The sequence below is a fragment of the Diabrotica undecimpunctata genome, chromosome 5 (assembly GCF_040954645.1).
Source record: "Diabrotica undecimpunctata isolate CICGRU chromosome 5, icDiaUnde3, whole genome shotgun sequence".
NCBI lineage: Eukaryota > Metazoa > Arthropoda > Insecta > Coleoptera > Chrysomelidae > Diabrotica > Diabrotica undecimpunctata.
The window spans coordinates 157,661,749-158,815,181 of NC_092807.1; the positions used below are offsets into that span (position 1 = coordinate 157,661,749).

The 1,153,433-nt window shown below is 33.6% G+C and overlaps 6 protein-coding genes, 1 long non-coding RNA gene and 1 other non-coding gene across 14 annotated transcripts; 5 read left to right on the forward strand and 3 right to left on the reverse strand.

Moving 5' to 3' along the window:
* Positions 1-478: 478 nt before the first annotated feature.
* Positions 479-51,595, reverse strand: AP-1gamma (adaptor protein complex 1, gamma subunit). Of its 2 annotated transcripts, XM_072533077.1 has the most exons (16): positions 51,484-51,595; positions 51,148-51,422; positions 50,322-50,383; positions 50,124-50,265; positions 46,622-46,810; positions 30,498-30,736; positions 29,116-29,192; positions 28,959-29,054; positions 28,423-28,602; positions 25,292-25,657; positions 24,890-25,236; positions 20,630-20,870; positions 15,142-15,418; positions 10,072-10,235; positions 9,586-9,678; positions 479-5,443 (listed from the first exon to the last, which is right to left on the reverse strand). In XM_072533077.1, exons 2-16 carry the CDS (start codon positions 51,201-51,203, stop codon positions 5,342-5,344), a joined length of 2,631 nt encoding a protein of 876 aa, XP_072389178.1. In that variant the 5' UTR covers positions 51,204-51,422; positions 51,484-51,595; the 3' UTR covers positions 479-5,341. The 2 variants fall into 2 exon arrangements, with proteins under 2 accessions (XP_072389178.1, XP_072389179.1); XM_072533078.1 differs by lacking the exons at positions 51,148-51,422; positions 51,484-51,595 and adding an exon at positions 50,441-50,910 and having other exon boundaries at positions 480-5,443.
* Positions 51,596-65,197: 13,602 nt separating this feature from the next.
* Positions 65,198-88,377, forward strand: LOC140442039 (uncharacterized). The gene is made up of 6 exons (XM_072533079.1): positions 65,198-65,559; positions 72,071-72,645; positions 72,716-72,904; positions 78,101-78,271; positions 78,545-78,766; positions 88,094-88,377. The coding sequence occupies exons 2-6, from the start codon at positions 72,589-72,591 to the stop codon at positions 88,373-88,375; spliced, it is 921 nt and encodes a 306-aa protein (XP_072389180.1). The 5' UTR covers positions 65,198-65,559; positions 72,071-72,588; the 3' UTR covers positions 88,376-88,377.
* On the reverse strand, positions 67,841-70,685 carry Arfrp1 (ADP-ribosylation factor related protein 1). Its single transcript, XM_072531225.1, has 5 exons — positions 70,470-70,685; positions 70,235-70,405; positions 70,083-70,164; positions 68,261-68,432; positions 67,841-68,101 (listed from the first exon to the last, which is right to left on the reverse strand). Exons 1-5 carry the CDS (start codon positions 70,560-70,562, stop codon positions 68,011-68,013), a joined length of 609 nt encoding a protein of 202 aa, XP_072387326.1. The 5' UTR covers positions 70,563-70,685; the 3' UTR covers positions 67,841-68,010.
* On the forward strand, positions 78,310-78,389 carry TRNAL-UAG (transfer RNA leucine (anticodon UAG)). Its single transcript has one exon. It is a non-coding gene; the product is annotated as a tRNA-Leu (tRNA).
* Positions 88,378-102,091: 13,714 nt separating the features above from the next.
* On the forward strand, positions 102,092-103,393 carry LOC140440866 (BRISC and BRCA1-A complex member 1-like). Its single transcript, XM_072531226.1, has one exon. The coding sequence runs from the start codon at positions 102,355-102,357 to the stop codon at positions 103,285-103,287; it is 933 nt and encodes a 310-aa protein (XP_072387327.1). The 5' UTR covers positions 102,092-102,354; the 3' UTR covers positions 103,288-103,393.
* Positions 103,394-119,287: 15,894 nt separating this feature from the next.
* Positions 119,288-235,126, forward strand: LOC140442040 (uncharacterized). 2 transcript variants are annotated; one of them, XM_072533081.1, is made up of 2 exons: positions 119,288-119,629; positions 231,219-235,126. In XM_072533081.1, the coding sequence occupies exons 1-2, from the start codon at positions 119,537-119,539 to the stop codon at positions 233,853-233,855; spliced, it is 2,730 nt and encodes a 909-aa protein (XP_072389182.1). In that variant the 5' UTR covers positions 119,288-119,536; the 3' UTR covers positions 233,856-235,126. The 2 variants fall into 2 exon arrangements, with proteins under 2 accessions (XP_072389182.1, XP_072389183.1); XM_072533082.1 differs by lacking the exon at positions 119,288-119,629 and adding an exon at positions 206,586-206,767.
* Positions 235,127-251,655: 16,529 nt separating this feature from the next.
* Positions 251,656-809,322, reverse strand: zfh1 (Zn finger homeodomain 1). 5 transcript variants are annotated; one of them, XM_072533083.1, is made up of 5 exons: positions 809,026-809,322; positions 295,249-295,562; positions 269,325-269,465; positions 265,583-267,530; positions 251,656-264,735 (listed from the first exon to the last, which is right to left on the reverse strand). In XM_072533083.1, exons 1-5 carry the CDS (start codon positions 809,318-809,320, stop codon positions 264,542-264,544), a joined length of 2,892 nt encoding a protein of 963 aa, XP_072389184.1. In that variant the 5' UTR covers positions 809,321-809,322; the 3' UTR covers positions 251,656-264,541. The 5 variants fall into 5 exon arrangements, with proteins under 5 accessions (XP_072389184.1, XP_072389188.1, XP_072389185.1 ...); XM_072533087.1 differs by lacking the exon at positions 809,026-809,322 and adding an exon at positions 360,810-360,936; XM_072533084.1 differs by lacking the exon at positions 809,026-809,322 and adding an exon at positions 346,295-346,455.
* A 327,011-nt stretch (positions 809,323-1,136,333) lies between these two features.
* LOC140440867 (uncharacterized) lies at positions 1,136,334-1,137,330 on the forward strand. Its single transcript, XR_011950949.1, has 3 exons — positions 1,136,334-1,136,494; positions 1,136,574-1,136,698; positions 1,136,819-1,137,330. It is a non-coding gene; the product is annotated as an uncharacterized lncRNA (long non-coding RNA).
* Positions 1,137,331-1,153,433: the final 16,103 nt, after the last annotated feature.

Consider the following 1,153,433-nt stretch of genomic DNA (forward strand, 5'->3'; position numbering starts at 1 on the left):
AAGGTGCTTTATATGATCACAAAATAAATCAGAAACTCGAACTACGACTATGTGTACAGCGTGCAATGTGCCTCTATGCAAAAATTGTTTTTTACCAGATAATTCATAAGAAGTAATGTTTTTTTTGTGTAATACACCTTTTATTCAGTGGGAACGCAAGGGAACGGCGTTCCCTTACCTCCCAAGAGTGCCGGAACGCAAGGGAACGCTTTTAAAACTACAAGTTTTAGTTCAAAAAAATTGTAGGTAGGATCAATATTATGCTATGCTTTGTTTGCGAGTGACTCGTACGTAAGCAGATAGTAAGCGCCCGTACAAGCAGTTGTGACTTGTGAGCTGTGCTGTGATGAGTCTTGCACGGAATCAGGCAGGAGGAAGGTGACGGCGAGTCATCCTAGTTCGCGCCTGCGCGGCTGCGCCTCTCAATAACAAAGCAATACCCACCCCACCCCCTTCCTTTCCCCCTCCATTCCTTCACCGCGCCACCGCCCCAGTGATCACAATTGTGTTGACCATGGACGTATAAATAAAGATGGACCGGTCTATTTACATATTTACTTGAAGTCATGAGATATTCACAGTCATAGGCACAAATCCCTAATTTGACGTTGTCATATTATGTAAAGGTTTACAGTTATAATTTTCAAAAGTTTTCCTGGGTGAGGGCCCCCCTCCTTCCTGGGGTGTATTCCATACCCACCGGTCTGAGCTTCCCGCTTTAAGAGTTCCCACACCTAAAATTTTAGAAATTAAGCACTGCTTTTATTTTGAATATAAGTTTGTTCCTTGACTGATGGGACATATATGTCCCATGTCCTTTCTAAGGATATCAGGACACACAACAATGTAAAAAAAACTCAACCGCTTTGTTTTATTTAGTTACAATGAAATCAGTAATGAAAGGGTTAAAGGAACCATCTAATAAAACAGCTTTTTCGCGAATCATAGTTTTCAATTTGTCAAAAAAGTTCCTCATTTATTACAATTTTTTATATTTTCTTCATATCTTTTGGCAAATTAAAGCTAAGTATAAAATATACATGTATAGGACGAATTTTTCATAGTTGAGTACTGATACCACATCAGTGACCTTGATAAAGCGGTACGTAAGAATTTATTTAACGGGCAGTGTGTCTAGATCTATTTGCTGCATATTAATTTTTTTAGTTTCCCCATGCAACTCTACATAATAGGTATGTATATATTTGAACTGTATTAAATTGTTTCTTAAACATTGTTTAATCAAAACTGTCCGTATTTTTGTAAAACAAATTATCAAACGAATAAAATCTGATACACTTTTTGATTAAAGCAAAATTCAACAAGGGAAAATCTGTAACCTTAAAAACGCGCATCATTAAGTACTCAAGTAATTGTTAAAATTATTTACAGGTGTTTTTCTCACTAAAAATAATTAAATCTAATCATAGAAAATCTTGATTTTTCCAATATACAGAGCTAACCAAAGATAGTAATCAAAAAGTAGTAATGTGTTTTAAATTTATTTAACTCTTTGCCAGAAAAGTAAGAGCATGAAACATCCAAGCTCAATATTATTATACAGTATTGCCCAAAATAAACAGTACTGAATGAAACTGAAAATAGATGTCTCTTTGAATGATGAGCTGAGTGCATTTTCGTATGTGATTCACGTACATCAACAATTACATTCCAGGGATTATTACAGTAGAGTGAAATATTGTGCCAAATCGATTTCTGGGCTTTACCAGACCAGATGAAGTTCAAGAAGTTCCTTTACATAGCGCAAAAGTGAGTGTCTGGTGTGCAGTTTCGGGACACGGAATCATTGGCCCATACTTTATCGAAGAAAATAGTAGGCAAGTCACACTTAATCAAAAGAGGTACATACAAATTTTAACACGCTTTATCCCTGATCTACGTCAATTTTATCGTGCACGTAATTTGGCATTTCGAGACCAATTTTTCCAGCAGTAGTTCAGGAAATGAAGCTCGAAAAAAGTTAAAACCTCACAATTTTTTCGTCCTACATGGATTGAGTTGAAATTTTAACAGAAGGTAGGTGATAGCCCAAGGATCAAAATCTATATCGAATCGAAGTGCGCTGAAGGGTTTTAGGGGTGAAAACTACCCCTAATGTTCAAAAATTATAAAATAACATATTAAACCTGAATATGGGTAAGATTTGGTTTGAATTAGTTAAATAATGATTATTTTATAATTTTGAATAGAGTTCCATCATATTTCAACCCTTAAAAAGCAACCCTTGTTAGAGATTAATGTAAAAAAATTACTAATTCTAAAAAAATGATTTCGCCTTGGATCGATTTGGATAAAAATTTGGATTTAAGCTCAACTCACCCTCTGCTTTATAATTTATGTCATGCTGATGAACCCTGATTGTTCTTAGGGGTGAAAACTACCCCCAATTTTCAAAAATTGTAAAATAACATTACAAATCTTAAGATGAGTGAAATTTGGTTTGGATTAGTTAAATAGTGATTTTTTTATACTTTAAAATACAATTTCATAAATTTTCAACCCTTAAAAATCAATTGTTATGAGTGCTATAGGTGAAAACAATTTTTTGCCAAAATTTTGCAACTTTTCAACTTTTGAAAATCACCCTTTACAACATTGCGGTTTTGTAGATTATTATGCTCCGAAATGTACTGTACTATACTAATGGAATTTTCCGGAAAAAAAAATTATTTGGTTGTTTTAACGTATTTCCTTCATTTTTAACGATAGAGTGTTTCTTCAAAAACGATTTTGTAGAGGTTTTTAAGAGCTACAAGGATCTGTGAATTAAATCTTTTTGGAATCCTTGGTTTTTAAATGGGGTGAGTTTAAAGGGCTCGAAAAAGATGGTGCTTGATCGTAAATCGATGCTTTAAACGGCTATATCCCGCCAAATATTCATTGTACAACAAATCTAAATAAAGGAAAATTTTAGTCATTAAAAAAGCTACAATTTAGTACATTTTTATTTTATTCATATATTCAGTATTTTCGGGGATATTTAAAAAAAGAAGGGTAAAAAATATGAAATTGTAAATCGTTTCTCGCTTTAAGCTGTACTTTTTCTAAAACTAAGCACTTTAAATGGGTCAAACTTTTTGGACGTATTAACAATACATGTACAAAGAGAATTGCAGAAGGGTGAAGATCAATTTTAATTATGGGGGTGGTTAGGGGGTTGTTTCGATTTGCATCGATTTTTTCATAAAAAAAATGAGGTATTGACCTTATTTTCATCATAACTCACTCAATTTTTGAGCTAGAGTCTATTTTTTATGATAGGTCTATTTATGCTCTTTAAAAAAGGTTCTATGAGTTTTCTTCCAAAAATACATCATTTTCCCGATATTTGACTTTGAATCTTTCAAATTTGGCATTTGAAGAAAACCGCTGAACATCGATAGGCCGTATTTCGGTTCCTATTATATCGCAAAAACATTTTAAAAAATGAATTGTATTTGTCTTTTTAAAAGCTACAAATTTGTTCTCTACAATTTTTTTGATAAAATGCACCATTTTCGAGTTATTCGCGAAAAATCGATTAAAAACGTCGATTTTTTCGTCTAAAAGTTGTTACTTTCAATCGCGAATAACTTGAAAAATATCAGTTTTACAAAAAAAATGTATAAAACATTTTTTTTTTCACATTTACGATCAAAAAACGAAAACTGCAATACTTGGGACACATTACAAGAGGCGAAAGATATGAACTGCTTCGAATAATTATGCAAGAGAAAATAGCAGGAAAAAGGTACATAGGAAGAAGACGAAACTCCTGGCTAAAGAATCTACGGGAATGGTATAGCTGTAGCAGAAACGAATTGTTTCGGTCAGCAGTTTCGAAAATACGTATAGCCCTGATGATCGCCAACCTTCGGAACGAAGATGGCACTTGAAGAAGAAGAAGAAAATTTTTTGTTTAGAATCACTTTTTTAATCGAAACCTGTGGTTAAAACGTAAAAAAAATTTTTCACCCCCGAGATGGGGTGGCAACCACCCCCAAGACTTTGGCGCACTTTGGTTCGATATAGATTTTGATCCTTAGGCTGTTACCTACCTTCTGTTAAAATTTCAAGTCAATCCACGCAGGACGAAAAAATTGCGAGGTGAAATGCTTCATTTCCTGGACTACAGGATGAGGCAACTTGCCATACTGCTGTCGCAGTTCGTCAATTTCTTCAGGGACATTTTCCAAACAAATTCGTTTCACGATTTACTGACTTCCCCTATCCTGCACATTCTTCAGACGCATACATTTGGGGCATGGCTAAAACTGCCGTCTTTAAACGTACACCACAAACCATCAATGAGTTAAAGGATGCCGTCAGAGCCTTCTTCGCGGACTTGAGACAACCTTTATTCCATAACATTACGAAAAATCTGGCATATCGGTATGAAGTCTGTCTTAAAAGAGACAGACTCATTTAGAACATGTTATAAAGTGTCAATAATATGTATTTTTTTAAACAATAAAATAATTACAAGTTCAGTACTGTTTATTTTGGGCTATACTGTATTATCATCCTTAGCCCATATTTGCTTTACCGATTACTAAAAGGCTTTTGACAATGTAAGACATTATTTGTTACGGCACATTGCTCTGGATGAAAAAGAAGATTCAACAGTTGTATTGGAATCAAAAGACAATAAGGATTACCAACGGTCTATATTCAGAACAAGTAGAAATAAGGGAGTGAGGGAGGGCTGCATCTTCTGATCTTTACCATTTATGTAGAAAAGATTTTTCACATTGCACAGCAGAATGAAAAAGATATCAAAATAAATGGAATTCTTATAAATAATTTGCGATATGCTGATGATATAGCTGGCGTAGCAGATAACATAGAAGCATTGCAAGAGATAGTAAATAATATCAATATAATGAGAGGGGAATATGGTCTCAACATTAACATCACAAAACCGAAATTAATGATAATCAGCAGACAATCCCATATGTAAACACAATGAATCGTCTACGTTGATAATAGGTGGGTTAAGTCGATTAAGTAACTTTCTTATCTGATATCATACAGTTATCATGTCAATTATTAATAGGTAACGGAATTTACTGTCAGCTTCTGTCGTTACACAGTAATTAGTCTCACTAATAATACAAAAATTTATTATTTACAACCAAAACAAATGCAGTATGCATACAGTAAATTGCAGATTGAATCTGCTAGTAACAAAATTTTTAAAACACTAACACCTTTCGATTTTCAAGTTGATTTACTCTGTATACGAAAGTCTATAATAAAAATAGACTTAAAACTTTAATATAAATATAAATATTCAACAAGATGGGATTTCCCTTAGATTGCTTCAGCCATATTTTATCCGTCAATCCCAAATGTTTTCGGGAAAGCTATTAACTTCTGTTTCATCCTGGACAGGATTGCCATCGATCATGTAAGACAGACGAACTTTAATTCTTAACGCAGCCTATAACATAAATTTTAGAAATTAATAAACGTGTAATGGTATAGAATTAAAAATAATGAATTTAAAGACATTTTGGAAATTTTTTAGTGTGATAATTAATTATTTATTGTACAAGACGATAAAATTGTAGTTTATTTTCGAGAGCGTTTTTTAGCGTCGAGACGTCAGTCGAGACGCTAATTATGCCTGAGAAGATAATGCGATTTTATCGTCGTGTGCAATACAACATTTTTTTCTATAGCAAGACTTCAAGTTCAGGTGAAAAATAGAATTTCAAAGAAAATTGTAATTTTTAGCACAGAAATCGCAATTGTGTTGCTCCGTTGCTAGGGATATGAATTACTCTGTCAACAAATGTCAAACAAATGTTACGTTTTGGTTTTTGCGGAGAATATTGTTGCGTTTTGTGAACATACATACGAAGTGGACGGAACAAGTGAATAAATACGAAATGGACGGAAAAGAATTGACACAAGAAAAGGAAAACCTGCCATCAGATGTAGAAAATGCAGGGTTGGAAGCAGAAAGTTTATTGTTGCCACAAAAATCTAGGATGATGTATGAGAAAGAATACCAGTCTTTTAAAAAATGGAAAAGCATTAGGAATATCAATGGCGTGGGTGAAAAAATACTTCTGGCGTATTTTTCTGAAAAGTCGAAGAAAGCGATGCCATCGTCATTATGGTCGTATTATTCGATGCTGAAGCGTACGTTGTTATTTAATGTGTTTGAATTTGTAAATTTTATTGAATAAAAAAAAGTTAAAACATTTTATCTACTCTTGTTGTTAAAGTGTCACTTTATCTACCCTTGCGGTTAAAGTGATACTTTATCTACTCAAAACAGTTGTTATAGCAACACTTAGCACACTAACATTAGCTATGGAAAAAAAATTATTTTTTACAAAGATGTATGGATCTATATGTGCTGCGATCTCATCATAAAGCTAATTTATTTCTATAAGATTTCCCGGTAAAAAAATTCCCAGTCAAAAATTCAACATTAACTTAAGCGGATCAATATACAGGGTGCGTTTTTAATGCGACATCGGTCAATAATTCCATTGTGGTACAAGATATCCAAAAAACTTATTTAAAAAAAATGTAAGCAATGATATTCTCCATATTAGGAAAATATGTGGAATTTTACAGGGTGATTAATAACTATGTGGTATAGCAAACATATAATTCTTTAAATGGGACACCCTGTATATGTTTTCATATTTACATTTCTCTCATAATTCTTGTTCTTTTAATATTGGGCTTTGCAATACTATACAGAGTATTTAACAAGTTATAACCATTTTTATTTCGAAACCCCTATTAAATCAACACCATGTATATAAAGAAGTAATGCATAAACAATTATTTATTTTATATGATAAAGTAAACGATGTATGGTTGTTTTTAAATTAAGTTTAATTGAAATTATTGACTACAATTTGTATACAGGGTGAACTACAAAACAAAATTACGATTTTCTCAATTTTTTTAAATGGATCACCCTGTATTTTATTTTTTAGAAATATTGTATTTATTATCATTTTTATATAGCATTCCCTATACGTAAACTCATTATTTTCCGAGATATTTTTAGTTTTCTTCAAATTTCCGGAATACATTCAATTTTTGTAAGTAGAAATAAGTATTGAGTATTGAGTGATAATATAATAAAATTATTTTTACTTACACTTACTTAGTTACTTTTTAATAAGTAACTAACAAAAAATATAAACCAAAATAATACGTAATGAATGTAACAATTCATGTGAAATTAAGGAAATAAGTCTAAAGTAAATGTTCAAAATGTCCACCTTCAACGTCTATATAAGATTGTAATCTACACACAACGCAAAAGTGTAGGGATATTTTTATAAATAGACGTATTTTGTTTATCTGTAATCAACTTAAAATACGAAATATAAATTTAAAATAAAGTATGGCCACCACGTTGGTTTATCACAGCTCTACATCTACTGTTCATGCTCCGAATCACATTGTTAATGTCTGCTTGAGGTAGTTGTGTCCATTGTTCTCTCAGAGCTCTTTTAATTGAAACTCATTGTATATATTGCCCATATGTGGAGTAATTCTTCGTTGGAGCATGTCCCATACATGCTCAATGGGATTCAAGTCCGGTGATTGTGCTGGCCACGGCAATACATCATTACCCTCGTTATCCAACCAGTTTGTTACAATATGCGCAACATCTGATCGAGCGTTATCATGCATAAAGTAAAAATTTTCTCCAACAGCAGCAGCAAACGGGCGCACAACAGGTTCAAGAATAGTGTCCAAATATTGCTGACTTGTGAGAAAGCAGCGTGGGAAAATGAGGTCAAATCTTCCGCCAATCATGATTCCGTTCATACTATTAATGTACCACCTTGACACCTGGTTAATCTTGCAGCGCGATTGTCTCTAGATAGAGGTGGACATCTCAGTGGTCGCCGACTACGAAGATCGGCTTCATGGAGACGATTCCTCACAGTACTACTGCTAATTGTTACATTATGTGCAAGCTGTAATTCATCAACCAGCTCGGGTGCTGTGATTGTTGGCTGCCTTCTGGCATTTAAAATTAAATATCGGTCTTGAACAACGGTTGTAGAGCGACCACGTCCTGGATATTGCTCGGCTGGACTCTCAGTGTCTCTAAACCGACGCCACAAACGACTTACCATGCTTTGGAAGACACCCAGCTGGTCAGCAACTTCAGTTTGTCGCATACCAGCTTGAAGGAGGCCCACGGCTCTATTCAACGTTAAATGTTGTCGTTGCACGGTAAAAAGACAATAACTTTAACTCACCTATTAAGCAAGGATGGTATAAAGTGACTAAAATTAAAAATAAACAAAATATAAAAATCTCGATCTTTTTGTCCCTTATAAAAAACATTCTAAAACACGTATATCAGTTTTACAATTTTTACAATTTTGTTATATTATCATTCAATACTTATTTCTAGTTACAAAAATTAAATGTATTTCCTAAATTTGAAGAAAACTAAAAATATTTCGGAAAGTAATGAGTTTAGGTATAGGAAATGCTATATAAAATTGAAAGAGTATCATAAATATTTCTAAAAAATAAAATACAGGGTGATCCATTAAAAAACCTGAGAAAATCATAATTTTGTTTTGTAGTTCACCCTGTATACAAATTTTTGCCAATGATTTCAATTAAACTTAATTTAAAAACTACAATGTATGGTTTACTTTATTATATAAAATAAATAATTTTTTTTTGCATTTCTTCTTTATATACATGGTGTTCGATTTCATAGGGATTTCGAAATAAAAATGGTCATAACTTGTTAAATACTCTGTATAGTAATGCAAAACTAAAGAATTATGAGAAGAATACAAATTTATGAGAAGAATCTAGAGTTGCGTCCAAGCTAGTTCTGCACTGCAAAATGCTCTAGCTGTTATTACTATGGCCAATTTAGTTTGCACGTATGTGAAGGGAAATAAACGTAAACTCTTCCTTTGGGTCCTAAGCCATCATTGCCTTTCGCTACTGATCCGGGTAGTTTTATGGAGCTTCTATAAAAGTTTCCTGGATACTTAGATCAGATGTTATGGTATGAGAATCCTCTTAGAAGGGCCACGGCCCAAATCCTCCTTAAATATAAGCTATTTCCTGAGTCCCATTACCATTCCAAACTTTCACACCTTCATCTACTCGGATTAAAGGATAAAACAATATGTCACCTAAAAGATGAAACGTCCTCACATGTACAATATCAGTGCCGAGCTTTGTCCTATAGAGATTGCACAATTCCTTAGATCAGCATTTATCCAGACAAACCAGATCAAGATGATTCTTTTGAGGAAGATTGCTACTTTCTGCGAGGTCAAAAGTATTTTCCTAGAACTGCGGCGAGGACTTCCTTAAATCTGGGAGGCCTTTATACAATTCTCATACGTACAACACTAGGCAATAACTGTGATATAGTCCTAAAGTACAGAAGTGATACAATGGATCCGCTTAGGTAGCCTAAATACCGTCCGTTAACGAAATCTACTCTAAAATGCAATTAAAATTCCTAATAAATTCAACAATACTGATATTTTACATTTTTTTAAACATAACCAATGGTGAAAGTACAATAAAATTAAATAACACGTTGTTACTTACCCTACTTGGATTAGTTACCCTAAAATCTTGTGTTACTTGGCCGTTAGGTGGCAACACCGTACCAGATGGTGAAAACATTTGTAACTGGAATGACTGAAATACACATATAAAATTTTAAACTTTGTTCTACGTTTAATGACATTTTGTAATATTAAAGGAACTAAATATGAGTATTTCATTTGCTAATAAATACATTATTTACCCCCCAACAAAAACTTTGAGCTCTTGTCCGATCAATTAAAGACAACATTCCAAATGAACAACACGAGGTTTATGAAATTCCTTGTGTAGACTGCCCCCGATCCTATATAGGCCAAACAAATCGTAAAATCCAAAATAGGATTTATGAACATTCTATTTCTGTTCGCAATTCCGACTCCATTTTAGCTCTAGGACAACACCATCTTCATATAGGCCACAAAATTGATTATGAAAACTCCAGAACCATAGCCCTCATCCGCAAAAAAAAGAAAATAAATTACTTACCCTAGGAACAGCTACTTGGAATATATAGTCAGTCATTGTGGATACTGTATAATTTGTCGTAGCGACATTTATAGATAAAGTGTTACTATCTGGTATTTTTTCTAGAGAAAATATTATTTTTAATCCATCTTTTTGATAGGCAGTTACTGTAGGCACATTCCCTTCTAAAAACAAAAATTTATACTATGAATAACATGATAAATATTTTGCCGCTGTACGCTAAATATATTTTTTTAAGTAATACCGCTAAATTACATAATAGAGTAAAGTAAATTTTTATTTGTATAAATTTTTAAACATAACTGGGCAAATAATCACAAATGACATCACAGATTAAAATATATTGACGTTACAACTTAAATATGCTGATCAGGAAGAAGGATAGGCCAGGCGCTCCGCCACAATAGAGGGCTCAATGTTAACTCTTCTTCTTCTAATGGCGCTACAATCCTTTGTGAGTCTTGCCAAGTGAGTCTCGGTACCAGTTTAGTCTTTGTGACTTTACAAATCTAACAATATCTGCGCTTGTATTAGTTCACCCAGCTCGTGGTTCATTTTAATTCTCCACGAACCATCGCTTCATTGGGTTGGTCCAAATATCTTCCTTAGTATTTTGCGCTCAAATATTCTCAGTTAATTTTCAACAGTGGTTGAGAGGGTCCACGTTTCACATCCATATGTGACCACGGGTCTACAGTTTTGTAGATTTTAAGCTTAGACTCGCGATTCAGTAACTTACTTTTCATTAAGTCTTTGTATGCATAAAAGCACTTATTACCGCTAAGAATCCGTGCTTGTATTTCTTGACTGATGTTGTTGTCATTTATTATTGAGCCTAGGTAGGGAAAAGTGGAGGCATATTTGTAGGTATGGTTGTCTACCTTCAGATTCTCATGTTCATTCAATTTTGTGCACTCCATATATTTTGTTTTGCTTTCATTTATATATAGACCAAACGTAGCAGCTTCTCGTTTCAGTTCTATAACTTTTTCGCTTAAAACCCTTTTGTTGCGGCTTATTATGGCAACATCATCCGCATATGCGCATATTTGCATTGATCTTGTATTAATACAGCCGTTTATATCCAGTTTTCTAACAACAGCTTCTAAAGTTAGATTAAAAAGTGTTGTTGATAAGGCATCACCTTGTCTAACTCCATTTTCAATATCAAAGGCCTGCGTCATATCTCCATTTATTCTCACCATATCTTTGGAACTCTCCAGAGTCATTCGTATAAGTTTAACGAACTTATTGGGTATCCCTAACATAGATAGTTGCTTTAACATCTTTTGTCGATCTACTCCATCGACTCGGCTCAATGTTAACTAGGTGTTGAAAAACCTTTCTTTTAAAAGCTCTATAGTGTGTTTCCTGATGAATGCCAGATGGTAGACTATCATAAAATTTAACACAATTTAGTGAAGTGGCAAATTCAAATTAAGGCTTCTTGTATTATATTCATGATTGGGAAGCAGGTATTGTTCTGAAGCTATTTTCTTGTGGCATTTTAAATTAATTACTAATTAAATGGGAATAAGCCACAATTAAAGGTTAAAGTAAGTTTATTGACGTTTCAATTTCCACTTCGGAAATCGTTCTCAAAATACAAACATTAGTAAATTAAACAATTTTTTTTTTAGGTGATAAACAAAATAAACTTTTTGAAAAGGAACTTAATACATTTAAATACATAGATGGCTGAAAAAGTGAGTATATTGAGTAATTTGAAGAGGCCTCTACAGGATTCTCCTGCCTTTAGTCCTAAGATCACCCGGACTGCCTTTTTTTGGACTATAAAGACAGTTAAGCTATCTACTGCAGCAACCCAGAAAAGTACTCCATATCGCATAACAGAATAAGGCCCCAAGACACTCCCTTGTGGTATGAGTAAACCTTACATCCCCTTTTCTCCAAACATACCTTTTGCGACCCATCTGTGAGAAATGATTTTGTCCATTTTAATTCCAGTCCCTGTATTCCATAAAGATGTAATTTTTGTAATAAAAGAACATGATCTTCTTCTTCCTTTGCCCTATCCGTTTCGGACGTTGGCTATTAACAAGGCTATTTTGACTTTGTTTACGGCACCTCTGAACAGTTCGGTCGATGTTAGTCCGAACCATTGTCGCAGGTTATGCATCCATGAGTGTCGTCTTCTTCCCGGTCCCCTCCTACTGTCGATTTTTCCTTGGACTATTAACTGTAGCAGCCGGTACTTAGTATGCCTCATGACATGTCCGAAGTACTCAAGCTTCCGTTTCTTTACGGTGAAGATTATTTCTTTGCTTTTGCCTATTCTCCGCATTACTTCCACGTTAGTGATGTGGTCTGTCCAGGATATCCGAAGAATACGGCGATATATCCACAGCTCAAAGGATTCTAGTTTCTTCAGGGTGGCTTCCGTTGTGGTCCATGCCTCTGCTCCATAGAACAAGACCGGGAAGACATAACACTTGACCAGTCTTAATTTTAGTTCCATTGAGCTTTTGCTTGTGAACCACTTTTTCATATTGTTGAACGCGTTTCGAGCTTTTTCAATTCGTGATCTTATTTCTGTTGACTGGTCCCATTTTGTGTTGACTGTGGTTCCAATGTATGTGTATATCTCCACTTGTTCTATTTTTCGGTTGATCTAGGCTATCGAAAGCCTTAGATATGTCCAAAAAAGCACCTAGAGTTTTCATCTTTGCCTCTAGTTTTTCTAAAATTTTTTATATAAAATCATAGGTAGCTGTCTCAACAGAAATCCCTGCGAGAAAACCATGCTGTTGTGAAATACTAAATAAGTTGTTTGTGATAAAAACAGTTTTGTAGCCTGAAATATATTGCTTTTTCGAATATTTTTGAGAATGATGGAAGAAGGCTTATTGGTCTATAGTTCTCCATCTTAGTAACATCACCTTTTTTATTTAGTGGCCTGACAATTGCCACTAAATGTTTTAAACTTTGAGGAGATTTACATTGCCTGAAAGAAGAGACGTTTGACAAGGTCAAACATGATAAACTCATGGAAATGCTCAGGAAGATGCATATTGATGGCAAGGATCTGCGCATAATAACCAGTCTTTATTGGAACCAAAGTACTGAGATAAAGATGGGCAACTTACACAGTGGGAAGATAGATATTAAAAAGGGTGTACGACAGGGATGCGTCCTCTCGCCGCTCCTGTTCAATATATACTCTGAACAAATCTTCAGAGAAGCACTGAGAGAAGTTTCGGAGGGTATCAAAGTAAACGGAGAGGTAATCAATAATATTAGATATGCTGACGACACAGTTATTATCGCAAATGACTGCAACGAGCTTCAAAGACTCATGCAAAGCATACACACAGCAAGTCAAGAATATGGTTTAGAACTCAATACAACCAAAACTAAATGCATGCTCATCAGCAGAACACAACAACCTCCGATGCAATTGACATTAAACAACCGAAAAATAGAACAAGTGGAGACATACACATACCTTGGAACCACAGTCAACACAAAATGGGACCAGTCAACAGAAATAAGATCACGAATTGAAAAAGCGCGAAACGCGTTCAACAGTATGAAAAAGTGGTTCACAAGCAAAATCTCAATGGAACTAAAATTAAGACTGGTCAATTGTTATGTCTTCCCGGTCTTGTTCTATGGAGCAGAGGCATGGACCACAACGGAAGCCACCCTGAAGAAACTAGAATCCTTTGAGCTGTGGATATATCGCCGTATTCTTCGGATATCCTGGACAGACCACATCACTAACGTGGAAGTAATGCAGAGAATAGGCAAAAGCAAAGAAATAATCTTCACCGTAAAGAAACGGAAGTTTGAGTACTTCGGACATGTCATGAGGCACACTAAGTACCGGCTGCTACAGTTAATAGTCCAAGGAAGAATCGACAGTAGGAGGGGACCGGGAAGAAGACGACACTCATGGATGCATAACCTGCGACAATGGTTCGGACTAACATCGACCGAACTGTTCAGAGGTGCCGTAAACAAAGTCAAAATAGCCTTGTTAATAGCCAACGTCCGAAACGGATAGGGCAAAGGAAGAAGAAGAAGAAAGAAGAGAATATAAAAGAAAGAGGAAGAGAAATCTCTGATGAAACATATTTAATTAAGTTGGTTGATATTTGATATGACACCATAATGGTAGTTTCGTGAAGATTTCAGACTCCCCTCTATAAAAACGAAAAACAAAAGAGTATAGTGATAGTTGCCACAGTTAAATATTTAAAAAAAAAAGTTTTGAAAAAATTTTAACTACGCTATGGGACAGATGTTGAACCGGTCCCGAAGTAAAACTGAATCCCTAGGGAAGAAATCCCCAGACGAGAAATTAAAGCCAACAAGGAATGTTCAATCACAAATTAACCCCTTAATTTGTAATCTCACATTATTCTTAACTTCTTAATCTATTATAGTTTCACCGTGTATAAGTGACATTGTAAAACCACTTCGTATATTTTAATAATTAGTTCATTTACCTACAACTAAATAAATTGCCGAATAATATATTTTCTAATTGAAAATGAACTTAACCTCGATGCTTAGGTATGAAATATTTGTGAGATTATAAATTGGGGATTTGAGTTCATTTGAGTACAGTCAATCATAAGTAGTTACCTAACGAACATCATATTGTGTAATTACCAGTAGCTGTCAATAAATCAACACTTTTACTCCACAACTTCAAATTTATTAAACCTATTATCGTCGACCGACAAGAAGCGGACAAAGGGGCATTTACAAACAGATTCGAACCTCAAATCCAAGTTCGAAACTTTCCAAGTAACGTAAAAGAAAATTCTTCTCCAAAGTTGAACCTAGTATCTAGTTGGTCGACGAAAAATAGTCACAAATTCTTTCAAAACTTACAAAAGGGATCTTCTTAAATAAAAATAACACAGCAAAAACTTAAATAAATCCAAATTCTAACCCTAACTTTAATTACGCTAATTTCAAAAATCGAAACATAAAAAAATGTAAAAAGTAATTCTCAATATAATCAATAGTGGTTTATTGTGATCTATAAATCCTGTCTCCTAGAGGCCGATATTAGCTATAATTATAAACCGCACTTACCTGTACTTGTATTACTATCACCGAACAGATCTCCCGATAAGAAATTCGAATTCTGATTACTAATTAATACATTGCTATTATTATTCTCCATTATCAGACCCATATTGTTGCCACCTGTATCCGTTGTTGGTGTAGATGAAATGGGACCGAGGCCTAATAAGTCTAAGAGATCCTGGTTGTTGGTATTTGAAAGAGACGTGGTTATAGGCTGCGAATTCGGCTTTATTATATCTAGATCTGTTCCGCTGTCTCCTCCTAACAGGTCCAATAAGGCATTCTAAAATTGAATTTAAAATTTAATATATTTTATACACAAAAAAACGGGTGTGGCAGTCCAGTGGGACTGCCGGTGGAAGTCACACTTCTATACACGCATTCGCGTGTACAATTTTATTTGGGAGTCAATCTGCACAATCATTACATATGTAATTCTATAGGTAAGACATAGCAGAAAGAGAAACAAAATTAATAACGGCTTACTAACAATGAAGGATTGAATCAATATTTTGATGAAAATGTATATTTTTATTTTCATATATGTATGAAAGGAGTTGAATGCAAAAATTTTTTTACACATACTCTGCAGTAAATTCATTGTTTATTTTGTTATTAATATAATATATTAATATAATAATACAATACAAATTAAACTGCAATATTCATAAGTATTTAAAAATGACAATAATATACATAAAAAAATACACTATAATACAGTGCAACATAATTCCATATAATAATACAATACAAATTAAAATTCAATATCCATAAGCATTTAAAAATGACAATAATGTAATAATATTAATAAAAAAGTCCTCCCCGACTGGGAATCGAACCCCGGTCTCCCGCGTGACAGGCGGGGATACTGACTACTATACTACCGAGGACATGACACAAAGATATTTCAAAATTGACAGTTCTGGATCATACAGTGATTTATTGAGATTATTATTTTGAAATACAAAAGACTAATATAATTATGAACATTTAATAAATAATACAAAACATATCACATAAATAATAATATTAATAAATATTTTATTATATGTATAATATTATAGGTATATATATCTTTATATGATATATATAATATTAAATTATATATACAAAAGGAACATTTTTATATTCGAGAGAGGAAGAGAGAGAAAATATATCTTCTGTCTCTCTCTTACTCATTATCTTACATATGTAATGGTTTTACAGATTCACTCTCATACAAATTTCCAACGTGGAGCGCGCGTATAGAAGTATAACTTCAAAAATAACAGGTATGGATAATTCTAAAACAATGATAACAATGTAAACACTTGTTTGACCAATCAACGTACATTTCTATGGAGAAATATTTTAACATGTGTATCTGTAAACTAATTTTGATGAGTCTATGGAATATTCCTGATAAAAAGTAAAAATACGACTATGGAGTTTAAACAAGAAAATTATTTTTTCGTATATTTTTCCACATAGTCTATTGATACACTTAATAGATTTTTTCCAACTTTTACTGTACCATTACAGATAGTTTATACCGATCCTCAATACCTCTGCTTCTTCCTCAGTAGTGTATACTATTCCATTTTCTTCGTGTAGTGGAGGAATTGGCTTTCTATCGTTTCTAAGTATTCTTCGGAGCCTCCAAATATTTTACATATTTGGGCCTTGTTGCACCATGTCTCTAATATGGATTTCCCAGCTTTCACTACTGTGTTCTTGTAGTACTGTTTTGACCTCTCTGTTCAGTCTATTTGCTGTGTTTTTATCTGCTTGGTTTCTTGTCCTTCTTGCTGTCTGCTTTGCTCTGTTCTTTTTCCTTACCAAATCCTTTATTTCTTGTGGTATGTATTTAAATCTTCCCGTGCGTATTTCTACTTCCTCTTCCGTAGTGCTGTTTCTGAGTGCTTGTTGGATGATGTTTTCTAACTCTAGGACTCTATCCTCTATGTCTCGTGGGTTGTCTATCACAGGAACTATATTTATTCCAGTTTTCACTAGTCTTGAAGTTTGTCCACTTTGTTTTCTTTTTCACTCTTTAGATTGTGCTTTCTTCTTCACAAGTTCCTAGTTCTAGTAGGATAGAGCTCTAGTCTTTTGTATATTCATTTAATGTTTGTAGTTCCGTTTCTAGTCCTAGGTTTCTAGCAACTACAATATCTGTGTGTGGGAAGTCCGTTTCCTGGATAATGTGTCGGGTCTATGGGGCTCATTGCGAAAACGTCGTTGTTGTTTTCTAAATATACATTTAGTAGTCTTCCGTTTCTATTCGCAGCTCTGTCCTTCCAGTTAGGGGATCTTGGGTTTAGGTCTCCTATTATAATTGAGGATCGGTACACACCGATAATTGTCGTTTTCGATTATTGTATTAATTATTTAATTTGGATGAATTTGCAAATCTGATCTTTTGAGTTTCTGATACAAACTTTTTAATTGTTACATTAAATTCATTTCTTCTTACCCTATCCAATTAGTGGATGTTGGCGACAATTTTGGCATACTTCTCTCGGTCTTGTGTGGCTCTAAAGAGTGCATGGGCATCGAGGTTTGTCCAATCCCTTATGCTTTTAAGCCATGAGTATTTCTTTCTTCCGATGCACGGTTTTCCTTCTATCTTCCCTTCCAGAATAAGCTTTAAGAACTGGTACTTGGAATTTCGAAATATATGACCCAGGTAAGCAGTTTTTCTTCTTTTTATTATTGGAAGCAATTCTCGTTTTCTGCCCATTCGATTTAATACTTCAACATTTGTTGTGTGATCTGTCCAGGGAATTTTAAGTAGTCTTCTAAATACCCACATTTCAAAGGCCTCCAATCGGTTAATCACATTGGCTTTTATGATCCAGGTTTCTACAGCATATAGCAGTATGGAGTAAATGTAACATTTTACAAAGCGATATCGAAGCGTTGAGTTAAGGCTGCTGTGGCTTAGCAAGATTCTCATATTAGTAAATGCTGTTCTGGCTTGCTCAATCCTGCTACGTATCTCTATGTCTGGATCTAGATCTTCAGTTATCCAACTACCGAGATATCTGAACTTGGAGACCTTTTGGATGTTCTTATTGTTTACTCTTATATTTAATTGCATATTTCGTGTTCTGCTAACGACCATTACCTTCGTCATGTCTATATTAATCTTCAAGCCCAGTCGTTCTCCTTCAGTGTTTAGTCTATCTATTAGTCGTTGTAGCGCTTCTTGGCTATCAGCTATTATGACTGTATCATCAGCATAGCGAAGATTACTAATAGTCTGTCCGTTGATTTTGATTCCATCTGCAGTGTCACTTAAGGCTCTATCGAAAATCGTTTCAGAGTAAAGATTAAAAAGGAGGGGTGACAGGACACAACCCTGTCGTACACCTTTTTCGATTGAGAAAAAGGTGTACGACACCTTTTTCTAATATGATGTAGATTCCAGTCCTACTCTTACAGATGCCACTTGATTCATATAAAGGTTCTTTATGATTTTAAGATCACTCTCATCTATCGAACGTTCCTGGAGCAATCTTACTAATTCTGAATGATTAACACAATCGAACGCTTTCTGGTAATCTATAAAGCATAGGAAGACATATTTTTGCTGATCTCTGCATTTCTGAAGTAGGACAGTTAAGCTATAAAGTGCTTCTCTTGTGCCAAATCCTTGTCTAAAACCGAACTGTGTGGGGCTAATGTCTCTTTCACATCTGTTGTATATTCTTGTGTGGATTATATTTAAGAAGAGTATTAGGACCTGGCTCAATAAGCTGATCATTCGGAATTGGTCGCAACTATTAGCGTTTGGCTTTTTTGGGATTGGTATAAAGGTTGATTGAAGCCAATCCTGTGGTATTTGACCGCACCCATAAATGTCATTTAAAAGATCTACCAAGGCGTCTATATTTTCTTCACTCAACATTGTTAGAACCTCTATGTATATGTCGTCTGGGCCTGGTTCCTTGGGCCTTTTCCCCATTTGCTCTGTTTGATTGCCCGTACAACTTCTGACTTCAATATTTTGGGAGAGGGTTCACTTTTATATTCACTTTCAAAGTTTCTTCTAGTCTGAGTATAGTTGCTGTGTGTAGTTTCTCCAATGTTGAAGTAGATCCTTGGGATCAGTAATTAATTTATTTTCCTTCACAATACTGTTAGAACTGTCAGGTTTTGTATGACCTGTCACTTCTTTAACGAGTTTATGTATGTTAAAATGGTCATGTTTTTCTTCCAATTCCTCCATTTCTGCATACCTGTCTAGCAGCCACTGTTCTTTAGCTTTGCGACACTCTTTTCGTATTTCTCGGTTAATCTGCTGATGTTTGGTTCGGTCTTTGTTTTTAAATGATCTGCAGTCGTCCATCATTGATAATATTTCGTCGGTCATCCAATTCTTCTTTTTGTAATTTTGGGAAGCGATCAGAAACTTGGTGGTGGTTACGATAGCTTTTTTAATACAATTCCATTTGTCTTCTATACTGGTCGGTTGTTTAGATCTTGCCGTGATATCCGCTATTGCCTCATCTGTGACTTTTAGTTTAACGTTAGGTTGTTTTAAGCCGTTTATATCAATTTTCTTTATGGATTTTCTTTTAATTTTCTTAAGCTTAATTTTCAATTTTCCTACAACGGGATTGTGATCAGATCTGATATCTGTTCCAGGGTACGTTTTTACTCCTTGCAATCCATTTCTGTATCTCTGATTAATCAATAAAAAATCAATTTGATTTCTTACGATGATGTCATGCGTATGTTGTGGAGACTGCCAGGTGTAGTCTCCGAGGTGGCAGTTTGTATCAGGTATTCGCAATGACTAATTTTTCTTCTTGACAGAACTGGATTAGCATATCACCTCTCTCGTTTCGATCTCCTAAGCCAAAGTCACCCACGACATCTTCAACACGTCCTCGCCCTACCTTCGCATTGAAATATAATTATAAGTGTCTGGTTCTTCTGGATTAAGGAGTTAATGAAACTGATTTCTTTGAAATCAGTTTCATTAACTCCTTAATCTCTCTGTACAATTGTTTTACTTCATTTTCAGGCTTGTCCAAGGTTGGTGCATAGATTTGTATAATGTTAACAGGATCGGCTTGGACTTGTAGTAGTGCTGCCCTATCTGAGTATGCCATGAAGTTCCTTACTAATTTGTTTGAGGCTGTGTTAACTAGAAATCCAACTCCGTTATAATGATGGGGTAGGTTATTTCCTGAGTAATATAGTGTCAGCACCCTAATACGCGTTATTATATTTTCAGCATTTAGTTCTATGTACCGTTGACCTGAAGATGCATAGCAAATTATAGTATGCGATACCGATCGTTGGTGGTAGAATAAATTGATTGTGAGTAAGTCTTATTCCTATTTCTTTTTACCTAATTTGTTTAAATTAGTATACGTTGGAATATTTCCTTTAGGAAGGGTGCACTAACACCCGAGCACTGGTCAAGTTTTTTTACAAAATTTACACACTTAATTGCATCAGATAAAATATGATTAATTCTAAATAATAACGAATTACTTACAGAATCACTATTTACATTATGTTGAGGACTATCTTCATTAGATCTTGGTTCAGAATCGCTAACGTCTCCATTTGTTTGATTCTCTGTTTGCGTTCGTGTTATCTCCATCGGAGGCATTCTTTCCAACAAAGCCGGTCTCAAATGTGAATATTTACCGAACAGTTGAGAATACTCGACGCCTCTTTGTTGTAGTTCTACGTGCAAACTCGAACAGAACGAGCTGATGATTTGCTGAATTTTACTAAAAATATGAAAATTTAAATTATAAATGATTTATTGATAATGTATTTTTACAGTACAAGTGAAAATTATCACAGATATATTCTTTCAATGTACTAAATATGATAAGGAAAAACCTCTTTTATGCCTTTATTAACTCAACTACAGTTTCCTCAAGCAGCAAATAATTTTATTTAATTTTATTTAGTTTTATTTAATTTTATTTAATTTTATCCAATTTTATTTCATTTTATTTCATTTGATTTAATTTTAATTTTATTTAATTTGATTTATTTTTAATTTAATTCAATTTTATTTTATTTTGGTAAAACGTTGACGTTTGTTAAACTTTATTTTATTGTTATAATAAGTGTATATGTAAATGCATGTAAACCGTACCTCTCAGTTACAGTAACCTATATTTTAGCAATGTTGCCAAAAAAATTAATTACTGATGAATTTGTAAAATTTCCGAGTAAAGATATTTGAATCATCAATTTGTAGAATGAATCTATAATATAAAAATGAATCGCAAAATGTGTTGGTAAGCGCATAACTCAACAATGCATGGACCAAGAAAAATTCGAAAATTTTTCCGGGAAAACCCTAAAACAGCCCTTTTCTTTTTCCCGTGTAAATATTTTCTAACTAAATGTAGAGTCAATTTAAAGTTTATATTAAATTACAAGCACTCACTGTTGTCTAAACAATGTAGGTGTGTTCCTTTTAATAAATTCCACAGGGGGTGGCAAAATAAGACGAAAAAACAACTTTATTTTTACACTCCGTATATGGGTAAAACATTGACATTTCCCAGAAAACATTAATACAGTTATTACTTAGAAATAGATCTGCAATTTTTTCCATAAATAAATAAAATCTTTTATAAATAAAAAAATAAATAAAAATAAAACTTTTCCATAAATCTTTTTCCCATACAAATATTTTCTAACTAAATGTAGAGTCAATTTTAACTTTATTGCTATTCAATAAAGTTTATATTAAATTACTAGCGAACCCGACAGACTTCGTTCTGTTAAATAGATTTGGAATGTGGCAGTTTATTTCTTTAATTCTCCTAACAGAACCGTCACCATGATGATAGGACGGTGTGTGAGGGTCAGCTCGGGTGACCTAAGTATCTTCGCATCCACGAATTTTGGCCACCCTTTTGGACCCACTAAAAACCCCGACTGGGATGTTTGCCAGAGGGCTTCAAACTAAGAGGAGAACTTAAGGTTCAAATCTGATTGAAAAATAATCTAAAGGGATAGTGGAAACGTAAAGGTGACAAATATTAAACGTGGGTGCTTCAGTGACACAACATAGAGATAATTAATTATTTATTATTATTATTATTAACATAAGGGTTAATAACCGATGTAATAAAGAATAATGAAATAAAACGTATATAAGTATTTTCAGTAATCGCTTTATTGTAAATCAAGTGAATCATAATTATTAACAAAAACCTGTTTTATTTTTATTATAGTGCTTTATGATATACAATGTTTTTCATTTGATTACCTGGTGAATATACAAACAAATCTGATGGTTTTCCAACACGGGAACAGGTAAGATCTACGGAGCAATCATAACCCATTTGGTGGTGCAATGATTTTATTAGCAGGAGATTATCGTCAAACATTGCCAGTGATTCCACGATCAACGCCAGCTAATGAACTCAATGCATGTTTAAAGTCCTCCAATTTGTGGAAACATGTCAAGATATTACACTTAAGCAAGAATATGCGTGTCGAGTTGCAAAATGACCAATCTGGAAACATATTCTCTAAAAAACTCATTGACATTGGTAATGGCAAATTTCCTATAGACATCTTGACTGGTTGCATTAACTTTCCTCAAAGTTTTTGTCAGTTAACTCGATCAAAAGATGAACTTATTCAAAAGGTGTTTCCAGATGTTGCTCAAAATTACAGAAACCATGATTGGTCGAGCGAACGGGCTATATCGGCTGCTAAAAACATAGATGTAAATGAATTAAATTTCAAAATTCAAGAACAAATTACAGGCGAATTGAGGATATATAAATCAGTTGATTCGGCTACTAACCAAGATGATGTCGTTAACTATCCGCCTGAATTTTTAAACTCACTGGATTTACCAGGATTGCCACCTCACAATCTTCAATTAAAGGTTGGATCGGTAGTTATAATGTTGAGAAATATACCAACCGCATCTTTGCAACGGCACACGGTTAGCGATAAAAAAATTATTGAACAACGTGATAGAAGCAACTATACTGAAAGGAAAGTATAAAGGAGAAGACGTTTTGATACCACGCATTCCAATGATTCCGACTGATGTACCATTTGAATTTAAACGACTACAGTTTCCAGTGTGGCTTGCTTTGTTATGACCATAAATAAGTCTCAGGGGCAATCATTAGGTGTTTGTGGTATTAATCTAGAAAACCCACGTTTCTCACATGGTCAATTGTATGTTGCCTGTTCCCGTGTTGGAAAACCATCAGATTTGTTTATATATTCACCAGGTAATCAAACAAAAAACATTATATATCATAAAGCACTACAATAAAAATAAAACAGATTTTTGTTAATAATTATGATTCATTTGATTTACAATAAAGCGATTACTGAAAATGCCTATCAACATCAGTGGCATTACAGCTCGTTATGAGCCAAAGCCTTCTTCAGAACAATCTTCCATTCGCCCCTTTCTCTGGCAACTCTTCTCCATGCTTTAACTCCGAAAATATAACTTAACAGATATAACTGCAACGTTCAAGGTCACTTCATCGATAAAGGGAGGAGCCAATAATCAGTTGTATGCAAGCACCCGAAGCGTAAACATCCATATACTTAACATTGAGCATAAATTTTAGCGCGTTTGCTACGTTGTCAGATAACTTCGTAATTCGTGAAATAGTTATTGTTTGTTGAATTTTCATATTAAAAACTAAGATGTTCTAAGAGAATCTATTTTTATAAGCTTATTTCTACAACCGTTGGAAACAATTTGTTTTAACTAAATATCGCAATTCTCAATATGAAACAAATTTAGCTTTCTAATTTAATAGACTTCCATTCATTCAGTTCGTTTTAATGATTGTGACTAATAACTTCAGCAAATAACATATTTTATCAATTACCCACAACATTTTAACTTTTATATTAGTGATCTGATAATAAATATAATTATAAACTCATTACAGTAATGATGGAGTATTAATATTACACATCAATACCTCTAAAATAATATTCGATTAGGCAACACCGCATCAACCAAAATCTGTCGTGTCTGGTCGTGTCAAATCGTCACCGTTGCAGTTAAATCTGTTTAGCTGTACCTATATACGTCTTATTTCATTATTCTTTATTACATCGGTTATTAACCCTATGTTAATAATAATCATAATAAATAATTAATTATCTCTATGTTTTGTCATTGAAGCACCCACTTTATAAATATTTGTCGCCTTTAGGTTCCCACTATCCCTTTAGATTATTTTTCAATCAGGTTTGAACCTTAAGTTCCCTTCTTAGTTTGAAGCCCTCTGGCAGATATCCCAGTCCGGGTTTTTAGTGGGTCCCAAAGGGTGGCCAAAGTTCTGGAAGCGAAGATACTTAGGTCACCCGAGCTGACCCTCACACACCGCCCTATCATCATGGTGACGGTTCTGTTCAGGAGAATTAAAGAAATAAACTGTCATATTCCAAATCTATTTGACAGAACGAAGTCTGTCGGGTCCGCTAGTTAGCAATAAATTAACAAAGAACAGATTCAGTTTCAAGAACAAAATCAGATTTCTTTCCTAGGTGGCGTAGTTACCCTACCGGACAAACAGTGTAACTTGTCGTCCTAGCCTTTTATATAGAGAGCAGCACTGAAGATGGAATATTTATTTCAAACATTCTGTGATTTAGCCCGAACGAGTTTCTTAAATAAATATACCTTCTATAAAAGATTTTTTTTACTAAAAAACTTTTTTGTGATGTATAGTAAACAGCCAACTACAGGAAATTAACTTTTCCTTGTGTATTATAATAATATACTTACTTGTGAGTAGAATTAAATCTAGTGCTCAATTTCATCAAACTCATAAGGGTAAATTGTTTAGTCATGACAGTATTCTGAGTAGACCATAACAGTCTTTGATACACCTCTATGACCTCTTCTTCTGTTGGAACCGTTACACCATTTTCATCATCTTGAGTTCCTTGAAGCAGTAAATCACCGTACTCGCCTATCGACCACACTGCTACCTGAGTCAAAGGCTGTCTGTTCTGAAGGTCTTCTGATAGCGCTTTAAACAACTGAAGACTGACATAGGCCTGCTGACTATTGCTGTCAGAAATTAATTGGATAGTTGAACTGATGACATCGTCTCGAACGTAATTACCAGCCTAAAAAATTAATTTATTGTTATATATCACATTGTTTATATATCACATGACTTACCGCTACTAAAACTTTCAAGAGAGTGTCCAAATGCCACCTTTTATTCGGTGAATATTTCTCTGCCGCTAATACTATGGAACTGGAACACTGGGCTTTAAACTCGGGATCTGTCTTTTCTAAAAATGTCAATAACTCTTTCATCATCGTCCGAATATTCTGAGAATTGACCAAAGCAAACGACAATTCCATCGCCCTTTTTCGTATCGAGACGTCGGGATCTTTCAAGCATTCTAAGATTGTCGACCGATGTCGCTGAACTGCAGAAGTATCTACATGAACCGTCCTCAATAGTGTATTTAAAGCTACGTATCGTATATTTTTATCGTTATTTAACAAAAATCTTCCAAGGATATTGACAGCTAATACCTTAAAATATAAACACAATGAGTATAAATGATCAGTTAATGTATACATAATACTATATTATACAAAAAACGCAATTCTGAATCAAAATATGTAATTTATTGAAGAATATGACTTTGCACTTTGTACTATATATTTTTTCAAATTTGTATTCTTCTTATAATTCTTGTTCTTATAATATTGGGCTTTGCATTACTATACAGAGTATTTATGAATCCCTAAATCCCTATGAAATCAACACCATGTATATAAAGAAGTAATGCATAAACAATTATTTATTTTATATAATAAAGTAAACGATATATTGTTGTTTTTAAATTAAGTTTAATTGAAATCATTGACTAAAATTTGTATAAGGGGTGAACTAGGAAACGATTTCACACCTTTGAAACATCGCGGTTTCATTGCTTTTCCTATCAAAGGTTTAAGTTTTTCCGATCCGTCCATATTTACTGCAAGTAAAACTGTCAACCTCTCTTTACTATGTTTTTCCCCATGACATTTTTTATCTTTAGAAGTAAGCGTCTTGTCCGGTAAACATTTGAAAAATAGGCCAGTTTCATCAGTATTAAAAATGTCTTGGGCATCATAGTTTTCAATCAAGGTCTTTAATTTACCGTACCAATCTAAGCAAACTGCATCATCAACACTTCCACTTTCCCGACACACTTTTTTAAACACAACTCCATTTTTTTTTTTTGAAATTTGTACGCCACCCTTCACTTGCCACAAAGGTTTAGATGCTTATAGTAGACGCGAACTCTTTTGCTTTTTCCTTCAACAAGTTTCCGCTAATAGACAGTTTTTGTCCTCTACAGTGTCTTAGCCAAATGACCAGACTTTCTTCCAGACGAGGAAATTCACCTTTAGTAGTTTTTTTCCTGTACTCCAGCTCCAGCAGTGTATATTAGTATAAACGGTATATTAGTAAAAACGGCATTTAAATTGAAAAAGTATTGAGTTACAAATACTTGGGTACTTCAATAAACGAAACTGGAGACCAAAACAATGAAATAAAAAGACGTATCGAAATTGCCAGGGCCACTTTTATAAAGATGAGGAAATTTTTCTTAAGAATCCTAAGGTGTAGAGGCCTGGACTCTCAAGCAGAACAATATAAAAAATATTGAAAGTTTCGAGATGTGATGCTACCGTCGAATGCTGAAGATAAGTTGGGTTGAAAGAGTCACAAACTTTGAAGTATTGTGAAGGATAGGAAAAGACCCAGAAATTTTGTCAACTACCAAATGAAGAAAACTCGAATATTTGGGTCACCTGATGAGAGGACATAAATACGTATTACTTCAAAATATAATGCAAGGAAAAATAGAAGGAAAACGGAATCCAGGCAGTAGAAGAATGTCATGGTTGCGTAATTTGAGAGAGTGGTTTGGCTGTACCACTAATGAACTCTTTAGGTCAGCTGTAAACAAGGTCAGGATAGCCTTGATGATTTCCAATCTCCGATAGGAGTGGCACAAGAAGAAGAAGCAGTTTGAGCAGCATTAATTTTCTCCTTGTGCTTTATTATGGTTGAGAGAGTACTCAGAGGAATCTTAAATTCTTTTGCAACATCAATGTTCTTCTCACCTTCTTCTACTTTTTGGATTAACTTCTTCTTTTCAGCAATCGTCAAACATTTATACTTTCTAGGACTCATGACTAACAAAATTTTAATCTGTATACCAACGAAAGAGTCACATACAATCTTTCTTTCTCTTTCTCTCTGCAACTTTGAATTGTCGAGTTTTGGACGACGATGAGTTCGAATTAACGAGTCGTCTTGTTATATAGCAATGATTTTTTTCGTTCAAATTACTAAGTGCATAAAAATGTATTGATTTAGTTCGAAATATAAAGTTTTGTAGAGAATTCGTGATAACTTTGAATTATAGAGAGGTTCGAATTATCGCAGGTTTGAATTAACGGGGGTCGACTGTATATTAAAAACAACAAGAGCCAAAGAAAAAGCACTTACACAGTGCTGTATACAAACTTAAATGTGGCGACTGCCCAAAAACTTACATCGGACAAACTTGTAGAACTTTTAAGAAACGAATAGCAAAACACTAAAGGGTTTTCAATATTAGAAAACCAGATTCTACATACGCCCTTCACCTTCTAGATCATAATCATTCGTTCGTTTAATAACCAATTTAAAATTCTTCACTTTTAAAATAAAGGCCTTAAGCTATCTTTGTTAGAATCTATGGAAATTAACAAATTAAAAAACACAGATATAATTATGAATGACTAGTCTCTATTCGGAAAAGAAAATCTAGTCAGATATATAAAGGCCAATAGACTCAGATGGGCAGGGCATGTGATACGCAGTAACGACAATCGCCTTATTAACAATGTGTTCTGGGAAAGGCCAGAGGGAAGAAGATCTGTAGGGCGGCCTAGAAAAAGGTGGAAAGATGCAGTCAAAGAAGATCTAGAGACAATGGGAGTGCGACAATGGGAATTACTGGCACCGGACCGACAAAGATGGAAGGCAATAATAAACGCGGCAAAGACTCACGAAGAGTTGTAGCGCCATTGATGATGATGATGAATGACCAACTTGAGATAAATGGTACTCCCCTCCTCAACCTATTCAGCCGAAACAACTGTAGTGATAATAAATTATAATAAATTTTAATGATTGGATGAGGAGGACGACTTTGTGACAATTTTCGTCATACACAATGAATTCCAATTAATTTATCTAAACAGAAACTCAACTTGTTCTTAAAATTTGTAGTAATACAAAAACTTATACTTACTCTCAGACCTCCTTCGGATTTGATGTCCATTATTGATAAAACAGTTTCATATAAAATGGTATTGCCAACATTCTTACTGGTTTCTGTATTGGTAGCTACTTGTGCTAAGATATCGTTCATAGCTTCTGAGGCATCGACGTCGTTGATTCCCAATACTCGTAGCAGTTTCAATATTTTTACCTGCGGCAAAAAATGTAAAATTTAATGTATATTTAAAAAGATATATAAAACATAATCAACCATTGGTCATATTTTTCAACAGTGCATAACAACCCACCGAAGGATTTTGTACATAAAATTAACTGACGGCAAATCTAAGTTGTTAGAAGTTGAGGGAAAGAGAGGTAGAGAAAAAGAATAAGGTGAAAGGACTGTGTGAGAAAAATAAGGAACTGTGACATCTGAAAAGGAAAACGCTAAGGAAGAAGTAAATTATTCTTTAAAAGCCGATTACAAAAACCGGTCTTAAACAACTTTCATTTCAATATGCTGAATTATATAACAATGGTAATAAAAATACCAGATACTGAACTTACTTGTAAAAATGGATCACTAACACCGGAAACGTCATGTTCCGGGGAATACCCTGCCAAAATCAAATTCTTTAAAATCCTTACAAGATTTGGCACGATCTGAAAATTTAAAAAAGAAACAAATGTATTAAAACTATTTTTAGTTAAACACAACATTTACCTTTTTAAAATGGTTCAAAGTATCAGGACTATTTTCACACATCTCTGTTATGAGTGTCACTCCTGTTATTAATACACCTAAAAAATAAAAGAGATATTCGATCATTTCTATTTAAATGGGAATAAGCCACAATTAAAGGTTAAAATACGTTTATTGACGTTTCAATTTCCACTTCGGAAATCGTTCTCAAAATAGTATTTTGAGTGTTCAAATGAGTGAGTGTAAAAATGTTCAGTGAAAGTCCATATCTGATAAAAACTTTATAAATATGTTACATAATATGTTTCTATTTTAAAGCTTCCTCCGTATCTTGTGAATTAAATCCTATTGAAATGGTCTTTGGCCAAGTTAAGCGATATGCAGCTGTCCATAGTACCACTTTTAAAAACGAAAAGGTGCGCCATTTGATCGACGACTGTTTCGCACGCGTAACAAAGCAAAAGTTGCTCAATTATGTCAGTCATATCGTTAAGCAAACAAAAACTGAGATGTGGACCAAGATAATGTAGACCAATTGATTATACACGTGACCACAGGGGAGAGTAGCGAAAGAGAATTCGACTCCTCATATGTAGATGTCGAAGACTCCTAGAGGGCGACATTAGTATAATTGAATATCTGTGAGTAGCATCGATTATTCTTTAACCAATGAAATACATTTATCGTTCCGGAGTACGAGCTGTTCAGGTATTGGGCTGGGTGCATAAAAATCGAGTATTTTTGGGTATTTTTCCGTTGGAATGCTTTTTGATAGCTTATCAAAAGTTGGAATTGGAATAAGCCAACCGTGTTGCTTTAAATTAAACCGTTCGGTTGTCACAACTGTCCAAAATGTAAAAATGGCCACTTTTCAAACGTCAATAACTAAAAAACAATTAACTTCAAATATAGGATATATGATATGATGTGTATACTTGTGTAAACTTACATGTGGCGCCTGCCCAAAAACTTACATCGGTCAAAAGGGTAGAACCTTTTAAAAAAGTATAGCAGAACACGAAAGGGCTTTCGATAATAGAAAAACAGATTCTACATACGCCCTTTACCTTCTAGGTCATAATCATTCGTTCGTTTAATAACCAATTTCAAATTCTTCACACTCAAAATAATAAAAGTCTTAAACTGTCATTATTAGAATCTATGGAAATTAACAAATTAAAAAATACAGATATAATTCTGAATGACCAACTTGAGACAAATATTTTCCCCTCCTCAACTTATTCAGTTAAAGACAAAGAAACAGCTGTAGTGATAATAAAATATAATAAATTTTGTGAACGTGTTAAAAATAAAAGTTTTCAGTGTTTTATTGCTAGATAAAATAAACTCTTTCTAAGTATTGAATGTTGCCAGTTTTCTCAGATAATTTATAATATAGTTACCGTGATTTTTTTCAGAAAGAAGGCTTCTCGTGGCTGGCAAAAAGATCTCCATCAATTCAGGTACCCTTTTGATAATGCGGAACGCACATAGAGCTGCTTTCTTGCGAATATAGGCGTTAGGCGATTTCATTAACCTCTCAATTTCTCCCGCCAGATCTCTAGCCATTTCAGGGGAAGCGATCGCTCCCAATGTACAAAGCGCCAATCCAACAACGAATTGGGTAGCCGAATTCAAGTCACTAAAACGAAAAATGGAATTTTAAAAACCATTCTAAAATGGTTAGTTCAGTTTGTAAACACAAGTGCTATAAAACGGGAAATAAAATTATTGTTAAAGTTTCATATAATTTGGATATTTCTAATTACCGAGGTAAGTCACACTATTGAGAAAAAAAATTGTAGCCCTCATGGGACGTATATTAGAAAGTTACTGTATATATACTACTGTCCAAAATTACCACCTTAAAAATGTACCATAAGTTTGAAGTTATTTTTCTTCTGAATGGATGATTGGATTTTAATGATTTTTTGTCATGTTATAGGTATATTTCTAATAAATCACTGTATTAACGTTTTTCGAAAAATATTATACGTTTTATCCGTATACGGGGTGTAAAACTAAAGTTGTGTTTTTCATTGTATTTTGAAACACCCTGTGGAATTTATTAGTAAGAAACGGTAAATTTTATTAATAATTAAGATAATTCCATTTTTCCTCAAAATTTTAGTAAAAAAATTATCTTGATATCTCTATTATCAACGATTATACAAAACTTTAAATGGAACAAGTTTTTATTAGCATTGAAATCAAAGAAAACATAATCTAAATAATCTTTAACAATTCCCTCTCCCAAAAACACTTAATAACGAGTATTTCCATCTCTCAATCTAATTACTTCTTCACAGCAACGAGGCATATCAAGCGGCGTATTTGGTCTTTATTAATTGCATCCCAAACTTCTCTCACAATAACTTTTATGTCACAAATTCTCTATGGGATTTAGATCAGGGCTGCAGGGTGGCCAGTTCATAGTTTGTATTCCAACCTCGTCCAAATAAAAGAAAATTATTTCCTATGTTAGGAGCAAATGGAACTACATGGTTAAACAAAATGTCTGTAATATACCTTTCACTCGTTAAGGAACCTCTTCGTAAAGCAACAAGGTCCGTTCGCGTTGTAAGAGATATTCCTCCATAAACCATTCGCGGTTCGCGACACAAAAGTGTCGAAAAAAATCGGTTGCCTGTAAAGTCGGTTTTACGGGCGAAGATTTTACGTGACAACGTCTTTTTCTCGGTAGAATATTTATTGATATGAATATTATTAAATTGCACAATAGGAACAAGGAATTGAATGAAAATAAGAATTGCACAAATGTTAACTATAGAAATATATTTTGTTTACTAAAACATTGTACATGTAAACTTAAACTTAACTAATTTCCAACGCGCCTAATTCTCTAGTGCTGCGCGCGCAGCGGACCGATCATGTTTGAGTGGGAGAGAGACGCAAGGCATTCGCCGGTCCGGCGGGCCTCTCTCTCGTTCGGTGACTCATCGTAACAGACGTGAGCGGGCGTTACACTTTTTCATGAGTGACTCCGAGCCACAACCTAATTTAAGACGTTGTCACGTCAAAACATTTATATTATTGTTAGTCGCGATTAATTTTGTGTCAAAATCTGGTCATAAGGCAACAATTGCTTTAGAAGATAGAAGAACGGTTACTTCTAATTTGTATATAACCGCTTGTTCACCAGAAGTTATCGCAAAACTCGGACAAAGCAACACACAACGACGAATCATCCTATATCCGGACAATCAAGTGCTCACACTGCCCAAAAGACAATAGAGTTTTTCGAGCTTAAAAACATCGAATTGTTAAACCAGCCACCATTTAGCCCCGACCTAAGTCCCAACGACTTCTTCACGTTCCCAAAGATCAAGAATCCAACGCGTGGGCAGCGATTTCAGTAGCCAGAAGAAGCCATCGATGCCTTTAACACAGTGATTTTGCTGGTGTTAACTGAAGATTGGATTAACTGTTTTACCAATTGGTTTGAACGTACGTAGCAAAGGTGTAGCGATCTTGGTGTGACATATTTTGAAAAACAATAAAGTACTTTAAGTCCACACATTTTTTGTCTTTATGGACATATGCACAACTAAAAAGACAACCCTCGTATGTAAATGTAAATTTGCTATGTGTAAAAAACTTTTTCTAAAATAAAAATAAACCCTGTTAATGCCCTAGGGGTTGATGCTGTTGCAATGGATTTTCGAGACAGCTACCGTAGAATTTTTATTATGGGTTATTTTTTATTGTTTTTCTATGAGTTTGTATTGAGTATGAGTATTGTTTTTCTATTGTTGTGCTATTCTTTAGTTACTGCATAAGGTACGCGATAAAAATTGTGATATATACAAGCAAATTAGGCCATCGCGTTTACATGTTAAGGTATTTCGTTATCTAATCAGCGGGATTAATTGAATTGTACATAATATTATAAAATGAATCTTTTGAATGAACGGCTGTGGTGATATAAAAACAACCAATTCAAAAGTTTCTATATTAACCAATTGACCTTGGTTATGCCTCATCGAATAATTTTTTCAAGCGGATTTAACGTTATAAATATAAATGAGCTTGCCGCAAATGTATCATGATAACCAAGGAAATCTTTTGGTTTGTAGATGTCTATTTTATAATGTAAGATAACATAACATAGCTGACTCATATTTTATGAGAATAGGATATTTTAATGTTTACAAAAATACAAATAAAATTAAATTTATATAGTAAAACAGTGAGGGGGGATTAATAAATAAGAATACAAAGACGGTTTCTGAGTGAAAAGAACAAAAAAATTCTTCAAAAATTACACTATTTTAAGATATTTTTCAGAAAACGGAGTGATTAGGATCCCAACTGCTGGTTTTTTATGACACTTTGCACAAAGTATCTTATGTTATATTTTGTTGTTACTATTCTACTTCCAGTATCACAGGAAATACTTCTTATTTCATTTCAATGGGACACCCTGTACCTATATTTTTGAAGTTTTTAAAAGAACTTGTTGGAACAAAAAATTGTGGAACAAAAGGCAAATCAATTGTAGAAGTAACTTCTGGGTCTGTTTTTTATATTGTTCTATTTTATTTTGTTTTTCTAACATGTATTTACAAATTACTGTAAATACTTTAAAGTCTAGCAGCATAACTAATAAACCAAGTATAAAACTTATACTCAGAATAAATCAGGTATAGGCAAAATCACTAACAATAAACATGGAAGAACTTAGATATAAGTTATACTTGGTATAAGAATTTATTCCAAGATTATACCGACCCACGCCCTTGTTTAAGTCTAGTATAACCGTGGTATAAGAATATATTATTTTTTGTATTGTTTTGTGAGTAGCTATGTATATAATAAAAAAATGTGTTTAAGAGGTGTTGCGGCTGTCGAGGAAGTTGATAATTTAATTAACATGATGGAAAATACACGAAAAAGAAAAACTTTCAAAGAAAGGATAAATCCATTTTCAAAATACACTGGCAATTTTTGCAATTTTTTGCAACTTTTTTCCAATTTTAAAATACTCAAACTCAATTTATAAGATAACAAATAAAGAAAAAGATATATTTGGTGTCAGTTGACAGTTTCAACGAAAAATCAAAATTGACATATTTCACTCAATATGTCGTTGTTCTATGTATTTGTGCAAAAGATTGCGACATTGCCAAACTATTATTTCGGAATACAGTGGGAATACTTATAACTAACATATACCGAGTTTATTTGTAACAAAATATTTTAGTATTATATTTACCTTATACTTAGGATAACTATTCTATACAGCGTTCCACGTTAAGAAAATAACATTGCGCAGATAGGGTCATGTATTTCTTATGGACGATAGAAGCGCAGCGATGCCACAATGAACACAAGCACGATTCAGGGTTGTATAATTTGTATTTTCGTTTTCAAAGACATGAATTAAATAATTGTTTTTTAACTTTTTTTAACGTAATTGACCAAAAGTGTCCATTCGAAACAAGAGATGAAAAGTAGGGAAAATGATTTTAATTAAATAAATAGTATTTACAAAAGATAATTTTATTTTATCTTATTTTAATTATAGTAACGACAGTTTATTTGTTTTTCGGTAAGACTATCATATACCATGAATCATAGAAATCAGTAGAAAATATTGCTTAGTTAAATCATGCACTTCGCCGGCTATTAAAGATTTAAAAGCAAATAAACGGACCGCTTGGAATGCGTATATCTAATTACTAATTGCAACTTAAAATAATACGGTATGCGTATGTCAGCGATTTTATGTCGTTCTCTGAGACTACATAATGATAATAAGGCTTTGTAGTTCTTCATTTGTTATTCTGACTTTACAGTTAAATGTTAATTGAAAATGGAAATTCGAAAAATATATCGACAATCTAGTAAACCGCATGCCTGAGAGTTTTGGCAACACTGATCTCCATAAGCCTAATGTTATTTTCTTAAGAGCGTAGGCGCAAAATTTCGGACCAATGCTTTTTAAATGCATTCATTCTTTTCGAATCCTAAAAAAACTAATAAGTATTTTTGAAAAATTTAAACGCAGAATGAAAGAATACATTATAACCGAGGGCCGAAAGTCCCTGAAAACTTCTATAATGTTTATTTTAATAAGTTACAGGGGTGAAAAAAAAAAGAGAAAATTTAGTGTGATTTTTAATTTCAAATATCTCATTCAAAAAAACTTTTTGTTTATTCTAAGGGACTTTTGGCCCTCGGTAATAATGTAATCTTTCATTCTGCGTTTAAATTTTTCAAAAAATTTTTTTACTTTTCTCAGGATTCGAAAAAAATGATTGCCTTTAAAAAGAATTGGCCCGAAATTTTGCGCCTACGCTCTTAACGTGAAACGCTCTATAGATATAAATACGGAATAACCTTAGAATACGAGTGTTTTATTAGTAAGATAGTAGATGTTAAATCCAATATCTTGTTTCTGGCAAATTTGACGAGAAACATGATCTTGTGAGCGCTCCATTAGTTAAACATATTACATTTCCACACGTGCAATTTAATGAGAGATTAATTATCATAAACAATAACCCGAAGGTAACGTACTTTCAATAAAAATAAAAATATGCATGAGTCAGTCAAAAGACGCATAAAAATAACAATGCATTGAAATTAGTTTTATCGTATAAAAAATAACCAGGAAAGCATTGACTGTAAAATCATAAAAAAATAACAAAATACACGATGTTTTACATAAGTAAGTTGTTGGATAGGTATTGGAAAGGTACGTGTAAAATTTCAAAGATTTGGAAACAAGTATTCACGTCACTGAACGTAAAAAACTCAAAGAATGATAATGATAAATAAGAGAAGCATGTCAATGTATATTGAATGTATAGAGCAGTGTTAGTTCGATAAATAAATGGCCTACAAACTTTTCTAAGACGACTAGACTTTAACAGGCGGTTTTTTAATGATACCTTGGTTTCAGGGTTTATAAGCCGCAGCCTTCCTCTTAGCAACCAACGTCGCTAAGGGTATCTTTTGGCCTGTCTAAAACTTACATTAGGGAATTCTACACTTTATTGAGAAAATAAAGGTTATCATGCATAAAACAGAATAATATACTCGTGTGTTTTGACTTAGTTTCATTATTATACAGGGTCTTTCAATGGGGGAGCCAACTAGAATGCAATAAATTACTGAATGCTGAGATTCCTTGTTAATACTGCTTAAGCGGAGACAGAGGAACACAGCCACTGTCACAGAGAGAAAACTCTGCAGAAAAATATATCATTATTCCTCTGATTCAATCCAGAACACCGCTGGCAACCCTCCCATAACCTCTCACATCAAATCCCTAGACAAGAGATGCATCTTGCGAACGTTTCGATGCCCCAATAACCGAGCTCAAAACGTTCTTAAGACGACCTGCCATCCTCGAGGACATCTAGTATTCTAAACTAAGAAAACGCTCTATATGAGTATCGAGTAATTAACAATAATTAAAAGGACAGAGCGAGATTGGTTTTCTGTGGTTTCCATCTCATTGCACAATAATATCTGCCCTGGGTGAGGGTGTTGCCGTTTACTTTTAAATGCGAATCGGTGTTTCTATCATTTCGGAAATCAGCATGTCATACTAATTAAATAAGGGTCTATTATAGGAATACATCGACATCCTGGACTCTGCAGAGGTCTTCGACAGGCTAAGTCGAAGAGTCGTCTACTATGAATCTATGCTTGGGTGGATTCTGTAGATTATTATATGCAAATAAAATAAAATGCAATTTTAGAGCAAAAAGAGTCTCAGCTAAGAGGCTTGGTAGACAAAAACGGAGAGCTGAGTCCCAGCAGAGGGCTCAAAGAGTAAGAAGGACGACTCTGTGGTTGTCCGAGCAAAACTGTCAGCCTTGACCTGAAAATCACCCGTATTTATAGACGTCTGTGAGTGTCTATAGTCTATAGACACACCCACAGAAATTTTTAAACATTCCCTGAGGAGGCTACAAAGAGTAAAAGAAAGAAACGATCCTACCTCATTGTCCTAAAATTATACTTATTATTTCCCTTTTTAGATTGAAGAGACGACATGCTGTGCAGGAACATTTGTGAGTACAAGACAGTTACTACAATTGCGGCAGCCCCTTTGGTAATTAATGTTACAGTTGTCGAAGAAACTAGAAACAAATAATTTGAGAATACGGCTTATAAATTTCGAAAATATTGTACCATTATAAAAAAAAATTAATCAAGAAAATAAGGCGTTAACGTCTGTTATTTTATAATAATAATGCATTGATTTCCGGGATTAAAGATTGCGTGCTGGAATTATTTCTTCTACACGATTCGTCCGTGGCTGAAATTATGAAAAATATGATGAGTTAAAATCGGATTTGCCTTCTGGATGGTGGCTAATGTTCAATTGAACGTGCTTCTCGAATATTTATGCTTTTTGCAGACTTCGTTAACGGCAAGGGCGGCTCTGTCTATTTATCTCTTTCTTATCTTTTTGCATAAGTTTTTTGGGTGTATACTAGTTCGCTCCCGCGAACTCTCCCGCTCCCGTCTTGAGGGTTAATGATTAGCGGTTGTGTCTCTACGGTAGGTGTGTAGTATGTTGTAAAGACTCGTATAACAATTCACGTACAGCTTGTATTTTATATGACGTATTTTTTCTAGCCACATAACTTTTCATTTGTGTCCAAATGAGTTCAATTGGATTTATTTCTCAGTGGTAGGGTGGAAGTCTAAGGACTGTGATGTTTCGACTTTCCGCCATTTTGTCAACTACGTATTTCTTGAACTTAGATTTGTGTTGCCGGCAATTTTTAAAAGTTCTGCTTTTACCATTCTATCTTCGTAAGGCAGATACTTATTCCGTAGCCAGTCAAGAATATCCTGTTTCTTCCACGCAGTCGTTGGAAGTCTTTCTACTAGTCGTGAATGATAAGGTGCATTATCTAATACTATAATTGAATTTGGTGGTATGTGTTCAATCATCTGCTCAAAATACTCATCGGAAACATCAGCTGTCATTTCCTCGTGATAGTCTTTTGTGCTTTTGGACTGAAATTCCAACAAACCATGCTTAACAAATCCTTTTTCACTGCCAATGTGAGAAATTATTAATCTACTGCCTTTACCAGAAGATGGGGAGATACCAGTAGACCAACCTTCCATAAAGGCTTGCCTGGAGCTTAATATATTTTTATCTGACCAAATTTTTTTAGAGTATGACCTGAGTTTACCCACGTTTCATCCTGGTAGAAGATTGGCCTTCCTTCAGCCCGGAATTTTCGTATGGATCTTAGATAATTTCTTCTCCAACATATTATCTCCTCCCGGTCAATCAAAAGTGATTTTCGGTCTGATTTCTCCCACCGGAAATTTAATTCTTTTAAAACTTGCCACAATTTAGTTTGTCCGATATGAGCCAAATCCGGGTCGTCTCTAACTTCTTGTAAAATTTTGTTTAGGTTTGGTATTTCTTTTTTGAAAAAAAATCCATGAATTTTCCTTCGAATACCATTTTTGGCAAATTCATCAATTTCAATAGGCTTTTTCCCTCTCTTTAAGTGTTCGTTTGTGTTTGGGCTAGGTATACCGTGTTTTTTTCTTTCTCTTAGGAACCTATATATAGTTGACTCGCCTACGCCAGTCATGTTGGCACAACTTTCGACTATGTTGCGAACAGTGTTTGTGGGATTCTGAGAAACCAGAGCATCGTGAACATTCAGGACAATAGTCTTCTCTCTTGGTGAATAGACAGACTTACTGACTGTACGCAACAGTACCGGTGTAAAACTTGATGATGTTGATGATGAAGACATCACAAACAATCCAACAAAACGAGCACGAGCGAAAGGTACGTATATGTTCGTAGGTATATGGAATAAAAAATCACTCACGCACTGCATATAATTCGCAAAAGAAATATTCGAGACGCTAATTACTGCCGTAGACGCGGAAACTCTGACGAGCCGTAAATTACATGCGGTCAAAAACGTACTAAACAAAAAAAATGTTTTCGTTCGTAATAACTTCACCCTTTCAAGTTAAGTTTCGAATATAAACTGAACAGACGAGGCACGTGGCCAAAGCCGGCATCTTTATACCCATTATATTATTAAAAATCTGAGGAATTCCATCCTAATTATCTTGCAACGAATAGTACCTTCGGATATGAATTCCAGATTTTCTACTAAAGTGATTAAATGCGAAGATTAGTATTGAAATATCCAAAGAGATAAGGTATTCTTATTTACAAAATTGTTAATGGTTAAATTCTTATTTTTATTAATATAATATAATAACCAACATTAGTAACCAACAGTATTAAAACATTATATTATTATTTAATGAATAAACACCTTAGGAGCGCCTATGATTTACGACCGTTTTATGAGTTTGAGGCACATTTCGTGCTATCAACAATTTGTGAACGGAGAATAGTATGTAATTAAGAGGGTTTTTTGACCTTGGGAGCGAACTAGTGTGCTCCGAGTTTTTTATTTAAATGATATTAGCGAGTGCTCCAATTGTCATGTATTTTTTTTTTTTTTTTCATAAAAAATCTTTTTTTTTTTTAAGAAGACTCTGATAACGTAAGATAGTCTTACAAGAACACAAACTTAAAAATAAATATTGGTGTTAAAGATATTCACTTAAACAACCCTAGACTTTGTTGATGTCTGTATATCAATGTTAAATAATATCGTATAATGCCCACTTGCTTCAAGTAAGAAATAAATCATCCTTATTATTCAATTGAATACTAAAACATGTCAAGGCTAAAATAATAAGCAAAATGTTATAAAACAATTTAATAATGTATATTGGATCATTCATTCATTATATACAGCAAAATGAAATAAAAAAATTATAAAAATATCCGTTCATCTTATTCTCTTTAAAAATGCTCTGCACACTGAACCTCCAAAAATCATACGAAGAAACTAAGAATATCAGTTTTGAGACCCCAAAAAAGTTGCAACAAATTTTGCCACTCCCACCCCGGGCTTCTCGCTAAAACCCCCACGTAGGGAGGGAAAACAGAAAACATCGATTCACCAAAAATCTGTACAAAAAAATGTTTCAAACAAGAAATATAGTTGAGATACTTTTGAGAAACAAAAATGTTTTTCTGTAGAATGAACCGTTCTCTCATAAACAACGTTTGAAGCGACCGGCGATATTGAATGTGTTCACAATGAAAGTCAATGTGTGAATGACACCACCGAAAGGATAGACAGACTAAAATGGACAAAGAGATTATTGGAATGGAGACCACGGGAAAACAAGAGAAGCATCGGTCGACCACCTACATGCACGTTACTTCTCTTACAAGAATTACTAAAACAACATCTACCATAATTGATTATATTATCTCAGACTTCTCACCTCTTGATGTACGCTCTACAATTATTATTGCAGAACTATCTGATCATGAAGCAGTATATACCAAGTTTAACAATCTTAGCAAACCATCCTCGAAAACCCAATGTTTAGGTAGGATTTTTCTGCTCAGAACTTTCGTAACTTCCAAAATGTTTGCTTGACTTCTGGGTGGCACTTTCCCTCTGTGGACGTGGACTACAATTTCAGTGATTTTTTAGATAGACTTGTCTGTTTTTTCAATAAGGCATTTCCTTTAATAACAATTAAGTCGAAACATCACAAACCCTGGACTACCAAAGGTATCGGCATATCAGTAAAGAATATGCTTTGGTCAAATGCAATAGGCATTCCTTTCCTAAAAACTAATAAACCTAAATATGACCCAGAATCATATCGACCCATATCTCTGACATCGAGAACCTGCAAATTACTAGAAAATATTGTTAACTCCAGACTCTCATGGGTTTTAGAAAATTCTAATTTCTTAATCTCCGAGCAAAAGGCTTTAGAAAAGATCGGTCATCCACAGACAACATTTTAGATTTGGAAAGTGAAATACATGAAGCTCTTGCTACAAACCAAAAATGTGTTGATATATTTTTTGACTTAAAACGTGCATTTAATAAAGCTTGGAAATACAACATTTTAAGACAACTTCATAAATGGAATATTCAAGGTCACTGCCTTGCTTTCATCCAAAACTTTTTAAATAACAGATCTTTTCAAGTAAAAATAAATAATATCTTTTCAAATATTTATAGTTTGGAAAATGGTACACCCCAAGGATCCATACTCAGTCCAACACTATTTCTGGTAGCAATAAACGACATCATCAAAAACATTCAAGCACCCTTACAGGCTCGTTTATACGCTGATGACCTAGTGGTATCTATTAAAGGTAAAAATATTTCCTCAATGTCATCAATTCTTCAAAACTTTTTAGATACTCTCGAAAATTGGTCCAACTTTACAGGTTTTCAATTTTCAGTAGAAAAATCTATAGGAGTCGAATTCTCTTCAAGTTCCTTGCCACAACCTCCTAACCTAAGAATGTATGAGAAACAGCTGGAGTTTAGAGATCACCACAAATTCTTGGGTTTAATCTTCGATTCAAAGTTAACAAGGAAAAATCACATCTCAGAACTAATCCTTTCCTGCAATAAAAGATTAAATGTTTTAAGATCTCTCTGTAATAAAAACTGGGGCTCAGACCAATCCACTCTACTCCTCCTGTATAAATCTTTAATACATTCTAAGCTAGATTATGGAGCAATTGCCTATTCCACTGCTAATAAATCTCTACTGAAATCATTAGATATTATTCATAACAAAAGTCTTAGATTAATCTTAGGGGCTTTCCCAACTACACCTGTATCCAGCATTTATGCTCTTTTAGGAGAACCATCGCTACATCACCGCTGCATGTACCTCGTTCTATCACATGCAGCCTCAGTCGCGGGCAATACCTCAAAGCCAATACATCAAAACACTTTTACAAATAAATATTTAAATTTATTCCAAGATATTCGCTATACTAAAAAACCATATTACGAAAGAATTAAATCCATTCTTCAAAACCTAAACATTAATTTTCCGGAGGTTTTCTCCTCGGATATTAAATACCCCGAGCCTTGGCTGATCGATATACCAACTTGCGATGCATCTCTAGAGTATTTAGATAAATCTAATACACATCATTCTCTAATTCGGTCCAAGTTTGAGGCCCTCATAAATAAGTACCCCGACTACCATAAAATCTACACAGATGCATCTAAATCCGAAGACGGAGTGGGGGCATCAATCGTTTCTTCAGAAAACAATCTTCTTTTCCGTTTACCCCCAGCATGCAGCACATATTCAGCTGAACTCTATGCCATATACCGTGCTGTGAAACTTCTTAACGAGCTTACACTCACAAAAGACCTGATTATAACAGATTCCCTTAGCTCTTTAAATTCATTATAACTCATTTTTCCCAAACATCCTTTTGAAAAGTTGCTAAAATACCAGCTTTCCCAAGCTCATGAACATGGAAGAAGCGTCCAATTTTTATGGGTTCCCTCACACGTCGGAATAACAGGAAATCAAGAAGCTGACAGGATTGCACGAGAGGCAATTTTAAGTGATTTGTCGGAGCCGATAGACAAGTGTGTTTCCACTGACTTAAAAGCTTATTTTAAAAATAAAGTGTTGTGTTTGTGGCGAAATGAGTGGTCTCAAACTAATTCCAATTTAAATAAAATCAAAAATAATGTGTCTCAGTGGTTTCCATGGTCGCGCAATAGACGAGAACAAATTGCGGTTGCGCGTTTACGTCTAGGACATACCAGATTAACGCACTCCTACCTTTTCACAAAGAAAAATCCACCTATATTTGATCAGTGTAACGTCCGATTAACAGTCGAACACTTTTTAACAATTTTTAGTAAATATGACCAGGAACGATCCAGATCCCAAACGCTCTACCACAGGCTCTAGGTCAAAACTGTTCCTGTGACAATATAGTGAATTATCTCAGATCCATAAACATTTTGTATAATCTGTAGCTGTTTAACTATGTTATTTATATTTTGTTCCGTCGCTAATAACCTTTTGGTGGATGCGACATCTTTTTCTAATATAAAAAAAAATATGCTTTCACTACTCCACTACTATACTATACTATACTATCAAGAAATTGACTACCAACGTCTTTGTCCCTGAATATATCTCTAAGTACAGAGGAACCTATCTAAAACTTATCAAAACAGCTAAAAAAGTACTATCAGAATCATCTGGAAAGCTCTAAAAATGTTGCAAGAGAAACTTGGTCCTTAATAAACGATCTTTGAAATAAAACTAACACCGCTCAAACATTTTCTCTTCCAAACCCTGAAAATCATAGGGCCGGTTGTTCGAACGTTAATCAAAACTTGATTGTAATCAAATATTTAATTACAATCAAATACATCACAGCAGCCGTCAAAATTATTAAAAATTGCTTATTATTATTATTGATTTGTAAATAAAAACATGAAATTAACATCAAAAAGAGTTTAATTATGGTTTATTTTACATTAGAACGCAAAATAATAAAATTGAATAAAATAATGTTAAGATAAATATATGATTCATATTTAACTGTAAACATTATATTTCTAATTCTATTCCATTCAAGTCTTTTCTAGATCATATACCTGCCGGCAGAAATTTCTAGTAAGAAGATCCACGGGTCCCCTACGCTAAAAAAAACCTGTTTGCATTCGATGGAATTCCGTTCTAGTGGAGAAGGTCATCGATCCTTCTAGATAACGGATATTTAGTATATATATGGGACATTTTATGTAAAGAGTTTTAGTTTTTGGAATATCGAGTTAGTTTGAGTCCGAAAATATAATTGTACGCGGAAATAAATATAAATAAATATTGTGAAATAAATTAGTAATAAAGACTTTAAACTTGTAAGTGTTATAAATGTAGAACCTTTGATAATAAATAAAGACAATAAATTAGATTTAATAAAAATACTACAATAAATCAGTCAACATAACCTCAAAATGTTACGTATTTGATTTTACAGTAAAACCTCCCTTAACCGAAACCTTTTCAACCGAAACATCGTTTAACAGAAACGGCTGTCTGTTTCAATAATTTCGTCAATAAAAAGTTCGTCGCAAAACATAAACAATTCCGTTAATTTCACTCACCAATTGATGTCTATGTGTGTTGGGAAATCACAAAAACCAAGAGCTCTAAAAGATATTTCCGAAAAGGCATTTTAAGGTATAGAAGCCAAAAAAGTTCATGGATGTCGACCACTTTATTTTTAGAATGGTTTGAAAATGAATTCGTCTCAAGTGTAAAATCCTTTTTAAAATTAAAAAACCTTCCCATCAAAGCATTGTTGCTTGTTGACAATGCGGAAACAATAAACAATACAAAATGGTGACAATTGTCAGATTTTTGCCACCAAATGTCACAAGCTTAATCCAGCCGTTAGACCAGGGAGTCATAGACATTCAAGAGACAATATAGAGAAGCATTCTTAAGACATCTGTTATTACAGGAGACGAATTAATCGAAAAGTGTTCCCGAAATTCTCAAATCTTAACAATAAAACATTTTTATTGGTGAGCTGAGTCGTGGGCCAAGATCAAATCTTCAACTTTGGAAAAATGCTGGAACAAACTTTTTGATAAGATTTTGATTGACGATCCTGAAGAAGAAAATGGTAAGAAAACGACAGACGAAATTAAACCTTTCATTAAAAATTTGCCGGGACATGACGAAATTAACTAAGAAGAGTGTTAACCAGATCAGTATCACTGATTCTGTAAAATTTCTAAAATATCCTTATAGACAGTAACCTTAAATGGTCCTTCATATCGATTTGTTAAGTAAGAAACTAGCCTCAGCCTGCTATGTAATAGAATCTGTTTCGAAGAAAATCAATTTAGCATCTTCCAATATAACATATTTTTCTTTGTTCAACTCTCATCTTCGATGTGGCCTTCCTTTTTGGGGTTCTAGTACAGCTGCCCAATCTGATATTATTTTTAAATTACAAAAAAGAGCAATACGATATCTTTTTGGCCTCAGTAAAATAACACATTGCAGAAGCTACTTTAAAAATGATGGGATTTTAACTATTCCCTCTTTATATATTTTAGAAACTGTTTGCTTAATTCGTAAACACCTACATGTTTTTCCAGCAAGACCTAATCATGACTACTCCACCAGAAATTCAACCTTTGATGTGTATTTACCGATCCCGTCCCCTGAGTTAGTAAAGAAATCTATATTATATTCGGCAAAAAAATTATACAACCATCTCGATTTGCAACTTAAATCTACAACTTCTTTCCTTAAGTTCCGTAAATCGACAAAAGCCTATCTATCTGAAAGACCATATTATTCAGTAGAAGAGTTTCTTAACAAATAACTAAGAAATTCCAGTACGTTTAGGTACAAGTTCGTAAGGTTTTATTATGCAATTTGCAATTTAATTAAATTTTGCAATGGATTGTATATTTTATTATGTTTTATTTTGTGATATTGACGATTTATGTAATTTTGGTGAATTTTAATTGTTATTGTTATTTTTTTGACTTTTTGTAAGCTTTGTCCAAAAAATTGTACAATTTTCAGTGACAATAAAGCATATTTCTATTCATTATATTATATTATATTCTATAGCATATAAGATAGATGTGGTTGGAAACGAGGAAGAGGCCTATGTTCATCAGTAACTTTTGAGATTGAATGATGAGACCTACCAATACTGAACTATGGATAAGAAACTTAGTGACTCAAAAATCTGTAAACCACATAGACATCTTTGTAAGAAATGTACTGAGACGAACAAAAGGCTCTATAAGTAATAAAAACATGTGGCAAAACAGTGTATTTAGAATGGAAGAAAACAGGCTTCCAAAAAACTGTCGAATGGAAGAATGTAGGGACAGAGACCAATTGGGGGACCTAGAAGCGATGAGAGGATGATGTGGATGAGGACACAAGAAATATCCTTGGTAGGTGATCGTGGGGTAAAATGGCTATAGACCGTAACAAGTGGAGAGGTTTGCTGAGAAAGGCCAGGCCCGAATTGGGCTGTAAAGTCATGGGATGGATGGATGATAATGAGACCTTAAGTATCATACTTTGTGGAAATCAGCTCGTTCAGAATGATCTAAAAATTCCATCGAATACAAGTGATTATATTATTTAAAAAAATTGACGATAACATTAAATTGGTGTGTACCACCCTCTATAATATGTTTTTGTAAATTATAAAGAGTTATAAATATATTTATAAAAAGTTTAGGTAATAATGATAGTATTCCATATTTTATGGGCACAGATTAGCAGTTGTTATGTTACCATAAAGTGTAATTATTAATATATTAAACAATTTCAAACTCTTTTGTGAAAATGTTTTTAGAATAGTTTACTGTATATTGCCTAGCTATGACTTATCCTATCATCTGTTCTTTTACTCTGTATTAACTACTCGTTTATCTAATTATCTTGTTTAATTTTACAAAATTTCTGTTGTTTCAAAAATTATATCTTACAGCTTTTAACATGTGGCTCTCTGATGATTAAAAAATAAATAAATGTGTGAATGTAAATTAAGATTATTATTATAAACATTATCCCAGACTGCCAATGTCAGCGACCTTTTTATCAAATGAAATGTAAATGCACTTACTTTTTAAGGCAATTTGTTATCAATAAATGCACATCCTGACGTTCATCTAACAGTAACATTGCACCCAAATAACCAATCCTTTTATCAGTAAATCTTGAGCTCGCTATTAATTTTAAACATTCTAATTGACCAAAATGTGCTTTATATCCTAGCATGTGGATGTACAAGAGCTTTGCAATGTTTCGACACCTAAAAAATATTAATTATTACATTATAACCTTCATACTCAAGTTTTAGTTTAATATGTTTACTAATCAATATATTGAAACAAGTAGTTGTATAAGACTGCAAAGAAAGAACATAATGAAATGAATCCGTAGTCATTACAGCTGTTAACATGCAGAGGGTTGTTGAACAAGGTTAGGAGCCATCTTCTTTTGTCTGTTTGCTCTCAGAAAAGTATAATGATAGCATGCAACAATCACCCTGAGCTGCTCGTGTAAACCATGAACGATAATTCCTCTGACCTGATCCACTTAGCATTCAGAGTTATTTTTTAAACTATCTTTGGTGCGATATTGCGAAAAAATTTTATGAACATCAAAAACGAGCGCTCAGAATTATTTCAAAAATGAGAATTTGAGCATCTTACAGAGTTTTTAAAACTAACAATATTTTAAAAGTACTTTCAATATATATTGAGGAATATCTACTATTCCCCTTTAAAAATAAACACCTGTTTGTTAAACATCTACCTACACATTGTTATAACAATAAGGAGTTTAAATATATTTACCCCATTCACAGATTGACTGTGACATATTCTTTAATAAATTATCCCATGGCATTAGAGTAATACAGTAGAACCTCGATAAGCCAAAAACCTCCAAAACTCAAAAAACTCTATTTGTTCCCTTCCCTTCAAGCCTCAACACCTCTATTAGTCAAAATAATCACAGTGAGTCCCTGTAAGCCATTTGGGTACATATTTTCACTCTATTATAACTCGAAAAATTAAATTGGATCTCTGTATCTCGAACACAGCAATGGTTTAAAAATGTTTCCTACAAAAGGCGACGAATTGCAGAATTTCCGGGTACAAAGGAGTGCTTACTAAAATGGTTTGAGCAGTATCACAGTCAAAACTCCAACTGTGGTGACAAATGGGTGGATCGAATAGCTCAGGAGTCACCACTGCCGGTCCTAAGCCCGGGTAAAGGAGAAAGGTTGGGCAGTGGCTGACAACCCACCCCCGGAAAAAAGACACTGTTATGAAACCTGAACATTTGCCTCGGAATACAGGACGGAACTTTCGGAAACGGCTCAAGCTACGAAACATGGACTATTATATATTTGGAAACTGGAATGTGAGGATACTAAATAAATCAGGAGCTCAAACGGCACTTCTGCAAGAACTAAAATGATATAAGCTCATGATTACTGCTCTTCAGGAGGCAAGATGGATGGGAAAGGTGTCAGGGACGCTAAAACGCACACAATTCTATATAGTGGGAAGGAACAAGGAAGCAAAGAATGTGGAGTTGCATTTGTGGTGGATAATGATATTAAGTCAAAAATCATACTTCCAGGCAGTCAGTGAAAGGATAAGCAAGTTAAGAATTTGCACTCACTTCTTCAACCTAATAATGATATACATTCACTGATTTATAATCGAAATGGTGTGATACTTAAGTACGATATTCGCAACATTTTAATGTAAGCCTAATCTCAAAGACTTTTCTTCAGGTGGAGACCTTTAACATCCATATCTGAGATGGATATCTAGCATTAAGAAAGATTAATGTATTAAATTTGTTAGGATAGTGCCTTTCCATGTTCGAGTAAGTTTTATAGTTACATTATTCCTGTTTCTAATGAGGAATCCAAGCTAATTAAATTACTTGACCATTTCAAGCTTATGTTACGGTATCATCTGCATATCTAAGGTTTATGCTTCTTTTGCACTTATTGTTATTCATCCTCTCTATCCTTGGGGTAAAGAGAAGACTTTTCTCAGAATATATCCTCCATGTATGTTAAAGATAATGGGTGATACACCCATAATATTTAATAGAAGAATTAGATGTTTTAGAAGAATTAGAAAAAATATGTGAGTTCCACCATATTTTCCAAGACTGACCCATCTAATCCATTAGTGTAATCAATGAAGTATAATTAATTTTTAACATTAAACTGATATTCTTTTTCTATTATTTCCCGGACATTTAAAATTTGTTTATATTATATGTAATTATGTTATTATAATATTACATTATATGTAAATTGGGACACCATTTCTTTGACCACTCACCATATTGTAAACCTTTTGGACTGTAAAACTAATGAGAGAATGATTAACGAAAATCTTTTGGACTGCATAATGAGGTAATGTATGTAAATAATTATTTGTATGAGTCGGTTTTCCAGTTTTCTGTACACTAAATGACCTAATTGACCAGGTGGCCTACAAGTGACTGACACATCAAGAAATAGAAGTGCTCCATTGTAAACCTATTTGAATGTAATGTATTAAGATGATTGAGAAAAAGCAGAACTAGCTTTGATATTGAAGCCAGATTATAGTGTATCACCAATGTAACAGAGCCATTTCCATTTAAGAAATTATGATTCTAAATATAATAGTAGATTTGGCAATATTTAAACATTAGATAGAAACAATTTTTTAGTTGGAATTCTTTGAGAAATGTTTGCATAGTTAAGATCTTTGGACAGAAGACTATTTTCTGCATGTGTAAATTGATTAGAAGATTATATGTATTAATAACAAACTAATGAGATCAAGACACAGGAGAAGTTGTTTTTTTTTATTCAATAATGGATTGAAATTTCATTTTAGAAGACACTGTTAAAATGAAAAAATAAATAGTTGATAATTTTGATTCTGGTCCTGGAAGCATCCAACTTCATTTAGTTTATATATCATAGAAAGGTAGTTACATTAGAATTTCCATCCATATATGGATGGCGTTATCATTAGACTAAGCACCATTTTCTCAAATTGTGGATTATGGCGCTTTCTGGTGGAAAATAGCATAAACTATCTATAGAATAAACGCCATTAGTCTGTTAGTAACAGTTAACAGGAAATATTTAAAAAGACCAAGAGCATTTCTTCTTATTCTGGATTTTGAATTTTCAACAATTTGTTTTGTTTAAATCAATTAATTTCCATTTAACTGTTAAACCAACTCAATCATATTTTAAATCATCGAGACTACATCATATATTCAACTTCTAACGTCATTGATATCTAAAAGTAGAATTTAGTTGTCTATTTAGGTCATTTTAAAGGAAGACATCTTTCCTGATGGATATGAAAACCTACTATCAAAATCTGATAAAATTTAAATAGCCACAAAACAGTTTATGAATGAATTATGGCATATACCAAAGACAAAGTACTATTCACTATTTATTCTCTTAACTTTCAACTTAAATTGATTCCTGCTACTTGTAAAAATATATCCTTAGTAAAGAGCTATGAGCTCAACTTAAGTAACGTTGAATTTAAACTAACATTATAAAGATATGAATTGTTTACCTCCATACTGAATCCTCTTCTCTAAATGTTGATCTAATGTAGGCACATTCTTTATTAACAACACTACGTTCTTCAGCAGCAGTTCTTGCCGCTCTTATCTGTCGAATTAAGTCCCTAAGTCGCATAGGAGTAGGCATTCGAACTAAAAAATAATTGTTAAGTAATAATATGGATGGATGAAAGCTTGCAAAATCATACCTCTTTCAATAGCCTCATTAACAACTTGTTTAATTGTGGCCATGTTAAAAGCAGGATTAAATCTGAAAATGCAATAAATTAGTTCCAAATTAGTAAATTCGCTTTTGAGCGAGCATTACCCATGCTCTGAAGCATTCATGATGATTATTTAGTCTGGACACAACACAGAAATTCAGGTTAAAGTCTGTTAATATCACACACGTATAGTTCACTCAATGCCCATTGCAAAGTAAACAACAATGTATATTAGGCAGTTAACACTAAAAAGAACTCAATTTTTTAATGATATTTTAAAAAACAAGATTAAAGGAATAAATTTGTGTCCTCAAGAAATTCACCTGTTTTTAACACCTTACAGTTTGACAGATGACATTAAAAGTTGACGAAAAGATAATAACTGCACAATTTATTTTTTTGGATATCACTCATAACCGTCCAACCGCGTTATTAAAACTTAAATATTGTTAAAAAACTAATATAAACAATTAGATTATTTTTTAGACCATCCCACTGATTTGACATTCGGCATTGGCAATATGGCCGGCACTGTGACGTCACAAATTTTGTGATGTGGACAGCGATGACGTAGCACGTGTCTACTTAGATGGCCAATGTTTAATTCATCAAGAGTTAACAAATTGAAAACCGTTGGAAAAACTCGTTAAGTTTGTTCCGCAAATATTATACTGAGATAAATCTTATGCAAACGAGATAAATTTATGACAAAGTAAAAGACGTTTATATCTGCGTCGTGTTTTAACATATCTAATTATATTTACATAGCTACACCTGATTTTTTTCAGATCGTTGAATTTAAAATACTTACCTTCTGTTGGCCTCGGGAGGCAGTACGCTCCAATCTGATTCATAATAAGGATACATACTTCTTGAAGATGATTTATCACTTTTTCAAATTACTGGGATGTGTTTACAGACATTTTCATGTTCGTTCATGTATACCTATTAAAAGCCTTTATTCTTGTGATAATATAAATGTAGAGATAAGAAAGTTACACACATTTCATTATCAATTTATCAGACCGCGGATAGGTTTTATAACAAAATTTGTGTTTTCCTGAACAGTTGTGTGGGATAGACTACCTAGAAATGAGAAAAGCGATTATTTTTAAAGATATATTTTAATTAATCATTTGCTACTTACAATTTGTTTTAAAACATTGTGAAATGTATAAAATATTTGTATATACCTATAGGTACTAAAGGTATACGCAAAATTTATATAAGTGAGAAATCATTATGACTTTATCTATTTTTCATGGTAGATTAGTATCATTGACCCTAGATAATGAAAACTTTGTCTATTCAAGTAGTACCTAACTGTAGTCATAAATAGTAAATACATCTGTAGGTATCTCAGAGTTTCGAGAAGTAAATCCACCATTCATAAATATAAATAGTTTATTACCTAATGAACTAGGTGATTAAATTTTACTATAACAGGCGTGAATTATATATGTTATAATTTTGTTCAAATCATTAAATCACGAGAGAATGGGTGATGTATGAGTATAAACACAGGAAAAAAGTTAATGTTGGTTGAATTATGCGTGGGGATCCTTCTTCTGTAATTATACAATGATAAAAATTCTAACACAATTTCGTTAGACCATTTCATAGTCAAATCACCACGACACTGGCCATACCTCCCCTAGCTGCGCCCGAAAGGTTATATATGCGGTGTATCAGCTGCCGATTGTCTTTGAACTGTGCTGATTTATCGACAAACAAGGTGACATCACGCGCGGTCCGTAAATACACAGTTTTGTCTTATACAAGGGATCGTATATTTCTCTTCGCCGATGAAGAAAACAATCAAAAACAAACCACTCCTTACTCTCCAATCAGACCATAAGAATTAAAATCAATAACTAATTCTCCACACCAATCACTCCACAAGCTGAAGTACCTTAAGGCTCAATTTAACGCCAATCCTATACACAGTATATAACAGCGACCTCCCTGTGCCACAGATCTAATGAAACTACCCTTTTCTACGCCGACGATACTGCACTACTTTCCTCAGGCACAGTCGACGGAACGAAGAGGAACCGCCCTGTGTTTAACAGGTCACAGGCCCAATTCGATAAGATAGTCAAATGATGCCACAAATGAAAAGTCACTCTCAACCCAACCAAGACACAGACCATCATTTTCAGATATCCGGATACTTCCCGATTTGAAGACGAGGGCACCTGACACCGGGCTAAATCTCACTTTAAACAGAAGTGAGAAGAAGGTCTAGACTCCTGGAAGCTCTGTCAGGCAAATTTGGGTGTACACACAGTAAGGCTCTTCTGCATACCTATGAAACATACATCAGACCGACAATTGAATACAGGGCTGTTCTATATTCCGCACTTAATAAACGCCATCATGACACAGAACGCCAAATCCTAAGAAAGATCATGAGGAAACGTGTAGACTTACTAATCCACCAACTCTCAAACATACCTACCATAGAGAGCAGAATCTGCGCTCTCAGCAAGAGATACGTCTTACGAACTATCACAAGCTCCAACATCAGAGCAAAGAAGGTCCTAAAAATATCTTGCCACCCCCTAGGACACATATTCATCAGGCATCCTGCAGAGAAAGTTCCTTTCCTCCCGGCCAAATTTCTCAATTAGGCTAGAAACGAACTTCCTCCAGAGCTTTCTAAAGCTCTGGAGAGATTAGGAAATGCCGAAGTCTTAATCTCGATGAAGGAAAAATCCGAATCTGCACCTCCACGTGGTAGAAGGTGGGCAACATCAGTGTTGATGGCTAACGCAGATAGGGACCGAGTGATTGGCGGTATAAGCAATCCTCTGCTAATGTAGGGGAAACCACTACATTAAAGGTTCAACAGAACATCCATAATCATTCATCATGGCAAATACGCAAACAAGTCAAACCGTTACCGATCATGGAATCCGGAAACCAAGATCCGGTAGGGAAGGAAAAGATCATGTAAAAGACGAGGCTCTCCAGGTCGATAGCAAGCAAAATCCTCGTTTAAACGATATAATTCCACGTCTAAGAATACACAAGAGGAGGAAGGAGTATAGGAAGAAGGACAGTGTCATGGTTGCAGAATTTAAGGGACTGGTTTAAATGCAGTTCTATAGAACTCTTCAGAGCAGCAGTAAATAGAGTAAAGATAGTGATGATGATATCCAACCTCCGATCGGGAGACGGCACTTATAGAAAAAGAAGAATGCACAAATGTGGACCAATAAGACTTGCAACATGGAATGTAAGAAGCTTGTACCAGCCAGGAAAATTAGACAATTTAATACAAGAAATGACCAGAATGGACATAAATATACTGGGCAAAAACGGGATGATGTATTATGCTGGAAACAACGATCCGGCTCATCGGATCATCAAATCAGTTATAAGCTTCACTCCTTACTCAGAGCGAGTGATAATGGTTCAGCTGAAGACAAACATACAACAAGTTAACTTAATTCAAGTATACGCACCATCAGCGGATAAGGATGAAGGAGAGATAGAACATTTTTACATGGAATTAGGCACAATTTTAAGATCTATTAAAAAAGAAGAAACTGCAATAGTAATGGGGAGACACTTTAATGCTAAAGTCGGGAGAGGAAAACTTGACGAATATGTTGGGGAATTTTGACTAGGTGACAGAAACGAAAGAGGGGATAGACTTGTGGATTTTTTAGATACAAAAACTCAATTAAAGCAGTAAAAGCATACCCCGGAGCAGATGTCAACTCAGACCATAACCCGCTGATAGCTAGAATGAACGTGAAACTCAAAAAGATTGTAATACCTAAAAACAAACCAACGTTTGATTATACAAAATTAAGAAAAAGATAAATACATCAAAAAGTGATCCAACAAGTCAACTCATATCTAACAGAAGTAGGAGAAGAAATCTTAACATCAGAAGATGTAAATGAAAAGTGGAGCAATATTCAAAAGGTATTACTAAAGGCTGCAGAAGAAAATTTAAAGCCTGAAAAGACAAATAAAAAACAGAAGTGGATGACTTCAGAAATTCTAGCATTAATGGAAGAGAGGAGAAAAGCCAAAGGGAGAAATGAGCCAAAATATCAAAAACTACAAAGTAGAATTAAAGTAGAGATAAAAAAGGCCAAGGAAAAGTGGTTAACAGCTCAATGCATAGAAATAGAAGAGTATGACAGAAAATACGACAGCTTTAATATACATAAAAAAATAAAAGAACTAGCAAATACCAAAAAGCGAGCACACTATGGGATACTCAAAGATGGGATAATGGTAAACTCATTGCAGACATCAAAGATAAACTAAGATTTTAGCAAGAATACATAATGAAACTACTCGACGATGATAGAATGATACAAAAAGAACCACAAGAACAAACAGGGCCGAAAATAATGATGTGCGAATTAGAACAGGCAATTAGAAATGCAAAGATCGCAAAATCAGTAGGGCTAGATCATATAACCTTTGAGCTAATTTAATGCATTGACGAAGAAACACTGTATATACTTTTAGATCTGTTCAAAGTATATACAACAGGAGTAATACCCGAAGATTGGTTGCTGTCCACGTTTGTAACACTTCTTCTTCTTTAGATGCAAATCCACTAATGGATGTTAGCGATCACATTTTCCATTAATTCTCTATTTCTTGCAATATGTATCAGAGATTGTATGTCGTTAATCCCTGTCCATTGCCTTATGTTTCGGAGCCAGGACATTTTCTTGCGTCCCATTCCTCTCTTGCCTTCAATTTTACCCTCGATTATAAGTTGGAGGAACTGGTATTTTTCATTTCGCATGATGTGACCTAGATACGCCGTTTTCCTTTTCTTGATGGTTTCGAAAAGTTGTCGTTCTTGGTTTATTCTTTTAAGGACATCTATATTTGTGATTTTCGCTATCCATGGTATTTTTAGGATACGGCGATAGAGCCACATTTCGAAAGCTTCTAATCTGTTTATATCCCTCGTTTTGAGTGTCCAGCCCTCTACGCCATATAGTAGCACTGACCACACGTAGCACTTAGTAAACCTTAGTCTCAGTTGAAGATCGAACTCTGAATAAGTCAGTACCTTCTTGAATTTTACGAAAGCTTGTCGAGCTTGCTCAATGCGACATTTTACTTCCCTGTCCGATGCCCAGTCTCCAAAAAGCCACGATCCCAGGTATTTAAATTTACTCACTCTTCAATGGACTTAGTATTCAGTGTTATGGTGGAGTTTTCAAGTGCATCCAAGTTTCTGGAGATGATCATAAATTTGGTTTTTTTGGTATTAATCTCTAATCCCATTCGCTTACTGTATTCTCCGATTATAGTGACAAGTTGTTGAAGATCGACTATGTTGTCACAAATTAAGACACCATCATCAGCATATCGTATGTTGTTGATCAGTACTCCATTCACTTTGATTCCCATCTTTGCATCCTCCAGAGACTCTTGAAATATGGCTTCCGAATAAATGTTAAATAAAAGAGGGGAAAGCACACATCCCTGTCGAACGCCCCTTCTTATATGTATGGGTTTGGATATAGAATTGTCTATTTTTAACTGTGCCGTTTGATGCCAGTACAAGTTTTCAATGCATCTTATGTCTTTTTGGTCTATATCAACTTTCTTGAGGATCTGCATTAACTTGTGGTGTTGTAACACTACAAAAGTCAATACATGCGACAGAATGCTCCCAATATAGAACAATTTCCTTAATAAGCCACACACTTAAGATATTTCTCAAAATAATACATGCAAGACTATACAAAAAAAATAGAAGAAGATATAGATGACGCCCAGTTTAGATTCAGAGGAGGACTAGGAACGAGAGAAGCTCTGTTCGCTTTAACGTTCTCGCGCAAAGACGACTAGATATGAACCAGGACCTCTATGTCTGCTTTATAGATTATCAAAAGGCTTTTGATAGAGTACGACATCAGAAACTCTTAAAACTGTTAAAAGAAAAGAATGTGGATAGTCGACATAAACGGGTTATTGTTAATATGTACTGGAATCAAAAAGCAAAGGTTAGAATCGAAAATTTTGATACAGAAACTATAGAAATCAAAAGAGGTGTTAGACAGGGTTGCGTGCTGTCCCCATTGTTATTTAATCTGTACAGCGAAGCTATTTTTAAGAAAGTAATATCAGAGGAACAACAGGGTATATCAATAAACGGAAAAATATTGAACAACATCAGATTCGCAGACCACACCGCTGTTTTTGCAGACAGTCTAGAAGCACTGCAACGCTAAATAAATAGATTACATCAAGTTAGTACAAAATATGGACTACAAATGAACGTTAAGAAAATCAAGTGCATGATTATTTCTAAGCAACATACAGTAGGAAGGCTAGATATCGAGGGAAAACAAATAACAAACAAAGAGTGAATATCTACAAATATCTCGGAACATGGGTAAATGAAAACAATGACCAAGGTAGAGAAATAAGGACACGCTTGAAATTGCAAGACAAGTATTTAAAAAAATGAAAACAATGTTTATTAATCGAGACCTTCCTCTAGAGCTAAGGATAAGAGCCTTAAGATGCTACGTGTTCTCGACTTTGTTGTATGGAATGCAAAGCTGGACACTAAAAGTGGATAATATAAAGAAGTTGAAATCATTTGAGATGTGGTGCTATAGAAATATTTTGAAAATACCATGGACCCAACGAATTACAAATGCAGAAGTGTTAAGAAGGCTACAAAAGGATTGCGAGGTCATAAAGCACATCAAAACAAGAAAGCTGGAATATTTAGGCCACATCACCAGAGGTGCGAAATATAAGATATTAAGGCTCATAATGCAAGGTAAAATCAAGGGTAAAAGATCATAGAAAGACGAAGAATTTCCTGGCTAAGAAACCTAAGAGAGTGGTATAGTTGCAGCTCAGTAGACCTTTTCAGAGCAGCCTCCAATAAGGTACGGATAGCTGTGATAATAGCCAACCTCCGATAGGAGAAGAAATTACAAGAAGAAGAAGAACTTCCTGATGAATATTTTAACACCCTAGAAGCAACGCCAAGGTATCACACATACTAACAATCTGCCAGCCAAAACCGCTCAATTGAAAGAGCCGTTCCCAAATGTATAGCTGGTAACATGCGAAGGTACTCTTCAATACGGTATGGGCGACAACTTTCCTCACTCACACTGACGGATTATTGCTTCTTAGGAAACCGCTTGTCTTCCCTATCACTCCTGTCACTAACACAAAATTGCTTTCGTAGACTAATGTCTGCTCTTAGCCCAACCCTCTCCGCGGTAAGGGAGCCCATACCTTCAATAGGCGCTTCCTAAATGAGGTTTAAACAACGTTAGTCTCTCTTTTAAAACACCTGTATAAGATTTTTACGTTAAATCAATGATTTTTTCACATATCGACCAATCGCCCAAGTAGAAACGTAGATTGCCAAATCATTGAGCTTGAGATTCGAGAGAATCGCGACAATTGAAGGTAAAGAGTGTGGGCGAATTACGACGTTCAAGTTACATTGTTTACATTTTGAAAATTATTTGTCGATAATTGCAGTTTTAAATGGGAAATAATAAAAAATGGTAGTAGAAATATTTTAATTACTATTTAAATGGGAATACGCCATAATTAAAGGTTAAAGTACGTTTATTGACGTTTCAATTTCCACTTCGGAAATCGTTCTCAAAATACAAACATTAGTAATTAAATAGTAATTACTTTACAATGCCACAAGAAAATAGCTTCAGAATAATATTAAGAAATATTTTAAAAATTGAGGAGTTAAACATCTGTTAACCAGACTAGCCTATTCCGGCTTTACGCTCGTGGTTCTTATTCTACCCACTTCTCTTGTTTGGGAAAGTGAACTTGATCAGCCTTTCATCCGATAGTCCGATCACGATACGGTCACTTATCATTCAAGCGACTTCCACTTTCTAGAACAATTTTTGGACGGTAAGGTTTTCTATAAAATCAGCTCATAGTATAAAAGCAGCTTAAAGATGAGTACTAATATACAAATACGATCGAAAATTGAATAAGTTACAGGGGTGAAAAAAAAAAAGAAAATTGAGTGTAATTTTAATTTCAAATATATTATTCTAAAAGAAACCTTTTGTTTATTCTAAGAGACTTTCGGCCCTCGGTAATAATGTAATCTTTCAATCTGCGTTTAAATTTTTCAAAAATATTAATTAGTTTTTTCAGGATTCGAAAAAAATGAATGGATTGCAAGCAAATTTTGCGCTTACGCTCTGAACGGCTGATCTCTCTATCGATAGACATACATAATACAAATATATCACGCAAAAAGTTCAAATAATTTTCAACTACTATTGTTAAAAAGTTATGAGTAAGAAGACAGAAGTACATGTAAATACATGTATTAAACTTTGTCTTGCAGTCAACTTATATTCGATATTCTACTCAATAATAACATTCTTAATACTGAAAAAACAAAATACTTACGCCAATAATACGATAAGCACTTGACTTAAAAAAGTAACATATTCCTACGTGAAAGTATTTAAAGCATACTTGCATACCGATGTCACGAAAGTATAATAAACTCCGGCGTTTATAGTAGTAGGAAACAGATGAAAAAGGAAGATCAAGTTAAATATTTTACATAAGCATAACTCATACAAAAATACTCAATTTGTAAATAATACAAAATACGGCAAAAAGTAATCGGATCAATGCACTTTCGACTAAAAATAAACAATTTTAAACACCAGGTGTATTTTAAATAACAATAAAAGATAATGTTATCGATATAAAGGTTGTTGTTGGATCATAAATAGGTAGCAAAAGTTTAAAATAATACTGTGTTTAAATAATACTGTGTAAATTTAATACCTACAATAAATACACCAGTAAATTTAAATATATATACTTATAGTTTATGAAATGAAATATATTATTTAGGTAGATGAATAACTTTCGTTCCTATAGTAAAAGCCACAGTTAGAGCAAAGCCCACTTAAGGTGGGTACACATATGCGAGCCGAACGGTATACGTACAGTACGCGTACAGATCCTTGAAAAATATTCTACATCGTACTAATCGCATACTTATCTCGATCCATGGAAAGCTACAAACCAACAACGAACACACATGTGCGAAATGATTCATTTTATTTATAATTTGGGTACTGATTTATGTTCCTGTTTTTGCTTGTTTAACAAAAATAAAATTATGTACAATAATCAGTTTACTGTTTTCTCACGTCTCTCTAGGAAGGAACACGTCATTCACACAATGTCGATTTGATGACACAATAAAAATGTTCGCTGCGTCTAGTAAGCGCCGTCCAAACTGAAAGCCGAGCTTCCTTTGAAGTCGTGAAATAAACCGCAACAATTTGGTTCGCGACGAGTCACGATGAAACAGTACGCAAGCGGTTTTTTCTGCCGTACACATTAACGAATATAGCGTTCACAAACGGTTCGCGAACAGTTCTGCTCGCAAATGTGTACCCGCCTTTACGGCGCGCAGCGATGCCGCTCATGTCGGCACAGTGGTAGGTGTGTGGTAGTTTGGCGATAGATTGAGAAATCAGGACAGTACGCGCTTCGTTTCAAAATTCTTTACTCATTAATTAAACTGAGTTAAATAAGAGAATAAACAAAAAAACAAATTATTTCTATAAAAAATGCCTGCATAGATAAAATATCTAATACCTCGTAAATACTTATATTATACATATGAGCATTAAATCTGATATATTTGATCTGATATAACAGATCCCCAAGAGGTAGCATGCACTTTTAACACATTTTTTAAAAATGCACCCATTGATATCGTGTCGAAAATTCCAGGTAATACAGTAGACAAAGACAGTCAGTCAATTATTATAGATCATGAAAATTTCTTTCAATTGTACCCATTTACTGGGCAGGAACTGATCGAACTCTTGCAAAGTAAACTTAAAAACAAATCCTCTAGTGGTTTTGACGAGATACCTGCATTTTTGGTGAAAAAAGTTTTACCTTTTATAATCAATCCTTTAACTTATCTCACCAATTTGTCTTTTTGCAATGGGGATTTTCCTAATTACTTGAAGACAGGCAAAGTAGTTCCCATTTTTAAAAAAGGAGATCCAAAACTGGTCAGCAATTATAGGCCTATAACAATTCCCAGTATATTTTCAAAGGTATTTGAGTATGGATATTTAAAGAGATTAAATGGTTATCTAAAAAACAATAATATCATAACCATAAATCAACATGGATTTCAAGAAAATAAATCTACTAATACGGGAGTCCATGCATTTTATGCTCATTTAACCAGTTTGATTGATGCAGGTGAATGTCCTATTGGAATATTATGTGATCTTAGTAGGGCATTTGACTGTGTCAACCATGAAATATTATTTAAAAAACTAAAACAGATAGGTATTACAGGAAACTCTTTACAGTGGATTATGTCATTTCTAAACAATAGACAACAATATGTGAGCCTGCAGACGAGGATCGAGGATTGTGTGACCAGTTGTAGATCGTCTTGTTACTACAAACATGGATGTTCCCCAAGGATCTATAATAGGACCAATTCTCTTTGTAGTCTACATTAACGACATCGTACAAGTGGACAGAGCGGTAAATTTCACTATATATGCGGATGATACGTCAATTATTCTATCTAACAAATCCAACGTAATCCTACAACATCAATGTTATGATATTCTTTCATCTTTATATTCTTGGTTTTGCGATAACTCGTTGCATCTTAATGCAGAAAAAACGCAAGTTATACATTTTCACAATAAACAAAAATACTTGGAAAATCTTCAAGTTATTTTTAACAACATGCAAATAGCTACGATGTCGTCAGGCAAGTTTTTGGGAATAACGATTGACGAAAGTTTGGATTGGAAGTTGCATTGTGGAGCGGTTGTTTCGAAGTTGAGTTCCATTAACTATCTAATTAGAAATTTAAAATATGTTCTGACGGAAAATCAGCTAATTATGATTTATTATGCACTCGTAGAGTCCAGGCTAAGATACGGGATATGTTTTTGGGGTATGTCTGGTTATGCAAATGGTATTTTCGTCATACAAAATAAAATATTGCGTTGTGTCTCTGGTGTCTCCCGATTAACTAGTTGTAGAGAATATTTTAAAAAATATAAAATTTTAACATTGGCGTGTCTATACATTTTTGAATTATGTGTTTTTATTTTTAATAACTTACATCAGTTTAAAACGAGTGGTGATATGCATAATTTCAATACTAGATATTGTAATAAACTTTATATACCTACCATTTTCAAAAGGTAACATTAAATTTAAATCGCCCAGGGTATACGGGCTACAGGTGTTTAATCATTTACCTACAGTTGTAAAGTCCACTAGTTCAATAAATGTATTTAAGAGGAATCTTAGGCAATTTTTATGTGAAAAAGTGTTTTATACAGTCGAAGAACTTTTTAGATCTTAGATATTAGCTGTATTTCATTTAGCTTTTAAATTCATTTCATGTCTTGTTTAGTCTAGTTTAGTGTTTAGTTTTTAGCAATGTATATTTATGACTAATTCTATACAAACTATGTTTGTCAGAAAGAAAATAAAGAATTTAATATTTCTCGTTAATTAATACTAATCGCAATCCATATTTAAAGCGTCCTCATCCTCTGAATCATCTCCTATATTAATTATCACCGGTTAAATATCTTCCTGCAAATTTTCCACCGCAAACATTTTTTCTTCTACTCTCTTGACGTGGTTCAGATTATTATGTCATTGCTCTTGAGATATGCGTTGATAAGCTTGTTTTATTAACTGTTCTACCGTTTCTTCTTTAAAATCGACGTTGTTTGAAGCCACATACCTTTTCACTTGACTCTACACCATCTCAATCGGGTTTGAAGCATGTTTAAAAAATTTTTAAATTATTCCCCTTAGAAAATTACTTGCACGCCACCTATGCTATATACTTTGCTAGAAACCTTAAAAATAACCCATAAGCAAAGAGCGATTTTCCATGCCTTTTTCTCAGCAACGAAATAGTTCGTCATATGTTCCTCGTTCTTTTTATCTTTCATTTGTTAAATAGAAACCCTTCCTCTTAACAAAGAAGTCAGTTCCTATTGTCAAGACACCCAGCTTATTTTCTAAGAAAAGCGGAGAGGTTGGTTTTCTATGAAATAATCTTTTCTGTCGAGAGAAAGTATTAAGAATAGAAATACGACCACACTAGCCTTGTCAATTAGGTATCATTTTCGCGTGGCACTCTTTAACCAATACTCCCTTTTTTATCCTTAGCTTGTCTAAGTATCAGAAATCGAGAGTTGGTTCCTGTGGCAAGCGATTTGTCTTCATCAAACGGCAACGTCTTCCAATTCGAGGACACGGAGTCACTTCTGTTTGCTGTTCTTTTTCTTCTCTACTTCTCTTCTCTTGTTCTTCTGCATCTCTTTTCTTTCTTCCTGCATCCACCCAGTTCAGTCTAGTCTAGTATGAGAATTGACTGATATGTTACCTTTACCTGTGCCTGCATCAATTTAAGAGATTGCGGAGTGAAGCCACCGTAATTCGTTAATAATAATAGTCTCCCGTTTTATACCGTTTTATTCGTTACCTTACCTTAACCATCGTCGCTGCTTGAGAAGTCCCAATGTACCTGTTGTTTATTTTAAATTCAACCGAACGAACTATTATTAGTATACAACTACGGTATAATATACACGTATGAATTACGAACTTATTTGTTTTATTCCAAGCTATCAAATATTGACTTAGATACAATTATAATATTCCTTGCCTTTTTTTTATTCTTGAGGATACTAAATTATTCATAATTATTTTTCAAAAAGATATTTTTTGTTATATTTAATAATAAATTGTGCAATATCTTATCCCGTATCCCGTGCCATTTAACTGTTCAGTAAAAATTGTTGTTATAGTACATTTACTTTAACTATACCTCCATATAACCTTGCCGATGAACTATTTGCCTTTTATTTTTTTATTATGTGTATAAATTTATTTCATGTGCATGGTGTATCTCTTTCAGACATTGTTATTGATTTATATTACTATTTGATTTATCATATAAACAGTGTATATGTGTCGAAACATTAAGTGTGTACCGCACAATCATAATAACTTTTCTCTCACGGTTTATTTTATTCTCGCGTGATTATCTTAACCGTACCTTACCTTTCTCGTTATCTTATTTTATATGTCGTAGGTTTCCCTGTTCTTCTAAAAATATGGTGGTGCCCAAATATTTCCCTTCTCTTTATTTTCTCTTCTCTTTATCTTCTAACTTCTCTTCCCTTTATCTTCAGTACTTCTCTAACTGATTCTTTGAATTTGAGCTGTAATAAGAGCCCCGACCAAGAGACCTCTACCAGACTGAAGCCCGACCCTAGTACCGTTCCCTGTGTAACCTCTACTCTGTCATTAAAGAGGGTACAGGTTCAGCTCGCAATCTTAACGCCATGTTTTTCCGCAATTGTTTCAATTTTGTACTTGTCGTAATCGTCTCTAAATGCGGCCGCAGTATCCAGTAATTCACTTTTTAGGTAATCTTCCTCGAAGAAAATGTTCTTTTCGATTAGCCAATCTTTGATTTGCCTTTTGTTTCCCATTTTTTTCGGGAAATCAAATTTACAGGATTGATAGCGGAGCAGTGTGACGCGTTATCCAAAATGACAACGTTTTCTTTGTTTTTCGGCAAGTTTGGAATTAACGTCTTCTCAAACCATTCTTCATATAGATCCCCGTCCATTTCGTCGTGGTAATTAGCAGTTCCCTTCTTGGCCAAGAAAGTTAATTCGGCCCATGCGACAAAACCAGTTTCGCTTTCAGCATGAAGAAGAAAAAACCGAGGACTTCTTTGGGTTGGAGCTTTCAGTAGAGAGCCCTTTTATGAAGGAGGATTTTTGATCGTTGTGTTTCTTCATTTCTTTTTGACTGAAGCACCGAGTTAGTCCAAGACTCATCGGTATAAACAAGGTTTACATTATCCTTCTTCCTCATCCTCAATGTTTTTATCTATCTGAGGTGTATCTCCAGGATATGATATCTTTTCTTTCCATCATTATTGAATCTCGACCTCTCTGACCATATTCAAAGCCCATGTCATTTAGTAGCCTACGAAATATGGTTTTTGAAAAAGCTGGTAGGTCCTCATCATCCTTCACTCTGTTCATTATGCTATCGACGGTTGGTGGTATGTGTTCCAAAAAAAATCATGGGCAATTTTCCTTATTCGAGATTTCACTCCCTCATCGTAAATATTCTCACGTGAATTCGACCGGAAACTGGTTTTCTTCCTTTTTTTGTACCGGTTTCAGTTCGCCTTGCTGGGCTTCTTCGTGTATGTCGTAAATTTTGCGAACGCTTACACTTACACCGCACATTTTCGAAACTTTTTCCACAGTAATAGTCAAGCTATCTCCATTTTTTAAGTTCAGATGATAGTTCAATATATTTAATACCACACGTTTTACTTGAACACTAAGAGTCATACCTGTTTGAAATTCACGACAGATACTGGCAGCGGCTCCATGATGTAGGTACTTTCATCCGCTTGCGAAAATGAATTAGAACTGAGCTTTCATAGTTTTTGCCAACAAGTTTTTGGTCTAATGGCCAGTATCCAAATTGACAAAGAGAGATGTTTGCTTTGCGCGGGCAATGGGAATTAAAACTGATTCGCTTCTGCTAAATGATCTTTATTTCCCAAAGAATGTGTTTATAATGGAAGCTATTGAAAATTGATAAAAATATAGATAGATAAGCTATCGACAATGAGTTTTTGATATATTTTAGTTTTTTTATAGTATTTTTCTTCATGTTATTCTTTAGTTCGACAATGTAACTTTCTTATTTATACATCGATGATTGAATCATGCTTTAGTTGAAACAATAATGATAGTCTTTTATACAAAAATCTAGGGAATTCTTAATATTTGTAAGACTATTTTTAAAAATCTGTTGAATTTAATAAACTTCACAAAATTGCACATATCTACTTGGAAATCGTAATTATTCGGGAATTCGAGGAATCACTGAATTCTATTCATGTAATTTTCCGTCGGTGACTAGAGTGGTGGTATTTCACGAACTGCGAATTACTTCGGGGATCCACCTGGGCTATAGTAAATATTGGCTATTGGCCTCGGTCAATTTTTGGTTTCTAGATTCTCTTTCTCTAACTTTCTCTGCTAATTCCATGTAACTGTATCGATTGTGCCTTTGTGTTTCGTCTGTACCTTTGTGTTTAAGTTATTCAACATATAGGATTTCTTTACAATAGGTAAGTACTTATTTATTTTTATTACTATAAGGTATGTTTTTATGTTTACCTATTTTAAGATGTTGATATATTTTATCTCATAAAATTAATATTTATGAAAGTTCTTCAGGGGCTTCCCAAATAATATATTATAGATCAATGTTTCAATAAAAAAGGTCTTCAAGCACAGAATATTTTAAATTTTCTTCAAAATCCTTCTACTATATTATACTTACAATTTAAATCTAGAAATGCAAACCGAAAGTATTAAAATACACATTCTATATAAACGAATTGAAACTGTTTTAAGAACACTTTTAGATTGCTACTTAAAAATGGATTATTTAGATAAAACTTTGATTGAAAATATAGAATACAAAAATTCTCATTATTTTCTAAAAATAGAAAATATTTATTTAGGTGTCTATGTAACAGGTGCTATACACAATAACGAGCATGGATTAAATGAGGCAGATTTACTTGATTTCAGAAAGAAGTGTTTAGATTTTTTGATAGAAGGTTGTTCGCAGATTTACAAAAGATTTGATAATACAAATAAAACTGTGGCTACATTAAAACATATGTCACTCATTTCACCAGATGAAGTAATATCGAAAAAACATACTTCTTTGGGACCTTTAGTCTTCCATTTTCCCATCTTGACAATTGATAAATTAAATGACATAGATAGAGAATGGCGTACTTTAAGAAATCTTAATTTAAATGAATATAAAGATTTAAGTGTGCAAGATTTTTGGGTAAAAATTGGAGGATTGAAAACTGGTGATCTCCTATGTTTCCGACCTTATCCAACTTTGTTTTTTGCTTGTTTAGTCTGTCACATTCAAGTGCAAATGTTGAACGGATATTTTCCAAAATAAATCTTAACAAAACCAAAATGAAAAATAAATTATCAACTGAGAGTTTAAGCGGAATATTACATAGCCAAGTATTGTTTAAACATGACAATTGCTACAAATTTAATATTCCCGATGAATTGTTAAAAAAAATGGATTTGTCAATATACTTATAACAAAAGTCAGAAATGAACTAGAAGTTTTGATTCTGATTTTCATTTTTTTTTCATTTTCTTATTATGTGTATTATACGAAATAAACATATTTTATCTAATTTGTTTGTTAACATAGTTTGGTATAGTTATGAGGTTGTTAGGGAAATCTAGGAAAATTTTGGCAAAAATTCTAGGGAATTAAAAAAAAATCATCTGACAACCCTGCATGCTAACTGTGGCTCTACTATAGAGACATTGAAACAAGATTAAATATTGGAATTTCCAAGCTACTTGTTGATTTTAGATAAATGTCAAGTTCAGCCAAAATTTCAAGTTTTATGCACACTTTTATTTGCCATTTTTGCATTTTTTATGCATAATATGCAATTTGCATAAGTCTATATAGAACCGTCTCATAGGTAGCTTAAAGAAGGTATTTATGATTAGACTTTTTTTAGATTACTTTTGCATTGAAATCGCCCATAACTCCAGTGATTTCCCTACTATTTATTATTTTGAGGACCGGTTCAATATCTTGGTAGGATGTTTCTACTTTATCTTCTGTTGCATCCTTCGTTGGCGCATATAAGTACTTAAATCAAATTTAGTTTTGTGTAATATGTCCTTATTTGTAGCATTTCTTTCTGGATTGAAATCGCTGATTGCTCTTTTGGTTTCTGTATCGACAATAATTGCTATTCTTCTTCTGTACTGGTTTCAATGGTTCCCGAGTAATATAAGGTACCTGTTTTTGTTGAGAGGTATCCTAAGTTAAAGTAGAGTAAATTTTTATTTGCATAAATTGTTGTAGGTGCGTAATTGAACAAATTTCTTGAAGAATGTTATGCATTTTACCTGGTTGATCATGATTTTGACGTCCAAGTATCCATTTTTGGTTTGGATAATTATATTAAGTATGTCTTTTTTCCTTATTCGACAAGCGTTTTGTCAGTTAACAATCTGCTAGTCACTGTCGGATCTTGGATTCCGATTCCACTGATCAGGGTCATTTTTTCTTTCTTTTATTACTCATATATCCAATGGAATCTTTATTGCAGTGGTTTATCCATGCCAAAAGGGTGCCCTATTACTTACCAACTCATCCGCCCAAGGTTGTTGGTCAGTAAGTAGAAGATTATTTACACTGGCAACCACTCAGTGAATGACTAGCCACTCTGGTAAAACAGATTGGCGAGTGGGAGGAAACATTTAGGAGTGTGTGAGTGTAGTTTGCATATAATCAACCAATTAATGGTCTACCCACAGGTTTTTTAATAAACAATAATCAGAAAGATTTGCATTTTATATATTTAAATGTTTCTTGATTATAAAAATGTACAATAGAATCTTATATACAACTCATAATTCGACAATTTCTTACTAAATGTGTTTTATACATTGTATATGCAGTATGAGGTAATACTTTTTACAAAGCTCAGTCATTTTCCTTGTAAGCTGCGTTACATTTCTTCTTGATTCCTAGGTGGTCTTAAATACGAATTTCTTTTTATACAATCCACTAACCAACGAATACCTTCATCAACTCCGTCTCTGAAAAAAAGATAAAAATATGTTGCATGTAATTGAATAGAAAATAATATATAATAATAAATTCACAATAATATAAGTACCTATTTTTGTTTGTTATTAAAAAGTTTAATTCTTATTTGAGGTTAAAATTCAATCATGAACTATAAACCACTAGCTTACCCTGTTAAAGCTGAAACCGGCATAACCATACAATCTCTTTTTCCAATGAGATGTATATTTTTATTAAATATTGGTTTAACTTCTCGTACCCCCATGCATTCTGGTATATCTTGTTTATTTGCTAATACTAATAGTGGAATGCCTTTTAAATATTCACTGGCTATCATTTTATCTAAAAACAAAAAAGGAATTTACAAAAAATAAATAATCATTTCAATCAAAGTAAAATTTCCCAACTTTAAGTGATTCTAACATTACATTATCTACTCTAAAATGCCAAGTATACGAATTATAATAAACTAATTCACAAAAAAGTTATCATTGGTAAGTAATAGGTACAGGAGCACATTCCTTTTATTTGGTGTATTAATAACATGTATGTATGTATGTATGTACAGCGTTAACAGGCCTTTTAGGCCCATTGCTGGAGTATTAATAACATACATATATTTATTTAAACATGTGTGGTGAATTTAACAAGCTACCTGGATACCATTATTAGCATTTGACCAAAGCACATCTGGTTGATTAGTGAGAGTCACTATGTACAAGCTAGTGCTGGGATATGAATAACAAATTTTTCCACTAAAAGACAGTGGTTTTGTGTTGCAAGATGTGTACTTGCCTGGTTGTGTCTAAGCTTACTACTTTAGGACATCCATTAGTGTACTGAATGGTATAGCTATTTGTTTTCTTGCACATTTGTTTTTGAAGTTCAATTTTTACTTTCTTAACAATTTTGCTGCAAAGGCTGCCATATAGTGTCTTTCTTATTTCTCAGTTCGTGCAGTTGGCAGCATTTGGTGTTAACTGCATATTGCATGCTATCAAAAGTTCATTCCGCACAGGAGAATGTCCTGAAATAAACTTTGAAAGTGTTAAACTTATATCTGCATTACTGCCTGATCTAAATTAATCTTATACCTTGAATCAGAATTTTTCTTCTCTTTTAATACATTTCTAATGAAAGCCTGATCAGTACAGACAACCTTTAATGATCTGAAGAAATCCTTTTTTACACCAATTCTAATGACTTTTTCAAATAGGTACCTAGCCCTTCTTGGGCCACAGTCATCAGCTTAAATCAGTGTAGATCAGCTTAAAGACAAGTTCCACCACTTTCTTCACCATAAATGATCAGATTCCTAGACCTAAATCATCTCTCTTACATCTCACTGATCAGCTGTTCCATTTCCAGTTTAGTAGATTTATTTTCATTTCCAGTTTAGTAGATTTATTTTCACACTCTTGATTCTAGATTCTAGCTCATTTTTTATAACCCAAATTTCTAACTTCAGCTGTAAAAATTGTCCAAAAAAGGCTGAGGCACTTTTAAATATGTCTCTGGTTTACATGACCTACATAAAACATCATGGTTTGTGTTTGAATGACAACAGCCTTTAATTCTGATGGATTCAACCCTGTGGCAGCTACCATAACCCACTATTTTAGATCCTTATGATATGAATACAAATTAACCATACTTTTTTGATCTAATCTCACTTTCTTAAAACTCCAAAAGTAGTTCTTGTATATTCTCTTAAACTAGTACTTTAATTGGTCCATAACAAAAAAAACCATTAACAAAACAAATTATTTTTAATTGCAGTTATATTTGGTTTGCAACTGCAAGATGCCAGTTTTTATTTTAGAACAGTTTTTACACAAGACTGTTCAAATAAGAAAAATTATAAATACACATACTTTCTTGTCCATGATATAACTAATTTGACTCTACTTGTTCTTTAAATTTTAAGTTGTGTTTTCTCCAACTATCTTAACTCATTGATAAAGTATGAATACAGTTTTAAAATTTTCTTACCAAATATATCTTTAGATTCATCCATTCTTTCCCTATCTGAAGAATCCACTATGTAAATTACAGCATGGGATTCTTCATAATACTAAAAATAAAACAGAGCAGGGTAACTTGTACTAACATACAAATATATGGTAATTTGGTAATTATGTTACCTTATCCCAAAGACTCTGCAATTCGTTTTGTCCTCCTAGATCCCAAAAATTTAATCTTATTCCTCCTACATCTACTTTGCCTATGTTTAAGCCTACAGTTGTAGTAATTTTTGTAGGGTGAATTGCTTTATAGTTTTTAGTAAGTTTAGTTTTTGCAGCTTCTAAGTAGGTCTGTAAAATTTCAAAAATTGTATTGTTAATAAGAAACACACCAATAAACTTGAATGCTGCTTACCGTTTTACCTGCATTGTCGAGGCCCAAAATTAATACACAATATTCATCTTTCTGTACCATGTGCTTATAAAATCCATAAATTAACGTAAACATCTTTCATACAAATAGTATAATTACATTATTAATATGAAAACTATATACATAGATAATCAGATAATAATCTTATTTTTGTTTTTTAGTAAACGTCAAATGTTAGATATAGGCAATATAAGTGACAACGTCACCACCGTCACCCGTCACTGATTGAAAATTATAAAAAGTAGAATTAAATGGTCTCGGTCTAATGAGGCTCACAGAAATTAAGTTACGGAAATCACATTGTAATGGAAAAACTACTAAACTCGGTTCGCTATTCCCAGTCCGAACTGTCTAGTGCATAGTGCATTTAGTAATTATTTTTTTGCGAAGTTAGTTACTTTTTGACAGACTAAAAGTGGCTGGAAATTACTATACAACCAAGCACACGTACTCACAGCCAATATTAATAGTAAACAAACTAAATAGTAAATAAAATAGAACTTTGCGAATTACCGACAATTAATATTTATTTATCTGCACCATAAAATAAATGGTTATGTTAAATTATAACGACTAAAATATATTTTTTAAATATATACTACCCAAAATTTGATGAGTTTAGTATACACTTCCACTATTTAGAATAATTCTTCTTTTTTCAAAGAAAGAAGTCTGCAATAGTAGGATACTTGAGCTATTAATACTGAGAAGTAGGAATTGTTGTGTTTTGTGTTGTAGGTTTCCAACAATGAATCTGTCCAAATAAGCCCGAGCTAAGCGAATGGAATTTACACAGGATCGCAATATAAATTGTATAAAACTATGAGTACAATTATAATTATAACTATGAGTATAATAAACTATTATAGTAGCCAACTGGGCTAACTGTTATGATGAGATAAGAATATAACACTTATAACAGTAAAAAAAGAACTTTATAATCTTCATCTGAAATGTTGGCTGCCTATTTTCGAAAAAATTATTTTCTATCACCAAGTGAATACATTTCTTTGAAACATTTAATGACAAGTTAGCTTAAGCATAGGCGTAGAAGATTGTGATATTTACTTTGTAACCAAGGCATCACTTTTTATTTATGTTTTCTGCAATCAACTAACTATTTTAAATACACCAACTAAAAATATCATTTCTAAATAATTCCAAACATACCAACTTTCTTAGTTCGCGAACCTACTATATACATAATAAGTAATAGAAGCTTGGGCACTAGAATTTAAAATTTATGTTTAAGTTCAATTATTATAATATTTATGTAACCACCAGATAAAGCTTAAAATACGTGGTTAGACGACGAAAGCTGCCATCTTACAATGCATACTTAATATTATTAACATATTAACCAATGAGAAAGGTAGCACAGCGTACCATCCAAGACATTCCAGGTCAGAAGTAAGCATACATTAAATAAATTATTAGCCACAAAGAGCCCAGCAGAATAGCCACTTAACTTCCGTCAAACCATCACAATATTTGTTTTATGTTTATATTGAGTGTTTACCGTGATTTCTTATCATTATACAACCATAATTTCGTTGTTCGATAACAAAGATGTATTTTTTCAGGTAAAATGGTGAGACAAATAAAATATTTTCACAGAATACTTAACAGAACAGAAATGGAAAGAAAATAATCTACAGAAGTTCATCCACAATACTACTGAATATAAAATAAGTAATATTTAGTAATCTCGGCTACGCCTATGTTTACTCGGCAAATCAAAAACAATTGCAGCTATCTTCCCATAAGTCGAGTCCTGTTCACGTTCACATTCAAATGTAAAGGTTGAATATTTATTTTTAGATCTTACAAATGCCTGAAATAAGCATGCAAATAAAGGATGTATATCAATGAAAAATCCTTGGTACATTACGTCTACTAATTTATTTACCCATAAACATGAATATTCTTCTATTCCCGACAGTTGTTTGTGTATTTTGTTGTGGTTGTGAATGAGAAGTTGTTTGATTGGAGTTATCTACTGTGTTGTGCATGTATATTTATAATCAGAACGATTTAATCAGTCTTAAAAAAGTTTGATAATGTGAATCAAACATCCCTTTTAGGTTAAAAAATATTTATTATGGTGTCGTTAAGATTTAAAAAAGCGTTCTGTGTTATGTACTCTGGATTACTTTTTGTAAGTACCTAAATACTTTTGTTTTAATATAATAGTGAAAATGAAAATAAACAAAAATTCCTTTCCTTAGGTATCCGGAATAGTTCTAATAGCAGTCTCATCTCTTTTATTATACAGAGTCTTTCATCACTTTGATTATATACCAGGAAGTACAGTTGGTCCTCTGATATTATTAATAATTTTAGGATTTGGGCATATATTTTTAACATGGCTGGGAATCAAAGGTCCAACATTGGAATATACCTTCCATATAATTTTGGTAGGTTAATAAAAATCTTTGTAATTATATGTAGAATAAGGGTACAATTTAAAAATGTGAAAAATTGTTTGCACTTAGCTGAAAAATACGAAACAGCTAAAATTTTAGTGTGGTAAGTGCTATTAAAAGTAGAAATAATTAAATTAAAACTAAAAAAATATAAGATATGGAAAACTTTTAACGGAAAGGCCAACACAATATGTAATTGTCTTAATAAGATCGAAATTAAGCAAAAAATATTAAATCCTGTAAATATATCTGATTTTTACTAAGGTTCTGAAACATTTTCTTGTGCTTGTGGTGCATTGAACTTATGTCAGAGAACTACGAATTAGGTGGCAGGTGGAGTTACCTGCTGATTGCCTGCCTGATTCCAGCTGCACCACCATCTGCTCCGATCACAGAAATTGTATCTCTTACAATGTTGTCAAATTTATCTCATTTTACCATCAAATGTTTTAAAATTCACTTTATTTTTTAATAATGACATTTAAAAAAAGTGTGCGGAAATAAAGAAAAAATAAATTAAATGATGTTTGATAGGAATATACTTTTTTGTTATTAAATTAATATTATAATATTGGACGCATTATGGTATATTAGTGTGTCTATTCAAGCCACCGATTAATTTATTTATTTATAAAAAAGATAACAATTATTTTTTTTTATTTTAAATCACTTATGGTAAACTGTAGGTATGTAAGTTATCGTCTCAAAATAGCGGTTCTTCACATCGATTCACTAACTAACAAAATACAGACGTTAAAATGAGAAGTAAAAAATTAATAGAATCTCAGTCAATAAAACATTCAGTTCGTAATTATTTATATTGTTATTAACAATAGTGTTATTAATATGAATTAATAACACTATCGAATTATTTTATAATAATATTATTTGTTTAAAATATATATAATAAGATTCTTCTTCTTAGAGTGCCATATCCCTACGGAACGTCGGCGACTACCATGCTTATAATATTTTATACTGATCTCGGTCTTGCGCTACGTGTAGCAATTGGTCCGCTGTCAAACCTGTCCACTGCCGCAAATTCCTCAACCAAGAGAGTTTCTTCCGTCCTATCCATTTCTTTCCTTCGATTTTACCGTTGAGAATTAGCCGAAGGAACTCATATCTTGGTCCTCTGATTATATGTCCAAGATATTCTAGTTTACGCCTCTTAATAATATTTAATAGAGTTCGTTGATGTCCCATTCCTCGAAGAACTTCTTCGTTTCTGGTTCTGCTAGTCCATGGAATTTTTAGTATCCTTCGATACAACCACATCTCAAACGCCTCGATTTTATTGATGATATCGGCGTTTAAAGTCCAAGTTTCACATCCATACAAAAGTACAGACCACACGTAACATCTTGTAAACTTTTCACGGATTTCCAAATTTAATGAGTTATTGGATAATAGAGGCTTGAATTTTTGAAATGAGTTTCTTGCCTGTTCAATTCTACATCGAATTTCGAAGGATGGATCTAGATTTTGGGTAATCCAACATCCAAGGTATTTGAATCTCTGAACTCTCTGCAGCGGTTGTTGGTTTAATATCATTTGGGTTGCGCCGATATCCACTTTACTGGTCACCATGTATTTAGTTTTATCGATATTTATCGACAGTCCCCAATTTGTGCATTCCATGTCAACTCTATTGATTAGCTCCTGCAGATCGTCGATGTTTTCAGCTAGAATCACAGTATCGTCGGCGTACCGTATATTGTTAATTATTTCTCCGATTCTCAGAATACAGTTAAAGAGGGTGGGAGATAGTATACAGCCTTGTCTTACGCCTCGTTCAATACTGATTGGCTTTGATTCTCTGTTGTTGGTATTAATAATGGCTGTTTGGTTCCAGTAAAGTTTGGCAATAAGTTTGATGTCTTTCTCATCTAGTTGGATGCTCTGCAAGGCGGTAATTAGTCTGGTATGCTGAACGCGATCAAATGCCTTTTCAAAATCAATGAAGCACACATATACGGGTTTTCTTACCTCCCAACATCGTTGAAGGAGTGTTTTCATAGAAAATAGTGCTTCTCTAGTTCCAAGGCATCTCCGGAACCCGAACTGCTCTTGACTAATTATTTCTTAGTGTATTAGTAATAAGATTACTTTATTCAATTTTAAAAATATTATTTAAATTAAAAAAAAAAACAGAAAACATAGTATGAAGCTGCGCGCTGGACTACTGTATGGTCTAATGTACCATCTGTTTTTCTAAAGTAGAATAAAATCTTTGAGGGTAAAATAAGATAAATTTGGCAAAACTGTAAGCGACACAATTTTTGTGGTGTAAAACTGATAGTGGGTGAAAGGAACTGGAATCTGCGCTGGTTCCTTGGATCTTACTTCACATATGTTGTTACTGAATCTAAATCATTCAGTAAGATTTTTAGTGTTAAATCTGTAAAATTACAGGACAAATCAAGCTATTTCCAAAACAAAATTACGCGTCAAACAGTTACCACTTTGGGGTTTTCCTTTTTGATATATTAACGTTTGTTAATTTCCTCTCTCCAAGCGATTCGTTTGCTACGTTAATTATGTTATTTTTGAGTTTTTCCAGGGTTTCCTCGATGTTATCGTTTTCTAATATTTCATTCCCAGCAATCTTCTCTGATATTCTTTTTCTGTATAAGTCATCATCATCAGTGGGATTACAGCTCGTTATGAGCCAAAGCCTTCTTCAGAACAATCTTCCATTCGCCCCTGTCTCTGGCAACTCTTCTCCATGCTTTAACTCCGATGGATTTTAGATCATCCTCTATGTTATCTTGATACCTAAGTTTTGGTCTTCCTCTGGCTCGTCTTCCCACTAGTCCTCTTCAGTCGAAAATTTTTCTGATCGTTGCATCTTCATCTCGCCTAATTACATGTCCTATCCATCGAAGGCATGCTAATTTAATACATTTTACAACGTCAGGTTTCCCAAAACTTCTGTATAACTCAAAGTTGTAGCGCCTACGCCACAAACCCTGTTCTTGGACTCCTCCATATATTTTCCTTAGAATTTTTTTCTCGAAACGTTTAAGCAATTCTTGATCGTTCTGTGTAAGTGACCACGTTGTGTTAACACTGGCCTTATTAGTGTTTTATATATGGTAACTTTAATTTTCTTGGTACTTTTGGGGCCATCTGTTTCCTCAAGCCATAATAACACTTATTGGCAAGCACTATTCTTCTTTTAATTTCTTCGCTGGCATTGTTGTCTTTGGCCAGCAGCGAGCCCAGGTAGACGAAGGTGTCCACATCTTCCAGTTCCAGATCATCAATTAATATTCTAGGTATCTGGTTGCCTGATCTAGTACAATACATATACTTGGTTTTCTGTGCATTTATTTTTAATCCCATTCTCAGTGCAGACACCCGTAGTGATCGAAATGCTTCGATCAGAGATTCTGTGGACCTAGCAATAATGTCTATATCATCTGCATATCCGACCACTTGTACAGATTTATTAAAGATGGTGCCATTCATATTAATATGGCACTCTCAAATTACTTTTTCTAGTGCAAGGTTAAATAAGAGACACGCCAGTCCATCTCCCTGTCTCAGTCCATTTTTACAATGGAAGGGTCTTGAAAAGTCGTTTTGGATTCTGACTACACTCTCTACGCCTTTGAGTGTAAGTTCCGTTAGTTGAACAAGATGAAGCGGCATTTGAAATTCCACATAGCCTGTAGAAGTTTTTGTTTGTTGACTGAGTCGTATGCGGCTTTGAAATCCACGAATATGTGGTGGTGTGTCGACTCCGAACTCAAGCGTTTTCTCAAGAATCTGCCCGACTGTGAAGATTTGATCCGTTGTTGGTTTATTGGGTCGGAAACCGCACTGGTAGTTCCCAACTATTTGTTCAGCATAGGGGATCAATCTTCTGTACAATACGTTGGACAATACTTTATATGCCACGTTAAGTAGCGTGATGCCTCTATAATTATCACACACCATCATATCTCCCTTTGTGAAGAGGGTGCATTACACCTAATTTCCAGTCCGCGGACGTTTCCTTCCGTTGCCAGATTTTGGTTACTAATTTATGCATGTGTTTAAAAAGGGTGTTACCGCCATTTTTAAAGAGTTCGGCAGGAAGATTGTCCAAACCGGGGGCTTTGTTATTTTTCAGTTTTGAAATGGCTTCTCTAATTTCTTCTTCGGTGGGGGGGCGGCTCTTGAGCGTTTTCATCCATTTCAGGCAAAGTAATTTCTATTTGGTCTTCTTCACGACTGTCTAAGCAGTTCTTCAAAATGATTCGCCCATCTGTTTAGTATCTATTCTTTGTCACTAATTATGGAACCATCTCTATCTTTACATTTTACTTTTCTGTATAAGTATTCCGTATTTAGTCCATGGACTTTGATTTTTGTTTGTGTTGGCACCGCTCTCTTAGGTATGAAGTATTTCCTGATGATTCTTATCTTACATAATACTATACTTTAGTCGTCAGAGACGAAAATGCCACTAAACCTCTAAAAATCATACGAACAAGCTGAATTTTGCCGAGAATATTAATTTTGGGAACCCAAAAACGATGCAAAAAAGTTAACCACTTTTACCCCCAAACAACGTTTGAAGCGACCGATGATTTTGAGTTTTGGCAACAAATGTGAGGCATTTGAAATATGCTTAAAAACGATGCATTTAAACTTTTACATAACAAACGATATATAAAACATTTAAAACTTTTTTTTTTCAATTACACTAGTACGTTTTTCAAAAGAATCAAAATTTTGCTGCAACTGCAACCAAAACTGTCTTCCCGTGACTTGTGATCGTTTGTAAACATTAAATTGTGCGTTTTTATTCATATACATTCATTAATAATTAAAATGCTATTATATTTTGTACAAATTTGTAATCAATAGCACTGTATTCTACAGCTCTAATTATAGTTTTATTAAAATTTTTTATAATGAACGATTAAAAATATACCTACGTAGGTAATATTAGTTTTGCGCTCATAAAATTTACGATAGATACTTTTGAAATGCATTATTAAGCAAAATATCGACCCAGGTGTACCATCAAGGTAAAACACCTCAGATACATTACAAAGTTTTCCAATAAAACGTAGGCATAACATCCTTAATTTTGAAGCTTGACCTATAATCGGCTAAAAATAAGCTCCGCTGTTCTTGTTATCGCAATAACCTTGATATTGATTAAATTTTGACCTATTTTTTCTTCTGCAGTTCATAGTTTTTACAAGTATTTTATTAGTAACCGAATTCATAATTGGAGTTTGGACGATGATTTTGAGGGATGGAGCTCCTACTCATTCCGTTGATTTAATGACCGAAGCTTTTAATGAAATGATCAAAGAGCAGTATTACAATAAAGATTTCGCTCGAATGCAGGCAGAGGTTAGTGGAAATTGTATTTTAGAATTATGTTTAGTACAGGCAGCGTGGCCGAGCGGTCTAAGGCGCTGGTTTTAGGCACCAGTCCGAAAGGGCGTGGGTTCGAATCCCACCGCTGTCAACTTTTTTTAATTTTAAATTATTTAACTTTTTATTTAATTTTAATCAAATATTGTTTAAGTATTATATTGGATTAAATATACAAAATATTTTATATATATTTCATACAACGACAACATTATGTTCAGTATGCATGTTATATTCATATTGTTTTAGATCGAGTGTTGTGGTTTAGATGGAGCAGCGAATTACGCGAACTACTTTCGTACTGATGATGCTATTAGACTCTCATATATGTCTTGTAAAGACAATAACGTACCCAATAACAATGTAGATTTTGAGCCGTACGAAGATGGTTGTCAAGACGCCTTTCCCGATTACCTCCAATTACTTCTGTTGGAAACTGCTTTGATGGGATTTATCTGCACAGGTTTACAGGTACTGTAAAATATTTTACAAAGAGCATGTTTTATTGGGACGCTTATTATTGATATAGTTGATTAGGGGGTCTTTGAATAAATGTCATCATTCACGTCTATATGAATTAATTCAAAACAGCCTGTTAAAGTCTTAACATATTCCCAATAATCTCTCATTATTCAGTTACAATTAATAAGAAAACACGAAAATACACTCGCGATCATAAAATCCGGGTCATCTTGAAAATTTCAAGTTTCTTAAATATTTTTGCCTCTGGTGCAGTAATAACCTTTTTTTTGGCTAATTTATTTTTTATTTGTCATCAATGTTTGTTTTGAAAGAAAAAAAAAATGGTTTTTTATTGTTTTTACTGAAAAAAACAGAAAACAAATCAAATTGTTGATAAAACAGACATACGAAAAAAAAAATGGAAATACAGAACGTGGTAAAAAATCAGTGAAATTTCAATGACCAATATCGTCTATTGCCTCCCCTTGCTCTAATAACCTCTTGCAGACGACGGGACATACTATCAATTTTTCTCCGGATTAAATGTTGTGGTATGTTATTCCACTCTCTCACTAACAGATCCTTAAGCTCCTGTGCGTTGTTAGGAGGAGGTGTATGGGTTTGAATACGTTTTTTCAAATCGTCCCAGAGATGTTCGATGGGATTCAGGTCCGGAGACCTAGCTGGCCAGGGTACCCTCGTAATTCCAACTTCGTCCAAGTATTACATACTGATCCTGGCAACGTGCGGTCGCACGTTGTCCTGCATAAAAACGGCGTTTTCTCCAAGCCCTGCCATGTTGGGCATAGCATGTTCTTCCGGAATCTCCGTAAGGTATCTTCGTGCAGTTAGTGACCCATTTTCGATGAAGGGTAATTCTGTGTGGAAGTCGGAAGATATACCTCCCCAAGCCATGACCGAGCCTCCACCAAATGGCATTCTTGGAGCAATGCAAGCTTGTGAAAATCGTTCACCGGTTCTCCTCCAAACTCTTACACGTCCATCGGATCCAGTTAGGCAGAAACGGGATTCATCTGAGAATAACACTTTGCTACAATCGTTAATTCCCCAATGCGCGTATTGTCGAGCAAAAGCTAGTCGTGCAACTCGAGACACTTGGCGAAGTGGCGGTCCTCTAGCCATTACCCGAGAAGATAGTCAAGAGGAACGAAGTCTTCTTCTGACTGTTGCAACACTAAAATTGCGATTTCGTACTTCCTCTAGACGATTTTGATGCATAACCGCAGTTGAGGTCCGGTTTCGTAAAGCCTGAAACACAAGGAAACGGTCATCTAGTGCCTTGGCCGTTCTTCTTGGTCCAGAGCCAGGTAGTCTGGTTAGCAAACTTGCGTCCTGAAAGCGTTGAAGCACTCGTTGAACCTTAGAAAGGCTTACGCCAACAGTTCTTGCGACTTGCCGTTGAGTGTGACCGTCTTCCACAAGTGCAACAATTTGTGCCGTTTCAACAACAGTCAAAGGCATTTTTGTCAAAAAATAAACACTAATAACGGCACTAATAAACACTAATGGTGGCAATAATAAACGCTTGTCCGTTGCATTTGAACAGAAAGTCGAAGTACAAATGAGACATTTAAAACAAGCGGAGTTACAGGTAGCGTTCATTTTGGGAAGCGTGCACTTTACCGCGAAATCGGCACTATTGGAATTCTTTGTTACAAAGGAAACCGCAACAATTCTCAGAAACATGCATTAGTTTGTATTTGTATTATTATTATTTACGATAAAGCTCGTTAAAAATGAAATATCGGTGATTTTCAAGGTGACCCAGATTTTATGATCGCGAGTGTATATTCTCTTATTGTTAATATATTTTAACTCAAATAAAACGAGTTCTTAAACAGGTTGCCTATTTTCATATTCAACACATTTCGATATTATGGTTACCGCCTTTTTTCCCTTTTAATATAAAAAGTTGTTATTTTTGCGACCACAATTGCCAACCGCCTCGCTAATTCGTTACAAAAAAACAAGTTTTTGGTCTACCTAGAACTAGGTTAACTAGGTATTTTTTTGTTCGTTATTGAAACTCGTAAAGAGGCCATAAATCTTTTAGTTTTATTGTTTTTATCATTATGCAGTTTCTTTGTAATGTATAAAAAAAAGTGGTTTTTAGATCCCATTGTTTGGAACATGAAAAGTTCGTTAAAAATTCGTTACGACAGTTGAAAGATTGGCGGTTGTTTTTCCCTATAAAAGCTTGAATCAAAGCGGCATTCAGAGACTTTGTGCTCGGCCCTCGTGGCGAACATTAGTCAAATTCAAGACTTTTCTCTTGGTTCTCACTCTCAGACTTGGAGAGACCATGGAGCTGCGCGAAGTCGTAGTCAAAATTCACGTAAAGGCAGAAAGTTTCTATTGTAAACAAAATTTTGTCTACTGCGCCGTGGTCAGGAGTGTTTGCACTATTTTTCCGCACCAACTCTTCTCTCAGACTTCGTACTCGATCCTCAAGTAGGATAGTTTTTACACGCGCTCTACGTAAACCTTACCTTCATACGCATAGCAGAAAAATAAATAGTTAGTGTCAGTTAAATACTTTTGTAAACTACAATCTTTGTAAACTAGAATACAACGTAAAATAAAGTGCCATTAAATACAACAGAGCATTGTTATTACCAGTTCGACGTAGAAATTGTTTCAATGAAGCTAATTCCATTGGGTGAATCTGCCATGTCCTTCTCCATATTGCTGTCTTTGTTTGATGTGTTCTGTTGTATAGAGACAGGGGCTTAATTTTATGGTTTTAGGTATTGTAAGTAGAAAAGAACTAACATAAACAATAATTTGAAAATAACTTCATACTTTGCCAAGATCCAACGACGACGCCGCCAAAAGCATCGGAGGGAATTGGCTGCAGGAAGCTCAAGATCGACAGAACTGGGAGAAATTAGGGGAGGCCTATGTTCAACTTTGGACGCAGAAAGCTGGATGATGATGATTGTGAATATCCTAATAGAATAGTGTAACAAAGCTGAACAATAAACATTCATGGGGGATTACACCTGCTATGTAGATTGTGTTTAATGAGCAGTCTGTTGATTCTGTAGGAGGATGAGCAGGATTTCATCATCAATGCATTTGATTAATTCAGAAGGTATCTCATCAGGGCCTACTGCTTTTCCATTCTTTACATTACTAATTGCTTCTTCTAATATGGACATTATAATATTCGGCCCTGTCTGTTACTGTAGTTATTCTTGCAATAATCTATGTCCTGATTTTTTGACAGTCTTTCTTACCGAAACTTATAACAAGTTAATATTAAAGCGTTTACCACTAAAAAAAGTACAACAAACTGTACCTCTACTTGTACTTCTACAAAAGTACAGCAAACTCGTGCAGTGGTTTAATAATGAATTAAGTTTAATTTCTTACAAATCCAATCTTTCTCTTATTAAACACATTACAGATGCCACTAAGGATCCCAATTTGTTCAAAGTATATAAACCACAAAAATTTGAATATATCGGCAATTACAAATTGCTAAAAACTCAGCTTACTGTGATTTTATTACTAATTCCTACATAGAGACTGCTGGAAAATAGTAAATTTCAAAATAAACAACACAGGATCCAGTTAGGTACAATCTGATCTACCTCCAGACGAAATAAATCAATTTTTTACCACAATTGCAGAGAATATAATTACATCTCTTCCCACTGTTAATGTCAATGTACTCTTCAATTATAGAAATTATCCTTCTTTTTTCTTTTTTTTTTTTTTTCATCTAGTTTGCGGAAGATGTCTCTCAAAAAATAAAGTCTTACTCCCAATCAATTTTAGTCTAATTCATTTCATAGTCTAGTCAAGTCTAATTTATTCCTTTTACCTCTTTTTTAAAATGGACTCACACAAGCAACACATTCATTCTTCTTCTTCTTACGATGCCTATCCGTTCCGGATGTTGGCGATCAACATGGCTATCCTAACTTTGCTTGCTGCTATTCTGAATAGTCCGGTTGTCGATGTATTAAACCACTTTCTCAGGTTTTGAAGCCAAGATATCCTTCTTCTCCCTGGTCCTCTCTTTCCAAACACATTCATGATTTGATTCTAATTTTTCTCTTAGCAAAATTTAAAAGAAACTTACCAAACAGTTTTAACACCTCTCACTCATCTTGTTTATTTAATTCTATCAACTGGAGTATTTCCGGAAAGTACTAAAATACTCAAAAGTACTACCTATCTACAAAAAAGGTGATTTCTCAAAAACTGACAATTACAGACTCATGAGCATTGTTTCTACTTTCGGGAAAGTGATTGAAAAGGTTATCAAACAAGAATTTTATTCCTATTTTGAGTCAAATAATTACTTTAGCAACTCACAATATGGATTCAGAAGTGCTCGTTCTACTACGAACGCGGTATTTAATGTTGTGGGCGAGGTGATTGAGAGGCTGAACGCGGCAATCGCATAGCAATTTCTCTTTGCGACTTGTCGAAGACTTTTGACTGCGTTTCACACGACATTTTGCTCCACAAATTAAATTACGATGGAAGCAGAGGTATCCCTCTTAAGCTTATAACTTCTTATCTATGTGGCAGATATCAGGGAGTAGTGTCTAAAGGTTATCTCTCCGATTTTCGATCCGTAAAACATGGAGTCCCATAACATTATTTGTTATTCGCCAACTAGCAAGGGTTGTCAACTTTAAAACAATAAAAATGACATATTTTTCTTTATTCCACTCTCACCTAAACTATGGATTAATCATATGAAGCAATTCAACAAATGCACTTCAAATTTTTAGAATGCAAAAGAAAGCTATCAGGATTTTTTCAGGGGTTAGTTATCTACAACACCTCCGACCTTTTTTTAATGAATTCAAAATTATGCATATTATTATGCATATTATGCAATTAAATATTAGAGTAGATTAAATTTTAGTCGGGAATTTATGGGGATCCTATATTCAATCCAAATTTGATTGAAAGAACAGTCATTTTTAATACTTTATTTTTAAAATAACTTTTTATATAATAATTTAATGGTCGGCTTAGGTAAGTACATGCTATTGGTATGAAGCAAAGCTAGTATATTGTTAAAAATATAAATAGCCTCACCAATTTACATTCCATATCATGCGCGATGTTAATTACCTTTTCCGTTTGCCTGTTTTTAAATTAGATCTAATTTTCAAATGATGTTTAAAAATTATATTACAATATTTTAAGTATGTACAATATATTAACAAAAATTATTAATAATTATATATAGGGGAGAATAGTACACAATGTGGCATGGTACACAATAAGACAATCTAATAATTTTTCAAATTTACCGCCAAGATTCAAATCTGCAACCAATATTATCACGGATATGTCATTTTACATCGCCGGTCAAAATACCATCATTTCATTCGTGACCTCGTGAAAGTTTTTTTTAGAATTAGAAATATGCTTTATTGTCACTGAAAATTGTACAATTTTATGGACAAAGCTTACAAAAAGTCAGAAAAATAATAATAAAAATTGAAATTTACTAAAATTATATAAATCATCAATATCACAAAATAAAAGATAATAAAATATACAATTCATTTCAAAATTTAACTAAATTGCAAATTGCATAATAAAACCTTACGAACGTCTTCGCCATATTCCGTTTTCTTTTGTGCCCTTATATATGTGTCGCAAGATTTTTAATATCCGGATCCTGGTATATTTTGTATAGTTCAGAGTTGTATCGTCTTCGCCATATTCCGTTTTCTTTTGTGCCCTTATATATGTGTCGCAAGATTTTTCTTTCGAAGGTGGCTAACAACGTTTCCTTTTTTTTAGTAAGTGTGCAGGTTTCTGAGCCATATGTGAGTACCGGTCTTATTAGGGTTATATATATTTGGCATTTTGTCTTTCTTGCGACGTTATCTGATCTTAGGTGTCTAATTAAGCCATGGTAACATTTATTTGCAATAAATATTCGCCACTTCACTTCCTCCGTAACGTTATTATCAGACGTGACTAGGGATCCCAAGTATATAAAGTTTTTTACCCCCTCTATGTTGTATTCTCCCATTGTTATATTTTGTGGCTGCCTTATTTCTGCGTTTTTACTTACCTGCATATATTTTGTTTTGGTCTGATTGATTTTAAGACCACTATTTTGTGCAGCTCGTTCTATTTGGTTGTATGCCTCTATCATTTCTCTTCTTGATCTTGCGATTATATCAACATCATCTGCAAATGCTAGTATTTGCACGCTTTTATTAATGATTGTTCCTCGTGTATTGACTGTTGTGTCCCTCAGTATTTTCTCGAGTACGATGTTGAACAAGATGCATGATAGAGCGTCTCCCTGGCGTAGTCCCTTTTTCACATCTATTGTTTCCGTTAATTTAGTTCTATTATTTGTGTTGGTATATTAAATTCTTTCATTGCTTTTATTAAGAATTCTCGGTTTATATTGTCATATGCGCTTTCAAAGTCTATGAAGAGATGATGTGTGTCGATGTTATATTCACTTGTTTTTTCGAGGATCTGTCGCAGAACAAATATCTGGTCTATTGTTGACTTCTGTCTACAGAAGCCACTTTGGTATTTGCCAACTATTTTTTTCAGCGTGCGGTCTAAGTCTTTCATAAATGACATTGGACATTATCTTGTATGCTGCATTTAGCAGCGTGATTCCACGGTAGTTTCCACATGTTTCCACGACAAGTAGTTTCTGCAATGTGTTATTCTTATGAGGCCAAAAAGATACCGCGTTGCTCTTTTTTTGTAATTTAAAAATAATATCAGATTGAGCAGCTGTACTAGAACCCCAAAAAGGAAGGACATATCAAAGCACGTGGTGTTCGTGTGTATTAAGGTATAAAGGAATATCGAAGATGAGAGTCGAATAAAGAAAAATTTGTTATTTTGGAAGATGCTAAATTGATTTCCTTCGAAACAGGTTTTATTGTATATCACGCTGGGCCTAGTTTTTTACTTAACAAATCGATATGAAGAGACCATTTAAGGTTGCTGTCTATAAAAATACCAAGAAATTTTACAGAATCAACGATACTGATCTGGCTGTTAATAAGAATCAAGGGTTAAAGAGCTCCTTTATAGGATAATGCTACTGTCTTATCTAAGTTAAAAGAGAGTAAATTAGAGTCAAACCAGGTTTTTATTTTAAGTAGATCAGAAGTTATAATTGCATGAAGAGTTGCAATATTAGAGTTCCTCCAGGTAATACTGGTGTCATTAGCAAAAACAAAAAGATTTCCATCGATTTTTAAGTTAATGATGTCATTTATAAAGATAAGAAAAAGTAGAGGACCCAATACTGAACCTTGTGGTACTCCACATACAAAACTTCTGTGACTAAAGTCAGTATCATTTGCTCTAACTAGTTGTTTTCTATTCCTCAAGTAATATTGGAACCAATTCAAAGAAATAACTCGAATTTCGTAGAAATTTGGTTTTTTATCAAAGTATCGTGATTTGTATAATCAAAAGCTTTGATATAGTCACAAAAAACAGTGGCAGCGTAAAGATTATTGTTTAGTGCTTGATAGACCTCATGTAGTACAGAAAACATAGCATCACTGGTACATTTATTAGATAAAAAGCCGAACTGACTTTGTGATAAAATGTTGTTTTCAACGAGAAATTACCTAAGTCGGGCTTTTATAAGTATCTCAATAATTTTGGATAGGACCGGTAATAAGGCAATAGGTCTATAGTTGCAAACATTCGATTTTTCACCACCCTGGTGAAGAGGAATAATAATGGCTGTCTTTAGGCACTCTGGAAATATACTTTTTTCAAAGTAATTGTTAATTAGTGAGACCAGGACTTCCAACACTTTTTTTGGGAGATTTAAGAAAATTTTTATGGATAGTCCATCAGTACTACAGGAAGATTTGCTTTTGATACTACTGATTGTTTGGATCAGTTCAGATTTATCAACTGGTCTTATAAATAATGAAGTCGAGACCCATTTTGAATTGGAGAGATAGGAAATAGAATCTTGTTGTGGCAAAATAGTGGATGTTATATTTTACTCACATTAACAAAGTATTCATTTAGATTTTCAGGGTTTGGAAGAGAAAATGTTTGAGCTATAGTAGTTTTATTTCGAAGAGCGTTTATTATGAACCAAGTTTCTGTTGCAACATTTTTAGAGCTTCCCAGACGATTCTGATAGTACATTTTTTTAGCTGTTTTGATAAGTTTTAGATAGGTTCCTCGGTAGTTGGAAATATATTCAGTGACAAAGACGTTGGTAATCAATATATTGATGTACAGTAGTCAACGCATATTCTTGGCTGATATGCGGATACCTTTGGTAGTCCAGGGTTTGTGACAATTGTAATTAAAGGAAATGCCTTATTAAAAATACAGACAAGCCTATCTAAAAAAGCTGTATGCTGTTCTCCTCCAATACACATGTATTTAGTTTTTCCATATTCTCTTCTAAACCCCATTCTTTATATTCTTGTATAGGTTTTCGTGTGATATATTCTAGATCATCATATTCTTGTGCCAACACTATCTGATCATCTGCATAGCACAGAGTGTAAAGTTCGGTTTTTCCATTTAAATTCCCATACAATTTCCTTTTCCATGTTCTTAGAATCTTTCTAGGTATATTTTGAAAAGTGTGTAACCTTGCAAGATGGTTCTTTTGAATCACCGCTAAGTTTTTTTACCAGTTTCCATGCTATTTTGCTACTATGTGTCATGTCCTTTTTTCCAGGTTCTCAATCCACTTTTCCTGTCTGGCTTGACTTAGCTGTTGGAGTAGCAGCGAGCTGTTGCAGCGTTGCTTTCGGTCTCGCTGCAATTAGGTCTCTGTGGGTTTTCTGGATGCATAATACCTCACATTTCGTGTTCTTGCAGAATTCTGATAAGATGTCTTGTTTGGCTGTAGTGATGTCCTCGATATTTATGCTCGCTACTATCAGTGTTGGTTCTGAGAAGAACCGTTGTGGCTTGATAATTGTCATCTGATTTGGTTTGGTGCTTTTTTTTGTTTATTTATGCTACATGGCCACTCCCAGCAGAGCCTTGCATACGGGAAGAATGCTAAGGAAATATAAATGTCGCCTGATGCGCGGAATTACGCCGTCCATAACTTTCATTCGGCCGTGTTCACGTCATAGAATTAACGATCATGACCAAACATGAATAGCCACCAACAGTTGTTAGACCATGACAAGGTCTAACGACTCTCGAAGAGGCAATTCTTTGGTAAATACTTTAACCGTGCGATATATGTTTATGCCAGCTTAGTTTCTTACCAAGATGAATTCCTTAGTAATGTGTTGTATTGTATTAGTTGACGATCATTATATATTTAGTAATCATATTGGTATGACTTTGCAGGCCTTCGGACTTTACGTCATTTGTTCCTTCAACAGAAGTTTGAAAGAAGAACGGTCAAGGAGAGCACGGCAAAGAGCAGAGCTACAACGACAACTGTCAGCACAAAGCCAACAATCCCAAACACTACTACCACAACCCGAAATAGGTGAGGTAGGAATGGTACCACCACCAATAGGTATATCTCACTTAGCTTCATCACCAGAAAATGAACCCATGCGACCTCCACGCGAACGACCCTCTGCACCACAACCAGCTATACCAGCAGATCCGGAAAAAGTATAAACGTTGATAATTTATTCTAGTGTCTACATAACTTTGATCAGTTATTCGCCTTTAAGATTGTTAATTTAAATTCTGTTTTGTTTACAAGTCTGTCTTTAAATTTATTTTGATTGTCTGCTGTAGTACACGCAGCTTGAACAGTTAATTGAAAAAAAAGTTAATCTGTTTAGATTGTTAGGAATTCTATCAACATTCGCAGACTGCTGCGATTGAGGTTGAGCAATCCTTTTGCTCTTAAATGGGGCTCGGTCTCGCTACTAGAATCTCAGCTTGTTTTTATCACTTAATGTTCTTCGATACTCTTCTGCTAACTGTCTCCTCTATCCCAATGTACCACTTGCCCCTTGAGGGTCACCTGATAATGTGAACACATATAGGCATGCACCATCACCAGTTCCTGTCTAGATGCAAACATACCTGCTTGTTAAAACGTAGGTTTGAGGGTCAAGAGAAATTGTCTAAGATCTTTAATCCTTCATGAAAATATCCCGCCTCTGCAGCTACTTCGGAGAAGAAACCGTTCTTCTCACTATTTTTTCATCTAAGGGAAAATAGGAAAACTTTATTCAGAAACATAGTACTCACTGTCCACAACTGAAAAAGCTGAGGTATTTTCTGAGATTAGTACTTCTTCTAGCCTCAACCCGTAATTCTCAAGTATGCCATGAGTACTCCTCTATCTAGTTCACTAATTCAGTATATCCTTGACTGTTGACGTCTGATATGTCCTATATTAAGTCTTTAGTGGTGAAAATCCTAGAATAGTTTCAAGGGTAACGAAGGTCAGTTCCCATGTAGTTTGTAATCAGCAGATTTAAATATTTTCAGTTTCTTGGTTACTATTAATTGGAGATCAATGACAATAGACAATTTAAAAGTTTATTGGTCTTAAAATAAAAAAGTATTTAAGAATATTGCCAACATATGATATAAAAAGTATCATACCGATTGGTTTGGTCTGCTTAAATACAGTCCATATTCCAAAATATCATTACACTGGTAACACATAAATGAAAAAAGAAGGAAGAAGATATTTTTATCTTTCTAATGTAGACACTAAATAAATTATTATTAAAAAACAAAAGACTTTTATGTGTGTGTGTCAGCCACCCAATTAATACAAACAATGTCTACATCTAAAGAGAGGTAAACATTTAATATTTCCACCTATGAACGACTTACTGCATACTTCATTTTGGTTGGTTGACATATATTTTTATTCTTATGGTTTTTACTGGTATTTTAATTTTTTAAATTGCACCATGACAAAACAATTACCATTTGGTATGAAATTATGAATATACATAAGATATCCGAGTTGATTACTTACATATTATGTATTTGTCAATGTAAATATATCAACTTATCATCCGTTAGCTCAGTCGATTAGAAAGTGATAAGTAGTATATTAATTTATTTTGGTTCAGTTCAAGGTTACTTCAAGATAATTACACAATAAACGTAATTTTTTTAAATTATTTAAAGAGTTGCATAGCAGTGTAAAAAATGTTGAAACTTCAGAAGAAAATCGGCAAGGCAAAAAATTGCGATTTTTCTTTTACATTAGAGTTAAAATAAAAATGTATGTCATTTTTGTGTTTCGAATAATAATGAAATCTGTAAAATTTCTTAGACAATATAAAGTCAATGTTTGGTAAACGAATGCAATTGTTTTCAAACGATTTGAGTATTCTAAAATTCGACACAATATGAAAAATAAAGTAAATGTACTTGTGTATCAGCAACAACCTTTTTTAAGTCACCTACTCGGTGGAGATCGGCAATCATCATAGCTATTCCGACTTTTGAGACGGCTGCTCTGAAAAGTTCATTTGATGTACATCCGTACCACTCTCTCAGGTTGCGCAGCCATGACATTCTAGAACCTCCCTATGCTTCCCTTTCCTTGGATCTTTCCCTACAGAATTAATATGTCCGAGATATTCCAATTTTCTTGGAATGTTCTTTGCTTTATTTCGTCATTGCTTCTCCTATCCATTCTTGTTACTCTGCAGCATCTTCGCAGGCATTCCATCTCTGTTGCTACTATCTTACTGCTGCAGCTCAACCAAAAATCGAAAACAGCAGTAAGAATGCTTTATTATAGTCAATAACATATGCGTATATATCTTGATTGGTGTCCACGCATTTTTGTATCACTATATTAAGTGAAAAAAGAGCTTCAAGCGTTCGTAGGCCTTTGCGAAAACCAAATTAGGTATCATTAACGTCTATGTCCAGTTTGTGATATATTCGGTTATGGATGACTTTTAGTAGTAACTTTAGCACATGAGACATCAAGCTAATGGTGCGGTAATCGCTGCATTCCCTTGCGTTTTCCTTTTTGGGGAGACAAATAAAAATCTACGTTAACCACTCTTTGGGTAATACGTCTGAACTATAAATTTGGTTCAAGAGTGTCACTAAAACATCAATGTGCTTCTCATCAAGAATTTTAAGGATTTCTGTAGGAAGCATGTCAGGTCCAGGGTCCCACTCTTCATGTTTTTAATGCTTGTAATATTTCTTCTTTTGTAATATATGGACCTGAGAATCAGCAACAATATAATGTATATAACTTTGTACTTTACCAAGTGGGTGGCTTTTGGACTCAAGGAAGTGCGAATACTTTACTTAGGCGAGCTTCAGGAATAAAATGATCTCGATCTCGATTCTCGGAGTGCATTCGATCTCGTCAACCCGAAAATCTAAGTGGCTATTCACGCCAGTGTTGGTTAATTCTTGTAGTTGGTGGTGTTTCCTTCTCTTTTGTTTCGTACCTCCCTCATTTAGATGGGATTGCCGTCATGGTAGAGATTAAATAATTTATAAAAAGTTACGAAACTGCAACACGTATATCTTATGATTTCATGCGGAATGGTATTTAAATATTTAACTAGTTTGTGTGTTTTTGATATATTTATATTTGTGTTGTACAAGGATATAATTGATACTTATTTAAACTATTGTACTCTGTACGTGTTAAAATCTTGTACCATATGTTTTTAAAAAAGTTTTTTTCATTTAAAAACTTAATTTTTTTAAACATTTACAAACTGTACTTGAGGAGGCAACATGCAAACAGTCTAAAGTAACTCAAAAATCAAAGTTGAGTTAGATGTGCATTATTCTGTTGTAACCAAACTGGTTTATTCTATCTCATTGATGCAAAAAAATTATTTCCAATGATAACAGCATGTTAAAAACCACCTATACATGCAAAACTACTTATTTCCACTGTACTGCTCCATGCAAACCAGCATATTTCCAACCAACCAATAGAAGCGCGGCAACTGTCACTCAACTGACCCAGTGAGTCTTGCAAATTTGAGGTTATGTAAGGGTTATGTAAGAAAGAAAAAGAATATATGAAAAAAGATACAAATGGACATCTGAAGAAATCAAAAATAGTGAATTTAATAAAAAGATAGCGCATGCATTAAATCAAGTTAGCATGCAACAGATAAACTCCAATGATATTGATGATTTGAATAACCTTATTACCGAAACAGTGAATAAAAGCCTTCTGCAACTGAAAAAACCAAAAACAACATACAATGAATTAGACAAAGAAATATTACAACAAATAAAAAGAAGGAAGATCTTAAATAAATCTAACAAAAGGGGAACCGACGAATATAGAGAACTTAATAGGCAGATTAGAAAAGGAATCAGACAACAAAAAAGAAAAGAAAATGAAAAATTAATAACAACAACTATTAAAAAAAATAAGAGTATGAAATGCCTCAGACCGACACTAGGACGACGTCAGATGATATCATTAATGGGAAAAGACGAAAATGAAATCACAACTAGAGAAAACATACTGACACGAATAGAAGAATTTTACACAGAACTTTACAGAACACATCAACAAGATGATGAGATGAGACCAGCACGGAAATTAATAAAAAATGTTGGATCAGAAATAATGCCAAAAGTAACAATTTCAGAGGTAACTACAGCATTGGAAAACATGAAGAGAAATAAAGCTGCAGGAGAAGATAGTATTACCACAGATATGATATTAGAAGGAGGTAAGGAACTAATTGCAATTGTAACTAAGCTTGTGGACAGTTGTTTACATCAGGGCAAAGTCCCTAAGAGCTGGAACAACTCTAAAGTAATCTTATTACACAAGAAAGGTGATAGTCGAAAATTGGAAAACTACAGACCCATCAGCCTACTGTCACACCTGTTTAAAATACTCACCAAAGTCATAACTACTCGACTAACAAGGAAATTAGACGAATACCAACCATATGAACAGGCAGGTTTTAGAAAAGGCTATTCAACTTCCGATCACCTGTTAACCACAAAAATATTAATAGAAAAATGTAACGAATACAAGTTTCCAGTTTTCCTAGCATTTGTAGACTACGAAAAAGCTTTCGATACCATAGAACACACGGCCGTAATAAACGCAATGTAAAATTGTAGAATAGACAGCAGATATATTAACTTAATAAAAGAAACTATGAACCAAGCTACAGCTACATACTATCTAAATGAAAATGAACACACGAACCCTGTGCCATTAAACAGGGGAGTCAAACAGGGAGATACTTTATCACCCAAACTGTTCACCTTAGTTTTGGAGGACGTTTTTAAAAACCTAAATTGGAAATATAAGTGAATAAACATCAATGGCCGCTACCTCAGTAATCTACGATTTGCAGATGACATAATCTTGATAGCTACTGATCTACAAGAAATGCAAACCGTGCTTTTAGAACTACATACCGAATCTTCTAAAATAGGACTGAAAATGAATTTAAACAAAACAAAAGCCATGCACTCCGAAGACACCGTGACAATAATAAACGATAAAGTTATAGAAAAAGTTGAAGAATATATATACTTAGGACAAAAAATAATACTAAATAGGGAAATTCAAACTGAAGAAATAAAAAGAAGAAGAAAGTTAGCTTGGGCAGCATTCGGTAAACTGAACTATATACTCAGAAATCAACAAATTCAATTACATCTTAGATCTAAAGTTTTTGATGTATGCATTATTCCGATATTAACTTATGCGGCACAAACATGGACAATCACAAAAAAGAATATGAATATACTTAGAGTCACTCAACACGCGATGGAAAGAGCAATGCTAGGTATATCACTTAAGGACAAGAAAACAAACACATGGATAAGACAGAAAACCAAAGTCACCGATGTGGTGCAAAAATCATTAAAGTTGAAATGGGAATACGCTGGACATGTAGCTAGGAGCGATCTAAACAAATGGCACAGATCAATTTTAACCTGGAGACCATACCAACACAAAAGACCCAGAGGCAGACCTCCTATGAGATGGACAGATGATCTGAAAAGGACTGCCGGGAAAAATTGGCTACAAGTAGCGTACAATAAAAAACAATGGAAAGGAAGACACAAGAAGAAATTGAACACCTCCGAAAAAAGGGAAAAGGAAAGTCTAACAAAAAGATTGTGTTAATAAGAGGCTTAAAAACTACAAGTATGCAGGAGAAGAGTCTTTTGTATTTTTGAGAAAGAAAGGGAAAAAGAATCTAAGGTAAGTGAGACTGGAAGAACTACCACTTCATCATGTGTTAACCAAAGATGTTGACACACTTTTGAAAAAAATGTTTGGAGAGGACTAGCCTACTTCTGATCCACGCCTTGGTTGGTACAAGAGTTAGATTTTGGATGAACCCATTACAGCAGCTTCTGGTTAGGAGCTGGAAGAAATGTGTGACTGCCTCGACGATAAACGCTGTGACTTGCATATTTAAAAAACTGTTGCATTAACTACCTATTGTGACATTATTTTATAAAAATAAAAGTTTATTCAGAAAACTGTTATTCCTTTACTTTATTGCTTTATTACTTCATTTACATGTAAATCAGCTTATGTGCTCAACATTTTACATGTAAAATTACTTATTTCCACTAAGTTCGCGCAAAAGGCCTTATTTCCAAAACAAAATCAATTTTTTAAACTATTTTTTAGCTACCCTAACTGAAATGAGTATTTTAATCGCATGTTTGGAACCAATACTATTGCATAACATTGGTTAGAACTCATTATCCCTTTTCAGAACAAAGCTAAAAGCAAAAGTTTTTCGCCCTCCCTGAAAAATTACTTATTTGCGACTTAAGCTTGTTTGCATTTTATCTCCTTAATTGTCATTTTTTCTAAAAATATAAAAAATTGTTTATGATGGTTTTTTACACTTTATGTACTTATTTTTTTTTGTTTCAAGTTCATGTGTTATACATTTTGTAAAGCGAATGAGGTAATAATATAGTGCCATTGCGAAAATAATAATTAAAGTAGATTATGGATAGTTGGCATGTCAGCCATTTTGCAAAACATTAACGTTAAAGCGTGACATTTATGACATGCTGTCATTGTAAACATTCTTTATAAACAAATTATATTTAAATTTGTATTAAATTGTAAACAATAATCTAGGTTATTTACATGTCAGTTTGTGGCAGTAGATAAAATCCCATTCTGCGTTATTCTGCGCTACTCTAGACTACTTTAATATTTTTTTCGGTTAGCTCTGTAGTACCACAACAGCTTCGCTGACCTGTTTTATTGCGTTTTCACCTAGTGCAGGTTGTGTATGTAGTGCACTTTTAACGTATTGAAAGCTCTGTTCAAGTTGTTTTTTTCAAATTCCATTTAAAATTATTTTATAAAATTGCACCCGTCCCCCATTTTAAATGGTTACGTCATTCAAACTTACCGAAAACTCTAAACAGATATATTATTACAGTGACTCAAAAAAATTGTTGTTTTAAGTTTTATTGTTAAAGAAAATAGAGGAAATGATTATTTTGAACTATATGGACTGAAATTGATAATTGTATAGCTTAAATGAAAACAACTTAAACGAGCTTTCAAATCAGGTATTATTTGCCATATATCCCATTTTAAACCATTTACCAAAATGGCGGCCATTTTGAATTATTACGTCACTCAAACCTACCGAAACCATGCAATATGGAAGGCATATTATTTCGGTGACACAAAAGTTGTTGATTTTAGTTTTGCTCTTTAGAAAATAAGATAATATGAATATTTTGAGATTTACGATCTGAAACTGATAATTGTATAAGTTAAGTGAAACGAACTGAAAAGAACTTTCAAAGCAGGATTTACTAGTCATATATCTCACTTTAAACAATTCTACAAAATGACGACGTTTTTTATAATTATAACTATAATTTCGATAAGTTCTATCTGAAAAATATGTAGGAAAATCAAGAATTATAGAATGAAAAACTTTTAAAAAAGTAGGATATATGGTATATTATGGTACTACGAAATTTTCGAAAGTTTCCATTGTTAAAATTTACAATATAAAAGTTCCACGTTATTGCTTTACCTTTTATGTTATTTACTCTTTTGGTTGTCACATATCTTTGTTAATTTTTGGTAGCTAGATATAAGTAATAATTGCATTTAAATTTGTATATTGCTCTTTTTATTTTGACACAAAATTCACAGCGCTCCAATACGCTGAGTTTTATCATTTTATGGCTAAATAAGTAAACTAAAATATTTGACTGCATAAATCCATATTTTCTACAAATAACTAGTCTTGGTAAAGACATTTACAACTTAACCTGGTCTCAAAGTCCTCAGAAGTCCCATTATATTTTCAGTTCAAGCTCTACCATTGTTCTACAGGTGCTTCGAGGTATTCACTTATCATCAAAAATACATATGCTAGCTTGAATTGAAATGAAATATGACCGTTATAGTAACATAACATGCCTGAGTACACAGTAGCGACCTACATATGAAGCAACGAGAAGTCCACGACATGTCCACGTCGATTTTCACTACAGCGATCTTTCGACATCCTCTCTGATGTATTCATCAGGGCTTTTGAGGTATCTGTCTCCTGAACCCCCAATTCACTTAACTACACTGTTCACTGCTTTACTGCCACTTGGGACAGGGGACGATCCGTTTATACCGTCCATGGGGATGTGGCGTTTGAGTGGGAGTTGGGCGAAGATTCTTGACGCGAGAATGGGATTGGTAGACATAGCATATGCCTATGTTTTGGATGCCTATTAGCACATTCGACGAATTATTGGGAATAAAGGGAACTCTAATACTTTAACATACCAAAGGTACTTTTGTAATTTGTTTTAATGTGGACCATGTGTGCCATATTGGCTCACACCAGGAATATAATCAAATACCTTCTCCCTAAGATATTTTAAGTTTAAAAATACAAAAACAATTTATTTTTTTAATGAACATGAATGAATATTCACAAAACACTTAACAAACATATATGCGGTAGTAACGGCACATGAAGGAAGTGTACACCCTTTTGGCATTCTTCATCGCTGATGTTCTTCCTTCACGGTTCGAAAAGTTCTTATAACATACTGACCACCTTCCCCTTTTCTCTTTCTCGTCCAACGTATGCAGAGTTGTTAAAGTGTTTAAGTGACCAACACGTGATTTAAGGGACCAACCTCTGATTTTGTTTACCACAGACCGTTTACACAAATTTATACATAAGAAAGCACGGCAAATGCGATCCTCGACGAGCCACAGCTTTAGGAACACGACACTTCGCTGTGGTCTGATAAAACTAGAGTGTGTGCCAGTGTGGTACACATGGTGCTTAACGTATTAAATAATCTTACTTTTGACGAGTTTTAGGAAATGTCTTTACTGTCTTCTTTCAAGGTAATTGATATCGCTTTAAAAGATCATTAACGTATAACGCACGTTGATTTTATGAATTTATCTGGTAGTTATACAGAATATAAATATTTAAATTTTGCATTTATGAATATATAATGTACCTTTTTGAAACTGCGGCCTTTAAAGAGACTTTATAACTTTTTAAACTTTATGTATCCGATTTAATAAATGTTTGAATAGAAGTTTGACTTTGGATTTCTGTAGTAAAACCTTGATCGAATATTTTTATCTGTCCTTTAGCTTTGCCCTTATCCCTATTTGGTCATAGCTCAGTAGCTGGGTGTTAACTTACCAAAGTGGTCCAAGCATTTGATAAAGTATGACAAAAGAAACTTATGGAAGGAACGAAATAACTGATTAGAACATAAAAGAACATATTTGTTTTCCTTAAATAGTAAAACTATAAAAGTAAGGCAGATAGATATAAGAGAAGAAATACGTTGTCTCTTTGTAATTTGTTATCAATGCGTAAGCTATAATTTAAAAGAGGAAACAACAGGTATTTTACGAATAGTAGAACTAAGGAAAAATACATAAATATCTAATAAAAAAACGATATAAGCTTTTTTGTTATGACTAAATAAGCTCAAAATATAATTTTTCAAAGCTTTATAGAAAAACTATTACCTACATATTATTTTATCGCATGTTGCGTACTCGCTTACTTCATTCACTCATAACAGTAATTTCCTCTTATTCTTTTAAGTGCCATCTCCGCGAAGTCAGGTTGACAATCATCATGGTTATTCTGACCTTCTACGAAGCTGCTCTGAACAATTGCCTTGAGCTGCAACCAAACCACTCGCTCAGGTTCTTCAACCAGGAAACGCTTCTTGTTCCTACGCTTCTCCTTAACTCTACTTTTCCTTGAATTATGAATCTCAAGATGTTGTATCAATATCCGAGATATTGCAATTTCCTTTCTTTTATTGTATTTTCCATTTCCCTCTCTCTGCCTATTCTCCTTAACACTTCTGTATTCGTGACTCTATCTACCCATGCAATCCTTAACAACTAAATGTCCACATTTCAAACGCGTTAAGTCGATTTATTGTATTCCGGTTTAATGTCCATGATTCGGCTCCATAGTAGAGTACACTGTGTACATAGCATTTAATTAGCCTTATTCTGAGGGCCAATGTCAAATCTTTGCTGCATAAAATCCTTTTCATTTTCACGAAGTTGGCACGTGCTTTTTCAATTCTGACTCTTATTTCTGCAGTATAATCGTTATGTTCTGTGATTATCGTTCCCACGTAAGTATATCTTTTTACTCTCTCAATCTGCTGGCCACCTACCGTTAATATTTCGTTTGTATTGTTGTTCTTGCTAATTTTCATGAATTTGGTTTTTTTGATGTTAAGAGAGAGTCCGTATTCTCCACTATATCTTAATATTTTGTTCATTATTCTTTCTAAGTCTTCCAAGTTGTCGGCTATTATGACTGTATCGTCGGCATACCTAATGTTGTTAATTAAACTTCCGTTCACTTTTATGCCGACTATCTCGTTTACCAAAGCTTCTTTGATTGGTTGTATGATTTCTTCAGAATAAGCATTAAACAATAACGGCAACAGTATGAACCTTGCCTGATCCCTCTCCTTATCTCCACTTCTTCTGACACTTCTCTTCCAATTTTCACATTTGATCGTTGGCTGTAGTATAAATGTGATATTAATGTTACATCGCTCACATCCAGATTCTCGTTTTTGAGTACTTCTATAGGTCGGTCATGTTTTACTTTATCGAATGCTTTATTGTAGTCTATAAAGCATACATAAAGATCTCGATTAACGTCCAATTGGCTCATCACCTTAAAAGAAAATAGTGCATCTCTTATGCCCACTCCATTCCGAAATTCAAACTGTCCAGCTTAGCGTGTATTCTATTATGGATGATTTTTAGCAGGGTTTTTAAGGTATGTGACATTATACTGATCGTTCGATAATCACTACATTCTTTGGCATTTACTTTCTTTGGTAGACAAATAAATGTTAATGTCAGCATTTCACATGGAATGATTCCTGTGGAATATATTGTGTTCAGTAGTTGGACTAAAAGATCTATGTTTTTTTCATTGACCAGTTTTAGCAATTCACTTACCTAGAATATATATATTCTTTCCATCTTCCTAATTTTTGTTCTGTCTCCACTAAAATGTTTCCTTGTTTGTCCAATAGTATGCTTGAGGTTTTTTGTTTTGCTACCCCAGCTAATTCTTTAACTTTCTTATGGAGATTGAAGTTATCATATTTGTTTTGTAAGTCTTCTATTTCTTGGCATTTTCCAGCGAAATAAGTCTCTTTAGCTTCTCTTATTTTCCTTCTTATTTGATTATGCAGCTGTTGATACTGAGTTATGTTGATATTCTTTTGCCTTCTTCTGTCCTCCATCATTTCCAAGATTTTTTCTGTCATCCAATCTTCTTTCTTGCATCTGGTTGTTGTGAGTTCTCTGTGACTTGGTTTGATAATTGCATTTTTAAAGAATTGCCACTGTTCCACGGTGTGGATTCTAGGTTTGCATTAATCTCTTGTTTCAGTTTTTCTTTGACGTCTTCTGATTCTAATTTTTGTATGTTTAGTTTATCACTTTTGTATCTTTTTTAAGTGAAGTTGGAATTTTGCTACAAGAGGATTGTGGTCCGACGCCACGTCTGCACCTATGTACGCTTTCACCGATTGTATTGCGTTTCGGTATCTGTGGTTTATTAAAATATAGTCAATTTGGTTTCTAACGATTTTATTGACCTTGTCAGCTGGCGATTTCCAAGTGTAAAGGCGTCGTTTAGGCAGTTTGAAGAAAGTATTCATTACCGCAATATTATGTTCTAGGCAGAATTCTATAATGCGTTCTCCTCTCTCTCCGAGTCCATATGGTCCTACAGTAGACTCACATCTTCCTTTTCCAACTTTGGCGTTAAAATCACCCATGACTACTGTTATATGTCTAGATGTTGTATTTTGTAGGGTTTTTTGAAGGTCATCTTAAAATTTTTCAATTTCTTCCTGTTTTATCGGCGGTTTGAGCATAAATCTGAATAAGGTTTAATTTCCCATGTGTATTAGCATAATTCTTTCCGATATTGTCACTAACTGCCATGATGATTTCTAGGAGTACTCTAAGAGTCTTTAATGCAGTGGTTACCCGTTGCCTTCTGCATCCTTATGCCGTTGACCATTCCTTGGTTCATCCGCCTTCGATATAGATTTCTCTATCTCAAGACAATAGAGTGCCTTTTACATCTACCAGCTCCTTCGATCGAAACCGTTGGCCAGTATTTGACTTGATTCTATATCAACCCTAAAATCGAGGGTTGCCACTTACGCCATCCGCTTTTGCAGTTTTGCTTCTCCGCCGTGGCTGTCGTTGTGAGCTTCATCCGTAACCCTGAACAAGGGACCCTACAGGTACTAGTTTCCCGGGTCAGGAAACCCCGGAATCTGCGGAGGGCAGGGATTGATTCACTTTCCCTGATAGGACTATCTTCAAGAATTTAAAGAGTTCCTACCCGCTACCCTTTACGTAAAATACTCTATTTACTATATTCGTTATGTAATAGGTATAATATTCTAAAACAGCACGTATATGTTTATCTATTGCTAAAGTTCGGTCAGTCCGTTTGCTCAGCTTAAAAATATTTTGATTCATTTTTGAAAACGTACAACACAAAAATTCCTACTTCTCACAGTACTTACAGCACAAATAAACCTGCTGTTGCAGTTCTTTTTCATTGAAAAAAGGACAAGAATCCAGAATAATGAAAGTGTATAATCTTTAAAATTTTAAAAATACATATTTAAACTTTGGTTCTAATTTGCTTACCGTTATTTTGATAATAAACTACGTGTGCATAATTTTTACTTTAAATTATAATTAATATTAGCTATAAGCACGTGTGCTTGGTTGTTTAATAACTTCCAGCCACTTCAAGTCAAAGTCACTTGACCAGCCCAGCAAAAAAATGATTAAGTACTAAATTTACTAGACAGTTGGAACTGAGATGAGTGAATCAACTATACCTATCGTTCTACACTTTGAATTAAGGAATATTTTCTTTCTAACAAACACTGTAGCCTGCGACGTGTACAATAAAAAAACATTTGTAAACTATAATAGTTTAAATTTGATACTGTAGGCTGCCTATGTTTGGCGCAATTCAGCAACATTTCAGCGCAATTTGTCAGTATAAAATAATTAAGTTTAAAAGACGTCTGTTGCAACCTGGCAACTGGCGGTTTATGAAACAATATATTTCGATTTGGCAGTGTTGGCATGTTTTTATAATGCATATGTTGTATGCTTCGAATTTAAGAGAGAAGGCTTTTAAAAAGTACATTTTGATTATATTATGTTATGAGTTCTGCAATTTTTAATTTATATAAACTAATAACGAGTAAATATTTGTCTCTTTCGAGATTAATTGCAAACATTTGTTGCAATCTGGCAACTCGTGGTTTGAGGATTGCCAAATCTATCCCCTAATCTATCAAAGGGCAATTACCAAAACAATTTCTAATAATTAAATGCAAATAACCTCCAAAGAAACAAATATTTACTCGTTCTCGTTTTATATATATTGAAAATTGCAGAATTCATAACATAATATAATTAAAATGTACTTTTCTAAAGCTTTCTATTTTTATATTTGTAGTATACAACTTATACATTATAAAAACATGCCAACACTGCCAAACCGAAATATTTTGTTTCATGGTTGACATTTGCGGCTATATTCAGCTCATGTACTTTCCATCAAGTTAACTATTTATTCATTTATATAAGTTACAAAATTGCAGAGTCCATAAAATATAATAAAACTATACTTTTTAAAAGCTTTATTTATCTCTATGTATTTGAAGCATATAACATATACATTGTAAGGACATGGCAACACTACCAACGTCAATATTTCGTTCTATGAAACAATTGACAGTTAATTTGAGGATATTATATGTTGTAGGGACTAAATCTGAAAGATGTCCAATTTTTCTATTTATACTAGAAATTGGAATTTTTACTGTTCCTATCACCACAGCATAGACACCATTTTTTTGTTTATTGTTTCATTATGCTGTGCTAACTCTCTTACAGATTCGTGGCTTATCCTGAGTGTCAGTGTCAACACAGTCAAGAACCAAAGAACTTGCTAAAAAAGAAGAAGAAATTCAACGTAAACAAAACATAAAAAATTTCGAGTGATTTATATTTCTCACTCAATAATTCTCAAGTTATAATTAATTAGTCACATTTAAATAAAAACAACAAAATGGCAGAACGTATAATTCCAATAAAAATGGAAGATGACGATAATTCTAATGATGAATCTGAAACTAATAGTACTATTGTAACTACTAAGAAAGAAGTGAAGAGTTGTGTGGAAAATTCCAAAGAAAATAAATCAGACCATAAAGAAAGTTCACTAGATAATGAGAAAGGACAAAAGCTTGTCATTTTAATAAAACCCATTTCAAAAAATAAAGATTTAGAAGAGAACCTTAAAAAATATGATGTTTTTGAAGAACGTAGCAAATTTTCTTTGCCAAACATAAATGTACCTGAAAAAATTATTTTGGTTATAGATAGAGCCCAAGACGAAAATTGCACCAATTTTGCAGAAGCAAACGGTAAATACACACCATTGTCAATGCTTAGAAAGTCTTTACATCTGTTCGTAAATCTGAAACATGCAATTAATAAGAATCATGAATTCGCTATTGTTCTTCTGAACGAAAATACTGCCACATGGACACTACCTTTCACTAGTGAGTTGAGAAAAGTAAATAATTGTATTGAAAAAATAACACAGTGTGAAGTTGAAGATACATTTAACATGAATTTAGTCTTTGAAGAAATTTTACCTAACATTAAGATACCTCAAGATGAAATCGCTCCACCTTATATAATTCGTACAATAATGTGCTATGGAAGATCATACACAATACCAGAAATTAATTTCTCAGAAGAAATTGTGAAATTGTTGGACAATCCATTTTTTATTTGTGACATACTAATGACCCATGAACCAGTTGATAATAGTAATTATTGTAGTAAAATATTTGAATGTTTACAGAATATAGATAGAAAAGGTATATCATACTTTTTTCCAGTGGGCAGAAGTGCTTTAAGGTTGCATAACTCAATGGCAAAATTACTAGGACATGGTTTACAAAGACCTTTTCAAACATTTCAAAAGGAGTAAATAGTTCTTATAGAATAATTGTAAACTATATATTTATAATTTAATTTACAAAAATTACTGATAATCTGTATAATTTTTCACTCCTTTCATTACAAATTTCATTAAATTTGCTTTGTATTATTCTCTTAACATAACTATGAATTCAATATATTTGCGATCATGTGTAATCTATAAATAATTGTTTTAAAAAATGACCAGTGAGTATATTTTCTGCTGTAAGTAACTCTATGTAATAAAATGGTAACCATTTACTTTTCTACAATAAACTGCAATTAAATTGTTTACAACAACACACCAAAGATTTTCAATATTCTTCAGCATTTTAATACTTTTCTGTGTCTCAAAGTTGTATATAAATGTTTGGAATTTAATGATCACCATCATACAATCTATAAACTCATGTGGACTACGAAACTGTTTTTCTTTTTTTATTCAACTTACCTGACACTACTATTAGAGTAATAAATAAACAAGTGCTATTTTAATAGGCTTTTACAGGTCACCATTCATCAATGGTTCTCTGTTGTCATCTCTGTTCATCTAGAAGGACTTTTGGTCCAATTCATTTCAGTCTTCTTCCTTCAAAAGGTGCATCCAATAAGTCCTTCATGAATAGATTCTAATATGTAGTCTTTATTTATCCAGCCTATGGGTATTACATCTGTAAGGTTTGGAATCTTACATACTAACAGGCTCCAAATATCACATGAAGTCTCTTAGATTGGAATTACAGCAGTATTTTGGTATTTGATCAAATGCTTCAGCCTTACAATGTATTTGTAGATGATAGGTTTGTTTTAAAGAGATAGTTTGAACTTTCTATTAAGAAGCCAATACATATTTTTTATTATTAGATCAAGTAAGTAGGCATTTTTTTGTTTTCCATGTTTATTTCTCATCCAAGTTTTCATTAGTATATGGATGTTATTTATCTTTAACTGACCACCTTTTTCTTCTTTTTGTGGTAAATGGTATTGGGCCTGGTTTGTTAGTATTAACATTTATTTTCTGTTTCTATAGCCATCTAAAAGAATATCTAGATATTATTGCAGTTTTAGAGATGGTGTAGTTAGATCTAAGTTTGAAATTAGTATTGGAATATTGTATTCAAATATAGATGGGTTTGTGACACAAAGTGTATTAGACAGTGTTGTGTCACCCACATGTTTGTACTTGTTGGGTGTGTTCATACTTCCCTCTGAAGATTACAAAAACATTAGTAGGTATCCTTTTTTTCTCCCTGTTACAGTTGGCCCATTTGATTCGTTTGATCCCCTTTTTGCAATTTGATCTGCATTTTCGATATCCTGATATCTTGGTACTCAGACAAGCTCAATCTTGTTCCGGTCTAGCAGTTCATTAAGTTCTTTGTTGTAGTGCCACACCAGCCTAGACGTCACTTTCTGACATGCCAGTGCCGCTTGACTGTCAGAAAATATATGGATCTGCTCATTTCAAGAGCTCCCTCATTAGTTATATATTTGTATACCAAATCTTACCCTGTTGGTTATGGTACTCCTTGTTTCTCCATATACTCCTGTCAGGAATAGACAAGCTATATGAATTCTTAAAATTTTATTTTTTTGTCATGTGAGCTGGTTTCTTATTAAAAATGACCTTGTGATACTCATATTCCCTGTCCTTTCATTGCAAAGTTTCAGCGATTGATTTATTTTGTAGGCTCCTCATTTTGCTTCTCCTTGTATTATCAAATGCAAGAACGGCAGGCCTAGTAGAGCCTCCATAGCTGCTGTTGGAGTAGTATGCATGGCACCAGTTATCTCTCACTACTTATGAGTACCTACATTGCATATTTTGCTTTATAAAAGTTCCGGTCCCTTTTGTAATAACACTGGATATATACCATCTTTTCCTGGTGATTTATATGACTCGCATAAGTTTATTGCCGTGTTACCTTTTCATAGTTTATAATATTTTTGACTGTCTGCCAGCTAGCTCTTGAGGACCTCTGCACTTTTGCAGAGCCTCGTTGTGTACTGACTCGCAGTCAATTGGTGAATCAACTATTTGTGATCCAGAGAGGTGAACCCTGAAGAGCTCTTCAACTGTGTTTCTTCCTATATTGGTATACTTGCCCTTGTCATTTAGGAGTGAGTTAATTGGTTGTGTTTTCTCATTTGAGAGCATCTTTTGAAGTCTAGCACTTCAATTTCCTCACAGTGCTTCCTCCATGTGTCTCTCTTGGCTTCTCTTATAGTTGTATTGTATTCCGTCCGTGTGGTTCTGTATTCTCCCCATTCCCCGGTTACTTTGGTTCTGTTAAATAGCTTCCTCGTCCTTTTTCTCAACACAGACAGTTCTTTATTCCACCATGGTGTACTCCTGGTGGAATTCCTCTCCGTTAGAGGGCAGGTTTTTTGGAATGCTGAAATGACAGCGTCATTTAGATCATTCACTGCTTCCTCTAGATCGGTGGCGTCATTTATCGTTCTCCTCATCCTTGATGGATGCTGGTCTAGAACTTCTTAATAAGCCTCCCAGTTGGTTGAACGTGGGTTCCGATAAGTGACTTTCGCTGCTTTTCCATCTAAAATATATCTAATGTGTCTATGGTCTGAGCAGCTCTTCTCCTCAGAGACATGCCATTCTGATATAAAATTGCTCAGGAAATTTGAGGCTATTGTAAAGTCTATTACTTCATTTCTACTTTTGGTTATGAAAGTCGGTTTTTTGTCTACATTTAATATGTCCAAATTATTTGTCATTATAAATTGAATTAATGACTCAGCAGCTGCATCCCTATTTTCCTGCAGAATAATTTCTCTCGGTCCTCTTCCTTCCCCGATCTTGACTCTTAGTTCTTACTCTCGTCAGATCTATCGAACAGAAATTAATTAGCGGCAGTATCTCAAGCTCCTTTCTGGCAATCACACTTGGTGTTCTTCCTGTGAGAATTTTCATCCTTCCAAGTCCCTTCTGTCATTTTTTCTCCTTGGTCAGCTTCCCTCTCTGAGCTACCGAAAGCATTTTTGTCTCGAGTTCGATTTTGCTAATCCCTCAGGCAATAGTGCATATGGCTCCCAGAGGAGGATTAGAACCTTAGTATTGCATTGTTAAAGTTTCATCTTTATATTTTTATCTCCACTGATATGAATGCATTTCTTGTTTATTTTGGGTTTTAGCAGAAATTTCTTTGGCTTTAGCAGAAGTTTCTTTGGTTTTAGCAGAAACCACTGAACACATGGGCGCCGGTAGCGGGGTGCAGTTGCACCCCCCTGTCTGGAAAGAAACTACATAACCATACATGTAAGTTCTATATTTTTTATTGGTTAATAGTGATAAGTGTGAAAAGGTATCTTATAATAAGCGATCTTTTTTATATGTTAATTCTAGTCTACCATTGATAGCTTTGTTATAGTTTATTCTGAGATGTTTGATGTTTTAAAAATTTATTGTTATTAAGGTTTGGCTTCGTTAAAACTTTTATAAATGGATACCGTTAATAAATAAGTGTGTATACATGTAAATGCACCCCCTGAAAAGCAAATGCACCCACCTGAAAATAATTCTGGCGGCGCCCATGACTGAACAGGACATGTTGCATCAACACCATTTACATAATATCCGATTTACATGACGTTCTTAACTATTTTTTCATTGTTTCCTTTCTTGATCTTTCTGTACTCCCTATTTTGGAAGTTCTCAAAGTCTTGCCTACTATTTTTGCTACTTTAATATGTTTTAAGTCCCTGTATCTTTTATTTATGCTTCATCTACGAAACGCAAAAAAAATTGGTTAAAATCACAATGTCCAGTAGAGTTGTTGGAAAAAACACGATACAATCACATCAGATGAAGTGGAAAAAGCAATATCATACTTAAAGGCAGCAATCTCCACTTTTCTTGTTTTGAGTTAGGGACGCCGTCTGTTGCGTTTTTTTAACTGTTAGATAAAACTATTTGTAAGAACCAAAAGCGGTCTTAACTTATACAAATCGCAGTGAAAAGTTTATATTGGGATCAAAAGCTTCAACGTCAATCCACATAGCTGAGTGCGTACCAATTTCCGCTGCGTCAATAAAAACCACGTAGCGCACGCACGTGATCAACACATGGTTAGATTTGCCGTTACATCGTGCTATTATAATTTGTTTTAGTTTTGGGAGTCGTTATATTGCTTTTGTGCTTTTACTAAACTATATTTGTGTCTAAGAACTTAGTTCTATATACAAAAAAAGTATTAATTTTTTATCATGGAAGTTAATGCGTCTCCTGTCACACCAACAAAGGCAAGGAAGCGAATAAGAAAACCTGAAAAATGGAAGAAAAACGTTGCAAAACGTCTAAGGTGAGTACTTTTGTGTATTAAAATTTAAAATTTGAACCTATTTCAGTACTTATGTTCATAATGATTTTTTGTTGTAAATATTCTGTGAAGAATATGCCAGAACACCCAACATGTGGTCACAATTCAAAAACATATAAGTGCTGCTTGCTGAAAATGAACGATATACAGAAATTTCATAGCTTATTCTATGAGACCAAAGATAAAGCGACTCAAGATGCCTTTATTTTGAAATACTGGACTGTGAATCTTACTGTCCGTCGTCGGCCGAAAAATGAAAAGTATTCTCCAAAGAAGCACCAGGTAAAATGTTTCATCCGTAATTTTTTATTCAAGGAGACATTTCCAGTGTGCCAAGCAGCTTTTCTCAACGTGCTAGGGATAACAAAGCACAGGCTTTCCTACGTGATAAAACGATTTAATGAAACAGGCGAAGTACCGATTGAACGCAGAGGTAGTGATCCAAAAACTGCGATATATCGGGATAAGCTGGAATGAGTGCAAAATTTTATAAACCAATTAAAATGTACTGAATCCCATTACTGCCGTTCAGTGACGAAAAGAATGTATCTTCCATCTGAACTCAGCTTCTCAAAATTGTATTTAATGTACACTGCTCAAAAATTTCCATCGGGGACTGTGAAGAGATCGTATTTTCGCTATATATTTAAAAGAAAATATAAAAACTCTAAAACTTTAAAACTCCAAGAACAGACGTTTGCTCAAAATGTTTAGAGCTAAGAGCATTAAATACGAGAAAAATGGGCAATCTAAAATTAAACTAATGACTGAAAAATGGCTTCACAAACTTCGAGCGAAAGCATTTTTCCAATTTCTTTAAGAAAACAGAGAAGACCCAGTCACTTTGTCGTTTGACTGCCAAAAAAATTTGTTTCTCGCCAAAGTTCTTGATCAAAGTCCTTATTATTCAAGGCCGCTTTATTTTTATAACTTTACTGTTATTGAAGGTTAATCAAAGTCTCCACTTTCAAAGGAAAATGTATTTTCATAATATTGGACTGAGGATATGTTTGGTAAAGGATCAACTGAAATTTCCTCTGCAGCCTTTCATCGACCTAAATGACACTGATTTTGGCAACATGTCAAAGAAGGTACGACTGGTAGCCGATGTCTACCAAAAAAACGAAAAGAAATAATTTCTTAAGATCCTCTTTCTGGACATCCCATCACAAACAAAATTTTATAGCATTCTTCATCAGTTTTATTGTTTTAATTTACTCACTTATCTAAACGATGGCAAAGCTCCTGGACCTTACAATGCATATGTTGAACTCATCACTCATCAAATTATTTAACACCGATGGTAAACCCTATTCATTTTACAAATTCCCAATTGTCAATAGAAGCACGTGAAAGCCAAACAGGGTCGTACTGATGTGTATCATATGATTTTTAAAAATATTTACTTTTGAAACTGTTAGTGTAAGAATTTCTTGAAATTTAATCATTATATCACAATTAAACTAAACTCTAAAAAATAACACGACCAGTAAATAACTTAACAATAACTATAACATAAATATAACACAATATATTAACTTAAAAATCAACATGATACAATTTGAATTTAAAATGCTGGCAAGTTTGGATCTGTAACATGAGAATCTGTCTGGCTTAAGGTAATAAATTATATTTAATAGCCTCTTGACGAATGAGACGGCGAATATCAACACGTGCTCATGTTTATAGATGGGAATTTGGTAAACGAATGTACTTTAGGTACATTAAAGTCAAACAAAAATATTTATATATATACATATATATATATATATATATATATATATATATATATATATATATATATATATATATATATATATATAAGAAAAAGTAGTCCAAAGTTTTTTGACTAGTTTGGAAAAAATATATGTAAATACTTTTTTCTTTTTGGGTGTGGTAGTCAATAAAAAATAGAGCTTTGCTAAGGCGTACTATTTATTCTGAATCCAAGCTTTCGGTGGTTTTTTGCCACCTTTATCAAGGTCTACAAAGAAAATTACTATGAAGTAACAAACTGAATGGTGCCAAAAAGGCTGTAAAAAACTATAAAAAACTTACCCGAATGTAAGATTCGTGGCATAAACAACAACGTTAAATAACATGATAAAACTGAGGTTGCAACTAAACTTAAAAATGTTACTGTTAAAAAACACTTTAAAAATTACTAAAAACGTTAAAAGTTAAAAACAAAATGTAGGACGACATGTTGAAAACAGTCGTCGTTGCAGGCTTGATTTCAGTCACATTTCACGAGCAGAAAGAGAAAGTGAGTGGATAATTATTGTTTAAATAGTTTGGAGAAAATACAAAAAACAACTTTGAAAATAACGTCTAACAGAATACTGTTAGTGAATTTTTAGTACTGTTATACTGTTAATACAGTTGGCAGTACTAAAAATTCACTAACAGTATTCTGTTAGACGTTATTTTCAAAGTTGTTTTTTGTATTTTCTCCAAACTATTTAAACAATAATTATCCACTCACTTTCTCTTTCTGCTCGTGAAATGTGACTGAAATCAAGCCTGCAACGACGACTGTTTTCAACATGTCGTCCTACATTTTGTTTTTAACTTTTAACGTTTTTAGTAATTTTTAAAGTGTTTTTTAACAGTAACATTTTTAAGTTTAGTTGCAACCTCAGTTTTATCATGTTATTTAACGTTGTTGTTTATGCCACGAATCTTACATTCGGGTAAGTTTTTTATAGTTTTTTACAGCCTTTTTGGCACCATTCAGTTTGTTACTTCATAGTAATTTTCTTTGTAGACCTTGATAAAGGTGGCAAAAAACCACCGAAAGCTTGGATTCAGAATAAATAGTACGCCTTAGCAAAGCTCTATTTTTTATTGACTACCACACCCAAAAAGAAAAAAGTATTTACATATATATATATATATATATATATATATATATATATATATATATATATATATATATATATATAGACAATAGCACTAAAGGCCTTAGATGCCCATGGCTTGAAAAGTTTGTTCTTTCTTCATTTTCGCTTTTCTTTATGTATTGAGATCTTCTCTGGCTCGATATGTGATTGTTCTCTATTCCTTCTTGTTATTAATTTTTATTTTCTGGCATTCTAGTCCAATTTTTTCCATATATTTTTCTACCTCTTGATTCCATCTATTTTTTGGCCTTCCTTTTCTCTTTTTTGAAGCTATAGTGTAGTTTAGTACCCTTTTTGGAGTCCTCGTGTTCGGCATCCTTTCTAGGTGACCTCGCCATCTTAGTCTCGGTGCCTTTATGACTCCTATTATATTAGGTTGATTATATAATTCCTTTAACTCATCATTTGATTTTCTTATCCATAAACCGTCCCTTATTATTCCTCCATATATCTTTCTCAGGATTTTCCTTTCCCATATCTCCAGTAAATTTTGTTCATTTTTTGTCATTGTCCATTGTCTCACTGCAGTATGTTACTATTGGTTGTATAGTTGTTTTGTATAACCGTATTTTTGCCTTTCTTGATAAAAGCTTGCCTTTCAACATTCCACTAAGAGCATGTACACTTCTATTGCCTGCCATTATTCTAGCTTGTATTTCTTCAATGTTAGGTTTACGTGATATTATTGCACCTAGGTATGTAAATCTTTCTACCATTTCGAATTCGTATGATGAATTTTCTTCTTTCTTCTACTTCTACTTTAAACTTTTGTCCATCCCTGAACTGATCATCTGTCCACTGCATACATTTTGTTTTAGTTTCATTTGTGTAAAGTCCCATTTTCTTTGCTACTTTTACTATTCTCTGTACTACCTCCTGTCGCTATTTTTTTCCTCTTGCCAGTAACACTACATCATCCGCAAATGCCAAAACTTGGTGTCTTTTATGATATAGTAGTCCTTCTCTATTGATTTTCGCTTCTCGCATTATTTTTTCTAGGCATAAATTGAAGAGTAATGATGACAAAGGATCGACCTGTCTTAATCTTTCGTTTACTATAAATTTGTCCGATGCATGATTATTTACTTTGACTCTGTTTTCTGTATTCTCTAAAGTAAGATGTATCATGTTACGCAACTTTCTGCTAACTCCCAGTTCCTCAAGGGTCTCTTTTAATTCCTTCCTCTTTATTCTATCGTATGCTTGCTGGAAGTATCGTATGCTGGATGAATAGCGCTATCGTTGGTAAGTCGTGTGCATAGCTTTCTGCTTGTAATTCTCTGATTACGAATACTTGGTCCGTTGTGCTTCTCCCTCGTCTAAATCCGCACTGATATTCGCCTATTATATTTTCAACTTATTTTTCTAGCTTATCTTGATAGGATTTTATATACGGTATTTAGTAACGCTACTCCTCTGTAATTACTGCATTCTGTTTTGTCTAATGGGCAAATCATTGCTTCCTTCCAATCTTCTGGTATTCGTTCTTTTATCCATATCTCCGTTATGATCTTGTATATCCAAGCATTTAGCAGTTTTCCACCATATTTCATCATCTCTGCTGTTATGTTATCGCTTCCAGGGCATTTGTTGTTTTTCAAATTTTTTATGATTTCCTTGATTTGTTGTTTGCTGGGTGAATTATCTTCTATGTCTTCTAAGTGTTCAATTCTTGCTTCTGCTTCCCTATATTTTCTTTGGTTTGACTTATTATTGCCATTTAGTAATTCATCAAAATACTCTTTCCATCTTTCGACTATTTCTGCTTCACCGCTTATATTATTTCCTGCTTTGTTTTTAACGAATATGGGTTTTTGTTAAAAACCCCTTTTTTCATTTCTAGTACCTTGATATAGGTTTTTTATTTCTTTATTTCTGTAATTCTCTTCTAATTCTGTTAGCTTATTTTTTATGTGTTTTCTCTTCTTTTCTCTCGGCACCCTCTTTACTTTTTGTCTTTGCTCCATATATCTATTCTTTGTCTCTGGTGTTTCTTTCGTGATCATTTCCATCCTTAATGATTTTCTTAGTTCTATTTCTTTTTGGCACTCTATGTCGAACCAGTCTTTCCTCTTTTTATTCTCTTGTTTATTAAATTCTTTTGCTGCTTTCTTCATTACTTAAAAATATTTAATGATATATTATATTTAAGGGAAGTAATACCAAGAACCTGTCTGAAGTCGACGTTTATTACTTTACCAAAGAAAACAAGATCCGTATCCTGCAATGACTTCTGGACTATCAGTTTAATGAGTCCGATTTTAAAGTTAGGTACTCGTCTAGTTGATGTAGCTATTTATGTAACAAGAAATATTAATTGGAATGATACAACTAAATCATTAATTTCATACCAATAACAATAATTCTAGAGAAGTTATGAGACGCTAGGAAATCAATAACACCATATAAATATTAGCAGCTATGTAATTTAACGATCATTAAACATCCAATAATATGACCTAACTGTAAAATAATTGAATTGATAACCATGAAACGCTTCTTATAGACAAAATAATTTGAAAACATTAATAATATATTGTTTTTAGTATTTATGTCCTAGAGCAGGCAGCGCTTATGTATCATTCAAAAAATAACGGCGAGGGTGAAACTAAGGGTACAATAGGAACTACACCTAAATACCCTATCGCTCATTCCTTGCCTCATGTATAAACTTTACAAACTTGTACGTTCCTCGTTGTTTTCGAAGTTCTCGCGCCAGCTTTCTTTGGCGAGCAACAAGGAAAGAACGTAGAACACTAACCGTTTCGAGCGGAGTTGCCATATCTTATGTCTATTCGAATTAGTTTACTTAAGCTTAAGTTTTAAGAAATAATAAATATGCAAAACGTTTTATATCCTTTCTTATATTTAATCGGTATAATCTAAATTATTGATCTTAATACACAATTATTGCAACTCTCACATTATATCTGTCTTGATTTACCTACTGTGAAATATTAATTTATATGGCATTAAACGACAATTGATTGTAATGAGAATCAAGTTTAGTCAAATATCTATTAGGATTTTAATTGAATGTACCTATAAATAAAATCACAAATGTTTTTAGATGAGTTTAATGAAAACTAAAAACATACAACATGGCGTTTAAAGTTAACGATAACATTCGCACACAGCGGGCATGAACTTAACAGTTTATCCAACATAATATAAAAATGTTGCTGAACCTTACAGTTTAAATATTAATAGTAAATTTACTTATTCCAACAATATCCTACATCCTCCTTTGTGATCATCACATTCAAAAATTGTAGTGAGTTGTTAAATTCCTTTTTCATGGTAACTGAATTATACAGACCACCCCACACCAACAGATATTTAAATTGTCAGTAAAACCATAATATAAATATCAAAAAGGGAATCATCAAATCACTATATGATAAAGCCCAAAACACTTGCTTCAACGAAAATACTTTTCAGGACGAAAAAAGACCTGCTGAGATCAAAGATCAAGAACATCCTACTTCTTAATAATCCGGATCTAAAACAACATATAATTGTACATTATGTACATAAATGTTTATGACATTTTGTTCTTGTCAGATAGACCGCAATTGACGAAATGCCCCTGAAGATGATCTAGGGATCGAAAGTACTTGGGCAAGATTAAATTAAACTGTGCTCGATATATGCCTTTTATCTGATCAAAGTTCATTTATTCGAGCATTCAACCTTATATTTTTTTATTAATAATTTGTTTTTCAAAATTTGTAATAAAACAATAATTTGTTTTTCAAAATTTGTAATTAAAATATGCTTTCTATCTGAATCATCAACAAAAAATATTCGTGAATTTTTAAACTTGTTTATGTTGGAAGGCAGTAGCTGAAGTTTGGTAAAGTGGTTAACTTGATGAACGAAATTTTTTCCAAAATAGAAAATCCCAAGTTTTTGATTAAAACGTTGCAATATATTTCCTACAGATATGTATACGTTTCCTTTAACCATGCAAAGACATGCCTTAACATGGTTAATCAAATCGACTGATTTACAAAGAGTCAAATTTTGTTTTTCAAATTTTTTTATGCCCTCAACAAGAAATTTAAAATTTAAGCTATGTATGTTGGATCCTGAGATAAATTAGGTAATTAAAAAAGGCGTTTACATTCCTCCAGAGCTGCTGAAGTGAAATATAAACTTTTTATTGCTTGAAAATACTCCGCATGAAAAAATTCTACTTGTAAGCAAGTGCCCCACCTCTTGATAACATGTAAAAGGGGCAATGGAATATTACCCAAACGTTCTTTGTAAAATTAAACTCGTAACTGTGATTTTATGAAGCCAGACACAAAAGGAATAAGACAGTATCCATCATTATAATTTACCTAAATGCCCTATCAAAATAAAAGATTCCATCGATATTAGGAGAACAGGGACACACTCTTCTCGCCTAGGGACCTATCAAGGCACTGTTTATATAAGACACAACAAGACTAGGTCACGGAGAGAAGGAAGTTACACAAATGGTTTAAAACAAAGGTAACAAGATTAACTAAATAATTTTTAGAGAATTATAATGATAATTTGCTGTCTTTTAAAAATTTAATTAATGAGTTGTAAACATCTACAGAGCTAAGTGATAATAAATATAGTATTATCCAAGGAGCTGCTCTTTTATAAGTTTGTATGAGTAGACTGTATTTTTAGAATAACCAAAAAAAAAAATGTTAAATAAGTGTTTTGGATAACATGAGTGCCCGAATCGTATTCGAATAATGGAAGTTATGGGCCTCCTGGAAGCTCTACAAGACTGGTACCAAGGAAATTTGGGAATATCACACAAAAGAGTATTCCTTCCACTGGTAGCTCCACTCTCGAAGCAATGTTGACTTGCAAGAAATAATACTATCAGAAAGCGTTACTCATGTAGAATACCAGTATCGGTTAAAATGCTTTGTTTGGCTAATAATTCGACATATTTATTATGTTCAAATCCTGCATGTGCTTTAATCCAGAGAAAATGTACCGGGTGGTCCAATAAGCCGATCTCTCGGCTATATATCAGAAACTATTCATGCTATAACTTTAGGAGAAAAAATTCCTTAGTAAAAGTGGCCAAGAGAAATCGCTGGAAATAACTTTCAAGTTTCCGTTATGTTAACAGGTTAACCGCTAGGGGGCGTAACCTGTGAAGAAAAATTTGAAAACCAGTTTTTTGTGAAATATGCCCAATTATACCAAGTGTTAAATAAGTAAACTAGACAGAGGCCTAAATTTTGCACAAAGTTGTTTAAGTACTTTTTTTAATTTTTTCAAATAAAGGGTGGGGGAGAGTGAAAAAGTAGTTGTGGATAAATACCTATAACTTTGGTTTGGATCAACCGATTTTAACGAAATTAGTGTCATTATAAAGAGTATGGACGAGTTCATTTAAATCTACTATAAAACAATTGCATTTAGTTTTAATTGTCATGGGTAGAGGGTACTTTCGAATAGAAAAAATTAAAATTTGTTTTTCTTCAAAATGTTTAATGGAAACACCTATTTATTGTAAATTATAATGGAACTGGATTAAATTCGTAACAAAATGGCGCAAACCGCATGATAATAGCTTTTGTCGAACTCGAGATATGAATAAGAAAGTATAGTATTGACTCACCCTGTATTATAAATTAAATTAAAAAATAAGTCAGTAGGTACTTTCAAATTTTTTATAGCAGAAGAATCTTAATGGTGATACCTATTTTGACCATTGTTATTTCATATGATTACAAATAGTTTTTTCGAAACTAAGTAGGCTACGACAATGAATTTGACGGGGAGTTCATATTGTTTATTTATTGACAGCAGTCAAAACGTTTTTAAGAAGTGTTATAATATAATTCGAATTGAAGATTGCACTTTTTTCAATAGATATTAATATTGGTAATATTAGTAATTCATTATCAGTACTAATAATTCGTTATGAGTATATCAAATGCAGAATTGTATATGATTGGAGTTTATTTCGAATGTCACCAAAATGCTGCTATTGCCTCACGTATATATTCTGTAAGATATCCTGACAGGAGACATTATGGCAAAGAAGTATTTGAAAGAAAGGCAAGAAGATTAAGAGAAACTGGTAGTTTTCATCGTCCTTGTTTTAAACGACGTAGTAGAGGTATGACCGAAGATAATTCAATCAATGTTCTTGCTTTAATCCAACAGAAACCGCATATAAGTAGTCGGAAAATCTCTATAGAATTAAACATACCCAAAACTACTGTTCTAAGGATTTTAAAACATCACAGGATGGTTTTTCATATTATAAAGTGAACGTTTAGGTCAGAAACTTGGAATTTCCTTTAAACTTTAGATTCAACTGTTATTTTAATATTCCGATAAAAACGGCAACACGGCGCTTTTATCCTTTTATACGTTTCTTAAAAATACTTATGCACGATTTATCTTGTGAAACAATTGTGGATTTTTCAAGATTTTTTGAGTTTTTTGAGCATCCTTATCATGTAGTTCTCCACCAAGCTTTACATGAGAGAGATTTTGAGGCAAGACTGGATTACTGCAAATGGATGTTAGGTCTGCTAGAAGAACAACCGCATATCGTGTCAAAGATTTTGTGGACAGACGAGGCTACGTTTAATAGTGCGGGTGGTGTTAATCTGCATAATATGCATTATTGGGCTGAAGAAAATCCGCACTGGATACATGAGATGCAGGTTCAAGATAGATGGAGTCTTAATGTTTGGTGTGGTATAGTTGATGGAAACATCGTAGGTCCATATTTCTTTGATAGAACTTCAAATGGCGAAACATATTTGGATTTTCTGGAAAATCAGTTTCCTGTTTTATTGGATAATATAGTTTTATAAGATATTTCCTTACAAACAAGAATAGATATGATATTACAACGTAACGGGTGTCCTGCGCACTTTTCCAGATGAGTTCGAGATTATTTGTATGCAAGTTATCCAAATAAATGGATTGGAAGGGGGAGTATATTTTCATGGCTAGCTAGATCTCCAGACTTAACATCTCTGGACTTTTATCTGTGGGGAAGATTGAAGGACTAAGTGTACCAAACTCGACCAACCACGCCAGACGACATGAAACAGCGCATTATAAACGCAATAAATAGTATATCAACAGCTGAGATTGAAGCAGCTGTTATGTCTACGCGCGAAAGATTACATCTTTGTGTGGACAATGATGGAAAACAATTTGAACATTTAATTGGACATTAAGTTTCAATGATCGAGATATTTGTATGATCTTTCACATATTTAATTTTAAGTTATAATAAAGGGTGAGTTGATACTATACTTACTTATGTTTATGCGTTTTTATTCATATCTCGAGTTCCACAGAAGCTACCAACATGCGGTTTGCGCCATTTTGTTACGAATTTAATCCAGTTTCATTATAATTTACAATAAATAGGTGTTTCCATTTAACATTTTAAAGAAAAACAAATTTTAATTTTTTATATTCGAAAGTACCCTCTACAAATGACAATTAAAACTAAATGCAATTGGTTTATAGTAGATGTAAATTAAATCATCCACACTCTTTCTAATGACACTAATTTCCTTAAAATCGGTTGATCCAAACCAAAGTTATAGGTATTTATCCACACACTTTCTCACTCTCCCCCACCCTTTATTTGAAAAAATTTAAAAAAAGTACTTGATTCCCACTTAAATAGTAATTACTCTAACATGCCACAAGAAAATAGCTGCAGAATAGTATTTAGTGAATCTGTCAATTGCTTTCTTTTAGGTAATCTATTGACTCCTCTGTAGTTTCCTGATCTGATTTGTCCCCTTTTTGAAGAGAGGTATTATTGATTTATATTCTTGTGGTACCCTCATTTGTTCTATTATTTTTTGGATTAGTTTGAATAGTTGTTTGATCAGATCTGGTCTTCCGTAGTTAAGGAGTTCGTTTGGTTTCCTGTCCTCTCCTGGTGGTTTTCTATTTTTTAATTTCCAATGCTTCCTTTGCCTCTCCCTCCTCAACTTTATTTCTTCGTTTGTCGTCACTTCTGGTGATAATAGTTAATTATCGTCACCTTTAGCAAATACGGATCGAAACTAGTCTGCCAATGTTTCCTTCCGAATGTGTCTCATTTTTATTAGTCCGTTCATCTCTTTTCTTTGCCCTCTGATTATTCTTCATATTTCTCTTTGTGTTCCATATAAGTACCTATTGTTCCATCCGTTTTGAGAAGCTCTCACAGTCTTCCTTTTTTATTTTTTCGACTAATGTATTTGTTTTATCTCGAATTCCTTTGTAGTGGTTGTCATTTAATATGCCTGTTGAGTTTGTTGTGTTCTGCATTTTAAAAATGCTTTCTGTTTATTGTTTATTGTACACGTAAATTTTTATAATTACATACATTTCTAGTAAGTCGTTAATATAAAGAGATACTTCAGCAATTTACGTTACAATTCAACTATCATTGATCAAATATTGTAATCAGATTATATGACAGAATTTATCGATGTGTTTATTAACGAGACAAAATGAAAACTTTTAATATTAGTATTATATAAAATTCAAATTTTTAACACCCCTTGTGTATAGTTTTTCCAATTTCATTTTAAACTTTTATTTTCAACCAACTAAAATTTTTTGATATACTTACAACATGTAAATATTTTTGTTTCTAAAAATTCTTAGTGACAATCTCGAAATAATGTCGCTTATCTTGGTATTTCTTAAAGATCGCGCAACACCGTTCAAAACACACTCGGTTGAGTCGAAGCTCGAAGCTGGAATTCCACATAATCATTTACTTTGCATTACGGTCGAAGTTAAGTTAGGCCACAACGTGTTTGTGTGTACATCTGTCTAGTGATCCTGCAGTTCAATATTTCTTGGCGACGGTGTTTCTTATTTTCGATATTCCAAAGAGATTTCAACGGGAGCATGCGAAAGAAAAGTTGACGGTTCAGTGGACAGTGTTTTGTCAGTTTGTAATGAATCGGGATGAGTTGAATAAAGTTAAAAAGTGAATTTGAGTGAATTTTGTTGCGTTTACTTTTAACGGATTGAAATGAAGTACAACACTATCAGTTCCGGTAGTTTGGGCAATGAAAGGAAATCTACTTTGACCATTTATGCTGATATGGATATATCTCCAAGCAAGGTAAATGTCTTTAGTTAACCATCGCTCTTAGTATTTATATATAAAAAGATATCGTGAACAAAGGCTAATTTTTATAGATTTGATCAAAAAAGTTTGGTTTATTATGAGTAGATCCAAAATATGAATCTCCTCTTAATGTCCATTCATTATAAAAACTTATAGAACGAAATTATAATCAGAGCAATTGTGACCACTGAGCTATTTTGTTCTATTAAAATTAACTAGGATTAGTGTCCCGTAGATTCTGTAACTAATATCTAATTGAAAACTATTTTGAACTAATATTTTTCTTACAAATATGTATATCGAGACACATTCTAAGCTTTTAGTCACTTCTGGTAAATGTTTGTGATTGTTATTCTACTTATTGGGTAAAATTTACATAAAACCTACATCCTAATCGTCTCAAAACTCTGCTGTGGAGAGTTTATTTGTTAATTTGTTGAACCTTAGATTTGTATGGTCAAGTTTTAGTTTTGTTTATAAACAAACTAAGTACCTATTTACAAAATTTATAATGTTGTGGAATGAAAACATCCAATGTCTTATAATATTTTAATTGTATAATTATTTTAAGTGTAGTTCTTAATGGTTGACAGTACAGTACCGTTATTATAATATTCAAGAAGAATTATCTCTTATAGAGTGATCCTTTTAATTTTACAAGGATTACTAACATTCTATATAATATTCATAATACAGTGTGTCAATTTTAAAACTTACAATGGGCTATATCTCACGAATAAAAGCTGATATCCAAAAATGCTTGAAACCGTTTCTAGGATAGTAAGGGGGATCTAAAATGACATGAAAGAGAACTCACCTCCAGCAACCCCCTAGGCCCCACCCACCACAACCAAAAAAATTTATATTGCACACCCCTACTTGTGATACATCATTGAAAAGAATATAAAAAATGCTATAAAATGGAATAAACAATAATTATACAGGGTGAAGCAATAATTGTGAAACTTTGGCTTGAATGGAAAATTTAATGAGGTTATAAAAGATGAAAGATAACTAGGCAAAAAATCATTTCCGCGTAAAATGTGCACATGAATTATATCAAAAAAATTTACTGTACTTAAATAACTTCTTAATTTGTAATTATAATCAAAGAATATAGATCCTTAAGCGTATATATTCTTTGTTATAATCCTGTAAAAAAATATTAATCACAAAATTAATAAATCACTAATAAGCCATACCCTCAAAATATTTCTAAAGGTGATTTATGGAAGATTATATAGAAAACTAGAGATGATATGGATGATACTCAGTTTGGGTTCCGCAACGGACTGGGAACGAGAGAGGCATTGTTTGCTTTTAATGTCCTCTCTCAAAGATGGTTAGATATGAACCTAGATATTTATTCCTGTTTCATCGACTTCGAGAAGGCATTCGACAGGGTCCGACATGAAAAACTAATAATAGAAGTACCGAGAAACAAAGATATAGACAGAGGAGACTTACGAATCATTATCAATCTGTATTGGAATCAAAAGGCCAATATAAAGATAGAAGAACAAAAGTCCGAAAATATAGATATAAAGAGAGGAGTAAGACAGGGCTGTGTTCTGTCACCATTACTGTTTAACGTGTACAGTGAAGCCATATTCCAGGAAGCCATATAGCGGATCTGGGTGATGGAATCTGTAAACGGAAGAATAGTAAATAACATAAGATTCGCTGATGACACCGTTATAATGGCAGACACCCTGGAATCGCTACAAGAATTGGTAAATAGAATTAACGATTATTGCATTAGATACGGACTAAAAATAAATAAGAGAAAAACTAAATTTATGATTGTCTCAAAAACGCAACATGGAAATGAAAGATTAATGATAGAGCAAACCCAAATAGAAAAAGTAGAGACATACAAATATCTGGGAACCTGGGTTGATGACAAAAATGACCAAAGCAGAGAAATCAAAGTCCGAATTAAAACTTCAAGGCAAGCATTTGTGAAAAAGAAGACAATGCTTACCAACAGAGACCTTCAGTTGCATCTCAGATTGAGGGCTCTAAGATGTTACATAATTTCTATCTTACTATACGGAATGGAAGCTTGGACATTGAAGATACAACACATAAGAAAAATAGAAGCGTTCGAAATGTGGTGTTAGAGAAGAATATTAAAAATTCAGTGGGTTCAAAGGATTACCAATGCTGAGGTACTACGACGTCTAAATAAGGAGTTAGAAATCATGAACAGCATAAAAAGAAGAAAACTAGAGTATTTGGGTCACATAACCAGAGGAGAAAAATATGAGCTGCTGAGAATTATTATGCAAGGAAGGATCCAAGGAAGAAGAAGCATAGGAAGAAGACGCATCTCCTGGCTGAGAAACCTTAGAGAATGGTTTAACTGTAGATCACTACAACTTTTCAAAGCAGCAGCCAACAAAGTGACCATAGCCGTTATGATATCCAACCTCCGATAGGAGCTGGAACTTTAAGAAGAAGAAGAAAAAAATATTAAAAAAATTTTTTTAATTCAATTTAGAAATTACTTAAGTAATAATTTATATCGTTACTATATTACCCCTATTATATTACCACAATTTTAGAAAGTGGTAGAAGGTTTTTGTTAATTTTTAAGAGATTAAACAAATTCTGCAATAGCCCACTAAAATTTGTTAATTAAATAATAATTAAATTTTCTACTTTTGTCGGAACAAAAATATATTTTTCTAAAGGGTAAACGTTTCATTTTACTGGCCTATAAAAAAACATTAAAACATGAGTCACCGCTACAATTGTGGTACTTTATATAGGTACTATTTATTGAAAATAAAAGATCTTTAAACTTAATTCTTGAGGTTGATTCAAAAAGTCTTTCATTTAATCCTGTGTTTTCTTCGTAAGTTCCCCTAATAGAATATTACAATGGCGGTCCAGTAGGTGTTAGCTTAAGATTTGACAAAACAATAATTTCAGGTAAAATACTGTGAAGTACCTTCACTAAAAGTATATGACAGTAATAAACGCCGAATATATAACACAAAGGTATTGTAATACATTTAAAACAGGTTCTTGTTGAGTACAATAATAGACTTTAAGGACAGGTATTTTTTTCAAAATTTTGGGCCAAATCCTTGAGGGTAACAACTGTTAAAATACGTTGTACGACGAGTTTTTTTTTATTGTGTTATATTTGAGTTGACAGTGCATACATAAGCATGAACAGAAATTGAATTATTTATGCCTTGTTTGAAAATTATTGATAGCACAGTTTTTATGATACGGCCCATTTGTATTTTATGTTGTATACTGTTTCTAGGGGTGGTTATATTATTATTTTTATAAAAATGGGACCAAAAAGTATCGATATTTATCATTTTTCACAATACAGAATTAATGTTAATAATCTGCGCATTTAAACCGTTCCGAGAGAGTATAGGAGATAGGAAATAGAGAGGCTGCAAGCGGGGGAAAATGTGGAGGAATTGTGTACAAAATGTAGAAACTCAATAACTGAGAAGGCATCGGAAATATTGGGGGAAACTAAACCAGTTGAAACGAATGGTTTGACAAGGAGTTCCAAGGACGTTTTGTAATGTATTTTTAGTAGTATCATTCGAAACTCAGTTCTGTACACGTTTGTACACAAGAAAGCGTTTGAAGATATTAGTTTTAAATCAGGTATATATGTAAAAGTATATGTTAGATTAAAATAATTTTTACAGGTTATCCAAAAAAATCATTTATTTATAGAGACATACGCCAAAACTCAAAAATACAATAATATTCAAAACTTTCTGAAATTAAGAAAAACATTGATAATAAATCAATATCTAGTGTTTCCCCCTCGGGCCCTTATAACAGCCTGTACACGTCTAGGTATTGAGGTAATTAACCTCTGGATATCAAATTGATCCAGTTGGTCCCATATTTCTTGAAGAGCCGCTGTAAGTTCAGCCAAGTTGTTTGGACGGGGTACTCGTGCTCGAAGACGTCTTTCCATCATATCCCATAGATGTTCCATTGGATTGAGATCGGGACTGCAAGCTGGCCAGTTCATACGGACAATTCTCACCTACTCTATATATTGGTTGACGATTCTAGCACGGTGAGGACGCGCGTTGTCGTCCATAAAAATAAAATTAGGTCCAATGAAAGGAGCAAAAGGTACCACATGCTGATCTAAAATACTTTTTATGTATCTTGCAGCAGTCATAGAACCTCTATCTACAATAATTAAATCAGTATGGGCTTCTGAACTGATACCAGCCCAAACCATAACGGAGCCCCCCCGATAACTTATTCTTTCCGCAATATTACATTGAAAATATCGCTCTCCGTGTCTTCTCCAAACATTTTCTCGGCCGTCTGGTGACCTTAGACAAAATCTGGACTCATCTGAGAACAATACATTGCTCCAATCTGCATCACTCCAGTTTTCATGTTCTCTTGCAAAAGCAAGGCGAGCTCTGCGATGTTCTATGGATAGTATTGGAGATATGGCTGGCCTTCTGAATAATAAATTACCTTCTACAAGTCGTCGACGAACTACCCATCTGCTTACATCCACATTTCTCACTTCGCTCAGACGATTTGCCAGTTCAACTGAAGTTAGATGCCGATTTCTCAAACATGATGAGACCAGAAATCGATCATCTCTGTCGGATGTTACCCTTCTACGACCTGATCCTGGTCTTCTTGTGAAGTTACCGGTGTCGCTAAAACGCCGAACTGCTCTTTGAACCGAAGATCGACTAAAACCCAACATTTCAGCTGCATAATATTGGCTACGACCATCTTGAACTAAAGTCACCGCCCTTGCAGCATCTGTCGGAGTTAGAGACATTTAGGAAGGATAATTAAATAAAAATATAACACGTTTTGAAAATAAAATCACTACACTAGTATGGTTGTTGAATTAAAAACAACATTCAATAAATATCTACTTGCTTCAGACCCTTTTTGACAATAACCTGAAATACCAATTTGTTTTAAGAAATATAAAAAGCAATATTAAAAATATTTTATTTCTCGAATACGAGGGTACATCTAAATTTACATACGTAATTTAATGTCTCTAAAATTATACAACTTCAAATAAATAAGAAATAAGGAACTAATCGTGAGCCGAACAGTGATACTGACCGCACATTTTCATTCTAAATATATTTTTATACAAATATGACGAATAATGTTAAAGGGTGTAGAATTGATTAATTTACCTGCCCGATACGGAAGTGATAATAGACTGAATTGTGATAGTTACCCATTCTGTTAAATAATCTGTGCTTATTAATTTAAGTTTTACCGTTTCGAAATCGAATACTTAGATTTTAAGATCAAAGAATATTTCTTTAAATTCAATCACAATAAAGTTTTTATTCCACAATTACCAATCCATTAAACGTTAATTTCTTATTTATACAATAACAGTTTTTGCCTTGAATCCACATAATAACACCAAATACGTATTTTTTAATACCCGCTCGGACGTATACTATTAATTTCCTTGAAGTTTTAGCGGCCATCTGATTAATAGCTTACATACGGATTTTTTTTGGATATACACTGTTCCAGTTGTCGCTTTGGAAGTACATAAAAGTGCACTGTATTTTTTTAAAGGAAACCGTATACGCCCACCTTGAAATACCTTATTGGTAATAAGCTACACTGAGAAATAGCCTTCCGTTATTCTACATAATAAAAGTTATCAAGTAATACCTTATACATATAACCTCAAAGTTTTTTAAGCTATTTATGCTAAATATTTATTTTTGTTTTCCTGAGAAACCACTGAAACGATTCCAACTTAAGTGATGGGATACTTTTAATTTCGATTTTTTTAGTTGTAAATTCAAATTTTTTATATGCCTCCACCTCTACAGTTGTTGGTAATTTGATCTATATACAAAAATTAAATGAAGTTTAACATACGTCATTGTATTGTTTTGTAACTTTTTTATAACGAGAGCAATTGGATCGATTTGGCTAATTTGGATTTTGAAATATTTTTAAAGTCCAATGAAGGTTTAAAAGTTGAAAATATGATGGAATTATAAGGAATAATAAAAACAATCATTTTTTCCATACAGTTATATCGACGGCCTGGTTCCAAAAGTGGTTAACTACAAAATTGTCGTTTTCGAATAAATGAAATGATAAGTTAAACCCTGTCGATCAAATCAGGTCTTTTAAATCGAATTATTGTTTCTCTATAAAATATTAGGTAGTAATACTGACAAACACTTTAGATATAAGAATAATAAATAGTTCTTTAAATTAGTTTTCTGGAGAGGGTTTTTCGGAATAAAATTTAACTTCATTTTAAATTGAAAAATGAATACTGGTTATCTACAATTGTTCCAGAAATGAACATATCATTTTAAAATATAAAATAAAAATATAGTTCTTTACACTTTTCTTAGTGTAGAATAAGTAAAATATTCACTAATATCAAGTTTGCTCGGGATACCCGACTCATTGGCGCCACAGCCTCTTAAATAGTTTTCACACCTAAATACAAGAGGGGTAATCTTCACTTTTACGCATCAAGTAGTATGTTGATAGTTCATTCTCACACGCCCTTGAGGCATGTACATTTTAAAACACTCTCAATTCATATATAAAATATTTCTCTACGGCGAAATCGGGCATTTTTCTCATAAATACGGTTTTCTCTTTTACGTGTGATAAAGAAAGAATTATTTTATATTGTACTGTCAGCTACGGCCGTATTGAGGCTTCTTTACTCTAAAAATAGTTAATTATAAGTCGATAAACTAAAAGTGATTTTATTTCTCTGGAGCTATATTTGCTCACATTAACAATCCTTATCCTTCAACGGTCACTGAAGAACCAAACCTATGGAGATACATCCACTCACAAGTCCTTTGAAGTAAGGCTTGGAATCAAAAGATTTCCAACCCTCTTATGTAGGGAGCCAGTTACAAGGCCCCACAACAATATTACAACTACAGTAAAATTTATAAAAATAAGTAAGAAATAAACAACGGTGTAAACTTCTAGTAAAACCAATATTTCAAAAAAAATCTTGCTCTTCCTGGTCATTTATATCGGGTAATACCGTCTCGTCCTCAATATTTGGATCTCCAATTAAGTCTCTATAAAAGGCTCTGCAATCGTGGTACAAAATTTGCGGCACTACTGATTTCTTTAAGTTTTGCTGCCGGCATTTTTTTTCTTCAAACAAAGGCTTTAAACAATTTTCCATGGTGCACGTAACAAATACTTCTTCATCTAAATAGGTTTTAACGTGCATTACAAAAGGATTACCCTTTTCATAACGAATCCACTTAATGTCACGCCAATTAATCACAGTTCCATATTAAGCTTTGTTTCGATTAACCATTATAAGTTTTGCAAGGGGTTTCCAATCAATAAAAGTAAGATCAGGTGTTGTATAAACTTCATATTTTATAGCATTTCGTTTTGCGTTCTTTGCAATAGTTACCCATTTATGCGGCAAGTATACAGGGATATTTTTGGCCGCGGTTTCTATTCTAGCATGCATTCATTCTTTGTCACTTTCATTTGACTGTGCTAGAGATAAGAAATTTTTGATCGATTACTTCAATAGGTAAAGCCTGAACAGCATACAGAAACATGGCAGCAACAAATTGATTTTTGGTCTGACCACCGCAACTGTCACTGAATAGTCTAATTTCTATTCTTCAAGATTTTCCATTTTAAATTTCTAACAAATTCCAATTAATATGTCCAAGAATGTGCTTAAAACCCCGAAATCAACCAGTTGATATTTGATACTTTATTAAAACGACTATAATCTCTACTTCAAAACTCCCATAAATAATAAATGCTCAGAAATTATTCTCGAGCCTCGAGTTTAACAGTTTTCGACAAGAGACGTAAATTAATTAACCCAGTTTTTTATGAACTTTTAAAGTGATAAAAAATACGACACGAGACGAAACCAACCATTCAAATTTAAATATAATAAAAATATTTTTTCATCAAATGAGTTCAAATCCGGCTAGATAGGCCCAATGTGGTAAATTAAACAAACAATGAACTATTACGGGAATTAATAATAATTAACTTAACATCAACTATATTCCTTCGATAGCACTGGCGAGATGAATGAACTTTAACTCATAGGTGCAAATAATAATCAAATTTTAAATGGTTGCAATAAACAATCAAAACAATGTATATTTTCAGGTAAAACTAGATATGGCTTACCGTTAATTGAAGTTGATTACCATGGTTTACTCTATTTTACGAAACAACGAAAAAAAAAACGAATTTAATATATGTGCATTGGTTCACTGTCGGGTTACGTCTGTCTCTCTTATCGACGATCAGGCTCAGATGCATTCCCCGAGCGGTCCTATAGGTATCGTAGGGATACAGGGAGGACAAATGTATCGATTAATTTACACAACCATATTTGAATTTAAACAATATGTATAATTAACATTGTCGAAATTTGTTAATTTTAGCAAACAAAGGTTACTGAACGCACACGGTGGAGAGAATTTCTTTCAAGCCCCCTCTAGTTTCACTCCTATAAACCACCAACCCTAAAAATTTACTGTTTTATCATTTTTTTCTTTTTTTTACATCTTTCAATTTTTTTTGGTAAGAGTTTTTTCAGGAAAGACATCGAAAAAGATCATAGACATGAGGTTAATTATCGACTTTATGTCCGAGGTGAGTTCGTTTGGGGGAATTTGTCTGGATAGTGACTGCCTGTGTCTTTTTCTGTGTTATGGGAGCGCGTTTTCTGGCTTGAAATTTGATGTTGGGTATTTGCCGCGGCAATTTGGACAGGATGGTGCATTTGCCATCCGTACGACTTGTGATTTTGTTCGCAGTTTGGACAGATAGTGGATCTTTGTTGGTATTCTGTGTTGTGTTGTTCGCTTTGGCAGCAACTAGAACAGTATTTTAAGCGCAGGGGGATGACGTTATTCGATCCAGGTATCTCACAATGTATAATCTCCCCGTTCAGCTTAATACGGTACTTCAGTGCTTCCGCGAACTTTTGTTTTGAGTTTGCGAAGACTCGAACGAAGTGCGTAGGGATGTCATTCTAAAGGGCAATTATTCTGACGATTTTAGTGTGAGGGAAGTGGTCTTATGATAAACGGTCTTCAATGTCTATCATTGTTACATTAATGTAACAGACAACAAATTTTGTTTTGTAACTTTTTAAAGGTTTTTACCCAGATGTTGAGTGACTTGACTCATCTATACCTGTAATATTACACAGATGTTAGACTTTTAAGTCCGAAAATGTTCTGTGATGTAGCCCGAAAGGGCATTTTTAATTATATACCTTTTATAAAGGAATTTTAAATAAAACTTTTGTGATTCATGGTATACAATCATAGGAATTTTATTTTCCTTGTACATTTTACTATTTTTAATTATCACGATCATTATATTCTCATATTTATAGGAATTTCCAAGAAATTAACCAGCAATGTCCTTCATCTGACTTATAAAAAGAGATATCTATTTTTAACGCTGAGCATTTTACGTGCTCTTGTTAATGTTTGTTAACAACTCATTGATACCCATTAAGTACGATCCATTCTTGTTGATAGTCGATTTAAGAAGCAATTTTAATGAACGTAATTATTCATTTGTTTACATGTAACCGATAAGTACCAAACGCTTGTTTCCACAATAACAACGATCATGGTTAACTTCAATGAATCGGTTTTCACGTAATTTTATAGCTTATGCCAAGGAAGTGAAGGCGTGGTAAAATATGTACTTGTATTATACACTCAAATAAGGAATGAATTGCTAATAAAAGGTGTTTTGTAAGGTGTGTAAAAGTGAAGTACCGAAAAATTGGATACTTAAGTTCGCTTCACCCGTTTTGGTAGATTTGTTTTAGGGTACTACCTCTGAATTACTTAGTTTCATTCACAACGCACTGGATAGGGTGGATTTTGTGGTGGCACTTTTCTTTGATCTCTCAAAAGCATTCGATACCATAAACGTAAGAGTTGCTATAAAGAAGTTAAAAAATCTTGGTTTTAGGGGTCAGTTCTCATTATGGCTGTCATTTTACATTCTAGGAAAATCCTCGTTAAACTTAGTGACTCGCGATCAGATTATGGTGATATTGATATTGGGGTTCCTCAGGGTTCAATATTGGTACCATAAACTTTCAGGTTTGTATCTTGATAGTAACATGAGCTGGGAATGTCAAATTAATCATGTTTGCAAAAGAGTAAATAGTATTTATCACGCCATATTTCAATTAAAAACTTTTCTTAAAATGGAACAGTCATCACTAAGGACTAAGAAATACTACTGAAATGAGAAATTCTGGACTCCTAATAGTTTGCATTAATGAAAATGAATCTGCTGACATTTTGCTGTCCTTCCACGTAGAAATTGTTTCAAGAGCGTTGTATATTTTGATAATTGATTCGCCCTGGAACTGAAGATGACCTTCATGCCTTTTAACCCAACGAGTTTCACAAATTCCTTGGACAGCAGCCCCAGTTCCTGTATTTGTATTCACTAACGTACCAGACAGAGCTAATGCAACAACAATATTCACTTTGATATTTGTTATAGATAAATTATAAAATGTAGCACACAGTCTCAACAATTATAATACATATTCAAATTACAAACAGCCAATTCGTAGACAAAACTGAAGATAAGAAATACCTAATACAAAATAAAAATGTGCTGGCAATAATGTGTGGGCGGTAATTCTATCTCATGGATAATCGAACGATTCTCTGGCACTGAAATGACGAATTGACAAAATTTGAAAATCGCGTAACTCTGAATTCGTGGAAGTCGGGGTAGCGTTAGTCGAGGTATTACGAGGTATTCAGAATTGTTGTTTTTTTAAAGAGCAATGTAAAAAAGGTTTTCCGCATAATTCTACACTTACCCCTAGAATAAATGAGTTTGAATCATTTCAATTCTTAACTTCCTGCTTATAGGGTTGATGGGTTTTAAATTATGTTTTTTTAGGATTATTTGATTGATATTTAATTTAGGGGGAGATGTCATGACCCCCGTGACCCCCTTCCTTAGATCCGCCATGGGTTTTTATAGTTTTTAAGTGAAGTGTAGAGTAAAGATACTGTTATAAACTTCCAAGAATTATCGGCAACTTTTTACTAAATACTGATTCTATAATGTCTGCTTTATAATTTACAAGATAATGCCTAAGCGTATGCAGGTATTTGAAACATTTAAATTTAAATTTACAACAGACAATAAATGTGCTGTTATTTATGCCGTTGAAAGCAGTTGTGTGATAATTCCTGAAATATATATTTTTTAATGTACTGAAATATGTATATGTTTATTGTAGGTGCCTCGATAATGTAGCTTCAGCTGTCTTGCTTTTAATGTTATCTGCTGATGTCACTATTAGGATTTTTGATTTATATGTCAAATATATTTATGTTTGTATTACTATTTTTATACAGATTTTGAGATATATTCTATCAAATACACTTTAACTGTATAATAAATATACAGGGTGAGTTTTTAGTGCGACATCGGTCAATAATTCCATTGTGTTACAAGATCTCCAAAATACTTATTTAGAAAAATCAGAAACCATATTACGGATAAATCTTGGTTTTCTAAAATGGAGTCGACAAAGGATATGACAAGAACTATATGCAAAATGAGATTTAACCACTGTCTTACACCATCATATATGTTTAAAATGGATCTAGCTGATAGTCCACAATGTACTTGTGGTCAGATGGGTAACCTACAACATACAATTTTGGACTGTTCTCTTATATACGATAAGGCTAATCATTTTCTTAATTCGCTGTATTTTTTGACTGATGTCCACCATCCCATTAATTTAAAATATTTATTAACATTAGAAAACAATGAGTTTTTATATAGATTATTGTATCATTTTTAGATATTAAACTCAAATTGTAATTGTAAACATAGAGTAAGTATTTGTTTGTATTCTTCGTTCACAAATTGTTGAGAGCACGAAATATGCCTCAAACTCATAAAACGGTCGTAAATCATAGGCGTTCCTAAGGTGTTTATTCATTAAATAATAATATAATGTTTTAATACTGTTATATATAATATTGATAATATTTTAATACTAATATATTTAGCAAAAAACAATTAAAACTTTCACGACTAATGTTGGTTATTATATTATATGTATTAATAAAAATAAGAATTTAACCATTAAAAATTTTGTAAATAAGAATACCTTATCTCTTTGCATATTTCAATACTAATCTTCGCGTTTAATCACTTTACTAGAAAACCTGGAATTCATATCCGAAGGTACTATTCGTTGCAAGATAATTAAGATGGAATTCCCCAGATTTTTAATAATATAATTATATTCGAAACTTAACTTGAAAGCGTGAAGTTATTACGAACGAAAACAATTTTTTTGTTTAGTACGTTTTTGATCGCATGTAATTTACGGCTCGTCGGTGTTTCCGCGTCTACGGCAGTAATTAGCGTCTCGAATATTTCTTTTGCGAATTATATGCAGTGCGTGAGTGATTTTTTATTCCATATACCTACGAACATATACGTACCTTTCGCTCGTGCTCGTTTTGTTGAATTGTTTGTGATGGCTTCATCATCAACATCAAGTTTTACACCGGTACTGTTGCGTACAGTCAGTAAGTCTGTCTATTCACCAAGAGAGAAGACTATTGTCCTGAATGTTTACGATGCTCTGGTTTCTCAGAATCCCACAAACACTGTTCGCAGCATAGTCGAAAGTTGTGCCAACATGACTGGCGTAGGAGAGTCAACTTTATATAGGTTCCTATCAGAAAGAAAAAAACACGGTATAGCTAACTCATGCCTTTGGCTTCCTTCGTTCAGGATATAGCTCGTGATGTATTCTGGATGCAAGTAAGCAATTTCTCGAACTTTTTGCTAATACTCAGATCATATGTTAACTCTTCTACCGAAAAATTCATTTTTAACAATAAAGAAAAGCCACACAGGCCGATTAAAAAGGTAATAATATGTATACTGTCATTTTCAAAGCCTACCTTTGACGGTTTAATAATGTGAGTTATAATCTTATTTAGACATAAAGTATTTTGTCCTTTATTAAAGGATCCTGTAATAAAGGCGGCTGTCATCTTATGGTTTCAACGACTCTCTAAAAGCTTTCGATTATAATTTTCAAAATTTATAACAAGTCTCTTATAGTTTCGGCTATATCATGGTTAAAAATAGAAAAATACCTAATAGAGCGTTTAATTTAACAATAGTGTGAGAATTTATTTATCCCACCATTACCAGCGGCGGCTAAATATTTAGTTTGCATCGTAATAAGAATGTGTTAATAACTTATTCACATGTTGTTGTGGCTACTCATCCGACACGACATTTTACGAAATAATTACTGTATTAAAACGCTCTGAAACTGTTTGCTTGTGCTCTGTCTAGGTTAAATATTAGAGTAAAGTGCCCTAATATCGCATACTTTTTTTTTGAATTCTAATATTATCGAGGCAGAAAGCACAAATATATGTGTCTTTTTTGTCTACATTGGCGCAGTGGGTGTGAGCTCACTTAAAACACTTTGAGCACTGAATCCATTGTTCGCCCGAGGTATCTTCAGAGAAGAGTCCAGTACAAAACATACATTCTGCTTCCCCTTCCCCAATGTCACACTCCATGTCAGAATCATCATCTAAAATGAATTCTTCATCTTCTTCAGATGAACTAAAAGCTTCCTCTTTCTTAGCACTCTTCTTTTTAACCTTGGTTGTCATTGTCTTCTTAGCAATAGATTTTCCTTTATTTTCCCTTAATAATTCCCTTTGAAATACTTTTATTTCTCTTCTGTTCTGACAAACTACTTTATAAGGCATCTTTGTGTGGTGTACCCGTAATCAAGGCAGCAGATCCTTTTCTGGACTTTCTTTCTTTAATATTAGACTTGTAATATGAAGTGGTGGGTAAAGGGCTAATATCTTGTGACCGCACTGTTGAATCTCTATTATTAGAAATGTTCTTACATGATAAATTTTCCACACATTTGGTTGCATCAATACTTCTTGGAGGAGTTACATGCTTCAGAGGAGTTACTTGGTTTTCTTGTTCAGCCTCTGGTAGATTTGGAACTGGAACTCGGTCACCTTCCGCTTGATGATGAATGGTAAAGTCGTGTTCTCGAAAAATGTGTTTATTAAATGGGCAGATACCGCTCTTTCGAAAACCATTTATAGCGATTTCAGCTGTAGCACATCTTACATAAGCTCTTCCAAGCAATTCGCAAACTTGATAGCAGGTGACTACTCTTCCAGGGTTGTTCCTTAGCCAATTTTCAATTTCCTGCGAGTAGTAGGTTTTAAGAGGCCCCATGAAAGCAAGGCCCAGTGGCTGCATTTTGTGAGTAGAATGCGGCGGCAGACTAAGAATAACCACATGGTTTTTAACCACAATGTTCCGTGTGTGAGAGTAGTGACCATCCAATATTAATACAACTGGATCAGCTTCACTTGGTTTAAAGTGGCTAATAAAATGTTGTAACCAATTGGTGAAAATGTGACTCTGAATCCAGCCAGACACATGGCAGGCAGCTATTGTCCCTGGTGCAGCGCCGTTGAGTAATTCTGTCTCCATATTTTTTTGGGGAAATATGAGCATAGGGGCCACAAAACTACCAGCCGCATTCATACAGGTAACCACAGTCACTAGTGATCCTCTTTCTGCAGAAGTAACGGCCCCTACCTGCATTTTACCTTTTAATGTTATTATTTTGGTATGCTTTGATTGTACAGACGTTATACCTGTCTCATCTACATTATAGATTCGACAGAGATTAAATTTCACCTTCTCCATCGCAGGTTCCAAAATTTCAAAAAATTTATTTACATTTTCTTCTGTGAATCCTTTAATTCTGGCAGTTGATAAACCCTGTGGTCTCCTAAACGTTAGTTCAGGATGCCTCTAAAAATAAACTTAACCATTTGTAACCTAATTTTTTCTGATTAGTTGAAAACGGATGTTTTAAATTGTTCCGAATAGCTAATTGAAAGGCTAATCTTCGAATATCAGAAGAACGCAGTCCGTAAAATCTTCTATCCATTTCTAGGCAATAATCGACCAAATCCGCTTCAATTTCTTTGAAAAACACTGGTGGACGTCCCATATTGGTTTGAATAAATTCTTCAGATGACTTTATTTTATTTTTTACGTAGTCTTCCAAAGTGCTCTTGGGATGTACCGCATTTCTTTGTTTTTAACTGCAGTAACAGCTGCATGCATGGATTTACTATCCCATTTCTTTCGTTTTTGTTTGGATTTCGATGACATTTTATTTCTGAAATTAAAAAAAGCGTAAGAAATGAGATAAAATAAGCAGACATAGTGCAAAAATTATAGCATAATTCTTTCTTTTTGTCGACGAAAACATTAAAATATAATTGTTTTTTTGAGGGTCGTGTGAATGGTGCCATATATCTGGATTTTCTAAATAATCATTTGCCAACACTACTGCAAAATGTACCGCTTAATATTCGACAACGAATATGGTTTTTACACGACGGTACTCCAGTTCACCACACTGCTCCTATTCACAATCATCCAAATAATAACTTTCCTGAGAGGTAGATAGGCAGAGGAGGACCAACTGTTTGGTCACCGCGACCACTGGAATTCTTCAAAATTGAATTTTTTCATGTGGGGCTATATAAAAGACCTTGTATATAGAAGCCTCCAATAACGCCAGATGATATGAAAAATAGAATAAGAGAAGCTTTTAATAAAATTGACTTACACATTTTCCAAGTATGGAGAATATCATTGCCTACATTTTTTCTAAATAAGTTTTTTAAATATTCTTTATCATAATGGAATTATCGACCGAGGTCGCAGTAAAAACTCACCCTGTATATTTTGTCACAAGTGGCGGTACAAATTGAGGGTATCATGGCTGTATAGACTAATAAGAAAATATTATAGCAATAAGCGATATATTTGTTATGTACGTAATTATACAATTTTCTCTTTTTTGCAATATGCAACTATTTATTGTGGTTATTGCCGACCGTTAGAATAACTTCTATTTTATAAGTCTTGGTATTGGCAATATCTTTTAACAAGTAAGAACTGTTAATAGGCAATTTACAGTAAATACCATTTTCTCACTTATGCTCCTAGTGGTTAGATAATTGAAGAAGTTTCCAACTCGTTAAACCATAATATTGTTTTGTGGCCGGGATCCGTTTATAACATCAATATTGTCTTTTCCAACAAAGCAAACCAAACGTGCGAGTAGACAGTGCTTTAACCAAACAACCGTAATGTTAGGAAATCGAAAGATTGTGATTGTTTTAGGATGACTCAAATAAATATCTTGTGTAATATTGTGTTTCGACGAGACTGTAGACATTATTTTTAAAATAAAATCGTAGTAAGAAATTACACTGTCAAAGCCCATATATGATGTTACGTATAAACTGCTAAATAAAATAATAACCAATACACTAATTTCTAAATTTGACAGCTACCAAACGAAAGAGCAAGCAGAGGTCAAAAAAGACTGAAGTACGTGCGACCACTTATTTACAATGGTACTATTTGAGAAAGAGAATGAATATCAAATACCCTTATTTATGGTGTTTATAGATTTCGAAAAGGCATTCGACTTAATAGAGCACTTAGCAGTAAAACAGTTACCACAAAATAGTATCTGGGCAAGAAAATATGATTTCGCCAAAGCTCTTCAACCAAGCATTAGAAGACATGTTTAAGAAACTACAATGGGAGGCTGTTTGTTCGGGCTGTTAGGCCGTTGTCATCTGAGATTAGTTAGCATCTTCTGGAGATGTTACTGCTTCGCTTGTAAGCTGAAACTGACGCCGCGTTGTATAAATATAAAAATAAAATAAAAATAAATAAAAACGTTTATTTATTTTTATATGAACCTAATAATATTTAACATTGCACACTTAAAGCTAACCTAAGATATTTTTGCCTTCTTTTTTCGACGTCCCTCTCTTGCACCGCCAGCTGTTGGATTTTTCTTCCTCTCGGATTCCTGGTTTTCTGTTGTTGTCTTTATGGCTTCTTTTTCTGTAGGTACTTATTTTCCTGTTTGGCTGTCTTCTGCAACCACCCTGCTAGACACTGATCAGATGGTCGATCAGTTTGTGGGATTGTCTAAACATCCTCTGGACCCTGTTTTTCTTGTGGATGTCCCTGGTCTTTCGGAGTCTTCTTGTGGCCTGGTGGAAGAAGTACCTGGTCCTTTTCTCAGCCACCTCCCTCAGTGGTGTATACTGGAACCTTTCTTTGATGGTTGCGTTGGTTACTCTTTCATTCCATGTTGCTCCGTCTATGATTCTGTAGCATGACGTCTCTGTAGCATGAAGTCTCCTCCAGTTGGTCTCTGCTATTGAACTCTATACTGGGACTGCATATAATATCACCGATCTAACGTAGGCCTGTTACAACTGAATCTTTTTGGCTTTTGTTAGTGGACTGGAGCTGAAAATATAAGAAAATATAATAATATAAGATTAGTTTTTTAGCAGCATTAGCTTTTACCTTGGTTTTTTGTGTATATAACCGGAAATTTAGTCTTCTGCCGAGGTGGACTCCTAGGTATTTCACTGACTCTCCTGATTGGATCCTGTTTCCTCCTACTGAAATTTCTTGCACTGGTGGGTTGTTTTCCTGGGTGAATATGATGAACTGTGTCTTCTCTGCGTTGATTTGTATCTTCCATTTCTCGGTGTACTCCGTGTTTTTTCCTAGATGATGTTCGATGTTGTTGATGATTCTTCTGTCATCTTTTCCGGTTGCATACACTGCTGTGTCATCCGCGTAGAGGGTTGTAGATGTTCTTGGGTCAGTTGGTAGATCTGAAACATAAATGTTGTATAAAATGGGCGAGAGAATACTGCCCTGAGGCATCCCTTCCTGGATTTCTTGGATCATCGACATCTTTTGGTCTGCTGAAACCTGAAAAGTTCTGTTAGTTAAATACATATCACATATATTAACTAAATAATGAGGAAGTCCAGCTTTGTCCATCTTGAAGATTAGAGCCTTCTTCCAAACCGTGTGGTATGCTTTTTCTATGTCCAGTATGGCCATTCCTGTTCTTTGTCTTCTGTTGAATCTTATCTTCGCGTCACTGATGATTCTTCTTCCTTTTCTGAATCCGAATTGTTCCTCTTGGATGATTCTTCTTCTTTCTGCCTGCTTCATTAGCATTTTATAGATGATTTTTTCCAGGATTTTTCCAATTGTTTCCAGTAGTGATATTGGCCTGTAGCTTTCCGGTCTTCTTCCATATTTTCTTGGTTTTAGTAGAGGCATTATCTTGGCGTGTTTCCAGTTACTTGGAAAGTGTCCTTTTTCCAAGCAGTACTTGAAGATATAGTACAGTTGTACTATTATCTTCTTTGGTAGTGCCTTGAGGGCGATGTTGTGAACTCCTTCTAGTCCTGGTGCTCTGCTTCCTTTTAGTTCCCTGATGATTTTGGCGACTTCTGCTGGATTTGTGTAGTCTTCCTCCTCTACTAAGAATTCATTTCTTCTTTTGATCCTTGCGTATCCATTGTTGACTTCTTCTCTTGTTCTTGCATCTGACATGTTCTGTTTTTGTCTGTGTGTTGCCGCCATTCTTCTTGCTGTGGCATCCACTTTTCCTTGAGTTTCGAAGTGTATTCCCTCGTCGTCCATAATTTGTGGCATCTTTTGTTTTTCTCCGTTTCCCAAAGCGTGTTCGGCAACGGCAGATTTGTCGATATGTCCTAAACGACAATGGTTTTTGTGTTCGTTTATCCTTGTGTTTGTGTGTCTTTTTGTGGTTCCCACATACGCCATTCCACATGTGCATGAGTATACTCTGGCCGTTGCTAACGGGTCGCGTTTGTCCTTCACCGATCTTACACAGTCCTTGATTTTCTTTGTTGGTTTGAAAATGGTCTTTACATTGGCTTTTTTAAGATTCGTCCAATTCTGTCTGTTACCCCCGATATATAGGGCAAGAACGCCTTTGCCTATACATGCTGTCGTCCTTTCTTCTAGAAACGTTAAAACTAGATTGCATAATCCAGATCTCACACTCAAACCTGTCGGTAATAATTAGGGTGTTAGTTTGGGGGCAACTGAAGTGGACGTAAAGTATGAATGCAAGAAATTGACTAAACCATCTATTAGATAGTGGGTGGTTAAGTACAATAAAAAGGTCTACTAAGCACTATCAATACTGTAGAAAAGAAAAAATCTAACAATGAAAATGAAATGCTAAGAATTAAAAATCAAAATAGAAAGCAGAGTGCATAAATGGGGTATAATCCCAATAGTTCAGTTAAACCCACCTATATGGTATAGATCAATATAACTGTTTATATGGAAAAATAAAACTGCTTTTACTATTTTCCTTACAATTTCATCATATTTTCTCGAGTTTAAGCGAAACGAAAAAAGTAAATAGACGAGAAGTTGTTAAACGTCACTTTATGTTTAAATGAACTACCACTGTAACAGTAGATCGTATAAAACATTTTGTATAAGAGAATATTGTAACTATTTATATGGGAAAATAAAACTGTTGCTTCTACTATTCTCCTTATAATTTCATCATATTTTCTCACCTATTAGACCTTCCTACGACTTTAAATAAATATTTCAAAACCAAAATTAGCCAAATCAACTCGATGTTATACGTCATTTTATGATATTTTATAGCTACATCGATCAAATGAACTAAAACTATAGAGGTGAAGTCGTATAAAACATTTTGAATTTACAATTAAAAAAAAAAACAAGGGCCATTGATCGAATAAAAAATATATAGAAGGCAGAACGAATACCAAAAATAGATCACTTGGGAAAGGCACTCTGTCGAAACAGCTGCAATAATAATAAATTATAATAAATTTTGTGTAAGTTTTGGAAACAAAAGTTTTCAGTATTTTATTGTTAGATAAAAGAGTTCTTGCTTATTACTTTTATAAATTTGAATAGTTATTTGTATATTGCTTTTACTTAAAAAGCAAAAAACTGATTATATAAATGTTCCCTTAATTTTTTGAGCAGTGTAATCCAAATAATTATATCATCAATTATAATATGTTTTTTCCACTAAGAACAATAGTTTTATGAATAAAGTTAATATGCACATTAATTGAATCCGATAATTTGGTGTAGCGAATATGTAGATCAGATTTCACTACGGAAGGAAGAAAAATTTGTACTTCAAGGTGATTATATAAATTATAATCGAGAAAACAATCTAGTAAAACTTTCGAAGGATGTAATAAATTACATACAATTCTATTGTTAATTATTATATCGCTTTCATTGAACTTGAACAGAAAATTATGTCCGGCAATACTTTTCAACTTTGAAATACTCAAAGAAAGTGTTTTTTTTTTGTATTATTTCAAGTAATCCGGAGTTAGACAGAATAACGACAATTTTTTCAAAAACTACCATCAAGATTTTCATTAAGTACCGCCCAGTAAGCTGTAACGAAATAATTACATGTACAGAAAACAAGCTCGCGAGATAGAAAGACCATATTCAATCACTTTTTGACGACCATGGACGTTGTGCTCTACCATCCACAGATAATCGAATAAAGAAAAAAGGTCCTAAAAAAAACAAAGAAAAACGTATTCACGTAGTAAAAGTTCAGAAAATGGGAAAATGGCCGGTCTAGCCAATGTCGAATAGAATAGAATAGAACTATGCTTTATTGTCACTGAAAATTGTACAGTTTTATGAACAAAACTGACAAACACCTCCGAATATAACAATAAAAATTTACTGAAATTACATAAATCGTCAATATCACAAAATAAACATAATAAAATAAAGTCCTGTTTAGGTGACTTTGTTGCCTCTTCAGGGCGTGTTGTGTTTTGCGAATGACGGCACTGGTTTTTTGTGACTGAATTAAATGACTGAAATAAATTTATTTATAAATTTTAACTCTAATAATCGCGCTGAGGGCAGCTGTGGCTGTACCCTCCCTATCTACAGGTAAACTTGTGTAAATGCGATCGGGAAACTACAAAAAACCGATCCCTCCCTGCCCGTGTGCAAAGCTTGAAGTGAGCAATTCTAGGTGTACGATCAAAAGAGGTGTTGCCTGCAAGGTGTCGATGTATTCATCACTAATTTCGTTTTCGGCAGAGGTCAGCAGTTTTGTGAGTAGGAACGGGAGGTTTCTTTTGAGATGTTTGACGAATATATTGCCATAAGATGAGCAGGCAATTTTGAGTAGGTTGTGAGGGATGTTCGATAGTTGAAGTATTAGGATGAAGGACCAGTCTAATCGTTTATAGTTTACTTTACGCAGAATATTACTTTCCAACTATATAAGAATTACAAAACAGCGGAAAAATAACAAATGATGAAGGTGATCTTGCCATAACCAAAGAAGACAAGAAAGTATTGGAAGAATACTTGGAGAAACTTTTCCACGACCTTAGAACAATACAAGAACCCACCATTGAAGAAAATTTAGTTCCAGAAATCCTAGCAGAAGAAATAACGGCAGCCGTCACGCAAATGAAAGATTTAAAGGCACCAGGACTTAATAAAACTCCTGTAGAACTGCTGAAGCTATTAGATGCAGAACAAATAAAAATAATAACTGAAATAAACCATCTGTTGAAGCTGTTTTTAAAAGTCATCCACAAAGGAATTTACCGAAAATGCGAGGAACAAATTGCGCCCAATCAGTTTGAATTTGTGAACGCCGTTGGTGCGAGGGAAGCTTTATTTACCGTGCAGGTATTGTTTTAGAAATGTAGAGATGTCAGCTGTGATGTTTTTGCATGCCTGATTGACTACAAGAAGGCTTTCGATAGAGTCAGGCATGAACAAAAGATAGAAGTGCTGAAGAGAACAGGGATTGACGGAAGAGACCTAACTTGTATTAGAATCAATCAGCGGTACTCCGAATAGATGGAGAATACACAGATCAGGTCAAAATCTTAAGGGGAATGAGACAGAGGTGCATAATTTCACCACTGATAGATATTCAATCTGTACTCGGAGCACATTTTCGAAGAGGCTCTAAAAGATATTGATAAAGGCACCTCAATAAATGGAGACAAGCTCAATAACCTGCGGTATGCAGATGATACAATCTCTATCTATCTAATTAGCCTTCTTCGGCCCATCTTTGGACATAGGCCTCCCCAATCCTTTTCCATTCTTCTCTGTCTGTCGCTACAGTCATCCACCTAGAGCCCACGTGCTTCTTGATCTCATCTGCCCATCTCATTTGGGACCTTCCTCTGCTTCGTTTATATTCCCACGGTCTCCAACTTATAAGAATTTTGTTCCACCGGTCTTCTTTTTGTCTTATATTGTGTCCGGCAAATCTCCATTTTAATTTTGCAACTTCTGATACAATAGTGTTTTCCAATACCATAGAAGGGCTGCAAAACTTAATGAACAAAATAAAGGAAACAAGTAGAACATATGGACTGGATATAAACACCAGCAAAACCAAGCTAATGATCATCAGCAAGGAAACTGTACTGTTGTACTGTGTCTCACAGTACAACTACTTGGAAACTATAATCAATGAGTCGTGGGACAATACCCAAGAGATTAAATGTCGCATCGGAAGGGCAAAAGTGCATTCTTGACTATGAGCTCTGTGTTCAAGAGCCATGACCTCACCCTAGAAACAAAAATAAGGCTTCTTAAATCTTACGTGTACTCAGTGCTTCTGTACGGAGTAGAAACGTGGACATTGAAGGCGGAAACTCTATCAAAACTTCAGGCTTTTGAGCTATGGTTATACAGAAGAATCCTGAATATACCATGGACAGACAAAGTCACTAATGAAGAAGTACTGCGGAGGATGAATACAACCGCGAATTTGGTCAAAATCGTGAAGAGCCGTAAGCTGCAGTACTTGGGATATAATGAGAAATCAAGGCAGATATGAGCTACTCCAATGCATTTTGCAAGATAAAATTGAAGGAATTGAAGGGTCCCAAGACGAAGAAGAATATCCAGGTTTGCTAATTTGGGAGCATGATAGAAAGACCTCAACACAGCTATTCTGTATAGCAACCAACAAAGTCATCATAGCCAGAATGATCGCCAAAGGTCAGAACGGAAAGGCCCCTAATTAGAAGAACGATATAAGCTGTTGTTGCAGATCCTGATTGAGAAAGCGTATTTAATCAGGAGCCGGATGTATGTTTTGTATGTGTGAGAGAATGTTTTAGTATGCGTTCGTCTGAATTTTCTACATAGAGCATCGAGTAGGCCGACTCTTTTCCTGATCCTGTTACGGATATTGATCCAGCTTAGTGTTTTGGTAAACACTACTCCTAAATACTCGGTCTTATAGCTGAATTGGAGTTGGTCGCGTCATAGCCTCTTTTCAATTCTTTTTTCGGCAATCTGTCTACGGTAGCCGTTAACGTTGGTATGTCTGAAGGTTTGTTTTTATTAGGCTTTACTCTACATTCCCCGCACCACCTATCGACATGTTGTAGGTGATTTTGAGCATGCCTTTCTAAGACATTTGCATCTCGTGATGTTGTTACTAGAGTAGTGGTTGCGTAAAGTAGTGTGAGTGTGTTTGTGTTTCTGGGGTTAGGAAAGTCGCTGTTGTATATTGTGTATAGTATGGGGGCCAAGAGGGAACCTTGTGGCACTAATGCTGTAGGAGTTTTTATACGTTTTGGTGCTGCTAATTTCGCTTCATTTTTGACAAGTTTTTAGTTCTGAACATCTGTATCAGAGCTAGATTCTTGCCACTTTTTATAAATTTTTTATTTTTCTTTGACTTCGTTTCAATATCACCAACAAGTGTTCTTAGTCTTAAATTTCTTACATGAGCTTTTTATAAATATTTCAATTGAAGTACGTCTTTTCTTTTAATTCAGGTAGTAGTTTAAAACGACCTGAAAATAATTAATTACAACTCATTCCAAATATGTGCATAACGTGATACCTTGTAGATGACGTGTCTTTAATTAAATTCAACAAATGAGTCGAATGTTTATTAAAGAGGTAACGAACGTCACCAGTTAAACACAGATACGGGTGTTTGCTTTGGCTTTATTAGTCTGTTTATTTCAATGAAATTGATGACTAAAAATAAATTAACCCTTATGGCTTCGCTTCTGTCAATTGAAAGTTTCAATTAGTATAATTACTTCGAATTAGTTGCCATCTGCACCTAAAAATACTTTGTGCCTTATTTGATTAAGTGTTGAAATATTAAACAATATATTTTAACAGGAAAAGTAAGGAAATGTCTACGGACGTCTCAGTTATCCTAACTTGGATCATGCCATTTTTATATAGCTGTCTAATTATAAATTCTAATCCCATTATATTATTTTTTTCCTTTAAATTTCTTGATAAAAAAGGTTTTGATATTTTTAATCGGTAATCACCTACAGGTATCGTGATAGCTTGACTTAATTAGTTCATCTCTTCGGTGTCTCTTCACTTTTTTTATCCTATGTCACTCTTACAAATTCTGACACGAGGCTGTTCGTAAAACGTCTCCAAAATAACCTATTACTTGGTCTGTTTTGCATATGGTGACACAGTACTGTGGAAAATGGTTCTCTCTGGTTAGAGCATTCAAAGATATCTCATTCTTATATATCTAAAGGAGATCAAGATAGAACATCTTTATAATGAGTTTGAGCAAAAAAAGCTTTATAATGAGTTCTCGAAACCGTAAGATAAGATCCAATAGGACATTACTTAAAAAGAACTTAAAGAAAACAAACCCAAATTTAGATATATGGAACAAGTGGAACAAGACCTGAAAACTCTAAAAATTACCACATGGAAAAACAAAACAAGGAACAGTTCAGAAATTACACGGTTTTCTTTGACGTCTTTTTGCTTTTAATAGATCTTCTTCTTCTTTTTCTTCTTCTTCTTCTTCATACCTCTTTGGAAGGTTGTCACGCCATCTTTTGCGCGGTTCTCCGATACTTCTTCTGCCGATTGGTGACTTCTTCTTCTTATGGTGCCTATCCGTTACGGATGTTGGACACTAACATGGCTATTCTGACTTTATTGACTGCTGCCCTGAAAAGTCCGGTAGTGGTTAAGTTAAACCATTTTCGTGGGTTATGTAGCCAGGATATTCTTCTTCGTCCTGGACCTCTTTTGCCATGCACTTTACCTTGAAGTATGGTCCGAAGTAGGTTGTATCGTTGTTCATTGCGCATTATATGGCCCATGTAGTCTAGTTTGCGACGTTTTATGGTTACGACTAGTTCGCGCTCTTTACCCATTCTATGTAGTACTTCTTCGTTGGTAACACTGTCTATCCAGGAAATCCTCAACATGCTTCTATAGCACCACATCTTAAATGCTTCGAGTCTCTTCAGTGGTGCTTCAGTTAAGGTCCATGATTCCACGCTATATAAAAGAACGAAGAATATGTAGCATTTTAGTAAACTAACTTTTATTTCCAATTTTATATCGTGGCTGTTAAAGATTTTTTTCATTTTGACGAAAGCTGATCTTGCCTTCTCGATCCTTATCTTAATTTCCGTCGATTGGTCCCACTGTTCATTTAAGTTTGCACCCAGATAACAAAAGTTGGTGATTTGTGTTATAGGTTGTTGGTTAACTGGTAATTGACCAGGTGGTATCCTATTTTTGCTTATAACCATGTATTTGGTTTTTTTATGTTAAAATCAAGCCCAAAAATGCTACTTACTTCTGCCATCCTGGAAAAAAGTATCTGCAGACCTTCAAGACAGTCTGCAAAAATGACAGTATCATCAGAGTATCTTATGTTGTTCAATCGTTCTCCGTTTATAAGTATTCCCTCGTCTATGTCTGTTAGCGCTAGGTTCATAATGTGCTCTGAATATGTATTGAACAATAATGGGGGAAAATATACATCCCTGTCGCACACCTCTTTTTATCTTTATGTCGTCTGTTAACTGATCTCCAACTCTAACAGCTGCAGTTTGTTCGTAATAGATATTGTTTATTATACGGCGATGTCTGCTGTCTAGACCAATTGAATTTAATATTTTCATCAGTTCGTCATGTTTTATTCTATCGAACGCTTTTTGGTAATCAACAAAACACACATATACATCACAATTCACGTCTCTACATCTTTGAAAGAGAACTTGTATTGCAAAAAGTGCCTCTCGAGTACCCAATGCATCCCTGAAGCCGAATTGTGTGTTTGTCATGTGTTCTTCACACTTTTTATATATTCTTTTATGTATAATTTTTAAAAAAGTTTTCAGGAGATGGCTCATAAGGCGCATTGGTGACTTATCTCTTGCTATTTTGACGACACAGGTCTCCTCCATTCTGCTTATGTGGTTATTCCTTTCTTTTGTGCTATTGTGTATCCATTCATTCATATACATTGTACTAATTACTATTTAAATGGGAATAAGCCACAATTAAAGGTTAAAATACGTTTATTGACGTTTCAATTTCCACTTCGGAAATACATTTTGAGAACGATTTCCGAAGTGGAAACTGAAACGTCAATAAACGTATTTTAACCTTTAATTGTGGCTTATTCCCATTTAAATAGTAATTAATTTAAAATGCCATGTTACCAATAAAATAAGGGAAAGCTAAGGAAAAGCCTGAGATGGTGAAGCCAATATTAGAAATTATGTAAGATTTATGGTTAAATAAACAGGGAATGTAACCAATACAAAAGAAAATATAAAATTTACTTGAAGTACTACAATAGAATAGGCTTAGCTCAAGAGAATGAGAGTAGTGCTCAGAGAGGAGGTTGGCACGTTTGCTTGCCTGTAGTAACCTAAGATAGTTAGATCAATCCTAAGATGATCTTGAGATGGGCGCCAGGGTGAATTTTAAATATCACACCAATTTGGGGTATCTATAGTTATACACTAACTGAAAAATAAAAGATTATGGGAAAAAAAAAATAAAAATCTAAAATGCTTTATACACTATATTATAAACCTAATGTACTATCCCAACCCTATATTTATATTAAAAAATTACTCCAATATATCCCCCAAAATATATTTACAAAGAACAGTTACCTAAAACTAGGACCCAAAAATATAAATATATACAAAAAAACAATTGATCTGTACAGTCCTCTAACAATGAGGTAAAAGGTTATGTTAAAACTGTTTGAATAACTCACATGGAGTAAATAATAATTAAAATATTACAGAAAAATAAAATAATTATACCAGTTTAAAAAGTATGACAAGGCAGTATGAAAAGGCAGTTTAAAAGTATGACAATAGTCAGTTAAGCAATTGGAACAATACTACATCAAAGCACGTGGTGTTCGTGTGTATTAAGGTATAAAAAAATTGCTTATTACAAGCTTAAATTTTTTATTTTAAGAAGATCTTTTCGGAATTAAATCATTCCATCATCAGTTAACTAAAAGAGAGAGTAAAAATACCAATATTAAAAAACACAAGTTAAAATTTAAATATATAGAAATAACACGTTGGTTTTTTACTACTTACATAAAAAGTTGTTAAAAAACATTGTATGGCCACTTAAAAAAAACTTTCAAAGGACATCCGTATTAAAATATAATCCTCATGGTTTTATCAAGGTAAATGCAATAGACTTATTGATTATTAAAAACTGAAGATGGGGGCATCTTACATGACCCCCTGTAGCTGGTGAAGTTTTTTCGACTTACATTACCTCTGATCTGTTCTGGAGTCTTGGGCTAACTGATATAAAGATGGTATGAAAAATCAGTTAGTACCCATCAATGTCAAGTGGAATGATGTAGTAATACTATTATTAATACTATTGTATTAAATGCTTAATACTATATATTAATACTATTGTATTTAAAATGCCACAAGAACAGTATCAGAATATATTTGTCATTAAGTGACCTTGGCTCAAATATTTAATGTTACTACACTGGAATATATTATATATGTGTATAAAAAAAATGAGAATGATCGTTGGATATTTTTAATGAGAAAGTTTAAATGATTTAGGACTCGTAAATTTACATGTAAATTGTGGTAACCCACCAGAATCTTTTGGAAGTTTTATTTTTCATAAAATAAAATAACTTCGACTTCACAAACTAAATAACTTCTTGTAACTTCTTTTAACTAAAAACTCATTCCATTCCCCAAAAAAAAAATAACAAAATAACTTAACTCTCTTCCTTCATAAGATCCTGCCCGCGGCAATTAAACTCCACAACCTCTCTTTAGGAAGTTCTGCTCCAAAATGGACAGAATTCCTTTCAAGAAAGTTAGGTTTCTTCCTCTCCAATGACAAGGGAATCGATTATATTATCAATCGATATATCGATGTTCGAAAGTCATAAAATTAAATATAAGAGATAGTATTGTGGGTTGCATATTCAACGGCGGCAAATTAGTAGTTAATGTAGGGATTTGGTTTGCTAACGTTAAAAATGTTAGATTATTAACGATCGTATCGTTACAGCCACAAGAAAATAGCTTCAGAACAATATACATTGTACGTTACATTTTCTTCTAATGTCTTCACTTCTCTTCCAATCTCTCAGCGTATTTTCTGTTATTCTTCCCAGTACTCACATCTTTGCCGTTTTCAGTAGCCTTTGCGTTGTGACTGTGTCGGGTCTTGTTTTTGAGGCATATGTCATTATTGGTCTTTGACTGGCTTTATAAATTCTTTACTGCATCTCAGTGTTAATATGTCTGTTTCACCATATAGTGTTATTAAGGCATCCTGCCAGTCTATTTGCTTTTTGTACTTGATCTCTCACTTCTTTGTCCAGGTCTCCATAGCTGGACAGTGTAATTCCCAGGTATTTTATTTACATTAGTTGTTCAATACTGATGCCATCAATTTCTATTTTTCATCTGGTTGGCTCTTTGCTTAATACTATTGTTTTGGTTTTCTGAGATGGCTGATATTGGCATACTAAATTCTTTTGCTCTTATGTTAAATCTGTGGACTAGCCTTTGCAGACTATCTTCATCTTGAGCTATCAATATGGCCTCGTCTGTGTAACAGAGTATTTTTATTTCTTTGTTTCAATTCTGTTTCCTCTTCCTTTGTTAACGCTTTTGATGATTTCATCCACGATTAAATTGAAGAGCATGGGGCTCAATGAGTTCTCTCGTCTTATTCCGCTGCCTATTTCTATAGGTTATGTAAGTTGTTTATCTATTCTGACTTCCATTTTGTTGTTTTGGTAGATGTTTTCGATAGTTTTTATAATATTTAGGGGAACTTCTTTATTATACAGAAGATGGATTACATTTTTGAGTCTTACTCTGTCAAAAGCTTTCTTTAGGTCAATCAGACATAGAAACGCTGGTCTATTATACTCTAGTGATTTCTCAGTAATTTGGTTTATAACGAATATTGCATCTGTACACGATTTTCCACTACGAAAACCCTGTTGTTTATCTGCCAAACTTATCCTATGATTTATTAGCATGTGTAAAATTTACTTGTAAGTTTTAGCGTAGTATTTCGCAAATTTATACCTCTGTACTTTTCTGGCTATTTTTAATCTCCTTTTTTAAATAGTAGAATTAGTTCGTTCGTTCTCCATTCTTCCGGTATTTTATTGAGTTTTATAATTTTAATAATTAATATTGTTAATTGGTCTGTCATTGCTGCTCCACAATATTTCAGTAATTCGTTTGGTATTCCGTCTTTACCTGCTGCTTTTCTGTTCTTCAGGTTTTCAAGTATTTTCCGAACTTCCTGTACATTTATATTAAGTTCTTCATTTGTGGTAATTTCTGGTGTTTCCGGTTCTAGCGTCGTTTGTTCTTCCTCTGCATAGAGCTTTTTCACGAATCCTTTTCTATGTGTTTTGGTTCTATTATTCCTTTACCTCCGTTCTTTCACCTCTTATGAAGCGCCATATTTCCTTTTGCAGACCGTAAAAATCATGTTCCATTTTTTTCGAAAAGCATTCCAAATTTTTTATTTTTCTTAAAAGTATCACGTGTTTTAATAGATGATCAGATGAAATCGTTTAGTTTTTTCTGGTGCTTTGCAGAGATATGTTTTTTGCTGGTTCACGTGGAGTTCTTCCAGTTATGTTATTCTGTGTATTATGCTTATTTACTTTCTTTCTCGCATTTTTGTTAATTTTTGAAGGTTCTAATTCATTCTTACGATTATATGATTCCAAGATCTTTTATTTTTATGTATATTTTGGCATACTACACCCTTTATGATTGCCTAATTTCTTATGTCTGCTTCTCTCACGCATATATTTAGGTTATTTGTTTATCTACAACTGGATTGATCTGATGAGTATGATTTGTATGGTCATGAGTTTAGTTCTGTTTTTTAGATATTGTCATATTTAATTTAATCTATGATTAAACTGTTGTATTAACCGTTTTTTCTTAACTTTGTGTTTATTCGAATATAAAGCAACAATATGCAATCAATCATTTTTACCTAAAGTAACAAGTAAAACAAAACTCGCTTCTATCACTGTCTTCGGAAGTGAGATTTCTTGATATAATTCCTATGCGGTGAAAATTAAAACAACTATGGTGCAATATTCGACGCATGATGTATCATAAATCTTAACAGTTGCATAATTCTGAATAGTATGTACATTCATTGGAACGAAATGCTGTCAAACTATACTTCTCGTTATTATAAACGGATCGCTTGGCTGCATTACAAATCATATTTGTATGCAGTGATTTAATTGTATAAAGCAAATACCTATACTATTATCACGTTTGTGTCATACCATGTTATGTTTTGAACTATACTGTGCTAATAAAGCATTATCTTTAATTTTTTTTTGTTTTCAATCAAATATGAATCACAATGACATTAATTGATCGATCTGAACTCTTAAATAAATCTGAACTCCTAATCTTACAAAAAAGCAGTATCGTCTCGAAAATGTACAATCAATACAAACGAAAAATGATTTCTAAAAAACATTTGGAATACGTGTAAAAGCAATAGTTGTAGTTACGCATATTTTTGTATTTACCACGATTAGAGAAATAATTAATGTATGTTAGCGTTAAACTTATTGGACAATAGTCTACAAACAAGACGCCTGAAGCCAAAATTACCATTAAATTTGCCATTGTTTAGTTAGGAATCGATAGTTGTAATATTCATGTGGAGTAAATATTTATTGAAATATTTCTCTTCGCGCCAATGATGTAAAGTTAACAATTAAATAATAATAATAATAATAATTGGTATATAAGTAGATAGGCTATAGGTCTTTGAGCCCACCCCCTAAAATCGCAGCGTCTGCAACCCCCGGTGGTAAGTGCCAAACGGCTTAACGTAGGATGACGTACGAGGGCTCGTTGGAAAGGGGATGAAAAATGGGGTTGAACGCAGTATGTGCCGTGCGCATCGGAGCATGCCGAAAGGGCATTATTAGGTATCTTTGTTTCTATTGGCCTGATTTTGACTGATGAAGTTGACATAAACCAAACGTGTGTGTCTGTGTCAGACACCCCATACGTCAAAATCAGGCCAATAGCAACGAAGATACGTTTTAGCGCCCATTTGGCAATGCCGCCATCTTTGTTTTTTGTCTCAACGTATTTCCCGCCTTCTCCCCGTTCCAACGAGCCCTCGTACGTTACTATCGGACCAATAGAAACGAAGATACCTAATAATGCCCTTTCGGCATGTTCCGATGCGCACGGCACATACTGCGTTCAACCTTATTTTTCATTCCCTTTCCAACGAGCCCTCGTACGTCATCCTACGTTAAGCCGTTTGGCACTTACGACCGGGGGTTGCAGACGCTGCGATTTTAGGGGGTGGGCTCAAAGACCTATAGCCTATCTACTTATATAGGACTTCTTGCCATTCAGGATCAGGTTATTCCAACAAAAAATTACCTTATAGTTAAAGATCCCCAAGTCCAAAATAACAAATGCCGATATGGATGCCAAGCCCAAGAAACTATCATCGGGGGCTGCCAGGCGTTTGTCGGTACTGATTATAAAAAACGCCATGACTCAGTAGGAAAAATTATCCACCAAGAACTAGCTGACAAACTGGGACTTCTCAAAACTGACGATCTTTCTTATTATCAATACGTCTCTGACAGACTGCTTGAAAATGACAACTACAAGCTATACTGGGACCGCACTATGCTCACAGACCAACCTTCTTCTTAAGGTGCCTTCTCCATTACTGAAGGTTGGCTATAACTACAGCAAATTGCTCTCTATCTTGAGCTGTTCTTAGTATCGAATGTGTGTCCAACACAGACCAACCAGTGGCACATAATAGACCGGATCTCATACTAGTTAATAAACTTACTAGGAAAGCAACACTTATTGATGTGGCGATACCTAACACCAATAATTTTCGTGTTAAGTACAACGAAATAAAAGAATATGGCTTTAAAAGTTTGAAATATTCGGAGTTATTTGCCGGAGATCAATTTCGTAGAATGGAGTTTTGTGAAGCTGCAATGAATGCATCTCACAAACGCCCTCAAAAACTTAATGTCTTGACCGGCATTTTAGATGATATACTGGGTGTTTCAAAAAGGTATGTCATAAATTAAATCACGCATTCCGGGGACAACAATAAATTGATTGAAACCAACTTACCTTGGTACGTTCAAATCAAATGAATTTTGTGGCATCATTAGTTTAACACATTATTTTTAAAATTTTTTTGCCTCTTATCACTTTTTTCAATAAACAGTTTTTATTGAGTTACGACCCTTTTCATTAACCTTTAAAAAATTAACTAAACTGCAAGTGCAACTAAATAAATGGCTTAAATGAATTAACAAGTACAAAAAATGTCTATAACCTCTATAAATATGATATTACAATAAATGTTCAAAATGACCCCCATTTTCTTCAATACACATTCGGTATCGTTTTAATAAGGAAAACCGAATTCGCTGAAAAATCATATTTTTCTGACGAAATTGATTTGCAGCTTCAATTAATTATTCTAACCCTCAATTGTTGTTCGCCCTCTATTGTTACAAAATACACTTTCTCTTTCGTAAACCTCCAAAAGTGAAAGTCCATGGGGTTAAGACCTGGACTTCTGGGTGGCCAAGAAATAGGTGCGTCACGACCCCTTCCAATCCACCAACCAGGATACTGCCTGCAAAGGTATTCCCGGACTTCATTACTGTAATGCGGTGGAGCGTTATCTTGTAGAAACCACATATTTTGCCTTATTGCAATATTCACTTCTTCCAAATACTCTTGTAAATCGTTTGTCAAGAACTGCAAATAATTATCACCATTTAAATTGTTGGGAAGAAATACTGGGCCTATTAGATTTTATCCACAATTCCTGCCCAAACATTAACTTTGAAAGTTTTTTGGTGACGAGTCGTTTTTTTTTGACGTGAGGATTTTCGTCGGCCCAAATGTGCTCGTTATTATGGGTTGTTATTCCATTTTTACTGAAGGTAGCCTCGTCGGTTAACAAAATATTTCTAATAAAATTAATATTTCGTGTGTTTTCCATTATCAACCAATCGCAAAATCTAATCCTTTTAGGATAATCTTCAACTAATAACTCTTGAACCGTTGTTGAGTGATAGGGTTTAAGCAGCTGATCCTTCAAACCCTTACGTGAGGAACATTTAGTTGAGCAGATATTACCCTTGTACTTGTTCCAGGGACTTCTTCAATGATTCCTAAAATGTCTTCATCAGTTGCATCCATTATTGGACCACCACTATTGCCAGCAACTTGCGGTTGGAATGTACCCGTTTCCCGTAAACGACGATGAATGGTCAGAAATAATCGTCTATCGGGTGTATTTCGATTGGGGTATTTTACTGCATAACGCCTTGCGGCTACTGCACTATTTCCTTGACATTCACCTACGTTATTCCCGATAGTTTATTGAAATCATAATTTAATCTGATCCAACTTACCCAAAGTTAAATGCATATCTGCCATTTCTTGAAATGTGTAGGCCATTGAAATATAAAAATTTTTAGTATTAATCTTATTCACACAATAAATGATAGCTTCAAATTATTGACTATTATTGATGAAACTGTTTGTAATTATTGTATCCGTAGAAACTAATTCTAATTTTATGACCAACTCGGAAAAAACTAGTTTTTCGAAAAGTGACGAGAGGCAAAAAAGTTTTAAAAATAATGTGTTAAACTAATGTGCCACAAAATTTATTTGATTTGAACATATTCAAAAGTTTGGGGGGATTTAGTGCTGCACATCCCCCTTAAATTTTTTCTGTGCGCCTACATTTTGTTGTTTCTTTTGTATAAAAAATGCTTTCAGAACAAGAAAGTAACGTGTCCATTTTTATTACAAAATGTCAAGTAGTTTAGGAGATAACGCAAAAAAACAATTTTTATTTTGTAACTTCAAAAGGCTGTAGCCTTTTTTGTGTACACTTTTGTACTAAGGTAAGTTGGATTCAATCAATTTATTTTTGTCATCGGAATGCGTGATTTAATTAATGACATACCTTTTTGAAACACCTTGTAATTGGTCCATTTTTCATTGAGGGAGTTCTGAATTAGCTAAATATCTTGCTCTTTTACAAGATAACATTATTCTAGCTATTCAGAATCTATAAGTTTGATAAACACACTAGGATGTATAAGTTATAAACGGAATAGTTTTTCAACATCAAAAATGTAATCTAAAATTAATTTCCTTTAATTATATTTAAAGGGTTTTTATCCATGTATTTAGTGGCTTCAAACATGTAAATCTAGATAGCACTGATGATGGAATAGTTATTCCGAAAACATTTTGTGATGTAGCCTCCGATAGGGTTTTTATATTAATACACCTTTTATAAAGGATTTTTTTAAATAAATTTTTGTGATTCATGGTATACAGCCAAATATAGGAATTAAGTTTCCTTATGGAAATTACATAAACTAAACTGTAAAATTTCTCCTTTTTCCGGTTTTTCCTAACATAATGTCGTAAACAGATTAGGATTTATTATTATAAAAACATTTACTTTTATAAAAACATTTAAGTAAACATAAACTCATATACAAACTTACTTATCACCTTTCAGTTAGTTGTGTTTCTTATCTTTATTTATGTTATAAAATCGTTTTCTTAAATAAATCTGGCGGTTAGCGGAACGAACCAACTTATTTCCTGTTCCGAAACAGTATATACACATATGAGTCTACATTGTTTACAGCTGAATTTAGCAATAATTATAATATTGTAATAAATAACTTATGAAAACTGATAAAGTGATAATAAAGTGGTTTACCGAAACACCACTTCAGATATGACGGTGGATAGTATGAGTCAAGGAGTGTGTTGTCAATGTTAACTGTAAATAGCATCCTTCTTGTCCTAAACCGTTAAAAAAACAGAAAAGTCAGTTGGCAGACATCTTTGATCAGACCACACGTGGTCACCGTTCCGAATAGCTATATTAGTTAGCATGTTCCCTTTAGGGGTAATCTAAAATGACTTTATGTCTCTTCAATTTTAACTTTTAAAACATTTCAAATGTAATCCAATGTTTTTTACACCTTTTAACGTGGATATTGAAGACCAGATCAATTGAAAATTATTGAGAGGAAGATTATCAGAAAAATACTTTGACCAAAGAGGAAAAACGAAGAGGATGTAAGACAATGGATCAATCACGAAATACAAGAATGGATGGATGAGTCAAGAAAACATAGTTAGAGCAATAAAAGCACAAAGAATTAGATGGTATGCACACATATTGAGAAGAAAGAAGAGCAATCCGTTAAGAGTTATAACGGAATGGATACCACCAGGTAAAAAACCAAAGGCAGACCTAAACTGAGATAAAGACAAGTGGAAGAAGACTTAAGGCGTATGAAAATTAGAAATATAGAAAGGACAATCAAAGAGAGAAAAGAATGGAGAAAAGTAGTGGAAACATTGAAGTCACACCAGAAACTGTAAAACCACAATTAAAGGTTAAAGTAAGTTTATTGACGTTTCAATTTTTACTTCGGAAATCGTTCTCAAAATGTATCTCTATATATAGAATAATCTGGTATTCATTTGCTCGTTCTATCAGTATTTTCATATTTAGTAAATGGTCACTTGTGCTGAATCCCTTTCTAAAGTTCTTTCGACTGGTAGCCGTCAAATTTTGTCATCAATCTATTGGTTAAAATTTTTGTTAGGAGTTTATACATTACATTGAGGAGTGTTATAGGACGGTAGTTTTTTATATCTGCTTTATCCCCTTTCTTGTGTGATTCCTTCCAGTTGTTTGGGATTCTTTTTTCTTTTAATAAGTTGTTAAAAAGGGAATGTAGAGTATTAATTACCACTTTTCCACCATATTTCAGCATCTATGCAGTTATTCCATCTTTTCCAGGCGATTTGTTGTTTTTCATTTCTTTCAATGCCTGCTTTATTTCTGATTTGCTTATTTCTGGCTGTAGCTCTGAGTTGACATTTTTTATTTTAGCCTTAAGTTGGTTTTTAATTTCTTCTAGTGGTTCCTTTTTTGTTTTATATAATTCTGAATAGAAATGGTGGATTATATTTATGATATCATCTTTAATGTTTGTTTCGACTCCGTTTACATCTTTTATTTTGTTTATTTCACACTTACCTAATTTCGGTCTTAAGCATTTCATATTTTTGTTGTTCTTTATTACTTTTTCTCTTTTATAATATAATAGTCTCCCGTTTTATACCGCTGTCGCGGCTTTGGGAGTATAGCAGGGTAGTCTGCTATATCTAGGGCCTACGGTATACAAGGAAGGTAACATGGCCAGTGCTACGCTTCAACCGTCTATTATTACCCCTGGTTTTACCCAAGGTACTCATTTTTATTCAGGCTGAGTCGACCTGGGGCCTATAGACATTTTTAAAATGTCTAGATGTTCTTGCCGGCGGTGGGATTCGAACCCCGGACCACCGGCTTGCAAGGCAAGCATCCTACCGCTTGCGCTACGCAGGCCCACTCTTTTTCTATTTTTATTTCTTCTTATTTTCTCTTATTTTCTTTTATCACTATGCTTATTGTTTTATTGATTTCTACATATTCTATAGATTTCCTTTTGCCTTCTTCGTTCAGCTTCCTTCTTTTATCCATAAGCTTCTTTGTTTCTGTTGATATATAGTTGTTCTTTTTTAGATCCGTTTTTGCTACTTCTTTTCCTGGTGTAATCATCGTTGCTGTAAGTATGTTGTCTATTTCTTCTTTATCTTTATCATCACTGTCTAATTTTTGGGTTGTTCTTTTAATAGGTATTTGTATATCTCTTTATATTGCCCCAGTTTGTTTCTCTCTACTAGATCCCAGTAGATTTTTTAGACCAGATTTTTCTTTTCATTTCATAGTTACCGTCAATACTAATTTTTGCTCTTACTATCCTGTGATCGCTACCTGTTATGAATCTTTTAAGAACTGTTACATCTTTAATGATATATCGTTCCGTGGACAGTATGTAGTCGATCTCATTTTTTTTGGATCCATTAGGGCTGATCCATGTTCATTTTCGTTGGGGCTTCTTTTTGTAAAAGGAGTTCATTGCGTATAGATGCTTTTCTTCTAGGTAGTTCGTCAAAGTAGCACCTCTATCATTTCTCTGACCATACCCGAAATCTCCTATTTTAGTTTCTTCTTTGTTTAGTTTTCTACCCAGTTTGGCATTGAAATCTCCAATTACTAGTGTAAGACGATTTTTATGTTCTTCCATAGTCTTTGATATATCTTCATAAAATAGTTCGATACTTTCGTCATCATAAGCTGTCGTGGGGGCATATACCTGGATAATTTTAATTGATGTTCTTCTTATTTTAAGTATGACATAGGCGACACGATCTGATCTACCTTTGATAATTTGGACATGCTTACTTATAGCTTTATGTATTATAAATCCTACTCCAAATTTACTATTCTTTTCATTTCCTTTATAATACTGTAGATTACCGGATTTTAGCTGTATTCGGTTTTCTTCTTTTCGTCGAGTTTCTGATATCCCATTTTATGTTTGTTAATTCTTCTTTCTTCTTCTTTGTGTAATTTTTATTTAACATTTTTAATAAGCAAACACAGTAATGAAATTTTAGTAACTAAAATATATAAAATATATATTTAAATGACGAATGAATCCAATAAAAGTTGTTAACACATTGCCAATATCAATTTGAACCTTCCATTGCTACGTATCTATTGTCGTTTTATTTTATTACAACATATTTACGAGAATCTTTCGGTTACATCCTGTATTGCGGTTACAATTCACAAAAGTGTCTGATAAAAAAGTCGAACGACATTTTCATTTTAGTGTAGCGGAATAAGTCATAGATAAGGACGAAGTTGTACAATGCGTTGACCCTATGAAAGGTGCATTAGCATATATACGATGTTTGTTGTTCCATATAAGCGATACGTATAGCAAGGGAAACAATAACAAACCTTGATATGGGACTGCACCCGGTCGATCATTTTTATTCAAAGGCGTAACTAAAATACAAAGACGGTGACTTGTAGATTATATTGGCGAGACAGTGTTGGCATAGCACTTTCATATCCTGGTTCATAGGTTTTATTTAGATTTTTCCATAATTTGATATCCTTTATCGTTCTGTGGAACATTATTCTTATTCTAGGAATGCCAGTTCCGCTACGGAGGTTCCTTTATTTTGACAATGGAGAATTTGAAATTGGCCATTAAAAGAATGATTATGATCTAGAAGGTAAAATGCCTACGTAGAAAGTGTTTTTCTATTATTGAAATCCCTTTTGTGTTCCGCTATACGTTTGTTAAAGGTTCTCTCAGTTTGACTGATATAAGTTTTTGGGCAGTCACCACTTCTAAATTTGTAAACACCACTGTTTAAGTACTGTTTCTTTTCGTTCTTGTTGTTCTTTTGTTCTTGCTATTTTTGTTGATATATTGCCTGTATATGTAATCGAGCAGAAGGTGCCGGGTTTTTTCTTTGGTGGTGAAAAGACTAATTTCAGGGCTTTCTTATCTAGTTTTCGGTTTTCTTCCGAGAGATACCTTTAAGATTAATCAAAGGGATCGAAAATATCTATCAGAATAGCATAATAAAAGTAAAAGTAGAGAAGAACTAATTGACCAAATTGAGGCTGGCGATAGGATAAGACAGGAAGATTCCCTGAGCCCTCAAGAAAGACGATCGGCGGGAAGACCAGTAAAACGGTGAAAGAACTTCTTGAAGGCACATTGAAAAACAGGCAGAGTCATGTCTAGACAAAAAGAGGTAGAAGAAACCAATCTTCCAATTCAATCCTGCCATTTTCATACAGTGTATATATTAAGTCTTACCCCCCCTAGTGAACTCCGTTATTTAAGACAAAGATGAAAAACGCTCGGACCCGTCAATTTTTATTTTAATAGAGGTATTTTATAACATAAAAAAAATTGTCACCCTTTTCATCCCCTTCACTTGACAGCTACCCCCTCAGATTTTTTAAATAGCAATGGGGGTCGTGCGATAGTTTGTTGGAAAGGGTTTGAAAAGAAGAATTCTAAAATCTATCACACTTTACTTTAACTTTAAGAATCTGTTTGTAATAACGATTTATTGTTTGGAGATACACTTTGCGATACAACAATACAAAAGTAGGTACACTGGTTTTGCTTTAATATGGGACATTCGGTATAACAAAATTTATTTAATTTTTATTCTTGAACGTTTATACCGAATTATTTTTTTGCAGAATAAATACTTTTGTGTCGTTAAAACATATCATGGTTAGAACAATTTTTTAAATAATCTAGTTGGCGTGTATAGTTTTTGACAACTCTCATAAAAACCAAGCAATTAGTGCTGTTGATTGTAAAGAATATTGACAAGAACTTGAGATTTGGTGAGCTTTAGTGGTAAACTGTAAATTTTGAGTATTAAAAATTCAAAACAATCAAAAAGGCACCACCTGGTAGATTAGTAGACAAATGTGAAGCAATTTTAATATTTAACGAAGCAGGCCGTAACTACCATGAAGCTGTGAGAATATTTAATGAACGTTTTCCGAATCGTCCAATTGATCGATATTACTATTTTGATCGACAATTTAAGAAGACTCGATAAAAACTGGATGAGAGCGGCGCAAGATAGACGGGGTTGGAAACATGAGGAAGAGGCCTATGTTCAGCAGTGGACTCTTGAGGCTGGATGATGATAATGATGACTATAGACTACTTGTCACCAAATTTTGTGAAACTGGTTCTGTCGAAAACAAGAAACGGGATGGTAGAAAAATGATTTCTGAGGAAAAGCAAGTAGATATTTTGTCTCAATTTGTAGTAAATCCATCCAGTTCAACTAGAAATGTTGCTCGCGAATCCGAAGTAAGTCACAGGACTTTCTTAAACATTTTAAAAAAGCAAAAATTTCATCCCTATAATATGAAAACGGTGCAAGAATTGACAGAGGATGATCCAGATCGACGACTGCAATATTGTGAAACTATGGATAATAATATTTCACAAGATCCAAGTTATTTAAGACATAGTTGTTTTTCCGATGAAGCTACATTTTATTTAAATGGTCATGTACATCGACAAAATGTAAGATATTAGTCTGACTAAAACCCTCGATTCTTTCGAGAGTGTCATACTCAATTTCCCACTAAATTAAATGTTTGGGCAGATATACTAGGGGATCACATTATAGGCCCTTTTTTTATCGAAGGCAATTTAACGGGGGAAAGCTATCTTAATCTATTGGAAACACAAATAATTCCTGCAAATAGAAACAATCCAGGATTCACCCAATTCACCCAAGATATTATTTTCCAGCAAGATGGAGCTCCGCCTCATTACGATGCTGGCGTTCGAAATTTTTTAAATAATTTATATCCGAGAAGATGGATTGGACGTCGTGGATTCATTGAATGGCCACCAAGATCACCAGATTTAACTCTTCTAGATTTTTACCTATGGGGTTACCTTAAATCCAAACTGTATGGGAGCCAGTTGACGACAGTTGATGAACTCCGTCAAAGAATAATCGAAGAATGTGATAGGATTGATATGCAGACCCTACAAAGGGTTAGGGAGGCAACGAAACAAAGAATCTACTTCTGCCAGGAAGTAAATGGAGAACATTTTGAGTATCTCCTGCAGTAATTTAAGTTTTCTTTAGGGTAATTTGCCAGTTCCTTTAATTTTAAAGATGTAATTTAATACATTATTTTTTGTATATTTTATTTTAAATAAAACCGTTATGCCAAACAAAATTTCTAACTTATACATTTTTGAATTCTTCTTTTCAAACCCTTTCCAACAAACTATCGCACGACCCCCATTGCTATTTAAAAAATCTGAGGGGGTAGCTAACAAGTGAAGGGGGTGAAAGGGGTGACAATTTTTTTATGTTATAAAATACCTCTATTAAAATAAAAATTGACGGGTCCGAGCGTTTTTCATCTTTGTCTTAAATAACGGACTTCACTAGCGGGGGTAAGACTTAATATCCACACTGTATATTTAAAAAGTACGTCATGTTGGACTCGATCAAATGCCTTTTCGTTGTCAATAACACAGATATTGATATTTTTTGCGCGTTTTATTGCTCTTCTGCTAGGATACAATCTTATTGCCACATAAAATTTTATAAGGCGCCCTTATACCTGATCCTCCTAATCCTCCCTCATACGTGTCACCACAATGTTTACATATTCACCAGTGGCTCCTTTTTTGTTGAGCTCCCACCACCGAATCTTTGTCATCGGAGAGTTTTTGTTTTTTTTATTCCTACATTTTCCCTCTTACCTCACAGATATGAATAAAACTATAATCTAAAAATTGAAGCAGAAATTTCGTTTTACGCAAATCGTAAAAAATGAAAATCCAATTTTTGTAACCACAGATGAAATAGTGAGTACTAATTTAATAACTGGTAAACGGATTATATTTCAAACTAGGTTGAAAATATTTTAACTAATTAACCGTAAACCACATTCAAATGCTCTAATTTAATTTAAAATAGCGTTACTAACACGATAAATATCATTAGCAATAACCAAATTAACAATTAAGATAATTTGAGTTCAATACCTAAATGTAGGTTATGTAAAAATAAATATACTGATATAAGGTTGAATGCTCGAATAAATGAACTTTGAAAAATTAAAGGCAAATATCGAGCACAATTTTAATAATCAAATCTTGCCCAAGTACTTTCGCTTTCTACAGCATCATCAGGGGCATCTGAAATAAGCCAAGAACGTTTTTTAAATGAAGAAAATTGATTAACTTCGATAAAAAACTCGAAGTTAATGGATTATAAAAGTTTTTTGTGATAACGTTTTAGACTTACTTCGTCAAATTTGGGCTATCCAGCAAGCGCAGAATGTAGTAAACATGAAATTGAAACATAAATTGTACATAACACCACACTAGAACAAGGACAAAAACAGTTTAAAATTATTTAAAAAAATCGGTTGCCTGTAAAGTCGGTTTTACAGGCGAAGATTTTACGTGACAACGTCTTTTTCTCTGTAGAATATTTATTGATATGAATATTATTAAATTGCACAATAGGAACAAGGAATTGAATGAAAATAAGAATTGCACAAATTTTAACTATAGAAATATATTTTGTTTACTAAAACATTGTACATGTAAACTTAAACTTAACTAATTTCTATTTGAGTGATTTTGTTGAGGATAGGACGATGATAGGAGAAATATGAAATGAAAGGAAGTGTTTCTGCTGTAATGTGTCTTGAACGCCAAGAACGCTCGAGAAAGACAGAGACACAAGCACGGAAGCACGCACCGATTCAACGCGCCTAATTCTCTAGTGCTTCGCGCGCAGCGGACCGATCATGTTTGAGTGGGAGAGAGACGCAAGGCATTCGCCGGTCCGGCGGGCCTCTCTCTCGTTCGGTGACTCACTGTAACAGACGTGAGCGGGCGTTACACTTTTTCATGAATGACTCCGAGCCACAACCTAATTTAAGACGTTGTCACGTCAAAAGATTCTACGCTACATTCTTGTCGGCAACAGGAGAGAGAATGGTATTTAACGGAAACGTTATGGTGACATGTGACATATGACAGCTTTGATAGGCAGTCACAATCATGGAAATGTGATCTGCACATATTAAAATTCTGTATAAGTACGCTGGCATTGGCCAAAGGTCCAACTAACACTACTATAGAAAATCAGCTTATGAGTTATGACATATAGAATATTTTAATTAAACTAGATTGCATAATCCAGATCTCACACTTACACCTGTCTGTACCAAAGAGCAGAAGAGAGAACCGCGGCATTAATAAAAATTATGCCAAATATCGGCGGTCCAAGTGCCCTCAAAAGAAGAATGTACCTTCAGATTGTGCATTCTACCCTCTTATACGGCGCTCCCGTATGGTACGAAGCCTTGAGAATGGCTAAGTATAAAGAACTGCTTGCAAAGGCACAAAGGAAGCCTCTACTAAAGGTAGCAAGCGCATACCGGACTACTTCTACGATTGCCCTACAGGTCATAACAGGTACGCTCCCCATTCACCTCCTAGCTAAAGAAAGAGACACTTTATATAACAGAGAAAACGGTCATTTACCGGAAATAAAATCCGAAGTAAGATCACATATGCTCCAAATATGGCAAAATGAATGAGAGGCACAAACGGAGAAGGCACAATGGACCAAAATGCTAATCCCTGATGTGGTAACTTGGTCTAAATGTAGGTTCAGAAGGTTAAATTATGTTTTAACACAATTTCTCACCGGCCATGGCTCCTTTAGGTCGTACACGTATAGAATAAAGAAGACAACAAATGATTTGTGTATAGATTGTGGTGTCATAGACGACGCAGAACACTGCATTTTTGCTTGCACTACTTTCCAAAGAGAACGGAATAATCTAATATCAAGGCTAGGAGCGATAACGCCCAACAATCTGATACAGAAAGCGACGCAAAACAAAGAATCCTACGATGTTACTGTCGACATAATTACGCAAATTATAAAGAAAAAGGAGACGCTAGAAAGAGCGAGACAGGAACAGGGTGATTGAGGTAACAAATTACATAATACGCTGTCATGAGTGTTTTACAGCTCGGCTGCACGACGGAATAGACGGCACCTTTACAGCCAGATCTGTACTTATATTACGTACGTAGTTTTCACGACCTCATGCCTCTTTTAATTCACATTCTTTCCTTGTCAGGCTGAACTCACCTGCACTTTTTATGAACCCATATTTTGTTTCCCCACAATTACCGTCTCTGCATATCATTTTAAGTGGTTCTTATCGTTTTTAGGTAAGAACCCCTTTACAATTTTCTCCCAAATTTTCAGACTGCACAAGGCATCTCAATGTTTCGTTCACCGATTGAACTCGTCCGGGGGTGCCTTGTCCGAAGAAGGGGTGGTTTTTAGTTGGTAGGCGACTGGTCAGGGGTGCATGTGGCGCATATAATCCATACTTTGGATGCTATGTCCTAGCATGTGCTCCTTTCCGGATCGAATCCAACAGTACTAGGGACATCTTCCTTCCCTAGTCGGTTTAGAACCTTTCCACCTCAGTCCAAAAAAAAAAAAGTTTGAGAGCAAATGAAGTGGACATAAAGTGTGAATGTAAAAACTAGACTAAACAATATATTAGATAGGATGTGACTGACTAAAATAAAAAGGTCTACCAAGCACTATCAATACTGTAAAAAAGAAGAAATCTGACTGAAATTAAAATACTAAAAATTAAAACAAAATTGAAAGCAGTGTATAAATGGGGTATAATACAAGTAGTTTAGTTAAACCCCCAGTCAATGGGAGAACTATAAAACTAATATGTAAAAGCGTTACTAAAGACCAACTGACCAACAGAGGGAGATGTTAAAATAGTTAAAAAAGTTTTTTTCATATAAATTATTTTTCACTTTTTACTCTTACCTTAACCGATTTTAGGTTAGGTAGAATCATTTTCTGTAATAACATATGGGGATAAAAAGGGGGTAATGGCTAATGTCAATTAAAATAAACTATTTATAGTAATTCATTAATAATATGCGTCCTTTTTTCCACGCGTCATTTTTTCGCGCGTCCTTTTTTCCGCGTCCTTTGGTCTCGCGTCCTGTTTTCCGCGTCCTTTTGTCATAGATCCTTTTGTCGTAGATGAAACTAACCTCTTTACCCTTTACTTAAAACTTACAAATCTGGATTCCGCGACTGCATCTATTATTGTTGATAGTAGAGCATTTATATTCAGGCTTTCCGCTAGAGATTAACGAATAAGCATCACCGAATCATAAGTTCCGTATGTACTATACGCTGCGTTTAATTTTTATTTAAATTTGTATGGGTCGTATGCAGAAAATTATTTCGTATTTGCCGTGTTATTGCTGAAGTACAACTAGAAAACGTGTAAATGCTTATCATACCATTTTCCTAACTATGTCACGGAGTTGTTTCGAACTAGTACGTCATATTTTAATATCTTTGTTTATCACAATGCTTAATTAGTTTTATGGGAAAACGTACTATTTATATTTTTTTTAATATAGAAATAACAGAAATTTGTTGGAAAGATATAGAAAACTGATAAAATTTATACCTTTACGAGATATAGTGCTTGCTACCTATTAAGTTATTCATTATTAACAGCCTTATTTACACAGTTACTAAAACAGTCGCAGATGCTGAGCAAAATGAAAAAGAAAATTACTTAAGAAACAAAAAAATTTGAACCAAAGAGAACTAAGCAGCATCAACAATTATATATAGAAAGCCACAAAGAAAGTTTTACGGAGATATAAAAGCGAACAAATATTACTAGCATAGAGGACAATAAAGAGACAAAAACAATATTAAAAAAAACTTTTGTTTTTTTAATATTGTAAAAATATTTTTTAATATCAAACAAAAAACAAATTTTTTTTTAATTTACTGTTTTAAAAAAAACTATCTATTAAAAAAACAAATTTTTAAAAATTAAAAGATAAAAATGATGAAGAGACTGTGAATATTTTTTTCAATGATTTGTATCAGGAGCTAAATGGAATTCCAAATGAAACTAACCTCATTAATTAAGTACTCAGAGAAGATTTAAAATTGCTAACAGGCACGCTCATCACTCATAGTATATAGTAATGCGACAAGGGACGTAGTTACGCCTTGCAACCTGAACAAAAAAGGGTTTCGCCGGAGAGCGTTAAAACAGAATCAAATAAGATTTGTTTGATGACTACACCTTTGTGGACAAATTCAAAGCATTACTATTATTTATCGTAAAGATATATAATGTATCGTAAAATTTTCGAGTCACATAGTCTATCAGTGTCCTAAGCCTACTTCTCAGTAAGTTTATTTATTTTGTGTGGTACACTATTAATTTGGCGCCCGAACGTAGGAGTCCGATTCAGTTAATAACTAAATTATGACGCCCAGAAGGTGGCAGGTTTGAGTGTTCAGCCTAGAACTCAGGGTCGTGAGTTCAGGCTCCACGTTGGGCGCCAAAATAATAGTGTTTCATACACAGTGAACTAACTTACTAGTCTCAGTCTATGACGGAAAGTGGAAATACTCTTAACTGCCATGGAAAAGTCGGGGGTTCACTGGAAATGGTTAAGGACGAAATATATTGGCATTGATATATTGACATTGGCAAGCTACGAGGATATATGGCGTGCTCTAACTAATTTGAAGAAAATTGTGTGCAATTATGAAATCAAGAATTTGGCCTTACCAAAGATAGGCCATGCACTAGAAAATCTGTACTGGAAGATTGTCAAAAACATGCTTGAAGTGATCTTCCGAGAAACCGACGTACGAATTACTGTGTTGCATTAACCCGAAGAGATCGTGTCATTCAAAGTCAGTAGACTGTTATTTATTTTTGAGGGTTTCATGCAGACCTGGAGAGTTATGTAGATTCCGCCATCCTGGGCCTACATCTGGAGTTGCTGATCGGGACGCTCAGATCTAAGAGGGGAGTAATGTAACGAAATAGCCCATCTCCGATGCATGGTATGCGTCACAATTCTTAGAAGGATGATTCTCGAATACACAATGGATGGCATTTTCAATAGGCCTGAAAAGCGCCTGCTTCGAGGCGCTTCGAACGAATTAGAGGTGGACTACGCCAGAATATTCTAGTACATAATAACTTTTGTATATAAGCATACCTTCTAGGAGTTAAAGTTTAGTTGATATTATAAGATATTTTCGTGCTGTAAACTTATAAATAAATATATTTATATAAATTCGAACCGCTTGTTTTATTTAAAAACGTTACATTATTAAGCCCTTAATTTTATTCATTGATTCATTATCCTTCTCTTCGCTTGCTATTGTATTTAAAAAAGGAATGTAGTATTTTCTAAGTCCTCTGATAACAATTGGTCTTTGCATAATATTATCACGTTTGGACGTTGTAGCCAGGTGACAAAAATCGTTAAAATCGTTACATATTTACATTCTTAATATTTGCCAATATGTCTTTTACTCCTTTTATAAATCCAAAGTGACTTTCTAATTTTATGAGTTTTATGTAATTGACGATAAATTTAAATTTCAAATTTTTGTTAAATATTAGTATTCTTAATTCATTGTTATTTTAACCCATAGTAGGTAAGTATTTTAGTATGTATGTAATCCAAAATACGTTGTGACATGTAATTATGTAAATCCAAGTTTGACCTTCTTTTCTTTTATTTTTCATACGATTTCGAAGCCAATGGTATTGCTTGTCTCAAAATATATCGTCTTGGCTTTCCCGTCGTTAAAGGATTAGTGGTATTATTGCCATTATTAATAGATTTAGACACGTGTTAAATTTCTAATTTAACGGACCGCTCAGGGTTGGATCGTTATCATACCTAGCCTACTAGCATCTTTAGTTTTAGATAAAAAATATATTACAACGATAAAAATATTTGTATTTACCAAATTAAAACTTTTTACTTACAGCTTGGTTTATAAATCGTCGGAATCCTGGGAATTCATTGAGTCTTATGACTCGTTGGCGCCGACCCTTACAACTTCAATAACATGTTCCATTATCCCATCCAACTTCCACATTTTCTCTTCTATTTTCAATATATAGGCAACGGCGTTCTTCCAATGTATGTATGTAGGGGAGACTGGTGACGGTTAATTGTAACAAATGTCACAATTAGTGCGTTTTGTTTTATTTCAAAAGATGGCGCAAATATCACTATTGTTACAAACGATACCTGTTACAATTGACACCAGTCTCCCCTGTACTGGTTTGTAATAGGCGCTGAACATCGCCAATTTTACATGTTAGATTCTCTCGGGCAACATCTCCCTTCATTTGAGCCCAAATTAATTCAATTGGATTCAACTCGCAATAGTAAGGTGGAAGTCTCAAAACAGTAATACGAGTACCATAAAGTCTGGTTATTGAATTAACAGCATATTGACGATATCTACAACGATGATTCTTGATTATTGTCATTAGTTGTGCTTTGACCATATCCTGTGTAATGTAATACATTTTTCTCGTGGCCAGCTCTGTATGACGGATTTTTTATCAGTCATTGTTTGAATGACTATTCTAATGACTATGAATAAGATACATTATCCAATACAATGACAGAGTATTATGTTCGTAATAATTTACTGTTTATTTTAGGAAAATTATAGATTTCGCCTATTTTCAAAGAAAAATAAATGTACAGTTGTGGGGAGAATATTTTTTGGCTTCATCCAATTTAATAGATGTTTTCGCACACAACACGTTTAACTGTTGCCACTGATACTCCTGTTAAGAACGAACATCGACTAACAGCTTCCGTTGAAGGTAGTGTTTGATAAATTTATTTAAAAAATTGTGTAGTTCTATTTAAAGTAAGAGTTATTTACGCAAGCACTTAAAAACTGTACAGAAGGGATCAAGATAAATTGTGAAAATATAAATAACATCCGTTATGCTGACGATACAGTCATTATCGCTGAAAGTGAGACAGACCTGCAGACGTTACTAATCACAATTTGTGATACTGGAGAACAGTTTGGTTTAACAATAAACATAAAGAAAACAAAAACCATGGTTATCAGTAAGAGGGGCAAAGTCATTACAAGGATCCAGATAAAAAATGAAGATATCGAGCAAGTGGACAAAATGAAATACTTACTGAAGATCTGAATCCGAAATCAGAAATTCGCTCAAGAATAGAGCAATCAAGGGCAGCCTTTTTGAAAATGAGGAAATTTCTGAGTAACCAAAGACTCAATTTGCAAATCCGATATCGGCTGGTAAAATGTTATATCCACTTTTTATACTCGTTATATTCTTCTTTATGATATCGAAGCCTGGACTGTTAATGTTGACTTAATGAGAAAACTGGAAGCTTTTGAGATGTGGCTTTTTACGAGAATTTTGAAGATACCATGGACCTATCATATTACGAACGAAATGGTGTTGCACAGAATGGGAAGAGACAGAGAACTTTTGACCACCATTAAAAGGCGAAAGACAGCATATTTGGGGCACATACTTAGAAACGATAAGTACTAGTTGTTGCAGCTTATTATGAAGGGTAAAATCGAAGGAAAAAGGGGTCCTGGTAGACGACAAATATCCTGGCTGAAAGACATTCGCCACTGGACCGGGATAAACACACAGACGCACTTAGGAAAAGCAGAAGATAGAGAAGAATTTGCAATGGTTATAGCCAACTTTCATTAGTGGAGACGGCACTAGAAGAAGAAAAAAAAATATTGCTAATAATTCTTAGATTACAGGTGTTTATTCCAATATTTGTTAATATCTCCATCATCTTGTCGTATTTTACTCTATCAAATGCTATATGATAATCAATGAAGCATGCATAAATATCGCAATTCACATCTCTACATCGTTGAAATTTAGCGTATGCTAAAGAGAGCCTGTCTCGTACCCACTGCGGTCCGAAAACCAAACTGTGTACGGCTGATTTTTTCTTCGCATAGTCTATAATATATTCTTTGATGCACAATATTTAGAAATAACTTTAAAATGTGGCTCATTAAGCTGATGGATGGTCCGGAAATCATTGCAGGGTACGGATTTTGTTTTCTTTGGTAGAGCAATAAACGTTGACTTCAGTCATGATCTTTGTATTCATCATCATCATGGCTTATTCATGCCATGTTTTGGCGCCCTTTTGGGCTCTCTGATTCATTTATTGCGGAGAATCAGTCCGCTGTTGTTTTTTTTATTATTATAGCAGCGTGTGTGACTTGGCCCTGTCTACAATTTTCCTCCATTCTTTCCGGTCCTTACAGCGCTCCTTCCAATTGTAGATTCTCAGCTTCTTTATGTCTCCTAAGACTTGATCTCTCCATCTTGTTTTGGGTCTCCCCTTTAGTCTCTTTGTTGTTGGTCTCCATCCAGTTATTCGCTTTAGCGTAGAGTCTGGGTTAGCTCTTTCTGTGTGTCCCAGCCACCTGAGCCTTTGCGTCTTCACGTACTTGATTATGTCTTCACCCTCGATGACTTCTTTAATTTCTTCATTGGTTAATCTTCTAAATTCGCCTACACTTATCCTCACCGGTCCCATTGTTCGTCGAATTATCTTTCTCTCTAAGATTTCCAACCCCATTTCATCTTTTTGTGTTAGGCACATCGTCTCTGCACCATAGGTGATCACTGGCCCGATTGCAGTCTTGTAAATTTTTAATGTGGTTTTCTTACTAATGTGCTTTTCTTTCAGGAATTTTTGGTAGTTCCAGTAAGTTTTATTACCCAGTAGGATGTGTTCATTTATTTCATCCGTTCTATCATTTCTGTTATTCACCATCACTCCCAGGTATTTGAAACGGTGTACTCTTTCAAATGTATATGCACCAAGCTTAATTTCTTTCTCTATGTTCGTATTCTCTCTTGAACACTTGAGGTATTTCGTTTTGCTTTGGTTTATTACTAGCCTTCTCTTCTTTGCTTCTTTATCTAGTACTAATATTATGTTCTGCATGGTTTTTAAATCTCTAGTAACCAGTGCAATATCGTCTGCATACGCTATCAGTTGGGCTGAAGATTCGATAATCGTTCCCATAATTTTGGCTGCTCTTACTGCCCCCTCTATGGCAATGTTAAATAATGTTGTTGACAGGGAGTCTCCCTGTCTGACACCTACTTCCATTTGTACTTCATCTGACGGGCCTTCCCTTGTTAAGATTCGTGCCTTGGATTCCTTCATCGTCATTTTCGTGAGACATTAGTTTTTCTTGGATGCCTAATTGATTCATATCCTTAATTAGCTCCTCCCTTATGACACTGTCAAAAGCTTGCTTGTAGTCAATAAACAGTATATTTATATCTATTCCATGCTCGTAACTTTTTTCGACGATTTGTGTTACAATGTGTATTGCATCTATTGTTGACTTACCTTCTCTGAATCCATGTTGGTATTCACCTATTTTTGTTCTAGTTTCTTTGTAGGATCTTGGTATTACTCCGTTTTAATATATGTCATTGAATATTTTTGTTAGACGTTCAGTATCGTCGGTGTTAAATAGCTTTATGAGTTCAGCATATGCATTGTTAGGTCCAGGAGCTTTGCTATCTTTTAGTTATGATATTGCTTTTTTCACTTCATCTGATGTGATTGGAAAGCGGTCATTACATATGTACAACGGAGGTTATTTGGACCTATTAAGGCTCATGTATTTGGCTCGTAATGATGTTCCCCCGTTGATCTTGCAGTTTGCTAGCGGTGTTGGATTTTTGAAGACCAACTGCTCGTTTTACCTTTTTATGCAAATGTATCGTGTTTTGTTCCAACAACTCTATCTCTTCACACTGGGTTTTAAAATAATTTTCTTTGGCCTTTCGGTTTTCGGTTCTTATTTGTCTCTAAATATTTTTGTACATTCTTTTCTTATTCTTTGATTTTCTTCTTGATTCTCTTTCTCAGTTGATACTCTTCTTTTAATATTTTTTTACCATTATAGAATCAATGTACAACCGAAAGAATTAAAATATTCTAAGTCTCAGTGTCGATTGAACAAATCTAACTTTATGGTGTCTCATAGCACAGATATACACCACATGTTTAAACCGCATGAGGCGTCTAATACATTAAATCCAAAACACAAAAACATATTACGCTATTATGAATTTAAATTAAAAATTCAAGGCTGAAAAGTAATAAAAATGTACCATATACTGACCCCGGTTTGTGGTCGATAGCTATCTTCAAGAAATTACTTTATTATTACCATTACGCTACTTAAAAATTTCCTTTTTTTGCGAAATTCAACATAAATAGTTGCTTCACTTATCGAGAATTATATCTAGGCCATACCATTTACAATCAAGTAATTAATGAGAAAGCTCTGACAAGGAATAATAACGAAAGTAATTGTGGTATTATTGCATAGTTGAGAAGCGTTTAAAAATGTACACACACGTAATTTTTACTGTAATTGGATCAAAAGTCGTAACATATGGGCTGGTTACGTACTTAATTTTATAATACTTCACGATTATCGTTCAGAATAACAATGGTATAGGAATTAAAAATATTTAACACAATAATTTTAAATTCAAATTGACGGTCAGTTGGATAAAATTTGAAAATTACGTACTCTTTTCTTCTTCCTCTTTATAAGTAAGTCTGCTTGTTCATTGGTGGATTGATACCTTTATGGAAGAATGTCACTCCATCTTTTGCGCGATCGTCCTATACTTCTTATACCGATTTCTGATTGATCTCTTGCTATTTTGATCATGTGATGTTCTCCTCCATTCTCCTTGTGGTTATTCCATTCTTTTTTTTAATGTCCATTTGTTCTCACACTGTACGTTACATTTTATTCTGATGTCTTCACTCCTCTTTCGATTTTTCAGCGTATATCCTACAATTCTTTTCAGTAACCTCATCTCTGCCGCTACCAGTAGTATGGGAGGGTACTGTACGTTGGGACACTTTTTCAAAAAAAAACGCATGTTAATTTTTTTTCTTCAATAAATCAAATATATATTGACCCATACCTGTTTTCTATAGTATCTAGTACACATCAATACTTATTTAAGTTTCTATTTTTATTATGAATACCTGAAAAAAATTTTTTTAAACCTAGTTTTTGTCCCAAGGTACTCACTTTGGAACACACAGACATGTATAGCCGGTTCACAATTTGTTGATAGCTCACTACAAGTTTAACCCTAATTAGAAAACTGAAATACAGAGGGGATAGGTAATACGATATAATAGTAAAAACCAACGTTCGACTAACCCACCTTATATCTGCAGGAATACAATACCTTATAATCCTATTACGGGGGTATTTTGAATGGTTAGAGATGAACGACCAGTGTCGTAGAGTATATGATTAAAACATTTATTTGAACTAAATAAATATATTTTTTAAATTGTACTTATGTAAATTGTATTTTTTAATAAAACTTATTTATTTTATTCAAAAGTAAAAAGTTTCTTGCCATTTGTAAAAGATACATTTATTTAATTAAGGAAAAAGGCTCCAAATGTCGCCTGGCATAATTTCCAATGTGTTTTAAATGTATCCATTATTTTCGAATCCGTAGAAAACTAATAAATATTTTTGAAAAATTTAAACGCTGAATGAAAGATTACATTATTACTGAGGGCAGAAAGTCCCTGAAAACTTCTACAATGTTTATTTTAATATGTTATGTAACATGGGTGAAAATAAAAGAGAAAATATAGTATAATTTTTAATTGAAAATATTGCATGCAAAATAAACTTTTTATTTATTCTAATAAATATTTCATTCTGAATTTAAATTTTTCAAAAATGCTGTTTAGTTTTCTCAGGATTTGAAAAAAAAATGGATACATTTAAAACACATTGAACATTTTGACAGGCGACATTTTGCGCCTTTCCCCTTTAATACCTTACGATTACAACTATTATTACTTACCTTATATAATTACGATTAGAAAACTATTCAAATTCAAAATAAATAGGATCATCTTCGGAATCCGAGTCGTATTGAGGGTTAATAATTAGCGGTTGTGTCTCTACGGTCGCATCAATTATGTTATCAAGATCCCACATTTTTTGTTCTTCTTCTATTACATGCCTTACTGCGTCTTTCCAGTTTTGTTCTGTAATATGTTGTAAAGACTCGTATAACAATTCACGTACAGCTTGTATTTTATATAACGTATTTTTTCTAGCCACATAACTTTTCATTTGTGCCCAAATGAGTTCAATTGGATTTATTAGGGTGGAAGTCTAAGGACTGTAATGTTTCGCCTTTCCGTCATTTTGTCAACTACGTATTCCTTTAACTTAGATTTGTGTTGCCGGGCAATTTTTAGAAGTTCTGCTTTTACCATTCCATCTTCGTAAGGCAGGTACTTATTCCGCAGCCAGTCAAGAATATCCTGTTTCTTCCACGCAGTCGTTGGAAGTCTTTCTACTAGTCGTGAATGATAAGGTGCATTATCTAATACTATAATTGAATTTGGTGGTATGTGTTCAATCATCTGCTCAAAATACTCTTTGAAAACATCAGCTGTCATCTCCTCGTGATAGTCTTTTGTGCTTTTGGACTGAAATTCCAACAAACCATGCTTAACAAATCCTTTTTCATTGCCAATGTGAGAAATTATTAATCTACTGCCTTTACCAGAAGGTGGGGAGATACCAGTAGACCAACCTTCCATAAAGGCTTGCCTGGAGCTTAATATATTTTTATCTGACCACATTTTTTTTAGAGTATGACCTGAGTTTACTCACGTTTCATCCTGGTAGAAGATGGGCCTTCCTTCAGCCCGGAATTTTCGTATGGATCTTAGATAATTTCTTCTCCAACATATTATCTCCTCCCGGTCAATCAAAAGTGATTTTCGGTCTGATTTCTCCCACCGGAAATTTAATTCTTTTAAAACTTGCACAATTTAGTTCGTCCGATATGAGGCAAATCCGGGTCGTCTCTAACTTCTTTTGTAAAATTTTGTTTAGGTTTGGTATTTCTTTTTTGAAAAAAAATCCATGAATTTTCCTTCGAATGCCATTTTTGGCAAATTCATCAATTTCAATAGGCTTTTTCCCTCTCTTTAAGTGTTCGTTTGTGTTTGGGTTAGCTATACCGTGTTTTTTTCTTTCTGATAGGAACCTATATATAGTTGACTCTCCTACGCCAGTCATGTTGGCACAACTTTCGACTATGTTGCGAACAGTGTTTGTGGGATTCTGAGAAACCAGAGCATCGTGAACATTTAGGACAATAGTCTTCTCTCTTGGTGAATAGACAGACTTACTGACTGTACGCAACAGTACCGGTGTAAAACTTGATGATGTTGATGATGAAGCCATCACAAACAATCCAACAAAACGAGCACGAGCGAAAGGTACGTATATATTCGTAGGTATATGGAATAAAAAATCACTCACGCACTGCATATGATTCGCAAAAGAAATATTCGAGACGCTAATTACTGCCGTAGACGCGGACACACCGACGAGCCGTAAATTACATGCGATCAAAAACGTACTAAACAAAAAAATTGTTTTCGTTCGTAATAACTTCACCCTTTTAAGTTAAGTTTCGAATATAAACTGAACAAACGAGGCACGTGGCCAAAGCATACCCATTATATTATTAAAAATCTGGGGAATTCCATCCTAATTATCTTGCAACGAATAGTTCCTTCGGATATGAATTCCAGGTTTTCTAGTAAAGTGATTAAACGCGAAGATTAGTATTGAAATATCCAAAGAGATAAGGTATTCTTATTTACAAAATTGTTAATGGTTAAATTCTTATTTTTATTAATATAATATAATTACATAACATTAGCCGTGAAAGTTTTAATTGTTTTTTTTTTGCTAAATATATTAGTATTAAAATATTATTAATATTATATATATAACAGTATTAAAAAATATTATATTATTATTTAATGAATAAACACCTCAGGAACGCCTATGGTTTACGACCGTTTTATGAGTTTGAGGCACATTTCGTGCTCTCAACAATTTATGAACGGAGAATAGTATAGGACGAGAGTTTGCATTTTTCCCATAATTTTATCCACTTTTTCAGCCAAACTGTAATTTATTAATGATAAAATTGTTTATCCGAAACATAAAGCAGTACGTAAAACAGTAAGTATGCTTTAATGAATTTTAGGAATGAAACTTATTTGCATACCGCTGTCTAAAGTAAATTAACTGTATACGAATTTCTAAATTTACTTTAATGTCAAAAGAACCGCAAGATTATACTCCTTCAAAATATTGTTCGGTTAAATTATAGTAAAAAATATTCATACAAACATAAAGTTCAAAGACATAGAGTCATTAAAGTATAATTACTTGATAGTACTTTTAGGTCACCGAGGCGTATCTACTATTATTTGGGTTCCACAAGAAACCGCAATAGTAGTTGTACTTATTAATTACGTGCCGATGTTTTTGTGTTATCTATATGCAATAACTTTATTTAAATAGTAAAACCAAAAAGATAATAATTATAGATCATATTTTTTTATAGTTCACATAACGTATAATCTAGGTCAAGATTTGTCGTGTGAATTTCTGAAAATAATAAAGAACATTAAAGAATAAAATGCGTTAGGCTTTCACGGCCATCGTCTAACTTGTTAAACTGTTTGTTCGGGCTGTTAGGCCCTTGTCTTCTGAGATTACTTCTCGACGTTTCGCCCACACTAGGAGTTGGCATCTTCTAGAGATGTTACTGCTTCGCTTGTAAGCTGAAACTGACTCCCTAGGTCAGTTTCTCCCCCTAATGTCCTAGTGTTGGCGAAACGTGAGAACTAATCTCAGAAGACAAGGGCCTAATAGCCCGAACAAACAGTTTAACAACATTCGAGAATATTTATTAACTAATATATATTAGTTGTAAAGAAAGGTGCTGGTATTGTCAATTTTTTTTATTTATTTCGACACATTTTTTTTTTAATTTACAATATTTGACTATGAATTAAACAAAAAGTATTTACTAAATTTGTTCTGCAATCAGTAGAACACTAATTAAAAATTATGGAGTCCAGTGCATAAACCAGCCAAGTCCAATTTGTTTTAGGTAAAATGAGTTAGTAGATATTCTTGTACAGTTAAAATTCCTGCAAAGTTTGAAAATCTTTTTTTAATGTATAAAGCAGATCGGAGGACCACTATAAAAATCTGGAAAGTAGAGGTTATTGTTGATGGCCTATATTTATATACTTTGCATAAACCAGCCAAGTCTTAGACTTGACTTGTTTATGCACAGTGCACTAAGTAAAAATATTCTTTTAATGTAAAGGTCTTGTAAATATGTCACAGTGTTTTGGGTAGTAATTTTTATTTAGTTTTAAATTAAAAATAATGTCATCTGCATGTAAGTTAGCATATCCATATAAGGCCAAATTCAGACCAATATTATAATTTATTGCTAATTTATTACGGAAAGTAATATTTCAACAAAAAAAAATTTATTGCTTTAGCCAGACATCTCGATTTTTTCAGGGATGAGTTTTGCGCTAGAGGGATGAGGGGGAAGTTTTTGAGGATTGGTCAATATACCAATCAACAGCAATTAATTAGCAATAAGATGGGGCTTGCAACCATTTTCATTGCCGAGATATAGCTATGGCTATGCTAGCTTTACCGTAAAGTTAGCATAGCCATTGTGTTTTGGAAACAGTGGCAGCAATATATTTCTTGGATTAAAACTTCGCCAATAAATTAGCAATCAATTCCTTGCGGTCCGCTTTGTGGCCGATATCTTTGGTTTTTCCGGGGTGTGTTTTGAGCTAGGGGATGATGGGGTAGTTATTGGGGATTATTTAATATACCAATCAACAGCAATTTATTATCTATAAAATATGCCGCCAAGATAAGCCTTGTAGCTCTTCTCCTTGCCGAGATATAGCTATGAAATATTGTGTTTTATAATAAAGAAAATTTGAAAAGTTTTAAAAATACCATTTTTTGTTTCAGGTAATTTCTACACCATGACACGGAAGATATATGTACGTATGATGTACTTATATAACAATCATAAGGTAAAGAATAAGGTTTAAATTTATATGAATTGCATAAATAAAAATGTATGTGTATTTCCGTTGATGATAGCATTTATAGAATACAGAAGCATCATCATCATGATCATTCAGCCAATCGCGGTCCACTGCTGGACATAGACCTCTCTCAGTCTCATCCAATGTTATCTATATTTAGCCGCTTGTAGCCAGTTTCCCGCTATTTTTTTCACATCCTCTGTTCATCTAGACGGCTATAGTTTCTGGGCCTCCATTCCATAGTTCGTCTTGAACACCTGATCTCTGCCTGATTTGTTGTTTTGTTATGTGATCTCGAAAGCTCACGGCCAGCATTACTCGTTCCATGTCTTTACAAAAAATCAGATCAATCCTTGGACCAATCTTCTTCTTGTAGTGCTTATCAGTTTTGGATGTTGACGACCATCATAGCAATATGTACTTTGGCAATCACCAACAATCGTGGTTGTTGTGTTGAAACACGTACGTAGAAATCCTTCGCCTTCCTGGTCCCCGTTTTCCTTTTATTTTTAGTTGAAGAATTAATTGCAGCAACCCATATCGTTCGCTGTTCCTCATGATGTGACCGAGGTATTCAATTTTGACTGATTCTACGATAAAGCCACATTTCGAAAGCCTCAATTTTCTTACAGGTAGCGTCTGTGAGAGTCCACGACTCAACTCCGTACAACAGTATAGGAAAGATATAACATCATAGTAACCTGATTTTAATGGGTACTGATAAATCGTGCCATTTGAATAGCTTAGCCATTTTTTGAAAGGCAGATCTTGATTTCTCTATCCTACATTTTATTTCTAGGGAATGGTCCCAATTTTCATTGACGTACGTACAAAGATGGGTGTATATTTTTACTCTTTCTATTGGTTGACCTGGATAAGAAGATCTGGATAAAAAGTATGATAGCTTTAATTTACACAAAAAAATCAAAGATGTGACAAGTTCTAGAAAACGTACAAGAACGAATATCCTTAAAAATGATAAAGGGGATATTATTACTGATATGAAGGAGAGATTATGTCACTGGACCAATTACATCCAACAACTATTTAATGATGAAAGAGAACAGCTGTCATTAGAAATCACCGAGGATACCGGACCACCAATATTAAGAGAAGAAGTCATCTATGCCATCAAAAACACAAAAGAGGGTAAAGCTACTGGACCAGATGATGTGCCAATCGAATTATTAAAACTCATCGATGAAGATGTTATTGATGTGATGGTTGAACTCTTTAATCTAATATATCAGACTGCCACAATCCCCAGACAATGGCTGCAATCGACCTTTGTAGCAATTCCCAAAAAGCCAAGTGCAACAACTTGCTCAGATCACAGAACAATAGCTTTAATGAGTCACACACTTAAAACATTTTTGAAAATAATTCACAGCAGAATTGTTAAAACTCTTGAATATGAAATTAGTGACACACAATTTGGCTTTAGAAATGGTATGAGTACAAGAGATGCTTTGTTCGGCTTGAATGTGCTGGCTCAGAGATGCATGGACATGAATCAGGACATGTACTTATGTTTTGTAGACTTTGAAAAGGCATTTGATAAGGTTCAACATAAAAAGCTTGTAGATATATTAAAAAGCAAAAATATTGACAGTCGTGATGTGAAAATTATATCTAATTTATATTGGAATCAAACTGCCAAGGTAAGAGTTGACAACCAGTACATCCAAAATATCAAAATACAGAGAGGAGTCCGCCAGGGTTGCGTGCTGTCCCCACTACTTTTCAATGTCTACAGTGAATCGGTATTTCAAAAAGCGCTCTCAGACTCAATAAAAGGTATATCTATCAATGGAGAAGTTTTGAATAACTTACGTTTTGCAGACGATACAGTAATAATGACGGATAACAACAATGATTTACAGAACGTAATGCAACGCCTTAATGAACGCTGTCATGAGTACGGACTGAAGATAAATTTAAATTGATCATGAATGCATGATCATGACTAAATCTGTACATGCAAATATCCAATTGACTATTGAAGATACTGCAATTGAGAGTGTTAATAACTATAAATACTTAGGAACATGGATAACATCAGATGTAGACCAAACCAAAGAAATTAGGACACGCATTGAAATAGCACGTGCATCATTCATTAAACTTAAAAAGTTTCTTTGTTGTCGGGATATAAGGTTAGAACTACACCTGAGAATGCTTCGATGTTACGTGTTCTCTACTCTTCTTTATGGCTTGGAAGCGTGGACACTAAAACAAGTCCATCTGAATAAGTTGGCCGCCTTTTAATTTTGATGTTACAGAAGAATCCTACTAATATCATGGATTCAAAGAATGTTAAACGTGGATAGGAAATGAGGCGGAAATAATATTAACTATCAAAAGCCGAAAACTTGAGTACTTAGGACATGTGATGATGAAGACGAAGAATATCCTGGCTTAAGAACTTAAGGGAATGGTTTGAATGCATTAGTGCAGAACTTTTTAGAGCGGCAGTCAACAGAGTCCGCATAGCCATGATGATTTCCAACCTTCGATAGAAGATGTAACTTAAAGAAGAAGAAGATTGGTTGACCATTCACACTGATTCTTTTAATTTGCTGTTCCTTCTTAGATATCATCATACATTTTGTTTTCTTAATGTTCAGTAAAAGTCCATATCCCTGATTCAGTTCTGTGATTCTATTCATTAACACCTGGAGGGCTTCGTAACTGTCAGCGAATACCACCTATTGTGTCATTTGCGTATCTGATGTTATTGATACATTCCCCGTTAATTCGAACTCCGGCTTCAACATCTTCTACTGCTTCTTGAAAGATTTCCTCAGAGTATATATTAAACAGCAAGGGTGATAGTATACATCCCTGTCGGACCCCACGTTTGATTTTGATATCATCGGATTCTCCTACTTCTGTACGGATAGACGATGTTTGATTCCTGTAAAGATTGCTAATAATTCTTAGATCACAGCTGTTTATTCCAATATTTGTTAATATTTTGACAACTAATCGTTTTATGCTTCTATCTAATATTCAACATCTATTTTAAGATAAAAAAAACCTTCTAAAAATTAAAAAATAAATAAAACAACAGCATTTAGCTTTTAGTAGATATATTTGAAGAAAAAAAATGATACAATGGTTGTTATCAAGAAAATTAGTATTTGGTGGTATAAACATCGTTTTTTTTTTTTGGGATAGACTCAATTCTGCGAGGCATGGAGTTCACGAGACCAAACAAATCATCTGATGTAATAACTCTAAACCAGTTTTGAATAATGTCTTCTATCAGTTCTCTCTTGTTACTTGAGTTTCGGCGTGATGCTAACACTTTTATCCTTGACCATAAATTTTCTATTGGATTTAGATCAGGGCTATTTCCAGGCAAAAGCAGGACAGTAACGTCATGGTTTCTCAACCATTCTATTTAAGTCTTAGCCGTATGACAAGGCGCTCCATCCCGCTGCATGATGCATTGTTGGACATACCCTTCAAACAAATCTCTGATAGTCGGCAGCCTTTTTTTCTCGCAGTATCTCTTTCTGATATTTTTTGCATTAATATTGCCCTCTATTACTGCTAAACGTCTAAGTCTATTAGTGGCCATACAAGCCCATACCATGATACTCACAGGATGCTTCATAGTGATCGTAGTATACTGGGGCAAAAGGTCTTCCCCCGGTCGGCGCCAAACAAACTTCACTCTGTCACTCCCAAAGATCGAGATTCTGGTTTCATCACTCCAAATTACCTTACTCCACTGTTTTTTTGTCCATCCTCTGTGTGCCAAAGCCCAATCAATGCCTTTTTGCCTCTGTTTTTTGTTCAGCAACGGCTTCTTTCTATTATAGGAGTTCGTGCTCGCAATTTATTTTCACACAACTTTCTTCTGATATAGTGCGGTCCGATATTTGTAAGCCAGTTAACTTGACAATAGCATTAATTTCTTTTGCGGATCTGCGCCGATCTTCTAAAGAAAGGCGGCATATTCTACGCTCATCGTATTGACTAACTTTCGGTTTTATGCCTGTTCTTTTTGCTGATTTTGTCGTTCCAGTGTTATGATAATGTTACGTCCCTCCACACATATTCTTAGTTTTTTATTAATTATTTTTATTATTTTATTTTTATATTTAATTCTTTAATTAACGTGTGTGTATGTCTTGTCAATCGTTAATTAATACGGACCTGTACAGTCCGCCCCTTAAGACTTAAGGGAGCAAAGCTACGAGACGACACGCACTTCAATCTTAGTTTAGTCTTGTATAAATCAGCGCGATAAACACTTCAGTATTTTTTGTGTAAACCTTGACGACGTGGCTTTGGGAAGATTCTGTCCCCGAGTCAACCTCAGTGCACTGTGGAAGAAGAATTGTTACATCAACATCACAGGTACCGTAATTTGATTGCATACACACACAATATTTATATTAATTGATAAATTTACATATAACTTATTTTCATATTAAAATTATACCAGCACCTAAATAAACATTTATGAGTGAGTGTTTCTCTTATAGAATTTAAAGCTCATTCAGATAACGTTTACAAACTTTCATGACACCTGTAGCGCCACCATCCAATTTGTTTGCTATTTCTTGATATGTGTACCTTCCTCTCGAAGGATAATTGCTTTGGCTCTCTGTCCTGGCGACCAGTCAACACGTTTTGGGTTTCTTGTTCAATATGTTCAATATAATTAACAGAATTAAAAGTCATCAAGCGATCGGTTAAAATATATATAAACATTTCTCCTCCATTTCTTTTTTATACGGAAAGACACATTAATTGGAATATTTAATAACAGTATTAACATTCTGTAATTAACACCTGGTCTAGTATTTCAACTTTCAACTTAACGTCAGTCACATAAACCGCAATAACTGTTATACTTTTTTTTATTTATTTATTTACGCTGCAACCACAAGGGTTATTAGCGAAATAAAAAATATAATACAGGTAAAGGTAGAAAAAATTACAATAATTGATACAGTTCTGAGTCTTTAAGATAACTTATTGTGTTTTTTAATATTCATGTTTTTTCCTAAGACTTGTGATGGAACAGACATGAAGTCAACAGTGATATTATTATTCTTTAGAGGAATTATTTACCGATGAGTCGGAATCTTCTTCCGATAATGAAGTTTTCACTGTAGAGAGTAAACCTATGTGTTTGCCAAGTTTTCGTATTAATTTGGTGCTTATGGTTTTCATTCTTTTGTCGATGTAGTATGAATGTAATTCCGTTAGAAACTTTATAAGTACATAAGAGTCTTCTGAGTACAATTTTGTTACGCTGATTATGTCTTTTGATCCTTGTATATTTTCGAATAGATCCACTACTTGATCGAAGCTTAACAATTGCTTTTCCCTTTCTACATATTCTCTAACTAGTTCCAATAATGTTTGGAGATTTGATCATTTCTTAAGTTTTTGTCATCAGTTTTGGTTTTTTTCTTTAATTGAAGCTTAGGTTTTTCAAAGTTTTCTTCGGAGGGTGGCGTGATTGCATCTTCTAGGGTTCTTTTTCCGGTTGCTTTGTTCGAAGTTACTTGGGGTTCATAAGAATTCAAATGTGTATTTTTATTTGGAGGTAAGTGTTGACTTGTTTCGGGTAAGGTTGATTTATGTTTTTGGGTATTAGAGGATGACTCAGACGATGTAGGTGTTGCGATTGTAGTGTTAACTGAAGAAGTGGTCAAATGTATAGATGTATTTTGTAGTGAGCACTGTTGGGTTTGGTTTATTGATAAATTTGGGATTGCTACTCTTTGTAATGTGGTTTGAGAAGACGTAGTAAGTGTGGAGGGAGTGGTATTTGAGATTTCGGGAGTATTTTGTAGATTATCTTGTTGACTATGATTTATTGATGAATTTTGTCTTATTTGTGTTTGCATTGCACTATCATTGTGAGGATGGTTAGAAGGTGAAATATTTGGACAATTAGCTGCCTGGTGTCCAGTTAATTTGCATTTGAAACAATTTTCGTTTTGGGCTATAAATATGCGGTATGATGTTAGTTCCAACTCAATAATAAAAGATTCAGGTAGTACAAAGTTGTCTGAAAAAGGTGAAACGAAAATTTGTCTTCGGAAGCTTAGAATATGACTAAAGGCAGGATTGGTTGCTCCTATCCGTAGAATTGATATGTCTGAGAGAGGATTTAAACCTAGTTTTATTAATTCGTCCATTATTATGTTAGAAGGTATGCTTGGACATACATTGGACAGAATTAAGCGGATTGATGGAGTTATTAATCTTCTCGCTTCTAGTATATTTCCATTTACTATTATTTTCTTTGTTTCTGCTATGAATTTATCTACTAGGATGATAGATATATGCATATTCTACCGTTTGATATACGGGATGCGAAAATTATATTTGTCGGTTCTATATGCTGACTCAATCCTTCAAGATAGTCATTAATTGTACAATTCTCTAGAGTGTTAAACAAAATAGCTTGATCTCTGCTTGGGATTAATATACTACGTGGTTGACTAACTGCTTTTGAGTATGATGCATTTTGTGGTAGCTGATTGGAAGATGACATCTTTTAAATGGATTTTAAAATCCGACTAAAACCGGTGCTGTTTTACAGCTTTCGTTGTGATACCAGTTCATGTAAATTGGATAATACTTAACTGATTGCAGTTGTTTACTTAAATATATAAATCCAAATAGATGAAAAAAGTATATTTTATCTACTCACGATTCTAATATTCAGTATACAAATCACTTTCACTTTTATACTTAATATTACTTTTCTTAAGTTATTAAACCACTATAAAATTAACTTCTTTGCGAGCTATTTTAGATTAGACTCGAACATGATTTTGATTTTAATATAATTCACTATTTACATGTTCAGAACTGAAGAAATAATCGTTTAAATATTTAAATTTTTAAGAGAAACTTTGAAATGCGTCTAAACAATTTGACAGTTTTTTGACGTTTTCCCACTGTTATACTTTGGTAATAAAGTTATTCACTTAAATACAAAAACGCCAATAGAGAATTCCAAACCTAAATTATTGTAAAATACAAGTGATATAAAAAGAATTTTGAAGAAACAATATACCTTGCCATCTCAATTTCACTTGACCTGTCCAAAAAAAATACGAGACTCGAGACTTACTCTCATTTTTTAGTTCTGCATAATTTCTGCCAACAGGAAGTGGGTCAAAATGTTACCTTTCACGATTCTGTTATTTTGTATCGACTCCCTCTTCGGAATCGATTCTTTTAGTGTGTTTCTTCTTAATGTGCCAATTCTGTCTTAAATCAGAATAGCTTTTTGAATGAATAAACTTGCAGTATTATATTAAAATCTTCTTTTATATTTTATATATATATATATATATATATATATATATATATATGAAAGTAAAAGATTGCATTTCATTTCAATCGGAACTCCACCATTGCTCTACACCTGTTTCGAATTATTCAACTCATCATCAGGAGCACTTGTGGAAGTTCAACTGAAATGAAATAAAGTCTAGTATTTGGTTATTATAACCAAAATAACAGCCAGGTACGCTAGCAGCGACATCTATACGAAGTAACAAGAAGTCCAGAGACTCTCTCTGATAGAGGACATCTCGTTCATTAAAGAGTTGGTATAATTCGAAATTATATCTTTGCGCCACTGCCCTTGATCGTTTTTAGCTCCAAATGTTTTGAGGAGTATCGTACGCTCGAGTATTCCCAGAAGTCTTTCATCCTTCTACGTTAGAGTCTATATTTCCGCCCCATATGTGAGGACAATATTAATAAAACTAAATCTATGGAAATCAATGCAAGATTAACATAATATTTTTTATTATTAACAACTCACAAATTGAAAATGTGGACAATTTTACATAACTTGTAGTTCCGAATATTTCAGTCGAATGTCAAGTCTATTTTGCCCTACAAATGTGAAAGCTGCAAAGTGACAAAACCCTTATAGACAAATTGCAGGTTTTTCTTAACAAATGCCTACGAAGAATTGTTCGTATTTTTTCCCCTAAAACCACCAGAAACGAATATTTACTACATCTTACCAAACAGAAGGGGATAGAGAATGAAATAAAGTCAAGAAGGTGTGGTTGGATCGGCTAGATACTTCGAAAAAAAGAGCTTCTGTCCCTCCTCCTCGCAGAAATACCTCTAGCACAAACTTGGAGAGGACCAGTTATGGAGGAGATGAGAAGTCAAGGAAAGTCTTGAAACGAGGTGAGCCTTAAGACAATATCGCTCACGTCAAATCAAATCGTCAAATTTATCATCAGCTTTTGCTACTGATACTTTCGCTTTCTTTTTGTTGACTATATGGTTTTGAACATATGTATCTTGCCACTGTTTATACAGTTTTCTTAGTTTAACCACCGCCAGGTATCTTTATTATGAAACTTCTTTTCTGAGTTTTTATATTAGCTAGAATAATAACCATATTCCTTCAAATTGTATTAGGACTTCCTTTCATACTCCGGCTCATCTTTTAATATCAACCGTTTCATATGTGGAACTCCTCGATATTTTGGTTTAGTTTCGTTTTTTATGGCTATTATATACACTCGCGATCATAAAATCCAGGTCATCTTGAAAATTTCAAGTTTCTTCAATATTTTTGCCTCTGGTGCAGTAATAACCTTTTTTTGGCTAATGTATTTTTTATTTGTCATCAATGTTTGTTTTGAAAGAAAAAAAAATGGTTTTTATTGTTTTTATTGAAAAAAACAGAAAACAAATCAAATTGTTGATAAAACAGACATACGAAAAAATATGGAAAATACAGAACGTGGTAAAAAATCAGTGAAATTTCAATGACCAATATCGTGTATTGCCTCCCCTTGATCTAATAACCTCTTGCAGACGACGGGGCATACTTTAAATTTTTCTTCGGATTACATGTTGTGGTATGTTATTCCACTCACTCACTAACAGATCCTTAAGCTCCTGTGTGTTGTTAGGAGGAGGTGTATGGGTTTGAATACGTTTTTTTCAAATCGTCCCAGAGATGTTCGATGGGATTCAGGTACGGAGACCTAGCTGGCCAGGCTACCCTCGTAATTCCAACTTCGTCCAAGCATTACATACTGATCCTGGCAACGTGCAATCGCACGTTGTCCTGCATAAAAACGGCGTTTTCTCCAAGCCCTGCCATGTTGGGCATAACATGTTCTTCCAGAATTTCCGTAATGTACCTTTCTGCAGTTAGGGACCCATTTTCGATGAAGGGTAATTCTGTGTGGAAGTCGGAAGATATACCTCCCCAAGTCATGACCGAGCCTCCACCAAATGGCATTCTTGGAGCAATGCAAGCTTGTGAAAATCGTTCACCGGTTCTCCTCCAAACTCTTACACGTCCATCGGATCCAGTTAGGTAGAAACGGGATTCATCTGAGAATAACACTTTGCTACAATCGTTAATTCCCCAACGCGCGTATTGTCGAGCAAAAGCTAGTCGTGCAACTCGAGGCACCCGGCGACGTGGCGGTCCTCTAGCCATTACCCGAGAAGATAGTCAAGAAGAACGAAGTCTTCTTCTGACTGTTGCAACACTAAAATTGCGATTTCGTATTTCCTCTAGACGCTGTTGAGGTCCGGTTTCGTAAAGACTTAAACACAAGGAAACGGTCATCTAGTGCCGTGGTCGTTGTTCTTCGTCCAGAGCCAGGTCGCCTGGTTAGCAAACTTGCCTACTGAAAGCGTTGAAGCACTCGTTGAACCGTAGAAAGGCTTACGCCAACAGTTCTTGCGACTTGCCGTTGAGTGTGACCGTCTTCCACAAGTGCAACAATTTGTGCCGTTTCAACAGTCAAAGGCATTTTTGTCAAAAAATAAACACTAATAATGGCACTAATAAACACTAATGGTGGCAATAATAAACGTTTGTCCGTTGCATTTGAACAGAAAGTCGAAGCACAAACGAGACATTTAAAACAAGTGGAGTTACAGGTAGCGTTCATTTTGGGAAGTGTGCACTTTACCGCGAAATTGGCACTATTGGAATTCTTTGTTACAAAGGAAAGCGCAACAATTCTCAGAAACATGCATTAGTTTGTATTTGTGTTCTTATTATTTACGATAAAGCTCGTTAAAAATGAAATATCGGTGATTTTCAAGGTGACCCGGATTTTATGATCGCGAGTGTATATGGTTATATGGCTACTATATAGCTATATTACAAGGTAATAGCTTATAGCTATTATCTTATAGTGCTTTCATACACGTATATCTTTTTTGTCATTAAATTACATATTTGAGAGTAATTTTGTCCAATTTTGTGTTTATCTCTTTTAAAAGAATGTGTTAACAATCGCCATATCTAATACTGTTGATAATTGCAGCATATCATCTTCAGCATCATTTCTAGTTCCATACTCTTTAAAATCATCATGTAAATGCCATTAAAATGACTTCCTTTATGACTTTCTTCTCTAACGAAATTTGTGTTTTTCCTAAATTGTATTTCCTAATTAATCATAGAAAACATTTGTTTAATTCTTAGCCAGGCCTCCTTGATAAACATACACACTCACCAACATTCAACACTTCTTTATCAAGTACAAATTTCACTAAAACTATTCTATCACTCGTTCTTATAATTTGTACTACGTTATCTTTTATTTCTCTATCATCAATTACACCAACTTTATTCCTTGTGTTACTCTTACTTACCTGCCACAATGTGCATCCTTCACCTACTTCTTTCGCCATCTGTCTTGTACTCTCCTTCTTTTAAACACATGATAATATGTTGAAATACACTCGATGAAATAATAAAATCCTGTCAAATTGTGCCAAAATAGAGACTTTTAATGCGTGTAATGATAAATTCAAAGCTTCATTCGGTTCCTACTGCAATGTATGGTTCACATTGATAGGTTCGCTCCGATTCAACCCACCTCTATTTCTAACTACCTTTTCTACAACAATATGACGACACAAGGAAACAGTTCGAGAATAATATACAAGAACATGAATATGATAAATATCTGTGTCAAATCGTGACAATAAACTGAACTACATTTTTGTAATTGGTTATTCAGTTCGATAAATGTTGCTTCGAGAGTGAAATCTGAAAACGCTTAGGATTTTTTTCTTCGTGGGATGATTTTGTTGTTGTGTTGGCAGAGAAATTTGAAAAAAAATCTCGGATGTAAATAATATATTATTCTAATTTTATACACATACATTTTACTACAGAAAAAGTTAGTAGCGGGTTAAAGAAATATATTTTTTTCACATAATTTCTTTCTGTGCGAAAAATAGCAATTTACTTTGCAATTGTTTATTTTTGTTCACTTGTTTTTCATTTTTCCTCTTCAGCTCTTCGTATCTACTCTGCAAGTAGTCAGGATAAGACTTTACAGTCTTAGCCTGACTATTTGCAGAGTTTTAACTTGTAGAAAAGAGTCGATTTTTTTGGTAACTATTTGGTAACACCATTATCACATAAATTAACAAAAACTGGACATATAATAAGAAAAGGATTATTTACATGATATATATATATATTACCTCGACCCTACTTCACACCTGCATTTTAGATTTTTTTTGGTATAGACCATTTAATATACAGTGTGACCCATTTAGATTGGAAACACCTCTATAAAATTTGAAGTTGTTAACCGATTTTAACCAAATTTTTTTTTAATGTCATGTAATAAAAGGTCTATTGCGGGACAAAACATAAAATATTTAGTTAAATTTTCAGGACATTCTACGATACTTTTTCTTCGTCGAAAATGGAAAATTTATATTAGCGATTTTTTTTTATTAAAAAAATGTCTACGCCACTGGATTTAGAGTGTCTTCAAATAGCTATGACAAAAATTTCATTAAGATATATTTAGAGATAGTGCAAGCACTCCTGACCACGGCGCGGTAGACGAAATTTGGTTTAGTCCCTACTTCCATGCGAAACACATTGTCCTATGCACTGTATAATTCCACTTACAATAGAACCTTTCTGCCTTTACGTGAATTTGACTCCGCCTTCGCGCAGCTCCATGGTCAGGAATGTTTGAACTATCTCTAACAATAACAAACTTATGACAACTTAAAATTTTAAAACTCACTAAGAAAAAAACACTCTGTATTAACGTTAAAAAAAACACTTTGTATTAACAGAAACATGGAAACATAATTTTAGTTTAAATCCTAGTTGCCTCTACCAATCCACCATCTAATTGGATACATTTGTCGTAGCGTTTATGAATATTTCTAATTACATTTCTTAGTTGTTGGGGAGTAATTTCTGCACATGCCTGTCGAATTCTTGCACGAAGTTCGTTTACGTCTCTTGCACGGGTTTGGTAAATTTTTTGTTTGATAACTCCCCAGAGAAAGAAGTCTAAAATTGTGAGATCTGAAGATCTGGGTGGCCAATCTATCAACGGACTACCCCGGCCTATCCAACGGTTCAGATAATTTTCATTTAGCCATTGCTTCACGGTTCTGGCGTAATGAACAGAACACTCATCTAACTGGATATACAAATTTAATCGTTCATTAATTTTGAGCTCATGAATAGCATCCCACAAGTCGGTGTTTAAAAATTCTAAAAAATTCTGTGAGTTCAAGTTTTCTTTAAAAAAGAACTTGTTCAGTATACCACACCAGACATTGATTTTTTGAGAATACTGGCTTTTACAGGTTTATTACCCAATGGGGATTATCTTCTGTCCAATAGCGACAATTTTGTGATGATACTGCTCCATTTGTAGTGAAAGTGGCTTCGTCGGTAAACAACACGTTTTTTAGAAAATTTATATTGTTTAAATATTCCCCTTGGGCCCATAAACAATATTCTAAACGTTTTGCTTCGTCGCCTTCTTGTAATGTGTGTAAGAATTTTGGTTTGAAAGGTTTAATATTATTTACCTTAAGACATCGCCGAATACTCTCTCGAGCTCGAGGCACATTCAAATATAAACTGGCATTCCTTAAACTGGCATTTGGGTTATTTCTGAAATGATCTAAAATGATTTGATCATTTCCTCTTCTTCTTTGTAACGGGTAATTTTTTAAAATTAGTTTTGATACTGCACCATATTCATTAAATATTCTATTTATTTTGTTTAGGCATTCATCTGTATCAGCCTTTCCGATCCTATAAAACACCCGTGTCCTGTGAGCACCTGCGTCAGGAAATAATCCAGTCGCCTGTGGCCACAGTCCACCCAATCTCTTATGTTCGGGATCAGAATTTTCGTCCACTGTGCCACATCTTCCGTGTTGTTCCATTCTTCTTGCCATCTTTCAACTGACCTTTCCCTTTCCTGTCTTCTCTCGGCCACAGTAATGTTAGGACCTCTTCTCTCATAAAGCTCTTTTCTTTCCACCGCCACAACATGCAACGGCACACATCCAGTGATGGTCCATAAGGCTGCCGCAGACACAGTCCTGTAGGCGCATGCCATTCGCAACAGACTTGTTCTGTCTACTCGTGTCATGAGACTCCTATAGGCCGTTATCTCTACCGCCTCGCTCCAGACTGGTGCCGCGTAGAGGACGATCGACTGTACAACACCGTGTAAGACCCTCCTCCTTTCGGATTTGGGTCCTCCAATGTTCGGCATCACCCTCCCCAACGCAGGCGCACTATTCGCAGCCTTCCGGACCACCTCCTGCATGTGCTCTCCCCATTTTCCATTCTGGTGCAATGTCACTCCTAGATACTTTACTTGTTGCTTGGGTGTTAGACATGCAGCGGATAGCTAGCGTATCCAAATTTCCTTGTAGCAGTGTTGGGAAGGTCTGGTATATAATTATTAAATAAAGTGGGTGATAAAACAGATCCCTGTGGTTGTCCATTCTTTAACTTTTTCTATTTGATTGTTTTGTTGCATTGAACGACGTGTCGTAAAGCAAGTTTTTATGTGTCTCTTATGTGTAAGACTTATTACTTGGTCTGTGCAGCTTCTATATTAACCGCACATATAAATAATAACGCTTTAAATAAAGCATGAATTAAAAGATGAAAAAAGGCTAATTTATATTCACCTAAAAATAAAATTCTTATTATTAATCCTAATTGACTTAACCCTTAACTACCATGGCCAAAAATAGTAAGATTTGTACCATGGCAGGGTCAAATTTGACCCTCCATTGTTTTTTGTATCAAAAAATATTCTTTTTTTAGCTTGTTTTATTTTAAATTATTTTGTTTACAGCTACTTTTACATTTATATAAAAATAAACGAATTTGGTTAATTAGATATAACTTTATTTAAAAAAAACTTTTGTATTCAGTCAAATTAACATAGCTATGCACTTTCTCGAATTATAAGAAAAATAATAACAATGTGCAGTTTTTTTATATCCAATGGTGAAATCTAGGTATCATAGCTCCTACCTAAAATAAAAAAATCGATTTAGATTTCGTATCTCAAAAATGACAAGCATGATTTTACCTTAATTTTCAACACAGCTTATGCATAACGTCTGTATGCGGGAATGATTTTTGCAAATAAAATCTCGACATTTATCGCACGATGAGATTTCTTTCTTTTGGTTTTTGGAATATGGACATATTTTACACCTTCCCCTCATTTTTCGTCGTTGTGGCTCTGGATTTGCGGCAGGCATTGGTTCTTGAAGTCCGGAAACTTTAAAAATGGCACTACGAATTTCTCTCGGTAAACAAGTTTGCTGAGCTCTACGAGTTAAATGGGCCTTAATAAGTTCTTGACCTAAAGTGGTTAGAAACAATCTTCTTTCCATTATTTGATTTTGCTGAACTCCATTAAAAATTACGTTAGCATTTAATCCTGCAATGTCCAAAATGCGAAACCATATTACTTGAGGCCATCTACGAGTTCTTCTGCCAGTTTTATAGCATGCACATTTCTTATCCAATGAATCCACCCCACCTTTTGTCTCGTTGTAAAAATTTATAATCTCTGGCTTTCCATTAACCATTGTATTGGAATGATGCATAGTTGACACTAACAACACTGCACGGTTTTTCTTAGGAACAAAAGATACAAGGCTCTCGCTTCCTGTAAAACCAAATAAGGCAGAATTAGGTGGCCTGTTTTTTTGGGGTTGAAATTCAGCAGGAACCTCTCTTTTATTTCTTTTTAGAGTTCCAACATATGAAATTTTATGGCTTCTCAGTTCTTTTATGAGCTCAATGGACGAAAACCAATTATCTGCTGTTTCTATTTGTACCAGAAATTGGTGGAATAAGTGTCAAAACATCTAGAGTGGGGATGAATAACTTTTTTGGATTTGCTCTGCGTGTATCTTTTCCAGTATATATAAAACCATTTAGCAAATAATGTGTCTTAGAGTCTACTAAACACTGCATTTTCAGACCGTATTTGTTTGGCTTATTTTTGAGATACATCCTGAATTAGCACCTTCCTCTAAATGCAATAAGCATTTCATCTATTGTGAGATATTCACCACAGCTATAATTAGACTGGCAATTAATTATAAACATATTAAAAATATTGGATATAGCTGCCAGTTTATCTCCGTGCGCAATACGTTCTTGTCTAGTAGCTGGGTCGTCAAAACAAAGGCTTCCAAGCAAAAAATAAAATCGGTTTATTGACATGGTTGCTCGAAATATATCACGGCCAGTACCATTCGTAGCAAATAAAGACCTTAAATCTTCATATTGTTCTGAAGCTATTTTCTTGTGGCATTTTAAATTAATTAATATTTAAATGGGAATAAGCCACAATTAAAGGTTAAAATACATTTATTGACGTTTCAATTTCCACTTCGGAAATCGTTCTCAAAATACAAACATTAGTAAATTAAACAAATTTTGTTTTTGTTACTTAGTGAAAAATTCTTCTAATAATTTAATTTTATCTGACTCATCTATATTGACAATTCAGACATACATTATACATTTTAAAGTAGACGACTTTAAAATGATATTGCCAATATTGTTGAGTTGCGTTCCTGGGACGACTTTACTTATAAGATAGTTCATTCGATTACATGAAATCAACTTTAACGTGAGAATATCCGTCAGAAAAAATCATAACATGTAATTCGTCTTTAAAAAGACAAATACATGCCATGATGACAGTAAAATTCTCCCGTTAGTGATTCCATAGTAAATTATGAGGGAAAAACCAGGAAAAAACCTCATAATACTATCCCGACATGGTAAGTATTTGATCTTGCATTTAGTTTACCTTCAATAAATACCAAATTCCGATTTTATATGTTTGTTATTTAAAAAATATAAATGATGTATTCTCTATATGTTACTGACTTACCAATACTGGTATTTTCCTTTTAATAACTTCCTCTTTCAATATGGGTAACCAGATCCTACTACATTCTGCCGAGGAATTCGCGACGCAATTGGTCTCATTTAGCATAATTAGAACGCAACAACAATATTGGCCATATCATTTTAAAGTCGTCTACTTTAAAATGTATAATGTATGTCTGAATTGTCAATATAGATGAGTCAGATAAAATTAAATTATTAGAAGAATTTTTCACTAAGTAACAAAAACAAAATTTGTTTAATTTACTAATGTTTGTATTTTGAGAACGATTTCCGAAGTGGAAATTGAAACGTCAATAAATGTATTTTAACCTTTAATTGTGGCTTATTCCCATTTAAATATTAATTAGTTTAAATCTTCATTATTGGATTTAAATACCCCAGCTAAATATAATAAGCCTAAGAAGGCCTTTAATTCAATTATGTCAAGATGATTGGTATATTGACACGATAAATTGTGTAAATTATATTTAGAAGCCATATTAGTTATTCGTTCATTGGTTTTCTCAAGAATTTCTTGCAATATATCGTGGCTAATAATACATTCCCAAGCATCAACTGGTTTCTCTAGCATGCTAGCTCGAGCTTTTCCAATAACACCAGGTAAATGACTAATTAACTTATGCTTACGTGTACGAGAAAAGGTGGGAGAAGTTTTAGACCACTTGTACCTATTTTTGCCATAAAACACATCCCTTGAGTCAGTTATATCACTTTCTTTACCCGAATATTCACTACCAGTTTCGGAATTATTAATTTGCCAATTTTTTTCGTCATCATCGTCCCATTCCTCTTCACTGTCTGTTTCGTGATCACTGTGTTCACTAGCCTGGTCTAAAAACTCACTGTCACTATCTAGTCCATTGTCCATAATTTTTTGTCCCTCCTCTTCAAGTTCTTTCTGTGTCAGAGGACGTTTATTGCGACTACACCCCGCCATTTCAAATTACTCGTTAATTGCACTAGAAACACTTATACCATAAGCGGGTCAAAATTGACCCTATGCGTGCCTAACTCTGCAGTAGTAACAGATAAACCAACGGAATTTTCGTAGATCGATAAATCACCTACCGGTCGAAGATTAGCAGAAAGCGCGCAATGCTCAATCTATGTTTCGGTAGCGAAACTTGGCATTAAAAACGCGGGGGGTCAATTTTCACCCCGCCATGGTACTTAAGGGTTAATGTAGAAAGAGCAATAATTTTTTTCATGTATATCATACAATCCCAGGTGTCTATGAGATACAAAATGGAGAATAGGCATTTGAAGAAAAAAAAAACATAACCGCGATAACGTGCCATTGTAAAATTTTGTTGTCCGCAAAAAGTATAATAATAAATAATAATAAAGACTGTAAAACCCACTCTCGTAAAACTATTGTTTTTACCACAACCGAAAATAATTAAAGATATGTCCGACATTAAAATTTTTTAATTGTTTTAAACTATGTTGTCATTGTTAAAAAGCCACTAATTACAAGGTCAAAGCCGAGGTGTATTCAATACCTTTACAGATCTGAGTAACATTTAAATTCGGAACGTTAATAACATTGAACATAACCTTAAACATATTCAAATTAATTTCATTATAATCGGAATTCTTGTAAGTAATATTCAGTGTTAACAACCTTAGTGGTATTGCTTTGTTTTCATTTCTAGGTCAAGGTCTGGATCAGTTTATTATAGAAATATTTTCTTATAGATAAAGTTTTTAATGTAGCCGCCATATATCTGACCATTAGTAAACAATGTAGCAAATTATAAGCAGTAATTAAGGCTTTTATCTCTATAATAGTCATACCATGCATCAAATGTGGTAAAAATGTATCTTGATGGGATGTATTATGATAGTTGGGTGCAGATGAGCAAATTCATTTTAAACTGCTCGGTAAAGCCGTCTTCAGAATCATCTAAAATAGGTCTCTCGATGTATTTCAGCCTATTTTAAAAGTATTATATATAGCCCAGTCTGGTTAAAAAAAAAAGGTGGAAAAATGTTTCGCAGATATCTGAAGCTTTTAAGACATAGGTGGGGGATACTAGATGATGAATAGATGAAAAGATACTATTAGTTTTACCTTGCGTTTTTTTTAAGCAATAATTTATGGTCACAATTTGATTTTTTGTCTATAAATGTTTTCCCTTATATTTTAAATAAACAATATTTATGTCATTTTTTTATGTCAAGAATATCTTTATATTCCCGTTTTTTTAATTAAAATTGATAAATAATTTACAGAGATATTTGCAAAAAAGCAGTTTTTTTGCACTAATTTATAAATTTTATTAATTTTTTTATTAACAAAATAAAATGGTATTAATACATTTAAACATCAAGGAATTACCATCTTTTAGATTTGTGCGAAATTTCTGCCCGATCAGTCAAATATTTTATAAGTTATTTAATTTGTTTATCCCTGAGGCTAATTATTTAAACTATTGAGCTTGCCCTATGCATGATGCTAGACACATTCAGCACATTTCATAGGATTCTTTAAGACTTAGACTATCTCAGAAGTTTAATGCATATTGAGTTTTCATCGAAATTATTTACAAAATAAACGTTTGAAAAAGGTGTATGTTTTTTACTTATAAACAATTGTAATAACTTCTATATTTTTCAAGCTACAGACTTGTACGTATAACCATTGAATAGCTGGTAACAAAGCTCACATTAAAAAATAAAAAACCTTCTATGACCAATAGGAACGAAGTTAGTGACTATTTATTAAAAAATCATATCTCCATTGTTTATAAACATTAAGAAGTAAAATTTGCACAAATTTTGAATGAAAATCTAAACTTTATATTGAAACTTATAGCTATAAAATTTATCTAATTTTTCGAAAGATCGACATAGGAAAGTGGAGAGGATATCTGTTTCAGCTCCGTTTTTTTTTTCGGCATCGGAACTTCAAATTGCAACACGTAGAAAAAATTTACATTATCTCGGCTTCCTTTGCAGCTGCAAGCCTCTTTTTTTTATTCTGGGGTAGCTCGTCGAAATATGAATAACTACATAGTTTTCACTGGCCGGAAAATATGAGAAAACTCGGAAAAATTGAGTCCATTTGAAATTCACCCTAAATACTTATTTTTTTTAATTTGCTCGAATAGTCTGTCGCAGTATTAATAATGATGACATAATTTTCACCCCCCATAAATCTCGGAAAATCCCGGAAAACCAACATATGTTTTTTCATTTTATATCAATGATGTAATAATACTTATATATTTTATAAATTAAATTTCAGGTTATTCATTATATTACACATAGGTACACATTATATTCCTTATATTAATTATAATTTTTTGTATTTTTATAATTAACAATATTGATTTTTATTCTATTTTTCTTACAAATATGATATACAATATTAATCTAATCTGCCTTACTGCTTTGATAAAATAAGTCGATTTTTTCATCGCTTGCCTTATTAAATTTTGCAATGTTTATTGAACTTTACTTTTTTTATTTTCTTTGCATACATTGGTTTAAAAGTTAAAATTTGGTTCATTTATTCGACTTCACTGTCAGGTCTGAACCTCTTTGTTGCAGGTTGTTGGTCTTCACTTATTAAGTCAGTCTTTCCATACATTAACATATTAATGGGCGATCTTAATGTCAAGGTGGGTCAAGGTAAGGTAGGAGAACAAGTAGGAAAATATGGGCTTGGAAACAGAAATGACAGAGGAGATCGATTGATTCAATTTTGCCAAAGTGAAGACTTCGTAATAACAAATACCTTTTTCAAATTACCTCCTCGACGGTTATATACATGGACATATTTACAACATACCAAAGAAAAAATAGTGAGAAATCAAATAGACTACATTATGATAGCAAGGAGGAATCATAATGCTGTTAAATGTACTAAGACGTACCCAGGAGCTGATATAGGCTCAGATCATAACCCGGTAGTTACTGTGATAGAGGCGAGACCAAAAAAGATTAGAAGACCACACAGAAAGTGTCGCTAACTTCGTTCCTATTATAGAAGGTTTATTTTTTTTGTTACCAGCTTTTACCAGTGAGTTTTTTTACCAGCTATCTAATGGTTGTACGTACAAGTCTGTAGCTTGAAAAATGTAGAAGTTATTACAATTGTTTATAAGTAAAAAACATACCCCTTTTTCAAACGTTTATTTTGTAAATAATTTCGATGAAAACTCAATATTCATTTAACTTCTGAGATAGTATAAGTCTTAAAGAATCCTATGAAATTTGTTTATTGTGTCTAGCATCATTCGTAGGGCAAGTTCAATGGTTTAAATAATTAGTTCCAGCGATAAACAAATTGAATAACTTTTAAACTATTTGACCGATCGGGGGGAAATTTCGCACAAATTTAAAGGACGGTAATTCCTCAATGTTGAAATGTATTAATAACATTTTATTTTGTTAATAAAAAAATTAATTAAATTTATAAATTAGTGCAAAAAAATTGCTTTTTTGCAAATATCTCCGTAAATTATTTATCAATTTTAATTGAAAAAACGGGAAAATAAAGATATTCTTGATATAAAAAAATCGTATAAATATTGTTTATTTAAATTATAAGGGAAAAAACTTCAAAATACAAAATCAAATTCTGACTATAAATTATTGTTTAAAAAAAACGCAAGGTAAAACTAGGAGTATCTTTTTATCTATTCGTCATCTAGTAACCCCCACCTATGTTTTAAAAGCTTCAGATATCTGCGAAACATTTTGCCGTGAAATCGATGATTTTTGTATAACCAGACTGGGCTAAATACATTGTAAGTAGAGTTACAATGTTATTCATATCAGGTATCGATTTTGTGTTGTTGCATCATTTTAACTTAGAATAATGACATGATACCTTGTAAGACAAAGGGCGGCAGTTAATTTCTTGCAAAAAAGTATATTTATTTATAATATTAAACAGATATTATTTTCATTTATTTCAGCTTTCTTTAGTTGAAGAAACAGCTTCAACTAAACCAGTTCCGATTCATTTAAAATATGCACATATACATATTAATTGAACATCAAATAATGAATAGTAAATACAATCTTAAAGAGTAATAACAACATGAATTATTCTCGTAAAGATTAGAAAACGTTCCGGTGACAACTTTAACCATGTCAAACGTTGACATATCTCTATGAATATGATTATCCGGAAGATTTAACAGCGACAGTGGGTACCGTTATTCTAGTATCAAATCCGGTAAAGCAGCTACGACCTGCAACATCTTAAGAGGTACATCTGTAACTTTCTCCATTTTTCTCTAATCCGTAGATGCTTATTTAATGCAAAATGCAGCACTTCAATACAAAGAGACGAAAATCAATCGTTGACGAAGGCATAGGCGTAGCAGAGTTGTATTACCTTTTTTTATAATAATAGTTTTACATATTTAATATTTTTTATACATAAAAAACTATAGCAAAATGGATAGTAGTATATTTTATAACCACGTATGAAAGTTTGTAGTAATTCATCCTGATGTGAATTTCCATCCCTTACCTGGTTCTAACATTTGCAATGCGGGGACCAGGGAGATCCATAAAATAATTTTGTGTTAGTTCGTATAGAGGAAACTGAATAAACAACCTCGACTTTTTTAAGCATTTTCTGTAATAATTAGAGGATTCAGACATTTTTTCGTTTTTATATTGCCTATTCATGGCAGTTCACGTTTATATATACGGAAAAATATCTGTATGAGCGATAATATGTAAACACCTCGATTTATTCCTTACGTATAGCCAGAAAAATTAAAAAGTAAACGTAGCATATATTCCAAAATGGATCTGCTGCTACAAATGGAATACGCGGATGACTCGAGTCGGCGGATGGATGAATAGTGCAATGAGAGATGGGAACTTATAATTCTGTAATGCTTCTAATTCATTCATCTCTGCCGGAAAGTGTTAAGACCCTAAAAAGCTTGAATATAGATGTTCACTGTTATCAACAATAATAGATGCAGTCATGGAAGCCAGATTTGGAAGTTTTAAGTAAAGGATGATCCGATTTCCTTATGTTAAATGTTGTGTATTCCGATCATTTGTACGGTGCCTTTTCAATTCTATTATTTTCTTGCTGTTCTTCCAACTTTTGTTTAGCATTTGAACTAAAACTGCTGGCCTAAAATATGTAAAACCGGTTTCATTCATTTGATAAAATTTATCCTTATAGGAAGAATTCACTTTTGTGTTCTAAATCTTTAGATTAGGGTAGTTCGAAAGGGTCTTAATCTCAACGAAAGAAAAATTCAAATCTGCACCTCCACGTGATAGAAGGTGGAGAACGTCCAATTGGATAGGTAATGAAAATAAGGACTGAGTGATTACTTCTCGTAGCACTACAACTCGGGTGGGTTTCGGCTGACTGCACAACTTGCTTCCATCTTCAACGGTCGTCCATAATAGTTGGGTCAGTGGGTAGCCCCATTGTTCTTAGATCTGACCATATATTGTCTCTCCATCGCATTCGTGGACGTCATAAGGGCCGTCTTCCTGTGGGGGCTTCCTCCCATATTAGCTTGGCAAGGCGGATATTAGGGAGTATATGGACATGGCCAGCCCATCTTAGACGTTGGGATTTAATCTCTTGGACTATATCGCTCGCTCTATACATCTGCTTGACCTCAGCATTTGTTCTCATTCGGTATTGGTTGCTATTAATGTCGTGCTAAGGCCCAAAAATTCTTCTCAGGATTTTCCTCTCAAAACATCTAAGTTTTTTCAGTTTCTTTGGTCAGGGCCCACGTCTCGCACCCATACATGAGCACCGGTCTAATCACCGTTTTATATATTCTAATTTTTGATGTTCGTGTTAATCTTTTAGATTTAATAGTATTGTGGAGTCTGTAGATACATCTGTTTGCTGCCTGAATTCTTCCTTTAATCTATTCCGCGATATCGTTATCTGCAGTGATTGTTGCTCCGAGATATTTAAAACTCTCCACTCTTTCAAAGTTATATGGGTCTATTGTAACATTTTGCCCTATTCTATCTCGTCCCTTTTGTCTGTTTATGCACATGTATTTGGTTTTCTCTTCGTTTACCCTTAGACCAGTTTTCTTTGCCTCTACCTCCAATTTATTAAAAGTCTCCTTCACATTGGTGACTGTGTTTCCCACAATATCAATGTCATCTGCGTATGCTAGTAGTAATTTTGGTCCATTTACTATCAGTAATTCTATTTTAAGTTGTGCTGCTCTTACTACTTTCTCCAGGATGATATTGAAGACGAGAGGTGACAGCGCATCTCCTTGTTTCAGGCCATTGCTTATTTCGAAAGATTCTGAGTTTATTACCTATCCGTATTCTGGATCTACAGCTATTCACACATAACTTAACAAGCTAGATAAGTTTTTTTGGAACTGAAAGTTCTGCCAAAATATATATTTTCTCCATGTTCTTCCTCTTGATATATGTTTAGTAAAGTTTTGAAATATTCTTGCCATGTTTGGAGCAGTTCTTTTTCATTTATTATTACTTCATCATTTTTTCTAAGTACAGACACGCACCTAGGTCTGAACCCTTTCTTTTCGTTTGACAGTGATTTGTAAAATGCTCGACTATTTGACTGTTGATTATTCCTTTACATTGCTTCATATTTCTATTGTTTGTAATTCCTTTTTTTCTCTCTAATTAATTTTCTTGTTTCTCGGCGTGAAGTTGCATAGTTTTCTTTAGTTTCTGCTGTTCCTTGTTGAAGCATAATGTTTCGCTTTATCTGTCTGTCGTGTAGTTTTTCTTGACATTCTCTACACTCGACACTAAGGAGGAAAAAAAAAATTTCCTTATACTGGGATTTAACTTCATTCGGTTTTACCAATGAACCTTAACGACATAAAGATTCAAAAGAACTACTTTAATTGGCAGCACATGCGTTCTGGTAAAACAAAACCTCACATTTAAACTTTCTAACAATCAAAAATTTAGTTATTGCCGACAATTGAAAGGATTACCTCCTTTTAAATGTAGTTACATTGGGTATGTTCGGATAAGTTTCCGCGGTCAGATAAATGAAAATTACTGAGTTCTCGGGAAGAACCGCGTTGAGAATTTAAAACTCGACGTTTCGGCACCCATTTTGAAGCCATTATCAAGAGTGATACGGTTCGGTTCGAGTTCGGGGTCTCAATCTGCCTACTCCTCGTGGCCTGAGCGGTGTGGGCGGGAGGTCGCTGAAGCAGGGGTCGCCATGTTGCCGGCAATCGTTTCGCGTCATCGCGCGTGTTCAAGCCGTTTTTCGATTTCGATAGCTTCACGAATGATTCTCGCTTTTAATGAGCGGATGGGAGCGATGGTTTTTGCTTTTTCGAAATCTATTTTGTGGCCTGTCTGAATATGATGTTGGGCTAGGACTGAAGTGGTATCGGAATGTTTGACTGATAGAGAATGTTCGTAAATACGGTTATGGATTCGTCGGTTTGTCTGTCCTACGTATGTACGTGGGCAACTGGAACAAGGTATCTCGTAGACACCATGGTCTTTATTGGGGATTTGGTCTTTTACGGATCTGACGAGATTGGACAATTTGGAGTGAGTGGTGAAGATGGTTTTGATATTAAGAGGGATAAGAGTTCGTCTTCTGTCTCGGCAATTAATGCGGCGTCGTCTGCATAACATAATATTTGGATTTCTTTGTTCCCCATTCTGTAACCATGACCTTTACGCACTGCTTGTATTATTTCGTCCATTATTATATTAAAGAGAAGTGGGCTTAACGAGAACTTATTGGTAATAATTGATCATTAATTAAAAAATATAGTTACAAAAAAAGTTAAAAGTCATTTAGAAAAAGCACATTTTAAAGTACTTCCCATAATATTTTCATTGCTTTTTATTTATTTTCAACAAAGATATCGGTAATTGAATTTCGAAAAGTGCACTTAAAAATAAATCTTATTAAATAAATCTTATAAGTAAATAAATAATCTTAACACAACACAAATTTTAACCTTACAAGTAATATTATAATATTTTAAATATAAATATGATATAAACATTTAAAATGTAAATTCAAAAGGAATTTTAATTTAAATGATTATATATTTTTTAATAAGGAAAAATATTTGTTAATCTAAAAAACTATATTATGTGTTTATCTTTAAAGATATTTTTCTAAATTAAATAATTTCCAATTTACTGTGCAAATTCATTCATATTAAAATTGAGGATTTGTATACAGTATATGTATTTGTTTTTTCGTAAAATTGTCCCAAATTATTGATTAAAAAATTAGTTAATTCAAAAATGGTAACCCAAATAAGCAGTTACAAATAATGGCTATATCTCAGAAACGTTTATAACGTTTTGTAAATGGCTTTTTTGAAAATACTCAAGTTTCTCTTGTAGGACTAAAAAAGTTTTTACTTCATTGCAAAGTATGTTAAGTACTTTTACGTTGGTGTATATGATGTTTGATAGCTAATTTAATTATGTGATACATATAATTTTGTAAAAACATAAAATAATTATTAGAAAAAATGTAATTAACGCAAATTTTGGCTATAAGATTAACAATACCACACCAGTCCCAAGTTTATTGTAGAATAGTTCTATATATCTGTCAGTCAAAAAAAAATGATTTTCCACGCCACTGTTTTGCAGTGGATCTTCGGAAAAGTAGGTAGGTCACGACTGGAGGCTCTTTGTGGTTCGACTCTTGTGTCACACTTAAAAGAAAAGGAAACGTGATATTCTTCCTTAACATTATTTTTTGTGGCGACTACTTATGAATCAACTTACGAATCTTGTGGTCTTGTAGGAAAAAGTAGAGTAACAGATCGATCAAGTTTTTAATAACAAACAAGATTTCGATTTCGATTTTTATAGTCATCAAATCTTTAGATTGCATTATAACATAGATCTTGTATTTAGTACAAAGGGGATATTCTACTAATCGTCACCATCTTTTTTAATTCTAATGCCAAATATATCTTCCTTTCTAGATTGTGGGTTGCTGATATACGCATGTCAATAACTTAAATCAAGGGATGGGAATATCCAACCATCTTCCTACAACCAAACTGCGTCTATTGCATCCGATGGATCAAAATAACATCCAGAAAGTAAAGTCATTATGTAAAAAAAAACTGAATAACTGATTTTGCTATCAGTAGCCTACAATATTCTTAAATTTTATGAGTAAAATGCTACCCAGATTTATAAGCAAATGAAATACCCATTTCGGCTAACTAAAACATGTTTATTAAAAGAAATATGGAGGCTAATAAATTCAATGTACATACAATGTGTACATAATAGCTTATAAATATTATACGGACTAAGAACTAAATGCCACAATACATAATGTGCTCAAACTTAGCGTGGTAATTGGCGCGGAGTTCGGGCTAACCTTTGTGACAGTAGGATTTTGATTGTCGGGTGAGGTGGACGATGTTTTCTTTATGGGAGGTCCCCATGTCGAAGGTAACCGTATAAGGTCATCTCCTTTATTGGAGCAATTTGACCTTTTTTCAATTTCTATGTTTCACATCATATCGTTTCATCTAAGTAAAAACTTTTGATCAACTGGCTTTTAGTACTCAAAATACGAGTAAATAAAGATATAAAAAAGACCTTTATGATTTGATTTCACTATAGTGCTTCTACAATTTGCTTATGCGTATTTTGTCCTTTCAGGACTCAGAGCGTCTCAGTAGGAAGCCCTAAACGTGGAATCAAATCTTTTTCGTCAACGGAAGTGATAATAAAATAACTTGATTTGAATATCTTAGAATGCACAGATTTGAGTGAGAATCTGAATTTTAGTTTCGAACATCTAGTAGAAAAAAAACTTACCTTTATCTTGTACAACCAAAAAAGTGAAATTAAATTAGCTTGGCATCTTCTTCTTCTTTTTTCTTGTATCTAGGCTTTAAAGCCTGTTTCTTCTTCAATATTAGCCTCCTATCCTCCTAGCCTCCATCTTTTTCTTGGTCTGCCAATACTTCTTCATTCATTTGGTGACTTATCTCATGCTATTCGTATGCTTATTCGTTTATTAGATAAAAACGAATGCTTACGAAGCAGATTCCCACAACACGAAATAGAAATAACAGATAGGGAAATGAGAACGGCCATAAAAGCAATCAAAAATAAGAAAGCACCGGTACCTGGAGGCATCTCACCTGAGCTTATAAAATACGGATCAAAAAAATTACACCGGATGATACAATGGATATTTCAGAAAGCCATACATGGAGAACAGCTCCCAAAGGAATGGACGGAGGCATATATGACATCTATATTTAAGAAAGGAGATAGAAAACGATGCGAAAACTACAGAGGAATAAGCGTAATATCATCAATAGGAAGATTATATGGGAAGATACTGCGAGAAAAGATAGAGCAAGCGATAAAAGGCAAAATCGGGGAGGATCAGGCAGGCTTCACGGCAGGAAGATCATGCATAGACCACATATACACACTGGAAAAACTGTTGGAAAAGAAAAAGCAAAAAATAGAGATATACACTTGGCATTTGTGGACCTGAGAAAGGCGTATGACTCTGTACCAAGGTCAGAACTATGGGAGGCAATGTACAAATTAGAAATACAGACGGAGCTCATAGAAGCTACAAAAGCTCTATATAAAGAAAATAAAGTGTCCATTAAAATGGGAACAAGAATCATAGGAGACTTCACCAGAACAAAAGGGCTCCTGCAGGGTTGTTCCACATCTCCAACCCTATTCAAAATATACTTAGAAAAAGTCTTGACTACATGGAAAAGAAAATGCGAAGGCATGGGAGTACCGGTACGGAACGAATACCTATATACGTTAAGCTTTGCAGACGATCAGGTAGTGATTGCACAAGACCAAGACGACCTCAGCTACATGATGAAGAAACTACAAGAAGAATATACCAAGGCTGGCCTAGATATTAACCTCGCGAAAACAGAGTACCTATCTACAAGTGAAGAAGACATAGAAGATCTACAGATTGATGACAACGTAACAATCAAAGGAAAGGATAAATTCAAATACCTGGGGTTTATAATCACGAAAAAGGCAACAACAGAGGAAGAAATTACACAAAGATTAGGACAAACAAGAACAGCAATCCGACAACTTAACTCATTATGGTGGGATAGACACCTAAATATGAAGACAAAAACGCAGATTTATAAAACATTAGTGCGAAGTATTATGACATATGGGGCTGAAAATTGGATCATAAACAAGAAAAACAGCAGTAAGATAGTAGCAACAGAGATGGAATGCCTGCGAAGATGCTGCAGAGTAACAAGAATGGATAGGAGAAGTAATGACGAAATAAAGCAAAGAACATCAATAGAAACAGAAATACTAACATATATAGAACAAAAAAGATTAAAGTGGTATGGACATGTAAGAAGAACTAGCGACAGCAGATGGATAAACAGAATAACCGAATGGAGTCCCATAGGAAGGAGGAAAAGAGGACGACCCCGAAAATCCTGGAGGAACTAAGTAGACGACGCCATGAGTAAGAGAGGCCTAAACGATGGAGAATGGAACAACAGAGAGAGATGGAAACGGTTGAGCGAGGGAAGGTAGTGAATACTGTAGAATCCCTAAATATATATACGAATGCTTACCAACCTTTAACAGAAAAAAGGATTCAAAATTCCTAAATGTGTCCTTAAATAATATTTAAATTAGACGGAAAAATGATTTTTCTGAAACTTCAAGATTTTTCGAAGAAATATGCTCATGTGGAAGAGGTATATATAGATATTTTATTGGTATATATAGATTTTTAATCGCTTCTACAGATTCGCCTTTCATTTTGAACATCCAAACCAGTATATTTTGTTCCGCTCGCCCCTATAATCTTAACACTTTCAGGAAAGTTAAATAAAGAAATTAATTATTAACAACATTCATTTATGGTGTTGTTTATTATTATTCATCGTGTTTTTATCAGTGTGTGAGATTCGCCTATAGCGTGTGGTATTATTTGTTTATGTGAGGTTGAAATTATTAAGTGCAATAATTTGTATGCTTTGGAACATAATCCTTTATAAATATACCTATTATTAGCACCTGGGAGTATGCTTTGACGAGAAATGTTTACAACGAGTTTTATTAAGCCAGTATGGTAAGTTTTATGATCGATTTATTTAGTGAATATTTCCGCTACAGCGTATATTTCCTCTACAGGAAACCTGAGGTGTTTTAATTATTAGAAAATAGTTGACTAAATGTGTATGGTATTTAATAGTATATAGTGTACGAGCCCTAACAACTAGTTAGTGTTATTTCAATAAAATGGTGCCTTGTATCCCTACAAATTCAAAAGTTCGTGAGTTAATGATTAAAAATTATTGCCGCAATAAAACAATCCTTGAAGTGGCATATGAAATTCCTAAAACTACAGTGTGGAAGACAATTAGGCATTATGAGGAAACATAAAGTACCTTAGATAAAAAGGTAAAAGCTCGGTCGCCCTTGCTGAGGCAAGTTGCAGCTGAATTGGGATAATAAAACTGGATTAAATCTGTCAAGGGAATGCTATCGCAAATGGAGGTTGAATTACAGATAAAATTGGTGATTACCGTAAACGAGTTATTCGCACTAAGCACGAGGCTTTTCACAAAGACTGTTTGAAACGGGCCGTAAAATTTCCTAAATATTGATATTTTGTTGCAATCTTGATATGGCCGGCATATATTTAGTTTTCTGGATATTCATCATATGACATATGACATAGATCATTTCTCCATTGTCAGTTTTTTACTTATTGTGCTGATATGTGGTGCATTACTTCGTCTTCAGGTTCTTTTTCTCTTACTACGTTTAAGAGATCATGCAAATGTTTTTCCATCTTTTTATATTTCTAAACGGTCACTAGTCACTGACATCAATAAACCAACATTAAAAAAAAAATTTTCAAACACTGTAACTAACTGTACCTATCTCTAAAAATAAAACTTGGTTATCCAATCTCATTATAATGCCAACGTAATAAATGTTTTTCCAGAATTTGAACGTCATTTCCATTAAAATATAATAATCTAATTGAGGTTTTCTAATTAAAAAAGTATATAATAAAAATAAAATGGTTATTTACATACATCTTAAAATGATTATACGAATTACCGAAAATACGTTTAAAAACCAGTATTTCCATTATATTTCCCCATAATATAAAAAATAATTTTCATAGAATTGCAGCGACGTAACGTTGGTTTCTAATAAATACAACTTTCATGTTTAAAATATAAATTTTACATAAAGAACACAAATCTTTTGGCCGCAAAAGATAAGAAATTCGTACATTTGTTCTCTGATAATAGACGCTAATCTAAATGGTTAAGGTTTAAATAATGACGTGTATTTAGGTATTTTATATATATATATATATATATATATATATATATATATATATATACAATAAAATCTAGTTCCAATTTTAATATTAATTCGGGTAGTACTTAAGGTTAGCTCAAACGTTCAAGCTTCAACTTCAGAAATTTCAATAGTGTATTCATTTACATAAATTAGGTGGCGATCACCTAGTAAGACAAATGCATATGCTCATGAACAAGATTTGGAATGATGAAAAGATCCGTAATGATTGGAAAACCGGGATTATATGCCCAATCTATAAAAAAGGGGATAAACTGAAATGCGAAAATTATCGCGGCATAACCCTCTTGTGCACGGCGTACAAAATTTGTACTTACATACTAAACAAACGACTCCAACAACTAACTGAAAATATTGTCGGGGAATATCAAACTGGTTTCCGACAAGGAAGATCTACAACTGACCAACTATTCACAGTGAAACAAATTTTAAACAAATCGTGGGAATACGACATTGACGTCCACAATATATTCATAGATACCTATACGTCCTATTCAACCTGACCTTGGAATATGTGATAAGACAGCTGAATATAGGAAGAGGTAATCTCCTAACAAATAAATCAATACACATTGCCGCCTATGCCGATGATATCAGCATCATGTCTCGCAGAACAGAAGAGGCGGCAGAAAGATATTCACAATTAAAAACAAAGGCAAAAGAGACATTACTAGAAATAAATATTCAAAAGACAAAAAGTTAACACAGGCAAGAGCTAGGGGAAACAGACGCACAGTTGAATTAGAGGACGATATTGAAACGGTAGAAAGTTTCACATATTTAGGAGTTGCATTAAACACGGATGGAACAGAAGAACCAGAAATCCAAAGAAGGATAGTAAAGGGAAACAAAGCTTATTTTTCACTTGATCATGTGTTCCGTTCCAAAAACACACACTGGAGATCGAAAATCAGGGTCTACAAAACTATTATCAGACCAATAGTATGTTATGCATGCGAGACATTGGTGATGACAGAAGAGACAAAAAAAACTGGAAGTCTTCGAAAGAAAAATCCTAAGAAAGATATTTGGACCTATTAACGAAAACGGAATATGGAGATCCAGGTATAACCATGAACTCTACCAACTGTTCAAAGAGACATCGATCTCAGAATTCGTTAAACTTCAGATACTTCGCTGGGCTGGTCATATAGCAAGAATGGAGACCGAAATATTGCCGAAAAGAGCACTAGATAGTAAAATTCCAGGCTCAAGACCAAAAGGAAGGCCACGGAAAAGATGGGAGGATGAACAGCGGACGCGCAAAATTTGCTAGACGTGAGAACCTGGAGAAGATCGGCGCGGGACCGGCAAGGTTTGAGATATAGTTTGGAGGAGGCCAAGGCCCGATTTGGGCTGTAGCGCCATTGGAGAGAGAGAGTATTCATTTACCAATTCCTTTCCTTTTGATCTCTCGCTAGGTTATAGAATGTTGCTGCAGATTAGAACGGCTGAATCGTTTTAACTTTAACAGCCACTTCTATTGCTCAGAATAGTACCTAAACCTTCTCTTCCATACATAAAAAGTTCTGTTACATATCTGGTTTTAATATGGAATTCGTTATATAAATTTTCTTCATTTATATGGATTGATCTTTATAAAAAGAATTAATGAACGACCCCAAGAGGCTTTATAGGAGGCATTGAATGAAAAACAACTATAACTAACAACTTTAAAATATAACTATCAGTTCTTTGATGGTATACAGTATATTATATATGTGACGTATATTTGTTAAAACTAACATAAGCCTACAAATTTTATATCATTTTGAAACTTTTACTCTCTATTTTGAGTCATAACATTCGCATTTTTCTTCTAAATGGCAATAATTGAATAGTAAATAGCAGATTGGGCATCTTAATTAATTTAAATATTTAAATATCTGTATTAATTAATGTGCCACCAGATGTCGTTTATCAAATATTGCAAAGAAAGAGAAAGGACGTAGTTAATTTTACTTTTATCACATTTTGTCTAATTTATTCTTGCAGAATAAGGCAAAAACTAAAAAGAAAGCAGGCCTAAGACATATGAATACGAGCACATAAAGCTATCTAAAAAAAAAGCAGGGAAAGAAGCTTTAGGAAGTAAATAAGACAAATTGTTCTTCTAAAACTTATGTTAAGACGAGATTTAAAACATGGCTTAAAGGCTTGGACACTTACTCAAAAGGATAAATCTATGAAGAACTTATGAAAGAAAAATCCTAAGAACCTCCAATATATGGAGCCATATTTGACGATGGATTAAGGAAGGAAGGTTTAAATTTTAAGTTACACCACCAGTTTTCAGAAAATAAAGTCATGAAAAAGTCTGGACTTGAATAGAAAACGCCTGAATGATCTTTTAGGCGAAATCAAGGCTTGTCAGAAGCTGTAGTGCTATATAAAAAAAGACAGTATTAGAAAGTGGCAATGCAGACAAAAATATTTAAAGAATACATAACCACAGTATAAAACAAGTGAAAAAGTAAAAGAAGTAAAAATTACATGCGAGATACATCTGTCTTTTTAGTGCAAACTGAAAGCTTTCGCTCTCACGAAGAGTGGTATTAAAGACGATTCCTTAAGCATATGTTATAACATTAAATAAAACAAATTCACTGGAGCATTTCATATTATTTATTTTTTTACTTCTTTTGTCGTTCGCTTGGTTAACCAAAGAGAAAATGGGTAGGTAAAAATTCCCCTATATAGGAAATTATAATGCAACTAACCGATGTAACGACTGTCTACAGTTATATCTTAAAAACGCGAAAAAGCAAGTCATTATCTGCGACCAAAGGGCAACGATTATAGGGACCGATTATCGACGGAAAGGTAACAGAAAAGGTAGCCTGAAAAGATAATTTATTACGAAAATCAATGCGATTTTTAAATTATAAAATTATATAAATACGCTTTGTTTATCAGTATACACAGTATACGATATTGCGATGCGATAAAATATTATGTTTACCTTAATGAATCTATAATTATAATTCTTCTCTTCTTTTAATGACGTTACAACTCTTTGTGAGTCTTAGCCTGCTTAACAATATTCTTCCATTCTGCTCTGTCGGATACATTTCTTCGCCGCTGCCTGATGTTCATGGTTTTAAGATCCTACGTCTCTACGTCGTCTATCCATCTTTTACGGGGCCTTCTTCGTGTTCTGTTTTCTTGGGGCTTCCATGTCTGAACTACTTTTACATCTCGATTATCTGGCATTCTTTCTAGGTGACCAAGCCAGTTTAGTCTTTGTGACTTTACAAATCTAACAATATCTGCGCTTTGCCTTAGTTCATCCAGCTCGTGGTTCATTTTAATTCTCCACGAACCATCGCTGCATTGGGTTGGTCCAAATATCTTCTTTAGTATTTTGCGCTCAAATGTTTGATTGTCAAATATGATTGGCAGATTTGACAGGAGGGACGGATGCTAGAGGACATTAGGTAGCCGTGTGTGAGTTTTGAATGTCCTATCCGAAGTCGGATAAAAATTTTAATTTTTTAGAAAAAAAATTATTAAAATCCTTTATAAAAGGTATATAATTAATAAAAGGTATCTAATTATATATATATATATATATATATATATATATATATATATATATATATATATATATATACCTTTTATAAAGGATTTTAACATTTTTTTTTGATATTTAAGTTATTTATAAATATTTAAAACACATATTTGTTAATCTCCTTTGTAAAATACATATTATTATTCCTGAAGACAAAAAGGTTTGTTATTGATTTGTTATGTAATGACACTTCCTGCTTTTTCATAATGGTGCTTACGTCGCGATGTTTTACGACTTTGGGAGACAGAATTTCAATTAAAATGCACTTAAGATCTAATCTAAACCATTTTACAACTCGTTAGTAAAAATATTTGTCGGTTGCAAAAACAGAAGTAGTCACATTTGTGTACCTCAAACTTTTATGCTCAAACGTATATAATCTGCGTTATAAATGTCAATGAGGCGAGCTAATTTGTTAACGAAAACTTTGTTTTACTTTTATTAAAAATAATTCAACATATTTATTATAATTATTATTATAAAATATGTATTTAAAATTTACGCAGTGCTTAGACCAGAGGTTGCCGCGGCACACTGGTATGCCTTGAAGTCCAGAATTCATAGTCTAGTATAATTAAAATGTACTTTTTAAAAGCTTCCTCTCTCTCTCTCTCTCTCTCTCTCTCTCTCTCTCCCTTTCCCTTTCCCTCTCCTTCTCGCTCTCTCTCTCTCTCTCTCTCTCTCTCTCTCTCTCTCTCTCCTCTCTCTCTCTCTCTCTCTCTCTCTCTATCTCTCTCTATCTCTATATCTCTCTATCTCTCTATATCTCTCTATCTCTCTCTCTCTCTCTCTCTCTCTCTCTCTCTCTCTCTCTCTCTCTCTCTCTAAACATCCCAACACTGTAAAACCGAAATATTTTATTTCATGGTTGACATTTGAGGCTATATTCAGCTTGTACTTTCGGTAAATTCAACCCAGATTATTTACCCAAGTGTACCGTGGCTGAACGAGTTTTTAAGTTAGTGTGCCCCAGACAAAAAAAGGTTGGTAACCGCTGGCTTAGACGGTGGCAAATTTCGCTATGCCGAGTTTTCGGTTCCCCCTCTGGAGTTTACGCCCGGACCTGTTTCGCTACTTCATCGTCCACATTATTCCAGTCATTCAAAAGCTGTAATATCGGTAACACTATAGTGGCAATGATTTCATGACCGGTACCAGCAGTAGTCAAGCACTGGATTAGCCGTCCATACTATTCCAGTTGCGCTGGAATGAAAAATAGACCGCCATTGCAGTCAACTGGACTGGATTGATCACTGGAATGGTACATTCCAGTGCCCGTTCACATTATTCCAGTGGTATATGTTAGTAATACAGTTAGTGAAAACAGATTAACACTTTAGTGTTAATAATTTCGGGAAAACTTTAAACAAGACTGAGAATCACAGATAAAATAACAGTGTCAAAATTAAATTAATGAAAAGAGGGAAAAAATGAAAATTGAATATAAAAAAGCCGATGGAGTAATAGATTTAATAACAGAAACTGCAAAGAAATAATTAGTTTTACGCGTGCTGTAAGGAAATTACTAAAGCCTAAAATAAGGTATTCATTAAACTGCAGATCAGAAGAACGGCAACATTCACAGAAGAGTACCGAGTGAAATGACGGCAAAAAAGATAATAGACCGCTGGCGGCTGGCGCTGTCTATTCGACGGAAGACATCATTCCTTAATATCTCTCGCAGGATCCGCTTCGACTGGTGTTCAAGCATTTCAGACGAATTTTATTCTAGTTATTTCTTCTTTCAGCTCTAGTGCTTTAGACCCCCAAACAGGAATCCTTCAGCTACGTATCTGAGCAGAGATGCATATGTAATTATTGACAGTATGATGCTGTTTACCAGTCTTAATTTGGTTTTCATTGCCAATTTGCTAAATATAAAGGTCTCCAATGAGTCACAGAGAAGCTTTAGGTAAGAAAAAGACTTTTTGATAAATTCTGGGAGGACAAAATCGGTTATTTGGACTTTAAACACATCGAACATTTTAACTGTATTTAGTAGGTATTTTAAATTATAACTGTTGATTTATTTTTATGCGTTGCTCACAACAGCTACCAACAAATATTCTCTACATAGAAATCCTACATATAAATACTTGTGAATTTATTAATAAATAATTTACCAACCAAGTATAATTTAAAAGGCAGATTGCGATCGCGGTAGGCAGAAGTTGCAAAATGTTTGATAAATTCCTCGTTAGTGAGATGTGTAATTGAGATGTTGTCTTATTTATTACCTGCACGCAGAAGCTTTCATTAAAATTCTTCCTAAGCTACTTTTAAATATAGATTAATTAGATACCTACTGAGACACGGGTGTACCATAAGTATCGTACTTGCCGAAGTAAACTAAATTCAACATAAGAATTGTTTATTTATTTTATCAACTAACGTTAAAATGTGCATTAGAGTGACGATTCAAAAATCCAGCAATTTATTTAATACTCGATCACTATGAAAAACTTTTCTGTGATGACAAAATCTGATTGATTTTGTTAAAAAAGTAGTTAGAGTTGAGTTGATAAGATATTTTCGTGTTGTAAACTTATAAATAAATATATTTATATAAATTCGAACCGCTCGTTTTATTTAAAAATGTTACAATACTAACGAAATTATTGAGAGTATTCAAGCAAATTTTGCAAGAGATAACGTATGGTAAAAGCATATAACTCTGACCACAATAATCTTATATTTTTATTAAATTATTCAACAATTTAACTTAACTATTCTTATTATAAATCAAAATTTAAATGACAGACAAGGGACCATTATTTTCGATGGACGTGTACGAACTCATCACTATATAGCCCCCCATAAAATTATTAGATCCTCGGAGATATAGTAAACTGATCACCGGCATCCTTTGGAGATTGGTAAACTCATCACCGCAGATAGGTAAACTCATCACCGAGATTTTTGCCTGGTTTCTAATGCGAAAGATTGCCTCTTACCTGTTATACTTCTCGTTTATGTGATAATTTAATAAATTCAGAAATTATTTTAAGCAAGTTGCTTTAAAATTTAACTAAGATATTAATACGTCTCACGGTGTGGCCTATTAGACGTATCTGCCAATCTAAATGGTTTTGAGAACTAAAAATTTAGTTACATAGGATTTCGATAGTGAACTTTAAAATGAAAATATTTGTCAACATGTGCTATTTTTGTTTATATCGGAAGTAGTCCCAACTTCGTTATTTGATTTTCATTGCATTTTTATATTTCTCATTGAATTCTCGAGATAATTTTTTAAGCATACATTCGGTCTAAGTCTTACTGTTTTGGTGTTATTTGACTATCTTGAAAATAATAGACGATTTTGGACAGGCAGTAAATATAAAATGTCTAAAAAATAGGAAAAGCTAAAAACGTGAATGTGCTATTAGTTCATTGAAGTCGAAGGACTTAATTTTTTACACGTGCAAAGCTTTACATTTTATGGCATCATTGGCGGAAATTTTTAAATTTGAAGTAATCAGCAATGCATTTTTTGTGACAGAATGCATCAAAATGCTTAAGTACAGTTTTCTGTACTTTATCTTTCAATGACTTGTACAAAGATCCCACAATTAGAGTGCTTTCAAAAGCAATTTTTTACATTTTTTGGTTAGTTTTCGCCATTATTTGTAGGAGTCAGATGACTTGTTCATTTCATTTTATAAACATCATGACAACTAACCTCAATTAGTGTAAGATACAAAATAATTTTTATTCTGTAATTTGTACTAATTTTGTTTATTGTAGCACCCTGATGATGCAAATAAAGGTTTGCGAAAGCTTGATAGACTAAAAAGAGTACTTCTTTGTCCTATCTTCAGCTGCACACTCAAAAAAGCGTTTATCGCTTTTTCAGTATATATATATATATATATATATATATATATATATATATATATATATATATATATATATATATATATATATATATAAGGAGTCCAATTAAGTCGGTACCATATGGAAAAATTTTTTATTTTTAGTTTTATGAAAACAAATTTATTCTCTAGTTCTGAATGATCTAGAACTTTAATCATCAGAATCACATATTAATATTCTTCAGTCATTTACGCGGTTCGTTAAACAACATGAATTTTATTAAGGCTTGAGAATATCCATAATTCATTTTTTTGACAAACCGCGTATACAACTAAAAAATTTAATATCTAATCATTGTATTCTAGGTTTTAGATCATTCAAAACTTTTTATGTAACATAATTATTTTATATAACAAAATTCATAAAACTAAAAATAAAAAGGTTTCACATATGGTGCCGACTTAATTGGATACCCTGTATATATATATATATATATATATATATATATATATATATATAAATATATATATAACAATGTGACTTTAACAATTTAATTAGAAATCTCAAAATTTAATATCAGGTAATCTACAGCAACAAGGTAATATTATGCCTTACCTACAAGAAACATCTTATACAGTTAAACTTAAAAAACTTAATTACGCTGATTTTTTTCTGTTTAATCAGGATAATTCACGAAAACTAGTGCGAAACAACTAAACAAAAACGGTATAAAATTTCTACTCACCAGTTGTATGACATTTAGCCTTACACTCTTTCGTCTCACAAGTCCACAAATGGCAATTCGATTTTTTTCGCAATTGAAATTTGAAATTATTGATAACCATTATTTTTTGTCCGCGTTGGCTCAGGACGTAATCAATTAGCAGTTCACTATCAATGTTGAAGAAACAAGGGCAAATGAAGAGAAATTTTTCTTTTCGCATGATTTTAGGTAGCTATCAATAGAATTTTGTGGAATTCTCAAATAAAAACCAATAAATTGCAGTTGCATTTAAGACATCCGGATTTGGATTATTCTGTGAAATTACCAAAAACTAGCCGTTTGTTGGGATTTTATGGTCTATACCTGATCCGGGGTGCAGGTAGGCCAGTGATCAGTTTACCAATCTCTTAGGGTCTATTTTGAAAACCCTACTTTTATGGCGGTGATGAGTTTGTACTATGTACGAGGGTATTTATGGTAATTGGTGATGAGTTTACGTGTACCCTTTTCGATTTGCCTAATAATTCCCCTGACACGTTGCATCATCCTTTGGACGACCTAGGCGTCAATTTCTTTAATTTTTGTATATATGCGGCGTCTTAACTGTTCCTGATTTTGTGCTTCCCATCCGTTATTATAGACTTTCCGACTTAATATTGCCCAGAACTCTTCAATTGGACGAGCCTGAGGTAGGTTGGGGGGATTGTCTGCTTTCGGTACAAAGGTAAAGTAAAGTTTCGACTTGTTGACGAAATGCACTCGCCTTAACGGGCGGCAACATCTCGGAATTCTCTCTAATTGATCCTCTGTGTATTTTGGAGCTTTCCTTCTTTTCCGGTAGATAATATTGTTACTCGATAGGGTCCTGTATACTGTAGTCTTTCCAACATGAAATCTTCTGGCCAGTTTTCGCTGTGAGACCCCAATTTTGTTCTTAGCTGCTTCAATCAGTCTTGCCTCTCTTTTATGGTTCAAAATCCGCGGTCGGCCACTTTTACGCAAGTTAACACATGGTATCCCTTCTTCACATTCTCTGATTGTGCGATAAATTGTCAATTTGCTTATGTTTTGATCTCGATAAATATTAGCAATATCTCGTTTCGACATTCGCCCAACCATATTATAAACATCTCGACGAATATCAATTTTATAAGACATTTTGCAGAGCACAAACCAAAATATTCTGCTTTGTTTATTAAATGTCAATAACTGATGACATTTCAATTCCATGGCCTTCTTTGTTAAATACATTTTGCTTCTCAATCAGACCAGGTGAAATTTTTCCCAAAACTTTAGGACCATACGTTAGGGATGTAAATTTTACAAATTCAGGTGAAATTTATGCACTTCTGGGTTTACTGTATTTAGCTGGAAAGTACAGGGCGAGTCATTTCAATTTAGACTATTTATGGAAAGCTGCCAGACCTGGAATAGAATTTTTTTGTTTAGTGATATCTCTTTTCGTTTAGTGAAGATTTAGGTTTTTAATACGAGTTTTATATTTTGATCATAAAGCTTCTCGTCAGGATCGATTAAAACAGGATAACCTTGCTACAATCACACGTATTTTTGATTTTTTTGTAGAACGATGTCGTAAAGGATATCATAATTCGACATTTGTCACAATTGATGAAATGCTTTTGGGATTTCATGGGAAATGTAATTTCCGTCATTATATCCTGTCGGGAGGATATAATCTCACTAGAAAACTAGAAGCATTCGAAATGTGGGTGTACCGACGCATTCTTCGTATATCCTGGACCCAACATGTCACCAACATAGAGGTAGTCCAAAGAATCGGAAAGGAGAAAGAAATCTTGAGCACAATCAAACAAAGAAAGCTTGAATATCTAGGCCACATATTCAGACACGATAAGTACCGTCTACTGCAATTGATTGTCCAGGGGAAAATAGACAGTAAGCGAGGGCCAGGCAGAAAAAGACACTCGTGGCTCCAAAATCTGCGGAAGTGGTTCGGGCTCACATCGGTCGAACTATTCAGAAGCGCCGCAAACAAGATCAGAATTGAGCCAACGTTCGCAACGGACAGGGCACTTGAAGAAGAAGAATATCCTGTCGAAACCAAGCAAATACGGTATAAAAGTGTTAGCAATGTGTAACGATAACATGTACTATTGTAACGTTATAAACGTCACATCTTTATTAACTTATATTTAAATAATTATTTTATTTTAATTTCTTTATTAATTTATTAATTCCTGCCTTTAGATTCGTTTTTACTATTTGTTCTTCAAAAAGTAGTTGGCGCCCTCTGTCTTTCTTTTCTTTCTCTTTCTGTCCCGTAGAAAAAATATTCGCCCTCTCTCTTTCTGTCCGGTAGACTAGATATTCTGTTCTATGTTGACAGAAAAGCTATTTCTATCATAGGCTTACGTCCTATGTCATCTGTGCTAACTTAATTTCAATCTCCCACTTAGTTTCTGCCAATCAGCTTTTCTGATATAGTGGGATATGTTTTTTGCCTGTTTCTAAAATTTATAAAAGAAGGCAATAATTATTATAAGCTTCATTTTATGGTCTACATTCTCTTGGGTTTATTGACCACATTCAAGTTTATTCGCTGAATATATACCATATTCTGAAAATCTATTGACCATTGGACGACCTAACCATTTAATTGGGAGTCACTCACATGGTTCTTATAACTGCAGCTCACAGGAGACACAAGCAGCTCATCGACGCCATAAGTATCATCCTCACTAATTAATTGTTAAGCACTGACAGGGTTGATTATTGTTTTTTGTTTTTACCAAGCATGATTGGTTAAATTTTGTTTTATTTGCTATCATCTAAGGGTTCAGGTTTAATTCCTAGTTTAAGACAAGACGAGATACTGAGATACTGAGCTAGTTGCCTAGCTCAGTATAGACGATAAGCTCCCATGGTTGATTGAGGTATTATTTTTATAATAGTATTTCAATTCTCTTTGGTAGTCTTATGGTTACACTATGTAATTAAATGTAAATGTACTAAAACCAGTCTCAGGGACTGACGCGACTAGAGTATTTTAAATTTATGACGCCACAAATGTAGAATTAATAATCAATCTTGGTCCGTATCTTTTTTACTGAAAAATCTTTCTGTTTCTGTCTTTTAGTGTATTTTTTATATCTCAAAATAATGTTTTTGTCTTATATCCGTTCTGAAAGGGAGCAATCAATTAATGAATTCCACTTTCTATTAGAAAAGCAGCTTCTGTCTTTTTTTGTATTAACTATTTAATACTCCTTTCATCTTTTGCAGTACTTTAACTTTTACTTATTTCTTAAATTTAAATAAACTTTAATTAAAAATAATTACATATAGTCAAGCCAACATTTAATAATATTAATACATACAGAGTAGGTCAAGACATCTAAGATTAAGTTCAAGAATGCGTTTAAGATATTTTGAATGATTACGATTTTCCTTTCAATTAGAATAACATAGGCGAAACTTTCATCTTGTCTTTCCACACAAAAAAACTAATACGTAACTTATTAAACCAAACAACATTCCTAAGATATCGGGCAGGTTACATGACTAAGACAAATATTCAGGACCGGATCTGGTTAAAAATACATAATTTATTTGTTCTGCACTCTTAATTGCTGATTATATCACATTTTTAAGTCTCTTATACAATTGAAATGTTTACTTATTACAAAACAGCCAGAATTATAGTAGAGATTCAAAGCCTGTTAGATTATTTAAAAGCGTAACTTTCGATTTTTAATCTTCATAATTCGTTGAAATAATTTGCTATCCGATCAATTTTCATTTCGAGACTTTTATTTAGAAATGTCAAATGTCCATCAAAATGAAGTTTCTCGAAAGATATTATGTCATTTATACACTCGCGATCATAAAATCCGGGTCACCTTGAAAATCACCGATATTTCATTTTTAACGAGCTTTATCGTAAATAATAATAACACAAATACAAACTAATGCATATTTCTGAGAATTGTTGCGGTTTCCTTTGTAACAAAGAATTCGAATAGTGCCAATTTCGGGGTAAAGTGTACACTTCTCAAAATGAACGCTACCTGTAACTCCGCTTGTTTTAAATGTCTCGTTTGTGCTTCGACTTTCTGTTCAAATGCAACGGACAAACGTTTATTGTTGCCACCATTAGTGTTTATTAGTGCCATTATTAGTGTTTATTTTTTGACAAAAATGCCTTTGACTGTTGAAACGGAACAAATTGTTGCACTTGTGGAAGACGGTCACACTCAACGGCAAGTCGCAAGAACTGTTGGCGTAAGCCTTTCTACGGTTCAACGAGTGCTTCAACGCTTTCAGGAGGCAAGTTTGCTAACCAGGCGACCTGGCTCTGGACGAAGAACAACGACCACGGCACTAGATGACCGTTTCCTTGTGTTTCAGTCTTTACTAAACCGGACCTTAACAGCGGTTATGCATCAAAATCGTCTAGAGGAAGTACGAAATCGCAATTTGAGTGTTGCAACAGTCAGAAGAAGACTTCATTCTTCTTGACTATCTTCTCGGGTAATGGCTAGAGGACCGCCACTTCGCCGTGTGCCTCGAGTTGCACGACTAGCTTTTGCTCGACAATACGTGCGTTGGGGAATTAACGATTGTAGCAAAGTGTTATTCTCAGATGAATCTGCCTAACTGGATCCGATGGACGTGTAAGAGTTTGGAGGAGAACCGGTGAACGATTTTCACAAGCTTGCATTGCTCCAAGAATGCCATTTGGTGGAGGCTCGGTCATGGCTTGGGGAGGTATATCTTCCGACTTCCACACATGATTACCCTTCATCGAAAATGGGTCCCTAACTGCACGAAGGTACATTACGGAGATTCCGGAAGAACATGTTATGCCCAACATGGCAGGGCTTGGAGAAAACGCCGTTTTTATGCAGGACAACGTGCGATCGCACGTTGCCAGGATCAGTATGTAATGCTTGGACGAAATTGGAATTACGAGGGTAGCCTGGCCAGCTAGGTCTCCGGACCTGAATCCCATCGAACACCTCTGGGACGATTTGAAAAAACGTTTTCAAACCCATACACCTCCTCCTAACAACGCACAGGAGCTTAAGGATTTGTTACTGAGTGAGTGGAATAACATACCACAACATGTAATCCGGAGAAAAATTGAGAGTATGCCCCGTCGTCTGCAAGAGGTTATTAGAGCAAGGGGAGGCAATACACGATATTGGTCATTGAAATTTCACTGATTTTTTACCACGTTCTGTATTTTCCATATTTTTTCGTATGTCTGTTTTATCAACAATTTGATTTGTTTTCTGTTTTTTTTTCAATACAAACAATAAAATACCATTTTTTTTTCTTTTAAAACAAACATTGATGACAAATAAAAAATACATTAGCCAAAAAAAAAGGTTATTACTGCACCAGAGGTAAAAATATTGAAGAAACTTGAAATTTTCAAGATGATCCGGATTTTATGATCGCACGGACCTTCCGCATCATATGGACCTTCCTATTGTCTTTGCAGTTTGGGAGACAAGCCTCGACGACGTTGTGGATTATAAAGCCAAACAAGATCACCTACTTCATAGCTTTCACTCTTGCATCGGGAATCAAATTGTTGCACTTGTGGAAGACGGTCACACTCAACGGCAAGTCGCAAGAACTGTTGGCGTAAGCCTTTCTACGGTTCAACGAGTGCTTCAACGCTTTCAGGAGGCAAGTTTGCTAACCAGGCGACCTGGCTCTGGACGAAGAACAACGACCACGGCACTAGATGACCGTTTCCTTGTCTTTCAGTCTTTACTAAACCGGACCTTAACAGCGGTTATGCATCAAAATCGTCTAGAGGAAGTACGAAATCGCAATTTGAGTGTTGCAACAGTCAGAAAAAGACTTCGTTCTTCTTGACTATCTTCTCGGGTAATGGCTAGAGGACCGCCACTTCGCCGTGTGCCTCGAGTTGCACGACTAGCTTTTGCTCGACAATACGTGCGTTGGGGAATTAACGATTGTAGCAAAGTGTTATTCTCAGATGAATCTGCCTAACTGGATCCGATGGACGTGTAAGAGTTTGGAGGAGAACCGGTGAACGATTTTCACAAGCTTGCATTGCTCCAAGAATGCCATTTGGTGGAGGCTCGGTCATGGCTTGGGGAGGTATATCTTCCGACTTCCACACATGATTACCCTTCATCGAAAATGGGTCCCTAACTGCACGAAGGTACATTACGGAGATTCCGGAAGAACATGTTATGCCCAACATGGCAGGGCTTGGAGAAAACGCCGTTTTTATGCAGGACAACGTGCGATCGCACGTTGCCAGGATCAGTATGTAATGCTTGGACGAAATTGGAATTACGAGGGTAGCCTGGCCAGCTAGGTCTCCGGACCTGAATCCCATCGAACATCTCTGGGACGATTTGAAAAAACGTATTCAAACCCATACACCTCCTCCTAACAACGCACAGGAGCTTAAGGATTTGTTACTGAGTGAGTGGAATAACATACCACAACATGTAATCCGGAGAAAAATTGAGAGTATGCCCCGTCGTCTGCAAGAGGTTATTAGAGCAAGGGGAGGCAATACACGATATTGGTCATTGAAATTTCACTGATTTTTTACCACGTTCTGTATTTTCCATATTTTTTCGTATGTCTGTTTTATCAACAATTTGATTTGTTTTCTGTTTTTTTTTTTCAATAAAAACAATAAAATACCATTTTTTTTTCTTTCAAAACAAACATTGATGACAAATAAAAATTACATTAGCCAAAAAAAAAGGTTATTACTGCACCAGAGGTAAAAATATTGAAGAAACTTGAAATTTTCAAGATGATCCGGATTTTATGATCGCGAGTGTATTAACTCATCAGAATGGTCAATCAATCAGTTTATAACGTTCTACGCAGTCTTCTGATTTCCAGTCTAAATTTATCTCGATCGTTCCAAAGGTTTTCTTCAACCCCCCTCCCCCTTAAGTCTTTATCGATTCCTTCTCTCCAACTTAATATCGGTCTACCTTGCTTTCTTCTTTCATGCGGTGTCCAGTTCAATACTTTCTTTGGTATTCTGTGTTCATCCATTCTTTGGACGTGTCCATACCTTCTTAGTTGATTTATTCTAATGTCCTCTGTTATATTGTGCGTAACACCCATAATTTCTCGTATTCTTTCGTTTCTAATTCGGTCTTATCTTGATTTTCCAGCCGCTCTTCTCCAGAAGTCTATTTCCGTTGCTTATAACGCTTTTAAGTTTTTTCCTTTCAGTGGCCATACCTCACTTCCATATCTAATAACGCTTTTTATAATGCTGTTATAGATTTTGTGTTTGTTTTCTTTGGACATTGTTTTGTCCCACAGTACACTGTTTAATTGCATAAGGCTTGTCTTGCCTAGTTATCTCTATGCTTTATTTCGTCGTCTAATTTGCTATCGTTGGTTATTTGCAGCCCTAAATATTTGTCTTTTTGACAGTGAGTTATTTCTCACTGTATTTCTTCCAAGATTAGATTTTGTTGAATTCCCCCAATACACATGTATTCAGTTTTCTTGATATTTACTTCTATCCCCCAGAGTTCGTATTCTTCGTAAGTTTGCAGGTCATATATTCGAGGTCTTCATAGTCTTGGGCCATCAGTATCTGGTCGTCTGCAAAACTCAATTTGTACAATATTGAGTCGTTTGACAAACTAAGCTACATTCTTAAAAACAAAAGATATCCACAGCATCTTAAGACCAAAGTATACAATCAATGCGTACTCCCTGTTTTCACTTATGGTTCCCAAACGTGGACATTTACAAAAGCAAACATGGACAAAATTATAAAAACCCAAAGAGCAATGGAAAGACAAATGTTGCACATAAGACTAATGGATAAAAAGAGAAACGAGTGGATAAGATAAAGAACAAAAGTGAGGGATGTTAGACAAGAAGTTGCAAAATTGAAATGGAGATTTGCCGGGCACAATATAAGACAAAAAGAAGACCGATGGCACAAAATTCTTATAAGTTGGAGACTGTGGGAATATAAACGAAGAAGAGGAAGGCCCCAAATGAGATGGGCAGATGATATCAAGAAGCACGTGGGCTCTAGGTGGATGACTGTAGCGACAGACAGAGAAGAATGGAAAGGGATTGGGGAGGCCTATGTCCAAAGATGGACCGAAGAAGGCTAATTAGATAGATAGATAGCGGAATTCCCATGTTTCTGCATTTTCTTTTCTACGTCTTCATCGCTTGCTCCGAGTAGATCTTAAACAAAGTAGGAGACACGCAGCATCCTTGTTTAAGTCATTTGCTGATAGTGAAACCCTTGAATACCTCCTGACCTTTCTTTATTTTATTTGTGTTGCTCTTGTAGAGTCTTGAACAGCCTTGATTAAGATTACACTAATATTTTTTTTCTCGAGAGCTTCCCAGAGTTTTTGTTGTGGCGCACTATCATAAGCTTTTTTAAGGTCCACGTAAAGAAGATGTATTGGTTGATTTCGTGCTACTTTGTTTTCGATTAGCTAGGTAACAGTAAACAGATGGTCAATAGTTGATCTACCTGCTCTAAAGCCGGCCTGTTCTCCGGCCTCTATATCACAAAATTCATCTTCCATTCTCAATCAGAATGCTTAGTTTAATCATATAACAATACCAAACCCTACCATTTGAATAGTCGAAATGGTACCAAGTTTACAGTATATTTAACAATTTTGATATTAGTAAATTGTTTAAATAATCTAGTCAAGGAGTTAAATGTTTTATTAATGACAGTTTTTTATTTTGAATTGGTTGAATTGCGATATCAGTGGGTCCGTCAAAAAGGTCCGAGGTAAATATCAATGTCTTAGGAATATGTTTTGGATTTCTTTTGGAAACTTTTGGAACTTTTCATAGAATACAGACGAGATTCCTTTAGTCATCTCGAGGTCTTTGGCAACACAGTAGGCTAGAGAGACGTTATCCGAAACACTAAAAAGATCCTGCTAAACTTCTGTGGACACGCCGAATCTAGCACTCTTTCTCTCTGCGTAATTTGACATAAATTCATTAAAGCTTGGTCGCCGGTCATCTTTGATCTCATGTTGAAGGGTTCGTGCTTTTTCTGTTTCATTTGAGCCAGCATAAGCTGCAAGACGATTTATGTGAAATTCATACGGACCTTCCCATTGTCTTTGCAGTTCAGGAGACAAGCCTCGACGACGTTGTGGATTATAAAGCCAAACAAGAGCACCTACTTCAAAGCTCTCATTCTTGCATCGAGAATCATATTGATCTTTCATTCTGTCACTGGCTAAATGGTTGTGTTGTCGGGGTTAATGAATATTATTCATTCTTAACTTCAAGCGGTCGACATATTCTCGCTTTGCAACATGTTCTTCGGAAGGTTTGTAGCCAAACTCTAGGTCGCAGGGCAAACGAACTTCACGACCTAACATCAGACAGGTTTGAGTCTGGCCTGTAGTTTCATATACATTTCAAATGAATGTATATATATATATATATATATATATATATATATATATATATATATATATATTTAGGGATTCTACAGTATTCACTGCCTTCCCTCGCTCAACCGTTTCCATCTCTCTCTGTTGTTCCATTCTCCATCGTTTAGTCCTCTCTTACTCATGGGGTCGTCTACTTCGTTCCTCCAGGATTTTCGGGGTCGTCCTCTTTTCCTCCTTTCTATGGGGCTCCATTCGGTTATTCTCTTTATCCATCTGCTGTCGCTAGTTCTTCTTACATGTCCATACCACTTTAGTCTTTTTTGTTCTATATATGTTAGTATGTCTGTTTCTATTGATGTTCTTTGCTTTATTTCGTTATTACTTCTCCTATCCATTCTTGTTACTCTGCAGCATCTTCGCAGGCATTCATCTCTGTTGGTACTATTTTACTGTTGTTTTTCTTGTTTATGATCCAATTTTCAGCCCCATATGTCATAATACTTCGCACTAATGTTTTATAAATCTGCGTTTTTGTCTTCAATTTAGGTGTCTATCCCACCATACTGAGTTAAGTTGTCGGATTGCTGTTCTTGTTTGTCCTAATCTTTGTGTAATTTCTTCCTCTGTTGTTGCCTTTTTCGTGATTATAAACCCCAAGTATTTGAATTTATTCTTTCCTTTGATTGTTACGTTGTCATCAATCTGTTGATCTTCTATGTCTTCTTCACTTGTAGATAGGTACTCTGTTTTCGCGAGGTTAATATCTAGGCCAGCCTTGGTATATTCTTCTTGTAGTTTCTTCATCATGTAGCTGAGGTCGTCTTGGTCTTGTGCAATCACTACTTGATCGTCCGCAAAACTTAACGTATATAGGTATTCGTTCCGTACCGGTACTCCCATGCCTTCGCATTTTCTTTTCCATGTAGTCAATGCTTTCTCTAAGTAATAAATGAATGTGCTAGTCCCAATCTCTTTGATGTTCTGATACAACTTTGGACAGGTGTTTACCCATCGTTCGGTATTGATTTCCATCATTCGTTTCTGGAAATGGACCTGCAATGTCGATTGCTACTCTTTCCATATGACTACCAACATTGTACTGTTTCATGCACACAGTTCACATTTCCGGTACCATCTTCTTACATCATCTTTACTTTCAGGTACAATCAACTGAAGCTTAGAATTTGTACCATCATTGTTCTCAAAGGTTCTATACAGAAGACCATCTTCTAGTATTAGGCAATTCCATTGGCTCCAGTAAGACTTAACTTCTGAACTACGTGCAAATGTCCAACACTCTCCTAAACTAACCGCTTATGACTTTTTAGGCTATCATGGTTTTGTTGACTGCTCTGCGAAACAGCTCCGCAGAGGTCATCCCAAACCATTGTCGGAGGTTTTTCAACCACGAGATACGACGACACTTATGACTGCGATAAAAAAATGTATTAACGTCAAACAATTATATTTTCGACGGATAAAAACGGGTATATTCGTCTAAATAAATATAGAGAATGTTATCACTTAAAAAATATCAGTTTTAGAGCGCCATCTTTAAAGAGTTTTAGCTCCCTTAGGAAGTATTTTTCGATTAAGTGATTTATGTCAAACCGACATAAAATGAAGTCCAGAATTTGTAGTTTTTTTGTAAAGAACGTTTGTAGACACCCTGTATATCCAAGGCTAGCTGCTATTTGTAAAATATCTATAATATCTACTCCCTATATTCCAAACTATAAACTACTGTAAGATCTTTTATCATAGAGTGACTCGCTTAACATACGAAATAAAAAAGTTGTTCCCATGACAATCATTCAACTCCGTCGAAAACGAAGCTAGTTAAAAGGCCGATGGTGGCCAGAAGGCACAAGACAAATTCCAATGCGGACTTTCTACTTATTACTTATGGCTGTTGAGAACGTGTTCATAATATGTTGGATGAACTTGGTAATGAAAAGCAAACGAAGTGTCCGGCATTTAGTTGTACACTTATTAGCTGATTTTTTTAATAGTCTGACCTACTCTACTAATTTAATTGGGGCTTGTTTGGGGAAACGGCGGAGAGAAATTTGTGCAATATAAAAATTGAAAAGGAAGTGCATCGCTATAAAAGAAAAGTTATTGGTTGATAATATTTATCTTTATAATAATTGAGTGGCTCACAGGCAAAGGTGACTAAGCCACAAAGTGGAGTTTTTGTGATGAAATATGTCAAAGTTAACTTTAAATAAACGTACAATTTTTATGATAAAAAAAATGGAAAAACACTTCATTTTTTTTAAGGAAAAGCTAATGTTTTTAAACAACATTTAATAAAAAATCTCACTTAAGTTTTATTATTCTAATTCTATATTCAAAAAGTTTGCCGTTACAAAAAAATATATTCCTAGAGAAACTTTGTGTGTTACGCTATGTTTGCCATAAAGAAAACTAAAACAAATAAGTTGTCCAAAACAAAAATTAAGATAAACATAAAACAAATCTCCGACTTATTAGCTAAAAACTTCTATGTGTATTTTTAATTTTCGTGCATAATTGCTTCTTCTAAACCCTCATCTAATGCATCGGAACTATCTTTCAACCAGGAATAAAAGCTGTGGAACTCAGGCGGAATAAAATTAAGTCCATTAAATCCTTTTTCTTTTCTTTTGTTATTGCTCTCCCTTATTGCTTATTGATTTCCCGCTGGTTGAGAGTCCATGTTTCACTGCCATATGTAATAATTGGGCTAGTAATCGACTTGTACAGTGTTAATTTAGATTTTCTTTTTTGCAGCTTCGATCTTAATAATGTTGAAATGGAGTATAATTTTCTATTTCCCGCAGCTATCCTTGCTGAAACCTCTTTTTCTATGTGGTTGTCCGCTGTGATTATCGCCCCCAGGTATTTAAACTCCTTTACTACTTCGAAAGTGTGATCATTAATACTGATGTTCTGCCTAACTCTTGGATTTTTGGTTACCAAAATGTATTTCGTCTTTTCTTCATTTATTCGGAGACCCAGACTACTTGTTTCCTCCTCGAGCTGTGAAAACACCTCTCTCACGTCTCTTGTAGAATGCGTGACTGCATTAGTTCCTGCTCGTGTTTTCACTGACTTATTTCCAAATGTTTTTCAAGGACGATCTGTTTTCGATAATTGCAGAAAATAAAAATCTGTATTCAACACAGAGGAAAGGTAAATCCGCAGCTACTGATATTAAGGAAATAAAATCTTTTGTTGTCATTGAGCTGTTGATGGGGATAGTCAGCATGTCTTCCTATTGCGATTTTTGGTCTCAATCATTCCGTTATAATCAAGTAGCTGGGCTACTCCATGGGCGTGCTCAAGATAAATTGAAAAATTACTTTGAATAATTGTAAAAAATAAATGAATTATTTCAGTGTTATAAAGTGTTATGTGTATGTAAACAAAAGTGACCTCTTTTATCACACACTATATTAGAACTGACTGGCCTACATTAAAAAGGGTTTTAAAAAATTCACATTTTTTTTAATTTTTAAAAATTACAAAAGAGAAAAAGAGTTTTTAAAACGGTCTAAGGTATGTTAAATAGATGAATAAAAATATTAATATAAAACTTACAGCTACTTGTTATAAATCCAAATCAGATTCAGAAGATGAACTTTCAGAACCAAGATTTATAATAACTGGCTAGATCATTTTATCAGTAATATTGTCCAGCTTCCACATTTTTTCCTCTTCTTTAATAGTGTGATTTACTGCCTTTTCCCAGTTTTCAGGTTTTACATTATTTACGGCCTCCAAAAACAACTGTTTAACATCATGAATTTTAAAAGTGGTATTTTTTCTTGAAACTTCACTCTTTATCTGTGCCCATACCAGTTCAATCGGGTTTAATTCACAATGATATGGTGGGGATCTAAGTACTGTCATTCCACGATTTTTGGCAATTTCATCAATTTTGTATTTTTTAAATTTTTCTTTATGAAGGGCACACAACGAATAAAGTTCCTTTCTTATAGATCCGGGATGGTACGTAATATTTTTTGAACTTAGCCAATTCTGCAAGTCTTTTTTTAACCACTTGGTTGTGGGCAGTCCTTCTATAAGTCTGGAGTGATAACTTGCATTATCCATTACTATTACACAGTTCTTAGGAAGAAGATCTATCATTTGTTCGAACCATTCTTGAAAGACATCAGCGTTCATGTCTTCATGGTAGTCACCGGTACGAGTTGATTCAAAAGTTAAAAAACCACCTTCAACAAAACCGTCTGAACTGCCAATGTGTACTATTATCAGCCTGCGTCCCTTTACTGATGGTGGGTTTAAACCCGTAGATAAGTTATTTACAGAAGCGTGCCTTTGACTTGTAACAGTTTCATCCTGCCAAAATTTATTTGGTGTATGACCCTCGTTGATCCATGTTTCATCGAGATAAAATATTTTTCTTTTTTGGTTTCTCATTTCCTTTATGGTTCTTAGAAAATGTCTTCTCCATATGACAATATCGCTTCTTTCTAATAAAATAGACTTTCTGGGATTCTTTTTCCAGCGGAAGCCTATTTCTTTTAAAAGTTTCCATAACTTACTTCGACTCATTTCTGGGTAATCCTTATCATCTCGAACTGAGACAAGAACTTTATCCAATGTTGGAAATTCTTGTCTAAAGAAGAATTCATGCACTTTCCGTCGAAGTCCTTCTTTAAAATGATATTCTATTTGAAATTTTGGTTTCCCTGGAGCATTACGTGGCATTTGAAAACTACCACATTTCTCTTCTTTAATAACTCTGTAAATCGTAGATTTCCCAACACCAAGTGTACTGCTAACTAACTCAACGGTCTCATCAACACTTTCACATAAACGTTTGTCTGTAAATGATTTAAAACAATTAAATATTAATGTTTTTTCATTAACTGTTAGAGGACCAATTTTTCGGCGTTTACACGGCACTTCCAAATTTTCCATAACACTAGTATACACAATAAACTGCACCTTGCAACTGAAGTTCCTACTTTTAGTGAACTGTTAAGAATTTTGAATACGCCACTTGGACCTTCCTATATACAAAATGGAAAAACCCACTATCACATTTTCTGTGGAATAAGTTTAGAAGGTAATTATCTAGCCAATTACTGTCGTAGATTCCTGGAATTAAAGAATTAAATGTTTGATTGTTGAAACCCTTACTTCGTGGAATGCACTCATTTCAGATAAAATAAAACGTTTTATGTTATCTAAAGAATTAAACTTTATTTTGCAAATAGGTAGGTACTTATTAAACTTTTATTGGTTATATATAACCAATAAAATAAACATCTTACATTTCTTGCAAATTCATTAGTACCTGTTAACCTCCATTTGAGTCGTACTCAATTTAAAATTGTTTTCCTATATACTTCTGTAAACTTGTTGACAAATATCTGTTTTTCATTGAGTCACCCGTATCAACAGTTTAGGGATTTGCATACATAATTTATTGTTTTATTACTCTCTCATACATAAAAATACACTATAAAACGTTATCAGAGTCTCAGAAGAAACATTTCGCAAACAATGAAGATGATAATGGGCGTCAGCCCAAATCAAACAATTGCTAATTAAATATTCTTAACCAGTATACTTGATTTATTTTATTAATGTTTATTTTTTACACATGTGTTTACTATAAATTTTAATATTTAATTTTCTCTTTTAGGCCACATATACCGAAGCAGAAGTAACGTCAATTAGAGGAGAATTAGAAATCGTTCAGAAAGCCCTGAAGCTCCAAACTAGGCGATGTAGACAGCTAGTAACTGAATATACCCGAAGACTTCAGGAGAAAGAACACCAATACCGATCAGAAAAGGCCTTGAGGGACGACCAGCTAGCCAAAGTACTTCGAGCCCTCCTGATATTTGAAGCACGTTTGAGACAAGAACAGAAATTTATAAGCCGCCAGTTAAATGAAAAGGACAATATTATTAAGAAGCAGAGTAACGATATAAAAAAACTATTGCTAAACCAGTATTGTAAGAGTTGTAATCAGTATTATACTTCCAGTCCCATCCAGGAAAGTTTGGATAGTAGTACTGAGTATGTTCTTACAGATTGCCAGGAATATCAGTCTTCCAATTTTGAATCCTTGGATAGTAGCTGTGAAACATACGCAACTCTCTCTGAAAAAGATAATAAGTCGGAAAGTTCTTACGAAGAAATATCAAAATCAGAGACTGAATCCAAGAATATTTACCTAAAGAATCGTAACAGGGACTCATTAGGACGAAGATCTAAGAAAATACCCCACAGAAAAAGCATTGGAACATATTTTGAGGTTTTAAAATTAAGAAATGATAACTGCAGCCCATTATCAAACGATGATAATACAAGTAATGACTATGATAACTTAGATTCTTTACCTGCCGAAACAGTAACTGAAAAAATAAACAGAGTATCTGAAAATATTGAACATATATTCGATAAAAATAAGGAAATACTAGAAAATAACGACGAGAGTAGTCATAACGTATCCAGTGATGAATGCAACCAATCAATTATTAGTAAGAGTGAAAAAGATAATATATCTAAACTCGAAAAGCCCAAAATTGAAGAAGAAAAGAAAACATCAGCGATAACAGAAACCATTCCTGTTTTCGAGGGAGGTGAGGAAATAAACGAAAACTGGTACGCAAGTGCTAGCGATCAAGAAGACGACGAGCAAAGGGATATATACAGAAATAATCCAGTTCTTGAATGCATGAATCAAATATTGTTACAAAATATTAATGACTCCCTTAACTCACCACCAAAAACCCCTAATATTGAAAGAAAATCGGCTAAAAACAAAAGGGTAAAATTTAGTGATGAGGAGGCTAAAGAAGATATTAAAGAAGTTGGATTAACCGAAGAAAATGTGAAAGAAAACGAAAATAAAAACCACGATTATTATGAAACTCCGATTCAAAAATCTCCAAATTTTTATGAAACCCCTCAAAGTATATACAGCAATGATTATGAGCAAATTTTAAGCAAGTGTAATGAAACGTTTAGTCCTATAGACGATGACAACCAGCCAAAATCTTTACCAGAACATTCAAGTAATTACTATATAGATATGGATGATAAAGCCAAAACTTTAGAGAACGATAATAGGGTGGTGAAAAGAAGCAAAATTTTAAGAACGCCACCTGCTTTGCCTCCAAAGCCAGTCAACTTAGTGTCAAAATACAAAATACAGGGAGTCCCAAAAACACCTCCTTCAGACAAAAGCTGTGAAACAGAACCCGATTATTGCTCGATATCGGAATTAAATTTGCCTCAGAATAAGAACGTTGTTTCTTTCAAGAAGATTAATGTAGTAGCTGAAATAAACGCTCCTACTTCTCTTGATGTTCTGAGCAAAATAAACGCTCCTGAAGTGAAAAAGATTGAAAAACAAGTAGATAAAGATGACATGGTTGTTAAAAAATGCGTGGAAAAAATGAATATACAATTAGCAAAACAAACTCCCATTAAGTCTGAATCCACTTCACCTAAAAAGAAAGTCGAAATAGAAATACCAAAGTTACCACAAGTTTCAGAAATTCTTATCCCAGAATCAGAAGACGAGGAAAAAGATAAAGAAGATAGAATAAACCAAGATAACTACATGAGAAATAACACTCAAGTTCTTAAATTAAAAACCACTCGTACTGATCCTATCAGAAAACCTATCGCCATAGGCTCATCTGTTTCTAGTCTGATTAACAGCTTTAATAATCAAGTTCTCAACGAAATTAAACACAGTCCAGACAAAGTTAAAACTAACAAATCAATGTTTTCTAGTTTTGAAAGTCTCCAAAATTTAGATAAACATTCCGCGACTTCCACAGAAGAACTAAAAACTCCAAATTTTGAAAAATTCGATTTGAGTCAAAATTTCGAAGAGTTTAAGTTGGACGATTGCGAAATTGAGGAGTATACAGTCGAAGAGATCAAAACAGGTGATTTCTCCGATGACTCCAGCGAAAAATCTAATTCGACAAGAGTAGACCTAATTAGAGCTACCAACTTATCACCGCCGATTTTGAATAGAAACTCCGTGGAGTTGTTCAAAAAACAATTAGAATTGCAAAAAACGCAAGAAGAAAAAAACAAGCCGTTCATGAGACCGAACGAGCCGACCTACGAACACTTCTTGGAATGTACTGGGCTGAGTACAAAATCCATTTTAACGCCTTCGAGAATGCTCACTAATCACAAGGGCATGTTGAAACCGAAGGATGTCAAGCTACGATCGAAAGTAAAGTCGAATAATTTATTTGAGAGACATAGTACAAGCACTATGAAATACTGGTCTGAACCTTATATTTAGATAATTTTGTTACATATTTTAGAGTCTAATGTAAGCTTTTATTTATTTGTCATGGTGTCGTTACTTCACTAGAACATTTTAAAGCTTTTTAGGTTTTTGATCATTTCATCTAAAATTGATCTCAAAGGACTAGTATCAAAGTATTAAAATAGTTCAGTAAAATGTTTTGCAGCTTAACTTCCCATACAGATCATATTCTTAAAATATCTTTGCTAGTTGAGAAATATATATACATTGTTCATACAGTGCGTTAAGTTTTGGATTAGATATTGTAAACTACATAAAGCGATCAAATCGGCAACATTGCCTCGTACCATATAGTAGCACATAACAACGCAAGCGATATGCATCTCCGTCCGTTGATTTTTGTTTTGCTTACGTATACCCGGTTCATTTCTTATAACATAATCTCGATAAAAATACACTGACCATTATAAGGTGGCGCATTTGTATCGGTTTTTAATAACGTGAACGATTTTTTGTGGTTGTAAAATATACTCTCATTGAAAATAAAAAATAATTCTAAGGCTGAACAGTATCCCAATCTGTCGTAAAAACTTCTACGGACAGATCTAAGAGTTTCTGCTGTAACGTAATTGGAGACTTGTGTTATTCGGTTTTTTAATTCATCCACATTTTGGGCTCTAGCCTCAGAATGATCGTAGATGATGCTTTTTAAATGTCTCCAAAAAAATAAGTCCATGGGTGTACGATCTGGAGATCGCACAGGCCACTTAATATCGGTTGTTCCACTAATTAGGGAAAGTATTGCTTCCCTATGAATAGGCTGAACCATGCTGTGAACATTTCAAGTTTCAGTTCTAGTCTTATCTTCTCTTAACGACCTTACAGACCTTGTTTTTTCTTATCTTCTGAGGATCATGATCAGTAATGCCGATGTTGGCTTCGATCACCATGATGATTGAACTAGGATTGTCCATAGGTATCTTGAATGGAGAGTAGAGAGTAGAATGGCAAGGTTTCCCCTTGCCTTATACATCCTTAGGCCGTTGACCAAAGTTTATCCACCTTTGGGGAGGTAAAGTTAAAATTATCGTATAAAACGATAATTATCGTACACTTGGCAACGCAGCATGTTACTTTAAACAGTGTTATCAACTTCGATCGGGAACATTCGGGTTTCAACCAGGAGACTAGATGGAAGGAAATATGATTTTGATCCCTGTCTGTTAAGTGGAAACATAATGCTAGTATCTCTCGCTAATTTTGTAATAGTAGACATAAGTTTTTTCCATATATGTATATATATATATATATATACAGTATACTCGCTCTATAACGAACACGGTTATTACGAGGTTTCGCTTATAACGAGATACATTAGATGTCCCGTGAAATTTCTATTGAACTATAACCGTCTATAGCGAGGCAAATTTGGTTATAACGAGAGATATATTATAAATAAGATCCAAAAACGTGTTTTTTACGTTTTTAGTCCGGTCGTGGCTATAAATAAATACCTTTTCAAACAGCCCCTCAATAAACTTAACTGCAGCCCACAATAAACTTCTTTACAATGAATAAATACAACTGTTTCACATCTTTAGAAAATATATGATAGAATGATACTGGACCATTTAAAGCAGTTAAAAATAACAGAGTTCTTAAAATTGCAGAAGCAATAGTTTATGTTATCCTTGAAAATACGATTTATACATTATGTAGTTGGAAAAAAATTTAAGTACAGCTTTTTTGTTCTAACGTATATCATTGATAATAAAAGTAAACAACTCTTTTATGTTTTAATATATTTCATTGACAATAAAAGTAAATTTTCAAAAACGCCATTCAAACAATATTTATTAGCATCTTATATTGCTCCGAATGGCTTCACTATAGGAAGTTAATGGTTTAGAAAACTACAGATTCATATGTATGCACAGTATTATGATTGTCTGATATAACGAGATCGGCTTATAACGAGGTAATTAGTCTGTCATTTTAGTTCTCGTTATAGAGGGAGTCTACTGTATATATATATATATATATATATATATATATATATATATAACAAAAAATTATTATGGTTTGTTTAAAAAAATCACGAAAATTACTAAAATGTTCAAGTGCTGTGTCTATACCATTAGTTGTTTAGTTTTTATTTACATATATGCTTTGTAATTTGAATCTCTTATAAGGGAACAGAAATAATATAAAAAAAATATATCACACTGTTTTTGAACGAGAAAGAGAAACAGAAACAAAGTTCCAGCAAGCTGTATTACTTTATTATTTAATCTGTTTTAAAAGAAAATTTACTCGATAAAAATATCGTAAAATCTCTGTTGAAAGATGTAGAGATAGTGCAAGCACTCTTGACCACGGCGCAGTAGACGAAATTTGGTTTAGTCCCCCTTCCATGCGAAACACATTGTACTATGCACTGTATAATTCCACTTACAATAGAACCTTTCTGCCTTTATGTGAATTTGGCTCCGCCTTCGCGCAGCTCTATGGTCAGGAGTGTTTGAACTATTTTTACATACAAACCAGAATCTTCAAAACCATATATTTTTGTAAACTACAGTTGTAATTTCATTATTTAACTGGTCCTAAATGACATTTAAACTGTGGGTAGGTAATTCACAGGTCGTGAATAAAGTAGCGTCGTCTGTCACAACTCGTTTTCAAATTGGAGATGTCAGTTAGTGATCAACCACTGTAAAAACTGTGTAGTTTACTGGCAAAAGTTTGTAATATATTTAGAAACTTATACCATCAGCTTGCCTAAACGATATAAAATGAGTAACTTGTTTCAAGGATAGTAGTAGAAGATTGTGGAATATTAATGAACTCATTGCATTTCTATTATACCTTCTTCTTTAGGTGAATACCTCCTTCTTCAGCTCTTCTTGACATTATAATCTCATCCCTCCTCATTACAAGCACTAGTAGCTAATGCTGGAATAAGCGATTTTTTTAATTTGTTAAAGTTCGTGATTGTATGTGGATCATCACATCCCCTTTTACCCTACTATGTCTCTTATAGTACTTAAGTTATTAAAAAGATATTTATTATTATATTTAGACTCTCAACGGGTCAAAAAGATAAATGTTTTAAAATTTCAAAGCAAATGTATTCATTTACATTTTTTAATTATATTTTTTCTGTTCCCCCTAAAATTAGGAAGTTCTGTATATTAATCTGTATTTTAGATTATTTATTGTAACTGGTAATAGATCTTTACATAATGTATGTAAATCTTTTGAAGTATTGTGTATTAACAAACAATAAGTTAAGACGTAAAAATATTCGCCAAACAGTTTTGTATGTCATGGTGACATGTGTAAGTTGGCTTATGAAATACCTGTCTTACATCCAGTACTTTTCATACAATTTTGGATGTTTCATATATACTTGTGGCAATACAGGTTCAGCTCCTACAACTTTTTGGTGGGAAATAACAATTTACAAAAGTGGATACTAATTATATACAACAACGTGTAGACAATATTCTTAATTAATTTTTCTTCATAACTCAAGACCATTTCAAATCATTCCTAATTTAAAAATGCATCAGGTGTAAATATAATTACTAAATACTACATTTTACAGTAGTACAAAATTTTTTAACTCATCATGCACAACAGGATACTCGTCGTTTCAATATCTTCTCTGTACTCGACTTTTTCGCTTGCCTTCTCTTTCTCTCTGCTCTCTTCTTGTGTATGAATGTGTGTGTGTGTGTGTGTGTGTGGACGGAGGCGTACAGCGAATCACGAATCAAAAAACTTCACCATCTTTGGTGCAAACAAAGTCAGGATCTTTCAAAATAGCATCTACTTCATCGTCATCTTTCCAATCTGCAAAGCCTAGTTCAGGAGAAAAAAAGAAAGCTGGAGGAACAAGTAAACCGACAAAAAAGCTGTCTAAAACCGAAAAAAAAAGCAAAATCTGTAAAGAAAGTGACTAAAGCTAAAAGCAACTCTACAACAGCAGAGGCCAAAGTAAAAACACCAACCAAAGCGAGGAAATTAAATAAAGGCAGTCTTACGAAAAACCAATAGCACCTAAGCCAAAGAAAGCCAAGGCTGCCGAAAGTTAACCAAAAGCTACAAAAGCTGCTGCTTCTAAGAAGAAGAAGTAATTCGAATTATAAAAAACCATCATCAGTGAAACCTGAAAGTAAGTAATCCCACGTTAATTTAATGAATAAATGGGGTAAAATTTTGAAGTTTTGACATAAAAAACGTGTGGTATGGTAAAAAGCCACTTCCAGAACAATGCATTATGTTTGTTGTTCTCTCCTTCTGTGAATCTTAATGTTTATAGAACCAATAGAATAGCTCTTTATCTGTTAATTGTAGGTTTTGCTCGAATTTTTTCACGAAAATTTTGCAATAACCCGTCTCAAGAAATTTCCCATCAGTATGTTCATAAAATCGACCTATAGGGAGGGATGGGGCAGAAGAAACACTTGACATCTACTCGACACTCGAAATTTAAACATTTCTGTTCCAGAAGGAGAATATTAGATATATTTGTATACTTGGCCTCCCTGATAACCAGCAATAGTTTGCCAACAATTGTAGACTAGCACTGGCCCGAACCGGAACAGCTAAATTAATTAAAATATGGAAAGACAACAACAACATATATTAAAGTCAAGTTGGTCGGTGTATCCCCTTATTTTTCCATTGCTACATACGCATCAGAAGCACTAAAAATTGGAGGGGATGTATTACATGAAAAAATTAAACAACTTTTCAATATCTGCCTTCACAGCGCCAATATTCCAACAGACTGGAACAACGCTACTATGATTCTATTACACAAAGCAGGAGACAAAGCAAATTTAGAGAATTACAGACCGATTAGCCTCCTCAGCCATATATATAAGTTGTTTACGCGAGTACTAGTTAAGAGAATGGAAAGAAAATTAGAGACTTATCAACCAAGGGAACAGGCAGGATTCCGAAAGAGTTACGGAACAAATGACCATCTACAAAGTATAAAAACACTAATAGAGAAAGCAGTGTAATACAATAAACCTCTAGTTCTAATATTTATTGATTTTCACAAACCCTTCGTCACAGTTGAGCTAAGCAAAATATTACAGGCGCTTAAAGAATGCAGGCTAGATTATAGATATACTAAATTATTATACAAAATATACCTGCAGGCAACAACCACTGTCAGATTACATACTAACAGTAATCGCATAAAAATAGAACGGGGGGTTAGACAAGGAGACCCAATGTCACCTAAACTTTTTAATAGGGTGCTAGAACATGCTTTTAAGAATTTGGATTGGATGACAAAGGGAATAAAAATAGATGGAGAATATCTAAACAACTTACGTTTCGCCGATGATATACTTATAATAGCTGAAGATCCTAGGTATGGCAAGAGAGATGGTACAGGAACTCGTTGTGGCTACAGAAAGTGTAGGTTTAAATATAAATATCTCGAAAACAAAAATCATGATCAATTTGGTACCCAACCAGAACATCAGTATTGGTGGGAAAGAAATAGAACTCGTAGATAGGTATAAATACCTGGGACATGAAATTATGATTGGCAGGGATAACCAGACTCATGAACTGAAGAGAAGAATCGGCCTTGGGTGGGCAGCATTTGGAAAACTGAGAGAAACTTTTAAAAGTGAGCTGCCTACATGCCTAAAGAGAAAGGTATTTGATCAGTGCGTCCTCCCAGTCTTGACGTACGGAGCAGCACCTTAACAAAAGCAGCAGCTACCAAACTGAGAGTCACGCAGAGAAGAATGGAGCGGTCCATGTTAGGAATAACTCTGCGAGACAGAATAACCAACGAAGACATCAGGAGAAGAACCGGAGTGACTGACATCATCGAGAAGATAGCCAGACTAAAATGGAGATGGGCAGGACACATAGCCAGAATGACAGATGGGCGATGGACAAAGAGGTTATTGGAATGGAGGCCAAGGGAAAACAAGAGAAGTGTCGGTCGACCACCTACAAGATGGACTGACGATTTAAGAAGACTCAATAAAAACTGGATGAGAGCGGCGCAAGATAGACGGGGTTGGAAACATGAGGAAGAGGCCTATGTTCAGCAGTGGACTCTTGAGGCTGGATGATGATGACATACGCAGCTGAAACATGGACTCTCAAAAAACCTGTCAATTCTGGAAGAGCTTCATATAAAAGACTGTTAGAAAAAGTAAACCGAGCATATCTAATTTACTTCGGTCACTAATGACCACTTACCAATCACATTAGATGAAGTGGAAAAAGCAATATCACAACTAAAAGATGGCAAAGCTCCTAAACCTGACAATGCGTATACTGAACTCATAAAGCTATTCCACACCGACGGTACTCACCGACTAACAAAAATATTTAATGACATATATTTAAACGGAGTAATACCAAGATCGTGGCTGAAGTCAACGCTTATTGCTCTAACAAAGAAAACAAATTCCGCATCTTGTAATGATTTCCGGACCATCAGCTTAATGGGCCACATTTTAAAGTTATTTCTAAAAATCATACATCAAAGGATATAGAGATTATGCGAAGAAAAAATCAGCCGTACACAGTTTGGTCTTCGGAACGCAAGGAATACGAGAGAGGCTCTCTTTAGCATATAAGTGCTATTTCAATGATGTAGAGATGTGAATTACCATATTTATGCAAGCTGATGGAGATATTAACCAATATTGGAATAAACACCTGTGATCTAAGAATTATTAAAGTCAGTTCGCTATATTTACGCGGGTTTCGGATTAAAAATTTTATTGTAAGTACCCAGTTTTAATTACCTGCTCTTTGGGGAAATATCAACTGGTCAAATGAAATGAAAAATAATCCATAACTTTTTTTAATTAAATAATAATGGAAAACCTTTTATATAATTGACAGTATAATAAGGAGAATTACTTCATTAATGGAGTCTAATGTGGCTAATATAAACCTAATAATAATTTTATATTGCACTTCACACAGAAAATATGGTCTATGTATATTTGTTCCATGGAGAGAATTTCTAATGAAAAATAAAAAATTTAACTTGCCAACAAAAATGAAAATCATTCATTATCATCAAAAATATCATAATCGTCATCATCATCACTGTCATTACCATTAATTGTTATTATGATTGGACTTATTTCGTTTATTTTATTTTCATGAGTCCACCAATCTTCTATTAGTTTCTCGCACTTAAATATACAGTTGCACCACACTTCTGGAGTTACAATTGAAAGTGCTTTTCGCCAAGTTTCCCGAACTGCGTCGTCGCTATAACCGTTAGGCCGAATATGGTTGTCATAATATTGTTTTGCTATTCCCCATATATATTCGATGGGATTAAACTGGCAATGATACGGTGGCAGACGTAAAACTTGATGACCGTAACTTTCAATAATCTGATCCACAACAAAGGTTTTTGGTTTTGCGTGGATATTTGCCAAGCCTAATAATTCTGATTTTAAAATATGTTGTGTAAATGGTATATGTTTCTTTGTCAACCATTCTTTAATTTTATTAACAGTCCAAGAATTCGTTGGACTTTTGTTTAATACTTCAGAATGGTAAGGTGCATTGTCTAAAATAATTACGCTGGGCTCACTTAAACCTGAGAGAAGTTTTTCATGTAACCATTTTACAAACATTTCTGTGTTCATATTATCGTGACAGTCACTTGATTTTGATTTAGATGAAAATATTAAATCAGCACCTTCTATAAAACCCGATTTCCCTCCTGCATGTAAAATTATGTGTCGCTTCCCTTCTCCATCAGTATGTTTGATAGACTTTACGTTATCATCTTGCCATATTCTCTTGGTTGCACCCCTAGAAAATATCCATGTTTCGTCTAAAAATATAAAATTTGCTCTTTCTTCTTTTAATTTAGAATATTTTCTTAGAAAGTTAATTCTTTTATGCACAACAGAACTTCTTTCACAAAGGGCTTTTCTGTTATCCTCCTTTTGAAATTTGAAACCCAAATTATGTATCACTTGCCATAGACTTGTTCTGCCAATTTCGTCAAATTTTCTATCTTTTAATTCCGAGAGAATTGTATTTAAGGTCACATGTTCCTTGTTGGCTCGCATTCGATAAATGATATCACGAATTTCAAATTTTTTTCCATCTGGAATATCTTTCGTTTACAATGATAGGCGAGTTTTTCGGTGATCTTCTTTCGGCCGTTCATTATTGCGATTTTGTAATACTCCTCTTAGTTTGGTTTCACTAATTCCTAGAGCATCACATACGCGTTGTTGAACAGACATTACCGATTTTAAAGGACCGCCATTTTCTTTTTCATCCGTAAAATACTTATGTACACTACAAATTATACTATCTACATCTAACACACGTCTAGGCATTTTTAAATATTTTCACCAAACATACAATGTCAACACTGGCAAAGAATCAATTCAACTGCAATATTGTAACAAATTTATACCTACCCTAATGTTATTTTAATGTATTTTAAAATATGACCATTAATGCAGTTTTTACCTAATTTTTTGGGAAGTCGTTTACTGCAACTGGTTATCAATGAGTCATTAGCATAATTTTGTTAATCCGAAACCCGCGTAAATATAGCGAACCGACTATAGCAGTCTTTACTGGAATCAAACATCGTCTATCCTTACAGAGACAGGAGAATCCGATGATATCAAAAACAAACGTGGGGTTCGATAGGGATGTATACTATCACCCTTGCTGTTTAACATATACTCTAAGGAAATCTTTTAAGTAGCAGTAGAGGATTTTGAAGTAGGCATTCCAATTAACGGAGAATGTATCGTCAGATACGCGGATGATACAGTGGTATTCGATGATAGTTATGAAGCACTCCAGGAATTATTGAATAGAATCACAGATGTGAGTCGGAGATATGGACTTTCACTGAACATTAAGAACACAAAATGTATGATGATTTCAATAAAAAGAGTAAAAACATACACTTACCTACGTACAAACGTTAATGAAAATTGGGACCATTCCCTAGAAATAAAATGAAGGATAGAGAAAAGAAAATCTGCCTGAAAATCTGAAAAGAAAACAACCACAAATCTTTTCAGAGTTTCAGTTTGCAAAAATACAGATTGTCATGATGGTTGCCAACATCCGAAACGGATAGGCACTACAAGAAGAAGAATGAACGTAGTGATTCTGCAGTGGGATCTTGTACTATGAGCTACACCAGAGCAGACTTTCTTTTGTTCTAATGATTTTTCTGTTATATCTGTTATTCTACGTACTTGATCAATTGTATAATGTTTACTTCTGAAACCAAATTGTATTGGTAATTTAAATTAAATAATTGACATAACGTGACAGCTTCACTTTGTCAAAAATTCATATTTTTTCCAAATTATTTTAATTAGTAGAATATTACTTGATTCTTTTTTAACTATTATTAATAAATCTATTCTGCACCTGGCTTATGTATAATAATGTTTTAATAAAGTTTTTACGACGAAAGCTATCATATTTCATTGTTTTAATATTTATATTTTTTTATAGTAAAATCGTTATGATTAATTTTAATAGCTTTACCAGCCACTTGTTGATTGTATTAAAAGTAGGTGTGTTAGTTAATTCACATGTCTTAAGAACCAGATGTTTAGATAAATGTTTGGACATCTTTCTGAAAATTTATTATTAATCACATAAAATATTTAGCGGTTCTAATGTTAAATTATTTTAAAATTAACTTTATTAATGTTAATTATATAACCATATAATTAATAATGTGCACTTTATTGTGAATACAGTACCTATATTTTTAAAATCAAAATGTAACATATTGTTGATAATAAAAATAAATTATTTATCATGCTAAATTTATTACTGTCCCAATATCTTAATTTTCCCAATAACCGAAAAAAGCAGAAACACATATATCACAGAAAGTGATGAAGTCGAAGAAAGCTGGGCAAAAATTAAGTTTAATGTCTTAGCCTCAGCCAAGAAAGCTCTTGGTGAAAGAAATATAAATAAAAATAAATCGTTCTCAAGGCGAAGAACATGGTTTTGTACAGACGTGAAGGAAAAATGCAAAGAAAAGAAAAAAGCTTACCTGAAATACATGTCAACCAAAACACAAGAGTCATACCATAACTACAAGACAATTAAAAATGAAACACATGCACCTGTAAGAAAAATAAATAATGATCACTGGGAAACCTTTTCGACAGAAATGGAACATGATTTTTACGGTCTGCAAAAGGAAATATGGCGCTTCATAAAAGCCCAAAGAACGGAGATAAAGGAACTAATAGACTCAAAACACATAGAAAAGGATACGTGCATTGGCTATCTAAAAAAGCTCTATGCAGAGGAAGAACAAACGACGCTATGGCGGAAACCCCAGTAATTACCACAAATGAAGAACTTAATATAAATGTACAGAAAGTTCGGAAAATACTTGAAAACCTAAAGTACAGAAAAGCAGCAGGTAAAGACGGGATACCAAACGAATAACTAAAATATTATGGAGTAGAAATGACAGAACAATTAACAACATTAACTAATAAAATTATAAAACACGATAAAATACCGGAAGGATGGAGAACGAGCGAACTAATTCTACTATTCAAAAAAGGAGATAAAAAACTGTCAGAAAACTACGTTATAAAGCAAAATACTGAGGTATGACTAGAGTATAATAGACCAGTATTTCTGTGTCTGATTGACCTAAAGAAAGTATTTGACAGAGTAAAACTCAAAGATGTAATCCATAATCTTTATAATAGAGAGGTTCCCCTAAATATTATTAAAACTGTCGAAAACATCTACCAAAACAACAAAATGGAAGTCAGAATAGATGGACAAGTTATAGACCCTATAGAAATACGCAGCGGAAGGGGGACAGGAGATTCATTGAGCTCTTCAATTTGATCATGGATGAAATCATCAAAAGCTAAGAAGAAGCTTCCTCTTCGCGGTGAAACAGACACATTAGAACTGAGATGAAGTTAAGAATTTATAAAGCCAGTGTAAGACCAATAATGACATATGCCTCAGAAACAAGACCCGACACAGCCACAACACAAAGGCTACTGGAAACGGCAGAGATAAGAGTACTGAGAATTACAGGAATATGAAACCTCATTGTCACTCATATCATAACGTAAGGGAGAGTCCCACAGTACCGGCCGGCATACAGTACCGGCCAGTTGAAAGTTCTACAAACCTATAATAGATGGTACGGTGATGATTATCGGTATTAGTGCTAGACACTCCTATAAGTACAAGCCCTGCGCGGTGTCAACTTGTCGCGACAGGATTCTTGTCAGTGCAAAGATTTGTGTTGGGCATCATAGACGTACACTGCATATTTAAAATTCTGTTGGTGATTTTCAACATTTAAAGATCCAGTTTAAAACAAATAACTCCTGGTATGTATAGTGTACTTATATAACTATAAAAAAGTATACTTTAAATCAATATTTGTGCGTTTGTTTTTACCTGTAAACAAACTTTTTTTTTCGTTTCCTCCAGTACCGGCCACTGTATTGTCCTGCAGTACCGGCCAATAATAAAGTTCGTTTTTAAAAGATTTCTTTTACTTACAGGTACGCAAAAATGCCAAGTGATAAAAATAATGTTCATGTGAGGCAAAAAAAGAGCAGCTGGGATCCTGTGAACATGCGAAAAGCCGTGGAAAAGGTACTGAATAATGAGATGAGTGCACGCCAAGCTGCCGAACACTATCAGATACCACGAACTACATTGAATGACAGAGTAAGTGCTATTAAAAATAATAAAGAGATATCCATTGAGCCAGTTATGGGTCGTTTTCACAATACTTTTTCACCTGAACATGAAGAAACATTGGCGACACATGTTAAAGACTTGGCCAATAGACTAATGCCTTTAAACAGGCAAGAATTTTTACGTCTTGCTTTTCAACTGGCAGAGAAGTTGAAGTTACCTCACCGGTTTAATAAAGAAAAAGAAATGGCAGGGAAAAACTATTATGATTCTTTTATGAAAAGACATAGTGATTTATCATTGCGGAGTGCTGAATCAACGAGCTTAATGAGAGCAGTAGGATTTAACAGACCTCAGGTTGAGCGTTTCTTTGATGGTTTAGAGACTTTGATACAGAGGTTTAAATTCACTCCTTATAAAATATGGAATTGCGACGAGACTGGTGTCAGCATTGTCCAAAAACATGCCAAAGTTTTAGCTACTAAAAACCAAAAACAAGTAGGAAAACTGACTTCAGCAGAACGTGGAAAGAACGTGACGGTGCTTTTTGCAATGAGCGCTGGAGGTCAATTTGTTCCACCATATTTTATATTTCCACGAGTCCGAATGAATGAAAGACTAATGGTTAATGCCCCAAATGAGAGCGTAGGCGAAGCTCAGCCAAACGGCTGGATGAATGCCGAATTATTTTTAAAATGGATGGATCATTTTGTGCAGTATTCTAATCCTACAGCCGAGAATCCAGTTCTCCTGATTTTAGATGGACATGCGAGTCATAAGGACTTAGATGTTATTGAATTTGCCCGGAAAAATAACATCCATATGCTTAGCACCCCACCACATACGACCCATAAGTTACAGTCACTAGATCGTACGTTCATGAAGCCATTTAAATCTGCTTATAATAATGCATGTGACTTGTGGATGAGATTAAATCCCGGTATTAGAATCAGTGAATACGAGATTGCTGGCTTAGTTGCTTCAGCTTTTAATCGAGTTTCTCGAATGGAAATTGCAGTTAGTGGCTTTCGTTGCACAGGCATACACCCCTTTGATAAAAATGTCTTTAATGATTTGGACTTTATTTGTTCTAACATAACCAACATTACAGAACAACAATCAACCCCAGAATCATTGCCTTCATCTTCCCAACTGCTAGAAGCAACACCTTCAACATCAGAACCGTTGCCTTCATCTTCCCAACTGCTAGAACCAACATCTACTACTCCTGCTCCTGATCTCGTAGCCCATATTACAAATTCTGTGCATTCCGACAACCAAACTACTCTTGCTAATGGAGAATCACAAATTGCTTTTTTGCGGCAATTAGAATCTCAAGAAGAAGCTACAATTGACCTACCCACAGACAATTTTAAAGCTGCACTTACAGAACTCTCACCGGTTCCTGATGCTTCTAAAAGAAGAGCAACTGCCCGGAGTCGTAAAGCTGAAAAAAGCGAAATTATAACTGGTTCTCCATACAAAAAAATGCTGGAAGAGAAAAAAGCAGGCAAAACAAGTGTCGAATCACTTAAATGAGGGAAGAATTTACTTGTGGAAAATGACGTTAACAAAAAAAAAATCGGTTGCCTGTAAAGTCGGTTTTACGGGCGAAGATTTTACGTGACAACGTCTTTTTCTCGGTAGAATATTTATTGATATGAATATTATTAAATTGCACAATAGGAACAAGGAATTGAATGAAAATAAGAATTGCACAAATTTTAACTATAGAAATATATTTTGTTTACCAAAACATTGTACATGTAAACTTAAACTTAACTAATTTCTATTTGAGTGATTTTGTTGAGGATAGCGCGCAGCGGACCGATCATGTTTGAGTGGGAGAGAGACGCAAGGCATTCGCCGGTCCGGCGGGCCTCTCTCTCGTTCGGTGACTCATCGTAACAGACGTGAGCGGGCGTTACACTTTTTCATGAGTGACTCCGAGCCACAACCTAATTTAAGACGTTGTCACGTCAAAATAAGGTCTCAGGAAAATATGTTCAAAAAGGTAAAAGCTTGTTGTTAGGAAGATATGTTAGTAAGAAAAGTAGGAAAAATAAAGATGAAAACCTACCTCCTCCTAGCAGACCGGTTGAAGAAGAGACAGTTTGTCCTTTGTGCACTGAATCTCATGAAGAGGATTGGATACAGTGTGGAAACTGTAATATTTGGGTTCATGAGGCTTGTGCGAACATATCAGAGCTATCCAAACAATAGATTTGTGATTTCTGTGCTTGTTTAATTGGTAATATATTTACTGGCCGGTACTGGAGGCCAATTTTATAGTTTGATTTTTCCTTATCTTTAATTTTCATTAATAAAGTGATTATTTTGAAACATTATGATTGTTTATTACTTTCATTGACAGCATAATAGTCCTTTCATACATGACAGGAAGTATTAAACATGTACCTTTTAGCATTTTGATTTTTTTGTTGATAAACCTTAAGGTGACGGTACTGTAGGACTCTCCCCTATCATTCAGTGTAAACATGATTTTTTAAAACATCATAGAAACGAGGAATCATAACAAAATGATATTATTTATCTATGATAACAAACCTCATATGATATTGTCATATGATAAATCATGTAGTGTTAAGTCTACTTTATACACAAAACAATAGAAATTGACATGATTTAGTTCCTTATTTGTATCACTAGGGAGCAGTCATATCAGCGCTATTTAACTGCTTCTAAAATAAGAAAGTGTGGGGAACAAATGCAACTTTAGATATTTTTATATGTAGATGCCGCGTGGTCGTTTTTTGAAAAAAATAAAATATTATTTCAACTTTTAATAAATGAACCTTTTTAGAAAAAATATGATAACCATTTTAATTTAAATATGCACAAATCTACAAATAATATAATTAAAACTGTCTTCTTATAAACTATAAATAAAATTAATTAAAAGTCAATCAACGGGAGAGAAAACTCAAAAAATTGTAAGGTGTTTCGATCCAAAAACCATTCTTGATCTTGTTAGTACGCTAGAATTGCTTTTTAGCACGTACACCAAAGAAGTTTTTTTTTACAATTTGAGTTTAGCTGGCGCAAATGATGAAGAAATAGAGTTGTTACTCATGAATGTTATCGGTATAACGTCAAACAAAAATCATGAAGATTTGCCAATTGAGAATAATAATAATGCTAAAAACAATATTCATTAAATAAAACAGAACATCATACAACAAATTTGATCAAATATCAATAAATCCATATAAATATAAGTGAAGTTACAGATATTTCTTCCTTCTATTCGTAATTTGACAGGTTTCGTCAAAATAAGGAGGCATGCGTATATGTCAAAATAAAGGTGCTTTTATTACAGAATGACATAAAATACCTCTTCAATAACTCTCTACTTATTACATTTTTGTCGTTTTATAATTAGTTTAGAGACATTTATATCAAAGATAAAGAATATATATGATTTATATTCTTATCATTTATATTATATTGAAAGTATCTCACTAATTTGTGGCGCCATCTCACAAATTTTTTTATATATTAGCCGACATTGAAGAAGAACACTTCTTCTATTTCTTCTAAAACATTTAAAAAAGACGTTTTAAAATAATTATAAATAATAATTTAAAAATAATTTAATTTAAAAAATGTGAATTTTTCTGAATTTTAGCATTTGTAGTTTTTTAACTACAATCTCTAAAGTTTAGCCTATACTCCATAGATGGAGCAACTAACAGACACATAGAAAGAAATGTATTTTATATAAAGCTTTAAATACACATGAATAATAAATAAGAATTTAAACTAAATTTTAAAATAAGTGGTCAAGTAAAAGTAGCTATTTAAACAACTTTATTTTTCTGAAAATGGTGACGCTACTCACTTGGCAGTTTGAAACTTCACCACTAGAGGGTCGTATAGTTCGAAAAAGTTAAGATTCCTTTAAATAATTTAGGTACCAGTACCAGACATACCAGATTAGCACAGAATAGACGCATAATTTTATGCATATGCATTATGCGTCTATATTCTGTGATAATTAGGATAGGTGTACAGTGTAGTATATGTGTACAAGTGCCCTTTAATATTAACAGTTCTCTGCTAAGGCAGATTTCTATTATTACATTTTCTCTCTACCTACGCCTTAGGTTAGAATGTAGTATAGCGATATGTAATCATATTGAAAGGTCATATTTCTCGGTTTGAAAAGAATTTGATTACCTGGGGATATGTTTACGCTACAGTTAAGATGAGTGGCATTGAAATAAACTAACGTTTATCAAATCTTTGAGTAGATGGCAGCACGTACATCATATGCTAATATTTTAATTTTCCCGAAATATTCACATTGTTGCCAGCGATGCCAAGTACAGGAACTTACGATCGGTTACAGTTCGCTCTTAATCAGCAATTAGTTGAAGTTTCACTAATTCTAATTTTTGTTGTATGGTATTTATTTACTTTTGAGGTTAAGTTGCTGCTTTAATTTTGAGTGTTGTTTAATTAGTTTTACAAACATTTTGAATACTGTATACCAGTCTTGTTTCCTAATATTGATTGAGTGAATTGAAAATAAATCTAAAAACTAAAAAGTGTATTAATCCTACTATACATATTTTTAATTACTTTCGACGGTTTACTGATTTCTCAAATTAAAATTTAGTATAAATAATCATGTTGAAAATGGGAAATAGGTAAAAGAGAACTTTGAGAATAGGAAAACCTAATGTAATATAAAGAAAATTTTACTAATCTCTCTAATCAATAACAAATACTGTTATAATAATTTGATGACAAGGTAAAATTTCTTCTAATAGATAAACGTTCATTCATTTAAATTTGAACTTTATTACTTACTGTGTTTAACCCTCCGTTGAAATGAAAGTCTTGTAGATTCTAATTTTACTATTTGTGCGCATATATGGATTTGACCAGACTATCTCCCGCAGACATCCCGACAATGCGGATGCTTTGTTGATCTGACTCCTTAGGTCCTTTACTGGGTCGTGTGTGCTTGATATATCTAGGCCCAGATGTCTGAATTGCATCACCTGTTCTATGGGGTTGTTCTCAACCAGTAACATACATCTGAGCGGATCTTTTGCTATTGTCATGCATTTAGTTCTGTTGGTATAAATGGTTATATTTAGTTGGCGGCTTATTTGAAATAACTGAAAGAGCTGTCTCGTAAAGAAAGATCATCTTCTGATTTGGCAATAATTGCTGCATCATCTGAGTAACACACCATACCAATTCTTTTGTTGCCCATTCTGTATCCGAGATTGGGAGATGTTACTTGGTTTATAATTTTGCCCATGAGTAGGTTAAACAAGAAGGTGCTTAAACTGTCGCCTTATCTAATTCCTCCCGGTGTTTTTCCCGGAATATTTTAAGTGAATTGGTCTCCTGCTCTAACTTTGGTTATTGTTGTTATTTAGGTTATGGACTATCTTTGTTATGTTGGTCGGTGTCTTATTTTCTATTAATGTATTTAGAATGTCTCCCAGGCGAACCCTGTCAAACGACTTCGTCAGATCAATGAAGCAAATATACGCTGGCATGCCGAACTCTATAGCTTTTTCTTTTATTTGTTTTATTATGAATACTGCATCTGTTGTAAAACCTTGTTGTTCTTCACCATTAGTGATTTGCCTTTCCAATTTGTTTTAAATCATAATGAAAAAATAAATTATAAAAATATAATCACGTATCAAACGGATACATTGCGACCGTTGTTGTCAATAGCTTTTTACCCGTAAGTCACGTCTTCGGATTTACATACGCAAATAGTTTTTTTGTTATCACAATGCATTATTGGACGTAATCTACAACAACTACCCTTGATACCCAAAAGGCAATTCTTAAGTCTTTACCTGCTCAAACTAATTTATCCATATTCGACATTATCACTTTCTATGTTTGGCATTCCTATTTGATCACTGGATCCAGTGGTCGAAGAGATTTGCTTTTCCTTTCAGTTATTGCGGATATTTATGATTGGTTAATATGAAAGGTAGCTTTCCAAAGGCTGTCTTGTTCAACGTTTTATCTCTACAGTCAGATTTTAAAGCGAATAGTAGAAAAATAATTGTCTAAAATTAGAAGTTGCTAGGAGGAATAAGAAAAGGTTGAATACTTTTGGTATGAGTTTATTTAGGTTGAGTAAAATACATTCTTCAACTTTTTTAATAGAATTTACACAGACATTCGTTATAATCACCATTTTTACAATACCATTTATATAAACATAAAAAATGACAAAAATAAACAAAATTCGAGCTTTAAACTATATATATGGCTTATTATATTACAAGTTCTTTGGTAAAACTAGCCAATGTATAAAAAATACAATATATTAACAAAAAACTACACACAACAATAATCTGCAAATATAATTTGCACAGAAAATGACTAAAAATCTAATATAATAATGTCAAGCAGAAATATTAATATAAAAATAAAAAGATATCAATAAATTTAAATATGGATAAACTCTATATACGAGGACAAGCTCCCTTGTCTGAAAAAGGAAAGAGCATTCAGACGAGGAAGAGAAAAACATTCAATATTTACAGAATATACCTATACACAGAAATTTATAGAGTATCTTAAGAATTATTAAAACTTTTATGCATAATATAAATTGTATATATAATATATTTTTCTTATATCTCCAATTCTCACATACCTTTGAGATTTCTAGATAAATGCTACTTTTTCATTTAACAGCTGTACTAAATAAGTTTATATCAAATAGCTACATTATTGTCAAAAATCTTACATTATAGAAACTTGCACACTGGAAATCATACATTAAGGTACATAATTTGGAATGACTCAAATACTTTTGGTCTCTTTTGAAAATCATTTACTACTTTTCTAAAATTTGGCAAAAATTCAATATTCATATATTATTTGTATTTTTAAAGAAGTTCAAATACAACTTTCAAAAAATTATCATTCTTTTTTGTAAAATTGGTTTACTGTAACACTAATTATTAAACAAATAAAAAAAATGATAAAATGGTAAATTAATTTAAACTGCAGGAAAGGAATAGTCGAAAAACGAAGCTGAAAATTCGGACGGAAAGAATGAAAAGATAAGCAAATATGTAGAATTTCAATATATATAATAAACAAATACGAAACACTGAAAACTGTTTTGATAAATTTTGAAAAAATTTATGAACAATCCAACGACAGCTCCTTAGTAACTGTTTCAAATCTTACTATCTGATCTTATAAAGTATTACTTACTACTCATCAAATATAGCTTGAGTTGAGACACATGTTTTGGTATTGGGCTCCACCTCCGATGCGCAGTGAACAGCAAAAAAACTTATTATTATTTCGTGATCGATGAAAGCGAAGAGATTCTATAGTTTGGTAAAAAAAATATTGTTTTTTCTTCTAAGAGCTGTTATTGCAATTGATTTGAGATTTTAAATTATTAACCTTGATTTGTACTAAGACAAATCGCAGAAAAGGCCATCGAGTACAACAAACCACCATATCTATGTTTTGTAGACCTGACAAAGGCTTTCGATCCATCCAAGTCGAAGACGTCTTACACCTACTGTATAAAAGAAACATACCAATCAATATTATAGAAACTATCGAAAACATCTACTACTGTTAAAAAAAAGTACAAGGGTGTGTTGTCTTAGCAACGGGAGTTAGTTTAAGTACTATAAAACGGGTCTCTCGTTAAATAAAAGATATAAAAGAAGATGACAAGAATTTTGACAGAGTTTAATAATAATTTTTGGGATTTCGATGGAGCAAAGCGAATAATAACAGGAAAATCCTAATGGAAAAACCTGATGTGTTTCAGAGAATTTTTCTTAGGGCTATAATAGGAACATTACAGGAAAATAAATTGGTCCGTAATTTACATAGCTAAAACTTATATTCATTCCCCTCATACCCATGACAAAAACCGGAAAGACATTAGCACCGAAGGTTTGCACAAGCCAATGTCCAAAGGGCTGAAGCTGAAAGATAAGATAATCGAGGCTGCAAAAGAATGTGAGGTAGTGGTTTACACGGGCCCTAAGCCGTGGATATCCGATAATACGTGGACTGCGATTCAACGCAGAAAGGACGATAAATACAGGGCGTTATCCAAAGAAAACGGAAAACAGTGCCGCAAAGACAAAGCTTATTACATCTCTCAAATATGCAGAGAGATAGAGGAACATGGCTGTCGAAACGAACCGAGTGATTTATTTCAGAGAATCAAACTCTTTACTAGAGAATTTAAATCTCAAACGTGGTCTGTAATAGATAAGAAAGGTAATCTAAAGACCGATACTGGCGAAATATTGGAAACATGGCGAAACTACTGTAGCGAGCTATATAAAAATAGCGAGGTACCAGCAGAAATTCAGTGGCCCTGTGACTACCCCAGAAAACCATTGATTCAATACCAGGTGAAATACTACAGTTACTAAGTAACAAAGGATTACATATCATCCATTCTATCTGTGTCGCTGTTTGGAATTCAGGAAAATGGCCATCTGATTGGTGTACCTCAATTTATATCCCGCTACACAAAAAAGGGACTACTACCAGATGTGAAAACTACCGCAGACTGTCACTAATAACACAGGCTAGTAAAATTTTGTTGCATATCATCAAAAACAGATTAAGAACCTATCTACATTACCAAATACCTCAGGAACAAGCGGGGTTTGTAAATGGTAAAAGTACACGGGAACAAATCCTGAACCTGAGACAACTCATTAAAAAGTCTAGAGAATTTCATGATTATATGCTTCGTTGACTACCAAAAGGCATTTGATTGTGTATCAATCTGTGGTCTATTTTAATAGAAGGTCACACCAATGCACCTGGTGACACTTGACACGTGTTGTCACTTGACTTATTCAACATTTATGGTAAACACGTCACGAGGATGGCTTTAGATGGATGAGCCAGTGGTACTAAGTCGGGAGATTATCACAGCGATAATCTCCCGACTATTCATGTTCCCGACTTTTCATTCTAAATGAACCATAATAATTATAAATAGTAGATTCATGAAAAAATTATTCCTAATATACCAGCCCTTAGTGTATTGTTTATAATCAATGCACCATATCACAATGTCCAAATTCAAAAATGTCCCACTATGGGGTGTAAAAAAGACGAAGTGAAGGAGTAATTAAGACAGCGGAACGTTCCATTTTCAGAAGAAATGACAAAACGAGAGAAGACAAAATCGGAAAGTCTCAAGCTATATTTAAGAAGTTGTGATTGTTGGTGAAGCTATTGTTTGATAATTTATAAGTCTTATTTATTATTATTTAACAAATGCTTGAAGTATCGGTTTATTGTGAATTTTAATAATTAGATATGCTTTAGTACGAGTTTCTAAAAGGTTCTCCATGTTTGTCCAATATTTTTTGGACAATTTACAGGAGTTGCTTTATCAATATCATTTTTTGCACGTTTTTTACTTATTTACTGTAACATATCGACCATTATTTGCATTTTTTTTTGTATAACGATGGATTATATCTTAGATGTGATATTGCTATCTGTATATGCGAGAAAATATAAAGCTCTATGTTCTGGTTCTAGTTCAAAGCGTTACAATCACAAACGGAACATAAAAAAATGTGCATTTGTGCGGATTGTGCAGATATTTCAAAAACCGCACACATTTAACGGGTTATATAGGTCTTTTATTTTAAAAAAAATCTTATTCTTATTTATTCCATATGAAAGTATAGTACTTCAAGAGTATTCACACCAAATTTGAAGTAAATTTGGGCAATATTACCCGAGTTATAGAAATTTGAATACTGGGCGGTCGGTACGTGAGCTGTCAGTTTAAAAAACTTTATAACGCGTTTTTCCGAAACTTTATTTTTCCGAGTGGTAGGCATGATTTCTTTGCACAATTTAGCAGGAAAACATCGTTTCCTCATTGGACGAAAGAATTAAAAAAAAAATGAAATATAAACTTTTGAAATAAGTTTGAATGAATTTTCGTCTCGTATTATTTATTATTTTTGCGATTGTCATCGTATTTAAAGCATTTTTTTCGTATAAAACAAGAACGTGTCGATCTATCGAGAATCGAGAAAAGATGAACTGTGCAAAGTTTCAGCAAAATCGGTCGATTCGTTCTACCACACGGAAAAACAAAGGTTTCGAGAAAAACGCGTTCAAGTGCACATAGCGATCGCGCAGTTCAAATCACTCTAACTCTGGTAATAATGCTCAAATTTACTTCAAATTTGATATGCGTATTCTGAAGTAATATTCTTTCATATGGAATAAAAAAAAATAAAAATCCATTTTTTGAATGTACAAGACATTATGTAACCCCTTAATGAATTGTACACGTAAAGAAAATTTACACATGAATCTCATATTATACATATACAGAAAATAAGACCAAATAAATGTGTCCACCAACATTATCAGTAGTAGTAAACAGTAAGATACCGGTCTTAAATTATTCAATGAGCTTTGTAAAGATTCAGAAATCATGTTCTTACTAAAAGATAACAAAAAAAGGGAATAACAACAATATATGAGTACGTTTTATCTATACTTATAACTTATACCTTCTTTGAACTTCCTCGTATCACATTGCACGTATAAAAATGGTAAACTATGTACAAAAAAATAAATATGGACAATAATATAAAATTAATGTAAATAAAATTGTTCATATATAATAAAATTTTCAAAAGAGCCTTCTACTTATATTTAAACATACTTCTAAAACATCTGATTGGTAACAAATACACCGTTAACTAGAAATATTTTTCTGACTTCGATGTACATTTGCAGTCTCTTAAAATCGCGCAACTTGAGTTAAGTTTCTCCAATTAATACTGTGTCCAATAGAACATAAATTTGACAAATTTCGTAAATTAAAAATTTGTCAAATTTATGTAAGTTGTTAATATAAAATTTATCAAATTTGTAATTTTTAAACTTAGAAATTTTAAAAGTATTAACTTATTCGTAGATTAATATATATTTTTTAAGGAAAATTACAAAAACCTCAGTTAATTCTTTATGTTCAAGTTTGGAGTTTAAGAGGCTACAAATGTTATCGATGCCGTAAATATCTTTCTTTAAATAAATGCTTATAAAAGTAACGACTTGCACCATTGTATTCATTGTATTGTTGAAAACTATGAACTCTCTACGTATTGTCATGTAACACCTCGATGCAAAGGCTTCTTTGCCTCTTATTGTACTGTTTACATATATATAATTTATAATCTAAGAATTGATAAAATAATATTAATTACAAAAGAGTCTTATAAATTTTCCATCCAGCATTAAGATCGCCTGAGCTGTTACTCGTAATTCAAATTCTGTTGTTTATTTAAAAATCTGAAGCAATAAAATGATATCTAAACTTTAAATTACAATTTTACAAAACTAATAAACAAGTAATGATAAAGAAGGTGTTCAAAATAACTTCATTGTAGACTATTACAGTGTCTGTAGTACAGACATAAAAACCTGCAATAATTACTACTCAGAATTATACAAAGACACTTCAACAGATGCAGTCAAAGAGGTAGAGGAAATCATTTTATGAACACAAGTAAAGAACTCAACCAACTAATAAACAAAAAATTCCCATAGATAGACGGCATATTAGCGGAGATTGGCATAGATGTAATACTGGATATCTGCAGAGTGTGCCAATGATATGGATCACAGGTGAATGGCCTGATGAGTGGTGCGGATAAATCTCTATCCATAAAAAAGATCACTAACCATATGCAGCAATTACATAACCATTGTCCTTATTCTTCATGCAAGTAAAATACTGCTAAACTTTCTGCTTCCAGAGCAGCCAAAGAATAATGCGGACTTGTACCAGAGAAAGTACCAATGCGTGAGTAGATATTAAACAACAGACAAATAATAGAAAAAGCCATGAGAACACAATATACCAATGCTGCTCTGTTTCGTAGATTACACAAGGGATTTCAATGCAGTAAAATGGGATCCTCTCTGGAATATAATGGGAAATATGGAAGTACCTAACGAGCTAATTAACCTAACTGGTTAAGCGTTCAAAACTGAAAAGGGAACTAGACAGGACTGCATACTATCACCATTATTGTACAACATATATTTTGAATATATAATGAGAAAAGTACTAGACGAATGGCACCCAGATGGCACACTTATACTAGCAGCGGAGGAAGTCGAAATGACAGTCGAATTTCAAAGTAGTAGACAGATTTGTGTACTTAAGAGGTAGATCTCCAACAAGATAAGCAGACCAAATGAAGACTCTGGATCGCAAGAGCTTAAGGAATGAAGAGAACAGTGCCTGAAGTCAAATAACTGAACATACACGATTTAATATTGAATTGAATGTTGTTTTTAAATAGTTGCGCCGGAGATTTGACATCTGAACCACGGTACGTCATTCGTTAAGAAAAATAGAATATAGAATATTCAAAAATACAGGTCATTTCAGTGACTTCTTCTTCTTTGAGTGCCTCTCCTATCGGAGATTGGATATCATTAGGGCGATTCTAATTTTATTTACTGCTGTTCTGAATAATTCATTAGTGGTACAGCCAAACCACTCTCTTAAGTGAAACCTTATACCATATCGAGAGACTACTGCTTGAATATGCAGATGTGTGAGACAGAGCATATATCGTCAGCCGGCTAGCGACATGCTCTCCTGGTAGAGGTCACGTGGTCTTTCGTCAAGACCACGTTAAATTAAATGTGCAGCTATAGAAAATTATTTCAACGTAATTCATGAAAATCTTATTTTTATTTGTAAATAATGAGATAGATAAAAATCTTAAGATAGATCATTTCTTATACTTCTTATTCAGATTTTTTTATTAGAATCAACAGAAAGATACTATTCGATTAAGACAAGATATTAGATAACGAAATACACGAACTAATGATGAAATATCTTTAAAAGTTAGGATTGAATACTAAGGGTATGAGCTATCCTCAATCCGTAGTGGAATGAGGCAGTCTACAAACCTACAACGAAATGGAGACTTCTCAATAAAAAAAAGCAATTTAAGAACGTGTACTTTTTTCTAACTTAGTTTAACTTATACATAGAGAAAGTATTAATAGAATTGGTAAGGAGTAACCGTCGAGAAGTTCGCCAGATTCTACAAAGGAGTTATAGTTACAGTCACAATTTGTTTTGTGGTTACCAAGCTTCCTGTACCTTGGCTTTTCCTCGTTTATTTTGGTGAGTCACGTTGGGGCGTTGGTTAAATTACGGCAGGTATTATCATTCATCTTAGTAAACAGAATCAAAGATAAGTAAAACACGAAATTAATATGATTAATTACATTTTTTTTAAAACTACTGGACTGTTCCGATTCCACAGATGTTGCTCTCAGTTACTTAGCAAAACATATCGTCAAATATGGCGCTAGATGTTATAGTAATAATTGCTGCTGGTAGGTAGAGGTATAACTTTTGTAATTAGTATTATTCCATATCCGTTAACTAAAGGCAAGTTACCAACTTACGTCTACGAGTCGATGTGTTGAAACCAAAATATATCTACATGTAGGCTATACAATTTTACTTTCGAAGTATATGGCACTTTCAATAAAGCAATAATATAATATCTTACAATATCTACATTTTATGGCAAATATTAAAAAAATAATATCTGAAATTTTCCAATCACAAACTTTTTCAATATTATACTCTACTAAATATGGTAACTCATATTCAATTGCACGTAATGACTAAATTTTTTCATATAACAATTGCCTTGGTGCCCCATTGCCTGCTACACCACTGACTATTTAAAGTGGTGGAAGACCTGGATTTTTACTGGCACTGTTCCACTGTATACTATGAGTATTGTTGTACAGGTACCAGACAAGTTATTTACAAGTCACAGAAAAAGTTAAAGATTACAGGAGAACCAATGGATAGAAATCAGTCATTTTGAGTTTCGTAAATCAAAACGTAAGTTGATGAAATTTGTAGTTAAACCTTGAATAAAGTCATAAGGAAATTCGGCACTCCTTGAATTGAAGGGCTTAATGTAAAATAATGGCAAGCCACACATGAGTTCAAAAAGAGTTAATGCTATAGTAATAGTATAACAAGCCACTAAAAATTGATTTCAGCCCTTCGTTAATAGATGGCGTGATAAACCTATGGTAACACTATTGTCTATCTACTCGACATAATGACAAGTCACATCAAAATGGCGAACATGGGCGGAAGCGATTCGGATATTTCTGTGAGTTTTGACCATTCTAGCAGGAAAAATACTGAAGTTGAGTCGACGTTGTGACAGTGACCGTGATCCTGACGATGTACAATATAGAAGTGACTCAAGTGATGAAAATACAGCGGTATGTAATTTTTTTGTTAAATGTGGATTGCCGCATTATTACTAGTCAAAATTAAAGTATGATTGTAGTGGTTTGTGACATGGCTTGTTATATTATTGCATTTTGTTGTAGGATAATGAACAAGGTCCGTCAAGAAAAAGGACAAAACCAAACACACCTGACAAAATTCCAACAAGTCGATGGAGACAAAGAAATGAACGTCCAAGATCAAAAAGAAGCATTCGAAGAAATTTAGGGCAACCATATGTAAGCGACAAAACGAAAAAAAAATGTGTCTGGTCGAGAATTGGGACCGCCTTGCAGTTGCACTAAGAAGTGTAGGAAAAAGCTTCAGGGCTAAGAGAGCAATATTTTTAACAAGTTTTGAAACCTTAGTTCATGAGTTACAAAATAGCTACTTATTCGGATGTATAGATATTGTTAAGAAGAAAAGGTTCTGGCGAAAGAAGCAAAAACATCAAGAATCGCATAGAAAGAGCAATGCAGTCTACTCCATTAATGTTAACGGTGAAACTACACGTGTTTGTAAAACATAATTTTTAAATATCCATGGACTTCAAGCTTCTAAGGGCAGAGGAAATAACATTGTTTGCAAGAAGATAGAAGGAAATCTAGTGCCAGAAAGAGATAACAGAGGAAAGCATACAAACCGTGTGAAAATATCTGATTAGGGAATACTAAGTGTTAAAAACCACATACATTCGATTCCAAAGTATCAAAGTTACTACAGTCGACAAGAGAACATGAATAAAGTTTACCTAGACCATAACATGAGTATAGTCAGTCTCTATTCGGATCGATAGGCCCCTTAGTGTAAAGAAGCGGGAATTGAACCAGTTAAGGAGCATACTTGCCGTAAGGTATTCTGTACCGAGTATAATATAGGATTCAAGTTGCCAAAATCAGACACTTGCAAGACATGCGACAATGAATATCCAAATAGTCAGCAAAATCAGAAAAAAAAGATTATAGAGAATTAACAACAAGACTTAAATTGCACAAGTGTAAGGCTCAGGCAATAAGAAGACATGTGTTATATCGTTTGACTTGCAGCAGGCGTTACCGATTTCCAAATTAACCACTGGTCCTGCTTTTTCTTGAATGAAAATATGGGTGTGTAATCTAGGAATCCATGATTGTACGGAAGACGCTGGTCATATGTTTGTCTAGACGAAAAATGTTGCATAAAGAGTGATGAAATTGCATCAATACTCATACAATTTCTGAGCTCAAAGATAAGTGAAGTAGAACATCTCGTTTTATTCACGGATAATTGTTCCGGGCAAAACAAAAACTGGCTTTGAACGTCTTTATGGTTCCAGCTAGTAAAGGAACAAAGATTTAAGTCTATTATACACCATTTTTTAGTCAACGGACACACTCACCTTCCATCTGGCAGGGATTTGGCTCTTATAGAAAGTATGCTCGGCTAGAACTCTCCCGAGTGGCATAAAATTATAAAAGAATCTAATAAAAAGAAGCTCTTCAACTTAACTGTAATGAAGCAGGAAGATTTCCTCAATGTAAAACCACTCTTAGAGAACATTAAAAAGAGTACTTGCACTGATGACCAGCAATTTTTGGATTTTTCGAATGTTTTTTCCTTTTTATTCAAGAGTGATACGAGAAAAGCATTTTACGTTAAGCATTCTGTGAATGGTACCTACAACCCCGTTACTGTTGTCAAGAAGGGACGTCCAAATGTGCCTTTTGTATGTGATTTACAACGGAAGTATATTGGGCCAATTCGGATTGCAAATAAGAAACTCGAAATTGTGAGATCATTGTTACTCTACCTACCTTCAGTGTATCATCCCTTATACAATAGTTTACGAGTGAATGTCAGCCCTGATGTTGCTGATGAGGTCGTCGAGCTAGTTGATTAAATAAGATTTTGGGTATTTATTATTAATGTAATAATATAACAAGCCACATTTTTTTTTTAAATAAAGACTTTTTTTCTCAAATTTGGAGTAATTTTATTAATATTGTTGTAACTATAGTTCCATATGGCATGATGCATCGACATATCTAAACTATCACAACAAAAGTTGTTACTGGATTTTATAATATTTTTAACATTCAAAGTCTCACTTTTACCTTTTGGAGACTTGTCATTGTTTCACATTAAGCTCTTCAATTGTAACATTATTTTAAAGATAAATTTGTAATAGAGAAATATCAACTGACTGAGTATTATCCATGTTCTAAAATAAGTTAATCACTTAAGTAATCATTAGGAAAGTAAAAGCTTAATAGTATTTGGCACCACAATCCTATAACCAGTGAATATGGCTACAAACGTTGTATAGGTAACTTTGTTATACGAAAATATAATAAATTTGTAACTGTAGACATTTCGCAAAGTTGTAATATGTTGCGGAAATATAATTATTATACTCAGGATTGTATATGTTTGTAGAAGCATGTCAATCTTCGCTACTTAATGGTTAGAACAAAATATAGTCTATAGTTTATGTTGAGTAGTGTTATTATGTTAAGTCATTATGTTACGCTAAAAGAGTCGGGTTCATAAATCATAACATATAAATCAATACAAAACAATAAGACATTTGCTCAAAATCTGTGTGCTGTAGTCAAGCTAAGCTCAGCTAAGTCTATTTCTGTACAAGAGTAATCATATTGCAATGTTTATATAAAAAATATTTCTTACACAGACCTTTTTAGTTTCAGTCTTTTGGATAGAAATTTTTAATAATAGAGTTTAAGAATTCGTTGAGGTTATGTTGTCAGAGCTACTGTAGGACATAAGTTATCGTTCTCGCCCAAAGACCGCAGCATTACACGAAGGTCACGTGATTTTCGATTCACTTTGGCACACATATTAGTAGAAGCCTTATAAAATTGTAGTCCTTTCAGTTCCAGGCAGCAGTTGACTGTAGACAGTCGATTTGGAAGCATTTGGGGTGCGTGTGCCGCTCAAAAAGGAAAAAATCGAGTATGCTGCAAATTTATGGCCTCATAAATAAAGATTTAATAGCAAGCAAAATATGTATAGGTACGCCATGAAGTGAACAGGGCAGCGAAGTTTAAAGGTTGTTGGGGAAGTGCAGATGATGTTCCACATTAAAGGTATCCAAACTTTGCAACCATCACCGACAAAGTGCATGGAAGATAGGCGTATACTCGAGGCTATCAATCGACAATATTTTGAAATGGGAAGGAATTTTGATGATTACATATCTTGAAAAAGGCAAAACCTTACTAGAAAAACGACTAGAGGAACCGAATGCAGAAAAAATTCGTGAAAATAAACTCGGTTTAAGAAAAATCTTTTTAAATGAGAACTACTCCCAACTTTTAACAAACCTGAATGCAAACATTCGTAAAAATAGACCCAGATTAAAAAAATAATTTTAAATGGGAAGAATCTACTTGGCGTATAAAAGAGAAGATTCCTAGTGGTTGACTACACCATAGTTTAAAAAAATTAACCAGCCCATAACAGTGGCGATAATAAAATTTATTGAGTGGTTGAAATCCAATCTATTCCCTAAATTTGGTTTCTCCGGGACTCCACGTATTCTCTAAACCATAAACTGAAGATTTTTCTCGATGATTACCGCTTTTAATCCAATCAAGAAGTCGTTTTGGTTGTAGATGAGTACTGTTTACCACTTCCAGAAGACGTAAATGTGTTGAGATTGAATATATGAGATGAAATATGAAATATTGAAGAATAAAACTTCTCTGAAAGCATAAATTATCTTTTTCAGTTGTTAAATATTTTACATTGGCATATATATTTGCCTGAACAATCAGTGCAAAAATATGTTTTTGCGTCGAATTAAATTGTAAATTATTTAGCTTTAAAAATTATTACTCTTTTGGTGAATCCAGAAATCCAGGAAGACGAATAACTTGCCTAACGATACTAATAGAATGCCATGATTCCAGTTTGCAGTTACATGTAACCTTTTAGAGCAGTTGATTCGAAAGTTGGCCAATTTACGTAATTGAAATGGCATTTACAGAAGAGGAATATGTATTGTAAAATTTGATGAAAGTGTTTCCATGTTACCATAACCTCAAAATAGTGTATTCTTAATTTCCATAAAAAAGAATTGTCCTAAAAAACAATTTTTTTAGCTAAATATAACAATTTTAAAACAATTTCTTCGAAAGTTTGCCAGTCTACGTAATAGAGATGAAACTTGCAGAAGAGGAATATTATGTATTTAAAACTTAATTAAAATGTCACCATAACCTCAAAACAATATATTCTTATAGAAAAGACAGTTCGATATTTTCGGTTTTTTAAGTTTTTGGTAGTATATTCTTAATTTCCGATTTGTTCTAAAAAACAATATTTTGACAAAAATGCTTCAATATTTTTACCACTATACAAAAATAGACGCCATTTTATGAACAAATTAAATATGCCTTGCATTACTTAGGAGTCATTAGAAATTTAGAGATGTCAATAAGTTCACATCCTCGAGTAACATCAGATATAACCGTGTTCTGTATTCTGATTAGTCAACAACTTGCAGCCATTATCACAATGTATAGAATTCAAATTTGGTCACATTCCTCTAGAGACCCAAACGTCTCTTTAAAAATATCCAGTTTATGATTTCTCAACGGTAAAGAATATCAAAAAATTAGCGTCCAAAGCTAATTTTAAATTTGTTATATACAATAAATTACTCTCTATAAGGTTTACAGTAGGAATACCGATGATTCATGTGCTGGCTGTAAGATCCTGAATGAGAGAATCGCTTGAGACATTTGCTGCATTGGAAAGGCTTCTCTCCGCTGTGGAGACGTTTGTGTTCGGTAAGGTGATGTTTGTGTTTGAAAGCTTTAGGGCATTCGTCGCACTTATGGGGACGTTGACCTGGAACAGAAACATAAATTTTATAAACAATTAATTTGGTACAAGTAATAGAATCATACAAATAAACAAACTGCCGTTCAACTAAGAAACAAAATCTTTATCTTAACCCTTAAGATGCATGTTTATATTGTGCTACTACATGCACTATATAAGTAACAATAATTTTTTCGTTACCGGGGCGAATAATAAGGTGAAAGTATAGTTTATTATGCTCTAATTATTAATTTTAGGTCTGACCTACCATACAATTATAGGAAAAAACTTACTAGTGATGAGATAGAGGAAATAGCCAGAACAATGATGGAAGAATCTGAAAATGAATGTATTAAATACAGTCGCCATGATTCCACTTCAGAGCAGGAACGTGATAACAAAATATTTTAAAGAGTATGAGATCATCAAATGAACGTAGAAATAGAAAAAGAGCCTACGTTTACAAGTCTCGATGTAAATATGGTGTGGAATATACATCCTAGTTTAAGTAAATTTGCCAAGAGATCCCAAAGAAAAATATTGTGAAAACTCTTGCGCGATCTCTAGTCGATGAGGAAAGTGTCAAAGAAAGCCCTTTAAAAGTTCTAAGCGAAATTTGACCACAAATAAGTGGTACACCAGTTATTTTTTTGTCTCAAGAGTTTCTTCACCGAAAAATGACTTTGGTTGGCACTTTGAAAGAAAAAATAAATAAAAAAAAATGCCACTGGAGTTACAACCACGCAAAACTAGATCTATACATTCCACAAAGTACGTCAAGCGTACTGTAAATAATATGCAAGCGACCATTTTAAAAATAAGACCAAATTTACCATACTTCTAATATATAATTATGTATACATATTTAACATACCTGAGTGCTCATATTTATGCCTGGCCAGTGAGCTCTGTTTGGAAAACGCCTTGTCACACTGATCACAAGTGAACTGTCCCTCTGCTTCTAACTCCTGATTTCCCAAAACTGGACTTCCAAGACTCTTAAATACAAATTGAGATATTTTGCTTCTTTTCGTAGCTTGGGATAACTCATCCTCAGTCATATCATTAGTAAGGTCCCGGCCTTCTACCCAGGCTCTTTTTTCACTTGGGCTCATATTGGATATCCTACTGCTTATTAACTGCGAAAGACTAGGAAGATCAGTACCTCCGAATTGCATTAGCTGGTCCATAGGAACTAATCCCATACCTGGCAATGAGAGTTTATGGGAAGGTTGAGCTAAAATCTGTGCTAACCGACTGCTGTTTAATTCTAAAGGTGATGGAGATTGTCGAGGTTCTGAAGAATTGGAGTTGTGGTAGTGGTTTTGAAAGGGCAAGTACGGTGTAGGGCTTCTTGAGTTTTTCCTGCTAAGATTAACTACTTCGTCGTTGGTGTCTGAAGACGGCCTACAGGGTGAACTAGACGGTGAAGATTCCGGTGATGTAACATCTCTCTTGATCGACAAATCTAGAGGTTGTTCACAGATGTACTGATTTGGAGACACGCTTACAGGGGGTTTTGGTGGTAAATTAAACCGAGGTGAGGTTGGTAATGGACTGTACGGAACTTGAATTAATTTTCCCTCTCTCCTATCTCTAGCTCGTGTATTTTGGAACCACACTTGCACTACCCTAACAGGAAAACCTATACTTGATGCAATTTTTTCCAAGTCTTCTCGTTTTGGCCTAGGATTCAATTTGTAGTTGTCTTTTAAAACTTTGAGCTGTTCATCGGAAATGAGAGATCGAACTCTAACTTTTCTTCCATCTTCTGAGACGTGATCTGTTGTTGCAAAAGATTCGGAATCTAATTCGTCGTTTGTGTTGTAATTTCTTTCATACTCTTGGTCTTCTCCACTAATGCTACCATTTTGAGCATCTTCTGATTTTGTTGTAAACGCACCTTCTAATTTTGCGGCAAGGCCCTCACTTTTAATATCTTCACATTCATGTTGTTCTAGATGTTGCTGAGTATCGAATAATTTTTTGCAAGTACTACATTTTGCAGTTGGTTTCGGGGAGTGAACTGAAGCGACACTATGACATTCACTAGAACTATCTGAGGTTATTTTCTGCATATTAGCTTGTAATAGTTCTTTGGTAACTGTTGCATTTACAGTTTCTAATATTCTTTTCACAGCTTCTAAGTCACCAGTATTAGTTTGATTTTCATTTTGGGTTTTTGTTTCGTTGTCTATTTCTGCGTCTTCGTCCATCACTAAATCGCCACTCTCGGAAGCATTTGAAGGCGGACGATGATCGTTGTTTTCAGAATGGTTACTGGAATTCTCGAAGTTAGGATTCGTTTCTGTTTGTCTAGGACTATCACAGTTTTCAATAAAAGATGGCCTCATTGGACTCTGGCTCTGTTGCTGTTGCTGGTGTTGCTGCTGAAGCTGTTCCAAAAGATGGCTCAATGAAGGCATTGAGTAATGGCTAATAGGATGTGTATTTAAAAGACTAGGAGGCGCCAAGTAGAAGGGGGGAATACTGGGGTTTCCAGCAAGAGAGGACTGTAGAAAAGCAGCAGCTGCTTCCGGATATTTGGGAAGGATAGGTAAATAGGAGTTGTGATTGGGACTGGTTGTGATGTTATTGTTAATGGGACTAATATTGGGCCTCTTTGGTCCTCTCAAATTTTGTTGAGTATTCTTATCTAATAAGGAACTATTTGGCGGAGCTCTAGTTCGTCCTAACTTAACATTCATTACTAGACATTTCTTCGATGTCATGTGACTAGAATAGGATCCGGAGTGGGAAAAACGTTTGCCGCAGTTGCCGCATTCGAAGGGCTTCTCTCCACTGTGGATTCTAATGTGTTCCTAAAAACAAAGTAACACTTAAAACCAAATCTTACGTAAATATTAATTATTGCGAATAAAAATCATTCTAAAAAAAAATCACTCCATTTAACAGTTGTTTAATCAATAGACAAAAAAGATTTAGTGATAATTATTAGAAAGAGTTTTAATACTTAAAAATATAAATATATATATATATATATATATATATATATATATATATATATATATATATATATATATTGTTATGATGTGTTTTTTGTTTGAATTATGAGCAATGAGTATTTTTAATATTATAATATATAGGGTTTTTATCGCGGTTCTCAAAGAATTAGTTTGTAAGTACTTTTTTAAATTGTCTTTATTATAACTATTATGAAACACACATATATATCTAACCTAGTCAATGTAAATTTAAAATAAACTATCTTTAAACTGATATTCTTATAAAACTAATTAAATTCTATAGACAATCTAAAATTTAAACAAACTATCTTCAAAATTGAAATTGTTATGACACTAACTAAATTATATTAACAAAATTTTGTACCTTTCTTTCACTGAATGCCTAAATGAACTGTTTTCCACTATATATATTCTAATCACCACTGAAAGTCTTCGTACTTCGGTTATCCTTGTTTTTGTGAAATTTCCTTTTTGCAATTATCAGCTTCTACCAATTTAAGATATAGTTTTCTTCACCAGCATTTATACACCACCAACCAAACCAGCAAACAGCATTTATATTTATTCTTCTTTTCAATATACCAATATCCAATTATTATAAGTTGATTTATACTAATCTCCAACCATAATATAATTTAATTTCTTCCAATATACCTTTTTTTATCTTCGATAATTATTTGTGTATAATTATAAATGTGCATTAAATTATATGCATAATTTTTAATCTTCATTTAACTCACTATATTAAACAATTGGACTATCTCCAACTAACTTTCATATTTCTTATAAACTGCTTGAATGATTTACTAAAACTGTGAACAATTGACTTCACTAATTAATTGTGTCTATCTTCTACTAACTTTCAGAATAAACTGCTTGACTTCTAACTAAAAACTGCCAAAAACTTCTTAAAACTCTTCTGACTGCACTATCTAAAACTTTTCTGACTAAAAACTTTCAAAAACTGCCATCTTGAATCCAAATCACGGGTATTTATATGTTTTTGGATTTCTAGAACCATCTCGTAATAGATCATGTTCCAATTTGTTCTATCAAATACTTGTCTGAATTTTCTGGAACAAACCATTTCGCAAACATGGCCATCTCCAGAGATCCAGAGAATTCCATTCTTTTCTATTAATAATTTTGTTTACATTTAGGCTTTTCAGATCAGAATATATAATTAAATTGGTAACTTAACATTCTAATTTAATAAAATACACATTTCAAACAATATATTATTATAACCCACTTTATATTCGTAAATATTCTTAAACGTCACTTCAGAGTATAAATATCTGTCAATCTCCGAGAGTATTTTTGGTTGCCTAAGCACATGGCTCACTTATATATATTTACAATATTAAAATACAACTTTTTACAATTATTATATGCTAATTTATTAAAAATGCCCTCACATAAATATATTTTTATTAAATTCTCTAGTATATAACTTATTTAAAACAACCAAATATCTAATATTATGTAGTATATAACTTATAAATTATTTTCTATAAACCCCAATCGTCACAATATATATATATATATATATATATATATATATATATATATATATATAAATAGGTATTGACATTCGTAGAAAGGGTATCAGGTGCAAATAAAACTTACTTTAAGGTGATGCTTAAATTTGAACGCCTTGTCACATTCCGTGCATTTAAATTTTCTAAGAACTGCGCTTTCATCATGACTAATCATGTGTCTTTGGAGACGGTAAACATTGGCAAATGTTTTGTTGCATACTTTGCAGGACTGAAAAAAAAACAGTTCTATAAATATAAATAAAAAATTTATAAATAAATATATATTAAGGAAATATAAATGAGTAGACATATGAGAAGCAGAAACTTAAACCAAAAAACAAAAATAACCATATACAAAACCCTTATACAACCAGTGTTGACATATGGGTCGGAGACATGGACCATTTCCAAGGCAGATGAAAATCTCCTGCTTATCTTTGAACGAAGGATCTTGAGAAGAATATTTGGTGGCATCTGTGAAAATGGTGTTTGGAGAAGGAGGTACAACTAAGAGATATATCACAAATATAAACATATATTTGGTGGTAAAGACGTAGTATCCTTTATAAAAATAGGAAGACTAAGATGGGCAGGACATCTGGCAAGATCACAGCAGAACAACCCTCCTAGAAGAATCCTTATGTCACAACCTGTGGGAAGTAGAAGTAGGGGTAGACCAAAACTCAGATGGAGGGATGGTGTAGATGAGGGTGGTAGACAAATAGGCGCAGCAAACTGGCAACAGTTGGCAATGGATAGAACTGACTGGCGTAATAGACTTGGGAAGGTCGAGGCTCTTTTATAGGGCTGTAGCACCAATGATGATGATGAATAGTTTTGAGTACCTACGACTAGGATCTAGAAACTGAGGGAAAATTCTATAAGACCTGCCATACTATAAGACCAGTAATGACGTAAGGAATTTAATGTTGGGCAGTTAAAAAAAGGGGGAACAGCTCCACTGAAAATAGCATTACATATTTCATTTTAACCCTTAACTGGTCCGGCGTCGTCTGACATACGATTCAATATTTTTAATTCTTTCGTATTTGCAATTGGAACCGCCCCACAGGCAAGTCGATCTACGCGTTATATCTAATCCTTCGTAAGATTGCAGTTTATGTCCTAGTAGAAAGCGCAGGATGACAAAATACCTGTGCTTGCGTTGCAAAAGGCCTGTTTATTTGGGATGTACAAAACCATTATGTAAAAATTGAATATAAAATGGTAAAGTGTGACTGATGCTGGAAACAAACATTTTTGATCTATTTTTATTTTACCTAGTTTTTTATTTCGTGTGTAGTTTGAACATTTTTCCTAGCAATACATTTTTTTCCTGTTGTTTTTTATATTTTATTTTATTTACTTTCCAAAACTATGTACTTTTTTCACAAATATTTGTACAGATTTCAGTTTTATTTAAAAATTTTTTTTCTTAACAAATATCCAAGACTTTCGTTTTTATATAAAATATCAGAGTATATTTGTAACATGTATTTTTAATAAAAAAAAATTTTGTGTGTTTTTTTGCTTTCTTGGAAACAGTAGTCTCGCAGACCACGCGGACCAGTTAGGTTACTGCTACAATACCGGACCAGTTAGGTTACTGCTACAATACCGGACCAGTTAAGTATAAAAGGACAGCAAAACAAGCCGAAATTAATGAACTAAGTATTAATGAATTGAAATATGTATGTAATATGAAAAATGCTGAAAGAAACAAGAATTATTCAAAATATTGATAGCTAATTTGAATCTGGAGTTGCCAGTGGTAACAAAAAGCAGTCGTAATATTCTTCCTAATCGAGTAAGTAAGCTGTCAGAACAAAAAGTTGTATGTAGTAAGAGACTTGCGACAGTTATGACATGATGGATCGTTTCTTTGCTTTGCAGCCACAAAACTAGAGGTCTTTATCCTTAAATCTCTCCGAATAATCCGGGAGTTTGACACAGGTGGACATTTAGCTTCAAACGAAACATATATAATATGCTATGTTATTCACAGGTCAAACAAAACTGTTACTTAGAAGCATAAACGAGTAGAGACATATACAATTATTAAATTAATTAGTTTTAACAACATCGAAACATAAAATAGTAACATGAAATGTATTAGGTATTCCAAAGCAGAATTTGTTAAGTTATGAAATTGAAAGTATTAGATAGATAGACAGTTATTTCTCTGTCTATCTAAAATCTGCTCTTAATATTTAACTGACATTCATCATCATCATCATTTAACCCGGATCTATCCACTGCTGGATATAGGTCTCCCTCAGTCTTTTCCATGTATTTCTGTTTTGCGCTGTTTGCATCCAATTTTTGTCGATCCGTTTTATGTCATCAGACCATCTTGTTGGTGGACGACCTCTACTTCGATGTGCTTCTTGTCTCGGTCTCCACTGTATTATTCGCTGTGTCCATCTGTCATCCGACATTCTAGCTATGTGCCCGCCCAGTTCTACTTAAGGGTCATAATTCTTTCTATGGCATCTGTCACTCCTGTTCTCCGTCTTATTTCCTTGTTCGTGATCCGATCCCTACGAGAAATGCCTAACATCGATCGTTCCATGGCTCTTTGGGTAACACAAATTTTATTTCTTACTTTCTTGGTTAGTGTTAATGTCTCTGCACCATATGTAAGTACTGGCAACACGCACTGATCAAAGACTTTTCTTTTAAGACACATAGGCAGTTCTGATTTAAGAACATAGCTTAGCTTGCCGAATGGCACCCAAGTGAGTCCTATGCGGCGGCTTAGTTCGCACGTTTGATTATCTCTTCTTATGCGTATCTCATGTCCTTACTTAGGACAGTACTTATATGAGGTGGTTTCTTCAATATGTATGCCATTTATTGAAATCTTTTCGCTTAACACAAGATTTGTCATGATTTGTGTTTTTGTGTGGTTGATTTTTAATCCTACTTGTAGGGAGGCTAGGTATAGTTTCTCCAGTTGCGATACTGCATCATCGATTCTGTCAGCAAAAAGGACAATATCGTCAGCAAACCTCAAATGACTAAGCATTTCTCCATTGACATTTATTCCTTTTTCACTCAGATTTGCGTTCTTAAACATATGCTCTAATAATGTTGTAAACAATTTTGGCGAAATTGTGTCTCCCTGTTGCACTCCACGTTTTATTTTAAATACGTTGGTCTGTTTATCTGCCAGTTTCACACTTGCTGTCCCATTTTGATAATGTATTTTATCATGTTTATATAGCGATGATCTATACGGCACTCTGTTAAGGCTTTTAACATATTTTGATGACTTTTGTATCGAAAGCTTTTTCGTAGTCTACAAATATCATGACTAATGGCTTGTTATATTCAACACTCTTTTCTATTATTATAGAAATAACTGACATTACTAACTATTATTACCTAATTATTACCTAACTATTAACTGACATTACTGACTATATAACTGACATTACAGTCAAAGATATAGAACTGATTAAATTGTAATTTCTGCACATTTGGCAAACGGGAGTTCGATGATATTAATAATTTTCTTACAGGTCAATTGTATGAAAATAAAATGCTGAAAAGACTTCTTATTGACAGAAATTCATTTAATTGAAAAGAATCATCAAAATGCATTAGAAAAACAGCCAGTTTTCTTAAAATGTAATATTGCAAAAATTTTCGTTGACTCAACACTGCTTATATGAAAATTTTATAATAAGGATTGCCTATACTAGTATGTTAATATTTTTATTTCTCAGGATAAATCCTATTGATCTATTAAGAGCAGAGAGAGTCTTATTAATAGGGTAAGCAAAAGTCAACCTTTTATCGAATGTTAGTACTCCGTAGACTTTTAGAATTTTGGAATTTTATAACACTTTGAATTGATTTGGTAGTGAAAGTTTATGCTGGAAGGTAATTTTATATGATATCAAAAACTCTAAAGATAATAAGGCGTCTGAATCAGACGAAATGTCTATAGAACTGTCTAGAAATAGCCAAATTTGATCAAGAGCTTCATCAACGGAAAGCAAAGATGACTAAAACAATCGAAAAACAAGATAGTGAAAAATACAAAGCATCTGTAGATACGAACGTAATCAGTTTTGATCTTCAGCAAACCCCTGCCCACTCAACGAAGTTGAGTCAACGAAGTTGAGTCAATGAAGTGTCTGAAGAAGGATTTCAAGAAAAAACTGAAACGTTGGAGTCGGCATCGCAGTAAAATAAGTTTGGCGAAGACATGGAAGATAGAGCAGAGCTGGACTCTGATTATGAATGAAACTTGCTTAATGGAAAGATATTTATGTCGATTTTTTTTATTTTAGCGTTTCATATTATAAATAAACAATTTATCCAATAAAGTTATAAACAAACATTTTTTTAAATTCACCTTTTTTCCTGCAAAGATTCTACGGATACATTTTAGTCCAGATAATAATTGGTTGACCGTTAAGAATAAGAAGGGTCCAAGTGCTTTTTTCAAAATAAAGCTGAATTGGTTATTTTTTTGAAAATTTGTGTAGGTATAATAATTTTCTGATCCTTTAATAATATAATAATACTATGTACGATCGTAGCTAATGTACAAGGAATTTTAATTATTCAAAAAACTTTAACCTTAAATATCTCAAAACTAGTAAAAATTTTTAGAAATCATCAATTTTCGATGATTAGAACCAGAAGTGAATTTATGAATTCAGTTTTTGAAATCTTTATTTTTAACACTTTATCTTTGGCATCATGGACGACTCATTTTTAAAGGAATCCTTTTTGGATAGTGGTTTCTACGACCATTCAAAGCAAAACTAATAACCATTTTTGAAAAATTTAAACGCAGAATGAAAGATTATATTATTACCAAGGGCCGAAAGACCCTTAAAATAACCAAAAAGTTTCTTTTGAATGAAATATTTGAAATTAAATGTCACACTAAATTTTCTCTTTTATTTTCACCTTGTAACTTATTAAATTAAACATTATGGAAGTTTTCAGGGACTTTCGGCCCTCGGTAATAACGTAGTCTTTCATTTTGGGTTTAAATTTTTCAAATATACTTATTAGTTTTCTCAGAATTCGAAGAGAACATTTCGACTGAACATTTTGACAAGTGACATTTTGTGCCTATGCCCTTAACGGAGCATAAGTCTGTTTTTTAACATTAAACTCTTGATTTATTTGCGGATTTAAAGACAAATTAGCAAACTACAGAAAGAGTTCAATATATAAAAAATACTCATTAAATCCAAAAGGTTAGTAAACATAAGTAATTTGTTTCTACCGCAAAAAACTGATTGTTAAAAATGAAAGTAAACTAATCAAGTTGGCCAATATATTCAGACACGATGATTTCCTAGCCTAGCATCATCTTACAATATTCCTTCACACTTTTATATAACATTAAAAGAAAGGAGGAGGCAAAAAGTAATGGAGCCGGTAGAGATCTATTTTTACGCCTTACACATTTCATATCTTGAAATAAGAGCTTTAATTATCGCACCCAGCGGAGTGGCCGAAAGATATCCGACTCTATAGCTGACAGGCGGGCTCGAAAAAATAATAACAAAAAAAAAGAAGAAACGCCACATGTGTGAAATACGGAGCGTGTGAAAGAGTTCACTTACATGAGATGCGGTGTGGTGATGTTCGTAATGATGCGCACAGTTTTCTGTTCTTTGTTCAATTGTTTTGAAGGCAGAGGCGCCACAAAAGTTAATTAGGAGTATAAAGCACAATAATAAAGTGTTCAGTGTTCAGCCTTATTAAACCTTTTTACGTTTATTTTTTTTCTTTTAAACTCATATTTATTTACAAAGTTCAATCGTCACAGAATTAAATACCATGTACCAAACACACTTAGTCTTAAAGACATTTTAAATTTAAATAACACTAGCGATAACCTACTTTTGTTTTTAGTTTAAGTTAAGCAAAGTGTAGTTAGCTGTTACCACTCCGCTAATAACCTTATAAGGTTAACCCTTTCGCTCACGTCATCCACAAATGTGGACACATTTCTAAGCGCTCAGTTATACGAAATTATAATAATAACACTGTTTGCTCATGTTGTCCACGTTAGGGGACCTCTAAATATTCCTTATTCGTGCACTAGACCCCATCTGTTGGCAAGTAGAAGAAACGATCGGAAAAGTTTTAGTAAGATTCTGGCCACTGTGCACACATCTATACCGCGCAAAGAACAGTAATTTATTTCTATACAGCGTTCCACGTTAAGAAAATAACATTGCGGAGATAGGGCCATGTATTTCTTATGGACGATAGAAGCGCAGCGATGCCACGATGAACACAAGCACGATTCAGGGTTGTATAATTTGTATTTTCGTTTTCACAGACATGAATTAAATAATTGTTTTTTAACGTAATTGACCAAAAGTGTCCATTCAAAACAAGAAATGAAAAGTAGGGAAAATGATTTTAATTAAATAAATAGTATTTACAAAAGATAATTTTATTTTATCTTATTTTAATTATAGTAACGACAGTTTATTTGTTTTTCGGTAAGAATGTCATATACCATGAATCATAGAAATCAGTAGAACATATTGCTTAGTTAAATCATGCACTTTGCCGGCTATTAAATATTTAAAAGCAAATAAACGGACCGCTTGAAATGCGTATATCTAATTACTAATTGCAACTTAAAATAATACGGTGTGCGTATGTCAGCGATTTTATGTCGTTCTCTGAGACTACATAAGGATAATAAGGCTTTGTGGTTCTTCAGTTGTTATTCTGACTTTACAGTTAAATGTTAATTGAAAATGGAAATTCGAAAAATATATCGACAATCTAGTAAACCGCATGCCTGAGAGTTTTGGCAACACTGATCTCCATAAGCCTAATGTTATTTTCTTAACGTGAAACGCTCTATAGACTAGATGACTCACCCATACTTTGTAAAAATTATTTTTATTTTTTTTTTAATTTTAATTATTTTTATGTTTGAAATGGTGCATTTTTGTGGAATACGCAGTCGTCCTCACTTGTGGACTGTGTGAGTAAAGGGATTCTTCTAGAGTAGGTAAATATAACCTAGTCCATTCATAGTACTTGTTTAAATAAACATATTTGTAATATTTCAGTAGCTAAGATTGACTTAAAACGACCTTTGACCTATGAGCAGCTGCTCAAGATAATAGAAAATCTTTCAGATATTGAATATATGTCAGACGACAGTGATGACATTGATGCTTCCGAGCAGCAATTTGAAGATTTGGAAAGTAAAAATATTTATTTTGAAGTAATAGAAAGAACTAATCATTATTTATTTTCAGTAGAAACTGAAGAAGAAGACTGTGGGCCCTGTGGTCGCTGAAGGACCAAGCACTTTTCGGGCATTTTCTGAAGGAAAGATCAGAGTTCATGATTACATTATAAATAATCATCTCACCCCTAAGAATGATCTCACTCCACCGAGCCAGTTGTTTGTATAAGATGTAACGCCAGTTGTAGAATTGGAGGGCCCCTAAGCTATCTTCTGCAAGTACTTTACAAGAGATTTGCTTGCACGTATGGCAAAGTTTACAAACCTGTATGCTGTACAGAACCAAATACGATTTTTTCCAACGACTGTAGAGGAAATGCAAATTATCGTTGGTATACATATACTTATGGGAAATTTACATTATCCTCGAATCCAATTTTATTGGGATGCAAAATTACGAGTGCCCAAAATTGTTGAGAGTATGTCTATAAATAGATTTTACTCCTTGAGGCAAACTTTACAATTTGTGGATACAATGGATGACGTTGAGCATCTGGACAGGTTTTGGAAAGTTCGTCCATTGTACGAAACAATACGCGCCCGTTTGCTGTCAGTTCCATTTGAGACAAATCTGTCAATTGATAAACAAATGGAGCCGTTGAGCATCTGGACAGGTTTTGGAAAGTTCGTCCATTGTACGAAACAATACGCGCCCGTTTGCTGTCACTTCCATTGGAGACAAACCTGCAATTGATGAACAAATGGAGCAGTTTAAAGGATCACTCAATGTGAAGCAATATATAAAAAAACAAACCAAATCCATGGGGAATAAAAATATTTGCAATTTGCGGTGGACGGTAAGTGGTCAGATCTTTGATTTTATAATTTATCAGGAAGCTAAAACGGAATTGGACCAAACACAAATGACAGTTTTCGGGCAAGGCGCAGCTGTCGTTTTGAAGCTGTGTGATCGCATCACAGAAGATAATTGCAAAGTATATTTTGATAATTATTTCACCAGTTATTGGTTGTTACAAACTCTGTGCCAAAAAATATCTCTGCCATTTGTACTGTACGACAAAATAGATTCAGTAGCCCTAGCTTCGCTGCTGATAAAATAATCAAAAACCATGGACTACAAAAGAAATAATCAGCAATGATGGGAAGGTAATTATGACAAAGTGGTTTGATAACAAACCTGTAATAATGGCATCAAATTATATAGGAATTGGGACGATCGACAAGTGTAAACGATGGGACAAAACAAACAAGAGCTATATAGAAATAAATAGGCCACAGGTAATAAAGGATTACAATTTGTCAATGGGAGGTGTTAACAAATTCAATTTCTTACTAACATTGTTTAGGACGCAAATGGACGTTGCAAATGTTCCACACATGGTATATATTTAGCCTGTATGAATGCCTGGCTAGAATATAGCAGGCAAGCAACAAATTTGCAAGTACCAAAGCAAAGAATCTTAGATTTGGTGCACTTACACGCAGAAATTGCTGAAGTTCTTTTAGCTATAGAAAAAAATCAATAAAAAAAGAGGACGACCACTTTTGATGAGGCCTAAACCGAAAACACCTAAAAGAGTTAAAAAAAAATCATGCACGAAAGGGTTAAAGCGAATTTTTGTAAATAAAAAAAATATTGTTCAGTTTGATGTTGCAATTTGATTTTGATAGCAGTAGAATATTTTACATTAACTTAGGTAATTATCACTACAAAAATCTGAGCTGGAAGGGAAAAAATAAGTTGACTGCCACATAGTTGGAATACTAAAGTAAATGCCATTACTACAGTAACAAGCCGTAGATTCATTTTGTGGCGACATTTATTTTGAAAGCCAATGAATATCACTTATACATTGGCTTCGTTGATTATGAAAAGGCATTCGACTCCATAGAACTTTGGGCAATAGAGAGAGCTAGGAACCACTGCAGGATATACTCCCGATACAGAATGCTCATACATAATATTTACAATGAATACAATAGCTTCAATGAATATACAAATAGATGCGAAAACCAAAATTATACCAATTAACAGAGGAGTTCGTCAGGGAGATGTTATCTCACCAAAGCTATTGACACTTGGACTGGAAGACGGACAGGACACAATGCCCGACTGAAGGATAAAAGAAGCAGAGGAAGATCACAAATGAGATGGGCTGATGACATTAAGAAGATCGAAGGACACTCTGAACTGAAAGCAAGTGGCGCAAAATAGCAAACACTGGATTGATTTCGGGGAGGCCTATGTCCAAAGTTGGATTACTTAAGGCTGCAGAAGAAGATTCATTTTGAAACCTACAATAACCTAGTTAAACATAACAATTGCAAACCATATAATAATATACGTTGTGCTATTTTGTTGAAGCAAAAAAATGCAGAAAAAGACAATAACCCAGTTAATTGTATGGGAATAGTGGGTCCAGTGAGCTCGTGGTCCACTGCAGCCTTACAAGTAATGTTACATTTTGCCCCTCTATATATACATCTAAAGAAGATCACTCTAAACAACACAGACTCAGCATCTAAAACCCTAAAACGTTCAGAAATTTAAGTTATTGGAACAATGCACTTCATGAAGACGTCCACATAAATTCTGTCAATCTAATTCTGGATTCACGTCTCGTTTGGATTTATCTGTTAAATATATCTGTATTTTATACTGATGGAAGACCATAAATAGGGATATTTTAAAAATAAAGCCTATCAGTGTCATTCACATGAAATAAAATTAGTTCCATAAGTCCAATCGGAGATTGCTAAAAGCTAACTATCATGATATGATTAAAATTAATGTCAATCAAATAAAAGAAAAAAGAAAAAATTAAAAGAAGGAAAAATAGTAATAGGGAAAAGAATTTAAAAAGCAACATCGATACTAAGCAAATCGCTCGTTCACTGAAATAAAATAACAAAAAAAAAGTAGTAAAAGAGAAGAAAAAATAGTAATACGGAAAGCCATCGATATATTCCGACATATGGTAGGAAGAATATGTGACGCCGCTGTGTTAGCGTTGGTACAATGGGAGGACTGAATGACTGATTTAAATGAAAGTTATAGCAACTGTTTGCATTAGTCATAATAAAGTACATAGATCGGTAGTTTTTTTATAAACCACTCTGCTCGTTTGTTTATGTGATATTTAATTGCCTCAATGTGCGCTCACTGGTAACTTTACCTTTCATGGCAAAAAAGGTGGTATTTTAAGATACATCAAGTGGTCTCTGCTACGAGTTGATAAAAACATTTCTCGGAATGTCGAGACGAATACAAATCGATTAATGAGAAAACTCGAGTAAGCAAAGGCAGGTTTGTTGTTAATATGATTGAGATGTTAGATTGTATCAAAGAGAAACAGGATGATGGGTGATTTTAGAACTTGTTTCCGGTCAAACTCAAAAGATGTATACATTGATAATTCATTCGTCACCTAAATTATTAATTAATATATTATAGGAATAGTAAATTAGGTACCAAATGTACGATCATAAAAACTAACTAAAAGGCCATCTAAAAGGCAGATAGATGCATATGTCTTCCGCTATCAGATCGGAAGACACGCACACAATTGCAACCACCTCGTGCGCACTGATTTTCTGCATGTCTCTCTTCTTGCGTATTCATGCCTCTATTGTGCGGCCGCTGCATGCGGCTATTATGCATGCGCAGTTGCAGAAATGGAAAGCCCGCTTAACTCTATGTATAAAACATTACAACGAGATATACAGAAAAACATCAGAGAAGCCAAACAGAAAGAACTGGAGAAAAAAGACCAAGAAATCGAAATTCTAAAAAGTAAATACGACATCAACTTGCATAAAAAGGTAAGAGTAAGTAAACTTGTTAATGACAATGGAGAGGTAATCGTGGACAAATACAGTATTGATAAATACCTGGATAAATTATATACGAAATTTATTTGTTGAAGAGAGGGAGAACCAGTCCCCAATACCTAAGGAAACAGGACCACCTATACTAGTGGCAGAAATAAGAGCAGCCATAATTTCACTAAAAGAAGGGAGAGTTCCAGGACCAGACGGAGTACAGTCTGAATTTCTTAAACTTCTTGATGATGAATCTTTAAGAATACTATGTAAAATTTTCAATAATATCTATGATAAAAGGATCCAAAAGATTGGCTAGTTTGAGAAACGGAACTAAATACAGATTACTGAAAATAATCCTTCAAGGCAAAGTATTCGGAAAGCGAGGAATTGTGAGAAGAAGAATATTATTGTTACACTTCTTGAAAATTAACTTTATTCAACACCAACAATATGACAATACAATATAACTAACTGACAACTATATCATTATAATTTTTTTGACGCTTCAAACTTCACTATCTTTTTCGTCAACGGACTTTTCCTATGTGGGATAAATCTTTCGTAACACTGCTTCCTCTTTTATAGTTATTCGCCTCGAATAACTGGACTATCGGGAATCGATTGAAGCCAACGAGGTGGATCAGTTCCATGGTATGGAGCTAGTCTCTCGATATGAACTACCTTGGGTTTACTTCTAGCTGAAAACTGGATGCGATAGATTAGATCATTTATTTTCTGCAGGACGGTGTACGGGCCTTCCCAGTTTCGTAGAAGTTTCGGACAAAGTCCTTTCTTACGTGTGGGATTCTTACTCAGTGTTTTGGAATTGGAATAGTGTGGCCTGAAGCTGTTTCAAGAACTAAGTTTGTTTTAGTGGTTTGTAGTTTCTCATTCAGAAATCCGGTTCGAATAAAGGATCTGGTTGCACCGGTATCAATAATAAAGGTGCATTTTTGATTCTCAACGTAGCCCTTAAGTAATAAATTCTGTTCATTTTTATGTAAAGTATAAGTGTGAATTTGGGGGCTTTTATTAGATACAGCCGACGCCCGCCCCTTAGTGTCGACTTTTATTCGTTTCCCTGGCTATTGTTTGCGTATCTGTGGCCAGTTGTGGGAGATCGATTTCTTAGAGACCTATCTCTACTAGTATTTCTAATAGGACTATGTGATGGGCTTCTGGATGTCGATCTAGGCGACCTACTAGCCTCATTCTTTGGATGTTCTCTCCTTGTTTGGGATCGGCTTCTGCAATTGTTTTGAAAATGTCCTATTCTCCCGCAATTAAAACATCTTCTGTTTTCATTTCGAGGTTTTTGTTGAAGATTTTGCAGTATGTTTAAAATTTGGGATAAAATAGGTTGTTGGTTATCTGCGGTTGTGATTTCTTCATTTTCTTGAAATCTTATTTCTCTTAATTTTGGGCGAGATCTGGAAATGCTTTTTGCCGCTTCATACTCCTGGGCTGAGACTAGTGCTCCATTTAGCGATTTGTGATGTTGTAATCGGAGAGCTTGTTGCATTTCAACATCCTGTAGTCCATCTATGAATGTCTGTAGGTATTCCAATTTGTTCCAGAAAATCTTTAGGTGCCTAAGGGTATGCCAAGTGCAATAATCTTTTAATGTCGGCTTCAAATTCTTGCAGGCTTTCGTTATGTTTTTGATATCGAATTTTTAGCTGACTCTGGAAAACCTGCTTTAGATGCTGTTGGCCATATCTTGTCTCTAAAGCTTCAACGAGAGAGGTATAACTGGGTGCATCTTGGGGAAGGAATTGCAAAACGGTTCCTGCCTGTCCTCTAAGCGACACCACCAAAGAAGCTGCCATTTCTTTTTCATTCCAGCCATTTGCTCTAGCTGCAGCTTCAAATTGAAAACGATAAGTTTCCCATGCTGTCTGACCATCGAATGTGGGTGGTTTTAAAAATTTACTAGTTATAATTGTACCTGGTTCAATTATGGAAGGTGATGAAGCTGTTTGTTTAGATTCGACGTTAGTTACTGAAACATTAGGTAAAGAAGCTTGTGTATTAATCTTTTTTTCTAACTCAACTATTTGTATTTGTAAATTAGATTTCAAATCATTTTGTTGTTGTTCTATTTTATTTTCAAAATTCTTTTGGTTTTCTTCTAACTTATCTATTCTACTAGTGATTTGACTTATCTCTAACTGAAAATTTTCGTGAATTTTGGATAAACCATCTATGATTTCTACCTCTATTTTTTTACGCCTCTCCTTCTCCTCTTCCTCTTCTTGCCTACGCTTCTCATTTTCCGCTTTCTCTTCTTGTCTACGCTTCTCTTCATCTTCTTTCATTTTTAAAAACCATGCAGGGGGTCCGGACGTATCCATTTCTTTGTCAAACTCAGTGGATCTTGTATTTACCATTAACAACTGCTAAATATTTCTTTATCCCACCGCTGTCACCAATGTTACACTTCTTGAAAATTAACTTTATTCAACACCAACAATATGACAATACAATATAACTAACTGACAACTATATCATTATAATTTTTTGACGTTTCAAACTTCACTATCTTTTTCGTCAACGGACTTTTCCTATATGGGATAAGTCTTTCGTAACATTATGGTTAAAAAACCCGAGAAAATGGTTCTCCACAACAACAACAAATCTATTTAAAGCATCAGTTAAGCAACCGCCACCTAAGCGTTAACCTCCGATGGCGCGCCACGAAATGCTGCGTACTCTCTACGCTACTTTACGGAGTTGAAGGGTGGATGTTAACAGCAGCAACTATAAAGAAGTTAGCGGCTCTAGAAATGTGGCTGTATCGACGCATACTGAGAATACCTTGTACAGACGGAGTGACCAACACAGAGGTATTAAGACGAATGGGTAAAGAGGTGGAATTGTTAACAACTGTTAAAAGGAGGAAAGCGTCATAACTGGGCCATGTGTTCCGTAATGATAAGTGCAGTCTGCTACAGCTTATCGTGGAAGGCAAGATTGAAGGTAGAAGAGGTTTGGGCAGAAAGAAGAAATCCTGGCTGAGAAACTTGAGAGAATAGTGTCAAATACCAGAAGCTGCAAACTTAATACATGCGGCACAAAACAGAGAAACCTATCGTTTGATGGTCGCCAACCTTCGGTAGAAGACGGCACATAAAGAAGATCAGTTAATAAAATAATAATTATAGCCAGAATGATCGCCAATATTCATATTCGAAACGAGCACCAAAAGGAGAAGCACTACATGTCTCCTACTTCTGGCAACTATAACGATATCATCAGCGAATGCGAAAATTTGTGTCGACATAGTCGCATTTTAATTTGTGTTTCAAATTTGATAATTTATTACATATCTTTCTATGGAGCACAATTTATAATAAACTTTCTCTTTCCATAATTTCTATAGGTGCAGATATTACGAATACTTCTCCTTTCGCTGTTTAAGTTACAGTTTTTTCCTTTTATATTGGACTTGCAAAATCAAATACATACATCAAAAACACGATTATAATGTCAATGAACCGTAGGTGTTCCTACAAATTATTTTTGGCTTCTATTTATATATTTTTTTATTTATTGTTATAACGACTGACAAGCCGGATTATCAAAATACCACACGAGAACGACCCGTACAAATCTCAATAAACAACGTCGACTTTTAAAAATCGTTTTATCTCACGTAATCGGTCACCTTTAAGAAAAAAAGTTGTAACATAAGCGGTTTTCTACCTATAGGTATACCTGTTTAAAATGCTTATACTGCAGAAGTAAAGTTTCAGATTTCAACCGGTCTGCTATCTTAGGTGCTTTCATGACACATATTTTTTACCAGAAACATAAACAAAGCGATAACCGTTGACTTTTTTAAACTAACAAAAGATTGGTTTTTTCACAATCTTCACGTTTTTAATAATCATATTTAGTTTTTCCCATGTCATAATCTCCATTAAATAATATACCTACGTTTTAAATTAACTTCTACCGATAACAAATCACTTTTCTAGTCCTTCTATTGAGAAAAAGAGAGGTTATCGGTCTCGGTAAAAACATTATTAATGTCTGTTTCTGTTTTGAGGAAAAAAGTTCAAGAGTTCAATATTTCCTGATACGTCGTGATATTTCTTGCGTACGCTGATTTGTTCATTTATAAACGGTTTTTGATAAGACAATAATTATTATATGATGTAAATATCTAAACGAAAGGCGGAACAATATAGAAACGAATACAAAACAAGAATCTTTTTGTAAAGATACGTTAATTAAATGATAATTCAAATTTTTAGTTTATTCTAAAATTAACATCAAAAAGTTAGCTTTTCTGTGACAGGAGAAGAAATATTCACAACAAGTGATATATCTCACGTTTGTTATTTCCTGACCCTGAATTTTAAATACAATTTTAGGCAAAATTCCTGGTTTTATCGGTCTGGGATCAATAAAATAATTTAATATTATTCAAACGTTTCAGTGATTTCGCCATTTTCATTTGATAGTTTGGGTGTACCCGTAAAAACAAAGCAAAAATGCTCTAGTGTTTAAATTCTTCAATTTTGCAGCACCGGAAAGCATCGGGAAAAGATGTAATTTTAATAGAAGCAAACAAACTTTGACGATTCGCCGTCATTAGTAAAGCCCTAAAGAATGGAGGCCTGTGGATAGTGAATAGAAGAAGGTGACATGAGACAAAAAAAAAACTTGACTTGTCAGTGAGCGTGACGTCACTCGAACACCTGAGCAAGTGCAAACATCAATGGATGCCGCTTTTTCCCACGGTCGGTAAACGCTAAAAGTATGCTTTAGTCCATGTCTGACCAAGATCGACATATGTACCAACCGGAACAATGCGGTATCTATTTTCACCAAGGTTCATTAGCTTCACCAACTGACTGTAAAAACTACCGCACCAAAGAATGGTCTGGATGTTACCGATTCGGATAATTAATTAATGCTTGTCCTACGATGGAGGTGATTCTGATTCAGAAGACAATATTTTACTTGTACCCTCTTCAGCTAAGTGCAGCATTCGATCTAATTCAAGAACAAATATTGCTACTAGTTAAAGGTCAAATATTGCTTCAAAATTAAACAAATCTAAATATCATCAACATATTCATACTAAGAACGATACAAGAAAAAGCTTATGAATACGACATAGACCTATATAATATGTATAAAGTCTTTAAACAGGCGTTTGATAGTGTGAAAAGAGACAGAATGCTGGAAGACCTTTGTAGTCTAGGTATACCTAAGAAATACATCAGCCTCATAAAAATGACGTTGCAGGGTTCAAAAGCCGCAGTCAGAGTAGATGGAGAACTGACTCCCCTGTTTAACATCAACATGGGAGTAAGACAGGGAGATGCCCTATCAACCATGCTATTCGACCTAGTTCTTGAGGCAGTCATCAGAAAAACCAATATAACCGGCCATATAAACACCAAATCAGTACAAATTACTGCATATGCAGACGATGTAGCCATCATTAGTAGGAATAAGCCACGACTAATGGAAGTGTTCAAACAAATTGATCCTGAAGCAAGAAAAAGAGGTCTCAAAATAAACGAAGTATATGACAGTCAAAAGAATAACTGACAATAAAAATAATATCACAATAGACAACTATACTATCGAACGAATGGATGCCTTTACATATCTCGGCACAGAAATCAATCAGAAGAACTCCGTAAGTAGCGAAATTAATGCACGTATTTCCAGCGGAAATCGTACATACTACGCTAATAAAAGATTGATGACATCGAAATTATTAGACAAAAGAACCAAAATGACTATCTAAAGAACACTGATTAGACCCGTAGTAACCTATGAATGTGAAACTTGGGTAATGACGAAAAAAGATGAAGCCCAACTCAGGACATTCGAGAGAAAAATACTGAGGAAAGTATACGGCCCGGTACAAGAGGAAGATGGCACATGGAGAATCAGGAGAAACGACGAGGTTAATGAGTTAAATGAAGGTTATGACATTGTAAGATTTGTGAAAAGTCAAAGACTGTCATGGCTGGGACATGTGCAGAGACAAAACGATGCAAAAACAACAAAGAAAATGTTACAATGGAAGCCCATAGGAAGGCGAAAAAAAAAGGAAGGCCCAAAACGAGATGGTTGGATGACGTGGAAGACGACCTGAAAACAATGAACATAAGACAATGGAGAAGAAGGGCACAAGAGAGATCTGAATGGAAGGACATAGCCAGACAGGCAAAGACCCATCCAGGGTTATGATGCCAAAAGAAGAAGAAGAAATATCATCAACAAACTCATTTAACTTTGAATTTCCCAGCTAGCAGTGATGAAGATTCAGTTTTGGATCAAGATTATTCTGCCGAAAAGATTTGTACTAAGAAGACACAACCTTTATATACTGATCTAATAGAGACAGATTTTAAAGTAAATAGTAACAAGCACCATGTGGATGTTCCATCTTTCAAAAAGTCGGAATTACATCTATAATACATCCTGGAAAAGTATTTTTATCTTGAAAATGACCCTTGCGAAGCAACTCTCACACATATCTAATACAGAAGTCAGTTAACTGATCAACTTTTCGGTTTATTCACCAAATTATGGTTAAGTTGGCAAGTCAAAAAGGCCAAATCTTGTTGATGTGGGTTATCATCTACCAACCAAAGACACTTACTGATGTGATAACTATAGTTAAAACAAGAAATAGGAGAGGACCAATCTCATTTGTCAAAAATATGATGTAGCGTTATGCAAACAATATAAGAAAAGAAATGAAGTTTAACTTTTATTTTATTGTGTAAACGAAGCGGTAGAAATCTTTACCAGTGATTTAAAAGACAAATTCGAAGATAATTTCCGTTTTTACTAACTTATTATCTGTTATTTAGTTTCACAATGGCTATGCTAATACTTCTCAGGATAATAAAAATATTTATAGCTAGGAACATCGAAATGTGTATCACTTATAGTTTCAGTAAATGTGGATAAAACACGGTTCGTCGGAGTCTACCGCCTTTGATCGCATAAATGGAATACATTTCTCGGAATGTTATTAAACAAAGGTTTATTAAGAGAAGCACAAAGACTCGTTATCGAATCAATCTATGACTGCAAACGTTTCATTACTAATATTCTCTCGGCCAAACACTTTCACGATTCAATTTTATTAGTGTCAGAAGTCACTCGTTGCTCTTAATTGTATAGAATTTTAAATTTCTTGGCTTGATTAATGTTTGACTCGTATTAATGTAGAGGTTATAGGGGCCCAGGTCAATTGTTGTGTTTACGTAACATTTTAACGTTAACTTTACCGTTAATGTACACACACAACGCGAAGTACAATTGTTTTGTCCTCCCATAGTCACAGCTGTGTCAAAAATTGCCCCTTATTAATAATTGACGACTTTTTTCATTTAACCTCACTTGTTAAAGTAATTAACGCGAACCTATCTGCTTCAAGATGCATTCCCGACCAATTTTTCTCGTGCGACCTCAGACTTTGTACTGACTCATGACTAAAATATGTGTGTGAAATCCGCCAAATCATTTTATTTCAATACGCATCACCTAATTATTTTCAAAGTTTTGGTCTAAACGATTTGTTATGTTTTTTTAGTCTAAAACATTAAAATTAAAATGAGATTTTTTAACAAAAATAATGGTTCAAACATCACATTCAAAAAATTAACAGGCTAGCCAAAGTAAATGGAAGATAAGAACAATTTTCTTTACATATTTTTGAAATATTTTTAACTTTACTAATATTCATGTATTCGCTCAGTCCATTTCAAAATTTCGATGGACTCACATACATAATTTATAGTCTTATTGGTACTTCCACATTTGAGTAAGTTACAGTTTCAACATGCAACATTCTCTGGACTCGGCTTTACATCATCAAACATTTATGAAACACCAAAAGAATAACTGGCTCATTTAAACTCATGCAAATTTTCTGCGTTCCTATTTCTTGATATCTCAATGGGGTTCTTATCAGGCTTATATTTTTTTCTTTATTTATATATTAGCATATTTTTCTCTTTTCCTAATTTATAGGATTTTCTCCATTTTTCTTTTTTTTCTTTGTGCTTTTTATCTAATTTTGTAGCCCGATATTTCACAATTGTTAACTGTATAAAAACAAACTATTTCTTTTTGTTCTATTGTCGCTATTTTTGAACTTACCAACTTTCCGTGTCCGAAGGTATTTAAATCTTAAACTGCTAATATTTCGGCATTTGAGTGGCCTTTTCATTGGCTGTCTGTAAGTAAAGTACCTATAAACTAATATGTGCTCAAAATCGCTTCTCACTGAGACACCTCAGTCGTTCGGATATCATCATCATTCTGGCTTTACAACTCTTCGTGGGTCCTAGCCTAGTCTCATCAAGAACTTCTCTTCAGTAGTCCCTATTCATCGGCTTCCTCCTCCAAGCACGTATTCCCATATTTTTCACGTCTACATCGATGTTATCAAGGAACCCTGTTTCTTGTCTTTTCTTTCTCTTCTTCTCTGATTAATGGGTCTATCAAGGAGCGTTTTTCTAGTTGGGTCACTTTGTTCCATCCGCATTACATGCTCTATCCACCTCAGACGTCTTATCTTAATATGTTTTATGATATCTGGTTCCTGGTATATTCTATAAAGTTCAAAGTTGTATCATCTTCTCCACACTCCATTGTCATTCACTACTTCATAGATTTGGCTTAGTACTTTTCTTTCGAAATATCCAACATGTTTTCATTATTTTTTGTTAGAGTCCAGGTCTCTGAACCATATGTTAGGACTGGGCGTATTATTGTTTTGTAGAGTTTTCTTTTTCGATGTAGTTGTGGATTTCAGGAGATTGAGCCCAAAATAGCATCTCTTGGCCGTGCAAATTCTGCGGCTTATCTTTGCGGTGGTATTATTTTCAGTGTTAAGGAGCACTCCCAGGTAGAACAGTAATTCCTCTGTGGTTAGAGCATTTAAAGATATCATCTCCTTTTTTGTGTATGGTGCAAAATATTCCAATATTCCAATCATTGGGGAGGAATTTCTGTGTCCATATTTCTTTTATAAGCTGCTGTAATGCCATTATGTTATCATGGCCACCTTCTTTAGATACTTCAGCTGGGAGATTATCTATTCCGGGTGATTTGTTTCGTGCTAGTTTTTTAACTGCATCTTTAACTTCAAGAATCGTTGGTGATTCCTCTTCGTTTGGATGTAATAAGCAATTATTTGATGAAGCCGACTTTACATAATAATAAGTCAATTACTCAATACACACTAGAATGTACTAGAATGTTATCTGTAGGCCTACTGATAAAAAATAGATGCTCAAGGTTCTGTATTTCGCCACAGTCACATTTGTCATTCTGTGAACCTTTTATTATTACTGTGAACCGAATTATATCGATTTGGTTTTGTATCTTGGCAGTAGCAATACAAGAGCTCGATCGAAGGTATTTTGATTCTTTGCAATGTTCCATATATTTACATACCCACCTTCCCTTGTTATGTCCAACTTTTTCCTAGCATATTGGTTGTTTAGGTGGTAAGAGTTTTTTAAAGGTTTCGTTTTAGAAAGTGATTGTTACAGTACTGTGTTAACTCTTCTAGTTTATCCGACAATTTATTTACTATTTCTTTAAAACATTTTCCCTGGACAGGCAATACCATATCATCAAAATAGATAAAGCGTCTTGTTCCAGAATGGCTCGGAAGTAACCACTCTACATATTATACATTAAAACGTCGGTAAACCGACGATTTTGAAGAATGCATTTTAAATAACACATCAAATCAAAATCCATCATCACATGAAACACTTTTATTAACCATATTTGATTGTTAACAGTATCATAAGTAGCAGTTAAGTTTATGAAGCAATGCCAGTCATTCCCTTTCGTTAAAAATTATTTTCGAGTTACTATATAAGGTTTAATATTTTATCACAGCAATATGTCTAGCTTGTACCACACACAGTGAACCGAACTACTAGGAAGTAGGCTCGGGACACTGATTTGCTTTGTAACTCGAAGGCATCGTTGCTCAGTCGTTGTAGACGAGGGGTGGGAACTTGCGAAATATATTAACAAAAATGAAAAGGAAACCAACAATTGTTCACAAAAAATGGGCGCTACCATTTTTAAATGTTTGAATCGCAAAAAACAAACAGAATTGGGAGAATGGGAGATTTGATCATCATCCTAAGGGTACAAACACCACCTTACCCTCTCAAAAAAACTATTGGTTACAATAATAGCTCATCAAGGGATCAAGTGAAAGAGATTATACTACATAAGAAAGATATTTATATGTAAGTTGCTCTGATTTTTATACGTTTTAGTATAATGATGTTCTTTAAGATTCTACCATCAATGCACTTTTAATATCGATAGTTGCACTTTAGTACGTATTAAAATATGCTACACGTGTGTTTCGTTGTTGTACATAATTAAGAATTAATACTTGTTTAAGTATTACATTTTAAAGATCATTAATCATACTTAATTACTGTGTTTCCAATTTAAAAGTAGTATCAAATTAAATATTATATTTTTTTCTTAATTGAAGTTATTGTTTGTAAGTATAAATTTACGAATATCAATATCATTCCAGTCGTCAGAGATTTGGCAGTTTGTATTTCAAATGCCTCATATTTGTGGCCAAAACTGAAAATCGAAATTTCACGTTACAGGTTTTAAAGATTAGGTTTATTTATTTAACATCTTTATATAAACTGACTTCATTTGCGGCAAAATAAAAAAAGTGCATAAGAAATCTACATTCTTCACCTATAAAACGTATTTTGATTTTTGTCGATAGGGCACTCTGATCAAAAGATATCGATTTTTTACCGTTGAGTTATAAAAATTTTATTTAAAATTGATTTTGCGCGCGTAACCATCATTCAAAATCGCCGGTCGCTTCAAGCGTTGTTTATGAGTGAACGGTTCATTCTACACAAAAAGTGATAATAAACATTTTTGTTCAGAGTTATCTCAGCTACATTTTTTATTTAAAACATTTCTTTCTACAGCGTACAGATTCTTAGTAAATTGATTTCCCCCTCCCCCCAACCTTACGAGGAGGAGGAAACCTCTCGGTGTTTTAGGAAGAAGCCGGGGTAGGAGTGGTAAACTTTCTTGAATCGTTCTTATGATTTTTAGAGGGTTCAGTGGCATTTTGGCCTATTATAAAAAAATATTGATGATCCCTCAGACTTGAGAGGATTTCTAGTCTGTTTTCTTCTTTAAAAGGGTTTAGTTTCTGGTGTAGGACATAACATCGTTTCAGGACTTATAAACGATATCCCAAAATTCCAAAGTGCGTGCAGGAAGTACATGACTCATTGAACTCCGTGGAAGTGACGAACAATCAAAAAGAACAATTTTTATTAAACAATGATCCGGTACAAAAATTTGTTGATTTTGAAAAAATTTTTACTTAACTATTTATAGTTCATGGACGCGAAAATGGATACTATGTGCCGTTGGCATTTTTTTGCTTTCCATTAAGTTAGCAAATTCATATGTGACTGCATTAAATTGTTTAAAGATGGAGTGTCAAAAATTGAACCGAAATTTTAGTCCCAATATTGTGTATGACGATTTCGTAAAAGGATGTAGATTTTATCACGGAGAATCATGTTTGGGAAAAATTCAAAAACTTGGGCTGGCTACTGAGTATTCAAAAGACATTGACGTCGGGCAATACTTTAGGTATATGTTTTTTCTACCTTTCCTAGATCCATTAGGCGTAGGTGAATGTTTTGCTTTAGACTTTAGTGAGATATTACCAGCACAACATCAAGCCATATAACAGTTTGATGGCTACTTGGTGGAAAAATATATTCCTGAAAAGTCAGAGTTACCAGCTGAGATGTGGACGGAAAACAGTTCATCACTACAATTTTTAGAAGTTTTTAATATATATTCGAATTGACACTCATGAGTATATAAAAAAGGCCACGGTTACAGAATGGGGAACAAAGAAATCCAAATATTATGTTATGCAGACGACGCCACATTAATCGCCGGGACCAAAGACGTGCTCCAAAAATTAGCATACAACAGACAAGAAATACAATATGATAATATCAGCAGAAAAAACCAAAAAATAATAAAGCAGGAAGCAAGGTTTAGATATCTGGGAATAGACATAACTAGTTAGGGAGATGTTGAAGAAGAAGTACGACAAAAAAGCTTAAAAGCAAGTAAAGCGGCGGGATCTCTTAATGAGACAATCAGGAAGAACTAGGTGTTTGTTCAGACAAGACACAAACAACAACAAGAATCTATAAGGCAGCAATTAGACCTATATTAACATACACGACGGAGACAAGACCTGACACATCTAAAACGCGACGACTACTAGAAACAACAGAAATGAAAATACTTCGACGAATATCAGGGAAAAGTCTGTTGGATAGGGAGAAAAGCGAAAACATAAGAAGAGCCTGCAATATAGAAGACATAAATGGATGGGTGACAAAACGGAAACAGGAGTGGAACGAACACATTAGTAGACTAGCAGAGGATAGGATAGTATGAATAGCACGAGATAAGCCACCAAATGGAGGAAGAAGTATTGGCAGACTAATAAAAAGATGATGAGATAATTTAAACAATTTGAGAGGCTAATATTGAAGAAGAAACAGTCTTTAAAGCCTAGATATAAGAAGGAAGAAGAAAAAGAGTATATAAAAATACAAAATTCTGTGAAACCAAAAAAAAGTGTACCGAAAAGTACTTCAAGAGTACTTCAACTTCTTCAAATAAAATAAGTAGATTTGATTTTGTCAAATGTAGCATTTAGATTTATAGCAAATAAAATGCTTCGTTTTAATTTATATTTGTTTAATTTTTCAAAATAGGGACAAAAATGACGTGAATATAATCTAAATAATCTAATTCCACTGTCTCGTATACAACACATATTTTAACAAGTTATATAGTAATTATAGTAATTAAGTAAATCTAATAATAGTGTCGTACTATCTAGAAATATAGAATTTACTACTGATCAAAATTAAACAATACCTAGAAGTAAGAATGTTGTCGTTGAAATAAGCAAAATAATTGGGTAATTTCATAACAAAATCTCCGGTTTGTCCTTTTGTTAATAAAAAAGGAGGCATTCTTCCTCATTAATTAATAATTGTAACCTTGGAGGCGTTGCAATTGCATCAAAACCGATAGAAGGACGCGTACGCGCTTGTCTATAATAATTTTGATTCATCACCAGCATCATAAAATGTAAATGATATTGTATGCAACATCCAATTATTTTACAAGGTTGGAAAGACGTGATTTTGATATAATTTTAATGGTTATTTTAATCGATCGGATAGTGTTATTGTGTTGTTGGTAAAGAAGATCAAATAGAAAATTGGCGATTGTAACCACTGTTCCTTAAACGTAAAAAAATTTCAGACGTAATAAGAATAGCACATGGAGTGAGACAGGGATGCATATTATCGCCAATACTCTTCAACGTCTGTAGTGAACGCCCTTTGCTAGACAGTTTATCCAAAAGCAAATGAAGGAATAAACGTTAAGAGGGAAGTAATAAATAACATAGGATATGCAGACGATGCTGGGCTGTTGGCAAGAACTTCGGAAGAGAACTTTTACTAGAGAATACGAATAGAGATACTAGTACCAAGAAAACCAAGTATCTGATCTTTCATAAAATTCTAATTCATCGTACAGACATTACTATAAATACCCTTATTCCTCCTCCTCAATATTTTCTCCTTTGTAAGGATGTAGTGGCGGATGTATGTTTTGTAGACTTTGAAAAGGCATTTGATAAGGTTCAACATAAAAAGCTTGTAGATATATTAAAAAGCAAAAATATTGACAGTCGTGATATGAAAATTATATCTAATTTATATTGGAATCAAACTGCCAAGGTAAGAGTTGATAACCAGTACACCCAAAATATCAAAATACAGAGAGGAGTCCGCCAGGGTTGCGTGCTGTCCCCACTACTTTTCAATGTCTACAGTGAAGCGGTATTTCTAAAAGCGCCCTCAGACTCAATAGAAGGTATATCTATCAATGGAGAAGTTTTGAATAACTTACGTTTTGCAGACGATACAGTAATATTGACAAATAACAACAATGATTTACAAAACGTAATGCAACGCCTTAATGAACGCTGTCATGAGTACGGACTGAAGATTAATTTAAAGAAAACTAAATGCATGATCATGACTACATCTGCAATGCAAATATCCAACTGACTATTGAAGATACTGCAATTGAGAGTGTTAATAACTATAAATACTTAGAAACATGGATAACATCAGATGTAGACCAAACCAAAGAAATTACGACACGCATTGAAATAGCACGTGCATCATTCATTAAACTTAAAAAGTTTCTTTGTTGTCGGGATATAAGGTTAGAACTACGCCTGAGAATGCTTCGATGTTACGTGTTCTCTACTCTTCTTTAAGGCTTGGAAGCGTGGACACTAAAACAAGTCCATCTGAATAAGTTGGCCGCGTTTGAATTTTGGTGTTACAGAAGAATCCTACGAATATCATGGATTCAAAGAATGTCAAACGTGGAAGTAACTAGAAGGATAGGAAATGAGGCGGAAATAATATTAACTATCAATAGACGAAAACTTGAGTACTTAGGACATCTGATGAGAGGGCAAAAATACGCATTATTACAACTTATTATGCAAGGCAAAATCAGAGGGAAGCGAAATGTGGGAAGACGAAGAATATCCTGGCTTAAGAACTTAAGGGAATAGTTTGAATGCAGTAGTGCAGAACTTTTTAGAGCGGCAGTCAACAGAGTCCGCATAGTCATGATGATTTCCAACCTTCGATAGAAGATGGAACTTAAAGAAGAAGAAGCTATTTTTATTGCACGAGTTGACTTGATATTGCTTTTTCTAAATATTTTTAGTAGGAATATGTACATACTTATAGCTATCAATAACGTAAGAGTGTAGATAAAATATGATACAGTACTAGTTAAAACAAAATAAAAACTAACTTACTACTTGTGCATTTGGTGAATGCAGCAATTCGTGCTTTTCTAATTGGTCCTTTGAGCTAAAGGTAGTCGTACATTGAGAACACCCAAAAGGACCTCCGGTACCTGCCAACGACGGAGTTGGGGATACGGCGTTGGGAACGGTCATACCGCTAGCTTCAGATACACTGGAAAGGTCCATATGGGCACATTCCATGTGCTCTTTGAGCGCTTGGAAGGTCTGGCATCCTTTCTGGCATTGTGGACATTTAATAAAGTATTCTGGCGTGGTAGGGGTGAGATCTTCTTCTTTGATTGTGCCATTTGTAAGAGGAGAGGCTAAAAAGAAAACAAAACGTCAAAATCTTACAAAATTACAACAATAAAACAATCAATTAAATCAACAATAAATACAAGAGTTATTACACAATCAATTAAACCAACAATAAATACAATAGTTGTTACAATCTAATTTATTTGCGAAGGTTACTCAAAATGCCTAACTTTAATATAACAAAATCTGATGCCTAATAAGTAGTAACACTTTTCTATAGAAGTTTTAAATACATCGCAATTAAAAGTGTAAATATTTTCATTTTCTGCTATATGAAATGATATTTATATTTCATGTAAAATTGCCACAATCTACTTCTGCTATTTATCACGCAATTATGAGTGTCACCTGGCCGCAGAATCTCTTTGTTTACAGCATCTAAAAAAAGATAAACTGTTGTCTTATCAGAGGAAAGCTTGACTGATTCATTGCCACAGGCAATATGCGTAATCTATATACCTTTAGCCGCAGGGATAGGTAATTGCAGGATGTTTAGGTTCCAGAGGTCGCAGTTTATGTAAATTAAATAGGAAAAAGATCAGTAAACTACAAATAATATTGTGGTGAAGTAATGATTTCACTGGTTTCCTTAAAATTAATAACATGCGCGATAACGAGAGATGTCAACCGCAGTTTTAGCAATTCAAATGCATTTAGATCAATTTTATGAATCATGTAGGTTATAGGCCATGAATAACGATCTTTTAGACACATTGTGCTTTAGATAGAACAAAATGTACCCGCCTATGACATCGAATAGACATTTAAGACGTAGTAAATGTCAAAGTTTACAATGCGTGAACCATACAAATAGACAGATCAAAATCTACTGTGCTTCAATAAAATAGTATTTAGAGCATAATATATATGTATTTCAGATATTTCTATTCAGAAATTTGGAAATAGTTATCAATAGCACAATTTTTTTAGACGTATCACAGAAGGTGCAGCAGACGCAAGATGTATTGGAAGACATTCGAAAACGCCATACAAGAAACAGTTAATAAGGTACTGTATTGACGTAACAAGAAGGAAAATTACAACGTAACAATTTCGAATTACATTACATTAAGAAAAAAAAAAGAAAAATTCTTCAAAAAAAAAAAAAAAAAAGAAAAATTCTTCTCTTAGTTGAAAGCTGTTGACAACAGCCCATGCCAAACTTAATTTGACCAATATCAACTTAGTTTTCTTACTAGTCAACTGTACGAGTATCTTTTAGCCTATAGACCAAGGAGTCATAAGAAGTTTAAAGTGCTATTATCGGAAATAGCTTTTGAAAAGGATGATTTATTGTATGGACAATGGGGAACCCGTGAACATAACCATCCTTGATGCAGTACAGTTTTTAGACAATGCGCAGAGTGACAATTTGTAAGTATTTTCGTCAAGCTAAATTGACTGTAGTTTCTCCCAATGTTCTCTATCCCTCTGACAAATGCCTTTGTCAGAGTGGATACAAAAATTTAATGTATACAGAGAGAGTTTGGATCTGATCTTGACTCCTAGATTTCAGTAGACGATCAGGTAGAAACATTTCAAGTTTTAAGTGATAAAGAAATTGTGGAACAAGTTCAAAATGTGGAAATGGATCTTGATGAAGATAATGAAGAAGAAGAAAAAGAAGACGGCGTTGATTGTCCTACAATCTAAGAAGCAATGAGAGCTGCTAAGACCATATCCAGGTTTTACCAGTTCAGGGAGGCATCCACAACTACCAAAGAAGCAGCTCAGACCCAAAAAAAACCTTTATTGTTCGGAAAAGGTTGTGCAGAAGAAAATAACTGATTTTTTCATAAAAAATGTAAGTTTCATATACATGATATTTTATTTCATAATTTTTTTCTCCTAAATACAGCCGTAATAATAAATAATGCTGTAATAAAATGTTGCCTTGTTAAAATTTAATTTTTTTTCTACCTCTTTTATAACGTCACTCTGATATAGCGTCATTTTTTTACTGGACCCTTCAATGACGCTATAACCAAGTTCCACTGTATACTAAGTACTAAATTAAGGAGAGTCTAAATTGATAAAACTGGTTAAGTTTGAAATGCGATGATAGTTCATGTGGAGCGCATGAAATCTTCCGAAGCAACAAAAATCATTGCCCAACAAAATGTTGAATAAAAGGGACATCTGAAAACACTCGAAACTAGGAACTGCAAGGTGAAAACGCGAAAGAGGAATGAATGGGAAAGGCTAATTGGCACATCAAGGGTCAATTATGGACTGTGGAGTCAATTTTGATGATAAATTACTGTAAACTATTAACCAATCGATCAAAACAGGCTATGATGGATAGACCATGTTTGGAAAAAGTATAAAATAAAAATAAAATGTTGTTAACGGTAGAAAATATACACGTTTGACACCAACACTATTAGTAAACTCGCGATTTTTTTGCGTTTTTCTTCCCGTCCTATAAATACCTAACCAATATCCGATTTTCTACCTTCGATCGGATAACCAATCAAACATCCTGTCGCATGTACAAGTACATCCTTCGGAGCGGATCTAGTAAACGATAAAATAAAATGTTTTCCGATTTCGAATCGTTCTCGTAATTGGGTTAGGTATTTATAGATTTAGGTAAAAATATCGACATGGGCGGCACACTCCTTCCACCTTGGAATTTCATTGTTTTTTTTTATAAATCAGGCAGAATATTTTTAAGTTTTAGGAAAGTATGCAATACGAGGGTTGAATGTCTTTTAATTTTTTTAAAAAGTGAAAAGAAAACGAGTTCTTAACAAAGTGTGTTATTGCTTTTCAAAATATTAGTCTGTCAAGGTCTATACATTTTTGAATACGCTAAAACCAATGATGGAAATATTTTTTTCATCTGAAACTATCAAGGGATATAATTTTAAACTACAGAAGAATAAACTTGTTACATACTACGCTAAAGCTTATAACTGAAATTTTACAAGTGCTAATAAAGCAGAGGATAAGTTTTAGATATCAACAGGGTTTTCGTAGTGGAAGATCGTGTACAGATGCAATATTCGTTATAAAGCAAATTTGTCATTAAGCAAAGTCAGAATAGATGGGCAACTTACATAATCTATAGAAATAGGCAGCGGAATAAGACAAGGGAACTCGTTGAATCCCATGATCTTCAATTTGATCAAAGAAAGCGGATACAGAATGGGAAACAATGAAATAAAAATACTCTTTTACGAGGTCGACGCAATAATGATAGTCCCAGATGAAGATAGTCTGCAAAGACTGGTCCATACATAAGAGGAAAAGAATTTAATATGACAATCTCATCTCAGAAAACTAAAACAACAGTAGTCAGTAAAGAACCAACCAGATGTAACAAAGAAATTGATGGTATCAGAATTGAACAAGTAATGGAAATAAAATACCTGGGAATTACACTGTCTAGCTAGTGAGACCTGGACAAAGAAAGAAAAAGCAGATAGACTGGTAAGATGCCTTAATAACACTTTATGGCGAAACAGACACATTAACACTGAAATGAAGTCAAGAATGTATAAAGCCAGTGTAAGACCAATAATGACATATGCCCCAGAAACAAGACCCGATACAGCCACAAAGCAAAGGCTACTGAAAACGGCAGAGATGAGAGTACTGAGAAGAATTACAGAAAATGCGCTGAAAGATCGAAAGAGAAGTGAAGATATTAGAAGAAAATGTAACGTACAGTGTATAAATCAATGAATACAAAATAGAAAAAAAGAATGGAATAACCAAATAAGCAGAATGTAGGAGACCCGTGTCGTCAAAATAGCAAGAGATAAAGAAAAAAGAAAAAGCATTTGAAAAGAAAACAATTAATCTGGTTCGGACATGTTAAAAGAATGCCAGAGTACAGATGGCCTAGGAGAGTACTGGAATGGATCCCTCCCCAAAGAAGAAAGAGAGGACGACCACGGAGAAGTTGGCGCAACGATATTGATGAAGCAATGGCGACAAGAGACTTAGAAGAGGCAACTGCATATGACAGAAAAAGATGGAAATTGGGGGCAAAGAAGCGGCGACAGCCGTAATAAATCAGTTATTATTATATAAAAAGCATTTGTCAGCAAAAAAGGAATGGAAACTGAAAATTAAAAGACGTTAAAGAACGTTATAATCCGAGTGTATACATGAAATATCTTCTACATAATATGTATATACTTTTTCCAAAGTCAGTTTGCCAAGCGTCGGCTTTTGAGATTCTTTGATGCCAATGCCGACCATTGGCGTGGAAATTAAGAAAAGGGATCAGTTCATCAAACGCATATTTCAAGAAAAATCATATAATTTTTATTAATTTTTACATAATTATATTCAGGAAAATTTCTCAATTTTTTGGCAGAAATTGTTTAAACAATTTTTTAAACAAATTCAAAATATCACCTTTTGTGCTCCAAGAAATATTTTTTAGGCTTTTGGCTGACTCTAAATAAGATCTATGTCATTTTTCTCAAAAGTTAATAGTTTTGGAGAGAACACGGTGTATTTAACGCACACTTGTTTGTGTTGTCAACCCAGCCGTACTTGACAACATCATGCGTATCGAACCAGGTTTCGTCTAAATAGATTATGTTTTTGTTTGAATTACGATACTGTTTTATTTTACTCAAATACTCTCTTCGAAGTTCAACAATACGCCGAGATTCCATTATTACCATTCGATTATCTAATTTCTTATATTTAAATCCACAACTTATCAAAATCTCGCGCAGTGTTTCCAAAGATGTATAATTATATTCAGGGAAATCTCTCAATTTTTCACGAATCAGTTCTAAAGTAGGCACTCTATTTTCTTTGTAAAAATTGCAAACTGTTCGCTGAATAACGTCTTTTGCAGCAGTGTCAATCCTACCCAATTTTTTATTTGGTCGCTTTCGTTTTAAGGAATGATCTGTAACAGTGCCTAATTTAATAATTGTATATATCGTCTTATACCCGATTTTTGTTAATACATGAATTCTCGAAACAATTGCATGATCAGCCATCCCAATATTTTCTTTTTTCAAACACTCATACATATTTAAAACTATTATTTGGGATTGTACGTGCAAATCTTTATTTTTTAATTCGAGGCTGTCATTAAAATAATTGTCATTATTTATTGATAACACAGAAGTTGATGCATCTTGATCATTCGTTTCAAATGGTCTCCAAAATGCCATTCTAGAAAAATATAATATTACTTACCTTATAATAAGCCTCCGCCTGTGATATCTGGTTGCAAAATGAAATATTTTAGGGTGTCACATAGCGAGACAAACAGGTGTTCATTACGATTTATGGCTTTGCGCTTCGCTGTTGCCATAATGCATGAGTTTAAAATTACTGAATGTAACTTTAATACCATAATAATATATCTGCAATTTTTCATGTTTCCAGGTAAGGTATAAAATCAATGAAATTTGGAAAAAAATAATACAATTCTTAAAACCGTTTTTGAGAACTTGGATTCTTAAAAGTTGTCTGATTTCTTAAAAGTCGATCATTATATAAGAGTATTACCGCTAAATTCACCAACATGGCAACGTCAATATAAACCGAAGGTCCAAATTCTCTCCAGACTACAATGTTGCCGATATTCGAAAATTACTTAGAGTATAAGTAATATATACAAAGTTCACGGTTGCTTTAATTCATTAGTGAAGAGTCCATGGAAATATTAGTACCTAGTTAATTAATTTTTAATTTAGATATATTTTTTGAGAATATGTTCATATCATTTTTTAAGAGTGTCGTTCGTTGACTAGCAATTGAATAATAACGAATAAAGAATAGACAATATTTTTTAAATATAACCTTAGGAATTTTAGGAAATATGTATGACAACCTTGATTTGAAAGGCGGTCTCTTTGATACCAGAATGAGGCATGTTTATGTTGGAAAATTATTAGTGGATGTACTATACCGAGTGTATTGTGTACAAATAGCTTCTTGTGTGCGTTTACTTTTGCGTCTTATATTTAGGTCTACCTTACAGTTTTTTCTTTGGCACGCTACTGACGTCAATCGTGAAAACTCAAATACCTGCCTACTCTAAAATATGCTAACAAGTGTTAACCATTTCAAAATATAACGTTCGGCGGAAAAATACCTTTACATAAAATATATTAATATGTAAAAAAAGATGTGATCTCGGCGGAAATAGCGAAAATATCATTGGAATGTTCCTATTTACCTGGAAGTATTAAAAACATACGATACCACTTACATTTATAGCTATTCACTTGTCATAATATTATATTTTTAAGAATATTAATGTATTTTTCAAATAAACAGTTCTAAATAGTTTTACGAAGGATTTATCGGAAAGTCAACATTAAAAAGAATTATACAAAGTGGGATTGCGAATGTTGAGAAAATAATTTGTCAATAGGATATAAAAAAAACTTCAAAAGAATATATTGATAAGAGTTGACGTTGTTCTGGAACAAAATATTTAAAGTTTAAAAGAGCGCCTACTATAATATTAGTCACTGATAAATCGGCATAGAAAAGAAAAGTATAAATTGAAAGGTCACATTTACTCCCAGACAGCTTGTTATTTACATATTTTTATTGTTGTTCCGATTGTCCCAATGTCCAATATAATAGACAAAAAATAATACATAAACAAATTCAAGAAAACAACAACACCAAGTATAACAACCAACTAAAGAGACAACCTAAACAGCACAACAGTTGTTAGTTTTTCCAAGAAAGAGAATATGATGCTCTCAAAAGGTATAAAGTATGCAGTAATACACCCATCAATTCCTCAACTAGACATAATTAGTGCAGTTAACAAACTCTGTCGAGAACTACCAATACACGAAAATCAAAAGCACAAAATCAAAAGCAAATGTTAGTAAAGAGGGACTAAAAGCTATAAAAGATCTAAATAAGATGACATGATGATTAACTTGCTCCAGAGCACTATAAAACCACTTTAATCCTCCACGAATTAGCTCTAAATACCCATACATATCTTCAACGGCCTTTCTGTTTCACCACCAAAGTCGAGCACTGTGTACTATGCAGAGGTTTCCATTTTCACATACGACTTATATCCGCGGTATACACACTAAAATTGTTGACCACAATAATCATGATAATACAGAAGCAAGACGCAAAACTATCAGCAAACTAATTTGAAATAAGTTTACAGCGAAGGGGTATACGTATTTAAAGAATGATGGGAAAAAGCCAGTTTCCAATTGGCCACTCCAATAAAACTTATCTACTCATATTTCCGAGAATTTCATCGGGAGCCAATTCGCGCAAACCCCTTTATCAGTAGAAGGCTTATTACCTGCGAGCGGGAGCCAGTTCATTTGCACCCACCAGCTGACGAGGGCAACGCAACTGTAATTATGGACAAAAGTCAAAAAATCCAAAAATTTGACAAAAATGGACCTTATACAAAAAAAAGGAAGCAACTAAATCACTGGAAAACAAAATATATAAAACATTACACAAATTTAAGCAATACCTGATACTAACAAAGAAGAACACTAACAACCCACTACAGCAGGGCACACCTATAAAGAGTCCCAAAAGTACACAAAGAAAATTTACCCCTCAGAACAATTTGTAGCAGTATAGGTTCTCCTCGCAGCAAAGTGTCAAAGTTCCTCTTAGACATAATATATACAGCCTTTAGCACAGTATGCATCTATAAAAAACTTACATTTCTTGCAAAAACGAGCAGAAACATATATTTTTACTTCTGCTTTGTAACACCACCAGTTTACACAAGAGAAATAATTTAAGGTCGACATAAAAGAACATCTTATCAGTATCTTCATTAATAAAATAAAAATATGACATTGAGACTTAGCATTACATAAACAGATACAACTTCGAAGCAAGTGTCCAGAAACCAAAAAGCTCGATGATCTTCAGTAGTGACTAGGAGTTTCATTGGCGACGCAGAAAGGACTGCTCCTCTATCCATTTAAATACAGCTATCACCGAAGTTTTCTCTTCAATCCTGACCCCCAGGAGGAAGTGTAGTGGTCATCGTATTTTTTGCATATGCCTGTAATTTGATCTATCCATCTTGTTGGAGATCTTCCTCGTAATCTTGGAGATTAGACTGTTGTATAGTTGGAGATGGACTTTGCCAACTTTTAAGTCATTTGAAATTGAAATATTTGTTCTGTGGTTGGCTGGTTTGCATTTACAGATTTACACTGTTGTTGATGGTACTGCTCTTGCTCATATTATCCAATATAAGAATACATTTGGAAATTTGTGACTTCAGCGTCGATACAGATTCGCTATGCTGGTTGATATCCGGAATAAACTAGCATTTTGTTCTATGGTACGAAGGTTGTTATAAGGATAAATATAAATAATAACTTATGAAAAACTAGCATGAAAGGATAAACCTCAGAAAAACTACATTTCTAATACAACGAAAATGTTAACAAGAGAAATAAGAAAACTGATGGCAAAAGAGTAAGTGTAGAAATTACAAAACTGAATAAAACTATCAAAAAATTATAAAGATAACAAAAAAAAGAAGCAGGTGAAACAAATCAAAACCATAATAGAAGGCATTAAAATGCCAAAGACCTACACTAGGCAAAATAAATAAATAATATAAAGAACAATACTGGAGAAATGACGAACAGCAGGAATGAAATCCTTTCAGTTAGACAAGAATATTATGAAGGACTTAAGTGTACAGAAAAATCACTTAAGGAACTATATAGGTTATTGAACTCTAAAATTAAAAATGTAAACTCCGAGCTCCAATCAGAAATTAGTAAAGCAGAAATATGAAAAGCACTTAAGCGAATGAAAAATAACAAATCACGAGGAAAAGAGTCAGTACAGAAATAATAAAGAATGGAGGAAAAGCCGTTATGAATAAACTCCTCCCACTGCTAAATAAAATAATCTGAGGAAAGAAGATCTCCGAAGACTAAAACGTAGCAGTAACGTTGGCATTATGCAAAATATACAATAACATTACTTAATTAGACTTAAACAAAAATTCTTAATAGCAGGTTGACAACAAAATTAGACGGGTACCAGACACGCAAACAGGCAGGATTCATAAAGAGATTTAGTACCAGGAACCACTTGTTAACTGTGAAAATCCTAATCGAAAAAGCAAATGCATATAGCCCCCTGATATGTGCAAGTTTTGTAGACTTTAAGAAAGCTTTTGATAGTGTGGAACACTGGACAATAAACAGCAGTAGTAGCAGTAGCAGTATAACAAAAAGTAAAAATATGAATTAAGATGCATGAACTCAAGGACCCAATAGCATTGAAGAGAGGAATAAGGTGATACAATATCTGCAAATCATATAAAGGAAGGTAAAATGTTATATCCACTACATTCTTCTTTTTGGCGCCGAAGCTTGGATGAAAATACCATGAACCGATCATAATATTAGGAACGAAATGGTGTTGCACGGCATGGGAAGAGACAGAGAACTTCTGACCACCATTAAAAGGAGAAAGACGGCATATTTTGGGCACATACTTAGAAATGAGAAGTACGAGTTGTTGCAGCTGATTATGAACGGTAAATTCGAAGGAAAAAGAGGTCCTGGTAGAAAAAAAATTCGCGTTTGGACCGGGTTAAACACACATACGGATTTAAGAAAATCAGAAGATAAGACGAATTTGCAATGATTATAGCCAAACTTCATTAGTGGAGACTGTACGAGAAAAAGAAGATACGCTATCACCAAAGCTGTTTAAGCAAGTCCTAGAGGATGTGTCAAGAAAAATTGGCAAGAGGAAGGAATGAGAATAAATGGAGAATATGCTAAACGTCCACGATACCACGAGGTTTTCCTAGTAGGAAGTGATGAAGGAGTTAAAAACTATGCATGAGAAAACAAAAACAATGAGTAACAGCTCAGAGGATGTTACAATAGAAATAGAAATACAAAATAGTAAGACAAAGCAAGTCTCAAACGTCGAATAAGAGTAGTATGGACAGAATTTGAAAAGCAAGCTTTTATATTAAGGAATCATAAATATTCAAAATACTTTAAAACAATTTCTCAGGCCATAACATCAGGCAAATGGACGTTATATGCAACAATCAAGTGCTGCACTGAAGAACCTGGGAATCAAAATGACCCAAAGAAAGACCACAGATGAGGTTTGCAGATTATTTAATAAAGAGACATGCCAGTCCAAGATAGATGAAAATCGCAATGGGCAGGGAAAAATGGAAGTCAGATGGAGGGACCTATGTCCGAACTTGGATATAAAAAGGACTTTAGATATATTTGCCGGCTCAATCACTTGATGAAAATGTTTGACACTAACATCATACAGCTCCCAATTCTATATATGTAATATATTTATTCCTTTTAGTTTTTTAAGGAAACATTTTAATGTATGGAAACAATTATTTTTATTTTTAGCACGTTTTGTTTTCTGATAAGATTTTAAAACATTGGTATTCTTTATTAACATATTATCTGATCCTGCGATAACACTATTAATATTTTTTAACAAACGAAACTTTAATTTTTAAAAAACTAACTAAACCAATATCAGTTAATCACAACAAACTGACCTTCCAAAACCGCAACCCTGATTTTTATCAGTAGTTTCTCAGGTTAGTTGTGTACTTATATTCCATACACTCATACATTATTTCCTTTAATTTAATCACACAAAGGTATGCTCGACGGGAAATAATTAACCGACGTTACGTTTATTGGTAACATCCTGTGTGGCAATTAACAGTTTAACACATGATAAACTTCTTTTTCTCTTGTCGTTCCCATTGCAACAGCAATTTTTGGAAATTATTCGTGTTTATATGACAAAATACTGTTCACGCAAATTAGTGTCATCGACCTTGGAATAGGTAATTCCATTGTGTTGACATTTCTAGAACGTATGGTCCTAAAGTTTTGGGAAAAATTTCACCTGGTCTGATTGAGAAGCAAAATGCATTTAACAAAGAAGGCCATGGAATTGAAATGTCATCAGTTATTGACATTTAATAAACAAAGCAGAATATTTTGGTTTGTGCTCTGCAAAATGTCTTATAAAATTGATATTCGTCGAGGTGTTTATAATATGGTTGGGCGAATGTCGAAACGAGATATTGTTAATATTTATCGAGATCAAAACATAAGCAAATCGACAATTTATCGCACAATCAGAGAATGTGAAGAAGGGATACCATGTGTTAACTTGCGTAAAAGTGGCCGACCGCGGATTTTGAATTATATAAGAGAGGCAAGACTGATTAAAGCAGCTAAGAACAAAATTGGGGCCTCACAGCGAAAACTGGCCAGAAGATTTCATGTTGGAAAGACTACAGTATACAGGACCCTATCGAGTAACAATATTATCTACCGGAAAAGAAGGAAAACTCCAAAATACACAGAGGATCAATTAGAGAGAATTCCGAGATGTTGCCGCGCGTTAAGGCGAGTGCATTTCGTCAAGAAGTTGATCGTGATGACGATGAAAAATATTTTACTTTGTCCAACTCTGAGATGAAGGGTAACGATGGGTTTTACACGAACGACTACGAAAATGTACCTGATGAAATAAAATTTAGAAGTAAGAAAAAATTTGAGCACAAAATTTTGGTATGGTGTGCAATTTCTGAGGATGGCTTTATCTCACAGCCCTACATTGGTGTTGTTCGAGGCAAAGCCTTAAACGCAAATATTTATATTCAAAGATGTCTCTCTAAATCGCTTCAGTTTGTGAACACACATCATGCAAATGATCAAATAGTCTTTTGGCCAGATCTTGCTTCATGTCATTCCGCGAGGATCACAAGGGACTGGTACGAAACTAACAACATTACCTTTGTACCGAAAGCAGACAATCCCCACAATCTACCTCAGGCTCGTCCAATTCAAGAGTTCTGTCGGAAAGTCTATAATAACGGATGGGAAGCACAAAATCAGGAACAGTTAAGACGCCGCATATATACAAAAATTAGAGAAATTGTCTATTTCGCCAGTCGTTTCTGTTCATCGCCAACCGTTGCCAATTTGCCGCGCCGATTTTCCTTGCGTCCTCGTCCACACCGTCCCTCCATCTCAGTCGTGGTCTGCCTCTACTCCTATTTCCCACTGGGACCGATAATAGAGTTCGTCTGGGTGGGTAATTTTCATTTGCTCTTGACACATGTCTAGCCCATCTAAGGCTACCTATTTCTATGAAGGATATTACATCTCTACCATTTACTCTTTTTTTATACTTCTCGTACAATTCGAAATTATATCGCCTTCTCCAAATACAATTCTCACAGAATGCGCCCATTATTCTTCTTAGTATCTTCCTTTCGAAGACGAGCACAAGATTTGCGTCTGTTTTGGAGATGGTCCATGTTTCTGACCCATATGTCAGCACTGGTAGGATGAGTGTTCTATATATTATTAGTTTGGTTTTCTGGCTTAAATTTCTGTTTTTTAGCTGCTTGCTTAGTCCAAAATAACATTTGTTTGCTAGCAGTACCCTCCGTTTTACTTCTTCAGATGTGTCATTATCGTTTGTTATGAGAGAACCCAAATATGTAAACTTATTTACTACCTCAAAATTATATTGGTCTATACTGAAGTTTTCTTCGGTGTTTCTAGCTCTATCTCTGTTATTTGGAATAAATGCTAACATTTTGGTTTTTTCCTCGTTTATTTTAAGGCCCATATTTTGTGCGGCTGTCAAGAAGGTGGAAGTCATCTCTTTAAGTCCTCGTGTAGTACGTGCGATCAAATCCAGATCGTCAGCGTAAGCCATAATCTGCGTTGATTTATTAAAGATTGTTTCCCTATTGTGTAACTCGGCATCTCTTATAGTCTTTTCTAACGCTATATTAAAGAGAAGGCACGCCAGCGCGTCTCTCTGCCGTAACCCTGCATATGTTTCAAACGCTTGTGACATATCGCCTTGTATTTGCACTCTGCAGATCACTTTACTCATAGTTGTTGAAATGGATCTTCAAATTATAGGTACCAAGAGTTGGGATAAAAGAAAATTATGTTCTAATTACTGAATTAATACTCAGTTACATTACAAGACCGTATCACTAAAAGCATTTTTTTGTAATATTTAAAATAAAAATTTCACTAGAAGTGGAAAATAAACAATAAAATCAAATTTAGTACAAAAACTTTTTAAACTGCACAAGCAGAAATCACAAAAAATTTAATTTAAAAATTATTCAACGTAGACAGACACAAAAAAATATCACAGAATGTTTTTGAAATGACTACTCCATCATCAGTGCTGCTACTAGGTAAACACGTGTGAAGCCACTAAATATATGGGTAAAATGTTACTAAATTGGTTTTATATTACATTGTTGCTGATGATTTTATAGGATGTTTAAGTTTTAGGCAGATTCACTTCACGGCAACGTAAAACTCCCAAACTGGAGTTGCTGGCCCTAAGACGCAGTCTCTATAAGGACCTTAGGTAGCAACTACTACCAGTAAATTGCGTTATGTCTTTCTGAATACAATTGAACAGGGTGCTATTACTCTATTTAGAAGTAGGGTTGTCAGCCATCCGTTTTCGACTGGGCAGTCCAGTTTTCTTCATGTTTGTTGTAAGAAAATTTCGTATATCTGGCGTTTGGTCCAACAAGCATACCGATTACGCCAACCAACAACAAAATCAACGAGTAGGATTGTAGACAGGTGGATGTGGAACACACACTCCGCCTTCTCCACCACTCTCCGCTCCATATTTCTTCTCATTCTCCCATCTCAAAATTTTTTATTTACATTTCACCTTACAGTGGTCCTAATATTTTTATAACATAATGTAGAACTAAATGTTCTAATCTGAATGCAAAGGAACAGTCTACACTTGACTAAAGACCTGCTTCCCAACTAAAACGTTTATCTTTCTAAAACGGCATCCCGTCGATTGTAAACGTTCAAACGTGCCTTCAAAGCGTTCTACAATATATTGAGTTATCGCAACTATATTATTCAAAGCTCATAGTTTCATATATTTCTTTCCCTTCATATCAGTATGCCCTTATACTAAACAGACAATGCCCACCAAAATCTACAAAAAGTCTAAGTAAGTATAGTTCTTATAATCCTATTCGTACACTTTAATCCGACATCCTTTGGTCCCACATGACTTAATGGTGTTAATGTTAACGAATTTGAAAAGTTCGTCTCGATCCAAAGATTGGGAGTTGCAGTTTTGTTTATTTACTGTTCTGCAAAATAGCCTAACCAGCCTTAAAATATACGTAAACATGTTATATATGTAAACAGTGGTTCTAAAGAAACGCAAACTACATTTTTTATTATTTAGATAAGAAAACATAAAGTAAACTTGGACCTAGTGTATATAAAGCAGGCAAACATGAAGAGGTTAGAAGTTAAGAAAAGGCCAATCTGTGCTAGTGTAATCTCGCTAAAAGAAGAAGCAGCTGATTTTCATGTGTTGATATTTATTTTTATCTAGTATATACAGAATATAAAACATTAGTGCGAAGTATTATGACATATGGGGCCGAAAATTGGATCATAAACAAGAAAAACAGCAGTAAGATAATAGCAACAGAGATTGAATGCCTGCGAAGATGCTGCAGAGTAACAAGAATGGATAGGAGAAGTAATGACGAAATAAAGCAAACAACATCAATAGAAACAGACATACTAACATATATAGAACAAAAAAGACTAAAGTGGTATGGACATGTAAGAAGAGCTAGCGACAGCAGATGGATAAAAAGAATAACCGAATGGAGCCCCATAGGAAGGAGGAAAAGAGGACGACCCCGAAAATCCTGGAGGAACGAAGTAGACGACGCCATGAGTAAGAGAGGACTAAACGATGGAGAATGGAACAACAGAGAGAGATGGAAACGGTTGAGCGAGGGAAGGCAGTGAATACTGTAGAATCCCTAATATATATATATATATATATATATATATATATATATATATATATATATATATATATATATATATATATATATATATATATATATATATATATATATATATATATATATATTGATACGATTAGGGTTTATAGAAAATAATTTATAAGTTATATACTACATAATATTAGATATTTGGTTATTTTAAATAAGTTATATACTAGAGAATTTAATAAAAATATATTTATGTGAGGGCATTTTTAATAAATTAGCATATAATAATTGTAAAAAGTTGTATTTTAGTAATTTTAATGTTGTAAATAGATTTAAGTGAGCCATGTGCTTAGGCAACCAACTATACAGTGGATTGACAGATAGAAATTAATCATAATACGAATATAAGTGGGGTTATAATAATAATGTTGGTTTGAGGTGTTTAATTTATATATATTTGATGATTTAAATGTTTATTCTGATCTGAAAAGCCTAAATGTCAACAAAATTATCAATGGAACATTAACGAATTCTTCAGAGTGCAGAGTGTGACCATTGTTTACAGTCGAACATTCTCGAAATAATGATTATGGCGGTGGATCGAACAGATATTTTTTTCGAGAACATCTATATAGAAGTGATAGAACAAATTGGAACATGATTTCTTACCAGATGGTTCTGGAAGATTGAAAAGATATAAATACCCGTGATTTGGATTCAAGATCGCAGTTTTGGCAGTTTTTAGTCAGAAGTCAAGCAGTTTATTATGAAAGTTAGTAGAAGATAGACACAATTAAGTCAATTGTTCACAGTTTTAGTAAGTAAGTCAAGCAGTTTAATATAGTGAGTTAAAAGAAGATTAAAAATTATGCATATATTTAATGCACATTTATAATTATACACAAATAATTATTGAAGATAAAAAAAGGTATATTGGAAGAAATTAAATTATATTATGGTTGGAGATTAGTATAAATCAACTTATAATAATTGGATATTGGTATATTGAAAAGAAGAATAAATATAAATGCTGTTTGCTGGTTTGGTTGGTGGTGTATAAATGCTGGTGAAGAAAACTATATCTTAAATTGGTAGAAGCTGATAATTGGAAAAAGTAATTTCACAAAAAACAAGGATAACTGAAGTACGAAGACATTCAGTGGTGATTAGAATCTATATAGTAGAAAACAGTTCATTTAGGCATTCAGTGAAAGAAAGGTACAAAATTTTGTTAATATAATTTAGTTAGTGTCATAACAATTTCAATTTTGAAGATAGTTTTGTTTAAATTTTAGATTGTCTATAGAATTTAATTAGTTTTATAAGAATATCAATTTAAAGATAGTTTATTTTAAATTTACATTGGCTAGGTTAGATATATATATGTGTGTTTCATAATAGTTATAATAAAGATAATTTAAAAAAGTACTTACAAGCTAATTCTTTGAGAACCGCGATAAAAACCCTATATTATTAAAAATACCCATTGCTCATCATTCAAACAAAAAACACATCATAACAATTTATATATATATATATATATATATATATATATATATATATATATATATATATATATATATATATACAGAATACAGAGTTAATTTTTAGTTGCCGATACTTTCTTAGCATTGTTTGTACTGTTAACGAATAAATGGAGAAAGTTTAATACTTCCATCCTTCCATTAATCCCTTTTACAATGTTTTGTGGCAGTAAACGTGAAGAAACATGACATGATAGATGACAGATATGTTATGTAGAGGGCCTTATAAGCATAATATGCTTGAATAATTGAATATGTAGTACCTATTTATATTAAATAAAACAAAACGACATAAAGTAGGAAAATGTATTATTTCTATATAGTATTTTATACAAAGTATTACAAAATGGAAAATATCAGGGTATTGATTTAACATCTGAAACTTAAAACAATGAAGTCATGTTGAACTTTTCGGGAAGCGACCAATTCACCGTATCTTTATTTATGTTCCCATCACAAGAATTTCAAATGACGTGTCCTACCTTGAAAACGAGAGTGACTTATACAATCTCCCCGTGAAACGAATCTTTCATGTGATAAAATTCGAACGTACCTAAGCAAAACATTGACACTATAACGTAGGCGGAAAAATAAGATTATTATAACAACAAATTAATTTGTTTTTTAATTACTAGTCGAAGCTGAGGAGGCAAATATTTATCTACCTGTCAGAACCACTGGTTTGCGATGTTATCTTTAAATTTAATGCTTTAGATTCCTCGAAGTTCGTGGGAAATAATGGGAGTATGCAAATTTTTTATTTTATGGGAATGAATGAACAGGTCAGCTTATACCAAAAATATTTTAATACACCTTTGGGGAATAATTTAAAAAATATATTACGGGATTATATGGGATTACTACAAGTGAATTAAATTTTACATTTGTTTTGACGTTTCTATCAGTGTTCCCAACACTGGAGAGTGGAAATGTGGCAGGGTGGTAAAATTAATGATTAAGTGTTTTTACGAAACCGTTGGATGAAAGTTCTATTCATCCTAAATTACACAACTGTTTTCCTCAATTTATTGAACATTATTTATGGACCCAAATGGAGTGAAGGTATGATAGTTTAAGAAAATTTCCAAGTAAAGAAGCACGTTTATGTTTTTGGAGGTTATAATCAGGTTTTTGGCTAGTAAAGGCTCCTAAATTGTGTAAATGAATCACGTTAAGGAAAACAAACATGATATTAACTGTGGAAACGTATTGGATAATTGGAAATTTAGGGTATATTCAGTATTGAAGGCTATGATCCTATGAAATTAAGTGAATTAAGTGAAGATTATTACAAACACAAGCAGAACCCGAGAGAAGTAGAAATTGGTCAAAGAACAATAATAAAGTATTAGAGTATATAAAAGACTATTTTTTCAAGACCACCATTAAAGACCATTTTATTAAATGCGATCGGATATTTAAAGAACTTAAGAATCTAAGTCAGTTTGATGAATCTGACATGTCATGTTTTCTTCTGTTGACTATGCCATCAGAATTTAAGATACCTTGAAACTTGAATTCGTGTGTAAAGACATCTTTTATCTTTCACCCCAGTGGCCATAAGTATCTTTAGGGCTAACTCCTTCATTTGGCCCTCTTGCATAAGGATCACATCACATAGACGGCACCTTCACCAAAATGGGGCATTGCTATGGCTACAACTGCACCTCCACCAATCCAAGCAGATGAAGATGACGCCTGGATCTACAGTGGTCGGAAAACATACTGACCAACTGAGAGATCTTCAGTTTAAGACTTTTCAATGGCCCCGCTACGTGAAACCTAGTCAAGAAGCTTCTTGAGTCAGTACCTCAACGGCATCCCAATCACAGGTTTGGCAGTTTGCTTCAATCTTGTAGCCAATAGCCATATTTTGAATACTTGGTGTTCTTGAGGTATCTCCGATATAAAAACTGTTACATTCACAAGGTATTTTAAAAGCAGTTCTTTGATTCCTTTGGTGTGTCGTTGGATTTGGTTTTGGAACGAATACATCTCAGTGTGTTAGTTGTTTTAAATGTTGTTGTGATGTATTTATTAACTACCTTTTTTAAATTTTCTGATATGCCTTTTACATACTTCTGGGTTGGATAATATAATGATTTGATGGTTTCCTTTTTTATATTTATGTTGTGTTAAATATATATTGATGCAGACTGGTTTCCTGTAGTCCTTAGTTACATATAATATAATTCGTATACCGTAATTTGCTGTACAATAATACCAATTGGATGGCCAACCGCTCCAAATAGAAGCCACTAATTTTTTACTTTGAGCAATAAAATGGCGTAAAGATAGCTCAGATATTTCCAAATATGCTAAGCTCAAATCCTAAGAATAAGAGAATATCTGTTATACAGTTATATCAATTACATTCACATTTATCACATCCTGGGGTTACTGAAAGTACTATTTTATAAAAATTCGAAATTTACCTTATTCTATAGATGAAATTAAACAAGTAATTACCTCTTTTCCAATATGTGCAGAAATTAATCCCAGATTTTATAAAAAAGAAGATGATAAACATTTAATCAAATCAACAGCTCCGTTCGACAGATTGAAAATTGACTTTAAAAGTCCAATACAAATTCCAATATACTTATAATTATTGACGAATTTTCAAGATTTCCTTGGTCTTTTCCATGCTCAGACACATCTAGTCAGACAGTAATTGAATAAATTGAATCAACTGCTTTGTTTACATGGAATGCCGGCATATATACATTCTGACAGGGCAATTAGCGTTACTTCACAAGAATTTATTAATTACTTACACTCTAAAGAAATATCTTCAAGCAGAACAAAACATATAACCCTGAAGGAAATGGTCAAGTCGAAAGATACAATGGAGTTAAATGGAAAAGGGTGAATGTAGCATTGAAAACCAAAAATTTAGACATCACTAAATGTGAAATTGTTCTACCAGATGCTCTGCACTCTATACGAAGTTTACTGTGTACAATAACCAATTGAACAACCCATGAACGTTTGTTTACTTATCAACGAAGTTACTATCGGAACTTCTATTCCTTCACGGCTTAAAGATTCAGACAAATTTGTACGAAGAAGGAAGTTTGATCATATAGTGGAAGAGGTGGATCTTTTAGACGCCAATTCAGATTACAGTATCCAAATGGAAAGAAAAGTACAGTTGCAACGAAGCATTTAGCTTCTGGAAGATGGAAATTAAAGTCCAAATAATACACTACAGAATTCCACTAGTGAATCAACATCAGGTTCAAGAACCTGATGATAATTATAAACCAAGATTGGAAAATTTAGATTTTCAATCTAGCCTTAAATCAACTAGAATTAAAATTAAACCTAGATATTTTCAAGATTTGTTCAAAAATAGTACCAAGTTAATGTAGTATAATTTAGTGTTCTTCATATTGTGACAGTTGTCAGTATTCAATAATTGTTTTGTCAAGTTTTATGTGAATAAAACCCTAATTCTGCAAAAAGGTATTTTACTGCAATATGACATTTAATAATTATTTATTAATCTCTATTACATATGTGTACATGACCGTATGTTTTAATTATTCCTTGCATCTTGTTCATTATTGCATTATCAATAGTCTCGAATTGTTGGAAACAGCCATTGTCTTTCAAAAGACTGGTCGACTTTTTGTGTAATCGCAGCAAGTTGATAAAATTGGAACGGTTCCAAATAGAATTTTAACGCAGTAAAACAAGACCCGATTAATAAAGACGGTGTCTATTTCAAAATATATATCCACACCTCCGACAGACAAGGCTGCAGCCATAGCTACGCCCCATTTTTCGCTTTAAAAGAACCTTAAAATATATAATTTTTTTTTAATCAGCATTGTGTTCTGGTTTTCACAGATATTCCTATTATTTGAAAGCTTGCCACATATTTTTATAATACGTGTCTTAGTTTAAATTTATGACCTACATCCTGTATTTTAAAAGTGCCATGAATTAAAAAAGATGTCGATCTGGAAAATAAATAAAATTGAATTCCTGAAAGTTAATTCAAGATTTATTTATAATTTTACTTAGTAGATACGTATTAAATTAGTCTTACTGAAAGGATAAAAAGAAAAAAAAATTAAAAAAGTGCGAAAATATTGATACCAAATAAACAAAATTTAACTATTAGGGCGCCATATGTCATTTACAGGAAGTTAAGATTGGCACAATGTAAACTGTCAATTGTATTCACTTTTGGAACAAAATAAAGTTACTGTATACTCAACTGGTTCGTTTTATTTATAAGTTTTAACAGAGCCCCGACCATTTTTTGCGTCGCTAAATCGATAAACCTTGTATACTAGTACGTGTTGAGGTTCAAACTGGCAGTGAATTACATGTCTACGATACCAAAGTTGTTAGGCTGTAAAAATTACGATTATTGGGCTTTTGCAGTGCAAAATTATCTTGTTCTAGAAGGTTTGTCCACGTGTTTAGACGGAACTGAAACCGAAGTAGACAAACAAGAAAAAGCTAAAGCCAAGTTAGTTCTTTTGCTTGATCCATATACATATAAAACAAGCAAAAACCGCAAAAGAAATTTGGGTTGCTTTAAAAAAGTTTTTTGGTAACTCGTGGTAAGTGAAAGAAATCAGTTTATTGAGAAGCCTAATTTCAACGCCATTGGAAGATTGCACTTCAATGGCAAGTTATGTGAACCAAATAGTTGAAAAAGGACAAAAAAAGAGTGGAACTGGTTTTAAAATTGACCATGAGTGGATAATTTCGCAACATTTGGCGGGATTCTTCTTTGTCAACCATTTTCCATCCACTCCTGAATGTAGGTCTCTCCCAATTGCTTCAATATTTCTCTATCTTGCGCCAATCTAATCAACTGTTTGCCTGCCACTCTTCTTATGTCATCTACCCATCTTTTTTGAGGTCTTCCCATGCTTCTTGTTGTCGTCCTTGGTCTCCATTCTAGAATTCCCATAGTGGGATTAACTGATCATTTTTCACCAATGATAATGGCGATTGAACATTCGGGAATTGTGATTTCTACCGATTCAATTAAAACAAAACATTTGGACATGGAAAGTGATGTTGGTAACACTGCTAGTGCGTTTGCAAATGGTAGTAGTAACCAAATGAGAACCAATGACAACAGAAGGTTTGAAAATAGCACCAATCATAGAAGAATGGCGTAAATGACAAGAAATCTGTCGAAAATCAGATGTTATCATTGTAAACAAACGGGTTGACAAAAATAAATGTTCGAAGTTGAAAACATCCGAAAACCATGCGTTTAGTGCCGCGTTTCTCAATGGAGACTTTAAAAAAACCGAGTGGTATGTGGACTCTGGAACTAGTGTTCATTTAACGTCGAATGAAAAGTCGAATGAAGTGATACAGGTGACATTATAGTTGCTAACAAGAACACAGCCAAAGTAAAGTGTTCAGATGATTTGGATTTAACAAGTGTTGTCGGTGAGAATCATTTTAACATTGTAGTTTAAAATGGTCATTATGTTCCAGAACCTACAAATAACCTTTTATCTGTTAGCAAATTAATAGAGAATGAGAATTCAGTTAAGTGTGAAAATTATTGTTGCAAAATATTTATCAAAATTTATAATTGAACCAAATATGGACTATCACAAAAAGAAGATTGTCAACACCATTAGATTTTTTCACATTATACTTAACATGTCAAGCAAAAGAAACTAACGGAAAAGCCTATAAATTGCAGAGATTAATAGCATTGTTATGACAATTATTCTAAATAGCAATATAATTAAGCAATAAACAGCTTTTACCACCTTTTATCGGAACTCTTAACACAAGTTAACACAAAAACATACAACACGAATTGTCTATTTTTAAAAATACCAATAAAATAAAGAAACCTGTCCTAACAAATTAGAAGACCATAAAAAAGTCAACTTTTTAAAATCCAAAGTTTAACAATTCTTCCGCGTGACAGGAAATTGTGCGGTATTTATAGAATCGTCAGGTAAAAATCGACTATCGGTAGGCATGCAGTGTTTAAAGCTTACAAAAGGCAGCAGTTGCATACTTTTAGGGGTTTAAAGCACCACAAACAAAGACCATTATATTTTGAGACTAATATTTCAAGATGTTTGTACCTAAATATCAAATTATTTAGTTATTATTAATTATATTAATTTAATTAATAATATTAAATTAATATTGTTATTTTTTCTTGACTTCAGTTCTTATCGAGTATTATTTTTGAACATAAACAAGGAAATATAAAAGCGTACTCGATTTATATCAAATATAACTTTATGAATAATAAAATGAATAACGGTCCTGTGATAAAACAAAATAAATACGCATATATCTGTATAGAATTATAAATTATTGTACGTTAAGTTAAACAAGTTAATATTTAAACATAGGTCTTGAGACGAACAACATCATTCACACAGTAATACACTACTGTCATACGTCAATATTTTTTTAAGTGTACAGGTTATAGTACTTTCGCTCCTTAAATTATGTAATCTTTTATCATATTTTATCCCAGGTGACATTGGTATTTTTTTTCATTGTCATCTGTAGTTATGGCTACAAAAGAAGATGCCTCATTAAAGGATATCAGAAACGAGTATAAATTAACATAAAACGAAATTGTTTAAATCAGCAGGGCCGATAAATCAAATACATTGAGAATGGTTAGTAAGGTTTAATGGTCATGCAATATATTTTTGTGTTTAAGATTAAAAAATCCTCAATTTGGCCGAAATAATTACTGTCTATAATAACCAATCTACACCTAAGACTCTGAAATCTGCAACTTGTGAAACCGTAAAAGATTGGAACTGGAAACAGTAACAGAAACACAACGCAGCAAATTAATTACGTGCTAAGGTAAAAAGGTACTGATAACTAGATTGCTAATGAGTCTTGCAAAAGAATGAGCTAGCTCACAATTTAAAAATACTTTTACGAGCTGTATACATCTAAAGTGATTGCAATTACAGGTGTTCTCACTGGTTTCAGCTCACTCAGATATCAACTCTGAAAAATGAGCCAAGCGGACAGAGAAATATTCAGATTCTCTGAAAATTCAGATGAAACACCCGAATATCTTGTCTTCAAGACCAACATAATCCTTTTAGAACTTATGAAAGTACCAACCGTATTTTATCCAAGAGGATAAAATATTTTCTTTCAATAGACAAAAGATCTTTTAGGTCGAAGTGTGGAAAGATCTGAGAGGGGTAAACGATCCTTTTTGAAATCTGTAAGCTACCAGTTGGAACAATAAATATATGTGAAGAGTAAACGGAAATTTAGAAGATATAACAGAAACACTTGGACGCAGATATCCCTCCCCAATGATTGGAGTATTGGAATACTTTGCACCATACACTTTGAATGCTCTAACCACAGAGCAATTACGCTTCTAAATGCAGCGTATAAAATATTTTCCACAGTATTATGTCACCGTATGGAACCATATGCAGAATGGAAAATAGGAAAATACCAGGCTGGTTTCAGAGGTGGTAAATCGATAATTCAGCAGATTGCAACCCTAAAACAAATTTTAGAAAAACACTGGAATATGGTATAGATACTCACCACATATTTATACACTACAATGCAGCCTACGACTCTGTGAATAGAACAGAAATGTACAAAACAATGAAAGAGCTAGGAATACCAAAACAGTGTGAAAATTTAACAAAACTAACTCTTGAAAAAGTTGAATGTAGAGTAAGAATTCAGGGGGAACTGTCTGAACCTTTCAAAACAAATAACAAGCTGCGCCAGGGAGACCCTCTCTCCTGTCTACTGTTCAATTTGGCTCTGGAAAAAGTAATGCGTATGTCACAAATCACAAACATTGGTTCAATATATAATAAATCAGTGCAAATCCTTGCCTATGCTGATGATTTCAATATTGTTGGGAGAACGGAAAACGCTGTACGAGAGGCGCAGATACAAAAATGGGTTTAATAATGAACACCAACAAAACGAAATATATGAAAGTAAGCACGCAACCACAAACTCTACGACCATTTATTATAGAAAACGACGTCATGATGATGATGAACAGAAAAACTGGATGTGTAAAAATAGCAGCTCGTTCCTCTACCTACAGCGTCTGTCGGCGTGTCTATCTACAATAATGTCCACACACAAACCATTTGATAATACTCGTGTTTTCTAGTTATCCTTTAATCTTTGTTAAAAACAATTTTGCCGCCAAAAAGTTATTACCGAAAAAGATGTACATTCGCACTGTTTAATTCTAATAATATTTTATAAATAAATATGTCGAAAGCAGTACCGCTTATCCATTTAGGATGTCCAACACATTTTATTTGCAAAACTGGTGATAATTTCGTCGAGATAACCTACTTTCACTACGCGTTTTGATCTTCGCAAATTAAAAAAATACGATTATTTCATTGAACTTTTAAATTAAAACATACGTTTAATTATTTATAATTAATTTATTTTCGGAGACATCCCTGAAGCCAATGTGTGTCATTGTGTCACGGAAAAACATGCGAATTAGTATGATAAAATGTTGCCAAAGACAAACAAAATTTTTTTTGACAAACTTTTAATCAGTAATTCAACTGTGAACATTATTACGTACGCACAGGTCTTATCTACAGAACCTTTTACAAAGAATGGAAATCATTTTGGTTTATATACATAGAAAACCGATTCTGAGAAATGTAAAACAATTGGTAAATTAATACAAGTTGCAACAGGTGATTACGAAGTAGGCGGTGTCATTGGTTACATAAGATATCGTTATCTATAAAAATCTCGTGTCACGATATTCGTTTACGCTAATCTTCAAAACCACTGAATGGAGTCCAACGAAATTTTGTGAAAGTAGATTACCTATTTTGATCCAATTTAAAAGATTTTGTATAAGACCCCACCTCTAGAGTTGTAGGTGGTAGAACGTGTTTATAAATCGTTCCGTGGAATTTTCCAATATTGGGCTTCTACCAACTTTTTTCAGACTAAAAGTACTTCTTTGATGTTGACTCTTCAAGGTTACTTAGTGTTACCCTGGAAGTTTACATCCTTGCCCTTCTTCCCATATTTTTACGGTTTGCTTATGGGAGTGACATTTGACAATTTCCGCGATTGTTGTAGTTGACCAACCAAAAAGATCCCCAGGTCCTAAGCGTCTTAGGCCTGCCGCCTTCCTAGATAATTGGTCAGCAATGCGGTTGTCTTTATTCCTATTGTGTCTTTTAACCCACCTCAGGATGATGGTATTACCATCCGAAGCTTGAGTTAGTGACTCATGACACTACATTACTAAACCTGATGTGACACGTGGTCAATTCAAGGTTAGTAGCGCTTGTTTGCTATCTGTGCAGATCATTATAGTTTTCCCTGCTATACCTTTTTGGGTTATCTCTTTTGCGGCTATGGAGATACCAGTCAGTTCTGTCTGAACTACGCTGGCATTTTTGCCCATACCCCAATTTATTCTTAGGTTCAGTGATCTGGACTATATCCCGCATCCTGAGCCTTCTTTCATTTTGGAGCCATCGGTGTATATGCAATAGGCATTTGCCACGTCTGTCTCCATATACTGTCTTGTTTCAATTGTGTAGGGTTTGTTAAAGACAAAGCATCCAGCTCTCTCCGCCAGAAACGAGTTCTCACTTGTCCCATTCTTACATCAAGGTTTGCACCAGCTGAGCGCAGTTGCATCACTGTCACTAGCGCCATCTCTTTGACATATATATTTAGAGGCGGGATGGCAATGATCAACTCTATTGCAGCAGTTGGTGTTGTTTTCATGGTACCTGTTATATTTATGCAAGCCATTCGCTGAATATGGTTTAGTTTGTTAATCGCTGTTGCCTGTAGCACTTTTGGTACCCAAGCAATAGCTCCGTAAGTTAGCATTGGCCTAATGACAGCGGTGTAGACCTAGGCGATTACTCCGATCGTTCGTCGACACTGCTCATAGGCAATATATGCTCTTTTAGCTCTACCATCTAAGTATGAGTTCCATGTTAACTTCCTGACAAGGGTAATACCAAGGTACTTCACCTCGTCAGAAAAATTTAGACTGTAGTTTAGAATCCTTGGGGGTATTAAGCCCGTGATTCTTCTTTTCCTGCTAAAGAGGTCCATCTCTGTTTTTGACTGAAAAAACAGAAAACAAAGAAAACAGATAAGTTACCATTCGGCAGAAGAAGTATCGGACGACCGCGCAAAAGATGGAGTGACAACCTTCCATAAAGGTATTAATCCGCCAATGAACAAGCAGAATTGCTGAAGAAAAACTGTAGATGTAAGCTTTACTCTTTACGCAATTCGAAAACGATACAAAATAACTGTTCGAGGAAATACAGACAATGAAATGGATGGAAACATAGGAACCACCTTAACATAAGCAGAAAGATCTCAGGACGACATATTGGATATGCTATTGAAAGAGAAAAGGGTAGTTAAAAAAGAAGTAAGACAAATAAAAGAATTAGGAAAAAAACTTATGTAAATGATATTAAAATGATAACTAAAACAAGTAGAGAATAGAGTAAAAATTATGGAAAAATCCTTATTAAGGAGATAATGATAATTAATAATGTATAAACAAAAACGTTGAAAATGTCTTTAAGAATCGCGGAAATTAGGTTTTATAATTTAAAAATGCGTACAAAAGAAACATGCATTATTAAAACATTCGCAAAATGATACTTCCCGTGGAAATATGTCTTTGAAATAAAAATATGACTATTTTTATAATCTACGACTGTTTGTAATCATTTCGATACCGTCCGCGTTATCAATTTAATAAAAACGCAAATATGGAAATTCCAGGGAAATCAGAAGTATTGTTGTGATTATTATTAAAAGGTGGGTAGATGATCGGAATTTGTAGTTCACTAATTTTATTAGTATTACTCGATGGTTATAATGATGTACTATCAGTCCTTAATATATTAGAATTATAAAGAGCAACAAGAAGAAAGCAACCAAAGGTTACTCTTGAAGAAAAACATTAAAATATGTAGGTAAAGGTAGGTCGTTTTCAAGCAAGTTCTGATTCCGACATACAGATTGAACGAATTTAAAACGGAACATAGGAAATCAATGTATTTCGGCTCAACTCCGCTCTAGGTGGTTGGCCAACAAAAGGTTGTCAAATAATTATATTATAAAAATCCAATACTTCAGCGGGCTGCTGGATTCGGAACTTATCCAAGAACAAGTCAAAACTCCACCCAAATAGGTTGCCTAGAATCACTGAAAAAACTAGACTAAACAAGCAGTTATTATGCTGTCAAACCACTTATCGCTTCCTTATAGTCCAAGAGATAGAGCCGAAATTTTGAACTGATCAGTAATATGACATTTCTCTATTGGAATATATTCATTGTAACTGGGTTAAGACTTTGCCTTACAGGCGGACGCCCCTCGTGGTACAGGAGGTGGCTATACAGGGATGAAGTTGAAATTTTTTTCAGAAAAATTAACGATCGATAATATGGCTGAAAATTTGCCCAGAGTAAGATCTTGGTATAACTAGACGAAATCCCAAAGGGCGGACGCGAGAGTGGATACATAAGGGGTGGCGGACAGGGGTGAAGTTGCAATTTTTTGGGGAAAAATTAACGATAAGTAATATGTCCGCCATGGCTCATTATTTAGCCCCTAAAAACTTTAAATCCAAAAGGACGGACAGCTGGGTTGGTACAGAGAGCCACAAAACGGGGTCAAATGTACCACTTGCCTTCGCATTTTAGGTCTCGGTAACAATTTTCAAACTGATTTTATTATGATATTTTTATACCTATTGATTTGAAAATTTGTATGCTCACTTCTGTTACTATTCTGAGAAGCGTCAAGTAGAGTTTTCCTCAAAATTTTCCAAAAAAATTTCCGTAAATGAAAATTTTCGTAATTTTTTGAGGTAAAATCTAATTTGTAGAATCCTTTCAATTTTCTTTAAGTTATACCATGATTTTTTTCCAAAAATTTTCAAACGATTTTTCCGATAAGAAACAAAAATTTAGAAAAACTTTTCTAAAACATTTGATAAACCTCTACGTCATCGTCTGAATCTTTTATAGAATATTTTGTAGTTTTAAAATGATATTATGATAATGTTTTTTTTTTTCAAACTAAAGTCATATTTACTTTACAAATCACATTTTTTTCTTAAATACAAATATTTTACGAATTAATTTTTAATTGAATAAATGTTTGATATTTAATATTTTATTATGGACCTCAGATGCCAGAATCAGTTCGAGAAGTAGTGATTGAAAATGAAGTAGATAATGAATGTGATATTATTGAAAGTGAAAGTGACGAAGATGATTAATGTGAAAACATCAATGAGAGTGAGAAAAATGGCGAAGTTTTTCTAAATTTTTTTTTCTTATCGCAAAAATCGTTTGAAAATTTTTGGAAAAAATCATGGTATAACTGACAGAAAATCGAAAGGATTCTACATATTAGATTTTACCTCAAAAAATTACGAAAATTTTCATTTACGGAAATTTTTTTGAAAAATTTTGAGAAAAACTCTACTTGACGCTTTTCAGAATAGTAACAGAAGTGAGCATACAAATTTCCAAATCAATCGGTATAAAAATATCATAATAAAATCAGTTTGAAAATTGTTACCGAGACCTAAAATGCGCAGGTAAGTGGTACATTGGGCAAATGTTCAGCCATATTATTGATCGTTAATTTTTCCGAAAAAAATGACAACTTCATCCCTGTATAGCCACCCCCTGTACCACGAGGGGCGTCCGCCTGTAAGTCAAAGTCTTAACCCAGTTACAATGAATATATTCCAATAGAGAAATGTCATATTACTGATCAGTTCAAAATTTTGGCTCTATCTCTCCGACTATAAGGCAAGCTGCTCTTTCCTTTAAAGGAGACAGATAGTTGAACGATATTTTATACAATGTCTATCACCGGGTATGGATTTATTTTTGTCCAAGTTTTATATTGGTCCACTATTTCAAATGCAGTTCAAACAGACATATTATATTAAATTGTATGTTCCGTTTTAAATTGGTTCAATCTGTATATCGTATGCATTGTTTACTAACCACCACCTTGCCAGCAGGTAACCATTCTCTCTTTTTGCGCAAAACTTGTTCTCTTATTTGACATTTGAGGTTAGAATAATTTTGTGTGGTACAGAAAGTTTTTGGTCGTGCTGCATTTTCAGTGTTTAACGAGACTTATAGGTGAGTTTCTAAAGTATTTTAATATTATTCTATACAAAATGTTGCATAGTTTACTTACTTTTAGCTGCATTTACAAACAAGCGGGTAGCTGACATAATATGTCAACGCCATTTTCGGCTTTCCAGTTTTCTCGTACATACAATAAAAAATACATACCTTAAGGTTTAAAAAATTTAGGAGTTTGGACTTTTCAAAACAATTGTAATATTTTTAATTTGTCCATATTTAATTGAGAGAAAAATTTTTCTGTGCAATAAAAAAAATATTTTTTCAGATGCCTAAAAAACGGAAAGTGTGAAATAAGGAACAAATGATTTCCGCAATTTTAACTGTTCGGCAAGGAGTAATGGGCTACATGAAAAGTGCGCGAACCCACAATATACCTTCCTTAAACAAACAGAAAGGTACGATAAGATGGAGGGGAATGCTGAAGATATAGTAAATTCTCATTTACGACGATAAATGGTATTTTCGGAAGAAATGGAGTCAATGCTCGCTAATCACTGTTTAGAAATGGATAACATTTTTGGAATTACCCAAAAATACGTGAGTAAATTGGCATACAGCGTATGCAAAGCAAATAATATAAAAAATCCATTCAGCGTTGCCAAAAAAAGTGCTGAAAAGAAATGGTTTGCCGGATTTCTTGCAAGGCACAAGGAATTATCACTAAGAATGCCTCAAGGAATATCATATGCGCGTATTAAATGATTTACCAAGGAAAACGTTGCGACATTTTTTGATTTATATGAGCCACCTTTAGAAAAAATAAATTACAATCCAGCAAGGATTTTCAATTGAGACGAAACTGTTTTCACCATTGTGCAATATAAACATCTGAGAATTGTGGGGGAAAAAGAAACAAAAACAAAACGCGGATCTTTGTTAACCACAGTTTTAGCGCAACAGGCCAATATATTCCGCCCCTTTTAATTTTTCCCCGGAAGAATATGAAAATGGAACTAATGAATGGCACTCCACCTGGATCTACGTATGCGTGTCATGTATCTGGCTGGATTCAAAAAGAATTTTTTTATTGATTAGCTCCGCCATTTTATTAACATAACAAAGTGCTGACGATCCAGTATGGTCATTACTCCCATACACAAAATTTGGAAACAATAACTGCAGCGAGAAAACCATATAATTTGCCTTCCACCGCATTCAGCCATTAGATATAAAAGCAGCTATCATGGATACAGCAATTAATGGGGTTAAGAAAACTGGTATGTTTCCCCCAACAGAAACGTATTCAAAGAATGTGATTTTGACGCAGAAATGCAAGAAACAATTGAAGAAAGAGTAGAAAAACAAAAAGTTAATGAAGAAGCAGTGGAAGAAGAAACAGCCAATGCAGCAAGGAATAGAAGACCAAATACGTCATAAATTACAAAACTTAAACAGCTTAAACAATGTGTTTTTTATTTCTTTTTCTTCTAAGCAATATTAATAGGTTTTAAGTTAGCAACAAAGTTGTTTGTAACAATTTAAAATATTTACAATATTTCGAATACATGACACATATTGTTAATTAATGTAGCAATATTAAACGATCTCTATGGTCGATGAAGATAACATATTTTTTATCGCGAATAGATGACCTGTTGTTATTTGTGCCAAATAAAATCACACGATTGAAGTAATAAATAATATGGAAGCGCGTGTATAGCTTAATTATAAAGTTTACAGTTAATTATCGGTAGTATTGCATACTTTTTTGTTCTAAAAAAAAAATAGATACAGTTCCATTCTACTATAGTAGAAACCCTCAATTCAGAAGAGTGATTTCATAGTTTAAACGCCGAATATCCTCAAATTTAAATGTACACAGCGGCCCTCGAAAACTGCCTGTTTTCTCGATTGCAATTTGCGTTTCCTCATAAGAAATTACAGAATATATAAAGTAGTATATTTATTTGTGCTTCTCTATAGTAGACTTGACCAGAAGTTGTCGTACAGTGTAGCCAAATCTTGTTCACAAGTAGTAATTATGGTCATACAAAACCTGTATTCTTCCACGCAGCGATTATTACCGTCATAAAAATACCAAAAAACATGATTTTTTCAATAGTAAAAATTAAGCACAAAATTGTAATAAAATAAATTTTATTTATATGTTCCGTTTCGTTACGCATTTAAATTTATAAAATAAAAATTGATATTTTAAAACATTATTTTTCAATCGTTTTTTCAGACATGCAGTAAAACTAGTTTTTATTATTTTTTGTCGAAGAAATGAACGAAGAAAACTTGGTGTTTCTATGGATAAATAGTGCATGTGTTTTTGTGAGTATATTTTATGTGATAAGTTTGTAAACTTATTGTTGTCAATACTGATTTATCAATACTGTATTGTAGTATTGATAAAACGTGTTATTGATAATAAGAGTGTTATAGTTTGTCGTTTTATAGTAAATATTTAGTTATATTCTTTGAAATTATTGTATATTATAGTATATATCCAGATTATTGAAATACAATGGACGAAAAACCGAGTTGTTCCAAGAGAAGACAGCAAAATTCTGATGTTGATTCCAAGAATGAAAAGCCGCAAAAGAGACGGAAAATGTTAACGTCCGAAGAGAAGGTAATGATACGAAACGTTTATGAAGGAATTGTCGGCAGAAAAATGGCATTAAACGTTAGCCAAGCGGTCGACATTTGTAGCAGTTTAACAAAAGTATCCGTTAGCTGTATTTATCGTGTACTTAAAAATACATCGGAAAATAAAAAGCAAGAAAAAGGTAAAACTAGAGGTAGGAAAAGCATTGTTTTGGATGACGAGACAAGGAATATTATACGTCGAAAAATTCATTCATTTAAAGTAAAAAGTAAACGTGAAGGATTTATAGAAGGCTGGTCTACAGGATTAAAGGCTCCATCAGGAAAGGGACGGCGTTTAATCGTCACCCATATAGGAAGTGATACAGGGTTCCTTGATGATGGTTTGCTTCAATTTGAGTCGAAAAAAACAGGTGATTATCATGAAGAAATGACTTCTGAAGTATTTGAGAGCTGGTTTAAGAGAATCTTACCAAAATTGGAATCTGGGTCTGTGGTTGTTATGGACAATGCGCCATATCATAGCCGCAGACTAGAACAATTACCGACGACGGCATGGCGGAAAGGGAGAATTCAAGAATGGCTTACAGAAAAGGGGATTGCATACGAAGAATCAATGCTCAAAATTCAACTACTTGACATTGCACGGTTAAGGAAAAGTGAATATCTTAAATATGTTGTGGATGAAACTGCAAAAGATTATGGTGTTAAAGTTCTGCGTCTACCACCTTATCATTGCGAACTTAATCCCATTGAACTTATCTGGGCGCAAGTGAAAGGAGAAGTAGCACGCAATAACAAAACGTTCAAATTAAACGAAGTTAAGGAACTTTTGATTCAAGCAATCCTCCATGTAACTCCAGAGAAATGGGCTAAATGTATAGGCCACATAATTAAAGAAGAATATCGTATGTGGGAACTTGACACTCATGTCGAAGTTTTACTAGAGCCAATTATAATTACACCAGGTGAAGATAATGACAGCGATAGCAGCACTGCATCTTCAGATTTAGACAGCGAATAATGTTTTCTAATAGTTTAGTAGGAACATCAGCATAAAAAAACCAAAAACAAAAAAAAAACGAGAAGAACATAGTAAGTGTGTATAGTGTTTGTGTTAGAATAGAACAATGTTTTGTTACATCCAAAATTATTTTTATTTTGTTTTTATAGAATTTTATTTTGTTTTATAGGATTTTATTTTGTTTTGTTTTATACTGTTTAAGTGTTTTGTTTATTTTATTTAATGGGAAAATATGGCTCTTGGCGAACACCCATTTAAAAAAAAGTAACGCGCCACAAGACATACCTCTCGGGTGGTGTGGAAACTGTCTTAAAATTTGTTTTAAAAACATTTCATTGTGTAACTCTTTAAGGGCGGATCACGTCAAAAGACGTTTTAGCGTAACTCCCGCGGCAACCGGGTGGCATCAGTAAGCTTTCTGCAAAATTACTTGTTTTTTATAGCTTTTTGTTTGTGGCATTCTGTATTTTTAGGAGACAGTAGGGAATAAGCCACAAAATATTTATTCATAGGTTTAATTTACTGACGTTTCGATCTCTATATAAAGAGATCGTTTTCAAATATACAAATGATAGCAATATTTATTTTTTTTTGTGGCTTTTTGTTTGTGGCATTCCGTATTTTTAGGGAGAATGTTGGAAATAAGCCACAATACATCTATTTACATGTTTATTTTACTGACGTTTCGATCTCTATTACAGAGACCGTTTTTAAAGTTAAGAAAAAAAAAAAGAAAATAATATAAGAATATATAAATATATAATAAAAAACAAATAAAATAAATATAACTATAATTTATATCTTTGAAAACGGTCTTTGGATATAGAGATTGAAACTTCAGTAAAAACCAGATAAATATATTGTGGCCTATTTTGAACAATAATATTTAAACAATATAATATAATTAACGTTGAAATAAAAGTGAATGAACGCCACTGGATTTTCATACGTCTTTCCCCACTTCTACGCCTTCAAACGATGACTCACTCTCCCAAATAGTGAAATTAGAGTTTAGTAATAATTTTTGAGAACATCTGAACATTCAACTTTTTTGATCCCTTTTGCGATGGTGACTTCGTAGTCCGTAGAAGAATCATGTGTCATCTGTCATCATTTCATTTTAAGCAGTTTTTCATTTAAGTTTTACTTTGAGCTGAGCATCTCTTTCTTCAAGTTTATACTAGACAGCGTTTTCATTGTTTGGTCTAGTAGTTTGATGTGAATTTTACTATGATGTGAAATAATAATGATGAATTGTATTGCTGCCCACTCCGCGTCGAAAGTAGGGCCTATTATTATAAAGAGCTATCAAGCTATATTTGATGAGTCGTATTTGTCGAAAAATTAATTTTTCCCAGGAGATTATTCCCAGGACTGCGTTAACCATCAAAAGATGATCGAAATTCTGAGAACAACTGGAGTTGACGAACAAGACTTGCGAATTATCTCAGAACTATACTGGCACCAAACGGCAACAATTGAAATAGAGCACACAACATCCGAAGACATACAAATCCGACGAGGAGTGAGACAGGGTTGCGTCTTATCACCGTTACTCTTTAATTTGTATTCGGAGTCTATATTCAGAGAAGTATTAGACGAGGTCCAAGGCGGAATTAAGATTAACGGAATCAGCATAGACAACATCAGATATGCTGATGATACCGTCTTAATAGCAAGCAATGCACAAGAACTACAAAATATAATAAATGCGGTAGTTCACCACAGCGAAATGTTCGGTTTACATCTAAACGTTTCCAAAACTAAAACTTTAGTATTTTCAAAGACACCAATAAACGTACAGGTGTATGCCAAGGGTCAAATAATAGAACAGGTAAATTCCATAAAATATTTGGGAACAAATATCAATAGTCAGTGTAATGCAAAAAAAGAAATCCTATCAAGAATCGAACAAGCAAGGAAAACATTCATGAGCATTAAAACATTTTTTACAAGATCAGACCTTAGTCTACAGCTTAGAATCCGAATGATCAGATGTTACGTTTTTTCTGTCTTACTGTATGGCTGTGAAAGTTGGACAATGGACTCTGAAATTGAAAAAAGAATAGATGCCTTTGAGATGTATATATACAGACGAATTTTGAGGATTCCATGGGTACAAAGAGTTACTAATGTTGAGGTACTTCGTCGCATGTGTAAACAAAAAGAATTACTAAGAATAATCAAAGAGAGGAAAATGCAATATTTGGGTCATGTGCTGAGAGGCGAAAGATATGAATTACTTCAAGTTATACTGAAAGGAAAAGTACAGGGCAAAAGATCAGTAGGAAGACGCCAGAACTCGTGGCTGAAAGACCTGAGGAGATGGTTCGATCGCTCATCCGCAGAGATCTTTCGCGCAGCAGTTTCCAAAACTACAATTGCCATTTGGATCGCCAACCTTCGAAAGGAGACGGCGCAATGAGAACAAGAAGAAGGAGATTCAGCCAGCGCTATTAAGAGTAAATCAAATATTAGATCGAATACCATTTAGTGGCGGTAAAGTAAGTATTTTACCAGTTTTTTCTTATGATTTATAAGCATTACTATTAAAGAACTCTGCCTGGAGGTTATAAGCGCGAGGACTGGGTGGACTAAGTAGCTCAGAAGCCGTGTTCATGCCCACAGCTGGTCCCAAGCCCGGATAAAAGAGGAGGGTTGATGGGCCAGGTTAGCATCCTACCCATTGTAAAAGAACACAAGGCCCAAAGAACCGATATAAAGCCTTGGAACTAGACGAAACCTAAGATGACCAACCACGCAAAGAAAAGGAAAAATAAGTGCACAATCAGATTAGCAACATGGAACATTACTTGTTTCAACAACAAAGATCAAGAGATAATAGAAGAACTGATTAGTAAAAAACTAGACATTTGTGCAATCCAAGACACCAAAAACAAAGGTAAACGCCAAAGAGATTATAACCAATATTTTCTAGCATACAGTGGAGTGAAGAAAGAAGAACGAGCACGGGCAGGCGTAGGTATACTTGTCCATAAAAAATTGAAAGACAACATAAATAACTAACAACTTAGTTTATTGATATTGTTGGTTAGGACTTTTGTTGTAATCTTAAGTGCGGTGTTCAGTAGATTTATTATAATTGTTGGGGTCTTCTTTATTTCCTTTCTTGAACAATTGTATCATTATGCTGTTTCTCCATGCGTCTGGTATCTTGCTGTGCAATATTAGTTTTTATATAGGTTTTGTCATCTCAAGGGTTATGCTTTCTCCTCCGTGTTTTAGAAGCTCGTTGGTTATTCCGTCTGGTCCTGGTGACTTTCTATTTTTGAGTGAATTTATGGCTATCTCTACTTCTTGAAAACTGATTTCTATTTCAACTTTATCAGATGAACAATAAGGATTCAGATCCGGAAGATCCTGCGTAGACGACGTATTTGTACTAAGACAAATCACAGAAAAGGCCATCGAGTACAATAAACCAGCATATCTATGTTTTATAGACCTGACAAAAGCTTTCGATCGCATCCAAGTTGAAGACTTCTTACAACTACTGTATAAAAGAAACGTACCAATCACCAAACGACGTAAAATCGAAATGGATTGGAAAATAATAAAGCAGGAAGCAATGTTTAGATATCTGGGAATAGATATAACTAGTTACGGAGATGTTGAAGACCTATATTAATATACACGGCGGAGACAAGACCGGACTCATCTAAAACGAGACGACTACTAGAAACAACAGAGATGAAAATCATCATCATCATCAGTGGTGCTACAGCTCTAGTTGAGCCTTGACCTTCCCCAGTCTATTTCGCCAGTCGTTTCTGTTCATCGCCAACCGTTGCCAATTTGCCGCGCCGATTTTCCTTGCGTCCTCGTCCACACCGTCCCTCCATCTCAGTCGTGGTCTGCCTCTACTCCTATTTCCCACTGGGACCGATAATAGAGTTCGTCTGGGTGGGTAATTTTCATTTGCTCTTGACACATGTCCAGCCCATCTAAGCCTACCTATTTTTATGAAGGATATTACATCTCTACCATTTACTATTTTTTTATACTTCTCGTACAATTCGAAATTATATCGCCTTCTCCAAATACCATTCTCACAGAATGCGCCCATTATTCTTCTTAGTATCTTCCTTTCGAAGACGAGCAGAAGATTTGCGTCTGTTTTGGAGATGGTCCATGTTTCTGACCCATATGTCAGCACTGGTAGGATGAGTGTTCTATATATTATTAGTTTGGTTTTCTGGCTTAAATTTCTGTTTTTTAGCTGCTTGCTTAGTCCAAAATAACATTTGTTTGCTAGCAGTACCCTCCGTTTTACTTCTTCAGATGTGTCATTATCGTTTGTTATGAGAGAACCCAAATATGTAAACTTATTTACTACCTCAAAATTATATTGGTCTATACTGAATTTTTCTTCGGCGTTTCTAGCTCTATCTCTGTTATTTGGAATAGATGCTAACATTTTGGTTTTTTTCTCGTTTATTTTAAGGCCCATATTTTGTGCGGCTGTCAAGAAGGTGGAAGTCATCTCTTTAAGTCCTCGTGTAGTACGTGCGATCAAATCCAGATCGTCAGCGTAAGCCATAATCTGCGTTGATTTATTAAAGATTGTTCCCCTATTGTGTAACTCGGCATCTCTTATAGTCTTTTCTAACGCTATATTAAAGAGAAGGCACGCCAGCGCGTCTCCCTGCCGTAACCCTGCATATGTTTCAAACGCTTGTGACATATCGCCTTGTATTTGCACTCTGCAGATCACTTTACTCATAGTTGTTTTTACGAGCCTTATTAATTTATGGGGAATGTTAAGTTCATTCATGGCTTCGTATAATTTACCTCTTAGGACGCTATCATACGCTGACTTAAAGTCCACAAAGAGATGGAACGTGTCAATATTAAATTCATTAGTTTTTTCTAAGATGTGACGTAGCACAAAAATCTGGTCAATTGTTGACCTACCTGGCCTAAAACCGCTTTGATACTCACCAAGGATTTCTTCCACGTACGTACTTAAACGGCTGTACAGGGTGTTGGAGAATATTTTGTACATTGTATTCAGAAGAGTTATACCCCTATAATTTTTACATTCCAACAAATCTCCCTTTTTGTGCAGTGGACACATGATTCCAGTGCACCATTCCTCTGGCATTTGTTCTTCTTCCCAGACTTTGACTATTATGTTGTGAATTTGGTGCATAATGCTGTTACCTCCATGTTTGATGAGCTCTGCGGGGATACAATCCACTCCTGGGGACTTGCTATTTTTGAGTCGTGTGATTGCGTCTTTCACTTCAAATATTGAGGGAGGTTCTACGTGAGTGTTATTTCTTGGTTTTTGGGGTGACGCATCATTTTCCACTTCGGTACCAAGTAGTTCTTTGAAGTGCTCAACCCATCTGCTTTGTACTGCGTCAGCGGTACTGACTATATGTCCATTTTTGTCTCTACACATCGTCAGCCGTGGTTTAAATTCTTTTCTTGTCTTATTTAGGATATTATAGAACTTTCTAGTTTCATTTTGCCCCTTTAATGATTGAAGCTCTTGCATAATCTGGTTTTCGAAGGTCCGCTTTTTCCTTCGATGTATGCGTTTTTCCTCCTTCCTAAGATCTTTGTACATTTGCTCCTTATCCTGTGTTCTTCTTTGTTGCATAAGTTTATATGCATAATTTTTTCTTTTAGTGATATCTTCACATTCATCGTCGAACCAACTGTTGCGTGGAGTGGATTCTTCTGGTCCTAGGACGTTGTTTGCCGCTTCCTTAATTGTTCTTCTAACAGAGATGAAAATACTCCGACGAATATCAGGGAAAATCTGTTGGATAGGGAGAGAAGCGAAAACATAAGAAGAGCATGCAATATAGAAGACATAAATGGATTGGTGACAAAGCGGAAACAGGAGTGGAACGAACATATTAGTAGAATGGCAGATGATAGGATAGTACGAATAGCACGACATAAGTCACCAAATGGACGAAGTATTGGCAGACTAAGAAAAAGATGGTGCGATAATTTAAACAATTTAGGAGGCTAATATTGAAGAAGAAACGCTTTGAAGCTTTCATACAAGCAGGAAGAAGAAGACTATTACAAAGAATATAATTTTATTGTCACGATTGGATATCGTAGAATGAGTGGTATTATTACTCTCTCCCAAAAGAATAATTATATTTTCTGGTACTAAAAATGTTGGACAATAATTGAGATTTAAGCGATTTTGGTTTTATACCTTTAGTCCCGTTCGTGTTGATGCGATATTAGATTTATACTCAGTTTTTAATATTTTTTTCTTCCTTGATATTAATACGATGTTACAAAAACATAAACTATTATGTAAATTATCATTATCAGTTACTTCGATGTTTGATTTTTTTTTTGAAAAACAGGAAGTGTTACCTATTTAGTTACGTATATAAAAAAACCTTTGCGTTGTTTATACAAAGCTCGGGTTGCAAAAAGATTTGGGCCGAACGTAAAACCGCACAGGAAGTTATTTGAAAAACTAGGTAGGTACGGAAAGTAATCTAATCAATTTTTTAATCCTAAACGTTAACACTTATTTAAAAACATCGTTGTGGGCTTAAACTAGTGATACTAAAACCACAGCATAAATGATTTAGAAAATATATATAGGTAAAAATGGTTTTATAAATAGATTGGATAATGATAAGAAAAAAATTCACATTTACAACGATTTATAGCTTATAGTTAATAGTGATAAAAGCTTTATCAGCGCATTATTCAAAAAAGTTAACCACAGTTCGATAGCTTTATGGTATGAATAGCTTTTTGGTATTTGGTAAAGGAAGAAAAAAGGAAAATATGTTTCATTGCCAGTGCATGTATGGTAAGAAATATTCAATTGTCACAAGAAAAATGGGGCATAACTTGAAGCAATTAAATATAATATAGGACAAATGGAGTAATTAAAAAACTAATGGATATTATAAGACTTTTGAAATACAATATGGCTATTAATTTGCAGTAATCAAAACTGTTGACAAAAGACAACTTAAGAAAAAACAAGCATATCACATATGGCTTCAATCCAAAGATCCTCAAGACAGAGAAATATACGCTAAATGGAATAGAGAAGTTAAAAACACGTGGATAAGGCGAAAAATATAAACTGGGAGGCTAAGTGTGATGAACTGGACAGATTTATGGGTGGAACAAGCTTGGAAAACATTAAGGCAGTTTAGGAAAAATGAGAAAAATGAAGACATTTCTCTCATAAAGTTAAATGAATGGGAAGAATATTATACGAAACTGCTGAAAGAGGATAGAGTAGAGTACACATGGGAAAAGATAAGGGAATTAATAGACAACAGGGACGAAAGACAGGAAATCCCTATAATAACATTATCTGAATTGACGGAAACCTTAAAAGAGGTTAAAAACGGAAAAGCCGTAGGGCCTGGAGACATTCCCATAGAGCTGGTTAAATATGGGCCGACTGCACTTTTAGAATTAATAGTAGACCTTTTCAATAAATGTATGTGTGGAGACCAGGAAATTCCTAAAGATTGGAATAAATCTTATATAAGCTCCATATATAAGAGAGGGAATAAAAGAGGCTGTTCCAATTATAGAGGTATTAGTGTGACGAGCTCTGTGGGCCGGTTGTACGGCAGAATATTAAAGAAGAGGGTTGAAAGACAGATACAAGATATTGAAGAACAAAGCGGCTTTCGTACCGGGAGATCCTGCCTTGATAATATATTTATCCTACGACAAATAATTGAAAAGCGTGTCGAAAGAAGTAGAGAGACCCATTTGGTATTTATAGACCTTGAGAAAGCATATGATAGTGTCCCGTTAAAGAAAATGTTTGAGGTCCTCAAAAGGTCCGGATTGGATTCGACGTATATCCGGGCGATATATAAATTGTACGAAAATGCAGTTAGTTGTGTAAAAATTGGAACCAGAACCTCAAATGAATTTAAAGTCACTAAAGGCCTAAAGCAAGGATGCTGTTTGTCACCGACACTCTTTAAAATATACGTGAGGAATTGAGGAATATACATTGAGGAATTGGAGAAATAAATGTAGATTTATGGGCATCGAAGTGGGACAAAAAACTCTGTATACATTGTTGTTTGCAGATGATCAGGTGGTGGTTGCAACCGATGAGGAAGATATAGATTATATGAATCGAAAATTATTTGAGGAATATGCCAAATGGGGGCTTACTGTAAACATAAGCAAAACAGAATATTTAGAAATTGGAGGAAATACCACAGATCTGAGGCTTGAAAACGCAGTCATAAAAGGCTGCAACCAGTATAAATATCTAGGAAGCATCATATCAGCAGATGGCAGAGTTAAGATAGATGTACAAAACCGATGTAAGGAAAACCTAAGGGAAAAAATGCATCCGAATATTGAATTCATTACTGTGGTCTAATAAAATAAAGATGCACACCAAACTTCGCGTATACAGAGCAATTGTAGAACCAATTACCACATATGGTGCCGAATGTTGGACGATGACAAAGAATGAACGAGATAAAGTAGACGTTGTGGAAATGGATTATCTTAGAAGGTCATGTCGAGTATCGAGAATGGAAAGAATCAGGAATAAGGAAATACGAAACCGTACAGGAATTAGAGATACTCTTTCAGATAGAATACAAGGAAGGCAATTACAATGGTATGGTCACGTAATGAGAATGGAGGAGGAGCGGTGGCCAAAGAAAGCCTTAATGTATGTTCCGCCAGAAAGAAGTAAAAGGGGAAGACCACCAAATTCCTGGAAAAGAGAAATTACAAAAACAATGCAATCTAGAGGCTTAGAAGAGGGAGATTGGAGAGATAGGAAAAGATGGAGGCTGAAATGCGGTAAGCGGCAATCGCCGTAGGACCCCGTTATATGATGATGAAAACTGTTGACCTAGTTTTTCTTAAACCTTTGAATACCGACTGTGTTATTTGATATAAATATTGACTGAATTTAGAAGAACTGGAAATGAAAGCTGAACCAATAAAAACTAGCGACTATTACACCACAGTCAACGGAATCTACTCTTTCTGTAGTACTGACGGACTATCCATAAAAATTTTCTTAAATCTCCCAAAAAATGTGTTCGGAGTCCTATTTCACTAATTAACGATTCCTCTGAAAAAGGTATATTTCCAGAGAGCCTAAAAACAGCCATTATTATTCCTCTTCATAAGGGCTGCCTTACTACCGATCCTATACAAAATTATTGAGAGACTTAGCCGAACTTATGTCCTTTCTCGTTGAAAACAACGTTTTATCACAAAGTCAGTTCGGCTTTTTATCTAATAAATGTACCAGCGATGCCATGTTTTCTGTACTACATGAGGTCTATCAAGCACTAAACAATAATCTTTATACTGCCACTGTTTTTTGTGACTATGCCAAAGCTTTTGATTGTGTAAATAACTACATTTTGATAACAAAACTGAATTTCTACGGAATTAGAGGCATTTCTTTGAATTGGTTCCAATCTTACTTGAGGAATAGGAAACATTTAGTTAGAGCAAATGATACTAACTCTAGTCACAAAAGCCTAGATATTTATTGAATGCCTCATAGAAATTTGTTTAAACGAGAAACAGGAACTGTGAAAAAATCTACTTACAAAAACTGATAACACGAAATAAGGGCAACTGATATAAAATTAATGAAAATATTGACCAATGAACATTTATGCAGATATCAAGACGAGTCAACGTCATTTCGGGATGCCCAAGACGTGATGTTTCACTCAGATCGCTGAGGAAATTGACTGTTTCCTAGCTCCTACCAATCATGCATTCCAATCGCATACCGTAAATGTATTTATTTATATATTATTTTTACGTACGTGATGACTAGAGAAGGGATGCCTCAGGGCAGTATTCTTTCGTTCATTTTATACAACATTTTTGTTTCAGATTTACCAACAGATGTAAGAACAAGTAGGGACGCAGATGATACGGCAATTTACACAGCAGGAAAAGATGACAGAAGAATGGTCTAGATCCTAGAAAATCACTTAGGAAGAATTTGAGAATTCACGGACAAATAGAAATGCCAAGATCAACACGGAGAAGACACAATTTATCATCTTTACGCAGCAAAAGATTCTACCAGTATGCGAAGTCATGATGAGAGGAAATTTTATACAATCAGAAGCATCCGTTAAGTACTTAGAGTCTATCTCGACATAAAATTATAACTTCACGAAACATATTCAAGAGACCAAGCTAAAAGCATTTCTGGCAAAAAGACTAATTGAACCTTATATGTTCAGGACAAGTCTTAGAAGGCCAAGCAGATCCAATTATACCACGCCTACTTTAGGTCGATTATATAAGATCGAGCAGGATGCTTATGCTTAGGATCAGGAATAGCTTCACCCCTGGATCTTTTGCTTCTTCCATAGCTTCTCTTCTCTCGCTGCTAAATTTATGTCTTTCTTTTTGAAGTCATCCTCCACGCGTTGATATGTATTGCAACGCTAATATCTAAACACTAGGCTAAACGTGGACAAATATTGATAAAGACACGAGGCTCTTTAGAAATATCTGGTTAATATTTTGATATTAAACATCGGTGATATTATATTATGCAGTCCCAGTTTTGAGTTTCACAGAAGAGACCAACTGGAAGAAATTAGAGAGAACAGAGACTTCATGTTACAGACTAATCGACGGGTCGACTTGGAAAGTCAGAATTTCGAATGCAACCATCAGAGGAAAGCTCCAATACGTACCACTGAGGGAATTTACTAAATACAGGACAAGCTACTTCTTACACCAAGCCACAAGAAGGCTATTTAAAACGAGAGACATCATCGCTAGAAATCGCATACAGAGGATATACAGAAATAAACAGACTGATCAACTATCTGATCAGGGTCTAGCCAGTTGGTTGCCGAAGATGACCAATCAGGATGGTAGGTACGATGCCAAAAATAAGTATCTTCAGAAAAGTATGCCAAGGATTCAATTAGAGGAAAAATCAGACACCCGAAGAAGATGCGGTTCAGACAGAAGATGGTGCATATGAGGTATGGTATATCAGAAGAAAGAAGATTAATTTTTAAATATCATCAAGTGTGAAATATCAAATTTTATTAAAACTGTTTTTGTTTTTATTTTTTTTTGATCACTAGATTATACAACGATTATACTGTATTAATATTAACACAGGTCCAAATAGTTCTATGTGTGAAAACTAAAAGGAAACTCACGTATGCACAAACTATGTTACGATATTGATTTATGACATCTTTTTACTAAAAAGCATGTTAGACTTATTAGAACACTGTCGAAAATATCTGACATAATTAGCCGCAAATAAATCCTAGTTCTAAAGTAAAGTGGGTGTTCTGGACACGTTTTTATAATTATAAAAACCGGTTGGCACATACGAAGAAAAAACACCGGGATATAAAAGCTAAATATTAAGTTTTATGCTCTCTGGAACATTTAACTGCTTTATTATTGACAGTGTGGATGCAATTTGGTAACTGAAAGTGAGATCTCGATAGTTGTAATGTATTTATCTTTGTGGAACAAAAATTAAACATCCATGTGCTTACCTAATAAAATATTTACATGAAATTACTAATTACAATAAATAAATATTTGAGAATTGAATGTAATTATAGTCAGTAATTAAAATTTAATCTTAAGAATACAATGGATTTTCGAAAAGTTTTCGAAGCTAAATCGTAATCCTTTCTTAAATTTTGTTAAAATTGTAATTCACAATGACATGGCTTTGGGGCATGATGTTGTTCTCACAAGAAGTCTTTAAATGTTGTGAAATAACTTATTATTTTTTAACGATGTTTTCAATTAAAATTATTTTATAATCTCAAAAAAAAAAAGAAATATTCACTTGTAAACCCTATATTGTTAACTGATAGGTATCCACAAATGAAGTACAAAACAGGACTATGTTTATTAGTTAAAAACACTATAAATATAACATAATATTTTTAAGAAGATCGCATATTTGCATTTTACGGATAAAATTTGATCATAACTTTTAAAAGGAAATTGTTATAAATAAACTTCTACTTTGACTAAAGCAACAATATCAATCTTGAAAAGCGTTGTCAATAATCTTATATCCTTAAATAATGTAAAATGTTTTACAATAAATTAAAATATTTTTGTTGTTTAGAGTTTAGATCTATATACCTATGTACGTTATTTCTTTTCTGTAACATTTCTCCCTTATTGGAAAATATGCTATTTTCTTGTAAATATATATAATTATTTGTTATCGAAATATTTCGGGCATTTTTTTATTGTGACTCTATTTTGAGTTACATTTTATAACTTGAATATTATAATTATAATAAACCCTAAAATTATGCTACATATTATTTAATTTCTTGAATATTTCATGCTTTCAGTAAATGAACTTTATATTTATATATTTACTACAAAAATTGCTATTGAAAAGAACGTGGTAATCAATTAAATAGATTTTAAAAATAGCACCTTCAATATTTATCAAATAACCAATATCTACAAGAAAGAATATACCATATACAATCGTTTTTTTTTGTAGATCCAGTAAAATCTTTAAATTAGTTTGTGGACACCAAAAAATTGTTTAAAAGTGTTATATGGAGAATGGGTGAAATCTTAAAGAGAATATTGACAACGTTATTAAATCTGTCAATGAGATTTTCATTTTTTTATACAACTCTCATAATTGATTTCAGTAGTGCTCCTTTAAGAAACTGAATATTTTACGTTACTATTACAATCGGTTCAGGAAACCAAATTCAGAGCAATTCTCACTGTACACTCCTCACTCAGATATCATATAAATAAAATTGGTACAGTAAACAGAGCGAAGAGATTCTGCGAAAAAATAGAGGAAACACGACATACCGCAGGTTAATTGTACTCCGCTATAAATACCTGGAAAAGTTCATGAAACCAAACAACTACTCTTAAATCTACAATTTGCCAAATTCACCTTTAACCGCTACTTAGCGCTATCAAATATCGGCTCCGTTAAAGTTTTTAACATGATAAGTCTCAAACTCAAATACATAAAACACTGAAAACTTCCACAAAATTTATTATATCTTCATTACTACAGCTGTTTTGCTGTGCCTTTCTCAAGTGATCTATTTTTGGTGTTTACACTTTATAGTCTTTAATGGAATAGGTTGAGGAGGGGAGAACTGTTTGTCTCAAATTGGTCATTCAGAATTATGTCTATGTTTTTATTTGTTAATTTCCATAGATTCTAATAAAGATAGCGTAAGGCCTTTATTTTGGATGTGAAGAATTTGAAATTCGTCATTAAAAGAATGATAATGATCTAGAAGGTGAAGTGCGTATGTAGAATCTGTTTTTCTCTTATTTAAAGCCCTTTTATGTCCCGCTATACGTTTGTTAAAACTTCTACCAGTTTGACCGATGTAAGTTTTTGGACAGTCGCCACATTTAAGTTAGTATATACACCACAGTGTAAGTGCTTTTTATTTTGGCTCAAATATATTAGAAACAGCAGTTCTCGCCTCCTCAACCTATTTCATTAAAGACTATAAAGTGTAAACACATACCAAAAATAGATCACTTGTCACAGCCAGAAAACTACATAGAGGTATAAACTTGTTACATACTACGCTAAAACTCACAACTAAAATTTTACAAGTGCTAATAAATCATAGGATAAGTTTAGCAGATTAACAACAGGGTTTTCGTAGTGGAAGATCGTATACAGATGCAATATTCGTTATAAAGCAAATCATTGAGAAAGCGTTTGATGTAAAGCTCTGTGTCTGATGGATGTAACGAAAGCGTTTGACAGAGTAAGACTCAAAGATGTAATCCATCTTCTATATAATAAGGAAGTTCCCATAAATATTATAAAAACTATCGAAAACATCTACCAAAACAACAAAATGGAAGTCAGAATAGATGGACAACTTACAGAACCTATAGAAATAGGCAGTGGAATAAGATAAGGGGATTCATTGAGTCCCATGCTCTTCAATTTGATCACGGATGAAATCATCAAGAGCGTTAAGAAAGGAAGAGGATACAGAATGGGAAACAAAGAAATGAAAATACTCTGTTACAGAGACGACGCAATATTGATAGCCCAAGACGAAGATAGTCTGCAAAGACTGGTTCACAGATTTAACATAAGAGCAAAGGAATTTAATATGACAATCTTATCTCAGAAAACTAAAACAGTAGTTAGCAAAGAACCAACTAGATGTAAAATAGACATTGATGGCATAAGTATTGAACAAGTAATGGAAACATAATACATGGGAATTATACTGTCTAGCTATGGAGACCTGGACAAAGATGCGAGAGATCAAGTACAAAAAGTAAATAGACTGGCAGGATGTCTTAATAACACTATGGCGAAATAGACATACTAACACTAACATGAAGTCAAGAATTTATAAAGCCAGTTAAAGACCAACAATGATACATGCCTCAGAAAAAAGACCAGACACAACGCAAAGGTGCAGATATGAGAGTACTGAGAAGAATTACAGGAAATACGCTGAGAGATCGAAAGAGAAGTGAAGACATTAGAAGAAAATGTAACATAAAGTGTATAAATGAATGGACACACAATAGAAAAAAAGAATGCAATGACCACATAAGCAGAATGGAGGAGACCCGTGTCTTCAAAATAACAAGAGATAAGTCACCATATTAATCCGTCAATGAACAAGCAGAATTGCTTATAAAGAAGAAGAAGAATAGAGTTGCTTTCTAAATTTATTTTTATCTATAAAAAAAACTTTAATAAAAGGTGCATGAATCAACAAAACAGCGAGCAATTAAGGTTTAAAGATCGTCTCATACGGAAACAAAAATATTGATCTAATGTAATGTATACGGTTACTGACACAAGCATAAACCACATTATTATAAATGATCGAAATAATAATTTTAGTCATGCATTGTGAAAAAGAAACCACAGGCCAAAAAACTCATCTTAAGAATTGAATTTTAATCTGCGGACGAAATATTATTCACCAAATATTAGTAAAAACGGTATTTTATATTTAAAAATTGTAATTTATATAACAAAGACGTATTTTCTACGTTATTTTACTTATTTTCTCAATATTTTTTATAATATTTCACAAGAAATGGTCCAAATTATCGAAAGTTTGCGCATTGGTACCCAAATGATCTCCGAGATGTCGCTGCATGTTCTAAATGGAAATATTCGAGCTTGCCGCTTTGTAATTATACATTTTTGAAAGTATATACAAATTTTATTTATACTCTGATTATTTAGATACGAAACACTTGGCAGATCGAAATCTACATTTTTAGATAAAAAATTTATGTAGGTGATATAATTGTGTGGCTATCGGACAATTATGTTTAATAATAATTAGAGTCCTTAAATGTACAGAATTATTGTGCAAATTATTATTGCAAGCTTATGAGTTTTATTTGTCCTGAAAACCTTTATTCAAATTTAACAAAATTATAATTAAAATGTACCAGACATAAATACCCACATATAAAATTTATATTAGGTTAGAAATTCGGAATTAAATACGAACTATCGGAAGTTAAAACGCGAAATATTTACATAAAGTGAAAAATTAGAAAAACTAAATAAAAAAGTAATCTTATATCGGGGTAAAAAAACTAATAAGACGCGGGAAATTTATTTTAAAAAAATGTTTAGTTGGAGCAATAATGCAAATTAATCTTCTTTATATTGTGTTGAATATTTATAATATATTATGCAATAATATTTATAATATGAAAAAAATGAAGTATTTAGGTATTTTTTGGATATTTCGGATGGTCGAAAATATACCTGTCTAAGACATTAAAAAATAAAAAGTTCAAATAAAACAGTTTGTCAATAAGTACAGCTATCTTGTTCCCCAGAATTCATTTTCAAGATATAGATCGGACAAGTTTTTGACTAAAAAAATAGTAATAACAATACAAATGGCCAAAAAAATACACTGGAATTCCATAAAAAACATTTACAGTATAGTGTCCTAATTGAAACAGAACAACAAACTGAATTGTAAGCGATACACAAAAATTATTTACAACAATGGAAAGCGAGAAATTTTTTCACCAAAAAATAACAAAAAAGTGGTAAATATTAGATATATTGTAGTACAAATAACATTGTATCAATAACTGATTTTGGCAAACACGAAACGACAAATAATAAAGAAAATGTTCAGTAGTTCAAAGGTGACTAAAATATTGCAAGATTGGTTGGATTAAAAAAAATTCGCTTGACTTATTTTCCAGAAATTTATGCCTATTATTAGAAATTCATAAATGTATGGCAATATCTACTACTTTTCCTTAAAACAATTTGTGATTTAATGCATACATTCCAGTTATTTTGCATTACCAGAAAAATAAGTGTATTATACAGATATTTGGCACATTTTTGTAAGAATTTATTGTTTTAGAATAAATTTTAAGTAAAAAATACGAAAGAATTCTTTCTAGAAACTCAAAATATGCATTTCTACTAGTAATATCACAAAGCAATCAATTTTCTCGAAAATGTCTTTCGCCATAATTAAAATATAAAAGAAAAAATGACCTATCTGCGCAAATAAACTAATTAAGCACAATTAATATGAATCATACACACAAAAACAAGAAAATAGGTTAATTGATCCGATTTCATAAATATTTACAAACATATTCATTAAATTAATATGAATGATGGAGACAACTACACCGAACATTACTACATACCAGTTTTTCTATTCACAGCCATAGATTAGGAAGATAGCAAATTATCACCTGCCAATGAGCAGGTTGGTACAAGCGCCACCCACCAGCCCAATCAGACAAAAAGGAGAACAGGTGAGCGAGGTCACGTGTGCACAGGTAGAAAACCACCTGTACCGTACCGGCTCGAAAGAACCAATCGCATTAGTCGGTGTAGCGGTTTATATATTAGTTACCTGTGCAGGTGTGAATTATTGGCGTTTGAAAATTATTAGTGTGGGGAGTATGGGAAGTATCCATAAAAGGAGTAGGCCTGCCATGAATTTGCTGTGGTTGGTCGGAATTGACGAATATATAGAAACTAGTTCTTACTACATAGATGTATTAGAAAACAAGATGATTTAATGTATTGAAATACAGATAAGTGAAATAATAAGTTTTTTAACTAGTTTTAATAATGATATTATTATGGATGTAAATTGTTAGTATTGCAAATTGTAAGTATGAATGAAAATTGTTAGTTTTGTAAATATTAGATACTAATTTGCGGAATATATATAGAAAAATGCGGTGAAATAAATGTGGTAATTAAAAATTTCTTCAACGATATTTAAATGCGCGGAATTTAAATATGTTAATTATGTATTATTGAAATGAGTGGTCATATATTTACAAATAGAGGAAAACAAAAAGTCAAAGAACTATTGCAAAACTTTAAAACTAATTTAAATATTGGACACGCAACTCCAAACAGTGGAAATACCTGTGTGTGGGCTAACCCCTAAAGCAACTGACGTCATGGTCTCTCATCAATTGTTTACAAACAATCTTCTTTAAACGGAACAAAAGCAATAGGCAACAACAAAACACGTAAAAACTAAATCTCACCACTGATTAAGCACAGAACAAAAATAATAAAAGGCGATCTAGGCAGAACAATGGAACGTTTACTCACGTTGACAGGTGTTCCAGACATTGGCTAAACTCCACAGTCTATAGGAGTAACTGTCGTAACACCCAAACATGCTCTCACTACGCGCCACCATGGCAAACTAGAAACGAGAGCGACACGCTCTACGGATGAGAGCTACGTAACTATGTTTTGATCAGGAGCATCTCCATCCATCCCTACTCTGCTTCGGTGTGTGTGAGTGTGTGCCGCTCCCCCCACCGATCAGAATCCGTAGGCGCGCGCCTACTACGATTCCTACCTACCTACATTCGCCGTAGCGTACTCGTCCGTATTCGTACAGTTCACGGTGTCGGCTATCGCAGATGGCGGACGCTGCCTACTACATGGGATGGACAGCCGATTGCGATTTGCGAGATGTTGATAATGCCTTGATGATATGCTGTTGATGCTTTTTTGTTGATTGTTGATTTAGAAGGATCATTTTGTTTTATTCGATTTAACAAACACACTGGCGGGGATTAATCGGAGGCATATCTTTGATTGAATGCGTTATTGATTGGAAACTAAGATTAAATATTCACTTGAGAGCAATTTATAAAAGACGACTATAATGATTTAGGTTAATATGTTTACTATTATTAGGAAGAAACGGATAATAATTCTATTAGAGGAAAATTGCCTTTTTTTTAAATACTATTAAAAAATTACGTAATTAATTCTAGGCACTATTTTTAAATTTTAGGTTTTCTTGGACACTTTGCGTATAGTAAAAAGACTCAGCAATAAAAAAATACAAAAGGAAATAGGTAGCAAACCCATTTACGGCCAAAGGTGCGTAAACGCAACTTTTATTGTTAATTTTTTTGGCCCGAAAATAATTTTTTTAATGTTCTCTTTTTATTGAAGTAACATCTCAATAGATTGAGGTATATAGTATCATTTTTCTTTTGATAAAAATATTACTTTTTAAATATTTTAAGATTATTATAATTTTGCATAATTTAATGATTTATGCACATCTTCATACAAAAAATTTTTCCGATCCTAATTATAAACTTAATTCATATTTTGTATTCTATAATTATAAAAATATGTTGAAATTTTTATTATTCTAAAAACTTATTCATTCATACTTTAAAAATAAGGTCTATAATTGCATGTTTATACGATGGATTCGTATACGCACCTTTGGCCGAAACCATATTATATTTTTTTCGTAGACTAAACAATCTGAAATTACGATCTCGTCAATAGTCAATACTATTATATTTGCTTTTTTCTTGACTTAAATCAGTTTGAAAGTTTTCTTGTGTTTATTTGTTTTATATTCCATATAAGTTGAAATAAGGTAAGCTAAATTATTATCATATGAATGCGTGTATATAGTAGTAGTATACATATTTTTAGTAGTGCATGTTTTTGTTTATTTTAGTAAATTCTCGAAATAGGTAATGAAGAGGGCACTAATTACTAAAGAGTTAATGGCTTTGTTAGAAGAAGACTCAGACTGTGAAAATGCTGACTCACTTGATGTGGTTTATGTGCCGCCGGAAACAGATGAAATTTCCGATGTAGAAGACATTGATGATAATATTATTGGTACAGAAGGAATAAAAACAGATATTGCAGGTATATATGAAATACAAGTGAATGGGAATTCTGATGATGATATTCCTCTGAACCACAGATCAAAACGTCCAAAGAAAGAACCAGGCAAAAATAATAAATACAAATTTGTCCCAAGTTGGTTAAAAACAGATACTCCTTCGTACTCAGCAGTAATTCATCATCAGTCTGATCGATATTTAGAAAATATAAAAGCCAACCATGGAGGCAAGTCACATTGAAGTTTTTTTACTCTTTTTTGATAAAGAAGTAAGTGAGAGCATTCGATATTTTACAAATATTTATGCATCGCAGAATAACCGCCACAGATTTAAAAAAATTTATTGGCATATGTATATTATCTGGTTATCACAGTCTGCCTTAACTTGATATGTATTGGTCGAAGGATGAGGGTAAAGAAGTGCACATTGTAAGAGAAAGCATGAGCCGACATAGATTTCGTTCAATCAAACAGAACATACATTTGTCAGATAACACCTTACTGAATAAAAATGATAAATTTGCAAAATTGTCACCAATTTTTGAAATAATTAACCGAAAGCTTGCACAATTTGGAGTCTTTGCAAAAAATCTTTCCATTGACGAGGAAATGGTTCCATATTTCGGGCGACATTCGTGCAAAATGGCCACATTGTAAAAAGAGACGATAATAGTGCAAGAAGAAAATGTCGGATGTGCAAAAGTAATAATATTTATTTATGTAAAAAGTGTACAGTGCATCTACACCCCGAATGTTTCGAAAATTTTTATCTTAAAATTTAATTTACAGTTAAGATACAATATGTTCCTTTTTTAAAAATTGTATGCGTATTCGGCCAAAGGTGCGTATACGCACCCACCTGTTTTTCCTTTCATGAGAAAAAAAAATTCTTTTTGGTTGTAAATTAGTCTTAATTTATGTGTTTTTAATCCAATCTAATAAATCAATTGTCAAATTTCTCTTTGTTTATTGTCTCGGCCCTTAATGGGTTAAAAAAAAGGTTTTCCACTTCATATTGGAGGCATAGGGGTACCGTTTACAATGTAAAATTTCAAAATAAATTAAGTTATTTTGGGTTTTTTGGATTAAAACTGTTTATTTATGAAAATGACATAATAAGGTACTTTGGCTTAAATGAATTAAAAATATAGTTTTCTAAGAATATCATACAATACATCTATTTATCAGAGCAAAGGTATGTAGATCCATTTAATTATCGGAAAACAAGAAAAAAAGGAAAAAAATAATATACATGTACAAAAATTAAATAGACATACCTAGTTTATTAAAAGAAATAATAGTAACTTAAACAAATATACCCAGATTGATTTGTTATATTGCCTATTTTCTCACATTTAATTCTGCAAAACCGTCAATTAGTTTGTAATAATTAATAAAGTTACTTAATAACTCTTTCTATATAAATAGTCTAGGCGGGATCTGTTTTGGATTTTACATTTTCCATAGGAAGCTATTTTTTTGCTGGAATCCCTTCAGGATGTGCCCAATATCGATAATCACGATATGCGCCAGTCGCAAACCCTGTGCTAAATTTTTCATTTAACAAAATCTGAAAACAATTGAAAATTTCTCATTTTTTTGCTCCTATTTTCGTTTATAATTCGGAAAATATTGATCCTAGAGAAAAAATTATAACAAGGTAAAAGTTTCGTTATTCAAATTTACACAATACTTCGTTAGCTAGAAATTGAAAATTTAATGTTTATTGTTGAAAAAATAGCAATAATTGGAAAAAAAATTACAAAAAAATGAAGTTTACATGTTTTCGACTTTCTAAACTTGACTTAAAAGCTCCATATTCGGCCTAGAAAAACCTTTTAATATGTTTAAAACGTATGCTAACTTTTGTTAAGATAGGTCTGATAGGTTTTGCATAATAATTTTGCTACTCAGCCTACTGGAAAAAAATCGCAAATTTTCAAATTTATAGTAGGCCCTAACTAAGGCCCTCAGATAGTTGCAAATTTTTTTAAACATAAAGCAAGGCTCAAACTTTCAAACGCTTTTTGTAAAATTCAAATCGGTTCTCTAGGAATTTTTTAAAGTTTTAAACATTATATATTAGGCTTATAAACAAATTGAATAACTTTACGAGCTTTAAACATATCAATTTAAAAATTTATACACTTAAAGAACATTAAAAGTTGCTTCTTTAAAAAAAAAGTTACATTCGGCGTACTGGTTGCCGAGATATTGAAGGTCAAAGTTGGCATACATTTGCTGTGTAACCATAAGTGATAGAGGGCTCGTTTTTAAACAAATACCCTCGTCTTGTCAAGTACTTTTTATATAAAAAGTTTTACGTAATGCGCTTCATGGCAACATCCATAAAAAAGACAAATAAAAAACCGTTTTCGCGTAAAATGTCGCTCGGAATGCATCAGAGGTGGTGGTGGGGGACATTCACTCGAAATGTGAATCGGCGAGTTCAAAATCATAGCGCGCGCTAAAAATTGCATTATCTCGGCTTCTTGTTAACCAATTTTGCTCTTTTTTTTTTGAATCGATGTCTTGAACAACAGGGATTTCAAATATCATATTTTCAAATACCATTTTTAATTGCAAATTGGGAAATTTGCAATAAACAATGGTATGCTAAACAAGTAATTGCATTTTTTCTTCATGCATTTTTTTTGAGCTTGCAATTTATACATTGAAATAAATTGATACTTTTAGTAAACAAATATGTATTTATAAATTGTTAATAAATAATTTAAATTGTTAAAACAAAGGCGAACGAAAAAAAATTTTTTTTTTCATAAATAAACTTTATTTTGACTCAATCTTCAATAAGTCTTTTTGTTTTATTGGAAGGACAAGAATCTTCAGGTCTTATTTCTTCCTCAAAACCTTCATTTTCCATTTCAATATCTTCATCCTCGATCTGTAAATTTAATGTTTCTTCTCCTTCATCTGTAGCTTTATCTTGTGCCTCTAGAAAATCTAAGGAATCCATCGACTCCATATCTCGTTCAACTTCTTCCAATATTTTACTGTGTTCAATATTTTTACAAGTCTGACCATTGCAGTGAAGACAATAGTCAGAACATTTGACACCATGTTTGATGCAACTGCGTGTTTTTGTACAAAGTTTTTTACATTTGAAACATTAGCACAGGTTTTAAACATATTAAAAAGTTTTTCTAGGCGGAATATGGAGCTTGTAAGTCAAGTTTAGAAAGTCGAAAACATTTAAAGGATTAACTTTATTTTTTTGTACTTTTTTTTCCAATTATTGCTATTTGTTCAACAATAAACATTAAATTTTCAATTTCTAGCTAACGAAATATTGTGTAAAATTGAATAACGAAACTTTTAACTTCATATAATTTTTTCTCTAGGATCAATATTTTCCGAATTATAAACGAAAATAGGAGCAAAAAATGAGAAATTTTCAATTTTTTCAGATTTTGTTAAATAAAAAATTTAGCACAGGGTTTGCGACTGGCGCATATCGTGATTATCGATACTGGGCACATCCTGAAGGGATTCCAGCAAAAAAATAGCTTCCTATGGAAAATGTCCATTATGGTCTGAATTTCTACAGATCCCGCCTAGTCTAAAAGTAATAATAAACTGTTTAATTTTTTAATTTATTCATAATTGTGTTAAGTTTGGAAATGTGGCAATACTATTATATATTATTATATTATATATATTAGAGTGGGTGATCGTCAAACCCAGAAATTCCCGATACAACGTGGAGTACGCCAGGGGGACACCATATCGCCGAAACTGTTCACTACGCTTTTGGAATATATATGTAAAAGGGCAAAACTGACCGACAAGGGCATAAACATAAACGGAGAAAAGCTTAGCCATCTAAGGTTTGCAGATGATATTGTACTAATAGCTGATAGGATAGATGAGGCCAAAGAACTTTTAAATCAGCTCTACCTTTCCTCGCTAGAAGGGGGATTGAAAATAAATATATCTAAAACCCAGATGATGACAAATCTTGTAGTCAGCGAAGATATATGCGTAGGAACAAGATCCATAGACCAGGTAATGGCCTATAAATACCTAGGTCATGAGATTCGCATAGGAAAAGATAACCAAACCGTTGAGCTTCTCCGTCGTATAAGACTGACTTGGGCAGCCTTCGGCAAGCTGAACCATATTTTCAAATCGTCTGATATACCAATATGCCTTAAAAGAAAAACGTTTAATCAGTGTGTTTTGCCAGTGTTAACTTACGGTGCCGAAACGTTGACCATGACAAGGAGAACAGTTCAAAAGATCCGTGTGTGTCAAAGGGCGATGGAGCGTGCTATGTTGGGCGTTTCACTACGAGACAAGATCCCAAATCGCCAGCTACGACAAAGAACAGGAGTGGCTGATGCAGTAGAGAGAGTAGCAACACTGAAATGGAACTGGGCAGGTCACGTGGCTCGAATGACAGATAATAGATGGACAAAGCGGATACTGGAATGGAGACCAAGAGATGATGCCTACCGAAGCAGAGGTCGTCCACCAACACGTTGGACTGACGATCTAAAACGTTGTCATAGGAATTGGATGCAAGAGGCACAAGATCGAAATAGATGGAAAATTATGAGGGAGATCTATGTCCAGCAGTGGATAAGCGAAGATTGAATGATGATTATATATTATATAGGTATAACGGCCCTACAGGCCTTGCAGGTCCCTGGCTTCTAAAAACTTGGTTATTTCCCTCCATTTTTTTCGGTCCCTTGCTTTCTCTCTTCAATTTCTCATGCCTATTTCTGACAAATCTTGCTTTACAGCCAATTCTTATTTCCCTCAAGTTCCTCTTGTTGGTCTGTATTTAATAGATCTTCGAAATATTCCGCCCATCTGTTTAATTTTTCTGTTGTTTCACCTAGAAGTAAGTCTTCTTTGTTTCTGGAATACTATGGAGTATTCGTTGTAGTTTCTCTGGATTTCTTAACTTCTTGGTAGAAATTCTATGCAATAATATTATTTCCGCAAATAAATGACTACATGGATATTGATACAGGTTAAATAATATTTTCTTTACTTTTAAAAGTCTTAAATTGTAATATATACTTAATTTTTCAGTTCTGCTTGATTTAAATATTGTTATTGTCGTTTTAATTCCTCTATTGAAGAGTCTCTAACACTACTTTCACGAAAAATTGTTTTGAATGTATTGTTAATAGTTTTATATCCCTCCGATCTTTATGCGATCAGTAAAGAATCGCACACAACAACAAAATTAGCTTTAAAATGTTGTTTGAGGCATTTATTTTCTCTAAAATCTTTCCCCACATACTAAGTACCAGTACATACTCAAATGTATTAAGCTTTTTATGTGATTTGGCAGCTTATGACCTTTTTAATGGGTTTTCATATTTGTTTGAGGAAAAATGCCGTACACAATGTTTAATTTCTTCATAATTTTCCTTTAAACATTTCACAGCATCGGAAAGAGCAGACCACCTGGTGTCACAAATAGGTTTAATACTCAAGTGCTTCCCTGTACAAAATTTTTGTAATGCATTCCACCTATGTGTAGGACTTGAAAAAAAAAATACGTACAATTCCTGAGCGATATTGAAAAAAGTACAAATTTTCATTTTCCATGAAAATTTCGACAGTAGCATTTCCAATTAAATTCAAGAATTATTGGCGCATGGTATGAAATGGGCAAGTAAATATGTTTTATTCTGGATTGGAGTCCTTAATATTTACCTAACATATTTAACGCATTATCATAACGGTGTTCCCGACAATTTATGATCGAGTTAATGTGGTCACTGGAGTTTTCATACTCTGACAATTTTTTATGTACATTTTTCCAATTATGATAAGCATGGGAACGCTTGTCCAACCTTGTCGACTTTATCAATCATATTCCGGTCACTTTCACAACCAGAATATTTAACGTGAGCCCATTTAAAACACATCACCCATTGTTTGCCTCTGACATATTCAGGATATGGAGTTTCGCAAAAAGTACAAACTGCATCTTCTTCATAATTTTCTACCAGATCATCTACTTCTACATCTTGATCATCTACTTCAGGGGCCGAATCTAAAGATGAAGAACTGCTGGATCCTATTTTACGTTTATTTTTTTTCTTTGGCCACTGACAATTTCTTTTTTTTTGTTGGGCAGATTTAGTTTTTTTTGTTTATTTGTTTTTGAATTATTTACCTTTCCTTTAACGCCAGAAGTTGAAGATATTCTCTTTTTTTCAATACAGCTCTGTAATTCATCTTTATATGGAGTGTTTGTTACAATGAAACTGTACTCTTTTTTTTTAGGATATTTTTGGAAGCTGTTCATTCTTATAAAATTGCTTTTCCTCTACTGCTTCTTCATCTACTATTTCTTTATTCATTGTTTCCTCTTCCACTGCTTCTTCATTAACTGTTTGTTCGTCTACTCTTTCTTCGACTGTTTTTTGCATTTCTGCGACAAAATCACATTGTTTGAATCCGTTTCTGTTGGGGGAGAAACATATGTAAAAGCAACTCCAAAATTTCTGATCCAGATGAAAAAAAAAATAATGTTTTTTACGTCTTCCAAATACCAGAACATTCTTAATAGGTAAAATAAATTGTCGTAAACATAAATGAGAGCCTAAACATTAGAAAATATGTAGCAAACACTTTTTCGTGTCTGATTATGAAGATAAAAACTCAATAGATTTGTAATGAGTTAATGCCTGAAGTATATTATATATCAGATATATTATATAAAAACTGGAAAGGTGCTAGCAGTTCATAAAAAAGATGTCCCTATAAGTGAATAATTACCGTCTAATAACAATTTCTTCGGTATTTTCAAAAATCTTTGAATACAGCTATTTACAAAAACTTAATTCATTTTCACAGATTAATAATGTAATTGTTAGTAACCAACATGGTTTCCAGTCTAAAAAATCTAATTCATTCCTTTTATGATACTCTCACAAGATTAATTTCTGCGACAAAATCACATTCTTTGAATACGTTTCTGTTGGGGGAGAAACATATGTAAAAGCAACTCCAAAATTTCTGATCTAGATGAAAACAAAATAATGTTTTTTACGTCTTCCAAATACCAGAACATTCTTAATAGGTAAAATAAATTGTAGTAAACATAAATGAGAGCCTAAACATAAGAAAATATGTAGCAAACAATTTCTCGTGTCTGATTAAGAAGATAAAAACTCAATAGAATGGGTTAACGCCTGAAGTATATTATATATCAGATATATTATATAAAAACTGGAAAGGTGCTAGCAGTTCATAAAAAAGGTGTCCCTAAACAAGTGAATAATTACCGTCCAATAACAATTTCTTCGGTATTTTCAAAAATCTGTGAATACAGCTATTTACAAAAACTTAATTCATTTTTACAGATAAATAATGTAATTGTTAGTAACCAACATGGTTTCCAGTCTAAAAAATCTAATCCATTCCTTTTATGATACTCTCACAAGTTTAATAGATGAAGGAGAGAGTCCTGTTGGGATATTTTGTGATCTCAGTAAGACCTTCGACTGCGTCAATCACGAAATTTTAATTTATGAATTAAAAAATATGAGTATTCAAGGACGTACATTGAATTGGTTAACATCATATTTAACTGCACTTCGATAATATGTCAGCTTTAAAATCAAGGCTCAATTTTAGGACCCATTCTATTTCTTATTTACGTCAATGATGTTGTCTCGGTTAACTCAGATGGATATTTTACATTATTTGCGGATGATATAAATGCCATAATTAACGGATCTGAAACCTCTTTGGAGTCTAAAAGTGTAATCGTTTATTGTCAGACCTTTACACCTGGTTCTGTAATAATAACCTATTATTAAATACCCGAAAAACTCTTTTCATGCAGTTTCATAATAGGCAACTGAATTAATTTGAATACAAATAGTAATGATATAGAAAACGTTTCATCGGTAAAGTTCCTAGGACTTCATATAGATGAATGTCTTAATTGGAGAAAACATTGTGATGCACTTACCGCAAAATTAAACTCAGTAACTTTTTTGTGGGCCTGCGTAGCGCAAGCGGTAGGATGCTTGACTCGCAAGCCGGTGGTCCGGGGTTCGAATCCCACCGCCGGCAAGAACATCTAGACATTTTAAAAATGTCTATAGGCCCCAGGTCGACTCAGCCTGAATAAAAATGAGTACCTTGGGTAAAACCAGGGGTAATAATAGACGGTTGAAGCGTAGCACTGGCCATGTTACCTTCCTTGTATACCGTAGGCCCTAGATATAGCAGACTACCCTGCTATACTCCCAAAGCCGCGACAGCGGTATAAAACGGGAGACTATTATATATTATAACTTTTTTGTTTCGAAATTTAAAACAAGTTTTAATTAATAGTGCTTTATTATGCGCAGGCCGAATCCCGTGTAAGATACAGGATTTGTTTTTGGTGAACTAGTAGCCATATTAATGAAGTCTTTATTGCATAAAAAAGAATTATTGCTGGTGTCTCTCATAATACTAGATGCAGACAATATTTTCAAAAATTCAACATACTGCCCTTGGTCTGTCTATATATTCTGGAAAATTGTGTATTTGTATTTAATAACCTCGAAAATTTTAAAACCAATGGGCAAGTTCATAACTTAAAAACTAGATATAACGGTATCTTATTTGGCCTAATATGCAGGGGAAATATATATTTCAGGTCTCCTAGTATACTGATAGTGATACAAAGACTTTTTAATAGGCTACCAATGCATATAAAATTGTATAAGAGCATGACAAGCTTTAAACTAAATTTAAATGAATTTTTGACTGCACACATTTTCTTTCTAAGTAATGAAATTTAATTACCTAGGAGTAGAGATCACTAGTGACAGGGATATAAGAACAGAGACCACAAGGCAAGCATCAAAAGCGGCAAGAGTAAGTGGTTGCCTCCGAGAAACCATATGGAGAATCAAATATCTGACCACGGAAAGCAAAATGAAAGTATACAAGACAACAGTAAGACCAATCCTAACATATGCAGCGGTGACAAGCACCGATACAAGAAAGACGAAACAACAAATCAACAATATCGAAATGAAAGTATTAAGATCAATAGCGGGCATATCATTAAGAGACAGACAAACCAACAGAAGTATACGCGAACAATGCAAAATTCAAAATATTAACAGGTGGATAAAAACAAGAAAAAAAAAAACTGGAACGAAACCGAATAGGACCAGATAGATTAGCGAACATCTGTATACAAGCCGTATAGCAGAAGACCCGTTGGAAGGCCGCCAAAAAGGTGGAAAGATATTTAAGTACAGTTAACAACGACTGAAACAGAATAAGAGGCAGACAAACAGGAGTAATCCTAGCCGGAAGAAGAAGAAGAAGACATTTTCTATTCATTAAAGAATCTATTCATCTAGGATTCTATTCATCATTTAAAGAATTTTTTTAATTTTAAATATTACTCATTTTAAATAATTGATGGATTCGACCGTCATATAATGGGCAATCCTCTAAGCCCATTGCTATCAGATATTTTTATGGATCATCTAGAGACAAAGATTTCAAAACATCCCATATTCAAACAGTTTTTATATTGGTGGAGATACGTAGACGACGTACTGGTATGTTTCACAGGAACTAACAGGCAACTCGACCAATTTTTATCGTATATTAATTCTCTTCATAGTCATATTGAATTTACAATAGAAACAGAACAAAATCAATCCATAAATTTTTTAGATTTAAAAATTACCAGACTTAAAAACAAACATGACTTCTCCATATTTCATAAACCTACCCATACTGACACCACTATTCACAATTCATCATCCCATCCCACACAACATAAACTGGCAGCCTATCATAGTATGTTACATAGATTAACAGCAATTCCTATGTCAAAATACAATTTTGAGACACAATTAAATATCATTAAGCAAATAGCAGTAAACAATGGATACAACGAACAAACAATTAATAAAATGTTAAATCAAAAACTACACAAGAAAGCCCTGAACTTAGTATTTCCACCACCAGAGAAAAAACCCAGTACCTTCTGCTCGATTACATATACAGGCAAAATATCAACAAAAATAGCCAAACACATAAAAAAGAAAGGAATAACACCAGCTTTCAGAACAAATAACAACCTAGGCAAATATATTAAAAACAACAAGAGCCAACATAAAAAACACTTACACAGTGGTGTGTACAAACTTAAATGTGGCGACTGCCCAAAAACTTACATTGGTCAAACAGGTAGAAATTTTAATAAACGAATAGCAGAACATAAAAGGGCTTTCAATAATAGAAAAACAGATTCTACATACGCACTTCACCTTCTAGATCATAATCATTCTTTTAATGATGAATTTAAAATTCTACACATTCAAAATAAAGGCCTTAAGCTATCTTTGTTAGAATCTATGGAAATCAACAAATTAAAAAACACAGATATAATTCTGAATGACCAGCTTGAGACAAACAGTTCTCCCCTCCTCAACCTATTTCATTAGAGACTATAAAGTGTAAACCCATGCCAGAAACAGATCACTTGAGAAAGGCAATCAGCCGAAACAGCTGTAGTGATAAGAATTTAAAATAAATTTTGTGGAAGTTTTGAAAACAAAGTTTTCAGTGTTTTATTTGTTACATTACTCATTTTGTTGTAAGTTTGTTTAGTGTGTTAGTTTACTTTTGTTTGTTTTATTTAATTAACTGACCAATTCTACACAAACTTTGTTTGTCTAAGGAAATTATTTATTTATTTATTTTATTTATTAAGGAAAATCCATAATGTATGTTTATTTACGTATTTAATTTAAACCAAAACTAAGTAAACCTTCTAGCTACAGTATATTTATATTTATAACACTTGTTTTAAAATATTCTAAAATAGTGTTGTCAGTATTTGAGAGGATCTCCCCTAGGACAACTTTTTTTGAAACACTTAATTTGAATATTTAAAATGATTAAATAAAATAACCTTTACAGACGATGCCTGACCAGTGGGAAGACTGGGACTGGGGTTCGACGAATAATGCGTTGAGAAATGTACCTTATTTCTTTCGCGGCACGATAGATGGCGCATGGCTTCACAATTTTATTGAATGTACATCGTAGCTTGATAAAATTATAATTAATAAGGGAGGATCTTTAAATATTTGTTTATGCTGTTATTAAATAAATTTTTGCTTTTTGAAGTTAACGGATATTTTCTAATCAGTATTTTATATTCCTTTTATGTACATGACCGAGGAGAAACGCTACTTGGATTCCTATTCCAGAATAATTTATTCAACATGAACAGCTTCTTTCACAACAAAATGCACAGAAGATAGACCTGGAAAAGTCCAAACGGTAGAACAAGGAAAGAAATTGACTACATCATAAGTGACAAAAAACAAATAATTAAAGATGTAGCAATACTCAACAAGTTCACCACAAGCAGTGAAGACATAATGATACGAGTAAAAGTTTAAATTAACATAAAAAGAGAAACGAACATAATGATTAAAAATAAATCTCATGGTATCTCGGGAAAATAACAGCCTAAAAGTTCTACGTAGAAAAGTAACGAATGGGAAATTTGAAATTCACCTTGAATACCAATGATCACCTCCCCACAGTAAAGACACTCATTGAAAAATCTATAGAATACAACAAACTTCTTGTCCTCACTTTAATAGATTTTCATAAAGCGTTCGACACGATCGAAATAGACAGGCGAAAATGACAGCAGGATTGACCATAAGGACCGAAGAGGTCCTGAAAAAAGCTCTTGAGGGTGAAACAGCTGGAATAAAGGTAAATGGAGTTCCCATTAACAACATTAGATATGCGGACGACACTGTGATCTTAGCCGAAAACATTGAAGATCTTCAGAGAATGGTGACCAGAATAGCAGAGTATGGAAAAGAGTATGGTCTAACAATGAATGTCAAGTAGACGAAATTTATGAGAATATCGAAAACTCAAAGAAATAACGAGAATCTTCTAATAAACGAAACCAACGTCGAACAAGTGGACAAATATGCATACCTGGGAACAATGATTAACTCCATAAATGATTACAATCAGGAGATAAAAATAAGAATAGAAAAGGCTAGAGCAAATTTCAACAAAATGAGAAGAGTTCTATGTACCAGGGATTTAAAACTGGAACTAAGAGTTAGGTTGGCGAGGTGCTATGTTTTTTCGACTTTATTTTATGGAATGGAATCTTGGACCTTGAATGCGACATCAATGAAAAAACTGGAATCATTTGAGCTGTGGGTGTACAGAAGAATTCTGAAAATATCATGGACAGAACACGTCACAAACAAAGAGGTTCTGGGAAGGATGAATAAAGAAATGGAAATTTTAAATTCAATAAAAACAAGAAAATTAGAATATCTCGGACATATTACACGTGGAGAGAAATACACCTTGCTCCAACTGATTATGCAGGGAAAGATCCAAGGAAAGAGAAGCCTAGGGAGGCGTAGAATGTCATGGCTGCGCAACCTGAGAGAGTGGTACGGATGTACATCAAATGAACTTTTCAGAGCAGCCGTCTCAAAAGTCCGAATAGCTATGATGATTGCCGACCTCCGCCGCGGAGATGGCACGCGGCGGAACTGAACAGTCCATGTAGCAAAAATGCATGACTCACGATGGACGATCAAAATTACAAATTGGAGGCCAAGAGCAGACAAACGTAGTAGAGGAAAACCACCTACACGTTGGGCTGACGATATCAGGCGTATCACCAAAACTTTGCAAACAAAGAGCACAAAATCGCAAAGAATGGAGGAGTTTAGGGAGGCTTATGTCCAGCAGTGGACATGATAAATGAATGCTGGATGATATGGAATTAAGCCGCAATTGATTATAATGATTATTACAATTGATTTCACTTAGATATCCACAAGAAAACAGTTTCAGAAGCTTTTTAAACAACTGGTATAAAAGTTGTTTTTTATCAATTTAACGTATTATTATCGATATGCTAGTAATACTCACCCATTGATGAATTAACAAAATAAGTACTTTTTGTTAATCAGACGATGACGAACTAAGATAAGTGTCAAAACGGATAACTAAAACATATTTGTCGTGTTTGGTCACACGTGGTGTAACAAACTGTGGACATGAAACAATTCTGATTTTAGTTTAACTAAACTTTACCTTGAGAACTTTGGAAATATGTTTTTGTACGGAATATGCCAAATTACAAAGTTAATAGTACCTTATACATTTGGAAATTATATGAACTCTAGGTCATCGAGATAAGCTAATCATGGGCGGTACTTATAGAAATAAGAAGGATCCATTTTTTAATAGCGTAATATGTAGAAAAAAGATATTTATTAATTGAATAGTTCTGCTGAACAATGATGCAAGTGCCAAAATATTCCAGGAAACACAAGAAACTGCTTTTCTTCTTCTTCTTTCTCATCTTTTCCCCCTTCACCGCCGTACACCAATGCAAGTCTCACCACACTCTGGTATATCTTTCCTTTCAGCATTCCCCAATTTTTCATTCACAAAGTACAACGCTCAATCGCTTTCAGTTAAACCAACTAGTCTGTATCCGTGGGAAATTTCTTGATCTTGTATTCCATTTTTCATTATGTAGGAGCCAAAGTATTTAAATTCTCCCCTACCATATTTAAACGTCCCCAACGTTCCTCTTCCTCCCAACCACATATACTCTGTTTTCGAAACCTGTGTTGTACTCCTTTCTGGCACAAACCCAAACTGTTGTTTTCATATAGATGTCTCTCTCTTTAACCTTCGCTCTACAGTTCTCTCCCAAATTTTCATTGTGTGTGACATTAACTTTATTCCTCTATAGGTCTTACAGTTCTGAATGACCCCTTTATCTTTATACAATGATAGTATCACACCTTCTCTTCATGCATTGGGCATCCATTCTTCCTGATATATCCCACTCATCATTTGCCACAAAATATCAACCTTTCTCTCCTAGAGCCTTCCAAACTTTCACAGATATTCCGAATATCTTACTATTCTTCATCCTATTTAACGCCTAGACAACTTCATTTCTGGTTATCCCTAGTATTACATTCTCATTTGGGATCCCACATCCTCTGTCTCTTATCCGGTGTTTTTCATTTACCAACTTTCTAAAGTACTCATACCATCTTTGCTTTATTTCAACACCGGTCCTTAGCACTCTTCTATCCACACTCTTAATCTGTCGCACGTGGTTTAAGTCCTTTGGTGACTTGTCCCTTGCTTTAGCAATGCTATATAACCTTTTTATCCCCTCAGGTGTTTCCAACTCTTTATACAGCTGTGCAGACGATATTTAATTAGTAGTAACTACAGCTCGCTTTGTTTCGCTCTTTGTCACCTTGTATAAACTCTTATCTGCCTTTCTTTTAGACCTGTCATACCTTTTTCTAGTCTCTTTCTTCTTTCTAACATTCTGTTGTACTTCACAACATCAAGTTTCTTTCTCTCTAGGATTTATTAGAGCGAAAAATATAACATAATTTTTCGCATATAAAAATTGAACAGAAACTATGATCTGTTGTCATGAACTCCTGATCCCCAGAAGTAAAGAACTCATTTAGTAATAAGTGTTGCATGACAGGAATCATACGCTAGTTGTTATTTTACCTGTTAGACCTCAGCTCCAGAGTTCTTTCTTGATTTGGTCTTAATTGTTCAAACGTAAGCTCAACATATTTAAGGATGAAAGATTTTATTTCTGCCGAACCACTCTTTGACACCACATGATGCAAAACATCATATAAACTACGTTTTTCCCCTGGTCATGCTCCCCTGAGTCATAACATGAGAGTTGCCTCTGATAAAAGACATTAGTGTGCATGAGATTTGGCAAAGTAAAACCTGCTGAAGGTCTATGTAGAAAACTATATGTTCTCTAAGCTTGGTCTCCTCCTTATCATTTCTTACAGCCTTATAATAATAATTGTCATTTGTGTAATTTACTCTCAGTTTTTCATCGATAGCTCCAATGAGCTGAACATATAATTTGTCACAATAACTACATGTGTCAGATCTAGTAGACCAAACCTGAGCTCAAATTCACTAGTAAAAATTACACGGTAAACGTGAAGCTTTGCAGAATTCCCAGAGTACTTAATGCAAAATAATTCTCATATTTTTCTAATATTCAGATCGGGATCTTGAATACTGGTTTTCTTGACGAGGAAAAAAGTAATTCTGAGCCTTAATCTATTCTTTTTTTCACCAGGAAGCTTAAATTGATTGCCATGCAGGCTCTTACTGTCTAGCAGACAAATCTTCATTCGACGGCAATTTATATCTCCAATCTTGATGCAAGAAGCAAGAAACGATGTCTGTCTATTATAGTCCATATCACGAAAATCCTTGACCAGCTTGAACTCTTCCTCATATCTTCTGCAAATCATACAAAGTAATATAAATTGTGTTTTTTTCTTTATTGCAGCTTTAATTTCTTCTAACATAATATCTGGTCTTTTTTCAAATGGGCAGATATGACCTGCAAATTACTCTTTAACTTGTGCCGCGTCTATTATTTCCTCTGTGAAGTCCTATTTTCTTTGGATCAGTATTAGAAAAGTAAAAAATTCTAATTACCTCAGTAATATGGACAATTGTTCATATCAACGTGACTTGACAAAAGGTAAATATATTTTTCAAATAAACAAACACCTAGATAACAAAAGCAAAGAAGACTTTCGAAAAATATTTGGTTAATGTAGATTAAGAGGGGAAAATCAATTATTCAATTAACGTTATCAGGTCAAAGTAGGTATCTGTAGTTCTGGAACAAATTTTGATTGTATCTGTCTGAAAATTACTTTAAGTTTATTTATATAAGTATGTATTATCAATTAGTTTAGATTGTGAAAAACACAACGATCTTTTTTGATGATGATAAATTGAAATCAAAGACGTACGAGTAATAAATAATAATTTTGGAAACCTTCGGCAGTTTTTACGATATATGTATGATACATGTAGGAACAGAAACTTGTACCCGAAAAAATCACTGGTTTGACGATGAATGCAAAGACGCAACACAGAAAAAAAATGAAGCCTATGCAAAAATGCTTACCCGCCGAACTAGAACAAGTATAGAGAATTACCAGACAAAGAGAAGAGAAGAAAAGAAAATACACAGAATGAAGAAACGAAACCACTTAAAAAAGGAACTTCAATATATAGAAAACCTCAACAGAGAGAAAGAATTCAGAACATTCTATAAGAGAGTTAACATCAACAGAAAAGAATTTAAGGCAAACACAAATCAATGTAGAAGTTTAAATGGCGATCTCTTAACAACAAGAACAGACGTACTAAACCGATGGACGGAATATTTTAACCAGATACTTAATATAGAGGAAGAAGAAAACCCGGAAGACGAAAGCTGCGAGGTAAGCGGAGCAGACGAGAGGGAGGAGGATCCACCAACGATCCTGGAAGTTAAAGACGCTGTAAACAAACTAGCCAGAAACAAATCACCCGGAATAGATAATCTCCCAGCGGAATTATATAAAGAAGGTGGCCACGATATCATAATAGCCCTACAGCAGCTTATAAAAGAAATATGGATACAGAAGTCCCTTCCCAATGATTGGAATATTGGAATACTTTGCACCATACACAAAAAGGGTGATATCTTTGAATGCTCTAACTATCGAGGAATTACGCTCCTAAATGCGGCGTATAAAATATTCTCCAATATACTATGCCATCGTATGGCACCATATGCAGAGCGAATAATAGGACAATACCAGGCTGGTTTCAGAGGTGGTAAATCAACAATTCATCAGATTTCAACCCTAAGACAAATTCTAGAGAAAACACTGGAATACGGTGTAGACACGCACCACATATTTATAGACTACAAGGCAGCCTACGACTCTGTAAATAGAAGAGAATTGTTTAGAGCAATGATAGACCTAGGAGTACCAAATCGGTTGGTAAGTTTAACCAAACTAACCCTTGAAAAAGTTGAATGCAAAGTACGAATCCAGGGGGAACTCTCTGAACCTTTTAAAACAAATAACGGGCTACGTCAGGGAGACCCACTCTCCTGTATACTATTCAATCTAGCTCTGGAAAAAGTAATACGTACGTCACAAATCACAACTACCGGTTCAATATATAACAAATCTGTGCAAATCTTAGCATATGCTGATGATATCAATATTGTTGGGAGAACGGAAAACGCAGCACGAGAGGCGTGCGTAGCATTAAAGGAAGCGGCTACAAAAATGGGTTTAATAATAAACACCAACAAAACAAAATACATGAAAATAGGTACGCAACCACAAACACTACGGCCAATTGTTATAGAAAATGACGTCATCGAAGCAGTTAACGAATTTGTATACCTGGGAACGCTCGTCAATACTGAAAATGACACTACCGCAGAGATAAACCGCAGAATTTGCACGGCTAATAGATGCCATTTTGGGCTTAATCCCCTTTTTAAATCTACAGTTATATCAAGAAATACAAAAGTAAAACTCTACAAAACAAGAATACGCCCAGTCCTAACATATGGTTCAGAAACCTGGACTTTAACAAAAAGCAATGAAAACATGTTAGGATGTTTCGAAAGAAAAATACTAAGGCGCATCTATGGAGCGGTAAATGAAAATGGTGTCTGGAGAAGACGATACAACTTCGAACTATAGGATATACCAGGAACCAGATATCGTAAAACACATAAAGATAGGACGTCTGAGGTGGGTAGGCCATGTAATGCGGATGGAGCAAACCGACCCAGCTAGAAAAACGCTCCTTGATAGACCTATTGGTCAAAGAAGAAGAGGAAGACCCAGAACAAGATTCCTAGATAACATCGATGAACACATGAGAAATATCGAAATACGTGCTTGGCGGAGGAAGGCGATGGATAGGGACGACTGGAGAAAAATTCTTGGGGAGGCTAGGGGTTGTAGCCAGGTGGGAACCCACACAGGGTTGTAAAGCCAAAATGAATGAATGAATGTATGATACATGTCATATACAGACAACTATAAGATATCAGTTAAATTTTACTTTTCTGGCTCTTTCTTGTGCAATTTACTTTCGGAAATCGTGCTCAAAATTATTTTGAGTACGATTTCCGAAGTAAAGTCGAAATATCAAATAAACTTAATTTTAAAGTGAAATTGTGGCTTATTCGCAATAAAAATAGTAAATTGCACTATCTAGAATGTATCAAAATAAACAGAAAAATTGGCTAAATTTTGAGAGAGTCATCTTCTTCTTTTATATAGGCATATAATCTGCTTGTTTTTAAATGTGCCTCCAGTATATTATCATTCCAGTGTTTTCCTGGTTATCCTACTGATCGTCTTCTCACTGCGAAATAAGAACTATGAGAATTCGTTTTCTCACTCCTTCGTACTGACGCATTTTTACTACTCTGTCCTCGGTTGTTCTGTGTGTATAGTAAGTTCGTCTCACTCTACCCTTCTTTTAACTTAAGGTTGATCTGCACCCCCCAAAAGACAAACTCCAAATTCAAAAAATTTGAAAAAATTTGAGAAGGTATATGTGATGACTAGAAGTATTTTGACGACTTTTAAGCAAACTTCATGTTTTCGTTTTTGAAAAAACTCAAAAAAACTACTTTTTTCCAAGTATAAAGCGGGAAAACCAAACATAGGATTTTGGTAATTTTTTTACAGCATCAAGATATAATTATAAGAAATACTTATGAATTTTTTGAAAATTTTTGAATTTACAGTTTTGTTCCAATAGGAAAAAATAATATGTTTCGGCTTATAATAAAGTTACCGGTAAGAAACCGAAAATTTTTTTAATAACAACATATATAAAACTGTAAAAGTGGAAAATATTTGCAATAAAACGTTAAATATTTTTTCCTAAACATATGAAAAATCTCGTTAAACAAGAATGTTATTTCCCATGTCACATCTACATCTTATGTCTCTCCTCCTAGCGCTAGTTCTAAGTGGTTTTTTAATAATACTTCTGAGGATTTTTATTGTGTTTAACGTGATTTCTAGCGATATAGCTGCTCTTACTGTGTTGGGTAGGGACTTTGCAGGATAAGTCATTATTGTACAATTATTTTGTAAATTCTATTTTTAGCTTTTTCCTTATATTTATATTTTTCTATATTGTATCATTGCGACATATCGCACCTTTGTTTAAGGGAGGTAAAGGGAGTTAATGCAAAAACATGGAATTGATTCCAGTTTACTCCACTAAGCTCCTTCTACTCAAATCCGACTTTCATCTTCACGCTAGTGTCTTCTGTTAAATCGAGCAACCCAACTAGAGATTTGGTATCTAATCTAGGTGAAAACTTGGGTCGGGAACTGACGAGAGCGGGTGAAATGGTCTTCCGAAATGGGCGTTGTGCTATGGGTGACTTGTAAAAATTTCATCATAGAAGATGAAAGGCTATAGTGGATGCAGTGAAGACTTGCTTCGAGTTGTAAAGCCAGTTAAGAAGAAAAAACACCTTTATTTACCGTACTCTATTCACTTGTTTTCGACTTCCGATCCAAGCTTTCCAGCTTTATGTGGCTTAATAGAGTGATATCCAGATATTTCAACACTTCATATTCAATCACGGCAAATTTGTTTAATTTCTAATTTAACTGAACCATCACCGTGCTTCCTTCTTCTTCTTCTTTTAATGTAGACATAACTCTGTTTTTAAATGTGCCTCCAGTAAGTTGTCGTTACATCGTTGACGTGGTCTTCCTATTGATCGCTTTCCTATTGGAGAACTGTATTTTCGAGTTAGGTAATTTGTTTGTTTAGGTTAATCTTCTAAGCAAATTCCTAGTTATTTTAGAAAAGTAGTACCTCTATATATGCTTAAATATAAATAGTGCTGAGATGGGAATTAGTATAAAAGCAAAAAAATTAGATATATGCATAGAACAAGTAGAAAAATTTGGGAACTCTGATCAATGAAACTAATGATCATACTGCAGAAATAAACAGGCGAATAGAGATTGGCAGAACAACATTTATACGAATGAAAGCAACTTCTAACGTGCAGAAATCTTAATTTCTGTTCTATTAAAATATGAAATTTTGGGACTCATAATACCGGGAAAGTTTCAAAGAAGATCAGTCGGACGAAGGCAGAATTCTTGTTTAAAGAATCTACGTGATTAATATCAATGCAGATCGATTAATTTATTTAGAGCAGCAAGTTCAAAAACGAAAATAGCGATTATGATTGCCAAACTCCGTAAGGAGACCTCACTTAAAAAAAAAGACTCCAGTTGCGTATAAGAACGATATCTGCAGCAAATTTTTAATTACTCAATCGCAAGAGAACGTATCACCTTGTGCACATCTTCAGTTAACCTGTACATTACTAATTTTTCCTTAAGCCAATTAATAATAGTGAAATAATTGGAAGAGTTTATTTCAAAAACAACCAATCTCAATTTTATTGAATTTTTAACTGATATCTGATAGCAAATTATCATTTACACTGGTCAGAAACGTATCGTGACAAAAACCGCCTTAGTATTAACAGAGAACAACCGAACTGTGTGTTCGGTTATTCTATGGTATTAACATTATAGAGTTCTAAAAACGCTGTTTTTGCATAAACAACCAATGTTGACATCGGCAGTTTTTGCTATTAATGCACAATGTTTATGTTTGTTTTAGGGTAGCTTAAAAGTTACGAAGGTAATAACGTGCATATTTATAGTTTTGTTTATCATATTATATTATTGTTCAGTGTACAAGAAAAAATTATTATCGCTATCTTATCAAGAGTTAAGAGACCCCGAATCGAATGTTAAGTGGCCGGTTAAATGTAAAAAAAAGCCGACAAAAGGTATCGGTAGAAGCTTATGTTAACCATAAGGGCGTTGAAATGCCTGTCAGGCAAATTTACAGAAATATACTGCAGGTAAGAACTTTATCGGTCTAATAATATATTTACTCACATACAGACGTTTGATAATAGCTTATTTACTGCGTACTTAGTTAAAGAATACTTTCTTTGTTTCAGATATGTAAACGTTATCAGTGCTTCAAAAAAATTGGGCCTGAACAACGGACACTGATAATGGAAAAATTCAATTCCCTATCTTCAAAGAATGAGCAAGATTGCTACCCTTTTGGTCTTATTTCATTTCATAACGTAAATTAAAGAAGACCGCGACCTGACCATAATGCAGATGAAGACGACGGTCCTTCTTTTGATCATTCTGTAGCCTTTTATTATAAAGTTCGGAAAGATAAGGAAGAACACTGTTTTTTTGAGTTTCCATGGTATTGTCCTAGGTCAACTCAGGAGAATACAGGATTCTATTAAAACTTCTGGAATACCACTTTCCGACGGACGTGGAAAGCATGACAATAGGCCCTCTAAAACCCCAGTTGAAGTTCTATGCCTTATACGACAACACATTAAATCTTTCAGGGTCAGGCAGTCTCATTGCTCAAGGCGAGATAATCCTGACAAAGTGTTTTTACCTGAGGAGCTAAGGGTAAAAAAATGCACAAAATGGTTTTGCAGGAAATCTAAATTATCGTGTCATATTATGTTTATTATAATTTTTTACGAATGACTTTAATATTTCCTTTGGTGTGCCAAGAACAGACACTTGTTCAAGTTGTGATGAACTGATTTTAAAAATAAAAACCAGTAGTGATGAGATTATTAAAAATCAGTTGGCTGTTGGAAAAATAGTTGCATTAAAGAAGAGCCAATAAATTTACGGAATTAAAAACACATTATAAATTGAAAGCAAGAGCAGGTATGGCTATATCTTTTGACTTTGAACAAAAAACCTACCATTACCGCATATAACGACTAGCCAACTGCAATATTATGTATTTGGCATTCATGGTGGATGATTCAGGATGGAAGACCTAAAAAGAGATGGAAAGACGAAGTCGATGAGAATGCCAGGAACTGCCTGGGAACGCGTTCATGGAAAAGAACAGCGGTAAATCAAGATGATTTGAGAAGCCTGTTGAAGGAGGCTAAGGCCCGATTTGAGCTGTAGTGCCATTGGATGGATGGATGGTGGATGATTTAGCATCAATGTACGTTTATACTGAAGATATTGCAAAGAAAGGGTCGAACGATGTAACTTTTATGCTTTTGCATTATTTTAATCATAAAGATCTATCTAATAATCATTTAGTTATCTTTAGTGATGGATGTTCTAGCCAGAACAAAAACCATGTTATGGTTAATTTACAATATATGCTGGTGCATTCTTTAAAAATTTTAAAATAAAATAACCCACATATTCCTCATCAGGGGCCATTCCTTCCTTCCGAATGACCAGGACTTTGCCCTGATTGAGAAAAAAAAAGAGAATATGTAGTCCAGAAGTTCCAGAAGATTGGGATGAACTCATACGTCAATCAAGAGAAAAGCCATCTCCATTTAAGGTGGTTCATATGGTTCAGGAAATTTCACTTCAGGAAATTTTTTTCGAAATAATGTTTTTAATACTTTCTAAAGGGCTTAAGTAGTGATTACCGTACAATCAGTCTGATGAGCCATGTACTGAAAATATTCCTGAAAATTATACACTCTAGAGTACACAGAAAACTGGAAATGGACATCAATAATACACAGTTTGGATTCCGAAATAGACTTGGAGCAAGAGAGGCGTTGTTTGCACCGAACGTTATGTCTCAATGTCTTGACATAAATCAAGATGTATTCATATGTTTCATAGATTACAACAAGGCCTTTGATAAAGTGCGCTTGATCACCTAATCAGACTCCTGACAGAAAAGAATTTAGATAAACGAGACCTCCGACTAATAGCAAATATGTACTACAATCAGAAAGCAGTAGTGAGAGTAGAGAATAATACCACTGAAGAAATTGAAATAAAGCGAGGTGTGCGACAAGGGTATATACTGTCACCAACCCTGTTTAATCTCTATTCCGAAGACGTAATGAATAGAACACTCTCTGAGCAATCCGTAGGTATTAAAATACATGGTGTTAGATTAAACAATCTGAGATTTGCCTATGACACCGTTCTGATCGCAGAAACACTTAAAGAGCTACAGACATTGGTGAATAATATAGCAGACTGCAGCGAAGAATATGGACTATCTTTGAAATAAAGAAAACTAAATTTATGGTAATATCGAAATCAACACAAAATGTCCAAAATTTATATTTACACAATGAAATTATCGATCGAGTTAGCAAATACAAATATTTAGGCACATAAATGAAGACAACGATAGCTCAGCAGAAATCAAAATAAGAATAGAAAAAGTCAGATCCATATTCACCAAAATGAAGAGAGTGTTCTGCGGAAGAGATTTGAGCCTTGAAATGAAACTTCGCCTGATGAGATGTTACGTACTTTCTGTGCTGTTCTACGGAATGGAGTCATGGACGTTAAAAAAGATTAATGAGAAAAAATTAGAGGCATTTGAACTGTGGATGAACTGAATATCATGGACCGAGAGAGTCACAAATGTTGAGGTCTTAAGAAGAATGAATAAAGAAAAGGAAGTCATATTTACGATCAAAAAACGAAAACTGCAATACTTGGGACACATTACAAGAGGCGAAAGATATGAACTGCTTCGAATAATTATGCAAGGAAAAAGAGCAGGAAAAAGGTAAAAGGAAAAAGACAAAACTCCTGGCTAAAGAATCTACGGGAATGGTATAGCTGTAGCAACAACGAATTGTTTCGGTCAGCAGTTTCGAAAATACGTATAGCCCTGATGATCGCCAACCTTCGGAACGAAGATGGCACTTGAAGAAGAAAGGGCTTAAGACCAAATTTGGGTCTTAAAGAAGCACGTAATATCAAGATATCTATAGATTCTCCATACGTTAAAACGCGTAGTACATATTCTGGTCCGTAGACTCACTGTGCTGTTCGGAATAAGAGAGCATTGGCCAATGCTATAGACTTAGATAAGTTATACGAGTGTCCGATTGCTATTAGTTCTGTGAAAATTTAAAATATTGTATCACTGTCTGCATTTTTAAAAAGCCTAAAAGCGTTTCCTTTTATCAAACATTTCGAGTCACTGAAACAGCACTAACTGTTGACGTTGACGAAGATGACGCTAGCAGTGGATGCGAGTAACTCAAATTACAAAAAAAACATACTATGTCAAAGTCAAAATGTTTTTCATTATTTTTTCAAAAAGTAAATACACTACTCAACAATTGAAGTGGATAATTTTAAAATTCCTAAAATTAACATAACAACAAAACTATTTTTAAAATAATTGCCTGTACTATACTCTATATGCTATCTTTATTGCCAACATTTTTTGCATGTGGTTTTTTTCTCCCTATTCTTATCGGCTCTCATCTCGTAGAAAGAGAGACATGTTGTTCCAAACATGAATATATCATTCGTAAAAAAGTGCTTGTATTGGCTTTACCAGTTGTCAATAAGTCAAGAAATCTATTTATCACAAAAACATTATGCCGCAAAGACGTTTAGAACTAGTACAGCTCGAGCAATTAGTTCGTTGGATCCAACAAGGCATAACTCGACAAGAGGTTGCTATGAGGCTAAATGTGTCGCAAAGTGTGATAAGTCGTGCATGGAATCGGTATGTAGCAACTGTATCTGCAACATACAGGCATGGAGGAGGAAGAGAACAATCTACAACTCGTCGGCAAGACCGTTTTGTAGTTCTGACGGCAAGAAGAAACCCAACATTCACGGCTTCCAGAATTAACAGTATCTTCAGGCATGCTACTGGACTAGCGATTTCCAGTCAAACTGTCAGAAGACGGTTACATGCATCCAATTTAAGGGCTAGACGGCGCGCTACCCATCCACGACTAACTAGGGAGCAGCGTGCATGCAGATATCGCTGGGCGATGGAACGCTATCAGTGGAATTTCGAAAATTGGAGGAATTGTCTCTTTACTGACGAGTCCAGATTTTGTTTGTATACGAATGATGGCCAAACATTGGTGTGGAGGGAAAAAGGACAGCGTTACAATGAAAATCTGAGAGTCCCAACCACTCTTTTTGGAGTTGGATCCGTTTGCGTGTGGGGAGGCATATGTTTTGACGGTCGCACGAACTTAGTCGTCTTAATTAATGAGACAATGACTACTACACGATATCGAGACAGAGTCATAGTACCAATAGTTGTTCCATTTTTTGGTGCAATAGGCGAACAATTTGGTCTGATTGATGATAATGCTCGCCCTCACCGTGCGAGAATTGTCAACGAGTGTATAGAAGCTCATGGCTTTACAAGAATGAAGTGGCCACCGTGTTCACCTGATATGAATTGCATTGAACATGTTTGTGCCGAAATGTCTAGGAAACAAAACATGCTCCTTTAACCGCCCCAAACCTTAGATCAGTTGACCAATACATTACGCGCGATTTGGGAACGTATACCGCAGCAGTTCATCAATAATTTAATAAGAGGTCTTCCAAATAGAGTTAGAGCACTAAGGCGACACAGAGGTGGATCCACACACTATTAATTTTTTTTCGGGATATTAGACATTGAGCAGGAATAGAAATTTTAGGTTGTTAATTTTACAATTTTTGTTTATTTTCTATTTTTTCTTCTTAAAGAATTTCTTTCTTTCGGTTCATCTGTATGAAAATACGAAGTAAAAATAAATCTTTATTTATATCATTCCATTTTTCTATTAGACCTTATAAAAAGAAAATAAAATGCACATTTTCATAATATCCACTTCAATTGTTGAGAAGTGTATTTGGCACCTAGTATATTAAATAATATTTCTTTGTATATATCCTAATTCATAAAAATAAAAAAAAAACATTGGCTTGAATATTACCAGTTTATTAAGTTTTTATTAATTTCTGACAATTTACTTTTTTTGACACTTTTGATAGGTACTTTTTTTTGGTTGTTTTTGAAATACACCCTTCATTTGTAAATAAATTGTTTATGAATGGTCCAAAGTTACCAAAACTCTTAAACTGAAAACCTCTTACTAAACCACTAAAACCTAGTGTCTTTATATATATTTCAACAGTGTTTAAATAAAAAATTACCTTGTTTTATTGTTTTTAAATTATAGGCACCCTTTAACAAAAATCCCTTCCGCACGACACACGATCATACCTTCGAATTCTATAATAGGCTTTTGGCCCCTCGCAGGTCGTTACGGAGACCTGTTCACCAGAAGTGAGAGAGAACGAATTTCAGCCCCATTTTCTAACACGTCCCGGAGGTGTTTCGATTATTATTGCAGTCACTATTCGCACCATCTGTCGCCCACACCGTTGTTCCTTCTATTCAGAAAACGAACCATAAGCCAAGGGGGACACACACAATTCGGCCTTGTACCTGATTTTTTTTATTATTGTTTTGAACGTCGCCAACAAACCGATCCAAGGACCATTTGGCGTTCCCTCTTCGACTCGGTGGGAAATTTAAATAGGTTTACTATCAAATCGAAGGGTGTAACTTCCCTATTATTTAAATGCGAAATATATAGAATATAATTATATTTAAAGTGTAAAAGCTTTCGTATGCCTAGAAAACTAATTTCTAATTGCAGATAATAGTTATTTTTTTCATTAACATATTTTAATAAAAAGACAGATCAACAAACAAGAAAGAAGACTTGTTAACTATTGAGAAATTAATTATATGTATATATAAATCAATCCTTACAAAAAAATTGATACATTCTTATTAATTAATGCATTTAGAATTAAAAAAAATCCAAGGTTGAATTCTTGTAACAAATTGCAAAACAAATTTCTGTCTTATGTTTATCTTTTTGTGTCATAAGAGCGTATTTACATTGTAGCTATTCTCAGTATCATCGAAAAATTAATCTTTGCGAACGGTCCACTAAACCATTACCATTATGTCCTTCTTCTTCTTCTTCAAGTGCCCTGTCCGTTGCGAACGTTGGCTATTAACATGGCAATTCTGATCTTATTTGCGGCGCTTCTGAATAGTTCGACCGATGTGAGCCCGAACCACTTCCTCAGATTTTGGAGCCACGAGTGTCTTCTCCTGCCTGGCCCTCGCTTACTGTCTATTTTTCCCTGGACAATCAATTGCAGTAGACGGTACTTATCGTGTCTCAATATGTGGCCTGGATATTCAAGCTTTCTTTGTTTAATTGTATTCACGATTTCTTTCTCCTTTCCGATTCTTTGGATTACCTCTGTGTTGGTGACATGTTCGGTCCAGGATATACGAAGAATGCGTCGGTACACCCACATTTCGAATGCTTCTAGTTTTCTCGTGAGCGTCTCCGTCAGCGTCCAGGCCTCCACACCATACAGTAAGATCGGAAAAATGTAGCATTTAACTAGACGTAGTTTTAGGGGAAGAGACAAATCCCTGCTTATGAGGAGCTTTTTCATATTGCTAAATGCTGCTCTAGCTCGTTCTATTCTCGCCTTAATTTCTGTGGCCTGTTCCCATTTTGCATTTACGTTGGTGCCAAGGTACACATAAGATTCTACATGGTCAATTAGTATGTTACTTATTAGTAACTGTCGAGCAGGCTGTTGCTTCCTGCTTATCAGCATCCACTTTGTCTTCTTGAAGTTGAGGCTCAGGCCGTATTCCTCACTAACTGAATAAACTCTTTCCATTACCTGCTGTAATTCGTATATGGTACTGGCAAGGATCACCGTGTCGGCATATCTTATACTGTTCGTTAACTCGCCGGTTATTTTTATGCCCTCATTTGCATTTTCCATACATTTATTAAATATTTCTTCGGAATAAATATTGAATAGGAGTGGGGATAATATACAGCCCTGACGGACACCTCTTTTGATCTGCACACTTTTAGTGAGTTCGTTGCCAATTTTTGCTCTTGCTGTTTGACCCCAGTATAGGTTTGCCACAATTCGAATGTCCTTGTCGTCAATACCTATCTTTCGCAGAATATCTATCAATTGTTCATGATTGACATTGTCAAATGCTTTTCTAAAATCCACAAAGCACAAATACACGTCCTTATCAACGTCTCTACACCGCTGTATAAGCACCTGGAGAGCGAAAATTGCTTCTCTAGTTCCAAGTGCTTTCCGAAAGCCAAACTACGATCTATCAATACCCGACTCACACTTATCATATATTCTTCTATGAATGATCTTAGTGAACGCTTAGTGAACCATTATGTCCACCTTGGCCTAAAAACCGTAATACCAAGTTCGACTATCTTTCGATCTATGTTTGAATGTGTCTCGTCTTTATTCGTTCGCTTATCTCTTTTCTTTGTTCTCTAATCATTCTCTATATTTCTCTTTGTATTTCGTAAAAGTCGTCATTTTTACAGTTTTACAAATAACACGATGGGAAGCAACACCACAGCGCCAAAGAAGTGTGCAAGAAAACCATAATATTCCCCTCCATATAAGAAAACTTGTAGCAGAAAAAAGAAGAGTTTGACGCATATGACAATAAACGAGAAATCCACTAAATAAAATGTACCTTAATAGTCATAGACTAAATAGAAGATTACATGAAGAAAAAAATTACTCTTTTCAGTTTTATGTTTCGAACCTCTCAAATGAAGACCTCTCTATATGGAAAGCTACAAAAAATTTAAATAATCGACAATAACAAATTCACCTTTAAAAAAATATATATGACCTGGCCCGCACAAACGCAGAAAAAACAACAGTATTCGCAGAGCATCTTGCAACTGTATTCTCAGCACCAGAAACTAATACCGATGAAGATGATGATATAAGAATGTACCTCGAAACTCCATGTCAACTATCTCTTCCTCTGACAACATTTACTCCGACATAGAATAGAATTATTATATAAGTAGCATGACAACAAATAGAGTAGTAAAGAAGGCGAGAGACGATTCCTCAATAGGAAATCGATCAATTTGAAGACCACATCCAATGAGAACGTCAACCTACTGGAAGCGCATGTCTAAATGAAAAGAAGGGAAAATAGTTTTAGAAGAATAAATGGCAACAGTTTTGACGTAGAAAGCAGAGCAAACCTTTGGTAATTTTGACTCTTTTTTAATACGTTCTCAGTACTATTTTGCACGGTCAACCTTTAACAGAAAGAGAAAACTTTTCTGTAATCGCTCCGGATAAGAATGCTTCGATGTTTTATTTTCTCCACCCTTTTGTATGGGGTTGAGCACAAGTTCTCGAACAACTAGGAAAATAATGTGAAGATTTAAATTCTTAAAAATTAGCAAATTGTAATATTTGGAGCACATCATGAGAGGTGAAAAATACGAACTATTAAGGAATATACTGCAGGGCAATATCAAAGGCAGAAGAAGCGCAGGAAGACGTAAAATCTCGTGGCTATGCAGCCTCCGTGGAAGGTTTGGATGCAGTTTAATTTTAGATTCAATTGATGAACAAGCGCCTTAAGGCGCTTGACCAAAATTAAAATTGCCAGAATGATTTACAATCTCCGATAGGAGCGGAACTTAAAGAAACCTCACTAAACTTATTGTAACCTTCAATTCTGGCTTATTCCCGTTAAAATAGTATCTAATTAAACATAATATTATATTAAAACATAGTATTATAAACCTACTGATGAGTATACTTGTAAACTAAACATTTGCTCGTTTACATTAACCTCCATAGAACAGACAGGAAAATTTTCAAGTATAATTTTTAAGGAACATACATATATTATACTTACTGATTCTAGCAATCTGCTTATTACGGATTCTTACCTGAAAACAAAAAAAAAAATAAATTAATTAAATGTTGCTATTACAAAATATATTACTATTAACTTAATAATTTTATATTAGAACATAAAGTACTTTACAGCTAAAAGTAAGTGATCTGGCACTACCACTATTAGACCATTCTTACCTTCTATAGTAACAATAGAAGTAACAATAATAAAATGATACATAATTATGTAAATTCAATTTAACCCTTTACCAGGCAAGATCGTAAAAATTGTCTGTTGAAGTTGATATATATATATTTTTAAGTATATACATATAGGCAAAAGTAACTTTTTTTTAAATTCTCTGCTAAAAATCTTGTCTAGAATGAGAGCTAGGTGAGAAATAGTACAGACGGTCTTATCGGGTTATGAGAAAAAAATAACTTTGGTAGATTTTTATTATAAAACAAGTTTTATTGAGAGAAATGAGTATAGAACATGTTATTTTTAATGATGGTAATCCCAAAAACAATTTTTATTAACTGTACCCTATAAGTGGAGGTCACATTTGAACCAGATAAGCTGCGTATCAGATTTTTTATACAGCGTACACCTTTTCTTGTCTTTTCTATTTACCCAAACTGGAAAATGGTTTTCACCATCAAAACGTACATCAGCAACTTGATGAACCGCTCTTTTTCCAACATCAGATAAAGTAGTTTTACTAGAAGAACCAAGGTCACCATTTCGAGCTGATGATGGTAGACCTACATTTCGTTTTTCCTTGAAAGAAACAAGGCCAGATTCACGGAATTCTGGAAGAGATACAAGCCTCTCCTCTTCACAGCAGTCACTGAAATTATTTACTTTTTCGGCACATATACGTTTATATAGTACGCCACCGGTACTGTAGTACTATAGTACGGTATATATAATACCACTCTATCTTTACCCATGGATGAAGTTATTCACGAATTACTTTTTATACTAGGTCTCTTTTTTAATCACAGAAACTAGTATTGCAAAAGTAAGCCGTTTGTCCATAGAAATCACAATAAGTTAAACAAGGATCAACAATATGGCATGTCTGATACCTTGTTTACTGTAAATTTTGACATTTATAATTTTCATTGACAGCGACATTAGCTCATTTATCGTGTTTATTGATTTATTTGAATTTATTTTTTTTTGGTTTTTCAAATTATTTAACTTATAGTCTTTGGTTATGTCATTTGAATTATATATGTTCAAGCATATTTATTGTTAGAACGACTAACTGTTGCTCTCTTAATTTGATTACTTCCGGTAAGTATTTATTTTTAAGCTAATGAGAAAAGTAATATTTTCTAATCTATAAATTGTCATTATACATGAGTCTGGCTATAGTTCCGTCGAACGGAAACTTATTTGTATATTTCGAGATTACTTATTACTATTATTTTTAAGATATGCCTGGGAAAACGCTAAATTTCCAAGCGCAGCAACTTGTGTTGAATTTATATGAATATATCGAGTTAGAAAGAAGTAATGGAGGACCTTTGGAGCCTCTTACATCTGTTCAAGAGTGTAAAATATACTGTTTTACCTCCGCTGCTTTAAAAATATCACGGCGGACAATATACTCGATAAAAAAGGAAAGAAAACAATCCCGTACTTTCAAAACCAGGCAAAAATAGACGACGTCTTAGAACTAAGACAACTGATATGCCCGAAGCATCAAAAATGGCAGTACGGAATACGTTGTATGATATGTACCAACAGAGTAAGTATTGATTTCATCAGCCTGAATTTTATGATAAACAAGAACCTGGGTAGGTAATTTTCTATCTACTTATTTTTAGCTATAAAAGTCGATAATGAATTCTTTTTTTTTTTTTCAGAGAAGCATGTTACTCTGCGGAGTTTGACCTGTCAATTAGGGGATAAAGAAGTAGTGGATATTGGAAAATCATCGCTTAGTACATTGTTAAAAGACATCGAATTTAAATTCAAAAAGGATGACAATTGACGAGCATTAATTGAGCAAACTAGTATTACTGCTCTAAGAGCCAGATTCCTTCGTAAATATATGGAAAATCTTAAAAGTGGCAAGACAATAGTACCAAAAGTGTCCGAAAACCAGGAGGTTATGATGGTAAACGTTTTGTAATTGTTGACGCTGGTTCACGCAAAGGATTTGTTTCGGGAGCAAATTTATTATTTTGTTCAAAATCTAACGTAGTTGATTATCATGGAGAAATGAACAACGAACTTTTTACTGAGTGGATAAGAACACAATTAATACTTAATTTAGAAAAACCATCATTGGTTGTAATGGTTCTTACCACAGTGTCCTTTTAAATAAACAACCTTCAATTACTTCAAGGAAAGATGAAATTATTAGTTGGTTAATAACAAATAATATTAAATATAACCCATATTTTTCTAAAGCTAAATTGCTAGAAATAGCCAAAAATAACAGAAAAGAAAATATAATATGTAATTGACGAGTTGCTCCGAGAATATGGTCATGAGGTGTTGAGACTGCTTCCTTATCACTGTGAATTTAACGCAATAGAATTAATTTGGGCAAATTGTAAGTCGTATTACAATAAGTATATTGATATAGATGGGCATGAGCATTCTGATACTGCTGTTTCAAATATGTGGAATAAGGCACTGGACTAATAGACTAGGCGGGATCTGTAGAAATTCAGACCATAATGGACATTTTCCATAGGAAGCTATTTTTTTGCTAGAATCCCTTCAGGATGTGCCCAATATCGATAATCACGATATTCGCCAGTTGCAAACAGTTGAGTATGCTCAATTATCCGAAGACGTGGATGATTTTTAACAATATGTAAAAGCAGAGCAGATACTTGAATATTTCTGTTCTGTCTTCCACTTGTATCTGAAAAATCGTTAAATGTTCTAATGAATTAATGTACATTGCCAGGCAAGTACAAATTTCACAGCTTCTACGCTTACTATTGACGTCGGTCCAAAAATAACAGAATGCCTCATTTGGTGGAGCAGATTCATAAATTGTAAAATTATAGAGGTTCAACTGTTTAAGATAATACAAGAGACTTACTTGCGATGATGAAATTTGTAAAACGCATTGCATATTACATGTAAGTAAATAATTTAATTTTTTTATTATTTTTCGCTATTTTTTGTCTGAATTTTTGTCTTTCATTGCAGCCTCTTTTCTGTCTAAATGGCTCTTATAATTAAGCTCCACCTCTTCTTTTTCTTGTTGGGATGCTTTTGTGTATTCGTTATAGGTCAAACATTGGTCTTTTTTAGGTTTGAAAAATGATATATTAAATTCCTTGCAAAAGATTTGCCTATAAGTTATCTGACTTAAGCTTGACAAATTGTCCTCTTTACACTTTTCCACGAACAGTTCGTGCATTTTTTTAATATTGAGATTGCAGTCCCAATAAAGTCTTTTTGAATATTTTCTAGTGTAGTAACTTTCTACAACAGAAAAGCTTTCAATGTGTTTTTTTTGCCCTTATTCTCGTTTCTGTATATTGATATCACAATAATTAAATTTCCTTGACTTCTAAGCCAAAGTTATAAAATACATATTCAAATGTAATATATTTTAAAAAGTTAATTACTTCTGTGTCATATTAGCAATTTCACATACTTTGTATACCGGAATTTTAATGTGACTTACTGTTTCTTAAAATACTACCTACAACACTTTGCTTTTTAGGCTACGTTAAATTAAAATTTATGGTTTGGTGTTTGGAAATGGAAATTAAGTGATCATTATCGTCGTTGTTTCGGATTTCGTTCGCACAAATCACTCTGAAAAACGTGTAGTTTTCGTAAATACTTTTCAAGATTTTATTGGTATAACTCTAATTTTACTTCCTGGAAATTTAACGCCTATTTTATAATTTTATACCAAACATTTTCTTAAAATAGGTAACGACATCATTTTTAAGGTAATTTTCAAAAACAAAACAAAAAATGGAATTATTTAGGAGTAGGTAGGTAGGTATAAAGAAGTAATAAATCGAACATATTAAATTAAAGTAATTACTATTTTAATGGGAATAAGCCACAATTGAAGGTTCAAGTAAGTTTTTTGACGTTTCAATTTCCAATTCGGAAATAATCCTCAAAATACAAACATTTAAAATAGTAATTACTTTAAAATGCCACAAGAAAATAGCTTCAGAACAATAATATGTATTAAATTAACACTAAATTTTAATTTTTAATTAAAAGTTTATCATCATCATCATCATATAACGGGGGTCCTACGGCGATTGCCGCTTCCCGCATTTCAGCCTCCATCTTTTCCTATCTCTCCAATCTCCCTCTTCTAAGCCTCTAGATTGCATTGTTTTTGTAATTTCTCTTCTCCAGAAATTTGGCGGTCTTCCCCTTTTCCTTCTTTCTGGCGGAACATACATTAAGGCTTTCTTTGGCTACCGCTCCTCCTCCATTCTCATCACGTGACCATACCATTGTAATTGCCTTCCTTGTATTCTATCTGAAAGAGTATCTCTAATTCCTGTACGGTTTCGTATTTCCTCATTCCTGATTCTTTCCATTCTCGATACTCGACATGACCTTCTAAGATAATCCATTTCCACAACGTCTACTTTATCTCGTTCATTCTTTGTCATCGTCCAACATTCGGCACCCTATGTGGTAATTGGTTCTACAATTGCTCTGTATACGCGAAGTTTGGTATGCATCTTTATTTTATTAGACCACAGTAATGAATTTAGTATTCGGATGCATTTTTTCCCTTGGGTTATTCGGTTTTGTACATCTATCTTAACTCTGCCATCTGCTGATATGATGCTTCCTAGATATTTATACTGGTTGCAGCCTTTTATGACTGCGTTTTCAAGCCTCAGATCTGTGGTATTTCCTCCAATTTTTAAATATTCTGTTTTGCTTATGTTTACAGTGAGCCCCCATTTGGCATATTCCTCAAATAATTTTCGATTCATATAATTTATATCTTCCTCATCGGTTACAACCACCACCTGATCATCCGCAAACAACAATGTATACAGAGTTTCTTGTCCCACTTCGATGCCCATAAATCTACATTTATTTCTCCAATTCCTCAATGCTTCTTGGACGTATATTTTAAAGAGTGTCGGTGACAAACAGCATCCTTGCTTTAGGCCTTTAGTGACTTTAAATTCATTTGAGGTTCTGGTTCCAATTTTTACACAACTAACTGCATTTTCGTACAATTTATATATCGCTCGGATATACGTCGAATCCAATCCGGACCTTTCGAGGACCTCAAACATTTTCTTTAACGGGACACTATCATATCCTTTCTCAAGGTCTATAAATACCAAATGGGTCTCTCTACTTCTTTCGACACGCTTTTCAATTATTTGTCGTAGGATAAATATATTATCAAGGCAGGATCTCCCGGTACGAAAGCCGCTTTGTTCTTCAATATCTTGTATCTGTCTTTCAACCCTCTTCTTTAACATTCTGCCGTACAACCGGCCCACAGAGCTCGTCACACTAATACCTCTATAATTGGAACAGTCTCTTTTATTCCCTCTCTTATATATGGAGCTTATATAAGATTTATTCCAATCTTTAGGAATTTCCTGGTCTCCACACATACATTTATTGAAAAGGTCTACTATTAATTCTAAAAGTGCAGTCGGCCCATATTTAAACAGCTCTATGGGAATGTCTCCAGGCCCTGCGGCTTTTCCATTTTTAACCTCTTTTAAGGTTGCCGTCAATTCAGATAATGTTATTATAGGGATTTCCTGTCTTTCGTCTCTGTTGTCTATTAATTCCCTTATCTGTTCCCATCTGTACTCTACTCTATCCTCTTTCAGCAGTTTCGTATAATATTCTTCCCATTCATTTAACTTTATGAGAGAAAAAGTTTATAAAATAAAAAACAATAAAGCAGACTAAACAACTTTGATCTGCAATAACTTTCTTATGGCATCATATCTTTTATCAATTTGACTATTATCTACAGGATATCACCGAGGAAAAATTCAATGTAGAATCACTGTGGAACGACTCTATAAGAGAAATGTACCCAAAGGAGGCTATCACAGAAGATACAGTTGAAACAAATAGACATCGAAGATATAAACGGGAGCTGGTAGAAAATTAAAAGCAACATTGAAGAAGCAGCAACAGAATCTCTAGGAAAACGCAAAGTCATACTGAACAAAAGAAACAACAACACTACACCATGGTTCAGAAAAGAGATAAAAGAAAAATGTAAAGAGAAACGAGATGTCTATACGAAGTACGAAACATTAAATATCCCAGAATCCGGTATCCAAAAACAAATATGGAGATTCATAAGAAACCAACTGAAAGAAATGGCAAAATTGAAAGAATACAATAACATACCAGCAAACGAATGGGAACTGTTTAAAGCAAAGGAAAATAATAATCAACACAATAACGTACCTGAATTAAGACACGAAAAAGAAATCAGTTTTCAGGAAGTAGAGATAGCCATGGATTCACTCAAAAATAGAAAGACACCAGGACCAGACGGAATAACCAACGAGCTTCTAAAACACGGAGGAGAAAGTATAACCACAGAGATGACAAGACTTATACAAAAACTAATTTTGCACTGAAAGATACCAGACGCATGGAGAAACAGCATAATGATACCAATGTTCAAGAAAGGAGATAAAGAAGACCCCAACAATTATAGAGGTATAAATCTACTAGACACCGCACTTAAGCTTACCACAAAAGTCCTAACCAACAAAATCAATAAAACAGAATGACGGTATTAGATTTTTGTTTTGATACAGTGCAGCAACAACCGCTGATACGTATTTCGACCTTCTTAGGTCTCTTCAGATTGGTATAGTCACTGCTCTGAACCAGAACAAAAATCTCTCCCGTCCTAGACAATAGTTATTAAAATAACTATATACGGAAGTAACTACGCCATCTTACTAGATGGCGTAGTTAGAATAGACTAGATGTTGAAGAAGAAGTACGACAACAAAGCATAAAAGCAAGTAAGTAGCGAGATCTCTTAATGACACCATCTGGAAGAACAAACACTACACAAACACAGGGAAATCCCCACTCGCCGTATATTGCAGAAAGCTGGATAATGGTATCTTCTTCGTTCGCGGAAAATACAGTCTGCCCACCATTTTTTCTTTCATGTCGGCCATTATAGCGGTTATTAAGGGTTCCATAGGAAATTTTATATTCTTCGGTAGCGTGACGTAAAGACCATCCTTCCTCAAGAACTTTCTGGATGGAATTTCCTTTACTTCGTCATAGTCCCTTTACGGACGAGCACTAAGTTTTCTCATATAATTTCGATCCATTTTTTCTGAAAAGGAAGCACTAATAAGCGCTTCAGAAAAAACTGTTATCAAATTCGCCCCCGGTGAAGATCAATTTCGCCCTTCTTCTTCTTCTCGTGCCACTCCTAGCGGAGATTGGAAATCATCATGGCCACTGCGACTTTGTTAGCAGCGCGCCTAAAAAGTTCAATCGAACTACACCCGAACCATTCACGTAGATTACGAAGCCACGATATTTTTCTTCTTCCCACACTTCTTTTGCCCTGCATGATATTTCTTAAAAGTTCGTACTTTTCACCTCTCACAATGTGCCCCAAGTATTTCGCCCCCACAGACCTAATCAAATTAGCCCCATTGTTAATTTTTAAATTTCCCGCGTAAATTATGATACCGTGAAAAACATGTAACTATTAAGATAATTAGTTAAAATCGCACATTCCTTTGTAGTTTTTTTTAAGGCATCGGAAAGTTAGGAAGCTAAAGAAACTTATCCAAATATAACTATAATTAAAACAAGCTTTTTTTCCATAAAAATATACTTACTTCAACTAAACAATCACAGGTTTCATGCTAGTGTTTCACTAACTAAAGCGACGTTGTCAACCGTTTGTTAAGTTTCTTAGATTTTAAGGAAAATTAAAATATTTATAATCATTCGCAATTATCAATTATTTCGCCCCTTTGGATCAATTTCACCCCATTTTACAGTATCAAATATGATTTCAATATGATACTTTTCGCTGCTGTTTTGCATTTGCAATGTACCGATTGTTTGGGAAGAAACCACAATAAATAAGCTAAAGAGATTCACGGAGAAGTCCATCATAAAAAAATGTACTAATAATTAACCACTTTATCAGAGTAATCAACAATGGAAATGAATCTCAGAGAGAAAAAAACAATACAAATAATTTTGGACTTTACTAACGGAAACCCAAAATTGTGCTATGTAATTAACATTAAAATCTAATCATTCACCATTATAATTACATGGAATTAATTTATTTTATATACAGTCTTAACGTATTTATTCAATGAAACGGCAAGGAACAAAAGACGAATATAAATAAATTTAATAGTTGGATTAATTTACAATGAGAACCTATTACCTGAATACTTTAGGTACATAAATTGTGAGCGTAGTCAGTTTTAATCTTCTTTGTGGCTAAAGGTTATGCAAACATTTATCTTGAAAATTAATTATTGACTTTGTTAAATCATTTGTAAGAGGAAATAAATAATGAACTAAGCAATAATTCCATTAATTTTAATGTCAATATTCATTTTCTAAAATAAATTTTAAAGCAGATGGGTAATAAAGTACTGTTATATGAACAGAACTATCAAATAAATCTTAAATATATACAGTACTAACTCGTTTATGTAATGCGGTGGATACGTTCCACAGAAGAGCGCATATAAAAAATTGCATAAAAAAGATGTTACTTAACATTAACATTTCAATATGTCATTTCAATCAGTTGCTATCATCAACTCCTCGTAGACACTTTGTCTCAGGATCAGCAAGTTCATGTAGAAGTCTTAGAAATATTTTCAAATTTACCTTAATCTACACAAAAGATAAACCTGACCATGCTTATTTATCTAAAGTGTTGCTTTTATGACATTCACTTCCTTAATAAAAAGTTAAAAGGTAAATCACAGATGTTCAAATTCGTTTCGACTATCCTATAAATCACATTTCAACAACAAGAAATTGTTATAGGAAGCAAAAAGAATCAGTATACCTAAGGTCCAAACTTCTATCCCGCTTCTTTCTCTCTCACAATCAGCAACAACCTGAACTAATAAGAAAAACACGTTGGTGAGTACAACGTAACATCTTGTGGAGAACAAAGTGTATAATAGGAAAGATCCTACAATTATTGCATAGCACGTGTACGCCAAATGTTGTGTATAGCCAAAAACACAATACAAAAACTACGCAGACAGGGGTGTAGTGTATGTACTACAGTAACGTTGCAGGGGCGTACAATTAACTATTAATTATAGTATATATTATAGTAATAATTAAGTAAGTACAGAATAAAATGAACAAAAGTAATAAAAAAATAACATAAATAATATGAAATATATTCCAACAAGCAGGTATAACAATCATTATATAGAAAAATTCTTTTACCACCACATTTTCTTTTACCTCTTTCTCCAACTTATTAGGAATTTTAAAGTCAGTGATTTTTTGCGTTGAGTAATTATCATTTCGACGTTGAACCTATATTTTCCCATTCTGTCTTCAATTGGTAAGAGACATACATTTTTCGCAAAAGAAAAAAGACTGCAATGGTTTATTGGAATTAAAAACAGGACAGTCATCTTGGAATACCCAATCGAAAAAGAAAACAAATACAAACTGATTATTGGAAGCTTATAATATAAGAAGATTATATATAACAGTGAAATCTGCATTAAAAAAACTATGTAGGTAAGATGCAACATTGTTAGTTTATAGCAAGTTTTTTGTTGCAGATTTTACAAAGAAAACTGTTTTTATTATGCATTTTAAGCCAATCAGGGCTGTATGTTTTTATGAAAAAAAAAAACGCTTGCTATAACTCCAGTAGATTCAAATATTTCAGATATATCTGATTTATCTGATTCTGAAGAAAATCATTTGCAACACGAAAATATTTTCGAAAACTCGAACTGATGATGAAACAGGTCCAAACAATATGGTTATACAAGAAATAGATGAAGATAGAGAAGCTGATGAGGAAGGAGCAAACGAAGAAGAGGAAGTTGTACGAAGAAAAAAAGCAAAAAGAGATCCTACCTATTTTAATTGGACAGAAGATGATATTACAACTACTTCCATTTCTGATCCAGATCGATTTTTCAGTGGAGAGATTGGAGTACTTTACCAAGTTGTTTTCACTTGACGTTATTGAAAATATCGTGTACCAACCTAATTTGTACAGTACACAGGTAAGAGGAAAATCCATCAACACTTCGCCCGGTGAAATAATAGATTTCTTATCCATTTTATAATTGATGGGAGTAATAAATTTACCACCAGTGGAAGACTATTGGGCGACATTCTCTAGAATATCCCAAATTGCGGATATTATGCCACAAAAACAATTTCAACTTCTCAGAAGATTTATACACTGCAATGACAACAGCCAAGTTACAGACCAAACCAAAGATCGGTATTTAAAAACAGACCACTTTTCGATGCAGTCACATTTAATTGACTGAAACATCAATTTAAAAATCAGTATTCCATAGACGAAACTATGATTGCATATAAAGGTACTCGTTCAGGGAATCTCAGGCAATATATTCAAAATAAGCCTCATAAATGTTTGTTCGAGCTGGCGTGTCTGGCTACATTGCCGATTTTATTGCATACCAAGGAGCTTTCACATTTTCTGAGTTGTACAATACTCTCTAAACGCGCTTACTGAAGAACAAACTTTTTTTGGTGTAGATGCTAGCGTTGTTATAAGTGTTAGCAAGACCATTTTTGATCCCTAATGTCGAAACGTGGCAGAGGATCATATATGTATAAGTGTGATACCGAAAAGGGAATTATTGTTACTAAATGGATTGACAATAAATGTGTACTTTTAGCAAGTACTTTTTGTGGGATTAAACCCCTAACTTATGTACAAAGATTCTGTAAAACTGAGAAAAAAGAAAAGTAAATGTACCGTGTCCCTCTCTAATTACAGAACATATCAAGCACATGAGAGGGGTTGATAAGACAAACTCTTTACTTTGATTGTATAGAAGTCCTTCTTCTTCTTCTTCTCGTGCCACTCCTAGCGGAGATTGGAAATCATCATGGCCACTGCGACTTTGTTAGCAGCGCGCCTAAAAAGTTCAATCGAACTACACCCGAACCATTCACGTAGATTACGAAGCCACGATATTTTTCTTCGTCCCACACTTCTTTTGCCCTTAATTTTGCCCTGCATGATATTTCTTAAAAGTTCGTACTTTTCACCTCTCACAATGTGCCCCAAGTGTTCCATCTTTCTAGTTTTTATCTCATTTAGAATTTCGCATCTTTTGTCTAAAGTTTGGAGTACTTGCGTGTTAGTGACGCGGTCCATCCATAATATTCTGAGAATGCGCCTATAACACCACATCTCGAAAGCTTCGATATTTTTTGTGGTCAACTGTTTTAGTGTCCAAGCCTCTACTCCATACAACAGGGTAGAAAAGACATAACACCGCAGCATTCGTATTCGTAACTTTATATTGATATCACGATTGCAGAAGAGTTTGCGCATTCTATTAAAGACTGATCTAGCGATTTCTATTCTACATCTAATCTCTTTTGTTTGATCAGTATCGTCTGTGATCCAAGCACCTAGATATTTATAACAGGACACACGCTCAATCGTTGTATTGTCTATTACAAGATTAGCTCTGATGTTCTTTGATTTCGTGATTACCATAAATTTAGTACCTTATATTGTTGATCGTCTCACCATTTATTATCAGACCAAGATCTTCTTCCTCGAGTGCTTGTTCACAAATAGCTTCACTATACAGATTAAATAAAAGTGGCGACAAGATGCATCCCTGCCGGACTCCTCGACGGATTTGAATTTCTTCTGTTAGCCTACCCTCAACCTTCACATTTGCTGTTTGATTCCAATATAGGTTGCATATAATTCGAATATCTCGGCTGTCTATATTTTTCTTTATTAGAATTTGTCTTAGTGGTTCATCTTGTACTTTGTCAAAGGCCTTTTCGAAATCAATAAAGGAGGTGTAAATTTCTTGGTTCATGTCTAAGCATCTCTGTAAGAGAACGTTCTTTGCAAACAGAGCCTCCCTTGTACCCAGCCCTTTTCTGAATCCCATCTGAGTGTTACTGATGTCTACGTCTAATTTCCTATAGATCCTATTATGGATTATTTTCAGGAACAGTTTTAGAGCATGACTCATCAAAGCTATCGTACGATATTCGCTGCATTCCCTTGTATTTGCCTTTTTTGGCAGTAGTATAAAGGTCGAACGGAGCCATTCCCTAGGTATTATTCCAGTTCTATATATTGTGTTAAATAGATCTAGGAGTATTTTAATAGATTCATCGTCCATAAGTTTGAGCAGTTCTACGGGAATTTCATCAGGACCGGGGGCCTTACCACTTTTCGCTTGTTTGATTGCATAATCTATTTCTTCTCTGATTATATCAGGCCCTGTATCATCTGTATATTCGTTTGAGATTTCTTGTCTATCTTTGTCATCAAAAAGTTGTGATATGTATTCTGTCTATCGATTCATTTTTTGTTGTAAATCTGTTATGAGTAAACCATCTGTATCTTTGATCTGTCCTGTCTGTGTTGTTCTTCTCCTTCCTGTCATTTCTTTAATCTTTTTGTGTACATTAAAAAAGTCATATTTTCGCTCCAGTTGTTCCAACTCCTGGCATTGCTCACTTTCTTCTAGCTTCTCTTATTTTCTTTTTTATCAGTTTATCTGTTTCTTTGTATCTTATCGGATTATTTGTTTTGTGTACCCTTCTTTCACACATCAACTGTAGTATTTCCTCATTCATCCATTCTTTATGTTTCCTTTCTTTCGGTGTTAAATTTTCTCTCCCTACCAGCATTACGGCATGTTTAATATTCTCCCATTTTTGGTCTATGTTATCAGTATTTCTATTCAGTTTCTCTATATTTTGTAAATTTTCTTTGATGTTCACTATTGTTTTCTCTTTTATAAATATTTTAGAATATATTATTTTAGAAATATTTTATAGAAGTCCAAGTAAAGCCAATAGATGGTATTTTCCCATTCTAACTTGGATATTGGACGTATCTGTCATAAATGGATGGATACTCTATCAAAATGACTGCACTGCTCTGAAAGAAAAACCTATGCCTTTGAAAGCATTTAGACTACAGCTAGCAAGTTCTCTCTTACGCACAGGAAAAAAAAAATAAAAGAGGTAGACCTTCCCTGCAGCCTAAAAATAAAATTCAATCTCCTCTTGCATTGAGACCAGATAAGCCACTACAGAGGATTCAGTTGCTCATTGGCCCAAACATATCACCAAGGGTAGGTGTAGATATTCTACATCTGGATTTACTGTTATAGTATGCAGTAAATGTGACTATGTATGACTGAAAGTAAAAATTGTTTTTATATATTTTTCACAATGAAGCATAAACGTTTTGGTTAATCAGGGTTCGGTTCTAATATTTTTGGCAGCATTTCATATATTCTTCTTACATAATTTCATTTTACATGTTTGGTTGTTAATTTTTTATTCCAAATAAACATAAAATATTTGATAATCTGATTTCTACCTCACACCAACTTAGGTATAAAAGACGGTACCTAAAACTGGCAATGTAACTTTTTAGCTACAAATTCAAAAGTCACTTTCTTTTAGTTTTATGAGTTTTATTTTTATTGCTTATCGTTTGTGGTGCCAAACTGACACATTAAATCAAATTTCATATATTTTGAAACACTTTGCCAGATACAGAGCAAAAGACAAAGCAAAATCACGGATTTTTCATCAGCTACCCCTCATACACCTTTTAGAACCTTCAAATATCTGTATAAGATTTTTACATGAAACCAATGATTTTTTCACAGATGTACTGGTGTACTCGTACTGGTAATACTAATCTAAGAAACGAATCTTTCCTTACACGTTTATATTAAAGTCTACTAACAATGATTAAATTAAGTATTGTGACCTTCTAATTAATAATTGATGTACTGGTCAATCTAGATAAAAATTTTTTTTATTAAATCTTACATATAAAATTTTCATCTTTTTGAATCAAATAACTTTAAAGAACAGTACTTGTTAGTATACTTATCGATGATAATTATATTTAGAAGAAACTGATAAAAGTGACTCAGATTTCCCTACAACCAGGAAAAAAATGTAATTCCTGATAGCCTTTTAGCAAATAGGTTAGGTTAGTTTTTTTTAAATAAACCTTGCGTATCAGTTGCTAATTGAAATAACAATTCCGAGCATACATAACTGGATAGACCGAACGATTTTTTTCTAATAATAAAACAAGCTATTTAATATAGTTTATGTAATTAGTGTTTTACGACTTTTAGGAATTTATCTTTTGAAATAACCTAAGAAACATGTGGAAAGTGTATTAAATTGTATTCTTCTTACGAAAAATAAAAACATATAACAGAAGGATAATGCATACAGAGTAAAAAAAGACGATAAAAAAGTTAAAATTCAGAAATGCGGAAGGGTAAGATGGAATAACAGCTGGGACATTCAAAGAAACGAGAGTTTCTTTGAGTGTCCAAGGGGGGAAGTCATAGGAAATCGTTAAAGTTGACAATACCTATTCCGAAACATTTAATATAAAGAGAGAAGTTCGACAGGGATGTATTTTCTCACTCTTATTGTTTATTGTTTAATATTTACTTTGAATACCTTTTTCTTATTTAGAAAAAACATATAATCCACATCAACCACGCAGGGTTATTAGTGGAGTAACGTATACAAGAGTTCATTTTATTCACATTAAATAGATGTATATAAACGTAAATCTTTTAAATCATTTATTACATGGTCAGTGTTTATGGTTAAAGTGGTTTTGATGTCATCTGAGATTCCATATTTTCTTCTTGTTTCTTCGTGGTACTGGCAGTCAATCATAATATGCTTCACCGTCAATGGGAGAGAACAGTTTCTGCAGGTTGGAGAAGGTTCTTTGTTGATTAAGAATCTATGGGTCAGTGCAGTGTGTCTAATTCTTAGTCGGTTAATTATTACTTGATCCCTTCTATTGGATGGATTATTCAAGATGGTCTTCACAAGGGGATAAATCTCATATAGTTTGGTTCCTGAATCTTTCCAGTAGTCTTGCATGTTCATACAGTGGTTTTTAATTAGGTTTTTAAGATCGGAATATGGGTAATTTATTGATTTGGTTGTGTATTGTGAGTTTATTCGACTTGTGTTTGCTAGGTTGTCCACTTTCTCATTTCCAGCTATTCCTACATGCGACGGTACCCAGATAACAGATAAATGCTACTTCGTTTCAAGTTGATTAAATTACATTTATTTCATTTTTTATAGCCCGAAATATTGGATTTGTAGGGTATATTTGTTTACACCTAATAAAGCATTTAATGAGTCAGTGATGATGACACTTTTATTCTCACTACGCCTTTTGAAGAAAATGAAGGCTTCCAAAATGGCTGTGGTCTCGCCTGTGAGGATGCAGCAGTTTGTAGGTATGGATATAGTGTGAGTAGTGTATTTATAGTAGTATGCAGCAGCATGTCCGTCATGAGCTTTAGAGGCATCACTAAAAATTTGGAGATGATTAGGATAATGAGATATCACTTCGGAATACAAGTGTTTAATGAAAATCGGATTTGTAGTTGATTTGGGGTATTTTGTGAGGGTTAAATCAATGGTAAGTGGTTGGATTATCCATGGAGGAATATTTACACTGACTTGTAGAGATCGATTTAGCTTATCCATATCAAAGTTAGAAGATTTTATTCGTTTCATAAGGGGAGTACTATTTTTAGTTGGTTTTGTAGAGCCAATACTGAGATGGCAAATTTGGGAGAATACTGGATGTTGTTTCTGTGCTGATATTTTCCCTATATAGTTAAGGGATAGTTGTTGGCGTCTAATATATAGATATTGGTTTTATCGCTAAAACTTGTAAGCTACTAATAGGACTAGTTCTGAAGGCACCCAGTGCGAATCTTAAGGCTGTAGATTGTATGTTATTTAGTTTTTTTAAAACAGTTTTGCTCGCAGCACCGTAAGATATGCAACCGTAATCTAATTTACTTCTAATAAGTGATTTGTAAACTTTGAATACCTGTTTAGAGATGCGATGGCAAATACTAAACACGACTTTTGGTAAATGGGATATTTATAAATAAAAGAGGTTAGTCTTTGTATGTGGGTATATTTTATTTTATAAAAACCCTTAAAAGGGCAACATTACAAGCACGAACGTTTTCGGAACAACTGTTCCATCCGTAGTTGCCAACCGTAGTCCGTTTGAAGAGGTTTACTCTCCGGACACTGGAACTCACTTAAGCATGGGTGTATGTTACCTGAAGTAAAATCTAATTAAAATATTAAACATCATATAATATTATAAACATCATGTACATTCTTCGGTAACATTTTTCAATTTAAAGGGTTTTTACCCAAATATTTTGGTGGCTCAGGCATGTTAACCTGCATTTTAACCTGATGATGGAACAGTTGTTCCGAAAACGTTCGTGCTTGTAATGTTGCCCTTTTAAGGGTTTTTATAAAATAAAATATACCCACATACAAAGACTAACCTCTTTTGTTATACGTGGTATACAGCCAGCTACAGGAATTATTTTCCTTGTGGATTTATAAATAGTTTCCGATATGCTGAGAATACTATTCTTCTTGCTGCTAACGCAGAATACCTTCAAAGGCGAATTAACGAATTAACACTCCGATATAATAACAATAAATAATAACAATACTTTTCTTCCATCTGATGGTAATATTTTGTTGGTTTATGCCTACCTTGCATTAAATTAAAGTAGATAAAAAATAAGTGATATATTTGACATCATAATTTTGACAGCTTACCACACTTATAAAAAATCAAATTGTTCTTCTATTTTACAAAAATTTATAAAAACAATAATGAAACTATATAAAAACAGTTCAGCAAAATTCTTTGACACAGAGAATACAGAAAAATTAATCACGAAAAATTATGCATATATTATGCATAACCAACATTTGCAAAATGTGCAAAAATGGGTTTTCCTTTTGTTGCAGTATTTGCAATGCCCTCTTTTACCTGCTGGTGGATTATTTCGGTTTTGTGCCGGCATTCCAGAGTATTTCATAACAGCTTGTCAAGTGTTAGAATGTAATTCTGACGTTGTAGCCGTTGGTTCCAAATAACTTTTTACTAGGTTCCTCCTAATTTTTTAATAAATTGTCTTCGTTGTTTAGTATATTCCGTATTGGGAGTATTATGTTTGGTAATTACAAAAGCGTTTATACTGACCATATTTAGGATCCCATAAAAAATTACAAGTGGCCATCGTCTAGTATTTCTATACATCTTAAGATGACGCCATTTTATCTACAATATCTACTCCACATTTGGTATCATTATAGAATAAAATCATCTCTGGCATTTTGCTACTTTCATATAATATATCAGTGTGATGAAAAAATGAAACTAGTAACATATTTTTAGTCTTTTTGGGTACATGCAATGTCAACATCATATGTGCTCCAAAACCAAAAACAGACAAATCTACTGGGCGGTCTTTCACATTGGTCATAATTGGGGGCAATCCTTTTCTTTGGGACTAAATCGTACCCACAACTATTAGCCTGTGTTCTCTATTTCGTTGGATAAAAAGGTTACAAGTAACAAACCAGCGATCCATCGTCATATTTCTTCCTGTTTCATAGAGAGGTTCACACACCTTTGTAGTAACTGCTGCACCTGAATTATCTACTTTATACGGTCCAGGAGGAAGTTGACCAGCATATATTTCCATATTATTAGTGTAAAATGTTTTTGCGTCGACAGTGGCAAATATCTTGATACCATTTTTTTAGGTTTGTTTGAATGTACATGCGGAAGCAAGACCTTCCACGAAAAGCAAAAAGTATCTCATGGAGAGTTAAATAGTCAGCAACGGTAAAACAAGATTGACTGTTTTTTACAAATGTTTCAAAAATCTCTCTTATCAGAGCTAGTTTATCGATTTTCAGTCTTTCGTCTCTGGTCTGTTTATTACCAAAACGTATTACTTTTCAGAACAGACACCTAAATAGTCTTTGTGCCATGGTCGCTACAAATATTTATGATCCCATGCCATCGTCTGCCCAAAATTTTTCTAAATTTTTTCGAGAGCCGTGATCCAAACTTGCTCTTCTTCTTCTTCTTCTTAGCCTTCTGTCGTCCATGTTTGGACATAGGCCTCTCCCAACTCCTTCCATCGGTCTCTATCCTGAACAACATATTTCCAATTTGTTCCGGCTATTCTTTTAATATCATCCACCCGTCTCATCTGTGGTCTTCCTCTTGGTCGTTTATTTTCGTAAGGTCTCCAATGTTGTATTGTATCCAAACAAACCTGCTAAATATACCAAATCAATAAAAGCTCTCGTTTCCGGAACAGATGTAAGTCTGAAGTCGTTTTGATTTTTGTATCTTCCCAACGTCTCTCTAATATAAATATTGGTGTATTCTACTACAAGTTCAATGATATTTTCCATTAGAAGATCCCATGATTTAATGAAACTCATTCCGTTTTTTGCTTCTCGGACAGTTCCTGGTAAGTGAGAACCTATATTCTCCCGTCGAGTGAGAATATTCGTAGGTGGTGCAAATTACTTCCATTTAGGTCCATCCTTCGCATAATAATATAATCTCTTGTCAGATTTTACTTCATTAATTTTTTGTTCTTCAATCGTTGGTGTTGCTTCCGGGATATTCTCTTGCTCAGATTCCGTGTAATGATCGCTAAACTCGTCTCTATCATCGTTAGCAATAGAACTATCGGAATCATTTTCGACTCCTTCATATAATTTTTTTTGAAAAAAATAAAACGATTTTTTTTTTGTAAAATATAATGTAAAATGTAAATGTAACGTTTTACGTAGTAGACTTGACATGACTGACCTTCGTCGTCGAACGGAGTGTTAACCAAATCGGAAAGACTAGCAGAAAGTTCAAAATTAGTCTTCAAATCGATTAAATGAAAATGATGATAATCAGGAAAAATCCTAATGTAAACTACAATTTCTTTATAAACGATAATCACCTAGGCTTTAACTTAACACATGGGATGGGAACACACAGAGAACACATTACATAAATTTGTAAAAAATGTAAAAAAGATGAAATTAGAAATATAAGATTAATTTGAGATTACAAGTTAGAGGCTTAATTTGTGATTGAACAACCACCGCTATATAACAATATTTTTAACGTTTTTTCAAATGTAATTGCTGATTTTTCAGTGTTAATTAGAAATTTTGGAAATAACAGTAAAAAATTGAAATGTCCTTTAGGTATAGTAAATTAAGACTATCGAATTTTAGTGTCAATATTAATCTATAATATATTATATCTATAGAAGTTCTATCTATTCTATCTATAGTTAGCACTTTTTAGTATACTTTCTTTGATTTGTATTCTTAATATTTTATCCACGCTTCAATTCACTTTAAATTTATAAATAATATTTCAGAAGATTTGGTTGAAAGAAAATCCTGCAAAATGTTATACATTCAAGAGTATAAATCCCACCGTATACTATAGGGAAGTGAGAATGAGCAATAGATGAGAATAAAACCCAAGAATATATTTTCTGCATGAGCTCCTTTCAATCGCAGAATCAATGAAAAAGAAATGATGATTCATCCCACGTACACGTTTCACGTACGCATAATAAAAATAAAACAAGGTCATTTTTATTACAATGCACAGTATTGTGTGTTCTGTACGTATGTGCGTTGGATGTACGGGATTTGTGGGGTGACTTTTGAACACCCCCATCGGATGCACGTCAGGGCACAGGGTTGGAATTAACTTGATAGCTTCCAGAAATATAATATATATATATATATATATATATATATATATATATATATATATATATATATATATATATATATATATATATATATATATAAAAGGAAAAGAAGTCTTTGCTGACAACGTTAGAAAACGGAGCTTTGAGGTTTATTGGGATTTGCAGCGGTGAAATAAGTGTACTCTTTTAACTAAGTTTCAAGCTTTCGAAAATGTTTATTTTCATCATCAGGAAAAACTGAAATAAAGTGCTAATGTTCGTAAAGCATCCTCGAAACCTATTAAGAGTGTAAAAGGTTATAAAAACTTACGTTATTGAGATTTGTCTTTCGTGGATGTTCTACTCACATGTGACAATATCACGCACCACTCATTGAGTCAATAATTAAATAATCCATAAATTGCATGGTGTAAAAGACCAAACTTGACAATTATTATTACTTTTAATACATAAGAAAAAGACAATTACAACGATTTAAAACGGACACGTGTGCCAGCCAACAGTGGAGTGTTAGGTTAAGAGTAGCTGTCATTCCTGGACATGGCAAATGACAGAACTTCTTCTTGTTTTCTTTGTCTTATGTAGTATGTACTACTAATATTACACATCAAAATTTAAAAAGGATTGATTTAGGTTGAAAGAACAATTTTAAGATGAGAATATACTAAATGAAGAAACCTGGAAACTTTACAATGACTCAGATGTTGAAACATAATTGAAATGTGAATGTGTATCCAAATATAATAGGTAGGAGTAAATGGAGCTTAACTGATTAATGTCACTCCTTTTGTTCATTGCGTTTGAATTTTGAGCAATGAATGCCATTTCTAAGAAGATTCTTTTTTTGTAATTGGATTCAGTAACTAAAACTTTCACTGATTCATAATTCATTATGTGATGTTCTTTATTTACATGTTCTGCAAGGGCAGATCTTTCCGGATATAGTCTGCTGTCGCTTCGATGACTGATTAAGCGACTACCTAGGCTACGAGTGGTTTGTCCCACATATACCAAATTACAATTGTTGCAAGGAATCTGGTACACTACGTTGGAACAATCTTTGATGTCACTTTTATCATTGACTTTGGAATATATTGATCTTGCAGTTAATGAAGTTTTAAAGGCTATTTTTAAATTAGTAAAATATTTAAAAAGTCTTGTCAGTCTGGGTGTTATGCCTTTTATGTATTTTAATGAAGTATATAGTTATGTAAAAATTATATTAAAGAGGCAGCAAATAACATTCTAGGACCGCAAAGACCACCACCACGCAATGAGTGGTTCGATGCTGAGTGCGAGGACATTACAAGAAGAAAGAACAATGCATATAAACTGATGCAGCAAAGAAGAACCCGAGGAAAAGAACAAAAATATAAAGATCTCAGAAGAGAAGTACATCCATTGGAAAAAAAGCGAACTTATGAAAATAGAATATTGGAAGAACTTGAGGCAAAAGGAAAATCAAACAAGAAAATTCTATAAAAATCTAAATAAAGGCAGAAAAGAATTTAAACCAAGGATCGGACTATGTGAGGATAAGGAGGGGAATATACTCAATACAAAAGAAGAAGTATTGAAAAGGTTGTATTGGGATCGTTTGCCCGCTACACAAAAAGGGAGATCAATTGGAATGTAGAAACTATAGGGGAATAACCCTCTTTAATACAGCATACAAAATATTTTCGAGTATTATATATGGTCGCCAGAGTGCATATTCAGAGGAGCTTCTTGCCAAATATCAAAGTGGTTTTAGGTCTGGTCGATCAACAACAGACCAGATCTTTGTGCTAAGGCAAATACTGGAAAAAACCAATGAATTCAATATCGACACATACCATCTTTTCGTAGATTTTAGATTGGACTATGATACATGGTTAATGCTACAATGCCTAAAGTTGTTCGCAAAGTCGAAATACAGGGCGAACAATAACAATAACAGGCATTTGAAACGCATTTTGGGCTGCGACAGGGAGATCCGCTGGCGTGTCTCTTTTTCAACATAGCTCTGGAAAAGGCGGTCAGGAATGCCCAATTAGACAACAGAGGAAACATTTTTAATAAATCATTCCAAATTTTGACATATGCAGATGATGTTGACCTAGTTGCCCGCCCAACACCCAAGCTAGAAGAAATGTATACCACCTTGTAAAACGCCTCAAAAAATACGGACCTGCAAGTAAATGAGGAAAAAACTAAGATAATGGCATCAATACCAACAATAGAGCCAGAAACATTGGCCACCAATTCACGGTTGATAACTCTACATTTGAAGTGGTGGACAAATTTACATAATAAGGCTCCCTGATCACCAAGGAGAACATCATGGCTGAAGAAATCAAGCGAAGAATAATCCTAGCAAACAAATGCTATTTTGGACTGAGTAGACATATGAGAAGCAGAAACTTAAGCCAAAAAATAAAAATAACCATATACAAAACTCTTATACAACTAGTGTTGACATATGGGTCGGAGACATGGACCATTTTCAAGGCAGATGAAAACCCCCTGCTTATATTTGAACGAAGGATCCTGAGAAGAATAGTCGGTGGCATCCGTGAAAATGGTGTTTGGAGAAGGAGGTACAACTACGAGATATATCACATATATAAACATATATTTGGTGGTAAAGACGTAGTATCTCTTATAAAAATAGGAAGATTAAGATGGGAAGGACATCTGGTAAGATCACAGCAGAACAACCCTCCTAGAAGAATCCTTATGTCACAATCTGTGGGAAGTAGAAGTAGGGGTAGACCAAAACTCAGATGGAGGGATGGTGTAGATGAGGATGGTAGACAAATAGGCGCAGCAAACTGGCAACAGTTGGCAATGGATAGAACTGACTGGCGTAATAGACTTGGGAAGGTCGAGGCTTTTTTATAGGTCTGTTTCAATATTGTGAAAAAACAACGCATTCTAGATAAAAACGTTTAAGAGACGACTTTCTTGAAAATACTTGCCCTTTAAAATGAGATTTGCTAAATTAAAAAATGTTTATAAACAAAAAAGTTATTGCAAATGAAACCTAAAAGTTAGCATGTTTTTCAATTGTTTATAATTAGTAAAATAAACAATAAAAACATTTAAAACACATTTCATAATGTGAGTTTGTATGTAGTTACCACATTTGCGAAAGATGTGCGCAATCGGCCAAGTAGTTTTTAAACAATTATAATTGTTTATCCCACTTGAGAGAACAAAGGTCATTTTCAAATGGCTGTACAGGTATTTTGTCAACACGCTGAATGTTTTTTTGGTCGGATTATCTTTATACGATCTCAAATTTTCATGTTTTTTAAAAACTATAACAATTTTTATTTGTGTACTTACAAATAATTGATGCAGAATGAAGTACCATCACCAATATATTGGTAATATCCCGTACTTATGCCACGCAGTATATGTTCCTATTTTGTGAAATATAAATCATAGTTTAAATAATTTTATCCATCCAAACTAAAACATATTCAACCTATTTCGGTCCTGCCTATGAAGGTTCCCAACCCGTTTCACACGTCAACTGCCCGCATTAAGGGGAATCTTTTAATGAATATATTTCGGACACCTGGGGAGAGCCTATTAACGACAAATATATGTGTCGTTCATTGTAAAAGCGGTGTAACTCTATATTTTGACAAAATATTGTGCTTCGTGCGATCCCATTAAGTCATAACTTTCATTATAAAAGTAAATATCACTCATTTTCACAACTTCATAGACAAGCTTACTAGGAGCTAACAGTACTACAAATCAAAAGTTACTTTCATAATGAAATAAATCCTGGATTTACTATATCTAATATGTACGAATGTTATAAACAAAATATAGAGGGAAAAGATTTCACCCAAGAAACTAAAGTATTATTGGAAGGACTTCCAATAAATTAATAATAAACGTGTAAGAGTGTGGCGACGTCCAGGCGAGAGATATGCTCAAGCATGTGTTGCCGAGCGTCTTCCATTTGGTGGAGGGTCAGTTATGGCATGGGGAGGCATATCGTTTAATGCTTGCACGGAGTTAGTCTTTATCGAGAATGGGACATTGCCAGCGCATAGGTACCTGACACAGATTCTGGAAGACCATGTTTTACCGTTTATGGTTATTCTTGGAGACGATAATGCACGGCCCCACACTGCTAGGATAGTTACTGAGTATCTTGACGAGGTTCAAATCACACGATTTGTTTGGCCTGCTCGCTGTCCAGATATCAATCCCATAGAACATGTTTGGGATGAGATGAAGAGACGTTTACGGAGTCATGTGCCGGCCCCCAGAAATTCGAGAGAGTATGCCTCGTCGTTTGCCAGCTGTTATCACTGCCAGAGGAGGGAATACTCGCTACTGAAGTTCTTAAAATTTCTTTTTTTTCAACAAAAAGCACATCAAATTAAAATTGTCCCTTTTCAATATTTAGTATATCAAAGGAAAATTCTTCATTTCCATTATTTTTAATAAACTTTAAACGACAAAAACGTTGTTTTCTTTAAGCAATCCGTTAGTAAACTATGTTACAACCGAAAGTAGTTAAAACAGAATAATAATTTCTAAAATAAATTCAAATTACGAGGTGACCCTAATGTTATGCTCGGTAGTGGATATATCTGAAAAAAAAAAGCATTCGGCCAGTGTGTACTATCACCAATCATGACATACGACTGCGAAATTTTGACACAAAAGAAAGAAAATCAAAGACACTCAAAGGTCAATGGAGTGATGCATGCTAGGCATAACAAAGAGAGATCGAAAAAGAATAGAATGGATCAGACAGAAAATTGAGGTCACTGATGTAATCCACAGAATTAAATCTTAAAAATGGCAGTGGGGGACATTTAGCGAAAAGAACAGACAATATATGGTACTTGAATTACACTGGTATCCAAGAGACATCAGCGGACCAAAAAGACGTCCAAATTTTAAATGGGACTGACATAAGGAAACAAGCCAGTACAATATGGCATAGAAAAGCATATATCCACGTTATATTGATAATTTTTGAGTTTGACGATCACCGTTTGACGCTAACACTAGCAGTGGATTTTTGGTATGTACTTAATTATATTTATTTACGGATAGTTAATTTGGCATTCTATCAAACATTTTTTGCTGCATCATGGTTTCATGATTCAAAATATTAAGGGGAGACAACTTTCTTGTGTTCTCGTCTATTTCTACTAATTGGGGTCAACCTTTCATCTTCATTAATACATTAACAACATTAGAGTACTATTTTCTGCCTGGCGAAATAAGTCAGCTGCAGGAAAAATTCCATACTTCTTTCAGGTTTTCTTCCAGGTGTTGTCTTAACCACATTTTACTTTGAAGTATGATCATCGGTATGAAATCTCACGAATCTCTCGACAAGTGACTCATTAATAAGTGGCACACTTTTCTTTATATTTCTGTATTCAACAGCTATTTCTCTGTGCTTACCCTTCTCAATATTTCTTCGTGAGTAACATTCTTTGATTACAAAATCTTTCATAAACTTTAATATTCTTACATTATAGGCAATAGGTACATGATATTTAATTTACTACATCTTTTTAAGACATAAATCTACTTTTCTAATTTTCACTAAGTTTTCAAGATTACCACTGCAGTAGCATTTTCATTTAATTAATTTATATTGACAATTTATGTAATTAAAAGTAACTCAACATATTTTTTATTACAATTCACGATTCATAAGTCACTAATAACGGCTTCTTTGGTGAATTCTGTCATTTCTTTTGGTGATTAATTTTGTCCAACAAAATTCGTAAATATAACTAACAGAAACTTCAAAATAATAATTTTAATACCGCAAATCTACCTTTAACTCTGAAATTTTCCGAAGTGAGAAGACAAAGGAGATGTAAATTACTGCTACGTACCTACTTTATAGAGAACTTAACCACACTACAGGCTGTCAAAAGTTTGTTTGCCAGCGCAAACTACAACAGAAATTCTCAAGTTAATTTTATATATTTTGTCTTTTCCGGAAAAACAACTCTATTAGTGTTGAAAGTTTAGAAGCTGACTTTCTGATTGTGGATGACTATACGACAGGGGAGCGAACTGAAACTTTATTTTTCAAGGAGTGCACAAGATGTAGTAGTCTGAGGAAGTTAAACGGTACAAAGATTTGCTTTGCACTTTAACGTTAGAAGAATAAATAGGCGAAAGTGTGTGAGTATAAATACTGATTAAATAACTAAAGGTAAAGGTAGTAGTTCGTTATGGGAAAATTTTTAGTTTTGTGCATCTTTTCTTCTGCGTGGAGTATGCAGATTTCAACATTCTTTTTTATGTAAATGGCACGCATTTCGGTTACTAAAGGTCTTTTTTTCCATCACTAAATGGGAAATCTGCAAACATACGCCGGAGGTAGTGCGGTATAATATTTTCGACAGTGCTGGGTTCCTAAACTAAAAACCCTTCAAAGTCACGCCGATCAGCTTGGTCCTAAGTTGGATCTCCCTGCCCTCCGAAACTACGATGTGATCGGGAACAGTTAAACTCCACCTCTATCATTCCAGGGCATCGGATTGTGATTGTCCGTTAGAGCACAACTTCTTCCCGATGTCCTTCTTTTGTCTGATTCTCACTTGCTCGCCGTCACTGCGTAATCAGATTTTTTCCTTTGTTTTCCTTCCTACGAATACCTACATATGTACCACCCGACCGTCGTTACTACAGCCTTATCGCGTCCCGGCCTCCAGATGGAAGCCACAATTAGCTGTCCCGTGTGCTATTTGTCGTCGTTCGTCTGCACCTCAATCGACACTTACATCATTCCACTTCCGCCTCTCTCACTCTCTCATTCATACTTGCCTTTACCCCGGTATTGTCGACCTCTCATTCTTCCTACGTCTGCGGGTCCACTTCTGCCTCCTCGATAACTGCTAAAACTGCATCTAACTCCCACTCTTCCGTCGCTTTTATCGACAGCACCTATCTTACAGAGTTGTGGCTCTAGTTCCACCATCGTTCAATTATCACCATATTTCCTACTTACACCGACTCAAACAATCTCTCTAGCTCATTCCTTTCTCTTACCCATCTAACACACTTCAAAAGGGTATGTAACACAGTGTTCAAAGCTCCACAATATAGACAATTGTGAGCACTATAATAGCGTTCCACTAAAGAAGCTGTGGTATTGAAACATCACATTTTCTTTCAACAAACAATAACATATACCTTACTCCTATATCATCTGTTAACATCCCTCCCCTCAAGAAACTTCCTCCTAAGTTGTTAGACAGTTAGAACATTGACCGAATATCACTCATTATCAGTAATAAGGGATAGTTTGAACTATGAATCCCCAATCACTATATAAAAACTCTTGTACCGGAATGTAAGTAGTATTTTGTTTATTTCTAATTTATTACAATTCAACAGACTTTTTCTCTTACCAATTTGTGGGTTGTTACTCTGTCTGCTAATGCAATTTATGCATATTAATTAACACAGACATGTAATATTGGCATAATTACTAAAACCTTTTTTTGATCTATAACTTTTTTGATCTATATTCTTATAAGACAGCACCCTAATAATGGGCTTTTTATAATTTCAGCATTTAATTTACTTTGTACCACTAAACTGATGATGCTTTTCAAATTTTAGAAAGCGAAACCGGTCGTTTGGATAGTAAAATTAAACTGATTGTGAGTAAGTCTAATTTATTTCTTTTTTACCTCTTTTGTCTCTTATTTCTTGTGTTATATGGGTGAATATCACTATAACATAAAAAGTTCTTTGATTCTTATGAATTAGTATCAACAATTCCAAAATGTAAATTGCATACACCTTACTATATTTAAATCCCTAAATAGGCTTTTACCAGACCTATGGAACACCTGCAATACATCTCACAATACGCTTTTGGGCCTTGAAAACATCCTTTATACTAGGAAAGCCACCCCAGATAATTATACTATAATTCATTGTCGACTTTACTTCAGCAAAATAAAAAGAACGAAGATGATGCTGATGCAGACTAATTATTCTTCCCAAATTTCTCAATTGATAACACTTAGAGTTGAGTTTTTTACACATATTCGAACAATGAGTCTGAAAAGATAAATGAGAGTCGAAAGTCACTCCTAAAAACTTCACATCACAATTCAAAATACCCTCACCATTGATGGCAATACCAATCAGGTTTAGTAGATCTTGCACGGGATGCAAATAACACAAAATTAGTTTTGTGAACATTGAACAGGAGCGATATATTACTAGACCATTCAGAGAAGGTCTTCAGTGAGTTTGTTATTTTATCTTGTAAAAAATTTATGTCTTCATTTATGTCATCCGCATAAACTGATACAAATGCATCAGACATTACATATGATAGTTCATTAATATACAAAATAAATAATATTGGGCATAATATGGAGCCCTGTGGTACTCCATTCTTATTAACAATCGGACCAGACATTGAAATTTTGAAGTTATTTTTTATTTTAACTATTTGGTGTCGGTCTTTCAGATAGGTCCAAACCAACTATGGGCAACTCCCCTAACACCATATCTGTACAATCTATCGAGGAGTACATCGTTTTTCACACAATCAAAAGCACGACTGAGGTCACAAAAAATGGCAATTGTATTTTCGCTGTTTTTAATTGAGATTAAAACTTCCTCATAGAAACTGTTAATGGCCGTGGAAGGGCTAAAGTAGAAAATTTATTTCGAAATGCATGTTGATGTTCAGTGATAATTTGGTTGATAACTAGAAATGATAAGTTGTTTTAGCATTGCATATTCAATCATCTTAGATACCACAGATGGAACATACAATGGTCGAAAATTTGACATTAATTCAGGATCACCTTGTTTTAATACCGGTGAAATGATAGAGTACAAGTTAGATAGACAGATTACAATGCTACAACTACAAGTATCTAGGTATCAAAATTTCGCACGATGGAACATGAGACAAAGCCATAAGAGCAAGAAATATGGCAGGTAGAACGCCATTATATTGTTAAACAGTATTTTATAAGACCAGTTTATCAGCAAAGAAAATAAAAAGAGGATATATGAGACTAAAGTGAAAAATATCACTATATACAGATGAGAGATATGGATAAGCGATTATTTTCAGATTTTTTGGACCTTCTTTAGTAACTGCGTTAAGGGAAGCTGTAGTTATATCCACAGCTCACGTAGTACAATATAGTTATGCAATGAAACATCGACTATTATTGCTGTATCAATCAATTTGTTGTAAATTTTTAATTCTGCATTCAATAAAATGCAGAAAATATAAATGTTCAAATTACATTTTACTAAATTATTTGAATTTGAAGTTTTAGTTCAAATAAAATTCCGGAAACAATTCTTCAAAAATATTAACATGAGAAGTGCTGATTTTATTGTGATTCAATATTACTGCCGGTTTTTTACACTTTTGACGTTCACCTCATTTCAACTCTCTCAAAGAACCGCAACAGGTTTCAATAAGTTCGATCGGCGATTAAAGAGCTTTTGAAAAATGTCGAACGCCGTTTGCGGTGTGTAACAGATTGCGATGCAGGAGCGTACTGCTTTAAGTTTATTCGTTGGAAAAAATAGGTATACATGTGATTTAATAACCAACTTCAAAAAACATACCTTTGAATACATAATATTACAAGAATAATTGGTAAGAAAGTGAGAACTTTTTCTGATGGAGAAGTTATAAGGGACTTTTTCAATAAATGTTTTCAAATTCCCCCATTCACAATTGAAAAGGTGGATTCCAAAAGGTTTTAACAAAAAATGTTTAAAGGATTATTGAAGTGACGGACTCGTTACATTCCCCTCTTATTCAGAGAAAAAAATTTTAAACCAAAAATTTTTTTTTGCATACCTAACAAAAATGATAGAATAGGTATGAACCGTGCGTCATTTGTTGACTAAAATATAAATTACTAATTTCAGAAAGCAATCTAACTATGCTAGCCATAAAGGTAGCAATGACAAGAATAACTTAACATACGTGAGACTAAGAAGTCAGCCAAAGGAAATGTTCTGTAATTATAATTGAACATAGTCTGGAAAGACTCAAGATTAAAACTAAAATGTTCAAAGTAGAATTCAAATTGACAATATTAGCTAATCATTAACGAACATCTTACTGCCCCGTCATCTGCATAACTTATCATGAAAATGGTGAATTCCGAAACTCATCGAACAACTGAGGCCTCTGATTGAACAACAACTTCGAACCCACGTACTCAGTCAAGTATGCATAGGCAGAATAGTCCATATGATATAAGAGTATAAAAAACCTACAAATTAAGTATATAAATAATTCCTAATAACTGATTTTAGAATCATCCCATATAGTACATCAAGATATTAATTAAAATAAAGTATGACTATGACAAATGAGTGACTAAATCTATACACAAAAATCACAACATTCTTTCCAACATGGCAAATCAAATAAACAAAAGATGATAATCAAATTAACAAACAAAATATATAATAGTAGTATTTAATATAGTTCCATACCAGTATAAAGTAAACACAGATAAGTATACCTAGTAATAAGAGTGAAAAGACTTAATAATTTTAACTTATATAACCAAATAGTAAGCAAGAAATAAACTGAAAATATACAATATCTTGATGTACTATATGGGATGATTCTAAAAGCCAATGTAACAAAAAATGGTCTAAGTCAAAAAAGTAAATTTTTCAGGAACGAATTTTTTCTATGTTTAACACCTTAAGCGCCATTTGTATCCTATTAGATACAAATGACTTTGATGATTTTTGACCACCTGTATCCATACGGATACAAAGGAATACGTTCACTTTAGGCTAGCTGAATTCAAAAGAATGCAGGGTTTGTATTTAATTTTAGGGGGACTTATAAAGCATAGCCGGTTGGTTCAAAATTTGTTTTTAACCAACGTTTTGTTTCTACAAGGTAATAAATAAACACATTTTGTTAAAAATAAAATATAATTAATTTAAATCAAAAAATAACATATTTATTTTTAGTAGCTATTAATAAAAACTGTTATTAACTATAATGATTTATAAGAAATAAAAAAAACATTTGAGACAATAAATTTTTTTACAAGCACTACATTTGTGGCGAGTTTGTGAAGATTTGGCTTGGGCATATTTCCAATCGTGGAGGTATGTTAGCCTTTCGTAGCAAGCCATACATCTTCTTTTTTTATTATCATCCACTAAAATATGATTTTCGTTGATGTTATTAGGCGAAGAAGGTCTTGTAAAATTTTCGTCCAAAAGCTGAGTGACAACTTCTTCTTTGAATTTGGTGATGGACATTTTGTTCTTCGTTACCGTCTGATGTACGCAATATGCATTTATTAGCGTAGTTGCTGTTAGTAATTCTACTGATAATTTTCGATACCATTTAATCCCTTTTCGTGAACTAGTAAAATATGCCTTCAGAAAGATCGATAAATGCTAGACGAGCCGTTGCATTGCTGTGTTTGGTGAAATCACCAAGACATCTTTTTGTCCTTACATTTTAAAACAGTACAACCTTTGTTGCTTTGTAAACTTGTAGACTGATACGTAAGGTCTCCTTTTTATAGTTTATAATGGTAAATCCAAATCGATACAAGTGGCCAACAGCGTCAATTTATGAAAATGGGCCATTTGTATCCATTTCGATACAACAATGTTTTTATAAGAAAATAACATTATAACATATAAATTATAAAAGACACAGTTAAGTGGGTCATTTTTAATACATATTTATGAATTTTACACAGTGGTCCCCAGAACTGCGTTTATTTTTAACATGGTGGCACTTAACGTGTTAAGAATATAATTAAATGCTACTGTGGAATAGAATCAGTCATGTAATTTGCATTTTAAAATTCTTAATATTGTTCTGAAGCTATTTTCTTGTGGCATTTTAATTTAATTACTATTTAAATGGGAATAAGCCACAATTAAAGGTTAAAATACGTTTCATCATCATAAGTGGCTCGACAATCCGTTGTGGATCTTGGCCTGCTCACAAAGAAGTCGCCACTCCTGTCGATTCCTGGCAACTTCGATGTCGAGCAATGTCGAGCAGTCGGCCATGTTTTAGCTGTCTACTGCCATGGCAATAGTTGGCCCCGTATAAACATCTTCTCGTTCAACTGGACTGGCCTCCGACAATCCGCAACTACATGATGACAATTATAGAATGACAATAGTCTCGCCAATTGTCATCATGTAAACGCGGCTTTAAGTTCGACCTAGGGTCCGGTATCGAGGTGTCTACTGTAAATGATGAGTGTAGTTAAAACATATTGATTGTTTTTGTTAAATAAAAATGAATCACTATCATTTTTGTTAACAAGTAATGTCATCGTGAAATTAAAAAGTCATGAAATAAATTAGAAATAAAATATTCAGTGAAAAATTGACGAAAACGTCGACGAACAGCAAAAAGTAAATGGATGGATGCTTTTTTAATTAAAGCGTTTTATTTGTTTTTCACAGAGGTTTATTGTTGCGTTTCATGTAACGGAAAATAGATAGATAGAGGATTGCAGGCTTTTTTCGTAATTATGGTTTGTATGCAAAAATGTGTCATCAATTGATATTTGCTTTTCAATTTTTGTGTTTGCAAATGATTTTTCGGTAGAGGAGCATATTAAGCTCTTTGCACTGGCTGACATCGGAACAGCATTAACGTAATATTAATGGGCTATTGTGACATTCATACATTTTTTAAATCTTAAATTTTTATTTTTGTCATAGATAAACCGGAAAATATGGATCATTATTGGTTATAAAATCTTCTATTGTTTAATAAATGCTGATGATATCAATATTGTTGAGAAAACGGAAAACGCTGTACGAGAGACGTATGTAGCATTAAAAAATCAGCTACAAAAATGGGTTAAAAATAAACACCAACAAAACGAAGTATATGAAAATAAGCAACCGCAAGTACTACGACCACTGGTTATAGAAAACGACGTCATCGAAGCAGTGAACGAATTTATATACTAGGGAGCGCTCCATAATACTGAAAATAATACTACCGCAGAGATAAACCTCAGAATTTGCACGGCCAACAGATGCTATTTTGGGCTCAATCTCCTCCTTAAATCCACAATTATATCGTGAAATACAAAAATAAAACTCTCTCTCCAATGGCGCTACAGCCCAAATCGGGCCTTGGCCTCCTCCAAACTGTACCTCCAACCTTGTCGGTCCCGCGCCGATCTTCTCCAGGTTCTCACGTCTAGCAAATTTTGTGCGTCCGCTGCCACTTCATCCTCCCATCTTTTCCGTGGCCTTCCTTTTGGTCTTGCGCCCTGTATGTTACTATCTAGAGCTCTTTTCGGCAATCTTTCTGTCTCCATTCTTGCTATATGACCAGCCCAGCAAAGTCTCTGAAGTTTAACGAATTCTGAGATCGGTGTCTCTTTGAACAGTTGGTAGAGTTCATGGTTATACCTGGATCTCCATATTCCGTTTTCGTTAATAGGTCCAAATATCTTTCTTAGGACTTTTCTTTCGAAGACTTCCAGTTTTCTTTTTGTCTCTTCTGTCATCACCCACCATGTCTCGCATGCATAACATACTATTGGTCTGATAATAGTTTTGTAGACCCTGATTTTTGATCTCTATTGTGTGTTTTTGGAGCGAAACACATGATCGAATGAAAAATAAGCTTTGTTTCCCTTTATTATTCTTCTTTGGATTTCTGGGTCTTCTGTTCCATCCGTGTTTAATGCAACTCCTAAATATGTGAAACTTTCTACCGTTTCAATATCGTCCTCTAATTCAACTGTGCGTCTGTTTTCCCTAGGTCTTGCCTGTGTTAACTTTTTGTCTTTTGAATATTTATTTCTAGTCCGGTCTCTTTTGCCTTTGATTTTAATTGTGAATATATTTCTGCCGCCTCTTCTGTTCTGCGAGACATGATACTGATATCATCGGCATAGGCGGCAATCTGTATTAATTTATTTGTTAGGAAATTACCTCTTCCTATATTCAGTTGTCTTATCACACATTCCAAGGTCAGGTTGAATAGTGTCGCTGCCAGCCCGTCTCCTTGCTTTAATCCTTGGGATATCGTAAACTTTTCAGTGAGCTCATTTTGGACTCTGACAGTTGCTATTGACGAATCCATTGTTGTTTTTACCAGTTGTATTTTTGGGGGATATTAAAGCTCTGCAATATTTGATATAACTTGTTCCTATTAATTGAGTCGTAGGCTTGTTTGAAATCTGTGAATATATTGTGGACGTCAATGTCGTATTTCCACGATTTGTTTAAAATTTGTTGCACAGTGAATAGTTGGTCAGTTGTAGATCTTCCTTGTCGGAAACCGGTTTGATATTCCCCGACAATATTTTCAGTTAGTTGTTGGAGTCGTTTGTTTAGTATGTAAGTAGTAAAAATAAAACTCTACAAAACAATAATACGCCCAGTCCTAACATATGGTTCAGAGACCTGGACTCTAACAAAAACCCTGGACTCTTTCATATCTTTGAACAATCATTCTTAGAAATGGCATTCATTTCTCAGTATGCCAATGCAATGAACAAAAGGAGTGATATAAATCAATTAAGCCCTATTTACTCCTACCTATTATATTTAGATAACCATTCTCTATTCCAATGAGTATTCCAGTATTCCAGTCTATCTTAAAGTATTTAGTATACAATTTTGGTTTTTTAACTTCAAACAACTTTCTAGTAAATTTTGATGTGTACACTATTAGTAATAGTAATTGATAAGAAAAAGAAAAAATAAAAGAAGAAGTGTTGTCATTTGCAATGTCCAGAAATTACATTTACTCTTAACCTCATAAGTCAAAAATTACAGTTGGCCGGCACGCTTGGCTTTTAAAGATGACATGAAGACTGTTTTTTATTTTTCTTTTTCTTATGTGTCAGTTTATAAAACAATTTTTTAATTTAAAAAAAATTTTTTTACAACATATTTTTTAATATTATACTCAATCATTGAGTGGTTCGTAATATTGTCACCTATTAGTAAAACATCCAAGAAATACAAATCTCAATGACGTAAGTTAAACAAACCTTTACACCTTTTAATATATTTTTCGAGGATGCTTTACTAACAGTCTCACTTTATTTCAGTTGTTCCTGAAGATGAAAGTAAACATTTTCGAAAGCTTGAAACTTAGTTAAAAGAGTATACTTATTGCACCGCTGCGTATCCCAATAAACCTCAAAGCTCCATTATATATATATATATATATATATATATATATATATATATATAGCTAAAAATTAAGCTAATACATTTAGTTAAAAATTAAGTTCAATGCGTATAAACCACTTTAAAACCGTTTGTAAGTAATTTGCGACTAGTTTTATGGTGTTTTTAGAAAATTGTTTATCTGTCTTGTAAATTTTGCAAACTTGGAGGAGCAAGACAAATGGACGTAGATGATGTTTCTTTTGTTAACCCTCGTTTTCGTTTCTTTTGTAATTAGCGCCTCCTTTTGACTAGGTACATTTTTAATTCCTCAATTCAGCCATTATAAACACAACATTAATTATCAATTTTGTCGACAGTTAAAGTTGTGAGGCGCCATTGTTTCCAGTCGGCATTTTTAATTGGGATTATTGCACCATCTTCATTCAAATGAGCATTTCTCTTTTGGCTTAGCTTTTCGCATTAAAAGTGTGCATAATTACTACTACGGCCGCCACGGAGCATTGTCTCTCCGAAATTAGTCATTTGTGCGTTACTAATTATATTCTTAATCTCTCCCTTCCCAGCACTCCAACCCTATCATTATTTCATTAGCTTGGATTAAAAGTAAAACAAATTTTTGTGCGAAAGAAAACATCTTGTTCCCTTCAAAGAAAGAACTCTCCCAATTGTTGGTTTTAAAAAAGATTAATATTTTGGCCGCCTACAAAAATTCTTGAGGGAGTGTCATTTAAAAATCATATGCTTCAAAGAACTTGGAGTTGAATTCTTTCAAGTACAATTTAATTACACTTACAATAACATTGAGGTTTCCATTTTTTGTTTTTGTCTGAAATTTCTAATTTCGTCCACGCGATAATTATTTAATTAATGTTCTTATTTTTTAGTTTCTTGGTATCTCTTGTATGTTTTTACCTTATAAGATTAAGAAAAAAAGGGTTCACTACGCGTTGCTGTAGACTAGGGCGAAGCTTTACATTAATCAACAAAATTGTTTTTACTATAGAATAGAATAGGAATATACTTTATTGTCACTGAAAATTGTACAATTTTATGGACAAAGCTTACAAAAAACCACAAAAATAACAATAACAATTGACAATTTAAAATTTACTGAAATTACGTAAATTTAAACCTAGACCTAAGATTAATACAATTTAAAAAATTAATATTAAACTCACCAGTCTTCCGGGTTGAACCGCGTCGATATCCATTGGGCCGAGCTTTCGACATCCTCTCTGATGTCTTCTTCAGGACTTCCGAGGTCTCAGTCTCCCGAGCCCCCAGACACTACTACACTCACTAGTCACTTCACTACTACGACTGGGACCAGAGGACGGTTCATTTATACCGTCGATGGTGACGTGGTCTAGGTGGGGGTTGGGATGGGGATTGGCGCGAGAGTTGGCGCGAGCATTTCCGACAGTGTGACTTCTACATGGAGACCTCTCATAAAGAAAATATCGCCCCCTCCATCCTCGAATCAAAATCCCACTGTCGGAAATGTTAGTAGAAATACTTTAGTTGCTTGTGCATAAGGGTACTGCAAAGGAACATAAAAGGAAGTTCTAATACAATTTGAAGAAATATCGCTAATAGTATTAGAAATGAAATACTTGGAGAACCTCAAGAAAGAAATTTCAAATTAAAAAAACCTAAAGGTAGCTAAAATAAGTCCAAGAAAAAATATTAAAAAGGGAAATTTGTATTAAGTGTAAGTGTACACAGAAAATAGGTATATTAGAGACAAACAAAAAATTGCTTAAGTTCTACTAAAAATAGAGAAGGACAAATAAGCTGGACAACGATTAGAGAAATAGGAACAAGATGATTAGATTTATTTAATACAATTGTGGATACAGGACAAATGTCATTTAATGCAATACCAAAAATTAAGAAGCAGGATCTTAGCCTCTGTGTACAAAAAAGGTAATGTTCAACAATAAACAAACTACAAGATTATAAAACTACTTAGTGACAATATAAGGTTAACTATCATAATTTTCACTTACACTTTCAACCAATTTACTACCAATGCTTAAAGTTTTGGAGTGTGCTCGCACTCCTACCAACATCCTACTACTACAATCGATGCACGCTGGAGATGGAACCTTAGCAAAAGTATAAAATGCCATGAAGAACGACGAGAATTAATTCTACGACGACAACTAACTTCCCATTCCTGCAATCGAGTGTTGATTGATCGCTGCCGTACCGTACCTCACCTTGTCAGAGTATTCATCGGCCACTCCACGGTCTTTGGGTATTGACTAAATATCTTCTTTCATCCTATCCATCCGAACGCCACTAACATTTATTTTTGTTTACCGGCATCAGCCGCCGTCCGTATAACTACACTAATTACAATTTTTTCGACGGCTCTATATTATAATCTTGCCCTTAGAGCCTGCATATACAAATAATTTGTAATTATTACTGATTCTGTTAAACGGGAAAGTGTTTCACTTGTTTAAGAATATTTAATTTATCATTAAACTTGAATAAAATATATCTATTTGTTTACTTCTCCTTTTATTTCTGAAATTTTGTCGTGGGTTACATTTTTATTATATGAATGGACGTTAGTTCCTCTTATAAAAGAATTTATTATGGTAAAAAATGACTATTGATCAAAGTTTGTGTGGTCAGTATTTGGCATATATCCATAAAATTCTTTCGGTTACAAAATTGCTAAGGATATCGGCATGATAATATACGAACTAAAGCAAGAAAAGGCATTTGTTTACGAAAAGAAATAACCATCGTATCCTCCCTCTAATTATCTCGAGACAGTAGCCAGGACAAGAAAAATATAAAACTGCGAACAATTTACTCCTTTTATAAGGGTCCTGGACTAATTTTAGGCAAAGACATTTATAGTTTCGCATCCTTTATATAGCTTTTTACAAATGTTGAAATTGTCTGTTGTTTGTTCCCTTTTCTTTATGAGACAGAAGACCGGTTCAAGACTCGAGAAAAGAAAAACATCAAGAAACTGGGATCTTTTCCGCGATGTTCCTTCGAAATTATAATATTCCGGCGTTTCACGTTCCTTTTTAGGGCTGTATGCTTTTGTTTCCACTTTATGAGATATACTTTCAAACGAAAATCAACACGAACTTAAATTTAGCGAGGCGCTGGCCGTTTGTTCGAAATTTCGGAACTTTTCAAATTGAAAATATAATAATAGAAAATTAAGTAAATTTTAATCTTATTTTAGTGCATAGTATAAATAGCGGATGGGCGAAAGGTAACGTTCATTATTGGTTACACTGATGCCAATTGTAAATAAACTCGAGCATAATTACTTGCATAATCATTTTCAGAAGATACCTCAAAATTAGCTTCAAGAGGTCGCCCAGGCGAGAAGTTGTTCAAATTTTTTTAAACACATTTTTTAAACAAATTGTAACAATCAATTACACTTCTTTTTTCACATCTACCGTAAAAAGAGCTCTTAAACAACTTAAAGCAAATACTCCCGCAACATCAGAATACTCACGTGCCTTCTCATTGGATGAAATAAACGAAGCGCTTAACCAAACTAAAACAGGAAAAGCAGCAGGCTTCGATGGAATGTATCCTGAGTTTATAGTCCACACTGGTACAAAAACACGACAGTGGCTCAAAAAATTCTTTAGCGACATTGTGAATACAGCTGTGCTACCACCAGAATTCAAAAGAACAAAAATTATCGCAATAAAGAAGCCTGGCAAAGACAACAAGCTGCCTGAAAGTTACCGGCCTATTGCCTTACTCAGTTGCTGTTATAAATTACTAGAACGACTTTTATATAACCGAATATGTAACACCATTGAGGATGCTGTACCAATTGAACAAACTGGATTTAGGATGGAGAGGACGAAGTTGCTGTGACCAAGTACTGTCCTTAACTACATTTATTGAAGCTGGCTTTGAACGACGCGAAAAATCTGCCATAACATTTATAGATCTCACGGCTGCCTATGACACTGTGTGGAAAGAGGGCCTTATTTATAAGCTGATGAAAATCATACCTTGCCTCAAAACTTGTCAGCTGAAAACAATCTACTGACTAACAGACTGTTTCAGGTATATATGAATGATGCACAGAGTAACGTTAGAAAACTTAACAACGGCTTACCTCAAGGCTCAGTGCTAGCTCCTTTATTATTTAACGTTTATACAGCAGATATACCTGAAACAAAATCGAGAAAATTTGCTTATGCTGACGACCTGACCATTGGCTTCCAAGATAATAGTAAAGAAGCAGGAGAACGAGCTCTAAACGAGGACTTAACTACACTAAGTAACTATTTTAAGAACTGGCGCTTACGTCCTAACACAAGCAAAACTGAAACCTGTCTCTTTCTACTGTCGAATCAACTTGCGGGCGATACTCTCAATGTAACTCTAAATGATACAGCTATCAAACAACAACCCCAACCTTTAAATAGACGAGGAAATGGTAGCATATTTTGGACGTCATTCTTGCAAGATGTTCATTCGGGGATGTTCAATTTAAATTATGGTGTCTTTGTTCACATACAGGTTATTTATACAAATTCATACCATATGGAGGAAAACAACATAATACTTTTCATTCGGGTAATAGTTTGGGAACGAAGGTAGTTTTAGAGTTATGTTCTGTAGTTGTCAAACCCCAACAGCATCGAGTCTTTTTCGAGAATTTCTTTTCTTATGCTCTTTTTGCGACACTGCAGGATCTAGGCTTCTTTGCCACAGGTACTATAAGAGAAAACAGCACTGCAAAGTGTCCATTACAGAATAGCAAAACGTTCAAAAAGATGGCATAAGGAACATTCGAGTCTGCATTTGATACTGTGTCTAAAGTTTTACTCGTGAGATAGAATAATTCTGCTGTTACGGTAATAACAAATATCTGCATATTAGTACCTCTTGTTCAAACAGAACGATACAGTCGAAAAGACCACAAAAATATTCTCGTATCTTAGCCTAATGTAGTAGCCAAATACAATATGTTTATGGGTGGTGTGAATTTGCACGATAATGGCATTACTAATTACCAAATCAGAATGAGACGGAAGAAATGGTTGTGGCTTCTATTTATGAATTTTATTGATAGCACAGTCGTATATAAAAAAAATTTTATTTTGTAACTTCAAAGGGCTGTAACTTTTTTTGTGTACACTTTTGTACTAAGGTAAGTTGGATTCAATTAATATATTTTTGTCCCCGGAATGCGTGATTTAATTTATGACATACCTTTTTAAAACACCCTGTATATATATATATATATATATATATATATATATATATATATATAAAGAAGTTTATATTGTAAAGTTTAAGAAAATTAAAATTGAATGTAATAAACTTCATTACAACTGATAAGGCAATTTTTTATCTGCAGCTTTTATTAACCCAAAAACCATAAATCTTTTATTATAATACATCATAACTATCTACAGGCACAAAAACAACCTAATTCTCATTTCTTCCTTCGGCAACTCGACAAATTACCTACTTCATTAAATCAAAAGGAGAACGTCTCGATATCTAACATTCATCGAATTTTACGAGGAAAATCAAGGTGAATTACGAATCTGGAGCCATCAAATCATCTTCGTCGGTTGCTGAATCAGTGTTCTCAAGACGCATAAAGACAATTTTCAAAAGGTCGGTCGACGATCATAAAATAATGCGCGAAAGAGTCCCATATCCCTGAGGCGGTCTAGTCGCCTATGAGTCGCATTGTCACTCCGGAAACATCTGAAAATCGCAGTAACGTTCCAACAATAAAATCATTTTCATAGCCACCTCATTCGTAAATTAAGTTAAAGAAAGTGATTTTTCTTAGGGTAGAAAGGAAAAATAAGAGAATGAAAAAAATTGACTACAACACATTTTTTAAATAAAACTAATACTAAAGTATTTTGAAAATAAATTAGATGTTATAAAAAGACTTTGTAAGTAAAGCATATCCTGTATCCTATTTTATGAGTAAAACATCCGGAAAAGGACATAGCTTTTGTTAATTTTAGTTTTATAAGAGTTTTGAAAGCTTGACGGCTGGAGTGCCTCAAGGGTCGGTTCTGGGACCCACGCTGTGGAACTTGGCATGTGAAGGGGTTGTGAGCCAACAATACGCAGAGGGTGTAACTCCTTTCGCATTTGTGGACGACCTCGCTATGCTGGTAGTGGCGCGGGACAAGGAGGAACTTATCTTTGGTACACAGTATACATGCGACCAAGTTGAGGAATGGATAAAAATGCATGACCTAGAACTGGCTATAGTTCTTAAGGGACCAAGAAAAAGGTACGAGATGACACTTAAATGTACAAAAAAGAGAGTAATTCCTAAGAAATGCGTGAGGTATTGAAGTGTGACTCTGAGTCAAAACAAAAGGCAGGGAGAGCACGTAAAGGCAGTGACTCAAAGAGCTGCGATGAGATCCGTCGCGTTGGGGGGATCATGACCAACATCGGAGGGCCCAAAACTGAGAGGAGGAGGGCTCTTCATTCTGTTATGCAATCAATCTGGGGTACTGCAGGTTTACAAAGAAGTACAGTAAGCAGCCGAGAACATAGGAAGAGTCTGTTGTGTGTGGTATGTGCTTACATACCAGTCTCTGCCGAGGCGCTGGGCGTTTTCACCCACGTTTCATGCACGTACTAGTGAAGGAAAGATGAAGAATATACAAGAGAAGAAATTAAGACACAACAACAGAACGTTTAAAAAAAGAATAAAGGGAAAGGTCCATTATAATGTGGCAAGATAAATGGGACGAAATGGGAAGGATGGCGCAGTGGACGAAGTCACTGATTCCTAATCTGAGATGATGTATGGACTGGCTGGCATCCGCATTTGGATTACTTTCTGACGCAGATGCTCACAGAACATGGTTGTTTCAGGGCATACCTTTACAGATTTGGAAATAACAAATGCTTTTACTGTGAAATATCGGACATTGTCTCACACTCTATTGGTATGCGATATATTAATAGGTGAGAGGAGCCTGCTTGGGAGAGAGCTAGGAAGTAGGGTGCAATCAGTCACGGAACTGATGGAGGAGATGCTTAGGTCGTCAGATCGTTGAAGAGCAGTTCAGAGATATGTGAGGAGAACATTGGAATACAAGGAACAAGAAGAAAGGCAATCCGAAGGGAGGCAGGGTGCCCAGGAGCAAGGCAGAAACAGAAGGGGTGAGATTAAACATGAGCAGGGAGAAACAGAAGGAGACAAGAATTCGGTCGTAGTGAGAAAGTGTTAGAATGCGTGAAAATTATGCGTTAATGAGAGATCGGGTGAATGTCGTGCCGATGTTGCGTCCCAATCAGGGCGATCCGGCCGGTAATTCACCGCTGAGGAGGGTATTTCTTTAGCAGGTAGGCTCTGGCATCGACGGGGATAGTATCCGAACAACCCCAGCGCACGGCCTCGGATATCATCGTGGCCACGCTGGAGGGGTCCTGCATAACCGAGGCTGGAAGGCGGTTTTGTTCACCTTCTAGGACAGAGGTAGTATGTTTTAAATATTTTAAGCATCGCCCTTATAAAAGATTTAGATTTTCACGTTGACCTTACGAACATTTCTACCGCTAGCAGTTTGTTTTCTGCTTTTACTTTTGTGCGTGAATGAACTTTTAATAAGGTCATATCTGTTATCTTCTTTAACTACCAATTTTTTAGTTGGCCCAAAAAGAGAATTGTGGAAAGGGCATTGAAAGGAGATATGACAAACTATAGAAATGTTAAATCTCCATAAAGTCCTCTCTGAGGATCCTTCAATCAAAAAGGAATCAGGTGAATATACTCATAATGATGAAGAGAAACCGAAAGAACTTGTAAGGGTCCAATTTTCTGACTCTGAAACCAAAATAATAGCACTAGACCCATAGAAGTACACTGTACTGGAAATTAGAAGTTAGGGTTCTACCAAAAAGTGGTGTGTGCTAAAAGAAGTAGTAGATCAGGACAAAGTTAACAGGTTAATCCATTTATTTAAGCCATATAAGTGACCGGGTACGGACTGGACTTATCCAATACTTCTACAGTAATAAAACGACATGTACAAAAAGTTATGTACGTAGAGGCTCATAAGGGTAGTTTTATATCGAATTCTGGCAAAACTAGATCTGGAAAAGTCCCCTACAAAGTAATCACAAATGCTAAACAAATTGTATGCTGACGAGGCGTGTTACATCAGTAACTTTGCTGGGATATATAGTCTCAGCACAGGTAGCCAAAGGCTGTCTTATCTTCTCTCTTGAAAAGTATTTTTATTGGAAATAAGCCACAATTTTACTTTAAAAGAAGTTTATTTTGATGTTTCGAATTTTATTGAATGTGAAAAGTACCAATAACTAGCAACGAGAATAAAAAGAAACGAACAAGAAAACAGTGGAAGACTTGTTGACTGAGAAAGACCGATGGGAACTATTGGGACACTTTTTTTGATTACTCACGTCTAGATATTCTCATGGGACATTTTTTTTTGATTACTCACGTCTAGATATTGTCATTGAGCGTCGCCAGAAATCCATTTCTGTTGATCTAAATGTGTTTTTAATGTTTTTTCTTTCAGAGGCCACACTGTTATTGATTTACGTGAGTTTGGTGGTCCATCCTAAAACAGTACAACTGTAATTATGTCAATTCAAATCATTAAAGTGCAAATAAAATCTGTTTATTAACAATAAACACTGAAAACTTTTTTTTGAACACTTCCACAACATTTATTTTAAATTATTATCATTACAGCTGTATCGGCATAGTGCCTTTCTCAAGTGATCTTTTTTTTTTATTTAACTAAATAAGTTGATGAGGGTAGAACTATGTGTATTAAGTTAGTCGTTCAGAATTATGTCTGAATTTTTTAATTTGGTGGTTTCCATAGATTCTAATAAAGATAGCTCAATGCCTTTATTTTTAATGTGTAGAATTTGAAATTCGTCATTAAACGAATGATTATGGTCTAGAAGGTGAAGTACGTACGTAGAATCTGTTTTTCTATTATTGAAAGCCCTTTTATGTTCTGCTATACGTTTGATAAAAGTTCTATCAGTTTGAGCGATGTAAGTTGTTGAGAAGTCACCACATTTAAGTTTGTATACACCGCTGTGTAATTGATTTTTATTTTGGCTTCCTGAAACGGTTACTAAAACATACTTTTCATAAACTTTTATTCTCAACATCCATCTAAGATGAATACAAATTTGGTTTTGGCCCTTAAAACTAGGGTTATCAACTTATCACACATCGAGTTCAGGGACAAGGGACTAAAAAAGTTGAGATCTATACTACAAGAGAACTCCTATCCTACAGGGCTTTTGAATAAACTCATTTTTGGTTCTCCTTTTCCTTTGGAATTTTCTGACAATCAAAATTTTCATAATAATGAGGTGAATGAGGTCCGACAACTGACACAGACATTGACACAGAACACATCAGAGCTACCACAATCTAAAATAACGTATGGTTGCCTACCCTATATTCCAGTTCTCACACCTAAGCTATTGAACATTTTCAAAAATGTTAGTGGCGTAAAAATTGCAACTAAGAATGTGAAAACGGTATCGAAGTTGTACACAAAGACAAAGGATCCTTTCACAATACAGGAGTCATCGAATGTTGTTTATTCTATACGTGTGCCAATTGTAAAACGTGTATATCGGAGAATCATCTCGTAATTTTCACAATAGAGTAATATCACATCGCAGCGACATAAAAACCAAAAAGATAAACGCATGTGCGCTCACAGAACATGCATTAACTTTAAAACATGAATTTAATTTCGAAGATTCCTGTATTCTGGCAAAGGAAAAAAACCAGTCAAAACGTGTTTTCTTGGAAATGTGTTTCATAAAATCTAATACGTCTTGTATAAATAAAAAGTCAGACATAGATAAATTGAGTATCATTTATTGTTACTTACTGACAAAACATGAAAAATAAAATAAATATTTACTTTTACATATACACACCGTAATACACCTGCATACAAAACATGTTGCATACTATCAAGACAGGTTTAATATACTACTTCCATTAATATAATAGCAAGAATTCCTAATTACTTTTTAATCACACTATTTGTGTTTTTTTTCTGTTCTCAATGGATCAGTCAAACACACCATGAAAAGATGTTACTAAGAAAATTTAAACTTTCCAACTAATTTTAAAATGTATATTGTCCATTATTTTAAATGTTATATTTTATATGTGTGTTTTTAATGTTGAGTGTCGTAGCTTAGCAAAAATAATCTCAACGACTAGTAAGTTGTAATGACCATTTGAGATATGTTGTAAATATTTACAACAGTGTATTTACTTCTAAATACAGTGTCTTGAAGAAGGAATAAAAAAATTAAGAAAGCTCGACCAAAAGTCAAAAGAGTGTTTCTATAACATCCCGGCCAAACCTACTGACTGCAGCCCTAATAAACTGTGTTGTTTGTATATATATATATATATATATATATATATATATATATATATATATATATATATATATATATATATACGAGGCATGCTTTTTAAGTAAGTACCGTTTTGCGATTCCGCCGCAGCAGCGCTACGGCGTTCCGCGTATGAGCGGTGGTTACTTACATCTCTTGTCTACGCACTAACGCCATTACAGTCTGATTCTTCATTGTATACTTGTTTACTCCAGTGTTTAAGATGCCTCCGACAATCGTGAGTCACGCTGATTGTGAAGTACGGGCTGTTATACGATTTCTTAGTGCTAAAGGCGTAAAACCGATCGATATTCATCGTGAGATCGTTGAAGTTTAAGGACAAAACATTATGAGTGATGGAATGGTAAGGAAATGGGTGAGAGCATTTAAAGATGGCCGCACAAATGTGCATGATGAAGAACGGAGTGGGCGTCCTTCGGTCGTTAATGAAAATTTGGTGCAGAAAGTGGACGAAAAGGTGAGAGAAAACAGACGCTTTACAATTTCATCATTGTCCGACTGTTTCCTCAGTATTCTCGTAGTGTTTTGTATCGCATTGTTACCGATAACTTGAATTACCGGAAATTGTGTTCACGTTGGGTTCCAAAAATGTTGACGGATTTGCACAAAACCCAACGTTTAGGCAGTGCATTGACTTTCCTTGAGCGGTACCACCGTGAAGGTGAAGATTTTTTAGACCAAATTGTTACTAGTGACGAAACGTGGGTGGCCTACGTCACACCAGAATCGAAACAACAATCCATGGAATGGTGACATTCATCATCACCCAAAAGAGTGTGAAGTTTAAGCAAACAATTTCTGCCCGGAAAATCATGTGCACAGTTTTTTGGGACAGAAAAGGAGTATTGCTAGTGGAGTTTCTGCCTCGTAATGAGACAATCAATGCAGCGTTTTATTGTGAGACATTGAAAAATCTGCGTCGTGCAATCCAGAACAAAAGACGTGGCAAGTTGAGTAAGGGTATCGTTTTGCTGCATGACAATGCCCGTCCACATGTGGCTAATCAGACCAAAGATCTCATCAAATCATTTAAATGGGAAACTCTAGATCATCCTCCATACAGCCCTGATGTGGCGCCCAGCGACTACCATTTGTTCCAGCACTTGAAGAAACACCTGGGCGGTCAGCGTCTTCAAGACGATAACGAAGTCAAAACATTAATTTGTGATGCAGTGGTAACAAGTCAGGCGGCAGAATTTTATCAGGAGGGTATTCAAAAACTCAAAAACTAGGTGCCACGGTATGACAAGTGCCTCAATATTCACGAAAATTATGTAGAAAAGTAGATTAAGATACAGGCTTTCATGTAAAAATAAAATTATTGCCATGTCTTTGCACGTCTTTTTTTAATTCCAAAACGGTACTTACTTAAAAACACGCCTCGTATATATATATATATATATATATATATATATATATATATATATATATATATATTATTGTGATATTTAAAGTCTTGGTGCGCCAAGCAATAATTAGCTAATTAATTTTTTTGATTAATTAAAATTATTTAAATGATATGATTATGACTCTATCACAATTTTTAATTCTTTTATCTCAGGGTTAAATTCGTGCTTCAATATCTAGGCTATTACATGTGAAAGGTAAGGTCCAGAGAATACCGGAATAATAAAAAACACATATGATCTAACACTATATATTGAAATAAAAATAATGAAATAATTCACACTCAAAGGTTTTCAATAAACAAATCTCATATAAGGATTCTCAAAATTTTGTTCTCCGTACGTGAACAATCAAAATTAATGGTACAAACAATATTAATTGAAATCTCAAAATCCCAAACTATTCTAACTCTCCTAATCAAAATATTTGTATCCTTTCTCAATTACGTGTAAAAATTTTGTTATCAATAAAAGAAAAAAACTGCAGAAACAAAAATATCTCTCTCTGATGATGAGTGGTCCAAATCCTTGTTCCTTGTAGACTATATTATCTCCTCTCAACCGCTCCCTATGTAAACAGCAATCTTACACAGATTGTTGCAAGTATATCGTCCTTAATGATCTCCTTCAAAAGCACAAATCATTCAAATTATGATAGCCTTTCTCCTCTCGATAAACTGAATCTCTCGTTGGCCCGAGTGAAAAATGACTCTTGGAATATCTTCTCTTTACGATAAACTGAATCTCTCGTTGGCCTGAACAGTGACTCTTGGAATATAAGTAGAGAAATATGACTTACAATATTTTGCTGCTTCAGCTTCTGTCAGATACACTAACTCCACAAAAACTCACTAACATTCCACTACTGCTTGCTACATTTCAGGAACCGCCAGAGAACAATCACCGTTCCTCTCACAGACTTGGAAACCAACTGATCTTTTTCTCTCTCCTCCTCAATCTCGCTAAACTTTTTCCTACATACTTATCTCACCTTTTTCAATCTCCGCCAATCAAAACTCGTCACAATTCCCCCATTTTTTCATTTCGATAACAAACAAATTTTTACCTATAATTATAAAATTTCCTAAAACTTATTTACAAATAATATTTTCTATAATTCTTAAAAACTAACAAAAACCTCTATCTAAAATCTCTTCTATTTGTCCCTAATCACTGCATTAATGTATTTTGGAAAACCCCGTTCAATTGTCTTTTTGTTTTCACTTAAAATTATGCGGGTCACTCAAGTATAACAAAGAAATAATTTATGCAAAGCTTACTTTTTGTTTGGTACAGGTAATTCAAGAAATTAATAACTCTCCTTCTTCGAAATGTTTGTTGGATATTATCCTACTTATCTGAATTATTTTAATGTTATTGAATTTTGAAATATTTTTAAACAAACCAATATTTTTCTCGATTTTACATATCATAACAATATATATATATATATATATATATATATATATATATATATATATATATATATATATATATATAGTTTTTTTGATAGTTTATATGTATAAAAAGAAACTACAGGTCTTATTGGGTGATCACTGATCAGCTTTATGTAGTTTAATAAAAGAGTATAATTTAGGAGGCTGTGGTTCATGATATTGAGGTATTTCTGTTCTATTGAATTTAATATTGATTTTGATGTTTGATTCTGTTTAATAAATTACACCTTATAATGACTATTTAATTTCCGAATAAAAACATAATATAATAAATGGCATGTGAACGAAACCGATACTGCGTAACTTTCCTTTACTTTATCTAACCGTACGCCTTATACACACAACACACCAATGAACAGTGTACAGGTTGCGAGTCCCTATATCTGACCGCTGCTTGATTTAGTGGTCTTGGCGGACCAGCGCTAGTCTGATAAGAGTCTTTTGGATCATGGCGGCTCTGACCTGAAACGGTACAGAGGTGAAAAAATAATAGCTACATTTTTTTAGGAAGAGGGTAGATAAAATGCCAACCGTAAACATGCTATCGGCTCTATAAAGATTATCTTTCGACAATAAATAATGTTTATACCTATTTATTTTTTATACGTGGGTATCTTATATAAGAGAGGGAACCAGTAAAAAATGAACACGTTTATCAATAAAAACTAAAGTACTACGATAAATTATTGACTGTATATGTCGGTTTGGTTGTCTGATAAACATTATTTGATAAGATAGAACAATAAATGCGTTTATCAGGGGCGGACATAAAGGAATCTTAAAATGCAGCTTTGCTCTTATTTATAATTAAACGTACAAAAAATATAATTTATCTATTGAATAAATTTTGCTGAATAAGCTATAAATCCTTCCCCTGTTTACTCCCTTAAAATAAAATACAGATCTTCTTATATTAAGGCCTTTATAAGGTATTAAATAGATCATCATTCTCTTTGCTTCGATCCATATGCGGGGGGCGGCTTTGCTAAGTATTTTTCTCCAGAAGTTTATATCTGGGTCATACCAATACAAATCTCTTTTGCGAAAATGCCTTGCTAAGTGTCTCCCATCAGGTCTTCGTTGGTCTGCCTCTCCTACTCCTTCAGAAACTTGAAACTCGAGATTCTTCGGGTTGGGTGATAATCATTTTGACATCAATTGATACCGTACTATAAGATTTTCGGGGAACTGGTTGCTAATCTATATTTTTAATTGAAGAATATTGTAGTATTGCTTTTACAAAAGGATATCGTATCATAAGCTGTTGTCTTCTTCTTCTTCTTCCTTCTTTTATGTAGGCTTTAAAGCATGTTTCTTCTTCAATATTAGCCTCCTATATTGTTTAAATTATCGCACCTTCTTTTTCTTGGTCTGCCAATACTTCTTTGTCCATTTGGTGACTTATCTCGTGCTATTCGTACTATCCTATCTTCTACCATTCTACTAATGTGCTCGTTAGACTTCTGTTTCCGTTTTGTCACCCATCTATTTATTTCTTCTATACTGCATGCTCTTCTTATATTTTCGCTTCTCTTTCTATCCAACAGACTTCTCCCTGATATTCGTTGAAGTATTTTCATCTCTGTTGTTTCTAGTAGTCGTCTCGTTTTAGATGTGTCAGGTCTTGTCTCCGCCGTATATATTAATATAGGTCTAATTGCTGCTTTATAGATTCTTGTTTTTGTGTCTTGTTCTCGGCGTTTGTTCTTCCAGATTGTGTCATTAAGAGATACGGCCGCTTTACTCCCTTTGCACTGGTATACACATACACAGTGTTAGTTTTCTATTTATCTTTGCTTGTATTTGATTATGGAAGTAGATGTTTTCGATGGTTTGTGTAGTATTGATTGGTATGTTTCTTTATACAGTAGGTGTAAGACGACTTCGACTTGGATGAGATTGAAAGCCTTTGTCAGGTCTATAAAACATAGATATGCTGATTTATTGTGCTCGTCGATAGCCTTTTCTAGGAGTAGATTTATGCCTCTATAATTGTTGTGGTCTTCTTTATCTCCTTTCTTGAACATTGCTATCATTCTGCTATTTCTCCATGCGTCTGGTATCTTGCACTGCAATATTAGTTTTTTTCCTCCGTGTTTTAGAAGCTTGTTGGTTATTCTGCCTGGTCCTGGTGACCTTCTATTTTTGAGTGAATTTACTCTGCCTGAGGGTTATGGGCGCGAGGACTGGGTGGATTGAGTAGCTCAGAAGGCGCGTTTATGTCCCAAGCCCGGACAAAAGAGAAGGGTTGATGGGCCAGGTTAGCATTCTACCCATTGTAAAAGAAAACAAGACTCAAAGAATCTCGGAACCAGACGGAACCTAAGCTTCGTCAAATCTTCAAATAATATGTTAGTCTATCTTGAGATATATTTTTTTTTATTTAGTTGAACTAAAGTGTAGGTAAAATTCTGCTTGCCTTTCCAGCTGAAGTAGTTCGTGTTCGTTTTTAACTGAAGTTTTCATAACTTTTCCGTATAATCTACTAAGAGTTTTGGTAACTCACATACAGTTATGATGGTTACCTATCCCAGCTAATATTACCCTCCTAGTAATTTTGCTTATCAAATTCAATTCGCTGATGGCCTATAATTTTGAGGAAAGGTGCCTTTTTTTAACAACTCAATTACTTGAGCTTCCTTCCATCTCTTTCGGAATATTTTCAACCTGAGGTTTAAATTTATGATTCGTGTTACATATACAATTTTTTTGGGTTTAGTGGTTGACCGAAATTATTCCAGCACTTTTTTCCTGGTTAAATGAAAAGAAGAAGCAGATGAAGAAAATCGTGCGACATATAGTGACTGGATTCACTTAAAAATCACATTATTGACGATACGAACTCACTTGGTATGTTTACGTCAGTTTATAACAATACACCGTTACCGGCCCTCCCTCTGTCTACTCAGACTCCCATCAAGAACCTACCAGTACCATCGATGCCCGCTGGGAATGAAATACTGGCAAAAATATAATGGTGTGAACAACTGACATAGAACTAAGTTCAATCCGTAGTGTTGATCTGGTGGGAGCTCCTACTCCAAGTTTTTGAGTACTGATCTGAACCCACTAGCCCACTGTCATTCCCGTATTACACGGATCTAATTTTTTGGGTATTGACCAAAGATCGTCCTTTGCCTTACGCATCCGAGCTTAGACTCGGATTTCTAAAATTTGGACAAAGTTCTATTACTGGGTATCTGTACCAGTTTATTATCTACACTGGAAAAACTGAAGGCATTGAAAATGATGGCTTGGGATACAAAGTTGTAACTGAATTATGCCAAGATATACCACACAAATTTTTGGTTGTTTTTGATAACTTTTTTACAAGTTGCAAACTGTTGGACGATTTGTATGCTATAGGTACAGTCACAACTAATCGCAAAGGTTTGCCCGATTTCATGTGGAAAAAGCAAACCAAAAATGAAAAACTTCATAATAATGAATTCTATTGTTTGAGAAGTGGCCCTATAACAGCAATAAAGTAGTTGGATACCAAAAAAGTCACGGTTATTACAACTGCCAATAAACCACATGAAGTAACCGTGATAAAACGTACACAAAGAGATGGCACAAAGAAAAATATAATGTGCCCAAAAATTATTGCGGATTACACGCTAAACATGGAAGGTGTTTATCACTTTGACCAGTTTAGGGCATCACATCCCATAAATGTGAAGGCTAGAAGATCGTGGATGAGATTGTGATTAATGCATATATTATATACACAAGAATTCATGATCAAACAAATACTTCCCACAAGGATTTTAGGTTTCTCTTCGGAAGAGCTCTCATAGGTGACTTTACAGTAAAGACATCTCGACTTGTGATATATAAAAATAAAATGGGAAACCTTGATGTTCCAGACGAAATTCGGCTGATAAATGTAGCACCACATTTACCAGATGTTAAAAATTGTACAAGATGCAGATTTTGCTCAACAAAAAAAGAAGAAAAACGAACTAACATTATATGTAGTTATTGTCAAGTAGCTTTATGCCCAAAAAAATGTTTCAAATCATTTTCACACTTTTTTTTTATTACTCTTTCAAATTATTTTTTATTTCAACAAAAATATGGTTGTTTTATTTACATCCTTTAGATACCAAAAGTATATAAGCAAACAAAGTAATTCTCCTTATATCCCATGTCTTATTAAGGGGTAAACGGTTTAAGGGTTTCTAAAATATTTAAGATATACAGACGTAACAATAGTCGGACTGTCGGGCCATTGCAACCATTTTTTACTGTTTATAGCTGTTCGCAAGTAAATGTACACAAAGTCTTTTTTGCTATCTTTGGCAACATTAATCATTCCCTCAATAACCCCAAACGAAAGTGAAACGCAATTTCAAAGTTTACACCCTTTTCACCGTTTATTGTGCCCCACTTACCCCGAAAACAATAATAAATTACCCTCTAGTGCCGATAAATCATGGTTTTATAACTGGAGATTCAAAAGGGATGATTTTATGATAGCCCATTGTTACCTATAAAAATACCTATTGCCAAGAAACTTGTCTTGGACGATGAGACAAGAAAACCATGTGTGGATAGTTTCTTGGAGTGTATTTTGGGGATGACCCTACGGCCTAATGCTAATAAAAGTAGTAAAATAGTGGTGGAAAGATTGTATATTTTTAATTTATTCTATTCACACAATATTACACTGTTCCATGTACAGGGTGAGTTTTTAGAGCAGCATTAGTCCATAATTCCATTGTAATATACAGGGTATTTAGTTTTTACTTTGTGATATTCAAACACAGCAATTTCAATTCAACAAAAATGGTTTTTACTAATGAGGAATACGCTGATATGCATTTAGTTTATTACAAAATTAAGTGTAACGCTCGAGCAGTAACGTGTAGATAGGCTGAAAAATTTTCCAATTAAAAAAAAAAACAAGTTCAGTGTTCCCAAAAATTATGACACGGGGGACATAATGATGTAACAGCAGCACATGAAGATGTTATTTTAATACAAGTTGAGGAAAATTTAGAAATTAGCCTTCAAAGACTATCTGCCATGTATTCCACAATTTCAAAATCTTCCGCAAGAAATATCTTACACAACGAAAATTTATATCCATTTCATTTAACAAAGAAACAAGCACTGGTACACGTAGATTTGCTTGTGAAGAAGTCGCTATATGGTTACAAAATCAGAAAAATCAAAATAAAGATTTTTTAGATACATTTTTTTTTTGCGATGAAGCAACATTCACAAAAAACGGAATTTTTAATTTACATAATGTATATTATTATTATTATCTACTTGGACCCGTGGAATTGCCTGGTCGTTTAAATGGTGCTGATTATTTACATTTCCTGCAAAATATTTTATCTGATTTGTTAAATGATGTGCCTTTAAATATTCGGCAAAATTTATGGTTTATACATGGCGTCTGTCCGGCCAACTTTAACAGGAATGTACGAGAATTTCTTGATAATAACTACGAAAGCCACTGGATTGAAAGGGGCGGTCCAGTTGCTTGGCCATGAAGGTCGCCGGATTTGAATCCTTGCGATGATTATATTTGAGGATATATAAAAGAGACTAACGGTCATCACATTGAGCATCTTTAGTTACTATCTATCTTTGATACTTGTTTTTTTGTGTTACTCGTAGTTTCATTCCATCGTAATGAATACTTCGTTTTTGAAAACCTTTAAATAAAATTTTGTTTCAAATTGAGTTTTTACTTCTTTTTCCAAACTTTTTTTACGAATTTTGTGCAGCATTTATTGAAACAAAACGTAATTTATAAGATTAATTAAAGTACCTATTAATTTAACTTTTATGACGAAAAAACGAAAAATTTTCAAATCGATTTTTCTAGAAAACGGTTTATCCTACAGACTTTAAGTAAGAGTACCTTTTAGTACTAGAATATCTAAAAATTTAAGAACTATAATATAGTTGAAGAGAGTTGAATAGTTGAATAGAGGTCCCATTATACTGAAATACCAACTCAGAAAAGCAAGACAGCAAGCCATTAATAATGAAGCGCCTGGTCCAGATCAAATCCCTGCTGAGCTACTTAAACTGTTGGACGAGGAAACATTACCTATTTAACCACTTTCATATCCTTTCGTATGTTAACAAAATTTACAACGAAGGAAAAATACCAGATGATTGTTTGATAACATTACCAAAGAAAAGCAGGCCCTGAATTTTCTGCAGATGAAAGTATTAATATAGATAAAGAAATCCAAATTTATCTAGAATATTCCTATCAACTTAAAACTCCTCTAAAAAAATTAGATTAAACGATGACTTCGTTAATACGATAATATTATTCACACTAAATTAAACCTCAAAAAGTCCCCAGAGCATGACTTAATTGCCATAAGAATCTTAAAGGAATTACCACCAAAAGCCCTACTTTATTTAACCACAGGACAGACCCAAAAAACAGTACATTTTCCTCAAGTTTGGAAATTAGCCCAAATAATATTAATTACAAAACTCGGAAAATTTTTGGAAAAAATAAAGTCCTACAAACCTATTAGCTTTTCCCTATTACGTCTAAAATATTGAAAACACTGCTGTTACCCAGAATAGAGCCAATTTTGATTAACAAACATATAATTCCACATCACCAGTTTGGTTTTAGGCCAAAGAACAAATTCATCGGGTTTACCAACAAATACGTCAATTACTGGAAAACAGAGAATATTGCTTCCATGTCTTTTTAGGCATATCCCAGGTATTTGACAAAATTTGGCATAATGGCCTTTTATGCAAAATCAAAATATTTCTTCGAAACAATTACTTCCAAATCCTAAATGCAAAGCCACCATTACCTTGTAAAACATCACGATGAGTATACCAGCAGTACTCTCGGGCCGACGCTGTACCAGATATTCACTACGGACTTACCTACATCACCAAAAGCGACAACAGCAACTTATACAGATAATACAGTAGTAATATCTTAGCATAAAGACCCACATAGTACAGGCTAACCTAAATGCAATACAATTTTTACTAAAAATGTGTCGTCTGGGATCCAACGAGATAAAATCTACAAACAAGATTTTTACAAACCGCAAAGGAAACTATTCTCAGAGTTATTTTAAAACCCATTTGGAGCTATAGAATTCACCTATGGGGAACAGCGCCAGATCCAGTATTGACATTCTTGAAAGATTCCAACAGAAAGTCATGCGGATGATAACTAATGCTCCATGGTACCTTCCAAACAAGACGATACCACGAAACCTCAAACAAGTCAAACAACTGTTAACGAAGAAATCACCAAACTCTTCCAACAATATGATGAGAAACTAGCAGACCACACCAATAATCTAGCCCAAACTTTAATGACACAACCAATCGGACGAAGGCTTAAATGAAAGAAACTAGCCGACCTGTTAACTGTAAACTAGTAGCAGAAGCCTAATAGAATCTAAAAGCACAAGTCTAACCAAATCATTAGACATAAGACATTTTTTTATTTACTTATATATTGGGAAATTAAAAAAAAGTTTCTCACCTCTAAGAACCACCTCGCTCACAATCCACCCGAACTGAGCAACGGTTCCTTCAAACCTATTGTGTACCGGTGTTCTAAGATTTAATTCTTCTCAATCTGAGTCACTAGGTATGTATACTAATAAAATTCATTTTTAATCTCATTTCATAACTTGTGTTAGCTCTTTTCACCATTAGGTACATACTTTACTTTCTCGCTTATCAGATGCTAATTTTTTTAATTGGTAGATTGGTACGTTATAGCATTGAGCAAACAACTAAAAGTCTGTTTTATCTATCTAGTCGAAACGGTTTTGTAACATAACGAACCTAAAGCAATTTAAAACTCTTAAATTCTTTTTTTTTAATAAATTTTTCGTTTTGTAATGTCCGCTAAAATAAACTAAAGTAGGTTAATCGAAATTTATGTGGAACACTGTTACCGTTTTGTTTTTAAACATATTTACCTAACGCAAGGATAAATTATGTTCTGCATACACGCTCATCATTACCGTAGTTGAAAAGTAAGTGTATCGTGTAGAGTAGAAGCACCGCCTTTTTATTTTCCGACGAATCAGGCAAAGAATTTAATGCCGGCGCACCTAAAGAGCCCATCAAAATTCCTGGTGGAAGGAAAGTAGAGGAGGAGGAACAGGTTGTGCCGCCGCCGCCGCCGTCGACGACGACGTCCGACGCTTGCCGCCGCAACGCCTAGCGTCGCCGGAAGTTCTGAATACAAAATGCACGTTACGGCATTTTCATTAAGAGTGAGGTGATGAAGCGCCATGCAGCGCCGTGCAGATGGGTACTTCCGAAACTGGGACTGTTGATAAGCAAATACTTGACTTACTACTGAAATCAAAGACATTGATTTTATATTGAAAATGACATAAATAAAAAATATATTTCCAAAATTTAACAGTGTAGAAAGTGTGTTAGTTGAAAAAATATCGATGAAAACTCAAATAAACATTTTTTAATTTCATTTTCTTAATGAAACGATTTTTTTATGCGAAGTTTTCATCTTCGGCTGCTGCAGACATAACAAACACTTGATTGGGCAACCTGAGCCTGCCCTTTATCAAAAATTTATATCTGATAGATTTTAGCACTTGATCGTTTTTCATCCATCCTTTGTATGCTTTTGCAATAACTATTTCTGTATTGACTTAACCTATCATTTCTCTCTTCCTTTAGTCCTAACCCCCTTGGGAGGAGTGCCGTGGTCATCGTGATGTCGTGTACTGTCGCCTTCAAAAATCTTTGTCACTGGTCATTTCTTTTAACTCATGTACAGGTCTTTTGCACATTCTTGTAATTTTTTCGATCAATCTTGTTGGTGATCTTCTCCGTGATCTTCAGTCTTCTTCCTTTCCTTGAATACTAAGTCTTTCCATGTTTTCTGTGTCTGCTCTCATATCATGTCCAAAGTAATTTAATTGTTGGAGATAAACTTTGCTGGAGAGTCGTTTGCTAATTTTTGATTTATTTAAAATTGAATTATTTGTCCAGTGATCGGTCTACAGAATTCTTATCCAACAGAACATTTGAGTATCTTTCTTCTTTCCGCTTGTCGTAGTGTCCAAGATGATTCACATCCGTATGTGAGCATTGAAAATGTTAAGCAGTTGATCGACCTCATTTTTAGACTTCGTGAGATTTGGGCATTCTTCCATATTTTGGCCATCTTTCCTATGGCGACTTTTGATTTAACTGCAGACCAAATTTTTGACTTTCGTTTCCAATCAATCGTATGAGATCAATTAACGCTTCTTAGATATTTTGTAATAAGGCCGGTGTCATCTGCAAAACGTATATTTTTTATTTTTTGGCCATATATTGAGATGCTGTTTTCCCATTCTTAAAGCGTTCTTATAATAATATGTTCCCCATAATTGTGGAGACAGTCTACATCCTTGTCTGATACCTTGCTCTGGATGGAATTCATTTGAGAGTCGAGTACTTTAACTGATCCAGTAGTGTGTTCGTATAGTTAAGTTATAAGCCAAATTAAGTGTTGTCATTTGAACCTGTCGAACGCTTTGCGATAATTTATTAAACATATAGTGGGATATTGAATTCCCTAGATTTTTAATTATTTGTTTATGTTCTGAAGGTGTTCTCTACATTTGGTAAATCCAGTTGCTCTTTCTCTTTGGGTTTGGGTAGTTCTCTATGTAGGAAAGTTTTTAGTTTCTCATTGATTATGTGTAGCACTTTCTTGCAGGAATGTGAGATAAGGGAAATATGTCTATAATTATCGCATTTATGGAAGCTGAGTTTTTTATGTATTGTTGTTATTGCAGATTTTGTCCAGTCATCAGGCTATTGCTTGTAATGCCATATTTTGTTACATAGGCAATTTTATTCCGGTTTCTTCTGTAGCTTTGAGCATTTCTACTGATATCATATATCATTCTAAATAGATCTCTCGTTACATTATATTATGCTACTATTGTTATTTTACAGCCTTGCATTTTGATTTTATTTCTTTGTTAATGTTTCTTAAACTCACTTTTCCCTTTTCACGATATACACCACTTTGTCAAAGATTTCTTCTATTCTCAATTATTTTAAGAGTTTTTCTATCCACTGTTTCTGTTTCACAGGATTATTTAGCTTTGGGCTATTAAGTAATGTTACACAATGTTTAATAGTCCTTCATTCCTGATGTACTCTTACGAATAGGGGGCATAATTGCCTGCCCATTTACCTGCCCATAAATATTAATAGGTGTGGAGCAGCGATGAATTTTATGTGGAACACGATCCAGGATAAAATGGTGGATGTTGTAATTGTGAGTGAACATAATCTGAGATGTGTGGGTTATGTAGATATTTTGTAGAAGAGAGTAATCATGTGCCAATGTGACTGGTCTCTAGTCTAAAACCACGTATAAAGCATGCTAGAGGACTTTATTGTCGATAAAATGAAAGACTTATGTTGTATCTAGATGTTACATACATACCAACAAATATTATTTTGGAAGAAAATGAGGAGTTTCTATATCATCGCAGCGAGAGTTTCGTAACAATAGATACGAATGCTCTGTTTGGAGGAGATTTAAATTACTCCTAGGTTCCTCTTATAGGTCTCTGGGACAAAAAACGGACAGGCCAGATGCCTAATTGAGTGTGTTGTGCAGAATTATTCTTTTATCTTGACTGCGGGTGGTATGAATATCTTATTACAAGAGGACTCGGATCCAGTCGTAGATATGACAATCGATTCTCCGTACGGCAAAAAGGATGCAAGAATAGAGATTAAGGTATAAGTCGGTAAGGTGTGTTTCCTGAGAAAGTAAATGCGAAGAGCTCAACTAATATTAGGATATATGCCATAGGCGAAGAAGGAGTTCTTAGAGTCTATTTAGCTCTGTTGTCGGAGCTATCTATTATGCGGGGGACATATCTTTTACTGAGCGTACGGCCTTTGTCCTCTATTAAGGGGATGTTAGCAAGGGGATGAATTATTACTGACGGATATAATGATTTTTCTTTGTGTTGAAAGAATAGTGTTAATTTGGCGTTTGTTCAGTGACGCGTAAACACATGCCTTGTATTCGATTATAGGCATGATGAAAGTTTTGTAGGTGTGCAAAATAATTTTATTTGAAATATTACCAAATTTTTCAGATAGTGCACCTAGGAGATTAACTTTTTTCTTACCTTATCTAGGGTATTTTTGATGTCAATGTCTTAGTTGAGAGTCCTGCTAAAATAAACACCCAAATAGGACACCGAGGTTCTGAATTTGAGCCTTTCTCCGAGGAGAACTCTCCATTTGTTGCATTACCTTACAACTCTGTTCAATTGATTTTGCGCTCTATCTAATACAGACGCATGCCTTAACGTCCCTTGGTATGTATCAGTGGAGAGGAATGCCGTCTAGTCAGCATATAATAGAATAGACTCTGAGCTATTTAAAAAGAAGTCACTGTAGAGTGTGTATAATATTAGAGCTAGAACTATTCCCTGGGGGACTCCAGCTTGTGGAATAAATGGTGTTAATAGAATTTTAGCGACATTGATACGGATTGTCCAATTGGAGAGAGAGGAATGTATTATTTTTATAAAGGATGTAGGCTGTCCAGTAAGATAGAGGTTTTCGATAAGACATGTGTGTCAAATCTAGTCAAAGGTATAGTATCATAAAATTGTAATTGTTTATTTTATCTAATAGTGTAAACATCTTGTTAGTGTAAATATCATGTTCATTTTTTAAACATTATAATTTTTCTCAAGTGTCTGATTCTCCTAATACTTTGTTTCTATGCTAAGGATTAACCTGATACTTATACAAATTAAGCAGAACCTATTTAAAATTGACATAGCACGGTTGTGTCAGTCCAGGGCCGTTATTGCATTTTACAGACATTTCGGCCATTTCGCTATCTTAATTTAGATATGTGTGCATGCAGAAGCTGGCCAGTGAAAAGCATCGAAGCGTATGTGTAGCATACCTTGTCGGCCTGATGTCCACCCGCTGCTTTGCCGACCGTTTTAAATGGGATTCTTCGGATGTACATAAACTCGGAAATTACTGAGTAACATAGAAAATGTGAATTGTAAATTTCTATCGGTTTGACAGCTAACGTACATACTGATACACAGACATGTCGAGTTATGTTTTAATGCAGTGGGAAATAGAAGTATAGATCTGGGGAAAAGTTAAAAAAATGTGTATGATTGTGAGGTGTTAATCACACTGAAAAACTCGTCGATATCTGTTAACTATTTAGCTATTAAATTAAAATATTTTGATGTAAAGATTACTATATTTGATAAATTTTAATACTGTATACTCTATTAATTGAACCCACTTCCTACGATTTAGACCTCCTCCATTACGACAAACGACGTAAGCTACGAATAAAGGACACTCTATTAGGGACATGGAACGTACTAAGTTGGTATCGACCTGGAATTTCCACAAGAGCAATAAAACAGCTGGAAGAACTACAATACGATGTGACTGCAATCCAAGAAGTCAGATGGACTGGGTCTGGGACAATCCAAATGGAGAAGTCAATAGTGTTATCGTCTGGACATGATAGGGGGTGTGGTTTTGTAATAAGCGAAAGATTAAATCTGCTATACTAGATTTCAAAGCAATTAATGATAGAGTCTGTAGCATAAGAATAAAGGGCAAATGGTTCAATCTATCGATATTCTCAGTGTATGCACCAACCGAATAAGCAGCAGAGGAAGAGAAGGAAGAATTCTATGACTCCCTAACCCGATTATACACGGAAGCCCCAAAACATGACATCAAAATAATATTAGGGGACTTAAACGCAAAAATAGGCAAAGAAGAACACATAAGGCCGGTAGCTGGAAATCAGAGTCTACATGACATTACCAATGATAATGGTTCAAGGCTGATTGAGTCTGCAGCAGGGTGCAACATGATTATCAAAAGCACCCAATTTGCCAGGAAAAACATATATAAGGTAACATGGAGATCAAATGATGGAAGAACGAGGAACCAAATTGATCACGTATTAATTGATGGGAGGCATTCCAGTAGTATAATAGACGTAAGAACTAGACGGGGACCAGATAGTGATACAGACCATTTCCTAGTAAAGGCCAAGCTCAGAACTAGAATCTCAACACAAACAACAGATAAACAGATGAAGATCGAAAGATGGAATGTGTCTAAATTGGAAGAAGAAGAGGGAAAGAGACAATACCAACTAGAATTGAGAAACCGATTCCAGGTGTTGGAAACGAAAGAAAATGAAAGAGAAAATATTGACCAGAAATGGCACTCCATTAAAACGATCATTACAGAAACAGCAGAGAAGTGTATAGGTCGGAAGAGAAAAGCAAAAAGAAATAAATGGTTTGATGAAGAATGCAAGGATACCTTAAAAGAAGCAAACAAAAGAAGAATCGACTACCTAGCAAACCCGACGGATGAAAAGCGTGAACAATACAATAGAGAGAGAGAGCCTTAGCCAGAAGAACAGTAAGGAGAAAAAAGAGACAACATTTACAACAACAAATTGAAAAAGTAGGACGTGAACACAGAAGCAAGCAAAATAAAAAATCCTACAAAGAAGTAAGACAACATAAGAAAGGTGCATATATAAGAACACCGAACTTTGTGAGAGATAAAATGAGCAAATGATTACAGCTGAAAATAAAATAATCGAAAAATGGGCTGAATACTTTGAAAGTCTTCTAAATGTCCAGGTAGACGCGGATGGAAATAAAGCAAATTGTGAGTACCAAACGGCCGAGATAGAAGTACCCCCGCCAAGCCTGGAAGAAATTATCACGGCGATAGAAACCCTAAAAAATGACAAATCCCCGGGACTTGACAATATTGATGCAGAACTGATTAAAAAAGGAGGGCATGAACTTAGAATTAAATTACACCAATTAATGAAAGAAGCCTGGAAACAAGAAATAATGCCAAAAGAATGGAGTGGCTGTATTATCGTGCCAATACATAAAAAAGGCAGAAGGGATACATGTGGTAACTACAGGGTAATCTCACTAATCGGTACTACATATAAGATATTAGCTTCAGTTGTACTAAAACGATTACTGCCATATACAGAGGAAATTATTGGCGATTACCAATGCGGCTTTAGGCCTGAAAGATCAACAATCGACCAAATATTTACTATCAGACAAATGCTAGAAAAGTATTGGGAATATAATAAAGAAGTACACCAGATCTTCATAGATTTCAAACAAGCATATGATTCCATAGATCGCTTAAAACTGTGGAGTGCAATGATGGAGTTAGGCGTACCAAAGAAGCTGACCATGATTGCGCGAATGTGTGTCAACAATTCCTTTGCACAAATTAGAATAGGAGGCAAAACTTCAAAGACTTTCGGCATAAGCACCGGACTTAGACAAGGAGACCCGCTGTCCCCATTACTATTTAACCTAGCATTGGAATATGCAATGCGAAAAATCTATACCAGAGTCAAACCAGACATAACTGCCAGAGGAGCAAAGATTATTCTCGCATTTGCAGATGATGTAGATGCAGTAGCACAGACAACACTGGAAGTTAAGAATAAAATATCGAACTTTGAAGAAGCAATACTAAGCGTAGGTCTAAAAATAAACGAAGAAATAACTAAATACATGGTCGTATCAAAAAAGGAACTACAGCGAATAAGACAAAACATTACCATAAACGATCATAATTTTGAGGTGGTCAAAGAATTCAAATACCTAGGAACAACAATTACCAGTGAAAACACAGGAGAACGGGAGGTTGAAATACGAATACTGGCGGGGAATAAATCATTCTTTGTCATTCAACATCTAATGAGGTCAAAGCTTCTCTCAAGGCGTGCCAAAATCCAAATGTACAAAACCATAATACGACCAGCAGTGACATATGGAAGTGAAACATGGACATTGAGAAAGAAAGAAATCAATAAGCTATTAGTATGGGAACGCAAAATCCTGCTGCTCATAACAAATTATCTTTGTTTTACTCCATTTCAAAATTCTATACCTCTAAAAAAACACCCATTAGCTGCTGCTAAAGAATATAAATACTTTTGGGAAATTTCTACATTGTACCTATTTGTTAAAAAATATATATAAAACACTGAGATTCCACAAACAGTTTTTGCACAGTATATAAATAATAGTATAAATATAAATAAAATATATTTCCAAATAAACAAAAATGTAGCAATTTTATCACAATTTGTTAAAATGAGTTATTTTTGCGTTTGAAACTTCGATAAACAAATATGTATTACCATTGTAATTACCATTGACAATAAATATTGTAATTAGTCCCTAGCGGCGATCGCTGAAAGGTATCGATGAATATTTTCGGCCAGAGTTAAAACAAAAGGTCCATTAATTTAGTCTCTCTAAACTTTTTGGGCCTCTGTCAACCGCCAAACGAGCCACTCTCTCTTTTTAATTTTGAATTTAATCATGTTCGTTGATGATTTCCTATTACCATATCAGCGTTTATTCAAACATGCGAAGGTAGAACATCGGAATAACGAGCTACATAAAGTCAAACACAGACGTAATTGGTAATGGAAAGCCGAAAACGAACATGCCAAATCACGATACATTCCAACGCGGTGTTGTCGCTTATGGTTCGAATATTTGTTCAAAATCAACATTCTAAAATACTACAAATTAAACTAGAAACATGGAATATAATTTTATTATTTAAATACAAGACTAAAATTAACAAACAAAGTGATAATAAATAAACTGAATGAAATTATAACACTAGCAGAAGAACAACAAGGTTTTAGGTCAAGAAGATCATACACCGACGCTGTATTTATACTAAGATAAGTGCAAAAGAAATAAATCATTACAATACCGGCATATCTGTCTCGTGGACCTTAAGAAGGCATTTGACTGGCTCAAATAAAAAGACGTTATCCAGTTATTGTACTAAAGAGAGATACCTCTATAGTTTATTTTTATGAACGAGAGAGTAATTAGCATAATTTTAACTGGTAGCTCCGACCACTCCATGGGCGTGCTCAAGATTAATTGAAAAATTACTTTGAATAATTGTAAAAAATAAATGAATTATTTCAGTGTTATAAAGTGTTATGTGTATGTAAACAAAAGTGACCTCTTTTATCACACACTATATTAGAACTGACTAGCCTACATTAAAAAGGGTTTTAAAAAATTCACATTTTTTTTTTAATTTTTAAAAATTACAAAACAGAAAAAGAGTTTTTAAAACCGTCTAAGGTATGTTAAATAGATGAATAAAAATATTAATATAAAACTTACAGCTACTTGTTACAAATCCAAATCAGATTCATAAGATGAACTTTCAGAACCAAGATTTATAATAACTGGCTCGATCATTTTATCAGTAATATTGTCCAGCTTCCACATTTTTTCCTCTTCTTTAATAGTGTGATTTACTGCCTTTTCCCAGTTTTCAGGTTTTACATTATTTACGGCCTCCAAAAACAACTGTTTAACATCATGAATTTTAAAAGTGGTATTTTTTCTTGAAACTTCACTCTTTATCTGTGCCCATACCAGTTCAATCGGGTTTAATTCACAATGATATGGTGGGGATCTAAGTACTGTCATTCCACGATTTTTGGCAATTTCATCAATTTCGTATTTTTTAAATTTTTCTTTATGAAGGGCACACAACGAATAAAGTTCCTTTCTTATAGATCCGGGATGGTACGTAATATTTTTTGAACTCAGCCAATTCTGCAAGTCTTTTTTTAACCACTTGGTTGTGGGCAGTCCTTCTATAAGTCTGGAGTGATAACTTGCATTATCCATTACTATTACACAGTTCTTAGGAAGAAGATCTATCATTTGTTCGAACCATTCTTGAAAGACATCAGCGTTCATGTCTTCATGGTAGTCATCGGTACGAGTTGATTCAAAAGTTAATAAACCACCTTCAACAAAACCGTCTGAACTGCCAATGTGTACTATTATCAGCCTGCGTCCCTTTCCTGATGGTGGGTTTAAACCAGTAGATAAGTTATTTACAAAAGCGTGCCTTTGACTTGTAACAGTTTCATCCTGCCAAAATGTATTTGGTGTATGACCCTCGTTGATCCATGTTTCATCAAGATAAAATATTTTTCTTTTTTGGTTTCTCATTTCCTTTATGGTTCTTAGAAAATGTCTTCTCCATATGACAATATCGCTTCTTTCTAATAAAATAGACTTTTTGGGATTCTTTTTCCAGCAGAAGCCTATTTTTTTTAAAAGTTTCCATAACGTACTTCGACTCATTTCTGGGTAATCCTTATCATCTCGAACTGAGACAAGAACTTTATCCAATGTTGGAAATTCTTGTCTAAAGAAGAATTCATGCACTTTCCGTCGAAGTCCTTCTTTAAAATGATATTCTATTTGAAATTTTGGTTTCCCTGGAGCATTACGTGGCATTTGAAAACTACCACATTTCTCTTCTTTAATAACTCTGTAAATCGTAGATTTCTCAACACCAAGTGTACTGCTAACTAACTCAACGGTCTCATCAACACTTTCACATAAACGTTTGTCTGTAAATGATTTAAAACAATTAAATATTAATGTTTTTTCATTAACTGTTAGAGGACCAATTTTTCGGCGTTTACACGGCACTTCCAAATTTTCCATAACACTAGTATACACAATAAACTGCACCTTGCAACTGAAGTACCTACTTTTAGTGAACTGTTAAGAATTTTGAATACGCCACTTGGACCTTCCTATATACAAAATGGAAAAACCCACTATCACATTTTCTGTGGAATAAGTTTAGAAGGTAATTATCTAGTCAATTACTGTCGTAGATTCCTGGAATTAAAGAATTAAATGTTTGATTGTTGAAACCCTTACTTCGTGGAATGCACACATTTCAGATAAAATAAAACGTTTTATTTTATCTAAAGAATTAAACTTTATTTTGCAAATAGATAAAATAAAACGTTTTATTTTATCTAAAGAATTAAACTTTATTTTGCAAATAGGCAAAGAATTAAACTTTATTTTGCAAATAGATAAAATAAAACGTTTTATTTTATCTAAAGAATTAAACTTTATTTTGCAAATAGGTAGGTACTTATTAAACTTTTATTAGTTATATATAACCAATAAAATAAACATCTTACATTTCTTGCAAATTCATTAGTACCTGTTAACCTCCATCACTCCAACACTGGCAACCTTATTTAGGGATTAGTAATCCTCACAACTATTGTATTCTATTCTGCTCCAACCTTTATACCTGGTGGTCATACTCAATTTAAAATTGTTTTCCTATATACTTCTGTAAACTTGTTGACAAATATCTGTTTTTCATTGAGTCACCCGTATCAACAGTTTAGGGATTTGCATACATAATTTATTGTTTTATTACTCTCTCATACATAAAAATACACTATAGACGATTACTAGAAACAACAGAAAGAAGCGAAAACATAAGAAGAGCATGCAATATAGAAGACATAAATGGATGGGTGAAAAAACGGAAACCGGAGTGGAACGTACACATTATATGAATGGCAGAGGATAGGATAGTACGAATAGCACGAGATAAGTCACCAAATGGGCGAAGAAGTATTGGCAGACCAAGAAAAAGATGGTGCGACAATTTAAACAATTTAGGAAGCTAATATTGAAGAAGAAACAGGCTCTAAAGCCTACATACAAGAAGGAAGAAGAAGAACAAGGAGTTAATTTAAATTATTTGTTGTCAAGCGATTATTGCGAATAAATATATTTCTATTTGATCCTATTCTCTTCTAAATATAACCAAATGTTGTGTTTTAAAATATGTACTAACTGGTAAACGAATGTACCCAGAAACGTTGGTCGATTTGGCTACGTCGCTTTCGGGTCTGATACCACGTAATTGTCTCGGCCGTAAATCGTCCCCAGCAGTCGAATAGACCTCCCCAGGTGATTCCACGATCCCGAGTTTAATTTACCTGTGTAATGAGCTGGATGCAGATCGCGAGGCCGCAAGCCCGTTCTCAGAGACCGACGACACCAACGTCACAGTTGTTGTTATGTCTCGAACCCCCATACCTATTAATTTAATGGCATTCGCCCATTCTTTCGTTTAATTTAAATGACAAAGTAACGTTTGTTAATGCGTCCCGACGCCGTTTTCGGTGCTTGGTTTTAGGTACGGGTTGATTGTCTTTCCGAAAGCCTATCGTTCGAGTAATTGAGGTGGGAAAGGGACTCGGCACATTCTTAAAGTAATCATAGTATTTTTAAATGCAGATTATTCTTAAATTACAATTAGTAGGGAGATAGTTTGACCTATGGGAATAGTGTATCCTATACCTTACATTATCTGTGCTCTTCTACCAAAAAGGAGATCACTGCTCGATTCTTTTCTTTTCTAAGTGTCCATTTGGTTTATTTTTTTAAGTTTTTTAAAATTTTTGCTATCTACTCTTCAGCTGCTGAAGAGCTGGTACAGCAGTATAGCAGCAGTATAGGTACAGCAGAATCAAAATCTAAACACAGTTATTACTATAATTATAGAAAAATGTAAACGCTACAGATAAAGGAATGTCTTGGTTTCGTTTATTGTATTCTCTGTTCAGCCATAAAAAAAATCTGTACAATTTTTATAGCGATTATTCGACCATCATCTGGAAACGTTTTGAGAGTTAATTTACTGACTTATCCTAAAAATATTCCAGATTGTTTTGTTATTCCACTGAACGGATTTACTCTTTGTTGTGGATTTTGGGCTGGCGGTATCATCGGTCCATTTTTCTTTGAGAACGACGTTGGCCTATCAGCTTTGACTGCGAGTGCTATGGTGGAGGATAACCAACTTCTTTTAGTCTGAATTAGATAAAAAGAACACCAACTACAGCAGGAATGGAATAAACCACAAACTACAGCAGCTCTTAAATCAAAACATTCTGTGCCATCGGTCAAATTCAGCCTCATTTATGCGGTTGAGCCATGAGAAATTTGAAATTTCGGATGCGCACTATTCAGCGAAGCCGCAACAGACATGTAAACAATATTATTGCAAAAGTTTATAAAAATATTAAGTTATTTTTCTATTGAATGTTAATAAAAATTCCATGTCAATTAACATGAGAACCAACAAAAGTATGTAGAATATACAGGGTGAGTCATAACTATTGGGACATATACTAAGGACAGGTTATTTGGACCAAAATATGACTATTGGGCCAAATATGCCTTAATAAAATGTTGCTGAGAAAAAAGATACAGGGTGTTAAAGTTAATTTTTGTTTTTCGTTTTTTGCTAATAGTTTCCCTGTATATTTATAAATTGCTATCAAAATTGGCACAGAGGCATAATCTTAGACAAGAAATAGTATTTTATTTACAATTCCACTATCAAATACCAAACTAATAAACAAAGTTGCAACTAACGTAAGGTTTCCGTTTTGACGATAAATCAAAACTAAACACACTTTAACTTAAAAGAACTCACAAAAACTCAAACTAAATGTTCTACATGGTCTCCTCCGATTTCTATGCCTTTTCTAATTCTTTTTATAAAGGATTTTCGGACGTTAAAAAAATATTATTCTGTCCCCTTAAAAGATTACCTGCATTTTGAATGTATCTCCAAAGTTCGTCTCGTGTATTAATTTCATTGGCATAAACTAAGGACTTCATATGTCTCCAAAAATAAAAATCTAGCGGGTTGTACTCAGGACTTCTTGGTGGCCATTAAAAATCACTGCCTCTGCCAATCCATCGTTGAGGAAATACGTCATTAAGATGATTTCTAACAGCTAATGAAAAATGAGGTGGCGCTCCATCCTGCATAAACCACATTTTTCTTCTTACATCCAGTGACAGATCATCTAAAATATCACTAAGAGTATGTTCCAAAATGAATAAATAAGAATCTCCATTTAAATTCGGAGGAAGAACATAAGGCCCTAGTAGTTGGTCGCCTATAATGCCACACCAAATATTCAATTTAAACTCATGCTGAAAATGTCTAGCTTTAATAGCATGCGGGTTTTCTTCTTCCCAATAATGACTATTTCGCCAATTAAAAACCCCTCGTCTGGTAAAAGTTGTCTCGTCGGTGAACATAATATTCTTAATAAAGTGTCTGTCATTGCGATGTTTATTAAGAATACGTTGGCAAAACTGTAACCGTCGTGGAAGATCTGTTGGAAGTAAATTTTGAACAGGAGTGAAGTGATATGGATGGAGGTTCTCTTTTTTAGAATTCTAACAATAGACGACTGACTTACTCCTGTTGCTGCTGATAGATGTCGTGAACTTATTTCAGGATTTTCATCTACTCGAACCAAAAGTTCATCTTCTTGATTAGGTGCAATTTGTTTCGGTCGACCACCCCGATTTTTAGTGTGAAATGATCCAGTTTCACCTAAACTACGATATAATCCTGCAAAAGTTTTGTGATTTGGTTGCCTTCTGTTTGCGTATAACATTCCATACCTTCTGGCTGCCGAGCGACCGCAAAAATTTTCTTGTGCGTCTACGCAAATCATATCTCCATTTCTTCATTAGTAAAATGATTGTGACGAGGCATTTCAATCAAAAAAAGTAATGATTACTTTTAAAAAATGCAACATTACACTACACTGTCACATCAAAAATAATTTACTCTGAACAAATGACATTTACCAACAACAATTATCTGACAGTAAAAAGCATACTTTTCATAAATGAAATAATATTTGAAATCCTTTTTTAAGACTCTAAGCAGTTCGACTGCGTTTTTATCGAAAACGGTTGAAATTATCATGTTTAAACAAGAGTACCAATTTTACGTAAAAATGATGTTTACGTCATATTTTCTAATAAAAATTACTAAAAAGTTTCATCAGAAAATGTTTCAAAAAAGACTCAATTTGATCATTAGGAATGATCCACGTGGCGCCCTCTATAACAAAACGTAAAATTGTAAATAAAATACTATTTCTTGTCTAAGATTATGCCTTTGTGCCAATTTTGATAGCAATTTATAAATATACAGGGAAACTATTAGCAAAAATCGAAAAACAAAAATTAACTTTAACACCCTGTATCTTTTTTCTCAACAACATTTTATTAAGGCATATTTGGCCCAATAGTCATATTTTGTTCCAAATAACCTGTCCTTAGTCTATGTCCCAATAGTTAGGACTCAACCTGTATAATTTTTTGCAATGATCAAGGAACTGTGATGTAAGAGTTGAACCAAATGGGATGGTATTGTGGTGACTGTGAGAAAATTATATAGTAATAATGCTATTTAAAAAATAACTAAATAATCAGCGCGCCGATATTCATCCCCTTTATCTTTTTGCTACTTAACGTCGGCTTAATACTTAGCCTTCTCTTGTTACTCATTACGTTCTACTAATTAATCCGTAACGGCTTTTAATTTTTCCCTCGTTCGGCATTAACTTTTCGGTTCCCCTAAAAAACCTCTGAAAATTTGTTTAATATGTAAATAGCACCTTAAATTTACATAACTTAGGAGTGTATTTTTTTGTAGCATCGCTGCTTCTTTTCACTCCACTAATCAGTTAACGTCCCTTCTCGTGATTAAGTTATTCTGAACAGCTTCCGTTGAATTTGGGAGCGCAAAAAATAAATATAAAGTATATATGAATTTGTTACATAGAAAAACTGTTAGAGGAGTATAGTTTTTTAATATCTTACATACATAAAATTATTCTTAAATTGTTAAATGACTAAGTTTTGGATAAATTTGCAAGAACGGTGTTCAGGTGTTTTGCAAATCAAAATAATTGAAATTTCTTTAGGAACGAATTTTCCGAAGATATCCAATATCATTAAACCATATTGTCCCAATTCATTGAGTTCCCAGAACTCTACGGTAATTATTGCAAAAAAGGAAATATTTTTCAGTTATTTTTTAAGGTTTAAGAATTTTCCTCTGCATATACCAGCAATCTATACAAAAATAAAGGCGACAGAAAAGATTGTAAGAACTACCGAGGGCTTAGTGTAACTAACTCAATCTGTAGAGTCTACGGAAAGATAATTAAAAGCCGAATTGAAGATTGCTGGGAAGACGCTGAAGATCAGAGTGGCTTTCGTACTGGTCGTTCTTGTATAGACAATGTGTTGACAACCTAAAACAAACAGAAAAGCGTTTGGAACATTTTGATAAAAAAGCTAATTTCCTACGGGATTTGAGGTATTTCCATGAATTGGTTCCAATCTTACTTGAGGAATAGAAAATAACTAGTTAGAGCAAATGATACTAACTCTAGTCATAAAAGCATTAGAGTAGTAGTATGTGGAGTACCATAAGGTTCATTATTGGATCCTTTACTTTTCCTTATCTTTATAAATGACATTTGGACAATGGGAAAATTATTCTTTTTGCTGATGATACCAGTATCACCTGGAGTAACTCCTGTGTACTAACTACTCAGTTATTGTTAATATTTAATAGTAACCTTGTATGCCATTGGGCGACAAATATAATATTAACTTGTAGAATTCAGAACTTGCCGTGTTTTTACTGAGAGATATCCTGAGAAGCCTCGACCAAACCATAAAAAAACATTAGTTGAACAACTGTTTCTAGTTTGGTCAGTTTGTAAGTAAAAGGAACCACTTCGGTAATAAAAACTTACAAATATATATCCTGGGATATTTTGCAGCTAATCCAAATTCATCCTTACGGTAATGTGAGCAATTGTTACAGGTATTGACTCGAATAATTCACAGAATTTTAAAAATTATTGGACCCTTTATTCGTATACACTAGCTCAACATTTACATCCTGGAGATTATGTAAGACGTGTAGAATTTTTTGCTGCAATACTTTTCGGCAAGTAATTGTATCAGCACTGCTTGCTTTACATAATAATGAGGCAAACGACGCTTAGTTTCAACAAGATGGAGCACCGGCTCACAATATTCGAGGAGTCGGCAAATTGCTTGATGAAATATACACGGAGCTGAATCTTGTTGAAAAATTGCAGTTCCTTCGTCCTGTACTTTGTCAAGCTCTATAGCTAAGCGTTGCCCTACCATGGCTTTGTACTTTTCACTGTTCATCATACCTTCAATAGGAATAAGAGTGCCAGTTCCTGAGTATAAAAAACAGCCCCAGAACATATTCTTGGTGGGATGTTTAACTGTTTGGCTTTGCCATTTGACATTGGCTGGTTTTCGTACGAATTTTGATCGCTAGCCCTCCACTAGAAAGTGGGTCTCATAATATAGTCTCAGTATAGACCAAAAGAAGAAAAGTGGAATGGAATCAACACATCGAAAGAATGACAGAAAATAGAATAGTACGAATAGCAAGAGACAAATCGCCAAATGGAAGAAGATCATTGGGACGACCGAGGAAAAGATGGTCAGACAACGTCAATTGAGGCTAAAACCGAAGTCAAACAGGCATTTTGCCTATTTATAAAGTAGGAAGAAGAAGAAGAAATCAGTCCCGAATTTAATGAGGCCGCTTCAGATAAATGTAATTATTATAAAATTTAGTTCGATTAGAAATAGTAGTGCTCACTCACCAGCCAATACTGTCTCTAAGAAAGATGTCAGAAGTAGTTCTTTGATCAAATGCGAACTTTGTCTTAAAAGTTGCAATAATTTTGAAAACCGTGTGTCTTTAGCGTCAATGTTAGTATCTTGATTTTTGAACTAAATGGTTCATAAACGACCCGACTCACCACTTGAAAAAGATAGGAATGTTTTAAACGCAGCTTTTCATTTTATTGTTTTCTGTATAGCTATCGTTTTTATTTCAATATATAATTTTAATTACACATCATTGTTGCGAAGTAGTGCGAATTGTACTATTAAACTGAACAATCTAACTATTTGCGGATTTTATTATTTCCAATAAAAAGTCAGCACTTTCAAAAGTGTTAGTCCGTAAAATAATATTGACTGCTGAGAGCCATTTTCAATTCAAATTCAAGAATAGAAATGCACCAACGCCTGAGGACGGTCACTGGGCGGCTGAGGTAGCCAAAGTTACCGAAGCTTCTACACTCTTCTATAAAATTCTTACTGACTTGCTTACTCTATATTAGGGTAGCGCAAACAGTGTTATATACTTTAAAAAGTTAGTTTTTTGTTTATTGTATAGATTAAAAATGGTCACGCTACGAAATAGTTCCCGTTGTGACTACGCACTTTGCATTTTACTACAGAGAAAAATTATTATAAAATATTAAAAATTAAATTAAATTAATTAAAAATATTAAAAATTGACATTATTAAAATCTACTGAAATGATAATAATTTATGTACGCAATTAATAATGTAAGCAACTTATAATTATTGTAAGGAAACTGGGAAATGATTTCACTTAATATTTCCTTAAAGTAAGGAATAAAATTTAATATTATTCAATATTAAAATTTCAAATTTAAAATATGATTCGAAATGAATTTCATTGTTTATTGAAAAATTAGCAACACTTTTTGTAAATTTATTATTTGTTCTTTTGATCAATAAATTATATGGTGTAAATAAATAAATTTTGATCGACAGTATGTGATGGGTAGCTCTTTCGGGGCGACAGACTCAGTAAAACACAGGTTTGAAATAAAAATAAATCTATTTAGTATATATACAATAAATAAAAAAATAAAAAAGGAATTCTACGTTGTATACTTATAAAACAAAAATAAAATGAATTCTACTTTCCCTTCTGGGTCCCGCGATGAATGAATTCCCCGGCGAACGTCTATAAAAGAAAAGAAACTAATTATTACTAATAAGGAAATGAAATAGCAGACCCACGGTAATGTTCAATACACAATACCGATGGGTTTCGCTTGGCTAAGGACAGAGTACGATCCTCAATACGGAAATCTCTCTGTCCGGCTTGGCTCTGTGCAGATCCACGGTAATGTTCAATACACAGCACCGATGGGTTCCGCTTGGTTAAGGACAGAGTATGATCCTCAATACGGAAATCTCTCTGTCCGGGATGGCTCGCAGGTTCACTACACCGGCGAGTCAGGGAGCCTAGAGCGCTAGCTACAAGACTGTCTAATTCCGCTATTCACACGCCTTAAATAGCCGTTCTGAATCCCACTTCGCCGTCACGTTGTAGAAGTGGATGCGCAAATATTGACACTCCCACGGTTCGAACTGTTAAACGATCAGAGCATCGTTACAAGTAATTAGTTTTACTATACACTAAGCAAATGATGATGGCCCAAAAGCTATTTTGTGAATAGTAATCTTTCTATTTGTAAATATAAACCTATAGACCATTATACAATTTCAAAAAAATAAACGTTAAACCTTGGAACGATATATTTTATAACGATTGTAACGATCTACCAAAGAGAATTGAAATACTATTATAAAAATATTACCTCAATCAACCATGAGAGATTATCGTCTATGCTTCGCATCACATCATCAAAATGAAAAAATAATTTTGTAATCGTGATATTAGTATTCAGCTACGAACTATAATGTTAAAATGCTATGTATTCAGTACTTTGCTTTACGGTGTTGAGGCATGGACTCTTAAAAAACAGAGGAATGTTAAAAATCTTGAAAGCTTTGAGATGTGGTGCTACCGCCGTATACTAAAAATAAGTTGGGTGGATAAAATTACAAATGAACAGGTAATACGCAGAATAAATAACGATTCAGAAGTTATACTGAATATATAAAAGAGAAAACTTGAATACTTGGGCCACCTGATGAGAGGACAAAAGTACACATTCCTACAAAATATCTTCTTCTTCAAGTGCCATCTCCGCGGCGGAGGTCGGCAATCATCATAGCTATTCGGACTTTTGAGACGGCTGCTCTGAAAAGTTCATTTGATGTACATCCGTACCAATCTCTCAGGTTGCGCAGCCATGACATTCTACGCCTCCCTATGCTTCTCTTTCCTTGGATCTTTCCCTGCATAATCAGTTGGAGCAAGGTGTATTTCTCTCCACGTGTAATATGTCCGAGATATTCTAATTTTCTTGTTTTTATTAAATTTAAAATTTCAATTTCTTTGTTCATTCTTCCCAGAACCTCTTTGTTTGTGACGTGTTCTGTCCATGATATTTTCAGAATTCTTCTGTACACCCACAGCTCAAATGATTCCAGTTTTTTCATTGATGTCGCATTCAAGGTCCAAGATTCCATTCCATAAAATAAAGTCGTAAAAACATAGCACCTCACCAACCTAACTCTTAGTTCCAGTTTTAAATCCCTGGTACATACAAAATATAATGCAAGGAAAAATCAAAGGACGCAGAAATCCAGGCTGTAGAAGAATGTCCTGGATGAGAAATTTAAGAAAGTGGTTTGGCTGTACCACTAACGAATTATTCAAAACAGTAGTAAATAAAAATTAGAATCGCCCTAATGATATCCAATCTCCGATAGGAGAGGCCCTCAAAGAAGAAGAAGATATTTATCTTTTTAATATAAGATATAACTAGAGCAGAAATTCTTATAAAATTTTCGATAGAGTTCCTGAATTTAATAAGTATTACTTATGCATACGAATATTGTTTGTAAAAACTTACAACTGGTATGTCGCTACCTTTCAACTGGATAGCCTCTCATCAAGACCGTTCTTTTGCGATACAAACCTCCTTCTCCGACATTGTCCCACGACATTTCTCGCAACATAAAAACGGTCCGCTCTCCTGTCCTTCGCCACAACTCCTTTATGCTCTATTTTGCATACCGTTTCGCAGGCGGGCACAAAATGTCTCCTCTTCTTCACGAAACACGAAAAAGGTGTTACTCCAACCGCTGCGAGTTCGGGACTATCCAGATCAAATTAATGGACTGCTGTCCACGTAATACCAAACGAAATAATCCACTTTTCCCACTATTTGCTATACCTTATATCTTTGGTTAAGATTCCTAAATACAGCGGCGGAGTGTGGTTTTATATATTTAAAAAAAAAATAACGTAAAAATTCAACCAAATCACCATTGGAAATGTTTTATACGATATGTACAAAAAAAGTAAGTTTTTGGCCAATTTTACATATCAATAATCTTTAAAACAAATAATCAATTTAGAGTCAACATTAGCAGAAAGTGATATTTGTAGTGGTAGTCTTACTTCTCTATGGAAAATTGCACGACGTGGTTTAATGGAGTTAGCCAATATTGTTTTTAAAAGATATGTTTCTGCAGCAGTATGTGAAACTAAAAAATGAAGGTCTGTGTCTATACACATTTGTTTTCTTGGACGAGATATGGATTTTTTAAGATGGTACTATTAGTCGTTCTTGGCAAGATTCAAGTGACAAAAGTGTTAAAAAAACTAAAGTCTGTGATCCAAGGTAAATATATGTTTAAAAAATACATTTTTTAAAACTCAACTACCTTTTGTTGCAATTTTTAAATTTAAAAGAAATAAAAACGTTTAACCATTTGCTTTAAAATAAAACTGAAATGATTTTGGGAAGTTATGCTTTGTTTCATTATAATTTGAATCAAACACGTCACTATTATACTGCCGCACAACACAAGAACAGTATTTGTTACATTTACCACTACCTTCAGTAATAGCCGGCGGGCGAACTTTCGACACCAAATTGTCTTTGTACCTGGGGTAATCGAAGGGTCAAATTTTATTATAGGAAATTTCGACACCGCGGCGTAAAGCAGGTAGGTAGGTAATTAGCGGCGATGGACATTTGCACCCAAGCAGGACAAGCTGGTTTTCCCAATATTTATTGTCACGGCGGGGGGCGTGGCACTTGTGTACTTATTATTTCGGTTGTAATTTATTTCTTGTTTGACGTTGACTTGTGCACGTATACGGATATTTAAAAAATGAGTTTGATAAAAAGTTCCCGTGGTCGAGATTTATTAGTGGTGGAGCATCATTCGTTCTCGAAACAGAAAGTGTTAAAAAGCGGCGAGATATTTTGGCGCTGCATCCAAAGAAACACTAAGTGTTCCGCAAAAGTGTTTACAATAGGCTGTGAGGACCTCACCATCACAAGAAGTGATTTGGTACATAATCATGAAGCCAATCCAAAAAAGCTTGAAGTAAAGATGGTAACCAATGCATGTAAAAGAAAAGCCCAAGAGGACATATCGGAAAAGCCTGCCAAAATTACAAGAACTGCTGTTGCTGAGTGTGATGCCAATTTGCTGACGGTTCCTGACATAGCTAGCATAAGAAAGAACATTTACAACTGTCGTCGTAAACTGTTACCAGGTCCGTTACCAAGAAGCATATCAGAAGTCCATAACGCGGTTAGTAATTATTCTCCTAAAACCTGTCGCAATGAAAGTTTTTTGTTTTTAAATCATCCTGAATTAAATGTAATTGTATTTTCATGCGAGACAAATATTCCTTTGTTGTGTAAATTAAAAACTTTGTATATGGATGATATACATTTTCATACAGTACCAAATATTTTCTACAATTATTTACTATACATGGCTTGGAAAATGGACATTATGTTCCTTTAGCATACTGTTTGTTAAAGGACAAATTGTCAATTTTATTTTCTTTACAAATTTATTTTCTTTATTAAGGTCTAAGATTTTTGAAACATTTCAATTATCATTAGAGCCAACTGAAATATTTGTGGACTTTGAAAAAGCAATTCACTGTGCTTTATTGTATATGTGGCCCAATGCAAAAATTAGTGGATGCCGTTTTCACTTACACCAAAACTGGTTTAAAAAAATTCAATCTTTGGGTTTGGTACAAGAATATAAGGATACAAATTCAGAAATTGGAAAATGGTTAAGGCATACGTTTGGTTTAACTTATTTAAATCCAGCAGAAGTTAAAGAATGCTTTCTTTATGATTTAATGTCATATAAACCTATAAACGCAACACTTGATATATATGCAGATTATTTACTGGAAAATTACATTTTCGATAGCGCTCTATTTCCACCACACATATGGTCTAATCAGAATCCGTCTATTGCGAGGACCACAAATGCCCGTGAATCCTTTCATTCGAGATTTAATTCTTCTTTTTATTCAACACATCCTTCTATTTTTATTTTTATTGAAAAGTTAAAAGAATTTCAAGTAGACACTTATGTCAAAATAAATAGTTTACATATACCAGCAAAAATCAAAGATACTACTGTTAAGGCTAAATTGGCATTTTTGGAGAAAATGATGGATAAATTACGATCCCAACAAATACGTAGGTTAGATTTTATAAAAGCTGTATCTTATCATTCCTATAATAGCAAATAAATCATTGTATACAAGTATATTAACGGTAAAATGTACAAAAATTAGGTACTAGTTGTATTATATTTAGATATTATTACAGTAATAAAGAAATAAAATGCACATTACTTTTATTAAAATAAATAAATTAATTAGTTATGGTATTTTATTTATGTCGCAGCTATATTTATTTGGTGTCGAATATACCTGTAAGATAAAAACGGGAATTGGGGCTGGTGTCGAAAATTGCCATTAAATTTTAGTCGCTACCTGCTTAGTGTCGAAATTTCCTACGCCCGTAATAGCCAAGACAACTAATTGCATAATATTTATATTTTATTTGGTAATTTAAACTAGTTTTTAGCTACATTGTTCTCCATGCAGGCAATTGTAATGGATTTTTCATCTAAAATAAAGAATAATGACTACCATGGAGAAATTAATTGTTATAACTTTTTGCGATGGTTTGAACATCAGCTGTTGAATAATTTAGAGGAACCCTGGCTGGGGTTTTGGCTATTGGTCCCTGGCCCAAATTAGACCAGACCTATTATCTATACAGCATATACAACGCTGGTTTGATAGAGAAATTGTTTTTGATTGTAAAGACACTAGCCCTGTAGTTATTGATGTAGCAGAAGATGATGATAATGATAAAGATTATTGCATTGATAACGGTGACGAAATCTTTTAATTGTATTGAGAAAAAAATTATATAAGTGTGGCTATATTGTTATAATAAAAGTACATTTCTGTAATATATTATATTTATTTAATATAAATAGCTTCAAATGCTATTCTAAAATCCAAACATGTTTCTTCATCTAGATATATCCATTTCTAGAATAATTTTCAATTAATTGTTGAACGCTGCAGTAGTTTTGTATTATATGAATGTTTAATATGAAAACCAGACTCCAGGCAGTGACAAATCTCATTATAAACTGCTGTTTGTTGTATATTGTTTACTCCACGATCAAACTCATTTTTTTTGGTTAAATTTCTTGACTTTTAAGCTGTAAATCACTTTTTACTTTAACAAAACAAAGATTTTTACTAAATAGAAATTGTTTAAAGAGATCATCCCAATCACTGCAGAAAAATATAACTGATCTTTGCTTTAATGATTTTACTCTATAATGGTGTTAGGTTAGGTTAGGTTAGGTTAGGTTAGGTTAGGTTAGGTAACTTAAAATGTTAACAAAAGTTACAAAGAATAATCTGTTGCTCTGCTTGCAAGTTCCACAATTATTTGTATCAATACTTTTTGATATATTAGTCATTAATAGAGCTCGGGGAATATGCACTTAATAAACCCTAAAATATGCATGCAAATATGCACAAAAAACAATTGAAATATGCCCAAAGATATGCTTTTTATGCTTTTATACATTTAATGCATATAAATAAAAAACGCAGTATTACTTTTATTGAACGTATTTAATTTATTGTATGCTAAAGTCACAAAAAATATTTATTGAAATTGGTATTATCTCCATCCATCCAATGGCACTACAGCCCAAATCGGGCCTTGGCCTCCTTCAACAGGCTTCTCCAATCATTTAGATTTACCGCTGTTATTTTCCATGAACACGTTCCCAGGCAGTTCCTGGCATCCTCATCGACTTCGTCTTCCCATCTCTTTTTAGGTCTTCCAACAGGTCTTTTTCCCTGCATTTTTGCATTTAGTAATTTTCTGGGGATTCTATTCTCATGTATGCGGACCACGTACCCTGTCCACCGTAATCTCTGCAGTTTAGTGTATTGTGCTACAGTTGGTTCGCTATATTGCTCGTATATTTATCTATTATACCTAATTCGCCAGTTGTTGTTTTCACTTATTGGGCCCAGTATCATACGTAATATTTTTCCTTTCTAATGCATTGGCAGATTTCTGTGTCCCCACCCATGTTTCACAACCATAACTTACTATGGGCCTGATTATTGTTTTATAGACCCGGAGTTTTGTTTTCCGGTGTACGTCTCGCGATTTGAATATGTGGCCCATCGCCAAATAGGCTTCATTTGCTAGCATAAGCCTTCTATTTAGTTCCGGTTCTTCTTTATTACTTGCGACCAGATCCATTCCTAGATATGTGAATCTATTCACATGTTCTATATCGCCAATAAAGTGTTGTTGCGCCGGTCTATTTGAATTGGTTTGTATGAGTAGTTTTGTTTTATTTGTATTTATTGCTAGCCCTACTGCTTCTGCACTCTGTTTCAACTCAACGTAGGTTTCTTCCGCTGCATTCACTGTTCTACTCATTATGTTTATATCATCTGCGTATGCTACTAATTGGGTAGATTTGTTTGTAAGTATGTTATTTCCGCTCACCGTCAACCGTTTAATTACATATTCAAGGACAAGATTAAAGAGCGTTGGGGCCAGTCCGTCGCCTTGTTTCAGTCCTTGCGTTATCGTAAACGCATCAGTGATCTGTCCCTGAATACATACCTGTGCTTCTGTTTCTGTCATTGTCATTTGACTAGTCGTATTAATTTTGATGGTATGCCAAATTCTTCCAATATATTAGGTAGAATTGTTCTATCTATTGAATCATAGGCTTATTTAAAATCTACAAAGAGATTGTAAACGTCCATGTCATATTCCCATGCTTGGGCTAGTATTTGTTTAACTGTAAATAGTTGGTCAATGGTAGATCTATTTTGCCTAAACCCTGCTTAATATTCCCCGATGATTTTTTCTTTGAGAGGTTGGAGTCTTCGATTAATGATGTTTGTGAGTATTTTGTATCACGAACAAAGTAAAAAAATGCCTCTATAATTCTTACACAACAGTTTGTTTCCTTTTTTATGAATAGAGCAGATTATACTTTTCTTCCATTGTTGGGGGATTTCTTCTTCTATTCATATCTCTCACACTCATAGAGTCGTAGCAGGAAGGAACTTGTACAACATCATTATTACAGTACTTTTTTAAAAATTGTTGGAATAATGGATTATACAATTTTGCAATTGGAATATTACAACCAATCAGCAAACTGCAGAGATCCTTATTGAAATTTTGTTGGTAAGAAACTTTCGTTTTATTTGTAGTTATGAGCTGCTGAACCGAATCTTGAAGCTTTTGTGTACGATATTTATGCGTTGCAGTGCCCAATTGTTGAACAATTTGAAACTTTTTTTCACATACAATCTGAAAATTGGAAATAAAAAAGTTATCCAATAAACTCTTAGTACTTCGCCACTTTAAAATTAATATAATATAATATCCTAATTTAATTGGTTTTCACCTTTATTAAAAAATTATACACAAGATACTAAGATAAGGGGCGATTTCCTTAGTAAATTTTAAACGGACAAAAAGCATTAATAAAGCACACTACATGTTACAATTTTATAAAACTTGTTTCCCGAAATATCTCCTATATAAACTATTTTTTGAGTTTTGATCGTAGAATTTTTCTTCAAAAATATTAGAGATTTTAGTAAAATGTCACATTTTTGTCGTAAAAACAATAACGTATTAATTTATGACGAAAAAGTCAGTGTCAAAAGCATGTTTACACATTTGCTAAAAATGATTTTAAAATCAGTGCATTAAAAAATTATATTTAGCTTATATTTTTAGAAAAATATTTAAAAATTAAAACAATAATTACATTAAACATACTACTTACCGGTTTGTTGCAAACCGTGCAAAATATTTGTTTTTTTTCTGAAAAATGGTTTGGCAGAGCCAATTAGCCAGACTTGTTTGTGTTCATTGTTAAAATCGACTAAATTTTAATTATTATTGATTGCAGATTCATAGTCAAAATTTTCTTGTTATCAGTTATCAATGTTAGTACTACATATATACCTAATATTTTTATGGATACATAAATTTTGTTTTGATATATTTTTATTTTGTTTTTTTATTCTTTTATTATCTTCTTGTTTTTTTGTTTTGTTTTGTTTTTTTTTGTTTTGTTGCTTTTTTTTTGTATTTATTTTTTTGTTTTTTGTTTTATTTCTATTTTCTTCCATTTCTATCTATTCTTTTATGTTTTTGAAGTTATACTTCTATACGCGCGCTCCACGTTGGAAATTTGTATGGAAGTGAATCTGTGAAATCATTACATATGTAAGATAATGAGTAAGAGAGAGACAAAAGATATATTTTCTCTCTCTTCCTCTCTCAAATATAAAAATGTTCCTTTTGTATATATAATTTAATATTATATATATTATATAAAGATATATATACATATAATATTATACATATAATAAAATATTTATTAATATTATTATTTATGTGATATGTTTTGTATTATTTATTAAATGTTCATAATTATATTAGTCTTTTGTATTTCAAAATAATAATCTCAATAAATCACTGTATGTTCCAGAACTGTCAATTTTGAAATACGTTTGTGTCCTGTCCTCGGTAGTATAGTAGTCAGTATCCCCGCCTGTCACGCGGGAGACCGGGGTTCGATTCCCAGTCGGGGAGGACTTTTTTATTAATATTATTACATTATTGTCATTTTTAAATACTTATGGATATTGCATTTTAATTTGTATTGAATTATTATATGGAATTATGTTGCACTGTATTGTAGTGTATTTTTTTTACGAATATTATTGTCATTTTTAAATACTTATGAATATTGCAGTTTAATGCATGTATTGTATTATTATATTAATAACAAAATAAACAATGAATTTTACTGCAGAGTATGTATAAAAAACGTTTTGCATTCAACTACTTTCATACATATATGAAAATAAAAATCTACATTTTCATCAAAATATTGATTCAATCCTTCATTGTTAGTAAGTTGTTATCAATTCTGTTTCTCTTTCTGCTATGTCTTACCTATAGAATTACATATGTAATGATTGTGCAGATTGACTCCCAAATAAATTTGTAACGGCGAATGCGTGTATAGAAGTGTAACTTCCACCGGCAGTCCCACTGGACTGCCACACCCGTTTTTTTTATATTAATTTATGGTATACTTTTTTTTGTTTTTTTTTTCAAACCATATTAACAGATTATGCCTAAATACTATTTACAACTTGTATTTAAATATTTTAACATGTTTGTAAATGCAATGAAGAATTTCCATATTATTTGAAAATATTAAAAGATTAAGGTAAATATATGGTTGTCATCAATGATTTTGAACTCTGTTTTACTATTAATCCACTTTTTCAAAAGAATTGATTTACTTGCACTTTGTTTTTGCATTTTCAAACACTTTTGATAAACACTTAAACACAATTTTACGGAACCAAAGAATGCACCAAACTGAACTCTCACTACGGACAGAACGACAATTGCATTTGGTGTTTTGCTAATACAAATTCTGGTAATTTGTTATTTGTTAAGCTTTCGGGAAAAAACATATTGATTTATGATTTATGATTTTATTTAATTCTGGCAACCGGCTTATTGCGTTTTAATGTTTATATTGTCATATTATGCTAATACCAATAAGGGTTATTTCCGAGGGATATTTTTACCTACCTCGATAAATTGCATTACTTGCATTCTTAGATATTTGTCTATATTGTGGTATACCAGAAAATATACAAATATGCACTTAATATGCATTTTGCATATTTCCCGAGCTCTAGTCATTAATGTATGGTCTATTTATCAATTTCAAAAAACTTGTTTTCTTACAATAACTACTTAATTATTATTGTGTTAAAAATATTTGAATCGGTGAGTTCGAAAACCGTACAAGTCCAAGTAAAATAGCCATTTTGTTTAAAATTTGTCCCTTTTTCGATTTGGCCTAAAAACCGTATCACAAACTTAGCCGTTAACCCGTACATGTCCGGGACTTGTACGGGTTTTCATCCCAACAATAAAATAGTGGTCAGTTGGATATTGACAGTGATTCCAGTTGACCTGGAAACCAGTTTTATGCAACAGAAACCTGTCGATAAATATTCGTAAGAAGGTCCTGAAATGTTATGTGTGGTCCATCCTATTGTATGGTTGTGAGACATGGACGTACAAAACCACAATGCTAAACAAGTTAGAAGCATTCGAATTGTGGTGTTATAGACGAATCCTAAAGATATCGTGGGTTTCGCACACTTCCAATGAAGATGTTCTTCAAATGATCAATTCAGAACGTCTGCTTATAAACACCATAAAGAGGAGTAAAACAGAATACTTCGGCCATATAATTAGAGGACCTAAATACCATCTACTTTGCCTTATAATACAAGGAAGAGTGGAAGGAAAGAGATGGATTGGTCGAAAGAAACTTTCATGGCTGCGTAATATTATATTAGACAATGGTGTGGTTCCACAGTAGAAGAATTATTTCGCGCAGCAGCCGACAGAGAAAGGTTTCAGGAAATTGTAAACATGATGACGGCCAATGTCTGATTACGGACACGGCACCCAAAGAAGAAGAAGTTGGATATTGACAAGCTTAACGTTCACTTAGTGTGTAAGTGTATTGTACAAAATAGCTTGATATTTGCGAATTATCAAAAATTTCAAGTAAAATTATGTCATCCAGTGATAGTGAAGAAGTTACTGATACCACTAGTGATAGCAGAAAAAGAAAAAGGAATGTTGCTAGTTCGACAAATAATGCAAGAAAAATAGCCCGCTTACAAGGTCAGCCATATGTTTCTGAGAACGGAAAACACGTTAATGCAAAGACTGTAGGATCTGCGTGTAGGTAAGTAAAAAATGCAAAAAGGCATTTATAAGTATTCATGCCATATCTCACTGGCAAGTTCAGCGCCTGAACACCCTACTTTTGGCAGGTAAACCACTTAACGATATTGGAGGCAGACATAATAATAGACCTCGTACAATATGCGATGAATGGACTAAGAAAATTAAAGAGCATATTCAGACGTTTCCGGTCAAAGTTTCAGATTATTCCTCCAAGACTATTCGGTATTTAAATGCATCTTTGAAAGTAAAGAAAACGCATAGCCTTTTTGTCGAAAAATATCCAGAGTTGGAAAACTTAGTTAAATACAAATTTTATTTAAAATACTTTAACGAAAACTTCAATCTTAAATTTGAAAGACCACAGATTCATGTATGTTCGGAATGTGAAAGACATGGAACGAGACATAGAGATGTTAATCCTAACGATTACGCAAAGAGAGCAGTTGCAGCGGAAGTAATGGTTTACAAAAGGCGAGCAAAGAAGTTTTTTTAATAAAATTACAGATCTACAAACCGTGTGTACTAAAAGACCAGAAGTGATGAAGAAATCCAGAAAGACCAGAAATCTATTATTTTAGGCAGCTCTGGGTATTTGCATTCCAAATACACAAGCTCAAAGATAATACTTGTCATTTTTATACCTATCATGAAGGTTAATGTCAGAAGGGACCTAATGAAGTATGCACATTCCTTAATGACTACATTATGAAACATATACCCCCTGAAATAACTGAACTGCATTTGTTTTCCGATGGATGTGCAGGGCAGAACCGAAACCAAACAATGGTTCGTTTCCTCTTAGCATTACAGGCAACCTAGAGATTCAACAAAATATATCATTATTTTCCAATAAGAGGCCATTCATTCTTGCCTTGTGACCGGGATTTTGGTTGCGCAAAACGGAATTTCAGAAAACATGATCAAATTTATACCCCAGAAGAATACGAGGACTTAATAAGGACTTTCAAAACAAGCAACCATTTACTGTGAAGCAAATCCGATACACTGGTGGTCTGACTACTATAAAAAAACGTGTAGCTCTCGAGTTACTAGTTCCAAAAAAGAAACATTTGCTGTGTTAAACTATAGGGAGTTAATGTATGACAGTTCATAGCCAAGATATGTTATAACGTGGGAGTATATAGATGGTTTACACTCCCATACTTTTAAGTTGTCCAAAGAACATAAGAACAGTCCACCTTTGCCCACTAGGAAGGTGTATAAAGAACCCGTTCCAATTAATGAAAAAAAAATCCTGGACATCAGAAAGGTAATGTCTTATACCCAAGGTGAAGAATTGGAATTCTATTACCACATCACATCATGGAAAACCACAAATTCTAAAAATAATGATTGAGTGATTAAATAATAGTTTTGAAATTATGTATTGAATAAATGTTAAATAAATCAAGAAGTGTTTACCTATTTCTTTTCGTATTTAAGATTGAGTTCAAAAACCATACATCCTCCATTTAATCTTTCTTTGGTAGTCCATTTTTTTTCTGAAACAACTACCAGTGAAAATGAATCTGAGTAAAACTAAGCTAGTGTCGAATAAAGATGATCAATCGACGATAACTATCCAAGGAACAAAAGTGGAACATGTAGAAGAATACATATATCTGGGTCAGAATATCAAGGTAAACAAAGAAAACCAAACTACCGAAATAAGCAGACGAGTAAGAATGGGATGGGCCGCATTTGGAAAACTCTCATACATACTGAAAGACAAAAAGATACCCCAAAACCTTCGAACCAAAGTGTTCGATTCTTGTATCCTTCCCGTTCTCACTTACGGAGCTCAAACCTGGACATTCATAAAAAAGAACATGGACAAGATTCGAAAAACTCAGCGAACCATGGAACGACAATCCGGAACAAAACAAAAATAAAGGACGCCGGGAAACAAGCAGCTAAATTAAAATGGAAATGGGCTGGACACAACGAACGTCTCGAAGATGGTAGATGGAACAAAGAAGTCGGAAACTGGCGACCGTACGATGCGAAGAGACCAAGAGGAAGACCTCAAATGCGCTGGAGCGACGATATCAAAAGAGTCGCAGGACCAATGTGGAAACGCCTAGCACACAACAGGGATGAATGGCGAGAAATGGGACAGGCCTTTATTCGACAATTCGGATAGAAAAAGGGCTATAAAAAAAAGTAAGAGACCTAAATTTTTCTATGCATGCCGATAGTCTATGTTGAGTAGTTTTAGTGTTAAAAGGTTTTTATTGATTTTCTCGGAACGCATATTTTGGACATGTACGGTTTTCGAACTCACTGGTTTAATTCGTTTGATAGGTGAGTGCAGTAAATATTTTATTGTACTATGTAGTACAATAAACAAGCTTTTTTTATTAAATATAGTTGAATAAAATGTAGTTCTTTGCATAAACGTAGAAAAACGTGAACAATGAAAACATTATATATTTCTCAATATACCTACTAGTTAAACCCTCTGAGATTCTATTATTACTTTTAGCACTTTCCTGAAACCGCCTTCGAGGCAATTAATTCATCTAAGATTAGCAATGCATCTTGTCTCTTTCCCAGCACCTCTCCCGAATTGCGCCCATTTTACCCCGGAATTCTTTTAATGAACTTTAATTATCCTTGCCCGAGTTGAACATGACGCGTCGGAAGATAAGGGGTTTTTCCAGCGGGAAAAATAAATTATCTTTGATATCTAGTAGGCCAATTAGTTCTCGAGGAATTATTACCTGCCAAAAGAATTAAATTTATAATATAAAGATGATTGCTATTTAATATAATACTTATTAAATTTAAGATTCTCGGACTAATTTTGTACGAACGGCTTTATAAAAAAAATTAACTAGTCATGAATTGTAGATTTATATTTAATATATGTATGAGGTAGTGGAAAAAATGTACAACCTTCTTCTGCTTATGGTGTCTGTCCGTTCCGGAAGTTGGCGATCAGCATGGCTATCCTAACTTTGCTTGCAACTATTTGGAATAGTCCAATTATAGACGTATTGACCCACTTAGGCTTTAAAGTCAAGATATTCTTCTTGTTTCTGGTTCTCTCTTTCCAGATACCTTGCCCTGAAGAATCAGTTCCAACAAGCGATGTCTGTTCATTTTTCATAACATGGCCAATATATTCCAATTTACGCTCTTTGATTATGTTATCAATATTATATGAATTACGCATTCGTTGCCCATTCTACATACGTTTGCCCTTTGCAATTTTCATAATAGAAATATCTAACTACTATAGTTTCCTTAATCGGCCGATTTGCGCTCTCTTGCAATATAATTTTAATTTCATTCTACAATAATAGTCTGGTGAACCTGCAATAAACAAACTAACATGTCAAATAAACAGAAACATCTTTTTCCTTTAGATTTGAAAAAAAATGTCAAATCAAAACTAACAAAATTATTAAATTTTTCTAATACTGTTGAACAACAGAGTGTTCTTTAATCTTTAATACCTCTGTTTATAATCCTTCTACCTGGAAGTTAATTGTTTAAATATAATTAGTAATTAGCATTCCCAAAATGAGAGATCGCTGGAACCAACTTTCCTTTCTACCTGATAATGCGAACTGGTAACTACTTAAGTCATTAACAAAGGGTAACAGAAAAATTACCTGAAAATTCTACGTGATAATGACCATATTGATGGTCAATCATTTCTATTGCGTTATTTGAGATAGTAGGATCAAGAATTATTGTGAATTAGTGTGAGTTAGTGTGAGTTAGTGTTTTAAAAATGGATGTGCAAATTATTGAAACTTCGAAGGGAAAACTATGTGCATTGTATAAAGGGCACAGTTTTCGTATGAAAAAAACAAATAAAGATGGTTCGGTTTTTGGAGTTGTTTAGAGAAAACTGAAAAATGTCGAGGCCACATAATTATGGATAATAACACAATAATTAAGCAAGCCGAACATCTGTGTAAGCCGAGTGTTGCAGCGACAGAAGTGAAGCAGTGTGTCTTCAATGCTCGAAAAAGAGCTAGGGAAGACAATAGTTATTTGCCGATGTCAAAAATATATCAAGATGAATTTCAAAGATTATATAGTCAAGGACTGGATTTCGTGACAGACATCCCAAAATCCTCTTCAGTGAAAAGTGGTTTAAACGATTGTAGAAAACGTGCGCGTGAGCTGCTCACAGATCCAGCGGCAGCATCCGAAATAGTATTTCCAGAAGAAATTATTACAATGAGCGACAAAACGAAATTTTTATTTATCGACAAGAACACACTCCCTCGGGATACAGAATCTTGGTGTTTGCCAGCAACAAATCTAGGGAGCTTTTGGAAAACAGTAAGGATACTGTATTTATGGACGGAACATTCAACAGCTGCAATCAGCAATTTAGTCAAATATATACCGTTCATATCGATATTGGTAGTACGTCAGAGGAGACAAATACAATTCCATTGATATTTGCGTTACTTCGTAACAAAACCAAAGAGACATACGATATGTTATTTTCATCAATGAAAGAGGAACTGCCAAATTGGAAACCATTTCTTATAAAACTGGATTTTGAACAGGCAGTGATTGGTGCCTTAGAAAATTATTTTCCCGAAGCCAAAATTTCTGGTTGTAATTTTCATTTCAATCAATCAATATGGAAAAATGTTCAAAATATTGGACTTGTTTCTCAATACACTGACAACGAAGAGATACGTTTGCACATAAGAATGTGTGCTGCGTTAGCGTATCTACCCATAGAAGATATCGATGATGGCTGGTTATGCATTCAAGAAACCTCTCCTATTTCTGAAAAAAATGGAACAGTTTTATGACTACTTTGTCAAACAATGGTTAGAAAATACTCACATTACCAAGGAAATGTGGAATTGCCATGATCAAAGACATCGCAGTAATAACGTTTTAGAAGGTTGGAATCATCGTCTGAATACATTAATAAGACCACATCCCAATGTATTCCAATTAGTGAAGTGCCTGGTTAAAGAAGCAGAATAGTGTGATCACCTTTACGATCGATTTACTTTCAATCTAGAAGGAAAGCGGCGCAAGAAAACATATATTAATCTTGATGAAAGAATATCCAAAACTTTACAGAAATATAAAGATACAAGGGACTTAAGGTTGTGTTTAAGGATATTGGCATATATCCAGAAGCTGCAATAAATAGACAATTTTTTATTCCCAAGAATTTTTTGTATTTTACTGTATAAAAAGTTTGAAAAAAAAAACGAAAAAAAAACAAAAAAAATTAAAAAAAAAAAATCGGTTGCCTGTAAAGTCGGTTTTACGGGCGAAGATTTTACGTGACAACGTCTTTTTCTCGGTAGAATATATTTATTGATATGAATATTATTAAATTGCACAATAGGAACAAGGAATTGAATGAAAATAAGAATTGCACAAATTTTAACTATAGAAATATATTTTGTTTACTAAAACATTGTACATGTAAACTTAAACTTAACTAATTTCTATTTGAGTGATTTTGTTGAGGATAGGACGATGATAGGAGAAATATGAAATGAAAGGAAGTGTTTCTGCTGTAATGTGTCTTGAACGCCAAGAACGCTCGAGAAAGACAGAGACACAAGCACGGAAGCACGCACCGATTCAACGCGCCTAATTCTCTAGTGCTGCGCGCGCAGCAGACCGATCATGTTTGAGTGGGAGAGAGACGCAAGGCATTCGCCGGTCCGGCGGGCCTCTCTCTCGTTCGGTGACTCACTGTAACAGACGTGAGCGGGCGTTACACTTTTTCATGAATGACTCCGAGCCACAACCTAATTTAAGACGTTGTCACGTCAAAAATCAAAACAAAAATTAACAATTAAAAAAAACATCTTCTAAACACGCCAATGTCGAGCGCATATCGGCCGACACCATAAAAGCTTGGGATAAATTACATATAAAAATTAGCATATCATTTATTGGGATTGGTAAGATTTCACACACGTTTGAGAACATTTAATCTAAGAGTTTCAACATATGATAAGCATTTTGATGGTCTTTACAAATAAATATGATAATAAACAAATAAACTTTTTATGCAATATCAGTGTCAATGACCGCACGCTGTATGAATAAGCACAACAACTATTCCATCCATCTAGCATGAGATAACATCGCTTCTTAGACATGGGGACTAGGAAAAGGACACACTTCGGAGTTTCCCAACATCCGGCGGAAGTCCATCAGCGAGATCCTCTGGGAGTCGGGAAGGTGATTGCCGAATGTCGAAATGGACGTTGTTTTCCTTTATGTCTGCATAACCAGGGACAAAAGATTGTTTCTCTGATAGTAGACACACTAGTGGCTAGATGATGTAACGGAGGTAACGCTGGACTTTTTCGGTTACGAGGGCTAATCATATGTAAGAGTAAAAATAATATTAAATATATAGCGCCCACATACAATCAATCAAACCGAGTGAGAAATATAGAGCTACCAAAAAATCCAGAGTTGTTTCGACAATAAAAATGTTATCGTTTACATATAATTTATTTACAAACAAGCTTTAGAAAGACAGTGATAATGAAATAAATATCACGCATGTACAGGGTGTCGTAAGTTGGTATGTTTTGTAGGGTATTCCGGAAACTAGAGGAAATAGAAAAACAAGTAGTTAAGATGCTATGACTTCTTTTTTCGTTAAAGGAACGATTGCTTAACCAAATCATCAATAGCTCCCCAAATTAGCGAGATACGGGGAGATTATTGAAAAATGTCGAAAACGACAAGATTAATTGTTCTTAAAAAGGATATATATATATATATATATATATATATATATATATATATATATATATATATATATATATATATATATATCCTTTTTAAGAACAATCTTAAAAAACTTTATTGGAACTTGTCATAGATGTATTATGGAAAGCGTTCAGTGGTGCACAAAATTTGGTGCACAACCTTAAGTCCCTTGTATCTTTATATTTCTGTAAAGTTTTGGATATTCTTTCATCAAGATTAATATATGTTTTCTTGCGCCGCTTTCCTTCTAGATTGAAAGTAAATCGATCATAAAGGTGATCACACTATTCTGCTTCTTTAACCAGGCACTTCACTAATTGGAATACATTGGGATGTGGTCTTATTAATGTATTCAGACGATGATTCCAACCTTCTAAAACGTTATTACTGCGATGCCTTTGATCATGGCAATTCCACATTTCCTTGCTAATGTGAGTATTTTCTAACCATTGTTTGACAAAGTAGTCATAAAACTGTTCCATTTTTTCAGAAATAGGAGAGGTTTCTTGAATGCATAACCAGCCATCATCGATATCTTCTATGGGTAGATACGCTAACGCAGCACACATTCTTATGTGCAAACGTATCTCTTTGTTGTCAGTGTATTGAGAAACAAGTCCAATATTTTGAACATTTTTCCATATACATTGATTGAAATGAAAATTACAACCAGAAATTTTGGCTTCGGGAAAATAATTTTCTAAGGCACCAATCACTGCCTCTTCAAAATCCAGTTTTATAAGAGATGGTTTCCAATTTGGTAGTTTCTCTTTCATTGATAAAAATAACATATCGTATGTCTCTTTGGTTTTGTTAGGAAGTAACGCAAATATCAATTGAATTGTATTTGTCTCCTCTGACATACTACCAATATCGATATGAACGGTATATATTTGACTAAATTGCTTACTGCAGCTTTTGAATGTTCCATCCATAAATACAGTGTTCTTACTGTTAACCAAAAGCTCCCTAGATTTGTTGCTGGCAAACACCAAGATTCTGTATCCCGAGGGAGTGTGGTCTTGTCGATAAATAAAAATTTCGTTTTGTCGCTCATTGTAATAATTTCTTCTGGAAATACTATTTCGGATGCTGCCGCTGGATCTGTGAGCAGCTCACGCGCACGTTTTCTACAATCGTTTAAACCACTTTTCACTGAAAAGGATTTTGGGATGTCTGTCACGAAATCCAGTCCTTGACTATATAATCTTTGAAATTCATCTTGATATATTTTTGACATCGGCAAATAACTATTGTCTTCCCTAGCACACTGCTTCACTTCTGTCGCTGCAACACTCGGCTTACACAGATGTTCGGCTTCCTTAATTATTGTGTTATTATCCATAATTATGTGGCCTCGACATTTTTCAGTTTTCTCTTTCAAACAACTCCAAAAACCGAACCATCTTTATTTGTTTTTTTCATACGAAAACTGTGCCCTTTATACAATGCACATGGTTTTCTCTTCGAAGTTTCAATAATTTGCACATCCATTTTTAAAACACTAACTCACACTAACTCACACTAATTCACAATAATTCTTGATCCTACTATCTCAAAGAACGCAATAGAAATGATTGACCATCAATATGGTCATTATCACGTAGAATTTTCAGGTAATTTTTCTGTTACCATACCCTTTGGTAATGACTTAAGTAGTTACCAGTTCGCATTATCAGGTAGAAAGGAAAGTTAGTTCCAACGATCTCTCATTTTGGGAATTCTAATTACTAATTATATCTAAATAATTAACTTCCAGGTAGAAGGATTATAAACAAAGGTATTAAAGATTAAAGAACACTCTGTTGTTCGACGCTATTAGAAAAATTTAATAATTTTGTTAGTTTTGATTTGACATTTTTTTTTCAAATCTAAAGGAAAAAGATGTTTCTGTTTATTTGACATGTTAGTTTGTTCATTGCAGGTTCACCAGACTATTATTGTAGAATGAAGTTAAAATTATATTGCAAGAAAGCGCAAATCGGCAAAAGCGCAAATAATTATGCACAAGACATATTAATTTATATTTAGCAGAAATCTAGTAAAAGTATCAATAAAATGATTTTTTTTAATTAGAAATGAAAAATATATTATCTACTCCTTCTAGATATTTCCCCACTGCTCTGTTTCATAAAGTCAACGTATTCTCATCGATGATATCTGCAAAAGGCAGCGTCTTCGGATTTTATGACATGACTCTCCTTCTTGCCCGACTATTATTTCCTACACAATTGTCAGATATCCCAGCATCACCTTAGTTATCTGTTGTTTTCGCCGAACGACCTGCTCCAGGTCTTTCCCAGCTCTCCGGGAGGCCGTTGGCCGTTCCCTCAGGATCTAATAGCGGTTACGGTTATCACCCAAGTTATAGTTTTCCTTCCAGCCAAGGAAACTCTCTCTCTCCGAAGGTACTCCATAAACTCGCCTTCAATTTATTTTTACCAATTTTACAAGATGTTTATCATATGTGGATGTGTGTGTGCAGAGTTGATTTTATGGGAACGCTACCACCGGAGTAAAAGATCTTTTTGATAAGGAAGATGAGAATTTGGCGTCTTTTTCCGAGTAAATCATCTTACGCTTTTGTTAGTGCGTGTCGTTTGATCCATGATAAGGGTTTTCTAGAATTCATGTCCTTATAAAACAAGACAAAAATAAATGTTATTCGTAATAAAATATCTATGTTTAAAGTTTCGTTGTTGTTTTTGAAATAAATCCTCGAATTTTTTGCAGATTTTTTTAAGCCATGGACTACATTAGTGTTGTGTGTATAATATTCATTTCAATTTAATGTACACTAAGAAAACTGTTCACAGAAACATAAGCAGTTGTCATTGTTAACCCTCTAATAGTCGCGTACGGTCTCCCAGACCAACAGACACTGTAAATATCCATAAAAACCCCAAACTACGGTCAGTTAGAGCAGTCCATTTTGTAAGAGTGACCAAACAGGCCATACATCTGCTTCCAGAGCCTCTCTTTCCCCAATATTGCCTTGTAAAGTCAAGTATAGTCGGTATAGTCAAGTCGGTATTTATTATTATGCATAATGTGGCTAAAGTAAGCTAATTTTGTGTTCTTTACTTGTGGTTATTATTTTTTTGTCTTTACTTAGCCTCTAGAGAATAGTTAGGTATGTAAATTATGCGGTGTGCCTCCAATCATTTTACTGCATCTACTGTGAGACTCCAGTGACTCCAAACTTGTGAGATAAACTCCAATTGTGAGACTCCAAATATGTAACCTCTAAGAATTCTTGTGCGTATATTGATACTTAAAGATTAAGGTTACCGAGAATCTTCCTAAGACAGTTAAAAAAGCTTCTGGCTTTTTCAAAACGAGTTTTTATTTCGAAGATATGATTCCATGTATCCTTAATATTGCAGCCCAAATAGCATACTTTCTAGACTCTTTCTAACAGTGTATCGTTTATTGTAATTTAGGCGTTTATGTTTACTAATGATTAATATTTTTGTCATTATTATCCATCTTCTAATTCGTTAATCGTTTGTCTAAAGATGTTTTCAGAGTATATTTTAAGCAGTGTTGGTTACAATATGCATCCCTGACGAATCGTGCAGTAGTGCTTTTTGTTGAAAATATAGTTTAGGATTATGTATATCCGGTGTAACATATCGGTGAAAAAAAGTCCCCAAGTCTTCCTGATGTCCTATTCAGTATAAAGTTTCCATCCTCTACAGTTTCAGACCAGGATGGCCCTCCGACGACTACTCGGACAGACACAGATACAAGATTTAGGCATGGATTTATATCAAAACAAAATAAAAACATATAATGTAATTTTATCTTTTTTTCTAGGGTGTTAACTTAGAAGCCTTTATGAAGCCTTAATATCGTGTGATAAACCAAAAGATGATTGAAACACCACATGCCAAAACACGTCAAATGAATTATCTGTTTACTTTCAGAGACTAAAATGTATACATTGTATTCCAGACGCATGCAAAGGCATCTGACAGTGGTATATTTCGGTTGGGCCCAAGCAGATGTTGACTAATTTATAATGATAAACTTCTAAATAGCATCGAACATTATTCATATCCTTCTCGTTCTTAGGTGTCCGATCCGTTTGGAACAATGACGATTAGTGCGATATGTACATTGTTTGTTACACCATGAAATAATTCGTTAAAAACTACTTTCGCAAGTTGGTACTCTAGAAGATTCTTCTTCCGTGAGCTTAACTATCGTTAAAATTTTCTTTTGATAATTATTAGAAGTAACCTCTAGTTTTCTTAATTTTTCATAACGTGCCCAAGAAATACTAGCTTTTCCTCTACTTGATCCAGAATCATACAGACCCATCTCTCTAACATGTGCCATGGCTAAATTAATGGAGAAAATAGTCAATGCCCGGCTTATGTGGACACTGGAAAAATCTCATTTCTTCTTACCAGAACAAAACGGCTTCAGACATAATCGGTCAGCAATGGACAATATCGTAGACTTACAAAGTGCTGTCCAAGAAGCGTTAGAAATGAATCAAATGTGCATAGCTATTTTCTTCGATATAAAGAAAGCCTTCAATACGTGTTGGAGATTCAACATCATTAAAAAATTGCACGCATCCAATATTAGAGGACACTGCTTAGCCTATATCGAAAATTTGTTAAAAGACTTTTTTTTCCAAGTAAGAGTTAATAACGTTTATTCTGATTTTTATACTGCAGAAAACGGTACCCCACAAGGCTCAGTACTTAGTCCTACCCTATTCCTAGTTGCCATAAACAACATATTAAACAAATTACAGAAACCTCTCAAAGCTCGCCTCTATGCCGACGATTTAGTTGTATACATTAAAGGAGCACAAAAAGAATCTATGTGCAGAATAGTACAGACATTTTTAACCCAACTAGATGAATGGACAGCTAGTACAGGCTTCGAATTCTCCGTTACAAAGACAACTGGTATGGTGTTTACGAAAAAATCATGCATTACACCAGTCCTTTATCTTCACAACAGCATTATTCCCTTCCAAAACTCCGTAAAATTGCTTGGTATGTGGCTGGATCAAAAACTTTCCTGGAAAAAGTACATACAACACTTGGCGCTAACATGCAACAAAAGACTCAATTTGCTTAAAACAGTATCAAATCGTTTCTGGGGTTCCGACTTCTCTACACTACTCCTTCTGTATAAAACACTAATTAGATCCAAACTCGATTACGGTTCAATTGTTTATGCCTCCGTAACCAAGAGTACCCTAAAACCATTAGATACAATCCACAATGCTGCACTTCGGATCGTTCTCGGAGCTTTTCACACTTCACCCATAGAAAGCTTACACTTCAAAACTGGAGAACCATCATTGCAGTATAGGCGGGCACTTTTAACACTTTCACACGCTTCTTCTGTAGCTGCTAATAAGGATCATCCACTCTTCGAAAATACTTTTTCTAAAAATAATCTTGACTTTCTCTTTAATAAACCTCGTACTGGAAAATCTTATTACACACGAGTAAAATCAATTCTGAATAATTTTGACACAACAATCCCAGATGTATTTTACTGTAACATCCAACATCCGACTCCATGGTTGATAAGCATCCCAAATTGCAACACCTCTTTAATAGAGTTGTCCAAAAAATGCAATAACAACATAATAATCAAAAACAAACTAAATGAGATTCTTGAACGAGACTACCTTAACTGCACAAACATCTTTACCGATGCATCTAAATCTACTGATGGCATTGGTTGTGCTTTTGTTACTCCAACGTCTACTTTCAAATTTAAGCTACCGCCTAGCTCAAGTGTTTTCACCGCTGAACTGTTTGCTTTGTATTGTGCCCTAAAACATGCAAACCTCTCAAGAATTTCAAAACCTCTGTTTCTCACTGACTCGCTCAGCTCTCTTCTTGCAATACAGCATCTGTATCCTAAACAGCCATTGGAGCAACTAATAAAAACTGAACTACAAATCGCCCAAGAGAACCACATAACTCCTAAATTTATATGGATCCCATCGCATATAGGAATTATCGGCAATGAAGAGGCAGACAGTAGTGCTCGTGATGCAGCAACAAGTGCGGAATCTGAATTAGTGCGTGAGAGTGTGTGTAAAGATCTTAAATCGTTTTTTAAACAAAAATTGATGGGTCAGTGGCAGCGCGAATGGTTTCTATCGCAATCTAAATTAAGATCGCTAAAACCAGATACACGACAGTGGAAAACTAGTGCTAGCACACGGTTTATTCAAACGGTTCTAACGCGCCTACGTATAGGACACACTAAGATAACACACTCGTATTTACTTTCGGCCAGTGAACGCCCGCTGTGCGACCTATGTGTTGCGCATCTTACCGTCGTCCATTTGTTAATCGAGTGTCCAAAATACCATAGAGAACGTTCCATAAACAATATACCAAATACTCTACCAGATCTATTAGGAGAAAACTGTCACGTAAAAAACTTATTAAATTACCTAAGGTCAATTAATATCTTGTATCAAATTTAAAGTTTTGTTTACTGAGTAATGCCGCTAATAACCTTTTGGTGGATGCGGCAATATTTCTTCTTAATTAAAAAAAAAAAAAAAATACTAGCTTTTAAAATATTGTATATAATCGTTCGCGTTTACTATTAATTCGCCTAACGCTATACATTAAGTTTTTTATCATAAAAAAATTGAAACTGGTTATATCAAACTTCTCGTTAAAGAATGATCCAAAAAAGTTTTTTAAAACTAAAAGAAAAAAAATTAAAAAAAAAGCTTTAGGCTTTGACGTTGGTGTTTTCTATTCGTACACCGTTTGATAGACAGCGATTCTTCGGTGTTATTTTTATTTATAAACCTTTCCAACAGAAATACACCTACTACCTATAAACGAATTTAAATTCCTCAAATACAAACAGTCACGAAGAAAATAATCCAGCAAAAAATTCCTTTACATTGCAGTGGTTTCAGGAGAATTTCCGTAAAACAAACACGAAATCGACAGATCGTAATGTTGAAAATCGTCACAACTAAACTAGGCACATACGTATACATGGTGGACTCTTTTGGATGTGGACATTTTGGTTTAATGGTACGAGTACAATATTATACGTGTAAATTTTTTAACTTTTCTTCTATTCTTGAAAGGTATTATGTTTTTGCATGTATTTCATGTATCATCATTCCTTTGAATGTCCTTAATTTGATTTTCGAGTATATTTTAAAAAGCACTAGACGTATTCGACGAGAATCTTAGTTTTAATGAAGAATGCTCTGATTCTCCACTTAGTTTTGATAAACATTTCATTTTCTTTGCACATGTTTTTCATGGCTTCTACTAGTATTTTCTGTATTTATAATTTGTAGATTTTCCCCAAAACCGTCTGTTTGAAACCGGCCGTAAGGTAGGTAATTGGTTTATTATACATTTGTGATTTATTCACGATAGCCATTCCAGAATGATGTACTAGCTTGTACAGATCTAGTGGATGGGTACCATATGGTTTTGGAGTCACTTGGTATAGTTCATTTCATGGATTTTGTCCGGTGAGTGAAATCATAGTCAAGGCACATTTAGAGTTATGTCTGTGTCAAATACCGGCAATTTAGAGTTTTAAACGCGGACATTATGTTTTGGAATTAAGCATCTGCACCTAGTTTTACCAGTAAATAAAAAATATTCAACACGGAAGTTACTTTAAGCCAATTCGATTCTCATTCCTAGTAACCGTCATGTACTGCTTGTTCTTAAAGAATTTCAGTCTAAATTAAATAACGGTATTGTATGTTGTTTAATATTATCGTTTGATCTGTTTACCATTGAGGTAAATTATAATCACTAAGTTGTGATGTCACAATGGCGCTTTAAAAATCTTTCCAAACATTTCTAATTTGTGTGTATTTGTCCCATAAGAAGTTGGAAATATTGGTTTCTTTAATTGTTTGAAGAATAAATAAGGACTTTTGGTTATGAACATTCATTCTGTGCGATTGGTATTATTTGTTGTTCGTGAATTTGATAGGTGAGAATATCAAAGTATTAAGATATTTACTAAGAATGTTCATATTTTAAGGTTAATTAATGTTTGTTATTGCTTGATTAAAACTTTAATTATTTTTTACTATATTACAAGGTATTTTGTCGTTGTTTTTATCGGGGTTATTTCAAAATTAATCCATAAATCATTAAAATTATTTATGAAGTTAAAAAAAAATTAAATTAATGTTTTATTCTTATAGCTTGTTGGTATAATGAAAAAAAAAAAAAAATCGGTTGCCTGTAAAGTCGGTTTTACGGGCGAAGATTTTACGTGACAACGTCTTTTTCTCGGTAGAATATTTATTGATATGAATATTATTAAATTGCACAATAGGAACAAGGAATTGAATGAAAATAAGAATTGCACAAATTTTAACTATAGAAATATATTTTGTTTACTAAAACATTGTACATGTAAACTTAAACTTAACTAATTTCTATTTGAGTGATTTTGTTGAGGATAGGACGATGATAGGAGAAATATGAAATGAAAGGAAGTGTTTCTGCTGTAATGTGTCTTGAACGCCAAGAACGCTCGAGAAAGACAGAGACACAAGCACGGAAGCTAATTCTCTAGTGCTGCGCGCGCAGCGGACCGATCATGTTTGAGTGGGAGAGAGACGCAAGGCATTCGCCGGTCCGGCGGGCCTCTCTCTCGTTCGGTGACTCACTGTAACAGACGTGAGCGGGCGTTACACTTTTTCATGAATGACTCCGAGCCACAACCTAATTTAAGACGTTGTCACGTCAATAATCATATAAGATGTAAGGACGTCAAACAAGTGACTTATTGGAGATCAGAAATAGAGAAAATAGGCTTAGAATACGAGATCTAGTAAAGAGGTGTAAAAGAAGAAATTCAAGAAAAATGACAAACATCAAGAACGAGAAATATAGTTTTAGTTATACAGTATTAGTGTAATATGATGTCTAAATTGGGGAAAAGTAAGTGTTCGAGCATATTTCTGCGTCTACCACTTAGCTTTCTCTGAAAGTTGTTGTTGTTGTCATTCCCACAGAAGACATTAGCAAAACTGCTTGACAGGTATTTTAGGGATGAAACATTGGTACACACTCCAATACATCAAGAACAACATGCCTATGAATCAGGGAATTTAACCGAGACAGCACTCCACACACTCCTAGAAAAAGTGGAGAACACAACTGAAGATAACGGAGTGATGTTGGGAGCCTTTTTGGATATAGAGGGAGCATTCGAAACTTCAATAACATCCATAACCAATGCACTGAGACGCAAAAGAGTTAATAACATATGTTTAAGTTGGATATAATCTATAGGAATCGACTGGTAAATACCACTATGCTTGGAGACACCGTATTAGCCCGGATCGACAGAGAATGTATACAGGGGGGAGTTTTGTCACAACTGCTGTAGAATCTTATGATAGCCGGACTAATAGGCAAATGGTCATAAAGCAATTGGATATTCGGATGATTTGGTAATCATCTCGCAAGGAAAGTACAATACTATAGTCAGAGATTGCATGACCTAGGCCCTAGAACTAGTGAGACGATGGACTTATAGAGAGGGACTAAATATAAGTCCTTACAAATCCATCATAGTTGCCTTCACGCTCAGACAGAAAGTAGAGGGTATAAAAAATGAATTGTCTTTTATACAATAGTTTGTTCAATAACTAAACAATAATAATAAAAACTATTTTAATTTCACATGTCACTAAATTAAAGACTATATGATCAGCATGACATGCCTTCTTCCTGCTGTATGTCCTGCGCCTATCAGTTTTTCGCATTCAAACCAAACTACCCTTACTTCATTTCTTTTTTGCCTTCTCAAATAGAAGCACGCTAGTCAAAACTCCCTCTTTGGTTTTTCAACTAGAAGCAAGAAAATCCTTTTCACTTTTCAAATATGTAGAAGCAGATTTCAATTACCTTAATTATTTTTATGTAAATAATAAAAGAAAAATAAATCTTATTTTAATTTTTCTATTTTCAATTTTACTATTTACTACAGTATTAATATTTCGCAATTTTGCGACCTATTGATCGCTGGTCCTTCGAGAGTTATATCTATTTTTTTTTATCTACCAAATGTAGTGCAATATAGTTTTTTTAAGTATTTGATTTTAAATCATCGAACAAGCTACCTCATTCTTTCCCCATACAGAGGGATTGGATCCTCTAAAGCTGCAGGGGCAAGTAATTCAGCCAAAGGGAGGGATAAAGTATCTCGGGGTTATATTAGACTCGAAATCTACCTGGAACCTGCAATTAGAAAAAAATTACAAGTAGTGCAGTTACAACACTTATGAGATCCAGGCGTATGTATAGAAAGAAATGGAGATTAAAATCGGACATGGTGCCAAAAAAGCCAAACTCAGTAAGATGCAAAGACACGCGTGTATGTTAATAACTGATGCTATGTGTAGTACTCCAACTACAGTTATGGAGGCTCTACTAGGTCTGCCTCCTTTCTTCTTCTTTAGGTGCCATCTCCGTTACGGAGGTTGGCAATCATCATAGCTATTTTAATTTTTGAGGCAGTAGCTCTAAAAAGTTGTTTTGAGCTGCATCCAAACCATTATCTCAGGTTCTTGAGCCATGAAATTCATTTTCTTCCGATGCTTCTTCTGCCATCTATCTTTCCTTGCATTATGAGTCGCAGGATGCCATACTTCTCGCCCCGCATCACATATCCGAGATACTGTAGCTTCCTTTCTTCCTTCCTTTGCATTTGATAATATAAGTAGAAGCAAGATTAGAAACCTACAGGATAAAGCAATCACTAAAATTTTGAAACGAAGGGACAGGGCATATGAGTATCACAAGGACTGTGACGAAGGACATTTTTAATGAGATACCAGATCACTTGACAAAATAATATAATTTTCACAAAACAATACAATAATACAAGAATTCAAATAGGGTGTCTATTCTATTCCGAACAGGAATGTTTGGAGAAACAAGGAGTAACATAACCAACGGGGTAAGATCTGGTAAACAGATGGATTCAAACCTACAGAGGATGTGGGGGCAGGAATATACTCCAATAATCCAAGAATTAGCGAAAGCTTTGCCTTTAAGAGGAACTGCACCGTTTTTCAAGCGGAGATTTATGTGATACTGCAATATGCAAAAGGAAATACTGAGGGAGCTCTTGAAAAAGAGCAGATCTATATATTTTCTGACAGTAAAGCGGCACTGAAGGCACTGACGTGTCAGGAAGTGACGTCCAGGCTGGTGTCAGACTGCTTCAAAGAACGAAATGAACTGGAAGACCGGAACAAGATTGTCTGGATGCAAAGACAGAGCATCGAAAGCAATTAAAAAACAGATCAACATGCAAAAAGAGCATCGCACGAAACAAACGAACCGGCTGTATCTCTGGAAATACTAAAGCCTGCAGTTAGTAGCGCTGTAGAGGACTAGATCAAAGAGAGTCATGAGCGATATTGGGAGAGAATCCCAAAACTAACACAAAAAAATCTTCATTGGTGGACTATGTAGAAAAAAAGACAGAGAAACTGCTTTACATGGGCAGGAACAAACTGAGAACAGTAACAGGAGTGCTGACCGGGCATGCATCAGTAATGCTGGACCCAAGCTGGACCCATGCTGGACCATGTATGGACAACCAAGATGAGACCATGGTATATTTAGGACACACCAAGCAGAAGACTTCTACAGGGTAAAAAATTCTAGACTGGACTAGGAAATAACAATGGGCAACAAAAACATTAAGCTTTAGCTTCAGAGATAACAGGGATCTTTTTGATCAGACGAGCTCAGAGAGAAAAAAATCTCTTTGTTTAAAAGATAATAGAGGTTCTCTATTTATCAGTAACAATAATACTATACTCTTATCTAAATGGCTAAGTTTCTTTCCGAGTACATCTAGATTTTGTACGTATCACCATGTACATAGATATATTCACATCAGTCAGTCAGCAAAGAGATTCGTCCTGCTGAGTGAAAATAAACACGCAGCAGCGAAATTGAAAGCCATGAATAGAGGTGCGCTTTCACAATTAAATGCGCCTCTGCCTGATTCGATTTATGCGAATTGAGAATTGATGCCACACTCGACAAGAATTGAGCAAACATATCCGCCGCCAAGAATTTTCATCGTTGCAGTATCGGACTAAACTTTCGTTTACAAATAAGTTCTTAAAGAACTTTATATTTCAAATCAGATATAATATATCATATCAAAAAATCACAAACTCTGTGACAAAATATACTCGAAATGGAATATATTGAATACAATTCATTTATTGTATAATTCTTGTTCTTCTTTTCTTAAATTAGGCCTTAGGCCTGCTTTTTTCCGATCTTAAGGCTGTACTCTTCTTCTTCTTCTTCTTCTTCATCTTCTTCCTCTTTATAAGCAATTCTGCTTGTTCATTGGCGGATTAATACCTCTTGAAAGGTTGTCACTCCATCTTTTGCGCGATTGTCCGATACTTCTTCTGCCGATTGGTGACTTATCTCTTTCTATTTTGACGACACGGGTCTTCTCCATTCTGCTTATGTGGTTATTCCATTCTTTTTTTCTATTTTCTGTCAATTCATTTATACACTGCACGTTACAGTTTCTTCTAATGTCTTTACTTCTCTTTCGGTCTCTCAGCGTATTTCTTGTAATTTTTTTCAGTACTCTCATCTCTGCCATTGCCAGTAGCCTTTGCGTTGTGGCTGTGTCGAGTCTTGTTTCTGAGGCATATGTCATTATTGGTCTTACACTAGCTTTATAAATTCTTGACTTCTTTTCAGTGTTAATGTGTCAGTTTCGCCATATAGTGTTATTAAGGCATTCTGCCAGTCTATTTGCTTTTTGTACTTGATCTTTCACTTCTTTGTCCATGTCTCCATAGCTACACAAGGAATAACCGAGTCTCTGTAAGGAGTCAAAAGTGTGCCCAATATTCAAAACTGGTGAAAAGGGTCAGGTAGAAAACTACAGACCAATTGTCATTATTTGCAATCTATTGAAAGTCTTTGAAATAGTTTTGTATAATCGTATTTACTCACGCACTCGTAATCAGCTGTCTCAATATCAACATGGTTTTGTCCACTGTGACAAACTTATTAATGGTCACACAATATATCTCAGCGGCCCTAGATAATAGAAGTCAAGTTGACGTCATATATACTGACTTTACGAAGGCGTTCGACAGAATTCACTACAGCGTATTACTTTCTAAATTGTGTCTCTTTGGTCTTTCTGAGGATGCCGTGACTTTTATGAGGTCTTACTTGTCAAATAGAACGAAGTTTGTTGCTTATAATGGTTACAAATCGGAAAAGTACCTAGCTTCTTCAGGGGTTCCACAAGGTTCTAATCTAGGTCCATTATTGTTCTTGTTATTTATTAACGATCTGTGTAAATCAATTTCTGCACCATGTTTATGTTATGCCGATGATTTAAAGATTTATTCATTGATAAGCGACCTTAATGATTGTCATTTTTTGCAGAGTGAACTGAATCGTGTACATGAATGGTGTAATGCAAATCATTTGAATCTTAATGCCAATAAGTGCAAAGTAGTTAGTTATTCTAGGAAACAGTCTAATTTATACCATCCTTATATTATCAACGGCAATGAACTTGAACGATTAAATAAAATTAAAGACCTTGGAGTTACATTTGATTATAAACTCACCTTTGTTGAACATGTAAATTTAAAGGTTAAAGAAGCACTTAAATCTTATGGATTCATAATTAGAAATAGTCGAAATCTCACTAATACTAAGGCAATTAAATTACTTTATTACACTTTTGTACGCTGTAAACTGGAATATGCCTCTGTCATTTGGTCACCTTTTTATGATGTACATATCCAACTTATAGAGCAGGTGCAGCGTAAATTTTTAAAATTTTTGTCTTTCAAAATTAACGGCATATATCCCAAGAGGGACATCAGCAATAGTGAGTTGTGTAGCGGTTTGGACGTAGTATCATTAGAATCTAGACGAATTAATGCCTCCCTTATATTCCTGTACAAGCTACCACATAATCTCATTGACTGCCCTGATATTCTTCGATAAATAAATTTTAACGTTCCATCTTATTCAGTGAGAAATTCGATTACGTTCAGGAATACACAAGCTAGAACTAATCTTATGTTAAATTTTCCTCTATTTCTCATGTGCAACTATTATAATTCCTTAAGTGCTTACTGCGATATATTTCACTGCAGTTTAAAGCAGCTTACTAGGATGGCTGAGATCTACCTAGGTGATTGAGTAGTTTCTTTATCTTGTTCCCATTCGAAGGCTTCTAATCTGTCCAAAACATCTTTCTTTAATGTCCAAGCCTCCAACCCATAAAATAATACGGAGAACACCTAGCATCTCAGAAGTCCTATCTTTAAAGAAATTGAAATGTCCCTGCTGCAGAGTACTTTTTTCAGTTTGTTGAAAGAATTTCTTGCCTGTCCTATTCTTGCCTTAACCTAACCTAATCTGCCACTTGCCTTACTATAAATATGTTGTATTTATAATGAGGCAAGTGCAACAGAAATCATTCTAATACAAAAAACCGGATATCTTTCTTACGTGACCAGGTCAAATTAAAGGACGTTATTCACAAATTGTAAGCAAGAAAGATACCTCTAGGAATAATCAAAACGATCAAAAATATCTACCAAAACAACACAATAAAAATAAAAATAGGAGAAAAACTAACTGGCAATGGAATAACCGTATGGGTCAGTAGTTTTAAAGCAAAAAAACATAGGTAATATTACAAAAAATATCCTCAGCACGGCAGTATTATAAATTAAAAGGCAACTAAAAGCAGCAGTAATGCAGTAAACAGCATACAAGTAAACTGCTCCGGGGCTCAGGAGACTGAGCTCTGATGATGAAGACTCCAAATAGAGAATAGAAAGCTTTCGATTTCTAAATAGAATAGAATATATAAATAGAAATTCGACGCAATTCAACTAAAAAAGTTTAATTAGTAGAAGAACAGTAGAACGAATGTGGAAAAAGACTGAGGGAAAACATAAACGTAGACAAAACACGTTTATTAAACACATTATTAAAAAAAGGTATTTATGTCTGTTTCAATTACATTAGTCCTATTTTTTTATGACGTGCACAAAAGTTCGATGATATGATGTTGTTTTTCCTACTAGTATATAACGATTTATCTTACATGGATTAATAATAGACCCATCCCTGCCAAAACAAACATATCCTTTGTCAAGAATTCCATCATTCTCATCGACATGATACTCGGTACACATACACATCTCTTAATATATTCATAATCAAGTAGATGGTGGTGCTCTTCGGCACAGGCACATCGGCAAACACAATATTGACGACGTAGAGGAAGTGAATTTATATTGTTTTACGCTTGTGGAATTAAACGAAAGTGGTATTAACCCTTACTTCACCGTTTCCATTCGACAGCAACATCGGCGGTTAATCAAGCAGGCTTGTGTCAACATGCAGAGGACCCCTAAAGAACTTCACCATCGAGTATTTATCGTTTTTAGAGGATTATCAAGAACTTTTCCCGTTTTTAGTTATATAGTGAAATAAAAATTAAAATAAGATTGATAATATATAGAGCTTTTTCTATTTACATCTATATACAGGGTTATTATTTGGGTATTAAAATTAGACGTTAAAATTAATTATTAAAATTAGAAAGTTGACTTAACCTGATTTTCTATCTATATAAAAGGCAATGATTACAAGTCACACCGTTTGTACAGTAACGCCATCTGGGAAAGAAATCTAGACAACCGCTATTTGACATTTCAATCATATTTTGTTCTTTAAACGATAAGTTTAATTATTATTACTGTATTAATTACATATTAATATAATTAGTATTTAATTTTAATAATATTTTTATGTAGAATCTAATGCAAAATAATTTAAATCTTTATGTTAGTTTAGATTTAAAATCCTAACGCCATCTGAACAAAGAAATCTGAACTATTGACATTTCATTAATAGTTTCTAATTTTTTAATTTCATTTCATTTCATTTCTAACTTTATTAGAAGTTTCATTAATAATACAAAAAATAATAATTACGTATTAATTTAATGAATAAATAATATTATTTATATTTTTAAGGTACGATTTAATACAAAATATTCTAAAATTTTATGTTAGTTTAGATTTAAAATTCTAGCGTCACATAGGAAAGAAATCTGAACAGATGAACTGACAGATAAAATAAATTAAAATTATCTGACATACAAAATATAACATATTTATTTGCCAAATAAACTACTAAATAAAAAATTATCTGTAAAATAAATTGTGTTTATTGTAGTTCGTTATTATGTTGTAGGATATCGCGAAATCAAAAATCTAACTTAAATATTGTTGTTTAGTGTAGGTTAGAGACATACATATTAAAAGATTTAATAAAACCGGGGAGTATGATCAGTACGATGTTTAATGTTTATAAACTTAGTGAGAGAATATAATATTTGATGCAGAATTGATCATTTTAATTTTTGTAATGATAAAGACTTTTTTAAAAGGTTAAGGTTAACAGTGATCTATATTCTGAGAAAATATTATAAATAATTGTTAATAAATGATCATAAAATTAGGTGTATACTGTAGAAAGGATGTCTTCAATTTCTTAAGAAATAAAAATAATATACACCATCATGGTTCACACAACTTTATTCCAACTTCATTTCATTTCTTACAGTCTTCTTTTTTATCTATCATTTGTCAGCTGTCATTACACCTTGACAACCTTGACAGAGCATCAAATTTAAATTTAAAAAAAAGGCGGTAACATTAAGAAGGCTACAATACATAGTTTCATTTACTTAGTTTGGGATTCAATATTTTCATAATCTTGATATTTAAAAAAAAGGGTTAATTAACCTTTTTCAAGAGATAGTGGTGCTATTGATTCAATAATAGTAGTATCGGATTCCAAAATGGAAAATATGCACATAGTACCTAGGTTGTCAGACTATTTTCCTATACTTAGGAAATATCCAGAGTGTAGTAGGAAATTATCCAAACTTTCAATAAAGTTCTATATGATATATGGAATATTGATTTTAAATTCTGACAATTCTGTGTTACTTCTTGGACATGTTTTTCTAGGTAGCTACAAGGTAGGAATAAATAATTCTCTATTCTTGATAAGAAGTTTAAATGGAGATAATAGAAATGGGTTCTTACAAGGAGATTCTGATTATAAAGTAAAGCCATTTTTGAGAAGTCCACTGAACAATCCAATTTCTATAATGAATTTCATATTAGAACCAGATATGCAACATAACTTTTTAGGTGTAGAAGAGAAGGTTTAGGCACTATTTCATCCAGTGGAAGTGGCTGTAAGGTTGAAATGATTCAACCGTTCTAATCTAAAGCAACATTCTACGAGTATAACCTAGCGAGAGATCAAAATTAAGATAATTTTGAAGATGAATTGCTAAATGAAGACATTACCTGAACTTTTTGAAGTTGAAGATGTTTGAGCTAACCTTGTATAATATTTTAGTGTTATGGAAAAACCTGAGAAGAATCATTAAACATGTATTATTTTTTTTATTCGTTATTTTATTCCTGCCATCCCAAATTGTATAATCAAAAGAGATATTAAAACATTATTGTGATTTCTTTGACAATTAATTAAATATTGGTGCGTTCTAAAATTTTACATTTATCTTACAGATAAGTAACCGCAACATAATTTTTTTTCTTTATTAAATAAAACTCAAACAGGAATGTTAGGATTATTGCTATCTGATCATTCACTATGATCAATAAGCAAGTTAGTTCCATATACACAATATTACAAAAAACTTATCTAAGGTTATATTCAGCAATATTCCTTAGGCTCTAATACATTATAGTACTAGGTACTAGCTAACGTTTACTTTGCTCTGCTTTTTTACTTTCACTCACTTATAGCACTAAATCAAACGGCTTCGTTCTCTTAAGTCTTCTTATGTGGTTGTCGTTGTCTAGGAGTTTGATGACCTCGACATTCACGTGGTTGGAGAGCCTTTGTTCATGACTCTCGGCAAACTTACTTATTGTCTGGATAACCGTATCCATCTGGAGGTCTCGATGAAGATCACAGTTTCTGAAGTACCATGGAGCGTTAACGATGTTCCTTAATAATTTATTCTGATATCGTTGTATAATTTGGATGTTACTTTCTTTTGTACAGCCCCATAGCTGTATCCCATGTGCCCATATCGGTTAAAGGACTATAACAATTTGTTATAAGTAGATAGAGTGGATTTTTTTCCAATCAACCAGTACATCTTTCTGAACTTAATTTCTAATTCCTCCTTTTTTTCTTAATATGTGCTTTCCAACGTAGCTTGGAATCTAATGTCACACCCAAATATTTTGCCGTATTTGCATAAGGTATTTGGTTTCTATTTATACTAACTGGGATATATAACAGATTTTGTTTCATTTAATTTGATACGCCATCGCCTGGTCCAGATGTTAATTTGTTCAACAGAGTTCTGTAGCATGGTTGCTGCATCCTCGTGATTTTGTCCGACTGCTAGAATGCATGTGTCGTCTGCAAATGTCGCAATTGTGTTAATGATGGAATATCGCTGGTATACAGCAGGTATAACACTGGCCCCAAGACACTTTCTTGTGGAACTCCAGCTTTAACTTCTCTTAATTCTGAATATGCTTCCTCATCTTTAACTCAAAGTATCTGTCGGATATATATGATTCTAGTAGTTCAGATTATTGTTTTGGTAAGTAGCATCTCATTTTATGATATAATCCGTCATGCCACACTTTGTCAAAACCCTGCGCTACATCAAGGAAAATTGTGGAACAGACTTTTCCTTCTTCGAGAGCTTTTTATACTATATCTGTTATTCTATGTACCTAATCTATCGTCGAGTGGCTTGCACTAAACCTAACCTGATGATTAGGAATTAGATTTTTTACCTCTATAATCGGTTCTAGTCTCTTCAAGAGTAATTTTTCGTATAATTTAGACATGACAGGTAACAGTAAAATAGTCTTATATGAAGAAGCTTCTTGTGGAGGTTTTCCTGGTTTTAGTGTCATTATAATTTCTGCCTCCTTCCATATCTTTGGTACGTACCTCAGCCTAAAGGAAGCGTTTATGAGATGTGTTAATTTTATTATAGCTTTCCTTGGAAGTTGGTTTAACCCTTCCCCAGTTATTAGATCAAATCCAGGAGCTTTCTTTGGATTTATCATCATCATCCAGCCCCGTTTTCACATCCATTGTTGGATATAGGCCTCCTCCAAACGTCTCCAGTTCTCTCTATCTCTAGCTGCTGCAATCCAGTTTGTTTCTATTCTCTTTGGATTTATATTTTCTTTTATTAAAAATATACTTCTTTTGGAGTTACAGGGCTAATCTCCATTTCATCTTGATCAGGGAGCTCCCAGTTAATTATTTCTTGTTCTTCATTTGGTTGAAAAGTATTTTCTAGGTGGTCCGCAAACCTGTTGGCCTTTTGTATATTGTATATTTCTTCTTGCTTAGCTACCATTAGTATTTTTATTTGGTGGATTCTGTAAGATTGGCCTTTTTAATCGTTTGGTAGCCTCTCTCAATGAGTAATCAGTAGCTCTATCGTTTGATAGTTCACTTAGGTAGATGCTAACCGATTCGTTTTAAATTTTTTGAATTTCTCTTTTTAATTTTTGGGTGGCATTATTTAATCTAGTTTTATCAACTGGTGCTCTAGACTGATGCCACTCAGTTTTCTTTTTTCGATTATCATTTCTCTTATTTCTTTCGGGTAGTTATTTCCTTTTATTTTTTCGACACTGTTCGTGCTGTTGTTCTATGCAGCTTGTTGTGCATTTATATTAAGTAATTCTACTTCTGCCTCTAGTTGATCAACGGTTCTTAATGGAACTGAGAGGTTAATCTTCTCTTGAAGGTCTGTCTGGAAACTTTTCCAGTCAGTTTTTTGTTAACAAGTCTAGGGGGGCTTTCTTTTTTGATAACAGTGTCACTGAGTGTGAGAATAATTGGAGAATGGTCCGACATTTTTTGGCAACATAATTTGACGTGAAAAAATGGATACATTTTGTTTTATGAATAAATGTCTATCCTTCAGATAACTATCTGTAGAGAAAAGTTATAGAACAATTTTTGCGAAAAAAAAAATTTGGAAAATGGCCAAAAAATGGTGTAAGTGGCGAACGTTGAAAAATGATATTTGGGATACTGTAAATCCTAAATACTTTTACCAAACATCATTTTAAAGAAGATAGATATATTTTTTTTCTGAAACCAATGCATATAACTGTACCTCCGTGGTACTATATTTTTACTAAAAAAAAATTATTTTTTACCCCCTGATAGGGTAAAAGGAAGGGGAAAAAGAAAGAAAAGACTTTATTAGGACTTTAACATTATGACAGGAAATTTAATTTTGATTAAATTTCTAAAAAACTCAGCCCTTTAAATGGTAGCATTCTGAGGTTTTTTCATATTTGGGGGCCTATTGACCATATAAAATAATAAAACCACTTTAACGTTGTGGTTCTTTTAGCCCTATTTTTTTTTAATTATCAATAGCCGATATGTATAAGTACTTAAAAGACGTGTATAAGTTCTCCCACATTCCGTTAAAAAAAAAAAAGAAAACAAAAAGGCTTCGTAAAGTAATTTTGACTTTATTTGTCAACGCTTGAACGGTGAGATTTACTCCAAGCAAATTAAAATTCATAAGAGCGTCATTCATTAATTAAAGTAAAACATTTTCTAGATTCAAAAACTAATTAGTTGTTTACTCTTTCAAAGTTTTCAGACTAATCCTTTTATATCAACTACTTTACTCATAACAATACTTCCAAGAAAAAGTTATATCCCGGTTTTTATTAAGCTGAAACCTATTTACAGAGTTATAAATTAATTTCACTACCAAGGACATTGGACAAAGTGTACATAAATACAAGTACATAATTGTTTTATTAATAAAATAATAGTGCAATGATGTGTGATAATAGGATAAGAAGTGATGACCTAGAATAGGTATAAAAAATTCATAAGTCCTTAAAAAAACTGCCACCGACGAGGAAACATACTCACCTGACTCCCCAAAACTAAAGTCCCCTTCCCGCCAGCTAAACTTCTCAATATAGAGGACAACTAAATTCCTAATGAGTACTGAAACATCCTTAAAACAATCCCCCTTAAATATCGCAAGTAAGTACACAACTTCAACCTGAGCGACTACTGAGAACTAAAAACACACCATCCCTAATACCTACCACAATTTTCCAGCCCAATACACCAACCATTCAGACCCCCCGCACCAACTAAAAAGGTGGCAGTCATACCTTGAAGAGGTAAAAGTCTATAACGAGGTCATCATAACGTTTCAGAAATTCATAGATACTTTCTTCTTCAAGTGCCCTCTCCGCTACGGAGTTTGGCAATCATCATTGCTATTCGTATCTTTGAAGCTGTTGCTCTAAATAATTGGTTAGATGTGCACTGGAACCAGTCTCTTAAATTGCGCAGCCAAGATATACGTCGTCTCCACACGCTTCGTTTGCCCTGAATCTTTCCTTGGATAATTAACTGGAACAATTGGTACTTTTTCCCTGTCATCACATGACCAAGATATTCCAACTTTCTTCTCTTGATGGTGATTAACAGCTCCTGTTCTTTGTTCATTCTTCGAAGAACTTCACTATTTGTTACTTTGTCTGTCCAAGGTATTTTCAAAATTCTTCTGTATATCCACATTTCCAAGGCCTCTAGTTTATCAATATTGCTCTTGCTTAAAGTCCAAGTCTCTACTCCATACAGCAGGATCGAGAAGATGTAGCATCTAACCAATCTCATTTCCAGGTTTAAGTTAATGCCATGACTTCCCAGAATGTCCTTCATATTAACAAAAGCAGCTCGAGCCTTTCCAATTCTAGTTTTTATTTCTTTTGTGATGTCATTGTTGTTATTAACGCTTGTTCCCAAATATTTATATTTGTGCACCCGTTCGATTTCGTTATTGTGAATGTACAGGTTTGCATTCAATCTTTGTTTTTTTGAAATAATCATGAATTTCGTCTTCTTGACGTTCATTGTTAACCCTTTCTCTTCACTAGCTGTGACTACCTTGTTTAAAATGGCTTGCAGGTCTTCTACTGTCTCCGCCATTAAAACCGTATCATCTGCGTATCTAATATTATTAATTGGTTGGCCGTTAACTTTTATCCCAATCTCTTCTTCCTCCAAAGCTTTCTTCATAATTTCTTCCGAATAGAGATTAAATAGCATTGGTGACAGCACACATCCTTGTCTAACTTTGCATTAGATACTTTACTAATGCATTTTCTCAGGTTACTAAAACAATGTGAGACGCCAGCTCTTAGTCTGTTTAGCGCTCTCCATATCGACTAAGGTAATTTGTATCCAGCAGCCATTTCCTCTGAAAAGGCAAAATATGTTTAGGTAGCTGACACTTACCATAGGTTTATTTGGCGTATTTCAGATGTTTCAAGGACGGATCTTGATGTTAACAGGAAGCTTCTCCGAGACCTTACTCGGCTTAGCTGAGTTTAGTGGTCATACAAGTGGTATCTTCGATCTTCGAGTGTTCTTTCTTGTGCTTACTTTTTTCTAGACCACTTGACGGTGGTATCAGCAGACTAAGTTCTATCTAGATGTATGCCAAGGTATTTTGGCGTATCGTTGTGTTCCAACATCTGGGCACACTGTTCCATCTCTACCGTCCTTCAAACATGCTTGGGACTAATGAGGAAAGCATAGATCAGCTAGGATGTACGTAACTAAATATTGGACAGTTAAAAAGAAAGAGGAACATCGAATGGACGTGTTAGAAATGAGAATTTTAAAGCATCTTCAACGTTGAGATTGATTTGCAAGTTTTTGAAAGGTGTGCGAAAGAAAGACCAAAGAAGACATGTGAATCAATATTGGTTTGAACCAGAATTAAAACCAATTGAGAAATGTAATTAGCGACACCTACCACGCAGAAAGGTAGGAGCAAAAGGATGATGTCGATGATGCATTCTTTTTAAATTAGTAATGTAAGGTATCGTGCTGGTTTCAGCTTACGTAAAGGGGGGACCCTGAACTAAGTAGGGGTCCTTCAGTACTCTGCGCAAGACAGACTTGGTGCGGGAGTCCTCAACCCCGACAGGCTGCGTCTCAATGGCTGATACGGAAGTTCCTGTAGATAGGCAAGACAGGTAAGAATAAGGCTTAGCCAAATAAGTACCCGTGGATCAACTGAGGAGATGACATAGATCAGCAGCTGTTTCATTAGCGGCCCGTGGCCGAGGATTACAATTCCTGACAGGTGCGGTACCACAGTCGCAGGCGGCAATCAAGTTGATTTAACCGGCTGTGATACTGCGAACACTCACCAACCCGTCTGGCAGGCGTGGTGTTTTAATACCAATATACCCCTTAAAACCGCGATGTCAGATTTTAAAACAAATACAGATTTATTACAGGGGGGGACAAAAAGCTGACTATACGGAAACCCAGAAACCCCATAACTTTTTACGTTAGTACATACAATGCCAGAAGTCTACTGTCCGAGGAGAGATTCACAGAAATGGAAACTCAAATGAATAAAATTAAATGGGATGTCATAGTTTTATCATTTTTTCTAGACACTGTAATATAGATAAAAAATGTGTAAATGTTTACAAAATCTTCTGACTGCAGCCCTAATAAACTGGTGGTTTTGTTTATATCGACAGTCATGAATATCCTGTATTTCTTGTATATATATATATATATCTATTCCAAAATTAATATCCAACAAAATTAGTTAACGATCTAATGTTTATCGTGTATTTCAACAACGTCCTGAACGGATTTATCACACTGTTCCTACAGGGATCTTTTTTATACAGTTGTTGACGTGTTCTTGAACTCAATCCCAAGTGGAACTCGCATTCGTATCGGTCAAAAAGGAAATAACGACAATTCATTTATTACCAATTTCAAGATGGCTATGGCCAGAACAAACGAAAGTATCCGATGATTAACTGCTGGGATTAAACGACATTCTTTTATCTCTGATTTATATATGGATCTCTAGTAGGCCGTGGAGAGTTGTATTTGTTGATGTAATTGAGGTTGCGAACGATCGAGGGGAGCTATGTTTTCATTGTTTGCCTTAAATTTTCTCAATGTACAAATTAATGGAAAGATTAGAAATTGGGAGAATACTTAGTTGAAGATAGTGTTTAAGTGGTAAGATGTCGGTAACGTCCATTTGACCTTTGGGAATAGATGATGCAATAAACTCTAAGTATAAAGGAGGTGATATTTGGAATATCACTCAATAATACCTTTATAAAAAAAACAATATTACGGTGAAATAACGACATTAAATATGTCGTTTTAAAAAATATTTAAATATTGAATATTCACAGTTGGTTCCTAAAAAAACTGATATAACTCTTAAAGCGTATTTTGTAGAAAATTGAGCAGTGTATTTTGAAGGATAAATACTTATTATTTACATACTGTCACTGTCACTGCTAAATCTTAAAATTTGTCTGATAACTTATTCTGTTCAACCTCAAAAAATGGCTCCACATGCTAGCAAAGAACTAAAAGCAAAAATTGTAACGAAAGTAGAAGATGGTTGGTCACTATCTGCCCATTTTAACGTAAGCAGAACAACAGTTTTTAATATTAATAAAATATAGAGAGAATAAGAAACTCTCGAAAGAAAGCAAGGTTCTGGAAGACCAAAAATATCTACCACTCATGAAGATCGTACGCTTTTGGAGAGATTGGAAGAGAATCCTTTTGAAGATGCAAAACTGCAAGAATTATGTCACAGTTTCCGGGAAGAAAGACAACAACTTACTTCCGCCATATAGCTAGAAGAAGGGGGACCATGGAACTATTGGTAGTAGAAGGAAAGGTAAAAGGCCGAACAACAAGGGAAAGATCCTTACATGAAGCCATCTATATGGCACAGGATTGCAGCCAATGAAGGCAGCAAGCTAATTATATTTAGAGTGTCACCTCCTCCTCATGGAATGAGGAGGAGGATAGAAAAACATTCTTGGCATAATGTTACATCACCTTTTTGGCAAATAAGATTGGTCCTCTTCTGTTTCAGATTTGGACTGCAATTAGTACATCTACGGAAAGTGCCTTTGATTGGTACTAGTTTTTATTTTTGGTCATTAGCTAAATGTTGTTTTGAGATGTATTTTCTAGCTGTTCTGAATGTGTCACAAGCAAACATATTCTAGCAAGCTTCTTAAGAGCTTACTGAAGGTTAGTAGAGTAGAAAAAATTGTCAAAATAAGACAATATCCACGATTTAAAAAAAACGCTGACTCAGTTTGAATATAACCCATTCGCCAAGTCCCTCTTGAACGTCTGTGTTAGTTTTGCCTTGATAGTTCTGGAAATCAATGATATATTGCCCATATTTTTATCCCTCTTTTCAATGGCTTCATTGGTATATACTGTTTCAAAGAAGTTGTAAGGACGCTGTACTCTTGTTACCGCATTTTGCTGAGTGAAATTTGATCTTCCCCACTTATCGTATCCATTATGATATTATCTTTTGTAGTGGAATTCTCCTATTTTATTTTTGTAGTTTGTTTTATAGTTTAATACTCTTTTTCGTGTGTCAATTGATAAAAATTATGACATTACTTCTTGAGGGGTTGTATACCTGCCTCTAATGTTAGCTTGGCTTTTTCTGAGCTGCCATTACGTTTTATTCTTGCCACCACTGTGTCTTTTGTGTATTTATTAGCAAAATCTAGTGGCATTCCTTCTGCTATGTATTCCACTTTTAATTGTTTGGCTAGTTCTTCTATCTCAGATGCGTACACAGCTGCAATACAATGTCCTTGTTTGTTTTTCTCTAATTTAGCTATCCTTATTTTCTTAGTTCTCTCTTTAATGTTGCTTTTATCTAAGATGGTGTTTTCAGTGGTTATTAAGTTTTTAGCTTTGTTAGTGAATCTTGTTTTTGCGAGGGTTATCGCTGTTTCCTCATGGCCTACCGATATTTTCACTAAAAGTTCGAGGTCGTCTAAGAAAAATTGTAGTTTACCTGCGCTTTCGTCGAACGCACTCAGTAAAGTTTTGCTTGAAATATTTAAGAATTCATTATTAATCCGTTGAGTTATCTAAGTAGGAACTAATATTCTCGAATTTATTGCTTGGAACGATCATATAACTTTATCTTGTATTTTATTAAAATGTCTTCTACAGGTATCCCTTTGAATATTGGTTAAAGCTTCCCAATTTTTATTTATAAGGTGTATGAACAACAGAATCTTAATAGCCTTGCTTTTAAGTATTTCTTTTTTCAAGACCATTTGCTTTGTTTCGTTATATCTTGCATAATGGTGTCTAGTATTCTGACAAAATTCTTCCAACTGCTAGGCATTTAAGAACGAAAACATAAATTAGTCTAAAGTAGTGTAATACTCGTAAAAGTTCGAGGGATATTGACCAAAGCACAAAAAAATTATCCATTCAAAACAAAATTGAAAATTACTACTTAATTGGACCCCCATAGGTTACTTCTCTCAGTACTTCCATCTTTATTTATAACACAAATAGTTAACACTTTTACATACTTATCGTTAACATTTAAAATAATACTTAATTGAAGTCGATAAGAACTACATCTCGTCCTTTAAGTTATTAGCCATATTTATTAGCACAATTTAACAACCCAATTCTACGACCCAACTCTACAACTCAACTCAACTCAACTGTTCTCAATTCATTGTTTTCCGTTTTTACATTCGTCCTTGCATTAGGACGTCATCAATCAATCGATATTGTGTCTGTATACGCAAGGCCACGCTTGAATTTCTTGCAACTATGCAAATTTGAGGTGTTAGTTTAAGTTATATATTTACTAAACTTTACTTAGTTTGTGCGTCACCGATTCTTGATTGAAAACGATTCCAATTATACAATGACAAACATTTACTTCATTTCCTTTTTGCTGTTTTCTTGTAGAACTTTGAACTTATCTCCCCATGCATGCTCATCTCTTTCTTCATATTATGATTTATATAGATTTTTTACATTTTTCATGCTTTTTAGTTTTTGTTTCTCATGATTTTTTCGTTTTCTTCAACTTTGTTCAGCTCAATTAGGCAACATGTAGATTAATCAACTCTATTATTACTTCTTTTAATCCTCTGATTTATTTGTGTTAATTTTCACTTCCGGTAGGATACCATTTTTTCCTTTCTTTGTCCGTCACGTATTGCCATGTTTCGTTCAATTTCCTTTATTTCTATATTAATTGGGGAGTTTTTTTTTTCTTTTTTTATTAGTTTCATATTTTCTGTAAATTCTCTTCTCTCGGTTTTCCATTTGTTAATTCGCTTTTGATGTCTTTTAATTATCTTGTGATTTGGGCCATTCATTTAATAAGCTTATCCATTTTTTCCTTTTACCTAATGTTTTCCGCATCTTTCTTTCATCCGCATCAACTTTTTCTCATTCTGTCGAGCTTACTTTATTCATTTGCTCACTACTCCCCATTATCTGGTATGTACAAAGTTGTACATACATGAATCTCTTAATCTACTGAATTCCATTCTCATTGATAACTTTTATTTCATTTCTATCATCAACAAATAAATATCTATCTTTCAAAAACTATGGTCATTTTATTAAAGACGTACCCAAAGGTGTTTAATTAGTTTCCATTTTTATGGATGAACTCCTCGTTTACCGCAGAATTAGCCATAAAATATGCTTCTCTCGTATTTTCCACAAATCACGTAAAAGCTTACCGAACTTTTTAATATCTTACCAGTTAAAATAGCCTTCAAAAACAAAAAAACCAAAACTCCATTGACCCCATTAAAACACCCTAATGTTGTCTATCATATCTCCGGTGCAAAGTGCAAGTTCTGTTATATTATCCAAAACAGGATTCAAGGTCGACTAAAGTCTTACAATAATGACATAAGGACTTCTAAGTCCTCTTGTGCCTATGTACAGCATGCCATTACAACCAAATACCCAATCGACTTCACAAACGTTAAAATACTTTACCAACAAAATTATCATAAAAGATCCCTCCTAGAAATGTGCCAAATCCTAAAACATTCAACAAACTTGTATAAATTATCTGATATTGATAATTTGAGCCAGAGCCATTCTCTCATCATGCATAACAAATAATAACCACTTCATATTCCCTATTTTTTTTTAACAAATAATCAAAACTTGGTATAGCATACAAAAACCTTCCATATTAAACAAATTATTCTACACACCCCATATATTCTAACTTTAATGCCCTTTTCAATCGCTTAACCCCACCGTCCGCCCAAGACGTAATGAATTACACACGCACTACACGATGTTCTCGTCTACCAAAGGACAATTTCCAAAATGTAAATACTTGGTATCGGTTTGTCTATACATGAACTAAAACAACAAGTTCAATGAAGCCTTCTGTAAAATTAAAATCACTACTTAATGACAATAATCAATGTATAGAAGCGCTCAGTGTTAGTTTGTTGTTTTTCATTACGTCTTTTGTTTGCATGTTAAGTAAAACTGCAGTTTATATAAAAACTAAAAAAACATAAAATTGTTTAAAAGTATTAATTCACAATTATTGGGCTTTGCTTGTAAACAACACCAATTTTTTTTTTCTAGTTAAACTGATGATGTTTAAAAAAATATAAAGCGAAACGTATTCAATTAAATCAATGAAGTAGCTGACTTCTTTTATTTGTCAATATAAATGACCGATTAGATCTCTTAATTCACCTGTCTCAATCAATTCAGTTTACATAATCGGTTTTTGTGTTCAAGCCTTACGTAAACCTTGGTAAAAAATGTGAAACAATAAAGTTATCCACTAAATTAAATAAAAAACAATAAAACACTTTTTACGCAAGAAGCAAGTGCATATCTTGTCTTTGTCCCAAGACAATATACATAGAGACGTAATTAATGCTTCGACCTCGTCGATTTGCATTCTGTCTGATTATTTATGCAAATAAATTGGTTGTCTAGAGGAGTCTGCAACTCCCCTGAGGCTATCTCGCTCTTCTCGCCCGTACACTGCGACCGGTAAAGGAAATTGCTAATTTTCCGACCTGACCGCTAACGTGTTACGAGCTTATACAAGAAACACGGCAACGGCATCTCGCTCCTGTCATTAACAGGTCGTGCTGACTTATTAATGCTTGAATAATTGTTTTTAGGGGTGAACACACATTTTTTTACAAATTCTTTTAGTAGAAACTTTATTGTTAGTAAATCTATAATTAAATCGCTAAAAAGTACTGTTTGTTGATGTTTTACAGACCATGTGAATAAACTTACTATAATTTTGTCAGCCTTGACCAGTCCTGATTTAAAAGAATTCTCCGAAGATATGGTAAAAGGTCGAAAATTAAATTTTGTTTGTACAATAAAGGTGAGACCTAGCTTACTTAACGAATTATTGAATGGGATACAATTTCATATGGAAGCAGTTAAAGATAGTTTAAACACTCCTGATCATGGAGCTGCGCGAAGGCGGAGTCAAATTCACGTAAAAGCAGAAAGGTTCTATTGTAAGTAGAATTATACAGTGCATAGTACAATGCGTTTCGCGTGAAAGTGGGGACTAAACCAAATTTCGTCTACTGCGCCGTGGTCAGGAGTGCTTGCACTATCTCTAACACTAGTTTTTCTTGAAAAGACGATATATATGATTCCACCTACTTTTTTTTATAATCAATTATTATTCATATCTTCGGTCACCAGAAATACAAATTTTTTACGAAATTTAAGTATATTATAGGAACAATCATTATATGTACCCCAAAATTTTACTAAAACTGTTACTTTAAAAATTTGGCTAATCACAGAACTGGAATTGCACAAGATGTAAGACACATCAGTTGAGAAGCAAAGTGTTTAACCAGTGCATCCTTCCTATGAATGTCAAACCTGGACCCAAAAAAGGCAAATATGAATAAACTAGCCACAACAGAAAAGGCAAGGAAAAGAGCAATGTTAGGTATACGACTGTCAGATAAAAAGAGGAACTACTGGGTAAGATTAAAAACAAAAGTTGAGGATATCACAACAAAAACTGCCAAAATTAAATAAAACTTCGCAAGTCATACTGCTAGACAAAAGGACCAAAGTTGGAATGCCACAATACTACATTGGAGACCCTATAAAGGTAGTCCAATAAGAGAAGGACCATAGATGAGATGGGTAGACTATATAAAAATAATAGCTGGAACAAATTGGAAGTACATATGTTTCTCAAAATAGAGATCGATGGAAGGAGTTGAGATATGCCTATGCTCAAACATGGATGATAAAATGCTAAGAAGAAGTAAGACACATTTGGGCACAATGTACAAAGAAATACTCATTGAAACAGGGCACAGGAATACTTATAATATCACTATATACAGATAGTGTAATTTTTAGTATTAAAGCATTAAGACATGATTAAGAAAACAAGAGGATAAATTGACGACAAATATTTGTTAAAGTTGGTATGAGCAATTTTAACCACAGTATTACTCGACTGGATGCACAAGAATAATGCAGTATTGTCAGGATGAAGTGAGACTTTGTTGATTTTTAATTTATGGATAGCGCCTAATACTTCTTCCATTAAAGATTCTTCTACTATAGGTTTGGGTTTAAGATACATATATTTCCTCCTGGCTGTCTATCTATCTATCTATCTAATTAGCCTTCTTCGTTCCATCTTTGGACATAGACCTCCCCAATCCTTTTCCATTCTTCTCTGTCTGTCGCTACAGTCATCCACCTAGAGCTAACGTGCTTCTTGATATCATCTGCCCATCTCATTCGAGGCCTTCCTCTGCTTCGTTTATATTCCCACGGTCTCCAACTTATAAGAATTTTGTTCCATCGGTCTTATTTTTGTCTTATATTGTGTCCGGCAAATCTTCATTTCAATTTTGCAACTTCTTGTCTAACATTCCTCACTTTTTTTTTCTCTCTTATCCACTCGTTTCTCTTTTTATCCATTAGTATGGATATTATTGGGTTTTTATGATTTTGTCCATGTTTGCTTTTGTAAATGTCCACGTTTGGGAACCATAAGTGAGAACAGGGAGTACGCATTGATTGTATACTTTGGTCTTAAGATGCTGTGACTATCTTTTGTTTTTAGGAATGTAACTTAGTTTGCCAGATGCCGCCTATGCCAGTCTAACTCATCTTTTTATTTCTGCTGTTTGGTTTTCTTTGTTAAGTTTTATAGTTTGACCCAGATATGTATAATCCTGAACTTGTTCTATTTCATCTTATCCGATCCTCATTGTGATGTCTTCATCTGGATTTGTTATGATTTTGGTCTTGCTGTAATTCATATTCCTATCTTTCCAGCTTCTACGTCCAGTTCTTTCATCATTTCAAATAATTCTGTTTTTTTATCGGTTATCAATGCGATGTCATCAGCGTACCTTAGATTATTCAAGCGTTGTCCACTAATCTTTTAAAAATATTCTTCCAGAGCCTGATTGGTTAGAAGTTAAAAGTAATGGCATGTCTCGCAAAACAGAAAACCACAAATGGTATATCGATGGAAGGCAACCGTATATACGTATTTCTGACTATTGGTCGTCTTCAGTACGGTGTAGCCAAGTTAAAAAAGGAGCATATTAACTTGGGAAAGGATCACTACAAGAGCAATGCAACCAATTTGTGGCGAGTTAGAAGATAATTTCGCTATTTCTTTTTATGATGTAATCATCGTTGCTATAAGTATGTTGTCTATTTCGTCTATATCTTTATCATCACTGTCTAATTTTTGGGTAAGTTTTTCTTATATCGTTCCGTGGACAGTATGTAGTCGATTTCATTTTTTGTGGATCCATTAGGGCTGATCCATGTCCATTTTCGTTGGAGCTTCTTTTTGTACAAGGAGTTCATTGGGTATAGATGCTTTTCTTCTAGGTAGTTCATCAAAGTAGCCTCTCTATCATTTCTCTGACCATACCCGAAATCTCCTATTTTAGTTTCTTCTTTGTTTACTTTTCTACCCAGTTTGGCATTGAAATCTCCAATTACTAGTGTAAGCCTGTTTTTATGTTCTTCCATAGCCTTTGATATATTTTCATAAAATAGTTCAATATCTTCGTCATCATAAGCTGTCGTGGGGGCATATACCTGGATAATTTTAATTGATGTTCTTCTTATTTTAAGTATGACATAGGCGACACGATCTGAACCTTTGATAATTTGGACATGCTTACTTATAGCTTTATTTATTATAAATCCTACTCCAAATTTACTATTCTTTTCATTTCCTTTATAATACAGTGGATTACCGGATTTTAGCTGTATTCGGTTTTCTTCTTTTCGTCGAGTTTCTGATAGGCCTATGATATCCCATTTTATGTTTGTTAATTCTTCTTCCAGTTTATGTACTTTTTCATCCATGGACATTGATCGAATATTGTATGTCCCTATTGACAGGTTGACGGATTTTTTTGATTTATGTTGTGCTCGTCTTGGTGGGTTTTTGTTTTTATCTATCAAAAGCGAATTATTGCCTCCCCCAGATACCGTGAGGCAGACCTTTGAGGTGTGGGATTCAGAATTTTTCCCACCCACCTGGGGACCATTTTCTTTTGTTTTATTCGCCATGATAAAAGTGGGGGGGGGTAATGGCAGTTAAAACACCACGCTTGCCAGGCGGGTTGGTCAGGGCGGGTCAGACGCTGTTTGTAGCCGTCCATTCTGGATCAGACGCTACAATTAATTTTATACTAACCCTAAAATCGGGGGTGCCAATTCCGCCATACACACCGTACCGAAGATGTTCTTCTCCGCCGTGGATACCGTTGTGCTCTCCTGGCAGTATCACTAGATATGTAAGTCCTTTTATTTGTGAAATATAAAAAATATGTGAAAATGTTTTAATATTTAATGGATGTTGCTTTTGAAATGTTCTTCTTCTTACGGTGGACATGTTGGACCACTTTCTTAAGTTTTTAAATCAAGATATTCTTCTTCTCCCTGGTCCTCTCCTTCCAAATACCTTACCCTAAAAGATGAGTTGTAATAAGCCACATCTGTGTTCATTTCTCATAACACGGTCAAGATATTCTAATATGCGCTCTTTGATTGTGTTAGTGATCTCGCATTCCTTGCCCATTTTACATAGGACCTCAATATTAGCCACACGATCCACCCATGAAATTCGTAAGATGCGCCTGTACACCACATCTCGAAGGCCTCGAGCTTTTCTAAACAAGCTTTAAAGAGCGTCAATACTCTGTATAATAATGTAGAAAATACATTTAGTACCAAAGAGATTTTGGTACTAAATGGTAAACCGTGACTTTTGAAAAGAGACTTTATCTTTACCAACGCTGATCTTGCTTTTCCTATGCGTTGCTGTATTTTAGTAGAGTCGTCCCATTGATTGCTTATGTTAGTACCAAGATATGTGTAGATGTTTACCCTGTCAATTGGCTGTTGATTTACCAATTTCGCGTTTACTAACTACCATGTACTTTGTTTTATTCGTATTGATATCCAGCTCATATTCTCGACTTATATCTGATAATCGCAACATTATTGCTTGTAAACAATATGTGTTTAAAATGTTACACTGTTTATATTGACTTGATAATTGTACTGACTTGATGTTCCTGTGATACGAACTGTAATGATTAAAAAAATCAGATACAAAATGTATGTATAAAATTACTGAATTTATAAAAATTCCAAATTGCAACTCAAATGAACTGCAAATTCAAACGATTACGGCGTAATTAAACAATTAGAAGTAATAAGCAAAACCTTATCAATACGGGGAGAAAAGGTTTTCCCTTCAAATCGGTTTCAATTTCAAGCCTTTTAATTTCTTTCAATTAATTTTTAGAACCCGCCCCCAAAACGAAAGGACGATTAGTGTCCTTCTTGATGGATACCTTAATTTAGGACAGCTAATAAAGATCTCTTGCCTTCTCTTTCTTGGCCGTTCCTTCCGCTTGTGCAAAAGAATGACAATTTAATTTGAACCTTCGAAATCTGAATTTAGAAATGTTAACAGTGTAGGACTGTGTAGAGATCTTAATATCGTATCGTAGTATCGATCACCTATAGTGTTGGAGAGGCTGTAAAAACAACAAGATAAATAAAATCGTATTTTTTTATAACAGATAATAATTTTTTTTTGAAGACACATACATGTAATGGTTCAATGTAATTGCTCTGTCTGGCAATAATTCGTACAATTGTTTTCTAAACAACTACTTCCAGTTGGCAATCCCGATTGTTTTTACTATTATGTAAACATTATGATAGCAATCATGAAATGCTACTGCTCTATACTGAATTAAGATGATGATTGTCTCCGGGTAACACTTTGACAAAGCTTTTTGAACCAAGAACAGATTTACAAGCTTTGCTTACAGATATTCCTTTTAGTTTCAATTTAAAAGACCATTAATGCGATAAAAGCTGGTAATGTAGACTTGGTGCTTGGAAAACTTTTCAATGCCAACAAGAATATAACGGCCATTAATAAATTAGATTTTTGAATTACTTATTTTTGCAAGGGAGAAACCGAATGCTTCATTATCATTATGGCTTTACAACTCTGCGTGGGTCCTAGACATATTTCTCATGTCTTCATCGATGTTATCAACGAACCTTGTTTTGGGTCTTTCTCTTCTTCTCTAACCAATGGATCTATCAAGGAGCGTTTTTCTAGCTGGGTCATTTTGTTCCATCCGCATTACATGCCCTATCCACCTCAGACATCCTATCTTAGATATATTTAGGGAGGTGGCCTTTTGGCCTATTCCACTGCGACTTTTTCATATCTATTATGGTCCTCTAGTCCTAGATAACATTCTCTAGCCTGACCTTTTTTATAAAGTCTAGTAGCATCGAGACTGTACCTTCCATGTAGCTATTTGCCGGTGGATTTTCTTGCAAAGAACCGCATATTTGTCAGACTGTCACACTGACATAAAATGTGCTCTACTGTTTTTTCTTCGATGTGACAGATTCTGCACAGGTCATCGCATGCTCTTCAGGTGATAATCCCATCAGCTTCAAGTGCCTATTCAGCTGACTGCCAGTAAATGACAATGGATTGTTTACACTCTTCTATTCATGGAATCCCGAAAGCCTTTTATTGCTAAATAGTGGTTTTAATAGTGCAGAAATATTTCAAAATGTAGCGTTTCTCAAATTGGTGCAATATCTCAAAGATCTGAGAATGTCTTTTAAATCTTACTTTCCTGAAGCACATGAAAACTGGAAACAAACTCATGGATTCTTGGATTTAAAACCCCTTTTCATCCAATTGTAGTTTGAATAATTATTTAAAGCAATTTCACTGAATTATTTTTGGTAAAGGGTTCGTGTTAAATATCAATTGCTACAGAGGATTTAAATATTGTTCTGCCCTACAAAGTAATTAGGGAAGGAGTCGGAGTGATTATATTCGCAAAAAAAGGTCCAAAGGTTCAACAAAGACTGTAACGGTTTGATCACGTCAGCCTAAAAATGAGAATTATGTGGGATGAAGGACAGAGCTGTTATAAGTTGAGGGAAAGAGAGTTAGAGGAAAACCGAGGAGAAGATGGAAGGATTGTGTGACAGAGGAATTGAGCGAGAAAGATTAAAATGAAGAAGACACGATGGTGAAGAAGAGTAACGGATAGCGACTCATAAAAAGGTAAAAGCTGAGCAAGAAGAAGAAGAAGAAGAAGAAAAAGAAGAATATATAACTGGTTTTGTTTTTAGTTTACGGTTTTTGGGTTTAGTGTTCCGTTAAAAGGGCACAAGATGGTTTAGAAATCCTTATGTTGCTTTTGTGGGACGTTATTCGACCTTGCGGCTGGTCTGGCCAATGTAGCAGGAGTTGCACTCTGCACATGGGATATGATATAAGACATTGGTTTGTTCTAAAGGAGCAAATAGAGTTTTAGTCTTTCCTAACGGTTTCTAATAAAATAGTTTTTATTAAACCTAACGGTTTTCCTAATAAAATAACTTTCCTTCGGTTCTGATGTCTTTTAAGGCTATTTTGACAGGTAAGTTTGGTAAGCTTGTTCGTGATTTGTGGGAAGGAAGGGAGCGAAGCATATTTTGTGGTTTGTTTAGGGGTAAACGGAGAATTACTCATCTGTATTTTATTAGAAATGGACGCTAATGTTAGTCCGTTGGGTGTTTCAGTAATAGACTGCCCATAGCTTTCAGAATAAAGAAATTTATTGATGATGGGTGCGGGATAGGTGTTATCTATAAGAATGGACTTAAAAAGAGAGCTTGTACGACTACCACTGAACTGTTCCGCGCTGCAATAAACAAAGTAAAGATAGCCGTGATGATCGCCAACATCCGGAACGGATAGGCACTTTAAGAAGAAGAAGATTTTTACATTCTATGTATACACCAATTTTATTTATTTATTTATTTATGCAGTATTTTATTTTACAGTTACACATATATGTTGTCCTGTCCGTGTGTGTGCATGTAACCAAAGAGGGGTATTGCTCAATTAAATCTGGGCATATACCCAGAGTATTTGTAGAGAGTAAGGACTTCGAGCGTGCGTGGTTTTTTCCAGAGCGTCGAGTGTTCCTTTTATAGTAGAGAGTTGTGGATATGTACCCGTCAGGGGTACACCTTATTGATACCTTGCAGATTGTTTGATAGAGCGAGGAAATTCCTGCAAAGAAGTGAGCGAATAAGTCTGGGAGGCGCCAAAGAGATCTTATATCTACACAGATGGTTCCATTTGGCGTTGTCTGGAGAGTATGGCGGTGGTGGTTTTAGCTGGTAGCGAGTCCGTGGTTTTTGGCTCGAGTCCGGCACTGTTCTGTGGAGCCTTCAGCTCTGCAGTTCGGACATAAAGTCTTTCTACCACCGTGAGCAAACAAAAAAAAGGATAGCTTACATAAAGTTAGGTTAGATTAAATTAGGTCATGTTATGACAGATAGGATTTGCTTCACCTCTTGTGAGACTCTCGAGTCGCCACTGGAGTACGTTGCATATCAAATTGTTAAACCGTATCTTTTCCTTCAATAAAATCACCTAACAACTGCTAAATATGATTTCATTAATCAATCGGTATATTATTAATTGAAAAACTAGAGAATCCGTCTCTGTTGCAAAAGTATCAAGACTTTACAAAAAAACCAACCAAGAAAGAACGGTGCCGAACTTTCGGAAGTGGAGCTTTATTTTCGACAAAAAGTCAGATCGAATAATGAAGAGTTGGAAGTCGCTTATTCGAGGCTAAGATGTTTAAAAGAGGGAGAGTGGTAAATTTCTAAAATCTTTAAATTAGAACAAGGTTTTATAGAGAAGATTTATGTAAATCTGTCAATCGTTTTTCTTTGAGGTTGACCTATTTTGTTTTTCTAATTAACTATAATTTCTGATTGTCCATTTTTACAAAAATATTTTGTTTTCCGGAGATACAGAGATGATAACATTGATATACACGCCTCTTTATCGATATAATAAAGTATTTATTAAAGCAAAATGCCAAAAATTTGGGAAATATTCCTAGAGCTTTATTCCAGATATGGTATCATAGAGCAGAATGTGTTTTCTGCGTAGCTAGAATAAAAACTGACAGTTTTTTTCCCATATAATACCCCTAGTCTCTATAATACTGTGCGTTCTAAGCACAGTATTATAGCTTCTAATATTGAGTTTCCAAATAGGCTATAACCCTTGTTCAGGTAAGGCTTCAAAAGTGACATAACAATGTCACCAGATTTTCCCAGTTTTTCAATTTCATATTCTTCAATATCAGATGTGGCTCCCGTGTATAGGATGAAGTCGAGAACATAGCTGGTTTTACAATCACAAAGGAGAAAAAATTTAACTCCAAACCGATGTCTTTTTGAAGGAATGTATTGTTTGAAAAAAAGTCTGCCTTTATATAATAACAGACTATCATCTATGCAAAGATTTTGAAACGGACTGAAATTTTCTCTAAATTTGGATTTCAAATGATCGACTATAATCCTTATTTTACGTAAACTATGTCTTTGGACAGGCTTTTCATCATTATCAACAAAATGCATCATCCGCAAAATTAGTAGAAAGCGATCTCTTGTCATGAGGCGCCCAAAAATTGAAGTATTCATAAAAGGTTTACTAGTTCAATCATCATTGACATTCGATTTTTTCGTCTGGCGCACCAACAGATTGATTGCTAAAAAGCACTACATTTCATTTATATTAACTGATTTCCATCGTTGTAGACGTGAATTCGCATCAACCTGTTGTCTATTTTCCTGTTCATAGTATTAATTTGTCTCATCTGCAATTTTCTTCACTATTTGGGGCGTTAAAAAGCTTTCAAAAAAATCTACAGCATGTGGCGTATCTGATAAACTATCAATTTTACATCCAGAATTAGTATTATCAAAAAGGTGTATGGCCGGTAAAAACCTTTCATCTTTCCAAACAAATGCCGCAGCTTCCATAGTTGTTGTTAATTGTTCGGCTGGTGTGTTGTTCAATTCATCTCCAGTTTCATTTTCTGCATCATCTTCAGCCTCGTTTTCAGCAACATTTTGTGATTTTTCCACAAGCATTGATGCTAGAATAAAAGAATAAAATCAACACAAACACAAAAATATACAACACACGTTTTGAGATCAACGTGCAGTACAAAAAGCTTAATAAATATATATTTAGTTTACCTTCTGCATCTTCTTCATCGCTTTTTGGCCATCCATCGTCACTCTTATAATCGTTCATAAAATCATCTTCAAAATCACTTTCTTCTAGCATACGCGCGAGATCTCCATCAGTAAGATATTTCCGACTCATTTTCGCGACGGGTAAAACGATACTGATTCGAGTTCAAATTGCAACCAAGCAAATATTTTGTCTAGTACCTTATGCGAGTTAACTCGTCTAGAGCAGTCTTAGCGTATGTACTATCGGTGTGCGCGGACAGAGACGGAACGCAAGATTCGACTTGTCTATGAGCAGGTCATGGCCCTGATTCTAATTGTGATTTCGACTCAAAACATGTCGAAATTAATATGGCGACGTCGAAATGCGACTTTGCGAGCCTTGTAGATTTCAGCTGAACTAACCAAACGACGTCACTAATTTTCGATTTATCGAAATTAATTTCAACTTCAAGAAAGTGGTTGAAATTTCATTTCGAGTCGAAATTAATCCGACATGACTGGCTGGACTGGGAGAAGTGAACTTAGGGTCAGTTTAGGTAGGCGGTGTTGTGTTTTGATTCTTGCAAGGAAAACTGAGGCAAAAAGTATTAATATGGCTGCGTTTTAAGGACATTTGCTGGTTTTGGAGGAATTAGAGAGGATAGATATCCAACGTTCACAACGGAGGATAAAAAGAATGTTACGGGATACTCAAAATCCTTTTACACTAAGTGATGCTCAATTTAGGCAGCAATTCCGGCTTAATAAACCAGCTGCAAATTATTTGAATAAGGGTATTAGAACCATATTTGGAGGAGGGTGTTTATACCTCTAGGGTACCCAAAATGTTTAGGGTGAGTATTACTAATCTGCAGTAAATTTAAAAATATATTAGAATATAACCACTAAGTCAAATCCTAGTGGTTATATTAACCTTAGTGGTTATAACTTAAGGACCTACCACATCGCCTTTTTTCTTTCCTTGCCATCTTTTCTTTAAATTCAAAATATAATTGAGAATGGCCACTATTTGTGATTTATTGACTCAAACAAGAAAAAAAAAAGACGTTCACGTAACGTAAACAAAACCAACATTCAACAAGCGTAGTGCAGCGTGCAGCCAATAAACAAGAGGGCCAACCCAAATTTTCAGCAGTGTCAAAATGATAAAGTAAATATCCCCAGTTTTAACTACAATCGAAATGAATGAAAATCGCTAGCGATTGCGACTGTCATGGCGTAGTCGCTTTTAAATTTCGACATCAAAATGAAATAGAATCAGGGCCCATATATCGAATAACAAAGCTCTACTGCATATTGAAACAGTTCTTATGATTTACGCGAGTTTACTCGTCAAGAGCAGTCAGCATATAAGCGAGTATACTCGTCAAGAGCAGTGAAAGGGCTAGTATAATAATCAGAAATATTTTGATTTCTCTGAATAAATTAATTCTTAATAGATATTGTTAAATACAATATTTTCGAGTAAACGATTTGCTTTTTGAATAAAATATATCGAGTGGAAAATCTAAAAAGATTCAGTCTGAATGTAAATATTCGGAAAATTTTATTATACTTTCACAATAAAACCTACAAACAAAAAGCAAAACTCAGCCTTTACAAAAAAACTCGACTAAAATTCACCCTTTATAGTAGCAGTGTCATAATTAAATCTTCGTAGCACTTCGTCGGTCGACGAGCGAGCCATGGTGTTTCCAGTTACGGCAGCTAACACTCACCTGGAACAAAAGAGAAGAGTATTTAATCAAGTGCTACTTTAACATCAGATAATTTGGAGTACATCTCTCAGAGGAGCAAATTACGCGAATAAAGATAATGAAGAGTTTAAAACGTAGACGGAAGAGAGGGAGCGGAAATGCATGGGGACAGAAATATTACTTTAGTCAAAGTGCGGTAGGTTTGTGGATAAAAATTTAATATCGAGTCATTTTCTAAACCAAACTTTACTTATATTAATATAGAAAAGAAGTATACTTGTTTCATATACCTATACATTTAAATATTATTTTTTGGAGTTGCCCATCCTTTTTAGAAAATATGGAACGTCTGCTGAAGGCATCAATATGCAATAAAACTACATATAATATATTAAAAACTTAACATGTGAAAGTTTATTCTTTATTTACTTTCCTTTTAGCTGTGGGGGATTTCTTAAAATGAAATAATGAGATAGGTAGTCTAACTTCTGTATTTTATTGTTAACATAAAAGTACATACTACATAAAAGGTTTTTCATAAAAACGTGACTTACTCCAGACTTACTGAAACCATACAACTCTCTAAACTGAAGTCCCTCATCCATGTCACCATCAGTGACAGGTGACAGTTCTTCTTTTCTAAAGTGGCATTGTATTAGTAATGCCAAAGAATAGATCTGACCAACTACCTCTATACTACATAACTAACTGCTTTAAAACATGAGTATACAAGAGCATAAGAAACATAATTACAATTGCATAAGTACTTCTTCTTCTTTAAGTTCCATCTTCTATCGAAGATTGGAAATCATCATGGCAAACCATTCCCTTAAGTTCTTAAGCCAGGATATTCTTCGTCTTCCCACATTTGGCTTTCCTCGAATTTTGCCTTGCATAATAAGTTGTAATAATGCGTATTTTTGCCCTCTCATCACATATTCTAAGTACTCAAGTTTTCGTCTTTTGATAGTTAATATTATTTACGCCTCATTTCCTATCCTTTTAGTTACTTCCACGTTTGACATTCTTTGAATCCATGATATTCGTAGGATTCTTCTGTAACACCAAAATTCAAAGGTGACCAACTTATTCAGATGGACTTGTTTTAGTGTCCACGCTTCCAATCCATAAAGAGGAGTAGAGAACACGTAAAATCGAAGCATTCTCAGGCGTAGTTTTAACCTTTTATCCCGATAAGAAAGAAACTTTTTAAGTTTAATGAATGATGCACGTGCTATTTCAATGCGTATCTTAATTTCTTTGGTTTGGTCTACATCTGATGTTATCCACGTTTCTAAGTATTTACAGTTATTAACACTCTCAATTGCAGTATCTTCAATAGTCAATTGGATATTTGCATGTGCAGATTTAGTCATGATCGTGCATTTAGTTTTCTTTAAATTTATCTTCAGTCCGTACTCATGACAACGTTCATTACGGCGTTGCATTACGTTCTGTTAATCATTGTTGTTATCCGTCATTATTACTGTATCGTCTGCAAGGCACATAAGTGAAGTACATCATGAGCAATTACAGGATAGTTTGAACTATGTATCACGAATCATTATCTAAAAATTCTTGTACCGGAATATAAGTAGTATTTTGATTGTTACTAATTTATTACAATTCAATAGATTATCTCTTACCAATTTGTGGGTTTTTACTTTGCCTGCTAAATCAATTAATAAACGCAGATTTGTAATATTGGCATAATTACTATAACCTTTTTTTATCTATATCTTTATAAGACAGCCCCCTAATATGGGCTTTTTATAATTTCAGCATTTAATTTACTTTGTACCGTTTGACCTGAAGATGCTTTGCAAAGTGTAGAAAGCGAAACCGGTCGTTTTGGTAGTTAAATTAAATTGATTGTGAGTAAGTCTTATTTTATTTCTTTTATCTATAAAACTTTAAATTTACAATAATATTATTAATACATCTTTTTGAAATGTACCTACTATCACTAAAGGAGTCCCATTAATCTATGTGAACTTATTATTTTCCACTGTGGGTGTAATTAAATTGTGTGAAACATATTTAAGTTTAATAATGCTAATAGGTGATCCACTGTCTATTAAAGCAGTAATATTAAAACTAAATACATCATTTCCTACCTTCACTGAGTATTCTATGTTTACTATATCGGGTTGCCTACTTCTTAGACAACATTGGTTGTACTATCAGGTTGAGCTCACTCTGGGCAATCTTTAAATTTATGATCCATCTTTCCACATTTGGAGCATGAACCTCGTTCTCTGCGTGGCCTGGTACACCAACTTAACTTGTGCTCATCTTGATTACAATTGAAGCAGCGGATGCCAGGGTGTTGTACTGCTGGTGTGGAACGTCTTTGACGATAATTACCAGCTGTATTCTTTGGAAATCGATTATGATTAATTTGTGGGACAATCTTAATGACCACATTGAAGATTCTGCTAAATAGATCCCCAACAGTTTTAATTTCATGCAACGTCATCCTAGCTTGACTCTGAAGTATCGAATTGTCAAAGCCATCAATCGTATATATATTGAATTAATTTACCTTCAGTTACTCCTGTACTATTTCCTAATGTAACTTTCTCTTGATAATAGTTAGTGAACTTCTCACCTGCTTTTCACCTTCTCTTCTCAAAGTTTCTGCGCAACGTCACAATATCTGCCTGGTTAGAGAACATCTTTATCATTTTAACTTTTAGTGTTTCCCAATTAATCATAATGTAGTCAACTTTGGAATTGAACCAGCTTTTTGCATGGCCAGTCAGTTTTCCCATTGCTATAATTTGCATAATATTATCAGACACATTATATACACTTTGTACTGCATTCAGTTTTTCCAGCCATAGCATAATGTCTGTGTTCTGACCAGAAAACTCGGGTAACAGGTTAGCTATTTCCTTGTTGCTAAAGACTCTTTTTCTCGTGACTCTGTAGTCGGTGTTGTCGACTTCCCTTGATATATTAATAGGGACCTTACTGCAGATTAAATCATATCTTTCACGGTAATTTGTTCCTGTAATGATAGCTTGTTCTAGCAAACTAGAATACCTGGGCCATATAATACGCAATGAACAATGATACAACCTACTTCGGACCATACTTCAAGGTAAAGTGCATGAGAAAAGAGGTCCAGGACGAAGAAGAATATTCTGGCTGCATAACCTGCGAAAATGGTTTAACTTAATCACTACCGGACTTTTCAGGGCAGCAGTCAACAAAGTCAGAATAGCCATGTTAGTGTCCAACATCCGTAACGGATAGGCACCATAAGAAGAAGAATGGTAGCTTCGCCATCCGGTATATTGGCATTGTCTTCTGCTTGCATATTGTCTCTTTGCGTATTCCTCCTGATCTGTGGGGGATTCCTTAAAACGAAATAATTAGATGGCTTAACTACTGTATTTATTCTTTACATAAAAGTACATACTACATAAAAGGTTTTGCATAAAAACGTGACTTAACCATAATACTCTATAAAAACTGAAGTCCCATCAGTGGCAGCTGAAGTTCTTTTCTAAAGTGGCCTTGTATTAGTAATGCCACAGAATAGATCTGACTTCTACATAACAAATATTCGGAAATAAATATCATTGTTCAAAGTGAAGTCGAATATTGAACAATTGAAGGAAATAAAAACCTTGTTAAGGTTTAAATGGGTTTTAAATATGTAATTAAAATTAAAATCGGGAAATCCTGATGACCAAAATATACGTTGACATATCCATTTCCTGTTTCGCAATTTAATAACCCTCTCGGAATTAACCTACTTTTCGAAAACAATTCTTACATGAGTTAACTGTGAACTAGGCAGACACTTGACAACAACTAAATTGTTATATCTGATTAGGGTAAGGAACTGAATCCTAATCCAATTCTGCGGCAACTTTTTCTAATAATATATTAAAGCAAACAAGACTGCTAGCGGATAGAACAATAAGACTCCTCGGCTTGGGGGACGTGATAAGGCTACAAATAGGGATTATACAAGACATGTAACAATGCAAACTAGTTATACACATTTACAAATGAGTAAACTTTATTTAACCTTTCTCCTCTCCCGGTTTCTAACAATGTTGCTTATTTTCGTCGAGCGATGGCTGGTATCCCCGGACTAAGACTTCTCTCAGTTTGAGGTATTTCTGATGCAAATGTGCCTGATTATTTTCTCCCTGGATTTTGGATCGGCTTTAACTGGGGATTTTAACCAAACATACTAATTTAACTAACTATATACATATTTGCTTTACAAAATAATATACAGTTGTGTTTTGCGCCAACAGCAAATTAGAATATTTTAATTCGAGCTCAAAAGTCTGGAGTTAAAGTTACTTAAAATATGTAGGGTATGTACAAATTTCAAATAATTTTTTTTTATGTTTTATTAGATTTTTATACTCTAATAAACCAAATATTTATTCAACAATATATAAAAACAATAAGCGTTTTAAAAATAAGCAAAATTTATTATTATAGCATGTATGTGAAGCAATTTAGGCTAAATTTTATTAAAGGGTAAAAATTTTTCCAATTCAATGGAAAACTGCTGATATAATCCTCCTCCATTTTTCTCCTTCGTAAGGATGTAGTGGCGTCAGGTAATTTGTTTGACCTTTTCTGTCCAATTATCTCTCTCCTGTGCGTGTTGTTCAGCTTCGGAGAATGAGTGACCAGTCATCTCCTTTATTTGGTCCGACCATCGTACTGGAGAGTCTAGTTTTTATGTTAAGTTCTGCTAGAATTTGTGCGATGGGTGGTTTATGGTATGCGCAACATTCTACGGTAGACCCCATTTCAAACATCATTGTACGCTTTGAATCGGCTTTTTTTTATTGGCCAAGTTTCTGAAGCATAGGTGGTGATAGGAAATATCAATGCTCGAAAAAGGCGTTATTTTGCGTTTTTTGTTAGGTCATTGTTCTTCCAAATTTTTGTGAGTTTGGCTGTCAATATCACAAAATTTTTTTTACCCTCTTACGAGGGGTTTTTAGGGTGAAGCCACAATTATATATATATATATATATATATATATATATATATATATATATATATATATATATATATATATATATATATACAAGGATTTCCACAGTTTTCACTGTATTCCTTCACTCAACCGTTTCCTCAAATTTTTCCTGTTTAGCCAGTCCCCTTCCTGTAGGTTTTTTTTACTCATTGCTTCGTCCACTTTATCTCTGAAAGATCTTCAGGGTCTGCCTCTCTTTCTTCTTCCTATCGGGCTTCACTCTGTTATTCTATTTATCCACCGATTTTGGTCTGCTCTTCTGACATGTCCGTACCAGGTTAACCTCTTCTGTTCGATGTAGTCTATTACGTCGGAGTTCATTCCCATTCTCCTCTTAATCTCCATGTTATTTATTCTATCTCTTCTTGTTACTCTGCAGCTTCTCCTTAGGAATTCCATCTCTGTTGCTATAATTTTGTTTTTGGTTTTCTTATTTATTGTCCAATTTTCACACCCATAAGTGAGGATACTTCTTGTCATGGTATTATAAATTTTTTTCTTTGTTTTCATGCTGATGTTCTTCTCCCATAGTACCGGGTTCAATTTTCGTATGCAGTCTCTTGTTTGTCCTAGTCTATTTTTTATATCTTCCTCTGTTGTTCCTTTGTTTGATATTATGAAACCTAAATACTTATACTTGTCTGTTCCTTTGATTTGTTTACCTTCGTCTATTTCCAGCTGTTTTATTTCTGTATTCTCCGTTGTAAGGTATTCAGTTTTCTTTAGGTTTATTTCCATCCCATTCTTTGTATATTCCTGCTCCAGTTTTCTCATCATAAAACTGAGGTCATCCTCGTCTTGTGCGATCACTATTTGGTCGTCGGCAAAACTTAGCGTATATGGATATTCGTTCCTTACTGGTATACCCATTCCTTCGCACTTTCTTTTCCATGGTTTCAGGGTTTTTTCCAGGAATATTTTGAACAGGGTGGGGGATGTGGAGCAACCCTGTAGTAGTCCCTTTGTCGTCTTAAATGGACTGCATATTCTATTGCCCGTTTTGATAGCTACTTCGTTATTCTTGTAGAGTGCTTTTACCGCGTTTATTAATCTTCGTGGAACTTCGATGTCTTCCATTGCTTCCCATAGCTTGTTTCTAGGTATTGAGTCATATGCCTTCTTAAGATCAACAAAAGCCAGATGGACCGATCTATTTTTGGCCATTCTTTTTTCTATTAGTTGTTCGACCGTGTAAATGTGATTTAAGCATGCTTTCCCCGCTGTGAAACCTGCCTGGTCTTCTCCGATTTTATCTTGTATATATATTTCTAATTTTTCCTTTATGGTCTTTCTATACAGTCTGCCTATATACGATATAATGCTGATTCCCCGATAGTTTTCGCAGTTTTTTCTATTTCCTTTCTTGTATATTGATGTCATATATGCTTGAGTCCATTCTGCCGGTAAGTCTTCTCCATTCAGTGCTCTCTCAAACATTTTATGTATCATTCGGAATAACTTTTCCGATCCGTTTTTTATCAATTCATTTGGTATTCCACCTGGACCTTTTGCTTTTTTGTTCTTTAGAGTTTTGATCGTTCTTTTTACCTCAGCTAGGCTTAATTCGATTTCGTCATGTGTGTAGATTTCTATTCCGTCTATTTCTGATTGTTTGAATTCGGGGCGGTCTTCGGTTAGCAATTTTTTATAGTATTCTTGCCATTCGTTTTCTTTGATTTGACCGATCTTGATTTTCTCTGTCTTATTTCTTTGGAGCGACTTTAAGATGCGCCATGACTCGTTCCTCCTATGTGCTGTTCTATCTCTGTACATGTTTTTTCCCATCTTTCATTTTTTTCATTTGCCACTTTTCTTTTCACTTCTTTATTTTTTTTTTCTGTATAGTTCCAAGTCCTCATAGTTTTTTGTGTTCAGGTATTTTATATGGAGTTCTTTTTTCTCTTTTATGCATGTTAGTGTGTCTTCGGTTAATTTCGTAGTTTGGTGGGTGTATTTTTGGTCCACTTCTCCAAGAGCTTCTAGGGCTGCTGTCTTCATGCAGGTTTTTATGTGTTGAAGAAGCCACAATTGAAGGTTAAAATAAGTTTATTGACGTTTAAATTTCCACTTCGGAAATCGATCTCTCTCTTTTGCGCATTTAACCGCCATTATGTTTGAAATAAAACACCTGGGAATATGGAAACATTCACCAATATAACCAATTTAGTAGACGACAATTTTTGGCTATTTCTGCTATTCCGTATTTATACTTTTATTTTATAGAATATATAAACAAATTTTAATTCACCCTAAAGCTACAAATTTCTTTATTCGATCTTGAATTCCTCCTATTGTGCACTATACAAAAATTTACGACGTAACAGACTCAGTCGTAAACCTTCCTGAAATTTATGTTTATGAAGAGAATAAATTTGTTTGTTCATCAGGCGGCGTTTCAATTTTCGAAAGATGTTTTTTGCCATCCCCTGAAACATACGTTAGCTCCTTATCCGGCAAGAACAATTTCCATAAATAAACGTAAAAAACACTTGATTCGATACATATCATAAAGTGGAAGTTTTCTTTCTTTGTATCAGAGCAGACTGCCGCGACGCCTCAATACGGGGCAACTACGTAAAATATTACAATTTTAGGATGTTTTGAATGTCTGATTTTAGCCTATCTAATTTAAGCTTTTTATAAAGATCAAAAATTTACTTACTGTTTCAAAAATATATATTTAAGTTGATTGATCTAGCATCATTGTCTTCCACACATGAAACTAAAGACACACCAGCTACTAGCTCTTATTAAGCAAAGGCACATCTTATTTTTATATTCGCTCTAGACTCAGTACATCATAATGAGATAGGTACAAAAAGACGCTTGGGAACGTTTTCAGATTTAAAGTACAATTTGTGGCGTCAGTTTGTTGTGTTTTTTGCTATTTTTTGTCCTGTTTTGCATTTAGAATTTATTTATATTACACAAACAGTTACTTTTACAACTAATTTTATATTGGAGTTTGAAATTTTATGGTAAATGTATTTTATTTTGGCATTAATTTACATACAAAGTTAACCTCATTCACACAGTTAAGGAATGGTTTTGTTTAAGATTCCGCAAAAGTGAAAGAAATGACAAAAAGAAAATATTTTGTTGATTTTTTTTTTGTTAATAATAGTAATAATGTATAAAATGAAATTTAGAGATTCTTGTAGAGGTATCTTTAGACAAAACAATATTCTTACAGTTTCTGGTCTGTATATATTTTCGTGTATAATGTATTTACATAGCAAAAATTATGAATTTAATAAATTTCAATTTAACCATGTTTATTCAACAAGATTTAGACACAATCACTTTATGCTTCCACAACATCGTTCTGTTTTGTTGGAAGGTAGCACACATTATGCCGCCATAAGTTTCTTTAACAAATTACCAATAGATATACGAATGAATTTACATCAGCCAAACTTTCGGAGGTGTGTACATCAATACATTTGTAAGCTAGAGTCATATTCTAAAAATAACTTTTAAGTATGTTTTATCGTGTTTATTAATTTATATACTTTTAAGATGTATGTCTGTAACTTTGACTTGTCTCATACATGTACTTTGTATAATGTCGCATGTGATCAATAAATTTGATTTGACTTGACTTGAAAAAATATTTATTGTAGTTCATGCCAGTTCAGGAAAAGCTTTTATTTTAGATGCCAGTTTGTTATTTTGTTCAAAATAATGACCATACTGAAATCATGAATAATCATAAAAAAAATTAATCCATAAAAAATCATAATTTCATACTACATTCAATACAAATTATTAAAAAAACCGTTAGAGAAAAAAATAATAAAACTAAAACAATTAAATGTTTTCAGTATCTAATGTTGGGTTTGATAGTTTCGTTTGTAAACTATCGTTACCAAATGTTTGCCATAGATTTATCAAATTAATATTTTAAGAAGTTTATTCTACATGTGAAATTTAAGTCTCATTTTTATATAGGTGTATACATAACTGGCCTTTTGCATTCCGATTTAACCTTGTAACATTTCGTAAAAGAATAGTTGCTCATAAAATAAAAAGTTTTGACAATAATATATTTTAAGTTTATTTCGGCATATCTTAAAACTTATTTTAGTGATTTCCATAAAATGGCAAAATGCCCGTGATTTTACTATTTATTATATGGTCTGTTTGTTTTCTTTAAACTTAATAAATATTATACCTTAGAAGAATGGCACAAAAAAACACATATGAAGAAAAGTAATCGTAAAAAATTGATTCACAATTTAATTTTTCAAAAATTGTTTTATAATTTTTTACAACAAGAAAGTAAATATTCAATAAGTGTATTAGAATAAAATAAAACTCTATTTAACAATGTATAAATTGAGAAGACAAGGGCAAATATGAGAATAGACAATACGATATGTAAATTGTTTATAGTTTGTCTCCAACTTTAATTGCAAGATTTTTGTAAACATCTTTGTTTGATATTGAACAATAGTATCGATAAATAAGGCTATTTACATTTTAATCTATGCCGAAATGGAGAATACAAAATACCGTTAAAGGTCTGGAATGGCATGGTCCTGAAGAAATAAAGGTCAGGAAAGAAATGGTCGTTAACATGCGAAACCCTTGCACAAAAAACCAAAAAACAATACTCAATCCTCTCAGATATATAGCTATATATCTGAGAGGGTTAAGAGAGTTTCGTAGCTATACATATATATAGCTATATATATGTATAGCTACGAAAATTACATAATGTTATTAAAGGGAAAGAGAGGCTAAATATAGATATACTTGGGGTTAGCGACGTACAATGGTCAGGAAATGGAGAGATATCAACAAATAACCACAATATTTATTACACTGGAGGAGGTAAAACTGAACATCGATACGGAGTAGCTTTCATCATAAGCAACACTATTAGAAAATCAGTGCTAGATGTGTCTATGCTCCCACAGCTGATAAGACCGAAGATGAGAACGAAAAGTTTTATTCAGAATTGCACAATACAATCAAGTTAACAACATCTAGAGATATTACTTACATTTTAGGAGATTTTAATGCAAAAATTGGAGTAGGTACAGTTGAAAATATAGTTGGACAGTTCGGATTAGGAACTAGAAACAAGAGAGTAGAAAGGCTCATAGAATTCTGCCAAGAAAAGAATATGGTAATTGCCAATACTTGGTTTCAGCTTTCTAAGAGAAGACTATATACATGGATGTCTCCTTCACATACAGAAAACCACATTATCAGAAACCAGATAGACTTTATACTCGTAAAAAGCAGATATAAAAACTCTATAACCTCAGTTAAAACTTATCCTGGAGCAGATGTTAACTCAGACCACAATCCGTTAGTTGCTGACGTGAAAATAAAATTAAAAAGAATTGAACTCAGAAAACAACAACCAAAAATTAATGTAAGAATGCTAAAAAGATAATGTGAATATTAATATGCTAAAAACACTAACTGACAACAAACAAATTATGGATGTAAATAAAAAGTGGTGTAATATAAAAAACACATTACTGAAACCAGCTCAAGAAAGTTTGATACAGCATAGGTCAGAGGCTAAAAAACAGTGGATGATAGAAGAAATACTATTACAGATGGAAGAAAGAAGAAAATACAAAGGAAAAGATCTACAGAAGTACAAAGAAATACAACGAATAATTAAGGAAACAATCAAAAAAGCTAAGAAAATCTATTTAATGAAACAATGTTAAGAGATAGAAAAACTAGAAACAAAATATGATATGAGAAATATACACAAAAAAATAAGAGAAGTGACTGGAATAGGTCGAAATAGATAGCAAGGACACATAAAAGACAAAAAAGGAGTACTCCTAATAGATTTACCAGAGAAATTAAGACGATGGGAGGAGTACGTTACAGTTCTCTAAACTTTTCCAAGATCAAAGAGGTGAAATGCAGAAAATACAAGAATTAAATCCTTTAGAGAGACAGAAGATCACGATAGATGAAATCAAATATGCTAAAGACAATAAGGCAGCTGGATTAGATGAAATACCAGTAGAACTGTTAAAACTAGTGGAAGAGGATAATTTGGAAGTATTGGCAGATTTATTCAACACGGTGTACGATACGGGGATAATACCACAAGAGTGGCTGAAGTCAGTATTTATAACCATCCCTAAAAAACAAGCAGCAAAAGAGTGCTCTGATTATCGAACACTGAGCCTCATGAGTTATACTTTAAAAGTACTGCTGAAAGTAATACAAAAGAGAATAAACGCTTAAAAAGTATAAAAATGTGACTTTTTTTTGTTCTGAACGTTTGAAGATTTTTAACTATATGCCGGGTAGACCAAACCCTCACCACCGTTAGCACAGAAGAGAATATGCAACTCGTGGCCCTAGCACCTACCAAAACCGCACGTCGCACATCTCGTGAATTAGAAATATCACGTACTAGTTTTCATCGTATGTTAAAGAAAATGAAGATGAATTGTTGCAGGCGTTATCTGAAGACGATCCAGATCGCAGGCTACAATTTTTCGAGTGATACACTGGGTGCGCAGAAGACGACGCAAATTTTTACCGATCCATTCTTTGATCTGACGAAGCTCAATTTTAATTGAACGGGCGAATTAATCGTCACAATTGTGTGCATTGGGCATCTGCTAACCCTCATAAAACCATCACAGAAGAGTTAAATGTTCCTGGTATAACAGTATGGGCTGGAATTTATGCGGGTGGTCTTGTAGGCCCATATTTTTTTTAAGAAACGGTAAATTCTAAAGATTACTTGGAACTTCTCATCGATTTAAAGAGAGAACTTGAAAATAATCCAGAGTTACTGTATACTGGACAAGTTATTCGATATCTTTAGCAAGACGGCGCATCGCCTCAGTACGGATTGTAAGTTCGTGAGTTTCTAAATGACCAGTTTACTGATTGGATAGGAAAAAGGATAAGGCACGATTGAATGGATCGCGCGTTCGTCAGATTTGACGCCTTGTGATTTTACCTTGTGGGAAGTACTTAAAGATAAAGTTTTTGCCACTCCAATTCGGGATATGCAGCACTTAAAAAACAGGATTGCAGAAGAAGTTAAAGTTTTCCGTGGCAACCTGGAATTCTGTAGAATGACTTGTTTCACTCTGTATGAGCGTTGCCAAAAATATATTGATAAAGGTGGTTTACATTTTGAACATAAAATGTAAAGCATGCACTTTTTTGTATCTACTTATTTACAATAAACAATAAACGTGTTTTTACTCCAGTTATTTTTGCTTTTATTAATATACAAAACGGTTAACTGACTTTTGGTTCACTTGGTATACAGATTGAACGAATTTAAAACGGAACATACAATTTAATATATGTCTGTTTGAACTGCATTTGAAATAGTGGACCAATATAAAACTTGGACAAAAATAAATCCATACCCGGTGATAGACATTGTATAAAATATCGTTCAACTATCTGTCTCCTTTAAAGGAGCTTGCCTAATAGTCGGAGAGATAGAGCCGAAATTTTGAACTGATCAGTAATATGACATTTCTCTATTGGAATATATTCATTGTAACTGGGTTAAGACTTTGCCTTACAGGCGGACGCCCCTCGTGGTACAGGGGGTGGCTATACAGGGATGAAGTTGTCATTTTTTTCGGAAAAATTAACGATCGATAATATGGCTGAAAATTTGCCCAGAGTAAGATCTTGGTATAACTAGACGAAATCCCAAAGGGCGGACGCGAGAGTGGATACATAAGGGATGGCGGACAGGGATGAAATTGCAATTTTTTTTTGGAAAAATTAACGATAAGTAATATGTTCGCCATTTTCATGGCTCATTATTTATCCCCTAAAAACTCTAAATCCAAAAGAGCGGACAGCTGGGTTGGTACAGAGAGCTATAAAACGGGGTCAAATGTACCACTCGCCTGCGCATTTTAGGTCTCGGTAACAATTTTCAAACTGATTTTATTATATTTTTACACCGATTGATTTGCAAATTGGTATGCTCACTTCTGTTACTATTCTGAAAAGCGTCAAGTAGAGTTTTCCTCAAAATTTTCCAAAAAAATTTCCGTAAATGAAAATTTTCGTAATTTTTTGGAGAAAAATCTAATTTGTAGAATCCTTTCGATTTTCTGTCAGTTATACCATGAATTTTTCCAAAAATTTTCAAACGATTTTTCCGATAAGAAAAAAAAATTTAGAAAAACTTTAAAAATTTCGTCATTTTTCTCACTCTCACTGATGTCATCACATCTTCGTCACTTTCACTTTCAATAATATCACATTCATTATCTGCTTCATTTTCAATCACTACTTCTTGAACTGATCCTGGCATCTGAGGTCCACTAAACCATTTGAATTTATATGTTTCATCTTCAAACTCCCAACCATGTTCTTCAACAATCAATTCTGTTGGTACTTTTTTATGAGCATTTGTCCAAATATTTGAAATGTAATGGGCTCGCAGTAGATGTTAATGTAATTCATCTTGACATGGTGGTAAGCTTGAAGCATCGAAATTTTTTAGTTTTTTTTTTTAAAGGCTCGTTCATATCATGCAACTTATACTGCCGGTTAAATAGTGAAAATCTGACATCGTTTACATTTCTTTTTGGAATTGTTCTCGTCAGTCCTGTTCCATATAAGTGACATATGAAAGTTTCTAAGGTTTCAAAAACTTTATTACAATCGAAGTCAGTTTCACCAAGTTGGATAAAAGCATCTTGATACTTATTACATTTAGCGCATGCGTCTAGAATTACTGATCTAAATGGAACGCGCATCATTATTATTTTAATATTTTAAAATAATAATGATGCAAAATTAATGTCCAAACAGAATTTGTAAAATTATAATTAACTAATGAAAAAAAAATTCAATCAATTTGAAAGTTAAAAAAAATATTGAAAATATCTAAGTACAAAGTAAATTTCAAAACTTAAAAAATTGATAATTCCACTATTAAATTGATTTTTATTAATAATTATTTGAAAAATGTTAAAGGAATTCTACAAATTGAATTTTACCTATTGATAAATAGAAATAATATATTTTGTATTTGATTATTAATGTAATAATAAATCAAATTTTTCTTATATCTGAACAACCATTATTTATGCAATATAAATTTAAAAACCTTTTTATTGTAATAAAAAATAAGTAAAATTACTATTTGTTATACCAAAAATATTTAATAGTTATCAAATATCAAACATTTATTCAATTAAAAATGAATTCGTAAAATATTTATATTTAAGAAAAAAATGTAATTTGTAAAGTAAATATGACTTTAGTTTGAAAAAAAAAAACATTATCATAATATCATTTTAAAACTATAAAATATTCTATAAAAGATTCAGACGATGACGTAGAGTTTTATCAAATGTTTTAGAAAAGTTCTTCTAATTTTTTTTTCTTATCGGAAAAATCGTTTGAAAATTTTTGGAATAAAATCATGGTATAACTTACAGAAAATCGAAAGGATTCTATAAATTAGATTTTACCTCAAAAAATTACGAAAATTTTCATTTACGGAAATTTTTTTGGAAAATTTTGAGGAAAACTCTACTTGAGGCTTCTCAGAATAGTAACAGAAGTGAGCATACAAATTTTCAAATCAATCGGTATAAAAATATCATAATAAAATCAGTTTGAAAATTGTTACCGAGACCTAAAATGCGCAGGCAAGTGGTACATTTGACCCCGTTTTATGGCTCTCTGTACCAATCCAGCTGTCCGCCCTTTTGGATTTAGAGTTTTTAGGGGCTAAATAATGAGCCATGAAAATGGCGGACATATTACTTATCGTTATTTTTCCCCAAAAAATTGCAATTTCACCCCTGTCCGCCACCCCTTATGTATCCACTCTCGCGTCCGTCCTTTGGGATTTCGTCTGGTTATACCAAGATCTTACTCTGGGCAAATTTTCAGCCATATTATCGATCGTTAATTTTTCCGAAAAAAATGACAACTTCATCCCTGTATAGCCACCCCCTGTACCACGAGGGACGTCCGCCTGTAAGGCAAAGTCTTAACCCAGTTACACTGAATATATTCCAATAGAGAAATGTCATATTACTGATCAGTTTAAAATTTCGGCTCTATCTCTTGGACTATAAGGAAGCGATAAGTGGTTTGACAGCATAATAACTGCTTGTGTAGTCTAGTTTTCACAGTGATTCTAGGCAACCTATTTGTGTGGAGTTTTGACTTGTTCTTGAATGAATTCAGAATCCAGCAGCCCGCTGAAGTATTGGATTTTTATAATATAATTATTTGACAACCTTTTGTTGGCCAACCACCTAGAGCGGAGTTGAGCCGAAATACATTGATTTCGTATGTTCCGTTTTAAATTCGTTCAATCTGTATAGAACAGTGATAGTAGCATAATCATATTTCTTATATAATTGTTACTAAAGTAAATCTAAAACTTAAAAACAATCCAATTGTAATAGCATTTAAAAGTTTTCTAAAACGTCTCTTCAGAAAAAACAATCATTTAAAAATATCTTACGCTTTTACCTCCTTTATACGATAAAATTAACCCCTAATATCCGACGGAATTAGCATCTAAAACCGTTTTAAGCAAATAACGCGAATTTACAATCACCACTCGTTGGGATTGTGTAAAGAAACAAAAGTATATGGTAACAATAGAGTCCGACAAATTTTAGCAGTTAAGCATGGCTGAGTATGGATGTGTGATGGTATTAAAGGAACGTGCTTTGAATTAGAAAGTAAGAATCACCGACGTTCCTCTCTCTTCAGAATCCAGCCAGAATCTCTGAGATAACCTACACATAAAATACACTCAGAGATATGATTTGTTCAATCGTACAGACTTAGCTAAAATAATATTTAAATAGAATTTACTGAGTGGAAAATATTTTGCCCTTTATTTAATTTGTTATATCTTCTTCTAGTGCGTTTTCATAAATGAGAATTAGAGTTAACTGTCTAAAAAGTGGTGTATTTTCTATGTAAATGGTTGCAGGTCTATGCCCCGCTTATATTTCATGATATCTGAGGTCCAGGTAAATACACTCTCATGCATTTTCGACTACATTTATGAGCTTAAGACAGTCATTTGACGACATACACGTGATGTTTGGTGCAGAAAATCACTCACACGACGACCTGCGATTAAAATCCAGAAAATATTATATATCTCAGTGGCGTTCCCGTGGAACCTCCAGTCTGGTATCCTTCGAAACTAAACACACCGACTGGTTTTAACTGCAACTAAAAGACGTAAGCAACACTAAAACAAGTACTCTCATCTCTGCCGTTTCCAGTAGCCTTTGCATTGTGACTGTGTTGGGTCTTGTTTCTGAGGCATATGTAATTAATGGTCTTACACTGGCTTTATTTCAACAAAATGAGAAGAGTTCTATGTACCAGGGATTTAAAACTGGAACTAAGAGTTAGGTTGGCGAGGTGCTATGTTTTTTCGACTTTATTTTATGGAATGGAATCTTGGACCTTGAATGCGACATCAATGAAAAAACTGGAATCATTTGAGCTGTGGGTGTACAGAAGAATTCTAAAAATATCATGAACAGAACACGTCACAAACAAAGAGGTTCTGGGAAGGATGAACAAAGAAATGGAAATTTTAAATAAAATAAAAACAAGAAAATTAGAATATCTCGGACATATTACACGTGGAGAGAAATACACCTTGCTCCAACTGATTATGCAGGGAAAGATCCAAGGAAAGAGAAGCATGGGGAGGCGTAGAATCTCATGGCTGCGCAACCTGAGAGAGTGGTACGGATGTACATCAAATGAACTTTTCAGAGCAGCCGTCTCAAAAGTCCGAATAGCTATGATGATTGCCGACCACCGCCGCGGAGATGGCACTTGAAGAAGAAGACTGGCTTTATAAATTCTTGACTTCATCTTAGTGTTAATGTGTATCTTTCGCCATATATTGTTATTAAGGCATCTTTCCAGTCAGTGTAATTCCCAGGTATTTTATTTCCATGGCTTGTTCAATACTGATGCCATCAAATTTCATTCTACATTTGGTTGGTTCTTTGCTGACTACTATTGTTTTAGTTTTCCGAGACGAGATTGTCATATTTAATTCTTTTGCTCTTATGTTAAATCTGTAGACCAGTCTTTGCAGACTATCTTCATCTTGGGCTATCAATATTGCGTCGTCTGCGTAACAGAGTATTTTTATTTCTTTGTTTCCATTATGTATCCTCTTCCTTTGTTAATGCTTTTAATGATTTCATCCATGATTAAATTGAAGAGCATGAGGGTCAATGAATCCCTCTTGTCTTATTCCGCTGCCTTAAAGTTCTTTCTGTAAGTTGCCCATCTATAATAACTTCCATTTTGTTGTTTTGGTAGATATTTTCCATAGTTTTTATAATATTTAGGGGAACTTCTTTATTGTACAGAAGATGGATTACATATTTGAATCTTACTCTGTTAAACTCTAAATGCTGGTTTATTATACTCTAATGATTTCTCAGTAATTTGCTTTATAACGAATATTGCATCAGTACACGATCTTCCACTACGAAAACCCTGTAGTGCATTTGCTAAACTTATCCTATGAATTATTAGCACTTACAAAATTTTAGTTGTAAGTTTTTTTTTTATTTATTTATTGTGGCATAGACTTTCGTCATTCAGCTAGTCTCGAAAGGTTATAATATATTCCTTAAGAAGGTATATACACATAAGTACAGACTATTTCTCTCAGACAAATGCACAGCGATATCCCTAAGACGAAATAGACGAATAATTAATAGAAGAACACGTCGAAGGAAAATACAAGGACACTCGCTTCTCGTCTAGGGGTCCATCAAGACATTTATTTTAACAGACAAACAATACTGGACCACGGATAAGGTATTGTTATAGTTGTAAGTTTTAGCGTAGTATTTAACAAGTAGTAGAATTAGTTCGCTCGTTCTCCATTCTCTGGTATTTTATCGTACGTTATAATATAATTAATTAATGTTGTTAATTGTTCTGTCATTGCTGCTCCACAATATTTCAGTAATACGTTTGGTATCCCGTTTTACCAGCTGCTTTTCTGTACTTGGTTTTCAAGTATTTTCGGAACTTCTTGTACACTTATATTAAGTTCTTCATTTGTGGTAATTTGCGGTGTTTCCGATTCTAACGTCGTTTGTTCTTCCTCTGCATATAGCCTTTTTAGGTAGTCAATCCACGTCAGTGGCGCACCGAGGGGGGGTTTTGGGGGTTAAAACCCCTCCAGGACCCTATTCCGACACTTGTCATCAAGTGCCACCAATCACGCACTTCATGTTCATCGCCCTTCCTTCTGGAACTTATAGTTAAATTTAATTGGTTGAGAAATGAAAAAGTTTCATATAAAAGTTAATTTTTCTTTAAATATGGGACATTTTCGGATCTCAAACTCGCACCAAGTTGCAATCAGTTTTTCATACGTTTATTAATTACACCGGAGACGACATGGCGCCCAACCTTCAACGAACTCTACCACGACTCCGAGATGTTAGAGTTCTCATGCTCCGCGATCGAAAATCGCAAAAAGTTCCAACACGATGCCTGCATCAAAACCACTCAAGAAAACAGCGGGGAGAAGCATCGGATGTTAGTACACCAAACTGACATGCCGATATCCACCTTCTGCAGCCCTGAAACCGTCGATGTGCCATATCTCCGACGAGCCAGCCTACTTGATGCTAAGTACCTGATGCAATGGATGTCTCCGCAGTAGCCAGTCACTGCCTGCCCTACCATTATGTGGTCCAGAGCACCACGGAGGCCCGGCAAACTCTCCTACGACACACCGGCGACATGCAGATGGGAAATGTACAGCTAGAGAGGACGAAGCCGCCGTAGAACGAGAGCACGTCGTCGAGGATGGACCTGCAGATGCTGTCAACAACACCGACCACCGCCTGTGAGTGTTTTTGTGCAGTGTAAGTGCGCGCTACGCGAGTGTACGCGAGTGTAGTGTGTGTTAGAGGACTTGTAAGTAATTTGACAATATAGACATATTCATTTTGATACATTTTATGCATTTTTTTCTTTTCTACATGTGATTTGTAAAAAAAATTGTTTTCTTAAGTTTTTTAATAAAATCACCTTTTTTTATCAGCCTCAGAGTCTCCAAAGCAGGGGGGATGTCATCAAGTGCCACCAATCACGCACTTCGATGTTCATCGCCCTTCCTTCTGGAACTTATAATTAAATTTAATTGGTTGAGAAATGAAAAAGTTTCATAAAAAAGTTAATTTATCTTTAAATATGGGACATTTTCGGATCTCAAGTTAGTAGTGTCAGTTGTGATAGTAGTGTCTAACTCATGGTTTTACCCGTGTAGGGTAGCTCCCTAGAGCACTTTGCTCGAAGGGCTCTGTTTCTTTCTAAGACTTTGAAGCTGAGTTTTTTTCTTCTTAGAAATAATGTGTTTTATTTCAACCACCTAATAAAACCACAATGGCATTGTCATTGATAATAGATTGTCATCAAGATAATGCGACAATAAGAGCGTACCGGCCAACTACGCAATATAACACCATATTGCGCAATAGTTGGATAAATTAATAAACATGGAAACTCGCACCAAGTTGCAATCAGTTTTTCATACGTTTATTAATTACACTGGAGACGACACACTGTTACTTACACATTTTAAGGACTCAAAATGGAGGTAACACCATAAAAAAATTTTGGTGATCAACCAAAACCCCCCCCAGAGGCAAATTCTAGGTGCGCTACTATGTTTTGGTTTTATTAGTTCCTTTACCTCCGTTGTTTGACCTCTTATGAAGCGCCATATTTCCTTTTGCAGACAGTAAAAATCATGTTCCATTTCTTTCGAAAAGCGTTCCCAGTGATTATTTTTTATTTTTTTTCTTAAGTGCATGTGTTTCGTTTCGCAATTGTCTTGTAATTATGGTATGCCCCTTATGTTTTGGTTGATATGTATTTCACGTAAGCTTATTTTTTTCTTTGCATGTTTCTTTCACTTCTGTACAAAACCATGCAGTTCCTCGCCTTGGAAACGATTTATTTTTATTTATATTTCTTTCACCAAGAACTTACCAATACCAATTTATGATCGCTTCAAATAACTATACGAATTTTTTAGCTGTTTCTTTATTTCCCTGCTAATATACGCCCTACTGAGTGGTGCATGTTGAATGATTCACAATAAATTTCCATGAACCTGAATGCAAGATTAATGCGTCCTTAGTAGTTTGCTACTACCCTCCAGTACATGATAAAAATCAATACTTTTTATTTGACATATAAAGTTCTCTTTTAGTTTCCATATTTAACCTATAACTCTCTTTTAGTTGAGTGTAGTTAGGTGAAAAATGGGAGAAGATAAAATATTTAATTTTACTATGAAACGATTTCTTTTATTCTTGTAAAACATAAAAGTAGACGATTCTTAATATTAAACGAGTAAATCTAAAACTATCAAATGAAAAATGAGGTGATTATGTTTTTGAGTGGATTGTCAGCAAAATTCGTAAATGTCTACATAAACAAAAGATAATATCTGAATTTTAAAGACAAAAAGTTTTTGGCAAATAACCAAAACTTGTTTGACTGACATGAAAATGGCGTTAATTGATAATTATCAAATTTAATAGATGAGTAAATGTCTATTTTATATATCTACACAATAATAGAATAAATTTATCTTAAAAAATATTAGTTAATCAAATGTTAATGCTATATAACGAGATTTCTATGAGTGTAGTGAAGAAAAGAAACTTGGGCTTTCGACCTTAACGTGCATGTGATTCATGGATAGGTTTATCTTAACCTGTTTTTCTCCTCTTCCCAGGATAATCCTTGAGTGGATAAACGACGATGGATGGGGCCTGTATATCGCCAAAGAAGCAATATATTCGCAAGTAAAGTATCTATGTTAATAACACTTAGACAACTAGAAAAATAATTATAAAATTGACAAAAAAGTGTACTAAATATTAGTGGGTTACAATTAGAATTAAATTTAATATCAAAGTTTGTAACTTTTTCACGCAAATTCTTAAAAAACTCTCTTATATACATAGGAAACGTCAAAAATTACTATAATATAAAAATAACTATTAGTTAAAGGTCATAGTTAAAGGTCATGGGGAATCCAAAGAGGCCCACAAAAAAAATGAGAAGACCTCAAAAGAGGTGGGTAGATGACATTAGATTGGATGGAAAATAATTGACTAAATATTGTGACACTAAATTAAAGTAAATACCCTGAAATAGTTTATAACTTTATCAAAAGCGCCACGTCCATAAACATCTATGGTTCAGCATCAGGTGTTTTGCTACCACCGTATATTATTTATAAGTTCAAACAGATCAGTCGGTCCCGTGAACGAAAAAGGTTCAAAAGAGCGAAAAATCTCCATGTTGTAGCGGAAGTTGTTGATCCGAAGGATCGAGGTATAACCGTTCTCGCCAAGGGTGGATGGATGCACATAGACTTATATTGACAGATGAAAAGAAGCAGAAGTTCAGATGAGGAATCAGAACCAGCAATATATGAAGCATCTCGTGACGAGATTTTTAGAGTAATGGAATGAAGTCGTAAAAAGTCAATATACAGATATGTTTCTATAACAGATGAGGGAGGGGAAGTAATAGATACGAAATCTGTGAAACATCACGAAATAAGTTTAAAGATATGGAGAATGACCAATTTTTAGTTAACAATTGTGACATTGTAGCAGTTTTCCCAACCCTGAAGTAGTAAATAATGATGGTGAACTTATATCTAAATACAACACAAAGAATTGGTGATGTGTAAGCTACTGAAGGAGAAGAAGAGAAAGACCAAAGAAAACCTGGGGAGAAAAGCTGAGGCAGGACATGGATCGGTATGACTCAAGATAGAAACTTATGGCGAAATATAATTAGGAAAGACGACTTCGCATAGGAGTAAATAAAAGGAGACCAAATCCCATTTAAAGTGTAATTTTTTTTAGCATACAGGACAAATAACTTAGTTATCGTTGTGAAATAAAATTTATTATATCTTTCTAATTAAATACTTTTCAGTAAACCTACTACATTAATTTATCAAGCATTTGGTTTTGCAATAAATGTCATCTCATTCACCGTTTTTAAATGTAATTTGACCAATCCAGATTTTCTGTTCACTGATTTACCTCAACAATCTTCAAGTAAGTATCTTAGTTTGCATTTACATGTAATCCAATTGGGAAAGAAATCGGCCACTTCCAATGGTTATGCTGCCGTTAAAAGAACTTCTTTTGCTATCAGCTCATTCAATTCGCACTTACTGCCAATATATACGGAAACGGAATGGTTAGAACTTAATAAAACGCTTCTGGGTCGTAACCGTTGGCATTAACAACCAGATTTCACTTTTTTTGTAAACAAATATGTGTAGAGAATAGTGAATTGGTATTTTTCGGAAATTGAGAGTGGAGTAGGAAGTTGTTATTTTTAACCGGAAGCTGTATGTCAAAAATAGTCCTCTTGTTTATGTGCGAAGGAAAAATGAAGGGTTGAAAAATGTGGTTAGGAAACTTTTCCTATTTTTTGTTTTTGTTACACTTACTAGCTTTTATTTATGGGCATAAAAATAGAACAAAGCCGATATATTTGATACACTGTTAAAACTAATATCTTTAAAAAGTAAATACTTACAAACAACAACACAAATAAAACATACATAAATTTTTGTCTAGTAGACATAAATTGAAAGATACAATCGGACGTTTTTATTTTTTAAATGCATATTTAGAATCTACTCATAAACAGTACATTGAGTAATTAGTAAATGTAATGACAATATTGACTTGATTTGAGTACCGTCCAGCGACAGTTCCATTTTCACCTATGAAACCAGATCTTCTGGCTAAGTCTTCTTCAGTCTTCGTTCCTTCATTGGTGGCTGTTCATTTGGCTGTGGGGCATTAAATTAAGAATGTAGGTCTTATTGGCGTGAAGTGATATATTTTACGGTTGGTGCTTCTAGGTCATTGTGGATGGTTGCGTTGCTCATATACCAAGGGGCGTCAGCTATTATAGGTAGTGTTTTTGATTGGAAGGTCTGCAAAATTTTTGTGTTTAAAGGCTTGCTACAGCCCCAAAGTTTCAGGCCATAAGTCCATATTGGTTTTAGTATGACTTTGTAGAGCAGTATTTTGTTCTCCAATGACAGTTGTGACTTTCTGCCAAGTAACCAATTCATTTGTTTCAATTTTATATTGAGCTGAGTTTTTTTGGCGTTAATGTGTTGCGCCCAGGTCAGCTTTCGGTCCAAATGCAACCCAAGATATTTCACAACATGTCTAGCAGGGACAACATTAAAAATTATTTCAGAATCTGAAAGAATCTAGTATTGATGACAAAGATTTAGCCCTAATTAAAAATTTATACTTATAGCAAAGGGCAGCTGTATGAGTAGACAACGAAACCTCATAAGAATTCACGATAAAACGGGGAGTAAGTCTGTTCAGGGAAGATATTGATGGTTTAAGAGAAGGTATAAAAATCAATGGCGAAATCATAAACAATTTAAGATATGCGGACGATACGGTTTTGATTGCTGATAATGCGGAGGATCTGAAAACATTAATAGACCGTGTAGTGAAAGCCTGTGACAGATACGGCATGAAATTAAACTGTAAGAAGACCAAAATTCTTGTAGTAAGTAAAAACGACGTAATACAGCACCAATTCACAGCTAATAATGAATCCTTGAAAATAATCGACAAATTTACATACCTTGAATGCAGCCTAAATAAGGAATGGGACCACTCACAGGAAATAAGATGTCGTATAGAAAAGGCGAGAGCTGTCTTCAATCCCCTCAGGAAGATTTTATGTAATATGCACCTGAATATTGATATAAGAACACGAGTCTTGAGATGCTATGTATTTTCTACACTTTTATATGGAGTCGAAGCCTGGACATTGACGGAGGCAACATCCAAACGATTAGAAGCCTTCGAAATGTGGTGCTACCGCCGCATGCTCAGAATTTCCTATATACATCATGTTACAAACAACACCGTGATCCAACGTATGAATAAAGATCTGAAAATTATGCGTATCGTGAAAATTAGAAAGATGACATACTTAGGGCATGTGATGCGTAATGAGAAGTATCAACTAATTCAACTAATTTTACAAGGCAAGATAGAAGGCAAGATCTCGAGGGCGCAGAAGGATCGTGGTTAAAGAACATCAGAAAGTGGGCAGAAATGACTACCATACGTCTATTTAGAGCAGCTGTCATATACAACAAAGTTGTATGGACCAACGTGATTGCCAACCTCCACAGAGGATAGGCACCAAATGAAGAAGTCTCTAGCAGGAATGGGGACATTGTTTTGATTAACTTGTGGACAAGTGCGTCTTCTTGTTGTAAATGTGATTTGGCCTGATTTTTCGTTATTGACTTTAATTTTCCATTTTGTCAACCAATTTCATTTCATCATCCAATGGGATGATATTTATGATGTGCTGACTATTAAATTTTGACGAATAAACGAATAGAATACCAGTATCGATCTTTTATTTTTCTGTTTATTTTATTACATCTTTTATTTTAAAATATTCTTATAATTATTTACTTTGCCTTTATTGGTTGTATTTTGTTAGATATTTTTAATGCAGTTTTTAATTTAAACCTACTTAAAATAAATATATAATGACTAGAAACAAATTGATAGAGAGTTGTGAATCGATGCAAATAATCGCTATTTCGTGACGTTATCCGTGACGCTAGTTACGTGACGCTTACCTCAGAATTTTACTAGAGAGCAAAACATTTACAAGGCCAGCATAGAAGCTCGGAAAAATTTTTTATTTTTACCTATGAAATCTCTTTACAATTTTTACTTTATCATTAATTATTATTTTTATTTAAATTTTCGCTTATAACAGATACTTTAGATAACAAGAAATTTGCCTGTCATAATTTATATTCCTGCACGAAACGTTCGTTTATTCTTCAAAAGAATGATTAAGTTTTTAAAGTGCTTTTCCCGTAAAACCGGAAATAATGGTACCTGCCACTAGGTCTGACGTTCCATTATTTCAATTTCACGAGATCCGACTATAAATGCGCAAAAACTTCCAGACTTTCTCAAATCCCCGATTTCACTATAAAACAATGGACTGGCCAGGCAACCTGTCTCTACGATATTTCACTAGAACGACAGAGACACCTTTCAACCCTCGTTAAGTGTCCACTGCCATGATACCCCTTAACTTGGACTGTTCAGATAAAAATGGAAATAATTGACACCTAAATGCATTTTTTGTGAAGAAGTTACAGCAAATATAAGGAGGGTTCATATTTTAAAATAATATAACAGGGAAACATTCACATTTACTAAACTATCAAGTATTTGTATCACTACGAAGATATTGATTTGTAGAATTTCATTTAATTTATTTGTGAATTTTGTTATATTGTATTAAAAATAAAACATATAATAATAATAAACATACTAATATAAGTATTAACAAACTACTATTCTTCGTTTACAAATTGTTGAGAGCACGAAATATATCTCAAACTCATAAAACGGTCGTAAATCATAGGCGTTCCTAAGGTGTTTATTCATTAAATAATAATATAATGTTTTAATACTGTTATATATAATATTGATAATATTTTAATACTAATATATTTAGCAAAAAAACAATTAAAACTTTCACGACTAATGTTGGTCATTATATTATATTAATAAAAATAAGAATTTAACCATTAACAATTTTGTAAATAAGAATACCTTATCTCTTTGGATATTTCAATACTAATCTTCGCGTTTAATCACTTTACTAGAAAACCTGGAATTCATATCCGAAGGTACTATTCGTTGCAAGATAATTAAGATGGAATTCCCCAGATTTTTAATGATATAATTATATTCGAAACTTAACTTGAAAGGGTGAAGTTATTACGAACGAAAACAATTTTTTTGTTTAGTACGTTTTTGATCGCATGTAATTTACGGCTCGTCGGTGTTTCCGTGTCTACGGCAGTAATTAGCGTCTCGAACATTTCTTTTGCGAATTATATGCAGTGCGTGAGTGATTTTTTATTCCATATACCTACGAACATATACGTACCTTTCGCTCGTGCTCGTTTTGTTGGATTGTTTGTGATGGCTTCATCATCAAGTTTTACACCGGTACTGTTGCGTACAGTCAGTAAGTCTGTCTATTCACCAAGAGAGAAGACTATTGTCCTGAATGTTCACGATGCTCTGGTTTCTCAGAATCCCACAAACACTGTTCGCAACATAGTCGAAAGTTGTGCCAACATGACTGGCGTAGGAGAGTCAACTTTATATAGGTTCCTATCAGAAAGAAAAAAACACGGTATAGCTAACCCAAACACAAACGAACACTTAAAGAGAGGGAAAAAGCCTATTGAAATTGATGAATTTGTCAAAAATGGTATTCGAAGGAAAATTCATGGATTTTTTTTCAACAAAGAAATACCCAACCTAAACAAAATTTTACAAGAAGTTAGAGACGACCCGGATTTGCCTCATATCGGACGAAATAAATTGTGGCAAGTTTTAAAAGAATTAAATTTCCGGTGGGAGAAATCAGACCGAAAATCACTTTTGATTGACCGGGAGGAGAAGATGATGTTGGAGAAGAAATTATCTAAGATTCATACGAAAATTCCGGGCTGAAGAAATGCCCATCTTCTACCAGGATGAAACGTGGGTAAACTCAGGTCATACTCTAAAAAAAATTTGGTCAGATAAAAATATATTAAGCTCCAGGCACGCCTTTATGGAAGGTTGGTCTACTGGTATCTCCCCACCTTCTGGTAAAGGCAGTAGATTAATAATTTCTCACATTGGCAGTGAAAAAGGATTTGTTAAGCATGGTTTGTTGGAATTTTATTCTAAAAGCACAAAAGACTATCACGAGGAGATGACAGCTGATGTTTTCGAAAAGTATTTTGAGCAAATGATTGAACACATACCACCAAATTCAATTATAGTATTAGATAATGCACCTTATCATTCACGACTAGTAGAAAGACTTCTAACGAATGCGTGGAAGAAACAGGATATTCTTGACTGGCTGCGGAATAAGTATCTGCCTTACGAAGATGGAATGGTAAAAGCAGAACTTTTAAAAAGTGCCGGCAACACAAATCTAAGTTCAAGAAATACGTAGTTGACAAAATGGCGGAAAAGTGAAACATCACAGTCTTTAGACTTCCACTCTACCACTGCGAAATAAATCCAATTGAACTCATTTGAGCACAAATGAAAAGTTATGTGGCTAGAAAAAATACGTCATATAAAATACAAGTTGTACGTGAATTGTTATACGAGTCTTTATAACATATTACAAAACAAAACTGGAAAGATGCAGTAAGACATGTAATAGAAGAAGAACAAGAAATGTGGGATCTTGATAACATAATTGATGAGACCGTAGAGATTATTAACCTAATTATTAACCCTCAAGTCGACTCGGATTCCGATGTTGATCCTATTTATTTTGAATTTGAATAGTTTTCTAATCGTAATTATATAAGGTAAGTAATAGTAGTTGTAATCGTAAGGTATTAAAGGGGAAAGGCGCAAAATGTCGCCTATCAAAATGTTCAATGTGTTTTAAATGTATCCATTTTTTTTTCAAATCCTGAGAAAACTAAAAAGAATTTTTGAAAAATTTAAAAGCAGAATGAAATATTTTTTAAAATAAATAAAAAGTTTCTTTTGCATGCAATATTTTCAATTAAAAATTATACCATATTTTCTCTTTTATTTTCACCCCTATTACATAACATATTAAAATAAACACTGTAGAAGTTTTCAGTGACTTTCTGCCCTGAGTAATAATGTAATCTTTCATTCTGCGTTTAAATTTTTCAAAAATATTTATTAGTTTTCTCCGGATTCGAAAATAATGGATACATTTAAAACACATTGGAAATTTTGCCAGGCGACATTTGGCTGGTATGGTATAAATTCACGACACTCAGCAATGAGGAAACGACTAGAGAAGGGGATAAAAAGAGAGTACCGAGTACTTTCTCTTTTCCCGAACTTTGACTTCTTTGGGCTAATCATTTTGTTGATTTATTTTTGTGCCAAGATTAATATAGTTTTCTACTTGTTCTAATATTATAAATATCATGGACTGATAGAATTACAAATAAAGAAGTACTGGAGAGGGTTGGTAAAGAAATAGAACTAATCACCACTATACAAACTGAAAACTGGAATACCTAGGCCACGTGATGAGAGCACCAAAATATGAAATTTTACTACTACTACTAAGGATTTCCACAGTTTTCACTGTCTTCCTTCACTCAACCGTTTTCTCCAATTTTCCCTGTCATTCCAGTCTCCATCTCGCAGGGTTCTTTTCTCCATAGCCTCGGCGATTTCATCTCTGAATGACCTTCGGGGTGTTCCTCTCTTTCTTCTTCCAATCGGGCTCCATTCTGTGATTTTGTTTATCCAGCGTCCTCTGTCCGCTCTTTTGACGTGGCCGTACCAGGATAGTCTCTTCTCCTCTATATAGTCGATTATGTCTGATTGCACTCCCATTCTCCGCTTAATCTCCGCGTTTTCAATTCTGTCTCTTTTTGTAAGTCTACAGCTTCTCCTCAGGAACTCCATTTTTACTGCTCTTATTCTACCTCTATTTCTCTTGTTTATTGTCCAGTTTTCGGACCCATATGTCAGGATACTTCTTGTCAGGGTATTATATATTCTCTTTTTTGTCTTTATCGTAATGTTCTTATCCCACAACACTGAGTTTAGTTGTCTTATACAGTTTCTTGTTTGTCTCAGTCTGTTGTTTATATCTTCTTCTGTTGTTCCCTGGTTCGATATTATGGTTCCTAAATACTTGAATTTATCTGTTCCATTTATTTGTCTTTCCTTGTCTATCTCTAGGTTTCTCATATTCTTGTTTTCTGTTGTTAGGTATTCGGTTTTTTTTAAGTTTATTTCCATTCCGTTGTTTTTATATTCTTCTTCTAGTTTTCTGAGCATAAAGCTGAGATCTTCTTCATCTTGTGCGATGACTACTTGATCGTCGGCAAAACTTAAGGTGTATAGGTATTCGTCTCTTACTGGTATGCCCATTCCTTCGCACTTTCTCCTCCATGGTTTGAGTGTCTTTTCCAAGAATATTTTAAACAGAGTAGGGGACGTAGCACAGCCTTGTAGAAGTCCTTTTGTCGTCTTAAATGGATTGTAGGCTTTATTTCCACATTTAATAGCTACTTTGTTTTCTTTGTATAGTGCTTTGACTGCTTTTATTAGTGTTTGTCGGATTCCGAGATCATTCATTGCTTCCCATAATTTGACTCTAGGTATTGAGTCATATGCTTTCTTTAGATCAACAAAGGCCAGATGGACCGGTCTACCTTTTGCCATTTTCTTCTCTATCAGTTGTTCTAATGTGTACGTATGATCTAGGCATCAAATATGAAATTTTGAGACTCATAATACAGGGAAAGATTCAAGGAAGAAAATCTGTTGGTCGAAGGCAAAACTCATGGTTGAAGAATCTACCTGATTGGTATTAATGCAGATTGATTGATTTGTTTAGAGCAGCAAGTTCAAAAACAAAAATAGCCATTATGATTGCCAACCTCCCTAGGGAGACGGCACTCTAAGAAGAAGTACATTTATTGATCCCCCTTGGTCCTCGCTGTTTCTAATAAAAGGTTAGTCCTGTGATTGTGTTTGCTAATTAATTCGTACTTTTTGTTCGTTGCTTGTAGTATCTATTTGCCATAATTCTAAAGCTTTGTTTAAATCTATAAAAGACACATACATATTTTTTGGTTAACATTGAGGTATCTCCGAAATAATACAACTAATGAAAAGAGATCTTCTCTTGTACCTACGATTGATATAATAATGTTGATAAACATGGAGATTACATATTTAATACGCTGTCGCAAACTTATGAGATAAAAACAATGTCTAAAAGAACTCTTCTTCTTCTTCTTCTTCTGATGGCGCTACAACCCTTTGTGAGTCTTGGCCTGCTTAACAATGTTCTTCCATTCTGCCCTGTCGGATACTTTCCTTCGCCACTGCCTGATGTTCATGGTTTTAAGATCCCTCTCTACGTCGTCTATCCATCTTTTACGGGGCTTTCCTCTTGTTCTGTTTCCTTGTGGCTTCCATCTCTGGACTACTTTTACAGCTCGATTATCTAGCATTCTTTCTAGGTAACCAAGCCAGTTTAGTCTTTGTGACTTTACAAATCTGACAATATCTGCGCTCTGCATTAGTTCATCCAGCTCGTGGTTCATTTTAATTCTCCTCGAACTATCGCTGCATTGGGTTGGTCCAAATATCTTCCTTAGTATTTTGCGCTCAAATATTCTCAGTTGATTTTCATCAGTGGTTGAGAGGGTCCACGTTTCACATCCATATGTCACCACTGGTCTAATTACTTTTTTGTAGATTCTCAGCTTAGACTCACGATTCAGTAACTTACTTTTCATTAAGTCTTTGTATGCATAAAAGCACTTTATTACATTACCGCTAAGAATCCGTGCTTGTATTTCTTGACTGATGTTGTTGTTATCATTTATTATTGAGCCTAGGTAGGGAAAAGTGGAGGCATATTTGTAGGTATGGTTGTCTACCTTCAGATTCTCATGTTCATTCGATTTTGTGCACTCCATATATTTTGTTTTGCTTTCATTTATATATAGACCAAACGTAGCAGCTTCTCGTTTCAGTTCTATAACTTTTTCGCTTAATACCCTTTTGTTGCGGCTTATTATGGCAACATCATCCGCATATGCGCATATTTGCATAGATCTTGTATTAATACAGCCGTTTATATCCAGTTTTCTAACAACAGCTTCTAAAGTTAGATTAAAAAGTGTTGTTGATAAGGCATCCCCTTGTCTAACTCCATTTTCAATATCAAAGGCCTGCGTCATATTTCCATCTATTCTCACCATAGCTTTGGAACCCTCCAGAGTCATTCGTATAAGTTTAACCAACTTATTGGGTATCCCTAACATAGATAGTTGCTTTAACATCTTTTGTCGATCTACTCCATCAAACGCCTGTTTGAAATCGATATACAAGTTGTAAATAGGTATGTTATATTCAACACATTTTTCATGTATACCTCTTAACATATGTATTTGGTCTATATTTGACCTCTTTGGTCTGAAGCCACATTGGTATTCACCAATAATCTCCTCCGAAAACGATTCCAGGCGGCTGTATATAATTCCTGATAATATCTTGTAGATGACATTTAAAACTGTTATGCCCCTATAATTTTTGCAGAGTCGTCTCCGTCTTTGTACATAGGAAGTATGATTCCCACTTTCCAATCTTCTGGGATGACTTCTAGTGTCCATATGCGGTCGATTAGTTTATGGATACGCCTCCATAGCGCATGTCCACCATTCTTTATCAATTCTGCAGTTATTCTATCTGTGCCAGGTGCTTTGTTATTTTTTAGATGTTTAACAGCTCTTGAAAATGCTCCTTCCACCTTTTCATTATTTCCTCTTTCTCGCTGATAATTGCCCGATTTTTGTCCTTGCAAACTGTTCTAGTTCTAGTTCTGTAGTCCAGAAGAACTATTTTCTAATAATCGACCCATGCAACATTGCATAACAGAAGCACGTTCCGAACCACCAATCACCGCAGAGCAGGTAGCATTGCCTTGCCTACTAGCTAGCAAACCAACTAGCAAAAACGGGAAAAACCAGTATAAAAAGCTTTGTAAAATAAGTGGTAAGATACGGACAGCAATAGGTTATTCCACGAATATACGACTGTTTTGGATTATTGCGACAACGAATATTTTACTGAGCAAGTAGAACTATGAAAGTAAATTGGTCTAATTATTATTCAAATAAAAAGGATCTACTGTTAGTATGACATATCAACTAAAATTATTTTAGTTAATAGATGTTCAGATAGACACAAAATTTATTGTGAAATTTAATCCGAAAATAACAAAAATTTTTACGCAAACGCTCCTACAAATAAATACAATGATCTATGAAGCTAAATGTGTTCATCAGACATTTGTTTCTTTGATATTACACTATTTTATTATTTTATTAGGTACTACAACTGTAATAAAAAGAAATATACTATTTTTAATACAAATGAAAAGAAATTGGCAGAATGATAGTTCAGAAACTAGAAAAAGAATCTAATATTTCACTTTGTTAGTTTTAAATATTTGTTTGCTTTGAGTGGATGCACTAATAGCCGCTTCAGGATTAAAATTGAATTATTTTATTTAAATAATAACAAATTTTTATCGAGGAAAAACCTCCTCAGTTCTTAATTTAAATTTAGAAAAGAAAATAGTTATATAATTTATTTTGTATAAATTAGTTTAATTAGGTATTCAATCTTGAAAAACCGTAAAAAGATCTAATTCACTTTGTTAATTTTAAATTAGTTAATCGCACTATTCCTAAATCCTAATATTATTTGAAGCGATTTTCTCAATCCCTTATACTAGATAGCGAAAGGTGAATATATACTCGTACGTTTATACCAGAGGGAAGTGTATACGAAACTGCCTTGTGGTTGCCGTATCACGGTCTCTTGCCTGGTGCCTGCCTGTGCCTGCCGGTTTCCACTTAATGATTTCTCCCCGTTCTAGACAATTAACGAGGGTTAAAAGGGATTCAATTGTACCAACTTAACAGGTGTGGGTGGACTGACCGAAATGAAATTAAACATGTCGACGATGGCAACGAGTACACTAAACTCTAAATTACTGACGACAGAATCTGTAGATAGAGTTGCTATTGATTGCCCAAAGACTGGATTAAAGTAAAACATAAATCGAGAGCTTTTGTTCGAGAGAGCAATAAGAAAACAAAACTGTCATAAAAATTTAAATCTCAAAAAATCTCATTTTTAATTGATTGACTTATCGACGATCATTCATTAGTGGGATCGATGTTTCCAATTTGTTTCCAACTTTAAACTTTGATAAAGTAGGATAGTTTCAGTGCTTTAAACGAGGATAGTTAAATCAGACGATTGAGAAAGGTAAATAAACATCAATAGGATAGGCTTCTTTCGTATTTCTGGCACGCCTATGAATTCTAACTTGTATCGCTAAAGAGAACAAATAATTTTTCCGGTTCCAATTAATTACCCAGTAAAAGATTGCCAAAAACTCCCCATAAACAGCAATAAAGGAATTGACCCTTGACGTATCCTACGAGTTAAAAGAATAACGGCTCTAACGAGGGTCGAAAGGTGTCTTTTCTGCCTTTTCTTTGCAGAAAAATGTTGAAGAGACAGCTCGTTGGTGTGGAGTGTTTTATCGAGAAATCTATTATATTGATGTTTAGAAAGGGATTTAGGTAAAAATAAGTAAACCAGTAATTTTTTTTTATTTAAAGAAACAAAGTCGCATCCACCCAAAGGTTATTAGCGACATTCCTGTAACATTTGTAATAATATTAAATTTAACATTTGTAACAATCAATCATTGTAACAATTATTTACAATTTAAAAACAATTGAACATTTGTAACAATTAATTAAGTTAAATTTTGTGTAACATATTTATACATTTTAAGTAACCTAATAAATTGTTCGGAACTAAATTTTTGTTGAGGAGTGCTTTCAGGTTATTTGGCAAATTGTAAGACTGTCTTTGATTTACGTCTATCAAGAAGTGCTTTATACTGTCTACTGTATTGCATGTTTCGCATTTTGGAGGTTCACTATTTGAGAAGAGATAGGCATGAGTATACCTACAGTGTCCAAGTCGTAGACGTGTAATAATAGTTTGGCATCTTCTACTTCTGGCTGTGGACTTCCATGAAAAAATATCACTTTTGATGGTTCTGAGTTTCGAACTAGAGTCATTCCACTCCCAATTCCACGCACTTAACACCTTATTTTTGAAATAAACTTTTAGATCGCCTGCGATACTCCGACACTCTGTTTCTGATGCGTCACTGGTGATAGCGTTACGCGCACTAGTATCTGCTTCTTCATTCCCTTCTATGCCTATATGAGATGGTATCCATAGGAAGTGGACTCTTCTGAAATTTTCTTGAGCTTTCATTAATTCAGCCCTGATAATTTTCTCAATGGGGTGTTTAGGGTATACATTTTGCATAGCTTTGACTGCGCTGAGAGAGTCAGAAAGGACTAGACAACAAGGGATGTTTTTAATATTTATTTGCTTGATGGCTTTGAGCAAACCAAATAGTTCTGCAGTATAGATGCTGAAATTTAGAGGAAGTTTAAATTGAAAAGTGTCATTTGGGGTTACCACTGCTACTCCAACGCCAAGTTTACCTTTGGATGCATCTGTATAAATTTTAATCCACTCATTGTATTGTTGATCTAGGATTGAATTTAGTTTAACTTTAAAAATAATAGGACTAGTTTAATGTTTATTATATATACTTAACGCTGTAATGACTTTGGGCTGTTAGATAGTCCAAGGTAGATAGTTATTGGTATTCGTTTGAAATACTGTTGGGAATTGAATGTTCAGTCTGGAGCTATATAATCGGATACTCTCGTAATAAGATTTGGGGGCACGGGGCTTATTATTGTAATAATTAATATATTTTTTATTAAAAGTATTACAGTTATGATCGAATGATGACGAATTACATGTTATGATCTTTTCTGACGGATATTCTCAAGTTAAAGTTGATTTCATGTAATCGAATGAACTATCTTATAAGTAAAGTCGTCCCAGGAACGCAACTCAACAATATTGGCAATATCATTTTAAAGTCGTCTACTTTAAAATGTATAATGTACCTATGTCTGAATTGTCAATATAGATGAGTCAGATAAAATTAAATTAGAAGAATTTTTCACTAAGTAACAAAAAAACAAAATTTGTTTAATTTACTAATGTTTGTATTTTGAGAACGATTTCCGAAGTGGAAATTGAAACGTCAATAAACGTACTTTAACCTTTAATTGTGGCTTATTCCCATTTAAATAATAATTACTTTAAAATGCCACAAGGAAATAGCTTCAGAACAATAAACATAACAATAGTAAATATATTTTTATTAAAATAGATATTCCTTTCAACATATTTTCATTATTTCGTATGGAAAAAACTTACACTTCTAATAGACATCAGCAATTATTTTGCTGTACCTCTTAAAAAAGAATCTTTAAAATCAAAAATAATGTAAATTATAGAAAACAAAACTCGGCGACAAAAGATTTTTAAACTTCGGATAGGAGATCAAGATATTTAAAAGCTGTTTAAAGTTTATTTTTCAGCTTTGAATTTCGGGAAGAAACCTTTTATCCCTGATATCTTTATAAAAATATTCAAGCGATTACAATGCACTTTTGTGGATGTATTGTGTAAATAGGTAGTCAAAATAGCTTAAATATAGAAAAATGCCGAAGAAAAATTAATCATCGTCCTTTTTTTACCATTTTTTTGCAATCATTTCGACCATTATCTTTTGGAATCCAACCAACTTCCTAATTAATTCGTAAAAGTGCTTGTCAAAACATAAAAAAGCATAAAGAGAGAATAAAAAACGCGGAATATAAATTGCAACTGAGTGGTAAGGTTAAGATAGGTATCATTTTTCTGCGATTTTTATGATAAATAGATGCTTTAGTAGCGGAGATTATTGGCTGGAAATAATGTGTTTACCATAAAAGAGCAACATTTTAAACAAAAAGTGGAACAAATGCAAAAGCTGTTTAAGTGCTATTAGTAATTGTTTGAATATGGGAAAACAAACCAATACTTGTACATCGAATGGACCATTGTCTTATTGTTCAACATCTTAAAAACATGACATATAAGAACACCGAACTTTGTGAGAGATAAAAATGAGCAAATGATTACAGCTGAAAATAAAATAATCGAAAGATGGGCTGAATACTTTGAAAGTCTTCTAAATGTCCAGATAGACGCGGATGGAAATAAAGCAAATTGTGAGTACCAAACGGCCGAGATAGAAGTACCCCCGCCAAGCCTGGAAGAAATTATCACGGCGATAGAAACCCTAAAAAATGACAAATCCCCGGGACTAGACAATATTGATGCAGAACTGATTAAAAAAGGAGGGCATGAACTTAGAACTAAAATACACCAATTAATGAAAGAAGCCTGGAAACAAGAAATAATGCCAAAAGAATGGAGTGGCTGTATTATCGTGCCAATACATAAAAAAGGCACAAAGGATACATGTGGCAACTACAGGGGAATCTCACTAATCGGTACTACATATAAGATATTAGCTTCAGTTGTACTAAAACGATTACTGCCATATACAGAGGAAATTATTGGCGATTACCAATGCGGCTTTAGGCCTGGAAGATCAACAATCGACCAAATATTTACTATCAGACAAATGCTAGAAAAGTATTGGGAATATAATAAAGAAGTACACCAGATCTTCATAGATTTCAAACAAGCATATGATTCCATAGATCGCTTAAAACTGTGAAGTGCAATGATGGAGTTAGGCGTACCAAAGAAGCTGACCATGATTGCGCGAATGTGTGTCAACAATTCCTTTGCACAAATTAGAATAGAAGGCAAAACTTCAAAGGCTTTCGGCATAAGCACCGGACTCAGACAGGGAGACCCGCTGTCCCCATTACTATTTAACCTAGCATTGGAATATGCAATGCGAAAAATCTATACCAGAGTCAAACCAGACATAACTGCCAGAGGAGCAAAGATTATTCTCGCATTTGCAGATGATGTAGATGCAGTAGCACAGACAACACTGGAAGTTAAGGATATAGTATCGAACTTTGAAGAAGCAACACTTAGCGTAGGCCTGAAAATAAACGAAGAAAAAACTAAATACATGGTCGTATCAAAAAAGGAACGACAGCATATAAGACAAAACATTACCATAAACGATCATAATTTTGAGGTGGTCAAAGAATTCAAATACCTAGGAGCAACAATTACCAGTGAAAACACAGGAGAATGGGAGGTTGAAATACGAATACTGGCGGGGAATAAATCATTCTTTGCCATTCAACATCTAATGAGGTCAAAGCTTCTCTCAAGGCGTGCCAAAATCCAAATGTACAAAACCATACATAGAGATTGGCCATACCAGACATTGAGAAAGAAAGAAATCAATAAGCTATTAGTATGGGAACGCAAAATCCTGCGAATTATATATGGTCCTTGCAGGGACAGCGTGACAAATGAATGGAGGAGCAGATACAACAATGAAATAGAGACTCTCTTCGGGAAAGGAAACATCGTAAGATACATAAAAGCCAATAGATTAAGATGGGCAGGCCACGTGGTACGGAGTGATGACGACAGACTGATTAGCAATGTGTTTTGGGAAAGACCAGATGGTAGAAGATCGACAGGAAGGCCTAGAAAAAGGTGGAAAGACGCAGTCAGGGAAGACCTGGAGAAGATGGAAGTAAGGCCATGGGAAATAATAGCACAGGATCGGAATCAATGGAAGGCAATAGTAAGCGCAGCAAAAACTCACGAAGAGTTGTAAAAGCCAATGATGATGATCTTAAAAATATGAACCCACACTTGTACATCCAATGGACCTATGTCTTATTGTTTAACAGCTTAAAAATATGTATTTAAAAAATTTAACTATTGTAGCTCATGAATTTATAAAATGCAACTGTCAATTTATGCAATTGAATACGCATTAGAAATTTTTTCTGCAATATGATTCATTTTGGAGGTCTATAGAAGGAAAATATAAAAAAAATGGTTGAATATTCGAATATATGAATTGGACAAATAAAAGGTAGATATCGAGCACAGTTTTTTATTAAAGCTTGCTGAGTACCTTTGGTCTCAGAGCATCTTCAGGGGCATTCCGTCAAAATTATTAAATCAACAATTCATCAGATTGCAACTCTGAAACAAATTTTAGAAGAAAAAGAAACACTGGAATATGGCATAGATACTCATCAAATATTTAGACTGCAAAGCAGCCTACGACTCTGTGAATAGAAGAGAAATGTACACAGCAATTAAAGAGCTAGATATACCAAATCAGTTAGTAAATTTAACAAAGTAGAGTACGAACTCAGGGGGAATTGTCTAAATCTTTTAAAACAAATAACACGCTGCGCCAGGGAGACCCTTTCTCCTGTATACTGTTCCATCTGGCTCTGGAAAAAGTAATACGTATGTCACTAATCACAACCACTGGTTCAATATATAATAAATCAATGCAAATCTTTGTCTATGCTGATGATATCAATATCGTTGGGAGAACGGAAAACGCTGTACGAGAGGCGTATGTAGCAATAAAAGAATTATCTACAAAAATGGGTTTAATAATAAACACCAACAAAACGAAGTATGTCAAAAAAAGCAAGCAACCACAAATCCTACGACCACTTCGATCCAACTACGTCATCAAAACAGTGAACAAATTTGTATACCTGAGAGCTCTTAACACTGAAAATAATACTACCGCAGAGATAAACCGCAGAATTTGCATGGCCAAAAGATGCTATTTTGGGCTCAATCTCCTCATTAAATCCACAATTATATCGAGAAATACAAAAATAAAACTCCGCAAAACAATAATACTTCCAGTCCTAACACATGGTTTAGAGATCTGAACTTTAACAAAAAGTAATGAAAACATATTAGGATGTTTCTACAGAAAAATACTAAGGCAAATCTATGGAGCAGTGAATGACAATGGAGTGTGGAAAATACGATACAACTTCGAACTTTTGTAGAATATAACAGAAAGCAGAAATCGTAAAACATATTAAGATAGGACGTCTGAGGTGGATAGGACAGGTAATGCAGATGGAACAAAATGATTCAGCTAGAAAAACGCTTTTTGATAGACCCATTGGTCAGAGAAGAAGAAGAAGACCCAGAACAAGGTTTCTTGATAACATCGATGAAGACGTTGAAGAAATTCTTGAGAACGCTAGTAGCCACACAGGGTTGTGAAGCCAGAATGATGATGATACGTGAAATCAAATTTTAACTGTTCTTTCAGTATCTTTATTTACTTGTTTTAAGTATAAGAAACCAGTTCACGTAAGGTTCTTGTCTAGGTGAATCGATATGTCGTGGAATGCAAATTTAGATTCTCCATGTCGGTCCATTCACCGTATGTGCATTCTTTCTAGATGTCCGAGCTATTCGAGTCTACGTCTTTTCGCCATTTTTGTTATTGTAGAGTATACATACATATTGGTACACTTCTGCATTAGTTCGTCTTCTCCATGCTCTCTCTCCTGATTTCCACCAAACATTCTTCGAAGTATCTTTTTTTCTCGATCTTAATCTGTTCTGTATGATTTTGTTCATAGTCTGTGTCTCGGCAGCGTATAGCATTGTGGGTCTAATTATAGTTTTGTATACTCTAATTTTTGTATTACGTGATATATCTTTGCCCTTATTTGCTCATGGCTCCAGCACATCTGTTGCTCTGGGTCAGTCTCTGGTTCAGATTCTTCCTTACATGTCTGATCAATAAGAGTACCTCAGTATATATGTTCATCCACCTTCTCGAATTCTACAATTGATCCATCCTCCATCTCCAATTTAAAGGCGCTCCTTGCGTTTATTCCTTTTTTGATCGAGATTTGCATGTACTTGGATTTATCAATATTAATTTTCAGTTCCCTTTCTAGAACCAAATCATCAACATATGCTAAGCATTGGTGCATAAAAACTTAGCATATATAAATGCTTAGCAATGTTTTATGTATAAAATAGTGCCGGACCTATTTATCCCACTAAACCTTACAATTTTTTCTAGAACTATCTTGAATAGCAATGTAGACAACGAGTCTCCTTGGCGAACACCTTTTTTCCCTTCGAATTCTTTTGAGACTACTGTTGTATTTCAAATTGTTTATATTATTGTTATTTTTACCAGTCTTACTATTTCTTCTGGCACTTGGAATTCTTTTAGCGTTTCTATTAATTTGTTTCTGTTTATTGTATTATAAGCGGCTTTGTAATAAATAAAAAGTACTTGTACTGAAATGTTGTATACATAGCAATTGATCAGGATTTGTTTTAGCATAAAAATTTGATCAGTTGTTGATCTTTCCTTGTGAAATCCTCTCTGGTATTCTCCTAGATTCTTCTCTACATATATTACATTAACAAGAATATTCGTCTATAATTTGCGCATTCATATTTTGTGTATTGGAATTATAATGGACCTGTTCCATTCTTGAGGCATTTCTTCGACATCCCACACTTCTAGTATTAGCTCATTAAGTTGGTTTATTAAAGCTTCTTTTAAGTTCTCTGCCACAATGCCGCTCTCCCCGGGGCTTTTTTGATTTTTCATATCTTTTATTATGTCTTCAATTTCTTCTCCTGTGGGCTTTGGTATTTCTTTTATTACTATTTGAGGTTTAGTAACATTATAATTTTCTTCAGTACTCATTTCGTCATTTAGCATTTCTTCGAAATATTCTTTCCTCCTTTCACATATTTGGTCCACGTCCACTATCAGGTTTCCTTGCTGATCTTTTACAGTTTTAATGTATTTTACCTCTTTGAAAAGATTTTTTATTTCATTTTTCTTGTAATTTTCTTCAATAAGCTTTACTTTATCATCCATATATGTACTTTCTTTTCCGCGCTCTTAGAATTTTCTTTACTTTTTTTCGTTGTTCGGCATACCATTCTAGGTCGCCTTGATTTTGCGATCGCAAACTTTTTAATCTCAAATCTGATCTCTTTTTTAACTATAAAAATATAATTATAGTTATATTTAATTATTGCTGATATTAATTCTAATATTATTTGTATACTTGGATTCCACTATTATTTTATACTAATTGTACGAGAAAGCTTCGCTACTAATAACAATCAATGTGTTGTTGAACTAGATTTTGGGCGGATGGTGTAGCGAAAATGGTTGAACTTTCTATTGTTTGATCCGGACCATATTGTAGGGAAATTCTTGGAAAGCCACTTTTCGGGTCACATTATCATGCAAATTTTCCTTCTTACATTTGCTTCGCGATTTCTAAGACAAGTACGGCATTGGTTGGGGGCAACGATTATAATGAAGCTTTTTATGCGTCTCTGTAGCTGTAACTGGGATACTTTTTTATTTATTACATTAGTCTTTTAGATCCATCTGTATCTAAGCATTTTCAAAATGGTATATAGGAGAAATACATTTCCTAAACTGTTTTTTATCGTAATTCTTAAGTTTTTCGTATTAAATTTATTATAGTTTAATTCTGTCATTCATTAGATGAATGTCGCTGAATTTTATCGCTGATCTATAGAAAAAGCTTCCATAGTCCAAAATTGACCTGGTATAATTATGCTCTGTAAAATAATAAGTTTATTTTACGGTCTACTCCCCAATCGTATCGATTAACGGCCTTAAGGATATTAAGACTTTTTCACATTTGGTAATACAAGTATTAATATGCTCGTCCCAGGTTAATTTTGAATCCAAGGTAACACCTAGGTATGTAAAACTGTTATATACAGGACTTTCCAGCTGGGAGAATTTTAACGTACTAACTTTTGGTTACTTGTGTATCGAAAAAAATACTACACCTGATTTCTTAGGTGACATGTCAAGCCCATGACTATCAAAATACTTTTTGATATAAGACATATTTACTTTAAGGGCATTAATACATTGGTGAAAAGTTGTTTTCTCAACATAGAAACATAAGTCATCAATCAGTATATTGTAAAATGTTACATTGTATTCCCATAGTATGTAAGTTTAATGAATACAAGTTAAATAGTAACGGACTAAGAACTGAGCCCTGAGGTAACCCTTTGTTAACTATTCTTGGGCCAATCAAGGAATTATTTAAACCAATATGGACTTGTCTATTTGTAAATATATTGACTAGGATACAAGCACATTTAGTAGGCACTCTTAATTTAACAAGTTGTTCAAGCAGAAGGTCGAGAATAATGTTGTCGTATGCACCAGAAATCTCCACAAAGAAAGCAGCAGTATATTGGTTTTTAGAATAAGTTAACTGGATATCGGTTGGGTTGCTATATGTGAAATGCAATCCATAGTACCTTTTCCTCTACGAAACCCAAGCGGGTCTGGGAAGGAATAATGTAATTTTACCTAAAAGTAATAAATCCATACTACAGAGATATGTTGGTTACATAGGGCCCAAACTATAAAATTGTCTACCAGAGAATTTAAAACAAATTAAAAATTATAAAAAAAAATCGGTTGCCTGTAAAGTCGGTTTTACGGGCGAAGATTTTACGTGACAACGTCTTTTTCTCGGTAGAATATTTATTGATATGAATATTATTAAATTGCACAATAGGAACAAGGAATTGAATGAAAATAAGAATTGCATTACCGATTTATTAGGTATTTTATATATTATTTATATTTTATATATTATATTTTTGTATATTATTTTATATATTATTTATTTTATATTATATTATTGATCTTATTATTTTCTACAAAATTTATTTGAAAATTTTTTCGAGATATCAATTAGTTGCGGAGATATCGATCATTGAAGTTATTGTTTGCTACCAGTATTTTATATACCTATTAATTTTTTTCAGTTATAAAAAATTACTATTTCCAATTGTGTCTACCAAGTATGGTCACATGTATTTGCCTACATATTAAATAATAATAAGTACAGATAATGTTATGTGACGTTCACTTCTGATTATATATATTTTAATATTTTTAATTTTAAAGAATCAATTTGAAAATCAAAACACTTATTCAGATCGAAGGTTCAAATTTTTGCTAAATAAATTTGAAATTAATTAAAATTTGTAAATGTAAATGGTAAAGTTGAAAATTAAAACATTTACTAAAATTGGAATTTGAAATTCTTGCTAAACACAGTTAAATTCTAACTCCGCGCGTGGTGATTGGTCGGTTTAGTTCGTTTGTTTGGTCTCCCTGTTTTGACAGGTTAGAAGTTATAATTTGTTATTTTAAATGTTTGACTAGCAATACGCGCTGTTTCTTCTCAATCGACTGAATTACGATTGATTGCAGAGTGATTTAAACTAATAATTTACTTAACACTATCAACATTTGTCAATAGTATGACATAACCTATAAACTCAGTTTCTCAACTTTTGTGTCAATCTAACAATTAATCAATCAATCATAGTTTACGATAATGAAATATTAGTGTACAATTATTTACCTTTATTGTTGTAGTTGTTGTAAGTGACGAATCTAAGCACTCCACATTTTCACTACAGACACAGCTGACGATACTTTCAACTTTAGCGATTCAACGCGCCTAATTCTCTAGTGCCGCGCGCAGCGGACCGACCATGTTTGAGTGGGAGAGAGACGCAAGGCATTCGCCGGTCCGGCGGGCCTCTCTCTCGTTCGGCGACTCACTGTTACAGACGTTGTCACGTCAAAAAATAGATTTAAATAATATGAAATTAAAAAATGGATTGAAAACAAAACAACACAATTCTATAAAGAATTGATTAATGGACAATAGTAATAAATAATATATATCTAAATAAACTTTGATTACAAACTACAACATTTCCTAAATTTATTGCAATTAATATTATGTACTTACATTTGTGTACTCACAGTTGTGTCACATGCTATATTAAAATTATAATTAATGTATTTAATATAAGTAGGCATATGTAACTCTTTATATATTTATACAATTGTTAAATATTTCTTTGTTTGAATATATATTTTTAAGTCTAATGCACAAGGGGCGCTACTTTTATAGTAGCTCTTCAGTGATTTTCTATGTTTATTTTGTATTTAGTATGATTTTTGTTTCTTGTAATCTATGTAAGCTTCTTAAATAAATATTATATTATTATTATTACCAGATTAAGCCATACCTCTAGTGGGACTCTTTCCATGCTATCGAGTCCTAGGTGACTTGGTACGTCGGTGTATCTCCCAAAAATTCTCGCACACATCTGGACGTCGAAAGTAGCACAGCTTTCTGCACGATCTTATATAGATGTTCATTTAGAGCCAGCTTTTTTATGTTTTCTAGGAGGTTCTTCGGGATGACTCCAGTGGTAGAAAGAATAATAGGTATCGTCTGGGTATTTTGCATTCTCCATTGTCTCCTTTTGTATTTTTTTCCAGAATTCTGTACTTGGCGATCTTTTCGTTGTACTTAACACGCAGATTATTGTTGTTAGGTATCGCCACATCGATTAGTGTTGTTTGTCTTGTTAGTTTATTAACTAGCACGAGATCTGGTCTATTATGTGCTATAGTTTGGTCTGTGAGCACAGTGCGATCCCAGTATAGCTTGTGTTGTCATTCTCAAGTTTACTCTCAGGAACGTATTGATAATATGGGAGATGGTTTGTTTGTAGAAGTCCCAGTTTAAAAGCTATCTCTTGATGGAGGATCTTCCCTACTGAGTCATGCCGTTCCTTATATTCAGTTGCAGCAAATGCCTGGCAGCCCCCCGTAAGATGTTGGATAGTTTCTTGGGCTTGACATCCATATCGGCATTTGTCGTTTTGGACCTGAGGGTCTTTGTCGATATATTTCAGGTAATTTTTGGTGGGTATAGCCTGACCCTGCATGGCGAGTAATGAACCTTCTGTTTCAGGAACCATCTTTCTATATGTCAGCCAATAGTTCGACGCTATATTGTCGACATAGCTTAACTGACTTCATTCGGATGTCGCCCGTGCAGAGGTTTACCCATCCAGATGCGCATTTTTTCGTTCTTAGTAAGATGGTTTATGCGCATATCTTGTTCCCTCAGTTTGATCAGTGTTGTTTCATCTACTGCACAAATCGCGCGATGAAGAGTAAATGTCTCCGCCTGCACCTGAAAATAAGTTCGTAAATCTGTTTTTCTAATGGCTCGCTTATTAGTCCTCGTCCTCCTAAATACCGCGGTAATGTCGTTCTTTCTACTGCACTTCGAGGATGGTGTTTTTGTGCCTATGTGAGGTGTGTTCGTACTTTTCGCGGAAGAGTTTCTATATCCGTTTTGGTCCACTTAATAATCCCAAATGAGTAGCTAAGTGCGGAAAATGCGTAGGTGTTTACTCCCAGATATTTATACATGTCATTTTCGATCATAGCCTCGATGTTTTGGCCATTTTGCATATCGAATCCTCCGGGATTAACCTTTCTCTTGACTATATTTTTAGTACACGACATTTGTCTAACCCAAAGTGCATACTGATATCATTTGAAAAAGTTTCTACAGTTTTCAGCATTTGCTCTAAGTGATTTCGAGTGGAAGCCAGTAGTTTCAAATCATCCATATACAACAGATGATTAAGCTTCGCCACTACAGTATTGTTGTTTTTAATGCTAAAACCTGAGTCAGTGGAGTTCAATAGCTGGGATAGTGGGTTCATCGCTAACCAGAATCAAAGTGGACTCAACGAGTCCCCCTGGAAAAGGCCCCGGTTAATTGGTATATCTTCAGTTTCGATATTGGTTTCACCAGGTATTTGGAGGTGAATTTTAGTCTTCCGATCTGTCATTATATGTCTTAAAAAGGTCACCATATTATCATCGACTTTATATATTCTTAATATATCTACCAGCCATTCATGCGGCACTCAGTCAAAGGCTTTCTTACAGTCAATAAAGACAGTGAAGAGGTTCCGTTTTTTGGCGTATGCCTGGTTAGAAATGACTGAGTCGATAATAAGTTGTTCTTTGCAACCCATGGAACCCTTCCGCATCCTTTCTGTTGAGGTTCTATGATATTGTTTAGAGTGCAGTGTTGGTAGATACGCTGGGCTACACAGGATGAGGCCAATTTATACAGAGTTGGAAGACAAGTAATTGGGAGGTACTTGGCTGGATCTTGGGTATTATTTTGATCCTTCGGTATTAAATAAGTTGTTCCCTGAGTTAGGAATGATGGTATTTACTGCGGATTAGAAATAACACGATTAATTAGTGTTGACAAGCACTCTTGAGCACTCCAGAACTTCTTAAGCCAGAAGTTTTGAACTCCGTCTGGTCCAGGAGATTTCCAGTTATGAAGCTCTTTGAGGATATTAGAGACTTCTTCTGTGGTGAAGGGTTCGTACGGTAGTGTTGACAGCTGTGCGTCGTATCTTCTATCCATCCAGCATTGGTGTTAAAAGCAGCTGGTGTGGAAAGTTGATTTCCCCAAGACTCCTGAATTTCTTCTTGGCTTGGGTATGATTTATTGGCACTTTCGGCAGTGGAATTGAGTTTCTGATAGAACGACTTTTCGCCTTCTGCCTTATTATTACTATTATTAGGAATTTTACAAACGTCCAAACTTCCTTTTATAAAGTAAATGTTAAAATTTGTAAACCAAAAACATAAAAGTATGTAATTTATTTTGAAGTTTTATTGAATAAAATAGAATATCTGAATATAGAATAAAATGATTTATTCTCAAGAACATAATTTGAATTAAATAAATCAACTACATTTAGTAACAAGTTACAGTAAAACTCGAATATGAGTGCGTTGTAAAAATACGAGAAGAAGCTTTTAAGTAGAATCAATACAAAAGATGTCCTGCTATCTCTGAGACATATATCTTAGCCTGCAAGGACACTACTAGTTACTGGGATGTCCTAACGCGGAGATTTATAACCATAGACAAAACAAGCAAAACAGGTATAAATAAATAAATTGGGGACCGTTTATACACCATGTTTATGTACGAGAAAATAGAAAAGTCAATCTTCCCGTGAAACTCAACTACCAGTGGCGACACCAGAAGTATTTTTTAAATAAGTTTTAATAAAGAAAATATATTTTTGACTTATTATCTGCTTTAAATATTAAACTTAACTAGTTCAAATAAAAAACAGGCAAATTATATAAATTTCTTGATAAAATCCTGAACACCTTCATATATAATAAATTTTTGTTTAAAATTAACGCTTCTTGTAAGTGGTAAAATTCATGGTTAAATACTTTATTACTGCAATAAAAACTCATAAATTAGAAGAAAATAATAATTTTATCAGTTAGACTTGTCCATTGTTGGACATAAGCCTTTTCCAAATGTCTTATCCTTTCTGCCTGCCGTCAGCTTGCGATAACTCTATTCACGTCATTTGTCCATCAGGTAGATAGTCTTAACCGATTACAGCTGTCAGCTCTTGGTTGCTATTCTAGAATCTGTTTTGTTTATCTATTATCCTTTTGTCTTACAATAGCGTCTACTGCTAATCTTGTGTTGCAAAAATCCAATTTGAAGATAGATATACCTCTTTATCTTGAAAGTTTATTCGAGGAAATTCGTAAGCAATCTATCATACTATCCTATGCGAGTAGGTAGGTGGTGGGGATATAGGAATTTCTTCAGACGAATTTTGAGTTTTATATCGGAGAATGATATCAAAAAAGAACCGAAAAAATGTGGAGAAATAAAGTAATTAATCTATTGCACACCACGCTGAAACTAACAACAACAATTTTAACCAAATTAATTAAAGACAGAATCTCACTTGAGGATGAACAACAAGGCTTCCCAAGGAGAAAATAATATACAGCGATGTATTCCAGGCTGAAGATTAATGAAGAGAAGACAAAATATATGTGTATAAATAGAACGACACGAAGAGAGAGAATAGGACAAAATGAGAAGATCAACACCTTCAATTTTGAAAGAGTACAACGTTTTAAATTCCACAAGGAAACTAAGTTCCTGTAATTGGCTGTATACCATATATTAAAAAAATTTTACAATAAAATCCTTTATAAAAAGGTATATAAAAAACCCATTTGGGCTATGTTAAATTGACAAAACGTTTTCGGAATAAGTATTCCATCATCAGTGTCCTAAAAAGTATTTAACCACTTAATTAAGAAGAACATGAAATAAATTAAGTTTTGACTAAGGTTAATGTAAAATGTGGTTAATACTTACAGTTTAATACATGGAAATAGCCACTAAATATGGGGGTAAAAACCCTTTAAAAATTGCTAAATAAAATTTAGTTTACATTATGTCTAGTTTATAATTAAGATGGTAAAGTTACCGTTGGATTGGTAACATGGCGACATATGACTCTACATTAAGTTGCAAGTCCTGAGACGGTATGTCTACGAGGACTTTATTAAAGCAACTGATTGAAATGACAATCTTGACAGGTTATGATGGAAGTTGTGACAGAGCAGTCAGTGTAACTGTATATGTCTATTTAAGACAGAAGCCAACGTTGTTTAAAAATTGTGAAAGTTTAAATAAAAATAAAATTATAACAGTATCAACCATCAATGTTATTGTTTTAAATTATGTATGTGAGATGAAATTGTGGTGAGAAAATTATGTGATTATAGTTAGGCAACCAACTATACAATTGACACGGCAGCAGTTTTTTTTCCCAACATTATTTTTATTTATAGTAATATTAAAAGTACAATTAGTTAATGAGGCATTTTCAAAATTGAAACCGTGCAAAAATGTTCCCGACTCTTGATACGCATTGGTAATTGTTGATGATACTGATGGTCGAGAACAACTTTCAGCAATCATTCCCGATGTTGGCGAATCATGAGGGTTTAAAATTTTTTGAGCATTATCGTTCTTATTTCTTATTTCGTTTAAGTTTTCCATTTTCGCACTAAATTTGCGCTTGCGGTTGCAACAACAATAAGCTGTCTTTAATAATTGCAAACAACTGTCAAACAACTGTAACCAGGGAGACGCAAATCCCACTGACGACTTAATTATTTTAATTTCTAACATCTAGACGACTTTGATAGTTGTCACAGTTAATTTCGAGTAAAAATAGCGTATGAATTGTACTTTTTATGGTTGAAAATTGCTACGTTTGAAGAAAAAATAGTATACTTTATTCGGCAAAGAAGCGACTTTTCTTGACTTGCCCTCTATTACGCGCCTCACTTCGTTCGGCGCGTAATATCGGGCGCGTCAAGAAAAGTCATGCTTCTCCGCCTCATAAAGTAATTATACTATTACTTAATGTTCGTTTTTCCAAAATCATACTTACTCACGCACGTGAGAAATACAAATAAACACAAATACACATTTTGTTTCACATTTTTCTTTTCGGACTGCCACTGTTGTATAATGCAGATATGCTTCATGAAATATTATGACTGGATGATGAAGATATTTTATCAGGAACTCGTGCATATAATTTTATTTCCTTCGTTCAGTTCACAACGTTGTTTTTGAAGTAAAATAACATGAGTACGTCTTATGTAGTTGTCTGAAGAGCAGAGTGGATTTTTATCTGCAGTTGCAGTTATCAAAAGACATTGTTTTAATATTTATAAAGTATTAGTTTTTGAATCCTTGAAACGGTCATATTTTATAGAATCAGAATTAATTCCGTTTAAAATAAAAAATAAAATAAATAGAAATATAAATTGGAGCAGAATTACAATTTTTCTACATTGTTAAAAGTATTATACCTTAGGAAAAAGAGGTACTCTTAAATTTAGTAGCACATTTTTTTTTAAATAAAACTTTTTAGCATCAAGGTATATAAGAAATAGAACTAAAGTAAAGTAATTTATATTATGAAAAGTTCTCAGTTTGCTAAGTGTGTTAAACCAGCCATCAATAGTCTAAAATGTGCTTTTTTTGTTATGTTATCCTCTAAGAAAGAGTATATTGTTAAATTTTTTTCTAATTACTTTTATTCAAAATAGCAAACAATATTACTTTTAAACAATTCTGACCGAATTAGTAGTCAGAACTATTCAAACACTCAATTACTACCACTTATTGAACTGTCAACTTCCTGTCTATATACATTTTCTGACGTTCAAAATCTTAAGAGTAATTTCAGGACATTTCGATGACGTCTAGAACATCCTCGTTTTTTTATTTTACAGGTTTTTCATCAAGGAACTTTTTGTTCATGGAATAAATCTTACTGAACTGTTATAACACTGCTCCTTACTTTATAGTTATTAGTCTCGAATAATTTGGTCTATCAGGGACCCACTGAAACAGAGCGAGTAAATTCTTCTTAGAGAATTTCTTCAATGAGTCTTTCTATATGATCTAAGTGTTCTTTAAATGATCGCCAATGATCATTTTGTGTAACGAACGCTGTCTTATATTTCCGATCTTATATCCGAACTGGAATACACCAAAAAGCAGAATTTATGTCTAAAATAGTAAATAATTTAGAATTCCTTATTTTGGTTAAAATCTCGTCAATGAACGGAAAAGAATGCGGTTTAGGAATAATTAATTTGTTTAATTCACGAAAATCAATATATAATCTGGATTTACATCTTTTTTTTTGAGCCAATGTAACCGGGGCTACAAATGGTAAAGATCATTTTTCTATTAAATTTGCTTTAAACAATTGTCCTATTTGAAATTCTATTTAAATAAAAGTTAAATTTATGCTTCATAATTTTGAACCTGCTCAATGCCAAATTTATGTTTCGCAAAACTTATTTAATAATATTTCTATTTTATTTCTCTGATCTGGCAATAAATTTTCTAATTTTGCTTCAAAAAGCTCTGTGGGAATTCACTCATTAAAGTTTATTTAGTATTCTGCAATATTAATAGTATTTATTATAAAATTTTTCTATATTTTCTTCAGTATTCGCATTCAATTTTATTTTTGATAAACTTCTAAATCAAAATATTGTCTCATTTAAAAATTCAAAATATAATCTAATCCAAGTATAATACCATATTCTAAATATTCATCATTAACTACAAAAATATTAATAATTTTTCTCTAAAATTTATTCTGCCATTTATCGGTTTAAACATATTCCTTTAGCCATAAAGCTTTATGAATATCTAATCTTAAGATCTCCAGATCTGGAGAAAACAATAAAAGCCATTATCAATAAAACCTCTCTTCCTATTGACATAAAACATATAATTCCTCGTGAAAAGCCTTCCACTTCCAAAGAACACCTGGAATATATGGCCTACCCAAAATTCACAAACCCGATATTCCTCTACGTCCCATTTTCAGTGCATACAACTGCCCTACACAACCATTGGCCATGTACTTGGCTAAAACTTTACAATCTCTCGCCGAAAATGTTTCATCCTTCGTCAAAAATTCTTTTTAATTTATCAAACTTCTTAAACAATACCCTATCTCATCATTAGACATTCTAGTAAGTTTCGATATCGCTTTACTCTTTACAAACATTCCTATAGACGAAACTCTAACTAAACATTCTGAAATATAAATACAGCATCCAGCATACACGGCTCAAGATGAAGAAGATCTGTGCTATATGCTCCGAAAATTAGAAAAGGAATACACAAAAAATGGACTGGAAATAAATCTAGAAAAGACCGAATATTTAACAACAGAGCAAGAACCAGTGAGAAACTTGGAAATGGACGATAATAGGGAAATTAACGGCACTGACAAATTCAAATATTTAGGATTCATACTCTCAAAAAATGGAACCACCGAACAAGAGATAACCAGCAGATTAGCACAGACAAGAACATGTATTAAACAAATGAACGGGGTACTGTGGGATAGACAGATTACCAGAAATACAAAGAAGAGAATTTATAACACCTTGGTACGCAGTATAATGACCTATGGAGCAGAGAATTGGGTAATAATTAATCGAAAAAGGTCCAAAATCACAGCAACTGAAATGGAGTTGCAGAAGCTGCAGAGTGACAAAAGTGGATCGCATCAGAAATGAGGAGATAAAACGAAGAATGGCAGTAGAACAAGACATACTCAGCTACATCGAAGAAAAACGTTTAATTTGGTATGGACATGTGAGAAGAACAGATCATACAAGGTGGATAGCAAAGATTTCGGATTGGATCCCAATAGGAAGGATGAAAAGAGGTAGACCCCAAAGATCATGGACGGATGAAGTGGACGAGGCCATGGAAAGACGAGACCTTAGAGATGGAGAATGGCAGAACAGCAAGGACTGGAGACGTTGGCTGAAAGAAGGAAGGCGCCGACAGATGTAAAAATCCTTATATAGGTAGAGAAATACAGTATCCAAGAAGACCACTCCAAATATCCAGTTCACGATGGAGGTGGAAACAGATTCATCCCTACCGTTTCTCGACGTTATTATAAAGAAAAACCAATCCCAAGGTTTTCATTACTCGTTTATCAAAAAACCACCCATACCAATCGTTACTTGCATGCCAACTTTCATCATCCCCCTTCACAAATTAATTCAGTCATTAATACGCTTGTCTCAAGATCCGTATGCCTTCGCGATGAGGCAAGTAGACCTGCTGAGCTCTCTAGTTTAAAACAAGCCCTTATTCAAAACGATTACAGCGAAAATCACATCAATAGGAGCATCCACAGACATCAATTTTCCACTCAGTCCTAATCCAAAGACTCAGACCCCGAAAGCTTTTTCTTCTTACATCAAAAGTGTTACTGACAAAATCGACAAAATTTTTAAATCAATTGGAATAAAGAAAATATATACCATTTACCCCCCAACAAAAACTTTCATCTCTTCACAACATTCCAAATGAACAACACGGATTTTATGAAATTCCTTGTGCAGACTTCCCCCGATCCTATATAGGCCAAACAAATCGTAGAATCCAAAATAAGATTTATGAACATTCCATTTCTATTTGAAATTCCGACTCAATTTCAGCTCTAGGTTAACACCATCTTTATACAAGACACAGGACACAATTGATTTTGAAAACTCCAGAACCATAGGCCTCATCTGCTTATATAAACCAAAAATTATCCGAGAAGCCATATAAATTTAATATGTCTCAAAAGAGATGATGGCATACGTCCTTCGTCTTGGAGACCTCTCATAAAGAAAATCTCGTCCGCTCCACCAGTCAATCAAAATCCTACCGTCAGAAATGTTCGCGCCAACCATCGCGCCAATCTTCACGCTAACTCTCACTCCAACCTCCTCCCAAACTACGTCACCATCGACGGTATAAATGAACCGTCCTCTATTCCCAGTACCAGTAAAGCATTGGTTAGTAATCAGTGTAGTAATGTCTAGCGGCTCGAGAGACTGAGACCTCGGAAGCCCTGAAGAAGACATCGAAGAGGATGTCGAAAGCTCGACGCAATGATAATTACCACGGTTCAACCCGGAAGTGTTGAGTTTAATCCTCCTAGTTAATATTCTTGTAGTAGTATTAATCTTAGCTCTAGGTTTAACTGTACTAACCGCGAAAACCTTTCGGAACATATTTATATATATATATATATATATATATATATATATATATATATATATATATATATATATATATATGTATCATTATGTATATATATATATATATATATATATATATATATATATATATATATATATATGCAGCAGCAATGTGATAATTATGGTCAAAATAATGTGTACACGTCAAACGTTATGATCTAAACATTACAGTATCAGCTATTTGGAAAATATCCGATAAATACATTGAGTTAATTGAGAAGCGGTAGAAGAATTCCGGGGATACCTAATATTTTTCCGTTTGAACGATTTTATAGAGGAAATGATATAAGGATGTGGAAATGGCAGTATGTTTTGTTATTTATTGACAGAGCCATAAAAACGGTACGTGGAAATCCATTTATCACCTTGATAATATCAAAATATACGGTGCTGCTAGGAAAGTTTTATCAGTTACATTTAGCAGAAAATTAAAAGCAAAATACGGATAAAATATATTTGTATTTTGTTATATTGGTACTAAGTATTTCTCGTTTATCTATTATAAGTTTTCCTACATTATTTAGTAGATTATTAGTATTTTAATTATTATACAGCATAATATTATATTATTTATATTATATATAAATATATTTTTCGGAAAACTAAACACTATGTGCTGGAAACGCAACGTGCATGATAATATGCCACGACCTTAAAGGAATAAATAAATAAAAAGCTAAAAAAGTCAAATAGGATATAGAAGAAGAGTGGCAGACCATACAGACAGCCATGTCGAAAGCAGCGGAAAAGTGTATAGGAAGAGTGCATATAAAAAGACGGCAAGACTGGGTCGATGAAGAATGTAGGAATGTTTTGACAAGATGAAACAGGGCAAAACTACAAAGAGATATAGAAAATACCCAAAATGCGATCGAAAACTATATGGCAAGATGAAGAGAAGTGAAAAGACTTTGCAGAAAAAAAAAGAGAACAGCAAGAAAAGCAATTTAAAATAATAGAAAAATCCTACATAAACAAAGAGGTGGTAAAGAATTTCTACCAAGAAGTTAAGAAATCCAGAAAAACTACAAAGAATAATCCACAGTATTTCAGAAACACAGGTTTATTTCTAGAAGAAACAACAGAAAAATAAACAAATGGGCGGAATATTTCGAAGATCTATTAAATACAGACCAACAAGACCAACAAGACCAACAAGAAGAAGATGAAAAAGGAACGTGCCAGGAACCAACTTTGAATGAAGTCGAAGAAATAATAAGAGACCATAAAAAGTAACAAAAGTGCAAGAGAAAGTGGTATCCCAGTTAAGATTTTTAAGGCAGGTGGCGAGAGATTAAAGAAAATGATATTTCACTTAACATTAATAATTTGGCAAAAGAAGAAATGCCAAAACAATGGAATAGCGCTCTTATTTGTCCTATCTTAAAAAGGAGACTAAACGGAGTGCGAAAATTATAGAGGTATAGCACTATTAGAAGTCAATAAAATACTTGCAAAAATTATTAGGAAAAGGTTAAATATGATAACAAAGTAATGGGAGAATACCAGGGAGGTCTTAGACCAAGAAGAGCAACTACTGATCAAATAAGTATGTTAACATTAGTACAAAATAATAGCTACGAACAAAACTTAGAATTACATATGCTATTTATTGATTTTAAACAAGCATATGACTACATCAACCGAATGATGCTATATGAGGCCATGAGAACATTAAACATACCAGAAAAGCTTTTAAGGCTAGTGAGAATGACGCTTAGGAACACGATAAATAGGGCAACAATGGAAGGAAGCTTTTCAAGACAGTTCAACAGGTGAATAGAAGTTTAAAACAAGGGGATTCGCTATCAACGAATTTATTCAACCTAGTATTAGAACAAATCGTACGAAGATCGAATATGAGTACAAACATAACTATTTTCAATAGCGTAGGCTGATGATGTGGTGATACTAGCGAGAACAAAAATACATTTAGAAAAAGTTTTCCAGAAATTTTAAGAATAAGCGAAAAGATTTGGATTAATAATACGGAATATATGGAAATGAGAGGAAACTTAACAAATAATAACAAATATATCAAAATGAAAGGAGCAAAGACTGTCTATAGTTTTGAAAAAGTGTCAGAATTTGAATACTTAGGACTAACCATAACGAACACGTGAAAGAAGAAATGGTTGGAAGCAGGAAAGCAGAAATAGACGTCAGACATTGGAGAAGGGACCGATAAAAATGGAGGGAAATAACCAAGTTTTTAAAAGTCAGGGGCCTACAAGGCCTGTAGCGCTGTTTTATATATATTTACAGTATTTCTCTTCAATCCGTCTCCAAAGATCTCACGACTTTTTGGGATATCTAGAGATATTGGGATATCTAGAGATATTGAAAAAAAAATATTATTGGGTTTTCAAGCTATTTGTTGATTTATTACATGAATATCTACCATCATCATCAACTAGCCTCTAACGTCCACTGCTGAATATAGGCCTCTTACATCCTTTTCCACTTAGTCCGATTTTGCGCCATCTGAATCCAATTTGTAGTAACTCTTTTATGTCATCTGTCCATCTCGTTGGGGGTCGACCTCTATTTCTGTTAGCTTGTATTCGGGGTCTCCATTCCAAAATTTTTTTTGTCCACCGGTCATTGCTACATGACCTGCCCAGTTCCACTTTAGTGTTGTTATCCTTTCAATAACATCTGCTACTCCTGATCTTTTGCGTATAGTAGCATTGGGTATTCTGTTAACATTATTCTCTCCATTGCCCTTTCCGCAACTTGTAGTTTACTCACTGTTGTTCTTGTGAGTGTTAGGGTTTCTGTTAGCAAAATCCACTGATTAAATACTTTTCTTTTTAGACACATTGGAATCTTAGACCTAAAAATATCCTTCATCTTTCCAAATGCAGCCCAAGCGAGGTTTATTCTTCTTTTCAGCTCGATTGTTTGGTTAGGTTATTCTGATCTCATGGCCAAGTATTTATGGGAGTCAACTGGCTCAATATCTTTGTCTTCTATAGTTACATCCAAATCTATAATTTCTATAGTTACATCCAAATTTTACATGCACTTTATGCAGACTTTTATAAAAATATGTAAAATTCGCATTTTACGTAAATCTAAATTATTTTAATTCTCATAATATGTAAGTTGAATTATAAAGTAAAAAACTAACTACTTCTTAATATAAAATAGTTTCAATACTATTGGTGAACGAGATCATTAAATTTAATCTCTTTATAGGTTTACGAATACATAAAGGAATTTCCATATTTTTCCCGAACAAAATTTTTAAAATGTAGATTTTTAAATAACCGATAAGATAATCAAACAACACGTGATAACGAACGCAAAAACATAAATGCTTACCGGTTTATAAATGCGTTTTCAAACAACACAATATTTGCTATGGACATTCGGTATACCTTATGCAATTCACATATAAACAACGAATTTAGCGAGGACAAATTTTCATTCAGCCAGCAATTATTTCGTTTCATATTTTATATCCAGTTCGTCGTCGTTTAATTATGATCAAATTGAAAACGCGCAATATGATCATTTTCAAAGCAAAATGTACGAAATTTATTTGTCAAATCATAAAGGAATGTTTATATTGCAAACAGAATGATGTAATATCACATAGGTATATTTAGTAGTGTGTGCTAATGGGGTATGTTGTGATTAAAACTCCTGTTTATGGCCTCGACGGCTCTGACATTTGGTCATGTTATGGCAATGACGAATTTTATGATTTCGTTCTGGAAGTGACTACTAGGCCGCCCTTTTTAAAAATAAGCGTTTATGGTTTTGTTAATCACTGCGAAATAACGCACATCGATCGTACACAACAAGAGAGTACTCGTCCAATTTACATAGTACAGCTAAAGCTGTAATTCAAAATGGCTTTTAGTGACGTGATATAGATACGGGGAGACTATTTTTAAAGGGATTTTTAAACGGATCACTATTTTACTACTTCCATTTTACAATGATATAGTATTATTCTTCTAGAGCTAGAAGAAGAGGTAAATGATGGACCAAGAATATTACAGCAGGAAGTTTATTCCGCAATAATACAGTTAAAGGATGGCAAAGCGGCAGAACTACTCAAACTAATGGACAACGAATCAATAGCAATAATCGCAAAGATATTCAACTACATATACAACTCTGGAGAAATACCAACAGAATGGCTGAAATCTGAGTTTATTGCACTTCCAAAAAAACCAGGAGCCAAAAAATGCCAAGATTACCGTACTATAAGCCTCATGAGTCATCTCCTAAAATTGTTCCTAAAGATAATTCATAAGAGAATCTACAAGCTGTGTGAAAGTCAAATTTCCCCCAACCAGTTCGGGTTCACAAATACTGTTGGTACTACAGAGGCTTTGTTCTCAGTACAAGTCTTATTCCAGAGATGCAGAGACCTCAACTGCGACGTATACGCATGTCTGGTTGATTACGAGAAAGCGTTTGATCGAGTACAGCACGCTAAGATGATGCAAATACTAAAAGAAGCAGGAATTAACAACCAATATATGAAAATAATTAGAAATATTTACTGGAATCAGACAGCAAATCTCAGAGTTGAAGGTGAACAAAATGATTATGTGAAGATCATGGAGTGAGGCAAGACTGTATTTTGTCTCCTCTAATCTTCAATCTGTACTTTGAAAGAATATTTATCGAAGCTTTGCACAAAACTGCAAAAGGTATTCTACTAAATGGTTACCGGTTAAACAACATCAGATATGTTGATGAGACCATAGTATTTGCGGACAACTTAGAAGACCTACAAGTTCTTATGAACAAAATCACGTATTACAGTCAACAATATGGACTCAATATAAACGTTAAGAAGACAAAGCTTATGATAATTAGCAAGAAGGATAACAGAAGGTCAACTCCATGTCAACCAATCCCCTGTAGAAAAAGTGACGCACTACAACTACCTCAGCACCATAATAAATGAAGAATGGACCAACAACCAGAAGACTAGAGCACGCATCGGAAAAGCTAGATCCATCTTCAATCGGATGGGGGTCTTTTTCAAGAGTTACAACCTCTCTCTTGATACAAAAGTAAGAATGTTGCGATGCTACGTCTTCTCTCTAATTTTTTATGGTGTTGAATCATGGACCTTGAACGAAGATATGTGCAGAAAACTGGAAGCATTTGAGATATGGCTATATCGGAGAATACTTAAGATCCCGTGGACTGTCCGAGTCACATATGAGGAGGTCCTCAGAAGGATAAATAAGAATCGAGAGGTACTGACCACCATCAAATCTCTAAATACTTAATTTATTATTAACTGGCAATGATATCCCAATTATCAAGTAAGTAATGTTTCACACTTATAAGGTAAGTACTGGTATAAATGAAGACCTGCCTGGAAAACGTTGTAAGCGACAAATTTCGATAAAGTGATGTTTCAGTGGAAAAACGTTTTTATGCGTTAAACAAATTAGTGCCACCATCTATTAAAATTACTTTAATTCAATGCTCTCCTTAAAGAACTATAAAACACGGCGCGAGAGGAAAAACGTAACTTGTTTATTAAACATGGTGGAGTGTAGAGAGTTATCGTCTATAACACGTGTCTTAAATCATCTAAATAAAGGTAAAACACGACAAATACATTTTGAAAACTGGGCGAAAGAAAAGCGTAAGCGCTTAAAAAACAGTGGACAACCTTACAAACATTATAAAAATCTTTACTTTACATGTTTTAAAAATCTGTAAACTCATATTTTCGTTTTAGGCTAGATCTTGTGCACGCATGTCAGTTAATTACCCTTGAAATAAGACTCAACTTATTTAATGATTTCTATAAGAAAACATACAATGAATAGTCACACTATTTGGGGTTATATATGGAAGTAGAGGAGCCAAAGAAAAGGAGGGTAGATGAAGCCAAATCAAAACTTCAGTGTACTGTAAAATATTTTTTGTTGATTACTGGAAAAAGACAACAGGTATGCCAAGAAATGCACTATTCTTCAAACTCCAACAAAAAACAGTGCCTTAACCAGTGGCGGATCCAGAAATTTTTGTCGGGGGGAGGGGGGTGGGGTCATGCGTCTTGAATGTGATTTTGAAATAGGATTTAGATTTTTGCACCTTTCACTGGTTGATCCCCAGAAATTTTTGTCCGCGGGGTTATGCGTCTTCAGAGTGATTTTGATATAGAATTTAGATTTTTGCACCTTTACGATTGACATGATTTGAGCCTCATGCAACGGAACCATTTTCTGAATAATTATTTTAAGCGATATATTAAACCAATGAGAAGTTACTAAAACCCAAATATCCTACAAGTGTAAAGAAGGTTACATTAGGGGGTCTTAAACTTAAACAAAAAAAATAGTTTAAACCCACATACTCTTTGACAGTAAAATTAAGTGTAAGAGACTATTAAACCAAAGGAAAGTTATTAAAATATATACTAAGTGACATAGAAATCCGAACACCCAGTTTAAATGATTTTATTTTAATAAAATTTTGTATAAGTACTTAATGAAGCATAATAAGTAAATGATTAAAATTTTAAAATGATTGCATTGCTTTAAAGCCCCTTTACCTTTAATAATGTGTGGATGTACCCTGATGTGTTACGCATTCTCCAACGCGCCTAGAAATACTTCTGATTAGGTGGTCAATATCCTCTTGTGGTATCTCATTCCAGGCAACCACCAACTCCTCTCGAAGTGCTTGTAGAGTCTGAGGAGGACGTTGCAAATTGAGCAATCTCCTACCCATCATATCCCACACGTGCTCAATTGGGGATAAGTCGGGAGATCTTGGTGGCCATCTATTGTGACTCTTGCAACATGTGGTCGGGCATTATCTTGAGGAGAGAAATATTACTTTCTACGACTCATAATGGAAGGGAAAGTAGAAGGAATAAGAGGTCCAGGAAGAAGAAAATGCTCATGGCTGAAGAACGTAAGAGACACATTCAATACTAAGAACAGCTCAAGATAGCTCATCATACATAAAGAGCAATTTGCTGTAGTTATACCCACCCTTCCGTAATGAAGAAGGAACCTTAAGAAGAAGAGTAAACAGCATTTTTAAATTAACTTATTTAACAAATAACATAATATAATTTAAGAATAGTTATTTATATAAATAAGCATATTAGGCTATGAGTGAGTGAAATATTTTTTTACTCGGTATTGAAATTTTTCTCACGAATTATCAGCAACAGCCGGCAACGAGTGATAAATAAAAGTTCAGTGATTAAAAATACTATAAGAATAAGATAAGTAGATATTATATAATTTTATAAAATGTATTCTTTTCGCCTATCCGATTTAGCAAATCTCTATACGATTGCATCAATATCTAGAGTAATTTCAAGTTGCACATTGATGAGTGCTAAACCAGTTAACCTTTCCTCCGAAGTTCTATTTCTAAGCCAATTTTTTAGACGCTTAAGCGTAGAAAAACTGCGCTCTGCTGTTGCTGTACTGACTGGCAGTGTAATTAATATTTGCAGAAATATTCTGATATTTGTATACATATGAATATCACAGTTTTCTAATACTTCTAAAATAGAATCAGGAAGTTTTCCATTATTTTGCTAGACTAGGCTACCAAGTATTGTTGGCATGAAACTGTAGGCAAAAGGAACATTGCTGAAATATCTTTCTGTATTTTAAGTTATGTTCTCGAAAATTTTAAGAAACCAGAGGTTGGAGCAGAACGAATACAGTGGTCTAATCGATATGTCGGCCAAAATAATAATTGGAAGATTATATACTTGAGTCACTATCTAATGTCTTCAAATTTTGGCTTCGGTATTGATAGTAAAAGATTTGGACTACTTCAGTCAGTGGCGAAATACAAAAAAGTAACTCTATATATTGGTGCCAGGGCATAAATATTGCTGGTAAAAGTTCTTGCAGCTGATACTCTGTTTATTTGACTAATGGGAAAATACTCTTTGAAGTTCAGAAAACTGAAAGTCTCGGTGTGAGAACCAGACACCAGTTGGTCAGATGTAATCTCTCTAAAATAGGCAAACAGTTTTATTCTGCGAAAATGCAGAGAAAAGGCAGAAAATGTCTTAATAAACGTAGTTTCGAAAGAAATAAAAGATTTCTTAAAGAGCAAAATTTTTGGGATAGAGCATAGATGTACGGTATACATACAAGGTTTTCGAGGTCTTAGTGTGATAAGGTCTAAGAGACCAAAAATCTCTGTTAAATTAAACAACTTAACATGGAGGCTGGGTATTTTTGTTTTCCTCTATTGGATTTTATAGGATTTTCTTCTGGGTTTCACTTTTTTCCATTACTTTCAGGTATTATAAAAAATCCATATTAAACCATTCTTTTTTGTTATTATCTATCTATATTATGTTGACTATATATACATCTTTATAAAAATGGGTCGCTGTTTTTAACTTTGTTTAGAGGTCTGCAAAATTTTCTTAACATTTTTCAAGTATTTTTTATCATATGTTTGACAATAAACAAACAAAAACGTAATAATACCGTTCTGTGCAGATCAAGGTAATGTTCGGCTTCGGGAGAATAGACGCTTCCAAAAATTGTTGTTATTGGTGTAAAAGGACGCGCGAGGTGTGGGAGCGGTGAATATGGGATTATTGGCAATCGTCGATATTTTGTTTGTTCAGTCGACGTCACATTTTTCATTCCGGTAAACAAAGGTAAATGTTTTTATGGAATTAATTAATTTCGTGTAATTTGTTATTATATATCAACTGTGTCGAAGTAGCGAAAACAATGTCTATGTTTGATAAATCCGATTTTAGTGTTTGATTGTTTTGGTATGGGGAGATTGGTATATTTGAAATAGATAATGAAATAAAAACAAAAATTGATTTATCTAATTCACAACATTTTAGCAACTGTATTTATTTAATCAATCTAAAATTACATATTATACATTGATATTATACATAATTGCTGCTACTGAAATTAGGGAGAATATAGTAGAAGTTGCAAGAACGCATGATAAAATGACAGTGGTGTTCCCCAAATTCTCACAAAAATGGAAATTAAATGTTTATGTACATAAAAGATTATTTTTATCCTTATGTTTTAACCCGGGGTATTCACAGCCACTAATTTCAGAGAAGTATATTGACCCTTTTATTGTGAAACGCTTATGCAGTATCGGTACAATACACGAGAGAATCCAACAGAATCCAAAAATCTCGGTTTGCTAGTACTAATATTTACTCTTTACTCTTTCATTGTACGTTTGAATTGTAAGTGGTTCCTCGCGAAATTAGTGAAAACTGTAAGAGCGAGGTGCATATGTGTTATGATCACATATAATAATACCCGGTGAAGACCTAAACGTAAGTATAAGCGTGTATAAGTAAGTATATATAGCCCAGTCTGGTTAAAAAAAAGGTGGAAAAATGTTTCGCAGATATCTGAAGCTTTTAAGACATAGGTGGGGGATACTAGATGATGAATAGATGAAAAGATACTCCTAGTTTTACCTTGCGTTTTTTTAAGCAATAATTTATGGTCAGAATTTGATTTTTTGTCTATAAATTTTTTCCCTTATATTTTAAATAAACAATGTTTATGTCATTTTTTTATGTCAAGAATATCTTTATTTTCCCGTTTTTTTAATTAAAATTAATAAATAATTTACAGAGATATTTGCAAAAAAGCGGTTTTTTTGCACTAATTTATAAATTTTATTAATTTTTTTATTAACAAAATAAAATGGCATTAATACATTTAAACATCAAGGAATTACCATCTTTTAGATTTGTGCGAAATTTCCCCCCGATCAGTCAAATATTTTATAAGTTATTTAATTTGTTTATCCCTGAGGCTAATTATTTAAACTATTGAGCTTGCCCTATGCATGATGCTAGACACATTCAGCAAATTTCATAGGATTCTTTAAGACTTAGACTATCTCAGAAGTTAAATGCATATTGAGTTTTCATCGAAATTATTTACAAAATAAACGTTTGAAAAAGGGTATGTTTTTTACTTATAAACAATTGTAATAACTTCTATATTTTTCAAGCTACAGACTTGTACGTACAACCATTGGATAGCTGGTAAAAAAAACTCACATTAAAAAATAAAAAACCTTCTATGACCAATAGGAACGAAGTTAGTGACTATTTTTAAAAAAATCATATCTCCATTGTTTATAAACATTAAGAAGTAAAATTTGCACAAATTTTGAATAAAAATCTAAACTTTATATTGAAACTTATAGCTATAAAATTTATCCAATTTTTCGAAACGACGGTACTTTCGAAAGATCGACATAGGAAAGTGGGGAGGATATCTGTTTCAGCTCCGTTTTTTTTTTCGGCATCGGAACTTCAAATTGCAATACGTAGGAAAAATTTACATTATCTCGGCTTCCTTTGCAGCTGCAAGCCTCTTTTTTTATTCTGGGGTATCTCGTCGAAATATGAATAACTACATAGTTTTCACTGGCCGGAAAATATGGGAAAACTCTGAAAAATTGAGTCCATTTGAAATTGACCCTAAATACTTACTTTTTTTTAATTTGCTCGAATAGTCTGTCGCAGTATTAATAATGATGACATAATTTTCACCCCCCATAAATCTCGGAAAATCCCGGAAAATCAACATATGTTTTTTCATTTTATATCAATGATGTAATAATACTTATATATTTTATAAATTAAATTTCAGGTAATTTTTTACACATGATATTATTATATTCCTTATATTAATTATAATTGTTTGTATTTTTATAATTAACAATATTGATTTTTATTCTATTTTTCTTATAAATATGATATACAATATTAATCTAATCTGCCTTACTGCTTTGATAAAATAAGTCGATTTTTTCATCACTTGCCTTATTAAATTTTGCAATGTTTATTGAACTTTACTTTTTTTATTTTCTTTACAGACATTGGTTTAAAAGTTAAAATTTGGTTCATTTATTCGACTTCACTGTCAGGTCTGAACCTTTTTGTTGCAGGTTGTTTGTCTTCACTTATTAAGTCAGTCTTTCCATACATTAACATATTAATGGGCGATCTTATGAACAGAGGAAACGAAATGACAGAGGAGATCGATTGATTCAATTTTGCCAAAGTGAAGACTTCGTAATAACAAATACCTTTTTCAAATTACCTCCTCGACGGTTATATACATGGACATCTCCACAACATACCAAAGAAAAAATAGTGAGAAATCAAATAGACTACATTATGATAGCAAGGAGGTATCATAATGCTGTTAAATGTACTAAGACGTACCCAGGAGCTGATATAGGCTCAGATCATAATCCGGTAGTTACTGTGATAGAGGCGAGACCAAAAAAGATTAGAAGACCACACAGAAAGGCACTAGATTTAAATAAACTTAGAAACAAAAATATACGACAAGAAACAGGAGAAGAAATAAATGAAAACCTCCGTTCAGTGCAGCAACAAATTAACGATACAAATAACGTTAACCAAAAATTAAAGTACATAAATACAGCTATACAAACAGCAGGAAAGAAACATCTTACAAAAACAACAACAAAGAATAAGGGGTGGATGACACAAAATATACTAGACTTGATGGAACAAAGAAGAAAGCTGAATAATTACCCAGACAAATACAAAGAAATAAATAAACACATAAAAAAAAGAATAAAAGAAGCCAAAGAGGAGTGGATTAAAGAACAATGTGAAGAAATGGAAACCTATGAGAAAAAGTACGATGCGTTCAAAATGCACAAAAAAGTAAAAGAGATAACAGGAAGCATAACGAAATGCCAAATAGGTAAACTTAAAGACAAAGATGGAAATCTTATTGTAGATCTAGAGAATAAAATAAAAAGATGGACAGAATACCTAAATGAATTATTTGAAGACGATAGAAACAACTTAACTCAGATAATCAATGCAACTGGGCCAGACATATTGAAAGAAGAAGTAGAATACGCAATAAGAAACGCTAAAAATGGAAAAGCAAATGGACCTGATGAAATTCCTACAGAACTGTTGAAGCTTTTGAATGATAAATCCGTAACCCTAATATTAAATTTTGCAGCGAGGAGCTAAAACAGTTTCCCCTCCACTTTCCTATGTCGATCTTTCGAAAGTAACTTCGTTTCGAAAGGTTTTAAGTTTCGAAAAATTGGATAAATTTTATAGCTATAAAATTCAATATAAAGTTTAGATTTTCATTCAAAATTTGTGCAAATTTTACTTCTTAATGTTTATAAACAATGGAGATATAATTAACAAAAAAATTGTCGCTAACTTCGTTCCTATTGTTCATAGAAGGTTTATTTTTGTTTGTTGAATGTGAGTTTTTTACCAGCTATCTAATGGTTGTACGTACAAGTCTGTAGCTTGAAAAATATAGAAGTTAGTACAATTGTTTATAAGTAAAAAACAAACCCCTTTTTCAAACGTTTATTTTGTAAATAATTTCGATGAAAACTCAATATTCATTTAACTTCTGAAATATTATAAGTCTTAAAGAATCCTATGAAATTTGTTAAATGTGTCTAGCATCATTCATAGGGCAAGTTCAATGGTTTAAATAATTAGTCCCAGGGATAAACAAATTGAATAACTTTTAAACTATTTGACCGATCGGGGGGAAATTTCGCACCAATTTAAAGGACAGTAATTCCTCAATGTTGAAATGTATTAATAACATTTTATTTTGTTAATAAAAAAATTAGTTAAATTTATAAATTAGTGCAAAAAATCTGCTTTTTTGCAAATATCTCCGTAAATTATTTATCAATTTTAATTGAAAAAACGGAAGAATAAAGATATTCTTGATATAAAAAAATGGTATAAATATTGTTTATTTAAATTATAAGGGAAAAAACTTATAGATAAAAAATCAAATTCTGACCATAAATTATTGTTTAAAAAAAAACGCAAGGTAAAAATAGGAGTATCTTTTTATCTATTCGTCATCTAGTAACCCCTACCTATGTCTTAAAAGCTTCAGATATCTGCGAAACATTTTGCCGTGAAATCGATGATTTTTGTATAACCAGACTGGGCTAATACGGTAAGTATAGATTCGTGGAACTTGAAATAAAGTTGTAGTATCAGCGAAGATCCACCCAGCGTTGTAGCGCTACACAATAATGATGATTAGAATATTGCACTGTAAACTATTTAATAGCTAAATTTTAAATTTAAATACTTAAAATACTTTTGTATTTTTAAGGAAGAAAATAACTCCCTTGCCATTTTAACGAAAATAATAAAAGAATGTCAAAGTATTCTCAGTTGACTGACTACAACCACTTAACCAAAATCAGTACAATGTATACAGAAGTATAAAAGAAAACACCCTTGTTTTTTTCGAGTGTATATGACGGCCATGAATAACAACGCGGTTATGCGTGAGAAGGAATCCTCCCCCGTCAACCAATTTTGTGATTACTTGATTTCAAGAGATACATTTTTGCCGACAATAAAATGGTGTAAATGCGACTGGGGATCAGGAATTTAGCGAAGAAATACAAAGTAGAAAAGCTTAAACGTAAAATTGTATCTGTGGATATCAGGGTGAAAGGAAGGGAAATGCAAATAAAATATTAAATTAGTAAAGTAGTCGAGATGTAAGTAATATTTCGCAATTCTACTTTCAAACAAGGGGTGTTTGTTCTCATGTGGTTACTGTTAGAACGAATTATTTATTAGATATTGCTTTTTAACTAATAGTTCTGTTAGGAGCACCCATAAACGTAGTCGAATTTCGACTTCAAATCACAAATGAGTCTTTTGATTTATTTCAAAGATTTTCTAATTTCAAGATCAGGATTTAGGCTGCTATCGATTCAACATCAGAGGTACTTAAACTTGTTGATGTGTTCTAAAATGTGCCCGTCTATTCTACAAGTTAAGGTACACTTTCGTTCTTTCAGATTATTATTATTCAGATTTAGCCATACGGCTCACACTCCCTCTAAGGGGAAAATTCACTCATCCCAGATACCTACGATATCAAAAGGATTGAGCTCTGGTGGGACTCTTTCCGTGTTATCGAGCCCTAGGTGACTTGGTATGCTGGAGTATCTCCCAAAAATTTTCGTACACATCTGGATGTTGAGAGAAGTACAGCTTTCTGCATGGTCTTGTAGAGATGTTCATTCAGACCTAGCTTTCTTATGTTTTCTAGGAGGTTCTTCGGAATAACTCCAGTAGTAGAGAGAATAATAGGTATTGTCTGGGTACTTTCCATTCTCCACTGTCTTCGTATTTGAATTTCCAGAGGGCAGAGGAACTAAGTCCCTATTATGCACAAAAACAAAGAAATTTCATTAATAACCTACTAGTAAAAAACAAAAATTACAAATAAAAGAAATAAAATTACAATTTTTGGTTTAAAAGAAAAACAATATTTTAACTAAAATATTAATATATATATATATATATATATATATATATATATATATATATATATATATATATATATATATATATATATATATATATATAAAACGGTCAAGTCTGTTTTTGAATGAGTTGGTAGAGGGAGCAGAGACAATGTTATCATTAAGGTTATTCCAGCACTCAAAAACTCCATTTGCTAGAAAGTTCTGTCTTGATCTTGTAGAAGTTTTCTTTTTTTAGTTTAAACTGATGACCTCTGAGGCGTTCATCGTGATTAATCATAAACATTTCATCGAGATTTCCAAAATTGAATTATTTCAATTTTTTTGTCATTTTTTTAAGTCATGAAACTTGGAAATGGACGATAATAGGGAAATTAACGGCACTGACAAATTCAAATATTTAGGATTCACACTCTCAAAAAATGGAACCACCGAGCAAGAGATAACCATCAGATTAGCACAGACAAGAACATGTATTAAACAAATGAACGGGGTACTGTGGGATAGACAGATTACCAGAAATACAAAGAAGAGAATTTATAACACCTTGGTACGCAGTGTAATGACCTATGGAGCAGAGAATCGGGTAATAAATAAACGAAACAGGTCCAAAATCACAGCAACTGAAATGGAGTTCATGAGAAGAAGCTGCAGAGTGACAAAAATGGATCGCATCAGAAATGAGGAGATAAAACGAAGAATGGCAGTAGAACAAGACATACTCAGCTACATCGAAGAAAAACGTTTAATTTGGTATGGACATGTGAGAAGAACAGATCATACAAGGTGGATAGCAAAGATTTCGGATTGGAGCCCAATAGGAAGGAGGAAAAGAGGTAGACCTCGAAGATCATGGAGGGATGAAGTGGACGAGGCCATGGAAAGATGAGACCTTAGAGATGGAGAATGGCAGAACAGAAAGGATTGGAGACGTTGGCTGAAAGAAGGAAGGTGGCGACAGCTGTAAAAATCCTTGTATAGATAGATAGCTTTTTTCAAAGAAGTTTTTGGTTTTCCATCCATAACAGCTTTAATTTCAAAATTTCACCCTGTATTAGTCGTACAGACTATAAATATTACAGTTATATCATTATACAATATGTCACATTTAAAAAAAGTCCCAGCAATGCCTGAGTCATCTGAATCATGCTGTATAATAATACATTTTTTCAAAGAACCTACAATAAAATTCTAAAGGGAATTTCAGGTCAAAAATAATTATATTCCATAAATAGTTTTCACATTTTATAGTAACTTTTGGTTGTTCACACTGTTATAACTTAATTTTCTGCAGGACACTGAAGTCCATTTTAGGACAGACTCGTTATTTGTTAAAGTTCTTGCAGTAACAGTATCTTTTAACATTTCTTTCCACTTAAAAACATCTTCATCGCTGCAAACTCAAACTACCTTAGAAACGAAAGCCAATATCTTTATAAAAAGCAGCAGTTGCTGTTTCGCATTGCCTGTAAAAATCCCACAGTTAAAATTCGACTGCTTTTTTTGACCATTAAACTGCTATAAAACGTTTAAAGTTTCTCAAGAAAGCCACGACTGGGAAGTTTCCACTTAGGAAATGTCCACCGTTATCATTGAAAGGAGGGAAATGGAAAAGAAAAGGGTGCGGTTTTCTAATCATAATTGAGGGTGCTTAAATCTTTTTTTAGTAAATTCAATTAGCAATTAAGGTTGCAGTGGCTACTTGTTCTAATGTAAATTGTTCACGTTTAATTTTTAAATAGCACGTAAATTAATTGCTGTGAAATTTTAAAAAGGATGTAAAGCACATATTTTGTTCTTTTTTAATTTTTAATGGAAACTTCATGAAGAAAGCATTAAGCTCAAGATACAATACAGAATTCTACAATTGTACAATTGTATAATATAATACATGATGGACTGGAAAAAATACTACGAGAAAAACAAGAGGATAAACATAATGAAAATTAAAATTTGATAATGCACACTTAGTATTAATAAAATATTATATTACGAAATCTGGAAAACAATAAAGAGCTTCCAAGTAGAGATAGTGCAAGAACTCCTGACCACGGCGCAGTAGACGAAATTTGGTTTACAATAGAACCTTTATGCCTTTACGTGAATTTTGACCCCGCCTTCGCGCAGCTCCATGGTCAGGAGTGTTTGCACTATCTCTAATCATAAACGAAAAAATCCCGCCATATTTATAGAAATTTTAGTTGATATTACCACATTGATTACCACAATATTATACTAGATCATTGATGGATTCGACCGTTACTTGATGGAAATTCATTTTATGTAACAATAAAACACTGAAAATTTTGTTTTCAAAACTTCCACAAAATTTATTTTAAATTCTTATCAATATAGCTGTTTCGGTTGATTGCCTTTCTCAAGTGATCTGTTTTTGGCATGGGTTTACACTTTATAGTCTCTAATGAAATAGGATGAGGAGGGGAGAACTGTTTGTCTCAAGCTGGTCATTCAGAATTATATCTGTGTTTTTTAATTTGTCGATTTCCATAGATTCTAACAAAGATAGCTTTAGACCTTTATTTTGAATGTGAAGAATTTTAAATTCGTCATTAAAAGCATGATTATGATCTAGAAGGTGAAGTGCGTATGTAGAATCTGTTTTTCTATTATTGAAAGCCCTTTTATGTTCTGCTATTCGTTTATTAAAATTTCTACTAGTTTGACCAATGTAAGTTTTTGGACAGTCGCCACATTTAAGTTTGTACACACCACTGTGTAAGTGTTTTTTATGTTGGCTCTTGTTATTTTTAATTTATTTGCCTAGGTTGTTATTTGTTCTAAAAGCTGATGTTATTCCTTTCTTTTTTATGTGTTTGGCTATTTTTGTTGATATTTTACCTGTATATGTAATCAAGCAGAAGGTACTGGGTTTTTTCTCTGGTGGTGGAAATACTAAGTTCAGGGCTTTCTTTTGGAGCTTTTGATTTAACATTTCATTAATTGTTTGTTGGTTGTATCCATTGTTTACTGCTATTTGCTTAATGATATTTAATTCTGTCTCAAAATTGTATTTGACATCGGAATTTCTGTTAATCTATGTAACATACTATGATAGGCTGCCAGTTTATGTTGTGTGGGATGGGATGATGAATTGTGAATAGTCGTGTCAGTATGGGTAGGTTTATGAAATATGGAGAAGTCATGTTTGTTTTTAAGTCTGATAATTTTTAAATCTAAAAAATTTATGGATTGATTTTGTTCTGTTTCTATTGTAAATTCAATATGACTATGAAGTGAATTAATATACGATAAAAATTGGTCGAGTTGCCTGTTAGTTCCTGTGAAACATACCAGTACGTCGTCTACGTATCTTCACCAATATAAAAACTGTTTGAATATGGGCTGTTTTGAAATCTTTGTCTCTAGATGATCCATAAAAATATCTGATAGCAATGGGCTTAAGGAATGCCCATTATAACATTGCAGATATCCAGTACTGCTGATGCTCTAAAAGTTTTTGATAAAAAGCATTCATATTTAAAACTGAAAATCATTTCTCAATTCCCTAAAAGCGTTGCAGAATTAGAAATAGTTCCCCCGTGGAATGTCAAAGTTGGTACATACATAAAAAGTATTAAAATTATAAAGTTTATAATCAACCGTTTTAATATCCCGGCGGCCTAATTACTCGTTAAAACCTTCAGTATTTTCCTCTCATAAATAATTTTCACAAAAACACCCGGTTAATTGAAAATGACCCTCCATTACGTATCACAAAGCACAGGTTCGGACTAGAATCTCAAAAAAATCTCTATTTACATTTAAACCGATTTACTTGTTAGTTTTGAGTCTTATTAATAATCTAGAGAATGGCGTTAAGAAAAAAATTATAGATACAAAATGATTGTCAGAAATAAGAGTTTAAAATGTAGCTCCTACAACAATGATTTTGATAAACAAACTATAGAAAGATGACCAATAAATTAAGATGGCGGTCTTCAATTCAAAGGACCATCCACTAACGTGGGAATAAAAGAATACGAGCATTACCAAATATGTAATTTAATGACTAATTTTGTTACTATAACTAACTTAAGATCCGCTCAAATATTTTTCGTAAATTCTTATATTTAAACCGCCGATTCACTGTCCGATTCACGCAAGTCTGCGAAGCACAAAACACTATACCACTGATACAATTTCAAGGTCAATAACTAGAACACGAACTAAGGATGTTTTCTTTAGTTTTCATAAACTTAGTTAATCATAAGGTTTTGCGAAACAAGTAGCTTTTAAATTGTAAATTTCAAACGTGTAGCGAGCCACACAATAACTATATAAAATACAAGAGAGTTTTTATTCTAAACTATAAGAGGAATTCTACAAAAATTCGCACCTTAACTGGAGCCAAATATGGTGATATTGCAATTTGCTGCCCGTACCCCACAGTAACAATTTTTTTCTGTAGGTTGATACCAAAAAACATGTTTTCAGGTGCGAGCCTCAAAAAAAAGGCAAATTTAAGTTTTTTTCAACAAAAAACTGATTTGTTCGCTAAAGCTATTTCATTCTTCTAGCGATCTGCCTCGAAAAACGAGTGAAAGAGACTTCTATACTTGGAGCACACGTACATATCAAGTACCAATCGCTTCGTCTTGGTCCCCAGAATAAACTCTGACCCTTTGAAGAACCAAAAAAAGCTATATACTGAGGATCAAGTCACCAGCTCCCGATAGGTTGATGTACCTCACTTATGCAAGTCATTTTAACTTGATTTTTCGGTAAAATAGCGAAAAAATGAAAAAAACATCGATTTTAGGGACTGAATAACCGCTTGCACGATTTGAGCAGGTGTTTCTTGGTTCTTCAAAGGGTCAGAGTTCATTTTGGGGACCAAGACGAAGCGATTGGTACCTGATATGTACGTGTGCTCCAACTATACAGGTCTCTTTTAATCTATTTTCGGATAAAATCGCGAAAAAATGAAAAAAAAAAACGTCGATTTTAGTGACTGAATAACCGCTTGCCACGCTTTGAGCAGATGCTTTTTGGATCTTCAAAGGGTCAGAGTTTCTTCTGGGGACCAAGACAAAGCGACTGGTACCGGATCTGTACGTGTGCTCCAACTATAGAGGTATCTTGTAATCTGTTTTCGGGTAAAATCGCGAAAAAATGAAAAAAAAAAACGTCGATTTTAGGGACTGAATAACCGCTTGCCACGCTTTGAGCAGATGTTTCTTGGTTCTTCAAAGGGTCAGGATTCATTCTGGAGATCAAAACGAAGCGATTGGTACCTAATGTGTATGTTTGCTCTAACTATAGAGGTATCTTTTAATCTATTTTCGGTAAAATAGCGAAAAAATGAAAAAAACATCGATTTTAGGGACTGAATAACCGCTTGCCACGATTTGAGCAGGTGTTTCTTGGTTCTTCAAAGGGTCAGAGTTCATTTTGGGGACCAAGACGAAGCGATTGGTACCTGATATGTACGTGTGCTCCAACTATACAGGTCTCTTTTAATCTATTTTCGGATAAAATCGCGAAAAAATGAAAAAAAAAAAAAAAACGTCGATTGTAGTGACTGAATAACCGCTTGCCACGCTTTGAGCAGATGTTTTTTGGATCTTCAAAGGGTCAGAGTTTCTTCTGGGGACCAAGACAAAGCGACTGGTACCGGATCTGTACGTATGCTCCAACTATAGAGGTATCTTGTAATCTGTTTTCGGGTAAAATCGCGAAAAAATGAAAAAAAAAACGTCGATTTTAGGGACTGAATAACCGCTTGCCACGCTTTGAGCAGATGTTTCTTGGTTCTTCAAAGGGTCAGGATTCATTCTGGAGATCAAAACGAAGCGATTGGTACCTAATGTGTATGTTTGCTCTAACTATAGAGGTATCTTTTAATCTATTTTCGGATAAAATCGCTAAAAAATAAAAAAAAAAAACGTCGATTTTAGGGACTGAATAATGGTTTGACACGCTTTGAGCTTTTTTTTGATTCTTCAAAGGGTCAGAGTTCCTTCAGGAGACCAAGACGAAGCGATTGGTACCTGATATGTACGTGTGCTCCAAGTCTCTTTCACTCGTTTTTCGAGGCAGATCGCTAGAAGAATGAAATAGCTTTAGCCAACAAATCAGTTTTTTTTGGTATCAACCTACAGAACAAAATTGTTACTGCGGGGTACGGGCAGCAAATTGCAATATCACCATATTTGGCTCCAATTAAGGTGCGAATTTTTGTAGAATTCCTCATAAGCGTCCAGATCTCGTTAGATTCAAGTTGATACTAATAAATCCACCCTGTGTGGATTTTAACTTCTTACTGACTATGCCTACATTCAAATTATAACTGCAATGCCTACCAGGGGACTGATGCGGGACAACTTCGAAATTTCTATTAGAAACTTTCTACTTGTTAGGTATAACCACCTTTTTGAATGTTTGCCACCTGGGATCTTTTGAAGGTAAAAATTATTTTACAATCAGAGGCGTAACAATAAATTTCTTTCTTTCAGAAATTTATACAAAAACCATAAAATGTTAAAAAAAAACAGTGTAATATACACCGATCACTCATAAACCAATTCGTCACCGAATAATGCTTATAGCAACGTATTTTGTTTATAATTATATCATAGCGCTTTTCGGTAGTTTAGTATGCTGATGCCACATTTCAATGTGTAGATATTTTTCAAATGTATTAGTTTAAAATCAAGTATTCTCTGTAGCTTTAAATTGGAATTAAGTCATATGATAAATAAACAGTAGGATGATAGATAGAGTCTCACGTCTCAGTAGTATTACTAAGTCTCACTAGTCCGTTGATATCTGTCGGAGAAATATAAAACTTTAAAAAACTGGAACAAGAATACATTCTCAAAATATACAACAACAATATTAATTACATACTTAAAAAATACTGTTCATTTTAATTTTTATTACTTCATAAGAAATGGAATATGATTTTTACGGTCTGCAAAAGGAAATATGGCGCTTCATAAGAGGTCAAAGAACGGAGGTAAAGGAACTAATAGAACCAAAACTCATAGAAAGGGATACGTGGATTGACTACCTAAAAAGGCAGAGGAAGAACAAACGACACTAGAATCGGAAACACCAGGAATTACAACAAAAATGAAGAAGTTAATATAAATATACAGGAAGTTCATAAAACACTTGAAAAACTGAAGAACAGAAAAGCAGCAGGTAAAGACAGGATATCAAAAGAACTGCTGAAATATTGTGGAGCAGTAATGACAGAACAATTAACATCATTAATTAATAAAATTATAAAACACATTAAAATACCGGAAGAATGGAGAACGAGCGAACTAATTCTACTATTCAAAGAAGGAGATAAAAACAGCCAGGAAACTACAGAGATATAAACTTGTTAAATACTACGCTTCAACTTACAACTAAAATTACTAAAATTATTATGTCAACAATCTACCCATATAAATCAAAATCATTTTTCTGCTCTTTTTGTTTTGTACTCGATTTTCAAAAAAAAAATGATGTTGACCTCTAAAAACCTCAGTGTCAATATAATAAAATTAAGACATAAGCCTATGTGGTCTGTAGCGCTAATTCACATAAACACAGACGCAATATTTTTACTTGGTATTTCAATAATTTCTAATTTTTTATACACTACATTAAAAAAACATTTTTATTATAAATATTTCTCCATTATATCTTCATTCTTATATTTCTAGCTCAGCTATCATGGCTTGTGACTCTAATCTTAATTTATCAACTAAATACAGAATGAGGTAAACTTAACTTAGTCCGGTACTGCAAAAACGTTGATGTATATATATGCATAGACACGACATTTGACGACTCGCTTACATATGAGGCTTTTTAACTTTTCGACCACAAGAAAATTAGTTCTTTCGGCGTCCCTGGTTAATTTGATTTTTCTCTCGTTTATCATAATTTTTTATAGAGAAAACCGCTAACTTCTGAGCTGAAAACGTTTTCGCTACTTTATTTAGATTAACACTTTAATTTTTTTTAGTGTATTAAAGGTGGAAAAAGTACTAAGAGGTATTTAACATGGTACTTTTTTTATAAATCTATTAGAAATCTAGGGTTCATTAACGATATGCGAGTTATTTTACCATTTACTATTAAAAACTTTTCCCGCTCTCTGTAGAAGTATCAAATTGTACTTCCACGTTATTTTAGATTGATGTTGGTTCAGCAAAACAGCAAGGAAACGTTTTTCAACTTGACTTAATATTTTTAAGAGGAATCAACCACAATTTTGGTTTAAAATACTTTTATTTTTACATTTAGATTTTCACTTCGGAAATCGTTCCAAAAGTAGTTAGTAATACGAAAACACTTCTCTAATATTGTAGGTGTTTCTTGAGAAGTTTTTGTGTAACCTATTATGGTTTTCTTAATTCCTGCTTTATCTTCTGCTATGATGATGCCATGCTTTAAGATGATAAGACATGTCCAGCTGCCTGCTTGTAAGAGCAAAGCTGAAAGAGCGTTTGTTAATTCATCCAATTATTCGCTGGGAAGCAAATCATCTGGCTATTCGCTGAAAAGCAGTTCATAGAGTTATTCGTCCTTAAAATAATCCATCTAAACTGCAATCTAATTTATGTTGAAGGAAGCATAATTCACTGTAAGTTTTTGTGCTCTTTTTTTGATATTTCTGATAAAGAAGATAAACATAAGCTTAAATTTTCTCAATGTACTCTTTAAAGTATTCAGTGAACAGTGAAATGTTCAAAGGAGGTAGTAAGTTACCACTGTGTACACTTTTTTAATTCTCTTATAACCTCACTTTTTCTTGGTCAACAAATAAATAATTCTCATGATGTTTCTGTTTACTTATATATTTTTTTTCTTATATATATATATATATATATATATATATATATTGCAATCGAAAACAGGAAAAACTATAAAAAACCAAGAAAAGCATTAATCATTGGGAAGAAGCAAATCGTTGCTCTATAAACATAACATCTTACCAATCTAATTTTCAGACTTAAAGTAATATTGTTTCAACATAACAGTTTCTTCATCTTAAAGAATGCAGCTCTGACCTTCTCTATCCGTATTCTAGTTTCTTTGCTCATGTCCCAGTTCTCATTTAGATTACAACCAAGGTAAGTGATACTGTTAGTTCTCTCCAGTTGTTCACCATAAGCTGTTACCACTTCCGGTTGTATTGGCGTTTTACTGACAACCATCACCTTTGTCTTTGCGGTGTTTAGCTTAAGGTCATATTCATCACACGTTGTGGTAATCCTATCAATTAGATGTTGAAGTTCTTCGTAATTGCTTGCAATTAACACTGTGTCATCCGCATATCTCAAATTATTAATATTGACGCCATTCATTTTTATACCACATTGAACATTATCCACTGCTTTATTGAAAACGAACTCAGAATAGATGGTAAATAGTAGCGGGGACAAAATGCAACCCTGCCTTACTCCTCTTCGTATTTGAAGCTCTTCAGAAGTGTCCCGGAACATCCTGATGTTTGCACGTTGATGCCAGTAAAGATTTTTAATAATGCGTAGGTCTTTATCATCAATACCTACCTGCTGAAGAATGGCTTTCATTTCAGTATGTTTTTCTCTATCAAAGGCCTTCTCAAAGTCACTAAAACACATATAAACTGGATGTCCGACATCTCTGCATCTCTGTACCATATCCTGAATACTAAATAGTGCTTCTCTTGTTCCAAGGTTATTGCGGAATCCAAACTGTGTGTCACCAAGTTGTTGTTCTATTTTTTGGTACATCCTAGAGTGCAAAATTCGTAGAAATATCTTTAAAACATGCCTCATCAAGCTGATGCTTCGGTAGTCACTACATCTTTTTGCATTTGCTTTTTTAGGTATCGTCACAAAAGTCGACAGCCGCCAATCCGTTGGTATATAGCCAGTTTCATAAATTTTATTAAACAGATGAAAGAGAGATATTTTACCTGAACTTTCGAAGAGCTTTATTATTTCACTCGGTATTTCATCTGGTCCCGTCTTTGCTAATCGTATTGCTTGTTCAATTTCGTCCATAGTTATGTCAGGTCTTGTAACTACTTCGTTAATTTCAAGCTCGGGCCTTTCATCACTAAACAGGTCCTCAATATACTCTTTCCATCTGTCTATTTTATGCAAATTAGTGATAATCAGTTTTCCGTCTCTATCAACGATGTCATTTGCCTGTTTTTTGTTCTGACCTGTCAGTTCTTTTATTTTTTTATACATATTAAATAAATCATGTTTTCCCTGTAATTCTTCAATTTCTAAACATTTGTTTTCGAAGTATGTTTATTTTGCAGCTCTTATTTTAGTCCTTATCTCTTTATTAATTACTTTATACATTTCGACGTTTTGGTTCTTAAAACTGCGTCTTTTTTCCATCAAGTTCGAAATCTCATCGTTCATCCACTGTTGCTTTTTTTGACTGCTCTCTTTTCAGTTTGGAGTTGAGTTGCTTATAATCGTTTTGATTTGGTTCCAATGATCCTCGATGGATTCTTGTTGTTCATAATTCTCAAAATTGCTCTCTAAATTGTTTGCAATCATCTGGCTTGAACTTGACATTATAGAATTAAAAATCCTAAATTATGGACTAAAGCTTCTAACCGAATTACTTATACAAGAAAAACCAAATTGATTCCGAATAGGTCGCTTTTATAGTAAAAGTATATTTATAATCAAACAACTTATTGAGAAAAGCAGGGATTTTTGTTTTAAATTTAAAATAAATATATAATCAAACAAAGCTATAATTAATTAACCTTAAGTAAATTTGAGCTGGAAAACGAAAAATCCCTCCCTAAGCATGTCTATAAATCGTCCCATAAAATACACGTCAGAGAGAAAAATAAAACGTCTTGAAGGAGCGTTTCCGAAAAGAGAGCAATCTGCAGGTGATTGAAGTGGGTGCTCTTTCTCCTTCTTCATCATAAAATTCCGGAATCCTGCAAGATAAACACCAGAGAGTGAATTGACGAAACGAAATAAGTGTTTAATTCCTATTTGAACGAGAGTTTGAATCTAAAATGCAAATTCAGATTTAGTGAGTGGATTAAGGGAGGAAATGGGGTGGGAGGACGCAGAAAAGGGCACCTATTATTTTTGCTACCGGGGTAAATCGAATTTATCCAAAAGTTCATTTAAAAAATATGCAGACGATAAATTATACACATACGATTTGCATCAGAAAATATATTAGTTTATACCATATTTTACCTTTTCAATCGACATTATTTTTGCTAATCATTTAATATATATTTATGTATATACTAAAAGAAAAGACAGTTAAGATTTGATTTCACGTATAGTGCCTCTGTATATTCGCTTATACCTATTTCATCCTACCAGGATTCATCAGTGATTTATTTACTCCTGCTGATCCACATTTCGGTAATTCGAAATTTATCGAGAATTACCGACCAATATTCTTGCTCTCACATCTGTATAAATTACTAACTAAAATCATAACCAACCGCCTAACACATAAGCTCGATTTCTATCAACCTATCGAGCAGGCTGGATTCAGAAAACATTTTAGTACCATAGACCACTTGCACACCGTAAAAACACTGATAGAAAAATGCACCGAGTATAATGTTCCAATTCATATGGCGTTCGTCGATTTCCATAAAGCATTCGATTCCATCGAATTATGGGCAGTGCTTGAATCTCTAGAAAATGCACGTATAGATTCAAGATACACTAACATAATTAAAAATATATATGACTATGCCACCATGCAGATAAAGCTGGACGAAAGCACAAAAACTAATCCCATAAGACTACAACGGGGAGTAAGAAAAGGAGACACCATCTCTCCCAAACTATTTACCCTTGCTCTAGAAGACATTTTTAAGAAACTAGAATGGAACAATAAGGGTATCAACGTCGACGGATCATACTTAAACCACTTGCGATTCGCAGATGACATAGTTTTAATAGCCGATAATATCCAAAAACTAAATGTTACAACAATTAAATGCAGTTTCAGGAGCGGTAGGCTGAAAAATGAACTACAGCAAAACAAAAATACTGAGCCGAAACCAGACAAATATAACAACACAAAATCATACCATAAAAAATGTTGAACATTATGTATATCTAGGTCATGTTATCAAACTAGGAAAACCAAATCAAGATGCTGAAATTAAAAGAAGAACACAACTGGCATGGGGCGCTTTCGGCAAATTAGCATATATCTTGAAAAACACCTCCATTCCTGTAAACTTAAAGAAAAATGTGTATAACACATGCATACTACCAGTTTGTACTTACGGCTTGGAGACAGTAGCCCTTACCAAAAAATCTGCTAAAAAATTAGAAACAACGCAAAGAGCAATGGAACGAATCATGCTTGGAATATCACTAAGAGACAAGATTAGAAACACCGAGATAAGACGTAGAACGAAGATTAGGGATATTATGGAAGAAATTACAAAAATGAAATGGCGCTGGGCAGGTCACGTAGCCCGATATAATGACAACAGGTGGACACGAAGAATTCTAGAATGGAGACCAAGGACGACAACAAGAAGCATGGGAAGACCTCAAAAAAGATGGGTAGATGACATAAGAACAGTGGCAGGCAAACAGTGGATTAGATTGGCGCAAGATAGAGAAAGATGGAAGCAATTGGGAGAGACCTATATTCAGGAGTGGATGGAAAATGGTTGACAAAGAAGATCCACATTTCAAATGAATTTAATTTGTTGACGTCATACTGTTTTAATGTCCAGGTCTTACAGCCATACAGTAATAGAGACCACACATAACACTTTAGTGTTCTCAATCTTATTGAGACTGATAGCTTGGGGTTACAGAGCATTTTACGCATATTCATGAAACCAGATATTGCCATTTCAATGCGTCTTCTAATTTCTTTTGAGTGGTCTAGTTGACTATTTAGTTCTCTGTCCAGGTATATGAAGCTTTGGGAACTCTGAAGGGTGATACCATTTATTTGTATGTTAGGTGTAACTTGTTCATGGGGGTTTTTGTGGAATACCAGAATTTTGGTTTTGGAAAAGTTAATGTCTAAGCCCAGCCTGTGACTTTCTTCTGATAATATGTTCATCAATATTTTTGGATGGTCTTCTGTTTCTGCTAATACTACGGTGGTATCGGCATATCTTATATTGTTAATGATAATTCCATTGGCTCTGGCACCTATAGACACCAAAAACAACACAATAAAAGTAAAAGTAGAAGAAGAACTAACCGATCCTGTTGAAGCTGGCAATGGAATAAGACAGGTAGATTCCCTGAGTCCACCATTATTCAACCTGATTATGGATGAAATAATAAAAAAAGTAATAACTAAAAAAGGATACCAAATGGAAGAAAAAAAAACTTAAATTAATCTGCTATGCAGACGACGCAATATTACTCTCTCAAAGTGAAGATGATTTACAACGTATGCTGCACCAATTTAATATAACCGCCAGAAAATTTAACATGTTAATTTCCCCAAAAAAGACAAAATGTATGGGAACAACAGCAAATTTACTAAGATGTAAATTGGAGCTGGAAGGTCAGATAATAGAACAAGTGATGGAGTTTAAATATCTAGGCATCACATTATCTACTTACGGAAAGCTTGAAACGGAAGTGGAAGATCAAATGAATAGAGCAAACAGAGCCGCAGGCTGCCTGAATAAAACAATATAGAAAAATAAAAATATCGGAAAAGAAACGAAAGGCAGAATTTACAAAACAGTCATCAGACCAATAATAACATACGCGGCAGAAAGAAGACCTGACACATAGAGGACAAAAAGGATGTTAGAAACAGCAGAGATAAAAACACTTATAAAAATTGATGGTAAGACACTATGGGACAGAGCTAGAAGTATAGATATACGACGGAGGATATACTACAGAAAACTATATTTATCATTCCTCAGTATGTGTCCAAGGTATGCAGTCTTATGTACTTTTATTGTTCTCAACAATTTTTTGTCTCGACCCATCCTTCTCAGCACTTTCTCATTGGTGACCCTGGAATTCTCAACATTCTTCGGTATATCTAAAGTTCAAAGGCTTCAAGCTTCTTAACTATTTGCGCTTTTAATGTCCATGTCTCTACCCCGTACAATAGTTGGGACCAGACGTAACATTCAACAAACCTCAGTCTCAGCGCAGTATTCAGATTTTTGTCACAGAACAATTGCTTGAATTTTAAGAACGCTGTCCTTGCCATTTCTATTCATACCCTATTCTCTTGGACCACATATAAATAATTTCTAACAGCTTTGCTAAACGAATATATAAGGTTAAAAACATATAAACGAACATGTATCAGGTATGTTTGATGTATTACAAAGGAACAAAATTCTTTTCACGATATCAGAAGCAAAAAATCAAGAAACATTCCAGGTAGTAATAAATTTTAACTTTTGAATCGGCATTCAAGCAATTTAGCCGCACCTTTGTGAAAATCCATATCTTTTACCAAATCATTAATATTCATCTGGAGGAATTTTGGTCTAGGGTAATCTTCAAAGTCAGAGTCCTGATCGAACTTCATCTGGTCTAGTATCCATCCTAACTTAGCAGAAGGCTTTGGCACAGATGTTACTGCATCACGAGGAAGAGGAAAAATAGCTGAGGCGAGATTTGGATGTAAAATGCAATCCTTTGACTTTAAAATGAAACCTTTGATAATACACCAGCAGAAGTAGCAGTCGTTACTACGATTCTTGTGTACTCTGCGTATTGAAAAGCGTAAAGTTTTTTTTACCTTTAAGCTAGTTTCGAAGGAGCCCAAACTTTGTGTTGATTTTCATACAGTGAAGTTTTAGTCCAAAATATGCCAAATACACTTTCTTCACAAAGTCTATTTTATTGAGTTGTTGTAAAAGAAACAGTAACGCACTTTGCCTTTGCACAGCAACGCATTTAAGAAGTTTGTGAACAGTATAAAGTTTGTATAGATACAGAATACAACATTCTGTGTGTTTCAGAACACCAAGTGCAAGATCTCATAGCTAAGATAAGGGAAAATGAGTTAAATCTGCAATCGTATTTTGTGAAAAACCCTGACTTCCTAGATATTTTCTGATTTCGGGTTCAGCATATCAAATAACATAAGAGTTAGGTGAAATTATTCAAACAGATTTTTGATTGCAGGCCTATGTAATGATTATACAGTGATGAGTGCTTTACCACCCGGCTTTTTAACGTAAGATATAGAAAACACAGTTACATTGTAAAATAAAAAGAGATGAAACTCGTAGAGGTGAGAAATAATCGATAGAAACCTATAATTTACATTACATTACATTACCAATATCGATAGTCTCACACCTTTAGACCATAGGTTCGAGCTAAATCACCTCGGTCATAATTATTATCTGTAACGTTGTATGTGTGATGTATTTCCATTTTTTAATTTCGCATAAAGTAAAAACTGATTGACCACAATAAAGCAAAAATGTGAATAAAATAATTTAATTAATAGTGATTATTGAATCTAAAGTTTTAAATTATTAACCAAGAATAATTTCTACTATGATCTGAACAGCAGCAGAACAATAACGCAAACTGTCACTAAATAATTATAAAAGTCTGGTGGATCAGAGTTCAAGGCACGATGTTCTCATCCAGGCGCTCAGGGTTCGAATCCAACATGGAGGTTTTACTTTTTTAAAAATTAAAATTTGAAATTATGCAGATATTATATCGTTTTGCTTTAAATCACTAAACATTTATTTCAGCCTTTATTAGAAGTGTTTATAGTAAAACATGAAAATCTTATTGAAAAAACAATGTACTTTCGAAAATAAAGTAAAAATTCTTCAAACATAAGAGAACGTTCTAAATAAATGTACTTACAAAAAATGTTTAAATAGGTAGACATTCTATAAAAATATTCTAAATAAACGTATTTTATTCTAATGAAATGTATTTACAAAAAATGTTCGAATAAGCCTCCATTTGTAGCAGAACAATAACCCAATCTATTATAAAAGTTTCGTCTAACATTAGTTAATGTTTCTGGACTAATACCTCTCATTGAATCAAAGTTCTTTTCTCTTAATTCTTGGAGAGAATTAGGCCTATCGTCTTCAATCCCATATAGTTTGGACTTGATATATCCCCACTTAAAAAAGTCATAAGGTGCAAGATCAGGTGATCTTGCAGGCCAAAAAATATCTCCGTGAACACTAATCAATCGATTAGGAAAAGTCGCACTGAGATATTTACTGACGATGCGAGAATTATGTGCAGGACAACCATCGTGTTGAAACCATATGGAATCGAAAGGTATTGGTAAATTACGAAGGGCAGGGACAATTTGATTTTGCAGAAGTTCCAAGTATTTCCGCCCAGTCAACATACCGTCTATAAAAAATGGACCAATGACATGATTCCCTATTATGCCTCCCCAAACATTTACTTTTCGAGGACGCTGGGTACGAGCGACATAAATCTGACGAGGATTTCCTCGAGACCAATACCTCCATTCATTGAATTGTGACGGCCATGCAATGAAAACGTACATTCATCGGTAAACAAAACGTTCTCTAAAAAATGTTCATCTTGATGTGACATTTCCATTGCAGTTTGACAAAATTCTAAACGTCTATATTAATCCCCAGGTAATTGTTCGTTGGATTTATGAAGTTTACGGTATCCACGTCTTTTCAAAATTTTACCTACTCTAAATCTTGAAATTCCATATTGTTCTCCGAGACGAGATGTTTATTGGGTAGGATTTTGCTCAATACTTGCACAAATCAAAGTGTTCCTTAGTTCCAAATCTGGATTTACCTCCTTTCGTCTACGAACACCTTTTGGAGCGAACACTGATCCATAAGTAAAAAAAATTACGGATAGTAGACTGAATTGTTGATCGTGCTGGAGCCGGCCTATTTGGAAACATATTTACAAATTGTTGTCTAATCATGTTGTCTGATAATCCATTCACATGCCAGACAACAATTTGCACTTTTTCCTCGACCGTTAAAACCATTTTTACGAATTGTTTTTTCAATAAAACGTTTCTGTTTACCGTGCAAAAACACTTCTCGATATGTTACTATTTGATGGCTGAAGGCTTGATGATTTGGTTAGCTGTAAAGCAGGCAGCTGTTCGCGCGCATTCATTCCAATGTTGTCAATTATTTTGAAAATCATTACCTGTACAGAGGAATTGATATTATCACTGAGAATTTAGTGATGGATTTGACATTAAACAGTGTTCACCGGATTATTTTGCATTTACAACTGAAGACTGTAAAACTGGAATTTAGTTTGAATTATTTTGTATTTCTATTTTATAACAATGGAATAAGAATAAATTGTAAATAATGAGTTTTTTGAAAACTTGTTACCTAATATGTATCATATGTTTTATTATTTTTTGATTGAATAAAACAAACATTTTATCCTTGGTGTGAATTGAACCCCAACCTTCTTGTCAATAGACCACGTCTCTAACTATTACACCAATTTAACATACAAAAATTGTTTTCGAAAAGAACATACCTACCTTTAGTGCCGTCAAATATTTCAGTTAAGTTATTTTTGTTATTAACTAACTTAAAGATTTATAATTTAAAATGTTTTTTTACTATAATATATCTTAATTTATTCAATCATTTATTCTAACATCAGAAATTATTAAAATAAAATATTTTCGAGGTCATCCGTATAATTATGACTGAAGTCAAATAGACACGTCTAATAACTAGCCTTATCTCGTACTATCTCACAAGTTAATCTATCTTCTATCCTTTCCGCTATTTTGCCGGGTGGTAAGACACTCATCACTGTATATTAACGTGTTTTGCGATCACTACGTCTAGATACAGTTTAAAATATTGCACACTCTTAAAAGAATTAACGTTTCCCTCGTACATTGAGATCTAAAAGTAAAGCTTCAACAAGTTTAAAGCTTTTGGACAAACATGGACACACCTAAATCTATAACCACTGCTTTCATAGGATTATCGGCGAACAGATCAAAACTAACTTCCCTGAATTTAATGTTATAATCTTACTTATCGTCAGGACCGGTTTACATTTAAATACTAACAAATGCTTTGCTACTATACATGGTTTAATTCTGGATAAAACGGGGTCATTTGCAAGGAGTAGCTTAAGCACCAGGCCAGATCGAAAGTTTATACACAAGGTTTAGATTTTAAATCGTTTGACAATTGATTTGTTAGGAATTTTAATTCTTAGTGCGTAATATAAGTACCTATCTAGTAATAAGTTAAATGGTACACCAATGAAATATAAAGAACATGTAAGTACAGTAAAACCTCGATATACCGGACCTCTATTTAACGGACTTCGGATATAACGGACAAAAATCCGGTCAAATGTAAAAAAAAAAAAATAAAAACATACTGTTAATATTACACATGCGTCTAATATATGTAATCAATCTGGCATAAAAAAGCAAACTTTCGGACATAAAAAAACAAAAACAAAATAAATAAATTTGCATTCATGTGTGATGTAGGAGAGCATAGCAATCTTGGAAAACGAATGAAATTGGCTCGTGAAACTTCACTGGAAGAAGCAATCTTAAAATGGTATGTCCCACTAGAACAACGTTCTAGTGGGATCCTGGTCCGAGCAGTCGAATTGAAATTTGCTGCAATTAAATTAGCAAATCATATGGACATACAAGAGCAAGTGATGGATGGCTCTGGCGCTTTCGTAAAAGGCACAGAATCATGAATAAAAAAATTTACGGCGAATCTTCAACTGCACCTAAAGAAGAAACAGAACCTTTTAGGCAAAAATTAGTAGCACATATAGCAAGTAAGTAACGAAATGCTATTAGAATCTTAGATTTACAATATTGACGAAACTGGTTTGTTATGGCACTTTGCCTGAAAGCGCACAAGCCTAGAAATATGAAAAATCGGATTCTGGAAGAAAAATCAGCAAGGACAGGATCTTGGCACTGCTTTGTGCTAACGCTGATGGATCGCATAGATTGATACCTGTAGTGATTGGCAAATGTCGTAAACCTAATATTTTCAAAAATTGGTTTTTCAAAGAAATTGTACCTTCAGTGAGAAAATTTCAAGAGGAGAAATTGGGAATACCGTCAGAAGAGGGGAAATGTTTATTGCTTTTAGACAACGCTCCTGCTCACGCCTCTGAAAATATTCTACGTTCAGAAGATGGAAACTTCAGGTGTATATTTTTGCCAAAAAATACAACATCGCTTATTTAACCCATGGATCAGGGAATCATTGCAGCCAAACGAATATATCGCAGAAAGTTAATAGACGAAGTAATGGTTGTATTGTACGATGGAGATAATGCAGAAGATACAAGAGCGCAACGTACCCTGCAAAACTTAAGGTCTTGCAATTTAAAATCAACAATTTTTAATTTTGCTGCAGCATGGGAGGAGGTGAAAGAGCAAACATAAAAAAATGGTTGGAAGAATTTGTTTGATGGCCAAGATGCAGACATAGATTTAGAAGGGTTGAAAGTTACTAATTTCTGTAGGACAATACGTAATAATGCCGGAGAACATGTAGTTGAGGAAGATGTCTTACAATCGCTAGAAGTATATGAAGGTGACCCTGGGTATAACATCATGACTGAAAGTGAAATAGCAGATGAAGTTATGAACCTTAAAAATGAGGACGGAAGTAAAGATAGCAAACAAGACGACAAAACAAGACTATTAAAAATGAAGTTATCAGAGGTAAGATCGCATCTTGACGATCTAACAACATTTATTGATTATTAAATTAAACTGTATTTAGGGAGCTGATCATAGAAAAACAGCAAACATGGAAAGAGCAAACGAAACTTGTTCAAAACGGGATTACCGACAGCAAGCGCGTCGATATACACAGCAACGTCACTTCACGACGAATGTCCGAAGACAATTACTTAAATAGAATTTTGTTTGTATTTTGTATTTTTTATATATCTATAACATATATATTTTCAAAAAAAAGTATTTTGATTTATTTTAACCATATTTTTATATAACGGACTTTTGGCTTTAACGGATACCCACTCCCCCCAAGTAGTCCGTTATATCGAGGTTTTACTGTATATTGACAACGAGTAATAAACCACCCATCACAGCGATTTAAAATAGTCAAAGAAAAAAAATATATATCGATGAATAGGAAAACACCTCTGAAATATTCCGAACAAGATATATCTGATTTAACAGTTGCCTGTAATTTAAAAATTTTAAATTAGTTATCGCAACAGTGCTCGAACGTCAACCATAGAATAAATTGTTCTGTCAAGGTTTCAATACGTTTTTCATTTCTTTATAGTTTTTAAGTTACTTTACTCAACAAGAAGTTCAAACTATGGCAAATATACAGAACTCACATGTGTAATTTTGAAGGGTTAAAAGATGATTGGTGGAAAAATTACTTAGAATTGGGTTATCTGTTGCTGACCTTTGAAAGAAGAACATCCAACGTTGACATCGTTTCGATAGTTTTAAACGATGTAAAAGAAATTTTGTAAGTAAGATCTTAAAAATGTAGAAGTTCTGGCCTAAGAATGTTGATTGGAAGAAGGTTGCAGTATTTGTCATTCATCGGGAGAAATACAGTCAAGAATTTTTGGCAGCCAAAAGAGATATGAAGAAGGATTGTTAGAATATTTGACCCAGATTCCGTGTAAGCAGAACAAAGGAAGAAGTTTTAGGTAGAGAGTTTTAATAAAAAAACATTTCTATATTTAAAATTTAAATATAAAGAAAACAGGGCAAGACATTTTAGAATTAAAATAGTTGAAATGTAACTATTGTTACCAAATTTAAACCCAAGAAATACTAATATATTATATACAGACAACGCAAAAGTCTAAGGATATTTTAATAATTTGACAATACCAATGACAGAAATTTCATGACCATATAAATTTGCTTGTACTATAATTGTTGATACAGACACTCACTTCTTATCAAAAAAAATTGTAAAACTGATAGCAATACGTGTTTTAGAATATTTTTTATAAGGGACAAAAAAATCGACATTTTTATGTTTTGTTTATTTTTAATTTTAGTCACTTTATACCATTCTTGCTTAATAGGTGAATTAAAGATAGTCTTTTTACCATGCAAAGACAATATTTAACGTTGGACGAGATGAATAGAGTCGTGGGCCTCCTTCAAGCTGGTATGCGACAAACTAAAGTTGCTGACCAGCTGGGTCTCTCTCAAAGCGGCGTAAGTCGTTTGTGGCGTCGGTTTAGAGACACTGGGCGTCCAGCCGAGCAACATCCAGGACGTGGTCACTCTACAACCGTCGCTCAAGACCGATATTTAATTTAAATGCCAGAAGGCAGCCAACAATCACAGCACCCTAGCTGGTTAATGAATTACAGCTTGCACATATTGTAACAATTAGCAGCAGTACTGTGAGGAATCGTCTCCATAAAGCCAATCTTCGTAGTCGGCGACCACTGAGATATCCACCTCTATCTAGAGGCAATCGCGCTGCAAGATTAACCTGGTGTCAAGAGTTTCAGAATTGGACTGACAATGACTGGGCCACAGTTTTGTTTAGTGACGTGTCTAGATATGGATTTCATCCAGATTCTCGTCAGACAAGAGTTTGGAGACGACCCGGAAATGGAGAACGATTACATCTTCAAGAAGTCTATGCAAACAGAGGTGGCACATTAATGGTATGGGGCGGAATCATGATTGACGGAAGAACTGACCTCATTTTCCCACATAGCTTTCTCACAATTCAGCAATATTTGGACACTATTCTTGAACCTGTGTGCGCCCGTTTGCTGCTGCTGTTGGAGAAAATTTCTACTTTATGCATGATAACGCTCGACCACATGTTGCGCATATTGTAACAAACTAGTTGGATAACGAGGGTATTGATGTATTGCCGTGGCCAGTACAATCACCGGACTTGAATCCCATTGAGCATGTATGGGACATGCTCCAACGAAGAATTACTCCACATATGGGCAATATATACAATGAGTTTCAATTAAAAGAGCTTCTGAGAGAACAATGGACACAACTACCTCAAGCAGACATTAACAATGTGATTCGGAGCATGAAAAGTAGATGTAGAGCTGTGATAAACCAACGTGGTGGCCATACTTTATTTTAAGTTTATATTTCGTATTTTTGCCATTTTATGGTGGTATGTGAAACGGGTGATTTGCAATATATTTTTTTTTTCTCCAATTTTCTGTTTTTTTTTTGCAATTTATGATTTTTGACATATTAAACAACAATTTAAACTACAAATTTTGTATAAGTTTTTTTAAGTTGATTACACATAAACAAAATACGTCTATTTATAAAAATATCCCTAGACTTTTGCGTTGTGTATATATATATATTGCAATTCATTATTAAAAAATGGGTTATATCACTGCAAAACTATTTAAAAGTCAAAATGCATTCTAAATGTAGACTATATCTAGTTTCACACTATTCCCCAAAGTAAATGTCTATAGCATCATTCTGCATATCAATGCTGGTTATATATAATCGGTTTATCGGGCGGTTTATTATTAATTATTCGATATCGAGTCGAAACAAACGATTTGAATCTGCAACGTAATACGTAATGTGATTCTCATTATAACCATTAGCATATCCATGAGGATGAGGAAGGTTGCCAAACAGACCTTTATATGATCAAACATGACACGAACACCTACACGCGCACGCACGGTCGGATATGTATATACAAACATAAACTACATTTCGGAATTTCGACAGAGACGCACGGTAATGCGTTTCCAATGGACGTATTTTGAAGACCTGTAGAAAATTAACGTGCCAATTTATTAAACTGAATTAATTACCTTATTATTATTAGTCGATACATTCGTCAGACAGGACTGCGCACTCAGTTTGCTGTTAGTGTTTTAATGGGTTTTTAATCCTGAACGGGCCCGGGGCCCGAAAAACAAAAAGTTTAATTTAGTAGTATAAAATCAAAAATTAATCTGGAAAAACATGTTACCGCTAAAAAACTGTAAAATATTAAATAACAACCACTAAGCAATCCTTTTTATTGGATATTATCTCACAATACAAAAGTGTTCTAAAACCATCTGTCTAGGACTTGAAGCCCTCTAATGAACTCACTCTTTTTTTTTCAGACTACAAAAAGGAGAATTGATAAAATAATATCTCTTTTACCTCCAGTTGGTGTTGAAAGTGACCCAGAAAGTAGTAGTGACGACGAACAGGAGGTGTTATCTCGTAATTTTTTGAAAGAATTCACAGAAGACACAGATGATGTTGAAAAAAATATAACTTCTGAAGAAGATATAGAAAGCTGTAGAAATATTACCTGTTTCAGACAGCAATCGAAGACTATAGTTTATTTTTATGAACGAGAGAGTAATTAGCATAATTTTAACTGGTAGCTCCGACCACTCCATGGGCGTGCTCAAGATTAATTGAAAAATTACTTTGAATAATTGTAAAAAATAAATGAATTATTTCAGTGTTATAAAGTGTTATGTGTATGTAAACAAAAGTGACCTCTTTTATCACACACTATATTAGAACTGACTGGCCTACATTAAAAAGGGTTTTAAAAAATTCACATTTTTTTTAATTTTTAAAAATTACAAAAGAGAAAAAGAGTTTTTAAAACCGTCTAAGGTATGTTAAATAGATGAATAAAAATATTAATATAAAACTTACAGCTAATTGTTACAAATCCAAATCAGATTCAGAAGATGAACTTTCAGAACCAAGATTTATAATAACTGGCTCGATCATTTTATCAGTAATATTGTCCAGCTTCCACATTTTTTCCTCTTCTTTAATAGTGTGATTTACTGCCTTTTCCCAGTTTTCAGGTTTTACATTATTTACGGCCTCCAAAAACAACTGTTTAACATCATGAATTTTAAAAGTGGTATTTTTTCTTGAAACTTCACTCTTTATCTGTGCCCATACCAGTTCAATTGGGTTTAATTCACAATGATATGGTGGGGATCTAAGTACTGTCATTCCACGATTTTTGGCAATTTCATCAATTTCGTATTTTTTAAATTTTTCTTTATGAAGGGCACACAACGAATAAAGTTCCTTTCTTATAGATCCGGGATGGTACGTAATATTTTTTGAACTCAGCCAATTCTGCAAGTCTTTTTTTAACCACTTGGTTGTGGGCAGTCCTTCTATAAGTCTGGAGTGATAACTTGCATTATACATTACTATTACACAGTTCTTAGGAAGAAGATCTATCATTTGTTCGAACCATTCTTGAAAGACATCAGCGTTCATGTCTTCATGGTAGTCACCGGTACGAGTTGATTCAAAAGTTAATAAACCACCTTCAACAAAACCGTCTGAACTGCCAATGTGTACTATTATCAGCCTGCGTCCCTTTCCTGATGGTGGGTTTAAACCGGTAGATAAGTTATTTACAAAAGCGTGCCTTTGACTTGTAACAGTTTCATCCTGCCAAAATTTATTTGGTGTATGACCCTCGTTGATCCATGTTTCATCAAGATAAAATATTTTTCTTTTTTGGTTTCTCATTTCCTTTATGGTTCTTAGAAAATGTCTTCTCCATATGACAATATCGCTTCTTTCTAATAAAATAGACTTTCTGGGATTCTTTTTCCAGCGGAAGCCTATTTCTTTTAAAAGTTTCCATAACGTACTTCGACTCATTTCTGGGTAATCCTTATCATCTCGAACTGAGACAAGAACTTTATCCAATGTTGGAAATTCTTGTATAAAGAAGAATTCATGCACTTTCCGTCGAAGTCCTTCTTTAAAATGATATTCTATTTGAAATTTTGGTTTCCCTGGAGCATTACGTGGCATTTGAAAACTACCACATTTCTCTTCTTTAATAACTCTGTAAATCGTAGATTTCCCAACACCAAGTGTACTGCTAATAAACTCAACGGTCTCATCAACACTTTCACATAAACGTTTGTCTGTAAATGATTTAAAACAATTAAATATTAATGTTTTTTCATTAACTGTTAGAGGACCAATTTTTCGGCGTTTACACGGCACTTCCAAATTTTCCATAACACTAGTATACACAATAAACTGCACCTTGCAACTGAAGTACCTACTTTTAGTGAACTGTTAAGAATTTTGAATACGCCACTTGGACCTTCCTATATACAAAATGGAAAAACCCACTATCACATTTTCTGTGGAATAAGTTTAGAAGGTAATTATCTAGTCAATTACTGTCGTAGATTCCTGGAATTAAAGAATTAAATGTTTGATTGTTGAAACCCTTACTTCGTGGAATGCACTCATTTCAGATAAAGTAAAACGTTTTATTTTATCTAAAGAATTAAACTTTATTTTGCAAATAGGCAAAGAACTAAACTTTATTTTGCAAATAGATAAAATAAAACGTTTTATTTTATCTAAAGAATTAAACTTTATTTTGCAAATAGGTTATTAAACTTTTATTGGTTATATATAACCAATAAAATAAACATCTTACATTTCTTGCAAATTCATTAGTACCTGTTAACCTCCATCACTCCGACACTGGTAACCTTATTTAGGGATTAGTAAACCTCATAACTATTGTATTCTATTCTGCTCCAACCTTTATACCTGGTGGACATACTCAATTTAAAATTGTTTTCCTATATACTTCTGTAAACTTGTTGACAAATATCTGTTTTTCATTGAGTCACCCGTATCAACAGTTTAGGGATTTGCATACATAATTTATTGTTTTATTACTCTCTCATACATAAAAATACACTATAGCATCAGCTACTCCCTCAGTAGTGTCACAATTTTCTCCAGTAGCCCAAAAACAGGTAAGTTCTTCAATAAAACGGAAGCATCTAGCATTTGAAAATCTAGCATCTTTGGATATGTATTAAAATTCCCTCGTATATATTTAAAGTATCAAAGAGTAATCTTAGCGTATTTCTGTTTCCCTTCGTACAAGTTAAACCACCGAATTCTTCCAATTCATCTTAGCGTCGCCGAATAAAATAAACCATTTTTATAGTTGTTTATATTTCACAAGATGCGTATTTTGTCGGTATTCTTTGATCGAAGCCTCTTTTAGGATATTCTGCGTTTCAAATAAATATTCCAGATTATATGTTTTGTTTATGCCAAGATTGTGCGAATAAATTTTAAAGATAATTTCGTCATTCTCACTTGAGTTGCTGTAAGAGACAGTCGGCTTAGGTGTGGATCCAAATTTATTCGTCGAATTTGTAAAGTTTTCTGTTTTTGCTGCTTTTCATGGGAAATAAGTTTAGTGGCAGTTAATTGTTTATTTAATAGTTACAGTTAAAGTGAGGATTTGAAATATACCCACAATTTTCCAGTCTTTTTAAGAAGGAGAGCTCCAAAGTTTGTGTTCCATGCCCAATTTCCAATCTCAATTTTGTCCTATCACAGTGGAGTTGAATTTGTTCGAGTGGTACAGAGTTTGAGTTCCAAAGATATGTTTTTCATTTTTAATAATTATTTCGATGGTTACAACTAGCTGTTGTAATGGTTATAATTTGGCACCTCGAAACGGCGTCCTTTTTAAATTGGTAGAGGTATTTCCTGTCTCCTTTTGTTTTGTTTGTCCCAAGAGATTCACGTTAGTGCCCCTTTGTGTTATATTTTTGTAGTTACCCCAATCCAATCCCTTTGTCATTTACTTATCCACGACCCCAGCTCTCCAAACAAACCCTGAGTGCCGTTTGCACAAGTATCGATTATTTTGATTGCTCTATCTCCACCCCCAGTAGTGTCCCCAATTTTCTAACCCTTACACCCTTACAATAATACCCCATGTGGTAGGAAAAAAGCCCCAATATATAAAAACACCTTTAATTTATTTTAAAACCTTTTTTAGTCCAGACATTGTTGACAAGTTATCATAGAACAAACTAACCTGTATTCGACAGAAACATTTCACAAATGTGTAGACACAAGTATAGATTAGCTGCACGATTTCTTAGCTATCGAAATTTTAATGGGAGTTTAAAAATATGGATTACCGCAGCAGTTAAAAAAGTAAATTGTGTGCAAAAATAACTCATTTTTAATTATTTAAACAATGATCCCCTTTATTGGAGTAAGCCACAACTGCAATTTTTAAAATTTTCCTTATAAACATTACGAACAATATCGGTTTAACGTTACAATATGTTTTAAAATTAAATTAAATTTCCACGTGAATAACACAGACGCAGTGTCAATATAAACGCTATGAATTCGATATCACATTCTTGTTGCAGTTCACCATAAAGTTTGAGCGGGAATAGCTAAACATTTTGATGTTAATGACCGACCATCCCCATCGCTTATTTCATACCGAATTATCTATGGCACATCGTGTTATTCCAACTAATAATTATAGAAGGGCAGACCTGTTTGAAAATGATCTCTATTACGGATGTTATATTAAAAATCCGGTCTGTTCGCCATGTTTCAGCACATACCGACTAATCAGCACGTTTTATACCAATTGAAACGCACCATGCATGTCATTGCCCATTACAATCTTCGGCATCGTGCACTGTTTCAAAGCTTTATAGTTAACGCGTATCCCAAACATTGTCGATGTTATTACAAGGATAAACGACAGTTAAAAAGTATCCATAATATAGTTTTTTAATGAATAAAATGGGAAACAAATGAATAAGTGATCTTAGGAAATGTTTTAAAAAGTGAATAATTAAAACATGCATTAAAATGGAGGATTTGCAGAAAAAATATGATCATTATAATTAACATAAGAAACTCTATCGGGAAAATCACGAACAAACACACCTAACCTATTAATTAACAAAAACAATAAACCTATTAATAACCCAATTGAACTTAAACAATTATGGACTAAATATATTGAAGATCTTTTTATTGACATTAGAACGAAACCAACACAAATTGATAGCAAAGAAGCTCCAATAATATTGAAATCATCACGCGAGAATAAAGTAAACCGCGAGAGAAAAGGTATTATGATTGTGCGGTACACACTTAATATTTCGACACATATACACTGATTATATGATAAAACAAATCTTATATACTAAAACGCTAAGCCATTTTCTTGTCCAACACTTTACTCAAAGACCATATTAGATAATTAAAATATTTTTTCGGAATCTTATTAGTATTACATATGAGATTGTCAAGATAGACTTTTGGTACAAAAATTCACTTTTTTGAGATGACCGGAAGTTAAAATTTACTTTAAGTTTTAGACCCCACAATGTATATATGGATCGAAAGGTCTCGTCGAGACGAATCTAAATATGTACTTCCGGTTGCGATCCGACACCGGAAGTGACCCGAAACGCGCATAAAACGTCAAGATAGAGCAAATCTGACACCGGATTCGTGATGAGCATGCAAAATTAACTGCTAAATGATATCCATGTCGACATTTAATGAACTAAAAATTGCATTCCGGTTTTGAGGTCAACTTCCGGTTTCGTTTTTATTAGTCAAATCAATAGAGAATTCAACGAAGAGTTAAAAAATGTAAGTTCACCAAATTATCATTTATAGTTTTTGAGTTATTGATAAAAATATTTTTACTTCCGGTCACTGTATATACGAATTACGATCTTCAATCAGTAATCTCTCAAATTGATTTAGGCAGACGAAAAGAGAAGCAGCCGGACAGGGACAGCACAGGTAGTAGTAAGTAGTAGAGATAAATGAAAAGACAAATGAAGGTAGAGACGAATGAAAGCGTCGAACAGCAGAGACGAATAATCGGCAAACAGAAGTGACTTCGTTCCTTCGAATTGGAAGACGTCTGTTTGACAAAAGAGAAAATAGTTAATATAGGAATCACTGTGTGAATATATATATATATATATATATATATATATATATATATATATATATATATATATATATATATATATATATATATATATATATATATATATATATATATATAGATAAGGGTGAATTGAAAATACACTTACCGCCGTTTGATGGAGACAAACTGCTTGCCACAGGAACTAACTCGAAAATGAATTAGAATTCTGTTCTTAGACAAGCTACGGATAAAAAAGGAGTGGGAGTATTTTCTGAAGAGTGCCACGCAAGAATGATATTTAAATGGCAAGGCTAGTGTGGTCATTTTTGTAACATAACCACTATCTCCCGACAGGAATTATACTTTCACCGAAAACCAACAGCTCTGCTTTTCCTAGAAGGTAGGCAGGGTACTTGACAATAGGCACTGATTCCTTTGTTACTAGGAAACGTTTCTATTTAGCAAATGATAGATAAAAAGAGCAGGGAACATTTGGTGAAATATTTCATTGTTAAAAAAAAAAAGCGTAACAAATCGCTCGTTGCTGTTGGGGTATTTTTAAGGCTTTTAACAAAATATATAGACATAGGCGGCGTGAAAGTAATTGTCTAAGGGGAATAATTTAAAGAAATTTTAAACATGCTTAAGTTGTTACGCAGAAAATCAAAACTATCAACTTAAAATAAAATCCATTCTGAAACGAATTTGGACAAATGGACTAGAATTATGGGAAACCGCCGCACATTCCAATATTGAAATAACAAAAAGATTTTAAACCAAAGTATTATGAACAATACTAAGGGTTCCATGGTTTATAACCAATGAAGCCATACGTCAAGACGCCGTACTAAAATACGTCTAAGATGATACTAAAAAGTTCGCGAAAAAACATACAGAGAAAAAATTTTAGTAAATGTACTACATACAGTTCAAAGTTAAAAGAAAAGTTTCGTTAGAGTTAATTGATTAATACTAAATCTATATGTATTATGTATGAATAGGTGTCAAAGATCGTCAATATTGAAGACTAAGTTTAAAAAATAGGTGCATCACTGGATGCCTCCCTGCATGTCAAAACTCTTTAATTGTCAGTGCTATTACTTATTGTCTATTCTCCACCTAAATGTTTAGGTTGAGATTGTATAGATAGATTATAATAAAGGATTAGTTAATAAAAAAATATTTGAGTTTAGCAGCCTAAAAAATATAATAATAAGGTGTTTTATGTAAAAAATGTAAAAGATATGTTAACCATACCTAGTAATGACAAAGAAACAACATAGGAATGCGAATAAAATATTTCAGCATGCAGGTAAATTAAAAAAAAATACACGTGATGTTTTATGACACAAAATCATTATTAATATTGACTGTAAACACAATCCTGCGAATGTCATTAGATTTCAATATAAACTCGGGATGTACATAACTGTTTACTAGAACCATTCAGAATCAACAACGATTTATTTCCCCTAAATCCATTCCGTTTTCTGCAAATACTTAATGAATCCTGATGTTATTTCCAACTGTGTTTACAAACGGTTAAAGCAAGGTAACTATCCATACAACAGAACGACTGTTGAGAGTCACATTCCAGTAATACTCCAGCAAAATTTTCCCAGAGGAGAAAATTTGTAGTTTAATTCCAAATTTTATAATTCTCATTTCAATCTATAAAAACCGTACAATCTCAAGAAGAATATAAAATAATGAGAAATAAAATTCATTGATTGATTAAATAAAATACAAAAATAAATAACTGGGAGTTCCAAGGAATCTACTTGCAGTGGAATATAATATTGTGATGCCTCTTATGTAGGTAGAACCATTCGAAAGTTTTCTACTAGAATCACAGAACATTTGAAAAGACCAAACTCTTCAAGTTTTGGTCACCATTTATTGTCCAGTAAACATAATTTTAATATCAATACTAGTTCATCTATGAACTATTCATCTATTCATAATTTTAATATCAATACATGACATTAGTAGAAGGAAAAACTACTTGTTGTAATCTATGAAACAGACGTACATATCTTGGTTCACATCCAAGCATCTCTGGATTAGTACGTTGAATGTAGAAAGAGCTTCACGGGTACCTACACCTCTTCGGAATCCAAATTGGGGTTCTTCATTATCCATATCAAGTATTTGGTGAATGCGTTTATGGATGATCTTCAAAGACATTTTAAGTGTATGAGACATTAGGCTTATAGTGAGGTGGTCGGTGCATTCTCTATTCTATTTATTGGGCATGTCACCCGACTGATAAATTTCATTAAAGAGCTTTAAGAGGATATCCATGTACTCATTTTTATTATTTTATAGATATTAATAGGCAGTTGATCTGGCCCCGGGCTTTTTCCGTTTCTGGTGTCCTTTAGTGCATACAATATTTCTTCCCTTGTAATTTCTATACTTGTTTTTCTGTCCTCGAAAGATATGTCTTGTAGGTTTCTTCTTTTGTCGTCGAAGAGCTCTTCCATATATTTTTTCCATCGTTTTAGCTTTTCGTCAGTCGTTATTATAGTATTTCCATTTTTACCTAAAAAAGTTCTGTTGGTTTCTTTTTTGCAGCCCTGCCATTTCTTTGACCTTTATATGTAGGTTGAATAGGTCATATTTGTTCTGAAGATCTTCTATCTCTTTACATTTTTCCTCATAGTAAGTTTGTTTTGCCTCTCTTATTATTTTTCTGATTTCATTGTTAATGATTTTGTAATTGTGACTGTCTTTGTTCTTGGCTTGTCTTCTTTGGTCCAACCATGCTGAGTATTTCGTCGGTCATCCAATTGTTTCTAGTCATCACTGTTTCTTATCGGTTCTTTTAATATCTCTTTGCATGGAACGAGGAGTCAATTTTTTAATGTTTCCCATTGTTGGATTGTCTCGTAGGTGTTTCGATCTAATTTATCAAAGTTTTCGTATATTTTCTCTTGGAGTTTGTTTTTTATACCAGCTTTTTTCAGTTCTCTAACATCTAATTTTGGAGTTCTTTGGGGTTTTCTAATACGTTTAAGCTTAAGCTTAAGCTTAAGCGATTAGTGGGTTATGGTCTGATGTGATATCTGCTCCTGGATATGTTTTAATTAATTTGATGGTGTTACGATATCTCTCTTTAATCATTATATAATCGATTTGTTCTTGGCAGAATTGTATTAGACGATCTCCTCTATTGTTACGTTCTCCTAGTCCTTGATCTCCCATTATTGAACCAGCTCTTCCATTGCCGACTTTTACATTAAAATCGCCCATAACTACCGTGATTTCCCTGTTCTTTGTCATTTTCAGTGCATTTTCAATTTGTTGGTAGAATGTTTCTACTGCATCTTCTGCTGCATCCGTCGTTGTAGCATATACTTGGATCTTATTTGTAGTAGCATCACTCTTTCTGAGATTGGGACAAAACCCTCTATTGACTTGTTGACCTCTGTATCGCCAATAATTGCTACTCCACATCTATGCTGGTTGTCAATATTTCCCGAGTAATATAAGGTACCGGTTTCTGTCGAAAGGTATCCTGAGTTAAGTCACCATGTTTCGCTTACAGCTAATATACTTATATTTATTCTTCATATTTCTTGAAACATGTTATGCATTTTACAAGGTTGATACATACTGACGTTCCACGTACCTATTTTCATATTAATTTCATACTTTAATTAATATTAATATTTCATTCATCAATAAGTTGCAAGACAAGCTTATTCGTGATCAATTGATCACGAACAAGCTTGTTGATTGATGTTTGGCGTTTATTTCACTCTCCATATCTTTTCGTAATTTAGATATACCATCTCCACAGTTGTATATTTTAATATTTTTAATATCACTGTTGGTCAGTTGGTCTTGAGTAATGCTTTGACATTTTTAATTTTATGGTTTTCACATTGAGTGTGGGTTTAACTAAACTAGTATCATTATACTCCATTTACACACTTTGTAACTACAACTTAAAGATCACAAACGGCTTCTACAAACATAAAGACATACACAAATACACTTGGACACAAGAAACAAGAAAATTGAGGTCTATTATTGATTATGTTATAGTAAACCACGAAAGCTCGATAAAAATAAAAGACGTAAGAGTAAAGCGAGGCGCAGAATGCGGCACAGATCACAAACTAGTAATCGCTTGGATGGAATTCCCCTTCATATGGACCCAACAGAAACCGACCCAGGGAGAGTCTGACCAAGTTACGGCTCCGGCTACACCTGTCAATACGTGCTCAACACAAGAAAAGAAATTCAAAATCAATTTATTAGAAGAAGACTCAATAAAAGACCTATATAAGCGAAGATTAGACCAAAAGCTAGAAGAGTTTCGGTATGAATCATTAGAACAAACATACGAACACATAAAAACCTGCATGAAGACAGCAGCCCTAGAAGCTCTTGGAGAAGTGGACCAAAAATACACCCAACAAACTACGAAATTAACCGAAGACACACTAACATGCATAAAAGAGAAAAAAGAACTTCATATAAAATACCTGAACACAAAAAACTATGAGGACTTGGAACTATACAGAAAAAAAAATAAAGAAGTGAAAAGAAAAGTAGCAAATGAAAAAAATGAAAGATGGGAAAAAACATGCACAGAGATAGAACAGCACATAGGAGGAACGAGAAATTCAGAGTCATGGCGCATCTTAAAGTCGCTCCAAAGAAATAAGACAGAGAAAATCAAGATCGGTCAAATCAAAGAAAACGAATGGCAAGAATACTATAAAAAATTGCTAACCGAAGACCGCCCCGAATTCAAACAATCAGAAATAGACGGAATAGAAATCTACACACATGACGAAATCGAATTAAGCCTAGCTGAGGTAAAAAGAACGATCAAAACTTTAAAGAACAAAAAAGCAGAAGGCCCCGGCGGAATACCAAATGAATTGATAAAAAACGGATCGGAAAAGTTATTCCGTATGATACATAAAATGTTTGAGAGAGCACTGAATGGAGAAGACTTACCGGCAGAATGGACCCAAGCATATATGACATCAATATACAAGAAAGGAAATAGAAAAAACTGCGAAAACTATCGGGGAATCAGCAATATATCATCTATAGGCAGACTGTATGGAAAGACCATAAAGGAAAAATTAGAAATATATATACAAGATAAAATCGGAGAAGACCAGGCAGGTTTCACAGCGGGGAAAGCATGCTTAGATCACATTTACACGGTCGAACAACTAATAGAAAAAAGAATGGCCAAAAATAGATCCGTCCATCTGGCTTTTGTTGATCTTAAGAAGGCATATGACTCAATACCTAGAACCAAGCTATGGGAAGCAATGGAAGACATCGAAGTTCCACGAAGATTAATAAACGCGGTAAAAGCACTCTACAAGAATAACGAATTAGCTATCAAAACGGGCAATAGAATATGCAGGCCATTTAAGACGACAAAGGGACTACTACAGGGTTGCTCCACATCCCCCACCCTGTTCAAAATATTCCTGAAAAAAACCCTGAAACCATGGAAAAGAAAGTGCGAAGGAATGGGTATACCAGTAAGGAACGAATATCTATATACGCTAAGTTTTGCCGACGACCAAATAGTGATCGCACAAGACGAGGATGACCTCAGTTTTATGATGAGAAAACTGGAGCAGGAATATACAAAGAATGGGATGGAAATAAACCTAAAGAAAACTGAATACCTAACAACGGAGAATACAGAAATAAAACAGCTGGAAATAGACGAAGGTAAACAAATCAAAGGAACAGACAAGTATAAGTATTTAGGTTTCATAATATCAAACAAAGGAACAACGGAGGAAGATATAAAAAATAGACTAGGACAAACAAGAGACTGCATACGAAAATTGAACCCGGTACTATGGGATAAGAACATCAGCATGAAAACAAAGAAAAAAATATATAATACCATGACAAGAAGTATCCTCACTTATGGGTGTGAAAATTGGACAATAAATAAGAAAACCAAAAACAAAATAAGAGCAACAGAGATGGAATTCCTAAGGAGAAGCTGCAGAGTAACAAGAAGAGACAGAATAAATAACATGGAGATTAACATGGTACGGACATGAAGAAGAGCAGACCAAAATCGGTGGATAAATAGAATAACAGAGTGGAGCCCGATAGGAAGAAGAAAGAGAGGCAGACCCCGAAGATCTTTCAGAGATGAGGTGGACGAAGCAATGAGTAGAAGAAACCTACAGGAAGGGGACTGGCTAAACAGGAAAAATTGGAGAAAACGGTTGAGTGAAGGAATACAGTGAAAACTGTGGAAATCCTTGTATATATATATACACACTTTGTTTTCAACTTTGGTGACTGCTCATGCAAGTTGTCATATGTCAGATGTCACTTTAACATTTCCGTTAATACCAGGAGCCATTCTCTCTCCTGCTGTCACCCTAAATGTAGGTTCTTAAATTTTGAAATTTGTTTTTAAACTGTTTGTCCTTTGTCTAGTGTTGTATAAATGCATTATTTAGTGTTTATAACATTCATAGAACTGCTGGATAGCATATAATTGTGACGAAATAAGTCTAAAACGTTATATAAATTTTTTTTTATCAACCATCAACGAGTTTTTTCAAAGTTAATTGGTCCTCCTTCACTTAAAAAAACGTTTCTTGGCTTATGTCAGATACCCCTGAAGATGCTCTGAGAGCGTAAGTACTTGGGCAAGTTAATAATAAAAAACTGTGCTCGATGTCTGCCTTTTATTTCATTAAAACTATTGTTTGTTATAAATTATGTTGCTTTATCGAGTAATTCTTTTAATATTTCATTAAGTTTTTAATCAAATAAATATAAAAAATGAATCAAAAATAAGATTCTCCTACCACTTTATAATACAGTCACTTGTATACTCTAAAATATATTAAAAGTGATCTTAAACTTTTTATAGCTTTAATCAAAGGTAAAACATGTAATCGTTCTTTAGAACTTTTCGTCACTTTTATATATATTTCGAGAGTAGTATCACTGAAAGACCAGAAGCGCAGATATCACCAAATGTGAATCCTGTACGGCAATCGGCTTTAATCGATGGGGTAATCCATCAAACAGACCGGTTGGAAGCTTAGCCACCGACGGAATTGGGGGATTGTCCACCTCGTCGACTACGTCCACTGACGAAATGCATCACCTTACGGTGTAGGTGTGTTCGGTATTCGATATATACGGGCTTTATTTGAACCTGGATACGCTCCAGATTGATTGCTTTTCGATTTTGTTGTTCTAGAGGGAAATGGGCCATTAATGGTCTGTTTTTAAATTGAAAGGATTATTTGATACGAATGATGGATCGTTTTTTATAAACTGGATTCAACTATTACTTATAAAGTGTACAGGCATACATTTAATAGTCCTATAAGTACATTATTTTCGGAACTTGAATATTCTATTAATACTGAATCTTAATTCCCTGGATTTATCGGTCTGGGGTTAAAAAACCACTTTATAATTGTCATAACATTACTAAGGAAAAATTCTCTTGCTATGTGGAGGTCTAGATGGAACTTTTTTTTGTGCATTTCTCTGCCAATTTTTTGCATTCATCTTTTAAATGTCTTTTTGTCTACAAAAATCTGAGAAGTTGATTTATCGGAAAAGCAGACCTGTAAAAAATATAATAACCGCTATTGATTAGCTACAATGGTTAAAAAACTAGTTACCCGACTTCAGTTTTCTACATTAATATTCCTGTTTGGCTAGGTTTCGGTATGGCAAGGTTTATTTATAGAGCGACAATTGACCAGACTCTGATCAATCATCTTCTGATTTTTCTTCTGTAAAATTGATTGCCTCATCAGTTATGATTAATTATTTATCATTATCGAATGTGCCACACTATTTACAAGGTTGTAACATTATAAACGTCACATCTTTATTAATTTATATTTAAATAATTATTTAATTTCTTGATTAATCTATTAATTCCTTAACCTCCAGCTTCTTTTTTACTATTTTTTTTATTCAAAAAGTAGTTGGCGCCCTCTGTCTTCTTTCTTTCTCTTTCTTTCCGGTAGAATAAATATTAGCCTTCTCTCTCTCTGTGTCCGGTAGACTAAATATTCTGTTCTATTCTATGTCTTGACAGAAAAGCTAATTCCATCATAGGCATACGCCCTATGTCATCTGTGCAAACTTCATTTAGTCTGCCTACTTTCTGTTAATCAATTTTTCTAACGTAGTGAAACGAGCAGAAAACCCAGACAATAGTGCCCAGTTACAAATTACAGTGCTCTGATTGTGATGCTACATATATAGGTAGAACCTGTAGATCACTAACTTCCCGTTCCCTAGAACACACTAAAAAAGAGAACACTTCCACCTTCTCACAACATCTTGCACATAAACATACCAGAAGACGTCTCTTTGTTACATAATATACCCCAAAAAAAATTTTCTAAAATTAGATCTATATGAAGACTTGGAAATAGTCAAAGAAAAGCAAAGAAGCCCCAACTGCGTTAATCGCCATGTATCTTTCAACCGTGACTTTCAACCCTTACACCGACAACTCTTCTCATAACCCACACTTCTCAAATTTACCCCATCTTCTTTATCTGACCTTCCTCTATAAATGTCAACACCTTAATCATTCTCAACAATTGTTGCTTTTAAAACAACCATTCTCTCTACACTACTGTCACAACACTCCCTCCAAAAGAATTTTTTCAGCCCCCTATTGTTAACATGATATCTATCATACCTCACTATTTCATTATTTTACAATCTTCACGTTTACATCATATTCCTGTCCATTCTTTTTTCTTTTGCTATTTCTCTGTCATTTCATATATCTACCATCCACTCATTAGTTCTAAACTCAGTAACCATTTAAACACAATCCAGCAATTCATCAGAATTCACTTTCTCCCACTTTGCCAAAACCCTTAACCAACCATTGCTCCCCTCTCTTAGTCAACAACTGAGTACATCATACTCACAAATAAAATTTCAGGCTTTTATGTACCGAATTTAATATAACCAAAATATATTTTGTTCAGGGTGCTAGATGCTTTAAGCATGAAGGACCTCTATCATCTCTAATTTTGTTGATTAACTCATTTATTTTCCTTTAACCCACTCTCCTTTATTCTTTAGTCATTTCATTTACTTTTATTCTTGCCAGGTCTCTGAGGATCTCAGCCTTCTCAATTTTTTAAATTTAATCACATATATTATAACTTTAATTCCTTCAGCCGGAAGATTTTTAATCCCTTTTCTCAATCTATTGGACTCACTTATATTAAATTTTTTACGATACGAGCAGTATTAAACAATTTCATTTAAATACGAAGTCTTACATTAGCTACAAATATATACTATTCTTTTTTCCTTGTCCTAGATGTAAGCAACATAAAAGGACATTTCCATATATTTAAGCTAATTCGTCACAAATTACACTTTTTAGACCACACTCCATACGATAAAGAGTAACATAAGCTGCCTAATGCATACGTCATTCTCTTAAACATGCCCTTCAACAACACCAGTAATTTACATCTTTTATATCCAATATTAAATAATTATAGAAAAATTTTTAAATCCCAACACCTGGATTGCTGTTATCATTTTAACATCATCAAAGTTTTTTAATCTTTTGGCTGTAGTAATACTATGTTTAACTAATATTGTTTCATGGTACATTGACATTTTGTTTTTGACACCGTTCATGGGTATCTTATCAATCAGTTACCAGCTGAAGTCCGTTTGAAGAGGTTTACTCTCCGGACACTGGAACTCACTTAAGCATGGGTGTATGTTACCTGAAGTAAAATTTAATTAAAATATTAAACATCATATAATATTATCAACATCATGTACAATCTTTGGTAACACATTACATTTTAAAGGGTTTTTACCCAAATATTTTGGTGGCTCAGGCATGGTAACCTGTAAGTATAACCATTTTGCTTTTTTTAACCTTAGTCAAAATTTTAAACCACGTTTGCTGTAATTAAATGGTTTATACTTATTTTAGGTATTTTAACCTGATGATGGAACAGTTGTTCCGAAAACGTTCGTGTTTTTAATGGTGCCCTTTAAAGGGTTTTTATAAAATAAAATATACCCACATACAAAGACTAACCTCTTTTTGTTATACGTGGTATACAGCCAGCTGCAGGAATTATTTTCCTTGTGGATTTTCAGACAATAGTATTTAGTTTCGATAGATGGGTTAAGCCATCTGAATCAGTAAAATTACTAGGTGTTACTATGGATACAAGTTTGAACTGAACGCACCATATTGAAGGATTGTGTAAGAAGCTTGTCTCACAGATTTTTGCCATGCGCAGATTGGCTACTTATGTGAGTCGAGATATTCTTAGGTCACTGTAGTTTAGAATGGTTCATAGTATCCTGACATATTGCATAATTCTTTGGGGAATCTCGTCCTATGCATATAAAATTTGCAGCTGCAAACTCTTGTTTAAAAAGTATGGCATACTATGCAAGTACATGAAGATACCAGATATCAGTGGTTTTAGTTAAATTGGCTGAAACTTTGCAGAGAGTGGTCGTGCCGATTAAAAGTTATTCAGACTCAGAAATCGATCTGAGTTACAGTGGTTCAAAGTGTCAGTTTAATATTATATATTTAATTTTATACCATAATTTTAATTTCAATATATTTAAAATATTGTATAATATTTGACAAGTATGTACTTTGGACACTTTGGACCCCTGTAATTCAGAAACAATTGATTTCTGCATTTTGGCGAAATATTAACTTTCGATCCAGGGTTCTTTCAAACATATTGCTTGAACAACAACAAAAAAAAAACAACGGTACATTGGAATCGTCCTAAAAACGTCACCTTATCGGTGGATTGCTAATCTCATCACTTAATCCATTAGGTACAGTATTTGGAAGAATTTTCCTTTAATTTTCCGCTACATTTACTTCTCCAGTCACACACAAACAAGCGGGTCGGTCGTCTCAACCTTGAAAAACTTTCTTTTCTAATTCGGAATTTCATATTTCACGAGTCGAGCCGGTAGAAGATTAATTTCCTGGCGACACACGGCACCTATCTCTCTGTTCCTCCCTTTTACTATTTACACTAAGAAAAGTTGTGGTATGTTAATAAAAAAATATTAACACGTGCAATATTTCAGCTGGGCTCCTAACGAATTAAGAGTCAAAATGAGCGAGGGAAATATAATAAAAGATAACAACAAATATTGAGAAAAGATTAGGATAACAAGAAATGTTATCAATAGACTTCGGCAAATATGCATATTGCATATTTTGCATATTGTGCATATTTTATGCAAATATTTCATATTTTGGCATATTTGTATAAAAGTTTGCATAAAGTGCATAAAAGTTCAGATTTTTATACTGTATTTGAAAATTTTTAAACATACCAATTTATTTCAATTCTTGTATAAAATTTTGTAGTCATTTTAATCAAGAAATGATCTAAGCACGTAATCTCTACAGGTACAAAACATTTACAATTTCAAAGAAGATCAATTTAAGTAGCCCTCAACATTCTTAGAAAGTCTCGGTCACTGAGGCATTCAGTTATTGGATAATCGCTAAGGGTTCGCTCATTTGCATTTTATGATCTAATCCCCAAATCTATCTACAATTTATTGTATCTTAACTGCAGGTAAACGGCTAATAGTTTTGTTCCTAATTTAGGGATTTTCCAAAATCTCCCAGTTTATTGAATTAGGTACCTAAACATTTCTAATTTGATGCTCAGATTTGTAAATCATTTTTGTTTTGATATTCAAAGCGTAAACACTCGTTGTGCGTAACAAAAAGGAAGATTGTGATTTTATAATGCCTAAAACAACCAGTGCTTCAACTTGGATTAAACCTTATAAAGAGCTGTCTATGGATATGGGAAAAATCTACTGTTCAGTCTGTGGCAAAATTGTAAGTATCTAATATTTTCTATTAAATATCTAATATTTCATACATACAGGGTGTTTCCAAATGACACTTACAACGTTTGACTGTAGATACTTCTCGAAAAATTGAACAAAACGATATAGTTAATGAGGGATCAAACTTATTTACTTTTCGAGATACAGGGTGTTAAAATTAAAAAAAAATTAAATTCTTTTAGTTAATAACAACAATAACTTTAAAACCAATAAACGTATTTACTTGAAATTTAGTACTCGTAGGTTGTTTTTAAATGAAAAATAGCTTCCTTTAGTGAGAAAAAATTGTCCATGGTACAATACAATGGTGTGTATTTAGAAAAATTTTTCGCCTTTACTTTTTTTTTTATGAAGTCAGCTATTCTAAAATACAATTTTTATTGTAATTGAATTAACAAAAAAGAAACTTTTGTTGAATTTTAAAATAAGTTATATGATGTACTAATGGTTAGTAACAAAAACTAATTTGTGGATTAATACTGCATTTAAAACACTTAGCGAGTGTTTTTTTTCCAAACCAGTTATTTGATTAACCAAAAACACCTTGTATATTTTTATATTTTAAAGGTTGGGTTAAAATAAAGGTTTTTATTTTTATTTATAGATAGCATGTGAGAAGAAATTTCAGATAGACCAACATGTGAGAACTGCTTCACACATTGCAAAAAAAGGAAAAATAGGAGGAAAACATCAAACTTCAATGGCTAAATGTTTCCAATCTACTTCAAAAAAATTAGATGAGCAAGAAACTTTTAATGAAGACTTGTGTCGCGCATTAGTGTCTGCAAATATACCGCTTTCAAAATTAGCAAATGTAAATTTTAGTTCGTTTCTAAAAAAATATTGCAAACTTAATGTTCCAAGTGATCGGTCTCTAAGAAGAAATAATGTGAACGGGCTATACTCGTCGGTGTTAATTAATATTAAGGAAGAAAATGCAGATAATTATTTTTACATATCTGTAGACGAAACCACTGATTCCTCAGGAAAGTATATTGCTCATTTATTGATTGGTGTTCTTAAAGAAGATACCTTACCAAAATCTCATCTTATTTCATGCCAGCAACTTGAGAAAACAAATGCTTTAACAATTTCGCGTTTTATACAAGAAACATTAGCAACTTTTTTTCTTCCGACAACTATTCCTTCTAATAAATTACTGCTTATTTTATCGGATGCTACTCCTTATATGGTGAAAGCAGGACAAAAATATTTTTCCCAAATTTAATACATGTTACTTGTGTAGCGCATGAATTAAACAGAGTTGCAGAGGAAATACGAAAAAAGTTTCCTCTTGTAAATACCATGATATCCAGTGTCAAAAAAGTATTTCTTAAATCTCCTATAAGAATTCAACTTTATAAAGAAATGCTACCTAAAATTCCTCTTCCTTCACAACCTATTTTAACGCGATGGGGAACATGGTTAGAAGCAGCTAATTTTTATGCAGATCATTTTGTTAAAATAAAGAACATAATTGATACGTTAACAGATGAAAGTTCCCAATCTCTTTTGGATTCTAAACGAACTTTTCAGAGTAACTTGCTTCAACAAGAACTTTCATTTATAAAATCAAATTTTAGTTTTGTTCAAAAAACAATTACTCAGTTAGAATCACCAAAACTGTCATTGTTCGAAAGTACAGCATTAATAAAAGAATTTGCGTCATGTCGGAACGTTAGAGGTAATATTGGAAAAGATATTTTAAAAAAATTTGAAGCTACTATGGAAAAAAATAAAGGTTACCATATTCTTTCTGAAGTAGTCAGTGTTCTAGCTGGAAATATTTCGGAAACAATTAATTTAGAACCAAATGTTTTGGTTAGTTTGAAAAATGCTCCCGTTACATCAGTTGATGTTGAACGAAGTTTTTCCATATATAAATATATGTACTCAGACAGAAGCCACAAGTTTTTGTTAGAAAATTTTGAACACCACTTGGTCATTTATTGTTACCATAATTCTAAATAAGTTTATTCATACTTAAAAATGATGTAGTTACTTAAAATAAATGTAAATCTTAATGAATAGTAGGAAATATTTAGTTATGTACACTTTTTTTTTAAATAAAATTGTTACTATTTTATGATTTTTTTATTTATTTGTATGCATATTTTGTAAAATATTTGCATATTTTCGGGTAAACACGTGCATATTTATGCGCATATTTTCTACATTTTTATTTGCATATAGGCCGAAGTCTAGTTATCAAATAGGTGGTCAAATAGAAAACCTGCCAAAATATGATACCTTGAATTCTAGCTAAGAATTTTTTTCGTAGTATGTGCCAATAGAGCATGAGAAGACAAGTGGTATGAAAATTGTTTAAAAAACTGAAAATCTATAGAATAATAAACAGTTCATTGCTAACAATTGAAGAAGAAATGTGGACACACAGAATGATTAAGAACTATATCTTCTTGTTGTTTTTGCATTTCTTTTGCAATATAAAAGCGTCAAATGAACAATTGTTGAAGTGGTTTAAATTCTAAGAAGTGAAGACTATATTAAGTGACCGATAAAGCAAGGATCTTAGAAAAAAACGTGTCAAATATGAGTTGTATAGAAAGGTTTTGGGAGTCTAAAGTTCTCAAACTTTGTAGCATTTCTATTTTCCTTTAGTATGTTTTAAAACAGCGAATAATATTTTCAATCTTTTTGCGTCGCTGAGATTGATGACATAATCATTTTAAGTTTGTTTATATAACACAGATGGTATTTCTTTGGTGTCGATTCCACTTAATATTGCGCGTCAAATAAATATCCACAGATCGATTCTTAAGAATGATGTCACTCTGCAGTAGACCACGATACGAGTCAGGTCCTTGTTTAGTCCGAATTTTTCTCTTTTAAATTCGTAATAGTTTTTCGTTATTCGTTTTGTTGTCATCGGAAAACAGTGAAGTTTAGTGAAGTTGGGATTTGAGATTCGGAAGAGATAGTTTTCGGCGTGGTAGTCTTCAAAGCCATCAAATTTTTTTCTGGAGAGGTGAATTTGAGCTCAAAATGCAATGTGGCAGTTTTTGTTGAGTTAATCACCGAATGGTTGTGTTGTGCTTTATCTGACAGATTTGTATGAAACCATGTGTGCCTCCATTTGAGAGGTACACATGGTTTTAAGAAGAAATTGAAGGGCCGAGTTTTGAAGATTACAGTTTGTTGTCATCTAGGATAATCCGAAGCCCGAACCAGTGTACAACTTCCCAAGAATTGTCCATTTGTGTTCCATGGTAAACCCAAGGGCTTCGGCCTAGCCCAGAGCAAGGACTTGCTGTCTAAACAAACAACACAGTTTGATGATAAGTCAATAGAGACGATGGCGGCACTATTGCTTCACGCTGTCCTGTATAATTTGGAGTAGAATATAATGTGAGTGTCCTGGTACTTAGGACTCTTAAATGACAAGCTTTTGCCGATTTGATGCCTCTATAGAACATGGGGGATGAATGTAGGATGGTTGTAGTATTGGGATGGAGTGGATTGGTCCCTGATTTTTTGCACGGACTAATCTTCCTCATCCCAATGAATTGTAACACCTGAATGTTGCTTGCTTGTTTGCTTAGAAATCAGTTCTCCTCAAACATCAGAAAGAACCAGGACTAAACTGACTTGACAATGGCAAGTGCGTTCTTGGGGAAATGTCATCAAAACATTGACAAACAAAACATAAAATTATTCAACGCAGAGTTAAACTCAGAAAACCTCAAAAATCATAAACATACTGCATTAAAATACATTGTTCTATATAATTTGAACGTAGTTTTCTAAAAAAAAATAGGACAACCTTAAGAATAATACACAAACGGCACCGAATGCGGTTTTTATTCGTAAAAAGATCAGTATGAAGTTAGGCATATTATATTTTCTAACAAAATTTCTTTAGTTATAGGAAAATGTGTCACAGTAGATATATTACAATAATAATTCACCACTTTTTCGCAGTGTATTCCTCGTGAATAGCAGTCGTCTGTCTCCATTCTCCTCCAAAGCACCTTTCATCAATCCCCCGAGTTTTCTAGCAGGAAAGTCGGCCTGGCATAGCCGGGCTCTGCTCATTTGTTTCTAGCTGATTTGTCTGGTTCTCATCGCGGCTGGCTGTGGCCTCGGGCTTGTGCTGGAAAAACACTGTTCTGTGTGACACCTCCAAGTGACATCCAATTTCCACGGAGTCATCATCCGCTACACTTTCTGATGTCTTGAAAGCCCCGCGGTAATAACGAACGAAGGGAATGAAAGAAGAAGGACGAGTGGGTTGGTGAAGGCACCTACGATAGCAGGTTGATGATTACAGCTTAAGGGAATTCTTGAAATGTTTTTAGAATATTTTAAGTTAATTTTATTAAAGCCATGAATACATACAAAGTCAAAAATCAAAGGTTTGTAATAAGTTAGAATAATATACAATTTGGATTATTAACATTATGTATTTTTAAATATTCAATTATATTATATATTCATATTAAAATGATATAACATTTATTACATTTCATTATATTTTTAGTATCACAATAAATAAGATTCCTAAAAACCAGAAATTACTTAAATAAATTAGTCTCAGATTATGATTGATCACAATAGGAGTATACTAAGAGAAATATTACAAACAAAATTTTTTGTGGTTGATATTTCGCATTCAAAAATAAGTAAGACACCCAATATCGGCTCATAATTGGATTTGCCAAGTAGACCTATTTAATATCATCGTAGATAATCCCCGAATAAAGCACCTGACTAACAGTGGACGGATACGTTTTACCTCTATATAATAAGGTTGTGTCATCTGCAAAAAGAACACAGCAGTTGGGGTTTTACAAAGCACTTGGTACTTGATTCTTATGGTACTCCGGTTGAAACTGGTCAAACTGGTAATGCAACAATCTGTGTTCTTCCTGTAAGATATGATTTTAAAAGGTCGTGGATGGTACCCCTTATTCCATAATACTCCACATATCCACATAATCAAAGGCTTTTGTAAGGTCACACATTTATCCATTAGTAGGTTCATCTGCATCAAGATCGTGAACAATATGTTCTATTACTTCTAATAAAGCTTTAGTTGTTGAATATTTTTTTTTTCTAAAACAAAATTGAGTTTTATATAGTTTTATACAGTATATATATAAATATATGTATATATATATATATATATATATATATATATATATATATATATATACAAATATATACAAATTTGAAATTTTATTTACGGAACATAGGATTTTTAATGCAATTACTGAGATTTCCTGATTTGCGATTAATCAGTGTAAATTTCTATATAACGTCGCGATGGTTTATAACTAATTTATTTGTTCCACTGGATTGCCTCTTCTCTCTAATTTCAAATTAAAAAGAGTGTATTATTATTATTATTTTATTTTTGAAATTGCTTTTTATTATTATTTTTAGAAATCTACTTTTTCTTCAAGCCGTTTTGTAAATAAAACAACCATTTTTTTTAGTTAAATAATATTTTTAATTCCATATTTACATTTATAAATACGTACGTTTTCGGCGTATTGACATGCACTCTAGCTGTGTTCCGTTTTTACACTTACACTGGCAGCATCGCGGCATGAATTGAGACTCCAGTCGAACAAATGAATTAATTATAAAACATCACGACGTTGTATTGAAATTTATACTGGTTAGTTGCAAATCAGAGCATCTGAGTTATTGTATTAAAAATCCTATGTTCTGTTCCGTAAAAATGTTTCCAAATCTATATATATATATATATATATATATATATATATATATATATATATATATATATATATATATATATATATATATATATATATATGTATATATATTCCCTTGTAATTCAGAAACAAAGGCGAAAACCAATTGGCTTCATAGTTTTTTCAAAGCGGCATAAACCCACAAAAGAATGTTCATCAATTGTCATATCTTTCTGGTAGCGTGTTATGAAACCTAAAATTTCTTCATGAATCACCGGAGTAGAGCATTTCGTCGAGTCAGTCTGGGAATGTGACGTAATGTCACTTGCCCGGCTTAATGTCCCCACATCTGTGCCGCATATTACGAACTTAGAGGTTTGTATTTATGAACACGGCATGCAAGAGGTGAATGCGAAATTGATAATTTACCTCTATATTAAAGTTTCTTACACATTTCTCGCCCTCGGTTATTATTGTCATTCAGCTTCATTTACATTTAAACGTTTCCCGCTGGCGTAGTGACTATAGTTCAGATGATTCTTTCATAGCAGGAATTTCTTAATTAGTTTTAAATGAGTTTTCACTTGTTACCTTTAACGTTATATGAGAATGAAGATAGAAAAAGTCATAAGAATTAAAAATATATTTGGAAAAAAATACTAAACAATGGACATCACACACCATGATAGTATTTTCAGTGCACAATAAATAATCAAAACTTTTTGGAAAAACGTGAATATTTCTCAAGTAACCAACAGAAAACACAGGCAATTTAGAAAAATAAAAGCGAATTGGTCCCGTAAAAAACCATAGCTTTAGCTCTTCAGCAAAGAAAGTAAAAATTTCCTTTGCATAATTTGTGACAAATGGATACAACTGGAGTAAGACAGATATAACCAGTTTAGGGGGGAGAAATGGAGAGAGAGACAGACAAATAACAGTAGGGACTAGATTCATAGATTTATGATTACAATTGTAACAGGGCCACCTACGATGTTACCACTAAACCAAACAGTAGCCTGGTTGTTTGTTTAAAGGTATCAGAAATAGGATTTTAAGAAGAAGCCGGAAAAAAATCAAAATATGAGTGTGCGAGTTTAAGGGGGGTCGGCGCAAAAACTTGGTCCAATAATATTTAAATGCATTCATTTTTTTCGAATTCTGAGAAAACTAGTAAATACTTTTAAAACATTTAAACGCAAATGAAAGATTACATTATTACCGAGGGCCGAAAGTCCCTTAGAATAAACAAAAAGTTTCTTTTGAATGAAATATTTAAAATTAAAAATCACACTATTTCTCTTTTTATTTTCATCCCTGTAACTTATCAAAATAAATATTATAGAAGTTTTCATGGACTTTCTGCCTTCGGTAATAATTTAACCTTTCATTCAGTGTTTAAATTTTCTCAGAATTCGAAAAAATTGAATGCATTTAAATAGCATTGGACCAAGATTTTGCGCCTATCCTCTTAAGTATTTTCGACCCCCCCACACAAATTATATATATATATATATATATATATATATATATATATATATATATATATATATATATATATAATTTATAAAAAAAGGATATAAATATATATATATATATATATATATATATATATATATATACATATATATATATATATATATATATATATATATATATATATATATATATATATATATCTACGGCATAAAGTGGACTCCGCCCATGTTAAAATTCAGGTTCAATTGAGCTCCGTGGTCAAGTGGATACCGATATACGGAGCTCACTTGACCATTCCATAATATTGGTTCTGTCGATTCGTCAACATGTAGAGTTTAATAATTTATAAAAATTTTTTGGAGCCCGTAAATACCCCTGTATCATAAATGTATATCGTTTAGTTCACGTGTATATATTATAGGGGTCGTACAGATCTTCTTCAATGTATATTTGAACCATACGTTTATCGGTTTAAGTAAGCTCTGAGAGTTTGGCAACTGTGTGATTATACCGTATATTTTCAACATATACCCTGAACGGTTCATATGGGCTCCTTATTTTTATCTACTGTTCGTAGACAGTGTAATCTAATACGCATTACACCGAGTAACAGAGGATATCTTATTACCTGATATAACTACGTACTGAAAGGTAACTGGTTCTTTAAAAACAGGTATATAGATACAAAAGGATTTGGGCTTATTATTTAATGTAATATTCGGTTGCATAGGAAATTTTATTTTGTCTGCATTTTTAAAAATGTTGTTCTTTTATTTAATATAATTTTATTAGTTCAATGCCAAACTCGATGTTTTTTTTAATTACAAAAATTTGGTAATATATTTTGTTTACGTGAGTATGTCTTTGTACGTTTTATGTAAGCATCCGATTAATAAAAACTAATTTTATTTCATCCAATCTTCTGCGATATCTTGTATAAAGCTTTTTTATTATTTTAGTTCTGGTCTTATTTATGTACAACATATGATATCTCGATAAAAGTTTATCTCAAAATAAATATGTCTAACATAATAATATAATAATTTTTCTAACAAGGTATATTCGGCAGCAGATGCATATAGTGCAAGCGTCTATGTTTTAAGGGCGGAAGGATGTGCACCTCATTTTTAGCTGACAAGCTTGCGAACAATATTATTTCTGGTCCTCAATTTACCTTTTAGTTTTAAACAATAATCTGTGACTGACCCCGTGCGATACAAACTATTCTCAAGGAATTTATAGGGAGTCTACGTTCAACAATTTCATGACATTATTGGATGTTCAGTTTTGTGAAGGCGTCTATGTTAGGGAAATTGAAGGAACACACACGAGCTTTTTAGGGGTTTTGGCTAAAAATTGATTCATAGTTTATTTTTATTGTGCAATAATAGGTGTATCGTCTATATAATAGAAGTCTTAGTATCTACCGGTATGGATCATTCGTTTGTGTAAATGTTATACAGTGTAGGTGCCTTTATGCTACCCCAAGCGAGACCGTTCTTCATCTGCTATTTTTACCATTGAGTGATATAAAAAATATTCTCTTGTGTAGGCATACGCAGAAATTATAAGTGAGTTTGTTATCTAAGGGGATACCATATAGTTTTTCAAAAAATATTCTGTAAGTTAAGGTGTCGTAAGCGGCATTTAGATTGAAAAATACCACCACTGATACCCGATATTTTTCGTACCCATCTTTGATTCAGTATTTGTGATGTACATCACTTTGAATAGCTGACAAAATAAAGATATTGGCCGATAGTTTTTGTGGTCGTTGGAGTTTTTGCCAGGTTTAAGCAAGGTAACAACTTTGGCATGTCTCTAGACTTTGGGTATCTCCTAATTTGAATACAGTTGTTCATCATCTGGATAAGCCATTGTAGTGTTTTTGGTCCAGATGTCGTAATAAGCTTTGTGCTCAGGTCCTCAATGTCGGTATTTGTATTATTTTTCATTAAATATATAGATGGTGGATCCAAGCTCAAAATCGTTAAAAGGTTCTCTCAGCTGACTGGTTTTGTCCTTTCTTACTTTGAGTTATTCTTTGCTTTGTTTCCGATAGAAATAATATGTCTATATCTATAATGTGGTTTTCAGCGATCAGCTATATACCAAATACCCTAGGTTAGGCCCTATATGTGTTTCTTGTACTAGAAATTAGTCAGATTCGTGTTTAGCTCATATGTCTGATAAGTTTAAGTAAAGTAAACTTTCTTGATTTTTAGATTTACCCCCTTAACAGTTATAGATATATGTTATTAGAATAGTTGGTTTTAAAAAGGACCAATTTGACAAAATCATATTAAGGGGGTGACTGAAGAATTAGCCGATTAATTAATTAATCATTACCCGGGGTATGCCCGATTGCGGTGGTCTTATTAGTACTTCAATCTACCTAAAGGCTCGTTTTTTAAACCCCATAAGTAATGCGTAATCTTTTACTTTTTATTAAAAATTTAAATTTTACATGCCGTGTATTACTTTTTGAAGATATGTCGAATCAGATTTGTATAGTAATAATTTTAGGTTCTAAAGAGCCTCTTTGTGGAAAATAAATAAGTTTGTGATATCTGTCACAACTCATATATAGATAATAAAAAAATAAACAGTTAAAATAATTGTAAACAATCTTAACTACATACATCGGCGCCACTGTTCAGGTGATGGGTTTATCACAAATATCAAAGGTTACATTTTAATTCAATGTTCTACTTACGTATCTTCAATATTAAAAAAGTAGAAAAAGACATGTTTATGCTTTTATTTTTTTAAATCTATTCTATTTTCATTCTAGAGTTCCGTCTTTTTTGAACGATCTGTGTTCTTTTTTCAATTGGGCACTTGTCCAAAGCTATGACAAATACTCTGTCCTCTGCTATTCTACATTAATATGACATTCATTATTTTCTCTAAACACTCTGTCCTCTGATATTCTACATTAATATGACTGATTTATTTTATCTTTCTTGCAACTATTTTAATGTTTATCCTGTGTATCTTCTTCTTCTTCTACTTTTTCTTTTTATATAGACATAACTCTGTCTGTTTTTCAATGTGCCTCCAGTAAGTTGCCTTTCCATTGTTTTCGTGGTCGTCCTACTGATCGTCTTCTTATGGGTTAACCGTCTCTTGCCGTCTTTATTGTTTTATTTGTTGTCGTTCGGCTTATACGATCGTTTCATTCTACTCTTCCATTTCTTGATGTTCTTCACCTTGCGTCTACGTCGTATATCTGTACTTCTAGCTCTGTCCCATAGTGTCTTACCATCAATTTTTCTAAGTGTTTTCATCTCTGCTGTTTCATATCTTTTTGGTCATCTCTGTGTCAGATCTTGTTTCTGCCGCGTATGTCATTATTGGTCTGATGACTGTTTTGTAAATTCTGCCTTTCGTTTCTTTTCCGATATTTTTATTTCTTCATAATGTTTCATTTAGGCAGCCTGTGGCTCTGTTTGCTCTATTCACTGGGTCTTCCACTTTAGTTTCGAGCTTTCCGTAGCTAGATAATGTGATGCCTAGATATTTAAGCTCCAACACTTGTTCTATTATATGACCTTCCAGCTCCAATTAACATCTTAGTAAATTTGCTCTTGTAACCATGCATTTTGTCTCTTTTGGGGAAATTAACATGTTAAATTTTCTGGCGGTTATATGAAATTGGTGCAGCATACGTTGTAAATCATTTTCACTGTGAAAGAGTAGTATTGCGTCGTCTGCACAGCAGATTATTTTAATTTGTTTTTCTTCCATTTGGTATCCCTTTTTAATTCTTATTTTTTATTATTTCATCCATAATCAGGTTGAATAATAGAGGACTCAGGTAATATCCCTGTCTTATCCCATTGTCACCTTTAATAGGGTCGGTTAGTTCTTCTTCTACTTTTACTTTTATTGTGTTGTTTTGGTATATATTTTCGATCGTTTTGATTTTTCCTAGAGGTATCTCTCTTGCGTACAATAAGGGGATAACGTTTTTTTAATTTGTGTTTATCATTATTTCTTTTGTGTACTAAAAATTAAATTTTGGTTATTATTTCTTAAGATTCTCTTAACGTGTTTATTAATTGTCTTGTTTCATGTGTATCAAGATATGTGTGTCATGATATATTGTAATGCATATTTCATTTAATGTAATTAAAGTGCTCTTTGTGTTTGCCAATTACTTTCTCACTTCCTCAGCGATAGGTCTTTTTTTCCTCATCAATAACCTTATCCTCGCTCAATACAGCTATTTTAACCCTCTATAGCCCCGTGTGTACTCAAGGCAACAAAGGAGTTTTTGATGCAGAAAACTTTTTTAAAACAATTTACGACTCTAGTATGCCCTCTGTTAATTTCAGGCAACATTTGGTTATACATTTTAATACACTCGATGAACCTATGACAAAACCTATATGGAAATGTTTAACAGTATGTCAAATGGACATGACTGCCTTATTAGTTTGTATTTTCGATCGTGATTTATTGTTATAAATTGTGTACAATATATTTTAAAATACATACAGAGGCATTATATCAGCATTTAGATATTGATTACCGTTGACATTTGTTTATTTTATTGTGTTGTTTCAGTACTGTGATAAAAAACAGGTATGTTGCTTAGATAATAAGAAAGTGATAATGAATTTTCGAGGTACTTAGATATCAATCGATCCAGGATCAAATAAAATGGAAAATGAAGATGATTTGTACGAAGCAAATTTAGACCAGGATACCAATTTAGATTTGGACCAAGATGAAGATGAGGGCGATACCGATAAAACAGAAAAACACACTGAACAAAATGTGCTCAAAAGGTCAAAAATGATCGTAAAAAACATTCAGTGGAAGAGTGGTTTCCGAACAGTATTTCCAATTCCAGAATGGAAAGGTAATTCACCAACATGCAAATTATTAGAACCGGAATCCCCTCTACATTATTTTAAAAAGATGATATCTACCAATATGCTGGAAAACATAGTAGAACAAAGTAATTTGTATGCACTGCAAAAGAATATAAATAAACCATTGAATATGACACTAGCAGAATTAAACCAATTTATTGGATATGTTCTACCTATGTCAATATATGGCTTGCCAAGGACAAGATCATTTTGGCAGAAGGGAACACGTGTTGCTTAAATAGTCGATACTATATCTAGGAATCGTTGGGAAGAAATAAAAACTAAAATGCATTTCAATAATAACGAAAATATGGTCAACAATAATGATAAGTTATACAAAATTAGACCATTCATCAACGGTCTATTTTAAAATTTTCAAAGTATTCCAATGAGTGAAAAATTGTGTATTGATGAACAAATGATACCATTCAAAGAGGCACATTCTTTAAAACAATATATGAAGAACAAACCCAAAAAATGGGGATACAAGGCATTTGTTTTGTGTGATAGCAACGGTATTGTTTATAACTGGGAATTATATACAGGAACTGTTAAACATCCTCTTCATTTGCCTAATGTAGACACCAGCGGTAATGTAGTAATAAGATTGTGTGAGATAGTCAAACCAAACAAATACTATAAAGTATATTTTGACAACTGGTTCAATAGCATTCAGTTGCAGATTGAAATGGAAAAACGTGAACTGCAATGTTTGGGAACTGTTCTTCCAAACAGATTGCCTTATTGCCATTTTTCTGATGACAAGAATATAAAGAAACAGAGCAGAGGTACTGTAGAAGAAAAGCACGCTACAGTAGATGGCATAAGACAAACAGCGTTAAAGTGGTACGATAATAAACCGGTTCATTTGCTTAGTACATTTGTTGGTTCTGAGCCTACTTCGTTAGTCAAGATGTGGAATAAGAAACAAAAATCAAGAATTATTGTATGCTGTCCAAATTCAGTGCAATTTTATAATAAATTTATTGGAGGTGTCGATCTTATGGATTCACTAATTGCTTTTTACCGAACAGACATAAGATCTAAAAAGTGTTATCTAAAAATATTTTTTCACCTTCTGGATTTAGCTGTTGTTAACAGCTGGTTGTTGCATCCTCGTGATTGTGATTACCCTTGCTGTCGTGATTGTAATTACTTTGAAATTAAAAAGAAGTTGCCTTTGTTACAGTTTAAGTACCACTTATGTAGCGTACTGTTAGCAAGCAATGACCAGATCAAAAACAAAGGACGTCCCAGGCTCAGTGAAATTGAGAACGAAATTGTAAAAAAACAGAGGAGAGGATCTACTGCTATTGTCCTACCAAAGGAAGTTAGGCTTGACCAAACCCTTCACTGGCCAGTAATTTCTGAAAAAAAGGGAAGATGCGAAAAACCAGGATGCTGTAATACTTCTAAAGTAATGTGCGATAAATGTAAAGTTGCTTTATGTTTTACAACTACAAATATTTGTTTTTTTGAATTGCATAATAAATAAGTATAAAACTTAATTCGTTAGTTTTTGGTAAACACTCCCAAAACTCTCCCCAAACGAAATTTAAAAAATCTAAAAAAATTAATAGTTGTTGTAAATGGATATTTGAGCACATATACAAATTAAAACATTTTATAAACAAAAAAGTTTACAAAAAAGTCGGGCAATAGAGGGCTAAGATATTTATATTTCACTATATGCTCTATCATTTGGTTTTCATTTCAAATTTGCACCTATGACGAAATTTATAATATCTAATATCTGGTGCTTTCATATGAAACTGGAATAAAACACTTGTTAGATAATATTTATTTGTTTTGAGTACACTTTTTTTAAAACCTAGTATATAAAAAAATAAATATTTGCCTGTCAACAAATTTCTATATAAAAGTACGAGGCACTATTCTCATGCTGTGAGCTTTGCTGCTATGTTACTTTTATAACGCTTAAGCTATTTTTAATTTATTTTCAATATTTTTGAGGTGTGTTTCCTTAAATGAAATTAAATGAAATTTACATTAATTTGATAGTTTCCATTTTATTAGTGCTGGTGGTATATGACTAGCATCTGTTGGTACTATATATCAATTTCAACATGTGGAAGTGAGAGCACTCTCTTGTTAGTAATTTCAGTGTAAATTTTGACCAAACCAGAAATAACCCATAATATTCTCCCCGTGTGATCTTAGTATTTCCGTTGAATAAATAGTATAGGGTATCCAATATTTCAATCAACGGTATGTCAGAGTGGTTTTTATTAATTTTTATATATATTTGCAAAATGAAAAAGAAAGTTCAGTACAGGCAGTTAAACAGCTGATCTGTCAATTTAGAAGTAAGAGCAAGTACCAACTTGCTGAAAAGTATACCCATACACAAAAGTGATGATAAAATGTACTGCACAAACTGTAGCGGTAAAAGCTATATATAAGCTATATATTAATAATTAGGATATACAGTATTTTTTCTAATACACCTGGAACGATTGAGTGAATAGGTGAACTATCAAATAGGAGACCATTAGTGTGGAATTAGAACAACTTAATAAATCGTTGATCAATTATTCACTATTAGGCAGTTAAAACATTAAACATTAAACTAGTTATTTATAGATTTTAAACAAACACATGATATAATCATAAGAATGAAACCATAGAATACTAATGCCGAACAAGGCTTACCTAAGAAATTAATTTTAACAAGGAGTAATCTACAAGTAAAATAAATATGCTTTTACAGAAAACTGGACAAAGTGCTTTAAAAAGGTGAATGAATTAGCGTAGGTAACAGCTGTTTTGAAACCTAAATATTATGAGAACAATTGGGGATATTATATTACATAAACTAAACCGCTTGTCTACAAAAATTATCAGGAAAATTTGATACGACAGGACAGACTAATGACTTTACAACTAATTGCCACATAAATATCACTTTACACAAATAGGATGATTTTGTATAATATAAGACAATTCATATATTATAAATTATACCTATATAGATACAAATAGTAAAATAAAATTACAACTATTATACACTATAGTAAATACTTATTTAGATAAACGTAAAATATTCCACAGAACGTTAAAAATAAATGTTATAAAGAAAGGTGCTTTTCAATTCGCGGTAAAAGATTTGATAGAGTTCAGCACACAAGATAAATTCGTAACAAAATTCATATACCAGTAAACGGTACTCGATACAGCAGCAAAGTAATTTTGGCAATAAATATGTAGGTTGTACTTTATCCCATTGGAATCATAGCACCCGCTATGGAAAATGGTGTCTTCTTTGACATACAGCAACCACAAATGTGAAATCAGGAAAGATTAATGTGAAGTTAGGAACATTATATACTTAATGAAAAATGTTATGGGAAATGAAATGGGAATAAAAAAACATTAAGCTAGTTATTTATAGATTTTAAACAAACATATGATATAATTATAAGATTGTAACTAAAATGCTATGGAAGAACTAGGCATACCTAAGGAAATAACTGTCAACTTACTTTCAAATGTACAGTTACCTCAAACAGGAAGATGCCGTATCTCCAATCGTGTTTACGATCGTTTTGGAAAGCATCGCCCTGAAAGCTAATACAGAAAATCTCACAGTTTAATAATCAAGGTCTTCAGATTATACGGACTTTCGAGGATGAGTTTAATATAGTAGCGAGTATAATTATTAGTAACAAAAAAACATTAATACATTCAATAGAAAAAGCGCAGAAAAGGGTCCTCCAAATCAACGATAATAAAAAAAATATATGGCTATCATAAGAAGAGCACTACGAAACAGAATAGGACATAATATTTTAATAGACCAGTACAACTTTAAAATGGTTCATCAGCCTAAATAGTTGGGATTTAAGAGCACTTTTAACAAAAACACTACAAAAGAGAATAACAGAATACAAGCTGGCAATGCTAAGTTTTAAGAAAAAAATTAAATCCAATCTTTATTTTCCTGTTTGACCTTAGCATTAGTTCCCGGTCGTAAAACATTTCTGGGGCTTTTCTTGTGAGTTTTACTTACATTGTTTTTTTATATCCTGATTTTAGTAGTTTGTATTACACTTCTGGATTTAAATTTTCAAACCTTTCAAAATTATATGGGTCTATTGTTACGTTATATGCCCTATTCTACATCGTCTCTTTTGTCTTTTAATGAACATTTATCTGGTTTTCTCGTTACTGACTATTATACCGTTTTTTTTTGCTGGTATGTAATAGCATTACTCAATAGTATTCTAATATTTAATCGATGGATTAAATCCGGATAGCAGATAGATAATCTTTACTTTTTTGGAGAAATTATATTCTAACACACAAAAAACCTATTAAATTGCCAAAACCTTCCTTGGCTATTATATATAATCGTCTGGCTGGTCGTTGGATAATAGAAAGCATGAATGTAGCAGTTTTAATGGCTTGCTAAAATCGGGAAGCAGAGATATCAGTACCAAGTTAATAACTCTTGGAATTGTTGCTTGACCGGCAAAATATTAAATACCAGAAGGTATAACGATAGCAGTCTCACTGCGACCTCGATGGAGAAGGCAAAGCGAAACAACTTCATTATTATTAAACAACATTATATTTTCTAGTAAAATCATCACGATTTTACAGTAAGACAAATTTTCTAATGTTGGTAATCAAAAGATCATGTACGTACCACTGGATTCCCTATTTCGGTATCCAGCAAACTCCTTGTAATAACGATACAGGAAACAAAACACCAGAGATATAAATAAATAAACCAGAGATCTAATAAAATACAGATTCTCGATTCAAATAAATCAAAAATAAACGAACAGCTTACCAAAATAGAAATAACGTCCTTTTAACACGTAATCCATTAACGGTCAATTAACAAAGCAGCTCCTAGAATGATGCTTATGATATAGATTTCATAGGAAACTCTCTCCCGTTCCTAAACGACATCTTCAACAAAGTCCAGAGAGCATGAAAAAAGTTTTACTTAAAATCAACGAGGTGAAAACCAAATACAAGCAAATACACAGAAGAGACCAATTCAATGAATTTAGATAAAACATTAAAGTCAACAACTACGTTTTTTAAAGTATGGAAGACTTTAAATATATTGGATCAATAATCACAGTTAATAATAAAGCCACTGAAGAAATAAAGAACAACTTCAGACCTATTTTAATATAGTGATGCGAATTATGAAGAATGACTAAAACAAATAAGGTTTTATTACTATACTGCTACAAATCCGTATAGATTAGGAACAGATACTGAATGAAGAAAGCTCTTATAAGTCCAGGAGAATTAATTTTATTGACTAAGTTAGATCGGACACAAAATCGGATATCTCAAAAAATTAATATTTCATTTGATTGCAGATTCATAGAAGACCGATCAACGTGGAGAAAAGTTGTAGTTAGCGAAGACTCACCCAGTGTTGTAGCGCTATGTAATGATGACGATAAAAAGAAAGGGCAAATAAAAAAGCAACAAAAATGAACCAATGGTGCAGAGCTGCTTAAAAATCTTGATTGGAAATAATTAATAATGTATATGTATAGGTCATTTCCAGAGCCAATGTGCTAATTGTGCGTAAAATAAAACTTTTTAGACTAAATCTGCTACAGGATTGTGTGACCCAAATACATCCATAGCTAAAAACTATCGATGTTTGTATGAAAGATGAAAATTTCATTTTTAAATGCTAATTACAATAAAATGGTAAATTTATCGCTACGGGACATACCGATGTCGCGGTGTCTACCCGCGAATTTTATTAATCTCTTTTAAAAGAATATTGGCACGTACACATAATCACATAATTGTAGACGGTATCTTGTACATAAATACTAAGAAGGTTGTCGTTGTTATCTAAGACTAAGTTTGACAATTTACAGGAGAACCATGTTGGAGTACTATTACTCAGGACTCCCACATGAAGAACATTTAGCTGATAGTTGTGCTCCTAAAGCGCATAAGAGTGTTATAGCTCACAAAATGGGTTCAATTACATTGCAATTTTTTAAAGTTTTTGTGATAAAATGAAGTGATTGATTGTTGTTTTGAAAAAGCAAGTTGTTTTTTTATTTTTGTATTCCTATCATTATATAAATGTACCTGATATTGTAAAACCAACAACATTTTTCATAATCTAGTCTGAAATGGGCTTTCTCTTACTGATAACTATCAAAAGTTTTATTAACTTCTCGTTAATATAATTATGTAGGTATTTAGATTTTTATCTTGTTCTTACTATAGTGCTAAAACACAAATGTAGTCATAGTCTACTGTATTTTTTTCGTAGGTTTCATAGTTTTTAACTGTGTGATAGCCTATGTGTCTATAATAACTTACGCATAGAAAATAATAGAATTTTGTACCTCATAATTTATGTTTATTATCCTTTGTTTTTTTTGGAACATCTAAAAGTATAGCAATACATTTTAATTATTAAACAAAAGAGAAAATAAAAACACTTTTTGTGGTGTGCCACTTAACCTTACACAAAATCGTACACAAATAGTCAAATGGTAGTAAAAGTTTCCGATATAGGCAGACGGCAGAGGCATCGCCGCGCACGATGTCCATACTATGACATGTTTTTCATACGGTTTTCGGATCGATTTTTTCAAAACATCAAATATAATCTATTTTTGCCTTTCTTTATTTAGGCTAACCGCTACTGTTTTTTTCTTCAGCGTTTCTTCTTAATCTAGATTAATGTTATATTTACAATTCTTTCTGAAACGAGCTATAATTTTTCTCAAATATCCATATTGTTTGGTTAAGGCGCCTTACGGTTTAGCATGCTGTGTCAGATGCTCTTTAAAGTCTCTTTCAATATTAATATCGTTTGAGAAATTTTTCCCAGATACTTATATTTCGTTAGCTAATCTACCATTTGAAGTTTAATTTTTCTTTTAATATTAGTTTAAATGGTCCAGTAGTGTATTCGAACAGTTCAGTTATAAGCAAAATTAGGTGTTGTTGTACACCTAATTCTTTTAGTATCAGTCATAAGTGTATCCATTTGGCTCTGTCGAACGCTTTACGATAATCTATAAAACAAATCTATAGTGGGATATTAAATTCCCTAGACTTTTATACTTTTTTTGGACTTTTATAATAATATCTTTAAAATTAAATGTTTAGTGAAAATCTCTACGCGACTTTAATGCATTAAATATTTTAATTAAAAATCGACATACCTATTGAAATTAGATAGTAAAAAATTATGTCATTAAAGATTGATTTATAAATTATTGTAGTTTAAATTCAACTACGATATGAAACAAATATTGTATGTCATAATCTACAGTAATCGAAAAATTACAAAGACCTTCCTGTTGTACAGTTTTCTTGAATTAATAGGGTAACAAACATTATAATCCTACCGAAGGGGCTTCTACTTTCATAAACTGTTACACGATTACTCTATCCGATGTACGTACATTTATGGACTAAATGTTTCAGTGCCAATGCATTTTAACAAAAAATACTAATTAATAAAAATGGAAACTTAACTTTTCCAAGTTTATAATAGACACTTTATTTTTGAAAATATATAAAGCAAGTAATATAAATTACCGTCTTGTTTATTAAAACTAAAAAGTAAACTAAAGTTATGTGTCGGTTAACAATTTATATTTAACTTCATTAGCCAAATAATCCTGAAATTCCTCCATGACTAAATTGATGGATATTTAAATAAATTTCAAGTTCCAAAGTGTACCTGCTGTAAAATTTGAAAATCTACTACTAATACAATTATTGGCAACATCGCAGGAGTTTAGAAATGTACACAGAATGGTAAATACGGATCCCATAAATGGTTTATCCTTTTGTGGAGTCCACTTAATCCTACATGTTGGTCGGAGTCTACATAAAGCGCTACTCAGATAATAGTATACACGGTGTATATTTTACTGGAGTTAGTATAATACCGTTTTAGAACGGAGCTTACATTAACCGCTAGATGTATATATATATATATATATATATATATATATATATATATATATATATATATATATATCCCTTATATCCAGACAACAAAGAAACTTTTTAAGTTTAATGAATGATGCACGTGCTATTTCAATGCGTGTCCTAATTTCTTTGGTTTGGTCTACATCTGATGTTATCCATGTTCCTAAGTATTTATAGTTATTAACACTCCCAATTGCAGTCAGTCCGTACTCAAGACAGCGTTCATTAAGGCGTTGCATTACGTTCTGTAAATCATTGTTGTTATCCGTCATTATTACTGTATCGTCTGCAAAACGTAAGTTAACGTAAATTTTTCAAAACTTCTCCATTGATAGATATACCTTCTATTGAGTCTGAGAGCGTTTTTTGAAATACCGCTTCACTGTAGACATTGAAAAGTAGTGGGGACAGGACGCAACCCTGGCGGACTCTTCTCTGTATTTTGATATTTTGGGTGTACTGGTTGTCAACTCTTACTTTGGCAGTTTGATTCCAATATAAATTAGATATAATTTTCATATCACGACTGTCAATATTTTTGCTTTTTAATATATCTACAAGCTTTTTATGTTGAACCTTATCAAATGCCTTTTCAAAGTCTACAAAACATAAGTACATGTCCTGATTCAGGTCCATGCATCTCTGAGCCAGCACATTCAAGCCAAACAAAGCATCTCTTGTACTCATACCATTTCTAAAACCAAATTGTGTGTCACTAATTTCATATTCAAGAGTTTTACCAATTCCGCTGTGAATTATTTTCAAAAATGTTTTAAGTGTGTGACTTATTAAAGCTATTGTTCTGTGATCTGAGCAAGTTGTTGCACTTGGCTTTTTGGGAATTGCTACAAAGGTCGATTGCAGCCATTGTCTGAGGATTGTGGCAGTCTGATATATTAGATTAAAGAGTTCAACCATTACATCAATAACATCTTTATCGATGAGTTTTAATAATTCGATTGGCACATCATCTGGTCCAGTAGCTTTACCCTCTTTTGTGTTTTTGATGGCGTAGATGACTTCTTCTCTTAATATTGGTGGTCCGGTATCCTCTGGTCCGGTGGTCCTTTTAATCTGTGGTCGCTTCCTATTGAAAATTTGTTGAGTACTTTGATGTCTTTGATTATTTATTTTCTGTTTGTTGTGATAAAATCTATTTCAATTTTGACACCGCCATCTGGGCTGATCCATGTCCATATATGCTGAGGCTTTTTATTATTTTTAATTTGTATATATTACTAGAACTTAAATATGTTCAATTATATTAGAAATCTTAAATTTAATAAATCTTAACAGTGCCTTAAAATAAAAGCGATTCGATTTATCTTTGTTTCAATTTTTATTTTATAACAAATGGTTAATTGCGAAATACTGTGCCCAAATTTAATTTTGTATCTGGAACTTCTTAAACAGCCGTTCACAGATGTTAGTAGTAGGAGTAGAGAAAACACAATAAAAATGAAGCTGCGAGCACGGTGTTGTTTAACTGGAACAAAAAAAGAAAGACAAACAAAAATTTAAAGAAAACGACGAGGACGGTAGCATAACGTGAAATTAATTTCACGGTGCAAATTTTCCCGTTAATTATTCTTGTCTAATTAAATTTTCTTAAATTAACAACGCAGATATAGTAGTTGCAAGATGATCATAGGAAGAGAGAGATGGCAAGAGGGAAAACGTCGTTTGGAGTGAGCTTGCTTGGTAACCTCCGGCTGTTATATTAGAATATTACTGGAACTCAAGTTTTACATCAAATAATAGAGTTGTACGACGAGCTGTTTGGGTTATAATGTTAATTAAAACATTCATTATACCCTTTTTAATATATTTATAATTTTTTATCCCTTATACATGCAAACACATTTAATTTATTTTTTGCTTTTAAATGATATAATACTAAAGCTATTTTAGTGTTGTATAGTGTTTGGTAGTTTAAATTTTCTTATTCTATCGTCTGTTGATGATGTAGACAATATTGCCATAATCAAAGAAGACAAAAAGAAAGTATGGGAATAATACTTGGAGAAACTATCAGAAGAAATAACCGCAGCTGTCAGACAAATGAAGGATGGAAAGGCACCGGGACTTGATGAAATTCCTGCAGAACTGCTGAAGCTATTAGATGTAGAACAAATAAAAATAATAACTGACATATTTAGTGAAATATACAAGGCAGGAAAAATATCAGTATCAGTAACAGTAACAGTAAAGTATATCAGTCATCCACAAAAGAATTTACCGGAAATGCGAGGAAAAAATTTCGCCCAATTAGTTTAGATTTGTGAACTCCGTAGGGAAGCTTTATATAGGGTGCTGGTATTGTTTCAAAAATGTAGAGATATCAGCTGTGATGTTTTTGCATGCCTGATTGATTACAAGAAGGCTTTCGATAGAGTCAGGCATGAACAAGTGATTTAAAGACTGAAGAGGACGAAATAGACCTAAAAATAATAGCTAACCTGTATTGGAATCAATCAACGGTGCTCCAAATAGCTGCAAAATATACAGATTAAGTCAAAATCTTAAGGGGAGTGAGATAGGGTTGCATAGTTTCATCATTAATATTCAATCTGTACTCGAAGCAGATTTTCTAAGACGCTATAAAAGATATTGATGAAGGCATCTCAATAAATGGAGTCAAGCTCAATAGCCTGCGGTAATGAACAAAATAACGGAAACAAGTAGAACATATGGACTGGATGTAAACACCAGCAAAACCAAGCACATGATCATCAGCAAGGAAAACATAACTGTAGCAAATCTGTATGTGAACCAAATGAGAATTGAACTTGTCTTACAGTACAACTACTTGGGAACTATAATTAATAAGTCGTGGGACAATACCCTAGATATTAAATGTCGCATCGAAAAGGCAAAAAGTGCATTCTTGACTATGAGCTCTGTGTTCAAGAGCCATGACCCCACCCTAGAAACAAAACTAAGGCTCCTTAAGCGTTACGTGTACTCAGTGCTTCTGTACGGAGTAGAAAAGTGGACATTGAAGGCGGAAACTCTCTCTTTTGCGGCTTTTGAGCTATGGTTATACAGAAGGATCCTGAAGATACTATGGACAGACAAAGTTACCAATGAAGAAGTCATATAAAGGGTGAACAAAACCGCAGATTTTGTCAACATCGTGAAGGGCCGTAAGCTGCAGTACTTTGAACATATAATGAGAAATCAAGACAGATATGAGGGGCTCTAATGCATTTTGCAAGGTAAAATTAAAAGGAAAAGGGCCCCAGGACGAAGAAGAGTATCCTGGCTTGCTAACCTGAGAGCATGGTATAGAAAGACCGTAACACAGCTAGTCCGTATAGCAACCAACCAAGTCATCATAGCCAAAATGATCGCCAACGTTCGGAACGGACAGGCACCCTAGAAGAAAAAGTAACACTGAAGAATTTAAAATATGGTATTATAGATTGACGTTGAGGATTTCCTGGATAGACAAAGTTAGCAATGTAGCTACCTCAACAAGCTACACATTAACAAAAGCGCATTAACAAAATCGGACTGAGAGAAAGTATGAATCGCAAAATAATTGCAGAATTTCAATCAGCTATTAGGCTGATGTAGAAAGGACAGAACACTGCACTGTTCTGTGCAACTGACGAGGGTTGGACAGGATAAGGCTTAATACAATTAAGAATTATCAACCTAGATATCATACTGAGTACTTGTATATTAGGGATATTCTCTTGCTGTGCTATCCCTGACATTATCCAACCCAATTTAGTATTTTGGGTTAGCAAACCATCTTTATTCGATCTACTTCATTTAGTAATATCAAACTATATGCTTTGGCTCCTAACAGAATCTCGATTGGACCTGCTTCAATAAAATTTGGTTCTACTAGGACTAAGTTCCTATGATTCCTTTCTTTTATCTGTATCTCCTTCTCCGGTAGATTCTTTGTTATTTTTTATAGCACTTCGGTCTTCATTTCAAACTGATTTTGGAAATGTGCTTCTAAGTTTAATGTCACGCTCCATTTCGACGTCTTTTGATCCTCATTGCCAATTCCAGATATCTGAACTTGGACATCCTCTCAGCACTTCTTCATTATGTTGACTTAAACAGCTGGCGGTATTCTCTCGTCTTTTTGACGAACCATCGTGTCTGTTGTCACCTCTGGTCCCACTCGAATTGGGTCTATTTTGTGGCCTTCTGTTTTCAGAAATCCTTCTGTTATCATACCGACCTTCTGACATGTGTAGCAATGAATGATGCTGTCCATTGAATCCCATGTGATTGAACCGAATTATTGAGGAAATATCTGCAATAAACTAGATGCGTACTCTCGACATTTTAAACACAAGTTTCAATAGTATTTGTACCCACTATTTTAAATACGCTTACGCTAAATAAGCTAAACAAGAGTTTTTTATAATAAATGATTGATTATGACTGTAGAAACTAGTAGACCAAACGGCTTTTTAAAACGATAGTCAGTCGATATTTTAATATTGAACATCTGTCTGGAATTTTATATACCCTTCGATATAAAGATACCTTTACTCATTCATGTATGCTTTATTGAACAAGAGTGGTGTAATTAAAGTTCCACTAACAGAACATTCTTTCCTGCCAATATTCCTCCTTCCGATATTCTATGCCGATGATGAAAATAAGATTTCTGTTTGTTTTTGGTGCCGATACAGAATTTAATATTGAAAATTCTAGCTGTAGGCATTTTAAGATAATCTTGTAATTAAATTGATGTTGAATTTTTAAAAGCAATACATTTTTTATCGGTGTATAAGATTTTTCCGACCACATAGCACTATTTTAATATCTTATGAAGTGGAACACAGCCCTACATTTTTTTTTTCATAAAAATGGTTTAAGTTTAATAGGTGTCCTATAGTAAATGTAATGTGCTGCTTACGAATCTGTACTTAGTTTCCTTCTAGCACTTCAGGTTTAAAAAAAATTGTGTTTTTTTTTCATCCATGTATGTTCAGGTTGAACAATAGAGGACTCACTGAATCAGAAGTGTAACATAAAAGTAATTATTAACATTTTAGCACTGGAATGTATAAGGCTCTCTTGTCATACTGTATATAAACTGCATCTGGACTATTCTCACACCAGTATCTTAAATTGAGGTTTGGCTATGATTGCGTTTTAAATCTCAGCTTGATTTTTAACGTTTTTGTAAAATCTGGAGAAAATTTAGTATAACTCTTTGGATTTAAATAAAAATTTGTAAATAGCTGGAAGATATAATACCATCAAATTGTAAGATGAATCTAAATAATTATTGTACAAAAACAATTACAATTTTCCTAATTTAGGAATTCAGTTAATTTCTCTTAAAACGTTTCATACGCTTTAAGTATACGTATACCGTAACTATGTAAAACAAATATCGGCCAAAATCGCTTACCTCTACAAACAACTTTTCCAAGTACAATTGTCACAGTTAGATTTTGGTCATAATTAAAGACAGCGCCAACGGTATAGCCATAACGAGTCCTTTAACTGGAAGTGTATGGAGTCTAAGAGCATGTTCCAGAACGTGAAAATCACCTTTAGGGAAAACTACTTTCGTACGAGCGTCCCGAAGGGGGTTAGAAAGGGAATATATATATATATATATATATATATATATATATATATATATATATATATATATATATATATATATATATATATATATATATATATATATATATATATATAAACTGCTTAACTTTTGCTTAAACGTTTCGGCAAATTTGCCATTTTCAATAAGCACTTTATTTTATTTTATAATCATTACATTTTACAATTAAATTTCATGTTTACACTTTTTTAAAAAGTTTAACATGGATTAAAAAATTGGTATCTGACATTGACAGATGACATCTGGCAGGTATCTTAAAATAGGAGTGGTTCAGGGTCGTATCTTAAATATCTGCCATAGTGCATTTAAAAAATAAACTCAATTTATTAAATTATGATATATATTGGAAAGATCTTTGATGCCAGTCTTATTATTAATAGAATTTTGATCTTTTTTATGTAAATCATCTACAATATGCATCTTTTGTTGTAATTTTGTTCTTTTTCCACAATCTGTACATTTTCAAACTCAGAAAAATGGGTAATTTCTAGAGAATGTTTGGCTAGGGCTGTTGTGTTTAATGCATTGGTTTGTACACTATGTTTGTGTGCAACAAATCTTCTATGTAGGTATTGGTGTGTTTGCCCAATATATGTTGAATTACAGTCCTTACAAGTTATTTTATAAATAACGTTTGATTGATGGTCTTTATTAACTTTAACTTTAAATTTTGAAAAATATTTTCCAGATGTTTTTGATGATTTATGTCCAACATTATAATTATACTTTGCAAACATTTTTGGCATTTGTTGAGAAAATCCATTAATGTATGGTAAGGATATATAGTATTTGTTTAAGTCAGTGACATTATTGTTATTATTATTGCTAGGTATAGTTTGGGTTTGTTTTGGTTTGGTATTGGAATTGGATCGATTTCTGATAATATAATTACTTTTTTTAATTACGGGGCTGTAAAATTCTAGTGGATAACTATTTTTTTCTAAAATATCTTTAACGTCTCTCAAATTTGAGGAATGTTACTCAAATGCACGAATAACAGAGTAACAGACTTCATCAACACAAGCATAACAATCCACATAAACAACCCTTTATACCACAGAACACCACAAACCCGAACAATCCACACAAACAACACTCTATACCACAGAACACCACAAACCCTAAATAGAATAAAACCCAACCAATCCCACACATTCCCTACCTAGACCAACCCCCTTTCCAATTCTTAACTCTCCTGCAAGAATAACTACACCCAATATTCCTCTCAATACTCACACTCACACATACACCATGTCCTCAATCCAACTCAACACCTACTAGAACAAGTACAACAAACACACAACCAATATCCATCCGTTCCGGACACTGCACATACGACATTCCACAAAACATTTGTCAGTAGCGATTATTTTACCAACTTAACCAACTAAGTATTAGAAACAACAATCTCCTTCAAAATAATTCTATCAGGATAGATGGGAAACGATTAAAGTATGAGATCTCCTGACCAAGCAATACCGTCCCTATTCGTCGGAAATATTGTTCAAGATGTTTCAAAAGTAGTCATCTCAGTATAGAATGAGCCAAAAGTTTCGTTATCTGCCCAAATTGCGGACAATATAAATCGAATTTGCTCCACGGCAAATTATTCAAAATGTTCAAACTGTAAAAGAAACCACCCGGTATTCTCACCCAGATGCGCTTTCAGAAAAGTTATACTTGGTTATAATACCTACTAACCACAGACAAACGCAACCCGTAACCATACAAAAACTAACCCCATACGACGCTCACACAACGGAGACGAAATCCTTAATCATCAATGATTCTTTTTATCCTTAATAACAATAGCGTCGGTTAAGAGTGTAAATCTGCTAAGTCCACTTTTTGGACCTTTTGTGATTTTTGCTTAGTCATAATGTAGATAACATTTCTCATTATGTAGTGAAATCTGATAACTCCGTTTTATTTATATTTTAGTACAATTTGGTCGCACGAAATTATGCTTTATATTGTCGCCAAAAACGTAAAGTGTAATTCTGACAAGTCCGTTCTACTTAGTCAGTTGTTATGGTAAATCGATGTCGTACAGACAGAAGTTAGTGCAATAGTAAGGTTATAGCCATATTTTACCAAATTTATTAATTCAAAATAGCGTTCGTTGGTGTAAAATACTGAAACGTGAGTATTTCTTTCATAGAGTTCTTTCTTTCTCTCAATTGGTAGAATGAACATATTAGAATGGAAAAAGAAATCAAAAGAATCTAAAGAAAACAGAGGAAAAACAAAAAGAAACGAAAAAAGTAAGCCATTTGAACAGGAGCGGTCAGCGCTAAAAAGTTTTATAGATTCAATGCCTAAAATGGAATCTCATTATTGTAGATCAACTAGCACTAAACAATACCTTTTACCAGAGTGGCAATCTAAAACAAATTTATACAAATTTTATGTTGATGACTGGTGTAAAACAAAATCTATCAAACCACTTTCTATTACAACTTTCAATGAAGCATTAGATTCCGAAAAGATTTCTTTATTTCGACCAAAAAAAGACCAGTGCGAAAAATGCGCCACATTCAAAGTAGGGCATATATCCGAGGACGAATACAATTTACATCATATTAAAAAGAATGAGGCATGTCAAGAAAATGATCGTGATAAAGCTCCTAAATCAAAACTTTCGAGCCTTTACTATAAAACAAAATTGTGCGTACACAATCTTTGTTTCTATAACTTAAGGAATAAAGATGGATTTTGTTACATTTGGAATGAGACGGAAGGTAATGTTTCTGCAGAAGAGTTTGCCACCATCTTTTCCGACTTTATCACCAACAAAATTTTGCCTACACTTGATCGAACTACTGATTACGGAGACACAAAAATAATTTTGTATAGCGATGGCTGTAACTACCAAAATAGAAACGTAACTGTTTCAAACGCCTTATTGAATACAGCTGTGAAGGAAAACATTACTATTGAGCAAAAGTACTTAGAATTTGGCACGCCCAAATGGAGGCAGACTCCATGCATTCCACAATTGAAAGGTGTTTAAAGAACAAAACAATCAACGTGCCAGCAGATTATTGGGGAATATGTCTATCTGCCCGAAAGATCCCCAAAAAATATAATGTAACTTATTTAAATCATACATTCTTTAAGTTAATGAAGAAACTTGAGTTCCTGAAAAGTATTCGTCCCAGTAAGAAAAAAGGTGACCCAAAAGTAAGTCTTCACAAGTATTTATTTTATGTAAATTCTTATTATGTAATTATTTTAGGTTGTAGATGTGCGTGCGTTAAGATATAATGCAAACGGTCAAATTGATTATAAATTACGGTTTGGCGATGATTGGAAATTATTACCTCAGAGGCTCAGCTCCGGAATTGTACCTTGTTCATTACTTCAACTAGACCAACTCTATTCTGAAAGACTGAAGATTTCAAGTAGGAAGTATAACGACCTACAGGATTTAAAACATATTTTACCTAATGACTATCATACTTTCTATGATGATTTACCTCATGAATAATATTATGTAAAACAATAACAACATAATTAAAATGGTTTTAATATAGCATTTTGTATACATGCTTATATTTTTTTTTTGTCAAGTCCAAAAGATTTAATATTACATATAAGGAAATTCTGCTACCTCCCAAAAAGTGTAAATAAAAATTAATTGCGTTGATAAAATCGGTTTATGGATGTATACATATATTACTTGGAACTATATTTGATGTTATAAATATTGCTAATTAATAGAACAATGATTTTTCATTGCTGCTACAGATTTTATGCTCTCCTGTAAAATCTGTTATAATGGACTTAGCAGATTTACACTCTTAACCGACGATAGCCTGTGTGTAATAAAATGTGAAAACACTGGTTTGTCTTCACTTCTCCGCTAATTCACTGGTAAATAGAATTGAATTGAACACTGTGTACTGTAATTTCGTTTAATTGTAATAGAATAGATTTTACACGTCTAGGTATGTGTAGACTCTTACTTCTTCCTTCTTACTTATTCTAAAAATGGAATGAAAGCGCATAACCAAGCGCATGGTTATGCGCATTCATTCCATTTTTAGAAAATGTTGCGGTGTTGACATGGTTGCCATTTAACAAATCTTAAAAAGTCCCAACAGCCTGTTTTTTAATGATTTCTTTTACCTCTTACCGTAAAACCAACGTTTCCACCAATCCGTGACTAAACTATCGCTCACACACACACACACACACACACACACACACACACACACACACACACACACACACACACACACACACACACACACACACACACACACACACACACACACACACACACACACACACACACACACACACACACACACACACACACACACACACACACACACACAATACAATACAACATACAAAAAAGTGATGCACCCGACACATACTCTACAGATAATAACTATATCGAAAACAAAGACGACATACGTACAAATACACCGAAAAAAGAATGTTCTTGATATACTCCTTAAGAGTTGCTAATCTACATGGACAGGGGAAGATTTTTTGTGGTTTCAGGTGAGGATCCAGCTACAGCTAAGTGGAAGTTATGAAACCCTACAAAAGAAATCCCATACCTTAAAAAGGTATAGTGCCTATAACGAGGATTCAAAACGTGGACAGCAACAAAGCTTTTTTCAGAGCTCTGGGCAATAAAGTAAGAATTGCCGTGAAGGTCGCCAATATTTGGTAACCAATCACCACTCACAGAAAAACACTCTTCTGGTTAGTTAGCTATAAATTTCTCAGCAAGTAAAACTAGGTAATAAATTCATTTTCCATACAGACCACCGTTTATCCAACATGCTATATTCCGGTTTCAAAGAGTCTGTCACGCCACTGCACACATATCTTTGCGAATGCACGTACCCTCTCGGCAAATATTGCAAGACCACATTTAGCACATCTCGAGATAGCTGAATTAAACAAACCGGTGGCTGTTTCAACTCTACTGATAAGTCGTGTAATTATACTTAGCGGAAAACTGTTTGGATCTTTTTAAACGGTGAAAATAGAAATTTGAAATAAGTACTTACGAGGTTCTGAAATTGTTTTCTTGTGGTATGTTTAAAGTTAAAAAATATTTTGACATTGATAAATGAAATTAAAAAGCAGGTTATGCATCCTCATCCCCAGAGGGATGAACTACAAAGAATTGAAAATAATATGAAGAACTAAGAAAGAATAGAACAAGATAAGAATCGGCACAACAAAAAATCGGACACCCTAGGATGTAAAAGGAGTCAAGAGAAGAAGAAGATTTTATTGAGAATTACATTTTACATTTGTTTTAAAGTTTCGTTTTTGAATGTGGAAATCGTTTCAAAATACCTTTAAAACAATTTTCAATTACTTAATCTGTAAGTTTTCACAAACTCACACTGGGTGGAAACATCAATTTTAAGGATGACTTACTTCCATAGGAGGAACGTAAAATACCAAGAAGAACCTGGAGAGAAGGCATAAACAGGGAATTTAGAGACAGCATCTTAGATGAAAACAGATGAAGAGATAGAGATGATGGCGATTGGCTATAGAAAGACGTCTTAGAACATTGTAAATCAATTCATATTATAAAAGAGATATCTGTATATGTTATATAGTAGGATCGTTTTAGCCTGTCGCATAACTAATAAAAGTGTCTGTTCAGATTTGCCTCAGGTAGTCAGCGGTTCTCAAATTAAAAATGTACGGTTTTCTTAATTTGATAATACGACATAAGGGATTTTTTTTAATAAAATAACTTTGTATTATATTTTATAATAATTGAATATCATAATGTAAATTGATAAACATTGAGTATGAAATATACAGGGTCATTCACGCAACATGTTGGTTAAAAGTTTTCAAAGTTCTGGTCGTCACTGGTTTCTGCAAACTTGGAATAATGGGTTATGCAAAGCATTCTTCATTTTTTAAATATATGCATTCTTCTAGCACTTCCGGTTGTACCGAAAGTCGCCATTAAGTTTCTTATTTTAAATAGAAACTGTGTTTTTTCTTATTTTTTTTTTAGAATCTACGTAAAATTCTGGATCGATTTTTATTGGGATACCATTCTCGAAAAAATAGCCGTTTTTGAGATATTTAAACTTTTTGAAAAATTTTTCATATTACACATGCAACTTCTAAAATTAATATTGTGGTTAATATTTATGCCGAAAAAACAAAAATATTTTTTCAGCGTGTACTAAACTCTATTTTTATTTAAGCATAAAAAAATTTGCTAATGTTAATACTGGGTGTTCAAAATTTTGTATTATATTTTTATTTTTATATATTTTATAAATATATCTATAAAAATATATATATCTATATAAAACAACTACTTATTCCTACTTCCCACACACATACCTTCCCAAACCCACCAAGGTAGGTTGTCCTCCTGCGGTACAACCAGCCCCGGCTTTCCTCCGCCCCCTGGTCTTTGGAGCCAGGTGTCGACTATTTCGCGGTATCCCCCGTCAGGCAATGGGAGATTTCCGTGTATTTAAGTGGTAGGTTAGCCCATTTGGCTTTATCACTACCGGTCAAAGCAATTGTTCGGCGATCTAATGATGGTTGTGTGTGCCGATACCTGCTTTCCCTTTTCTGCACCAAGTGCAGTCGAGAGCGAGCAAGCATCGAATCCTTTCATCCGTCGTCTAATACCCAGTCATTCGTCCAGTTATGTCCTTAATCTACCTTACTTGCTAATCTAATTTTTTTGGTGCTTGAATTTAAGAGCGTCGTGCGGCGTGCCTCCGGCTCTCTCCTGCATGCGGTTTTTGTTTTATTTTTTGTTTTGTTTTTTTTTTGGCGGTTGGTACCCTTTTGTGTTAATTTTTCTATCTACGTCTTAATCTATGGACAGGTATCATCACTATCTGACTCGCTATCCGATTCATCTGAATATTCATCATTACGAATAATTAAAGGTCTTACTTCATCAATAACTTGTTTTATTTCATATGAGTCTAAATTTTTTTTTTCAGTATGCTCAATACATTTCCGCCATTGTTCCTCATTGACTTGGTTTAGTGCATCTTGCCAGAGTTGTAAAACGCTGGCTTCGTCGGTGGTCTTTCATGCATGTTTATCATAGTAGTTTTTAGTGATGACCCACACCAAATAAATTGGATTGTACTGGCAGTGATATGGTGGTAGTCTTAGGACCTCATGACCATATTTTAGTGCCATTTGGTCAACGACAAATTTTTTCTCACTAATGTGTTCTTTGCACTTATTTATTAATTCAGCTTTTAAAACTAGATGTTCGTGTTCTATATTTTTCTCCGACAGCCACTTTCTTAAGTCTTCTTTTTTACAGCTGCTTGTGGGAAACTTTTCCTCCTCTCTGGTGTGATACGAAGCATTGTCTAAGACTATTAATGACGGATTTTCCAGATTTTTTAATAATTTTTCCTCAAACCAATGTTCAAAAATATCGGCGTCCATATTTCCGTGGTAATCATCAGTTTTTTTTTTGTCGAAGAAAATATAAGACTAGCGTTGGGTATAAAACTTTCCGTATTTCCTGCATGCAATATAATATATCTTTTGCCATTACTCGCACTAGTACTCGAATAGCATTTGCCAGAATCATCTTGCCAGGATGATTTGGTATTATTTTCTTTCGCAAAAATTCATGCTTCGTCAAGAAGCACAAATTGTCTGGAAAATTCGGAATTCTTGTTTTTTAAATAGTTTCTTATAAATTTCCACCTTTTTCCAACAACATTGGACAGCTCGCACAACACTTTACGATTATTGGTTTTTTTGTATCTAAAACCCGTAGCTTTTAATACTTTTGATAAACTGGTCAAACCCATATCACAAAGTTCTCTGTCCTTTATTTTTTGAATAAGGGTCTTTCTTGTAACATGTTCTTTTGCTTTGTACATGTCATAAATGATATTTCTGATTGAGATTTTAATACCTTGTGGCAAGTCGAGGGTTTTCTGATGCAAACGAATCCTTTTATTTTCCTTACTTAATTCCTCCTCACTTATTTTGCGAACTCTTTGCAAGGTCCGTTCTGAAATTCCACAAGCTGCACTTGTCCTTTTTTGAACTGCCAGTACTGATGTAATTGGTCCCATGTTGATTTTTTCTAAAGTAAAATAATTTTCCACTTTCAACACAATTCGACGCTCACTCGGAGATATATAAAAGTTTTTTCAATAAATTATCATCACAAAGCATTCAATTTGCTTTTTTTCACGATTTATAAAAAAATTGTTTTGGTAGCGCTGATTTATCCTCTAGTACTACAGCCGACCAGTAGGAGGTTCGGTACCACAAAGCAGGTAGAAAAGGAAAAGCATAACAGAGTGGCTGTAACTAGAGGCATAAATTATTTTTCGGGCGTTAATCCGAAATACGACAGGGAAAAATGACTTCACTATTATAGTCAAACCTCGAAACTCCGGCGCTCCTAGGTTTGACTAGTCACTCAGGTCTGACTTACGATCTTAGGCAAACTGCAGCAAAATCCGTTGCCAGCTCTTCATCTAATATATATTTCCATTTTTAAAAAGGAGTGCATTTTATTTACAAAAAGAGATTAATTAAGAATTTTAACTCAAGATTTCTAGTGTGTAGTAGAGTAACTACTAGATCTTGACCATTTTTTTCCTGGCTTGCATTGTTAGCTTATAAATATCTATTGTATATTAAATACAGAATTGCTCAATTCCTTTTCCTGGAATCGATCTAAAGAGATAATACGATTATTTATTTACTTTTCTCATATTGATTCACCCTTTGACTTGAATTGCTGTGCTATATTACAGCGATGTTTAAATTGAAAACAATCTGGCATGTTTAATTTTGCTGGAAATCTTATTAATTCAGATGACGAGAAATTGCCTACAAAGAAGCATTATAATTAAATTGAACGTGATATATTAATTTATGTTGTTTAGTTCTTGCAATACAAAACAAGAACTGGACAAAAAGTATATTTTATCGTTTGAAGAAATTTATCTACCGACGTAAAAGAAAAAAGTAGTAAGTTACAGTTTTTATGTGTTAATTGTTTGGGAAATTTTATTCATACCTATTTAAATTAAATAAGGGGTTATAAGGAGTAGTGATGCGCAATACAAGGTCTTGCTTCCTGATAACACTTCTAGCCACTCCTACTCAATTCCTATCCTCACCTTTAAGAAATGTGGTTTAATCACACGGGTGAACCAGGGAGATTGGGTAACCAACCCCAGTGGAAAGTAGGGTCAGGGCTGACGAGGAAGGGAGAAATGGTCCTCCGAAAAGGGGGTTGGGCGATAGGCCAGTAACCTATTCCTGTAAAAAAGTACATACGAAACCTTCAGATAGGCCTCGGAATGGACGGATATCAAGACGACGACTTTGGCAACAGAATATGGAATTTATGCTGGGAACATGGAATGTCAGAACGATAAATAGACCAGGAACACAGAGGATCCTTCTACAGGAACTAAAAAGATATAAAATAGGAATCACTGCAGTACAAGAAACTAAATGGTTGGGAAAAGGTATCCGGGACACTAAAACACACACTATACTGTATAGCGGTAAATATGAAGGAAATAAAGAATTTGGAGTAGCCTTTATCGCAGATAATAAAATGAAGCACCTGATAACAGACTTTTAAGCCATCAATGAAAGAATCTGCAAACTTAGGATAAAAAGCATTTCTTTAACATAACCCTTATAAATGTACACTGTCCCACAAATGCACAGGAAGAAGACATTAAGGTAGCCTTTTATTAAGATCTAGAACGAATCTATGACTCAATACCACGAAATGACATGAAAATGGTGATAGGCGACACAAACGACAAGATCGGAAAAGAAGAAGAGTACATAGGGGTAATAGGGAAACATAGTTTGCATAGAGACACAAATGAGAATGGTTAGTTTCTAATAGATTTCGCAGCTGGAAAGAATATGATTATTAGTTCGACATGCTTCCTACATCGGGACATACATAAGGGCACCTGGATATCACCTGACGGAAATACAATCAATCAAATAGACCATATACTGACTGAAAAAAGAATGGCGACGAGTATATTAGATGTTAAAAGCAGACGTGGCGCAAGCTGTGACTCAGACCATCTGCTAGTACAGACACGGTTTAGATGCAAAATCAGTCGACAGGTAAAGGAAAAATATCCAAAACAAGAAAAACTAAACTTAGATAACCTAAAAGTCTCTGATGTTCAAGAAAGATTTGAGAGAAATGTGGATGAAAAATTACCAGAAGAAAACAGAGCAGACTCTACAATAGAAAACCAATGGAACACCATAAGCAGTATCATACTTAACACAACGAAAGAAGTCCTAGGAACAAAGACACAACGGAAAGAAGAAACATGGTTCGATGAAGAATGCAAACAAGTTATACAGGAGAGAAATGAAGCACATAAGAGTTACATACTTAGACGTACGAGAGAGAGAAAAACAGAACTTGAGAACAAAGGATGAAGAGCAGATAAACTGTGCAGGCAGAAAAAGAGAAAGTACGAAAACCAACCGATACTAAACATAGAGAGGGAGTTTAAGGAAAACGAAACACATAGTGCATACCAATTTATTAAACATCTAAGACACGGATACAAACCGAAGACTAGCCTCTGCAAAAAGAAGAAGGGTGAAATCATTAGCGATATGGACGAAATTAAGAGAACCTGGATGACATATTTTAAGGAATTACTAAACAAAGGGACACAACCACCATTACAACAACAGAGGCAATAACAAGAACTGGGGGAAGATGAAGAAGAAAATGAATTAACTAGACCCCCAACGCTAGAGGAGGTCCAAACGGCAATCCACATAATATCCACATCCACATCCACACAAAAAACCCATAAAGCACCGAGAATAGATGAAATACCGGCAGAACTACTCAAGCAAGGAAGAAGGAATTTGACACAACAGATGTACCAGCTAATACGAGAGATATGGATAGAAGAAGAAATTCCCAACAATGGAAGAAAAGTATAATCTGCCCTATGCATAAAAAAGTAGACAAACTGTTGTGTAAGAATTATAGAGGCATCTCTTTACTTTGTTCGGGATACAAAACACTCACAAACATCATTATCGAAGACTCCAACCTCTCACGAAAAAAAATCATCGGGGAATATTAAGCAGGGTTTAGGCAAAATAGATCTACCATTGACCAACTATTTACAGTTAAACAAATACTAGCCAAAGCATGCGAATATGACATGAACGTTTACAATCTCTTTGTAGATTTTAAATAAGCCTATGATTCAATAGATAGAAAAATTCTACCTAATATATTGGAAAAATTTGGCATATCATCAAAATTAATACGACTAGTGCAAATAACAATGACAGAAACAGAAGCACAGGTATGTATTCAGAGACAGATCACTGATGCGTTTACGATAACGCAAGGACTGAAACAAGGCGACGGACTGGCCCCAACGCTCTTTAATCTTGTTCTTGAATATGTAATTAGACGGTTGACGGTGAGCGGAAATAACATACTTACAAACAAATCTACCCAATTAGCAGCATACGCAGATGATAAAAACATAATGAGCAGAACAGTGAATGCAGCAGAAGAAACCTACGTTGAGTTGAAACAGAGTGCAGATGCAGTAAGACTAGCAATAAATACAAATAAAACAAAACTACTCATACAAACCAGATCAAATAGACCGGCGCAACAACAATTTATTGACGATATAGAACATGTGAATAGATTCACATACCTAGGAATGGATCTGGTCGCAAGCAATGAAGAACCGGAAATAAATAGAAGGCTCATGCTGGCAAATAAAGCCTATTTCGCGATGGGCCACATATTCAAATCACGAAACGTACACCGGAAAACAAAACTCCGGGTCTATAAAACAATAATCAGGCACATAGTAAGTTATGGTTGTGAAACATGGGTAAGATACTGGGCCCAATAAGTGAAAACAATAACTGGCGAATAAGGTATAATAGAGAAATATACGAACAATATAGCGAACCAACTCTACCACAATACACTAAACTACAGAGATTACGGTGGGCACGGCACGTGGTCCGCATGCATTAGAATAGAATCCCCAGAAAATTATTAAATGCAAGAATGCAGGGAAAAAAACCTGTTGGAAGACCTAAACAGAGATTGGAAGACGAAGTCGATGAGGATGCCAGGAACTGCCTGGGAATGCGTTCATGGAAAAGAACAGCGGTAAATCGAAATGATTGGAGAAGCCTGTTGAAGGAGGCCAAGACCCGATTTGGGCTGTAGTGTCATTGGATGGATGGATGGATTTAAATTAACGAAAAAAATGAAATTAGTGTAGTTGGCTTTATACCATCAATAACAGACTAAATGCGGTAAATTTGTATCGTAGAAGACCGCTGCGGGTTCCTAAACTAACCTACCAACACAAAACAGTAAGGTTGCAAAGGGCTAATGAAATGGTGCATCATCATGGTCCTAACTGGAATAAAGTGAGGTTCACTGATGAGTCAAAAATTGGCTTAGTATCTGATTCAGTATCTGCGAAGAACAGTGGTTTAGAGGGCCCCAGGACGACAAGCCCGAGTAAAAACAGCCCAACCGCGTGTCCCATTTGAAGGTGACAGTATTATGGTTTGGGGTGGTGTTATGAGTGGTACACGGACGCCACTGCTGGTTCTGGAGAGAAGAGTCACTGGTGCTGTGTACATCGAGGAAGTTTTAAATCCTATCGTACGTCTATTCCGGGGGGTAGTAGGATATGAATTTGTGTTTATGTATGACAACGCACCTCCTAATCGAACAGCAGCAGTACAAATTTTCTGGAAGAAGAAGGAATATCTACATTACAGTGGCCCTCGAATTCCCCCGACATGAACGTTATTGAACATGCTTGGGACATTCTCAAAACACGCATCAAGAAGCAAAACAATCTCCCTATTACACTTCAAAAACTAAAAGATGCTGCTTGTGAAGAATGTGAGAGAATTCCGCAAGCCCCATAAAAGTAAGTTGTACATTGTAAGTTTTCACTCCAAGAAAATAAATATTTTTTTTTTGTATATCGTTTATCTGGTTTTGAGATTTATTTAGTATTGTTGAGAATTGAAACAAAATGATGTTTAACTATTTAGAAGAGTTTATATATAAAAATCAATAAAAAGATGAAATATTCCAATATTCCAAACTTTTGGACATAGGTATGTAAAACTAGTCTAATCTTGTCTCTCAATATATTAACGATTTTCTATTTCCTGCATAATTTTATAAGCTCTTAGAATAACAAACGAAACTTAAATTTTCCTACAGCTATTTTCACGTATAAACCTGTTAACTTAGTTAAAATCGCGCCTAAATTAGTCAAGCAAACTTCCCTGCAAACTTTCTCATTTAAACGTTTATATTACACCTTAAACGTTTATATAGCTCCCTAAATTTTGATAACGTCTCACCTCAGACATTCCAGTATATAATCATTAGCATCTTCAGACATTTCCTTTGTGGTATTTCGCTTGTTTTTATAAAACATTAGAGGTGTAATTAGTTTGTGTTTTATGAGTAGTATAACATTATTATTGTATGTAATTATATATTTTTTGATCAAAGAAAATTTATGTAGTGCGATGTGAATAGACTGTCTAAAGTAATCGCATATTATCTTACAATTGGGTAAAATAACCTGTAAGGACAAGTCTTTCTTTGAATATCTAGATAGCATACATTTTCACAATTTTATACCACTTCATTTATATTACCACAATTTTCCATTTAGCGGTATCAACGGTCAACGGTCAACAATATCATTAACGGACTCAAAATTATAAGAAGAAAGAGAAAAATATTATAAATAATTCTCGAAGCTGAATTTGGATTCAGAGCTCAAAACTCAAGCAATCAATTGAGGTAGCAATCAATATAGACACAGCAATCAACATAGATAAACGCTAAAGAGTCTGTACATATTACTACTTTTTTATATTCTGAAGCAAGGAGTCTTCGTCTGCACCCCAATGATGATTGGACAAAGGTTTTAATATGTTAAGATTTGTCATGCCCTTAGTTTTGAGATCTTTTAAATGGCATTACCAAGTAAGTTTACTGTCGAATGTAACTCCTAAAATCCGTATACTTTTTACTGTAGGTAGACAAGTACCATTTATGGTAATTTAAGTCCTGCGAGAAAACTTAATGATTTTTATCTTCTCAAGAAAAAAGTTACCAAAAAATCCACTTACTGAAGTATAAAGAGTGTAGGACTCAATACCGACCTTTGGGGAACACCATTAGTTTTTTTGTGATTTTACCATTTTCTCTTACCTACATTAAAGGTTATGTCTGTTAGAAATTGATTAATAAATGAAAATATATTTTCACCTATACTGTACTCCTCGAGTAAAGCTATAATAAGAGACCTATACGAATGCTTTTCCGATATCCAACGAAACAGCTATTACGTCTTGTTTGCACTGGAAGGCGTTAAATATTAATGTTGGAAGACTGCTAGATTGTCTGCTGTAATTCGATGTGATCTAAAATCTGATTGTGCCAAATTTATTATTTTATATTTTTCTAGCTACCAAAAGAGTCTTTTATTGACCATTTTCTCCATAAGCTTATACATTGTATATGTGAGAGAAATTGGTCTGTAAGAATTTGAATCAGTTATAGGTTTGCCTTGTTTTCTAACAGAAATAATCATGAATTTTTGCCACAAATTCGGAAATGATTTTTGGGTCCATATTAACTTGTAAATTTCAAGCAGTTTAGCTAGACTAGGTCTAGAAAGATTTCTAATAAAGATAAAGGGAATGTTATCTGGACCTGCAGCTTAATTTTTGCAACAGTACAATGTGCCTGATAATTCTTGTAATATACACGGCATATTTAGAGAAATAGATATTCATACATTCTTCCTGGTGGCCTCATATGTTATATAGAAGTCATCATATGTGGAGAAAGCAAAATCATTTATTACTAACAGGAATTTAGGAAAATGAGAACGGCCATAAAAGCAATCAAAAATAAGAAAGCGCCGGGACCTGGAGGCATCTCACCTGATCTTATAAAGTACGGCTTAAAAAAATTACACCGAATGATAAAATGAATATTTCAGAAAGCCATCAATGGAGAACAGCTTCCAAAGGAACGAACGGAGGCATAGAAATCGATGCGAAAACTACAGAGGAATAAGCGTAATATCATCAATAGGAAGATTATATGGGAAAATACTCCGAGAAAACAGAGCAAGCGATAAAAGGCAAAATCGAGAAGGATCAGGCAGGATTCACAGCAGAAAGATCATGCAAAGACCACATATACACATTGAAATAACTGTTGGAAAAGAAAAAAGCAAAAAATAGAGATATACATTTGGCATTTGTAGACCTAAGAAAGGCGTATGACTCTGTACCAAGGTCAGAACTATGGAAGGCAATGTACAAATTAGAAATGCAGATGGAACTTATAGAAGCTACAAAAGCTCTGTATAAAGAAAACCATAGTGTCCATTAAAATAGGAACAAGAATCATAGGAGACTTCACCACAAAAAAGGGCTCCTTCAGGGTTGTTCCACATCTGCAACCCTATTCAAAATATACTTAGAGAAAGCCTTGACCTATATAACCTTAACCTATATACGTTAAACTTTGCAGACGACCAAGTAGTGATTGCACAAGACTAAGAAGACCTCAGTTACATGATGAAGAAACTGCAAGAAGAACATACCAAAGCTGACCTAGATATTAACCTCGCGAAAACAGAGTACCTATTTTCAAGTGAAGAAGACATAGAAGTCTGAAAATTGGATTAGAACAGAGATTCAATGCCTGCGAAGATGCTGCAGAGTAACAAGAATGGATAGGAGAAGTAATGACAAGATAAAGCAAAAAACATCAATAGAAACAGACATACTAACATATATAGAACAAAAAAGACTAAAGTGGTATGGAAATGTAAGAAGAACTAGCGACAGCAGATGGATAAAGAGAACAACCGAATGGAGCTTCATAGAAAGGAGAAAAAGAGGACGACCCCGAAGATCCTGGAGGAACGAAGTAGACGACGCCATGAGTAAGGGAGGCCTAAACGATGGAGAATGGGACAACAGAGAGAGATGGAAACGGTTCAGCGAGGAAAGGCAGTGAATACTGAAGAATACCTAAATATATACAGGAATTTCAATTTAGAACTGAGATTCGAATGAACCTATATATTGGAGTAGCTCTAGTAGAATGCTCTATATTATTGGAGATCGAGAGGAAGGAGGAGACTCTTATAGTTAACAAGTCTCTGTAAATGGTTTGGCTGCACTTCCATTGAGTTATTCCATTATTTAAGGCGACACCGGGAACAAACACCACAGAAAGAAGAAATAACAAAAAAAAAGGGAAGGTAGAATAGAAACAGAAATAATAAAAAACGTATAGTAATAATATCTGCAAAATGAAAGAATTATAATTTTACAGATAATAATACTTATAATAATGATGTAAAACGATTATTTAATTATTTTTGTACATGATTACAGAAGGTCTCATTTAGTTATTGTAGTGATTAGAAACTGTTGAAGAGCGATTCACGGTCAGTTTTTAAACGAACTGCGAATTTATTCAAGTTGTATGCCAGTATTAGCATCGGATTTTACGACAATCCCAAAAAGAACATTCCGCTACACACTCCATGAAAATAAAGTCATCAAAACGACACAGCAAACTAAAGTAACGTGTAATCAAAAACCAGGGAAACGATCAATTATTCCATTATTACTATTTCAATGGCACTCAAATTCGATGGTCGTGTCACATAATAACCTCACATAAAATTTTACGTCCGAAACAATCCAAACTCGAATCAATACACGCAATTCAATGTTGGACATTAAAATAGGAATATTACGAAACTTACTGATTAACAATTACAAAGTTTCGGTTATGAATTTTCTTTAAAATACCAAAAAAATATTTTGTAAAGAAATAGTTTGCAATATAATATGATTTTATTGATATTACTTGCAATAAAGATTCTACGAAATAGCCATTTAAAGATTTTATGTAATACACTTTAGAATATTTATCGAATTTTAGGAGATTTATGTTAAATTTTAACGCCACATGATACCGAGCTGTCGAGAAAAATTGTAGTTAGAGTAGGCCTCGGATTTTACATTTAAAAGACGTTGGGCTATAAATAAATGTCAGTGCATGACATTTATGTCAATATTATTGTAAGTATATGTACTTGTGATGACTTATTATATTACACTCTATGGATATACTGGATATACAAGGTTTCAGGTCGGGAAGATCATGCACCAACGCTATATATTTATATAATAAGGCAAGTGCAAGAGAAATCATTAGAATACAACAAACCGGCATATCTATGTTTCGTGGATCTTGAGAAGGTATTTGACCGGGTAAAATTAAAGGAAGATATCAACTTATTGTACACCAGAGAGATATCTCTAGGAATAATCAAAACGATCGAAAATATTTATCAAAACAACACAATAAAAGTAAAAGTGGAAGAAGAACTAACCCATCCTATTGAAGCTGGCAATGGGATAAGACATATAAAGAAGATGATTCCCTGAGACCTCTATTGTTCAACCTGATTAACCGGATAAAATAATAAAAAAAGTAAGAAGTAAAAAAGGATACCAAATGGTAGAAAAACAACTTAAAATAATCTTCTATGCAGACGACACAATACTACTCTCTCAAAGTGAAGGCAATTTACAACGTATGCTGCACTAATTTAATATAACCGCCAAAATATTTCTGGAGATAAATTCTAAAGATAAAAGTAAGGCTCCTACGATGTTATATCTTCTCAATATTATACTACGAAGTTGAATCTTTAAGTTGTGAAGAAAATAAGATATTTACAAAACTATATTTTTCAGGTGGTTTCTTTTATAATGGACGTGCTAAAAACTCTAACAATCTCACGAGTATCTTAATTTATTCTATCAGGGGGTTCGAGTCCAATTTTACTGTGACAATAACAAATTTATTGTAGTAATTCTCAAGACCATTTATGCACTTTCATGCTCACGATTTATCAGCTTACAAAGATCCATTACAACCGCGCAACAATTATATTCAAAGCACTATCAAGTGGACCATTTAAATTAAAAGTAGCAATAGAAGCCGTTAGAAAACAAAACTATATTACCGTAAATGGCCTACTGATGTTTAAGATAATGAGAATGATGTACTCGTTACCAACATAATAGGCGAATGTGTCACTCGAGTTTTAAATGCAACTAACGGCCAAATGATTTTATTGGCAATAGAATGGCGGTTTTAACAATGGCTGGGCGTCATCTGGGGTGTCGTTAACCGGTAATTAAATGATCTGACGCCGGATGGAGTTTTTCAAATAGACACTACATCGAATTATTTCGAGACATAAAATATTTTGTGTTGATGACGGCCCTTTTCGTATGCGCCCTTTACAGCGGAGAAAAAGTAACTACCGCACAGGAATTAACGTAGCGTTCTTAATAAATCTATTCTATTGGACGAATAAAAAAGTTGCATATAGATTTTTGGTTGATAAGTAAAGAACAATTAAAAAAATGAGTGAATAAGAAAAAAGAGTGAATGAATATTTATGCTTAAGTTATAAGTTAATACTACATGAACATCACATTACAAAAGTATATTATTTTACTTTATTTAGTTAATAGCACTTTCAATCCATTATCCAGGTACCAAATGTTGCAAATCTTTATTTTACACAACTTTCTTCAGTCTTATGTATAGTTGGTTGCCTATCAGTACCCACACAATTCTTCACCACAATTCATTCCACATACATTAATCAATAAAACAATTTTCTCCATGTTCTTAACATAAATTCAGTACAAATCTACAATTTAAAGCTACAACATTGATGGTTGCTACTGTTATATTATTTTAATTTTAATTATAACTTATTCAATTTTTAAATTTTTAAATATTGCTGGCATCTGTCATTTTTAGACACAGTCATTTAGTCACACTGTCACACATTTAGTCATTAATTCGCAGGTTTAAAACTAATTGTAAGATTCTATCATGTACTGTATAAGTTAAAAAAGCTCTTATCATTATAATTTTAATGTTTTTAAAACTGCCTGCTTTTAGCATTCAAATTTTCTTTTTTGTCACCTATAAATTATCTCCAGCTACAGAGTTACAAAAATGAGATAAACTAAATCCACCACGTGGAACGATTAGCAAAAGTTACAAAATGCGCAATTTCTATCCCGTATTTACGACGAACAGGGTAGATCCGGACGTCCCGCCGAGTTCCTCTTCAAAAAAAGCAACTAAAAATCATAAATATGAGTTACGTCGACACTATCACATGCCCCATTTAATTTTAACTCCGTTTTAGCGCACGTCACATGTTCTTCCTAACTGGGCTTTTTTGCAATTTGCTGCTTTTCTCAAAAGAACAGGGATGTATTGTAGAAAATATTGTCATAAAAAATACAAAGTACAGAATTGGCATTATTAGCGACCCAAAATAAAAACTCATAAAAAAATACAACCTATCACGTTAGATATCTTAGCCGTTTTCGTTAAAGTAATAACGCAAAAATAGTTTTTTTAAATAGGACGGTCTGTACATTTGCTCATATTTACATTTCTCTTTAAAATAAGGCCCCTTAAATGTTACGTGTACTCAGTGCTTCTGTACAAAGTAAAAACTTGGACATTGAAGGTAGTGTTGCCCAAATGCAAGAACAAGACGAGACTTAGACAGTCTTGGTCTTGGTCTTGCGCCGATACACCTGGTCTTGGTCTTGGTCTTGGTATTGCACTCCTGGTCTTGGTCTTGGTCTTGGTCTTGCAGCAAGAGTCTTGCAAGTCTTGCAGTTACCCATTAGCCTATTGCTATTTATTAAACGTTACTTTAGATCTTAGAAGAACGTAACAGAGTAACTATATTTTAAGCTTGAATTAACATAGCCATAATAAAGACTAACCAAATTCATAAATGTCTTAAACAACTGACACCGGGTGGGGTTTGAAGGCACGGATCTAAGCTATCCGTGCCTATGCTCTAACTAACTCAGCTATTTACCAGGCCCCACGGAAGTCAATCTGTTTCTTAATAAATGTTTGCATTTACTAAGCTTACATGTGCTAAAACATGGTTGAAATACAAATAAAGTAAATTAATGACATAAACATGCCTTTATTTTAAAGAACATTATCTGCCTAGAAAGGGATTGATGGACATGATGGGCAAAAAATCCACATACATGTATTAAGGGCACAGATTTTTTAGGTGATAAGATAACAAACTATAATCCACTTATTAAAGCAAAATAAATGTTTTTACCAATCTTATCTCTACTTTTATATGAAAAACTAACTTGAAAAAATAAAGAATAGTTAAAAAAACAGTGGTAATCAAAAGAAGTTATTTTAAATTAAGGAAATCCTACTTAACACGTTCAGCTCCGTCGCTTTTTTGAAGAGAAAACAGTGGGCCACTAAGATGTATTCATGTAAACTAATTATTTTAAAGTACCCTTTAAAAAGTCATTTATAATAAATATGGGTACAAAAAAAATTAATTTGGTCACAAGGGCAGAAAATGTGTTGGTTGAATTAAAAAAAAAATAATAATCTGATTGAGAAAAAATATAATTATGAACCTAGATAACTAACATAAGTAATTATTAAATAGCAACAACATCAAGAAAACAAACTAATTACCTAATTTTCAATTTATTCATGAAAACGTCTAAATCAATTTTCTAAGCTCAATCCTGGATATTCAGGTCACTCCGCACAATAAAACAATGAGTCCTTTGAGAGACACCAATGAAGAAGTACTACGAAGGATGAACACAACCGCGGATTTGGTCAACATCGTGAAGCCCCGTAAGCTACAGTATTTAGGACATATCATGAGAAATCAACTCAGATATGAGCTACTCCAATGCATTTTACAAGGTAAAATTGAAGGAAAAAGGGCCTCAGGACGAAGAAGAATATCCTGAGAGCATGGTATAGAAAGATCTCAACAGCTGTTCCGTATAGCAACCAACAAAGTTATCATAGCCAGAATGATCGCCAACGTTCGGAATGAAGATGCACCCTAAGAAGATGAAGATTTCTCTCATAATCCCTGTTCTTACTATATGAAGTTTCAGACTGCTATACATGACATTTTAGTATTAAACGAGCTATGACCATTATATAGAAATCTGATGCCTGAAAGAAGCCTTATAATGTAGAAAGAGACGACAACGGTATATTCTCATTACCTTATGTAAAGCTACGTATACGCTATTAGTATGGCAACAAATTTTTTATAAAACTTCTGTAACTTTAACCTTTAAAGTCTAGGTGTTAGGCGTTGGGTGCCAATGTGTAACTATCGAACGACCCATCAAAAGCGGTGAGTTCCAATGGGTAACAATATAACTATCTCCCAAATTTGGGATTCAATGTAGAACAATAAAACCAAAACAACTGTTTTGGGAGTAAATTTTTAGGCTTCGTTTAGTTTAGTCTCTAAAGTGGGAGAACCCTAAGTCTTATCTTAGGAGTAAATCTGAACAGGGGGTTTGGCTGGGACAAATAAACCAACATGGTAACTAATCATATTTATTGTATATAAATAAATATAAAATTGAAATTTTCTGATTAAATCAAAATTAAACAAAACAAATCTTGCCGATAACTTTACATCTTCAAGTATTAGATAGGATAGCAGACTCTAGTGGTTAGTTGCTAATGTAGCTGAATCTAGATACTTTCATGTTTGTATCTTCAGGTAGTCAATGAGTTCTAAATAGCAGCTGCAGTTATTATTGCATGGTCGACCATGTGCTGTGAAAAGTCTTTAATGAGGCTCAGGAATTTCAACCCCTTGTGGTTTTGATATATGTCCCACCAAAAGATGGACAAGAAAAATTAATTATCTTCAGTTTTTAGATCTCTGGCGGCATTGCATTTTCGACATCTTTTCTCCAAGACCGTCTTGGTTTACCTCGTTTTCTTCTACTGTACGGAGTTCATTTTTCTATCTTTTTTTGGTCATCTATTTTCAAGAATTCTCATTTCAAGAAGTCCATACCAGTTTAGTCTTTTGGCTTCGATAGCATCTACTATATCTAGGTCAATTTCCATTTCTCTCCTAATATTTACGTTCCTCGCTCTCTCAAGTCTAGTGTGCCAGTAACACCGTCTACAATAATGCATTTACATGGCCTAAATTTTTGGTTTGTTCCTTTTTATTGATTTCCCAAAGTTCGGCGAAGTACTACTCAATACTTTTTATTATTATTTTATAAATTCTTCTTTTATTTTCTTTTAGCAATTTTCTAACCATATAATCTATATCAGTCTCGTCTTCAGCTAGAATGACTTGGTCGTCATCGAAGTGTATCGTGTATAATTTCTAGTCTTCGATTGGAATGCCTATATTGCAGCATTTTCTTCTCCACACTGAAAGCGCCTCACTCAAATATGTTTTGAAGAGTGTAAGTGCTATGCGGCAGCTTTGCTTTAGTTTAGACCCTTACTAACAGAAATTTCTTTAGTTAATTTGTTTCCAGTTTTAATATTTACCGTCATATTTTTGTAAAGCTGCTGTACTGTTTTTATATTTTTTTTATTTATTCCTTGGTTTTTCATTGCTACCCAGAACATTGAAAGTGGTACACTATCGTATGCCTTTTTCAGATCTACAAAAACTACATGAGATGAAAGCTTCTGGGCTAATCTTTCCTCAATAACTTGCTTTAGAGAAAATATGCTGTTTATACAGGATCTGCCTACACGAAAGCCATCTGTCATCTATTTTTCAATATTTTCCATAGAGTATCGAGAGTGAATTTATGACACTTAGCCCCCTGAAGTTTGAGCAAATCTTTCTCCAACATCTACAAATCTCCATTTTTGTAGATTTGTTAATATGTGCTTTCGTTTACTCCGGTGGTAAGTCATGTTCTTTACAGAATAAGGTGAAAACATACGCTAGTAATTCCCAGAATACTTGTAGGCCCTGTTTTAGTAATTCGTTCGGTATACCCTGTAGTCCGCATGCTTTTTTAGATTTTGTATTGCATCTTCAACTTCCAGTACTGTTATTTCATCGTCTTCATCGTATTCCACTTCATATGTTGTTTTAATGGTGTTCGTGAATTGCGGTCTCGTTGCAGTCAAAAGTTGTGAGTAATGTTCGATCCAAGTTTTTACTGTTTACCATGCTTCTCCTGATTTTTTTGACCCTATATATCTGTTGAGCTCTTCACATTTACTTTCTCAGAAAACACTTTTTTTCTTCTTCATTTATCATTTATACTTTATCATCTGGGTCATTTGTTTGTAGCCATTTTTTTTAGAACAAAAAATTATTCCCTTTCTGTTCTATTTCGAAGTACAGTTGACATGAGAGAAGCCAAAGATTAGCCAACTGACAGGTATACTTTTTCGACTGAAGTGTGGAATAAAAATTTATATAATGTTCTATTATCTCATATCTGGGAGGTAGGGCAGATCATAACAATACATAAGAAGGGAGACCAACAAATTTGTGAAAATTATAGAGGAATAACGTTACTAAATACAACATATAAAATATTATTATAAATCATTAATAAATATCAATAATAAAGAGGAGGTTATCAAAGATCACAAAGAAGACAGTGGGATAGTACCAATGTTGATTCACAGAAAGAAAGGTCTACAATAGATGCAATATTCACAATAAAACAAATAATGGAAAAAGCAAACGAATATAAATTAGAATTGGAAATGTTATTCATAGACTTCAAACAGGCATTTGATTTAATTAAAAGGAAAGGACTAATAATAGCACTTAAAAAATTAAAAATTCCAGATAAACTCAGAAAATTAATAGAAATGACAATAAAAATTACAAAAATTAGCGTAAAGACACAAAGTAGAGAGACAGAGGAATTAAGTCTAAATAAAGGGATGAAACAAGGAGATGCCGTATCAACAACGCTATTTAATCTAGCCTTAGAATACGTACTACGAAATATAAATAAAGGAAACTAAGAACAAGAGGTGGTCAAATAATCGCATATGCAGACGATATTGCTATTATTGCAAGGAACAGGAAAATAATGAAAACAATGCTAGAAGAAATAAAGAGAAAGGTAATGGGACTAAGATTAAATCAAGAAAAGACAAAAATATTAAAATTAGGGAAAAAGTCAATGAAAGAAAAAATCAAAATGGAAAGTTCTGAGTTTGAAGAAGTAGAATACTTCAAATACCTAGGAGTTACAATAAGCAAAACAGGAGAAAGGAAGTCCGAAATAAAAGAAAAAATATTAGCAGCGAATAAAGCTTATTTTGCAAACATAAGATTACTTAAAAGCAAAACAGTGACTAAGAAAACTAAGAGGGACATTTATAACACCATAATTAGGCCAATATTATTATACGCAGGAGAAACAATGACGATGTTCAAAAAAGATGAAGAAGACTTAAAAATAGCGAAGAGAAAGATTATGAAAACCATACTAGGACCAAATGCAGAGATCAAGGAAGAACTTAAGGAAGACATTGTGACTAAAATAAAGCAGTGCAGAGTTAGATGGTTAGGTCATATTTGGTAAGCAAGAGATGAAGCAGTGACATAAGCAATGATAGAATGGAATCCAGGAGGAAGTTGAAGAAGGCCTTCAAAGGGCAGGAGTCAAAGAATGGAGAGGAAAAACTAGAGATAGGAAAAAATGTAGAGATATCGTCAAGAAGATAATATAAACAAAACGGACTGATCCACCCAAGAAATAGGATCTAGAAAGCATTCGCGATTTAACCCACGCTGAGTTGTCTCATCTCATAGAACACTATAGGGTCTGAATAAAGGATTTAGCTGACATAATATTTAGTAAATAGAAAGCTGATCCGAGGGTTGAGCACCAACTCTTTTTAAAATAAAAATAAATGAGCAAATAAGTGAATAAAATTAAAAGAAATTGAAATAAAATAATTATTTAAAGTAAAATGACAACCATCTGACGTTTATTACGTTACAAATTCACAATAAACAATTCTCCATAAGAATGTGTTACACCCTCCCTCGTATGTGACTATTTTAGAATTTAAAGTTTTTTTTGTCGATTTGAACGTCCCACTATGTTCACTATGTTGTAAATGCTTCTTTCGCTAACACCAGTCATCAACAAGTTCGCCTTAGATCAGCATTCACATAAGTTGTTCTGTATTTTGTAAAAAAACACAAAACACACAATGTTTGGCTCTTCTACGGTGTAGATAGAGTACGATATCTGTGATATATGTAGTAAGTACGTCATTGCAAGAACATTTTTTGACCAGCATCAGACATAATAAATGTTTTGTTACAGAAGTGTCTAAATTTGCTCTAAAAAAACTGGTATTTGGAACATTCAATGTGTTTATGCACCTATTAAACCAGCCAAATCATTGCGTAAGTTTTCACTTCGAAATCCTAAATGTTGTAACTTCAAACTTGTAATATAAGATTTTTAGTACAATTACTATGAAAGTATTAATTTTATACTGCAATATATTAAAATTTTACGATATATTTCGACCTTTCAGATCGTAAAATTTTACGACCGGACACACACGCTTTTCAAAACAATTCTGTAGAGATTTTTAGGAGAATACATGACAGTTTATTATGAGAATGATTATATATTTAACAAAATACCAAAATATCTGGTATATTTTATTTAAAAACATCACATTTGAAGAAAAACGCTGTCTCATCATGGAAAATATATGGAAAATCAAAATAAGCATTAAGAAATAATTATCGTTATATGATGAAAATATTTTATTTGATATTAGAGGTGGATTTTAATAAATTTGGCATACATAGATACACGAGTACACCTTTGGGATAAAAGTTATGAATGTAGAAAAATTAAAAACTAATAGCTGTATAATAACATTGTCTAGTTTATAGACTAGATTACTATATATTACTATAGACTAGATTAGTCTATAGACTAGAGACTTGTTAACAAAAGATATCGAAATAGTTTCAACAGTGGTAAAACCTACCCAGGAGCTGATATGCAATCTGACCACAATCTTTTAGTTGGCGTGTATAGAACCAAGTTAAAAAAAAATACGCGGAAAAACTGTAAAAAAGATGACATAATAAAACTGAAATGTAGTGAAGTAAAAGAAATAATCAGCAAAAAAAATAAATAGAAAATTCAAAGAAATCGATAGTAAAACGGAAAGCACAGAAGAGAAGATAGAATCTCTTAATAAAACGATAGATGACATTAGAGGACAATTTTATGAAGAACGGTAAAGAATAAGACATGGATGACATCAGAGATTCAGAGTTTGGATTCATGAAATGCGTAGGTACGAGAGATGTTTAGTCTACAGGTGTTATTCCAATGATGCAGAGATATAATTTGCGATATATATATATACCTGCTTTCTGGACAGTTCAACACCGAAAAACGATGGATGTTCTAACAACAGCCCAAATAGATGATAAAGACCGGCGTATAATACAAAATTTATACTGGAACCAATCAGCCACAATTAGAACAAATCTTGGAGATGAACCGACGAAAGCGATCCAGATTATGCGAGGCGTTAGACAGTGATGTTTATTTTCACCTGTATTATTCAACCTATATTCAAAGGAAATATTTAGTAAAGCCTTGGAAAATTGCGAACATGGAATCCTTTTAAATGGAGAACTTCTAAACAACCTCCGCTATGCAGATGACACCGTTATTTTTGCAGACAGTTTAAACAGTTTACAGAAACGAATAAACGAATTAAATGAAGTAGAAAATTAGAGACGTCCAACTGCTTATCAAGAATACGCCAGTGGACCGAGTAAAACAGTTTACCTATCTTGGAATAACAGTAAACGAACAATGGGATCACTCAAAAGAAGTAAAATGTAGAGTAGAGAAGACTAGGAGTGCATTAAACAACATGGCCAAACTCTTTAAAAGCCACAACCTTAATCTGGAGATAAAAGTAAGGCTCCTACGATGTTATAATAATATCTTCTCGATATTATACTACGGAGTTGAATCCTGCACACTCACTGAAGCGATGGAGAAAAAACTTAAAGCCTTCGAGATGTGGCTATACAGAAGAATCCTAAGGATATCATGGACGGACAAGATAACCAACGAGATTGTACTACGAAGAATGGGGAAAGAAAGAGAAGTGATGTATATGATTAAAAGGAGAAAGTTAGAATATCTCGGACACATAATGAGAAATGGCAGTAAATACAGATTACTGAAAATTCAAGTCAAAGTATTCGGAAAGCGAGGAATTGGAAGAAGAAGAATATCATGCTTAAAAAACCTGAGGAAATGGTTCTCCGCAACCACAACTAATCTATTTAAAGAAGAAGATATTGTGCTGAAGCTATTTTCTATCAATTATCCTTTAAAATAAGTTGCACTTCGGAAATCGTTCTCAAAATACAAAATTAAACAAATTGCATTTGTAACTTGGTAAAAAACATTCTTCTAACAAAAGAAAAGACAGTTAAGGTTTGATTTCACGTATAGTGCCTCTGTATATTCGCTTATATATATTTCATTCTAAAAGGAATCTTCGGAGCGCCTATTTACAGAAGCTCTGAACGTGAAAACAAATATTTTCTTTGTTTTTAAATTTGAATACGTGATTTTAGTAGTATTTGAACGTTTATTTATATAAAAATGTATTGTTTTTATAAAGATTCTCCTATATCAATAATAGTATTTAATCAACCAATCAATCAGTGTAATAATATTTGTCCTGGTTTTGTTTTTTAGAAAATATTTAATTTAACTTCTTACAAGCTTAAATTTTTGTATAAATTTTTAAATTTGTAGACTCTGACCAAAGCCGTTGGCGAAAAATACGAATCTACACCACTTTTTCTTATTGCTATTATAAAAATAGGTCGCAGTATATAAAGATAAATATACTAAAGCCTTAAAAAAGTAGGATTTATTGTATAACACATACAAATTCCGAGTTGAAAAATTACCTTAACTCATAACCTAAACAGCCGAAAGTGTTTTGAGTGCGAGCCGTTCAGGCCCTATCTCGACAATTGCCTTTCGAATTGGATCAACGTTCAAGAAAACTGTCCTATTTCATTTTTTTTAATAGTCCGGCAAAGGAAAAGCTCGAAATTTATATAATCTTGTCTTATGCGGTCGCACGTTTATAGTTTTGCACAAATACAAAGGAAATTAAGTTCTAATGATATTTGGAGAAGCTAGGCTAGTATTAAAAATTTATATATTCTAGCGATTGGACGTTTATATAAATTTGGGCGGTTCTCGCAGCCCTTACGCCATTCTTTTTTATCCTTCCAAGAGATTTCATCCAAATTTCTCCTTTTCATCGCTTCTTTGAAAACTTCTTTTCATCTTTTTGCTGGGCCGCCCCCCTTTTTCTTCTTGGTAAGTCTTAATTATAAATTTGATTCGGTATTCTTTCGTCTGTTTAGAATAGATGGAAAACGGAGAGAAAAAATATACACATGCACAGGTATAAGGCAGGGGCATTCCTTAAACCCTCTACTATTTAATCTTATAATGGATAAAATGATTAAAACCGCAAAGAGAGGTAAAGGTTTTATAAGATGGAAAAAAAAAAGAAATTAGGATCATATTGGACAACCAAAAAATTTAATGTCATGTCTATATATAGCCTCGAGGCCTTTAAACATTCTATACCTCTCTATTTATTAAGATCATTTTCTAGTTGGTACAAGAATTCGGGCTAGAATCTCAAATGCGAAGAAGGAGAGAAGTACCAAAACAAGGCGCCTTAATATTGAACTCCTCAAAAACCCGCAAACGGTAGAAAGGTTTCAAAACTATATCGAAACTAAATACATAACTAAACAAAAACTAACAATTAGTGAACAATGGGAAACGTGTAAAAATTACATTAAAGACGCAGCAAATAACATTCTAGGGCCGCAAAGACCACCACCACGCAATGAGTGGTTCGATGCTCAGTGCGAGGACATTACAAGAAGAAAGAACAATGCATATAAACTGATACAGCAAAGAAGAATCCGAGAAAAAGAACAAAAATATAAAGATCTCAGAAAAGAAGGGAAGTACATCCATCGGAGAAAAAAGCGAACTTATGAAAATAGAATATTGGAAGAACTTGAGGCATAAAAAAAGGGAAATCAAACAAGAAAATTCTATAAAAATCTAAATAAAGCAAGAAAAGAATTCAAACCAAGGATCGGACTATGTAAGGATAAGGAGGGGCATATACTCAATACAAAAGAAGAAGTATTGAAAAGGTGGGTGGAACACTATAAAGAACTGCTTACTATCGAAGTAGAAGATCCAAATCAACCACCCCCAGGAGCAAACAACAATACACCATTGGAGCCTCCATGAATTCAGGAAGTACGGGATGCAATAAAACACCTAAAAAATAATAAATCTCCAGGAAGTGATGGTATACCCGCGGAACTTATTAAATGTGGAGGTGCTACTCTGACTAATCATATATATAAAATCATACTGAGAGCCTGGAATGAGGAACAAATCCCAGAAGAATGGTGTATTGGGATCGTTTGCCCGCTACACAAAAAGGGCGATGAATTAGAATGTAGAAACTACAGGGGAATAACTCTCCTTAATACAGCATACAAAATATTTTCGAGTATTTTATATGGTCGCCTGAGTGAATATTCAGAGGAGCTTCTTGGCGAATATCAAAGTGGTTTTAGGCCTGGTCGATCAACAACAGACCAGATCTTTGTGCTAAGGCAAATACTGGAAAAAACCAATGAATTAAATATAGACACATACCATCTTTTCGTAGATTTTAAATCGGCCTATGATAGTGTCCTAAGAAATAAATTGTACGAAGCCATGGATGAATTCCACATCCTCGATAAACTGATAAAATTGGTTAAGGCTACAATGCGTAAAGTTATTTGTAAAGTCGAAATACAGGCCGAACAATCACAGGCATTTGAAACGCATGTTGGGCTGCAACAGGGAGATGCGCTGGCGTGTCTCCTTTTCAACATAGCTTTGGAAAAGGCGGTCAGGGATGCCCAAATAGACAGCAGAGGAAACATTTTTAATAAATCATCCCAAATTTTGGCATATGCAGATGATGTTGATCTAGTTGCCCGCACAACACGCAAGCTAGAAGAAATGTATACCACCTTGTCGAACGCCTCAAAAAATATGGGCCTGCAAGTAAATGAAAATAAAACTAAGATAATGGCATCAACACCCAACAATAGAGTCAGAAACATCGGCCACCAATTCACGGTTGATAATTCTACGTTTGAAGTGGTGGACAAATTCACATACTTAGGCTCCCTGATCACCAAGGAGAACGTCATGACGGAAGAAATCAAGCGAAGAATAAATTTTGACGAAATTTGACGAAAATACCTCGACGATAACGAAATCGCTAAAGTGTAAGAAAAAAAGAAAATTTGACTGCTTTGTTTGTCTTCGTATACTATTTTTTTATCTCTCATGAAATGGTACAAGCTGTCACATCTACTTGATGTTCTTCCTGATGGACTTTAAATATTTTGGATAGTTTTAGTATTTTACATACATTGATTACTTTTGAACTTTGGGTACTTTGGGTACTTTGGATAGTTTGGCTACTTTGGATACTTTGGAACCTTTGGCTACTTCGGTTACTTTGGTCTATTTGGATACTTTAAATACTTTGTATGTTTTCGATACTTTGGATACTTGAGATACTTTGGATACTTTAGATACTTTAGATACTTTGGAAACTTTGGATACTTTAGATACTTTGGATACTCAGAATACTTTGGACACTTTGGATACTTTGGATACTTTGGATACTTTGGATACTTTGGATACTTAGGATACTTTGGATACTTTGGATACTTTGGATACTTTGGATATTTTGGATACTTTGGATACTTTTGATACTTTTGATACTTTGGATACTTTGGATACTTTGGATACTTTGGATACTTTGGATACTTTGGATACTTTGGATACTTTGGATACTTTGGATACTTTGGATACTTTGGATACTATGGATACTTTGGATACTTTGGATACTTTAGATACGTTGGATACTTTGGATACTTTGGATACTTTGGATACTTTAGATACTTTGGATACTCAGAATACTGTGGACACTTTGGATACTTTGGATACTTTGGATACTTTGGAAACTTTGGATACTTTGGATACTTTGGATACTTTGGATACTTTGGATACTTTGGATACTTTAGATACTTTGGATACTCAGAATACTTTGGACACTTTGGATACTTTGGATACTTTGGATACTTTGGATACTTTGGATACTTTGTATACTTTGGATACTTTGGATACTTTGGATACTTTAGATACTTTGGGTACTTTGGATACTTTAGATACTTTGGATACTCAGAATACTTTGGACACTTTGGATACTTTGGATACTTTGGATACTTTGGATACTTTGGATACTTTGGATACTTTGGATACTTTGGATACTTTGAATACTTTGGACTCTTTGGACTATTTGGACTCTTTGGACTCTTTGGATACTTTGGATAATTTGGACTCTTTGGAAGATGCTTTGGAGACATTTGGTTGGGAAAAGGATATAATTTTTTTTTCACATGTTATGCTTCTTTTTATCCAGTGGTTATCTGCTTCACAAAGAAAGAATCCAAAAAGAAATACGATTCTACAATTTGTATTAACTTCCATATGTTTATTATTTAATAATAATTATTATTTAAATTTTACAATATGTAAAAATGTTTTGGTTTGCCGGCGAAACGAAATTCGCGCTTACAAATTATTTATCACTTGTTTTTTTTGTTTTATTGATTTAATATTTCTGGTTTAGCTGTAGTAGTTATCGTTTTATTTTTTTTTTCTCCAATTTTACTTTTGTATGTGTACTAGTGGATATGTTGTAAAGAATCACCTCCACATCTCGTCCGATTCTGAGTAACGCGACAATATTGCTATTGAAATTTTAATTTGACTGGATTCTTCGTAATCGTTTTGTTTAGGTCTTTTTGCATATTAATTACAAAGGAGAAGATATAAGAAGAACGAAACAAAGGTCATCTCTTGATATTGTGTAAAATCATTATATTTTGTTAACTCTGATTTTAACTCGATATTGTAAGGATAGATCTTTAGAGGGAGTTAGGTAGTCTACGAGAGAATTCATTATAATTGTTGCACCCGGTGTTTTTAGAAACAATAAGATTTGAAAAAACATTATGAATTAACTTTCATATATAATTCAAAAGAAACTTAAATCATATCATTTAAAACTATTGATGTATTGGTTTTGTCACTTTCTAATTGGTTATGGCTATATTCGATAATAATCATATTTACATAATTTTTTAAAACTATTCAATAAAAAGAAATATTTATTTATTGACTGGCCTATGACGGAATCGCGTTGTGGTGAAAAAGTGTCCTATTCCATTTTTGATATTGAAATCGACGAAGGCGACGATGTCGGGAGTATTATCATAATTTCGAGGGCATTGCGTGAAGATTTGTACGCGTAAATGTGAATGTGACTTTCACTTGACTCGGAATGTGGCGGGCGGTGGGTGAAAAAGCGCGGGATTACGTCGGCGACGGTTTTCCGGGCGCCGCCAAACACCGGGAGGCGGCACTTTTTTCCCTGATGAGGGATACACGCACTCACACTTACACACGGAAGTAAAAAAATCTGTTTGATTAAGGTTGGGGTAGAAAGTATATAAACAACGATAACGATTTCGGCAGGAAGTGGTCGCTGGGGATCCATTCCCATATTTTTTGTTAAAAATAGTCTGAAAATAACCAGAATTATTTGTCTTGTATATTGAAAAATAAATTTAAAAAGTACTTCCTTACTATATTTTCCTTATAACGTATAATAACTTCATCATCATCGAAGCATCTGAATTGATGAACTTGTTCTGATTAAGTGTTATTTAGGTCAATGCGATTTGAAATTTTCATCGGTTTTGCCAATCACCATTGCTTTAGTTTTTTGAAGATTTATTGTCAGTCCCATTGCTTCACTTGCAATATTAACTCTGTCTAGTATCGTCTGCATACATGATATTGTTGATATATTTATTTTATTGACAATTTCGGCGCTTTCTAGTGCTTGTTTGAATATGCATTTAAGGTACAAGCTAAAGAGCAATGGAGACATGACACAGCCTTGTCGGACACCTCTTTGTTAAGGTTGCTTCTTGGTTATAATAAAGGTTTTGAATTATGCAGAGATATTTTCCGTCTAGCTTCATTTTCTGTAGTTCAAGCAACAATTTTTCATGCTGGACTCTAATAAAAGCCTTCTGGTAGTGGATGAAACAGAGGTACAGTTTTTTCTGGTGATTAAAGCAGTTTTAAATAAGTGTTTGAGTCGCAAACAGCGCGTCTATTGTTTCCAAGGCCTTTTTAAATCTGAACTGAGAGTCACTTATATCTATTTTACATTTTTTTTATAAACTAGATTCTGTATGATCTTAAAGAATAATTTTAGTAAGTAACTCATTAAGCTAATGAGCCTAAATTCGTCGCATTTGCGGGAATTACATAGTTGGCTCTGGTTTGAATTAATCTTTTTGATCTAGTAGGATGCTGTCATTGCTATGAGTTGTTGTTACTGTCACTAAATATTCTGATTGTCGTAAAATTTAAATTGTCGTAAAATTCCCTCGCATAAAATTTTAACTAATCTTGAAATGCAAGATATGATCTATGTTTATCTTCTTCTTCTTCTTCTTTTTGTATAGATATGACTCTGTCTGTTTTTCAAAGTGCCTCCAGTAAGTTGTCGTTCCATTGTTTTCGTAGTCTTCCTACTGATCGTCTTCCTATTGGGAAACCGTCTCTTGCATCTATGTCGTATATATGTCGTATATCTTAAGAGAGTAGTATTGCGTCGTCTGCATAGCAGATTATTTTAAGTTGTTTTTCTCCCATTTGGTATCCTTTTTTACTTCTTACTTTTTTTATTATTTTGTCCATAATCAGGTTGAACAATAGAGGACTCAGGAAATCTTCCTGTCTTATCCCATTGCCAGCTTCAATAGTAAAGTATTTCAGGATGATTCTTATTTTACATCATACTAGGCTTTGGTCGCTTCCTACATCTGCTGAGTTGAGGCATCTTACGTCGATTATTTTTGATGGATCTATATCCTGTTGGTTATAACAGAATCTATCATAGATCTATGTTTATGTACAAGAAAATTAATACTATCTTGCTGCTGCATGAAGAAATCGAGAAATGTACTTAGACAGATTTCAACCCAATAGCTAAATTTTCAGTAATAATTTTAGTCGATTAGGCGATACTGGATAATTTAAGCCTAAAAGTGATGTGGGACGACCTAAAATTTCAACAGTTGATTAGGAGGATGATATTTTAGTGTGAGTTGCTAATAGTCCTAAACCAAGCATTTGGCGTTTATGGGCCATGACTGGTGCAAGTCATTGATCAGGTTTTTGAGTACCGAAAGAAAAATCTACGACCTTACTACTTTACACTTGTAGAAAATGTAATATCTAGAGATTATCCTTTATGATTGAATTTTGCTCAGTGGACGATAAACAAAAAACTCCAAAATCGTAATTTAAAAAAAAAAATCTTTTTATTGGCGAGACTACATTTACAAAATATATGCAGTATGCTTTTTGTGATATGTGGTATACAGCCAGCTGCAGGAATTATTTTCCTTGTGGATTTTAGTAGAGAACTATCTAGATCAGCAATTTCCTCACCGTTGGATTGGTAGTGGTAGTGAAGTTCCGTGGTAGCCTAGAACTCCCAAATGGACACCCGTATACTAACAAGAAATTTCACTAATTTTATTGGCCATCAGCCAAATATATTTCTTAAAGTTAGAAGATCGTTTATCGAATGAATTTATAAGCTTCTTGAGGTAAATGGGCGTCATTATGTGTTAGTAGCCCAAACTGGTTAAAAAAAAAGGTCGAAAATGTTTCGCAGATATCTGAAGCTTTTAAGACATAGATGGGGTTTACAAGATGACGAATAGATGAAAAGGTACTCGTTTTTTCCCTTATATTTTAAATAAACAATATTTATATCATTTTTTTATCTCAAGAATATCTTTATTCTCCCGTATTTTCAATTAAAATTGATAAATAATTTACGAAGATATTTGCAAAAAAAGCAGTTTTTTTGCACTAATTTAAAAATTTTATTAATTTTTTTTATTAACAAAATAAAATGTTATTAATACATTTAAACATCGAAGAATTAAGTACCGTCTTTTAAATTTGTGCGAAATTTCCCCCGATCGGTCAAATGGTTTAAAAGTTATTTAATTTGTTTATCCCTGAGGCTAAATATTTAAACTATTGAACTTGCCCTACAAATGATGCAAATTTCATAGAATTCTTTAAGACTTAAACTATCTCAGAAGTTAAATGCATATTGCGTTTTTATCGAAATTATTTACAAAATAAACGTTTGAAAAAGGGGTATGTTTTTTATTTATAAACAATTGTAATAACTTTTATATTTTTCAAGCTACAAACTTGTACGTACAACCATTAGATAGCTGGTAAAAAAACTCACATTTAAAAAAAAACTTCTATGACAAATAGGAACGAAGTTATCGACTATTTTTAAAAAACTCATATCTCCATTGTTTATAAACATTAAGACGTAAAATTTGCACAAATTTTGAATGAAGATCTAAACTTTATTTTGAAACTTATACCTATAAAATTCATCCAATTTTTCGAAACTTACAGCCCTTCTGTAACTGTACCGAGGTTGCAGCATATTTTCTCCTCTACTTCTTCCTCAGTACAATTTATGCACAAGTTCGTACAATTCAAACAACGTTTTCTGCACACACATCTAGTAGTTTTGCAACCTGTGGTGCATTTGCATGTAATGTGCTTTAATGTCTCTTCGGGAACTAAATTATCTAGAGTATAAATTGGTTCAAAACCACTGGCACTTTGTCTCCAACTATACGCACAAGCATCTAACTTATTACCTAATCACATTTGTAATTGATAGTAAACCCGAAGAACATCCTGTTTGGCTGCACCTTCAGTTGGTGGCAGAGTTTTTAGTTCCAATATTTCTGTTAAATTGTAAGTATCTTAAATCATTTAAAGAAAGTGTATAGTTGTGGTAAATAGAGGGTGACAATAAATCCCTCCAAAACACAACTAATTTTATTTAAAACTTCAAATTGTTGCGATGTCCGGGGCCGAATAGCTCTGTTAGGAGAGGACCTTATTCTCAGAAACTCGGTTTCCTATTTGAAAGTCCATTTTACAAGGACTCTCAACTGGAAAACCGACATTCAAGATACTCTTGACAGGGTGAGAAGGAGGTTTAAACTCCTGGCAGTGCTATCCGGCAAACTGGGCAAGACGTCATCTAAAACCTTATTGCACACCTATAAAACATTCATTAGACCTATCATCGAATACAAGGCATGCATCTACGCCTCTCTGAAGACCTACGAAATCAATGAAAGAAAAATCCTCAGATTTCTGAGTAACTCAGTAAGGAGCCAGTGGAGTTAAAATACTTCCACTTACTAATGAAACACCCTGTATATTATATTACTAACTTCTAAAAATCATGTCCTTATGTATTTAAGCATATGAATTCTGGAGCTGGCTATAGCTAGTTTGGATATTAGTTTTTCTAACATTCAGCTTGTAACATTTTACTCTAAGTGTTACGATTATTATTTGTGCAAACTATTTTTGCTTTTGGTTAGTGTAACACTGCACCGACTAATTATATTCTCAGTTATTAGCAAAGTTCTGAGCGGTGGTCATTGTTCAAAATTAGGTATTTAATCGAAAGAATGCCTAAAAGGTTTCCGCTCCCATCTCCGCTTCTCGGAGTTGGAGGGTAAGAGGGCAAAAGCGCCCAAAATCGGAATTTATAAGCAGAATTAATTAGAGTAAAAACCACTGCAGCAGCCTTCCCGCCACTACTCTGAGCTGCTGTTTTAATTTACAAAAGCCAAACTTAATTCTTGTTCTCGACTAAAGGAATAAAGAGAAATGTAAAGGAAAATTAAAACGATTCGAGTCCGCGGGACTTTGATTCGGTTTAGCCTCCTTCCACCACCGCCTTTTTCCCCGTGATCTCGGGCTCCGTCTTGGTTATCCAGTACCGGATTTGTTAAAGCTTGAAATCTTTATCTTAATCAGACAATGTCTTTAATGTTACTAATCGAATATACACAATATGTAAAGGTACTAGTTAATTATCTACAACGTAATTTAATTTGTTACTCTTTTTATTTACAAATTTAATCACTATAGTTTACATCAGCTTACAATGTAAGCAAAAATTCAATACACATGAGGTCCGGGCGAGAAAAAATTTACTGGCTCTATATTCTTTGAAAGCGGTTTTCATTATCTAGTTCAAAGCAACAGAATTTAAAGCGACTATTTCACTATAACTGGTAAAACTCCTTCCTGTCAGTGATTTCTCAGCGACAAAATTATGACAGATTATGACAGATATAAGGAGTAATCAACTTTGGATAGATATAATGAATCCAGGCGAAAAATCTAGATTTGGATGCGTCAGATGATGAAATAAAAAAATGGTTTCGGAAAATAGCTCATTGAATACGAAGAGGTCCCGAAGTTCTATTTGGACCCAATTTTCGGAGTTTCTACAGATGAGAAATTCTTGCGCTTGAAAGATGTACTACCATAACGGAACTACCAAAAATTCTCGAGGATTATGAATTTAACATAAAAAAAGGCAATGACGAAGACTATAAAGAGTGGCCTGTAAAGTCAATGTGGAATATTACAGCAAAAATGGTATAACAAAAAATTTTACGGATTACGGCATAAAAATCGACCCTTTCACAGATATGTATTTCAAATATGCAAGATTGGCCAGAGTTACCAAGCGAAGGCAGCTTCAAAGTGTTCAAAGAAAAGTCAGTTCAAAAGCATTATCCACCGAAGAACTATTAAAAATCATCCAAAGTTACGACGAGGAAACCCCCGATGGAGCACAAAAAAAGTTTTATCACCTTTACTCATTTGAACTTTGCACAAAGCTTTGAACTTGATGTTATGGGCTGAATTGAATACAACAGCATTTTTTTTTTATACATAACTCTTTATTTCTACTTTATGCTGATGATGTAAAGATATATTAACAAATATATAACAAAACTAATAGCTTTTATTGCAACATTATCTATATTTATAGCTTCTGTATGTGGCACACTTTAAATTTGTCAGGGAAATGTCAACAAAAGTAAAGAAGTAATGTCAGTTGTGTTTATTTTATTTTTGTAGTGTCTTGACTTTTTGCCTTTGAATTTATCTGGGGTATTTTAAATTATAAATATGTATTAGGAAATGAAGATCTTATAAAAACATCTTTATTGATATGTTGATGCAGTTATTGTAGTTTTCAATTAACTTTGTGTAATGGAAAAATAACATGTATTTTCCAATTGGTTGGCCAAAAGTGATCAAAACACCCGAATTGGTTGACTCTACAATTAAACAAACAGCATTTTTTTCAAAAAAAATTAAGGCAGTTCGAAAAGTTTGGCAAGCAGCAAATGGCTGGTAAGAAATTCATCAAACGAAAATTTATGCCCAGTTAGATTATTTTTGTAGTTGTTTTTTTTTATTTATTTTGATTGCACAACAACAAAATCAGACTGAAGCACAGATTGAGATAACATTAATCGAAGTAAAGAATGTCATAAAGACTTTAAAGAACAAAAAATCAGGGGGACCAGGAGGAATCGTTAATGAACTAATTAAGTACGGAACGGACAAACTACACAGAATTATACACGAAATGTTCAGTAACGCTATAAACCTGAACGAAATACCAGATGAATGGTCCAAAGCATATATAACCTCGATACATAAAAAGGGAGATAAGAAAAACTGCGGGAACTACAGAGGCATCAGTGTGATAGCATCATCGAGTTAGAATCTATGGAGATGGCATCACGTGACTAAAAACGACTTCACTTCGGCCATATTGTTTTGACACTTTTGACAGATCGTATATGTTTATTTACGTTTGTTGTTTTTCGAATATTTTTAGTTTTTTAATACTTTTATAGAAACTGTAATATTATATTGTGATAGTGCATAATAATGCTTTCTTGTTCTCAACGTAGTTGTAGTGGCAGAAGCAATGTTAATAAAAAATCTTCAGGAATAACGTTCTACAGGTTAGTATAAAAATATGTAAACAAAGTAATGGCCCGTACTTCAGAGAATAAATTAATAGTATTTGACTGTATTAATTTATCTTTATGTATAATATATCGTGTTTTTAGTGTTTACCGCGGGATAAATAAATCATAGTTTATTAAAAATGTATTGCACTTTGTAGATTATGATTAAATCTTCTGAATAACTAGTTATATTTTCATAGTAGTTTTAATATTATTGAGTCCGTCCATGATCCCACCGCCATATTGGTATCACCGTTAGCCACGCCTACCTACGCCGTTTTTAATACACACGTTAATATGCTCATAGCTTCTCCATAGATTCTAACTCGATGGGTAGTATGTATGTAGGTTATATGGAAAAATACTGAAAGAAAAACTGGAAAAATCTATCTCAAATAAAATCGGAGAAGATCAGGCGGGGTTCAAGGCAAGAAGATCTTGAATAAACCACATATATACACTCCAACAATTAATTGAAAAAAAAATGACAAAAAATAGACCAGTACACATGGCATTCATAGATTTAAAAAAGGCATATGACACGGCCCCCAGAAAATAACTATGGAACACGATAAAGGAAATCGGAATAACTCAGAGGTTAATAGAAGCCGCAAAAAAACCTTTACAACAACAACAAAGTAAGAGTTAAAACCGGCAATAAATACTCCAACGAATTTAGGACCAAAAAAGGTTTATTGCAGGGATGCTCTACATCTCCGACAATGTTTAAGATATTCCTCGAACAAATACTAAAACCATGGAAAAGGAAATGTGAAGGGATGGGAATACCAATCCGGGACAACTTCTTGTACACATTAAGCTTTGCAGATGACCAAGTGGTAACGGCTCAAGATGAAGAAGATCTGTGCTATATGCTCCGAAAATTAGAAAAGGAATACACAAAAAATAGACGAAATAAATCTAGAAAAGACCGAATATTTAACAACAAAGCAAGAAACAGTGAGAAACTTGGAAATACGCGATAACATGGAAATTAACGGCACTGACAAATTCAAATATTTAGGATTCATACTCTCAAAAAATGGAACCACCGAGCAAGAGATAACCAGCAGATTAGCACAGACAAGAACATGTATTAAACAAATGAACGGGGTACTGTGGGATAGACAGATTACCAGAAATACAAAGAAGAGAATTTATAACACCTTGGTACGCAGTATAATGACCTATGGAGCAGAGAATTGGGTAACAAATAAACGAAACAGGTCCAAAATCACAGCAACTGAAATGGAGTTCATGAGAAGAAGCTGCAGAGTGACAAAAATGGATCGCATCAGAAATGAGGAGATAAAACGAAGAATGGCAATAGAACAAGACATACTCAGCTACATCGAAGAAAAACGTTTAATTTGGTATGGACATGTAAGAAGAACAGATCATACAAGGTGGATAGCAATAGCAAAGATTCCGGATTGGAGCCCAATAGGAAGGAGGAAAAGAGGTAGACCCCGAAGATCATGGAGGGATGAAGTGGACGAGGCCATGGAAAGACAAGACCTTAGAGATGGAGAATGGCAGAACAGAAAGGACTGGAGATGTTGGCTAAAAGAAGGAAGGCGGCGATAGCTGTAAAAATCCTTATATAGATAGATAGATTATTTTTGAAAAACTAAACTTTCCACTTGGAATCAACACTGTATTTAGTAACATCCCCAGATCAACAGACCCAAAATCAGATAGACCACGTACTGATTGATTCCAGACATGGATCAAACGTACTAGACTGCAGAAGTTATAGAGGCGCTAATATCTCATAGCTGGGGGTCTCAGAGTACGTATATCAAATGCCAGTAACAGTAAGCTAAGCCAAGCCAAAATTAACAAATATACCGTTATTAAAATAAAGTGTACTGACGTAAGAAATTTTCAAATATGCTTAGATCGTAAACTATCAGAACATCTCAAAAACTATCAGCGAAACCACTGGTTTGATGAGGAATACAAACGATTAACCAAAGAAAAGAATAACGCGTGTCTGAAAATGATCAACAGAAGGACTAGGAGCAATATTGAAGAATATCGAGTAAAGAAAAGAGAGGAAGAACAAAAGCACAAACAGAAACAGCGAAAACAAATCAATAAAGAGTTCGAAGAAATGGTTAACCTGTTTTACAAACAGGTTAACACAAATAGAAGAGTTTTACCTAAACATATAAAACATAAATTTCAAAATAAAATATTAAATGAAACGAAAAATAACTAAAAAACATGTTTTAATTTTTTGAGTAAATATACAACAGCCCAAATCTTTATATATTGCCAACGCCAGTTTGTCTCTGTCGCAATTCTAAAATCTTGGTTTTCCATTCTTTGCCTTTGCAAATGAATTTTGCCGTTGAGAAGAGCAGACGCTAATCTTACAGGTTTTGATGCCGTTGCTTAACGATTCACGGCAATATCCAAGAAGAGGTATCATCTCTTTTTGATCTCTTACATATTTCTGTGATTTTTATTATGTGCCCCTTTAGAAACCGTAGCTTATTTTTTAATCAATTATGTTTTTAAACTCTAAAGAGAACAATAAAATTGTGAAAAAATAAAAATGGCTTTGTTTGGAATCCAAATTTTTTTAATTTAAAGGGTTAAATTAACTCCTTGTTTTTATATTAATCTTTTTTGGAAACTTCTGTGATTTAAATGAGGTTCAATAGCTTCTACATGTATGTAAATCAGCAGTATACAAATTAAAGAGAAAAGGGCTTAAAACTGAGCTTTGTGGAAGTCCGTTGTTGTTATTTCTTGGACCTACAATTGTGTTATCAAAATTTCTTAAAAATATTTTTCTATTAGTATAGAATTTAATAATCATGGACTACCTGATTTGGAATATGAAATAATTTCAACTCTTAAAATGGGGAGGCATATATTATCATACGCACTTTCTACGTCTATAAAAAGTGCAGAAAGGTAATTGTTTCTGCCAAAATTATTGTTTATGTCCATCACAAGAGTAGTAAGAGCATCTAGAGAACCAACCCCTTTTTTAAAAGAGAATTGATTTTGACAAGCTAATTTATTATAAGTTATCCACCACTCTAGTCTTACTTTGATAATTCTTTCCAAAGTCTTCAATACACATGACATCAAAGAGATTGGCCTATATGATTGTACTAAGTTGGGATCTTTATTTGGTTTAAGGATTGGTATGACAATAACAGTTCTTAATATATCAATTTCTGCATTTTTAAAAACAATATCATTAAAAATATCAAGTAATACGTTTTTTGCTATATTTGGAAGTTTTTTAAGCATAGGATATTTAATATCATCGTAACCCGGAGCGGTGTTAGACCTATTAGTTATTAAATTCTGGTTGTTTAATTGAATATTTTGGTGGACAATAAATAGCTGAAAAAGTTATAGGTCTTATCCAGTGTTCTACAGCTAAATTTGTGGCTTCAATATGTTCGTTTTGATACCGGGTTGTTGATTAATGTTGTTTCTTATAATGATTGCTGTCCACCGTGTGCAGTTCCATATGAATGAAGATCAAAATGTAAAAAATAAAATGTAAATTGTCATTTTTTTTACAATCAGTTCTGGATTAATCCCTTACAAATACAATATTTAACTCAAACAGGCCAAAAATAAAACAATTTCAAATTTTGTATGATTATCAAACCTAAACATATCATATCATATAATGTCAGTGTGAGTCGGAGTGGGTCGGGGGGTAGTAAGCAAGATTTTAAAGCGTAAACGAGAAACTGGACCAATACGTGTGGAAAGGTTAACAAAATGAGGGAGAAAGAGACAACACCGGCAGATGAAAGGTTTTTACTTCGAAAGAGCAAATTGGACCCAAGAAAAACAAGCTAAGAGCTACAAAAAGATCTGGCAGCATCAGGTGTAATGCGTCCACAGAAAAAAAACAGCTTCTAACTGAACCAATGAAGAAAAAAAGGCTATTGTGGGCCAAAAATACTCTGGACTGTAGACTACTGGAACAAAGTGTTATTTACAGATGAAACTTACTTTATAGTTCAGCGAAAGCGATCGAAATTTGTCAGTAAGTCTGACAATGAAAACCTTATACCATCTCATATTGATCAAACCGTAAAACATTCAGTACAGTTTTTCATACATGGGGGTCGGATCTTTGGTACCAATCGAAGGCACGATAAACAGCCAAAAATACAAATCCATGTTGGAACAGCGTTTGGATACAGAATTTCAAAAATGTCAGCCCCAAGAAGGAGCGCTTTTTCAACAAGACTCTGCTCCCGGTCACAAGTCAAAGCAAATAATGAGATTTTTTTAAAATAAGATTATTGTCTATAAAGAAGCGGTCATTCAGGTTTGGTTTCGAGATAAAAGGATATCTGTGAACTGGTAGAAGCTCATAGAATCTATGCCAAACAGGGTAAAAGCAGTAATTGCAGCCGAAGCGGGACATATTTCCTACTAAATAATGTAAGGTTTACCTTTATAGTTTTGTCAAAATATAATTTTTTTCTAAATAAACTGTTTTTTTATTAAAACAGCCTATGATTCCAATAATTTGCACAGTACTGTAATGTTAAGGTGTGATAATAATAATAAGACATGTTATACTGTATTAATAAAACAGAGTTTTTGTAATTATATATAATTAAATAAAATAGTTGTAATTATTGTAAAATAAACAAAATCGGATAAATTGGCGAATATACCCTAAGTAGTTATACAAATCCAAGTAAGAAAAAAAATTGTTTATTTAACTGAGTAATTTTGTTTAAACAATTTAAAACTACTGTTTATTTTGCAAAATTATACTTTTCTGTTATTATTAGTAGTAGAAAAGATTTTAAAAAGATGGGTAACCTAAATATTTATTTACTATAATTATAAATAATGTCCTTAAAAAATAAATTTTACAAAAAAAAACTTTTTATTTAAAAATCAAATATATACGTTTTAATTTCTCTTTAATTGTGCTTTATTAGTATTATTTATTATTATTTTTATAATGACTTTCCTTGACTGAAAAACATTACAAATATATATTTTAAACAAATTAATTGTTATAAACTGTGTATAATTATAAATAAAAATAGTAAAATTATATAATAAAGGATGTAAATTATTAGGTACATGTTAATTATAAGTATTAATTACTTCCATACTTTTTATTTATATTTATACAAAGTTTATAACAAATTATTTAAAACATGTTTGTAATGTTGTTGAGAAAAATAAATTGTAAAGCTTAATTCATTCATAATTATTTATGTTGCTCATTATTGTATAACCTTTTCATCTATTTCATAGCCTGTACAATTTGGCAACCTTTAATTAGTTAAACGAATTATTCGGTTAAATAAACAATTCAAACATTAATTAAATGCATTTTATGATCTATGTCAAAACCATTAATTTTCGTTGATGAAAACCGGAAATATTGCGACTTTTCTAAATTTGAATTTATAAATTCCGATTTTGAATTTGTAAAATCGCTTCGCTTTTAAACCTGTTTTCTTTGGCGCATTATAGGGAGCTCATTTTTAAAGGAATCATTTTAAATTTTGTTTTGTCCAAACTAGAACTTTAAATATTTTAAATGGTTCTTTTTAAATTGCTTGTTGGTTACAAACAAACCCCCGGTGGATTGTTGAATAAAAAGGGCTAACTTAGGTTTAAAGGGTTGTAGGATATTATGATTTTTTTTGAGTTCGTGTAAAAATGCCAACATAACGAATACAAAAAAATTCTTCGATGGGATTGCGCCTGTGTTTGTTTAATTGTTTATATGCTTAAAATCATAGTACTTTCTCCAACCTATTTTACAATATTTAATATAAATTTTTTAATCATTAAATAATTTAATTTGATATAATATGCCTTTTTCTTCAATATGGTACTTTCAAAATTCATGTAGAATAGTTTACGTATAATAACATTGTAGATAAAATCTTTTTGGGATAAACAATTTTACTTTTAAAATCAAGTGAAACTTTTAAAGCTGCATATTTGTGATATTGTCCTTATTCTTAATCAAAATCTAAGTTTTTTGTACATTTTTATAGAAGTTATTATTAATTTTCAAAAAATCATTTTTTAAATCTATTTTCTCATTTTTACAGGATTTTCTATGCTTTTTCAGTAAAATTATTTCACTTTTCCATACAATTTACTGGTCTTCACCAATAGTATTTAAAATAAAATAGCGATCTTTCATTTTTATAAGTAAAAAATGACGTTTCATCTTTTGCATATTTTGTTTATTTTATAATGTTATTACTAAATTTATCAAAAGCAATTGTTGATTCCTATATGAACGAATGTCACGGGAAAAGCCTTCTTGGTTCTCTAGTCTAATAATTTATAACACACAATAGGTTTTTAAAAATTTACTAATTAGTGAATGAAATCGACCTTTTTTTACTCACAGCTTCAGCTATATCCAATGATCCCACTGGCTGTTAACGTTCTACTTCTTTAAGTGCCATCTCCGCGACGAAGGTTGGCAATCATCATGGCTATTCTGACCTTCGAGGCAGCTGCTCTGAACAATTGCCTTGAGCTGCAACCAAACCACTCTCTCAGGTTCTTCAACCAGGAAACGCGTCTTCTTCCTACGCTTCTCCTACCCTCTACTTTTCCTTGAATTATGAGTCTCAAGATGTTGTATCTTTCGCCTTTCATCATATGTCCGAGATATTGCAATTTCCTTTCTTTTATTGTATTTTCCATTTCCCTCTCTCTGCCTATTCTCCTTAACATTTTGTATTCGTGATTTTATCTACCAATGGAATCCTTAACAATCTTCTAAATGTCCACATTTCAAACGCGTTAAGTCGATTTATTTTATTCCGGTTTAATGTCCATGATTCAGCTCCATAGTAGAGTACACTGTGTACATAGCATTTAACTAGCCTTATTCTGAGGGCCAATGTCAGATCTTTGCTGCATAAAATCTTTTTCATTTTCACGAAGTTGGCACGTGCTTTTTCAATTCTGACTCTTATTTCTGCAGTATAATCGTTATTTTCTGTGATTATCGTTCCCAAGTAAGTATATCTTTTTACTCTCTCATTCTGCTGGCCGCCTACCGTTAATATTTCGTTTGTTTTGTTGTTCTTGCTAATTTTCATGAATTTGGTTTTTTTGATGTTAAGAGAGAGTCCGTATTCTCCACTATATCTTAATATTTTGTTCATTATTCTTTCTAAGTCTTCCAAGTTGTCGGCTATTATGACTGTATCGTCGGCATACCTAATGTTGTTAATTAAACTTCTGTTCACTTTTATGCCGACTGTGTCGTTTACCAAAGCTTCTTGTATGATTTATTCAGAATAAGCATTAAACAATAACGGCGACAGTATGCAACCTTGCCTGACCCCTCTCCTTATCTCCACTTCTTCTGACACTTCTCTTCCAATTTTTACATTTGATCGTTGGCTGTAGTATAAATTTGATATCAATGTTACATCCCTCACATCAAGATTCTTGTTTTTGAGTACTTCTATAAGTCGGTCATGTTTTACATTATCGAATACCTTGTTCTAGTCTATAAAGCATACATAAAGATCTCGATTAACATCCAAACATCTTTGGGTCAGCACGGTAAAAGAAGTTAAAAGAAAAGAGTGCCTCTCTTGTGCCCATTCCATTCCGAAATCCAAATTGGGAATCACTAATATCCATCTCCAGCTTAGCGTGTATTCTTTTATGGATGATTTTTAGCAAGGTTTTTAAGGGATGTGACATTAGACTGATCGTTCGATAATCACTACATTTTTTGGCATTTACTTTCTTTGGTAGACAAATAAATGTTGATGTCAGCATTTCACGTGGAATGATTCCTGTGGAATAGATTGTGTTCAGTAGTTGGACTAAAAGATCTATGTTTTTTTTTTTCATTGGCCAGTTTTAGCAATTCACTTGGTATTTCATCTGGACCTTGGTATTTCATCTGGACCAGCAGCTTTATTATTTTTCATGGACTTTACTGCATGCATAACTTCTGATTTTGTTATTTCAGGTCCCTCGTCTTTACTGTGATGGACGTTACTCTGTTAACGTTACTGCCAAGATATGTATAAGTTTCAACCTGTTAAATCTGTAGAAGCTTAATTGGTAATTATGTATTTAGTAATCTTATAAATTGTCTCTCTTGTGGTAAATTAGAATAAATATTGCTGATATATCTGTTATGCGAGTTATTGATGATTGGGAATGTTCGAAGTTATCTTAAAAGACAGTTGTATCAACTGCGTATCTTCTACGATATGTTCTGATTAGATGTTGGAGGATACATTCTTAAATACGCATTATAAAGTTAAGCAAAAATAAATATAAGACTTGTAGTGAAGAGTACAACAATAAAAATCAAACGGTAATAAACAATTTAGATTTGTTTTGGATGTCGCGGAGAAGAAAAATTGCAAGTTTACGTGAACATCTAAAATATGACATAATTTTACATATTTACTGCCAGTTTTTGGTTTCAGTATTTTATGACTGTGTCTAGATCATGCGATTTACTTATTAAATATATTAGACCGAAAGTTCTAACAATGCAGTTTAAGATATTCTTCTTGTTGAAATATTCACCGTGAATAATCATCTGGCCCCGTACCAAGACCCCAACTCCTTATTACAGGCAATATAAGTAAAAGGCCGGCCAAGGAGTAAGAAGAACACGAGAGGATGATCCCCACCCATCCGCAGCAATTTTAATTACGTTCATATTTGTGCGTTGAACCGTGGGCCTTTATTGGAACAACGTCGGCGGCAAACGTAACATTGTTCGTTCGTTTTGTAGATGGTTGGTGCCGAGTGCCGAGACCTTAAGGGGCCGAAATTAAACGCTCGAGGAATTTGAGCGCGGCCCACTCTAATTTCCTTATGTGTGCCGGACCTACAGTTACTTGAGAAGAGTATCTTTTCCAAAGAGATCAGGACCGGGTTCTGATTCTGCACGAGAATTTATTTTAATTTAATTTTAAAATATTTAACAAATCGTCTTCCTTCGTACCGTTAGTGTAGCTTAGGAGTGTATGAGGGGAGTTTGCTAGATCTTTTGCTTACGGATACAAGCAAGGTAAAATGGCTAGTACCAGATTTCAACTGCCTATTATAATACTTGGTTTTACATAATCTGGCGTCTAGATATTTTTAAAGAATCTCCTAATTAATATGATATTCTATATATACATGCTAGCCAAAAGTACGTTTCCCCTCGTATCTTTTGAACGGTTATTGTTATAATAGTGACATTTGGAGTTAGGTTGTAGCATTTTAAAATTCCTTGGTATATATTAAATTCACCTCGTACATGTATTAAAACACCGAAGAATAATTTTTTCAATTCCTCTTTGCGTCGCCGAGTCAATAATAAACCATTTTAAAGTTGTTTTTATATTACAGACGCGTATTCTTTAGTATTTTCTTTGATCGAAAGCCGCTCGATGTTGCGTTTGCGATCCATTTAGATCGCTGAGAAAGTTTTGCGGGAAATATAATTGCGACACTTTCGTGAGGCCGTTGTCAGGGGCAGTTGCTTTAGCGTTTGTCCAAATTTTACGTCAAATTTGTAATATTTTCTTGTTTTTCGTCCCTTTCCATGGAAAATATGTAGTGTATTGTGGCAGTTAATAGTTCAGTTACAGTAAAAGTTAGGTTTAAATATTTGGTCAAGGAGAACAGACGTCGTTTAGTGTGGTCGTAGGAAACCGGCAAATTTGTGAAAAAAAGTGATTTTTACTCAATGTGATGTGTCAGTTCTGAACGAGTAATCACTGTTTTTCGTTTGTAAGCCGTCTATCATATGAGATGTTTGTAGAACAGTTTTTTTAAGAAGCCGAGTCTAAAGTTTGTATCCAGTGCCGCCAATTTCAACATCAAATTTGTGTTTGTCCTAATTAAGAAGCAGTTTTAAAATACTTTTCATAGTATGGAGATGCATTTGTTCGAGTGGTAGAGAGTTTAAATTCCAGTTCCTAACTCCAAAAAATTTAAAGTAACTTTAGTGCAATCCAGGACGGGAGAACCTTTTCCCTCATCTAGCAGGAAGTTTCCTCGAAGCGGCGTTCATCTTAAATAGCTAGAGGTCCTTCTTGTTGTTTTGTTTGAGCATTTGTCGAGGAGATTCGTGTAAATACCCTCTCTTTGTTTCATTTTTGTAGTTGCCCCAATCCAATCCCATCGCTTCATTCACTTATTCACGACCCAGTTTCTCCAAATAAACCTTGAGTGCCGTTCGTATAAGTTTCGTTTATTTTGCTCGCCCTATCTCCACCCCCAGTAACTTCTGTCCCGAATTTTCAACCCCCCATAGTAATACCCTATGTGGTAGGCAAAATATTCGTTACAAGGTAATAAACAGACGTAGGCTCCTCAACTAGTCATAACAGGTGACATAATGTGACAAATGACGTTACAGATAATTTTAAACGGGACCTTATGGCAAGGGATACCTCGTATAAAAGGTATTGAAAATACCTATTCAGTCATAATAATTTTGTTTGAGTTTAAGTTTATTTTGATGAATAAATTAAATAAATACTAAAATTGTAGCTTCTCATTTAGTTAATAAATATTTAACAACCTGTTCTTATAGTAAGTGTTCAAAATGTGCTGCATCTACTTCCTGACAGTAATGCAACCGATTTCTAAACTTTTGCCGTACTCGTTCAAATGTGTCGGGGGACCCTACATTCTTTAACAATTCGTTGTTTCAAAATATCAATATTGTCGGATTCTGTAGCGTAAACTTTAGATTTAGTATACACACAGAAAAAAATCTTTTGATGTGAGGTCCGGTGACCGAGCTGGCCATTCTATCGTACATCGTCGTCCAATCCATCTACCACGATACTCCTCATCTAGGTCACGTATTACTGCACCATAATAATGTGCAGGAGCACCATCTTGTTGAAACGTTATTTCCAAGTTGCCAAATTTATCTGGATTATCCTCCAGAATTTCAAGTAATAAAGATTTAAATGCATTTTGTAACATCTCCAGATACACTTCACCGGTTAAGTTAGTATTGAAAAAAAACAGGCCCAACTATGTGGTTTCCTAAAATACCTACTGCCCAAACATTTATTATTTTTGGAAAATGAGTATGTGTTTCACGAAAGACGTGAGGATTTGTGTCACCCCAATACCTCACATTGTGTGTGTTAACATTTTCATTGGGAGAAAAAGGACTTTCGGCACTAAAACAAATTGTAATTATATAATCGGGGCTGTTGGTTGATTTTATCGGACATATTTTCACAGAATTCTAGTCTTCGGTCAGGGTCATCATCTAAAAGTTGGTGCACAATTTTTAATTTGTATGGATGACATTTGTTTTCAGATAACACTTTTCAGTGTACTGTCTTTTGACTGATTCCATAGGTAGATGCAACTTGGGCTGTAGAAGAAGTAGGGTTCACTACCATTTCTGAAATGATGTCAATTTTTTTGTCATCACTAATTGTTGGTCGACCAGATCGTTTGACATCTTGAACACTACCTGCTTGTTTAAACTTCCGAAGAAGCTTTCTTAAATAAGCTCTCAATGTAAGGCGATCGGGGTACCTCTCAGTAAAAAAACGTTCCGCTGCATGGAAACTATTTCCACATTTACCAATTATTAACACAGCTGCTACTTTGTCGGCTACATTACGTACCGTTCTGCCTTTGTAAAAGTCTTGTTAAGCAATAATTAAACTAAATATTAACTAAAAACAACTAACTAACTAAATTTGAATTGACTAAACTAAGCAGAAACAGATACTAAATATTCATCTATAAACGCGTTTGCAACAACTAGAGAATTGACAAATGTCAACTTTTTTGACAAATAACCAAATTATTTTGGCGGACGTTAGAATTTTTATTAATTAAATACCAAACTAGAATTTTAGTACTTATTTAATTTATTCGTCAAAATCATCTTAAATCCAAACAAAATTAGTATGATTGAATAAGTATATTAAAATAATTGTAGTTTCGCATTTAATTAATAAATATTCTAACGTTCGCCTCTGGTTAATTGTCAAAAAAGTTGAGGTTGAAGTAAAAACAATTAGAGAATTGACAAACGTCAACTTTTTGACAAGTAACCAGAGGCGGAGGTTTTAATATTTATTAATCAAACGCAAAACTACAATTTTAGTATTTATTTCATTTATTTATCAAAATGAGCTTAAACTCAAATAAAATTAGTATGGTTGCCATAAGGTGCTATTTAAATTATCTGTCACAGTGGCGCTGTAACTTCATCTGTCACTATTACGTCACTTGTTATGACTAGTTGAGATGCCTATGTCTGTTTATTACCTCCCTCCAAATTTAACTATTATAAGTATAACCGTTTAAAAGATAGGAGGAGGGGAACGGACTTTTGACTAGCACTGTATATCATCACAACTCTACGTGAGTTTTAGCTCCGTTTACTATCGCCTTTTATGTTTGTCGGTGCTGTGCTACTATTCCCCATTCTCTCACTACCATTTCCTGGAGATCCTCTATGGCTGCATCTCTTCACCTTTCCGAAGAGAGAATGCAACTTGTTGTTGAGTTGTCTCCAGTCATTTGTCACGCTATTCTCTGCAAGGAGCATTACTCGAAGGATTTTACGTTCATATACCAGCAATTTACTTACGAAGCGTCTATGTTTTGCTTTTATACGCGATTGCTGATCGTATTATGGTTTTGTTTATTTCAATTTTTCCACCTTGCGAGAGATTTTGACCTCGTTAGATGTTGCATTAAAAATGAAAGATTGGCTTCCTCGGGAAAATATCCTTTACTAATGTTGATTGTTTTATCGCATCTACTTCATCGGCAAAAGCGAGAACGATCTTTGTTTCCCGAACAGCTATGTCTGGTTTGATTTTCGGATGAATTTTTACATATTCTAGTGCCAGGCCAAACAACGGTGTATCAATCCAGAATTTGTATCAATACATCATACATGGAAAGTTGCTTAAACTAACAACGAATTAACAGTAAAGCGAAATAATAGCATGAATATAAAAAATAACAAAACATATCAATGAGAGAGAAAATATAAGGAAATTTAATATTGTAAATTAAGTTTAATTTAATAACGAAATACGGAAAATTAAGTCTACCTATTTAAGATCTATAATGTATTTCTATAGAACAGAGGTCCGTGATCTTCGATGGCACGTAAATTTGATCTTACAGTGCAATAAGCCTTTGGACGTTTCTAAGTCAATCTGACGAATTTTTTGCAAAATTCTTTGCCTTAGCTGATCTTTAGTTTGGGCTTCCCAGCCACTATTATACACTACTCAACTGAAAGCAGGCCAAACAAAACTCCTCTATAGGCCTCGTCTGAGGCACATTTGGAGGGTTGTCGCGCTTGGGAACAAAATTTATATTTTAAGCAGTTAACCAATCTGTCGTTCTCCTGGCATAATGCCATGACGCTAGGTCGGGCCAAAATATGATTTCATCATTGGGGTGATGAATATTTATAAATTGAACAAGCTTTGTAAGACACATGTCGAAGTAATTGTCAGCATTGAGAGCTTCACCGCTAACACGCTCAACAAACGGTTGTGAAACACCAGCTTCTGAGATGGCACACCACACCAAAATTTTATCGGCAAATTGCGTTTATAAAATCCGTCGTTGCCCTTCATTTCGGAATTGGATAAAGTAAAATACATTTCATTATCAATAATGAGAATTTTACCAGGAAAATGAATACGTCTCAATGCACGGCAACATCTAGGAATTGTTTCTACCTGGGTTAATGTGTATTTAGGAGCTTTTTTCTTTCATATCGTTTTAACTTTACTGTTTACTAGCTTTGGTTTCCAATGGCAACTTGATCCCATGCTTTCTACCAATAATAATTTTAAATCTAAAATTATCCGAAAACTTTAGGGACATACGTTATTATCGCCGTCACAGTTGTCAAACAAAAACAAATATAATTTGAAGAAATATGTAAGAGACCAAAGAACTTAACCTTTAAAGACCCATGTTGGGTCTCTCACTGGCAACGACAAAGTTTGAGAAATATGTAGTAAAAATTGTATTAATAAAACTTATTAAAGTACCTACTTTATGATGATAACATTCTCTATTTACGCTGACCCTGGTGAGGATGAAAATGCAATAAGACCCCTAAAAAAGTAGATGACACAACTCTACAGAATATTCAAGCCCTTCGTTATAATCCAGGTGAATCTATAAATTACAAGTTAGGACAACCTGATGAAATATAAAATTTTGCCTGTTAGAATTAATAAATCTGTTAATCCAGAGATTTCAGAAGCTTAAAATAAAAGATTAAAAATAAACAAAAGAGCAGTATGATCGATCATCTTCAAGAAATTAAAAATTCCTTAGATAAGCATTATCACTCGTACAACGATATCCACTTTTTTTAATAAATGATTCACTTTTACTGTTTTCAATTTTATTGCCTACAAGTAACCCTCAAAATAACTCAATTATAAAACTTACATACTGTGAAAAATAATTAACTTCATAGTAGAATATTACAAATTAATAAAAGCTTGTACCTAACTCCTCTATTTTTTTTTGTAAACACTTTTACCAATATGTAAGTAACCATCAGATTGCTATCATAAACTAAAACATTATACCAAGACAGAAAATTTTACACAAGCAACTTAGATTTTGTGTTAATTGTTAAATTTAGATTTTTGGAATTACAAGGTTTTCTCATGAGGGTATTGATATAATACAATATACACACATCAAATTGTCTAGGTGTCCGTCAACTCCCACCAAAGTAGTGTTTAGGTTAAGTTAGTATAGTCTATGACCTCCACGGTTGTTGGTAACTATCCTACATCTATAAGGCAAATTCATGATCAGATGGTCAATGTCTTGCTGCGGTATTCTGTTCCACTCCATTGAAAGGTCCTCAAACAGTTGCTGTCTTGTATTGAGCGCAATATTTTGTTGTAAAATACGTCTGCCCATATATGCTCAATTGGGTTTAAATCTGGCGATTGCACAGGGCATGATAAAACCTCAAATTCCTTATCTTCGAGGTATGTTCGCACAACCCTGGCAGTATTGAAACTGGGAACCAGCTTATTGTGCAAATGTTACAACAGTAGGTTCAAGAATAATATCGCGGTAGTCTGTTGTATTTAGAAACCGTTTCAGACGAACGAGATTGGTTTTTTCACCAAGAGTGATGCCACCCAGAGGACTGATGTCCGTCTCAGAGGACTCACGTCTAACCCAATTTGCGTATTCTTGTGCCCACCGAAGTCGATGAGCACGACTTCCTCTGAATAACACAGGCACTCTCACAAGTCTTCGAGCATTTAACCGTAATTTATGCGGTCTATTTCTAAGGGTTTGGCCATTTGCAAACATTTAATATGTCTTTTGCAGTCTCATTTCTAATAATGATGCAGTTACAGTGCGATTTCGCAAAGTCTGAAACTTAATAAAACTGTAAAAAAACTATCATGGAAGTAATGGGGAAACAAGATAATATAGTATATGATAATACAAAATCACAGAATTCAAAAACGTTACCCAAATAAAAACACTTGATTAAAATAAATAAATATTTTTAACCCGATGGGGTTATAAAGTTGCATTGCTTTTTAGTGTCCGAAAATGAAAGAAAATGAATATTTAAATATATAAATTAAAATATTTAAAGCACTTTAAACCTCATTGGCTTTACACAGAAATTAAACAAAGAAACTAAACCGGCCCCTTACGAAAATGGCCAAGGAATTCGTGTATATATAGGTGGCGAGTCCTTCCGGCCGCTGAGGCCACCCTTTTGCTCAGAGATGCAGATTAATGTGCATCGGAATAACAACCCAAGAAATTGTTGCGGGGAGACATTATCTTTAGGTTTCCCGTAATGTCCAGCGGCCGTTAGTAAGGAAGTAAGTGAAGGGCGTGATGGAAGATGACGACAGACGGAAAATCGCCGTCCTGTTTCCTGTGCCTTCCTTGCCTTTCGCATATCTTCAAGGATATTACCGAGATTATTGAAATTATTTTCCAAGTTGGGGCTCTAATCTTCGAAATTAATTTCTCTTAAGATACGTACACATTCTCGGAATAGCGGAAAAGATTTAATTCAAGTGGCTCAACAAATATTCGAAAAGCTTGTGTTTAGTTTACTGATCAAATAATTTAAATTAATGACTTTATACAATACTGGTCAAAGGATATACTCATATATAGACATATAGACAAAAGATAGTGGCCACAACAGACATAAAACATTATTAACTATGCCTGTATCTAGACTTTGTGGACAGACAAGTTATATATATTAATGCGATATCTAGAATTTTAATTTTAAAACTTTACAAAAAATATATATAAAACATTATTAAAATTTTTGATTAATGATTTATATCACACCTTTCAATTTTGTTATCTCAGGTTTTACTCGTGCTTCAATATCTATACTTTACAGCTGATAGGTTAGGTCCAAAGAATAACGGAATAAAACAACATAATATGATATGAAAATAATGTAATAAAATAAACTAACTGATTAAAATACCTCCAAAAATTATTAGCATACAATGTTCAAACAAAATTCGTTCTACGTACGTGAACCTTCAATAATGCATGGATAATATAATACAACTACAATCTAAGATACAGCATATTATTCTACAAAACAAATCAAATAATATTCAGTGTCCTTCCTAATGCAATTTTGATATAACGATTGTACCAAGAAAAATTTGTATGAATTATCCAATTCTCTCCACAGCTCCGTGTCCCCTCTCAGAACAAATTTGATCTCCTTTGACTATCGACAACTTATTCACACGTTACTAATATGATATAATATTTCTTAACCCAAAGTTCTCAAATTTAATATATTATGAATGTTTCTCCCGTTGAAACGCTTCCTCTGCCTTGAGTTGTCCAATTCCTTGTTCTATGCAAAATGAACTATCAGTTCTCAGCAGCCTCCTATGTAATTGGCAATATTAAACAAGATATTGCAATTTGGTGTCTTCAATGCTCTCCTTCGAATGCACTTACCTTTCCAATGATGCCAGCCCCTTTTCCTCTCGCCAAACTTAATCTCTCGTTCCGAAATAAACAGCGATACGTAGAATACAAGTAGGAAAAGTTTACTTACAAATTTGTACCAGATCAGCTACCGTCGGACACAATTACTTCACCAACTCACAACTTATTCTTTATCACTTACTACCCTTGAATACCACCTCGAAAACCAACCATTCACTTGAACTAACTAACTCTCTCATCTCCTCTATCCATCCATACAACCTCTTATTATACACACCCGTCATCACTTTCCAAATTCTCGGCCAATCAGAAATTTGCATACCACTCCCACATAAAATCAAAAATACCTACAAACTTTCCTAATTCATATTATTTCTACAAGGACACTTAATTTCTACTGGGTATTTACATATTCCGAACAATCATTTATTTATCAACTATTTTTATTGTCCTTTTCATGGCGCAAATCCGGCTTACGGAACACTTTATGGCTTATGGCGAAAAACCATCGTTAACTTCTAGTCATTGTACCCGCACTATTTCACTTATTATATTTATACAAAAGATTATTTATGACTTAGATTACCTTTGGTTAATTCCAGGCAGCTCGGAGTATTTTTTTTTATTTTCTATGCTCCTTTTTCTAACTTGGCTGCACCGTACTGAAGACGACCAATAGTTAGAAATACGTATATACGGTTGCCTTCCATCGATACACCTTTTTTTGGTTTTCTATTATGCGAGACATGCCAATACATTTTACTTTTATAAATATATGAAAATTACCAAGTTAAAACTCGACTTTTCGGCACACATTTTGGAGCCATTATCAAGAGGGAATTGGTCATCTTCCTTTGGACCAAGCCGAAGTTGCCAAACAAGTAGATACGAAGCCAAAAGAAGTACCTAAAGAAAAAGTTGTCAGGGAGTCAGCGACAGTAACAACCATATACCCGAAGAGGATGCGATCCAAATAGTAGGCGGTGCAGATGCGCGACATCAGAAGAATACTGATCAATTGTAATGTTATATTTTAATGGCAATAAATGTTTTTATTTTTATTTTATTGTAATTACGACCGGTCGTTACTCGACACTGAGAAGTAGGCAGATCGAGACCTCAGTGCCGTTTGGCGGTTCTTGTATTTCTACAGAATAAGATACTGGTACGTCACGAGTGAGGGTAGTAGGCAGATTAAGACCTTGAACTCGAACGGAACCAAATCCCTCTTGATAATGGCTCCAAAATGTGTGCCGAAAGGTCGAGCTTTAAATTCTCAACGCGGTTCTTCCCGAGAACTGGGTAATTTTCATATATATATATATATATATATATATATATATATATATATATATATATATATATATATAGAGAGAGAGAGAGAGGAGAGAGAGAGAGAGAGAAAGAGAGAGAGAGAGAGAGAGAGAAATTGCTACTTCAGTTTGACAAATAAATTTTTCAGTTGAGATAAAAAGAGAAGTTACAGAAACATTGAAGCCTTTTGACAGAGCTCTGGTTGTTGAATCGGAAATGTAAATATCTGAGAAACTGCATACAACAGTAGAAGGTTGTTGATTCGAAATGGGCTGTGGATTTTGCTGACAGAGTTGCTAAGTTGGTCCAGTTTGCGTTTCTGGGTTTGGGTTTTGTTGTCAGAAATGTGTTGGGCTTTTTGGTGAAAAAGACGATAGAAAGTGTACCACAATAATGGATGGATATTATAAGAGTGGATGTCACTGTAGGTTTTGAAAAGTTGAACAAAAGATGAACAACAAGGATTCAGATCCGGAAGATCCTGCGTAGACGCCGTATTTGTACTAAGACAAATCACAGAAAAGGCCATCGAGTACAATAAACCAGCATTTCTATGTTTTATAGACCTGACAAAAGCTTTCGATCGCATCTAAGTCGAAGACGTCTTACACCTACTGTATAAGAGAAACATACCAATCAATATTATACAAACCATCGAAAACATCTACTTCCACAACAGGCAAAGATAAATGAAAAACTAATACAGTGTATACCAGTACAAAGCGGAGTCAAACAGGGTGACTTGTTAAGCCCACTTCTCTTTAATATAATAATGGACGCAGTACGTAAAGGTCATAGTTACAGAATGGGGAACAAAGAAATCCAAATATTATGTTATGCAGACGACGACGCATTAATCGTCGAGACGAAAGGCGAGTTCCAAAAATAAACACATATATTCAATACAACAGCCAAGAAATACAATATGATAATATCAGCAGAAAAAACCAAATGTATGACGACATCTATATACCCACTACGATGTAAAATCGAAATTGATGGAAAAATAATAAAGCAGGAAGCAAGGTTTAGATATCTTGGAATAGATATAACTAGTAATGTAGATGTTGAAGAAGAAGTAGGACAACAAAGCTTAAAAGCAAGTAAAGCGGAGGGATCTCTTAATGAGACAATATGGAAGAACAAACACCTAAGAAAAGACACAAAAACAAGAATCTATATAGCAGCAATTAGACCTATATTAACATACACGGTGGGGACAAGACCTGACATCTAAAACGAGACAACTGCTAGAAATAACAGAGATGAAAATACTCCGACGAATGTCGGGGAAAAGTCTGTTGGATAGGGAGAGAAGCGAAAACATAAGAAAAGCATACAATAGAGAAGACATAAATGGATGAGTGAAAAAACAGAAACAGGAGTGGAACGAACACATTAGTAGAATGGCAGAGGATAGGATAGTACGAATAGCCCGAGATAAGTCACAAAATGGACGAGGAAGTATTGACAGACCAAGAAAAAGATGGTGCGATAATTTAAACAATTTATAAGGCTATTATTAGAGAAGAAACAGACTTTAAAGCCTACGTACAAGAACGAAAAAAAAGAAGAATATTTATGTGAAATTATAAAAATACAAATAAATATATTAGTCTAGAACCATTAAAAAATCCAGGCAAAATAAACTTGCGGAAAAACTAGATTGGAAACTGTTACAAACAGAAAAATATAATTGGAAAATAGAAGCAATTCGTATATAAACCCTAAGTATAAAGATATTTTCCGCCTTAATACAAAAATATTATCCCTCAACTTTCAAAAAATTCTGATTCTTATTACAGTAATTTAGAAAAGAACGACAAAAACAAGTAGGTTTTGGCGTGACAACGTCTTAAATTAGGTTGTGGCTCGGAGTCATTTAAGAAAAAGTGTAACGCCCGCTCACGTCTGTTACAATGCCTTGCGTCTCTCTCCCACTCAAACATGATCGGTCCGCTGCGCGCGGCACTAGAGAATTAGGCGCGTTGAATCGCTAAAGTTGAAAATCGTTAAAAGTATCGTCAGCAGTGTCTGTAGTGAAAATGTGGAGTGCTTAGATTCGTCATTTACAACAACTACAACAATAAAGGTAAATAATTGTACACTAATATTTCATTATCGTAAACTATGATTGATTGATTAATTGTTAGATTGACACAAAAGTTGAGAAACTGAGTTTATAGGTTATGTCATACTATTGACAAATGTTGATAGTGTTAAGTAAATTATTAGTTTAAATCACTCTGCAATCAATCGTAATTCAGTCGATTGAGAAGAAACAGCGCGTATTGCTAGTCAAACATTTAAAATAACAAATTATAACTTCTAACCTGTCAAAACAGGGCGACCAAACAAACGAACTAAACCGACCAATCACCACGCGCGGAATTAGAATTTAACTGTGTTTAGCAAGAATTTTCAAATTCCAATTTTAGTAAATGTTTTAATTTTCAACTTTACCATTTACACTTACAAATTTTAATTAATTTCAAATTTATTTAGCAAAAATTTGAACCTTCGATCTGAATAAGTGTTTTGATTTTCAAATTGATTCTTTAAAATTAAAAATATTAAAATATATATAATCAGAAGTGAACGTCACTTAACATTATCTGTACTTATTATTATTTAATATGTAGGCAAATACATGTGGTAGACACAATTGGAAATAGTAATTTTTTATAACTGAAAAAAATAAATATATAAAATACTGGTAGCAAACAATAACTTCACTGATCGATATCTCCGCAACTAATTGATATATCGAAAAAATTTTCAAATAAATTTTGTAGAAAATAATAAGATCAATAATATAATATAAAATAAATAATATATAAAATAATAATATAATAATATATAAAATAATATATAAAATAAATATTAAATAAAATAAAAAATATTAAATTAATATTAATATTATTATCATTTTTAATTTAAAATGAATTATTTAATTTACAAGTTTTAGAAATTAATATATTTTCAAATGTTCAACTGATTAATTGTTAGATTGACACAAAAGTTGAGAAACTGAGTTTATAAAGTCAGACAACTCGTTCTAAATTTCATGAAATGTACGTATAATCTTGATTGCGTATCAAACGTTTCGCCAAGTCAACTACGTTAAAAGGAACAACCATCGACTTGACTTTCGCAAGACACATTACAGCAGAAACACTTCCTTTCATTTCATATTTCTCCTATCATCGTCCTATCCTCAACAAAATCACTCAAATAGAAATTAGTTAAGTTTAAGTTTACATGTACAATGTTTTAGTAAACAAAATATATTTCTATAGTTAAAATTTGTGCAATTCTTATTTTCATTCAATTCCTTGTTCCTATTGTGCAATTTAGTAATATTCATATCAATAAATATTCTACCGAGAAAAAGACGTTGTCACGTAAAATCTTCGCCCGTAAAACCGACTTTACAGGCAACCGATTTTTTTTTAAATACTTAAATGCATCCAGGAGAGAATAGTCGATTTATTAAGAGGATACATTCTCAGGATATAAAATGCCGCTAAAAGGTATAACTCCATTAATTCAAGTTAAAGTTAAAAGTTCTTTGCGAGTTTTATTACAGTAACTCGACAACGGCCCCGTTTATGCTAAAAACCCTCCACCCGGAAAAAGTTTGCGGCATCGAATCCATGCAGGTTAGCATGTAAGTGCCATAAATATTACAGACTTATCTCAATTTACACTCATAATCAGCTTAAGAAAAGTGGCGGGTTTTAAAATGTACTCCCTGGATTACCGAGAATGTTTTCATCCTCTACGAAGCGCGCTGGCTGGGTACGGGATCATAATTCTGTAACAGTATATCTTGTTTAGCCTCTTGTTTCGGGGATCTTTTTGTATTAGGTGACAAAAACACTGGTTTAACTTACATAACTGCAGGTACGAGAGTTGGAAGTTTGAGTTATGTGTTTTCGTTTACGCTTCAAAAACTTCCGCTGACACCGTTAAACAACGTGGATTAAGGCATCAGAAAAGTTCGAAACTTTGAAAATTACTGAGCTTGACCTAGACGTTTCTTTTTGCAATGAACTGATTAATTTTTTGGTACAGAAAATATTATTCCGTTAAGTAAATTACAAAATATAAAAGTATCTATAGTTTATTTTTATGAACGAGAGAGTAATTAGCATAATTTTAACTGGTAGCTCCGACCACTCCATGGGCGTGCTCAAGATTAATTGAAAAATTACTTTGAATAATTGTAAAAAATAAATGAATTATTTCAGTGTTATAAAGTGTTATGTGTATGTAAACAAAAGTGACCTCTTTTATCACACACTATATTAGAACTGACTGGCCTACATTAAAAAGGGTTCTAAAAAATTCACATTTTTTTTATTTTTAAAAATTACAAAAGAGAAAAATAGTTTTTAAACCGTCTAAGGTATGTTAAATAGATGAATAAAAATATTAATATAAAACTTACAGCTACTTGTTACAAATCCAAATCAGATTCAGAAGATGAACTTTCAGAACCAAGATTTATAATAACTGGCTCGATCATTTTATCAGTAATATTGTCCAGCTTCCACATTTTTTCCTCTTCTTTAATCGTGTGATTTACTGCCTTTTCCCAGTTTTCAGGTTTTACATTATTTACGGCCTCCAAAACAACTGTTTAACATCATGAATTTTAAAAGTGGTATTTTTTTCTTGAAACTTCACTCTTTATCTGTGCCCATACCAGTTCAATCGGGTTTAATTCACAATGATATGGTGGGGATCTAAGTACTGTCATTCCACGATTTTTGGCAATTTCATCAATTTCGTATTTTTTAAATTTTTCTTTATGAAGGGCACACAACGAATAAAGTTCCTTTCTTATAGATCCGGGATGGACGTAATATTTTTTGAACTCAGCCAATTCTGCAAGTCTTTTTTTAACCACTTGGTTGTGGGCAGTCCTTCTATAAGTCTGGAGTGATAACTTGCATTATCCATTACTATTACACAGTTCTTAGGAAGAAGATCTATCATTTGTTCGAACCATTCTTGAAAGACATCAGCGTTCATGTCTTCATGGTAGTCACCGGTACGAGTTGATTCAAAAGTTAATAAACCACCTTCAACAAAACCGTCTGAACTGCCAATGTGTACTATTATCAGCCTGCGTCCCTTTCCTGATGGTGGGTTTAAACCAGTAGATAAGTTATTTACAAAAGCGTGCCTTTGACTTGTAACAGTTTCATCCTGCCAAAATTTATTTGGTGTATGACACTCGTTGATCCATGTTTCATCAAGATAAAATATTTTTCTTTTTTGGTTTCTCATTTCCTTTATGGTTCTTAGAAAATGTCTTCTCCATATGACAATATCGCTTCTTTCTAATAAAATAGACTTTCTGGGATTCTTTTTCCAGCGGAAGCCTATTTCTTTTAAAAGTTTCCATAACGTACTTCGACTCATTTCTGGGTAATCCTTATCATCTCGAACTGAGACAAGAACTTTATCCAATGTTGGAAATTCTTGTCTAAAGAAGAATTCATGCACTTTCCGTCGAAGTCCTTCTTTAAAATGATATTCTATTTGAAATTTTGGTTTCCCTGGAGCATTACGTGGCATTTGAAAACTACCACATTTCTCTTCTTTAATAACTCTTTAATAAATCGTAGATTTCCCAACACCAAGTGTACTGCTAACTAACTCAACGGTCTCATCAACACTTTCACATAAACGTTTGTCTGTAAATGATTTAAAACAATTAAATATTAATGTTTTTTCATTAACTGTTAGAGGACCAATTTTTCGGCGTTTACACGGCACTTCCAAATTTTCCATAACACTAGTATACACAATAAACTGCACCTTGCAACTGAAGTACCTACTTTTAGTGAACTGTTAAGAATTTTGAATACGCCATTTGGACCTTCCTATATACAAAATGGAAAAACCCACTATCACATTTTCTGTGGAATAAGTTTAGAAGGTAATTATCTAGTCAATTACTGTCGTAGATTCCTGGAATTAAAGAATTAAATGTTTGATTGTTGAAACCCTTACTTCGTGGAATGCACTCATTTCAGATAAAATATAACGTTTTATTTTATCTAAAGAATTAAACTTTATTTTGCAAATAGGCAAAGAATTAAACTTTATTTTGCAAATAGATAAAATAAAACGTTTTATTTTATCTAAAGAATTAAACTTTATTTTGCAAATAGGCAAAGAATTAAACTTTATTTTGCAAATAGATAAAATAAAACGTTTTATTTTATCTAAAGAATTAAACTTTATTGTGCAAATAGGTAGGTACTTATTAAACTTTTATTGGTTATATAATATATAACCAATAAAATAAACATCTTGCATTTCTTGCAAATTCATTAGTACCTGTTAACCTCCATCACTCCGACACTGGCAACCTTATTTAGGGATTAGTAATCCTAACAACTATTGTATTCTATTCTGCTCCAACCTTTATACCTGGTGGCCATACTCAATTTAAAATTGTTTTCCTATATACTTCTGTAAACTTGTTGACAAATATCTGTTTTTCATTGAGTCACCCGTATCAACAGTTTAGGGATTTGCATACATAATTTATTGTTTTATTACTCTCTCATACATAAAAATACACTATAGGTGACGTGGTGGACAAAGACGCGAATAAGGCTGCTAGGTAATACACAAAGGCTAGCATGCCTGTGTATTACGGGGGCCATAAAAACAACTCCTACAATAACGTTAAAAGTCCTGCTGGATCTACCATCACTTCATATCTTTATACAGGGCGAAGCCAGATCAGTGATGCATAGATTATCGATGCAACAGCTACTAAAGATACTAGCTTTAACAATAAGTTCACAATTAAGATACCAGGCAGGGAAGACTGGAATGAAGGTGTACCCATACAAGCTGCTGCTACCTGGTATACGGATGACTCAAAAACATCGGAGGGTGTGGGAGCCAGCATATTAGAGACAAATCATGGGATACATTTCCCGGTAAGTCTATCTAAGGATGTGACAGTTTTGCAGGCGGTTTTACGTGGAAATAATAGAAAAAATAGAAAGGCAGAAAAGAACGTACCGTTAAGTTGTCATCTTCACAGAGAGTCAGGCAGCTCGTAAGGCACTCAATTCTGTAGAGGTCAATTCTAAGCTAGTACGGGATTGTATGTCTGCCCTAAATAAACCAGGAGATCATAGCAAGGTTACGGTAGCCTGGGTACCGGGGTACAAGTGTCATAAGAGCCATGAAAAAGCAGATGAAATGGCCAAACAAGGCTCATCAATGTCATTCATTAAACCGAAACCCTTGTGTGGCGATGCAAAGGCAGTAACAAGAACGACTACAAGGAAGTGGGTAGCTCACAAATCTCTGGAATGGTGGAGGAATTCACCAGGACAAAGAGAGGTGAAACAGTTCATTACAAAACATTCGCCAAAATTTACGGCAGAACTAATAAGCAAAGACAGGAAAACAGTCAAAGCCATAGTATGTCTTCTAACAGGGCACTGTAAGCTGAATAGGTAAATATCAGATGATGACCTGTGCAGATTCTGTCACCTAGAAGAAGAAACAGCAGAGCACATTCTGTCAGTGTGACAGTCTGGCAAATGTGCGGTTCTTTGCATTAGGAGAAGAAAATCCACCGGTAAATAGCTACATGGAAGGTACAGTCACGAAGCTACTAGACTTTATAAAAAGTGTCAGGCTAGAGAATGTTATCTAGGACTAGAGGACCACAATAGATCTGAAAAGGTCACAATGGAATAGGCCAAAAGGCCACTTCTCTAAATATCTATCTATCTATCTATCTAGTTTTTGTTTTAAATTTTTTATAATTCAAGAAGAGTAGTCGAGTGTTTAATAATTCAATCACAATTAATTAAATTAATGTAATTCTACAATAGTTTAATTTTTACCTTTTTATATAGATTTCCCATAATAATTTTCCAATTTTAATTTTTTTTAGCCTCTCAGAGATAACGTGATATGAAGGTATACAAAATGTAACGTCGCACTAGCAGTTCGCAAATTATATATTATTAAAGTTAGTCTTTTTCCTTAAATTAACAATGATTGTATTATTACCAGAGATTTTAATGCTCATCATGGATTATGGGAATTCAATTTATGTTTCGTCGATGGTAATATACTAGTAGAAGCCTTAGATTTATTTCCTAATCTAGTTGTTGTAAATGACGGGTCAGCTACTAGAGCTGCTCCTCCACGCCATATTAAATCGGTTGTAGATTTTACTATTATAACCTCTAGTTTATGTTCAGCATTTAACTGGATCTTGTACGAGATGTTGTACAACTACTTAAACAACGAAAATTTATTTTGTCACTTTCACTTTCTTTAAAAAATCTAAACAACGTAAATGGACATGGATCAGCCCAGACAAGAAAACTAAGAACGAAATAGACTATATACTCTCCAATAACAAAAATATATGCACCGACGTGACAGTACTAAACAAATTCTATACCGGAAGTGACCATAGATTGGTTAGAGCGAATATTAAAATACAGACGAGAGTAGAACGAAACAAACTTATTAAACGAGAACGATACCCAACCACCGATGTCCTATTTCAAAAACAAACGGAATACCAAAAAGAGCTAACCACAAGACTAAAATCAGTAGAGACACTGAGACAAATGGATATAAACGGACTAGCCAATAAAATAAAAGTAACTGTAACAACATCGGTTAAGAAAATATGCTTAAACACGAAAACAGCCAAAACATCTAAACTTCAACCTAATACAATTAAATTACTAAAAGAAAGACGAAACAGAACAGATCGAATTTCGGACAGCTTCAAAAGTTTAAACAAAAACGTGAAGAAAGAAATTAGGAACGATCATAGAAACTATACTAACAATCTAATAAAAAATATAATACAAGATAACTGCAATATGAAAGCACTCAAAGCAAAAAACTCAAACGGCACAAGAAAAATCATAGAAATAAAAAATGAGAAAAACGTCACCGTCCGAGACAGAAAGGAAATAAGCGAGGCCATTGAAAAATTCTACACTAAATTATACTCGGCAAATACACAACCACAACAACGACGTACTGAACGAACAATAATTAACACCGGCTCAGAATAAATACCGGACATAACCGGCTATGAAATAAGAATGGCCCTAAATCAACTAAAAACGAATAAATGTCCGGGAGAGGATAAAATTACAGTCGAAATGTTGAAAATCGGTGGAAGAAAAATAGAACAGGTATTAAATATTTTATTTAATAAAGTAATTGATGAAGGAAAGATTCCTCAAGAATGGTACAACTCCGAAGTCAGTTTACTATTCAAGAAAGGAGACAAAGCAAACATCGAGAATTACCGACCAATATCCTTGCTCTCACATCTGTATAAATTACTAACTAAAATCATAACCAACCGCCTAACACATAAGCTCGATTTCTATCAACCTATCGAGCAGGCTGGATTCAGAAAACATTTTAGTACCATACTTGCACACCGTAAGAACACTGATAGAAAAATGCACCGAGTATAATGTTCCAATTCATATGGCGTTCGTCGATTACCATAAAGCATTCGATTCCATCGAATTATGGACAGTGCTTGAATCTCTAGAAAATGCAGGTATAGATTCAAGATACACTAACATAATTAAAAACATATATGAAAATGCCACCATGCAGATAAAGCTGGACGAAAGCACAAAAACTAATCCCATAAGACTACAACGGGGAGTAAGACAAGGAGACACCATCTCTCCCAAACTATTTACCCTTGCTCTAGAAGAGATTTTTAAGAAACTAGAATGGAACAATAAGGGTATCAACGTCGACGGATCATACTTAAACCACTTGCGATTCGCAGATGACATAATTTTAATAGCCGATAATATCCAAGAACTAAATGATATGTTACAACAATTAAATGCAGTTTCAGGAGCGGTAGGCTTAAAAATGAACTACAACAAAACAAAAATACTGAGCCGAGACCAGACAAATATAACAATACAAAATCATACCATAGAAAATGTTGAACATTATGTATATCTAGGTCATGTTATCAAACCAGGAAAACCAAAACAAGATGCTGAAATTAAAAGAAGAACACAACTGGCATGGGGCGCTTTCGGCAAATTAGCATATATCTTGAAAAACACCTCCATTCCTGTAAACTTAAAGAAAAAGGTGTATAACACATGCATACTACCAGTTTGTACTTACGGCTTTGAGACAGTAGCCCTTACCAAAAAATCTGCTAAAAAATTAGAAACAACGCAAAGAGCAATGGAACGAATCATGCTTGGAATATCACTAAGAGACAAGATTAGAAACACCGAGATAAGACGTAGAACGAAGATTAGGGATATTGTGGAAGAAATTGCAAAAATGAAATGGCGCTGGGCAGGTCACGTAGCCCGATATAATGACAACAGGTGAACACGGAGAATTCTAGAATGGAGACCAAGGACGACAACAAGAAGCACGGGAAGACCTCAAAAAAGATGGGTAGATGACATAAGAACAGTGGCAGGCAAACAGTGGATTAGATTGGCGCAAGATAGAGAAAGATGGAAGCAATTGGGAGAGACCTACATTCAGGAGTGGATGGAAAATGGTTGACAAAGAAGATTTAACTGGATTGTTCTTCCAGATTTCTATGGATCCGATCATTTTCCCATTAGACTTTCTGTGCAGGATATGAAAATTGAAAACACAATTTTTATATCTTCAGCTATGTCGATGTCTAATGCAAACTGGGATAAATTTAGAGATTCTATAGAGAGCACCTTCAGATACGAATCAAATACAAACAAAACTAATGAAATGATATTCTTCTTATTAGATTCTATTACTGATGCAGTCAATAAATATTTTAAAATTAATAAACTCCTAACCAGTTTTTTCACAAATCCCCCTGGTCTAATAAGAATGGGATCTACAGTCGGTTCACAATTTGTCGATAGCTCACTGCAAGTTTAACCCTAATTAGAAAACTGAAATACAGAGAGGATAGTTAATACGATATAATAGTAAAAACCAACCTGAAGCTGACGGTTTAAGATGTTTTCGACTAACCCACCTTATATCTGAAGGAATACAATACCTTATAATCCTATTACGGGGGTATTTGAATAGGTTTATATATATTTAGAATAAATTTTGAATGGTTATAGATGACCGACCGGTGTAGTAGAGTATATGATTGAAACATTTATTTGAACTAAATAAATATATTTTTTATATTGTACTTATGTAAATTGTATTTTTTAATAAAACTTATTTATTTTATTCAAAAATAAAAAGTTTCTTGCCATTTGTAAAAGATACATGCCAAATGTCGCCTGGCAGAATTTCCAATGTGTTTTAAATGTATCCATTATTTTCGAATCCGGAGAAAACTAATAAATATTTTTAAAAAAATTAAACGCAGAATGAAAGATTACATTATTACTGAGGGCAGAAAGTCCCTGAAAACTTCTACAATGTTTATTTTATTATGTTATGTAACAGGGGTGAAAATAAAAGAGAAAATATAGTATTTTATATGGCGTATTTTTTCTAGTCACATAACTGTTCATTTGTGTCCAAATGAGTTCAATTGGATTTATTTCGCAGTGGTAGGGTGGAAGTCTAAGGACTGTGATGTTTGGCCTTTCCGCCATTTTGTCAACTACGTATTTCTTGAACTTAGATTTGTGTTGCCGGGCAATTTTTAAAAGTTCTGCTTTCACCATTCTATTTTCGTAAGGCAGATACTTATTCCGCAGCCAGTCAAGAATATCCTATTTCTTCCACGCAGTCGTTGGAAGTCTTTCTACTAGTCGTGAATGATAAGTTGCATTATCTAATACTATAATTGAATTTGGTGGTATGTGTTCAATCATCTGCTCAAAATACTCTTCGAAAACTTCAGCTGTCATCTCCTCGTGATAGCCTTTTGTGCTTTTGGACTGAAATTCCAACAAACCATGCTTAACAAATCCTTTTTCACTGCCAATGTGAGAAATTATTAATCTACTGCCTTTACGAGAAGGTGGGGTGATACCAGTACACCAACCTTCCATAAAGGCTTGCCTGGAGCTTAATATATTTTTATCTGACCAATTTTTTTTAGAGTATGAACTGAGTTTACCCACGTTTCATCCTGGTAGAAGATTGGCCTTCCTTCAGCCCGGAATTTTCGTATGGATCTTAGATAATTTTTTCTCTAACATATTATCTCCTCCCGGTCAATCAAAAGTGATTTTCGGTCTGATTTCTCCCACCGGAAATTTAATTCTTTTAAAACTTGCCACAATTTAGTTCGTCCGATATGAGGCAAATCCGGGTCGTCTCTAACTTCTTGTAAAATTTTGTTTAGGTTTGGTATTTCTTTTTTGAAAAAAAATTCATGAATTTTCCTTCGAATACCATTTTTGGCAAATTCATCAATTTCAATAGGCTTTTTCCCTCTCTTTAAGTATTCGTTTGTGTTTGGATTACCTATACCGTGTTTTTTCCTTTTTTATAGGAACCTATATATAGTTGACTCTCCTACGCCAGTCATATTGGCACAACTTTCGACTATGTTGCGAACAGTGTTTGTGGGATTCTGAGAAACCAGAGCATCGTGAACATTCAGGACAATAGTCTTCTCTCTTAGTGAATAGACAGACTTACTGACTGTACGCAACAGTACCGGTGTAAAACTTGATGATGTCGATGATGAAGCCATCACAAACAATCCAACAAAACGAGCACGAGCGAAAGGTACGTATATGTTCGTAGGTATATGGAATAAAAAATCACTCACGCACTGCATATAATTCGCAAAAGAAATATTCGAGACGCTAATTACTGCCGTAGACGCGGAAACACCGACGAGCCGTAAATTACATGCTATCAAAAACGTACTAAACAAAAAAATTGTTTTCTTTCGTAATAACTTCGCCCTTTCAAGTTAAGTTTCGAATATAAACTGAACAGACGAGGCACGTGGCCACAGCCGCCATCCTAATTATCTTGCAACGAATAGTACCTTCGGATATGAATTCCAGGTTTTCTAGTTAAGTGAGTAAACGCGATGATTAGTATTGAAATATCCAAAGAGATAAGGTATTCTTATTTACAAAATTGTTAATGGTTAAATTCTTATTTTTACTAATATAATATAGTAACCAACATTAGCCGTGAAAGTTTTAATTGTTTTTTTGCTAAATATATTATTATTAAAATATTATTAATATTATATATATAACAGTATTAAAAAATATTATATTATTATTTAATGAATAAACACCTTAGGAACGCCTATGATTTACGACCGTTTTATGAGTTTGAGGCACATTTTGTGCTCTCAACAATTTGTGAACGGAGAATAGTTAATTAAGCATTTTATGTATTTAGTTACGTTAAAAAATGATAATTTCACTCTGAATTGACCATAGGTAATGTTAAAGTTAGCTTATTAGTTTTAAGACATATAAAATCTTACAATTATCGTATAAAAATATACCGACAGTGCTGGACTTACATGAACTACCCTGTAGATTTATATATTATTTTCAAACAACGTAAAATTAAGCTATATTGTTTTATAATTTTGGAAATAAATGTATTTCATAAGTAGTTTCACAAATACTTCAGATGTAACGTTTAACAAAATGTATTCATGTATTAAAAATCCAACACATCATCCGTCCTTATTTGTCAGTGTTTACCTCACCATTAGCCTTTAACATCATCGTCTCAGCGGCCATCATCATCATTTTCTCTTAAAGCTTCATTTATTCCATTCCACTTCGGGTGTTCCCTCCTTCGGCGTCTCCACTCCTCCTGGCAGGCACGCCACGCACTCCACTTCCCGTTTTCATTTCCTCTTCGACGACGTGTTCCGGCGCTTCTTGTCACTCACGATTTTTACAACTCATGGACTTTTATAATCCACCATAAACATATCAGATTCTTTCGTTTTGCATATAAAAGGTTGGGAATTGAGCTCCGGATATTTAGAGATTTAAAAAGGATGCAAGCTCGGCACATGTTTATTTAAACAATTACTATTTTTATGAATTATAATAATTGAAACAGTTTTATTTTTACAATTGATTTTTATTAATACACCCTACTTCTATTTTTTATAGTACAAATTTTATAGCAAAGGTTTAAATACAGGGTTCGTCAATACGGAAAAAACGTATTGACGAACTTCTTCTTCTTCTTTTTCTTCTTCATTAACAGTGTTAATGTGTCTGTATCGCCATATAGGGTTATTAAGGCATCCTGCCAGTCTATTTGCTTTGTGTACTTGATCTCCCACTTCTTTTGTCCAGGTCTCCATAGCTACACAATGTAATTTCCAGGTATTTTATTTTCACAACCTGTTCAATACTGATGCCAACAATTTTTATTTTACATCTGGTTCGTTCTTTGCTGACTACTATTGTTTTAGTTTTCTGAGATGAGATTGTCATATTAAATTCTTTTGCTCTTATATTAAATCTGTGGACCAGTCTTGTTGACGCTTTTGATGATTTAGTCCATGATCAAATTAAAGAGCATGAAGCTCAATGAAATCCCCTTGTCTTATTCCGATGCCTATTTCTATAGGTTCTGTAAGTTGCCCATCTATTCTGACTTCCATTTTGTTGTTTTGGTAAATGTTTTCGATAGTTTTTATAATATTTAGGGACACTTTTCTATTATACAGAAGATGGATTACATCTTTGAGTCTTACTCTGCTGAGAAATGCTGGTTCATTAAACTCTAGTGATTTCTCAGTAATTTGTTGTATAACAAATATTGCACCTGTACACGATCTTCCACTACGAGAACCGTGTTGTTCATCTGCTAAACTTATCCTCTGATTTATTAGCACTTGTAAAATTTTAGTTAATAAAAATTAGGGGATAAAAACTGGCAGTTTTTTATCCCCTTATTTGAATAGTAGAATTAGTTCTCTCGTTCTCCATTCTTCTGGTATTTTATTGTGTTTTATAATTGTTTTAATTAATTAATTAGTTAATTGTTCTGTCATTGCTGCTCCACAATATTTCCCCTTCCACTTAAAAAAACCGATTTTAACTATTCTTTAGGAATTTGACCGTCGTGGTATTTTTTATTAAATATTCTAGTTAGACAATCAATATTTTCTTCATTCAGGATTTTTAATATTTCTACTGGAATTTCATCAGGACCTGGCGCTTGATCACTTGTTGAGTTTTTAATTGCCTGTTTCACCTCTTATATTAGAATTTGTATATTTTCATCAATTACTAATGTTTTATCTATTTCTTCTCTATTATCTGTAAATCAGTTCTTGACGTATTTTTCATTTGTGCCATTTTTCATATTAAATTCTTCTATTCTTTGCAATTTTCATGCACCCAACGTTCTTTAGATTCCTTCATCTCCGTTTCTAATAGTTTCTTCATTTGCTTGTATTTTTCTTTACTTTTATTTCTGTATTTTCGTTTTGTTTCTTTGAGCTTTATAATATCTGGTGTAATTCAGTCTTTTTTGGCACTTGGTTCTTTTCTACCCTCAAACGTTTCGCCAGTGTTAAGTACTGCCGCTTTCATTTCGTTCCAAACACTGTTAATATCTTTTTTTGAAGCTTCTGTGAATGCTGGTGCAATTGCTTTATTTATTTGTTGTTGACATTTTTCACACTTAAGCACTGACAAACCTAGTCTCAGTTTACTTTTTTTTTGTTGTTTTCCTAATTTAATGTTAACATTGGCAAGAAATAAATTGTGGTCGGAGTCTGCATCAGCACTGGAATATGTTTTCGATCGATTTGGTTTCTTATCAGATTATTTTCAAGGTCTCCTTGTACATTCCATGTATAACGTCTCCTTGGTGGTAATTGATAAATTGTGTTGGTGATGACTAGTTCTTTCTCTTGAGAATATTGTACTAATCGGTCTCCTTATTTTTTTCTCATTCCTAGACAATAATTCCCTACAATATCTTCTACTTCCTCTTTACCGACTTTGGCATTAAAGTCACCCATTATTATGTTGCCTTTTTATGTTGTTCGTTAGATGTTAGATCTGAATAGAATAAATATGTATCATTATCGAGGCTGCTTGATGTTGGGGTATAAATTTGAATTATGTTTATGTTTATTGGCTGGATTTTCAACTGTTACAATATTATTCTTTCATTATAGGGAATAAAGTTAGAGACATACGGTTGTAGTGTTTTTTTAATCATGATCCCTACAACACTTTTGTGATCATCAGTACTGCTATTCGAGCAATATAGAATAATGTCGTTATGATAGCATTGTCCAGAACTGGGCCATTTTACTTCGCTTAGGCCAAGTATCTTTATTTCAAGTCTACTTATTTCTACTGCTACTGTTTCGAGTTGTCCAGTTTTATATATTGTTCGTACATTTCACGTTGCAATAACTAGAATTTATATTAATTTTGTTTTTCCATCCGGTCTCATTTAAGAGAGGCCAGGCACTCGAGGCCGTTTTGTTTTGATTTTCCATTAACGGTTTTTCTTGAGATATCCTTAGGAATCTTAAATGCAGTGGTTTCTTCGTGCCTTCTGTATCCTTATGCCGGTTACCATTCATGGCTCATCCTCCTTTGAGACCGCTTTGTCAATCTCAGGACAAAAGACTGCCCTTCCACACCAGCTCATCCTCCCAATGCCGTTGACTAGTAAGCTTCTTGTTTAGATTTACATTTAAGATAAAAAGTATCTACACCTGAGAGACAGAGCTCTCTCACATTGTTACAGTTCCTTTCCCCAATTTCTATTCAGGAATTATGCTACCAAATGGTTCTGTAAAATTACTAGAGAATTAAAAAAAATTGGCTCTAAATAAACCTGGTAAGAAAAGGAACACTTTAGTTTCCCATTTTTAATATTCAGGGGTAATTCATTCAGTTAAAAAGGTTTTAATATTTCTAATTAGGTCAAATTTCTTGGCAGACCCATAAATATTTTTTAGAGTAAGGTGACAAATAACATATTTTTCATTTCCTTAATCCGGTTAATTTTACTCTTTATTTGCCCCATAACAGTCTTAATTATGACTCGGTGTAAAAGTGTAATAATTAAAATTTATCCGTATCGTTTTATAGACCGTTACTTTGTTTATGACATACTCCAAAAGGTTGTTAAAATTGATTATTATGTCGTGTATATTGTGTGGGGGAGAAACTTTTATTTGGAACGTGCGTCATACTTTATGGCTTGTTTGGAAAAAACACACAATAATGAAATTTATCTTAATTAATTCGTATTAAGGATTTTATTTTGTGCACTTTTGTATGCCATTTAGAAACGCTCTAAAGGTTGCTTCTGATATTTATTTTTCAAAAAAGCTTCCGGATAGAAAATTTACATAAAAATATAAAAAAATACGGAAGTATTTAAGATATAAAGTACAGAGAGAAAACGTTAATCCTGAGAAATTTGAAATAAAAATGATTCTAGGGGAAATAAAAAATGTCGTATTATACTGTAAAAGGTTTAAAAATGGAAAAGAAAAACTTTTTAAAACATATAACAGAGAAAATGGACAAATCATCATAAAGAAATCAACATAACAGAAAGACGAAGAGAATACTAATACCAATAGAAAGAATTACTGGGACAACAACTGGAGCAACAGTGAACTACAATTGGAAGAACATAATATGCATGAAAGAGGACAAGTTGTGATGTTGGGAGCGGATGTGAGTTGGTGGACTCTTAGTTTTTACATAGCCGGAGAAAAATTTAACACATTTTTACAAAGTAACGTTTATTAAACAGTCACTTACATTTTAAGTGTTACAATATGTTGACGTAGGTAAGTAACACCTGAACGTTAATAGACACCGACAATTCTAATAATATTTCCGTGTTTAGATAGTATCAACTTTATTACGTGTTTATTAAACCAGTTCACGAGCGACACGAATTCCTAAACTGCAGTTCTAAATTATGCATGAGATTTTTATATCTCAAGAAGTGCTGCAAGTTTTTGTACAGCATACAGCAGCCTAGATATCAGTTGTTGTCCTTACACGTCAAGAAGAAGCAGAACTAATTTGAGTTGACAATGGCCTGTGTGACCTTGAAGAAACTTCGTCTTAACAATGTTTTTTCGAAAAACCAAAAAAATTTAAGGCGAAGTAAAGCCCGGAAAATCACAAAAATACATAGGTACCTATAGCTCTCGCGGAAAACCTCAAATCTAATATAATTAACTTCTACGAGAACGAAATTGGAATTAACATAGTTCCAGTGATCGACAACCCACGAGAAATAGAAGACAGAGTCCTAGAGTAAGAAAACATCATTCAACAAGCACTCAGAAACAGCACTACAGAAGAAGAAGTAGAAATGCACACGGGAAGATTTAAGGATATACCACAAGAAATAAAAGACTTAATAAGGGAAAAGAACAGAGCAAAGCAGACAGCAAGAAGGACAAGAAACCAGGCAGACAAAAATAGAGCCAATAGGCTAAACATAGAGGTCAAAACAGCACTACAACAACACCGTAGTGAAAGCTGGGAAAACCACATGAGACATGGAGGAGCAAGGACCAAATATGCAAAATATTTGGAGGCTCCAGAGAATACTGAGAAACAACAGAAAGCCAATCCCTCCATTACATGGAGAAAACAGAATAGTCTACACCACAGAGGAAAAAGCAGAGGTAATGAGGAGTACCCTCGAAAGAGAGTGTACATTAAATTACCACCCAGACGAGGACATCGACTTTATAGAAGAAGTCGAAAGACAAAGAGAAAGACCCGAAAACCCAAACGAAATCATCCTTAGTGCATCATCGGAGGAGTTAAACGAGCTAATTAAAAATAGCTCGCCGAAAAAAGCACCTGGTCCGGATCAAATAAGGAACAGGGCTCTAAAATACTTACCAGAGAGTCATAGTGTATCTAACAAATGTAATCAACGCGATGCTAAGATTCAAGAAATTCCCAAACAGATGGAAAGAGGCCCATGTCATAATGTTACCAAAGCCCGGAAAAAACAGCACATTCCCGCAAAACTACAGGCCAATAAGCTTACTACCTGCAATCAGCAAGATTGTAGAGAGAATAATACTCAGCAGACTCCAAGCTGAAACAGACAGATTACATATAATACTCGAAGCCCAATTCGGTTTTAGATCAGATCACTCCAGTGAGCTGCAAGTACTCAGATTAACAGAGTACATTGCAGCTGGATTTAATGACAGATAATTCACAGGGTCAGACAGACAGAGTCTTGCATAAAGGACTGATCTACAAAATGAGAAGATACGGTTACAGCGGAGCAATTACAAGACTAATCTCTTCGTACTTGAACAATCGTAGCTTCAGAGTCTGGATAGGACGAGTCCTATCCGAACGTGGGAACCCGGAAGCTGGAGTGCTACAGGGAGCGGTACTGTCACCTCTACTGTACACGATATATATAGCAGACATACCTAGAACATCAGGTACACTACTAAGCCTCTATGCCGACGACACAGCGATAGCGGCCAAACAGAAATGTAGACATAGCGGTAAACAACTTACAAACAGCGCTAGACGACATAGAATGATGAAGTTTAAAGTGGAAAATCACTATAAACTCCGAAAAGACACAGGCTGTACTTTTCAACAAGTGGCACCAACAATCAGAAGAATTGGTAACTGTGTAAGACAATCCCATCGAGTGGAAAAGCGAAGCAAAATACCTCGGAGTAATCATAGACAAAGGCTTAACGTTTAGCAAACATGTAGAAGCTACAGTACAAAAAGCCAACATGGCAAGAGCATCAATAAGAGGCCTAGCAGGAAGAAAAAGCAAACTTAGACTGAAAACTATTAATAAATAATATAATTCTTCCTATACTAACATATGCATCTCTCATATGCTGAAAGATTCCTCTTTAGAGAACTACAACAAATCAGAGTGACTGACACAATGAAAGAAAAAGCTAGGACAAAGTTCGCGAAGATAGAAAACCACCCTAGCCACATATTGCAAGAGATAATGAGGTACGACGCTTTCCACAGATGGAAGCACAAAAGACCCAAACAACAAATAGTAGAAAAAATCATAATAATAGATAAAAAATCAACAATCACACCAGAGAGAAAACAAAACACCAGAGAGAAAACAAAACACCAGAGAGAAAACACTTCAAAAAACAACAACAACGCACAATGAAGATAGTTCGTAGCTCACAACACTCGTGGACAATCGCAACGTACAGCGTGGACCCAATTAATTTTAAGTAGATAATTTAATATATTAATATGCACTAATTCTGATTTTATGTTTCAGGCATCCTACAAAAAAAATCCAACAAACAACAAAAAACGGCTTCGGCCACCAAAAAAATCAAAAAACTACAACCAAAAGCCAGCGCAAGCCACAAAAACCATTAAAAACCCGGGCATGTAGGGCCCAACCACTTGAGCACCAAGTCGCCGAACTGAGCCTAGCTCAGAGAGGAGACTTGTGGCCCAAGTATGCAATTTTAGTTCGCGGATAAGCCACATTAAGATAACAGGAATATACCGACAATGCTCTGTCCTGAGTTTTGAATTCGGTTAGGAAACCATGTTGGAGTTCTATTACCCAGGACCTCCACATGAAGAGCATTTGGCTGATAGTTGTGCCCATATCGCGCATCAGAGTGCTATAGGGGGGAAAGGGATGGTCTGGAGTATTGAGTGAGAGCGGTGGAGTGACTCCTGTTTTTACTCGAGTTAATACATCTCGCTCTAATGAATTATTATACCCGAACGTAATTCTTAGGAGTGAACATTTCTCACAGGCTGGGTTTAATTAAATTGCTTGCTTGCTTGCAGAACGAAAGTTTACAAGATCTTAGAAGGTATAAGTAATTATAGTCAAAGTGAAATAAAGTATTGTGTAACCTTTCTGCTGCGATGAAACCATAATACCCACTTGTATAAAGCTGAGTTTCCACAAAAACAACTTTTACTAAAAATATCTTAAAAAGAGCTTAATTTTTAAAGGGCTTAATTAAGTCTAGAACTTAATATAGATAGCTATGTGTCTCTACTAAAGGAAAAGGAACTACAAAAACAGAGCAATACAATGTCATTCTACGCAAGGATTAAAAGCTACTTAAATCAATTAAACTACCATCATCCAGCCTCAAGAGTCCACTGCTGAACATAGGCCTCTTCCTCATGTTTCCAACCCCGTCTATCTTGCGCCGCTCTCATCCAGTTTTTATTGAGTCTTCTTAAATCGTCGGTCCATCTTGTAGGTGGTCGACCGACGCTTCTCTTGTATTCCCTTGGCCTCCATTCCAATAACCTCTTTGTCCATCGCCCATCTGTCATTCTGGCTATGTGTCCTGCCCATCTCCATTTTAGTCTGGCTATCTTCTCGATGATGCCAGTCACTCCGATTCTTCTCCTGATGTCTTCGTTGGTTATTCTGTCTCGCAGAGTTATTCCTAACATGGACCGCTCCATTCTTCTCTGCGTGACTCTCAGTTTGGTAGCTGCTGCTTTTGTTAAGGTAAGTGTTTCTGCTCCGTACGTCAAGACTGGGAGGACGCACTGATCAAATACCTTTCTCTTTAAGCATGTGGACAGCTCACTTTTAATTAAACTACACGTTTCCATACCTGGAAATTTAAATACCTGGGATCGTGGCTTTTTGAAGACTGGGCATCGGACAGGGAAGTAAAATGTCCCATTGAGCAAGCTCGACAAGCTTTCGTAAAATTCAAGAAGGTACTGACTTGTTCAGAATTCGATCTTCAACTGAGACTAAGAATTACTAAGTGCTACGTGTGGTCAGTGCTGCTATATGACGTAGAGGGCTGGACACTCAAAACGAGGGATATAAACAGATTAGAAGCTTTCGAAATATGGCTCTATCGCCGTATCCTAAAAATATCATGGACAGCGAAAATCACAAATATAGATGTCCTTAAAAGAATAAACCAAGAACGCCAACTTTTCGAAACCATCAAGAAAAGGAAAACGGCGTATCTAGGTCACATCATGCGAAATGAAAAATACCAGTTCCTCCAACTTATAATCGAGGGTAAAATTGAAGGCAAGAGAGGAATGGGACGCAAGAAAATGTCCTGGCTTCGAAACATAAGGCAATGAACAGGGATTAACGACATACAATCTCTGATACATATTGCAAGAAATAGAGAATTAATGGAAAATGTGATCGCTAACATCCATTAGTGGATTTGCATCTGAAAAAGGGAAGACACGTTTCCAAAATGATTTTCCTCCCAATCGTCTTCAATTCCTCCATGGCAAATAAAGAACCCTCAGTATCTAACCCGCCTCATTTCTTTCCACAAACATTCAACAAACCCACAGCTAATCAAATCCGCCTTTAATTATACGCTTCACAACTACAAGGATGATACACATATACACATATGCATCTAAATCAAATGAAGATACTGGTGCTGCAGTCATAACTCTCATATCTCAACATCGACAAATAAATACAAACATCCTTCAAAGTACTCCATTTACTCTGCTAAACTACACGCTCTATACCAAGCTACCCTTGCTGTCAACACATCCAATAATACCAATTATATTATACTCAGAGACTCTCTAATTTCCGTACAGTCAATCCAATATTTCTACCTAACTAATCCTTTGGTCATCAAGATAAAACAAGAAGTTCATACCGCTCAACTGAATGAAATTTTATATTCTTCTGGATAACACCTAACTAATCCTTTGGTCATCAAGATAAAACAAGAAGTTCATACCGCTCAACTGAATGAAATTTTATATTCTTCTGGATAACATCCAGAACATGAAATTCAAGGAAATGAAGAGGCAGACAATGCTGCAAAAGAAGCTGCAACTAGTGATACTGCGGAGTGTACTGAAACATTTACGAGTGCGTACTTGAAAGCTGCGGTCAAATGTAAAGTGCAAAATATGTGGTAAGAAAAGTGGAAAGTGTCATTGTTTCTATTGTTTGAAGAATTCGTTCTGAAACGAAATAATTTTTTTTTTACATGTATCACAATTTTATTTGATCATGTGTGTGCCAAGAAATCAATTCTCCTCGAACATCAGAAAGAAGAAAAACTGATCTGACTTGAAAACGGTAAGTGTTATTTTGCCGAAACGTCGTCAAAACAATGGTTTTTCTAAAAACCAAAATTATTCAATGCAGAGTAAAACCCGGAAAACCACAGAAACGATATAAAATAAAAATTAGATATCAATTTTAATAAATTTTTACATAGTAATTAATTTGCAGATAATTTACTTATAAATTTTAAAATTGTGCAATAGACTATTACTATGAAACAAGTAAAAAATATATTTTTGAACATATAAAATTATTATAAACTAACCATTGCAGTTAATTATTTAAGGCAGTTTGCTGTAGGTCTTTATAATGTTGTTGAGTACACAGGGTTAACAAATTCACAGTTTATTTACGTCTCTTACCCCACATCGCGGATGGTTATTATGATTCAAGTGAGCATTTCCTGAGGTCCAGAACAGGTCTAATAGGACTTTGGGGTCGCACTGAATCGTTTACCTTTCCTGTAAACTTTACAGATTATCTTAAGATGATTAAGTAATATTATAACGTTTGTGACCTTTGAATTGCAATTTACGTGTACCTAACTTAGACCCTGGCGATTAGTATGCATGCATAAGGACGAGAGCTGGGACTAAAGGGCAGTTCAAACAGTCTTCATTCCGCCGCAAATCCCGAATTCGACTGCACAATTTAATTACGACAGTAAACTCTGGCTGACCAGTAGGTATTATAGGAAACTATTCGAGGATTTACCATCTTCGGAAGTTGCATCTCTGAACTAACATTTAAACTTAGCGACGGAGGCGGTAGAGGCCAAGTTACACAACTTACGAAATGCTCCTTATTTTGGGCCCTTTGACTAAGTTGTTGCACCGCAATTAATTATATTGAACGTATAAACTGGGAGGACGACATTTCGGTTCTTGCTACGTTTCAGTTTCAGTTTAGTAGTTACTGAAGCGATATTGTGGAGCTTGTGGCGGGAGGGGCGACTCTTTTCTTACATCTTCTACAAACTTCGATTATACAAGTTTCGATTAACCCATATAGCTTCGTCGTAGTTATCTCGATTATAGGAACTCAATTAATTATTTGACGATAAAAAATATTTTTTTTGTTAATTATATTAAGAAAAAGTGCTAAAGGTGATCAGGAGATTTTTAGATTTCATATATTTATAAAAAGCAATACTTGGGTACAATACTTGGGTATTACCATTTCATAATCTACCTAAAACGGTACAAAATATACTGCGCGGAATAAGTTAGGGATATTGCCAATATAATGGTAATGGTACTTCATTTTGTTTCAATTATTTGTAATTAAACAATTATAACTTATTATAGTTTAAGAAAAACATGAAAATATGAAACCTTATAAATATAATCAGACGAAAAAAAAACAGTCTAAGTATTGACAAAGCACCTGTACAGCCATTTGAAAATTATTATTATTATTATTATACATAAGCGAGGGCAGAGGAACAAGTCCCTATTATGCCCAAAAATAAAGAAATTTCATTAATAACCTTCTTCTTCTTCTTCTTCTTAAAGTGCCTATCCGTTCCGGATGTTGGCGATCATCACCGCTATCTTTACTTTATTTATTGCAGCGCGGAACAGTTCAGTGGTAGTCGTGTTATACCACTTTCGTAAATTTTGAAGCCAGGAAATGCGTCTTCTTCCCGGTCCTCTCTTACCATTTATTTTCCCTTGAAGAATCAGCTGGAGAAGGCCGTAACGTTCTTGATTTCTCATTACATGTCCTAGATATTCCAACTTTTTAGTGTTGACGGTCATAAGAATTTCACATTCTTTCCCCATTCTACGCAGGACCTCCACATTAGTAACTCTATCAACCCAGGATATACGTAAGATGCGCCTATAACACCACATTTCAAAAGCTTCGAGCAGATTCATAGATGCAACAGTCAGTGTCCATGCTTCCATTCCGTAGAGCAGAACTGTGAATATGTAGCAGTTCAATAGACGGCATTTTGTTTTTAATGATATGTCTCGACTGTTGAAAATAGTTCTCATTCTAACGAATGCTGCGTTTGCTTTTATTATTCGCTGTTTAATTTCTGTTGAGTGGTCCCATTGGCTATTTAAATTGGTGCCTAGATATGTATATTGCTCGACTCTTTCGATATTCTGTTGGTTGATTGTAAGTTGAGCGTTTAGTATTGGTTTTTTACTAATTGTCATAAATTTGGTTTTCTTTATGTTAAGAGCTAGTCCGTATCTGTTGCTGACTTTTGTTATGCGATTTGTTAATATCTGTAAGTCATTCAGATTATCGGCAAAAACTATAGTGTCATCTGCATATCTAATGTTATTCAACCATTCACCGTTTATTAGTATTCCTTTCGCACAACCGTCTAAAGCTTCCTTAAATACCCATTCAGAATAAATGTTGAACAACAATGGAGACAAAATACAGCCCTGTCGTACTTCACGTTCTATTGCAATTTTATCAGTTAACTGGTCTTCTATTTTGATTTTGGCCGTTTGATTGTAGTAAATGTTTCTGATAATTCTAAGATCTTTGTTGTCAATTCCAATTTCTTGCATTAGAGTCATTAATTTCTCATGTTTTACTCAAATGCCTTATGGTAATCTATAAAGCATACGTATATGTCACAATTCACATCCCTGCATCTCTGAAATAGCACCTGTACAGCAAAAAGGGCCTCCCGTGTTCCCAGAGCATCACGAAATCCGAATTGTGTTCTTGTTAGTAAATATAACCTACTAGTAAATAACAAAATTACAAAAAAAGAAATAAAATTACAATTTTTGGTTTAAAAGAAAAACAATATTTTAACTATAATATAAAACGGTCAAGTTTTTGAACGAGTTGGTAGAGGGAGGAGAGACAATGTTATCATTAAGGTTATTCCAGCACTCAAAAACTCTATTTGGTAGAAAGTTCTGTCTTGATCTTGTAGAAAAATTTTCTTTCTTTAGTTTAAACTGATGACCTCTGAGGCGTTCATCTTGATTTATGGTAAACATTTCATCGAGATTTTCAAAATTGAATTTTGGTATTTTAAATGTTGTAATTAAGTCTCCACGTTGTCGGCGAAGTTCAGAAGAAGTTAGGTTAGCCATACTAAGTCTTTCTGCGTAAGAAGGTCTTCTCGGTCCCAAAGGAATTTGAGTGGCTTTTCTTTGAACGTTTTCCAACAAAGTCTTGTCTCGAACCAAATCAGGATACCACGTTGGTCCAGCGTATTCAAGTATGGGTCTTACGTAAATTTACAGAATGATTGCATTGAAACTCTCAAAAAACACCTCCGAATAAGATACAGTCTGGAGTTCGCACGTTTACAAATAGAGGTAATATGGTCGGACCAAGTTAGGCTGCTGTTTACGATAACACCAATGTCGTTATACGAAAACACAGAATCTAATGGCTGCCCGTTAACAAAGTACGGCACAAGTGGGTTATTTTTACCAATTCGAAGCACTATACATTTTTCCGCATTTAAGGGTAGTAACCACTGGGAAAACCAAGTTAAAAAATAGTCCAAGTCCATTTGGAGGGTTAGCTGGTTTGTGATTGGATTGGCATATATTTTTGTGTCATCAGAGTAGAACGATATTTTACTTGAGACATAATAAGGAACATCGCTGGTATAAACCGTAAAAAGCAGAGGTTCAAGGACAGAACCCTGAGGCACTCCACTTTCCACTAACCTGTCCTGTGAGAAAGATTCGCCAACTCTAACTTTGTAATATCGATCTGTCAGGAAATCATCTATCCAACAAAGTAAAGTACCGCGAACTCCGAAATTTTCTAGCTTATGTAGAAGTCTGCGCTTGGGTACATGGTCAAAGCTTTTGGAGAAATCTAGATAAACAACGTCGACCGGCTGCGAACTGTTAAGGGATGACGTCCAGTCGTTAACAGAATGTAGGAGATTGGTTAGAGTAGAGCGACTAGAGACAAATCCATGTTGTTGTGTTGGAAAAACATGTTCCTGGAGAAGGAATTTGGTCATCTCCTCGGAAATAATGGCTTCCATAACTTTGGAAACTACAGGCAGCAACTAATCGGACGATAATTATTGTTGGGGTCGAGTTTGTTGCCTTTTTTAAAAATCAGGGTGACGGAAGCTAATTTCCAACTAGGGGGTAAGGGGTTCTGGATGAAAGAAGTTTGCATAATTAATGTTAAGGGTATTCCAAGCGTGTCTGCGCACCTTTTTAACAGTTTTGGTGTTAAACCATCTAAACCAGGTGAAGCGGCAGTGCGAAATTTAATTAAGTGTTGTTTGACATGATCCACTGTGAATTCAACTTGCTGTAAGGATGCGTCGACACGATTACAGTTAATAGCATTTAGATAGCCATCATTCTATTCTTTAGTAAAAACCTGTGAAAATGCTTAAGAGAGAGTTTCGGAAGATTCTTTGTCAGAAGAGCATAAAGTCTGGTTGGGCTTTTGAAGTAGAGGAATGGAAACTTTAGATGTCATGAAGGAACGTATGTATTTGTAGACTTTTTTAATGTTACCGCTTTCGATAACATTTTTTCAAAATTTTGTCTTAGGGTTTTTAGAGATGTTTTTAAGTTATTTGAAAATCTGCGGTGGCTTTGGAAATCACTAAGAAGCCCATTATGTTTAAATTTCAGCCATAGATGTCGTTTGTGATTAATTTGGTTAATTGCTGTTCGTTTTATCCAGTGTTTAAGGTTGTTTTTATAAATCTTACCGAAGGTGGTATTTGTAGAAATTATATTGTGGACTTTATCGAGAAATGCAGTCCACATTAATGAGGGGTCGTTTAAGTTTGCAAAAAATAAATGCCAGTCGATTTGAGAGAGTTCAATGTCCACTTCAGAAAAGTCGGTAGAAGCATATGTTACAATATTATTTTTGCGGGGTAGTATTTGATTGAATTGGATGTGAGCCGTTATAACTGCGTGATCTGACTTTCCTATAGGAGAACTGACTTCGAGAGATGAAATCAGTTGTTCGTCGTTAATAAGCACTAGATCTAAAGTAGAAGGTTGGTTATTATTTCTAAATCTAGTAGGTTCTGTAATGAGTTGTATCAGGTTCTATAAAGCTTTTAAATAAATTATGAGTGTTTTCGGCGTCACATAACGAAGTTATTGGACAGGTGATCTCTGAGAAATTAAAATCTCCAGTAATGATAAGATTATCAAGAGTTGATAGTTCTTTAAGTTTTGTGAAGAACAGTTGTATAGTTGTTGTATTATTCTTTATTTAATATTTAGCTATATCCCTAATTTATCCCTCGTAGTTTAATTCTAAAGGACGCTACCTATAGATAATTAAGTTAGGGACAGTAAAAACCAAAGTGGATTTGGTTTAATTAATGAAATGGAAACTCCGTAACTGTGCTCAGTAAAATAAATATGCGCAATATCTAATGTGACCAGTTGATAAGACACATTATATTAATAAATCACTCCTTCACCATTTTAGACACATTTGCGGAGTAAATCTTTTAAGCTTCTATTTCTACAGTATCGTATATCCAACAATAACACCCCCATACAAATTCAAATAGACTCCTTAAAGCACCTTCACCCTCTTTCTGAACATTTTTTGTCACCAGATACTTTCAGCAACTATGATTGATATCACGTGAAAGGTCGTTTGAATTCATATGTAAATCTAATTCTTGTACGCTCTAGTAAATTAGGGTATACATATTAAATTAATGATGTGTTTTTAATCCTCAGAAGCTTTCCACTCAATAGCGCTGGAATCTTAAGATATATTATGCACCTTTTGAGAGCCAGCCAGAATGGAAACAGCGACGTAGAAATCTTATCAGAATAGAAACCAACATTTTGTTTGCTTTTGACTATCAATTTTTAATTAAAAATACGTTAGACAAGAGAAATAGCAGGGACTTGTCTGCATTAAACAAATATTAAATACTTTTTATACAAAAGATTTGGGAAAAATCCTACATATTTTCTATCATTAAAAATAATAATAGAGGAGAAAGTCCTAATGTAAGCCCCCAGTATTTATTTTTCAAATTTAAAAAAAAGCATAGTTTAGTAACTTTTAATTAAACTGAAATAAATTAAAAGTATCTGCAAAAATGGCAAACATAAGTGTCTTTCTCAGCTTCCGGACATAATTCATGTGTCCACTAACTACACATAAGGCATAGATGTGCAGTGAGTAGACGCTCTAGACAGCTTCTTGAAATTTACAATTTTTGTCCACCTACACCAATTTACAATTCACAATTTTATGTGGCGATTTCAACGCGAAAATAGGTGTAAAAGAAGCAGAGCTAGAAACATTCTTGGGAAAATTCGGTTCCTCGGGAAAAAATGACCGAGGAGAAATGCTACTAGTATTCCTACTACAGAATAATTTATTCAACATGAACAGCTTCTTTCACAACAAGATGCATAGAAGATGGACCTGGGAAAGTCCAAACGGCAAAGCAAGGAACGAAATCGACTAGATCATAAGTGACAAAAAACAAATAATTAAAGATGTAACAGTACTCAAAAAGTTCACTACACGCAGTGATCACAGAATGATACGAGCGAGAGTCCAAATCAACATAAAGCTACTAGTGCATAAAAACTCCGAGAACGACCTTAACGACTTGAATAATTGCGTCATAAATGCCTTAAAAGAAATTCAACGATTGCATTGTCCTAAGAAGAAATCAGATAGTAAAATAAGTCCATATACTGAAACGCTGCTGGATCAAAGAAGACAAATAAGAAGCGATACGAATACAGACAGCCACACTTTAAGAGAATTGAATAAAACTATTTCGAAGGCAATCAGGAGATTTTAAGGAAATTTAAAACGGATAATGTTAAAACTACTGTAGAGGAAAATAACAGCCTAAAAGTTCTACGTAGAAAGCTAACAAATGGGAAGTGCAAAATTGATAAATTAGAAAACAAGCAAAATGAAATAATGTCACGTGTCATATCAAGAGTTAATACAGGTCGTCGAAGAGTTTTACGAGGAATTATATCGAAGTAGGCGAGAAGAGCAAACAGGAATACAAACAGCCATTTCAAAAAAGATCATGAATCAAGGTCCCAAACTAATGCCAGAGTTAAAGGTACATGAGATTCGACAAGAAAAGTAAGAAAAATAAAAAATAACAAAGCTCTAAGACAGGATTGAATAATTGTAATATAACCTATCGTAAATGAAGGAGATAACCTATTAAATAAATTAAGGAAACTGTTTAATGTTTGCAGCAAAGAGAGGTTCCCAAAGAATGGAACAATGCTATAACCATCCTTTTCCAAAAAAAGAAGAAAGAACAGACCTAGAAAATTATAGACCTATTAGCCTGTTGAACCACATATACAAGCTCTTCACTAGGTTAGTGACATCAAGATTAAATAAAAAAATAGATTTCTATCAACCGAGAGAGCAGGCAGGATTCGGTTCAAATTATGGTAGCAATGATCGCCTCAATACAGTAAAGACACTCATTGAAAAATCTATAGAATACAGTAAAAACCTCTTGTCCTCACTTTCATAGATCTTAAAGCGTTCGACACGATCAAAATAGACTCCCTTACAGACGAAATGAATGACAGCAGGATTGACCATAGGTATAGTAAAGTTATTTACAATATTTACAAAAATGCCATGACTGTTTACGAAAAAACCGTGACCATGATGGTACACGATAAAAACCAATCAATAAAAATAAAAAGTAAGATAAGGTAAGGATATACATTGCCACCGAAATTATTTATAATAGCATTAGAGTATGCCTTTAAGATGGTCAATTGAGACCACAGAGGAGTATCAATAGACGGTGAAAAGCTTCACCATCTCCGTTTCTCAGATGACATTATTCTCATCACAGATAATTTAGGAGAAGCCACAAATTTCTTCAATAAATTGGACTTTGCATGTTCGAATGTGGGCCTCAAAATAAACAGAAAAACCAAAACTAAGTTTATGACAAATATGGTCTCCAATAACCATTTAGCTATTTAAGACAAAGTGGTAGAAGTGGTGGAGAAATATATTTGTTTGGATCATGAAATAAGAATCAGCAGGGATAACCAAACAAGCAAAACTCAAAGACGAATTACTTTAGCGTAAGCAGTCTTTGGAAAACTGGAATACCACCTACACGTTGGACTAACGACATCGGCCGTATCACTAAAAATGTTCAACAAAGAGTACAAAATCATAAAGAATAGAGAAGTTTACGGGAGGCCTATGTTCAGCAGTGCATGTGATAAATAAAGGCTGGATAATGATGACGATGATGATGATGATGATGATGATGATGATGATGATACCTAACTGATGTTCTTGGACTCTTACTAACACTCTCACGCACTGCTTCGTTACTAACAAATTTTCATTATTTATAAAATAGTATTTAACAATAAAACCGCGTTATTTACTAATTAAAAACTGTCAACTGTCAAACTGTTTTTTTGTGATAACAATTTATTGCCCAAATTTTACATTATCGATATTTTAAGCCCACTCTGTATATAAATGTTTACCAGTAAAGCCGCAGTAAGTTACGCTACTGAATATATACGTTCATAATAATTGATATAGTAGTCCTAAAATGAACTTCTTATATAAATCTTGGCAAAAGTCAGGGGGTGCAATGAATAATTCAAAGCAATTGTGTACGAATCATTACTCGACCTACGACGTTGGTACGGTGAGCACATTCCTCCTTTGTTGTGCCCCCTCAAATATTCGTTGTTCTCACGTATACATTTACACATTTTAATATATTTATTACAATATTATATCAACAAATCATCAACTTGATATTCCTTTCAATACGTACGATGGAATATTCTGTGAGTAAAAAAAGAAGTGAATTAAAGCAGTTTTCTAATTTTAACGCTTAAGATTAATTAACAAATTTAATACGAAGAGAAATTATAATTTTATGAAAAACTGAAAGGCAAACTAAAAATAAGAAATTATCCGAAATCCTAACAGACGATTTTAGTATACGCAAGGAAAAGGAATATTCACCAATCATTGGAAAAAACAGTCTACACGAAAAGTTAAATAACAACGAGCCTGATGAATAACAACATAACTGACTTAACTACCTTGATGAATATGGTAATTTCCCGTAGATATTTTAGGCACCAGATAATAAAAAAACATGGAGAAGCCGAACGAAGATAAAAGCTAGAACTTCCAGTCTAAATAAAATAGTTTACTCAGTTAAGACATTTGAGGAACGCTCTAAGTAAAGGTAACAATCTGGATTAGTAATACCAAAGATGTTGGAGACGATCGGAGAAAGTGTCCTCCTCAATCTTTTCTCCTTCGTAAGGATGTAGTGGCGTCATGTAATTTGTTTGACTATTTCTGTTCAATTATCTCTCTCCTATGCGTGTTATTTTGCTTCGGAAAATGAGTAACCAGTCATCTCCTTTATTTGGTCCGACCATCCTACTAGAGATCTTCCTCTGGATCTTTTACACGCTACGTTATCTTCAACTATCATTCGCTTCATGCCTTCTCTTCTTCTAGTTATATGTCCAAAATATTTCAGTATATTTTGGTTGATAATTGTGATGAGTCTAGTTTTTATGCTAGAATTGAGTTATTTGTGCGATGGGCAGTCCATGGTATGAATATTCTACGGTAGACCCACATTTAAAATGCCATTATAAGCTTTGAATCGGTTTTTTTTATTGTCCAAATTTCTGAAGGATAGGTGACGATAGGAAATATCAATGCTCAAACAAGGCGTAATTTTGTGTTTATTGTGATGTCAGTGTTCTTCCAGATTTTTGTGAGTTTGGCTGTTGCCGATCTGGCTATTGTGGTGCATCAACAGATCTCGTCTTCACATCCTCCACTGTTAGTAATAACGGAGCCTAAGTAATTAAATTGCCTGACCACTTCGTAACCTGCCATGTTTCTTATCTCTGCTTGGTTGTTTCTAGTTCTATCGATGATCATCACTTTGGTTTTCTGCATATTTAGTTTCAAACCGTATTCCGTACTCACCGTGTCTGTTCTATTCATAATTTGTTCCAGTTCTTCCGGTGATGACGCCAATATAACAGTGTGATCAGCATAACGTAGGTTTTTGATTTTTCTTCTTCCTATCGTTGCTCTAAGTTGGCATTCCTCAAAAAGTTGGCGCATAATATGATCACCATATATATTGAATATAATAGGGGATATTATGCATCCCTGTCGAACTCCAGATTTTAATTTGAAGTTTTTGGAAACCACATTATTAACTTTTACATTAGCAGTATTATTTACATATAGTTTTTGTAATAAATAGATTAGATGTTCTATCGTACCCATTTCTCTAAGTATATGTCACATTTTATCCCATTTTACGACATCGAAGGTCTTGGAATAGTCAACAAAGCATAAATATGTTTCTATGTTAAACTCTCGAGATTTTTCGATAATTTGACAAATATTAAGAACATGTTCTCTTGTTCCTCTACCTGGGACGAATCCGCAATTTTCTTGGGGAATTTGTGGTAAGAGAATTAATTTTTGTCCCTCATTGATAATGTTAGACGTACTTTGCTCGCGTGTGATATCAATGCTGCTGTACGGTAATTACTGCAATCTGTCGATGAACCTTTTTTATATATGGAAATAAATGTGAGTTTACCCCAGTCATTTGGCCCCTTTCCGGTATTCCAGATCTTATTGCAAATTCTAAGCATTACGTTTGTCGCTAAATCTCATCATCATCATATAACGGGGATCCTACGGCGATTGCCGCTTCCCGCATTTCAGGCTTTTCCTTCTTTCTGGCAGAACATACATTAAGGCTTTCTTTGGCCACCGCTCCTCCTCCATTCTCATCACGTGATCATACCATTGTAATTGCCTTCCTTGTATTCTATCTGAAAGAGTATCTCTAATTCCTGTACGGTTTCGTATTTCCTCATTCCTGATTGTTTCCATTCTCGATACTCGACATGACCTTCTAAGATAATCCATTTCCACAACGTCTACTTTATCTCGTTCATTCTTTGTCATCATCCAACATTCGGCATCATATGTGGTAATTGGTTCTACAATTGCTCTGTATACGCAAAGTTTGGTATGCGTCTTTATTTTATTAGACCATAGTAATGAATTTAGTATTCGGATGCATTTTTTCCCTTGGGTTATTCGGTTTTGTACATCTATCTTAACTCTGCCATCTGCTGATATGATGCTTTCTAGATATTTATACTGGTTGCAGCATTTTATGACTGCGTTTTCAAGCCTCAGATCTGTGGTATTTCCTCCAATTTTTAAATATTCTGTTTTGCTTATGTTTACAGTAAGCCCCCATTTGGCATACTCCTCAAATAATTTTCGATTCATATAATTTATATCTTCCTCATCGGTTGCAACCACCACCTGATCATCCGCAAACAACAATGTATACAGAGTTTCTTGTCCCACTTCGATGTCCATAAATCTACATTTATTTCTCCAATTTCTCAATGCTTCTTGGACGTATATTTTAAAGAGTGTCGGTGACAAACAGCATCCTTGCTTTAGGCCTTTAGTGACTTTAAATTCATTTGAGGTTCTGGTTCCAATTTTTACACAACTAACTGCATTTTCGTACAATTTATATATCGCTCGGATATACGTCGAATCCAATCCGGACCTTTCGAGGACCTCAAACATTTTCTTTAACGGGACACTATCATATGCTTTCTCAAGGTCTATAAATACCAAATGGGTCTCTCTACTTCTTTCGACACGCTTTTCAATTATTTGTCGTAGGATAAATATATTATCAAGGCAGGATCTCCCGGTACGAAAGCCGCTTTGTTCTTCAATATCTTGTATCTGTCTTTCAACCCTCTTCTTTAATATTCTGCCGTACAACCGGCCCACAGAGCTCGTCACACTAATACCTCTATAATTGGAACAGTCTCTTTTATTCCCTCTCTTATATATGGAGCTTATATAAGATTTATTCCAATCTTTAGGAATTTCCTGGTCTCCACACATACATTTATTGAAAAGATCTACTATTAATTCTAAAAGTGCAGTCGGCCCATATTTAACCAGCTCTATGGGAATGTCTCCAGGCCCTGCGGCTTTTCCGTTTTTAACCTCTTTTAAGGTTTCCGTCAATTCAGATAATGTTATTAAAGGGATTACCTGTCTTTCGTCTTTGTTGTATATTAATTCCCTTATCTTTTCCTATCTGTACTCTACTCTATCCTCTTTCATCAGTTTCGTATAATATTCTTCCCATTCATTTAACTTTATGAGAGAAATGTTGTCTTCATTTTTCTCATTTTTCCTAAACTGCTTTAATGTTTTCCAAGCTTGTGCCACTTTTGTTTCACCCATAAATCTGTCCAGTTCATCACACTTAGCCTCCCAGTTTATATTTTTCGCCTTATCCACGTCTTTTTTAACTTCTCTATTCCATTTAGCGTATATTTCTCTGTCTTGAGAATCTTTGGATTGAAGCCATATGTGATATGCTTGTTTTTTTTTGAGAACTTTTTCTTCTAGTTCCGTTGACAACCATTCAGGTTTTCCTTTTTTCCGATTTTCAACTTTTCCCAGTGCTTCATTTGCCGCTTCATGAATATATTTTTTAATTACCTCATACAGACTTTCAGGGTCTAAGTCCTTTGTTTCTATATTTTTTATTTTCTGAGCTATTCTAATTTTATATACCAACTTTGTCGAATCTTGTTTAAAGCTTTCCAGGTTATATTTTATGTTTTCTATGGTTGTTCCTATGTCTGTTACTTCATCATTTTTGTGACTTGATTGTTCTCTCTTAAATGTCACCATTACTTTTGCAATAATCATATGGTGGTCACTTTCACATTCTGGACCTCTAAACACCTTCACGTCCTTCTTTTTTAGTTTAGAATCTTTACGCTGAATGAAATAGTCAATTATTGATTTTAAATTCCTGGTAGGCTGCGTCCATGTAAATTTGTGTATATTCTTATGGGGGAAGAAACCATTTAATATTTTCAAAGAATGTGCCTCGCAAAAATCTATTAATCTTTGACCATTGTCGTTCAGAATGTCTTCTCCATATCTCCCTATTATTTCACTGTTGGAGCTCTTTCCAGTTCTTGCATTAAGATCACCTTAAATCCAAATTTCTTTCTTCTTATTAATTGTGGCTAGAACAGTTGTTAACTTGTTAAAGTACTCTTCCTTGCTGTCAACCCTTGAGTCATCCGTCGGTGCATATGTTTCAATGACCACTATTTCATGGCCATTTTTCTTAATTTCCATGAAGATAATTCTTTCATCTATTTCTTGCCATGATTTCTCCCTATTGCTAATTCTCCCATTTCTTTAAATGTTTTAGCTGTTATTCCATCTTCTCCATCTGCTTTTTTGAATTTTAGCTTTTCAATTGCCGCCTCAATTTCTGATTTCAATATTTGAGGTTCTTTTTCATAACGTCTTTTCTCTGTATTATTGTCTGGGTCGTTGTTAGAGAATAGTATTTCGCAATATTGTTTTCACACCTTTGCGATACCGTCTGGGTTTGTCATGGTATTTCCACTATTATCTTTGGTGATCTGTGTGTGCGGTTTGAATTCTCTCAATAGATACTTGACTTTTGACAAAGGTTCTCTAGATTCTTGGCGGTCAGAATGTTTCTCTAGTTGTATACATGTTTTTATTATAACTATTTTTGTCTCTTCTGCACAAGTGTTTTATAGTTGTATTTATGGTGCATATCTCTATTTCTTTTTGTCTTGAATTTGATGTGCCGTTTTTAAGTTTTAGTCTTTTTTCTACAAGATTGAGAATCTCTTCAGTCATCCAATGTTTTTTCCTAGTTGTTTTGTCTTTGGGATTAGTATTGTTGATGGCTTCAGTGATTCATTTCTTTATGTATTTCCACGTTTTGTCAGGGTCTCCGGTAGTCACTGGTAGGTCAGCTTCTGCTAATGCTTCTCTAAGGAAAAAGTGTAAAATCATATTAAAGGAGGCGGAACTAGAAGTCATTAGAGCGCAAAAACATGAGAATTTAAGGTCACGTTAGTATGATGATAAGTGCGCACAATCAATCCTAAGAAAAAATCAGGCATACATAATACTCCAAAGACGAGCAGAGAAATAATGTTAGCAGATGAGACGAGGTCTACTCAGAAAGAGAAATAATTGGCGAACAGGAATAAAAACAGATAAATACTGGAATGTGCAGATAAATACTGGATGTGCAGAATGCTTTGAGGATAGACTAAACGTAAGAAATAAGATACATGTACAATAAGCATAATACAGCTCAAGGAAATTGACGACGAACGAGAAAAAACATCCAGATCTGAATACAGGATTAAGTGATCAAGGCAATTTAAAAACCAAAAGAGGACAAGTCGTGTGTGATTTATGGCACTTCCTATAAGTTCCGTGATGTGATGAGAGTAGGCACTGATATGGCACGTGAAGAAGAAGTAAAAACGATAAAGGAAGTTAAAGATAGTACTTTTTAAAATATATAGGAAATAAAAAATTTGTAAAATATGATTCTCAGTTTATATTAGATGTCTGAAATAACTATGTATAAAAACTTAAAATTTACGGAACTCATCAAATTTATAACTCGAGTGATTATACTTTAATTGGTTTAATTGGTGGGTCTACAGAACCTTCCTTTATTTTTGAATATCTGAAATTAAATACATCCGTTCGTTGCCGGTTTATTCACAGAAGAACAGAAGGATGATAGTAGATGTAGTCAAACGGACACATCTTTGAGATTTCTAAGAAAAGTGACTTCATTATTTGCCATACAATAAAACGACCATATCGAGAGTGGAATATATTCTTCGCAGTTTTAATCAAGCCAATGGTAAGGAACTCAGTATTTACCATTATTATGAAAGGTTAGAGGTAACCGTTAAAAAGTATTAACTTATTCTAAGATATGTTTTATTTCATCAGGCATATTAGTCGTAAACAACTAACATAATAAGCTAAATATACAGTGTGTCAGCCTTAAAACTTACAATGGGTTATGTTCCATCTCATTATAATTTAGTTCATATTATTTTATGATTTTATTTTATTTATATTCATAGTTGTAATTTTTAAAGTTTTGGGTAAATTCTAGTTTCCAGAAATCTTATAAAATATTAAAATATTTATTAGTTTTACATATTTCTGGGGAAAATTTGTCCATTATAATCGCTCCCTTTAGAAAGTATGTACCCGGCAAATCTGTCGGCTATTGTTGTCGCATCCGCTGCGTCTGTAGATGCTGCGTTTTATGAAAATTGTAGTCGTATATTATTTTAATTTATTAAAATAATATTTTATAGCAAATATATCTCACGGTAAACTAATCGTGGATAAGACAGGCTATATCTCACGAACAAAAGCTGATATAAAAAAAATGCTTGAAAATGTTTCTAGGATAGTAAGGGGGAACTAAAATGACATGAAAGAGAACTCACCTCTATCAATCCCCTAGACCCCACCCACCACAACCAAAAAAATTTAAATTGCAAATCCCTACTTGTGATATATAATTGAAAAGACTATAAAAAATGCTATCCAATGGTATAAATAAGAATTATACAGGGTGAAATTTAATGAGGATTTTGTTGAACTACAAATTTGTTTGTAAACAATAATAGAGCCATTTTTAAATTCTGCATGAACTTTAGTAACTATGCTTGCGTAATTCTTTCTCGCAATTCCCCAAGTGACGCAGGTTGAGTTTTATAAACAACTGACTTGAGGTAACCCCATAGAAAAAAGTCAGGTGGCGGTAAGTCTGGTGACCTCCGTGGCCACTCAAAAGGTCCTCTCGTTTCAATCCATTTGTTCGGATAATTAGTATCCAATCAGTGCCTTACTGAAGCTGCATAGTGAGGAGGTGCTCCATCTTGTAAGTGCAGCAAATCTTCGTTTAGAGCTAGGTTACCTTGATCGTCCCTTCGGTTCTCTAATTCATGCACAATTAAAGGTTCGATGGTGTTTTACAGCATATCGAGATAAATATCGCCACTTAAATTGCCTGGTATGAACTAGGGGCCAATTATAGCATCGCCTAATATTCCTGCCCAAACATTCAGTTTTTCAGGATATTGAGTGTGACCTTCTCTGGACCGATGCGGGTTCGCATTACTCCAGTAACGACAGTTTTGTTTATTTACATTACCATTCAGCATAAAAGTACATTCATCAGTAACAGATACTTTTTAACATTCTCGGTTCAACGCGAATTCTTTCAGTCATAAGTTCACAAAACTCTTGAAACTTTAGTTCTTGAAGAATTTGTGTATTGTACGGGTGAAATTTATGTAATTTTAATACCTTTCTAACAGACTCATATGAAAGTCCTGTCATTGCAGATACTTGACATGTTCAGTAGGCTCTATTGCAAAATTTCCAAGGACCTGAATTTGGAATGCTTCGTTTATTTTGCACTGATCTCGTTTCTCTAAACTTTTCAACTAAATCTCGGACGTACAAGTGACTTACATTTTTCTCCGGATGCCTTTCACGAAATATTTGGGCTGTTCTTAAATAACACTGGTTCTGGGAGGCAAATATGAAAATGATCTCCAGTCGTTCAGGTATACTGTAAACCATCGTGACAACTACAGCTGAATGACAGTACCGATCGTACAAATAATGAAAACTAATGACATGTAACATTCTCAAATAAACCAAAAATTATTGAATCTGAGATAAGCCAAAAAACAAATGTTTTCAACTTGTTTTGCAAATAATAGTCCGGGAGTTAGCATTACAAATACAAAAGTCATAGTAAGCCGGCTAATGTTAACACCCTGTATAATTATTAAACAACAGGGTCATCGACAGAATCAACAAAAACTTCATTAAATTTTCCATTTAAGGCAAAGTTTCACAATTATTGCTTCACCCTGTATAATTATTATTTATACCATTAGATAGCATTTTTTATAGTCTTTTTAATGATGTATCACAAGTGGGGGGCAATTTTTTTGGTTGTGGTGTGTGGGGCCTAGGGGGTTGATGGGGGTGAGTTCTCTTTCATGTCATTTTAGTTCTCCCTTACTATCCTAGAAACGGTTTTAAGCATTTTTCGATATCAGCTTTTGTTCGTGAGATATAGCCCATTGTAAGTTTTAAAATTGACACACTGTATAGTAGCCCCAAGTAAAATACGTGATTTTCAAAATTTCAAGATAATACCTCAATATTAGAGAAAACCAACCACTATTTCAGTTCAAAGAGTAGCTTTTAAATTCAGCACTGCATTAAGTTCTTAGTACAGTGTAGGCAATATATTGTAAATATTTTTACTTCAAAATTGCATCTATTTCAACATACACTTTCGAAGACATCGTACATATAAGTGCATATATCAATCGTTCAATTTCTTCCCACTTAGCATCCTCTGTCGTTGCAGTTACGAATCCATAACTCTTCATTTGTCCCCCCGGCAACATCCATACTGATTCCACGGCCCACTGGATGGAGACTAATGGGAGCAATTCACGAAGTTGGCGTTGGAAGTTTCGCTACCTGCGTCCCGCATTATGTGGTGTTTTCTTCACAAGAGCGTACTCATTTGTTACCGGCGACGAGGCCACTTTTTTCTTTTCGCGTCTGTTTGTCTTTTCGGGAACGAGGACCAAGTGGATTTTGTTTCGGCTGGTAACAGGAACGGTCGGTCGTATTTAGGGATGCCGATTTTTCTTTGTTTTTCTTTGACACATATTGGATTGAGGTATTCGTTTACAAATTATATATATATATATATATAACATAACATAACAATATCTTTATTTTTAGAAAATAATATACATTCCGTGAACATAAAATTATTAAAAAAAAACAGTGTCACAAACGAAAATATTATTTACTTATTCCTAACCGTTACATATACAAATAGTCCTCCACAGAATATGGCTCAAGAGCTACCAGTAATTTAAATATTTGATGTTTATACAAACTTAATCTTTCCTCCCTTTTAATAGGTTCAGGCAGTTTATTAAACAATTTGATGCAGCAATAAAGAGCTTTTTTTTCTGTTATACTTAACCTGTGTATTGGAATTTTATAATTATATAACCTGGTATTTACTATACTATTGGGCTCAAAGTTCCTAAAGAGTATTTTATTCTTATATAGAAACAGTAAGCATTCTTGAATAAATACAGCGTAAACTGTTAAAATATTATTACTCCTAAAATGCCCTCTACATGATTCCCTACTTTTTAAGTCAAACATAACTCTGATTATTTTTTTCCGAACCAGAAATACATTATTTATGTCCCTATTGTGGCCAAAATTTATTAGACCATATCTAAATTTTGCTTCAAAATTAGCATGATACACTGTTTTTAATGAGTTACTATTCATGTATTTTTTTAGCACTCTAAAGCTGTAAATCACTTTACTCAAAGACATACATAACTGGTCAACATGTTTATCCCAACATAAAAAACTGTCAATATATAATCCTAAAAATTTGGTACTGCTGCTAATATTTAAAGTGTCATTATTTACAATAATACTGTTTGGCATATCTGAATGTGCATAATTTGTCTTAAACAAAAGAAGATCTGTTTTATTTTGATTTAAAACCAACCTATTCATAGAAAACCAGTCTTTAGCTTTCTGGAACTCTAAACTAGCATTAACGCTTAGAACAGACATGTCTTTACCACTGACTAAAATGTTTGTATCATCTGCATAATTTGTTATGCTGGAAGTAGTATTAGCCACTAGACCATGAAGATCATTGATATAGATCACAAACAGTAAAGGACCAATCATACTTCCTTGTGGTACTCCAATATTGATAGTGCTTTCAGATGAGATGCCTATTTAAGTGTTTTTATGTATTTTTACTAAATGTCTCCTATTTGCCAAGTAGGACTTAAACCAGTTCAATGCTGGTCCACGTATACCATATTTCTCCAATTTATCAAATAATAGGTCATGCACTAAACAGTCATATGCCTTTGATAGGTCCAAAAAGAGACCCAAAGCCATATGACCAATCTCAGTACATTTCAAAATATCCCAGACAAATTGAAAAATCGCAGTCTGAGTTGATTTTCCCTGTTGATAACCATGCTGATTTGCACTAATAATATGACATTTTGTTAAAAATTTTGTTATCCGCCTATACATAGTCATTTCTAAGATTTTTAGGAAAGGAACTTCCCTAAAGGGAAAGGAAGGACTAACTTTTTTATTATTCAACACAAGCAAATGAATCAAAAAAGAAAATGTAAGAAAGCATAAGGCTATAATTGAGTTTTAATTTCAATATTTTATATATGCTAGAATATTCCACAGGGTGTTCCGAACTTTAAGGAAAAAACACAGTATGATTGTTACACCCGGTATAAAATGACATTGACCTGTCTAGCAACAATATTATTACATCGATATTCTTAAAAAATATAACTATAACATACTGAAAAATCACTAAAATCGGAAAACAGGTTTAGGAAATTCGAAAAATCTAACATGTCCCAATTTTAAGGTGTTCCGGTAATTTTGCCGGTGTGTGTAATTTAATTAAAATAGAAAATGTTGCGTAAAAATAATTATTTTAATTACTTTTTAAATTACATATTCATATCAACTAGATTTATTTTCAATAAACTCTGTTTCTTGTTAAAAAACGATTATAGTAATTTATTTTGAATTCTATGCGCCCAATATTGAACTACTTAAACCCATCCCAATTTTTTCCGCTCGACATAAAAGCCGCTAAAATCTGCCAAGCGAAGTCGCATGAACAGAAGGTTATGGCATCTGGATATCAACCAAATCCATAACAGTTTGTTAGAGCTAATGTGTGTAGGATAGGGGGTGTTCGCAACGCAGGCTCTCATGCAAAAGGCTGGATACACAAGTCCAATTTATAATACTACAAAATCCGGATCTACTAATTTTTGGCGAGCCAGACACGCCTACAAGACGGATTAAACGCGACATTACATTGGCATATAAGAAAATTACATCCTCCTCTTCTTTGAAATACTATGACTAGACATGCGGGGCGAAACTAACGTAAATTGTGTAGAAATAAGCAAAATTTATTTTATGAGAGCCAATTAGTTTTTACTGCCGTTTTGTTTTGAATGTTAACAAGAATGCCAAAATTTAAAATGTATTGGTAAGTTTGCATATAGTTAAAGAAGGATATAGTAGTATTCTCGACAAGTAACAAAAACTAGCAATATTTTAGACAATTCGATTGAAGCTATAAATTCAAACATAGATTTCACATAAGGATATGCATTAAAGATTGTAATGAATATTTTTAGTGTGTACTAAAAAGATATAATTTTAAAATTTACATTTACTTTGACGTTTACATTTAAAACTTGAAGATCTTTTTCAAAAAATTCTAAAATAAAAATTATAAATGATGTTAACCTGTAATTTTTTTATAAGTAAAAGTGTAGCAGGATTCTGATGGTAGTTTCTAGCTGATTATTACTACGATCAAAAAAGCAAGTTAGTTCTATCCTAATTTGTAGAATAGAATTAGACCAGTATGGTTAAAAAAAAGAGGTGGAAAAATGTTTCGCAGATATCTGAAGCTTTTAAGACATAGGTAGGGGATACTAGATGATGAATAGATGAAAAGATACTCCTAGTTTTACCTTGCGTTTTTTTTAAGCAATAATTTATGGTCACAATTTGATTTTTTATCTATAAGTTTTTTCCCTTATATTTTAAATAAACAATATTTATGTCATTTTTTTATGTCAAGAATATCTTTATTCTCCCGTTTTTTTAATTAAAATTGATAAATAATTTACAGAGATATTTGTTTAAATGGTATTAATACATTTAAACATCAAGGAATTACCATCTTTTAGATTTGTGCGAAATTTCCCCCCCATCAGTCAAATACTTTATAAGTTATTTAATTTGTTTATCCCTGAGGCTAATTATTTAAACTATTGAGCTTGCCCTATGCATGATGCTAGACACATTCAGCAAATTTCATAGGATTAGACTTAGACTATCTGAGAAGTTAAATGCATATTGAGTTTTCATCGAAATTATTTACAAAATAAACGTTTGAAAAAGGCGTATGTTTTTTGCTTATAAACAATTGTAATAACTTCTATATTTTTCAAGCTACAGACTTGTACGTACAACCATTGGATAACCGGTAAAAAGCTCACATTAAAAAATAAAAAACCTTCTATGACCAATAGAAAAAAAAGTTAGTGACTGTTTTTAAAAAAATCATATCTGCATTGTTTATAAACATTAAGAAGTACAATTTGCACAAATTTTGAATGAAAATCTAAACTTTATATTGAAACTTATAGCTATAAAATTTATCTAATTTTTCGAAACGACGGTACTATCGAAAGATCGACATAGGAAAGTGGAGAGGATATCTGTTTCTGCTCCATTTTTTTTTTCGGCATCGGAACTTCAAATTGCAACACGTAGGAAAAATTTACATTATCTTGGCTTCCTTTGCAGCTGCAAGCCTCTTTTTTTTATTCTGGGGTAGCTCGTCGAAGTATGAATAACTACATAGTTTTCACTGGCCGGAAAATATGGGAAAACTCGGAAAAATTGAGTCCATTTGAAATTCACCCTAAATACTTATTTTTTTTTTTAATTTGCTCGAATAGTCTGTCGCAGTATTAATAATGATGACATAATTTTCACCCCCCATGAACCTCGGAAAATCCCGGAAAATCAACATATGTTTTTTCATTTTATATCAATGATGTAATAATACTTATATATTTTATAAATTAAATTTCAGGTAATTTTTTACACATGATATTATTATATTCCTTATATTAATTATAATTGTTTGTATTTTTATAATTAACAATATTGGTTTTTATTCTATTTTTCTTACAAATATGATATAATATTAATCTAATCTGCCTTACTGCTTTGATAAAATAAGTCGATTTTTTCATCACTTGCCTTATTACATTTTGCAATGTTTATTGAACTTTACTTTTTTTATTTTCTTTACATACATTGGTTTAAAAGTTAAAATTTGGTTTATTTATTCGACTTCACTGTCAGGTCTAAACCTTTTTGTTGCAGGTTGTTTGTCTTCACTTATTAAGTCAGTCTTTCCATACATTAACAATTAAATAACAATTTTGTCAAAGTGAAGACTTCGTAATAACAAATACCTTTTTCAAATTACCTCCTCGACGGTTATATACATGGACATCTCCACAACATACCAAAGAAAAAATAGTGAGAAATTAAATAGACTACATTATGATAGCAAGGAGGTATCATAATGCTGTTAAATGTACTAAGACGTACCCAGGAGCTGATATAGGCTCAGATCATAACCCGGTAGTTACTGTGATAGAGGCGAGACCAAAAAAGATTAGAAGACCACACAGAAAGGCACTAGATTTAAATAAACTTAGAAACAAAAATATACGACAAGAAACAGGAGAAGAAATAAGTGAAAACCTCCGTTCAGTGCAGCAACAAATTAATGATACAAACAACGTTAACCAAAAATTAAAGTACATAAATACAGCTATACAAAAAGCAGGAAAGAAACACCTTACAAAAACAACAACAAATAATAAGGGGTGGATGACACAAGATATACTAGACTTGATGGAACAAAGAAGAAAGATGAAGAATTACCCAGACAAATACAAAGAAATAAATAAACACATAAAAAAGAGAATAAAAGAAGCCAAAGAGGAGTGGATTAAAGAACAATGTGAAGAAATGGAAACCTATGAGAAAAAGTACGATGCGTTCAATATGCACAAAAAATTAAAAGAGATAACAGGAAGCATAAAGAAATGCCAAATAGGTAAACTTAAAGACAAAGATGGAAATCTTATTGTAGATCTAGAGAATAAAATAAAAAGATGGACAGAATACCTGAATGAATTATTTGAAGACGATAGAAACAACTTAACTCAGATAATCAATGCAACTGGGCCAATATTGAAAGAAGAAGTAAATACGCAATAAGAAACGCTAAAAATGGAAAAGCAAATGGACCTGATGAAATTCCTACAGAACTGTTGAAGCTTTTGAATGATAAATCCGTAACCATAATATTAAATTTTGCAGCGAGGAGCTAAAACAGTTTCCCCTCCACTTTCCTAAGTCGATCTTTCGAAAGTAACTTCGTTTCGAAAGGTTTTAAGTTTCGAAAAATTGGATGAATTTTATAGCTATAAAATTCAATATAAAGTTTAGATTTTCATTCAAAATTTGTGCAAATTTTACTTCTTAATGTTTATAAACAATGGAGATATAATAACAAAAAAATTGTCGCTAATTCGTTCCTATTATTCGTAAAAGGTTTATTTGTTTTGTTAAATGTTAGTTTTTTCACCAGCTATCGAATGGTTGTACGTACAAGTCTGTAGCTTGAAAAATATAGAAGATATTACAATTGTTTATAAGCAAAAAACATACGCCCTTTTCAAACGTTTATTTTGTAAATAATTTCAATTAAAACTCAATATTCATTTAACTTCTGAGATAGTATTAGTCTTAAAGAATCCTATGAAATTTGTTAAATGTGTCTAGCATCATTCATAGGGCAAGTTCAATGGTTTAAATAATTAGTCCCAGGAATAAACAAATTGAATAACTTTTAAACTATTTGACCTATCGGGGGGAAATTTCGCTCAAATTTAAAGGACGGTAGTTCCTCAATGTTGAAATGTATTAATAACATTTTATTTTGTTAATAAATAAATTGATTAAATTTATAAATTAGTGCAAAAAAACTGCTTTTTTGCAAATATCTCCGTAGATTATTTATTAATTTTAATTGAAAAAAACGGGAAAATAAATATATTCTTGATATAAAAAAATGGTTTAAATATTGTTTATTTAATTTATAAGGGAAAAAACTTATAGATAAAAAACCAAATTCTGACCATAAATTATTGTTTAAAAAAAAACGCAAGGTAAAAATAGGAGTATCTTTTTATCTATTCGTCATCTAGTAACCCCCACCTATGTCTTAAAAGCTTCAGAGATCTGCGAAACATTTTGTCGTGAAATCGATGATTTTTGTATAACCAGACTGGGCTAAATAGAATAGAAGAGAAATTAGCATTATTGCCATTGAAAATTGTACAATTTTATGGACAAATTCATAAAATTACATAAATCGTCAATACCACAAAATAAAAGATAATAAAATATACAAGCCATTGGAAAATTTAAATAAATTGCAAATTTCATAATAAATCCTTACGAACTAGTTTACGAATAAGTTTAAGTTCTTGCATGTGATACCCAAATATATATAAAAATACTTGTATCTAAACGTACTGTAATTTCATAGTTATTCATTAAGAAACTCTTCCACTGAATAATAACTAAGTGACAATAAATATTTCTATACTACTTGTAACGTTCATTGCTTCAGTTTACGATTTCGGGAAATACATAAATAAACTTGCATATAAAACGTCTACACTACACTTCTTTAATTTACAAAATGCAACAATACAGTCGATAACAGCATACCAATGTAAATGAAACTACCACATCTTTAACCGCCTCACAAACTAAAACTAATTACAATGAAATTTATTTTCGTACAAACAGCCAGCGGCATTCATATTTGCTTGAGTAAGAAACGAAAACAACTTGTAAACAATGGAACGTCTCAACACCTCATTAAACACCGCTTTCGTCGTAGCAACCTTTGCATTTGTCAATTTTAATCATAACGCGCTCTATTAACTTTCAATACGGCTCCGTTTGCTTCCTTATTGGCAAACGCTGGTGGTACGTTTTTTAACGCCGCTGGTGTTACCGAGAACCAATAAAAGTGTTTATTGTGTAATGAATATTGGCATTCACTCAAATGTAAATGTGTTTAGGTTTGTGATTTACAAGTTTTGTAGAAAACGTAACTTATTGGTTTATTAACCTTCTTCCATCTATTTGTGGCTGCTTGAGAAATAACTAAATATATGACTATGCAGGTGTAAAACTAAATAACAATTTCTGATATGTAATAATAATAATATGTGCAGAATTCATCTGATGTAACTCCTTCTTGGTTTTCATCCTACAAAGTAAAATAAATCACAATTCATTAAATTATAAATTATCTAGCTATTAACTTTGAGTTTTGCCTTGTAATACAGAGCAGATGCTTCCTAGAATGAACTAAGTAATAAAGCCTGTAGATCAACGGTAAATTTTAGGATTTATGGATCATTTTTTTGTGTTTTCTGCTTCTTTCCTAAAATATGAGCCTTGTATTTGTCCTCAGTAATGTTTTCTGTTTTTAAAGCTGCAGCAAAAGGGACATTGGTATTTCTTCGAAGAAACAAAAGCGAAATTCATAGCTTCCAATATTAAAAAAAAACTGCTCTGGTTTTTCTGATTCAGAGAGGTTACAATACCTCAGTAATCATCATATCGCACCCTCAGTGCAAGACTGCAGTAAGTCAGAATAAGTAAGTTTCGAGATAACGACGATTTTGTTTATTTTCGTGATAATATCGGTGAAATAAGACACAAGATTTAAGAAAAATTAACAATTAATTATGATTTTGCATGCTTTTAAGCCTATATTACATTAACCAAAAACAGAAATTTAAATAAAATAATATTAATGCTAAAAAAATTAGGAATTTCAAAGTTACAACACTTTTGCACGGAGAGAATTGTTAATCACTACACATTTAGTATTAGAATTTTAAAGTTACAACACTTTTGCACGGAGAAAATTGTAAAAAGTGTAGACACATTTTCTATTAGATGTTGTCCTCTTCTCGTATATCATCTTGGGCCAAATTTTTTTTATAAAAACTATGGTGGGCTTCTGGTATCATACCCGAATCGCATAAGTATACCAAATCTTTCTTTTTAGCCATTTGAAGTTTTGACTGTTCTTTGTAGGCAGGTTTAAGTAGCACTTCTCGTATATTATGTGTAGTCCGTGATGATTTTTTTAGATAGTTCCATAGTTCGTCATCATAGTTGTAATTAAAAAAAATTGTGTGCTGATTATCTTTTCTGCATTGCAGAATTTTTATATCTGTCCACTTCACATTTTCTTTATTTTGATCAATTTTATAGTTGTTTCCTAACAGAAAGGAAACATGTTTAAAATCAATAAAGTCCTTTGTTTTCATTTCTTAAACTATATAGGATGAACCACTTTTTTGCTTCATTTCATTACAATTCTATCAGTTTCTATCTCTGCACATGTTTCTGATAGCCATAATTCCTTCGCTTTGTAATGACAAAATCATAACAAGGTAGAAAAATTATTTGTAAAACTTTCAATATTTTTATTTAAATTCAAAACAAAAGGACTATAATAAAAATATGCAAATCAGGCTACCTTGAGTACAGTGATTAACAAAAGGATTGAAATTCACTACCTTAGTGAAAGTTGGGAATTACGGGGGGACAATATGATAAGACTCGCACCCGAAAGGTTACATGAAGATTTAATACAATTTGGGATTTAATTTTTATATAACAAGTTTTCTGAGAATAGATTTTTTAACCTGTCAGTATTGTTAATACACAAGTTTTAAGATAACTGTTTTTTCTTTCATAAGAAAAAATACTTTTTGGCTGTGAATAATAAGTCTTAATTTATGTGTTTTTAATCCAATCTAATATATAAATGGTCAAATATAAATGGTGCGATATGACATCGCACACATTTTATGGAAAATATATAATGTGACCCAAAGGACATAAAACTTACATGAATAGATTGGTCTCGTAAAAATCTTTGTTTATTGTCTCGGCCGTTAAAGGGATTACGTAGACATGCTGTATATTAAAATTAAACAACACAGATATAGATATTAAAATAACAAATATCTTACTTTTTTCGTGCCTTTCATTGCTTGTTATCGAAACCATTGCAATGTTCCGTGCAAAATTGTTGTAACTCTGTTACATTCGAATTACAACAGTTTTGCACGGAACTTGTGCAAAACTGTTGCAATGCAATGAAATGTACAAAAACGCAAAATAGTTAAACTGTTGTTGTTGTAATATTTAGCCGGTTAAGCATTTGAAAGTTACTAAAGTTTTACAGGGGATAGATATGCATGTTTACAATTGAATTCCATGATTACTTCATTTTCATAAAATTTTGAGTTACTGCAGTCTTGCACTGAGTGTGCGATATAATCTTAACTGAGATTTCCATAGAGGTCCTAAATATAATTTGGTTGAATTCTTTTTCCAGTAGTGCGATTCATGTTTGGTAAACTTATTCAGGAATTACACAACTTTGTGTCTACACGTGCTTTTCTTCACGGGCACATCGGCTTCGTGATTTTTTTTATTTACAAAAAACCCGCTTTAACGTAATGGTCCAACATTATTTCTGCTGAAGCTTTGATGGTGTGGATTTTCACTTATTGTTCCAGTTCTCGAACAGGTGCTTTATGAAATAGCTTTTTACATCCATATTTACAGATTGGGGTGATATGGGGATATTGTTGTCGTTTCTTTGGCATTTTTGTTTGCTGCTTCATAACCTGCTATTCCAACATGTGATGGGGCCCAGAAAAACTTGTATGCAATTTATTTAGTTCTTCCTTTATTAGTAACGCTCAGAGATGCTGCGTGTATATTTTCCTGATTATTTGTAGTGATGACATAGAATCTGTCACAATTAACATTTTGTTCATCTTATTTGCATTTGTGTGTAGTATAGCTTGGTAAATTGCACAGAGCTCTCCTGTTAATATAGTTGCAGTATCTGGAATTCTATGTTTAAAAATCTCGGTGCTGTTAATTATTGCCCCTCCGATTCCATTTTCAGTTTTAGATGCGTCTATATAATATACTATGTAATCGAAACGGGATTTAATTAGATCTTAAAGAGTTGTATGATAAAATTAGGATTGATGCTATTTTTTTGGAATTGTAAAAGACTGCAATTGACTGTTGGAATTTTTATAATCCAAGGTGAAGATAAAGATATTGTTACGAACATGCATTCGACGTAGCAAATATAACTGTTGCATCTCTAGACGAAGAGAACCTTCCAGATGAATCGAGCGAGGGAGAGATCGACCCGTCAACACACACGAATTAGAGGTGGACTACTCCAGAATATTCTAGTACATAATAACTTTTATATATAAGCAGACCTTCTATGACTTAAGTTAGTTGATAAGATATTTTCGTGCTGTAAACTTATAAATAAATATATTTATATAAATTAAGAACCGCTCGTTTTATTTAAAAACGGTTAAATATGTTCTTGTATTGATATAAGGGTGGAAATTACTTCCAGTTAAATAGGTTCATTGTATGATAAATTCTGCGGAAATATGGGAGATTGGACTTTAAAAAGTCATTAGCCATGAATATGTCTAAAATGTTATTTTATGGAATTCTTTTATTTACAGTTATGCAAGAAGTGTAACTAAGGGTTACTAGCTGCCTACGAAGCTCTAGCGTGGGTTCACCTATTTCAGCTTGTATGCTATTTATCGAAGTTGTACTGTACGCTCCAAGTATAATCCTTTCAAGACCAACACGTGTCAAGAAAGATATTTTTTATTTTTCAATAATTCTGTTCAATATTTTTCAAATTTTAATAATATTTAAAGTAAATCATTTTTTTTTACTGAATTTACGACTCCATTTCCTAAACCTGGTAAAAAATTGCTGACGTAATTCGTCTTCAACGGAACTCACACAGGAAAAATTATGAATTGACATGATTTCATCTGGGTTTTATTTTGTTAGTAGCGCTAGGGATAATTTTTTAGCAGTTTTATAGACATAAAACACAAATTTTCTTTCCGCAGCTTTTTTCTTCCTACATATTCATCTCCTTTATTCAGTTTTATCTTTTGTTTTGCATAGATCCATTCTGTAACCTTATTTGCTACTATATTAAAGAGTCCAGTGGTAGATAAATCACTTTCTAAAATTTCAAAGTCAAAGAAAATTTTAAAGGAAAATATATAGCACCGAAGAATGATTCTATTGGCAAATCATATACTTTGAAAATTTTCCTTGTTTTAAAAAACAATGTTCTAGGCTTCTACATGTTTAATTTCACTAGATCAGGATTGTTATAGTAAGGAGGGAGTTTATCCCCTAATTTTTTTATATTACATATATATTTTATATACGCAAGGATAATACCAACCAGATATTTTGAATATAAAATGATCAAAAAACATGTCAAATAAATATCTAATACTAACCTAGTAGTTTACACTGATAACATTGTAAATGCATTGGAAAACAGTTCTCGGCGGGATTCCATCGATAATGACTTATCTAAAGCATTCGACAGGGTAGATCATTACCATTTATTTCAAACTGGAATTTTTTGGTATATCTAGCTAACTTATTTATTGTTTGAAAAGTTATATGCAAGACTGATCTTCAGAAAAATGCTAGATGATCCAGTTTTATCGATCTCTTAAGCCTATGGTTTTTAATCACAATTTAAAGGATATTTTAATAGAGAGGGTTTTTCATGTCACATATTTAGGTGTGGTTTTTCAGAGAAATTCGTCCTCCAATTTGCATATCGATCTTATATGCAACAAGGCTATGAAACTGCTTCATTTCTAGGTATAAGAGGTATACCAGAGATTTTTGTAGGATTGCGTCTCAAAAACTCTCTTTATTCAAGCATTTATCGAAAAGATAGAGGGAATTTAAAGAAGATTTCTGACGTAATGTTTTTTTATAATTTATATTAATTTTGGTATTATAAATTTCATGAATCTGGATTAATCTGGTTAACTTTGGCTTGATCTTTATTTTTAAGCTTGCTAATCGAACAATTCAATCTCCTGAATGTATTTAGAAAATTTGTTTTTATATTCCTTTCCGGTCACTGTGTCAGAATTCACTTTTCCATGTTTCTGATCTCAGAAGTGGCGGCTCGTGGCTTTAGAGACAGGACCGGTAAGGTTCTTTATCGCCTCAGATAGGTATACTGTCTAATAAAAAGACTTCAATCATCATAAAAGATAACTCTAGCATACGTTGTTTGGAACTAGCTTAATGGGTTATAACGTCATCGTAAAATTTATTAGAGTTTTGGAGAGATTTTAAAAGTTTTTTTCCATTGATATTTGAGACAAGCTTGACATTCTCTCTTGCTTCATGATGTTTCTACAATACGTTTTGATTCTTTTGAGACAAGAAAAATCCCGTTTATTTGAGACAGAAGTTGGTGGTAATGAGGGAATTAATGACAATAATTTATTAATTTCGGGAACAGTTTGTTGTACTGAATTGCAGTTTATAAAATTATACATATCTTGTAACTTATCCCACCTTCCGAAAATATTTGGATCAGCATATAAAAGTTTTAATCAATTTTGTAATTTTATTTTATTATAAGGTAGGTGTAGTTAATATGGCCATGTACAGTAATATGGCCATCCAACAAATTTCTTACTATTTTTATGTTTAAACGGTAGAACTCTTGATATTAGCATAGGATTTAGGCACATTTAGTGCCGAAATTGTTAAACAGATGGTGCCACATTCTCTATACGTCAGAACCATACACCATTGTTGTGAAAACTCGTCATTGCAGAAGCTGGTTATTAATTTCGTAATTTTTAAAAAAATCTTAACTGAATCTAATAGGTAAGTTTTTAATATATTAATTGTACTTACATGTTTCGTATACCTTCAAAATCATGTACATGTTCTTATTTTATTGTATAAATTATGATTTAATACATTTTTTCTTAGACAAAATATCAAAATACAGTGTTGAGTAATATGGCCAGGTGAAAAGTAGGGTTATATGGCCATGGCCATATTTATCTTACGTGGCCATATTACTCTACAATGCATATTTTGTTTGCTGTATTGATATTATTTCTTTTATTACAGAAATAAAAAATGCCCCAGTATCAGCGCAAGGGCCTACGAGGCAACTGGAAGGAAGAAAATTTGTCAGCAGCTTTAAGAGCGGTGGAAAATGGGACCGCAGTTAACACAGCTAGTCGTACATATCACATCCCAAGGCGGACACTTCGACGATATTTAGAAGAGGGAAAACAAGTAAAGTCTTGTCTAGGGCGAAAGACTATACTTACAAATGCCCAAGAAGCAGAATTAGTTCAGCGTATTATCCGTCTTTCGCAAATTGGATATCCACTTACTGCAAGGGTACTTTGTAAGTGTGTATAACGGTTTACAGAACTCAATAATATCCCAAATCCTTTTCAAGAAAGCAAAGGAATAGCTGGTCGTTATTGGCTACGTGGTTTTATGAAACGCAATCCTCAAATCAGACCTAGGAAAGCACAAAACTTAAATCCGGCTAGGGAACAAAAGCTTAATAAATTGAGAAAGGTTGCAGGTTAACACTTCACCACCAGCAGAAAGTTTTGGCGCAAAAAGGGGCTAGAAGAGTACATGTTGTTGCAAACGAACATGGAGAAAGTGTTACCATTGTTTCTTGTGGTAATGCTCTCGATACAGCAATCCCTCCAATGGTACTTTTTAAGGGTAAACGTAGTAAGCCAGAATGGGTTGACTCACTACCTCCAGGTGCTGTTGTTCAAATGACTGCAAAAGGTAGCATGAATATTGAAACGTTTTCAGTTTGGCTTCAACACTTTTCAATATTTAAGGTTGCTGGTCCATGTATTATCATATTTGATGGTGCAAGATGCCATTTGGATCACACTATTGTAGAAACTGCCGAAAGATACGAAATTACTCTATACTGTTTACCTAGTAATACTACTCACGAGCTCCAACCAATGGACAAAGCTGTATTTAGAGCCTTTGAATATTACTGGGATGATGAAGTTATGAAATATTATTCTATTCATAGCGATCGTGTTATTACCAAACAGAGATTTGGGGCAATTTTTTCTACAGTTTGGGACAAAACAATGACACCATCTAATATAAAATCGGGGTTTTCTTCAACGGGAATTTATCCATTCAACCCAGAAGCTATCCCAGATATAGCGTTTGCCCCTAGTACTATCACATACCAACATCAGGAAGATAAAGAGAATGTCACATTATCAGAAACTAACGCTTGTAATAAAGCAGATGATTTATCCATGCCATCAACTTCAGGCATTCAACAAAAATATTACCGTTGTCATTCTACTTTAGGATTACAACTGAAAAATAACTCAAAAGAAGTATGTCTGGTCACTGATGGTAGTAACTCTTGTCGTCCCTCTACTTCGGATTTTCAACCGAAGAATTGCCCGGAAAAACCATTTCTAGACACTGATAGTAGCAATTCTGACTTATCCTTTAGTTTGCATGATTCTAGCAGTGATGAAGTTATTGATTCAGAAGACGATCACAGTGATTTCTCAAACATCCAAAATACTTCATTCACAATTATGCTCGAAACACCTGAAAATGCAGCAACAAAGAACGATAACAAAAAGCCTAGAAAACCAGCTATCAACAGTCGAGCCCAAGTTGTTACTAAAGATTTATTCGGTAGATGTATTGTAAAAAGTGATTCAGAAAATATTGAAGCCAATACGCATACTACAGATGGTAAAAGAGTCTCGTCAATGCTATGAAAATTACCCAATCCAAAAAACAAATTTAAGACCTTGCCTGCTAAGAAAAAGGGAACAAAAAAACAAGAATCTTGGTTCTGCAAATTATGCAAGGAAGACAGGATGGTAGATATGAGACTGTGTAGCGTATGTAGCACATATCCACGAATAGTGCATGGGTCTCACAGCTAAAGACAAAATTGATACGTTCTTATGCCCTGATTGTGAAAAATAAGACAATATTAAGTTTTTGTACTGTATTTGCTTAACATGTAATAAAACTGTTAAAAAATCTGAAACTATTTTATTCTATTTTGTGTTAAGCTTCATAATTAGATATAAAAATTTACTTTCTGTAGAGTGGCCATATTAGCGACACCATGTTGGTAATATGGCCAATAGCAGTATTTTTTTAATTAAGTCATAAATATCATATTTTTATCAATTTTTGAAAAATTATACAATAAATATATATTTAGGTAACCCATGTAACTGTAATAACAGTTACTTTTTAAAAAAATTATATTTGGCCACAAATACGGACAAAAGTTTTTAAGGTGGCCATATTACCTGCACATACCTTAGAATGAAGGATACTTTTTAATTAACTCGTCTAATAGATATCTTGGAAGTTCAAAATTTTTAAATTTTGAATCATCAAAGAGGTAAAAAATTTGCAAATATTCAAAATTCGAAAAAAGAGTTTATCCTCTTATACAATAGCGTAGGCGCAAAATTTCGGTCCAATGCTTTATAAATGCATTTATTTTTTTCGAATCCTAAAAAAACTAACAAGTATTTTTGAAAAATTTAAACGCAGAATGAAAGAATACATTATTACTGAGGGCCGAAAGTCCCTGAAAACTTCTATAATGTTTATTTTAATACGTTACAGGGGTGAAAAAAAAAAGAGAAAATTTAGTGTGATTTTTAATTTCAAATATCTCATTCAAAAAAACTTTTTGTTTATTCTAACGGACTTTCGACCCTCGGTAATAATGTAATCTTTCATTCTGCGTTTAAATTTTTCATAAATATTTGTTAGTTTTCTCAGGATTCGAAAAAAATGAATGCATTTAAAAAACATTGGCCCGAAATTTTGCGCCTACGCTCTTCTAAGATACCATAACTTTATGGTTATGTATTTATTTATGTCTTAAAACCATTTAATACACGCATTGTATAGATATTTACTTTATTTAGGGTTTATGAACGTTTTATTATCTATTATTATTTTTAGTTGACTAGAAATTATTATTTTTATTTTTATTTAAATTTCGACAAACTTAATTATTTTTGTTTATTTTCTTTAGCCATTATATAAATTAGAAAAACAACACTTCCTTTCGGTGTCTTACATTATATAACACTTTCATAAATCGCCGTATATGACAGGCTAAGAGTAAGAGAAGAACAACAGGAAATGTCCCGGGGCAAGGATAATACATTACAATTCCCAACAATCCGAGGATGTTTGAATTTAATAGCAACATAGATCATGAGTGAGAAACTTTTGCGAGTATGTACAGAGAAATGGATGTTGAGATCACCGCAACCTCTTGAGGCCCTCGGCCAGGCCCTTACTACTTCGGTCCAAGAATTTCCTTGCTCTTCCTTATTCTCGCTCCCTTTTGCAACTTCCTTACATCACTTCGGTGGCATTAGGGCGGAATTGTTTTGTTCTATTAATGTTTAGTTGTAGGAGTTATAACACATTTTTTTTAACTAATGAACCTGCTTTGTACGTAATGTAAAAGTTTTGTGGTAATAATTAAAACCAACATTCTCATATAAGTCAATAATTAGTTTTTTATTTGATGGATCTGATAATTGAGTTTTAATATATATTTAGGTGACATAGTAGTAATACAATGAGTTTTTTATTTTACGTATAGGGCTGAAATTCAACACTAGACAGCTTTTAATGAGTAATATTATTGAAGTTATACTTCTATACGCGCGCTCCACGTTGGAAATTTGTACGGGAGTGAAGCGGTGAAATCATTACATATGTAAGATAATAAGTAAGAGAGAGACAGAATTCGTATGTTGGAATTATTTAACTTTTTTTTGAATTAATTAAACTTAATTATGAGAAAAATATTTATTTATTAAAATATTTCGCACACAAAATGGCAATATACATGGATGATAAAGTGGGTTCATAAAAGGTAATAGACTTAAAATGTCCTTATATTTTTCTTGGCCGATTCGAATTTGCTGTTTTTCATAGGCATGAGAAATAATTTTAAACGGTCCATCTTCAAGTAAACTTGTAAAATAGTTTTTCAAAGGATTCTTTGCGTATTTGTATCCAAAATATTTGGTTCCAGAAAACGCTTTCATTATAATTCATCTTTCGTCTTTCTTACGACCAAACTAGATTTCATCAATTCTGAAAAAGAGAAGAAATCTTCAGTTTTCATTTCATATACCATATATTTCTGACTACTCATTCTCACAAAATTATACCACTCGTGAGGCACACTAATTACTCCATCGAACTATTTCTTCTTCTTCCTCGCTATATTGGCATGATCTGAGTCGCATTCTAAATGCGTATGTCCTGGAACCAAATATTTGTGATCGATTGTTGTTACAAAAGGTTTAATATTAAATACGTAAGTATAGAGCAACGGAATAATATTATTACGATTTTGGCCTGGGCATGTATTGGAATAGAACATGATATGCTTAACCTCGTTGAGTATATACTGAATAAACTTTAGTACATACATAAAGGAATTTCATTGGCACCACGTTGACCATTACTTTCATGCCACGTAAAGCAGCTTGTGGTGCTCGAATTGCAATTCCTTACTATGAAATTATATGTCCATAATTTACGTTAGTAAAAACTGATACTTGTATTTAAGCACGATGTTTAAGCAAGATATTGTTGAAGATCAAATACGGCCATCAGTACTTTTCCTTCAGAATTGCGTGATCTAATTTTATCATCTGCTTTACATTTGTAATTAAAATTGGCCTTTTCATTTTCATCGGTGACATTTTTAATTTTAGACAGGTAAGTATCAAAATCCTGGAAAGGGTGGAACACTTTAGATATCTGGGTAGCTGGATTGACTGCAGGGTTGAAAGTGACGAGGAAATTTCGACCAGAATAGAACTCGCACGGAAAAACTTTATTAACTGGCGTTCTGTATTATGCAGTAGAATTCTGTCGTTGACCACACGTCTAAGAGTATTGAAGTGCTACGTCTGGTCCACTTTGTTCTATGGATGTGAAACCTGGACAACAAAATAAAAAATCTCAACAAATTAGAAGCGGTTGAGTTATGGTGTTACCGTCGCATGCTCAGAATCCCGTGGACAGCACACATATCTAACGAACGCGTGCTAGAGACCGTGCACAAAGAGCGAGAATTGATCAACATCATCAAAATGAGAAAGGTCCAATACTTCGGTCATATAATGAGAGGACCTAAATATCGCTTGGAAGGAAAACGTTGGGTCGGAAGAAAACAACTGTCCTGGCTGCGTAACATTAGACAATGGACAGGTCGAACGGTCGAGGAACTGTTTCATCTAGCTGCCGACCGAGAATCATTTCATCAGCTTGTCAATATGACGATAGCCAACGCTTGAATACGAGCACGGCACACAAAGAAGAAGTATCAGAAGTTTTACAAGTATCATTATGAGGCTTTTTGAATTTTAGACCAAATTCTAAAAAACATTTTCGGTATATACTGAAACTTACGGGAGTCGACGATCCCTGTAATTCTGAAGGTATTCTATTGTTCTTGTACAATTTGTACATCTTTTCCAAATTCAAATCACTACGAGTAATGACTCGTACGTCGGACAGCTAGCAATATGTTGACGAGTTATACTAATATCTTCATCTGACTGTTTGTTGGAGGGAGTGTGCATACCTCGTTTATCTCTCTGTATAATAGCAGTGTCAGCGTTTTTCTTCTTTTTGAAATTCCATTGATAAAACTTCTACCTTCAGCAAACATGGCTTGGAAGCAAACCCTACATACTTCAACTTTTAAAGAATGTTGTGTGATAAAATATTTTGCTGTAACAGTTCTGCTTCGGCGTGATACTTGTAGCTTACGGTTTGGTGGAGCAAGTTCAATCAAAGAACTTAAAAATTGGCGTTGTTCATCCCGAAATTTTAAGTTTCAATAGTCATGAAAATACATCGTTTTCGTTTTATCTTCAATATGACATACACTTATAATTTTCTGACTTCAGTAATAAGATTAAGAGTTATTTAGCCATTATATGATATAAACACTCATCACTATTTGACCATAAAAAATAAAAAATGTATTTTGATCATTGCGTGATAAGAATACTTATGATAATCTGATCGCACAAAAATAAAAAAAAATGTGCATATATCATTAAATAACCAACGTTGTCAATCAAATTATATTCATCATGCATTTAGCATCGTCTGCCCAAACGATAACTAATGTTGTTTTGATTTTTTTTGTACTTCTTCTTCTTCTTCTTAGTTGTTGACCTGATGCAGGTATCGTGATAACATGAAGCTGTTAGCTAAATTTCCCAATGTTCCTCCACGTTTTTCTATCTTCTGCCATTCTAGCACATTCTGACAATGGAGCGCCATGTTTGTAATGTAAAATTATAGAAATGTGTAATGAAGTAGAATGTATCAGATGTAATAATTTTATGATCATACGTAGAGATATCAACAAAAAATGTTGGAAGCCTTTGACAGAATGCCGAATTGACTATCGGTATATAAATATAATTAAACATATATACCAAAACGCAACAGCCAGTGTTAGAGTGGGTGATCGTCAAACCCAGAAATTCCCGATACAACGTGGAGTACGCCAGGGGGACACCATATCGCCGAAACTGTTCACTACGCTTTTGGAATATATATGTAAAAGGGCAAAACTGACCGACAAGGGCATAAACATAAACGGAGAAAAGCTTAGCCATCTAAGGTTTGCAGATGATATTGTAATAATAGCTGATAGGATAGATGAGGCCAAAGAACTTTTAAATCAGCTCTACCTTTCCTCGCTAGAAGGGGGATTGAAAATAAATATATCTAAAACCCAGATGATGACAAATCTTGTAGTCAGCGAAGATATATGCGTAGGAACAAGATCCATAGACCAGGTAATGGCCTATAAATACCTAGGTCATGAGATTCGCATAGGAAAAGATAACCAAACCGTTGAGCTTCTCCGTCATATAAGACTGACTTGGGCAGCCTTCGGCAAGCTGAAACATATTTTCAAATCGTCTGATATACCAATATGCCTTAAAAGAAAAACGTTTAATCAGTGTGTTTTGCCAGTGTTAACTTACGGTGCCGAAACGTTGACCATGACAAGGAGAACAGTTCAAAAGATCCGTGTGTGTCAAAGGGCGATGGAGCGTGCTATGTTGGGCGTTTCACTACTAGACAAGATCCCAAATCGCCAGATACGACAAAGAACAGGAGTGGCTGATGCAGTAGAGAGAGTAGCAACACTAAAATGGAACTGGGCAGGTCACGTGGCTCGAATGACAGACAATAGATGGACAAAGCAGATACTGGAATGGAGACCAAGAGATGATGCCTACCGAAGTAGAGGTCGTCCACCAACACGTTGGACTGACGATCTAAAACGTTGTCATAGGAATTGGATGCAAGAGGCACAAGATCGAAATAGATGGAAAATTATGAGGGAGATCTATGTCCAGCAGTGGATAAGCGAAGATTGAATGATGACGTAGAGATATGAAAGTGAATTAATAAAAATGCAAGTGTTTGAGTTCTTTAGAATTTTTGTTTTCTAGATTTGTCGAGTTCTTGTTAGTTATTCGGAGTCTTTTTATTCACGTTTTTTGTATTATTTTTGTATCATTTTCCAGTTTCCTTAGTTTGATATATTTACCATACTACTTTTTTTAAACTTGTGTTTTAAATTTGTCATCAACGATTTCAATATTTGTTAATCTATTTTCTGGATTAGATAAAAAATGTCTATCGGTGTAGAATAAATAATCTCCTGGTTAATATGGAACATTACAGGCCATCTCGAGCACATCCAGAACCACCAAGCATGAGGGGTCCGGCCCACATAGAGAAGAGTTGAGCGAGCAGTTTTGCATGTATTCAGAGTGAAACCCCAAGTTTGGAGGGTCAACCGCATAAACTTCCGAAGCTGGTAGCCAGTCGTCAGGAGTTGTAAGTTTCCCTCAACTCCTTTCGAAGTAAGTGTAGATCGTCTTCGTGGCCTACGCTCGCCTACAGCCATAACTACGATCAACTATGTTAGGCATTTTATTAAACATCCACAATCTTCAGGTTAAACTGCGAGAGACGGTTAAGTGGATGGGATGGCCGTTTATGCGATCATTAGGATTAAATTTAGTAACTTGTATTTACTTGCAGATTAGTAAGGAGATACTAAGGAGTATTTGGTAAATTCCGTTTAAAGGATTGAAATTGAGTGCTTCTATAAGAGATTTTATATGTAATCAATTTTGTTGTGTATGATAATAATAAATAATAAAAGTGTAATTCAGATATGTATAATACATTTTAAAGTAGACTTTATTGTAAGATAGTTCATTCGATTACATGAAATCAACCTCAACTTCAGAATATTCGTCGGAAAAAAATCATAGAATGTGATTCGTCTTTAAAAAGACATTTTGCAACCAAGTTTCGCGTGCTTGGTAAGTCAACGTTTCTTTTTAAATCTTATTATGTTTTTTGATAGTGTGTTTTTAGTCAATAATATTTCTTGAAAAAGGCATAGATATCCTGCTGAAACGTTAAATAAAAAAGTAACTTTTCTAATTGATTTAAATCTTACTCTAAGTTTTTAATTACTTTTTTCTAGTTATAAAATAAGTTGTTAATTGTGAAGTACAAATAATATGTCATAGTATAGTTAGATCCAAGTTTAATTGACATAGTCCATATAGTACGTAATTTACAGCACAAATATCGCAGAATATTCCCACACGTTCTATATGACGTTACAGTAAACGGTCTTGTTACAATTACAGGGTATCGGTTTTTGTCAGAAGTGACCATCGCTGTTATTTATGACACAGATGTACTCGACTTTCATCTCCAAGTGCTTAATTAGATCACATTTTGGTTTTCATTATACTAATTGAAAAGTCCAGACAACTACGATAAGGAGATATAAATTATCATCGGTGTAGGCGATGCTGTCGGTGTCCACTTAATGAAAAAGTGATAAAGTGTTAGAAACTAGATTGTTTAAGAGGCTTCTTGTAATGCCAGAGAAAAACCATTCTCAGAGCACTAATTTTCTAGTCCGTGGTATTAAATTTGAGATTACAGAATGTCTGTCATATATAAAAGGAAAGATATAATTTTTGTTGGGGTTAAAATACAACACATCACATTTATCACATCACAATACAATTTTGGGGCGTTAAAAAATAAAGCAATAGAGTAAAATATTTGTAAAATGCATACATGTAAAATTACATTTTAGGTAACAGCTGTTATCAAACAAAAAAAAGTCTAGATTTTTTCCAATCACATACTTTCGTATTCTAGGAATACTATTAACTTTTCTTTTTCTTTTTAAGGTACATTTATATATTATAGTATTACGCAGCCGTGACATGTTTTTACGTCTTAGACCTCTGTTTCACTCTATGGTTCCTTCTGAAAGGATTTTTCTTCTTTGGTGCCTATTCGTTTCGAATCATCATCATTGGTGCTACAGCCCTATAAAAGAGCCTCGACCTTCCCAAGTCTATTACGCCAGTCAGTTCTATCCATTGCCAACTGTTGCCAGTTTGCTGCGCCTATTTGTCTACCATCCTCATCTACACCATCCCTCCATCTGAGTTTTGGTCTACCCCTTTTTCTACTTCCCACAGGTTGTGACATAAGGATTCTTCTAGGAGGGTTGTTCTGCTGTGATCTTGCTAGATGTCCTGCCCATCTTAGTCTTCCTATTTTTATAAACGATACTACGTCTTTACCACCAAATATATGTTTATATCTGTGATATATCTCGTAGTTGTACCTCCTTCTCCAAACACCATTTTCACAGATGCCACCAAATATTCTTCTCAGGATCCTTCGTTCAAATATAAGCAAGAGATTTTCATCTGCCTTGGAAATGGTCCATGTCTCCGACCCATATGTCAACACTGGTTGTATCAGGGTTTTGTATATGGTTATTTTTGTTTTTTGGGGCTTAGGTTTCTGCTTCTCATATGTCTACTCAGTCCAAAATAGCATTTGTTTGCTAGGATTATTCTTCGCTTGATTTCTTCCGTCATGACGTTCTCCTTGGTGATCAGGGAGCCTAAGTATGTGAATTTGTTGGGTGTTGATGCCATTATCTTAGTTTTATTTTCATTTACTTGCAGGCCCATATTTTTTGAGGCGTTTGACAAGGTGGTATACATTTCTTCTAGCTTGCGTGTTGTGCGGGCAACTAGATCAACATCATCTGCATATGCCAAAATTTGGGAAGATTTATTAAAAATGTTTCCTATGCTGTATATTTGGGCATCCCTGGCCGCCTTTTCCAAAGCTATGTTGAAAAGGAGACACGCCAGCGCATCTCCCTGTCGCAGCCCAACATGCGTTTCAAATGCATGTGATTGTTCGCCCTGTATTTCGACTTTGCAAACAACTTTACGCATTGTAGCCTTAACCAATCTTATCAGTTTATCGGGGATGTGGAATTCATCCATGGCTTCATACAATTTATTTCTTAGGACACTATCATAGGTCGATTTAAAATCTACGAAAAGATGGTATGTGTCGATATTGAATTCATTGGTTTTTTCCAGTATTTGCCTTAGCACAAAGATCTGGTCTGTTGTTGATCGACCAGGCCTAAAACCACTTTGATATTCGCCAAGAAGCTCCTCTGAATATTCGCTAAGGCGACCATATAAAATACTCGAAAATATTTTGTATGCTGTATTAAGGAGGGTTATTCCCCTATAGTTTCTACATTCTAATTCATCGCCCTTTTTGTGTAGCGGCAAATGATCCCAATACACCACTCTTCTGGGATTTGTTCCTCATTCCAGGCTCTCAGTATGATTTTATATATATGATTAGTCAGAGTAGCACCTCCACATTTAATAAGTTCCGCGGGTATACCATCACTTCCTGGAGATTTATTATTTTTTAGGTGTTTTATTGCATCCCGTACTTCCTGAATTGATGGAGGCTTCAATGGTGTATTGTTGTTTGCTCCTTCGTTTCGAATATTGGCGATTATTCTGGCTATAATTATTTTATTAAATAATGCTTTAATTAGATTAGTTAGCCGAGACAAACATCTTGTTTACAACTTTTGTCAGGGCCGAACTCCCCCCTTCAAATATTTGTATAAGATTTTTACATGAAATCAATGATTTTTTTTACAGATAGAGTGGTCTATTAGGTGGCGCGGTCGAGCTCATGAAACTCGGGGAATTCCCGCACTTTGTTAAACGAAAGTACTTTTTTGTAGCACTGGCAGTTTAGCGACGCATGGCGTTGGGGGAATCCCAGATTTGTATTTTTTAAGTAAACATTCTTCGTTTGATTGTAGTGACAATGGGTTATTTGTGTATTTGATTTTTCCTAGTTTTATTTACATAAAGTTAATTGTGAAAGGTAAATATCAACATGTCTAGTTCTAGAAAATATCTAAGTGGAAGTGAAAAATAAAAGAGAAAAGGGGGTCTGAAGAAAAAAATAAAAAGTTTCCTAAAATTAGTCAGTACTTTCAGGATGATGAGTTTATTGATGAAAAACAAGTGAAAAGTGCTCTGAAAGTGACAAATTGGACTTATCTAAACGTAAAGGTATAGCAGATGTAGCATCCGACGCCAGTATTTATTCAGAACAACGTGAATCATATTTTAAAGTAAACAATATGGTTTTTTAACCATGGTATTCTTCTTCTCCCAAATCCTCGATTTCCGAATACTTTGCCTTGAAGGATTATTTTCAGTAATCTGTATTTAGTGCCGTTTCTCATTATGTGTCCGAGATATTCTAACTTTCTCCTTTTAATCGTATACATCACTTCTCTTTCTTTCCCCATTCTTCGTAGTACAGTCATCTCTTTGGTTATCTTGCCCGTCCATGATATCCTTAGGATTCTTCTGTATAGCCACATCGCGAAAGTTTCAAGTTTTTTTCCATCGCTTCAGTGAGTGTCCAGGATTTAACTCCGTGGTATAATATCGAGAAGATATAACATCGTAGGAGCCATACTTTTATCTTCAGATTAAGGTTGTGGCTTTTAAAGAATTTGGCCATGTTATTGAATGCACTCCTAGCCTCCTCTATTCTATATTTTACTTCTTGTGAGTGATCCCATTGTTCGTTTACTATTGTTCCAAGATAGGTAAACTTTTTTACTCGATCCACTGGTGTATTCATGATAAGCAGTTGGACGTCTGAAAGGATTAGTTGCTGAAAAGTATATCGTTTTCCTCGTAATTTGTGCTCTAAATATGCAGTCTAGTTATAACATAATCAAAAGGTTCGCTATCCTGGAGGCCCGCTAGTCTTAATACTTACTTATTTTTGACTCACCGCCAAACCGCCTCCAATATGTTTATTAGTGGAGTTAACAATGTCACTCCGTTAATAGAATTGCTGGAAATTGCTAGAAATCGCCGAATATAGCTACGAAATAAACCTTCTTGGCTTAGACCAAGTCAAAGTCCAACCAAAAACATCGGAAAAATATAGGAGAATAACTAAAGCCCTAACGGATAAGAAACCACAATTTCATACATATAAGCTGAAAGGAGAACTTAGCTTCTGAGTAGTACAATAAAATATGCAATACCCAGTCAACGTAAACAATATAAAAGAAACTAGAGAAAAACATAGACATTGTGTAGAAAACGTTTGGAATATCAAACTCTTTTTCTTCCTATGCCGTCCCCATTAACGGAGGTTGGCGACCACATTTTTAAAAGCTTCTCTGTCTTTTGCAACGTGGAATAATTCGTCTACAGTCATGTTTGTCCAGTCTCGAATATTTCGCAGCCATGACTTCCTTTTTCTACGTATTCCCTTTTTGCCATCGACTCTACCCTGCATGATGACCTGCAGAAGACTATATTTATTATTTCTTAGTATGTGTCCAAGGTATGCAGTCTTGCGTACTTTTATCGTTCTCAACAATTTTTTGTCTCGACCCATCCTTTTCAGCACTTCCTCATTGGTGACCCTGGCAGTCCATGGGATTCTCAACATTCTCCGGTATATCCAAAGTTCAAAGGCTTCACTCTTTTTAACTATTTGCGCTTTTAGTGTCCATGTTTCTACCCCGTACAATAGTTGCGACCAGACGTAGCATTCACCAAACCTCAGTCTCAGCGCAGTATTCAGATTTTTGTCACAGAACAATTGTTTGAATTTTAAGAACGCTGCCCTTGCCATTTCTATTCGTACCCGGATCTCTTGGTCTGGATCTAATTCTGTGTTGATGTAAGCTCCCAGATATTTATATTTTGTCACTCTCTCTATTTGCTGTCTACCAAGAGTTAGTTGTTCATTATTTATTGGACTCCTTGATACTATCATAAATTTGGTCTTATCTGTGTTGATGTCAAGTCCCATTTGAATGCATTCACTATTTATTGCATCTAGTAAAGTTTGTAGTTCTTCTATACTTTCAGCCATAATTACCGTGTCATCTGCAAATCTCATGGTGTTTATGATTTCTCCACCAAGTCTTATTCCCTCTTTTCTTTCCCATAAGGCTTTTCTGAATATGACCAAACTCTACAGAACTAAAAATCCACTACCCATGTTTTATATTAATCTAAAACCAGCGACAAACAACAAAACCATTATAATCTAGAACTTCTACTTTACCACAAAATAAAATTTGGCCCACCGCGACAAAGAAGAGACACACCACATTGCACTAGGTGCCAAAGATATTGATATGTCAAGTGCATCGGAGACCACTCAAGAGAAAATTGCCCAAGAAAAGAAAGGTCTTAATGTAAGATATATACTATGCGAATGCAATCATCTAGTAAACACAAGCGCTGTTTGTCCACACAAGGTTAACTTGACCAATATTAATATTCCTTAATATCTAGTTCCCTGGAAAAAATTTCACCTGATATCGACATAATGTCTGCAAAACTCTCATTGCGAATGTGACTTTCCAAGCGTACAGCCAGCTTGGAAATATGGGACTATCACCAGCTGACTTATCGATCTTACTACCTGCTTACCTGCCCTCGGTTAAAGAAATCCTTCACAGACCTAGACCTTTTAGGTGCAAATAGTAGTGCAATTCGGATCGTTCGTTTTTGAATAAACAAGATTTAATTTGACAGAACTGGACAAATATCTGAAGATAAAATTAGTAATTTGCCTAAGACCAATATATGTATATATTGATAGTAGTTATTAAGTAGTTGGGAGGCCACCTGGTTTGCTGAGTTCTTTGAGTCCTTTTTCTTTAAGTGACATCTTGGCTAGGCATAAAATAAGCAGTTTCAAGCAAGTTTTCTACTAGTGTCGGACACGATCAGGTTTTTTCAGGAGTTTACACTATTTAAATCTTCGTTCTTCTAAGATGGCAGTAAATAATATTTATCTACATAGCTTAGTGAGTCTAAAATGGTGGTGATTATATAATTTTTGATATCGACTGAGTAATGGGACAGACTCTGGAACTAGTCTGTAAACATTGTGAGTTCGGCATCCTCAAATGTGCAATTATTTTCCTTTGTTTTTATTTTTTGAGAACGATTCTTATTGCTCTTCCTTCTTCTTTCTTTCTTTATTTCTCCCCTTCCTTTTGCCCTATCAGGGTGTCGGATTTGGGCTAGCTATTTTAATTTCCATCTACCCACCTCTTCCATTCTTTTCTGTTTCCTGCCATTATTTTCAATTCCTCGAGTGATTTTTGTTTAAGTTTTCCCGCCTCTACTACTTGCTGTATCCATTTTTTTCTTGGTCTGCCTCTTTTTCTTTTTCCGATGTTTTTTGCTTCATGAATTTTTCTTGTTATTCTATTGGATTGCATCCTCATCAGATGCCCATACCAGTTCATTTGTCTCTTTGCTATTTTGTTCATTATGGGTTCCTGGTTGGCCATTCTCCTAATAGTCTCGTTGCTTAATCTATCCCATTTTGTCTTTCCAACTATCCTTCTTAGATGTCTTATCTCCATTACGTTTATCCTACTTGCATAGAGCACAGTCGGTATCACTATTGTGTTATATATTTTTATTCTTGTTTAATTTTTGGGGCTAACGCATAATATAACTTGTTTTATTTCTTTGCTCTATTTGTTATTTCCCAGTCTATTTTTCCGTCATTAGTTATTATACTTTCCAGGTATTCGTAAGTTGTTACTATTTCCAATTCTAAGTTTTTACATTTTATCTTTATTTGATTATCTTTCTTATCTCCTTTGCCGCTGATTATCATTATCTTACTTTTTTCCTCGTTTATCTCCATTTTTAGTTCTTCTATTAGTTCTACCCATATATCCATTAGTTTTTGCATTTTATTCTCGGAATCTGCTATTAGTACTATGTCGTCTGCATACATTAAGGACTCTATTGTTACCGGTTGTAATCTGCGGTAACGTATTATTGTCTGTAGTTAATTGGTTCTGACTCTAGTGTTTCTTATCAATTCGTTCACTACTATTATAAATAGCAAAGGGCTGAGACTATCTCCTTGTTTAATACCTCTCTTTCAATTAAATGCTTCCGATCTTTCCCCTGTTATTTGTACCCTTCCTTTTACCTCGAATGGTAAAAGGAAGGCTCTTTCTTCTTTATCTTTGTTAATTTACTGAATTCTCTCGATTTTTTTTCTTTATCTGCATTTTTTAATATCTTTGATCTTGTATATATATATATATATATATATATATATATATATATATATATATATATATATATATATATATGCTTCACTCCTTTCTCTGTCTAAAAATACCCTTCCAACTATTCTACTAAGTATATTTTTTGTTGTTTCTAATAGTCTTTTGGTTTTTGATTTTTTCATTTAACTTTATCTGTATTGTAGATTTTAAATTTTGGCTTTAATACCAATTTTTTACTGGACTATATCATCTAGACATCTTATCATTTTCACTGCCCTTTATTTGTTCCCTTCGCTTTTGATCTTAACATCACCGAAAATCTAATAGTTCTAAACCTTAGTATTAAAGTTTCATTTATTGCTCGATAATCATTTTTTTGCGCCTAGTTTTAGAAAATGAATTCATAAAGAGCGTTAATAAAGAAAGAGGGTACAGAGTGGGAAACAAAGAAATAAAAATACTCTGTTACGCAGACGATGCAATATTAATAGCCTAAAGTGAAGATAGTCTTCAAAGACTAGTTAACAAATTGAATACAAGAGCAAAAGAATTTAACATGATGATTTGAACTTACTGTCTTACTAATAAAACACTCGTATTCTAAGATTATTCCGTATTTACATCTAGAATAGTTATCCTAAGTATAAGGTAAATATAATACTAAAGTAATTTGTTACAAATAAACTCGGTATATGTTAGTTATAAGTACTTTCACTTTATTCCGAAATAATAGTTTGGCAATGTCGCAATCTTTTGCACAAATACATAGAACAACGAGATATTGAGTGATATGTCAATTTTGATTTTTCTTTGAAACTGACAACTGACACCAAATATATCTTTTTCTTTATTTGTAATCTGTTGGGTCTATATGTTGGGTTTGAGTATTTTAAAATTGCAAAAAAGTTGTATTTTGAAAATGAATTTATTCTTTCTCTGAAAGTTTCTTTTTCGTGTATTTTCCATCATGTTAATTAAATTATCAACTTCCTCGACAGCTGAAACACCTCTTAAACACATTTTTTTATTATATAGCTACTCAAAAAACAATACAACAAATAATATATTCTTGTCACTGATGACTTTGACATTTATAAAATAGGTTATACCACGGTTATACTAGACTTAAACAAGGGTGTGGGTCGGTATAATCCTGGAATAAATTCTTATATCAAGTATAACCTATATCTAAGTTATTCCATGTTTATTGTTAGTGATTTTGCCTATACCTGATTTATTCTGAGTATGTTTTATGCTTGGTTTAATAGTTATGCTGTTAGAAAACTACAACAATAGTAATCAATAAAGAACCAAGAAAAGATAAATTGGAAGTCGATGGAGTTAGCATTAAACAATTAATGCAAATAAAGTAATTAGGTAAGGGATCAAGTTTAAACAGAGAATAAATTAGCAGGATGCCTTAATCACACTATATGGCATAACCGACCACTTACCTGTGAGATGAAATGAAGAATCTATAAGGCCTGCATATGACCAATAATTACGTACTCAAAAGAAACATGGAGTGACAATCTTCCATAGAGACCACAACCCACCAGTGACATAGGAAAATGGCTTAAATAAAGGAAGAAGAAGGAGACGAAGATTTAGAGTAGTAGCAATGCGGTGTAACGAGGGACGAAATACCAGCAATTTTCAATATGCTGATGATACATTTTTGTCATCAACAGAAGGACTCTGCAGTCAATTAGGGTCAGCTGAGTGGACATTACTAGCAGGTGAAAGCCAATATTAACATATAAAGACAGTCGTAAACTGCGAAATGTGCAATACTATTTTCTTCTTTAATTACATTGAAATAGACCAAAAATTAAATTCAGATCTGGCTCTCAGCCGCCACTGGTAATTTGTACACAAAATAATGATGCTACAGTGAAAAAAAATTAGTAAATAAATTAAATTAACTTGTAAAAACGTTACAATTAGTATATCATCTATCAGTCTTCTAGAAGAAGGCTCAGTTGATAAAGAAAGTTGAATTAGGGGCGATATTATAAATTAAAGTATAGTCTTTTATTATAACTACAAAAATACACAAAGAAAATTATATTAACACTTATTTTAGTGTAACTTGAGTCTTATATAAGTACTACACGGATCGTAATATAAACTTGCATCCAAGACGTATAAAGTACATCGATAAACTTAAAGATCCACTGGGGACTTTTCAATATGTTTGGATTTGTGGATATCGATACCGCATATGTTCTCAAGTTATGTCCAAGATATTCTTTGCAGTACATGGACTTGGCGAAAAATGCTAAATGGTATTTTAGGAGCGCTTCCTGTGCACGAATTCAATAGTTTCATATTTTGAATTATACCATAAAGTAAAATATTTTATTAGAGAACAACTCCACTAAAATTGTCTCTTTTTCCTTGCCAGATACATACTCTTGCCAAGTTAATTGGAAATTTAACACAAACTGCTGTTTTATAGACATTAAAAGGTATATTTATAATAATTTTAATAGGAATCTTCATTAATATTGACGATTTTTTTAAGATAGAGGATAATAAAGTCTAATTTTGAATTTTGAATATAAGAAGTAAAAAATAGTGATAATCTGTAGCAAAAAAAAACTGGGGTGTATAGGAGGAGAGATGTATAAGAAGAGTGGTCTATATATATATGGGATAAAATTGATAGAAGTAAAATAGATAACAATTAAGTAAAGAAGTATGAAAAAAATATTGAACGGAACGTGGCTAGGCTAGCAATGTAGGCAAGAGAATGACCACTAGAAACTCAAGGATGGATACGGCCAATTTGCATGCCTTTTAAAGACAGTAAATCAGGAAAATATGTATGATGGATAGAAAAGAAGATATGAAAAATGAATAGATATAATGAAAATTAACAAAGAAAACAAATTGAGGGCGCCAGAAGAGGGATACTACTCTAAAAAGAGTAACGGTCACTCTTCCAGGTATCGTATACTGCTAATATTAATTAAAGTTGATGTAATAAACAAAAATGCTGTAAATGTAAAAAGGTAAGGAAATATTAATAAAAAATTATATGCAAAACAAATTCAAGTTTATTAAATATAACTTCTTAGATTTTGACAATCTCTAAGTTACCAAAAAGTATATGAAATTTCACAATATAATATTTTAAAAGAAATGTTGAAAACAACTATAATAAAGAATTGAAAACTACGCAGAATAACTCTGATATAGAGTGTACAACCTACATCTAGGTTAAAAAACAACCTTAAACAAAATAATGCTAACGTTGGAGGAACGTATAGCCAATTAAATATATTATACTAACCTACAATATGACCAACAACATTGTTAAACACCTCTAAATTCAAATATAAACAAAGTAATATATAAATGGGAACAAGCCAAGTTAAACAATTGAAACGGTCTATTATCCTGAAGGGATAATGACCAGAGTTAATAACGCAAGATGAAATATAAAAAAAATTAGTTAAGTAAACAAATAATGAAATAATTAAAGTTAATAATGAAATAAATGGTTAATACAAAAAAAAACAATGGAAGATAATCTCTGGGTAGAATTTGAGCTCAAACTTACCGATACCTTACACCAAGGGGAGTTATATTAAATGTTATAAAAAAACCCATAACTGGTGAAACAAGATATATATATATATATAGTTCTGCAGCAAAAACCTACTGTCCTCCTAGGTGAAACAGTTGTCTGGAAGGATACTCCCGAATGGCTTCGGTGTCCCAGCGAAGTCCTCCTTGAGGTCCGAAATTAGCACGGAGCTGGTGCTAATTGGCTCAGTTCCGATGGTTACTGTTCTGCCCTACCTCTAGGTGCAGGCTGGAGAAAAAAAATTCGGGTGGAGTAGACAATACCCCCCTGCTTGTCCCAATGACCCTGATTCTTATAGAGTTGAAGTTCTGCGGGAAGTTTATGATTCCATGGGAGGTGGCTGAAAACAATTCCCCGTTACTTCTAGTCTCAACATTGATAAAAAGAAATCAAAGAAGTGAGGAAAGTTTCTTTCAGCATAAGAAACCGGAGCAAAAAGATAATTATAGTAGATGAAAAAAAACCCATCCAATCGGATGTAGCGTGACCTTGCTTCACATAGAGTAAAAATATAATGGCCTTGAACAAAATACTATATTAAAATATGAAATAATGAATCTGAATAATAGATATTCATTAAAATATCTGTGGAAATTGTAATAGATGTTAGAGATTTACGGAAAATTCAGAATTTTAATCAGATTCATGCCAGAATGATTGTAAGCGGCCATACTATGCTTGAATTCGTGACCCAAGGTCATTCTGAATACCTTAAGGATGTGGGAACAAAAAGTTAGTTTTTATAATATAAAAAAAATAGTTACCAGATAGCTACTCAATTCCGTGCTAGAAATTTCACTTCAGCCCCCCGAGTTTCCGAAAACACCGTTAATTAATTGGTTACGGTTATACTTAAAACATTTAACTTCTTGAAGTGAAGGAAATTCTATGCATTAATTGGATTTTCTTTCGCTAACTACCACTAAAGTCCATTTTAATTCACAGTTAATTAACCAAGAGCCAGTTTCCACTTCTCCCTAATCTCCTGTCATCTCTCTGGTTTGCAATGGTTAGTGTTGCCCAAATGCAAGAACAAGACGAGACTTAGGCAGTCTTGGTCTTGGTCTTGCGCCAATACACCTGGTCTTGGTCTTGGTCTTGGTATTGCACTCCTGGTCTTGGTCTTGGTCTTGGTCTTGCAGCAAGAGTCTTGCAAGTCTTGCAGTTACCCATTAGCCTATTGCTATTTATTAAATGTTACTTTAGATCTTAGAACAACGTAACGGAGTAAGTACATTTTAAGCTTGAATTAACATAGCCATAATAAAGACCAACCAAATTAATAAATGTCTAAACAACTGACATCGGGTGGGGTTTGAAGCCACGATCTAAGCTTACCGTGCCTATGCTCTAACTAATTCAGCTATCTACCATGCCCCACAGAAGTCAATCTGTTTCTTAATAAACGTTTGCATTTACTAAGCTTAAATGTGCTAAAACATGGTTAAAATACAAAAAAAAACAAATTAATGACATAAGCATGCCTGTATTTTAAAGAACATTATCTGCCTAGAAAGAGATTGATGGACATGATGGGCAAAAAATCCACATACATTTATCAAGGGCACAGATTTTTTAGGTGATAAGATAACAAACTATAATCCTCTTATTAAAGCAAAATAAATGTTTTTAGAAATCTTATCTCTACTTTTATATAAAAAACTAACTTGAAAAAATAAAGAATAGGTAAAAAAGCAATGACAATCAAAAGAAGTTCTTTTAAATTAAGGAGATACCTACTTAATAAATACATTAATTTACCAAAATAAAGTAGTAGGTATATGATATGTAGTTGGTAATAAGGTAATAAGTATATTTTTTTACATGTCTACTTTTACCAGCGGTTATTAAAAAGCTTGTGATATCTCTACCGAATTTTGGTTTTTCAGGAAGAAATATTTGTAATTCCTTTTTGTGAAAAGATATTAGATGCTTCCTTAAACCTGACGTGTTTCTGTTGTTCATTTTAATTTCAACCTTTCTATGTAGGCACAATTTACACAAACCAATTAGCGATGCATGAATTATTTCGAAAAACTCATAAAATTTGCTTTTAGGTCTTTTAGATCTATAACTCCAACGCTCACTATTCCGACTAGAATTATTTGAATTTTTGTCCCTCATGTCAAATTGTAAATTTGTCACTCCGGGAACAAAAAGGATTAGATGAAAAACAATTATTACATTAAACTCAAAGGAAAGCTCAATTGGGAATGAAGTTAAGTAATGACGAAAAAGTAACTACGATACTACTATTATAGTTACTTTATGTTCGTTACTATCCAATTATAATAACAAACCGAGAATTATATATCGTTACTTCGTTATTCTAAATACTTCGGTATTTTGTTACGGTAGGCGGCATTATATGTTATTAATTTGTCTCGTTACTTTCGCGCTCTTTCAGCAAATTTTGTTTAACCGAATGATCTCATCGCACACTCAGCAGAAACAATTTATAGTCTTAGGCCGATAAGATTTGTTTATTTAGATTCCTTCTGACTAAATTATAATGGGAATACGATATTACTGTCGGCGTCGCATTGCAAGAAGATTATTTTTATGATTAGAGGGCGGCTATACCGTTGATTGAATACAATCAACGGCTATACTCAAAATATGGACAATTAATTTCAGAGCGAAGAAGTCGTGTGCTGGAAAAAAATGAAGAATGTAAAATATTTAATTTTGTAATCTCGACCTCTGAGCACGTGTCAAATGTGTTTTTTTAATGAATATTTTGATTCGGTATGTATGTTTATGGTATTGTTTGTAATACGCATTAGTTCAGTTTTTTTAAATTTTTATTACATTTTTTTGCGTCTCATTGAGTCTTTAAGCCTATACCCGAACTACTATACTTGCTAAAACCACATTCAGTCCTAACTGCAAGACGCAAGAGTCTTGCAGGCTTAGTCTTGTTCTTGCTTAAATCTTGCACAGTCAGTCTTGGTCTTGCTAAAATTAGGCGGTCTTGGTCTTGGTCTTGGTCTTGCAAAAACGCAAGAACAAGACCAAGACTGCAAGACCAAGACCGATTTTGGGCAACACTAGCAATGGTACCAAATTTAGATCAGAGTGACAACTTAAATTATTAAAAATACACACTTAATGAGCAAATGAACACTTAAAGTTAGGCAACCCATACTACATCTTTGAAATGGCTTTAATATAAATAGTAGTAAAAATAACGACTGTTACAAATCGCTTTAGTAAGGCATCGAAGCAAGGGTTGTCCGTAAAAGAGGTAAAGACCTGAATAAGCACGTGAAACTTTACTATATAGGGTGTTTCATTAAGAATTGTTCATATATTAACTTGGGAAACCTTAACACAAAATAAGATTTAACCTAAAACACTTAAATATAATATTCCTCCTTATCGAGATACAGAGTGTTTTGTTACAAATATTCTAAAATTCTCTAGTGGTGGAAAAACCCAGTAACTTCTGTTCGATTACATATACAGGCAAGATATCAATTTCTTCTTAGAGTGCCGTCTCCCTACTATGGTAGGCAATTATATTGGCTATTTTTATTTTTGAACTTGGTGCTCTAAACAAATCAATCGATCTACATTGATACCAATCACGTAGATTCTCGCTTCGGCCAACAGATCTTTTTCCTTGAATCTTTCCCTGTATTATGAGTCTCAAAATTTCATATTTTGGTCCCCTCATCATGTGGTCTAGGTATTCCAGTTTTCTGGTTTGTATAGTGATGATTAGTTTTGTTTTTTTACCAACCATCTCCAGTACTTCTTTATTTGTAATTTTATCAGTCCATGATATTTTTATTACTCTGCGGTATAACCAGAGTTCGAAAGCCTCGATTCTTTTTAAGTTAAATTTTTTGTCCAATGTCCAAGTCTCAGCTCCAAATAATAATACTGTAAATATATAACAGCGAACAGTAGTCTGATCTCCAAATTTAGATTTTTGCATGTTAGGAGTGGCTTCATTGATATAAATGCTGATCTGGCAATCTCTATTCGTCTGTTTATTTCCGCAGTATGATCATTGGTTTCATTGATCAAAGTTCCCAAGTACTGATATTTTTCTACTTGCTCTATCACGTTACCATTGATTGTCAATAGGTGATGTATATTTTGTGGTCTTTTTGTAATTAGCATGTACTTCGTTTCTTTTAGCGTTTATAGTAATTCCCATCTCAGCACTATTCATACTTAAGCTTTCGATAAGATGTTGTAGATCTTCTATACTCGTTGCTATGATCACAGTGTCGTCTGCATATCGTAGGTTGTTAATTAATTTTCCGTTAACGGTAACTCTCGCTTTGATATTATTGAGCGTGTTTTGGAAAATTTCTTCAGAATATAAGTTAAACAAAAGTGGCGATATAACACATCCCTGTCTAACTCCTCTACATATCTTCATTTCTTCTGAGTGTTGCCCATCAATTTTAACTATGGCACTTTGGTTCCAATATAATGTTTGCACTATATTTATAATTTTACTGTCAATGCGCTTGTTCATAAGTATTGATATTAGTTTTTCATGTCTTACTTTATCGAAAGCTTTTTCGTAGTCAACAAAGCACAAGTGCAGATCAACGTTTACATCCCAAGATCGCTGAATTAATATGTTGATGGCAAATAGTCTTTCTTGAGTACCCATTCCATTTCGGAACCCGAACTGTTTTTGGTTGTTGTTTTCTGAGTTCAATTATTTTTAATTTTATTTTCACGTCAGCAACTAACGGAAGGTGGGCTGAGTTAACATCTGCTCTAGGATAAGTTTTAACTGAGGTTATAGAGTTTTTATATCTGCTATTTACGAGTATAAAGTCTATCTGGTTTCTGACAATGTGGTTTTCTGTATGTGAAGGAGACGTCCATGTATATAGTCTTCTCTTAGGAAGCTGAAACCAAGTATTGGCAATTACCATATTCTTTTCTTGGAAGAATTCTATGGGCCTTTCTCCTCTCTCGTTTCTAGTTCCTAATCAGATCTATGGTTAAAATGCATTACAAATGCACTCCAATTAAAACTTTAACAAACATTTTATTGTTCAACATGTTAAATAGAATATTAAAATATTATCAAACAGTAAACCTGCATTTACGTTTCAAAGATTACACTAAATTATACTTTTAACAGTTACATCGCTATTATGGTATTATTTGGAGACACAACATATTCATCATCATTCTATTTGTTCTTGTGTTTATGCAAAACTTTCTTTCCTAATTACATTTTTCCATGAGTTTATATCTTTTGTCATACCAATATCAATCTGGTTTACCGACATGTCCTCCACTCAGGTCTTCGTTGGTCTTCCTCGCCTACTCCTCCGAGAAATCCTCAGATCAGCAATTCTTTGTATTGGGTGATGTCTCAGATTAACGTATCAGCGTGGAACATCATCAAACCATCTTAACCTATGCTCACACATTTTGGAATTAATTGGTGCCACCCCTAGACTTCCTTTAATATACTCATTCCTAATTTTATCCTTTTTGTCACTCCACACACCCATCTAATCATTCTCATTTCCGCCACAGGCATTCGTTGTTCCTCTTTCTTTTTAACTGGCCAATATTCAGTTCCATACATCATAGCTGGTCTTATGGCTGATTTATAGAATTTTCCCTTGAGGTTCATTGAAATTTTTCTATGACAAAACACACGACATCCACTTCATCTATCCAACTCTAACGCTACTGCATGGGTCACCATCTGTTTTTTCATTACTCTATAATACCGATCCTATTATTTTATTTGTAGTATATCTCGATCTTTAAATGAACAATCCAAAAACCCTGTTAATTTATATTTAAATGGGAATAAGCCACAATTAAAGGTTAAAATACGTTTATTGACGTTTCAATTTCCACTTCGGAAATCGTTCTCAAAATACAAACATTAGTAAATTTCCGATTTATTTAAAATTAGAACGATTTCCGAAGTGGAAATTGAAACGTCAATAAACGTATTTTAACCTTTAATTGTGGCTTATTCCCATTTAAATATAAATTAATTTAAAATGCCACAAGAAAATAGCTTCAGAACAATATTAAGAAACCCTGTTATGTACTACTTAGTATAAAAAAGCTTTTTTCTCAAGAGCTTGCCTCTACTGTTTCAGTTTGTGTTGTGAGTCGCTTTTACTATTTCCTACTACAACTACATCGTCAACATGCATGAATCCCCACGAAATGTTACTCTGTAGTTTCCATGATCCAATGATCCGATAATGAGAATAAATAAGAAATAAGTACCGAGCCTTGGTGTAATTCTACTTTTATATGATATTTACCAGTCTCTCCCACACTTGTCCTTACACTAGTTGTTACTGTCTCATACATGTCTGTATCAATCTTTACATATGTCCTGGAAAATTCTTTTTGAAGTTGCATCACCGAATCTCTCAAAGTACTCTATCATATGCTTTCTCAATACCAATGAATACCATATGAGGGTTAATTTCTTTATTTTTGCATTTTCCATCAACTACCTTATAATAAAAATTGCATCTGCTGTTAATCTGCTTTGCATGAAGTTAAACTGATTACTGAATATTTTGGGTTTCGTCACGTATCGCTCCATCGATTACTCTCTCCCATATTCTCACAGTCTGACTAAGTAGCTTTATGGCCCTGAAGTTTGTATATTGTTACATATCTCCCTTGTTTTGTAAACAGGTAGTAATATACTACTTTTCCATTCGTCTGGCATTTGTCCAACTTCCATCATCATCATCATCATCATTCAATCTTCGCTTATCCACTGCTGGACATAGATCTCCCTCATAATTTTCCATCTATTTCGATCTTGTGCCTCTTGCATCCAATTCCTATGACAACGTTTTAGATCGTCAGTCCAACGTGTTGGTGGACGACCTCTACTTCGGTAGGCATCATCTCTTGGTCTCCATTCCAGTATCCGCTTTGTCCATCTATTGCCTGTCATTCGAGCCACGTGACCTGCCCAGTTCCATTTTAGTGTTGCTACTCTCTCTACTGCATCAGCCACTCCTGTTCTTTGTCGTAGCTGGCGATTTGGAATCTTGTCTCGTAGTGAAACGCCCAACATAGCACGCTCCATCGCCCTTTGACACACACGGATCTTTTGAATTGTTCTCCTTGTCATGGTCAACGTTTCGGCACCGTAAGTTAACAATGGCAAAACACACTGATTAAACGTTTTTCTTTTAAGGCATATTGGTATATAAGACGATTTGAAAATATGGTTCAGCTTGCCGAAGGCTGCCCAAGTCAGTCTTATACGACGGAGAAGCTCAACGGTTTGGTTATCTTTTCCTATGCGAATCTCATATCCTAGGTATTTATAGGCCATTACCTGGTCTATGGATCTTGTTCCTACGCATATATCTTCGCTTCCCAACTTCCATAGTTCTATTAAATATACCTGTTAGCTAAATTGCCTCTTATAATGCTCTCCCCGGGAGTATCATCTGGTGTTCTTCATGAAATAATTCTAACCCAGAAATCCGACCGATGGCTCAAATTGCTTCCGAATTTTCTTAACCTCAGGAGAGGCCATCATTTCAATATAATTTTTATTACTTTCAAGAAAGGCCATTTGATTATTTTGAACTGAAAAGATTTTCGGATATTTGATGCCTGAATGTTTTTTCTATTAGTATCATATCTTGCAGGATTTAGCCAACAGACCACGAATGCAACGAAAGTGCAGTAATATTATTCGAAAACACGAAAATAACATATCGCATTAAATTTATGTTTAATTATAATACACTATTTATAAGGCTTATTTAAATCCAGACCATTTTTATGTATATAAATATATATAATCTGGCCATAAATCTTAATATTTTTGTCCGAATTGTTAAGAATCTATGTCACTAGGAAAATATATGTGGTATACGGCACCATCGTGTCAAGAATTGGGCCCACACAGAGAAAATATATACAAAACGGTTGATATATTTATCTGTCGAAAACTAGAGAACGACATATTCCTGCAAACTAAGGAAGAAAACCGGAAATAAGTATAAACGCGTGCCGTGAGTGCCAGGCAACGTGCTGTGAGGAAGACTTGTAAATTCAACATCGCCTTGTCCTCGTATATTTTGCTAACATATATATAGACCAGGCAATACTGACTTGCGCTATGGATACTAAGAAGGTAAAAAGTGGTTTTGTGACTAAAGAATTATATGATGTTTTGTTAAGTGAATAAAAACAAAAATGGTGCAAAAAATTATCAAAGACTAAAAGCGGACGATGTAATCAAAGTAAGCAATGTTACAAAAACTTATCTTTTCCGCAAATACAACTACTGAAACGTCTTAAATGACTTATATTAAGCGTTAAGTATGTTCCTGTTCAATCTTAAGCATGTAGTTGTATTTGCAACGTTGGCGGCCAACTATTTTTTCCTATTTCGACTCTAAGATACTCTAATTTCGAGATTTGTTTGATTATTTCTCCGGTAATTACCATTTTGTATCTTTTGGATTTGCTTTCCAATAATAATGGATAATGGACGTTTCTGAATGTTTGTATCCATCACTGTAAGTTATTTAACTTATTAGTAAAGTTGAGATTTTATGCAATTGTATTTAAATTACATGAATTGTAGAATATCAAGCTTAAGTGAATATATTTCATTTGTGAATAACATCATATTATGCTACGTTTCTGAGTAAATGGATAATCATAAAAATGCTTAAACAAATTTGCAAATCACTATACCTGCTTAATATCAATAAATTAAAAAATAAAATCAATAAATTATAATAAATCAATAATGAAAATTAATAATTTACTCGACATTTCACAAAACTTGACAAACAAAAAACTTCAGACTGGAATCTTTTGAAACCCGAAAAAGCTTTTTGAATCATCTTAAAATATCAGTGACACGTAAAATTCTTTATTTAATATTTTATTATTTAAATAAAAGTAAATTTAAATAAAAGGTGTATTTTAAGAGGTATAGAAATATAAGTTGGTAACACTTTTTTAACTGTCGACCATTTTGACAGCTGTCAAGTGATTTATATTAAGTTTGGTTTGGCATTTCAGGCACGTCGTACAGTATGTACAGAAGAAGATGTTGTTGTTATAGAGCGTTGCATACAGGAAGACCCATCGTGCACAGTAGTTGGATAAGTGTCCTTCCACTTTATGGAAGATTTTGCAAAAAATTCTTACTTTGCGTGCTTATAAAATCCAACTCATGCAAAAATTGAACGTACATTATTACCTAACAAGGCGTAGATTTATAGATCGGTGAGTGAATCCAAAACCAGATTGCCGTTGAATTCGTTTTTCATAAGCGAATTTGGTTTAGCAATGAAGCTCACTTTTGGTTGAATGTCTACGTGAACAAACAAAACTGCCCTATTTTTAGTTAAGGTATTCCTCAAATGTATATTAAGACACCATTACATCTAGAAAAACTAACTGTTTGGTGTGTTTTATGGTCTGGTGGAATCATTTGACCGTCCTTCTTCAAAAACGATGCTGGTTAGAATGTTACAGTCAATGGTGACCGCTATAGAGCTACCATGATGTGCAGGAACTGTCGTTTCAATATGACGGCGCAACATGTATCACAGCTCGTTTCACAATTGATTTATTAAAGGAAACGTTTGGTAACCGCTTAGTTTCACTTTTCAGACCGTGAATTAGCCTCCAGGATCGTGCGATTTAAAACTGCTAACTAAAATAAGTAGAAATTCAATAATAAAATATATGAAACGGTTTGTTGTAGGGAGGAATCAGAACTCACAAATTAAAACGGTACCAAAATATGTATTACTCCATGTTACAAGGCTGCAACCAGGGACAAAGCCTGAGCAACTTAAGGCATATCTACAACCCAACTTTTCTGATGTACGCTGTGAAGAGCATAAGTCCAGATATCCAAATCAAAGTCTATACTCTTTAATAAAGGTTACAATTCGCCAAGAAGAGCTTAGAAGAGCATGGAATTCAGAAGTGTGGCCAAGCGGTACATTGTCCCATTTTCACACGGACCCTCAGGAAGTGGAGCAGGCAATAGCTCCAACAGAAACCTAAAGTTTTATTATCAAAATGCCAGAGGATTGAGGACGAAGTGCCACGATTTCTTTGCTGCAGCTGCAGTAGAAAAATATGATTTTATCGCAATAAGTGAAAGTCGGCTGACAGAGGGAATAAAGGATACTGAACTGGTAGATCAACGATATACTGCATATAGGAACGACAGGAGCAATGAAAAAACCAGAGGTGGTGGTGTCCTGCTGGCAGTAAAGAAATTTAGGGTAGGACCAGTTCAAATTAATGTAAGTTGTCATATTGAGTGCTTACTATTAAAAGTCAAACTTAAAATGTATTTATGTCTTACATATTTGCCACCTAATACATGTGATCATGATTATGTAAAGTTTTTATCTAGTTTTGATGATATTTTGGGTACTAATCTAAATTTTTTGTTGTTAGGTGATTTTAATTTGCCTTTTTATGGTAATAGGGGCTATGAAAAATGTGATTTTTTAACCAATTTTATTGATATTCATAATTTTACCCAACACAACTCAGTGCATAATCATATGCAAAGTAGGTTGGATTTCTTCTTCTTAAAGTGTCTATCCGTTCCGGATGTTGGCGATCATCACGGCTATCTTTACTTTATTTATTGCAGAGCGGAACAGTTCAGTGTTAGTCGTGTTATACCACTTTCGTAAATTTTGAAGCCAGGAAATGCGTCTTCTTCCCGGTCCTCTCTTACCATTTACTTTCCCTTGGAGAATCAGCTGGAGAATCAGCAGGTTGGATTTAGTATTTTTAAATATAAATTTTAACAATTTAATTAAATGCAATGTACCACTTGTTGATGAGGACATATAGCATTCTTGTCTTGATTTAATAATTACATTTAATTTTTTAGATTCATCCGAGAATTGTATTAAAAAAAAACTGGTTATTAAAGACAAAAGATGTCCGGTAAACTGGTTCAATGACAACTTAAAAAATATGAGAAGTCATTTGCAAACATACAAAATACGTGCTGATTCTACTAAAAACCCAGTAAATTACAGCGAATATGAAAGATATAAAAATCATTACAATGCTAAGTTGAAAAGGACGAAAAAGCTGGCATATGATCAATTCATATTAACTTCAAACAGTAGATCCAAGACGTGTTGAAAGGTAATCAACTATGAGCGAAATAAAACAAATGTTTTACATAATTCAACAACCAACATATCTTGTGACTCTTTCAATAACTTTTTTGTTGATATTGTTGAGAATCTTATAAAATCCCTTCCAAATACACCAGACGACAAAATTTTGAACTATCAAAAATTTTCAGCTCCATCGAATTTCCAACTCAAAATTTAATTTTTTCGTCTACCTTCGATGTGAGTGTTGAAAAAAATATTGTCAAATTGTTGGGAATAACAGTTGACAACACATTGACTTGGTATAACCATATTGACCACCTCAAAGGTAAACTCTCTAGTACTTTGTTTTTAATCAGACAACTAAAACTTGTTACAAGTGTTGATACCTTGAAAATAACGTACTTTTCTCTTTTTTATTCATTTTTAAGCTATGGTGTTATTCTGTGGGGAAACTCTTGCAATGCCCTAACAATTTAAGTTGCAAAAAAAGCATTAAGAAAAATTGCAAAAGTTAGCTACTTGGAATCTTGCAAACCGTTGTTTATTAAATATAAGATAATGCCCTTGCCAACATTATGGATATACAGCGTTAATGTTGAAATACATAAAAACGCAGATACTTTAATTAAATACTCTGATTACATAACTATAGCACAAGAGGTGCAAATAACATCAGAACAGTTAAGTATCGTTTGAGTAAATCACAAAAAAACTCAATTGACTATAATATATACAATGTCCTACCTAAGGATTTAAAACAACTTTCGATGAATAAATTTAAAGTAAGTCTGAAAAGATACCTTTTGAGATTTGCTTTTTACTCTGTTAGTGAATATTTTCATCACTTCAAGGCAGTAACGTGAACATGGATGTACTCACTATGTTGGTATATGTCTTATTTTGTGTAATTTATGTTTTATTTTATGTTATGCGCAATAATGTATTTCCATCTCCTATTGCATTTTGTGTATGTTATATATTATCTTTTTTACTTATACATATAATTGACTTGCTAGAAACACATGTAAAATTTGTCGTCATCATCATCATAAAACGGGGGTCCTACGGCGATTGCCGCTTCCCGCATTTCAGCCTCCATCTTTTCCTATCTCTCCAATCTCCCTCTTCTAAGCCTCTAGATTGCATTGTTTTTGTAATTTCTCTTCTCCAGGAATTTGGTGGTCTTCCCCTTTTCCTTCTTTCTGGCGGAACATACATTAAGGCTTTCTTTGGCCACCGCTCCTCCTTCATTCTCATCACGTGACCATACCATTGTAATTGCCTTCCTTGTATTCTATCTGAAAGAGTATCTCTAATTCCTGTACGGTTTCGTATTTCCTCATTCCTGATTCTTTCCATTCTCGATACTCGACATGACCTTCTAAGATAATCCATTTCCACAACGTCTACTTTATCTCGTTCATTCTTTGTCATCGTCCAACATTCGGCACCATATGTGGTAATTGGTTCTACAATTGCTCTGTATACGCGAAGTTTGGTATGCATCTTTATTTTATTAGACCACAGTAATGAATTCAGTATTCGGATGCATTTTTTCCCTTGGGTTATTCGGTTTTGTACATCTATCTTAACTCTGCCATCTGCTGATATGATGCTTCCTAGATATTTATACTGGTTGCAGCCTTTTATGACTGCGTTTTCAAGCCTCAGATCTGTGGTATTTCCTCCAATTTTTAAATATTCTGTTTTGCTTATGTTTACACTAAGCCCCCATTTGGCATATTCCTCAAATAATTTTCGATTCATATAATTTATATCTTCCTCATCCGTTGCAACCACCACCTGATCATCTGCAAACAACAATGTATACAGAGTTTTTTGTCCCACTTCGATGCCCATAAATCTACATTTATTTCTCCAATTCCTCAATGCTTCTTGGACGTATATTTTAAAGAGTGTCGGTGACAAACAGCATCCTTGCTTTAGGCCTTTAGTGACTTTAAATTCATTTGAGGTTCTGGTTCCAATTTTTACACAACTAACTGCATTTTCGTACAATTTATATATCGCTCGGATATACGTCGAATCCAATCCGGACCTTTTGAGGACCTCAAACATTTTCTTTAACGGGACACTATCATATGCTTTCTCAAGGTCTATAAATACCAAATGGGTCTCTCTACTTCTTTCGACACGCTTTTCAATTATTTGTCGTAGGATAAATATATTATCAAGGCAGGATCTCCCGGTACGAAAGCCGCTTTGTTCTTCAATATCTTGTATCTGTCTTTCAACCCTCTTCTTTAATATTCTGCCGTACAACCGGCCCACAGAGCTCGTCACACTAATACCTCTATAATTGGAACAGTCTCTTTTATTCCCTCTCTTATATATGGAGCTTATATAACCAGCTCTATGGGAATGTCTCTAGGCCCTGCGGCTTTTCCGTTTTTAACCTCTTTTAAGGTTTCCGTCAATTTAGATAATGTTATTATAGGGATTTCCTGTCTTTCGTCTCTGTTGTCTATTAATTCCCTTATCTTTTCCCATCTGTACTCTACTCTATCCTCTTTCAGCAGTTTCGTATAATATTCTTCCCATTCATTTAACTTTATGAGAGAAATGTTGTCTTCATTTTTCTCATTTTTCCTAAACTGTTTTAATGTTTTCCAAGCTTGCGCCACTTTTGTTCCATCCATAAATCTGTCCAGTTCATCACACTTAGCCTCCCAGTTTATATTTTTCGCCTTATCTACGTCTTTTTTAACTTCTCTATTCCATTTAGCGTATATTTCTCTGTCTTGAGGATCTTTGGATTGAAGCCATATGTGATATGCTTGTTTTTTCTTGAGAACTTTCTCTTCTAGTTCCGTTGACAACCATTCAGGTTTTCCTTTTTTCCGATTTTCAACTTTTCCCAGTGCTTCATTTGCCGCTTCATGGATATATTTTTTAATTACCTCATACAGACTTTCAGGGTCTAAGTCCTTTGTTTCTATATTTTTTATTTTCTGAGTTATTCTAATTTTATATAAGAACTTTGTCGAATCTTGTTTAAAGCTTTCCAGGTTATATTTTATGTTTTCTATGGTTGTTCCTATGTCTGTTACTTCATCATTTTTGTGACTTGATTGTTCTCTCTTAAATGTCACCATTACTTTTGCAACAATCATATGGTGGTCACTTCCACATTCTGGCCCTCTAAACACCTTCACGTCCTTCGTTTTTAGTTTAGAATCTTTACGATGAATGGAATAGTCAATTTGTAAAATTTGTAAACGTAGTTAAATAAATCTTGAATCTCTTGAATCTTGTTAGTAATTACTGCTTGAAAAATCTTAAATTTTCGTCAATATTATACCTTAAATATGTTTTGTTACAAAGATTACAATTTTTTATTTATTTTTTATTTGTAATTAGAGAGATAAATACATATTATGTAGGTTTGTAAATCTTACTTTCATTCACCCGTGGATAAATATGTACTGCTAGATCAATACAGTTGGATTATCCGAAAAAAACGATTTTTTGAACACCCATGTCCCCCAATTAGTTTGGATAGTCGACGCTGTACTGTATTTGGAAAAATATGTTTCAAGCAGTTAAAATAATGATAGGAAACATGAGACTTTCTATCTACGAATATGAAAAAGTGTCCAATCGACTGTACTATAACCCTAGTAAACTTTGAAAACACATAAAGATGAAACAAAGCGATATACATGTAACTGAATTCGTATGCGCTATCATTCCATTTGTCTTGTTTCCTTTCTGGCTTTCCGGCAGAATCTGTCTGTGAAGTAAAATGTCGTCGGCTGCAAAATGCATCGGAGTCGCAATGCTACTAAGAACTAAGAGCTCGTTTTATGCTGCAACTCGTGTGTGTTTACATACAAAGTATAAATAGGTGTACTTTAATGGAAGTTAAGTAACCGAAACTGCAAAAAATTGTCAGGATGATATAGTTGTTTATCCCAGAATTAGCTTGCTTATTTATTTTTATAAACCGTAATATCGTTTAGAGATGGCTATGATATATGAACGTTAAGTGGTAGATTTACAATTTATTGTCTGTTTTACTTATAAGCAAAAGAATTTTGAGGAATTTTTGTACTTCAGTAAATAAAAATACACCAATTACACAAATTTGGAATGAGGTAAGAAAATTAAAAAATAATTATAAAGAACAAGTCAGTAAGGTAATAACAGGGGAGTGGACAACAACCTTTATAAACCAAGTCACGCCACCATGGATTGAAGAAGAAGCAGTTTACCCTCTAATATCAATAAAATTACAGTGGACAGTCTATTAAAGAAATTAAGTCTTAAAGAATTGCAGAACAGTATTAAATACCACAAAAATACAGCTCCTGGTATTGATAATATTCATTATATAATGGTATACAACCTTCCATTGTCCTGCAAAATTACTTTGTTAGAAATATTAAATAATACATTATGATTCTAATGTTGAAATCGCAAAAAGATCCAAACCTAGCACTAGCATCCGGTGTACTAAAAACATTTGAGCGAATGCTGAAAACAAGATGGAAATATTGGTTAGAATTCAACCTCAATTTACCAAAATATCAGTTTAGCTATAGAAAAGCTCATTCCACAATAGAAAATATTACTCATCTAGTCATTAAAATTAATATTTCATTCTCATTAAATCGTTCTGTCACAACGCTATTTATGGATATTAAGGGAGCCTACGATAAAGTAAATCTAAGAATTCTACATCAACAAATGGTGCGAATTGGATTCAGTTGTGAATTTTCTGGAAAAATAATAAAATTATATCGTAATCGCATAGCGTTTTAAGTCCCATATTGTATACAATCTATATCTTTGACCTATAAAAGCTAACAGACGAATTCAGGGACATTAAGATACTGAAATATGCTAACGATATACAGTGTGTAAAAGCCAAATGGAATAAATTCATTATTTAGGTTACTGTACATATTTATAAAAAATCCCGAAACACGTCAAATTTAAATTATAACTTGACATTCTTTATCGTGAAAATGCAACCCCTACCTTCAACCACCTTAGAATGACAGGTACAACCCCCAATTTTTAAAATAGGAAGTATAGGCTTGTGATATATCGTTTGAAAGGTCTTTTCATTCTCCATTCAAAAATGTTGTCGCTTTCGAGTTTATTAAGATTAATTAAGATAAAATAAATTAAAATCATGTGCGAAAAAGAACTATGAATGTTAATAAAGTAGATGTTCAAAATGTTCACCGCGAACGTCCTGGCAACATACTAATCTCAAATAAAACTGTCTTCTAACATTATTTAACATGACAGGCGTGATCGACCTAATCGCAAGCGTTATTCGTTCTTTTAAGTCATTTAAATCAGAAGGTTTAGTTTTGTACACATAGCTCTTCATATATCCCTATAAAAAGAAATCTAATAATGTAAGATCAGGTGATCGCGCTGGCCATTCAATCGATCCTCGCCTCCCTATCCACCGATTGGGAAATATTGTATCGAGGTTCTGCCGGACATTAAGTTGGTACTGTGGTGGTGCTCCATCCTGCTGAAACCATATCGTATTCGCTGGAACTTGAGGGTTTCCTGGATCAGGATATAAATTTGCCAACGTTGGAATGACGTTGTTGGAATCATTTTGAAGTAGTGCCAAATAATTGTTGCCATTCAAGTTGCCCTCAATGAAAAAGGGACCAATGATATTGTTTCCTACAATCCCTGTCCAAACATGAACCTTTTGAGGGTATTGAGTGTGTTCTTCTCTCATCCAGTGAGGATTTTGCGTGGCCCAGTAGCGGCAATTTTGCCGATTAGCATGACCGTTAAGTGAAAAAGTACACTCATCAGAAATCATAACGTCTTCTAATTGGATAATATTGTTATCCAACATGTCCATCATTTGCTCACAAAAAAAAGTTCTCCTATCAAAATCGTCTTCCATGAGCTCCCGAGTAGGTATCATCTTATAGGGATGCAATTTATTTTCTTTTAATATGTTTACTATCGATGTATGGCTAGCATTGAATGTAGTGGATGCCTGTCTACTCGATGTATGTGGATTTTCCTGAAACTCAAACAACACATCTAATTTGAGTTCATCACTCAGTGCATTGGCAGCTGCTTTTTTTATCTGCCTTACATGACCAAACTCGCGAAACTGCTTCTCTATTTTACTTATTGTTCCTTGGGATATAGGCGGTAAATTAGGAAATTTCTCATGAAATAGGCGAGTTACTTCCTGTTGTGTTCGGGTGTTATCTCCGTAACCAATCATTTATAAAACTGTTATTTTATGCATTTCCGTTAATCTAACCATTTTTCAGAATTGAATTGAACGAACTTTTTACTTAAATTAAAATACTGACAACTTAAATAAAACAAATTACTAATGCTTGTTAAAATAACGTTGCCACGGAAATTTTTTAAAGTTTGTTAATGGTAACCATCTAAAAACCACATTGTTATGGTTTTTGTTCACTTTCTCATTATCAAGACCTAAACGGGAAATAAGTTTTGAGTATATGTTAGCGAATTTCGGTAACCACATGATTTTAATTTATTTTATCTTAATTAATCTTAATAAACTTGAAAGCGACAACATTTTTGAATGGAGAATGAAAAGACCTTTCAAACGATTTATCACAAGCCTATACTTCCTATTTTAAAAATTGGGGGTTATACCTGTCATTCTAGGGGGGTTGAAGGTAGGGGTTGCATTTTCACGTTAAAGAATGTCAATTTATAATTTAAATTTGACGTGTTTCGGGATTTTTTACAAATATGTACAGTAACCTAAATAAGGAATTTATTCCATTTGGCTTTTACACACTGTATGCATTTACATTGACAATTGTGATCTTGAATCAGGTTACAGTTGTTTAAACCAACTTTTTCTTCGATTTAACCAATTGTGTCACGAGAAAAGTTTAAAAATTTCATTAACGAAATCGAAATCTTGTATATTCACCCGAAAACGCACAGTTCCCAATCAGATTGTATTACAAGAGCATAGTTTTTTCCGTCATTTCTCACGTAACATACATAAAAGTAACAATTGATCAAAAATTAGTCCGGAAAGAGCACATTGAATGAATATTAAAAAATGCCGAGAAAGGATTAAATATATTAAAAATTGTAAGTTCTTACAGCTGGGGAGCCGATCCAGAAATGTCCATGTTATTATACAGGTCATTTATTAGATCAATTCTGGATTACAGGTACTTTCTATACTCTCAATCAGCCTCCAGTAACTAAAAAAGTTAGATAATTAAATGAATAAATGTCTAAGATTATTACTTGTCAAATCTTCGTGTAGAATGTTGCGAAATACTTCTACAGTTAAGAAGAAAATATCTATGTAATAAATTTTTGTCGAAAAGTTTATCTAAAAATGTTACCGATATTCCAAACAAACTTAACTGATGTGCCTGAGATAGGATTACGCTTTCTAAGAGATTATTCTAATTATTATAAGTCGTTGATAAATGTGATGTTTAATTTAGAAATAGTAAATGATTTTAAAAATTATCATTTCATATTTACAGATGCATCTAAAAAAGACGATTAAGCGTCTTGTGCATTTTGTGACTCTACACAAAACTATTTCGAGGCTAAAAGCTTCTAAGTGAATTTTTAAGTTATTCAGTTGAACAACTCGCTAACATTTTTAAAATATCAGATTGTATAAGTCTTTTACAAATATATCTACTAATATTAATATTAATTATATCTTAGAAAATATATTAACCAATTTTAAATACCTCTACGAGGAAGGAAAAATAGTCAAGTTTGTTTGAGTTAAAGCTCATTGTGGAATCATCCATAATGACAAAGTAGACCTACTAGCCAAGGAAGCATTTGATTCCGATAATTTTGTAAATTATTTATTAATTCCGGAAGACCTTTATATTATTTCAAAAAATGTAATTAGGCAGGAATCGATGAATAAATAAAATAAACAGCTTGTTAAACCACATATACAAGCTGTTCACTAGATTAGTGACATCAAGATTGAAAAAAAAAATTAAATTTCTACCAACCGAGAGAGCCAGGAGACAGGATTCCGATCAAATTATGGTACCAATGCTCACCTCCATACAGTAAAGACACTCATTGAAAAATCTATAGAATATAACAAACCTCTTGTCCTTGCTTTCATAGATTTTCATATAGCGTTCGACACGATCGAAATAGACAGCTTTATTCTTCTTCTTCAAGTGCCGTCTCCATCAATGGAGGTTAGCGGTTATGGTGGCAAACGTTTGTCTATCTCCAGCTGTTCTTAAGAGTTCCTCAAATCCAAGTCCTGTCCAGTTTCTGATATTACGTAACCAGGACAATTTTTTTCTTCCAATTCCTCGCTTTCCTTCTATTTTGCCTTTTATTATCAACTGAGGGATGTAGTATTTCTCGTTGCGCAACAAATGCCCTAAATAACTGGTTTTTCTTCTTTTGACTGTTCTCAATAGTTCTTTTTCTAAATTGAGTCTCGCTAGTACTTCTTCATTTGTTTTTCGTGCTGTCCAAGGAATTTTTAAAATTCTACGGTACACCCACATTTCAAATGCCTCGATTCTATTCAGGCTCTTTATTTTTAAAGTCCATGTTTCGACTCCGTAGAGAAGAACAGACCAGATAAAGCTTCTATAAAGACAGCTTTATAGAAGCAACCTTTAATGAGCCATCTACTAAAGATATTTCTAAAAGTCATTCACAACCGAGTTTATCAAAAGTTGGATTCAGATATTAGTGATACACAGATGGGGTTCAGAAAGGGACTAGGTACTCGAGAAGCTCTCTTCGGTTTGAATGTTCTTACACAAAGATGCCTAGACGTTAATCAGGAAGTACAAGCATGTTTTATCGATTTTGGAAAAGCGTTTGACAGAATACACCATGATAAGCTAAGAGATATTCTTGAAAGAAAGGACATAGATAATAAAGATCTGCGAATAATTCTCAATCTATATTGGAATCAGAAAACAAACATCAAAATAGAAAATGAGATATCACAAGCAATAGAAATACGTAGAGAAGTACGACAGGGATGCATTTTGTCACCGCTGCTATTTAATGTTTATAGTGAAAGCAGAGACAGAGATGTTAAAGCTTATAAATGAGGAAAACATTGGAATACTGGTCAAGCTTTTCAATGATGTTTATTCGACTGGTGATATCCCTGAAGATTGGTTAAAGTCCGAATTCATAACACTACCAAAAAAACAACGTCCGAAAAACTGTAGCGATTATAGAATAATAAGCCTTATGAGCCACACTTTTGAAAATATTTCTACGCATCATCCACAGTAGAATCAGAGATAAATGTGAAGAAGACCAGGATGAAACACAATTTGGCTTCAGAAATGGACTGGGAACTCGGGACGCCCTATTTGCACTAAATGTATTACTGCAGAAATGTCGAGGTCAAAGGAAAGACGTCTTTGCTGTATTTATTGACTATGAAAAGGCCTTTGATCGAGTACAGCATCACAAATTAATTACAATATTAAAAGATAAAGGAGTTGATAGTCAAGACATACGATTCATAGAAAAGTTATACTTTCGTCAAACAGCGACAGCTAGCATAAACGGAAAATCAACAGAAATATGTAAAATACAAAGAGGTGTCAGACAGGGTTGTATATTATCCCCACTGTTATTTAATTTATATTCAGATAGAATATTTAAAGAAGCGCTGCATAATTTGGAATGGGGCGTGAAAGTTAATGGAATTCTGATAAATACAATCAGATATGCAGACGATACAGTTATTGTAAGTGATGACATGAATGGATTACAATGCCTTTTAAATGCCATTGATACAGTGGGAAGAGAGTTTGGCCTAAACATAAAGTGTTCAAAAACAAAACACATGGTGTTTAGCCGTTTAGCACATCAAGATGCACGATTATATGTTGATGGTCATATAATTCAAAGAGTGTCCAGTTTTAATTATCTTGGTTGCCATATCACTGAACAACTAGATCCAGATCAAGAGATAAAACGTAGAATCGAGATAGCCCGCACGACATTTTTAAAAATGAAGTCATTCTTCTGTAATGATAACTTGCAACTTCAACTTCGAAAGCGCATGGTTAAATGCTACATTTGGTCAGTCCTCTTATACGGTGTCGAAGCATGGACATTAAAAATATCCACCATTAATCTTCTGGAGGCCTTTGAAATGTGGCTGCACAGACGTATACTAAAAATTCCATGGACGGCTATGCTGACAAATGTGGCAGTTCTTGAGAGAGAAAATGCTGCTCGCGAGCTGCTTGATTACATCAAATGTGGAAAGATGGCCTATTTTGGACACGTAGTAAGGGGAGACCGATATAATATTGTTCAACTTATTATGATGGGTAAAATCGAAGGACGCCGAGGAATTGGTAGAAAGCAGGCCTCTTGGTTGAAGAATATCAGGGAGTGGACAGGAATGAGGAAAGCTGAGCAACTCTTTAGAATAGCTCAAGACAGAGACAGTTTCGCCATGTTAATCGCCAACGTCAAGGGGACTTGATAGGGCACGTTAAGAAGAAGAAGTGAAAGCATCTGCCAGGAAACCCTTTTGCAAGCAAACGAAGGAATCGTAATCAATGGAGAGATTGTAAATAATATTCGATACGCAGACGACACTGTACTAGTTGCAAGAACAGTAGAAGAATTACAACGATTACTTATAAATGTAAATATTGCCTGCAACAATTATGGCATAAGTATCAATATCAAAAAAACCAACAACAGAGATATTTGCAGTATTTTGGACACATTGCTAGAAGAACAGGTACGATGGAAAAACTGATAGTCGAGGGTGGAGTTGAAGGAAAGAGGCCTAGGGGAAGATCTCCAAGCCGTTGGGTAGACCAAACAAGAATATTGATTAACCAAGGGTTACATGAAGCCGAACAACTAGCCCAGGACAGGGAAGGATGAAGGGAAATCGTGAAAAAACTGTAAAGGCCTGATGGTGTCACCACATCCCAGAAGGGATTAGGACTGAGGAGGAGGAATAATAATAACATAGTGTGTAACAATTACAATTTGCTTATAGGGGGCTAAAAGCGGGACTGAACAATCACTGGGCTTGGAAATAGGCGTGCGACTAACGCTTCATGAGACGCAAGACCATTTGGAGGCGAAATCCAAGTTAAGTTCCTGATATCTTGGTTATGCTTTCAGTAGGATTGTTATCTATTAATGTATGTTAATTTCTACATTATCTTTGTTTGTCTATTTTTATTATCAATATTAATATATATTTTTCCTAAAATATAAAATTTAATGTTATTTAGTATAATAATATTATGGTATTTTCTAAATATAAATCATTTGGTGAGTGAGCTTTGTTCATATTCACGGAATAAAAACATTGTTGGCAGCTGAAAAATCCTACCAGCATTTATTTACCGAGGCTTTCCATAAAAACATAGGAAACATTCTTTTCCAATTACCTAATCGTCATTTTTCTTAGAAAAACATAAACTAGCTGTTAACACTTGAAGAGTTTCAAAGCTTAAAACTACTGCATCCTTCTTGCATGAAAAAGTTTATTTGTGGGATGAATGGATATGGCTTTCGGTTACTAAGTAAACTGTTAGAAGCCGACATAAAGTTAAAGAAGACGGGAAATATAACTCGTTACAAAAAGCAGGAGTGAAGCGAACACAAGAAGGGCTGCAGAGATGTGTATCGGTCCGATTGCCAAAACTGTTTTGTAAATTTGTAAACTTCAATTAGGTTGGTGCAAATCCTAATAAAATGCGGCACTGACTTGATTTTTTAATTTCATGCTTTGTAATGCACTTTTACGCTTGCTGCGTTTATTTCCTGGCCTGTCTAGATATACAGGGTGAGTCATGAGGAACTTTACATACTTCTACCATATGTAGAGTCCCTCAGGGAGCATATCATGTGGCCACTAAAAAATGTCAACTCCTCTTCTTTATTAATTAACAGGGTGATTTGTGTAATTGACTATTTATTTCATTTTACTGTAGTGTTTATACGGCTCATTTGATTTTTTTAATTTTTGCATGATACAGTACACTACTATCAAGCATTCGACTGGTATTAGCTAAACAAAAAAAATCCAGGACTGGCTTTGGAAAAATTAATTTAGGGATTCGTATTAAATATTACACCCTGTATATATATATTTTTTTAAATGCAATAAGTGATTTTCAAACTACATAAATAGCCAATGAAAACGACATATGCGACAATGTTGTCGCACTTTTATTAAATTTTTAGTGAACGATCAACTCTTACCAAAAATAGAACAACCATAATGAAGTGTCAAATTATAAGGAAATTAATTTAAACAAATGTTATAAATTTCAAACATTTTAATTGAAATGATAAACTGAGTCACTGCACAACAAAAAACAGTAACTACTAACAATAACGAAGAACAATTTAAAAAAAAACTAAAAATATGTACATAGTTATGATAAACCCATAAATTAGAACTGGAAAAGATACAATAATGGTAACAAAATAAAAATAATTCAAAATAGATTTTCGAAATGGAACCCTGCAGCCTGTATACATTTTTGTTGCCGAATTGTTAATTGACGTATTGAATTACGGATACTCTGGGGATCGTTTCTAATAGTATTACAACAATGTATAATTATATCAATTAATTGTTGTCGATTATTAATATTCACTGCGTAAGCTAGTTGCTTCAATCGTCCCCAAATATGGTAATCAACGAGATTGAAATCAGGGGATCTTGAAGGCCACGAAATAGGACCTGCATGTCCTATCCACCTGTTGCCATAAACATTATTGAGATGTCTCACTGCCAGTAAAAAGTGTGGGGGTGCCCCATCATGCTGAAAATACATCCCTCGGATAGCAACGTTCGCGTTGGCAAGCAAATTCGGCAAAATATTTTGTAGAAAGTTCAAATAGACCTGCCCTGTTAAAGGACCATCAAAAAAGTGAGGACCTACTAATTGGTTATTTATGACACCAATCCACACGTTAACCGAAAACCTTAACTGAGAACGACGTTCTCGAATAGCATGGGGATTTTCTTCTGCCCACATGTGAATTTCGTGAATTATTTATCCCGTCTCTGGTAAATTGTTCTTCATCTGTTAATAGTGTCCTGTATAGCGTTGGTCGATTATTGTTAATCCATCTACAAAATTCCAACCTATCGATCTCATCTCCAGCATGTAGTCGCTGAACCATTTGAATGTGATATGGGTATAGATTATTTTTTTGTAAGACTCTACTTACTTTTGATTGAGTAACATTGAGTTCTCGACTTACTTGTCTAGTGCTTATTGTAGGGTTCATAGTAACGGCGTCCATAATGTCATCTTCCTGCGCTTCATCTACATGTCGCTCTGTTGTTCCACTAGGAAAAGTGCCATTTTCTCGCAAATAATTAAAAACTGACCCAAATGTTGGATGACTGGGAGTTCGACGATTAGGAAATCTCCTGCGATATTCTCTACTAGCAGCCCTACCATTCCCATTACAGAATCCATAAACAAATATTATGTCTGCATATTCTGTGGTCGAAAACTGATGTGGCATTTTGAACGAAAGTAACAAAAGCTCTACCAAAACTAACACAATGTACTTAACGTAGATATGACAGAAGAAATAAATAACAATTGATAATGACAATAATGACAATGGGTATAAAATATCAAGAAACGTCAAACGGTCAACGCCAACCTTCATTTTAAACTTTTTTAGATTTATTTTTATTTAGTACAGTTGATGCAATGTATTATTATTTGACATAAAATTTTAATCATTTACAATCAACAAAAACTAACACATACAAGAGGTTTGACTTTTTAATCAATTTAATTTATTATTTATCGAAAATAATGCCCCAATACGATCTATGAGTAAAAATTTAAAATTGAAAAACAATTGATTCTATCGTAGAGATAATTCAAAGTGACAGTGAAGATGTTAATTTTCTACGTATTAGATTATGTTGTAGGAACTCATTTTAATTAAAATGTTTGAAATTTATAACATTTGTTTAAATTAATACCTTATAATTTGATACTTCATTATGGTTGTTCTATTTTTGGTAAAAATTGATCGTTCACTAAAAATTTAATAAAAGTGCGACAACGTTGTCGCATATGTCGTTTTTATTGGCTATTTATGTAGTTTGAAAATCACTTATTGCATTTAAAAAAAAATTATACAGGGTATAATATTTAATACGAATCCCTAAATTAATTTTTCCAAAGCCAGTCCTGGAATTTTTTAGTTTAGCTAATACCAGTCGAATGCTTGATAGTAGTGTACTGTATCATGCAAAAATTTAAAAAATCAAATGAGCCGTATTAACACTACAGTAAAATGAAATAAATGGCCAATTACACAAATCACCCTGTTAATTAATAAAGAAGAGGAGTTGACATTTTTTAGTGGCTACATGATATGCTCCCTGAGGGGCTCTACATATGGTAGAAGTATGTAAAGTTCCTCATGACTCACCCTGTATAGAGTTTATGACTAAATTTTAAATAAATAATAAAATACAAAGCAAAATTAATTAAGGTTGTTTTTTGTTGAATTGTAACAAATTTTAAAGAAGTAAAATTTTAAAAAGATATAATTTTGCAATCGCATCTAAAACCTGCTGTATTACTAAAAAATAGTTACAAAGAATATTCCTAAGCATACTTAAAAAGCCACACATGAAGCAATACTCCGAAAACAAAATCGTCATTTCCATAAGTCACCCGCTGAAAATATTCTTAAGAATATGAAGTCGATCTTTGGTTTATAATGATGATCCCATCTTTAAGGGCTTTCCAGGTGTATTTTCTTCAGACTGGTAGTTTGTACCATGTGTTCTTGATAATGAGTTCGCTGCCCTTGCAAATTCACACTCTTATTGTTACTCTTAAGACAGTGTCTTAAGACCAAGTATTTACAACGCTATGAATGAGTTAGGAATTCCAAAAAAACTCATATGTTTGATAAAACTGACAATGGTGAAGGTGCTATCAGCAGTAAAAATTCAAAACGACTCGTCAACCCCATTTCAAATACATAGGGGGTTAAGGCAGGGAGATGCGCTGGCGTGTCAGCTTTTTAATGTCGCCTTAGAAAAAGTTCTAGTTCTAGTTCAGTCCAAATTCTAGCATATGCAGACGATGTGGACATTATAACAAGAACTAGGGCGAGAACTGCGGAAATCCTAACCGAGCTAGTAGCAGCAGCAGAACGAATGGGGTTACAGATAAATCAAAATAAAACCAAATTCATGGCGACTAGCACAAACACAAGAGCTGGAAATGTTGACACAAATTTAATCATCAATGGGAACATCGGTTAACCCCAATAATAACACATCTGAGGAAATAAAAAGGCGAATAATAATTGCAAACAGGTGTTATCATGGTCTATCAAAGTACTTAGCTAACAAACGTCTGTCTCAAAAAACTCGTATAGGGCTGTATAGAACACTGATAGTCCCCGTTCTCACATATGGATCAGAGGCATGGACGCTAACGAAAACAGATGAATCCGCTCTATCTATTTTTGAAAGAAAGGTGCTACGCAAGATATTCGGAGCGGTCTGTAAAAACGGAATATGGAGGCGTAGATAAAACTTTAAACTGCAGAATATCTACAAGCATACGTTTGGTGGTAAAGATATTACCACTTTAATTAAGCGAAACCGCCTGCAGTGGGCAGGACATGTAGCCCGGGCCCCTGAGTCAAACATGATAAAAAAGATTCTAACAGCGCAACCCGTGGGAATGAGAAGACGGGGTAGATCAAAGCTGAGGTGGATGGACAGGGTAACACAAGATGCCGAGAAGATCGGAGTCGGCAACTGGAAAATGCAAGCGAGGGACACAATAGAATGTCGTAGAAAGCTTGAGAAGGTCGAGGCCCTCTAAGGGCTGTAGCACCATGATGATGATGATGATGATGATGATAATGTTACTCTTAACAATTGTCTAAAATTTTGCAATATAAATTCTTCATTTTTAAATATTAATAAACTTAGCTGAACTCAGAGGCTATTGGCATTGACCGCTGTACGTAAATAAACACAAGACACGGCAATTTTGATAATTAGATAATAATATGAACTACCAAAATGAGAGGTATTATTACTGTTTCGTTACGAGTCACACTGGAATCGGTACATTTACATATTGTGCAAATCAATCATTGCTGTATTTACTCCAGTTATCAAAGTCGAAAATACCACTGAACCTCTAAAAAATCATGCACACAAAATCTTGTAATGTTATAAACGTCACATCTTTATTAATTTATATCTAAATAATTATTTTATTTTAATTTCTTTTTCTTCAAAAAGTAGTTGGCGCCCTCTGTCTTTCTTTTCTTTTTCTTTCTCTTTGGTAGAATAAATATTTGCCTTCTGTCTCTCTCTCTCTGTCCGGTAGACTAAGTATTCTGTTCTATGTTGATAGAAAAGATAATTCCATCATATAGGAACATCCTATGACATCTGTGCTAACTTCATGCAGTCCCTTCCTACTTCTGTCAATCACCTTTAATGGTGGGATTATGTTATCGCTTAGATTTTGTTGTTTCTTTTGTATGAAAAATGCTTTCAGAACAAGAAAGTAGCGTCTCAATTTTTATTACAAAATGTCAAGTAGTTTAGGAGATAAAGCAAAAAAAAATTTTATTTTTTAACTTCAAAGGGCTGTAACTTTTTTTGTGTACACTTTTGTAGTAAGGTAAGTTGCATTCAATCAATTTATTTTTGTCCCCGGAATGCGTGATTTAATTTATCACATACCTTTTTAAAACACCCTGTATAGTGTTACTTGTGAATGATGCCTGAGGTGCGATATGATTAAATAAAACAAACAGAAATAATTACAAATGCGTCTACCAATTTTATTTTATGCCAAATTGAAATTTTGTTTAATATGTTTGCTTTAAAAACCACCCTTTTTGTTATAAATATCCCCTTTCCGCAATATTAAATAAAATGTCACGTAAAAAACGTGGCTTAGGCCCAACGGAAACCATCCGTCGTGTTTCCACTTCGTGACGCAGATTGTAAAGTCCAATTAGCATCAGCTAAATTACGTGTGTAACAATTTCATTCGACTACATCGTTTACCGGGGCTCAGCGTGTTTTTTTGTTTATACACATAATTTACCTAGAAGCCAGTGATTAAAACAGCTCCAACAATTGAAATGGACACTCGCTTTTCGGCAATAGGCGATGATGGAAATCTTTTTGAAGAAGTCTTTGAAAAAAAAAGATTTTTTTTTATTAAGAGTAGTTAATTTTAATAGTAGATTGAATGGATCTGATTAATTGTTTTTGTTTTACGTAATGCATTTATTCATTTATGTTAAATGTTCGGAATTCTTTATAAATCATAACAATGATGGTTATTATAGCCTTGTAACATATCATAAGGAGAGATATCGTAACACCATCAAATCAGTTAAAACATATCCACGAGCAGATGTCACATCAGACCATAACCCACTAATCGCTAATGTCGCGCTTAAGCTTAAACGTATTAGAAAACCCCAAAGAACTCCAAAATCAGATGTTAGAAAACTGAAAGAAGCTGATATGAAAAACAAACTCCAACAGAAAATATACGAAAACTTTGATTACTTAGATAATAACACCTACGAGATAAACCAACAATGGGAAACATTAAAAAACTGCCTCCTCGTTTCATGCAAAGAGGTATTAAAAGAGCCGATAAGAAACAGAGACAACAGGATGACCGACGAAATACTCGGCAGCATAGACCAAAGAAGACAAGCCAAGAACAAGGACAGTCACAATTACAAAATCATTAACAATAAAGTCAGAAAACTGATAAGAGAGGCAAAACAAACTTACTATGAGTAAAAATGTAAAGAGATAGAAGATCTTCATTAGACAAAAATGTAAATACTATGATAACGACTGACGCAAGGCTAAAACGATGGAAAGAATATATAGAAGAGCTCTTCGAAGAGAAAACCTACAAGAAATATCTTTCGATAACAGAGAAACAAGTATAGAAGTTCATCATCATCATCATCATGCAACCTCTTCTGTCCACTGCTGGACATAGGTCTCTCCCATTTTTCGCCACTCTTCACGGTTCTGTGCTTCTTGTTGCCATTTCTTGGATATTCCTCTAATGTCGTCCATACAGCGTGTTGGTGGTCGTCCTGTGCTGCGTTTGTCTTCTTGTGGGCGCCAGTCAATTAGTTTTCTGGTCCATCTTGTGTCCTTCAGTCTTGCTATGTGACCTGCCTAATTTCAGCTTGGCTCTACGTGCTACGACATCACTGATACCTGTTCTTTTCCTTAAGTATAGAAATTACAAAGGAAAAAATATTGTATGCACTAAAGAACCCCAGAAACGGAAAAAGCCCGGTTCCAGATCAACTGCCTATTGATATCCTTAAAATAATAGTAAATGAGAACATGGATGTCCTCTTAAAGCTCTTTAATGAAATTTATCAGTCGGGTGACATATCCAATAAATGGTTGACCTCAAAATTTATTTGTCTCCCAAAAATGAAAAATGCTAGAGAATGTTGTGATCACACACTTAAAATGTAAAGATCATCCATAAACGCATTTACCAAATACTTGATATGGATATTGAAGAAACCCAATTTTAATTCCCTAGAGGCGTAGGTACCCGTGAAGCTCTATCATTCAACGTACTAATCCAGAGAGGCTTGGATGTGAACCAAGATATGTACGTCTGTTTCGATGACAACAAGGCTTTCGAAAAAGTCCGCCACAAAGAGCTAATGGACGTCCTCAAAGCAAAACAATTACAATAAAATAACCTTCGAATTATAACAAATCTATATTATAAACAGCAGGTATATATACGCATTAATAAATGCACATCAGAAGAGTTCAAAATTAAAAGAGGAGTGCGACAGGAGTGTGTATTGTTACCACTACTATTCGATGCATACTCTGAAGAAATTATGAAAAGTGCTCTTGAGGGAGAAACAGCAGAAATAAATATCAATGGAACACCAATTAACAACATTAGATATGCGGACGATACTATCATAATAGCAGACAACCTCCAATATATCCAAAAGATAAAGAACAAGATAGTCTAGTATGGAGAAGAATATAAATTAACAATAAACATCAAGAAAACTAAATTTATGAGGCTATTAAAAACCCAAAATAATTATGAAAGTTTGACAATTAACGGTAAAACTTTAGAACAAGTTGAAAACTACAATTATCTTGACACAATAATTAATCACACAAACGATTACTTTAAAGAAATCAAAGTTCGAATAGAGAAAGCACGAACAAACTTCGATAAAATGAGAAAGGTACTTTGTGCAAGAGAACTGAAATTAGACTTGAGAGTTAGGCTGGCAAAGTGTTATATATTTCCGACTCTGCTTTACGGGATAAAAGCATAGATACTTAACGCGTTTACTACTAAAAAGTTGGCAGCATTTGAACTGTGAATGTATAGAAGAATCCTGAAGATATCATGGACCGAGCATGTAACAAACAATGAAGTCATGAGAAGAGTCAACAAAAGAATGGAAATATTGGAAATCATCAAGACACGAAAGCTGCAATACCTGGGTCATGTTATGAGTAATGAAAGATACAAACTACTTCAATTAATTATACAAAGAAAAATCCAGGGCAAGCGAAGTATAGGAAGGAGAAGAATCTCATGTTTGCGTAACGTGAGGGAATGATACGGATACACATCAATCGAACTATTCAGAGCGGCACCATCTAAGATCAGAATAGCCATGATGATTGCCAACCTCCGTCGCGAAGATGGCACGTGAAGAAGAAGAACATATCATAATCCGTCTGCTTCTTTAGGTGCCGTCTTCTTAGCGAAGGTTGGCGATGACCTCTGCAAAGTCTTCCCTATTTTGGGCTTTACTTATTAAACTTTGAAAGTCTAATCCTGACCAATCTTTGATGTTGCGCAGCCAGGTCATTTGTCGTCTACCCGGTCCACGTCTGCCTTCTATTTTCCCTTCTATAATAAGCTGAAAGAAGTTATCATAATCCTGCCCTCATATATTTTTTTCTCGACAATATTTCTTTATACAAGAGAGACATATCTGCTAAAATCTCTTTCAGGAAAATACTTGGGCTGTATTTCAATACAATATCAAACACAGTTTAAATTTTCCTTTCTTACAATATTTTTTTTTACAATTATTAATTATCAAATTCCAAACTACGTTTCTTCTTCTAAATTTTCTGGTAAAGCCTGGTTTCATAGAAGAAATTAATAAGGTTTTGGAATTGATCTGGCGAGCTGAGAATAGTTTGTAGGTTTCGACTCAAAAGATTCTTTTTTGTGTTGTTGTTGAAATAGGGACAGTCTACGAGAATATGTTTAACAAATTGAATATTACGACAGTGTGTACATGTAAGTGGATCTTGGGAAGTCATTAAATGTTTATGAGTTAGTCTTGTATGTCCGATTCTAAGTCGGCCAATTAAGATTTTGTTTTTTCGTGGCATTGAAGGAAACTCAAGCTTTTTAACGGTGTGACATTTGCATAATATTTTTAAGATACGACTGTAAATCTGTATGTAGTTGTATGTTTTAAGTCTCCATATTAGTAGATGCGGTTTGTTTTGCAAAGAGGTCGGCTAGATCGTTACCAAGGATTTCTACATGAGACGGAATCCAGATCATCGTTATGAATATTCTCAGTGGGAATATCTATCGAAAGTTTGCCTCATTGGCGCCACAGCCTCTTAAATAGTTTTCACACCTAAATAAAAGAGGGGTAATGTTCACTTTTACGCACCAAGTAGTATTTTATCAGTTCATTCTCACACATCGCCCTTGAGGCATGTGCATTTTAAAAACACTCTCAATTCATGTATAAAATATTTCTCTACGCCGAAATCGGTTTTTTATACATACGGTTTTCTCTTTCACGTGTTATAAAGAAAGAATTGTTTGACATTGTATAGTCAGCTACGGTCGTGTTGAGGCTTCTCTACTCTAAAAATAGTTAATTATAAGTCGATAAACTTAAAGTGCTTTTATTTCTCTGGAGCTATATTTGCTCACATTAACAATCCTTATCCTTCAACGGTCACTGAAGAACCAAACCTATGGAGATACATCCACTCACAAGTCCTTTAAAGTAAGGCTTGGAATCAAAAGATTTCCAACCCTCTTATGTAGGGAGCCAGTTACAAGGTTCCCCCTCATGTACATATTGCTACTTTTTTAAATTCTGGTGATAGTAAGTTTGTATCTTGAAGAATAGAGCATAATTCAGCAGTATGTATGCAGCAGAAGAGCGGGGGATTACAAGATATAATGAAATTTGTGTTTGAAGTTACAGCACATCCAACAACTATAGGACTCTTAGAAGCATCTGTGTATACAAGTTGGTCAAATCTGTTGTAAGCAATATTAATTCTTCAAAGGTTTGCCTTAGAAATTGTGGATTTGTCTAATGCTTATCATAATTAATTAATGGGAGATTAAAATCTGCTTTTAATGTATTCCAAGAAGGTTTAGGTGATATTAATATTGAAGTTGTGGCGGAAAGATCGATGTTATTCAAATGTGGTAAGAGATACTGTGCCCTATATTGAAGTTTAATAGGAGAAAGAGAGTTTAAAAGGTCATTACTTAGTAATTTATAAGCTGGATTTTCGGTATAACCTGAGATTCGAGACGAATATTTTAAAAGTAGTTGCCGGTGACATAGCCAGAGGAGAAGTTCATTAACTTCTCTGTATAAACTCTCTGCGGTGCTCGATCTGAAGGTTCCAAGGCACATTTGAAGTGCAATGTTGTGTCCAGAAGTAAGCAGCTTTAAATCTGATGGGCTAGCTGACATATAAATGAAACTGCAGTAGTCTATTTTAGAATGAATAAGATATTTGTAAATCTGAAGTAAGGAGTCTTCGTCTGCACCCCAATGATGATTGGACAGCGTTTTTAATATGTTAAGATTTGTTATGCACTTGGTTTTGATCTTTTAAATGTCATTTCCAGGTAAGTTTACTGTCGAATGTGAGTCCTAAAATCCGTATACTCTTTACTGCTGGTAGACAAGTACCATTTATGGTAATTTTAGGATTTATAGTACTGGCTGTTCTGCGCGAAAACTTAATAATTTTTGTCTTCTTAACAGAAAGGTTAAATCCACTTACTGAAGTCCATTCAAGCAATTGGTCAGTAGCATTCTGAAGCAGTTTGCAAGTGGCAACAGTGTCTTTGCCTCGACAGAAAATTATTAAATTATGTGCGTAGAGTGCAAACTCGACTGAGAGCTCAATTTTTTTACATATATCGTTTAAAACAAGTATAAAGAGTGTAGGACTCAATATCGACACTTTGGGAACGCCATTAGTTTGAATAATAAATGAAGATATATTTCCAGATATACTGTACTCCTCGAGTTTAGCTATAAGAGACCTATACAAAGTATCGAATGCTTTTTCGGTATCAAAAGAAACAATTAGTAGGTATTGTTTGTGCTGGAAGGCGTTGATGACTGATGCTTGGAGGACTGCTAAATTGTCTGCTGTACAATGTGATTTAGTCATAGTCATAGTCATCACATTCCTCGACTACGAAAAAGCTTTTGACACCGTAAAACACGATGAAATAATAAAAATGCTACACAATGCTGATATTGATGAGAAAGATATAAGAGTTATCCAGAATCTCTATTGGAATCAAAAGGCACGTGTAAGGCTGAACAAATCAACAAACACAGAGGAATTCGAAATTTTACGAGGGGTGCGACAGGAGTGTATTTTGTCTCCTATGCTGTTCAACCTCTATGTGGAGAATGTTTTTGCAGAGGCACTTGAAGGCACTGATTGTGTATAAAGGTCAACGGGTACCCGATAAATAACATTCGTTACGCTGACGACACCGCAATAATCACAGATAACGAACATGAAATGCAGTTGATACTAAATAAAATAAACACCACAGGAAAAACATATGGCCTGAAGATAAATGCTGGAAAAACAAAATGCATGACAATAAGAAAGGGCGCATTTTTCAGAGCACAACTGCACGTAGATAATGCTCCAATCGAGCAAGTGAAAACATTCAAATACTTGGGAATGATGGTGAATGACCAATGGGATCCTCAACAAGAAATAGAATGCCGTACCAAACAAGCAAGACAAGCTTTTCTTAAATTTAAACCGCTACTTTGTAACCGCAATCTTTCCTTCAATCTCCGTTACAGAATGATTAAGTGCTATGTATGGTCCATATTGTTATACGGCATGGAGACATGGACGTTGAAAATATCTTCCATTAACAAGTTGGAAGCCTTCGAAATGTGGACCTTGCGAAGAATGTTCCGCATACCATGGACAGATAGGGTGAGAAACGAGGAAGTCCTAAGAAGAGCAAATACTGAGAGAGAATTGCTCAGCTTGATCAAGGCACGAAAGATTGGATACCTGGGCCACATCCTGAGAGGGGAAAAATACGCAATCCCTCAACTAATTATCCAAGGAAAGATTGAGGGCAAGAGAGGAGTAGGTCGCAAACAAATGTCGTGGCTGCGAAATATAAAGAACTGGACAGGCGTAACTAACACTGGCGAACTTTTGCATGCCGCAAAAGACAGACGTCTGACCTTAAGATAATTCGCCAACGCACTATAGGTGCACGGCACCATAAGAAGAAGAAGACGATGTGATTTAAGACCTAATTGTGCCAAACTTATTATTTTTTCTAGGTACCACAGGAGTCTTTTATTGATTATTTTCTCCATAAGTTTGCACATTGTACATGTGAGAGAAATTGGTCTGTAGGAATTTGGATCAGTTGAAGGTTTCCCTTGTTTTTTAACAGGAACATTTTTGGATTTTTGCCACAAATTTGTAAATAATTTTTTGATCCATATTAAATTGTAAATTACAAGCAGTTTAGCTAGACTAGGCCTAGAAAGATTTTTAATAAAGATAAAGGGAATGTTATCTGGACCTGCAGTTGAATTTTTGAATCCGTACAATGTGTCTGATAATTCTTGTAATGTAAACGGCATATTTAGAGAAATTTGATCAGATTTTCTGCTATCAGATACACTAGAGTTTAGATTTAGATAGGAAGCTGCAAATTTAAAGAAGGTCTATTTGTTGCTTTCTTATGAAAATTTTCACCTTGAAGATGTTACAATTTGTTGACTACAAGTGACTGTGCTGTTTTGATTAAGTATAGCAAACATTTTTGAATAAGTTTTCTTTCCTATCATGTGTTCAATTATTTTACAAATTTTGCTAGAAGGAGAGTCTGTATTTATCTAACAACATTTAACTTGCATATAAATAATATAAAATAAAAGAGAAATGAACCAAAAACTTTGCGTAGTTCCCCTGTAAAAACTGTGAGTTTGGTTTGTGGCTCTTTTGTATTGAAGTAACGATAAATTTAGTTAGAGTAAATATAAATTATTACAATTAATTTTATATGTATAAGAGACTCACCTGAAACATCCAGATTAAAGTCAGGCTCGTTCAAGACAACTTCCAATCTATCCTCGTCGTCACTATCATCGCCCACTACCGAACTAGAAGAGTACATTCCAGATGTAAAATCTTCCAAGTCATTATTATTACTACGTATTCCGTTTGTTAGCAAATCACTAAGGTGTCTTGTAGGGGGGTTGTTTTCGTGTGACGTTTTGAGTTTTTGTCGAATTTCGTTGTGGTTATCATCTGAGGAAGAAACTGTTGCAGGCACTGGGATTTCGGTTACCATTGTTGTTGGGTCATTTGACATATCAACTGCAAATTAAAAAGTACTTAAGAATAATTTAAAATACGGTAGATATTTATAAGTTATAATGTATAAAATAATATTGGAATTTGTAATTATAAATCTTATACATAGGTTTCCGTTTTAACACTTTAAGCGCTTTGTGTATAAAATATATACACAGTAGTCGGGTCCAGGGCGCCGTGTGTATAGATTTTATTCACGAGGCATAGCTGTATTGTAGGCCGTGTGTATGCGATTTCTGCACAGTTAACGTAGGTATCTTATGGGATATGTATTGGTGCAGCGCTACATTACATCATATCAAATTGGCAGATAAATTGGTTTTGTCAATAATTTTTTTTTACAGTTTTGTTGGGACGTTTTTATTACAGTAAAAAATTATTAATTTTAAAGTAAAGTATCTATGTTTGTACTGATAATTTGTTTATTGTGTAAAAATTACAAATTAGCTAAAAGTAGTTCAAAATAAAACAAATTTACACATTCTAAAAACAAAAAAAAAAGATTATAAAAAACATTTCAGTAGATATTGACATCAAATAAAAACTCGTAAATACAAAAATATTAGATATATCAATTATTTTGGTTTACACACATGAGAATTGAAAAAGCAGTCTATACAAATAGGTGGTTTGTCCGGACATGCTGGACAGATATATATCACTTGTTTGCTCTGAGGCCGTGTTTAGTACTTATAAATAAAATGTCTCTTTTGTCCTTCCACTTAGATACAACTATACTATGTTCTGTTATGTTGTCCTGCTAAACGAGTGTAACATATTTTACACCGCTTCCGTTTTTCTGTCGCCTTCAGTTCATATTTTTCTAGTCTATTATTGTCTGTAGTTGCAGAAATATTGTCGACACCTAGTAACTTCAAACACAAATTTTCTCTAAATGTTGTAATTGACATACGGCTATCACGTACTGAATTATGTAAAATCCAGGCATTAACTACAGCAGTACCTGTTAAGGCCTCAAGCAGTAGAGTAGGATGACATCTGGTCCGACACGTCAATAAATGATTTGGCAGAATTATAAGAACAAATAGCAGTAGGTTTATTTCGGACACCTCCTTCTCTTGCACTAACCTCCGTTATTTCATCTCCGTGTTTAGTACTTATAAATAAAATGTCTCTTTTGTCCTTCCACTTAGCTACAACTATACCATCCTTCTCTTCTCCATAAATTTCACCTCTTTTAAGTTTTTTTTGGACAACTGCCACTGGATTTTCCTTGCGGTTACTTCGTAATATGCCGACCAAATGTGTACTATTTGCAATTAGTTCTTTAGCTAATCCGACGCTATTATAGCAATTATCAGCGAACAGTGTACGGCCATCTCCCAGAAGTCCATCCATAAGTTCAAGAACTATTGTATTGGCTACGGGTATACCTATACTTTTATCTAGTCCACAATAAATCTTCATATGGTATGTATAGCCACCCTTTAGACATAACTTGAAAACTTTAAACCCAAATTTGTGTTTCTTCCCTTTTATATATTGATGAAATGATATTCGTCCTCGAAAAGGAATCATGCTTTCGTCAATACATACGTTTTCACCGGGTTCCATGCACATTTTGAAATTTTTATTTAGAATATCAAGTAGTAGTTGAAATTTGTACAGCCTACTTCCTGGAGGACACTCCTTCCTCATTATTGGAGAAATGCCACATTTGTAGTAGTAGCTCAAAGCGATTTCGGCTTATAACACTTGAAATTTTATTTTTGTAGAGCAAAGATCGTTTCCAATAATCTTTTAGGGTTTTTTTTTCGATCGAGTCCCATCCAGAGGATGACTCCTAAAAATTTTTTCATTTCTGCCGTATCTGTTGGAGTCTATTCATTTATTCTTGATAAATACCGACTTCTACAGTTGATTGTACAAGGCAAGATTAAGGGTAAGAGAGGCCCTGGACGTAGACGTATATCCTGGCTGGCCAATCTTAGGAAGTGGACTGGTCTAACGTCAACTGATCTATTTGGAGCTGCTGTGGATAGAATAAGATGGGTCAATGTGGTCGCCAACATCTTTAGAAGATAGGCACATTTAAAAGAAGATATCAATGTAGTTTTTAATACGAAACTATCTCCTTCAAATATACAATCTTCATGTTTCGTTTTGCTGTTGGTTGTAGTTTGGGTAATTTACATGGCTTCTTAAACAACACAGTGTGAAGCTTAAAATTTTATTTGGAATTATAAAACTGTTATTATACAAATTTCATTAAATTGGTGCTGTGTACCTGTATATTGTATTGCTAAAAGATTAACAAATATAATTGTGCTATAAAATAGCAATAAAGTTATGGAAGACATTGCAAAAGATAAGTTGAATCAGGTATGGGTTTTTCATTAAAATCATGTTGCAAAAAGTTTGAATATCATTAAACTATATTCAATAACACGTAAAAATCAAGAAGATTAGAATTATATTAAATATTTATTTTCTTTTGACAATACCAATATAAAATGAAGCCAGTAAATCTTGTAATACTATATATCCCTTTATGAATTCTGATACCTAGAAAAATATTCCATATATAGTAAAATCTTTTCACAATATGCAGAATCAGGAGAAATATTTTGGAAGGGATTCGAGGTATAGATGTATATAGGGTGAAGTATTATAAAAACAGTTATATATAATTTTCAGTTAAAAATTGAGTTTATAATTAGTATAAGTACATAAGATCGGAGTCGACTACAGAGACATTCGAACAATAGCGAGTCTCTATTGGGGCCAAACAGCTAAAGTGAAAGTAGGATCTACATTGACCAATAAAATTGAGATCAAGAAAGGTGTACGACAGGGCTGTATCTTGTCTCCCATTATCTTTAATATATACTCAGAAGAAATATTTAAGACAGCGCTGGAGGAAAGCACAGAAGGCATAAAGATAAATGGAGAAATAATTAATAACATAAGGTATGCTGATGACACTGTGATTCTAGCAAGTAGCATGGAGGAACTGAGTTGCCTAATGAGTAAGATACAAAAAACAAGTGCACAATACGGACTCAGACTAAATATCACAAAAACCAAATGGATGTTAGTAAGCAAAACCCAACAACCACCACAGCAACTGATATTAGACAATGAAAGAATTGAACACGTGGATTCGTACATCTACTTGGGAACAACAGTTAACTCAAATTGGGATCAAGCAAAGGAAATACGTATAAGAGTAGAAAAGGCAAGAGCATCGTTCACTAGCATGAAGCAAATTTTCACCTCTAAAAGCCTCACCCTACCTCTCAAAATTCGACTTCTGAAATGTTATGTATTCCCGGTTTTGTTATATGGAATGGAGGCGTGGACAATGACCGCAACAATGATGAAAAAAGTAGAGGCCTTCGAAATGTGGGCTTACCGACGTATATTACGTATATCCTGGACTGAGCACGTGACCAACGAAGAGGTACTACGCCGGATAGGTAAAGAGAGAGAGGTAGGAATAAGTATAAAGAAAAGAAAGTTGGAATACTTGGGTCACGTTATGAGACATAATAAATATAGAGTACTACAACTGATCATTCAAGGGAAAATAGACAGCAAAAGGGGTCCAGGGAGGAGAAGACACTCGTGGCTCCAAAACTTGCGGCAATGGTTCGGATTGTCATCTGCTGAACTATTCAGATCTGCCGTAAACAAAGTCAGAATAGCCATGTTGATTGCCAACGTTCGGAACGGACAAGGCACATGAAGAAGAAGATAAGTACATTAATTGTAGTCAGACTAGAGTCATTTTTGGAAAGAAAAAAGCTATATGAGAGAAGAGGCCCAAACCTTACTATGGCCGAGAGAAGACAGGAAAGGAAAAGGTCAATTGAAAGATGGCAAGAAGAATGAAACAACACGGAGGATGTGGCACAGTGGACGAAAATGCTGATACTAACTTAAGAGATTGGGTGGACTGTAGCCACAGGCGACTGGATTATTTCCTGACGCAGGTGCTCAAAGGATACGGGTGTTTTAGGGCCTACCTCTCTAGGTTCGGAAAGATTGACACAGATGAATGTTTATACTGTGGACACTCGGACACTGTAACAAATACGTTAGAGTGCAACAGATGGATAGTAGAAGGGAACAGAATGAAAAGAGACTCAGGTATAAATTTTGTTACAGTGAGAGAAATGATTGAGAGAATGATTGAAAACAAATTAGTTTGGACTAACATACACAGCTATATCCGTGTAGTGATCAAGAAAAAGGAAGAGGATGTGATGGGTAGCTCTTTCGGGACGACAGACTCAGTAAAACACAGGTTTGAAATAAAAATAAATCTATTTAGTATATATACAATAAATAAAAAATAAAAAAGGAATTCTACGTTGTATACTTATAAAACAAAAATAAAATGAATTCTACGTTCCCGTCTGGGTCCGCGATGAATGAATTCCCCGGCGAACGTCTATAAAAGAAAAGAAACTAATTATTACTAATAAAGAAATGAAATAGCAGACCCACGGTAATGTTCAATACACAATACCGATGGGTTCCGCTTGGCTAAGGACAGAGTACGATTCTCAATACGAAAATCTCTCTGTCCGGCTTGGCCCTGTGCAGATCCTCGGTAATGTTCAATACACAGTACCGATGGGTTCCGCTTGGTTAAGGACAGAGTATGATCCTCAATACTGAAATCTCTCTGTCCAGGATGGCTCGCAGGTTCACTACACCGGCGAGTCAGGGAGCCTAGAGCGCTAGCTACAAGACTGTCTAATTCCGCTATTTACACGCCTTAAATAGTCGTTTTGAATCCTACTTCGCCGTCACGTTGTAGAAGTGGATGCGCAAATATTGACACTCCCACGGTTCGAACTGTTAAACGATCAGAGCATCGTTACAAGGAAGAAAGACAGCGGCCAACGGCAAAGGTAAGAGGGAAGATGCTGAAAGTTGAAGGTAGAACAGTGGGTCAGACTGTATGAGTTATATTGTGTGAGTCAGACTGTGGGGAAAGAGGAAATGCCTGTCTGGGAGTGATGCCGTACTAGGAGCGATGAGGGTCTTCCACGCGCTACCTGGAACGAGATAGGGAGCCTTCTTGCTGGACAGTATGTGGATGAATGAAGGTGGTGCTTCGGAAGTGATGCCGGCATTACAGAGGCCATTCTGCTTCCGGATCGCTGGATGACAGAGGAGAGTCTGGTTTAGCAGGTAGACGTTCGGCGTAGCCTCGGCGACGAGAGGGCATTTTAAAGTACCTCGGGAACTATCGCCGGGAGTACAAAGAACGAATTCTGTACTAAAGTCAGTCAGGCGGCGTCCTGGAATAAGGTGTCTTTTGAAGATCCCAGACCCCCCCTATAAAGGCGAAAAAAAAAAGAATAGAGTCATTTCGGACATGTTATCATTAAGAATGTTGTAGAAAACGTGTCTTGAAAAACAGAACTGAAAGAAAATAAAGGTTTGTTCTTGTTCTGGTTAGTTCTGTCAAGGGACATACATGGTTATTGCGAACAGATTATTCACATTTCATTGAAGAAAGTTTTACACAACTAAAACTCACAGTATACCACAGAAAAGATCATCAGGACCAAAACAATTTTATCAACGTTCGCTTAGGTTATTGTAAAAATTATTTTATCTCCGTTATCTAGCATTTTTGCGTTCTTCCAGTATCTTCTTTATTAACTAAATATTTACCTCTGATATCCTTAAATATTCTTTTTTTTATATAACTCTTTTATGTCATTTTTTTTAGATGTTGTGTTGCTGCTTATTTCCACTAACAATCCAATATCTACAATGAATTTTATATAAGAACCAGATATGATATATATTTTATATAGAACCATTCTAATATACAACAACATTCTACGAGTATAACTTAGCGAGAGATCAAAATTAAGACAAGTTTGAAGATGAATTGCTAAATGAAAACACTACTGAGCTTTTTGAAGTTGAAGCTGTTTTAGCTAACCTTAGATAATTTTTAGTGTTATGGAAAACCCTGGGAAGAATAATTAAACATGTATTATTTTTTTATTCGTTATTAAATTTTTTTTACATAATTTGATTTATTCCTACCACCACAAATTGTATATTCAAAAGAGATATTAAAAATATTATTGTGATTTCTTTGACAATTAATTAAATATTGGTGTGTACCAAAATAAATTTAACATTTATCTTACAGATAAATAACCGCAACATAATTTGACATGAAAAGACAACTACATTTTATTTTATAAATAAATGTCTATCCTTCAGATAACTATCTGTCAGATAGGACAATATTTATCTGGAGGTGAAAAGACCGGCCCTTTCAAGCAAGAAGTTTTTATTTTAAAAATTTAATTTTTAATTCTTTTAAAAATTGTGTTAAAAAATTGGCTGCAAATTTGGTGATCGGTAAAAAACATAATACAAAACTCGAGCTTTCACAAATAAATTGCCAAACTAGAATTACGCTGGTTTTATACGTAGGTCGATTTTATAAGACGACTTTACGCAAAAAGTTCAGCGATTCACCAATAGTGACTTATTTTTTATGAAAGTTGTACAGCAGATTAAAATGTTATACTGTTGTCGTCCTAGGGTCCGTCGTCGATTGGATCCCCCGTCGCATGGTGACAGGCAAAATCACTAGTTCTCTATAATAATCTATCTGCCTATATAATACCTACAAAAGGTAAAACCTAATAAAGTAATATAGCTTGATTATAATGGATAATGTTTCTTAAAGTCTATATTTTTTAGACTAAAGTAAGATCTACAAGACCAACGGCGTCTTTGAAATCCAGAAATCCACAATCTACATCTATTTAAAAAGCATTTGTTTGTTTGTGTTTAACTTAATATGAAATTGTTCAGCTTAGCATGTACACTTATTATTTATTCTAATAGACACATCTAATATGTATACTTCTAGTAATATTCATAATTTCGAATAAAAATGAAAAATTTCTCTTATTTTTCCTCGACTATCCCGTATTGCAGCAAGTTTCCAGCTCATGGCACGAAACCAATCTTCTTCGGTAGTTTAACACTGATTCTCGATCGCTTTTCACCTTTACTCCCGCTATCAATTTTCTAACACTCTATTACGTTTACGTTCATGGGGCAATCGGCTACGAGAATCGACGAGGATAAAAGAGCTTCATTTTTACGCCATAAACATACATGGCCCCGTCAAGGAACTTCTGCACTTGATAAAAATTTATAATGGGTTGTCTTGCATTCCTTTTTAGGTTCTTTAAAAGAGTTTGAATTAAGGTCAGGAATGTTCCTTTCTTCATATATCTATATCTGTTAGAATTTTTAAATATTGAATTAAATTAGTTTTGTTAATTTTTTTTGTTTTGTAATTTATTTCCTAAACTTTTTGCTACATTTATATATAATTAAAACATTAAATGGAGCGGTTCTTTATGTGGATAAAAGCACTTGTGCCTTTTTTAAGTTCTTATTTGGTAAGTGTGACATAATATCCTTGATATTGCAGCCCAAGTAGCATATTTTACCTACTCTGTATATCGTTTATTGTAAATTAGTGTTCCGTACCATTTTCCAAGAATACGGTTTCCTCTATGTTCTTCTTCTTTTTCTTCTTCCTTTTTGTATGTAGGCTTTAAAACCTGTTTCTTCTTCAATATGTTTAAATTATCGCACCATCTTTTTCTTGGTCTACCAATACTTCTTCATTCATTTAGTGACTTATCTCGTGCTATTCGCCCTATCCTATTCTCTGTCATTCTACTAATGTGTTCGTTCCACTCCTGTTTCCGTTTTGTCACCTATCCATTTATGTCTTCTATATTGCATGCTCTTCTTCTGTTTTCGCTTCTTTTACTATCCAACAGGCTCTTCCCTGATATTCTTCGGAGTATTTTCATCTCTGTTGTTTCTAGTAGTCGTCCCGTTTTAGATGTGTCAGGTCTTATCTCTGTCGTGTATGTTAATATAGGTCTAATTGCTGATTTATAGATTCTTGTTTTTGTGTCTTGTGTTAGGTGTTTGTTCCTCCAGATTGTGTCATTAAGAGATCCCGTCGCTTTACTTGCTTTTAAGCTTTGTTGTCGGACTTCTTCTTCAACATCTCCGTAACTAGTTATATCTATTCCCAGATATCTAAACCTCGCTTCCTGCTTTATCATTTTCCCATCAATTTCGATTTTACATCGTAGTGGGTATTTAGATATTGTCATACATTTATTTCTTTTCTGCTGATATTATCATATTGTATTTCTTGGCTGTTGTATTAAAGATGTGTGTTAATCCAGAGTTTTCCAAATGGTGGGTCCCGATCCGGTACCGGGCCAGAAAAGCAGAATGCCGGGTCGCCTGGCCTCGCTGTTTCACATCTTGCTTTTTTAGGTCGCGCTCTGACTGACGCCTGACGCCACCACTTTTATTTTAACCCCCCTCTACGTCATCCACAAAATTTCAAATTTTCGTCTGCTGCACCGCTGCTTCTTTTACCCCATTCACTTTAAGCTTAGTGTCAAAACAGAGAGCACATTGAGCGTATTTTTCGTGCATATTGATTACGTTGAATTTGACGATGAATAAAGTTGTTCTGTTTAAAGTTTTAAGGCCTGCACTTACACTTGGGTGCATTGTAGCATCCACAGAGAGGCTTTAGCTGTCAAAAAAATCTTTTAAGGGAATCTTTGCAAGCGTGTGTAAAATTTAAAAACTTCATAAAATCTCGCCCACTGAACTCAAGAGTATTCTCTGCTTTGTACAAAGAAATGGGAAGTCAACATAAACATGAACATTGAATTGAGGGAAGAAATTCCAATAATCTTAGAACAACATCCACCAACTGCTAGGGATGCAATATTTCAATTTAAAGACAGTTTTCATGATGTCAATTGTTTAATCAAGGTAGCCTATCGTTGTCATATTTTGACTTCTTGAATAATTTAGATATGACATTACAAAATAGCAACGTAATATATATTTAATGGACATGGCTAATGGACAGAATAAACGAGTACAGTCAACAGTACGGACTAAACATTAATACCCACAAAACCAAACAAATGATTGTCAGCAAGGAGAATATAAATGGGGCTCATCTATACATTAATGGGACGCAGATAGAGCGAGTAAAACAGTATTGCTACCTGGGAACTATTATAAACGAACAGTAGAGCAATGTACAGGAAATAAAGTGCCGCATAGGAAAGGCAAGAACGGTCTTTAACAAAATGAGCGCCATCTTCAAAAGTCACAACATATCCCTGGATACAAAAATGAGACATTTGAGATGCTATGTTTTCTCTGTGTTGTTGTACGGGGCGGAGGCATGGACGCTTACAGACACCACTATTAAAAAACTTGAAGCATTTGAGATGTGGCTTTATAGAAGAATGCTGAGAATATCATGGACAGCAAGGATCACGAACAAGGAAGTTCTAGAAAAAATGAAGAAGGAACCAGAGATTGTGTTTACGATCAAACGCATAAAATTGCAATATCTGGGACACGTTATGAGAAATCAGCACCGTTACTCCCTGCTGCAGTCTATATTGCAAGGTAAAGTCAAAGGTAAGCGAGGACCCGGTAGAAGGAGAATATCATGGCTGCGGAATTTAAGAACATGGTTTAAGAAAACCTCAACGGAGCTGTTTCGAGCCGCAGCGAGCAAGGTCATGATTGCCAATATGATTTCCTACATCCGAAACGGATAGGAACCAGAAGAAGAAGAAGATATATTTAAAGTACAATAGAAGGTGGAAACTGCAATAAAAAAACTTAATTTGTGGATACGTCGCTCGGAAGCAGGAAATTACAAAGTTAACAGAAATACAAATGAGATTTCAGCGGCTTTCAAGTAACACCTGCTCGGACTGGAGGCAAATCTGAAGGAATATTCCCCTCCCCCCCCCCTCCACATGAACAAAGCATGGATAAGTAATCTATTTACAATGGACGTAGATTACGAGACAGGACTTCTGGATTTAGATATTGTGTAAGTAATTGAACTATCGTTCAATTACATACACATACATATACGTACAAGGAGTACCCAGTTTTAGGAGAAAAACCGATATAGTTTTTAATTCCTTTTGTTACGACCTATAAGTGTGAGGCAGGGTTTCAACACTGATTTTCCTAAAAAATAAATATAGGAACCGTTTGGAAATCAAATCGGACCTGAGGATAAAATTTACATATTTTCCTCAAAACGTGAAGTTTTTAGTAATTACTATTTGAATGGGAGTAAGCCACAATTAGTAAGCCGTGCTTCTGTCAGATAATCTGGGAGAGATCAAAGACATGCTCCAAGAAGTGAATGACATACTACAAGAAACTGGGCTGGAGATAAATTTCGAGAAAACCAAAATGATGACCAATATGGTTCCAAGCGAAGAGATACAGATCAATAACAACAAGGTAGAATTAATCGATAAATACACATACTGGGGTCATGAAATTAGAATAACCAGAGACAACCAAACCTGCGAGCTAAATAGACGAATCACGTTGGGATGGGCGGCATATGGAAGGATGAGAGACATTTTTAAAACAAATACCCCAATTCACCTCAAAAGGAAGGCATTTAACCAATGCATCTTACCAGTCTTGACCTACGGAGCAGAGACCCTAACTTTAACGAAAGCTACTGCCGAAAAACTGAGGGTAAAACAAAGGCGAATGGAGAGATCAATGCTGGGCCTGACCTTGAAAGATCGCGTGAGAAATGAGGAGATACGCCGACGAAATGGCGTAGACGATATTATACTGCGAATCAATAAACAAAAGTAGAGGTGGGCTGGACATATTGCTAGAATGGAAGACGGAAGATGGACGAAGAGATTATTGGAGTGGAGACCAAGAGCCGACAAGCGAAGTCGAGGCAGACCACCCACCCGATGGACCGACGACCTAAGGAGAATAGAAACAAACTGGATTGCAGCAGCTAGAGATAGAGAGAACTGGAGACGTTTGGAGGAGGCCTATATCCAACAATGGATGTGAAAATGGGGCTGGATGATGATGATGAAGCCACAATTAAAGGTTAAATTAATTTTATTGACGTTTCAATTTCCACTTCGGAAATCGTTCTCAAAATACAAACATTAGTAAATTAAACAATTTTTTTTTAAAGAAGTGAAAGTGAAGTAAAAAATGTGAAGTTTTTAGTTAACAAAAAACAGCTGCATACTGCTCATAAAAAAAGTATTTGATTTTTATTTTGTTTTATTACATTTTTGTTTGTGCTAATGATTTTTTATTAAAATACATAAAACTATAATAAATATTTAAATATGTTTTCTTGTACATATACACCAGGGTATGAAAAAAAATTAGTGGGTCACGAAGGATAAGTACAAATTGGATTTCTTTGTTCCCCATTCTGTAACCATGACCTTTACTTACTGCTTGTATTATTTCGTCCATTATTATATTAAAGATAAGTGGGCTTAACAAGTCACCCTGTCTGATTCCGCTTTGTACTGGTATATACTGTGTTAATTTACCATTTATCTTTGCCTGTATTCGATTATGGAAGTAGATGTTTTCGATGGTTTGTATTATATTGATTGGTATGTTTCTTTTATACAGTAGGTGTAAGATGGCTTCGACTTGGATGCGATCGAAAGCCTTTGTCAGCTCTATAAAACATAATATGCTATTATTTTCTTCATTTTAAAAATCCAATCCCACTTATTAACTGTTCTGATGTTTTAGCAACACTCTGGGGTTCTGACGTTGTAAATCTTAAATGGGGTGCGCTCATTTTTATATGAAAAATTCGATATTTTTCTATTCGAATTTAGTCTCTAAAAATTGCATTAGATAGTTATAAAACAATGAAAAATTATGAATTATGTTTCATTATGTAACAAAACAAAAATAAGACAATAAATCCATGTGGAATAATGGCATTAAATGGCATTAAATAGACGAAGAAACAATAAAATCATTCTAAACCTAAAAAATCTAATATTTCCTAACGGCAGTTGTAACCACCGAAATATTTTCAAATATGGGTGCCTCACAGCGAATTTCTAAATATCAACTTATTTTTATTGTGTGTCACATCAACATTGAATTGATCCTCGGCGAATCTGAGAAGTAACGTTCTCGAAATGCGGTACGAGCAATAACAATATTTCACTCTCCTGCTTTCCTGCGGGTAGAAGGCCATTTGATATTATGTTTATCTAAGAAACGAAAATGTGAAAACGGCCGCTTGTCACGACCATATAATATGCATAAATCAGGATATCTAGACCATCACCGAAATTTGATGGTGTTTATAGGTGTTGAGGTAACAAACTGCGAAAAGAGATTGATACTTTTCGGTTTCGTAAATAAGATTCTACTAAAAATGGGGAATTTTGACAAACAGTTCTGTTTACAAATATATTTCTGCAAAATGCTTTTAGATTTCTTCATGAAATTTAATGACAAATACCACAGATGATGCATTGCTTGGCCACGGTTACATCCCAAATCAAATATTTTTCCATCGTTAAATACTGTTATTATGATGTTTTACTTACAGTAAAATAATTTTTAGAGAATATATCAAATAAAAACATCTGTTTAGAAAATCAATTTCAATGCATTCTCTAATTTTGTCAGTGCGCGGTTCCAGAGACACACCACCAATAAAAGGAGAAAGATAGTATATTTCGGGCACATACTTAGAAATGGGAAGTACGAGTAGTTACAGCTGATTATGAAGGGTAAAATCGAAGGAAAAAGGGGTCCTGGTAGACGACAAATATCCTGGCTGAAAAACATTCGCGACTGGACCGGGTTAAACACACAGAGGCTCTTAAGAAAAGCAGAAGATAGAGACGAATTTGCAATTGTTATAGCCAACCTTCATCGGTGGAGTTGGCAATAGAAGAAAGACAGATAAGAAACTAAAATTGGACGACCAAGACTATACGAAGACAGTAAACAAAGCAGTCAAATATTTGAAAGGAAAACTCCAATATTTTCCTTTTGATGAACATTTTTCGGAAAATACAACACAAGTGACCTTTGGATCCTTACAATAAGCAGAACCAAAGAAATAGGTCTAAACAAATAGATCTGTCAATAAATAAAAAACGGACTGACATACTAGAACAAAGCCGATCGGAGAGAGCAATACGACCGTAACTGATAATTGACAACTTATATATATTACAGGATCCAACTTGTAAATACAATACATTTTGGAGATGCAAATGCTCCCGCTCCAAGGCATACTCCTCCTTCAAACAACTCGATTCCATCGCTCTTCTAATTCCTTCATTCCATGAGCGTCGGGGTCTACCTCTTTTTCTTCTTCCAGGAGGCTTCCATCTGTGAAGTTTTTAGGGCCAACGTTCATTAGGCATTCTCAATACCTAGGTGTCCAAACTTTTTAACCTCTTCTTTCTATTCTGTCAATGATCGTTTCTGTAGCATTTATGTTATTTCTTATAAATTCGTTGGTCTTCCTTTCCAGCCTTGATATTCTAGCACTTCTTCTCAAATAATCCATTTTAACTGCCAACAATCTTCTCTTCAGGTCTGCATTAATTGTCTATACTTCAAAGTCACAACAAAGAACTGATTCAACCAAGGTTTGCCCTATTCTTTTTTGTTCCTTTTGGAAATGTTGCGATTTCACCATAAGGAGTTCAGTTATCCTACAATTTTACGGTCCCTGATTAATTCGGTGTTTAATTTCGGTTTCTCCCAAGCTGTTCTTAGCATTAAGTGCACCTAAATATTTAAATTTTTCCACTTGTTTAATTTCCCCGTCCTCGTCTATCAACACTTCAAACCTTGCATCTGAATTAATAACTAAATATTCTGATTTCTTCAAGCTGACTTGTAACCCCCATTTTACATATTCTCTGTAAAGACGCTTTATCCTAAATTCTAGATCATAAGAATCTTGAGCTAGGATGACAAGAAGAAAAAAATAAAATATTAAAACAAAAATTAAGAGTGTGAAAATGAGTAGAAATAATACTCAAAAAATCAAACAGATGTAAAAAATATAGATATTTTCAAAAAGTTTTAATAACGCATTTATTAAGTCCCTGAAAACATTTTGTTATTTGATATTTTCTTGTAATATAGATATACATATATTTAATAAATTAGAAGAGCATAAAATAAAACAGTCTTTATATACCAATCCCCGTAATTTCAAATATGGTTGTCCAGTATCTAGTTCAACTATCAAATAATTTTTATCTCACCCACTTCTTTATCTGCTTTCATTAATCATTAAAAGAAATCGATGGTCATGACTGACTTATCATCACTACGTGCCGCAAAAAAGTTTTTTCCATTCGACTTGCCGTGGAAAAGGGGCGCTAATCTAGTTATTGACTTCAATCTCCACATATCATATTAATACGGACCGACACGATGACAAGCAACGTGCTACCAATATGTTGAACAAGTGCAAAAGCACGTCACTTGTGATAGATGTCGGTGGTTATTGCATTAATTTTGAAACACTTTTACTTATTAAATTGTAGAAGGGAGATTTATTCGCTTTTATATACATTTTGATATCATATATAAGATGTTCACTAAACCCGAATAAGTGAATTATTTCGACAAATAAATCTATCAATATAAAATAAATATCGTCTTTCTTCTAACAGTGTTTTGAAGCTTGGCAAACCTGTTTTTATTAATTCATATTTTAAAAATTGTCTGTACCGTTGATTGAATAACCCAAATCTGTACGTCGATATCAATATTTTTCATAGATTTACCAAAAGCCTATGATAAAGTACTAATAACGAAACTATGGAAATCAATGAAAAAGGCACATATATATTATGAGCAATCAAATAATTTATAATTGATGGATTCGACCGTTACTTGATGGAAATTCATTTTATGTAACAATAAAACACTGAAAACTTTGTTTTCAAAACTTCCACGAAATTTATTTTAAATTCTTATCACTACAGCTGTTTCGGCTAATTACCTTTCTCATGTGATCTGTTTTTGGCATGGGTTTACATAGTATTTCCACCACCAGAGAAAAAACCCAGTACCTTCTGCTCGATTACATATACAGGCAAAATATCAACAAAAATAGCCAAACATATAAAAAAGAAAGGAATAACACCAGCTTTCAGAACAAATAACAACCTAGGCAAATATATTAAAAACAACAAGAGCCAATATAAAAAACACTTACACAGTGGTGTGTACAAACTTAAATGTGGCGACTGCCCAAAAACTTACATTGGTCAAACAGGTAGAAATTTTAATAAACGAATAGCAGAACATAAAAGGGCTTTCAGTAATAGAAAAACAGATTCTACATACGCACTTCACCTTTTAGATCATAATCATTCTTTTAATAATCATTCTTTTAATGACAAATTTAAAATTCTACACATTCAAAATAAAGGCCTTAAGCTATATTTGTTAGAATCTATGGGAATCAACAAATTAAAAAACACAGATATAATTCTGAATGACCAGCTTGAGACAAACAGTTCTCCCCTCCTCAACCTATATCATTAGAGACTATAAAGTGTAAACCCATGCCAAAAACAGATCACTTGAGAAAGGTAATTAGCCGAAACAGCTGTAGTGATAAGAATTTAAAATAAATTTTGTGGAAGTTTTGAAAACAAAGTTTTCAGTGTTTTATTGTTACAAATAATTTATATTCAAAAGTTTTCTTCCATTTGCTTCGCCAATCTAGTTAAGGCTGGCTATTACACAGATGTCACTACGATTGTTATTTTTGCAATATGGCGTATAGTCTGAATGTGTTTAACTAAAACGTGTTTTTGATAGAATAAAGTTGTATTCAAACCAATATTCAGAGGAATATTTTGCTGAAACTATAAGCAGTTATTGAGTGATCTCAGCTGAATATTGGTGCATCAGGTGTTTTGAACAATGTACGTTGTTGTTTATAACTTATAACTTGTACTTTTTCAGAATGGTAAATTTCAAAATAACGTCCAACAATACACAGTAGGAGAAGCATTACTGGTACATAGTAGAACTGTCTCACTGTGTACCACAAATAAATATTAATACAATTACCTGAATATAATGATACCTTTTTTGTTGCAGATGCCTAGAAAACTGAATGTTCCACGCAAAATTGGCAAGACGTCTGTTGAACAGATGTCCAATGCAGTTAATGCTGTCATTGATGGAATATGTTTATTAAGGCAAGCCGCACAACAATAATTTGATGTCAAATTTCAAACCCTTCGAGATATGTGCAGAAGAAAAGAAATAATCCTGAAAATATACCAATCATTATGCAACTAAATTATTCGGTGAACAAAATTTTTACAGATGAACAGGAAGATATTCTGTGTAACTACATTAAAACTTGCCGTAGCTGTAAGACGCATCGCATTTGATGTAGCTAAAGTAAACAAATTGAAGGTACCAAAATCATGGACAGAACGTATAGTGGCTGGTATCAACTGGCTTCGTGCATTTATGAAAAAAAAAAAAAAATTGAGCATACGACAACCTGAGGCATGTAGCTTGGCACGCTTAACTTCTTTCAACCGACACAACGTTCTGCTGTTTTTTGATAATCTTCAAAACATCCTAAACAAATATCCTATTGTAATGGAGAATTCACGTATTTTTAATCTTGATGAGACTAGCACAAAAACTGTCCATGACTCCAAAAAAGTTGTGACTGAAAAAGGCAATAAACAAGTAAACTAGTTGCACTAGTGGTGAACATGGTGTACTAGTTACCACCTGTCGTCTAATATCCGCCCTTGGCACATACTGTCCACCAGTGATGGTGTTTCCACGTAAATTCTTTAAAGAGCATATGCTTAATGGAGCACCTCGTGGTACCTTAGGACTAGCTAACCCTTCAGGCAGCAGAACTTTTTTTACAAGTATTAGAACATTTTATCAAATACAGCAGCAGTTCCAAAGAAAATCAGTCGCTGTTAATATTTGATAACCACGAGATCCACGCCATAGTGGAAGTAATCATAAAGCAGGTGTCCATATTTTGACGTTGCCCACACATTGTAGCAACAAACTCCAGGCCTTAGATGTTGCTGTCTTTGGGACTTTCAAGGCATATTATAATGCTGCATGTGAGGCTTGGCTACTGAATCATCCAGGAGCGCCCATCACAATAAACAATATCGCTGAGTTGGTTAGTACAGCACACGATAAAGCTCTCGTACCTCATATTTGTTTGGCACTGCCACACAAATTCCACATATCAAACAGCAAGGCTTGGAAGTGTAGTGATGAGTAAATAAGAATTGTTCTTCCCACTCAGTTTTAAATTCCCGAATCGCGATATCGTCCTAATATTTACGTTTTGAAGTTGATGACTTACTCTTGGTCATTTCGAAAACAATTGTTTTAAAAGGAAATAAACTGTAAAAACACTATCTCACAAGGCAAACAGACTTGAAGAGTCTCGCACAAAAGTTGAGAATCAACAGAACTGAGTCAACCGGGCATCGACAATCGACAAAACGATGAATAACGTGAACGTGTCTAGCGCGAGGCAGTGGCGTACAATAAAAGAGTGGCGTAGAATAAAAGACTAATTTTTAATTTTTTACTAAGTTCATTTTATTTTTCCAAAAAGTCCTCGCGTGCCACTTATAAGACACCGCCGTGCCACACCGTGGCACGCATGGCGTGGTTTGGCCATCCCTGGAATGGGACAAATAGTAAGAGAGGGGAAAGCTTGGAAAAAAAAGATACAATTAAAATCCGGCGTTAAAAATGCATACGACACTAATGAACATTTTGCTATACAAGAAAATATTTTTGTATATCTTATGTTTATCACATATTTCTATACATAAAATGTAGTACGATTCTTTCATTATATAATGAAGATTCCAAATGCGAAAGACTTATTTTAGAAAATATTGAAAAAGCAATTGTTTAAAAACTATTCTCTTATAGAATCGCGAAATCAAAATAATACACGCACATTTTTATTATGCTTATTTTTATTTAAAAAGTTTACTTTATAAAAAATATAATAATAAAAACCCTACCAGGCTATATCACAGAACATTTTCGGAATAACTATTCCATCATCAGTGCTATCTAGATGTACCTGTTTGAAGCCACTAAATATGTCGGTAAAAACTAGGATAAATTTAGAGATGATATTCTTTTTATTAGATTCTATTACTCATGCAGCCAACAAATCTTTTAAAATTATCAAACCATGAGCCAAATCTTTCAAAATGCCACCATAGTAAGACGATGAATGTCTCTTTGCTTCGAATGCGAGAAGAAACTCTTTTAAAACGTATAAATCCAATCTTATCCTTTCAAACTTTATTGAATATAAGAGGAATGAAGCTATATGTAAACGCACTTTCCTCTCAAAAGCCATATCCAGTTACGCTTGATTTTGTACTCACTTAGTAGACAAACTTCACCCTCAGAGCTTTGGAAAAGGGTAAACAAAATTCAAGGTCACAAAAAGTATATCGTTACTAATGAATATATAATAGAAAGTCTTTTTACAAAAATCTTTCCGAATTATGTCCATCTATCAGTATTTATGCACTTTTTACTAACCCCTATTTCAGTTAATGAACTTAAAGCAAATATTAAGCAAATATTGACGGTATTAACTATAGCATGCTATTAAACCTGCCAGTAATTGTCATACATTATATGTGCAAAATATACAATATTTTACTTAAAGGGGATAACTGTGATTATCTTAAACAATGCTTGGTTATTCCTATAGCCAAAGCAAACCAGCATACTAAGACCTATCTCTCTTATGTCTTGTTTGCTTAAGGCATTTGAACGAATTATGAAAAGCAGATAAGAATGATGGTGTGAAAACAAAAATATATTTCCAGTATGTCAATATGGCCTTCGTAGGAATAAAGGAACTTTGGATTGTGTGTCTTAATTAACATGGTGACATAAGGATGGCTTTAGATGGATGGGCCGGTGGAATAAAGAGGCTGATAGGAAAATCCCCAATTTAATATTTGTTGATGACGCTACACTTATAGCAGCAAATGAGCAAGAAATGTTTAATCTCCTGCGAAGAGTTGAGTACGAAAGCAATAAAGTTGGTGTGAAAATCAATACAGCTAAGACAAAAATTAGGGTATTAGGGTACAGAGACTTATTGGTATGGCAAAAAATGCGATTGAGTCCCTAACTAAAGTTTGGAAAGACAGATCTATCTCTCAAAATATAAAGATGAGACTGGTGAGTGTCCTTGTAGACTTGAACTCTACACGGATGCAAGAGCCAATAAATTAATGCCTTTGAGATGTAGTGCTGGAGAACAATGCTGCGCATACCTTGGACAGCTCATAGGACAGACGTTTCTATTCTAAACCAACTTGAGATTAAAAAAAGGCTATCCACAATATGTCTGCAATGCATCCTGCAATTTTTCGGTCACGTGGTTCTCAGATGTGACGATAGTTTGGAGAAATTAATTGATTTTCCGGGAAGAAGATTAAGGAGACTATCACCAACTAGATTTATTAAGTATTCAGCTAAAAACTAGTTGTGCGAAGCTCTCAGATCAGCTGAAGATAAAGACTAATGGAGAAAAATTATTAAGAATATTGGAAGAAATCATGATCCTCGGTAGTGGATAAACGACAAGAGGGAGAGTCTTAATTAACGACTGATATTCAGTTATCCCACTCAAATACTAATTGTTTATCTGTCATATTTCTTGATATTTCAGGGGCTTATGACAACGTCAATTTAAATCTATTATTCGAAAAGCTAAAGCACATAGATATTCCACCTTTGTGTGCAATGCTGACGTCTTACTCTGTCAAATCTTCCATTCGTAAAAAAAGAGTCCTTTATGGACTTATATAAATTTATATTTATCAACCCATATTATATAGATATTTTGTTATATATTCTATTTAACTTTCGTTGTAATTTATAAAGTTTACCTTTTCTTCCAACCCCAGCCTGATCCTAACTAATTTGGTATAATTTATACACTTTAAATAAACTCGGCATTTTATTCGCTACAAAGGTTACTTACTTCATCCCTTGACTCCACCTGCGTTTCCGAGTTAAATCTGTCACTGCTAATAAAAGGGCTTAGCAAAAGGACCGTTCAGTTTAGTGTAAACTCAACAGAGTTTCTTTTCGCACTTGCTCGACCCCACTTTATTTAATTGTGATTTATTACCCAACTCTATAACTGCTAACTCCGAGCCCAAATATTGAAATACGAAATATTTTCTTTTAGATTTATACGTTAAGTTTTAGCAGGGTTGACTTGTAGGCGTTCGTACTATAAATATACATAAGTTCGGAACTTCGAAAAAATGTGTCTCAGATTCGACTATTGTTAATATTTCATTTGTATATTTTTTGGGCTTTAGTGGTCAATTTTGTAAAATATCAAAATAAGGTTGATTTATTGATTTGAATGAATGGTATACGAACGGGGTTTTATAATAACTTATAATTTAAAAATGGTATTTTATATTTTACGAAACAGTAGATAATAAGAAACTAAAAGTTGCTAATATTAGAATATCTCAATAGATACCTTCAAAGCTTGTCAATTTCGACGAAGTAGAGCCATCAAAAGTTAGGTAATAGATTTGTTTAATAGAATTATTATGAAAGTATTGAGCTTCATAGCACAGCACCTCTTTATAAATTCAAAAATTTGTCCGACATACTGCAGGGTTCTTCAAAAAATGATCGCAATTTAAAAAACAAGAGCAAAAATTAATTAAGCGCAATAACTATCCTCTCTAACAACATATATAAATCTGGTGAGACACCTACAGAAAGGCTACTAGTGACCTTTGTTCCGTTACCAAAAACCAGGAATTCCAAACACTGTAATTATTATAGATTAATCAGCTTAATGTCACAATTATTAAAAACATTTTTGAAGGTTACACATGCAAGAGAAGGGATCAAGATCTTCTTCTTCTTCTTCCTCTTTATAAGTAATTCTGCTTGTTCATTGGCGGATTAATACCTCTATGAAAGGTTGTCACTCCATCTTTTGCGCGGTCGTCCCATACTTTTTCTGCCGATTGGTGACTTATCTCTTTGGTCTCCTCCATTTGGCTTATGTGGTTATTCCATTCATATACACTGTACGTTACATTTTCTTCTAATGTCTTCACTTCTCTTTCGATCTCTCAGCGTATTTCCTGTAATTCTTCTCAGTACTCTCATATTTGCCATATCCAGTAGCCTTTGCGTTGTGGCTGTATCGGGTCTAGTTTCTGAGGCGTATGTTAGTACTTCATCTCAGTGTTAATGTGTATGTTTCGCCATATAGTGTTATTAAGACATCCTACCAGTCTATTTGCTTTGTGTACTTGATCTCTCACTTCTTTGTCTAGCTTTCCATAGCTAGACAATGTAATTCCAAGGTATTTTATTTCCATTACTTGTTCAATACTGATGCCTTCAATTTCTATTTTACATCTGGTTGGTTCTTTGCTGACTACTATTGTTTTAGTTTTCTGAGATGAGATTGTCATATTAAATTGTTTTGCTCTTGTGTTAAAGCTCTGGACCAGTCTTTGCAGACTATCTTCATCTTGGGCTATCAATATTGCGTCGTGTACGTAACAAAGTATTTTGATTTCTTTGTTTCCCATTCTGTATCCTCTTCCTTTGTTAGTTTTGATGATTTGATCTATGATCAAATTAAATAGCATGGGGCTCAATGAATCTCGAATAAACAATCTCGAGTAGTTGATAATTATATTGTTTACTATTTAAAATAAAAAAGGTCGTAGAAAAAGTACAGTATTCTACTCGCATGTAATGGCTATTACTCACTCTGATGAATTACGACACTCGCTTTCGCTGTCGCAAACTTAATCATCGTGAGTAATAGCCATCATTACATGCTCGTGGAATAATATACTATTGTAGCTACATATATTTTTTGTTATTTCATACAAATTCCACCTACCTATTGAATTTTTTGTTAGAAAATTTTTGGTGGCACGACTAACTTTTCATAAACAGATAGTGGCACACTGTTAAGAAAGTTTGGACACTCCTGTGACCTATTCCTTAAATATTTTTTTACATTTCTTGCTGTGGTACAAAGGCAGTTACTTTTAATATTAATGCACACGCCTCTAATCTATAAAATGAAGTAATTATTTATTAAGAAGCTCTTTACCCTTTTTGTTATATTTTAAGTTTTTTCAAATCATCATCGAGTAATCCTTGAATGTCAAAAGGATGCTTGATAAATACAAATTGTTTTCTACTTCACTTCCTTTTCCCCTACCCCATCAATTAACTCAAAAATTAAAAGCAAATCTCTTTAGAGACAGAGTAATTTTAGTAGGGTGGCTAAAGAAAATTTAACGAAAATGTTGTGTTTTATTTTACAAATTCTCATTTGTTTCTGCCTTTGACCATATTTATTTAATCATTTTAAGTATAATCTTATTTGATCTAACACTCATATTATTTTCATATTTTAAGCTATTTTAAATATCAGTATAATACAAATTCGGGCTAGATAAAAAAACGTCATCAAAACAATACGATGGAAGTCAGAATAGATGGACTTATAGATACTAAGACAGGGGGATTCACTAAGCTCTATGCTGTTCACTCTAAACATAAATGAAGTCATAAAGACCGTCAATAAAGGAAGAGGATAAAGAGTGTGAGAAGACGACGAATACCATGGTGAAAAACATAAGAGAATAAAATGTTTGCAGTTTAAAACAAATCGTTAGACCAGTTGCTTCAAAAGGCGATGATGAACAAAAGCAGCAATGTCACCTAAAACAGTCAAAAACCAGCCAAAAAGAAAATAAATGTATTTTTTAATGCTTATTTATTATATGAACATATAAAAAATTCAGTGCTTTCGTTTAAAGATGAAGTTCTGTCCTAGCCGTTCTGTATGTGGTTTTTGTTATTCACTTTCTGATTGATGAGTAAAGTTTAGTTACTATCCGCCGAACTATACCAACACTACTTTCAGATTTGTATAAATTTGCTTTGTTCTTAATTAAAAGATGATATAAAAGTATCTAGAATGTTAATGATTCCTAATAGCATTTTCATAGTTCTAGTAATGCGATTGGAAATTTCGAACGTACTTAAGTTGAAAACCATCGTACAATCGCAGTAAAATATCTATCTATTAGAAATTGGGATTTTTATAAAAACGCCTTAATGCTTTAAATATTGATATTTTATTTTGTAAAACTAAAATTTTCTTATGCTCACTTGTAGATGCCCCTGTCTCATCATTCTTTTTCTCCCATCCAGCATTATTAAATCAAGATACATGGTCGGCGAATCTTCACTTTTTTCTTTAATACCTTTGATACTTTTTATGTCTGTACTTATGCAAATATATAAGTGAAATGTATTTATTGATTCTAGTCTGTAAGGCCAAATGATATAGTCAAAAACACGTGTCCACCGAAAAGCAGCTAAGGAAGAAAAAAACTTGCTAACTAAGGTTTTAACAAAAACAAATATACTGATATCTATTCTGACGAAAACCAATCCAAACAACACACAAGAGAGATCAAAGAACTGTATCTATAACATACCCTGTGAATGCAACAATTTTTACGCGGGACAAACTGCAAGACCACTAAGTGACAGAATAAAAGAGCACTAAACATACATCGAAAACACAGACTTCGTCAAATCACAGTTATGAAAACATGTCTGGGACAATGAGCATATAATCCAATGGAAAGATGCATGTATAATCATAAAATAAATAGATATACAAAAAAAATCAAAGAAGCAGCTCTCATTTTACTTAATGAAAGAAAATGTGTAGCAAAGTAATCAGTATAATGTGGCATGCTCTAATTGCCAATATAAAAGAAGTCAGCAACAAGAATATCCCAACATAAATAGATTAAGAGCAGAAGTTCAGAGACACACCATCTATACACGCACAATACACAGTACATTATACACACACTGTGCAACAAATCAAAATTTAATATGGTCCCCAAGGTAAAACAACTCAAACCATGGTGTAAAAAAGGATGTACACATGTTAAATTATCAATATAATTTCAGAGTACGAGAACTGTATTAAATAGGATTTAGGAACATCTTTGTCTGTTTTGCCCTGCAATTCTTAGAAGGCACAGATTAAAGCGGAATTCTTGAATTTGGTTTCGAAAATTAGTCTACGATTTTATTATCAGATGTCGCTACATTGCGTCTATACGAAGCCATGTTAGAGTTGCTTCCTAAGACAGAAAAGATTTATTTCACGTTCAGAGCGATTGCGAAAGCCGTTCTGATGAGGCCTATTGGGCCGAAATACGTATAAGCGGATGCGCAAGCGCCCCTGTGAAATCAAATCTTAACTGTATTTTCCTTTTTAAATAGGATTGGTTCAAAATAATTAGGAGGTAGTAAAAGTTGATACAGATAATAGCCAAATCAAGTTTATAGAAAGTCTTATTAATATTGCTGTTACACACACTCGAGGTATTAATAGGCTTCCATTCACGATATTCACACGCCGTTATCACGAGTACAAGGGGAGCTATCTCTAGTGATTTCTACACATATGTCTAGCGCTACTAACACTGAGATCAAGAGATAGAGCACATTTGTGTCTGTTATCTATACGATTCAAAAGAGAATTCGCGGTATTTTAACTATAAGAGAGAGAAAGAGAGAGTGTCTGTTGCTATCGACAGTCAACAGAGAGAGTCTTTTTCGTTTGCTATTTTAAAACTGTCTGTATGTCTAAAGGAGAGGAGTTGAAATGAGATAAGAATTATTACTAAGGGTTGGAGTATATATATATATATATATATATATATATATATATATATATATATATATATATATATATATATATATATATATATATGAATTAATACAGCGAAAAATATAACATGGTTTTTCGCATGTGAAAAATTAAACACTTGGCTTTTTACATGCAAAATCGATGCAGAGTAAATTGCTAGGATGACTAGATATTGTGCATTATCTGCATGTGTTATTTAGTTATTAGAATTAAAAATAAGTACCAAAGACTTTTTTTTGTAGTAGGTATATTTAAATGTAAAAAAATATAAAAAATAATTGGTTAAATCAAAAGGGTTCGATCTTATCAAACCATCATCAGTAAATCTTAATTAACAGCTATATATAACCACGTACAAATATGATCAAAACCTTTATTTTTCACATTGAAAGAACTAATCGTTGGTATCGGATGCATGCAGAACAGCACGGAAGCGGACGGGATGATCTATGTACTAAGTGTGGAGCAGGTCAAGAAGTTTTACACGGGTACAAAAAGGTGGCTGCTAGAACTATTTAACCGATGTGTTTCTTTACGCCAAATATCCAAAATCTGGAAAAAACAAAAGTTATTTCGCTGCTGGTCCCAGCAATTCTACCGTGAAAGGCCAATCTCTTATGTCACATGTATAAACTCTACAAAAGTATTCTACTAAAGTGTCATCGAATGCCATAGTCTGTGCACTAGTACGCATTTCGATGAACATCGCCCCGCCTCGAATTTTCCCATTGGCTCTTGACCTGGAAATCCCTATTTATCGCTCGAACAGCGCATATAAATATTGGCGATTTTCAGGTCAGCCAGGTCAGTCCCTCACGGGCTCTCCGAGAGCTAAGTGCTCTCGGGGCTCTGCTTCCTGCATTTATTTTCCATACTCTGTGGCTGAGAATTGTTTCGACTTAACTTGGTGTTTTATTTCGACGAAGAAATTGTCATGTAAGAAATATCTTGCCTTTTTCAAGGCAAGACACCGAAGATAAATATTTTCCAAGTCCATAACCCGAAAATGGACTTAAGTAGAGTAGCTCTCGACAGTATATTCGAAGCCCTCTACAGAGCACCCGGAGACAACAGAAGGTGGTTAGACCCTTAATTGTTCCCCCGAGGTGACAAAAGAGGGTAAAGTCAATTCTCGAGGCTCGTATGATTCCCTAACAGACTGGGTTCAAGGACTGTACTAGCCAACCCCTACATCTCACTGAACACATAGAACAGGGCTACCAACACCAACTAATTACAGGTATAGCGTCCATAGACTTAACCGAAACCTACGACACTGTTAGTCATAGACTACTACTTAAAAAGGTCACAGCATTAATAAGAGATAAAAAATTAACAAGCGTCGAAAAATCATTGCTTGAAAACAGTTTATTTTGACGGGAAGAAAAGCCTCTAGCGGAACCAGAAGAATATCATAGCATAGGGTGGGGTACTATCACTTATGCTGTTTAATGTTTATACCAACGACTAACGAATCATTTAAACTGTGGAGCACTTCCTGTGTGCTAACGACCTTGCTTTGGATGTTCAAGACAGAACCTTCGAAAGAATCGAAACCAGGTTAGAGGAAGCACTTCGGGACCTTACAATTTGCGATGATAGAAACTCACTAAAGCCTAACCCCACCAAAACTTAACTCTGCTTTTTTCACCTAAGATCCAGAGAGACAAAAAGAGAAACCTGAAAATCAGATGAAATAGAAACCAACACGCGCAGTATCCAGTATATATACTCACACATACTGCCAAAAGATATTTTTGAAGGCAGCACCCCGTAACAATGTACTTCGCCAACTTTGTTCTTAGTCTTGAGTTTCTAGTAATAATTTAGTTTAGAAAATTTGCTTAAAATATCTATGAATATTTTCCTCTGGTTGTACCTCTCAGGGTGTGGAGGTAGTTTTTAAGTGCTCCAGAAATATATTTGCCTTTTCGTCATCAGTGCGTGCCCCCAATGTGTTCTTCTTCTTCTTCTTCACTGGCTTTACAACTCGGGGTGAGTCTTCGCCGCATCCACTATCGCTCTCCATCCTCTACGATCTTGCTATATTTATCCGATCTATTTCCCATTGTTGTACCCCAATTCTAGATAAAACGGCTTCAACATCATCCTTTCATCTTTTTCTCGGTCGGCCTACTGATCTACCATCTGGTCTTCCGGTCCATCTGGTGCCCAATGTCCGTTACTCGTTTTGATAGGTGATATATGTTGTTGTGTTCGTAACGATTTTCTGGTAACCTTCCAGAGGCTATCTGAGGGTGTAGTCTGTGGCTTCTAATGGCGATAAATCTCTCAGGTATTTTGCAGTTAATGTATATTTTAGATTATGTTAGCATTTTTTTTCAGGTCTTTTGCTGCTTTGTTAAATGCAGCTTTATTGGTCAGATGTTCGATTGTTTTGCATTGTCTTTCTAAGTGTTCTCTTTTCTCCAATTTTTTGTGTAATGGCCTCCTTGTAAAGTTTATTATTTTTTGGTGGGGTGGATTGCCAGCACGCTTTCTGGACTGCTTTCAGATATTTAGACTGCCCATACCAGATGTCTCTGCCTATCAAACTTTTTAGAAAAACCGAAATTATTGTTATATCATATATATTATATTATACTTAATACTAATAAAAAGAAAAGCTAATTACTGGATTCGTCTTATATCAATTACCACATCTTTTATTAACACAAATCTACAACGCAGTAGTACGATTAGGATATTTTCCTTCACAATGGAAAGTAGCTATTTTAATCCAAAAAATAGGCAAACCTTTAGAATCCGTAACTTTATATAGACCCATTAGTTTATTACCAATACTTGCTAAAATTCTTGAGAAACTAATAATAAAGAAATTGAGTTCTTTCCTAAAAAAAAACTGCTTAGTTCCTGACTACCAATTTGGTTTTCGACAAAAACACGCAACAGTTGACCAAGTGCATAGAGTTGGTAATATCATAAACCAGAATTTGGAGGAAAAGCGCTATTGTTCTGCAGTCTTCTTGGACATCACACAAGCTTTTGATAAAGTGTGGCATACAGGCCTGCTATATAAAATTAAACAACAACTACCATCTGAATACTATAGGATATTTAAATCCTACATAACAGACAGACATTTCCAGATAAATAAGGTACAATAATAACAGCATTGAGACCTATAAACTCTGGCGTACCTTAAGCCAGTGTACTTGGTTCACTCTTATATCTATTATACACGGCCTTTTGATCAGTGTTCCTTGGCAACATTTGCTAATTACACCGTCATTCTCTCGTCGCACACAAATTCGATCGAAGCATTTAGAAGGTTACAAGACCACTTAAACATTATTCAGATGTGGTTAAGAAAATGGCAAATTAAGGTTAATGAAAGTAAATCAAACCATGTAACTTTTACAACTAAACGTCTGACATGTCCGCCTGTACAACTAAACAATCAAGATATACCGCAATCTAATAGTGCAAAATACCTTGGTATTCATCTTGATAGACGACTTACTTGGAGAAACCACATGTTCAAGAAACGAAAACAACTATAACTTATAACTTATAGGACTAAAATTAAGACAACTTTACTGGCTACTTAGAAGAAGATCTGAACTATCACTAGAAAATAAATTAGTACTGCATAAAGTAATTCTAAAACATATGTGGACGTACAGCATTTAACTGTGGGGGTGTGCAATTGAATCCAATATTGAAATCCTGCAGGGGTTCCCTAATTAAGTCATACCTCGTGATCTCTTAGTTAGTGTTAGTTAGTGCGCCAAGAAATAAAAAAGTGTAGCGATAGGCATTTTAAGCGGTTAGAAATTCATCCAAATTCTAGTGCGGTAAACCTACTGGACAACAGCAGGGAAGTGAGAAAACTTAAGAGACACAAACCCTTGGACTTACTAGATAGATTTTTATAACTAACTTGTTTAGGTTATAAGAAAAAAAATTTTTTTTAATATTAATTTTAGTTAAATTTAATGACGAAGGTACCAGCACCGACAGGTATTCTTTGCTCATGTTAATTTCTCTGTTTAAATTATCAAATTTGATTATTGTCCAAATAGGACCGATTGCAAATATTTACTTGGAAAAAAAATTGCTTATCCATTATATTGTTTAATCAGATTATGATGTTTATAAACATCTTATTGGTGTTTATTCAAAATATCTGTTCCTAATTACAAAATTAGCATGCAAAATCGTTCAGATATATTTAATAATTTGCTACAATTTTAAAAGTTAACAAAGCGGATAACAATAATAGAAAACACATAATGTCCCAATTGGAAGTCGGTATCGTTCTCCCAGTTAGTCGTCGTCTAAGCTGGCGTCGTCGACGTCGCCAAGTGCCAGCACGCGTCCCGACGACCTGCCGAGACCGCGTCACCAGTAATTAATTGATAGCATTGTCCTGAAAAGTAATTACCTGGCTTCAGCCCGGCTTCCTATCCCTTCTCGCTGCGTTCGACTCTATATTTCATCCTTCTGTTTCTGGTTGGTATATAGCTGGCTGGCTCGCTGGACGTCCTAACGAACAAAAGCCCTTACCTTCTCTATAAAAATGTATTTACGCCTTTCTGCACATTGATTAAGTACAGTTCAGGACTGGATTTAATAAGAAGTGCTTTTAACTAATACATAATACAAAAATATGACACAAAACGTTTTAAATTCCTATAGTGGTTTTAAAAAAGGAAACACAACAAATATACACAGCTAAATTCAATCAAGACCAAACCAAACGAACAGCCACTAAATAGATTAACAATAAATCAATTGAATTAGAATTTCAATTGGACAGCCACTAAATAAATCAATTGAATTATCTAACAATGACAAAAACTCTGAAAGACTGGAAAATAACAGGTCATATACTGCGACTACTGGAAAATAAAATATAAACAAGAAGAATATAGAGACTTGCAAAAAAAAATCGGTTGCCTGTAAAGTCGGTTTTACGGGCGAAGATTTTACGTGACAACGTCTTTTTCTCGGTAGAATATTTATTGATATGAATATTATTAAATTGCACAATAGGAACAAGGAATTGAATGAAAATAAGAATTGCATTACCGATTTATTAGGTATTTTATATATTATTTATATTTTATATATTATATTTTTATATATTATTTTATATATTATTTATTTTTTATTATATTATTGATCTTATTATTTTCTACAAAATTTATTTGAAAATTTTTTCGATATATCAATTAGTTGCGGAGATATCGATCATTGAAGTTATTGTTTGCTACCAGTATTTTATATATTTATTTTTTTCAGTTATAAAAAATTACTATTTCCAATTGTGTCTACCAAGTATGGTCACGTGTATTTGCCTACATATTAAATAATAATAAGTACAGATAATGTTATGTGACGTTCACTTCTGATTATATATATTTTAATATTTTTAATTTTAAAGAATCAATTTGAAAATCAAAACACTTATTCAGATCGAAGGTTCAAATTTTTGCTAAATAAATTTGAAATTAATTAAAATTTGTAAATGTAAATGGTAAAGTTGAAAATTAAAACATTTACTAAAATTGGAATTTGAAATTCTTGCTAAACACAGTTAAATTCTAACTCCGCGCGTGGTGATTGGTCGGTTTAGTTCGTTTGTTTGGTCGCCCTGTTTTGACAGGTTAGAAGTTACAATTTGTTATTTTAAATGTATGACTAGCAATACGCGCTGTTTCTTCTCAATCGACTGAATTACGATTGATTGCAGAGTGATTTAAACTAATAATTTACTTAACACTATCAACATTTGTCAATAGTATGACATAACCTATAAACTCAGTTTCTCAACTTTTGTGTCAATCTAACAATTAATCAATCAATCATAGTTTACGATAATGAAATATTAGTGTACAATTATTTACCTTTATTGTTGTAGTTGTTGTAAATGACGAATCTAAGCACTCCACATTTTCACTACAGACACAGCTGAGGATACTTTCAACGATTTTCAACTTTAGCGATTCAACGCGCCTAATTCTCTAGTGCCGCGCGCAGCGGACCGATCATGTTTGAGTGGGAGAGAGACGCAAGGCATTCGCCGGTCCGGCGGGCCTCTCTCTCGTTCGGCGACTCACTGTAACAGACGTGAGCGGGCGTTACACTTTTTCTTAAATGACTCCGAGCCACAACCTAATTTAAGACGTTGTCACGTCAAAATAGTAAGATAAGAGATCCAAGCTGTTAAAGACGTGTGGACGACAGGAGAATGTGAAGAAAATTACATCATAATTCATCATTAACACCCTTATATAAGTTGTTCACTTAAATAAAAAGAAGCTGGATATCAAGGAATATATTAGACGTTATGCTCTCCTTCAAGATACTGACACAGCGAGTGGTTCCTCATTCGAAATAGGCATAAAATCTAAAACTTCCATTGACTTATTATTTAATATGGAGATTTGGCCACCTGGTGTAAACATTAAATGGTCTACAGAATCTTCATATTCCAAACCAACGCCTTCATCTGAGTCAAATAAAAGTCCGAAGAACATTAGAAGCTTTGTTAGCTTGGAAAATCCAATTACCATTTTAAGTAACAACAAAATTGAAGTGAAAAACACAAAAATAGTCACAGACAAGCAGGCCATCGAAATTTGCAAATCGAGGAATGTTTTCCATTCTCATATAAACTTCATTAAGAACCATCGATAAATTTGGATCTTTTGACCAAGAGTTAGATCAAAGAATAACTCGAACAGTCGATATCTTCTAGCAAGATTAAAGGAACCGGATATCCTGAAAGCCATTAAACTACATCTTGCTTTTCAACACGACCAACCTGCTTCAGTATATTACGAAGGATTCACCAGCACAAACGTTAAACTCTTTTTGGCTTCCGAAGGACTTCCCACTAAGACTGAAGATCTACGAAAAATCCTTCTTGAATTTAACAATGCCTATGGAATTGGTCCAACTGAGGTGGAAGCAAATCTTGCTGCTTTTACGTCCTTCCTCACTGAAAACTGATTTTTTTTTTCTTCGAGAACCATTACAAACTAATTATACTGTAGAAAATTGATTTATTGTACATCTTTCATTAATTCATAATACCCATTTCATTATTTTGGAAGCTTGTACCAGCTTATACAGTTTTAGTGGGTAGGTAACATATATGTTTGGAATCACTTGGTAATCTCCAAAATGAACCGTAGATGATTCCTGCTTGTTTTCTGCAGTACTTCAGAACTATTAGTGCATGTCCGTCCACATTTTGACATGTGCTTAACCAAATGTACTTTCCCAGTGAGAGATTGGACCCATGATGGAGATCCAGGCTTTCTTCAGGTCTTACATAAAGCTTTTTGGCACTTCTACGGCCGGCTCTGAACTAAAGTATTTTTTAATTTTGGCAAGTTCATCAGCTCTTTCATTGTCGTGTATTACTCGATGACCTGGAACCCATACCAGTATTGTAACAATTTTTATTTGCTTAGTTTGGGTTAAAAGGCGGAACTAAACAATTACTGAGCAGCGAGATAGGGTAAGAAAATAAATTGAAACGTTTGCGAACGGCTCCTTGTGTTTTGGTTGGAGAGCTGAGTCATAAATAAGGATTCTTTTATTAGGAAAGGACTAACCACAAAAAAGAAATCAAAAAAATACTTACAGATGTGTCCTAAGTAACACTACACAAAAAGATTCCTAAACTATTTAAAATAAGACGCCCTTTAAAAGAATACTTTTGGTACTTTGAAAGAAAGAAAGGTTTTTCTCTTCTTGGAATCTGATACAAAAAGCACTGTCCTATACAAACCTCAAACAATCTGGATCCGACCCATGGGAGACACAAAATGGAGGCTGACAAACACCAAAACTGGGCCTAATCCAGGTTATCCTGGATGATAACTGTATGATTCTTTAAAACTCGGCTGCATATTTTTCATTCAAAACTATTTAGGCCCACCGGGCCCTCAGCAACTGATCTGTTATTGGATCCCTTGATACGGAACACAGCACCAAACCAGCGATTATCTCACTTCACAATGATTTGAGTTCACAATGAAATTAAGCTAAAATTTGTAGGTTTTTAAAACTCTCTGCGATGTTTCACCACTCAGACCGAAATTTATTCTCTTTGATTGCTACACTAAAGAATTTACAATGCCAAAAAATCCGGACTCAAACGACTGCTCTGGCAGCCGGTCTACTGAGTAGTAACATCATCCTCCCAAAATCATTGGTTTCTTAGCATACATTTTCCTACCAACCTAAGTAGAAAGATTCATATTTATTTAGAACTAAGATCAATCGAAGAAGCAATTTGTGTTAATATAAACAGACTAAAAATTTTATATTATCATAGAGATGCAAAAATATTAAGAATCTTTTTCGGTGGTTTATTATATACGGTGTGGAACGAAAATGCTACAGTATGACATAATTATGTTTTCTTCACACTAACTGAGTATACCTTGGAACTTGTAAGAGCCCGGATGTGGTCAGGAGACAGCATCCATTCGATATCTCAAACAAGTAGTTTGAGTATAAAAGCTACCCTTACAAACTTCAAATTTACGATTAGTAATAAACCTAGTTCTAGTCTAAAAGAAGTATGAAATATATGGAGAAGAAAACCAGAATCATTTAGAAAAATCTAGCAAGCATATGATTCCATAAAAAGAAGCAAATTGTGGATAGCAATGTTAGAAATAGGAATACCAAGAAAATTAGTTGAATTAACGCAAATGTGCGTGACAGACTCATATGCGCAAGTAAAGATAGGAAGCAGAACATCGATGCCATTTGGTATAAATTCAGGACTTAGACAGGGGGACCCCTTGTCACCGTTGCTGTTCAATTTTGCTTTAGAATGTGTTATAAGTAAAATATCGTCTGAGCTGACAGGAGGATTTGCTGCTTAAGGATCAAAATTGTTGCTAGCCTTTGATGATGATATAGATGCAGTCGGGCATTCTACAAGAGACGCGAGAGAGGTGTTTTCACAGCTCGAAGTAGTCTGGGTCTCCGAATAAATGAAGAAACGACGAAATACATGGTAGTAACCAAAAATCCAAGACCAAGAGTTAGGCAGAACATCAGTATTAATGATCACAACTTAGAAGTATGTAGTAAAAGAGTTTAAATACCTGGGGGCGATAATCACAGCGGAAAACCACATAGAAAAAGAGGTCTCAGCAAGGATAACTGCGGGAAACAGAGCATTATACTCCCTTTCGACATTATTAAGATCGAAGCTGCTAAAGAGAAAATCTAAATTAACACTATACAAGTCGATTATTCGCCCAGTTATTACATATTGCAGTGAAACATGGACTCTTAGCCAGCGGGAAATCAATAAGCTTCTAGTATTTGAAAGAAAGGTTCTCAGATTATTATTTGGCCCTCAAAGAGATGAATTTACAGGGGATTGGAGAAGACGCCGCAATGCTAAATTATTGACTCTGTACTGTATGGAACTGAAAACATAGTTAGACATATCAAGGCAAACCGAATAAGATGGGCAGGTCACGTGGTACGATCAGAGGATGACAGAGTGTTAGAGACAGTGTTTTTTGAAAGACCAGATGGTAGAAGATTAGTAGGCCGACCGAGAGAAAGATGGAAGGATGATGTTGAAGCCGATTTATCTAGAATTAGGGTACAGCAATAGGAAATAGAAGCGCAAGATCGTAGATCATGGAGGACGATAGTGGATGCGGCGAAGACTCACCCCGAGTTGTAAAGCCAGTAAAGAAGAAGAAGAAGATTTAGAAAAATGAAATATAAATATTGTTCTGAACCTACATTCTTGTGGCATCTTAATACAATTTACTCTTTTTATTGGGAATTAACCACAATTTTACTTTAAAATATGTTTATTTTGACGTTTCGATTTCCACTTCGGAAATCGTTCGTTTGATAGAGATTTTAAACTAAAATTGTGTTTAAATCCCAGTAAAAATAGTAAAATGAACATTAGTCGATCAAGGTAGTCAAGAAAACTACTTTCTATTTTAAAATTCTAAATAAATCTGCAAAGAGTTACATTTTTATTTAGTTTATTTTTTTAAGCATTTAAGTGCCTCTTGGTTTACTACTGAAGTCCGGTACTGGTGTGGCCTGCTTGAATCCGTACGGGACCGGTAGCGCCCATTAATTTTTAATTAAAAAATTAATCTGCTCGAATGAACGGCCCTTTGATGGTTTTCTTTTATTTTTGCTTGTTTTTTGAAAGTGGGGTTTTGGCATTGAGGAATTAAAAGTCGATAGAAAGGTGGTTGGATGATAATTGCCACAAGAGACTGCTTTTAGAAAAAATACATTAACGGTAAGTGTTGCTTTTAAAAGTTTTAACAATGCAAATTTAAAAGGGCTATCAAAAAATTCAGCCTGCTAATAAATTACATGTCTTCACTTAAAAAACGGAGGTTCTTCACTTTTATTAGAACAAAATATAGACATGTCATCATTTATTAATTATTATACTTAAAACCGATAAAAAGATAATGAAAAAAATAGGTTAAAATTCAATATTTATCAAGAACGCTTTGTACTTAATTTTTAAGCTTTAAGCTCTACTGCTGAGCTAGAAGTTATTTAAAAATCACTTTGAAAAAGAAAATAATCTTTCTAAGAGTAAAATTTTTATTAACAAATACTTTATAAAAGGTATACTTATTTAAAAGAACTCTTATGGACTAAATCATAGAACATTTTTGGACTTAAAGGTCCATCTTCAGTGTTGCTACTAGGTATACACTAGGTAGCTACTAAATATACGAGTGAAAACCTTTTAAATGTTATTTAATTGGTATTAGATTACAATGTTGCTGATAATTATGTAAAAAGTTAAAATCTTAAGTAGATTCACTTTATGGCAACGTACGCTCTCAAGTAGGGTTACTGGTCCGGAGGCGTACACTGATTTGTGTCTTTATCTGTCCAGGACATTCTGAGAACGCTTCTTCTGAGAAATGATACAGAGGAGTAAAATACCCTGCAAACATGTATATAGAAATAAAGAAGCAGGTGTATAATTCATTAAGAATTCCAATATTAACATGTTTAAGCAAAACTGAGCATTAAAAAAGAGGAAAACTAAAATATTAAATTTTAATGAAAATAAATAAAAAAAAAATTATTGATAATTATATAGATGAAGACAGAGATGGAGACGATGAATAGATGATAATATATGGAGACTACTAAGTGTGTTACAGCTGTTAACGCATTAAGTCATTTGTCACACCTGAATACTAAAGCAGTTATTTGTCTCACATAGATGGAGACATAAAGCGCTTTAATGAGGAGAATACATACATAAAAAGACGTCAATCATACTATGGAACTGTCAAAAATACACAATTTTGTGGAAAAACCAGGGATGCATTTTTCGACATTAAGTGAGTATTTGAAAACATCTTCTATGAAGCAATCAGAAACAATTAGATAGATAGATTGCATACTAAGAAGCCGTGCAATATGCGCAAAGTTACTGGGATATATATTGTCAGCACATGTAATCAGAGGCTACCTGATCGTGGGTGGGCTGTGAGCTACGACTTAGCAACGATATAAGCGGATGGTCTAGTTAACTTAGCAAACGGTATATTTATTGTCACAATCAAAGATATAATGTAACAGACTCTTACTGTAGTTACAAAACGTCTTTAAATGTAGGGCTTAACAGAAACCCCCATAAATTTAAAATCATAAAATTTACCAGAGGGTAAATTTAGTTGGACTGGATCATTAAAGCCTAAATGTCATCTATAGCTACCTGACATTTGCATTGTGCTAATAGCTGATAGGATAGATGAGGCCAAAAGACATTTAAATCAGCTCTACCTTTCCTCGTTAGAAGGGGCATTGAAAATAAATATATCTAAAGCCCAGATGATAACAAATCTTGTAGTCAGCGCAAATATATGCATAGGAACAAGATATTCATAGACTATGTAATGGTCTATAAATACCTAGGTCACGAGATTCGTATAGGAAAAGATAACCAAATCATGAACCTTCTCCTTCGTATAAGATTGACTTAGGCAGCCTTTGACAAGTTTGAAGTTGAACCACATTTTCAAATCGGCAGACATACCAATATGTCTTGAATCAGTGTGTTTTCCAGTGTTGACGGACGGAACGGGAAGATTGATTATGACAAGGAGAATAGTGAAAAGATCCGTGTAACTTAAAGGGCGATGGAGCGTGCCATGTTGGGCGTTTCAATACGACACAGGATCCCAAACCGCTAGCTACGACGAAGATCAGGAGTGGTTGATGCTGTAGTATAAATAGCAACACTGAAGTAGAACTAAGCAGGTCACATAGCTAAAATGACAGATAACAGATGGACAAAACAGATACTGGAATAAAAACCAAGAGATGATGCCTACCGAAGTAGAGGTCGTCCACCAACACGTTGGACTGACGATCTAAAACGTTGCCATAAGAATTGGATGCAAAAGACACAAGATCGATACAGATGAACAATTATGAGAGAGATCTATGTCTAGCAGTGAACAAGTTAAGATGTTTTGTAGCCAAACGTACTTATGAAACATTCTTGTTCTTCTTAACGTACCTTATCAAATCTCCTTGACGTTGGCAATAAACATGGCAAGAAGAGTTTTGGTTTTTCTACACAGTCGTTCTACTCTCCTTATTCCTACCCATTGTCTTATAGTCTTCAACGACGAAGCTTGTATTTTGGTAATTCCTCTAGGTCCTTCGACTTTACCCATTATAATCAGTCAACGAATATGATACTGTTTTCTCGCAATATATTTCCAAGGTATGGATTTGACACTATCAATGAATTGACGCTTAGCTTCTGCTCTGTTAAGAACTGCTTCATTAGTCTTTTTCGCCATCCACGATATTTTTAGTGTTCCTCTATACAACCACGTTTCAAAGCGGTTCTAAACGGTTACTAGTGGATATTTTCAAGGTACATTAACCAACACCGACACTTCGACACCATATAGGACTGACAACTGACCATAATCATGCGTTTCCGAAGATGAATTTTTTATCATTACCGTAGAGTGACATCAGTTAGTCGCAAAAACCCCATGTGACAAAGTCAAAAGGTGTTTTAAAAGACCAAATGACCCTTTGACTAACAGGCAAAAGAATAATATAGGGTAAATAACCAAAAGCAAAAACGGAAACCCAAAGCACAAATGAATGTCTCTTAGGGTATTAAATATAACAATAATATGAAGGAATTTATCATACGTGACTCGACAATCCGTTGTGGATCTTGGCCTGCGCACAAAGAAGTCGCCGCTTCTGTCGATTCCTGACAACTTACTGGCATCTTCTGACCCTTACAATCTGTAGGTCTTCTTCAACATCATCAATTCATCTCCTTCGTGGTCGTCATCTGCTTCTTGTGTTCTCTGATTTTGAAAATGTTAATATTCATGATTTGACATCCTAGAAATGTGTCCAGTATTAGTCTCTGCACTTTAACGAATTCCACAATATCTGGATCGATGTATAACTAATATAGTTCAAAGTAGTAATATACAAGCAGTACAACAACTCTACAAAAATATGACGGCAAACATTAAAACTGGAAATAGATTAACTAGAGAAATTCCTATTAGTAAGGGCCTAAAGCAAGGCTGCTGCATAGCACTTACACTCTTCAAAATATATCTAAATGAGGCACTCTCAGTGTGGAGAAGAAAGTGCTGCAATATGGGCATCCCAATCGGAGATGATAGATTGTACACGATACACTTCGCTGACGACCAAGCCATTCTAGCTGAAGATGAGAGTGATGTAGGCTACATGCTTAGAAAACTGGAAGATGAGTATACCAAATGGGGCCTCACAATTAATATACAAAAAACTGAGTACTTAGTTGTAGGAGAAAAACCAGAAAGCCTACAAATCGAAATGGGAACTATAACACCAACAGACAATTTCAAATACTTGGGAGTCCAAATAACATCAAAAGCAGGAAGTAGCGAAGAAATACACTCCAGGATTGGCCAAGCAAGATCAGCCACCAGACAGCTACATGGACTATTATGGAATAAAAAAATAACAAAAGAAAATAAAAGAAGAATCTATAAAACAATAATAGTAAGTATTGGGCTGTACGGCGCCGAACTCTGGGAAATAAACCAAAGAAACAAATCAAAAATTAAGGCCATGGAAATGAACTACTGGAGACGATGTTGCCAGCTCACTAGACTTGATAGGGTGAGAAACGAAGATATTCGGAGAGAAATGGAAATCGATCTAGACATAATAGACACAATCGAAGCCAAAAGACTTAACTGGTATGGACACCTTCAGAGAATGCCTGATAATAGATTGTCAAAAAAAATAGAAGAATGGACTCCGCCAACTAGAAGAAAACGAGGTAGAGCAAGACGATCCTGGAGAGACGATGTCGACGATGCAATGACCGCCAGAGATTTAACTGAAGATTGCTTCGACAGAAAACGCTGGAAATTAGGATGCGAGAAGCGGCGCCAGCTGTAGAAGACTCGCTTGTTATATTATATATAGTTCAAAGTTGTAATTTCGACGCCATAGCCCATTTTCATTTACGGCCCCAAAAATCTTTTTAAGAATTTTTCTCTCAAAAATACCAAAAAGTCTTTCATCATTTTGAGATAAGGTACACGTTTCAGCCCCATATATCAAAACCAGTCTTATTAAGGTATTGTATATATTGAACTTTACAGCACGTTTTATATTTTTAAATATTTCTGGAGACCGTGAACAGTTCTGTTTGCTATTGGTATGCGTCTTTTTATTTCGTCGCTTGTCGTGTTTGTTGCGTTTACTAGCGATCCAAGATATGTGAATTCTTTGACCTTCTCAAAGCTACGGTTGTTAATTTGAATTCTCTGTTGGATATTTCGGGGGTTTTTAGACACCAACATATATTTGGTTTTTTCCTCGTTTACCAAAAGTCCTAATTCACTTGGCGCATCAGCAAGCCTTGTAAAATACTGTACCATGTCTCTCATAGTTCGCCACTATAACTATATCGTCAGCGTACGCGAGAATTTCCGTCGATCTATTAAAAATAGTTCCATATATTCTAATATTTAATTGTCTGATTGCCTTTTCCAAGGTAATATTAAAGAGGAGACACGCCAACGCGTCCCCCTGTCTTAGACCATTATTAATGTCAAAAATGTAGAGTGTTCTCCTTCAATTCTAACGCATGAGCTTACGTTTTGCGTTGTTAGTTGGGTCAACTTAACTAACTTAGGTGGGATCTTAAAGTCTATCATTGCATTATATAATGCAATTGTTTTCACACTGCACGCAAAAATTTTGTGCGCATATGCTTAGAGAGTAAGCCTCTATAGTTCTTACACTCCAGTTGATCATCCTTTTTAAGCAACGGACATATTATTCCCTTTAGCCACTCTTCTGGTACCAATTTATTCTGCTATATAAGTACTATTCGTTTATGGATTGCTGCCAAAAATTTGATCACCACCTTTTTATGCATTTCCGACCAAATATAAAGAAATTGGGATTCGTTAAACATTAAAATTGTTTTTTGTATGGTATAAATAATACCTATTCTTGTTTGTATAAACTAAATAAAAAATAATAATGATCCTTTGTGATATTTTCTCTCTTCCAAGTACTCATTATTCTAAACACACGGTCAATAGCGCAAAACCCCATAAATATTGTTAAATTACAGTCGACGAGACCAAACAAAAATTTAATTCCATTTTTTCAACAGGCAGCCATTCTAGAGAGCGCCCTCTGTTCAATTACGTCACTTAATACGAGATAATCAAATTAGAGAGCGAATGTATGACCGTTCTCTTTCAGTTTTGGCTCTGCGAGATCCCACGCCGTTCTCACGGCAAATCACATTACACCGAAATGGATTTTTAAAGAATCCAAAAGGTAATAAATTGCTTTCTCACCCTTCCATAGTGGAGACAAAAGATATCATGGTATAATGGCAAACAGTAACGGACTAGCTCTACAAAAATTAATGGTTATTATATTGGTGTGTTAAATTCTAATATAATATATTGATCATGTTAACTTTGATGTATATTGTATAATAAAGTGCACGGTTTTATTGTATATTTTAACCAAAATTTGTTCGTTACTTATGGTTCGTATCCTTTTTGTGACAAAAGTATATTTGTGTTCAGCTTAAGTTAAGTCTCTCTCTCGATTTTTCTCTCTCTCTCTCTATATATATAAATATATATTTAAACCTAGAGCTAAGATTAATACTATTACAAGAATTAATATTATTAAATTCAACAGTCTTCCGGGTTGAACCTGTTGAGCTTTCGACAATCTTTTCGATGTCTTCCTTAGGGCTTCCGAGGTCTCAGTCTCCCGAGCGCCCAGACACTATTAAACTGATTACTAATCAGTGCGTTATTGGTGCTGGCAATAGAGGAAGGGTCATTTATACCGTAGATGGTGACGTGGCTTGGGTGAAGGTTGGCGTAGGCTAGCGTGGGGATTGGTGCAGGGACTGGTGGAGCGGACGGATTTTTTTTATGAGAGGTCTCCAAGTCGAAGGTAACCGTATGCCGTCATCTCTTTAATTGAGACAATTTGGCTTTTTTTTTCAATTTCTTTGTCTTTTTGGATAATTCTTGGTTTATAGATGGATAGGGGCTATGATTCTGGAGTTTTCAAAATCAATTTTGTGAGCTGTATGAAGATGGTGTTGTCCTAGAGCTGAAATTGAGTCAGAATTGCGAACAGAAATGGAATGTTCATAAATCTTATTTTGGATTCTATGATTTGTTTGGCGTATATAGCATCGAGGCCAATCTATACAAGGAATTTCATACACTCCGTGTTGTTCATTAAGAATGTTGTCTTTGATTAATCGGACAAGAGATGAAAGTTTTTGTTGGGGGGTAAATATTGTCTTGATTCTTGATTTTAGAATTTTGTCGATTTTGTCAGTGATATCTTTGATATAAGGAAGAAAAGCTATTGTATGATGAGGGTCTGAGTCTTTGGGTTGATATTAAGTGAGAAATTGATATCTATGGATATCAAGGGCATGTTTTAAACTAGAGAGCTTAGCGGTCTACTTCCATCATCGCAAAGGCGTATTGATATGAAGACAGGCGTATTAATGACTGAATTAATTTGTGAAGGGGGATAATAAAAGTTAACACTTGTCTTCAGATGTCTCTCTCAAAAAAGTATCCGTATTTACTTGCCTTGCTATTGTTAGAATAGCCGTTCTATGAATTGTAAATATTTTCTTAAAGTTTACATTATCAAAATCTCAGGAAAATCTATTTTTAGATTTGCAAGGTATTGGCGAGAAGGGTTCTTTCTGTAAGCCAGCATTCAGGTATAGATAGTTCACAGAGTGAATGAATCTATTTATGTTAACTTTATCACTTTTTATTAATAACAAAGAAGTGTTTTACGTATAAGAGTCATAAGTTAAACCACCCTACGATTTCGCATCGCATACCATAGTAGCCCTAGCTGTATGCCCTTCCACAGCAAATTATAAATTTTCGCAATGCTTTCATATTTATTTTATTCTCTTGTTTTGTTCTCTTGTGTATTATTTTGTTCTCCACGGTCAAAAACGTTCTCAATCATCCACACAATCCAGGAGCAGATGTCACATCAATCAGACCAAAACCCACTAATTGCTAATGTTACGCTTAAGCTTAAACGTATTGGAAAACCCCAAAGAATTCCAAAATAAGATGTTAGAAAACTAAAAGAAGCTGATATTAAAAACAAACTACAACAGAAAATATACAAAAGCATTGATAAATTAGATACTAATACCTACGAGATAAACCAACAATGGGAAACATTAAAAAACTGCCTAACAGTTCCATGCAAAGAGATATTAAAAAAACCGATAAAAAAGAAATACAATTGGATGACCGACGAAATACCCGGCAGGATGGACGAAAGAAGAAAAGCCAAGAACAAAGACAGTCACAATTACAAAATCATTAATAATCAAATCAGAAATATGATAAGAGAGGCAAAACAAACTTACTGAGGAAAAATGTAAAGAGATAGATCTTCAGCACAAATACGATCTATTCAACCTACATAAAAAGTTTAAAGAAATGGCAGGTCTGCCAAAAAGAAACCACAACACAACTCTTTTAGATAAAAATGGAATTACTACGATAACGACTGACGAAAAACTAAAACGGAAAGAATATATGGAATAGCTCTTGGAAGACGAAAGAGGAAACCTACAAGAAATATCTTTAGAGGACCAGAAACAAGTATAGAAATTACAAAGGAAGAAACAACGTATGCACTAAAAAACACCGGAAACGGAAAAAACCCGGGGCAAGATCAACTGCCTATTGATATCCTTAAAATAATAGAAAATGAGTATATGGATGTGCTTTTAAAGATCTGTAATGAAATTTATCAGTCAGGTGACATACCCAATGAATGGTTAAACTCAACATTTATTTGTCTCCCAAAAAAGAAAAATGCCTGAGAATGCACCGACCACCTCACTATAAGCCTAATGTCTCATACACTTAAAATGTTTTTGAAGATCATCCATAAACGCATTCACCAAATACTTGATATGGATATTGAAGAACCCCAATTTGGATTCCGAAGAGGTGTAGGTACCCGTGAAGCTCTTTCTACATTCAACGTACTAATCCAGAGATGCTTGGATGTGAACCAAAATATGTACGTCTGTTTCATAGATTACAACAAGGCTTTCGATAAAGTCCGCTAAAAGAGTTAATGGACGTCCTCAGAGCAAATCAATTACAGTACAATGACCTTCGAATTATGATGGGGGTGTATATCGTCACCACCACTATTCAATGTATACTTTGTAGAAATGATCAAAGAGCTCTTGAGGGAGAAACAGCAGGAATAAAGGTCAATGGAACACCAATTAACAACATTAGATATGCAGACGATACTATCATAATAGTAGACAATCTCCAAAAGACCTCCAAAAGCTAATAAGCTAATAAACAAGATAGTTGAGTATGGAGAAGAATATGGATTATCAATAAACATCAAGAAAACTAAATTTATGAGGATATCGAAAACCCAAAATAATGATGAAAGCCTGACAATTAACGGTAAAACTTTGGGACAAGTTGAAAACTACAATGATGTTGGCACAATAATTAATCACACAAACGATTTCTCCAAAGAAATCAAAGTTCGAATAGAGACGAACGAACTTCAATAAAATGAGAAAGGTTATTTGTGCAAGAGAACTGAAATTAGACGTAAGAGTTAGGCTGGCAAAGTGTTATATTTTCTCGACTTTGCTTTACGGGATAGAGAGTGTGGACACTTAACACGTCGACCACTAAAAAGTTGGAAGCATTTGAATTGTGGGTGTATAGAAGAATCCTGAAGATATCATGGACCGAGCTTGTAACAAACAACGAAGTCAACAAAAGAATAGAAATATTGGAAACCATCAAGACATGAAAGCTGCAATACCTGGGGCATGTTATGAGTAATGAAAGATACAACATACTTCAATTAATTATACAAGGGAAAATTAAGGGCAAGATAAGTGTAGGAAGAAGAATATCATGGTAACGTAACTTGAGGGAATGGTACGGACGCACATCAATCGAACTATTCAGAGCGGCAGCATCTAAGATCAGAATAGCCATGATGATTGCCAACCTCCGTCGAAGAGATGGCACAAGAAGACACAGTGTAAAGAAATTTAGCACAAAAATATAAATTTATAATAGTAATAAATTTATAATAAATATACAACAAGTAAACTTACAAAGTTTATAATAAATTATGTTTTTACTAAAACCTTGAATCACTACGTGGGATGTCATGATACGGAGGGTAGGTGTCGCAGCAGACCAGGATCAAAAGTGAAGAGTTTATATTGCAAAATGCATCTCCAGATGACTGTATACCGGAAATATCGGTGAGATCAGCCGTCAGCGCGGGCAATATAGACAAGAACACCAATATTGCTTTTATTAAGCAATTGTAATGAGTAGTGAGCTCTGCTAATGTGATTCGTACTACCCGTAATTAGATGGGGTGGTCGGTATTATGCAATGTAGAAATAACTCAGATTATTGTTGCGAAACTGCAACACCAATTAATGTTAAAAATATTCTTGACAACGCGTACTTAAAGATAGAAAGAAACCCCAATGGAATCAAAACTAATCTTTAAATAGCATCCTTGGCTGTTGTGATAGAATTATTTTATTAAAAAAATAATAAGTAAAATTGTTTAGTTAGAATCTTACAGTAAAATGGAGTAACGCCAAAATCTTACGATATACACACAACAATACGATACCATTATCCTGATAATAGTGGAAGAATCATGGGAGAGCAGATTATAAATTTTAATTCACTCATTTGTCCATATTATTTATTGTATTTAAATTGTTTTATAATATCGTACGTTAATATATGGGCATAACAATTATAAAATGGCACTTGGGCCAAATCGGCCCTGTGATGGACCACAAGCGCACGACAGATAAAAGAGTTCCGTGCATAATGGTAATAATATAGAATCTAATTATAAAAAATATCTCTCACATCAATGACAAAAGGACAAACATATATCCAGTTAGACCATAGCGCTTAGCTTAAAGCCCTCCTGCACCCTGCGAGAATATCTGTGGGAATCAGATTCGCAAATATAAATGAATCATTGTGCGCCGGGATTTCTGGCGCGTGTCTATGGAATTAGGCCTCACCAGTCACGTGCTCTTAGGTATGCGATTAGTGCGTACTTCGGTGACATCAATCAACGGTAAAGTGGAGATAACGAACGTTGGATGCGATTTTCCACGGAAAGGTCTGCTGTAAGGGATGGGGTGCATAGGATGCCAACCGGGGTCACTCCCTTAGATTTTAAGTGAAACGCTTGATAATGCAGCCATTTGTGCTTTTCTTTTTCCAGGACACAAGTTTTACCATTTTCACCAATTTATCTTACTTAGTTTTTAAACCAGATCAATAATGGATTTAAATTAATTTTTTGAATTAGACACTGAAAAGTACTCTACAGAAGTCTAAACCCGTGAATCGTACGACATCCGGAAATAAAAGAAAATTCGCTTCTATGTGCATAGTCTTAAGTTAAATTAATCAAATAAGTAGAAGTAGTATACCATGGCAGCGTAACTTGTCAAAATGACGGTTGTTACATCTGTCAAATTTTGGTTTATTTTATTAAAATTTATAAGAGAATCTGGTATATGACTTTAATTTCCCAAGATAACTTGGTAACCATGGTATAATATAACCGGGGTATATAACTTTAATATATATATATATATATATATATATATACATATTCGGTTTTTTATAACGTCTTACGACGTTGTCCGACTCCCAAACGCCACTGTATTCTGTCTTGAGTTAGGTTATCGTCAAGATTTCGAGATTTCCTAACTCCCAGGTTCCAGCTCTGTGGTGGTCTTCCTCGTTTCCTCTTCTCTGGGGGTTGCCACATCATCTTTTTTTTAGGCAATCTTTCGTCCCCCATTCGGCTCACATGCCCATACCATATGAGCTGTTTTCTCTCAATATCCTCAACTATAGTGCCCTCTATACCCATTTGTTGTTTTATCACTTCATTCCGTATTCTGTCGGCTCTTGATATTCTCATCGATCTTCTGATGGCATCCATTTCCGTGGCTTCGACATTTTTCTTATATTTTTCGGTTATTCTCCATGTCTCAGCTCCATAAAGTAGGCTAGTTTTAACCATTGTCTCATAGATGTTCCATTTTCTTTTCTTTGATATTTCTTTACTCCATAGAATTCCGTTCAAACATGCTATAGCTCTTCGTGCTTGTACAATTCGATGTTCTATTTCTCGTTCGTCTTTTCCACTACGGTCGAAGATGACGCCCAGGTATTTATATTCGTTGCATTAATTTATTTTTTGATTATCATCGATATCGAGTTGTTCTGCTTCAGCTCCAATTGAGAGGTATTTTGTCTTTTCTAAATTGATATCTAATCCCCATTTCTGGTATTCTTCAATTAGTTTTCTAAGCATGTATTCCATGTCATCTTTGTCATTTGAGATCACCACCTGATCATCTGCAAACTGTAAAGTAATAATATTAATAATAATATATAACTTTAATTTCGATAAAAATTGCCCTAGAAATAATTTCTGGCTGTGCTAATAAAATTGCCGTTAGGTTCATCTGGATTTGAAAATTGAAAAGGCTGATATGTTTTTGTACACACTTAAGATAAACTAAAGAATGGAAAAGACAAGTATTTTTGAAGGGTGTAATTTTTTTTTCCTAGCTAAACGCTTTTGCCTTACAAAGCCATGTCTAGAGCTATGGTCAAGTTTATAAAGCACCACTACTAGTGGTGGGGAGAGGGATCGCATTGGTGGAAAATATACAATTTTTTCCTTTTAAAAAGGCAACAAGCTTAGAAAACTTGGAAAGTTTTTTCGAAAAACACAAAAAAGACAGCACATTGGCACAAAAAACACATTAAAAATTTGTTTATGGTATGGGTGTAAGAACCCAACCATTTAGCTGGATTTGAAGAGGCAGACAGAATTCAATTCAAATTATACAAATCTGTCCAGTTGTTAAGCCACAAGTTATCGAGGCCACAGTTTAAGCAGGTTAGTATATGCCCCATATTATGTAAAACGCAACATTCGCATTTATTATCTGTTTTGTGTATAAGCCCACACTTTCTTTGATTGGTTTTCACTGGTGCCACCTGGTTCTTATTCAATTCTGTGCTCACTTGGAGTTCGCACTACTGGGCATCTCGACGACTGGGTAGTTTGCAGGTCTATTGGTGGTCACATTAAGAAATTTGGTACGAGATTGCAATCTTCTTGTGTTCATTCATTTATACACTGTACATGTACGTTATATTTTCTTCTAATGTCTTCACTTCTCTTTCGATATCTCAGCGCATTTCCTGTAATTCTTCTCAGTACTCATATCTCTGTCGTTTCCAGTAGGCTTTGCGTTATGGATGTGTCGGATCTTATTTCTGAGGCATATGTCAGTATTGGTATTACACTGGCTTTATAAATTCTTGACTACATCTCAGTATTAATTGGTCTGTTTCATCATATAGTGTTATTAAGGCATCCTACCAGTCTATTTGCTCTTTGTACTTAATCTCTCACTTCTTTTTCCAGGTCTCCATAGCTAGACAGTGTAATTCCCAGGTATTTTATTTCCATTACTTGTTCAATACTGATGCCATCCATTTCTATTTTACATCTGGATGTTTCTTTGCTGACTACTATGGTTTTAGTTTTCTGAGATGAGATTGTTATATTAAATTCTTTTGCTCTTATGTTAAATCTGTGGACCAGTTTTTGCAGACTGTCTTCATTTTGGGCTATCAATATTGCATCGTCTGCGTAACAGAGTATTTTTATTTCTTTGTTTCCCATTCTGTATCCTCTCCCTTTGTTAACGCTTTTAATGATTTCATCCATGATAAAATTGAAGAGTATGAGGCTCAATCATCATCACGTAGCGCTACAACCCTGGGTGGGTCTTGGCTGACTGTACAACTTTTTTCCAATTTGTTCGGTCTTCCATCAACCTAGGGTCAAATGGAATGTTCATTTTCCGGAGTTCTGCTTGGATGTTATCTCTCCATCTCAGTCTGGGACATCCGAGTGGCCTTTTGCCTGTGTGAATCACCTCCCATACCAGTTTTACAAGTCTCTCGATACGCAGTCCGTGCACGTGGCCTGCCCATCTTAGTCGCTGTGATTTAATTTCTTGGACAATATCGGCGTCATTTTAAAGTGCTTTTCATTCGATATTGGTTCTGATCTTCTACTGGTTTGTGGTGATGTCGTGGTGAGGTCCGAAAATTTTTCTAAGCATTTTTCATTCAAAGCGTCTGAGCTTTTCTTTGTTTGCTTTGGTTTACGTTTCGCATCCGTATGTTATTACAGGTCTGACGATGGATTTACAGATTGTTATCTTTGAACATCTTGTCCTTATCTTATTTTGCTGCCTATTTCTATAGGTTCTGTAAGTTGTCCATCTATTTTGACTTCCATTCCAGATTTTAATCTTCCGGATTTGTATTTGGCTTTATAAAGAGGGTGGCGTTTTTCAATTATCTGCTTGGTTCGTTCCTCACTAGGCCTCATTCCATAGAACCACCGGCTTTTTCATAGAATTCATGGAATTTTCATTCCATAGAATTTTTCCATTGGTAGGTCACGCTGGCCCCCAAGTCAATATCTCAGTGACCAGTCCAGTGTAACACCCAAGTAGATTGGTTTCTTTGTGTATTCGAGAATGACACCAATCCCATCTGACTTGGAGCACCCAGTTAGGATCTGTTTAAGTGAATTTTTTGGTAGTAGTTCAGCATAGTTTAGATGACCTGTTTTAGTTTGATTTTCACTTCCACAAAAGTTGTTCCCCGCGCGATGATGGCCAGATCGTCGCTTAAAGAAAGTGTTCCTTATACTCTATTGTTGGATGATAGTTCATTATAAGAAAGGTTCCAGAAATCCTGGGCCAGACCATAATTCTGTCTCCGTCATCAGCTCTTCTTTCACTCCATAGTGACATAGAATCACTTGTTTTGTACGAGGTAACAACTTTTACTAGGTGGTAATCGTTAAGCACATCATAGAGTGCTGTTAAAAACCTTCCTTGATTCACTGTATAGTAGACGGAGCTCATATCGACCAGTGCAAATCCTGTTATTTTATTGTTTTTGTACCCCTCTTGTATGTGCCTAGAAATAGGTAAAAAATATGGTATAGAAGAGAGACTAGTAATTTTTGGGAGAGTTTCTTCCATAGTTCTAAACTTCCATTAAACACACTTGATAGTCAACTGGTTCGTGTCTATTTTAAATCTATCCATTCTCCCCCAGAAACATCTGGTGTAACTGTTTTACATATAATTTTTTGTGCATCAGCACCGTCCCTCCTCGTTTGTTATGTTGGTAACCATAGTTGTTTCTGTATCTATTGCTTTAACCGGATTCCTGTAAAATTCTTCTTTTAATTAGCTGGTAAAATATCTTTCCATCTCTTTTTGACACCCTTTTCGTAAAATAGTATTTTATTATTTTCTTCTCGGATACATCTAACCTTATTAAAATTTATTAATGTTTTCCTTTATGTTTGTCTATTTTCTATACCTTTGTTTCTCCTTTCATGTCAAGTTGATCATATAGATTTGATTATGCTTCTGCTTTAGCTACTGCTACTACTATTTTGGTTTCTTTTTTAGCGACTTTATAGTTTTAAATATCTGGAACTTCTTTCCTCAAATATTATCAGGTCAAGTATATTAGTTCAACTGCAGTATCTCTAATAATCGCAACCATATTTCTCCAAATCGTATTAGAGTATTTCTATATTCTGGTTCATTTTTTTCTATGCTCTTTGTACTGGATAAACCTCGATTTTTATCACTTTCGTCAACAAATATCAAAGTACCATTCTTTGAAGAAATTATAAGAGCCTAAGTGACAAAATTACATTCGAGAGATCACTCCACATGTTACTCAAGTCAAGAAAAAATTGATGTAGACACTAAAACTACTATCGTACTTATAGATGTAGAACTAAATATTATTGTTTAAACTTTACTGTACATATATGATAAATAAGAACAGAAATTATTGGTATGTTATATTTTGAAAGCGTCAACGTTGGTATTTATTCTCATTTCTCAGTCAAACCTTGACAGTATCGTAAAATTACTCAGCCAAGATGTGCTAAAAGATATATTAGAATTTCGTTTTTTATTACGTATGGATGTTCTATTGTTACGGATAAGCTTCTTAAAACTTACTGTGGTATCTTATCATAAGAAAGTAAATGGGCCTGCGTGGCGCAAGCGGTAGGATGCTTGCCTCGCAAGCCGGTGGTCCGGAGTTCGAATCCTACCGCCGGCAAGAACATCTAGACATTTTAAAAATGTCTATAGGCCCCAGGTCGACTCAGCCTGAATAAAAATGAGTACCTTGGGTAAAACCAGGGGTAATAATAGACGGTTGAAGCGTAGCACTGGCCATGTTACCTTCTTTGTATACCGTAGGCCCTAGATATAGCAGACTACCCTGTATACTTCCAAAGCCGCGACAGCGGTATAAAACGGGAGACTATTATTATTACGTAAGATCTCTAAACTCTTTGACGAGTAAATCAAGATTTCAAACTACTCCTTTTAGTTTTTAAACTATTCCCTCAAATCGTAGAGACTGACAAAAGAAATTATAAACTAAATTTACACATTTAATCAATGTACATTGTTTATACTGTTCTGTTTTTATTATACTTGCATTGTTGTTTATGATCTTTGGCTTCCTGACAAAAATTTAATTCATAATATTTTAAAAGGACATTAATTGAGCATAGCGAATGTTACGCCAAGGTTAAGTGGGTAATTATTTTGCCAAATACCTTAGTAATGCACTTAACTTACTTGATGTAGATAGATACAGATAATTTTATGACTTGTTAGTTAAAATAAAATATTCCAACTATATCTAAATTTACTACCTTTTCTTCGACAGTTACTACTCTTTTTTAATGATCTTAATTCCGTTGACCGTGATACCGACATTAACCCTGGTAAATTCCTCTTTTAGAATAAGCTCGGAGTACAGATTAAAAAGCAGTGATTGATCAACACAAAAGTTCATTAGACCAATAATCACATATGCGGCAGAAACTCGACCTGACAGAGAGGGCAAAAAAAAAACTGTTGAGATGAAAACTCTTTACAAAATTGATGGTAAGACACTATGAGACAGAGCTGCAAGTACAGATATACGACGTAGATGCAAGGTGGAGAACATCAAGAACTAGGTAAGAAATAGAAGAGGAAAATGGAACTTACTATCATATAAGCAGAATGATAACTAGTTTGAGCGGTTAGAGTAGTAACGACGGCGAGAAACAGTGTCCCAATAGGGATACGATCAGTAGGAAGACCACGAAAACAATGGAATAGGAACTTACTGGAACACACATTGAAAAACAGACAGATTCATATCTACAAAAACAAAAAAACAAGAATATCATCTTAATATTATACATTTTTTTTATAAAAATAACAGTTTAAATTTTGTATTTATCGACGGATCTCTTAGTCAACAAAATCAATCTGGTTGTATAAAAATAATGACAGCAAAACATATAAATCAAAATTTTGTCTCCTGCATATACTAGAAAAGGAGGTTGAAAACTTGGAAGCCAAATATGATTCGTTCTATCTTCACAAGAAAGTTAAAGAAATGATCAACAATAGAAACAGGAAGCAGACAGTACTTATAGACCAACAAGGGAACATAATAATGGAAACAGAGGAGAAACTAAAACATTGGCAGACATACATAGAAGAACTGTTTGACGATCAAAGGCAGCCTCCTTGTGATAATTTTCCTGAGAAGACAGGTCCAGAAATAAGCAAAGAAGAAGTAATGCAAGCGGTGAAGTCATCAAAGAATAGCAAAGCTCCGGGACCAGACGAGCTACCAGCGGATATACTAAAGTTGATAGACGAAGATCGAATCCACTTGTTAGTAGACTTATTTAACAAGATTTATGAAAACAATTCCTGAAGAATGGCTAAAATCAACGTTTGTCCCTCTTCCCAAGAAGGCACATGCTAAGCAGTGCAGTGATCATCGCACGATCAGTCTAATAAGCCATACTTTAAAAATATTTCTCAAAATAATTCACAATAGAATTTACAGAAAATTGGAAAAAGATATCGGAGAAACTCAGTTTGGATTCCGGGAGGGATATGGAACTCGCGAAGGAATATTTGCCTTTAACATCTTGACACAGAGGTGTTTGGATGTGAATCAAGATGTATTTGCTTGTTTCATTGATTACAACAAGGCGTTTGATAACGTCAAGCATGACCAACTTTTAGAGATCTTGGAAGCTAAACAGTTAGACACTCGCAATATAAGAATAATATCTACTCTGTATTATAATCAAAAGGCAGTCGCACGCATCGAAAATAGCACAACAAATGAAATTCAATTTAAAATAGGAGTTAGACAAGGATGTGTGCTGTCACCAATGCTATTTAATCTCTATTCGGAAGAAATTATGAAGAAAGCATTGGAGGAAGAAGAGATTGGGATAAAAGTTAACGGCCAACCAATTAATAATATTAGATACGCAGATGATACGGTTTTAATGGCGGAGACAGTAGAAGACCTGCAAGCCATTTTAAACAAGGTAGTCACAGCTAGTGAAAAAAAAAAGGGTTAACAATGAACGTCAAGAAGACGAAATTCATGATTATTTCAAAAAAACAAAGATTGAACTCAAACCTGTACATTCACAATAACGAAATCGAACGGGTGCACAAATTAAATATTTGGGAACAAGCGTTAAAAACAACAAAGACATTACAGAAGAAATAAAAACTAGAATTGGAAAGACTCGAGCTGCTTTTGTTAATATGAAGGACATTCTGGGAAGTCATGACATTAACTTAAACCTGGAAATGAGATTGGTTAGATGCTACATCTTCTCGATACTGCTGTACGGAGTAGAGACTTGGACTTTAATCAAGAGCAATACCGATAAACTAGAGGCCTTCGAAATGTGGATATACAGAAGAATTTTGAAAATACCTTGGACAGACAAAGTAACAAATTGTGTAGTTCTTCGAAGAATGAACAAAGAACGGGAGCTGTTGATTACCATCAAGAGAAGAAAGTCGGAATATCTTGGTCATGTGATGAGAGGTAAAAGTACCGATTGCTCCAGTTAGTTATCCAAGGAAAGATTCAGGGCAAACGAAGAGTGGGGAGACGACATATATCTTGACTGCGCAATTTAAGAGACTGGTTTCAGTGCACATCTAACCAATTATTTAGACTTTAGACCAACAGCTTCAAAGATACGAATAGCAATGATGATTGCCAAACTCCGTAGCGGAGAGGACACTTGAAGAAGAAGAAGAAGAAGCATATACTAGAGAAGCAGTGCAGCAAGTATAGAAGTAAATTTACGCTATCCATTCTGGACCGAGGTTTAATTTTATTATTTTAACATTTGGTCTATTTAATTATCATTAATTTAAAGATTTACCATTAAACATTTACCGTTAAAACTTTGAGTATAGAACTAACATAAATTCATATACTTTATTGCATTCACTGACGCTTTTTTCACTATAAATATGGACCATAATTTCATTGTAACAAATTCTGCAGCTATTTAATTCCGAATTGGCTATTTTTAGTCTAATCCTATTGCTCCACTTCACTGCCAGGGCAATTGTTAGTAGCAAAAATAAGTTTCCCCAGAAAAAACTGACGACTCAACCTTAAGCGGATTAATTACATAACGGGGAAGGGTGCGATAAGCTCATGAGTCATCCGAATTAACGTCATCTGAAGAAATGAGGGCATCGATGCACAGCCATGCTCCATTCTCCTCTAAATGCGATTATTAATATGTGACTTACCTTGCTCCCTTGTGGTGTAGGATAGTGAATCGTTAATTAAACAATTTTAAACCCGTATACTAGTTACGGCTACGGAAGAAATGGTAATAAAAGTGTTGATAGGACGCAATTAATAAACATATATAAAAAACATCGCTTTGTTATGTATCATAATTTATGTCATATGATATTAAAAATTATTATTAAAAAAGCAATAATTTGATTGAATATAATTCAATTGAAAATGACTGGATTTTTTTTTCAGATTTGTGAAACACTTTAAGACATATTTAAAGCATGGTTTTCGTTACAACAACAGGTTTTTCTAACGAAGAAAATCGTTGAACACGCAAAGGATTATTGACGTTCGTGTACGAAGAAAAGTCACTTGATACTAAGTATGGACTACACGACGTATGACCCGATAACTCAATTTGTTTTAGTGCTCAAATAGTCGGTTCATATAGGAGGTGTTTGACAGCTCGCATTTTTGTGATGATTAATAATGACATGGGGCAAATAAAAGGTTGTGTAACAATTATAATTTAAAGATCTACGTTACTTTGAAGTCACTTTTGCCACATGACCAGTTTTCCAAAAAAAAAACATTAGTTTCGAGAAGTGCGAACAACTTTGAAGATAAGCTCCATCTCTCTTGATAATTTAACGAATAATATTATTTTACAAAAATTTTCTGCAGATAAGGTAATTCGATTTTCAAGATACTCAAAAAGATATTAATTAAAATAGCTCTACAAAGACCATACCACCAAGTAGAGAGATTACACTATAATATCACCGAGATGAAAATATTGACTTTATCGAAGAAGTGAAAGAACCACAAGCAGAAATGTTTGAAGACCAAAAGGGCATAATCACCTCAACAGTTCCAAGGAAAATAAGCGAATTATTCAAGAAAAAAGTTCGTCAAAAAAAAACACCTAAACCAGACGAAATAGCAAACAGATCTCTAAAGTACCTTTCAATCAAAGCCATTTAACAAATATTACAAATGCAATAAAGACATACAGGCTCTTCCCAAATTGATGGAAAGAAGCCCATGCAAAAAAGAATAGCAAAATTGCAAGCCTATTAGCTTACTTCTAGCAGACAGCAAAATAGTAGAAAGAGTCATACAAACCAGACCCCAAACAGAAACTGGACGTTGTACTGGTGTTTCAAGAGAACCCTTATACCAGTTTCAGGCAGGTCGCACTAGATAATAATGTCCACCAATCAAAGAGAAGTGGCATCGGTACAAAGTACATCTAGTTCAGGAGCCGTTAAAAGATAGAAGACTTTAATAGAAGAATAGAATTCTGCGAAATTATTATGAAGCGATGTAACAGAGATCTGAGTTTTTTTAAGATATAGCGGCTTTTATGTTCAACAGCCAGACATCGATACTGGGCAAGTGAAAATATATATCGAATGGAAGAATATACAACACAATATTCTGAGAAGGTGAATTTTTAGGCCCGATTTATAAACAATCATATTCATCATCATCATCATGGCTTATTCACTCCTGGCGGAGTATTTGCCGCCCTTTTGGGCTCTCTGATTTATTTATTGCGGAGAATCAGTCCGCTGTTGTTTTTTTTATTATTATAGCAGCGTGTGTGACTTATCCCTGTCTAAAATTTTCCTCCATTCTTTCCGGTCCTTACAGCGCTCCTTCCAATTGTAGATTCTCAGCTTCTTTATGTCTCCTAAGACTTGATCTCTCCATCTTGTTTTGGGTCTCCCCTTTGGTCTCTTTGTTGTTGGTCTCCATCCAGTTATTCGCTTTAGGGTAGAGTCTGGGTTAGCTCGTTCTGTGTGTCCCAGCCACCTGAGCCTTTGCGTCTTCAGGAACTTGATTATGTCTTCACCCTCGATGACTTCTTTAATTTCTTCATTGGTTAATCTTCTAAACTCGCCTACACTTATTCCCACCGGTCCCATTATTCGTCGAATTATCTTTCTCTCTAGGATTTCCAACCTCATTTCATCTTTTTGTGTTAGGCACATCGTCTCTGCACCATAGGTGATCACTGGCCTGATTGCTGTCTTGTAAATTTTTAATTTGGTTTTCTTACTAATGTACTTTTCTTTCAGGAATTTTTGGTAATTCCAGTAGGTTTTATTACCCAGTAGGATGCGTTCATTTATTTCATCCGTTCTATCATTTCTGTCATTCACCATCACTCCCAGGTATTTGAAACGGTGTACTCTTTCAAATGTATATACACCAAGCTTAATTTCTTTCTCTATGTTCGTATTCTCTCTTGAACACTTGAGGTATTTCGTTTTGCTTTGGTTTATTACTAGCCCTCTCTTCTTTGCTTCTTTATCTAGTATTAATATTATGTTCTGCATGATTTTTAAATCTCTAGTAACCAGTGCAATATCGTCTGCATACGCTATCAGTTGGGCTGAAGATTCGATAATCGTTCCCATAATTTTGGCTGCTCTTCGCAACAATAATGTTGTTGACAGGAAGTCTCCCTGTCTCACACCTACCTCCATGTGTACTTCATCTGACGGGCCTTCCCTTGTTAAGATTCGTGCCTTGGATTCCTTCATCGTCATTTTCGTGAGACTTATTAGTTTTTCTTGGATGCCTAATTGATTCATATCTTTAATTAGCTCCTCCCTTATTACACTGTCAAAAGCTTGCTTGTAGTCAATAAACAGTATATGTAGATCTATTCCGTGCTCGTAACTTTTTTCGACGATTTGCGTTACAATGTGTATTGCATCTATTGTTGACTTACCTTCCCTGAATCCATGTTGGTATTCACCTATTTTTATTCTAGTTTCTGTTTCTATTCTTTGTCTGATCAAATTAGTTAATATTTTGTACATTGTATTTAATAACGTAATTCCCCTGTAGTTAGTGCATTTCGTCTTGTCGCCTTTTTTAGGGATTGGTGTTATCAGACCACAATTCCAGTCATTCGGCATGCGTTCTTCTTCCCATATTCGTTCTATTAGGTTGTGGATTCTGTGGGCTAGTTCCTCTCCCCCTTTCTTGAAGAACTCATTTATAATGTCGTCTGGTCCTGCTGCTTTCTTTGTCTTTAATCTGTTTATGGTCGCCAATACTTCGCTGTATGAGGGAGGCTCTGATTGTTCTCCATTCCTATTTTCTGTTTGTTCTTCATTTTCTGCATTTTCAGCCTCGTCTTTCTTTTTAAACAGTTCTCTATAGTGTGTTTCCCATTCCATTTTTCCAATATTTGCCGGTATCTCTTTTTTTCTCTGTGATTTTATGAATTTGTATAGTCTTGCATTGTCATTACTATTGGTTTCGAGTTCCTGCAGTAATTCTTCGATCCATTTCTTCTTTTTTGTTTTGCAGCATTTGTCTGACTCTTTCTTCTTCTCTTTATAGTGTAGGAGATCTTCTTGTTTCCCTGTGGCCACCCACCTGTGTCTTGCTTTGTCCTTGTCTTTACTAGCTTGCTCGCATTCTTCACCGTACCAATCCTTTCTTTTATTGTCTTCCATTAGTCCTATCGTCTCCTCTGCTGTTGTTAAGATACTATCTTTTATGTCTTCCCATGTTTTATCTATGTTTGATGGTTTTAGGACTAGTAGTTTTTCTTCTAATTTAGTGCAGAGCTTTCTGTTTGCATTATCTGTATTTAGTTTCGACCGATTCCACCTCTTTCTTTTCTTTCTGTCGTTTTTATCTTTAAGTATCTTCAATTTCATGTCGCCTATCACCAAAATGTGATCCGAATCAGCATTGGCTCCCCTGTATGACCTTACATTCTCTACAATTGTTCTCCATTTTTTTGAGATTAGGATGTGGTCTATTTGGTTTCCATCTGTTGTTCCAGGTATTAGCCACGTTACTTTGTGCTCTTTTTTGTGCTTGAATTGAGTGCTAATAATAAAAGTATTGGTTGCTGCTGCTAGATTACATATTCTCCTGCCATTGTTATTCGTATTTTGATGGATCGTTTCTTTTCCTGCGATTTCTCTGTTCGTGTCTTCTTTCCCTATCTTTGCGTTGAAGTCTCCTAGCAGGATTAGTATGTCGTTCTTTGGTATTTCTTCGTACAATTCTTCAAGTTTCTCATAGAATTCATTCTTTTCTTCTTCAGGAGCATTCTCAGTAGCGGCATATATGTTGACAAATGTTAAATTTGCTTGTTTATTTTTCATTCTAATATAAAACAATCATATTACAGGGCCATATTTTTTTAAGGACAACTTGACTGTTCCCCGTCATTTGCAATTTCTTTAGGATTATCTGATTCCACAGCTAAATCAGCTATTTCCAAATAGAAATGATTTGTGGTTCCAACACGATGGGGCTTCCCCACACTATGGCATTGAGATACGAAATTACTTAAATAAAATTTTTCGCAGGTAGGTGGATAGATAAAAGTGGATCTATCGAAAAGTCAGTAAGGTGTCTAGATTTGACTCTGTTAGTTCGTTTTTACGGAAATATTTTAAGAGAACAATGTATCAAAAGTTGACTATATACTGTGGAAGTGTTTAAGAAGCGCTTCAGAATGGAAATTACACAAATACTTAAATCTTAAAGTCACTGAAAACGTTTCAGGATATTTAATTTATCGATTTTTATAACTAGTGATGGCCATTTAAAAATAAAATTTACGTGTTTTAAGATGTTCTTAAGAAATTGTCTATTTCTGAAATAATGAATTTATTCCATAAATTTGCCTCATATATACCGTTGTTTCAAAATGACTTTTGAAAACTTTTAAAAACAATTAAAATATTATTTACTGAATGTTTATGTCTATTCCTACGGTGTTGAATAGTAAACGGTCAGGAAAGCAAGGAAGATAAAGAATAAGGGTTGCGCACCCCTGCATAACTAATCGGTGTATAACTGTGCCAGATCGGCGAACAATCCTCATATACACACACATATCCATCCTCGCCGGGGTCTGTTCTAATCTACATGCCTGAATCTGATTCTAACGCGCCAATACCCTCAGACTATACGCTTCAAATCGGTTCCACAGACACACGTATGACTCACGATTACCTCACTACACGCAGTTGGACGAGCTGTGTACGGCGTGTAGTGTACGGACGTCTGTTTTGTCTTAATGTACGTGTGTTTATGGCTAATATTAATGACCATGGCTTTCACAGCTTCTGATAAACGATTTAACCGTAAAGAACCAGTCTGGATAATATTGTTTCGGATTACACTACAACCCTACAGTGAATTAAAGCAGATATTGGATGATATGTAACGTGCTATATAGGATAATTAGAATTGAGATGAAATAATATTGGATCAGTTAACTGTGATGTGTAAGACATATTTGAAAAATTGATGGATGTAGTACACAAATTAAGTCGTTGTTGCCTTATCACTTACTGGAACACACTATTCGGAATACTAAAATTGGAAAGTATAATAATGGGAGCTATAATGTATCGATTGAGAACACGAAAGTGTTATGTGTGGTCTCTATTACTATATGACATTAAAACAGTATGACGTCAACAAATTAAATTCATTTGAAATGTGGATGTACCGCCGAATGCTAAGAATAAGCTGGACCAGCAGAACTACGAATGAAGAAGTACTGAGAGCTGAGAGAGTAGTCAATACTATCAAAATTAGAAAGACGTCATATCTAGGACACATAATGCACCATAGGGAATTTGAGCAGCTCCAGGTAATATTAGAAGGCAAGATTGAAGGTAAAAGGGGTATAGGACGAAAGAAAAAATCTTGGCTACAAAACATCAGAGATTGGACCCACACAAAAGGAAATGAATTAATTCATCAAGCCCACAACAGAGAGAAATTTGCCATATGGATCGCCAACCTCAACAAAGAAGGCACTTAGGAGCAGGAGGATAATGTATCGTGTACGTAAATGTACATGAAAGTGTAAAATTCAGAAAACGTACATGACATTACAGTTCTCAAAACATAATATGTAAAAACGGTATAGTATATGATGTCCTGCGTTGTTATGCGTAAAATGACCAAACCACAGCAGAAAATTACATATAATATTATTTAAGGTTATGTCATAAAATATGTTGAAGATCTGTCAATTAAAATTAACCTCACTTTTAGCTTTGTGTTTGTTTTATTTGTTTGTGTTTGAAAAAATGGATTTTGTAAATTTGTTATTACTCAATGAACTGAATGATGTAACAGAAAGAAATTATGTAAATGTAGAGTGACGTCAGTTACGGTACATCACTAATAAAGTATTTTAGGGTGTTCAAAAATATTGCTAGGCACGTTGTAGAAACTTTGCGCTACCTGTAATTGATGAGAAGCAAAGAGATGCTGCAATAAAATTAAAGGTTCTCTTCATACTCAATTTTGTAGAAAATGGAAGTTAAAAAAAATGTACTGGTAACAACCTGTTATTTCCAATGGAACAAAGTACATTTAGTAAAGTATGAACAGAAATAACTGCAGCGATATTGGACACTTGGTGCCAAATCAAATAAAATATTCTAGAAGTGGAATTAACATTGATTAACATAAAAGGAGTTTTATGATATTTAGTGGGCGAAATGGTGTAATTAGTGCTATTGATCGCACACATATTGCAATTATAACACTGTCTGCTGATCAAATCAGTCCTGGTCTGGCATTAACAGAAAGGGGTTTTATAGTATAAATGTGCAAGCAATATATGATACCAATTCAGTATTTTTAAATTGTAATGCTTGCTTTCCAGGTTCCACACATGACTCAGGAATTTGAGCGCACTAAAAACTACTAAAAATATTTATGATCAATTTATTTCCTAATAAATGATAAATGCTGAGATGTGTATATTTGCAGACGACATAGTATTAATTGCGGAAACTGCAGAAAAACTGAAATACAACTTAGAGGAATGGAACCTAGAAGCAAGCAAATACAACTTAAACGTAAACAAAGAGAAGACTCAAATAATGAAAATATCAAGGAAACAAGGGACGGAAGATCAAATAGAAGTAATGATAGACCAACAAAAAATAATACAGACAAATTCATACAAATACTTAGGAACAGTAATCAACAACAAAGGAGACATCGAGGATGATCTTAACAACAGAATGGAAAACACAGGAAAACTATTCCAAGCACTAAATAGAGGATTCCTTAATAACAAAGAAATATCAACAAAGACCAAGATGACAATATACAAAACAATATATAGACCTACAGTGACATATGGAGCAGAAAATTGGATATTAAACAAAAGACATCAGAGCAGAATTCAGGCAGCAGAGATGAAATACCTCAGAAGAACGATAGGAGTAAAAAGATCTGATAGAATCAGAAATGAAGAAATAAGAGAAAGACTCAAAATCAAACCGATACTCGAGTCAATCAAAGAGAAAAAATTGGCATGGTTCGGACATCTAACCCGGATGGACAATAATAGACAAGTAAAAAGAGTGTGGGACGCCAAACCAATAGGGAAGAACAGAAGAGGAAGACCCATTAAAGAATGGAACAGTGACATCTCGCAGATACTGCAGAGTAAGGGTAAGACTTGGCAGGAAGCAACACAGATGGCATCCAATAGGAAGGAATGGAGAAAGTTCGTTAAGAGCTAGGACACCTCAGAAGACTGTCAAATATTGTAATTTAATGAATTGTATTTTAAACGGCCCAACACCGAAAGGTACAAATGGGTCTACTGATTAAGTAAAGTAAGTAAAGTTATTTCCTAATAATTGAAATATAATTAACATATTTATGTATTGTTAAATAAAAAAAACATAAATACTGTATGTTACAATTAATTGTAAAAGGTCAAAACAAACAAATTTAAAATATAGGTAATACAAAGTGGTACAAAAGTTTTCAAAACCCAGAAAATACGAAAAGATGTTATTGTTACAAGCTTTGTGTTATAAAATTGTTAAATAAAAATGTTTATAATAAAATAGAATAAACATATATCATGTTAATAACAATAAATTACAATTTCAAAAAATTAAAACAAACCTAAAACACACTACAAAGTAAACCTATAACAAATAATATACCTAAAGCTTTGTGGAACCTAACGTAAAATTCATTAAGGTAGTATGACTTACATGAATAGAGCATTTATTCAGGCGAGAGGTAGGTGCAACAGTAAGAAAGGTTTTTGGCAGGATAGGGCTGATGGAACAATAAGCCTGAGGAAGACCAAGACTTAGGTATCTAGACAACTTAGAGGATAATTTAAAATCTATTGGATTTAGAACATGGAGAAGAGTTGGCCGATACAGGAGTATTGTTCTAAAGAAAGCTGTGATGCTACTGATTATGATAATGATACATTGTCACAAACGATCTAGAAATTATCCCAAAACTCTTCAAATCCGTCAAAAGATTGAAATATTTTAAAATATTCCAATTTCACTTTGCTCTTATTGCCTTTCATAACTTCTTGCCTGATTTCCTTTATTTTTTCTAGGATTTCCGATTTTCTTCTACCGCAAACTCCACATGTCACCTTTATGTTTGAGAAGACAAACCTTCTTTTTGAGAGAGTTTTATCTTCTTTAGTTTTAGCTGGAGTTTGTGGACTTGTTCCTGTGAGATAAGCATTTTGTGTTAATATTCTAAATTATTAAAATATTAAAATATCTTTAGATAAAGTCAAAGAAATTTTAAAATAGTGCATTAGAATAAAATATTTGTTTTTACCTGCTTCGGTAATTTCCTTCACTTCAATAGTAAGCGGCTGGCACAGTTCAACTTGATATACACATTTATTAAAAATAAACAGTTAGTCTTTCTCCTTCTACAAATAATTTTTGGTAGTACGCACTTTGATTGGTACTCTTCAATAAAACTTGCCTTCTACTTTGGAGATTCATAATAGATTGTAGTGTGAAATTGCTGTATTTAAAAAAACATCTAAAGAAACTCAGCTTTCTAATAAAACAATATCTTACTAATTGGAGTAGCTGTTGATGAAGATGGCCCTTCATCTAAAGTACTGAGAAATCAAAAGTATCAAAAAAAAACTAATTAAATAACTCTCTAACTCTTCTTAAATTACTTTTCAAACAAAACAATCTCTTATCAAATGGTGCAGCTATTGAAAATGATGGCCTTGGTTAATTTTCATTTTCTTCTGAAAAATATTTTACACCACAGACGAATTTTAGAAATTAGTTGCAAAAGTTGCTCCCCAATTTCGGTTAAGGGCTTTTGGGTGTTTGGCCCTTTCCCAGTGGCGCCAAGTTGAGCAGCAATTTTTGTACTCTTTTTTTTTCACATTCATCTTCCGTTGGCTGAACTTCTGCAAAATCTATCAAATTTATTAAATTTGATAGAAACAGAAATTATAGTTTTCTTAGATGTCTCCATTGTTCCCCTATTTTGCTAGGGCCATCATCTATGATATTAACCATGATTACTGTCACAATTAAGCCACTTTTTGTGCCTCTGTTGGCTTTGTTTTTCCAGTAAGCACTATTTTATCGTCTTTTAAGAAGTCCAACATGAACTCCAATTATTTTCTTGTTGTTTTTTTTTTAATTGAAGTCATATTTATTTTATTCTAATTATACTAAAAAATGTACTAAAAAATTTTACAATAAAAAACTAATTAAACTAAAAAATCAAAACAAAATAGAAAGCTAATACGCAAACCACGTGGTTTCACAAATAACATAACCTAACTAAGAGCGAAAACGGCATGTAATTTTAGAAAGCTTAAAAATTGCGTTTACATAAGATAAATTACATATCAAGGTAGGCAATCAATTAATTATATATCCAACATCATACCGATTTGAAAATTTTTACATAAATGTGTTAAAATTGGAATTTACAACATGTAATCATTTCATAAGCCTTATGAGCAATTTACTTAAAACATTTCTAAAGGTCATTCACAAAAGAATATATACAAAATGTGAGGAACAACTAACAAGAACACAATTCGGATTTCATGATGCTCTGGGAACACGGGAGGCCCTTTTTGCTGTACAGGTGCTATTTCAGAGATGCAGGGATGTAAATTGTGACATATACGTATGCTTTATAGATTACCAGAAGGCATTTGACAGAGTAAAACATGACAAATTAATGACTCTAATGCAAGAAATTGGAATTGACAACAAAGATCTTAGAATTATCAGAAACATTTACTACAATCAAACGGCCAAAATCAAAATAGAAGACCAGTTAACTGATAAAATTGCAATAGAACGTGGAGTACGACAGGGCTGTATTTTGTCTCCATTGTTGTTCAACATTTATTCTGAATGGGTATTTAAGGAAGCTTTAGACGGTTGTGCGAAAGGAATACTAATAAACGGTGAATGGTTGAATAACTACGGAATGGAAGCATGGACACTGACTGTTGCATCTAGTGCGTCACTGTGCAACTAGTGCACCGACTGGTGCATCAGAGTTACTAATGTGGAGGTCCTGCGTAGAATGGGGAAAGAATATGAAATTCTCATGACCGTCAAAACTAAAAAGTTGGAATATCTAGGACATGTAATGAGAAATCAAGAACGTTACGGCCTTCTCCAGCTGATTCTCCAAGGGAAAGTAAATGGTAAGGGAGGACCGGGAAGAAGACGCATTTCCTGGCTTCAAAATTTACGAAAGTGGTATAACACGACTACCACTGAACTGTTCCGCGCTGCAATAAATAAAGTAAAGATAGCCGTGATGATCGCCAACATCCGGAACGGATAGGCACTTTAAGAAGAAGAATCATTTCACGTAAATATATGATAATATCATAGCCCCCAATATGTATGACGGGAAGAAAGCCCAGCGTTTTATTGATACAAAACAGTCGCACAACGTGTTCCTGCTTTACAATAATTAGTGTCCAAAGTATAACTTATACTTATGTTCATTTAAATTGGTGATGCTTTATATTAGTATTAATGCTTGATCATAAAGTTTTTTTATTATTTTTCTCACTTATTAACTATTATTTCTAACATAACAGTTTTTTAGTAGTATTCTCAAATTACTTTGATAACTTTTTTCTCCAGATGCTATCGCTTGTCCCTAAAAATATAAACAGATGAAGTGTCTCATGATTTACTTGCTTTCTTGCATTTTCTACTTCTTCTATTATACCGAAACAATCTCAAAACAAAGATATCAGATTGGTAATTCGAAGTAAAAGGGATATACGTACATACTTATATAATAAATAGGCCTTTAAAGTAGCACAATGGTTTAACGTAATAATAAACGGTCAATTATTTCTTAGTGTATGTGTTAGTCAAAATAATTTAACACCAAACTCTTTTGGAATACTTATTACCGACTTAATCATGAAAATTAATATAAAATTCGAAGGGTTAATCACATAATAGGTTATAAATGAATACCAAAATCATATACCCGTGACTCATATTATATATTACTCTTTTAATTATTATGCTGGTATATTATTAGACTGGATGGTGGCATTGTAGTTGTTGAGGAAAAATTTATAAAAGTGTTTGATAACAACTCAATTAACACACATATTTAAAAAAATACATAAATCGTATGGAAATCTAAGAATAATACATTAAAATTGGCCAATAAAATGTTTCTTCTGCTTCTGGTACTATGCTAATAGGGTAGTCTCGCTACTGTACTTTATTATTAATTATATATGGCATTTTAGGACGCGAATGCGGAGACCCAAAGGAGTTTCGCGCTGATAAAGGTATTTATTGAATTGTAATCATAATTGTAATCTTGTAGCTTGTAGTTAATTTATGTTGTCAGCTATGCTAGCTGTATTATCAGCATATCGTAAATTATTTATGAGAATTCCACTTACTTCTTTTTTACTTTTTTCTTATATTTTTCGTTCTGTTGTGCAAGTTAAAAGAACAACACCAGAAGAAAGATACATAGAAACGGAAATCGTAGACGACCGACGAAATACTTGAACTTATGGACCAGAGAAAAAAACAAAGAAAATCTTCAAGAATATAAGAGAATACATACCATCGTCAGAAGAGAAAATAAGAGAAACCAAAAAGAAACAAAAAACAGAACAATTTCAAGAAATAGAGGAGTGTCAGAGTCGATATGATAACTTCAATGTCCATCGAAAGGTAAAGAAAATAGCTGGAAAGTTCCGAAAACGCAGCAGCGGAAAAATAACAGATGATGAAGGCAATCTTGCCATATCCAAAGAAGATAAAAAGAAAGTATGTGAAGAATACGTGGAGAAACGTTTTCACGACTTTAGAACAATACAAGAACCCACCATTAAATAAAATTTAGGTCGCGAAATCCTACTAGAAGAAATAACGGCAGCAGTCATACAAATGAAGGATAGAAAGGCACCGGGACTTGATGAAATTCCTGCAGAACTGCTGAAGCTATTAGATGAAGAACAAATAAAAATAATAACTGAAATATTTAATAAAATATAGAAGGCAGGAAAAATACCCAGAAGACCCATTAAAGAATGAAACAGTGACATCTCGCAGATACTGCAGAGTAAGGGTAAGACTTGGCACGAAGCAACATAGATGGCATCCAATATTAAGGAATGGAGAAAGTTCGTTAAGAGCTAGGACACCTCAGAAGACTGTAAAATATTGTAATTTAATGAATTGTATTATTAACTGCATAACACCGAAAGGTACAAATGGGTCTACTGATTAAGTAAGTAAGTAATATTGTCAGTTTTATTGGAAACTGAATTGCAGTGTGGCACACAACAATTGTAAGGCATAGTGTAAAGTTTTAGTAAAAGTGTCCAAACAATTAAAATGTCCTAAATAACGTATTTGGGGCTTTATAGTACTCCTAACATATAGTATTAAAATCTCGATTTTCGTAAAAGTTCACATTGCTCCTTTATTCCCTGCATCCTTCAAATGTAAGACCAAATACTTACCATGTCAGTAAACATTTTTGTTACCAAGTAACAAAAAACAAAATTTGTTTAATTTATTAATATTTGTATTTTGAGAACGATTTATTTTGAGTGTAAATAGAAACGTCAATAAACTTATTTTAACCTTCAATTGTGGCTTATTCCCAATAAAATAGTAATTACTTTAAAATGCCACAAGAAAATAGCTTCAGAACAATATTTTCCCAATATTTTTTAATCAGGACCTGGATTTCTTATAACTATAAATAAATTAACCAATTGGACACCTTCGTATCCAATATCTTTGTTGATGAAGTAAAACCTATTAAGTATGGGATTTTTGAGATCGCCTAAATATTACCTTTTTACAGATAATATATGTTACTTTCCCAAAGAAACCACCTGTGTAGTATACAGTTAATGTTTTAATTACACTGTTATATTAATATATTCTTGATTTTCATACAATATTTAAATATATTTTAATCGGCAAAGGAATAAAAAATATAAAAACAATTAAAGTCCAGCTTTCAATTTAAGGGCTATCGCACTAGGCAATATACCGTCCCCTCTGAACAGGAAGTTCGGGACCTCTACTCTCCGCTCGCTTCTTCATCCCCTTGCATAGCATACAGTTGGTTCGCATGAGTGGTTGCTTATTCGTCCACGTGCATCAGAATAGAACTTAATTGTTCACCTATTCTCCTCGAAGTCTTGCTCAATAGTCTCTAACAATGCCTCCCCTATTCGCGCACGTACGTTTATTATAGACAGGAAAGAATAACAATTTACAGATCCGCACAGATCGATGATTTGCTTAACGATTTATGGGACAGCGGGAAAAAATATTGTTGTGATCATTAATAAAAGATGAGTTCTAACGTAATAGGAGACCGTGGATTGTTTTTCGTAGATGTTGGAAAAAAATGAGGAAGGAGGAAACTGAAATTAATGTTGCATGATTCACAGTTTAGATTTTGTACGTAGAAAGAGAGATAGCTTTGAAAATAACAGTGAAAATTAAGAAAAAAATATTTATGGCGTGTTTCCTGGAACAATATATGGGTTACCAGTAGCTATGACATAATTCACATACGAGCGAAATAGACACCCGATATGATAAACTTTTACGAAGTCGAAGCATATAGATAGCAGTATTTTTATTTTAAAGCGATATTTTAAACTGTAGGTAGCTGAACCGTAAAATTTATACTCGTTTTTAAAATTTATTTTATACTATATGATGATCATACAATAGCTTTAAACGAAAATCTTTCTGTACTTTCTGGAACCTACGTAGGGGAGAGTGGGCACAGTGCTGCCAGGTCTATCGTTTTTACGGTAGATCTACCGTTTTCCACCTCGATCTACCGCTCTACCGTTTTAACAGCTTATTCTACCGCATTTTTTAATTTAAAGCATTTGACAAAACATAATATACATATACAGGAGATCTACGTCTAGTGTAGATATGTATATATATTTAGGGATTCTACAGTATTCACTGCCTTCCCTCGCTCAACCGTTTCCATCTCTCTCTGTTGTTCCATTCTCCATCGTTTAGTCCTCTCTTACTCATGGCGTCGTCTACTTCGTTCCTCCAGGATTTTCGGGGTCGTCCTCTTTTCCTCCTTCCTATGGGGCTCCATTCGGTTATTCTTTTTATCCATCTGCTGTCGCTAGCTCTTCTTACATGTCCATACCACTGTGTAGATATGTACTGGACCAATTATTAAAAAGGTTTCCCATAAAAATAACATCTTGGAAGATTTGCAGTTCATAAATCCTGATTTGGTGCGAAGTAGAAAAATTAATTCAATTGCACATATTTCACCAAAATTGGGCAATATTGGGATAAATGAGGGCGATCTTCAATCATTAGATAATGAGTGGAGACTTTTACGAAACAATGAGTTGCCTGAATCTAATGATATACTAGCATTTTGGAGTCAAGTAAGTGCAATGAATTATGGTAGTGGACTAAATATGTCCCCCAATTTATCCCTATTTCTTTTTAATGTATTGACCTTACCGCATTTGAGTGCAAATGTAGAAAGAATTTTTTCGGTTGTCAATACATTAAAAAATAAGCAAAGAAATACATTAAGCACAAAAACTCTTGAGGCACATAGCAAGAGAATAGTTACTCCGACGGAAGTTGCTATAATTTTAAGGTAAAAAATGATATGGGAAAAGTTCTCAATAAAAACATTTACAAGCAGAATTCGAATATTGACGAGATCTAATGGTTGATTTTTTAATTCAGTGTTGTGTTTTGCTTTACCATATTTTTTAGGTTTAGTTTTGATTTCAGTTAATGTTTTTGAAGTTTATTTAGGTTAATTTTTTAATAAAAATTATGTTTTTAAAAGTTTGTATGTATTTTCTGGCGAAAATTATTTACAAATGAACGTACTTTTATAAAAAGGCATTTAAATATACCATTGGCATTAGATAATGTAAAAAACAACAAATTTGACATCTTTATGGCATTTCTACCGTATTTTTCAAGTTCGCCCTACCGCAAAATGGTTCATGCCATCTGGCAACACTAAGTGGGCACTTTGAGACGCGTGCACCATGACATAGTCGTAACAATTTTCAAAATACGTGCTAAAAATGGCATTCGGTTCTACAGAGTATTGGCCGTTAACGGTCAGTCGTTCTCGTGTTGCTTATTTACGTCTACGCATGATTTTTTGTTACGTTACAAATGTCTCACAAAAAAGAAGATCTAACAAAGAATTATTTAGCACAGAGACTATGAAAAGTGCTATAGATAATGTATTAACACATAAATTAAGTCTCAGAATAGCAGCTAAAAGAAAGCTAAGCAGCTGAGTCACATTCGGACAGTTTCCAGGAGATGAAAAAAACGTTTTGAGAGTTTTTATCGAAAACGGTTGAAATTATCATGTTTAAACAAGAGTACCAATTTTTCGTAAAAATCATGTTTACGTCATATTTTCTAATAAAAATTACTAAAAAGTTTTATCAGAAAAAGTTTAGACTCAATTTGATCATTAGGAATGATCCACGTGGCGCCCTCTATGACAAAACGTAAAATTGTAAATAAAATACTATTTCTTGTCTAAGATTATGCCTCTGTGCCAATTTTGATAGCAATTTATAAATATACAGGGAAACTATTAGCAAAAAACGAAAAACAAAAATTAATTTTAACACCCTGTATCTTTTTTCTCAGCAACATTTTATTAAGGCATATTTGGCCCAATAGCCATATTTTGGTCCAAATATCCTGTCCTTAGTCTATGTCCCAATAGTTATGACTCACCCTGTATATTTAATATCCGCCCATAGTTAGCATTTTGCCGACCAACTAAAAACTAACATATTTTACTTCAGAATGTGTGCAGACAATGACTCATTCATAGCCAAATTAAGATATCATCACTGCTCACAATCCCTATTACAATTTTCGTTGGAAAATATACTGGTACTGGTGGTCCTAAATTGATTCTGCCAATTAGCAAAATTCTGATGACCCACATACCGACAACAAATGCATGCTTGAAACGGCCGTAAACTCTTGAAATTGATCGAATTGAATGAAAAACTCCAACTGTTGCTTCTTGACGTTTTAAATTAGGTATATCGCACGCGATCTCCCCCAAAAACCACTTCACAGTGGGTATTTATTTCCGTAACAAGCAAAAATGTCGAGTGCAAAGGTGAATGGTGGATACAAGGGTAAGGCGGTATGTTCTACTTTTGACATAAATAATTATACGATTTACAACGATACAGAATTTTCTTCTTTGTTATTTTATCATGTTGTGGTATTTCTTTATCTACTATTATAACAATTATACTTAAATGATGTTTGAAAAGCATAGAAAATTTTAATATTTACAAGAATGACTACTCAGTCGAAAATACTTCTCTTGCCGCAAAATTTTGCCAAAACAGTTTATAAGACAATGGGGAATAGCTTTTCATTGTGAAAGCGTATATTTACAGATTATACTTAGTGGTTACACTGCAAGAATACCTAGTAAGATTCTAGCATTTACACAAGGAAAACTTTAGATAAGAGCAAGAACTGAAAAATAAGTACAAAAATTTACAGAATTAATGCAGTATGCTTACTGGTAATCTAAAATACTATCAGTGAGCAAAAAAAAACAAGTCTCCGACTGCAAGAGATAAGATTAATTAATAAAAATGCCGCCTACGAAAAAGTTGGTACAACCTAAGATAACCTGAAAATAGAACCAATTATAATTGGATAGCAAAATGTTTAAAATATAAAAAAAAAACTTAAAAACCAAAGTTTCCAAAGCTACATATATCGAAAATATAACGCGAAGAGAGGACCAAAACTACAGTTTATAGAAAGTAATCAAAAAATAGAATAATCCAAAGAACATATCCTGGAAATCTTTAAAGAAACCTGGTAGAAGTAGAGTTCCGACCTCCTTTAAGGCAAAAAAATACTTTTTCTTCTTCTTCGGCTTCTTCTTCTTCCTCTTTATAAACAATTTTGCTTGTTCATTGGCGGATTAATACTTCTATGAAAGGTTGTCACTTCATCTTTTGCGTGGTCGTCCGATACTTCTTAGAGAAGAAAATACAGACTATGATATTATAGCTTATCTCGATATCTACAGATAAATATATATAAGATACTATATTGTTGAAACATGGGAAAGCGGTATCAACTGACAACATTAATTAACAATATTATAGAAGAATATTAAGCGAGCTAAACTTGTTAAGCCAAAAAGAAATAAAATGAAAATGGACTTTTCTCTAAGTAAAGAATGCAAAAGTTTCGAGCTACTACAAGTGTTTTTAATGAGAAGTAAAACCTTGAAATATGTGTAGAACAATAGTGGAGCTTAAACTGAACAGAAATGCAATCGTCTGTCATTTCAACATCTTTTATCTAAGAGTAGTATAGAGGATAATGTTTTTTATAAGTAAACTGTAGACGTATTGTAATAAAAGGTTATTCCTATCATCGTCCAATAGCTTCCAGTATGCTTGGATTTGCAGTTTACTTGGTTCGCTCCGCTGAGAAGTCTTCTGACTTGGTGCTTCATCTACGATACGGGCCAGATTCCAAAGATTGGCTTAGTTCTACATTTATCACCCTACCTAAAGTACCACGTGTAAACTTCTACAAGGATCACCGGCTTATAAGTCCAATGAGCCAGGTTTTAAAACTTTTCTTGAGAATAAGACACACAAGATTATTTAAGAAATGTGCAGAGGTCAGATGGTTTTGAAAAATGGACTTTTTTCGATTTTTAGTATGCAAATATTAATACAGAATTATTTAGATCAAAAAAAGGATCTTGTTCGTTGTTTTGCTGATTATGAGAAAACATCCGATATAGTAAAACTCGAACTAATGATCTAATATCCACAAGAGTTAGGATTGGATGCCAAGGATATAAGAATGGGTCGCCAGTCTGTACTAAAATCAAAAAGTAACAGTACGTCTTCAAAATTTCAACGAAGACGAAGATTTCTTAATAAAAAAGGGAATAAGGCAAGGTTGTATACTTTCTCCAATATTGTTTAACCTATAAGTAAAGAAATAATCCGACTCTAAAAGAGGTATTGAAATAAATGGCATATTTATTAATAACAGCGTTAGTGGCAGATAACATAAAAGACTTCAATGTCTTTAAAATGATCTAACTCTTGCAAGTGAAGATTTGTGTCTGAAAAAAAAATAAAAAGACAAAAACAATGATTATAGATAGCAATAATTGACCAAATGCACAGAGATCTGTAGCTGTAGAAGCAAGTTGGACAGATACTTAAATAAAGAGTAAATTAGAACAATTCAGAAATTCTTTTTTGAAACTTTGTAAATTTCTGACCGATCGCAAGTTGGATTTCAACCTGGAGTACAAGATAATAAAGTGCCTACGTTTGGCCTATTTCTTGTACGGTATGTAAACACGGACGTGTTTCAAGGTCATTCAAAGGTCAGAACCATTAAAAAACTTAAAGTTTTTAAAATATAATGCCTGCGCTGAATGCTTAATATATCATGGAAGGATAGAGCCTCAAATGAGGAAGGAGTGAGTCTTTAGGGATTGATTATGTAAAAAGCACAAAAACTGCATATATAGGGCATACATTAGGAGGAGAACAATATACTTTTTAGAAACTAGTACTAGAATGACTTCCAACAAAACCTAGAAGAAGCTCTTTCTTTAGACCAAGTAGATAGTGACCTGCAAAAGATTGTGAGGCAGCGGTTTTTACGGGCCGTAAGCCGTGGATATCCGATAATACGTGGATTGTGATTAAACGCAGAAAAGAACATAAACCTATAAACGGAACAAACGATGAATACAGAGCATTATCGAGATGAAAAGAGACAAAATATCAAGATGAGGCTGGTGAATGCCCTTGTATTCTCAATATTTCTATACGGGGCAGAGATTTGAACTCTTGGCGGACGCGAGCGCCATAAAATTGATGCCTTTGAGATGTGGTGCTAGAGAAGAATGCTGGCCATACCTTGGACAGCTCATAGGACAAACATTTTCATTTTAAACCAACTCGAGCCAACTACAATATGTCTGCAATATATTCTGCAATTTTTCGGCCACGTGTTTCGCAGAGGTGACGATACGTTCCGGGGAGAAGATCAAGAGGACGATCACCAACCAGATGGTCTGACCAAATTAAATGAAATGAAAAAAAATTGTTAGGAATATTGGAATAAAAAGGAGAAGTACGTAGAAGAACTAAATATCTTACGGCATGGCAAGGTATATGTATTTTCTATTCGTTTTATGGTGTTTGAATATTGTAGAATTGTTTTATAATGATGGTAAAATATATCAATAATTATCGTCTCGAGACTAATTTTGCTGAAACATTCTTTACATCCCTTGTATTTTTACTCTTAGATGCTATCAAGGCGCCCCTATGTCGTTTTATACGGGTATATGAACTAATAGTTCTTAAATTGTTCTTGATTAGTCCACATACCTGCAGCTGTCCAACTCTCGTGTTCCATTGTTTCCTCTACCTACAGAGATCAGTAGATCACCCTTCAATTAAACAGGAGACACGAGATATACGGGTCAATTCATTCTTTTGTACCTTTGGATTATAGAGTCGGTATACTGGGAGATTGGGAGGTCCTTTTGTGCTTCTTTGATTGCGGATTTGTAACAAAGTATATTTATCAGTCAGGTTAACCAGCGCACAGCGTAATTATTACTATTGGATAGGGGAGGAAATAAACAGACGAGGGAAAAGAGATGAGTTACAAATTATATCCAATTATTTAATTAATACATAAAGCCGCAATATTTACAATATATATGATGTTTAATCATTTTCATTTAAATCCATTATTCTATCAAATAAAACTAAATACATATACTTGCAAATTTAAAATAGCCGATTGCAATTTTTTATTTATATTATAACCTAACTGAAAGCAAGCACTAGTGAACAATAAAAAGTGCGCGGTAAGCCGCATTAGTACAACGCAATAGTTTCATAACTATATAGGGTATTCCAAATTGTGTCAATTATATGAACATTAAGGTGAGAATTATTTTGAATGTAAAAAATGGTCCAAAATGATGTAAAAAACAGTCGCCCAAGATTGAACGTTATAAAAATTAAAAAGAAATATTAATCCTGTTTGAATGTACATATAATCCTCTGAACTTCTTAAGGAGAAAAAAAGGGAGTTTGTTATAGTGTATTTTTATGTATGAGAGAGTAATAAAACAATAAATTATGTATGCAAATCCCTAAGCTGTTGATACGGGTGACTCAATGAAAAACAGATATTTGTCAACAAGTTTACAGAAGTATATAGGAAAACAATTTAAAATTGAGTATGACCACCAGGTATAAAGGTTGGAGCAGAATAAAATACAATAGTTGTGAGGATTACTAATCCCTAAATAAGGTTGCCAGTGTCGGAGTGATGGAGGTTAACAGGTACTAATGAATTTGCAAGAAATGTAAGATGTTTATTTTATTGGTTATATATAACCAATAAAAGTTTAATAAGTACCTACCTATTTGCAAAATAAAGTTTAATTCTTTAGATAAAATAAAACGTTTTATTTTATCTATTTGCAAAATAAAGTTTAATTCTTTAGATAAAATAAAACGTTTTATTTTATCTGAAATGAGTGCATTCCACGAAGTAAGGGTTTCAACAATCAAACATTTAATTCTTGAATTCCAGGAATCTACGACAGTAATTGACTAGATAATTACCTTCTAAACTTATTCCACAGAAAATGTGATAGTGGGTTTTTCCATTTTGAAGGTTATCCGACACGCTATTAGGGTAAAAGGAAGGGGAGAAAGAAAGTATATAGGAAGGTCCAAGTGGCGTATTCAAAATTCTTAACAGTTCACTAAAAGTAGGTACTTCAGTTGCAAGGTGCAGTTTATTGTGTATACTAGTGTTATGGAAAATTTGGAAGTGCCGTGTAAACGCCGAAAAATTGGTCCTCTAACAGTTAATGAAAAAACATTAATATTTAATTGTTTTAAATCATTTACAGACAAACGTTTATGTGAAGGTGTTGATGAGACCGTTGAGTTAGTTAGCAGTACACTTGGTGTTGGGAAATCTACGATTTACAGAGTTATTAAAGAAGAGAAATGTGGTAGTTTTCAAATGCCACGTAATGCTCCAGGGAAACCAAAATTTCAAATAGAATATCATTTTAAAGAAGGACTTCGACGGAAAGTGCATGAATTCTTCTTTAGACAAGAATTTCCAACATTGGATAAAGTTCTTGTCTCAGTTCGGGATGATAAGGATTACCCAGAAATGAGTCGAAGTACGTTATGGAAACTTTTAAAAGAAATAGGCTTCCGCTTAAAAAAGAATCCCAGAAAGTCTATTTTATTAGAAAGAAGCGATATTGTCATATGGAGAAGACATTTTCTAAGAACCATAAAGGAAATGAGAAACCAAAAAAGAAAAATATTTTATCTTGATGAAACATGGATCAACGAGGGTCATACACCAAATAAATTTTGGCAGGATGAAACTGTTACAAGTCAAAGGCACGCTTTTGTAAATAACTTATCTACTGGTTTAAACCCACCATCAGGAAAGGGACGCAGGCTGATAATAGTACACATTGGCAGTTCAGACGGTTTTGTTGAAGGTGGTTTATTAACTTTTGAATCAACTCGTACCGGTGACTACCATGAAGACATGAACGCTGATGTCTTTCAAGAATGGTTCGAACAAATGATAGATCTTCTTCCTAAGAACTGTGTAATAGTAATGGGAATGCAAGTTATCACTTGCATTTACACTATTTTTTAAAAATTTAAAAAATACGAAATTGATGAAATTGCCAAAAATCGTGGAATGACAGTACTTAGATCCCCACCATATCATTGTGAATTAAACCCGATTGAACTGGTATGGGCACAGATAAAGAGTGAAGTTTCAAGAAAAAATACCACTTTTAAAATTCATGATGTTAAACAGTTGTTTTTGGAGGCCGTAAATAATGTAAAACCTGAAAACTGGGAAAAGGCAGTAAATCACACTATTAAAGAAGAGGAAAAAATGTGGAAGCTGGACAATATTACTGATAAAATGATCGAGCCAGTTATTATAAATCTTGGTTCTGAAAGTTCATCTTCTGAATCTGATTTGGATTTGTAACAAGTAGCTGTAAGTTTTATATTAATATTTTTATTCATCTATTTAACATACCTTAGACGGTTTTAAAAACTCTTTTTCTCTTTTGTAATTTTTAAAAATTAAAAAAAATGTGAATTTTTTAAAACCCTTTTTAATGTAGGCCATTCAGTTCTAATATAGTGTGTGATAAAAGAGGTCACTTTTGTTTACATACACATAACACTTTATAACACTGAAATAATTCATTTATTTTTTACAATTATTCAAAGTAATTTTTCAATTAATCTTGAGCACGCCCATGGAGTGGTCGAAGCTACCAGTTAAAATTATGCTAATTACTCTCTCGTTCATAAAAATAAACTATAGTTTATTAATTGATTTATATGGTGATTCCTATAAGCCTACTCACAATAATGTCAAAAGTATTAGAAAGGCTAATATTACATAAAATCGAGCAAGTTGTTCCTATAAACGAAATTATACCACAACACCAATTCGGATTTAGAAGTGAACAATCAACCATCCAACAATACAAAAAAAAAGTTTTGCTCTTGTTTGCGAGTGTTTCTAGATATACTACAGGCATTTGATAGAGTATGGCATAAATGTCTCCTCTACAAAGTGAAATTACACCTAACAGACCAACTAGACTTTATACTAAAATCATATATTACTGACCGTTACTTCCAAGTCAAAACTGAAGACAGCTACTCAAATTACCACATCATACAATCTGATAAAGAAGTACTCAATGATAAAGAATTACTCAATAAAATATAAAAATCGCATCACTGATCACAACAACGAACTGATAAATAATTTAGTCACCCAACCATTTGCCCAAAAGAAGATTGAAGAGAGTATGGCCAGAAGACCTACCCCAATAATACTTAAAAAACTATTTACTTGTTGCTTTGTGTCTAGAGTAGATTGTAAACATGCAATGCAACAATAAAAAAATATATTGCGATTGATCGAATTATGGAAAAAGAAGATCAAAGACTATTTCAAAATAAATAAAAAAAGTGCGGTGCTAGAGATAATCGTGAAGGCTTTTAAAGTGCGGAAACCTGATTTTACTGTGAAGCTATTGAAAGCAAAAATTAATGTTCTCCGAACAAACTTCAACATAGAGTTCAAGGCCATCGAAAGAAAAAAAGTGTTAGGAACGTCTACAGATGACGTCCCTTAACCTTCGCTTTGGTATTAGTATGACCTTTACTTCATAAAAGATCAGATGGAAATCGCAGTAACCGAAATTTTTTAGGGAAGTTTTTATTTCATTATAACATTCTTTTTTTTTACGAAGCTTATTACTTATTCACTCAGGCACCCGTCTTGCTACAGAGCTGACCTGAGCTGCTGAAGAATTGACAAAAGTCATCCCTTATTCTTTTTGCCTCTACTGTTGAATTACCTTTAGTTCTTTGAAGAGAGGCAATCTGTGGAGTGTCTTGCGCCCAAGACCCACGTTCCACAGTTCCAGTGCTGTTGTCTCTGTCAATCTCATGAGGGAGTAAATAGTTGACTTTGTTTTTTGAATGCAAGTAGTTATGCAAATGGCAGCATGTCATAACGATTTTTTTAACTTTGTCTGGTTTAAATTTAATCGCATTTTGAAATATTTTGAATCTTTTTGTCAATATTCCAAATGCAATTTTCTACTTGCATTTTTATTGCTCGTGAGATCCTATATTTAAAAATCCTCCTCTCACTGCTCAGACCAGCCTTGTTGTAAAGCTTTATGAAATGAGGGAGAAGTCGGAAAGCTTCATCTCCTACAAATACGTACGAAAATTTCTTATTAGGAATGTCTGGTGACTCTCTTGGATCTGCCATGTCAGGCTTCTTCTCAGACAACTTGCGCCAAAATATTGTCCTTTTTATCACACCCCCATCTGACACTCAACAACTCGCTCCCACGTCGATCGATCAGAAATTTATAATTATCATGAACAATAGCCATAAGCACAATAAATAACCATTGTAATTATAATAGTAAGATCCGGAATTTCAGGGGTTTTGGATTGCCAAGTGTTGGCCGGCGGCGTTCCCTACACAGTTGGGAAAATTCCATTGACCATCGAATACCTGAGCAACTGCTATTCATCCATCCTGCGATTTCGGAACCTAGACGAGAAACAAACAACAAAGCATTTCAATTACATAACAATTAAGTTAACAAAGTTAAATATGTACGTGTATTAATAAATAGTTTTTGTGCTTTTGTAAGCTTTCGTTTCCTCTATTTAATTTTTCGTTACATCCACGAATTCCTTACGAAAACTCACAGTCACTTCTAGATTTCGAAACTACGGCATCTCCTTCTGGCCTAGTTGCAATGCCAACATCCAAACTTGCCCTTCCTAAAAAGCAGTGTAACCAAAGGAAAGCAGAGCCAGACAGTACTGAACAGTTAGTGGGACTAGCGACTGAGTATTTCAAGCTGCTGAGACTGAAGGAATCGGCAGTGAAATAGAAAAAGTTAGCTCTGGACCAACGACTCTTTGCGAAAAAAATGAATTAATGACACAATTTTTAAAGCAGAAATGGGCACCTTGACTAGAGAAGGAGTGCGTTTTTCTAATTCCACCGCACTGGACGATGTCGTCTTCTTTACCATCGTCATCTTCAAATACTTGGCAAGGGTACTAACATAGCTCCCCAGGAGTAAGCCTTCCTCCAGGCCGACACCAAGAACTAGACGATGAAAAAAAATGTTGCTAACTCCTGATCAATTTTTCACATGCCAAAAACCATGTCATATTTTTCGCTGTATTAATTTCTATCTATTTCTATTTATAACACACGAAAACGCCCTCTCTCTGCACTGTTGACTTCCACTAGCAACAGACGTAGTCTCTTGACTGTTGACCTTCGCTAGCAACAGACGTCCTCTGTCTCGACTGTTGACTGCCGCTAGTAACAGACATTCTCTCCCTCTCTCTGATAAATACGCGAAAATACAGCAAATCCTCTTTTGAATCGCAGAGATAACAAACGCGAATGTGCTCTATCTCTTGATCTTGGTGTAATACCGCGAGAGTTTATTAACCGGTAAAGACAGCTCTCCCGTACGAGAAACTACCGCAAGTGAAAGCCTATAAATACCGCGAGTGTGTATGTAACAGCAGTATTGGTAAGACTTTTTATAAACTTGATTTGGCTATTATCTATATAACCCTTTACTGCCTCTCCTAATTAGTCTGAACCAGTCCTATATAATACAGTTCTCATACACTAAAATTATATTAATAATTTCACATATGTAAACCCTTTATTGTACAACTTCTTCTCATTTACCTCATTATGAACTTGTACGCTTATTTGTGAATTATAATTTTCACTTAGTTCCCTAATATATGATAAAATATATACTTGAAACATAATTACCGGAATGTTTTCCTTCAATGCCTTTGTAATTGCTAAGAAAGTTTCTAATATAATGTACTACAAAGTCTGAGGAGCAATGGCGCAAGTAAATTTCAGGTATTTTAAAATACGTCAGATGCTAGGTATCGCAGTGCCATTGGAGAATCTCTGAGTTACAGTAATCGCCTCACGCATATTTGTGAGTAGGTAATAGAAACTTCCTTGGTTCATTTTCAAAAAGCTCCTGTAATTCTCTGCTTCTGAAACACGCAGAAAATTTAGTAAATGTTCATAGGTGAAGCCGTTCCTTGTTTTGTACCACTCCTTGGACCAACGTCGGTTTTTCTTTTGTTCTTTTTTACGACTGAGGACAATCAGTGTTAAGGTGAGGAAGACAAAATGTGCATTCAAAACCATTATTCACCAAACTTAACAACAAGAACGAAACAAAAGTACAGAACCAATGAAACATGTGAACTGTACGTCGATTACTTATAAGGGAGTTTTTATAAAAAAAATAAGTGCTGATTGTGGTTTATTGAAGCGCGCGTCAATCGATTGACTCGATCGTTTAATGAAGCAGATTGATCGTCTAGGCCCTCGTTTAATATTATACCGAAGTATGTATCAAATTTGTTTATATAAATGGCAAAAATTTCAAAAACTAACTTGATGATCTTTAACACAGCCGTTGCCTATCCAATAAATTCTAAACTTTCCTTGTATTATTGAACCACTATTATTTTGTTTATACCTTTACATCACAGCTCGTTAACCCGACTTCGTACGTTTTAGTGCTTCTCGGATTTGTTTTCCTAAATATCCTACGAAGAAATAATTCTACGATACAAAGCCGAAAGATGTCATATTTTGTATAAAAAGACAGTCATAAAGTGGTTTTTGATCGGCGGTAATGAAAATAACAGTAAAACTTTTATTATCAACTGTTAATACGAACCAAGGCAAAAAAATCAATATCAACCCAATCTGACGTGTTTACTTCAAAGACGTAATATCAGCGTCGCGCTTGTAGCTACCCTACATTGATAGTACGTGTATCGAACAAAAAAAAATTAAGATAGATCACAAAAATTGTAAAATTGAAATGTTTGAAAATAGTCATACAATAGAAATTTACTGACATGGGTACAACAAAGCCCAAATATTACCCAAGGAACTGTAATTTCGTTGTCTTAAATCTGTGACTCTTTATCAACTAACTCTTGTCTTTAAATTCAAAATTATCTTTAGATTTTGTCTATTAAATCAAATTTTTAAGATAGAGGATTTCCAAGAACGGTTAACTAAAAGGAAAGATTCTGTCCTATGCTCTAATGTAAGAAATTTCTCTTGGAGGATTCACCCAAAATGCTATAGCGGGATAAGAAGGTAAAATCTACACTCAGCTGTATTTTTATATATTTGGTTCGGAATCCATTAGATAATTTTTCTGATGCAACTGTTTGAGTAGAAAACGTGGAACAGCAATCAGGCTGTTATATCACTCAATTTGCTGATGATACCACAGTTGCACTAAATTCCAATAATTTTTTTCATTTAGTACAAAAAGCAAACTGTCTTGTAAATAGTATGACTCATTACTGTTTAAATAATGCCCTAATCTTGAATGGATCAAAGAATAATATGGTAACCTTTTCACCTTCTACTATGCAGATGAGTCCATTAGTAAAACTTGACAATGGGTCAGTGGTAAATAGCCACTTCACTAATTTGTTAGGTGTTTACCTGGATTCTAATTTGTCTTGGAGCTCTCACGTTGATTCTGTAGTGGGAAGATTGTCTGTGCACTGTTATGTTTTATGGCAACTTAGGAATTTTGTCTATTGTCTATTATACATACTATTTTGCTCATGTACAGTCAATTTTGCAATATTGCTTAGTTTGTTGGGGAAATTGCTCGCGAATTAATGAGGTGCTTGTTCGTAAAATAAAATTATTCGTATCATGACGTTTAGAAGGCGCTTAGATTCCTGTAAACCAGTTTTAAAGGATTTACTGTAAAGAACTGTAATTTCGCTGTATATTTTCAGTTGTGTTGTTTATGTTAAGTCACATAGATGCAATTTTATTTGCAGAAATGATGTTTCCTTAATGAGTGGTTACAATTTTCGTTACATAAATGATTTGGTGACCCCTGTTCGTCACTTGACCGTTGTAGGCAAGGGTCCTTACCCAACATGCGTTCGTTTGTATAATAAATTACCTAATTATGTTAAAGAGTCAAATATTTATGTATTTAAGAGAGCAGTTAAGGATTTACTTCTGATAAACACTGTTTATGCGATAGAGGAATACTTGCAGGCATCTTTTTAACAATTTGTATGTTTTTGTGTTTATTTTATATGAACTTTGATCAAATAAAAGGCATATATCGAGCACAGTTTAATTTAATCTTGCCCAAGTACTTTCGATCCCTAGATCATTTTCAGGGGCATTTCATCAATTGCGGCCTATCCGACAAGAATAAAATGTCATAAACATATAATTGTACAACACACTACACTACATTACATTAATGGCGTGCCCTCCAAGTAAAGACTTGGCCGGACCCTGGGCTACCTGGCCTTTCGGCATACGCCCGTTAGTGAAACCTCTGCCCCTACGAGTCCGACACCAAAGTGAAGGTGCCACGCGGCGCGTACCAAAAACGTCCCGTGGGTCCCCCCGTGGGGTTACCACGACACGTCTACTATACGCGACCCGTGGGGGCTCCACATTCCCCGTAGTACCTGTGTTGTGAGTACCTTGCCTACCCGTTACTCCCACACTACGGGCGGGCAGGTTCGGCAGGCGGAGGAATTTCCACCTCACACGTAGACAGGTCGCCGCCGAGGATCTCTCCTCTACCACTCTTGGATCTCCCGGTGGGTACGTGCCGGGACACCCACACCACGCCTGACCGACGTTAGGAGAGGTATATACGGGGCCCAGCTCGTTCAACCTCACCAGGCTCTTTTGGAATGGGAGTAGAGTGGTCCCACGAGAGTCTCGTCTCGGATACTAGGAATGTAGACCGGTGACCGTGTCGCCGAAGCGACCGTGTGCGTTTCTACCAACCCGACACCTCAAACGACGGCTCTCCACCTCCCTATTCCTACCCATTAGTCGCCTCTTACGACAGGCAGGGCTTTCTGACCCCGGCCGTATTCTTATCTCCGCGAGCCGGACGGAGAGACACTACACTACACAAGGACAAACAAACACTTTAAAATTATTGAAAAATAGCTACATTGCGTACAGAAGCCGGAGACACAATGTCATTCTGTCTCCGGCTATGTGCTAAAACTAGTGAAAAATATCAACAAGTGTTTTTTTTCGAATTTTTAGGATATTACGGAAAAATTACCTACATAACCAAAAATACTTTGAAAAATTGAAATATTTCTCTTGAGGTCAATTTTGATCCGATATTAGTTTAAACTTACTATAGGCGAAACACAGAAAACAAACTAAAAGGCAATTTGGCTGTATAAATAAACAATTGGATGTTTAATCTATTCCAAGAGACACTAAAGTGTTTTTCTTGAAAGATTATTTAAAACAAATATTTAAAGCCTTATTCAGAATAGAATTTGTAATACGTTAATTCAAATTTTATACAGAAAGGGGCAATAACATTGCTACAATATATATTTTTGTTGGCTCGTAATAAATTGGTGCATTTTAAACGCATTTTTTAGGACAATCGAGGCTAGATGATTTATTGATTGATATGCTTGGCATACAATCGTATTATTTAAGTCCTTTGGAAAATAAATATATAAAATAAATAAATTTAATTAGTTAATGTATTCTTTTTCAAGAGTGTAAATGGGCAATTTTTCGATTATCCGTAGTATGGACATAATCAAACTGCTTTTTAATTTTGTGAACAAAAATATATTCAAGAGAGTGTGTACGCCTCTGAAATCGGTAATATAATTTAATACATTTTGCTCTTTTTATTACCTATAATCAATAAAATTACCAAGTGAATCGAAGAAGGGGGCACGCGAAGGCCATTAAGTCGCATTATATCAGGGCAGACGGTCAGGAAGGAAGTCTCAATATGCCGATCGTCCTGGACCGGACGTCACCGCAGATTGTCGGTTGGCATCGCATCAATCAGGATCTATCGCTTGTCATGTCCTTCTCTTTTCTAACATTATCAATTGTTCTAACATCAGTCTGGTTAATGGACGACATAAATCGGTTTTACTACAGTCTGTTGAGAGATCGTTTGAATAAATTTATAATGAATGAAATAGATATAGATAGATATCAAAAGACTAAATAGAATTAATAGACCAATACCTATTAATAATTTGTTAAAACAGATATTAGCAAAAATATTACGATATTCTTGTATAATTCAGTAACTTATGAGTAAAAGTGTTTGACATACTTTTAAATCAATTCCACTGAATACAAGTCAGACTAGGATATATTCTTTCTCCACAACTATATAATAGGGAGTACATATTACGAGCAGCTCGCTTAATAAATTGCAAAAAGGCATCTCAATATGTAGTCGAAAAATAAAACTATTTTATCACAGGCTACATCACAGAACGTTTTCGATGGAAAGAGCTGAGAGAGACCTATGTCCAGCAGTGGACGCATACAGATTCATGATGATGATGATAATGATGATTCCATCCTCAGTGCTATCTGGATTTTCTTGTTTGAAGCCACTAAATATATGGGTAAAACCCTTTAAATCTAGTTAAATTAACTTCAAATTACATCTTTGATGTTTAAAAAGTAAGATGTTTAACCCTACAGGAAACACGTGGAAAAAATTCCATTATAGCACACGCTAGGCCCGAGAGGCCTATAAAATAGAAATATGCTTTATTGTCACTGAAAATTATTAAAAAATTTTATGGACAAAGCTAAAAAAAAATCAGTCAAAAAGTACAAAAAGTATAAAAAGTATAAAACAAAAACAAATATAATAAAAAAATAGAACAATACAATTTTAAATTAATAAAATTATTGTATCACTTACATAATTTGTACAGACAACAACAAATGAGACAAACTGTAGCCACTGCTTAAGACACCCAAATGTAATTATAAACCATACTAATTTTGTTTCTTTGTTATACATTAAGAAACTCGTCAACTGAATAATATGGTCTTTCAGGGAGATAGATTTTTGTCATCTTACGAAACTTAATGAAAGATGTTGCGGATTTAATTTCTCTTGGTGATTATAAAGTTTTTTTGCACTATATAGAATAGAATTCTTTACTAGCTGAGTGGACGGGATCGGTAAATAAACATTACAATCCGAATTTCTAATGGAGTAGCCATGATCAGGTCTATCGGGAAAAATGTTTAGATGCTTGCGAATCAAACAAACCGTTTCCAAAATAAATAAAGAGGGAAGCGTCAAAATTCCGTGATTTTTGAAGTAGGTCTTGCAATGAGTTGTTTGTTTGAGACCAAATAGATAACGAATTGCTCTTTTTTGCAACTTAAATAGTATCAAATTGGGCCGCTGCTCTAGAACCCCAAAATGGAAGCCCATGTCGAAGATGGGACTCGAACAATGAGAAATATGCCATTTTGACAGAAGATCAATTTAGTTCCTTCGAAACAGATCTTATTGCAAAGCAAGCTGAGGCTAGTTTCTTCCTTAAGGAGTCAGTATGCAAGGACCATTTAAGATCGCTGTCGATAAGAATACCTATGGGTAACAAGTTTTAATTAACAATTATGCAGCAATACAGCTAGTAGTTTAATATTATAAAATATCAGAAATACATCACTACATTAAATATTCCTTACTACAAGTGGGTTTATACTGGAAACTTAAAATGCTAAAATCACAAGTTTTCGAAAGAATTAGGAAGTCAGAGGTTTTTATTACAATTAGGACATACGTAATTAGCATGTTGCAAACAAATGCAACAGGCTCATTTTTTACAATATTATCTACTTTTTCTATTCTTGCAAAATGTACATTGGTTGAAGGTTATTCTCTTATATTGGTTCCATTCCAGCAAATTTTTTGCACCATTTTGGGATTTGGCCTGGCAAATGCATGTTTTCAGCTCTTTCCATCAATAGGTTTTTCATCAATTGCAATGATAGCTGTTTTAAATAATGTAGTCCAGCGAGAGTACTATTTTTGTTAGAATTATAAAGTATAAAAGGATTTACACCAGTTACATTCAGTATTCCATAAAATATGACCATAGGCCAGCGTCGGGTATTTCTTGCACAATTATATTCACTACATAACTGATCGGCAGAATCTACACCTCACTTGGTCACATTCTAGAATTTTCTCATTTCAGGTTTCTTAAGATCAGCTGTTTGTTCATCGATCTTATCGTCGTGATGTAAACTGGAAGCTACCAATATACATTTGTTTTTTTTTGAATATATGGAGCAATAGTAACGTTTTCGGTAAAGTCAAATAATGTTGAATGTATGTCTTTATTTTTAGGTTGAATGAGTACCGGTGGTATCTTTTTTTTATTTTTCCGTACAGTTCCAGCAACAGTTCCAATTTCAGTAAACCACAATCGTTCTACAATATCGTCTGTTTTCTTAACAACTTTATATGGACCCTTCCGCTGAACCCCTGCGTAAATCTCCAGATTGACGGTGTAATAAGTTCTGGCGTCTACTAAAGCAAAAACTTTGATACCATATTTTGCTGGCTTGTTGCACCTGCCGCGGAAGGCCCATAACATTTCATCCAGTGACACATACTACCAGCGCTATATGATATTTGACAATTATTACTGAACAGTTGAAAAATGTTTTTAATAGCAATGATCTTGTCTACTTATTTTCTTTCTTCTCTTGTGGTTACATTTCAGAAGAAAACGAAAATGATTTATGACCATTGTTTTATGTTGACGTAGGTTAGACCATTCTTGTTCTCTTGAATGATTCTGTTCGCCCTTGTAACTGGTGCTCTGGTTTAACTTCGCTAGTAGACTGTATCTCTAGTAAAAATTAAAGTATATGTGCACAGATACCAAATTTATTATCCAGACTCTTATAACAAAATAATATCGACTATATCGACATGCCATCAGTTAACCTATTTTTTCGACCGACTGTCACTCTCGGCTGGCGGGTGGCGACTCTTCTCTTTTTCGGCAAGACATGAAGTGTCAACCACCAATACAGCTAAGGCCCCGTCTACAAATGCGCGGCAAATTTAAATAATTCTCATTATTTTACATTTCTACGACCATTGCGACCGGAAATATAGAATTACCATTTCTATCAGTGGTCAAAAATTCGGAAAGATTTAATCTGTTGCCATGTAATGTACTTGCTAGGTATAGGATTCCGATAACAGCTTTAATTTCATTCAAATTCGTTGGTTTTTTTCTGTAATGAGAAACTTCGTTATTTTGCGTTTATAAATATTTGTTTTATGTACAATGCGAGATAACATATCTTCGCTTATTAGTTTTAACCAGCATTCTAAGAGTATTTTTGAATTTCTGACATAGAGCTTCATCCCAGGGATATTTGCTATTATATTTTCTTGCCTAGTACGAACGTTTTTACGAGGACTCTTTTTTCCATTTCGAGTTTTTCCCACGAAAACAAAAAGGAAAACTCTTACTTGGTTAGCTGTCTTCACATGTGCTTCACCTTTAATGTCCTCTTCTAAGTCTATGTTATGATCGTTGACTTTAAAATAATCAGGATCTGTCACCGAGTTATTATTGTCGTCTATATCCTCTACATCTGTAGGTACATACTCATATAGCTTTTTTAGTTTCTGTACTTCTTTGTCGTAATTATTCATTTTAACCTAAATAATAGTATAAAATTATAACCTCAATATGATACAACTATACACCTCACCTTTAGTAATTTTAAATTATTAAAATTAACAAAACGGCAATTATTTTCTTACCACAGAGAAACTTTCTAAAACGTAAAATACATGGTACTTTATTTGTCAAACAAGTAACGCGAATGAATATGTTAGGCCTGTCAGGCCCACAGCACCCCCTATTTGCACTCTAAGTAACTAACAATTTTAACTGATACAGAAATCTATACTGCTTATATAGTAAGGAAGGTGAACATAAAAAATGTAGATATAAACTGGTGCATTCTATCGCGAAAAATAAAACGTCTTAGGCCTGATAGGCCCAACGTATGCTCTATAGGGTTAAGATATAAACGGAGTTAGCTCCATGGTAACCCCAATAAAGTCCTACGTTTTTCTTCCTTCATCCATATTTCCATTATCACAAACTCCAGTCATATCATTATCCTCTGCATTGGATATCTGCTCATTTTTATTTTCAGGCATTGTCAACTGAAGGTCTGGAGTTTCGTAAACATTTTCTTCTCCATTTTCAATTAGCATTTTATCATTAGGTTCAACGCTATCTATGACTTCTAGTTGGACAATCTTCATCTTAACGTGCCCCATACCTAAGGACATTGGCGATCATCATGGACCATTTGACTCTATCTGCAGCCGTTCTGAAAAGTTCTATTGACGTTTTCCCACTCCATTGTCTTAGATTCTTTAGCCAGGACGTGCGTCTTCTCCCCGGTCCTCTTTTGCATTCCACCTTCCCTTGTATGACCAGCCGCATCAATTCGTATTTCTCGTTTCTTAGTATGTGACCAAAGTAGCTCATTTTTCTTTTCATTATAGTGTTGAGTAGTATAGTTCTACAATACCTTCAAAATTATGTAAATATTACTTACTTACTTACTTACTAGCCAACGCCCACCCTTGGCATGTTAGCCATTTGGTGGCGCGCTGACCAGTATAGACGAGCCGTTTCTCGTAGGCGATCTTCATCCTCCTCGGGTGGGTCTGTTTTCAGGGCTGGGCACTCTGGAAGGTGAGCAGCATCCATCTGGGGCTGATCACATAGTGAACAGTTGTCATTTTCGCGGACGCCGATGCGATGTAGATGGGAGGCCAGGTAGTCATGCCCCGTAGTTGTTCTGAACACGGCTACACTAATGGGTCTCGGCAAGTTGCGAGGGATTGGTGACTCTATTAGGTGGGCCCAAGATTTTCCAGCACCGGCTTGTATTTGCTGCTCTTTTATCTTCGCTTTGATTCCTCTTCTAATGGTGGACTTTGCTGATGTGTACGATTGGAAGCTAGGGGGCTGTGGAAGAGTAGTGCCTTCTTTTGCAAGTTCATCCGCCGCTTCATTTCCTTCAACACCGACAAGACTAGGGATCCATTGTAGAGTAATCAGCCACCCTTTTTCTATTAAGTTCGATAGTTGGACGCGGCAAGATATTGTTTTGGCACAGTCGGTGTATCGATTTGTCGACAGGGCGAGGATTGCGGCTTGGCAGTCGATGAAGAAGGCAACTTTTTGGGGGTGTTGGAAATTCTCAATATTTTGCAGCTTCATTTATAGCAGCAATTTCGCCGTCGTAGTTGGTGAGAGGGGCACCCACAGCTATAGAGCCTTTGAAGAACGTTGAGACATATCCTGCTCCTGTTCTTCCCGAGTCCGGCATCGAGGATCCATCGCAGTAGATGTGGAGCCACTCATGTGCTGGGTACATGGTGTGTATCGTCTCTAGGGCGGCTTTCCTTAGGGCAATGTCTGACGATAAGTGCTTCGGGTCGTTATGGTTTTCAAGCAGTAATTCTGTGTTTGGTAGAAAGCGGGCCAGTGTGGTTTGCGCTGGGAAGGGGGCGGCTTCCGACAGGACAATGTGGTATTTTTCCATGATTTGGTTTGCTACTGTAAGCGGAGTGGTTTGTGTTTTAAGGCGTGAGGCTGCTTGTCTATATTCGTCCCATTTTTGTGGAAGTATTCGTCTTTGCCTTTCCTAGAAGGTTAACGCGTGTTGCTCTCTGCGGCATTGTATTGGTTCAATACCGGTCTGGGCTTCCATTGATGTAATTGGTGTTGATTTTGGAGCACCGGTGATGACGCGAAGGGCAGTGTTCTGAGCGACTTCAAGCTTGGAGGTGGTGTTTGGACTCGCAGTTATTGTAGCTTCACTCCCATATTCTAATATCGGCCGGACATAGGTTTTGTATGTTGCTACCAGGACATCTTGCGTGGCGCCCCACTTTGTTGCTGTGAGAGATGTGTTGCTTTGTTGCATGTAAATCTTCTTTTCGAAAATTAAAACTTGGTACTTGGTTCTTCATAAATAACCACAGGCGTTTGTTTGAACACAGGATACTAGTATTTAAAAAAAAAATGTGTTCAGAAATGTGTAATAATAGAATATCCCACACATTAATGAATTCGGTTGATATCGGTTTAAGATTAGACGGAATCACAGCAACTCTGTTCACGTGGACACTCAACATGTAACTATTGAGATAGGAGGTAATATCAGTTGTTTTCACAAGCAATGTGATAGGAGGTATTTGTTTTAGACGGAATATTCACTGTTAATACTTTTTTCAACTAAGAAGATGGAGAGGCTCAATAAAATTTTAGAAAAAATGCAACAAATAGCTCATTTTCGTGCAAAAGTGAGGATAGGAGGTATGTTCACACTTTTCACCAACGATATGTTCCTTATTTAATTTAATTTAATTTCATTATTAATCAACTTTAATAATATGTAAAAATGTGTTGGTTTTTCGGTGTACATTTGTGCATTTTTCAAAAATAATGTTGATAAATAATGAAGATGTTTTATCTTTTAATAAATTTGTCAACACATTCAGTAAGTGTTGTTTATTTAATATTCTATGGTCGGCAGTATAATCGTTAATTTGTTTTGAACCGGTTATACAGGGCATATACACATTTATACATGAAGTTTGGTAAATACGACAAGAATCTCAACAATCAAACAAATTGAAACCAATTGTAAAAGCTTAATATTTATTCCGTACCTTTTAATAAAACTTCACCACCTAAAATATAATACCCTTAAATTATCTGGATTTTCTCGGAATCTACATTAATCAATCCAATCTTACTTTAGCCCAGCTCCAACATTTATTCAAAACAAACACAAAACTTCTTGTTATTGAAAATTCTTAACCGAATTATAAGTTTCTGTATTTCCTACCTTATTATTATGCAGGCTAGTATCAGTTTTAATTCTGATTGAATTATAACTTGCAATCCTTTTATTCTGTTTGTTATATTATTCGAACCGGCGGAAAGAGAAGAGAGTTGCTCCACCGAATACCCCGAGATTCTTTTTCATGTTCGAAAATTGATTAAAACTTTTAGACGCTTCAGTGTATTTAAGAGCATAAATTCTATGCATACTTCGATATTGGATTAAAGTGTTGTAATCAAACTCGCTGAGAGTATTTTCCTTGGCTCCGAAGGAAAAGAGAGAAATTTATTTATGTGTTGTTCATCTTTTCCCTTCCCTCGACGAAATAAAAACATAAAAATGCAATTGACACCACGTCTGCAGGTTTATATTATTTTTATGGCCTTCCTGAAATTGATTGCTTTGCGAATTAAGAACGGGGAATAGGTGATTTATCATCCTTTTATTTGTCGAATACATTGTATGGAATATCCTTCTTTTCTTTTGAAGAAGTACTTAAGATAAAATGAAAGTGGTGTTTTTCAGAAGTATAATTTTTTATTGAATTGATATCGTAAAAATTGATGCTGCAGTCAGTTTAACTTTAATTAAAAAACACAAACAGAAAGTTTTAAATATTGTGTTGGTATGGGGACTAAACCACATGTGATTGTACTAAAAATTACATTTATCTTTGTATATTTATTTATTTATATTTAACAATAGTTCCAGAAAACGATTTCCGGATTGGAGATCAAAATGTCAAAAAAAAAAATGTAAAGTGTAATTTTTCTTATAATCAATTATTGTAGTTTTTTTTTTATTTATTTACGCTGCAACCACAAGGGTTATTAGCGACCTAAAAAATATAATACAGGTAAAGGTAGAAAAAATTACAATAATTGATACAGTTCTGAGCCTTTAAGATAACTTATTGTGTTTTTTAATATTCATGTTTTTTCCTAAGACTTGTGATGGAACAGACATGAAGTCAACAGTGATATTATTATTCTTTAGAGGAATTATTTACCGATGAGTCGGAATCTTCTTCCGATAATGAAGTTTTCACTGTAGAGAGTAAACCTATGTGTTTGCCAAGTTTTCGTATTAATTTGGTGCTTATGGTTTTCATTCTTTTGTCGATGTAGTATGAATGTAATTCCGTTAGAAACTTTATAAGTACATAAGAGTCTTCTGAGTACAATTTTGTTACGCTGATTATGTCTTTTGATCCTTGTATATTTTCGAATAGATCCACTACTTGATCGAAGCTTAACAATTGCTTTTCCCTTTCTACATATTCTCTAACTGGTTCCAATAATGTTTGGAGATTTGGTATATCATTTCTTAAGTTTTTGTCATCAGTTTTGGTTTTTTTTTTAACTGAAGCTTAGGTTTTTCAAAGTTTTCTTCGGAGGGTGGCGTGATTGCATCTTCTAGGGTTCTTTTTCCGGTTGCTTTGTTCGAAGTTACTTGGGGTTCGTAAGAATTCAAATGTGTATTTTTATTTGGAGGTAAGTGTTGACTTGTTTCGGGTAAGGTTGATTTATGTTTTTGGGTATTAGAGGATGACTCAGACGATGTAGGTGTTGCGATTGTAGTGTTAACTGAAGAAGTGGTCAAATGTATGGATGTATTTTGTAGTGAGCACTGTTGGGTTTGGTTTATTGATAAATTTGGGATTGCTACTCTTTGTAATGTGGTTTGAGAAGACGTAGTAAGTGTGGAGGGAGTGGTATTTGAGATTGCGGGAGTATTTTGTAGATTATCTTGTTGAGTATGATTTATTGATGAATTTTGTCTTATTTCTGTTTGCATTGCACTATCATTGTGAGGATGGTTAGAAGGTGAAATATTTGGACAATTAGCTGCCTGGTGTCCAGTTAATTTGCATTTGAAACAGTTTTCGTTTTGAGCTATAAATATGCGGTATGATGTTTGTTCCAACTCGATAATAAAAGATTCAGGTAGTACAAAGTTGTCTGGAAAAGGTGAAACGAAAATTTGTCTTCGGAAGCTTAGAATATGACTAAAGGCAGGATTGGTTGCTCCTATCCGTAGATATGATATGTCTGAGAGAGGATTTAAACCTAGTTTTATTAATTCGTCCATTATTATGTTAGAAGGTATACTTGGACATACATTGAACAGAATTAGGCGGACTGATGGAGTTATTAATCTTCTCGCTTCTAGTATATTTCCATTTACTATTATTTTCTTTGTTTCTGCTATGAATTTATCTACTAGGTTTTTGGATGATAGATATATGCATATTCTACAGTTTGATATACGGGATGCGAAAATTATATTTTTCGGTTCTATATGCTGACTCAATCCTTCAAGATAGTCATTAATTGTACAATTCTCTAGAGTGTTAAACAAAATAGCTTGATCTCTGCTTGGGATTAATATACTACGTGGTTGACTAACTGCTTTTGAGTATGATGCATTTTGTGGTAGCTGATTGGAAGATGACATCTTTTAAATGGATTTTAAAATCCGACTAAAACCGATGCTGTTTTACAGCTTTCGTTGTGATACCAGTTCATGTAAATTGGATAATACTTATAACTGATTGCAGTTGTTTACTTAAATATATAAATCCAAATAGATGAAAAAAGTATATTTTATCTACTCACGATTCCAATATTCAGTATACAAATCACTTTCACTTTTATACTTAATTACTTTTCTTAAGTTATTAAACCACTATAAAATTAACTTCTTTGCGAGCTATTTTAGATTAGACTCGAACATGATTTTGATTTTAATATAATTCACTATTTACATGTTCAGAACTGAAGAAATAATCGTTTAAATATTTAAATTTTTAAGAGAAACTTTGAAATGCGTCTAAACACTTTGACAGTTTTTTGACGTTCTCCAATTATTGTAGTTTAATCGTATATAAATACAATATATAAATTAAACATCCCACAAGATATTAGTTTTAGTATTTTGATGTAGTTTTTTCGTTGACTCATCGTACAGTTGTTCTTTATTAATTTTAGTCTCAAATTTTGGTGTTTTACTTATATGTTTTTTATCATATTAACCTGTAGCCGGTAAGCTGGAGTCACGCAGACTCCTAGTACACATCTTCACATTATGCTTTTTGGCAATATATTCTATTATGTACCTGTCATATTTTGCCTTGACTTGATTTGAAGGCCTTGACTGCATCAAGTAACTCTTAGGTACTCTTCTTCAAAAATAGGTCCTTTGACAGAAGCCATTCTTGAATATTTTTTTAGTGTTGAACTATTGGGAATTTGTTCTGACTTTCTGCTGTGATAGGAGGCATTGTCTACTGTGATAGATGGCACAGACTACCACAACAGTTTTTTCTGGCAAATTTAGCATTAAGTTATTTTTGAGCCAATCTTCTAAGGTCGGTCCATCCATTTCGTCGTGGTAGTCCTGAGTATTTTTCTCTGCCAAAAACGTGACCTCTGCTCCATCAACAAATCCACTGATGGATCCTGCGTGCAATAAAACGAACCGTGCACCACGAGCTGTTGGAGCTTTTAATCCTGTTGTCAGACCACGAACAAAAGCATCGCGATGAGATGTAATTGTTTTATCAACCCATTCTTTTTTTATACCGTGCCCGATATTTACCAATGATTCATCCAAATACATTATTTTGTATCTATTTACCAATTGCGCGTAAATAACGATGACGCCACAAGATAATTTCTGGTTTTTCAATCAAAATTGAATTTCTGCCAAGTTGTATAAACACAAAATCCATATCAATCAGCAAGCGATGTAGCGTGGCCCGTGAAAAGTTGGGCAAAGTTTCTTCGACATTTACAACAGCTAATATGGTGTTTATTGTTGGTGGTATGTTGTCACGAAAAAATTGATGAACTATTCTACGAATTTGGCCCCTGACACCTTCATCGTACTTGTTGTCACGAGAATTACCAACCTTTCGCTTCTTGGGCCTGCTCTTTGGAGATTATAATCTGGCAGGTGATGAATATTCCTGTCGTATGCGAAACAGAGTCTTTTCACAAACACCACTCATTTCTGACACTTTCCTAATTACACTTGACACAGAATCGTTGTTGATTACTTGAATTATTAATTATAATCTTGATTAAGATTATAATTAATAATATTCATTAGTATCTGCTTCTCTGAAAGTTTTAGAGCTTTTCCACGTTTCCATTGAACAATTTCCTCCATTTTGCGGTAAAAATTCGGCGTCAAATATAACAATAGCCAACAACAGAAAATAATAATATTTGCCAACAGCAAATCACAAAAACAGCCACCAACAAATAATAACAATAACAAAACAGTAACATAACAGTACATACAAGATGGTACATATAATCGTAACTCCAATATGTTTACGCGCTCCGAAGAACAAATAAAGACTAATTAAGGCCCTGGATGTATCAAGCTTTTAAACATATTCTGTACAAGAATTACTATAATTGCTTCTTAATTACTGAATAACTTAAAAGAAAGTATTTGCAGTTGATATCAACCAAAATTACAAATTCCTTACACATTATGGCAGTAATTAGCACCGCAGGGACATAAATAATATTTTAAATTTGGCAGTTAGTAGAAATTACAGGAATTATTTTAAACTTTGAAACAAATGTTTATTTAATGCACATTTTATTATACTACTGCTACTAATAAAACATAAAAGTTGATAAGTTACTATTAGAAACAAATAATGTATAGTATTATGTAAAATTATTATCAAACGATATTTGTAAATACATAAAATTGTACGTGAGGATTTGTTGAGAACTCCTGGTTTATTCAGTTTATTTTGAAAGATAGATAATAGAGAACGCCATCGCTCACTGCATAAAACTGGTAACATCTTGGCGAAATTCCCATAAGGTTAGCATTGCATATCTTACCCGGTTCAGACTAGTCACTTTGAGACAAAGTATAGAAAAGAAAGACTAAAAGAAACAATAGCGGCTCATATTAATGACATTTTTAAAATGTTTTTTGAAAATTTTCAAGATGTATTTACCATAGAGGAAGTACTAAATGTAGACAATACCTCTAGATATGAGTATCATACGCCTCCAAGCGACTATTTCTTGTTTTTCTATTAATATTGAATTTCTACCTTGTTTGCCATATATAAAACCCATGTCGTGCAATAGTCTTCTCAACGTACTCTTGGAAAAATTCGGAAGATGCTCCATTTGCTTAATTTTTTCTAGTACTACGTCAAGGGTTGGAGGAATATTGTCCATAAAAAAACCGTGCACTACTTGTCTTATTCTAGACCGAGTTGCTTCATCATATCTATTCTCACGACTATTCAAATAACCGGTTCTTTTTTTTCTTATAGGAGTTACGAGTGGACCATTTTTACTTTCACTTCTATATCGGAATATCGTTCGCTCAGAGACTCCAGTCATAGCAGAAACTTCCCGCACTATTGTTGATACACTTTTATCATTATTACTGTTTGATAAATAGTTAAAAACATTTAACACTATTTTTTTGCATTCACTATTTAACAAATTACCGTTTTTGAATTTTATTACACTCGCGGCCATTTTGACACTGACACGACACAAACGTCTGATATCAACTGAAAATTCTTTTAATGACTCTCAAGTATTTACCTGAATTTATAATTGCTGGCATTAGACAATAATTTTGAATTTATAAATAGGTATATTTTTTTAATTCTAAATTATTTTTTAATGTCTGTAACTGTAAATGCAGGTAGAGAAAGTGTGTCATTAAAAGGACATTAAGATCAAAAACGGATTATACAAATAATTATTTCATTTCCACAAATTGTAAACAATTTTGAACAGAAGATATAATTCCGAAAAGACCAGATTTCCGAAATATAACTTTCTATTTTTAAAATACCAACAGAAAAATTATATAATTAAAAAAATGTAGTATTTTTCCGTTTCACATTCATAAATATTTCCGAAATTATAGTTCTTTTATAGGAGCCGGCCCATAACGTACGATTGTAGGTACGATTAAAAACTGACAACAATGTAGTTATTTCTGGCATATAGAAAGTACAGGCCTATCTCTGGAACGCTGCCATCTGAATGTGAATTTATCTATAGCTGGTTTAAAGCATAGAAGAAGGTTTAACTTGTTTATCCCTGTACTTTGTCTTGGTATATTCTTAAGCGTTCCAAATTGCTGATACCTATCATAGGTTTTTTACACAACGCCCTGTGTTACGCCTGCAACTGGAACTATTTCCCTCTGAAGAAATATTGGTTTAAAATACATGGATATTATATTTATAAGTTTGGTTGTGTGTGTTTGTGGGATTGTGAGTATCTCTACGCACTTGGTGTAATAATCCTTCTGTTTTTAATTCGACATGCTAATTGAGGGACAAGACATAAATACATAATGATTATACACCATTATACATCACAAGTTTTTATTTCATTGTATGTTTTTTTTTGGATAAATATAGTTTTAATATTTACTACTTCCCACATCATCCGTTGCGTTAACCAAAACTTTCTTAAATTATTTCTGTTTGTTATCTACTATTTTGTAAATAAAATGTTTTTCTAATGTTAAAAATGGCAGATGATTATCTCCGCAATTATAATTCTACTTTCGGGTTTCTGTGCTTTTTCATATACGCATATCAAATGCGTAGAACTGACGTGATTTATTTCATACAATTCTGTGAGTGAGGTTAAAATTCAGTCTGAGTATCAGCAGATAATAAAATCCTCCTATCTCCATGTTTATATAGAATTTTTACCTCTAATAAAAAATGTGCCTCTGGAATTCCCTGAGCAAAATATTTCATTTATGGCAGAATGATAAAATGCTTTCGTGTATATTTTAAAATATATTTGTTAATACAGGGATAAACAACTTAAACCTTATTCTTTTTATATAACATATGAACTGAGTTAAGACGATTTCTTATAAAATATAGTCCTCTTGTTAAGTACCTAAATACGAAACAGTTTAGGAGCTCTTAACACTAGAAAGTAGGAGGGGCCAATTTGGCCCCTGTTGCGATTTGAAGTTATTGTAGTTCTTTTATTTGACACAATAATAATTTCATATTTTATGACTTTTAATATTTTGATACAAAGTCTTATTTAACGCAAAAAAATATTGTTTACTAAATTTATTAAATGGATTTTCTAACAAACCTACCATAGAAGTCTGAAGGGGCCAAACTGGCCCTGTATTAATTATTATCGTTTTCTCGGAAATTTGACGATTTCTTTTAAATTTCTGTCGGATAGATAAAATTATGTTTATGTACGTTTTTTCCTAGAAGGTATTTTGTTACATACTGTTTGTTCCTTGAAAGTATTTTGTTTATTGAGCGGTTTATTAGGTTCTGCTGACTCTCGTTTCTAGAATATTGAAACATTCGTTCAATTGTGAAAATTCAAGACGACTGTAAAGATGTCTCGTCGTGGACTATCAGAGTTTGAACATCTTGAAGAAATACGAAAAATACAAGAAGATGTTTCGGGAGGTGAATCTGAATTTGCAGAAAATAATGAGTCAGACGATGAACAATACGTACCACCACAAAATAATGATTCAAGTGACTCTGATGCTTCAGAGCAGTTAGAAAGTTTTATTGTATAAGACTCACCAATTTATGTAAACACTGTTTCTACAACTCAACAGAACGAGTCAGCTAATTTTATCGTGAATCCAAGTGCATCTAAGCCAAGTCACAAGAGAAAAAGAGGTCAACAAGGAAAAACTATTTCAATCGAACACACCGAACAATCGAAAGACGGAACAACGTGGAAAGTTATTGATTCTGGATCAGTACCTGGTAAGATTATGATTTTTAGTATCTTCATATTCATTGAATGTTTGCTCATTACAGGACGCCGCGCTCAGCACAACATTTATCGAGAGGAATCAGGTCCTACGTCTTATGCAAAAAGGAACGTGAGGAACAATTGTGTGGTAAGTGCTTGGCATCTAATAATCAACGACAGCATGTTACGTCATATAAAAGAATGAACTATCGCAGAAGCACATCGATGTTTGAAAAATGACACATGGACTATAACTTTGGAAGAACTGGAGGCTGCCCTTGCTATTATGTACGCAAGAGGAGTCTACGGCGCCAAAAATTTCCCAACCAACAGCTTGTGGTCAACAGTATGGGGTCCTCAGTTTTTTAGGCAAATTATGCCACGAGACAGATTCAAGGATATTATAAAATATCTCAGATTTGACATAAAGCAAACGAGATCTGAACGATTGAAAACCGACAAATTTGCTCTAGCCTCTGCGGTTTAGAATGGATTTATAGAAAATAGTGGTGCATGTTACAAACCGGGAATAAACCTTACTGTGGACGAACAACTACTGCCTTCTAAAGCCAGGTGCCCGTTCACACAGTACATATTAAATAATCCGGATAAGTTTGGCATACAATTTTGGCTTTTGACATGCGTGGAATCAAAATATATTGTAAATGGTTACCCTTATACTGGCACTGATCATCTACGCAAGAAAGATACAAGTGTTGGTGAACATGTTGTTTTGCGGTTAATGGAAAATCAACTGGGAAAGGGCAAAAATGTTACGACAGATAACTACTTTACATCGTTAAAATTGGCCAAGGCATTGCAAAAATATCAACAAGTCTTGTGGGTACTTTTAATCGCAACAGAAAGGAAGTTCCTCTAAGCGTAAAGAGTAAAAATGGAGAATTATATGTTACCCATATATTCCAGAGCGACGAAAAGATAACACTTACTGCATACCAAGGAAAGGGTCACAAAAATGTGCTTTTGTTGAGCTCATTACATCAATCAGTGGATGTTGCTGTCGATAGAAAAAAACATCCTCAAACAGTAAGTTTTTATAATAAAACAAAATACGGGGTTGATGTAGTGGACCAAATGGCGCGTCTTTATACTACAAAAGTTGCTTCAAGACGATGGCCAATGCACGTGTTTTATAACATTCTTGACTTAGGAGCAATAAATACATGGATTATTTATAAAGAAGTTACTGGAAGTAAAATCAGTCGTCGTAAGTTTATTATTCAGCTGTGTGAAAAATTACGGGCTCCATACCTTGCCTCCCGAAATCTGGTACTATACCCAGCACCACCGGATTTACCAACCACCAGCACTGTTACTAGCCAAAAAAGAAAAAAATGTCAGTTAAAAATGTTTTGTAAAGGAAATCATTCTTCCAATGAGTGCCACGGCTGTAACAAGGCAATGTGTGGCAAATGCCAAAAAACTGCAAACTGTATGGTGTTCCAAATGTTTAAAATGAAACTAAAAAATTAAATCAAATTCTGTCGTCAAGAGTTTATATAATTTCTTAAAACTGTTTATTTTTAGTTTTTGTTTATTCCCAAATAAATAGTTAATTCTAAACTTGGTTTTTATTGATTTAGGAACTTGGGGCCAAAATGATCCCTTCGGGATTTCTAGGTAGGTATGCTAAGCCCGACTTTCTAGTGTTAAAATGCCAAGAAATCAGAAAACATCCAGTTTTCCAATACAGATTAGAAATCTGCAAGCTTTATTTTTACAAGCTTATAGCTCCCCTACATTTGAGTTATTTTAAAATCCTAATTTTCGATGTACAAATTTGTTACAGTGTTGATTATATATTTTAACAACACGTGCATAAAATTTTATTTTCACTTTGATATAATGTTTAGCCGTGATCAAAATTTCTTACATTATAGCAAATTTGACAGCATTCCGTTGCATATGTTTCCTCCGAACAACTACGGCGTTTTTCTTCCTGTGTATGAGATACTGAAAATATTTTTACAACCTTGTACCGACTGAAATACACCGGTCTGTTCGTAACAGATAAACAGTAGATACCTCTTTATCTATATCTTGCATCCTGTTTTGATGTTGACTCATAACCTTTGCAGTATTATTCGCAATATATGTTTTCGAAGCGATTATAATATTTGCATAAATTCTAAGTTAAAACAAAATTTGTAAACCGTTAACGTTCTTTTATATTACTGACTTTTATTAAGTCAGTTATACTGACAGTTATACAAAAGTAGTTCTTGTATTAATAAATATTCTTTATAAAATTATTTGACTTTATCATTGACGATCAAACATCCAGAGGATATGTAAGTAAACTATTAGTATAAGTAAAGAAGTAAGGCGGGATTGTGTGTTGTCCCCATGCTGTTTAATATTTACTCGAAATTGCTATTCAAAAAAATAATTGGAAAACTTTTCTACAGAAACAAAAATTAATGGAGAACAAATTTCTAATATAAGACATCCAGATGATCCTGTCCTACTAAATGATACAAGCATGAACTTATAGAAAGTCTTAACCCTTTCAGCCTCACTTTTTTTGCTTAAATCAGAAAGAAATAGAAATTTTAAATACAATTAAAACAAGAAAATTGGAATATCTCGGACATATTACACCTGGAGAAAATTACATCTTGCTTCAACTAATTATGCAAGGAAAGATCCAAGGAAAGAGAATCATAGGGAGGCGTAGTAATGCCTGCGCAACCTGAGAGAGTGGTACGGATGTACATCAAATGAACTTTTCAGAGCAGCCGTCTCAAAAGTCAGAATAGCTATGAGGATTGCCGACTTCCGCCGCGGAGATGGCACTTGAAGAAGAAAATAGAGTATGCTAGGTCAGTTTTTCAAAGAATGAAAAAAGTCCTATTAAACTCTACCTTATCGTTGGATATCCGATACCAATTTGTAAAAAAGTAAAAACATTAATTTATTCCATAGGGTAGTGACGCCAAATAAGGCCAGTGTCGTCTACGCCAGTCGCCATTCAGTCGGTAGTATCAAACAGCAGCGCGAAGTATACTAGACACGTGTACTACGGTAAAGTTACTTAAATAATATAATACCAAATGTTATTTCTTTGTAAAGCAATAGAAAATTAATACTCTTTAGAAACTGGTACTGTTTTTTCGCTATATTGCTTTTTATTATTGTTCTTTTATGTTAAATAGAAAAGTAGACAGTGCCCTAATAAGGCCAATTGATTGGCCTTATTAAGAGTCGACTGGCCTTATTAACAGTTGGTTGACATTATAAACAAGTTGTTTACATAATCGTTTAAACTATTTTTTCTTTGCAGATATGTAGATACACCAGGAAAAGGGCACAGTGGACCGAAGAGGCCATTGAAGCTGCAATGAATGCCGTACGAACTGGCATGGCTGTTCATAAGGCAGCACTTACATTTAATATTCCTCGGCGTACGTTACGTAACCATCTAGCTAGTGGTAATTCACAAAAACGACTTGGGCGGCCTCCATACTTACAAAACCTCAGGAAGATGAATTGGTTAGGCGTATAGGAAGATTGTGTGACGTGGGTATGCCATTAATACCGAAAATATTACGAAAAAACGTATATGCTTTTGTCCAAGAGACAGGAATAAGGCATCCGTTCTCGATTAAAAAGGAGATAGCTGGAAAAAAATGGATGAAATCGTTTTTTTTCTAGGCATCCTGACATTGCAAAGCGTCGGGCTCAAAAACTCAATTTGGCCAGAGCCCAAAAATTAACTCGTACAGTTATAAGTGACTATTTCGAGAAACTCTTCAAATTTACAACATGGACGAAAAAGGATGCTAGCTTACACTGCATCACCAATAAACTGTATTGTGCACCAGAGCACGGCGAAAATATAACAATCGTGGCATGTGGCAACGGCATAGGCAACAGCATTCCGCCACTTATCATTATGAAAAAGCAACTAGTTAAACCAGAATGGTATTGAATCTTCCAGCAGAAACAAAAATTATAATGACCAAGAAAGGAAGCATGACAGCAGATGCATTTATACAGTGGTTAGATCACTTCTGTCGATTCAAAAATCCTGGACCAGCCCTTTTAATTTTTGATGGAGTCTAACACATTGGGGGGGATTAAGCGTGATAATTTAGGATTGAAGCTGTAGATGAATCGACTAAACCCCTCTAATGAATTGTCTCCATTCTGATAAGGCTGTCACCATTGTAGAAGACGTCTGTCTCAATGTCCTTATCAATGCCTCTACAATTTTTAGGAGATACTTATCCCTGCGAGCGGGGCAAGGCTTACTGGTTCCACTAGTCTGGACTGACTGGTTCCGCCCTCGCGGATTTACAAGAGGGTAGGGAAATCTTTCTGGAAAGAAAGGGAATTAAGGACTTCTCGGTCTCAGGTCCTGCAAAGAGTGAGAGGCTATGGGCTTACGTTAGAAGCCGGAGCACTGCATAAGCGAAATGTGTATCTCTTCTAGTCTCGACCTGTAACGGCTAGCAATAACAAAACATATTTCGAGTTTACGATGTATTAACTATACAGTACACTACAAAATATCAGTTAGGACCAAAAATGTTCGATCAGGCGCGAAGGGAGACGAGGTGAGACAAGCAAGGAATTAAAGGTCTGACAATTCCGTATTATTAGATATACCTTGGGTTAGTATATAGATCTTAGTTACCTTCGCATATCTAGGCTCTAGCTAGGGATACGCCTCCAGTCTACAGGGATTTGAGATTGCGAACCTTCGAATTTCCAGTTGCCGACACTTATACGTCACACTATCCCGTCGAGTTAAATAACGCCGTTAAATAACTGTCTGCGTATCGTCCGATCTCCACACTATGGCGTAGAGCGTCTGGCGTGACCAGTTCCCACTAACGCCGCTGGCCCCCTTGTTCGCCTTTTTTATCAGTCCGTGTTCTCAATTTTCAGTCGTAGTACCAAGGTCACGTTGTTGTTTTTTTTGCTGACTGATCCTCGTGTTGTATTTCGGCGGAGGTCTATGTTTTGAAACGTAATTTAAACAACCTTGGTGGCCTGATATTTGAGACTCGTGTAATACATTTAAACTGGGTCGAGTTTTCAATCTTTGTTTAATGTAAAATGTTTACGTAAATATGTTACCTACTAGCTATGAATTTATTTGTTCTTTAATCAATTTGGAATATGTAATAATTTCTTAAATAATTGTTTCTCTTTACTAGGCTAATTGTCCCTTAATTTTTCCTTCTTTATTTCCTTGCTATATTTCCATTACATGAGCTTCATCTCATTTAGACATTAGAATTGTAGAAGCTGCAATAAAAAAAGATGTAACTCTGTTTTGTCTACCGTCCAACACCACCCATGAGCTTCATCCACTCGATAAAGCAGTCTTCAGGAGTTTTGAATCTTACTGGGATGAGAAAGTGTTAAATTTTTGGGTGAACCATAATAACGAACGTACCATTCACCGAGCAAAATTTTGGGCAAATATTTACGCCGGTTTGGAAAAACGCAATGACGCAAAAAAATATTTGTTTTGGATTTGAAGCAACTGGAATATAGCTATTCAATCCAAATGCTATTCCGGATGCTGCCTTTGCACCTAGTTCACTGACACAACGAGAGATTAAAACAATCGCCGAAGATTTTCAAGAAAATCCTACAACCCAACCAGAAATTGAAACAACTGGCAAAAATAATACAAATTTCGAAGAACAGCTATCCTGCAGCGGTGTAAACAAAAATAATAAAAGCAAAGCATTCTCGAGCAGTGAAAAAAGGAAAATTACCAAAAAAAAGAACTCACCAAAGTTTTTCAAACTTAATCTTAGATGAAGACAGTGACTCATCTGGGTCTTACACAAGTGGTACAGCTTCCAGCGAGGATTATAGTGATGCAGTTTACACGTCAAATGAATATGATAAAAAAAAGTTGCAACAATAAGTGAGACAGTGTGAAGAACTAAATGCAAGTTTTAGTTCCAATGGTTTGCTGATTACACCGGAGTTAAAAGTATCAACAAAAAAACGTCGGCAGGCCATTAATACGAAAGCACAAGAAGTTACCAGAGATTTATTTAAGTACACAATCTCATAGCTCAGCAAAACCAAAACCGAATTTAAAAAAAAGATTCATGGTACTGTTTCTTGTGTGATGAAGATAGAGTGGCTGATATGCGCAAGTGTGTTTGTTGTAATAAGTATATCCACGAGGAATGTATAGGATTAAAAAAAGACGACAAGGATATATTTGTATGTCCTCGATGTGTGTAAATGTGCGATATATGTACTTAATGTATTAACAAATTTTTGTTTTTAATATGAATAAACGTTTCTTTCACTAAACTTTGTATTTATTCTTTAATTCTTAGGTTTAAAATTTATTAGCCACTTAAATTTCCTTCAAAAATGAAACTGGCCTTATTAAGTTACCAGTTCCAAATAAGGCCAAATATTCAAGATTTATTGAATGTTAAAATTTGATATTTCTTTATTTATTTATTAAGTATTTTATCCTAAAATTCGATAGCTAAAATGTTAGGCAATACGTATACAAGACTTTTCCCCCCATATTTTTGCTGAATAAAATATTATAGACATTTAAACCTTAACGTGGCCTTAATTAGCGTCCTTACCTTATTGCTATACGGAATCACATCATAGACAATGGAGCATAGAGCACAGTGGAATCATAGACTCTCGGAATCACAAGTATGAGACGTGTAGAAGCCTTTGAGATGTTGAAGATTTCTTGGACATAGCACGTGATCAAAAACGAGGTGCTGAGAAGAATGGGGACTGAGAGAGAACTCCTAAATATTGTAAAAACAGAAAAACGAGTTATCTAGGACATATTTACAGAGGAGAAAAATACAACTTCCTACGACTGATAATGGAAGGGAAAGTGGAAGCACAAGCTAGAGAGCAATTTGCTGTGGTTATAGCCAACCTTCAGTAATGGAGAAAACACCTTAAGAAGAAGGTTTGTTGTGCTTTCATCGCTGGAGCGCATCATATCTTATTATCTCTCGCCGGATCAGGATTGGGTCATTCTCTACTTTTGCAAACCTAATTCTAGCTTTTTCTGCCATTTTATCTATCACCCTTACTTGTTACAGTTCTCGTAAACAGAAAGCATTCAGCGACGTATCTGGGTACATTTACCACCTCTCTGGGGGCGTTATTGTGGGCTGCTTCTATTTTCCTTTTATTTGAATTGCTTATGTGATTACTGGAGGTATGATGCTATTTATCAGTCTCATTTTCGTCTTTACGCACAGTTTGCTTTCTCTACCTGCGAGTCCTCTTATTGCTGCGTAAGTTGTTGTTGTTTTCTGTATGGTTGTATGCACGCATTGCGTGAATGTTAAGCCTCGGTCCATAATGACTAGGTATTTAGCTTCTCTTTTCCATTCGATGCACTAACAGCTGTTCCTTTGCGGTTTCTCTTTTCTTTTTGAATATGATTGCTAGTGTCTTCTCTGAATTTATTGCTATTTTCTATTGGATACATCATTCTTCATTGTTATCCAATGCTGTCTGTAGATTGTTGACCGCTACTTTTAAGTTTCTATGTTTGGCTGCAATCGCTGTGTCGTCTGCATAAAGGCTGAGTAGTGTTCCTGATGTTCTTGGAACATCTGCGGTGTATATTGTGTACAGTAGGGGTGACAAGACTGCTCACTTTGGCACTCCAGGCTCCGGAGCTCCGTGGATGCATTTGAGCCAGTAAATATTTTTAAACTTTTAGTGGGAAATATTCATGCTGAGGGGGCCGAAAGGGTTAATGATGTTTGTGGAGACTTTGGAATGAAGAGTAACGAAAAAAAAAAACAAGATAATGGTAATCGAAAAAGCCAAAGTGTTCGTTTACCTATAATTATAACTGGGAATGTATTAAAACTTGGCTACTGGATTAACTGCAAGGACTCAGAACCAGAAATTTAGGCAAGAATTCCTCAATCTGGAGATAGTTTTTCAAGATGCATGTTCTACGCTGCGATACACATATCGATATCAAACTAAGATCGAGACATAAAAAGTGTTTTATGTTAGAGGCATTTGAAATGTGGGTGTGCCAAATAAATTTAAAAATTCCTTATAAAATGTAGAAAATGCCAGAGGATAGTAGTTTGAGAACATACTAAGGTTTATGACTAACCCTATAAAATTAAAATATTTTAATAATTATTCTAGCCCCTTCGTAAAGTTGTCGAAAGAATGGCCGGTCTAAAGAAACCGAAATCAAAACTTAAACGTTTAAGGGTCACATTTTAATTCCACTCTTCATTTACACTCTAATTTACCATGAAAACGACCACGAACGGAAAAGAAAGTACTGGGATCCCGCTCAAATTAAAACTTCCTTCATTCTTTCTCTTCTTGATTTATCTCAATTCTTAATTATTATCGACTGTAATTACCCACCTAAGCCGGGGGTATTTTTCCCGACGTGGACAACTTTTCTCTCTAACTGACGGGGGAAATGTACGGGAAAATTGTCTTTTCTCAGGAATAGTATGCATTTTTTCTTCGGCGGCGCATTCTCAATCTTTGCACATTCTTTTGTTCCGGAAAACATTCGTTCAAGGCCGGACGCGGACAAATCGTAGTTATTTGCAGTCGGTCACGACGAGAATACTCAAAAAGAGGATCTAATATACCTTCGATTCCTTATGTATACATACGGATTGAACAATCGGCGGTAGTATTTTTGGAGTAATTGCCTTCCAGGATTACACTGAAAAAAAGTGTTTTAAAAAACAAATGTAAATGAAAATGTATATTTTTATTTTCATATATGTATGAAAGGAGTTGAATGCAAAATTTTTTTACACATACTCTGCAATAAAATTCATTGCTTATTTTGTTATTAATATAATAACACAATACAAATTAAACTGCAACATTCATAAGTATTTAAAAATGACAATAATATACATAAAAAAATACACTACAATACAGTGCAACATAATTCCATATATAATAATACTATAGAAATTAAAATACAATATCCATAAGTATTTAAAAATGACAATAATGTAATAACATTAATAAAAAAGTCCTCCCCGACTGGGAATCGAACCCTGGTCTCCCGCGTGACAGGCGGGGATACTGACTACTACACTAACGAGGACATAACACAAATGTATTTCAAAATTGACAGTTCTGGATCATACAGTGATTTATTGAGATTATTATTTGTCATTATTTTGAAATACAAAAGAATAATATAATTATCAACATTTAATGAATAATACAAAACATATCACATAAATAATACAAAACATATCACATAAATAATAATATTAATAAATATTTTATTATATGTATAATATTATATGTATATATATCTTTATATAATATGTATAATATTAAATTATATATACAAAAGGAACATTTTTATATTCGAGAGAGGAAGAGAGAGAAAATATATCTTCTGTCTCTCTCTTACTCATTATCTTACATATGTAATGGTTTCACAGATTCACTCCCATACAAATTTCCAACGTGGAGCGCGCGTATAGAAGTATAACTTCAAAAACAAACTTCTGGTATTCGTGCTATAGTAGGATATATCTCTCACTCTATCCATATCGGTACATTTATTACAGGAGAGTGGCCAAGAGATTGGTGTACTATATCTACATTACAATAAATAAAAAGGGGGCCGATACAAGATCTAAGAAGGTGATAAGTGACAAAAGTGATATGGGCAAAAACAGGATCAGCAAAGATTCTCCTAAACTGCTACTGACATGATGCGAACTTTCAAAAACTCAATTTTGAGTAAATTTAGAGTAAGGATAAAAAACAGTAGAAAATGCAGATTTCGAAACAAATATCCAAAGCAAAACGATTCTGATCAGATTAGATCAATGTAAATCAAGAGAAGTAAAGGGTATTATCGTTGTAAGACAATTTGTGTCGATAATTTCATTCCGAAGCTATTTCTTGTAGCTTCTTAGGTTCCTTTTACCAAAATAGTTGTTATTAATCACAATTAAAAAATAAATTAATAAATTTTTAAAGTTTTGACTTTCAGAACCATAAGTAGCACTTCTTTTGAATTACATTTTAAAAATGGTTTTTAAATAAAACACCTTTATTATTATCCAAAATCCATTCAGTTCTTCCCAACAAACTTTTTCCAGATGCATTATTCATTTTTTATTCTGCTTAACAATGTCCGAAGGCGCCGGCGGCCATATCACAGCGATTCGGAAAGTTATAATCCAGTTACCTCGTTCGAAAACCATGACCACAATACACCTATTATATTAAATCAACGAGTGAGTCTACTTTTTTTAAGAGAGAGGACCCTTTTCTGTTCATCTCGTCTCAAAACAACAACACATCGAAGCATCGGTCTGCGAAGTTGGCCGGAAACGGCGAGTCCTCTGTCATTATCACCTCTGGCGAACAAAAGAGATGATGAAGTATGACTGCAGAGAAAAGAACTGCATTAGGAACGGACGATACTATTCTAGTAGTGGTGATATTCCGAAATTTGAGCCATACATCTTATATATACAGTATCAGTCAAATGAAATAAATTCGATTACAAATAAATGAGTGTCTTAGAAAAAACGCTTTGACGTCGCGTCGATTCGTATTTTTTATTATGCATTTTTTATACTGGGTATGGCATGTAACATTTCTTCTTCTTAAAGTGAATCATCACGGCTATCTTTACTTTATTTATTGCAGCGCGGAACAGTTCAGTGGTAGTCGTCATGTAACATTGTCGATACTAAATTTCTTATTTTAAATATATATATATATATATATATATATATATATATATATATATATATATATATATATATATATATATATTACAGGATCCAACTTCCCGTTCTCCTCCGCCATTCCTCCTGGTCCGAGGAATGCTCCTTCTCCAAACCTCTCGATTCCATCGCTCTTCTAATTCCTTCAATCCATGAGCGTCGAGGTCTACCTCTTTTTCTTCTTCCAGGGGGCTTCCATCTGTGAAGTTTTTGGGGCCAACGTTCGTCAGGCATTCTCAATAGGTGTCCGAACTATTTTAAACGTCTTCTTTCTATTCTGTCAATAACCGTTTCTGTAGCATTCATGTTAGTTTTTATAGATTCTTTTCAGCCTTGATGATCTAGCACTTCTTCTCAAATAATCCATTTCAACTGTCAACAATCTTCTCTTCATGTCTGCATTAATTGTCCATACTTCAGAGCCATAACAAAGAACTGATTTAACCATGGTTTGCCCTATTCTTTTTTTGTTCCTTTTGGAAATGTTGCGATCCCACCATAAGGACTTCAGACATCCTACAATTTTACGTCCCTCATTAATTCGGTGTTTAATTTCGGTTTCTCCCAAGCCTTTCTTATCAATGAGTACACCTAAATATTTAAATTTTTCCACTTGTTTCATTTCCACGTCCTTGTCTATCGTCACTTCAAACCTTGTATCTGAATTGACAACTAAATATTCTGCTTTTTTCATACTGACTTGTAACCCCAATTTTACATATTCTCTGTATAGACGCTTTATCATCTTATATACTAAAACGCTAAGCCCTTTTCTTGTTAAGAACAAGATTAATGTGTAATTAAAAAATTTTTGCAGAATATTATTAGTATTACGTATGAGATTGTCAAGATATACTTTTGGTACAAAAATTCACTTTCGGTTTTGAGATGACCGGAAGTTAAAATTTACTTTAAGTTTTAGACCCCACAATGTATATATGGATCGAAAGGTCTCGTCGAGACGAATCTAAATATGTACTTCCGGTTGCGATCCGACACCGGAAGTGACCCGAAACGCGCATAAAACGTCAAGATAGAGCAAATCTGACACCGGATTCGTGATCAGCATGCAAAATTAACTGCTAAATGATAACATTGTAACAAAAAACATTGTTTTCGACGAAATATTTCGTGATATTTAATACACTTTTTACTTGCATTATTATTGATGAATGTTATGTATATTCTTGCTTATATTGTTTGTATTGATCTCTTAATTTTTCTCCCAAAATAAAAATTTCATTTAAAAAACTCGATGTCGAGTTGGTCCGCTAGTAAATACTAAATTATAAGAATCTTGAGCTAGGACGACTTGGCCATTCGCAAAGTTCAGGATTCCCATTCCCTGGCAGTGGTTTTTCCAATTTTGGAGAGCTGCCTCAATATATAAATTAAACAGTAAGGGTGACATACTGCATCCTTGTCTTAGTCCTTTAGTTACTTTTATTGGCTCTGATAGTCTATTTCCGATTTTTATGTAAGTAGTGTTATCTCTGTATACTTCTGTGATTATTTCTCAAAGGTATTTAATAATGTCGAGTTGTTGTAAAGATTGCTACAATTTAATTCTTGGAACTGCATCATATGCCTTTTCTAGGTCGATGAAGGCAAGATGTACTTCGGTACCAATCGCTATTTCTTTTTTCTATTAATTGTTGGAGAATAAATAAGTTATCAGTGTGAGATCTACCAGGCGTAAATCCACTTTGGTCTTCGCTAATTAGATGTCCTACATCATCTTGTATTTTTACATTTATTATCTTTCCAAACAATCTCCTAAAAGCAGATAGGACACTTAATCTCCTGTAGCAGGATCTTTTCGATTACCCTTTTTAAAGATGTACACTTGGTCAGCGGTTTTCCATATAGTAATTAAGTTGCTCAAGGAGTTATGGGTGTTTTTCTTTCGATTAGTAAAATTTAATCTAATTTAATCTATTTTAAATACAACATACTTTATATTATTCAATTTTTGGATTCTTTAGAAGATTACAGACATAGTTAATATACAATGTTCTATACTTATGTTTAATTTTTTTGGAAATATGCGTGTTCTGAATTATTAATAAAATTAACATACTTATCTATATAAATAAAAATGACAGCCGAAATATTTGTATGCACAAAACTTCAGAACGACTGCATCAAATTAGATAATTCTTTTTTTGTTCTGTGTGTAATTATCAGGAGAAGATTTGTGTAAAAGATAATTTTCAAAAAACTGTACGGAAAGCCATGAAAAACAGTTTTGCTGTTTTCCATCATTTTATATGCCAATATAACTAGATGACGCCATCGAGGTCTCATACGTGACTCTACGAACTGGCGTTTGTCGCTTGAACGAAGAAGACGATTTGACTGTCTAAAGAGAATAATTGACAGATGACTTGACAGATGAAAAAGAAGAAGATTTGACAAACGGAATAGAAAAATTGACCGATGACTTGACAGAGGAAAAACAAGAACTTGACAGTTGATAGTTGGCATACGAAAAAGAAGAAGAATTGAGTTGACAGATAAAAAGACAAAGAATTGACAGTTGACCTGCCAACTGACAGTTGATAGCTGTCACCCCCATCAGTGGCCGTGGCGTGTGACATCATTATGGAAGTGACGGGGTAGCCTCATCGCCACAACTCCTGCTTCTACAATCGTTATTAAAAAAATTTCATTTTAATTAAAAACTGTAGTTTATATCATCCACACAAACTGCAATTTGTACATAAACGATCTGAATTGGGTAATAATAGAGGGTCACCCTCTTTAATTTTATAAATTCGCGATTAGACGTTTGCTATCAAAAATTCATTGGTTTGTCTGATTAAATATTGATTATTTATTATACCTAATACTATTTCATAAATAAACGACACATTTAATTAATTTCAGTGACCACTAGTCCAGTATCTTTCCTACTATTATTTCCTTGACGAGAATAAAGGAAACCTTTATATGAAGAAGCGGCGTCGCCTCCTGAACTAAGCAACAGACAGAAGTGTGTTCGCCGACGATCATGCTTTCCGCTGTCATCAGAAAGATGAAAAGTTCATAGATGATTAAATATCTTAAATAACAGGTTAATTGATTAATATTTAAGCTATCTTTATTTGACAAAATATGGGGTAAACCATAAAATTGCAATATAAATAATATAATAGTATGATTTAAAATTTTAACCACTCTATGCCTTGAATTGAGACAGTGAGCATATTTTATATCGGCAACGTTGCTATGGTACGGCAATACCTACGGATACATCAAGATTTTTTTTGTCATTTCTACCAAATCTTGCCTTGCACATAAAGAAACTAGTTGTGCATTTTCATATCAAAATCTATATCCTATCGTACAAAATCTAGTTAATTTGAAAAAATTGGCTGCAGTAATGGTAGTAAAATAATAACAAGTGGGTGCCAATTGATTGTGTATATTATAAACAACTGCCACGATTTGGCGGTGGATGAGTGTGCCTAATGGAAGATGGTAAATGCTCTAATCATTGACAACACAGTTAAGCAAATAACGATATATAAAATTTAATCTTCTTCTTCTTAGAGTGCCATATCCCTACAGAACGTCGGCGACTACCATGCTTATAATATTTTTATACTGATCTCGGTCTTGCGCTACGTGTAGCAATTAGTCCGCTGTCAAACCTGTCCACTGCCGCAAATTCCTCAACCAAGAGAGTTTCTTCCGTCCTATCCATTTCTTTCCTTCGATTTTACCGTTGAGAATTAGCCGAAGGAACTCATATCTTGGTCCTCTGATTATATGTCCAAGATATTCTAGTTTACGCCTCTTAATAATATTTAATAGAGTTCGTTGATGTCCCATTCTTCGAAGAACTTCTTCGTTTCTAGTTCTGCTAGTCCATGGAATTTTTAGTATCCTTCGATACAACCACATCTCAAACGCCTCGATTTTATTCATGATATCGGCGTTTAAAGTCCAAGTTTCACATCCATACAAAAGTACAGACCACACGTAACATCTTTTCACGGATTTCCAAATTTAATGAGTTATTGGATAATAGAGGCTTGAATTTTTGAAATGAGTTTCTTGCCTGTTCAATTCTACATCGAATTTCGAAAGATGGATCTGGATTTTGGGTAATCCAACATCCAAGGTATTTGAATCTCTGAACTCTCTGCAGCGGTTGTTGGTTTAATATCAGTTGGGTTGCGCCGATATCCACTTTACTGGTCACCATGTATTTAGTTTTATCGATATTTATCGACAGTCCCCAATTTGTGTATTCCATGTCAACTCTATTGATTAGCTCCTGCAGATCGTCGATGTTTTCAGCTAGAATCACAGTATCGTCGGCGTACCGTATATTGTTAATTATTTCTCCTCCTATGATAATTCCTTTTTGATCTTTTAAAGCTTCCCTAAATAGATTCTCAGAATACACGGTAAAGAGGGTGGGAGATAGTATACAGTCTTGTCTTACGCCTCGTTCAATACTGATTGGCTTTGATTCTCTGTTGTTGGTATTAATAATGACTGTTTGGTTCCAGTAAAGTTTGGCAATAAATTTGATGTCTTTCTCATCTAGTTGGATGCTCTGCAAGGCGGTATAGAATTTGATAAATAAATTAAATCTAATTTTTTTGTTGCCAACATTTCTATTGTGTCATTAGGCAGATGCTAATCATTGTTTTTTATTATTAATAACTTTTCTAACCTTATTTATAAAAATAACTATTTTGTTAAGTTTGTGACGAATTTTGCACAGTGTCTAATGAAGTTATCCAACACATTAGTTGTAAATCGAAAACATATTTCTTATTTCAGAACTTAGGTATCCATTATTATTTTGAACGATTAAGAAGCATTGTTTTGACGATGTTGTTGCTTGATGTAAACTGGCTCTCCAAGCAAAACAAGCAATTTAATTAAACTTATCCTATATGATATGTTCACTCTTAGGAATTACGTTCGGGTGTAACAATTAATTGGAGCGAGGTGTATTAAGTTGGATAAAACAGGAGTTGCTACACCCCGTTCCAATGCTCCACACCATCACTTTCCCCCCTCCAGCACTCTGATGCGCGATAGGGGCGCAACTATCAGCCGAATTCTCTTTATGTGGGAGTCCTGGGTACTCCAAGATGGTTTCCTTAACCGATTCAAATTCAGGACTGCTTGACGCCCTTCATTCCTGTAATCTTTTAGTCACTTGTCTGCGAATCTTAAATTGCTTGCTTGGATCTCAAGCCTCCGCTCCGAACTACGTCCTGTTCGGAGACTTGGTGCTCAAGTGTTTGGGATCTATGTGCCCGGGTTTTTTGGTTTTTGTTAATTTTTTTTGTTGGCCTAGGCCGTTTTTTATAATTTTTATTAATTTTATTTTGTTAGGTCCTGCTGTTGTTGTTCCTTTAGTCCTTTTTTGATAGGTCCTGTCCGTGTGTAGTCAGGAGGGGTTCTACTACTCAGTCTTGTGGTCTGATATATTTTTGACTTTTCCTTTAATACCGTTTTCCAAATAAAGGAAGTATGGGAACAATATATAATCCATCTGTTCCATGACGAGAGAGAAAATGAACAAGATATAGGTGAAGAAAAACAATACCTACAAATTTTACCCTCAGAAGTAAAGAATGCCGGGTCCTGATCAAATTCCAGTTGAACTGTTAAAAGCCTTAGATGACGGTAATATAAAGAGACTCACACGAATTCTCAACCACATATATGTAGAGGGTAATATCCCGGAAGAATGGCTTAAATCATCTTTTGGCTTTTTACCTCTACCAAAAAACAACAATCCCAAATCATGTAATGACTATAGATTGATAAGCCTAATGTGCCACCCTTTAAAGATTCTCTTGAAAATTGTTCAAAACCGAATTTATAAGAAATGTGAGGAGCAGATAGATGAAACTCAGTTTGGCTTCAGAGGAGGCATGGTTACAAGAGAGGCATTATTTGCGTTGACGGTACTCTTGCAGAAAAGTCGGGAATATAACAAGAGTGCATATGTATGCTTCATAGACTTTAGGAAGGCCTTTGACCGAGTGCAGCATATGAAGTTAATAGATGAATTAAAAAACATAAATTAAGCCAAAAAAGACATTGAGTTTATTAAGGCTATATACTGGAACCAGAAAGCAGTAGTAAAGGTGAACGATATAGAAACAAATAATATACCGATTGCGAGAGGGGTTAGGCAAGAATGCGTCTTGTCTCCGACGCTTTTTAACGTGTACTCACAGGTCATATTTAGAAAAGCCTTATGGGAAAGAAAAGAGGGAATAAGAATTGGTGGAGAAATCATAAACACCATGAGATTTGCAGATGACACGGTAATTATGGCTGAGAGTATAGAAGAACTACAAACTTTACTAGATGCAATAAATGGTGAATGCATTCAAATGGGACTTGACATCAACACAGATAAGACCAAATTTATGATAGTATCAAGGAGTCAAATAAATAATGAACAACTAACTCTTGGTGGACAGCAAATAGAGAGAGTGACAAAATATAAATATCTGAGAGCTTAAATCAACACAGAATTAGATCCAGACCAAGAGATCCGGGTACGAATAGAAATGGCAAGGGTAGCGTTCTTAAGATTCAAACAATTGTTCTGTGACAAAAATCTGAATACTGCGCTGAGACTGAGGTTTGTTGAATGTTACTTCTGGTCGCAACTATTGTACGGGGTAGAAACATGGACACTAAAAGCGCAAATAGGTCAAAAGATTGAAGCCTTTGAACTTTGGATATACCGGAGAATGTTGAGAATTCCATGGACTGCCAGGGTCACCAATGAGGAAGTGCTGAGAAGGATGGGTCGAGACAAAAAATTGTTGAGAACGATAAAAGTACGCAAGACTGCATACCTTGGACACATACTAAGAAATAATAAATAGAGTCTTCTGCAGGTCATCATGCAGGGTAGAGTCGATGGCAAAAAGGGAATAGGTAGAAAGAGGAAGTCATGGCTGCGAAATATTCGAGACTGGACAAACATGACTGTAGACGAATTATTCCACGTTGCAAAAGACAGAGAAGCTTTTAAAAATGTGGTCGTCAACCTCCGTTAATGGGGACGGCATAGGAAGAAGACGAGACCGTTTTCCATATTGTTGGAAGCCTTTGAGCTTTGAGCATCATCTCTTTGGCTTAGACTGTTGGGATTGTTTTCTATTTTTATTGATTCTCTAATTTGGCATTTTCTGTTAATTTCAATGTTAGCTAGCCTCGTAATTTGGTTTAGTTTTATTGTATGTCCTGTGTTTGGGACATGTTTTGCAAGGGACAATGTTTTTCTCTCCTTTCGATGGAATTTCGATGTTCTTCTCGTCTAACATTGATTTTTCAGTTGGTCTGTCCGATATATGATTTTGTCACAGCCCCCACATGGAGTCTCGTATACTCCTTGATTTCCTAACGATATTTTTGTTTTGGCGGATGGCAAAATAGTTGTTATTTTTCGGTCGGTGTTAAATATCGTGTCTATTTTGTGTTTTCTTAGCAATCTCCCTATTTTCTCTGTTGTACCCTTTACATATGGTAGAATAGCTTTTGCAATCGGTTTGGCTTCTTCTGATGGGTCCTTAATTCTTTCTTGAGCATTATGAGCCTTTTTAATGGTATATGTTGAGAAGCCGTTTTTTCTTAGTGCTGTTGTCTACATACATGTCTTTATTTTTATGTTGTTTGTGCGTCTTTCAGATCGTGTCATCAGGGTTTTAATAACTGAATGTAATTGTGCAGGCTGGTGATGTGAATTCGCATGTAGATATCTGTCTTCCTTCTTTATTATTAACACATTTAAAAATGGTAGTTGTTTGCTTTTTTTCCAGTTCCATGGTAAACTGGATTTTATGGTAGATATTAATGATGTTTTTGCTCGCTGTTGTATTTCTTGCATAAACAGTTACCGTTGAGTTTTTCCCGTTATCCTGCCTCCTACGATATGGTCTTTGGGGAGAAAGCCGGAGGGTAGGAGTGAGAACCTTTTTGTATCTTTTTGGTCCCAAACTTGACATTCTCAGCAAAATTCAGCTTATTCTTATTAGGTCAAATCTCTGGCAACTGGACTATAAAGAATTTTTTAAATAAAATTTTTTGATTTATGGCATACAACCGTCTACAGGAAATTCACTTTCTTTGTGGATTGTATAACGACTCTCTTATCCACATAATTTGGAGCAGACCTTGTATAAAAGAAATAAAAAAGTGGATACCTAAAACCATTAATGAGTCCTCTCGGAAATCGGTAAAAAATTCGGTAGGATGATGAATGCCTCTTTATATTCAAACCGTTTTACATGGAATCTTAAATTAAACAGGTTGTTAACATGTCTACGTTTGTTATACATCTACATTATACATTAAGATCCGCCTACTAAAATAAAATAAGGCTTCCTTTCATTTAGATCTCAGTCCGACGAAGTTTATGTATATTACACTTCCACCTCTATTGCGTCACACAAAATGGTCTCCCTTGTTTTAGAAACGTAAACTTTTTAAATGTCAATTAATTTTACAGATGGTTTTGTTTACTGGGAGACATTTTTGTGGGAGCGTTGATCTCCATCAAGACAAACGTTTAAAATAATGAAAAAAAAGTTGATCCGTAACTAACTAGATAGATGGTAGAAATGTAAACATTTATCATGTTCTTAACAGGTGTAGTTATTATTCATATTAAAACTGGCGTGGCATTTTTTTCGGATGGATGTTTTTAATGGTCGTAATCCACTAATAAATTGGAATTATATTTTAAGATTTTAATCTGTTTAAGAATTTTAGCTAATCATTTAAGTTTTTCTTATTTTATTAATTTAAATTTAAAGCTGAAAACGCAACACTTACGATGCTTACCTAGCTTATGACATAAAGTCTGGTATTCACTAAAGTCATAGCGAAAAGACCACAAGCTGTTAAAACGTGTATATACAGAGATATGGAAATTTCTTAAAATATAGACTTTACGAAATTATCTCAAACGCATTCTTTGTTGGTCTTTTTTTCTATACGGGGTCAATTATAAAGAACATTATTAATTAAAAGTAAAAATCAATTTTCGAATATCAAACTGAAGAAATTCTACTTTAATAAGAATATTTACTAGACCAGCGATTCTTAAACTGTTTTGGTGATGGAACCCTTTTGTGAGCCTAACAATAAATACCCTACATTACCTCAAATTTTAACCCTTTCACGACCTGTTCGTTTTTTAATGATTTAAATTAACAGATACTCATATACTGTCATTAACTCCACCTTGGAACATACCAAAAATTAATCTTTTACTTAATAATTATCACAAAAATAAAACCAAAAGCCAAATTCTAAGGCAATCTAAGGTCAACACAAACTCATATGACGGGATTCTCTACACAGATACATCTAAAACTGAGGTACGTGTAGGATATTTTATAAAAACTTCAAATAGTATCATTTAGAAGTTCTGCCTTTCACAATTTACCTTTATCCATATAGGAGAGCTGTAGGCCATCCTAAAAGCATTAAAAGGCTATATATATATATATATATATATATATATATATATATATATATATATATATATATATATAGGGTTTTTATCGCGGTTCTCAAAGAATTAGTTTGTAAGCACTTTTTGAAATTATCTTTATTATATCTATTATGAAACACACACATATATCTAACATAACCAACGTAAGATTTAAAATAAACTATCTTTAAATTAAAATTCTTATGAAACTAATTAAATTATATAGATAATGTAAATTTTAAACAAACTATCTTTAAAATTGAAATTCTTATGATACTAACTAAATTATATTAACAAAATCTTGTACCTTTCTTTCACTGAATGCCTAAATGAAAATGTTCTCCAAAATAAAGATTTTAATCACCACTCAATGTCTTCGTTCTCAGCTTCGGTTATCCTTGTTTTTGTGAAATTACTTTTTCCAATTATCAGCTTCCACCAATTTAAAATACTTTTTTCTTAGCTGTATTTATATTTATTCTTCTTTTTAATACACCAATCTCCAATCACCAAATATTATATAATTTTAATTTTCAATTGATACTTTCTTCCATTATCCAATTACCATTTTTACATAACATAATTTTTAATCTTCAATAATATTATCTTTATACTGTTTCTTAATCTTCATTGAACTTATTATATTGAACATCTGGACCTTCTGACTGACTTACTGCACAATTGACTTCACTAACTAAATGTGTCTATCTTCTAACTAACTTTCTTACTAACTGACTGGCCTCATAGTAACTGTAACTGATTAACTGATAACTGAACTGATAACTGATGATTTGAATCCAAATCACCGGGTATTTATATCTTTTTCCATGTTCCAGAATCATCTGGCGAGAAATCATGTTCGATTTGTTCCATCTCCTACATGTCTGAATTTTCTGGAACCGTCCATTTCGCAAACAAAGCCATCTCCGGTGATCTAGAGAATTCCTTACTTTTCTATCGAGAATTTTATCGACACTTAGGCTTTTCAGATCAGAATATACACTTAAATCAGTAACTAAAACACTCTAATTTAATAAATTACACATTTTAAACAACATATTATTATAACCCCACTTATATTTGTAATTATTATTTAAAATGTCACTTTAATGTATAGTTGGTTGCCTATGCACATGGCTCACTTAAATATATTTAAAATATTTACAATAATATTATAATTATTAAAATAAAACTTTCTACACTTATTATATGCTAATTTCTTAAAAATGCCCTCACATAAATAATTTTTATAATATTTCCTAGTATATAACTTATTAAAATAACCAAATACTTTTAATATCTAAGATTATCTAATATATAACTTATAAATTAATTTTTTAAACAATATCATTTCAATAGATATATATATATATATATATATATATATATATATATATATATATAGTAAATACTATATATATATATATATATATATATATATATATATATATAGTAAACTCTTAAATATTGGGGAAATCTGCAATTTCCTTGAAATTCCTTGAAATTCCTTGAAATTTCCTTGAAATCTTGCAGATTTCCCCAATATTTTAGAGTTTACTATTTAACTTATCTGCAAAGATTAAATATATATATATATATATATATATATATATATATATATATATATATATATATATATATATATATAGCGAGTGCAAGTGCAATTTTATTTTGTGAGCGAATTGTTGCTAATATCAATGAAATCAAAAAAGTTTTTCCTGTATCACCAGGTGCATCTAAGAAGTAAATCTCTCCTGTTTTGAAGAAGATTTGTTTGATTTAATTCTTTCAAAGTGTTGAGATCATACAGTTTTTCTCGGTGCAACTCTTGGTTAAAAGCATTATGCATTGGACGATTGGGCGCGGCCAGGCCTAATTGAAATAATAGTTTGTTTGACAATTTGGTTATTTGTATATTTGGATTTCCCCTTCTAATCCGTATTTGATACAAAATATCATCAATTATCTTTGTATTTGATCCACATATCATTTAGGTTTGATGGGGAGCATGTAGATATGATTATAGAAAACAATGTTCGTATTTGATGAGCTTGGGATGATATTACAGCATCATTGAGAGTTTGATCCCAATGAGCGTCATTTTATAGCAATTGCAAAAGTTGACAGGGTTCTCTGTATGATCCACACAAATCACCATCATCAGTTCGTAAATATTGGAAATGATGTTGGGCTACGTAAATTGAATAATAGCAGTCGTAAATAAAATCATTCATCATTGCTTGGATGTACTAAATAAATTCGACCAATTGCATCGGTAGAATATACATCTGGGTATCCTGGAACTGGTTTTTCTTGGTTCCGTCGTATAAATCTCCTTGAGAATTAATTCCAGTATAATATTTTGGCATTTCAGACTATAACAATGTTTGAGCAAAAGCATGGTTTTGGCATATCTCAAAAAAACTGGTTAATGTAGTAGATGGTGGCTGAGAAACTCTTTGTACTGCGTTTTGTGCTGTAAAATATACTCTTTGTCCATTTTCTAAATATATAGCTAAATGAACAACACTAAGGTGTCTCTCATGAATAAGAAAAGAAAATATTCGCCAAACTGCTTCATTACTACTAACATAGCGACCCATTTGGTGTTGGGTAACTTCATAATTGGAATTCTCTGCATTAATACCAATTACAGCCATATCACTCGCTCTTTGAAGGTCTTTGATAAAATGGGTGAATATGGCGAATACAGCGATTGTCTATTTCAACATTTTGTTAACAATTGATTCAATTTGACAATTGTTGATCTTCCATTGTCTGCTGTCAATCGGCGACGATACAGTGGATAACCGGCATTACCAGTGGTTGTTTCAGATATTAATGTCCGTGGATATCGCTTTGAACATTTACCATTCACCATACACGGTGAATTTTGATTAAGAGTTCCACAGGGACCATGTATTATGTTTTTGATAACTACCTCATGCAATCCAGGATCTACGTCTACATTATGGATTTCAGCTGATATTACTGCATCAACTTCATTTGGCCTTATCTTTTCAACTGACCAAATCAAAATGTGTGCATGTGGCAATCCCCGTTTCTGCCACTTCACAGAATATATATAAAATATTTGTATGGGAAAAAATAGGGCTGTTTTAAGGTTTTCCCGAAAATTATTCGAATTTTTCTCGTCGTAAAAACCATCCTTCGACTTCAAGGAACATTTTAAAAAAAGAATTATCAAGATTGGTCCATGCGTTGTTGAGTTATGCGCTTACCAACACATTTTACGATTCATTTTTATATTATAGATAAATACCTTGATTATATTAATCCATGGTACAATGAATACACAAGGTATGATATTGCGCATGACATTTGACAGCTGGCCCAGGAGTGTGACGTAGTTAAGATCGCCTGAACCACCTCGAACCCATTATTACAGCTTAACGTACACATTAATTTTGAAATTATAGTTAAAAAGTGATCTAATTTTTTTTAAATGTTTTGTTTTGGTTATAATTGAATAAAAAATATATTTTCAGTAGCGTAAAACCTTTACTTCTCCTAGAGATTCAGGCGAAATATTTATTTTTGTTTTCATACATATACTAATAATATAAGTACTCTTTTTGTATGCAAATCCCTTGAAATTTAAAAATTTTCTGCACAGGAAATACTGTGAATAGGTAAATAGTAGTAGATTTGCTTATTCTGATTCAATGTCACTCACTTCCAAGAAGTTTTACTAAAATCAAAAAACAAAATAGAGTACAATAGAGAAAAATCTGTTTTAGAATTCAATATGGTATTTTAGATGAGTTATAATGAAATTTAGTAAAATAAAAAATATACACATTACTATAACCTACCGATTATTATATGCAAAATTTACTTATCAAACAATATAATAATATGAAAATAAGACACAAATTAGTTCAAACGCAAAACACAATAAATATCGATTTCAGACGACTTTACACCGGCAAGACAGGAAGCTTGTATAAAAACAAAAGTTCAACAATAATATCGGTTATCAATGGTGACTATTGCAAATTGCAAGTTATGATATAATAAATATATTTTAAAGTATCTTAGTACTGACTGAGTCATCTATTTTATAATAGAAAAATAATTTAGATATATGCTTATATATGTGTCTTTATACAAATGGTGTTTAGTTACTATTTATTTATACTGTATAGTATTTTTTTGTAAAACTGAAAGTTTTTATTTGCCATTGTATATCTGGTTTTGTACCTTTTTCAAAGTACGCTGTGCAATTGTTTGTTGCAATAGTGACAATGAAGATAAAATCTTTAGGTTTCATACATTTCCTAAAGATAGCGTGACCAGAAAACTGTGGATTATATCTTGTTGTAGATAGGATAATTTTAATTGTAATACTGCAAGAATTTGTTATACACATTTTAAAACTGAAGATTACCAAAGAAATCTACAACAGGAACTTTTAAATTACGTTTCTAAAAAGGATCTAAAACTCAAACCTGAGGCAGTACCTAGCCTTTATTTGCCTAAATCAACATCGGCTGCCCTTTTAACCAACTAAAAGAAACGCGTACAAGGAGGCGAACACAGAGAGTCCAAAAAGTATGTTGAGCAGCTTCTTACTACTTCTAGGTCAACGACGTAAGTCTAAATATTTATTTTTATTAATTATTAGTCATGAAACCTTAAATGGTTTTTTCATATCGATTTGTTAAGTAAGAAACTAGCCTCAGCCTGCTATGCAGTTTAAAATAAGAACTGTTTCGGAGGAAATCAATTTAGCATCTTCCAAAATAACATATATTTTTCTTTGTTAAATCATGTTATCATTATTATAAACAATACCAAGATAATTTTATGTGTGAATATTAAAAAAATGTCGTGCAATATTGTGTGCCCTCACTACACTCATATTCGATGGCCAGCTAGATCATTCGCTATAAATAAAGTTGACTTTGTCATTATTTATTTTGATTTTGTGTTTAGTTCAGTAGGTATATATACGTACCAATTTTGTGTACCTCCATTACCACTTTTCTGTATCTTTTTAAACATCTGAAATATCGAACTCTGGAGTATAAGTTAATTAACCTGTACCTACGTGTAATAAAAGATAATTAAAACTTGTCTTATAAACGATATATATGTTTTATAAAGGATAAATATTATAATAACATAATTTTATCATCTCTTTATAATAACTATAATTAAATTAGCCAAATTATATAAAAAAACTTAAAATTAAAAGTCTTTCCTATACAACTACATTCAAATGTTGCGGGAATAAGCGATCTTGACTACATCATGCGCGAAAGCGAACTGATTTTGGAACATTATGTATCATACCTTGTGTATTCATTGTACCATGATATTAATCGGTATTTAGTTGCTATTTCGACACATATTAGTCCTATCGGTGAGTACCTCACCCCTTTCCGTCTAATAGGTAAGGTATTCATTTATTGTAACCATAGTTGTTCTGTTCTTACCTTTAATACCTTACCAAGTCTAGGTTTACTTTGCTTTACTAACCTTTAGTTTTAAGTTTATTTCATTTAATCTACTGTCTCGACGATGAACGTCATCAAGAACAAAAATCGTTCAAAGCTAAAATCTTTAGAGGACGATTTGAGGATGTGCTTGTCTACAATACGTCCTAGAAAGAATTAAATAATGAAGGGTCACCAAGCACAAATATCGCATTAGATATGGTATCACTATTTTTTTTAATAAGACGGACATTCTGTTTTGTACTCCATTATTTTTTATTATCAACTCGTCTCTTTTAACAGAAAATATATATTTCTAAGTGCATTAAAATGATGTTTTCTTAATTTTCCTAATTAGTTTCCATAATAAGCACAGCACTAACTCAGTGAATTATGTTTTAAATTATATTTTTAAAGAGAGTAAGTAACATATTAAAATAGTCACATAACAATACATTATGATTATACTCATAGAGATTATTTACCCAAGTGTGCTGTGGCTGAAACTTTTAAGTTAGTGTGTCTCGAGCTAAAAAAGTTTGAGAACCGCTGCCCTATTATATGTAAATTGTTATTTATAATATTACTACATATATAAAAAAATAAATTGTTTACATTCGTAGTGTAGGTTATTTTTATTTATGTACCAGGAAATACATTATTATCATTGACGCAAATATTAATACGGGGTAATGTTACTAAGGGAACTATTTATATCTATATATTTATTTTAACACTTATCAAACTATTGAATCATCTGAAATCATGTTCGCCGAATTCAGCATACCTGATTATCTCCAAATACTCATCATCAAAATATAACAATGTGGTTACGATTTATCTTAAATTAGGCGCCAATAGTCTATAATGTCCTTTATTGTTTAGATCATTGGTATTAATGCGTCCAAGCATAATACTTTCTTTGAAAGCAAATACTCGAAATTATATACGTATAGTTGGATAAGTATAAGGTTAAGCATAAAGAAAATCGCAATTTTGGTCTACATTGCATATTAGACCGTCAGATTTCAATATGAAGTTCAACCACGATTTTATCTGTTATGCTTTTTGTATATTGAAAATTTTATATGAGATAACCAAAAAGAAAAGGAAATTTGTAGTTGAACCTGGTTCGTTTTTCTGAAAATCGGATTTTCCTAGGTTCGACAACTTTTCTAAGGTAAAGTTTTTTTGGCAGGTTGCTAAAAACTAACAAACTTTCAAGTAGCATGAACGTGAAAATCATGCAAACTGGTCTATTAACATTACATGTTTAGGCTATAAATAACAGCCTTTAAGGCACCAGTAGCACTTACGCAAACAATTTTTAAAGGAGAATCAATGCTCCTCTATCGATTCGTAAAATGGTACAAGGCAAAAAATCGCCGCAACACATGCGAATTTATTTACAAAATAGAATTCAATTTTCACGTACATTTCACCAGCAACACCCCGTACCCACTATGTGATACTGAACCGGCCAGAAAAACGAAAGTTGTTTTAATTATTAGGGACCTATGTAACAAACACATATATGTTTCCTTCAGTCTATTTTTTTGACTTAAAAAGTTATTTACAATTTAAGGTCAAAAGCGGTAAATTTTCACTTTTTTTGTCTACCATCAAAAAGTGAAAAGCATTTAACACAAATTTAAGAGTAATAAACTTACAAGCCATATAAAAACCTTTGTAATGTTTTTATCCTTATTTGTTACTTAGAAAGTTGCAAAATAAGTCAGGTTTTTTATAAATATTAATAAATTTTTTAAAAATTAACTTGAAATCACCATATTACACAGAATATTGGGTCATTCTGCTTAAAATATGATCAAAATCGATCGATTTAAAGGAACAAACAAAACATTCATTATTAAAATAAACTGTACTGGGAAAGATCAATGTTAAAATATATCATGACTTTATGTCTGGCACTTTGATCTGTCAAAGGATTGGGTAACCTTTGACAGATCAAATCACTTCTACAATCACTTCTTCGTATATTACAAATGCTGGAGACTCTTCACTAACTATAAACCGGTTGGAATCAATTTGCTTTTCTAAAAATTACACGTTGTAGCCATCTACAACAATTTCTTCAATTTTGGCGGCATAATTTCGAATTCGATGTATTTCCAAATACCTCGAATACCAGGTCCTCATCCTGATCTCCATCATTTTCCAAATCTAAATCTGAAGGTGAGTTTTTCTAAATCACTTCTTTCTCATCGGAAGAAGACTCGCTCATTACTTCCTTCTTTACCATCTCTATTTTTTTATTAATTTGTGGTGTCTCTTTTTTCAATTTCTTTTCTGGAACTGCACTGAGTTCCGGAGTATCGGTTATTATGCTTGTTCTTTTTACTTGACCTTTTCTAGTTAATTTTCTTTCTGGAACTTTCGGGAATGGTTTTATTTGGAATGGTGATACGTAATCTTTCTTGTGCTCTCTTTGAACTAGAGTGTCGGACTGTGACGATACACAGAAGCTTTTGATATTGAAGAAACCATTTTGTCTATTACAAACGAGCATAGAGAGTCTTCTACACCAAAAATATTTTTATCCAATGGCCAAATTCCAGTTCAACGAAATCCAGATTATATGTTGGAAGGAGTTGCAAATAGATTCCAAGCTTTCATACATATTGATGCAAGGTCATAAATTGATAAAATGCCTTCCCTGGATAAGAGAGCATCCAGTTATCTGCTCCTTGATTGAAACACCTTTTAAATTGTCAAAAAACAGTTCTATTTAATGGTTGCAATTTGTTAGATGTGTAGGGTGGAACAGTTAGAATTGTAATTCCATTATCTTTGCAGTAATTAATAGCAGAAATAGATAAATGGGATTCATGATTATCCATTAATAAAATAACTTGGCGTTCTTTAGAACACCGAACATGAGTTACAAAATGCTCTAAAACTTTTAAAAAATTCTCACTGGTCATCCATCCAGATGAATGCACTAAACCGGTTGCACCATACTCTTCCGGAATACCATTTAGCATTCTATGTTTGTCAAATTTTTTCCTTGGAAACAACCACACTGGTGGAAGTTCTGTTCCATTTTACATTGACACTACTTTACCAACTTGATGCTGACCTTTGGTAGCAACTACTTTTTGGGTTTTTTTAACTGTGGTTACGCCCGTCTCGTCCAAATTAAACGTCTGATCAAGCGAAGCTGTGTCTTTTTAGAATCTCCTCTAACTTAACTTGAAATTTACCGACTGGAGTTTTATTGAAACTGGAAATTCTTGCTAAGCGTGAATTGTCCGGGGTTCGTAAGGAGTTCAGATTGTCGACTTAAAAATCCTGTAGACCAGTCCTTCCCAGCTGATTTATTTACTTTCTAAGGCTCTGGAAATTTGACTTTGTTTTTTTGCTAATTCATATGCTAATCTGCGAGTCGCTTTTGGAGTTAAACCATGGTGCATATTATAACATCTCTTAAGGTACAACGCAAAGGTGGAGGCTTCCATTTCATTAGAAAACACTTGGCATGTGACAAAATGTGGAGAAAAAGTCGTATTGTCAATTCCTACTTTCCTAGCTTTTTTTTTATATATAAGGCTAGTGTTAATTTTTTAACTTCATGCTGTTGAGCGCTTTTTCTGATAGAAAACTTTCCAGATAAACATCAGCTGTTGAACTTCGCATGGCTTCTTCGGAAAATCGTCATTCGGTTAGTCGCTTATATTTATACGGTACGTTTTCTGTAACAATTTTATAAATTTGGGAGGGTTTAGACATTTGTGGGAGGGTTTGGACAGGTGTCCATACCCTTCCTCAAGACAGTTGACATAAATAAATACAAAATTTATACGTCTAGACAGGTATTAAGAATACAGAAAGGCACTTTAAGTTATATTTGTGGTTACGATTGGTGTCTGGTGGAATGGGAATTATGAGAGTGTGCAATGACTCCCGCTGTCCAAACCCTCCCGGTGCTCCCCTATATATTCACTTAGAAATTTGAGATTTTAAACAAAAAAAAAAAAAAATAGTGTAATTTGATTTTGATTTACTTCTAATTAACTCTTTAGAGAGACTGTTTCAAATTTTTAGTCAAGTTGGTGTATGAAGAATGAGAAATGACTGTATATTAGTAGAAACCCTCAATTCAAAAGAGTGATTTCATAGTTTAAACGCCGAATATCCTCAAATTTAAATGTACACAGCGGCCCTCGAAAACTGCCTGTTTTCTCGATTGCAATTTGCGTTTCCTCATAAGAAATTACAGAATATATAAAGTAGTATATTTATTTGTGCTTCTCTATAGTAGACTTGACCAGAAGTTGTCGTACAGTGTAGCCAAATCTTGTTCACAAGTAGTAATTATGGTCATACAAAACCTGTATTCTTCCACGCAGCGATTATTACCGTCATAAAAATACAAAAAAACATGATTTTTTCAATAGTAAAAATTAAGCACAAAATTGTAATAAAATAAATTTTATTTATATGTTCCGTTTCGTTACGTATTTAAATTTATAAAATAAAAATCGATATTTTAAAACATTATTTTTCAATCGTTTGGCAATGTTGGAATTAGCGAGGGAACTCGGTTTTACAATTCGGATCCAGACATGCAGTAAAACTAGTTTTTATTATTTTTTGCCGAAGAAATGAACGAAGAAAACATTGGTGTTTCTATGGGTAAATAGTGCATGTGTTTTTGTGAGTATATTTTATGTGATAAGTTTGTAAACTTATTGTTGTCAATACTGTTTTATCAATACTGTATTGTAGTATTGATAAAACGTGTTATTGATAATAAGAGTGTTATAGTTTGTCGTTTTATAGTAAATATTTAGTTATATTCTTTGAAATTATTCTATATATAGTATATATCCAGATTATTGAAATACAATGAACGAAAAACCGAGTTGTTCCAAGAGAAGACAGCAAAATTCTGATGTTAATTCCAAGAATGAAAAGCCGCAAAAGAGACGGAAAATGTTAACGTCCGAAGAGAAGGTAATGATACGAAACGTTTATGAAGGAATTGTCGGCAGAAAAATGGCATTAAACGTTAGCCAAGCGGTCGACATTTGTAGCAGTTTAACAAAAGTATCCGTTAGCTGTATTTATCGTGTATTTAAAAATACATCGGAAAATAAAAAGCAAGAAAAAGGTAAAACTAGAGGTAGGAAAAGCATTGTTTTGGATGACGAGACAAGGAATATTATACGTCGAAAAATTCATTCATTTTATTTTCGGAGTGAAATTCCAACACTGAAAAAAATTTCTCAAGAGCTCGAAAGTGATGACTCTTTACCCAAGATATCTCGTAGGGTCTTAATCAGGACCATGCACGAAATGAACTTTCGATACGTAAAACGCAACAGAAAAAGTATGCTATTAGAAAAAAATGAAATTATTCTGTGGAGAAGAAAATATTTAGAAGAAATACGAAAAATTCGCAGCACTGGATGCAAAATATATTATTTGGATGAAACCTGGATTAACGAAGGTCATACAGTTGGAAAAGTTTGGCAAGATTTAAATGTAAAAAGTAAACGCGAAGCATTTATAGAAGGCTGGTCTACAGGATTAAAGGCTCCATCAGGAAAGGGACGGCGTTTAATCATCACCCATATAGGAAGTGATACAGGGTTCCTTGATGATGGTTTGCTTCAATTTGAGTCGAAAAAAACAGGTGATTATCATGAAGAAATGGCTTCTGAAGTATTTGAGCGCTGGTTTAAGAGAATCTTACCAAAATTGGAATCTGGGTCTGTGGTTGTTATGGACAATGCGCCATGTCATAGCCGCAGACTAGAACAATTACCGACGACGGCATGGCGGAAAGGGAGAATTCAAGAATGGCTTACAGAAAAGGGGATTGCATACGAAGAATCAATGCTCAAAATTCAACTACTTGACATTGCACGGTCAAGGAAAAGTGAATATCTTAAATATGTTGTGGATGAAACTGCAAAAGATTATGGTGTTAAAGTTCTGCGTCTACCACCTTATCATTGCGAACTTAATCCCATTGAACTTATCTGGGCGCAAGTGAAAGGAGAAGTAGCACGCAATAACAAAACGTTCAAATTAAACGAAGTTAAGGAACTTTTGATTCAAGCAATCCTCCATGTGAACTCCAGAGAAATGGGCTAAATGTATAGGCCACATAATTAAAGAAGAATATCGTATGTGGGAACTTGACACTCATGTCGAAGTTTTACTAGAGCCAATTATAATTACACCAGGTGAAGATAATGACAGCGATAGCAGCTCTGCATCTTCAGATTTAGACAGCGAATAATATTTTCTAATATAGGAACATCAGCATAAAAGTAGGAACATCAGCATAAAAAAACCAAAAACAAAAAAAAACGAGAAGAACATAGTAAGTGTGTATAGTGTTTGTGTTAGAATAGAACAATGTTTTGTTACATCCAAAATTATTTGTATTTTGTTTTTATAGAATTTTATTTTGTTTTATAGGATTTTATTTTGTTTTGTGTTATACTGTTTAAGTGTTTTGTTTATTTTATTTAATGGGAAAATATGGCGAACATCCATTTAAAAAAAAGTAACGCGCCACAAGACATACCTCTCGGGTGGTGTGGAAACTGTCTTAAAATTTGTTTTAAAAACATTTCATTGTGTAACTCTTTAAGGGCGGGTCACGTCAAAAGACGTTTTAGCGTAACTTCCGCGGCAACCGGGTGGCATCAGTAAGCTTTCTGCAAAATTACTTGTTTTTTATAGCTTTTTGTTTGTGGCATTCTGTATTTTTAGAAGACAGTAGGGAATAAGCCACAAAGTATTTATTCATAGGTTTAATTTACTGACGTTTCGATCTCTATGTAAAGAGATTCTTTTCAAATATACAAACGATAGCAATATTTATTTTTTTTGTGGCTTTTTGCTTGTGGCATTCCGTATTTTTAGGGAGAATGTTGGAAATAAGCCACAATACATCTATTTACATGTTTATTTTACTGACGTTTCGATCTCTATTACAGAGACCGTTTTTAAAGTTAAGAAAAAAAAAAGAAAATAATATAAGAATATATAAATATATAATAATAAACAAATAAAATAAATATAACTATAATTTATATCTTTGAAAACGGTCTTTGGATATAGAGATTGAAACTTCAGTAAAAACCAGATAAATATATTGTGGCCTATTTTGAACAATAATATTTAAACAATATAATATAATTAACGTTGAAATAAAAGTGAGTGAACGCCACTGGATTTTCATACGTCTTTCCCCACTTCTACGCCTTCAAACGATGACTCACTCTCCCAAATAGTGAAATTAGAGTTTAAGTGACTGATTTTAAATAAAAAAATGTCTTGTAAAGTGAGCTTTACAATAAATTTCAATAATTTATAATAATTATAATAATAATTTATTAATAATTTAAATTAACACATAATTCTGTAATCTGAATTCTATTTCTATAAGATCTCTATAGTCACCATTTTCAGCCAACCCATCCCTGCTTATTGTATATTCAGACATGTATTCAAGTCCTATGTTGACAGTGAGAGCTCTAATCTCTTTAATAAAGAGCAAGAATTGGGAAATATTACATGTTTTACAGAAGTTCATGTCTGTCGAATACTTTGCTTCTTTATTAATATTGAAGTTTGTGTATTTGCATTCTACATGTAGTCGGCAGTATATTACAGTTTATTACACATGTGCATACGTTCTATACATTCTTGCAGCACACGCCAGGCTAAGATATAATATGATTCAAAAACAAAGCCAGAATTATAATACATATTTTATTGCTTGTCGAACTTACCTTTAAGACAGCTATTTACTTAAGACATATATTGTATTTCAATTTACCTGAAACATAAATAAAGTATGTTAGTTGTGACAGAAATGTGACACAAGTAAAACTTATATCTTAATTATTAACTTTGAAATAAATACAAATAGGCATCTTTGTAGCTAAGAAGAAAAATTAATCACTGCTAAAACATTGATAGTTAGAAATATATATACTTGGAAAGTACAAGCAGGTAACCCAAACAACTACATAATTCAAAATTAGATTAGTTATACAGGGTGTTTCAAAAAAAGGTAACCCTGTCTCTAGGGTAGGTAAAAAACTGAAAAATAATTGGGGTTTGCTTAGTATAAAATTTGTGTAACGCCATCCGTTTTTTAAGATACAGGGCGTTGAAGAAAAAAAAATTTTACGCACTTTTTCCGATATTGCCGAAACTACTGGCAACATTGTAATGAAATTTTATACGAATATGTTTTGGAAGCTGATACATCCCATGAATTTGTTTTTATATACATGGATCGTACTAAGTATTAGTCAATATAACTTTTTTAAGAGTATAATTATTAATCAAAATTTCAAGTAAACTTAAACATCATTCAATTTTACACGAAAAAGGTACTCTTGGTAAAACTCGATACTGTGTACCCTTTTCGGAATATTTTGATTTGAAAATTATGAAGTAATAATTGATGCTGGTATAAAATAGTTAGTAATTAAACAAAACTCACAAGAAGAAAGTTAAATTAATGACTAACAACATAAAATAAAATTCAATTACAGTAAGTGTTCAAAATGGCCTCCGTTTTCGCGAATACACAAGTTTATTCTTTTTTCTAAAGATTCCATTAACCTTCTAAACGGTAGGGGATCAGCTATGATGTCATTAAATTGACGTTGAATTCTTTCTTCCAATTCTTGGCGTGAATTTACCTCTGTAGCATAGACTTTTTCCTTAATATAGGACCAAACTGCCTAGTCCAAAGGGTTAAAATCGCATGACTGAGGAGGCCAATGAATCGGATCTTCTGCACCTCTACCAATCCATCGATTCGGAAAATGATTACTTAACCAATTACGACAACGTCTATCAAAGTGTGGTGGAGCTCCATCGTGCATAAAAAATAAAGATCTTCGCTCGTTTAGCTTTAAATCTTCTAATATCTCGAATAAGGAATTGTTTAAAAAATCAAGATACATATCACCATTTAAATTTCCAGGTAGAATATGATAACCTATTAATTTGTTACCTAAAGTTGCTGCCCAAACATTAACTTTAAATGAGTGTTGGTAATGTGATACCCTTTTGACTCGTGGATTCTTATCACACCAGTAGTGTGCATTATGGGAGTTAAACATACCTTGTCGCGTAAAGGTAGCATCGTCCGTAAAAAGAATGCATTTAAAAAAATTTGGATTGTGGGCTGTTCTTTGTTGCAATGTTTCACAAAAATCCACTCTAACCGGTAGATCATCTGGCAAGAGCTCTTGGACTTGTCTGTAATGATAAGGATGTAATTGATGTTCTTTCAGTATCCGCCAAATACTTGAAAAAGAAGTATTTGTTTGTCTTGCTATATTCCTTACGCTAAATGTTGGATCTTGATCAAGTAAATTTAAATTATTATTTTCTTTATTAATTGTTCTTGTTATTCTTGGTCTAGCAGAATTTATTTTATTTGGTCTCACATTCCCAGTTTCTCGACAACGTCGTTCAACGGCTCTAAATGTTTTTTTACTTGGTAAGTTTCTTCTAGAAAACTTTTCTGCATAACGTGTCATAGCTGCACTAGAACATCCTAAACATTCGCCTAAGGTTAATAACATGTCAGTGTATTCAACATTTGAGTACATTTTGATTTAATTTTACAAATAACAAGGTTTCAAAACTCTAATTATTGTTGATTTATCGTCATAACAATCAATAAATGTCAGATTTCCATGGCACACTTGTAGAAAATAGAGGTATACCTATTAGAACTTTATCATTACTACCAGCATCAATTATTACTTCATAATTTTCAAATCAAAATATTCCGAAAACGGTATACAGTATCGAGTTTTACCAAGAGTATCTTTTCGTGTAAACATGAATGATGTTTAAGTTTACTTGAAATTTTGATTAATAATTATATTCTTAAAAAAGTTATATTGACTAATACTTAGTACGATCCGTGTAACTAGCGCCCTCTATGAGAATCAGATATAAAAACAAATTCATGGGATGTATCAGCTTCCAAAACATATTCGTATAAAATTTCATTACAATTTTGCCAGTAGTTTCGGCAAAATCATAAAAAATGTGTAAAATTTTTTTTTTCAACGCCCTCTATCTTGAAAACGGATAGCGTTACAAAAATTTTTTACTAAGCAAACCCCAATTATTTTTCAGTTTTTTACCTGCCCTAGAGACAGGGTTACCTTTTTTTGAAACACCCTGTATATTGATTAACAACCGTTCATCAGCATACAGCCTATGTAAAAAATATTGAAGATGTGCCCCTCAAGTTGTTACTAGTGCTTCCGATGTTGTGACGTGTAAATCCAATTTGTTATAATCCGTCCGTCCAATTGATAGTTTATTTTATTATCTTTTATTTTGTGAGATTGTTTTTTGTTTTCTGACTTTTTGTAAGCTTTGTCCATAAAATTGTACAATTTTCAGTGACAAGTTTCAAAATCTATCAAGTCAAAAATGTCCTCAGCAATTCCTAACTCTTTTCCAACGACATACAATATTTATTTCCATATAAAATACAGATCAAAAGACAAGAGAAAATTTATTATAAACGTTTAAATTCTACGGTTGTTGCCAAATTGTGTAGATATAATAGATTTTTTAACAATACCGTACCTGTATATTTAAAACAATAATTTGTTGACATATTTCGAAATATTCTTGAATATGTAAGTTACATCTAATTTATTAATCAAAAAAATATAATTTTGTCAGTGTAGGAAAGTCTCACTCTCGTTTCTCTCCAATTTTCTTTTCATTTGAAAAGAAAGTTGACGCCTTTATCAAATCATTTCCTGGTCCTTTCAAGAAAAACCAACCCCGAAGGGAATTGAATAAAAAATATTTGCCAAAAACCATTCATCAATATACCTTGGGCCTTCATCGTTAGTAAAAGATCAAAACTGGCATTTCTTGCGCGCTGCCTCGTCGAAAAGAAACTGATCGATGACCTATGGTCACACGTCATCGACACCCGAGCAATGTCAATGAGGTGGAAGGTCCATTTCCTCAACTTTTCCATTGGAAACTATCTATCTATTAGAACGATTATTCCGTGAGACTGAAATGTTTTTGTTAAATAATGGTTACAGAATGAATTCGAAGGAAGTCCTTGTAGAAAATGTTACTGTAAAAACAAACGAATACGTTCATCTAGAGATTTAAGCACTTAATAGAAATCTACGATAAAAATTCAATTGTTATTTTCTTAAGTTACTCGATTATTTGCTTTGTCAAATTTTATAGACCGGTCAAGATAGACATTCAAGATTACACAATATTCGCATGAAGATAAAAACTACTAAAAATTAGTACGCATGTTCGGGACGACAGTATAAATAAAATACTGAGTGAGTAGAAAGCTTCATCAATCCCAGATCTGCAAAATAAGTTATTTAAAGTTGGGTTTTTTGGAATTTTCGGCCAAACGATAAGTTTCATCATAAAAATATTCACAACAAAAATTTTAGACCATGTAATTATCTATAAAAATTGTCTCTATACTTTTTTTCGTAAGTCACCGTTATATCACAGAAATGTTTCTAAGATGTAAATTTTCTTAAATCTCTAGATGAACCTTCTTCGTGCTTGACTTCTGGGTGGCACTTTCCCTCTGTATACTGGACTATAATTTCAGTGATTTTTTAGATAAGCTTGTCTGTATGGTCTATAAGGCATTTCCTTTAATTACAATTAAATCAAAATATCACAAACGGACTACCAAGGGTATACGCATATCAGCCAAGAATATGCGTTCACTACTGTACATCAAGAAATTTTCTACCAATGTCTTTGTCACTGAATATATGTCCAAGTATAGAGGAACCTATCTAAAACTTATCAAAGCAGTTTAAAAAAGTATACTATAAAAAAATGTTGCAAGGGAAACTTGGTCCATAATAAATGATGGACTAATCTTCATGTAGTACTGACGGACTATCCATAAAATTTTCTTAAATCCTCCAAATAATGCGTTAGAAGTCCTGGTCTCACTAATTAACGATTCCTTTAAAAAAGGTATATTTCCAGAGTGCCTAAAGACAGCCATTATTATTCCTCTTCATGTGGGTGGTGATAAATTTATTGTCTGCAACAATAGACCTATTGACTTACTACTGTCACTTCGGGGGAACAAATAAGGGTCTAACCACCTTCTGTCATCTCCGGGTGCTCTGTAGAGGGCTTCGGAGTTAAAGTCGAGAGCTCCTCTACTTTAAGTTCATTTTCGGGTTATGGACTTGTAAATATTTCGGTGTCTTGCCTTGAAAAAGGCAAGATATTTCTTACATGACAATTTCTTCGTCGAAATAAAACACCAAGTTAAGTTGAAACAATTCTCAGCCACAGAGTATGGAAAATTAATGCAGGAAGCAGAGCCCCGAGAGCACTAAGCTCTTGGAGAGCCCGTGAGGGACTGCCTTGGCTGACCTGAAAATCGCCAATATTTATATGCGCTGTTCGAGCGATAAATAGGGATTTCCAGGTCAAGAGCCAATGGGCAAATTCGAGGCGGGGCGATGCGCATCGAAATGCGCACTAGTCCACAGACTATGGCATTCGATGACACTACCAATCCTATCCAAAATTATTGAGAGACTTATAAAAGCCCAACTTATGTCCTTTCTCGTTGAAAACAATATTTTATAACAAAGTCAGTTCGGCTTTTTATCTAATAAATGTACCAGCGATGCTAAGTTTTCTGTACTACATGAGATTTATTAAGCACTAAACAATAATCTTTATACTGCCACTGTTTTTGTGACTATGCCAAAGCTTTTGATTGTGTAAATCACGACATTTTGATAAAAAAACTAAATTTCTACGAAATTCGAGGTATTTCTTTGAATTGGTTCCAATCTTACTTGAGGAATAGGAAACAAGTAGTTAGAGCAAATGATACTGACTCTAGTCATAAAAGCATTGTATGTGGAGTGCCACAAGATTCAGTACTGGTTCTTCTACTTTTCCTTATCTTTATAAATGACATCACTAACTTAAAATTCGATGGAAAAATTTGGCTGATGATACCAGTATAACCTGCAAGAACTCTAATATTGCAACTCTTCATACAATTATAACTTCTGATCTACTTAACCTTTGTGTCTATACCCAGGTACCTGGGTATCCTTGGTAATTGTTTTATCTGAATCATTGACGATAGTATAAATATTTTTATTCGAGCTTCTAGTTATTCCTAAAATTATTTAGAACGAAGAGATTTATAATAAAAACCAAAGAAAAAAATGTATATAAAATATTAAAATTACCTGTCAAAGTTTTTACACCATTACGTCCACACCCGTGGCACCCGGGTAACACTAATGTTTAGTAAATTATGAAGCTCTGTCTAGTTTTTTTTTATAATAAAAGTGATATGGAAACGTAAATAAAAGTTACATTTTAAACACATTGTCCACACTTACTTATATTTACTGAGTGTTCGTTACATAGTGGACGATTGCAAACATTACATGATTTTCGTGTCTTTCTTAGCCGCTTTTTCGCTAAAGACATACAAATGTAGCAGGTTCCAACAATTTTGAGGCGTCCAGTGGAATCTCGAAGTGATAATGACTCTGCAGTATTACTTGAATCTGTAGGTAGAGGTTTTCCTAACATACACTCAATTCCTGACCTTGATGAAAAATTTCGGTATACATTTGGTACTTTAGATCTAGCAGAAATTGCAGGCATCACTAGTTGTTTCCCTAAGTCTTGTGGATCCCTCTGTGGATTATTCTCTGTATAAATTATATAGGTTGCTAGGCAAGCTACGTCTAGGATATTGTAAAAGAAGGCTACTGGCCAATGCAAAGTTCTGCGTTTAGTGGAATAATGAGAAACCATTTTGTCCATGTTGTCTACGCCTCCTTTAGTTGTATTATAGAACTGAATTATTTCAGGTTTATTTTTTGTGCCACTTACATTATCGCTGTCATGCATTGTTGACAGCAAGATAACGCTTTTTTTCTTTTTTGGTACATATGAACAAATAGTAACACGATCTGCACTGAATCCGTGTAATGACGATTCAGGCTCACGCTCTGCCGAAGGCAGCATTTCTTGTGGAATATATGGTTTGTTTCTTTTCAAAGTACCAACTAATGATAAATTCCAAGACAACAGGAGACGGGCTAGTGGAAGAGTTGTGAAAAAATTATCCATTGTTATGTTTCGTCCAGAATTTTTGTATCGGTAACACAAATCTTTTACTACGCGTTCACCTTGATTAGTTTCACGTCCAGTCGAATTTTTTCCAGTATAAATTTGTCTAGTAAGTGGATACGAATTATTGGCGTCACAAACCCACCAAACCTTGATGCCATACTTGGCAGGTTTTGCTGGCATATATTGCGTGAAACGTGTCCTACCTCTAAAAGGAAATAACTGTTCATCCACAGTAAGAGAATCGGACGGTACATAGTTACGACGTAAATTATCATTGAGAAGATGGAATATATCTGTAATAGCTGCAGCTTTATCATTTTGCAAACTTTCTGCACGTGTTTTATCATTGTCAAACCGTAAGAATCTGCTGATGTTCCAAAAGCGATTTATGCCCATACTTGCTCGGTACAAAGGATGAGAGTCTGTTTTCCACAAATCTTTCGAGTGCTCTGAATTTGAATGCCGTACTCCTGCCGTAATAAGAATACCTAAGTATGCATCAAATTCTTCTGTTGTGAGTGACTTCCAAACATTTCGAGGTTTGTCGGGGTTTTCAACATTATACTTTTCACAAACGCTATTAGCTTTTCGATTGGTTTCGCGTATAATTATGTCACACATTACGTCACTGAAAACACATTTGAATGTATCTCTAATCGAAAGAGTTTTAGTAGAACGTACTGGGCCCGTTTTTTCACGCAAAAGGTTACGTTTCAGTGTTCAACTTGCAGTAAACGGTTTTCGTTGCCAAATCGTTTTATCTTTTGCAACCAGAACATCACTTTGGGAAGAACTTTCTTGAAAATCGTCAAAATCTTCATCACTACTATCGTCGCCGTCGGTATCGATTTCAATCTTATTATTGATATCAGTAAGAACGTCCTCTACGTCAGAAGCTTCATCTCCATCCGGTTTGCTTTGCGAAACATAGTCCTCATCTGATTCCTGGTTTTCGATATTTTTGTCTACTTCCTCATCTATATCGTCTATAAATTGTTGCAAGTACTTCTGTTGCTTTTCATACGTCATTCTAAAATTGAATGATCTATGTATAAAACATTGTAAAAATAAACAGTAATAACTTACCTTCTAAATTCGCTAGCACTCACTTCTCTTCTTGCCATTATTACAAGTAATTACAACATAAAACACGCATATAGTCACAAAAATATTAACAACTTGTAAGCACAGTTAAATAAACACTGATAGCAAACAAAGAAAAATCCCAATTGTCTGTTATTTTCGAAATGTACATGCGAAGTTTACCGAAACAATGCCGGGTACCTGGGTAGCACGGGTATAGACTCCCGTATCAGGTACTTGGGTATTGACATAACGGTTAAAATAAAAACCTGGTCTGACTCTAATTTACTCTGTTTTAACGTGGATAAGACAGTAGCATTATCCTATAAAGGAGCTCTTCAACCTTTGCTTCTTAATAACAGCCAGGTCAGTATAATTAATTCTGTAAAATTTCTTGGTATTTTTATAGACAGCAACCTTAAATGGTCCCTTCATATCGATTTGTTAAGTAAGAAACTAGCCTCAGCCTGATATACAATAAGATCTGTTTCGAAGGAAATCAATTTAGCATCTTCCAAAATAACATACTTTTCGTTGTTCGAGTCTCATCTTCGATATGGCCTTCCTTTTTGGGGTTCTAGTACATCTGCCCAATCTGATAATATTTTTAAATTACAAAAAGAGCAATACGGTATCTTTTTGGCCTCAGCAGAATAACACATTGCAAAAGCTACTTCAAAAATCACGGAATTTTAACTCTTCCCTCTCCATATATTCTAGAAACTGTTTGCTTAATTCATAAACATCTACATATTTTTCCAGCAAGACCTAGTCATGACTACTCCACCAGAAATTCAACCTTTGATGTGTATTTACCGATCCCATCCACAGAGTTAGTAAAGAAATCTATATTATATTCGGCAAAAAAATTATACAACCATCCCCCTTTGCAACTTCAACAACTTCTTTCATTAAGTTCCGTAAATTGACAAAAGCCTATTTATCTCAAAGACCTTATTATTCAGTGGAAGAATTTCTTAACGAATGGTTAAGAAAGTACAGTACGTTTAGGTACAAGCAACAAAATATTTTTATATATATTTGGGTATCACCTGCAGCAGCTTAACCTTATTCGTAAACTAGTTTGTAAGGTTTTATTATGCAATTTGCAATTTAGTGACATTTTGCAATGGATTGTATATTTTATTATGTTTTATTCTGTAATATTGACGATTTATGTAATTTTAGTGAATTTTAATTGTTATTGTTATTATTATTTATTTTTTTTACTTTTGTAAGCTTTGTCCATAAAACTGTACAATTTTCACTGACAATAAAGCATATTTCTATTCTAGTCTATATAACCTATTTGATTGTTTTTACGTTGCACCTCATTGACATTGACATAATAAGTGGAAATGGTTTTCCAGTGTTATAAGACTGCATTGAACACTGACTATTAATTTTTTTGGATTTTTTACGTTAACATTTCAAAGGCAGAACATGTGGTAAAATATATCCAAAACATAATTAAATATCAGCCAATGATTTATTCTTCTCTTTAAAACGAACGAATCTTTTTAGAAAATAATAACAACACTTTAATCCGAATATGTTCGAAAATTTATGCGTACCAGATAGCTGTATAATATGTTTATAAGTTCCAAACCATAATAAATTGTCAATTTTGTCAAAACAAATATTAAGAAGATACACCTCTGTAGAGGCGTGTCTCATAAATTAATTTTATAACTGAATGTTTTTATAGAAAGGATGTACGTTGTATTTTAACAATTATTTTATAGTCGAAAATCAGCAACAGCTGCAAAAGTTATAATTTTGCTCCAAACACATAAAATAATGTGCCAATACGTAAGAAAAAGTAGGCTTTACTTTATGCTTTCTGTTCGAATCAAAAACTAATTTTAATGTGCTCTTTGGCGTGGTGTTATAAGAAAGAAAGTCTATAAGAAAGAATAAATAAAAGAAACTCACGGTCATTAGATCTGACATTAGAATATACTTATAGTGCAATTGGATATAAAAATAAATAAAGTTTTATTTTCTTTTGAAAAGATGCGTGTTGTTTCAACAAGCTTTATTTATATGAGATTTCGCAAAGCAATAAGCAATACATATTACACGATTTTTGTCTTTTAATGTGTATTTATGTGATTTCTGTATTTTCATTTATGAGTCTGTTTTAATAAAAAAAAATCGTAGGTTTACGGTTTTGCGATTGAATGGGAGAAAATGTGATACGGTAAAAATCTTCTTATAGAATTTTATAAGGAATAGGGAAATAGAAAAAGGATATAAATAAGGAACTTAAATATATAGAAAACCTCAACAAAGAGAAAGATAGTAGGAAAATACCAGACTGGTTTCAGAGGTGGTAAATCGACAATTCATCAGATTGCAATCCTGAAACAAATTTTAGAATAAACACTGGAATATGGCATTGATACTCATCATAGATTTATAGACTACAAAGCAGCCTACGACTCTGTGAATAGAAAAGAAATGTTTAAAGCAATGAAAGAGCTAGGAATACCAAATCAGTTTGTAAATTTAACAAAACTAACTCTCGAAAAAGTTAATGAGTTCGAATTCAGGAGAAACTGTCTGAACCTTTTAAAACAAATAACGGGCTGTACCAGGGAGACCGTCTCTCCTGTATACTGTTGAATTTGGCTCTGGAAAAAGTAGTGTGTATGTCACAAATCACAACCATTGGTTCAATATATAATAAATCAGTGCAAATCCTTGCCTATGATGATGATATTAATATTGTTGTGAGAACGGATAACGTTGCACGAGAGGCGTATGTAGCATTAAGAAAATCAGCTACAAAAATGGGTTGAATAATAGACACCAACCAAACGAAGTATATAAAAATAGGCACCCAACCACAAATCCTAAGACCACTTGTTATAGAAAACGGCGTCATCGAAGCAGTGAACGAACTTGTATACCTGGGAGCGCTGCTTAACACTGAATATAATACTACTGCAGAGATAAACCGCAGAATTTGCAAGGCCAACAGATGCTATATTGGGCTCAATCTCCACCTTAAATCCACAACTATGGATATGGAGCAGTAAATGACAATGGAGGGTGGAGAAGACGATATCATCAGGAATCAGATATCGTAAAACATATTAACATAGGACGTCTGAGGTGGATAGGGCATGTAATGCGGATGGAACAGAATGACTAGCTAGAAAAACGCTCCTTGATTGGAAGATTGGCCAGAGAAGAAGAGGAAAACCCAGAACAAGGTTCCTTGATAACATCGATGAAGACATGAGAAATATGGGAATACGTGCTTGGCGGAGGAATGCGATGGATCGGGATGATTGGAGAGAAATTCGTGAGGAGGCTTAGACTCCTCATAAATACACCGCCGTAAACATCATAATAGTAAAAATTTACACTAAGTATATAAAAATTTAAAAATGGTACTAAGAAATATATGGATTAACTTTTTAATAATTCGCATTATAATCGTGAAAAAGGATGAGTTTTTAATTAAGTTAAATTCAATTATTATAGTTAAAAATAAATTGTCTGGCTAATTGGTCTTTAACAAAGCCGTCTAATTAAGAAAAAAAGCAATATATATATATATATATATTTATTTTAATTTGATTCTTAACTGGAGTTTCCTATTCTCAATAAATTTAAATGATAATATAGTTAATAGATGCAAATTACAATCAAATTAAGAAAAGTTTTTTAATTTCTAAAAACAGAGTTTTAACAATCTTAGAACACATAACCTTAAAAAAGTTATTTAAAACTTTTAATGAGATTTTTGTAGTAATTGATGTGTGTATTGGTAAAAATGATTTTTTACCAATACACACATACACAATACTCTCATTTGAAGATCAAACTGAACTTATTTTCATCAATGGCCTCCTGAATGCTCACCGGTATATAGAAAATGTTTTGGCAGAAGCAGTAGTTCCATTTGGTCAATTTATTGGGGACAATTTCGTCTTCATGCACGAGAATGCACACTGCAAGAATCGTAATAAATTACTTGTGGGAAGTAGGAATTAATACTCTAGAATGGCCAGCCTGCAGCCCTGATCTAAATATCATCGAACATCTTTGAGATAAACTTTGTCGTATGGTTAGAGTTCGTATCCTCGTATTACTCAAGTTTTTGTTCAAAATTTGTTCCTTTCACTTTCAAATCGTATGCATTTTATTGTTTGTAAATTACTATCGAATTTGTAATTCGATATTACACTATTTCCTTTTGTATAATTCTAATTAAATAAATTATGCTAAGAAATCAAGCAGTAATGCCCATTTTTTGTTTTAAAAATAAAGGATGTTGAGTATACAATATGAAACAGTGCATAAAACTTTCAGTAAATTTTTATTTTCAGAAATTTATAGGGTGGCCACTTTTTTGCCGGTCAGTGTACAAATATTATATTGTATATGAAAACTAAAATCGTTTTAATGGTTTTAAAGTACTCTTTTTTGTGGACAAGAATAAATAATATGGTTAATGTCTTTAATTAATATTTAATACTCTTTGACATCTTGGTTATATCTGACTCGAAATATTAACACGCCTAATCCATGTATCACGTTCCATGTAAAACCCTTTAGGTAAGAATTTTAATAAAGCAGGCGGACTGTTTTTCATCATACTGTTTTTTGTGTTGACGTGGCTCTACATAAAGAGAAGACCTTTTTAATAGCATGTCCAGTGAGTAAAAGAGACACACATAGCCAGGATATGAGCGGTAGGTTATTGAAATGTTGACTCCATGTTAATGAAAGATGCAGGTTTTAAGCCATAGCGTGCCCCAGCAAACTGTAAACAAAACTGGTTGTTCAAATGAGTTTTGGATTTAATGAGTGTATGATGTTTGACTGCTTATTTTTATTTACGACTTGAAAAAAAAAGACACAGGAGGAACAGTATTTTACCTTATTTTACACTACGAAAAAAGTAACAAAATATGAACTTCAATGTCTAATATTCTACTATAAATTTTATTTTAACAAGGACACTGAACATTAAAAAAAAATTAGACATCCGAAACAGCCAAGATCATACACCAAGTTATATACCAAATATTAAGAACAGCCAAATCAACGAAGAAGAATTTATTATACGAAGTAAAGAATACATGACAAAATTTACAAAAACAAAGAAATAATCGTACTCCCAGTAGAAAAGGGCAACGTAACGATAATAATAAATATTGAAGACGAAAATAAGCAACATTCTAAACGATAGTGCATATAAAAAATTGTGTCAGCCCCAACGTATCTGGAGAAAACAACCAAATCCAAAATACAAGCGTCAAATATTAAGAAAGAACAACAGTTCCGTTCATTCCAGAAAAATCGTCAAGATACCCAAAACTTGACGGCTCACCCAAGGTATATAAGGCAGGGTTACCACTACCAGCAATAGTAGCTCTATCGAATTACTGTTACAACCACTGGCAAAATTTATAGCTGACCAGCTACAACCATATGCAGAGGAATCGGACTCTTGCGAGCGTTGCTTTGGTGTAGACTCATTATTCACTAATGTTCCAGTAGAAGAATCGTTCGAAATTATAGGCACAAAAATCTCCAATACTACAGTATACACTAAACCTAATAAGGCATTGCTTGAATAAGACTTATTTCATCCAAAAAATCAGAGGTACAACCAAATTGAAGGAGCACCGATGGTTTCACCACTGTCACCCGTAATAGCAAATCTTTTTATGCCAAATCATCGAGCAAAAAGACAAAAGAGGGAATCTAATCGTTATGCAAAGGCGACCAAAAAAGTGGCCTCTGATGGCGGACATATCTGGAAATGCGAATACGCCAAATTTAAATTTTCCGACACTTATTAACAGTAGCTATAAAATAGTTTTCAGAATGTGTCTTAGACGAGAAAATTTTAATTAAATATTAACGATAACAGTCTAAAATGTGAAACAATTGTTAAACAACTTCAATATAAATAAGATTTCATGTGACAGTTGGGACAAATAATAACATAACCCAACTATATTTGATTTCTTAAACAAGGAAAGACTCTCTTTCCTTGTTTAATTTGGCCTCTCAAGATGGCACTTCCTGTCTAACAATATTTTTGCCCCCACTACCTTTACATTCCCTCTTTTGTCTTTTTGCTCGATGTGCCAAATATAGACACAAAAATAATACAAATAGCAGAGCATTAAAGCAAAATGGCTTATGTACGTAGATGTCACATTTACTATCTGTATACATGGAGAAGAAAAACTAAATACGTTCCTGCAACACATCAATAATGTCTACCCCAAAATACAGTTTATCCATTTCCATTCTTAAATGTGTTGGGTGTGGACCGAAAAGCAACCCATACTGACAGATATTTATACTCTCATTTACACCTTCATCCAGCACAATTAAATTTGGTAACCACCAAATCAGAAAACCTGATAGATGAGGACCAAAAAAGGAGGAAATGCACAAAGTTAACACAGTTTTAAGAAAAAATGTCTTCTCTACGTCTACAATTAATAAAGCATAGAAATTATGAAAGAAAATTGTCCTATATAACGGTCATGACAAATAAAATCATCAAAATTTTAAGAAAAACAAAATAAAGACTATTTATTACAGAAAAATCTCAACCATATTACCATTTGCGAAAACAAAAATTGCACTGAAATTATTTTCCAGTGCAGATTTCCAGGATTATAAAAGATCTATTGTGATAACTCAGACAAATCGTACATTGGACATACCGATCGAAGAATACAGGCTAGCCAAAAAGAACATCGGGATGCCATCGAAAGAAAAGAGAAGACGTCATCCCTAGCACAACATGTCATAAACACAGGACATAAAATAAAGTTGCTAAACATCATTTGACCGATGTAAGTTTTTGGGCAGTCACCTCATTTAAATTGCCTAAAATAAAAGGAAAAATACCAGCTTTTAGAATATAGAACAAGAAAATATATTAAAAACAACAAGAGCCAAGAGAAAAAGCACTTGCACAGTGGTGTATATAAACTTAAATGTCTGCCCAAAAACTTACATCGGTCAAACTGGTAGAACTTTTAACAAACGGATAGCAGAACGGAGATTGCCATAGGTGAACATGCCAACTCTCCTTTGTTTAATTCTATATACTTTACTTTATCTTCATATGTCACTTCAAAATAGTGTGAATTATTATAATCTACTGCAAGTAGATTTCTTGGGACTAACAACGAGAGAACAGCGCCAGTTGTCATCGACAACGGAAGAGCTGTGACTTTCGGTAAGTTGTATCTAGTGTTGTCAATTATTAGGAAATAGCCAATAATGACGAAATCTCCTTCTTGATTTTGTACAACAGTCTCTATTATTGACTGCCCTTTTAGATTTACTCCTTGTAGAAGGAACTTTGTAGCATTCAACACTATTGACTATATTTGTCCGGGTTTTATAATATCTATGAAGTGTCCATGATTGTAATGAAGATTTAATATTTCTTCGTATGTGTTCATTATTCTCTTGCATATTCCATTGCACGGTCATAGGCCGCTTTCACTTTCAGTCGTATGCACTCTGTTTCTAACGTGTAAGCTTTATATGAGACACCACTTAGGCATTTAGACATTTTTTTGGATTCTTTTATCAGTGCTTCTCAGAACCTATTTAAATGTCCATTTATTTTTTTTTCTGTAGAATTAATCGAAGCTATCGTAACATCATCTTCGTCTGATGTTTTGAATTTTTTATTATTTTCTTCTGATTTTCGTCCAAGGAATCGATGTTCCTGTATACTTCAACATTTACTCCAAATATTGATGTGAGGACTGTTCCTAGAAGTCCCCTTCTCGACAGTCTTTTAACTTCGATATTTTATACAATTTACCTGAATACCAAATATAATTTCAAATGTTCAAATAACTAAATTATAATTTTACTAACCATAAATTGCATAGCCCCTAATTTTATGCAATTTACCTGAATACCAAATATAATTTCAAATGCTCAAATAACTAAATTATAATTTTACTAAGCATAAATTGCATAACCCCTAATTTTCTTTAAGTTGACTCGATAGTGATTCACAATTTATTATATTGTTTGACTTACACATATCTTCCAGAGATTTTACTATTGAATCTATCGTCCATTCACCATCTAAAATTCTTCTCTTTTCTAGATAAGTTTTAGATAGATTAGATAATCTAAATATCCCTCGATCTATATAATAATATAATCTAGGGGATGGGGCATAAATCTTTTACAAGTCTGCGTTTGACGTTTCAAATGCAGTGACGGTTTCAAAAATACTAAAAATAGTATACAAAACATAAATTTTTTCCCCATACTACATGATCTATTTGTCTTTCATGAGGTGGGCTCTCGTACTATTGGTATCAATTTGTGTATATAACGAGTAGTTTCAAGCAAGAACGTCTTAGAGACATTCTTAGAGTAGAACATCTAGCAAATATACTTTGTAACGCAAGAACTTCCAACCAACATGCTTGAACTTCATTTTGTAGGTTATTTTGTCTTCCCTGATTTCCCTGTAATAGTGGAATCTCTAATAACTATCTGTGTTTCGAAAATTGATTTGTGAAACAACGTTTTATGCCAAAGTAAAATTTTGGACGAACACAACGTAAGCGATGTCGTTCAAAATGAAATATAAGATTAACAGGTTTTTCAGTTACGTTACTTCGTGTTTTTTGCTGTTACAGAAAAATAATAACAAACGCTTTTAGCCGCTGCACCATAAACCAAAATTCGACACTACTTCAACGCAAAAAACCGAAAAGCATCGGGCTTTTAAAGTTCTGGAAATGATAAACGGGATGCCTGCAGAACTCTAAGATTGTTGATTGTATCGGGCAACTATCCCAATTCTCAAGCGTGTCGAGGCGCCCAAAATTGCGATACAGAGCCCTTGATGTCTGCAAGCATCAACTTGTCACACAAAAAATAAACAAAACTTGAATACAACGGTAGCGAAATAGCCCGCCGTCTATTTTTTGTATCGTCGTCGTTGGAGAAAAACAAAAGATAGTGATATGCCGTTCGCGGTCGTAAAGTGACGAATTCTGGTTAAATGTCCAAAAAAACTGTTGGTTGTTGTTTTCTCCAATCCGGTAAAACGGGACTAACAGGGGGATCTTATTTGTTTTTTACCATTTAGGTAAAGATCTTTATCGAAAGAAAAAGGTTTCCTTAAAGGAAGACACAACAAATAGCATACAAAAACTTTTTACTGACCAAAATAGAAAACTATTTTTATTACATTGTAAAAAAACTCATAAAGCTTTTTATGATCGGCGATTTTTTAATAGAGGATACAATAAAATTCCAATGCAAACTTTCGTATATTTGATCTAAATTTGATGTATACGTTGTAGCATTTGCTAATTCTATTATTGTACTATATAAAAATGTGTTTATATAAAAAATTCATTGGTTTTTTTAACTGACGTAAGAATCGACTGAGAATTATGAATCATCGAGTTGAATGTCTTAGGAGGCGGAATTAAATGGTGGAACGGAATTAACTAAAGTCAAGAAAAAGGCAGTGGCTGGCTGTTGTATATATAGATATATATAGTATATGATTTAAGGTAGGGGAGAACAATCAACATGAGTCGCTCTAAAGATCCTACAGCTATGCTAAAACACAAGAATCAATTCTTCTTCCTCTAAATGCGCATATCTTCTAGAGATGTTAGCGATCACATTGACCAATCTTATTCTATTCTAAGATTTTCCAACCAAGAGGATATTATTGTAGCTCTTTTGACAACAGCACTAAAATTGCGTCTGTAAAATGGAAGAATAATAATGTTGTCACCATATTATCTAGCGAGCATGGAATTGAGCCCATCCAAAAAGCAAGCCGATAATCAACAAAAGAAAACACAAAAAATTCAAATAGATCAACCATTTGTAATTTCGCAATACAACTAATTTATGGGAGGAGTCGACTTGATGGACAACAACATTTCGAACTATAGAATAAATATACGTGGAAAAAAATGGTACTTTCCAATATGGATATGGAGGCTGGATGTTTGTGTAACTAATGCTTGGACACTAGCACGACAATTTGGATATAAAAATGACAACTTAGAATTTAGAAGACATATAGCTCGTACATTATTGTCTAATTATGGAAAACTAGCCCGTTCTACTGGACCTCAAAATATTGCAATAAATATTACTGGTGCTCAAAGAAGAAGATATCGTGTATGTTCAAATAAAACTACAAAAGTATGCGATAAATGTCAAATTCCACTCCACGATAAATGCTTCAAAAATTATCATACAAACTATTTTGGGCCTTAATAATATATTTTATAAATAATATAATTAAACTATGCCTGCTTCATTGTTTTTATTTTAGGGAGTAAGTGTTAAATTTGTTAAAAGAAAATAAAATAAAATGTAATTGCGTAAAAGGTATTATTTTTATTTTGTACCCCTATGTGCCCAACGGGTCGTTAACAACCCAGTCTGTTTTTCAAAAATCAGTTTTTGAAAAATTTTTTTAGTAATTTTTCTATGCATTTTAGATTATTTTATTATATTCTTAAGAAAAGCATTATATATTTGACAAAAATAGTTGTGGGCATAAATGGGTTAACGAGATCTAGAATTATGATACGGTGGTAAGTTATAAATGTACACACATGTGCAAAAGTTTGGAATACGTACAAATAATATATCTACGCCTATGGTGGTTTTAAACCTGTTGTTGATATTCATTCTAGAGCGTTTTTAAATGAAAATGATAAAATGATGATTTTGGTCACATTCAACTGATTAGCGTATTTACACATTATTTCAGTCTTTGTTTAAATTTGAATTGAGCCGTTTAAAAATGCCTAGAAACGTGATATCTCATTTTGACAGATCTAGAGTAATTGCTTTGTTACAACAGGGCTTTAGTCAAAGTTATATCGCGAATATTGTTGATGATACTTAGAGTGCTGTATCAAAAATTAAAAAAAAAATCCAAGATACAAATTACGTCAAGGATGGACCCAGAAGTGGTAGAAGTCGATGTACAACAGCAGCACAAGACCGGCAAATAACATTGATAGCTCGTAGAAATCGTCTGGAATCTACAAGTGGTATATCCAGAGAAATTTCTAGGCTTCAAGGACTGAATATTTCACTGCAAACAATAACACGTAGACTAAATACGGTAAATTTGTATCGTAGAAGACCGCTACGTGTTCCTAAACTAACCTACCGACACAAAATAGTAAGGTTGCAATGGGCTAGAGAAATGGTACATCATGGTCCTAACTGGAATAACGTGATGTTCTCTGATGAGTCAAAAATTGGCTTGGTATCTGATTCGCGAAGAACACTGGTTTGGAGGGCCCCAGGACGACAAGCTCGACTAGAAACAGCCCAACTGCGTGTCCCATTTGAAGGTGGCAGTATTATGGTTTGGGGTGGTATTATGAGTGGTACACGGACGCCACTGCTGGTTCTGGAGAGAAGAGTCACTGGTGCTGTGTACATCGAGGAAGTTTTAAATCCTGTCGTACGTCTATTCCGAGGAGCAGTAGGTAATGAATTTGTGTTTATACATGACAACGCACCTCCTCATCGAACAGCAGCAGTACAAAATTTTCTGGAAGAAGAAGGAATATCTACATTACAGTGGCCTTCGAATTCCCCCGACATAAACGTTATTGAACATGCTTGGGACATTCTCAAAACACGCATCAAGAAGCGAAACAATCCCCCTATTGCACTTCGAGAACTTAAAGATGCTGCTCGTGAAGAATGGGAGAGAATTCCGCAAGCCCAGCTCGACCAGTTAATGGGCAGCATGCCAAATCGCCTACAGGCATACATACAGGCCAATGGAGGAAATACTAATTATTAGTTTTATTAAAAATTATTTTTTTCTATACTAATTTATTTTTAAATGTAAGTTGTAAGTTTTTCACTCCAATACAATAAAGAATTTTTTTGCATATCGTTTATCTGGTTTTGAGATTTATTTAGTATTGTTGAGTATTAAAACGAAATAATGTTTAACTATTCAGAAGATTTTATATATAAAAATCAATAAAAAGCTGAAATATTCCAATATTCCAAACTTTTGGACATATGTGTATTACTGAATACATTAAAGTTTTGATTTTTGGAAAATTTTTGACAAAACATCAACCACTCAAACATCAATTGTATGTAATGGCCAACAATGCTTGCATCAGTTTGTTTGTCCAGCATTGTAAGAGAAAAAAACATATTTTAATTTAAATTACAATAATCTATTTATCAGGAAAATCCGGAGATATCTAGTAATAATTTTATATCAATATGCACACATTATAATCCATATTTTTAGCTGTCCTATAATGTCCCATGCGGTAAATAGCCATGCGTTTACCCGAAGTCTATTCCTGACATGTTTGATAAATGAGATTATAGTTTAATATCGCAAAAGATATTACGTTAACGTAATATTTGTGTCGTTCGGCTCCAGAGATACCAGCAAGTAAGAGAGCCTTGCCATGAAGCAAACATCACCGTTAAGTACGAGGGCAGATTGAAAATTCTGTGAAACTATACATTCAACAATAGAAAAAGTACAAGAAAGAAAACATGATGAACATTTTTTTTATGATATTGACATAGCTATTTCACCAAACTACTTTATGATTTTTATTTACAGATCTAAAGCTCGAGTTATAATTGACCATAAAATGTATTTGACTTTTTTTCTTTATTATCTCTTTTTTCTTTTTATGGTTTCTAATTTAAATCGTTTTTTTTTTGTTTCCTGTTGATAGAGGTAGCATAATCGTACATGTTTTTTAATTTTTATTTTTAAGTTTTGGTTTATGAACATAAGCTTCTTTTTTTTCGATTTTTCGTTTAGTTATATTAATTTTGTTGTATGCGTTGAACTGTGTTTTTTATAATTTTTTCGTATTATATGGTTTATTACATTATTGGTATGGTTTGCAGATTACTTGCAAATGCTATAACGGGATAAGATGGGGTTATTTGGGGTTGTGTACTTGAAAGTACATATTTAGAAATCTCTTTAGCCAAATTTTTAGCTTCCTAGATGGCTCATGGGTTCCGCTATAAAAAAATGTGCTTTAAAAAAAAAAACATTTCTGAGCGATCCTTTGCTTTAAAAATTCTGAAAAAAATTAAGAACATAAATTTTAATGCCCAAAAACCCATCTTATTTTTTGGATCACAATTGAGCTCAGGAAAAATATTTGAATTTTTCAAAAAAATTTTAGGTTAGCTTAGGTTAAAAAAAACCTCATTTTTTAAATATTTTTTTCCATGTTTTAAGCACATAACCTTATTTAAATGTGACAATTAACGATTTTTGTTTCTTTTCCCCTTTATTCGAGTGGTGATTATCATTTTTCATAACTATTTCCATGCCCAAAAATACTCTGGATTTTTTTCAGATTTTTTGGATCAAAATTGAGAAAACATATTTGAATTTTTCAAAAAATTTAGAGGTTTTGTGGTTAATTTTTGAAAAACTTCAAAATAATTATTTTTCGTGAATTTTTTTCCGTTTTTTTGAATGGCAGGTTTATATTTTCCACTTTCGCTCCGAAAAAACAAAAAATTCGAAAAAACTCTTTTTTTGGTGTTTTTTCCCATGGTTTTAGCACATATTCTCATCTGTATGTCAATAAATAACGATTTTTGATATATTTTTTTATTCTGAAGCTATTTTCTTGTGACATTTTAAAGTAATTACTATTTAAATGGGAATAAGCCACAATTAAAGGTTAAATTACGATTATTGACGTTTCATTTATTTACGTTTATTGTTAGGGGCCCAGCGTTATTCAAAATTTTCGGAGATTGGAAATTCTATACAAGAAACTGGCACATTGTCAAAATTCAATCATATTTTTTTATTTCTAATAGAGCGATCAGGTTTGCCATTTCAGACCAGAACATACTCAAAATACGAAAACCGTATTTTTAATATGTTTTTCCATGTTTTTAGCACATAACCTCAACTGCACGTGAATGAAGAACAATTTTTCATCTATTTTTCCGTGTTTTCTAATAGGCCATTTCCACATTGAAACATAGATAGGTGCTCCTAAATCGAGAAAACTTATTTGGAAACCAATTGGATTGAATAACCTAGCACCTGGGTGGCTTAATATTGGCTACGATCATCTTGCACTAAATCCCCGGCTCTCGCAGCATCCGTTAGTGTTAATGTCATTTTAGTACGATTAAAAATTCTAAACTCAAAATGTTTTAATACCAAATTGGTCTGGTTGTTAAAATCAATACAATAAAAAATTAATTTCTTGCTGGCTATAGAACTTAAATTTTTAATAAAAAGATAAATTCCTATTGTTTATAAGAAATGTCTCAAAAATTTAAAAATAATATATGGAAATTATTAATTGTACTTATACGAGGGTTTCTAAAAATTTAAATAAGCCATATAAAGCCCTAAGTTTTAAAACTCGAAATCAACGGGAAATATGTCATAGTTCAAATTTTTTGCAACACCAAGACGCGTATTTTCCTCACTTACCGTACAGCTCATCCATTGGTCCACCCTATCCATTGACATATTGTTTAAGTCAAATTCATTTTAAATTTTAAACTACTACATTAAGCATTTTAATTTTTGGTCCTCGTGTAGTACGGCAGTAGCATCCTCCGAGGTATTCGAAGATTCTGGATTCTGAGATTCGAAGGTTTCTCGACTCCATCCTCCTGTTCGTGGAGTTTATGTAATCTAGGCTTCCGCTTGGACAGAAGTTTACCGGGGACTCTGTGGTCGACAAGGTGCTACCAGCAACTAGAATACTTTAATAGTTTAAGGTTTATTTCTTACATTAATTTGTCTTACATGAATATCTGTTTAGTATTCTGGGCACAGTGGATGCCTTGAGTCTTACAGAGATGCCGGCACTTCATACCTCGCCGTGTGGCTACTTTCACACTCCTCGAGAGGTACATGAACGTCGACAGAGTGTTGACTCTTCGACGGCCCTTCACTCCACACCGCAAGCCTCTCGAGAAATAATTTGATATCCCGTAAGGACGGTTACTATTTCTATAACAGGTTCATGGTGGCGAAGTGTCACCGCAGTTCGGCCACCGAGTGAGAATTAATTCTCACTCGGAAATAGCTATAAAATAACCTGTCTTTCTTTATCTCAAAGATCGTATCTATCTGGCCAGGGAACGTTCTCTCCGAACTTCTAGCCGGCTTCTGTGAGGTAATTATAAATCCGTTACCAGACTTTTCTTTACCTCGACAAAAGGCGTTAGTCATGCGTTTGAATGATGTAGCCACACGGCATCATATTCTTTCCGGGGGATCTTCCGCCGGGAGGTCAATAACGCAGTTAATAAAACTCTTTGTGTTTGGCCGGCCAGAGTGACAATCTGCGTCGTGATTGGTCTATAAAATAAAGATTGAAACTATAAAATTTTTACATTACTCATATCTAAAAACTTTTAGAAAACAAATCCGTAAACTAATTTTCGAAACCAAATTCAGATTTTTACTTTAATCTGTGCCTTCTAAGAATTGCAAGGCAAAACAGACGTTGATAAAGATATTATTAGAGACATGGGGAAACTAAAAATTTGGTTTTGAAAATTAGTTTACGGATTTAAATATCAGATGTCGCTATTTGCGTCTATACGAAGATATGTTAGAGTTGCTTCCTAAGACAGAAAAGATTTATTTTCACGTTCAGAGCGACTGTGAATATCCGTCTCTGAAGAGCCCTATTAGGGCGAAATACGTATAAGGCGGATACACAGATTCACTGTACGTGAAATCAAATCTTAATTGTCTTTTTCCTATTAGAAAACAATTAATAATTTTTTCCAGATCGATGAATAGAAGAAAATAACTCTTGTATTAACCTAATTGGACACACAAATAAACAATAACGCTGTATTTTTTTATAAGCTACCTGCATTTTAAAGGTAAAGAACTTTTGGAACGTCCCCTATAAAAATTTAAAAGACAAACATTACAGAGAGGTATTACAGATAATAGTTCCATGATGGCTGTACAACAGCAAGCAAGCTGCGATGACTATATATGTCGCCACGCCGTCGGTGGCTTTTGAGCGGGAAAAACGGCAATATGTGTGATCACACGCGGCTCTGAAGCCAATGTCGAAATAATGACGATTATATAGGAAAAGTAATTTTCTCCCTCATTTGCATACTTGATGAAAATCTCATCGCTATGTTGTTGTGTTGCCTCACAGTAACGTGGAGATGTATGGACGGTGACAGCGCGATAAATTGATGACAGGTTTTTTAAGTTAGTTCTTTTTTAAATATCCAGAAATAGTCAGTAAAATAGCTTTATTGCATAACAATATAGGTAGGTGCTCTACGCATATTTTCACAAAAGTGTCAATCTTCAATAAAACATTCTACACATACACAACTGATAGAAAACCCACAAAAAATATGAAACAAAATAATAATACCCACCAACAAAAACTAAACATATATATTACAGGATTCAACTAGTAAATACAATACATTTTGTAAACGGCTATCGCCGTATTCCGGTTCGGAATACGTTCGGTATCTCCTCCGCCAATCCTCCTGGTCCAAGGCATGCTCCTCCTCCAAACCTCTCGATTCTATCGCTCTTCTAATTCCTTCATTCTATGAGCGTCGAGGTCTACCTTTTTTTCTTTTTCCAGGGGGCTTCCATCTGTGAAGTTTTTGGGGCCAACATTCGTCGGGCATTCTCAATAGGTGTCCAAACAATTTTCAACCTCTTTTTTCTATTCTGTCAATGACCGTTTCTGTAGCATTCATGTTATTTCTTATAGATTCGTTGGTCTTTCTTTCTAGTCTTGATGTTCTAGCACTTCTTCTCAAAATCGATTTCAACTGCCAACAATCTTCAGGTCTGCATTAATTGTCCATACTTCAGAGCCATAACAAAGAACTGATTCAACCCAGAGGTGCTTAAAGATGGTTATGGACCTCGGAGGTAATAATATGAGATGTCGACTCTTATATTGTAATAAAACTCTGAGAAATGTCCACCCGTTTTTCAACGAAAGGGTTGGGGGTGCTGCAAACAGAACTCGGCTTTGCCCGTAAATCCTACTCTCACGTCCTCGAAGACATATATGTCGCGTAACCACCGGGTACATGGCGTACAATGGATGTACGTTATATAGCAGCGGAAAGAAGGTGAAAGGCGAGTTTTTGGCGCCTTAAAACTGAAACATGTCGATTAAGAGAAGAAACCCCAACAGAAAATCTTGGTCCTTCAAGCTTGGGTTTTGGAGCGATGGACCAGTCCCCCATCATCTGGAAAAAACTCTTTTGACTAAAAATTCTAACGCCGAGCCTCGGAATATGGATTTAAACTTACGACGACGACTCTTGACAAAGAAAAGGACTTTGAAAATTGGTACTTGGAACACTCAAGGCATGACTAACAAGACAATGGAAATTTTAACTGAAATGACGAAGCAATACATGAACATCATAGTGCTCTCTGCAACCAAAAAGAAAGGCCAAGGAAATGAACAGATTAAAGACAATTGAAACTAACTCTGAAAAAGTTTTCTGTGCATGTAATTAACTTTAATAAGAACTAAACTAAATTCAAACAAGTCACCTGGATACGACAATATTAGTGCTAGGACTTTCAAAGGGTTATCAGGTACAGTGTACCATACAAAGTAAACGAAATTACTAAGAAGTAAACTTAGAGCACTGATACACTATGTGCTCGAAGGCACCGTTGCTCATTCCTCGTAGGTTATGGACGGGGTCGTTTAGAGAGGCGCGAAACACAATAGGATTGGGCATAAAACAACAAAAAGGGACAGAGAAGAGAATAACTTCTCTTAAATAACCATCTTTTTTTTCTAAAGTTCTTTATACAACAAATTAACTGTATTGAAAATAAAAAACGTAATTTTCGATTTAAACATGTTTAAAATAGAGATTGCGATACAAATATTACTTAAATAACAATCGTAAAGGAAATAATATACTACATAGTTATATGTCATAATTAAAATGTAATGTTTAAATATGCTTTAAACAACACTAAAATTGATATAAATCTATTGCAGAGGTTTACTCATCCAGGTGCGCATTTTTTCTTGCTTAGCCAGGTGGTTTATGTGCGTTTCTTGTTCCCTCAATTTAAGCGGCTTTATATCATTTACTGCGCAAATTGCTCGATGTAAAGTAGATGTCTCAGCCTGCACCTGAAAATAAGTTCTTAAATTAGCAATCTGTTTTTCCAGTTGCTCACCTATGTCCATAAGTTCTCTTCTCTCTTGATATCGCGGTAATCTTCTCTCTTGATATCGCGGTAATGTTGTTCTCTCGACTGCACTGCGTGGATGGTGTTTTTGCGCCTTTGTGAGAAGTGTTCTTACTTTCCGCTGGAGTCTTTCTATAGCCATTTTTGACCACTTTATAATACCAAATTAGTAGCTAAGCGCGGAATAGGTGTACGTATTTAATGCTTTAAACAAAATTTTGCTATTACGATACGACCGATTTAGCTGTCTTACTCTTCGCACAAACTCAGAAGTTAGTTATGTTTTCATTAGTTTATGATCAATTTTTGTGCTCTTGTACTCCGAGATATTGGTACATTATTAAATTATTTTCACCCATTACCTCGATGTTTTGGCCATCTTGCATATTGAAACCTCCAGGCTGAACCTTTTCTCTGACTATATTTAGTATATGGCACTTGTCTAGTCCAAAGTGTATACTAATATCATTTGAGAAGGTTTCTATAGTTTTTTGTATTTGATCTAGGTGGTTCTGAGTGGAAGCCATTAATTTCAAATCATCCATATAACACAGATTATTAAGCTTCCCTATTAAGCTGCTATTTTTGATGCTTAAACCTGAGTCAGTGGAGTTCAGTAGCTGAGATATTGGGTGCATCGCTAGACAGAACCAAAGTTGTGCCCAGAGGCCCTTGAAAAAGTCCCAGTTATTTGGGATATCGTCAGTTTCGATATTATTTTCACCAGGTATTTGACGGTGAATTTTAGTCTTTCACTCTGACATTATATGTTTTAAAAAGGTATTGTATATTATTATTGACATAATTTTCAATATATCTTTAAGCCATTTATGCGGTACTGAATCAAAGGCCTTCTTGTAGTCAATGAAGGCAGTAAAAAGTTTAACAATTAGCTCCAAAAGAAAGTTGTGAGTTCTATTGTTCTACATTGGTTCCCAACTTTCGAAGATAGTTATATGGTTACAAACTTTTGACGTGACAACGTCTTAAATTAGGTTGTGGCTCGGAGAAAAAGTGTAACGCCCGCTCACGTCTGTTACAGTGAGTCACCGAACGAGAGAGAGGCCCGCCGGACCGGCGAATGCCTTGCGTCTCTCTCCCACTCAAACATGATCGGTCCGCTGCGCGCGGCACTAGAGAATTAGGCGCGTTGAATCGCTAAAGTTGAAAATCGTTGAAAGTATCGTCAGCTGTGTCTGTAGTGAAAATGTGGAGTGCTTAGATTCGTCATTTACAACAACTACAACAATAAAGGTAAATAATTGTACACTAATATTTCATTATCGTAAACTATGATTGATTGATTAATTGTTAGATTGACACAAAAGTTGAGAAACTGAGTTTATAGGTTATGTCATACCAATGACAAATGTTGATAGTGTTAAGTAAATTATTAGTTTAAATCACTCTGCAATCAATCGTAATTCAGTCGATTGAGAAGAAACAGCGCGTATTGCTAGTCAAACATTTAAAATAACAAATTATAACTTCTAACCTGTCAAAACAGGGCGACCAAACAAACGAACTAAACCGACCAATCACCACGCGCGGAGTTAGAATTTAACTGTGTTTAGCAAGAATTTCAAATTCCAATTTTAGTAAATGTTTTAATTTTCAACTTTACCATTTACATTTACAAATTTTAATTAATTTCAAATTTATTTAGCAAAAATTTGAACCTTCGATCTGAATAAGTGTTTTGATTTTCAAATTGATTCTTTAAAATTAAAAATATTAAAATATATATAATCAGAAGTGAACGTCACATAACATTATCTGTACTTATTATTATTTAATATGTAGGCAAATACATGTGACCATACTTGGTAGACACAATTGGAAATAGTAATTTTTTATAACTGAAAAAAATAAATATATAAAATACTGGTAGCAAACAATAACTTCAATGATCGATATCTCCGCAACTAATTGATATATCGAAAAAATTTTCAAATAAATTTTGTAGAAAATAATAAGATCAATAATATAATATAAAATAAATAATATATAAAAATATAATATATAAAATAATAATATAATAATATATAATATATAAAATAATATATAAAAAAAGACGTTGTCACGTAAAATCTTCGCCCGTAAAACCGACTTTACAGGCAACCGATTTTTAGTTTAAAGTAAGATCATCCTCTTGGCCCAAAAATAATCATTTACTACTCATATGAGTGTAGTTTTAAATCATAATTAGATAAAATATAGTTTCTGTACTATATATTGGTTATTCTTTGGGTGTACGGTTTAGAATAACTGTATAAAAATGGTTCTATCATGTAGTGCATTGGGTTGAACTATGAGAAATTCTAAGACAGAACATTTTTTATTTTGGAGAGTATCAAAGCCTAGTAATTTAAACTCTTACAAATCTACAATATTATGAATCGAAATGACACCATATCACCATCCAAAAGCGAGCGTAGCGCAGTGCTTTTGTTACTGGCTCAACAAGCTAGAGGGTGAAGAAGGAAAAGAATATTCTTTGAAGATAATGAAATATAAATTGACATAGATCTGCTTCAGGAAGAGTTGACCATTGTGTTCGTAGGAGATAAGATATCTAAATTCACGGCATTAAGATAGATAAGATAGTTAACCAATATTAGAAGAAAGAAACTAAACAAAAAAATAATATTAAAAATATTTAACAGTATAGATTCCTCGAGTAAATATAAATAGTATGACTATATAATATTATCCCGATATGATCTGCCCTTTCGATATTATAATGATCGCCGAATACCTTCCCCATACACAAAATTTATCCGACATGTCATTTTTATGGGCCAATAAATCTGACAACTGTGTTAAAATTTCAACCTGTTTTCTCTCGTTTCGTTTGCAATATGGCGGCGAAGCGTTTGAGGTAGTAAGTAATTTGCTTTTAATATCCGTCATCACCTCCTGCCAGTATCGAAATTAACACGCTTCACCTCACCACGATGTTTTTATGTTTTTCACTTTGCTCGTTAATTCTAGATTAACGTAATTTCGATGACGGTGATACGCAAAGGCCGATGAAAATATTTTGCCGCTGATTACCTCTTTTCACCGCCTTTTGCCTACCCGATATTTAATCAGAAATTACTGAAGCTGCCTCGATTTTTTATGAGAAACAATTAGAGTTTTTAATAGTCACTGCTGTAAGTACATAATATTTAGTCAAAGATTTATATTTATGAGAGTTATTGAAACCTTTAGATAAAAGCCGCCTTATTATTACACGATACTTTAAAGTACAATATACTATAATAGAGTTATTGAAGACGTATTGTACATCATCATCATGGAACCTCTTCTGTCCACTGCTGAACATAGGTCTCTCCCATTTTTCGCCACTCTTCAGAGTGACGTGTTGTACAATTTAACTTTAATAAAAGCAATTTTTATTTGACATGATACGCATGGCAGTATTGCTAACTTTATTATTGTCCTTTATTAAAGTAAAGGTCGCTTGTATTTAAATTTTCCAAAGAACCAGAAAAGTTTTATTTAAAGATACCACAAAGTTCTAGCAATAGCGGCCTAGAGATTGAACTTCCTATAATTTTATTAAAACTGAATTGGAGCCAGCCTTATTTATGATTTTTATATGTGGGAGAAACAGCAAGACCACTAAGTGTCAGTATAAAAGAGCATGAAACATACATAAAGAACAGAGACTTCGACAGATCTCAGATATACGAACATGCCTGGGAAAATGAGCACAAAGTACAGTGGAAAGATGCGTAAATGAAAGCATCGATAAATCATGAAAGAAACAGACATGAAAAAGAGAAAAGGTAAAGAAGCAGCTCTTATCCTACTTAACTTTTTAAACGCCAACGTTCCTATTTTGGGAACACAATAAAAATTATGGTGGATTCAGAAACTATAATATTTACAACCATTGTAATATATATGCTTTCTGTATGTCCCGTTTTTTATTTTCTGTTAGCTGAGACTGAGATGTCTTTTTTACTTATGGGATTTATCTAAAAGCCGCATAAAATTGCGTCCAAATTAATGACATTTCCTTTTTTGTGCTATAGTTGTTGCTGGCAGTCGATATGTACTGAACTGTTAAGGCACTTGAGAACTGTTTGTCTCAAGTCAATTTGTTAATTTCCATAGATTTTAACAAAGATAGCTTAAGGCCTTTATTTTGAATGTGAAGGATTTTAAATTCGTCTTTAAAAGAATGATTGTGATCTAGAAAGTAAAGTGCGTATGTAGAATCTGTTTTTCTATTATTGAAAGCCCTTGTATGTTCTGCTATTTGTTTATTAAAATTTCTACCGGTTTGACCGATGTAAGTTTTTGGGCAGTCGCCACATTTAAGTTTGTACACACCACTGTGTAAGTGCTTTTTATTTTGGCTCTTGTTGTTTTTAATATATTTGCCCAAGTTGTTATTTGTTCTGAAAGCTGGTGTTATTCCTTTCTTTTTTATGTGTTTGGCTATTTTGTTGATATTTTGCCTGTATATGTAGTCGAGCAGAAGGTACTAGGTTTTTCCTCTGGTGGTGGAAATACTAATTCCGGCGCTTTCTTGTGTAGTTTTTGATTTAAAATTTTATTAATTGTTTGTTCGTTGTATCCATTGTTTACTGCTATTTGCTTAATGATATTTAATGTATGTAACATACTATGATAGGCTGTCAGTTTATGTTGTGTGGGATGGGATCATGAATTGTGTATAGTCGTGTCAGTATGGGTAGGTTTATGAAATATGGAGAAGTCATGTTTGTTTTTAAGTCTGATAATTTTTAAATCTAAAAAATTTATGGATTGATTTTGTTCTGTTTCTATTGTAAATTCAATATGACTATGAAGTGATTTAATATACAATAAAAATTGGTCGAGTTGCCTGTTAGTTCCTGTGAAACATACCAGTACGTCATCTACGTATCTCCACCAATATAAAAACTGTTTGAAAATGTGATGTTTTGAAATCTTTGTCTCTAGATGATCCATAAAAATATCTGATAGTAATGGACTTAGAGGATAGAGGATTGGATTTGTATTATTTTGTTCTAAAAGGTTTTTTACTAGAATAAAAGTTTCTGTAGGAGGGATACTAGGAAAAAGATTTTTTACGTCAAATGAAATTAATCTGGAGTTGTTAGGTAATTGAAAATGTTGTATTTTTTTAACTAGTTCTATTGTATTTTTTATGGTAGATTTAGGTGAAAATTTAGTGTGTTCTAAAAATTCACCTAAATTTAACAAAATATTAATGGAGTGGCCAACAACTGATAATCTCAATGCTGGAGAAGATAAACATGACATCCAATAGGAAGAAACATGGCATTCTGAAGCACTCAAAAAATTACTGAATGTTTGTATTTAAAATTTTTACTTAAAATTGTATTTTTTTAGGTTAAATATTTTTTTTTAGACACAATGAAGGTCTTTTTTGTCATTTTATAAATGTAAACAAAAAACTTGATAAAACTTGAATATGTATTTATATTACATAAACAATATTTACTTCCAAATTTTTTGGTATTTATTTAAATAACTAAAACAGAGTTATACAGTTTTTTCCAGTATTCCGCAAGAATGGTTTTCATGACTTACACCGTTTTCAAATTCAAATATTTATTGTATAAAAATTATATTGAGGTCTCATTTCCTAGTGATTTGTGTTATTTTCAGTAAGAAGTTACAAAAATCTTAAAAAAATCTCTTGAATTATTAGGAAATATTTTCTTTTAATAGATAAATAATCCCATACAAGAATCTGGCTGAATATAATCTTAAAAACTTATTGGCGCTTACTTTAGTGCGATAAACTTCAGGGTACAAAATCAGTAAACAGAATTGCATTCCTGAATAATTTGTTTCTTAGATATAAACTAGAACAATAACAATATTGTTCGTCAACATATCAGAGGTGTTTAATTGTGTTGATACTCATTGTAATGTTTCCAAAATAACTGCCACCATTGTGCTTACACTGAAAATTATCTTAAACCGGGGAGAGAAGCGGCGTTTGGATACTTTTGAAAACAGAGAAGTGCCTGTCTGATACAGAGAGACGACAGTTTTGTTTGTGTCGGGTGAAAGAGAAAATTAATTACAGAAACGCACCTTAATTCCACATTAAACAAACTTCAAGAGCCACATCCGTTTAGGGAAAACAGAACGGCTTCTTTGTATTTGGCCATGGAACGAATTTATCATTTCGTTGACGTGAAAATTCGTGGCTTTTAAGTATAAGTTCAACACTCCAAGATGAGTCAGCCGCTTCCTTTTATTTAGAATTAATTGAATAATGAAAATTGATTTAAAGCTTTGTATTATTTTCTTACCAAGATTTATCACTTCACGTTATATATTATATTCATAATGCCCCTGTTGCTTGATATAATTGAGTAGTTGAGTACGTTAAGAATTCTCTGCATATTTTTCAAGAAGAATTGGGGAATTATTGCCTGATGGCTCTCGAAGAACCGTCTATGATTAACATATATGTCAATATTTTCATTATTACTGGAGACCTATGATTAATGGTTGACATTTAAAGATACATCTGTAACCTTTAATTATATTTACAATAGCCTCAATATATAAAATGATATGTATATATATTAATGTGATATTATAAGTCTGCGGTGCGCCAAGCAATTAATTAGCTAATTGATTAATTAATTAAATTTATTTAAATGATGCAATTATGATTCTATCACACTATTTAATTTTCTTATCTCAGGGTTATACTCGTGCTTCAATATCTATGCTTTACATATGATAGGTAAGGTAAGACGACTGGTAAAACTATCTCTCTGATGATGAGTTGTCCAAATCCTTGTTCCTTGTAGCCTACACTATCTATTCTTAGCAGTCCCCTAGGTAATCAGCAATCTTACAACAAATTATTGCGAGCCTATCGTCTTTAATGATCTCCTTCAAATGCACGTATCGTTCAAATGATGCTAGCCTTGTCTCCTCTCAATAAACTGAATCTCTCGCTCCGGCCTGAACAGTGACTCTTGGAATATAAGTAGAGAAATATAACTTACAATATTTTACTGGATCAGCTTCCGTCAGATACACTTACTCCAAGAAAACTCACAAACATTCACGTCTACTGCTTACTACCTCTGGAGAACCACCCGAGAACAACGACTGTTCTCCTTGAACCCTTGGAAACAACTGATTATCTTTTCTCCCTCAAAAATCTAGCTAAACTCTCATTCCTACATACCTATCCCACTTTTTCAATCTCCTCCAATCAGAGTTCGTCACACTTATCCCCATCTACCATTTAGATAACAAACAACAATTTTACCTACAATTATAAATTTCCTAAAAACTATTAACATGCTAATCGGTTTCTACAAGTTCTTAAGAACTAACGGAGAATTATATTTTCTAAATATTTCTATTCTATTGTCTTATTCACTGTATATCGACGTACAAGTCTATTTGGAAAACCCGCTCGCATTGTTCACGATTTCACTAAGCTCACTCACGTCACTTGAATATATTTTACAAAGACAATAATTTATGCATATCGTTAAATTTTGTTTACTACAGGTAATCCAGGATAATGGACTTTCATTTCTTCGAAATATCTTTCATTTTGTACTTTGAAATATATTAAAAACAAACCAATATTATTTTCAATTTTACATAGCTTAACAATATATATATATATATATATATATATATATATATATATATAACTAAGCTTTCCACAAAAACAACTAGAAAACCAAAAACCTTTTAAGAAGGGCAAGCCTAGAGCTTATTAGAGAAGCGATCCATGATACCAGACTGAATTTAGAGTCATTACAGTTGCACATTAAGCTAAGTAATACAATTCATTTAACACTGTGGAATTTTTTTGACAAACTTACAAACTTCCGAGCAGAAACAGACTCTGACCTTACGAAGAAAAAACAAATCAAAAAGTTTCAAAATTTGTTACTACAACAGCTGCCAAAGAAGAAAGAAAAACCACAAACAGAAACAAGCAAGTTAGTGTATAAGTTTTCAAATCTAACACTGAATGAAGCCAGGAATAGTGTTCGAGACAACCGAGATCATACGCCAAGATGTATTAAAAATATTAAGAACAGCGAAACCACCAAAAAAAAAATTTAACTCACGAAGAAAAAAACGCCTTACATAGTTTAAAGAACAACAAAGAAATCATTTTGCTCCCAGCTGACAAAGGCAATGCCACGGTAGCAATGAATATTCAAAAGTCAAAAAGTGATAAAAACATACGTTTATTAAACGTCATTTTATGATATTTTATATGTAGTTATACAATATCATATCATCGTTTAACAAACGAATCAAATCAACTAAAACTGCAGAGGTGAAGTCATATAAAATATTTTGAATTTACAATTAAAAAAATTAGGGTCATTCATCGAGATAAAAAATATCCTATTTCCTAAGTTAAACCAACAAATACACTTTCACAAAACTTTATTGCAATCAATTCAGTGATTTTTGAATATTAGCTTGGACAAACATCGTGACACGAGATATTTATATATAAAGATATTAATTTTCTGATTTGAACAGGTATTAGTTTTTTTGAAACATTGTATATCCAATTTTCAGTGTAGCTAATTTATGTAACGATAAGAAAGTATGTTTTACCAAGCAGTAACAGTTATCCCTGTCTAATATTAGACTTTATACCGAAGTCGTCCAAGCAGGACGATAACGTCCGAATCCTTGCAAAACATTCTTTAGGTGCATTCGAAAAGACCTTCTGCATTCGCATCCTGTGTGAATCACGTAGACAAAGCGACCATTACGAAGTTCTCTCCCCCCACGTGTGTCGCCAACAGAACAGTGAAGGGCCAAGGACACACCACCCTTCCCTGAGTCACCCTTCTTCCGCCGAAATGTCACATGGTCGCATGTGCTTTCTTTTTATTATTGTTCATTTAGAAAGGTAGTGGGTGGACCCCTTTATATGTCATTAATCAATGACAATTGACTGCGCGGGTACCGCCTAATGCCTACTTTGCGATACGGAAGAAGGTAGAAAGTAGGGTGGACGAGAGTGAGGGATGACAAAATTCTTAAAGACTCTTAAGGGTGGCAATGTACCATGAAGACATCTATTTGTTAAATATGGAAATACAGCGAAAGGGGACAATTTGTATTCTGTCGGAAAAAAAAACTTTAAACATTAAACATGATAATGTATGGAAGTTGGCGAAATGACATTCAAAAAATGAATAGCTTATAATATGCTCATGAACAAACTTAACAAATAACGTAACTATGTTCTGAAATATACTGTGTCTTATTACTAAAAATAGGATTGAAATTATTTACACTTATTTGGCAGTGAGAGAAAGATAAACCCCAATTATGAACGCAAAAATCTTACAAAGTGGACATTTATTTTTAATAAACTGTGTAAATAATAAATATTTATAATCAGATATAATTTAATCTACTTGGGTAAAAATGATCAGCTTATTGAGCAAGGTTCTAAACCTCTTTTTAAAGATAATCCACACAAGAATATACACAAGATGTGAAAGAGACATTGGTCCCTCACAGTTCGGTTTCAGACAAGGATTTGGCACAAGAGAAGCACTTTATAGCTTAACTGTCCTACTTCAGAAATAAAGAGATCAGCAAAAAGATGTGTTCCTATGCTTTATAGATTACCAGAAAGCGTTTGATTGTATTCATAATTCAGAATTAGTAAGATTGCTCCAGGAACGTTCGATAGATGAGAATGACCTTAAAATCATAAAGAACCTTTATATGAATCAAGTGGCATCTGTGAGAGTAGGACTGGAATCTGCATCATATTTCTCAATCGAAAAAGATGTACGACAGGGTTGTGTTCTGTCACCCCTCCTTTTTAATCTTTACTCTGAAACGATTTTCGATAGAGCCTTAAGTGACACTGAAGATGAAATTAAAATCAACGGACAGAGTACAGAGTATTAGTAATCTTCGCTTTGCGGAATAGCTGATAGCCAAGAAACGCTACAACGACTAATAGATAGAATAAACACTGAAGGGGAACGACTGGGCTTGAAGATTAATATAGACAAGACGAAAATAATGGTGGTTAGCAGAACACGAAATATGCAATTAAATATAAGAGTAAACAATAAGAACATCCAAAAGGTCCCCAAGTTCATATATCTCGGTAGTTGGATAACTGTCGATCTAGATCCAGATATAGAGATACGTAGCAGGATTGAGCAAGCCAGAACAGCATTTACTAATATGAGAACCTTGCTAAGCAACAGCAGCCTTAACTTAACGCTTCGATATCGCTTTATAAAATGGTACATTTACTCCATACTGCTATATGGTGTAGAAACTTGGACCATAAAGGCCAATGTGATGAACCGATTGGAGGCCTTTAAAATGTCGGTATTTAGAAAACTACTTGAACTTCCCTGGATAGATCACACAATAAATGCCGAAGTATTAAATCGAATGGGCAGAGAACGAGAATTGCTGCCAATAATAAAAAGAAGAAAAACTGCTTATCTGGGTCATATATTTCAAAATTCCAAGTACCAGTTCTTAAAGCTTATTATGGAAGGGAAGAAGGGAAGTAAAAGGGACTGGACAAACCTCGATGCCCATGCACTCTTTAGAGACACACAAGACGGAGAAGAGTATGCCAGAATGGTCGCCAACATCCACTAATTGGATATGGCACTCTAAGAAGAAGGTAAAAAAGTTTTAATATTCAGCTTCAAATGGAATAGTTCCCGGGAGTTAGCTGTATATCATATTGGTTAAAAAACTCGAATTACAATAATTGCTTTTTGTTAATTAATATTTAAATGGGAATAAGCCACAATTAAAGGTTAAAATACATTTATTGACGTTTCAATTTCCACTTCGGAAATCGTTCTGAACGATTTCCGAAGTGGAAATTGAAACGTCAATAAATGTATTTTAACCTTTAATTGTGGCTTATTCCCATTTAAATATTAATTAATTTAAAATGCCACAAGAAAATAGCTTCAGAACAATTGCTTTTTGGTTCAGAACGAAAGTTTTCGGTCTTATTAGTATGTTTTCAGTGAACTTTGAAGTATTTGTTAAATAGTGCAAAATGAAGCAGTGGAGTGGTTTAAATTGTAGATAACATACCTAAAAGTATTAAAATATATGGCATAAACATGTTAAACATAATATATTAAAACTGCTTCCTTATTATTATGAATTTAATCTCATTGAACATATTTGGGGAATGCTAAGGTCTTAACATTCTTAAAGAATATTTTATTCTTTCTGTCACAATTAATAATTTAAAACGCGCATCGACATTCATGTTTGCGTTCGATATACCTTGTCTCAAATTAAAACCAGTCGAAAATTTCCTCTTTTATAACGTACCATCTGGTCGTAAAATGTTCTTTCTCGTATCCGAGCCCCTTTGGTTTTACTAGAAAAACAAGTCGTAGAAGATAAGTTCCAAATCACATGCAAAACAACCGTCAGAAATGTTCACTTGCACACCACTAAAAGCTCAATTAGAAATAAAACAAGAAAAGAGAAATCTTAAGAAAAAATCTAAAGAGGTCAGAAAAACTGAAACTAGGAGAAGATCGACAGGAACTGTAGAAAAACTGGCTACTAAAGCAAAGAAACGGCCTGTAAGCAAGAAAGATGGAGTAAGAAACTTATATCTAAATGATTCTGAGTCTGAGAGTTATGATGAGAGTAAGCTTTGTGATGCTGATGAACTACATGATGTAGATCTAACATTAGAAAATTAGGAGTGTTTGGTGTGCGGTGAATTTAGACGCGACAAAAAAATTTGGTGCCGTTGGTTCATTCTTACAATATCTTGAATTTTGCACTGCTCTCTGACGTTTGTATTTCTCACCCTGTCTCTTCTTGTTTCGCCCACTATTGTTCTTAGGGTTTTCATTTCGTCAACCCTTAGCATCTGTTTCGTTTTTTTGGTATCTTCGCTCCATGAGGTTGAACTTTCTATTATCTTGAATTCTTGCTTATTCCGGTATTTGTAGAAAACACTTAAACCTAACGCACTTACAATCCGGTCCTAGTACATGGCTTTGTCTATTTAAGTTTTAAGTTACTTCATGAATTCGTCCATATATTCTAAGTTTCTTTGCATTATTTTCCCGTGTGTCCATAACATCACATTTCATAAATTCGTCTCTCTCACTAGACATGTTTACAACTTAATAACTCTCCTTTCAGGTTCAGTCCTCTATCCTTCCATTGTTGGATGTAGGTCTCCCCCAGTTCTCTCCATCTTTCCCTATCTTGAGCTGTTTTCTGCCATGTGGGTCCTCCTTGTTTTCTGATGTCATCTTTCCATCTCATCTGTGATCTGCCTATTGATCTCTTTGCATTGTATGGACGCTACTTTCCGATGGCATTGTTCCATCGTCCGTCTTGGAGACGTTCATTGTGTCCAGCCCATTTCCATTTCAGTTTTGCTGCTTGTTCTATCGCGTCTACTGTCTTTGTTCTGGTTCTGATCCACTGGTTACGTTTTCTATCTTTAAGTGATATACCCAACATCTGTCTGTCCATCGCTCTTTGTGCCTTCCTTATCCTATCCAAATTGGCCTGTGCAAATGTCCATGTCTGCGCTCCGTAGGTGAGCACCGGTATTATACAGGAGTTATATACCTTGCTTCGTAAGTACAGAGGGATTGTTTGATTTTTTAGAACGTAAGAAAGTTTGCCGAACTCTGCCCATCCCATTCTTACTCGTCTCGATATTTCGGCTGTTTAATTTTCTCTGTTAGCTCTGATTGCTTGTCCTAGATAGATATACTCATTTACCTGTTCTATTTTTTCTGTTTGTATTTTTATTGCCTCTTGGTCTTCCGAGTTTGTCATTACTTTTGTTTTGTTGAAGTTAATTTTTAGGCCTTTTTGCAGTGATTTTTCATGAAGTTCATTCAGCATTAATTCTAGTTCTTGTCGTTCCGACGAGATCAGGAGTATATCATCTGCATATCTAAGGTGATTTAGGTACTTTCCGTTAATACATATTCCTGTTTTCCCAATCTGTTGATTTTATTATATCTTCGAGGGTCAAGGTAAACAGTTTAGGTGAAATTATATCGCCTTGTCGGACTCCTCGTTTAACTTTTATATTATCCGATATTAATTTGTCGTCCAGTATTACGGTCATGGTTGCGTTTTGGTAAATATCATGTATCAGTTGTCGGTATCTTGAATCTATGCTTCTATTGGCCAGAGCTTCTTCCACCGCCCAGTGTTCAATGCTGTCGAAAGCCTTTTCATAATCTACGAATGCTAAGTACATCGGAAGGTTGTATTCATTGGTTTCCTCAAGTAAGATTTTAAGCGCATGTAGATGGTCGACATAAATAAACATACATAACCTCTAAACACCTCTGAACCAAGTACAAACTAAATGTATTAACCGCTTCGTCGGCATCGGTCACATTGACACCCCTCCTTTTTTCCCTGTAGCGCTCGGACATGCCTCCTTTTTTACTCTGTATAACAAATATAAAAATATGTGTTACATCCTGACTAACCTCTTTCATCAATGTGAATTTTTTACACGAAATGGTAACCAATTTGTGCCACTGTATGGTCTAATTATCTCATTTTCGGCCGTCATTTGACATACCTCCATTTTTCTCTGTACCCTTCAAATATCTGCTAAAATATTTCTCTTCCTTTTCAGAAGAATATATGACTTATTGCTTACTGCTTACCTTGACTTTGCCATAAATATCATTCTGTTTAATATGTGTTCTTGTTTGTGATATATTTAAGTTACGTTTTATATTCCTTTTTTATATACGATGTATTTTTTTTTGCTAAACTCTATAGTGCGGTGTTAGCTGCTTCACTACCGTTTTTCTTTTTTGGGAGAAAAATGAATGTTGAGGTCAACCAGGCGTTGGGTATGTCACACGATCGATAAATTTTATTAAAAGTTATATGCAAACATTTCACGATGATTGAAGAAACGGTTCATACTTCAAAACTTATGTTTGTAGGTTGCGTCATTGGGTTTGAACAATATAATTTTGATAATTGATTGAAATCACTTCAACCGTAAATTTGAAAGAATTCATGTTTGTTTTTACACGTCTGACCAAAACTGAAAAGTAGCGACGTTCGTGTCTACTTATATACCTTAGCGTATTTTTTTTAATCAAACATGTCAAAGAATACTTCGCAATGTCTCGTCTGTTTATCCCACATTTTTATAGAATACGAGTAAATATTTGGACGACAACGGGATATTACATAAATATATTAAATTTTAAGAGTTTAATTATTTTGCCTTCAATTAATCTTGTTCATACAAACTGTGCGATTTAATGGACTGGAACGTACGTAATAATAAATGATTTAAGAAAAAATAACAAGGTAATTTTAATAAGAGACGTTTATTATCATAACAAATTTTTCTCTAAACATATTACGAAGTTAGAAATGTATCTACGATATGAAATATTCAAGGCATTTTAATATATAATAACCTGGTTTTATTTTAAACGAAATAGAGTAGTACAAAACGCAAAAATGGCCTATAAAGTACATTTCACGAATTTCCGACCATTTTGGATTAGAGATTGTCATATTACATATCCCATCCTCTTTCATTTGACGTCTCATACGTCAAAATCCGACAAATAACAACAGAAATACAATATAGTGCCGTTTTGGCAATGTCTTTCCGTCTGTTTTTTGTGTTAACATATTGGATATCCGCTCCCCTTTCATTTAACGTGTTGCACATAGTAATCTGACTAATAACAACAGAGAAACGATATAGTGTCGTTTTGGTAATGTCTTTGCATTTATTTTTTTATCTTAACATATTCATTACCACCTCCTCTTTCCATCGATACCTTGCACGTTGTTGTACATTGAGCCGTTTAGAGGTTACAAGCTTAGTGTCCCTTTGGCAATACGCCGCCATCTTTGCTTTTTGTGTTATCATATTTGATACCCCCTTCCCTTTTTGATAAAAAAAAGATAAAAAAATTCGCCGGTTCGAACGGTTCGCCGTACTGATAAAGTTAACAGCAATTCTCCCAATAGTTAGAGCACTGTCGAAGATAAGCAAAATTACGTTTTTCTGGAGACCGAGGGAATTCTGCGCACGCAAGGGAAAATACTTACAAAAAGTTTTCTATGTGCACACAAACTTTCATAATTTAACAATTGAAACTGGTATCTGTTGGAAACGGTAATCCTTTAAAAAAAGGTTTTACGGATTTTGAAAAAAAAAATTACCTACGTTAACAAACTGTGATTGCGCGGTATTCCCCTAAGTAGGGAGTAGTTCTGCATTAAAGCAAATATTGTAAACAAAACAAATTTCTTAAAAACAAAATTAAAAAAAACATATTAAAGACATAATTTTATTTTCTGACTGTCTTCAGTTTGACCTTGGCACCCATATCGCATGTATAATTAACTGCTGAATACCAACCACTATATTCTGAATGAGCCCAATTTGAACAGGTTACATAACAAGAATGACCCGAACCTTGTGGAACTCTACCGCCTGGTGTCAGCCACATCACATCAATAAGAAGTTATAAGCTTGAGAGGGATACCTCTGATTTCATAGTAATTTAATTTGTGTAGCAAAATGTCGTGTGAAATGCAGTCAAAAGCCTTTGACAAGTCGCAAAGAGAAATTGTTATGCGATTGCCGCGTTCAAACCCCTTATTCACCTCGCTCACAATATTAAATACCGCGTTGTAGTAGAACGCGGTAGATAGGTAGTACTTTTGAGTATTTTAGTACTTCCGCAAATACTCCAGTTGATAGAATTAAATTAATAAGATGAGTGAAAGGTGTTAAAACTATTTGGTAAGTTTCTTTTAAAATTTTGCTATTAATTTCGTGAACGTCCCTACAATTAGAATTACTAAGAGACTATGAAAGACGTCTTCTTCCACAATGGGTCGAAAAAAAAAGAACTTGCTCGGTGAAGGATAATTTCTATAATTAAAAAGTAAATCGACATTAATAGTGAGAAGAGATCTAATTATATTCTCTGCAATTGTAGTAAAAAACTGATTTATTTCGTCTGGAGGTAGATCAGATTGTACCGAACTGGATCTTGTATTGTTTCTTTCGAAATTTACTATTTTCCAGGAGTCTCTATACCCGGTTCACAATTTGTTGATAGCTCACTACAAGTTTAACCCTAATTAGAAAACTGAAATACAGAGAGGATAGGTAATACGATATAATAGTAAAAACCAACCTAAAACTGACGGTTTAAGACGTTTTTGACTAACCCACTTTATATCTGAAGGAATACAATACCTTATAATCCTATTACGGGGTATTTTAAATGGTTAGAGATGAACGACCAGTGTCGTAGAGTATATGATTGAAACATTTATTTGAACTAAATAAATATATTTTTTAAATTGTACTTATGAAAATTGTATTTTTTAATAAAATTTATTTATTTTATTCAAAAATAAAAAGTTTCTTGCCATTTGTAAAAGATACATTTATTTAATTAAGGAAAAAGGCGCCAAATGTCGCCAAAATTAATGTGTTTTAAATGTATCCATTATTTTCGAATCCGGAGAAAACTAATAAATATTTTTGAAAAATTTAAACGCAGAATGAAAGATTACATTATTACTCAGGGCAGAAAGTCCCCGAAAACTTCTACAATGTTTATTTTAATATGTTATGTAAAAGGGGTGAAAATAAAAGAGAAAATATAGTATAATTTTTAATTGAAAATATTGCATGCAAAAGAAACTTTTTATTTATTCTAAAAAATATATCATTCTGCCTTTAAATTTTTCAAAAATGCTTTTTAGTTTTCTCAGGATTTGAAAAAAAAATGGATACATTTAAAACACATTGAACATTTTGACAGGCGACATTTTGCGCCTTTCCCCTTTAATACCTTACGATTACAACTACTATTACTTACCTTATCTAATTACGATTAGAAAACTATTCAAATTCAAAATAAATAGGATCAAATTCGGAATCCGAGTCGTCTTGAGGGTTAATAATTAGGTTAATAATCTCTACGGTCGCATCAATTATGTTATCAAGATCCCACATTTTTTGTTCTTCTATTACATGTCTTACTCCATCTTTCCAGTTTTGTTTTGTAATATGTTATAAAGACTCGTATAACAATTCACGTACAGCTTGTATTTTATATGACGTATTTTTTCTAGCCACATAACTTTTCATTTGTGCCCAAATGAGTTCAATTGGATTTATTTCGCAGTGGTAGGGTGGAAGTCTAAAGACTGTGATGTCTCGCCTTTCCGCCATTTTGTCAACTACGTATTTCCTGAACTTAGATTTGTGTTGCCGGGCAATTTTTAAAAGTTCTGCTTTTACCATTCCATCTTCGTAAGGCAGATACTTATTCCGCAGCCAGTCAAGAATATCCTGTTTCTTCCACGCATTCGTTAGAAGTCTTTCTACTAGTCGTGAATGATAACGTGCATTATCTAATACTATAATTAAATTTGGTGGTATGTGTTCAATCATTTGCTCAAAATACTCTTCGAAAACATCAGCTGTCATCTCCTCGTGATAGTCTTTTGTGATTTTGGACTGAAATTCCAACAAACTATGCTTAACAAATCCTTTTTCACTGCCAATGTGAGAAATTATTAATCTACTGCCTTTACCAGAAGGTGGGGAGATACCAGTAGACCAACCTTCCATAAAGGCTTGTCTGGAGCTTAATATATTTTTATCTGGCCAAATTTTTTTTAGAGTATGACCTGAGTTTACCCACGTTTCATCCTGGTAGAAGATGGGCCTTTCTTCAGCCCGGAATTTTCGTATGAATCTTAGATAATTTCTTCTCCAACATCATCTTCTCCTCCCGGTCAATCAAAAGTGATTTTCGGTCTGATTTTTCCCACCGGAAATTTAATTCTTTTAAAACTTGCCATAATTTAGTTCGTCCGATATGAGGCAAATCCGAGTCGTCTCTAACTTCTTGTAAAATTTTGGTTTAGGTTTGGTATTTCTTTTTCGAAAAAAAATCCATGAATTTTCCTTCGAATACCATTTTTGGCAAATTCATCAATTTCAATAGGCTTTTTCCCTCTCTTTAAGTGTTCGTTTGTGTTTGGGTTAGCTATACCGTGTTTTTTTCTTTCTGATAGGAACCTATATAAAGTTGACTCTCCTACGCCAGTCATGTTGGCACAACTTTCGACTATGTTGCGAACAGTGTTTGTGGAATTCTGAGAAACCAGAGCATCGTGAACATTCAGGACAATAGTCTTCTCTCTTGGTGAATAGACAGACTTACTGACTGTACGCAACAGTACCGGTGTAAAACTTGATGATGAAGCCATCACAAACAATCCAACAAAACGAGCACGAGCAAAAGGTACGTATATGTTCGTAGGTATATGGAATAAAAAATCACTCACGCACTGCATATAATTCGCAAAAGAAATATTCGAGACGCTAATTACTGCCGTAGACGCGGAAACACCGACGAGCCGTAAATTACATGCGATCAAAAACGTACTAAACAAAAAAATTGTTTTCGTTCGTAATAACTTCACCCTTTCAAGTTAAGTTTCGAATATAATTATATTATTAAAAATCTGGGGAATTCCATCTTAATTATCTTGCAACGAATAGTATAGATAGTGCAAACAATCCTGACCATGGAGCTGCGCGAAGTTGGAGTCAAAATTCACGTAAAGGCTGAAATGTTCTATTGTAAGTGGAATTATACTAACTAAACTGAAACGTTCTACCTTTCACGTTGCATAGTACAGTGTGTTTCGTATGGAAGTGGGGACTAAACCAAATTTCGTCTACTGCGCCGTGGTCAGGAGTGTTTGCACTATCTCTACCTTCGGATATGAATTTCAGGTTTTCTAGTAAAGTGATTAAACGCGAAGATTAGTATTGAAATATCCAAAGAGATAAGGTATTTTTATTTACAAAATTGTTAATGGTCAAATTCTTATTTTTATTAATATAATATAATAACCAACATTAGTCGTGAAAGTTTTAATTGTTTTTTTTTGCTAATATTAGTATTAAAATATTATCAATATTATATATAACAGTATTAAAATATTATATTATTATTTAATGAATAAACACCTTAGAAACGCCTATGATTTACGACCGTTTTATGAGTTTGAGGCATATTTCGTGCTCTCAACAATTTGTGAACGAAGAATAGGTTTATTATTGGAATTAGTAATTAAATCACAGTAAGCTGACTTTTTACCATAAATCTGATGTCTCACACACTTAAAATATTCCTAAACATTTATTATTCTCTAAGAATTTAAATACAAAATGTTTACAAAATGGAGCAATCTTGAAATTTTGTTCGCATATTAAAACAGTTCATATCTTATAAAAAGTTAACTGCCTAAATGACGGATCCCCTTTCTCGTAAAATATACGTAGAAGGAATACGAACGTCAGGTGAAATCTATGAAGATGTAGTCAAGTGCGGCGATAAACTTTTTATGTCTTTTTTCGCCGAGACTAAATACGGCTTTATGATTTTTAAATGTCGGGAACGATGCTCCCAAAGGTTACAAATGAGATATTCATAAGAAAGATTAATATAATAACTGTTTCTCTCTTGAATTATTTTTAAGTGAAATACACTTAACTCGTACTGGCTACTTTGTCTTTAATAATAATTAATTTTTTTTATATACATATAACACAACAAACAATTCTTAATAAGGCCAATTCTATCTAACAAGGTCATTAAAATTAATAAATAATAAATTAAATAAATATTCATGTATTTGTTATAGTAATAAAATAAATGTGTATATCCTACTGAGTAAGGCTTCGCACTAGAGTAAACAATAATAACTATAGAAATACGCAAACCAATGATTAATGCTAATTTTATTATTTTTATTCTATTGAATTAACACCATGCTAATAGATTTAGTAAATAAATAGACTCACTAACTCATACCTATACGGCCATGCCTCCCTACAATAACCTGCTAACTCAGCTTGTCCCTATCTGATCATAGTAATTACTTCCACTCTACTAAGTTCATTTCTACCCAACTTCTTCTTTATGTGCCGTCTTCTACCGAAGGCTGGTGACCATCAAACGATAGGTTTCTCTGTTTTTTGCCGCATGTATTATGTTCGCAGCTTCTGGTATTTGAAACCATTCTCTCAAGTTTTTCTTCTTTCTGCCCAGACCCCTTCTACCTTCAATCTTGCCTTCCACGATAAGCTGTAGCAGACTGTACTTATCATTACGGAATACATGGCCCAGGTATGACACTTTCCTCCTTTTAACAGTTGTTAACAATTCCACCTCTTTACCCATTCGTCTTAATACCTCTGTGTTGGTCACTCTGTCTGTCCAAGGTATTCTCAGTATGCGTCGATACAGCCACATTTCTAGAGCCGATAACTTCTTTATAGTTGCTGCTGTTAACGTCCACCCTTCAACTCCGTAAAGTAGCGTAGAGAGTACGTAGCATTTCGTGGCGTGCCATCGGAGGTTAACGCTTAGGTGGCGGTTGCTTAAGAGCTTTCTCATTTTGATGAATTTGGATCTTGCTAATTCTTATCTTAATCTCTACGTCTGAGTTCCACTTATTATTTACTGTATATCCCAGATATTTAAATCGGTGTACTCTTTCAATACGTTCAGCTTCAATATTCAGGTCGATATGTTGAATGTTCTTTTTGACGTGACAACGTCTTAAACTAGGTTGTGGCTCGGAGTCACTCATGAAAAAGTGTAACGCCCGCTCACGTCTGTTACGATGAGTCACCGAACGAGAGAGAGGCCCGCCGGAGCGGCGAATGCCTTGCGTCTCTCTCCCACTCAAACATGATCGGTCCGCTGGTGCGATGCTATTTCTCCTATCATCGTCCTATCCTCAACAAAATCACTCAAATAGAAATTAGTTAAGTTTAAGTTTACATGTACAATGTTTTAGTAAACAAAATATATTTCTATAGTTAAAATTTGTGCAATTCTTATTTTCATTCAATTCCTTGTTCCTATTGTGCAATTTAATAATATTCATATCAATAAATATTCTACCGAGAAAAAGACGTTGTCACGTAAAATCTTCGCCCGTAAAACCGACTTTACAGGCAACCGATTTTTTTTTACTGATCACCATAAATTTAGTTTTCTTTCTATTGATCTTCAGTCCAAATTGGTTGTCAGTTGTATTTACTCTATTTAGCATCATCTGTAAATCTTCAATGTTATCGGCCAGTAAAACAGTATCATCTGCATATCGAAAATTACTTATTGGTACGCCATTAATCTTGATGCCCCCGTTGTACTCTTCCAGTGCCTCTAGAAATATTTGTTCCGTGTACAGATTGAAAAGCAGTGGCGAAAGAATACAGCCCTGTCTAACCCCTCTCGAAATGATTACGTTTTCACTCACCATATGTCCATTCTTCATGTGGGCTGTTTGATTCCAATATAGATTTTTTATAATCTGGATGTCCTTAGTGTCAAGTCCTGTAAGATGTAATAGTTCTATGAGTTTGTCATGTTTGATAGTATCGAATGCTTTCTCATAGTCGATAAAACAGGCGTAAACATCTTTCTCTTGATCCAGACATTTTTGAATCAAAACTTGTATTGCAAAGACCGGCTCTCGAGTTCCAAAACCGCATCTAAAACCGAACTGTGTTTTACTTATGCTGTGTGACTCATTAAACTTATAAGGCGATATTCACTACACGTCTTAGAATTCGATTTCTTGGAAAGAGGCACAAATGTAGATTTTAAGCAGTCCGATGGAATTTGACCAGTATCGTATATCTTATTAACCAGTTCCAATACTACATTCAGGTTGTTCTCGTTAAAAACTTTTAAAAATTCGACTGGTATTTCATCGCATCCTGTTGCTTTCCCATCTTTCGTTTGATCTATAGCTTTTATCACCTCACTTTTCAATATTTTTGGTCCATTCAGATCAAGAGTGTTCGTAGAAATATGACGATAATCCGTAAATAAATTTTTTATGTAATTTGCCCAAGTCTGCAACTGTTCTTCTTTATCTACAATAAGTTGGTTGTTCTCGTCTATTAACCTACCAAACTGTTTTTTCTTGTAAGTATAAGTAAACTCCTTGATTTTTTTATGCATATTAAAACTATCGTTAGTGTAGACTATGTAGTGTCCACAAAAATTTTATTCGAGCGCCCTATTATCAGCCTGACACTGTATCTCGTCCTTCTTTTTTTTTATCATACTCTCAATTATACTAGGCCCCCTATCTCTCCATTCCTATTCATACCTTACCTTAATACCAAATTTTTCTCCCTGGCTGATCCAATCTTTCCACTATTCACACCTTGCTCTCATCATTTCTTTCAAAACAAATTTTGGCAACCTGTCATTCGAATATCTCAGAATTGTTTCAATATATTTTTTATGAAAATTCATTGTACTTACCTATATAGGCTGACTCTAGCAATAACTGTCTCCAAATTTAACATAAAGATAGGACAATACCTTGGACAAGAAAACATTTTTTTTATATAAAATCTTCTGATTATTTCCACCTCATCGTACTAAAAAAAAACCCATATCTGAGACCCATAAGTCCAAATTGATCTTACGACCGACTCATACACTGCTACTTTAGCTAAAAAGGGTTACTGCTACCTTAAACTCTGGCGCTTTATTAGATGAGCTTTAAACGACAACTTGGGTGTTAGTATCATTTCAAAATAATTATAGTTATTCACCACCTCTAGTACTCGATCATTCAGTTTCCAAGATTCCCTGACCACACCACCTTCTCTTCTGATTACAAAAATTTTGATTGATTGATTGCCATCAAAACCAAATCATCTGCATAAAATAAAAGTCTTATAATCAAACCATTTATCTCTAAACCGCGTCCTAATGCTTTATGTAGGTCATTCAAGAGGCAAACAGTAATGGACTTAAAAGACATCCCTGTCTCATTCCTACATTACAGTCAAACCATTTACATAGACCTTCCTTTGACCAGACTGCCGATTTTGTATTAGCAAACATCCTTTTTGACAAATTAAGCACTTTAGTAGATAATCCCAAGTGATTCTGGTTTCAAAAATTCACTAATTAATGATTAAAATCATTCATGCTTGTCTTTACAGTTGGACTACATGGCATTTTCAATTCCTCGTTGAATTCTAGGGATACATTCGATCTAAGTGTTACGGTTGTGACTGCTAAACACCTAAATGTGGCACCACTGCATAGAACACGAAAGAAACTTAATTTTCTACATCCCCAAAGCTCTACAGTTCATGGCATCATTGGTGGAAATTTTTAAATTTGAGCTAATTAGCAAATTATTTATGACAGAATACATCAAAATGCTTAAGTACAGTTTCCTGTCTTTGAGAAAACGGACAAAGCCTACTTGTTGAAACATCATACCGCGAAAACCGCAAAAAAATTGAAATTTCTGAAAAAACTTAGTTGAATTGTCCGTCAATGTGAAAATGAACCAAGTTAAGAACATAAATATTGTATACCCAAAAGAAAATAAATATTATATACTCATATATGTATGTAATAACAAAAAATTACGAATCACTAAAAAAAATTATTCTGGCTATTTAGTTTTTATAGATTCTAATTATTAAAAAAATGGTCATTTTTAGTATAAAATTCCAAACCCATGATGTATTCTGTAATAATATATAAATACAATTCTATAAATACTTATTTGTTGGTAAATACATTTTTAAAAATCAAAAATTCACTCTTTTTTTAAATCAGGCAATACTGTAAATGACCAATTATTTTTACAAACATTCAAAAGATGAAACATTCAAGGATTTTAAAATCAACAAGCAACAGTATTGGACGCCGCCAGGTGTGCCGCCCACCTAGGCAGGTGAATGTGCAGGTGGATCAGCGCCGATTGGACTGGAAGGGGCGGTAAATGCGCATCCTCACTCACCTGGCGCTTTTAGAGCAGGTGCGCCTAATAGGGCGGTGCCTCCCACGTAAATCGATTGCTCAGGTAGAACAGCCACCTGATTGGTGCTTCAATTCTGTTATAGCAAACTTTGTATAACGTAAGGAAGTGAATTGTGAAAAATTATTATTCTTTATTCTCAACATTTCTGCATTTATGTTGCAAATGCAAAACTTACTGATACTGATAATGAAAATACTATAATGACTATACTTTATGTAAGTGATTAACATAAGGAAATAAAATAATGTATCTATCTATGCTTATTCATAATGTTAAACCCTTTACATGAAAAACTAAATTCAAACATTAATTATTTTAAAAATATTAGTTGTATTAGGTATATTTAAATGCGTAAATATTGTTTTTTCATAACTTTAATTTATTTATAAAACATTTTTTCAAGCGTGTTCCATTTTCGATAATTTTTTGGACTAGCAGAAGAAAAATCGTCACAAATTAATTAAGGTTTTCGAATACGGCGTTTATTCAATATATGAGGAAAAAAATTATATTTTTTTATTTACTGTAGGTACCCATTAACAAATTTCGAATTTTAATTTGAATAATATACGTCGTATACTGAACGATGTATTAGAATAAATAATATACATTTACACACACGTGATAATTTTTGTAACTTGATATCATTGATTTTACTGTTAGAAAAGTATGTTTTCCTAGTAGGTTGCAAGTGGTACAATTTAAAAACCTAGTGGCCTTTATTGTACCATGGTTTCCTTAATTGTATCAATAGTAAACTATATAGAGGCATCAGTGTATAGTAAAATAAATTTTAGTGTGAATACCTTTTTGCACAAAATTCATGGATCCATGAACGGCATTCTATCATGTCTTCAATTCCTTTTTCCTCGCAAATTGAACAGAACCACTCATCAACACACATCTCTATAACAACGTCAGGTTGATTTGAGCTTGACGCGACATTTAGAAGAACAGACCCTGTAGGTTTTTCACATTTCTTTATTGCTAAGTTTTTCTTGACAGCGTCTTTGTTTCTTTTAAGACTAGTTTTACCTACTAGTTTTATTTTTGTAGCACTTACAAGTTTCTTGTACGATTTCAGTTTAACCTTTCTTAATTTCATTTATATTGGTTTTATCTGTTCCTGCGTTAATTGTAGTTGTTTAGCTAATTTTAATTCATTTTTATAGGGACTTCGAGTCAAGACTAATGCCTTTTGGCTGTTGCTTTTACCTTTTGTAGGTACCTGTCTTTAATCGCTTGAAACCGTTGTAGAATTATATGTGATGAAGTATCAGATTTAGGATACAGTAGAAGATTTGTATTACATTTGGGGAGTTTTATGGTCCAAGGAGGAGGGTAGTTTATTTCATTGGAAATAACTTTCGGAAAATTGAAACCTGTGATTCTTTTACTAAATGATGCAGAAAAAAGGTTTGTTCAAAAATTAAATGAAAATTTTCAGAAAATGTGTAGGAGTAAGCATTGTAGGCTTAGTTTGTGTCTTCTAATTGAAAGAGGTGACTAGACTACTAGACTTTGTTTTTTTTATTTATCGTTTGAAGGAGTATTTTCCTATGATGCGTCAGTATCTTCAGATGTGTCATCCTGAATACTAAAATCTTGGTTAATTTTACTAAGTAGTTTTTTCTTGATTCTTGTAATTCTAGATTTAATTGTTCTTTCGATCAACATGGGATATATTTCAGTTAGCACATGTCCCAACCCGTGTATATTCTAGATCCAGTTCCACGGGGGTGGAAGAACCGTGAACGTCTTCTAAGAATGCCATCAATTGGGTGTAATTTAGTACATATGGTGGTGATGCATCCTGGATTAATTGTTTGACTGGTTGTAATAACGACTCAATATTAGTAGTTTCTGAAGTGGATTTGTTTAATTTGATAATTTTTTCCTCTTTTTAATTTGCACTGGTTTTGGTTTCGTGAATTCTGTTGGTATAGTTTCTGTAGGAGTGGAGCAAGTTGGAGATGACACTTCCGAGTAAGATCGTTTATTTTTATTATCGGTATCAGTGCTGACTTGAGTATCCATTTCTTCTCTAGATTCGTCATTTACATGTGTAATTTGATTTTGTTCGGAGCTAGTGGATGGTATTTGTTGAAGAAAATTTTTCTCCGTTGGGGGCTTTTGAGTATTTTGTGGATAAGACGGATTTGAGGTACAGTCCGAGGAAATGTGACCAGCTTGGTGGCATTTGTAACAAGTTAGTTTATCGGTACGAAATATTTTCAAAATCTTAGGACGGAGTCAGGTACAGTAAAATTGTCTGTAGGTGCAAAGTAAACTTGTGTTCTTCGAAAACTAAGTACATGGCTGGATCGCAAGTCTTGTATTCCAGCTCTAAGGAACGAAATCGTAGACATTAATTTAAAACCAAGATTGATTAAAGACTGTTAGATTATGTCATGGGGTATAGATGGACATACGTTGGATAAAACTAGTCTATTAGCGGGTGTAATTAGTTTACGTGCTTTGATTGTATGTTCTCCAATTTTAATTTCACCATGTAGACTTAAAAAATCATCTACGACTTGTATGCTTGAAAGGTAGATGCATATTCTTCCGTTTGACATTTTGGATGAGAACAGTTTATTTGTTGGATGGACTCTAGTTCCTGCGCTTTTGTTCTTAACAAAAGAAAATCTGAAACACGAAATCAACACAAATCTAGATAGAAACCCAAGAAATAATTGCAACGTAATTGCAACGCAGTGGCAATACTTCAAAACCTTTATATTGAAGCCAAGTAAGAAAGTACTTACAACAACCAAATGTAAGAAAAAAGAGTGGATGACCGAGGAAATTCTAGAGTTGATGAATGAAAGGAGAAAAAACAAAACCATCAATACGATCCGCTATAAACAGCTTCAAAACCAAATAAGAAGAAAGATTAGGGAGGCTAAAGAAACCTACTTCTCTGAAAAATGTAAAGAAATAGAAGAACTGCAAAACAGATATGACAACTTTAATCTACATAAAAAAGTCAAAGAACTAACCGGAGTAGGAAGTAGAAGAAAATGGAAATATTATATTGGAGACAGAACAAAAACTACGACGATGGAAAGACTACATCGAGGAATTATTTCATGACCAGAGAGAAGCTAGTACATCTGTAGATAGCCAGAGGGGAGATGTAGGCCCAGGGATAATCAATTCAGAGGTTAGTCAGGCATTAAACTCAATGAAAACCAATAAATCTGCTGGTCCAGATGAATTACCAAGCGAGCTATTGAAGTTGGTCAACGAGAAAAACCTGGACATAATAGTAGAACTGTTCAACACTATCTATACTACGGGAATCATCCCTAGAGAAATGTTGACATCAGCATTTGTGTGTTTGCCAAAGAAAGTGAATGCCAAAGAGTGCAGTGACTATCGAACCGTAAGCTTAATGTCACATACCTTGAAAAATGTTGTTGAAAATTATCCACGCCAGAATTTACTCTAAACTGGAGCTGGATATTAGTGACACACAATGGATTCCGCAATAAAGCGTTTGATAAAGTAAAACATGACGGACTCATGGAAATTCTAAAAAATAAAAACCTAGATGAGAGATTTAAGGCTAATAACAAACCTTTATTACAATCAGCGAGCAATAGTACGAATTGAAAAAGAATCATCTGAAGAAATGGAAATAAAGAAAGGAGTCAGGCAAGGCTGCATACTATCACCTTTATTATTTAACGCTTATTCTGAAGAGGTAATTCGAAAAACTCTGGAAGATGAAACAGTCGGCATAAGAGTAAATGGAGTCTTAGTTAACAACATCAGATATGCAGATGATACAGTAATAATAGCCGATAGTTTACAAGACCTGGAAAGACTCATAAGTAAAATAGTAATGTGTAGTAGGAAGTACGGACTCTCGCTCAATATCAAAAAGACGAAGTTTATGAAAATTTGTAAAAACAACCATAATACTAACGAAATCTTGATAGTAGAGGGCTAGCAGATCCAAAGAGTGAAAAAGTACACTTACCTAGGGACACTTATAACAAAATATAATGACTACACTGCAGAAATCAAAGTCAGAATCGAAAAAGCACGTTATAATTTTATGAAAATGAAAAAGGTCCTATGTGGCAAAGATTTAACATTGGCTTTTAAAGTACGCCTAACAAAATGTTAGGTATACAGTGTACTGTATACTATACTATGGAGTGGAATCATGGACGTTAAATCTAGACACAATGAGACGACTTAACGCCTTTGAAATGTGGACCTATAGAAGAATTATGAGGGTTTCCTGGGTAGATAGAGTTACGAACAATGAAGTACTGAGAAGAATAGGTAAACAGAAGGAAGTTGAACTTGTAATTAAAGAAATAAAGCTACAGTATCTCGGACATGTGATGCGGGGCGAGAAGTACGGCATCCTGCGACTCATAATGTATGGAAAGATAGATGGCAGAAGAAGCATCGGAAGAAGACGAATTTCATGGCTTAAGAACCTGAGAGAATGGTTTGGATGCAACTGAAAACAAATATTTAGAGTTACTGCCGCAAAAATTAAAATAGCTATGATGATTGCCAACCTCCGTAGCGGAGATGGCACCTGAAGAAGAAGAAACAATAATGTCATTCAATTCAATCTATTTAGTAGGTATATTAATAAAATCAATTTTATAAAGTAATTTATGCTTTACGTATGAAATTTTATAGAAGCAAAATAAAACACAACGTTTCTGGAAAAACAAGCATATTGACGAGAATCGGAATATTTTTACTACTAACATAAATGTATATTTCCGTTCTATTCCTTTTGTTTATTTTTATTCTTACGAATCATTAATTACCTAAGGCACTTTCCGTTAAAACTCCTCTACAGATGTCAAGTTGTGACATTTCAGATCAAAGAATTCTTTTAGGTGTCTTAAAACGTCATTTATATACATTCTACAGTGGGGTCCACGTGCATGCAGCCTTCCAAAATTCAGTGCCCTCTTTGTTCTCCGATCTTAAAGTTGTTTATATGCTAGTTCTTCACACTTTTATGGCTTTTCGAGTACTGACAAAGGTATGTGTTTGTAATATTCGTTTTTAGATGTCTGAATGGTTTTTAAAAGCCTTGAATAAATAAATAGTGAACATAATATGCTACACTAATATAGACAGGATGTCCCTATATCCGTATGTGTATACAGATGTATGTTTCGTTTTTACATAGAAAGAATCGGTAGAAAAAAAAATGTCCCAATAAAGAAGTAAAGGTATTAATTAGTCTTAAAAAAATATTTAACAGGTTAAGTGCCATCATATTGAAAATTTTAAAATGTCTTCATTGGCCGATCATTTTTTTTTAAGTATTTCTATTACTTTTTGTTACTTTCAAAGCACAATCTAACACTCTAAATCTTGCTTAAAATTTCATTTTTCAAAATGCGAGTCCAGCATGAGTATCATAAAATGCCTATGAGAGTCCAACGTGGCATCACGCCTTGACTTGTCTATTCCTGTTAATAACGTGTCGGCAAATCTTACAAGTGAAGGCGCTGTCGCCGTGGCTTGCGTTTTTCTTGTCAGTACTTAGATTAGAGCTGTACAATGCAGTCGTACTAGAAAGAGCAACAAAAACTTAAATAGATAGAAAATATGTCAGATGAAGAATCGGATGAAATTGACGACACGTATCTTTCGGACGAGTACCAACCAACTGATTCTAGTGACAGTGAAAATGAACCGAATACTCAGGAACAGAATAAAAGAAAACGTATGGCCGGAAATACCAAACAGTTGGGAGAAGATGTATCGGCATCCACCGGTAAAGAAAAAGAATATACGAATTTCGGAGAACATGTTGATGCTGCTATAGAATCTGTCATCGCCCCATCGGCAGAGCAGCGACCCGTGCCTTAAACTCTCTTCTCTGGCAAAAAACAATTCGACGAGAAACCAAAAAACACATTTACGGTAGTATAGTCCAAAGTATTACACTTTACGGTTCGGAAGTATGGGACGTCACCAAAGCTAATAAAAACAAACTTATGACGACAGAAATGGATTATCTGAGACGAAGCTGCGGTAGATCGAAACTGGAGAGAGTTAGAAACGAACAAATAAGAAACGAAATGAAAATGGAGAGAAATATCAATGATGACATAGAAAGAAAACAATTAATCTGGTTCGGACATGTTAAAAGAATGCCAGAGTACAGATGGCCTAGAAGAGTACTGGAATGGATCCCTCCTGAAAGAAGAAAGAGAGGACGACCACGGAGAAGTTGGCGCAACGATATTGATGAAGCAATGGCGGCAAGAGACTTAGAAGAGGCAACTGCATATGACAGAAAAAGATGGAAATTGGGGGCGGAGAAGCGGCGACAGCCGTAATAAATCCGTTATTATTATTATATATATTTATTTAAATAGATCTCATATGATTTTGTAACCAGTTTTATATTTTTATAACACTTTTTGTTGTAATTTCCGATAATTACATTTTTTTTCACTTTTTAAAGGCGCTTTTTTATAGTTTGAGAAACAAAAATAATAAAAAAATGTCTTTTTTCACTTTTTTGGCCAAGTCCAAAGAAAACCGCAAAAAATAGCCTTCCCCGTGTATCTAGATTTTTACGAATATGATAATTGATAAAGGTTTTAAAATGTCGTCAGCATTCAAAAAAAGTAACAGTCTAAAATCCATCTCGAAAACAGAAATTACCTCGGACGGACGACCGAGTCAGTGAAACTACACTGTGTAAACTTCACTGATTTGTTCGAGTCGAAAGCACTAATTGATGAGTGGTCTGAAGGAGACAACCTCCTAATAGAAATGTCAACAAGATGTAACCGCGTTCGTTACTTTTGTTCCAATTTTAATTTCTTGATCTTTTTACCAGACCCGACTGGATTACGATATTATTTGTCTTAGCTGTAGAAAATCAGAAATCGCTTAATGAAATAATATATTATTTACACCACTAGATCATAATTTAGGGTAAAGGGAGGAGGGATGGACCATCAGATGGCATGAATATTAAACAAATTATGGAAATAACTTCTAAGTAATCTCTAACATTCCTAAAAAAGAACCAATGATGATAATAGGAGATTGGAACGCAAAAATAGGAAAAACTAAAATAGATGTCCATTTGAAAGGAACGATAGGTAAGCATAGCTTATAGTGTATTTTTATGTATGAGAAAGTAATAAAACAATAAATTATGTATGCAAATCCCTAAACTGTTGATACGGGTGACTCAATGAAAAACAGATATTTGTCAACAAGTTTACAGAAGTATATAGGAAAACAATTTTAAATTGAGTATGACCACCAGGTATAAAGGTTGGAGCAGAATAGAATACAATAGTTGTGAGGGATACTAATCCCTAAATAAGGTTGCCAGTGTCGAAGTGATGGAGGTTAACAGGTACTAATGAATTTGCAAGAAATGTAAGATGTTTATTTTATTGGTTATATATAACCAATAAAAGTTTAATAAGTACCTACCTATTTGCAAAATAAAGTTTAATTCTTTAGATAAAATAAAACGTTTTATTTTATCTGAAATGAGTGCATTCCACGAAGTAAGGGTTTCAACAATCAAACATTTAATTCTTTAATTCCAGGAATCTACGACAGTAATTGACTAGATAATTACCTTCTAAACTTATTCCACAGAAAATGTGATAGTGGGTTTTTCCATTTTGTAGGAAGGTCCAAGTGGCGTATTCAAAATTCTTAACAGTTCACTAAAAGTAGGTACTTCAGTTGCAAGGTGCAGTTTATTGTGTATACTAGTGTTATGGAAAATTTGGAAGTGCCGTGTAAACGCCGAAAAATTGGTCCTCTAACAGTTAAAGAAGAGAAATGTGGTAGTTTTCAAATGCCACGTAATGCTCCAGGGAAACCAAAATTTCAAATAGAATATCATTTTAAAGAAGGACTTCGACGGAAAGTGCATGAATTCTTCTTTAGACAAGAATTTCCAACATTGGATAAAGTTCTTGTCTCAGTTCGAGATGATAAGGATTACCCAGAAATGGGTCGAAGTACGTTATGGAAACTTTTAAAAGAAATAGGCTTCCGCTGGAAAAAGAATCCCAGAAAGTCTATTTTATTAGAAAGAAGCGATATTGTCATATGGAGAAGACATTTTCTAAGAACCATAAAGGAAATGAGAAACCAAAAAAGAAAAATATTTTATCTTGATGAAACATGGATCAACGAGGGTCATACACCAAATAAATTTTGGCAGGATGAAACTGTTACAAGTCAAAGGCACGCTTTTGTAAATAACTTATCTACTGGTTTAAACCCACCATCAGGAAAGGGACGCAGGCTGATAATAGTACACATTGGCAGTTCAGACGGTTTTGTTGAAGGTGGTTTATTAACTTTTGAATCAACTCGTACCGGTGACTACCATGAAGACATGAACGCTGATGTCTTTCAAGAATGGTTCGAACAAATGATAGATCTTCTTCCTAAGAACTGTGTAATAGTAATGGATAATGCAAGTTATCACTCCAGACTTATAGAAGGACTGCCCACAACCAAGTGGTTAAAAAAAGACTTGCAGAATTGGCTGAGTTCAAAAAATATTACGTACCATCCCGGATCTATAAGAAAGGAACTTTATTCGTTGTGTGCCCTTCATAAAGAAAAATTTAAAAAATACGAAATTGATGAAATTGCCAAAAATCGTGGAATGACAGTACTTAGATCCCCACCATATCATTGTGAATTAAACCCGATTGAACTGGTATGAGCACAGATAAAGAGTGAAGTTTCAAGAAAAAATACCACTTTTAAAATTCATGATGTTAAACAGTTGTTTTTGGAGGCCATAAATAATGTAAAACCTGAAAACTGGGAAAAGGCAGTAAATCACACTATTAAAGAAGAGGAAAAAATGTGGAAGCTGGACAATATTACTGATAAAATGATCGAGCCAGTTATTATAAATCTTGGTTCTGAAAATTCATCTTCTGAATCTGATTTGGATTTGTAACAAGTAGCTGTAAGTTTTATATTAATATTTTTATTCATCTATTTAACATACCTTAGACGGTTTTAAAAACTCTTTTTCTCTTTTGTAATTTTTAAAAATTAAAAAAAATGTGAATTTTTTAAAACCCTTTTTAATGTAGGCCAGTCAGTTCTAATATAGTGTGTGATAAAAGAGGTCACTTTTGTTTACATACACATATAACACTTTATAACACTGAAATAATTCATTTATTTTTTACAATTATTCAAAGTAATTTTTCAATTAATCTTGAGCACGCCCATGGAGTGGTCGGAGCTTCCAGTTAAAATTATGCTAATTACTCTCTCGTTCATAAAAATAAACTATAGGCGAGTGAAATGAACGAGGTGAACGGCTCCTCCAATGTGCCATCGATATGGATCGTAGTATAGTAAATAATATTCTTAATATTCGTCAAATTATCAAAAAATCTCGATAGTTTAACATAGAAACATATTTATGCTTTGTTGACTATTCCAAGTCCTTCGATACCGTAAAATTGTATAAAACGTGGCATATATTTAGAGAAATGGGTAGCTACTTTTGGTAGTCCAGGGTTTGTGATGTTTTGACTTAATTGTAATTATAGGAAATGCTTTATTGAATACAGACAAGCTTATCTGAAAAATTACTGAAATTATAGTCCACGTCCACAGATGGAAAGTGCCACCCAGAAGTTAAGTACAAATTTTGGAATTTACTAAAGTTCTGAGCGGAAAAAATCCTACTTAAAGTAGAAACCCTCAATTCAGAAGAGTGATATCATAGTTTAAACGCGGAATATCCTCAAATTTAAACGTACACAGCGGCCCTCGAAAACTGCCTGTTTTCTCGATTGCAATTTGCGTTTCCTCATAAGAAATTACAGAATATATAAAGTAGTATATTTATTTGTGCTTCTCTATAGAAAAACTGACCAGGAGTTGTCGTACAGTGTAGCCAAATCTTGTTCACAAGTAGTAATTATGGTCATACAAAACCTGTATTCTTCCACGCAGCGATTATTACCGTCATAAAAATACCAAAAAACATGATTTTTTCAATAGTAAAAATTAAGCACAAAATTGTAATAAAATAAATTTTATTTATATGTTCCGTTTCGTTACGTATTTAAATTTATACAATAAAAATCGATATTTTAAAACATTATTTTTCAATCGTTTGGCAATGTTGGAATTAGCGAGGGAACTCGGTTTTACAATTCGGATCCAGACATGCAGTAAAACTAGTTTTTATTATTTTTTGCCGAAGAAATGAACGAAGAAAACATTGGTGTTTCTATGGGTAAATAGTGCATGTGTTTTTGTGAGTATATTTTATGTGATAAATTCGTAAACTTATTGTTGTCAATACTGTTTTATCAATACTGTATTGTAGTATTGATAAAACGTGTTATTGATAATAAGAGTGTTTTAGTTTGTCGTTTTATAGTAAATATTTAGTTATATTCTTTGAAATTATTGTATATATAGTATATATCCAGATTATTGAAATACAATGGACGAAAAACCGAGTTGTTCCAAGAGAAGACAGCAAAATTCTGATGTTGATTCCAGGAATGAAAAGCCGCAAAAGAGACGGAAAATGTTAACGTCCGAAGAGAAGGTAATGATACGAAACGTTTATGAAGGAATTGTCGGCAGAAAAATGGCATTAAACGTTAGCCAAGCGGTCGACATTTGTAGCAGTTTAACAAAGTATCCGTTAGCTGTATTTATCGTGTACTTAAAAATACATCGGAAAATAAAAAGCAAGAAAAAGGTAAAACTAGAGGTAGGAAAAGCATTGTTTTGGATGACGAGACAAGGAATATTATACGTCGAAAAATTCATTCATTTTATTTTCGGAGTGAAATTCCAACACTGAAAAAAATTTCTCAAGAGCTCGAAAATGATGACTCTTTACCCAATATATCTCGTAGGGTCTTAATCAGGACCATGCACGAAATGAACTTTCGATACGTAAAACGCAACAGAAAAAGTATGCTATTAGAAAAAAATGAAATTATTCTGTGGAGGAGAAAATATTTAGAAGAAATACGAAAAATTCGCAGCACTGGATGCAAAATATATTATTTGGATGAAACCTGGATTAACCAAGGTTGGAAAAGGTCATACAGTTGGAAAAGTTTGGCAATATTTAAATGTCAAAAGTAAACGCGAAGCATTTATAGAAGGCTGATATACAGGATTAAAAGCTCCATCAGGAAAGGGACGGCGTTTAATCGTCACCCATATAGGAAGTGATAAAGGGTTTCTTGATGATGGTTTTCTTCAATTTGAGTCGAAAAAAACAGGTGATTATTAAAGAAATTGAAAGGGAGGATTCAACAATGGCTTACAGAAAAGGGGATTGCATACGAAGAATCAATGCTCAAAATTTAGCTCCTTGACATTGCACGGTTAAGGAAAATTGAATATCTTAAATATGCTGTAGATGAAACTGCAAAAGATTATGGTGTCAAAGTTCTGCGTCTACCACCTTATCATTGCGAACTTAATCCCATTGAACTTATCTGGGAGCAAGTGAAAAGAGAAGTAGCACGCAATAACAAAACGTTCAAATTAAACGAAATTAAGAAACTTTTGATTCAAGCAATCCTCCATGTAACTCCAGAGAAATGGGCTAAATGTATAGGCCACATAATTAAAGAAGAACATCGTATGTGGGAACTTGACACTTATATGAAAGTTTTACTAGAGCCAATTATAATTGCACCAGGTGGTGAAGATAATGACAGCGATAGCAGCACTGCATCTTCAGGTTTAGACAGCGAATAATATTTTCTAATAGTTTAATAAGAACATCAGCGTAAAAAAAACCAAAAACAAAAAAAATAACGAGAAGAACATAGTAAGTGTGTATAGTGTTTGTGTTTAAACACATCAAACATTATTTTTATTTTGTTTTTATAGAATTTTATTTTGTTTTATAGGATTTTATTTTGTTTTGTTTTATACTGTTTAAGTGTTTTATTCATTTTATTTAAGACAATATGGCTCTTGGCGAACACCCATTTAAAAAAAGTATCGCGCCACAAGACATACCTCTGGGGTGGTGTGGAAACTGTCTTAAAATTTGTTTTAAAAAAATTTCATTGTGTAACTCTTTAAGGACGGGTCACGTCAAAAGACGTTTTAGCGTAACTTCCGCGAAAGCTGGTTGGTATCAGTAAACTTTCTGCAAAATTACTTCTTTTTTATAGCTTTTTGTTTGTGGCATTCTGTATTTTTAGGGGAATGTAGGGAATGAGCCACAAAATATTTATTCATATGTTTATTTATTGACGTTTCGATCTCTATATCCAGAGACCGTTTTCAATTATACAAATGATAGTACTATTTATTTTCTATATCTTTTCGCTTGTCGTTCTGTATTTTTAGAAATGATGTTGGGAATAAGCCACAATATATTTATTCAAATGTTTAATTTACGGACGTTTCGATCTCTATAAAGAGACCGTTTTCAAACATACAAATGACAGATATATTTATTTTTCTATAGCTGCTTGTTTGTGGCGTTCTGTATTTTTAGGGAGAAGGTTGGACATAAGCCACAATATATCTATTTACATGTTTAATACATTGACGTTTCGATCTCTATTCCGTTTTTAAAGATAGAAAAAAAAATAAACAATTTAAGATTATAAAAATATATAATAATAAACAAATAAAATAAATATAACTATCATTTATATCTTTGAAAGCGGTCTTTGGATATAGAGATCGAAACGTCAGTAAAAATTTGTAAATAAATATATTGTGGCCTATTTCGAACATTAATATTTGAAAAATAAAATATAATTAACGTTAAAATAAAAGTAAGTGTACGTCACTGGATTTCCAAACAGCTTTCCGCATTTCTGGGTCTTTAAACGATGACTCACTCTCTCAAATAGTGAAATTATACCATAAACGTTGGGTTTTCGAGGATTTTTTGTTAACGAGTCAGTGGTAAAATTGGTATATACTGCTTCATGATCAGAGTCCTGCATTAATAATTGTAGAGCGTACATCAAGGGGTGAGAAATCTGCGACAATATAATCAATGATGATAGATGTTGTTTTAGTAATTCTTAAAGGAGAATTAACATACATTGTGAAAAGATACGATTCGAATATATTGACCATGGATAATTGGATAGCGCAACAGCGTAATTAATATTCAAGTCATCACATAGAATCTTTCTGCTTTTATTGGGCAGGTTGTCTAACACATTTAACAGGTTCTGAAAGAATAGTTCCGTGAAAGAATCAGGTGATTTATAAATGCAAAGAATGTATAGATTAAGATTTTTATTATAAACCAATGAAAACTCAAAAAAGGATTCATTCAACAGAAAGTCATATTTTGTTATAGGAGAGAAATCATTATTTTTAGAAATAATTAGGGTACCACAATAAGCTGAACTTGGACGACCATACCTAGCAATTGTGGTATATTTTTCTACAAAAAAGGCTCGTTGACTTCAAGCCAGTGCTCGGTAACCGCAACTATCGGTAGAAATCCTAAGTCCTCTAGACACAAAAATAATTCATCTGTTTTATATTTTATAAAACGGATATTAATGTAATTTTAAAATGTAATTTTCTTTACAATCAATTACATATAACTTATACATGCCACAAGAAAACACTTTGAGAACCTTTTTATTGTTGAAAATCTATCAGTAGATCTAGAGTAAAGTAAATACTAGAGTCTTTACTAGCGGATATTAGAGTAGAGTCATAGAGTCAACATTTCGAAAATGTCTTCATTACGGATTTTGATCTATATTCTATTGATTGTTTCTGTGAGTAAAACTTAGAAATTCTGCACCTCGTAAATCAATTTACAGTGATATATTATACTACCTAGATCATTCGTGCTTAGCTTGCATATAATCTAATGACAACCATCCCTGTACACAAACAAGGACATAATCAATTCCTAATTTGCCAGTAACATCGTAGTCCCCATTTAAAACAAATCCATTAGCATAGATTACAATAATTTCGAACATCGACACGGCAAAGAGAATGCATGTGCGAATGCTCTGACCCGTATACATATGTAACTTTACACAGAATCGACTGTAATTCTCACAAGTGGGAAGAACAGCAGGGTCGAATTCAAAAACTGAAACGGTTGTTCTTGAACTAACTTTAACTATAAATGAATAATTTGAAAAATACACTTTAATTGATAAAGAAATAGATAAATTGCGTATTTTGTATATTTATATAAAACTAAAGATCATTCAAAAACACATACAGAAACAAATTGACGTGAGAAGACTGAGTGAACAACATATAAAAGAGAAAACAATAGTGATAATCAAAGAAAATTTACAAAATATAGAGAAACTGAATAGAAATACTCATAACATAGACCAAAAATGGGAGAATATTAAACATGCCGTAATGCTGGCAGGGAGAGAAAATTTAACACCAAAAGAAAGGAAACATAAAGAATGGATGAATGAGGAAATACTACAGTTGATGTGTGAAAGAAGGGTACACAAAACAAATAATCCGATAAGATACAAAGAAACAGATAAACTGATAAAAAAGAAAATAAGAGAAGCTAGAGAAAGATGGCTAAGTGAGCAATGCCAGGAGCTGGAACAACTGGAGCGAAAATATGACTTTTTTAATGTACACAAAAAGATTAAAGAAATGACAGGAAGGAGAAGAACAATACAGACAGGACAGATCAAAGATACAGATGGTTTACTCATAACAGATTTACAACAAAAAATGAATCGATGGACAGAATACATATCACAACTTTTTGATGACAAAGATAGACAAGAAATCTCAAACGAATATACAGATGATACAGGGCCTGATATAATCAGAGAAGAAATAGATTATGCTATCAAACAAGCGAAAAGTGGTAAGGCCCCCGGTCCTGATGAAATTCCCGTAGAACTACTCCAACTTATGGACGATGAATCTATTAAAATACTCCTAGATCTATTTAACGCAATATATAGAACTGGAATAATACCTAGGGAATGGCTCCGTTCGACCTTTATACTACTGCCAAAAAAGGCAAATACAAGGGAATGCAGCGAATATCGTACGATAGCTTTGATGAGTCATGCTCTAAAACTGTTCCTGAAAATAATCCATAATAGGATCTATAGGAAATTAGACGTAGACATCAGTAACACTCAGATGGGATTCAGAAAAGGGCTGGGTACAAGGGAGGCTCTGAAGAAGATCTTGGTCTGATAATAAATGGTGAGACGATCAACAATATAAGGTATGCTGACGATACGGTTCTCCTAACGGGAACGCTAGTAGAACTACAACATCTCGTTCAAAGTCTCAATATATACTGTAACAGTTACGGCTTGAAAATTAATTTGAAAAAAACTAAATTTATGGTAATCATGAAATCAAAGAACATCAGAGCTAATCTTGTAATAGACAATACAACGATTGAGCGTGTGTCCTGTTATAAATATCTAGGTGCTTGGATCACAGACGATACTGATCAAACAAAAGAGATTAGATGTAGAATAGAAATCGCTAGATCAGTCTTAAATAGAATGCGCAAACTCTTTTGCAATCGTGATATCAATATAAAGTTACGAATACGAATGCTGCGGTGTTATGTCTTTTCTACCCTGTTGTATGGAGTAGAGGCTTGGACACTAAAACAGTTGACCACAAAAAACATCGAAGCTTTCGAGATGTGGTGCTATAGGCGCATTCTCAGAATATCATGGATGGACCGCGTCACTAACACGCAAGTACTCCAAACTTTAGACAAAAATGCGAAATTCTAAATGAGATAAAAACTAGAAAGATGGAATACTTGCGGCACATTGTGAGAGGTGAAAAGTACGAACTTTTAAGAAATATCATGCAGGGCAAAATTAAGGGCAAAAGAAGTGTGGGAAGAAGAAAAATATCGTGGCTTCGTAATCTACGTGAATGGTTCGGGTGTAGTTCGATTGAACTTTTTAGGCGCGCTGCTAACAAAGTCGCAGTGGCCATGATGATTTCCAATCTCCACTAGGAGTGGCACGAGAAGAAGAACGTCACTCCCAGCATAGACCGTTCCATTCCTTTCTGTGCCACACTCAAGTCGTATTCTTGGTTAGAGTCATAGTTGCCACCCTATAGGTCATGAAACCGGTAATACGCATTGGTCAAATACTTTTCTTTTGAGGCTAATTGGTATGTTGGCCCTAAGTGTGTCTCGCGGTTTTCCAAAGGCTGCCCACGATAAAGTAATTCGTCTTTGGATTTGTATGTTTGGTTATCCCTGCTAATTCTTATTTCATGACCCAAATATTTATATTTCTTCATCAATTCTACCACTTTGTTTTAAATAGTTAAATGGTTATTGGGGACCATAATTGTCATAAACTTAGTTTTGGTCAAGTTCATTCTGAGGCCCACCTTCGTACGTGTAAAGTCCAATTCATTTCACATATTTGTGGCTTCTCCTAACTTATCTGTAATAAGGAAAATGTTATCTGCAAAACGGAGATGGTTACAAAAAAACTTAAAAAAACTTATTATTTACATATTAACACATATATCGATCTCTGACAAGATATAATCATATTTTTTTATTATATAGTTAAAGGAACAATTTATTCAATTCATTTTAAAATATACTTTCTGGAAATCTGAGACTTTTTAATAATTGGTAAAGACATTTAGCTCATCTATCCTGTCTCATTTGTTTTATATAATCATATTCCATATATCAGGCAAAGGTGTTTTATTTGTGTTTTTTGACCATTTCTTTTCGGGCATATACTAGTTCGCTCCGGCGGTCAGGTTTTAATACCTTACAGAAAATGGTCACAGGAAAATTCGCTCCAGCCATAATATATTTCTTAGAATAGATAGTTTGAAAATGTCTTGTAGTAGGTACACAATTAATAATAATGAATAGTTGTCTTCACAAAGCAGGTACTTTAATACATTTCATTGATAAAAATTTTAATAAATATTTCTCAAACTCGTAGTTACCTAATAGGGATGGTGCGTATCTCAATATTTACTACCAACGTCTTTGTCACTGAATATATCTACAAATGCAGAGGAATCTACCTAAAACTTATCAAAACAGTTAAAAAACTACTATCAGAATCGTCTGGGAAACTCTAAAAATGTTGCAAGAGGAACTTGGTCCATAATAAACGATCTTCAAAATAAAAATAACACAGCTCAAATATTTTCTCTTCCAAACCCTGAAAATCTAAATAAATACTTCGTTAATGTTAGTAAAAATATAACATCAACTATTTTGCTAGAACAAGATCCTGATCCAAGCAATCAGTAATATCAAAACCAAATTACGACGCCACATTAATCGCCAAGACAGAAGACGAGCTCCAAAAATTAACACACATCTTCAATACATCAGCCAAGAAATATAATATGGTAATATCAGCAAAAAAAACCAAATGTATGACAACATCTAAATACTCACTACGATGTAAAATCGAAATTATTGAGAAAATAATAAAGAAGGAAGCAAGGTTTAGATATTTGGGAACGACAACAAAGCTTAAAAGCAAGAAAAGCGGCGGGATCTCTTAATGACACTATTTGGAAGAACAAAAACCTAAGACTAAACACAAAAACAAGAATTTATAAAGCAATAATTAGACCTATATTAACATACACAGCGGAGACAGAAACTGACACATCTAAAACAAGACGACGAGTAGAAACAACAGAGATGAAAATACTCCGACGAATATCAGGAAAAAGTCTGTTGGATAGAGAGAGAAGCGAAAACATAAGAAGACATAAATGGATGGGTGGCAAAACAGAAACAGAATAGGATAGCATAGGATAGTAGGACTACAATACAAGAAAGAAGAAGAAGAAGAAGACAATTTATTTAAATTTTGCAACGGATTGTATATTTTCTTATCTTTTATTTTGTGATATTGACGATTTATGTAATTTTAGTAAATTTTAATTGCTATTGTTATTTTTTTGACTTTTTGTAAGCTTTGTCCATAAAATTGTACAATTTTCAGTGAAAATAAAGCATATTTCTATTCTATTCTACTCTAAATAAGTTAGCAGATTCATATGTAACTGCTTTAATTTGTTTAAAGACAGATTGTCAAAAATTAAACCTTAATTCTATGGCAGGTTGAATTTGGATAACATCAATATTCAACCTATCAGTATTGATTTTTTTTATAAAATCCTCATTTTAATAAGTCAGTTTAAGGAATGACGTCATCACTTAAAAGCAAATATTTATCTTACTTTTTAATTTTTTAAGATACAATTATTCCTTTAAAAAAAAAACATATAATTTTTTTTATTATAGGTATATCATTTAAAACAATAATATAACTTTGATTCTAAATAACACCATTAATGAGCATATACTATCTGATTATTATTTAAAAACTACCTATCACTTGTTTTGAGGGTCCTGTCATTTTAAAACATTTTTTACTGCCTTCTATTAACAGTTAGTTGTTACCTCTCAGGGCATAAGGTTCCCGTAATAGTCATACTTTTAGGTTTTTCACCTATGATGTTAATCCATTTATGTAATAAATCCATTTTGGATAATTTTTAAAAAAACTTTAATAACAAAATTTTATACCATTTTACAAAAAAAAATTCCTTTATTGTAAGTTATTTCTGTATATTAAATAAATATTATATTCACGAAAGAAAATTTTAAATCTTATTTTCCAAACGCGCTAATTCCACTCCTGATAAAGCGAGAAGTCCAAGCGTAGAAGAGAGAAGGAATATATCGAATCCTAGGACGCGGGTCCTGACATTAATTACCTATATCCGTGTAGCTGCGAGATCGGACACAACCTGTCAATTAGACAGCATTAGGCCAGATTGCCCGACGATGAAGTAGATCTATTTGCTCTCTATCAATCTGCCTTTAACGGCATGCAGCCAGACAGGACTTAATGATACAAGAAATTAAGATGCTTTTTTGAAAGTGCCATATGCTACAAATTTAGCACAATAATGTAAAGTTACCATTTACAATATATTAATAGCAATATTACCAACGTAATAAATGTACAAAATATCAAAATTTTCATACAATACGACCTGTGTTTTTTCTCTTATTTCATAACTTTTATCAAATTTTGTTTATGTTATTAAAATCACATTTAATTTACAAAGAATACAAGCCTTGCGATGAGAGAATACAAGACACAGTTTGAATTCATGAAAGGCGTAGGTACGAGAGATGCACTGTTTAGTCTACAGGTACTATTCCAAAGATGCAGAGATATGACTTGCGATATCAACACTTCCTTTGTGGACTACCAAAAAGTATTTGACACATATTACCACCGAAAAATGATGGATGTTCTAACAAAAGCCCAAATAGATGATAAAGACCGGCGTATAATACAAAATTTATACTGAAACCAATCAGCCACCATAAGAACAAATCTTGGAGATGAACGGACAGAAGCGATCCAGATTCTGCGAGGCGTTAGACAAGGATGTATACTTTCACCTATATTATTCAATCTATATTCAGAGGAAATATTTAGTGAAGCCTTGGAAAATTGTGAACATGGAATCCTTTTAAATGGAGAACGCCTAAACAACATCCGCTATGCAGATAACAGTGTTATTTTTGTAGGCAGTTAAAACAGTTTACAGCAACTAATAAACAAAGTAAATGAAGTAAGTGAAAGATTTTGACTACAAGCAAACATATCAAAAACTAAATTTATGGTCATCAGCAAAAATAAAATTAGGGACGTCCAACTGCTTATTAAGAGTACACCAGTGGACCGAGTAAAACAGTTTACCTATCTTGAAACAATAGTAAACGAACAATGGGATTATTCACAAGAAGTAAAATGTAGAATAGAGAAGGCTAGGAGTGCATTCAATAACATAAACCACAACATTTTAACTCAAACTCTTTAAAAGCCATAACCTTAATCTGGAGATAATAGTAAGGCTCAGACGATATTATATCTTCTCGAAAATTATACTACGGAGTTGAATCCTGGATACTCACTGAAGCGATGAAGAAAAAACTTGAAGCCTTCCGGATGTGGCTATACAGAAGAATCCTAAGGATGTCATAGACGGATAACCAACGAGACTGTACTACGAAGAATGGAGAAAGAAAGGGAAGTGATGTATACGATAAAAAGGCGAAAGTTAGAATATCTCGAAAACATAATGAGAAACGGCACTAAATACAGATTACTAAAAATAATCCTTCAAGGCAAAGTATTCGCAAATCGAGGAATTGATAGAAGAAGAATATTGGTTAAAAAACCTAAGGAAATGGTTCTTTACAACAACAACTAATATATTTAAAGTATCAGTTAATAAAATAATGATAGCCAGAATGATCGCCAATATTTGAAAGAATTAGGCACCAAAAGAAGAAGAAGATATTTTCGAACGTTATCTCCTGGCACGTATCGTAAACTTTTGGACACTTTATTTTCCTCAGTCTACTGAAAAGTGTTTATTGTTCAGATATTAAAAAAAAGAGAATTAAGAAAGCCGCTCTTATCTTACTAAATGAAGCAAATTGTGTCGCAAGCTCATCAGAAAAATAACATATTAACATCAACTGAGAGTATAACAACGCCTCTCAAGACGTTAAGCTCTTAAAGTATGAACACGGCTATTTCTTTTAAGGCCGATCAAAAGTAAAGCTTGGTGATCAGGACAAATCTTGGGCTCCACACAAAGTGTACTTTCAGTGTGTCGAAATACTGAGAATATATACTAAAGGTTCACGTAACACTTTACCTTTCGACATTCCTATGGTATGGAGGGAACCAAAAAACCATGGAGATGACTGCTACTTTTGTCCCTGTCATATCAAGGGTTTCAATTCAAAAAATAAACACACAATTTAATATCCTGGTTTACCTTCTGCTAAACGACCTGTATCTCGTGGATTAGGAATCCCCACTCCTGCACTTTTTCTTCACACCATCCAACAGCAATCATCAGATGAAAGTTCAGAGGAAAAAATCGATGAAGAAGAATTTAATCCTAAGATAGACCAACCTCAAAAGTTTATCCAAGCTGAACTAAATGACTTATTGAGAGACTTTAGCCTATCGAAGGATGCTGCACAAATCGTAGGATCACGACTGAAAGATAAAAATTTATTGGCTCCAGGTACAACATTTTCGTAGTGTAGGCATCGTGAAAAAGAGTTGCAGAATATTTTTCTCAAGAGGGCTCACTGGTGTATTGTCATAATATTCCTGAAGTAGTCATGAAACTGGGAGCTGAAAATTACGATTCCCCATCATGAAGGTTATTTATTGATTTTTCTAAGATAAGTATGAAGAGTTGCATAATGGTAATACTTATGCCTCAGTGCCTGTTGGTCACTCCGTGCATCTCAAATAAACATATGAGAATCATGAGCAGTTGCTAAATAAAATAAAGTATAGCGAATATTGTTGGCAACTCTACTAATGTTATTTTCTTAACGTGGAACGCTGTATAGATAACATAATTAGTCAAGCACACATTTGAAACGGACGTTCGGTGTTCACAGAACGACATATTTTAATTGTTTTCTTGTTTATTCAATTATTATTAATTACAAAAATTACATATAAGTGATATTTTTGAAGTCTGTTTCACAAGTTTTTTTTTTTTTACTAAAGACACAGAAGTGTACTTACATTAAAATCTGGTCAGTAAGACCAATTATCAATTTGTTTCTAACTTAAATTACTAATGAACTCTTAAAATTAGGTGTCTACTCACTAGTATATTTCCTATTATTTCTAATAACTAGCATTAAATTTAGCATGCATACTCGCACAACACTTTACTCTGCTTTTCACTCACTCATTATACCAGTTCAAAAGGCTTTATTCTTTTGAGCCTTCTCTCTAGGTTCGTATTGTCGAGGAGCTGGATAGCCTCGACGTTTACATGATGATGGAGTCGTTGTTCATGGCTCCCTGCAAATTTCTTGATTATCTGATTGACGTCTTCCATCTTGAGGTCCCGGTGAAGGTCGTTGTTCCTAACGTACCAAGGCGCATCATGTTCCTCAGTACTTTATTCTGGAATATCTGGATTACTTTGATGTTACTAGGCTTGGCACAGCCCCAGAGTTGGCAGCCATAGGTCCATACTGGTCTCAGTATTTGTTTATAGATTAGGAGTTTATTATTTATGGATAGAGAGGAATGTCTTCTCATTAACCAATACATTTTCTTGTAGCGGATGCCTAGTTCTTCTCTTTTCTTCTTCACGTGAGCTTTCCAGCGAATTTCGCATCAAGAGTGATCCCCAAGTACTTTGCTGATGTTGCAATAGGCACTTGGACATCATTTATTCTAATAGGAATATTATTAATTCTCTTATTGGTAAAATTTATATGGACTGATTTATTCTCATTCAGTTTAATTTTCCATTTTTTGGTCCATTCATGGATTTTATTTATTAAATTTTGTAGTTTTTCTGTAGCTTCTTCGACGGTGTCACTTACCGCTAAGACAGCAGTGTCATCTGCGAAGGTAGCTATGGTGTCGTCTTCTAGTTCAGGTATATCACACATGTATATTAGATATAGGACTGGACCCAATACACTCCCTTGTGGAACACCTGCTTCAATATCCTTGAGATCAGTGTATGCATCTTCTTGTTTAACTCTAAAATGTCTGTTCGCTAGATATGATTGTAATATATTTGAATATTGTTTAGGCATGAATGATTTAAGTTTATGTATCAAACTCTTATGCCAGATAACATCTTTATCATCGTCTGGTCATGTCTTGCAATTTTTAGAAGGCTCCAGATTAAAGCAGAAATCTGAATTTGTTTCGAAACTATCTTACCGATTTTTCTATCAGATGTCGCTATTGCGTCCATAACGAAGTCATGTTATTGTTACTTCTAATAAGACAGAGAATTTTATTTTTCACGTTAAGAACGGCTATGAATAACTATTCTGATGAGCTTTATTAAAGCGAAATACGTATCAATAGATACATAGACGCTTTGAACGTGAAATAAAATCTTTTCTGTCTTTTTCATTTTCTTATGCCAGACTTTATCAAACGCCTGTGCCACAAGTACTGTTATTTGCATAATTATATTTCAATTTTTTTGTAGATCATTTGTCTTTTATGTGGTATTCTGGCACTACCACATGGCACTTCCTATATGAATTCTGCCAATATGCAAAATAATAGTGGAACTTCAGGCATTTGGAAAATATGTCTCGAAACGAGGTTGACGTCTTATTGGATGAAACTCCAAGTGACCAGGAGTCAATTGTCTCTGATATTGAAAGCATCTTGGGAGACGAATTGGATGTTGATGAATTTCGGCGACCAAATAATGAAGATGTCTTTGATATTGGAAATATGGACATCATGTTTGAATACCAAATTAACAATTAAGATGAAACAACCAATACTCCAAATAATCACGAATCGGGATCGGACAGTGAAGACGATGTATCTTTAGCAGTACGGCTATCAAAGCGAGATAACTCTATATTTTTGACCCAAATTAAAACAAATAAATCAATTTATTGAAACTACAGGTCCAAACATTTCAAATTCTGCAGAGAACTCCACAGATTTGTTTTTGGAACTATTTCCTGAAGATCTAATTCACCTAATTGTGAAATCCGTTCTGAAGAGGCCTATTAGGCCGAAATACGTATAAGCGGATGCACAGGCGCCCTGTACGTGAAATCAAATCTTGACTGTCTTTTCCTTTTTATTCCGATATACACTGTACGAGTACTAGAAACCAATTCGCTAAGAATTTTGCTTAGTTGAGGAGATATGTTGTGGAAGCTTCAATTTTTAGATTCCCCATATCGCTAATAACATCTTTATCAACGTCTGTTTTGCCTTGCAATTCTTAGAAGGCACAGATTAAAGCAAACTTCGGAATTTGGTTTCGAAAATTAGTTTACGGATTTTAATATCAGATGTCGCTATTTGCGTCTATTCGAAGCCATGTTAGAGTTGCTTCCTAAGACAGAAAAGATTTATTTTCACGTTCACAGCGACTGTGAAAGCCGTTCTGAAGAGGCCTATTAGGCCGAAATACGTATAAGCGGATGCATAGGCGCCCTGTACGTAAAATCAAATCTCGACTATCTTTTCCTTTTTATTCCAATATAATCTGTACGAGTACTATAAGTATAAGTACTTATAGAAACCAATTCGCTAAGAATTTTGCTTAGTTGAGGAGATATGTTGTGGAATGCAATTTTTAGATTCCCCATGTCTCTAATAACATCTTTATCAACGTCTGTTTTGCCTTACAATTCTTAGAAGGCACAGATTAAAGCAAAATTCTGAATTTGGTTTCGAAAATTAGTTTACGGATTTCACCTAATTGTATTTCAAACCAAATTATATAACGTTCAAAAATACGGAGGAGGAAATGGATTTAGACCTACAACAGAAGACGGAGTCAAAACAATTCTTGGAGTAAATTTATTAATGGGCATAAAGGAAATGCCCAGTTACAGAGATTATTGGTCGTCACGTGATGAATTACGAGGCCCTTTCATCAGTTCGGCTATGTCACATGTTCACTTGGTTACTAGGCAATTTACATCTGGTCGATAATACAGTTCAGCCAAAAAAACTGATCCCGAATTTGACAAACTTTACAAAGTGCAACCTCTATTGGCCAAACTCACGGAAACGTTTCTTGCAGCACTTAGTCCACATGAGTTTTAAGCGATTGATGATTTCTATAATACGATCAAAGGTCGAGGCAGTATCCGACAGTACATGCCCAATTAACCTATAAAACGTGGCTACAAAGTATGGGTTAGCAGATTCAAGCAGATTCATGTGCGAGTTCCAGATATATATCGATAAACTGAGAAATAAATTCCAGCGAAAAAAACTTAGGACAACGAGTCGTACAGGATCTAACAAGGATCTTGACAACCATTTCAACTGTATTAATCTTCAGAGATCTTTATTATCGGACGGAATTTACGCAAGTGGAACTGTTCAAAAAAAAAAGAAAGGATTTACCGGAGTTCTAAACTAACCCATAAATGAATCGAGGAGATTCAGATTACCGTATTTCGACAGATGGACTATCTGCGTTGAAGTGGATGGATCGCAGAATTGTGATTCTTTTAGCAAATTACCAAAATTCAGCAACAAACGAAATTGTAAAGAGAACACAAAAAGATTTATCTTACAAAAGATAAGCAGCTTAAAAAGTTGGAAGGGAAGTAGTAGCTTAACTTATGAACCATAAAATTTAAAACGTTTAGTTTTTTATAAGAAAAAACATAACAAAGTCAGTTATTTTATGTAAAATATGCAAAGTATAGAAGCATAAACAATGGATATTTACGAACAGAATACTTTCTAATATGGAGAAAAAACAGAATTTTAACAAGCACTGATATTGTTTATTAATTAAACATTACCAATTCCAATACATTTTAATTGATCACTCTTTTTGTGTAACGGACAAACAATTCCATTACACCACTCTACCAACATTTATTCCTTATTCCAAGCTCTTAATATTATTTTATGTATTTAATTAGTAAGACTGTTACCCTCACATTTAATAAGTTCTGCAGGTATACCCTAATGCTGTTACTATCTTAATGTCATTTCTGGTATAACTGTCATACTTTCTTTCTAATTCATCATGAATTAATTGGTCTTTTTCTTTGACTTTCTTGTGATCTGTTAAGTATAAGAAATACAATAAATATGCATTCTATTCATACTCGTAAGTATAAATACTGTTACGATAAATATACTGGCCTAACTTTTATGACTAATTATTCTGTTTTATTGTAGAAATTTCGGTGGAAGTCTAGATTCAAATTATGGTGAATTCTCCAACTTGATGTTCTCGACTATTCCAGTATATCAGGATTTCGTATATAAATACAACATTTTTATATGGAGGGCCAGTTAGTACTCAAGACCCGCGCTCGCGAATTTGTACGTACGGATATAATAAATTATTGTCAGATAAGTTAATATAAATAAAGAAATAAATTAAATCCGTAAGTGTTATAAATATTGAACCTTTTAATAAATTCACAACAAATGGTGTCAGAGTGGGATCGAACATAAATTAGACTTATAATAATAATACAAGTGAATACGTAAAATAAATTGTGAAAATGGCTACGATTTATGAGCTCACAGTGACGAATTTAAGAAGACATCTCGAAGACAGAGAATTAGCTTCTACCGGAAAAAAGGCTGAGTTAGTCCAACGACTAAAGAACGCTTTGCTAGAAGAAGGACTAGATCCAGAGACTTATATATTTGAAGATGCTGTTATCTCGTCGATTTCGAAATTAGAAAACAAAGTTTCTGACGATATTTCGAAAGTTTCTTCTGATGTAGCCAAAGTTTCTGGTGATGTAGCCAAAGTTTCTGGTGATGTAGCCAAAGTTTCTGGTGACATCGCATCATTAGAGAACAAAGTTTCTGGCGATATTTCAAAAGTTTCCGGCGACATCGCCTCATTAGAAAACAAAGTTTCTAACGAGATTTCTTCGCTGGAAAGCAAAGTCTCTGCTAACATCTCTTCGGAAATCTCTAAAGTCACTTCTGAGATGTCTGCCCTGGACGATAGAATATCTTCATTAAAAAACCAAGTTGCTGCCGATATGTTAGCCTTCGAAGAAAAGATATGGAAAGAGATGAAAAAGAAGATGGAGGAAACAGGGACAGCAGAGAGAGGTAACAATCCGATTACAGTGGAGATAAAAGAAGACGAGACGAAATTTAAGTTGGAGACACGGCCGAAATTTGAAGGAAGTGGAGGTTCTATTCATGTTAAAGTCCCAACTTTCGACGGAAAATCATCATGGAACAACTACATGAAACAGTTCGAATCAGCCGCAAGAGCAAATGGATGGTCTGAAAAAGAAAAGGCTGTAAACCTGACTATCGCCCTTCGAGGAGATGCCTTAGATGTGCTTCAGACCATAGCCGTAGAGGAGACCGATGATTTCGAACAACTGAAGAAGAGGTTAAATATGCGATATGGCCACGAACATTTGGAGCATGTATATCAGTCACAGCTTAAAAATCGTAGACAGAAGAAAGATGAGGCTCTTCAAGAATATGAGGTAGATATTGCCAGATTAGTACGATATGCTTATCCAACAGCTCCCGAAGACATGATGGAAAAATTGGCCGTTCAAACGTTTATTGATGGTCTTCGTGATCATGAAATGCAGAGAACACTGCGATTAGCTCGTCACAAGACGCTGGTTGATGTCCTATCCGCCGCCCTCGAATACGAGTCAGCTACGCAGGCCTCTGGCGGGTACAGTAAAGTTAGGACTGTAAAAGAGGAAGGAGATGAAGATAAACTTGACCAGCTCGTTAATATGATGAAAAGCATGACATACAAGAAAACGAAGACCATCAGATGCTGGAATTGTGGCGAAATAGGACACGTACGAAGCTCCTGTAAGCACCCTAGGTACGACGCAAATCAAGAAACTCACCATCAGGAAAACTAGAACGGGTCAGCCTTAGGGGGGCAGCTTCGACCCAGAACTTTTCCAAAGACCCTCTCATACTAATAGCTTCTTTGAAATGTCGTGAAGATAGTGTATATGTAGATGGAGACATAAATGGTAAAAAGCATACGTTGTTGGTGGATACCGGAGCGACCAGAACCATTATACGCCCGACAGTTATAAACAGCCGAAAGAAACTGTTACCAACGAGGTTACGACTTCGGACCGCTACAGGTGAAAATGCCAACATTCATGGAGAAATCCAGGTACAATTGGGAATTGGGACAGAAAAGTTTGTCCATACTGTTATAGTTGCTGACATCGAAGAGGATGTTATATTAGGAATGGACGTAATGAATATGCATGGATTCCAATTGGATTTTAAGAATAAGGTAATCAAAGTTGGCAACGAGGAGGTATTTCTCCATCCACATAATGACAACACTGTGCAAGCAGCCATTACAGAAGATACAGTCGTGCCTGCGAGAAGCGAAACGATCATAGTAGCGCGACTACAGGGAATTGTAGACGAAGGGAGACCTGTTATGATGGAGCCTTGGAACCACGACGATGAGGTTGGCCGTGGAATCATAATTGGAAAGGAATTGGTGACTTCGGCTAAAGAAATTCCTGTGAGACTTATCAATGTCAACGACTACCCAGTGACCATAAAGAAAGAGACAAAAGTAGGAACTTGTGTACCTGTGACATCCATAATTCGTCAGGCGACAACATCTGATAATTCCAACGACAAATTCGACCAAATGGTTGCAGTTGCAGGACAGTCTCTAAATCAGATGGAGAAAAGGAAATTAAGGGAATTTCTTCGGCAGTATCGTGATATTTTCGTACCGAAAGGAGGAAAGACGGGAAGAACTACCGTTGTTAAGCATAAAATTGATACTGGTAATGCTAAGCCAATTCGTCAAACAGCTCGACGATTACCACAGGCGAAGAGAGAGGAAGCTGAAACGATTGTTCAGGAAATGAAAAGAAGACAGTTGGTGATCCCAAAGAGCAGAATAGCCGAAGTACTTCGTCAGTTACACGACAGTCCATCGGGAGGGCATTTTGGTGTAAGGAAAACCCTTCAGCGAATTCGGGAACGGTTTTATTGGATGAACAGTTCCGACGACGTAAAAGACTGGTGTAAGAAATGTACTATTTGTGCTACGAGTAACGGGCCTCACCGGAAAAGGAGAGCTCCTATGAGACAATATAATGTTGGAAGCCCGTTTGAAAGAATAGCTTTGGATATCGCTGGGCCATTTCCAGAAAGTGAAAATGGAGGCAAGTACATGCTGGTAGTAATGGATTACTTCAGTAAGTGGGTCGAGATTTACGCACTTCCAGACCAGAAGGCCGCCACCGTTGCAGATAAGTTGATCCAAGAATATATCAGCCGATTTGGAGTGCCTTTGGAGATCCATAGTGACCAAGGCAGGAACTTCGAAAGCGATCTATTCCAAGGAATATGTGATAGACTAGGCATGAAGAAAACAAGAACTACAGCATATCATCCGCAATCTGATGGTATGGTAGAACGGATGAATAGGACAGTTGGCAAATATTTGACAAAGATGGTGTCCGATCATCAGCGAGACTGGGACCAATACCTTCCGTTCTTCACAATGGCCTACAGATCTGCTGTTAACGAATCAACAGGCCAGACACCAGCGAAAGTCCTATTCGGACGCGAAATGCGACTACCTTGTGATCTAGAGTTTGGGTGTCGACCTGGAGAAGATGTAGCAGGTGAAGATTATGTGATCGAATTACGAAGAAGAATGGACGATGTACATGAGTTGGTCCGTTCCCACCTTCAGATCGCTAGCGACCGAATGAAGAAACGGTACGATACACAAGCCGAAAAGGGTTGCTTTAAGAAGAACGACAAAGTATGGCTGTATAATCCCAAGAAGCGAAAAGGTTGTTCTCCCAAATTGCAGCAGTTTTGGGAAGGTCCATACCTCATTATGGAGAAGATCAACGATGTCATCTACCGAATAAGCAAGATTCCGAAGGGAAAGCCGATGATAGTACATCATAACCGGCTGGCGTCTTTCGAAGGTGACCACGACGTAGATGAAGAAGTGGAAGTAAACCAAGTCCACGATGTGTCTGACCTCACGTTTGAGGAATTCATGGGTGCCTATGGAGGTACCGGTAAAGCGAGACATGGTGTTACCACTGAAGAAAAGCAAGATCTACTCGCGCTCCCCGAGGACTACTCGCTGGCCCTCACCATCCCGGCCAGTATCAAAGACGCACCAGGGTTGGCATCCGTCTTTCGAAGGAAGTTTGGTCGAGTTGCAGAACTTCAATGCCAGGTGCCAGCTCCCGGTAAAACCTTGAAACTCCAAGATGCATCACGTTACCTTTTCTACCTGGTAACAAAAGACACTGCCCGTGACCAACCTACCTACCGAGATGTATGGGAAGCCTTACTTCAATTGAGAGAGCACGTACTAGAGTCCGACGTGCAAAAGTTAGCCATGCCAAAGTTGGAGTGCCGCCAATTAGATTGGAGGGTTATCCGAAATATGGTGGAGGAGATCTTTAAAGACACCGAAGTCCAGGTGTTAGTCTGTTGCAATCCGCATAGTTACTGGTGCGGAGAGAAAACCGTCCCTTGTCATTTTTATACAACTGGAAGTTGTAAAAGAGGGTCCAGTTGCCGATACCAGCATACAGTTCCGGTTCCAGTCCCGACAAGGTTCCAGGAGGAACCATCTTTTAAGAGGGGGGCAATGTTACGATAAATATACTGGCCTAACTTTTATGACTAATTATTCTGTTTTATTGTAGAAATTTCGGTGGAAGTCTAGATAGACCCGCGCTCGCGAATTTGTACGTACGGATATAATAAATTATTGTCAGATAAGTTAATATAAATAAAGAAATAAATTAAATCCGTAAGTGTTATAAATATTGAACCTTTTAATAAATTCACAACAATACCTACATGGATGTACGATATCTGTCGATAATATAGGTGGGAAAGAGGACGTATTTCCTCCGAGATAAAAATAAATGTATCTCATTAGTTACCACCGTTTAAAACAACGTTATTTATACAAATAGATAAAGAATTAGTAGGCGGACAACATGCATCATCATAATAGTGAAAAGTTTAATAAACTACTGGGCGTGCAAATAAATTACGTAAGGATTTTAAACAAAAAAAAATGAAATAGAAATCCTTCCATTAAAAATATCTATAAGTACATACCTACATAATGTACAACAATGTCTCATAAATTGTGTCTAGATTTAACGTCCATGATTCCACTCCATAGTATAGTACACTATATACGTAACATTTTGTTAGGCGTACTTTAAGAGCTAATGTTAAATCTTTGCCACATAGGACCTTTTTCATTTTCATAAAATTAGAACGTGCTTTTTCGATTCTGACTTTGATTTCTGTAGTGTAGTCATTATTTTCTGTTATAAGTGTACTTTTTTACTCTTTCGATCTGCAGGCCCTCTACTGTCAAGATTTCGTTAGTATTATGGTTGTTTTTACAAATTTTCATAAACTTTTGATATTGAGCGAGAGTCCGTACTCCCTACTACACATTACTATTTTACTTATGAGTCTTTCCAGGTCTTGTTTTCTCGAATTACCTCTTCAGAGTAAGGCGTTAAATAATAGAGGTTAAAGTATGCAGCCTTGCCTGACTCCTCCCTTTATTTCCATTTCTTCCGATGTATATATATATACCCGGTATTTAGGCGTTCCACGCCCTTCCGGTAGGGATCTATGGAGGAGTATCACCTAGCCGCAAGCCCTTATCTCTTGCCGTACTGCTCCACCATAGGTCGATCAGATACCAGCATATTCTAGACTAAGCCGCAGATTCATTTTAGAATTTTAAACTACTGCGTTAGCCTTTTTGTTTGCTATTCACCGAGCCGGGGATTTGAACTGACATCTCTCGCATTGAAGCGAAGGAGAAGCCAGCCGCCCAGCCCGCTTGGCTATCCGATCGACTTTCTTCCGATGTCTCTGATTTTATTTTTTCTTCCGATGTCTCTTTTTCAATTCGTACTATTGCTCGCTGATTGTAATAAATGTTTATTATTAGCCTTAAATCTCTTTCATCTAGGTTTTTATTTTTTAGAATTTCCATGAGTCGGTCATGTTTTACTTTATCAAACGCTTTATTGTAGTCTATAAAAGAGACGTAAAGAGGACGGTTAACATCCAAACATCTCTGCGTCAGCACGTTGAAGGAGAATAGTGCCTCTCTGGTACCCATACCATTGCGGAACCCATATTGTGTGTCACTAATATCCAGTGTCAACACTTTTCAAGCATCAAGCAACTCATATGAGGAATTTTCTGTGTTAAGGGAAAGATGTAAATCATTACAAGCAGTATGTTATAAGAACTATTTACGGAATATTCAAGCAAATCTTTCAAGTAATCCCCACTCTTTTTGGATGTATGTTAGTACTACACGTGGGTCTAGTGCTTATCCTAATGTAATGTCTAATACAGGTGGGGATGTAATAGCTCAGAATGGTGATGAAATAGTCAATCTATTTGCCGGTTATTTTTCAGGTACATATAATGATAGTGAGTATAATTTACCTAATTTTAAATTGGACTATAGTGTGGATTTCCAGATTCTGAAGTTTAGTCTGACTGATGTTTTCGAGGGGATTATGAGTTTAAAAACTACATATTCTTCAGGGCCTGATGGTATACCTGCAGCACTTATTAAGAATTGTATTTTTTCCATATACAAACCTTTACAACACATTTTCAATTTATCATTGTCATCATCTGTATTTCCACAATATTGGAAAAATAGTTTTCTTACACCTATCTATAAATCTGGCAATCGTGAGTGTGTTAACAATTATGGAGGTATAACTATTCAATCAGCAATCCCGAAACTTCTTGATAAATTGGTATCGATAAATCTCACCTACAAGCTTGCAGAACTATAATTATTGATGAACAACATGGATTTTTTAACGGGAAGTCAACAGTTACAAACCTTGTCAATTACCAACAATACATGTTGGGTGCATTTATGAATAAAATTCAGGTCGACAGCATTTACACTGATTTCTCAAAGGCCTTTGACCAGGTTAATCATAATCTTTTGGTCCACAAACTTCATGCATCTGGCTTTGGTGACCCATTGTTAATTGGTTTTGTGATGGGACGTGCTCAGCAAGTTCGTATTAACAAATATGTTTCAAAAGAATTCCATTGTTATTCTGGTGTACCACAAGGGTCTCATTGTGGTCGCTTGTTTTTTAACTTGTTTATTAACGATATTGGTAAGGCTATCAAAAACTCACACTTCCTGCTATTTGCTGATGATCTTAAGTTATTTTGTTGTATACATGATAAATCGGATAGAGATCTCCTGCAAGATGATGTAAATAATATATGTTTATGGCCAAAACAAAATGGTTTGAGCTTAAATCCTTAAATTCCTTAAATACTGAGATTAGCGATTTGGGTGTATTGGATTGTGCATTGAGATTTAGAAGCCATTTTCTTAAAATTAAGGGACAGGAATTCGTAATCTTGGTTTAATTTATCGTAACAGTCATGATTTCTCACCTATTGTATTCTAATTATTGTATTGCTCTCTGGTACGCTCAGGTCTTGAATACTGCTCTGTTGTTTGGTCCACATTTCATCAAGTATACATTGATGGATTGGAGAGCGTTGAGAGGAAGTTTCTAAGATCTTTAGCTTTTAAAGCACATATTAATATAAAAAATACTAAAAATTATTTCATAGATTATTCTATAATAATGTCTCAATTTAACATTGATGCATTGAAGAACCGCAGGTTGAGAGCTGATATGTTATTTTTGTTTAAAATTCTAAACAAAGCTATTAATTGTCCCTCGTTATTAGCCAATGTACACTTAAACACAATACATAGAACTCGACACACTGCACTCTTTTATATTCCTTTTCATAGGACTGATTATGCTCGTCATTTTCCCTTGACGAGAATGCTCAGCTCTTGCAATCTAATTATTAATCTAGATATGTGATACATTTTTTTAGACTATCCCAAAAGGATACTTATCCCCTGTATATAACAAAGTATCTAGCTGTTGTAATATTTGAATGAGTGGAAAAAAATATTTTTTATACCAGCGTTATATTTTTCGCATCTGTATTGTTAAAGCCCACCTACACATTGTGCAAGTGCATTTACTCATTACTGAAAGGAAGTATTTTTGATAAGCCGCTTCACTCAGGAAACGGTTTTGTTTAGGCTACAGGTTATTGTGGGACGTTGTCTGTACTCTTCAGGACGACTGACACAGCCAGTAGATTATAAAGTTGCCACTTTTTAATGATAGTTCATTAGCTGATAGTAAAAAGGCGTTATGTTATGGTTAGGAAGAGCGATTAGATGTCTACTTCCGATTTACTATCATTTAATTCAATTTTTATACCAATAATTAGACTTCTTTTTAGGAATTAATCTGTTTTTAAATTTATGAACTATCAAAAAGTGTACAAAATAAATTTTACACAATAAATTATTGAGCATCCAAATCAATTGCGTGCGAAACAGGTATTTGAGAATTAGAAATTAGTTGCAATATGATCATTCAAGTCAAAAAATTTAAATATACAGGGTGTTTCAATAATAATGGATTCAAATCACTTAAATAAAGTGTGATTCCTTGTTGAGTTACGGGATGTTTTATTTAAAAATTTAAAAACTATTTATACCCAGTACTTTAAAACTATTTGAAATATCCTTGTCATACTTAGCAGAAACTGTAGATACTGTACACCCTACTAAATTATGTTAAATAAACGTTTCTGGCTATTACCAGTGGCGTACGACGGGGAAAGTGAGTGATAATTTAGCACAACTTTTCGTTTTGTTAATACCTTCTGTGTAAATAATATACTCTTTTTTCGTAACGATAAAGTCATTATGTTTCGAGATAGAAAAGAAAAGAACAATTTTCATAACACGAAATTGTTTGGGCTTGATTTTAACATCAAAAAAACCAAATACCTCATGTACCTTAACTGAAGCATCACTGAAGAGACTCGAAGCATTTGAGATGTGGTGCTATAGACGCATGTTGAGGATATCCTGGACATACAGAGTTACCAACGAAGAAGTACTATATAGAATGGGTAAAGAACGCGAACTAGTCGTAAGCATAAAACGTCGCAAACTAGAATACCTGGGCCATATAATGCACAATGAACAACGGTATGACCTACTTCGGACCATACTTCAAGGTAAAGTGCATGGGAAAAGAGGTCCAGGACGAAGAAGAATATCCTGGCTGTATAACCTGCGAAAATGGTTTAACTTAACCACTACCGGACTTTTCAGGGCAGCAGTCAACAAAGTCAGAATAGCCATGTTAGTGTCCAACATCCGTAACGGATAGGCACCATAAGAAGAAGAAAAGAAATATCTATTTGTGCACCATTATTCCCTATGTGCAAGTTCAGAAGAGTGAGTAACCTAGTGGAAGGTGTTTACCATCAATATTTTAGTCTTATATTTGCTGCAAATAAAGTGACGTTCTTTATTTAATGCAATAATTATTATGATAATATATCAATAATTAACTTAAAAAAATTTTAAATTGATTTTTAACTGTAAAAATTCGTAAGTTTTTTTTACGTTAAATTTCATGATTTTCCATATAAGATTGCGGTTATGAGATTATTAAAAGGTAAATATTGTACGTAGTAAATAAAATTAATTATTAAATTGCAGTATTACTGTTAATATGGACGCAATAATAAAAAGTGGATTCCAGAAAATAAATCATGTAATACCTTTTCAACCAACTATCATATCTACTGTTAAATTAAATAATAATAATCCATATCATATTAATATTTTGAACCGACAACGCCCGAATTCATAATGACAACCTAAAGTAGGTAATACACTTTAACTATTGTTCATTTTAGACTAAATTGTATAACTGTATGTTTTGTCAATCCAAAGAAACATACATCCAATTGGTATAAATAATTAATTCTTTTCCTGTCAACTTTTGGGTGCCGTAATTCGAACTTGAAGAAATATTTAGCATTTTTTTTTAATTTGAAAAAAAAAATAAAATTGCAAACAAACTTAAACCAACATTATTATTGAAATTTACACTTTAATTTAATATTAACGTCAAACTTATTACGAAATCGGGCGTAAGAATGCAGAATTTGGGTTATGTTAGTTACTTCGGTTTTATTATGAAATAAATCCTCTTTTCTCGTTACATTAATCTGTGCTTAGTAGTTGGAAACCGATAGAGCTTGAATTTGCTATTTTTTGTTGTATTTTTATAATTGATAATACATTTTCTTCAATAACTACTTATGAAATATGCTAACAAAGATTATACCACTGCACGCGCACGATCGTTTCTCGTATCCCCTCCTGTCCTCCGGAGGCGTTACAGCCGTGCCGGAGGCATCAAGGAATTTGGATATCGGTCAAAATACTTGGGAATTCCAAGGTTGGCCAAATCCAAATTTCTAATTGATTCGATGCAGGGAAATTCCACTTTCGCTACGTAAAACAAAGGATTTGTTTTACATAAAAGCAGGTAGATTTTCTCTCATCGATCAGTCGAGCTTGCCTCTTCTACTGTAGACCTAGTCGGTGCTATTATTGTTCCTACTAAGTTATTGTTTTATTTCTGATTTTTTTATATACCATTTTATTTTAGCATTATTGTATATTCAGACCTTTTCAGGTTAGAATAATACATTGATCTATATTTGTTCATGTACTGATTGTTTGATATTTTATTTGATTATTTTGATTGTTTATTTTTCTTGTATTTTGTGTCTAAGTTATTCTTCCGTAAGTTAAGAACACTTAGAAATATTTATCTTGCTTTTTCTATTTTATATTTTGATTTGTACTTTGTCTAAGTTGTTCTTTCCGGTAAGTCAAAGAACTCTTAGAAATATTTCTCTGAATATTTGACTTGTTATTTTAATTGTGCGTCTAAGCCATTCTTTTCCGGTAAGTCAAAAGAACACTTAGAAATATTTTCATAATCATTGTTGCATTATTATTTCCGATATTTTATTTAAGATATTTTCTTCCTTAAGTTAAGAAAATACTTAATACATTTGTGTCTTTCATTTTCTATTTTATGCTAAGTTGTTTCTTTCGTAAGTCAAGAAACACTTAGCAATGTTTCCACATCTTTTCTGTATTTGATTTTTCGTATTTGTAAGTCGTTTCTTCCGTAAGTCAAGAAACACTTATAAGTATTTGTATTCTTATTTTTCCATATTTGATTCTCTTGTTTATTTTCACTCTAAGTTGTTTCTTCCGTAAGTCAAGAAACACTTAGAAACATTTTCTTCGCATTGTACTTTTATACCATTTTATTTTTCTTGTTTACTAAGTTATTCCTTCCGTAAGTCAAGGAATACTTAGACTATTTTACCTGTTCTGTTTTCTATTTTTGATCTGTTATTTTGTAACTGCTCCTTGGAACTGTTACCTATAACAGATACTTGTCACGGTAACCGTTATTTTATACCAGTAGAAGTATTAAACCATTTTATCAGTGACAAGCAAAGATGGTCAACACCCGGTCTAATTCCGAGGACAGGAAGAAGTCCGCAGAGCCGGCAATGGGTCCTACAGGCCCAAATGCCCCCTCTCGGCAACATGGCGCCCAACAAAAACCCGAACTCACGACCCCAGGACCGTCTTCAAGCCAGCCTTCCACAGCTGACTTCATCTCTGCCCTAATGCAAGCGATGACGGCCCTATCCACTACTCAAGGCACTACACCCCAGATGCCTCAACCTGAGCCACCGAAGCCCAGGATTACATATATGAAGCCCCCTCAATTCTCAGGCCGGGACACTGAAAACCCTCTCAACTTTTTGACAAAAGCTGAAAATTTCTTAACCAAATACGACGTAGACGAGGACAACTGGATAGACTATCTCATCGACAACTCACTCAACGGCGACGCGAAGAAATGGGCCCAGAAGTTTTCACACACGGACCTACCGTACGACATATTCCGAGACCGTCTCCTAAGGAAATACAACGACCCTGCCGTGATTTTAGCCTTGACGTCAAAACTTCATGGAGAGCATCAACGGAAGGATGAACCCACGGAGGACTTTATCAACGGTAAAACAGCCTTATTCAGACGTCTCGCACCTTACACCCCTGAGGACCAAAGGTGTATCACCATCGTAAACTTACTGAGACCCGACATCGCGATCTGCCTGAGAGCGAACATCCCCAGGACCGAGGAAGACCTTCTGACAATCGCCCAGGACATGGAATCTGACATCCGCCGGACCGGCAAACCCCAGCAGCAGCAGCAGCAACAACAGCCGTACCGTCTCCCACGTCAGGATAACGCTCCACGACACCCTGAGGCGATAGACGAATGGAGGAACCCCAGTGGACAGTACAGGATGCCACCGATGAGTCAACCACCACCTCTACTACCTCAGAACCAGGGAAACGCCAACAGGGGCGCCAACTGAACCCTGTTGTGAAGATGGTGCCCCAACTGAATCCTATTCAGGTACAACCCTCGACAGCAGGCCTCCCCCAACTCTATGGAAGGATCAACGGGCAGCAAGTGAAGATTTTGGTCGACACCGGTGCCTCCGGGAACTTCGTTCACCAAAGGTTGATCCAGAGACGGGACTTGCACCGAGGACCAGGACTGGTTCAGCTGGCATGCACGGGCAGCACATCCCGCACCATAGGGACTGCTGCAGTCAATATGAACATTGACACTCTGGACACGACTGTAAACTGCATGGTTATGGAGGATTTGAACCACGACGTTGTGTTAGGGATGCCTTGGTTGGAGCAGGAAGAGGCCAATGTAGACATACCCCGAAAATGTCTACACGCTGGTACTGCCTGCCGAACCACCATCTACTGGGCGACCCCAGCAGAAAGGCAAGCCAAACCACAACAGCTGGAATTCCATCAAACCCCATCCCAACAAGCAGAGCAGTCAACCCAAGAGGACAATGAAGTATTAGACAACCGTCCACGTCAGCAGACCACTGAAGAAACTGAAACAGCGGACATCAGTACAGGCACACCCGAAGAAGAAGAAGAAGCCTACGGCGTTCCATTACTAGAGACGATGGAGGACGTCGACGAGGAGGAAGAACCTAGCCTGACAGCAGATGACATGCCAGACGCCGAATGCCTTCTACTGATAGAGACAATGGAGCACGGCGACGAGGAGGAGGACACCGACCCCATCTTCGACGGTCCGGTCGACATACCACTCCGAGAGGAAATCCGGAAAAGTCACCGGACACACAAGAGAAAGAAACGACTTCGGAGACGCGAGCAGCAAACCTCCGAAGACGTACCCAGGAGCGAGATTGAAGAAAATCTCCTCCAAGAGTTCACGATGGTCGACGATGCTGACCATAGGACCCTGACCCCTCCGGACGGATGGGATGAAGGAAACACAGCGCAGCCAAAAAAAAAAAAGATGACTAAGGATAAGGTCCCATTACGACACGTGGAGATATCAAGGTGAATTGAGTAGCCTTATACCTTCACGACGTCGTAGGACCTCCTCAGGGTGAATAAAGTAGCCCTGACGGAAGTAGACGAGCCACCCGGCACACCTGGACCACCTGGGCCTACTGGACCATATATAATTAAGTTCAAATATCTTAAGTACAATATCTTAGTTTTTTTTTATCTTAAGTCTTTTACATTATATTCTTTTAGGGTAAAAATTTTATTATTGTATTTTTTTTTTATTCTTAAATTTTTGTGTATTTTTCTATTGTTTTAATAAATTGTCTTAGCACCGTTAGGTCTTTCAGAGGAGGGGGGATGTCCTCCGGAGGCGTTACAGCCGTGCCGGAGGCATCAAGGAATTTGGATATCGGTCAAAATACTTGGGAATTCCAAGGTTGGCCAAATCCAAATTTCTAATTGATTCGATGCAGGGAAATTCCACTTTCGCTACGTAAAACAAAGGATTTGTTTTACATAAAAGCAGGTAGATTTTCTCTCATCGATCAGTCGAGCTTGCCTCTTCTACTGTAGACCTAGTCGGTGCTATTATTGTTCCTACTAAGTTATTGTTTTATTTCTGATTTTTTTATATACCATTTTATTTTAGCATTATTGTATATTCAGACCTTTTCAGGTTAGAATAATACATTGATCTATATTTGTTCATGTACTGATTGTTTGATATTTTATTTGATTATTTTGATTGTTTATTTTTCTTGTATTTTGTGTCTAAGTTATTCTTCCGTAAGTTAAGAACACTTAGAAATATTTATCTTGCTTTTTCTATTTTATATTTTGATTTGTACTTTGTCTAAGTTGTTCTTTCCGGTAAGTCAAAGAACTCTTAGAAATATTTCTCTGAATATTTGACTTGTTATTTTAATTGTGCGTCTAAGCCATTCTTTTCCGGTAAGTCAAAAGAACACTTAGAAATATTTTCATAATCATTGTTGCATTATTATTTCCGATATTTTATTTAAGATATTTTCTTCCTTAAGTTAAGAAAATACTTAATACATTTGTGTCTTTCATTTTCTATTTTATGCTAAGTTGTTTCTTCCGTAAGTCAAGAAACACTTAGCAATATTTCCACATCTTTTCTGTATTTGATTTTTCGTATTTGTAAGTCGTTTCTTCCGTAAGTCAAGAAACACTTATAAGTATTTGTATTCTTATTTTTCCATATTTGATTCTCTTGTTTATTTTCACTCTAAGTTGTTTCTTCCGTAAGTCAAGAAACACTTAGAAACATTTTCTTCGCATTGTACTTTTATACCATTTTATTTTTCTTGTTTACTAAGTTATTCCTTCCGTAAGTCAAGGAATACTTAGACTATTTTACCTGTTCTGTTTTCTATTTTTGATCTGTTATTTTGTAACTGCTCCTTGGAACTGTTACCTATAACAGATACTTGTCACGGTAACCGTTATTTTATACCAGTAGAAGTATTAAACCATTTTATCAGTGACAAGCAAAGATGGTCAACACCCGGTCTAATTCCGAGGACAGGAAGAAGTCCGCAGAGCCGGCAATGGGTCCTACAGGCCCAAACGCCCCCTCTCGGCAACACTCCAAGTACTTGCACACAGCGAATAAGACTATTGTCTGATCATATTGACTATTATATGTCTGAAAAGTTTTGGATATTAGCGGAATCAATTCAGTCTTGAAAGGGTTAATTCTTGTGAGTATGCGAGTGATTTCATATGCCCCAGAAATAAAAATCAAAGAGATTACATTTTGGTGTTCTAGGCAGTCACGGAACTTCACTACCTCTGCCAATTTAGCGATAAGGAAATTGCTAATCTAGATAGTTCCGTAGGTACTATTAAAGTACGAAACCATTCATTCTCCTTTTTCTTGCATTGGTTATCATCGTTGAATCCGTCCCCTTCCGAGGTATTACTCTGTCTCTTTGAGCAAAGTATTTATTGTCCATCAGTAGGATGTTAACCGTGCTGAAGACTCCCTCCTCCTTTATTTGGGCTTAGGGTAAGCTACTCGGTATACCCAACAGCACTGCTGGTGAAGTTCTGACTAGAATCAACTGTCAAATGTACCCATATTCTGTGCTAGCGTCAATTATAAACAACGTTTATAGGTTACAGATCATTTGCTCGTTTATTTTAGAATTTTTTTGGAAACCATTTCTGGATTTGAAACATCAAACGTCAAAAAGAAAAAACAAAATGGAGTTATTATTACAATTAACTGTTGTTTAATCTCAACCAAAAATAAAAGTCTCAGTGTAAAACATGCCACAAACAAATAGCTTCAGAACCAGTTGTAGTGTACAATAGTAGTGGAAATAATGTATAAAATGAGGAAGCCGATCCAGAGGTTATCAAAGGAAATAATGTGTACATCAATCGGAAAAATAAAAAAAGGAAAGACCAACTAGCTTGGAGAAAATATGTGACGAGTTTTAAAAATAAAAACTGAAGTGATACAACGACAAATAAAGAAAAATAATTTTTAAAAAAATGTTTTTCACAATATTAATCCAAAAGAAAAACATCAGTCGCTGCTGTAATCGTAGGATTTCAATAAATTTGTGTGAGTGCCTTGCAGGCAAACCCGGTAATATGAGTACAGAGCACATAAACCGTGTACACCTACAGAGGCCTTTCTCTCTGAAAACATCCGGCCCGTAATTGCATATACATGAGCGGATTTCATATTAATTTCTGATTATACCAAAATGGACGACCACAAAGCTTTTATATTACGGAGCTTTAATAAGACCTGTAATCCGTACTCATATGGAAATAATCAGAGATATTACAAAACGCCTGGCGGTTGGTGCCTGCTGGCACTTTGGCCCATTCGGGCTATTTGCTCAGATATTTTACTGATTTAACATGCAAATTTTTTTGGTGGGATTTCTCGGGTTAATGAAAAATTTTAATTCGAAGGGGGAACGCGCTGGGGTATGATGATGAACGCGTTGTATGCTGACAACAAAGGTCAATAATAAAACGAAAATAAAATATTCAATGAGAACACGCTGCCGCAAATGCTTTTAATAACTTGAGAGTATACCGAGGTCTCACAGTATTTATTTAAAAATTATAGACATCAATGAAAAAGCCCTCAATTTTTATTTCGGTACGATTGTAATCCTTTAAAAATGTAACCCAATTTACACGGAAATGATTATATTAACCGTAATATGTTTTAAATGTATATACTATATACTGTATGAACGTACTTTGAACTATATTACTTTCGCTAGAAGCGAAAGAGAGGTGATAGAAGCATTTAATGCGATAGAAAGAGCGGCACAAAACAGTGGCCTAAACATTAATGAAATAAAAGCCAAATACGACAGTAACTCGACAGGCCAAAGAAACCTACAGAATCTAACAATAGGAGACTATAACATCAAAAGCGTGAAAAATTTTACATACCTAGGTTCACTAGTTACCGCAGATAACAATGTGAGTGAAGAAGTTAAGAGAAGAATACATATCGCTAATAAAACATATAATGGACTACGTAAACATCTAAGATCAACAACATCACAAGAAAAACCAAATGCAAAATATACAAAACCCTGATAAAACCGGTCCTTGTATATGGATCAAAGACATGGACACTGTTGAACTATACACAGCATACAATGAACCCGAGATCATAACATCCATAAAGATCGGACGTCTGCGCTGGATGGGCCATGTTGAACGAATGTTGGAGACTGAAACACCAAAACATATTATGAGGGAAACACCAGTAGGAAGAAGGTCAAAGGGAAGACCCAAACTTAGATATATGGAACAAGTGGAACAAGATCTGAAAACACTTAAGATTACCAACTGGAAAAACAAAGCAAGGAACAGAACAGAATGGCGGAAAATCCTAGAACAAGCCAGGACCCAGAAAGGGTTGTCGAGCTACTGATGATGATGATGATTTATACTGTATGAATAATAATAACGACTTAGTGAATAAAAAAATGTAATTGAGATCTCTCTTCGTCAATTATTTTCCATCTACACCTGAATGTAGTTTTAAATTTCTTCTTGCCTGCACCTATTTTAATCGATAAATTATTACAGGCCTACATTTTTTTTTTTTCATGAAAAAGTGTTCAAGTTTAATAGGTGTCCTATAGTAAATGGGATATGCTGATCACGAATCTGTATTAATTTTTTTTTCCCGTACATCAAGTTTTCAAGAAAAGTGTGTTTGAAATTTTTCATAGAAACTGCCAAAAATACTGAGAAAATATTTATTGAGACTTTATTTAATACAAAATTACACTGCAAAATTAGGTTGTTCTAAAAAAAAAATCAGTATAACCTACGTTAGACAATGATTGGTTTTTTTGAATAAAACCTTTCTCTTTTTCCATGAAACTGCGTTTTGTGGTCTTCTTTTTCTTGATTTTTGTGATCGAGTCTCTCTTCAAGGTCCAGCAGTAATAAGCCATCATTCTTATATCCCATCTTCCTTGGTAACGTCTCTCCATCTCCTTTAGATCTTGATGGAACCTCTCTCCCTGCTCCTCGCTAACAGCTCCAAGGTTTTCGGGAAAATAGTCAACGTGAGAATCCAGAAAATAGTTTGACGCTCATATTGCATCACAGTTTTTTATAATTTTCGACCATGTTGGTTACAATTTCTTTACAGTTTGTAACTTCTTGCTTCCAAGGAAACCGTCTAGAATACCTACGAAAGAATGCTTTAGATACAACCTGAGTTATTGTATTCTGGAACAATCTGTCCGATTTTAAGGTTAGAATTTGAGGGCCTACAAAAATTACTTCTTTAAGTTTAGCTTCAGAAAGTGCAAGAAGTTAGTCGCACAGATATTTAAAGCAGTGACCTTGTTTATCTAAAGCTTTGACAAACTGCTTCACTAATCCTACCTTTATGTGAAGACGAGGCAAAAGATCTAATTTTGGGTCAACTAGTGTATCACGTTGAACATTTTTTGTCCCGGTACAAGTCTTCTTCTGAGTGGTCACTCTTTCTTAACGTAATGTAAATTTCGTGCCCAAGTCTCCCACTTGCACAAAAAACATGGATACTTTGTGAATCCAGACTGCTAACCCAAAAGCATGGATATTATTTTGAGATCTCTACTAGTTCAGTGTTGCCAAAACTCTCAGGCATGCGGTTTACTAGATTGTCGATATATTTTTCGAATTTCCATTTTCAATTAACATTGATCTGTAAAGTCAGAATAACAACTGAAGAACCACAAAGCCTTATTATCATTATGTAGTCTCAGAGTGTAGCAAAATACTGGGGTGTGTAGGAGGAGAGAGGTATAAGAAGAGTGGTCTATATATATGGGATAAAATTGATAGAAGTAAAATAGATAACAATTAGGTAAAGAAGTATGAAAAAAATATTGAACGGAATGTGGCTAGGCTAGCAATGTAGGCAAGAGAATGACCACTAGAAACTCAAGGATGGATACGGCCAATTTGCATGCCTTTTAAAGACAGTAAATCAGGAAAATATGTATGATGGATAGAAAAGAAGATATGAAAAATGAAAATAGATATAATGAAAATTTACAAAGAAAACAAATTGAGGGCGCCAGAAGAGGGATAATACTCTAAAAAGAGTAACAGTCACTCTTCCAGGTATCGTATACTGCTAATATTAATTAAAGTTGATTTAATAAACAAAAATGCTGTAAATGTAAAAAGGTAAGGAAATATTAATAAAAAAATTATATGCAAAACAAATTCAAGTTTATTAAATATAACTTCTTAGATTTTGACAATCTCTAAGTTACCAAAAAGTATATGAAAATTTCACAATATAATATTTAAAAAAAAAGAATGTTGAAAACAACTATAATAAAAAGTTGAAAACTACACAGAATAACTCTGATATAGAGTGTACAACCTACATCTAGGTTAAAACAACCTTAAACAAAATAATGCTAACGTTGGAAGAACGTATAGCCAAGTAAATATATCAAACTTACCTACAATATGAACAACAATATTGTTAAACACCTCTAAATTCAAATACAAACAAAGTAATACATAAATGGGAACAAGCCAAGTTAAACAATTGAAACGGTCTATTATCCTGAAGGGATAATAACCGGAGTTAATAACGCAAGATGAAATATAAAAAAAAATTAGTTAAGTAAACAAATAATGAAATAATTAAAGTTAATAATGAAATAAATGGTTAATACAAAAAAACAATGGAAGATAATCTCTGGGTAGAATTTGAGCTCAAACTTACCGATACCTTACACCAAGGTGAGTTATATTAATTAATATATATATGTTATAACAAAAAAAACCTATAACTGGTGAAACAAGATATATATATATATATATATATATATATATATATATATATATATATATATATATATATATATATATATATATATATATAGTTCTGAATCAAAAACCAACTGTCCTCCTAGGTGAAACAGTTGTCTGGAAGGATACTCCCGAATGGCTTCGGTGTCCCAGCGAAGTCCTCCTTGAGGTCCGAAATTAGCACGGAGCTGGTGCTAATTGGCTCAGTTCCAATGATTACGGTCCTGCCCTACCTCTAGGTGCAGGCTGGAGAAAAAAAAATGAGGGTGGAGTGGAGTAGACAATACCCCCTGGCTTGTCCCAATGACCCTGATTCTAATAGAGTTGAAGTGGTACTCTCCCTCGGATGTTCTGAGGGAAATTTATAATTCCATGGTAGGTGGCTGAAAACAATTCCCCGTTACTTCTAATCTCAACGTTGATAAAAAGAAATCAAAGAAGAAGTGAGGAAAGTTTCTTTCAGCATAAGAAACCGGAGCAAAAAGATAATTATGGTAGATAAAAAAACCCATCCAATCGGATGTAGCGTGACCTTGCTTCACATAGAGTAAAAATATAATGGCCTTGGACAAAATACTATATTAAAATATGAAATAATGAATCTGAATAATAGGATATAGATAAAATACTCTAATGTTTATAATATAAAAAATTATTATTTACCAGATAGCTACTTGATTCCGTGCTAGAAATTTACTTCAACTTCCCGAGTTTCCGAAAACACCGTCAATTAAATGTTATGGTTATACTTAGAATATTTAACTTCTTGAAGTGAAGGAAATTATATGCATTAATTGGATTTTCTTTCGCTAACTGCCACCTGTGTACGTACCGCTTCAAACTCTCGATCAAAAGTGAATTTTAATTCACAGTTAATTAATCAAGAAGAGCCAATTTCCACTTCCCCTAGTCTCCTGTCATCTCTCTGGTTCGCAATGGTACCAAATTAGATCAGAGTGACAACTTAAATTATTAAAAATACACACTTAATGGGCAAATGAACACTTAAAGTTAGGCAACCCATACTACATCTCTGAAATTATTTTAATATAAATTGTTTATTATTTTAATATAAATTGTAATAAAAGTAACGACTGTTACAAGAGAACGACATAAAATCGCTGACATACGTACACCGTATTATTTTAAGTTGCAATTAGTAATTAGATATATGCATTCCAAGTGGTCCGTTTATTTGCTTTTAAATCTTTAATAGCCGGCAAAGTGGATGATTTAACTAAGCAATATTTTCTACTGATTTCTATGATTCATGGTATATGATATTCTTACCGAAAAACAAATAAACTGTCGTTACTATAATTAAAATAAGATAAAATAAAATTATCTTTTGTAAATACTATTTATTTAATTAAAATCATTTTCCCTACTTTTCATCTCTTGTTTCGAATGGGCACTTTATGTAAATTACGTTAAAAAACATTAATTTAATTCATGTCTGTTAAAACGAAAATACAAATTATTTACAACCCTGAATCGTGCTTGTCTTCGTTCATCGTGGCATCGCTGCGCTTCTATCGTCCATAAGAAATACATGGCCCTATCTCCGCAATGTTATTTTCTTAACGTGAAACGCTCTATAGTCGATGTGATTCAATCAAATCGGTTCTAAACTGGTTAGACACTTCGAATATAATATAGGCAACCAATTCTACACACTGGTATGATTGTAAAACCGCTGGGAAGTTTAAAAGAAATGTTTGTAAAGGTGGTCATCTCAGTCGTCAAAGAGTTAACCCATTTTAGATGACCTATTGATGTGTATGATGACATAAATTTATATACGAAACGTCCTCAATAAAAGGATAAAGTAGCATTAATTGCATTCATTAAGTTCGGCACAAAATTCTGGACGGACTGTGCGCCTGCGATTCCTTTGGAAAACATTTCGTATTTCTAAATGGTTTTACTTTTATATCGGCTCTAGGCTTATTTTTTATGAAGTTGGGAATGTACCAATTAGATTTCGAGATACTTTTGGTTTTATTAATTTAAGAACTTAATAAAAACAACCCTCTAAACTAAGAAACTAAAGTCGACTGAAACTGTGTCATCAGATAAATATGAATATTGACGTAATTCTCCTCTTCCCGTTCTGACCACTTTTTCCCCAATATACCCAGCAGTCAACTTTATTATACGACTTTTATTATTTGTGTAGCAATAGGAAACTTTTCTTATACAGATTATGATTCAAGTTTTTCCTTAATGGCTTCCAACAATGATTTCACAAGTTTGTGTACGAATATTTTCTATGGGACACTCCAAACTTACCCTATAGCCATTTACTAAGAGCAAAATAAATTGGGACAGTTTATTATTCTGCGCAATTTCCTATCCAGAACTTCGCGAATTACTGGGAATAGATTAATTTTCAAGGAAAAGGTGGAGTTAGAGGACAAAATGTAAGTTCATTGGTGCGATTCGTAGATTGGGTGAAAAGTTTTAAGGGCCAATTAAATTTATTCTTTATCTAGTGATTAGTCATTTTTACTTTTCATCTGTCCTAATAGATAATCAAGCAATTCTAAATTTTTTGTGTTACAAGAAGTAATTCAATACCAAACATAAAAAGGACATACCTAAAACAAATCATTCTGTTTGAAAAAAAGTATTTTTAATGATTGGTATAACGTATTTATTTATATATTGTCATACTTCTTCTTTCCCAACCAAAGAAAAAAATAAATAAAAAAATCCATCGGAATAAAATTTTAAGATATCATTATAAACAAAATGTATATAGTAATTTAAGATAAGATTTAGTGTAGATAAGAATAGAAATTTGTTTGGCAAACGACCTTTTTCCGTTTCAAACAAAATTATCAAAAAACGTTTGTTTAGAATTAGAAGACATTTTACCTGTAAGTTAATCTTTTCATTGTTTGTATAATCGAGTATTAAATGACCATATTCTAATCTTTTGAAATATGTATAAATTGTGTATTGACAAAACCAATTTTAAAGTAAGCTATTTATTTTTTTATCTATCTATTATTTATAAAATTATCAAAAAACGTTTGTTTAGAATTAGAAGACATTTTACCTGTAAGTTAATCTTTTCATTGTTTGTATAATCGAGTATTAAATGACCATATTCTAATCTTTTGAAATATGTATAAATTGTGTATTGACAAAACCAATTTTAAAGTAAGCTATTTAGTTTTTCTCTGAAACCGAAATTAGGCTTTTCCAAAATCATGGTAAACACAATTTGAGCTTTTGATTGGACGGTCGTTTTTAAATGGGAATTTGTGAGCCGATCATGAGAAAGGGAGAAGTCAGTTATAATTTGGTCATCGAAAGAAACAGTCGTTTTGTCTCAAGATAGAGTGTGGTTTCGTGAGTTTGGATACCGGCATTGTGAAAAAGAAGTGAATAGTTTTGCAGAAGGAGATAACAAGTAGATTAAAAGAGGTCCTTGTATCTACCGTGGGCATTTTGTGAAGTATATGTGAAAGTAGTTTTACGGCATCAAGTTGACAAAAGGAGGTCCTTGTGTCATAAATAAGTAGCTGAGTTTGGAGAAGTGAATCAGGTGTTTTTTGTGTAGTGTGCAGGAGGTTTGCAGAGACGTTAGGAAGGAGCCGAGGTGCCAAAGAGGAGCGATCACATCGTTGAGGAGACTGGACTTTTCTGGGTATGTTCCAACATACAACTCAATAAGAAAATAAGCTGTAAGTGTTTTGTACAATTGAATTTTATATCTGTGAAGGATCGATTTTGACATCATGGTCATTAGCATTCAAATTTAAGAACTGAGGTTTTGTTAGGCTAATCAAAAATTCAAAGTTTTGTTGTTTCTAGTTTTAAGTAAAGAAAAATTTAAGTAAAATTGGTTTTCACTTAATATAAATGTATGTAGATTTAAAATCTTATTAATTTATATTTAGATGGGAATAATCCACAATTAAAGGTTAAAATACGTTTATTGACGTTTCAATTTCCACTTCGGAAATCGTTCTCAAAATACAAACATTAGTAAATTAAACAAATTTTGTTTTTTGTTACTTAGTGAAAAATTCTTCTAATAATTTAATTTTATCTGACTCATCTATATTGACAATTCAGACATACCTTATACATTTTAAAGTAGACGACTTTAAAATGATATTGCCAATATTGTTGAGTTGCGTTCCTGGGACGACTTTACTTATAAGATAGTTCATTCGATTACATGAAATCAACTTTAACTTGAGAATATCCGTCAGAAAAGATCATAACATGTAATTCGTCTTTAAAAGGACAAATACATGCCATGATGACAGTAAAATTTTCCTGTTAGTGATTCCATAGTAAATTATGAGGGAAAAACCAGGAAAAAAACCTCAGAATACTATCCCGACATGGTAAGTATTTGATCGTGCATTTAGTTTACCTTCAATAAACACCAAATTTCGATTTTATATGTTTGTTATTTAAAAAACTTAAATGATGTATCCTCTATATGTTACCGACTTACCAATACTGGTATTTTCCTCTTAATAACTTCCTCTTTCAATATGGGTAACCAGATCCTACTACATTCTGCCGAGGAATTCGCGACACAATTGGTCTCATTTAGCATAATTTATTTAGCATTTACCATCCGTTTCTTTTAGGACTATATTTGAATCATTCCATTGAACCCTATGTTCATTATCCCATGCGTGTTTACAGATTTGAGATCTATCAAATTCTCTATTTTTAATATAGGATTGATGTTCACTTATTCTAACATTTAATGGTCTTGATGTTTCACCTTTAATTTTTTTAATTTTCTTGGTTATTGTTAAAATTTCTCTATTGTGGTTGATATCTTTACAGGTACACCAAGCTTTTATTAAAATAATATCTAAAATACATCGATGGATTTTGCCATATTATTTACAAAAAAAATTTTTTTTTGGAAAAATCCATATGAAAATCGATGGTTTTTATGTATATAGAAATATATTATTAACAAAAAATAAATAATATTGAATATAATTCCAGAATTGTAGAAAATGGTAATTGATAATACGAATTATATTTATTATATGAAAATACTTTTGAAAATTCAATAAGCTTCCAAAGTTTTAAAATTTCAGAAAATTTTCTCAATATACCTCTTTTATATAATACTTTGTAGACTGTAAAATAACTAATCCAGTTCGAAGGTCGTCCATACAGAAATTCACAAAATTACCACTGACCAATTCCTTAATTTGCATTTTTATGTACTCAGTGCAAAAGTTGAAAAGTTCCCAGCAAATGCACTGAATTGTATTCGCGAAAATAAGTGTGATATATATTTTCATTATTTCACGCTACATTGGTTCCTTTGAGAAGTGTTTCCACAGTTTCGTTTTTGGTGTTCAAATGTATGTGAATATTTTAAGTTTTTACGGTACTTGATGGTGTCAAGTATTGGTAATAATTTTAAAAAGAAAAGTAAGATTTATACAGAACAAACAAAAACATCCAAAGAGTCGATTTCAGCAGATTTATTTCTGTACCGATGTCATTATTTAATGCTTCGACTTTCTGTTTAGCATATATGCTGCCAAATAATGGATTACGCCTATAAAAGATAACAGAAAACATATCTTTATATAAATTGCTAATAAATTATTGGGTCACTAAGACACCTATTAATAGTGTTTAACCCTTTCGAGACGGTTTTTTTTAACGAGTTTTAAAAACGTATTTTTGTGGTTTTTTATTTTTGTATACACAAATATACCCTTTTTTAACAAAAAATGTTAATGAAAACGTTAGGGTGTTCGTGGGGGTAGTGGTACACATATGTACCATTAGTCTTGTGTATTGGTACATATGTATACCAACAGTCCCACATAAAAATATTATTATATACCACATAATATATTTGTATTACTCTATTACTCAAAAATACAAAACAATTACTCAAAAATACAAAATATTATTTACGGTGATATACTGCGAAATAGTTTTTACATAAAGGAATGTCACACTCTTCGCAAAGGGTTTTTGTACGTGTTTGAGTTTTATTATCAGTGCACATTTTACATCGTCTTCTTGTGCTTCCTTCAATTGGAAGATGTAATGATACACTCTCGAAACGTTTTCTTTTCATAGATATTCTTCCCTTTTTAGATAAACGTCGTATAGCAGCTATTTTTTGTCCTTCAGCTATCATTTCTTCTGCCAGAGGTACCAAAAATTGAATCAGAGGAATTTTTTTCTTATTTTTTTCATTATAAATAATCCATGAGTTTACAACTGACATCATAAGTAAGCGATGGAATACTTTTTTCCACCATTTGTTTGATTTACGATCTAAATCGTACAATCCTACCATTTGGTCTGCTAGATCAACCCCACCCATAATTTTCCTGTAACACGCTATCATTTCTGGACAGGACACATTTACTTTCGAACCATCTCTCATGGTTTTATTGATAGATGAAACACTGTCATTATGGCAATTACTCAGCATCAAGACTTCCTTGGTGTCCTGCCATTTCACAAACATTAGTCCGTTTTCACTGCACTGAAATACGCATTCACCTCTTTGCAATTTATCTTTTATTTTTGGCAAGTTTTTTCTATTTTGGTTACAGGTCCCTATTGCTGCGTACTCTATATTTTCCAACAGACAAACCGAAGTAAAAAAACGATCAAAGCAAAAGGTTATATCTCTTTCTTTTGCTGTGGAAACAAGTTTGTTCACTACACGTTCCCCAAGAGTTCCTTCTACATATTCAGTTTCGCGACCTGTGTAGATGTTGAAGTCGTAGGTATATCCAGTAAACGAGTCTGACCCAAGCCACATTTTGATTCCCCTTTTTACTGGTTTTAGCGGCATATACTGTTTGAGTGACGATCGACCTTTGAATTTCGTCATGGACTCGTCGATACTTTGAAAACTGCTGTCTTGTCGATATTTTTGAAAGGTACCTTTCAAGCATTGTACAACGTCATCAATGTAATACGTTTTTGAGGCTTCTGTTGGTTTCTTTGGTGATGCAAAATACATTTTTGACGATATAACTTTGAATCTGTCACGGGATATTGCATTTTGAATTGAAACGTTTCCCAGTGAAGGATGAGTTGACCAATAATTACTGATTTCTGGTACACGGTTGTAGCACATAACTAGCATACAACCAAGAACTATTTGAATTTCTCCTAAGTCAGTTTCTTTCAGACGAGCGTTTCTTCTTGACTGCTTACATATTTCAATCCTTTCATTAGTGCATTGAGCAATATACATATACAAAGAACGTGGAAACAACTTTTTGAAATATTGGTATGGCGTCAAGTTAGATTATATGCCAGCATCCAATGTACAACTACGTTGACTTGAAATTTGTTTTTTCGGAGCAAAACCTTCATTTGGTGTTGACCACAACACAAAAGAACTACTAGGTGTGGCAGTTTCTTGTAAAGTTTCCTGTGTATCACGAACTTCTAACTCTGATTCTGATTCTTCATCAGAAGTTTCGTGAAAATTATCTTTGCAGTCCTCGTCTGATTCCGATTCATCATCAGAAGGCTTATACATGTCATCACTACTTCCAGACTCGGAAAATGATAATTCTGCAATAAAAATTGAAGTAAATATTGAAGTTCTTTCTGTGTAAGTGGCCTTTTCTTATCCATATCTAAAAATGACATGAATAAGACTAATGGTACACTTACATACCGTACTATAAGGCTATTGGTACTTATTAGTACCATAGATTTTAAAAACAGTCAAATGTTTATTTTACTATAAATAAATAACAATCTAAATATACTTACTATAAAAAGTCACAAAAACAAACAGTCTGTAAAATGATATAATACAATTTAACTATAATTTGTATCAAAAAACAATGTATTTATGCTGACTGTAGCAACCAACACATCTAAAACTCGCAAATTCTAGGTTAACTAAAATATTTTACGCGGCTACACGTGAACGTGACTCAAACGATGCAATGGAGAACTGACTGGTACATTTTTAAATAATATTTAACGGCAAAATATCACTTTAGGCTTGTAACTCTTTGTACCCATAGAATTCTCAACATTCCTCTGTATATATACATCTCAAAGGCATCTATTCTTTTTTCTATTTCAGAGTCCATTGTCCAACTTTCACAGCCATACAGTAAGACAGAAAACATAAAACAGAAAAATTATAATCAGTAATAAAACATAGTGGCCAATATTATTTTTTATTACTCAACTTTTATCATTAATAATAATCAACAACATTTCAACAAGCTGTATTTTATCTCATTTTGTTATATTCCATTCTATGTAGTATTGTTCTTAATGTAAATACTCTGTACAAATAGTACTCGTAGTAATGCGTTTTTGTAGTTATGAATCAATGAATTTTATTTAGTATTTTTGCTCTACGATATATTCTGTATTAAAGGTTAGTAATAATATTGTAAATCCCACATTTTAAAAATCTGCTTTGACGTCATACGACCAATAAAGTTTTCTATCAAGATAAATGATATTACCATAGCGATCACCCTCAAGCGTATGCTAAATTTCTCAAAATTTAAGAAAACGATTTCAACCGTTTCCTTGCTTTAACTTATCTCCTCGCTGAAGGGAAAAGGTTTCATGATCGGACGGACCCTTTGCCGTCGTCACGTATCAGTCCCATACTTGCCAGCACTTGGTGTAGTTGTTTGGGTCATTAGAGGGATTTCGGCCCAAGTCCGACAGATCGAGAAGGATATCTTTATTTATCTTAGCAGCAGTGTCTTGGCTGTCTCTTGCGTGATCGGTGTGGTCCCTTACAACAGGATGCCGCCTTCCTTGCGACAGGGACGGAGTAAGGCAGTTAGTAAGAGCCTCAATAATTTTCTGTATTCTCGTGAATGACATTAAAAAAAAACAAGTATAAAAATACCATATGGTTAACATATTATATCTTTGAAAAGATGTTTAGATGAACTATTTTACTGTAATTTTTATATTAGGTATAAGATATTTATTAACAAAAAATCTAAAAATATATAAAATACAATAAAAAATAGTGAAAGTGGTAGTTATAACAGTAAAAACAAAGGAGCACAGAATTTAAGCAAGATATAAAAAAAGAGGAAAAGGGAATCACAAAGTATTCTATGCAGTTTTAACATCCCTGACAATAAACGAAATTTAACATAAAACATGATGATGATAAAACTGACGAATATGAAATATTAAATGAACGATAAAATATTTTCAAGCATTTTAAAAATTTATAGTGAATATCGGAAAAGCAACAAGCTATAACAAATAACCCAAATGCTTCCGAGGACTAGAAGATTTAACAGGTCTAACAGAAAACTGGAAATTTATATATTTGTTTATACGGTGTAATTTGGCGATCGAAGAAAGTTGGGCAAAAATTAAGTCTATCTTAGCCTCGGCCAAGGAAGTTCTTGGGAAAGAAATATAAATAAAAATAAATCATTTCCAAGGCGAAGAACTTCATGGTTTTGTACAGAAGTGAAGGAAAAATGTAAAGAAAAAAAAAGCTTACCTGAAATTCATGTCAACCAAAACACAAGAGGCATAGCATAACTACAAGACAATTAGAAACGAAACACATGCACTTAAGAAAGAAAAATAAAAAATGATCACTGGAAAAGCTTTTCGAAAGAAATGGAACATGATTTTTACGGTCTGCAAAAGGAAATATGGCGCTTCATAAGAGGTAAAAGAACGGAGGTGAAGGAACTAATAGAACCAAAACACATAGAAAAGGATACGTGGATTGACTACCAAAAAAAGCTATATGCAGAGGAAGAATAAACGACACTAGAACCAAAGACACCAGAATTTACCACGAATGAAGACGTTAATATAAATGTACAGGAAGTTCGGAAAATACTTGAAAACCTGAAGAACAAAAAAACAGCAGGCAAAGATGGAGTCAAATGAAAGTCAGAATAGATGGACAACTTACAGAACCTATAGAAATAGGCAGCGGAATAAAAAAAAGGGAATTTATTGAGCCCCGTGGTCTTTAATTTGATCATAGATGAAATCTTCAAAATCGTTAACAAAGGAAAAGGATACAGAATGGGAAAAAAAGAAATCAAAATACTTTGTGACGCAGACGACGCAATATTGATAGCCCAAGATGAAGATAGTCTGCAAAGACTGGTCCACAGATTTAACATAAGAGCAAAAGAATTTATTATGACCATCTCATCTCAGAAAACTAAAAAATAGTAGTCAGCGAAGAATCAACCAGATGTAAAATAGAAATTAATGGCATTAGTATTGAATAAGTAATGGAAATAAAATACCTGGAAATTACAGTGTGCAGCTATGGAGACCTGTGGGTAAACCCTGTGTCATGTTGATATCAATAGTCGCCAAAAAACAATACGTTGTCGTACTCTGTCTTCCATTTCAAGGTGTCAATTGTCGTTTTGTATCAACTTTTTGTAGCTTGTGGCCTCGCTTCTAGTCAACACCTTCAGACGTGTTGTTTTAGAGAGAGACACACGTCGCTTGATAATTGGAGGCATTGGTTAGAAAGAGATACAAGTAAAAACTTGTAGTGACTTGAAGTTGACTTTTCTTTAGGTTAGGGTTAGAGTGGTTTGTTTATATGTAAACGTAAACATCTTATAACAACCTATATTAAAATTTCTGAAAAAAAGTTTTAATTTAAAAAAAATGAAAGTGAGAGCAAACCACTGGGAGTTATTAATTAGTATGGCGGAAAAAAACTCCGAAATAATTACCAATAAATTTAATGGAGCCGCTGGCGAATCGAGAGGTCATGCCATGTGGCAAACTATTGCCAATCGTATATCTTTGGTTAAACGATACAATTCTTTAAACTGAAAATTTGTTAGTTCATTGAAAAGATCACTTTCATCTCTAACTAAACGCCTATTAATGTTAAAGTTTCTTAATACTCTTAGCCTCTTCTCTTCCTCAAAAACTAATACGTTCATATTGTTCACAGGCAACATTATCACTCAGTATACCTTACCTACTGAATAAACTACTTTTAAAATAAATTAAATTGCAAAATATTTAGTAACACTAAGACGAAAATGTCACACAGTATTCTGTGGTCACACTAAAATTATAAAGTCTAAAATTAAAAATGTCGCATTGTAATTGGATATAATTTTCTAATAAAAAGCGAGTAATCAATAACAATATAGTTTTACAGAGGGAATCTTGAATCTGTATATCTACCTTAACGGAGAAAAAGACAAATTGGGTTTAAGACTCATCATCATCATCACTGGCTCGACAACCCTTTTTGGGTCTTGGCCTGTTCTAGGATTCTTCTCCATTCCGATCTGTTTCGTGCTTTTTTTCTCCAGTTTTTTATTTTTAAGACTAACATGGTTAGTTCTTAAAATCAAAGAAAAAGCTTTACAAAAAAAAACACTTAAAAAGCATTTTAAAATATTTTGTAGTTATTATTTTAAAAATTGGTTCTTATGGATAGGATCTACCCTGAGTAAACATTGGATAGTTTCATTTATTAATCCCTAAAATTATGTATAATAAATATTGTTCAGTTAGTAATTAATGGTAATCTATCTTAGTCCGGCACTAGTTAAATGTGTGTACTTTCGACAAGTTTCACTGTCCTCCTATCTGATGGTGAACTAAGGGCCGAAGGGTTGTTTTCGGTCGTCTTGACTGCTCCGTCTTTTGACTTATCTCTGTTGTATGATGATTGGCGTGTTGTTCTACTGTTTGTTCTCTTCTAATGCGGTTTTACGGGACGGAATCTGCTTCTGCGGTTAAACGTGATATTTTCGAGAACACTAGTTGCGGCTTGAATTTGTAAGTAGTTTCTAAGTAATTACTGTTATAGTTCCAGCACTTATTCTGCATGTTTGGTCATAACTTTAAAAAATAAAAGAATAAAAGTATTGCCATGATACTACTTTATTATGTATTGATAATGCAGTGTGATGAATAACAAGTAAAACATATAATTATAAAAAGTTGAAAAGCATTTCTGATTTCCGACTTCCGAAGTAAAAATCCAAACGTCGAAACAAACGTAAAATTTACTTTTTATTAGAATCAATTGGATTTGCACCATTACCTGAACACCTCACGCCGTGCTAGCAGTTGGCAGTCAATAATTACGTACCGTCTTATAAAAAGTGCATCAACATCAAAAGGAAATTGTTGTTTTAAGAAAATTATTAGTTTATATCTGTTATATTGGCTGCTTTGTTGTAGTTTCGCAATTTTATGTAAATATTGTTGAAATATCAACAGATTTCTTGCTAGTTTTGTTTCCCCTTATATAGTTAGCAAAGATTTCGCTTATAAAAACGTAGACACTATCGAACAATATTCAGTTGTTGAACAATGTTGCAAACAATAGATGGTTAATTTATACAATGTTGTGAAAACTAAACCATAGAAAAATAAGTGCCTTTGGTTGAAATTGCAGATCGCTTGAGTAACTGTACACCCACGCATAGGTTCAACTTGCCAAAAACAATTCTTTAGTCAACCGCCGTCTCTAGACCAGACTGGTCCCATATCTGCTAAACAAGACAGTTATTAGTTACGGGATAGTGCCAGCTACGCTATTGCCAATACTTTTGTACCTAATGTCGAAGAAGACGTCGTTTTTGGTACGTCGTTTTTGGATGTAATTTGTAGCTAAAATTACATCGCCGACATCTATATATAGTTATACTTTTATAAGGGTTCCCCTTTACCTAAACACAGAGTGTTTTGATTTATTTCGATTTTTCTAAAACTGTAAAATTTAAATAAAATACTATCTGTCATATAAATAGATGTTAATTAAATCAAATTTTTTTACAGGGTGTTCAAAATATTAGATTGTTCTATTAGCCAATTCAAGCTGTAATAACGTACTTATTATAAATAAAACATCCTGTATTTTGTTAGTCTGTCGAGTGAAAAATTTACTTAGCTTTTAATCTATATTAGGGTTTCCTATGCCTATCTATCTTCATTTTTGAAATATTCAAAAATTACCTAATTTTATTAAAAATCCTTTATAAAAGGTATATAATTTAAAACCCAATCGGGCTATATCACAAAACGTTTTCGGAATCCATATTTCATCATCAGTGCACTAGGTTGGTATACATGTATTGAGCCACTAAATATATGGGTAAAAACCCGTTGAAAATTGTTTTTTAAGTTTGGTTTACATTATGTGGTGATACATATTGTGATGTTAAAGTTACCAGTGGATTTGGTTAACAGCGCCATGTTACCAAATCCACTGGTAGCTTTAACATCATAGAACGTATCACCATATAATGTAAACCAAATTTAACACGTTCGTACCGTAGCCGATTACCAATGTGGTAATTCACAGCCGTAATTTTTTTTTTTCGACTAACAGGTAAATTTGTGTGTATTATTGATCAACAAATATATATATACATATGTTTTATGATTTTTTTATTGCTTTTTGGTGTTTTTAAACATGTACCACCGGTGGTACATGACGGCTGTGACATAAGTTTGTTGCTCAAGGACGTCGTGTACCACCGGTGGCCACGATGTATGAGGTAAGTTTATTGCTAATTATCTTTCTATTGTTTCAGATAATTAACTTGCAACAATGTTAAATAGAACAGAAAAGATTTTAGAAGCTGCTGCACGACTAGAAAGTACATCAGATCCGCCAGGGCCATCATGTTCCACCAGTGATACTGAAAATCCAAATAATATTGTTAATGCTGCTTTATCTTCTTCACCTCAAAATAAAACGGATCAACCTCAGAGCTCTGTGAAGCAACCACAGCGATTACGTCCAAGAAACTATCCAGCAAAATTATTTTCACCAGGTGATGAAGGCGACCCATATGCAGATTCTGAATCTTCTTACCAGCCTTCAGACCAACAAGAAAGTAACGACGAGAATTCTTCAGAAGATGAGCTGTCTAGTGATGACAGTGATCAAGTTGCTGGAACCACAGTAAATCCTAATGAAACTGCAACAAATCCTATAACGACCGATGATAGTTGGGGGCCATACAGACCAGTCACAAATAATTTTCAGTTTACCTTACAAAGTGGCTGTCAACTCAATCCAAATGACTTTTGCGACCCTTACAAAATCTATCGCCAGTTCATCGACGACAACGTGCTTTAACTAATAGTGAGAGAAACAAACAGATATGCGGACCAGTACATTAGAAGTCACGAAATTTCTCGCAGGTCAGAAATACGTAAATGGACTGACACCAACAAAAGAGACATTTTTGGTATTCTCTTTGTTATGGTAATAAATCATCTTCCTAAAATGCGTTACTATTGGTCCCGAAATCCAATGTACAAAAATGACTTTATTTCCAAAAGCATGAAACGTGACAGGTTTGACTTATTGCTTAAATTCATTCACTCATCAACGAACAAAATATAGGAAACCCAGATAGATTAGCAAAGGTGAGAAATGTATTAAATCATATAAAGAGAAACTTTCAAGAGGCTCTCATACCAGGAAAAATAGTCGTTATTGACGAAACCATGGTTCCATGGAGAGGTCGATTGGCTTTTTGCCAGTACCTACCGGCTAAGTCCCACAAATATGGTATCAAAGTCTACAAGATTTGCACACCTTTTTGATATCACAGTCAAGTTGATGGAAGATTTACTAAATAATGGTAAAGTGTTATACACCGACAATTTTTATACCAGCGTAAAATTAGCAGAACACCTTTTACAAAATAAAACTTATTTGTGTGGGACTTTGCGATCCAACAGAAAAGGGAATCCGAAAGATGTTTGCAATAAAAAACTGAAAAGAGGTGAAGTTTTTGCAATGGAGAACGCTAAGGGTGTGCGTATTTACAAATGGTTAGATAAAAGACCGGTTATAATGCACAGTACTTTACCTGAACATATGGACGAATTGATCACTACAGAAAGACGAACAGAAAGGGTGAAGATATTAAAAAACCACAATGTATAATACATTACAACAGCGCCAAAAAAGTTGTAGATATATCTGACCAAATGTCTTCATATTACACTTGCCTGAGGAAAACGATTAAGTGGTATAAGAAGGCTGTCTTTGAAATCATTTTAGGAACCGCTGTTGTAAATTCGTGGGTAATTTATCAGAAGAATATAAAAAAATTGATATTTTACAATTTAGAGAACTTTTAATACAAGCACTGCTTATTGAGGAAAACAAGCAAGAAGAAATAGAGGACGAACAAGACGTACCGAGAAGAAACGCAAAATCGACACATAAAATTAAAAAGCTTGAAGGTTGTGCTAGAAAAAATAGAAAACGGTGTACCTCCTGTTATGAAAAATTAAAATCAGAAAGGGGATCAAAGGAAGCAAGAGCCAAAGCTAAGAGAGTAATGACCTACTGCGATGATTGTCACCGTAAACCGCCAATGTGTTTAGAATGTTTTAACGAAAAACATTCATAAATTCTTACTTTTAAGATTAACACTTTTTTTTTTAATTTTAATAAGTTCTATTAGTTTTAATTTTTTGTTGTTTTTAAAGCGTAAATTAGTTAGGTTTATTTTTTTGTTCTTCTAAGTTTGTATAATATGTTAGGTTTTAGTTGTTTCTTATGTCCTGTATCAAAATATAATTGCCTAAATAAAATAAAATTGCAAATATTCCTAAACTCAATTATTTTAGTAGTTTCTTCAAAATATTGCGATAGTAAATACAAAAATGATCCGACTAAATACAATTAAATATAAAATGCACTGTGTACCACATGTAGTACATGACGGCTGTTAAGATGAGCCGGCATGTACCACATGAGGTACACGATGGCATGAACGTATTAATAAACAATTTTTAACGGGTTTTTACCCATATATTTAGGGTTTTTAAATTATTTACCTTTTATAAAGGATTTTTAATAAATTTTTTTGTTATATATGGTATACAGCCAACTACAGGAACTTAGATTCCTTGTGGATTTCCTAATTTGTAAGCTTTAACAATTTTATAATCAAGTATGCCGTGTAACACATCACCAAACATAGACGATATACCTAGCCAATATACTTTTAACAATAATCAAAAAAACAATAATAATAAAAAAGCTAAAAAGTTATCTTCAATCTATAAATGTAATGTATCAATTAATAGTTGTAATCTTTCTTTATCATAGTCACTAACAAACTCTTGTTGATGCCAATTTTTTTGTTGAATATAATCCTTATACAAATATTACAATGTATATTTATGATGTACACTTTGTTCACGAACGTCTTACATTTCTATAAAAGTCTTAAACTTTCTGGCGTCCTAAAACTCTTAGCACTGGTTCTTACGATATGCAGTTCTTTTCCTTAATCTCAGCTTATTATCATTCTCTATCCATATCAATCAGAAGTGGCATGGCTCTCCTTATTAGTATTCCATCTCTGGAGCACAGTTCCTAACGACGTCAATGTTTGGCTTTGACATAACCAGTTAGTTCGTATTAATAACTTTACTCGAGTTTATAAGAAAAAGCAAATAGAAAAATGACAAATTTTTTCTGACGCGCGGCAAAATTGTTTCGCCTGAATTTGTGACGCTTAATACGAGAGCTAAAACTAAATTAAGTACATTTAGATGCATATTTGTTATACTAGACAATGTTAGTTTAATTATGTAATTATTTTTATCTCATATTTTAAATAATGTACCTACTATTAAAAAATTTTTTTTGTCCAACTTTTTTTTGACAGTTGGACAAAAAAATTGCTTGAGTGGAGACCACGGGCTGACAAGCGAAGCCGAGGAAGACCCCCACCGCGATGGACCGACGACCTCAACAGAATCGTCACCAATTGGATAGCAGAGGCGCAGAACAGAAGCAGATGGAAAAGTCTAGAGGAGGCCTATGTTCAACAATGGACAACTCAGGGCTGATTGATGATGATGATTAAAAATTGCTATAATGAATATACGTCCAGAGCAAAACTTTTGTCACTCCAATCTTCTGCGATTATAATCATTACAAAGATTATAAATCTATAAAAAGCACCCGGATTCGATCTGATAACTGATAAGTTATTACAAGCATTTACAATAAAAGGACATATAATATTTTTTATTGAGTTTACTGCATTTACTTAGCATTGGGCACTTATCTTTTGCAACAAAGAATTTATTTCTCTCTTTAATTCCCTCACTGTCAAAAGAATCGTCATTTTGATTATCGAAGTCTTACTTTGATTCCGAAATATTGTAATAATTTTTGCATAATAACGTATGGTCCTAAAGTTTTGGGAAAAATTTCACCTGGTCTGATTGAGAAGCAAAATGCATTTAACAAAGAAGGCCATGGAATTGAAATGTCATCAGTTATTGACATTTAATAAACAAAGCAGAACATTTTGGTTTGTGCTCTGCAAAATGTCTTATAAAATTGATATTCGTCGAGGTGTTTATAATATGGTTGGGCGAATGTCAAAACGAGATATTGTTAATATTTATCGAGATCAAAACATAAGCAAATCGACAATTTATCGCACAATTAGAGAATGTGAAGAAGGGATACCATGTGTTAACTTGCGTAAAAGTGGCCGACCTCGGATTTTGAACCATATAAGAGAGGCAAGACTGATTGAAGCAGCTAAGAACAACATTGGGGTCTCACAGCGAAAACTGGTCAGAAGATTTCATGTTGGAAAGACTACAGTATACAGGACCCTATCGAGTAACAATATTATCTACCGGAAAAGAAGGAAAGCTCCAAAATACACAGAGGATCAATTAGAGAGAATTCCGAGATGTTGCAGCGCGTTAAGGCGAGTGCATTTCGTCAACAAGTTGATCTTGATGGACGATGAAAAATATTTTACTTTGTCCAACTCTGAGATGAAGGGTAACGATGGGTTTTACACGAACGATTACGAAAATGTACCTGATGAAATAAAATTCAAAAGTAAGAAAAAATTTGAGGACAAAATTTTGGTATGGTGTACAATTTCTGAGGCTGGCTTTATCTCACAGCCCTACATTGGTGTTGTTCGAGGCGAAGCCTTAAACGCAAATATTTATATTCAAAGATGTCTCTCTAAATTGCTTCAGTTTTCGAACACACATCATGCAAATGATGAAATAGTCTTTTAGCCAGATCTTGCTTCATGTCATTACGCGAGGATCACAAGGGACTGGTACGAAACTAACAACATTACCTTTGTACCGAAAGCAGACAATCCCCCCAACCTACCTCAGGCTCGTCCAATTGAAGAGTTCTGGGCAATATTAAGTCGGAAAGTGTATAATAACGGATGGGAAGCTCAAAATCAGGAACAGTTAAGACGCCGTATATATATAAAAATTAGAGAAATTGAAAGAGAAATAGAAATTAGTCGTCCAAAGGATGATGCAACGTGTCAGGGGAATTATTAGGCAAATCGAAAATAATGGTCCCTTGTCTGTCATTTGAATTTTGATTTATAATAAGGATAGTTAAGTTAAATTGTTGAATAATTTAATAAAAATATAAGACTATTGTGGTCAGAGTTATATGCTTTTGAAATTTTTCCCAAAACTTTAAGACCATACGTTACCTGTTCTTCAGATGTATCCGAACAACCTACCACCTCCACATCTGAAACATCTTCACAAATTGGGCTAAATATTCTAGCTCTGCTTGCTACAGATAATAGTGCGATGATCGCTACATTGTTTAGTGTTTATTTTTTTCGGTATCATTACAAATGTTGACAGTAGCCAGTCTGTTGGTATATGCTCTGTTTCGTATATTTTACTGAAGAGGTTTAGAAGAGAATGTTTGCCTTTATGTTTTGCTACAGAGGTTTGAAACTATCAGCACGATACCAAAACATAAATATGAATGTGATTTTGTTAAGAAACTTTCTAATATTAAGAGTTTCTTTCATCAGAAATAAAATTGGGTTAAAAAATTAAAGCAAAATTAAATTTGTGATGACGTAAAATCTTTCCATTTGATAATAAATTAAAATCTAAATTTATTCACATTGCTACAAGCTTGGTGTATTTTGTACACCGCCCGGTTACGGTAGCTTTGCTTGAGACATTTCATTCGTCGTCTCTCTGAAACTGGTACGAATTATTCTGAACACTACAGGTAAAAGTATAGGCAATATATTTAATTTAATTTAAAACGTTTTATTTGCCATTCGGGTTCCGGAGATGCCTTGGAACTAGAGAAGCACTATTTTCTATGCAAACACTCCTTCAACGATGTTGGGAGGTAAGAAAACCCGTATATATGTGCTTCATTGATTTTGAAAAGGCATTTGATCGCGTTCAGCATACCAGACTAATTACCGCCTTGCAGAGCATCCAACTAGATAAGAAAGACATCAAACTTATTGCCAAACTTTACTGGAACCAAACAGCCATTATTAATACCAACAACAGAGAATCAAAGCCAATCAGTATTGAACGAGGCGTAAGACAAGGCTGTATACTATCTCCCACCCTCTTTAACGTGTATTCTGAGAATCTATTTAGGGAAGCTTTAAAAGATCAAAAAGGAATTATCATAGGAGGAGAAATAATTAACAATATACGGTACGCCGACGATACTGTGATTCTAGCTGAAAACATCGATGATCTACAGGAGCTAATCAATAGAGTTGACATGGAATGCACAAATTGGGGACTGTCGATAAATATCGATAAAACTAAATACATGGTGACCAGTAAAGTGGATATCGGCGCAACCCAACTGATATTAAACCAACAACCGATGCAGAGAGTTCAGAGATTCAAATACCTTGGATGTTGGATTACCCAAAATCTAGATCCATCCTTCGAAATTCGATGTAGAATTGAACAGGCAAGAAACTCATTTCAAAAATTCAAGCCTCTATTATCCAATAACTCATTAAATTTGGAAATCCGTGAAAAGTTTACAAGATGTTACGTGTGGTCTGTACTTTTGTATGGATGTGAAACTTGGACTTTAAACGCCGATATCATGAATAAAATCGAGGCGTTTGAGATGTGGTTGTATCGAAGGATACTAAAAATTCCATGGACTAGCAGAACCAGAAACGAAGAAGTTCTTCGAAGAATGGGACATCAACGAACTCGATTAAATATTATTAAGAGGCGTAAACTAGAATATCTTGGACATATAATCAGAGGACCAAGATATGAGTTCCTTCGGCTAATTCTCAACGGTAAAATCGAAGGAAAGAAATGGATAGGACGGAAGAAACTCTCTTGGTTGAGGAATTTGCGGCAGTGGACAGGTTTGACAGCGGACCAATTGCTACACGTAGCGCAAGACCGAGATCAGTATAAAAATATTATAAGCATGGTAGTCGCCGACGTTCCGTAGGGATATGGCACTCTAAGAAGAAGATTTGCGGTTGGTGTACAAATTGTACAAAATACACCAGCTCGTGTAATTAAATGGTTAATTGAACCTGAGTTACTCTATGTAAATTATAGGACTATATTTTTTAATACTATTAGCGTTCATTAAAAACTCACCTGAATCTTATTACATAAGAAAGCAAAAATCAAAGGGTCAATCAACATTACCTAAGTCTGAATCCTTTGTTTACGACAAAGCCTTCAGACAATCTCATTTTTATTTTGACAGCTGTTCCTTTGTATAGTCATTTATCAGATTTTTTTATACAATTATGTATATTTTTTATATTATAATTTGTTTTCTCTAATATTTACCATAATTTGCTTAATAGTATGCTATCACAGGCTTTTGCATATATACAAATAGCATTTATTCCCAGAAAAGCATTAATTTTTCCATTATTTCAGCAATAGATCAGCTGTGGATCTATTGGCTGTAAATCGTTTGTGTTTGAGATGTCATTCTGCTGAGCCCTAGCAGATTCTTGTCAAAATACTGCTAGGGCTCTTTTTCCTGCCCGTTATAAGAGGCAATTTATCGGCAATGAATAAAAGATGGTGGGCCGTCGTCTGAGGTGTCGAGATCGCAGAAATGTGCGCAGGACACTAGACGTAAACGACAAAAAGAATTAGATAAAACAAACTATTTTAAAAATGGCCCCATCATTGTAAACTTAATGCAATTTGGCTCATTTGCCCAAAAGTTAACAATTCCTTAGTGGAACAAAAATCTTTTAAATTTGCAGATTCTAAGAAGGCTTTCGACAATGTCAAAATAAGCCCAATAATTTCTAGAAGGAAGAAAGCATCTAAAGATTTTCTGGAACAAATTGGTATACAGGCATTCATAGATAGACTACAGGATGTCGAAATGCACCAAGCTCTCCGATTGTAATATCACAAAACGATAAATGGAGCACTCGTCTTAGCCCAGAAGTATGAAGCGGCGAAAAGCATTTCCAGATCACGCTAAAAAACAAATTCGACAACCGCAGCAAAATTTTAAGCATGCTGCAAAATCTTGAGTAAAAAACTTGAAATAATAACAGAAGATATTTTAATTGTGGTTGCAAAAAAAATGCAGAATCCGACGAAGGAAAGAAGAATAAAAAAATAAGGTCAGAAGGTAACCTAGATTGGCATCCAAAAGTCCTTCACATCGTTCTTCTAGAAAAACTAGTAGATATAGGTCTCTAAAAATCTATTTGCCATAACTGGCTACAGAAAAGAAACAGATACTCTGGAATCAGAGCTCATTTGAAGGAGAAAATAGCGATTAGCAGAAATGGAGTAGAAAAGTTAAGAGAACAAGTGTTGATTTTGCAAAATATGTTAAATAAATAATTACAAGCATTCCAAGATGCTTTAAATGAATGGCAGGTTCAAAGCCAGTATCCATTTGGAAGAAAAAGTGAGCGAGGAAGAAAGTCTAGTTTCAATTCAAAGTGCGTTGCAAGAACTTCATAGCGGTCTTTCTGGGGGACCTTTTGGAGTTAAAAGAACACTTGCCAGAGTTCGAGATAGATGTTTGAACGATTTGTACGGATATTCTCGGTCCATCTCCGATGACAGAGAAAGGAAATAAGTACTTAATTTCTGGACATTGCAACCCTTCTTAAATAACAAGCGACTACAGTATTAGAAGCATTCATAACACACGTCGTAAAAGACATGGAGTTCCTTTAGAGTTACATTCTGATCAAAGACGAAATTTTGAATTGGAATTGTGCAGGAATTAATGAAAATTTTGAGTATTAAAAAAACAGAACTGTTTGTCAATACCTTTCAATGTTTGTCGCTGATAATCAAAAAATTAGGATAGGTACTTTAATTCCTCTATTTTTGTTCGCCTATTTCGCCTATAGAAGATCCGAACATGAAGCAACCAGATATTTTTCATCGATGATGATCACTGAACCTCCACCCAAACCACGTCATCATCGACGGTATAAATGACCCGTCCTCTATTCCCAGCACTAGTAATGCATTGATTAGTGATCATTGTAGTATTGTCTGAGGGCTCGTGAAGCTGAGACCTCGAAAGCTCTGAAGAAGACATCATAGAGAATGTCGAAAGCTCGGCGCAGTGATAATTGACGCGGTTCAACCCGGAAGACTGTTGAGTTTAATATTTATTCCTTTAATAGTATGAATATTAGCTCTAGGTTTATATATATATATATATATATATATATATATATATATATATATATATATATATATATATATTTTTCAAATGATTTTTTCGACCGTACTGTTTTAAATATTGATTTAGAGTATCAGCAATCGGTCAGGAAATAAAACTCTATTTGTTCAGTCTCAATACTTCGTCACGATTTTGTGACTTCTTCAGGAGAAAACTGTAAATTTATTAGAATAATTAATGATTATATGTAAACAAAATGAATATTTTAATACTTACAACTATAAGAATGAAAATTTAAATTTTTCTGGCATATCTAAATAAATGACATATTTTTGTTTGATTTTATTAAGGAGTTATGGTAACCGCAATATGTTATAGAGTGAATTCCCGTTGTACAATTTTAATTAATATTTTAATTATTAATTAAAAAAAAAAAAAAAAAAAAAAAATGAATAATACTGTCATAGTAATTGTTTATTTTAACCTACTCGCTGAAAATTGTACAACGGGAATTCACTCTATAACATATTGCGGTTACCATAACTCCTTAATAAAATCAAACAAAAATATGTCATTTATTTAGATATGCCAGAAAAATTTAAATTTTCATTCTTATAGTTGTAAGTATTAAAATATTCATTTTGTTTACATATAATCATTAATTATTCTAATAAATTTACAGTTTTCTCCTGAAGAAGTCACAAAATCGTGACGAAATATTGAGACTGAACAAATAGAGTTTTATTTCCTGACCGATTGCTGATACTCTAAATCAATATATATATATATATATATATATATATATATATATATATATATATATATATATATATATATATATATATATATATATATATAGTTTACAATTATTATCAAGAGCTGCTAAAAAATACAAAATATCTTATAAAGTTGAACTAGAAAGAAAAAAAAACTCACCAAATAAAATTAGTTTGGTTAATAAAATTGCTGATAACATATTTCAAAAAGAATTATTATAAAAATATTCTTATCTAATAAATGTTTCTCTGAAATTTTAGTATAATTTTGAAAACATTTTCTTAGCATAAAAAAAAATTGAATTTATAAATAAGTTAGAATAGCGATCAATTACAATTAAGCCTCAATGTCATAAATGCCAACTTAAAATTTTTATTTTTGACAATTATATTGCCAAAAATAAAATTTTATTTAAAAATTCTTTTTTGTTTAGTAACAAAAAATAAGAAGATTTATTCACCATTGATAGATACCTGAAAAAATGTAACAAATATATGGAAAATTAAATCAAAATGTGATATTTTACTGGTTTCATATATAAACTACAAAGAAATAATATAATTATAAATTTTGCTTAGATTTTTAATTTCTGATCTTTTGTTTAAATTATTATCACTTTTGCTCTTACAAATTATTGTGAGCCTCTCGTCTTCAATGATCTCCTTCAGATGCACATATCGTTCAAGCTTCCATCAGAGTACACTTAGTCCACGAAAACTCACAAACATTCACTTCTAATGCTTACTATCACTTGGGAACCACCAAAGAACAACGACTGTTTGCCTTGCACCCTTGGAAAACAACTGATTATCTTTTCTCCCTCAAAAATCTAGCTAAACTCTCATTCCAACATAGCTATCCCACCTTTTTTAATGTCCTCCAATCAGAGTTCGTCACACTTATCCCCATCTACCATTACATGACAAACAACAATTTTACCTACAATTATAAATTTCCTAAAAACTATTAACATACTAATCGGTTTCTACAAATTCTTAAGAACTAACGGGGAAATATAATTTCTAAATTCTACCCTATTGTCTTATTCACTGTACAAGTCCATTTGGAAAACCCGGTCGAATTGTTCATTTCACTTAAGCTCCCTCACTCGAATATATTTTACAAAGAAAATAATTTATGCATATCTTTAAATTTTGTTTACTACAGGTAATAAAAAGATAATGGACTTTCATTTCTTCGAAATATCTTTTATAGTTTATTAGGTGAATTATTTCACCTTATAGGTGAATATATATCCTGGAGAGTTGTTATAGCATAACAACTCTCCAGGATATCTTGGAAATTTATTTAAATGGTCTATTTAGTAATTTTAATTTTTATTTTTGGCTGATAAAATGAATCATAACAATATATATATATATATATATATATATATATATATATATATATATATATATATATATATATATATATATGTGCAAATTATATAACGCTCCAAAATACAGCTCTGTCATATTTCACTTTCATATTTACGTGATAATAATGTTCCCAAGACCATTATGCATCCAGTAATGAGACAATAAAATAAAATCGTAGACATACATAGTCTATACTTTAAAGCATTATCTTAAGTTGTGAACTATTATTAAAAATTATAAGATTATGCAATACTTACGCACTTACTAGCTCCTCTACTAATTAGCGGCCGTCTGGTCGTAAGAAAGGTAGTTGCTGGAAAAATGCATGCTGGCGACAGCCAACTAAATTGAAGTATTATACTTTCGTTACACATGACAAAGCATTAAGCAAATCAGCTCCCCAGGAGTTGAGTCGAGAGTGGGAGTTGTTTTTCTTTTAAAATGCAATTAAGGTGCTGAAATGTTTGTTACAAGCAGATCTCTTTGTGATGATCGCGTCGTTCTTTGACTCGTCTCACTCCACGAGATTTATTTTAATGGATAGTCTAGCCAAAATTAAATCCAAGGTAACGCACATTATAGAAAGCATCAATGAGTTGCTAATGGAGTTAGAGTTCCATAAAATAGTGAGGAATTTGATTAAATATATGAGGCGTATTGCTTAGGAGAATTTGGTGGGATTAAATAATTTAGCTCTATTTAGCTGTGCTTTAAGTGAATACTTAAATCAGATTAGGCAGATTTATGCTGTCAGTTTTTTATTTCAAATAAGATTTTCTTAATTTTACGTATCTATTATTTATTATCACATTTTTTTCGCGGATATAAAAAAAGAGCAATAGAAATGGAAGAGAACGAAAGGACTAATCATCACGTCTAAGCATCATGTGATTGGTTAGTTTGTATAGTGGGTCATCTGAATATCGATTCCCTCCAAAGGCATGTCTGGTTCAAATCTTTTTTCTCTGCTTTTGCTTCAAGTAACACTTGAGGGGTGTAAAATCAAAGACAACAAAGTCTGTTTGTCTGCCTCTTATTCTGTTTCAGTCGTTGTTGACTGTGCATTATCTTTTCACCTTTTTGGCGGTCTTCCAACGGGTCTTCTGATATAAGGCTTGTTGTTTTTACAAATGTAAGAAAGAGGAAATAATGAAAAGGTGGAAGGAGCATTTTCAAGAGCTGTTAAACCCAGAAAAAGAACAAAACGAATATGAAGAGATAATTCACCACACAGCAGAACAACTAGTTAAGCAACCAACATTGGAAGAAACGATAAACGTCATAAAACATCTAAAAAATAACAAAGCACCTGGCACAGATGGAATAACTGCAGAACTGATAAAGAATGGTGGACATGCGCTATGGAGGCGTATCCATAAACTAATCGACCGCATATGGACACTAGAAGTCATCCCAGAAGATTGGAAAGTGGGAATCATACTTCCTATGTACAAAGGGGGAGACAAACGACTCTGCAAAAATTATAGGGGCATAACAGTTTTAAATGTCATCTACAAGATATTATCAGGAATTATATATAGCCGCCTGGAATCGTTTTCGGGGGAGATTATTGGTGAATACCAATGTGGCTTCAGACCAAAGAGGTCAACTATAGACCAAATACATATGTTAAGAGGTATACATGAAAAATGTGTTGAATATAACATACCTATTTACAACTTGTATATCGATTTCAAACAGGCGTTTGATAGAGTAGATCGACAAAAGATGTTAAATCAACTATCTATGTTAGGGATACCCAATAAGTTGGTTAAACTTATACGAATGACTCTGGAGGGTTCCAAAGCTATGGTGAGAATAGATGGAGATATGACGCAGGCCTTTGTTAGGGATACCCAATAAGTTGGTTAAACTTATACGAATGACTCTGGAGGGTTCCAAAGCTATGGTGAGAATAGATGGAGATATGACGCAGGCCTTTGATATTGAAAATGGAGTTAGACAAGGGGATGCCTTATCAACAACACTTTTTAATCTAACGTTAGAAGCTGTTGTTAGAAAACTGGATGTAAACGGCTGTATTAATACAAGATATATGCAAATATGCGCATATGCGGATGATGTTGCCATAATAAGCCGCAACAAAAGGGTATTGAGCGAAAAAGTCATAGAACTGAAACGAGAAGCTGCTACGTTTGGTCTATATATAAATGAAAACAAAACAAAATATATGGAGTGCACAAAATCGAATGAACATGAGAATCTGAAGGTAGACAACCATACCTACAAATATGCCTCCACTTTTCCCTACCTAGGCTCAATAATAAATGACAACAACAACATCAGTCAAGAAATACAAGCACGGATTCTTAGCGGTAATAAGTGCTTTTATGCATACAAAGACTTAATGAAAAGTAAGTTACTGAATCGTGAGTCTAAGCTGAGAATCTACAAAACAGTAATTAGACCAGTGGTCACATATGGATATGAAACGTGGACCCTCTCAACCACTGATGAAAATCAACTGAGAATATTTGAGCGCAAAATACTAAGGAAGATATTTGGACCAACCCAATGCAGCGATAGTTCGTGAAGAATTAAAATGAACCACGAGCTGGATGAACTAATGCAGAGCGCAGATATTGTCAGATTTGTAAAATCACAAAGACTAAACTGGCTTGGTCACCTAGAAAGAATGCCAGATAATCGAGCTGTAAAAGTAGTCCAGAGATGGAAGCCCCAACGAAACAGAACAAGAGGAAAGCCCCGTAAAAGATGTATAGACGACGTAGAGAGGGATCTTAAAACCATGAACATCAGGCAGTGGCGAAGGAAAGTATCCGACAGGGCAGAATGGAAGAACATTGTTAAGCAGGCCAAGACTCACAAAGGATTGTAGCGCCATTAGAAGAAGAAGAAGAAATTTTTACAAATGTTCGATAATCTATCTGGTCCCATTCGGTTTACAGTTTTTTTTCTTGTTTTTATCCACCTGTTAATATTTTAAATTTTGCATTGTTCGTGTATACTTCTGTTCGTTTGTCTGTCTCTTAATGATATGCCCGCTATTGATCTTAATACTTTCATTTCGATATTGGTGATTTGTGTTTCGTCTTTCTTGTATCGGTCCTTGTCTCCGCTGCATATGTTAGGATTGGTCTTACTGTTGTCTTGTATACTTTCATTTTGCTTTCCTTGGTTAGATATTTGTTTTTCCATATAGTTTCTCGGAGACAACCACTTACTCTTGCTGCTTTTGATGCTTGCCTTGCCTATATATTTAACAGAAAATATAATTTGAGCTTTAAAACTTTAAGAACATACGTTTGCTTAAAATGTTTAGAGCTAAGTGAACGCATTAAATACAAAAAAAATAATAAAAATAAAAAATAACTAAAATTAAACTTCTTCTTCTTCTTCCTATGCCGTCCCCATTAACGGAGGTTGGCGACCACATTTTTAAAAGCTTCTCTGTCTTTTGCAACGTGGAATAATTCGTCTACAGTCATGTTTGTCCAGTCTCGAATATTTCGCAGCCATGACTTCCTCTTTCTACCTATTCCCTTTTTGCCATTGACTCTACCCTGCATGATGACCTACAGAAGACTATATTTATTATTTCTTAGTATGTATCCAAGGTATGCAGTCTTGCGTACTTTTATCGTTCTCAAAAATTTTTTGTCTCGACCCATCGTTCTCAGCACTTCCTCATTGGTGACCCTGGCAGTCCATGGGATTCTCAACATTCTCCGGTATATCCAAAGTTCAAAGGCTTCAATCTTTTTAACTATTTACGCTTTTGGTGTCCATGTTTCTACCCCAAGAGTTAGTTGTTCCTTATTTATTGGACTCCTTGATACTATCATAAATTTCGTCGTAAAATTAAACTAATGAATGAAAAACGGCTCCACAACTTCGAGCGAAAGCTTTGTTCCAATTTCTTCACGAAAACAGAGAAGACCTAGATACTTTGTTGTTTGACTGCCAAACAAATTTGGTCCTCCCCAAACTTCCTGATAAAAGTGCTTATTATTCAAGGCAGCTTTATTTTTATAACTTTATTGTTGTCGAAGGTTCCTCAAAGTCTCCACTTTCAAAGGAAAATATATTTTCATACTGTTTGACTGAGAACATTTTTGGCAAAGAATCAAATGAAATTTCCTCTGCAGTATTTCATCGACTCAATGACACTGATTTTGGCAACATGTTAAAGAAGGTACGACTGGTTGCCGATGGATGTAGTGGCCAAAATAGAATTGGTATGTGCTGCAAATGGCTAGCCAAAAGCACACCCCCAAATGTTAAATTACTTTGAGTTAGTTTTTCCTGTAGGTGATCACTCATTCTTAGTATCCAATAGAGGTTTCGGCCAAATTGAGAAGAATTTACAAAAACGAGAAGTAGTAACGACACCTGGCGAATACAAAGAAATTATTTCCGAATATTCTACGGTCGTTGATATAAAACAAAGCTGTGTTTACAATTGGAAGTCTGCTGTTCAAGAGGTTCTTTAACCAGTGGGAGTAATGGGTTTTCAGTTTAAGGAATGTAAAAGCTACATTTTAAAACGATGTAGGACAGGAAATGTTTTAATACGAGTGAACTTCATTACAAAAACGATTTTGGATCTTTTGTAAATATCACACGAAAAGGAAAACCGATTAGCAAGATCAATCAAGAAAAACTTATCCCCGATGCTCACAAAGTAAATAATTTAAAAGTGCATTATGTGCGAAATCTTTTGACCAAACATTTTGGTTTACACTAGACATAACTCGATGAGCTTAATTACTATAAAGGGCTTTTCAATGTTATGAACAAGAAGCAAACAAGAACTACTTGGAGAATCCAGTTCCAGAGTTAAAGTCCGTCGAAACCCATGGTATACTTCATTCACAATTATAAGAACTGACTTATGCAGAATTTAAAAGTATCCCGCTGATAAAGTCGAAGCCATAAAGGGATTTGCCTCTTCAGGTAAATAGTAAAAAGGGCCGGCTTAACGAATTTTATATTTTATTTGTCATTTACATTACACATTTAATTTAAATAAATATCTAGATAATTAAGGGAAAAAATACATAAACTGATGGAGTATTAGAATTAATTAATTATTATATTTTCTGTCTTGATTCTCTATTAAATATATCCAAATTTTGAAAGTCATAAACAATTTTTGTTTCGTTAAAAAAATTGCAAGTGAAATAATAAAATGGTGAAGTGAAAATTAAAATGAATTAATGTAGATATATACATATAGCTAAATATGATTATATTTTATACTTCATGTAAGGAAAGAAGTGTTTTAATTGTTAGTAAGGTATAATGTATGTCTGAAAAAGTTGGCAACAAATGGGAAATTTCTTTATTATTAATTTCATGAAAAAAACTATTCTTCATAAACATTTCTGCATTTCATAGAAATTAATAATCAATAATCAAATTTATAAAAGTTTAAGTGGTAAACACCAAAAATCAAAAATATTGATTTATGCTTAAAAGTGAAGTGCTTTTAAATTTAGGTGCAGCATAAAATGTTATTTTAATTAGTTTGTAGGATTTTAAAATTATTTTTAAATTTAGATTCATGGCCTTTTAAGGATGTATCAGTAGGTGCATTAATTTTTAATTTTATTTCTAATTTACCTTATTCAATATACAAAATCAACAAATGCAAAAGTATTTTTTTATTTACTTTTTACTTTAAATGTATTATTTAATTATTAGAAGGCCATGAATCTAAACTTGGACATAATTTTTAATAGCTACAAACATTTTAAAATTACATTTTTTTGCATATCTAAATTTAAAATCACTTTCCTTTTCAGTATTAATTCATAATTTTGATTTTTCCTATCTACCACTTAATATTTTATAAGATTATCTGTTAATGATTTCTATGTGATGCATAACCTTTAATGAAGAATAATTTTTTTTCGTAAAATTATTAATAAAGAATATTTCCCATTTTCTGCCAACTTTTTCAGACATGAAACGGAAAATTTAAACATAACAAGTCAACATGAATAAATATGAACCTTTTAAAACGAGTAAATCGGTACTCACCGAAGGGACCTCAGACGTTCAGATTCAATTAGCGTCTCTTTGTAAAGACAATGAAGTCGACTTTACTAAAGTAACAAGACATTTACTTAGCACAGACACTACACAGTACTCCCCTGAGTTAGTGATAAGTTATAATCTAAAAAAATCATTATGAAATTGACTGGCCAGTGTGAAAACTAGTGCCAATAAAACACAAAACACACACACAAAACATTTTCTTCGTTGAAACTTAAAATAATGATTAATAACAATAATTATGGGAAATTTGTATGTTTATAAAAAGAGTTTTTTGACATTATATTTGAATGATAATATTTGATCTGATTATATATATACCTACATATATACAGTTGTGCTATGCTTGGCTATTATGCCGGTCCTGGCAGCTTTGGTAGCTGTGATAATTATACAAGAATAGAGTATTTACAAGGGATTATTCAGTTTTACAGCTGTTATTAAAATAACTTTTATAATGAGACACTAAATTTCTGGATACAGTATACAATGAATACACAAGGTATGATACATAATGTTCCAAAATCGGTTCGCTTTCGCGCATGACGTAGTCAAGAACGCTTATTCTCGCAACATTTGAATGTAGTTGTATAGGAAAGACTTTTAATTTTAAGTTTTTTTATATAATTTGGCTAATTTAATTATAGTAATTATAAAGAGATGATAAAATTATGTTATTATAATATTTATCCTTTATAAAACATAGATATCCTGTATAAGACAAGTTTTAATTATCTTTTATTACACGTATGTACAGGTTAATTAACTTATATACTCCAGAGTTCGACATTTCAGATGTTTAAAAAGATACAGAAAAGTGGTAATGGAGGTACACAAAATTTGTACTTATATACCTACTGAACTAAACACAAAATCAAAATAAATAATGATAAAGTCAACTTTATTTATATCGAATGAGCTAGCTGGCCATCGAATATGAGTGTAGTAAGGGCACACAATATTGCATAACATTTAAAATGACATTTTTGTAATATTCACACATAAAATTATCTTGGTATTGTTTATAATAATGATAACATTGTATATTTTAATAATGATAACATGATTTAACAAAGAAAAATATGTTATTTTGGAAGATGCTAAATTGATTTCCTCCGAAACAGTTCTTATTGCAAATTGCATAGCAGGCTGAGGCTAGTTTCTTACTTAACAAATCGATATGAAAAAACCGTTTAAGGTTTCATGACTAATAATTAATAAAAATAAAGATTTAGACTTACGTCGTTGACTTAGAAGTAGTAAGAAGCTGCTCAACATACTTTTTGGACTCTCTGTGTTCGCCTCTTTGTACGCGTTTCTTTTGCTTGGTTAAAAGGGTAGCCGATGTTGATTTAGGTATGTAGATGCAAATAAAGACTAGGTACTGCCTCAGGTTTGAGTTTTAGACCCTTTTTAGAAACGTAATTTAAATGTTCCTGTTGTAGATTTCTTTGGTAATCTTCAGTTTTAAAATGTGTATAACAAATTCTTGCAGTATTACAATTAAAATTATCCTATCTACAACAAGATATAATCCACAGTTTTCTGGTCACACTATCTTTAGGAAATGTATGAAACCTAAAGATTTTATCTTCATTGTCACTATTGCAACAAGCAATTGCACAGCATACTTTGAAAAAGGTACAAAACCAGATATACAATGGCAAATAAAAACTTTCAGTTTTACAAAAAAATACTATACAGTATAAATAAATAGTAACTAAACACCATTTGTATAAAGACACATATATAAGCATATATCTAAATTATTTTTCTATTATAAAATAGATGACTCAGTCAGTATTGAGATACTTTAGAATATATTTATTATCTCATAACTTGCAATTTGCAATAGTCACCATTGATAACCGATATTATTGTTGAACTTTTGTTTTTATACAAGCTTTCTGTCTTGCCGGTGTAAAGTCGTCTGAAGTCGATATTTATTGTGTTTTGCGTTTGAACTAATTTATGTCTTATTTTCATATTATTATATTGTTTGATAAGTAAATTTTGCATATAATAATCGGTAGGTTATAGTAATGTGTATATTTTTTTATTTTACTAAATTTCATTCATAACTCATCTAAAATACCATATTGAATTGTAAAACAGATTTTTCTCTATTGTACTCTATTTTGTTTTTATTTCAGTAAAACTGCTTGGAAGTGGGTGACAGTGAATCAGAATAAGCAAATCTAATACTATTTACCTATTCACAGTATTTCCTCTGCAGAAAATTTTGAAATTTCAAGGGATTTGCATACAAAAAGAGTACTTATATTATTAGTATATGTATGAAAACAAAAATAAATATTTCGCCTCAATCTCTAGGAGAAGTAAAGGTTTTACGCTACTAAAAATATATTTTTTATTCAATTATAACCAAAACAAAACATTTAAAAAAAAATTAGATCACTTTTTAACCATAATTTCAAAATTAATGTGTACGTTCAGCTGTAATAATGGGTTCGAGGTGGTTCAGGCGATCTTAACTACGTCACACTTCTGGACCAGCTGTCAAATGTCATGCGCAATATCATACCTTGTGTATTCATTGTACCATGGTCGAAACCTGTGAATATATACAAGAACTTCCGGATATTTTAGTGTAAGTGATATGTATATAAATTGTTTACATTTACATTTACATATTATGTTTATTATTGTCTAATATCAAAATATATTTTTTTTTCACGAAGTAACCGACACAATGGTGTTTTATTAGTTTCAAAACTGGCAATATCCTTATAGATCATTTTCACATCCGTCAATCACCAAGCATTGCAAACAAAAACAGCATTTTTCAAACTAAAATATTAAAAAAAAGAAAAAGAAACAAACCAAATTTTATATCATTCTTCATCAGTTTTACTGTTTTAATTTAATTTTGTTAGTTTCTACAGTTTTTTATATACGCTGGAGTATTCTGCTGATCTAGTAGATAATGATATATGTTCTTCCGATATAGGAAGCAAGGATTAAAAGATAAAAATCAACCTGTTTCTTAATTTGCCTCCAAATTCTCAAAATAATCAACTGATTCCATCACTTCGCCCCTTACTGTGTTTATTAGTGTTTAAAAAATTTACTAATCTAAACTGGTAAAGCAAATCTACAAAAAGGACACTTATATTTCTTTAGGAGAGCTCAAGAATATTTAATACTTTCCGTTTTTCTACTTTCTAAGATAGTTTATTCAAAACCGACATTATCCTCCAAATCGCTAAATCGTAAACAAAAACTAATCTCCAACAATCCTGTTCTCTAGCATTGTTAAATCCAGATCCTTGAGAAATTTATATTTTTCAATTATAATTTTTGGCTCTTAAAAGCGCTTTTGTATTCAGTCATTAAATAATAGACCGTCTGAACGGAGACATTACGAAAACCACAACATCATAACATAATTTGAATTCGAATTATGGGAACATTTACGTCAAATTTTCTCGTTGTCGGATTTCTAGCAAGCTTGTATACTAATCATAAAGTGTCGGTTAAAGAGACCTTTGACATTCTTTGTATTCTTTTGGAGCCACGGTTTATAAGTTTCCAGAGGCGGATCAATTTCCACTGAAAAGAAATTGTTCAATTTGTTCTCAGTGGGTAGAATGAAACCCATATAGAAGGGTATAAAAATTTGAGCAATGACAACTCAATTTTGAGGTTAAATCAAGGTAGAGAACCTGAACGGACTAACGAGCATTAAAGTGTTGGAAAAAGAGGGACACTGTACTTTGGTACTTTGATAATTGTTTTACCACACTTCCTCTGATGAATAAGCTATCAGAACTAGGTAATTTTGGTTGTGGAACAGTAAGACAAACAGGAAAATATTTTCCAAAAGCACATTTAGTAGATGACAGAAAAATGAAAATGGGTGAAATTGATGGAGTTGTCTGCAATGATATGATATAATAAGTAAGTGGAAGGATCGTGGCTCAAAATCTGTGACCATATGCAGCAATATGCATTCATGCAGAAACTGGTTTTGTTTTCAGAACATCAAAAACTGGAGAACGGGAAATCATCCGCTGTAGTCAATCCGTTGTAGACTACAATATGTATATGGTTTGACCAACGAATGCAGACATACTTAGTAGCTTGGAAAAGTCGTCGATGGTGGATGAAGTTATTTTATTACCTCTTTGACGCATCCATAGTAAATTCTTATATAATTTATAAAAATCTCTTAAGCAAAGTAACAGTAGAAAAAAAGCAATATATTACCTTGAATATAGATCCAAATTGGCTACCAGTCTTATTAAAGATTTTTCCGCGAGAAAATGGTTAGAGAGGCCATTGAACATGGAGTATTTTTAAAACGTTGGTCATTTGCCGCAGAAATCACGCGAATTTTTGTTTCAGTTATAACAACTATATTAACCTTCAATTTTTTAGTTAGTCGTTTAGTTTTTCTTCCTTTGACCCTAATCCCATAAAATTCCAAATGGATCTCTTCTTCTTAAAAAGCCTATCCGTTCCGGATGTAGGCGATCATCACGGCTATCTTTAGTTTATTTTTTGCAGCGAGGAACAGTTCAGTGGTAGTCGTGTTATACCACTTTCGTAAATTTTGAAGCCAGGAAATGCGTCTTCTTCCCGGTCCTCTCTTACCATTTACCTTCCCTTGGAGAATTAGCTGGAGAAGGCCGTAACGTTTTTGATTTCTCATTACATGTCCTAGATATTCCAACTTTTTAGTTTTGACGGTCATGAGAATTTCACATTCTTTCCCCATTCTACGCAGGACCTCCACATTAGTAACTCTGTCAACCCAGGATATACGTAAGATGCGCCTATAACACCACATTTCGAAACAGGTAGTGTCCACGCTTCCATTCCGTAGAGCAGAACTGTGACTATGTAGCAGTTCAGTAGATGGCATTTTGTTTTTAATGATATGTCTCAACTGTTGAAAATGGTTCTCATTCTAACGAATGCTGCTTTTGCTTTTATTATTCGCTGTTTAATTTCTGTTGAGTGGTCCCATTGGCTATTTAATTTGGTGCCTAGATATGTATATTGCTCGACTCTTTCGATATTCTGTTGGTTGATTGTAAGTTGAGCGTTTAGTATTGGTTTTTTACTAATTGTCATAAATTTGGTTTTCTTTATGTTAAGAGCTAGTCTGTATCTGTTGCTGACTTCTGTTATGCGATTTGTTAATATCTGTAAGTCATTCAGATTATCGGCAAAAACTATAGTGTCATCTGCATATCTAATGTTATTCAACCATTCACCGTTTATTAGTATTCCTTTCGCACAACCGTCTAAAGCTTCCTTAAATACCCATTCAGAATAAATATTGAACAACAATGGAGACAAAATACAGCCCTGTCGTACTCCACGTTCTATTGCAATTTTATCAGTTAACTGGTCTTCTATTTTGATTTTGGCCGTTTGATTGTAGTAAATGTTTCTGATAATTCTAAGATCTTTGTTGTTAATTCCAATTTCTTGCATTAGAGTCATTAATTTGTCATGTTTAACTCTGTCAAATGCCTTCTGGTAATCTATAAAGCATACGTATATGTCACAATTCACATCCCTGCATCTCTGAAATAGCACCTGTACAGCAAAAAGGGCCTCCCGTGTTCCCAGAGCATCACGAAATCCGAATTGTGTTCTTGTTAGTTGTTCCTCACATTTTGTATATATTCTTTTGGAGAAAGAATTCTCCAAATGGATACCTTTGATAAATTTGTACGTTTTTGTGTAATATTAAATCCAGCATACTGGCAAAAGTAAAATCTCTAGATTTTTTAGATGACTCTACTTAGATAATTTTTAAGAGATATTTTCGTATATTGTACAGAAATGTCTCCTTTGTCATCGTGCATGTCGTCGTAATAAGAAAATATTCTTAGTACACCGCCTTCTAGTTTTGTTAATTGCTGTCAGACTCAGAGTGTTAAATACTTTGATGTACCTATTTCGGTCCTCAAAGCACTAACAATACTGAATTTCATTGTCAAACAAAAGCAAGAAATGGGACTGATAAACATGGACAATAACTTCAAAGAAAATACCTCTTATCGCCCATAAACAGTTGGTTTAGATAAAATATGTTCACTATACATCGAAGAATGCGCCTCTGATCGTTTAATATGCTTTTATAGTTTAGTACAGGGTTGAAGTTAAAATCAGCAAACGCTTTAAAACTAGATTGCAATATTAGTATGTGACCTAGTGTAAAAGTTTTACATTAATATAATAATTTAATATTTTTGAGATTAGTATTGGTGTAATAGTGTGCCATAATTTTTTATGATTATCATCATATTTCTTATTCTCTTCTGATATTTGGCCTTAGGCTGGTTCTTGTCTAGTCTTAAGGCTGTAGACGTATTTGTAGAAATCCAAATTTGATGGAAAAACATGTTTTAAATAATTTGCAGTAAGTTTAGGCATATCTTTTAAGGTAAGAGGTAAGAGGTTCCCTAAGTAGGACTAGGTGGGTTTTTAAGTCTGCTCCCGGTTGATTAGTTCTGTTTCTTTATTAAACCTCTTCAGTATTTCTTTATTTATAATTCAAATATGAAGTTTAATAAGTTCTGTCATATCTGTGTGTGAGTTTTTTTATTTATTTCAGTTCAACAACATCTTCTAATAATATATGTACACGATTTGATCTGTGTTATTTTCTAAAGCATCGGAAAAGCTTTAACTTTTACTAGAGAATATAAATATAGTATGCAATAATTACGGTATACAGATTGGTTAAAGAAAATAAGTACATACTAAACGACGAAAAAATCCGGTTTCCACAAGAATGTTCTGGATGAGAAATCTAAGAGAATGTTTTGGTTGCACCACCAACAAACCTGTTTAGAACAGCTGTAAATAAAATTCGAATAGCCTTGATGATATCCAATCTAGAATAGAAGAGTAATATTTTTTTTTTTACTAAAAACACAGAAGTGTACTTACATTAAAATCTAGTCAGTAAGACCAATTATCAATTTGTTTCTAACTTAAATTACTAATGAAATCTTAAAATTAGGTGTCTACTCACTAGTATCTTTCCTATTATTTCTAATAACTAGCATTAAATTTAGCATGCATACTCGCACAACACTTTACTCTGCTTTTCACTCACTCATTATACCAGTTCAAAAGGCTTTGTTCTTTTGAGCCTTCTCTCTAGGTTCGTATTGTCGAGGAGCTGGATAGCCTCGACGTTTTCATGATGATGGAGTCGTTGTTCATGGCTCCCTGCAAATTTCTTGATTATCTGATTGACGTCTTCCATCTTGAGGTCCCGGTGAAGGTCATTGTTCCTAACGTACCAAGGCGCATCTACGATGTTCCTCAGCACTTTATTCTGGAATATCTGGATTACTTTGATGTTACTAGGCTTGGCACAGCCCCAGAGTTGGCAGCCATAGGTCCACACTGGGCTCAGTATTTGTTTATAGATAAGGAGTTTATTATTTATGGATAGAGAGGAATGTCTTCCCATTAACCAATACATTTTCTTGTAGCGGATGCCTAGTTCTTCTCTTTTCTTCTTCACGTGAGCTTTCTAGCGAAGTTTCGCATCAAGAGTGATCCCCAAGTACTTTGCTGATGTTGCAATAGGCACTTGGACATCATTTATTCAAATTGGAATATTATTAATTCTCTTATTGGTAAAATTTATATGGACTGATTTATTCTCATTCAGCTTAATTTTCCATTTTTTGGTCCATTCATGGATTTTATTTATTGAATTTTGTAGTTTTTCTGTAGCTTCTTCGACGGTGTCACTTACCGCTAAGACAGCAGTAATGTATAACGTAATATAACGAAGAGTAATATAACGAAGAAGAAGGTATGTAAGATTATATTTAAAAATATTGTCCTGATCGTCACAATTATTTTTTTTTTTCATGCAAAAATTATAGATATATTGCTAATGAATCTCTGCGACATCTCATGAGGAGCGATCGTTATAACTTACCTCAATTAATAAGGCAATGAAGAATATAAGTCGTGAAAGCAGAATTTCTCGTTAAAGAATTTAAAAACTTGGTGTAACTGCACTTTTGCTGATCTTTTTAGAGCAGCGGTATAGAAAGTGCGAATTTCATAAACCAATTAGCATAAACACCCTCGGACATAGTACAAACTCATCACCACCATAAAATTAGGATTTTTAAAATAGACCCCGATAGATTAGTAAACTCATCATTGGTCTACCTGAATAATAATAATAATAATAAGTGCGAATCGGTGTAATATTGAAGATGGTGATCTATTAAAAATAACCTAAATCATGCCACATACAACATCTAAGATACCCGAACAAATGTATGTCAAAATTGTTCTTTAAAGTTTGTTAAAAAATAGTCTACATTTCTCTTGCTAGATATTTTTAATAAAAATTCGAAGTGAAAGGATTGAAAAATTATTTAGAATAAATAACTAATTTCTGTGTATAATTGCAATAATTGTACTCTTATAATAAGTTTTGCAATACCCTCTGAAGATCCAAATATTTTTTTGACTTAACATAAATGGATCATTTTTTTATAATTTAATAAAGTAATTTTTCACTTGAAACGTAAAAATATGCAAAGAATTTATTAAACTTTTAAAATTAAAAAAGACTTTATTTTATGAAATAGAGTCCAGTTGTCTGAGAATGACGTCATTACCAACTAAGCCATTTCGTCATCAGCAAGTCTTGCAAGATGAAAGCTCAAGACGACTTATCGGAGAAGCCATCAAAACTCATTCACCAAAAGATTGCAACTTCTTCTTTCAAAGAATATCTGACAGCAACGGACATCTCTTGTAATCGGAGGAATATGGGCAACGATCGCTTGTCTTTTATGCCACCTGTACCGAAGACAATGGGGAAGCACATCAAGCAATCCGACAGATGAATCTAAATACGGACCGCGATAAATGATGTGTGTTGCATAACGATTCGCAAAACATATTATTATTTTTGGCGTTCTTAAAAATTTACGTTACTTGGTGAAAGTCATTTCAATATACTCCAAAATTCATCTTGCAATTACTTATCCATGGCTTATTAAATGGGAATTACATGTTTCTTATATTCTGTGTCCTCGACAAACGCATAGAAACCTACGTTACGGACTTTACTCAATTAATTAGTTGCTCCGAAGAAGTTGGTGTCATTTTAGGTCCATCAACACTTGTGGCTGAGCAAACGAGTCGATGTTTGTTTTGTCAACGATTTTATGCAGATACTCCTTCCTTTATGAAAATCGCCGATTCTATGGTAGAGAACTACTTAAATAATAAGTCTCTTTTCCCTCTAACTGTTTGAGCATCCTAGTCTAGCCATATACATTTTACCACAGATCCATGCAAATAATTTTATTCCCATTTTTCCAACTGTTATATGTCCAAATAATTTCACTTTAAAGTTCACTATCGAAAACCTATGCAACTAAATTTTCAGATCTCAAAAACGCTAGATTGGCAGATACGTCTAATATGCCACACCATAAGAAACCCGATATTAATATCTATTTTATAATAATTTGTTAAAAAGAATTTCTGAATTTAATATATTACCACATAAACGAGAAGTGTTTACAGCATAACAGTCAATCTTTTGCATTAAAAACCAGCGCCTTGGGGCAAAAATGCTGGTGATGAGTTTACCGATCTTCAAAGGAAGCCTGTGATCAGTTTACTATATCTCGGAGGGTCTAATAATTTTATGGGGGGCTATAAAGTGATAAGTTCGTACACGTTTGAAAATTTCTCACCTTCTGAGAGAAGATGACATATAAAGAAGAAGAAGCTAATGGATCACCTGACCCGAAGCCAATCTTTTGTCTGCCAATAACAAAAAATGTAGAAAAGAAAAATGTAATAAAAAATTTAGATCGAATTGAAATTTCGAGGTTTATAGAAAGTTACAATATCTTGACCCCTTTTTATACATAATTGAAGTTCATATATGTCTCTTAATGCCAAATGAAGTGTAAAATATTCTAGTTTAAACTTTAAAAGTTAAATTTGTCGCTTCAAATTTGGTTGCTTTTGTTTAAAAGTGGAAAAATAAGACATTTGACTCAATTTAAGTTCCTTAGCGTATGGTAGTACTTACGTTAACGTAAACTTTACAAAGTTATGCTAGGCACTTAGTGCATGACGTAAAGCTCACTTAATTTTCCTTCAAAACTTCTTGATATTTCCCCCTTTAAGTAAAAGTAATGAATAAAAACATACGGCAACAACAATTTCCGAGAGTAGCAGAAACGAAACGGGTAGATATTAAATATCGCAAACAGATATTATTTCAACGTAAATTGCCGAAAGTTTCTTAAATTAATTAGAGAGTCGCCATATTTCTTACGGTTCTCCGTAATTAAACAATAATACACATCGGGTATTTACTTTTTCAAAGTTGGTGGATTCCGAGGCGTTGGAAATTGTGGAAAAGGGTTTCGCTTCATTTCCTCCACCCTCGGAAAAACTTCCGAGCATTCGGGCCAACATCTTTTATGCCACAAGGTAATTTTACAAGTAATTAGAGGCAATTACACCATGTCATTATACCGCAATGCTCAGAAATATATCTTCCGAGTCTACTTGGAAAGTTTTGGCTGATGCCGGTCGTGGAGAGAAAAAGGAAAATATTATCTTACGACTCAACCCAAACTTCACACGTTTACTTTAGTTTTATGGTTTTGAGGTTAAATTAAGAAGCCAATTTTCAGCTAGAGTTAATGTCGCCAATAGAAATGTGTATATTGCTAATAAAATTCATTCAGTAGCTTGTTTTAATATTTTGATAAAAGGCTAAGATCACAAGTCATACTGTTTATCAGGTAGGGTAACTACGCCACCTAGGAAAGAAATCTGAACTACCAACATCTGACGTTGCAATCTTATTTTGTTTTTGAAACGATAAGGTTGATTTATTGCTAATTTATTCTTCAAATTGGTGATTCAAATATCCTTACTCGGAAATTTTATTACTTCATAGGTAATTAGCAGTTACATGTATAACAAAAAAATTAAAATGCAAAGAAGACATCAGAATAGGCCCCATCAGATATCATGGAACGTGAAAACCATGGCACAGGAAGGTAAAATCCATAATGCAATACAAGAAATGACACACATGAAACTAAATATACTGCGAATAAGCGAAAAGCATTGGCCAGGATCAGGAACCGCAAATATCGGTGAACACCGCATGTACTATACTAGAACAGATACCTGCAAACATGAGTTAGGTGTCGCCATTATATTGACAAAAAAAGTGGCAAAATCTGTTGACAACTTCATCCCAATCTCAGCAAGAGCGATGCTCATACAACTGAAAGCAAGACATCAATATAATTCAAATGTATGCTCCTACAACAAAAGGAACAGAAGAAGAGGTAGAAGAACTATATCATAGCATTAATCAAGTAGTGAAAAAGGTTGAAAAAGCAAGACCTAATAATTGTCATGGGTGACTTCAACGCCAAAGTTGAAGCCAGCAAAACATCATCTGCAGTTGGACCATTTGGACTAGGAAACCGGAACGATCGAGGAGATACATTGGACATGCCACACCCAAGGAAATTTTACACCTGGAAATCTCCACAAGATTCTGTGGAAGGATTGTAAGAAATCAGATTGATTACATGTTAGTAAATAAAAGGTAGATGAACAGCTGTAGATATGTCAAAACATGCCCGGAGGCAGACATAAATTCTGATCATGTATCAGTTGTAGGTAATTTCAAAGTCAGAATGAAGAAGGTTACAAGTAAGTCGATGAAAAAATATGATGTTAGAAAACTGAAAGATCCCAATGTTCGACTGCATTGCAGAAACTATAGAGGAAAGTGTGACCACTATACAAAAAACAGTGAGAGAAATAAAAGAACAATACCTGAAGAAAGATACAGAGAAATGGAAATCGTGGATGACCGATGAAATACATGAACTTATGTATCAGAGAAAAAAAAACAACAACAATCTCCAAGAATATAAGAGAATACATCTTCTTCTTCTTAACATGCCATACACCAAAAGTGCGTAGGCGACTATCTCATTACTAGAATTCTGTTCTTGGCGGCGCGACACAGCTCGCCTGTATTGTGTATTCCTGTCCATTCTTTAATATTTCTTAACCAGGATAATTGTTTGCGGCCGGCTCCTCTCCTACCTTCGATCTTCCCTTGTAGGATTAACTGTGGTATTTCCAGAGTAACTATTGTGGTAGAGAATACATACCATTGTCAGAAAAAAGATAAAAGGAGCCAAAGAGAAACAAAAAACAGAACAATGTCAAGAAATAGAGGAGTATCTGAGTCGATATGATAACTTCAATGTACATCGAAAGGTGAAGGAAATAGCTTGAAAGTTCCGAAAACGCAACAGCGGAAAAATAACAGATGATGAAGGCAATCTTGCCATAACCTTCTTCTTCTTATGGTGCCGTGCACCTATAGTGCGTTGGCGAATTATCTTAAGGTCAGACGTCTGTCTTTTGCGGCATGCAAAAGTTCGCCAGTGTTAGTTACGCCTGTCCAGTTCTTTATATTTCGCAGCCACGACATTTGTTTGCGACCTACTTCTCTCTTGCCCTCAATCTTTCCTTGGATAATTAGTTGAGGGATTGCGTATTTTTCCCCTCTCAGGATGTGGCCCAGGTATCCAATCTTTCGTACCTTGATCAAGCTGAGCAATTCTCTCTCAGTATTTGCTCTTCTTAGGACTTCCTCGTTTCTCACCCTATCTGTCAATGGTATGCGGAACATTCTTCGCAAGGTCCACATTTCGAAGGTTTCCAACTTGTTAATGGAAGATATTTTCAACGTCCATGTCTCCATGCCGTATAACAATATGGACCATACATAGCACTTAACCATTCTGTAACGGAGATTGAAGGAAAGATTGCGGTTACAAAGTAGCGGTTTAAATTTAAGAAAAGCTTGTCTTGCTTGTTCGGTATGGCATTTTATTTCTTGTTGAGGATCCCATTGGTCATTCACCATCATTCCCAAGTATTTGAATGTTTTCACTTGCTCGATTGGAGCATTATCTACGTGCAGTTGTACTCTGAAAAATGCGCCCTTTCTTATTGTCATGCATTTTGTTTTTCCAGCATTTATCTTCAGGCCATATGTTTTTCCTGTGGTGTTTATTTTATTTAGTATCAACTGCATATCATGTTCGTTATCTGTGATTATTGCGGTGTCGTCAGCGTAACGAATGTTATTTATCGGGTACCCGTTGACCTTTATACCACAATCAGTGCCTTCAAGTGCCTCTGCAAAAACATTCTCCACGTAGAGGTTGAACAGCATAGGAGACAAAATACACCCCTGTCGCACCCCTCGTAAAATTTCGAATTCCTCTGTGTTTGTTGATTTGTTCAGCCTCACACGTGCCTTTTGATTCCAATAGAGATTCTGAATAACTCTTATATCTTTCTCATCAATATCAGCATTGTGTAGCATTTTTATTATTTCATCGTGTTTTACGGTGTCAAAAGCTTTTTCGTAGTCGAGGAATGTGATGACTATATCTTTTCGTGGGTCCATACAGTTTTGTACCAGGGTATTCAAGCAGAATGATGCTTCGCGCGTCCCGAGTCCCTTCTTGAAACCAAATTGTGTCTCGCCGCTCAGCTCTTCTAGTTTTCTGAACATTCTTGTGTGGAGTATGCGAAGAAATATTTTAAGTAAATGACTCATCAAGCTAATCAGTCTGTGGTCCTTGCACCTTGTCGCTCTTTGTGATTTAGGGATCATTACGAAGGTTGAACAAAGCCAATCCGTTGGAATGTGGCCGTAATGTGGAATGCCATAACCCAAAAATATAAAAAGAAAGTATGGGAAGAATACTTGGAGAAACTTTTCCACGACCTTAGAAAAAAACAAAAACTCGCCATTGAAGAAAATTCAGGTCCCGAAATCCTACCAGAAGAAATAACCGCAGCCGTCAGACAAATGAAGGATGAAAAGGCACCAGGACTTGATGAAATTCCTACAGATCTGCTGAAGATGTAGAACAAATAAAAATAATAACTGAAATATGAAATATACAAGGCAGAAAAAGTACCAGCAGAGTGGCTCAAATCTGAGTTCGTACCATTATTCAAAAATCCAGAAGCAAAAATTTGTGCAGACTATAGCACCATAAGCCTAATGAGCGATCTGCTGAAGCTGTTTTTGAAAGTCATCCACAAAAGAATTTACCGGAAATCCGAGGAACAAATTGCGCCCAATCAGTTTGGATTTGTGAACGCTGTTGGTACAAGAAGAGCTTATTTAGCGTGCAGGTATTGTTTCAGAAATGTAGAGATATCAGCTGTGATGTTTTTGTATGCCTGATTGACTATTTTCGATAGAATCAGGCCTGAACAAATTACGGAAGTGCTGAAGAGGACAGGGATTGACGAAAGAGACCTAAAAATAATAGCTAAACTGTTTTGAAATCAATCTGTGCTTCTGTAAGAAGTAGAAACGTGGATATTGAAGGCGAAAACTCTATCAAAACTTCAGACTTTTGAGCTATGGTTATACAGTAGGATCCTGGAGATATCATCGACAGACAAAGTCACCAATGAAGAAGTACTAGGGAGGATGAACACAACCGCGGATTTGGTCAACATCATGAAGGTCCGTTAGCTGCAGTACTTGGGTAAAATTGAAGGTAAAACTTAAGGAAAAAGAGCCGCAGGACGAAGAAGAATATCGTGGCTTGCTAACCTGAGAGCATGGTACCTATAGAAAGACCTCAACACAGCTATTTTGTATAGCAACCAACAAAGTCATCATAGCTAGAATGATCGCCAACGTTTGAACGGACAGGCATTCTAAGAAAAATAAGTAACGAATTTTTTTGTAAAATTGTTAAAAATATAGGTTACTTTAAGTGTACATTTATACAAACATTCCAAATGAACAGCACAAAGTTTGTGAAAGTCTTTGTGCAGACTGTCGCCGATCTTATATAGGCCAAACAAATCATAGAATCCAAAATAGAATTTATGAACATTCCATTTCTGTTCGCAACTCCGATTCAATTTTAGCTTTAGGTCAACACCATCTTCACGCAGGTCATAAAATTGTTTTTGAAAACTCCAGAACCATCGCCATTCCCAGTTATAACAGATCTTATAAAATTGAATTTATTTTTATTTCCTGTAGTAAATTCTTCTGCAACTTTTTGTATTCATTGACATTTCTAGCTTTTAATTTCTTCCGCTCGTTCATCATCTGCAGTATTTTATCGATCATCCATTCTTGCTTCTTTTCTTTTTTTATTTACGATTTTTATGCGAAACTATGGTAATAGATGTTTTTATTTTGTTTAAGTTTTCTTCCAACTATTTTCGCAAAATTCTTATTTAGCTCAGTTTTTATTTTTTCGTAGATATTCTTTTCTTTCAGTAGTTTTATATCTATTTTGGACCTATTTTCTTATAAATTATGTTGAGTCGTATATTAATATTTGAAACTAAATGTATATATTTTTGCTGAGGTTATAAAGTTTCGAAATCTTTTGTTTATATTGCTAAAACCAATTTGGATTCTTATGATTTTCCCCGGGTATCACCGTATGCTTTCAGTCATACCATACAACCATATTCATCGCTTGGATGTGGATCAGTCTTTCTACTCTTTCATTTCTTGTGCCATATGACATAAGACCATATGCTACATCATCTACGACAATAGTTAGTTTATGTCTTTTAGTCAGGTAAGAGAGCCTTTTAGAGTCTGATAAAAAAATTTTATTTCGTCTTCAGTAGATTCGGATGTCGGTGTGTAGACCTGAATGGTGTTTATATGAGAGGGGCTGGAATTAATCTTCAATAATATAACTGTCTGATATGGGCTTCAACCCATCACTGCTTTAGTTATTTCGCTTTTACTATTATCCATACGCCATGGCTGTTTCTTGTTGTGTCATCTCCCGAATAATAGATCTAGTTTTCATCTATAATTGTTACTCCAGAATTGGGCCATCGAACTCACTGTATCTTAAAATGTCTATGTTAATATCGTTAACGTCTCTTGAATAATATTTGCTGCCTTGCCCTCTTGGTACATAAATTGAATGTTTCACGTACCCATGCTTTTCACTTTTGGGACATTATTGGCTGACCGGGGAATCTTTAGTACCCTCTCCTCGCTTAAGGGGTGCTGGGACTGGAGGCCGTTTCTTTTGAATTTTCAGCCATTGTGTTTTCTTGGTAATCTTTAATGTAGAAGTCATCCCGTGTCTTTAGATTAGTCTTCGGAGTCAATTTGTAAGCTCCAGAGCAATGAAGTGCCCTACCACGTGCCGGTTCTTTCACACGAAGCTGTTGAACAACAATTGGAGGATTACTTACAAATACTTATAGCGGTAATCCTTCGATTGACGATTCTCTACTACGCCCAGAACCGTCATAAATCATGGCGTACTCGAAAGCCTTTTCTCAAAAATTATTAATTATTAGTATATCTCTTGATTGGTGTCCAAGCATTGCTAAGTGGGACATTTGAAGCAAACATAGCCTCTCTAGTGCCTTGCCCTTTTCTGAATTCTAACACATTTTCATATTTATTTTAATTTTGAATGGAAAAAATTGATGATCGTGTTCTTTAAATAATGTGTGTTTCATTAAAAGCCACTGATATTTGTGCTTTTGAACTGCAGTTATAAGCAATTTTTGTTGCTTCTTGAATGAGTCGGAGCAATGTCCAAAACAGTTATGAAATTAAACTTGAAAAGTATGAGTCACATGACTTGGAACATTGTCATACAGAAGAATAAAAACGCTGGTAAAATTTTCAAAATATTTATGATAGTAATCTTTAAACGATTTACAAATTTCCAAAATTGCTTCAATTTATAAGTAAAGATCAAGTTGTTTAAAATACCAAAGTACACACCCTCCTAATATATAAAAAATACGGTCGCAGTTTCTTTTTTAGTTTGGTCTGTAGAAAATCTAGATCGTTTGTACCTACTATATTTAGATAACACCAATTTAATAACAATTTTGTTTACTATTCTGGCCACACATAAAATAATACATTATATACCAGTATATACGAACGTGGAATAAAATCGTAAAAGAGTCTATCAAAACTGAAAACAGCTTGAGAAATGGACTTAAACTCAAAATTTAAACATTACAACAACCCTTAAAAGATTTTCCCAGCTTACGATAATCCCCTTCGATGATGGTTATCGTTACGCTACCTTGATTTCCTCGGCCGAATGACACTGTGATGTGCAGCCTACGTTCCCTGTTCCTGCAATTCTGCAACCACCCCTTTCGTTCCCCCGATAAGAGAGCTGGGGTTGTTATTTTAGTAGCTTTTTATATTTTCCGGGAGTTGATCAATTCTATAGATACTTTGTAAATACAATATTAAGAATATTGATTTTAAATTTACGAACTTATTAATTAAAACCATGACAGTTTTTGATAAAAACTTGTTCATAGCTTATTATTAAATATTTTAGTTTTTACAAGCTACATATTATATGCACCAGGAAAAAAAATCTGAATGTATACTAGAAGTTTGCTATGATAGACTAGAATTTTAATAATAAAAATTGTATCAAAATTAACTACCCGCAGAAAATTGAAAGCCAATGTGTAACAATAAAACTATAATTTTTGAGCCAATTGTTTAAATCCCCCGTTGGGCGCCAATGTTTAACAACATACCTACCCTCAGAAAGTTGGGAGCCCATGTGTAACAATTGTTTAAGGGTTCGTCTAGGTCAGTCTCTCAGATATAAATTAGTTTTCATCTTAACTGCAAATCTGAAAACTGAGCTTGGTGTGACAAATAAAAGGGAATATTAACTAATCATATTTATTGTAAAGAAATAATATATTTTACTATTAATAATATAAAACTAAGCAAATCCTGCCTGGAGTCCTACAAAAATTTACAAGTGATACTTTGTTTATTTTATTTCTGCAGTATGATCATTGGTTTCATTGACGAAAGTTTCCAAGTACTGATATTTTTCTACTTGTTCTATTACGTTACCATTGATTGTCAATAGGTGATGTATATTTTGTGGTCTTATAGTAATTCCCATCTCAGCACTATTACTTAAGCTTTGATATCAGTATCTGCACCTCTTTTGTGTGTTAATGCACATATATGTATTTGGTTTTCTTTTCATTCACGTTAGATCGGTATTTTTTAACTCTATTTCTAATTTATTGAAAGTGTCTTTTACATTGGTGACTATGTTTCTCACAATATCAATGTCATCAGCGTATGCTATGTAATTTTGGTCCATCTCCTGTCAGTACTTCTGTGTTAATTTGTGTTTTTCTTACTATTCTACAGGAATATATCACAAAGTAGAGGTGACAACGCGTCTTCTAGTTTTAGGCCACTGTTTATTTTAATTGATTCTAAGAGTTTGATACCTATCCATACTCTGGATCTACAGCCATTTACACATAATTTAATGAGCTGGATAAGTTTTTTTGGAACTGGCATTGTATTCCACATCTTATCCCTTTTAATACTGTCGTATGCTTGTAAACATATATGAAGAGATTATCTTCTTTTTCTCCTTCTTCCTCTTTATAATCAATTCTGCTTGTTTATTGGCGGATTAATACCTCTATGGAAGGTTGTCATTTCATCTTTTGCGCAGTTATCCGATACTTTTTCTGCCGGTTGGTGACTTATCTCTTGCTATTTTGACGACATGGGTCTCCTCCATTCTACTTATGTGGTTATTCCATTCTTTTTTTCTATTTTGTGTCCATTTTCTATTTCCTGTAATTTTTTTCAGTATTCTCATCTCTGCAGTTGCCAGTAGCCTTTGCGTTGTGGCTGTGTCGGGTCTTGTTTCTGAGGCATATGTCATTATTGGTTTTACTCTGGCTTTATAAATTCTTGACTTCATCTCAGTGTTAATGTGTCTGTTTCGCCATACTATGATATTAAGGCATCCTACCAGTCTATTTGCTTTTTGTACTTGATCTCTCACTTCTTTGTCCAGGTCTCCATAGCTTGACAGTGTATTTCCCAGGTATTTTATTTTCATTATTTGTTCAATACCGATGCCATCAATTTCTATTTTACATCTGGTTGGTTCTTTGCTGACTACTATTGTTTTAGTTTTCTAATATGAGATTGTCATATTAAATTCTTTTGCTATTATGTTAAATCTGTCGACCAGTCTTTGCAGACAATCTCCATCTTGGGCTATCAATATTGCGTCTTCTGCGCAAAGAGTATTTTTATTTCTTTATTTTCCATTCTATATCCTCTTCCTTTATTAACGTTTTTGATGATTTCATCCATGATCAAATTAAAGAGCATGGTGCTCAATGAATCTCCTTGTCTTTTTTTGCTGCCTATTTCTATAGGTACTGTAAGTTGTCCATCTATTCTGACTTCCATTTTGTTGTTTTGGTAGATTTTTTCGACAGTTTTTATAATATTTAGAGGAACTTCTCTACTTTACAGAAAATAGATTACGTCTTTGAGTCTTACTCTGTCAAACGCTTTCTGTAGGTCAGTCAGACACAGAAATGCTGATTTATTATACTCTAGTGTTTTCTCAGTAATTTTCTTTATAACGAATATAGCATCTGTACACGATCTTCAACTCCGAAAACCCTGTTGTTCATCTGCTAAACTTGTCCTCTGATTTATTAACAGTTGTTAAATTACATTTTAGTTGTAAGTTTTAGCGTAGTATTTAACAAGTTTATACCTCTGTAACTTTCTCGCTGTTTTTTAAAAGTTTTTTGTTGGCTAACCGTAGATATCATGTTCCATTTCTTCCGAAAAGCGTTCCCGACTTCCCGGTGACCATTTTTTATTATGATGAGATTACGGACTATTGAATTCCCATCCTTTTGCAAGCAACTGCCTTAGAGCACATACAATACACGCAATATACATATTGCTATAACAGTATTATATTTTGATATTACATAACCAACTTTCTAATCAGTAACAAAAGATTTTTTAAATGTAAGAAAATCTTGGATTTGAATTGAATTAATTAAATCAGTTTTCTGTGACTATGTATTTTCTATACCTGTTCATATTGAGACTCATAACTCATAAAATTATGGAGAAGAGTCCCTTGGCCACACATTTTCTTTGTTCTTTTTTATTTGCTAAAGTAAAATCTACTGATTAGATTGTATCGTAGCATAAACAGTATTTTGTTTGCTGTAAAACTCATTCTAAACCGCACACATCTCTATCTCGTACAAAGAAACAAACAACAGTGATGTCTAGGTCGACATTCCCAGCACGTAAAATATTATTTTATTTTTTTCTTTATGTGAAAGGTCACTTTCCTTGTAACGTAGTGTCTATTATTCACCGCTGCAGTGGACCTTGTGATTTTATTGCCCCTCTTTTTTTCTTCTCTTCTCGTGTGGTTATCTATAGAATAGTGGAGAGTGTGGTTAATAAATAACTCGAGAACTGACACAGATAATCGAGGGCATTAACTTTTGTTTACACAAAAGTGAAGATTTTAATAATCGCCAATGACCATTCAGATTGTCTGTGCACATTGATTGTAAGATCGGTAACTTCTGAAGAAAATTAGTTTTTTTCAGTTTCATTATCTTTGGTTGATTTAAAGAGCGTCATTTTTACATGGAAAACGATATTTGTAAATATATTAACAATTAATAGAGAATCAAGGAAGCTACAAGGAGCGGATGCAATTTAATGAAGTACAATATAGACAGAAGTGAATCTTTTTCTATTTACACATCTGACAAATATCTTCTACATTGAAAAAATATTTTATTTCACTTAAACTGAAAATGACGAATTTAATTCCGAGCCATCCTTTGAAGGAAAAAGACATCGACATTTTTTTTTATTTAAAGACAAATAGATCAGTTATTGAGGGTTTTTACCTCCGAATTTTTTATAACTGAATCGATTCATTTGAAATTTTGTGTGTTGGTAAATAATTACTCAAGGAACAAAAGTTATATAGTGCCGATGTGCGCTTTCACCCTGGGGGTGTTTGCCACCCCTTTTCGAGGGTGGAAATTTTTTCACTCAAAATAACCACGCTATTCGATAGAAGGACAAATTTCAAACAAAGAATGTAGTAAACATTTTTTTCGCTAGATCAATACTTTTTGAGTTATTCGCTGTTGAAAAGTGTCATTTTTTGTTACTACAAAACTTTTTTTTCAAAGGTTTTTTAAGAATAGCTCTGAAACTAAGAGTTTTATCAAAAAAAGTGTAATGACTAAAATTAAAGCTCATAAAAAAACAAAAAGATTGGCTTAATGAATTCTTTCAGTTCAATATTAACTGAGTTATGGCTGTTCAAAGAAGGTTTGTTTTTGTTTTTGTCTTTCAATACGAGTATTTAACGTTAAATAACGGAAAACGGGTACATTTTTCGACAAAAACTCATATAATATTTTTAAAAGAGATTGAAAAGATCTTTAAAATGAGTGGTGGTAAAAGTTCTTTGCACCAACTGTACGTGAGATACGATAAAAAAAACGATGGGTTTCTCAAATTTTTGTAAAAAAAAACGCAATAAAACTAACGTCATGTTCACTAGGATTGAAATAAATTGTTTTCCTTACAGAATTCACTTTATTTTAGTGTTTTTTGTATGATCCAAAAGTTTAGCCACTTTAGAGTACCCAGTTTTTGAAAAAAGTATGATTACATTTTTTTTTGTAAATATTAAAAAAAAATCTTTTTTTTTTATAATAACTTCAAAACTATAAAAGATACGTAAAAGATGACACAATACAAAAAATTGGTTTTTTCTTAACAAAAATTTTCATTTTTTAATTTTTTTTGTAGCTTAAAAAATAACGGAGATATAGTTGGTTGAAGTTTGCTTTATAGCGCATGAACCACTGGTCTCCGACCCTTTGACTCTTCACCCTTTAAACATGAAGGACTTTAGAATGTTTTAACATTCCTATACTTATAGCCCGTTAAATTACCTGTAAAATCGTTTTTTATGCTTGTTGTAGCATCAAAATTAACCGAGTTATTGTAAAAAAACCAATAGTACTTTTTAGAATAAATTTTGGAGCATGGAAAAATTTTATAATTTGGAGCATTGGAGCATTGGGGTTGGTCTAAAAGTGGAGATTCTTTGGAACCAATTAAAATGCAAAGTTTATTAGCTCCAGAAGAACTGCTAAAAATGATTTTTTGCAATTGTACAAAAGGTTGCGGATCAGCGTGTGGCTGTCGGAGGCTGGGATTATTTTGCAATGCAACATGCGAAACATGCTGTGGTGACAATTGCGAAAATTGTCCTCCAGTAAACGAAGACCAATTGGACGGTGAAAATTATGAGTTCGATGATGAATAGATATTCATTTATTTTATACCTCGTTTTATATAAATATTATTTATTTTTAGTATTTTGGAAAATAAAAAAATTGTAATATATTATAAACTAAATTTTTTCTATTTATGTCCATGTCTAAGTTAAGGATTTAAGGATTTTATTTTCATCAAAAGGGGTGCTTGTAAGGGTTGAAAAAAGTAGGCTCATTTTATAAGTAAAAAATTAATTTTTGTCTACAAAAAATGCACTTTAAAAATGTTTCAAATCGTTAAAAATATTTTTTAATTCATTTTTGACAAAGAGGGTGGTTGTGAAGGTTGAAATGTTGAAATTATAATAAAATGTTATTTTATAAGCAAGAAATTAATTTTTGTTTAATAAAATGCACTCAAGAAATGTTTCAGACCAATAAAAATATATTAAATTAATTTTTTAAAAAAGGGGTTGGTTGTGAGCGTTGAAATGTTGAAATTATAATAAAAAGTTATTTTATATGCAAAAAATTAATTTTCGTTAAATAAAATGCACTCAAGAAATGTTTCAAACCGATAAAAATATTTTTTAATTTATTTTTAATTCATTTTTGTCATAAGGATGGTTGTAAGGGATGAAAATTTCCAATAAATAAAATATTATTGTATAGCTAGGTTAATCATATTATCTGTATTTAAATACATAATTGAAATGTCTCAAGCTGCTACGACTTTTTTTTCATATTATTTTTATAAAAAGTATTAGCTTTTAAGGGTTTTAAGGGTTAAAAATTGTGAATAATTACTTTTCATATTAGAGAACACATTACAATATTTACCTTATGCGAATTAACAAGATTTAAGTGCATAAAATAATTAAATCCGTGTTTTCCCAGTTTCTTCAATAAGGGGTAGCTGTCACCCCTTAAAAACAAAAAGCGCATCTAGAGCGTATATAACTTTTCAAGTGGAGGGTAAAATAAGCTTAATTTGAAATTTTCAAAGAAATCGATGCAGTTATAAAAAATTCGGAGGTATTACCATATTTTAAGCCTCAGTAACTGGACTAAAAGTCGCATCCATCTAACCGTTATTAGCGACGGATCTGTCAATTTTACAAGTATGTTAGTTATGCATATTTACAAGTCAATGTTACATGGTTACAAAAAAGATTTTTACCAGATAGCATGAAAGTGTAAACAGATTAATAGTTATTTAACCAACAAGTGTATTAATAAGGGCGATTAACAATTGAGATATATGAACGCGAGCGAAGCGAGTGCGTTAATGTTCGAGATTGTTAATCGCCATTTTAATTCATGAGTTAGTTACAAAACTTTTCCGTGTACCGTACTTTTTAGAAATAAAGATATCCTAGTTTAAATATTTATTTACTTAACGATAAACAACAATTTTTTCAGCTTTCATTGATTTTATTCAAAGTTTCCTTAGTGGTAGTTTTATTATAGTAAACATTAATATTCGAAATGGTACAATTACTGAAATTAAAGGAAGATATTGATAAATGATTATCTGCTGTATAGCATTTTGACAAATTTATATTTAAGTCTTCTTGGACCTCTGTAAATTCTGTAATAGAAGAAGTTAAATTCTGGTGGAGTTAAATGAAACTCTTCGTCAATATCCATCCTTTGATTTTTCAAATACACAGAATTTTAAACAATAAAGTAAATAATGACATACAATGACAGATAGTACTAACATCGGCTACTTCATTTTAAATTAATTTTTTAGTGGGTTTATAAATAGGTATATGTTTGGTTGCCTACACCACAGGTCACTGCCAATCTCAGAGCGTTTAATTAAATTATGCAAGCAATGTATGTTATGATGCCTATAATAAAATCGTTCATTAATAGAAAATCATTCATTAATAGGGGTCATTAATCAATGATTTTGAGGGTGTTAAAATTGATCATAAATGAACGGTCAACGGAAAAAAAAATTAAATCTTATTGAATATATCAAAGAGTGCGAAGGATCTCCAAATCAGCTAGAATTAGAAATAAATCTTCTGAATAGAGAGAAAAAAATATATTATACATTACAAGTACGTACGAGCCAGGAAAAGTTCACAATTTAATGAAATAATGCGGCTAAGGTTTAAGTATCTTTTAACTTAAAATTAGCACAGATAATCAAACTGCTAAGCTTCTTAGGTGAACAACTCTAGGATGAACAGCAAACTGTCACACTTCTTTGAAAGTAATTTTTAATTTTCTTCAAAGAACAATTTGTTTACAATTCTTTTACAAAATGACAACTATATTGTATGTTTTCTCTATATTTTCTGACGTTCTACACTTCACTAGACATTTTAGGAATTTTAGATGACATTTCGAAAATTCTAGACTTCTTCAATACATCTTCTTTTTCGTCAAGGGACTTTTCTATATAAAATAAATCTCTGGAAACTGTTGTAACACTGCACTCTTCTTTATAGTTATTGGCCCGAATAACTGGAATATCAGGGATCGATTGAAGCCAAGAGGGTGGATCACTTCCATGGTATGGTGCTAGTCTCTTGATATGAACTATCTTGGGTTTACTTCTAGCTGAAAACTGGATGCAATAGATTAGACCGTTTATGTTCTGCAGGATGATATACGAGCATTCCCAGTCCTTTTTTACGTGTTGAATTTTATACCCATACTAGATCACCTCTTTCGAAAGTTGTACCAGTAGCATACATATCGAGCCTGGCCTTGACTTTATCACTTTGAAGCTTCAAACTTTTACGACCAAATTCGCAGACTTTTTGCAATTGCTCTTTTAAATTTTCAGTGTACGTCAGGGATGAACGTTCTTCACAGGAAGGCAATCTTCCGAAAATAAGATCTTGAGAAAGCTTTATTTCTTTTCCGGTAATCATCATCGATGAAGAATAATCAGTTGATTTATGTTAGGAATGTCTATAGGATAAGAGGAATATAGGAATTTGAGTATCAAGAGAAGCGCAGTGAGAGTTTTCTTAATACCCAACATTTTTATTAATTCTTACCATAATTCTGATTTAAAACTTTGTCCCTAATCAGAATATAGCTCTAAACGAACTCTATGTCTTGGTACGACGTGTGTTATGAATGCTTATGTTACTGTAGTCGTTTTATTGCGACCATTAAGTACTTGTTTTATCTCTCTATCAAAAGGCTCTTCAGAAAGTTATTGTGCAATTATACCACAACTTCTTGTTCTGGACCTTTTCTATCATTTCATAAATCGTATTTTTTACAACAATCTTCTATATATCGGTGGCAATTGATCCAATAAAATCGGCCTCGAATTCAGACAAGCATTCTTTTAACTCCGACATGTTCTCTTAAAAGTCTGCTATGAAGATAATGTGTGATTTTAGCACTACCACTTGGTAAGCTGTACCTACCCCATCAAGAATCTCCTACTTTCGATATAATAGGCCATTGGAAAGACACAGAGACTTCTATTGACTGCAGTACGCCTAGTTTCACTGTTATTTCCTTTTAAATAGGTCTTACTCTATTTTTCAGCCATTGTCGTATGTATTCAAGTTTTTGGATATAAAAACAGTTTATAAAGAAATATCAGAAGAAGCACTGAAACATTTACTGCTTTTCTCATCCACCTACCTCTGTGAAAAGGTATTTTCTGCTCTTGTATATCTCTAAAACAAATACAGAAACAAACTAAAATTATTGGAATCCAATTTGAGACTATAACTAAGTAAAAACATAGTCTCAAATAAATGTAACAAATTCAGAAGCCGAAAAGCAGTACCAACCTTCATATTAATACAATATTTTTAATTTTCATAAAAATGTTTTGTTTTCAGTACTCAAATGAGTTTCATTCCTGTGCTCGTTATTAAGGGGGTCCTTAAAATTGTGTTTAATTTTTAGGGGTCCACGGGCTGAAAAAGGTTAACAAACGTTGCTTGATACATTTATAATTATAATGCTTTTATCTACACTGACCTATTTATATAAGAAAAGAAGTTCAAACTTCAATAATTCGGCGATGGCGAGTAGAAAAAATAGCAAAGACATTTCCACTAATTCCAAAGATCAACAGGAACACTTTTAGTATATCCCGAAAGTGGAAAGAATAACGCGAACTTCAATTTAATCCGGCGGGGTACGGTAATTGCGGAACAACTGGAAAACTTCAAAAGTTCAACCCATTACCATCGGTGGTTAGTGTTTTAATTAAAATGGCTGACTCTCAATATTTTTCACTTCACTTCTAATCTGCTCCAAAGTAAATGCTTTCGAAACGGCCAATGCTGATGACGGTATAAAAATTAAACCGGAAAAATAGTTTTGGTTTTAATTAGTTGTCTTCCAGGGGTGGATTTTTAATTGAAGTTGTAATTAAATTTGAACAAATTGCATTTATAATCAGTTGATTAAACCAGGATAATCAGCTAGTATATTTAGTACGTTGAAATTTGAAAATAAAAAATAATAAAAACTGGTGTGGCAGTCCAGTGGGATTGCCGGTAGAAGTTATATTTCTATACACGCGTTCGCCGTTAAAAATTTATATAGGAGTCAATCTGCACAATCATTACATATGTAATGCTATAGGTAAGAGAGAGCAGAAAGAGAAAAAGAATTAGTTATATAGGTATATGGTGCATCGTTTGCTGTATATAAACATTTGACCTGTAATAGGAGTATAGTAAATGAAGGATTGTATCAATATTTTAATGAAAATATATATTTTTATTTTTATATATGTATAAAAGGAGTTGAACGCAAAAAAAAAATTTACACACTCTGCAGTAAAATTCATTTGTTATTAATGCATTCATTTTGTTATTAATATAAAAATTACAATACAATAAATACAATAATATTCATAAGTATTTAAAACTGTCAATATACATAACTTACATAACTTACATCCAGTTGTTTTTCTTTCTTATCGGTTCTTTTAATATCTCTTTACATGGAACGAGGAGGTAGTTTTTTAATGTTTCCCATTGTTGGTTTATCTCGTAGTTGTTAGTTTGGTGATACATTGGTATACAGGCATTCATAGGTGGACTACAGGATATTAAAATGCAACAAGCTCTCCGATTACAACTCCGCAAAACGCTAGATGAGTCACTAATCTCAGTCCAGGTCTATGAAGCGGTGAAAAGCATTTCCAGATCTAGTTTCCAGTTCTAGTACAGACAGTGTTCCACCCCTACTGGCTGGAACGGCTGTCTGTAACTCATTGAGCAGCCTCTACCCCTACTGGCTGGAACGACTGTCTGTAATTAACTGGTTTAATTTAATTAAGACGGAAGTTGGGTAAAGAGTTGTTTTTCACAAGTTGACGCTAACTGTAAACGATAATTACCCAGCGATCTGCAGTTTTAAAGAAAGCCACTTATTTTTCTATAAATCTTTGTTAAAATACAATATACAAATGAATTGCCCGATTCACTGCAACATTGTATAACAATTGTTCATTTTTCTATAGCGTCTGTATTTTTGTACGCGGAATCTTGGCTAAATTTATGAGGAGAATCAAAACTAACACAAAGTCTGTTAATATTTTACCAATGTTTATAATAGTTGCGAAATTGCAACACAACGACTTATACCTAGCTCCTGGGCGGTATAAAATTGGCTACAAACATCTTGGACTAAAGCGACCGTTTTTGCAGCATTTGTTGGTGTTATTGTCATTTTAATATAATTAAGAATTCTGAACTTAAAATGTTATAATGCCAAATTGGTTTGGTTGTTAAAATCAGTACGATAACAAATTGATTTGTAATTTGCAATAAATGGAAAATATCATGTATTGAATTTTTTGAAGCAGAGTGAAGCAGCTTGTAATTTAAACGGAAAAGTTCAAGATTAAGTAACTCCTCTTCCCAACAATTACACCTATCCTATTTATTGTCACTTTGTTAGTCAATCTAAACAGACTCATTTCTGCAACATGCATTTGTTGTTATTTTTTATAACTACCTAATATTTTTACCTTAATCATTATTCATTACTACAATCATCTAAAATTTTTCCATGAATATATTTGACATAAAACTGCTTTTACCTCTAAAGAATTTTGTTGACCTATAACCCAAAAAATAAATATATCATTCACCTTCCATTTCGAGTGGCATATATATCTATCAAAAAAGTTACGTTATTTTGAAGATTGATTTGTTCACATAAAAATCGAAGTGGCGTCAAAAGTGGTCATAAATCTATTGCAGTAGATTCCAAACAGCATAACCTAAAACTAAGGGTCACCTGAGACCCTCTGTTTGATTTCTTTCTAAGACGTGGCAACAACAGCAATGTTGCCACGAACATTACAAAATCATGCTTTTTAAGAACAGTCACAATTGGATATAATTTTAAGTTTAAATAGTTCAAAATTTAATGCAATTAATAAATGAAAAAAAAATATACGACAATGAGACTAGCAATACAAGTAACCACGAAGTTGGTAATAACATTACATTATCTAGCGACGGCGTTCTGACAGCAATATCTCGCGCCCTTTGATTGTTTATTAAGGTGAGTAAAAGTTAATTTACTGCAAAAGTAAACAATAGTTTTATTAGACAATTTATTGTATGACAATCTATATTATGTCTCCTCCAAATATATTGATCATAACCTAACTCAACATATCCACATAATCGTTGTCGTCGTTCATCAAACAGGCAGAACTCGAAGCAAACGATTGACTAGGAACTGGTGATAATCCACTAACAACAACCTGCTTCTCTAAAGATGACAACATTTAACGAATGATGCAGTTTTTTAATTTCTTGTTGTTGCAAGATGGCTTGTCGCTGTGGTAGGTAACGAAGTTCAGATGCAACAAACTTCCTGAACTTGTCATGGACTTCTCATTGGATGCATCCTTGGCAATTTCATCCAATTTTTTAATAGCTTTTAGTAGGTGATTCTTCAGCTGCTGGTGATTGTTAAGATCTTTTAATTGTCGTCGAAGGTGGTCTCATATTTTCAAGCGACTTCTGAGAACGTTCTTCGGAGTAGTTGTCGTTTTCAGACTCGATACTCCCAATGTCTTCATCTGGTACTGTGTCTTGACTACTTTGTGAAAATTCCTAGAAATTAAAATATATAAATTCTCTTGTTCTCAGTTTCCAAAAACAGCTGATGAATGGAAAGAAATCGAAAAAAAAAAAATTATTTAGCGAATTTTCCTGGATGTTTTGGTGCCATCGATGGAAAATACGTTATTATTAAGAGACCTCCGTGTTCCGATTCAGTCTGCTGTAACTATAAAAAACTTGCAGTATAATATTGTTTGCGATAGTAGCCATGATGAGTTTTAACCTTCGATAGTAGATGCAACTTTCAGTTGCATCTTCTATCGAAGGTTAAAAATCATCATGGCTATGCGACCCTGTTGACCGCCGCTCTAACTAGTTCTGCACTACTGCATTTAAACTATTTCCTCAAGTTCCTAAGCCACGGTATTCTTCGTCTTCCCACATTTCACTTTCCTCGAATTTCGCCTTGTATAATAAGCTGCAATAATGAGTAGCTTTGCCCTCTCATAACATGGGCAAAGTACTTACTTACATTGACATAGGTGCAAATTTCCGAACAACCGATAGTACTATATTTCGAGACAGTACTTTGAATATTGCGATGAAAAATAAGACATTAAAATAGATCTTATCCTAATGAAAAAGTATTCAACTAAGTATCGCCTCTCTAGTGTCAGAATATTCGTACAAAATTTTGGTATGATGATATGATTCAGAATATTTTCAAGACCGATTGATTTGGTACTGGAAACTATCAATAAAGTTATTTGAACTACTTGCACACTTCCTAACTGGCTACAACAGACTGATCCAGGCAACTACATGCCACAGCAAGCAATGGATAGAGAGGACTTAAATATTGGAAATATGACAAGTGGGCTTTGGAGGGAATATACCAATATTGTACAGCCTAATAATCACCTAGGAGAAAATCATTATAATCGAACTGTTGAGGAGATCAGAAGAGCATATGTTACCTACTTTAAGGAAGAAAATCATCTGCCTTAGCAATGTGATAAAGTTGAAATAACTGTCATATGTAACGTATATACTTCATCAGTGTCACGTTCATCAGTATACATTTTTAATTGATTTAATTTTTGCCTTTAAAGGGAGTTTGTTGCGATCATCAAGGCTATCATGGTTTTGTTGACTGCTCTACGAAACAGCTCCGCGAAGGTCATCCCAAACCATGGTCGGAGATTTTTTAACCACTGCCAGTTCAGCGGCCAATAATGTTACGTAGACTAACGTTGTTGTCAACATTCATAGAGGATAGTCACCAACAGAAGAAGATCTCTTACACTTGCTTCTTGTAGCAAATACACTTGAAATACTTCTACTGTAAATAATATTAAATTCTTCGTTTTCTTCCATTGGCTCTAATTGTTCAAACAACTGGATAACGGTCGGATATAATTATGTCACTTTTGTGGGATATTCGAGTGTCATTTTTCTTGGAAATGTTTCTCAAAATCAATTATATGTGAACATAATGAACCCAAATGTATTACTATTTCTATATAGAAACAGTAATGTAGTAAATAGTGAAAATATTATTATATTCATGTTTCAGTTAAATACTCACGTGATGTGTTGTTGAAAAAAGGTTCTAAGAATATGTTAGAATAACATCCCGTACCTGCAACAAAAAATTAAAATAGTATTAATTTGTGTTGTTAATTTCCAATTTAGTCTTATTTTCATACATAAAAGCTACCTGTGAGATTTTTACAGGGGTATATAGATTTTTACATAGGTAACCGAGAAGCGACTGACATAAATGACCACAGTGGAGACGTAGACGATAAGAGGGAAAAAAATATTATACCAACAGAAGAAAAAGTTGCCAAGGCAATAAAAAGATTAAAAAACAACAAATCCCCTGGAGAAGATGGTATACCCCCTGAGCTGTTCAAGTGTGGAGCAAACGCGCTAAAAAAATAGAAATTAGGAGAGGAATATACCTGGCGAACAGAGCTTACTTTGGACTAAAACAGCTCTTAACATCACACATAATTAGCACAAAAACCAAGATACTAATATATGAAACTCTTATTAAACCTACACTTGAATGTCTATAGTGAAACGGTATTTAAAGAAGCGCTCTCAGATTCAATAGAAGGTATATCTATGATTGGAGAAGTTTTGAATAACTTGCGTTTTACAGATGATACAGTAATAATGACGGATAACAACAATTATTTACAGAACGTAATGCAACGACTTAATGAATGTTGTCATGAATAGGGACTAAGGATGAATTTGAAAAAAACTAAATGCGTCATCATGACTAAATCAGCAGATCCAATTGATTGTTGAGGATACTTAAAAATACTTATGAACATGGATAACATCACATGTAGACCAAACCAAAGAAATTAAGACACGCATTTAAATAGCACGTGCGTCATTCGTTAAACTGAAAAAGTTTCTTTGTTATCGGGTTATATTAGGTTAGTACTACGCCTAAGAATGCTTCGGTGTTACGTATTCGCTCCTCTTCTTAGTGGCTTGGAAGAATGGGCATCAAAACAAGTGCATCTGAATAAGTTGACCGCCTTTGAATTTTGGTGTTACAGAAGAATACTACGAATATCATGGACTCAAAGAATTTCAAAAGTTACTAGAAGAATAGAAAATGAAGCTGAAATAATATTGACTATCGAAATAACTATCGACTAACAAACATTATTCAAGTATACGCTCCTACAGCGGACGCCCCAGAAGAAATCATAGAAGAATTTTACAATGACCTTACTAATATTGTCAAAAGAATTCGGAAAAACGAAATAATACTAATAATGGGAGACTTTAATGCCAAAGTTGGCAAAGGACAAAGTGGAAATTTAGTGGGATCCTTTGGTCTAGGGGAACGTAATGAACGCGGAGACCGTTTGATTGAATTTGCAACTTAAGAACAGCTCGTAGTGACAAACACCTTTTATGATCTTCCTCCAAGACGACTATATACGTGGAAATCTCCCCAGGATACTCCAGATCACACAGTACGAAATCAAATAGACTATATTCTTATTAACAAACGATTTAGAAACTCTATAACATCTGTTAAAGCGTACCCAGGATCCGACATAAATTCAGACCACAATCCACTTATCGCCAAAATGAAACTTAGTTTAAAGAAAGTTCAAAGACCAAAAATTATGAAGTACGATATTAACCAACTGAAAAATAAAACAGTAAAGGAAAAGGTACAAAAACGCCTAAAAGAAAAAACGTGGGCTCGTACAGAAAAACCATGGGCCCGTACAGAAACAGATAACACAGATGTAGATCTAGAAAATTTGCACAAAGTAAGTCAAGAAATAACAGAGAAATACTTAAAACCTGAAAGAACAAATAAAAAGGAATGGATGACGGAGGAGATTCTATGTATGATGGAAGACAGAAGAAACGCTAAAGATAATAAGAATTACTACAACAACATAAATAACGAAATAAAAAGGGCTATTAAAATAGCAAAAGAAAATTGGTTTAGCTCGAAGTGTACAGAGATAGAGTCATTACAACAAAAACATGATTCATTTAGCCTCCATAAAAAGATTAAAGAAGCGGCAGGCTTATATAAACACAAGAACACTGGATTCCTGACAGATAATCAGGGAAACATAGTACTGGAAATAGAGCATAAAAGAGATATTTGGATTAAATATGTAGAAAAAACTTTTGAAGATATACGAAGTAACACTGGTATTACAACAAACACCAATTGCGAATCTGGACCACCATTTACAGTCGAAGAAGTAAAATATGCCATCAAAAGAACCAAAGATGGTAAAGCAGTAGGCCCTGATAATTTTCACTCAGAATTCTTAAAACTTATGGACTATGATGGCATAAAATGGTTGACAAATATATTTAACAATATATATGATACGGGCGTGATTCCCCAAGAGTGGTTAGTGTCAACTTTTATAAATCTTACAAAAAAACCAAATGCGAGAAAGTGCGAAGACTATAGAATTATAAGCCTTATGAGCCATTTACTTAAAACATTTCTAAAGGTCATTCACAAAAGAATATATACAAAATGTGAGGAACAACTAACAAAAACACAATTCGGATTTCGTGATGCTCTGGGAACACGGGAGGCCCTTTTTGCTGTACAGATGCTATTTCAGAGATGCATGGATGTGAATTGTGACATATACGTATGCTTTATAGATTACCAGAAGGCATTTGACAGAGTAAAACATGACAAATTAATGACTCTAATGCAAGAAATTGGAATTGACAACAAAGATCTTAGAATTATCAGAAAAATTTACTACAATCAAACGGCCAAAATCAAAATAGAAGACCAGTTAACTGATAAAATTGCAATAGAACGTGGAGTACGACAGGGCTGTATTTTGTCTCCATTGTTGTTCAACATTTATTCTGAATGGGTATTTAAGGAAGCTTTAGACGGTTGTGCGAAAGGAATACTAATAAACGGTGAATAGTTGAATAACATTAGATATGCAGATGACACTATAGTTTTTGCCGATAATCTGAATGACTTACAGATATTAACAAATCGCATAACAGAAGTCAGCAACAGATACGGACTAGCTCTTAACATAAAGAAAACCAAATTTATGAAAATTAGTAAAAAACCAATACTAAACGCTCATCTTACAATCAACCAACAGAATATCGAAAGAGTCGAGCAATATACATATCTAGGCACCAATTTAAATAGCCAATGGGACCACTCAACAGAAATTAAACAGCGAATAAAAGCAAAAGCAGCATTCGTTAGAATGAGAACCATTTTCAACAGTCGAGACATATCATTAAAAACAAAATGCTGTCTATTGAACTGCTACATATTCACAGTTCTGCTCTACGGAATGGAAGCATGGACACTGACTGTTGCATCTATGAATCGGCTCGAAGCTTTCGAAATGTGGTGTTCTAGGCGCATCTTACGTATATCCTGGGTTGACAGAGTTACTAATGTGGAGGTCCTGCGTAGAATGGGGAAAGAATGTGATATTCTCATGACCGTCAAAACTAAAAAGTTGGAATATCTAGGACATGTAATGAGAAATCAAGAACGTTACGGCCTTCTCCAGCTGATTCTCCAAGGGAAAGTAAATGGTAAGAGAGGATCGGGAAAAAGACGCATTTCCTGGCTTCAAAATTTACGAAAGTGGTATAACACGACTACCACTGAACTGTTTCGCGCTGAAATAAATAAAGTAAAGATCGAGACTCGAGTCTTTGAGTATCCCCCGTTCCGTAAAGTATTGTTTAGTCTTCCCCGGTTTTTGGGTATTGACAAAATATCGTCCTTTACCTCACCCATCCGAGTACTGTTAGTTTTTGCAGGTATCAACACCGGATCGTAGCTCTGTCGATTTTATTCACTAGTTTTACTTTATTTTATTTTGATTAAAGATTATTAAGATTAAAGATTAAAGATTAAGTTGTGGACTATTACCATTACATTTTCTAGTAATATGAATAAATACATTTACATTTATTAGAACAAAATTTAATTGACCACTTTTCTAATGTAGAAAAAGTATCTTGTAAAGTTTGTTATAACGGATTTTGTAGACATTTTTGTTGACATGATTTTACTAAAATTATACGAATGAAAATTATACTGTAAGGTCGAACATAATAAATAATTCCCTAAGTTTCCAGCTGATTAAATTTTAAAATATTGATTGCTCTGTATGTAATGCAATTTACTCCTGCAAGATAAATTACATTTTCACATGAGTCCGGAAGTTATTTATTACAGAATTTTTCTTACTATCACATTTCATCTTTCTAGAGGTGAAAAACTTCCACGTAACATATTTGACGTTGGCAACACTGATGTACTAGCGAGAAAATACACATCTGTTATCAGTGTGATGTGTGTGTTGTCCCATATGGTTGGTTTATTCGGTTTTTATAAGCTCCGTGCTCCCACGGGCAGTCAGGTTATAAACCACCTTCTCGGAGGTCGTTTGCCGGCGAAAAATTTACCTATTCATAGAATCAAGATGTAATCTTACACGTATGCCCCTTGGGGAGGTGAGATTTTCCTGTTTATTTTGATGCAAAAATGTATGAATGTACATATCAAATGAAAGGTGAATTGGCTCATGAATATAAAAATGGAATGTATACATAATCTACATTTAAATCATTCATATTTGAAATATATTTTTTTATTTTAATTCGAATTAGTTTAAAAAGTAACTCTCATTTTTTTTGATAAAGTGTTTATAGTTGATATTTATAAGAAATCATTACAGTCGGTTCACAATTTGTTGATAGCTCACTACAAGTTTAAACCTAATTAGAAAACTGAAATACAGAGAGGATAGGTAATACGATATAATAGTAAAAACCAACCTAAAACTGACGGTTTAAGACGTTTTCGACTAACCCACCTTATATCTGAAGGAATACAATACCTTATAATCCTATTACGGGGGTATTTTGAATGGTTAGAGATGAACGACCAGTGTCGTAGAGTATATGATTGAAACATTTATTTGAACTAAATAAATATATTTTTTAAATTGTACTTATGTAAATTGTATTTTTTAATAAAACTTATTTATTTTATTCAAAAATAAAAAGTGTCTTGCCATTTGTAAAAGATACATTTATTTAATTAAGGAAAAAGGCGCCAAATGTCGCCTGGCATAATTTCCAATGTGTTTTAAATGTATCCATTATTTTCGAATCCGGAGAAAACTAATAAATATTTTTGAAAAATTTAAACGCAGAATGAAAGATTACATTATTACTCAGGGCAGAAAGTCCCTGAAAACTTCTACAATGTTTATTTTAATATGTTATGTAAGAGGGGTGAAAATAAAAGAGAAAATATAGTATAATTTTTAATTGAAAATATTGCATGCAAAAGAAACTTTTTATTTATTCTAAAAAATATTTCATTCTGCCTTTAAATTTTTCAAAAATGCTTTTTAGTTTTCTCAGGATTTGAAAAAAAAATAGATACATTTAAAACACATTGAACATTTTGACAGGCGACATTTTGCGCCTTTTCCCTTTAATACCTCACGATTACAACTACTATTACTTACCTTATATAATTACGATTAGAAAACTATTCAAATTCAAAATAAATAGCATCAACTTCGGAATCCGAGTCGTCTTGAGGGTTAATAATTAGGTTAATAATCTCTACGGTCGCATCAATTATGTTATCAAGATCCCACATTTTTTGTTCTTCTTCTATTACATGTCTTACTGCATCTTTCCAGTTTTGTTTTGTAATATGTTATACTCGTATAACAATTCACGTACAGCTTGTACTTTATATGACGTATTTTTTCTAGCCACATAACTTTTCATTTGTGCCCAAATGAGTTCAATTGGATTTATTTCGCAGTGGTAGGGTGGAAGTCTAAAGACTGTGATGTTTCGCCTTTCCGCCATTTTGTCAACTACGTATTTCTTGAACTTAGATTTGTGTTGGCGGGCAATTTTTAAAAGTTCTGCTTTTACCATTCCATCTTCGTAAGGCAGATACTTATTCCGCAGCCAGTCAAGAATATCCTGTTTCTTCCACGCATTCGTTAGAAGTCTTTCTACTAGTCGTGAATGATAAGGTGCATTATTTAATACTATAATTGAATTTGGTGGTATGTGTTCAATCATTTGCTCAAAATACTCTTCGAAAACATCAGCTGTCATCTCCTCGTGATAGTCTTTTGTGCTTTTGGAATGAAATTCCAACAAACCATGCTTAACAAATTCTTTTTCACTGCCAATGTGAGAAATTATTAATCTACTGCCTTTACCAGAAGGTGGGGAGATACCAGTAGACCAACCTTCCATAAAGGCTTGCCTGGAGCTTAATATATTTTTATCTGACCAAATTTTTTTTAGAGTATGACCTGAGTTTACTCACGTTTCATCCTGGTAGAAGATGGGCCTTTCTTCAGCCCGGAATTTTCGTATGAATCTTAGATAATTTCTTCTCCAACATCATCTTCTCCTCCCGGTCAATCAAAAGTGATTTTCGGTCTGATTTCTCCCACCGGAAATTTAATTCTTTTAAAACTTGCCATAATTTAGTTCGTCCGATATGAGGCAAATCCGGGTCGTCTCTAACTTCTTGTAAAATTTTGTTTAGGTTTGGTATTTCTTTTTTGAAAAAAAATCCATGAATTTTCCATCGAATACTATTTTTGGCAAATTCATCAATTTCAATAGGCTTTTTCCGTCTCTTTAAGTGTTCGTTTGTGTTTGGGTTAGCTATACCGTGTTTTTTTCTTTCTGATAGGAACCTATATAAAGTTGACTCTCCTACACCAGTAATGTTGGCACAACTTTCGACTATGTTGCGAACAGTGTTTGTGGGATTCTGAGAAACCAGAGCATTGTGAACATTCAGGACAATAGTCTTCTCTCTTTTTGAATAGACAGACTTACTGACTGTACGCAACAGTACCGGTGTAAAACTTAATGATGAAGCCATCACAAACAATCCAACAAAACGAGCACGAGCGAAAGGTACGTATATGTTCGTAGGTATATGGAAAAAAAAATCACTCACGCACTGCATATAATTCGCAAAAGAAATATTCGAGACGCTTTACTGCCGTAGACGCGGAAACACCGACGAGCCGTAAATTACATGCGATCAAAAACGTACTAAACAAAAAAATTGTTTTCGTTCATAATAACTTCACCCTTTCAAGTTAAGTTTCGAATATAATTATATTATTAAAAATCTGGGGAATTCCATCTTAATTATCTTGCAACGAATAGTACCTTTGGATATGAATTCCAGGTTTTCTAGTAAAGTGATTAAACGCGAAGATTAGTATTGAAATATCCAAAGAGATAAGGTATTCTTATTTACAAAATTGTTAATGGTTAAATTCTTATTTTTAATAATACATAATATAATATAATAACCAACATTAGTCGTGAAAGTTTTAATTGTGTTTTTGCTAAATATATTAGTATTAAAATACTATCAATATTAGATATAACAGTATTAAAACATTATATTATTATTTATTGAATAAACACCTTAGGAACGCCTATAATTTACAACCGTTTTATGAGTTTGAGGCATATTTCGTGCTCTCAACAATTTGTGAACGAAGAATAGTTTTGTTTTTTTCTAGTTTTTGGTATTTTCCTTTCTTTGTTGTTGTTGTCTTTGTTTAACCCTCAACTGATGTCGTGGTTTATTCAGAGTTTATATCAGAGTTATGGTCACTCTCTGGAGAAAAATTGTTGTCGTTATAGTCCTCATAATCACTAAACTCGCTTTCTAATTCATCATACTACCGCCTTACACTTTCATCAAAATTATGCTCTTCGAAATACACTCTTTTGGAAGAACCTGCCATTTCAGATATAAAACACTATTAGCGTCATGGTACCACCCAAATGAACTTTACCTCTGGCTATTCAGAGCAATACTGCAACACAGTTGACATGCGTACTGGAGTGGCTTACGAATGCACCGACTTAAAGGTATTGCAAGCTTGAATTTGCAAGTTTTACATGAATTTAAAAAATATTGGGGTTCCGCCTGACCCCACAACGCCAGTTAAGGCGTTAATATGTGATTTCCACAATTCTTTTATTTCCTTCTAATCTTAACAGACTCTTTTTGTGAATACCTCCCAATGGTGTGTCGTTGTTTTTCATTGTGTGTTTCTTTTTTTTATTTTTTTTTTATATTTCTCTTTCAAAATAATATATAATTTAGCAAGTAAGTAATTGTTGAATAATCAAGATTCACGTACATTAACGACTTATTCTAGGAAAATTATCATCACTCTTTAAACTTAACACAAACAATCCATCAATTATTGCAGATAATAGGTAGACTGAAACGACATTAATATCTCAGGGATCTCTCGCAATGGAATCAGTGTCGTGTCGAATTAATACTTAGAGGAGTAATGATAAGCTAAGTTAGTCATATATACCAAATAATAATGCATGAACGTAAAAAATACAGAAAATAACACAAATAGCTATAAATTATTGTCACAAGCAAAAAATTAACCATTTCATATATCCATAATACAAGCAATGAAGTTTGATAGTCATTCTTTCTTCTTATGTTGGTAATATTATTTATGTCATCGTCATCATCACCATCATTCAGCCTTCATTTCTTACGTCCACCGCTGGACATATGCCTCCCTTAAACTCCTCGATTTTTTACGATTTTGTGATCTTTGTTACCAATTTTTGGTGATACGCCTGATGTCGTCAGCACAACGTGTGGGTGGTCTTCCTCCACGACGTTTGTCTGCTCTTGGCCTCCAATTTGTAATTTTGCTCGTCCATCGTGAATCGTGCATTCTCGCTATATGGCCTGCCTCGTTCCATTTAACGCTATGCGTTCCACAATATCAGCAATACTCGTCCTTCTTCGCAGATCTTTGTTTCTTATTCGGTCCCACAACGTCACTCCCAGCATAGACCGTTCCATTCGTCTCTATGCTACTCCCAATTTCTAGTTAGTGAAAACTAGCAAAAATTAAGAGAACAAATACAAACACCAGCACGCCTATAAATACAAGAGAACTGATGAGAGACGAAAATCTGAAGAAGAGTTATGCAAATCAAATTAATGAAAGAATGCGAATAATAGAACAAAATGATGATATCGAAGAGATGGTCAATGATATTAAAGGAACGATTCTGGCAGTAAACAGGGAAGTTAAAACACAGATCAGGAAGAGAAAGCATAACGAATGGATGACGGACGAAATTATGGATCTAATGGAAAAGCGAAGGCAACATAAACAACAACGTAATCAAGACAAATACAAACAGATACACAAAGAAATCCGCCAGAAAATTAAGAAAGCAAAAGAACGTTGGATGGTGGAAAGGTGCAACGAAATAGAACAATTGCAGGAAAAAGGAGATAGTTTTGGACTACATAAGAAGATCAAAGAAATATCGAATATACACAAAAGCCTCCACAGAACAAGAATACGCAACGACAGAAACGAATACATAGAGTCAGAAGAGGAGATAGCAATGGCGTGGAAAGAATACGCAGAAAGACTTTTTAATGACGAAAGACCAACACAACCAACGCGCAAACTTCCTTCCGAAAACTTATCAGGGCCATCAATAATGCGAAGTGAAATAGAATATGCAGTTAGAACCACAAAGATGCATAAAGCAACAGGTCCAGATGAAATTAATATAGAAGCAATAAAACTACTAGACGAGGAGAATATCGAAATCTTGGTAAAGCTATTCAATAGAATTTATGATACTGGTTACATTCCGCGAGAATGGCTGCAGTCATCTTTTGTGATGATCCCAAAAACAGCTAATGCCACAAAATGCAATGAACACCGCTTAATCAGTTTAATGAGTCACTTGCTGAAACTCTTCCTTAGAATATTACACTCAAGAATGTACAAGATACTAGAAGAACTTAGCGGGTCAACACAATTCGGTTTTAAGGGAGGACTAGGAACAAGAGAGGCAATTTTATGTTTGAACACTTTAATACAAAACTGTTTAGATCAACGAAAAGATGTCTACCTCACCTTCATCGATTACGAGAAGGCATTTGACAATGTTAAACATGATATCATGTTGGAACTACTACATAGGGCCAACATTGACCAGAAGGAGATCAGAATTATTCAGAATCTACACTGGAACCAAATGGCAAAGGTGAGGATTGATCAAGACCAATATACGGATGAATTTGAAATTCGGAAAGGTGTCCGCCAAGGCTGCATACTCTCTCCGATGCTTTTTAATTTATATGTTGAAAATATATTTGCGGAAGCATTAGAAGACACGGAATTAGGCATTAAGGTGAACGGATACCAATTAGCAACCTACGCTATGCGGACGACACAGTGATTATAACTGATAAATTGGAAGATCAGCAGTTATTACTTGATAGGGTGAATAGCATAGGTATCAAATATGGCCTTAAAATCAACATTTTGAAAACGAAATATATGGTCATTAGCAGAAACCCTCCAGAAAACCCGATAATATGCATAGGTGACAATCGCATAAAACGCGTGAAAACTTTTAAATATCTTGGCACCACAATCAATGACCAATCGGATCCACAACAAGAGATAAAAACCCGAATACAAATGGCAAGACAAGCTTTTGTGAAATACAGACCTCTCCCATGTAATCAAAACCTAAATTTCGAAATACGCTACAGAATGGTCAAGTGCTACATATGGTCCATCTTGCTTTATGGCATGGAAACGTGGACTTTGAAAAAAACATCTATCAACAAACTTGAAGCATTTGAAATGTGGTCATTAAGAAGAATGATGCGCATACCTTGGGTGGATAGAGTTCGAAACGATGACGTCCTTAACAGAGCCGGCGTGGAAAGAGAACTCTTTAAATTAATTAAAAAACGCAAGATTGGTTACCTTGGGCACATATTGAGAGGAGCAAAATATAAAATACCACAGTTAATCCTACAAGGGAAGATCGAAGGTAGGAGAGGAGCCGGCCGCAAACAATTATCCTGGTTAAGAAATATTAAAGAATGGACAGGAATACACAATACAGGCGAGCTGTGTCACGCCGCCAAGAACAGAATTCTAGTAATGAGATAGTCGCCTACGCACTTTGGTGTATGGCATGTTAAGAAGAAGTCTATAAAGTTATAGTTTCCGCTCCATAGGTCATGGCCGGTAATACGCATTGGTCAAATACTTTTCTTTTGAGGCTAATTGGTATGTTGGCCCTAAGTGTTTCTAGCAGTTTTCCCAAGGCTGCCCACATTAAAATAATTCGTCTTTGTATTTCGCATATTTGGTTATCCCTGCTGATTTTTATTTCATGGCCCAAATACGTATATTTCTTTATGAGTTCTACCACTTTTTCTTGAATAGTTAAATGGTTATTTGGGACAATATTTGTCATACACTTAGTTTTGGTTAAGGTCATTCTAAGGCCCACCTTCGAACATGCAATACATGTGGCTTCTCCTAAATTAGCTGTGATAAGGACAATGGCATCTACGAAACGGAAATGGTTAAGCTTTTTGCCGCCTATTGTTACTCCTCTGTGGTCCCAATTTACCATCTTAAAGACATACTCTAATGCCGTTATAAATAATTTCGCTGACAATTGATTTCCTTGCTATATCCCGCGTTTTATTTTTATTGGTCGGATCGGGTGTATCTTAACAGTCATAGTGGCATTTTTGTAAATATTGTAAATAAGTTCACTATACTTATGGTCAATCCAGCTGTCATTCATTGTTTCTATAAGGCTGCCTATTGGGATCGTGTCAAACGCTTTATGAAAATCAATGAAAGTGAGGACAAGAAGTTTGTTGTACTCTATAGATTTTTTAATGAGTGTCTTGACTGTATGGAGGTGATCGTTGGTACCATAATTTGGTACCAATTCTCCAATCTTGATGTCACTAACCTAGTACAGAGCTTGTATATGTGGTTCAACAGGTTAATAGGTCTATAATTTTCTAGGTCCCGGTCCGTTCTATCTCCTTTTTTATGCAAAATGATGGTTATACCATTGTTCTATTCTTTGGACAAACATAGATTAAACAGTTTCCTTAATTAATTTAATGGCATATCTCCTCTATTTACGATAACTTCTATTACAATGCCATCACCTCCTGGGGAGAGGACGAAATAATAAATGATATGAACCGACAGATAATTCAGAGATAAGAGATTTAAAACTTCTCAAAATGAAGGGATAAAAATAGGTGCGAGAAGAAAAAAATATACTGACTTAAAAATGTAAAACAATTAACAGATATGGCTCCACCATAACCACTAAGAAACCCAATAAATGATGGATAGCTTTCATTGAAGGAGAGAATAGTTGAAAAAGTTTTCTTTTTCTGCAAAATTCAATTCTTTTGTAAGGATACTGATAGAAATAAAAATGTTCATATAACCAAACTATCACGTTAAATAAATGCGCTTAATTTTTATTTAATTGGCATTTTCATTTAAGAATAACAAATTACAATATGCTATCCCCTTCAGCTCCCGTAGAGCTACCCCTGACTTAAAGTCAGTTAGAGACACATCATTGTCTCCCAGTCCTCCACGTAAATACTCCTAACAGTTAATCCAATATCTGAATCATTTATCTTCATTTACCACCGTCTCCTTCATTAACTTGAGTTTTTTAAACGACTGCCAGGTTTGCCGCTTTCTCACTGTTCCTGTTTAAACTTTATTTCAATAAGAATTATCCCGAGAAATGGGACGCAGCTTTGCGACAGTTTGGGTTTACTGTATTATCTTGTTTGTGTACTATTGTATTAAAAGATGTAGAGACTGTTTATAAATCATTAAGGTTTTTGAGAAACTGGTGGTTATAGTATTAATTTTTGTTATATTTTTTGTATTTACCCCTTCACGCTGAACACTTTAATCTTATACCGACGACATAGTCCTTCTTCTTCTTCAAATGCCCTGTCCGTTGCGAACGTTGGCTATTAACATGGCAATTCTGATCTTGTTTGCGGCGCTTCTGAATAGTTCGACCGATGTGAGCCCGAACCACTTCCTCAGATTTTGGAGCCACGAGTGTCTTCTCCTGCCTGGCCCTCGCTTACTGTCTATTTTTCCCTGGACAATCAATTGCAGTAGACGGTACTTATCGTGTCTCAATATGTGGCCTAGATATTCAAGCTTTCTTTGTTTAATTGTATTCACGATTTCTTTCTCCTTTCCGATTCTTTGGATTACCTCTGTTGGTGACACGTTCGGTCCAGGATATACGAAGAATGCGTCGGTACACCCACATTTCGAATGCTTCTAGTTTTCTCGTGAGCGTCTCCGTCAGCGTCCAGGCCTCCACACCATACAGTAAGATCGGAAAAATGTAGCATTTAACTAGACGTAGTTTTAGGGGAAGAGACAAATCCCTGCTTATGAGGAGCTTTTTCATATTGCTAAATGCTGCTCTAGCTCGTTCTATTCTCTCCTTAATTTCTGTTGAGATTCGTCGAGGTGTGCGTCAGAGTTGTGTGCTTTCTCCACTATTATTCAATATATATAGCGAAACAATATATCAGGAAGCGCTCCTAGAGCAAAACATTGGTATGAACATTAACGGAGAGTTAATTAACAATATACGATACGCTGATGACACGCTAATAGTAACAGATAACCTAGCAAATTTACAGTTTTTGATGGAAAACATAAATACTCATACCAAAAAGTATGGTCTAAAACTGAACATCAAAAAGACTAAATTCATGATTGTAACAAAGAAGCTATACACCGATGTGAATTTAACCATAAATAATCAGCCAGTTGAAAGAGTTACGTCCTACAAATATTTAGGGGTTTGCTTCACTGATACTAATGACCAGACAAGAGAAATCAAGAGGCGAATAGAGATAGTGAGACAATCGTTTGTCAAAATGAAAAAGTTCCTATGCAGCCGGGACATAAATATAAACTTAAGAACGAGAATGTTAAGGTGCTATGTTTTCTCCGTTCTGCTGTACGGCATGGAAGCCTGGACACTGAAAAAGATAAACATCAAAAACATTGAGGCATTCGAGATGTGGTGTTAGAGGAGAATGTGGAAAATACCATGGACAGAAAGAGTAACAAATCAAGATGTTATGCTGAAGATGGGGAAGGAATGCGAAGTCATAAAAACCATACAAACGAACAAACTGGAATATCTGGGCCCCATAATGAGAGGAGAAAAGTACTCTCTGCTTAGACTCATAATCCAAGGAAAAATCTCGGGAAAGAGAAATGTGGGACGTAGGAGGATTTCCTGGTTGCGAAATTTAAGGGAGTGGTGCAGTTCAGTACAGTTGTTCAGAGCTGCAGCCAACAAAGTAAAGATTGCTGTGATGGTAGCCAACCTCCGATAGGAGACGGTACTGCAAGAAGAAGAAGCGTAGCGGAAGACCAACACCAGAATATATTCGATATCGTAGAGGTCATATGGTTAAGGTATTTTAGTACATAATTTAAATTATATTGTAATTTACGGGTATTCTCTTGATTTTTTTATGGAAGTTAACAGACAGCAACCGCGCTTTAATCTAGATTAGATAGTGGGAAAACCATGTGAAGTATTGCTTCATATGTTCACACTAGCAAGGAAAAGTAATATTATTATTATTATATTTAGATAATAAATACATATTACAGCGAACGAATCTGTTAAAAGAGGAAATTATTTCCCTGATCTGGCCTAGATATACGATGAAAAAGTTTTCTTTAAATATCAATATTATAAAAAAAATAAAAAAAGAGGACTTATGCTCAAATGAGTTTAGAAGTATTTTTACAGTGTTTATAATTCGTTTTTTATAACCCAATTAACATAACTGAATCGCAAAATAGAGCGAACAGGCCATTTTTATTTCTTAGAGAAAAGTTAGCGACACCGCTCATTATGAATTTCTTAAAAACTCGTTCTGAACAAAGTTTTTATTGCCATAATTTAATGAATTACCGAATTTAATAAAGGAATAGCGGCCTATCAATTAATCTGGAAGTTGTTTTCAGTCCCCAGCTCCGTTTCTGCTTAACTTATTGTATTTACATTTCGTTTGTGAAAAAGTTCTTTGTGAATAATTTTAATCTAGTTTTTCAATATTTATTCCACCGAGTAATGAAATCACCGTTTACTCTTTTGAGAAGGAACTTTTTCGGAGAATTTACGTAGCTGTAGAGTTTAATTTAATTTTGGATGGGCGCTGTAATAACATATTTGCAAATATTCCAAGAAAAATATAGGAGTATTTATTTAACTCTAAACATTACACTTGTGTATTTCTTAATTTTATGGGCGCATAGTTTGAGTGCGTACCATTTTTTATTAAAATTTGTAAATTGTACACTTCCCGTCATATAAAACTGGTACACTTTTTTTTCCCAATGTAAACCTGGGTTCAGACTGGATACAGTGGTTTGTGAATTAATTCGCTGTTGCCATCACAGATAACGGCATTGCACTAAATCTAATTAAAAAAAATAAAGTTATTATTAGATAGGTATTATTTTTATCGTTAACAATAAAAAACCGTATTTAATAAATTTAATAACCAGAGATAGGGTTCAGCTAATATCCAAAATATTTGAAGGATCTTTAAACCTAGATTATTGGCACAGGGAACATTGGAACGCATCTACTGTATCTAATTTTTTAGTTCAATTACCTAGCGAACACGAACTGTATTTTGTATCAATAAGTTTAGTCACAGGCCAACTACCAAAATTAATTTATTATTTATTATATGAACGATAACATTAACAAAAACTAACATTATACTTTATCCTACGTAGATTATAAAGTGACAGATCCAATACCTCACTGTAATGTTTTATTATAATAATTTAAAGTTATGTCTAGATTGATTTTATCTATCACTATATTTGAATTGAAATATTTCCAATAAATTATAATAAAACACAAATCAAGGTATGAGTACTTAATTGAGATAATGAAAAATTACAAAATTAATATGAGAATTTTTTAGGATGCATGTTTAAACAAATTTAATGTGACTGACTGATCGAGAATGCTCGATGTTTTAGTTTTTAGAATACTCAAAACTGGCGGTCTGTCACACAGCCCTGCTTTTAGCTGATTTCATATAATGTTTTCGTTGAACTGGCAACAATGCCCTAGAAATTAGAATGACACATGTGACAAGATCAACTTACACAACTTGAAAAACATGATTTTCGGTAATAAGAGTTGTACCAGTTTTTTATGACGCGAACGGTACTACAAATTGCTTCTGCTAGTATTGAAAGAGGTTGGAATTCGTGATTTAAGGTATGGTCGACGATTAAGAGGTTTATCAATAATTACAATTACTATTTAGAACAATTTATTTTTATTCATTCTTCTGGTATGGTCTTACCGCAACCGACGTACTGCATTTAAGAATATTGCCTATGCCACATGCATTTCTGATTTCTTCATTCATAACTCTATCCATAAGAGTCTTAATCTTGTGTCCAAAATTAGTTGACGCTAAAGTCTTTGTATATTTTCCACATTATATCATAGTCTCTTGTACGCTATAGACTTATACAAAATGCCTATGGTGTCTGCAACCTACTCCAACCGACAAAATATATTTGTTAGTTGGAACTCCGTTCTCTCATACCAGGATACCAGTCATCGCTCTAAATAATGGAAGAGTGGCATACCAGTTACTGTTAGACCTTCATTGTAGTCGGGTTTATTTATATACAATGTTTAAAAATAACAAGAGATACCTTTCTTTACACGAACTTGAGCATCTGGCTGAAAATTTTAGCGAAATAAGTGATTGTGAATTTGATGATTCAGATGCCAATCCATTATACACTGATATTTTCGATAGCAGTGAATCCTCTTCGGATTGTGAACCACAAACAAAACGGCAGAAAGTCGAAACACTTGAGGTAAGTTAGTAGTTACGTATAAATTTCAAATGTTGTATCTAATTTTAAAATTTTAGGATGATAATGTTACAAGTCAACCTAGAATTCAAGATGAACAGTTGAATTTGCAAATAAGCGAAATATACGTTATATATGAAAATACTTCTTTTGGTACAGTTGTAGAAAGTAGGAAAAATAATAAACCTTTAACATTTTATACACTGCTATTAACAGACGAGATACTCGATATTAAGCAAATTTATTTGCTTCTTTAGGATATGCTAAAATATGGTATCAGTAAATACAACGAAATTAGAACTAAATAGCATTGTATAAAACTAGTATAAAAACTTACATGAGGTTAATCCATTAAATTTTCAAATTTACAAAACATTAAAACTTAACTTATTTTAAAAATTATACAGTTATGTAAGTACAATATTCCAATTTAATTTAATTTTGTAAAAATTCATTATGACATTGATTATGTTGATGTTTGATTTATGTCAGAAAGACACTCGTTTCTGTTTATTATATTTTTTGTTGTTGATAACTAGCTCTTGATTGTTATTATGGTTACGTACAAAGTGGCGCCAAATATGAATATTTAAATTTTTTGAAATTCTAATATTTATAGTCAGAAAATCTAATATTGGAAAATTATAGTATTAATTTTCGTAAGACAGAATGTAATTATAGATATTGCTTAGTTTATCAATATCAGTTTTTTTATTAACGCATTGATATTTATTTATGCATACCATTTCTAAGAATTCTCTTTTATTTAATTGGTTTTCACGTTTTAATATATTAGTTTCATTGAAATTAAATGAATGATTTTTATTAATTGCATGATCTATTAATGCACATGTATTTTTATTATTTCTAAGGTCACTTTTATGTGATGTTAGTCTGCCTATTAGATTTCTAGATGTGTGTCCGATGTATGACTTATCACAATTTTCGCATGGTATTATATAAACTACATTTGAGCTTTCCATAATGCTAATAGGTGATTTAGTTTTTGTATACAATGATGCTAATGTTTTAACATTTTTAGTTGCAATTTTAATATCAGAATAGTTAGCAAAGACTTTAGTTAGTTTGGGTGTTAATGTTGGTATGTAAGGTAGTGATGTGAAAGTAAATTGAGATTGCACGATTTGTTGATTTGGTTCTTTAAAAAAGTTGCCTTTTCATATCCCATTTATCAAACGATTTGTAGATGACTTAATACTTGCTTTACCTGCAGACAAAATAAATGAAACTTTACAAACTTTTAATAATTATAGTGAACATTTACAATTTACATGTGAAAAAGAGATAGAAAATAGCATCCCATATCTTGACATAAAAATCAAACGTAATGCACAAAATGTAATAAGCACTGAATGGTACAGAAAACCTATATTTAGTAACAGATTTATTAATTATCATTCACAACATCCACCTCATATGAAAATAAATTTGATATTGGCTTTAAAAAACATAATAATCAAATTATCACACATCAATAACATCAACAAAGGGTTATTAGAACTTAAAGACATTTTATTAGAGAATTCGTACCCAATTAAAATAATTAACAAATTTTTATTTAACAATCCTAATAATAGAGTGATTGACATGAATCAAACAAGAGAACCAAATCAACAAATCGTGCAATCTTAATTTACTTTCACATCACTACCTTACATACCAACATTAACACCCAAACTAACTAAAGTCTTTGCTAACTATTCTGATATTAAAATTGCAACTAAAAATGTTAAAACATTAGCATCATTGTATACAAAAACTAAATCACCTATTAGCATTATGGAAAGCTCAAATGTAGTTTATATAATACCATGCGAAAATTGTGATAAGTCATACATCGGACACACATCTAGAAATCTAATAGGCAGACTAACATCACATAAAAGTGACCTTAGAAATAATAAAAATACATGTGCATTAGTAGATCATGCAATTAATAAAAATCATTCATTTAATTTCAATGAAACTAATATATTAAGACGTGAAAACCAATTAAATAAAACAGAATTCTTAGAAATGGTATGCATAAATAAATATCAATGCGTTAATAAAAAAACTGATATTGATAAACTAAGCAATATCTATAATTACATTCTGTCTTACGAAAATTAATACTATAATTTTCCAATATTAGATTTTCTGACTATAAATATTAGAATTTCAAAAAATTTAAATATTCATATTTGGCGCCACTTTGTACGTAACCATAATAACAATCAAGAGCTAGTTATCAACAACAAAAAATATAATAAACAGAAACGAGTGTCTTTCTGACATAAATCAAACATCAACATAATCAATGTCATAATGAATTTTTACAAAATTAAATTAAATTGGAATATTGTACTTACATAACTGTATAATTTTTAAAATAAGTTAAGTTTTAATGTTTTGTAAATTTGAAAATTTAATGGATTAACCTCATGTTGTAAGTTTTTATACTAGTTTTATACAATGCTATTTAGTTCTAATTTCGTTGTATTTACTGATACCATATTTTAGCATATCCTGAAGAAGCAAATAAATTTTGCGAAAGCTTGATTAAAGAACAAAGAGTTTTACTTTCCTGCCCTATTAATGACTGCAACCTCAAAATAAAACTTTATTTTATATATATATATATTGTGACAATTAGGGTTTATAGAAAATAATTTATAAGTTATATACTACATAATATTAGATATTTGGTTGTTTTAAATAAGTTATATACTAGAGAATTTAATAAAAATATATTTATGTGAGGGCATTTTTAATAAATTAGCATATAATAATTGTAAAAAGTTTTATTTAGTAATTTTAATTTTGTAAATAGATTTAAGTGAGCCATGTGCCTAGGCAACCAACTATACATACTCCAAGTGTCAAATTAAGAATCATAATACGAATATAAGTGGGGTTATTATAATAATATATTGTTTGAAATGTGTATTTTATTAAATTAGAGTGTTAGTTACTAATTTAATTATATATTCTGATCTGAAAAGCCTAAATGTAAACAAAATTATTAATAGAAAAGAATGGAATTCTCTGGATCTCCGGAGATGGCCATGTTTGCGAAATGGTTTGTTCCAGAAAATTCAGACATGTATTAAATAGAACTGAATAGAACATGATATCTTACGAGATGGTTCTAGAATGTCCAAAAGATATAAATACCCGTGATTTGGATTCAAGAGGGCAGTTTTTAGCAGTTTTATCATGAAAGTTAGTTAGAAGATAGATACATTTACTTAGTGAAGTCAATTGTTCAGAAGTTTTTGAAAGTTTTTAGTCAGAAAAGTTTTAGATAGTGCAGTCAGAAGAGTTTTAAGAAGTTTTTAGGTCAGTTTTGGAAGTTTTTAGTCAGAAGTCAAGCAGTTTATTATGAAAGTTAGTTGGAGTCAGTGAATCAAGTACAAATAGTCAAAATGTTTAATATAGTGAGTTAAATGAAGATTAAAAATTATGCATATAATTTAATGCACATTTATAATTATACACAAATAATTATTGAAGATAAAAAAAAGGTATATTGGAAGAAATTAAATTATACTATGGTTGGAGATTAGTATAAATCAACTTATAATAATTGGATATTGGTATATTGAAAAGAAGAATAAATATAAATGCTGTTTGCTGGTTTGGTTGGTGGTGTATAGATGCTGGTGAAGAAAAATATATCTTAAATTGGTAGAAGCTGATAATTAAAAAAAGTAATTTCACAAAAAAAACAAGGATAACTGAAGTACGAAGACATTCAGTGGTGATTAGAATCTATATACTTAGTGGAAAATAGTTCATTTAGGCATTCAGTGAAAGAAAGGTACAAAATTTTGTTAATATAATTTAGTTAGTGTCGTAACAATTTCAATTTTGAAGATAGTTTGTTTAAATTTTAGATTGTCTATAGAATTTAATTAGTTTTATAAGAATATCAGTTTAAAGATAGTTTATTTTAAATTTACATTGACTAGGTTAGATATATATGTGTGTTTCATAATAGTTATAATAAAAATAATTTAAAAAAGTACTTACAAGCTAATTCTTTGAGAACCGCGATAAAAACCCTATATATTATATTATTAAAAATACTCATTGCTCATCATTCAAACAAAAAACACATCATAACAATTGGCGCCCAACGTGGGGCTCTCTATTTAAAAGAATTAGTTTGGGAAGATAAGTGCTCTCATATAATTAAATTAATTATCAGTAGAAAGAAAAAATTATAGATTTTATTTTTAATTATATTTGAACAAGTAAAGTCTCAAAATGTCTCAAGGAAAGAAAGGTACAAGAAGCAAAAAGAATGAAGAAGATGTGGAAGTAGAAACACAACCTATACAAGAGGAGAGTTTAGTTCAAGCTCCACAAGATACTGCAGAAATGAATCCAGAAAGAGAGGAAAATGTCAATATGGCAGCTTTGATGTCATTATTGATGCAGATGAACAAGACAATGGAAGAGAATACGAAAAAAATAGAACACAAAATGGAACAGAATTCACAAGAAGTCAAAGAAGACATGAAAAAAATGGAACAGAAAATGGAAGAGAATTCAAAAGAAATCAAAGAAGACATAAAAAAATTGGAAGAGAATTCAAAAGAAGTCAAAGAAGACATGAAAAAAATGGAACAGAAATTGGAAGAGAATTATAGAAAATTAGAAAAGAAAATAGAAGATAATAATAATAAAATTGTAAAACAAATGGATAAAAAACTTGAAGCTGCAGAGAAAAAAGTAGCAAATGAAATAAAAAGTATACGGAATGACTACAAGAAAAGGATAGACAATGAGAGGACAGAAGTAAAGAGGATTATTCAAGATAATAAGATAGATATAGAACAGAAAATAGAGTTACAGAAATGTAACTTAGAAGTAAAAATTAACGAAGACAGGAGAAACACAGAAGAAAAATTAGACGATATACAACAAAATATCCAAATAAATTGTAATCAAATAAGAAATGTGGAACAGAGAATAGATGATATTTCACAAATGAGAGACATAGGGAGACCTTACTTAAATTTAACAAATGAGACTGGGATTAAATTCTCTGGTAATATAAAAAATTTGCATCCTAGAGTATACATAAATAGTTTAAAACATAAATTAAGATTTGTGAATAATATTAATGATATTAAAGATTATATTAGAGTGACATTAAATGACAATGCAGCAACTTGGTTTGCTAGTATTGAAAATGATTTAGATAACTTTCAAACATTTGAAAATAAATTTTTAAATTATTATTGGGGTGAATTAGAGCAAGCAAAGTTTAGAGAAATTCTATATTTTGGAAAGTATAATCACAATTTAAAATCAAATATGGTAGATTATGCATTAAAACTGATAACAGTTGCAAAATATTTAGAACCACCACTTAGAGAGGATGAAACAGTCTTAAATGTATCTAGACATTTTGATGCTGATGTTGTGCAAACCGTAACTGTACAAAATATTCAAACAATAGATAGTTTCATTAATTTTATTCAAAGAATACAAAGAGGCAATATGACAAGTAATACTAACAACAGAAAAAACAATAATAACTTTCAATATAAAAAAAATGATAATCAACAATATAGACAATCATATAACAATAATACTAGGTATGGTAATAATTTACAAAATTTTAATAATAATAACAGTAATCAAATTAGACAAAATTGTAATAACAATACTAGTTATAATAGACAACATTTTAATGACAGTACTAATAATAATAGACAAGATTTTAATAATAGAAGAAATACAGAGCGACCTAACTATAACAGACAGGTAAATTGTGTTCGAAGGAATAGAAGCTGCGAAGACAGGGAACGAAATCGTACAAGGCAAGAAAATGTGAGTAGAAGTCATAGTAGGGAAAGACATAGTACATCAGATCCAAGTGGTCAGATACAATCTGACAATTCTAATAATCAAAATTTTGTGCAGTAAACTTTCTGAATTACAAGTTAGGCCATTGCTATTATGAAAAACCTTCTGAATTTATTTCTTTAGATGAAGATAAAATTATTGAATCTATTAATTTAATTTATATAAATGCTTTGGCCAAAAATAAAATGATTAAAATTATGATAGATACTGGTTCAGAAAGTACATTAGTCTCGGAGAATTTTATTCTTAATACATTAAAACTATCAGATATAATAAAGATTCCAAAAATTAAAATTATTGGTGCAAATAATAAGAAGTTGGGTGAAATTGATAAACTAGCCAATTTTAAAATTAATATTCTTAATAAAGAAATTAATATGCAAGGATTTATTGTCAAGGATTTATGTGTTGATATATTAATGGGAAATGATGAATTGGAAAAGAAGAAAGTAAAGATAGATTTTGAAGAAAAAATGGTAACTTTGGAAGGGCAAATAATTAAATTTATGCAGAAAGATGAGGTAGAAGAAGGAATAAGAGTTGATAGGATATTATTAAAAGAAAATAATGATGTTTATGAAGAAGAAATGTATTTTGATGATAGGGAAATGTCCCAGAAGAATGTAAAGAATAATTATTGTAGTGAATATTTAAGGAATGGAAAATTTAAGCAGATGGATGTCTACGAGGCGGAGTGCGTAAAATTGGAAGCAAGGAATAATGAGTACATAATGAAGAATAATTTTATTTGTAAAGAAGAAGATATAATGAAAGTTTTAAATTGCCCTGAAGAATATAAATCAATAGTCATTTCCATATTGCAGCAACACAGGGGACTTGTCAATAAAGAAAATAGAATTGCACAAAATTATATCCATAGTATAAAAGTTAAAGAAGAAAAAGATTTTAAAACAAAATCATACCCAATACCATATAAATACAGAGAAGAAGTAAACAAAACAATTAATAATATGTTAGAAGATGGGATCATTGAGAAGGCAGACACACATTTTATTAACCCCATAGTAGTAGTACGAAAAAGATCAGGTGAAATCAGGTTATGTTTGGATGCAAGGAATATTAACAAGATTACTGAAAAGCAATTTGAAGCACCAATGAGTATAGATGGAATATTAGGAAGAATTACAGGAATGTCATTTTTCACTAAAATCGATTTACAGCATAGTTTCTGGTTAATACCTCTAGAAAGAAAAAGTAGACAGTATACAGGATTTCAGATAGATGGAGTAGTATATCAATTCAAAGTAGTACCATTTGGACTTCAATCATCTTGCAGTGCTCTATGTAGATGTCTTCATGATATTTTGGATCAATATGAACATTTTGTAATTCACTACATTGATGATATATTAATTTTTTCTAAAACGGCTGAAGATCATGAGAAACACCTAAAAACTATAATAAATAGATTAGACAAAGTTGGACTAAAAATAAATCAAGAAAAATGTACATTTTTTCAAAAAGAAGTCATATATCTAGGTTATAAACTTAACACTAAGGGAATCGAAATGGATCCAGAACGGACACAAGTCATTCAGGAATATAAAACACCACACAATTTAAGAACTTTAAGAGGATTTATTGGAATAATTAATTATTATAAAAGGATGATACCAGATCTAAGTATAAAAGAAATTCCATTACTTGAACTACTGAGAAAAGGTGTAAAATGGAGATGGGATCAGAGAAGAGAACTAGCATTCCAAGAAATTAAAAACATTTTTCTGTCAAATTTGAAAATATACTATCCTGACTATACACAGCCATTCATACTAAGAACAGATGCATCAATAGAGAGATTATCAGGGGTATTATTACAAATACATGATGGGGTCGAATACCCAATACAATTCATTTCAAGAGTCACAAAGCCACATGAAAAGGGTTACTCAGTTTCAGAATTAGAACTAGCAAGTATAATACACTGTGTCACAAAATTAAGATTTTATTTGTTGGGTAATGAATTTACAATAGAAACAGATCACCAAGCTTTAATGTCTATATTAAATAACAAATATGGAAACAGTAGAATACATCGGTGGAGTCTAATACTTAGTGAATACTGCTTTGAAATCAGATACATTTCTGGAAAATCCAATATAGTGGCAGATGCTTTATCAAGGTTAGAAAATACACCACAAAAAGGGCAGCGAACAATAAAAATTGGATTAAATCAATTAGTAGAAAATACTGGATTATATTCTAAAGAAGAAATTATAAGAGATCAGATCAATTTGAGTGAAAAACAAAAAGTCCTTAGGAAAGATGGGGTATATTATAAAATAATAAATGGCATAGAAGTATATGTAATAACTAGAACTTTAGCAAAGAAAATATTGAAAAATTTACATAACAATTATATGCATATTGGTTCAAGAAAGCTATGGATGCTATTTAGGGACAATTATTTTGCAAAGAATGACATAAGTATAGCAAAGGAAATTACTACCCAATGCCCAATATGTCAACTAAACAAAGAAAAGAATTTCAAAAACCAGAACACATATAAATCTAATGTTGTATATGAAAAACTAAATACAGTTTCCATGGATTTTATTTCAAATTTAGTTCTCAGTCCAACAGGAAAAAAGCATATACTAGTGATAGTTGATTTATATACAAAATTTATTAAACTATATCCCTGCTCTAGAACAAATGTTAAAACATTAAAATTATATATTAATCAATTTTTCGAAGAAATAGGACCATTTAGAAATTGCATAATAGATAATGCTACATATTTTAACAACCAAAAATTTCGGGCATTTTGTCAGAAAAAGGGAATCAACATTCATTTTACAAGTATCAGACATCCTCAGGCAAATCCTGCAGAAAGATATATTAAAGAAGTTATAAAATATTTAAGGATACTGTGCCAAAACCAACATGAAACTTGGCAGCAACATATACCACAAGTAGAGTATTTTTTAAATAATACACATAATTTGAACACAGAGGAAGTACCAGAATATTTAATGTTTGGCCATATAGGAAACAGAAAGTGGATTAGTGAATATAATCAGGATATGTTAGAACAAGTAATGCAGAAAGTGAATAACCGAATTAGGAGGAAAGCTGAAAAATATATCAGAAGACAAAATCGAAATATAAAAAAACCAATCACATTTCAAAAAGGAGACCTAGTGTTAATTCGTTCACTTAGAAAAAGTAATGTTAAAGAAAACCGTTGTAAGAAATTACGACCAATGTTTGAAGGTCCATATACAATTGAAAATCAGAATGGACTAAATAGTTATGTGTTAATAGATGCAGAGAACAGACTAAGAGGCCTGTTTCATATCAATGACATCTTTAAGTATCATGAAGAGATTGAATAATGTTTTCTATACCTTTAACACAAATATAATAACACTAATAACTTACTGATATATACATTTTATTCAATAGACTTGATTTGTTAAATGGTAGATGGTAGATTTCATTATTTTGAATCAATTTGACATCATACTTGTTGAATTTTGTATATATGGAAATTAATTTGTACCCTAAAAATCATAATTTGGGGTTAGATACAGAATTGATTGTGTAAATGTCTTTATAAAAAGTGTAAAACTTACCAATTCATATGAAAGAAAGCCTGTGGAATGGAAATAATTCCTAGATTTTGTCTATAAATAAACAGAACACAATATAGATTATATTTTTAATTAAGGTTATATTTTATTCTCTGATAAAATCCATTCTCTATTTGACATGACAGTTTGACCATAGAATAGCCGAACTGTGCTACGTTGTTCTCTGTTTTGACATAGACAGCGAACAGGGATGTATTTAACACATTTTAAATAAAAAAAAAATTGAATTATTAATTTATTAAATTTAATAAGGTATGAGAAAATTAATATTTAAAAAAATAATAAGTAAATTATTTATTTTAAATATTATTTTGGGGTATTGTGACAATTAGGGTTTATAGAAAATAATTTATAAGTTATATACTACATAATATTAGATATTTGGTTGTTTTAAATAAGTTATATACTAGAGAATTTAATAAAAATATATTTATGTGAGGGCATTTTTAATAAATTAGCATATAATAATTGTAAAAAGTTTTATTTAGTAATTTTAATTTTGTAAATAGATTTAAGTGAGCCATGTGCCTAGGCAACCAACTATACATACTCCAAGTGTCAAATTAAGAATCATAATACGAATATAAGTGGGGTTATTATAATAATATATTGTTTGAAATGTGTATTTTATTAAATTAGAGTGTTAGTTACTAATTTAATTATATATTCTGATCTGAAAAGCCTAAATGTAAACAAAATTATTAATAGAAAAGAATGGAATTCTCTGGATCTCCGGAGATGGCCATGTTTGCGAAATGGTTTGTTCCAGAAAATTCAGACATGTATTAAATAGAACTGAATAGAACATGATATCTTACGAGATGGTTCTAGAATGTCCAAAAGATATAAATACCCGTGATTTGGATTCAAGAGGGCAGTTTTTAGCAGTTTTATCATGAAAGTTAGTTAGAAGATAGATACATTTACTTAGTGAAGTCAATTGTTCAGAAGTTTTTGAAAGTTTTTAGTCAGAAAAGTTTTAGATAGTGCAGTCAGAAGAGTTTTAAGAAGTTTTTAGGTCAGTTTTGGAAGTTTTTAGTCAGAAGTCAAGCAGTTTATTATGAAAGTTAGTTGGAGTCAGTGAATCAAGTACAAATAGTCAAAATGTTTAATATAGTGAGTTAAATGAAGATTAAAAATTATGCATATAATTTAATGCACATTTATAATTATACACAAATAATTATTGAAGATAAAAAAAAGGTATATTGGAAGAAATTAAATTATACTATGGTTGGAGATTAGTATAAATCAACTTATAATAATTGGATATTGGTATATTGAAAAGAAGAATAAATATAAATGCTGTTTGCTGGTTTGGTTGGTGGTGTATAGATGCTGGTGAAGAAAAATATATCTTAAATTGGTAGAAGCTGATAATTAAAAAAAGTAATTTCACAAAAAAAACAAGGATAACTGAAGTACGAAGACATTCAGTGGTGATTAGAATCTATATACTTAGTGGAAAATAGTTCATTTAGGCATTCAGTGAAAGAAAGGTACAAAATTTTGTTAATATAATTTAGTTAGTGTCGTAACAATTTCAATTTTGAAGATAGTTTGTTTAAATTTTAGATTGTCTATAGAATTTAATTAGTTTTATAAGAATATCAGTTTAAAGATAGTTTATTTTAAATTTACATTGACTAGGTTAGATATATATGTGTGTTTCATAATAGTTATAATAAAAATAATTTAAAAAAGTACTTACAAGCTAATTCTTTGAGAACCGCGATAAAAACCCTATATATTATATTATTAAAAATACTCATTGCTCATCATTCAAACAAAAAACACATCATAACAATTTTTATAAGTTATATACTACATAATATTAGATATAAAAAAGATATTTGGTTGTTTTAAATAAGTTATATACTAGAGAATTTAATAAAAATATATTTATGTGAGGGCATTTTTAATAAATTAGCATAATAATTGTAAAAAGTTGTATTTTAATATTGTAAATATATATAAGTGAGCCATGTGCTTAGGCAACCAAAAATACTCTCGGAGATTGACAGATATTTATACTCTGAAGTGACGTTTAAAAATATTTACGAATATAAAGTGGGTTATAATAATATATTGTTTGAAATGTGTATTTTATTAAATTAGAATGTTAAGTTACTAATTTAATTATATATTCTGATCTGAAAAGCCTAAATGTAAACAAAATTATTAATAGAAAAGAATGGAATTCTCTGGATCTCCGGAGATGGCCATGTTTGCGAAATGGTTTGTTCCAGAAAATTCAGACATGTATTAAATAGAACTAAATTGGAACATGATCTATTACGAGATGGTTCTGGAATATCCGAAAGATATAAATACCCGTGATTTGGATTCAAGAGGGAGTTTTGATTCAGAAGAGGCAGTTTTTGAAAGTTTTTAGTCAGAAAAGTTTTAGATAGTGCAGTCAGAAGAGTTTTGCAGTTTTTAGCAGTTTTATCATGAAAGTTAGTTAGAAGATAGATACATTTAGTGAAGTCAATTGTTCGGCAGTTTTTGGAAGTTTTTAGTCAGAAGTCAGGCCAGTTTATTATGAAAGTTATTAGACACATTTAGTGAAGTAAATTGTTCAGAATTTTCAAGAAGTCAGTCAAAAAAGTTTAGTAAGAAATATTAAAGATTATTTGGAGTCAGAGAATCAGGTACAAATAGTCAAATTGTTTAATATAATTATAAAAGTATATTGGAAGAAATTAAATTATATTATGGTTGGAGATTAGTATAAATCAACTTATAATAATTGGATATTGGTATATTGAAAAGAAGAATAAATATAAATGCTGTTTGCTGGTTTGGTTGGTGGTGTATAAATGCTAGTGAAGAAAACTATATCTTAAATTGGTAGAAGCTGATAATTGAAAAAAGTAATTTCACAAAAAACAAGGAGAACTGAAGTACGAAGACATTCAGTGGTGATTAGAATCTATATACTTAGTGGAAAATAGTTCATTTAGGCATTCAGTGAAAGAAAGGTACAAAATTTTGTTAATATAATTTAGTTAGTGTCATAACAATTTCAATTTTGAAGATAGTTTGTTTAAATTTTAGATTGTCTATAGAATTTAATTAGTTTTATAAGAATATCAGTTTAAAGATAGTTTATTTTAAATTTACATTGACTAGGTTAGATATATATGTGTGTTTCATAATAGTTATAATAAAGATAATTTAAAAAAGTACTTACAAGCTAATTCTTTGAGAACCGCGATAAAAACCCTATATATTATATTATTAAAAATACTCATTGCTCATCATTCAAACACAAAAAACACATCATAACAAATTTGGCACCCAACGCGGTGGCTCTCTATTTAAAAGAATTAGTTTGGTAAGATAAGTGCTCTCATATAATTAAATTAATTATCAGTAGAAAGAAAAAATTATAGATTTTATTTTTAATTATATTTGAACAAGTAAAGTCTCAAAATGTCTCAAGGAAAGAAAGGTACAAGAAGCAAAAAGAATGAAGAAGATGTGGAAGTAGAAACACAACCTATACAAGAGGAGAGTTTAGTTCAAGCTCCACAAGATACTGCAGAAATGAATCCAGAAAGAGAGGAAAATGTCAATATGGCAGCTTTGATGTCATTATTGATGCAGATGAACAAGACAATGGAAGAGAATACGAAAAAAATAGAACACAAAATGGAACAGAATTCACAAGAAGTCAAAGAAGACATGAAAAAAATGGAACAGAAAATGGAAGAGAATTCAAAAGAAATCAAAGAAGACATAAAAAAATTGGAAGAGAATTCAAAAGAAGTCAAAGAAGACATGAAAAAAATGGAACAGAAATTGGAAGAGAATTATAGAAAATTAGAAAAGAAAATAGAAGATAATAATAATAAAATTGTAAAACAAATGGATAAAAAACTTGAAGCTGCAGAGAAAAAAGTAGCAAATGAAATAAAAAGTATACGGAATGACTACAAGAAAAGGATAGACAATGAGAGGACAGAAGTAAAGAGGATTATTCAAGATAATAAGATAGATATAGAACAGAAAATAGAGTTACAGAAATGTAACTTAGAAGTAAAAATTAACGAAGACAGGAGAAACACAGAAGAAAAATTAGACGATATACAACAAAATATCCAAATAAATTGTAATCAAATAAGAAATGTGGAACAGAGAATAGATGATATTTCACAAATGAGAGACATAGGGAGACCTTACTTAAATTTAACAAATGAGACTGGGATTAAATTCTCTGGTAATATAAAAAATTTGCATCCTAGAGTATACATAAATAGTTTAAAACATAAATTAAGATTTGTGAATAATATTAATGATATTAAAGATTATATTAGAGTGACATTAAATGACAATGCAGCAACTTGGTTTGCTAGTATTGAGAATGATTTAGATAATTTTCAAACATTTGAAAATAAATTTTTAAATTATTATTGGGGTGAATTAGAGCAAGCCAAGTTTAGAGAAATTCTATATTTTGGAAAGTATAATCAAAATTTAAAATCAAATATGGTAGATTATGCATTGAAATTGATAACAGTTGCAAAATATTTAGAACCACCACTTAGAGAGGATGAAACAGTCTTAAATGTATCTAGACATTTTGATGCTGATGTTGTGCAAACCGTAACTGTACAAAATATTCAAACAATTGATAGTTTTATTAATTTTATTCAAAGAATACAAAGAGGCAATATGACAAGTAATAATAACAACAGAAAAAACAATAATAACTTTCAATATAATAGAAATGATAATCAACAATATAGACAATCATATAACAATAATTATAGATATGGTAATAATTTACAAAATTTTAATAATAATAACAGTAATCCAAATAGACAGAACTTTAATAATAATACTAGTTATAATAGACAAAATTTTAATAATAATACTAATTATAATAGACAACATTTTAATGACAGTACTAATAATAATAGACAAGATTTTAATAATAGAAGAAATACAGAGCGACCTAACTATAACAGACAGGTAAATTGTGTTCGAAGGAATAGAAGCTGTGAAGACAGGGAACAAAATAGTACAAGGCAGGAAAATGTGAGTAGAAGTCATAGTAGGGAAAGACATAGGACATCAGATCCAAGTGGTCAGATACAATCTGACAATTCTAATAATCAAAATTTTGTGCAGTAAACTTTCTGAATTACAAGTTAGGCCATTGCTATTATGAAAAACCTTCTGAATTTATTTCTCTAGATGAAGATAAAATTATTGAATCTATTAATTTAATTTATATAAATGCTTTGGCCAAAAATAAAATGATTAAGATTATGATAGATACTGGTTCAGAAAGTACATTAGTCTCGGAGAATTTTATTTTTAATACATTAAAACTATCAGATATAATAAAGATTCCAAAAATTAAAATTATTGGTGCAAATAATAAGAAGTTAGGTGAAATTGATAAACTAGCCAATTTTAAAATTAATATTCTTAATAAAGAAATTAATATGCAAGGATTTATTGTCAAGGATTTATGTGTTGATATATTAATGGGAAATGATGAATTGGAAAAGAAGAAAGTAAAGATAGATTTTGAAGAAAAAATGGTAACTTTGGAAGGGCAAATAATTAAATTTATGCAGAAAGATGAGGTAGAAGAAGGAATAAGAGTTGATAGGATATTATTAAAAGAAAATAATGATGTTTATGAAGAAGAAATGTATTTTGATGATAGGGAAATGTCCCAGAAGAATGTAAAGAATAATTATTGTAGTGAATATTTAAGGAATGGAAATTTTAAGCAGATGGATGCCTACGAGGCGGAGTGCGTAAAATTGGAAGCAAGGAATAATGAGTACATAATGAAGAATAATTTTATTTGTAAAGAAGAAGATATAATGAAAGTTTTAAATTGCCCTGAAGAATATAAATCAATAGTCATTTCCATATTGCAGCAACACAGGGGACTTGTCAATAAAGAAAATAGAATTGCACAAAATTATATCCATAGTATAAAAGTTAAAGAAGAAAAAGATTTTAAAACAAAATCATACCCAATACCATATAAATACAGAGAAGAAGTAAACAAAACAATTAATAATATGTTAGAAGATGGGATCATTGAGAAGGCAGACACACATTTTATCAACCCCATAGTAGTAGTACGAAAAAGATCAGGTGAAATCAGGTTATGTTTGGATGCAAGGAATATTAACAAGATTACTGAAAAGCAATTTGAAGCACCAATGAGTATAGATGGAATATTAGGAAGAATTACAGGAATGTCATTTTTCACTAAAATCGATTTACAGCATAGTTTCTGGTTAATACCTTTAGAAAGAAAAAGTAGACAGTATACAGGATTTCAGATTGATGGAGTAGTATATCAATTCAAAGTAGTACCATTTGGACTTCAATCATCTTGCAGTGCTCTATGTAGATGTCTTCATGATATTTTGGATCAATATGAACATTTTGTAATTCACTACATTGATGATATCTTAATTTTTTCTAAAACGGCTGAAGATCATGAGAAACACCTAAAAATTATAATAAATAGATTAGACAAAGTTGGACTAAAAATAAATCAAGAAAAATGTACATTTTTTCAAAAAGAAGTCATATATCTAGGTTATAAACTTAACACTAAGGGAATCGAAATGGATCCAGAACGGACACAAGTCATTCAGGAATATAAAACACCACACAATTTAAGAACTTTAAGAGGATTTATTGGAATAATTAATTATTATAAAAGGATGATACCAGATCTAAGTATAAAAGAAATTCCATTACTTGAACTACTGAGAAAAGGTGTAAAATGGAGATGGGATCAGAGAAGAGAACTAGCATTCCAAGAAATTAAAAACATTTTTCTGTCAAATTTGAAAATATACTATCCTGACTATACACAGCCATTCATACTAAGAACAGATGCATCAATAGAGAGATTATCAGGGGTATTATTACAAATACATGATGGGGTCGAATACCCAATACAATTCATTTCAAGAATCACAAAGCCACATGAAAAGGGTTACTCAGTTTCAGAATTAGAACTAGCAAGTATAATACACTGTGTCACAAAATTAAGATTTTATTTGTTGGGTAATGAATTTACAATAGAAACAGATCACCAAGCTTTAACGTCTATATTAAATAACAAATATGGAAACAGTAGAATACATCGGTGGAGTCTAATACTTAGTGAATACTGCTTTGAAATCAAATACATTTCTGGAAAATCCAATATAGTGGCAGATGCTTTATCAAGGTTAGAAAATACACCACAAAAAGGGCAGCGAACAATAAAAATTGGATTAAATCAATTAGTAGAAAGTACTGGATTATATTCTAAAGAAGAAATTATAAGAGATCAGATCAATTTGAGTGAAAAACAAAAAGTCCTTAGGAAAGATGGGGTATATTATAAAATAATAAATGGCATAGAAGTATATGTAATAACTAGAACTTTAGCAAAGAAAATATTGAAAAATTTACATAACAATTATATGCATATTGGTTCAAGAAAGCTATGGATGCTATTTAGGGACAATTATTTTGCAAAGAATGACATAAGTATAGCAAAAGAAATTACTACCCAATGCCCAATATGTCAACTAAACAAAGAAAAGAATTTCAAAAACCAGAACACATATAAATCTAATGTTGTATATGAAAAACTAAATACAGTTTCCATGGATTTTATTTCAAATTTAGTTCTCAGTCCAATAGGAAAAAAGCATATACTAGTGATAGTTGATTTATATACAAAATTTATTAAACTATATCCCTGCTCCAGAACAAATGTTAAAACATTAAAATTATATATTAATCAATTTTTCGAAGAAATAGGACCATTTAGAAATTGCATAATAGATAATGCTACATATTTTAACAACCAAAAATTTCGGACATTTTGTGAGAAAAAGGGAATCAACATTCATTTTACAAGTATCAGACATCCTCAGGCAAATCCTGCAGAAAGATATATTAAAGAAGTTATAAAATATTTAAGGATACTGTGCCAAAACCAACATGAAACTTGGCAGCAACATATACCACAAGTAGAGTATTTTTTAAATAATACACATAATTTGAATACAGAAGAAGTACCAGAATATTTAATGTTTGGCCATATAGGAAACAGAAAGTGGATTAGTGAATATAATCAGGATATGTTAGAACAAGTAATGCAGAAAGTGAATAACCGAATTAGGAGGAAAGCTGAAAAATATATCAGAAGACAAAATCGAAATATAAAAAAACCAATCACATTTCAAAAAGGAGACCTAGTGTTAATTCGGTCACTTAGAAAAAGTAATGTTAAAGAAAACCGTTGTAAGAAATTACAACAAATGTTTGAAGGTCCATATACAATTGAAAATCAGAATGGACTAAATAGTTATGTGTTAATAGATGCAGAGAACAGACTAAGAGGCATATTTCATATCAACGACATTTTTCAATATCATGAAGAGATTGAATAATGATTTCTATACCTTTAACACAAATATAATAACACTAATAACTTACTGATGTGTCCATTTTGTTCAATAGACTTGATTTGTTAAATGGTAGATGGTAGATTTCATTATTTTGAATCAATTTGACATCGTACTTGTTGAATTTTGTATATATGGAAATTAATTTGTACCCTAAAAATCATAATTTGGGGTTAGACACAAAATTGATACTATAATTGCTATAAAAATGTCTTTCTAATATAATAAAGTGGAAAAACTTACCAATTTATATTGATGAAGTTATTTTGAATGGAAATAATTCCTAGATTTTGTCTATAAACAAACAGAACACCATATCGATTATATTTTAATTAAGGTTATATTTTATTCTCTGATATCGCATCCATTGCTCCATTTGACATGACAGTTTGACCATAGAATAGCCGAACTGTGCTCCGTTGTTCTCTGTTTTGACATAGACAGCGAACAGGGATGTATTTAACACATTTTAAATAAAAAAAAAAAAAAAAAAAAAATTGATTTATTAAATTTAATAAGGTATGAGAAAATTAATATTTAAAGAAATAATAAGTAAATTATTTATTTTAAATATTATTTTTGGGGTATTGTGACGATTGGGGTTTATAGAAAATAATTTATAAGTTATATACTACATAATATTAGATATAAAAAAGATATTTGGTTGTTTTAAATAAGTTATATACTAGAGAATTTAATAAAAATATATTTATGTGAGGGCATTTTTAATAAATTAGCATAATAATTGTAAAAAGTTGTATTTTAATATTGTAAATATATATAAGTGAGCCATGTGCTTAGGCAACCAAAAATACTCTCGGAGATTGACAGATATTTATACTCTGAAGTGACGTTTAAAAATATTTACGAATATAAAGTGGGTTATAATAATATATTGTTTGAAATGTGTATTTTATTAAATTAGAATGTTAAGTTACTAATTTAATTATATATTCTGATCTGAAAAGCCTAAATGTAAACAAAATTATTAATAGAAAAGAATGGAATTCTCTGGATCTCCGGAGATGGCCATGTTTGCGAAATGGTTTGTTCCAGAAAATTCAGACATGTATTAAATAGAACTAAATTGGAACATGATCTATTACGAGATGGTTCTGGAATATCCGAAAGATATAAATACCCGTGATTTGGATTCAAGAGGGAGTTTTGATTCAGAAGAGGCAGTTTTTGAAAGTTTTTAGTCAGAAAAGTTTTAGATAGTGCAGTCAGAAGAGTTTTGCAGTTTTTAGCAGTTTTATCATGAAAGTTAGTTAGAAGATAGATACATTTAGTGAAGTCAATTGTTCGGCAGTTTTTGGAAGTTTTTAGTCAGAAGTCAGGCCAGTTTATTATGAAAGTTATTAGACACATTTAGTGAAGTAAATTGTTCAGAATTTTCAAGAAGTCAGTCAAAAAAGTTTAGTAAGAAATATTAAAGATTATTTGGAGTCAGAGAATCAGGTACAAATAGTCAAATTGTTTAATATAATTATAAAAGTATATTGGAAGAAATTAAATTATATTATGGTTGGAGATTAGTATAAATCAACTTATAATAATTGGATATTGGTATATTGAAAAGAAGAATAAATATAAATGCTGTTTGCTGGTTTGGTTGGTGGTGTATAAATGCTAGTGAAGAAAACTATATCTTAAATTGGTAGAAGCTGATAATTGAAAAAAGTAATTTCACAAAAAACAAGGAGAACTGAAGTACGAAGACATTCAGTGGTGATTAGAATCTATATACTTAGTGGAAAATAGTTCATTTAGGCATTCAGTGAAAGAAAGGTACAAAATTTTGTTAATATAATTTAGTTAGTGTCATAACAATTTCAATTTTGAAGATAGTTTGTTTAAATTTTAGATTGTCTATAGAATTTAATTAGTTTTATAAGAATATCAGTTTAAAGATAGTTTATTTTAAATTTACATTGACTAGGTTAGATATATATGTGTGTTTCATAATAGTTATAATAAAGATAATTTAAAAAAGTACTTACAAGCTAATTCTTTGAGAACCGCGATAAAAACCCTATATATTATATTATTAAAAATACTCATTGCTCATCATTCAAACACAAAAAACACATCATAACAATTAATTGTTATGATGTGTTGTTTGTTTTGAATGATGAGCAATGAGTAATTTTAATATTATAGGGTTTTTATCGCGGTTCTCAAAGAATTAGCTTGTAAGTACTTTTTTAAATTATCTTTATTATAACTATTATGAAACACACATATATATCTAACTTAGCCAATGTAAATTTAAAATAAACTATCTTTAAATTGATATTCATACAAAACTAATTAAATTCTATAGACAATCTAAATTTAAACAAACTATCTTCAAAATTGAAATTGTTATGACATTAACTAAATTATATTAACAAAATTTTGTACCTTTCTTTCACTGAATGCCTAAATGAACTGTTTTCCACTATATATATTCTAATCACCACTGAGTGTCTTCGTACTTCGGTTATCCTTGTTTTTGTGCAATTTCTTTTTCCAATTATCAGCTTCTACCAATTTAAGATATAGTTTTCTTCACCAGCATGTATACACCACCAACCAAACCAGCAAACAGCATTTATATTTATTCTTCTTTTCAATATACCAATATCCAATTATTATAAGTTGATTTATACTAATCTCCAACCATAATATAATTTAATTTCTTCCAATATAACTTTTTTTATCTTCAATAATTATTTGTGTATAATTATAAATGTGCATTAAATTATATGCATAATTTTTAATCTTCATTTAACTCACTATATTAAACATTTTGACTATTTGTACTTGATTCACTGACTCCAACTAACTTTCATAATAAACTGCTTGACTTCTGACTAAAAACTTCCAAAACTGCCATCTTGAATCCAAATCACGGGTATTTATATCTTTTGGACATTCTAGAACCATCTCCTAAGATATCATGTTCTATTCAGTTCTATTTAATACATGTCTGAATTTTCTGGAACAAACCATTTCGCAAACATGGCCATCTCCGGAGATCCAGAGAATTCCATTCTTTTCTATTAATAATTTTGTTTACATTTAGGCTTTTCAGATCAGAATATATAATTAAATTAGTAACTTAACATTCTAATTTAATAAAATACACATTTCAAACAATATATTATTATAATAACCCCACTTTGTATTCGTATTATGATTAATTTCTATCTGTCAAAATTCGAGAGTATTTTTGGTTGCCTAGGCACATGGCTCACTTAAATCTATTATTTTACAATTTATTATATTTTTCTATTATATTTTTACAATTATTATATGCTAATTTCTTAAAATGCCCTCACATAAATATATTTTTATAAAATTCTCTAGTATATAACTTATTTAAAATAATCAAATATCTTTTTTATATCTAATATTATGTAGTATATAACTTATAAATTATTTTCTATAAATCCCAATCGCCACAATACCCCAAAAAGAATATTTAAAATAAATAATTTACTTATTATTTTTTTAAATATTAATTTTCTCATACCTTATTAAATTTAATAAATTAATAATTCAAATTTTTTTTTATTTAAAATGTGTTAAATACATCCCTGTTCGCTGTCTATGTCAAAGCATAGAACAACAGAGCAAGCACAGTTCGGCTATTCTATGGTCAAACTGTCATGTCAATTGGAGCAATGAAAATGGAGGCTATGTCAAAAATTAAAAACAACTAATGTAAGGTTCTATAATTATTTTGTATTCTGTTTATTTATAGACAAGATTTCCGTTCACAAGGCTTTCATCTATATGAATCGTAAGTTTTACACTTTCCATATTATTTTTAGAAAGACATAGTATTAATTCTGTATCTAACCCCAAATTATGATTTTTAGGGTAGCAACAATTTCCACATGTACAAAATTCAACAAGTATGATGTCAAATTTATTCACAACAATGAAATCTACCATCTATTTAACAAATCAAGTCTATTGAATAAAATGGATATATCAGTAAGCTGTTAGTATTGTTATAATTAGTGTTAAGTTTATAATATATTACTTCTTTTTGAAAAATTGTACATTTTTCTTGATTTATTTTAAGTCCAACTTTATCTAATCTGTTTATTATAATTTTTAGGTGTTTCTCATGATCTTCAGCCGTTTTAGAAACAATTAATATATCACCAATGTAGTGAATTACAAAATGTTCATATTGATCCAAAATATCATGAAGACATCTACATAGAACACTGCAAGATGATTGAAGTCCAACTGGTACTACTTTGAATTGATATACTACTCCATCTATCTGAAATCCTGTATACTGTCTACTTTTTCTTTCTAGAGGTATTAACCAGAAACTATGCTGTAAATCGATTTTAGTGAAAAATGACATTCCTGTAATTCTTCCTAATATTCCATCTATACTCATTGGTGCTTCAAATTGCTTTTCAGTAATCTTGTTAATATTCCTTGCATCCAAACATAACCTGATTTCACCTGATCTTTTTCGTACTACTACTATGGGGTTGATAAAACGTGTGTCTGCCTTCTCAATGATTCCATCTTCTAACATATTATTAATTGTTTTGTTTACTTCTTCTCTGTATTTATATGGTATTGGGTATGATTTTGTTTTAAAATCTTTTTCTTCTTTAACTTTTATACTATGGATATAATTTTGTGCAATTCTATTTTCTTTATTGACAAGTCCCTTGTGTTGCTGCAATATGGAAATGACTATTGATTTATATTCTTCAGGGCAATTTAAAACTTTCATCATATCTTCTTCTTTACAAATAACATTATTCTTCATTATGTACTCATTATTCCTTGCTTCCAATTTTACGCACTCCGCCTCGTAGGCATCCATCTGCTTAAAATTTCCATTCCTTAAATATTCACTACAATAATTATTCTTTACATTCTTCTGGGACATTTCCCTATCATCAAAATACATTTCTTCTTCATAAACATCATTATTTTCTTTTAATAATATCCTATCAACTCTTATTCCTTCTTCCACCTCATCTTTCTGCATAAATTTAATTATTTGCCCTTCCAAAGTTACCATTTTTTCTTCAAAATCTATCTTTACTTTCTTCTTTTCCAATTCATCATTTCCCATTAATATATCAACACATAAATCCTTGACAATAAATCCTTGCATATTAATTTCTTTATTAAGAATATTAATTTTAAAATTGGCTAGTTTATCAATTTCACCCAACTTCTTATTATTTGCACCAATAATTTTAATTTTTGGAATCTTTATTATATCTGATAGTTTTAATGTATTAAAAATAAAATTCTCCGAGACTAAAGTACTTTCTGAACCAGTATCTATCATAATCTTAATCATTTTATTTTTGGCCAAAGCATTTATATAAATTAAATTAATAGATTCAATAATTTTCTCTTCATCTAAAGAAATAAATTCAGAAGGTTTTTCATAATAGCAATGGCCTAACTTGTAATTCAGAAAGTTTACTGCACAAAATTTTGATTATTAGAATTGTCAGATTGTATCTGACCACTTGGATCTGATGTCCTATGTCTTTCCCTACTATGACTTCTACTCACATTTTCTTGCCTTGTACTATTTCGTTCCCTGTCTTCGCAGCTTCTATTCCTTCGAACACAATTTACCTGTCTGTTATAGTTAGGTCGCTCTATATTTCTTCTATTGTTAAAATCTTGTCTATTATTATTAGTACTGTTATTAAAATGTTGTCTATTATAACTAGTATTGTTATTACAATTTTGTCTAATTTGATTACTGTTATTATTATTAAAATTTTGTAAATTATTACCATACCTAGTATTATTGTTATATGATTGTCTATATTGTTGATTATCATTTTTTTTATATTGAAAGTTATTATTGTTTTTTCTGTTGTTAGTATTACTTGTCATATTGCCTCTTTGTATTCTTTGAATAAAATTAATGAAACTATCTATTGTTTGAATATTTTGTACAGTTACGGTTTGCACAACATCAGCATCAAAATGTCTAGATACATTTAAGACTGTTTCATCCTCTCTAAGTGGTGGTTCTAAATATTTTGCAACTGTTATCAATTTCAATGCATAATCTACCATATTTGATTTTAAATTTTGATTATACTTTCCAAAATATAGAATTTCTCTAAACTTGGCTTGCTCTAATTCACCCCAATAATAATTTAAAAATTTATTTTCAAATGTTTGAAAATTATCTAAATCATTCTCAATACTAGCAAACCAAGTTGCTGCATTGTCATTTAATGTCATTCTAATATAATCTTTAATATCATTAATATTATTCACAAATCTTAATTTATGTTTTAAACTATTTATGTATACTCTAGGATGCAAATTTTTTATATTACCAGAGAATTTAATCCCAGTCTCATTTGTTAAATTTAAGTAAGGTCTCCCTATGTCTCTCATTTGTGAAATATCATCTATTCTCTGTTCCACATTTCTTATTTGATTACTATTTATTTGGATATTTTGTTGTATATCGTCTAATTTTTCTTCTGTGTTTCTCCTGTCTTCGTTGATTTTTACTTCTAAGTTACATTTCTGTAACTCTATTTTCTGTTCTATATCTATCTTATTATCTTGAATAATCCTCTTTACTTCTGTCCTCTCATTGTCTATCCTTTTCTTGTAGTCATTCCGTATACTTTTTATTTCATTTGCTACTTTTTTCTCTGCAGCTTCAAGTTTTTTATCCATTTGTTTTACAATTTTATTATTATTATCTTCTATTTTCTTTTCTAATTTTCTATAATTCTCTTCCAATTTCTGTTCCATTTTTTTCATGTCTTCTTTGACTTCTTTTGAATTCTCTTCCAATTTTTTTATGTCTTCTTTAATTTCTTTTGAATTCTCTTCCATTTTTTTCGTATTCTCTTCCATTTTCTGTTCCATTTTTTTCATGTCTTCTTTGATTTCTTTTGAATTCTCTTCCATTGTCTTGTTCATCTGCATCATTAATGACATCAAAGCTGCCATATTGACATTTTCCTCTCTTTCTGGATTCATTTCTGCAGTATCTTGTGGAACTTGAACTAAACTCTCCTCTTGTATAGGTTGTGTTTCTACTTCCACATCTTCTTCATTCTTTTTGCTTCTTGTACCTTTCTTTCCTTGAGACATTTTGAGACTTTACTTGTTCAAATATAATTAAAAATAAAATCTATAATTTTTTCTTTCTACTGATAATTAATTTAATTATATGAGAGCACTTATCTTCCCAAACTAATTCTTTTAAATAGAGAGCCACCGCGTTGGGTGCCAAATTGTTATGATGTGTTTTTTGTTTGAATGATGAGCAATGAGTAATTTTAATATTATAGGGTTTTTATCGCGGTTCTCAAAGAATTAGCTTGTAAGTACTTTTTTAAATTATCTTTATTATAACTATTATGAAACACACATATATATCTAACTTAGCCAATGTAAATTTAAAATAAACTATCTTTAAATTGATATTCATACAAAACTAATTAAATTCTATAGACAATCTAAATTTAAACAAACTATCTTCAAAATTGAAATTGTTATGACATTAACTAAATTATATTAACAAAATTTTGTACCTTTCTTTCACTGAATGCCTAAATGAACTGTTTTCCACTATATATATTCTAATCACCACTGAGTGTCTTCGTACTTCGGTTATCCTTGTTTTTGTGCAATTTCTTTTTCCAATTATCAGCTTCTACCAATTTAAGATATAGTTTTCTTCACCAGCATGTATACACCACCAACCAAACCAGCAAACAGCATTTATATTTATTCTTCTTTTCAATATACCAATATCCAATTATTATAAGTTGATTTATACTAATCTCCAACCATAATATAATTTAATTTCTTCCAATATAACTTTTTTTATCTTCAATAATTATTTGTGTATAATTATAAATGTGCATTAAATTATATGCATAATTTTTAATCTTCATTTAACTCACTATATTAAACATTTTGACTATTTGTACTTGATTCACTGACTCCAACTAACTTTCATAATAAACTGCTTGACTTCTGACTAAAAACTTCCAAAACTGCCATCTTGAATCCAAATCACGGGTATTTATATCTTTTGGACATTCTAGAACCATCTCCTAAGATATCATGTTCTATTCAGTTCTATTTAATACATGTCTGAATTTTCTGGAACAAACCATTTCGCAAACATGGCCATCTCCGGAGATCCAGAGAATTCCATTCTTTTCTATTAATAATTTTGTTTACATTTAGGCTTTTCAGATCAGAATATATAATTAAATTAGTAACTTAACATTCTAATTTAATAAAATACACATTTCAAACAATATATTATTATAATAACCCCACTTTGTATTCGTATTATGATTAATTTCTATCTGTCAAAATTCGAGAGTATTTTTGGTTGCCTAGGCACATGGCTCACTTAAATCTATTATTTTACAATTTATTATATTTTTCTATTATATTTTTACAATTATTATATGCTAATTTCTTAAAATGCCCTCACATAAATATATTTTTATAAAATTCTCTAGTATATAACTTATTTAAAATAATCAAATATCTTTTTTATATCTAATATTATGTAGTATATAACTTATAAATTATTTTCTATAAATCCCAATCGCCACAATGGTATTGTGACGATTAGGGTTTATAGAAAATAATTTATAAGTTATATACTACATAATATTAGATATTTGGTTGTTTTAAATAAGTTATATACTAGAGAATTTAATAAAAATATATTTATGTGAGGGCATTTTTAATAAATTAGCATATAATAATTATTGTAAAAAGTTGTATTTAGTAATTTTAATGTTGTAAATAGATTTAAGTGAGCCATGTGCCTAGGCAACCAACTATACATACTCCAAGTGTCAAATTAAGAATCATAATACGAATATAAGTGGGGTTATTATAATAATATATTGTTTGAAATGTGTATTTTATTAAATTAGAGTGTTAGTTACTAATTTAATTATATATTCTGATCTGAAAAGCCTAAATGTAAACAAAATTATTAATAGAAAAGAATGGAATTCTCTGGATCTCCGGAGATGGCCATGTTTGCGAAATGGTTTGTTCCAGAAAATTCAGACATGTATTAAATAGATCTAAATAGAACATGATATCTTACGAGATGGTTCTAGAATGTCCAAAAGATATAAATACCCGTGATTTGGATTCAAGATTGCAGTTTTTGAGTTTTTATTCTGAAAGTTAGTTAGAAGATAGATACATTTACTTAGTGAAGTCAATTGTTCAGAGTTTTTTGGAAGTTTTTAGTCAGAAGTCAAGCAGTTTATTATGAAAGTTAGTTGGAGTCAGTGAATCAAGTACAAATAGTCAAAATGTTTAATATAGTGAGTTAAATGAAGATTAAAAATTATGCATATAATTTAATGCACATTTATAATTATACACAAATAATTATTGAAGATAAAAAAAGGTATATTGGAAGAAATTAAATTATATTATGGTTGGAGATTAGTATAAATCAACTTATAATAATTGGATATTGGTATATTGAAAAGAAGAATAAATATAAAGGCTGTTTGCTGGTTTGGTTGGTGGTGTATACATGCTGGTGAAGAAAACTATATCTTAAATTGGTAGAAGCTGATAAATGGTAAAAGAAATTTCACAAAAACAAGGATAACCGAAGTACTAAGACTTTCAGTGGTGATTAGAATCTATATACTTAGTGGAAAACAGTTCATTTAGGCATTCAGTGAAAGAAAGGTACAAAAATTTGTTAATATAATTTAGTTAGTGTCATAACAATTTCAATTTTGAAGATAGTTTGTTTAAATTTTAGATTGTCTATAGAATTTAATTAGTTTTATAAGAATATCAGTTTAAAGATAGTTTATTTTAAATTTACATTGACTAGGTTAGATATATATGTGTGTTTCATAATAGTTATAATAAAGATAATTTAAAAAAGTACTTACAAGCTAATTCTTTGAGAACCGCGATAAAAACCCTATATATTATATTATTAAAAATACTCATTGCTCATCATTCAAACAAAAAACACATCATAACAATATATATATATATATATATATATATATATATATATATATATATATATATATATATATATATATATATAAACCCTTTTATCCTAAGTTGTAGGGTGAGCTTATACATATACTCAATATAAATATAGGGGAAAATGGAATAAAACAGCATCGTTATACGGAAAATAGAATATTGTAACGCTATTTTGTATACTAAACTAGTATACACATAAACGTATAACACGTATTCACATCAGCGCTATAGAATAGATATAAAAGAAATTGATAAATGATATCGAAAAAGAAAATACAAAGAATTATAGTTCGCCACAATAACAATTCCATCCTTTACATAAAAAGAACAATAAAACCGTTAGCATAAAAAAGCTAGCCCGTTATACTTCGTCTCTACTATCTCGGATTCCTGAAATCAACAATTTCAGAAATCAGGATCGCTGAATATACATGAAGAATTAATTAACATACACATATTAAGGGAAACAAGGACGAACAAACATCGAAAAAAGGGTCACACAGGATAATTTATTTTTACAAGTAGTATCAGACGTTTTTCGGAAACGAGATTTTTTTGCTTTATGTACGGTCGCTCCCTACTGAATAATAATTTTCAATCCAAAACGCCGGCAAATATTTTCGTTTTGCAGCAAAACAAATAAGATTTATTTAAAAGTGAAGTTAATTTAGAAACAAGAAATCACAGAGACGAACAACATAATATCAAGCTGCGGCAAATGTTGATTTAGATCCAAGGAAAAGGTGACGTTGTAACCTGACGATAGATTACGGCGGAATATATTGATAATTTAAATTTTTTGTATGATAAAGGTATTTAAAATACGCTCAGAGACAAAAATATTGCATATTTTCTTTTGACTCTTTTTTTTAATTATATTTTTTTCCTTTTGAACAGATTTGTATTTTTCACTTCTAAATATGTTGTTCTGGACTATTCTATGTATATTCGTTGTTAAATAATATGCATATTGAAGAGATACAATCGTAGAGGAATGAATGAAATAGTCTGATTTTGCTTATAACATTGAATTAGAAAGAGAAACAATAACGACAATAGAAAATATTTTTAACGTCAAAATTGTAACAATTGAGCCTGCATTCTTCTATGCATGCTTCGCAAAAGGTCTTAGTTGGTTTCTTGCGGAAATCGATTTCATTCCGCTTATGCAGCAATTCTTAATTATGCAATTGAGTTTGGAGCTGGATTTCTTACTCGTATACGTCGTTTTAGGATGTCCCATACATGTTCTATGGAATTTGCATCAGGACTCATTGGTGGCCAGTCTAAGCCTTAATCCCAACAACCTCAAGATTTTATAGGATTCTTACTGCGTCATGTGTATGGGGATTATAAAGCATTAGCACAAAGTAATCATCTCAAATGAAGCCGGCATAAGAAAAAGCTCTTCGAGGATGTTACGTATGTACCGGTCAGCATTCATTCGAATATTCACCTCAATAATGGAATAATGGTTCCGCCATCAAAGCTACCATTGTGTACAAGACTATATTTTGTAAAACGTTCTCCAGACCTTATGTACTCGACCACGTTCCCATTGATCTTCGTTCCATGGGCCAGTAGACATGGGCCCTTGCAAATTACAACCGTTAGGCTTTGTGCGTAGGGAAAAACCTTGGAACTCTGACAGGCCATTTTGGATTTAAACCAATCTCTTTAAGTCTTCTCATCGCTGTTTTGACACTGTTTTATTTTATCATGTCTAAGATATCTTCCTCTGTTACATAAGATAGGAACAAACTATTTTGAACAAAATCGTTGGAATGCTGAAAATTTAAATCTTATTTAATTATTTTACTAATTATATCTACGGGTGCATCTATAAAGTAATCATTAAATTTGTTAGATATTATATCTGAACCATCTGTAATCCTAGTATTATCTATTTTTAGACAGATATTTTTGTGATTTTTTTGTTTTCCATTAAGTTCATTTATAACAGCCCATGTGGTTTTGTTTTTGTTAGAGGATTCAGAGATTTTGTTAAAATAAAACTGACCCTTTGTGGTCTCAACAAGAACTTTGTGCTGATATTTTTTGTCTATATAGAGTTTTTTTATTCAGGGTATGCCTTACTCAAAATATACAAATCCTTCAGACTTCTTGTGTGACCCATGTTTTTTTATTTGGTTTTGGTAATGTTTGGTTTTTCTAATTTCTAGTACATCAGTTGCATAATAAACATCTTGCCATGTTTCTTTACTAAAGAGATTGTTAAATGCATCTATAGCGTATTCATGTGTTACTCTGAATGTATTTCGAACTGATGTCATAGTTAGATTAATAAAATTCAACCTCAAAAGGAATATATCGTGATCCGATTCAGTATTTACACTTACAGTACCTATACAATCATCACAATTTGTATATACTTGATCCAAAATATTTCCGCATGTGGAAGTCGACCTTGTAGGTGTAAAGTTCCTGGGTGACAAACCATAAGATGCTAGAAGACCAGAAAATCTGTGTGAATTATTTAGTATCATGGAATTTACATTAAAATCGCCTGTTAAAAATATGAATTGATTTGGTTTAAAATTTGAATTTAAAATAAGATTAAGTTTTTCATAAAATACATCAAATTTACCTTTAGGAGATCTGTAGCAAACTAAAATTGTGTGTTGATTTGAATTATAATGCCACTTCAGCCCACATACCTCAATGTCTTTTCCAACACAGTACTGATCGAGTAAAATGGAACTAACCTTCATATCATCCCTTGCCCAAACTGCAACGCCACCACATTTATATTGGGATCTACTAAAAGAATTTACAATATTAAAAATTGGAAAACTATAATATATATATAGAAGAAGAAAAAGAAGAGAAATTAGGTCTAATTCGGTGATCTTTCTGCCCAAATTTTGAATAAATTCAGATATCTCAGACTCATCTGCACTCAACTTCTCTCAACTCACCGGCAAAAATCGTATTCTGTACTGTTTTTTGAAGTTTTCTAACTAACTTTGGCTAGCATGAAAATCAGTTTTCTTTGTTAATTCCTAATAAAAAACTGAGCTTCAGTTTTTAAAATGTCACTTGAAATAGGAGCTTGTCTGCTTCGTTGTTGCTTAAACCAGATGTGCAGAGCTTCTTCAACATCAGGAAATTAACCTACCAAGGGTTTTTCTGTCATTATCTACAGATTTCATAAATTTTTCCATTTTATCTTTGTTTTTCATAATGTCGTACACTGGAGCTCGTCCAATATCATAGAATCTAGATATCGCAGTCGGAGTTTCACCACAGTCACATCTCTTAATAATATCCCATTTATCTTTTAGAGTCAGTGTGTTGTGCTTTCGTTTTGAACTTGTGCTTGCCATTAAACTGAACTTTCTAAACGAATTAAATAAAAGTTTGGCACTACTTAGCGTGTCGGATTGCAAAACGTCGGAGTATAAACGGTGTCCTGTATGTAAACCACACGACACCAGATCAATGATATATGATTTAACAATAAGAGAACATACATCTTCCTTGCTCGAAAGGGTGGACAACTTAGTCCAACTAATAGGAACAGCCGACTCAAAAGTCAGTCGATCAGTCTTTATTTCAATATTATTTATTTATTTGCTTTTTATGTTAATATCAACGTTTGCAATAAAAAGAAAAAAAAGTAACAGAGGATTTAATGTCCATGTTTGTTAATCCCACAGTTTGTAAGAAATAATAATTCTTTATGCTAAAATTATTTTAAGAAAATTTAATTTGTCCTTAAAATCACGTCTCTTTTTCAGTAAACGTAAAAAAGAAATATGCTTATTTTCACAGAAATTAAGAAGATAAATCCTGGCATGGCACGGCATCTCCATAGCAACCCAGGGAAGTGCTTTAATCGCACTAAAGAGTTTATCTTCTTATTAAGTTTTACACCTTTTTAATTCTCGTCATAATGTAATGCTCTCTGAGACGAATTAAGAAATAAAAAAGGGGAAACTTAATTTTAATTTTCAAGAGGTATAAACGGAGCATAAATTTTGTGAAGATGATAGTTGGAATTTAAACGATGGAGCTCCTTTGTAATTTTCGTTTGACATTAAAAGAGGGTGATCCGGAAATAATCTTAAGATTTTATGGGTAAAAATTATAATTCATTTATTCGAGTACTAGATATAAACAATATTTTGCAATATATACATATTTGAATCATGTATGTTAAGTAATTCTATTATAAACGTTGGAAATTATTATTTCTACATTTAAAGTAAAACCTTCAAGGATCGGCCACGAATATTTGTTAAAAAAATGACCGTTATAGGAAGGTGACTGTTATTGAGAGAAAGTAATGGATAAATAATAAAAATTTTCACTTTTTTCTCTGTATTAACCCTTAACTTGGCAAAAGCTTAATTTTGAATCTAAAAATCTTAAAATTGGTATGTTTGCTGTTTTTGCATCATACAAATATTCTATATCAACAAAAAAAATATATGACATCTATATGTCAAAAATTTGGATTGTGTACCAGTTACATCCATCCATAAAACAATTCCAGTTATGTAGTGAACATAGTCTAATATTACACTTGTTACAAAATATTGCAGTTTGTCCCTTTTTGCAATTTCGTCACCTGCCCATTGCACCGTATACTGGAAAATGATCCAGATGGCCTAATCCTAATCTGATATCATCTTGGGGTCTAGGCTTTAACGGGTTTTTAGCTTTTTTGGGAGTAGTGGTAGCTGCTCATTGCTGAGACGTCCTCTTTTTATTTTGTAAGCCTGCAGTAGACTTTTGGTAAGTTTAATTCTAAATTGTTTTAAAGGAATGACTGTTTTTTTATTTTTATCTTCTTGTAGAATTTATATAGTAGTGTAACAAAATCATGAGAATGTAACAAAAATTGTGCTAAGGAGTCTGGGTGACTCTATCCAGTGTAGCAAAAGGGTGATGTCTAAAATGCACCTTGATACACCAAAGAACTAATATGTGGAATAATGGAAGATGGAAGGGGTTAGATCGAAATAAATTATGTAAAAGAAATAAATAAAGAGTAAATATGAATTTAAAATATAGCAGAATTAAGTGTTGGCTAGCGACTATGCAGGAGAATGACCACTTGACACTCAAAGAAGGATTCAGCCAATTTGCATGCCCTACAGAGACCGTAAGATATAAGAACTAATGACAAGAAAACCACCAAGAAATAAACAGATGAAAAATAAAAATTGTTCTAATGAATGCTTGGGCGCCAGGAAGTTAAATGTTTTCTTCCGAGATATCTTGTATTGCTGAAATATGAAAGATAGATACTAGTTGAAATATTAAATTTTAACCACAACTTTAATAATTACCAAACTTAGGTACAAACTATTTTAAAAGCTTATATACTAAACCACCACCTCTTATGTACAGTTAACTATAGCTATATTTACAGTAAAATCCCTGAATATAATTATAAAACAATTTGCTCCTGATATACCCCTTAAAAATTTCAAATTGCGACAAAAGTTATATCCAATAATAATGTATAAATAATAAATATAATTATATACTACTCACTAATAGTTTAGTTTTCGTTCAAAAATTGTTTAGGTTTTTAAGTAAAAATTATCCGGATATGTGTGCACACGATAACCTAACAAAGAGAAATTCAAGGGAGAGTTATAACCTCATTCCTTGGTAGACAATAAATAATTAAATTAAGTTACAATGATTAATGTTTTACAAAAAATTGAAGATATTTATTATTAAGGATAGTTTTTTTTATTAAAAGTAGAACCAAAAGTTAAAACCTTGAAGAGGACATAGCAAAAGTTATTTAAAGTAATTGAATGATAAACAAAAATAAAAGTAAGTTCTTCCTGCCGGTTTCCGTAGGTTTCCCTCGAAGATGATCCGGTGGAGAACTAGACTCAGGTGGTAAAAGGTACACCAAACCTGGATTCCCTGTATCAGGTACTCTTAGACAAATAATTCAATTTAAAATTCTTCTTAATTTTACCAACTTGAAACTTCTTCCCCTTGTCCTAAGTAAGGATAACCCCAAAACAAAAAAAAATTCTTCCCCTGACTTGTAACTGGATTCTTGGAGTAGGCGGCTAGGGTGATCCAACTGAAAATATCCTCGTACAAAACAACAAAATAACTCAAATGGTTTCTTCTAAAATAAACAGCTCTTCACAATAAAAATAAACTTAAACTAAATTCGGGAAAAAGGTGGCACTTCCCCAGCCGCACTACTCTGATCGAATCGATCCTCTTTCGATCACATCCAATTAACAAGTCTCCACGTTGAAATTCTACACCTCGTGGAATGAATGTACTTTCAGAATCTTGCCACTGGGGGCGCAGTTTAATGCCAACCTTAGAAAATAAGATTTACTGGGAGTTATTTAAATATTTAGTTTAAGAATATTTCAATATGAATTTAATTTAGAATTAAATTAAAAGATTCCAGTCACAAAAAAAGGTAAACGATTATTTAAGTAACGGACTCGTTACAGTAGCCAAGCATTATTAATGAATATATCTATAATTTAATAAAAAATGGCCATATACCATCTAAGTGTTTTGAAGCGTATTCTATATAGAGCAATCAACATGTCTTCCAAATCCACACCACTCATATGACTGTTATAGTGTTTTATTGACTGTGGGCGTGGAATGTGGTTTTCCATTTTGGAGAATATTTGTATGGTTGCCATTTAAATGGAGGCTAGATAAGAACTACATATAAACGGTGATTCATTTCGAGGTACTTTTTTCAACAAGAAAAAACAATGAAAAAAATACATTTTATTTAAAAATATTTATTATCATACAAAAGAACCATTCTTTATAATTACTTCTCAAAGATAATTTCTTTTAAATGTTGGCTATGACTACAATTAAGTTGGTTTATTCTGAAGTTCCAATTCTCGATGACTCGTTCCAGCATTTCGATTGGTATTTCACCAATGACTCGGGTAATATTGGCCGCCAATGCCTCAATCTTATCTGGTTTATTCATGTAGACTTTGGACTTTAGGTGGCCCCAAAAGAAGGAGTCTAGAGGTGAGATGTCACAGGATTTAGGAGGCCAATTCACTGGTCCAAAGCGTGGAATAATGTGTTCACCGAAACGTTCTCGCAGTAAAGCGATGCTTTCACGGGCTGTATGGCAAGTGGCGCCATCTTGTTGGAACCAAATTTCGCCGAGACCACGTGTTCAATTTCAGGTACCAAATAGTCCATTATCATGGCATGATAACGGTCTCCATTCACAGTAACATTCTAGCCGGCCTCTGTTTTAAAGGAATATAGACCAACCAGCCCAGAAACCACACCAAACAGTTGTTTTTTCAGGGTGTAATGGCAACTCTTGAATGTCTTTGGGTTATTCATCACCCCAAATATGGGCACTTTGTTTATTAACGTACCCATTAAGCCAAAAATGGGCCTCACCAAAAAAAAAAAAATTTCTCGAAAACAGTGGATCTTCTGAAAGCTTATCAAGAGCCCATCAACTGAAATGGTGACGACTTGGAAGGTCGGTCGGCTTCAGCTCTTGCACTAATTGACTTGTGTATGCTTATAAACCAAGATCCTTACGTAAAATACGCCAAGTTGTTGCATACGACAAGCCAAGCTTCTTCAGTTTATGGGTTTGATTTTCCTTGCCAATTATAATCTCCTTCCGGCTGGCGGAGATGAGAATAGAGCCACGGCAAGTTATCCCTATCTGTCGTAAGTGGCGACTAATGGGAAGGAATGAAGAAGTGGAGAGCTGTTGTTTGAGGTATCAGGTTTATAAGCTTCGGCGTTACGGTCACTGGTCTACACTCCTAGTATCCGAGACGAGCCTCTCGTGGGACCACTCTACTCTCATTCCACAGAACCAGAGTTAGGTTGAACCTGCTGCGTCCCTTTCCCCATTAAGAGCGTAGGATTATGGCACGTAACCACCCTGGGAGACTTAAGAGTGGGAGATGAGAGCTCCTCGGCGACTACCTGTCTACGGCAACGGGTGTTCGTACCGCAATACAGGTACTATGGAGAGGATGGAGACCTGCGATGCTCCTTGCAACGCGCCACCCACAAATGGTGTCGGACTCGTAGACCTGGGTCCCGCCGGCATTTATTGTCAGAGGTACACGAATTTCTTCCTGCCAATCATAATTTCATGTCCTTAATATTTATATTTAGCTAGGAGTTCTATTTTTTGTCCACCAATACTGATATTATGGTTGGTTACTAAATTTGTCAGTATTTTTTTAGAAATTTGGTTGGTTGATTTAGATTGGTTACGGTATTCTGTGGCATTGTCAATTTCCAGATTTGTTTTTAATGCACTTTCTGATAGCGCATATATTTTAATGATTCAAGGTCATGCCCTTCCTCCTGTATTAGATACTCTAATAATTCCCTTATTGATTTGCTCCCAGCTTTTACGATTCAAGTCTTTTTTATTAATATTGATTACCTGCTTGGGCTCTTTTTATTTTTAATTTTTAAATATTGTGCTATTTTAAAGTTATGAATATTACCTTGATCCAAAGGCTGGCAAAGAGGAGCTGTGTTTGGAGTCAGAAAGACAATTTTTACGTTTTCTAGTTTCAATTTTGGACAAGATATAGATATGGCATTATCCAAAAATAATAAAACTTTTCTATTCTGTTGCCTCAATTTTGCGTCAAATTTCTTTATCCATCGTATTATTTAAACCTTTTTATTACATACCCATTCCAAACGCAAGTTGTTGATTTAAGATCTTTTAAACATCAAGGGGTTTACTTTTCCGATGATTAAGGGGTCTTAAGTACTCTTCATATTTGCACCAAATAAAATTATCATTCGTTGTTTTGTAGTCCTTTTTCGTCTGAATTGTAGACAATTTTTAGTTGGTAGTATTTTAATATTATTTGTAGCCTTTTTCTCCAAGCTTTAATACTTTCCAAATTAACATCAGCTGACCACCAATTACTTTAAAGCATATCTTGTGTCTTCGACTAATCTTTTCTAAGCTTTAAAAGTGGTTTTTTTTTCAATTTTTGGCTACTTCCTAGACTTTTTGTTTAATTATAGGTGCACTTACTGTAATATTTTTGTTCCCAGCTTTACAGATCTAATTAAAATGTATATAAAGAATAAATATTTACGTTTCTAATAAATCGCAGGATCAACAGGTAGAGTAGGCCAACACGCCACTGTCAGCATTGAATCCTTCACCAGGCAATGTGGCTGAATGCACACACACATCTCATCAATCTTCATAACGTACATTAAAAGTATACAGTGTTCAATTTAAAATAGTATTTTAATTCAAAAAACAATTAAACAGATGTACGTGAGTTACACACACATCAATTAAAGTAGGAGGAGACCCTAAATGGCGCATACCGACTCCTTAATGAGTAAAACATCTCTAAATACGTAGTAGCTGTTGACTTACAGAGTGATTGACCTTGCCGGAACTTCGTGAGAAATCTTCTTTCGTGTTTTTATAAATAGAGCAGATTCAATTCATTCGTCATAAGTAGAGTGAAGGCAATAAAAATCGATTAAGATTCACTTGGACCGTAAGAGTGTAATATATATATACTACATATATTTTTTCTTTTGTGTTTGGTACATTTTTAAAGTAATGTGTCATTTCTCCGATATATTGCTTCCCAATGTTCCTATATCTTTTTCAATATACTTTCTTTTCAACTTTCAGTTCCAACTACTACTCTTGCTGTATATTTTATATGTATCCCACTCCAGCAATCAATGACTATTCCTTATTTCGGTGCTGTGTTCTCTCGATTAGATGTACCCGTGCCCATTATATCTAGAGTCATCCTCTCTGTCGCTTCCGTATCTTTCGTTATTTAATCTTACATCTTGTGCCAACTAAATGTTTTCTTTAGCTTCTACTTCTTATTTTACACTTGAGCTTCGAGGCTGGCTTCTTATACTTATTGCAGAACTGTCCCCCTCCATATAAGATTGGATTTCCGCCAAGGTACCAGTAATCTTCTTTATTCTGCCTTTTGGCCTTACCGCTCCAAATTTTACGCGTACTATGATGAGATACATCAGTAAATGTATGTCATCTTCTTCTTCTTCTAATTATACAACAGACACAGTACATTTTAATTCAAAAAACAATTAAACAGATGTACGTGAGTTGGTAAAACAGTTGGTAAAAAGAGAAAATTCAAAGAAGCGGCTCTAATTATTCTGAATGAGACCAATTGTGTTGCAAATTCCTCGGCAGAATGCAGTAGGATCTGGTTGCCCATATTAAAAGAGAAAGAATAAAAGGATAATAACAGTATTGGTAAGTCAGTGACATATCGAGGAAACATCATTTATGTTTTTTGAATAACAAACATATAAGATCAGAATTTGATGTTTATTAAGAGTATACTAAATATAAGACCAAATACTTACCATGTCGGGATAGTATTATGAGGTTTTTTTCCTGGTTTTTTCCTCATGATTTACTACGGAATCACTAACAGGAGAATTGACTGTCATCATAGCATGTGGTTGTCTTTTTAAAGACGAATTACATGCTATGATTTTTTTCTGACGGATATTCTCAAGTTAAAGTTGATTTCATGTAATCGAATGAACTACCTTAGAATAAAGTCTTCCCAGGAAGGCAACTCAGCAATATTGGCAATATCATTTTAAAGTCGCCGACTTTAAAATGTATAATATATGTCTCAATTGTCAATATAATTGAGTCAGAT

What these genes read in the sequence shown, in the direction of transcription:
- AP-1gamma (XM_072533077.1), bottom strand. Translation starts at nt 51,203, where the DNA reads ATGTATCCTTATTATGAATCAGATTGGAGCGTACTGCCTCCCGAGGCC. An exon ending in CCTCCCGAGGCCAACAGAAG is followed by an intron (nt 50,384 to 51,147) that starts GTAAGTATTTTA and finishes TTGCATTTTCAG; the next exon opens with ATTTAATCCTGCTTTTAACA. An exon ending in ATAATGTAAATAGTGATTCT is followed by an intron (nt 15,419 to 20,629) that starts GTAAGTAATTCG and finishes ATTCAATTTTAG; the next exon opens with AATGCCTTATTGGACCTGTT.
- zfh1 (XM_072533083.1), bottom strand. Translation starts at nt 809,320, where the DNA reads ATGTCAAATGACCCAACAACAATGGTAACCGAAATCCCAGTGCCTGCA. An exon ending in CTTTAATCTGGATGTTTCAG is followed by an intron (nt 295,563 to 809,025) that starts GTGAGTCTCTTA and finishes TTTTCTTTTTAG; the next exon opens with CCTCTCCTCTTACAAATGGC. An exon ending in AATTTAAGCATCACCTTAAA is followed by an intron (nt 267,531 to 269,324) that starts GTAAGTTTTATT and finishes CTTTGTTTTTAG; the next exon opens with GAACACATTAGAATCCACAG.
- LOC140442039 (XM_072533079.1), top strand. Translation starts at nt 72,589, where the DNA reads ATGGTGTCGTTAAGATTTAAAAAAGCGTTCTGTGTTATGTACTCTGGA. An exon ending in TGTACTCTGGATTACTTTTT is followed by an intron (nt 72,646 to 72,715) that starts GTAAGTACCTAA and finishes TCCTTTCCTTAG; the next exon opens with GTATCCGGAATAGTTCTAAT. An exon ending in ATACCTTCCATATAATTTTG is followed by an intron (nt 72,905 to 78,100) that starts GTAGGTTAATAA and finishes TTTCTTCTGCAG; the next exon opens with TTCATAGTTTTTACAAGTAT.
- LOC140440866 (XM_072531226.1), top strand. Translation starts at nt 102,355, where the DNA reads ATGGCAGAACGTATAATTCCAATAAAAATGGAAGATGACGATAATTCT.
- Arfrp1 (XM_072531225.1), bottom strand. Translation starts at nt 70,562, where the DNA reads ATGTTTACGTTAATTTATGGATTTTATAAGCACATGGTACAGAAAGAT. An exon ending in TCGACAATGCAGGTAAAACG is followed by an intron (nt 70,406 to 70,469) that starts GTAAGCAGCATT and finishes GAAATTTTACAG; the next exon opens with ACCTACTTAGAAGCTGCAAA. An exon ending in CCGGTTTCAGCTTTAACAGG is followed by an intron (nt 68,102 to 68,260) that starts GTAAGCTAGTGG and finishes TCTTTTTTTCAG; the next exon opens with AGACGGAGTTGATGAAGGTA.
- LOC140442040 (XM_072533081.1), top strand. Translation starts at nt 119,537, where the DNA reads ATGAAGTACAACACTATCAGTTCCGGTAGTTTGGGCAATGAAAGGAAA. An exon ending in TGGATATATCTCCAAGCAAG is followed by an intron (nt 119,630 to 231,218) that starts GTAAATGTCTTT and finishes TTTCTCTTTTAG; the next exon opens with GCCACATATACCGAAGCAGA.